At 35.4% G+C, this 1,136,851-nt stretch overlaps 4 protein-coding genes and 1 long non-coding RNA gene across 9 annotated transcripts in view; 4 read left to right on the top strand and 1 right to left on the bottom strand.

Moving 5' to 3' along the window:
* LOC145683401 (uncharacterized) overlaps positions 1–1,098 on the top strand; it is a 25,381-nt gene extending 24,283 nt beyond the window's left edge. Inside the window, exon 4 of one of the 2 annotated variants that reach the window (XM_081754736.1) lies at positions 654–1,098. In XM_081754736.1, coding sequence (XP_081610862.1) covers positions 654–947 — 294 coding nt within the window. In that variant the 3' untranslated portion in view covers positions 948–1,098. The remainder of the gene's footprint in view (positions 1–653) is intronic. The other variant, XM_081754737.1, reaches the window with a different exon arrangement.
* A 108,347-nt stretch (positions 1,099–109,445) lies between these two features.
* LOC145683400 (uncharacterized) lies at positions 109,446–112,773 on the top strand. The gene is made up of 3 exons (XR_014131080.1): positions 109,446–109,591; positions 110,828–110,935; positions 112,592–112,773. It is a non-coding gene; the product is annotated as an uncharacterized LOC145683400 (long non-coding RNA).
* Positions 112,774–135,794: 23,021 nt separating this feature from the next.
* On the top strand, positions 135,795–136,337 carry LOC145682950 (zinc finger MYM-type protein 1-like). Its single transcript, XM_081754308.1, has one exon. It carries the CDS (start codon positions 135,795–135,797, stop codon positions 136,335–136,337), a length of 543 nt encoding a protein of 180 aa, XP_081610434.1.
* A 27,262-nt stretch (positions 136,338–163,599) lies between these two features.
* Positions 163,600–725,591, bottom strand: LOC145683399 (hemolymph lipopolysaccharide-binding protein-like). Of its 4 annotated transcripts, none has more exons than XM_081754731.1 (5): positions 725,521–725,591; positions 495,034–495,331; positions 305,478–305,735; positions 244,891–245,062; positions 163,600–163,721 (listed from the first exon to the last, which is right to left on the bottom strand). In XM_081754731.1, the coding sequence occupies exons 2-4, from the start codon at positions 495,302–495,304 to the stop codon at positions 244,899–244,901; spliced, it is 693 nt and encodes a 230-aa protein (XP_081610857.1). In that variant the 5' UTR covers positions 495,305–495,331; positions 725,521–725,591; the 3' UTR covers positions 163,600–163,721; positions 244,891–244,898. The 4 variants fall into 4 exon arrangements, with proteins under 4 accessions (XP_081610857.1, XP_081610858.1, XP_081610856.1 ...); XM_081754732.1 differs by lacking the exon at positions 163,600–163,721 and adding an exon at positions 627,481–627,537 and having other exon boundaries at positions 244,840–245,062; positions 725,521–725,546; XM_081754730.1 differs by lacking the exon at positions 163,600–163,721 and having other exon boundaries at positions 244,840–245,062.
* LOC145682949 (uncharacterized) lies at positions 628,869–630,371 on the top strand. Its single transcript, XM_081754307.1, has 2 exons — positions 628,869–629,799; positions 630,187–630,371. Exons 1-2 carry the CDS (start codon positions 628,869–628,871, stop codon positions 630,369–630,371), a joined length of 1,116 nt encoding a protein of 371 aa, XP_081610433.1.
* Positions 725,592–1,136,851: the final 411,260 nt, after the last annotated feature.

Here is a 1,136,851-nt window from a genome sequence, read left to right as displayed (position 1 = left end):
GGGACGGCATTTTTACAATGACTCGAAGGCAGCAAAAATGTTAAACACGTCCCTGAATATCACGCTACTGATCTTCAACGATGGCAGGGTTCAAAAAATGGTCACTCCTAATGTTATCCTAGTGTCAGCAGTAGATTATTTCAGATTATGGAAGGGGGGCGGGAGGCAAGACTATCCACCGACATAATTAAAATTTTTAATTAGTATTTTACTATAGTAGATTATTAATATATATATATATATATATATATATATATATATATATATTATATATATATATATATATATATATATATATATATATATATATATATGACGCCCTAGAATGTAGGTATTTTGGATGTGCCCCACCACTTTTAAATTCCACGAGCCGCCACTGCATTCTAACTGACGTTTTTGCTAAGTCAAACGAGGCAAATGCTTGCAAATGGATGGCACCTACAACATAGGCCCTGACCAACACCATCCCGAATCCTTTCCCTTCCCATCTCTTGGCCTGAGTCTTAGGTGCTTAAAGACCACAAATAAAGTTCAAGTTCTAAATGAAATTCATAATTCGTAATTTATAGAAATATCCTACATACATTTTGTGTTTATTCTTGTTTCAGCCTTTATTATATGATTTTTTTTTTTTTTTTTTTTTTTTTTTTCAGAACGATTCATCGCTGGAAGCGTCTTCAGAAGAAAACATTACGAAGCAGCCAGTATTAGTTTTCGTCGGACCAAATAAATGTTCACCGAGCAACATTTATGTCGAAGTGACTAATTATATTCTGGATATCAGTTGTAATGTTGACAGAATATCTTCGTTCGATCAATTGTTTAAAATTCACTTTGTTTTGAACTGTGAATTCGATACAACTCTGCAAAAGTTTTTTAACTACGTTGGAAGCTTCTGTGAACTGCCAAAACTACACACACCGAGAATGAGAGAAGTTGAAAGTTGACTTGAACAATGTGAAACTGACAAAATGTGATACTTTGTTTCAGGAAAAAAAGTTTAATGCTAGAAGTATATGTAAAGTTCTAATTAATGTGAATTAAAGTGTACCCAGAGAGAGAACTGAATGTATTTCTCGTATAGATGATAAGTTTTTTTTTTTTTTTTTTTTTTTTTTTAACTACAACGCATCTTTGGTACAATGCTTAGAACACTGTTCAACTCGTTGTTACTTAATCACACAATGTTATATTATTGTTATATACGTAGGCGATCACTGACAAATGTGAGTGACCGTGTGCATCATTTAAAAAATCAACATGCTCTGTACGAAGGTTCAAGACTGCAGTTACATTGCCCAAATGTTCATTGTCCAATTATTTTGACTACTTTCAGTGGTTTCCGAAGACATGTGCGTAAATGTGTGAACAGAAATAATGAGTCGTGTAACACGGATTTAATTTCAAACATTTCGCATGACAGTTGCGAAAGCAATCACATAGCGAATTACTCTCTCTGTTCCTCAAGTCCAGACAACATCAGCGATGTGACTGTGTCTGCATATGACGTGCACAACATGATAGTTTTGTCAACATGAAATTCTTTAGGTCTTCCTTTAAGCTCGATAGATGTACTATTCAAGGTACTTCCGAAATATTAGAGCCTGTAGTAAATGATATTGAATTGTACGTAATGAGAAATATTTCTCTTTACCATGCCAGTGAGATCTGCAGTAAACTGCAAATGCTTCAAACTCGTTTACAAGAGGTGAGCACTTCATACAAACGTAGGAAACTTTTATCACAATAATCTTGCATGGTATTACCGCGTGAATTGATCATATGTACTCGGTTTGATGGCACATGGGACAAATCTCAGGGTGTATATAATCAAACCCAAGTAACTTCTACATTCATGTATGTGCCTATTTTAAATACTATAAGGATGTTATTGAATAATACATCTATGACGCGCCATATAATGATAGAAAGGCAAACAGGTAGCACTTTAATGTCAGACTTTTGTGATGGCTCTCATTTTAGGAACAATCCTTTAGGAGTAAATAATGAAGTATTTCTACAGATTCAACTATATTACGATGAGTTCGAGACAGTAAACCCTCTTGGTAGCGAAACATGTATTCATAAACGTGGTGGGATATATTACATACTTCGTAACCTACCACCATATTTCAACTCATCTCTCGAAAACATGCATCCACGCTATTGATATGAAAAGAGTGGGTTTGAATGAAATTTTGACGCCTATTATTTATGATATCAAACAACTAGAGTCTGATGGTATTCCTGTGAACTTTCTTCCAGGTCAAAGAGTAATTCGATGAACTATCATGGCCTTCTGTCATGACAACCTTGCAGCTAACACATTGAGCAGAATGACTGAATCATTTTCCGCCCTGTATATTAGAAGGGTCAGAATATTCATTTTCTGTAATTATTCAGTTGCATAAATGAAACATGAATTTTTGTTTATTGGATCAAAAGCTTACGTAATATTCATCTAAGGGTTTATCAATTGTAACTTCTCCGGCTGTGGTAACTCGAGCAGTTTCTGAAAATACTGATTAGCTATGTGAACGAGAAGTGCATGCAAACAGCTTCCATTTTTGTTTTGTTTCATAGGACACTGACGGTTGCTATATTTGTGCAATGGCACAGCTTTAGTTCTGTGTTTGCGAATGTTCACAGTAATTTGTTACTCAGGAGTGGGCTAACATTCTCTTCATTTCTAATCAGTCTCTAGTTCTCTTCTACCACAACGTATTTTTCTAAACTTCTATCGCAAAATGCATGAAATAATAGTTTGAAGAAGTTCGACAATGCAATCTAATAACTGAGCTGCCGTGGCTCAGAGCTAGAGCTTTGGCTTAGCTTTTGGTAGTTCATGGGTTCTATCCCAGCGGCCGACCATCCTGACAGGCTTTTCCTCCTCCACACCAAAAGATGCTGGGATGGATCCTTACAACATCCTCTCCCTGCTCTATCCCAGCCTGAGCCTTGGATGACTAAAGACCATAAAATAAATTCAAATGCAATCTAATAAATTTAGCTTTCCAGCACCCAATTTCTGTACGAAATGGATTCTCAAGATTTGCAAGTATGTGGTAACTTATGAAAAGCTTTATTAAGATATGCACTTGTAAAATTTTATTATCTTTTGAAAAAACAGTGCTCTTTGCATGACAGTTATACATACTTAAAAATTTGCATTTTTCACACTGAAAAGCTATATATATTAAATTCCAACATATATTTAAAATTTGATACTTTGTTATAATCCATGACTAGCCTAGTCCTAGAAAATAGTCTTCAGTAACTTAAATTACGGTAAAAAAAAATTTCAAAGTCAGAGATATCCATTGCACACATCAGACAATTGTCAGCGTTTCATCAAACATGAAGGAAAAAAGTGCAGCATTTTTACTAACTCCCAATTGATGAAGGTAACCGCATACAGGAAATTTTATGTATTTTATATAATTTTCTTACGATGTTCGTGATAGTATGCCTTCTTTAAAATCTAAGAATAGTATGATTCGGAGCATGTAAATATATACGTTCTTCATCTCAAGAAATTGTGATGGATAGTTAAGAGGAGTTAATTTGCATTGTTAATTTATAGATGTTCATTTGTATTGTTATTTGAGATAACGTAGTGATTGTCAGGAAAGTTATGTATATTCATTAGGGGTGACACAGATTTCCCAATACTCTTCAACTATATCTTTTATGTTGTTTTTTTTTCTATTTTTTAAATCTTATTTTCTCGATATTCAAAATTACCTCTGTGGTATTTCCTATGTCGTCATTTGTTGTGGGAAGTACCGATAGGTGGGTTTGGTTTTAGGCGAGATACACCTTCGTCTAGTGGTGGTTAACCTCGTATGCAGTGGCGTATTTAGGCGGGGGCTTCCGGGCTTAAGCCCCCCCGAAATCTTACTTACTATAGTAAAGTATATGAAATATCTTGCAGAATTTTCACATTTTCAGGCAAAGCCCCCCGGAAAGTTAGCAAAGCCCCTCCCGAAACAAAATCGTAAACACGCCACTGCTCGTATGTATTGCATTTTCTACTAAACAAACATTGCTTTCATTTTTCTTGAAATGTATTCCTGTTATCTTTCCTATCTGCATAATAGAAATTCCTTATTTCTGCTATGAAGGTAGTTCCTTCCAATAGAGTATATGTAAATCAATTAACAATAGAAAGTAATTACCTGTTAAATCAAATACTACTTACTATCTGTTTCTTGAGCTCTCATTGCAGTTGTCAGCCATCAAGGAAAGGCGAGATGAATGCTACATAATGATTTGCGTATGTAACAGTCAATACGTAGGACAAACCAAAGTCACTTATTATAATACCATAGATGCACCCAGCCACATACCCAAAATATCGAGGTAAGTGGGTACACACATTGTTTGGGATCAACCATAATTAAATTTGTATGTGGGCAAGCTGGATAAAATTTGTTTCTCTATAATAAACGCACAAAAACAGGAGTTTGTATGAAAAAAAATCTATGTTCATCTCATTACAATGCAGTGCCCTTTAAAGATTTTTTTATTAGCAGCACATCACCCACTACTAGTGTTGTAAAAAACGGTTTTTTTCCTGTGAAGTTTTTTTCAATAAAAAACATCGTTCTTTCTCATGTTTTTTTCAAATGTCTGTTTTTTTTTTCTGGCAACTATTATTTATTGATTTACGTTGCATATTATTGAAATAATCAACAGAACTTCAGTAGAAGCCCTCGTAACTTACAAATATTTTTTTTTGTATCTATATACTAGCAAAATTGTGTGATAATTCCTTTCGGCCCCAGGTCATTTTTGGCGTTTTCCTACATTTCTAGTTAGTGACTTATTGCTCAAAAACCATTCATTCGATTGATATGGTTAAGGCCTTGTTTTTTTAGAAAATGGATGTGGATATTTTTTGGTGTAAGTTGCATTACAGTGTTACGAATGGGTAAGAAATTATTGAGGGAAATGTAGAGGTGAAAATTTACCAAAAAAAAAAAAAATCCCTAACCGAATTTCAAAATTTTTTGTATCTAGTACCACTGCTGCTATATGGGTTCAAGTCACCTAAAAGAATCTTTGGTGTGTTGACAAGGTACAGTGAAATTCTGAAGTCGCTGGCTTCCATTCAAAGAGGGAAACAAAAAATTCTCTTTCATCATACACATGAAATTTTGACACTTTTTACGCCTCACAAGTAAAAATCAAATATGCCAGAGCTACAGCTTCTGTAATTACCCTATTGAAACTTTTTATGGTGCATTCTATAGGGCAAAGGGGAAGCTTTCAGGTAGGGGTACGTTTGTTTGAATGTAGCTAGTAAGCGGGTAATAATACAGGGGAAAAGGGAAAGTTTTCACCTAAAAGCGGGAACTAATTGTTTTGGCTGGAAACACTGCCATCAGACAGACGAAAACTATCTGAAAATAAACAAAATAAATCTTAGTACTCCAAGAATATATCCTACAAGTATCATGGCGATATATAACAAAGCAAGCATCAAATTTAAAAAAAAAAAAATCTCATTCTACCTCAGAAATTCACCATTTTCTTACCATTCCCAGAACATGGTTTATTATAAATCTCAAATGTACTTTCCCTAATCATTCTAGTGAAACTTTTTGTGGTGCGATGTGTAGGCTAAGGATGAGGCTGTTAGACACTGGTACGTTTGTTCGAATGTAGCCAACAAGAAGGAAATAATAGAAATAAAAAAGGGATTTTTTTCTAAAATTTGCCCCTAAAATCTGGAATTAAAATTTTCTGTAGCTGGCAACACTACTATCAGACACACACAAACTATCTTAAAATAAGCTTTGGTATCCCTCTAATATATCCTACAAGTATTGTGACGATATCTAACAAAGTAAGCATGTCAATAAAAAATATCTCATTCTACATTTTAAAAAATCACAGTTATCTTCCCAATTAGAGAACAAGATCTACTGTAAACCTCAACTGTACTTCCCCTAATTATCATATTGAAACTTTCTATAGTGCGTTGTGTAAAGTAAAGATGAGAATTTTAGATACTGGTATGTTTGGCCCGATATAGCCAACAAGAGGGAAATAATAGAGACAAAACAGATAATTTTTCCAAAATTTCCCGCTGAAATCTGGAATTAAAATTTGCTGTAGCTGGTAACACTGCTACCAGACAGACGCAAACTATCTTAAATTAAACATTGGTACACCACTAATATATCCTACAAGTATTATAACGATATTTAAGAAACAAAACTTCTAATTACCAAAAATATATTGCGGTAAACAGAAAAGTAGTGAAAAACTAGAAAAATCAAGGGTTAGAACCTAAATACGAATTTTTCGTGCGTTCCCTAATTACCCCATTATAACGATCTGTACTTGCGTTTGTTAAGTAACGACAAATGTTCGATTGGTGTAAGTTGACTTGCACTCGGACGTATAGGTACGCATTTATAAACAAAAATTTCTAATTTTTTGCCCAAATTTAGGAAAGTTTTAATTTTCCTAACTGACAACACTGCGCGCAGGCCCGTCCAATTGATGTCAACAGTTAGGTATCCATCCGAGGTATCTACCTGGCAAGTCTTAAGGAGATCTTTCTACAACGAAGGAAGCTACAGGAAAAAATAAAAGTAAAAGAAATTCGAAATTAGAAAATTTTCGAATTTTTGACTGGGATGAAATTTGAGAAGGAAATTCGACACCAGAAGAAAAAAATAATATGATAAACTATACTCCAACCTTATTTTGCAAGAATAGCATCCCGATATCTTAATTAGTGTCCACACAGGAGCGGATTAAACAAATGACACACCCGTGTGTGCCACTTTGGCCACCTGGACCACTGAGTATACAATTGATTACATTTTTTTTACTACTAATTTGTGTTGTTGTAGTTATAGTCTCGACTAATAATAATATCGTTGTTGTAAACAATAACTTTATAAGGAATATTTTCTTTCCTTTTTACATCTTAGTTCCAACACTGTTGGTGAGAAATGCAGGGTGTTTCAAAATGAATTTTGGGGTATTAAGTCTTCGTAGTACTTATTACATTTTACGTACAATTATAAGTAATGCATCAAGTAAAAGAGCACCTCAAACAGTCTTTGCTACAAGTGTTCAATGTGAGATTCATTCGTCACACGGCACATATCTAGTCGATTGGCGAGAAAAGCCCATAAACTTTCCGCCATATGGCACAAAACACATTCAATTTAGGGGAGTCTCGTTTCAAGTGTACCATCTCCTGAGGATTTGCTGACGGCTAGATACAAACATTATGAGTGTTCACATTAGCTCTTAGGTGAAATGTCGATTTATCACTGATGACGACACGTTCCAGAAAATCTTCGTTGTTATGCAGCAATATTTCACTTGCGAAATTGGAAGGTAAACCGTAGTCTATAGGCTTTAGACCTGTAGCAACTGCAAACGATAAGGACGTATTTGCAAGCGTCCCTTTAATATTCTTCACACAGACCGTTGCACTGTACAGATTCAGTCTTTATTAAAACACAAAAAACTTTCTGCTCTCTAGTCTCCATCTTTGCTGCTTGCTCTTTCTAACGGCAGACAGAAGAAACAATGCATGTACATGCGTGCGTTCAAAACTGTTTGAGTTGCTCTTTCATTTGATATAATATTTATAACGTAAGTTAATTGTAATAGATACTACAAAGTTTCAAAACCCTAATATTAAATTTGAAACACCCTGCATTACTTCAAATTGTGTCTCCTATATTCATGTCTTTTGTATACATATCATCAGGGCCGGTCCTAGTCAATTTGTCACCCCATGCAATGGCATAATTTGCCGCCCCCCCTTTCTCCAGAAAGAACAAATCTTAAAAGTCATGATTTTAAGTATGCTACTCCAGCATGAACAACAAAGGTGAGGGTAAGTGCAGTTGCACTCAAAAAGGCTTAAATACTTACTAAAAATGCAATCCCATTGTGTCTGTTATATATATATATATATATATATATATATATATATATATATATATATATATAAATCTATTATGTTAGTGAAAGATAAAGCAAACACACCTGCAGAGGAAAGATGGTAATCCTTTTTATAGAATTCACTATCGAGCTACAATCTCAATGTATCAGTTTGCAATTCCAGTGCAACTAGCTATTTTATCTTTATTTCTTGATTTCTCTTCTATACCTGTTAACATTTTAAAAAAATGTTTCTATCTTCAATGATAAGGAACTTGTTTCTGACAAAAACAAGACTAGTTGTCATATCAAAACTGTGATAACTTACTATATGGAACAGATATTCACTACTAATCGAGAATTGAATTCTTCCATTTGGCAACAATCAAGCAATTTGTGCTCGGATTTACTCGACCATTTGCTTTAGCATTGTCCATGTGACCTTAAACTAATGCAACCTAAACATAATTTATGAATGTAGTATTCAAATAGAAGGTCAGCTTAGTAAATGTAACTACCATCATCATGAAGTCTGTTTCCAACAATAAATATTTAATTTAAATAATATACTTATGACAAATTTTGCCGGACCATCCAAACTTGCCGCTCCACGCAAATGCACGTGTTGCATATATGGTAGAGCCGGCTCTGCATATCATATATACCTAGTCGAGAAATTATTTATATATGACATTTAGAAAAATACTATTAGGCAAATTAGTACTGTATTAGTTTTTACCTTTAGACAAGTTATTTGAATTTTATACTGTTCGTGACATTATTTTCGTACTAATTAAAGGCCTGCTTTCGCGAAAAAACAAAATTTCATTTCTACTTTTATTTCTTAGTTGATATTGATGAAAAGTGCTGAAACCCGAATTGTTAATAGGTATGGTATTCATGTAAATTGTAAAATATTTGTAGCGTATCAGTATCTAGCGTTTTATGTATGTTGCAATTTGCGGTGATTATACTTACATAAAAATATTTAATACTTAAATAGACGTAAGATGCATTACAAATGACTATTTAAAAAAATGAAATTTAGAAAAAAAACGAGAGGCAATGTTTTTTTCTTTAAAAAACGTACATTTCTGAAAAAATACAAACGGTTTTTTTTTTCTATTTACAACATTACCCACTACACATAGGAACGTATTTCTTGTTGCTGTATGATAGACCATACATACCGAAAAGAAATTGAAAATTGCATCGTGCACAGTCAAACAGTTGACTCACTCATTTTGTATTATCTTTATACCATATGACGGGCTATGACCGACCTTGTAATAATATCGCAGTATTTGTTTTGCTAAGGCGTCTGAACACGGAGGCTCATTAGTATGAGTGCAGCGACGAAAGTCTTTTTGTTAGATATCATGGTAGTCATAAATTACCTTTGTTCATTTATCAAAAATATTAATATCTACATTGTATATTTTATAAAATGTATGAGATAACATTTATTGGTATGTTTTTTCGAAGGTTAGACACAATCTTAGTTATCTTCAGAAAAGAAAAAAAGTGTGTATTTTGCGTTGTGTGAGGAAATCTTCATAAAATTGATAATTTTGTTGCTTATCTAGAATTACCTTTTTATGTTTGTTAAAGTAGAAAATAGAAAGAAGTTAAAAGTAGCAAACTTAATTATCAAGGAAAAATAGTTTCTTAAGCTTATATTCCGAAACACTCCGAAAATCGTGTGAAGGAACTGGAACTGGAAAACATTTTGTAATAATGTTCTTTTTGTTTGTTTATTTGTAATGTTTATTTTTCAATAGTTGTTCGAAACTTAAAAATATTTTGCGTTTGACTAGTTTTGATTGAAACGTTGTATTCCAGGTAATAATAAACTGATGTCATGTACTCCGCAGTGTGTAAACAGTGATAACAGCGTGTAAAAATATGTCAGATAAGATTTATTGGTATATTCTTTCCGAACGTTAGACACAGTCTTAATTGTCTTCAGAAAAGAAAACAATGTTTATTTTGCGTTGGGTCAGGAAATCTTCATAAAAATGATAATTTACCTGCTTTCCTATATACTTAGTTACCTTTTTGTGTTTGTTACATTAAAAAATAAGAAAAGTCAAAAGCTGAAAACTTAATTATCAGTGAAAAATATTTTCTTTTGCTTATATTCCGAAATATTCTGGAAATCATATGAAGGAACTGGAATACATTTTGTAATAATGTTCATTTTGTTTGTTTATTTGTAATCTTTATTTTTCAATAGCTGTATGAAACTTATAGATATTTGTGTTTTAGTAGTTTTGATGTAAATGTTGTATTCCGTGTAATAATAAATTGATGAATATGTGAAAATGTGATTTGTGTACTCCTTAATATCCCATGAATTCATTTATAATGAAAAATAATAACAGGGTTTAGGGGCTGAATATAAATTTTATCATTGCAGTGCATCATTTAATTTGAATAGCCTATTTCGCAGCTGGGTCATATTGACACAAGTTTAGATTTCTAGTGTAAGTTACATGTTAGATTTATATTTTCTATTCCGTAAATTCGATCTTCAGGTGGCAAGAAATTACAGTGTTGTGAAAAGTTTGTGGTGTAGGTAGTGTTAAAGACTATAAACTGTTCCATTACTTCTTTGTTGAAATTTGAACTTTTGTATTTTTCTCTTTACGTGAACTGCTATATGTTTTATATTAATCTAAAAATCTACTTTGCTAGAGGTTATCAAACAGGTATTCGCAACGAAGTGGTGGATCAAGAATCAGTGATATTTTTTCCTTTGATTTCGAGAGTTTGTGCTGTGAAGTAATGTTATAGATTTTTTATTTTCAGCAGAGGAATCTGGTAGACGGCAAATTATAACGTCATAGGCTATGCTCTCAAATATCTTAGGTGAACAAGAATTCTCTAGAAAACGTAGCACGTAATGTTCGATCCAGTGGCAGACCATCCTGACAGGTTTTTCCAGTCACACCAGGCTAATGCCAGGATTCCATCCCCTATTTAACCCTATACACATAAGCAATATCTTCGGTTTTAAAAGTATTTTTTTTTTTTTTTTTAGCTCTCGAGAAACTATAGCAATTCTAAATAATCTAGAAAACTTCTTTTTTGTTGTTGTTGTTGACTTAAAGAAATCTTTTAGTAAGTTGCTTCTATAAGATGTAGCTTAAAATGTGATCAGGGAAAGAAACTAATCAGATGTAACTGCTAAAAACTTCACAGATACTCTTTATAATATTAAGCATGTAATGTTAGTTAAGAAAGTAACGCCAGCGTTCAAGCTATGATTTTATTTATTTTTATGTCGAATTATTTAAAAATGTCCAAAGCATACCATGGCCAAGCATTACTTGTATGTATAATACGTAAAGTCATGCAGCGAATGTTTTTGTTACTATGAATGAAATGAAAATTAACTTAAATTAGTATTCTTATGAGAGTTGAAATAATATAGAATTGAGAAATCAAATAGAGAAGCATTGGTTAGAAAAATGAAATACATAAATCTTATAGGTAGTCCTGTTAAGGATACGGTACCCGTTGGCTAGACACGGTATTCTAAAAAAATGAATAATTATTTACATATCATAAAAACGTTAGGCTAAGCAAAGCCGCAATCAACTAATTATCTTGATTCTCCTAAGCAATAGGGAGATCAAGATCTATACGCATAGACAACGATCAACGACCAGGTTAAAAGAAAATATTGCAACATAATAATAAAATTGCAGAAAACAACTAAGTTTACCCAAACCTTTTGAACAGATGTCTTTCCATTATATCTATATATACAATATTTAGATCTATATATAATATTCATGTATTAATTGTGTTACGTGTATGCATTTCAATATGTCACCTATATACATGTATATTAGTATATTTCTGTGTATGCTAAAATATGTATTATGTGTGCTAAAATGACAATATAATTCGTATTGATATATATAATCTATGTTTATTGGTAATATCGAAATATGCAAATATGCATCAGCTAGGCCCCGAGGTTTAGTCGTAGTTGTAAAAAAAAAAAAAAAAAAAAAAAAAAAATCAAAATTCAGCTATCACTCAATTCTTCTTACTAGGCAGTTCCAGTTTTCTTTCAAAATATCTTATCAATTTTCTTTAAAAGTCATGACTTCTCTATTTCCGTATGTCACTCTTTCCACTAATTTACTTGATTTACTTAGTCTAAATTTTGGTATTCAAAGGCAGATTCCAGAGAAGCTATACACATTCGCTTTAATTTTATAAATCTTGAGATGATGTATCAACTGATTAATAGCAATTATCTGCTAATCCGTATAATTATGTTAATCGATATTGGTCAATGTAAGGTTAATAAGTTAATTATATTTGGATCCTTAATTTCAAGAACTCAGTGTGTAATAATAAATCAAAATTAATTTAGTTAAAACTTGCTACAAAGAACTATGTCATTGCCTGGTTCAAGTATGTCAAATCATTCAGAAAATAATTCAAGTCAAAGGTCAAGAAGGAGAAAAATTGCAATACGTTTGACTAGATTACATTTTGGTGCTAAGGCCTCACGCCTTACTCTCTTTTTATGTTTTATTTGTCTTATACTTTCAAAATTCATTGTTATTCTTTCGTATTTACTTGATTTTTTAACATTTGTTTTTAATTATTAAAGCTTTTATTCACTGTTAACCTAAATTTGTAAACTTTTCTTTTGCAAGCCACTTATTGCATCCCTCACCTCAATAATAATAATAATAATAATAATAATAATAATAATAATAATAATAATAATAATAATAATAATAATAATAATAATAATAATAATAATAATAACACCGTTTCTATAAGGGTTTGATAGGTCAAAATATTAAGAAATGCAGGAAATTTCTACTGCAATCCATCAAGGACGGAATTAAACTGATTTTCAGGACTTTCAGTCAAAATTTGAGTCTAGGATATTTGTCTATTTATTTCAAAATTCGTTTATTCCAATTTCCATGGAAAGTGAAAGTCAGTCTAATTCGTCTCTATACATGAAACATTAGAGCCTAATTTTTTTCAGCATTGCGGCATGTGATAATATAAATACGCTACAAGAGTAAAACAAATAAATTTTCTCTTGCTCTCACGGTTTAGGGGGATCTTATTTTCCTTAAAGCCCTGGAATACCACGGGAAGATAGGATTTCATGATGACCGTGAAATCAGTCTTCATTTTCTTTATCATTAAATATTTAATTAACAGGGTCGTGGGTTCGAAACCCAAATAGGTCACTTTCCCTTTCAAGATCAAATTCTTCCGTGTAAAAGCTATTTATTTTAAACACCCGGTAATTCATGTAGCTCACTTTTTTATTTGGTTAATTAGCATCGAGGGATACATCCTTATTTCTGTTCTTTCATTTAATTTACATGTGTGACGTCATGCCCAGATCGGATACAGTGGCGTATCAAGTCATAAACTATCTTAGTTTCGGGAACGGTGACTTCAACGGTGGTGCACATAAGGTAAATTGTGGCAGCCGGAACACGAACCCAACACCCCACTAATTTTTATACCTATACAGAAAATTTGGCGGCTCGAACAGAAACCTCTATTTTTAGCTTTTACATACACTCTCTTTTATTTGGGGGGGGGGGGAGTACTTCAAACTGTTAGTCTTGGACATCTGAAGTCTGAGTCACGCGTCGTTAACTTCATCTTTATTTGATCTAGCTTGCTATCACACGGTAACATCCATTAGAACTAGTCATAATCTGACCCAAAGCACAGTCCTGTTAAGTAAATGAAATTTACATATTAATTTATTCAGACTTAGCGAACTTGAGCGTAATCCATATCATTTTGCTAATTAACACACGTTCATACACAGGAATCGAGGTCAAATGTATTTTATCATAACTTTGACCACACTCTCAGCTTTAGAATGTGTTTGTGTGGGAGAAAGTGAATAGCTTTCGGAGCTAAGGCTGTCCAAAGCGTTAAGAAATATATAACAGCAAGCTTTTTTTTTTTTTTTTTTTTTTTTTTTTTTTTTTTTTTTTTTACTCCGAACACGAGGAACCGCAGAGCTGAGGTTCCTAACATTTTTTGCTATCTGCCGACACATACCATGTTCACTCCTATCATAGTTTACCGTACTTTTTGGTCTACTTTGCATTCATTTGTAAGTCTGTGCATACATGGAAATTTTGTTGGGAATACGTCAGGGAATCATCCCTTGCGCACCACTGCATATTGCTAAAATGTATTTCGGATGGCGTTATATGTGTGTGCGACTTCCTTTACTAGTAACAGAATGAGTAATGGGGTCATTGTATCGCTTGGGTCACAACTTCTGTCTGAGTTATCCGGATCTGAGTTTTGCTTCTCAGACCTGGTCTGACTCGGAAAGACCTGGTGACCCAGACAATCCCAGTGACCCAAAAGCAGCTCGAGCTCTAACATTCATTTGTTTAATTTACGGAGTAGCATATATTAATCAAAATACAATGTTTAGAATTTTTCATATATGATTTCATGTTTATTCGTTTTCCTATACGTGGTTTTTGAACATAACCTACACACAAAGAATCAGTTAAACACTGTTTGAGTTCAGCAGTATGTTTTATACTCTGAACGACAAATTTTACAGATCGGTTAAACTTCGACGATTCCTAATAACAGAAGTATGTAGCTTATCTTTTATGTGGTTCTCGGAGGTTTGTATTCTTATAAACCTTGTAGCTATCTTTCAGTGTAATGTTTAATACACACATACGCAAACAGAAAGTGAGAAAGTTATATTATGCTAAAAGGCAATGAGAGAGGAGATAATCATGTTTGCCAGAATTGCACTAGTAACTCACACTTCCCATGTGTATAACGTTTCGTCTATAGATTCTAGCGGGTCATGATTTACCCGATCATTCTGTGTCACGGGTCTATCCAGGTCAGATTGGGTCACTCCGGGTCATAGGTCTGCCTGGGAGTCCTTTACGTCGATACTTACTGGCTCATCACGGTTCCTCGTGTTAGAAAAAACGTGTGTTGCAATTTATTTTCCCCACACTTTTCGATGGCTCTTACTCTTAACTATGCACTTCACCCCATATGTCAATATGAACCCTTTTTTCTTATTTCGGTAAGAGGAAGCAACTCTTTAAGTTGTTGGTGTAGCAGTTCGCGATCTGAAGAACACATTCGATCTCAACCAAACTTGACATATGATGACCTTGAATTGTTTGGTAAGTACATAACATAATTCCCTGCGAAAGTCTTTGGTACTCGAAGGGGGCACAGTGGCTTGGTGGTGAAGTATTCACCTCTGGTGCTTGGGGTTCCTGGTTCGATCACAGCTCGTGTCAAGTGGTCTTTGCGGTGGACAAACACAATGTACATGGGTTTCATCAGGGTTACCTCGTTTCCTCCCACTTTATTTATTCCACCATTTCATTCATTTCGTATCATCACCGTCTCCTTTAGCATAGCCTTGATAACAGTAAAACTGAAATATTTCATTTCATTTCATTTTTTCTTTGGTACCCCAATTATAGAACATCAAAATCGGGATTTCAACTTAGTAAACAGGAAAAAGGTCCCTCCAAAATTTACTAATTGTTGTTTAGAAGAAGAATTAGTTAAACATCCATTAAACATCAGCCTTTTAAAACCTTAAAATAATGCTGTATGCAATTATAATAGACTTCATAAAATCAATGAGGAATGATTTTTCTTTTTTTCACAATCTTTACCAGTTCAAGTTTTCAAACGTCATTTAAAATATCGTTACCAAGTTTCATAATAATTATTATCAATGTCGTATTTAGGGGGACTATCGGACTCAACCCTTTCCTGAAAAACATTGATAGTTTAAGAAAGAAAATGAACCTCTAAAAATTTGTCGACACCCAAAAGAAAAGAACATAAGTGCTTATTCGTGTATTGTGCATAACGCCTAACCGAAACAAAATCCTAAATACGCCTCTGATTATTATTATCATGTTCATTGAGAACATGTAAGCGGAAACGGTCTATTCCGACGGAAAAATCATATTTCTTTACCAACTCGTTCAACATTTTATTCACATTTCATACTTACTTTATGATACAGTCAACAACAAAAGTTATTTCTGTTTGGTAAAATTTATTTTGGGAATAACGGTCGTAGGGCTGTAACGTACAACGGTCGTATGGCTGGAATGTACAGAAAACAGCATTCCATTTTTTTAAAATTTACTATACTCAAATTGTCCTTCCAATTTGAAGTTATTTATGAAACTAATTTCATCAAACTGAAAGAACTTTTGTCCCTGACTGTACAAGTATATACTTTTAAAAATTAGATAACACTGTTTTGTTTACATCTTTTCAAGGTCGTCTCTGAGTGGAACTTTCCATTCGTGTCTGGCTTTCAAGTGATATCATTTCTTTTCAAATTACGTGAGATACGAAGAAATAGGTTAGTAAACATTTATACTACATCATGGTATAAATTTTGTTTAAAACCCTTGAGAAAAATTTGTGGATTGTAGGAGATAAAGATAGGATGATACTAGGAACAATTATGGATTTCTATGAATTGTATGGTTCAATAGAATAGAATAGAATAGAATATTTTATTAGTCATTAGACAACATATAAAGGTAACAAAGAAACTTCTGTCGCTTTGGCACCCACCACATTCGAACATCGATATATCACCTAAGACGTACCTGGAAGATCAAAAATAGTCCCCATTAGCATCGACGATCTTCCGCCAACGTCCTGGAAGGCAATGGATTCCATCGCGGTAGAACTTCGGGAGCCGTGAAGCGAACAAGGTATCAAGTGCATTTTCACCTCTGATACCAATTTGAACTGGCGTCCTTGAAGGTGACTGTCCAAGGAAAGGACAGAGGATAATCGGGCGATGCAATGTCCAGGGAGTATGGCAGATGCAATAGTGTTTCCCATCCAAGGCGTAGAATGGTGTCCTGAGTCATCCTAATCACATGGAGCTTAGTATTGTCTCTTTTGTGATTCAGAAGTGCTGAATCCAGAGTTTTGAGTTTTTCTTCAACACGCCTCAATTGTAGTACACAGTTGCATTGATGCTCTGACCAGCTGGTAGCAGTTCTCGAAGCACGATGGACCTTCTTTTGCTGCAGTGCTGGTTTCGGTTGTTTGAAACCGGTTCATGGGATGCTAACCAATCACGATGGCGGCGTGGAGCTCGTACAGGGCCCATTTCTCATCACGTGTCAACACCCTGTCCAGAAATGACTCCTTTCTTAAACGGGACAGGAAAGAAACACAGGTGTCTGCTCGCGTTGCTTTCTGGCTCGGAGTCAAATCATGTGGGACCCATCGACACAACTTGCAGTGCTTCCCAAGTCGATGTAGGTGATGACGAATGGTTTCTCCACTCACACTCACTTGTAGTCCCAATTTCTCACATGTCTGGCCACTGTTTGCCTCAATTGCTGCCTGACGATCTTCCTTCTGTACATGTGTTGTTCTTCCGGCACGTCGTGTATCTTTGAGTATTTCGTCACCTTCTTAAGTTTGTTAAACCACCGCTGCTCTGTCTGTCTGCGTAATCACAACACCCTCATGAAAGACCTGAGATATCTTCCGCTCCGCTGCAGGGGCGTTTGACCCCAGTTTGAACTCGTACAGCATACACACCCATATGACGCTTTGTGGACGTCCCATGTTCAATCTGTCCTTACGCAAGTTCGCGGTGTAACTGAATTGCCACAACCTGCTAATATGTTGGATATATCTACACCAACAACTGAACTTCGCCTTATCTCCATTTGCATTCAACTCACGGTGCGAGGGCCAATTGAACACAGACCTCCACAAAAAGCGGTCGATGTAACATCATGTATATAATATAAATAGATAGATGCATCTACTTTAATTCCTTTTATACCGAGAAATCAATAACCTATTTTATCTCTATCTATCATACTTCAAACTCTTTATCTATCAAACTTTAAACTTTATTCTCTATTCTCTATCATCATTTTATAATAAGAAAAGACTGTTACTGTATTTTCACAGTTACAAAACACAGATAACAAAAGACTCCGCTCGAAGCTTATGGAAATCCGGTTTTTTTAAATTACCTGGTATTTTAGTATGTTGTGTATTTTAGTCCCCTGATGAAAAATCTCAATGGGCACGAATCCCTAAAACCCCACTTTTTTTTTTTTTTTTTTTTTTTTTTTTTAGATATCCGCTGATTATTATCGTCACTTAAAAGTATATGCTCCCTCGTAAACTGAAAATAATAATTAGGTCTACATATTATCTATGAAGTATGAACGAGTCTCACTAGAGTGTACTAGGGTTTTTGGGGTTGCTGATTCCGAATCCGAGATCGGTCAACCTCCATCACCTCAGGTTCAAGGTCATTAGAATGTCAATCGAGAGGGAACATTGCAAAAATCTCAGCAAGAAGTACATAAAGTTTTTTTTTTTTAATCTCTGGATCCGACCATGTCATTTTCTTGACATGACAAGGAAATTTCAAAGTCATTGCAGGATCATTTCAAAGTCCGTCGAAAAACTCTGAAAGACCGTCGGAAAAACCATTTAAAAAATCATAGATAGGTTTTGGTTTTAAAGTAGCTGATTCCGAATCCGAGGTCAGTGTTAATCAAATTTACCAGTGATATTGTCCATTTAGTTTTCCAGTCAGTCATTTGCAGTGTCGTCTTCTCCAATAAAGATTTGTTCTGTATTTCACATCTCATCATTCTAGAACTGGAACCTAGGGTATTTCACCTTCATTTCCATAGTTCCTTACATTACGATTACCAGCACCTTGTATGTATTCCTGTAGAGCTTGACTAGGGTTTTTGTTGTTGATGTCGAGCCTATCATAAAACCATAGAACACTGGCTACCTGTGCAGAACAACCTAATATCCTAGCCGCGGACTTAGAAGTGGAATAATATCCTGATATCGGATCATTTACTTCCATTGTCGGTAATTCCTCATCGTCCACTACAAAGCGAATCCAAAGCTGATATCGAGTAGCGTATGTAAATCTTGAAAAGATTCTAAAACTTACAAATCCTGGCTCAAGCCGATTTCTATCTAATTGGAAAGTATCAGTACTTTCATGGTCTAAATAAAGTTTCTATTACAGCTACTCTAAAATCCTATCTATAATTTTTTTTTTTTTTTTTTTTTTTTTTTTTTTTAGATTTTTCCGACGGTTTTTCAAGTTTCATCTTGAAATGACCCTGCAATGACTTTGAAATGATCTTGTGTCAAGAAAATAACATAGATTCAAAAAACATTTGTGTACTTTTCGTTCAGATTTTTGCAACGTTCCCTCTCGATTTGACCTTCAAATGTCCTTGAACCTGGCGTGATGGAGATTAACCGACCACGGCTTCGGAATCAGCAATGTCCAAAACCCTAGAATACCCTAGTGAGACTCGTTCATACTTCATAAATATGTAGAACTAATTATTATTTCTAGTTTACGAGGGAGCGTATGCCTTTAAGTGACGATAATAATCAGCAGATATCTAAAAAAAACGTGGGGATTTCGGGCTTCGTGCCCAATGAGACTTTTCATCAGGGGACCAAAATACACATTATACTGTAATACCAGCCAATTTCACGGAAACCGAATTTCCATAAGCTCTGAGCGGGACCCTTTGAATAGTTTCAATGTCATTATATTTAAAGTTTTGCTGTGTCCTGCATAATTTAACAGATGGCGTTTCGAAATTCTCTTTGTACCTTGAATTATAATCATGTACGTTAGATAGTTAATTAAAACTAGTCTGGTTTCCCTTAATATGCATTACTCTACAATAAATGTAAAGACGTCTCACTCTTAAAACAATACACAATCAAGGGCAAGAAGTAATGTAATTCTCCATTTACTTGAGAGCCAAAATGAAGCAATTTAATAACAATTTTACGTTTTCCTTTACCGTTCTTTTTTCATATATATATAATGTGTGTGTGTGTGTAAACTGTTCCAATAGATCTATGCGATTTAAGTTCGTGCCATTTGCGATCTGGGGAATATTCGTGTGTTTTATAAGGCTGCACACGTAACAAGACGAGACAGAAAATATTCGTGACGAAATTTGAGACGAGACAGGGCTATTCCAATAGATTTAGGATTTAGATTTCTGGGCTTTCGGCATCTAAGACCATTTAGCCCGTCACGTTTCGAGGGATGACCTCCCTCGGCGAGCACACTATCCGGGGAAAGGGAAGGAAAAAAGGATTGGGGAAGGAAAGAAGCGGCCTGAGACCTATAAGTTAGGTACCACCCCGGCATTTGCCTGGTGTGAACATAAAAACATATATTTTTCTTTCGATGTAAGGTCACTTTGAAGGCAAATTTTCGAGAAGAGTTAGCTTTTATCTCTTGCACTGAATAAAATCTGTTATCCGGACCGTGGTATATCGTACAAATATACAGAACATATATGTTTACTACGGAAATCTGTACGAAGCATGTTATCCATATGCTACATACGTATGCCCTTTTCCCGCTTAGGTGTTACATCATGCCACTGCAGGATATCTGACTTCTTTCCGCATATTCATACGTATACTTACGTTACATATCAGCTATATGTTATATACGTCGATCTGTATGTGAGATCCTGACCGCTTTTTCATACGGAAAGTACGTATACATGGAACACTTAATAGTCTTCATCCCGGCGAAATTAAAATACCGCTAATTTTACAGTAATTATGTGATACCTTCAAATAGATAAAAGATAATTGAAATATGGAACAAGAGCGCCCTAGACAATACTATTTTGCGTGAGGTACCGTTATCACAAGTCACCTAGTGGCTTTCCGTTTTCAGCTGTTTAGAAATGCGAAAATAAATGCCGATTTTCAAAATTGCTCCAAATCGAAAGCAGATAAGTGAGTCATGATAACGGTTTCTCATGTAAAATAATATTGTCTAGGGCGATCTTGTTCCACATTTTGATTATCTTTTATCTATTTGAAGATATCACATACTTACTGTAAAATTAGCGGTATTTTAATTTCGCCGGGATGAAGACTCTTAAAAGGGAAGTATTACAAAACATATATTTTCAGTTATACGTTTGAAGCAAGATGTTACGTAGGATTGCACGTTAAGATCAAAAACTGCAGGATTCACGCATGGAACCTACGTTTTTACGTACACCACATGTGTTTTCTTCTCAGTGTTCAGTGTGGGTGTTCCCAGTATTCTGCAGGACTAACTTCACTCTCCGAGGAAATCTGAAATCACCAGTTCCTCTGGCTTCCATTTCCTCTTATTTTGTTCTAATTTCATCAGTTCTGGCGTCTTCAGTAAAAAAAAAAAAAAAAAAAAAAAAAAAAAGCGCCATGAAACGTTAAAGATCTAATTTAGTTGTTTTAGCTTATTCCATTTGGTTGATTCAGTGGTACCAATTATTGTATCCATGTTCTAAACCTAACCCTGGAATTTTGTTGTAGTTGAACCAAAGCAGCTCAAGAAATTGGCTCTACGGTAGTACAAGAAGTTATTGATATTTTTATATAAAAGGGGATAGTAACTTAAGTTTGCATGTGTGTGTATGTATGTGAATGTTTATCTAGGCAATGAAGTCACTGTCACTCAAACAATAGATATAAGTCTGTGGTAGCTCTAGATGGAATTCTCGTCTTGAAAATTTTATTTCTATAAGTTAAATGAAGAAAACTTATCTAATGTACCACTAACTTTTGTATAGAACTTTCAGAACATGTATACAAAATCGATATTAGATTTTCACTGATGTGATTTCCCTCAAGAGCTACCACTGATGATTACCTCTAATGATGAATTCAGGATGTGATTAGGAGAAAATTCCCCCCGGAGCTACGAAATTCAACCGAAACATTTCTCCGATTGCCCTCAACCTGGATTGTCAGTATTCTCGCAGTTGTAATTTCACTCCCCGTTTATTGGACCCCCTGCGAGAAGTTTTTTGGAATCGTCACTACCTCTAATCCTAATTCTAAATCAATCCGTCCATTTGAGCTCCTCGAGAAACGATAGAAGAGAAGAAAGTATGGTGATCATGATGTCTGTCTGTCTTATCCTTCCGTTGTACGTATACACGTGTAGAGAAAGGATACTATATTTCAAATTTGAAAATTCGGGACACTATGCTTTCATGTCTAAAATGTGCGAAATAAAAGAGACAAAGTTGCTTAAATAGGCCTACATAATTAAAAACACAGTATGAAATGTTTCTGTTCCTGTTGTATTTTCATCGCTTTGAGTGCGCGTGTATGAGTACTTACTTGAATCATGCAGTTGTAGTAATTCGTTGTCTTTAAGCACTTTTGGCGAAATTGTACCCATGATAAATTGATAAAATTGGTCTTCATTTTATAAATACAAAAACTGACAAGAATATCATCTTGTGATACCATCCTTTAACTATGAATTCAGGGTCAAACAGTAATAACAATAACAAAAACTTGTGATGATATGGATCAACTATGAAGATTATAAAAGTTGATATAAAACTTACCGTTAATATTATACATCATTAAACTTTGTTGTAAATAATGTTCTTGAAAAAAATATTAATTCTTCCGTTTCATTGCACTGGACGCTTTGTCCGAAAATATTGCATGAACAAGAAATTTTAGCAAAGTAGTTTCATTAACTTGTAAATATTACAAGTTAATATTCTAATTGAAACTTTTTTATTCATTGATATTTTCAAATTTGAAAACTTTTATTTGCTGAAAATATTTCAATAGTGATATTTAGAGATGCAAAAAAGCCGGCTTTTTTGAATCGATGGTTTTTTCACATAAAAAGCCGGCTTTTTTGGGAAAAAAACGAGAATTTTGGAAATTTTGGCTTTTTTCAACTTCATGATTTTTCTATCTAAATAGCTTTCTTATAGTATATTCTATAGTTAGATAAGAATTCCATGACCTGAATGTGATATTTCGCTCTGAAATTCACCATCAAGATGGATGGAGCACATGTTTTACAAATTAAAGCTAACATGAAGAATGTAGTATTTGAGGGTAATTTTAGAGGCTATTTAACTTTATTTTAACTTTTGAGTTATCGACATCTTTTTTCTTCTCTAGTTTGTCATCCGTGTTTCATTTCTAAGAGCTTTTAGTACTCTAGCTTCTAGCGCAAAAGTTAAACCTGCCCGTTTTTCTATTTATCCGTCAAAGCGTACGTTTTTCAATATATCCGTCAAACCGTACTTCCACATTTCTGTTATACTGTAGCTGTGAAGTGATTTAGCAATAATTTTCCGGACACAACCTTGAATACCAATTTATACAAATAATCAGTAGTGGATTTAGAAAAGTACTTTAGGAGGGTTTTTTTCTGATTGTTTCGTTTCCTAAAAAGTCCTAATTTTATTTGGGAAGTGCTTGAAGTTTATGAGTACAGGCATAACTAATATTTCGTTTCGTTTATATGTTTAGCAATAATCTTCCGGATACAACTTTAAAAATCATTTTATACTGAGAATCAGTGGTGGATTTAGAAAAGTATTTTGGGAAGGGTTTCTTACTAATGTTTAGTTTTTTTTAAACATTCGTAATTTTTATTTGACGGGAGCTTAAAGTTTATGAGTAAAGGCATAAATAATAGATATTTCGTTTGTTGCAGACATTCCGTAACTTTGGGGAACGGGCTTCAGTCCGAAAGACCGCCCCCTAACATTCGCAAAACCGTCACTGCTGGTAATTAGTAATAATAACGATTTAAAAACAATAAAAAAGGAAGTCGCCCAACTCACAGTACACGCACTATTTCTACATTCACAGATGGAATGAAGAAAAGCTTTGTCAGAATGGTCGAATGCTGGTTGAATCCCGGACTTCCCGATAGAAGCGCAAAAGCTAATCACTCAGTCATGTTTGTTGTGCAGTTGTATTTAGCTTAACTTAAATATATTCCGTAGTCCTTTTTTGGGGGGGGGGAGGGAGTTCTGTAATGATATGTTGAATCCCTCTTGTTAAAAATTCAGAAAACTTGAGGATTGGGTAAACTGTGATGATGGTTCTATAAAACATAACTGTAGAATTTCAAGAATATACAGAACCAAAAGCTCTAGATGTGCAGCCTTTAAGTGTATCATATAAATCTAAGTATTTCTCTTATGTTTTATTTTAATTTTATTTTGTTTCAAAAAGAGGGTATGGAATATTTTGAAGTAAAAATACTACATACTATTTTGCTAGTTATTTGTGTATTCTTTAAAGAGAAGTGTTTACTTTTAGGGTTGGCTGGTTTACACCAACTTTTTTTTTTTTTTTTTTTTTAATAACTGGTTTAAACCACAAAAATAAAAAGAATGAAAAATGCGAATCGTGTGAACTTCATGGTAACGTTTCCAGATATCAAACCACCTGCAATAGTTTTATTTCCCTTTCACCTTTTAATCAAGGTGTCCCATGTTCAATTCTCGGTCGAACCACAAACCTTCTTTCATGCGTAACCCAAGTAGCGGTTCGGATGTCAGTTTAAGCGAAAGTCTTCTCCTTGATAACCTCGGTATTTCGTAAGGATGTTAAGCCTAAACATACGAAACGAAACCAAATTGTACATTTCTGCATGCCTAAATGCCTTTTGTTTTATAAAGAAGCCAATATTGCTTAAATATATTGATAGAAATTGGCAAAATTTATCGATTGCCTACGTAGCTTCCAACATTAGCTTGGATTGGACTTTCAATGATATCTACGTACCGGTACTAAATTTGTAATTTAATACCTCAGTTTTAGCGTACTGATTATGGTACGTTGACCTTTAAATTTTACATGCAAAGCAATAACAGGATTTTCCCGTTATTGTCTTACATTTCAAGTAATGACGGGATTTTCCCAATGGCTAGGGCGGGAGATTCTCAACTTAAGAAATTTACTGACCGCACTTCTTTAAGCTTATGGGAGTTCTTCCGGCATAACCCCGCTGTTGCATAATAACATCAAGGCGAAACAAACTTATTTCTGTGAATATGTAGTATAAATACATAAAGCAAAAAATCTAAGTCAAAAAAGCCTGGTTGAAACCAAAAAAGCCTGGTTTAAACATCCCCCCCCCAAAACGGATTTTTGGCATTTTCAAAAACAACCACAGTTCTTGCCAACTATGCTTACTTTTGTATATAGGAGGTTAAAAAATTCTTATTATATACATTGGTTAATCCTGTGGAATTCATAATGTAAATATGTTGAAGAAAAATTGTTTGAAATATTTTTTCGAAATTCATAGTTTATTTTCGATGTTTTATATTATTATCAGCATCAACCACTAATTAAATGATTTTTTGTGTTATAGAGAAGCGATACAAAGTCTGTTTTATCAATTTAAAGCAGTATTTTGAAAAAAGCTCAAAATTTCCGAAGCAAAAAAGCAAAGCAGAAAAAACCGAGTTTTTTTTTCAAAAAAGCCGGTTTTTTTCCGAGCCCTTGCATCTCTAGTGATATTTCAGTTTAATGCTTTTCGCACACTGAAATATTTACACAAAAAATTGATAATTTCCATACAAAATTTACTTGCAATTTGGCCAAAAAAAAACTTTGATTCAAAAATCTTTATAAAAGAATTTTATTTTTAGTTTGAAAAATTGCACAAAAGTTTAATTTGAAAAATAAATTTTACAAAACTATTTTAGTTTGAAAACTTTAAAGCATGATACATTTTTATAAAACTTATTATTAGTTATTTATTTATTTTTATAAACAAAAGTTATTTATTTTTGTAAATTAATTAAAAAACTTTTAAAAGTATTACAAAACTAGTTTGGAAGCAATTATATCATAAATGATACACGAAATTAATTTTTAGTTTGAAAAATATATAGAAAGAAGTTTGAAAATTTTACACAAAAAATTTTCTTTGAAATCTTTTTACACGAAAGAAATTTAGTTTTATAAGTTTTATCCAAGAAATGTTTTAAAACTTTTGTTTACTAAAAATTACAAGTGTTAATAAGGAACCGTTTACAATAACTTGAAAAATTAAACAAAAATGTTCGTTTGAAAATGTACTAAAATTTTAGTTTTAAAAAATACACAAAAATGTTTGAAAGAAATATTCACAAAAGTTTTATTTTAAAATTTTACACGAAAGAAATAATTTGAAAAAAAAATACACAAAGAATTTATTTCAAAAATTTTTCTTTGCTGAAAATTACAAGTCTAACAAAAGAAACATTTTAAAGAATCGCAACGATCTACAATACAAAATGTTTTGGCAAATCTGTGCACTAAAAAATTAAATAAGTATTTAACCAAACCAATCTCTTGCTTGACACAATTAACCAAGCTTATGCTTGACTGAGCTAAAAATTACTCCCCTCTATTGATGAAAAAAATCATTCTAACAGTTTTCAGCTTTAAGTCAATGTTGAAAATAACCCATAGTAGTTTCATTCAATGTGTATGGTTAATTTAAAATTTACCAATAATCTTTAAAACTCAATCATTGTTACAGTTAATTAAAGATATTCGCCATAATTTATAACAGCAAATAATTCAAATACGAGAACATACGAAAATTTAAAATAATGTATTTACATTCAAACGAACAGTTCACGTTGGTGTCAAAAAAGGTCCGTCTAAAAAGAAAAGTACAACTTGCATTACTGCTTCAAGCGTAAACTCGTACGAAAACATATAAGGCTGTAACACTGATAAAACAGAACAACATTTTTAAAGAAAAACTAACTAGTTATATTTCATAGTGAGGGGAAAGAGGGTTATACCCAATTTTATTTTTAAAGATATTTATTTTATTTGAAAGTAGTTGCAGTTTTCCATACGAATTACTTTTCCGTGCAGTCAAGCAAAGAATGGAGTTTCTAAAATTTTAGAATATATTCCATCATTCGGGGACATTTTCAAAACTTTAGTCCGCCTCTGTCCGGAACTATTTCCATGACGACAACCAGATGTCTGTAGAAAATCCATCTGATGCATATAACAAATTACCAAAATAATTTAATTAGAAACTCTAATCTATTTCCATAATCACCATCGATATCTGCCCATGTTCTCAATATGAGGGGAAAACAATCTTTGATGATGACTACAATAAAATTACCACTTTCTCCCAAAAGGAAAATTACAGTCTAAATTATTTACAACCTATCATATTTTTCTTGTTTTGATCATTCGAGTTTACTGGTGGTGGTTATCATATAACGCAATCATATACAATACCTTATGGAGTTTTTATAACTAAGCTTTCATTAATATGCCCATCCTGAGGGGGAAAGGAGACTCAAATATTTTCCATGAATAATTTCCTTGTGCAAAGAACGGACATTTTAGCTAGTCTGGAATAAAAAGTAATGCAACTACATTCCCTTTCGTCTTTGTAGTGCATACTCGCGTATTAGTACAAACGAATTACAAAACTTTTTTTCATGTGTCAATTAATTATAAATCGAAAACGCTTCACTTTAAAAGCGCAGTTACTATATATATATTAGAATTATCGTATGTTACAAAGGCACTTTAACTGTAAAATCTATTGTAAAAAAAGGCAAATTGACAACTTCAGCGAAGAATTTAAAAAAATCAGTTTCCAGCTTTTCAGTTCTAACAAAAAAAAAAAAAAAAAAACTTACTCAATCAAAAGGAAAAGAATATCCATTTATGAACTTTTTACCTCTGGCTGTTGAAATTGGGGTACTTTCCCAGTATTTGCATGCAATGTGTTGAGGAAAACTAAAGGAATATTCAATTAGGACGACTGGTTAAAAGATCTGTGTAATAGGAGATTTTATTCCTATTATATATTATATAGAATTAATCACCTCTTTCTTATTCCGCAAAATTGTTTAATTTCTCCTTTCTAAAAACCGAAATATAAGCGAGTGTAAATGGTGCAAAGTGCATCCCACGAAACGCGGATAAGGATTTACAGATCCCCTTATGCGACTTCCGTTTGTTTTTAAATTTAGTTTAGTAGGCGGCTATTTGAAGCGTTTGCAAAGTGTTTTTATTGCTCATGCGTACGATTGGAATACGTTGACTGTCTGCAGTTTAAAAGATGTCTAAAGCGTGGTTATCACGTTACATGAACCTTGTAGCTGTCATTAAAAATATATATATATTGCAACCCTTCTATATTTCTCCATGTAAACATAATGTTGAAAGGAGCATACAACATTTTTTTCCATCTTGCAAGGAGTTAAATCATGTGCAACTTTCTGGGTCATCTTGCTTGCTACCTGCTTTTGCCCTCCCGCTGACATAAAGGAAAAAACAGTTTCGCCGTTTCCGAAACAATGGATTATTTTGGATAGAAAGGGGAAGTGCGCAAAAATACACGTTTTTAATGAGGAGGTTCACCATTTGTCCACTAGGATGAGTGCTGCATGGTGGAGATACCTTTCTTGCTTTCAGGAAGTTGTAACATGTAAACAGTAAATAGAAAAATCGGGTTGCAAGTTTTTTTTTTTTTTTTTTTTTTTTTTGTGACTTGAAATTTGGAAGATGCTTTGTGCAGAAAATTGGAACTCTGCTATTATAGACCTGGACCTGGCAAAAGAGACCTGGAAACCCTGACTGGCTCACAGCATGATTTGTAACCCTGGAGAACCCAAAGAAAATCTAGTACACACGGTACATTTGCGCATCAATGCCCACTCGACGGAAGTTGTAATCTAACCACAGACCCGCGCCAGAGGTAAGCTACCGCGGCCCCACAAACAAATTCCATAGTTTCATGTAGAACATAAATGCTTATGGTATTTTAAATAGGAATATGGCTTTAAATTTAGCAAAACCCAATTTTACCCAACAGAACCAAATTTTGGCCAATAAATCCAATTTACCCAATCAAACCCACTAGGTTGGGTTTTCACATCTCTGCATTAAACACAGTATTTACAAAGGACGTTAAACTGCAACCAACCAATGAAAGTAAAAAGTTTACAGAAATTTAGAATATTAAAATCTGTTACAAAATATTATACCTAGATATCAGACTGAATATATGTATGTTTGTTCGCTGTACAAATTCAGAGCGTATAGCTGTTTGAAATTAATTTTGAAACATCCAGAGATGGCGTGGGTCAATAAAAACTTGACCCACGGACCCACCACTCACGGTGATCTATGACCCACTGATCCACCACCCACCGTGAACCACTCTAACCCATGATCCACGCCCTCCTCTAAACTGACTAAAGAGTTTACAATTGTAATAAAACAAGGTTGTGAAATTATCACTAAATTATCATCGGAATTTGAATTTGTGCTGTCCGCTCAAAAATCTCTCTGTTAAAATACCGATTTATCTTACCTTAACGAAATAAAATCGTAAGGTGTTTGTCATGGGCCACATTACGATGAATTTCAATTTAATTATCATATATAATTATTTCTTTGTTGAATTAAGATACTTTTCAGTAGAAAATAGGATGAAATTTGAAAGTCTCGAATCAAGATAAAGTAGAACAACGTAAAGAAAAAAAGGAGTAAATTCGAGTGGTCTCGAAAGCCAAGTAATAAGTTCTTTGCTATTATTACAATTGCAAAAATCAATATGCAAAATGCCTGAAGTTTTTTTTTCACTTAGATATACTCACCTCAGGTAAGAAAATAGAAACAAATGAAAAATAAAATGTAGACAAATTTACCAGTGTTCAGAAGATAACTCTCTACAATGATCTGAGCAGAGTGAGTCACGGTAAGTGGTGAGTCGCAATGGGTCACGTCCTGTTGACCCACGACCCACTCACAAACCTTGACCCATTTGACCCACGGCCCACTCCATCTCTAGTTAGTACTTACCTGGGATTTTATCATATCATTTGATTTGAATCACGTTTCCTCAGGGATCAAAAGGAATTAAAATTTTCCACAAAGAATAATGGTTGCATCATTGAAATGAATTTTTGAACTGTATTTAGTACTGGAGTTGAGTTGAGCTTTAATAATTTCATTTCGATTTAAATAAGCAATGTAAACGGAGTTATAATAAAATATATCTTTGAAACATTTTCCATAAGCCTATTTTTTCCATACAAGGACAGACATTTTAGCTAATAGATTATATGGTTCTTTACAGGCCGTAAATCTGTGAGCGCATCTTACATCATAACTGTCGAACATTTGAGTACCTATACTCAGTGGCGGCGGTTGGACGTTAAAGTGAGGGGCAAGACATGATCTGAATATTTTATATAAATGTTAGTTTTCCTGGTTGTTTCTAACATTTTGTTTGACGAAAGGTTGTATAACTAATAGGATACTATATTTTCAGTTAAAATACCGTATATCGTATATAATAGTTTATTAAGTAAATTGAGAAGAACAACGCAAGTAGATACTAGCCCTTTGTACTCTTAAACAACGAAAGTGTAAGAAGAGAATTGATTCCTTGCTCATGAACATCTTAAAATTCTGTCTGGAAAATTGTGTGATCAGATTATTTAATAAATTTGCAAAACAAATAAATAGAAAGGATAATATTAATCATAGTAATGAATTATGATGCTTGTTTTGCAAAAGTTATATTGAAACTGAGGATTAATGAAAAACTTAATATTTAATTCCAAACATGATATTAAATGTATGTTATTACTCTTAGAAAATGAAAGACAGTAAATACTACAAGCATATGCTACGACATTTAAAGAAATATTTGCTTTTGCAACTTCTTGAAATATGTTCGTTGCCATTAGGTGCAGATTTCACTTTCTTGGAACACATCAAAACACAACAATACTTACAATCCACACTTCAGTTATACAAAATAAACTTAAAACCTAGAATTATGTTCAATTTACTAAATTTTATTGTATATACACTGGTACATCCTTAAACACAACACTTCACTCGTATATTACACTACAAAACAATGGAAAAGGTAGAAGTTGTTTCTTATCACGCTCTTTTTAATCGATATTCCTTACTTTAGAAAGAAGAAAAGACATTTTAGGAACTGTCAATTTTTGTGCAATTAAAGAATAACTTGTGAAATAGGCCCTACTTTTTTGCATAATGTTCTTTCGATTAGCTTCAAAGCGGCTCACTAACATATCGAGCCCTTGTAAGAAGAAATGAAAGTATGCTGAAATTGTGCTCCAATAGGTTATTTTTTGGGGTTATTTTCTGTGGCGATTAAAACGCAATTACTGTAGCTTTCTTTACTCCACGGGAAGACAACCAATACGTATTCACGCAACAGCAAATATTATATGGCAGCATTTTTCCTATTAATCAGTAACACATACAAAATCGTTATATTTCCAAATGAAACTATATACATTAATTGGTTACTTAAAAAAAGTGCGGGGGCAACTGCCCCCCTTTGCCCCCCCCTAATCGCCGCCCATGCCTATACTATACTTACGAAAGATCTGAACACACGTATTAGTTTATTTAGTAACAAGAAAAAACTCCAAAATTATCATATTGCTCATTATCGGCGTATGAACAAAATATCAGAGAATGTAAGGTGGGAGGCGTGGCATAAACCCTTAAGCCATATCAAGCACTGTGATTTGGCAACACTTCAGATCAGGAAAGAAACATAAGATATATAGATATATATAAAGTCTTTTATTTAAAAGGCCTTGTCTCCTTCTTCCCAGACATATTTTTCTCCTCTTAAGTGCATGATGCCAGAAAGCAGGGGGAGGAAGGCGAAGGGGCTGGAGACGTTTTGAAATTGTATATAAGGGGTCATTCAAACCCAGTAGCTTCGTAATTTTAACCATTACTTCGCCATTCACCAAGGCAGGACCACACAGGAAGATCACGAGGCAGTGGAAGGGAAAAACCATACGAGAGAGCATCACTCAAAAAGTTTGTCTCACTCCATGCAACAGAAAGAAAAATGAACCACTATACAAAACAAAGAAAGAAAAGAAAAATCTCTCACCAAACAGAAGAATAAAAGTTCACGATTAGGTCATGAGAGGATTCCATTTTCGTCACGAATAATCAACTAAGCACTAGACTTATTTGTTAGAGTTGAACAGTAATATATTGCTTATTGTAGATGTCCTCGTGAGAAGTAACGTCAGTGTGACGTGCTAATGATTTTCTCGGTTTAATAGAATCCATACAATGGAATCCTTGGTATTGAATTTATCTCACGAAATTGACTGAGAAACAAATCGACTCCGATTGTTGCTGGCAAGATGTTCTTTTTTATTATTGTTACATTCATTATTGTTCCATAATTAACTGAAAACTGAGGTTGCGTTTTCAGTTGTATATGGACATTTAAAGTTAATTATCATTGTGAAAATTCAGAAATGTTTGTGTTGTTCTCTGTTGCCTAATACTATAATTGTTATAGACCTAAAAACGTGGGAAATAGGCAGGGAAATAAGAACTTATAAGTAGAATTATCAAACGTCCTTATTTATCCACGACAGGACTTTCTTTCTTGGTCCTAGTCCAGACGCATATTTTTTTTTCACGCTCGACCCATGCCATTGAAACTAAATACACGTTTCTGATTGGTTATAGTTTGCGATTGTCCAACCTTCTGGTGCATGTATTGTATATTATATTAATAGAAGAAAATTGTCACTTTGTTGAAATTGAAGAAGAAGAAAATTGAAGAAGCAGTTGAGATTAAATTTATGTCATGAGCGGGAGTCAAGGTGTAACAAAACGAGCCCTGCGGAACTTCTAACCCGTTCCTACTAGTACTACTGTACTACTTATGCTATGGATTTGTATAGCAAAACTGCACGCGTAACGTAAATAGATCACTTTTTTTAGTATTATTTTCCTCTTATTTTAATGAAAAAGTGTTATGAAAATTAAAAATAATAAAATCTTTCCTTAAGCTGGGTATGAATCCACGCCAAAAGCAATTATTATTATTACTAGCTCGTTGCGCTAGTACGCTCGGCCACTAGTACTGCCAACAGCAGGCGTTTGATTTCTGCTATATGTATACTGCCTGGCAAGAAACGGATAACTTCAACCAATCAGAACCGCGTATTTAGCTTCTATGGCTAGGGTCGAGCGTGATTTAAAAAATATGCAGTCCGGACTGTTCTTCAACTGAAGTCTCAAAGCAAAACTGTCCTCACAGTTTCTTACAATTGTTTTATTCTTACAATAATTTCATCAGAAATTATAAGAATATTTCTGCGTTACGAGAGGTCCACGAGGGCTGTAATATAACATTAAAAACTATATTTATTATTGGAGTATATATTAATGGAGTATGGTTATTATGACAATGCTATCGTTATTATGGCAACGTAAGTTAGTTATTAACGGCACACCTTATCTTATCGAAGCATTAGTTTTCCATTTTATTAATTATGCCATATTTTGTTCCATTTTTTCATATTTTGTATAATTGTTTTGTTTTTTCGATTTATTATTATTATTATTATTATTATTATTATTATTATTATTATTATTATTATTATTATTATTAGTAGTAGTAGTAGTAGTAGTAGTAGTAGTAGTAGTAGTAGTAGTAGTGGTAGTAGTAGTAGTAGTAGTGGTAGTAGTACTACTACTACTAGTAGTAGTAGTAGTAATAGTAGTAGTAGTAATTAGTAGCTTAGTAAAAGGTCTGTAACTTTTAGTAGTAGTAGTTGGTAATTGTAACAGAGTCTGGTAAATTTTAGTAGTCCTAATATTTTCGAATTAGAGGAGAAAATTCCGACAGAAAATCCTGGTCCTCCAGGTTGAGGATTGACAGGTAGGCAGGCGGTTCTAAAAGCATTTCCCAAATCAAATATAGATCGAGAAAGGAATGTGAGTGAGAAGAAAAAGGCTAGGGCGTACCCCAGAACCGTCGCTCGGGTCGATTGCTGTGAGAAGTGAGCAAGTTTACCCCGGACAGAAGGGGTCAAAGAAGCGAGTCCAAAAACAATAGCAGATCAGAATAGGAACGTCACGAGTTATCGGAGACGCTGGCAAGAAGAAGAATAAACATAGCATGCATCCAAGAGACTAAATGGAAGGGATCAAGATCAAAGGAAATTGGAAATGGATACTTGTTTATATACAGGGTGTTATTGAACTATACCGACAAACTGTAAGAGCTGATTCCTCACATCAAAATAAGTGAAAAAGTACATATGAACCTATGGTGGAAAGTGCATAATTTCAGAGCTAGGGCTGTCCAAAATCGAGAAAAAGTGAAATTTCAAGAGATCCTATTTCGAATTCCAGAAACTATGGATGGTGGTCCTTATCAGCGAAACCACGCATACCCAATCCAAAAGTGCGTATGTCATCAATTTTCAATAGGTGTACAGGGTATTCCCTACAGGGTATAATTTTCAGATATGCTGTCAATAGAGTTTTCAGATATACCGCGATTTCAAGGAGGGTCCAAAGTGGCAGGACGTAAGCCTTGATAACAATGGACGTTCAATGCTTCGGAGGGAATTCGGAAGTATTAGGAACCGGTAGCTTCATGTTTTTTTTTTTGTGTGTGTGTGTGTGTGTGTGTGTGTTATGCATTATCATGTTTGTACAAATGCATGCCTTGTAGGCTTGGTAGGCTTCCCTTTGTGTTTCCTGCTGTATTATTGCTGTTTTGCCTATGTATATGATGTGTGTGGTGGAGCATTGCCGTGCATGTACATAGGTTTGCCTCTGTAGGCCTTGGTAGGCTTCTGTTTTGTGTTTACTGGTGTATTATTGTGGCTTTACACATGTATGTGATGTGTGTGGTGGAGCATTATTGTGCTTGTACATAGGTTTGCTTTGTAGGGCTTGGTAGCCTCCCGTTTTGTGTTTCCCGGTGTATTACTGTGGCTTTACACATGTATGTGATGTGTGTGGTGCGGCATTGGAATATGAGATAATTTTTCGCCAGGGTTGGTAACATTTCAACCTCTAGGGTTGGCGACGCTAGTAGCAGTAGACACATTGTTTCCAAGCAGTTGTCAAGAAATCGAAATAATGGCTAGTAGTGATAAGTTATTTATAGAGAAAATGCTAGCATATTGAACGAGCTGAACAATGACAAGGAAGACAATATATCAGGACACTTTGAGCTACGATGGGAATGACGATAATGTTAACGAAGTGGTTGATTCTGAGGATGAGAAAAGTGCAAGCAGGTCTGAGTCAGAGGAAGAAAACGGTAATGAGAAGCAGGCACGTAGCCAGGATTTCGCAATAGGGTGGGTCCATGACGAAATACTATGGTTATCACACCAGGGGCTCGATCATTTTAAACTATTTTACTGGCAACATATATTTGTTCGTTTAGCCAGAATTTCGTAATAGGGGTGGGGGTGACGTGATATGACATACTGTGGTTACACACCAGGAGATCGATCTATCTAAACTCTTTTACTGGTAACATACCCATGTTGATCTTTTAGGACAATAAAATGAGGATATGTTAGTAAGTACAGTATGTATTTTAATAAGAAAAACTATGAAGAAATCTTGAGTGAAAGAATGTCAAAAAAGAATTGGAAAAGATATAGTCTTCCGAGGTCATTCAAACTCGGTTCTGCTTGTCTTCTTCTTTTTCTTATCTTTGTTTAATACCATCAAGGATAGCAACGTGATACTCTTTCGGGAGTAAAGACATCCTATAAAATGGATTAGAGTTGCCGCGAAATTCAAAATGGCTTATATTATTGGTAATTCTGGGCATTTCTTAAGTTCTACCTGAGAGTCTATCTTATCGAACCGGTTTATCGATCATTTGTAGTCCATAGGATTAGCATGGAGAAAGATGGAATTCGGAATGCTTCGTTACAATAATATCCATTTTCAACTTTCCTCCCGGTTTCATCCACACAAAGCTCCTCATAAGAAAGAGTAACCAAACGCCTGCTGTAGTTTTATATATTTGACGCTGATTCATCTTTTTCTCGTTTCTTTTTGTTTCACTATTCCTTAATATTTCTCATTTCTGCATCAGAAGGGGGAGGTCCGGACCCTCCATACCCACCCCTTGGCTACGTGCCTGTGAGAAGGTACTTGGAAAGGATAGATATGTGAGGGCAGCAAAATTAAAATGATCGAGAAGACCAGCGAGAAACTTGGCAAGTGGAAAAACAAGTCCTATAGGAGCTGGAAGTGAAGCTGATATTCCCTTAAAGCATACGAATTATTCATGTCTTTCCCAATGATGTCTGTGATTTCGAAATGAGTGAGAAGCAAGTACAAGGGTAAATGTGGATTCACCTACGACACGAACGAGGAAGAACGAGAAGCTCTTTAGGCTCTTTCTTGGTGTAACCAAAAGTTCAAAGTAAAGTGCACCAAGCATTTGGACAATGGACGGCACTGGAAAATAGCTCTGCTTTGCTGTCATGAGACAGAAGTGGTTTCTGTTTCTCCTCTATTGCTTGAGATTGCATAACAGAACCACGCGAGACCAGCGCAGAGCTGCCGATAAATTGTCACCAATCAGAGAAGTTTTTGAGATGTTTGTGGGAGCCTGCCAGGTGAACTACAAGCCGGGGAATGGGTGTACTGTATTGGAGTTCTGTAGCAGATTCAGCTTGAAACAATACAGGGCTATTATAAATGATGGACCCATTTTTAAAAATTCGTAGTAATTAAAGTACAAATCCAAAATGAACAATCTTTATACCAATGGAAAGAGGAAGGTTGAAAGTTTCGGTGGGCAATGATGGTTCCCGAAGCGGCCGGTAGAGTTCACGCGGCAATTGGCCGCCATTCGTTTCCCTATTAGTTGTGAGTGAGATGGCTACCGTGGAGCACAAGGTTTTCTGCCACCGAGATCTCCTGATCTCACCCCATGTGACCAGTTCTTATAGAGTTATGTTAAGGAAGGTGTTTACGTCCCACCTCTACCAATAACTCTGGACGATCAGAGGAACCGTATCACAGCTGCCGTGCACTCAGTAACAGTAGATACATTTGCACGTGTGTGGGACGAGTTCAGCTAACGCATAGATGTTTGCCGTGCAGCAGACGGTGAACACATTGAACATTTATTAATATAATGTATTGCAAAAAACTTTGAAACTTTCACTTTACATTGGTATAAAGATTGTATATTCCAAAGAAGTCTCGTAAATACGAGATAAAAGTTTACGTGGTAGCTGAGAGCACGACTTTCTATTCGTTGTATTCCAAAGTATACATCGGTAAAAGTACTCAAGATCCTGACTTGCCAGTTCGTACTCAAGCTATATTCGAGTTGATAGGAGTAGTTGCGGAATCAAATCGGAACATTATAACGGACAATTAATACATGTCAATCCCTGTGGCAAAGGAACTCAAGTCAGAGGCCTCATACTAGTTGTAAACATGGAAGAAAACAAGAGATGCATACTGCTATCCTTTCTCGAAAGGTCAGAAGAAGGGAAAGTGCAGTACGCATTTGATAATGCTAATGGTTTTATGCTTCTGCCAATTACACCAAAGCGAAACAAAAAGGTAATCTTTTTGTCTACGATGCATCCAGATAGTGAAAGAAATTATAAAAGTGGGAAAGAAGAAATCAACCAGTTCTACAACATGGACTAGGAAGTAGTTGATAGTCACGACCAGATGTGTACTCTCTACATAACATCGAGAAAGACAAACTGTTGGTCCAAGCGCATTTTCATTGGGCTTCTGGACAGCGCCTGTGTTGCTTTTCTCGCGGTCTTTCCGTTCTTGCCAACTCTTTTCATTCCACTGATTCATTTCTTCATTATCCGGCCGGCCTGAGCCAAACTTGCCTAAAGGACTTACAAATTAAATGCAAATTCTACGATTCCGGTTAAGTGTAAATAGTTCAACAGTCTTAAAATTTCATGATTCTATGTCACTGAAACAAATATGTAACAAAGTTACAACCACCCACAAGAAAAATCTCACATTTACAGAAATGTTGAAACTGGAATAAATCGTATATACATTAAAACGTGAAACCATATTATCCTGATCATGCAGTCTAGTAGCTAACGTCTCGGAATTGGTATTATCCGCTGCCTGTCACCTTGACTGATATTTTATATGATGATATATATGCACATATCACATAATATTCCAGGAAACACCCTTACCTTTCACTCTCAAAAGTAATCCTGAGGGGAATTACCGCAACTTGTAAGAGAGAAGTAGTCTCAAAAGCAGTATAATGGTCAAGATCTCCCAGATTTTGCCAATAGTTGTAAGAACCATTTGCATGGTAGAAACGTTTACTGCACATCGAGAATTCTCAAGGGTGTGCTCATGTGAGATCAATAGACTACCTACGATTTCTTTAGATTCGTGGCTTTGATCAGTCATCGAGACTCACTAATGTGTGATCGCATTCTGGTTGATAATTACTGAAGTAAATGTATTTCTACCGTGTAAGAGAAAATAACCAACACGGGTGCTCGAAAATTTGAATTAAGGAAACAACGCAATGCTTAGTATAGGAATTTACTGTGCTAATAATTAGATGTTGATGGGTGTTCTGTTCAGAAGAAGTTTTGAACTTCTACGTTTGGGATAATCAGTTTAACTTGGAAACACTTGTATCCCTACCAGATATCAAACCCAACACTCGTTAGAAAATGGATAATGAGGAACACTACAAATGGTGTTTTCTGTGTTTTGGTTTAGTGTGAGACATGACTGTCTCACTACCTTAATTTGTGACTTCACTTTTAATATGATCACTCTGGTACTAGCAGGTCTTTTCCGTTTGGTTAGTTTTCTCCAGTTCAAGAATTTATCATAGCACCTAACTGAAAGACAAAGAAAAAAATAAGAATTCAGTTCAGTGACCTTGATTATCGATTAAAATTTAGCGACGCTAAAGCTGAATAGAGTTCTATTTATTCATTAAGGACTCACGATCACGCTGTTACATCTCAGTGAAAGTAGTTAGTTAGAAACTATTTCAGATATTGTTTCAGTGACTCCATTTATTGTTAAGTTTTAGCTCTTGTGACACTCACGATGACATACATAAATAAATAACATTGAAACAGCGGAGAAGGGCTCTAGGTAAACCAAATTAAATAGTTCTTGCGCTCTTTTACAATGAGCGTGGGCCCGCATTCAAAGTTCGTAGGAGTCTTAATTTTAACATAATGGTTCGGAGCTAGTTTACCACAATCTATAGCAATCGTCATCAGGAACTCACAGATACGCTAAAGAGTCAATAATTAATTAATCAGCATGAAAGGAGATTGGTGATAATACCGACATAACTATATGCGAGGGACATGCCAAAAGTTTTTACAGACTCCTTAAAAAACTAGATCTTACATAATACCTTTCATAATATTTATCAAAATAGTTCCCACAACCATCAATAAACACTTGCATTCTTGAATAAACTTTCGCATATACAATGTGTTTCAAAACAACACCGACAGCGTTTGGGAGGTGAATCCTGACACCAAGATAAGACGAAAAGTATAGACCAACCTGAGTGCATAAATGCTTCCTTTCGGAGTTATAGGTTGCCGAAAACGTGAAATAATGAACTTTAAAGGTCCATAGCTCTAATACTATGGGAGATAGCGTAGTCGCGTCAAAGACTTTATTTAAGAACTAGTTTGTGCCCTATTCAACATCCATGTTTCATAATCCGTGGTACTTTCGCTACAATTTTTAGATTTAGTTGGTGATTACTTCAAACTGTATGCCCGTAGGCAAACAGCCTCTACAAAAATTGTTGCGTGAGCACCTTAGGATTCTGAAACATGCATTTTTGGATAGCGCACATATTAGTTCCTTAGTGGTCTTGATTCGACTACGGTAGGTCCCATAGTTTAGGACCTATGGATCTTTATAAGTTCATTTTATCATGTTTTCGGGAGCCTTTAACTCCGAAAGGAGGCATTTATACAACCAGGTTGGTTTATACTTTTCGCCTTATCTTGGTGTCAGGAATCACCTTCCAAATGTTGTCGGTGTTGTTTAGAAACACCCTGTATGATAGGTAAAGTGATGGGTTTTGCCACGGTGAGAAAACGTTTATGGGAAATATTTGACTCTTCTTCCTGTTAGAATATTAACTTCAATAAGAGTTTATTGAAAAAGATACTCTACCTTTGACATAAAAATTGGAAGATCCTACACCGCCAAAAAATACGCCTTTAAGAAATTGATTCAACCTAAAAGCTCAGATTCAAATGGTACAAGCTACCGTCCAAAAGTTATTAGAAACACGTCAAACCTTTTCCCGACCAAAAAAAAAAAAAAAAAAAAAAAAACTATGAATTCGACAAAAAAATCATTAATTTTTGACGTTTTATTTTTCAGCTCTCCATCCCCTCATCATATGGTGATGAGAATGAACTAGGACTGAAATAGCATTGAAAGCGCCACTATTAATTTCAGCGACCGAGAGAACTATGGGTTGCACACTAGTATCAATCGTTATGCATTATTTTTACATGTCATTCCTTCCAAGTCTCATCCCTATCTTACTACCACAGCATTTTTTCCCAGTTTGAAAGTGCCATGTGTATCAAATTCGGTCGAAGTTTTTCCAGGCATTCCGGAGTTACACTGGATCGTTATATAAATACATCCAAATATCTATAGCTGTCCGACCAACACCTTCGATGCTGCCGTAAAATTCCCAATCCAGCTAAAATCCTAAATGTGGCATTAAATGTCAATGCGATTGTAATTTAATAGTTTAACGAATCCAAACTATGAATTCGACACTAATCACAGTCATTTGAGACATTTTATTTCTCAACCCTTCTTGTCCCCTTACCGATGAGAGTTGATCTTGTACTTTAACACTATTGACATTGTAATTATTAATCTCTGCGATATTGAGAACTATGGATTCGACACTAATATCAGTCGCCTCTTATTGTTTTTACATGTCAACCGTTCCCACCAACCCAGGGTACTAATGGAAGCTAAACCTAGAGAGTTAAATGGTATAGACAGTGTCAACAATCAACTTAGGAGCCCCGAAAACAGAGCAGGATTTAGGTTTAGTGGGGCCCTAAGCTACTGAAGATAATGGGACCGCCCTTTAATACGTGTCCAGATGAACGTAGGACCCTATATATAGAAATGAAGAAACCAGTGATATTTTAGGAAGCAGGCTAACAGAAGGGACCCCATTACTTACATCACAGGGGCCTACACAAACGAAGCACTATTGCTATATGTAGATTTTACTTTATTTATTGTTTTTCTTATATTTTGGAAATGTGCATTCAATTATTTCCTTGAATTTTTGGACCTCCAAGGGTATGGGGCCCTAAGCTATAGCTTGTTTAGCTTATACGTAAATCCGGCACTGCCCTTCCCCATACACACAATAATTTAAAAGAAAAGGGTAAAATACTCATTATTTCTCAGTTTCTATATACATGGAAACCCTGATTCTAATTTCTAGGCTATCCCTTGACTACTAACTTCTACTTTCTCACAGAACCAAATTACTGTGAAACAAACTGTACTACATTAGCCATTCTGTACTTTCCTAATGGCCCACCTGATCCTACTCGGCAAATGTTATAAAAAAAAAATTCTCGAGCAGAACACTCATATGCAAACATATACGTACATTCATTAAGGTCAACAATGTTGTGCTGATCTGTCTTCAGTATGTCAATATTGTTAGTCGATTCTCTATATATTATGCTTAATACAAACTATTGTAAATCATTGTTTATATAATTAAAAGTTTCTATTCTTGAACTCACTGTTGTCGTTACTAAGAGCTGGAAAATTCAGTGCAGCGAACAAGGGTTGAAGATAAGACGTGTTGATACTTTGCTCTTGATAAAAAAAATGCTCTTTAAACACAAAAAAATGACCTCACGTGGCAAGTGGAAAAAGTGGGAAAAGACCTCGTTTCTACATAAACATAAGCAGAAGTTTCCCTATATAGATGATCCGTCAATTACAATTAGTTGTGAACGGAGGTGTCGGGAGTATCAGAGTTATGATGCCAACGGTAATATTGTCTATACATACAGGTTTGATGAAGAAGTAGTGACAACAGCTTTTATTTACACGTTAGAAGCATTTGCTGTGTTTTGGTACTCGCTAGAGGAAAGACGTCTAAAAGGATTACTTCCTTATGTCAGTGTGAGAACAGATCTACGCCGCTTTAGAGAGATTCATAAGGATCCATCCCTCCAATTACAAGCTTTAGAAGAGTACCTGAATTCTCTTGATAGCGAAGACAGTGACAAATCAAGTCGCTCTTGTTGCCAAAACACAGGAAAAGAAGAGGAAGAAGTTGATATTTTCGACGTAGAAGACCAGTTACTTAAAGGAATGCATACACACAACTCCTGTACCACTGTTGGATCCAATGATGAACTATCAGAACATGTTATCCTTGAAGACATAACAGAGTCTGAATTAGACCGAATCTTCATTAGCAGCAGCACAGGAAGTGTAGCACAATCACAAGCGCCAAAGAGATCTTCGTGGAGGGGTGAAGACGACCTTCGAAGCGAGATATCTCAGCATGATATCCGAGACATTTCAGAGTCCGAGTTGAACAGACTCCTTCTCAAAGTCAGCATAGATAGTTTAGGAAAGTCACAAGCACCAACGAGAACCTGGTGGAAAAAGTTATTGTGCTGCTGCTTCAACAGTAGTGAATAAAGGGAAATTCTGCACATAAATTTAGAGCCGTCTACGCGAACTACAGACGCCTACAGCAGGGAACATTTTTGGCTACGTAACAGCAATGCCGAAACTAAGGAGGAGTAAATTTCCCTGATACTTCAATCCTTATTGCACTAAAAATCCTTTTGGCACCTTTAAAAAAAAAAAAGAAAGAAAAATTTGACTTGTAGTTGCCGAGCCTTGGCGCACAAAAAGAAGTTTAGGAGGAAAAATATCTTAATCAACCTACATCATATCATTTCGGCTTACCTGGAATAATAGTAATATGATGGTTTGCTGGAGAATTAGTTAACGAATGAAGTGGAGAATGATCAAGCATCGTCTCAGAAATTATTAAATTAGGTTAATCAGAAATGAATTAAAACGTTACTTCTGCATGAATTGGCCATCACACGTGGATGTTGATATACATTGTATTAATCGATTGTTCCTTTGTATGTAAAGAAGTATTCAAAGCTTCTATTTAATTTATTGTATTTGAAGAAGATGTTATTGTGAATGCATTGTTGAACACATTGTAAACACTTGTGAAAGCCCAGGCAATGGAGAAGTAATTATTTTCTAAAACTGAAATGGTCTTTGGAAGAGAATCTCAAGCAGAAGATGGGACGATACTGATAAGGAAAGGAGCGTTGGCATGGAAGAGGTGCAAACCATATTCACTGATAATTTGAAGGATTATTTTGTTACATTAGGCACATTAGGAACTTTAAAAAAGAAGAAAAGAAAGAAAGAAACAAACAAACAAACAAACAAATTAGTTTCGTTTCCGTCATATCAGAATGTTAACCTAAAAATACATACGATAAATTTGTAATTGCTTATTTTGGTCGAAAAAAATATTAAAAACCATACGTTGCATTAATCTGACTTATTATTCTTAATACTTTTAAAACTGTAAGAACAAGAGAAAGCTGTTCACAGTATACCTAGGGTTCTCAGTCTTTGTTTATAGTGTGAACAGCGTATAATCATTAGAATTTGCTTAAAAATCTTAATGGCAAATGGCGAACAAAAGATTTTCTATCCCAAAAGCCCTCAACTTACTTCAATAGATCGATCCAGGGCTCTTTTTCCATACGTCGAAATTTAAGAAACGTCGAGTTTTTGCAAAAAAAAAAAAAAAAAAAAAAAAAAAAAAAACATTTTCGTAACCAAGTATGAAAAGTAAGCAAAAATCGACAAATTATTCCAAATTAGCAGTAGGTCATACCTCAGTCACTAGATGGCTCGCAAGATAGAATTTAGAAATTTAATACTACAACATGGTACAAGAGTATGGAAAGATCCAAATAAAATTCAAACCGTTCAGAATTGGAAAAAAGAGGAAAAAGTAATGATAACAGACGAGGGGGAAAAGGCTTTTGAGACATAATGGCACCATCGGCCGCCGTCATGAAATCCACCATCTTGAAATGGCGGGAAATTTTTAAAATGGGAATCCTGTCGTATGAAATATCAAATAGGACTGATTTTTTTTTTCCAGGAAGCCAGTGGTGAAATGTTTTTGGCTTTGCGACCAACCGTTGTAGAGTTTTAACTGATTTCCTTTTGTTTCAAATGGTGTAACATGGAATGGCACTAACAAGATATGAGCTTATAGAGATTGTGTTGATCTCAGAAGAGTACAGCAGCACACCGATCGCAGACGATTTCAACGCTCGTCACCCAGAATGGGAACCCATTTCCCATAGCGCAGTGTGGAAAGTTACAGCGAAATTTACAGAAACCTGGTTGGTGAAAAGCTAACCAAAATCAGGGAGGCCTTGCACAGCTACTGACGAAGCTACGAAGCTACATCCACTGCTGTGTTACCATCATTCACGAAAAGTCCCATCCGCAGTACCCCTCGCCTAGCCCAACAATGTAGTGTATCCAGTACGTCCATCCTGCGAATTGTATCTGTGCATAAGTGGCACCCGTACAAGATACAGCTATTCCAATATCTAACCGAGGATGATCCAGACCGCCGAGTCGAGTTCTGTGAGTGGGCCGCGGAACAAATCAGACAGAATCCTCGACTCGCATATGACGTGCTGTTCTCAGACGAGACCAATTTTGTGTGTGTGTGTGTGTGTGTGTGTGTGTGTGTGTGTGTGTGTGTGTGTGTGTGTGTGTGTGTGTGTGTGTGTGTGTGTGTGTGTGTGTGTGTGTATTGTGCAAATTTTAAGTTAGCTTCTACTGCGTTGCTACAAATCAAAGGCGCAGCCTGTATTGAAGCTGTCATAAGTGACCTATTTCTTTTAGTAGTATGATCCGTAGAAAATGACTACTGTCTTCTTCAAGAATGTGGTGAATGTCGTATAGTGGAAGGAATAAGTGTGGAGACTTTAATTATTGATCCTGATGAAAATGAAAGTGTTACGTATGCCATGTGGGAAAAGAATAATCTCGTTAAAAAACCTGTGCCACTTTCTGTTTTTGTATCGTACATTGCTGATTCAACTGTAAGAGTTGTAATTCATTACTACATCAAGAAAATCCAAAGAGAATTAATTGCTACCGAAAAGCACCGTACAAAATTTCAAGATACAAATTCTATTTTACTTCATGTGGACTTCTCTGAAAACTGGACTGTTATTCTGCAAAGTGAAATTCAGAGTTATCACCAGAATATGAAACAACTGACAGTTTTGTTGTAATAAACAACGATAAAACACACGATTCGGCTCATGTACTCATAGCCATGGGCAAGATTATAAAAGTACTGGAAAAAAAGCGTAAATGTATTTTATAGAAAAAGGTTTGAATGCGAGAAAGTAAGTATCTACAATTTCCAAACCGTGTCAGTGATTTCTGATGGTGCTGCATCCCACTTTAAAAATCGCTTTCAGATGTTCGAGATGCAGACAGGTCCGATAAGGCAGTGGTTTTGCAGTGAAGCCGGCCATGGAATGGTCTTTGCGGCGGTATTGAGGGATGAAGGGGGAGGTGTAAAGAATGTGGCAACGCGGCATAACCTTAGGCAAAAACAGATACACAGTATTAAAACCGCAGAAAGAAATGAAATGAAATCTGGAAGGTAGGGACTACTACTTACAGCTACTTTTAAGAGCTCCAAGCTCTGAGATCGGTGCTCTTAGCTTCAAGCTCTAAGAATCATAAAATAAAAATGTTTCTTCCCCCTAGATCCACGCCTGGACGAGTTGTGAGTGAGCCAACACCTATTGTAGCACCTCCACGGTTACATGCTATTAGCGAAGAGGACACCAACCAAGCAAATGATTGGTCCATGTAAAAATAATGAATAAATAAATAAATGTAAATCAGTGATACTTTGTTTCCGAAGATCATTTTAAGTAAGTGAACTTGAAATTTGTGCGTTTCTTAATCGCAATTTCCACCTCAGTTTATTTCGGTTTAGGAAAACGGAGGAGTAGGATGAGGCTCATTTTGCTATTTCTGAGAATTTTCTTGATCAAAATAATGAAAAAAAACAGTCAAGGAAACCCTTTTATTCTTCATTTAATTAATGTGAACCACAAATATAATCAAATCATTGCACTTTTATTGTTCCCACTGTTGCTAACTGTTACATCAAAGTTAACGAAACTTCGCTACCTTTAAAAGGCTGCAGTTATTTTATGAATCATTGGTCGAGAATGTTATTTGGTGAGTTTATTATTCATGTAAAGTTAAACCATCTGACAAAATTTAAAAAAAAAGGTGTTTTTGAGAAAATATCGCCCAAAAATGGCATTTTTTGAAAATTTTACAATTTTTCGAATTGTTTGCGACAAAACGGTTGCACACAGTAGCGATACTTTTTTTTTTCGAAAAGCGCGTAGCTAGGTCTTACCAACCGCGAAAACAGAATTTTAAAATTCGAACCGGAACTGCTCGAAAAGTCACAAACTTCGACTTTTCGGATAAATTGACGTTCATTTGTTAATTTATGTACAAAAAGCTGCACAGGTGCAAACCAAACTATAATAAAATATAGTTTATTTATATCCCTATGTATATACCACAACACGAATTTTAACTCTACCTGTCTCCATAGCCGAATGGTGAGGCTCCGAAATTGAACATTTTCCACGTCTTCTAGAATTCATAAATTGTACTCCCCGTCTTTGGTGGCCCATTAATTGGTGGGAACTTTTTTTCGACAAAACAAAAAACGGGTCTCATAAAAACATGTCTAGTTCCTATAAAAAAATTTCAAGAGTATCTGAAATGGTGATAGTACAATTTTATAACTTTTTTGCCTGATTTGAAATGGAAGTCACCTAAATTTTTTAGCCATTCAGCTGAACTTTCCAAGTCGCTGCTGAGATATTTATTAAGAAACTATATGATTTAATATCGATGTTCTTGCAGTTGTTATAATAGTTTAATATCTTGTATTGAGTCGCTTTCAATTACAGTTTTAAAATTTGCAGTTATAAATTTGGTGAAAACTGTATTAATTCTGAGCTTAAATAAATAGAGTGTTTAATGCTTGGGCTAATTCTACATTATAATAAAATCAAGTTGGTTGTCAGTTACTATATGTAGTTTCGTTTCTGCCAAATATTTAAATTTAACAATAAGAACCTAAATGAGATTATATTCTACTTATTATTCAACTATGTAACTTAGATTTGTGGGGAAAATCTTATGTTATTGATATTTCAACTGCTAAAATTTTGAATGACTTTTGCAAAAGGTTTTCAAAATAAAATGACCATCTTGGAAATTGTGAATTAGTCTATTGAAGCTCTTAAAAATTTCCAAACTTCCTATTCACTGATTACTTATGTAGTTAAAAATTGGGGTGTCATTTTATGACGCTGATCACTGGGGACGCGTTTCTTCAATCTAATTATTAAACACGAATGTTGTACAGGATTTTCATTTAAATCTAGTCTGCTATAAAATCTCTCTGAACGTTTTGAAATTTATTTTAAGGTTGTAAGTGTTCATCGATTAGCTAAATGTGTTTTATAAAATGGAGAATGTTATAAGTGGGAGTATTAGTGAGTACGTACGATTCACTTTCTAAAAAGAAAGAAATTTGCTAGGTAAAAGTAGCTGAAAAAAAAATGGTAAAGTTAGTTATATAGATGTAGAGCTAATTGTATTCCTGTACAAACTTTTTTAAAGAATCTAAATTAACCAATATTTTCGTAAATGTCAGTAATTAAATTTAAATTCTTTGCAAAATATTTCCATAATGAAACCTTGTATAAAGTATTTGATTTGGATTTATCATTCGTTGAGAATATAGGAAATGTCAGTGTGAATGCTACTGTATATAGTACAAGTCCATTTTATTTTCCACTTCTTATCAAAAATTACAAAGCCGAAGATATATTCCCTTACTGACATTGTTAACGCAATACGTGAAGTTGTAAACCCACACACTGGGAAGGTCATATCGGAACATGCTGGTAAGCAGGAAGATTACTCATACTTTTTCTTCGGTACATTTGGAATGTTCTACCAGCTAATTTTACCGTCATAATATTCAGTACTATATTGTCGAACGTCAAGCTGAACGTACATTAGCTTTCTAGAAGCAATAAATAATACTTCACAGTTTGATGGATCGTTATGAGGAATTAGTTATTTTCTTCAACGAAATATACTATTTAAAATGATTGTGTTCTATGCCTACAAAGCATTGAATTTTTCTAGGCTATCTCTGGTATGTTGCATTTGATGTTAATAAGTGAGTTTTCATTAACAAATGACTGGTTACTTATTTGAGCTCATGATTTTAATTGCACGCCTTCTTTGTTAAACACTGATAATAGTGAAATAAGTTGTTGAGCGTTTGCAATTGCCTCGTGAATCTTAGTCTTAATACGTTGACGAAATATGCATTTGCTATGAATTATTATAAGGAAACGGCGTATTGGATAATATAGCTGTTCTTTAGAAAGTTTATTATGGTTTATGTTCACAGATTAAGCACAAAGTATTCCAAGACAAAATATCCGAAAGTTGGCAAATGCTGCTATTATGCAATATGAAATTTATGAAAACAATTTGATGGTTTATAAGGGCTGATTTCCGGTTCCGGTGAAAACAAAACAAATATTTGCAGTGATATTTCTGTGAAAGCCTGCATTATTATCACAGGCACGTAGCCAAGGGGGGGTCCGGGGGGTTCGGACCCCCCTTCGAGACCAGAAATAAAAAAAATTAAGGAAGGATAAAACAAAATGAAATGACAAAAAGAAAGATCAGCGTTAAAAATTAAAAAGAAAACTACAGGAAGCTTTTGCTTACTCTTTCTTATGAGGAGATTTGTATTACTTGCAATATGGTGGCGAGGTAAGCGAGGTATTCTGGAAGAGTCAGGGTATTTGAAATTTCAAGAAAAGTTATGGAATTCTCAGAATTCTTGCTACTAGTCAGGGAGATTTCAACCTTTCGAAAGCATAAGTGCCGTTGTGTAACAGCGTGGGCATTTTTAATTATAACTTTTCGTCATCGCATCCTTGCAGTATCAAACATGTTATGTCAAGGACAATTTTCTGTTGCTCCTTTAACCTGTCATTTGGAACCGACAGTAGTTGACGGAATAATAAAAACGAAAAATTATGTTAGCATTTGATTCAACAGAGAAAGGAACGCATATATTGTAAAACTGGTTGAATATACACATGCTTCGCACAGAGGTTGTATTTCGAAGTCAACGCCTGTGGGAGTATCACCATTGATCTCAGCGACCGCGAAAACTATGGATTTGATACTAATATCGGTCATTTTGGGCTATTTTTTACATGTCTCGGTATCCACCCCACGCTGACTCCCGGCCCGTATACTTGCAAGTCATCGCTAATAGAAGTGTCACCATTGATTTCAGCGACCGCGAAAACTATGGATTTGACACTAATATCGGTCATTTTGTATTACTCTTATAATGTCTTGGTATCTCACGCCCCTCCGGTGACCCCCGGCCCGGAGCCGAATAACGTGAATTTGGAAGTTAATGCGACTGGAGTTTCACTATTGATTTCAGCGACCGCGAAAATATGAATTCGACACTAATAGCTCAAGTGGTAGAGCGTTGACTTCGCATTGGGAGGTTGTGGCTTCGAATCCCGCTGCCTACCATCCTGACTGAGGTTTCCCAGGGTTTCCCTCAGTCCTTCCAGGCAAATGCCGGGATGGCACCTACTAAACAGGCCCTGGCCGATACCTTCCCAAATCCTTTCCATTGTTAATGTTGTTGGATATTCAATGTAAAATGACCTCTGAGCTGTATCTGGTGATTGCTAAATAAATACATAAATAAATATAGGTCATTTCTACTCCTTTTACATATCGCGGTAAACGCCCCGCTGAGACCCCCCTGGTTCGAATTTCGACAAAAACGTTTAACTTTGGTCTGGAGCCTGTACCAAGGTATTCGTGACTAGAAGTTGGTAACTCTTGGTGAATTTCTCTGGTTCCCAAGCCGGTTCCGGTAAACGCCCCTCTGAGGCCCCACTGTTTCGAAATTAAAAAAACCGCTTCGGTTTCATCTGGGGCCTGGGCCAAGGCATCCCTGACCAAAATTTGGTAACTCTTGCTCCACTCGTCTGGTCCCCAGGCCGCACACAGACAGACAGACAGACAAACACACAAAAAACCCTTTATTTATTTATATTAGAAGATAGTTTACAAGACAGTATTCAGTGTGTACTTCTTATAATAATTGACGTCATAACGAAAGCAAAATTGTTATCTTTTTCAATACTTTTTTTTTTATTATTTTGCTCGAAATTTCTTCATAGTTTGTTATTAAAATATTTGCCAACATATCCTCATTTTATTGTCCTAACAAACCAATATAAGTTGATAGTAAAGTAGTTTAGATTGATTGATCTCCTGGGCCTTCAGAATTTCATATCACTCGCCTCCCCTCCCCCCCGCTACGAAATCCTGGCGAAACGAACTACTATATGTTCCAGTAAAATAGTTTAGAGTGATCGAGCCCCTTTTGTGATGACCACAGTATTTCATGTCATGGACCCCCCCTTCACGAAATCCTGGCTACGTGCCTGACAGGCACGTAGCCAAGGGGAGGGGGTCCGGGGGGTCCGACCCCCCCTTCGAGACCAGAAATAAAAAAAAATTAAGGAAGGATAAAACAAAATGAAATGACGAAAAGAAGGATCAGCGTTAAAAATTAAAAAGAAAACTAGAGGAAGCTTTTGCTTACTCTTTCTTATGAGGAGATTTGTATTACTTGCAATATGGTGGCGAGGTAAGCGAGGTATTCTGGAAGAGTCAGGGTATTTGAAATTTCAAGAAAAGTTATGGAATTCTTAGAATTCCTGCTACTAGTCAGGGAGATTTCAACCTTTCGAAAGCATAAGTGCCGTTGTGTAACAGCGTGGGCATTTTTAATCATAACTTTTCGTCATCGCATCCTTGCAGTATCAAACATGTTATGTCAAGGACAATTTTCTGTTGCTCCTTTAACCTGTCATTTGGAACCGACAGTAGTTGACGGAATAATAAAAACGAAAAAATTATGTTAGCATTTGATTCAACAGAGAAAGGAACGCATATATTGTAAAACTGGTTGAATATACACATGCTTCGCACAGAGGTTGTAATTGGAAGTCAACGCCTGTGGGAGTATCACCATTGATCTCAGCGACCGCGAAAACTATGGATTTGATACTAATATCGTTCATTTTGGGCTATTTTTTACATGTCTCGGTATCCACCCCCCGCTGACTCCCGGCCCGTATACTTGCAAGTCATCGCTAATGGAAGTGTCACCATTGATTTCAGCGACCGCGAAAATATGAATTAAACACTAATAGCTCAAGTGGTAGAGCGTTGACTTCGCATTGGGAGGTTGTGGCTTCGAATCCCGCTGCCTACCATCCTGACTGAGGTTTCCCAGGGTTTCCCTCAGTCCTTCCAGGCAAATGCCGGGATGGCACCTACTAAACAGGCCCTGGCCGATACCTTTCCAAATCCTTTCCATTGTTAATGTTGTTGGATATTCAATGTAAAATGGCCACTGAGCTGTATCTGGTGATTGCTAAATAAATACATAAATAAATATAGGTCATTTCTACTCCTTTTACATGTCCCGGTAAACGCCCCGCTGAGACCCCCCTGGTTCGAATTTCGACAAAAACGTTTAACTTTGGTCTGGAGCCTGTACCAAGGTATTCGTGACTAAAAGTTGGTAACTCTCGGTCAATTTCTCTGGTTCCCAAGCCGGTTCCGGTAAACGCCCCTCTGAGGCCCCACTGTTTCAAAATTAAAAAAAACCGCTTTGGTTTCATCTGGGGCCTGGGCCAAGGCATCCCTGACCAAAAGTTGGTAACTCTTGGTCCACTCGTCTGGTCCCCAGGCCGCACACAGACAGACAGACAGACAAACACACAAAAAACCCTTTATTTATTTATATTAGAAGATAGTTTACAAGACAGTATTCAGTGTAAGACAGTATTCAGTGTGTACTTTTTATAATAATTGACGTCATAACGAAAGCAAAATTGTTATCTTTTTCAATACTTTTTTTTATTATTTTGCTCGAAATTTCTTCATAGTTTGTTATTAAAATATTTGCCAACGTATCCTCATTTTATTGTCCTAACAAACCAATATAAGTTGATAGTAAAGTAGTTTAGATTGATTGATCTCCTGGGCCTTCAGAATTTCATATCACTCCCCCCCCGCTACGAAATCCTGGCTAAACGAAATAATATATGTTCCAGTAAAATAGTTTAGAGTGATCGAGCCCCTTTTGTGATGACCACAGTATTTCATGTCATGGACCCCCCCTTCACGAAATCTTGGCTACGTGCCTAATTATCATCAATATAGTGTACGACGAGCAGCATGCATAGAAACAAATAAGAATGTTAGTTATGGCAACACACCACGACTTGTAATGAACATTCTTCATGTCCATCCCAGCATACTTCTAGTGATCAGTAGATAGAAAAATAATATGAAAATAGTGATCAGTGGCAACGTTCTTCTTTTATGATTATTCGATATAAGGTTCGTTGTAGCAGATAAATACTTCAAAAGAAGAACAATATTGAATATACACAATAAAAAAAAAGATCAAATGCTTAGTTATATTGGGCCGGGAAGGGTTCGTTCCCCATTTAAGTGCTTCAGAATTGGAGAAGCTAATGATTGCTGGTTTCGAAAAACAGTATCCGGACACGACGTTACAAAAACATTATTGCAGTTTCAGTTAAAGCGTTTGCCATGCGAAGAAAACACTATGGTGAGCTGGATAGCTGCAGTACTAATTCAACTTGCAAATCAAGTTATACCTAATACAAGCGGTCTCAGTGAAAGATGAAAGTTTTATTGCTACTAGGGTAGATAACAAAATGTTAACATTAGTTTCTAATGTTGTGTTACTAATAATGCTTCGTAGAAAAGGTATATTGTTTAAAATGTTATTGTCCCACAGTTGAGTCCACTTTTTATAGCAATCGTAAGGTAACTTAAAGAAAAACATGATAGCTAAAGGAGTGTCCCAAACTGTGGTTGAAATTAGGACAGTACGTGCCTTTAAATTATTCACAAAAATACATCAGAATGTGAGAGTTTTGAACATTTACCGAATTTTCGATTAAAATACTACAATCATATATTTGAATTTCTTGTTGGTTTTTGCAGCATACTACCAGAGGTCTCTTCGTCCAGATGGTTTGCTGTAGGGTCATCATACAACTAGAGGGGTCCAGCGGAGTGCAGAGTCGCGACATTCAAAGAAAGATACACAATGATACTATGCAGAACGGCTTCTGAGAGAATATCTGTATTAATAATACTGGTAGATCGTTTATTTTTGGGACAAGACTGTGCATTACGTGACTCCACAGATGAATGTGTTCAACAATATCCCATTCGGCATTAGGCATTTTTGTGGTATTTTTTAGACTTTCAGTTACGCAGCTGCTGCCTCGTCACTATTTATTCTAGGAGCATGGTCCATACATAATTCTCTTCAGAATAGAGTTCGCTATCAAATGGTAGCACTTGCATGTTCATACCGTATACCAGGAGAGGTAAAAGTGATGTCAAAGAAAAATTTTGGGTGATTTTTTTCCACATTTTCGGCCTCTCTGTGTTTCATCGTAAATATCTCAAAAGACACCTGATAAATAGTACTTGGTGTACTGAATGTGTGTGCCAAGTTTCAAGTTTCTATCTGGACTACTAAAGGTGGGAGAAATTTTATCAAAAATACCCGCAATGCCCCAAATTACCGCAAACCACCATGATCTCAGGTAAAAAATTTCCGGAGAAATTTCTATTTACCCTCGGACTATAATCCGCTAATCATTCTCTTCAGAATAGAACTGCCTTTCAGGCAGTAGCATTCACATGTCTCCATCATACATGTAAGGCGGAAAAATCCCAAAAAAGAATTTTTGGTCTAAATATCCCTTTTTTCAACTTCTGGCTCCGCTGGCGAAATCTGAAAAACAATTTGTTAAATACTACTCGGTGGACTGAATGTTTGTGCACAATTTCAATCTTGTAGGTGCAAAAATAAGCCCGCAAAAAGAAATACTGGAAATGTCCAATATTCCCCTATACAGAAGTGTATTTTGATAAAAATTCCCTGACCCATCCCTAATTACCCTAGGGTCAAGTCTCGCCCATCATTCTCTTCAGAATAGAACTCCCTTTCAGACGGTACAACTCGAGTGTTTCCATCATGTATCTAAGGCGGGAAAATCCCGAGAAAAGGGATTTTTTGTCTAAATATCCCTTTTGCAACTTTTAGCCCCTCTGGACCCCCCTGTTTTAACGCAGAGATGTGGATAAAATCTGATAAATACTACTAGATGGGATGAATGTTTATGCACAATTTCAATCTTCCAGGTGCAAAAGTAAGCCCGCCAAAAATATACATATAGACAATGTCCCATATTACTGTATACAGAAGGATATTTTTTAAAAATTCTCTGAGACATCCCTAATTACTCTACGATCATGGTTTGCACATCATTCTCTTCAGAATAGAATTGCCATTCATGCGGTACCATTCATATGTTTCCATTATATATCTAAGGGGGGAAAATCCTGAAGAAAGAATTTGTTGGTAAAAGTACCCCTTTTTTCAACTTTTGCCCTTCTAGATACCCCTTGTTTTAATGCAGAAATCTGGAGAAACATCCGTAAATACTACTCAGTGGAGTGAATGTTTGCGCAAATTTTTAATCATCTACGGCAAAAATAAGCCCACAAAAAATAATGAACTTAGGCTTAATAAAAGAAAACATATATTTTAGAATTATGACGTCATCACCTCCTATGTCTCGACTCAGAAAAGTGTGAAACCATACGTAAAGACTTCTACAATGCCTGTGGACTTGAAAAAAAACTGGACGAAAAAGCTCAAATAGGGGAGTTATAACACAATATACCATAAAACACCTGTATAGTACAAATTGTAACATCGGATGCCGAAGGGGATATTCAGATTCATTTTGCAAAGAGGGAGGCAAAATTAAAAGTGTGGATTATATAAGTGTAAAAGATTAACAGCTCATAAGGAAAGAGGTTTATTATTTAAGTGAACGAGATCAAAAGCTTGTGGATATGCGTTTAGATGACCTCCTAAAAGAGGGTGTGATTGAAAAATCAGATATTAAATTCTGTTTCTCTACTTTGTTAGCTGGTAACATATTAGGTGACAAGAGATTAATTGCTAAATTCCAGGATTTTAATTCTCGATTATACTTAAATCCTCATTATACTAATAGGGTGAAAGATATATTAGCTGATGCATCTAAGTATAAAATTAGAGTAACTTTTGATGTCCCAAGATGTTATCTACAAACTCCCCCCAAATAAGTTGCTTCCATGACACATAGAAGGCTTTCCTTTGCGGGCTTAACAGTTCGGTGTAGTCGCTGGATCCCATATGTTATAGAACATAAAGACAGATTCGTTCTATCCGATAAAACTCTTAGTCACTGAGTGGTTTCTTTATGACATAATGATTTTTAAATTTCAATGATGAACATAAGAGTGCATTAGAATCGGTATTGCATAAATTAAGAGAAAAAGTGATCATTGCTAACTAAGTCAAATTTTTCCAGAATAATTTTTTTCTTTTCGAAATGTCATAGTCAAAAATGTACTATAGCTCGAACCCTCAATACTCTAATTTAATAAAAACCTGCGTCCATTACGAAATCAGAGATGTCTGTTCGTTTCTTCAATATCATTTAAAATTCGTGGTGTAAAAAAAACTCCTACGGCGGTCATTGTTTCCTTCTCTCCTTTAGGATGTTTCTTTCTAAGAAGACGAAAAAATAAAGAAAGAAAGAAATAAAGAATAATAAGGTTTAATAGAATGATTAAAATCCTTTCAATTTGTGTTGAAGAAATCTAACGATTATGTAAATTAAATTGGTTGTACTTTTTTTAAAAAAATAAAAAGTATTCAAGGACAGCGCGAATGTAAGAGTCGTTGCGGGAGATTGCGCGAGGGCCTTAGGAGGCGTTGTTTCGCTCTCTGGTTACCTTGGACGGTGAGCTAGGAGGAACAAAGTCTTACGGATTAGTTTTGAGTGGTGTAGGATCTCCTTATCCTCATGTGGTCGTATGGTCTGCTTGTGTCGCTTGTATGGTGGTAGCAGTTCGTGACAGGTTGAATGAAAGTGAAAAGAAGAAAAAAGGTTTTGAATGCCGCGAAATATCAATCTTTCTACATTGAAAGTTTAATTTCAATGTTCCGGAGTAAAATTGACAGTGTATTAATTTTAAGAGAAGAAAGGGGAGTGAAAAGGTTGTGTTGAATGTTTCACGGAATAGTGAGACAAACAGGTCTGATTATCAGAAGGCTTGATATATCTCTAAGTAGTATTACGAAGGCCTTATTAAATGGGAATAGCCTTCTGCAACGTTCCCATTAACATTAGCTTTCATAGTGGTGTAGTGGTTGCATGTTCATTCTCTTGAAAGAACAAAAAGGGCCCATTCACAAGGCTCGTGAAATTATAGTTAACCCGGGTTCTTAGAGATCTTTTGAAAGTCAGTAGCTTTCAGTATCTTTTTCATAACCTTTCTTCATTTTCTTTTCAACAGTGGCCTAGTGATAGCATGCTGTATATTGTGAGAACTAAAGGTTCTACTCAGAAGATTTGTGAAAGCATAGTCAAATCGTTTGCTAAGTGGCCTATTGAATCCTTATAGCCATCCATAATTTTTTTCTTAATTTTTGAACGATCATAGTGGCTCAGTTGTCGCATGCTCAAACCGAGAAAACAAAGATATTGTTCAGAGTGCTTGGAAATGCCTAAAAAATGATTCTTATAACTTCTGACAAATTGTCATTTGCTTTCGTGCATTAAATTTCATACGGCATTTGCATAGTGCCTCTGTGGTAGCATGCTGACAAAGCAGAAATTCGAATCAGTGGAAACCAGTTGAAGTAGCCATTTCCTTTCGAAAGTTTCAATTGTCTTTTATTAATTTCGACTTGAAACTAGGCTACCATTACTCCCTTGTGCTTAGACATTCTTTGTTCAAAGTTGTAGTGGACGGCATTCAAATCAAATTTGTTTTGAGAGCGTGAATGAGAAGCAAGTCAGTGAAAGGTCTATAGAAGCTGCCAAAGGAGTTAATACAGGAGGCAATTTAAAATACGGAAAGAATTTATTCTGCGGGGTGAGTAAATACAATATATTGTTTGGTAGTTAATGTGTGGCGTTCAATTCTTGTATGTAACGGCTGCCTCAAGTAGAACTCGTTCTTCTCACTCTGCTTTGTATTGGCGAACATCCAATTTAAATTTGATAATCATATCCGTCTGGAATTTGAATTACTTGCTTGCGTTGAATATTTGTTCTCCCACATTATCATTCCACCATTTCTTAACTGAATCGTATTAGTATTTTTTTTTGCTTTGAATAGTGGTTCTTACGACCCAGTATTTCTCTTTAAAGGGAAACTTTTATTTTATAAAAATTTTCTTTATTTTTTTCCTTTCCCTAGTATTTAAGTCTCGTTATTATATCCTTCGAGTTATTGGCAATGACTACTCTTACATTGACGTTTTCCGAATGGTGCATATTGAGAATTAAATTAAGATTCAATTACTTCTGGATATTGGGAATATAAGAATATTAATAGGGTATTTAAGATGTAACTTTTGATTGGATTAAAAGATTTTGAATTAACTTATTGGATTTGAAGCTAGATAATTTGGTCGACTGTGTAATTTAAATTCTAAATTGAGTTAAAATTGGATAACGTTAATTAAGTTCAATTTTTTAGAATTCTGTTTAGTGATTATTTGCTATTTAACGAATCGACTTGAACTTTGGTTCCAATTAGAAACGATTTTTAAAAAGGAGAGAATTAGATTCTAAAAGAAATCATTCGCAGAGAAGGATCAGACTTATTACAGTTACAGCTATTAATTATAAATATTGTTGATAGTTTTTTTTTATTTACACAATTAATTTGTTGGTTGTTAACGATAGTGTATATGCATCAATTTAACGCATTGGTGCATATACACAGCCCTCTTTTTGGTTAATTAATAAAATTGTTATTAAAAATTGAATTCTTCTTATGTTATTATTTTTTGAATTATGATTTTGATTTCTGTGTTCAATTGGAAGAGGAATATTGGGTTCAATTTATTAAATTAAGTAGATATCACACTCCTGGAGGACGGTTGACGTCTTTGCTCTGCGAGTTGTTTCTTCTTGGGTTTGCTGGATAGGAATCGGATTTTTTAAAGTTTTTATTTTCTGAATTCTATGTTCGGCTGTGACCTATGGGGACAGGAGCGTTAAAGTGGCACACCCTACAGTGATAGAGTGATAAAATCTTGATGTCTCAGGTGGACTATACCTTACCAGACTTCGCAGTTTCTCACTAAAAAAAAATTACAAGTTAGATCTATTTTAACTACAAAAGACTTTGGGAAAGTGCACTTTCATTGACTAAAATATATTGTCAACCAAGAGTAAATGCTGTGACTATGTTGTGGTGTGATTATGTTGTTCGCAGTTTGTATATTATGTAACTAATGTAGAATTTTAACCTGCATGCTGTATAGGAGGTTAGATAATCTAGAAATGACCACTCTATTTTTGTAAATGAAACTATTCGACCTGATAGAATATAAGCTATTGTTTCCGTTTCTTTTATAAAAAAGTATTATTTCCTTCCATAACATCTACTGAATTTAATAAAATTCAATCAATTATCTCTGGAAATTATCTGTTTGAAGAAGCAAGCATTATCAATTATTATATTTTTTTATATTAGTTACTCACAAATATATATTTACTAATAATGAAAGCGTGTTCAGTATTGTAAATCTTGACAGATGCAATCGTTTGCTTAATAGTGATTATGAAGGAAATATGTTTTGGTTTTTCATTTGTAAAATCTGATTTGGTTTAGAATGAGAAAGTGAATCTGGGTTTCGTGTTTGGTGATGGAGTATGAAGTGTTTTTGTTTCCATCCAAGTCGAAATATGACAATAATAATCAATATAATTTGTAAAATATAAGGACTATTTTTATTTTTATGAGACCTTACTATTGTGTTATGTAGTATAAATATTGACTAACTTACTGACTAGCCCTTTTTACCAAGTCTTGAAAATTTAATTATTGCAAACATTTCATCTAGGTCTTCGTGCTGTGCCTTGATTACTTGAGGAAAAAATATAATTAGACTTATAAGTAATTTTAATTGGTGAGTTTTTCTTCTGTTATTTTTAAACTTTTAGTTTAATAGTAGAAAAACGTTATATTTGTTCGCTATTCGACTTAATTCTAGGGTCGGGTGCTGAGATATTTATTAAAAATCTAGCTAAGATATAATACCATTTAGAGTTCCAGTTATTATAACAGTGTAGTTACGCTTATATTGAATTGCTTTCAGTTATAGACTTCTATAAATTTTGCGTAAAAGTTGCACTAATTCTAACATTAAATGGAACTGATGCAGATTTTAAAGCTTGGGTGGTTCTATATCGCAATATAATAGGATTGGTTGTTAACTGTACCATGTAAGTTGTTTTCTGCATTAAATATTTAATTTGAATAATAACTACCTAAATTTCATTACTTTCTGCTCGCTCGGAATTTTATGTGCTAAAGGTTTGAATGCTTGTCGCAAATAGATATTAGAATAGGATCAGCAACATAATGCAAATTGTAAATAAGTCTCATAAACCTGTTTGAAATTTTCAAAATCACACTTTCACGTGTCGCGGAATATTTTCGCACTTAAAAATTGGAAGTGGCGTTTCATAGTATAACTATTCACAATGCATTTGGGTGACCCTAATTATTAACGTTCACGTTACAGAGAAAGCTGAAGAGTTAATTTTATTAGATTGAATCTGGAGCTTTTGTAAATGTGGAAAAACACATTATTACCGACTATTTATTGTGGCTGTTCCATATATTTACAAGGAACGGACATGAACCTGTCATCCAAACATCCAAATGAAACTTAGTCCATCCGATACGCATACCAAAGATACGTTCATGTACAAAAAAATGGTTGCATTGACAGAGGAGTAATTCCGAGGGCCCGTTAACCCTGCTAATATAAAGAAAATCGTAGACTCGAAGTGAAATAGCTATTGTATCAACATTGTTCATTGGAAAGTCATGATTTATAGTTCATTCTCTTGAGCTCAAAACAAGCTTTCAGACGGGCTATGTGTTGGGCACCATAAGATAATTAAAGAAGGAAAATTGAGAGAATGTTAGGAAAATTTCCCCCAGAAATCCCACTCATCAGCTTTGGCACCCTCTGGAGTGGCCATGGAATAAAACACACAATCCAGATGGAATAAAACACACAATAATACACACAATCCACACAAGCAATGTGTGTATCAAGTTTTGTATTGATACACAGAATAAGTATCTGGGAAAAGCGTGTATTGGTATACAAGCTTTTCCCTCGTGTTTCTTCCATGTATAAATACAAAAGTTGGTACATACATTTGTTGTCTCCTATACTCTTTTCGAGATACATTTAAAGTGCTTTTACCCCGAGCCACTCCAGAGGGTGCAACATTTGATAGAAGGTACTTCTTTAGAGAATTTGCCGGACATTCTCCCAATTTGCCCTCATTAATTACATTATGGGCCCAATACATAGCGTCTCTGGATACCTTGTTTCATGCTGAGGAGAATGAACTATAAAGCATGACTTTTCAAATGACAGTGTTGATGGAATAACTATTTCATTTCGAGTCTTCTATTTCGCTTACAGTAACGAAGTTAATGGGCCTCAGAGACTTACTCTGCTGCCCATGTCACCTGATTTTTTGTGTATTGTTATGTTTATCGAATGAACTAGGTTTGATTCAGATATCGGGATGACAGGTTCATGTCCGTTCCTTGTTAGATGTTTGTTACGGTCATCAATTGAGTTTTGACGAACATCTACACTGCACCAGTAATTATTGATTTTGATGTTGTCTTTCCTTTAACTTTCGATACCTCAGGTAGCTCCTTAAAATGATGGCATGAGGGATACGTATGACCGTTTGCAGATGCTAGACGAATTCAACAAAGATGAAGTGTGGCTCCCCAATTTCTATGCTCTACTAAATATTGTAAACATGATGAATTCTTAAATAGATCCATAATGTAGGTCGACTTTTGCAACTTATCAGAATTTCATGGTTGTAAACAGAAATGAGGACGTTACGACGAACGAGTATTTCTAACAACCTGGATTGGAGACACTGACTCACTTTCCCTCCTTAGTAATAAGTATAAGACTAGCTTCCTGGCTCTGTAATCGATGAAATCCAGGACGTACTTTCCCTGGTTAATGTAATCTTACAATGTGGAATAGGAACAAAGACAAGTGGACATATTCATTGTTTTATTATAAGGGATGAAATAGCATTTAAGCCAAACTGTCTTCGATCCCTATTGCGTCAGAAAGAAGCTTTATCATACTCTCATTAGAAACATACCGAAAATTGTCAATGTTTCTAAGCCTTCATTTGTCCCTAACACTATTGTAGTAACTACATTTTTTCAGTTTACAGCCCATGCATTACGTATCGTATTCGGTAGAATAATTGACCAAAAGTTTTTTTATGTACCTCGATTCGACTATAAAACGCTTGTAAAATTTATACACTTTATTACAAATAAGTTTTCTATTTGTTCCTTAATGCTTTTTCTAATTGTTATTGTACACCTGGTCCCTGAAACGCAGAGGTTAAGTTCGGTTCATTATGGATATTCCTGTGTCTTGTAGCTAGTTTAAAGGAACTTCCGGATCATTGCAACTCAAGCGTAAGATTAAAGATGACCATGTCCATTTGCAGATGGGTCTAAAGGAAGCGTTTTCACGTTGCAACAGAGAGTTAAATTTGTGGTCTGCTCATTGCACCAGAGAGACGTGAAGATAGTCTTTGCAGTACAGATATAAGATTAAGATTAACAACCTGTTGCAGGAGAGATAACAGAAAATATCTCTTGCTGGTTGAAGCACAGATGTAAGGTTTGAGTGGCCTCTTCCTCTCGCTGCACCTTGAAGACAGGTTGATTCATATTCTCGTGGCAGCTACAAAATATGTGGGAATGGACGAGTTAACAACTGATAACGTCTTCCTCTTGGAATTTGTTAATATTCCCCAATATCACAGAAATTTTAATAAAATTTGCATTTTCTTCGTTATAGCAAATAATATGAAAGCTTGCGATTTTTTTTATTTCCAGAAAATGCAATGCAAACTTGGAATATTTGTGTCAAATTAAATATTATTTGCAATTTTTGTGAAACACAAATTTAATTCAACAAATGTTATACAAATGCAGTGTCAAAAATTGGAACGGCCAACGTTTTGCAAATTTCAGAAAATTTGCTTTCACCTATGACAGTTTCAACTCAAACTTGTAATATTTGTTGCAAACGAAATATTATTTTCAAGCTTTACGAAACAGCAAATTTGGTTTAACAAATTTTATACAAGAGTAGTGTAAAAAATTTGCAAAAGCAAATTTTGGCAACAAATATTATACAAATGCAGTTTCAAAAATTTGCAACAGCATACTATTAGCAAATTTCTTCCACCTGCCTATCCACAATTCATTGCGGTTTTCAGTTACACGAAGTAATCTCCATTTTGTAATCTCCGGTTGCTGTTCTTTATCCTGCGATTAGTCCAGTTAATGTATTTGAGGCGAGTAGGTGCTATACAAGTTGGTAAGTGTACAGTAATAGTTCAATATTCTCTTACTTTGTGTACAATGAAAAATGTTACAGCAGTAGTTGTGAATTATACGACTTTCGTGTAGCGCTTGCATACAATCTTATGGCGCGAATAAGGGAATAGGTTTATTGAATACTAATATTTTGCTTTAAACGTCATACATTATACAGCTTCACTTCGCAGAGTAAAAGTGAGGAAAAACATCTAGCGGCGCAGTTGAAAGATCGTCTAATGCACATGCTATCACATCTACATGATTTAGCTAGGTTTTACTTTAAACGGTTGAGTGTAGTTACTCCAAATCACTTTTAGAAAATTTACAAGTGGAATTGATTAATATCTGTTTGAAGAATGTAACGTGACGTGAAAAAAATGAATTCATGCTGAAAATGACGTGCAGGTTTACGTTTGGTGCACCACTCGAAATATTGTTGACAAATTGGTGCCCGTGTAGTTTTTGGAATATTTACAGGTGGTTTATACAAAGTTGTATTTCAGGTTTAAAAGAGCAGTGTTACTAGCGTAAAATCATTATAAGTGTTTTACGGTAGATAAAATAAGTGAGTGGATAATAAACATGCCATTTTCCGAGGGTGATTTATTTCTGCACGATATACAGAAGCTGTATTTTATGTTTACAAATTGAAGTTTACTAATACAAACCCATGACAAATGCTATTGGAACTAACATATTTCCCAAAATCCACTTCTTTTCCACTGTCTTCTTTAGGCGTATACCCACAATCGCTGACGCGTCTGCTGCTATGGGACGCACTCCGCACGGCACACCAGCTTTCCTTTGCCCTGGTTCGGTTATATGTCATACATGTTTTTTTAGTGCTGGTTGGTTTGTGTTTTTTTACTGTAGTTCATATGCCGTACAGCCGCGAACCGTATTTATACACAAAGCAAAAAATTATTGTAATATTTCAACAATTATCTATGCCAAATGATAAATTTGCATGTCACCCAGCGCAAACCATCTGATGACAACTGCACGAAAATTAGTAAAAGAATTACAATTTTCAACAATTATTTCTAGTGCTCCGCCGAAACTACACATGTACGGAAAAAATATAATTCTTTCACTGATTTCCTTCTATTGTCTCCTAAGAGATTTGTGCTGGGTTACATGGAAATGTCTTACTTAGCATAAGGAAAACTCAAAGGGGCCACCAGAGATAATTGTTGAAAAATTACAATTCTTTTTCGATTTGCGTATAAGTATAGTTTGCTGATGTATAGTCCAGTCAACGTACCTAAGAAAGACACTTTAACTTGAACAAATTGCAATAGAAATGAAAAATGCGCCAAAATTATGCTGAGCGCATTTTAAACAAATCTGAAAAGGTCCTCAACAATATTCAGTCTGGAAGGTCGTTAATTCCAATATCGCAACTTTTGATGATCATTTACGGCAGATATAATAACAAACGGAGTATTTATCAAGGGTGGGTAATTTCACGAAATGTGCAATATTTACAATTTGTTATCTGTTACGGTTACTATTTTGTAACCCATTTCTGCACCTAGTTAATAACGTTATTAGTGTAACTTTTAAAATGGTACGCTCTGAATTACGTTACACTGAGTAACGTTACTCAATGGAACATTCGGCATTTTGGTACTGCAATTACAGTCACCAAGGGATTAGCGTTACTCGAAATAACCACCTATGTCGTACCTGCTTTAGATTGTTAAGATAAAACTGGTTCCACTAAACACCAGTTCTCTCTCGAACCCAAAGTGTTTTGTTCCTTGATTTTAGTGATATGAAACGTATTGAAATTCTGCAGAACATTTTTGTGTAAGTAGACATATTTTTGTTATAATGAGTACCATTTCTATGTTTCTCTTTTTCTTTATTGGTTACCTTTTGTACCTGTATTTCATCTTCTTCAATTCTGAAGGTCTTGGAGTTACACTTGAGTAATCTTTAAACATCCTTGGCGACAGGGAGTCTAAGGTTGGCTTTAAAAGAATCTCCATTATACTAGTAAATAAATTCCACGTTTTTCAGTCTGTTTTCTTTTTCCTCATACTTAAAATTCAGTAAAAACCTTAGGCCCCCAGGCACATGTCCTTTGAGAATAGCATTACTTTAATTGCTCTTCATTTAAAAAGAGGAAAAAGAGAAATGATCAAAGAGTGAAGTTTTTAATATAAGCTTATTTATAAGATTTTTACTTCTTGTGATGACACTGCTGATAGTTGAGTTGATTTCGAGTTTAACGTCCTTTTCGGCAGCGAGGCTTTATGAGACGGGACCTACTTATTAACATGGAATCGAAACCACATGTGCTCACGCCGGGAATCGAACCCGGGTCCCCAGGCCAAAGGCGCGTACGCTAAGCGCTCAGGCATGAAGGAGCTCACTGCCGGTAGTCACCATATATGTTTATTTTACAACAGTCTTGCACTGACCAATGTGGTTGAAGCTCGAGCTCACTTCCCAACAAGGATCGAACCCGGAGCTACATACACCGAAGTTACACATACACTGGCCCCTAGGAAAGCAGGAAGGACGTTTCATTTGCTTGCAAGCAATTTAGTTTATAAATCAAATACATATCAGACATCAGTGGCGTAGCGAGAAACTCATCAAGGGGGACCAAAAAACAAGATTTGGGAGAAAGGATCTTCTGAAGGGGTACACCAATAACTACCAGTACATTTGAATAGAATTGGAATTTTTTAAATGCCTTTAGGTACCTGTGGTGTGAATGAGGAAATCCTAAGTATCTGTTCTCGGTGAACCCTTTTGTTGAACTTTTAGAAAATTGACTTAAACTATGGATTTTGCAAAACTTCCCTTTGATTTAAGCCCAAATCGAAAGATGACAGAAGAAAATTTCGGAAAGTGTTGCTATTTTCACTCCTAGTCTCTCACTTTAGGTAGTGTAATTTACAAGGAAGGGGATGCACGTGCACCTTTGCACCCTAATAAATCCGGCCATATATATATATATATATATATATATATATATATGTGTGTGTGTGTGTGTGTGTGTGTGTGTGTTGGAAAAATCCGGATTGTCAGGTCACCATAGCAACTAGAAATATGAATCTGGTGCAGGGTTTTTTTGTTTAGAACAAAATGTTTAAAACAAGTGATTAAAACTTGTTTTAAACAATTGGTTTTGTTTAAATCAAATTTTATATACGTTTTAAACATTTTGTGTTAAACGCATTTTTAAGACTTGTTTTAAACTTATTACTATTTTATTTTATTTTTGTAAAAAAAATCTGCCAGAGAAAGAAAATTGTCAAAAAGTGCTACCCATTCAGAAGACTATTTTCTTCTCATGTGAATGTTCTGACTTCTCGTGGCAATGTGGTAATCTACAGTTTATTTTGTTTCATTTTCTCCCTTTGATTTTTAATGTTCATTGTAATGTTTAAATACTTGTAAGTTAACTTGCGAGAAAGTGTCATAGTCGAAGGTTGTACTACTTGAAGAACTGATATTAAAAAGTAAATAAAAGAATTATCATGGAAACAAAATTTGTGCTATATTCAGAAAACAAACAAAGCTATCTGGCGGTTCTAAATTGCGGTTCTGAAATTAATACATCGCAAACATTCGTTGATATAGTAGCCTACATGTTGTTCTCACCAGGTACATTCGCGAAGTGTCCCCTCAAGATTCGTGTAAAATCGATTTAAATACAAAGTTCTCTGCTGTCTAATGTGTATTGTAGTAAATTTAGCTACCCATGCCGGTAATTCGCATATGGGCCACACCACCATAAAGCTCGGACACAAAATTTCTTTTAGTTTCTTGAGATGTCATTGGACATGAATATGTGTATATGCAAAACAAATTGGATCAACCAATGCTTCGGACACATGTTTCCCTCCCCGGCCACCATCTTAGATCCTCCATATTAGATTTTACTTTCGGTTTTTCAAGTGGAAATAGGTGCAAGTGTTACATCGGACATTTACGTTTACATTCACTGGTGTAATGTATTTTACCGTAGCTTGTACCATTTGGAAGGTATTACATGTTCATTCCCTCCAGACACTTTGCGAATAGATATTGCAGACTAGCAGCGTTCACCCCGCTTCGCTGCGGTCACCCCGGAACGCAATAAACTTTGTTACTTAGATAATTTTTACTTTTTCGCTTTCAAGTGATATGATAAAAACCATAGAAGATTGCAGTAAATCTTAACATTATATCGCCTGTCATTTATGTTAACCCGCCCCGCTTCGCTGCGGTCATCCCGGTGCTGGCATATTGTAAAAGTGTCTGTAAAAATAAGCAAATCAATTAAAAAATTTTAAACAGAAGATTCAAGCTATTTTCCGCTGTATATCGCCTGTCATTTATGTTAACCCGCCGAGTGACACGGTCATGCGGGTTGCATATAAATACGTTTATTTTTACCTATGATGAACTAATAAAGGATTTGTACGTTATGGACACTTGAGTGGTCAATTATCTCAAGACACTGGTAATTAAAAATTAAAGTGATATGATAAAAACCATCTAGGGTCCAAATCCTAATAACCCCCCAAAAATGAAAGAAATTGGTTCAGCCGTATTAGCGTGATGAGCGGACAAAGGATTTTGTACGTTCTCTTTTATATATATAGATTAATATTAGTTATGCTTACGATTTTGATGTTGACAAATCAAAACAATTTCTAACTGGAAAACTCCTTACAACATAGGTGTCATAATCTTATTACATTTCCATGAGTGATTGTTATTACTTCCATGTTATACTATAATAAGGAAGTATTGTATTACTGTCAAAATGCCTAATGTAGATCCTGATACGGCCAGATTTGGGTGAAGACCTACCATTTCCGTATTGACATCTGTGTGTCTGCATGTATATAAGTTCAGAGAATATTTCATCAACGATAACACATAAAAGGTTGCATATACACACGGGACGCTGCACAACTTTCTATTTGGTTCAAAAAGAAGTGCTTGACATTTAATGGTATAGATAAACAAGCTACGATAAAACTCAGTACACCAATGAAATTCCGAGACAAGTTTACATTAATTTGATGTATCATTTGCACCTATTGCCATTTTAAAAACCGAAAGTTAAATCCAAGATGGCGGGCAAGGTGGGTAACATATGTCAGAGAAGGAGTACTTGATTCAATTTGTTCTGCATATGCCCATATTCATGTCCGGTGAAATCTAAAGAAACTAAAAGCAACTTTGTGTCCGAGTGTTATAGTAGTGTATGATTGAATTCCGGATATATGAAGGCCCATAAATATGGAAATTACCGGTATGGGCCGCTTAAATTAGTACAATACACATTGGGCCACGGAGAACTTAGCATTTGAATCAATGTTACACGAATACCGAGGGGACACTTCGCGAATGTACCTTGTCAGTCTCCGTACAATTGGAATCGGTTAACATTTGTTTTACGGGAAGAAAAAACGACATCATTTGGAACAACTTTCCAGTTTCGATCATCTGTATTTCTTCCTTATTTATTCGGTGTAAGGACCTCAAACTTATTTTGTTGGACCTTGCTTATCTAAAGGTTTCTAAACCTGCCTTACTGCCCCAAAAGTCTGAAATTCAGGGTGGGGTGGGGGCGGATGTCCTCCTGCCCCATTGACGCTCTTATCTAGCGGCTGTCATATGAAACTATCCCACGGCCTTTAACATGGTTTTAGTTATATTTATTGCGGACTCTTGCTGCGAAAATATTACGTTTGAAAATAGAATTCATTTGCTGAGCAAACCTGAACCTTATTGAAAATGGACTTGGATGAATGAATTATTGACTTAAAAACAATCAATTACATAGGCTTGCGGAAAATGTTCTAAAGTTAGCACAACATAAAGTGTGCTTCAAACTATCATTACTTTTCGAAAATTTATTATTTTAAGATAATTTTATTAGCATGAGTGTTCTGAAATAGTAATCAAATTTTTGCAACTAAAAATCACAACCGCCTCCATGAAACGCGATCTTAGCCCCTAAGAGCAAACTTAGGAAGTTTCCAGAAGCAATAACTCCGAAGTGACTTATTTTAAGGCTAAAGTAACCGCTCAAGCGTATTTCTGGTAAAGTTCTAGCCTTAAAACACGTAACATGACTCCATTTGTATTTGAAATTTTGAATTCCAATCAAAGATGGTAGCCATGATGCTTGATAGCACTATCTGATGTGTTAGACCACTTAAAAGTTTCATCATTCTCCCTCAACCCGTTCTCATCGCACAAGGGTGGTGAGGACTTTTGTTTCACCATGCATATTGATAGATTGTTGGAAAACTCCACAGTAGGTAGATTTTAAAAGGGTCTAGGATGTTTCGGTGTAAGACGTTTCGGTGTACGTACGTTACTGTGTAAGGACGTTTCGGTGTAAGGACGCTTGGCTGTAGAGGCCGTTTCGGTGTATAGCATATTTGATTGTATTACCTCGTCGTTACACGCACCCGCTGCAAATTGCCGCAGTTTTGCAAAAAACACCTGCACTTTTCTTATTCTAAGACAATAGGGGCGGAGGGGCCGAGTCATCCCCTATCCATCCCACCTCCACCTGACCCTGACCGGTTTTGCCAGTCACGCGCATGGTTCGGGAGTGGAAGAGTGTGTATTGGTCACCGTGAGCAAACTGCTAAAGACGTGTGTAACCACGTAGAGATTGTTGTGAGCAGGCTGCTAACGGGCATGTTCTAGTGTTAAGTGTTGTATTTTAAGGGCTTTTTGCTCATTCTTTAAACGTATTGTTTGAAGAGTAGAACAACAGATGACCCTAGTATCGTACAAAGCTGCAAAGAACAAGTATATTGTATTACTTTCCACATGGCACGAGGACGATGAGATTGGTGAAAGTACAGGTGATGCATTGAAACGGTCAGTTATCTTCTACAACAAAAACAAATGTGGTATAGATGTCAGTGACGCCATGCAAAAAGAGTATAGCGTATCGAGTGTGTCAAATCGCTGGCCACTAACCATGTTTTTCTTTGAATTGAATGTTGGTGGAATAAATTCGTTTGTTATTTGGAAAGCCAACAACTTGGGAGATAATGAATTCAACAAACCTGCAATAAAAGACTTCTTGAAATCACTTGGTCGACAGCTTATTTCGGATCATGCGCAAAGAAGAATAGCTGCAAACTATCCAATCGCAAGGTCAATAAAGGACCGGGTAGTTGAAATATTCCAACTTCAGCCAATTAGGCAAGAACTTCAAGCAGTACCTGATCAGCGAGGTCACAATAGAGTTTGCGGTATCTGCCCTCGTAGAAAGATCAGGGAAACTATCGTCTTATGCATCAACTGCAACACTCCGAAAGGCAAGAAACATAAGACCATCATGTACAAATGCACCAAGCGTGGCCAAGGACCAGCTGCAAACTATAAGGACGGATAAGGTGACATGTAAATATACGTACTGGACTAGTTTCATAACATCATTGCTCTACTACATCAATGGTGTTTTTGTAAATTTTTTTGTATTTGTAATAATAAAACGTGTGTCAATATGACGGAGAAAATTTTCTATAGCCATATAGCTAATGCGTCAATTTGCTCACAGCGCGTGTTTTGGCGTTACTTTGTAAATCAAAGAGTGCAGCAATATGCTAACGTGGCGTATTCTCGTGTAGTAATAGAAAATTATAAAAACTGTGAAAACACAACAAAAAATTTCCCAAAATCTTTAGGTTCATCTTTTTTAGGTACTGAAAGTGTTTATAATAAGATAAGAAGCCAAACGTTCGTAGAATAAAATTTTCACACTCCATAAAAATGTACAAATACTGAAGTTAACTATCAAAACTTGCGTGAGCAAATTGCCGTCATGGCCTATCCTCATGTTAGAATTGGGGGGCGTACTGACGTGTTAATCATATCCTTGTAATGAACAGTCATGAAGTGTCATAGTGTAGCCACTCTGCAATATTGTAAACTGATTATTGAGTCTCATTGTTATTGAGACAGGATGATAATACAACACCAATCCATTCGTGACAATAATTTCGGTTCAGAGGTGAGTAGGGTATATTTGTAGGTTCTAGGACACGTTTTTCCCTCCAAACCCTAGCTGCCAAAAATTACAAATCCACCACTAGCCATAGTACATTAACAAAGAAGAATAGCACAAAGTAGATTGGGTAATCGCACTGCATATAGGTATTTATGACATTTAAAAATCAAACAAAATGAACTAAGTATTTTGAATATTTTATATTTAATAAATCATGAAAAAGTGTGTAATTTGTGGAGAATTAAAACAATATCAAGAATTTGCTCGAAATGGAAATACAAGACGAGATGAGTGTAAAGCATGCCGGAATAAAATGAGCAAACAAAATGATGAAATAGAAAAAATGGACGCGTTTGCTTATCATATTGTAAATCCTGAACAATTATCTGAAAAAGAATTTAGAGACTTACAAAACGAATTGAATGATATCAAACTAATGTTTTTAGAATTTTACATCGACTATAAGAATGGAAAAGCTCAACTTGATGAAAGAGCAAAATATCATCTTAATAAAATACATGAGCTGTGGAATAATGCATTACCCTATAAGAATTTAGACTACTATTTCAGTTTTAAGAACCATCATATTTTATCAATCATATTAATAATAAGAAGTGGATTGATTATATAATTGCATTTTTAAAATGGAGGGTAAGGATGATGCCTTATTCAAATTGGAAGTAAAGCTAAATAAACATCTGTTTTATGATATTTAAAATCATAAAACTCCTACATCTAAAATATTACAATGGAATCCTACACAAAATATATTTATTATATGCATTCAAATATCTGAAACTCTTCTACTACTTTCTCATTCTTGGGATCATATGTAAAGTTCTTTCGTCCAATTAAAATCGCATAACATATAGTATTATCAGACACAGCTTCTGCAAAGTCTACCACAATCTTTATCTTTGTTTTCTCATTTACCGATACATTCTTCCTCTTACTACAATTAATCACATACATTGGTCTGTTATCTATAAACTCTTTAAGGCCACAGTACATTTCGGTATTGCCACATGTTATTCTCTTAAATGCAGTATAATCTTCATACATCTTAAAATAATCCCTGTTAGCAATATCTAAGTTTCTTCATTCTTTTGGAAATACCTCATTCCTTCCATTCTTAAGATAGATATTCTTTACCTTACAATGATCAAACTTACTTGCATCTGCTGTTTGTTTGCCAATTTTATCAGCTTGGAACATTACAACTACGAAATCAGGCATATCAAATTATCTAGAATTAAATTGAGTAGTAACATCAAACTCCAAAAAAGAACCTACAACAGTCTTCTGAACACATTGGTAAGTATGGAATGAAAACATGATTTTAGGTTCTTTAAGAATATTCAACTTTAACTTGTTTTCATAATTAGATTCGTATTCAACAATAGGCATTCTTATCTCCATACTTTTTATTGCTATTTTTCCATCATGAGGAGCTGCTGCACCTGCTCCTGATCCAGTCCATTTGTACAAGACATCGTTATTGTTGTTAGCTTTTGTAAATGTTATTCTCAATCCGCCTTTCCACATAACCTCTTTATAATCACTTAAAAAGCCTGGAATTAATCTTAATGGGTACAAAACGCTAAAGTCCTTTCTTAGACCAAGTTTATCATTTGTTTCAAATCCTGCTTGTTTTAAATATTCAACTTCTGGATTGGAAATCTTTAATGTTCCAATAGCTGTAGATGTTATTCGTGGTAGTTCAATCTTATCTATAACATCTCCATGCTTTCTATCCTCAATTTGAGAAAAGAAGAATGGTAAGAAGTTATCTACAAGTTTTATAGTATCATTTGCACCAAATGTTCCTCCAAGTGATGCACCAACAACTTCAAAAGTCATATGACAATCTGCTTTTCGTGGATGTATGAAGCCATCCCCCACATCGAAATCAAACAAAATCAAATCTTTGTTTTGAAATCACTCAATATCTTTGTTAGCTTGATTCAAATTATTAAATGTTCTTGTTTTAGCTTTGAAACTCTGTAACTCGTAACTCTCAACACTATCCATTTATTATAAAGAAAATCTTGAAACAACGCTTTTATGGGATATACCCATAAAAGAAACATACATAATAACATTTAAAAACTTATAACCCCCATCCTAACTTAACCTTAGCATTCATAGCAGTACCAACCCCAAAAGCAGATAATCGTTCACCAATTGATGCATCACTACTAAATGTTCTTTTCCATGCTTTAGTTTCTAGTTCCATATCTGCAATGTCTTGACTCTGTATCTTTATTGTCTCCGTAGTATATATCGTGCTCTTTATAAGCCTCATCTAGTGGGTTAATACCTTTATCATCTCTCTCTAACCTTTCTTGAAGCTTAGTCCCAGGCCCGCAAAATCTAAAACCTGGAATATGTAATTCAACTGCAAGTTTATTAATCAAATCATTTACTAGTCCTTTTCCAAGCTTCTGATCATTCCAGAATCGTGGTGGTAATGTATTTAAGATCTTAATCAAATAACCTATACCTTTTGGATCATTAGGAATAAATTGTGAAAGCTTATTATTAATCATACTCACTATACCTACTTTCTCATTATAAAAGTTATTATTACCAGCCTTTTCTTCTCCATCTACAACTATTAACCGATCAATTAACTTTCTCACATCATCCATCCATATATATTTTTTAGGTATCTCTGTATATTGTTTAATTCCTTCACCAGTCCTTTTAGGTGTCGTGTTCTTTTTAGGAGTTGGAGGTAAAGATGGTTTAATATAATTATCCCAAATAGGCTTGATAATATTAATGTACTTAGAACCTCTACTAGATGCTTCTTTTTTATCTCGATTATATTTTTGGAAGGCACCATCTGGTTCTATTGTTATTTCCTTGTACTGTTCAAAATCGTCATCATCATAATCTTCAATGGTTTTATTAGTATTCATCCTTAACAATTCCCATAGACCTTCTGTTCCTTTATAAGTTTACTATTAATTATCAAATCATCGTCATTCACTTTAACTTCAGAATTTCTTACCTTATTTATTGTTTTTCCATCTTCTTCTACAGTTCTTATTCCAAATACACTATCATTTCTTTTACTATAATATTTCGTTGCAATCTTACGAAATGATTGGGCTGTTGTTAAAGGCTCTACTCCTTCCACTCTGTCTTTAATTTGTTTCTCATTTGTTTTATTTCTCCCGTTATCCTTTTGTCACTCGCGCCAAATTTAACGACATAACTACTCGCGCGTTTGCTTTTTTCCAACATTGACATTTTGAGATACAAACAATATATTTAGTAACATTTATTTCAAGTAATGCATGCAATTGTTGAGTATATTACTAGAACATTTGAATTGCTGCTATAATGCTGTCAAGATGCCTTGATCCGTGGCAAAAGTGCGAACTAGAGCTCAAACCATCGCACACCCACGCGTTGAGCTAATAAGGGTTCAGCTGTTTCTAAACGAGAGAGCCTTGGCGAAAGGAAGAGCATTCCTTAGCCGATAGCAGCGCTTGGAACAGAATACTAGGTATCAAGTCAATGTGGTATATCTATAGCTTGTCAATATCTCTTCTCTGACTTCAGGTTTTGAAATAATCGAATCTAATGCTATTGGAGTAGCAGTAAAAAGCTCGTGTAACTCATTGCTGCTCTTACGATTGGAATTCCTGTTCCTTCACATGCCCACTGTGATCTTACATCATTACGTGCTCCCTTCTTCGTGGCAATCAAATAAAGACGTCGAAATAAAGCCATTAATTCCGCTCTTAAAGTTGCTGTACAGTTGCAGTGCGTTCTTCCTCAAAACTTGTTCGTAATTTGTCCTAATACTTGTTAGTACATTTTACAAATTCATCAGTCACGGCAATATATATATATATATATATATAGAAAAAGCATGAATTTACTCAGTGAAACCCTTAGCAGTAAGTTTCGGTCGTGGCATCTTTTTCACAATGTTTTTACACTTTGTCTTTGCCGATGCTGCCAGTTACTTCTTCCATTTTGTTATTCTGTCTTTTCCAATGAAACAATCTTCACTATTTTCACTGTAACTGTAACTTACATTCATATCATCTAAACTGTTCTTATCTGCTTCACTATCATGATCAATATCATCCTCATTCACTTTTTCATTACTTAAATCCGCATCACTTTTAGCAGCCACTAATTTTCGATAGTTAGCATCAGACTCATCATTAATATTGTCGAGCCACGTCTGTATCTCACTTGTATTCAAGAAGGGAAACATTGCTTAGAGAAACAAAACTTCAGTCAAAGACAGTAATTATTACATTAACGATCGCGCGTTGGAAAATTTCAAACTCCATAGAAATATATGGTTGCTACTTTTATCACGGAACTACTCGCGCGTTTGAAAAAAGCAAACACAGACGAAACTATTTCCTCAAACTGTACTGGAAGCTACTACAATTGCAGCACGTCAGCGAGCTTTTAGGTAGAAGAGGGAGAGGAACCACTTGAGGAATAGCAGTGAGTATGAATCCGTTAATGCAACCGTTCGTAAAAATCATTAGTTTTTATTCACCTGTTTGCTTTTTTCCAACAGCGCGAGTGACAAAAGGTTAAAGGTGTATCACTACTACTTGAAGAACTATCATAAGTTATCTTTTTACGTGTTTCTAGTAGACTAGGATCTATTGAAGCCGACTTATGTACAGCTGGAACAAGTTCAGTTATTAGATTTTTATTTTGTTCTGCTACTTCTTTGATCTCACTTCCTAAGTTTTTAATAGCATCAATTGCAGGTTGTTCTTGTGTCTTAAATTTATCATATATACCTGCTCTTTCTTTCTTCCAAGATTTGAACCCCTTTATCAAGAACTCCTTTAATTGATATTCTTATTAATTTCTTTCTCATCCATTTATTATATAGAAAAGGAACAAATGTCAATAAACGTCAAACGTTAAAACGAAGAAACGTGAAAAAACATCAAACGTTTATAAAGTGTTTTATCTTATTCCTATACTTTCCATTGTATACCTTCCTTGTCATATCAATTACTATAAAACCATAATCTTCTTGCCAACATTTTGAACATATGTCTTTAAATTTATCATAAGGCATATCTCCTCCAACAAACTCATTATACACATGTTTAAGATTAGTATCATCTTGTCTGAATATGCATAGGAAGTTAACGTTATATCTTATAAGCTGTTTAGGTACTTTCGAATATGTTTGTGCAAGATAGAAACAGTCTAAATGTCTATGCCTACCTCAATAAAGTAATTTCTAACAGTATCTTGATTCTCTAAAATGTAATCATCAAACACAACGACAGAGTATTTTTCACATTCATCAATAGGTACAATAGAATCATTACCGCTTATGAACGTTGCTATTTGCTTCTTAAACTTTAGTTCTGCTTTTTCAAATCGATCTTTTAACTGCTCATACTTTGGCTGATTCATGCTTTTAGAATATATATAGAAGTAATTATTGTTTAACCGACCTGGCTGTAATAAGAAGTTAAATAGCAAAAACGTCTTACCAAACCCAGATGCACCCACTATAAGGCATCGAATATCATCAGGTATAAGTTCTCCATTTCTTTTTTTAGTTTTGTTTCTTTTATCATCTCTTTTACATCCCAATTAGTAGTTTTCTATTATTATCATGTTGTCATAATGTTATTATCATCTCTAACTGTTCTTTAATAAGTTAATACAAGTGACAATGGTTTTATATTCGTCTTTTCTTTTGCTTATGTTTAACTTAGAAGACAAACCTGTTCTTATAGCACTTCCAGTTGCAAGAGACGTTGTTAATATTGAGTAAATTGTTACAGGTATAAAAATATTAATAAATCCAGTTGTTGCAGAAAGTATAACTGATAACGTGATCAAAGTGTAGTATGCATATTTAACAATTCGTAGTTTTCTTTTTTTCTTCTTTAAACTGTATTCTAACTTTTGAATGACATCTTCTATTAACTTGATTACTTTCTCTCTTGGAATATCTCTAGGTAAATCAAACTCATTCATTTATTATATAATAAATGGCTAAGGTATTTAAGTTAACGAGCGATACTTCTGTTTTAACGAAGAAACTCCATTATGAATTAGACAACAGTAACAGCAATTTAAGTATAGGACTAGTTGGGTTTTACAGTACATATCTAACTCCAAACATAACAACAGGAAAAACCAGTTTCTCGTATGGTAATAAACAAGTCTTTATATCAGAAGGGCAATACAATTTGAAATCACTTAATCAGTATTTAAAATCTCAGTCAATCAACATAACATTATCAGAAGATCATTTAAGAAACAGAGTGAAAATAGAAACTGATAGTAATGATGGCTACTGTAATGATAGTAATGATGACAATTGGGGGTATAGCTACTGTCCTCGGGTTTAATGTTCTTGAAGTTTTAGAAAAAACAAAACACATATTGGAAGTAAGTTGCCAAAGTTTCATCCGTTTGATACTATAAATGTTCACTGTAATATAGCAGATGGTATGTTTGTTAAAGATACAGAATACACACATAGAGAAACAGGAATTATAGCATCATTTAAAACAGATGCCGAGTTTAAACATAGTATTATTTACGAGCCTATTTATCCATTATTTTTCCCTATATCCAAAGACAAGGTTGACAATTTTGAGTTAAGGATAACAGATGAGAATGATTTCTTAAGTGATTTTGGTGGAGCTACAACAACTGTACTTTTACAAACTAAGATTTTCTCTTAAATAAATAGGAAGATGTGTTCTATTAAAGGTTGTATGTTTAGCGTTCCTTACAACGAACTAAAGGATTTAAATATCGATCATGTATTAACAAAGAAACAACTTAGTGATAAATCTAAGAAAATTAAAGAAGGTAAAGGAATGGATTTAACTTTAACTACTGCACAAATGAAAAGATTAAGAGCATATGGGTGGTTTTATTTTTACAATTCCAGCCATTTTAGCAACTTTAGGAGCAGTTGGCTCATTAGCAGGTGGTTCAGCAGCGATTACTAAAACTGTACTTGATGCTAAGAAGAATAAACAAGAACTTGAAGAACAAAAGAGACACAATATGGCTATGGAAGAAAAGCAGGGGGCAGGTAAACCAAAGAAGTCAAAAAACTAAAACCATTAACCAACTTCGATATAGAGAGGTTGGTTAAAGAATTAAAGATAAAACGATTTAGAGGTGTATTTATGAGTGATGAACTTCAACAAAAACCCTATGTAAATGAGTGTGGTGTAGTTAACTTCGATAAATCAGAAAACATTGGTACTCATTGGATATGCTATTGGAAAGATAACAACATAAAGTACGTGTTCGATTCTTATGGTGGTGTTCCTCCTAAACAACTGATACAATATCTTGGTACTGAAAACTTATTTTACATTGACGAACGAATACAAGACTTTAATTCAGTTATATGTGGTCATCTTTGTGTTAAGGTTTTAAATCTTCTAAATCAAGGGTATTCTTTTAGTGATGTTATGTATATGATTAAAAATGATTAGGTTTAAGTGCTTTTATGGCTTATACCCATAAAGGTTTTGGCTTGGGGGGCTTCCTAGATGAAAACACAAGTGTGTAAAGTCCAGACTCGTTGATAAAAACTGTTTGAGGATGAACGTTCTGTAAGGAGGAGTAAAACTCCCCCTTGTCCATATTAATAAATTTTGTATGTGGTCATCTTTGCGTTAAGGTCTTAAATCTTCTAAATCAAGGGTATTCTTTTAGTGATGTTATGTATATGATTAAAAATGATTAGGTTTAAGTACTTTTATGGCTTATATCCATAAAAGTTTTGTTTTAAGATAAATATGGAAGCTAAACACAATAGATTTTTAGATTATTTTGTGAAGCATGAAGATGAACTAGATGCACTAGATATATATAATTTTATCAGTATTTTCAGGATGTTAGGAAGACAGACTTTAAAGATAAAAACAACGTGTATGATGTTATTGATTTATGGAAAATGTTAATACCTAAATTTTTGTACACGGAAGAAGAGTTGGAAAAGTTACGTCCAATAATTACGTTAAAGGAGTTGTTGTCAAATTATAGCTCTAGACCATTAGAGTGCAGTAATTGTGGTAGTAAGTCATTAACAAAAGGTATGAGTAGATACATTTGTGATGATTGTTCTGTAGAGAGTGGTTGGGTTTACAGTACATGTGAAGAAGTGAAAGCTGCTTGCGTAAGAAAACCATGGTATGATACTACAAAACGATTTAAGTTACAGTTATCTCGTTTACAAGCTGTACAAGATAGAAATATTCCTAAAGATGTGTTCAAGGTGTTAAATGGTGAACTTAAAGATATGTCAAAAGATTTAATATCAATAAAAGATGTTCTTGAAGTACTAAAGAAAAACAAATACACAAAATATTATGATGATGTCTATTTAATACACTATCACCTTACCGATCAAAAACCATTAAACTTACGACATATGGAAGAAACACTTATAAACGACTTCGAAAACTTATACGAAACCTTTAAAGAACTGTATCCGAAAAGAGTATTGTTTATTAACTTAAAATGTGTATTGTGCCATCTGTTGAAAAAGCACGATGTTCATGTTGATATTGATTTTAAGCACTCACCTAAACAAATAGAAATGTTAAAGAAATGTTTTGAAAAATTAGGATGGACATTTTCTGTATAATAAATGAGTATGGATATATTTGGCAATGTTAAAGATAGAAAAGATAATGTTAATATTAGTGAAGAAAAATTAAAATTGTTGAAGAATTTAAATGATGTTGTTATCGTAAGTCAACTTAGGTCAATAGAAGCCCAATTAGAGGACGATAGAAAACGATTTGAAGATGCATTAGAAACGTTACAAGACACATACATAAAGAAAGAAGATATTGAAAAGGTTATTATGGATACTACTAAATTGATTATGCAAAAAGAAACTGTACCTATACTATATCGATTGAGAAATAAATATGTTAAAGACCCAATCTTTAGAATATTTAATCTCTCTAATGGTTACAAATTTCTCTACAATGGGAAAATAATGCACATGGAATTAAGTTTGGATAAATACTTTCTAGATATATATTTGGGTGATACTTTGATTAAAGAGATACCTCTTGACTTTAAGAAGAACGATATAATTACGATTAAACCAAATAAAAATTCTGCTATGAAAGAAGGACAATTATTGTTTGTTGTAATGTACATACAAAGAGAGCTATCATAAAAACATTTGCTATACAATAAATATGGATATATTTTTTAATGTTAAAATGATATCAGACTTAGATAATACAGTTTTGAGAAACGATATTGCCATGTTAAAAGAAGAGCTTAACTTCATCAAACGGAGTTATGTTATAGAGCTTCCAGGTCGATTGATATCAGAAAATGTTGAAAATCCATTCTTTTTAATACATAATCTATCTACCGCATACAAATTTCTTTATAAAGGTAGGATAATGTATATAGAATCATCTTATAATACGTATTTTATAGATATATATTTAAATGGTTCTCTAATTTAAATTCTTACATTACGCTTTAATATAAATGATCATTTAGCAGTTAAACCATCTAAAGATTCTGATCTGAAACATGGTAAATTATTATTGCTTATTATGAATGTAGAAAGAGAAGATGAAGATAGTGATGATGATGATGAGAATGTTGATAGCCTAATATTAAACAGCGATAGTTATTGATTTTCTATATAATAAACAGGATGTATTGTGTTAAGTGTAAGAAATCGACAGATACGAAGAAAGATACTATTAGAATTGAACAAACAAAGAATGGAAGACATCTAAAGAAAGGTATTTGTTCTGTATGCGGTGTTACTAAAACTCAATTCGTTAAAAAGCCTGATTGACTAGAAGAAGGTAAAGGTGTTAGAGAAGACATTATAGAAGAAATTCACAAACCATCTAGAAAAAACTTTGACAGATTAAGTGTAGTTATAAAAGGTATCAATGATCTTTGGCAAGCTGATCTTGTTGAAATGGATAGTGGAGTATTAAAAGGTGTTTCCAAATTAAATAAAGGTTATAAGTATCTGCTAACGATTATAGATGTGTTCTCGAAATATGCGTTTGCTGTTCCTGTTAAAGATAAGAGTGGTAAAAATGTTACAGAAGCATTCGAATCCATATTAAGAACGAGAAATCCTAGTAACTTACAAACTGATCAAGGTAGAGAGTTTTACAATAAAGAGTTTAAGAAGTTAATGGATGAAAATAAGATTAATCATTTCTCAATTTATAGTGGTAAGAAAGCCTCTGTTGTTCAGAGATTCAATAGAACACTTAAACAAAACATGTGGAAAAGGTTCACAACACAAGGAAATTATAAATGGATAGAGATATTACCAACACTAGTTAAAGAGTATAATCATCAAATTCATAGAACAACTGGTTTAAAACCTATAGAAGTTAATAAGAAGAATGAGCGAACAATATTGGAGAATGTGTATCAAAAAGAATATAAGCGTGTTAAGCCCAAATACAAGTTAGGTGATCATCTTCGTATAAGTAAATCGAAAGGGTTATTTGAGAAAGGATATACACCTAATTGGTCAACAGAAGTATTTGTTATTAGCGAAGTTATTCCATCTAATCCGCCTACATATAGAATTAAAGATTTAGAAGAAGAAGATGTGCAAGGTAGATTTTACGAACCAGAACTATTAAAGACGAAACACAAAGATGAATACTTAGTGGAAAAGGTGTTAAGAAAGAAAGGTGATAAAGTATATGTTAAATGGCTAGGTTTTGATGATTCACATAATAGTTGGATAGATAAAAGTAATGTAGTGTAAATATAAATGTTGTCTTTTATGGTTATTATTCCATAAAAGGCTGGTTTAAGATTACATAGAACAGGCGATGGGGACGATTAACGCGGGGTATTGATTCGATACCTCTAATTTCTGAAACTTTTTCTTATCTTCTTCGTCTACATGATTTTGGATGGCGTTTCTGGGTTGTGAATACTCTAAAATTGTGGCAACGTCTTTACCTTTGAACCATACATTGCCTTCTACGTCTAATAGTGTTAGAGTTTTGCTGGCTTGGATGTAAGCCAGCTAATTTTTTTGGTATAATACTCTATAACTCTTGATTATCAAGGATATGCTCCGGCAAAAAAATCAACATTTTCTATATAATAAATATATGAGTAATATGGATAATTCTCTTAGTTTAAATGATATTTGCTATGAACAGATTAAGGGTAATTATTGGTATGGTGTTTTTGGTGATTTTAAATTGATTATAGATAAGAGTACGGGGTACTTTAACGCTACTAAGTTATGTCAAGATGATGGAAAAGAATTTAAGAACTGGATTAGAAATAAAGAATCAAAAGAACTAGTAGATTATATTTCAAGGGCTCACATGCGAGCCGATCAAATCTTTCAAAAAATAACAGGTGGTAAAGGAGAAATATGGAATGAATTAAGAGGAACATATGTTTGTAAAGAATTGATTCTAGATATATCTCGATGGGTTCCTCCTGAGTTTTACCTTAAATGCAATCAAATCATTATCGGCTGTGGAAATTATGTAAAAAGTAGCAGGTGGTAGTGAAATAAAGTTAAAAATAAAGATTTTCTATATAATAAATATGAGTACTATGAATAGTTCTCTTAGTTTAAACGATATTTGCTATGAACAGATTAAAGATGATTACTGGTATGGTCTGTTTGGTGATTTCAAGTTGATTATAGACAAATCAACAGGTTATTTCAACGCTACTAAGTTGTGTCAAGACGGAGGAAAGAAATTTTATAAATGGTTAGAAAATAAACAATCTAAAGAGTTAATTTCTTATATAAAGTCGTCGCAACGAATTCGTGGGGATGACTTTAAAATTGTTAAAAGTGGACAATTAGGTATTATACGAGGAACATATATTCCGAAAGAGTTAATTCTTGATATAGCTAGATGCGTTTCACCAGATTTTTATATTAAATGTAATGAAATTATTATTAATTACTTCACTCAGAAATTTAGACAGTATCAACAAGACAATGAAGAGTTGCAAAAAAGAGTAGAAGAAATAGATCAAACAATGGAGAGATTGAGAATTCAAAACGAGAGCTTAAAAGAAATTGCAGCACCATATACAGATGATGTTTCAAAAGATAATTGCCTAATCATATATAAGAAGAACAAACCTAAAGATCCTTTCCCTTATTATGCTATCAGATGCCAAAAGAGAAGTCTATACAAGCCTCTTAATGAAGCACAAGAAAAATATCCGAATCATGTAATAATATATGAAAAGTTTGGAGATCCTAACAGTATTAAGCTATTCAACCTAATGCAGCAAGAACTAGATATTCGTATAGGTAAGGGTAATGAGTTTTGGACATCACTATCAGAAGAAGAATTGATTAACAGTATAGATCGCTTGTATGATAGGTTATTATCTGATAATTAAGGTTACAACAAGGGTCCACCAGCACTGGACCCCTTTCAAACATACAACCTCATACAATTTTCATCAAGATTTTAAAGGTGAGCAAAACGCTCGCCTTACGGTTCATCCTCAAACTGTTTTCATTAACGAACTCGGTCTCTACTCATTCTTATTACAACTTTTATGATATAATAATCATAAAAGTTAATTAGTTAAACATTAAACAAACCATCTGTTATAACATCGAATGCTAAATTCAATATACTACCTAAATCGGGATTATTATGATATTTTCTTATTATAACTCTCCAATCTACGTAATGTCTAAATACATATATAAACTCTACAGAGAGGTCTTGATAAATTGAAATGTTATGTCAATGAACGCGGTCTTTGAACTCTGCAATAAATCCTTCTGTTAAATTTTGAAACATTGAAATTATTTCCCAATCTACTTTGTCAGCATAATCTCTTATAAGGTTTTCTGATAATTGTTGAGTTAAAGATAAGCGCCACCAAGAAACTTTATCTGCATGTTCTCGTATAAAGGCTTCAGAGAGTTTGTTTCCATAAGATATAGCATTAAAATCAGCTTTATCTATAAACTCAATAATAAATTCTTCAGATAGGTTTAGATTATACGATACTTCTTTCCAATCAACTCTATCTGCAAATTATCTTATAAAGTCTTCTGATAAGTCTTGGCTTCCTGAAATAATCTCCCAATCAACTTTATCAGCTAATTCTCTTATAAACTCTTCTGATAACTTTTTCCATAAACATATTTCGCTCAAATTAACTTTCTCCTGATATTTGCGTATGAAATCTTCTGTAATGTGATCATAGTTATATTCCTCCTCATAATCATCATAACCTATAGATAACCATTGTCCATCAGTCAGTGAATCTAATATCTCATCACACAAGTCCATAACGTTTGCATAGAGAATGTTTTGTATGAGAAGTGAGTTGTTTTCTTTAGTAGCTTTCTTGAACAAATGATCTAACATACCTATGGACACGCTAAAATTTATTTTGTCTTCATCATTATAACCACCAATATCTAAATGTTTACATACACAATCAAATATAGGTTTGTAAGATAATATTTCCTTAGCACTAGTCATATTCGTTTTTATTCTTAGATTTTTTAAATTTATATCATTTTTGTTGGTTTCCTATATATTAAATATGGAGAAAGATTTTGATTTATTACATGATAAACTTAAACTAATTCATCATGATCTTAAAATCTTAGCAGCACTACCAGAGAAGCAAATACTGTTAAAGGAAAAAGAATTATTAATAATGCAAAAAAACATCTGATTTGAGTAGTGATGATGAATATAAATATGGTAGTGATGATTATGATGATGATGTTGATGATGAGACGCTGTAAACATTCACGTTGATATTGAAGACAGGCACGAGTTGAAGTCCTTCACAGACGTCGGGAAAATCGACGGCCGTTGCTAAAATTTTAGAGTATGGGAAGACAGCTGATGCCATTCAAAACAACGTCAAAGAAAAATATCAAAAATAATTCAAGGATCTGGGGCCCACCAGCACTGGCCACCTTTTGAAATATACAAACTTCGGTTGTTATCCATCTCTTAAACTCTTTAGCTTTGGGCTTCTTTGATAATAACACTAAGGAATACAGACCAGACTCGTTGATGAAAATTGTACGTGGCTGAAGTGATATTTTTTGATACCACTTAAAGCCGAATGCTGTTGCGGATTAACGTGGGTCCCCGTTTCAAGGACCCGTATTTGTTTGTATGTAACTTCGTCTTCTTCAAACATCTGATTTGAGTAGTGATGATAAATATAAATATGGTAGTGATGATTATGACGATGATGATGAGTAAGTTTACAAAAATGATTTAATTTTAATATGTGTATATGTGACTTTGATGGGTTATTGCCATGAAAGTCGTGTTCTAATACAACGCGTAATATGTAGACAATGGCAGGAGTGTACAATGTTAACTGTTGTATTAGGATATATGGGAGTAAAAATAGTATGAAAATGAACTGAAATAATTCAGCGCAGATAAAAATTGAGCATAGTAAGATTTTCTATATAATAAATAAGACGAGTAATTATAGTAGATTTACTGTAATAGAGCTAAGACGACAATGTAAAGAGAGGGGGATCAGAAGATATTCCCGATTAAGAAAAGCAGAACTGATAGACCTTCTTAGACAATATGATGATGAACAAAGCAGAAGACAGATTAGAAATATATCCTCATTTAAACAAGAAGTAATTGAAGAACCGAAACCAGCACGTATACCTATAAAAGTAGAAATAGAAGAAACAGCACTGAAGAAGCGTTTACAAACCATTAAAGTTGAAAACACAGGATGATATAAAGATCCAATAAAATTTTTAGATACAAGTGGCAGAGCTGCTATTAACAAAATCAAAGAGGAATTAAAATTTCACCCTGTTAAAGTTAGCCTTGTTTTCATTTGCGACTATATTAAAGATAAAGAAATACAGGAGCGCAATTTTAAGACATCAAACGAGATAATATTAGAATCAACTGACTTAAGTGAATATATACATCATGCAAAACAAAAACTTCGTAGAGAAATGGAAGAATTTGAAGGTAGAGGATCAGGATGGACATTGCATCAAATTAAATATTTACAAATCAGATTAAACAAATATGTACCATTAAGAGCTTCTTCCTATATTGAACTTCCTAAACCAATTAAAGATAAGAAAGCAGTGATTAATATTAAAAATAAAGACAATAAATGTTTCTTGTATTCTATTGCAAGCTATTTAAAACCTGTTGAAATACATCCTGAAAGACCTTCACATTATAAACAGCTTGTTAATGAGTTGCAAAAGAAGAATTGTGACAACATTGAATTTCCAGTACAATTAAAAGATATTCCAAAATTTGAAAGAAGAACTAATATTTCTATCAAGGTTTACAGCTATGACAAAAACTATAATGTATATCCACTTCAAATCACAAAAAATAAGCAGGAAACTCATATCAATTTATTATATGTAAAAGATGAAAAAACAATCATTTTTGTTGGATAAAAAACCTATCACGATTAATAAGAAGTCAAGTGACAAAACATGATGAAAGACTATACTTCTGCGACAGATGTTTAACGAGGCACTTTCGAAATGAGAAGCAGCTGCAAAACCATGAGCTATATTGTAAAGAGCATGAGGCTGTTAGAATAGAACTTCCTAAACCATATGACAATCAAATAAAGTTTCAAAACTATAATCGATCATTAAGAGTTCCATTTACGATAATTGCTGACTTTGAATGTATCTTATGTAAGTTAAAAATAGAGCATAATTGTAGTAAAACAGTAAAATATCAAAAGCATGAACCAATGAGTTTTTGTTACTATGTCAAATATTCAAATGGGGACTATAAAGCTGCTGTTAGTTATATAGGTCCAGATGCTGCGAAAGTATTTATTGAAATGTTACAACAGGAAGCAACAGAAATTAAGAAAATATATAACAGGGTAGTTGATATGACCCCGCTTAGTGAGGAGGAAATAGAAGCTTATAACAGTTCGGATACTTGTCATATATGTGAGAAAAACTTAAATGACTTACCACCAGCTGTTGAGAAAAAATAAATATATTAAAGGGAAAAATACAGTTCTACAAGGATAGAGATGATATGAGTGAAAAGATAGAAGAATGGAAGCATGACTTAAAAAAGAGTTTGTATAAGATAAATAAAAATAAAGCAAAAGTAAGAGATCATGATCATTGAACTGGAAAGTTTAGAGGTGCAGCTCACAGTTATTGCAATTTAAACTATAAAAATCCTAACTTTGTTCCTGTATTTCTTCACAACTTAACTGGCTATGATACGCATTTGCTTATTAAGGAATTAGCTTATGTTACCCAGAAAATTCAACTGATCGCTAATAATGAGGAAAGGTACATAACATATGAAAAATATGTAAAAGCAGGATCAGAAAAAGATGGAATAAATTTAAGATTTGTTGATTCATTTTGATTTATGTCAAAGAGTTTAGCAGAGTTAACTAGTAATTTAAAGCCAGAACAATTTCGAGAAACATTAAAATTTTTCCCGATTGATAAACTTGATCTGGTTAATAATAAAGGTGATTATCCAAATGACTTTTTTGATTCATTTGAAAAATTGAAAGAACCTGTTCCATTATCTCCAGATAAATTTACAAACAGATTAACAGGAGAAAAAATGAGTCCTGAACGTCATAAGCTTCATGTACGAGTTTGCAAAGAATTCGATCTGAAGTTAGGGGAAGACTTAACTGAACATTATAACAAAACAGATGTCCTCCAATTAGCAGATATATTTGAAAGTTTAGAGATGTGTGTTTAAAGGCATATGGATTAGATCCTGCTTGGTATTATACAGCACCAGGCCTATCGTGGGATGCAATGTTAAAGGTGACTAAAATTAACTTAGAAATGTTAACTGATTATGATAAAATACTAATGCTAGAAAAAGGAATACGAGGAGGAATCTCACATGTAGTAAACGATATGTAAAAGCAAATAACAAATATATGCAAGATTATAATAAAGATGAGTGTTCAACATACCTAGCATATCTAGACGCAAACAACTTATATGGATGGGCAATGAGTCAATACATGCCTTATAAAGATTTTAAGTGGGTGAAACCTTACATAGATATAATGAACATTCCAGATGACTCAGAAACTGGTTACATATTAGAAGTAGATTTAGAGTATCCGAAGTATTTACACAACAAACATTCTGATTTACCATTAGCTCCAGAAAACATGTGTCCACCAGAATCTAAACAACCAAAACTACTAACAACACTTTATAATAAGGAAAGATATGTAATTCACTATAGGAACTTAAAACTATATATGTCGCTTGGAATGAAATTAAAGAAAGTGCATAGAGTATTAGAATTCAAACAATCAGACTGGTTAAAGAAATGCATTGATTTAAATACAAATATGAGAACGCAAGCTAAAAACAAGTTTGAAGAAGATTTTTATAAGCTCATGAATAACTCGGTATTTGGAAAGACTATGGAAAATATTGGAAAGAGGCAGCCCATACAATTAGAATGTGATCCTGAAAGAGTAGAAAAATTAATTGCAAAACCAAATTTTGATTACAGAACAATATGTACAGAGAATTTATGTGCTATACATATGAAAAAAGAGCGTTTAACATTTAATAAGCCAATATATGTTGGTATTAGTGTATTAGAACTATCGAAGCTATTAATGTATGATTTTCACTATAACACGATGAAGCCGAAATATGGAAACAATATAGATTTATGTTATATGGATACTGATAGCTTTATATATGAGATTGAAACTGATGACTTTTATAAAGATATAGTAGAAATAGTTGACCAGTTTGATACGAGTGAATACGGGGAAAATAATATATATGGACTATCACTAATAAACAAAAAAGTAATAGGTAAGATGAAAGATGAGAATAAAGGTAAGATAATGACGGAGTTTATTGGATTGAGATCAAAGATGTATGCTTATAAAGTAGAAAATAAAGAAGAGAAAAAAGCTAAAGGATTAACGAAAGCTGTAATATCAAAGGAGTTGCAGTTTAATGATTATAAAGTAAGCTTATTTAAAAATGTTAAAACGTATAAAGACATAAACCTCATTAGGAGTTATAAGCACGATATATATAGCATAACCGATCATAAGCTGGCACTAGATTCCTCGGACGATAAAAGATATATTATGCGAGATGGTGTAAATACATTAGCTTGGGGTCATTATGGGATAGAGTAAAAGTGTAATTATAAGTAGTGTAGTGTAGTGTAATTTTAGATGTAGGTTTTTAGGTGTAAGTTTTTATGATTTTAAATGTCATAAAAGCATATCCAATCTCACTTTGTGCTATTCTTCTTTGTTAAAGTACTATGCCTAGTGGTGGATTTGTAATTTTTGGTAGTTAGGGGTTGGAGGGGAAAAGTGTCCTAGAACCTACATATATACCCTACTGAAGTGTCCATATATAGAATATAGGTGTCCATTTTATAGAATAATAAAATCTAATTCCAAAATCAAATTTACCGCAAAGTATTCAGCATCATTTCTAAATAGAAATAAATATATTGCACAAAGTTCCTGAGACATAGTAATAATATATACAAACTGAATAATACCTCAAAGGAATTTTGTTGAAAAAATTAAAATTACATAGAATCACTCAATTCATAATCTAAAATTCTACTCAATTCCATTTTAGACTGTAATTACATAATCAGATTTGTAATTTTGACAAACATTGTTCAGTCTTTTCGTTACGTCGGCGTATTTTTTCTTTGTTCTGACTTCATGTCCGCCTATTAACCTATTTGTTCCATTTGAACAGCACAAACAAGGACACTTACGGAAGTGTAATTTACTGATTTGAATGAAACTTTGTGTAGAATATCAAAAAATAATCGTCACTTATATTTTTTTTTGGCAATGGTGCGGGTTTAAGGGTAGAAACCACCCTTTGAACGTTAGAGGTGGCCTCCAAGCATAAACAGAAAATAATCTTATAATAGAAAATTAAATGATACGGCCAGCTTATTGCCAAAGGGTTTCAGGATATGTGATTCAAAACCTGACGTTAAAATTATAAAATTCAAATTGGCGGATCCAATATGATGATTACAATTACAAATAGTCTTCTGGTTTGATATTGTAACCCACCCAAGTTTCATAATAAAATGAAATTTTGTAAAAGTAAAATTTTGTGAGATGAAACTCCAGTTTACTGTTAAGTCGGTTATTTCTCTTGGAGTTGGAAGCACTGCTTAACCTTCGGTTAGATTGCGTGAGTCGTCGATCGGGATGACGTCACGTTGCAGCCGAGGTTCTGGCTTTAAGACTGAAGCGCTTCGCAGTGTATAAAATGAGGTAAGAGTGATAGGTCCTCTGAATGAATTAATGGGTCTTTAAATTAATATTCTTTCCGTATAATCGTATGGTTTAGTTAATTTCTTTTGAAATCTATAACAATTCCTGACTATGGTTATTATTTAGAAACATTATAATTATTCAATATATTTTGGAAGCACATATTTCTAAAAATATTGCGAAAGGAAAAGTAAGAAAGGAAAAAAAATGTTAATTGAATAGTTCATGTTACTGGTTTTGTGTAGGCAGATTTATGCCTTGAGTTAAAACATGTTGATTCTTGTTTTCCTTGTTAAAACTAAAGTAAAGTCGCTAGTCAGGAAGTTTAATATATAGAAATTACGGAAAATATTAAGGCTAGTGGAGACTTCAAATGAATGTTTTATGTCTTAGGTCCGCTTTGAAAAAGGAAAGAAAAAAAAGAAAGGATTTTATAGAATTACAGTTGAGCTATTGCTCGTAATTCATGCATTTTGACCCATATTTAAGAAATCATTTCCTCCCACATTTTCATTCCAAAGAAAGCCACTTTGCAGTAACTTCGAGTTCCATACATTTTTGATTATATTGTTATATAGGTTTCTAAATTCTATATTTTGGATTTACGATTGGTTATAATAATACTTCAGAAAATTTTGTCACTTGGAAAAAAAATCCTTTTGGGAAAAAGTTACTTGCTAACGGCGATTTCGATTAATGATATTATTACTTGTTAAAATTGTTGAATGTTTTCTATATTACTATTTATATAACACGTTTCGGATTTGTTATAATAAAATTTTTCATTTTGTTAGAAAACTTTTTTTACATTTACAAGTAGTTCTAGAAGTTTTCCTGATTATCTTAATAGTGATATTTTTGCATACAGTATAAGCCTTTTCCAGCATTGAACCTCACTCTTCACGTCGTCATTATTCTCAGCCGTGGGGGAGTGGAATTCTCCTTTCTCTCTCCTTTTAAAAATTCTTGTATTCTAAAGGGGGAAGTGGGGTGACGTCCGTTCTCGCAGGACTGTGGGTAGTGGGGGCTATTTAAAGATTATATGTGTATCGTTCATCCGTTACATATATAATTTTTAAAATAAAATATAAATTTTATACACTGCCCTGGAAAGGCAAATTTATGCTGGCTTCGAGGTCCGGTTCGGGGAGGTCCAGCAAAAGTGTTCCCCTTTATTTTCAAAAAAATTATGTGTATTTCTTTGGTGAAATTAACCTCTAAATTAAATAACATATTTTCATTATACTATGCCTTTCTTGTTGAGTAATATAAATGTTGTATATGAATGTTAACGTAAAATACTTAATACAGTGTTGCCGGGGTCGGATACAAAATTTATGGTTTAGTAGGTCATTGTGTAATAAGCAGATAATTATTGATAAGGTTGTAAAATTAATAGTAACTATCCTTTTGGTTTCTTTGAGCTTAATATTTTGTGGTGTTCTTGTAAGGATGGCACAGTCAAAGGAGACGCATGTAAAGTCTAGATTTTCGGATTCTTCAAGTTCTAGTGGGAATGAATTTCTTGGATATTCTTATGAATTTAGTAATCCTATGTTTGATCATTTAAGGCCTTCAGCCCATATTCAAGTGAATCCTCACGAACCTTTACTAGGTGGTCAAAGTAGACCATTTCAGGATCAAAATTATAACGTGGATCCACAAAGTAATGTGGGACACAGTACACGGTTGGCGAATTCCTCGCCTAATTTAAGAGCAGGAGGGAGTCAGAGCTTTCAAAATAAATATAGAGACCGACCATTTAATATGGCAGCTTCATTAAATTTAAATTTTGAGAAATTTGCTTCGGAAGGAATCTATAAATCTTTGCTGCATGATATTAATAGTCTACCTATAATAGATGGTACCAATACTGAGTCTACATTTCAGTTTTTATTAAAACTTGATAGTATTGTCAGAGGTAAGGGTTTGCCTTTAGATCTTGTGTTGGTAGCTTGTCTTTCTCGTACAAAAGGAGAAATGCAAGAAATTATACAATCGTTTATTGGGGACGCTTCCCCTTGGCAAACAGTTTGTAGACATTTAGTGGTGCGATTTATTTCCACTATTGGTAGAACACAATTCATGCGACTATTTTTCTACGTTCCCATACGGGAGGAGCAATCATTATATGAGTTCGTAGATAATAAATTATCGATTATTCACGTACTTGATATGTCCTTTGATGAAGCCACCATTTGTAGTTTAATTACTAATATGGTAACGCCTTCTGCCCATCAATTTCTTGCTGAAAGAGGTATGCCTATCGATTTAAATCAATTGTATTTAGCTGCAGAACTCTATGACGCCTTGCATAGATATAGGAAAGATTATTATCGATTACGTAATCAAGGTAGTAGCGTACGGGACTTGGTACCACCCCGTAAATCATCTTCCTTTATCGGAGCGAAGAACACAAAACAGCAAGTGGTGTTGCAATCTCGTGAACCAAGAAATTTACATAAAACTTTAGTTTCTCCAGCTATGTATTCTTTACCATCTAACTATAAAAATCTTGATAAGGCGGAATTTTCTCATAACCATAATTTAGAATCTCAGTACTTAACTCAAAATAACTCAGATGAAAATCAAAATGGTAGTAAATTGGAAAATTTATTAGCGATTCCTGTTTACATTACGGGTATGCGTTTTAAGTGCTTAATTGATACTGGGAGTACGAACTCTTATTTGGCTCGACATCTTTATGATGAACTTAGAAAAAAATGTAAAATAAAAGTAGAAAAGGTGAACGTTCAGACTATCGGCTTAGGAAATGTACAAGTTAAAGTGGATATGAGAGTAAGACTATATTTTAAAATTGGAAGACATCAGTTTAGTGAAATTTTTTTCATTGTGGACTCTAATGAGTATGATCTTCTGCTTGGAAATGACTTTCATACAAAATACAACGCCATAATAGACATTGCTTGTAATTTATATAATATAAAAGCTCGGAAGTTAGTGGTTCCTATGATCCGAGCTGATGAACTTTTGTGTGCCCAGACTTCTCTCGCTTCTGCATATACTTCTAGGAATGGGGTGAGTGGAAAGCAGCCGCCATGCGACCTTGGTTGTCCGAAAGCTACACCTCAGCCTAGATCTTTTGGCAATTCTCATCAGATTTTGACTCCATCGACATCAGTAACCAGAGACAGCGGAGTTAATACCATGTTTGACCCAGGAGTGGAATTCGTTTTTGATCAGTCCATATTGCATCCACCGGAGACTAAACCGGAGGAATCTCAAGGTAATTATACGGTTCCTGATCAATTATTACTATGTGATTCTAATTTACATGAATATGTTAATAACTTGTTAACTTCATATTCTAATGTAATTGGAAACAAAATTGGTAGAGTAAAAAATTTCACTTACAAAATTGAACTTGCCGATAAAACTCCCATTCGATTGCAACCTTATCAGCTTCCAACGCATAAGCAAAAGGAATTAGATTCTTTTATTGCCCAGCTTTTAAAAGACGATATTATAGAGGAAGTAGATTATTCTCCCTACACATCACCCTGCTTTCTAGTAACAAATTCAGACGGAAGCAGGCGGCTTGTAATTTCATACGGAGAGGTGAACAAAAAGGTTATGGTAAACAGCTATCCTTCTCCTAACATGGAGAATGTAATATCTAGTATTTCGGACAATAATATCTTTTCAAAACTTGATTGTAAATCCTGTTTTCATCAAATTCCTCTGTCTGAAGAGAGTAGAAATATTACTGCTTTTGTGACAAAAAATAAAATCTATCGATATAAATCGATACCAATGGGATTAGTGTTATCACCTTTTGTTTTAAGTAATTTGATGTCAAAAGTCTTTGAAGGGTTAATTGGTAAGAATTTAGAGATATATTTTGATGACATAATTTTATTTAGCAAAGATATTGAGAGTCATAAAGCTCTATTAGAGGAGGTATTATCTCGACTAAGAAATTGGGGAATTACTATATCAGAAAAGAAGTCCTGTCTATTTCAAACTAGTATTAAATATTTAGGGTTTCGTTTTGAAAATGGCAACATGTCAATAGACCCTGAGAGAATTAAAGCTATCCAGGAGATACCAAAACCAAAGAACAGAAAAGGAGTGAACAGAATATGTTCATTTTTCTCGTTCTATTCAAAATTTATTTATGGGTATTCAGAGTTAATTGCTCCTCTTCAAGAATTAAGATCTGTAAAAAAGCCTTTTAAATGGACTAAAGTTCATGATGAAGCCCTACAAAAATTAAAAGATGCCTTTTGTAGTCAGGTCATTTTGAAAGTCCCAGATATGAATTCCAACTTCGTAATACATTGTGATAGCTCTTTGCGTCATTTTTCTGGGGTTCTCAGCCAATATGATTCGGAAGGGAATCTTAGACCTGTATCAATGTTTAGTCGGGCAATTCCACAATCTGATTGGAGTAAAAATATATACGAATTAGAACTTAAGGCTCTTTCTTTATCTTTGGAAAAATTTGAGTATTACTTGGCAAATCCCTTTGTAGTATATACTGATAGTAAGAGTTTAACTTGGTTACTTAATAACCATAAAAGACAAAGGAGATATGGAACAATGTTAGAGAAAATCTCGAGGTTTAAATTTCGTATAGTCCATGTAAGATCAAAAATAAATAGTATAGCCGATTTCCTTTCAAGGGTTGGAAACCATCTAGAATTCTATACAAAAGACGATAATACAATAGAAGTCGTAAAAGATCATAATAAAACAGTAAACTTGTCTTTCATTAATTTTTGGCAAAATCCTGTGTTTAATGTGCCTCTTACAGATCACCAGAGGAAGGATCCTGAATTAAGAGAGATTATCAATAGGTTAGAGCAAAAGGAAGAAGTTCCTCCGTATGTATTAAGAAATAAGATCTTGTTTAAAAAGACAAAAGGTAAAGGGAATAATGGATTTAGAATTGTAATACCTAATTCTTTAATCCAGTCGATTATTGAGTATTCTCATTGTCCAATAATTCATGGTGGGCATATGGGATATCGAAAAACCATTGCTAAGGTCGCTGAAAAGTATACCTGGCCTACTTTATATTCTGACATTAAGAATTTTATACAATCTTGTCATTTGTGCCAAACCTGTAAAGATTCCAATCGAAAACCTATGGGTCAATATTTTACAAAAAAGGTAATGCACCCAAATTATACTTGGTTTATTGATATTGCGGGGAAATTGCCTAGTAGTTCTGGATTTGAATATATTTTAATTGTCACTGACGCCTATAGTCGCTTTGTCTTTTTAGAACCTTTAAGACGACTAACCTCAAAAATCATTTGTAATAAGTTACAGGAATTATTTCTTCGATACGGCTTTCCTGGTAAAGTCCTAAATGATGGCGCTTCTTATTTCGTGAGTGATTACTTCTTAAAATTCTTGTATAGCTATGGTATACAGAGTGTAAAATTCTCCCCATATAACCCACAATCGAACAGAGCCGAACGTACGGTGAGATCGGTTAAAAATTTAATTCGTATTTATGTTGATAAGTCTCAACAGAATTGGGCCCAATTACTATCTTAAATTGCTTTTACTATTAACATAAGTATGAATGAAACTACTGGGACTAGTCCATGTGAACTTTATATGGGACGGAAATTTTACCATCCATTAGATGTTAAATGGTTGATGGATTTAGATCTTTTAGACGATGACCAGGATAAAGAGCAAAAATTAGTTAATATAAATAATAATATTGAACGCGCTTGGAAACATAGTGCGAAAGTTTATACTCAAAAACATAGTCCTGTTAATTTAAATATTGATGATTTAGTATTGGTTAAAAGGTTCATGAAAATTTCAGCAGAGAAACATTTCAATCCGAAAATCGCCCCTCAGTGGGAAGGCCCATACCGCCTTATTTCTAAACCGACACCAAATACAGTTTGGCTAGAAAATATTGAAAGACCATATGTTCATATAAAACGCCATGTTCGTTTTTGTAAGAAATATTTTCCACCAAGACAAGTTAATCAACCTAACCCATAAGGTAACACAGAAAAAAAAATGATTTGATGTGAGAATTGAGGTTAAGTAAATTATTAATATTGTATATATATATATATTTTGGATGTTTGTTCGAACAAAATTTTGTGTGTTGTATATTTTTTTTATTCCTGCAGGAATGCCTCGTCCGAGAAAGTGAGAGGTCAACCCTTTTCATTTTGTAAATACCTCATCATCATCCTTTGTGTATGTTGTGTAAGGAATTGGAAAAATTACTGTAGAAGTTTGTAAAGAAGGCGTTAGCATTTGAATATTTATGGAAGATTTGGTAATGTATTGAAATTATTTTATTATTCAACTTGGGATTTGTTATGGTTAGGAATTTTTTTTGACCGACCCTCGGATATTATGTAACCCACCCAAGTTTCATAATAAAATGAAATTTTGTAAAAGGAAAATTTTGTGAGATGAAACTCCAGTTTACTGTTAAGTCGGTTATTTCTCTTGGAGTTGGAAGCACTGCTTAACCTTCGGTTAGATTGCGTGAGTCGTCGATCGGGATGACGTCACGTTGCAGCCGAGGTTCTGGCTTTAAGACTGAAGCGCTTCGCAGTGTATAAAATGAGGTAAGAGTGATAGGTCCTCTGAATGAATTAATGGGTCTTTAAATTAATATTCTTTCCGTATAATCGTATGGTTTAGTTAATTTCTTTTGAAATCTATAACAATTCCTGACTATGGTTATTATTTAGAAACATTATAATTATTCAATATATTTTGGAAGCACATATTTCTAAAAATATTGCGAAAGGAAAAGTAAGAAAGGAAAAAAAATGTTAATTGAATAGTTCATGTTACTGGTTTTGTGTAGGCAGATTTATGCCTTGAGTTAAAACATGTTGATTCTTGTTTTCCTTGTTAAAACTAAAGTAAAGTCGCTAGTCAGGAAGTTTAATATATAGAAATTACGGAAAATATTAAGGCTAGTGGAGACTTCAAATGAATGTTTTATGTCTTAGGTCCGCTTTGAAAAAGGAAAGAAAAAAAAGAAAGGATTTTATAGAATTACAGTTGAGCTATTGCTCGTAATTCATGCATTTTGACCCATATTTAAGAAATCATTTCCTCCCACATTTTCATTCCAAAGAAAGCCACTTTGCAGTAACTTCGAGTTCCATACATTTTTGATTATATTGTTATATAGGTTTCTAAATTCTATATTTTGGATTTACGATTGGTTATAATAATACTTCAGAAAATTTTGTCACTTGGAAAAAAAATCCTTTTGGGAAAAAAGTTACTTGCTAACGGCGATTTCGATTAATGATATTATTACTTGTTAAAATTGTTGAATGTTTTCTATATTACTATTTATATAACACGTTTCGGATTTGTTATAATAAAATTTTTCATTTTGTTAGAAAACTTTTTTTTACATTTACTAGTAGTTCTAGAAGTTTTCCTGATTATCTTAATAGTGATATTTTTGCATACAGTATAAGCCTTTTCCAGTATTGAACCTCACTCTTCACGTCGTCATTATTCTCAGCCGTGGGGGAGTGGAATTCTCCTTTCTCTCTCCTTTTAAAAATTCTTGTATTCTAAAGGGGGAAGTGGGGTGACGTCCGTTCTCGCAGGACTGTGGGTAGTGGGGGCTATTTAAAGATTATATGTGTATCGTTCATCCGTTACAATATGATCTGCAGTTAGCCAAGAAAAATTATAATTGACAGGGGGTACTGGGAGAAAGTGCAGACTGATTTGAAACCCCTTTCTGTACTTATTTTAACAAGACGTTTGATTAAATCTATAGCCAAAAGAGTTACAAACCAGTGCCAGTTCATTTGTCGCGGATGTGAAGCAACACATGTTATTTGAAAAGAAAATATTTATAACTCTGATCAATACGGTTTAATTTGGAAGTGCAGACGGGACGTACTCTAGTGTTTACAGGGACACCAACAGTAGAAAGTTTGGCACAGTCAGTAAATTCTATGACTCGTAGCTGCATCATACAGCCTTTAATTTCTGCAAATAGTGTTTTGTTATCACTACTGTTAATTGTTTTGTAGGAAAACAATGGAACATTTGGTCTTATAGTCCAACACAACCTATTTAAATTTGAAAATATCCTTGTGAAAGCATAAAATTCGGAAAAAATAACATCAAGTCTTGAGAGGTCATGGTTCCAAGAGATTTTTCTTCAAGCGTTTAATGCAAAGTCCATTTTGTTATTAGCTTTGTGGAGTGTCACAATTCATCAACTTCGAATCTATTTTAAGAACAAAAGATTAGCTCAGAAACCATTTTTGCAGGAACAACTGATAGGATTCAGCCTCTTGTTGTGTTCTTAAGGCCGTTAAAAATTTTCTTGAGATATTTTTCTGACACTGTCCTTCTCTACAACTATAACATGAATTTACATCTCCGTAATAATATAATTAAGATCGCATCATTGATTCATGATCAGTTTTTTTCTCCTAGATTTGCTAATCTTTTTGGGTATGCATGATATAAAAGCGGTTATTTAGAAGAAAAAACACCTGTGTTTGAAAATTTCTTTTCAAAGATTGTGCAGCATTTTGCGAATTGTGTATAGTTATTGCCATAATAAGGTGTATGTGTTGTACACAATGTTTATGCATCACACACTTTTTTACTATATATCGTTACCGTAAAACGTTTTCCCAATCAATTCATAATTATAACATTTGAGGATATAAGAAGTTCTGAGATAGAGTGAAGCGAGGGACTCACTATAAATAAGTAACTCCTGCCAATTACAGCAGCATTTAATTTTTATTTTATTTTTTAATTTATATTTCCTACTTCATGAATTTATTTCTCCCTAGCGAATAATTTTCATTTTGAAGAGTGGACGTTTCGGTGTAAACATTGGAACTTTTACACCGAACCAGCCTCACACCTAAACGTCTTTACACCGAGACATCCGAACACCGAAACGCCCTGCACCAAAACGTCCTACACCGAAACAGCCGTATCCCATTTTAAAATCTATCTAAAAAGCTAATTACAACCAAGGAAGTACTTATGAGAATCGCTGGCAAGAGGGTGTAATAAAAAGGGGTTGGAATATGAAATAAGTTGAGAATTTATAATCTACACTGAGATATTCAGTACCCAGCACAGTGTTATTAATCAGGATAAAATAAATGAAAAGGTCTGTTACAAGTAAAGTGCAAAAAGTCCTAAGACATAAGTTATTACATGATCTTGAAACGTGTTAAAAATCGTGTTTTAAACTGTTCAAAATGTTTAAAACATGTTTTTTTGTCTGTGTTTTAAAACATGTTTAAAACATTTTGAACATCTTTTTTTTATGTTTTAAACACGTTTTGTTATTTTTTTTAAAAAAACTATTTTTTTCGAACCCTTATCTGGTGCCTAACTAATATAAAACAAAACCATGTGCCAAATTGGTCGCCAGGTTGGAATTTTCGATCACCAGGTCGCTAATGGTGACTGAATATTTCAGTTTGGCGATAGACATTTGCATAAATTATATCTTGCAAAAAAAAAACTATGTGATCTTGTTGCTGGATTGAGACTTGAGGTTTCGTGGCGTGCCTGTAATATATAGCAAATCAATATATAGAAGTCATTACATATGCCGGCATGAAAAGGGTAAGAAATATGGCGTTTGAGGCGAATAACTGACAATGTACAGGGGCAAATGAAATCATTCTCACACCCAAGATTATGCTTCAGCCCCTTCCCCTTCCGTCAAACAAAATATATCCGTAGTTCTTGTGTTGTTGTAAAGGCGAACCTGTCCTTTGCCCTGTCGCTTTGTAAAGTATAGCGATCTTTATTCTTTGGACAATGGGCTATCTGCGCACCATATTTCGATGATATTCAGCCAGTAGTTACGGAGAAATAAAATAGAACATACAAATCAAACCGAGAGAAGCCTATCACCGCCTGAGCTCGGCCATCACATGTAGTGATCTTTATTCCTTAGATGATTGGGTATTTGCACATAAAGTTTGGTTTAAGTTTAGCTGAGAGTTACCGAGTAATAAAGTACTACAAACACACATACATAATTACAGTACATCTGGAGTAAAAGTACAACATCCGGTCGACTTACGCCAGGAACTAAAAAGAAAAGTCCTAACACCAGAATCACAAATAGAACATACTGTATGTAAGCAGAATCCACTTTCAATATGGCAACACTAATGGGTAGGAGGGTTGAGCCGGGTGATCCTCCCTGGCTACGCCACTGCCAGAGAGGATGTCTTCCAATCATCAGAGGCTTCAGAATCTTCATAATATAACATGTAAAATTTAATTCATAAATATCTTAGAAAACACTGCATTTAGGAACTTGTAATTTTGTACAAAGATGGTAACTTTGTTGCCAAAGAGTAATACAATTCAGATGACTGTCACAATTTTGAACCTAATTACTTGGATTAATTGTAATACATTCTTCCGTATTGAGGTAAAGAGTGGAAAGACCACTTGCAAACCTCATGAATTACTATGGATGACATTCTTTGAAGAACAAATACTGAGGAGGGATGTATTATGACAAATTGAAAAGTGAAACCCGTGTCTACCCCTCCAGTTTCATAATTATTTATGCCTTGAGCAGTCTCCTTTCTCACTCTCACCCCCCACTTCCTACTGATTTCCCACAACTTTACCACGCAACTATCTGAATGTGCTTTTTCGGCGTAAGTTGGTATGATTCACATGTGAACAAAATACTTCGTAGAAGAAAGATAATGATCTTTAAAACCTCAGTATGGAATGTCTTTCCAATTGCTTTTCTACATCTTTTGTTGCTTGAAACGAATGGATTCTCCTTCGAAGCAGTAGCTTTAATCTCTTCCACTCACAAATGTACAACCAAAAAAAGTATAAATGTTTCTTATATATTTGCCTATTTCTTTTGTTTCCTGGAGGGATAGATTACTTCTCATTTTATAATATTTATCACAAAAACACACATAATACGATGATTCTGTGGTTATAACGGATTAATTGTGTGTATGGATGGCAAAAATCAAGTTTTCGTTGTAAGTTTTTTTTTTGAATAACTAGAGTTTAGTTTATCAAAAGTCCATTATATATTTGCCATATTCGCGTGTGTCCGTGTGTGACAAAAAGTAAATAAATAAATAAATAAATAAATAAAGTATTTCATGGATCATCACCAAATTTGGTAAAAATACAAAGAGTCAAGAATTAGGAAGTGAGTTTATTAAAAAAGCCTTCTCAAACCGAAAGTGGTTTAAATAAACCATTTCCGGTTTGATCATTGAGCATCATAGATCGAAAAACGTTATACGTATTAAGATCCGGGTTTTTGTTTCGTAAGAACATATTTAATCTCTATTATTAACTTGCTACTAAAACCGGAAGTAGTTCATTCAACTATAATTTCTCGTTTCAATAAATATTTGTCTACATAGAGCAAGAGCGGTAAAAGATAGATGAAAGCTTTTTTCTCCAATCGAATAGCTCTCAAGTGTGTCAAAAGTGAAGTGGCGTAGTCAGGGGGGCTCACCCGGCTCAGGCTCTCCCCATTAGTGTTGTAATGTTGAAAGTGGATTCTGTTTACATGAAATATGTTCCATTTGTAATGTTAGAACTTTTCTTTTTAGTTTCCTTAGTAAGCATAAGGGAGCTTGTAGTTTTACTCCAGATGTAATTAAGTATGTGTGTATGTAGTACTTTATTCCTCGGTAACTACCAACTAAATTTAAACCAAATTAGATGTACAAGTACCCAATCATCTAAGGAATAAAGATCACTACATGTGATCGTCGAGCTTTGTCGGTGACAGGCTCGGCTCGGCTTGACTTGTATGTTCTATTTTATTTTTCCCTAACTACTGGCCAAATATCATTGAAATTTGGAGCGCAGATAGCCCTTTGTCCAAAGAATAAACGTGTCTATAGTTGGTGGCCGACTCGGCAAAGGACAGGTTTGGTTCGGCTCTGTCTGTATGTGGTCTGTACTTTATTTCTCGGTAACGATTGGTCAGATTTAAATCAAATTTGGTTTCCAAGTATCGCTTAAGGAATAAAGATCATTATATATTATGTCTGGGCTCGGTCGACGACAGTCTCGGCTCGACTTGCCTTGTACGTTGTATCTCCTTTTTCAGTAACTACTGGCCGAAATATTTTAAACAGGGACGCAAGTAGAATGCAGGACAAAAATGTCCTTGTCTCCTCTTGCCTTATGTTTTCTTACTTACTTGACAAAAGTTATATTATTTTGCTTTGTGAATTCTTTTCCTTCAACTTCAAAAAATCATGCTTTTGCAAAGCTCTGCTTCCTTTTAAGCCCCAAACAGACACATGGTGGCATAAGTTTCGGAATGTGTTACTATTTTCACTGCTTGCTTCTCATTTTAGATAGTGTGTATTTACAACGAAGGGGGGAAGTGCACCTTTGCAGCCCCTGAGTCCGGCCCTGTATAATATATGTATATATATATATATATATATATATATATATATATATATATATATATATATATATATATATATATATATATATATATATATGGATAGATAGATAGATACAGTGGCGGTTCCAGGATATGAACAAGGGAGGGGCTAAACCATAGCTTGCAGCTTTATCCAGGGTAAAGCCGAATTGAAGCCCATTTTAACCAGTGTATACCTGATCGTCAAGGGGAGACTATAGCTCCTATAGCCTTCCTTCGGATCCACGCCTGTATACAAGGGCGCCGATTTCTCTGTAAAATGGGGGGGGGGGCTCATTTAGATGGAGAAGGCATATATGAGGATTTAAAACTAATTGCATTCAAATTATTCCAAATATTATATCTTCTTAAATACAATAAGGGGGCCCACATGTGCTTTGGGCTGTTTCGGGTCACCTTGGTCCCCCAGGATCGGCGCCAATGCCTATATATATATATATATATATATATATATATATATATATATATATATATATATATATATATATATATATATATATATTGCTATGTGCGAGCGCCTCCTTGATGAGTTTCTCGCTACGCAACTGCAAGAATACCTTTCATGTCCTCTATTGATCTTGAATTGAAACCGGAAGTCGTAGGAATCAACCACTTCCGGTTTCGATAGTCATATCCATAGAACAGGAATTCTAACAGTAAGAAGTGGTTTTCTGCATTCTATTCAGCGTTCTAAAAATAGCTGCCATCTTCTGTCTTAGGGCCCTATTCAAACAGAAAGTGGTCGAAAATCAGAAACTTCCTGTTTTAATGTTGAGAGCTATAGAATAAATCTATAATAGATAACAAGAAGCTGTTTTCTGCAATCAGTTAAGGGTCCCAAAAATATACATTTTGTTGTAGTCTAATCTTTCTACTAAAATCGGAAGTGGTAGAAATCTATTACCTTTTGTAGTTTCAATATTAATTGTGAAAATATTGCACTACAGAAACCTTTGTTTTATGAACTTTTTTTTACTTTGTTGAGTAGCCCTAACCTGTATTTTCTTTTTAAAAATGAAATAAGTCAAACGCGAGGTCATAAGTAAACTAGTTTTACAAATGATTTACCACTTGAGCATAGATTATTAACCACTCTGCCGATTCAATACTGTCTAAGCTTGACTAAGTCAAACGGAGTAGCGCGTCTGAACAAAGGATTATGAATTAGGGAAACTAATATATAACAGAGCCGTATACTGGTTTGATGGCTTGGGCTACCACTAACCTTTATGACTCCTGTACATTATTATTATTATTATTATTATTATTATTATTAGAGTTCACTTGGCGCGAGCTGGGATCGAACCTGGGACCCCAAGCACCAGAGATAAACGCTCTACCTCTGAGCCACCGCGGCCCCATATGGTTTATTGTTTTTAAACAATTATATTACCTTTTCACTATTTTACTACTAATATTTTTCGACCTATAAATTTTTCTTTTGGTAGAGCCGTGTGCTAAAGTTAACCCGGCAAGGTGTTAGTTAGCGAAATTGATGAACATTGATTATTTTCAATTAAAACTGCTTTCATCATATGTTTTGTGTTTCTTTTCTGTTGTGAAGTGACTTAAGCAAACACAACAGTGTTTCACTTGAAAGCAGCGCAGCAGAATCTGCCTTTTTACAAATTTTAACCTGACGTATCTTATGCAAATTTCATCATAGTGTTGAAACTTGCAAAGACGATGCAATGAAAGCGTTTAAAGAGTACGGTGGAGGCTTTTTTTTTTACGTAGCTTGAGTTACATCTCTCCACTATATTAATGTTTCAATTAAAAGTGGTTTATTTACTTTACGAAATGTAGGTCTACCTGAGCGAGCGAATGGTGTTAGAAGCCCCCCGAACATATTTGCGAATTACAACTACAAATAATAGTCGAACCCCTTCCAAACGTAACGGAGGTTGAAAGGTTAGAATTTCCAAATATCGAGACTGTGAAGCGTGATACGGGTTATCAGGCACCAGTAACGAAATATTTTATGCGAAGAACTAAAGTCTTAATGAAATTCAATTAAGGGGGTTGCTTTTTGTTTCTCCTCCAGTCTTTTACGGTAGTGATATTGATTTAAAAAAAGCAGGGTTGGCTGGTTTAAACCAGCTGTTTTTTTCATTCATTACTCAAAAAGATTATACTACAAAAGCAACTCTTTTTATGTAAGTTTATAAATGTTTGTTTTGTGATTTTTGTGTAGGTATTATTGTTATGTAATTGCAATCAAAGAAACATTCTAAATGTTGTTTTGTTTCAATGTTTACTATTGATAAAATGCATCGAAAATCCGTACTTTGTGTGTGTGGGGGGGAGGGTCATACAGACCTCACGAGAGGCATTTAGTGAAATGAGAAGTATCTTCGATATCTATTTATGTATAAATGAGTCTGAGCCAAAGTGGACCCAAAAATTCGTATCTTTGTGATATGCAAATTAAGTCGTTGTATTTCGTTAATTTGGACCAATATAAGTCGTTGTTAACTAACTTGAATTAAATTAGTTCTTCTGTACTCCGTAGTACTTTGAAATTGTCCATATGTAATTCAGTATAATGTTTTCACTTGTTCAACTGTTTATCTTTTTGTCCTTCTGAAATGACTCTTGAGAGCTATATTAAGAAGCATGTAAAGATCAGTACAACGTATTTTTATCAGGATTCCTTCGTGAGTGAGTCGGCAGACGTATCGCATTTGTGGCCAATTAGTCTTGGTTCCGAGTTTAAATGGAGGAGAATTTCTCTCGGATGTAACTGGAGAAATAGTTTTTATTCCGCTTTAAGCTTATGTGACCCCTTCCAGCATAACCCGGCTGTTACATAATTACATCAAGGCGAAACAAACTTATTTCTGTCCATATATGATACGAATATATAGAGCAAAGAATTTTAACCAAATAAACCTGGTTTAAACCCCAAAAAAAACGTTTTTTTTAGTTTTTTCAATAAAAACCATGGTTTTTGCCTACCCTGAAAAACAGTGACCTAGTTGCGTTACGAAATATAGCTGAACGAGCGAAAGGGGTGGGAAACCCCGCAGTTTTTTTTTCTTTCATTAGCACAACGGTTCACTGAGCTGCAGTACCAGTTCCGAAGTCATGGATCGAGTTGGGGGAGATACTAAATGCCATCCCAGTTAGGCAACTGCACTCTTCACGCACTTTATTGTATTTTATTCGCAAAATAAGCAAACCTAATTTAATGCTATAATATTAAAATATACTAGTTTAGATTTTTTTATGACAACGATTTGTAATATAAGAAAAGATAAAAGTACTGCAGTAACTCAAATTGTAAAAGCTGAGCGAGGGTTGTATTCTGAAAAGAGGAGGAAAATAGAAAAACAACATGTGTGAAGGGTAATATTGGATGGAACAGGTTACCTTATTCTTAATCTGGACGGTGTGATTTACGTAAAAGTGGTAATTCGCAAATATAATCGAAAAATATGGATGACTATCCCAATCATATGTTTCTTTTATTTATACACCGGCCAGTGAGTGATGGAAGGCGGTGTTGGATGTAAAAGTAATGGAAAGCTACAACGTATTGTGCTTACTGTTCATAAATCCTTCTTATTGCCAGGGTTGGCAGAAAACATGTTTTGTCGAAAGAAAAGAATTTGATTAAACCATATTTTTTTTACATTGTTACTTTTTGTTCAAATTGATTTCTTTATTCATTTAGGTTACATATAACTAAGTTTGTGTAGCGTTAACATCCTTATGCAACAGGAGGTTGATGACCCCTTTCACAACATAAAAGGCTGTTCCGAAAGTAGACATCGATAAAAATGACGTAATGAAGATAAGTCATGCGCTTAAAATAGAAGTTTTCGTAAAAAGCACCTCGTTCGGTTTGGTGCAATCAGTACATTAGCATAATTACAATCTGATTTTTTACTAGGGAACAACAGAATTTGCGCTTCGCCCATTTCACTTTATTCTAATGCGGATAGTATTCTGTGAATCGGGATTGTGCAGTTTCAGTACAGAGCTGAGCGGTATATATATATTTTACATCGAAAAGCTCCCGCTTTAATCGTGCCGGTGTGATTCTTCATAAGCAGATATTTTGCATACTAATTTTCCTAGGGTTATGCCCTAGGCTAAAGGAGACTGATGATAATAATAAGTTAAATGGTGAAATGTAAGGAAATGCAAAACCCCGAGGAAATCAACGCACATGGTGTTAAAATTTATTTTATTGTCACTGTATAATAGCCAGTTCGCTAAAAGCTACGTTTATTTCTTAAAAAAGTCTGGAACTTTAAAATTAGAACTGAAAAGTCCAATTGATAAGATGTGGATGTAGTCAATAAGTTTTCGCAACTTCTAGTTCTGAAACTTAATCGGCTATGATCCTGCCAAGTTCGGTCACCAAATACCTGGGACTAGTTCTGTTTAAAAAAAAAAGGCTCGCTCACCTCAATAATCTGTACAGTGATTTCACTTGTGCAGTTGTCTTTCTAAAATAACTTAAAATATTCACAAGTACGCAAGATCAATATAACACATTTCTTTCAGGTCTCCTCTGTACATGAGTCTACAGAGGGTCGAGCTAGGTCTTGGGTTCGGGGCCAGGCGGAGGACAGTTTTTCTTGGGTGAAACTGGGTAAGTGATTTGATCCCACTTTAAGCTTTAGGTTCCATCCTTCATAAGGTCTCCGCTGTTACATAAAGATGTTAAGGACAATTTGGGCTTGGAGTGTAGGGTCTCATAGTAGCATGGCTATATGAGACGTGGAACTACAGCTTAACGTGGAATCTGAGTCACATGAGCACCCATCGCGAATTCGAGTCTCCCGCATCAAAGGCGCGTACGCTAACCATACAGCCATGAGGGAGCTTGCTAAGGTCAAACGAAATTAGTTCCATTCACATGTAATCTAAATAATTAAAGCAAATCAATTTAAACCAAAAAACCTGGTTTAAACACTAACAAAAAAGTCTGGTTTTAAACTCAAAGCTGTTTCTGTTTTCAAACATGGCTTTTGCGAGCCCTGCTGAAATTTCAAGCATTGATTTTTTTCACTAATTCTAGGAAATGGAAAGAAAGAGAAAATCCGCAGATTGCATATCTTCGAGGCATTTACGAAGACGGATAAAAGAAGTGACAGATGAATTAATGTTAACTATCTGTGAGAAGACTGTATCATCAGATAAGGAAGTTTATATTGAATCAAACAATGGAACGTCCCCGATCACTGGTTACGTGTCAGCAAATGTTCGAGGTAATACATTAGATGTGGAGGAACCCCTATATTCTTCACAGAGGCTAACATATGATGACAGCATATCGGGAAGTGGATTGTCTTCAGAAGAAAAGTTAGACACTATTGGAACGTTCAAGACGAATGATAACCAACCAGTAGAGGAATATAACGGAAGATCACCGCTGGAGAATTTCCATCTTTAAACGCTGGACGACCTCTATGAGTGTGAGAGGAGGATTGCAAATGATCCAGCATTTAGGAGACGTTTGGTATGTTTAGCTCCGACAAACGACAAATATAGGGTTGCCACCTACCGCGAAAAGCCAGTGAATTTGAAGATTCTGGAAAAGTCAGGGATTTCTTTTTTAAAAAACGGGAAATTTGAGCTTATCTGAAAACATAAGAATCACTGCCAAACCAGTTTGTTTCGGTATGTCTTATTGTAAAGGAACCCATACTGTTCTTATGGATGAGACAGATAGTATCCCCATTTCTGTTGGCTGAGCACTAAAAGAAGTAAACTATTACGTGATTAAAAGAAGAGCGGTAGTTCGGTTCTCCTATGTTATACGTATAAATTATAGGTAACAGGACATGTGCGAGTCATGTACATTTGTCAAATCGAAGTATTTTAACTTACAATTATGTAGTTTTTTACTACTCGTTTTTGTTATGCTGGTGATCACTTTTAAATGTATAAGGAACGTTTGTGGCGTAACTTGCTTGCAGTTTTAGGTCCCATGCTGTGAAATTTTAAATTTAAATTAGAGTAGTAACAATCAGTTTTTCATTTCTTGTTGTTGATCATCATCTTGAAATTTACGTTTTCCTTTTAGTTTAGGTTTCTTGTAATGTAAACGTGCATACAGAGGTAGACTACTGTATTTTTGTGGTGCACTAATGGTAATGTAAATTGTGCTAAGCTTCAGACTGAAAGTTGCCAAATAGAGATACATATTTATAACTTCTGTAACATTTAAAATATTCTTATGCTTCTACAATTCCTTACTTAGCTCTTCTTATCCACTACAGTATAGCTGAAGTGTGTTATTTATTTTCAAAATTCGAAAGTACCCATTTGAGTAGCTTAGTGTAAAATGTTGTGAGAAAACTTGGAGTAAGGGAGTTTTGAAATCCCAAAAGAGTAGCCAGCCTCAAATATGTTTCTAGTTCAGTTTTATTAACGATATGTGTATGTTTAAGATGTAGCAGGCCCGTTGCCACAGGAGACTACGAAGAGCTAAGACCCTTCTATAACATTTTTTAAAAACGTTGATAATGGTTACACATGTGCTCAGCCAATAAGTTCTTAAAAAAAACCTACATACGGAAAAAAACATCAATAAAAGAGGCATTTACCATACCTACAACAGACAAATCAATCAACATTTTTCAAAAAACAAACCACAAGAGACACCAAATGAAACTAATAATTCTACACAACCAGACAACCGGCTTGAATGTGTCAGATATACCTTGAGTGCCTAAAAAATTTGCTTTATTTCTTTCTTTTTTATCTTGATTTAATTTCTTTTTTTTCTTGTCCACACCGTCGGAGACAAACATTTAGCCGAAGCCCAGTCTTCGAAAATTTTTTGTTGTGCGAGAAAGCTTAGTATGTATCGTGAATATAATGGTATATGTTCTCGGTATGTGTACAATATATTGAGTATTTTTTGGTGTTTCTTAATGTCCGAGAAATATTTTTAACTGAAACATTGAAAACAACCAACTTCGATAAGAATGAAGTATACTTTAATGTGTTAGTATCGCTATTGTAATTTAAATACTTTTTTTCAAAAATAATTACTAAGAATACCTCTAAAAAAAATTATGAAGTTCATAACGTTTAAAGTGCTAAGACTTGATAATTCCTGAAATTACCAAGTTTGCAATCAATAGAATTTTATATTTGTACTCTGATAAATTTGGTGCGTAATTTAATGTTAAATGTTATATTTCAGATTGCAGAGCTCCGTAAGATAGGGGGTACTAATATTGACAGTATTGTTACGAATATAATGAAGCGAATTCTAACCAACATGTTAGTAGCGGAAATAAGTTGGACAGGCGGAAAGACGAAGACATCATTGTCAGCCCTTGCACTTTGTGATGTTCTTACAGGTAATACATTATGATTTATTATATATTTTCTTTTATTATTATTTAATACGATTAACTAGAATTTGTATGTGTTTCCACTCGATTCGACCATCCACCACAAAAATTATCCAGAGGTTAGTATTGTAAGACAATTCTCCGAAGTAATTTGTTCACAGAGCTCAGTTTTTCCAAAGAATTTGTATGAGAAAATAAATGTCGATATGTTTCGAGAATTTAAATTGAGGATTGTGAATTTAGTATTTTATACCAGCTTACATAAAATTATTCTTTTAGTTTCTTGATACTCACTACTTGTTTAATATCATAATTGACTTTTCTTAAAATTGTTGAACTGTTGTTTCATTCTATTTTAAAATTTATTTTTTAGAGAGAAGAATGGATGGTAGATTTTTTTATAATGTTGAGCAGATTGCGTTATCCAGGAGATTTTTTTTAATCATGGTATAGTACACAAATATTTCTCATGTTTTGAAAAACCTCTAAACTTAGTTATAAGGTAGAATTACAAGCTACCACGTGTCTGAAATGCTTCGTGATTTTAAATAAAATTAGCATGTTGTTTTTGAAATACACTAAAGTCCTACAAGTTATGGGATAGCGGTATAGAACCACTTCATGTGTTGCGCAAAACAAATATAAATGCACATAGCACTCGACTTCTGTTACTTGAACTTCTGTAAAAGGTCATTGACCGTGATGTTGCTTCTACGACGAAAACTATCAATGTGTGTGTTGCCCTTGATAATTGCCAATATGCCGGATAGCCATACTGATCATGATTCCAGTTGATACTAACTGATGGATCCTCGAGTCCGATTGACCTAGAAAATATCAGCAAGCCAAAATTATTCGCGATTGATTTGCAGAGCATTCTAAACAATGAATCGGCCAACTATACTGCTAGACATAAAGTTAATAGAAACATGTACGATATCATCGTACGAACCATTTGTGCACACGTTTTACTTGCAACAATCACGTCATAATAGCCAACAACCAAGACTTTATGAAGGATTTCCACCGACTTGTCGAGTCCATACCATTCCAAGTTGCTGCACTTGCCATGCTCGAGAAGGCATATCACGATAGACCTATTATCTTTGTATCCCATAACTTTTGGAACCTCATTTCACCTATTGAAATGCATGTCGAATATTTCATATTCCTTCTTGTTATCACACATATCTATTGCAGAAATTTGCCAGTTTTTCTCATTCAGAAATATTATATTTCCAGAGACAGTGAGGCAACACGCGTCCAGCAAATTTGCTACAGATGCTGAGATCAAAAGACCAGTTCAAAGCTGGCTTCGTCACGCAACGGAAAGAATGAAAGGAGAGAAACGTAAGTAACATATTGACACTTTTAGGTTTGTAAATTGCTTGCTCTTGCTTAGTCGACGTGGTGAACGGAAGCTTCAAGCAATGAATTATAATACAGAAAATTATTCTGTATTATAATGTATTGTTGATGTCGCACCAAAGACACCATTGTGCGACCCTACTTAATAGTTCAGAAAAGTCGTTGTAAAATTAATAATACACTCTCTTTGCATGTGTAACGCACCCGCGATAGGCATGGAAACCCATTTACGAAGTGGGATGTGTCTACTAAATACGTTTTATGACTTTTAACGCGCGCCAGTGTAGATGGCTATTGTAATTATTATAGTTCTGTATTTTTATCTCCATACAGGTCAGGCAGTCTTCGTTTTTAATGTTGTTTTGCCATGTCCCAAGAAATCCTACACGATATACTTTCACATAAACTATAAACATGCCAAAAGACTGCTTGGGGCGATCGTCCTTCGGGATTCTACAGGGTGTTTACTGGAGTTGACGTCTAGACTTACAAATTTTCAAAACACCAACCTGGAATTAAAAAAAAGTCATACTATGATATTCAAGAAGCTCTAAAATGTGTTGATAAAGCTAGTTCTTCAATATTCTGATGGAAAGAATGCATAGAAACTAGTGGGTTAAAAAAAAAGGAAACACTATTGATTTTCTTTCTCGAATTACCAAGTTCTTTCAATGTTTGACCAATTAACTTTATCATCACCTACACCCAGATAATGGGACTGCCATCTTGAAGGGTCTCAAAGGAAATCTTTACATTTCTCCAGTATTAGACAATAATCTCCAGTATTAGACACACAGTGTGTGTGTGTGTTTGTGTTTGTGTTTGTGTGTGTGTGTGTGTGTGTCCAGCGGAAATCTTGTTCGTTTTTGTACGGTTAGGGTAATTTTAGGTCATCCCATTGCAAATACTTGTGTCAATATTGTATTTTGTTTATTACTTAGTTGCTCCTTTCTAACTTCTATCTCAAGGTTTGTAACAAAGTAATGCTAGTAATTTGGCTTCATATGTTCCGTTTTCCACTTTTTACATGACATCTGATACAAAAGAAAGTAAATGAATTCAATGGATAGAGTTTTTTTTTCTATCATTGAAACAATTTTTTACTTACGTCAAGGGATAGTAATGTTCAACAATGAATAAAAGAGACAAACGTCATTATCCAAACCTCTAACTGGAATGTGTGTGTGCCTCGATTGGCCTGGACAGTTAGCTATGTTGCTTGTCTTTGCCTTTTGGCTTGATTACTGATTTAAAGGCTAACTTTATATATTCATCGCTATGCGAACTAAATCCAAACTTGGTGTGCTTTCTCTGCTTTTTAAAGTTCGTTGTTGGTTTATAATTAATACTTAGTATTATATTCACTTCTTGTCAGAAGCGCGACTGATTCGCAGCATCACATGTACTTACATATTTCTAGCGAAAAGATTTTTCAATTCAAGCAAAACAGGTCTCATTGTCTTATGACTGGATCATAATAATAAAGCGAGTAATTCCAACAAGTGTCATCTCCCTACTACTTTCCATACATCCATACGTACTTAACGTAATTATTAGATTTTTCTGTGGCTAATTTTTTATGAATATTTGCACTCACTTCGTCTTTTAACAGAATTTTTTTCCTTTTCCATTTTGTAGGGAAAGGGGATGAACAAAGCGCGATGTTGACAGGCAAATGAACACACATAAAGTGCGATGTGACTGAAGCCGGGATGAACATGCAAATGCTCACATTATAAAACCCTAGATGTATATTTTGAAAGGGTGAAAAAATCCCTTCATGTATGATAGCTTTTGAATAAAAGATTGTACGTGTGTAACCCATTTGTTTTATTAAGCATATCTTTCTTTGCTACACAGATGCTAGATAACTACGATCCAAACGTGACCTTCGGTTATTAATGATTAATTAGGTTCATGTTTCAGAAAAGGCAGTTTCTTTTTCCTAGTTGAATCATGTTCCATTCTTATTTTCTTTCTATCCCTTGAGGAGAAATTTACAGCTGAACAACACTAAGTTAGTTATTATTACAAGTAATGTGGAAAAATACTATATGCAGATAACTTATATATTGTAAATAGCTACATCTTCGCTCTTATTTCGCATAGTCCCATATATGACTATGTTGAATCGTACAGATCACTTTGTCACAAGGAAGACGTCTGAAGGATTTGATGATGATACAACGTGGCGTCAAGCATCCACTGGCTACATTTTGCAGTTTATCCCGCCAACAAGGAGATTGTCCAAAGGCACCAATTGATATATTTTCTCACGAAATTTAAATTTACCTAACCATAGCTAATATCATTGGAAACGTTACTGCGGTAATAGAGAGTGCAAGTCAACGAGTCAAACATTTGCTTTTGAAATGTTTACCTATAGCCAGTGGCGTATTTAGGGGGTGGCTTCCGGGCTTAAGCCCCCCCGAAATCTTACTTAGTATAGTGAAGTAAATGAAATATCTTGCAGAATTTTCACATTTCGAGGGAAAGCCCCCCCCCCCCGAAATATAGCAAAGCCCCTCGAGAAACAAAATCGTAAATACGCCACTGCCTATAGCCTATAAATATGTACCTGACGGGACTCACTGGGACTTTGAAGCGGAAGTTCATGTACAGGCCACCATGTCGTATTGCACGATAGCTCTATCGGTAATTACAGAGTGAAGCTATTGGTCATTTTTAGGCTCTGGCTTTTCAAAGGCGCCTCTCAAGTAGCTACACGTGAAATAACAAATATTCCGTTTGATTTGCACTGTACATTGTGTTTGCAAATCTGAAACCAGAGCGTGAAAACAGTCAATAGATTCACATCGTCTTTTCTGGTGCAATGCTACACGGTTACACATGAGCTTCCGTTTGAAGTCCCGTAGGATTCTCATCAGGATTTCACGGATGTCTCAGGAGCCCCACGGGATTATCCCATTCGCGTACTTGGTTCTGCCTGAGGATATCCTCTGGTTTCCTACGGGATTCTTCCTGCATGACTCCCGCTGGAGTCCCACGGGTCGTCCCGTTTCTCGGGACAAACGCGGACATCTGGAATTCCCGTGTCAGTCCCATGGATGTCGCAGGAGTCCTATGGGAGCGTCCCGGGATAGTCCCGTTTTCCCGGGCGGGAGGGCCATGGGACATCCTAGGGAAGATTTTGTGCTGTTAGGGTTGTTTGTTTTGTTTTAGTTTTAGCGTCTTATAATTTAGTTTGTAAAGGTCAATTTGTGTGTGTGTGTGTATGCTTCTAGTTCTAAATCTTTAGTCCCGATTTCTAAGTGTGCTGTGTGTATCGAAGCTTTTAGTTCTAAAGTGTGCTACTTGTAGGCTTCTAATTTTAAAATCTCTAAATGTGTTGTGTAACGATCTAATTTCAAAATCCGAAAAAATCCGAAAAGTGTGTATCCGAAAAAATCTAAGCTTCTAATACTAAGTCTCTAAATGCATGTGCGAATTTATAATTCTTAGCTTCTAACTCTAAATCTCTAAGTGTCTATGTGCGTATCCAGTTGAAGCTTCTAATTCTAATTCTCTAACGAGGAAGGTCCATAAACCGTGACAGTTGAATTTTGATGGAAATTTGTGACAAAATTTAGTTCGAGTTGCTAAGTAACGTAGTAATAGTCACTCGATGCGCAAATGCTTCGTTGAGCTGCTACATCGACGCCATCTTGAAATCCTGTAGGCAATGTCCAAGAATACCCTTTTAGCACAAAAATGAAAAAGCTTTTGATATATCGGACTTCAGTATTGTAAACCAAGGTAGATCATCTATATGCGAGAGTACTTCCAGTGCATGATCGCCATATTGAATCGCCGTCAAATATGATAAATGGCAAGGGGGTCATGTGGGGTATCAAATAGCACTGGAATTTACTCCTGAATTCATTTCCGTAACCAAAGTTTAGATATCTGTTTTCACTTCAGAGTTAAGAACCCTCTTACCCACAGGGACATATAAAAACTGTGCGAGTTAAACTTGTGTCATGAAACACGGTCGTGCGAGCACTTGCATGATTTTAACTAATGCAGTAGTTAATGCAGTACAATAGCAACTATACCAATCAGATCTTGAGACTACTAAGAGAAATCGTTAATTATATTAAAATTTCTGTAGTGAAAAATGGAATATCAGCATGCTACAAGTTATACCTATTTCAAAGTGCGATGGAATAGACTGTTGGTTGATGAAACACATGCCTAATAGTACTGACAAGCAGAGAATACCAAAGGGATTGTTCGGATATATATTAGAAAAATTATATAAACTGGTACATATTAGTTGAACGACCAAAATTTTTCGGATTCCACTATAATCAGTAGGTCCACGTCTCCTTTAGTTTAGCAGGCGTATGGGACGTTGAATTGTATCAAACCAAAAATCTCTTTTAGGCAATTTTACGTGGTCCATTATATCTCCCCACATATTACGTACCCCACATGACCCGCTTGCCATTTATCATATTTGACGGCGATTCAATATGGCGCCTTTCAAGATGGCGGTCATGCACTGGAAGTACTCTCACAGATAGATGATTTACCTTGGTTTACAATACTGAACTCAGATATATCAAAAGCTTTTTCATTTTTTTGCTAAAAGGGTATTCTTCGACATTGTCTACAGGATTTCATGATGGCGTCGGTGTAGCAGCTCAACGAATTATTTGCGCATCGAGTGACTATTACTACGTTACTTAGCAACGCAAACTGAATCTTGTCACTAATTTTCATCAAAATTCAACTCTCACGGTTTATGGACCTTCCTCGTAAGTGTATCGAAAACTCTAGGTCTCTAAGTGTGTGTCTTGTAGTATTGTTTAACGTGTAATTGTTTTTTCTGTATAATAAATGGACGCTATAGCAAAGAAGTTAAGGTCTCTACACACATCTTCTAAACAGTTCTTACCTCTTAGAGACCTTACAACTAACAACCGATTCTTAATTAAACATGTGGATTTGCAAGATACTCGAATGGGAATAAAGGTAATTTTACATGTCTCTAAGTATTTGGTAAGTCTTCCTGATCGTTATCTAACGCTTTTTGATTCCAAGACAGTCGATAAGATCAATAAGAGTAAGGAGCATTTGCTACTTACATACGAAGGAAAACAGCCATTAGGTAAAAACAGAAATTACTATAAGATTACTTTTACTACAGATCAAGATTACGGATCAGGATTGCAGATGGTTATATTAAAAGCTGTTCGTCTGTAGGAGATAGTTTAACTTGCAGCGACGAAGAAGAGCAAGGGGAAAACAATAATAAATCTCCAAAAAAGAAGAAACAAAACTTGAATAACTAACAATTTTGCACTATAATTCTTTATGGAAAATTCTATAAAGATACGATGGTACTGAACGCTTTGGTTTGGGCAGAGAAGAGCGGAGAAGACAAGCAATGTGTTTGTTTTGTGATTATTACTGTACAGTCTCGATTATTAAGAAAAGTTACGATTCGTTTTGGAATTAGAAGTCAATACGAGCGAGGCAATTTTCTACGCAATGTGATGCAATTATAAAACAAGACAACAGATGTGCGATTTTCCAATTCTTTATTGTTATTGTTAACTAGCTAAAACCAAACAGACTCTAAGCTATTACATTTGGTGCATCTGTAACACGTGAGCAAATTCCTTGTTTCCAGGATGCAGCACAATTCCAGCTACAAGGTTTTTCCAAGAAGACATTTCATTGCTTAGTAATTTAGTTCCTGTTATGTGTAATATTCCAGGGAAAGTGTGGGTTGTATAGAGTGTTACTCGAAAGAAAAAATTCCAAGAAGAGGGCGTAGGTTGTATCGAGTGTTACTCGAAAAAAAAATTCCAAGAAGAGGGCGTAGGTTGTATCGAGTGTTAGTAATGCAAAACTCCACGAAGAAGGCTTGCTATATTCAATGGTGCAATGTAGTTCTAGCTATGTGTAATGTTCCAAGAAGGGGACGTAGGCTGTATCGAGTGTTAGTAATGCAAAATTCCAAGAAAAGACGTGTGGGTTGTTAGTAATTTTCAAGAGGCATGAGAGGGTGTGGGCTGTGCTCTACTGTATATAAGCAGTGGAGTTAGCAATTAGAAACCCATTCCCAAGCACGAAAGAAAAGGAGAAAGAACAACGCGAAGAGTATTGGTTAAAGTGTGTTTGTCCCTTGATCCGACTAATAAGAAAACCACACGCCAACATGTAGATGCAACGCCGAAGTAGAAAGAAAAAAGTAGAATATATACAACAGTAAGAACAGGAACAACGTGGAGTGTAGAATGTGCAATCTTAGAACGTGGGAAAACGCAAATAACGTGATCGAACGTGATTTTTTGCAGCACCCTGTAGATAATAAACCACAGTCGTGTATAGATTCAATTAGGAAGAAAGGAAAATCTATTCTTAGCTTAGTTTCGATGCACATGCAACTGGTTTACCAGACATTGGAATCTTTCCTAATATAACTGGTTTGACGTTGTTAAAGATCTTCCTTCTTGTTAGCCTTGGGCAAGTTCTTTATATGTTAGGACCGTTACGAAAGGAAAAGAAAGAAACGAGAGCGAGAGGAATGACCTAAAAGCACAAAAGAGGAACGACAACACAGATGCAAGCTCACTTTATTTAACTATGCTCTTTAAAACATTAGGAGAAAAGAAGTAGTTTTAATTTTTATGTTTGATGTTGTAATTCTTTAACCATGGGCGGAAAATTTTACTCTGTAATTGTTTGTTAACTTTTGTGTTCTTTTGTATTGATTCATCTGCCTTAGCTGTTCGTTCTAAGTGCCGGGTGTCTAAGGACTCTAGCTCTTTTCGGTCGTTCAAGTTCTTTATATAATTCCAATTGCCTATCTGTAAGTACGGATGTTTCGTTAGTTCTAAAACCAACTAATAATTTTCGTAACAAGATTTGGGTCACTATTGGCATTAGAGATTTAATTTTTTGTTTTCTAATTAAGTACGTATATAATGCAAACAAACCAGACGCATTACCTCCATAATAGTAAATCGGAAGACAGTACTGTACTTAAGAGTTTACGAAAGCATAGAACACAGCTGAACAGTGGGAGTTTCTTCTTACAACAATAAATACTTTCCTATGTTTCTTAATTTGTTTCTTTAGGTGTTTGATATGCGTCTGCCAGTTAAGGTTCTTATCCACAAAAACACCTAGATACTTAAACTTGTTAACGTTAATGCAAAGCTTGTTAGAGATCAGCCAATTTCTAATTCTATTTATTTCTGTGTTTGTTTTTGTGAATAAGTCCCTTTCGTTATTACCTTCCACAATTAAAGCCATGTAGTCAGCGTAGAGAAGAAGTTTGCCTTATAATTTTAGATTTCCTATAGAGTTTATGTAAATGCAAAATAACAAAGGACTTAAAGAAGAAACTTGGGGAACACCACATTTTAGTATAGAAGTCGAGGAAGTATTGTTACCTAATCTAGTTTTACAAGGTCTGTTGGCTAAGAATGATCCGAATAAATTAAGTACTTTACCTGTTACATCTAATTTCTTTAACTTACATAAGAGAATTTTTGGGAGACGGTATCGAACGCTTTCTTTATATCCAAAAATACTGCTAGTTTTGGCTTGCTGCTAGTCTGTAATTCCTTTACTAATTTGAAAACAGCATCCTCTGTACACATATTATCTCTAAAACCAAATTGAAACTTGTAGAAGAAGTCGTTATTGTTTAAGTAGTTGTAAAGTCTAATATGAATGCACTTTTCGAATAATTTTGCCACATTAGATAAGATGCTTATTGGACGAAAGTTACCTGGATCGGATGTACTGCCTGTGTTCTTGTAGATTGGAGAACTCTTTGCTTTTTTTAAGACTTTTAGGGTACACACCTTCTTCTAAGCACAAGTTGAAAATATAACAGAGGACATTGGAAACTAGACAGTCGTAATTTAAAAAAAAAAAGAAAACGGAAATTCCATCTTCTGCTGTAGCTTTTCCCCATTCCATGTTGCTTATTTCTTGCTCCATTTCTTTTGTACTAATTGGTTGCCATGTTAAGGTGTTTTGCAGGTAATCTTATTTCGTTGTCTTTCATTCTTGTACTTTCTTCTGTAGTTCCAAGCCAATGTTGAGGAAAAAATTGTTTATGTCTTCTACGTCTTCTGCAAATGGTTTGGAGTTGTTTCTTGTTGGAGTTTTCCTTAAAGCTGTTTCGTTAGAAGGCAGAATGGATTGATCACGTTTTAAAAATTCATTCACAAGCTTCCATATGTTGTTTTGGTTCGAACGGAGGATTTCTTTTCTGTAGTATTGTTCTCTAAGAATGTTGGTATAATGTCTAAGTTTGGATGCATATTTCTTTGCCAATTCTGTTTTTCCAGTGCGTTTTTGTTTCTTTTTCGTATAAAGTTTCGGATGCCTATTGTAATCCATGGTTTATGTCTTGTTGTTAGTAATTTTGGAGCACGTTATCGTATAAGTTTTTCTTCTGTAATAATAGCCAAAATGTTCTGTAAGCTTCGTCTGGGTTTTTACATCGGAACACTTTTTCGAATAACTGTTTGCCAATAGCTTTTAACTTATTGTCCAGATTGTAGTCAATTGTAGTATCTTTGCGAAGCTCTGGATTCTCGAAGTCGTAATATTCCATTAGCACACACACTAAGACACACACAGAATCCTACCAACAACTTGTCGATCTTCTTGGCATCAATTTTCCAGTACAAATTCGATTTGTTGTGGAATAGGTAGTTTTCTTCTTCTAGGTCTTCTTCTAAATAATTAACTGCACGGGTCTCCTCTAACCTTTAGCGTCCAAGGCAGAGGGGCAAACACACTTTAACCAATACTCGTCGCTTTGTTCTTTCTCCTCTTCTTTCGTGCTTGGGAATGGGTTTCTAATTGCAAACTCCACTGCTTATATACAGTAGAGCACAGCCCATACCCTCTCATGCCTCTTGGAAATTACTAACAACCCACACGTCTTTTCTTGGAATTTTGCATTACCCTACGTCCTCTTCTTGGAACACTCGATACACCCTACGTCCTCTTCTTGGAACATTACACATAGCTAGGATTATATTGCACCATGGAATGTAACAAGCCTTCTTCTTGGAATTTTGCATTACTAACACTCGATACAACCTACGCTCTCTCCTTGGATTTTTTTCTTTCGAGTAACACTCAATACAACCCACACTTTTCCTGGAATATTACACATAACAGGAACTAAATTACTAAGCAATGGAATGTCTTCTTGGAAAAACCTTGTAGCTGGAATTGTGCTGCATCCTGGAAACAAAGAATTTGCTCACGTGTTATAAATCCACCAAATGTAATAGCTTAGAGTCTGTTTGGTTTTAGCTAGTTAACAATAACCACAAAAAATTGGAAAATCGCACATCTGTTGTCTTGTTTTATAATTGCATCACATTGCGTAGAAAATTGCCTCGCTCGTATTGACTTCTAATTCCAAAACGAATCGTAACTTTTCTTAATAATCGAGACTGTACAGTAATAATCACAAAACAAACACATTGCTTGTCTTCTCCGCTCTGCTCTGCCCAAACAAAAACGTTAAGTATCATCATATCTTTATAGAATTGTCCATAAAGAATCGTAGTACCAAATTGTTGGTTATTCGAGTTTTGTTTCTTCTTTCTTGGAGATTTATTAGAGTTTTCTCCTTGCTCTTCTTCGTCGCTGCAAGTTAAACTATTTCCTAGAGACGAACAGCTTTTAATATAACCATCTGCAATCTTGATCCGTAATCTTGATCTGTAGTAAAAGTAATCTCATAGTAATTTCTGTTTTTACCTAATGGCTGTTTTCCTTCGTATGTAAGAAACAAATGCTCCTTACTCTTATTGATCTTATCGACTGTCTTGGAATCAAAAAACGTTAGATAACGATCAGGAAGACTTACCAAATACTTAGAGACATGTAAAATTACCTTTATTCCCATTCGAGTATCTTGCAAATCCACATGTTTAATTAAGAATCGGTTGTTAGTTGTAAGGTCTCTAAGAGGTAAGAACTGTTTAGAAGATGTATGTAGAGAGTTTAACTTCTTCGCTATAGCGTCCCTTTATTATACAGAAAAAACAATTACACGTTAAAAAATACTACAAGACACACACTTAGATACCTAGAGTTTCGATACACTTAGAGAATTAGAATTAGAAGCTTGGACTGGATACGCACATAGACACTTGGAGACTTAGAGTTATAGAAACGCACATGCATTTAGACACTTAGAATTAGAAGCTTAGAATTTTTCGGATACACACTTAGATACTTAGGTTTAATATTAGGAGCACACACACACACAAACACACAGAGGTTTAGCGAAGAAGCGTGCATATAAAGAGCCTTAGACATTTAGAAGCTTGCAGTTCTCGATAGATCCAAACATAATTAGAAAAGCTTAAAGTTACGATACACTTAGAGATCTAAAACCAAAAGCTTCGATACACACAACGCATTTAGAGATTGGCACTAAAGATTTACAATTAGAAGCACGCACACACTTAGAGAGTTAGAACTCAAAGCTTCGACACACACAACACACTTAAAGATTGGGACTAAAGTTATAGAATTAAAAGCATACACACACACACATATTGACCTTTATAAACTAAATTATAAAGACGATAAATCTAAACAAAACAAACAAATTACATGCAGAAAACTTATCTCTCTCTATTCTTAACTGGTGTCGACTTGTCTCTATCCAACTTAATTCTAAACTTAAATGCTAAATGCAAACCTCTGTCTTTAATCTCATTCTGTAACCAATAATTAGAAACAAACAAATCCTGGATGTTCTCGAATTTTAGAATATATCTTTCCTTACTTCCATGTTGTACAGTCTTTAAAGCAGTTATAAGTAGCTCTGTTCCAGGGGCCAACTCTTCTAATCTCTTGCACTCCAAAACTTTTACAGGTCCTAGAATATAGTCCATTTTAACTGCATCCGCTTGCTCCGAGATCTCTTTTGTGTAATCAATATAATTTTCCTTATTCTTTAAATCATTCTTATCGACTTGTAAACTAATAATTTTTGGAAACGTATTGCCTTGTAAGTTTCTATACCATCCGTCGTAAGAACTGCAAAAGGTTTCTCGCTTGGAAAATACACAATTACCATCTCGTTATAAGGTAACAAACAAAAACCATCATTTCGCAACACGTCCGTATTGTACCTGTAAAGATTTACTAGATGCATTTTAAACAACCCTTTTATATATCGAAAAGACTTAAAACAACCCAATTCCACAAGAACAAAAACAAAAGTAAACTTGGTTCTATTGTTGACTAAAAATGCATGTAGGTTGTAAGTAGCTTTTAATTCAGATCTTCCCAACGCCGGTTAAACAAAGATATTAATTCTTGTTCTTTCTCTTCTCGTAATGTATTCTTCTCCAATGTATCGAGGTATTCTTCTCTTACTTGTTGTAACTTAGAGGCATAATCCAAAGAATTTCTTCTATCTTGTAATTCTAATAACTCTGCTTCTCTCTTGGAACGGGACTTTAAGTAAACATTTCCAAACGGTTCAATTGGACGTAGAGAATATGGATTAAGAGAGTGAGTAATATTAATTCTTGTTCGGTTCAGTTCTGAAATTAGATTCTCTGTTGCTACTAAACCAGCTTCTTCTATGTTGATGTCGACAGGAATCGTAGAGAAGGGTGTGTTTGTATTGGAAAGGTATGTTTTCCCTTGCTTTAAGTAACATTTTTGTACTATAGAAACTTCTGTTTTATTTTCTGGATCTGGAATTACTTCTATATAGTTAATGGTTAAAAGATTAAAAGAGAATGCAGAAAGAGCGTCAGAAATCAATTTGTCCTGCTTCTGTTTGTCCTCTGGTAATTTTATACGTATCCGTGTTATCTTGGTTGTATGTATATTCCCCCAATACGCAAAGTGCAAAAGTGTTTCTTTTCTATTAACAACACAACAACTATTTTGCAAGGAATTACATAATCTGGTCCACATGTCTCGAATTGGTACATTATACAATGGTGCATCTCGGAAATATCTTTTACTTCTTAGTAAGTTTAAACAATCGGTCACAGGATCAAAGGTCTTATCACAACAGTATTGGGCATCGTAATAGTTATATATAGTGATTTCCAGCCTAGTAATTCCATACTTTTTGGCTAATGTAGAGGAAACGTAGAACGAAGCCTCTTATCTGGACAAGAACGAGTCAATTAGGTGCGAGCCAAGTTGCTTAGTAACACCGGGACTTGTAATGTGGCATACGAATTTATTGTAAATCTTAACGGAGGAGTTTTTAGAATTGTAACGTAGACAGTCCTTCCTAACTGAGTTGTCGTTTTCACATATTACCTTTAAGTTGGATAAATATTTGTCTTTGTCCTCCTCTTCTAAATTTCTTAAATATTCTCTCACGTTGCCTTCCATACAAAAATTGAAATTGTCTAATAAGTGTTGGATTACTTCTTGTTTATTAAAAATGCCTGCAAAATCTTGTGTAATATAAAAATCCAGTAGTTGAAACTGTCCAGTCGAATAAGGTAGTTGAAACTGGGGTAATTGAAGCAACGCAACCTAAGTTTCGTACCTATTTGAGGATTGTTTAAATTGTAAATGTATTTTCTAATCATTAAAACTTTATGGTTATAACATCATAACGTCCTATGCGCACAAAAAAAACGATTTTTCAATCAAAGACAGCACTTTAAGTTATATAGTTTTTAGATGTAAGATTTTATCATTTAACTGTGGTAAAAGTCAATGCACAGTGTACAATACCCAATCTACTTTGTGCAATTCTTCTTTGTTAAAGTACAATTGATTGTGGCGGATTCATAATTTTGGCAAATAAGGATGAAGGAGAGAAGTGCGCTCACGGTTAGGTACCTATGCTACTGATTTTTTAAAGTTTATTGAGTACTACAGAATGATATAAAATTCTGAGCTAGATAAGACGGCTCTTTTTTCATTATTTGAATAATAACCTTTTCTTGTTAGTACAAAAATATAGAACAAAATGTTGCATCAACACTATATATGGCACCCAAATTTATCTCTTCACTTATTTGAGTAGTACAAAATGTATAGTTCTCAGCTAGTTAAAATGGCTTGTTTGTTTTATTAACAGTACAATCCTTTGGAAGTACAAAATATAATTAAAATTTGAACTAATAGGATCACACTACAAAATTTTCAACACGCTGTAACTTGAGTTAAATTAGCATAACTAAAATTCGTCTGCAAATTTTAAAATATCTCTTCCTCAGATTTAGAGAAATTTTTCATCATCATACAAAATTATACAAATTTGAAAATGTTCCATCACAACTAAATTTTAAAAATAGTTCGCCTCCGTTTATCTAGATTGTACAATTTGGGGAGGGTGGTACAAATATACAAAATTTTAAGGTAGTTAAATTCGCACAATGAAATTTATTATTCAGTTTTGTATAAAAATGTACAAATTAGAATACAGTTCTGAAGTTATTTAAATTTTTAATTTGTAAATATTCCAATATAAATAAATTGTTCCATATTAAGATAACGTCCAATTACATGATGTTAAAAGACGTAAGTGGCATTGGCTTCTCGGTAAGCGACTTTGTAAAATGGTATACTTTGTGGATCACTATGTGGGACCTTTGACCTCTGATCTATATTAAGTGTATCCAAAGGGGCTTCATAGAATATATTTTGTAGTAGTTAAAAAGGACATAGTATTTTATAATGGTTACTTAGGAGTAGTTAGAAGGGTGAGTCTTTGTAGTGCAATTTCTCCTATAATGAAAAACTGAGCTACACAAACGCCGTTCGTGTGGCCGTATTCTATGGTTCTCATATGTTAGATAATATTAGACAGAAGTTCGCTTTGTCACGTAAACTCTTTGATGACTTTACTCTAAAAACTGTAAACACTATTTTGGTATTTTGTATCGTTTACATGGTTCAATATTTGAATTTTGACATTCAATTTACTACTATTGTGGTATGTGGTAGTAAATGTTCCATTGCTAAATGTGAGAATGGAATTAAGAAGGTTGTATCGTTTACGAGTTATATATAACTTAACTAAATATTCCAGTTTTTATAAAAGAAGATATCTTGTATAAAAACCTATGTAAATATAAGTATGAAATTCATAATTAGCATGATCGGAACCCCTATATACCAAGTTTCATTCAAATCGGCTAAAATTCATATAAAAGTGTGTATCTCAAATAAAGTAAATGACTAAGGAAAAATAAATGTCATATTTGTAATTAGCATGTTCAAAAACACTTATAAAACTAGTTTCATACAAGTAATACTAGTTTCAATAAAAGGGCATATCCTACATAAGATTTGTAATTAGCATTTGGAAAACGCATATATACCAAGTCTTTCGCATACTATGTATACAATAGGAGTGATAAAAGTATCGTAAATGAGAAGAAGTCATAACTTTTTGTATGTAAGCTCTACTATGTTATATATCAGTTGGAATATATGTTCGTGTGTGTTTAATTTTTCATGTGCTAAATACGGGTAGAAACCTGTGTCGTAGTATTTTTTTCAGTGTTAGATAGAGCTTGGAACATATGATTTAAAAATGATGTGAAATATTTGAGTTTTACATCCCACGATTATGCCGGTGAGGCTAGGAGTACTGTATCGACAGCGAAAAAAGAGTACTACCGCTTTTTCCATTCTATTTATTGTTGTAAAATTTAATTTTTTGTAACCAGATTCTTTATTTCTTGTTGCATTTTAGGACCACTTTTCTGATATTAGAAAACGAATGCAATATAGGTTTCATTAAGGTTTGAACGTAGTACATATTTCATATTTTCATTCCCCAATGAGTAATAGGGTGTACTATTGTGTATTTCAAATGATAAGCGGCATGGCCTTGAGTTGGCTTCACACGGCGTCCAATTGGCTTCGACCGGTGTTGACAATTTCCGACAAGCAGTTCTGGACGCTGACTTCTCGCGCTACTGCGAATCTTGACAATACCAGAGGCGCTAATAGAAATATTGTTTTAGCATATCAACTGCTCGCTTTATGAAGTAGAGAAAGGAATTACGAACACATACGTGAAAATTAAATCTTTTTATGTCAACTGGTTGTCATGATAGACGCTTTTAAAGGTTTACATATAAAACAATTAGCAAAACGAGTGATGAGACCCGCGTCTAATTTCCAGTGGATTTTTCTTCAAATTGGAAAAGGCGAAACTCAACTTTTATTACAGGATGATCAGGGGTGTAACCAGCAGCCAACATTACTTTCAGGGGGAGGAAAGCTTTTCACACATTTAAAAGAGAATAAAAGATCTCTTTCAGAATATGAAAGCATTTTAACTCACCATACATACTATAAACATATATTTTCACAATTCTACATTATCAAAAGACGGATCTCGACAATACTGAAGTTGAAAACCGGATTGTAGGAAATGAATCAATAAGCTATTCATAAGAAAACAAATGTTGTTTATAGCAGTCGATTTATGTGACTGTGTTTATGTGGGTTAAATAATAAAGGAAAAAAACCTCGAAAGTATCAACTCAGATATTATTATGCAATAAATAATATAGCAGTGAGTTCATACGTTGTGCGCCCAGTTAGGAAAATTAGAATATAAAGCATATGATGAATTTTAGTTGTTTTAATTAGGTACAGAAACCGCTTACCACCGTGTACTCGTTTCAATCCAACTGAATATACCAGAAAATACGTATTCCATATCCTTATATAACATGCACATACTAACATTACGAACTGGTGACAAAATACTACTTCATATGTTTTATTTCCTATTGAAGGTAGACCTGAATTATTTTTTTCAACCCCTCGTCCTTATGAACACATATTAGATTATAATGGTATACTCGTTGTCTTTTACAGCACTTCCTTTGAAATCGCATGCACCATAGAATACTTACTGTGCAGATATGAGAAGTAAATACTTGGTATAACTCGTCTTCAATCCTTATTCAACATAACTTGCTTCACATAAGTAAAACAATAATTTCTGCTACAACAAATTATTCGGTATTTTTGAATAAGATTTTGTTTATTTGGTAAGCTAATCGGGCAACATTTTACTCTCATTTTCAACCTTGCAGTGAGCACAAATAAGTAGAAGCTCAATCAGTGCATTGATTTAAAATAATAAATTTAGAAATAATCTCAAATGTTTATGTAATCCTTCATAGTACAATATATCAATAACTTCGGATTATATTAAATAAGATGTATGAAACAGGGTAAGGAAATCGCAACATAATATCCTGCTTTAGGTAAGTATAGTCAAAAAATCAATTTTAGAATACATAAATATTTTAATCCATTTGGCCAAAATGTACCGTATAACAAACATTCTAATTAAATAAGCAGATAAAAGTATACACTATGTGATGAAAAGTATCCAGACATCTGGCTGAAAATGACTTAAAAGTCCCTGGCGCCCTCCATAGGTACTCCTGGATTCTAATATGGTGTTGGCCCACCCGTAGCCTTGATGACAACTTTCACTCTCGCAGACATTCTTTCAATCAGGAGCTAGAAGGTTTCTTGTGGAATGGCAGCCCAGTTTTACGGGGAAGCCCATCAGGTGCTGAACTGAAGAGAGGTATCGATGTAGTTCGATGAGACCTGGCACGAAGTAGGCGTTCCAAAACCACCCAAAGGTGTTCTACAGGATTCAAGTGAGGACACTGTGCAGGCAAGTCCATTACAGGGATGTTATGAATGTGTAACCACTAAGCCAGAGGCCTTGCACTGTGAAAAGGTGCTCGATCGTGTTGAAAGATGCAACCGCCATACCCGAAGTGCTCTTCAACAGTGGGAAGTAAGAAGGTGCTTAAAACATCAATGTAGGCCTGTGCTGTGAGAGTGGCTCGCAAAACAATAAGAGGAGAAAACCCACTCCAAGAAAAACACGACCACGACATAACACCAGCACCTCCGAATTTTACTGTTGGCACTACACACGCTTAGAGTTGACTTTCACCGGACATTCGGCTTATCCATACCCTGCCATCAGATTACCACATTGTGTACCGTGATTCGTCACTTCATATAACGTTTTTTCACTGTTCAATCGTTCAATGTTTACGCTCCTTACGCCAAGCGAGTCGTCGTTTAACATTTCCCTGCGTGATGTGTGGCTTCCGAGCAGCCGCTCGACTATGAATAGCAGGTTTCTCACCTCACGCTTAACTGTCGTAGTACTTGGATTGGATTGTGATGCAGTTTGGAATTGCTGTGTGATGGTCTGGATATATATTTTGCCTATTACACTTTGGAATCCTCTTTAACAGTCGGCGGTCTCTGTCAGTCGGCATGTACGCATTTGTGCTGTACGTTTCCTTGACGCTTCCCTTCACTACTACATCAGACACAGTGGACTTACGGACGTTTAGGAGTGTGGAAATCTCGCCTACACACTTCTGACACAAGTGACAGCCAATCACCTGGCCATTCTCGAAGTCCATGAGTTCCGCGGAGTTCACCATTCTGGTTTATCACGTTATCTTATGACTACTGAGGTCGCTGATAATGAGTAAATGTCAGTAAGGGGCAGCACAATGCCCCTAATGAGCAAAACGTATGTTTTTGGGATGTCCGTAACCATTTGATCACATAGTGTCTGTTGTAAAAGAGGTGATGCCACTCTTTTCTTATACTTATTTATTATAGTCTTGAGAATACCAAGCATTATCTTAAACTTAATATTTAAATTCAGTTGCTTATTTTTATGCTCGTGTTCTAACCAACAATCACACACATACAATTTGGTATTGAATGGAAACTTTAATACCTAATGAGTTTCACCTCCATATTATAAGAACACATTAGCTCCTATTAATAATTATTGTTCTTCCACTAAACCCTCCAGTCGTTGGCAAGACAAAATAAATTTGAATATTTCCCATCAATAAAGCAGCAATTTTGTCCAAAGTGTATCTGTTCCAGTTAACCTTTAACTTCATAACATTGGTTTCAGAGGTCAGGCTCCTTGAAGAAAGTGTATTAATTTGGTGATGATTTCAGATTTGCATGCCAGACGTCTCTGACATCGTTTAAAATATATTTAGGACTATCTTCATAGAAGTAATTTTCTGCAATTGTCAGAAATAAGACATTCATCGAAAGTTTTTCATTTTCCCCTAGTTATTACACATAAAGGGTCTCAGAGGGTCGCTAAAGCTTTTACCCTATTTGGTCTGGTATCTCTCACTGAAACGTTGTGATTTTCTTTTCTTAAATTATACTTAGATTTTTCTGCTTTTCACATACCTTAGCAAGAAACCTAGCCTCTCTTGTGTCTGTTATTGTGTCAGCGAGAACCAGGTATTGTAATACGTACCTGTGAGTATAACACAAATACTACACTTAGGGGATTGACGAAAGTTCTCGCTTTCGAAGGGTTCATTGATTTTTGAACTTCATCTAATCATCTTTTCATCTTCTTTCATCTCTGTTTGGGCTTCGGCCCTAGTACTCTTCATCTTTATGGCGGACTCAGGCAATGCTCCCGGACAGTCGAATTTGGTTCAGACATCTCCATTAAATATCGGACCAAATGGTCGGCAAAAAACGCAACCGCGTATTGTTACTGGCACTACGCGTGTAGTACAAACTACCACCAGTGTTCCAACATCTTATGCAACCTGTGTAGCTAACGGACAAAGAATTCGTTCGAGATCTCTTTCTGATGGCGAGCAAACATTAGATCCAAAGAAACAACGTCTCACACCCATCGCAGATCCTACTGCTGCTAATAATCCTAGCACTAATATGAATTGGACATCCACTTCCGCTGAAAATCAAATCATGTTTAATCAAGAAACCATTTATAACTTCTTGTTAACTGATTTTGATCCGAAATAAGACACAGTGCGCGCTGTCTTTCAGCAACTTGTAAAATACATTCCTCGTCCAGAAATAAGAGAAATCATCAAGACTCATCGGGGTATAATCCTGTAATCGACCAATCCAAACTTCGCCACTCACGTCCGCAACAAAGCGACTTTCGAAATTTTTGGGTCGAAAGCAAAACTATCTACTTTAAGCTCGAGCGGACGAAAGACACCACCACCACCACGACGTCCTCCAATGTTATCCGTGGTCATTCGTGGCGTAGAACCCGACTTCACCGATGAGGAAATCTACTCTGAATTACACCAAGAAGGACTACCTGTCAAGCGGTGTATACGTATCAAGAACAACCAGGGTCCAACATACTTAGTTCGCATTCTTACTGATCAACAACAGTTGATCGACCAACTTCTTCTTCACGGTGCATATATATACCGGCATCGTTACAAAGTGGAACCATCTCGCACACCAGCACCTCTGCCGGTTAGATGCGAGAAATGCCAACAATACAATTCCCATCCGACATCTGAGTGTCCGAATACCATCAAATGTGGCTATTGTTCACTGGAACATCCGACAAAAAGCTGCCCTAATCTTAAGGAACCACCACATTGTGACCGATGTTCTAAAAGACACCCTACTTATAGCTACAAGTGCAAAGCTAAACCTAAACCCGATCCAGCTAAGCCAGAACTTGTTGTACCGATACGTTCTGTTGACACTCCAACACCACCAGCAAATTCGCTACGCCACCCAATAACTGTTGAAGATCTATTACGCTTTCTTACAATTTCTTTACAAAATATTCATCCTTTTGATCGCAACGACATCCTGAATCAGATCATGTATACAGCCAAATTACTGTTTAACTTACAACTTCATGCTAGTTATTCCGGACCTACAGTTCACTTTCAAATTCAACCAATCGAAGTCTATGTTTAATATGGGTGCTTGTACATACACTTGTACACTACGTATCATTATGGCTTATAATTTACTTTTTCTCAACATTCGATCAGTCTTAACCCATCACGTGCTCTTTTCACAACTTCTCCAAGAAGAAAACATAGCAGCCTTTGCACTTAACGAAACTTATCTCGCACCACATTTTTCCTGTTATTTTCCGAAATATCATCTTCTCCGACATGATGCTCCATCTGGTCCAAGAGTCTACGGAGGTACAGCTATAGGTGTTAGCCAACGCCTTCCTTATCGAGCAGTTACTGTTCCACTCCAGCTCACACACCATCTTCCTGAGTATAATGTCACGACTATTTATTTTCGAGGCCGTACTGCCACCTTCGCCACCATATATTTTCGTCCAGGCAAAGCAATCAACTATGACTTCTTTCGATATATCGATTCTACCTTTAGGCATTACATTATCATGGCGGATCTAAACATTCATAGCCGGTCACAGCGAGATAAAACTAATTTTCTTGAGTTTCTTCACACTGAAAGTTGCCGAGTTCCATGTTTTACCGAAGAACACACGTCCCGTCAGCAATACTACTCCTGACGTTGTCATCGCATCAACATCTCTCTCGCAGAGTATACATATCGATGTGCTCGATTCTATAGGTAGTGATCATGTACCTATCAAACTTGCACTTCACTGCTCTCCTCGCTCACAACCTAAGCTACCTCCTCAGAAAGTATTATGTTACAAACGAGCTAATTGGGAGCAATATCGCTCTGATTTGGACAATGCTATTAATACACTATTCATGCCTACTACACAATGTGATCTTGATCACACAATCGCCGCTCTTACTGAATCTATTCAAGATGCAGCACACCGTACAATTCCAACAGCAGAAGTACAATTACATAAACCAAAATTGCCTCCGCACTATTTACCTTTGATATCCGCTTCTCGTCGAGCACATCGTGAGTATCTCGCTACGGGTAATCTTGAAGCGCTTCGACTTCATCGCCAATACCTTAGAATTACGCACAATTATATTGTAGCCTATAAGAAACGCCATTGGATTCAAACTTGCAACACACTTGCAAGTGAATCACACCCCAGTAAATATTGGCGCAAATTCCATCAACTCACCGGGACAGTATCTCGCACACCATACCCCATTGTTCACAATAATCAGGCAGTGATCACTGATGTGGATAAAGCGAATACGTTTGCTTCATATTTTCAAGATATTTTTACACCTCTCCCTGGTTGGCATACACCGCAGCGCCTACAAAATTCAATAAACCGACGAACAGATCCAACATCTGCTTCTCTGCGCCCATCTATCAGCCACTCTTTAGAACCCAATAATCAACTTACCACTCCGATCCAACCAGATGATATTCGCCAAACATTGCTCCGTAAACGAAACACTGCACCAGGCTTTGATTCTATTACCTATGTTCTGATCAGGGAAGCATCACCTGCTTTTCTACTTTTTCTTAGCGCCATATATACTTTCATCTTGCGAACTGGATTTTTTCCATTCGACTGGAAATACTCAAAAGTTCTTCTATTTCCCAAACCTAACAAACCTCCAACTGACGTACAGTCCTATCGCCCTATTCATCTCACCAGTTACCTTTGCAAAATATTAGAACGCATTCTAGTCCGCCGCATGCACGCTCATCTTACAACTCATAATCTACTTCCTATTCATCAAGCCGGTTTTCGACCTCATTTTAGTACGATGGATCAGTTATTACGACTATCTACGGCTGTTTATAATTAATACAACACAGGTTTTCCTTGTTGTCTGGTAGCCTTTGATCTAGAAAAAGCTATCGACAAAGTTTGGCACCCTGGTTTACTATACAAACTCCATAACTATTTTCTACCATCCTCGTATATCACATACATCCATTCATTTTTACTAGGACGACTAGCATATATCTCTATTAACGGAACACTTTCTCATCCGATCTTCATCCAATCTGGCGTTCCTCAAGTCTCGTCACTGTCTCCTTTATTATACCTATTGTATGTTGCCGACCTTGTTGTTCCAAACAACATCAACATATTTCAGTTTGCTGACGACACCGCCTTTTTCACGACTGCCCGCACAGTGCAATCCATCAGTAAAACTATGCAAACGGCAATTGATGCATTCGTTGACTGGTGTAATGTATGGCGATTAAGTATTAATTCTACCAAAACTCAGGCTATTGTTTTCCTACCACGTGGGCGCCGTTCACGAATATACAGGAATCCAAGTAGATTAAACCTCCAAGTAGATCATACACCTGTCGTGGCGTCAAATACGCTTACTTATCTTGGTGTCATATTTGACTCCAAACTTACTTGGACCCCACACCTCACCAAGATCATACGCCAAGCGCAAAATCGGCTCCACCTCCTTAAGCGCCTAGTTGGTACCACCTGGGGTTTAAAACCGTTAACAGTACTTCATACTTATAAAGCATTTATGCGCAGTACATTAACATATGGTCACACGGCCTGGACATCTGCACCGCCCAAATTCTATCAGAAGTTGGCTATCCTAGAGCGCCATGCTCTACGCCTCGCACATCGCATCAGCTTACCGCATCCGACACGGTTACTTTACGAGCTGATTGACTTTCCACCTTTATTGCACCATCTCGAACAGCTTCGTACTCGGTACGTTTGCAAGCGAATTGAACAGCAGCATCCCATGTTACTTGATATCCTACGGTACGATCGGGATCACGACGCACCCCCAACTTACGTTGATACTCCCCTACAGCACTTCATGACTCTTTATCATTTGCAACTGGATGATGCTGTAGTGGATCCTGAAATATTTCACATCTACGAACCACGTGAGCTTTCATCATTCATATATCCATCATACGCACCGTAACTACCTATTAACATGGGCTTCCTCTGTCTTCATCAGTTCCTGAATCGCCCCAGGAACAGAAGATAACTTGCATTCGTCAGTACTAACAAATACCTTGTGATGTGGCGTTAAGAGCACTGCATTTCATCTTCATCTCCATCTCTCCATACTGCCTCCTGTACTATATTCATTCCAGTTTTGCATTCGTCTTACCTCAGCACTACATGGTAATAAATGTATTATTTCTACAGTATTATTGTCTCATGCTTATATCATGCTTGTACTTCATTAGATGTTATTGTCACCCTACCATCACCTCTCTGTGTGTATATGTATTTAATAAATAAATCAATCTTATATACTTGTGCACCTCTTAGACCAGCCACATTAAACTGAAAACTACCTTTTCTATAAAGCACTTACCCGAAGAAAGGGCAAAACCCTTTAGCGGGACGACGGGCAAAGGAAATCTGCTTTTGTAGTGAATGGTGCCTAGAACTCTAAGCTCCTGTGGATGTGGTGTACTAGGGTTACTGTCTGTAGGAGAGCACAGTAAGAAATTACAATATTTCATATGTATTATTTTATGTCATTCTCAGTTATTATTAAAAAAATAGTTGCGTATGCGCCATTTGCACGTTTGTAAACGTTGAGACTGGTGGAACAGTCAAAGTGGTTTTCAGACCTTTATCAATTATTTATTAGCATAAGAAGATAAAAAATTTTAACTTTCCTGACTTGCTGTTCCTTGTGTATGGTATGTGTGTTTTGGGTTCAATTGAAATCAAAAGAAGTGTATGTCCTTATGTTGTATAGTTTAGAGTAAATAGCGTAAGCGAAGTAAAATGTGTGTATGTTTTACCAGACATATGCAGTAGATTATAGTGTATCTACCAGTATGTAGAAAGTCTCAAGTCCCATAAAAATGTTTGTGTGAATAATCTTATTTTAGCTTCAGTGAAACATTACAATAAGACTAAAGGAGCAGTGCACTGTTTGGATAACATCACCAAAGACTACATCACAAGACTGAAATAAAAAAATACCACGTGTTTTGTTTATCAACATGTTAGGCATTTTATGTGTAAATGCATTCCTAGTGTATGAGTCACATGTAGATTTCTTTCCCAAGAATTTATCCAAGAGAAGATTTTTTCTATAAAAGCTGATAGGAGCACCAGAGGCGGTCACTCAATGGAATGGAGGGAATGAGTCATTCCCCTGTGATATAGGAATAAAATAATATTATAAAGTACTGAAATAGTTTACTTAAACTTCAAATTATTTATGTTAAATCCTATTTATTTTACTTATTTATAAGCTTAAATACGCCAGAATCTAACGTAGATATTCATTCCAACGTGCAGCTCTTTTGATGCATTTTGCGGAGCGCTACCGAGTCGGAAAGAGCCGGCTTAATTGTCTTGCCGTGCCGTGGTGTTGCGAGTGGGGATGCATTTTTGTAAGCATTCCGTAGAAACAAGTGTGTGCGGGTGTAGTGCGATATTTTTTTCGTTTCGAACTGCAAATTGAAATAGCCTAAACTGTTTCTCGGAGTAAATTTTTATTTTAATGAGTTAAAATTTGGATGTTCAGGATTATACTTGGTTTCTTCAAGAAAACTTGGATTATTTCGCAGGTTTGTAAAGTGCATCTCTTTCCTAATACCTCTGGCGGCTATGCTAGGAAGGGAATGACTGTCCAGTTTGCATTCCATGAGCTTTAACCTATGGCAGCTTCGACGCAAGCCAGTGAGGAGAGTGGGGTGGGGGGAAATGCAAGATTGTGCATGCGTGTTAGAAACTTTAAAAGGGCGGTCATTTAATTCCTTTAGTTTTCAAGATAAAAAGGACATAATTTCACAAGGACGATATACACCCGATCTGTCACATATACAAACAAAAACAAAACGCTATATTCGTCATTTTAATAAGCAACAGTATGAAAAGATAGACTGGTTATTTGGTTGTAGGAAAACTTCAAAATTGTACTGCTGGCCTTGCCTGTTATTTTCAAACGAAAAAGGCACTTGGAATCAGTCAGGGTTCGGTGACATAAACAATTTATTGACAGCCACGCAACGTCATCAGCAATCACAAAATCATATTCGATCGCAAATGTGTCTCACAACTTTTGGCTCAGTACGAATAGACTTTCAGCTAGACTAGCAACTTAAGCAAGAGACTATTAACTATAACGAGCAAGTGAAAAATAATAAGAAAGCTGTACGACGAATGATTGATGTAGTTATATTCTTGGCTTGTCAAGAACTTAGTTTCAGAGGCCACGTGGAAAATAAAGACTCGGTTAACAGGGGGAACTATATAGAATTACTTCATTTATTAAGAAAATATGATGAAGTTTTAGACAACCATTTTCAAACAGCTACAGTATTTTCGGGACTGTCAAAACATATACAAAATGACCTGATTCAAAGCGTTGCCACTGCCATAATAAATGAAATTAAAAAGGAAATAGCTGCTTCATCTTTCATTTCTGTGATACTAGACGAAGCGAGTGATTTATCATCACATTCTCAACTCTCAACAGTTGTAATGTATATTCTTCCCTATGGAGAAGTTGTTGAACGATTTCTGTGCTTTACAGATGTCGGCTCAAATCGCACTGCAAACGCTTTAGCACAACACGTTTTCCAAACCCTCGAGAAGTATGATAGTGGTTCCAAACTAGTCGCTCAGTGTTATGACGATGCTGCAGTCATGTCTGGTGAAATTAATGGCCTTAAGAAGAAAGTTAGGGATAAATTCATTATTTAGCACACCGGCTTAATTTAGTACTCTCTCAGTCAGTGTCGGCTATCAAAGAATGTAAAATTTTTTTCATGACACTTAGTAGTTTTGCCTCCTTCTTTTTCAAACTCCACAAAACGAGTGGCAGCTTTAGATTCAGAAGTTAAAAAGAGATTTCGTAAAGTATGTCCCACTAGATGGAATTACAATTCAAGGCTTATTGAAACAATAGTAGAGTACAGAAATGAGTCGACAAATCTGTTCTCTACTATTTTAGATAATCCACAAGAATGGGATAAAGACACATATCATGAAGCCCGGGGATTTGATTCTGTGCTTTCTGACTTTGAGTTTAACTTCTTGCTACTAACGTTCAGTGAAATATTTTGTTTAACGGGCTCCCTCTACGACGTACTCCAGACCAAGTCACTTGATATAAATTACTGTATTTAAAAAAATGAAGGAAACAGAGGAAATTCTGAAAGTCAAAAGAAATATTTTTGATTCAGTATGGAACAATTGTGTCGCAAATGTAGGCCCTCCCAGGAGAAGACGTTGCACAAATGACGGCAGTGATATGAAAACACATTATCGTCGTTTATATTGTGAAATATATGACGACATATGCAGACAGATTGAGCTTAGATTCAGTAATTTAGGAAAATTGACATTTCTTCAGTCACTTGATGAAAAGAACATACAGAAACCATTCCCAGATGCAGAATTTTCTTCACTGAAAGAAAGTTATGGTCAATACTTCGATTTTGCCCGGCTCAGAAGCGAACTCTGCGTTGCATATTCTACAAATGAATATTTACCAATGGGTGTTCCAAAACTACTTATATATTTGAAAAGGACTGGATTGTCATCGTCTGCTTTCAAAAAACTCTATAAATTTTGTAGTCTGATTGCCACAATACCAGTTACAAATTCTACTGCTGAACGCTCTTTTTCTACACTTAGACGAATTCACACATTCTGCAGAAACACTCAAGATCAAGAGAGACTGTCTGATCTATCTTTGATATCTATGAAAAAAAGTTGGTTAAATTGCAACAAGCTGAAAGTGATGATGAGTTTTATAATCGAGTGATTGGAGAGTTTGACAAAAAAGGAAGGAGAATAGATTTAAAATTTAAGTGAGGTAGTAGATTTTATAATAAGTTGATTCAAGAGTTTTTCAAGAAAGAAATAATATACCTAAAATTTAAGTTACATGGTGAATTTTATGATCGGGTAATTGAACAATTTGACAAGAAAGGAAGAAAAATAAACTTAACATTTAAGTGAAGTGTTAAACAGTGGTGACTTTTTTTCTTTTAGCGGATGATTGGAGTATTTAACAGGAAAGGAAGACGAATAGACTTAAAATTTAGGTGACATGGTGAATTTTATAATCGAGTAATTAACGAAGAATTTGTCAGGAAACGATGGAAAAATTTAAGTGGCAAGTGAGTAATATTATAAAATATTTCAGTTGCTTGTAGTATTAGGTACCATAACAATTGCTTCCCTCATTCCATAAGTCACCGACGTCTCCTTTAGCCTAACCGGCATAAGCGTGGGACGTAAAACTCACAGATTTCATTTCATTTTCATTTCATAAGTCACCGACCGCCACTGAGGAGAACTAATGTTACCCTACATATAAGAAATAAATAAAAGTGTCAATCTTCAGAAAACAATTAGAACTGGATACTGACTGTAACTCTGGAGACTCAATTCCCCTGAATACAAATGCGGACTTCTTTCAGGAAAACGGAAGAGATGGTATAAATATTCAGCAACCAGAGGCAGAGAAAGTAAAGTGTATGTCGACTGCAAACAAACTATATTTGGTGAGTACAGTATAATTTTGTCCAGTGAATGCAAGCATTAATAGCTTAGCTTAAAGGGAACACTTAACTCGATATGTGTCACAAAGAAGATTAAACAGATGTAAAAGTATAAGTTGAGTGTAAACTAACTACAAAGTTTACCGTAGACGGTAGTGGGTATATTTACACAAATATAATCAGTGTTATAGTTATTAGAAAACTTTCAACCAAAATTCATATATGCTATTACAGTTATATACTATACTGCTATATGCTAATACTGTTTGTAATACAGTAAATAAACAAAACGAATATTTGACCTTTAGCTATTTTAAACACTGTTGTAGTTCTGGAATACAAAAAATACTATAACGCATATCTTTCATTTATTTGAACCTAAGAGACGAACCTCATAGACGAATGTTCTGCATTTGTATAGGAAAAGTTAACCATGCATTAGCGGGTTATATCCATTCTTATTCTTCAACACTTTATTGTCGACAGTAACACTACTAGTACATGTAAAAGACTAACAATGAAAATTACATATATTATCTGTTACCAAATTAGCCAAACTACTATTACTTGAGATATAAACATTTGTAAGCTCATTATGGTTTAGAAAACAAACGCACTCCCTTTAAGTAAGAGTGTATTGGAAAATATACACTCGTAATCATCTTTTACATTAAAAAGCTTATTTTTCAGTCGATTGTATTTAGCTACAAATGCACCTACTTGTTTAGAAGACTTCACATCTCTAACATTAAAAGTAAACCTAAAATATATAGATTCAATATGGAGTTCGCTCCAAAAGTTAGTAAATAAATTATTTAGATATTCTTTTTTTTCACCCTTTAATAACGGTTAATAATTCTAGATATCTACTCTTTCATTCTTGTTCTGTTTTTCTTATTAAATTTCGATATTCTGTATACATATTTTGTATTGTAAGCGCCACAAATTTTGTAGTCCTCTTCGTAATAGACTCAAAATAAACTTTACTAGGAAAAGGTATTCCTCGAACAGTAAATGGATAAAAGCAGTGGGTAATATTAAGCGTTTTTCGAAACACATCCAGAAGAAAACTTCTTGTGCCTATTAAACAAAGAGTTGTAAGATCAATGTCTATAGAAATGGTAGAAAAAAGCGAACTTGTCATAGTAAAATATGTATTTCCGTCTTTCAAATAGCACTTCTGCTCTATACAAATTCGATTATCCTTACACTCTCTTAAACAATATAATCAATAGGCAAAGAATTTAAACTAAAAGCCGAAAGTACAAACATTATTATCTTCTCTCCAACTCCTCTTTTATTTGGCAACTGTTCTTATAAGCCTGTATTCTTGTAAGCTTGTATTCTTGTAAGCCTGTATTCTAAATTTTATTATTTAAATTACCAAAATGAGCATCACTTAAAAGCTGTTTTATATCATTAATTACTACACAACTATTCTGCAAAGTATATGTTTTTTTTCCAGTCTTGTATGGGATTCCACTTATATCAATTTGCCCACTCGTCAATTGAGAGGATAAATATACTAGTTTTCAATCCCGTTATTCCATTTTATTGTGCCAAGTCACTCTTGAGAGTGCTTTGTAAATGCCGGTTTACACTATGAACAAAATCAATTAGGTGGTGAATCAAAGCTTTAAATACGCCTTGAGATGCAATCTGGCACAAATTTGTTGTAAGGTTTAATAGGATAATTAACTGAATTCTACCTGAGACAATCTAAACCTACGGAATCATAATTATTACAAATAGTGTCAATAGCTTTGTTTTTCTAGGTTGACTAGAAAACATACACTATAATAAACAAATTAAGAACAGAGAGATAATTTAATAGAACTTTACAACATATAATAGAAATAAACACTTGGAGATTCTTGTGCTGTAAGGATGTATTTAGAAATGTACTTATTGGGCTTCTAAAGTCCGTTATTAATTGGAAAATTTTACGCAATGTAACCTGTTTAAAATTGCTCTTATTGTTCTTATAAAACTTACTATTAATCTGGAAATTATATGTACGATTATAGTGTTGAGGATCCGGCTCTTGGATTCAACTCCTGTTGGATCCTGCACTGAAGGAAAACTATATGTATGTATTTATTTTTAATTACATCCATGTAGCATTAAGGCTCTTAGAGCAATTTTTATTACTTTTTTCTGTTATTAAACTTGGAACACGTGGCAAACATCCTATAAGTCCCTTACCATTTCCTTTTAATTTCCGCTTATACTTTATTATGCTGTTCATTTACAAGCATTAAGAGGCAAACACGGTGTGTATCTTCCGTGTTTTCTTCGAGAGTAAGAAGATTTCTGTGTTCTGAGAAAACATCGAGCTTTTGCCGGGTTGGATATTCTTTAGTGAGGATTTTAAGGACATCTCCACGCAACAGGACAATCTGCGGCATAGACATCGAGTGTGAAGTCAGATGAGAAGGTGAAACCCGGAAAAATGGAATTTGAAGAAAACTTGGGAGCAGAGGGTGCTCTAGGTTCGATGGATTAAATACCGTCGTGGAGGTTACTACTAGGAGATTCGCTCTGCTTGTCTTTAGAGCAAAACATGGATGATTCACAACAGCTGAAGGTAATGTACTTATTAGGCAAGTCAGTAGCTAATCAGCAGACAGCATAAGTATATCCCTTATAAACTTTACTTTTTACTCTACCTAAACGTTTTTAAATTTACAGTGCTATTCTAAATTGAAACCTATTTGGTTAAATATAACAGATTTTATTTTTAACGATATTAAATTACGGGTTTGTTTGAAATCAGCCAATTATGAGTAATAACGATAACAACATGACTCAGTTAAGCATTGATGATTGTCTGTATCTTCATGTACCATTCCGACATTCACCCCTGGCAATATTTGGATTTTAACCACAAAACCTTGCTGGAAATGTCAGAATTACAGTCACGTTTCACGGTGCGTTGTGTTACGGTTATCTCTAGTGCCTCTTGTATATTTTTCCAGTAGATTTGACAACCCACAAGAAATTTTAATTTTTCACCACCCATCCACCCTTGATTTGTTTCATACGATGTTTTGTGGTCTGAATTGCTTTTCCTTTAAGTCTATTTATTTTTCCATTCCTTCTGCGTATTTTAAGATTGTTATGCTGCGTCACTTTCTCAAGATTGTTATGTATTTAATAATGTTTGCAATGATTTAGACCTTACTGAGTATTTTGAACCAATAGTAACGTCTTCTCCAGTAAGAATTCACTGTACCAGGCAGTGCTTCGATCACATAAGGCGAAACTTACTTTTCTCGCAATCTATTTCAAATATAGATTCACCGTCTAGTGGTTTATCTTCTAGTTTGCAATCACATATGGCCGTCGGTAGTCAGCAGGGCAATCTTAGTGTTGTTAATCATATCTTAAGAGCGGTACCGCATGTTGACGCAGAGGTGGTGGGCTCATAGGTGACGCTGCGGCACATTATATTGACGAGTTCCAGCTTGTGGCACAAGTAAGAATTGGTCTGAGTTAAAGAGAAAAAGAGGGATACTGGGCTGACTTTTGAAAGGTTGGGTGTCCTATTGGTTCGATACGATTTCCAAGCAACCGGATATTCCGGACATGAATTATGAACAGTTTAAGACTAAATTTAAGGTTGTTTATAAGAATACTTTGTTACCGCAACTTACAGAAGATGAGATACGTTCGGGGCAGTAAACGTCTAACGAGTCCTTTTTTCTTACGTTTACGCGAAGCGAAATTTAATTTTTCGAAACTATAAGGATACACCTGATCAGAAACAGATCCAAATAATTACCGAAAGGCTGATCCCTGAATATGTGCGTATTGAGATTAAAAAGACCTATGCTACTGTAGAGGAATTCTTTCAAGATTTATTGGATGGAGAGAAAGCACGAGTCTTGCTAGAACCAAAATCGATGGAAACATTTGGTAAGCAAAATATTTTTTTACTCAAACACTTGTTCAGCAAAATCATCCAGCGACTATTGACGGTCTTGTAAATTCTGTTGTGCCACGTCAACAATTTGATCGCCCAGCTCGGACTTTATCCTCTAAAGCATCTGCCCAGAAAGTGTCCACTGACGAATTTAAGGACAAATTAGATAATATACAGAAGCAGTTGACTCAGTTGTCACTTCAAGGATGGCATTCGCAGAAGAATATAAATCATAATAATAGTTTCCTCCGTAATAATAATAATAACAGAGGCAAACGTAATATTTTCTCACGCCAAAACAATGGCCAGCAGTTGAGACAGCAGTCACGGCATGATAGTAGGACTAATAGTCAGTGTAGTAATGGTCAGAATTTTAATTAAAAAATTATTATCTGTTTTAAATGTGGAAAAGAGAATCATCGTCCTATCAACTGTCTTAATCAATTAAACTAGTCCAGAGAGTTTATGATGATAGTACATCAACCCTACAGTTTTTAAAAGTCCCTGCACTGATAGAGAGAGCTCTTCCACATATTGTAGTTAGAATTAATGGTAGAGATAACACTATTCTTCTAGATAGTGGCTCCCAAATATCCTGTAATTCATCTCAGCTTGTTCCTCATAAGGCGAAGAGTTTTCAACATCCAATATTTTGAGGAATTTACGGGTAGGAAAATAGTTCTTGTTCGATTCCGGGTATGATCAGAACAGTTTTGACATTCTATTAGAGTTATAACGAGGTAACCTCACTCACCTTTAGTAGGACAAGATTTCCTTCTAGCGCATGAGACCAATCTGAACTAGAAAGAGTGTACGTTAGCAAATTCCAGATATAGGAAAATACCTTCTTATACCTTGCCACAATCTAACGATAAGAGTAATGTATAGAAAGCGTTTGCAACCCTTGTAAAACACGTGTTTAAAGTTTTGTCATCTATATGGTTACCTCCTCGTTCGAAAGCTCGAGCTTTTGTTCCCAAATCTTATTATCTGTTGGGGTCCAGGAATTGGATACGGCCCTCTAGGTTTGTACCTGGGTGGTTAACCTTTTAATTTAGGAAACGTTTATGGACAATATTAATTCCTTTTTTTGAGTGACGAATCTTAAGTGTAAGAGGTATTTATTGTGGAAAAAAAAAGTTCGTGGGACAAGCTCTAGGGAAAGATTGAGAACACTTGTGTACTTATGCGATGCTAGAGGATGGTCCTCAATCGTGTAAAACTCTAACATATGAGTACACTCGAGTCAATATAAACCCCCCCTTTACGTGAGAGTGAAAACCGACAACTGTATGACGTAATTACAGAACTCAAAGATGTATTTAATTGATCGCCCTCTGATTTTTCGCAAGTTCAAAATTACGAGCTTGATATTCAGCTCAATGGCCCAAAACCAGTGTCAGTCAGGCAATACTCCATACCGTTCACCTTCGAGATACTGTTAATGGACAGATTGTGTTATTATTAAAGCAAGATGCGATTCGGCCATGTCATTGCACCTGTAACTCTTCAATAACCTTGGTACATAAGAAGAATATATCTTATAGGCTAATTGTGAATCGTAGAGCAGCGAATAGTCACGTAATTGCATTCAGCTTTCCTGTACCGGCTATGCAGGACATTGTGGAACAATCTAGTGGCCATAGATTCATAAATAGTTCATATTCTGTTTTTTAGCAAATTAAATTAACGGAGAAAAGTCAACCTATTACTTCCTTTTCATACCAGTAGAGGTACAACACTGTTTTAAGGTCCTACTTATTGGACCACTTACGAGAACTAGTGCTCTTAATGATGTAATGAAGTTGAGACTTGAAGGTTTAGAGAAGAATTAGTATTATTATTTTATTATTAGATCGTACGTCAAGGACTTCTCTACGATCGTGTAACCCTTATTAAAGTTGCTCAAAAGGGTGTTCCCCATAAGTGGTCTGTAACCAAAGAACAGTGTTCAACAAGATAAAGAAGGTTGTTTTTTCCATTCCTACATTAATGAGGTATGACCCGAAAAAGGAAGTGTACGTTTTCTGTGATGCCAGCTTGCATAGGTTGAGTGGAGCAAGTTTACAGCCGGAAACAGATACACAAGATGCACCTATGGTGCTTACTGCATTCTGCATCCGTGATCTTGTTCCACATGAGAGAAAAGATCACCTATTCCATCTTGAATTAGCAGCTATTTTATTCACGTTGCGTCGTTTTGAATATTTTTGTTGTTTTTTTTATCTAAACACTGACTGTCGCTCGATAACGTTTCTCGGTCAGACGAAGAATGTAGCGAAATTTTTTCGTATTTTTTCTGAATTAGAGCAATATCAATACACAATTTTACATGTGCCAAGGAAAATGAATTTTTTTGGCTGACGCGTTTGATAAGGAATGTGAACTCCGATTGAGACGTTGTTGATGAAGAGAAGAATTTTCAGGGTCCTTGACTGGTTATGGTTCAACTTGATGATAATATTAAGGAGGAACAGCGAAATGATTTATACTTTAAGGACATCATTTCCTTTCTGAAGGGGAAAAGAGACCAGGACATAAATTCGAACGTCAGGTATTATTCTCCTAACTCAAAGATGGTATTTTCTTTAGGAAACATCACCTTCCTTCAGGGACAAAACTGTTACTTATTATTCCCTCGATATTACGGGATCAAGTTTTTTGTTCAGTACACGTTTCTATGCTAGGTTATTCTCATTCTGGTTATTGGAAGAAGTACCAGATAGATTTGCATTCAGTTTACTTCCTTTTTATGAAGCAATTTGTTGCGGATCTTTGCCGTAGGTGTCAAGTATCCCAGAGCTCCACCAAGAGGCCTGGAAAACCATGTGGAGTTCTGCAAACGATACCTTCTGTGTCACCCTTCTCCTTTGGACGGCCCTACCGGGGTAGAGCAGTAGCCACGGCCCTTCTCCCAAATGGCGACTTACACGTGCAGTTGAGTCTGAAAAGAGATACTGCGTATCTCAGCGTGTAAGTGGTACCTCAACATGTAAAAGAGGGATAGTCCCGTATTGCTTGGACGATCCTACCGGGAGGGGAGAGTCGGAATCCTTGCGTCTAGGAGGGCCAAGGGGAAGCGGGAAAGGACCAATCCTAGATACCTGGACAACGGCTCTAATTCCGCGGAAGGGAGAAAACCCTGTAGGACATGGGCCGGCTCCAAACTCAAATGGTGACTTAACACGCACTATTGGATCCGGGATGAGGTGTGAAGGACCTCGAAGTGTGTGTGATATCTCTACACGCGGTGGTTGTCAGTTGAACGAAGAGGAAGACAGGGCCGGGACGCAATCCGTAGTAGGTTGGACTCTGCTGGGCTGTGGCCATACCGTGGGATTCGGTAGCATATGGGAACTAATCCCAGGAACCTGGGTAACGGTGAGCATGTGCGGGAGGTGATATTACCTTGTAATGCTCGGACACCATGCTTGCAGAGTATGGTAGGGCATGACGCACTAGCAGGACCGCCTCCACCAGTAGGTAACTGGTATGCACTTAAGACTTCGGTTTTGCCACGCTGTGGGCGTATCCCACTCCTCAGTGAATGGGGTTGCTCACTTAGGTGTCAAGATTAAGGGGGAAATCTTGGCGGGTCACATCGTGCACGTAAATCCAATCATGAGCAACCAAGGTCGGGGTGTGTCACTTTTCGCGGAACCCATCCATCAAATAGAACGAACGGTCGCGAGCATGTTCTCCATGCATGCAATAACGCGCAGATTAGAAGACAACTAGTAAAAACGTGTCTCACCTTTCTATCGGGTGGGCGTGGACGCGGCTTGTGCATACTCCGAAGTAAATACCCTTCGTCACAAGTATTTGGTAGTCGCAGTTAGTATGAAAAAAGTGATCGATCTGGCTCAACATTAGCCATAAGAGGCCAACTCACAAGCCCCTGGGAAAATGACCACCGTGCACCGTGAGCCCACAGTCTTTTACGACCTAAAATTTAGGGGTGAATTTAATCCCTTTTATGAGCACTTTTAAGGGGTGTATTCGTTCTCTTTTATGACCACTTTTAAGGGGTGAACTCGTTCCCTTTTACGAGCCCTCCCTGGGAATTGACCACCGTACAACGTGAGCCCATGGTCTTTTACGACCTCCATTTTAGGGGTGAACTCGTTCCCTTTTATGACCTCCATTTTAGGGAGTGTACTCGTTCTCTTTTACGACCTCCATTTTAGAGGGTGTACTCGTTACCTTTTATGAGCATATTTTTCAACCCTTATTTTAACATAGCAGATAACACATAGAAGAGCAGATAACACATAGCACTATTTAACATAGCAGATAACATGTAAGATTACGAACACATATAAGAGCAGAAGACTACATAACATAGCAGGCCTCCATTTTAAGGGTGAACTCGTTTTCTTTTACGAGCAAATTTTTCAACCCCTATTTTAACATAACAGAAATGACATAAGAATATGTAACATAGCAGGGTATACTCGTTCTCTTTTATGAGCACTTTTTCAACATAGCAGAAAAAGAACATAGCAAAGGGGTACGAACACATAACATAACAAAGGTGTACTCGTTTCCAACCCCTATTTTAACATAGGAGATAACACATAAGATTACGAACACATAGAAGAGAAAATAACACATAACACTACGTAACACACAGCAGAGCAGATAACACATAAGAGTACCTAACATAACAAGGGTGTATTCATTCCCTTTTATGAGCATATTTTCCAACCCTTATTTTAACATAGCAGAAATTATACTGAGACTATGAACACACAGCACAACAGATAATACATAGCACAGCTAATAAAAGAGCATGGCGTATTTTCCGACCCCTATTTTAACATAGCAGAAATTACGAACACATAGAAGAGCAGATAACACATAACATAGCAAGGGTGTATTCGTTTTTAAACCCCTATTTAAACATATCAGATAACACATACCATAGCAAGGGTGAACTCGTTCCCTTTTCCAACCCCTATTTTAACATAGCAGAAATGACATAAGAATACATAACTCATTCCAACCCTTATTTTAACATAACGAGCAAAGATTACAATTGAACACCCACAGTCTACAGATAATCATTTTAGAGGGTGTATTCATTCATTCTCTTTGATGACCATTTTTTTCCACCCCTAATGAAATTACATAGGAGAGCAGATAATACATAAGATTCGTCCCCTTTTATGAACACTTTTTAGAGGGGTAAACTCGTTCCCTTTTATGATTACTTTTTCAACCCCTATTTGAACATTTTAACATAGCAGAAATGACATAAGCATGTCCTCAAACTACTGACCATCGTGAACAAAGGTCAAACTAAGAAACGAAACAATCTAGTAACTGGTCATCAACTACTACAAGTTCCAAAATAGTGGCCATCGAGGTCAAAGGTACTTAAAACCTAATTACTCGAAAATGGATCCACGTATCGAGGTGCTGTTTCCATATTTAGCAATTGGTCATCAGGTACTACAAGTTCCAAAATAATGACCATCGAGGTCAAAGGTCAAAATACTTAAAACCCAATATCTCGAAAACGAAGCAACATATTGAGGTGCTGTTTCCAAATCTAGTAATAGGTCATGAACTAGTACTTGTTAAAAAGTACTGATCATCGAGGTCAAAGGTCAACATACTTAAAACCTAATAACACGAAAACTGAGACACATATTGAGGTGCTGTTTCCACATTTAGTAATCGGTCACCAACTACTACAAGTTCCAAAATAATGATCATCGAGGTCAAAGGTCAACATACTTAAAACCCAATCACTCGTAAACGAAGCAACATATTGAGGTGCTGTTTCCAAATCTAGTAATAGGTCATCAACTAGTACATGTTAAAAAGTACTGATCATCGAGGTCAAAGGTCAACATACTTAAAACCTAATAACACGAAAACTGAGCCACATATTGAGGTGCTGTTTCCACATTTAGTAATCGGCCACCAACTAGTACAAGTTCCAAAATAATGATCATCGAGGTCAAAGGTCAACATACTTAAAACCTAATAACTCGAAAACGGAGCCACACATTGAAGTGCTGTTTCCACATTTAGTAACTGGTCATCAACTACTACAAGTTTCAAAAATAATGGTCATCGAGGTCAAAGGTCAAAATACTTAAAACCCAATAACTCGAAAACGGAGTCACATACTCAGGTGCTGTTTCCACATTGAGTAATAGGTCATCAGGTACCACAAGTTCCAAAATAATGTCCATCGAGGTCAAAGGTCAAATATTTAAACGCAAATAACCCTTAAACAGAACAACGTATTGAGGTGCTGTTTCCAAATCTAGTAATACGTCATCAACTATTACATGTTCCGAAAGTACTGATTATCGAGGTCAAAGGTCAATCTCGTAAATGAAACCACATATTGAGATAACGTTTCCTCATTTAGTAAATTTGTGTGATTTATTCAATTTTGTAGAAAGCAGAAAAAAAGCGAAGAAGGAATAAATTTGAGTGGCTTATTTACTTTTGTGTTAATGAGAAAGAAATCAAAGGAACACAATTGTAACTAGAGCAGAATTTCTGTACCTTTTTGGGCTATTCAAAGCAAGAATTAACAAGAAAGAAAGCAAAGATATGCCATATTAACTAGCTGAGAATTATATGTCATCTTGTATTATTTAAGCAAAACGAAGAGGTAAATTTGAGAAAGCGAACATGAACCATTTTACTCAAATTTGGATGGAGTATTTATCTTTGTATGAACCAGAAAAAAAATGAAGAAGGTTCAATATTTCTATATAATTTTATACTACCCAAATAAACGTACTACCAAAAATCAAAGAAGGGTCATTTTATACCTTTTTGTGTTATTCAAATAATAGAGGGAACAAATTTCAGTGGTCTATTTTATTTTTGTACCAATCAGAAGAAAAGCAAAGATATGCCATTTTAACTATTTAAACAAACGAAAGGATACATTTTGAATGACCTATTCAATTTTGTACCAACGAGAAATGCCATTTTGTACTAATCAAATAAAAAAAACGAAGAAGGATCACTTTAACTCACTCAGACGTTTATACCATTTTGTACTACTCCAATAAACGAAGGAATACCAACCAGAAAAAAAAAGAAGTGAACATTAGGTGGATTATTTTCATTTGTACCAACTAGAAAAGAGAAGAAGAGCTACTTTAACTAGCTCAGAATTTATGTAACTTTTGAACTACTGAAATGTTCTATTTTTGTATTAAACAGAAAAAAGTGAAAAAAGATCATTTTAACAAGCTCAGAATTTATATACATTTTGTACTAATCCAATATAAGAAAGAATAAATTTAAGTGACCTATTCAATTTTGTACCCATGAGAAATTGTATTTTAACTGGCTCAGAATTTTACTACTCAAATAGACAATGGAGTATTTAGTTTTATATCACCGAGAAAAACAAACAATGTACCATTTTGGAGTATTCAAATAAACAAAGGACTTATAATTTGTGTCAACACAAAATCAATTAAACGAAGTAATGCATTTGAGTGAGCTATTTAATTTGAAGAAACCGAAGCAGGATCATCTTATACCATTTTGTATTATTTAAACAGACAAAGAAATAAATTTATACTAACCAGAAAAAGCAAAAAAAGGACCATTTTAACTAGCTGCGAATTTTATATCATTTTAAACTAGTCTAATAAACGAAGACATAAATATAAGTGAGCTATTTAATTTGAAAAACCGAAGCAGGATCATCTTATACCATTTTGTATTATTTCAACAAACAAAGGAATAAATTTATATTAACCAGAAAAAGCAAAAAAAGGACCATTTTAAACTAGTCTAATAAACGAAGGTATAAATTTGTACGAACCAGAAAAAAGTGAAGAAGGTTAATTTTATACCTTTTGGTGCTATTCAAATAATCGAGGGAATAAATTTGCGTGGTCTATATTATTTTTGTACTCATTCGAAAAAAAAAGCGAAGAAGGACCATTTTATACATTTTTTACCATTCCTATTTCCTTTTGTTCCAACGAGAACCATTTATAACAGGCTTAGATTTCATGCCTTTTTTGTAATATTTCTACCAAACAGAAAAAAGCTACACAAATAAACAAAGGAATAAATTTGTTATAACCACAAAAAAAGCGAAGAAATGACATTTTAAACCGAAGGAGGAATAAATTTGGGTGACCTGTTCAGTTTTGTACTACTAAAATAAACGAAGGAAGAAAACGGAGAATGGCCATTTTATTTAATTTTGTAGTACTCAAATATACAAAGCTTCGAGTAGATCAATTAGTACATAGATTTAAAAAAATAAAACAATGTGGCATTATTGCGGCTTTCATTTTCGAATACATACGGATTAAACCACTATGGCAAAAAAATACTACTTTCTCCTTATGCTTATTTGGAGTAGACTTAAAAGGATCAACAATTAGAAACCCACTAGTAGGGCGTCGATTCAGTAAAAACCCGTTATGCTTTCTTCTACGGTCTTCAGCATGCATTTTAAACCAAGAGCAGCAAGATTAATATTTGTATTCCCCTGCTGGATAGAAATTCGATACTTGGAAATTGACCCGATAAGCATCTGTTAACTGTATCCATATCTTAGAATTTATGAGGTTACAACTAGTAAAAGAAAACAAATAGATAATTTTGAGACAGTTCCATATGGGTAACTACTGTAGTAGTAGAAACGAAGGTTTTTTAATTAAGTAGATATAAAGAGAGAGTATGAAAAAATTGATAATTAAATTTTAAATCATTATTATTATTATTATTTTAGAGGTCAAAGAGAAGAATAAATGAATTTGAGTGGCATATGTATGAACAAGATATGTCATTTTAATTTATTATCGTGTGCTGTTTAAAGGAATGTAGAGAAATGCACTACTCAAATAAACGAAGGAATTTAGTTTTGTACTATTTGTACCACCGAGAAAAAAAACATTCAAATAAATGAAGGTATAAATTGAGATAGAATATTTAGTTTTGTACCAAGGCATAGTATTGTAGGTTAGATATTTTCGGTTGGATAATGGTATACAGCCATGTTTTGTTGAACACAATGCTCACTATAACGATGTGGTAGACAATTATTTGATGGATAGATATTATCGCTTCTTTCGCTATTTGAAAACACAGGACACTTTGGATGAGCTACTACCGTTTTGGAATCATGATTGCGAGTTCAGGCCAAGTATCCAGATTGCAGATTTACTTGGTTTCTTTAAACGATGTGGTAAAACTGGCCTTCTTGCGGTATCTTCTGATACCTATCTGTTGGACCTCGCAGTATTTGGAAACTTGGTGAAAAAGAATAACAAATGGTTTTTCTCACAATAAAGCTATACATACAGAATAATCCATTATGGCAAAAAATACTACTTTCTCCTTATGCTTATTTGGAGTAGACTTAAGAGATTTAGGTGGTATTACATTATACCCCGATTACAAGAACGATACATTGTGTGTAGAATTTCCAGTTAATAACGGTATTGCACTGTGCTTATAAAATAATAATAATAATCTGTAATAGTGCAAGTTTATTTTTCGAATGAGAGTAGGTTTTACAAGAACATTAAAACTTTATAAATAGGTTACATTGCACAAGAGTTTTAAAGGTGTATTGTAGTGTACATTTTCTAGTCTACCAACAATAATGATCTCTGAGAGAGTTATTAAGTAAAGAAAAAACTTACCCGATAACAATTACATCACCATTCTGTGACAATGTTCCGAACACATTTATACGATCCAATTTCTCAGATTTAAGGCTAAATTAAATGGGGAAGAGGTGTACCACAATTGTACAAATGTATTTGGGAGATATAAGTAAGAAGTACTAGGATGGAATTAGCAGATGTGCAAATAGAAAAATTTCAGAACATCTATTTTAATTTTGGGGTGGAAAAACATGCCTATTAACACTATTTGTAACAACGATGATTCCGTGGGTGTAGATTGTCTTATATAGAATACAGGTAATTCTTCCATTAAAATTTACAACTATCTAATTGATTTTGTTCATTGTTCAGACAAGACTTTACGAGATTGGAAGCAATTATCTTTAACTACTATACTGATGAGTTTATCAAATTTTACACACCAAAGAATATTTTACGGATATGGATACATTTAACAGATGCTTATTGGGTCAATTTCCAAGTATCGAATTTCTATCCAGCAGGGGAATACAAATATTAATCTTGCTGCTCTTGGTTTAAAATGCATGCTGAAGACCGTAGAAGAAAGCATAACGGGTTTTTACTGAATCGACGCCCTACTAGTGGGTTTCTAATTGTTGATCCTTTTAAGTCTACTCCAAATAAGCATAAGGAGAAAGTAGTATTTTTTTGCCATAGTGGTTTAATCCGTATGTATTCGAAAATGAAAGTCGCAATAATGCCACATTGTTTTATTTTTTTTAAATCTATGTACTAATTGATCTATTCGAAGCTTTGTATATTTGAGTACTACAAAATTAAATAAAATGGCCATTCTCCGTTTTCTTCCTTCGTTTATTTTAGTAGTACAAAACTGAACAGGTCACCCAAATTTATTCCTCCTTCGGTTTAAAATGTCATTTCTTCGCTTTTTTTGTGGTTATAACAAATTTATTCCTTTGTTTATTTGTGTAGCTTTTTTCTGTATGGTAGAAATATTACAAAAAAGGCATAAAAATCTAAGCCTGTTATAAATGGTTCTCGTTGGAACAAAAGGAAATAGGAATGGTAAAAAATGTATAAAATGGTCCTTCTTCGCTTTTTTTCGAATGAGTACAAAAATAAAATAGACCACGCAAATTTATTCCCTCGATTATTTGAATAGCACCAAAAGGTATAAAATTAACCTTTTTCACTTTTTTCTGGTTCGTACAAATTTATACCTTCGTTTATTAGACTAGTTTAAAATGGTCCTTTTTTGCTTTTTCTGGTTAATATAAATTTATTCCTTTGTTTGTTGAAATAATACAAAATGGTATAAGATGATCCTGTTTCGGTTTTTCAAATTAAATAGCTCACTTATATTTATGTCTTCGTTTATTAGACTAGTTTAAAAATGATATAAAATTCGCAGCTAGTTAAAATGGTACTTTTTTTGCTTTTTCTGGTTAGTATAAATTTATTTCTTTGTCAGTTTAAATAATACAAAATGGTATAAGATGATCCTGCTTCGGTTTCTTCAAATTAAATAGCTCACTCAAATGCATTACTTCGTTTAATTGATTTTGTGTTGACACAAATTATAAGTCCTTTGTTTATTTGAATACTCCAAAGTGGTACATTTTTTTTGTTTTTCTCGGTGATATAAAACTAAATACTCCATTGTTTATTTGAGTAGTAAAATTCTGAGCCAGTTAAAATACAATTTCTCATGGGTACAAAATTGAATAGGTCACTTAAATTTATTCTTTCGTATATTTGATTAGTACAAAATGTATATAAATTCTGAGCTTGTTAAAATGATCTTTTTTCACTCTTTTCTGTTTAATACAAAAATAGAACATTTCAGTAGTTCAAAAGTTACATAAATTCTGAGCTAGTTAAAGTAGCTCTTTTTCTCTTTTCTAGTTGGTACAAAAGAAAATAATCCACCTAATCTTCACTTCTTTTTTTTCTGGTTGGTATTCCTTCGTTTATTAGAGTAGTACAAAATGGTATAAACGTCTGAGTGAGTTAAAATGATCCTTTTTCGTTTTTTTATTTGATTAGTACAAAATGGCATTTCTCGTTGGTACAAAATTGAATAGGTCATTCAAATGTATCCTTTCGTTTGTTTAAATAGTTAAAATGGCATATCTTTGCTTTTCTTCTGATTGGTACAAAAATAAAATAGACCACTGAAATTTGTTCCCTCTATTATATGAATAACACAAAAAGGTATAAAATGACCCTTCTTTGATTTTTGGTAGTACGTTTATTTGGGTAGTATAAAATTATATAGAAATATTGAACCTTCTTCATTTTTTTTCTGGTTCATACAAAGATAAATACTCCATCCAAATTTGAGTAAAATGGTTCATGTTCGCTTTCTCAAATTTACCTCTTCGTTTTGCTTAAATAATACAAGATGACATATAATTCTCAGCTAGTTAATATGGCATATCTTTGCTTTCTTTCTTGTTAATTCTTGCTTTGAATAGCCCAAAAAGGTACAGAAATTCTGCTCTAGTTAAAATTGTGTTCCTTTGATTTCTTTCTCATTAATACAAAAGTAAATAAGCCACTCAAATTTATTCCTTCTTCACTTTTTTTCTGCTTTCTACAAAATTGAATAAATCACACAAATTTACTAAATGAGGAAACGTTATCTCAATATGTGGTTTCATTTACGAGATTGACCTTTGACCTCGATAATCAGTACTTTTGGAACATGTAATAGTTGATGACGTATTACTAGATTTGGAAACAGCACCTCAATACGTTGCTCTGTTTAAGGGTTATTTGCGTTTAAATATTTGACCTTTGACCTCGATGGACATTATTTTGGAACTTGTGGTACCTGATGACCTATTACTCAATGTGGAAACAGCACCTGAGTATGTGACTCCGTTTTCGAGTTATTGGGTTTTAAGTATTTTGACCTTTGACCTCGATGACCATTATTTTTGAAACTTGTAGTAGTTGATGACCAGTTACTAAATGTGGAAACAGCACTTCAATGTGTGGCTCCGTTTTCGAGTTATTAGGTTTTAAGTATGTTGACCTTTGACCTCGATGATCATTATTTTGGAACTTGTAGTAGTTGGTGACCGATTACTAAATGTGGAAACAGCACCTCAATATGTGGCTCAGTTTTCGTGTTATTAGGTTTTAAGTATGTTGACCTTTGACCTCGATGATCAGTATTTTTAACATGTACTAGTTGATGACCTATTACTAGAATTGGAAACAGCACCTCAATATGTTGCTTCGTTTTCGAGATATTAGGTTTTAAATATTTTGACCTTTGACCTCGATGGTCATTATTTTGGAACTTGTAGTACCTGATGACCAATTGCTAAATGTGGAAACAGCACCTGGATACGTGGATCCATTTTCGAGTAATTAGGTTTTAAGTACTGTGACCTTTTACCTCGATGGCCACTATTTTGGAACTTGTAGTAGTTGATGACCAGTTACTAGATTTGGAAACAGCATCTCAATATGTGGATCCATTTAAGAGTTATTTGGTTTTAAGTATTTTGCCCTTTGACCTCGATGACCACTAATTTTGGGACATGTAGTACCTGATGACCTATTGGTAAATGTGGAAACAGCACCTCCATATGTTGTTTCGTTTCTTAGTTTGACCTTTGTTCACGATGGTCAGTAGTTTGAGGACATGCTTATGTCATTTCTGCTATGTTAAAATGTTCAAATAGGGGTTGAAAAAGTAATCATAAAAGGGAACGAGTTTACCCCTCTAAAAAGTGTTCATAAAAGGGAACGAATCTTATGTATTATCTGCTCTCCTATGTAATTTCATTAGGGGTGGAAAAAAATGGTCATCAAAGAGAATGAATGAATACACCCTCTAAAATGATTATCTGTAGACCCTGGGTGTTCAATTGTAATCTTTGCTCGTTATGTTAAAATAAGGGTTGGAATGAGTAATGTATTCTTATGTCATTTCTGCTATGTTAAAATAGGGGTTGGAAAAGGGAACGAGTTCACCCTTGCTATGTTATGTGTTATCTGTTATGTTTAAATAGGGGTTGGAAAAGGGAACGAGTTCACCCTTGCTATGTTATGTGTTATCTGCTCTTCTATGTGTTCGTAATTTCTGCTATGTTAAAATAGGGGTTGGAAAATACGCCATGCTCTTTTATTAGCTGTGCTATGTATTATCTGTTATGCTGTGTGTTCATAGTCTCAGTGTAATTTCTGCTATGTTAAAATAAGGGTTGGAAAATATGCTCATAAAAGGGAATGAATACACCCTTGTTATGTTAGGTACTCTTATGTGTTATCTGCTCTGCTGTGTGTTACGTAGTGTTATGTGTTATCTTCTCTTCTATGTGTTCGTAATCTTATGTGTTATCTCCTATGTTAAAATAGGGGTTGGAAACGAGTACACCCTTGTTATGTTATGTGTTCGTACCCCTTTGCTATGTTCTTTGTCTGCTATGTTGAAAAAGTGCTCATAAAAGAGAACGAGTATACCCTGCTATGTTACGTATTCTTATGTCATTTCTGTTATGTTAAAATAGGGGTTGAAAAATATGCTCGTAAAAGAGAACGAGTTCACCCTTAAAATGGAGGCCTGCTATGTTATGTAGTCTTCTGCTCTTATATGTGTTCGTAATCTTACATGTTATCTGCTATGTTAAAATAGTGCTATGTGTTATCTGCTCTTCTATGTGTTATCTGCTATGTTAAATTAAGGGTTGAAAAATATGCCCCTAAAAGGGAACGAGTACACCCTCTAAAATGGAGGTCGTAAAAGAGAACGAGTACACTCCCTAAAATGGAGGTCATAAAAGGGAACGAGTCCACCCCTAAAATGGAGGTCGTAAAAGACCATGGGCTCACGTTGTACGGTGGTCAATTCCCAGGGAGGGCTCGTAAAAGGGAACGAGTGCACCCCTTAAAAGTGGTCATAAAAGAGAACGAATACACCCCTTAAAAGTGCTCATAAAAGGGATTAAATTCACCCCTAAATTTTAGGTCGTAAAAGACCGTTGGTTCACGGTGCACGGTGGTCGTTTTCCCAGGGGCTTGTGAGTTGGCCTCTTATGGCTAATGTTGAGCCAGATCGATCACTTTTTTCCTACTGCAGTTGACTATAATACTAGGTATGTCGTATCAGCCAGAGTTCGTGACCAAGCTGCAGCTACGCTTGCAGATCTTTTACACGATCATGTTTTTTTTTTTTTTTTTTAGATTTGGAATTTGCTAAAAAAAAATGGTAGATCGTTCAACAGCCTCAACTGGAATGCTTTCCCATTATTTGTGTAACATCTTAGGTGTTGAGATTAAGTTTGTTAATCCTTCGGAGCACAAGACCAACGGTTTCGTTGAACTTAAAATTCGGAACTTAGAAACTCTTTTGAAACAAAAGTAAACCCATTATATCATGGGAGTTGGGTCGATCATGTTCCTGCTATTACCTTTTCCCATAAGGTTATGGTGAATCAGTGTACATTTTATTCAATATTTTCTTTGCTTCATGGGTTCGATCCGTATTTGAAACATCTAGCAATAATTAATGGGCTTTGTATTTATATTTCTAATTTATATCGTTTGGCAACGTTGCAAGATATTAGAGAGATTATCCATTACAAATTGTATGACCTGTTCCGCACGTCATCTAAGTCTTATAATCAGCGACACGTTGCTGTCAAGTACAACGTATAGCAGAGTGTCAGGGTCTTTGACCCAATGACAAAGCGTAGGTATACAAAAGCATTTTCCGGTCATTAATTTTGGACCAAGTATTGTTGTGAGAGAAGACAATGAGAATGCCTATTTTGTTAAATACTAAATACCCAAAGGAAGGTAGAAAATTGATTTTATCGTTGTTACAAGATTGAAGCCTTATTTTCCAGATGATCCTTCGCCCGAAGCACCAACCAATTTGAAGATATTTCTTTCATCTCTCATGAAGACCAAAATGATAGTAAGTTGATAGTAGATTCCGAAAATCTTACACTCGTTACGAATCCCAGCGAGAGCTCATGTGGTCCGGATTCCACTATAATCAGTAGGTCCACGTCTCATATAGCCTCGCTACTGAACGAGACATAAAACTCAAAATCAATCAATCAATCCATCCATCGATCAAAAAACTCGTTACGAATTTGAAGGAGCCAGTTCAATTTATGAAAGTAACCGATACTTAAGAATTACCAACCATCTCTTTGATTCAGTTTCCGAAGACCAGCATGAGACCGTTATATAAGGTACCAATAATAAAGTCAGTATTTTTAAGGTGACATCGCTAATTTAAAATGTGATTTTTATGAACGCAGGCAAAGAGACGTTGACTCCTAGATCAGGTGTAGATGAGGCGATTCATATAGCCGCCGGAGAGCAGCTTCTTGAAGTTTGTGAGAAGCTTGGTTTGCTTCGAGCAGAATAAGCAAACATTTCACCAGGATTTCCCGCTTCCAATGTTTTATTTTCATATGCTCCTAGGGATAACAATCAACGTATCTTGAGGCAACCTTACTTGAATTGCATGAGATGTGTGATTGACAGTAATTGTTGCACACTTGTCTTTTGTCGTCTTGGTACTGCATTATTTTGTTTTTACAAATTCTAATCTGCAAAAGTAGCTTTATCTGCAGTCCGGAATATGCTCGAGACGAACCTGAATGATTTTGACAAAATTATTTTCTGTCTTCATGATAAGAAAAATAAACTTATTTATGACGAATATATTTAAGTATATTTTCCTAGCTAGTGTAAGGTGTTGTTAGTACATCCCTACTCATACGTTAGTATATTGGATATAAATGAATCCTGAGAGAAATTGTGATCTTTCTCTAATAAACCATATACGAATAAGATACGATAAGTTATAGTTACGTCTGTGCTGATGAACACGTTGTGCTATTTCATGAGATACGCATATCTTAATGTAGTTATTCTGCATGATACTTGCTATGTTGAACATGTTTGCTATTTCATGAGATACGCATATACGAGATATGCATTAACAGATTTTCAATCTCAACTTGGGGGGAAAAATAAAAAAAAATGGAGGTCTTTTAAAACACTTTTAGATCAGACTAAAGGCTTGGCAAAATTAGTACAAAATTTGGCAGATGGAATTCAATTAGAAATATTTTCCTTCTTAGGGGACATTTATCAACTGCCTATTCATATCATGAAATTAGTTGAACTACAATATTATTAAACCTCAATCCAGAGTAAGCGATCAATTAGATCCAACACTCATTCCTTACAATGCTTTGGAGGCTCAGTTACGCATTTTGGAGTAATTTTTAACTTCCAAATCATGGTATTAGCTATTCATTATTATATAATGTTGATGTTTACTATACGTTAAAGTTACTCTCATGTGACATTTTTGATTCTTATATGTTTGTACTTTTAAAGGTTTCTTTGACAGAGTGGATGATGTATATAAGATATTCTGTTAAAACTGTTCCTTTTGGTTACCATAATCAAACCTATACCGTTAGTGAATTTCCTAGCTATGTTATTTTTTGATCACAGCTTTCTTCCTTCTCCATTGTGTGCTCAGTTTTCATGTATTGTGATGTATTTGTAAATTTCTAATTTTTGCAAAATTCCATCACATATTACAGTGTCATCCCAATTGGCTAGATGCTTATATAATGTGTTTATGGATCGATGGTCCATGATATGGTGTCGTCTCGTTTTTACATTTGATATGATAACGTCTATAGCTACCTATTGGAGTTAGAACCTCATACTTTTCTTTTGATTCTCCCTCCTAAAACGCTATAACTGGTTTCTGTTACTAACACTACTCTTTCGGATGTTTCTAGTAAGATTAAATTTTGGTGTTTGCTAATTTCATTGCCATGTGATGCCACGTTAAGAGTTTCGGAACATCTATTTGCAAATCCTATATTTCCTTGTTTTCACACTCATGTTTCGTCTCCTAAAGTTTTACATTTACTTCCTGCTTTCTAACAGATAATAATTTTATTCGTTTCAATCAAAATTTTAAATCGCAAACAATTCTATGTTAGTCATCTTTGATTGGAGACACAATATTCCCCATCTTAATCTTTCGTCCAATTCTGTAACGGCAATTCAGGCATACCCTCCAGTTTACTAAAGATAATACTATGGTTCTACATTTTTAATATGTTGGAATATTGTCCTGACTCTAGCGATTGGTATTCTTATATAGTCACGATTTTTTCCTTTGCTCACTATGTATTTGCAAAGCTAATGCAAAAAGTAGCTCATTGGAGCAAGACATTTTGTTTATACTGTTACATGTATCGAAATTTTATTATTATTATTGGCTGATTTTCTTCTTTTCAAGTTATATAAAACACATTCTCTCATTAGACGTATGCTAGAGCTGAAAGCATCAATAGTTTACCGTTACTGCTTCCAGTTACTTCTTCAGATAACCAACGACCTGCATCACCCGTATCTAATCCCGTTTCGTATCTTAATGACTACATTCCGTATTTTAGCCACGTTTATTTTTCTGTGTAGCGTTTTCTGTACTATAGAACTTTCATATATTGTTTAGCATTAAAGACATTAATATTTATATTATGCTATGACACAAACATACTATATATATATATATATATATATATATATATATATATATATATATATATATATATATATATATATATATATATATAGTATTTTGAATTACTAATTATAACGTACACATACACATGTTGGCATTGCTAGTATTCTTACTATGAAAAGAATCATAAATGTTAAACGTATAGTGACTTACGATTTGTTAGTGATACTCTACGTAATTAGGATTATGTTTATTATTTGTTGTAAAATAATGTGCATTAGTGTAATAAGGTTATCTCAGCTAGCGAATTAAATGCCTTGCGTAATTGAGGAAGGTAGAAAATTGATTTTATCGTTGTTACAAGATTGAAGCCTTATTTTCCAGATGATCCTTCGCCCGAAGCACCAACCAATTTGAAGATATTTCTTTCATCTCTCATGAAGACCAAAATGATAGTAAGTTGATAGTAGATTCCGAAAATCTTACACTCGTTACGAATCCCAGCGAGAGCTCATGTGGTCCGGATTCCACTATAATCAGTAGGTCCACGTCTCATATAGCCTCGCTACTGAACGAGACATAAAACTCAAAATCAATCAATCAATCCATCCATCGATCAAAAAACTCGTTACGAATTTGAAGGAGCCAGTTCAATTTATGAAAGTAACCGATACTTAAGAATTACCAACCATCTCTTTGATTCAGTTTCCGAAGACCAGCATGAGACCGTTATATAAGGTACCAATAATAAAGTCAGTATTTTTAAGGTGACATCGCTAATTTAAAATGTGATTTTTATGAACGCAGGCAAAGAGACGTTGACTCCTAGATCAGGTGTAGATGAGGCGATTCATATAGCCGCCGGAGAGCAGCTTCTTGAAGTTTGTGAGAAGCTTGGTTTGCTTCGAGCAGAATAAGCAAACATTTCACCAGGATTTCCCGCTTCCAATGTTTTATTTTCATATGCTCCTAGGGATAACAATCAACGTATCTTGAGGCAACCTTACTTGAATTGCATGAGATGTGTGATTGACAGTAATTGTCGCACACTTGTCTTTTGTCGTCTTGGTACTGCATTATTTTGTTTTTACAAATTCTAATCTGCAAAAATAGCTTTATCTGCAGTCCGGAATATGCTCGAGACGAACCTGAATGATTTTGACAAAATTATTTTCTGTCTTCATGATAAGAAAAATAAACATATTTATGACGAATATATTTAAGTATATTTTCCTAGCTAGTGTAAGGTGTTGTTAGTACATCCCTACTCATACGTTAGTATATTGGATATAAATGAATCCTGAGAGAAATTGTGATCTTTCTCTAATAAACCATATACGAATAAGATACGATAAGTTATAGTTACGTCTGTGCTGATGAACACGTTGTGCTATTTCATGAGATACGCATATCTTAATGTAGTTATTCTGCATGATACTTGCTATGTTGAACATGTTTGCTATTTCATGAGATACGCATATACGAGATATGCATTAACAGATTTTCAATCTCAACTTGGGGGGAAAAATAAAAAAAATGGAGGTCTTTTAAAACACTTTTAGATCAGACTAAAGGCTTGGCAAAATTAGTACAAAATTTGGCAGATGGAATTCAATTAGAAATATTTTCCTTCTTAGGGGACATTTATCAACTGCCTATTCATATCTTGAAATTAGTTGAACTACAATATTATTAAACCTCAATCCAGAGTAAGCGATCAATTAGATCCAACACTCATTCCTTACAATGCTTTGGAGGCTCAGTTACGCATTTTGGAGTAATTTTTAACTTCCAAATCATGGTATTAGCTATTCATTATTATATAATGTTGATGTTTACTATGCGTTAAAGTTACTCTCATGTGACATTTTTGATTCTTATATGTTTGTACTTTTAAAGGTTTCTTTGACAGAGTGGATGATGTATATAAGATATTCTGTTAAAACTGTTCCTTTTGGTTACCATAATCAAACCTATACCGTTAGTGAATTTCCTAGCTATGTTATTTTTTGATCACAGCTTTCTTCCTTCTCCATTGTGTGCTCAGTTTTCATGTATTGTGATGTATTTGTAAATTTCTAATTTTTGCAAAATTCCATCACATATTACAGTGTCATCCCAATTGGCTAGATGCTTATATAATGTGTTTATGGATCGATGGTCCATGATATGGTGTCGTCTCGTTTTTACATTTGATATGATAACGTCTATAGCTACCTATTGGAGTTAGAACCTCATACTTTTCTTTTGATTCTCCCTCCTAAAACGCTATAACTGGTTTCTGTTACTAACACTACTCTTTCGGATGTTTCTAGTAAGATTAAATTTTGGTGTTTGCTAATTTCATTGCCATGTGATGCCACGTTAAGAGTTTCGGAACATCTATTTGCAAATCCTATATTTCCTTGTTTTCACACTCATGTTTCGTCTCCTAAAGTTTTACATTTACTTCCTGCTTTCTAACAGATAATAATTTTATTCGTTTCAATCAAAATTTTAAATCGCAAACAATTCTATGTTAGTCATCTTTGATTGGAGACACAATATTCCCCATCTTAATCTTTCGTCCAATTCTGTAACGGCAATTCAGGCATACCCTCCAGTTTACTAAAGATAATACTATGGTTCTACATTTTTAATATGTTGGAATATTGTCCTGACTCTAGCGATTGGTATTCTTATATAGTCACGATTTTTTCCTTTGCTCACTATGTATTTGCAAAGCTAATGCAAAAAGTAGCTCATTGGAGCAAGACATTTTGTTTATACTGTTACATGTATCGAAATTTTATTATTATTATTGGCTGATTTTCTTCTTTTCAAGTTATATAAAACACATTCTCTCATTAGACGTATGCTAGAGCTGAAAGCATCAATAGTTTACCGTTACTGCTTCCAGTTACTTCTTCAGATAACCAACGACCTGCATCACCCGTATCTAATCCCGTTTCGTATCTTAATGACTACATTCCGTATTTTAGCCACGTTTATTTTTCTGTGTAGCGTTTTCTGTACTATAGAACTTTCATATATTGTTTAGCATTAAAGACATTAATATTTATATTATGCTATGACACAAACATATATATATATATATATAGTATTTTGAATTACTAATTATAACGTACACATACACATGTTGGCATTGCTAGTATTCTTACTATGAAAAGAATCATAAATGTTAAACGTATAGTGACTTACGATTTGTTAGTGATACTCTACGTAATTAGGATTATGTTTATTATTTGTTGTAAAATAATGTGCATTAGTGTAATAAGGTTATCTCAGCTAGCGAATTAAATGCCTTGCGTAATTGAGTGAAGCCTTTAGTTAGTATACTGATTAGGTACATGCAGATGCAAATAGTTAAATATGTTAATAATATATTACTAAGCATATATCAGGTATTACATTCCAAATTGCGGATACAAATACTAGAGAAAGATAATATTGTTATTATGTTGCGAACATAGATTTCCATCCTGGATCGGATGTTGGTACCTGTGGAAGACAAAAAGAAGAATTAGATTACCATTGTCTTTTAATAACATAAACAATACTTATTATAAATTCTGCACACATGCTAGTGCTCTTGAACATTGTGATATATATATATATTTGGACATTATTTTTGAACGTTATTTAATCGTCTGTTAATTGGTGTTAGTAAAATTGTATATTTATTTACATATTTTTTCCAGAATCTACGATGACCAGTTATATTTTTCCTACGGATATATATATATATATATATATATATATATATATATATATATATATATATATATATATATATATATATATATATATATATATATATACATATATATATATATATCTTCAATGTTAACCTATGTTGTATATACTAGCTTTGTTTTATACTTCAAGTAATTACTATGGACCATCGTTTCTACTACGCAATGCTTCGACTTGTGGATGGTATACTGTACAATTATCCCTTGTGTTATTATTTATTACTAAACTTTAAGATGTTGAGTTACTTTGACACTGCAACTTGTTGTGTAGCAACTGTGATATCTACGATGCCTGTTATATCTAAGATGACTTTTTGAATTCCATTTCAATTTGGAGCACTACTCGGATGAAATCGACGATTTTCTGTTCTTCAATTGGTGACCGTCAGGCTATGTTTCTTTGACAACCGATGCTAGTGTTTTGAATTCCTGTTTAAAATTCATCCTTTTGCAAAATATAAGTACTTCGAAAATTAGGCCACTAATAGGTTAGGGTGGTGTTAGCCTTTCTCAAACTAAGTCTCCTTCAAAATGCTAGCTCTGGCCGCAATAAGCCAGTAGCGCGTATTCTTAGGCCACATCGGACGTCACACATCTAAATAATCCTGTGACTTTCCATTTGCTGCGGTACAATGTGAGAAACTCTTCTTTCCAGCGATTAAGCCCACCAATACCTGCTTACAATTTTTGGATAATTTAGTTTAGTACGTTTATATTATTTGTATTTTTATTCTTCCTTTTAGTGATATTTGATTACTTCAGCCTTAATTTTTAACACCCTGTTGTTACAACTTAAATTTTGACTTCTCGAAACTTATTTTTGCTTGCACCGTGTCTGTAAGTGCAAGGGTAAATTATTATGTTCTTTATCCCCCTGCACTCTTCCGTACTTCCTTTTGTGTTCTTTGCATTAAAACTTCTACTTTGATTTATTTACCTAGCATGTACCTTAGTATCCTTTAAGAATTTTTATATATTATATTCCTTACACGTGCTCCGTATTCCCTGACCATACCTACGGTAAGCATTTTCCAATTATGTTTTCGTTTATTCTTTTAATTACCTCGCTTCCTTTCCATGCAAAATACATATTAGGTATATATTACAAGTTTAACGTATTTATTTATTCACACTCATACCTTATATGTGTAACTTTCATGTGCGTTGAAGTATACGTGTAATGACGCATCATCTCTTCTCCTTATTTGGTACGGTGTAATGTACTGTAAGCAGCACTGAACTCTTTTTAGTCAAATTATAACCCTAACTTTATTTTTTTCTAATATAGAAGTTATATATATATATATATATATATATATATATATATATATATATTACCATATAATTATGCAAATTTCTTACACCCATCTTTCTTTCGCCTTCACATTGCCAACTTTACATATGGGTCACTGTTACTATACCCACTTCCGGAGCTGAATCCTAAGCTCCTTTCACGGTACGAATAGTTTATTGGAGCTAGTTGAGTCACGGATGTCCTTGGTTCCTTGCATCTTTCACAAGCTTTCAATCTTCAATACCAAAGTGAGCGGTTCTCCGTTCCCATCGAGAGGTGCTGCCATCTGTGTACTACTCCCAATATTTACGCCGCTGTTATCTTTCATTTTGTTTTTCCAGTTTTTATCCTATTTTAACATTATAGAGACTTGATTTTTAAATTATTTCTTTAGCCTCTTTAAGGTAAAAAACGTTCGACTCATCCATTAGGAAAAAAGGTTTTATTCCATGATGGCTCTCCGTTTTTTGAGGAGGGGAATGTTAAGGATTCGGCCTTTGGATTCGACTGCCGCCGAATCCTGCACCGAAGGAAACTTTATTTATTTATTTACTCTGAAATACATCAATGTTGCAACAATGTTCTTAGAGCATTTTGTATTATTTTTTCCTGTTATTAAACTTGGCACACGAGGCAAACGTCCTATAAGTCCCTTACCTTTTCCTTTTTAATTTATGCTTATACTTTACTATGCTGTTCATTAACAAACATTAAGAATTGCTGAATTTTGTCTACCTTATTGCTTGAGTAATCAGCAATAAGGAAGACAAAATTTAAATAGGCATGTATCTTTCGTGTTTTCTTCAAGAGCAAGAGGATTTCTGTGTTCTGCCACAACATCGAGATTTTGCTCTGTTCGATTTTTATAGTAAGGATTTTGAGAACATCTCCATGCAACAGGATAATCTGCAGCGTAGACATCGAGTGTGACGTCAGTTAATATAAAAGCCGTGGAAGGCGTCAAGGTAGTCGTTGTTGAACATATTTGGAGTATGATGCGATGAAAAGGTGGAACCGGAAAAAAACGGATCTTTTTTTAAAAAAATTGGAGGAATTGGTGCCCTAGGTTGGAAGGATACAATACCGTCGTGGAGGTTACTACTAGGAGAATCGCTCTGCTAATCTTTAGAGCAAAACATCAATTATTCACAACAGCTGAAGGTAATGTACCTATTGGGAAAAGCAGTAGTTAATCACCAGACAACATAAGCACGTACCTTATAATCTTTACTTTTTGATCTACCTAAGACTTTCTAAGTTTGCAATGGTATTCTAAATAGAAATTTGAGTGTTATTTCTAAATTGAAACCTATTTGGTTAAGTTTAACAGATTTTATGGCTAACGATATTAAATTACGGCTTTGTATGGAATCAGGCTATTATGAGTAATAACCATAACAACTGACTCAGTTTAAAATTGATGACATTTTGTAACTTCATGTACCTTTCCGGCATTCATTCCGTGGCAATATTTGGATTTTAAACACAAAACCCTGCTAGAAATGTCAGAAATGCACTCACGTTTCAATAGACTATTATTGTTATGGAAGTATAGTGTAATGCCGTTTAAAATCTCTTACAACTGCACCAGATAAGCAGTCCTAAGAGTGGTTAAATATAGTTTTTTATTTGTTTACGTAGAAAGTTTCTTTTACGGTTATTTTTTGCAGTAATGGTTTCAATTCTATGTATGCTATAATGAATTATTTAGGTTATACCCGTATAAAGCAAGATATTATGATGTTAATTCTTCCTTTTATGCGTTTTTAATATTTTGCCCAGTTAATTTTGTTGAACTTCTACTTATTTCTGTTCACTGCAGGTTCGTGAAAGAGAGCAAAAAATTACTAAATTTGGTTTAAAGTGCTGTCAAATTAGTTGCGCTGAAATTATTCTGGTTCGTATTTAATAGCAGATCTCTAAACAAAATGTAAATATTTAACAAGGTTCCTGATTTATACGCAATCAAATATTTGACATTTGACTTCGAGCTGATCATTTTTTTTACATAATCTCTTCGATTTTCTAATACGAAAAAACATTGATATGAAATATTAAGTTTTATGTCCCACGATTATGCTGGTTCGGCTGAAGTTATGGTGATGATGAGGGATGAGTGAAATGGTGGAATAAAGAAAGTGGGAGGAAACGGGAAAACCCCGAGAAAAACCACAAGCACGGTGTTTGTCCACCACAAAGTCCACACGGCTCGAAGTGCCCGAGGCACCCCAAGCACCTGAGGCGAATGCTCTACAACTGAGATACTGCTTCGCATAAATACATCTTAACGTAAATCTAAGGACACTACGTATATCCTCATGAGATATTCTCTGTACAGCGCTAGAGACGACACTGGAAAACTTTCATGGATAGGAGTTTTCAACCGAAAATAGCCTTCCTTAGGTTGTATAAGTGGGAAATTGGTATATCTAGTTCAATTAGGCAATGTAGGCAGTGCGGAGTGACATTACGAGGGCTGTTCAATAATTCCTGAGATAGAAGGTCTTTCATCTTTCCACATAACCCCCCTTTCTGTAATGCACGTCTCCCATCAATGTTCTAGTGCTCGAATATCAGTTTCAGATACGAAAATTACAGCTGTCTTGGAAACCGTTATTCGACACTCCGCATAACATGCTCATCGTTGCCAAAATTTGTGTTTCTTAATCTTGGGAAAAGGGTGAAAGTAATTTGGGGTAAGATATGGAGCATAATGAGGGTGATGGTGTACTTCAAACCCGTCATGTGCAACATCCTTGGCGGTAAGCTGATCTTTTAGCCGGTGTATTGTCCTGCAGTACCAGCATTTTCGTGTCTAGCATCCCTCGGCGTTTCCCCTTGATTGCCTGTCTAAATCTGGAAATCAATTGTGAATAATAGTCACTTGTAATTGTCTTTTTTATCTGGAGATAACCAATGAAGAGTACGCCATTACTACCTCTCCCAAAAAATCGTGGCCATAATCTTACCAGGTAATGGCATTATCTTGAATTTCTTGAGGGGTGAAGATCATGGTTCCACCACTGCATGCTATGTTGATTAGACTATTAATCGCAGTGATGTACCCAGGTTCCAAGCAGCCATAAGAATACACAACCTATTTAATCCACCCACTCCACTCTTTGGATATATGCGCACTCCTGCTATATGAAGGGAGTTTTAAAGTTTACAAGAGAAGACCAATATTTGCTTATTGGAATGTACTTCAGTTTCCGTATTTCAAGATAGCATATTAAGGGTTTAGTTTAGATCCAATAATTGTGAAAATAATAAAACTGTATTCTTTTTGCTTCTAATCATTTCCCGTAGCACCTAAAGTGTTAGAGCATGCTCTTTTATATACATTACTTAAGTTTCTATCCCGATACTGATGTGTTATCTGGTTTAAAACTAGAGAATTTGAAAAATTTCGTACCCGATTTTCAGAAAAATATCGTCTATTTATTATCATCACAAGAGTTACCGAAATTGATGTTAATTATTTATTATTCGCCCTCATACTATGATTTATTATTCTGATCTTTTTTTAATGGTGTGGGGCTGAGAAGTATATATTTGATGTTTTGGAAATGAAATTAAATCTGTTTTCCGTCCCACGAGTACGCCCGTTAGGTTAAAGGAGACGGTGATGATGAGAAATGAATCAAAAGATAGAATGAAGAAAGTTGGAGGAAACGGGATAATCCAGAGAAAACTAACGCACTCAGTGTTTGTACACCAATTTGATGTTTTTATTGGACTATATAATATAAACTCGCTAAAGCTCGCTGGGGGCTCCGCCCCCAGACCCCCGGTCATGGCTTTGCCATAAGGTGTCAAGTTCTAGAAAACTATTCCTTGAGGAATTCACTTCCCTTTACAGCACACACCTGTTACCAACACATACTTCAATCGAACCGGTATTATTTCTTCCATTTAACTTTGGACAGCAAAGACACAATTTATAAGAAAGAACTCTATTACTACTTCTATTCTGGCAATCATGTACATGGCTAATTATATACACTTTGCGCACATCTATACATGTTAGAGACAATAACAGAATTTATTTTCTGAAACATAAACAGCGGAAACTGTCTTGCAATAGCCTACCAATTAAACATTTCATTTTCCGAAAACACTCACTGTTTACAAATGTGAATTTTTCCACCCTTTTAAATATTATGTTTTGCAGTGTAATTTAGTACGTACAATGTATTATAATAGTGTCCCTGTTGTTAATTGTACATATTACCTTCAATAAAAGTAATTCACATCTGTGATATAAGAGTGCGACAATATTTCAGGCTTCCTGCATATTTATTCTTGTATTTACAATGAAGACTACAATTTACTAGGTAATTTACAAATATGAATATTGTTGAAATTATTTAAATTTTTTTCATAGCATTTGAGTGAACACTACTTTTGTACTGTAATGTAGTACAATGGATTATAATGTAAACCTTGGGCATAGTGGTACATATTACCTGCAGCAAGACTTTTTCAAATATTTCATATTTACTGGACAATTTCTTGCAGTCAACCTGTATGTCTAGTCTTGTATTTTCAATAAAGACTACAATTTGTAGGTAATTTATAAAAATGAATTTTGTTAAGGCTTTTTAAACATTAGTTCATAACATTTCATTCAACACTAGTTTTTGCAGTGTAAAGTAGTACATCTTATTATAATGGTGTCCTTTGGTAAAAAATGTACTTACTGCGCAGCAAGACTTTTTGAAATGTTTATATACACTGGGCAATTACATAAAGTCTTCGTGTATCATTACTCTCATATTTTCAATGAAGACGGATATTAACTAAGTAATTTAGAATATGAATATTATTGGAGGCTTTTGAAAATTTGTTTATAGCATTTTAAACAAACCACTTTTTACATAGTAGTATAACAGTGTCTTAGAATTGTGTCTTTCTCATTTCTTATTACAATTAAATAACAAGACATCACTTCCTTAACGATACTAAAAAACGCATATATAACCCGATTACTATTCCGATTTTAGAGGTCTAATTCCCCACAGATGCCGGCCGCACCGTACCAGTACTATGTGAGCAGTAAGAACGATGTCGAAAATCTAAGGAAATCGGTAGTGTAGGGGATTGACGTGAGCCTACTGGCCAGGAGACCTGGGTTCGATTCCTCACAATCTTTCCCTCACTTTTTCTTTCTTTGAAAGTTTATTTTTATAGCATATATTGTTTGCCTATAAGGTTGAGTCTATTATAAAACGCATTTCACTCCAACCGGTACTGTAAACAAACTACTGACCCGAAAGAGGTACTTTTCCACGTATCCCGTATATTATAACTATATACGCTGCCAACGAGAAAATTATCAAAAGTTGCGTATATATATATATATATATATATATATATATATATATATATATATATATATATATATATATATATATATATGTGTGTGTGTGTGTGTGTGTGTGTGTCTGTGTGTGTATAAAAAGGGAGATTGTTTGCAATTATTTCCGGTTCGATGCACACACTATCCTTGCGAGACCAAATGTATTTTTGTCTCGTCTGTATACTATATCGTGGAAATGATGCTCAATGTTTTTTTTCCAAAATGTTTTTGGGGGGTACACTGCCTCCTTGGGGCTCTTAGAGTGCCCCGCAGGAGACCAAATAATACGTGTATAATAGAATAATAAATAGAATACTATGAGCAGTGCCCCTGGGAATACTAACTGTGATCCTCAGGAACATTGTTTCTGAAAGAAACACTGGTGTCGCCCCATCTCTAAAGCTACATATGTTTCTTTCTAAATAGTTGAGTATCGTCTCGAAGCTTCACACGAACATATTGCCTAGTTTCGAGACGATATCAACAGTTAGTGTATAAATATATTCTTTTCGTCTATGTCTGTAATAACGAAAATATTTTGTTCACGCAATGCCAACAGAAACTATTTTGATAAAACGAAGCAACGTGATAAGAAAAAAACGTAAGATCAAACAAGGTGCGGCGGGGAATCGAACCCAGACCTGCTACTTAGAAAGCAGACATTTTACCGCGGACCTAACTTACTACGTTGAATTCTGTTTGTTTATTCTCCTCAATATACCACATAAGAGTCCAAATGAAGGCAATTCAAAAATATGGCAATTTTGCATTCAAGATGGCGACTTCTCCAATGATTTGTTTCTTCACTTAAACTGAACTACGTCCTTAATAACATAGCGAAACCTGGCTTACCTACCAAGAGCACAACTTACAATTTTCATGGTTACAAATTTTTGAGCCGCCATTTTGAATCGAATATGACGACTTTTCCAACATGTCGGAATTTTCCCCTCACATTGGCTGTAATCTACACACTTGAACGCAATTTCGTGATTCCACCATTACTACAAGTTGTGTAGAATTAGACGCCCCCTTATAACATACCTAGCACTTTCTTACACCGAACATGACTATTTTTTTCAAGTTTAAGGGCGGATTCGCAAACTACGCATCAGAATAAACATCACCTCGAAATTTCAACGTCCTACATACAGCCATTACAAATTTCACATTTTTTCGATTTGCGCCGCGAAACGAAAACGAATTTTAATGCTCTTTTTTCTATCATAAACTATGTTCCCAGCTTCACTGCCTGACAAAATATGACGTTTCTATGGTGTGCGGAACTACTCTAAAAACGAGCATTTCGAAACGACGAAAAATTTCGACACTTCATTTACATGGAAAATGTCGCCTTTTTCGTGATATCGGAATTTTCCCATTACTCACATCCCATGACGAACAAGTATGCAAAATTTGGTGTTTGTATGTTTTGTGGAAGTATGCAAACAATTAAGTGTGTTTCCGATTATAGAGGTATATAATTCCCCACAGATGCCGGCCGCACCGTACCAGTAGTATGTGAGCAGTAAGAACGATGTCGAAAATCTAAGGAAATCGGTAGTGTAGGGGATTGACGTAAGCCAACTGGCCAGGAGACCTGGGTTCGATTCCTCACAATCTTTTCCTCACTTTTTCTTTCTTTAAAAGTTTATTTTTATAGCATATATTGTTTGCCTAAAAGGTTGAGTCTATTATAAAACGCATTTCACTCCAACCGGTACTGTAAACAAACTACTGACCCGAAAGAGGTACTTTTCCACGTATCCCGTATATTATAACTATATACGCTGCCAACGAGAAAATTATCAAAAGGTGCGTATATATATATATATATATATATATATATATATATATATATATATATATATATATATATATATATGTGTGTGTGTGTGTGTGTGTGTGTGTGTCTGTGTGTGTATAAAAAGGGAGATTGTTTGCAATTATTTCCGGTTCGATGCACACACTATCCTTGCGAGACCAAATGTATTTTTGTCTCGTCTGTATACTATATCGTGGAAATGATGCTCAATGTTTTTTTTCCAAAATGTTTTTGGGGGGTACACTGCCTCCTTGGGGCTCTTAGAGTGCCCCGCAGGAGACCAAATAATACGTGTATAATAGAATAATAAATAGAATACTATGAGCAGTGCCCCTGGGAATACTAACTGTGATCCTCAGGAACATTGTTTCTGAAAGAAACACTGGTGTTGCCCCATCTCTAAAGCTACATATGTTTCTTTCTAAATAGTTGAGTATCGTCTCGAAGCTTCACACGAACATATTGCCTAGTTTCGAGACGATATCAACAGTTAGTGTATAAATATATTCTTTTCGTCTATGTCTGTAATAACGAAAATATTTTGTTCACGCAATGCCAACAGAAACTATTTTGATAAAACGAAGCAACGTGATAAGAAAAAAACGTAAGATCAAACAAGGTGCGGCGGGGAATCGAACCCAGACCTGCTACTTAGAAAGCAGACATTTTACCGCGGACCTAACTTACTACGTTGAATTCTGTTTGTTTATTCTCCTCAATATACCACATAAGAGTCCAAATGAAGGCAATTCAAAAATATGGCAATTTTGCATTCAAGATGGCGACTTCTCCAATGATTTGTTTCTTCACTTAAACTGAACTACGTCCTTAATAACATAGCGAAACCTGGCTTACCTACCAAGAGCACAACTTACAATTTTCATGGTTACAAATTTTTGAGCCGCCATTTTGAATCGAATATGACGACTTTTCCAACATGTCGGAATTTTCCCCTCACATTGGCTGTAATCTACACACTTGAACGCAATTTCGTGATTCCACCATTACTACAAGTTGTGTAGAATTAGACGCACCCTTATAACATACCTAGCACTTTCTTACACCGAACATGACTATTTTTTTCAAGTTTAAGGGCGGATTCGCAAACTACGCATCAGAATAAACATCACCTCGAAATTTCAACGTCCTACATACAGCCATTACAAATTTCACATTTTTTCGATTTGCGCCGCGAAACGAAAACGAATTTTAATGCTCTTTTTTCTATCATAAACTATGTTCCCAGCTTCACTGCCTGACAAAATATGACGTTTCTATGGTGTGCGGAACTACTCTAAAAACGAGCATTTCGAAACGACGAAAAATTTCGACACTTCATTTACATGGAAAATGTCGCCTTTTTCGTGATATTGGAATTTTCCCATTACTCACATCCCATGACGAACAAGTATGCAAAATTTGGTGTTTGTATGTTTTGTGGAAGTATGCAAACAATTAAGTGTGTTTCCGATTATAGAGGTGTATAATTCCCCACAGATGCCGGCCGCACCGTACCAGTACTATGTGAGCAGTAAGAACGATGTCGAAAATCTAAGGAAATCGGTAGTGTAGGGGATTGACGTGAGCCTACTGGCCAGGAGACATGGGTTCGATTCCTCACAATCTTTCCCTCACTTTTTCTTTCTTTGGAAGTTTATTTTTATAGCATATATTGTTTGCCTATAAGGTTGAGTCTATTATAAAACGCATTTCACTCCAACCGGTACTGTAAACAAACTACTGACCCGAAAGAGGTACTTTTCCACGTATCCCGTATATTATAACTATATACGCTGCCAACGAGAAAATTATCAAAAGGTGCGTATATATATATATATATATATATATATATATATATATATATATATATATATATATATATAGATATATATATATATGTGTGTGTGTGTGTGTGTGTGTGTCTGTGTGTGTATAAAAAGGGAGATTGTTTGCAATTATTTCCGGTTCGATGCACACACTATCCTTGCGAGACCAAATGTATTTTTGTCTCGTCTGTATACTATATCGTGGAAATGATGCTCAATGTTTTTTTTCCAAAATGTTTTTGGGGGGTACACTGCCTCCTTGGGGCTCTTAGAGTGCCCCGCAGGAGACCAAATAATACGTGTATAATAGAATAATAAATAGAATACTATGAGCAGTGCCCCTGGGAATACTAACTGTGATCCTCAGGAACATTGTTTCTGAAAGAAACACTGGTGTTGCCCCATCTCTAAAGCTACATATGTTTCTTTCTAAATAGTTGAGTATCGTCTCGAAGCTTCACACGAACATATTGCCTAGTTTCGAGACGATATCAACAGTTAGTGTATAAATATATTCTTTTCGTCTATGTCTGTAATAACGAAAATATTTTGTTCACGCAATGCCAACAGAAACTATTTTGATAAAACGAAGCAACGTGATAAGAAAAAAACGTAAGATCAAACAAGGTGCGGCGGGGAATCGAACCCAGACCTGCTACTTAGAAAGCAGACATTTTACCGCGGACCTAACTTACTACGTTGAATTCTGTTTGTTTATTCTCCTCAATATACCACATAAGAGTCCAAATGAAGGCAATTCAAAAATATGGCAATTTTGCATTCAAGATGGCGACTTCTCCAATGATTTGTTTCTTCACTTAAACTGAACTACGTCCTTAATAACATAGCGAAACCTGGCTTACCTACCAAGAGCACAACTTACAATTTTCATGGTTACAAATTTTTGAGCCGCCATTTTGAATCGAATATGACGACTTTTCCAACATGTCGGAATTTTCCCCTCACATTGGCTGTAATCTACACACTTGAACGCAATTTCGTGATTCCACCATTACTACAAGTTGTGTAGAATTAGACGCCCCCTTATAACATACCTAGCACTTTCTTACACCGAACATGACTATTTTTTTCAAGTTTAAGGGCGGATTCGCAAACTACGCATCAGAATAAACATCACCTCGAAATTTCAACGTCCTACATACAGCCATTACAAATTTCACATTTTTTCGATTTGCGCCGCGAAACGAAAACGAATTTTAATGCTCTTTTTTCTATCATAAACTATGTTCCCAGCTTCACTGCCTGACAAAATATGACGTTTCTATGGTGTGCGGAACTACTCTAAAAACGAGCATTTCGAAACGACGAAAAATTTCGACACTTCATTTACATGGAAAATGTCGCCTTTTTCGTGATATCGGAATTTTCCCATTACTCACATCCCATGACGAACAAGTATGCAAAATTTGGTGTTTGTATGTTTTGTGGAAGTATGCAAACAATTAAGTGTGTTTCCGATTATAGAGGTATATAATTCCCCACAGATGCCGGCCGCACCGTACCAGTACTATGTGAGCAGTAAGAACGATGTCGAAAATCTAAGGAAATCGGTAGTGTAGGGGATTGACGTAAGCCTACTGGCCAGGAGACCTGGGTTCGATTCCTCACAATCTTTTCCTCACTTTTTCTTTCTTTAAAAGTTTATTTTTATAGCATATATTGTTTGCCTATAAGGTTGAGTCTATTATAAAACGCATTTCACTCCAACCGGTACTGTAAACAAACTACTGACCCGAAAGAGGTACTTTTCCACGTATCCCGTATATTATAACTATATACGCTGCCAACGAGAAAATTATCAAAAGTTGCGTATATATATATATATATATATATATATATATATATATATATATATATATATATATGTGTGTGTGTGTGTGTGTGTCTGTGTGTGTATAAAAAGGGAGATTGTTTGCAATTATTTCCGGTTCGAAGCACACACTATCCTTGCGAGACCAAATGTATTTTTGTCTCGTCTGTATACTATATCGTGGAAATGATGCTCAATGTTTTTTTTTCAAAATGTTTTTGGGGGGTACACTGCCTCCTTGGGGCTCTTAGAGTGCCCCGCAGGAGACCAAATAATACGTGTATAATAGAATAATAAATAGAATACTATGAGCAGTGCCCCTGGGAATACTAACTGTGATCCTCAGGAACATTGTTTCTGAAAGAAACACTGGTGTTGCCCCATCTCTAAAGCTACATATGTTTCTTTCTAAATAGTTGAGTATCGTCTCGAAGCTTCACACGAACATATTGCCTAGTTTCGAGACGATATCAACAGTTAGTGTATAAATATATTCTTTTCGTCTATGTCTGTAATAACGAAAATATTTTGTTCACGCAATGCCAACAGAAACTATTTTGATAAAACGAAGCAACGTGATAAGAAAAAAAAGTAAGATAAAACAAGGTGCGGCGTGGAATCGAACCCAGACCTGCTAGTTAGAAAGCAGACAGTTTACCGCGGAGCTAACTTATTACGTTGAATTCTGTTTGTTTATTCTCCTCAATATACCACATAAGAGTCCAAATGAAGGCAATTCAAAAATATGGCAATTTTGCATTCAAGATGGCGACTTCTCCAATGATTTGTTTCTTCACTTAAACTGAACTACGTCCTTAATAACACAGCGAAACCTGGCTTACCTACCAAGAGCACAACTTACAATTTTCATGGTTACATATTTTTGAGCCGCCATTTTGAATCGAATATGACGACTTTTCCAACATGTCGGAATTTTCCCCTCACATTGGCTGTAATCTACACACTTGAACGCAATTTCGTGATTCCACCATTACTACAAGTTGTGTAGAATTAGACGCACCCTTATAACATACCTAGCACTTTCTTACACCGAACATGACTATTTTTTTCAAGTTTAAGGGCGGATTCGCAAACTACGCATCAGAATAAACATCACCTCGAAATTTCAACGTCCTACATACAGCCATTACAAATTTCACATTTTTTCGATTTGCGCCGCGAAACGAAAACGAATTTTAATGCTCTTTTTTCTATCATAAACTATGTTCCCAGCTTCACTGCCTGACAAAATATGACGTTTCTATGGTGTGCGGAACTACTCTAAAAACGAGCATTTCGAAACGACGAAAAATTTCGACACTTCATTTACATGGAAAATGTCGCCTTTTTCGTGATATTGGAATTTTCCCATTACTCACATCCCATGACGAACAAGTATGCAAAATTTGGTGTTTGTATGTTTTGTGGAAGTATGCAAACAATTAAGTGTGTTTCCGATTATAGAGGTATATAATTCCCCACAGATGCCGGCCGCACCGTACCAGTACCATGTGAGCAGTAAGAACGATGTCGAAAATCTAAGGAAATCGGTAGTGTAGGGGATTGACGTGAGCCTACTGGCCAGGAGACCTGGGTTCGATTCCTCATAATCTTTCCCTCACTTTTTCTTTCTTTGAAAGTTTATTTTTATAGCATATATTGTTTGCCTATAAGGTTGAGTCTATTATAAAACGCATTTCACTCCAACCGGTACTGTAAACAAACTACTGACCCGAAAGAGGTACTTTTCCACGTATCCCGTATATTATAACTATATACGCTGCCAACGAGAAAATTATCAAAAGGTGCGTATATATATATATATATATATATATGTGTGTGTGTGTGTGTGTGTGTGTGTCTGTGTGTGTATAAAAAGGGAGATTGTTTGCAATTATTTCCGGTTCGAAGCACACACTATCCTTGCGAGACCAAATGTATTTTTGTCTCGTCTGTATACTATATCGTGGAAATGATGCTCAATGTTTTTTTTCCAAAATGTTTTTGGGGGGTACACTGCCTCCTTGGGGCTCTTAGAGTGCCCCGCAGGAGACCAAATAATACGTGTATAATAGAATAATAAATAGAATACTATGAGCAGTGCCCCTGGGAATACTAACTGTGATCCTCAGGAACATTGTTTCTGAAAGAAACACTGGTGTTGCCCCATCTCTAAAGCTACATATGTTTCTTTCTAAATAGTTGAGTATCGTCTCGAAGCTTCACACGAACATATTGCCTAGTTTCGAGACGATATCAACAGTTAGTGTATAAATATATTCTTTTCGTCTATGTCTGTAATAACGAAAATATTTTGTTCACGCAATGCCAACAGAAACTATTTTGATAAAACGAAGCAACGTGATAAGAAAAAAACGTAAGATCAAACAAGGTGCAGCGGGGAATCGAACCCAGACCTGCTACTTAGAAAGCAGACATTTTACCGCGGACCTAACTTACTACGTTGAATTCTGTTTGTTTATTCTCCTCAATATACCACATAAGAGTCCAAATGAAGGCAATTCAAAAATATGGCAATTTTGCATTCAAGATGGCGACTTCTCCAATGATTTGTTTCTTCACTTAAACTGAACTACGTCCTTAATAACATAGCGAAACCTGGCTTACCTACCAAGAGCACAACTTACAATTTTCATGGTTACAAATTTTTGAGCCGCCATTTTGAATCGAATATGACGACTTTTCCAACATGTCGGAATTTTCCCCTCACATTGGCTGTAATCTACACACTTGAACGCAATTTCGTGATTCCACCATTACTACAAGTTGTGTAGAATTAGACGCACCCTTATAACATACCTAGCACTTTCTTACACCGAACATGACTATTTTTTTCAAGTTTAAGGGCGGATTCGCAAACTACGCATCAGAATAAACATCACCTCGAAATTTCAACGTCCTACATACAGCCATTACAAATTTCACATTTTTTCGATTTGCGCCGCGAAACGAAAACGAATTTTAATGCTCTTTTTTCTATCATAAACTATGTTCCCAGCTTCACTGCCTGACAAAATATGACGTTTCTATGGTGTGCGGAACTACTCTAAAAACGAGCATTTCGAAACGACGAAAAATTTCGACACTTCATTTACATGGAAAATGTCGCCTTTTTCGTGATATCGGAATTTTCCCATTACTCACATCCCATGACGAACAAGTATGCAAAATTTGGTGTTTGTATGTTTTGTGGAAGTATGCAAATAATTAAGTGTGTTTCCGATTATAGAGGTATATAATTCCCCACAGATGCCGGCCGCACCGTACCAGTACTATGTGAGCAGTAAGAACGATGTCGAAAATCTAAGGAAATCGGTAGTGTAGGGGATTGACGTGAGCCTACTGGCCAGGAGACCTGGGTTCGATTCCTCACAATCTTTCCCTCACTTTTTCTTTCTTTTAAAGTTTATTTTTATAGCATATATTGTTTGCCTATAAGGTTGAGTCTATTATAAAACGCATTTCACTCCAACCGGTACTGTAAACAAACTACTGACCCGAAAGAGGTACTTTTCCACGTATCCCGTATATTATAACTATATACGCTGCCAACGAGAAAATTATCAAAAGGTGCGTATATATATATATATATATATATATATATATATATATATATATATATATATATATATATATATATATATGTGTGTGTGTGTGTGTGTGTGTGTGTGTGTGTGTGTGTATAAAAAGGGAGATTGTTTGCAATTATTTCCGGTTCGAAGCACACACTATCCTTGCGAGACCAAATGTATTTTTGTCTCGTCTGTATACTATATCGTGGAAATGATGCTCAATGTTTTTTTTCCAAAATGTTTTTGGGGGGTACACTGCCTCCTTGGGGCTCTTAGAGTGCCCCGCAGGAGACCAAATAATACGTGTATAATAGAATAATAAATAGAATACTATGAGCAGTGCCCCTGGGAATACTAACTGTGATCCTCAGGAACATTGTTTCTGAAAGAAACACTGGTGTTGCCCCATCTCTAAAGCTACATATGTTTCTTTCTAAATAGTTGAGTATCGTCTCGAAGCTTCACACGAACATATTGCCTAGTTTCGAGACGATATCAACAGTTAGTGTATAAATATATTCTTTTCGTCTATGTCTGTAATAACGAAAATATTTTGTTCACGCAATGCCAACAGAAACTATTTTGATAAAACGAAGCAACGTGATAAGAAAAAAACGTAAGATCAAACAAGGTGCGGCGGGGAATCGAACCCAGACCTGCTAGTTAGAAAGCAGACATTTTACCGCGGACCTAACTTACTACGTTGAATTCTGTTTGTTTATTCTCCTCAATATACCACATAAGAGTCCAAATGAAGGCAATTCAAAAATATGGCAATTTTGCATTCAAGATGGCGACTTCTCCAATGATTTGTTTCTTCACTTAAACTGAACTACGTCCTTAATAACATAGCGAAACCTGGCTTACCTACCAAGAGCACAACTTACAATTTTCATGGTTACAAATTTTTGAGCCGCCATTTTGAATCGAATATGACGACTTTTCCAACATGTCGGAATTTTCCCCTCACATTGGCTGTAATCTACACACTTGAACGCAATTTCGTGATTCCACCATTACTACAAGATGTGTAGAATTAGACGCACCCTTATAACATACCTAGCACTTTCTTACACCGAACATGACTATTTTTTTCAAGTTTAAGGGCGGATTCGCAAACTACGCATCAGAATAAACATCACCTCGAAATTTCAACGTCCTACATACAGCCATTACAAATTTCACATTTTTTCGATTTGCGCCGCGAAACGAAAACGAATTTTAATGCTCTTTTTTCTATCATAAACTATGTTCCCAGCTTCACTGCCTGACAAAATATGACGTTTCTATGGTGTGCGGAACTACTCTAAAAACGAGCATTTCGAAACGACGAAAAATTTCGACACTTCATTTACATGGAAAATGTCGCCTTTTTCGTGATATCGGAATTTTCCCATTACTCACATCCCATGACGAACAAGTATGCAAAATTTGGTGTTTGTATGTTTTGTGGAAGTATGCAAACAATTAAGTGTGTTTCCGATTATAGAGGTATATAATTCCCCACAGATGCCGGCAGCACCGTACCAGTACTATGTGAGCAGTAAGAACGATGTCGAAAATCTAAGGAAATCGGTAGTGTAGGGGATTGACGTAAGCCTACTGGCCAGGAGACCTGGGTTCGATTCCTCACAATCTTTTCCTCACTTTTTCTTTCTTTAAAAGTTTATTTTTATAGCATATATTGTTTGCCTATAAGGTTGAGTCTATTATAAAACGCATTTCACTCCAACCGGTACTGTAAACAAACTACTGACCCGAAAGAGGTACTTTTCCACGTATCCCGTATATTATAACTATATACGCTGCCAACGAGAAAATTATCAAAAGTTGCGTATATATATATATATATATATATATATATATATATATATATATGTGTGTGTGTGTGTGTGTGTGTGTGTCTATGTGTCTGTGTGTGTATAAAAAAGGGAGATTGTGTGCAATTATTTCCGGTTCGAAGCACACACTATCCTTGCGAGACCAAATGTAGTTTTGTCTCGTCTGTATACTATATCGTGGAAATGATGCTCAATGTTTTTTTTCCAAAATGTTTTTGGGGGGTACACTGCCTCCTTGGGGCTCTTAGAGTGCCCCGCAGGAGACCAAATAATACGTGTATAATAGAATAATAAATAGAATACTATGAGCAGTGCCCCTGGGAATACTAACTGTGATCCTCAGGAACATTGTTTCTGAAAGAAACGCTGGTGTTGCCCCATCTCTAAAGCTACATATGTTTCTTTCTAAATAGTTGAGTATCGTCTCGAAGCTTCACACGAACATATTGCCTAGTTTCGAGACGATATCAACAGTTAGTGTATAAATATATTCTTTTCGTCTATGTCTGTAATAACGAAAATATTTTGTTCACGCAATGCCAACAGAAACTATTTTGATAAAACGAAGCAACGTGATAAGAAAAAAACGTAAGATCAAACAAGGTGCGGCGGGGAATCGAACCCAGACCTGCTACTTAGAAAGCAGACATTTTACCGCGGACCTAACTTACTACGTTGAATTCTGTTTGTTTATTCTCCTCAATATACCACATAAGAGTCCAAATGAAGGCAATTCAAAAATATGGCAATTTTGCATTCAAGATGGCGACTTCTCCAATGATTTGTTTCTTCACTTAAACTGAACTACGTCCTTAATAACATAGCGAAACCTGGCTTACCTACCAAGAGCACAACTTACAATTTTCATGGTTACAAATTTTTGAGCCGCCATTTTGAATCGAATATGACGACTTTTCCAACATGTCGGAATTTTCCCCTCACATTGGCTGTAATCTACACACTTGAACGCAATTTCGTGATTCCACCATTACTACAAGTTGTGTAGAATTAGACGCCCCCTTATAACATACCTAGCACTTTCTTACACCGAACGTGACTATTTTTTTCAAGTTTAAGGGCGGATTCGCAAACTACGCATCAGAATAAACATCACCTCGAAATTTCAACGTCCTACATACAGCCATTACAAATTTCACATTTTTTCGATTTGCGCCGCGAAACGAAAACGAATTTTAATGCTCTTTTTTCTATCATAAACTATGTTCCCAGCTTCACTGCCTGACAAAATATGACGTTTCTATGGTGTGCGGAACTACTCTAAAAACGAGCATTTCGAAACGACGAAAAATTTCGACACTTCATTTACATGGAAAATGTCGCCTTTTTCGTGATATCGGAATTTTCCCATTACTCACATCCCATGACGAACAAGTATGCAAAATTTGGTGTTTGTATGTTTTGTGGAAGTATGCAAACAATTAAGTGTGTTTCCGATTATAGAGGTATATAATTCCCCACAGATGCCGGCCGCACCGTACCAGTACTATGTGAGCAGTAAGAACGATGTCGAAAATCTAAGGAAATCGGTAGTGTAGGGGATTGACGTAAGCCTACTGGCCAGGAGACCTGGGTTCGATTCCTCACAATCTTTTCCTCACTTTTTCTTTCTTTAAAAGTTTATTTTTATAGCATATATTGTTTGCCTATAAGGTTGAGTCTATTATAAAACGCATTTCACTCCAACCGGTACTGTAAACAAACTACTGACCCGAAAGAGGTACTTTTCCACGTATCCCGTATATTATAACTATATACGCTGCCAACGAGAAAATTATCAAAAGTTGCGTATATATATATATATATATATATATATATATATATATATATATATATATATATATATATATATATATATATATATATATATATATATATGTGTGTGTGTGTGTGTGTGTGTGTCTTTGTGTCTTTGTGTGTATAAAAAAGGGAGATTGTTTGCAATTATTTCCGGTTCGAAGCACACACTATCCTTGCGAGACCAAATGTATTTTTGTCTCGTCTGTATACTATATCGTGGAAATGATGCTCAATGTTTTTTTTCCAAAATGTTTTTGGGGGGTACACTGCCTCCTTCGGGCTCTTAGAGTGCCCCGCAGGAGACCAAATAATACGTGTATAATAGAATAATAAATAGAATACTATGAGCAGTGCCCCTGGGAATACTAACTGTGATCCTCAGGAACATTGTTTCTGAAAGAAACACTGGTGTTGCCCCATCTCTAAAGCTACATATGTTTCTTTCTAAATAGTTGAGTATCGTCTCGAAGCTTCACACGAACATATTGCCTAGTTTCGAGACGATATCAACAGTTAGTGTATAAATATATTCTTTTCGTCTATGTCTGTAATAACGAAAATATTTTGTTCACGCAATGCCAACAGAAACTATTTTGATAAAACGAAGCAACGTGATAAGAAAAAAACGTAAGATCAAACAAGGTGCAGCGGGGAATCGAACCCAGACCTGCTACTTAGAAAGCAGACATTTTACCGCGGACCTAACTTACTACGTTGAATTCTGTTTGTTTATTCTCCTCAATATACCACATAAGAGTCCAAATGAAGGCAATTCAAAAATATGGCAATTTTGCATTCAAGATGGCGACTTCTCCAATGATTTGTTTCTTCACTTAAACTGAACTACGTCCTTAATAACATAGCGAAACCTGGCTTACCTACCAAGAGCACAACTTACAATTTTCATGGTTACAAATTTTTGAGCCGCCATTTTGAATCGAATATGACGACTTTTCCAACATGTCGGAATTTTCCCCTCACATTGGCTGTAATCTACACACTTGAACGCAATTTCGTGATTCCACCATTACTACAAGTTGTGTAGAATTAGACGCACCCTTATAACATACCTAGCACTTTCTTACACCGAACATGACTATTTTTTTCAAGTTTAAGGGCGGATTCGCAAACTACGCATCAGAATAAACATCACCTCGAAATTTCAACGTCCTACATACAGCCATTACAAATTTCACATTTTTTCGATTTGCGCCGCGAAACGAAAACGAATTTTAATGCTCTTTTTTCTATCATAAACTATGTTCCCAGCTTCACTGCCTGACAAAATATGACGTTTCTATGGTGTGCGGAACTACTCTAAAAACGAGCATTTCGAAACGACGAAAAATTTCGACACTTCATTTACATGGAAAATGTCGCCTTTTTCGTGATATCGGAATTTTCCCATTACTCACATCCCATGACGAACAAGTATGCAAAATTTGGTGTTTGTATGTTTTGTGGAAGTATGCAAATAATTAAGTGTGTTTCCGATTATAGAGGTATATAATTCCCCACAGATGCCGGCCGCACCGTACCAGTACTATGTGAGCAGTAAGAACGATGTCGAAAATCTAAGGAAATCGGTAGTGTAGGGGATTGACGTGAGCCTACTGGCCAGGAGACCTGGGTTCGATTCCTCACAATCTTTCCCTCACTTTTTCTTTCTTTTAAAGTTTATTTTTATAGCATATATTGTTTGCCTATAAGGTTGAGTCTATTATAAAACGCATTTCACTCCAACCGGTACTGTAAACAAACTACTGACCCGAAAGAGGTACTTTTCCACGTATCCCGTATATTATAACTATATACGCTGCCAACGAGAAAATTATCAAAAGGTGCGTATATATATATATATATATATATATATATATATATATATATATATATATATATATATATGTGTGTGTGTGTGTGTGTGTGTGTGTGTGTGTGTGTCTGTGTGTGTATAAAAAGGGAGATTGTTTGCAATTATTTCCGGTTCGAAGCACACACTATCCTTGCGAGACCAAATGTATTTTTGTCTCGTCTGTATACTATATCGTGGAAATGATGCTCAATGTTTTTTTTCCAAAATGTTTTTGGGGGGTACACTGCCTCCTTGGGGCTCTTAGAGTGCCCCGCAGGAGACCAAATAATACGTGTATAATAGAATAATAAATAGAATACTATGAGCAGTGCCCCTGGGAATACTAACTGTGATCCTCAGGAACATTGTTTCTGAAAGAAACACTGGTGTTGCCCCATCTCTAAAGCTACATATGTTTCTTTCTAAATAGTTGAGTATCGTCTCGAAGCTTCACACGAACATATTGCCTAGTTTCGAGACGATATCAACAGTTAGTGTATAAATATATTCTTTTCGTCTATGTCTGTAATAACGAAAATATTTTGTTCACGCAATGCCAACAGAAACTATTTTGATAAAACGAAGCAACGTGATAAGAAAAAAACGTAAGATCAAACAAGGTGCGGCGGGGAATCGAACCCAGACCTGCTAGTTAGAAAGCAGACATTTTACCGCGGACCTAACTTACTACGTTGAATTCTGTTTGTTTATTCTCCTCAATATACCACATAAGAGTCCAAATGAAGGCAATTCAAAAATATGGCAATTTTGCATTCAAGATGGCGACTTCTCCAATGATTTGTTTCTTCACTTAAACTGAACTACGTCCTTAATAACATAGCGAAACCTGGCTTACCTACCAAGAGCACAACTTACAATTTTCATGGTTACAAATTTTTGAGCCGCCATTTTGAATCGAATATGACGACTTTTCCAACATGTCGGAATTTTCCCCTCACATTGGCTGTAATCTACACACTTGAACGCAATTTCGTGATTCCACCATTACTACAAGTTGTGTAGAATTAGACGCACCCTTATAACATACCTAGCACTTTCTTACACCGAACATGACTATTTTTTTCAAGTTTAAGGGCGGATTCGCAAACTACGCATCAGAATAAACATCACCTCGAAATTTCAACGTCCTACATACAGCCATTACAAATTTCACATTTTTTCGATTTGCGCCGCGAAACGAAAACGAATTTTAATGCTCTTTTTTCTATCATAAACTATGTTCCCAGCTTCACTGCCTGACAAAATATGACGTTTCTATGGTGTGCGGAACTACTCTAAAAACGAGCATTTCGAAACGACGAAAAATTTCGACACTTCATTTACATGGAAAATGTCGCCTTTTTCGTGATATCGGAATTTTCCCATTACTCACATCCCATGACGAACAAGTATGCAAAATTTGGTGTTTGTATGTTTTGTGGAAGTATGCAAACAATTAAGTGTGTTTCCGATTATAGAGGTATATAATTCCCCACAGATGCCGGCCGCACCGTACCAGTACTATGTGAGCAGTAAGAACGATGTCGAAAATCTAAGGAAATCGGTAGTGTAGGGGATTGACGTAAGCCTACTGGCCAGGAGACCTGGGTTCGATTCCTCACAATCTTTTCCTCACTTTTTCTTTCTTTAAAAGTTTATTTTTATAGCATATATTGTTTGCCTATAAGGTTGAGTCTATTATAAAACGCATTTCACTCCAACCGGTACTGTAAACAAACTACTGACCCGAAAGAGGTACTTTTCCACGTATCCCGTATATTATAACTATATACGCTGCCAACGAGAAAATTATCAAAAGTTGCGTATATATATATATATATATATATATATATATATATATATATATATATATATATGTGTGTGTGTGTGTGTGTGTGTGTGTGTCTATGTGTCTGTGTGTGTATAAAAAAGGGAGATTGTTTGCAATTATTTCCGGTTCGAAGCACACACTATCCTTGCGAGACCAAATGTATTTTTGTCTCGTCTGTATACTATATCGTGGAAATGATGCTCAATGTTTTTTTTCCAAAATGTTTTTGGGGGGTACACTGCCTCCTTGGGGCTCTTAGAGTGCCCCGCAGGAGACCAAATAATACGTGTATAATAGAATAATAAATAGAATACTATGAGCAGTGCCCCTGGGAATACTAACTGTGATCCTCAGGAACATTGTTTCTGAAAGAAACGCTGGTGTTGCCCCATCTCTAAAGCTACATATGTTTCTTTCTAAATAGTTGAGTATCGTCTCGAAGCTTCACACGAACATATTGCCTAGTTTCGAGACGATATCAACAGTTAGTGTATAAATATATTCTTTTCGTCTATGTCTGTAATAACGAAAATATTTTGTTCACGCAATGCCAACAGAAACTATTTTGATAAAACGAAGCAACGTGATAAGAAAAAAACGTAAGATCAAACAAGGTGCGGCGGGGAATCGAACCCAGACCTGCTAGTTAGAAAGCAGACATTTTACCGCGGACCTAACTTACTACGTTGAATTCTGTTTGTTTATTCTCCTCAATATACCACATAAGAGTCCAAATGAAGGCAATTCAAAAATATGGCAATTTTGCATTCAAGATGGCGACTTCTCCAATGATTTGTTTCTTCACTTAAACTGAACTACGTCCTTAATAACATAGCGAAACCTGGCTTACCTACCAAGAGCACAACTTACAATTTTCATGGTTACAAATTTTTGAGCCGCCATTTTGAATCGAATATGACGACTTTTCCAACATGTCGGAATTTTCCCCTCACATTGGCTGTAATCTACACACTTGAACGCAATTTCGTGATTCCACCATTACTACAAGTTGTGTAGAATTAGACGCACCCTTATAACATACCTAGCACTTTCTTACACCGAACATGACTATTTTTTTCAAGTTTAAGGGCGGATTCGCAAACTACGCATCAGAATAAACATCACCTCGAAATTTCAACGTCCTACATACAGCCATTACAAATTTCACATTTTTTCGATTTGCGCCGCGAAACGAAAACGAATTTTAATGCTCTTTTTTCTATCATAAACTATGTTCCCAGCTTCACTGCCTGACAAAATATGACGTTTCTATGGTGTGCGGAACTACTCTAAAAACGAGCATTTCGAAACGACGAAAAATTTCGACACTTCATTTACATGGAAAATGTCGCCTTTTTCGTGATATCGGAATTTTCCCATTACTCACATCCCATGACGAACAAGTATGCAAAATTTGGTGTTTGTATGTTTTGTGGAAGTATGCAAACAATTAAGTGTGTTTCCGATTATAGAGGTATATAATTCCCCACAGATGCCGGCCGCACCGTACCAGTACTATGTGAGCAGTAAGAACGATGTCGAAAATCTAAGGAAATCGGTAGTGTAGGGGATTGACGTAAGCCTACTGGCCAGGAGACCTGGGTTCGATTCCTCACAATCTTTTCCTCACTTTTTCTTTCTTTAAAAGTTTATTTTTATAGCATATATTGTTTGCCTATAAGGTTGAGTCTATTATAAAACGCATTTCACTCCAACCGGTACTGTAAACAAACTACTGACCCGAAAGAGGTACTTTTTCACGTATCCCGTATATTATAACTATATACGCTGCCAACGAGAAAATTATCAAAAGTTGCGTATATATATATATATATATATATATATATATATATATATATATATATATATATATATATATATATGTGTGTGTGTGTGTGTGTGTGTGTGTGTCTGTGTGTCTGTGTGTGTATAAAAAAGGGAGATTGTTTGCAATTATTTCCGGTTCGAAGCACACACTATCCTTGCGAGACCAAATGTATTTTTGTCTCGTCTGTATACTATATCGTGGAAATGATGCTCAATGTTTTTTTTCCAAAATGTTTTTGGGGGGTACACTGCCTCCTTGGGGCTCTTAGAGTGCCCCGCAGGAGACCAAATAATACGTGTATAATAGAATAATAAATAGAATACTATGAGCAGTGCCCCTGGGAATACTAACTGTGATCCTCAGGAACATTGTTTCTGAAAGAAACACTGGTGTTGCCCCATCTCTAAAGCTACATATGTTTCTTTCTAAATAGTTGAGTATCGTCTCGAAGCTTCACACGAACATATTGCCTAGTTTCGAGACGATATCAACAGTTAGTGTATAAATATATTCTTTTCGTCTATGTCTGTAATAACGAAAATATTTTGTTCACGCAATGCCAACAGAAACTATTTTGATAAAACGAAGCAACGTGATAAGAAAAAAAAGTAAGATAAAACAAGGTGCGGCGGGGAATCGAACCCAGACCTGCTAGTTAGAAAGCAGACAGTTTACCGCGGAGCTAACTTATTACGTTGAATTCTGTTTGTTTATTCTCCTCAATATACCACATAAGAGTCCAAATGAAGGCAATTCAAAAATATGGCAATTTTGCATTCAAGATGGCGACTTCTCCAATGATTTGTTTCTTCACTTAAACTGAACTACGTCCTTAATAACATAGCGAAACCTGGCTTACCTACCAAGAGCACAACTTACAATTTTCATGGTTACAGATTTTTGAGCCGCCATTTTGAATCGAATATGACGACTTTTCCAACATGTCGGAATTTTCCCCTCACATTGGCTGTAATCTACACACTTGAACGCAATTTCGTGATTCCACCATTACTACAAGTTGTGTAGAATTAGACGCACCCTTATAACATACCTAGCACTTTCTTACACCGAACATGACTATTTTTTTCAAGTTTAAGGGCGGATTCGCAAACTACGCATCAGAATAAACATCACCTCGAAATTTCAACGTCCTACATACAGCCATTACAAATTTCACATTTTTTCGATTTGCGCCGCGAAACGAAAACGAATTTTAATGCTCTTTTTTCTATCATAAACTATGTTCCCAGCTTCACTGCCTGACAAAATATGACGTTTCTATGGTGTGCGGAACTACTCTAAAAACGAGCATTTCGAAACGACGAAAAATTTCGACACTTCATTTACATGGAAAATGTCGCCTTTTTCGTGATATTGGAATTTTCCCATTACTCACATCCCATGACGAACAAGTATGCAAAATTTGGTGTTTGTATGTTTTGTGGAAGTATGCAAACAATTAAGTGTGTTTCCGATTATAGAGGTATATAATTCCCCACAGATGCCGGCCGCACCGTACCAGTACTATGTGAGCAGTAAGAACGATGTCGAAAATCTAAGGAAATCGGTAGTGTAGGGGATTGACGTGAGCCTACTGGCCAGGAGACCTGGGTTCGATTCCTCACAATCTTTCCGTCACTTTTTCTTTCTTTGAAAGTTTATTTTTATAGCATATATTGTTTGCCTATAAGGTTGAGTCTATTATAAAACGCATTTCACTCCAACCGGTACTGTAAACAAACTACTGACCCGAAAGAGGTACTTTTCCACGTATCCCGTATATTATAACTATATACGCTGCCAACGAGAAAATTATCAAAAGGTGCGTATATATATATATATATATATATATATATATATATATATATATGTGTGTGTGTGTGTGTGTGTGTGTGTGTGTGTGTGTCTGTGTGTGTATAAAAAGGGAGATTGTTTGCAATTATTTCCGGTTCGATGCACACACTATCCTTGCGAGACCAAATGTATTTTTGTCTCGTCTGTATACTATATCGTGGAAATGATGCTCAATGTTTTTTTTCCAAAATGTTTTTGGGGGGTACACTGCCTCCTTGGGGCTCTTAGAGTGCCCCGCAGGAGACCAAATAATACGTGTATAATAGAATAATAAATAGAATACTATGAGCAGTGCCCCTGGGAATACTAACTGTGATCCTCAGGAACATTGTTTCTGAAAGAAACACTGGTGTTGCCCCATCTCTAAAGCTACATATGTTTCTTTCTAAATAGTTGAGTATCGTCTCGAAGCTTCACACGAACATATTGCCTAGTTTCGAGACGATATCAACAGTTAGTGTATAAATATATTCTTTTCGTCTATGTCTGTAATAACGAAAACATTTTGTTCACGCAATGCCAACAGAAACTATTTTGATAAAACGAAGCAACGTGATAAGAAAAAAACGTAAGATCAAACAAGGTGCGGCGGGGAATCGAACCCAGACCTGCTAGTTAGAAAGCAGACATTTTACCGCGGACCTAACTTACTACGTTGAATTCTGTTTGTTTATTCTCCTCAATATACCACATAAGAGTCCAAATGAAGGCAATTCAAAAATATGGCAATTTTGCATTCAAGATGGCGACTTCTCCAATGATTTGTTTCTTCACTTAAACTGAACTACGTCCTTAATAACATAGCGAAACCTGGCTTACCTACCAAGAGCACAACTTACAATTTTCATGGTTACAAATTTTTGAGCCGCCATTTTGAATCGAATATGACGACTTTTCCAACATGTCGGAATTTTCCCCTCACATTGGCTGTAATCTACACACTTGAACGCAATTTCGTGATTCCACCATTACTACAAGTTGTGTAGAATTAGACGCACCCTTATAACATACCTAGCACTTTCTTACACCGAACATGACTATTTTTTTCAAGTTTAAGGGCGGATTCGCAAACTACGCATCAGAATAAACATCACCTCGAAATTTCAACGTCCTACATACAGCCATTACAAATTTCACATTTTTTCGATTTGCGCCGCGAAACGAAAACGAATTTTAATGCTCTTTTTTCTATCATAAACTATGTTCCCAGCTTCACTGCCTGACAAAATATGACGTTTCTATGGTGTGCGGAACTACTCTAAAAACGAGCATTTCGAAACGACGAAAAATTTCGACACTTCATTTACATGGAAAATGTCGCCTTTTTCGTGATATTGGAATTTTCCCATTACTCACATCCCATGACGAACAAGTATGCAAAATTTGGTGTTTGTATGTTTTGTGGAAGTATGCAAACAATTAAGTGTGTTTCCGATTATAGAGGTATATAATTCCCCACAGATGCCGGCCGCACCGTACCAGTACTATGTGAGCAGTAAGAACGATGTCGAAAATCTAAGGAAATCGGTAGTGTAGGGGATTGACGTGAGCCTACTGGCCAGGAGACCTGGGTTCGATTCCTCACAATCTTTCCCTCACTTTTTCTTTCTTTGAAAGTTTATTTTTATAGCATATATTGTTTGCCTATAAGGTTGAGTCTATTATAAAACGCATTTCACTCCAACCGGTACTGTAAACAAACTACTGACCCGAAAGAGGTACTTTTCCACGTATCCCGTATATTATAACTATATATGCTGCCAACGAGAAAATTATCAAAAGGTGCGTATATATATATATATATATATATATATATATATATATATATGTGTGTGTGTGTGTGTGTGTGTGTGTCTGTGTGTGTATAAAAAGGGAGATTGTTTGCAATTATTTCCGGTTCGATGCACACACTATCCTTGCGAGACCAAATGTATTTTTGTCTCGTCTGTATACTATATCGTGGAAATGATGCTCAATGTTTTTTTTCCAAAATGTTTTTGGGGGGTACACTGCCTCCTTGGGGCTCTTAGAGTGCCCCGCAGGAGACCAAATAATACGTGTATAATAGAATAATAAATAGAATACTATGAGCAGTGCCCCTGGGAATACTAACTGTGATCCTCAGGAACATTGTTTCTGAAAGAAACACTGGTGTTGCCCCATCTCTAAAGCTACATATGTTTCTTTCTAAATAGTTGAGTATCGTCTCGAAGCTTCACACGAACATATTGCCTAGTTTCGAGACGATATCAACAGTTAGTGTATAAATATATTCTTTTCGTCTATGTCTGTAATAACGAAAATATTTTGTTCACGCAATGCCAACAGAAACTATTTTGATAAAACGAAGCAACGTGATAAGAAAAAAAAGTAAGATAAAACAAGGTGCGGCGGGGAATCGAACCCAGACCTGCTAGTTAGAAAGCAGACAGTTTACCGCGGAGCTAACTTATTACGTTGAATTCTGTTTGTTTATTCTCCTCAATATACCACATAAGAGTCCAAATGAAGGCAATTCAAAAATATGGCAATTTTGCATTCAAGATGGCGACTTCTCCAATGATTTGTTTCTTCACTTAAACTGAACTACGTCCTTAATAACATAGCGAAACCTGGCTTACCTACCAAGAGCACAACTTACAATTTTCATGGTTACAAATTTTTGAGCCGCCATTTTGAATCGAATATGACGACTTTTCCAACATGTCGGAATTTTCCCCTCACATTGGCTGTAATCTACACACTTGAACGCAATTTCGTGATTCCACCATTACTACAAGTTGTGTAGAATTAGACGCCCCCTTATAACATACCTAGCACTTTCTTACACCGAACATGACTATTTTTTTCAAGTTTAAGGGCGGATTCGCAAACTACGCATCAGAATAAACATCACCTCGAAATTTCAACGTCCTACATACAGCCATTACAAATTTCACATTTTTTCGATTTGCGCCGCGAAACGAAAACGAATTTTAATGCTCTTTTTTCTATCATAAACTATGTTCCCAGCTTCACTGCCTGACAAAATATGACGTTTCTATGGTGTGCGGAACTACTCTAAAAACGAGCATTTCGAAACGACGAAAAATTTCGACACTTCATTTACATGGAAAATGTCGCCTTTTTCGTGATATTGGAATTTTCCCATTACTCACATCCCATGACGAACAAGTATGCAAAATTTGGTGTTTGTATGTTTTGTGGAAGTATGCAAACAATTAAGTGTGTTTCCGATTATAGAGGTATATAATTCCTCACAGATGCCGGCCGCACCGTACCAGTACTATGTGAGCAGTAAGAACGATGTCGAAAATCTAAGGAAATCGGTAGTGTAGGGGATTGACGTGAGCCTACTGGCCAGGAGACCTGGGTTCGATTCCTCATAATCTTTCCCTCACTTTTTCTTTCTTTTAAAGTTTATTTTTATAGCATATATTGTTTGCCTATAAGGTTGAGTCTATTATAAAACGCATTTCACTCCAACCGGTACTGTAAACAAACTACTGACCCGAAAGAGGTACTTTTCCACGTATCCCGTATATTATAACTATATACGCTGCCAACGAGAAAATTATCAAAAGGTGCGTATATATATATATATATATATATATATATATATATATATATATATATATATATATATGTGTGTGTGTGTGTGTGTGTGTGTGTCTGTGTGTGTATAAAAAGGGAGATTGTTTGCAATTATTTCCGGTTCGAAGCACACACTATCCTTGCGAGACCAAATGTATTTTTGTCACGTCTGTATACTATATCGTGGAAATGATGCTCAATGTTTTTTTTCCAAAATGTTTTTGGGGGGTACACTGCCTCCTTGGGGCTCTTAGAGTGCCCCGCAGGAGACCAAATAATACGTGTATAATAGAATAATAAATAGAATACTATGAGCAGTGCCCCTGGGAATACTAACTGTGATCCTCAGGAACATTGTTTCTGAAAGAAACACTGGTGTTGCCCCATCTCTAAAGCTACATATGTTTCTTTCTAAATAGTTGAGTATCGTCTCGAAGCTTCACACGAACATATTGCCTAGTTTCGAGACGATATCAACAGTTAGTGTATAAATATATTCTTTTCGTCTATGTCTGTAATAACGAAAATATTTTGTTCACGCAATGCCAACAGAAACTATTTTGATAAAACGAAGCAACGTGATAAGAAAAAAAGTAAGATAAAACAAGGTGCGGCGGGGAATCGAACCCAGACCTGCTAGTTAGAAAGCAGACAGTTTACCGCGGAGCTAACTTATTACGTTGAATTCTGTTTGTTTATTCTCCTCAATATACCACATAAGAGTCCAAATGAAGGCAATTCAAAAATATGGCAATTTTGCATTCAAGATGGCGACTTCTCCAATGATTTGTTTCTTCACTTAAACTGAACTACGTCCTTAATAACACAGCGAAACCTGGCTTACCTACCAAGAGCACAACTTACAATTTTCATGGTTACAAATTTTTGAGCCGCCATTTTCAATCGAATATGACGACTTTTCCAACATGTCGGAATTTTCCCCTCACATTGGCTGTAATCTACACACTTGAACGCAATTTCGTGATTCCACCATTACTACAAGTTGTGTAGAATTAGACGCACCCTTATAACATACCTAGCACTTTCTTACACCGAACATGACTATTTTTTTCAAGTTTAAGGGCGGATTCGCAAACTACGCATCAGAATAAACATCACCTCGAAATTTCAACGTCCTACATACAGCCATTACAAATTTCACATTTTTTCGATTTGCGCCGCGAAACGAAAACGAATTTTAATGCTCTTTTTTCTATCATAAACTATGTTCCCAGCTTCACTGCCTGACAAAATATGACGTTTCTATGGTGTGCGGAACTACTCTAAAAACGAGCATTTCGAAACGACGAAAAATTTCGACACTTCATTTACATGGAAAATGTCGCCTTTTTCGTGATATTGGAATTTTCCCATTACTCACATCCCATGACGAACAAGTATGCAAAATTTGGTGTTTGTATGTTTTGTGGAAGTATGCAAACAATTAAGTGTGTTTCCGATTATAGAGGTATATAATTCCTCACAGATGCCGGCCGCACCGTACCAGTACTATGTGAGCAGTAAGAACGATGTCGAAAATCTAAGGAAATCGGTAGTGTAGGGGATTGACGTGAGCCTACTGGCCAGGTGACCTGGGTTCGATTCCTCATAATCTTTCCCTCACTTTTTCTTTCTTTTAAAGTTTATTTTTATAGCATATATTGTTTGCCTATAAGGTTGAGTCTATTATAAAACGCATTTCACTCCAACCGGTACTGTAAACAAACTACTGACCCGAAAGAGGTACTTTTCCACGTATCCCGTATATTATAACTATATACGCTGCCAACGAGAAAATTATCAAAAGGTGCGTATATATATATATATATATATATATATATATATATATATATATATTGTGTGTGTGTGTGTGTGTGTGTGTGTCTGTGTGTGTATAAAAAGGGAGATTGTTTGCAATTATTTCCGGTTCGAAGCACACACTATCCTTGCGAGACCAAATGTATTTTTGTCTCGTCTGTATACTATATCGTGGAAATGATGCTCAATGTTTTTTTTCCAAAATGTTTTTGGGGGGTACACTGCCTCCTTGGGGCTCTTAGAGTGCCCCGCAGGAGACCAAATAATACGTGTATAATAGAATAATAAATAGAATACTATGAGCAGTGCCCCTGGGAATACTAACTGTGATCCTCAGGAACATTGTTTCTGAAAGAAACACTGGTGTTGCCCCATCTCTAAAGCTACATATGTTTCTTTCTAAATAGTTGAGTATCGTCTCGAAGCTTCACACGAACATATTGCCTAGTTTCGAGACGATATCAACAGTTAGTGTATAAATATATTCTTTTCGTCTATGTCTGTAATAACGAAAATATTTTGTTCACGCAATGCCAACAGAAACTATTTTGATAAAACGAAGCAACGTGATAAGAAAAAAACGTAAGATCAAACAAGGTGCGGCGGGGAATCGAACCCAGACCTGCTACTTAGAAAGCAGACATTTTACCGCGGACCTAACTTACTACGTTGAATTCTGTTTGTTTATTCTCCTCAATATACCACATAAGAGTCCAAATGAAGGCAATTCAAAAATATGGCAATTTTGCATTCAAGATGGCGACTTCTCCAATGATTTGTTTCTTCACTTAAACTGAACTACGTCCTTAATAACATAGCGAAACCTGGCTTACCTACCAAGAGCACAACTTACAATTTTCATGGTTACAAATTTTTGAGCCGCCATTTTAAATCGAATATGACGACTTTTCCAACATGTCGGAATTTTCCCCTCACATTGGCTGTAATCTACACACTTGAACGCAATTTCGTGATTCCACCATTACTACAAGTTGTGTAGAATTAGACGCTCCCTTATAACATACCTAGCACTTTCTTACACCGAACATGACTATTTTTTTCAAGTTTAAGGGCGGATTCGCAAACTACGCATCAGAATAAACATCACCTCGAAATTTCAACGTCCTACATACAGCCATTACAAATTTCACATTTTTTCGATTTGCGCCGCGAAACGAAAACGAATTTTAATGCTCTTTTTTCTATCATAAACTATGTTCCCAGCTTCACTGCCTGACAAAATATGACGTTTCTATGGTGTGCGGAACTACTCTAAAAACGAGAATTTCGAAACGACGAAAAATTTCGACACTTCATTTACATGGAAAATGTCGCCTTTTTCGTGATATCGGAATTTTCCCATTACTCACATCCCATGACGAACAAGTATGCAAAATTTGGTGTTTGTATGTTTTGTGGAAGTATGCAAACAATTAAGTGTGTTTCCGATTATAGAGGTATATAATACACTTACCAATTGGTCAATATTTGTTTTTATTTATTTCTTTCTTCTTCGATTTTGTAGGATTATTACATCAAGATTTTTGTATGGTGAACACTCCTTCAGAAAATACCTCGCTTTCCGTTAAAAAGCTGGACCTTGTTTAATATAAATTTGAAAAGATTTTACCATATAATTATGTCGAATTTGCTAATGATGTTGAATCTGTATTGTTTTCTGTGTTACAATTGTATTTGTCAGCCAGACATTCTAGACATATGTAATTCATTCTGTTGTTGCAACAAGTATTTGTAAAATTCTTCGTAAGTTATGAGCATGGAACAACGTGCAGTTTAGTACAATGACCGATCCCCTAACTGACAGCATTACTGAGCGTTTTTTTCTAAGTATTGATTAGAGAAAACAGTTTTACTGCCTGCTTTATCATACTGCTAATATCGTAAAATAAAATTTATAAATTTTAACCCTTTTAGGATTTCCACTATTTAAGTTAAAGTTTAGACTTTCACTTAAACATCTACTGCTTCATTACTATTTATCGTTGTACTAAGGAGAGAGCATACTTTCCATATGTAACACTTACTTTTCCGTATTATACGCCAAAAACGTGAATATCGGATATAACCATGCGATTAAAAAAAAATTTGTAATTTGTTGCGGCCCTGTAGGATGTTAATTTATCATATAATTCCCTGGGATCATTATTGATGCTTAATGGTAAATATTTTCAGGATGACCAAATTTTCCCCAAAATGAATTTAACAATAAGTTTGTTTAACTTCTAAGTGCTAGATTATGTTCAATTTTCTTTGCATCTTGAGGTATCCCTTCCTCTTCATAAAGTTGCTGTATATACTTCTCCTTTAACTCATCTGTCTCATCTGGCCATCCGCTACCTTCCGTTTTCGCTCTCAGGAAAGTGTTTATGATCTCTTCAAATAACCCGCCACTTGTTGTTACTTTATCATATTCAACAATATAATAAGCCCGTCTTTCCCGAATATCTATTATTTTGTATCCTTTTCCCAATGCTTTTCTTAATAAACCTGCTACCCATGTACCATGTAGAATTCAGTCTTCATCATTGTGAGTACAAGGTGCCTGGTTTAATACATAAAACCATGTACACTCTGCATCAAAAAATTGCGTCAGCTAAAGCCATGCAGCTATTCCACCCAATATACACCTTCTTATCTCATAATCGTGTCTGTTAAGAGACTCCCTCTCTCTCCTCCTTCCTTCTCTACCATACTAAAATGAGCTAACAACATGAACGCAATTCTGATTTCAAACTGCACAGTATTATTATTGGAAAAATGAAAAACAAAACCGAGACGAAACAAGATTCATAAGTTTATTTAGGGAGATACTGAAAGACACACAATGAAAAATTGAAACCAGTGTATATCTATTACACAGAGGTTCAGAAATGAGGCAGGGATGGAGAAAGAGAGAGAAAGAAGGCAAGAGAAAAAGTGAAAGAAAAGGAAGAACAGATAAAAATGTGGAATTTTAAATTTAGTAAAAAAAGAACCTAACATTATAAAGTTCCATTACCAGAGATCCAACAGTAATAGAGAAATAACGTTTGTTTTTATATATTTTTAAGCACTGTTCTAATATATAGAGGATGCCTGAAACATTATTTAAGTCACTTTCAAAAAGAATAGCATACTCAATTTCGAGTAGAACTGTAGATCTCACAGACACATCTAAGATAATGTCAGTAGTTTAACACATACTTTGTTTTCGCGTGGTTTGGTTGAAATTCGGTAGTGTTCAATGGACGAACTAATGAAAACTACATTCTAATAAACCCAGTAGGTATCGCGGGTCATATATTCCATTCCAGGCAACTAATGCAAAGTGAACAAAAAAGGAGAAATTAAGAAACGAAAAGAAAAAAGGAAGAAAGAAAGAAAGATAAAATTGAATGAGTGATTTTTTACTGCTAAATTATCAGATACATCCTATATGAAAAGTCCAAACCGTGTCATAATGAAGAGTTACAAATGTTCAAATGGAAAATTGGAGGTTCATTATAGAAGTAGCAGACCTTACATGTTTCAAACTTCAACGTGAATAAATCACACTGAATTATAACATGGAAATAAATTTGTGTCGAACTAGTATAAAAAAATTTGTTTGCAAATAACCAAAGAGGTTGCCGTTTTCTAGTCTTTCCGAAGATTTATCTGTTACGAACATCCAGCATCACTTTCACTCTTGCGAATATAACGTTTGCACAGAGAGAATGAACACGCTAGAGCTCAAATGGATGGTGTTGGTTAGCTTATTGACCACTACTGTGTCGAGGATTCAAACTGGTAGTGATCCGGTAATTGGACTGAGACTCTGTAAGCCAGATGATTAAAAAGATTTCTTGCTTGCTTATTCCCTTGCGTTTAAACGGTATTTCTTTCAGAGATGACCAGGACTGGAGATGTTATGTCCAGAGCACGAAATACTCGATGCTGAATTTGCCAGTTAATTACATTCTGCATACAAGGTGTATCGGTCTCTTGCTCCGTTTTAACTTTGGAACACTCACACGCACATGAAGTTCGAGTGTACGTGAGAGAGAGGGGGAAAAGTGAAAGATGCAACGACATGATAAGGAAACGTCAAGAAAGAGAGAGAGTTGAATATGAATATGAAAATACTTATCATTACAACGTATGATGAAGAATGCACCCACTGTTTATTCGAATTCTCGCCAGTGATGCTTTGTAAGTTCTCCAACAGAAGATAAATCTCTGTTTGCTGTCATTATTTTATGCGAAAAATTATACTTCCTGACGGGAAATTAAACTCATATTTTCCTTGGAAGCCTGGTACTTTACCACTACACCACCGATTGCTTTACCCAAACTTTGTTCAACAAATGATATAGTGTTTCTTTCTGAGAACGATACCATGAAAGTGTTTACTGCAGATCAGTGTCCTGGTAAATCCCTTGCCCTTTTCCAGCCAACATTCGTAGATCGTCTCTACATGATAAAGGTGTTTACCTCCACATTCTTAGGCATTGCGTTTCTAATATGAGAAATCGATTCTTCACTATCACTCTGCAAAAAATGAAACTTTGGCGTGAACAGGATTTGAACCTATGTTGGACAGCTTTATTAACCGTATGTCCATTATGTTACCGCTAGACTATCATGCCACCTGAAACTAGTAGCCAAATATTTCCTACTTTAGCCTTGATCTTTGGGACTATCAAGCTTCTTCCTGTAAGGTTATTTACACCTAAGTGTACAACGAAATTCACTTATTGGTCGACCTGGAAAGAAATTAGTGCCCAGTAATAAAGGAAACCCCATTCAATCCAGAAAAAATATAGAAATAAAAACATATTATGCAGTACTTTTGCCGTGAAAATTCAAAGTACGCAAATAATAATAATAATAATAATAATAATAATAATAATAATAATAATGAAATAATAAAAAAATAATAATAATAATAGTAATAATAACCTAAATTTTAAAATTAAAGTGACCATGACTTATAGTCTCTTGAACCACCCGAAAGATCTCGATCAAATGTTCAACTTTGATAATGTTCGTACCTGCGAGTATTTTTGTCTGTTCGTTTTGATGGTGTTACTTAGGGGAGGGAAGGATGGTTAATAAGTCTTGAATCAAACGACCAATCTGATTGAAATTTTCATCTTGGAATACGTTTGTGTACTGGAATGCTTTTGATCATTTCACGTTGATGGTGGAATGTAGAGAAGAAGGAGGACGGGAAGATATACAAAAATCCATGTGAATAAAAATAAAAGAGTTAATAACTCTTCAACCACTGGACAGATCTACATCAAATTTTCAACATGGAAGAAGATCGAGTCTTGAGTGGTTTTCATCATATCATTTTGACAATAAAACCTAGGGAGTGGAAGGGAGGGTAAAGACGTAAATAAATAAAACTTAATAACTCTTGAACCATGCGATTTATCCCGATCAAATTTTAACATAGATGAGGTTCGGACCTGTTACGGGTTTTATTATTTCACTTTGACGTACAGCATAGAGAAGGGAAATGGGAAAGGGAGATATTTAAACATAAATGAAATTTAATAAATTTTGAACAACCATACCAATCTCGATAAAATTTTCAACCTAGATGAAGTATGCACCCGAGATGGTTTTCCTCATATCATCTTGATGGTGTAACTAAAGGAAGGGAGAAGGATAGCAACATTTAAAAGAGAACAAAAAATGACCAATATTGGTATCGAATCTATAATTTTTGGAGTCGCTAAGATGAGCAGTGACACATCTGATGCCGTCTAAATTCAAATTCAGCCCTAGACATGGAGGAGGGGAGATATAAAAAATGACCAAAATAACCAATATCATTGAAGAATTCGTAGTTTTCCTGGTGGCTGACAAGGAGAAGACACACTTTGGTAAGTGAACTTCAGAGGCGTCTTTTGCGAGGTAATAGTGCACATTTAAAGAGTTAACATTACAAAGTGGGAGAGGGCCATGGGCAAAAATGGGCAATTGTCATAATGCTTTCTACCCTCCTCGACGCATATATCGTACGACGCGCAACTTCATCAAGTGACGCCGTGGCAGAGAGAGAAGAATCAGCGACGCAAGTGCAAAGGGCCCGCGTTAATTTTTTTCTTGTTTTTTGCTTCAGCCAATAAAGTAGTTATTTGTAACCATAAATAAAATACCAATTCACCATATGTTTATAATGAATGAGGCAATAGAAATTTTCAATCACTTATAAATCCTTTTGATGTTCCATGTTAACTAGGAACAAAATTTAATCACTTCGTAAATATTATTATTACTGCAGTCGTTGTGTAAAATATGTTCATGGAGCTTCGTGTCTACATCTGTTGACAGTGTGAGAATTACAAGGGAAACGAGGGAGAAATCTGCTTTGATTATAGCAACATCCAATATTAGCAAAGGGGATTTCCTCCCTCAACTCCTTATTAAATCGCACTCTATAACAGATGTAGACACGAAGCATAAAGAATATTTATTACACAATGACTGTCGTCAAGGGCGCCGATCATGGGAGGCAAGCTGATGTGAGCACCATGTATTTTTATAAATATGTATTTCCATATGTATTTTTTATTGTTACTTGTCTTGTTGTATGATTTTTTTTATGAATGCCCCCCAATATTAACAGGGAAATGGGCGCCGTTGACTGTTATAACCATAATACAACTCGTGATATCAGTATATTAACGGAATAGATTAAATTTTCTTGCTAGTTAACATGGAGCATTGAAAGATTTTACAAGTGATATTAAAATTCTATAGTTTATTGATTGTAAACACATGGTGAATTAGTATTTTATTTATAGCTACAAATGGTTACTTTATTAGTTGAAGCGGGGGGCGCGGTGGCTCAGTGGTAGAGTGTTCATCTCTGGTGCTTGGGGTCCCGGGTTCGATCACAGCCCCCACCAAGTGAACTTTGTGGTGGACAAACACCGTGCTCGTGGGTTTTCTCGGGGTTCTCCCGTTTCCTCCCACTTTCTTCATTCCACCATTTGACTCATCTCTCATCATCACCGTCTCCTTTAGCCTCACCGGCATAACCGTGGGACGTAAAACTCAAAGATTTCATTTCAATATTAGATGAAGCAAAAAACAAAACAACGATTAACTCGAACGCGAATCGAACTGGTGGCCCTTTGCAATGAGTAACACACTTTACTCCCTCTCCCAAGCCTTAACTTGATAAATGTTCGCGTCGAACAATATGTATGGCGAGTAGAAAACTTTGTGGACTGTTCTTCTCCCTTAGTTTTGCCCATTGCGCTCTCCCAGTTTGTAATATTAACTCTAAATGTGCACTACCTCCTTGCAAAAAATGGCCCCGAAATTCACTTACGAAAGTCTGCCTTCTCCTTGTGAGATGAACAATGACACTGAAAATGCCGTGCTTCGCAACATGGGAAGAAGAGGGGATATATAAAACTCATCAAAAATGACCCATATCAAAGAGCGCTTCAGTAACAGTAAAAAGTGACTGAATAACGGAGCATATTATTTTTATTCAATTTATCTCAGCAAAGCGGCCGATGGATGATAGTAATAATAATACTAACAATAATAATAATAATAATAAAATAATAATAATAACAATATACTAATTATTATTATTATTATTATTACTATTATTATTATTATTATTATTATTATTATTATTATTATTATTATTATTATTATTGCCATACTTTTCAACTTGCAGGGCGAAATTAATTGATAATATGTTTTTATTTATGTAATTTTTCCTGGATTGTATGTCGTTTGCTTTATTAGTGGGCACTAATTTCTCTCCAGGTCGTCGTATAAATGAATTTCATAACGGACTTACGATTAATAAATGTCCAGTATAGGCTCAAATCCAGTTCACGGAAAAGTTGATTTTTTTGCAAAGCTATAGTGCAAAATCGATTTCTCATATTCGACATGAAATGCTTGAGAATGTGGAAGTAAACAAAGTTATCATGATAGAGATGATTTACGAATCTCGGTTGGGAAAGGAGAATAAAGTTACTAGGACATTCCAAACACTTTATTGATATGCAGTAAACACTTTTCATGTTATCGTTCTCAGAAAGAAACATTATACCATTTGTTGAAAAAAAATGGGTAAAGCAATCTGTGGTGTAGTGGTAAAGTAGTAGTAAAGACGGGTTCGGTTCTCCGTCAGGTAGTATAAATTTTCGCATAAAATAATGGCCGCAAACAGAGATTTATCTTCTTTTGGAGAACTTACAAAGCATCACTGGCGAGAATTCGAATAAACAATGTGTGAATTCTTCATCATGGCTATAATGATAAGTATGTTTCACATTTATATTTGTCCCTCTCTCTCTTTCTTGATGTTTCCCTATCCTGTCGTTGCAACTTTCACTTTTCCCCCTCTCTCTCACGTACACTGGAATTTCATGCGTGCGAGTGTTCCAAAGTTAAAATAGAGCAGAGACCGATACACGTGGCCTGGAGAATGTAATTAATTGGCAACTTCAGCGTCGAATTTTTCGTGCTCTGGGCATAACATCTCCAGTCCTGGTCATTTCTGAAAGAAATACCGTTTAAACGCAAGGGAATAAGCAAAATATCTTTTTCATCATCTGGGTTACAGAGTCTTAGTCTAATTACTGGGTCACTATCGGTTTAAATCACCGACCCAGTGGTGATCAATAAGCTAACCAAAACCATCAATCTGGCTCTAGCGTGTTCATTCTCTCTGTGCAAACGTTGTATTCGCAAGAGTGAAAGCGATGCTGGAAGTTTGGAACAGATAAAACCTCAGAAAGACTAGAAAATGACAAACTCTTTGGTTACTTGGAACCAAAAAGTTATTTATACTAGTTCGACACAAATTTGTTTCCCTGTTATAATTCAATCTGGTTTATTCACGTTGAAATTTGAAACATGCAATGTGTGCTACATCTATAAGAAACATCCAATTTTCCATTTGAACAATTATAACCTTTCATTATGATACGGTTGGAATTTTTAATATAGGATATTTCCTATAGTTTACCACTAAAATATCACTCATTTAATTTTATCTTTCTTTCTTTCTTCTTTTTTCTTTTTGTTTCTTTTTGTTCACTTTGAATTAGTAGTCTGGAATGGAAGATATGACCTACGCTACCTACTGGGTTATAAGAAAGTAGTTTGCACCGGTACGTCCAATACACACTTCCGAATTTACAACCGAACCAGACGGAAACAAAGGATGTGTGTTTAACTTTGACATTATCTTATATATGTCTGTTAGACCTACAATTCTACTCGAAAGTGAGCATAATATTCTTTAAGAAAGAGACTTAATGAATGTTTCAAGCATTGTTATATTTTCGAACAGTGCAGAAAAAGTATACAAAAACAAACGTTATTTTTATAGTACTGTTGAATTTCTGATAACGGAGCTTTATGTTCATGTTATTTGCTAATTTAGTATGGGAGAGAAGAGAGGAGGAGAGAAAGAGGTTCTCTTTACCAGACACGATTATGAGGTAAGAAGGTGTATATGAGTGGCCTAGCTGCACAGCGTTAGCTGTCGCAAGTTTTTTGATTCGGAGTGTACAACAAAGTGGAAATATTAGTTATTAAAATTATTTATTAGATTTATAAGGGAGCACTGGATAGAAAAGAGTTTTTGGAGGTAGAATGCTTAACTTAACTAATCCTTCTACTTCTTCAATGCTGGTAATATTTTAATCTTCAGGCAAGTAGATAGTGGGGTGACGAATTGGAAATTTCTTAATTTTAGAACCGTAATGGTACAAGCTAATAAATATTTGTAATATATTTTTTCTTCTTCAGGCTCTCGTGCTTTATGATACAAACAAGTGGGATTAACATGTCCTACATAAAGCCCTCACGAGAATTCAACAGCTTTTATTCTGTACCAATGATTACTATCATACTTCTTGTTCTCTTTATTTTATGCCACTTGCTTTTTTAATTCATAGCCCCATATAATGTGAACCTCACGGCCAAAGTCTTTTAATTTTTGAATCTTCTTCTTTGTTGTATCATATCGATATTCCGTTGTGCCTGTAGCATTGCTACATATGTGTTTATCTCTCTTGTTAGTGTTGAAAAAATACAACCATGTGTATAACATCCTTCGTACTCCCACACGTGTATTCTTCCTGTAGTTGCGTCTGTCCATTCACCACCTACATAGTTTGATGCAAGTCGTTTTTCCTTACTTTCATTGCAGCATTAGTAAATTGAATGTTTCTCGTTTTTCCTTCCCAAGTTATACATTGGTTTGCTTAAATTGAGTGTACAATTATCCATCGATACCCGTTCTTTGGTATGATACCAGTAGTAGTTTCCTTTAAGAAATTTCTTCGATACACCAAGTTACACGCACTAACGATTGTAATACATTCATGTAAAGGATTCAAATTAGTTTCTGACTCAGATGTATTCGTAAAGGTAATCCATGCTAGACGTAAAACTTCGACATCCTGTATCAAAATACTTGATCCGTTCTTTCATTTTAAAGTTGTCATTATGATGTACCATTGCAAAAGCTCTACTTTCATGGTATCTGTCGCACAATACTAAATGTGTGGATGTGTACTTTCATACGTTTCCTTCTCGTCGATTGAAACATTGCGGAAAATAACCTTTCGAGGATTAACGCCCAAACGTACCACTTAATTTATTTAAGAACATAGATAGAACACCCAGTGAATCAATTATGGTTGCATTACCTACTTTAAGAGATAGAATTTTCGAACCTTTCAAGATCAATTCTGGAGTTAAATTCGTCTTCTCAACCATGGTTTAATGAAGAACTATACATCATAGCCATTCGAGTTATGTCCAATGTATTTTATTGTGTTAATTTTTGGGCATTAGTATAAGTTCACATATGTTTGCATTCTTATCTTCTAATTTCGTATCTTGTGTAAATTCAATATCACACCATACAGTTATAGCTTTCTTCCCCATGACAATTTTTCGTTGGCTTTTTTTATTTTCTTCTTTCATTCACTTTCATGTTACAATCGTGATTAGGTGGTAGTATAGTATAGCAAATATTGCAATACGTTTCACCACATACGTGAGAACCTTTTCCTTTCACAAAATAAATTTTCAAACACTGGGCACATTTCACAATTAAATATAAAGGCTTTCAATTTTGATAAGAATCTGACTTATGATATTCATAGCATAACCATGAAATTATCTTTTGCAATCATTGCATGTAATACGGCTTTCTTTTAAATGACAGGGTGGCATCTGATTACAAGGATAACATACAAATGTACATTGTTTCAAATGTGCGTGCTTGTTTTCATATTTCTTATGACAACATTTGCGATATTAATTACAGCTAAAACATGCTGTTAAGGTTTCAGTGACATTGTAATGATTATCTATGAAAAGTGCTTTTAAAGATGTTCTCTCGTTATCGCTTGTTGGTGTTTGAAAGTTGATATCACTACCTGAGAATCCCTATAGACTGTAATTTTACAATCCTTTTAAATGCTCTTGAAATTTACGAATTTCAGGAATTCCACCACGAATTTCAGGAATTCATCCCCGATACAATGTTATGCTTTTATTATCCCTTCAAAATTCTCCGTGAGATTATCAGTCATTTTCTATTTTTGTTTCTTTGATAATCACATAGGAATCGCTTTGTTTTGAAAGGGCATCAGTCAATGTTTTACTGAAATTAAGTTTTGTTCCAATTCATAATCATCGATCATATGTCTATATATTGGTGTTACTGAGGCAAAAAACCGATGGATGGTAATGGTAAAAAACAAGGCGGGGAAAAGCGAAGATGTGTTGAAAGGGTGTCAGTCACTGACTGATGGCGTTTTAGTACAAAAGTTGATAACGGCTTTAGAAGCGTAAATTAATTTCTGAATACATTTTCATTGATTTCTTTGCCAGTGTCATGTATTATTAGCATAAGTATGATACTGTGCTAATGGAACTTGAATCGAACGACAGATTGTGGCCTGAAAACGGCCATTCCCAGTTGGTAATACGGAAAAATGAAGACACAAAATTTGGAAACTGATGCAGACCGGAAGTTGTTAATAGCTGGCAATTGTGATTCCCATTAGATTCACAAAGGTATATCTGACGAAAATGTTCGTTTCATGTGTCTAGCAACGGAAGGTAATATCGAAGAGACTGGGAGGAGACTAACAAATGCATGTACACGTAAAAGGAATTGGTGACTTAAAATTAGGGAGAAATTTGCCAGAGAAACGAAGAGTAAGAAGGGCCATCGAGCCATTTGTGTTTAATGCCATTCCACGTGACATCGAGCTGATGATTCGCAAACATTATGAATAATTTCCGGTGAAGGAGTCGCACTATTCAAAAAATCTATGTGACTAAAATACAGATAAACCCTGCAAGTTTACAGTTAAGGAAGCTTGCATCATCTACAACTACAAGCCGTGGTGGATGGGTTACTACAAAAAGATATTTATTTCCATTGAAAGTGAAAATACCCACGGACCGAACGACAGTCATATTCTATATCAACTCCGTTTCACTTAGTTTTAGAGAAGTAAAAGAAAGGTTGTCACAGGCTACATAACAATTAATGGTCTTATTCGTCATATGTATATTTCATATTACTTCCAGCGACATCACGTGATTCAACCTGCATACGAGAAGGTTCACCCTACAGGGGAAGTTCCCATTAAATAATGTAAAATGAAGAACATGTTCCATCGGAGAAGACATAGATTTATTGTGAACTTCTGCTCTAGTCACTGACATCAGGGACTGACAAAGATGATAACTAGGTATGCTGAATTTAGATAATACATTTTGTTCAAGAAATCACTTTATGTGACTTCTGAACTATGTTTTATTAAGAATGTTCACAAAACCAGGTTTCCACTCTTCTATATACGGGGTGTTTCAAATAACACCGACAACGTTTCGGAGGTGATTCCTGAAACCAAGACAAGACGAAAAGTATAGACCAACCTTGGTGCACAAATGCCTCATTTCGGAGTTATAGGCTGCCGAAAACATCAAAAAATGAAGTATAAAGGACCATAGCCCCAAAACTATGCGACCTACCGTAGTTGGACCAAGACTTCACATAGGAATATGTGCCCTACCCAAAAGTCTATGTTTCTGAAACCTAAGGTACTAAAGCAGCAGTTTTTATAGAGGCTGTTTGGGTAAGGGCATATAATACGAAGTATTCACCAACTACTTCTATAAAAGTCGTTCCGGAAGTGCGGCAACATTCAGAAACATTTATATTTGGATATTCATATATTAGCTCCTAAACGAAGTCTGGATCCGACTACGGTAGGTCCCATAGTATTGGAGTTACGGGCCTTTAAGGTTCATTTCTACATGCTTTCGGCAGCCTATAACTCCGAAAAGGAGCATTTGTCCTCACAGGTTGGTCAATACATTTCGTCTCATCTTGGTGTCTGAATCAACTCCAAACGTTGTCGGTGTTGTTTTGAAACACCCTGTATATATATAAACGGTTTTGCCCATGGCCTAGTCTTTATAAATATGAACTTTTTTTACTAAATAGGATACCTATTTTTGAACAAATAATATGTGTAGTCTAGTAATAAAACAAATTTGTCATGTTTTAAAATAATTTGCGTCTTTTGTGTTGAGCGGGTATCATTTTGCAAATTTTACATCATCACAGCATAACATACAACATGCTTGCAAAGTTAATAATCACGTTAAAATGCCTAGTAAATGATAACAAATCACCAGCCCAAACCATTGGAGGCTACGAAATTACGAAATCTACTTTCGTTGGGGCTGTTTTTTGCTCTTTTCCTAAATTTTATATTCGTTGAGTCATACCCTTTCAAAAAAGGCAATTCGTATCTATATGTTGTTGTAGTTGTGTTGAGCTCAACGATAGTTTTAAAATTGTAGAATCATATACCTATACATATTATGTGTTCACGTGCCTGAACGTGCTAGATAGTTTCGAAGTTAAAGTAAAATTTTTGAGAATTCAAATTTTGTCACTATGTGTGGGTAATTAGTTTAATTTGTACATGTATGATACGACGGATCTATTATATAAAGTGTTGCAACATAAAACCCAATTTTTCGGGGTTAATAATTTGAAAGATTAAATAACTATTCAATATATATATATATAGTTACACAGTTGTGCCTCGAAGTCCTAAGCCGGACCCAAATTATGGGGCGAGACGCCCGCGCTTTTCAAATTGTGTGTGTAGTAAGGGAAAGAGAGATAGGGAGAACGGAGTCAGTCGAGGGTCAGATTGAATTAGTGACCTGATGCCTCATTGACACCAATCCACACGCATGTATTAGTGGTGGGACCCTAGCTATGATTTACTCAGATCACAGAGCTGGGTCCTAGATGCAATATTTAGGGAATACCACGAAAGCAATAAATACAGGAAATCTAATATGTAGTTAGAGTTAGGTGTAAAATAAAAATGTAAAAATAAATGTAAAATAGGAATTTCAATCCCGGCGTGATAGAGAAAAAATCATAGAAAAACCTAGAAGTCTTAACCACTATTGAGCATGCGCGTGAAGAAGTCTCTCCCATGCTCGATGAGGCTCGTGACGTCGCCTTCGAGCTACGTCAAAACTGGCAGAAATGCGTGGGACGAAACGCCTTTATAAACGAGGCTTGTTCACCGCTCCGGTTGATTCTATAGTGGAACGTCGACTAGTGTGTGTGTGCTCCCAAGACCCGGACGCTTAGTAGAACAACAGGTATGTGATTATTTTTTCTAAGTTCCCCCTTTAACGCGAAATGAGGACTTTGAGAATGTTTGTGTCGAATACGAAGTCCCTTCAATTTGAGACCAAAATCCCTGTTCGAGAATTAATAGTTTTCCCTTCGGGCCAATGCAAGTTGCGATGTACGAAGTCATATCTCACTATATACAAAAAGTCGCGGTTTAACATAAAACCTTCTAGCACCCATTAAGTATTATAGGGGTTGTGCTACCACTTATATGATATAGTACAACTTCCAAGTTGTAATTCCAAGTAACCGATTTTGTTAAATTCACCTGTATTTCTATTTTTATTTTTTTTAATAAAACGAAAAGTGAAATGGTCTCTTTGATTTAGTCAAGCTATCCCACCTAATTAGATTCAACTCACAGTCTTCATATGTTACCTGGGTTTCGATTCCTAGTACCAAGCTCTACCACTAATAGTGCACTTTCTCATCATCTTCGAACCAGTAAGCTAAAGACGTTTTTCGAGACCGAGGCTAAAAGGGAGTTGGACTCCGAACCAACTTTGTAATACTGGGTGGAGAGTGAAGAAGTGATCTCAATTACGATTTCTCAAAAGAAAGTGTACACAATTGCTACGCCAATCTCAGATCGGAACAAAACATCACATATAACAATTTTATGGTGTTCGGTGTTCGCCGGGTAACCAACTGTGTGTTCTTGAATCTCTAAACAAATCTCTGGTGCTCATTCACTTTATAGGGGAACCAACTATCTCAGTTGTCCTAAAACGCGATTTTAGCAAATCGGGAGTGATTTTTTTACCGAAGAGCTATCAATAGAAAAAAGTGAAAAGTGTACGCGAAGTTTTTCTTTTGACTAGTCAAGTGGTGAATCGGTACTATGTAAAGTCAGTAAAGTTCAGTGGCGTACTTAGCCTAGGCGGTGTTCAGCCTATGACTCTGATATACAAATATAATTTTTTCTGCTCTAAATAGTGCGTTTCACAAGTAGTAAAGTGGCGACGAAAAATTTTTTATTCTCAACTTCTCTCGCTTTAAGTTGTTATAAGTCAGCGGAATAGTTGCTAGGTTCCGCAGAGCAAGACTCAGTTCACCTCACGGCGTTTTTCTTGTGTAGTAATGGAAATGAAAAACCGGGACGCGAGTGTTAATACAGAACTCAGCTCTTGTCTCATGTACTTGCAAAACCCTAAGTCTGCTTATGCTTCTGCTTGCTTTGGTAGGGTCACAGTCAGTTTTATCTCTGGTCAACAGAACCTCCCGTTTTACGGGATGAAAGTTCGACTCGTTTGTCCGGCGATAAGTGGCTAATACCCTTACCACTTATTTGGGAGGGATCACAGGCAGTTTTATCCCTAGACAGCAGAACCGCCCGTTCTACGGGATAAAAGTTCGACTAGTCTGTCCGGCGATAAGTGTCTAAAATCCTTTCCCATGCAACGCTTGGGGGTCACAGGTATCTTATTCTCTATGTCCAGCAGTGCCCCTCTGTACTAGGGGTGCAAGCCCGACGGCTGCCTGGGAATAACTGCCTAAAACTCACCATTATGCAAATGCAATACCTAAAATCAAAAATGCAGGTACATGAACCAATGGTTGGATGATCGAAGTCCCCCTTGTGAATTTAAAAACAAAATAGTTTAAAACAATGTGGTTTGGGTTTTGTTTAAAAAAGAAAACAAGTTAAAGAATAGAAGTAAAAAGTAAAACTCCTCATAAGTGAACAAATAGGCATTATCTGTTATAAACAGCTGTCTAGTCACTTTCCGTTTCCCGTTCTAAAAAGTAAAGCAAAATTTATAAAGAAAGGGAAGTTGAGTATTTCAAGTTCAAAGGAAGTTAAATGAAGATATTGAAATAATAATAAGTCTCATAACACGTAACATTTTGACGTAGTATTTCCGAGGGAAGTAGCTATCAGTGATTAAATTCTTACTATATCAGAGGAAGTAGGTTGATTACCCACTGCCCTGGTTTAGGGGGCCACTGACTTGTGAAAAACAGTTCATTTATCAAAAATGAGTTTCGCGCAGAAAATAAAAGAAAAGCTATTAGATTTAGGGCAATCTCATTGTCCTAAGACGCCCACGGGCAAGCACCGTTATATTTTAGATCGGTGGAATAATTATTATTGTATTGAGTGCAATAAAATGAAAGTCCACGGGCATTCTCCTCCTGAGTTTGGTCGTTGGAAAAAGAATCCATAGCCGAGATACTTGGATACGTGGAGTCAGCCAAGATATCGTGAACCAACGACCGTGAGCCCTCAAACCCCAGACGCAACAGCGAGCGGCTGCGATCTAACGCCGCTGGCCGCGTCTAGTCCTATCCCGACTAGAAATGATATAGAAATACAAAGTGCTGGTTCAAGTGAAAAACCAACGCCAGCTCCTAGGACAATATATGTAAATTCGGATACTGATGAGACCCCACCGGGGGTAGATCCGAAAACTCTAGTGAATGAAGTAAATTTAAAAGATGAACTAGAGATAGCCAAATTAAACACTGCAGGTCAGGAATGGCCTCAGGCAACAATTGAGATAGAAACAACAGCAGGTGTAATACCTGATGTCCCCTCGAACCAAAGTCCCTTAGATAATAATAAGTTAGCTGATAAGGAAAATAAAATGAGTGACTTAGTGTTAAGTTCAGAAAATAAAGATATTGGTGTATCGAAGGGACCAGATAGCCCAGTAGCGATATATTTTCCTATAAAATACGAACTGTCGGATCCTAGAACGCCGTTAGAAATGCAAAGACCGATCTTTCAATCTTTTTATGCTGGTAGTAGTGATGAAACCGTTTATGCTGAGATCGGTCCTAGAACCATGTATGCTAACTTAGATACTGAATCACGAATCTCAGTGAGTAAAGAGCCAATTTACGAAAATATTGGTCTTGATCCCAAGGCTTTCATGAATAAAGAGCCAATTTATGCAAATATAGGAACCGAACCAAGGGAAACGAAAATTGAGAACCCGGACGAGAATAATGAAAATGAATCGCGCTCTTTGTCACAATCTAACGATGAAGCGTTAATAGACCAGATTAAGCATTCATTACAAACAGAACTGTCCCCAGCAGTAGGAAACTTAATTCGACCTTTAACTAAACAACTACGAAACAAGAAAGTACAGGTCACAGTTGTTCGTCGCCAAGGTGACGAAGAAGAGAAATTAGGTATTTTATTTCAAGCGGACCCCTCAGCCCCCTTTGAAGATTTATTACCTGAGGAAAATGTAGTTGGAAATTTTGACATGGAAATACAGACCGACGTTTTTCAAAAGAAAGATGTTAGCGTTCAAACTGAATATAAGTTCCCTAAAATGATCCGGATTGACACAGATCGTGAACTCAAGGTTATTCGGACAACTGCTACTCAAACCAACCCTGTCATGTTTGAAGACAGCCTTACCCTCCAAGAGAAACTGCAATATTTGGACAGTATAGATAACATACTCAGTGTAGTTAGTAAAGTTAGGTGGTCAAACCGAGATATTAGTAGTGCAGATTCAGATGGGGGTGAGGCGTTGAAAGACGATTGGTTAGGTTACGAACTACAGAAATTACAAAACGAAGAAATAGCGAAATTACAAAACGACAAACCGGAGTCTCCTCCTGCGTCATCCCTGGAGGATGGGTCAAAACCTTCGTGGAACTCCGAAGGAGAACTCCGATATGACCATTGGGATCCCCCCACGGTTTCTACTCCCCGAGCAGCGAACCAAGACCCTCCCACAGAGTACGCTGACCAGAGAAATGACCTCGTTGCCCCTGCTCCAATTGAGAGTAGGTTAGGCGAAGAGAAGAAAAGTGATGATGCTTTTCCCTCAGTTTGCTCTGACCACCTGAAGCAAATTGAAGAGGAAGAAAAAGAAAATAACGATTCCTGGTCTGAGAGTAGAATAAACGAAAACATTGGTAAAATCTTTGATTACGCGGAATTTGGTGCGTCAGTAATTTGTTTAGATGAAGTAGAAAATAGAGACGATCCCTCAACCTCTCCAACCCAAAGTGAATCCAACAAACAAACTGATAGTGTTAAGAATATTGGTTTACAACCTTCATCTAGTACTAGTTCTAAATTTAGTTCCTATAATGAACCTAGTGAATCACCTGCGACTAAAGAAATGAAAAAATACCAACAAGAGGAAAAGTTAAATCCCTTACAGATAGTGTTTGTTTCGCCACCTAGTAGTGTAATTACACCCACGACCCCAGTGGAGAAATTAGAGTTTAGCGAAGGGGAAAAGACAGAAAAATCAGTGCTTAGCGAACAAGATAAATCTTATACCTCAGAATTTAGTTCAGAACAACCCTCCGAGTTAGAAAATAGAAGTGTAACTGATACCGACTATAGGTCCGTTTCTGAAAACTTCAACACCTCGGCTTCTTTAGACAGGTCCTTAGATCTGAAAGATGAGCCCGTTTCACATTCTTCAAGTGACGATAAGACATCTGACAAGCAAGAATCAAATTTTTCGTCCTTTTTAAAAGTAGATCCCGAGGATAAGCCTCATATAAATTTAAAACCTGAGCAAGAAATTAGAACTAGTCCGGTTACCGAGCCATCAATACCATATAGTTTTGAGAAATCTAAATTTACGGATACAGTAGTAACAGGCAAAGTTAGCAATCCTCCCCCCGAGGGTGACAATCAAAACTCTACTATTGGTGCTAAACCACAAGCCTTTAAGATTTATCCAAATGTTGAAATCCCCTCCTTCTCTGGCAATAGCCATGAGTGTGTGGAACTTTTCCTGCAAGAATATGAATTAGTGGCTAGCATATACGAATGGTCAACCCTAGAGATAGTAAATTACCTTCCTTACTGTCTGAAAGGGGAAGCTTTCTCCTTCTATTTAGTAGACCTAGCAAACATTTTACCTTTAAACTATAGCGAGATGAAGGAAAAACTTAAAAAGGCTTTCCCTAGTATTGAGTATACTGCAAGATTAGAATATGACGTTGATACAAGAAAACAACAACCCAATGAAAGTACCTTGGCGTTCATTTATAAGTTAATAAAGGATTTGAAATTCTTGCGAGGTTGGGTCAATGAAAGTGAATTGATGAGTAAACTTAGAATGAGTTTGTTGCCAGACATCCTAAATAAGCTGATGCTTGAAGTGGATGATTGCGATAATCTCGAACAGTGCCTACAATATCTTAGAAAATTTCACACAGCGCAAAGATTAGTTAGTCAGAGAATTAGCCATGACGTAATATGGGAAAATGACCGCTTGGACTGGTCAAGCATTAAAGAACAACACCAACCAGGATTTGTACAGATTAGTTCTTGTTACACAGACGAAGTAGTAGCAGAACCGGGTTACAAAACGTATAGGAACAATCACCAAAATACCTATGGCCTTGGCCATGGGCAGGCGCAGCTTTGTACAGTCAAGATAAAAATAGGAGACCGCTGGGCGCAAGCTCTTATCGATTCTGGCTCTGAAATTTCGATAGCTTCGAAAACCCTCTTACCTCCAAAATTTCCACTAACGGAAAGATTGAAGGGTTATGTGAAGCTTCGCGGCGTCGGTGCTCAACCCACAGATTACATTCCTGTGGTGAGAATAGCGTGTTGCTTCAAGGATCACTTGAAAACAACCAAACGAAGATTTCTAGACGTAGCTATAGTTGACCCACAGTTTTGCGCCTATGACGTTATTTTGGGGATAGATTTTTTGCACAAGTATGTCACAACCATTCACTCCAAATATATGGAACTAGCAGATAAAGACGGGAATCATGTCGAAGATCTATGGTTTACAATCCCAAAATGTACATATGGGACTCGTCAAGGTGTGATTCATACCTTAGACTTAAAACATGTTAAACGATACCCACCATCAGTAGGAAAAAGATCGCTTAGCGATTCCCAATCAAGACAGAACGATAATGCTAGACAAACGGCTTTCTCTATCCTCCCTCATACAAACAAACCAATTTATAGGAAACGGAACCTCCCACTTAGGAGTACGGATCCGTCTCCAGAATCGGTCACCGGAAATCACATAAATCCCGTTGTTGGAGTACCGGATAAGAGCCAAAAACTCCCTGTTAAGGAAATTACATCTGGTGTATTCGTGTGTTCCAGGGAAACTACAAAATTTCCCTCGGAGCCTACGAATAGAACGAATGGGAAAGTCAATAGACGTAAAAAGGCAAGACGTAACCGAACTAAGAAAAGCAAGGTATCTTCCAGTGCTCCTGAGCTGGAACATACCAAATCGCCTGACTTAGAGAAAGAGGAAAAGAATCTATGCAGTTTTGACCCTCAACCAGGCCCTAGTGGAATTTTGCCAGTTAGTTCCACAGATAGTTCGGATACAGAGATTATACCGAGAAAGAAAGAGAATGCGTCTTATGCGACAAGATATCACAAAAAGAACCAACACTCTGTAAAGCCAACCCTGGCCTCACAGGCGCCAGATGAGCCTGTAGAGGACCAATCAAATAGAGGTCAGTTAGAATCATTAGAAAAAACCTTTGACAACGCACGGAAGTGTAAATGATCCCGTAACCCTCCCTGATCTAGAGAGTTCTGCTCGGGATCATAGTCAGATAGAGATCGTGCCAGACCCCTTGGGGCTGAGCGACGAACTTTTTGATATCTATCCGGACACTACCTATAAAGTACACCTTCCAGCAAATGTCCGCGTGCCGTCCAAAGCTTCATATGACGTAGAAATTACCGCACCAACCGGGAACGTGCATATTTGGGAATTCTTACCGTCCAAAGGAATTCGATATTGGCATTCCTGTTTGATCCCAAGAGGTCCAGTTTTTACTGACAACGGAAATATTACTCTGACTATTTTCAATAGTTCAGATCGAACCAGATCTTTGTCTAAAAATCTTTATTTAGGGAAACTTGTTCCCCAGGTCGAGTCCGTAAATGACGAAACGGACAATGACGAACAGGCCGTTAATCAGATCATACAGGAACGTCAGAAACAACTAAAGGTAATCCGTAAGTTAGCCCAGCAGGCTATGACGCATGCACAGCAGCAGACTACCCCCGAGATAACTCACGCGAGCTGGAAGATTCTAGCGATAGTGAGGACGATAAATGTTAAGCGTAACATATAGGTCGCTCATGAGACCTGGTCGCCTCAATTGAGACGAATTTAAAAAAAAAGAGGAAAAACTTGGCGTATATTCATTAGTGAGTGTGTCGAATCTCTCATACATCACATAGACCACTAAAAAGTGGAGTACACGTAGTTACGCAAGTCCTCTGGCGTACCGGAACATGGGCATACAGGACTATAGATAGAGCCTGAAAAGAATACATTGTGAAATTGAAAACAAACAAAAAGTTATAATATACTCCATTCTCTGGAATCCATTCTCTTCTCCCCTCGATGCTGTAAAAGGCATTAGTGGGCGGCGCTAAAATTGATCTGAGGAGCAAATGAGTCGTTTTTAGAATCAGGGAAAAGTTAGACGCGTCATTGAAAAAAAAGTTATGTCGAGTTGATACCGAAATGAATGTTTTGCCAGGTGCATTTCGCCAGCCCCCCCACCTTGGAGTTTCGAAAAAAAACTATGCCAATCGTTTGTGCTACGTTTGTGCCGGAATGTACCGCAAAAATTTTCGTTTGTACCACTTCCGGTACGAAGATATAAGGGTTTTAAAGTGGGGGGGCTGGGGAAACGGCAGCCCCCCCACCTTGGAATTTCCAAACGAAACCTATGCCAATCGTTTGTGCTACGTTTGTGCCGGAATGTACCGCAAAAATATTCGTTTGTACCACTTCCGGTACGAAGTTATAAGGGTTTTAAAGTGGGGGGGCTGGGGAAACGGTAGCCCCCCCACCTTGGAATTTCGAAACAAAACCTATGCCAATCGTTTGTGCTACGTTTGTGCCGGAATGTACCGCAAAAATTTTCGTTTGTACCACTTCCGGTACGAATTTATAAGGGTTTTAAAGTGGGGGGGCTGGAGAAACGGCAGCCTCCAAACTTCGAATTTCGAAACAAAACCGATGGCAATCGTTTGTGCTACGTTTGTGCCGGAATGTACCGCAAAAATTTTCGTTTGTACCACTTCCGGTACGAAGTTATAAAGGTTTTAAAGTGGGGGGACTGGAGAAACGGCAACCTCCAAACTTAGAATTTCGAAACAACACCTATGGCAATCGTTTGTGCTACGTTTGTGCCGGAATGTACCGCAAAAATTTTCGTTTGTACCACTTCCGGTACGAAGTTATAAGGGTTTTAAAGTGTGGGGGCTGGAGAAACGGCAGCCTCCAAACTTGGAATTTCGAAACAAAGCCTATGACAATCGTTTGTGCTATGTTTGTGCCGGAATGTACCGCAAAAATTTTCGTTTGTACCACTTCCGGTACGAAGTTATAAGGGTTTTAAAGTGGCAGGGCTGGAGAAACGGCAGCCTCCAAACTTCGAATTTCGAAACAAAACCGATGGCAATCGTTTGTGCTACGTTTGTGCCGGAATGTACCGCAAAAATTTTCGTTTGTACCACTTCCGGTACGAAGTTATAAAGGTTTTAAAGTGGGGAGACTGGAGAAACGGCAGCCTCCAAACTTAGAATTTCGAAACAAAACCTATGGCAATCGTTTGTGCTACGTTTGTGCCGGAACGTACCGCAAAAATTTTCGTTTGTACCACTTCCGGTACGAAGTTATAAGGGTTTTAAAGTGTGGGGGCTGGAGAAACGGCAGCCTCCAAACTTGGAATTTCGAAACAAAGCCTATGACAATCGTTTGTGCTATGTTTGTGACGGAATGTACCGCAAAAATTTTCGTTTGTACCACTTCCGGTACGAAGTTATAAGGGTTTTAAAGTGTGGGGGCTGGAGAAACGGCAGCCTCCAAACTTCGAATTTCGAAACAAAGCCTATGACAATCGTTTGTGCTATGTTTGTGCCGGAATGTACCGGAAAAATTTTCGTTTGTACCACTTCCGGTACGAAGTTATAAGGGTTTTAAAGTGGGGGGCTGGAGAAACGGCAGCCTCCAAACTTCGAATTTCGAAACAAAACCGATGGCAATCGTTTGTGCTACGTTTGTGCCGGAATGTACCGCAAAAATTTTCGTTTGTACCAATTCCGGTACGAAGTTATAAGGGTTTTAAAGTGGGGGGACTGGAGAAACGGCAGCCTCCAAACTTAGAATTTCGAAACAAAACCTATGCCAATCGTTTGTGCTACGTTTGTGCCGGAATGTACCGGAAAAATTTTCGTTTGTACCACTTCCGGTACGAAGTTATAAGGGTTTTAAAGTAGGGGCCTGGAGAAACGGCAGCCTCCAAACTTCGAATTTCGAAACAAAACCGATGGCAATCGTTTGTGCTACGTTTGTGCCGGAATGTACCGCAAAAATTTTCGTTTGTACCAATTCCGGTACGAAGTTATAAGGGTTTTAAAGTGGGAGGACTGGAGAAACGGCAGCCTCCAAACTTAGAATTTCGAAACAAAACCTATGCCAATCGTTTGTGCTACGTTTGTGCCGGAATGTACCGAAAAAATTTTCGTTTGTACCACTTCCGGTGTGAAGTTATAAGGGTTTTAAAGTGGGAGGGCTGGGGAATCGGCAGCTCCCCACCTAGGAATTTCGAAACGAAACCTATGCAAATCGTTTGTGCTACGTTTGTGCCGGAATGTACCGCAAAAATTTTCGTTTGTACCACTTCCGGTACGAAGTTATAAAGGTTTTAAAGCGGGGGGGACTGGAGAAACGGCAGCCTCCAAACTTAGAATTTCGAAACAAAACCTATGGCAATCGTTTGTGCTACGTTTGTGCCGGAATGTACCGCAAAAATTTTCGTTTGTACCACTTCCGGTACGAAGTTATAAGGGTTTTAAAGTGGGGGGGTGGGGAAACGGCAGCCCGCCACCCAGGAATTTCAAAACAAAACCTATTGCAATCTTTTGTGCTACGGTTGTGTCGGAATGTATCGCAAACATTTTTGTTTGTAACACTTCCAGTACAAAAGTATGACAGTTTTAACTAGGGGGCTGCCGTTTCCAGAACCCTCCGCCTTGGAATTTCGAGATAAGACTGTGTCAATCGTTTGTGGTACGTTTTTGCCGGAATGTACCGCAAAAAAATTACGTGCCTGAAGTTGGCCCCCCACCTCTCCCAAATTACACCAAACGTTGCACATCGTTAATGCATCGTTAGTGCACGTTAGTGCATTTAGAACTAACGTTAGTGCTATCAGCGTTTACGACATATTGAAGATTTTGGTGGGGGACCAACTTCATATGAAGTTAGCCCCCCACCCATCTTTATGCAGACAGATTTTCACTGAACTTAGCGCATCGTTAGTGCATCGTTAGTGCACTTAAACACACTAAGCACTACCGTAAGTGCTACCGTATTTTGGGATTATTCAAGATTTTCGGTGGGGGGCCAACTTCAGAAATATCAAATTCTATACAAATAGAGGTAGAAACATGGGGTTGACGGTAATCGTTAGTGCACTTAAAAGCACTAAGCACTAACGTTAGTGTTACCACATTTTGAGATTTATTCAAAATTTTTGGTGGGGGCCAACTTCGGAAATATCAAATTCCATACAAAGTGTCAGTATTTTCAGGAATCAGTAACGAATGCACTAATTACTTTGTTAGTGTTTGAAGAGGGCGCAAATTCACGCTGACCACCAAAGATATTTTACTTGTAGCACCTACACTAATTAAGCACTAACGTTAGGGGTTGGTGCACGAAGAAGCACTAACGATGCACTAAGGATTGTACTGGAAATGATCATTAGTGCTTTTTAATTTGGCAGAAATTGGACACAGTGAAAAACTCCCCTTAAATTTCTTATGTGAGTTTCCTGAGATGTAACTGGCCATAACTACACTAATAGTGAAGCACTAATGAAAACGGCTGTAATTTTTTCGTTATTGGTTGAAGTGGGGCGCCAAGTTTATGAAAGCTTCCAAAGGTTCTTTTACTTGTGGGACCTACATTAATGAAGAACTAACGTTAGGTGTTAATGCACTAAGAAGCACTAACGATTTCAGTAGAAGAGGTCATTAGTGCTTTTGATTTTGGCGGAAATTTGACGCAATGAAAAATTCCACATAAATCTCTTATGGGATTTTTGTGGCATATAATTGGCCATATCTACATCAATAGTTAAGCATTAACGGAACTATGAGTGTTTTGCAGAAGCGCTAACGATACATTAACGAATGGACTTATTTTTCGTTACTGCTTGAAGTGGGAACCAAGTTCACGCTCACCCGCAAAGGTTTCTTACTTGTAGCACCTACACTAATGAAGCACGAAACTTAGGTGTTGGTGCACTAGGAAGCACTAATGTTACAAGGAAAGAAAACTTTCGAAATTATCGTGAACTTAGCCCCCACTACAAGCACTAACGAAAAAATTAGTTTTATACGTTAGTGCATTGTTAGTACTTCTAGAAGATACAAGTAGTTTCGTTAGTGTTTCACCATTAGTGTAGAAATGGCCAATTATAAGTCTCAAAACTCCCATAAGAAACACATGGGGAATTATTCATTGTATCAAATTCCCATCGCATTCAAAAGCACTAATTACCTCTGTTAGTGCAATTGTTAGTGCATCGTAATTGCTTCTTAGAGCACAAACACCTAACGTTAGTGCTTCATTAGTGTAGGTGTTACAAGTAAAAAAAACCTATGGGGAAGTCAGCGTGAATTTCGCACCGACACTTTAAGGACTAACTGAAAAAAGTCCAATTCGTTAGTGCTTCTATAAAGCACTAACAATTTCTTTAGTGCTTCACTATTAGTGTAGTTATGGCCAATTACATATCACGAGACTCACAAGATATTTAGGCAAATTTTTCATTGAATAAATTTCCGCCAAATTCAAAATCTCCTAATGATCTCTTCTAGAGCGATCGTTAGTGCATTATTAGTGCTTCTTAGCGCATCTACACCTAAGGTTAGTGCTTCATTAGTAAATGTGCTATAATTAAAATACCTTTTGAGGCTAGAGTGAACTTAGCGCCCCCATTTCAAGCACTAACTAAAAACTTAGTGCTATTCGTTAGTGCATTGGTAGTGCTTCTGGAAAACGCTAACAATTTAGTTAGAACTTCAATATTAGTTTAGTTATGCCCAATTACATGTAACGAAACACATAATAAATTTATGGGAAATTTTTCATTGCATCAAATTTCCGTCAAATTCAAGAGTACTAATGATCTATTCTAGTGCAATCGTTAGTGCATCGTTAGTGCTTCTAGAAGACACTAACAATTTTGTTTGTCCTTCAATATTAGTGTAGTTATGGACAATCACATGTCACTAAACTCCTATAAGACATTTATTGGGAATTTTTAATTGCATCAAATTTCCGCCATATTCAAAAGCACTAATGATATCTTCTAGTGTAATTGTTAGTGGTTCTTAGTGCACCAACCCCTAACGTTAGTACTTCATTAGTGTAGGTGCTACAGGTACAATATCTTTGGAGGTCACGGTGAACTTGCGTCAACTTCAAGCACTAACAAAAAATTAATGCCATTCATTAGTGTATCGTTAGTGCTTCTAGAAAGCACTAAACGTTTGTATGGAATTTGATATTTCTGAAGTTGGCCCCACCAAAAATCTTGAATAAATCCCAAAATATGGTAATGCTAACCTTAATGCTTAGTGCATGTAAGTGCACTAACGATGCAATAACGATTGTCTTTAACTGCATGTTTCTACCTCTATTTGTATAGAATTTGATATTTGTGAAGTTGGCCCCCATCTAAAATCTTGAATAAATCCCAAAATATTGTAGCACTAACGTCAGTGTTTAGTATTTTAAGTGCACTAACGATGCACTAACGATTGCCGTTACCTCTATGTTCCTATCTCTATTTGTATAGAATTTGAAATTACTGAAGTTGCCCATCCCACCGAAAATCTTGAATGAACTCCAAAATATGGTAGCACCAACGATAGTGCTTAGTACGTTTAAGTGCACTAAAGATGCACTAACGTTTGCCATTAACCCCATGTTTCATCCCTATTTGTATAGAATTTGATATTACTGAAGTTGACCACTCCACCAAATTTTTCGAATAAATCTCAAAATATAGTAGCACTAACGTTAGTGTTTAGTGCGTTTAAGTGCACTAATGATGCACTAATGATTGCCGTTAACACTATGTTTCTACCTTTATTTGTATAGAATTTGATACTTCTGAAATTGGCCCCCCACCAAAAATCTTGAATAAATCCCAAAATATGATAGCACTAACGTTAGTGCTTAGTGCTTTTAAGTGCACTAACGATTGCCGTTAACTCAATGTTTCTATCTCTATTTGTATAGAATTTGATGTTTCTGAAGTTTGCCCCCCACTTTAAAACTATTATAACTTCGTACCGGAAGTGGTACAAACGAAAATTTTTGCGGCACATTCCGGCACAAACGTAGCACAAACGATTGGCGTAGCTTTTGTTTTGAAATTCCTAGGTGGGGGCTACCGTTTCCCCAGCCCCCACTTCAAAACCCTTATAACTTCGTACTGGAAGTGATACAAACAAAAATTTTTGCGGTACATTCCGGCACAAACGTAGCACAAACGATTGGCATAGGTTTTGTTTTGAAATTTTTAGGAGGGGGCTGCCGTTTTCCCAGCCCCCCATTTTAAAACCCTTATAACTTCGTACCGGAAGTGGTACAAACGAAAATTTTTTCGGTACATTCAGGCACAAACCTAGCACAAACGATTGACATAAGTTTTTTTTTTGAAATTCCTAGGTGAGAGGCTGCCGTGTCCCAGCCCCCCACTTCAAAACTCTTATAATTTTGTACCGGATATGGTACAAACGAAAATTTTTGCGGAACATTCCGGCACAACCGTAGCACAAACGATTGGCATAGGTTTAGTTTTGAAATTTCTAGGTGGCGGGCTGCCATTTCCGCAGCTCCCCACTTTAAAACCTTTATAGCTTCGTACCGGAAGTGATACAAACAAAAATTTTTGCGGTACATTCCGGCACAAACGTAGCACAAACGATTGGCATAGGTTTTGTTTTGAAATTTTTAGGAGGGGGCTGCCGTTTTCCCAGCCCCCCACTTTAAAACCCTTATAACTTCGTACCGGAAGTGGTACAAACGAAAATTTTTTCGGTACATTCAGGCACAAACCTAGCACAAACGATTGACATAAGTTTTTTTTTTGAAATTCCTAGGTGAGAGGCTGCCGTGTCCCAGCCCCCCACTTCAAAACTCTTATAATTTTGTACCGGATATGGTACAAACGAAAATTTTTGCGGTACATTCCGGCACAAACATAGCACAAACGATTGTCGAAGGCTTTGTTTCGAAATTGCAAGTTTGGAGGCTGCCGTTTCTCCAGCCCCCACACTTTAAAACCCTTATAACTTCGTACCGGAAGTGGTACAAACGAAAATTTTTGCGGTACATTCCGGCACAAACATAGCACAAACGATTGTCATAGGCTTTGTTTCGAAATTCTAAGTTTGGAGGCTGCCGTTTCTCCTGCCCCCACTTTAAAACCCTTATAACTTCGTACCGGAAGTGGTACAAACGAAAATTTTTGCGGTACATTCCGGCACAAACGTAGCACAAACGATTGCAATCGGTTTTGTTTCGAAATTCGAAGTTTGGAGGCTGCCGTTTCTCCAGCCCCCCCACTTAAAAACCCTTATAACTTCATACCGGAAGTGGTACAAACGAAAATTTTTGCGGTACATTCCGGCACAAACGTAGCACAAACGATTGGCATAGGTTTTGTTTCGAAATTCCAAGGTGGGGGGGCTACCGTTTCCCCAGCCCCCCCACTTTAAAACCCTTATAACTTCGTACCGGAAGTGGTACAAACGAAAATTTTTGCGGTACATTCCGGCACAAACGTAGCACAAACGATTGGCATAGGTTTCGTTTGGAAATTCCAAGGTGGGGGGGCTGCCGTTTCTCCAGCCCCCCACTTTAAAACCCTTATATCTTCGTACCGGAAGTGGTACAAACGAAAATTTTTGCGGTACATTCCGGCACAAACGTAGCACAAACGATTGGCATAGGTTTTTTTCGAAACTCCAAGGTGGGGGGGCTGGCGAAATGCACCTTGTTTAGCCAACATATTGGGATAAGTATTTTTTTTTTTTGCTATTGTGTGAATGTGGCCGGCCACGAATGTGTTACTCTTCTTCTTCTCCTATAGGACTCCCAATATGCTGCCAAACACAGAGAACCTATAAGGAAAATAAGTGTTGACATAGCTGAAAAGTAAAAATATTATTAGTAGCTACTACCATTAATACGTACAGATGTAACTTTTCCTTGTATACTTAACTCCGACTTTAAGTATACGTCGTTGCAGCTGCAGGTTCCTCATTCACAGTATAGGATTCCATCCGTTGCCGCCGCCTGATTATTTCATTTCTCTCTTACGAGAAATCCGCCGCTCTCCCTCTTCGTGTCTAGGAAAGCATTACCCTAGAAAATAAAGCAAAGTCAATATTGCCTGTTCTGGGTTGTTCCGCTACAAACTTATGCCTACTTATGATACACGCGTGCTTACGGGTTGCTTTCTTTAAAAAAAAAGAAAAAAAGGAAAGCTGGGATCCCCCCCTAGATAGTTACATAGGTTACTCCACACCATGCTTACCCCATTTGTTTTTCCTTGAGCAATTATTTTTATTTTATTTTTTTTCCCGCGTAGTTCGGGCGAGAAGCATATTGGTTAAAGTTTAAAAAAAATAAAATAAAAATACACTAAAATACAATAAAGTAGAAAATGAAATATGGAGGAATACGCCTCAGTCGCTGACATGTTGTTCTCTGCTGCTGTTATTACTGTTGCTATTCATAGATAAGAGTGAAAATTTTTCTGGGTGAACACAAGTGACCTTATGCTGTTGTAAAAAAAAATGACTAATCATTTAGCGATGACCAATTTATTGGCAAACTACGGCAATGTACGAGCATACTGCGCATATTGTACATAATGTAACATTATGTCTTCCATTTTCTTAAAAGAATGTAAATAACTACTTGTGTACTATACTTGCTACATTTAGTCAGTAAGATTACATTACCTTTAGTTATGTTCAATGTTTTCAATTATAAGGGTATTAATATTTATCAAAATACTAGATAGTATCATATTGTATCATTATTTCATTGTGGCAAGCTAAACTTAAGTTAGTGTTAAGGCTACCATATGTATTTCGTAAGAACATTTGGGGGTAGATTGATCCCCCCCATTTTTTTCTGTCCTTCCATCATTGGGTAATGGGCTAGAACCCGATCATTGTACCTAACTTGATTATATTACTATCACCATGTTATGTAAAGTCACGGTTACAAAAAGGACATCATTGTGGGCTCTAGTAACTTCCCAGATGTTGTCCTACCACTACACCACTATACTCGTGTTTCTCAATCATCCCTGTGTTCAAGTTAAAAACTTGGCTTGGCTTGATTAAAAGGCATACAACGCTATTACTATACCGCAGAATGGTATTAAAATAATAATAACAACAACAACAACAACAATAATAATAATAATAATAATAATAATAATAATAACAATAACAATAATAATAAAACATTGGAAGCGAATCAGTACGTGTACATCATTTCGTAATTAGGTTCGATACTCGAATAATAGAGATTTCCATAAATTAAAAGACACATATTAAGGATATTCGAGCTCTGTCAACTTGTTTTTAATAAATCTAGTATAAAATAACTTAATTCTGTTTAGAATTACACTTATGATTATGCCCGCCAAAAGGTTTAAACCTACAATTCAAAAGACTTTCAAAATTCGGTGGCCCCCTCAATAAGCGGCCCTGTTTAATAGGTGGAAAACACTGCTTCACAACAGCGCATGGCGCACACGAACTTTAGGATATAAATATATGAACGTGACAGTATTTAAAATTTTAAGTGAAATAAAATGTCAAAATAAACAAACAAAAGGGTAATCATTAAAAATTAAAAGTTAATCGAATAGCATTTTGTTTTGATGCAAATATTTATAATGTTCACAGATACTTCCTCAACACTCGTCTTTCATTCTGCCTTTAAACTAAAAGCAAATCACCTCTTATCGGGTGACGGAAGTGAGTCCAGCTGTTAACAAGGACTCAGGATGTTGTTGCATGTAGCTTCAATACACACCAACATTTATAACGGGAAAATAGATAAATAAGAAAATAGGGAAATGACGTCACAACGAAATGAATACTAATAATAAGGTTGCTTCATAAATCATCACGATTGGGATAAACCATAGTCTCAGATAAACAATTGATTCTTAGCGATTCCTGGTTCGATCCCCTAATGGATCATTTCTTTTATCCTATATTTAAATTATCGCTCCTCACGAGCACAAGTTTATATTCGAAGTGATTATGTGAAAGTGAGTAGAATCAAATACTTTCAATAAAAAGTTAGTTTACCACATATCATCACTACCTACACTAGAGGTCCCGAGTTCGAGACCCGGAATAGTCCTCTCAAACTTAATATTGTGGTAAAAATGGTCTCAATTACCAGTGATTATTGGCAGTTACGCAATTGTATCTAACGTTGAAAGGAAACAGATAAGTCGGAGATCGAGCCCCGACTCACGCACTTTCTGTATGAGTGACACACACTAAACAACGTTTTTCTTTCTCCTTAGGGAATCACTTACTAAAATCACAAGTAAAGCAACACGCACTTCTGATAATCACTGCTACATTGTAACTTAGGTCACTCTCGTTCATTATGATCTCTTGTTTTTCTCAATTAATTCAGTAGTAATAAAATCAGTATGGGATGCTCCCAGGATATGAACTGTGATTTCGTTGCACTCGAATTTAGCACTCAACTATGTTAACACTCACTAGTAAAACCAATTGGTAGCTTGACGTGAAAAAAATAGGAAAAAAAATTGAAATGCATGCTTCAAAAATAACACCCTACCAAGTTAAGGAGATAGTACTTACCCTGTAACAAGAAAAACTCCCCTTATTGTCTCTGGAGACGTAAATCTTCCCTTCTCCTTCTTTTGCGTTCTCCGGGCAATAGATGGTACGTATACTCCAACAAGCTCAAAAATATGAAACACAAAGTTAAGTTCTTATTTAACCTTTCGGTAGTCGCGTCTGTCTATGTAACATGGGCAGTCGCGCGTTGTACTTTTTACAACACTTAACAGTAAAGATGTTATTGACTTATATTCACATTGTGATCCCATTGTCACATTCAAAATAGTAAAAATCAATAAAAATACAAACGACACATGCAATAAATTCGGTCAGTTGCAATTCAGTCAGTTCAGTCAGTTAGTGACTTACAACAAAAACAACAACACTGTTGTACTTTTTACAACAGCGCGACTGCCGAAAGGTTAAACTCGTTGGTTATCATACTTAATAATTAACACAGTGCAATAATTAGCACCATACTTAATATTTAGAAATTAGATAAAGGTAACTATTTAAATCCAGTCACGCCTGAACTACCAAATTCGTCAAATGCGACTAATAATTAGCCGGGACACTACACTCAACTTCAGGCCCCCGCGTCCAACCTATAATGCTATGTGTGTGTGGGAGAATTTTTTCGTTTCAGGTTTCTCCTTACAGAAGCCGAAGCAGCAGAACCTGCCCAGGTACAAGCAGTGTAAGGACCTACGCCTTAGAGATAACTGAGTATTCGTTTTCCTTTCTATACTTCTGTTAAAAATTATAAGTTTCTAATCACTTGAGTAACACTTTAGTTCAAAACAGAAAAAGGGAATTTGATATTTTTCTTTGTTATTCTTACTATGCTACCTACAAAAGGTCGAAAATATAATGAACAAATTACAATGTGCACAAGATAAGACTGCCTCCTCGAGGGGCCTCAATTGTCAATAATTAACGTTATAAAGCTCAAAACCCTACAATATTATTTTAGGAAATCTGTAACAATTGGGATAACCTATTGTCAAGAATTTAGTGAGACACTAGCTTGTAAAAAAAAGGAAATTCCGCATACAAGTTTAAAAAAATGCACGATTAACTGAGAATTTCTCAAGTGCTGGATTGCCCTATTGTGAGATACGTCTTATCTTGAACATTATGGGTACATACAGTTGTAATAAAGTGTAAACAATGTAATAAAGTGTAAAACTAGCCATGAATTTCAATTATGAAACAATTCTAAAAATTTATACTCGTTTGCTTGAGTTTGTGTTAAATTCTTAATTAAAATTGATTGATATAAATTTTGAAGATACTTTGGAACTAATTATTTTAACTGGCATATTTGTAAAAGTATAATTAGCTTTAATTAAATCTTGTTGAATCTCAACTCTGTTTAATAGTTCTGTGGTTTACGAAGTAACCTAGATTCAAAACTCACAATCTTTGTTATAGTTAATTAAAAAAAAAAATTAAAGAAAAGGTTGATAATATTCACATCTCAAGGTATAAAAGATTGTATACAATAGACTTCTTGTACTCATGCATGAAAATCTGAACGACTGACCACTTCTTATTTTCTAAATGAGGAAAACAATGCAAAAATACTTATCTGACAATGTCAAGAAGTCCCTGGTCGGAAGCCGGCGTCTGTAACAGTATACTAGCTGTATTCTCTCAGTTGCGATGCAAAACCTTTTTTTCCCCTCTCTCTCCGAACATTCGTCAGCTGAGCTGATAATTTACAAGCCACTTATCATTATACCAAGCTGTATAATTAGCTCATTTCCGCCACGCTGGCCAAATTCAAACTTCCTTTTAACGCTCTAGTCCTCAACCTGACTACATCTGAAAACAAAATATACGGCAAATGTATGTTAATATGGCAATTACGTCCTGACGTTTTCATAACAAAATAGGTATGGAATTCCTCACCATATGATTCATCACCCATTAATCATTATAGTAAATGAAAAGAATATTTAATAATTCAGGTTCCTCCATCATTATCATTCCACTCACAAAGAAACAAACCGAGTTAGGTACATCAATCAATTTGAGAAGAAATTGTATTACCGTGACGTTGTTTTTGCTCTTCATCCACAGTCACTGCTTGAACACAAGAGGCATCCTAACAATAATGTGTGGTCAGCGCACATACACTTAATTCTAGGCTTCCGGTTTAGTTGTTCAATGGTACAAAAATTGATTCTTGTGATATTACTATAATCACATACAATATTTAAACAGGTTTCTATACCTAGATTCTGACGATGTGTGGTCAGCACATTCAGGACATCTGGAGGAAAAACATTCTGTATTCGACTCTCATTTTCGAATAGCCTCATTTTTGGGTAAACCCTGCAGGTTCCATTGATTACTATCTCTTTCTTAAAAATTGATGTGTGGTCAGCCCCGTTGAAAAAAAATATATATAATGAACAATTACAAAAGGGATTCGGTGGACTTCCTATATAAACAAGTACCTCGCGTAAGCCAAGGTTATGATGTAATGCATTAATGAGTATGTAGTCTAATAGCCTCTATGATTGCAGATCTATATCCATTGCCTACCCAGTGTGATGTCTAGAGTAAGGCCCCCCCCTGGTATCTGGAGGTACCCAAGGATCCAGATTGCAGCCTGTCAGCCCCTCCAGGGCTGATCCAGAGAGACGATATGGAAATTGATTATTATGATTGTTCAATCCATCACTGTTTATTAGTGGACAACAGTGACCAAAAACCTAAACTTCCATCCGGATACAGAACTTTCTCTGTGCCGTAAGAATTATAAACTTCTACTGTGACAAGAAAATCCTTTTTATCTACGGACAGACTCCCATTGACTTACCTCAGTTCATTGCTTACAGGTGAAAAACTCTTCTCGTATCAGTACAAACAAAAAAAAATTGGACAAGTGAAAAGACTCAAAATAAAAGGAATAGAAACTCCTTTCAAATCAGCGTTGTGAAAAATCATAATAAGATTGTAAACAATGTCAAGAGACTTTAAATATTTCTCCATATATGAAACAACTCAATTTCATTGTAATATCCACGATCTAACGGACCAAAAAAAAACATGGAAAGTTATTGTCTAAATGTAAAAATTAAATTTCTATTGTTTGGTCAAGTAAAAGCACAAGTTTGTTTTTAGACATCTAAAGAAGCCTATATGTGAGTATGGTAACCGAGTTTACACATTTTCATTCCACCATGTTAAAAACCGTAAGTTTTGGAACCCTCTGTATAGCTATCTTTTGGCAAACACCGAAGCTAAAAAGACAAGGAAGTAATTTATTAAATCCTCCATTGCACATTATATTTAACTGTGTTCAACCACAGGTCACCGTGACGTCATCATATAGAGTTATTCTCCGCATAACTAAATCCCTTACACTATGTATTTAAGATTTAATAACAGAAAAGTTCACCACAACGGAAACCGAGGCCGGTTATCAGTCAAGGCTAGTAGAAATAAAAGAAAGAACGGAACATACTTCCGGTGTGTTTTAAAAACATATCAACTATAGCTTATGTTGTGGTTAACTTTTGCGTTTAAAATCTATCCTATAAATCAACAAGATCCACTAACATGATGAAACATGATGTAACTTTACTTCGTAAAGTTACCTTTGTACCCGCAAAGAAATCCCTCTCGATTTCGGTGTGTATATTAAAAAAGAAAAGGAGACATAAAATATGTTAATATTATTAATAATAATAAGAATAGGAATACTAACAATACTAACCTATAAACTCCCCCTGACATTCCCCTCTAATTATAAAGAAACGATATGAAATCCCCTGCAAGAAACATGTCCTCTGGTATAGCAAATGTAACTGCATCCCTGATTATTAGGTTTTGTATCTGATATTGCCATAGGCCATTAGGGCATAAGCTAACACACTAACCATATCGTCAGTAGTTTAACCATTCAGACTCCCCCTTTGCTAACACAACCTCTCATGGATTCATGAAAAGAAGTCTAGAGTTGTTATATGTAATCCTTAGGTGTGCTAAAATGCGCTAATCGATTGTAATGTCTGTACGTTATCCGTATACGTGAATATCAATGTGTCTAGCGTAATGCATACCACACAGGATGAGAGAAACCAACTCGAAGGCGAAATAGCAATCAAGCTGAGTAGAAGTTTAGAAAAACACATGTACATACTATGATTACCCTGTATAGAACAAACCTATACAGTAAGTTTGTAATATATTACATTTATTGCATTATCAATGTAAAAGAGCAATAACTAATAATGTGAGATTCATTCTTCGATAACATTAAAATGAGTTTTAATATATTATGCGTATAGACGCACTTAAAACCTTTATTAAGCATTAAGCCACTGTTTTAATCGCTAGTTGTTAATTACTCAAGTTATTTTACCTATGCGATTTAATCATTTAATATGCAATCGCTTCTATGTTGCAAATAAATATATTACCAGATATGTAATGGAGTACTCAATTACTTTCAATACATTACAGGTTATAAAATCTTCACTTGATTCTGGAAAGTAGAGTATAGCCTATGATTTATGAAGTATCACTGGTATATTGACACAACATAAGAAATGTTGTTCACAAACTGTAAGGCACAACCCCGCAATAATTTAAAATTGGCAGGTTTGAGTGTCCTAGTCTAGATCATTGCATGTTTTCCCATTTGGTTTATAATATAAACAATGAGAACTACTCTTGTAATTTTATCGTTCATCACAGTCAAAAGTTAAAGCGCTTCACGCTATTCTTGTTTAAGTGTATTTAATGTTAAATTTCTTTCATTTATAATTGAATAAAATTAGTAGCCTGAGACAATCACATTTGACACGTATATCTATAATTGTACTCAGTACAGCAAAGACAATTGTATTTAAAAAAAATCAGTAAACTCACAAAATCTAAATTTTCTTTATAATACTAGAAGTTGTACTCATAATCGGTTCGAAGTCATGCTTAATAATATGGTTAGGAATTGGAAAAAAAAATACTATTGTGAGTTCATGCAAAACCTGTTGGTAGATATAAGCTAGAATCCATGACTGTAAGGTTTCATCCTACATAGTTTTAATCTACTAGTTTGTTAATGGAATTGAGTAACATTTATACGTACTATAGTCAGTTATGACACATGAAATATTACAATCACGCTCTCTTGCAGTTTAGTCGTGCATAATCTCCAAATCCCTCAAGAAAGTTTGTTTTTAGTTTCCTAGCGCCTGACGTAAGGCCAGTTCTATATTAACCCTTTAACTCCCAGCAACTTGCCTTGGACAACCGTTTCTGTACTTGAATATAAATGCCAGAAAGATAACTTTTGACATTTTTTTTTACTTTTTTTTACCGAGGTCGGCGGATAACTGTTACACAGTTGTGCCTCGAAGTCCTAAGCCGGACCCAAATTATGGGGCGAGACGCCCGCGCTTTTCAAATTGTGTGTGTAGTAAGGGAAAGAGAGATAGGGAGAACGGAGTCAGTCGAGGGTCAGATTGAATTAGTGACCTGATGCCTCATTGACACCAATCCACACGCATGTATTAGTGGTGGGACCCTAGCTATGATTTACTCAGATCACAGAGCTGGGTCCTAGATGCAATATTTAGGGAATACCACGAAAGCAATAAATACAGGAAATTTAATATGTAGTTAGAGTTAGGTGTAAAATAAAAATGTAAAAATAAATGTAAAATAGGAATTTCAATCCCGGCGTGATAGAGAAAAAATCATAGAAAAACCTAGAAGTCTTAACCACTATTGAGCATGCGCGTGAAGAAGTCTCTCCCATGCTCGATGAGGCTCGTGACGTCGCCTTCGAGCTACGTCAAAACTGGCAGAAATGCGTGGGACGAAACGCCTTTATAAACGAGGCTTGTTCGCCGCTCCGGTTGATTCTATAGTGGAACATCGACTAGTGTGTGTGCTCCCAAGACCCGGACGCTTAGTAGAACAACAGGTATGTGATAATTTTTTTCTAAGTTCCCCCTTTAACGCGAAATGAGCACTTTGAGAATGTTTGTGTCGAATACGAAGTCCCTTCAATTTGAGACCAAAATCCCTGTTCGAGAATTAATAGTTTTCCCTTCGGGCCAATGCAAGTTGCGATGTACGAAGTCATATCTCACTATATTCAATAAGTCGCGGTTTAACATAAAACCTTCTAGCACCCATTAAGTATTATAGGGGTTGTGCTCCCACTTATATGATATAGTACAACTTCCAAGTTGTAATTCCAAGTAACCGATTTTGTTAAATTCACCTGTATTTCTATTTTTATTTTTTTTAATAAAACGAAAAGTGAAATGGTCTCTTTGATTTAGTCAAGCTATCCCACCTAATTAGATTCAACTCACAGTCTTCATATGTTACCTGGGTTTCGATTCCTAGTACCAAGCTCTACCACTAATAGTGCACTGTCTCATCATCTTCGAACCAGTAAGCTAAAGACGTTTTTCGAGACCGAGGCTAAAAGGGAGTTGGACTCCGAACCAACTTTGTAATACTGGGTGGAGAGTGAAGAAGTGATCTCAATTACGATTTCACAAAAGAAAGTGTACACAATTGCTACGCCAATCTCAGAACGGAACAAAATATCACATATAACAATATATATATATATATATATATATATATATATATATGTATGTATGTATACTGTATACATATAACTGAACTAGACGGAAATAATAAGTTAGAAAATAATCTCATGAGTAAATAACAAAAATGGTTTGAAATGTATGTGTAATGACACTCAATGTGAATTATACTGCATTTAATACATCGAACTTACAAACAAACAAGTTTCTATTTATGATATTTACTGCCGTTTTCGATTTTGATTTTATGATGTCTTGGTGGCGTTGTTAATTGTTTAACTGTATCATACTCACAATGATCTTCGTCCGATCAACTCGTTCAGGATCGTCGTGGTCTTGGCGTCCAGTTTCAATCAATCACAAGAATTCAATAATAAGCACAATAGGTGATGATCCAGCTACCTTCATACGAATACATTTATGGTTGCACGATTTCCGTTCAGGATTTTACTTATGGACATTCCAAACGATGTGCAATTACTGAGTATATAGGAACGTAGTAAAGTATAATACAACAAAACACTGTACGACACATAACGTGAGAAACTTCACTAACTGAAACGCTACTGATGAGAGAGAAAACTCACTTCAACATTCAAGTATACACTTTTAATTCTCAAGTTAATATTTCTTTTCTTTTTTAATATTCAACACAAGTAAGGGATTCACTCTACTCAAACATATAAATTAAACTTGGAACATAACGGACGCGAAGGTCCGTCGGCTACGACTACATAAGGGCGAATAATGTTTTTCGTCCAACAAGCTTCCACATACAGTAAAGCGTGTGGAAAAGAAAAAGTCCCGCATATCCAGAACCAAGGAGCATACCAAGATTGTAGACATCATACGACAAGCCTCCCTGTTTGTTAACCATTTTGCAATATTGGAGCTAAACGCACCAACACATAAATCGGCATACCAAAATTATGAGAGATCAGCTTCGAGATTTTTCTTGCATATAATGGACTTGGTCAATTAAGTTCAAAATTAACACTATTTTTCCCATTTTTATTTACATGCGATAGATGGCCTTAGGGGGCAGGTGACAATGATGCAAGTCGGTGACCTAAACAAGAATTTTGCAAGGAAAGAAATCTTTGCCTTACTTTCCACACTTACTGTCTCCGGCCCAAAACACCGTGTTTAGGTTTCCTCTACAGAAAAAGGTGATTGCACTTCCATCACTTTGAAATTTCCACAACAAAAAATTGTTCAACGGTTCAATGGCTGAGAAGGAAAGGACTGTCTGATACAAACAGAACAGATCCAAAAGAGAAGAAACTGAAGAAAATATTAATTGGCATAGCCAAAAAGTAAAGCAAGTTGAAGCAAAAAATAAATTTGTACTAGAAAATTGTTGCAGACTGAAATCTTGGTAGTCACTCAAATCGGAAAGTAGTGACCCCTTCAGAACCTTTAATTTTTGCTAATGCTATGATTAGAAACGGAGAAAGTAGAATTTAAATGGTTCCGAGCTTTGGTATGAAAACAGATGCTGATTAAAGAATGTATCCATACACTATTGGCCTCTAATGCCAGTTCGTATGCGAACTCGATCTAATTATTGGTTAGTAGGAGTAACTCTAAACCTTCTCCCGTTTCCTTCCACTTTCTTCATTCCACCATTTCATTCATTACTCATCATCTCCGTCTCCTTTAGCCTAACCAGCATAAACATGGGACGTAAAACTCAAAGATTTCACTTCATTTATTTCAGATTCTGTCTTCCATGTACAATGGAAGAAAATATCAAGTAAGTGGTCAAAGGCATTTTATATTTTGAATTTTGTTCGTCACTGTCAAAAATAAATGTATCGTTGTGCCTTGTAGTCTGTATCATATCAAAAATACTAATGTCTGTCCTCATTCAAACACGCAACTCCTCTGAAAACCATATATACACATGCATTTAAAAAATAACTCTGGACTTGTGTTTTCAGAAACACTGTTACTTCATATGCATTCAGACCTAAAAACTCGATTCGTGACAACTATTTAATTTTAATGAATTTGATTCAAAATATCAATTTCCGATTTATATATGTATCCTAACTATATATAAAACTACATGAGCTGACATAAATTATTGAGCACTTCCTGTAGGGCTACAATGATTAAATTTGGCATGATTGTAGCTTTTCGGAACTAACCCACAGGAAAATTGTCAAAAGTGAATATTTTTAATTTTTAGGGGGTCTAAAGAGGGGATGAAAAATTTCCCCATGTTATTTAAATGGACCTTTTTTTGGACCTATAATCTCATGTCTTAGGTACTTAGAATTGGAATAGAAACTTGAAATTCGGTATGCTTGTCTTGGTATAAACATTTTCAATCCACCGTAGACTTTCGGAACCGTGGATAAACTTTTAACCCTCGCACTACCTAGGTATTTTTTGTAACGGTGACTACCAAGAGTGGCTAATTTGTGCCTACCTGTTAAGATTAAATATTTCACGCAAAACAAACTAATTAGAAGCTAACAAAAATCTACAGGGACAGAAAAACAGTTCACAGGATGAGACTGACAGCTAATTATTAAGCAGCCATGTAGGAGTAGGAATTCTAAATGTTAGTCAGATCTACAAACGGGAGGATACTTTGTGCCCACTAACCACAAAAATCAAACTTATGAGATACACTAATGTGAATATATCAAAACGAACAGTACATGGGATATGACTAATCTGCCTAACTAACTCTATGATCTATGGAGCACGGAGGTTCAATGCCGCGTTCACAAAAACTCTAAACTAACATCTATCATTAGCCAATTGGATCCAGTTTGTGCTTCGTAATCCTATTTCTGCAAGATCCATCTTAATATTAGCTACCCATGTGTACCTAGGTCCTTCTAATGCCCGTTTTCCGGTTGCTCGTCCAATTAAGATTTTAAAAACGTTTCTACTGTATTCCATCCTGGCTGCATGACTTCCCCACCTGAGCCTCATAGACTGGATTACTCTAATAATGTTGGATAACCGTAAACATTATGTAGTTCCTCGTTATGAAGTTTCCAACATTCCCCATTTGCGTTTCTCTTGGCTCGGAATATTTGTCTCAGGATCTCGTTCTCAAATACTCTCAATCTATGTTCTTTATTCCGAGTAAGCGACCATGTTTCAAAACCATAGAGAAGAACAGTCATCATTATCTTTTATATAATTTAAGCTTGAAATTCCTCGACAGAATTCGCGACGACAAGACATTTTGTATTGAATAATAACACGAATTCCCTGCTTTTAGTCGACATTTTTAGTTTCTTCGTGATTATGCTCTTCTTCTGTTAACACTGATCGCAGATATTTCAAAGTATTCACTTTATCAAAAGAACTATTTTATATTTTAACGCATGCATAATTTACCGTATTATAATCCCAACCAACTTCTATGTATTTAGTTTTCTCTGCATTTACTTTTAAACCCACGTCCCTACAAGCACTTAATAAGACATATTTATTTTTTGCTATTGCTCTCTTCTCATCTCTTATTAAAGTTACATCATCAGCAAACGCCATAACCTGATGAATCCCATTAACTCTAGGGCCTGCTTGCAATTTTGATTTTCTTTATAGCGTACTTCAGGACAAAGTTGAATAATAATGGCGACAAGGCATCTCCGTGTTTCAGGCCATTTTCGTCGTTAGAGCTCGCGGACAAAATTTCCCTACCCGGACATTATTTTGGGATTCATTTAAACATATCCTTATTAATCTAATTAGCTTCTTTGGTATTCCAAATTTTGTGAGAATGATGTATAATGCTTCTCCCCTAACAAAGTCGTATGCCTTTCTACAATCAATAAAGAGAATTTGGCAAATGGTAAATATTTGGTCGATAGTTGATCGATTTCGCTTAAATCCGCACTGATAATCTCCAAAAATTTCACCTCCGTATATGGCCAATCTTGCTAATAGAATGTTTGAGAGGATTTTGTAGCACGTTGACACAAGAGAAATACCTCGTTTATTATTACAATCGGTTTTGTCACCTTTCTTGTAAATTCGAACAATGATTGATTTTTTGCATTCTCGTGGCAATTCTTCCTTGTTCCAGATAAGAATAATGAGTTTGTGTATCTTGTTCCACAGCGTTTCGCCTTAAGCTAAAATTAAGTCAGCCGAAATTTCGTTACACCCGGAAATTTGTGTTTCTTTAATTTGTTTATAGCGGTTTCTACTTCTATTGGACTAGGTTCTTGAATATATGCTTCTGCGGTGTGTACGTCCATTTCCCCATGCAGATGAGTTTTTCTTCTTGTTAAGCAATTCGCCAAAGAAATCTTTCCATCTATTCAAGATTATATCTGTGTTCGTGATGAGTGTTCCGACCGCTTTCTGTAATATACAGGCACGAGGTTGATAGCTTTTCTTAAACTCGTTGATCCTCTTATACATGTCCCGAATGTTTTTATTTTTACTATTATCTTTAAATTCCTTAATTTTAGCTTTCAGAAAATCGCGTTTGTTCGTTCTAAAAGTTCTGGAAGTTTCCTGCCTGACGTCTAGGAAATTGTGTAGTTAAAACGACCGATCATGAATTACGTTAAATTGTCTTCTTCTATCTACTGAAAAGTGATCGATTTGATTTTGTGTTCTTCCGTCAGGTGAGGTCCAAGTATATTTATGAACGTCGCGATGTGGAAATTTTGTATTCTTCACGATAAGTTTTCTTAATGTTACGAAGACTAATCTGTCAAATTCAGAAAATGCGGGATAATGATATATTTTATACTGCAATATACTAGAGTACTAAATGTCAGTCACATGTCCTATCAACTGAGTGGTATTTTGTGCCCATCAAATTAAAATAGCATATTTTGTGAGACACGTATACGTTCAATTTGAACGACCTTAAGGTACATACCTTAGCTAAACATGTTGAGCAGTAAAATATTTCCTTACAATTTTAAACAAATGATTAGAAGAGCAATTACAAAAAATATGCTGAGGTGGGCAAAAAGTACCCCGTTGGTACTCGGACGGCTAGCCACTCCTTTCTCATACATACACTCTATTACTCGAACAAATACATGTGCCTATCTACGTGACCAAGATACAAAGAGATACTATACAGAGTCCTTTGCTACGAGGAAAATTTATACAAGAAGAGATAACACTCAAATCTTCAATGCTAATTATTAAGTAAATGTCCATTTACTTAACAGGGTACACCGTCGAAATACCAAACCTCACTTAATCAACCATAAACCCTTAGTGCATTTATTCACATAAATCCATAAAGGGCACTGCATCCTAATACTTCCACTAGAAATAATTTTCTTTGTTTTCATAATTACCTAAAAACTTCATATTTCCGATCTATTCCTAATAACTACTAACACTCCAATACATACATAAATTAAATACCGATATATCGTAACTAATCATATATTGTTTCCATTAATTACTGTTTATTTGCATATGAGAAGTTTTATATATTGCATAGAATTTCTATTACTGGATCGCGAATCCTAATCCCCATCATATTAGATGCTCACAAAATGGTTTGCTCGTTGCTACTATAATTACAAATGCTATTTTATAACAAGCACGTTTCATTATAATTTACTGCTTGTTAATAATCCTAAATTTGGTTTATTAAATTTTGTAACAACACTACTTCACACTCCTGCACAAAAACAAAAGAAATATTAACCATCCATAAACATTTGAGACCGAGCAACAAAGTGACTACATAATACACTGGCCTAACACACAAAAAACAGCTGTTCACAACTTAAGAGTGAAACGAAAGTTAGAAATCGAATTCTCGTGCTCAACCAAGGCACAGGAGTCCACATATATCTTTTTTATATATCAAATTAGCGAATTGTATTAAACTTAAAATAATTTAAGATAACAATTTACCAAGTTAATACAAAACATCTTTTCAGAGCTGAAATAAAATTTAAAGGAGATAAATAAAAAATATTATTTATTGCAGCTACTTATATAACCACTTGCTAAATACTGTTTTTGCAACAAGTAATTTTCACGTCTTACAACACTTTCTTTTAAACTAAAATCACTTATAGTCTGTTTTCGTACCAAACGTTGCGAAACCAAGAAGAAAAATCAATATGGAACAACCACTCTCTCTACTAATTAATTTAAATAACAAATACCGATGAGGAAAAGATAAAAGCGAGAGATGGGTTAAGAAAGTATTAAATATGTTATAAGATATTTTAGGAAAATATTCAAACTATAAAATGCATCTTCTAGTTCGAGAAGTTAGCTTAATAATAATTTAAACTCGACGTCTAGTTGTCGTATAAAAGATGGAACACCAGGAATTAATTCGAGAATTATCGAGACATTCAAGCTCTTTAAATCTGAACAGGCTATACATCAGTGTATGAAGAAGGCAGTAGGTGATTCATGAATTAGACTTATGTTTCATGAAACAACAAAAAATTATTCACTAAAATTAGATACTTTTATTTATTTCTTCTACTTTTAACTTTCGAAAGTAAGGGAATAAATACTGTACTAAAATTTTTTACATATGAGACGTTTAAAGTGTAGAATGCATATAAGTATTGGAAATGATAATATAGAGCTTTCCAAAAGCATAATAAACCTCATAGATTGCTAATAATGATTTAATACTATTTTTAAAAGAGTACCGTGTCTAAACATATAACTTTATTAGAAACTACTAAAATAGAGAAAAATGTGTTACTTTCTGGAAACTGAACAGTGAATTTGAAATGAATAAAATAATTATAGATGTTATTTGTAGACGCTGTAGGTTACAATATTATATCATATAGTATGAAATTTTAGTTGGTCAGAAAAATATATGATCCAAGGAACGACAAAATAGTATTAAAGTTTTAATTGAGTTATAGGATTTCAACGTTGTTATCCGCAACAAATGCCAATCATTTTCTCTTATAAAACGATGATGAAGATCATTATTATAATATATCCTGAAAGATTAAGAAAGTGGTCTACATTGCTTAAAGGAAGTCGACTTGGAAAAGAACGACATGAGTTGAAACCTGAACATAGAAACCATTACTGTTCAGTATGGGAATTTTGAGGTCTATTATCACTTTCGATTTACTTGGTATATGACAGGAGAGTCTTGTGTACGCATTTTAAATATATTACATGTATTGAGCCCATACCCAAAAAATATAAAAGATGCGTTCGTATAGAATAGCAAGAGAAATGTAAAGCATTTGGGATTACGTTAATGACCCTGATTCATACAACATTATTCATTGATGTATTAATAATGTAAATTTACTAAAGTTGGTATATTTGGTATCTTCATTAAATAAGCATAATAAAAATCCAGAAAATTAACTATATGATGTGCATGAAAAGAAATTTTCAAGTACATTCATGGTTAAAACGTATTGACAATCACTATTGCATTCAGCAATACATTTATTTCAGAAATAAACTTGCACAATATTCGTAAAATAAAATCTTATTAAATTAACCAAAAGGAAATCTAGCTGTTTGTATGGAAAATCAATAGTGGTCTGTATACTACATTTCGTTTCAGTATTTTGTAAATTGATTGAAATTGATAAACACGGCACATTCAAAATCATTGAATATTCGTTTTATATCATGATCAGTTTAGATAGTTGAAGATGACTTTGCTCCACTTGAGAACGAAGTAAATGTATATTTGACTTCATATTTTATTCATACTTATTATTAAGGATTAAATTTAAATGTCTTTTTTAGAGCGATACGCTATAAAGATACTGCTTACGAAAATGCAAACTATTTGTTTCAATTCAAATTTTGTGTAGAAGTTTAATCTGTGAAAACTGAATCTACAGTTAGCCAAGAATCAACGCCAAAAACGAAACTTTTTGTTCATTTTTCATATTCAATTGAATTTATACAGTAGGATGAAAATGGTAATATAAACGACCATTTTAATACTATAATTATTGGAATTTTTTTAGCCCATTGTAAAATTTGTGTGTCTAATTATATACTGAGAATAGTTTACGACTCCAAAATTAGATCATATGCAATAAATACTAGAACTTTCGCATCACTGTCGTCAGATTTGTGCAGCCACTAATCCATTCAAAAATTCAAGTTTAAGTTCAATATTGATATTCATTTAATTTTTGCATTTGCAAATAGTAGGTATTCTACATTTATTTTAGTTTGTTGATTTAAACATCGCAGTTGTAAAATCCAGAGGCATGCGTCCTAAAAAGGTCACCCTTATATGGCTACGAGCTATGTAGTCTATAATCGCATTGCTGAACTATTCAAAATTTAAAAATTCTTGATTAATTATTACTGCCATTAGTTTATTGGGCAATGCTAGGATAATTTTTACATTTACAAACTGTAATCAACTCTGAATATATTGAATGAAGCAGCTTATTGTTAACTTAATCTAATAATCTTGAATAAAAATGTTTTAGTTCTACAAAAGTAACTCTCAATGTGGATATTACACTGTCATAACTAAGCTAAACAGAGAAATGTTTGAAAGTTATTTTTCTAAATCAGGCTATACGGGGTTGCGCAAGCACATACGTCAAATTCGAAACTGAATTATGTAGTACTCAATTTCTAAAAATCAAATAATATTACAAAGAGTGTTCAGTATTATTGTAACTGCGTAAATATGGCATAGTGTATTAATATACAATTATTTGTGAGTCATACTAGATTTCGCAATATTCAGTTGTATTGTACAATATATTTCTGTATTTGCATAACATCTGTATTTACAACACTTGCACAAACGTCTTTTGAAGTTCATGTCTGAACATTACCTTTAAAAATGCATATGAGGATAGTAAATTCTTCCTCACAAAAGAGTGTTAAATAGTTATAATGAGCTTTGTGACATATAGTTGTTTTCCTCAATTTTACTGAACTTTCACCAATGCATTTGTATAATACCTATGTTGGTTTATAGGCATAAGTTTCATAATTTTAATTTAGTACGTAATTTTGTCTAAAATTGGTTAAATTTTAAAAAATGGCCCAGACTTTATACTAGCACTGTATCGTATAATGTATTTATAATCTGTCTTCATAATGATCAGCTAACATTATGATCATACTTATTACGATATGTGTTAAGGTAAAAGTCTAACGCTTTAAAAGCTATACGTTTTAATGGTACACATAATTCTGTGTATAAAAATGCAAAATATAATGTAGATGTAGATGTGGATATTAACAAATTGTGATTGTGAAAGAAACATGATTGCTCGGTATAGAAAATTATGTTCCTTTCAAACCATAAAATGAGAAGAAGAAATAAATTTTAACTCCATTAGGTTTTTCTATAATATTTTATGATACATGAAAAATTTATTTTAAAACTAACACTTTTCTTAAATATTTGAACATAGAAATTGAGACCATCTGATGACGTTTCCCCAAAAATAATATATTCTTTTAGATTAAAATATTTTTTTGATATTTAATTAATACTAATACTATACTAAATTTCTATGAATTATGACAATAGTCATCAATAATTCCAGGTTTTAAATTACATTAAATTTTATTTGCAAATAAACGTATTATGTTGCATACTTTGAAAATCACCATAGTTCATATTCACAAACAAAGTACAATTCTGGATAACAATTGACATCGACTAATTTTTTGTCAATTCTGTGTAGAGCGCCACAGTGTTCAATCTCTATGAAATTATCAGGTTGTTCGTTACTCCATTTTGCATATCCAGTTGATTTCAATGGGTCACCTACAAGAACAATAAAAGACGAAAGCCATATTTTGTAGGGTACACTATTCTAATAGTTAAGACAAGAACAAAGTTGTATAATGCATATATAATGTAATATTCGATGTTAAGAGAATCTATATTGATGTTAAAATGAAAATATTTTAAAATATTAAAATATTAATATTAATAACGTTTAAAAAATAAATGATCCGAAGTGTGAAGAGGCGGCATATGCTAATTCATATTTCTCTTTATGGTAAAGGAAGCGGTTTAACTGAATGTAAGGAATTAGGTGTGATTTTGGTTATAAAGTCATAAAAAATATTATATTATAGAAAGTGATAGTTAACAATAACAGACAAGCATTCCATTACATATCATGCAAGAGGACAATGCAATATTTTGTATCTCAAAATGTTAATTTTATCTTAACTTTTCTCTCCAGTTCATTTAAATGTAGCACTAACGTAAACGATTATTCAACTAATCAAACTCATAAGTCTTAACTAAGAGGAGTGTTTCAGGATAATTTCTTCCAAACAGTTTTCTAGACAGTAAGGAAGAAAATCAAGAAAGAGTACATCACTAGTTGAAAATGATGATCAACAGCTTCTTTTTCTCAGCTGTAAATTATTATTTGTTTGAAACAATTGTTTTCATGTTATAAGCAAATTGTTCCTATAGGTTTTAAAAGTACTTCTCATATTACAACATGCACTGTGACGTAATAGGTATTTCTAGGTAAAAAAAGCGTTCAAACTCAAAGTTGGAATAAAACTGTTGAATGAGATTGAAAATTTTCCCGCAACTCTTTGATAACGATTGCTTGATCCAGTAGAGTTATAACTACGATGGATACGCATAGGTAACCGAGAAAGATCTGTTGCCTTTTCACCCACCACTTTCGATATGTTACCTAAGACGTACGTGGATGTTCAAAAATAGTCCCCATCAGCATCGACGACCTCCTGCCAACGTTCTGGAACGACATGGATTTCATCGCGGTAGAACTTGGTGGGCTGTAAAGCGAAGAAGATATCAAGTAGAATTTGCACCTCCACTTCGGGTTTCGACAGGCATCCTCTAAGGCGATTGTCCAAGGAATGAAACAGGTGATGATCGGAAGGCGCAATATCAAGGGAGTGTACTGGATGCAATAGTGTTTTTCATTTAAGGTATAGAATGGGGTCCGGGGTCATTCTAGCCACAGACCTCTCTAGCACGAAGTCCCCTTTGCGATTCAGATGTCCTGGCTCCGTTGTTGGAACCTTTTCACAGTTACATTGCTCCTCTGACCAGCCGGTATCAGTTCCCGATGTACAATATCACGAGGAGTCCACCAAACTCACAGGAGGACGTCCTTCCGTTGCAGTGCTTGTTTCGGCTGTTTTCGAACCGATTCGTGGGATGCTAATCAATCAGGACGGTGCCCTGGAGCTTCGTACAATAGCCAGTTCTCATCACGTATCAACACACTGTCCTGAAATGGTTAATTCCTGAGGAAAAACAGCAAAGGAACGCTTATATCTGTTCGCGTTGCCTTCTAGCAGAAGTCAAGTTATGTGGGACCCATCGACCCAACTTGAAGTTCTTCCCAAGTTTATGAAGGTACTGCCGAATGGTTTCACCACTCACATTAAATTGTTGTCCCAGTCCTCACATTTGTGGCTACTGTTCTCTTCTATTGCTCACTCAAAAACTTCATTTTGTGCACATTTTGTTCTTCCTACACTTGGTGCGTCTTCGAGTGTTTCGTCGCCGACTTTAAGCTTGTTAAATCACTGCACTGTTCACGTAGTCATGACACCCCCATGAAGGACACGGGATATCTTCCGTCCCTATATAGTGGAGTTTGAGCACAGTTTGAACTCGTACAGCATACACGCCTCTGCGGAGATCCCATGCTCACTCTGTATTTACGCAAGTTCACGTTGAAGTTTTATCCAGGTAGTATGTTGTATGAAACCTCACAAGCAACTGAATTTCGCCTTATATGCATTCATATTCAACTCACGCTGTGATGGCAAACTGAATACAGTTTCCACAAAAAGTGACAGAACTTTCTTTGTTACCTTTGTATATATATATTCCTTATATTGTGAAACGCGGTCGGTTGGTTGTGAGCATCGTGCTCACATGTACAATATATGCATTAACTTCATTATTATGATTGTAAAATAGTGATTTATGCTGATGGTTTGCACAATACAAGGTTTTCACGTTGTAATATTTTATTATTAAATGTTATTGAAAAATTAAAAACTCTAACCTAACCTAACATATAAGAAGAGAATTATCTATATTCGCATTATCAACTTGTACTTGTGTTCGCTATTTAACATTTTACAGGAAGATATACAGGAATAACATCTGTGAAAATTACTGGAAAGTGTTAAAGTAAATAAAACAACATCGTGTAAATTTAAACCTTCGATGCGTAAATAAAAGTATAATTTCGGCATAAGTGTCTCCAATGTCCAGTAGTGTAAAAACGTTCTGAGGGTCAACTGCAAAAGACTCTGGCAACTCTGTAGGTGGACTTCATTTGATCTATAACATCTACTCCTCCTTTTGTGAGATTGTAAAATGTTATGACAGACGGTTTAAACAAGTCACCAGTTGTTCCATCAATCTCATCTGAGTCGTGCATTTTTGAAATAAGTATTAGATCCCTATGCCTGTGTGGAACATAGGAAACGACCATACAGTCTTCTGAAAAGACAAAGAGACTACTGTTAAGAGGCCATTGTTTTGTGCTGACAACTTCCGCTGGCAGCTCTTTCTTGTTTTTCCTCAGTGTTGCTACAACTGTCAAGTTTTCCTCACGAACAACTGATTCAGTAAAGGCACAGAAAAAAAACAAGTGTCCATTGTAACGTTTCTTCTTGACCCACGGATCAGTTCCACAAGTCTCCTGACGACAGCTGCAGGTCTGGTATTCAACACGAGTGGCCCATCTGGTTAGTTACCGACGTATTTGATGTGTAGAACATTCTGGCATCTACAATGGCAAACACTTTTATTCCATACTTTTTTAGCCATGGAAGGGACATCTTCCGCGAAATGATTCTAACATTTCGTCAATAGTTACATATTCACTGCAACTGTAACAGTCTTTACATCTTTGTACAAACTCATCAAATACTTTTCGAATAGGCCAATTTGCCTAAAGCTGTTTGATCCTCTTTTGTTTTTGCATCATCGAACCGCATAACCCTCAACAACAGCAAGAATAGTTTGTAGCTCATTACGAGACGAAAGTATTCTGACACTGTCCCATCTGTATTCCACAGATCTTCTACTAGTTGGTGAGAACATCTTAGAACACCGGCCAAACACAGCAGTCCTATGAGAGCGCAATTCTTATCCGTGTTTGTGTCAAGAACTTCGTTGTGCCAGGTGTAGCTGCTTCTCAGTTTGTGAAGACGGTCGTTTGTAAATTTGGTTATTTCTCCTATTATTTCATCCGTTAAAAATTGAACATTTTGAGCATTTTTGTACCTTCATTCTTTACACCAGGAGGGTGAAGAACAAGATTTCTTCGTCTTCTACGTGTTGCTTGTCGTGGAGGGTGAGCATTCCAGTTTGTCTTTGCCCAGATAATGAACACCAGAACTTGGCCAAAAATTACCACACCCATCGGCAGACTCTTCAATATGGCTTTCATGGTCTGTATTTATGTTTTCACCTGCGTCAGAATCTGCAGAATCGTCAAATTCTGACAGCATATTATTATCAATATCTCTGTCATTCTCTTCTTCCATTAACCAATTTCTTATCTGGACAGCCTCAGAATCCATTTGAAATCACATCAACGCACTAACAGGATCGAAAACGACACCAACGCAATCGGTCGATTGTTAGCGGCCCGCTCACATACAGAACACGTCTGCCACTATGCCGACTCTACTTCAAACTGGGCACGTGAGAGATTAATGAAAATTTTCCTGGCAACGCAGAACATTCCAATCAGCAGATAGATGGCAGCACCGGGCAAGAGACTAATTTACATACATATAGAATTGAGCACACTGCTAACAACCGACCGATCCCGGGTTAACAAACCTTGTCCTTGCGTTATGAAAATTGCTTCATATTTGTCGTTCAGCGAAATTCTGCTTCCGCATATCAGACGCAAAATCACAATACTGTAAATGTCTGTGAGTGCAACATTAAAATGTGACTCTATCTCAGAAAGTTGTGTTAAGAAAATAATATTTTTAATTATTAAATATTGCATTGGTGAGACAATTTTGAATTTAATTGGTGAGGTGAATTTAAAAATTTTGAGATTCTCGGACCTTGAATTGATAGGAGAGTTCACCTTTATTCTGCTTGAGTTCGGGCCTTTACGTTATGTTATAACCGTCATCGTCACAGGTGTTACTGCCTACTTTGCACATCACAAATTCGAGTCAAAAAGTATGTGTGTTTTACTTGTATATTTAGATGATATTTGTTGTGCTCTACCAACATCGCTAAGATTTTGTATTGTGGTCGTTTGTAACTTTATTTTGATGCAGTTTGAATTTATGCCTATTTCTGATAAGGTGTACTACACCTTATCTCCACCTGGAATTGTCTTTCTATTTTACCTTAAAAGAAGAAGGAAACAATAATTTAACCCATTTGGGACCAACTTTTTGTTCATGATGCAAACCTGTTTCAAGTGACATATTTGTACACTTGAGTCATTAATAAACAATTATTTCATATTTTACCTCACATGTGTTGCACAGGCCAGTGTGCCACTTGTTCCATTATTGCAACAGCGATCCTGAGAGGAGTACGTGTTTTCCCCGCGCATTCTTTGAAGAAAATTTCAAATAAACCTAACAGAAATGATTTATTTTACTTGCCTACTTACTCTGAGTACTGTTTCATCCAAAAAAGCCATTCATTTGCTAACCGGTTAAGTATGTCACGTATGTATGTTATATATCCAGTATGTAATGTACTTATATATATCACTTCAATCACTTCTGTTTCAATCACTTCTGTTTCTAAAATATATATATATTAACACCTTATAATATTTTTTTCTCAAACGCTATGGTTATTTAGAATAGTGGCACTTGTAGTTAGTAATTTCAATACTAGTTACTGTGAAAAGATACTAAGCATTTATTGTGTAGACTCAACATCACATTTTTGTCACTTCCTTGGTGTATTTCCTTCCACGGATCACACCTGCTTTCCTTTTTCCCTTTGATAATGAAGGCCCTCGACTATCATACCTCACATCAGGGTGTACTTGTTTACCAACCTCCTGTACATTCAGAATAAATGTTCGAAAAATCTCTAGAGTGATGTTGCCTCACTGAATACTTTTGTAAAAATGCGAGCCCAATTCTGCTTGTGAAACCGAATAAATCAAGTGGATCATACACACAGCGACATAACAGAAACAAATTATCTACAGAAGCGTCAAGAGGAAACACAAGGCGCTCCCAGTGCTACTTCTTCCTTCAAAAGTTTATCCTTCGCTTCGAAACGTTCTCGTCTAACCTCAAAACACTATCCATATATAAGTTGCAGGTTTGTACACAAGAAGGCTAGTCGACATAAATACGTTTATTTTCTCTGATGATCCATCGCTTTACTTTACGATTGGTTACGGATTAACCAATGTGGATGCTACGGTTATAATATAATTGCCATCGTAACATAAAAGTGATTTTCCGAATTGGAACCAGTTGTTTGATGAGGTAGTTATCTTGGTGTTATGCTCATACACTTTGGATTTTGCAAAGAAGCATTTTCTATTTAGTGTTTTCAGACATTTCCTGTTCGTGTCTGTTCCTTTACTCGCAATTTCTCAAGTAAAGGTAGATATTTAGAGAAATTACCGAAAATGTTATATTTTTATTTCAAGGTAATTTATGAACAAAATCTTTTACAACTAAGATACCGACACCTAGCTCTGGATGGTAGACGCTAGTTTTTGCAGATTGTTTCAATGAAGCTTGAGCAAGGAAACCCAGACTAGAAAATTTGCACCAAGTTCTGTGCCGAAAATAAATAGTTTTTTTTTCTTATGTGTTGATTGGCTTCGTGTCTTCCGTAATAAGGATTCATGGCTTCACCATAGAAGAACTAACATTTGTCGTAAAAGTGTTCCAGCCATCTATTATTTAGCTCATTCCATAAGAGCATTACTTTTGAAAATCGATCATCTTTCAGAAGATAGGTGAGTAAAATAGAGGGAGTTCATCCCCGTGGGAAAATTTTGGCCCTAAACTGGCCTAAACCAGTGTGTTGCTATGCTAGAATAACGAAGTATACTCTTGAACGCCTACCAGATGAAGAAACAAGATAAAACGTGCCTTTTTTCGTCTCCTCATCTTATATTGTTTAGTTATTTGAACCCCCGCCACCTCCTGCTCCTCCTGGAAAGCCGAATATGTCGGAGTCAAGTTTTGACAAGCCTTTAGTTGGTATGTTCATAGCCTTTTACGGCTACGTAAATTTTGGTGATGGGAACCCGCTGTTGCTATGCTCATAGTCTTGGACGCCTAACATAAGTGTTCTCATCTTATATTGTCTAGTTATTTGAACCCCCCGTCACCCCCTACAACTCATGGTAAGCCAAAGAGCATAAGCGATTTAGCCCCTTGGACCTATTCCCCCGAAATGTCTGTAGGTTATGAACTGAAAGCATGATATTCAAATGATCGAAGCTTCTCAGCAGATTGTATGAAATTGGTCTTAGTTACTAAGGTAAATATTATATTTCATGATTTTTTTTCAAAAACGTGTGATTAGAAACAATATATGAGTCTCATAACGAAACACATACCCATGCAAAATCATGTTGCTTAGCCCCTTGGTCCTATTCCCACACAGTGTCTGTAGATTATGAACCGAAGACGTGATATTCAAATGATCAAAGCTTCTCACGAAATTGACTTAGTTGCTAAGGTAAATATTGTATTTCACGATTTTTTTAACACGTAGAATAAGAAACAAAATATGAGTCTCATAACGAAACACATACCCATACATTCCTCCCCCAGATCTCCTGCGAATGGATTCCATTGATTGAGCATATTCTAATAGCGGAAGCTTCTCATAGCATATCATATTGTTTCAGTGTAAACGAGTGTGTGTAGATCCTCTTCCAGGTAAAAACTTTCACTTCATATTTTTAATAGTGAGTGTGTGTCTTTGTGCGTGGTTGATCCGTTGGATGACTAGAGGTGTGAATAAGTGTTATCACAAGACGATTTTATTAAAATAGGTAAGGAAAAATATATTATTAAAAATATTACGGTCTATGATTATTCCTGAAAGAATAAAACAATATGTTAGGTCTTCATTTAACTATAAATGTGCTTCAGACAATGTATTTTCTTTGCGTTTCCGTGTTTCATAGAGATGAAATTCTAAAAACACAAACATATAAGCGAATTTGTATGATGTATGATGCTTCTGTTCGCTGTACGTTTATTTCTGAGAAAACGATAAGATGGAATTCTTGAATGTTTTCTGACTCGCATTGCAATTAGATATCAGCTGACGCAAGAAATGTCTGTATACTTGGTGTTTTAATATTGATAATATAATGCATACCTGTCTGTCTTTCTGTCTGTAAATGAAATCTTTGAACAATGAAATGAAATCTTTGAGTTTTACGTCCTACGATTATGCCAACAAGGTTAATGGGAAATCTTTGAGTTTTACGTTCCACGGTTGGAAATCTTTGAGTTTTACGTCCCACATTTATGTCGATTATGCTAATGGAGACGGTGATGATGAGATATTAATGAACTATTGGAAAGGAGATAGTTGGAGAAAATTCACGTACACGGTGTTTGTCCACCACAAAGTTCATTTGATTGGAACAGGATTTTGAACCTGCGAACCTCCATCTATACGGTGTTTGTTCACCACAAAGTTCAATTGATGGGAAGAGGATTTTGAACCAGTGACCCCATACACCAGAGGTGAACGCTCTACCAGTGAACCACCGTACCCCAACCCCCGAGCTAAGATCGAACGAGAGAAACAAAGAAATGAAATCTGAGTTTTACGTCCCACTCTTATGACGATTAGGCTAATGAGAAATATTTAAGTTTTACGTCCCACAGTTATGTCGGCTATGCTAATAGAGACGGTGATGATGAGAAATGAATGAAATGATGGAAAGGGGATAGTTGGAGAAAATTCAAGTACACGGTGTTTGTCCACCACAAAGTTCATCTCATTGGAACAGGATTTTGAACCTGCGACCTTCCATGTATACGGTGTTTCTACACCAGAACGTTCACTTGATGGGAACAGGATATTGAACCTGTGAACCCATACACCAGAGGTGAACGCTCTACCAGTGAACCCCCGTCATCCCCAACCCCCCCCCCGAGCTAAGATCGAACGAGAGAAACAATGCAATGAAATCTGAGTTATACGTCCTACTCTTATGACGATTAGGCTAATGGGAAATATTTAAGTTTTACGTTCCACAATTATGTCGGCTATGCTAATAGAGACAGTGGTGATGAGAAATGAATGTAAATGTTGGAAAGAAGTTAGTGAGAAGAAATTCACGTACACGGTGTTTGTCCCCCACAAAGTTCACTTGATTGAAACAGGGTTTTGAACCTATGACCTTCCACGTACACGGCGTTCGTCCACAATAAAGTTTACTTGTCGGAAACAGGATTTTGAACCTGGGACCCTATACACCATAGGTGAACGCTTTACCACTGAGCCAGCGAGGACCCCTGCCGGAAAGGTATCAAAATTTGGCCATGGTCTCAGAACAAGACGAAACGAAGTTATGTGTGTATTAGCCAAAGATAATATCATATGATAGTTTTAAAGAAATTGTATATCTGTCTGTTTGTTATCTGTGGGTGGGGTCAGACACAGGAACCAAAAAGTTATCATGGTATTAGACAAAGACGTGGCGTTTTGTGAAGTTGAACCCGGGACCCATGCATCATAGGTGAAAGTTCTATCAGTAAACCACTGACAACCCCCTGATGAAAGGTGTCAAAATGTGATCAGGAACATCCCCCAACCCTGAGCTAAGATCGAACGAGAAAAAAAATGAATGAAATCTGAGTTTTACGTCCCACGATTATGACGATTAGGCAAATGGGAAATCTTTAAGTTCTACGCCCCACAGTTATGCCTGTTAGGCTAAAGGAGACGGTGATGATGATAGATGAATGAAATGGTGGAATGAAGTGGGAGGAGGAAACGGGAGAACCCCGAGAAAGCCCACGAGCATGATTTTTGGGGAAAACTTGGACAACGTGAGAACATGGGTCATGTAAGCATTATTAATGATCCAAAGGAATTATATGAGAAATTAACATCTCATGATATAGACGTTCATCAAATATTTCCAGTAAAGGATGATATGATATATGTATATTGGCAATACACAGATGAAGTTCCTGTTTCACTACCAAGAGTAAACGTCGTCGTAGCCGCGTACACAACAGCTCAAGCAAGATTAGAATTGTACAAGTATTTAGAACAACTGCAAGAAAGAGTATTGTATTTTGATACTGATTCAGTCATTTATACGCTAAAACCTGGTTGAAACTACAATTCCAACTTGTGACTTTTTAGGCTATTTAACAAATGAAGTACTCGAGTATGGTAAAGAGGCCTATATTTCAGAATACGTCTCGGCTGGACCCAAGAACTATGGATTACGTTTTTTTGATCACAGTACGAAGAAGGAGTTTCAAGTATGCAAGATACGGGGCTTTTCATTAAACTATGAATCTTCAAAACACCTAAATTTTGATGTAATGAAGAACATGATAGTAGATAATGAAGAGGATGCGGAAGAAGAAGAGATTCTCGTCCCACAGAAGTCAAAATTACCAATGAGAAAAAAATCTGCCGCACGAAAGACCATACTATTGTCAGCAAGCCCCCCCCCCAAAAAAAAAATTATAAGAAATTATATTAAACGACGTAGAATACCAAATTCATATGATATTCTTCCATATGGCTACACTACTTCCAACAAAAGAAGAAGAGAAATGTAATAAGGCCCTTTATAAATATACGTATGAAGAAAGAATGATCATACTCTTTAACATGGACACGACGTGGAAACATCCCTTTTCATGTATTGTTGCCGGACCAAGTGGATGTGGTAAAACTTCCTTTGTGATACGATTCCTGTCCAATTTATCACGTATGGTTAATACATCGTTTCGTCATGTTTATTGGTACTATGCAGAATGGCAAAATGCATAGAGAGAAATTTGGACAAAAGTACAATTTATTGAAGGATTACCTCGAACAAAAGACTTTTTACCTGAAACTGGAAAACATCTTATTATTATTGATGATCAAATGTGTGAAGTAAACCGCAATATAGTTGATTTCTTTACAAAGGGTTCTCATCATAGAAATCTTAGTGTACTATTTATTACACAAAACATATTTCATTAGGAAAAAGGAAGCCGAGATATGAGCTTGAATTGTCCTTATTTCGTATTATTTAAAAATCCAAGAGATAAATCACAAATTAAACATTTGAGTTATCAACTAACTCCTGAGAATCTAAAATTTCTTCAAGAAAGTTTCAACGAAGCAACAAAGTTACCATATCGATATTTGTTTATTGATTTAAAACAGGATACGCCAGATGAACTTCGTTTTCAAACAAATATCTTTCCTGATGATATTTATCATTACGTTTATGTTCTAACGAAATAGAAAAAGATGTGTGTATAATGTTTGTTTTAAACTATGTTTCTTCTGACACTATGTCTCAAGAGTAAAACACGGAGATCTTCGTACGCTGAGCAAAGCAAATCCTAAATTACGTAAAGCTATAGTGGCCAATGCAGACTCTTCATTGATTCGAAGTATTTGCGAATGTTGTTATAATGTATTAAAAGAGAATGTACCTCTTACAAAGACACTGAAAGCAAGATTAAAGCGATACAAGAGGACGCTTCGATATCTTGTAAAGAAAGGAAACTCCATCCAAAAGAAGAAGAACACATTTATTAGTGCAACAGCAGGGTGGATTCCTACCGGCATTATTAGCTCCTATTTTATCTGGTGCATTATCGAGTTTACTATTCCGTTAGTGTAATGTAACACGCAAAGAAGATGAATTTAGTTCCACCTGAAGTTCTTAATATTATACAAACACCAGCATCATCATCATCACCAGCCCTGGAGAAACGTGAATCTAATTTCGATCAAGAAATGCAAGAGATTTTACAGTTATCATCGCTTAGTGACGAAGAAAAGTGGAATCAATATAATACTATTCTTCATAAATATTTACATTTAATACGAAAACAAGAAGAACCTGTGACACTTTCGATTACGTCAACTAAATCAGAGAAGCCTGAAGTAGAAGAAGAAATATTATTATCTATACCCAAAATGTTTCGTAAAAGAGCTGAATTACTACTACATAGAATGAAACATGATGATAATATCACGTGGGATAATAAAGGAACTGTTTACATCAGAGGTGATAAACTAGAAGGATCTCGCATTGTAGATTTAATTTCTGATGTGTCGCGACCCCGGAAACACACAAATCCACCGGGATGGGAGAAATTTTGTAATTATTTATCTTCTAATAACAGACCTCAAGAACTTATTGGAAATCCAAAACGTTTGTCATATATTTTACGACGAACTAAAGCATCACCAACAGCATCATCGTCAAAGGAAAAAATACCTCTGAAATCGTTTCCAGAAGACGACGAAGAAGAAGCAGAAGAAGAAGAGGAAGAAAAGGAAAAGGTAGTATATCCTATAAGGAAAAGGAAACGTGCCTGTAAACGTCCAGTATGGTCAAGGTGGAAACCGTAAACAAACAGTTAAGCAAGATTTACTACAACCCTTCACATCCTGCCTCGTTTTCGACTGCTGAAAAATTGTGTATAGCTACAAAGAAGAAACTTCCTATACATTGTATAAGAAGATGGTTACTGCAACAAACAACATTTACGTTACACAAACCTGTGCGTCGTCGTTTTAAAAGAGATTTCTATGTAGTGAATAACATTGATGATGAGTGGGAAAGTGATATTAATGATCTTCAATCTCTTCATAAATTCAATGATGGATATCGTTATATTCTTACAGTGATAGATGTGTTCAGTCGATATGCATTTGCTGTGCCATTAAAATCTAAAAGTACAAATGATGTCTTAAAAGCGTTGAAACTTGTGTTCAAAAACAGAAAACCAATTACATTCCGAACAGATAAAGGAAGTGAGTTTACTAATAAAACAATACAGAAGTACTTAGAAGACAACAAAATAAAACATATTACAACTAAAAATCCTGATATAAAAGCTAGTATTGTAGAACGTTTTAACAGAACTCTAAAAGAAAAAATGTGGAACGATTTTACAAAGTACCAAACGTATAATTATTTAAATGTATTACCTCTTCTTGTAAAATCATACAATGAAGGTTATCATTCAAGCATAAAGATGTCACCTGCAAATGTTTCTCAAAATAACCTATTACAAGTATGACATAATCATAAAGATTGGTGATACAGTACGAATTAGTAAAACTAAACGTACATTTGATAAAGGATATATGCAAAATTGGACTTGGGAAATTTTTAAAGTGTAGAAATACCAAGAGATCCACCTGTTTATGAAATTGAAGATTTAAACAAAGAACCACTGGATGGATTATTTTACAGAGAGGAATTACAACCTGCGACGTTATCAAAGACATTTTGCATAGATAAAATCATACGTACAAGAAGAAAAGGCATCAGTAAAGAATATCTTCTTCATTGGAAAGGATATCATTCTTCTTTCGATTCCTGGATACCTGCATCAGCCGTAAAGAAGATCGAGAAGTACAATGGAACCTGATGGTAATTTTTACGTTACGCTTCCCAGTAATAGTTCTATGTAATATTTTTCTGACAACACCTTAACATCATACACTACGAAACTTCATCAAAGAATGGAATTCCATGAAAAGTGGGAAGTGGCTATTGTTGAAATTCATTATCTTCATTCAATATTAAATATTAATGAAGAAAATAAAATTTTTTACAAACCAGCAAAAAGTGACGAATGGAAATTTATAACTCTTCCTGCACGTTATTACACTGACATATCAGAATTGATAAAGATAAAAATACGTACAACAGATTCACAAATTTACATATTTCTTATACTCGTGAGAGTAATACCTGTTTTATACGACGTCTTCATAAAGACGTAGATGTAGACGTTGCATTATCACCAAGTGTTTGTGCGATATTTGGGTTTGATCCAAACGTTGATTTAAAGGATATGCAAGAAGGCCAAGGCATTCCAAATTTACGTTTAGGACTTCCATCTACAATGCATGTGTATTGTGATATAATTCAATCTGTATTTGTTGCAGGTACAGTAGCACCATTATTACGTATCATAAATATGAATCCTGTGAATCATACATTTGGAAGTAGTGTTATAGAAATTTTTAGTCCTCCATATTATATGCCTATAGAAAAGATGCATTTTGAACACATCAAAATAGATATAAGAGATAGTACAGGCTATCCACTGGCATTCACTTTCGGAAGTGTATGCGTTAAACTACTTTTTCAACCAGTGCGTCAACATCGAAAAATGTGAATACTCCATATTTACAATATTATCAAAAACAAACTCTTTCTGGAACTGGAAACGTTTATGTTGGATCCCCTTATCAAGTTGGACATGGTATTGGAAGTTTCCTTGGAGGATAATTTCGTTCTGTCATGCCACTAGTAAAACAAGGAGCTAAAACAGTAGGAAAGGAATTATTAAAATCTGAAACAAACGTTATTACTGATGTCATCATCGATAATCAACCTATTAACGAATTCTTTCATCAACGAATGGGTGAAGCGAGATCCGACTTGCAAGAGAAAGCAAAAAATAAACTGAAATATACGCTAGGATCTGGATATCAAGGAAGGAAAAGAAGAATTACACATCATTCCATCTTTAACCCTAAATCATTACACATCATCAAGCGCAAGAAGAAGAAGGACAAGAGGAAACGTACATAGAAAACAAAGAAAAATCAGTCTTATAAGAAGATCAAGTTATCACACGATATCTTTGATTAAATCATCACCATCATGGCTTTCTTGCATCATCAATCCTGCGGGTGTGTAAAAAGTGAACTAGATATTTTTTCTACAAAACCAACGCAAACCAGTATATTGGATAATCATGTTGTTACATACAAACCAATCAGTTCACTAGCTGATAATGCTTCTATAGAGTTTGTCATCCCAGGAACAAGTGATGAATACATAGATCTACCACATACTCTTATTTACATCGAAGCTCAAATCGTTAAGCCTGATGGATCAGCATTTGTTGAAAGTGATAAGGCTGTGGTTCCTATTAATGATTTTTTAAATTCTATGTTCAGTGAAGTGTAAGTGTATTTAAATAACAAACTAAACTCATTTCCATCTCATAATCATCCATATCGATCATACATTGAAAAACTGTTAAATTATGATGATTCTGCTAAGAATACTCATCTTCAATGTGCATTCTTGTTTCAAGATACTGCTGGACATATGGATGCTACATCTAGTGGTAATAGATTATTTCAACAACGTTATGAATTAACAAAAAAAGTGCAAAATTCGACATGCTTGGACATTTTCATTGTGATATTTTTAATCAAGATACATTTTTAATCCAAGGAGTAGAATTACGTCTCAAGTTAATTCCTGCAAAGCCAAACTATTGTCTCATCGCTAGTGACTCGTCTGTTGAGGCTAAAGTGAATATTTTAGACGCTGCTTTACATATTAAAAAGATTAATGTTAGTCCTACAACAAACCAGCACATAACAAGCTTCTACAATCAACAACAGCCAAATATTCTCTCACAAGAGTGCAAATGAAGTCATTCGTCATTCCAAAGGATCTTCAATCAAAAACAATTGATTATTTATGGGAGTATTACCAACTCGAGTGATTGTGGCGTTTACACAAAATGGTGCCTATTCAGGAACAATAACTTCAAATCCATTTCATTTCAAACATTTTTACATCAATTTCTTCTCTCTATACATTGATGGAAAACCTGTACCTTCAAAACCATTACAACCAAATTTCGAAAACAACCCTATGTTTCCTCATATCATGCCTTATTCTGTGGATCAATCACGTTTCCAATCATGGCAACAATATTCCTCGCCTTGACTTTCCTCAAGGATACACTATGTTTGTTTTCGACATTACTCAAGATGGAGAAGCCAGCGCTGTGCAGCATTGGAACCATATACGTCACGGCTGTGTTCGTCTGGAAGTTCATTTTACGAAACCTTTACCAGCACCTGTCTCATGCATAACGTATAGAGAATTCCAATCTCTCTTAGAAGTGGATCATCAGAGGAACATCATCATGGATTTTTAAAGATACGTTATTTAAATATCATCTATATATATAAAAGAGAACGTACAATATTTTGTCCGCTCATCACGCTAATACGGCTGAACCAATTTCTTTCATTTTTGGGGGGTTATTAGGCTTTGGACCCTAGATGGTTTTTATCATATCACTTTAATTTTTAATTACCAGTGTCTTGAGATAATTGACCATTTAAGTGTCCATAACGTACAAATCCTTTGTTATTAGTTCATCATAGGTAAAAATAAACGTATTTATATGCAACCCGCATGACCGTGTCACTCGGCGTGTTAACATAAATGACAGGCGATATACAGCGGAAAATAGCTTGAATCTTCTGTTTAAAATTTTTTAATTGATTTGCTTATTTTTACAGACACTTTTACAATATGCCAGCACCGGGATGACCGCAGCGAAGCGGGGCGGGTTAACATAAATGACAGGCGATATAATGTTAAGATTTACTGCAATCATCTATGGTTTTTATCATATCACTTGAAAGCGAAAAAGTAAAAATTATCTAAGTAACAAAGTTTATTGCGTTCCGGGGTGACCGCAGCGAAGCGGGGTGAACGCTGCTAGTACCATATATGTACATGTCTGCATTTTTATACATGATGTCCTCTACACTAGATTTATTGAATGCTTTGCAAACAAATTCTTTTTTCACAATCATTTCGTTGGCGTATATGCTGCCAATGAATTACCAACACATGTTCCGCTATCTGCAGCTATCATCATAAATTCAGATCCTTGATCAAACCTGGCACACACTGGATTTTCGTATATATTCATACTGACAGACGTGCCCACTACTTTGGATTTCCTCCATATGTAATGCAACATATTCAATTTCTACTTAGAAATTCCACTTCTTATACATTTAATAATAAACAAATTCAAAGTGGGAAATCGTCCTTATCTGGGCATTATTCATATCTTTTCCTATGCTTCAAAGCTAAAGGAAAGTCCTTAAATGAATTTCATTACACTTTCTCATCAACTCCAGAAAGTAATTATCGACGCTTGCTGTATTTACTTTTACAGGTAAACATGTCTTAATTTTTCTTCTTCGTTTGTTTTGATTACTTTTTTCATATTATTGCAGGTAGTCATTTCTTCTTCTTCTTCTTTATCATAATGTGTTTGTATATATATTATCATTTGTTATTTTATTTGTTCATGATTACAGATAAAATAAATTTTAAGTTATGTTTTTTTTATTTTTTTCATTTCAGAGAGTAAAAGATCGTCATCGTGTATATGGACATCAGCATTGTACAGTATGACTTCTATCTACGTTTCATCACCATCATCAGCAGCAGTAGTATCATTAATTGAACTCTGTATAGAATGCATGAGTGAACAGAATATGGCAGCTGTGAAGTTATCATCACCTGAACAATGAAAAAAATCTAACGTTCTTTTTTTAAAATGTACTAAACTTAGCGTCGTTTTAATTGTGTAAATAGTTTCATCAGCAACAAATACTTTGTATTGTTTTTTCTCTTTGAAAACAAATGTTTTATTTCTTATTTTTTCCGTTTACTAATAAATAAATATTTTCTATGATGAATTATGTAATTAAATACACATATCATAAAACATATTTTTATCTCATTGAATTAAAGAATTTCATAGTGTTTTTTTTTAAAAAAAAGATTCTAAAACTGATTTTTAAATCAATGATGTAATCACATAACTACATAATAATAATGAATTCAAATACTTATCCAGTTATTCTTTCGTAAATTAAATCAAGTATGTGAATTCAATATTATTATTATGATAGGACATTTGTTTTTAAAGTTTTAATATTAATTATTTTAGTTCCTTTTTTAAAAAAAATAAATAGTCCTATCATACTTAAGACGAAGTTGTATAATAATAATAATAATTTCAAATACTAATTTTTATTTTAACATTCATTTCAAGAATTTGAATTCATTATTATTATAATTATTATTATTACACGTATCACTTATAATATGCGAGGAAAAAATATGTTAGGGTTTTTTCTTATAAAAAATTAAAAATCCTATCATATTGAAGTGTATGAAACGAACACAAAACACAAATAAAATATTTCACTTTTATTATATATATATATATATATATATATATATATATATATATTACATTTGATATTACGTTGTTTAGTATACATGAAAAAACAAATCAATTTTCTTCTTCTTTACGAAGAGACGTTCACTTCATTGATACCCTCCGAAGGCTTAGTATTGGTTTCCCCCCCACAATGGCTGTGTCTATACACTACCAAATAAATCAGCCATCATTGAATTTATGAGTTTTTGTCTGCAAAATACTTTCATTTCCAATTTTAATTGTTCACCATCAATGTTCACATCACTTTTCTTATCAAGAGAGACACTTGGAAATCTGATGTTCATACCATTAATAATACTCTGTTCGTCTACACAGGTATGGATTCCGGCTAGTCCTCTGCATGTAACACACTGCAATTGTACATGATTATGAATAGTATCTGTACACAAGTCAAAATATTCACGTAGCACAATACTACAAACTTTACTGTTTTTCACAGCATGTTCAATACAAGGTAATATTTCCAAGAAATAAAGCCAATCACTTGAAGTTAAGTACACAGTGTTTCGAGGAGCATGAATTGTTCCTTTCTTCTCTAACATCACTAATTTTTCACCCATTAGTTTTCGCGCCACCAGTTCGTATTTTCGACCAAGAGGTTTTATAAATGTAATTTCCACTTGAGAATTTAAATAGTCCGTAACAAATGGGGTCAAATGTACAAGTTTCTCCCACTCTGCCAAATTTAACTCCACTCCAAACACAAGTCCTTTGCCAACACGAATCACTGGCTCAAATGTATCACTATCCAGTCCAATACAAATTAATTTCGTTTTCATTGCATTAAGTCTATATTCAACTTTTAATAAGTTCTCTTTCTTGGTATCCATACTTGATGCACAGGCACTCAAAGACATGTTACTGCAGTCGCTGGCCAGCACAGAATAACGACACTATGCATACAGATGACTGTGTATGCATGAAGAGGATGGGCGAAGAGGAAAATTTATGTTTCATCTTGTTTGTACATGCCACCATACACTTACGATGAGTATACCAGTTCAGTAAATTCAAGATCGTGCATGTTACGCCCAGATACATTAATCTTCATTCCTTTATATATTAAACAGACATTCCCACTTTGTAAATATGTTAATAATGCACTATTATCTGCTTCCAAATTTTCAGTATAACGTCCTGGTAAAATCACTTTTTCGCCTCCTTCAAATGTCACACATGCCTTCCTACCATATATCGTTGTAATTATCTCACAGTTTACAATACGAAATGGTACTCCAATCTCCAAATCTTGCATTTTTGTAAAGGGTACCATTGGTGGCTTATTAAGCTTATCTAATAAACTCATTGACGATGACATTTTTAAATTTTGACGTTTCTTCCTTTGCAACAGCTGCTAACAGAATGACCTACACAAGCACATACGTTCCGCTTACGCTCTTCGTAGGAGAGGTGGGGGTTTGGGGATTCAAATTATTAGCCAATACACGACAAGAACACGAAAAAGGCATGTTTTATCTTGTTTCTACATCTGGTAGGCGTAAAAGACTATGAGCATAGCAACAGCAAACCAACATTTTCCCACGGGCTTCTGTGGTAGCCGTAAAAGGCTATGAACATAACAACTAAAGGCTTGTCGAAACATGCCTCCCAATTCCAGGAAATGATATCGATTTCTAGGAAAACAAGATACATTTTTGCTGACTCGGCCGTCTATACGACGGGACATCTACTAGGTGTCACTGCAAACATGCACTATACATCATAAACAGAATAAATATGTTCTTAGGCATAGAATTAGATACAGACCTTGTTACAATCGAGGGCTCTGTTCCCGATACATCTCAAGACTTGGCACAAAACAGTAACCACTAAAATGACAAGGATCTTGATTACCAAGAAGGACTTTGATTTGTTCAGAAGTGACATTCAAATTGGTTTTATTCTTTCTGAAATGCACATAATTTTTTGTATCACGAACAAGAGCAATTACTTTGTTATCATAGACTTATTCAAAGGTTTACACTAGCGTTATTTTTTTTTACAATTTCGAGTCGAAGCAGGAATTCCCACTCTTCAGGTTGTAGGCCATTATAGATGGAAAAGGCAGTAATAGATGGAAAAGGAATTCCATGCATACGTTGATACGACAACGAACCACCAGACTTGATGTCTACATTTGTTGGGAATCAAGTCGTAAGAAAGTGTAGATGTTTTCTTCACGGAACAAGTTCAACGAGATTGATTGTCCCAGCATAGTTACGGTTTATTACAAGCATATGGGACTGGGTTGATTTACTGGATCCAGTACTGTTTTTGTACAAAATAGGAATTCGCTCAAGGAAGTAATACTTTTCAACATTTCACGCACATGCTAAATTTCGCCGTAGTTTCGGGTGTCTTTTGTTTTATCGGGTTATCATTCAACAATTCAAACCTTTATGTGAAACGCTTAACTTACTTCAGGTCAGAACAGAAATTGCAGACTGCCTTGTACCTTATAGGAATACAAACGGAAAGAAAGGAAGCTTCTTTATATTTCTCTTTTAATTTAAGTGTATTAAATTAAGAAAAAGTTCTAAGAGCTTTGCTCTGATGTAGAAGTAGTGACTGGAGCTCAGTTGGAAGCAAAGAGACACAAAGGACCCGTAGTCAGAGCACCAGTCCCAGATGTAAGGCTCGATACCAATGGATATCGGTTTGAAATAAGTTACGAACGCCAAATATGCAAGAAACCAACTTTTTCTGGGAAATCATCTTTCGATGTATGAAGTTTACCGTGCATCTGTTTTTCAACAAATGATCAATTATTTCCTAGAGTTTCACACTGCATACTGATTATTCTGAATTCTATTTCATTAGTGAATGTGTGACGACTGTGTGGATGTGGAAATAAATAAGATCTTTCCTGGGGCTTAAGCTCTTGCTCTTCTATACTTCCACAACATCAGCTGATCTAAATTATGATTTGAAGGACGTAAATAAACAAAAATTTATTGTAATTTGATATCAAACTTCTTTAGAGCGAAATTCTCTTCAAAAAGGATAATTAAGGTTAATAGATTGATTATATTGGTTCTATTCGTATTATTATTATATCTAAAAAGTTAATTAATTCAATATATATTATTGTTATGGAAAACATGCTCATGGTATCTTACAGACCACTGCATTGTAGACAACTCAAAAAATGTACATAACAGGTTTTGCTATTCACTTCGGTTATTAAAGTAAATATGGTGTAGTAATTATCAAATGGAAATTGAACGTTGCATAGCTAAAGACCTTACTTATATTACAAAGGAAGTAATAATATTTAAAATATGAAAAATGAAGAAGTTTATAATCTAATGATATTAAAAAGGCATATTAATAAAGGGTAAAGTAATTCCCTTTACGGAATCGTCAGTCTTTGCTAATGTGGAAGATATACAAGTGAGCCTATTTCGCAAAGGGCTGGCGAGCCTATTTCGCTATCTGTCAATCGATGCTGGTGTTCGGGAGAAAACCATTATATGTTTCACATTTTGGAAGTCTTAATAATGTCATTTCTCATAATCATGCAGTAGAGTCGATTTATACTTATCTTTCTGGAGATGAATGGTTCCTTACACACTGCTCTAACTGCTGCTCTAATACAATATGATCTCATTTGGTAATTCAATAGACATTCTCTTATATCCCTATGTCCGTAAATTCATTTATGTACATTATTCAATTCATCCACGAACTTTCTCAATTACAAGTAAATGTTCATTATGCAGATAATGCATAAATGGCTTATTTTCGAATCAATATCATTGATATTTATTTGTTCTGGAAATATGATATTTAAGTAGGATAGCTATAATTATTGTTTAGAATCCATTCAGTCACGATTTTCCTTATTACACCTCTACCGTGAAGCGTGATCAGAGAATCTTCATGGTTTCCTTAATCGCCATCTAGAAGAACTTTGAACTATAAACAAAATTTTTTACGTTTTATAATAAATAATGGTGTCAGCAAATTTTGTACGGAAAAAGATGTAGATATTAATATAGAACTATACATTTAATGCGCTACAGATAGAGTTGCCCCAGTATTGGGCTATTACATATTTGACGACTACATTGCATAAAAGCTGTGCAAACGTCTCTAGAAGAAAATAACTCATTCATTCATTTATATTGATCTATAACGCTTCTGTGCTTTGCAGGGACGATGTTGACAATAGTTCTTGTAGGCACCCTGCAGCTGTTTTGAGAAAGACTAGTTCATATGAAAGCTATCTTCAAATTGATATCATCAAAAGTTTATTTTTTAAAGGAATCACCTTGTTCTTGATTACCTGCAAGTTAATTAAGTAAGTACACGTTCGAATTTATTGCATTATGTCTACAACTCTTTCCTAGTAGAGAATAAAAAGAAATGTCGAAAGTAAAGCTCATGCCATCAGAAAGTGTCATTCCCTAGGGTGAAATGTTACCCATATAACTTCTGAAAAACGTTGCTTAGAGGTAATATCTCATGAAAATTAACAGAGTTAAAATTTATGGACTTCTCTTGTCAAAAGAATATATTGAATTCTTCCGGATTAACATAACAAGGTCTTTTATGTGTTCGAATAGTTTTTTCTACAAGCGAACGTACACTACTCATTCCAGCAAAGATTACACTCTATTAAGACATTAAGCTAGAGTAATTTAAATGCTATATATTGTGTGTATGTGTATGTGGATGGGAAGGTATTTGTGGTTCTTTAATGATTAATACAGAAAACTTAATATTTACAATGGATGTTAGGTTAACTATATCAGCGGGGGTTATCTCATGTATGTAAGGTAAGCAGTGCATACGGAAAAGTAAAGCTTACACACTTAACGTTAATATTTCTTTAATTTAATTTATTTCAAGTGATTTTCGAAATTGTTTATTTGTTTCCTTTCCTTGACATTTTTACTGAATACTTCTTTCAGAATCCTAATATTGTCACTGGTAGTAGCACAAAAGCATAGGCCATAAAGGTACCTTCTAGCTGCTTGTAGTGTTGAGTGTAAATCTTTGTATTGCTTACCCGTGCGCACAATTGAAACCAATATGAAAACATGTCCATCCTTGTGGTACTATTCAACTAACTTTACACTAAAATTAAAGACAATAATAATAAATCTTTAGAAATTGTATTGACATTATGCTTTAACTGCGATATTTGGTGTTTTATAGTGTGAATATAAGCTTCAACCTTACGCAGTTGTATGGGAAGAACGTATAGAGTAGTTGTGTCTGATTATTGCAGTGGAAGTGAGGAGCCTGTCAATTGAAGCCAAGCGATAAGCAATTAGAAATTGTAATAGTTGCAATTGCGACTATATGATTTGTGATATTCGCCAATTTAATTTTACTTCTCGAGCATCCGAAAAACAATAAAGAAAGAAAGAAGGAAAGGACCATTCCATATGAAATCAACAAATCAAGGTGGGTCATGTGTGAGATTTTCTTAAAATTTTTCTACAAATGTTGTGGTACTCAAACATAGAACACCTGTAAAATGTTACAGCTCCACCACAAATGGGACTGCTGTATGAGCCATTCGGAGTTTGGAGGTTTTGTGCAAAAAGCACCTAAGTTCTCCTTCGACTTAAAGAATTCTAACCGCTAGTTCTCCGGGGATATTGAAGCTATTTGAAAATGGTTTTCACTCAGGCAATCCTAAAATTTGTAGCATTTGAAACATTGTAGTAATGAACTGCCCAAGTGCGGCTAAGGATATGAATTTTACCATCAAAGATAAAAAAAGAAGAAAAACTGATGTCAAAATTTGCTAACTATTTTTGAAAGAGACCCAACTAACATCAACCTTAAACTTTCAAAATAAGTATCTCTGGTGTTTCTCTTTAACATATAGAAAAATTAAGAAGTTTTTTGTATGTTCAAGAAAACAAATTATAACACAATGTAAGTTATGTTAGGTCACTTTAGTGAAAACCTTTTTCAAATAGCTTCAATATCTCCTGAGATATTGCGGTTTCAGTATTTTAAATCGAAGGCGGACTTAGGTGTTTTTGCATAAAACCCTCAAATTTCGAATGCCTGCTACAGCAGTTCACTTTGAGGTAAAGTTGTAACAACTTACAGGTGTGTTATGTTCTAGTTCGAAAACACATGTACAAAATGTGAATAAAATTTAAAACATATGAGCCACATTTTAGTTCTAAATTTGGTGACTTCATATGGAATGACCAGAATGAAAGGTGGTTGTCTTAATGCAAACAAAGTAAATGGCTGCACTGGGATTTAAACTCCTCTTGAGAAAAATATTATAGAATAATAAACAAATCTCATATTACGATTTTTGTACCAGAATCACTTCGTTATGAAAGAAAAGGATATTGACTGCTGGAAGCCGTCTTTAATGAAATTCTTCATACGTTGCCATTGCATATTTTTTAATGATAAAAATACGTGTAAGAATGGAGACTATAATTATATGAATAACGTACACGAAACTTTAAAAAGAGCAATACTTGTCAATGTTATCTGCAAGCAGTAATTTTTTTTCAACAAAAAACTTGGAAAGTCCCTGATTATACGTGATTAACAGAAGCTAATCAGCAACCCCAACCAAGTACAAAGGAATTTATTTCAGGAGGAGGAAAAAGCTTTTTGCGGGGTGTAAATTTAATATGAGGAGACATTTAATTAAATTTCAAAAACATCACCTCTATATTTACAGAAAAGTTGGGATTTCCGCTGGAGTCTAGATCCTCCTGCGTACATCGCTGAACAATACAATGAACCTGTTCATGAACAGAGTTGTATTATGAACCGATTAATTGATGTTTGTTTTCTTGTCAAACGCGAATATTCTTCCAAGTGATCATACAGAGAGTATATATTCTTCAAGAGATAAAATTACGTACAACTCCTAATTTGCTTACTATCGAAACTTTCGACATATATTAATTAAACAAGAGTGACCGAAGCAACAAATATTAGAAATTCTGTCACTGTTTCGGCAAGGTAACCAATATAACATAGAATTCATAAGACACGTTACGAGAACTAGATTAGCCAATTACAAATTAGCTGGTGTCACGAACTGTTAAATGTTTTAATATTTTTTAGAATTTAGAGAAAAGAGACTAGCAAGGTTCATACGATTCAGAGACAGCTCGCGAGGGAACTAGCACTGGTGAAAAATACAGCCGTATAACTTGAAAGTTAGACAATAAAGGTGGGATACTATATTAATTGTTGTATACAACAATTTGTGCATTAATAAAGTCTTCATCTCTTAGCTCCAACAGATGAAAACAAGTATTTATCCTTGTGCTTTCCCTCACCCAAAGTAAGGTTTCCTACGCGATCCTAATTATATCGTGTGTTTACATACACAGTAACAATTAGATTAAAGTGACAACTGAATCATTTAGTTTTATATACGATATTTAAGCGTTTAACATAACGTGAATTGAAACTGGTCACAAGGATCTCTTTCAATCGTTGTACCCGATTTGCTATCGCTGATTAATTTCAATTTGAAAGAATTGCATGTGGTGCGTAATAATTTAAGCTAAATGCTTATTACTATATACGTGAGATTGAGCTATTCGAACTGTCGGAGTTAAACGGTTGGGATTCGCAATGGAAAAGGAATACTGCAAACGTAAGTATTGTTCCTATTAAAGTGTGACGATTTCTTTTCCCATAAAGTTACAAGACGCTTACATTATCAAGTATGAATTAAGTAAGACTTGTATATCTCATTTGAGGTAAATTTATTTATTTAAATTTTTGGAACGGAGTTCTTCAGCTCTTTGAGCAAGTAATATATAGTTGGTCGAGAGGATCGAAGACTCATTCAGAAATACGAAGTTTTCTTTTTTTATTTTAGAAGACAGTTGAGAGGTTTCGACCATGTTGAAATGTTGGAGGCAGAATATCTGGTAAAAGAGACTAGGATGATGAAAGCGATCAAACATTGTTCATATTGTGTACATAGATGGTGCAAGACGACAAATTGTAAAAAAGAAAAAAGAAATAGAAGATCATATAGTTGGTTAAGTCATATAGATCAGTATTTTATAGTTGATGTTAGTAAGACAGATTAATTTTTATTCATATTAATAGTCTTAATAGGGTGTACAGGGATAGAAAGGTAGAATAGCTCAATAACAAGGAAAAGGAAGTAAGTGCGAAAGATGAAGAAAGGAAATGTGACAAACTAAAGAACTGCACTTATGGATTGTTAATACATGAATTATGGGACCTCTACATATAATTCCTCTACATATAGTTAAGCATGTTATTTATAATTTCATATATTGCTATATTTGATGTTATTTTATGGATGAAAAGATAAAATATATGTCAATCAAAAATTTTCTTGTACATCTTATATCTTTAAAACTGTATACTGTGTAGCCAAACCCTAACTTCCACTTAACTCACAAGGATGGTCTATAAAACTTGAGAGTTGAATTTTGATGAAAATTGGTGACCAGAGTGACCAATTGCTTCATTGAAGTCATTGAAGTGACGTCGTCTTGAAATTCGGTAGGTAATTCCCAAGGATACCCTTTGAACACAAAGACGAAAAAGCTTTTTGTAGAGTTCACTGTACAATTCTAACCAGGGTCAGTCGTTTTTATGTGGGGACACTTTCCGTCATTGGCTTGGTTGAGAATTAGAAGGGCGTTGGACCAAACCTCAATTTTGTTACAAACATATCACTGTGGTAAACTGCAAAAATGATAATAAAATAAATTGCCCTCATTCAGGCCCTTTCGGGATAGAGCTGAAAAGCTGTACATACATGTAGGTATTATCGGTGCGAAATTTCAAAACCCTAGAGTGTTATCTTCTGGCAGGGGGTGTACAATTTTGAAAAAAAATGAAAAATTACATTTCTCTTTTTTAACACTATACATTTATCACGGGATCTTTCATGGTAGTAACAAAAAATTACGTTTATACGTATTTAATTACTATAAACAGTTTCCGAGTCCTGGGATAATATTTTGTCTTGTAGCAGTTGGCCTGAACTTACACATATTTTTACTAGTATATGAACCATACTCTTGAAATCATCATAGCTCTTTTTTTCAAATTAGGAGCAGCAGTATTTTATAACTACACATTTCAGTCTTCGAATATTTCATTCATTCAAATACTTCACAGATTAGAATGGTAGTGATTATGTTTTGAGAAACATAAAAATAAACGAATAGATTGTAAAACTTATGAAACTTCAATGTTGTGTTTGTGAAAATTGTTTGCGAATGTTTCAGAATTCTTCTTTTATACTGACTCTTGAACCTGCATGATGGCTTACTGTTTCTGTATTTCAAGGTAGTCTGAATGAAGTCGTCACCGTTTTCATGACCTACAACTTTCCTGGAGGCTTCTGTAACTAGTTGTACAGTTCTTTCGAAGCCTTGGGTGTGGCATGTGAAGTAACAAATCACCATTCAGTTTTGTCTTCTTCTTGCTGCATGGTTTACAGATCCTCTTATGTTATGTCATTCAAGACTATTGGTAGGGCCACTTGGGTTGTCTGCCTGTCAATCATTTCAATGTAGTCCTTGGTTTCAAATTTCATTTTACGTATGTTGAATTTGCGAACATCATCAACTTTAGTTCATGCTTCAACTTCTCCTGCTCCGGCTTTTATTACGGTACGAACCACAGCTGTTTGAATATGTGTTCTTTCTTCGGTTGCATTGCAATCAAATCGAGGTATGTTTTATCCAAATGTAAAGAGGAAAAAATGAATTGATGAATGTATCGAGCTCCATCCTTAATTTAATGTGGAATTGATACGAAACCAGAATGGATCATACACTGTCATAATCAATTCCACTATGGTGTTTAGGCTGTTCGAAGGTTTCCCTCTGGAAGCATACGGTCGTAAGTTCCTGTTAGCTGTTATCACCAGCGAGACACGTTGAGTCGCCCTGGATCACGTCTTACTAAATCTACCGGACAGATTCCCCAAAAATGGCAAGAGCAATATACTTAAGATATTTTCGATCCTTACTGTTAATGAATGGACTAACCGGAGGAATTTGATTGGCTGATATGTTACTAACGGAAGCTGCTTGCAGCAATCCAAGGACTTTCCAATGCTGCCATAGTAAGACGAGGGACAGAAGTGGGGCCATAAAGGAACTGGAACAAGTGATGAAATGTAATTCATTAAAATGAAGGGGCAACCACCTATTGAACAGGTTTGCCTAACTTCAATTAAAGGTGGCGCAGTACTCCATTGTACTCCTCTATTCAGTGGTGTGGCTGTTAATACCTCCGAGCACCTCTGTTGTGATATAGTTGTTAATGATTGCAGAAAGATGAAGGCTGGATCTAGAGGCAGGTGTAACGTATCCAACGTAAACAGAAAGACTTTTAAAGAGACATAATTTTCTTGCATTAATGTTCTCTGATAGTACTTCTCGCCAAGCTATTCTCTTGACAATTAGTTATCAAATCGACCATAAAAGTACTGACCTAAAATAGGATCGCATACATTTTCCAGTAGATTTATGTGCATCGGCCCTTTCGATATGCAAGAAAAGAGGAAAATTCAAAAGCGTCTCAATAGGAATGCAAATGCTCTTCTTTGTAGTTCCGAATGTAATTCATCCATCAATTCGTTTCATCGCTAATCGTTATCGCTGCATAATATGCAGTCTTCCTTTATCGGTCAGAGATGCCTGGTACTTGGTTATCCCAGGGTTCAGAAACATCAAAATTTTGCACCCCCTACCAGAACATAAGTTAACATTCTAGGGTCTAGGAAATTGCGCACAACTAATACCTGAAATTTGCCAGAACAAAAGGTAATATCCTAAGTTTCTGAAATTTTGCAGCGATAATACTTACATGCATGCAAAATTTTTCAGCATTACAAAAAAGGGTCCTCAAACTTTCGAATATTTTGACTCTCCTATCTCCCACGCAAGATAAAGACAGGAGACTCTATTTGTAAACCCAATAATAATAATAATAATAATAATAATAATAATAATAATAATAATAATAATAATAATAATAATAATCATCATCATCATCATGACACCTCGTTTCTTCTCATAATCTATGATTGTCTAAAAGCATGTGCCATGTGTGCATTTTGCTTCAATGAGCGGTCCCAAAGGCCAAAAGAGATAGAAATCTCCGAGCCAGAGGATCAAAATTCTTTCTTATGGTAATTTCTAGGTCAAAGTTCGAAGCACTTGTTTTTCACAGGTGGTTACTTGTTCCTTTTTGGGGGGTAAAGGGAAGTTTTACCGCCCTAGAAATTACAGGTAATATTATTGCAAATTTGCAAGTGGATTTATTTACATAGATATTAGGAGTAATAATGAAATTCTCATTAGAACACATTATTGTAGAAATTAAGTTTTATTACTTCATCTATCGGATATCTTATGGTACCCTAATATTTCACTCCCCTACGAGATGGTAGGTCGATATCGAAAATTTAGGATATGGAATGGAATATACTTAAATTAACAATCAAAATCAAAATGTGGTCTTAGATTTCCGTACCTAAGAGCGAGCGGGAAGGGGGTGAATCACAACAAACGTTATAAGCTAAAAGTACTAAAATAAAAGTAATTATACTTTCCGTTTAATAGAAGACTATCACTTTAATTTATCTTTTACCTCTCTTTCTCATTATCATCAGGAACCAGCTACAGTACACGTACTTTACATAGTATAGCAATATACTCCATAATTTTTCACAACTTAAAAAATCAGAAAATGAAATTCTTGTGATAATAAAGTGAATGTTCTACAAAATAAACATAATTAATTATCCTTGTTTCTCTCAGTAATTTTGACAGACTTAGAACTATAAGATTAGTAGTACTGGGAATGAGAGATTTAGTTCATTTCTTCACCACACAAAAAACATTTGCATTTAGCTGAGATATCATTTTTAATATATAAATCCAGTATCACGGACTAATTCAGGCATCCGGGATTTCGAGGTAATCGGTACCAGAAAGTGTAAAGTTTACCTACTCTCAAATCTCGACAGTTTGTTAAAAAATCATCAAATAATGATGTTATTTGTTTGTTATAAAAACACTTCTGATTCAATATATTCATGGTGAATTACTGAACTTGTACACTCCGCATTAAAAAGCCTCGGCTAACACCTTGCAGCTAGCCATCAAATATGTATCTTCATATCTCACAATCGTGTCTGGTAAAGAGAATTTCTCTCTCATCCTTTCCTCTCTCCCATATTAAAATCAGCAACAACCTGAGCATAATTTCAAAATATACATAATTTAGTGGCATGAAAGTGAAAGAATAAAAATGAGACAAAACGAGATTCGTAATTAGATGTAAAGAGAAACTTGAACATATTTCAAGGAGAAATAGGGACCAATGGATATCTGTTAGGAACCCGGAAGTGGTGCAGAGAAAGATAAAAGCTGATTGATAGAGAAAAAGAAAACGGAGTACAGAAAAACGTATTGGAATATAAACGTAGTAAGAATAAAACCTAACATTATAAAGTTTCGTTTCCAAAAAAAAACAGTAATATAGAAATAAAGTGTTTTAAAAAAATTCTCAGAACTATTTGAATAATTAAGTATAAAATGCTTGAGAATTCATCAAGTCACTTCCAAACTGAAAACCAAACGTGGTGTCCAAATTAAGTGCTAACTTTTCAGTGAAACTTTACAGTTCCGAGACACAAGTAGGATCATGCTGAAAATGTTGCACACACCCTATCTTTCCACGTGTTTCGGTTGCAAATTCGGTACTGCTCATTAAACGTACTGATCTGAAATATATAATAATAAAAGCAGTAGGTAGAGTAGGTCATAAATTGAATTCCAGATTACTATTGCAAACGGAACGAAAAAAGAAAAGGAAATGAGGCTAAATTAATCCTATATTACTGGTAAGTTTTTATCAGAAAGAGCTACAGTGAAAGTCCGAATTGCGTCATAATATAAAGTCATAAATGTTTAAAAGGGAATATGAATATTTGTTCCTTATAGACGTAGTAAATCTTGCATATACGTGGATAAAAGGAACTGAATTATAGGACGTAAACGAATTTGGTGTCAAATAAATATAAATAAAATATTATTTCAAATGACCAAAAATATGAAATTTTGTTGTCATTTCTGAGCATTCATCTGTTCCGAACATCCACTCTCGTTTTCAGCTAATGCGGATATAATGTTACATTTTGCTAGAGCTGGAACAGGTTATTGCAGTGACACGGTGATTCGATTGAGACTCGTTAACCCTGAATAAAAAGACACTTAGCTTATTTCCTTTTTAGAAATTGTATGTTTGCATGTGTGAGAGAGAAAGAGAGAAGAGCAATATGCAAGACATGATAAGGCAACGTCAAGAAAGATAAGTAGAGAGAGAGAGAGAGAGAAATAGAGAAAAATATAAATATGAAAATTACTTATTATATTTTCGGATTCGGAAGACTGCACATTATCTTTTCGGATTCTCACTATGTAACTTATCACACCAATGTTGGTAGAGAATGTTTAATGAGAAAAAACGATAGTACCTGATGGAGATTCTAACCGATAGTTCCCGTTGGCATGTCTAGAACAATACTAATACACCAATGGTTACTCAATCCAAAACAAATTTAACAAACTTTATAGTGTTTCCTTCTAAGAATAATGACACTAGAAGTGGATACTACTGAAAAATTAAATGCTTCGAAATTTTCTAGGAGTCCCATAGTTATTATTTGCCCTTTCCCAAACAACATTTGTAAATCGTCTTTATCGTGAAACAGGTATTTCTCCCAAATCCTTACGGACTGCTCGTTTAGTATCAGTAGTTACTCTTCTATTCTTCACGACCACTTTGAGAAAAAATACCTTTGTCTTCAGCAGTATTCGGACGTATGTATTAAACCTATACTACTCGTGAGTCCAGGACGTCACACATACCCTACCCTGCCACCTCAAACTATAAGACAAATCTTACTATGTTCATTTCTAATCTTCGGAACGAACCGGTTTCTTTCTGTAAGGTTATATGCATCAAAGTGCTCGCCGAAATTTATTTATTCGAAGATCTGAAGACAAATTAGAGCCCATTAATAAACGAAATATCATAAAATCCAGGAAAAATGCAGAAATAATAGCACACTATCTAGATATTACGCAGTTCAAGTTCAAAGGTATTCTAATGTAATAATAATAATAATAATAATAACAATAAAAATAATAATAATAATAATAATAATCCAGCTTTAATCTGTAGTTATTGTTCCGAAGAATAATCTTATCAATATGCGGAGTTAGTCTAAAGAGCATCCATTGAAGAACTTTAATCTAGCGAACATCATTTCCATTTACGCTTCCCTTTCCAGAAAATCCACGTGCGTAGTGTTTATTGACGATAAAGTCAGTATGACATTAGACGGGATCGATCTTACGTATACATAAAAGTCAGGATCAGTGCTACACATGCTATTGTGGAATAACTCAACATTGTGTGCAGCGTAGCAAAAAATATTTGCTTACGTCTTGTGCACGTTGACATGGGTTCAAGTCCATTGGGAACTATAGAACACAGTGGACTATAACATACTTTAAGAAAAATTGGAACTTTCATCATTGGAAGCTCAGTTGTTCGTTTTAGACTTTCGTAGTAATTAGTATTGATAATTTTTGGTACCAGTGCTTTTGTTCTTGCCTATTGTTTTTATTCTTTACTTTATTTTAAAATTATATCCAAATTCATGCCATCATAATCACTGTTATATTGAGTGTAAATGCCATTTGCAATTGGTAAAGAACAAACATTTAACGTTCCGACGTAACTGTAAAAATTAAAAAGAACAAAGAGTGCAAGTTTTGGGTTTCGAACACATCCTTCCAATAAGGCAATACAGTACTTCAATACTTGGTACGTTATTAAGCGATTTTCCGCAGATGGTTGTATAATATTCATGTGTATGGGTTCGAACCCTATACTTGAACCTTTGTTTTTTCTTCCTTTTTGCAGTTACATCGCAACGTCTACTTTTGTTCTTTGTCAATCGTAAATGGCGTTTAAATATAAAATAACAGTAATCTGGGCGGATTTATTTCATATATTTTAAAAATAAAGAAAACAATAACAACACGTAAAGACGAAAGCAATACCGGTACTAAACATAATCAATAACAAATACTACGAAAGACTAAAACGAGTAGCTAACCTCTTAAGGATGAAACTTACAATTTTCCTTAATTTATCTTAAGGTCCACTGTGCTCAATAATTTCCAATGGACTTGAACTCAGGTCAACGAGCACAAGATGTAAGTGAATATTTGTGTAACGCTGCACACAATATTCAGTTATTCAACAATAACATGTGTAACACTAGTCCCGACTTTTATTAATGCATAAGATTGATCCCATGTAATGTCATATGTTGGATAAATAGCACGTGTGTGGATTTTGTGGCAATGGAATAGTAAGTGGAGTAGTGCCTAATCTTCAAAGAATGTTCATTAAATTGATTCCTTATGTTGATATTATTAGCCGCTGAAATGCCAACTACAGAGTAAAGCTGAACATTTTATTATTATTATTATTATTATTATTATTATTATTATTATTATTATTATTATTATTATTACTGTAATTACTGCATAGTACGTTATTACTTCTGTAATTTTTCCTATATTGTATGTTATTTCATTTACTAGTGTGTACTAATTTTTTAAAGGTTGTCGTATAAATGAATTTCGTTGTGCACGTTTGTGTAAATAATCTAACAGAAAGAAGCCGGTTCGTTCCAAAGAGCAGAACTGGACTAAGTAAGGATTAAGTTATAGTTTTAGGTGTCAGGGTATGGTAGGGGTAACGTACTGCACTCACGAGTAGTATAGGCTGAAAACGTACTTTCCATGCCTGGTCAAGACGTAGGTATTTTCACAAAGTGATCGTGATGAATCGAAGAGTGACTTCTGATACTAAAAGAGAAATGCGTAAGAATCTGGAAGCTAATACTAGTATCATGATAGAGATGATTTACAAATGTTGGTTGGGAAAGGACAAATAACTACTATCAAGCTAAAACGCTCAATTGGTCTGTAGTATCCAATTCTCATGTTATTGTTCCTGGAAAGAAACACTATACCATTTGTGAAATATGTTTTCAGTAGAGCAACCGTTGATGTACTGGTACATTCCTAGCTCAGCAAAAGGAAAATCTCGGTTTGAATCATAATCAGGCACTTTCTTTTTTCATAATACATTCGCTACAAAGATTAGTTGCAGAAGTTTAAAGGCGATAATCCGAATAAACAGTGTGTGTAGTCTTCGTCATACAGTGATAATGATAAATAGTTTCCATATTCATATTTTCTCCCTTTCTCTCTCTCTCTCTCTCTACCCATCTTTCTTGACGTTTCCTTATCATGTCTTGCATCTTTTTCTCTCTCTCTCGACACACACAAACACACAATTTATTTAAGGTAAATAAGTTAAGGCTCTTTTTCCCTCTGGGTTACCGGCTCTCAATAGAATTACCGAGTCAGTGTAATGACACGTTTAACCTATCACTCAATGTTCATTCTATCATTGTGAATACAACCTAATATCCGCAATAAGTAGAATTGAGAATGGATGTTCGAAACAGACTTATTTTCAAAAATGAGTAGAAAATGGCTCATTTTGGGTTATAGAAAGAGAGATTTTGTTTACATTAATTTGGCCCAAAATTCTTTTCCATTCTATAAATCTTCAGCTTATTTTATCCTCGTATGAAATGCTAAATATGCACGATTTGCTACATGTATAAGGAATCAACATCCAATTTTCCTTTCAAATGTTTGTAGTTTTTCATTGCGGTACATTTCGGAATTTAAATGTAGGCTCCTTCTGATAGAAATGTAAGAGTGAAATAGAGCTCATTAAATTTCTTTTGGTGTCTATTTTCTATAATTTCTTTTTTTCTTATTTTTTGTTTAGTTTGCATTAGTATTCTATAATTGAAGGTATGGCCTACGCTACCTACTAGGTTTATTATAATGTATCTCAGATGAGTACGTTTAATGAGCACTATCGAATTTGCAACTGAACCACACAGAAAGATAGGATATGTGTTAAACTTTTGGCATGATCTTAGATGTGACTCGTAACTCTTAAGTTTCACAGGAAATTGAGTACGTAATTTAATCCACCAAGTTTGATGTTCATTTTGAAAGTCACTTCATGAAATTTTAAAGCATTCTTTACGTATTTAGTCGAATGACTTTGGCAAAATTTAAAAGAAGTTATTTCTATATTGCTGTTGTTTTTCTGGAAACGGAACCGAATAATGATAGGTTATTTTGTACACCTTCTCTCAAAAAGGTTGAGCGTATTCTTTATTGGTGTTTTGAGGCAAAAATTTTCAAAGTCCAACTTCGGGTATCTTCGGGAAATAGTAAACCAGGTTCGAACCTCCAAGCCAGCCTTTGCAATCGGGAAAAAGTTTGCAGATGTGTTTTTCTTCTTTTAAATATAATAAGACTTGTTACCAAGTGTTCAAAAAAAGCAACATTGATTGAAATATTTAATGATATAATATTTCGAAACTTTGTATTAATGCCAGCTCATGTTTGTTTGTCATTTAGCTCTCCATACGTGATGGGACATTTAGATACGTAAACGAATCTTTCCATATGTAAAAGAATGCTCAAAGTTAAGACATAGAATATAATTATCACCTTAATACTAAAATAAAAGTCAAAGTAGAACAAAAACAGCGTTTGTAGTGGGTATGAATGATATAATTTTCTTGAGAACCGTTATACATCGCTAAAAGTACCTTAGCAGAAGTCCTTGTGTTAGCTCACTGGTAAGCTGTCGGGTTTCAAATCATAAGGTTGTGATTTCGAATCCCATCTGGGTCAATGCTCTTTTAAAAATTATATTTTCCGCAATGCATGAAAAATTATATAAAATAATGACATTAAATACATCAGTTGTATATATATAACATAATTATATATAACATAATCATTGCAGAATGTAGTAATTATTATGTTTAAAATATAACATCTGAAATAGGTAGGTGTTCACAGTAGGTCTGAATTATATATATGAGAATGTTAAATACAAGTTAAGAAACTCGTTCATTAGCAATAAATAAATCATGTAGTGTATTTATTTGCAGCTATTTGTCATACAGATGTAACTTCTCAATATTCTCAATACAGCATGTCATTTACATTCGTGAAATACAGTATATTCCTACGGATATAGAAAGTGTGTAAACAGAGTATCCAAAGTCGGATCCTGCTTCAAGACACATAACTTTTCCCGATCCCCTTAACGTCACGGGAAGAAACATAAATTCTCTTTAGAACGGAATATCGTTACTTAGAGTCTCATTCGAATACGTTGAATATGCTTTTGTATATTCATTTCTCTCTCTCTCTCTCTCTGTCTCTTTCGCTTTGTTTATGTGTTGCGGAATATCCCAAGTTGAATACAACATTTGCAAAGTATATGACCATCAGTGACATGGAATACCGGAAATTGAAAGTCGTGTTTCTTCAGGTTGGATTTGCGTGTTCATGTTAGCTCACTGGTAGAGTACGGGCTTGTTAATAAGGTCGTCTTGAGCTCAAAGCCTGCAGAAAATTATCTTTTTTTTTGTTAGTAGAATTGCACAGAAATCGGATTCAAGGAGTGGTTTACTTCTAGAAATATTTTCAGAAGCGTTTAGGTAGCCCTGAAAATGACTGTTTTCGGGAGTTAAGGCGAGGACATTAATATTGTGTCCAATACCCTTCTGAATTTATTACACGCCCCATTCTTCTGGGCATGGAATCTATTAAATGGGTGACAAATTTATCTCCTTCCCCTACCTCCAGCTATGCTTCGGAAACAAGATGCCACAGGTCATCCTGGGTTCTTGGTGGATCTGCTTCAGGCCAACTATCCCTTAGAGTACGCTTCACTTCTGCCCACATATTTTCCGTGAGATTGAGGTCTGCTCCACGAGGCGGCCAGTCAATTAAATCAATCTCAGGCTGCCCTGCGAACCATTCCTGAACCACACGGGAAGTATGTTTTGGCGACTGGTCTTGCTGGAACTGAATTACATCATCAGGCGGAAATACTCGTACAGATGGCACCATGATATTACTCATAATATCTAAGTACTGAGCACTGTCCAGGTGTCCTTCAATTCTGTGAAGCTGTTCTGCTCCGCGCCTGAAAATCCAACCCCAACATGAAATAGATACATGGCCACTGCGATTTCAAGCAGCAACACATCCAGGGTCATATCGGGTGCCTCTCGGGTGATACACAAAACGGCGTCCCTCATTTGATGTTGTGAATATGGATTCATCTGAGAAAACTACGTTTTCCGAATTGCGACCCACATTCGCCTGTGCAAACGCGAGACGGCAAATTTTGTGGTCGACTGAGAGTTTTTCCTTCACGGCAGCAACACAGCCACGTAACCCAGCATGACGAAGCCTTCGCAGAGCTGTATGCTTACTACCAGGAAAGAGAGAAGCTTCCCTTAGCTGTCTAGACGTCCGTAGTGGGTCTAACCGGGCTTCGTTTACTAATCTCGCATCTTCTGCTTCGGTTGACACATGCGGACAACCAGAAGATCGTAAATTACCAGTTTGACGTGTAGGACCATATTTCCGAATCCATCGCCTTCCTTAGAGGCCGGGACACCTACTCGCCTGCTAGCTGCAGTTGCAGAATAGCCTTCCAACTCCCACAAAGTAATTACTGCTGTACGTCTATCCATAGTTACCAATGTTCTGAGCTGTGAGCAGGAAGCAATAGGTAAAAGCTAGTACCGACGTGTGGTTGGTTGATTGCACGACACGCCTATTGTAGGGAACGACTTGGTCAACGACTCGCGAAAGAAATCTGAAAATGGTGCGCCGTAATAATAATATTAAAAACAGTTTTTATCAAGGAATATTAATACATACGAAAAGCTGTTTAAAGAATGAATTTTTATACTGACTTCACACGTATAAAAACATATACCATATACCAAACAGATTGAGCGATATGATGATAGCTGTATTGAGACGAACACTTTCGAAGTCCAACTTCGGGTATCTTCTGAAAACAGTAAACTAAAGCTGCTGGTTCGAACCTCCAAGCCAACCTTAGCAATCGGGAAAAAATGTACAGGTATGTTTTTCCTTCTGTTAAATATAATAAGACATGTTGAAATGGTATTAAGTGTAGAAAAAAAGTAAAGTTGATTGAAATACTTAATGATACAATATTTCGAAACTATATATTCACACTTTCGTTTCGTCATTGTGATTTCCATACGAAAAAAATAATTTACGTATGAGCTCAGTTATATTTCAGAAGCAACTTTCGAAAAGCGGTCATGTTAGCTCAGTGGTACACCCCCGAGCGTTTAAATCGTGAGTTCGATACCCGTTTAGGTGAGATTCTTTTATGATATTCTACTTTCCTCAATGCATGAAAATTATGTAAAATAATTACATTACAATTCATCAGCTGTATATATCAGTTGAATATATATATATTCATATCATTTCACGACATAAGCAATTCTTATCTTTAAAATAAAACATTTGAGGTATTGACAGAACGTCGGTATGTTATATGTGAATATTAAATACAAATTAAGAAAATCGTGTAATAGCAATAAATAAGTTATGCAATGTATTTATTTGCAGCTATTTTCATACGCAGGTAACTTCTCAATATTCGCATTACAGCATTTAGGTAGAGAATATCGAAAATCGGATCGTGGTTCAAGACAAAAAACTAGCTAGCCCCAAACTGTCACGTAAGAAATTCACCAATCGCAAAAGTAAAGTGAAGAGATTGAGAGCGGTAATATCTTAATCGCTCTCTCTCAACTCTCTTATCTGCATTTATGTTCCAACATAACTCATGTATGCCTAGAGCAGGGTTTCTCAACCTGGGAGTCGTGGCCCCTAGGGGGTCGCGAAGATAAGCGGAAGAGATAAATATAGTTAGAATCTAATACCGGAAATTATTTAGAATTTAGTTCTGATAGGCATACTTTTATTTTTTATACATACTGTAAAGAACAATAAAAAATAAGTCTACTGAACATTTTCAAAGGATGCAGAATTGTTTAAAAATGAATTTAAATGAAAGACGTATGATATGATACTAATGAGAACTGTATATAGAAATACAAGAAAAATACACATTGAACAAAACCTGCACATTGAAATACAATTAAAATTGAAACCTAATGAGATACCTAAGCATGGTGTAATTTCACTAGTGCAGGAATGCCCGGTTCAATCTTCGTGACGAACATTATGAAGCCATTTTCAACTGATAAGCGATTTCTTGTCTTTGTTTTAATGTTTACCATGAAAAAAAACTTTCGCACAAGTACGATGTAGCAAATGGAACTATCACTTTTAAAGCAGCAGATACCAGACCAGGATATTCTTCTCTTCTCATTAGGCAGAACTTGTCCAAGCCTTCGTTACAGAAAACCAGTTGCAAAGACTTGTAGCATGATCATTCTATTATTTGGTCAAGAAGTTGTGGGCTTAGATCAGATACGTTAATGGCCTCTTCAATGAAGGAGTTTAACATCCATCTTGAACCAGCACCTTCGTCGTTGGGAATATAGATAGTACAGTTACTGTATCCACTGTCAATGCCGGGCGCCGAAAAAAGAGGCACAAATTTCGGAGGAAGTGTGTTACTCATGTTAGGAAAGTAGGGATGCACGCGAGACAAGACGAGACGAGAAATAGAAAATTTCGTCTCGTCTCGCAACCTCAAACGTTGGTCTCGTCTCGGGTAAGGTCTCGTCTCGCAAATGTGAAGTCTCGTCTCGCGTCTCGCATAAAATTTTGAGTCTCATCTCGCGTCTCGCGCGAGACTTTCTCGCATGGTCTCGCAGTCTCACATATATTCTAGGTCAAAATTTTGCCATGTGTTATTCTATGGCTGTTGAATGATGATGTGATATTCTGTCCGAAGGCAGGTATTTGAGCTAAAAGTCCCTTGGCAAGGTGAATGGTGGTTTGCCATTGCTTTCCATGGGATGAATGTTCATAACATCCCTAGGAGACGGAACCTAGAGTTCAACATGGTATTCGAACTTGTGTCCCCTCCGCTAAAAATTAAAAGAAAAGTTGCGCTGGAATTTGATCGCTGGACCATTAATTTTCGTCAAATTAATAGCATAATTTACAGCAAAACCAGCATAAATTGTTGCTGGATCCAGCATTGTTTTCCAGCTTAGAGGTGTCCAGCAATATTTGGCTCTTCTAAAATATCGTCGCCACTATCAATATTTACACGTTTTGGTCGTTTCCTTGAAGGCTGATTTTTCCAGTATAAAGATGTTTTTATACCACCAAAAGCGCTTGTACACAACAAAAGAACTCCTCACAACACAATACGACCCAATTCTTTTGGTTTGTTCGTGCTTGTAGCAATGTTGGATTATCGCATTTTATCCACTTTCGCTTTCAACTTATACTGCCAGATCTAGAAAATAAACTTACTGACAGATATAGGGACATTCCTACCATCTCCCACGAAACCTATAGGGACATCCTGCCAAACCAGTATTTGAATTAAACTTCCGAGCTAGAGGGGGATGTTTTTGATAAATATATAGAAAGAAAATACTTATTCCATGTAAAAATATCATGTTATTTCTGCGAGCCGGGCCGGGGATAAACTTTGAGAGAGGGGATTTCCCCGCCATCCCCCAACATTAATCGCTAGTAGTAATGTGAAAAAGACAGAAACAACAGAAATAACATATTTCGCAGCAATAGGGAGTCTTATTCGCTTTTCAGACCAAAAATAGAAGTTCATGTATTCGTGCGCGCCCGCGTGTATGTGTTTGTGTCGCAAAAAAAAAGTCCTAAATCTATGCTGTAATAAATATCTAATTTACAAAGCTTTTCTTTTTTAGAAACTAAAGAAGGCTTTAATTCTGAAAATTAACCTTGATTAATAATAAATCTCATTAAATGTCTATTGCCCCAATCACTTTTTTTGTTCCTGGAGGCATTAACGCTCAACTTAGAAAACTCAATAAATGTAAAATTACTAAATATACAATTAAATGTAATTCATAAATGTTGCGAGACTGCGAGAAGTCTCGCGAGACTTCTCGTGCGAGACTTAACCGAGTCTCGTCTCGCATGGTTTAGTCTCGTCTCGCGTCTCGCATAAAATTTTCACTCTCGTCTCTCATTTACGCAAATGCGAGACGAGACGAGACGTCTCGCGTGCATCCCTATAGGAAAGTGCATGTGCACATATATAAAATAGAAGGAGAAACGTAATAAAATGTGCTCAAAATCAAGGAAAGGCAGGGTTTACTTTTGAAAATTTTATTGAGCTTCGTGCCAACCATGGTGGCGCTTCGCAGCTAGTCTATCGACCTCACTCATATGTACGGAGACATCGTCGTATACTCTTGCCCCGAGCGCTGATTTTCCATGCCACGGCACTGTTCACTATAAACAAGAAATGGATTCTACTATTATAGAAATAGGTATGTTAAAAATCCCACACAAGCTTATTATAAAACACAAATTATAAAAGGGTCGCTGGCAAGAGGATGTGATAAAAGGGGATCGTGATAGGAATTAGATTGAGAACCACTGGCCTAGAATAATTTTAACCAAATTTCTTATAGTTTGAAAAAGAATGCTGTCGGGTTACCTATGGTGAATGGGAGGGGGATACATATAAAAGATTGCTAGAAAATGATCGGTATTAGTGTCGAATTCATAGTTTTCGGGGTCGCTTAGATAAATAGTGTCACTTTCGATTTCGCTTAACTCCGATTAAGCTCTCATTAGTAGGGATGGGCACGAGCGATTTTTCTTTGAAACTCGACTCGACTCGAAACAGACATCTTTGAGGTCTACTCTAGGACTCGGCGCGAAAAATATCCTCCAACTCGACTCGGATTAGAGTCCAGTCAAACTAAAACGAGCCAAATCCTGTGTGTAGTCCTACCGAGACAATACATAGACAATATAATTATTCAATTATCAATTATACTACTATTACTACAAATAATAATAATAATAATAATAATAATAATAATAATAATAATAATAATAATAATAATTATTATTATTATTATTATTATTATTATTATTATTATTACAACACCGTGTATAAACATGAACGATAGATGGTTAGTAAAGGAATACTAAAAGCTAGTTGACTGCCGACGTCGGTAGTCATGACATCTACAAAGCAAAGACATCGTTCATTACCCTAAGCTGTAAGCGTCGGTGGACTACAGATGGTCAACTATTGACCTCTCGCCAAAAATTGGTGGCCCCGCAGCGACAATCCGCGGTGGCCCCAGTTCCATTTTGAAAACATTACTACCAGCGGCAGAGACGCGATGAAACGACGACGAACCAGAAAATTACTCTCCCAAAATATGTTAAAATGCCTATATGTGTGATTTGTTTATATTTAGGTGAGTGAAAAAAACAAAACAACTACCCCGGGGTGGACGCGAACTATCAATATTACGATTACTAGGCACGTGTTCTTCTGATTTCCCCACGAAAACGATCATAAAAAGCTTGCTTGTTGATGGATAAATCATTGACGTCTTAATTTAGCCAATCAGACAAACCCCTACATCTCGAGTTCTAGGAGGTGATACTGTGAACCGTTTCAGATTTATTGCTTTCTGGTGGGGTACTATCTATGTGCAAAATTTGAGTATAATAGCCGACATGCATCTTCGGTGCCTCTTATCTTTAGTACAATTTTAACCAGAGATGGTGTGGGTCAATGAAATTTTGATCCACGAACCACCATGATCCAGTATCACCCACCACCCAAATGACCCATTGGCCCACTCTGACCCATCATCCATCGTGATCCACTCTGACCCACCACCAACTATGAACCACTCTGAACCATTGCGACCAACTCCGACCCACCAACACCCATCGACATCAACTCTGACCCATGATCCACGTCCTCTTCTCCGTTGACTAAAAAGGCTACACTTGTAATAAAACAAGACTGTGAAATTATCACTTATCGGAGTTTGAATTTCTGCCGTCAATGGCTCAAGCACCTCTCTGTTACAATACTGGTGGATCTGATCTTTACGATATATAATGGCAAAGTGTTTCTCAACTTCCGAATTAAAATGAATTTAAATTTATCATATATAATTATTTCTTTGTTGCCTTACAGACACATTTCAGTAGAAAATAGGATGAAATTTGAAAGTCTCAAATCAAGGAAAAGTAGACCAACGTAAAAAAAGAAAGAAAAACTAATTTTCTATATCATTAAGCACCTGGAGTGCCACTCTTTATCTAATCCACTTCGAAAATTATGGATTCCACACTAATGTCGGTCTTTATATATATATATATATATATATATATATATATATATATATATATATATATATATATATATATAATTTTGATGTCAGTCCCTTTCATTTCTCCTAGGAGAGCAAACGGATACTGCCACCGTTAGGACTAAATTTGGTCTTAAATGACATTAAAATTTCTACCAATTAATTTAGCGACCAGTGTTGCATTTAAAAGCTCGGCGCCCCTACGCACTTTTGCTCCCGGCGCCCCCAATAACTACATATTTCTCCGCCCCTTCATTCCTAACTTAAAAATAAAAGTTAATTCAAATATGCTTAGTTAGTGAATTTATTACATTTAAATACCACTCACTACATGCTACAGCTAGAACTACGTAACAAAAAATAACAAATGTGAAACGTGTTCTGAATTATTTTTAGATTTCTTAGGCTATTATTATACATATTAGAACAGTAAAAGAGGATTGTTCATGAAATAGTATATTTGCTCTTGATTTCTAACTTTTTCATACGGAAAAAATTAAAATATTATTCAAGTTTTAAATTTTGCACTCTGCAAATATATTGCCCTCTAGGCAGTGGGACTAATGTGAAATGTGGACTAATGTGGACTAATGTGAATTGCGGCGCTGAAAACTTACAATTCGATTCTAATATCGGTTGATTTCGATATTTTTATGTCGCTACGTAACCACCCTGGGTGCTAATGGGAGCTTAATTGGACTTGAATTGAAAGTATAACTATTCACCTAAGCGACCACGAAGCTATGGATTCGATACTAATATCGACCCGTTTCTAGCATTTTTGATATGTATCCCGACAGTACTCTTTTCCAGACTGTAAGAAATATAGTTATAATTGCGCTAGATATATCAGAATTATGTTGAAACACACACATACATACACTTTTATATTCTGTATAAATAGAGAGTGAGCGACCGAGCGAGACAGAGCGACTAAAGGCATCACCACTTCCACATTGCAAAAGCATATATCAGGAATTGAATTGAAAATCTATGTAAAGACTTTCTGCTGTTTCGTGCTTCATAAGGACAATTCCAGTCTGCTCACGTGACCTTTGGGGTTCATGAATTTCTTGCGAGCGTTGCGACTTCGGATTCTCTGTTTAAACCCTCGGTTTATGCATCGAATAAGTTTTCAAGAACATAAATGACATGCTGTATTATGAATGACGAGAATTACCCTCTATATGACAAATAGCTGCAAATAAATACACTACATGATTTATTTATTGCTAGTGAACGAGTTTCTTAACTTGTATTTAACATTCTCATATATATAATACAGACCTACTGTGAACACCTACCTATTTCAGATGTTATATTTTAAACATAATAATTACTACATTCTGCAATGATTATGTTATATATATACAACTGATGTATTTAATGTCATCATTTTATATAATTTTTCATGCATTGCGGAAAATATAATTTTTAAAAGAGCATTGACCCAGATGGGATTCGAACTCACAACCTTATGATTTGAAACCCGACAGATCACCAGTGAGCTAACACAAGGACTTCAGCTAAGGTACTTTTAGCGATGTATAACGGTTCTCAAGAAAATTATGATATTCATACCCACTAGAAACGCTGTTTTTGTTCTACTTTGACTTTTATTTTAGTACTCAGGCGATAATTATGTTTTATGTCTTAACTTTGAGCATTCTTTTACATATGGAAAGATTCGTTTACATATCTAAATGTTCCATTACGTATGGAGAGCTATATGACAAACAAACATGAGCTGACATTAATACAAAGTTTCGAAATATTGTGTCATTAAGTATTTCAATCAATGTTGCTTTTTTTGTACACTTGGTAACAAGTCTTATTATATTTAAAAGAAGAAAAACACATCTGCTAACTTTTTCCCGATTGCAAAGGCTGGCTTGGAGGTTCGAACCTGGTTTACTATTTCCCGAAGATACCCGAAGTTGGAATTTGAAAATTTTTGCCTCAAAACACCAATAAAGAATACGCTCAACCTTTTTGAGACAAGGTGTACGTACGTTTATATCGAATATTTTTTCGTTTGCTCCCTTTTCTTTTTCTTCGTCTGTCTCCTTTTCTCTCTCTGCCCCACCTCCGTATCTCTAGCAGATATCTATTGGTTTCAATTTATCCTTGAGATTTGTTTAAGTTTCTCTCTATATCAAATAATAAATCACGTTTCATCTCATTTTTATTCTTTCACTTTCATGCCAATAAAATACGTATATTTTGAAATTATGCTCAGGTTATTGCTGATTTTAATATGGGAGAGAAGAAAGGATGAGAGAGAGGTTCTTTTTACCAGACACGATTATGAGATAAGAAGACACGATTGTGGATTGCTAGCTGCTAGGTGTTAGCTCAGGCTTTTTACTGCGGAGTGTATAAATTCAGTAATTCACCAAGAATATAGTCAATCAGATGTTTTTTTTTTTTTTGTAACGAAGAAATAACAACGTGAATTTTGAAATCTCTTGTAACAAACTGTCGAGATTTAAGAGTAGACAAACTTTACACTTTTCGGAACGGATTATCTCGAAACCACGGTAGCAAAAATTAGCCCGGGATAAGGGACTTATAGCTTATAAATAACAATCTCATCCATATGCAGATTTTATAGTGTGAGAGAAAAAAAGAATCAAATATCTCATTTCTAATCCTATTATTCTTGTAGTTCTGAGTCTGTGTCAAAATTACTGACAGAAATAAGGACAATGAAATATGAATATTTTGTTGAGCATTCCACTTTATTATCACAAAAAAATTATCTTACCATTTGCTTAGTTGTGAAAAATTATAGAGTATATTGCTACACTGTATAAAGTGTGTGTACTGTCATTGATTTCTGATGATAATGAGAAATAGAATTGCAAGATAAACAGAAATGGTGAAGTATAACTACTTTTATTTTAACAATTTTTTTTTAAAAAAACCTTTCTTCTGGTTTACCCCTTCCTCTTCACTTTACGATAAGGAATGCGATAACGTTTTTAAATTTTAATTTTTGAATCCTCTATATTTCAAGTATTATTTATCGGATCTAAGTAGGTGCGATATGTCGATATATCGAGATCATCCATATTTAGATTTACACATACCCACATTTGATACAACAAATATGTCAACATCGATATATCCATATCATAAGCTTTCTATATGAACATGGATGGAACGAGAAATAGGGAGCCCCTAAGACTTGCGATATGTGAGGAAACAAAACTTAATTTTTACAATAATTCTTCTTATGACAATTTCTTTATTGATGCAAATAGCTATGTAAACAAATCAAGTTTCAAATTTGCACTATTCTATACGGTAATTTCTTACGCGCCAAAAGTTTTCTTTTCTCGAAAATAGAAGAAACAAGTTACCGCCTGTCCAAAGCGAGTGCTTCGAATTTTGACGTAGAATTTATCATAAGGAATTTTGATGTATAATTTACAGACACTTTGTTTGGTACAATCAGAGATTTGGAAAGGAAACGAGTTTATAATAATAATAATAATAATAATAATAATAATAATAATAATAATAATAATAATAATAATAATAATAATAATAATAATAAGTCCCTGTCTCATTATCTTGCAATGGAAGACCGCAAGACTAGTACGCACTGTTCCTTAGTCTGAGTTTGTCTCTCTTTCCGTTTCCTATGGATGTTTGTTGTTGTGCATTTAAACTTTATTATGTAACATATTTTCCTTTTTATTTGATTTTTGAAGTAGTAAAAGACTGCTCTTTTCTGATATTTGTTTCTTTCCATTCATATTGTTTCAACTGCTTAAGTAAGATCATTTTCTAACTTTTATGTCATCCATTTCCCTCGCAATAGTAAAACCGTCATTCTTAAGAATTTATTTTACTCTCTTATTTACAGTTTGCAATACTGATATATTTGTAACAAAAATGAGGGTTGGTCCAACGCCTTTCGAATTCTCAACCAACCAAACGACTGAGCTTTTTAGGTTACCTACTATATGTAGGATAATGGGAATTGCATGTGGTAATGAATTTTTGGAGTGGTGTATACACTAACCACAATACCAATCAGGTCGAAGGCCTAGTTATAGATATCGTTAAGGGCAGCAGTGCTACATATTATACCTATTCAAAGCGCGATGAAATAAACTGCTTTATGACGAAACACACGTTTAATAGTATTGATTAGCAGTTAATACGAAAGGGGTTGTTCGGGTATAGTGTATATATATATACATATATATATATATATATATATATATATATATATATATATATATATATATATATATCGTGGTCCCTACGACCCCAGCGAACATCAGTGTATTAGGTTTTGCTGCATTTACTTCTCAACCTGCAAGCGAATAAAAATGCCTCTCCATTTTTCTCTATTGTTCTATCATATCCTACTAGATTTACATGATCAACATACGCCATAACCTTGAGGGTAATATTTAGCCCCAGGTTCTGGTTGCTATCTTTGATTTTCCTTACAGCATACGCCAGAATAAAGTTGAATATTAATATTGACAACATTCTCCTTGTTTTAGGCGATTATCGAAGTGGAAGCTCATGGACAAAAATTTTTCTACTCTAGCTTTGCTTTGGGATGCATTTAAATATTTTGATTTTCTTCTGATTTCGAACTATGGTTCATTCTTTCCCCTCTTGCGTTAATTCTTCCTTATTCCAAATAGGAAGAATGAGTTTGTGTATCTCGTTCTAAACTTTTGTTAACCATCTAAAATAAACTCAGCCGAAATTTCGTCTATACCACGAGATATGTGTTTCTTTATTTTTTATAGCTACTTCTACTTCTGTTCGGCTAGGCTCTCGAATATGTGGTTTTGATGCGTTCATTTCGCTTTCTCCACGATCATTAGTTTTTAGCTTCGTGTTAAGAAAATTACCAAAGAAATATTTCCATCTATTCAAGATGCCATCTGTATAAGTGAAAGATTTTCCGTCATCTCTATTTAAATTATACGCTCGAGATTGAAACCCTTTCTTACATTCCCTGATACCCTTATACATGTCTCGATTTTTTACTATTATCTTTCAGTTCATTAATTTTGAACTCCTAACATCGGGCGTCATCGTTCTATACATTTTGAAAGTTTCCCATCTGATGTCAACTAAATTTTATTTAGTTATATCTTTCGAATTTTGTACCTAATCCAGTTTCGCCAGTTCTCCCTTCTCCGCTAGTTTAATGCATATCTGGTCAAACTATGGTTTGTTCCTACGTATTTCCGAGTTCATCATTTTTTGTAGGACTGAAATTTTACTGCTATATCTAATTTGATTCCAAGTATTCTTGACACCAGTGCTCCCAATTCCTTCTAAAACCGCGAATCTATTCGACACTTCAAACTGGTATTTTAGGCTAACCTGGAATCCTCTATTTACTATAAGCTAAACCTTTTAGTAGCATGTTATGGTTACTACGAGCGCAATTTTGTGACCAGATTATTTAGTCATAAAATTAATGAAGTTGAACTATGCGCAAAATATTTCGATAACAACAATTTTAAAGTGAGATTGAATAGGGTTTTATGACATTTAAAATCATAAAAACTTACATATATAACTTATAAATTATAGTTGTCGTCTTTGGTTGAACAGATAGAATTTGTTTGATTCAAATCGGTCCATAGATGGCTGAATGATGAGAAGTTAAAGTTAAGTATGCTGACTCGCTGTTACATACATATCTACGCTCTCGCCTCACGCACACACATGCATTCAGTTTACAAGCAAGTTTCAGTTGAGAGAAAAGCAATAACATACATGTACATGAGATTTATGATCGTTATCTTTCTTTTTTGAAGCGTGATTAACAATCCAGCTTCTTTTTCCTTCTCCTCACACCAACATACATATATACATTAGCATCTTTTTTCAATATAGCTTCTAGCTTGCAGCCGTGAGATGCCGCTGTATCAATGACGTAGTCTCCATGAACGAGTCAACGTAATACATGACGTCATTGAATCCATGACGTAGTCTCCATGAACGAGAAAACGCAATACATGACGTCATAGAATCCATGACGAAATATCTCTTGGATCTGTTTCCTCCTCTCATCAGCTCTGAAGTACAGAGAGGTTAGTGCAATAGAAACAGAGAGAGAATGATAACAGCGAAATAACGGCGATGTATTTCTCGTTTCCCTTATACTTAACATTGGATTTAACGGCTAAGCATTGCTCTCGCGATGTATTCGTCGCTCAACGTTCCTCTCGTAACGGCCACCTTTCAACCGGATATATGTTCGCTGTCATAATCTTCCTCGGCAGAGTTAGCATCTAGTACCAGAACGCACCACATACATGCGCTAGTGTATCTCTCTTTCCTTCCCTTCTCATCGACAATGAACGATACTAAAATATTATAATTAAATCCTTAGGTGTAAGACAAATTTTAAAAATAGGGTTGGAAAACAATTACTTTTAACATGTTTTTCCAGAATTGTTAAAATTACGAATTTACCTTTGAAACTATTACTAATAAATTACCACCAAATAAGGTAAGCATGATAATTTTTTGAACATGATAACCAACCCTGTCATCAGTGGCGTATTGGAGGGTGCTACTTTTAAAATCGTTATATCACCGTTCTTTATTAACCGATTTTCAAAATTCAAATGGCAATCAATAGAGAAATAAATTCACTATTTACTGAATGCCATGCGTGTTGCATAACTCTGAAAATACTATTTTGAATTTGTTATAACTTAGTCAAATATTCATCGATTTTCAAAATTCAAACGGCAGTCAATAGATAAATAAATCCGCTATCTTTTGAATGTCTTGCAGGTTGCATAACTATAAGGATACTGTTACAAACCCAAATAAATCTCTTTTTTACGTATGGATTTTTCAAAGTCAAATAACATAGTGTTGTGTGTGTCTAAAGATCTCAGCTTTTGTAGGTTTGTACCCATTAAAACACTTATACACTTAAAACATACTTAAAATTACAAGTTTGGATACTGATAACAGAATCTTCTGTTAACATCGTTCTGTTTGAGAAGCAATGATTTCTTAAACTGAGTCCATTGGTCACAGTTTAGTAATAAGCAACCATTGATTTCGAAGACAACTTTTGTGCTTTCTTGAACATTCTTAATGATTACATTGAAATTATTAGTGAGAATAAATTTCCCCTTGGGCTCCATACTAACCATTTCATTTTTTACTTCAGAAAATTTGTTTTAATCAATATTGGATTCATTTCTAAAGTAAAACTGATGCATTTTATAACCATTATCTAAATCTTTCAAACCTTCATACTTAACAAACAGCTTATATTTTTCATGTCTTTCAACACTTGCTGAGTATCATCATTATCTCTTTGTGGTAATAATGTCTTATATTTTTCATTTAATGTACTAAGATGCTCTGATCATAACGTTGTGTGTGAATCAATTTCCATAATGTTATCTCGTACGGTTTACCTTTTCATCTATGAGAGAACAAACATATCATTTATGCGAAGAAATTTCAATGCTTTAACGTCATTTTTCTTATTCAAATAATTAGCCATAGATTATTTGTTATAAGGAAAATGTTAGTCTTATGAAAATTTCATAAAACCGCTTCCCATTTGAAATTTACATACAGAACTCAACAGTTGTATAATTAATTATCTTTTAGACCAGTGTTTTTTATTTTTAACCCATCCTTAATGATCTCATCAATGATTTTATCTGTTAAGTGTTTTGTAAATCTAGATGGAGGAAAGACCTTAAACTCTTCGCATTCAACTGAAATGCTCTTTTCAAACTTAGTTTTAATCTTTTCCATTTTCACAATCTTATATTCTGCATCTAATTCTAATTCTCTTAATTCAATAACTTGTATTTGCTCAAGACTTCCAAGTTTATTTAAAAGCTCAATATGACTCGCCATCGTATTTATTATATAGAAAATCAATGATAACTCTTCAATTTTTATCTTTAACAAAAACGTTTTAAGCATTTTGCTAATTTTAGAATAGCGTTTATGGATAAACTCGATAGCTTCGCCTTCGCTTTCTGAGCAGCATAGCCCGTCAACCTGTCAACTGGGCAGGTGAGGCTCAGATGGAAGGGACTCCGACTGTTTCCAACCTATTAGTTTTTTTTATCGAAAAAATTAAATGTTGAAGTATTGACTTAATTTTATGACACACCATTTATAAGGAAAATATACGGTAAAACAGGTTAGACTCGGCCTTAGTGCCTCATTATATGCTTCTCCACTGACTTTTATTGGTAATATATATATATATATATATATATATATATATATATATATATATATATATATATATACATATAAGGGATTATATATATATATATATATATATATAACTTGTTTTTTTATGCAATTGTTCTATATAATTAAATATGCATTAAGGAAAATAGAATTACATTCCAAACGTTTAACACAAACATGAATCCAACTCTGAACCTTACGCTTTGAACTTCGATGATCAAGATTAACACCACGTTCGAATTATCTCAAAGCCAGTCATGACAATAGTTCAAAAATCGTTACAAGTAATCGTATATAGAAAGACAGATAAAAATTAATTTCTGCAACAATTAAATCATAGTAAATTATTAACATAAAACAAGTTAAATTTTTAGTTTCAGTGCGCACACTTTAGGCTAAAGAAACTGATGATTAATGAAGGTGAATGTTTACAATATAATACTATTGAGATCTCAAGGCTGAAATCGAACCGGAACCACACCATACTTTCATAATCGTGAACAAAACAGCACATATAATTCCAAAAACTACCACCAAGGTATGGACAAATAATTCTATCTATGAAGATATATTTTATATAAAACAAAAACACCAAAGGTGAAAATAGTGCACCCAAGTTTGCCAGCCCCAAAAAGTGTTGAGATGAGGATGGATGAGCCATGTTCCTTGGCTACTGCATCTGAAACGAACACTGGAACTCGGCGCGAGATATCTAACGTATTCGAACACATTTAGATGTCTGTTCCTAGTTTCACGGCCGGGACATTTCAGCCCTAAGACTAATGGTGGACCCCCAAATTAACCACGCCCACAAACACCATCCCTAAGGCTCGTCAACATCATTTAGCTTGACATTTAGTGGAGGAATATAAGTTTTCCTTGTCTGGGTTTCGAACCACAAATCTTACTGCAGTATATTTTCCTAGGTATATGTGCCTTAGCACCTTACTCAATTTGATATTTCTAAGGTTGGTGGTGATCCCAAACTCACCATGCCCACCACCACTATCCCTAATGTTCGTTAACATCATTTTCCTTGACACCGCGCGCCAAATTTCAGTGTTCGTTTCAGATAGAGTGGCCAAAGAACTTAGCTCATCCATCCTCATCTCAACACTTCTTGAGGCTGACGAACTTGGCTGCACTTTTTGCACCTGTGGTGATTTTGTTAATATTTCACTGCTCTTTGTAGTTCGCCATGTGAATATTTTATATTGGGATTATCAATTGTGGCATATTGTTGGATTTAAATTTAAAATTGTACATTTTTAAGTGAGTCATAATGTGTCACATGCAACATTAGGTCGCAAGGGCTCTCCCACCGGGAATCGAACCCAAGACATTGTACAAGAAAGGCGCACATGCTATCCACTAGAACAGCGGGGAGGGTTTTTATATTAAATATCTATCTGAGAGTTATGTCCAAACGAAATTCAAATTCATACTACAAAATCACGATCGCTATCATTTCGTTTTTCATTACCTAAATACGAAGAGTATCAACAGGGCCCAAAACCCTTGAAGCTGAATCCTCGCTGCCACATCACTAGACATGGATGGTGTTTCAATATATTTAGTTGTTTTCTACCTTTCTACATTGCGAAATCACGGAGTTCATTATATCACGCGCATTTTGCTGAGTTTCATACTGCCTCGGGTTTTCTTTCCTATGATATTCACCTTTTGAAATAGCTTGTAATCTTAATTATATTCGCCACCAATATATCCTAACTGTTTATAAAACTACACGAACTGACATAAATTAAAGGGATGCTTCGCGGAAAGTAAAAATGATGAAGGGCGATGGAGAATTTCCTAATATTTTAAATGGGTATTTTATTATATCGTCTGATATTATATTATATATTACCTTTTATATATATATATATATATATATATATATATATATATATATATATATATATATATATATATATATATATATATATATATCATTATATGTTATATTTTCTTTTATTATCTCATATTTTAGGAACATGGAGTTGGAATAAAAGATTGAAATTCGGTGCTTGTACATTTCCGTTAGTGTTACCCAAGTAAATCAGTAAAAACAGTGAATATTTTTAATTTTTAGGTAGTCTAAAAGGGATATGAAGAAATTCCCCTTGTTATTTAAACAGGCGTTTTCCTGGGGTATAAAATCTTATTTTTTCGATAGTCGAAATAGGAAAATAAACTTGAAATTCGTCTGAATTGTGAGGTTAAGAGGTGCGAGGATGCAGCCCGAGCGCGGGGGGCGCGTGAGGGCGAACCCCTAGGTGGACAAATTAAGGATACATGAAGAGCAATCTTACGAAATTCACTGTTGATGAGAAAGCTGATACGTAAGAGATTCGCACACTGTTCCCAAATAGAGACACGAAGCAAGCAGAACATTTTTACATAACGACTGTGGCAACCATAATATTTACTCATGGTACCATTGTATTTGCGAAATCCTTTTCATTTTGTTGCTAGTCTCACTTTAATTCGGTCAATTGGATTTCTCATTTCTTCGAAAACTTTATTAATTCTAAATATCCTCACCTGTACATTCTCTTACTTATCAAATTTATTTCAATATCTATTTAATACCAATGACTGCAATATAGGAAAAACCTTCACCGAAAAAAATATTGGCTTTCCTTGTCTGGGTTTCCAACCACAAAATTTACGGCAGTATGTACGTGTCTTAGCCCATGTTTTTAGAAATTAACTGGATCACTGGTGTTTTTAGAAATTAACTGGTGCCTCATTAACTTGCTTAACTACTTAGAACTAGCTTTCACTAATTTCACTCGCACATTGAGAAAAATAGATGTGTCGTGCGTGAAAACGTAGGATACATGTTTAAATGCAGAGTGTTTGGACTTAACGTATACTAAACGTGTACCTGAAAAAGTATATTTTAAACATTCTTTACGTATAAATGTTCTGAATAAACGTAATTTACGCTCGAACGAAAGAACTGTATGTAGTTGGGCAGGATCTCACATACAGATGGTCATATGTAACTCATAGCTGACGTGAGTACTGTACGGAAAACTGTATAATGTCAGACATCCTGCAAGGACATTGTGTAACATCTAAGCGGGAAAGAGGGCAGTGCGTATGTAGCATGTGGATAGCGTATGTTAAGTATTGATTTCTGTAGTATACATAATGATCCCGTATATTTCTACAATATACCGCTGTCCGGATAAGGGATTTTTTCTCAGAGACCGTAGCTTGTTTTTCTATTAACCTAGAACGACAAGGACGCGAACACAGAAACATCGAGGAGAGTAAAGATTCCAAAGACTCTTCAACCGGGAATCAAACCCAGGAACCCGTACACCAAAGGCGCACGTGGTAGCCAATAGGTAAGCGAGGAGGGCACCCACTCGGATGGTTGACAACATTATCGCTATACCCATGATGTGTTGAATAACGGAATCGTTCTGAATTTTCCCTAGCAAATTCCTCAAATTTCATTCTCAAGCCGTTATAGGTTACTTTCATGGAGAGTTTCGCACCTTTATCTCATTAAGAAGTACATAATGGCTATTGGCAGTTTTTTGCTCATGAATATTCGCATAGTACATTCCTTAAATTTAGAACCTTTTACTTCCACAAGTCATTACTTAAGGTAGGTATTATTATACAGAGTTTCAAATCTCTATCTCATTTAGAAGCACCTAATCAATGATGAGTTAGTAAATGAACCGATTTCTGTTTGATTAAGGACAGTTTTCGCCCATAGAAAATTGCATAGCACATTCCTTAAATTTTGGACATTTTTCATATTCAAGCCATTATAAGCTTCCTTTGTGTAGACATTCACATCTTCATCTCGTTGGGAAGTACCTAAAAGCTAAGAACAATTTTTCACCCATAAAAAATTTCCCATAGTACATTCTTCACATTTCAGGCGTTTTCTATACTCAGGTCATTATAAGATACTTTTATGCAGAATTTCACGTCTTATCTCATTGGGAAGTACCAAATCAATGTGGTGAGTGAGTGAGTGAACTGATTTTAGCTTGACTAAGGACAGTTTTCACCCATATTTTTTTTCCATAGGACTTCATTAAATTTCGGACGTTTTCCATACTCAAGTCATTATAAAGTACCTTTATGAAGATATGCATGCCTCTATTTCTTTGGGAATTGCCTAATCAATGTTATTAGTGAGCCAGTCAGTGAGTAGACTGATTTATGCTTGGTTAAGGACATTTTTCACTGAAAGAACTTCCTTTTCACATAACTTAAATTTCAGATATTTTCCAAACTCAAGTCGTTTGAAGGTACCAATAGACAGAATTTTCGTAAACAAATACATAATCAATGTGACGAGTGAGTGAACGAACTGATTTCTACTTTGCTAAGGACAGTTTTCATCCATGTAAAATTTCCCATGGCACATTCCTCACAGTTCGGGATTTGGTAATGGAATTCACGTAGTCAATTTGATTAGTGAGGGGATGAACCTATCCATAAAAAAATCCCATAGCACATTCCGCACAACTCGAGTCATTATAGGGTGCCTCGGACCTTTTTCACACACAAGGCATTATAAGGTACTTTTATGCAGAGCTTCACGTCAATATCACATTGGGAACTAGAGAATCAATGTGATGAATGAGTGAATGAACCGTTAACTGATTTGCTAAAGACAGTTTTTTGCCCATTAAAAATTTCCCATAGCACATTCCTCACATTTCAGAGTTCTTCCATACTCAAGTCATTATAGGGTACATTTGTGTAGAGTTTCAGGTCTCTATCTCGGGAAGTAAGTAATGAATGTGATGAGTGAGTGAGTGAAACTTTTTTTCTAGGCTAATGAGAGTTTTTGCCAATAAAAATTCCCATACCGCATTTCTCACAGTTCGGACTTTTTCCATACCCAAGTCATTATAGGGTACCTTTATGCAAAGTTTCACGTCTCCATCCCATGGGAAATACCTAATCATTTTGATGAGTGAGTGAAACGATTTCTCGCTTGGCTAAGGATAGTTTTTATGCAATTTCTCACGTTTATATCTCATTTTGAAGTACCTAATCAATTTGATGATTGAAGGGCTGAAACGATTTCTGTCTTTGCTACGGACAGTTTTTTTGCCTATAAAAATTACCCATAGCACATTCCTCACATTTCAGACTTCTTCCATATTCAAGTCATTATAAGGTACGTTTGTACAGAGTTTCACGTCTCTGTCTCTTTTAGAATAACCTAATGAATGTGATGAGAGAGTGAGTGAAATGATTTTTTTCTGGCTAAGGACAGATTTTTTTGTACATAATAAATTTCCCATAGCGCATTCCTCAGATTTCGGACATTTCCATACTCAAGTCATTATAGAGTTTCCTTATTCAAAGTTTCATGTTTCTATCTCATTGGGAAGTACCTATGCAATTTGATGAGTGAGTCAGTGAGCCTGAAAACTGCATATTTTAGGGATCCAGTACTCGAATATGGTTGAAGGTAGGAATGTCAGATTTGACATATGAGTACATTTCTCGAATATTTCATTAAATTCTAAATCTCATGTTTGTACTCGTTTTTACAAAGCCTCTAAATCGGCGATTTTACCCAAAACTCTTGTTCGTATTTAATATGCTTACGGCAGTGCAGGCCACTTTTCATTTTCAGCGAGGAACTTGGCTGCCATACACTGCCGTGCATGTTGATATTCACGGTTTACAGTATTTGCAAAAGCTTCTTTCGAGTAAATAATCTTTGACTTATATTTTCATTTATTTAACTAAAATCTTGCATTATTAGTTTTGTTTTTCTTCATGCTTAAAGAGCTATCAATCCATGATTTTTCATTAGCATATTGTATATTTCAACTATTTGTTGAAATAATTTAGATATAGGGAAAGTAGTATTTTACAATGAAATATTAACAACGAAGCAAAAACTTTTGATGAAAACATTAGAATTATTACATATTAAAGCCATCTGGAGATTCGTCCGGAAAGTAAGATGATATACAATTTTGAACAATTGATATCAAGATCATAACACAGAGATTGTCAGTTATTAATAGCTAGCAACGTAAATAACCTACTTTCCATAATTAAGTATGGTAATTTTAATTTCCCACACTTAACCACGCATCACACGGATCTGAAGTAAGGCCTCAATCCAGGCTACAACTTTTAAGTCAAACTTCCACACAATTTATTTTATCCTTAGGTGATGTAAGGGTCTCAGACGATCCTTAAAACTAGGTAGGTTTTACCATCAGAACCTCTCGTGGTCGGTGTATAAAACAGACTAAAACACTTGAAGCATGTGTTACGCACAGGACAATCAACTGTCGTAATTGTAAATATTATTGTTTATCTTTTTCAGAATATGAGTTCATCTGAAGATGAAATAGCCGTAGCAGTGATATTTGCTCTGTTGTTGACACAAAATCCGACCTCCCCTCTCCCCAAAAACGAGAGAGAAAAAGTAAAGAGGAGCTGCTGGTCAGGGAATAAATTCTTCGCCCCAATAATGCACAGTAAAGCATCATATTTTCAATGGTGAATAATGAACTACATACAGAGAATACTCGTTCCTACAAAAAAAAATCTACATAGTGGGCTATTCAGAATTCCATACGCTATTGAAATTAGTAACTCAGAAAATTCCGCAGAGAGATACGAACAAGAGGGAGTCTGTATCAGCTGAAAAAAACGTTGTAGATCCTTGTATCCACCAGATTGTAGAACTGAAATTGAAATGACTTGTCCCGATATGTAAATGAGGACAGTTATCAGGCGCGGAAAACTAAAATAAAGAAATACCAATTTCTTATTAGATACTGAGTGTATCCGCTCAGCTCACTACCCACAAAAATGCCCACATAACCCAAAAATTAAACTTATACCGCGCCAGGATCTCCTCTCATGCACTACACCCGGACTTTCTTTATTGTGCCAGCATTGTAGAACTTTCCCTTAAATGCACGAAGGCCACAGAACATTGATGACAATTAACTCTAATTGTTTCTGTTTCTGGTGCTGCTTTACTTTTCCCGTACCACACCTGAATTTTATGTTTATAGAATTACTAGTGTAAAATTATTACAAATGCTTTACGACGGATAAAATAAGTGAGTTCACATGAAAGATGCCTGTATAGAAACTATTTTCCATCGGTGGTGAATTTCTGCACAAGTGTACAGAGGTTGTATTTTGTTTACAAGTGAAACGCTAATAGTATTTAACCATGACAAATGCTATTGAAACTCGTATCATTGCCAAAACCCATTCGTTACACTAGCCTCGCTTATGCGGATACCCGCCTTCACTGACGCGCCCCCTCGCTAACACTCGGGCCCTAGAGCTTGGGTTAGATAGAATTCGTGCTTTTTAGTGGCGACCTAGCGCAGGTGGTTTGGTTTTTTGGGCTGTAGTTTTTATGCATGCGTCCAGACGCTGTATTTATAGGCAAATAGTAAAAGAATTATAATTTTTCAACAATGTCTCATGATACCCCTTGAATTTTAACTATGCCATGTGGATAGTTTCATGTCGCCCAGCACAAATCATTTAGAAAACAATAAGAAGGAAATTAGTAAAGACATCCTAATTTTTGAACAGTTATTTCGAGTGGTGCGCCAAAAGTAAACCTGCACGCTTTTTTAAAACATGTTACATGTTTTGGTATATAAGTCGCACAACATACTTAAATAACCTTTCATTTTCTTCTTTTAAAAAATGTAATTATATATGTTCATACCTGTCGTGTTCGGGCGGACACTACTTACTTTACTACATACCTTCTCTAAGGTTTTTATTCTTGCAGTTTTTTTAAATAATATAAATCATGCTCACATTATCTAAAAATTCATATTTTTCATATGATTCTATTAATATTATTAACGTTTCTCTCGTCCAGGCAGCATTGTTTTGAAATTACAGCGAGAGATATAATAGAATGTCGTCAGGCGCTACTCTTTTCTGATTGGTAGTTGTATGGAAGTCCAGAAGAAATTAGAATTCCAAGAAAATTAAAATTTCTTCCAATTCAGGATCCAAATAAAGACAGGAGAAAATTTCAAGGGCAAGTTACCTCTCACACGATCGTTAAGTAAGGTCGTGAGTTTTAGATCGTGAATCGCAGCCTTACTTCAGTCCCGTCTGAGATAGGCTTTAGTCCTCAAAATAATTACTATCTCCAAGAAGCAAAGAGTGAGTGTTTTACTTTTGTTGTTAATTAATCTTAAGATACTTTCAGTTGAAAATTGATAGTTTACGTTAGTTAATTCTGTTCATTTTCTAGAAATTGTTAGCAAGAATCATTGGGAGTAAATATTTAAGATTTGCTTTTAGAAGCGTTTCATTAAAGTCTCGTAAAATGTTAATTAAGGTTTCAAAACTTTTATGAGCACCTTTTTCAGGTTATTCATTTAACAAGAAATGTTACATATTTGTCAAATATCCTGATAATTTGTATTTTTTTTTAAAAAAAATATGTAATTCCAGTTTATTAACAAATATTCAGACAAACTAGAATGAACAGAATAATATTAAGAAATATTTTCAAACCATTATAATCATCATTATAGGTATTTTGCCATTGTTTGCATTTCACTTGCATAAACTGAAATACTTCTTTGCACCACGGTTTTCCGCTAATCTGTTCGTCTTTACATACCAATTTTCTGTTTTGACATTATACTTCACTTCCTGTCCTTCAACATTTCCTCTCGCACACACTCTATTATGATATTTCTCGCACTTTTTGCACGTACGCGCCTGCTCGTGGGTTAGAGTAGGATTATTCTTAAGAAGTCTATTGGTATGAATAATAGTTATAGTGTCCATAAGAACTAGTCCATATAGTGTGCATATAGTGTCCATTGTGTCTATATTGTCCATATAGTGTCCAAATACTAACAAAATATATATTAACATCTCTAAACTAAAAAAAAACGGCAAGAAACCGGGATATATTTACACCTTGACCGAAGTTCAGCTTTAGCCTTGTTGCAATCTCCTGTATCTATAATAAGCGTATTTCCAAACGTTTCAAGTAATTGCGACAGTGAATTTTATAAACCAACTTAAGCTATTTTTTTACATATTTGTAATAAGAAGATACACTTAATATTCTATTGCAAAACTCCTGTTACCTTTCACAGATCTTTCATAGAGAGTAAAATTCTTAATATTGTGTTTTCTTCTTAAATTTGAATAGCAGGTAGTAGTAGAAGATACTAAATTCTATTATATAAATTTGCAAGTTCTTTGAGTGAATGAAGATGCTTTACTACATGCCATGAAGATTAGAATCTAGAGGTTCACATTTCCAACTTACGATAAGATGGAATGCAGTCAGCGTAAACAAATGTATAGGTTCACTTTTAATTATTTTACGATATCTTACCAAATATTGTCATCCATTCTCCCTCGAAGTGTCTATCATGAATGCCAACATACGCAAAGTAATCTGTTGAATTTTTGAATTCTTTATCCAATATATCCACCAAAACTTTTGCTTCGTTTTCAGAATTGATAATTGCTAAATGGGCTCCCTCACATTTGCAAACGTCAATAGCATCGTCAAAATTTCTTTTATACTTGTGTGCCTTGTAGTAGCCAACACCGTCATATAATGTGTAGTCTTTAGGTTTAGGTGGCGTCACTAATAACAGATTAATTAAATTTTACTAAATTTGACAATTATAAATTATCTTAGAATATGAAAAATATGACCAAATTAGAATAAGTATTTATTAAATATAGCACAAATGAGTAACACTTGTTCATTTAAGTTTCTTAATAAACTATATAAAATAGTTACGTAAATGAAAAATATATTACTGTACATGGTTATCTTTTACATCAACTCATGAGATTACCTATTAAATGTAACACAATATGTATATATGCATGCTAATATTATGGAAAGAACGCTGGGCCGTTTTGATGGATTCCAAGCAAAGAGGATTTTGTGTAGGAAAGAAAATACAAGCTATAATAATATGGACAAGAAAGAAAGCACAATCGAATGTAAATATAGTTATCGATATTTAAAAATAAGAAGGATGATTTAAAAAAATAATGAATAGCAACTAAATCTTGTTGTTGAAGTATAAAGAAATTTGTACGTCAACTCGATATTATTTACAATGTAAAAATTGGCCAAAGGGCAAACATGGTTTGTTTAAGTATGTAAATAGCATACAAAAGAATAATAAAAGAAAAAAACGTATAAGAATTAGCTATTGACAACGAGATAACATATAAAATAGAAACACGTATAAATAAACCTAAAATAAGAATAAAATATGTATATCTAAATATATTAACTAAAGAAAATTTAATGCTAATTTTAGATTGTCATGAACTTTGGATCGAAATTGTCTCTGATGTATTTAGGAGTATTGAGCCAGTACACCGAATTTTGGAGTTGAATCAAAATAATATGAGAGACATCGAAATTGCACATATTTTTACAGCTAATCCAAATTATAATAATACTTATATAATTGAGATTACCGCGAGAGGTAGTAGATGAAGAACATCGCTGTTTTAAGTATTAACACAGCGAGATAATAGCGAAAAAAAGTAGTTTGTCTATATCCAAACAGAATGAAAATACTCAGTTGAACTTCAAAGGACGATATGAAAAATGATAATGGTAGAATTTAAGAGATACAATGATATTCATAACAATAATAAGAATTTAAAATTTGAAAGTTACAGACAAATTAGTGCCTCTTCATTAACTAAGAGCAGTAGTAGAAGAAACTACAATCGTGAATTCACCTGTTCAGGAAGAACATATGCTGGAATCATGTAATACAAAAATTAACAATTAATCCATAGTAGTTTATGGTTAGTATGCAAATAATGATCTTCTGCTATTCTTCACGCTATAAATAAAAATAAGTTGCACACATGTACAATTGTAATCATTTATTACACTAGTCCGCATGAATATTGTTGTTTTGAAAATTTCACTTGGATTACATGTTTTTGCTTATTCAGTATCTGACATTACCCGAGAATTACCAGCAATTCACTAATTACGCTCGATTCACTAATCTGTTTACACTGTAGTTCATCTAGAATTGTCAAAATAGCAACGGTGCGTTTGTAAGCAATTGCACAGCTGATGCAAGAATGAGGGAAAAAATAGTTATAAATTTAATCCATATAATTGACATTTACTTTTATCTACAAATCAAATTGTATAACATGCATAACAATGTCCCAGACAATCTCTAGTATAAATTGTTTCGTAGTTCATAGATTGATTCTTTTTCAGTTTATGTATGAAGAAATCAACTTGCGTAATATTAGGATTATAAGTTGGATTTGCTTCTTCTGTAATCCTATGCTCCTGTGCTATAGACAAAGAAGATAGGTCACGTCGAGGTTGTAAATATATTCCGAATGTGTTTCGTTATACTTTCGGTGAATGTATTCCTAAAAACAACGACAATGTTCTTCGGAATTTGCTTTAAAAGCATATTACGCTTATTTTCATGTAAACCCTGGTCTTATTTTCATCTATCAAAACCGTAGGCTCCACATAAAGTGCACTTTTCCATTGTTGAATCTCTGGGAAATTGGAATAAGATAAAACAAGTGTCTCTGTCGTTCGGAATTCCAATGGTTTGTACGGACCAAAGAATCATACTGACGATTGTTACTTCTGCTGTTGTGAAACTGTGTTCCTCAATGATAGAAATAAGAAGGTAGTTGACCAAAATATTTAATTATCTATAGGGCCTGTGGGTCATGGTCCAGACATTCCTATCTCAAAACCTTCATCACTGCTAGGGTGTGTTAGTGATTCTAGTTCGCTACACTAGAAAAGTGACATAGATGACAACTCTGAACCGCCTACTGGTTCATCTCAGTCTATAGTTCTACTTTTTCACAAAATGCTCTTACTGATTTGGTTAAAGACTTAAATCTGTCGAAGGAGTAATCACAAGTTCTTAGTTCTAGGACTCACTAAAAAACCTTCTGTCATCTGCAACGACATTTGGCCGGTACAGACAGAGAAAGACATGACTGCCCGTACTTTCTACTAAATCTCTTATCTACTGTTGTGATATGCTGTATTTGCTTAATAACTTAAGTTTTCCTCTACTTTCCGCTAGCTGGAGATGGTTGATTCTAACAAAACAAAGTTTAAAAGGTCCCCTTTTGCACAATGAAAATAAGTACCCATTTGTACCTATTGCCCATTAGATTTTAATGAAAGAAGCGAAGAAATAAATTTTAAAAATAAATATCAAGAACATTGGTGGGAAGTGTGTGGTGTTTTTCAGATTTTGGACATTTTACTTGGCTATACAAAGATGCGATGTTTTATTTGCGAGTGGGATAGCAGGCAAGAAGTGAGCATTGGGTAAGAAGGGAATTTGCATTATGGGTATTTGGAATCCATGGTCTAAAAATATTGCACATGAACGTAAAGTTCGTTTGAACAAAATATTACTTCCACATTTTGGCATTAACTTGGAACTCATTAAACGATTTGTGAAAGCACTTGATAAACAGAGACAATGTTTCAAGTTTCTATATAATATATTTCCATCATTTTCCTTTGGGGAAGTGAAAGAAGGCATATTTATTGAACCTGATATAGGAAGACTTCAATAATCCAGCTGAGCGAGATGCCTGGGTGGCATTCAAAAGTGTAACATAATTTGTACAAGTCCACATTATAAGAACATTGTAGAAACTGTGTTGTTGAAATTTCAAAAAGTTCGGTCCGACATAAGTATTAAGATGCATGCCTTGCATTGGCATCTGAATTGCATTTCAAAAAATCTTGATCAAGTAAATGAGATGCAAGACGAGAGATTTTACTCTGATACGAGAGATATGGAGCATAGATATCAGGGTAGGTACAGTGTTAGCATGATGGCGGACTATTGCTGGAGCATAACCAGACAAACGGCGGAAGAATATCATAAGAAACTCAACCAAGCTTACAGAAAAAATCGTTTGAAATACAACTGAAAAGTATTTGTTTGTCTTAGATATACATTAGATGTAGAGTATATATATTAGAGTATTAGATATATATATATAAGAATGAAAATATTTTTGTAGGTGAATGTATTTTTAACCTTTCAGATTTACATTTCAGTACAGATATCTATAGAGTTCCTTCGTATTTCTGTTTCCGTATATAATATATACATACAAATTCTGACGTATCGTGTTACATTTTCAAAGTCAATTTGCGAAAAACCTAGGCTAATGAGAAAAACGCACTATATTTTTGGAATGAGCTGATTAAGAACTATTAAGTTCACCCATCAAAACGAACACAACTTTGATATGTTTTTTTTCCTAGGCCTGTGTTATTCCTAAGTACCCAATAATTTAGGATACGTGTTGCTAGATTCTCGAGCAGTAACGGAAGTACAAGGTCCTTTATTTCGAAATAAACTAATTATAAAATGGTACCACAACAAATACACTGGACATTAATCCCAAGAGTACAGGTGTTTTGAATGAATGAACGATTATGATTGAATTGGGATGTCAGCAGCAAGCCATGTTCCCCGTCGCCATACAAGGATTTTGAATAAACAAAATAACTTTTATTGCTCTGAGTAGAAATGTCTAAAATTTGTAATATAGCCGTTTGATATCCATTACAGCAATAACCCATTATTATTCATTTTTAAAACTAACAAAAGTTTATTATTTATTGTTAATATCGAAATTATGCTATTATTTGTGTTATTTTGTTGTAAAAGTTAACGTTGGGTTTTATTGTATCTGCACCTACGGTGTACTGGTGCTAGTGACCAAGAAATTATAGCCAGTAGCCATCTTTCTTCTGTTAAAATAAAATTTTCTGTTGTTTCTGCAATTAGTGATGGAAAAATAAGTAAGTTGGTATATATGGTAGTAGTGTGACTCCAGAGGAAAGAGAACATAAATATGTGATAATAGATCCAATAGTCTGGAATCCGTGAGAATTCCGTAACTCGATTCTCTTCTCTTCAGTTTACCTATAACATTTTTCATATCAGGAAAGTAAGATATCTTCAGTTGATCAGAAATAACAAATCGGATGCCTGTACATATATGATAGCGTACTTATTTAATACCTTAATGTCTTTGTCATGTCGAATTAATCAACAGGCTTTCTGTAGCTAAGTGATCATCCTTCTGCTGTTATACACGAATTTATTATAAACATAATATAAAAGTGAATGATATATGTATATGACGAAAAGACAATTTAATGAATTAATTGATGACGTATAATGAATAAATATTATATATTTGCATTGATGGACAGTCATATCTAGAACAGGAATGCTATTAAATAACTTATATTTTAATGTGGATAGATTTGGAAGGTTGTATGAGTGTGTACACTGTTACAATCGTACTTGCACAACCGTCTTGACTATAACCGATGAGATGAGACAACTGTTTGTGCGGTATATGCAGCAAGAATAATAAATTTGACCAACACTTTAAAGGTGCATTTGATTTCACTCTTATCTTACTTAACATATTACGTACCCGTTCCTTACATAATTTGCGTAATCATTTTGTAATCTGCTCTTCTCGTTGGTCTGTCCTACATTGGGAACAAACCAGGACTCGGAAGTCCGATGCTTTAATTTTAACTATAACACTTCTAGTGGGATTGCTTGAGCCGTACCAGAACGGCGAAGAAAGGTACTACAAATTTAGGTTCAAGTTTCTCTTCTTTGAGATTTTCACTTTTTCTAACGCTAACATGAAAGTTAATATTTCAAAATAATACTCAAAAACTTAAGCACAAATAAACGTAAGAAAACTGAGCTGGTAGTTTATTCACACAGAATAAATATAAATTTAATGAAGTGTGTTTCATAAAATATATTACTTTCTAGCTAGCCTTGCTTAGTATATTTATTTAGTTTAAAATATTTAGCTGAACATATTATTTTAACTTGAATATGTAATTTACAGTTAAACAACTAATAAAACGATAATGGGAAAATAATATTAGAAATTAATATTATTAAATTATTAGTGATCCTATTCTAAATGAATAGGATCAAAAATGTATACATAAACTAAATGATCTCCAAAGTACACAATGATCTTATTCACTGTAAACTCACACTGTGTGAGGTTACGGAATATTGAATTAATAGCACTTTATCCTTTGCACGTACCCTCTCTGAATACGACGAAGAGCGATGACTATATTTATGAGTCAGGAATTAGAAAAGTTATTTTGTAAAAAAAGACACAATGACATTATAAAATTATTAGATATGAAATAATATATCCCGGAAGTCGGAAGATAGCACGAAAAAAATTACATCATTACAAGACCAGTAAACGTGAAGAAAATCCCGCTTGACTTTCTCTTAGAATAGGAATAGGAATAAATGTAAATAAATGGAGTACTTCAAATTGTTCATTGAAATAACAAGTAATATGTGACATGTATCTGTTTGTATGTTCAAATTATGAACTTTTCATAGTATTAGAGAGAACAGCACATTATTTATTTGTCAATAATTTGTTTACTTGCACCCTAATTTAATAACATACTAATTTACTGCTTCTTTGATTACAACAGTCATACAGTCGAGGACAAAAATGGAAATTTAATTTCTTGACATCACTAAATTTATAATCTAGTTGCCTAGAGTACAATTAGAAACCGTATCTGAGTTTGTGATTATTTACATGTTGAGTCATATTAGCTTCAACTATAAATCTAATAGTAGTAAGGTATTGTATGTGATTGTTTAAAGAACAGCTGATTTGGATCATTACATTTTAAGTTTAACGTCCGTTTCAGCAGCGAGGTTATAAGAAACGGAATTTACTGATTAACGTGGAATCCGAACCATATGTTCTACCACCGGGAAGTGAACAAAGGACTTCCATGCCAAAGGCGCATATGCTAACCTCTTAGTCAAGAAGGAGCTCTATTTAAATTAAAGTAAATACGAAAAGCTACCATATATAGGTACCAAAAACATGTTATATATAGGTACTAAAACCGACATGAATTTTATGAGAATAGTTGTGTACGTTAAGATTAAAATTGATAATGCGCTTCACATAAAGATAAAAGTCAGAAACTCAACGTTTGTGTAAATATTTTTTCGCAAAGTTTTAAACATCTGCATTCCTTAATATTTGAAACAATTCATTCAAATTAAATACTTTTTTCAGGTAGATTATAATAAATTATGATCTATCTATTTGTACACCTAAGGAACAAGCTGTTAAATTACAGTAGTCGGCAAAATGAAACTTTTTTCGCTCCCACGAACGAAAATAGCTGATTCCTATAGGTTTCGAGCTCCTGAGTTCCAATCCGTAACCCGTTTCTCTCCAGAACGTACCAGTTTTAAGGGAGGAGGGGGTGTTTCAATATCCGCCCAAAGATGCTATTCTTCACCAATAATAATTTGCACATTATAATTTAAATATCAATATAAATTATGCACATAAAAGTGCATAAAAAGTTAAAATTTAACACTTACGTGTCACTTGGTTTTCATACTCCTCTTCTAATTACTACTTGATGTCTCGCTTGTCACATTCCAACGGAAGTCTGCCAACATTATCACACTCCATTTTCCACTGTAGTGCCTCTCCATGGTAGCTATTTGCTGGTGAAACCTTTAGCCGTGTTCGTGAGATAGCTCCCCCAAGCTGTATATTTCAGGGAAGAAGTCCAGGTGGCAATGCAGGAAGTGTAACTTTAGGGACATATTACATCCCATGTTAAGAAATGAAGCAATTAATCTGACTACAATGTCTTTGTAATCAAGTGACTTATGATTCCCTAGAAAGTTACTCCACACTTCTCGAAAGGCCTCCCAAGCCTCACTTTCTACTCCATTAAATTTAGAAGAAATTGTAATATCCTTAAAAACGTATCTGATTTGAGGTCCCGTAGAAACACCCTCTTTCACCTTGGCCTCGCTGAGTCTTGGGAATAGTTTTCTGGGATGATTAAATGCTTCACCATCCCGGTTCAGGGCCTTAACGAAGACCTTCTTGAGCCCTAATTTGATATGAATTGGTGGTAAGAATATTTTGTCCGCATCCACAAGACGTTCATTAGCCACGTTCATCTCCTCTGGGATCAGTTGCTTCCTTGGCGGCCACTTTGTGATGGTGTACTGATCTTTGGCTCGACTATCCCAACTACACAAGAAGCAGCAGTGCTTTGTGTAACCTCCTTGTAAACCGGTGATGATGGGAATAACCTTAAGGTCAGTGCATACAGGCCACTGAAACTGTTCGTACTTTATTTTCTGCAATAGGTTTCACATGTTCTCGTATGTCTCTTTCGTATCTACAGAATAAGCAATAGGGTGGCTGGTATTTTAGTGTCATTTTGTAGTAACACTGCCTTGAGAGTTATCCTAGAGGAATCTACGAATAGCCTCTAATCTTCAGTGTTGTAGTTCAACGTCAGTTGTCCCATAAGCGATGGAATGTCACTGCAATACACCAAATCACCATCCTTTGTAAAATTAGGAACTAGGCTCACCTCTCTTTTCTAATAAATCGATATATTCACATCTTGCTCTAGTAGATTCCACTGTTGAAGTCGCGATGCAAGCAACAGGGCCTTAGACTTGGGAAGGTTTAAGTCTCTCATCAGATCATTCAGCTCTTCCTGACTTATCACATATGGTTCATTAGTGTCAGGCACTGGAGCGTAATTGGGATCTGACTGTGTACTCGAAGATTGTGCAACATCCTCACAAGCAGCAGGTTCTTCATCGGATGAAACACTGCACAGGATGTATGAGTCTGGTGGTACGGGAACAGGCAGACAAACAACGTGTTTCATAGATCTCCTCGCGGAATCTAAGTTAGAATACTGTATTTTTTGCTTCATGTTTTTTAAGAAACCTTTTATATTAGTCAGGCAGAAGTAATAGTCTGAGACATGGTCACGGGGCTCGCGCCAAACCATAGGTATGGCGAACGGCATCGATTTATGTGTAAATTTCAGCCATCCTGTGAGAGTACCCGCACAAGAGTTACAACTTTGTTTCGGAGATCAAACGCGATCCTGGTCGCCGATTTTACACCCGAAGTACAGATGGTAGGCTGTCTTCAAGAACGTTGACAATGGCCTTGATAATAACTTCCCCACATGTAGAAGATTCAATCTGTCGAATTGAAAAAATGAAATGAAATCTTTGAGTTTTATGTCCCACGGTTATGCCGGTTAGACTAAAGGAGACGGTGATAATGAGAGATGAGTGAAATGGTGGAATGAAGAAAGTGGGAGGAAACGGGAGTACCCCGAGAAAACCCACGAGCACGGTGTTCGTCCACCACAAGGTTCACTTGGCGGGGGCTGGGATCGAACCCGGGACCCCAAGCACCAGAGGTGAACGCTCTACCACTGAGCCACCGCGCCCCCCTAATCTGTCGAATTGTTGCAAGTTCTCGGCATGTTCGTTTAACACAAAAGTCAGTATTTCACGCAGAAATATTTTTCACCTACGGTATACACAGGAAGAGCGTAACACCACCTTCTAACAACTCGAAATTGAAATATTTGTTTCACGCCACAACGTTGAGTATATCTTGGTGCCTTTTTGCAACAATCTGTCTGTCGTCTAGAGAAAAGGGAGCCGACGAGTGATCGCAAGTTGATCACGAAACCTTTCTCCGGCAATAACGCCTAGGTTTTAGTGTACGCAGTGTGAAACGACAATAAATCTTAGCAACCCAAGGAGAGGGGAACGTTTTCCGGAGATTGTGAGCTAGAGAAAAGAATGTTCTTGGCATATAGCCTAGTAACAGTTCTTGGATCGAGATAAAAATTCAGAATTATGCACTCCAAACACGGAAAACACATATTAAACACAAAAATACGATTTTTCTGTCATTTATAGAAACAGCAAGCCAGCAAAAAAAACTTATGTGCTATAACTTTCTCGATAAGATATTGGTAATCAGCTTCTCGAAATCTATCCGTTACATCCTTTCACCCTCGTAAAAATACAGAATTATGCACTCCAAGCACGGAAAATATATATTAAATACGAAAAATACTATTTTTCTGTCAATTATGGAAACAAAACCCCACCAAAAAACATTACGTGCTGGAACTTTCGCGATGAGATATTCGTAATCAGCGTCTCAAAATCTATCCAGCATACCCTTTCACCCTCGTGGGAGGATTTTCATGCCGACCAGTGTTATACCTTAAAATATTTCTTGAAGTATTTTTCTTCCAATGAAGGAAAGTAATTATTTTTCAATGTTTTCGAAAAGAAAATAGCTAAAACTAGTGAAAATAATATGGAGGATATTACTTAATCAATATTTGAATAAAGAAGGGAAAGTAGTCCAAGAACTTAAAAAAAATATATGAGCCTATAATTTAAGGAAATAACACCGATGTATATACTCATTATCCGAAATCATTAGGCACTAGCTCCAACACTGTCAAAAAATTTAGATTCCAACGATTGCAAATATGAGTTCATACGTAAGTACAATTTTCTCAACGAAATATATATTGTATCTTTCATCGCCATGGAAAAGTGAGTAAACGGTTATAAGTGAATTACTGAAGTTACTTGATATAGAGTTGAAAAACGTAAGATTTTGTCTGTATTTTGCAATAGATCATATTATGAAAATCACAACTTAACAAGAGAGCAAAAACAACGTTTTGCATTTTATAGTTTTGAAATAGGATGAGATATATATTTTTCTACATTCTTACTTATAACTCTCCTATTATTAGCCGGTTACATGCGGTATTTTGCCAAGTGATGAAACTAGTGCCAGTATATCCAATGCTGGTGTTAATTAAAAATAAACAAATCTTAAAACACGACTGATTGATTTTTAAATGATTAAACTTTAAAATTAAAACAATGGAAGAACAGTTTAATTATTTTAAATTAATACTAATAAAACGAATATTTGAAATTAGAATTAAGTTTATTATTTAAGTAAAAATTAGGTATTTTATACCATGCAACAAGAATGTTCTTGAGTTTCAATACGTAACGTAAATTTAATAAACAAATATAAGGACGCTCTGAAATTTTATATTAGACCTACTGTCTTCGTACGTTGTAAAATATAAAGTATCAGTGATTAGTGTAACTCTTGTTAGTTCTACATGGTTGAAGATATAATTCCGCATGTTATTTTAAAAGACAAATATAACAACTAACTCCATCCGTTAAAACTATTAACGATTATGAGTTGAAATTAAGTAGATGAAACTTTTATTCATCATTTTAAAAGTAACATATTTTACACACAATTTTAACTAATTTCTTTAACTGTTAGCGTTTACAAGACAGTACACTAATCTGTATAGTCGAAAACAGCTACAGATCTAGTGTCACAAATAAATACTTATCAGTTAAAGTGGAAAATAATATATTTTCCTACCATAGAGTGTCCGGAAGCCTCTTAATTTATAGTGATTAACATTGGAAATAAATATTTTTGCAAATAAAATTCTAACTGATCAAAGCAGTATATATATTCTAAGATTATATATTTGTGTTACAGTTTCGCTATGTACCATAACCTTCCTGAGACCATTCTTTCTTTCTACAGAAAACTAGATAGTTGGTGTGAATGCTTTTTCTAATTCCCGCCCATCAACTGATGTAATGCCTTTGGCATGAGGTGGATCTTGTATATTGCGATTCTAATAATGTCTTGATGTCGTGGAACGCTTTTATCTGGCTCAAGAACTTGATCTGCACGGAACAAGATACCTGCAATTATTTCATAAATAAGATTCTACGCACGGTTCTTGCGTTCATACAGTCTCATATAATTCCGTAATTCAATGAATGTAGAATGCTATTGTATTTGATTTGCAGCCATTCATGATCTCAATGACACCATTTTGTATTACATGATAATTTTTCACAGAGTAGAATATGTTCGAAGTGGCAACTGCTACTTAGTCAGTCGTTTCTTCTAACACTAAAACTCTTTAAAGGCATTTATACTATTGTCACTCTTTTACACTGAATTTACAAATTCTCGCTGATGAATAGGCCATTGAACTCAAAATCAATCCAACTCACCTCAATTTATAAATTGCATTAATCGCTTCTAATTTTGCACGCAAATACTATAGTTAAAAATGTTTTATTGGTAACAGATGTAATACAGTAACTAGCAATTTGCTGAATTTAGGCTTTCGCTATTATCCATCATAAATCAATCCGTTAATCGAATTTCTTCTATATACGTTTCATCCTGCTTTCATCAAGAGCGTGCACTGCAGCAACAATGGATTCTTGCAGCTCACTGAAACCTTTGGTATGTAGTTTGGATAGAATATTTTTGGCGAAGTTAATAAGACGTAGATAATTCATTGAACATGGTGGCTAAGGTAAGAGGTGTTTCTCAATTTATTAGTAGTTTCTCAGTACACATGTGCGAAAAACTCTCTTAAGATAATTGCAAACTTTCTGTCGACATACAGAGAGAGAAAATGCGCGACACTAAAGCATTTGATATAAGCATTGCATAACGTTTAGTGAAATTATATCTGTACATATACAGATTTTTTGGGCAGGAGTACACATCATAAACTTTCGAAGGGGAAATTTTCGAATGAGCGCGTATATGTACGGCGCTGTTCTAGCAGTGATAGCAGGGAACACATAGGAAAGCAAACATGTTGTGAAGTTCTTTCTGGGAAACGGAACTAAAGTTCTTTGTGTGAAAGAAAGTTAAATAATTTAAGCGGATTGAGAGAGCATTTGATGGTGTAGGGCTTGTTCTATTGAATTAGAGCGTACAGCATACGTGAAGAAAGCTCATGCACTGAAACGCAATAATAGTACATAATTAAATATATATTATTATATTATAAGTTGACACAAGTTCATCAATTACTATAAACACAATATTTGCGATAGATAAAACTTATGAACTCAGGTATATTTTAAGTTTAATGGTGCAATGAATATTGCTGATGCGAACTTCGAATATGATATACGAATATTATATATTTAACATTATAGTTGACATTAGAAATTATCATTGAAATTATTACACTCATAACATCAACCGTAGAGTTAAATTTTAAAATATAACAACAAATCAATTGTCACGGAAACTTCACTAATTACACACAAAATTGCGTAATTTTTTGCCCTCAAATTTGTGACCATTAGCTAACAAATACCACTTTGTTTCTTTAAACCTCAGAAGAGATATAATCGGAATTTCCACTTAAGCGGCCCAATAACAATATCTACATTATTATAAACAATTAGTTTCACTAATTTGCAAAATATATTTAATTATAACAGTTCTGAGGCGAAAGCGGATCATCACGTTAAAAGCTACAATTTCTATATAATAGTGTGGAAATATTAAAAGATACCATATATATATATATATATATATATATATATATATATATATATATATATATATATAAAGTCTTATGGCCAAAAATTATCTTCAAATTTTCATAATCATTGACAAAATAATCAATATATCACTTATTACACATAATAAATTTATTATTTTTGTTTAAATCATCTCTATAATGAAATATGTATATGTGTGCTGCAGATTAAGTATATTATTATTTATATAGAGATGTTTAACAATTATGCATTCTATGTACGTGTTTCATATCTCTATACAAAATTTAATATTTATATGTCTCTTCCGAATATAAAGAAAAAGTATATTAAATATATTCGTGAACATTAGGTATAGAAATGCAAATGTACAAAATGTGTGTAATGGGTCCACATTATTTGAAGAGTAAACAATTTTTAATAATCAAAGAAATCTGCATTTGCGAGTGATATAAATTTAATTTTCAAAACTTCGCTGCATTGGAATTTAAAAAATCGAATCCAATAGAAAGATTAATAGCATGTTTGACAAACTAAATAATGAGAAACAATGAACATAACATACTTATCATACCTACGATTAATTTATTCTTAAATGATTAAATTAACCTCGCAGAACACAGGTTAAATTGTTGTTACGTGAGAGAACTGGTTGTGCCTGTAAGGCATCACAAAATCTGATTAAGGTAAAAATACATAAAAAGACTGTTTGAACAAAATAACTTTATGTTTCATGGAATGGATCTATTACTTATTGATAAACGGATGTTGGAAACATGAAACTCATTATTTATATGTTCTTTCTCGATATTTATCCGCAAATTTTCTTTACCATTTGAATAACTGATACAATCAAATATTAAGCCGTAAAAGTACGACTTCTGAGAAATATCATGTGTTTAAATACAGGAAGTATTAAGAATAATGCGTGTTAATGCAATCAAATACATTGAGACGTACAAATGTGCTGTGTATTGTGTGAACCACATTTCAAAATCGAGATTTTCCACTCATATAAATTGTCCTCAATTCATTCCGTGAATAGCATTTCACAGTGTTTGAGGCACAGTCACTCCTTCCACAACTTACACAATAATCATGTTCAACTGTTTATCACTTACAGCAACTCCGTCTTTTTCCTTGCACCTGGTCTACCTTTTGTTCTGGTATTAAACCTGACAGTCTTCGAGCGGATCGCGCCATATAACGCAGCTGAACCTTTTCCCTGACTTGTTCGGTAACTAAGTCATAAAGTCTTGGGAAACTGCTGGTAACACAATATAGTTTATTCCAGAAATGTTCATCAGTCCATAGAACAAACACAGTAACGGTCTACACTCATTTCTACTTACGTTATATTCTGCGCACACTGTATCTAACGCTTCCACCTCTCCCTTTGACCTGCCATAAAATGCAAAATTCTTTTTTTTTTACTATCACACGTTTCACAGTAAATTTTTTCATAGTTATTCATTGACGAAAGTACCACTACACATTTCCATTTCCAGAAACCAGGGTGGAGCAGCTATGAAGCTCAGTTTTACTATTAAGAGAACTTGAAGTTGAAAACTAGTATAATCATTTGAATCATTGTCAGAAAAATCCAATTCTGACAACTCTTTTCGATGAAAATTCTCGATTTTTCTACAGTCACTTTTTTATATTTTGACTACGTAATTGAAAATCATTGCTTTCTATGTTACGAAGGCACAAGGGTGGGGCGTGACTGGCACACATCAAAAACAACACCATCCCGCTCATAGACAACTCAAGCACTAATTGGGGGGCGCGGTGGCTCAGTGGTAGAGCGTTCACCTCTGGTGCTTGGGGTCCCTGGTTCGATCCCAGCTCGCGCCGTGTGGACTTTGTGGTGGACAAACATCGTGCTCGTGGGTTTTCTCGGGGTTCTCCCGTTCCCTCCCACTGTCTTCATTCCACCATTTCACTCATTTCTCATTATCACCGTCTTCTTTATCCTAACCGGCATATGCGTGGGACGTTAAACTTAAAGATTTCATTTTTTCAAGAACTAATTATACACATTGTCCCTTGGCAACCGCAAACAAAGGTACACTGAGTGGCACAATAGTATCTATTTACCATGTATTGAAAAAATAGAAGAATGTACTTTTGGTGATTGGTTCCAAGGCACAACCCGAGTACTCAAGATTTAACAGTCTGGAAAGACAGCGAGTGACTCTGAGAGGAACGGTTAGAATATGATTTACAGAAGTTAGCGGAAAAACATTCACAGTCCGAAGAGGAATTATGGAACTTGCAGTTTAGTACGCAGACTTAACTTTCACACCCTCGGAAGAAGCTACGCAGTAGACCAACCTGAATTTTGATGAGAAAACTACTTTAAAGAATTGAGACGCTGTTATGTCTACCACTTAGAATACTAGAGAAAACCGTTCCCTGCTAGTGTAGAAAGATAATGATGTTAGAACTAGTCCAACTACTCCAGAGTTAAAAAGAAAATAAGGGGTAATACCTTTGAATGTGTTAAGTAGATTGATTCTATCGAATGTTTACAAGAAATTTCGAAGGAGAAAACTCCGTTAACATTTTCCCTGTCAACCAGACTCAGCTCGTAAACATGTACATAGCGTGACTAGATGTCAATTATCGTCAACCGAAAGTAGAATTTCTGAGGATAGCGACTACTAATCACCAGATGCAAAGAAATTGAGAAAATACTGAAAGAGAAAAACAATATTCATTGCAAGTTTTACTTTAATTTCTCCGTCTAGTAGTGTAAATTTACCTACTGAAAGCGGAACATTTTAAAGTGCCGAAATCATTAATCAGATTAGTCAAATAGAAAGTAACAATTAGAGAAGTCTAATATTTGCGGCAGTTCCAAACAGAGACGAACTTTTACCAACTAGAAGAGAGATGGTAGCGATGAAAGACGGATCTTTGGCGCATGTAATTATTAAGGAAAAAATCAGAAAACAAGAACTCTTATCGTTATCTAATAAATTCATTTTGAATGCTTCTGAACAGCTACATCCGCTCATAGACCGGATCTTAAAATCTGAAAGGCATCTAAAATCAACTTCGGCTTCGGAGCTGCAACCGCAAATAAGCTTATAGAAACCTAAAATATTTGACTCACGAGTCACTAACTATATACTTGCTTTTCCGCCAGATGGCCATAAACTAACTACTATTATTATCCTCCAACTCGAAAATTATAATATTTAGCGTACTTTCAAAACTCACATACCTTCGGCAGGTAGATATGAGGCTGTAAGCTGTTGTAGTTATTTGGCGTAATGTACCAATGTTATAGAACATGTCTCCAGGTGAAAATGACAGCACTCTTTTGCCTACAATAGCCACTAAACTTCCAAAGATTACATTGACTTAAATATTAGACCTTGTATAAGTGTATGCGACCATAAACGCAAAGCTAGAGATATGTAGAATCATAGGAAAAGAACTGTAAAAGTACTTAGAAAAATAAAGGAACGAAAAGGAAAAACATGAGACTTGTATGGCTTTTTGAAAAATTATTAATTAGTTAATTATAATAGATTAAGAAACGATAAGAGATAAAGAATAACAAGAAATATGTGAAATGTAGAAAATTAGAGAAGAAGAAAAGTGGAGAAAAGAAATTAGAGATATTCGATAGTTAGTGGAATATAGTTAAAAAAACTGCAATACGTTATATGTAGTATAGACTTATCCATCTTCGAGTATAATATCAAAACAAAAAATGTACCAATAAACCTGTCGCAACTAAACACATATTACTACATACTACACTGACCCAGATAAAAAGAATCCATAAAACATGTTGCCTTGATGTAGCTCTGTCAGTAAAATACTATATGACTCTTCGTAGGGTTTTTGCATAAGCAGATGGTTTCTGATAAAGATTGTGCATACTTTTCTATAGAGCGCAACAACGTATTGTGAGTTAAAGTGACGAATTTTAAAGTAGTGTGCACAACTGGGTATTGTAAATTATGATTTATCAAAAAGTTTTATTATAATTTTTACACAGCTCTGTAGTTGCTGTCAGTAGTTTCCAATTATTCACCTTCATTAGAAACAAAGAGAAACAGTTGATCTATGTAATAAAGAAGCAAAGGAAATTCCATTTATAACTGTAATTCATTACTTCTAACTTTTACCTCGTAACAGTACTTCTATTTTTTTGGTTTGATTTATATTACACAACAAATAGATTCGATTATTCAAGGTTACCTAAGGTTCCCACACTTAAAACTAAATCTCATCATACCACCAATCGCTTCGCAAAACAACATACATTTAAGTACGTTAGGTGCATTATTCAAAATTTTCTTTAAAAAAAGACGCTAACTACAATTGAACAATTGTTTCATTAGAATTAGGAAGAGGAAAAAAGAAAGAGAGACAGAAAGGAAAAGATCATTTGTAAGTGGAAATTCAAATTTTATCAAACAGCTAGTTATAACTCATGAAATGTTTTACGATAGTCGGTAATTGAGAAAAAATACATTTTTCAGATTGTTTCTATTAACTAAATAACAAAATTTTAACGCATCATCATAATTCAAAATTTACGCATAAGAATAATTTCATTGGGGTAATATTCACATTAGTTGAGCTCAGCATGTGAAATTCTTATTATTTTTGTATTTTAGATACGACTGGGGTACAAATTAGGCAAGTTAATCTAATATAGTTGAATTGTAATTAGCTTAATTCCAACTTCAACGCAATAAAATACTGGAATTAATAATACGCTACAAAAAAATTTAAAAAAACTTGAACCGTTGAAGGTAACTAGAACCCTAAAATTTACAATTTAAATTTGTAATGAAAACTTTCTTTCGGGCCTAAACTAAATGCTACTCTTTACACAGCAAATAATTATTCAAGAAAATCTCTCATCTAAGTGTGTAATGCACATATTTCTTTTTAAAACTAATAGTATTCGCTTCACGCTAACACATCGTCCATTTGGATACTTGCATTTAGTAATTTTCTTAATTGTTTTATCCAGTTTTAATTTAAATAGTCACAATTTAGTTTCAGATTTCAACAGTAAGTTAAAACGTTTCAGCCTACACTGTCACAAATCATGTAATATTCGTCATTTGCTGATAGTAATTTGACGTTCAAGATATTTGACAAATTCATTTGCAGGGAAGTAGATTTATATATATAAGTATCATGGGTCTCCAGGGAACTTTAGGGAAATTCAATAATATGAACCAGTTGAAGGGAAAGGTATCCACTAAATGCCTTCAGTAAGTCGAATTGAAGTTGCATTTCATAGTAATTCAATTGTCCACGTATTTCCATTTTCCACATTGCACTATTGGAAATGACTTACGTTTCTGAGGTTTAATAAGTGACAAGGAGGGTGTAAATTAGCAGGTTGAATCAAGATTTGATTAACTGGGTTACAAGCAATTCACCATAGCCTGCAGTATTACTTAGTAATTTAGTTGTATTTATAAATGCAACTTAGTAAATACAATTTAACACGATTTTCTAAAAAAAGATACTTCAAACATAACCTGCATGTACTGATACTGGTGGTATAATAAAATAGGGCAACATATAATGTAGTCAGGTATACAGGAGTAGGTAAAGAAAAACACGCCGTATCGTAAGTCCGTATCGGTACGTTAATAAATACTCCTCAATTCATTCATCTATCCATTCATATATATTATTACCATATAGATTTGCCTGTAACTCTGATAACTGTGTTCCGACTCTGTGGTTTTGAATAAGCAGCAGGAGGTGAGCCAGGAGCAGGACCCAAACAAAAATATCATTTTTGAAAAGATTTATTTGAACTCTGCCAGGATAAATTGTGTTCGTGACCGTTGTGAGCTTTAGTACTACAGAGTAGATAACAGAAATACAAAAAAAAATAAAGCAGTGGAAGACTAGTGCTATCCATGATAACAGAAAGAGAAAATAAATAGAAAAGAAAATTTTAAAAAATCAGAATTCAATAGAAAAGTTTATTTCGCAGCGTGGTTTATAGCTCAGAATAGGTTAGTGCCAAGGTTGGCCGCTAGGGCAACTTCTAATCTAGTTGTACTTTGCCTGCTTCAACGCGCTGGCTGTCGCACGTCCATAACTTTAAGATGAGACAAAAGTTGTAAAGGCATTAGTAAGACGCCATATTTACCCTGTCTATTTACAAACGTATGGTGAAATATAAATCACCGCGAGACTATAAAAGATGTGAATCTGACTTGGTCATAGATTCTGTCTTGGTCCTATATTCGAACTGCGGTCAACGATCATTGATTTAGTAGCTTCAACTCCTTTTTAGAGCAGTAGTACTAGGACGTAAGACTCACGCACGATAATACACTTAGAAAATATTTCTGAGTTCATGGCCAGTCCAGCAAGCGCTAACTTACCTAACATACAAGATGTCGAGCAAGCCTCAACATTGCACTTGCTGGATGACTTGAAGTTATGCTCTAGTTTTCTTTCATATTTTCTTCTTTTCTCTTTCTAAGACATTTTAGAAAATAGACGAACATCACTGATAATTTCGGGAACACAGAACCAATCCTAAGGTTAGAATCATATAATGCGAGATTATGATCTCGTAGAATCCCAAGAGAATATTGTGTAATATTGTGACTAAACTAGTTAACTCTTATGTAACGTTGCTATATTTCTTTTTTAATTATAAGATTTTAAAATAAATTCTTATTCATTTATTGGGCTCATTTAATAAAATAAGTACAAGCTGAAAATCCTCACACTTGTATTGGGTTACCCTGGTAAATCACAAATCAATCCTCCGGCCTATGTACTTCTGTGCTACTTATCTTTCAGTAAGGTACCAAATAGTTAAATTATTCCAGACTAACAACGAAAGCCGGATCTCAGCATGAGCCTTATTGCCGATTAGTTTATACTCCGTCTGCTAGGACGAGAGAGAGAGAAGTTGTAATATAAAACCACTCGCGCGAGGAAAAGTTCTTTGACGTCTTCCTTAGGGTGGAAACATATAGATTCCTTCCATCGAACGTGTCGTATGCTTACATTGCATAGGTGGTGGAGGCCCCAAAACACAAAACACACCACAACAAAAATGTAACAGTTTCGTTAGTCAGGCGCCGAGTGTGCTTAGAGCCTGTCCATAACATACATCGCAGAAGTAAAAATTATAACACTTTTTGTGTGAGGTGCCGTGGATATAATATTTTTGGTTTTGTATACCCTTATATTTACCTATGTTATGTAACCGCTGAAACATATTTTAAGTTTCTTTTCGTTTAAGTTACTTAGTCCTAGAACTATAAGTTGTGATTTGTGATGAATGGAAATAGCTAGTTTTTCTGCGTTCGTTTTTGTATTAAGACAAAAATCATAACGAAAAAGTTTACTTGTGAACTGTAACGTGCATGCTAACATGTAATTCCGTGCTTAGTGGTGTATGTTCCATGGCTGTGTTGGGCCTAGTAGCCTACTAATTAGTTAATATTTGAGTAAATAGAGATAATTTTCAAATATTAAATAAGTATTGAGTTTTATGAATCAAGTAAATCAAATATAATTGAATCCTGTCTTGTCTGTGTGAATCATGATATATACTTGTTACCGTTTACGAAATTATGAGTATTAGTAACAAATTCTATATTTGTTCTTCCGACAGCATGTCACTAGCCCGATGGTATGACGGACGATGAGGGTTATTCGCTCTGGTTCATGGTACCATTCCAAGTTTATATACCGATACCTTTGGGTAGTAAATTGATTATTTATGTACAGTATGGCCCAAATAGCTAGGCGGTCTGATCGCAATAACAGCTTGCTGCCTAATCCATGGCAAAGCAGAGTCATTTTTTTATTCCTGCAAAACCTATGGACATAAAACCGATCACTTAAGCAGAATTGTTACATATTCTTTTTCTCCAAACTAATAGTAATGTGTTAAATTATCGCAAAAAATGGATGTTATAGCATATTCGTGAACAGCTACCTATCTGTTCAAGATTTTTTTTTAAAAAAGGAAGAAAAGATAAAAAAAAGAAAATAAACCAGGGAATTAAATTAAAGAAAACAGGAGTATCAACCAAACGCATAAATGTTTCATTACTCTTTAAAGAAATAAAAATATACGGGAATAAGAAAGTATATATATAATGTTAAACTAGAAGAAGAAATAAATTCTTTAGTACTTTACTATCAGATAAAGTAATTCAAAGCACAACAATATTTTAATTCTTATTCTCATCGCTAATATATGAAATAGGCTATCAAGAGCATTGTTACGAATGGGTAGCCGTAGAACTGTAAATTGTTAACAAAAACGAGTTTCTCGCAGATACTAAAAGCAAGGTAAATCATATTGCCCTAATTAACCAGTTTATGATGGAAAGAATAATTGTATTATAGATAGATGGCTAAATGTCTTTTAGGACAAATTGCCGTAAATTGAAATTACGGGGATACGGTTCTCCTCAATATCCGCTCTGTCTCTTTAAACTGAGGCATCTTAATACTTCATGTAAATTGAACGTTAGTATACACGAAATAATTATATACACGAAATAATATCTTTTTCCTTCTATTATGTAGATAGAGGAACCTCCAACTTCTGGTTGCGTAGTTATGCCACTAGCATTATCCAGTCCGGCAGTCACTGAACAAATCAATGCAGGAACATGAGAAAAGTCTCAACCGTATCCTAGAACTGTATTTACTGAGACAGAAATGAATCGGACATCACCGGGAATGGATCCGAAGGCTTTAGTGAAATAACTAAATTTAGCCGAAGAGATAAAAAGAGCAGAATTAATTGTTGCAGGTCAAGTAGACCCAGGTGCCAACTCCAGGTGTCATTTCCAATGCAGGACCAAACCTAGTCCCGAGAAGTGAAACGAAATTAAAAGTTTTAGAAAATAAGTCAAATGAAACTGAGTGGACTACTGATAGTGACAAATAACATTTTTTTTTGACACGAGCTTGAGGGAATAGGAATAATTTACTTTTCAATTAAATATGAACCGTCTGAGATTCCTGACTAGTCTCAGTATGGACAGTCTAAACGGGAACCTTTATATGCTAATATCAATATTGAACGTAGAGACGCTAATATGAACGACGAAGCAGTTTGTGTGAACATTGACGTCGAACCCAAGAATTCACAGAAAGGAAATCAACATGAGAGTAAAGTAAATGACTAGCTTTGCATGAGTCAGAGTACACAGAAAAAATATATAAGGTTGAATCAACAAAAAAGTTAAATTTAGCAATAAGTGTAGTTAATATATGAACAACTATATTATGAGTTAAATTTACCATAAAAAATAGTTGAATAAATATGGTTGTAACAACTATATAGTGGTAATATGAACGTACAGAATACCACAAGTAAGTAAGTTCAACTATTTCAGCAACCTTAATATAGTTGCAAACTATGGTTGAATTAACCATATGGTAAAAACAACCTATATATGGTAAAAATGACTAAATGAATGAAGTCAAATAGTATTGTCAATCATAATATTGGGTTGAAATTTGTGCTTCGCATTTTATCATATATGAGTTGAATTTACCATCTTTATAGTAAAATAAAATATATTATATTTGGCAAGTAGCCCAAAGGCTGAAGGGAGTACCTGAAATATATATATATATATATATATATATATATATATATATATATATATATATATATATACTTAAATTTTTGCAAAACAAAATTTCTTTCACAATGTTATTAACAAATATTTAAAAAATATTCCTAAATATTCATCAAATATAGAACTTATGCAGATTTTATACTGCAAAATTTTCAAATATGATTAATATTTCAGTTATTCGATTTCGGGTTTTAAAGACTAGTAACAAAAATAGAAAAACGAAATAACACAATATTCTACGATCCTGTGGCTATTGTTCCATGTAATCACCAAGCATGTTCAGGCATTTGTTCCACCATACCACTATTTGTCGGTGTCCAGTATCAGTGTTGCTTAGAAGGGCAGTCCAGAATTGCCTAGAAGGCTTGTAATCACAAGGGTTACGTTGGTATTGTACTGGGATAATCCATAATCTTACCCGTCAAGACTGAAGAATGGCATTCCCCCTTGTGGTTTTGTTATTGTAGGAAGATAACATCGCTTACATCACGATGCTCGCAGATGCACGAACGTTCATCGTCTCACATCTTGGAGGAAATCTAGAAGTAGCTCTCGGCGGTCTCCAAACACTGTGGCAACCACTCTACCGGCTGGTGGTGGTGTTCAGAACGTATACCTTATTGGCGAGCCAAGATGATTCTACAGTATGCTCTGCAATTTTGACTTAGGATGTTCATACCAATATGATCAGCAACAATAAGGTTCAGGAAACTTGCGTCTTTTTCCTCATAATGGTACTTATGATTCAGTTACATATGAACAACAAAATTAAGTTCAGAAAACTGACGCCTTTTGCCTTGTAACTGTACTTATGGTTCAGTGACAATCATTAGTTTGCCATTATTGATATGAATAAGGGTGTTTTAAAATATATTTAATTCAATAGTGCAAGATAATAATGTGCAAGATAATAATGTGCTAAAAAATAAAAAGACAAAGAATTGGAAGTTGTTATGATTATATTTCCATTCTACCTTCCAAATCGAACGATGGTAAATTAGTACTTGACAAAGTTCTCGTAGTACATGCAAATCATGTTTTAAATCTAATATGTACGTATGTATATCTATCTATCTATCTATCTATCTATCTATCTATCTATCTATATATATATATATATATATATATATATATATATATATATATATATATATATATAGCGTGCGCGGGAAAATAATATGTAAATAAATGCTGTTTTTCAGGAAGCTCTTTTTTCTACAAGGCACACTAAAGACGTATACTAAACTTTTCAAGATGGTTTATTCAACTCAGGGTTAAAGAACGACTTACACAGTTGTACCAAAGGTGACGAATCAGTTGGTGATCTCAAATATAGAATTATCTCATTTTGTCCAAATTCTGACTTTTATTGTATTTACCAAGAGCGATAGACATATTGGAATTAAAAAATAAAATAAAATTATATTTAGTATACTATAAAAGTAAAGTAAATTCGCTCCTTATCAAATATGGATCCATGTAGCATAAAACACAAGGACGATAAGTGAAACTACTTGTAAGAAGAGACTCCCAACCGTGAAAGTCTCCTTCCAATGGGTAGTTGTATATGAACTTTATTTTCACACTAGAATATTTTGTTACTTTTTATAAAATGTATTCTTGTTTTGTAAATAAGAAACAGTTCCAGTAATAGATAATCTTTTTATATACACTAAAGTATTTCACTCATTAGAAGCTATAAATTAAGATTTTTGTGTACAAGACGAATGTGCAAAATATTTCAATAACTTACATTCACTAAAGAAACACAACAGAAACGTCAAACGTCATACATACATCATATACAGAAATTGTACTGTCTTCAAGCAATGCAACGCATTTCTTATTTGTTTCCAAATTCCAGTTCTTGTAATCAAACTCCTACCACTTCAGTGGGAGAGCATAGAGACAGCGACAATGATGTTAAAGTATTAGTTACAGTAAGTTCAAGAAAGCAGTACACTCCTCACTCCTATGTTTCGTGCGTGATCTGTACAATATTCCAAATTTCTCAAGGAACCCCGTGTCTCAAATATTCGAAAATGCCAGTGAGTGGTTTTGTACATATTATTATAGTTATTTCAATTTAGGACGATACTTCCATCTGGTCAACGGTTCCTGTCAAAGAAATTATTAACAATAGAATAACTCTATAATTACTAACTACTGTGCAGTATCACAAGAAATTATGCCAATATTATTATTAAAGAGTGACGTAGTTGAGCAAAATCTATATGCTATCTTGCAAAGAAAACGCAGTTTGATCATATAATCACAAGAAGTAATAAAGATAAATTACTACCACTGGTACCATTAAAAAAGTCGAAAGTAGCTGTACATAGAAATTATAAATACGGAAGTCATATTGCTTTCTGCAGAAATTCTGAGGCTATTCCTTTAGATAAGAAGTAGAAATTCATACAGAAAACAAATGAAGATTTATTTTATATGTTATGGACAAAGGGTATTTGATAGTTGACGAAACAATTACAGGGGGAAAATACTATATGCCAAAGTTTCTAATGGGTTTGTTTACAATTATTTCCGTTCAACTACTTAAAACGGAACACAAATTTCAACTGTCAACAGTGTACGCAAATAGATTACTAATTTGAATGACATAAAATCACGTAATATCGTCAGGGTAATTGTACGGTAAGTCCCTGATTTGACAATGTAATTTAATTGTATGGGTATGGTAATTGTATAGGTATATTGTACATTTAATTGTATGTAAATTAATTGTACTGTAATTTAATTGTATGTATTAATTGTATGTCAACTGTGTGCGATGTTTCCAATGTTAAAGTTTAATAAAGGTTTCTGTTTAATTTCTGTCAATAATTATAGAAGATTAAAGAGTTGAAAAATTGAAAACATTTCTCTGTTTCATTCAGTATTGTTTAGTTTTATTTTCATGGTTCTATACAACTTTATTTTTCAATGGGGAAACCCTTAGTTGTAAGTATTTTCTCTTCTATTTAATCCTTGTTATCACCCACTGATGAATAACCTAAGAAACGTGTAGTATTCAAAATTTGAATACAGAATATATATACGAGAAGCGTTCCAAATTGATTTAAAGGTTCTTTTTTTCTTTTAACGTCCACCATTGAGCTCGTCATTACAAACGGAAGGAAGTAGTACTTAGGTCTCCTTTCAGCTGAAAGAGCAATACAGAGAAATGTAATCCTTACAAAATACAGCACATTCCACCAAGACCTGTAAGCACATGAGGGGACAACGTGGAATTGATCAGCAAGGACAGCGCTGGACAACATGGTTTCTGTGTAAAGTTGGTGCAAAGAGTGCCGAAATGTACAGGCAATTAGTGGCAGGGTGTGAAAACTGTGCAACGTCATGCAAAATCGTATACAACTGGACGGACGGCTGGAAAAGTGGCCGCACACCATCAGAGAGAGAAATCACTTCTGGAAGGAATGTCACTGTGGCAACACCAGTGAAGCTTTCAAGAGTTGAGCGGTTTATTGAGAGCAACGGCTACATCACGTTCACGGAACTGGTGGCGGTCACAGGACTTCCCTGAATCACTCTGCACGAACACCTTAAGATGAGTAAGGTGTCTGTCAGATGGTTTCCACAATCCCTGAATGCAGTATGAAGACAACAGCTCAAGGACGTGAGCAGTTATCTTCAGCAATGCTACAGCCGAGATACAGAAGAGATTATGTCTAAACTCATTACTGAAGACAATGGTTGGCTGCACTACCATGAGGCGGAGACCAAAGCCCAATCAATGCAGTGGAAGCAGAAAGGCAGCCACACTCCAAACAAGCTTTCTACACAGACATCCTTAGGCAAACTTATGATCAGTCTTCTGGGAAAAACATGGAATTATCCTCATTACTGACTGGAAACCGGGAGCACCATCAACAGCGAGTCATACGTGGCAACGCTTCGGAATTGGCACCGTGCATTCCAGAGGAAAGGACCAGGAAAATTGGCGAAAGGAGTGTTAATGCAACATGATAACGCTCGTCCCCAAATAAGTCTGGCAACCGTGAATGCCATTAATGGGATAGGATTCCAGGTGCTGCCACACTCACATTATTCTCCTGACTTGGCCTCCTCTCATGCGGGACATTGAATAAACCGCTGCATGGACATCATTTCTCCGGCTTCCAGGAACTGCAACACGCTGTCCGGACGTGGGTGCGATGTTCTAGTTATTCCTTTACTCACCGAGCGTTTGCCGTTGAAACATAACTTAGTTGCTGGATGATCACATTTTGTGATTGAAAGTACTAGAATGAATTGAGGACCACACTAACATGCAAGGTTTACTGCGCCTTATATCATTTGATTATCGATTTACACATACTCGCCCCCTGCCCTAAACATTTCAGCTGTTTCCTTTATAGGGGAGGGAGCTCCTCCGTGGCTAAGCGGTTAGCGTACGCGCCTTGGTGCGGGAGACCCGGGTTCGATTCCCGGCGGGAGCTCATGTGGTTCGGATTCCACGTTAATCAGTAGGTCCACGTCTCACATAGCCTCGCTGCTGAAAGGGACGCTAAACTGAAATTCAACTCAACTCAACTTTATAGGCGAGGCCGGGACTAGTTGGCAGCAGGTTCTGTTTCACGATCTGCATATATCTCCTTCATTGCCTAACATAATGAGCTTATGCTGCTGTCATAAAAGAGCAACCTATGGATGCAGCTGGTAACGTATGGCAAGATAGCAACCCCCCACTTTAGAAAATTGAAACAATGACTAGGTGATTCCTTTGTACTACGTCTGTACCGTTTGTACCGAAAATATTTTCGATTGTACCATTTCCGTTATAGGGTTACTTGAAAGGTCGACTGGGGGGACTATCTTGGCGCCAAGATAGCCCCCCCGTATAACACCACAAAAATTGGAATGCACAATTCGAAAGCAAATCGTTTGTACCGTTTACACCGAAAAAAGTTTTGTTTGTACCCTGATAGTTTTGGAGAAATAGGGGATGACATTTGGGGGGGCTATCTTGGCGCCAAGATAGCACCCCCGTATCACAGCACAAAAATTTGAAATACACCATTCGAAAGCAAATCGTTTGTAACGTTTGTACCGAAAAGAATTTCGTTTGTACCCTGATAGTTTTCGAAAAACAGAGAATGACATTTTAGGCGGGGAGCTATCTTGGCGCCAAAATAGCCCCCCCAGGTATCACAGCACAAAAAATTGGAGTGCACCATTCGAAAGTTAACCGTTTGTACCGTTTGTACCGAAAAAACTTTTCTTTGTACCCTGATAGTTTTCGAGAAACAAAGGATGGAATTTGCGGGCTATCTTGTACGCCAGGGTTGGCGTGGTCAATGAAAACTTGACCCACGACCCACTGACCCGCCACCCACCATGACCCACTCTGACCCACAACCCACCATGACCCACCACCCACCGTGACCCACTGTGACCCGCCACCCACCATGACCCACCACACACGGTGACCCACTCTGACCCACCACTCAACGTGACCACCACTCACGGTGACCCTCTCTGACCCACCGTGACCACCACCCACCATGAACCATTTTCATCCACTTTGACCTACTCTCACTCACCAAAATCCATCGTCGTCAACTCTGAACACGATCCACGGCCTCTTCTGAAGTCACTAAAGAGTTTACACTTGTAATAAAACAAGACTGTGTTTTGTCACTAATCGGAGTTTGAATTTCTAGTCAATCGCTCAAGCACCACTCTCTTACAATAACGGTGGATCTGACCTTTACGATATTAAACGGTAAAGTGTTTGTTAGTGAGGAAATTGAAACAGTTCGAGGTGTGGGGGGGAATTAGTGTGTGCCTAAAATATACTTGTACTAAGAGAGTATTCTTGCAAGTGTTAATTTCTGAACGCATTCCACAAGAAACTTCTAATTGCAGAAAAATATCCCTGTACAACATGGAAAAGGTTAAGGTTTCTCAGTTCACAGTATTTTTCTCACAAAAGACTTGAAAATAAGTTGTTCATATGTTATAAAGGTGCTCGGGTACCCTATGTGAGAGCATTTCCATAAAGCATGCTCATAATTGTAATTTGTGTAATCACTAAAACACCACGTAAAATTTAAATTACAAATATTCATAATTGCAATTATTATGAGTATTTATTCAAAGTAGTTTACCTAAAGCAAAGAAGAGACTTACTAAAAATTAGATACAAAGTTGAATAACACAAATAAGCCATTAGTAATACCAGTATACATTTTCCGTAACTGGTAATTTTCCACCTTAAAACAAATCTGAAATCGGATTTATTTCCTGTTGGTAACTCTTTCGTGGTAAACCGTCCGCAGCGGAATGATGTCCATCCTTCAGCCAAGAAATAACTAGTTCGTCTATTTCGAGCTTGTCTAGCGGTGGGCCATTAACATTGATGAGCAACAAGTTAGACAATGTTTGAGCACTAGTCTATTTCTACTATCAGTCATCTGTAAATTCATAAGGGGAAATCCCTGTTTGCACTCTGTCGTGGAAATTGATAATACTTCTACCCGATTTCTGCAACTTCTCATCGACAATCTACTTGTTAGATTTAAGTCTTACAACGATTTTTCTTGGTCAGGTTTGAAATACTCAGCAAGAAGTATCATCTCTCTATCACCATACAACATCTTTTCCATATCGACCATGTCAGTTGGCAATGTCGACCCATGTAGAACAGAAACTTCATCTACCACGCCTTTGGTAGGGAATCTTGTGAATAAATTATCAATTAAAGCCTGATAAACTGATGATTTCTTATTTGTTTATAAATTTAATTTTTGTAATTACACATGAAGGTTTTATTGCATTACCAAGTTTCCTCCCCCGTCTAGAAAGGGAACGAGGTTCCTGGAAAGTGTTCAGAGGTGAATAGGAATTTCCCTCCTTCTTCTATTGTCTTTAGCTTTATAATTTTCCTATGGTATTTTTAAATTCCTCATATTTAGAATTTCTTGCAAGAAGAATAATCGTCATCTACTTTCTACATATTATTATTATTATTATTATTATTATTATTATTATTATTATTATTATTATTATTATTATTATTATTATTATTATTATTATTATTATTATTTTATCATTATTACCAATATTATAAAAAGCCTATTCCTGATAACAATGTTGTTATTTGTATAATATGGGCAACTCGTGGAAACATAATTGTACGCCACATTTTCTGACTTTCGAGTAAGTATGAAAAGAAAGTTCATCATTCCTATGCAATTTGATACAATGACACATACCAAAAAAGTTTCCCTTGTGGTTTAATACCAATCCATTCCACCTAATAACTTAATTTTACCAGAAGTGATAATTATCATGATCGCTAAATCCTCTCATATCATGGTAAAAACGAAATGAAATCTTTAATATTTATATCCCACGGTTTTGCCGGGTAGGCTAAAGAAGACGGTGATGATGAGAGGTGAGTGAAATGGTGGAATGAAGAAAGTGGGAGGAAACATGAGAATCCCGAGAAAACCCACGAGCACGGTGTTTGTCCACCACAAGGTCCACACGGCGCGAGCTGGGATCGAACCAGGGATCCCAAGCACCGGAGGTGAACGCTCTACTACTGAGCTACCGCGCCCCGCACATATCATGGTAAATAAAGTGCTGACTTCGCTTCTTCATATTTTGTATGGCCGGAAATTCTCTTTTATCTTATTCATTGGAGGCAAACGTTCTTACAGATTTAGGGTCGCTTCAGACGTGCAGAAAAGTCTGTTGCGGGCCCGTAACAGAATCGCAGCAGACTCGTGCGGGCGTCTGAGCCCAACCACTTCACATAGACATACAAAACAGCTCATTTTATTTTCAGCTGCAGTTGAATGAAGATGGAAATTGAAAGACGAAAACGTGATGTTTTGTATACTTAGCCAGTAAAATACTAAGGAAGAAACAGAGACAATACTGGGTTCATCCGTACGTAAGCTCACGACTGCTTAAAAGTGAATTTTCTTCCATGTTTATTGATTTGCGCAATTACGAAGAAAAGACCTTTAATTATTTTCGCATGAGCATCACTTCATTTGATGAACTCTTATCGAAAATAAGTGATAAAATTAAAGCAGTAAATACTTTCATGAGACTTGCGATACCACCAATTGAAATGTTGGCTGTTACATTAATCAGTTGATTTTGAGTTTAACGTCCCGTTCAGCAGCGAGGCTATATGAGACGTGGACCTACTGATTAACGTGGAATCCGAACCACATGAGCTCCCGACGAGAATCGAACCCTCGCCTCCCATGCCAAAGGCTAGTACGCTAACCGCTTAGCCACAGAGGAGCTCTGGCTGTTACGTTAAGGTAAGTGAATTATGTTAACTAATTATCGTTTGTAAGAGCACAGAAATTTAAACATTCGGAGACCTATTCATAGACATTTTCAGACGTTATTAGCGGCCACTGGCGTAGTTTAACAATTGCGTGACTAATTTCGATTTTTTGACACAGTTGGTGGCTTTAAATTAAAAATAAGACATATGTTTGAGACTTCCCGAATATTCCGCTCAAGAGGTGGCGTTTCAATAATAGTAAAATTTCCCTTTATTTATTCACAAATTACGGAATGTGAGGATTCGCTTCAGTTAGAGATGTAAAATTCGGCATGTAAACGCATACTAAAAATAATGGAGCACAGGTTTCAGCGTCTTTTTAAATTTTCTCTTGAAGCGGAGATGGAGGATTTCTATAGTAGTGGGATCCGGTGGCTCAGTGATAGTGTGTTCACCTTTGGTTCGATCCCAGCTTGCGTCAAGTGGGCTTTGCGGTGCAAGAAGCACCGTGTGCGTGAGTTTTCTCGGGGTTCTCCCGTTTCCTCCCACTTTATTCATTCCATCATTTCATTCATTTATCATCATCATCATTATTTCCTTTAGCCTACTCGGTATAATCGTGCGACGTAAAACTCAAGGATTTCATTTCAATCCTATAGTAGTGACATTTCCCGTCATATATTGAATAAGTATAGGACTCGCTTAAATTGGAGATGTGAAATTCTTAATGTAAACTCCTAAATAAAAATAATGGATTTAGTGTTTCCGAATAATCAATTTCTAAGGTCAGAAAAAGGAAACATTTTTATGATTGTGGCATTTAACGATAGAAGATTTTGAGGAAATCCCCAATACATGTAACACACCAAAAGGAGGCAACGCAGCAACAGAAACAGATGGGCTGATTATTTTGTAAGCCACATAGGTAAAGTTCCATGGCAAGATAACTTTGTTTCAGTTGTTCTTTATGTAATAAAACATTCAGTTGTTATCTCTAGAAAAGCCACGACGTGCACAATATTATCAACAAAAACAGAATATTTCTGTTACATCTCGAGCATGCTTTATTTTTTAACCACATGAGTACCCTGATGTTCAATAATTTTCGTGTTAACTCTATTTTCTTTTTCAAATTTTGTACATTAACAAATAAAGACAAGAATTTTCAGCCGATAAGCGTTTTTTTTCTTTCTTTTCTGTTCTGCTATTATGTTGATGGTTGTTTTAGACTTCAGCGTCTCTTTTGAGCACAGAAGCTATATAATACATGACCTCGACCCAAGAGCGCCCATGTTGTGGTTTTCAAGGGACAGGGGGCAAATATAAGCGACTTTTCAAATATAGTTTCATTTTTTGCTGCAACTAATGTAAAAATCCTATTGGGTTTTCAATATTCCCAAGTACAATTTCCTCTTAGGGGGGGAGCGAACGCCCCACCTTCCCCCCGCCTGATGGGCGCCCTTGCCTAAAGTATAATGCTCGTATGTTATAAACAGTCGGTTCATTCCGGAGTGAGTGACAAGAAATCTCATCAAAGAAACTGCATTAACAATAAAGGCTTTTTCTCCAAGCGTATTTGTTGTCTATTGTTATCACAAAAAAGTATTTATAGCCTCCCTGCTGGAAAGGGACGCTAAACAAAAATCAAATGTAAACACTACATGAATATTAGATTTTTACATTGAAAAGTAATAATAATACATATCAATGCTGTTTATTTCTTCTTCTGTTTTTTCATTAAATTTCTCACATAAGGTTTTACATACCTTATTCCATGCATCCCGTTTTTTTTATTTCTATCTCTATAAATTTCGTACTTTAAATTCCATATCTCTTGATATTTTTGTATTTCGTTAATGAATAGTTCTTCATTCATTTCTTCGCTTTCCGTTTCTGCGGGCGCGGGAAAGTCTGCACGTGTGGCTTGCCTCATTGCCAGCAATGGTTTTCCGACCCGCACCAACTGTGCGGACTCGCTGCGAGTCAGCAGTCCCCGCAGCTCAATTTTCGCCCGCTGCGGGTCCGCAGCAGAGTCGTGCGGGAAAGTCTGCACGTGTGGCATGAATGATATGAACCAATGTATTTCCGGCTCGCGCGGGTCCGCAACAGACTTTTCTGCACGTCTGAACCGAGACTTAGACTAGACTGCAACTGAACACGTGTGGTTTATTGTTCAACAGCCCTGCAACTCTGCAAGTAAACAAGTTACCACCAAACGAAATCTGTAATCAAAGGTCCCTCCCTACAGAGGTTCAGACTTTTCTTTACTGAATAGTTTTAAGCTCTTTCCTTTTTTATAGTAGGCAATAAAAATAGGGGATTAACAATATTACTTTTCTGCGGCAGTGTGTCATTTACTTGAGCAAAGCTATGGTAGTCAAAATTTGCAGACACTCCTCAAGAGGAAGAATCCCACAGCTATTTACAAAGGCAATGGGAAAAACAAGTTCAATTCTCTGCTTTCACGAAATATTAACATGCGTGACACTTTGTGTGCTGAAGTTAATAATAATAATAATAATAATAATAATAATAATAATAATAATAGTGAATATCTACAATATATTATCATTATTCATATTACTTTATCTTATTTCTGACAGCAGTTATACATACATAATTTTGTCTTCTTCAATCGCAAGCCACTGTTGTGCTTATCCGATTCAAATCTCTCCTCCATATCGTTCTGCTTATTTACTCAGTAAAGTACTACTAGACTAATATTCATTCAAGACAATTCTTTGATCCAATACTTGATCCAATTTTAAGTGTATATACCCACATTTATGTCCAGTTCCATCTAAAGAAACTGGTGTAAAAAATATTTGTTACCGAGCGTTATAGTAGTGTATGATTGAATTCCGGATATATAAATGCCCATAACTATGCAAATTATATATGGGCCATTGAAATTAGTGCAATATACATTGGGCCGCGGAGAACTTCGCATTTGAATAAATTTTCCACGAATACTGAGAGAACACTTCGCGAATGTAGCATAGATTGTGTCTTAAAGTTACTCATATACAGACCACGACAATAGTCTAGGAGACAAAGTTTGTGTCTGTCTCGTATCGAAAAAGTATCGTAAAAGTGGTAGTCTCTTAGGAACTGTATATGTATTATCTGTCAGGAAAGTAAATGTACACCTATTTTTCGAGTCTGGCATTCCTGCACTCCATCCATGGAGAGTATGAGAATTAAATCAATCAAATGTTTACTGAGGGGCAAAAAGAAAAGTTTACTCTGAATAAGACATTGCAAGGGGCACAAGCTATGAATACGAATAGTGCATAGTGTAAATAAAGGACGACACCGAAAGAGAAAGCCAGAAACAGCTGTTAAACTTAGAAAAAGATAGTAAAAATTGTCGAAGTATGAACATAAAACACAAATACAACAAATACGCCGACAACTCAAGATTTACCATGGCATGATCTTGGTGTAGTGGTTAAAATGCTGGCTTACAAATGCAAAGGTTCTCAGTTCGGATCCCAATCAAGCACATTTAAAAAAAAAATTGTTGATAATACATACAGCTCATGAGAGGGTAAAAGAGGTCGCATTTAGTGTTTCGTAGTAATTATTATTGGTAATATTTAGTACTGATAATACTCTTTGTCTTTGCGTATTGCTTTTATTCTTTTCTTCATTTCGAAAGAGAAGAATATCCGAACAAATGCCACCGAAATTTCTCTTATTTTGAATGTAAACGCCATTTGCGACTAGTGAAGAATAAAAATTGAACGTTCCGAAGTAGCTGCAAAAAGTAAAAAGAAAAACATGGAAATGGACTATACTCATGGTTCCTAAAAATACAATTTCTACATGCCTTACACCTCCCGACCACATTTCTACGTTAGCAAGTAAGAGGCTTGTGTTTAGGTTAGGCTGATCAATACGTTTTGCAAATTGGCTCGGTTAAGATCTGACGCACCACAAGTGCGAGAAGGGAGCAAAACAATTTTTCTCTCTCCCTCTGTGTGTCTTCTGTTTATCGCTATTTGTGAATGCCATAACCACCCTAATTTTCAGCAGATTGAGACAAAACTTGGCACAAATATTAATTGTTGAAATATATTGATGCATTCGTTAACCAGAATAATCAGATGAAAATGTTCAAAATGGCGGCCCTTCAAACTCTTAAAAAGTTCCAAGGGAACCAAATTTCGCCCATAAATAGGTATTCAGAAAGTTTGAATAACTTTTCTTCTTTTACTGAAATATTTATGTGCAGGGAAATATTATAGAAATATTGGACCCGATTAATCGCCTAAAGAAGGTTCACGCCCTTTCGCTTTGGTCAGGCTTTTTATTTTATTTATTTATTTTTTTTTTGCAAGCGTTATTTCCTTATCGGAACAAGATGATTGTTAGTGATGATATGGAATTACACATTGAAAGTGAAGTAACTTGTGAAACGTGGTATTTGAAAAAAATAATATAATAAATGTGCTTTCCTCTAACACAGAGAACTGTAAATCATGTTTCCAGTTCGGGAGCGTGAATGTCGAGGAGTGTTATTTGATTTGCTTTTTAGTAACACTTTGCAATACAAATAAAGGTAGGCAACATTAGTGGTAAGTAAAATAATAATAATAATAATAATAATAATAATAATAATAATAATAATAATAAGTGTTGTTTGTGGCAATGATATATCTTCCTCAATTCTTCTTCAAACGTAATGATTGTAACGCCATATCTCCCTTACAAACAAAATATTAGCAATTTATATCGAGAGAACGGGAAATTGTAGTAATTGGAGCAACGTTGGACATTGTGAGCTAGTGGTCTACTATGCCACGCTTAATTGCATGCATGGAGAGCATGCCCGCGACCGTTCGGTCTATTTAATGGACGGGTTCCGCCTACAATGCACCCCGCCCGTAGTTGCACAATATACGCTATTGCTCGTGCACGAAGTGCACCGTCAAGATTTGTCTCCTAACCTTGACACCAAAGTGTGTCACCCCCATTCACTGAGGGAGTGGGATACGCCCACTGCGCGGCCAGACCGAAGTCCTGAGTGCCTACCAGTAAACTTACTGGTTTAGGCAGACTGCTAGCGAGTCAGTCCTACCATGCTCTGCAGGCATGGCGCCCGAGCGTTATAAGGCAAGCTCACCTCCCGCCCGTGTTCACCGTTACCCAGATTCCTGGGATTGGCTCCCACAAGCTACCGAATCCCACGGTATGACCACAGCCCGGCAGAGTCCAACCCAATCCGGGGCCCCAGGCAATGCCCGAGGGGGCTTGTTCAATCCCGGCCCTGCCTACCTCTATCGTTCAACTGGCAACCGCCTTGTCGTGTAGAGATACCACGCACACGTCGAGATACTCCCGTATCTCATCCCGGACCCAATGGTACGTGTTAAGTCACCATTTGAGTTTGGTGCCAGCCCATATCCCACAGTCTTTCCTCCCTTTGGCAGGATCAGAACCGTTACCCAGATTCCTGGGATTGGCCCCTCCCCCACCTCCGTTTGGTCCCACTGCAGGCTGGAATCCGACACTCCCCCCCTTCCGGTAGGGTCGTCCGAATAATACGGGACTTCCTCTAGTTACGGTAGAGGTACACCGTACATTACCAGAGCCAATGACTGATGTAGACCGTTTGCTCAAGGCAGACATTGTCATTTGGGAGCCGTGTCTCCCCAAGCCCCGAGGAGCTTTGTCTCCCCTGGTAGGCGCACCCAAACAATACGGGGCTACCTATCTTTAACGTGTTTAGGTACCACGTACACGTTGTAGCACAGCTACCTGTCCGAATCCCAATGGTACGTGTAGGCCACCATTAGAAGGGACATCCACACCCTTCCTTCGGTAGGGTCGTCCAAGCAATACGGGACTACCTCTTCTTACGAGAGAGGTGAACCGTACATTACCAGACCCAATGGCTGATGTAGACTGTCTACCTTTAAAGGCAATGGCCATTTGCGAGCGGCGGCTCCCCTGGTAGGGTCGTGGCTCCTGCACCCAGTTGAACGCAGAAGACCTGGGACGAAGGAGTGACCCACTTCCTCAGCACTCCTGAGGTACGAGTATGCGTTAGGATGCTAAGTATCCCATCCCTGACCAAAGAGAACGCATAGCACTCTCTTTGGGAGCAGCTACAACTCCCCCGGTAGGGTGCTGGATCCGCCCACCCAGGGCACACCAGCTACCCACTCTTTTTAGCGTGTTGGGGTACCACGCAGCCTTATCTCCCGGACCCAAGGGCACGGCTTAGTTGCCCATTTCGGGGGATACCCGAGGGCTCACCCCCGCCGGTAGGTACGGCAGCCGAGGCTACCTACCCCACTGAGGACGTGATGGGGTCACACGTACTCTCCCGGATCCAATGGCACGAGTTAATCGCCCATTTCGGAGGATCCTTCCCTCCGCCGGTAGGTTGTTTTCCTCCCTTACTCCAGCCCACAAAACAGGACCGCCCGAATCGGTTGGACATCCAAGATGGAGCCTGTTTCCAAGATCCACTCGAACCAATCTCCCCCACTGGGAAACCCTGTGGTCACTACACATGGCACAAAGGGGGAACCAGTGGGGGTCAAAGCAACGTTGGACAGTATGCACTCATAGTACTCAGAAAAATAAGCGATTTCAATGCAAAATGAACGAAGAGTCATTGTCATGGGTAGTCATGGAGCCACGCCAGAGCCCTCTTTAGGCAAAATGTCCATAACTTATATTGAGAGAACAGGAGGTGATAATGGGATGGGAACAACGTTGGACACCGTGGTGCATCGAAAAAATTAGGGGGGCGGACGCCAGCCAGCCTTAGTATTTCTACATAATAATATAAAATTATATTGTCGAAATACACACACGAGTTAGCTACTAATATTTCATATTATTATTATTATTATTATTATTATTATTATTACTATTATTATTATTATTATTATTATTATCGACAGCGTCTTTTCATTACGTGAGCATGTTTGACATGAAGCCAAAGAGAAGATCCATCATTCGTAGAAAGAATAAGAATAGTCAGTTACTTTAACTGTGAGTGACAGCGAAAAATACGAAAAGTTATTACCTGGAACAATACTTTCTCTCAAATGGATAAAAAATCAAGTTGAGATACATTCGAACTCGCATGGACGGCGCCAAAAGCCAGTGCTTTCTCCACTTTTTTGTTTTTAACTGACTCACCGAACGTGTTTCAGTTGAACTCCCTAATTCAGAAGAATTCCGGAACTAGGGAAGAATTCGGAATTTAGAAAATTCCGGAATTGAGAAAAACTCTGGATTTAGAAAAAATCCGGATTTTTTCGAATTTCAGAATTTTAACGAAATCAGAAATTTCTAAATTCCGGATTTTTCCGAATTCCGGAATTATTCCAAAATCAAAATTTTCCGAACTCCGGAATTTGTCCGGTTTTACTTTCTGGAGTCCGGAAAGTAATAATTCCGGAATTGGCTATCCTTAGTTTATACACAACCTTTCAGAACACTAAGTTAGTAGCTGTCTACAAACAAGTAATGCAAAGCATTTTGTATCCTGCAATACGTCGTGTATTAAAATCCGACAGCAGTTTCAGTATCTAACCACAAATTGCATGTATCTAGCTACTGGAAGCTGAGGTATGAAGAATTGTATTGTGTCTTATACAACCCTGCAAACCACTGAATATCTAAACGGCTTTCGTTAAATCCAAGTTGTAGTACTCACAGTTACATCCATTTGTGTCTATATGGTCGTGTTACTAAGCTTAATATATGATAGCGTTAGTAAGTCTTTCTCTGCTCTCCCGTAAAGTTGTGATACGATCTACTACAGAATAAAGAACCAATTATCAATTTAACCAATTTGATGTATTACTGCACACTGGTTCCGCCTCTGTCAACTCTGGTCGATCTCGTTGACGCAACATGTTTGCTCTTTTATACCCCTTTCTTTGTTTACTGAACTAAACAGTAACTATTCTGAAATATACTACTGCGCATGCCTAGTAGATAAATACTTCTGATGCCAATAGTTTCCATTTTGTCCAAGGAATGTTCTTTGTCTTATTCCCAGCTTGACCCTTTTATTACATTATATGAAGAGCATGTTGGTCTAAATACCTCATGTATTCATAGAATAAGTGCATTTGCACACGTCCCCGGCAATGCCGGATCCGGCACCGACAATGCCGGAACCGGAACCGGGACTGCTTTGCACACGCAACCGGCAAAACCGGTCCCGGCTCCGGCAATGTCGGTGCCAGCGCTGCTTTGCACACACATCCCGGTAATGCCGGTGCCGAAAGCTCGTTTGAGTTTGAACGTGAAGGACAGAACAGAGTCCAGCAATAAATAAACGATATCTCCTTGCCTTGCTGTACTTACGGCGAAGAAAGAGGAAACAAAGCAGCACTAGAAAGATTTGGATCTATCCATTGTTGACTGTGCGTCATGTGGAAGGTTCGTTTTATACATTATATGAAAAGCTGCGTAAATATGATTCGAAAATTTTTAATTACTTTCGCATGTGTAAACAAACGTTCGTTCTCTTAGTACAACGAATTGGTAATCATATTCAGTGCTGATCAGAAGTTTTTTTTTGCAAGAGCCGTGTAATATTACAGACTGACGAATAAATGGAAGGGTCGTTCAATATCTGAGAAATAGCTCAATGCAAAGAACAAGGTTCATTGTATTACGTCAATCAAGTGACGTAGGAGCATTAACGTCTAAATTCTCAAATATCTTTTGTTTAGTATATTGGTATATTGTAAATTGGTCCGTATATAGGCCTAATCAAAAGCATTCACAGAAAAACATGGCTAAATTAATAATTTTCACAAGTCACAATAGGTAGTAACCCTATACTTAAACCCGCAATCCAATAGTATCAAATTGTCAAGAATTCGCGAAAACTGGTGGCAAATTGTCCGCTTTGTCGAATTTTGATGACAAATTGACCGCTTGTAAATTGTCCGTACCCCGAAGAAAACATCGAAGTGGCCCATTTCTATGTCTTCGATTGTACATTTTATTTTCATTTACATATAATCTACATTTTATGTATCAACTGTAAGTAAACAGAAAGCGTTTGAATCACTATTGTTTTATATTATCCTATACATACCTGTCGCTTCTCGTTTCTTTTTATCCATAGTCTTGTGCAATGTTTGTATATACTTCTTTCCAGGCTTTCTGCTTTTCAATCTTGTCTTTATATGGTCTATAGTCTTGTCCCATAGACAAGGTCTCATTTCCACTAATTCAATGAGATTCAAAACATCGTACTGAAACACTTTAGTCATTGTCACTCGATGAACGATGAAATGAATTGTCACTGAAGTAAGACTTCAGCATACTGCAGAAAACAATCCACTAAATCAAAAAGCTACTTCAAGCGGAAATAAGTAACATATAGCTACACTCACTCAGAAAGTATGGCACCCCAGAATGGTTTCATATAAATAATAAACGTCAGTTTAATCCACCCCCTGTCAACTTAACCTACTTCTGTCCGTGATCCCCTGTGGGCTTGCATAGTTGCATATAGATAGACGATTCGAGTACATTCCTGGAATCGAACGGTGGAAACAGAACAAAATTATAATTTTCTTCGGCATAGGAGGATTATTTCCAGGGGAGATTTTGTTCTAGATAGGCCTACATATGTAGTATGTCCGATATAACATTCATAGATAACGTTTTGCAATGCATCTTGCATCTTGTAAAACAAAAACATAAGCTACTTCGGCTGTTTATGTTGATATTCATTAAGTCAAATCATACTGCTATACAAGATACTCTTCTTTATGCACTCATTTCCCTCTTTCAACAAACACCCCCTTCCAAATTACGTACTATGATCTTGCAGGAGCCAAGAAAGACAATCTACACAAAAGGAAAATACTTAGGAGAAACCTAATCGCAATCAATGATTGATGCAAGGAGTCTTGCAAACTATTATTTTTCTATATTTTCCCCTCGGGGGAGACTAAACAGAAGATCGAAAAAACAAGGTTGTTTGGTCTTTGTATGTGTGGATGTGTGCGCACGAGGTATATAGCCTTCTTATGGTTTCCTTCACTTTTCTTTTCACTTTTGTTGCCATAATTATAACATCTATTTAAATTTCTCAAAATTGAAACAGGTTGAAATCAGGCTATTTGAAATAATAATAATAATAATAATAATAATAATAATAATAATAATAATAATAATAATAATAATAATAATAATAGATTCTGGAAAGGCAACATTGCGGCTGCCTATTCACTCAGTCCACAATCGTTCTATGGAACAAATGCCAGACTAGACACAGAGTACATGAATATTTTTATTATGATCTATAGGGTAAAACAGCATGCAACCACAAGAATGAAAATTTTCTGGTTCTGTTTTTGTTTTTTCAGTTCTTTCTGTAGTTGTGTTGTAGTTTTTATTTACTTTTATTTTATATTCCCAACCTTTGTTATGCTTGGGAATGCCTACTTCTTCGATTATGATGGATATTTAAACCCTTGTTTTCTTATTATGAAGGTTATTCATACCCTACATACTGGGTTGCATAATTAATAGGATAAACATTGGTCAACTATCCTAGATTCATAATTTCTTCGTATCTCCATTTTGTTCATTTCCGCCATGTTGATTTTTTAAATTATGATTTCATATATGCTAAGACATATTCTCTATCAAAACAAATCCAACGACCCCTTTGTTTAAATCGTTTAAGTAAGTTTCAGCTGTAGAAGATAACAAATTAATATACATACATACATCTGTGAAACTCACTTTCCGCGTTGCCGTAGTTGGATAATTCAAACAAGATCCGAATTTCCCTTGCTAAGAATTTATGTTAATTGCAAGCCGCTATATTTGTGGTAGCTCACAGCTATTTTGATTATTTCGTTCTTCATTATATATTCATATAATGTGAAAAAATAAAATAAAAAAACTAAAGTCAACAAAAAATCCAAATACAGGAAAATAAACAAGAATACACAAGTAGGGGACATATGTATGTTTTGCCCCACTTTCCCCCTCCACCCCCTAACTACCCCAAAAAAATTATGAAGCCACCCCTGACTATCGTACTTTAACACAGAAGGATACCCCAAAGTGAGATTGAATATGCTTTTATGACATTTAAAACCAAACAAAAATGATCTAACTATCTTGAATATTTTATATTTAATAAGTCATGAAAAAGTGTGTAATTTGTGGAGAATTAAAACAATATCAAGAATTTGCTCGAAATGGAAATACAAGACGAGATGAGTGTAAAGCATGCCGGAATAAAATGAGCAAACAAAATGATGAAACAGAAAAAATAGGTGCGTTTGCTTATCATGTTGTAAATCCTGAACAATTATCTGAAAAAGAATTTATAGACTTACAAAACGAACTGAATTATATCAAACTAATGTTTTTAGAATTTTACATCGACTATAAGAATGGAAAAGTTCAACTTGATTAAAGAGCAAAATATCATCTTAATAAAATGCACGAGCTGTGAAATAATGCATTACCCTATAAAAATTTAGACTACTATTTCAGTTTTAAGAACCATCATATCTTTATCAATCATATTAATAATAACAAGTGGATTGATTATATGAATGCATTTTTGAAATGGAGGGTAAGGATGATGCCATATTCAAATTGGGAGTAAAGATAAATAAACTACTGTTTTTATGACATTTAAAATCATAAAAACTTACATCTAAAAACTTACAATGGAATCCTACACAAAATATATTTATTGCATCTTAATCTCCAGTTTATAAGCTTTCATTTGACACTTGAATCATGAAAATCCGTTAATAATTAGCTTTAAAAACTCAATGAGAAGGAATACATACAACTCCGGAACAGGTGATCTGTCACTGATTCATTTGAACGATTCCAGTACCAGCACAGGACCATCTAATCCGATTCTCTTTCCTTATCCTAACACCAACAGAACTTTTTAGCTAGCACTGGTGAGATGGAGCTGTATACCGATGACGTCGTATAATGCCTGTTAGACAACATCATATAAGGGTTCCCAACTCAATATATTTTTTCGGAACGTTCCAGGATTTTAATTTTTCAAGATATCGCTTTAAAACATATCGGGATGAATTCACCCCATTACTAATAAATATGATAATTGTTAAAAGTGAGTTGGCAACACTTGCAGTGCCACCCCCAAATAACGTTATTATTTAATACCTTAGTTCCTAATTAACCGATTTCAAAAATTCAAACGGCAAATGAATACTAATAACATAGTCAATTTTCTAAAATGCATAAATGGTTGCATAACCCAAAGAATACTTTTCCCTTTTTCAATATCTCCACAAAATTTCAACAAATCGAAAAAATAAAAATAATATCATAAGTCAAATAAAATTTTAGGACTTTTTTAAAGAATAACATTTTCCCGAAAACTCAAAAATAAACCCGTAAAAAATTCCCGAAATTTTGAACTTGCTATAAAATCGTCAAATATTAACCGATTTTCAAAATTCAAACGACAATCAATAGACAAATAAATTCCCTATCTATTGAATGTCTTATAAATTGCATAACTCTAAGGATATAATTACAAAAAACTGAAATAAATCCCTTATTTATACATGTATCTTTAAAATTCAAATGACAGTGTGTTCTATATATCCAAAGGTCTTAGTTTTTTATAGTCTGATACTATAAAAACACTTATACACTTAAAATTACAAGTTCAGATATTGATAATGAAACCATAAAAACACTTAAAACATACTTAAAATTACAAGTTTAATTTTGGTTATTTTTGGATTCATTTCTAAAGTAAAACTGATGTATTTTATAACCATTATCTAAATCTTTCAAACCTTCATACTTAACAAACAGCTTATACTTTTTCAAATCTTTCAATACTTGCTCAGTTTCATCATTATATCTTTGTGGTAATAACGTCTTATATTTCTCACCTAAATGTACTCTTTGACCGTAACGCTGTGTTTGAATCAATTTCCATAATGTTATCTCGTACGCTTTACCTTTTTCTAACTCATCTATGCGAAGGAATCTCAATGCTTTAACATCATTTTTTTATTCAAATAATTAGCCATAGTTTATATATTATAAGGAAAATGCTCGTTTTATGATAAATTCTTAAAAACCAATCCTCATTTACATACAGAACTCAACAGTTGGATAATTATCTTTTAAACCAGTGTATTTGATTTTTATTCCATCTTTAACGATCTCATCAATCATTTTATCTGTTAAGTGTTTTGTAAATCTAGGTGGAAGAAAAACCTTGAACTCCTCACACTCAATTAATATGCTCTTTCCAAACTTAGTTTTAATCTTTTCCATTTTCACAATCTTATATTCTGTATTTAATTCTAATTCTCTTAATCCAATAACTTGTTTTTGTTCAAGACTTCCAAGTTTATTTAAGAGTTCAATATGACTTGACATCGTATTTATTATATAGAAAATCAACGAACACTCTTCAATTTTTATCTTCACCAAAAAATATTTAATCATTTTTTATCAATTTTGTTTATGGAAAAACTTTAATAAAACATACATTTAACTATCTAAAACTCTTCTACTACTTTCTCATTCTTAGGGTCATATGTAAAGTTCTTTTGTCCAATTAATATCGCATAACATATAGTATTAGCAGCCACAGCTTCTGCAAAATCTACTACAATCTTTATGTTTGTTCTCTCATTTACCGATACATTTTTCCTCCTACTACAATTAATCACATACATTGGTCTGTTATCTATAAACTCTTTAGGATCATAGTACATTTCGATATTGCCACATGTTATTCTCTTAAATGCAGTATAATCTTCGTACATCTTAAAATAATCCTTGTTAGCAATATCTAAGTTTCTTGATTCTTTTGGAAATACCTCATTCCTTCCATTCTTAAGATAGATATTCTTTACCTTACAATGATCAAACTTACTTGCATCTGCTGTTTGTTTGCCACTTCTATCAGTTTGGAACATTACAACTACGAAATCAGGCATATCAAATTGTCTAGAATTAAATTGAGTAGTAACATCAAACTCCAAGAAAGAACCTACAACAGTCTTTTGGACACATTGATAAGTATGGAATGAAAACATGATTTTAGGTTCTTTAAGAATATTCAACTTTAACTTGTTTTCATAATTAGATTCGTATTCAACAATAGGCATTCTTATCTCCATACTTTTTATTGTTATTTTTCCATCATGAGGAGCTGCTACACCTGCTCCTGATCCAGTCCATTTATACAAGACATCGTTATTGTTGTTAGCTTTTGTAAATGTTATTCTCAATCCACCTTTCCACATAACCTCTTTATAATCACTTAAAAAGCCGGGAATTAATCTTAATGGATATAAAACACTAAAGTCCTTTCTTAGACCAAGTTTATCATCTGTTTCAAATCCTGCTTGTTTTAGATATTCAACTTCTGGTTTGGAAATCTTTAATGTTCCGATAGCTGTAGATGTTATTCCTGGTAGCTCAATCTTGTCTATAACAACACCATGCTTTCTAACCTCAATTTGAGAAAAGAAGAATGGTAAGAAGTTATCTACAAGTTTTATAGTATTATTTGCACCAAATGTTGCTCCGACTGATGCACCAACAACTTCAAAAGTCATATGACAATCTGCTTTGTGTGGATGTATAAAGCCATCCCCCACATCGAAATAAAACTCAATATCTTTGTTAGCTTCATTCAAATTATTAAATGTTCTTGTGTTAGCTTCAAAGCTTTGTAACTCGTAACTCTCAACACTATCCATTTATTATAAAGAAAATCTTGAAACAACGTTTTTATGGGATATACCCATAAAAGAATCATACATAATAACAATTAAAAACTTATAATCCCCATCCTAACTTAACCTTAGCATTCATAGCAGTACCAACCCCAAAAGCAGCTAATCGTTCACCAATTGACCCATCACTACTAAATGCTCTTTTCCATGCTTTAGTTTCTAGTTCTTTATCTGCAATATGTCTTGACTCTGTATCTTTATTGTCTCTGTAGTATATATCGTGTTCTTCACAAGCCTCATCTAATGGGTTAATGCCTTCATCACCTCTCTCTAACCTTTCTTGAAGCTTAGTCCCAGGCCCGCAAAATCTGAAACCTGGAATATGTAATTCAAATGTGTGTTTATTAATCAAATCATTTACTAATCCTTTTCCAAGCTTCTTATCATTCCAGAATCGTGGTGGTAATGTATTTAAGATCTTAATCAAATTACCTATACCTTTTGGATCATTAGGAATAAATTGTGAAATCTTATTATTAATCATACTCACTATACCTACTTTCTCATTATAAAAGTTATTATTACCAGCCTTTTCTTCTCCATCTATAACTATTAACCGATCAATTAACTTTCTCACATCATCCATCCATACATATTCTTTAGGTATCTCTGTATATTGTTTAATTCCTTCACCAGTCCTTTCAGGTGTTGGAGGCAAAGATGGTTTAATATAATTATCCCAAATAGGCTTGATAATATTAATGTACTTAGAACCTCTATTAGATGCTACATTTTTTATCTCGATTATATTTTTGGAAGGCAGCATCTGATTCTATTATTATTTCCTTGTACTGTTCAACATCATCATCATCATAATCTTCAATGGTTTTATTAGTATTCATCGTTAACAATTCCCATAGACCTTCTGTTCCCTTATAAGTTTTACCATTAATTATCAAATCATCACCATTCACTTTAACTTCAGAATTTCCTATTTTGTTTATTATTTTTCCATCTTCTTCTACAGTGCTTATTCCAAACACACTATCATTTCTTTTACTATAATATTTCGTTGCAATCTTACCAAATGATTGTGCTGTTGTTAAAGGTTCTACTCCTTCAACTTTGTCTTTAATTTGTTTTCTCATTTGTTTTATTTCTCCCGTTATAGGCGTATCACTACTACTTGGGGAACTATCATAAGTTATCTTTTTAGGTGTTTCTAGTAGACTAGGATCTATTGAAACCGTCTTATGTACAACTGGAACAAGTTCAGTTATTAGATTTTTATTTTATTCTGCTACTTCTTTGATCTCACTTCCTAAGTTTTGAATAGCATCAATTACAGGTTGCTCTTGTGTCTTAAATTTATCATATATACCTGCTCTTTCTTTCTTCCAAGATTTGAAGCCCTTTATCAAGAACTCCTTTAACTTGATATTCTTATTAATATCTTTCTCATCCATTTATTATATAGAAAACGAACAAACGTCAATAAACGTCAAAGAACATAAATAAACGTGAAGAAACTCAAACGTTTAAGAAGTGTTTTATCTTGTTCCTATACTTACCATTGTTTACCTTCCTTGTCATATCAATTACTATAAAACCATAATCTTCCTGCCAACATTTTGAACATATCTCTTTAAACTTATCATAAGACATATCTCCTCCAACAAACTCATTATACACATGTTTAAGATTAGTATCATCTTGTCTGAATATGCATAGGAAGTTGACGTTATATCTTATAAGCTGTTTAGGTACTTTTGAATATGTTTGTGCAAGATAAAAACAGTCTAAATGTCTATGCCTACCTCAATAAAGTAATTTCTAACAGTATCTTGATTTTCCAAAATGTAATCGTCAAACACTACTACAGAGTATTTTTCACATTCATCAATAGGTACTATAGAATCATTACCGCTTAAGAACGTTGCTATTTGTTTCTTAAAGTTTAGTTCTGCCTTTTCAAATCGATCTTTTAACTGCTCATACTTTGGCTGATTCATGCTTTTAGAATATATATAGAAGTAATTATTGTTTAACCAACCTGGCTGTAATAAAAAAATTAAATAACAAAAACATCTTGCCAGACCCAGACGGACCCACTATAAGGCATCGAATATCATCAGGTATAAGTTCTCCATTTCTTTTCTTAACTGTTGTTTCTTTTATCATCTCTTTTACATCCCAATTAATAGTTTTCTTACTCATTTATTATAGAGAAAATCGACTCTTTTAAGATCTTATATCTTTAAGTTGATCTCTGATCTTAAGCAACGTATCTTTTATATATTCGTTATCCATTTCACCATTTAATGTTATTATCATCTCTAACTGTTCTTTAAATGAGTTAATACAAGTGACAATGGCTTTATATTCGTCCTTTCTTTTGCTTATGTTTAACTTAGAAGACAAACCTGTTATTATAGGACTTCCAGTTGCAAGAGACGTTGTTAATATTGAGTAAATTGTTACAGGTATAAAAATATTAATAAACCCAGTTGTTGCAGAAAGTATAACCGACAACGTGATCAAAGTGTAGTATGCATATTTAACAATTCGTAGTTTTCTCTTTTTCTTCTTTAAACTGTATTCTAACTTTTGAATAACATTTTCTATTAACTTGATTACTTTTTCTCTTGGAATATCTCTAGGTAAATCAAACTCATTCATTTATTATATAATAAATGGCTAAGGTATTTAAGTTAACGAGTGATACTTCTGTTTTAAAGAAGAAACTCCATTACGAATTAGACAACAGTAGCAACTATTTAAGTATAGGACTAGTTGTTTTACAGTACATATCTAACTCCAAACATAACAACAGAAAAAAACAGTTTCTCATATGGTGATAGACAAGTTTTTATACCAGAAGGTCAATATAATTTAAAATCACTTAATGAATATTTAAAATCTCAATCCATCAACATAACATTATCAGAAGATCATTTAAGAAATAGAGTTAAAATTGAAACTGATAGTAATGATGTTACAATTGGGAGTATAGGTACTGTTCTCGGGTTTAATGTTTATGAAGTTTTAGAAAAGAACAAAACACTTATTGGAAGTAAGTTGCCATAGTTTCATCCGTTTGATACTATAAATGTTCACTGTAATATAGCAGATGGTATGTTTGTGAAAGATACAGAATATACACATAGGGAAACAGGAATTTTAGCATCATTCAAAACAGATGCTGAGTTCAAACATAGTATTATTTACGAGCCTACTTATCCATTATTTTTCCCTATATCCAAAGACAAGGTTGACAATTTAGAGATAAGGATAACAGATGAGAATGATTCCTTAATTGATTTTGGTGGAGCAACAACAACTGTATTTTTACAAACTAAGATTTTCTCTTAAATAAATAGGAAGATGTTTTCTATTAAACGTTGTATGTTTAGTGTTCCTTATAACGAACTAAAGGATTTAAATATTGATCATGTATTAACAAAGAAACAACTTAACGATAAAGCCAAGAAAATTAAAGAAGGTAGAGGAATGGATTTAACTTTAACTACTGCACAAATGAAAAAGATTAAGAAAGAGCATATGGGCGGTTTTATCTTTACAATTCCAGCCATTTTAGCAGCTTTAGGAGCAGTTGGCTCATTAGCAGGTGGTGCAGCAGCGATTACTAAAACTGTACTGGATGCTAAGAAGAATAAAGAAGAACTTGAAGAACAAAAAAGACATAATATGGCTATGGAAGAAAAGCAGGGAGCAGGTAAACCAAAGAAGTCAAAAAACTAAAACCATTGACCAACTTCGATATAGTGAGGTTGGTTAAAGAATTAAAGATAAAACGATTTAGAGGTGTATTTATGAGTGATGAACTTCCACAAAAACCCTATGTGCATGAGTGTGGTGTAGTTAACTTTGATAAATCAGAAAACATTGGTACTCATTGGATATTTTATTGGAAAGATAACAACATAAAGTACGTGTTCGATTCTTATGGTGGTGTTCCTCCTAAACAACTAGTACAATATCTTGGTACCGAAAACTTATTTTACAATGACGAACGAATACAAGACTTTAGTTCAGTTATATGTGGTCATCTTTGTGTTAAGGATTTAAATCTTCTAAATCAAGGGTATTCTTTTAGTGATTGTATGTATATGATTAAAAATGATTAAGTTTAAGTACTTTTATGGCTTATATTCATAAAAGTTTTGTTTTAAGATAAATATGGAAGCTATACACAATAGATTTTTAGATTATTTTGAGAAAAATGAGGATGAACTAGATGCACTAGTTAGATTTAATTTTAATTGGTATTTTCGGGATGTTAGTAAAACTTAAAAGATAGAAACAACGCATATACAGTTGTTCAGTTATGGAAAATGTTAATACGTAAATTTTTGTATACGGAAGAAGAGTTGGTAAAGTTATATCTAATAATTACCTTAAAGGATATGTTATCAAATTATAGCACCGCACCATTAAAATGCAGTAATTGTGGTAGTAAGTCATTAACAAAAGGTAGGAGTACATATATTTGTGATAATTGCTCTGTAATGAATGGTTTTGTTTACAGTACTTGTGAAGGAATGAGAGCTTGCGTAAGAAAACCATGGTATGATACTATAAAAAGATTTAAGTTACAGTTATCTCGTTTACAAGCTTTACAGTATAGAATTATTCCTCAAGAGGTTTTCAAGGTGTTAAATGATGAATTTAGAAATATATCAAAAATTTAATATCAACAAAAGATGTTCTAGAAGTATTAAAGGAAAACAAATACACAAAATATTATGATGATGTTTATTTAATACACTATCACCTTACCGATCAAAAACCATTAAGCTTACGACATATGGAAAAAACACTTATAATGGACTTCGAAAACTTATACAATACCTTTAAAGAACAGTATCCGAAAAGAGTATTGTTTATTAACTTAAAATGTGTATTGTACTATGTGTTGAAAAAGCACGATGTTCATGTTGATATTGATTTTAAACACTCATCTGAACAAATAGAGATGTTAAAGAAATGTTTTGAAAAATTAGGATGGACATTTTCTGTATAATAAATGAGTATGGATATATTTGGTAATGTTAAAGATAGAAAAGATAATGTTGATATTAGTGAAGAAAAATTAAAATTGTTGGAGAATTTAAATGATGTTGTTAGCGTAAGTCAACTTAGATCAATAGAAACCCAATTAGAGAACGATAGAAAACGATTTGAAGATGCATTAGAAACGTTACAAGACACATACATAAATAAAGAAGATTTTCAAAAGATTAGGATGGATACTAGTAAATTGATTATGCAGAAAGAAACTGTACCTCTACTATATCGACTAAGAGCTAAAAACGTTAAGAAGCCAATCTTTAGAATATTTAATCTCTCTAATGGTTACAAATTTCTCTATAATGGGAAAATAATGCACATGGAATTAAGTTTGAATAAATACTTTCTAGAGATATATTTGGGTGATACTTGTACACTAAATACAAATACAAATTAGGTGATCATGTTCGTATAAGTAAGTCGAAAGGGTTATTTGAGAAAGGATATACACCTAATTGGTCAACAGAAGTATTTGTTATTAGTGAAATTATTCCATCCAATCCACCTACCTATAGAATTAAAGATTTAGAAGAAGAGGATGTACAAGGTAGATTTTATGAACCAGAACTATTAAAGACGAAACATAAAGATGAATACTTGGTGGAGAAAGTGTTGAGAAAGAAAGGTGATAAAGTATATGTTAAATGGCTAGGTTTTGATGATTCACATAATAGTTGGGTAGATAAAAGTAATGTTGTAGTGTAAATATAAATGTTTGTCTTTTATGGTTATTATTCCATAAAAGGCTGAAAATCAATATTTTCTATATAATAAATATGAGTACTATGGATAATTCGTATAGTTTAAATGATATTTGCTATGAACAGATTAAAGATAATTTTTGGTATGGTATTTTTGGTGATTTTAAACTGATTATAGATAAGAGTACAGGATACTTTAATGCAACAAAACTATGTAATGATGGAGGTAAGAGATTTAAAGAGTGGTTGAGAAATAAAGAATCAAAGCAATTAATACAATATTATAATGAAAAGATTAATACAATAGAAAAAAGCACTGGAGAAGAAATACGCACCTGCTCTTCTACATATCTAATAACAGGAGGAGATAAAGAAACAACATCGATCATCTCAGGAACATATGTATATAAGAAAATATTTCTCGCTATTGCTTTATGGATATCACAAGACTTCCATGACAAATACTATGGTATTATCGAGGACTATTTCGTTTCTAATTTTCTGCAGATTCAAAAAGATCAAGAAGAGTTGCAAAGAAGAGTAGAAGAGATAGAACAAACAATGGAGAGATTAAAGATTCAAAACGAGGGCTTAAAAGAAATCGCAGCACCATATACAAGCGATAATTTAAAAGATAATTGTCTAATCATATATAAGAAGAACAAACCTAATGATCCTTTCCCTTATTATGCTATCAGATGTCAAAAGAGAAGTCTATATAAACCTCTTAATGAAGCAGAAGAAAAATATCCGAATCATGTAATAATATATGAAAAGTTTAGAGATCCTAACAGTATTAAGTTATTCAATCTAATGCAACAAGAACTAGATATTCGTAAAGGTAAGGGTAATGAGTTTTGGACGCCACTATCAGAAGAAGAATTGATTAAAGAAATTGATTATTTATATGATAGGTTATTATCTGATAATTAAGGTTAATATTAGATAATTAAAGTTATAACTTTTATGATATAATAGTCATAAAAGATAATTAGGGTTAATATTAGATAATTAAGGTTACGACTTTTATGATATAATAGTCATAAAAGGTAATTAGTTAAACATTAAACAAACCATCTGCTGTAACATCGAATGCTAAATTCAATATACCACCTAAATCAGGATTATTACGGCATTTTCTTATTATAACTCACCAATCTACATAATGTCTAAATAAATATATAAACTCTACAGAGAGGTGTTGAAAAATTGAAATGTTATGCCAATGAACTCTGTCTTTGAACTCTGCAATAAATCCTTCTGTTAAATCTTGAAACAATGAAATTATTTCCCAATCTACTTTGTCAGCGTAATCTCTTATAAGGTTTTCTGATAATTGTTGAGTTCCAGATATGCGCCCCCAAGAAACTTTATCTGCATGTTCTCGTATAAAGGCTTCAGAGAGTTTGTTTCTATAAGATATAGCATCAAAATCAACTTTATCTATAAACTCACTAATAAATTCTTCGGATAGGTTTTGATTATACGATACTTCCTTCCAATCAACTCTATCTGCAAATTCCCTTATAAAGTCTTCTGATAAGTCTTGGCTTTCTGAAATAATCTCCCAATCAACTTTATCAGCTAATTCTCTTATAAACTCTTCCGATAACTTTTTCCATAAACATATTTCGCTCAAATTAACTTTCTCCTGATATTTGCGTATGAAATCTTCTGTAATGTGATCATAGTTATATTCCTCCTCATAATCATCATAACCTATAGATAACCATTGCTCATTAGTTAGTGAATCTAATATCTCATCAGACAAATTCATAACGTTTGTATAGAGAAGGTTTTGTATAAGAAATGAGTTGTTTTCTTTAGTGGCTTTCTTGAACAAATGATCTAACATACCTATGGAGATGCTAAAATTTATTTTGTCTTCATCATTATAACCACCAATATCTAAATATTTACATACACAATCAAATACAGGTTTGTAAGATAATATTTCCTTAGCACTAGTCATGTTTGTTTTTATTCTTAGATTTTAAATTTATTTCATTTTTTTGTTGGTTTTCTATATAACAAATATGGAGAAAGAATTTGATTTATTACATGATGGACTTAAACTTATTCATCATGATCTTAAACTCTTAGCAGCACTACTAGAGAAACAAATAATGTTAAAGGAAAAAGAATTATTAATAATGCAACAAAAAACATCTGATTTGAGTAGTGATGATGAATATAAATATGGTAGTGATGATTATGATGATGATAATGATGAGTAAGTTTACAAAAATGATTTAATTTTAATATGTGTATATGTGACTTTGATGGGTTATTCTCATCAAAGTCGTGTTCTAATACAAGGTGTAATATGTAGACAATGACAGGAGTGTACAATGTTAAGCGTTGTATTAGGATATATGCAACTAAAAATAGTACAAAAAATGAACCGAAATAATCCGGCGAAAATAAAAATTGAGTAGTAGAATTTTCTACATAATAAATAAGATGAGTGATTATAGTAAATTTACTGTAATAGAGTTAAGACGACAATGTAAAGAAAAGGGAATCAAAAAATATTCCCGATTATGAAAAGCAGAACTAATAAACCTTCTTAAACAATATGACGATGAACAAAGCAGAAAACAGATTAGAGATATATTCCCCTTTAAACAAAAAGTAATTGAAGAACCGAAGCCAGCACGTATACCCATCAAAGTAGAATTTGAAGAAACAGCATTCAAGAAGCGTTTACAAACCATTAAAGTCGAAAACACAGGAGGATATAAAGACCCAATAACATTTTTAGATACAAGTGGAAGAGTTGCTATTAACAAAATCAAAGAGGAGTTAAAATTTCACCCTGTTAAAGTTAACCTTGTTTTCATTTGTGACTATATTAAAGATAAAGAAATACAAGAGTGCAATTTCAAAACATCAAACGAGAAAATATTAGAATCAACTGACTTAAGTGAATATATACATCATGCAAAACAAAAACTTCGTAGAGAAATGGAAGAATTTCAAGGTCGAGGATCAGGATGGACATTATATCAAATTAAACACCTAGAAATCAGATTAAGTAAGTATGTACCATTAAGAGCTTCTTCCTATATTGAACTTCCAAAGCAGATTAAAGATAAGAAAGCGGTAATGAATATTCAAAATAAAGATAATAAATGTTTCTTATATTCTATTGGAAGTTATTTAAAAAATATTGATAGAACCGTTTCAAAAAATCCTCAAAACCCTCTCATTATAAACAACTTGTTAATGAATTACAAAATAAATATTGTGATTGTATTGAGTTTCCTGTACAGTTAAAAGATATTCCAAAATTTGAAAGAAGAAGTAATATCTCCATCAATGTTTACGGCTATGACAAGAACTATAATGTATATCCACTTCAAATCACAAAAAATAAGCAGGAAACTCATATCAATTTATTATATGTAAAAAATGAAAAAAAACAGTCATTTTTGTTGGATAAAAGACTTATCACGATTAATAAGAAGTGAAGTGACAAAACATGCTGAAAAGTTATACTTTTGTGATAGATGTTTAACAAGACACTTTCGAAATGAGAAACAGTAGCAAAACCATGAATTAGATTGTAAAGAGCATGAGGCTGTTGGAATAGAACTTCCAAAACCATACGACAGTCAAATAAAGTTTCAAAACTATAATCGATCATTAAGAGTTCCATTTACGATAAATGCTGACTTTGAATGTATCTTATGTAAGTTAAAAATAGAGCATAATTGTAGTAAAACAGTAAAATATCAAAAGCATAAACCAATGAGTTTTTGTTACTATGTCAAATATTCAAATGGAGACTACAAAGCCCCTGTTAGTTATATAGGTCCAGATGCTGCGAAAGTATTTATTGAAATGTTACAAAAAGAAGCAATAGAAATTATGAAAATATATAACAGGGTAGTTAATATGATTCCGCTTAGTGAGGAGGAAATAGAAGCTTATAACAGTTGGATACTTGTCATATATGTGAGAAAAACTTGAATGACTTACCACCAGCTATTGAGAAAAAAATAAATATACTGAAGAAGAAAATACAGTTCTACAAGAATAAAGATGATATGAGTGAAAAAATAGAAGAATGGAAGCATGACTTAAAAAAGTGTTTGTATAAGATAAATAAAAATAAAGCAAAAGTAAGAGATCATGATCATTTAACTGGAAAGTTTAGAGGTGCAGCTCACAGTTATTGCAATTTAAACTATAAAAATCCTAACTTTGTTCCTGTATTTCTTCGCAACTTAACTGGCTATGATACGCATTTGTTTATTAGGGAGTTAGCTTATGATACACAGAAAATTAAACTGATTGCAAACAATGAAGAAAGGTACATAACATATGAAAAATATGTAAAAGCAGAATCAGAAAAAGATGGAATAAATTTAAGATTTGTTGATTCATTTAGATTTATGCCAAAGAGTTTAGCAGAGTTAACAAAGAATTTAAAGACAGAACAATTTCGAGAAACATTAAAGTTTTTTCCGATTGATAAACTTGACCTAGTTAATACTAAAGGTGATTATCCATTTGATTATGTTTATTCATTTGAAAAATTGAAAGAACCTGTTCCATTATCTCCAGACAAATTTACAAACAGATTAACAGGAGAAAAAATGAGTCCTGAATGTCATAAGCTTCGTGTACGAGTTTGTAAAGAATTCAATCTAGAGTTATTGGAAGACTTAACTGAACATTATAACAAAACAGATGTCCTTCAATTAACAGATATCTTTGAAAACTTTAGAGATGTGTGTTTAAAGGCATATGGATTAGATCCTGCTTGGTATTATACAGCACCAGGTCTACCGTGGGATGCAATGTTAAAGATGGCTAAAATTAACTTAGAAATGTTGACTGATTATGATAAAATACTAATGTTAGAAAAGGGTATACGAGGGGGAATCTCACAATGCAGTAAAAGATATGTAAAAGCTAACAACAAATATATGCAAGATTATAATAAAGATGAGTGTTCAACATACCTAGCATATCTAGACGCAAACAACTTATATGGATGGGCTATGAGTCAATACATGCCTTATAAAGATTTTAAGTGGGTTAAACCTTACATAGATATAATGGACATTCCGGTTGACTCAGAAACTGGTTACATATTAGAAGTAGATTTAGAATATCCAAAGCATTTACATAACAAGCATTCTGATTTACCATTAGCTCCAGAGAACATGTGTCCACCAGGCTCAAAACAATCGAAATTATTAACAACACTTTACAATAAGGAAAGATATGTAATTCACTATAGAAACTTAAAACTTTATATGTCACTTGGAATGAGATTGAAGAAAGTGCATAGGGTATTAGAGTTTAAACAATCAAACTTTCTAAAGAAATACATTGATTTAAATACAGAGATGAGGACGCAAGCTAAAAACAAATTTGAAGAAGATTTTTATAAGCTCATGAATAACTCGGTATTTGGAAAGACTATGGAAAATATTCGAAAAAGACAGCCCATACAATTAGAATGTGATCCTAAGAGGGTAGAAGCATTAATTGCTAAACCTAACTTTGATTACAGAACAATATTTAGTGAGAACTTGTGTGCTATATATATGAAAAAAGAGCGATTAACATTTAATAAGCCATTATATGTTGGTATGAGTGTGTTAGAACTATCGAAGCTATTAATGTATGATTTTCACTATAACACGATGAAGCCGAAATATGGAAACAATATAGATTTATGTTATATGGATACTGATAGCTTTATATATGAGATTGAGAATGAAGACTTTTACAAAGATATAGCAGAAATAGTTGACCAGTTTGACACAAGTGAATACAAGGAAAATAACATATATGGACTACCACTAATAAACAAAAAAGTAATAGGTAAGATGAAAGATGAAAATAAAGGTAAGATAATGACAGAGTTTATTGGATTGAGATCAAAGATGTATGCTTATAGAGTAGAAAATAAAGAAGAGAAAAAAGCTAAAGGAGTAACTAAATGCGTAGTTGCCAAGGAGTTGCAGTTTGATGATTATAAAGAAAGCTTATTTAAAAATGTTAAAACGTATAAAGACATAAACCTCATTAGAAGTTATAAGCACGATATATATAGCATAACCGTTCATAAGCTAGCATTAGATTCCTCAGACGATAAAAGATATATACTACGAGATGGTGTAAATACGCTAGCTTGGGGACATTATAAGATAGAAGAGGAGTAGATGTAATTATATGTAGTGTAGTTTTAGTTATAAGTTTTAGATGTAAGTTTTTATGATTTTAAGTGTCATAAAAGCATATTCAATCTCACTTTGGGGTATCCTTCTGTGTTAAAGTACAATAGTCAGGGGTGGCTTCATAATTTTTTGGGGTAGTTAGGGGGTGGAGGGGGAAAGTGGGGCAAAACATACATATGTCCCCTACTTACACAACGCCTTGCCACTCACTCACTGTAGCTAGATTGAAGAAACCTATCAGCAAGCCTTCTCCGTCTTTACCGGCTGCATGTGCATCCATGCATAAGAAAACATTGCCGCCGACAAAACCGGAGCCGGAGCCGACACCGACATGTCGGCGGCTAGTCCGGCTGCATTTGCCGATGCCTTGAGTTCCACCGGCTTTTTTGCCGGGTCGGAAAGCGTGTGCAAGCTACCATTTAATTACATTTCCTCCGATTCCATCGCCGGCATTATCGGAACCGGATCCGGCATTGCCGGGGACGTGTGCAAACTCTGTAAAGGTTTAACTCTTCCAGCAAAGAAGAAACATGTGATCATAGTATACAACCCACAGAAGTGATAGCTGGCAATACAGTGGTCGTAATCCCTAACGACACAAGGAGTGAGCGGTGCTCTTCCTGCTGGTCTAGTGGCTAGCACGTGCGCTTTGGTGTATGGTGTTTCGGGTTCGATTCCCGGCGGGAGAGAATCTTTGATTTTTAACTGTTCCCGATGTTTCTGTGTTCGAGTTCCTGTCGTTATAAGTTATTAGAAAAAGCCAATTAAACGAGTGAAGCAAGTAAAATTAGGAATAAGTAAGTTACTGAAACACGTTCGGTGAGTCAGTTAAAAAAAAAAAAGTGGACAAAGCACTGGCTTTTCGAGCCGTCCATGCGAGTTCGAATCTATCTCGGTTTGATTTTTTATCCATTTGTGAGAAAGTATTGCTCCAGGTAATAACTCTTTTCGTATTTTTCGCCGTCGTTCACAGTTAAAGAAACTGGCTATTATTATTCTTTCTACGAATGATGGATCTTCTCTTTGGCTTCATGTCAAACATGCTCACGTAATGAAAAGACGCTGTCAATAATAATAATAATAATAATAATAATAATAATAATAATAATAATAATAATAATAATAATAATAATAATAATAATAATAATAATAATAATAATAATATGAAATATTAGTAGCTAACTCGTGTGTGTATTTCGACAATATAATTTTATATTATTATGTAGAAATAAGTAAGGCTGGCTGGCGTCCGCCCCGCTAATTTTTTCGATGCGACTTATGGGTCCACGGTGTCCATCGTTGGTCCCATCCCATTATCACCTCCTGTTCTCTCGATATAAGTTATGGACATTTTGCCTAAAGAGGGCTCTGGCGTCGCTCCATGACTACCCATGACAATGACTCTTCCTTCATTTTGCATTGAAATCGCTTATTTTTCTGAGTACTATGAGTGCATACTGTCCAACATTGCTCCCATCACTATACAATTTCCCGTTCTCTCGATATAAATTGCTAATATTTTGTTTGTAAGAGAGATATGGCGTTACAATAATTACATTTGAAGAAGAATTGAGGAAGATATTGCCTTGCCAAAAACAACACTTATTATTATTATTATTATTATTATTATTATTATTATTATTATTATTATTATTATTATTATTATTATTGTTTTACTTACCACTAATGTTGCCTACCTTTATTTGTATTGCAATGTATTACTAAAAAGAAATCAAATAACAGTCCTCGCCATTCACGCTCCCGAACTCAAAATACATGAATTTCGGGTTCGATTCCCGGCGGGAGCTCATGTGGTTCGGATTCCACGTTAATCAGTAGGTCCACGTTTCATATAGACTCGCTGCTGAACGGGGTGTTAAACTCAAAATCAATTCTACTCAACTCGAAATACACGATTTACAGTTCTCTGTGTTAGAGGAAAGCACATTTATTCACATTTTTCAAGTACCACGTTTCACAAGTTACTTCACTTTCAATGTGTAATTCCATATCATCACTAACAATCATCTTGTTCCGATACGAAAATAACGCTTGCAAAGAAAAAAAAAAGCCTGACCGAAGCGAAAGGGCGTGAACCTTCTTTAGGCGATTAATCGGGTCCAATATTTCTATAAAAGAGGATGAGTCCCTGCACACAAATATTTCAGTAAAAGAAGAAAAGTTATTCAAACTTTCTGAATACCTATTTATGGGCGAAATTTGGTTCCCTTGGAACTTTCTAAGAGTTTGAAGGGCCGCCATTTTGAACATTTTCATCTGATTGTTCTAGTTAACGAATGCATCAATATATTTCAACAATTAATGTTTGTGACAAGTTTCGTCTCAATCCGCTGAAAATTAGGGTGGTTATGGCATTCACAAATAGCGATAAATAGAAGACACACAGAGGGAGAGAGAAAAATTGTTTTGCTCCCTTCTCGCACTTGTGGTGCGTCAGAGCTTAACCGGGCCAATTTGCAAAACGTATTAATCAGCCTAACCTAAACACAAGCCTCTTACTTGCTAACGTAGAAATGTGGTCGGGAGGTGTAAGGCATGTAGAAATTGTATTTTTAGGAACCATGAGTATAGTCCATTTCCATGTTTTTCTTTTTACTTTTTGCAGCTACTTCGGAACGTTCAATTTTTATTCTTCATTAGTCGCAAATGGCGTTTACATTCAAAATAAGAGAAATTTTGGTGGCATTTGTTCGGATATTCTTCTCTTTCGAAATGAAGAAAAGAATAAAAGCAATACGCAAAGACAAAAAGTATTATCAGTACTAAACATTACCAATAATAATTACTACGAAACACTAAATGCGACCTCTTTTACCCTCTCATGAGCTGTATGTATTATCAACAAAACTTTTAAAAATGTGCTTGATTGGGATCCGAACTGAGAATCTTTGCATTTGTAAACCAGCATTTTAACCACTACACCAAGATCATGCCATGGTAAACCTTGAGTTGTCGGCGTATTTGTTGTATTTGTGTTTTATGTTCCCACTTCGACAATTTTTACTTTTTTTCTAAGTTTAACAGCTGTTTCTGGCTTTCTCTTTCGGTGTCGTCCTTTATTTACACTATGCACTGTTCGTATTCACAGCTTGTGCCCCTTACAATGTCTTATTCAGATTAAACTTTTCTTTTTGCCCCTTAGTAAACATTTGATTTATTTAATTCTCATACTCTCCACGGATGGAACGCAGGAATGCCAGACTCGAAAAATAGGTGTACATTTACTTTCCTGACAGATAATACCTGGAAACGTATGACTTCATGCCCACCATCAGCTATCTTTTGCAGAATTAAGTGAACGAGAGATATATGCATTTATTTATTACTAAGCTATCAGATACAATCTCAGAGGCCATTTTACACTGGAGCCTTCAAATCAACAATAATAACAACACTGGGAAAGGAAGTGGAAGGATGGCGACCAGGGTCTGTATTTAAGATACCATCTCAACATTGACCTGGTGTAACTGAGGAAAACCCTGGAAAACCTCAGTCAGGATAGTGAACTCTGGATTCGAGCATGGGACCTTCCGATTGCGAAGGAAAAACGCTGTAATAATAATAAATCTTTGAGCTTTACGTCCCACTCTTATGTGGGCTAGGCTAAAGGAGATGGCGATGATGAGAAATGAATGAAATGGTGAAATGAAGAAAGTGGGAGGAAATGGGCGGGCCCCGAGAAAACCCATGCACACGGTCGTCCATCACAAGGTTCGTTTGGCGGGAGTAGAGATGGAACCCGGGACCCCATGCACCAGAGGTGAACGCTCTATCAATGAGCCACGGCGGTCCTTATACTACTACTACTACTACTACCACTAATAATAATAATAATAATAATTAATATAATATTAATAATAATAATGATAATAATAAAAAGAAGAAGTGTCATTGATAATAATTGTATTGTATATGTATGATATTTGAAGAGAGTACTTGAACTACACACACGATTAGGCTGGATTTGGCTTGTTTCAGCTAGACTCGACTCGAAACTCGAACCAAATTCGAGTCGAGTTTCGAGTCGAGTTGGAGGAAATTTTTCGAGTCGAGTTCAAACATGTCTGTTTCGAGTCGAGTCGAGTTTCAAAGAAAACTCGCTCGTGCCCATCCCTAACCATCGTCAAACTGCCCATTTTTACAAACCAACTCACTAACAATTTTCCATGTATAGAAAGTGCCCATCCCCCACATAAAGGAGAATTTAAAAAAAATGCTAGTACACATTCTGTTTATTTTCAATAAAGAGTTAATACACTGAATTTCAGCTCCGTAAGTTTAACGGCTTGCGAGATAGTAATTTTTTCCGCAAAAATTTGGATCCTCACTACCTCCTTAGCATATTATGCATTATAATAAAAGCAATATAACATCCCAATTTGTATTAAGGCCGAACTATATACCGAAAGTAATTTCATTTGATTTTGCAATTTGACTATGATCAGGCACACATAGTTACATTCAATTTTTTATATATTACAGAGATTCAAAAATGTATTTTTTCCAGTAGTTAGCTTTAAAAACTCACAGGTCTCGAAAGCCAAGTTGTAGTGTAAGTCCTATTGCTATTATTACTATTAAAAATATCAATATCCAAAAGTGCTTGAAGTTCTTTTTTCACTTGGTTAGATATACTCACCTCAGGTAAGTAGACAGAAACAAGTGGAAAAGAAAGGGAAATGAAGTAAAACGGAGTCTTGAAAGTATAACGGAGACAAATTTACCAGTCTTCAGAAGATACTGTCTACAATGCAGTAAGCAGAGAATGTCGGTAGATCATACTGAGTCGGTGGGTCGCAGTGGGTCACGGTGGGTGGTGGGTCGCAGTGGGTCACGGTGAGTCACAGTCGGTCATGGTGGATGGTGGGTCGCAGTGGGTCATGATGGGTGGTGGGTCACAGTAGGTCATATTGAGTGGTGGGTCGCAGTGGGTCACGGTGGGTGGTGGGTCACAGTGGGTCACATGCTGTCGAACCACGACCCACTCAGAAAACTTGACCCACTTACCCACTCCATCTCTGTTGTACGCAAGATAGGCCCCCTAATGTGTACTTTTTCCATGTCCATTAATAAGTATTATATGTTTATCCATGTGAATTGATGTGCATTTAGAATTGTGGTTGTGCATATCAAAATAAAATGAAAAAACATGAATTTTTCAGTAATAACTCAACGTTAGAATTGAATCGGCGAGTGGGAAAACAGTGTGAGTCCAAAATAAACCATTATGAAGTAAAGGCAAAAATAACACTAAAGATGTAGACCTACAAGTTGTAATAAAGACAGTGCAATTTGCAAGACCTTGCACGTTATAACAGAATGCTATATTGTCGACTGTATATGTGGCATTAACAAAAGAAAGTTATTTTTTCAAATATCTCAAAATGCGTTTTGTGGATTAGTAGCGGTTTTCCACTCACCGATTCAATTAAATTTTCCTTCTTTCTGCCCTTTTCCTTAAGTAACTACGTATTATTCAGTAATTGCCTATTTGCGTTCATCTATTGTCTATGAAAGCTGCAAACTTCTCGAGCCGTTAATGTGAAAGATATAAACAGCTAACTTTTTCAGTTGGTGTAAAGCTGAAACGTGGAAGGACGTAGTTTAGGTGAGCAAATATTTCATCTTTTAGTTTTCTTTGTTTAAGATTATTTCTGTAAATTCATATTCTTTCTGACATGGAACACACTTTGTTATTCTTTAACGGGATTTATTTACGGAAAAGTACACAAATAGAGAAAATATAATTGAATCGTTGAGCCGAAAAACACTACTAGTCCACAAAACGCATTTTGAGATATTTGAAGAAAGAGCTTTCGTTTGTTAATGCCGCAAATGTACAGTCGACATTATACCATTCTGCTATAACGTGCGAAGTCTTCCAAATTTTTTGTGCTGAGGTACAAGGGGGCCTATCATCGCACGAAGATAACCCCCAGCCCCAAATATCATCCCCTGTTCTTCGAAAACTACCAAAGAATAAACAAAACTTTTTTCGGTACAAACGGTACAAACAATTTACTTTCGAATGGTGTATTCCAAATTTTGTGCTGTGATACGGGGGGCTCTCTTGGCGCCAAGATACCCCCCGTCCAAAATATCATCCCCTGTTTCTCGAAAACTATCAGGGCACAAACAATTTTTTTTTAGGTACAAACGGTACAAACGATTTTCTTTCGAATGGTGGATTCCAATTTTTGTGCTGTTATACGGGGAGGGCTATCTTGGCGCCAAGATATCCACCGCCCCAAATATCATTCCCTGTTTCTCGAAAACTATCAGGGTAGAAAAAAAAACTTTTTTCGGTACAAACGGTACATACGAATTGCTTTCGAATGGTGTATTCCAATTTTTTTGTGCTGTGATACAGGGTGGCTATCTTGGCGCCAAGATACCCCGGGCCCAAAATATCATCCCCTCTTTCTCGAAAACTATCAGGGTACAAACAAAACTTTTTTTCGGTACAAACGGTACAAACGATTTGCTTTCGAATGGTGTATTCCAATTTTTTGTGCTGTGATACGGGGAGGGTTATCTTGGCGCCAAGGTAGCCTGCCGCCCAAAGTATCATCTCCTCTTTTTCGAAAACTATCTGGGTACAAACAAAACTTTTTTCGGAACAAACGGTACAAACGATTTGCTTTCGAATAGTATATTCCAATTTTTTGTGCTTTGATACGGGGGGCTATCTTGGCGCCTAGATAGCCTCCCGCCCAAAATATCATCCCCTGTTTTTCGAAAACTATCAGGGTACAAATAAAAGTTTTTTCGGTACAAACGGTACATTCGATTTGCTTTCGAATGGTGTATTCCAATATTTTCTGCTGTGATACAGGGGAGGTATCTTGGCGCCAAGATAGCCCCCCGCCCCAAATCTTATCCCCTGTTTTTCGAAAACTATCATGGTACAAACAAAACTTTTTTCGGAACAAACCGTAAAAATGATTTGTTTTCGAATGGTGTATTCCAACTTTTTGTGCTGTGATACGGGAAGGGCTATCTTGGCGCCAAGACAGCCTGCCGCCCAAAGTATCATCTCCTCTTTTTCGAAAACTATCTGGGTACAAACAAAACTTTTTTCGGAACAAACGGTACAAACGATTTGCTTTCGAATAGTATATTCCAATTTTTTGTGCTTTGATACGGGGGGCTATCTTGGCGCCTAGATAGCCTCCCGCCCAAAATATCATCCCCTGTTTTTCGAAAACTACTAGAGTAAAAACAAAACTTTTTTTCGGTACAAACGCTGCAAACGATTCGCTTTCGAATGGTGTATTCCAATTTTTTGTGCTGTGATACAAGGTGGCTATCTTGGAGCCAAGATACCCCCCGCCCAAAATATCATCCCCTGTTTTTCGAAAACTATCATGGTACAAACAAAACTTTTTTCGGAACAAACCGTAAAAATGATTTGTTTTCGAATGGTGTATTCCAACTTTTTGTGCTGTGATACGGGAAGGGCTATCTTGGCGCCAAGACAGCCTGCCGCCCAAAGTATCATCTCCTCTTTTTCGAAAACTATATGGGTACAAACGAAACTTTTTTCGGAACAAACGGTACAACGATTTGCTTTCGAATGGTGTATTCCAAATTTTTGTGCTGTGATACGGGAAGGGCTATCTTGGCGCCAAAAGAGCCTGCCGCCCAAAATATCATCCCCTCTTTCTCGAAAACTATCTGGGTACAAACAAAACTTTTTTCGGAACAAACGGTACAAACGATTTGTTTTCGCATAGTATATTCCAATTTTTGATGCTTTGATACGGGGGGCTATCTTGGCGCCTAGATACCCTCCCGCCCAAAATATCATCCCCTGTTTTTCGAAAACTATCAGGGTACAAATAAAAGTTTTTTCGGTACAAACGGTACATTCGATTTGCTTTCGAATGGTGTATTCCAATATTTTCTGCTGTGATACAGTGGGGCTATCTTGGCGCCAAGATACCCCCCGCCCAAAATATCATCCCCTCTTTCTCGAAAACTATCAGGGTACAAACAAAACTTTTTTCGGTACAAACGGTACAAACGATTTGCTTTCGAATGGTGTATTCCAATTTTTTGTGCTGTGATACGGGGAGGGTTATCTTGGCGCCAAGGTAGCCTGCCGCCCAAAGTATCATCTCCTCTTTTTCGAAAACTATCTGGGTACAAACAAAACTTTTTTCGGAACAAACGGTACAAACGATTTGCTTTCGAATAGTATATTCCAATTTTTTGTGCTTTGATACGGGGGGCTATCTTGGCGCCTAGATAGCCTCCCGCCCAAAATATCATCCCCTGTTTTTCGAAAACTATCAGGGTACAAATAAAAGTTTTTTCGGTACAAACGGTACATTCGATTTGCTTTCGAATGGTGTATTCCAATATTTTCTGCTGTGATACAGGGGAGGTATCTTGGCGCCAAGATAGCCCCCCGCCCCAAATCTTATCCCCTGTTTTTCGAAAACTACTAGAGTAAAAACAAAACTTTTTTTCGGTACAAACGCTGCAAACGATTCGCTTTCGAATGGTGTATTCCAATTTTTTGTGCTGTGATACAAGGTGGCTATCTTGGAGCCAAGATACCCCCCGCCCAAAATATCATCCCCTGTTTTTCGAAAACTATCATGGTACAAACAAAACTTTTTTCGGAACAAACCGTAAAAATGATTTGTTTTCGAATGGTGTATTCCAACTTTTTGTGCTGTGATACGGGAAGGGCTATCTTGGCGCCAAGACAGCCTGCCGCCCAAAGTATCATCTCCTCTTTTTCGAAAACTATATGGGTACAAACAAAACTTTTTTCGGAACAAACGGTACAACGATTTGCTTTCGAATGGTGTATTCCAAACTTTTGTGCTGTGATACGGGAAGGGCTATCTTGGCGCCAAAAGAGCCTGCCGCACAAAATATCATCCCCTCTTTCTCGAAAACTATCTGGGTACAAACAAAACTTTTTTCGGAACAAACGGTACAAACGATTTGTTTTCGCATAGTATATTCCAATTTTTGGTGCTTTGATACGGGGGGCTATCTTGGCGCCTAGATACCCTCCCGCCCAAAATATCATCCCCTGTTTTTCGAAAACTATCAGGGTACAAATAAAACTTTTTTCGGTACAAACGGTACATTCGATTTGCTTTCGAATGGTGTATTCCAATATTTTCTGCTGTGATACAGTGGGGCTATCTTGGCGCCAAGATACCCCCCGCCCAAAATATCATCCCCTCTTTCTCGAAAACTATCAGGGTACAAACAAAACTTTTTTCGGTACAAACGGTACAAACGATTTGCTTTCGAATGGTGTATTCCAATTTTTTGTGCTGTGATACGGGGAGGGTTATCTTGGCGCCAAGGTAGCCTGCCGCCCAAAGTATCATCTCCTCTTTTTCGAAAACTATCTGGGTACAAACAAAACTTTTTTCGGAACAAACGGTACAAACGATTTGCTTTCGAATAGTATATTCCAATTTTTTGTGCTTTGATACGGGGGGCTATCTTGGCGCCTAGATAGCCTCCCGCCCAAAATATCATCCCCTGTTTTTCGAAAACTATCAGGGTACAAATAAAAGTTTTTTCGGTACAAACGGTACATTCGATTTGCTTTCGAATGGTGTATTCCAATATTTTCTGCTGTGATACAGGGGAGGTATCTTGGCGCCAAGATAGCCCCCCGCCTCAAATCTTATCCCCTGTTTTTCGAAAACTACTAGAGTAAAAACAAAACTTTTTTTCGGTACAAACGCTGCAAACGATTCGCTTTCGAATGGTGTATTCCAATTTTTTGTGCTGTGATACAAGGTGGCTATCTTGGAGCCAAGATACCCCCCGCCCAAAATATCATCCCCTGTTTTTCGAAAACTATCATGGTACAAACAAAACTTTTTTCGGAACAAACCGTAAAAATGATTTGTTTTCGAATGGTGTATTCCAACTTTTTGTGCTGTGATACGGGAAGGGCTATCTTGGCGCCAAGACAGCCTGCCGCCCAAAGTATCATCTCCTCTTTTTCGAAAACTATATGGGTACAAACAAAACTTTTTTCGGAACAAACGGTACAACGATTTGCTTTCGAATGGTGTATTCCAAATTTTTGTGCTGTGATACGGGAAGGGCTATCTTGGCGCCAAAAGAGCCTGCCGCACAAAATATCATCCCCTCTTTCTCGAAAACTATCTGGGTACAAACAAAACTTTTTTCGGAACAAACGGTACAAACGATTTGTTTTCGCATAGTATATTCCAATTTTTGATGCTTTGATACGGGGGGCTATCTTGGCGCCTAGATACCCTCCCGCCCAAAATATCATCCCCTGTTTTTCGAAAACTATCAGGGTACAAATAAAACTTTTTTCGGTACAAACGGTACATTCGATTTGCTTTCGAATGGTGTATTCCAATATTTTCTGCTGTGATACAGTGGGGCTATCTTGGCGCCAAGATACCCCCCGCCCAAAATATCATCCCCTCTTTCTCGAAAACTATCAGGGTACAAACAAAACTTTTTTCGGTACAAACGGTACAAACGATTTGCTTTCGAATGGTGTATTCCAATTTTTTGTGCTGTGATACGGGGAGGGTTATCTTGGCGCCAAGGTAGCCTGCCGCCCAAAGTATCATCTCCTCTTTTTCGAAAACTATCTGGGTACAAACAAAACTTTTTTCGGAACAAACGGTACAAACGATTTGCTTTCGAATAGTATATTCCAATTTTTTGTGCTTTGATACGGGGGGCTATCTTGGCGCCTAGATAGCCTCCCGCCCAAAATATCATCCCCTGTTTTTCGAAAACTATCAGGGTACAAATAAAAGTTTTTTCGGTACAAACGGTACATTCGATTTGCTTTCGAATGGTGTATTCCAATATTTTCTGCTGTGATACAGGGGAGGTATCTTGGCGCCAAGATAGCCCCCCGCCCCAAATCTTATCCCCTGTTTTTCGAAAACTACTAGAGTAAAAACAAAACTTTTTTTCGGTACAAACGCTGCAAACGATTCGCTTTCGAATGGTGTATTCCAATTTTTTGTGCTGTGATACAAGGTGGCTATCTTGGAGCCAAGATACCCCCCGCCCAAAATATCATCCCCTGTTTTTCGAAAACTATCATGGTACAAACAAAACTTTTTTCGGAACAAACCGTAAAAATGATTTGTTTTCGAATGGTGTATTCCAACTTTTTGTGCTGTGATACGGGAAGGGCTATCTTGGCGCCAAGACAGCCTGCCGCCCAAAGTATCATCTCCTCTTTTTCGAAAACTATATGGGTACAAACGAAACTTTTTTCGGAACAAACGGTACAACGATTTGCTTTCGAATGGTGTATTCCAAATTTTTGTGCTGTGATACGGGAAGGGCTATCTTGGCGCCAAAAGAGCCTGCAGCCCAAAATATCATCCCCTCTTTCTCGAAAACTATATGGGTACAAACAAAACTTTTTTCGGAACAAACGGTACAAACGATTTGTTTTCGCATAGTATATTCCAATTTTTGGTGCTTTGATACGGGGGGCTATCTTGGCGCCTAGATACCCTCCCGCCCAAAATATCATCCCCTGTTTTTCGAAAACTATCAGGGTACAAATAAAACTTTTTTCGGTACAAACGGTACATTCGATTTGCTTTCGAATGGTGTATTCCAATATTTTCTGCTGTGATACAGGGGGGCTATCTTGGCGCCAAGATACCCCCCGCCCAAAATATCATCCCCTCTTTCTCGAAAACTATCAGGGTACAAACAATTTTTTTCGGTACAAACGGTACAAACGATTTGCTTTCGAATGGTGGATTCCAATTTTTTTGCTGTTATACGGGGAGGGCTATCTTGGCTCCAAGATATCCCCCGCCCCAAATCTTATCCCCTGTTTTTCAAAAACTACTAGAGTAAAAAAAAAAACTTTTTTCGGTACAAACGCTGCAAACGATTCGCTTTCGAATGGTGTATTCCAATTTTTTGTGCTGTGATCCGGTGGGGCTATCTTGGCACCAAGATAGCCCCTCGCCCCAAATATCATTCCCTGTTTCTCGGAAACTATCAGGTTAGAAAAAAAAAAACTTTTTTCAGTACAAATAGTACATACGAATTGCTTTCGAATGGTGTGTTCCAATTTTTTGTGCTGTTATACAGGGTGGCTATCTTGGCGCCAAGATACCCCCCGCCCAAAATATCATCCCCTGTTTTTTGAGAACTATCATGGTACAAAGAAAACATTTTTTTCGGTACAAACGGTACAAACAATTTGTTTTCAAATGATGTATTCGAATTTTTTGTGCTGTGATACGGGGGGGGGGCTATCTTGGCGCCAAGATATCCCCCGCCCAAAATGTCATCCCCTGTTTTTCGATAACTATCAAGGTACAAACAAAACTTTTTTCGGTACAAACGGTACAAACTATTTGCTTTCGAATGGTGTATTTCAAATTTTTGTGCTGTGTTACTGGGGGGCTATCTTGGCGCCAAGATACCCCACGCCCAAAATATCATCCCCTGTTTCTCGAAAACTATCAGGGTAGTAACAAAACTTTTTTCGGTACAAACGGTACAAACTATTTGCTTTCGAATGGTGTATTCCAATCTTTTGTGCTGTGATACGGGAAGGGCTATCTTGGCGCCAAGACAGCCTGCCGCCCAAAGTATCATCTCCTCTTTTTCGAAAACTATATGTGTACAAACAAAACTTTTTTCGGAACACACGGTACAACAATTTGCTTTCGAATGGTGTATTCCAAATTTTTGTGCTGTGATACGGAGGGGGCTATCTTTTCACCAAGATAGCCCCTCGCCCAAAATATCATCCCCTGTTTCTCGAAAACTATCATGGTACAAAGAAAACTTTTTTCGTTACAAACGTTACAAATGATTTGCTTTCAGTTGATGCATTCCAATTTTTGTGCTGTGATACGGGAGGGCTATCTTGGCGCCGAGATACCCCCCGGCAAAATATCATCCCCTGTTTTTCGAAAACTATCAGGGTACAAACAAAACTTTTTTCGGCACAAGCGGTACATTCGATTTGCTTTCGAATTGTGTATTCCAATATTTTCTGCTGTGATACAAGGGGGCTATCTTGGCGCCAAGATACCCCCCGCTCAAAATATCATTCCCTGTTTCTCGAAAACTATCAGGGTACAAACAAAACTTTTTTCGGTACAAACGGTACAAATGATTTGCTTTCGAATGGTGAATTCCAATTTTTGTGTTGGGATACGGGGGAGCTATCTTGGCGCGAAGATATCCCCCCCAGTTGACCTCTCAAGTAACCCTATAAGGAAAATGGTACAAACGAAAATATTTTCGGTACAAACGGTACAATGTAGTACAAACGAGTGACCTAGTCATTGTTTCAATTTTCTAAAGTGGGGTGCTATCTTACCATACGTCATCTGCTACCTTCATATGTAATTTGTAATATTTCTAGTTATGGCGTCTATTAGACAAAGTTCGTTTTTGCCAGTCTGAAGTATTTTTTTCACTTCTCCGTTACAACATCTCAGAATCGTCACTACTTAGAGTACACAGGTAAGTAATATAGCATTAGTTGGATCTGGACTTGGCTTTTATGGATATTTAAACAATAACACATAAATGCCAAACAATTTCTGAGTAATTACGACTTTGTTGCACAACATGGGCTTGGGGTTAGTTGGCATATATAATTTTGAGTTTGTTGGCAAGTGCGCCAAACAACCCCATGTGGAATTTTATTTCATTGTCCATTTATTGTTACATTGTTTGTTTTGTTGTTATGTTGTTTACAGTTCTACCAACCTTTTACTTCAAAGTTATAGAATAGCATGAACTATTGGATTATTGTCAAAATTTAGAAATCGAGATAAGACTGTATGACGGACTCTAAATTTTCTGAATAGGACTAATTCTCAGAATATTTTGTATGTGCTCTTTTGTTATTAAAAAAGAGGTTTAGGTATTACTTTTTCATTCTTTATGGAAACTAGGAAGTAAACTGCATTTCTCGATAATTCAGCTAAAGCATACCTTAGTTTATCTTAGTTACTTTCTGAACAGCGGGAAATAAACTACGTTTCTTGATAGTTCAGTTATTTTAATTACATTTTCAAATAATAAAGAATTAACCTACACCAAATCATATTAAAACTGATGTGGTTTGATAATCTTGTAGCTTTCAATGTCATGACAACCAATCAAAGAAATATTTTCATATTTCATAATGCTGATTCTTTAATAATGCTGTCAATAAAAGTCATTTCAAACTTCAAATATATACTTCATTGCAATATATATGATAGAATTTGGATAAATATCGTTTATTTCTAATAAATTCAATTTTTGTTTGTGTTTTGGTATATTTAAAAACTATGCCAACTATGCCCACAATATCAGGTAACCATCCCCTTACTAGCGGTCGGTTTGCATACTCCATTTAAAAGAAAGAAAGAAATATTTCTCGAAAACTGTAAGCAACAAAACAAAAACAAAAATTGAATTTATTAGATAAAGCATTGCAAAACACATCCATTTCATTGCAGCACAGTCCACCATATGCTCAAAAAAAAGTTCGGCAACTAGCCCCGGTCTACCCTATATATTATTACGAAGTCATCTTTAATAAGAACTCTAAAGTTTTTACTTATCTTTTTCGGTAGTTATCACCACATACTTTATATAAGTTATGTTCATATTATTTTAATCAGGGTGGGTGAGACGGAAAGAGTGATTTTTTACAGCTATTTTTATACTTTAAAGGTAGAATGATCTCATTGCTCATTATTGTTAATATAAGTGGGAAATACCGGATAGTTTTATAAGTGTCGGCTAGGTTTCAAACAAGTCCAACTTCCGGTGGTGGTGGAACCCGGGAGGGAGCACGATGCTCTGATTGGAATGACATATTAAGCAAAACTTTCACTAGGCAACTAGCTAGACAAACATTCTAGTGACGATTGTCACCCATTGAAGATCAAAAAGGGGCCCCGGGGATCACGCGCTCCTCCATTAGGACAAATATATAAATTAGTTCCTAATAAAGCGCTTGTTCAATGGCCATTGGAAAACATAAATTCTTTCAAAAGGAAGATTCTGAGTACCTTCCCCACTCATTGCAGGTAATGTATACCTTTCCAGTTCAAGGTAATCCTGGATTCACTTGTTTCGAACACCATGGCTTTCCTTAATGTCGTATCCAGAAGGACAGAGATAAATACGTATTATGAAGCATTGTAGTTCACATTTTTAGTTAGCGAACCAACTATCGAAAAACGTCTCAAGTTAAATTTTCGGACCTGCGTCCTCCCCTTAAAATTTCCTGGATCCGCCCCTGATGTCGGCTGTTGCCAATTGTCTGCTAATAGTCATAGCGTATCTTTTGAAAAATTCTCAAATGTTCTTTGCATAAGAAACAGTTTTCAGTATTTTTGGGGGTCTTGTGCCCTGGAGAAACTGCTCCACTCTTTTCATTATAGTAGCAATACTGCAAGAGGGAGCAATAATAATTTAGGGAGGGCTTTATTCTAGATTCCAATAGAGCAGTAAGAATCTATCGCAACAAAACTCGCGAATTGTCTGGTTGGTTACAATAACCAGCATATTGCCATTTTCCCATAACTAACGTTGTAAAGCGTTTGTGTGCGTCTGTGTCTAGTTTCGAAGCTTTTATTTAGCTTCGACTTTATACGAAAACACGGTTTCTTGATAACAATAATTAGGCTGGGAAAACGAAAACCTAATTTTTGTTTTTAAAAAGTATTTTTAAGACTATTATTTCCGAAAAATCAAACAGAAAAAAATGTATTTCAATGCAAGTGTATAGATATTCTAGAGAGGGCGTATATACGGTATGTTCCAAGGGGTTTGAGCCCCATTTGACCAGACCTGAATTCAACACTGCCCGGATGTATTGCATGAAAAACAAAAACGCAAGGAAAAACAAACCAACTTGTGCTAGGTAGCCACAAGAGCACGGATGCTATCAAACCGAGTCAGCAGGGAGAACCTACCGGGCCCGCGCTTTAGCACGCGGGTACACCTTAAGAGAATAGTTTCGTCAGCGACGGCGTTTACGCGCGTAAGCGAGGATAGTGAAAACATTTGTGGTTTGGCAATAATACGAGTACGAATAGTAGTTGTCATGGTTTCATACTAGTAATGCTCCAGTTGTAAATATAAAATACACATCTGCACACTGTGCAAGAACACATTGCCATAATGGCCAGCCAGCAGGTTAGGTTGGTTAACCCTCAAGTACTATGGACGAAAATAATCACGTAACTACTATGGAACGGTCTGTCAGACCGAATTGTTGTTTCACATTTTCTGAATAGTAGTTTCATTGTACATTTTAAAAATTATATCCTACAATTCTTAGTTGCTTATAGAAAAGTAAAACATAGTAATTTCACAATGTAAAAAAAAGCTTTATATTTTTAAAACAATGACAAAGAGAACATAGTCAAAATTTGCAACAATGCTTTCATTGTTATTCTAAAATTGTAATTGTTGAAATAGTCAATTTTTTCTTAGTTTCTGTGTAGCCAAAATAACACTACTTTAAAATACACTGTTCTTATAGATGCACTGAGAATAAAAAATACAGCAAAAACGGAGAAAAACATGGAATTTTAGCTTTTTTAAACTTACAGGAAGGTACTGTTATAGTTGTACTCTTACATTTTTTGTTGTGAAAAGGTAATGAATTAAACTCATTTTTAGTTCTTATATGATGGAGAAATTAAACAAAATACGTTTTGCCGGTAAACAAAGCACCGTATTAACTTATTTGACAGCATGCACTTTCTTCAGATAGGCACTTAAATCTTATTTTTGTGCACTGCAAGGAAATCGGTACCCCACACAGCTGACACGAATGAATATATGTGCTTTTCTCTTACAACTCAGTTGACAGAAGACTATATTTATCTTTTGAACTCCTTATGCGCGATGGTGGGAAACTCACTTTCAAGCTGTAGTATGCTCTTCATTGAAAAACCCAGCTCTCGTGGCAGATGTCCGATGAACAATCTACGTTCTATGTGAGGCCTAACAAGTAGTTTTGCCAACGTTTTAATGAAATCAAGTCTTGTAATCACTGCGGACTTATCGTAAACTTGATGCAAGACATACGCATTGACACCACACGCAACATCCACCAGCATAAAGAAAATTGTCAATGGCCATCGTCTTGTTCGACGACTTGATGTGTAATCTGCACATTTTTGTCTAGAGTAATTATCCACTCCGCCTTTACTCATGTCATAAAATGTGATTATTTCAGGTTTTCCAGCCACTGGTTCATTAATTGATGTTTGGTGCAAGACGTGCCACACGGTAAGACACAAAACTGTTAATAATCAGTAGATAACGAAAGACAACTGATCAGCAAAATACTCACGTAACTACTATAGTACGTCTGTGAGACCGCTTGACCCCTCCAGCGCCGCAGACAGGGGATCAATTATAACACGAACTTCACAATACGTAACCATTTGCTAGACAGGAAGGTAGACGAAAAGATCCACTTGTAGTAGTGAGACTGTGGAAAATATAATGATATGAAAAGTCGCAGTGGTCTGAGAGACGGTCCATAGTACTTACGGGTTAACCCGGGAACGGACGACAGGTGAGCGCAGCGCTCACCTTGGTTTATGTTTTCGTTTCTAGTGGGTTCACAGGCCTGAGACTTCGTCTATCTGTCTATTGATCTGTCTAGTGTGTAAGAATCAAGTGTAACCTTTTCATTCTCTTCTGTTGGAGTACCACAAGCTTCATAATTGTGACTATGCGTAATTTGTGAGCGCCACGCTCGCCTGTCGACCGACGGCGTGAGTGATTTTTCCGCGATCATGGGCAAGACGAAGGAGCAGAATCAGCTATGGGTTGCGAAAAACAGAAAAAAAGCTGCACGAATTCTACCTGTGAAGGGCCAATCTGTGAGAAGTGTAATAGGTGACAACAAGACAGTGATGAGTAATGAGTAGAACAGTGTTTTATTGAAATTCCTACTGTATGTATCAAGAGACATAAGTAGAGTATTTACACTAAGATATTTATATATTTAATTTAATTAGATATTTCCAACTCAAAATATGAAAAAAATGAAATGAAATCTTTGAGTTTTACGTCCCACGGTTATGCCGGTTAGGCTAAAGGAGACGGTGATGATGAGAGATGAGTGAAATGAAGAAAGTGGGAGGAAACGGGAGTACCCCGAGAAAACCCACGAACACGGTGTTTGTCCACCACAAAGTTCACTCGGCGGGGGCTGGGATCGAACCCGGGACCCCAAGAACCAGAGGCGAACGCTCTACCACTGAGCCACCGCGCCCCCCACTCAAAATATGAATAGTAGGAACATATAAAGAGCATATACTGAAAAGTCGCTCTTAGTATGTAAATATTTTTTTTTTAGAAAATGTAACCCTTGTGTGATTGTGATAATAAATATATAATTTTATGTGATAATAATAATCAAATAATTGAATTTTTTATGGAATAACATAAATTGATTTTATAAAAAAAACAATAACAAAATAGATATAACTTATAATAAGAAATAGCTTTATATAAATGCATTATAATGTTACTTGCGATGACAATAATAATAATAATAATAATAACAATCATAATCATCATAATAATAATAAATCACAAAATGCCAACATATATAAATGTGTTCAAAATTAATCCACTGTCATAGAAACGATTCTATTGTAAGTGAGCGCCGCTCTCACCTGTCGACCGCTCACGTCAAACACTCGACCGTTTCCCAGTTAAGTTACAATAGGCTAAGTTATAATTCGATAAAAATCAAACACAATTTATCATAGCGTCATTTCATCATAACATGTGTACCTCTCCGTCAAATATTTCCTTCCGTCTTCACACTCAATGCTGCTTACAACATCAGAAACTCAACATCTGCCCTGTTATCTCAAATTACTTTTTAATTTGCCTGAAGCAACAAATAAATTTTACTTACAGAATTTATTTCTTTATTGAGTTTTCTGGTAAAGCTACAAAAGCAAACTTTAATACTCACCTTTGTGACAAAGTGATAGAAATTAAGGAGATGAACATAGAAAATAAATATTTTTGTCCTCCAGGCAACGTAAATTAGTATAAGTATCAATATTAGTTTTCTTTACTAATAAATAAATTAAACTTTTTATTAGGGTGGGTCGAAAAAAACGATTTCTTTGAAATCGAATCCTAATAGTGCGGAAAAGTTGGACCATCTATCGAAACCTGTAAGTGTATTCTTTTTAAATCGCGCAATATCTTCAATTCGCGCATCCAGGTTAAAGTTTTATCAAATTGTCAAAAATCGTACTTTTTTTGGAACACCCTGTATAGAACCCAGGTTGCTTCTGACAGTTGTAATAGAGCGCTAGATTTCAGATAGGCATGTAACAATACACAGAAGAAAAGAAAATCAACATCGGATAATATTTTCAGTTCTTGCTCTAAGGTCAAATCTCGTGAAATTGCAAAAAATCTTACTTTTTTGGAACACCCTGTATAAAATAGTCTATGTTATTATAACCCTAATAGGGCTATGATTTTCTTCAAGCATGTAGCAACAGGAACACAAAAAAATCGAATACATTCTTCATGAAAAATAGAAATTCCACGGTGTTTCATATCCCTATTTAATCCTTGGTTATAGATAAAAGTAAAATTAGATGAGAAAAGCAGCAAATTAGAAGCTCATTACAAAATAGAGATCGAATGTACCCTAAAGCTATATACTTTGATGGTAGGAAGGATGAAACTCTGGTACAACAAAAGATAAGCAATAAAAGGTATTGCAGAAAAGAAAAGAAGATCATATATCCTTACTTCAAGAGCCTGATAATCATTTAGTGGCCATATAACTCCTAGAACTGGATCTGCAAAATATATATATCTCAGAGTATACTTTCTTTTTTAAATGACAAAGACATGGACTTAAATGATTTTCTTGCTATTGGCTGTGATGGGACAGTGGTTAATACTGGATGGAAAAGTGAGATTACTCATAATATTGAGATCAAACTTGGAAGACCACTCCAGTGGTTCATTTGTTTATTATATTTTAATGAGTTACGTTTCAGACAGCTCTTCGAGTACCTAGATGGCGACACTTCAGGCCCCAAATCATTTTCTGGAACCGTTGGCAAACAATTGAAACACTGTGCGCAGCTTCCTGTTGTTGGTTATGAGAATATTCAGTTCGAAGATATCTCCATAAAAGAAAATGACCTGAGCAAAGACCAAAAAATCTTCTAGATATTGTTAGAGCTATAAACAGCGGCGAGTGTCCAAGTGATCTTGCAGTAAAGGATCAAGGACCAATAAGTCGTTCAAGATGGCTTACTATAGCGAATCGTATTTTAAAGTTAGATATTCCGACGGAAGACATTCATTTGTACTGAAGAGATTTGCGACTTAAATTGTAAAAACATATGCACCAGCTTGGTTTGCTATTAAACAAAATTCGTCTATAAAAGATGGCGCAAAACATGTGTTTAAATTGATTCAGACATTACGATGCCTACCGGAGAGTTTACTAGAAATTATCGATCCTCTAATACAGTGAAAGGCTTTTTTTGCGCACCCTGAAAACCTTATTTTGGCCATGGCGATGGATGGGCGGAAGCACATAAGAGAACTAGCTTTCAGAAGATTGTTGCAATCGAGGAATCAATCATCATCATGTGAAAGAGTGAGACATTTTTACTACCTGATCTCAATTGTGAAGCAACTGACTATACCGAATTGATAGATTGGTAACGTGTAAAGTTTCATCACCACCAATTATGGCCCATGTAACCACAGCGAATATTTTGTCATTTCTAAAGGCAAAAGAACTTCAAAGTTTGACTACGTAAAATTTCCATGTCACAGGCAGTCCGCAGAAAGACGTGTTAAACTTGTAACAGAGGCTGCTACAAAATGGTGTGGCTCATTAAAGAGAGACGGTTTCATTCGGACCACACTTTTGTCACGCTCTATAATGCCAAATTTTAGTAAGAAGTCTGATTTTAAAGTTATGCCCGAAATACAAAAGAAATAAATTTGAAACTACAATGGTGGTTGGGAAGGGTGTGGGTGGAACTCGAAGTGCAGCCACCTTGTTGTGGTGAGTTCTGGGTCATTTCTAAGATCAGAAATGAGGAAAGAGCTGCAAGCTCAGATCGAAAACATAGATGATGATTCCTATCGTAAAATTTTCGATGTTTAAGTTCCAATACACGAACTGAAGATACTATCCAATTTCTATTTTCTTCTTTCTGAATATTCCCGCATGGGTGGGGAAAATATAACAGCCCTATTAGGACTATAACAACAGAAACTATTTTATACAGGGTGGTCCAAAAGGGTAAGTTTTTTTTTACAATTTCACGAGATTTTGACCTTAGAGCAAGAACTGAAGATATTATCCGATGTTGATTTTCTTTTCTTCTGTATATTGTTACATGCCTACTTGAGAATAAGCGCTCTATCGCAACTATCAGAAGCAACCTGGGTTCAATACAGGGTGTTCCAATATGATTTTTGACAATTTGGTAAAACTTTAACTTGGATGCGCAAACTGAAGATATTAAGGTATTAAAAAAATACACTTACACGTTTCGATAGATGGTCTAACTTATCCGCACTATTAGAATTCGATTTGTAAGAAACCGTTTTTTTCGACCCACCTTATTATTTATAAAAATGAACCAATTTACATGAACTTGTTCCGTAACTGTTCTGCTCGATAGTGGATTTTGCGGACGAAATGGCTATTTTATGTATTGATATTGTGGATATTAGTAGTAACCGAAAAAAACTAATTTGCACCGTAGGAGAAGGTAACACTGTATGAGAGAAGTGCCTATACGCTGATTTCTTAACACTTTGTACCGTACAACTTTCCTACAGTAATAGCAAGAACAATCACTTTTATGGCAATTATTTACATACCTACTCCCCGTGTGACTGTATTTTGAGAAAATAATATTCTTTGTAATTACATGATATCAAAGGATACAAATAGGTATGAATTATTGTTATTATTAATTTTAAATATTGAGGAAACACTTCAAGAACAAACTTTTAAATAGGCTGTCATTATGACCTAAAAGGTAGAAAGAAAAACTACGAAAAAGGTTCATAAGAAACAAACTTACCTTCGAAAACTGGGATTAGATTTTGAACACATCCATTCGGGCTGCAGACTGATAACAGCCTTTAATCTTCCTACTTCTTCTATGAACATAGTTATATAAATAAGGACCAAGCACAATGTTTTATGTGTAACACACAATGACTAATAACATTAAAACTAAATGTCCTCTCGTTAATCCTCCTGAACTGATTACACTCCGTGCTGCATTCGAAAAAGTATGGCGGACGTGTTGATCCTGTTTCACCATAATAGGGTTGTAATAAGAAAAGTTGAAGTGAATATTTAGCTATATTCAACTATTTCATATTTAACTATATCGTATTGTCTTTTGAACTTCTAACCGTTATTTGATTTTACTTTGTTAAATTTGTTTCAACTAAACCATTTAGTTGAGTGACCTATATTCGCTTTTTCGGTGTAGAGATGATGAAATCGTAGACCAGGTTAACATTTCATTAGAGACATTATTTTCACCAGTGTCAGAGACCTTAGGTCTCCCTGGGTTAAGCAAATCATATATAACAAAATAAAAGTCACAATATTGCGTCGAGCAAATAGGTGTTGAAAAAATAGTTCTTCTTTCTTAAACATATCTTTGTATTGTTATAGATCCTCGTATTGTTATACCTGTGCCCTAGAGATATGGCACTAGAAAAATTTGAGGTAACAAACACAACAAACCGAAGCTTTGAGAAACAGAAACGTTAGTGTACAGACAGATTAAAACCTAACTAACTAACTAACTCTATGGCCTATGGAACCCGGAGGTTCAATGCCGCGTTCACAAAAGCTCTCCACTGACTTCTATCCTTAGCTAACTGCATCCAGTTTCTACTTTGTATTCCAATCTCTGCGAGATCCATCTTAATATTGTCCTCCCATCTGTGCCTAGGTCTTCCTAATGGTCGTTTTCCGATTGGTCTTCCTGTCAAGACTATGAAAGCGTTTCTACTTTCTTCCATTCTAGCTACATGACCCGCCCACCTAAGCCTCCTAGACTTCACGACCCTAACAATGTTTGGTAAACCATATAAATTATGTAGTTCCTGGTTATGAAGTTTCCGCAATTCCCCATTCCCGTTCCTCTTGGGTCCGAATATTCGTCTCAGGATCTTGTTCTCAAATACTTTCAGTCTATGTTCTTCCCTCAGAGTAAGTGACCATGTTTCGCAGCCATACAGAACAACAGGCATGATTACCGTTTTGTGTATTTTAAGCTTCAAATTTCTCGACAGAATTCGTGACGACAAGAGAATTTGAACCGAATAGTAACACGAATTTCCTGCTTTTAGTCGACATTTAATTTCTCCGTGAATATGATTTTCCTCTGATAATATTGATCCTAGGTATTTGAAACTATCCACTTTATCAAAAGTATTATTTAATATTTTAACGCATCCATAGTTTGCTGTATTCCGGTCCCGACGCACTTCCATGTATTTAGTTTTATCTGCATTTACTTCTAAACCCTTGTCCCTGCAAGCGTTTAATAAGTTCTCTGCATTTCTTTCTATTGTTCTCCTATCATCACCTATTAAATTTACGTCATCAGCATATGCCATAACCTGGTGAATACCGTTCAATTCTAGGCCCTGGTTGCTATCTTTGATTTTCCTTATAGCGTATTCTAGAACGAAGTTAAATAATAATGGCGACAACGCATCTTCTTGTTTTAGACCATTTTCGACGTGAAAGCTCGTGGACAAAAATTTTCCTACCCGGACTTTACTTTGGGATTCATTTAAACATATCTTAATTAATCTAATTAGCTTTCTCGGTATTCCAAGTTCTGTAAGGACGTTCTATAATGTTTCTCTCCTAACCGAGTCGTACGCCTTTCTAAAATCAATAAATAGTTGATGTACCGGGGTATTGTATTCCCACTTTTTTCGAGTATTTGCGAATGGTAAATATTTGGTCGATAGTTGATCGATTCCGTCTAAATCCGCATTGATAATCTCCAATAATTTCATCTGTGCATGGGGTCAGTCTTGCTAATAGAATATTTGAAAGAATTTTATAGGATGTTGACAGAAGAGAGATGCCTCGATAATTATTACAGTCAGTTTTGTCGCCTTTCTTGTGAATTGAGACAATGATTGTTTCTTTCCACTCTTGTGGCAATTCTTCCTTGTTCCAGATAAGGAGAATTAGTTTGTGTATCTTGTTCCACAATTTTTCGCCTCCAGCTAAAATTAACTCAGCCGGAATTTTATCTACATCCGGAGATTTGTGTTTCTTTAATTTCTTTATAGCAGTTTCTACTTCTATTCGGTTGGGTTCTGGAATATACGGTTCTGCGGTGTGTATCTCCTTTTCTCCACGCGCACTAGTTTTCGGTTGCGTGTTAAGCATATCGTCAAAGAAATCTTTCCATCTATTTAAGATGCTATCCGTGTCAGTGAGAACTGTACCGTCAGATTTCTTTAATATATAAGCACGAGGTTGATAGCCTTTCTTAAATTCGTTGATTCCCTTATACATGTCCCGGATGTTTTTATTTTTACTATTATCTTCAAGTTCCTTAATTTTAGCTTTCAGACAATCGCGTTTCTTTGTTCTAAAAGTTTTGTAAGTTTCCCGCCTGATATCTGCGAAATTCTGTGTAGTTATTTCATTCGGATGTTGTAGCCAGCGTAATTTTGCCTGTTTTCTCTTGTCTGCTAGTTTTACGCATTCCTGGTCGAATCGTGGTTTGTTACTACGTATTTCCGCGTGTCCTAATTTTTCTTTTGCTGAAATTTTAATGCTATCTCTAATTTCAATCCAGGTATCCTAAACACTAGTGCACTCCGAATCTTCTAAAGCCGAGAATCTATTCGAAACTTCAATCTGGTATTTCTCTCTTACCTGGCTGTCTTCTAATTTCTTTAAATTGAATCTCTCAGTTTTCGGACAATGAATATTACCTTTATTCAACGATAACCTCTCTCGTATTATCGCTGCTACCAGGTAGTGGTCGGTGCCGCAATCAGCCCCTCTAAACTACCGGACATCAATTATGCTAGATTGCCTTCTTCTATCTACTAAAACGTGATCAATTTGATTATGTGTTTTCCCATGGTGATGTCCAAGTGTATTTATGAATGTCGCGATGTGGGAATTTTGTACTCTTCACGATTAGGATTTTGGTTTTGCACAATTTACGAGTCTAACACCGTTGTCATTACTTTCTTTATGCAGACTTTCGTTCCCTATAATTGGTTTGAAAATATCCTCTCGTCCTACCTTCGCATTGAAATCCCCTAATAGAATTTTCATATGGTATCGCGGGATTTGGTCAAATATCCGTTCTACTTCTTCGTAAAAACTGTCTTTTATATCGTCATCCTTATCTTCAGTTGGGGCATGTACGTATAAAACATTAATATCACACAGACAGATTAAAGGTTTTCTAAAATCATACGCATTGACCTGGATTTTGTGGTACCGCTTCGTAAACTCACTTTGTTATGTTTGAGAACAACATCCCTTTAGAACAAAAACTACAAAAGCTAGGCGAAATCGATAATTTAGTTATTCTAGTCAACAACCTTAGATGATCAAATGGCCACATTAGCAAAGAATATTTTCTCACAATTATGGAAGACATCTTGGTAAATATATACCATAAGTTTTATCTTTTCTCGGGAAATAATATTTTAATATCGTCTCGTGTTTATATTGGCTATCGTCAGTGTTATCATTATTATTATTATTATTATTATTATTATTATTATTATTATTATTATTATTATTATTATTATTGTATTATTATTATTATTAGTAGTAGTAGTAGTAGTAGTTGTTGTAACAGTAGTATTATAAGTATTGTGCAAGTCCTGGAACTAATGAGGATTTTTTCAATTTTAGATTTTTTCATGGAAATATTTCTTCCACTTTTATCAATCTTAGCTTCCTCTTTTAGCACACAATATTTTCTCGTATCTTTCAAGTCGTCGATCAGCTGGGTTCTTCTTCTTTTAATATCTCGCTTTCCTTCAATCTTTCCTTCTATTGTGGTTGGAAGAAGACAATTTATTAGAGAGATGTGTCCAATCCAATTAGCCTTTCTATGAAGGATGTAGTCTAGAAGTGTTCTCTTGTCTCCTGTTCGTTTTAAGACATCTTCGTTTGTTCCTGTCTCTGTCTATTTTATCTTACCATCTTTCTCCAACACCACATTTGGAAGCTCTAAATATTTCTTTTCTAACTTCCGTAATGTCTAAGTCTCTGAACCATACACTCCAATGCTCCATATACAACACTTGACTAACTTCTTCTTAAGTACAATATCGAGAATACTAGTCAAGAGCAGCGGCATACGGTGAAATTTTGTTCGGGGCGGGGTTTAGGAAAAATGTATGTACTGTCTGTGGTGCTACTTAGGCAACGAATGACGTAATTATATATGACAGATAGTGTGCTGCCACTACTGTAAATTTATATAGAACAGAAACTCTCTACTTGCATCATCTTTAAATAAACAACATATTGCCGGACATGTACAGTTTGCTGCAAAATTAAACAGGCTACAGATTTCTATACACACACACACACACACACACATATATATATATATATATATATATATATAGAACAATCTGCTGACCTTTGTCTCATATATTACGTAAATATAATTCTAAATTACAAACAGAAACAATAAACCTTACGAAAATTATTTTTTCTTTGAATTTTTTTAAAGACAAGTTAGAAATATTGCATCACTGATACAACATTACAATTACCTTAGTTTACAATATGAATAAATCACGCCGTGCACTTTCGGCAAAATCTGAAACCACTTCTTCAGGATTTACAGAAATTTCCCTATAAATACTAAGAAGATCTAGACTGTTAAGTCGAATTTGGCCTATTGTATTCCGCAGGTAGCGTTTTAGCCTCTTCAGTGATGAAAAGCTTCTTTCAGTTGAAGCAGTCGACACAGGTAAAGTAGCTAGTATTTGCAACATTTTCCATATATTAGGATAAAATATTTGACTGCATTGAATCAACGCGTCAATTGCTGTGTTAGTTCTTTTACTTTCTGTAGTGTTGTTCCACTTCGACTTCCGTAGTTCAAGTTCGTAAAGTGCAGTTATGGGATTAGGCAAAATATCTTGATACAACTGTATACACTTCTAAGTTCAGTTGTAGAGATATTCTTACCTAAATGGCTTGGAATAAATGCCTGAATATTTGAAAGGATCTGTCTGAGATTTGAAAATCACTCTTTCAATTCTGATATAACAGAATCTAGAAATGGTATGAAAAGTGATCTTTTTAATATTCCTCTGGATCAGATCCATTAATATTTACCCTGTAACACTGGCGAGAAGTAGTTGTTGGTTTCTCAATGACGACTCCAATTTTAGCGGCAATACCACTGGATTCTTCAAAACATAACTTGAATTCACTATCTTCATTCGAACGCCAAGAATTTAGTAACGTTAAAGTATCATCAACATGGTGGCATTCCTCCGTAAGGTCGCAATTTACTTTCTGAAAAGCATTGGAAAGTTGTAAAGTTCAAGACAATACTTTTTCTGTTACAACGAGGGCCACCAAGAGCTGACCATCTAGTATGGATAGTAATATCTGGTGTGCTGAAGCTGATGCTTCTGTGTTAGGAACTTCTTCGAGTTGTTCGAGAGCATGAGCAACTGATATGTATAACTCCTTAAATCTTACTACAGCACTATGCTTATACACCCACTTTGTTTCACAAAACGAAAGTAATTTACTGCACTTTTTTCTGGTGTATCTTTGAAAATATAGTTCTTGAGAACGTCGCTTCTCTGTGGGGAACATGAAAAACATTTCCAATACTTAAAATTGTGGCAGGACAGTTTCTAATAGCTGTAACGTTGGATGAGTGAGAAAGTGCAAGGTTTAAAACGTAAGCACTGCAATGAACATACAAAGCTAAAGGGCATTTTTCTTTCACATGAACTTGCACATACAAGCTTCTCATACAAGCTGCACCATCATAACCCTGTCCTGTCATATATTCCAAATTAACCCCATTCCTCTTGAGGTTTGTCAAAATAATGTTAACAAGTTCACTACCTGTGAGATTATCTACTGGAACAAATTCAAAAAAAATTTCCCTGATACATTTGAATTGTGATTAACATACCTCAGACATAATGGCATTTGTTCTATTTTTGCAACGTCCGTGGTTTCTTCCGCAAGTATTGCAAAACACTTTGCATTCTTCACCCTGGAAATTATTTGCTTTCTAAAGATTTCACCACATATGTTTATAAGTTCATTTTTTACTCGAGGACTTGTGTACTTTGCTGCCGCTGATGAATTTTCAAGGTGTTGCTTAAGAACATTATCTCCAGCTTCTACTCGAAAACGGAGAAGTGGTCTGAAGTTCCCATCATTAAGGGACACTTCCTGTTGCAGTAAGTTCCCACAATCTAATTTTCCCCTTCTTGTCCAGTCCAATTTCTTGCCGACCACACAATAATATGGTATTCACAATAGATTTAAGTTTCTCTCGATTTCCTTATGCTTCAATAGAATGATTTCTGTCAATCTAAGAATAGTCTCTTCTTATCACAGAACACGAATCTGTATCACATCAACTGCATTTAAATCATCGAATAATCTCATTTTCAGAGCACTCATAAGTAGAGGTCATCATTATTAATTAATTATTGTAGTATAAAAACCTAATTATATTTATACTTATTTCAACCACTAAATAGTATCACTAATACTACTTTGGCACAAAACCTTTTAAGTCCACTCTATCTCACAGTCTTCTTCAAATTGAACTGTAAGAACAATATACTATATAAATGAAAAACAGAATAACGGATTAAGTCACTGGTTCCTCTCAAAAAAATTAATGGTCTATGGTATGATTATTAATATTTTTACTACATCCGGGTACAGGGAAGTTTTTGTTTTATTCGTAGACTAGCAGCGTTCACCCCGCTTCGCTGGGGTCACCCCGGAACGCAATAAACTTTGTTACTTAGATAATTTTTACTTTTTCGCTTTCAAGTGATATGATAAAAACCATAGAAGATTGGAGTAAATGTTAACATTATATCGCCTGTCATTTATGTTAACCCGCCGAGTGACACGGTCATGTGGGTTGCATATAAATACGGTTAGATTTAGCTATGATGAGCTAACAAAGGATTTGTACGTTATGGACACTTGAATGGTCAATTATCTCAAGACACTGGTAATTGAAAATTAAAGTGATATGATAAAAACCATCTAGGGTCCAAATCTTAATAACCCCCCAAAAATGAAAGAAATTGGTTCAGCCGTATTAGCGTGATGAGCTAACAAAGGATTTGTACGTTCTCTTTTATATATAAGATTAGATATGAGCAAGAAAGTTGATTCGTAGATTAGATATGAAATTTCTCTATGAGAAACCGCAAAAACAGTTCTCTTTCAGGACTCTGAAACCTTTACCCGTGAGGGATCGAACTCGGTACCCATCACTCCCTACTTAGATACGAATACATGCTAGGTTATGCTCTAATTTATAAGGGTCCTGTGGCATAAGTTTCTCTGCCCTCTCCAGCGGAATAGTTCCACTTTGCCTTCACTTTAAAAGCAAATCCTTGAATCAAAGAAAATGCTTGGTCTATCTACACAGGTCTCCAGAACTCTAAAGAACCTGCGAAATGGAAACCCTGGCTAAATAACAATACAAGGTAAAAGGTAAGGTAAGGTAAGAAACAAGTCTCTTTCATGAGACCATGAACTGCCTCGTGATGTGGACCTTTGCATTAAACAAGTCTCTCTCTTCGAAACAATAAACTGGCCACCAAAAATTAGTCCTTGCCCTAAATAAGGTCTCGCTCTAAAAGAGGCCAGAAACTTATATCTTTTTTAAGAGATAAAAACTGACACAGGATTAGGATTAGGGAATCAAAAGGAAAACAATAAACTTTAACTCGAGAAACAAAGTTCTCAATCCAGAGGGGCCTCGAACCCAAAACCATTGGAGTTCGAAATTAGAATTCCTTAATAGGCCTAACCAAGAGATTAAAACATATCTCAAAATATAAACATCTATTTAATACATATCCGTACTTTCTCGGCGTGATTAAAAGTAACCTATCAAACAAAAAAGAATTTTCCCCAGGAAACTATTCTTTAGTTATTAACAAAAAATCCTATTCCTTATCCTTGGTCTTTCCGAAAGACCATCCTACTCCGCCAGCCTTAAAACAGCATAGCTAAAAAAAATGGTTGATCCAAAAGACATTAGCACCGTCAGTCAAACTTAACGATGGGGTCCAGAGAGTCAGAAGATCCCCTACCAAGCGAAACAGCTCGGTATATATACGATTCATCTTACACGTGGCAGCATCCAAGAACGAAAAGATCTCCAGCTAAAACAAAGAAAGTTCGTTACCAATTTGAAAAAGCGACGCTACCAACCTCCCCCCTTGAAGTTCTAACTGTTAACAAGCACTATCCGATTCTTAAGCTACGGAAGCAAATTTAACAGTGTATCTATCTAAGAAGTAAATCTTTAAAAGCAATCTCTCTAAGGTTTTTTTTAAATATGATAATTATGATACAAATTATATACAGATAAGTTAAACAAATTATATAAAAACTATAAACTATATAAAAATATAAGCACTTAAATAATTATCCAGGCCTGGAATTTAATGAACTTAAAAGCTATTAGATTATATATATATATATATATATATATATATATATATATATATATATATATATATATATATATATATTTTACACAGTTTATTTATTACAAGTAAGTGGATCGAAAATATCCAGTTACATATACCCTGGTATCAAAAAAAAAAAAAGAAAAAGAAAAGAATTAAAATACTTGCTTGTGCTCACTTTTTTTTAAAAAATTGTCTCCGTCTTTACAGTTCTTTTAACTATTGCACAAAAACACAAAAAATATTCACAGACAAAACTACAATATTCACTAACACAAAAACGGCATAACATTATTTTCGAAAATAATTACTTTTTCTTTTTTAAACATTCTCACAGTCAATTGTCTCGTGCTGTCCTGGTAAAAAACTCAAACATAAAAATATAAACTCAGCACACGAAATCTTAATTCTGTACGGCTCACTGTTTCCCAATTTAAATGTACACTACGGGCACCGTTCAAAATTCAAGCCTCCTCTTGAAAGGTTTTCCGGGCTGTTCAGCATCTTCTTCTTTGCCCGGGGTACGTGACAAACAGCTCAACCCCAGACTTTTTCCATCGGTAGGTAATTCAATGAAAGATTCGTCATCTGAATCAGGATTCTTAGAAGTGGAGAATGTGGGTTTATTAGCGCTGTTACCTGGCACCTTCTGCCTTATATACGTTGAATATCCCTCACTTGTTCAAGAGTTAGATCAGGAACTGACGTCTGCAAAATATCTCTGGTCGATGAAACTGGACCAGCTCACAAACGCTTAAGCCTGCTTTTGTTATTCTTGTATGAATCTACAAGGAAAAGTAGCTGTAACGACAGAGGATTTTCTGCATGTGGTCTAGCAGTCAGATATAGAGATCGACGTGACTTAGGAAGTTTAAAAGACATGTCTCCAACTGAAACTGATCAACTCTTACTTTGAAGAGCTATACTGCGTCAGACTGACCAGTCGAACACTAAAGTATTCTAAAACACACACCCAAAAAAGAACTGAAAACAAAGGAAAGTTTTCCCCTTTTTCTCCCTGTTTTTTAATTCTTTTCTCTACACAATTAAATCAGTGGGCTGTATAACTTTTCCCCTGCCTGCCTTTTTCTCTTCTCTTGAAAACAAACAATGTATAAAGCAAGGTTGTATTTCAGGAATATTTTGAAAAGATTTAGGGGGTATGCATAAGGCTTTAACATGTCTGCATTCGTTCGAGTCTCCTTCCCATCCCAATCGTTCATAACAATTTAAAAAATAGTAGCAAGCTCTTTTACAATTTTGTACGTCCCCGAATATCGATTTAAAAGCGGAGCTGCTACACTCTGGGTGGGCTCGGACAACCGGATGACACGCAACCAGGCCTCATCTCCTACTTTCAATGTTTTTTTCTCCTCCCCCGATCATAGATCTTCTTGTAAGCTTTCTTCCTATGTTCTTTAACCTTGTTAGCTCTCTCGACAGCAACAATCATCCTCTTCTTCAATTCCTCCACGTAACTGGAATAATTTATTTCGAATTCTTCCTACGAATCATTCAGACATTCATCAGGGGGCCCTTAAAAAACATGCGGTAAATCCCTCCCAAAATGCAAAAAGAATGGACTAAAACCCCTAGCAGAACATACTCTGGAGTTGATGGTGAATTCAATATGCTTAATATCTTTACTACAATTCTCATGAGTTTAATTATTAATGCCCAATAATAGTTTCACGTCCCTGTTCATCATTACTTTCTTCCATAATTTGCATGAAAAGACACTGTGGTTGTCTGTACATACACGATCTTACGTCCCGTATTCCGAAAAGAAATTTACAATACAATTCACCATTATCTTTGCAGTCAATTTTCTTACAGGATATAGTTTTACAAATCTGGAGAATGCGTTAACTAACACAAGACATTACCGATAGCATTCTTCCTTTGAGGCTGGAAGAGAACCTAGGTTATATAAAAATAGTACTTGGTTCACCTTCCTGGCTAGAGAACTCTCCAATTCTCCATATTTTGTTTTGATATTCTCCTTAAATACCGTGCAAGCTAAACAGCTTTTACAAAAACTAAGTATATCCCGTCTCATATTACTCCAAAAGTAAATATTTCTTATCTTCCTAAAAGTTTCATTCAATGAAGGGTGTCCCGACTCTTTAATAATAGCTCCGTAATAGCAGACAGATGCTCGTAGAGAACTTAGAATCCAGATAACATTCTTATCCTCTTTCATAATCTTGATACGACGCATGAGAATATATTGCCAGAAAAATAAGTAACACTGTCTAAGTACCTAAGCTTTTCCTTCATAGAAGTGGATAATTTCTGCATTCCATCTTTTTTAAATTTAATCTAGCCGTTCAAAAACGACTCTTTCTCCTAATATTCTATTATTTTATCAAAGTCAGTCATATCTATCAAAATTCCACCCGAATTTTCTTCTTCTTTCTCTTCTTCGCTAAAAAGACAGAAGGATAATTCCTTCAATAAGCGTTTTTATCTAATTCGGATATGTACGTATTAGAAAATTTCTTTAAATATCTCTCTCGTTTTTCTTGCTTCGTTTTGTGCTTTTCTAATTTAAATAATTGACTGTTGACAATATCAGTCAACTAAACCTCAGTTCTCTGAACCTCGTTAAAGTCAACTATAACGCCATCCTGATGCTGTATTTTTAAGTATCCAGGCCCATCTCCTCCTAGTGGCAAAATCTCTTCCGCTGCAACAGATCCAAAGAAATCCGGACCTTCAGTGTGACCTTACTCTATTCTCGATTACATTCTGAATCTTTCCTGGACGATAATGTAAAATTACATTGAATCTCATTATCCTAGTGGCCCATCTGCAGACCATAGGAGGTATATTACTAGCTTTTAATAAGCTTATAGCTGCTCTATTATCAGTGTATACATGAACTTCCGGCGCATGAACCAAATAAACTTCAAATTTTTCAACCGGAGTAACAATTGAAAGAAGTTCTATATACGCAGACCTATTTAAGCGCCTAGACCCGTAGGCAACCACTCTTAATTTTCCTTCACCGTCTTTTTGACAAAGGGTGTACCCACTTCCAGTACTACGGCTGTCAGTCAATAAGTGATAAGGTTCACCCAACTTGGGTGACAAAAGTTCAGGATCTTCGACCAAAGCTTTCTTCGATCTCTCTAACTCTTCTTCCTAATCCTTTTCCCATTTAAACGGAAGATTTTTACAAAGCAATTTAGTCATGGGAGCTATTATTTCAGCCATATTTTTGATTCTGAACTGGAAGAAATTAAAATATTCTAGTAAAGCTTGAAGTTGCTTAATATTTTTCGCGGATGAAAATTGAAAATGGATTTTTTTCCTCTTTGCATGTTATCACACCAGGTCTTATTTTGAAACCTAAAAGTTAAATTTCCTGAGAAAATAACACAGCCTTATCCGGACTGAGCGTAAGACCAGCCGACTTTATTCTACTTAGAAATTCTTGGAGCGTGCTTTGTAATTCCTCTTGCGTCTCGCAGGCAAGTAAAAAATCGTCATCGTAATTTGTGACTTTTGTAAAGTATAGATCTCATAGTACTAACTGCATAAGCTTAACAAGCGTGCATGCCATATTCGACAAACTGTATGGGGCTCTTAAATACTTGTATATAGCCTTATGAGTATTAAAAGGCGTGTACTTCTGACTATCTTCCTTAATCCTTACTTCAGCGTACACATATTTGGCATCAAAGTTGCACAACCAATTCTTACCCCCTAAATGTGCTAATGCCTCTGTTATACTAGGTAAGGAGCAAGTTTCCTTAATAGTGAAATTATTAACGGGACGTGAATCTAAAATTAGTTTGTACGAACTATCTCTCTTCCTATGTCAAATAGGTGCTCCAACAAAATCAGAGTAAGTTTTCTCATTTAACTTACCAGCTTCCATTTCGAACAACAGCTTTTCGATAATTTTTCTCTTTTCTTCGGTCAAGGGTCTAACACGAGAATGAAAAGGACAATGGTTGGCAACCCTGATTTCATGCTCAATCAAATGCGTTACCCCAGGCTTATTAGAAAAAACGTCCTTATGATCATACAGAATCTGCGCTATTCTATCTTTTATTGGTATACCCACATTAACTTTTTCCAACATCTGATCCACAAAATTCCTTCCAAATTTTCTTCGAAAACTAAACCATCTGAAATTTTCAGCTCATTATTACATTGATCAAAAGCATAAGGTGTCATATAATCCTATATCCTCCACCCAAACAATCCAAAAGACAGAACAATTTTATTTTTACAAAGGAAGTCTCGCACACACAGAATTGGTTTCGACAAAAGCGGGAGGACCAAAAACTTTTGTCTAACACATTTCCCCTAGAAATTGACTTCTACTGTAACCCTTTTTGTAACATAAGGTGTTCTTTCTGCCAGTGACAATAGCATTGCGCCATTTTTAACAATGTGTCGTGTTTACAACCTCTTTTCTTGAACTCCTCTGCGACTGGACCAGAAATAAAATAATAGCTACTACCACTGACTACGTAAAGGAAATAGTTCTTGTCAAAAATGCGAGCTTTTATCAATGAAGAATTTTTCCAGGCCTTTTCCGTCCTCCGCTTGCGACTGACCATAAAAAAATTCTCCTCCTACTTTTTCCGTTCTTCTTTTGCTCACTGCTTAATATCCTGTTGCTACTCCTTTCTCCATCGTTAGGTGAGCCACTTGTTCCTTCTGAAACTCGAGTTTTTCCTCCCTTCCCCTTTTCCAGTACTTGAGTACTTGTTTCAGGGAGTGTCTGGCTTTTTCTTTCTTTTTCCACTGGAACAATAAATCGGGTAAGGTACTTTCCACTGTCAAATTTCCAGCCGGCCTTGCTTAAATGAAGTTGTATACCAGCATGTTTAAGGAAATTAGACCCCAGTACTGTCGGAATAGATGGGGAATCCAGAACGTAAAAAGGAAGATAGAAAACTCTCCTCTTTAAACAAAGACAATTTGCTTTAATATTGTACTTCCGGTAGCGAGAAGAATTTCTTCGTTGATTTTCTCAGTCTTAGCGCCTTTCGAAATCCAATCTTTTGCAATTTCTGTGATTGTGAAACAAATCTCACTGCCACTGTTATAGAGAACATCAACCGGCTTTCTATATAAAAAAGCATATGCATACGGAGCACTGTTCCCTTTCTATCTTCTTTTCTGTTTTGCCCGCGGCAGTTTTTTTGGGTCTTCTCAGAATTCCTGTTAATCTTTAAACACTGACTTTTAAAATGCCTTAAGCCATTGCACGCGTGGCAACGCAATTGCTTTCATTTCACTGGTTTAGTGGTATCCTTCTCCCTTATATTCCGTTTATACAATGCGGGATTCAAAGCTTCAGCTTTAAACTCAGGAATTTTTCGAAACTCATCCGTACTATTTGAAACGACGGCTACATCTTTTCCCACATTCCCATTCTTGTGTAATTTAGCATACTTCACCTCTTCAAGTAAAATAGACTGAATTTCGACTGCATATGTCTCTAGCTCTTTCAACGTATTAAATTTACGTTCGTGCAAATAGATATTAAATTTTGGATGAGATTTACTTACGATTCTCAAAACCTGTTCTTCTTCAGACGGCGGTTTGCTTAACCTGTTATACAGGAGTTACATACCTCTTACGAATTTAGCCATTGATTCCGTGGGTAGCTGGATTCTCTGTGATATCTTGGATTGAGTTTCCTCCTCATAATTAACACTGTACTATTCCTGAAGGAAACTATTCTGAAATTCTGAACATTCCGAAAACGGAGCCTTAAAGTACACCTAAAACCAATGTTTAGACTCTTCATCCAGTAAATACGGCACAACCTTTTCTAAAATCTGTTCTGGGGATATATTTTTCCTCTTAGAAAAATCCTTCAACGAAACGATAAAATCAAACGGATTGTCCGTCGAACTTCCGGTAAAATATGGTACTTGTGTGTTCACTTCATCAAAAATCTTAGATCAACCAATACTTCAAATTTACCCATTCTGATTGTTTGTTTCCGTTCGTTCACTATAAACTTCGCTAGACGTATTCAATCTTCTTACAAGTTGTAAAACATCCTCTACTGGCATTTCTGTTTCCTGTATGCCTAGAGCCTCTTTTAACGTATCTAAATCTATCTGCCCTGCCATATCTATTCTCTTTCCAGATCTCAGTTTCATAAAAATATTTCGTCTTTAAAATCTCGGCAAAGGGCCCACATAATATGTAGTATAAAAAACTAATTATATTTATATTTATTTCAACCACTAAATAGTATCACTAATACTACTTTGGCACAAAACCTTTTAATTCCCCTCTATCTCACAGTTTTCTTCAAACTGAACTGTAAGAACAATATGCTATATAAATGAAAACAGAATAAAGGATTAAGTCTAATTAATCCTTCTTCACTGGCTCCTCTCAAAAAATTTAATTGTCTAGGGTATGATTATTAATATTCCTACTACATCCTTATCAAAAAGCAACACACATAAGCTTCTTAAGTAACCACCAATACAAACTGATACTCTTAAGTGTTAGATTGATTAGAAAATTATAGACTCTATCCTTTAGCCGAACTTATCATTATTTGAATAAGTTGGTGCAAAACCACATAATGAACTTTGCAGTAAATACTAATAGCTCAAGTACTCTTGACGTAAGAATATTTTCACAACAAGTAATCACTGGCCGTCATTGCTACGTGACTAACCATTGACTCCTGACACAGGCCCAGATGAGTTTTCAAAATAGGAAGAAAGAATAATCATAGCCTCGCTTTTTTCTTTTATTGGAAATAAAATAACGGAAGACACATAAACACCGAAGTATCACGATTAACTCAATTCACAACTCAAGATCAAAATTGGAATTCAATTCACAATTCACTGGAAATCTTAGACATGGCAAGGTTTTGTAAAGCATATAGAATAACGACACTGTCAATAACGATATAAAAATTAGTAATAAGATAACGAAAGCTTTCCCACGCCTCTTTGTACGGTCATGTAACAAAAAGCCATCACGAGATTGTCAAAAGGTAATCGAGAGGAATCAACGTTCTCTATCTAGTCGGAGACTGCCGTGAATATAAGCCGGCTTCCGGTGTGGAATCTCAAAGACATAATCACAGAGAATAAATGTCTGATTTTGATATTCTTTTCAATATACACAATACAATATTTATACTAAACAGTGGACAGAACACGTGCTAATTACCAATATAGAATGGTATAATTACATTTGAATTTCAAGGCTGGCCAAACCGCAGGACTATCTGTTATTTCAGCAGTCACTTAGCATTATTTTTTAATAAATGTGACATTAACAAAAGTATGGTGATTCAATCATCAAAGTTAATGACTACAGTTATGAACTACTACAAAATTAGGCAAACTAATTTGATTTAATTACCATTTATAGAAGTAAATTGTGATAATAATTTAATCTAGTTACGATGTAGTAAATTGTTATTGGTAAAAGTTGGTTAATATAAGTACAGAAATTATTTTATTTCAGCAATAATTCTGAGTAAGTCAAAATAAAGGAAATGATTATTAAGCAATTAAAAAATATTAATAGCATCGTGATAACAAAGTATAAGGAATATCAATTCATTATGTTATTAATGTTTAGTAATTTAAGTAATAAATGAACAAATCGAAAATAGTAACAAAACAGATATAATCAGAAGAATAAGTAAGAAAAGGGGGAGGTGATAATAAGCAATTAACGATGATATATGGAACTGCCTAGGAGTAAGTGTGGTTGCAGATCACCTGTTTCAGAGAAAAGACACAGAGTTGAACGAAAACAGGATATCCTCCACGGAACTGAGATTTAGGAAGCTCAACTAGCCAATTTTAGGAAATATGTACTAGTTATACTCACAAGGGACATGATTCGGTTCGAACGAGAGGATCAACATAAAACTTAGCAGACATATACAGGACAAAGTACTGACCAATGTAAGGGGAGCCATTCTCGTGTAAAATTCGTTTTCCGCCGACAGCGCCATATATCCCTCGAAACACTATCAGTTGGATTCCGCGTTCTAGGCGCTGAGTGAAGATCAGTCAGTTGCATAATTTTGTAGTAGTAAGCTCGAATTAGTGTTAGGTGTGGTAGTCAGTGTGAAAAATGGGGCGGGCTGTTGGCATTAACCGTCTTCATGTAGTTCAACTGTTGAAAGGCAAACTAAGGCGCAAATTTAAGGATCAGACGTCAGTGGGGGTGAAAGATGAGTCATTTCCGACATTTTTGTGCGATGTAATTATCAGTGAGTACGAAAATGAATTAGAAATGATACACACATCGACACTCTACAGATATTATGAATCGTTCGTGAAATAATTCTTTCTTGTTTCTAAAGATTTTCAATGAAAGTCGGTGACACTTTGAACTCCGATAAGCCAACTACTTTGGCCGCTTGTAAATCCCAGCACTGTAAATGCCAGTAATGTACTAATACTCCATGCTCTCTGATGACTTCACATTTCACTGTCCGGAGTTTCATTTCCAGACTCCCTTTAAATGAACTAAAGTTTCGTAGACAACGCGTATCCATAATCCAAAATAGGTTTACAGTTACTTAACAAAATTAGTTTCTTATGTCATTCGAGAAGCTTCCTATGCGAGTTGTATCTCTCTTCATGGAATTCTTTGTAGATACTCCGGATTTCCTCTTCCGTAAACTGCCCCCCCCCCCAAAAAAATCTGTACTTTTCAGTTTACGTCTGAAGGTACGTCGTATTCGCTTTGAGTCTTCCTGTGCCCTGCCATTTTCTTCATAATATCTGTAGAGTGTCGATTTGTGTATCATTTCTAATTTTATTTTCGTACTCACTGATAATTAAATTGCACAAAAATATCTTAAATCACTCACCTTTCACTCCAACTGACGTCTGATCCTTAAATTTGCGCCTTAGTTTGGTTTTTTAAGAGATCAACTACAGGAAAGGGGTCAATGCTAACAGCCCGCTCTATTCTTCCACACTGACTACCACACCTAAAACTAATTGGAGCTTACTACCACACACTGACGTACCTGACTGATCTTCATTCAGCGCCTACAACGCGTGATCTAACTGCCAGTGTTTCGAAGGATATGTGGCGCTGTCGGCGGAAAACGAATTTTACACGGGAATGACTCCCCTTACAGTTGCCAGTACTTTGTCCTGTATATGTCTACCAAGGTTTATGTTGATCCTCGCGTTCGAACCGAAACATGTCCCTTGTCAGTTGAATGTTTCTTATTGTAGATAAATTAATAACCTGGAAAGAAAGTACGTTACGAAAATCAGAATAATAAAACCAAAATGCTAATTTTGTGGTACAGGTAAGGTTTGATTGATTGATAAGTGTTAGAGTTGAAACTGTACTCAATATTTTCTCTCTCTTTTCTCAGAAAATCTATGCTCGATATGAATTTAAAAAATACCATTTTACACACTTCATGTGCTAAAGTTCTCACTATTTAGATATTAGAAGTCAGAAAGAGTATTTCAAATTATTTCTACTTCATATCTGTTTAATTTCGTAGTATTAAATCTTCTTTCATTTTGAAGATGGGTTCCACGCACAAATAAAAATGTTTATAAATCTTCTTTACCAATAACGATTATTGACCTATGGAATCAAATAAGCTAATAGTACAAATAAGATTGTTTTGAAATGGAAAATGACACAAATATCAAATGTTCCAAACTTTGTTAATAATTAGGGATGATTAAAAATTGTAGTAGGTATAATCTAACGTAATTAGTCTAAGATCTAAACGATAATTAAAACAAGAAATTATACTTAACTGATATTGATGGAGGTTTATTCCCCCCGTTGAAGTCCAGCCAGATGAGGACTACTTACTTGCGGAAATCTGTTTTAACAGGCAAAGGGAAACGTCACAGGATGTTTCTTTCTCTGAGATCCATACTAATATTTTTTCGCCAAGTTAAGGGTTAATGAACCAACTTGCTGTTATTCACATAGGCCAGATAAACCAGTTGCTTGCTCTGTAAATAAAATTTTCTCACGGATGTTATGATTATTAACTCGGATTACTAATCGTTTCTCAAACTGAGACTCGCAATCTCATTTAAACTCAATTTAAAGAACTAAAACTCACCCTCCTAAATGATGTCAGGATATGTGAACACCCAATGCAATTATCACTCAATTCTCATCACCTACGGAATGATTTGGCATTCAATGCCCCTTGTTTTCTTCGTTTCGTTCAATCGCAAAAGCACGCAACCATATACTCCCCCCTTCGTGTCTCCTACGAGAGCTACCTGACAGATGGAAATCAAACCCACTAACCTAATCTCAACTATTTTTTTATTGCCATGAGTGTGGAATGTAAACTGAATGTTTTCTTTCGACATACCCATTGCACCAATTAATGAATACAGGGGATGATCATGGCTAGATGACAAAGGATTTGGTGTCTTTAATTTCATATCTTTCCGATTTGATGTCTGAAGAAATATAGTACAATAATCAGATCCTCAGTAAACGATGAGTGGTTCGCGCATCCTTCACTGTCAAGGTAGTCCTCTTCGACAAGAATAAAGAAATTGGTGCACTCCTTTACTTCACGCGCCTTAAAGAACCAAGATAACTCAAGCTTCAAGAGTGGACAGCACATTTTCTAAAATAGAACCTAGAAAATGTAGATATTTTTATAAAAAGGCCTTGTGTCCATCTTAAACATAAATTAAACATAACTTTCTTACAAGGCTATCTATATTCTTTATTATAAATTAACGAGAAATGTTACAGTTTCGGAAGTATATCACTTCCTTCTTCAGACTACTATTCCAACTGAAATCATAGATAACGTAACATAATTTGTTATCTCTACCAATCAAGAATCATTTTTTCATTTTTCATTAAAATTCAAAATATATGACCATTGTTATGAAAATTTTAAACTCTTAACAGAAATAATACATTGTTAATTAATCTTTATATTTCTTTTAACATATATTAACTAAATTAAATACTAATTATCTATCTAAATATTGAAATTTTCTACCTAATATTGAATACTAAATTTCCTACTTGAATATTGATTACTAATTAACTACGTGATATTGAAAAACATATAAATAAAATTTAACCCTATATTGTCCTTATATTCTACTTTACTTCTTTCGCCTTTCTTCCCTTTTCAAAATGTCCTCGAACTGGGAAGTAAACTGGGAAGGAGTGAAAATATTTGAATATGAAGGGAGACAACTGGTTAGGAAGTGGAAAGAAGCGAAGAGAATAACAGAAGTGTGCGTTAAAGCTATGATCTTGAATAGTGGTTTGAGTATTCATGAAGAATGGGAGGACATTTTGAAAAATGGACTAAAAAATGGACGATCAGAACAACACTTCACATGGTGGACTTAATATGCTCTAATGTTTGGATCCAATATAAGGAAACGGCAGAAGCGTTAAACTTTCAAGCAAAGAATGTTCAGTTGTTGTATGTCAAATTATACTTGGGCAGAAAACTAATCCGTTGCTCTGAAGACAAAGATATACTGGACGACAGCAGCCATGAAAACACTTCCTCTCCAAGCCCAGAAATCATAACAAGAAATGTGTTGCATATGCCCGAAGCTGTCAAATTCGAAAGAGGTAAAGCTATTCCACGATGTAGAAACATTGGTTGCCCTTATCACTCGCAATTCCGATGCACAACCTGCAGTGTCTTCTTATGTACTTCGGCAGACAGAGATTGTTTCGGGAGTACTACCGCCGTTGAAAAGTTCTTACCTGAAGAACAAAATGTTCAGGAATAGTCATCAGTGTTAAAGAATTCACCAATTTTTGGACTATAGTGTGTGTATATACAATTTCAATATAAAATATTTGTACAACTTTTAATTGCAACATTTGTATAAGGAATATATTGTTGTATTTAAAATATAAACTTAAAGTTCAAGAATTGTTAAAAAATATAGCTATTGCATTTTTTTAAAAAAATACAGGTATAAATTTTATTGACATTCAAAAGAAGATATCTTGAGAATTTTACTTTTCAACATTTATCTAAGGAAACAATTGTTCCGTTTAAAATTTATAATAATAGAAATGTTTAAAAAAGAGTGGCTTTCTACAAAATCCTGAAATGCATTGTAATCTATTTTTTGAAATAAAAAATACGGAGAAATATAGATTTTTTAAAAAATAAACAGGTATTTTTATTATTTAATATAGTATTTGTATTGCATGCAATACATGATACTATAAGCCCAATGCATTGCATGCAGTACATCCTACCTTTGAGTTTTGCCGACGACGGAGAGAAAAATGGCTACTGATTATTGTTTTGAGGCACTAATGAATGAAAGGTAATATGAGTTGCACATTTTTTTCCCTACCATAACTGCTTGGGTCTCAGGAGGATAGATCTAAATTCATTCTTCAGGGCTAGGCTTGGGACTTTCTAATAACAGGCTAGTAACTTCTTCGGATTCTTATTTGACGGTGCATTAGCGTATATGACATATGATGTGGGGAGGTTGTAAGCGTCATTGATGCACACATCTCGAACTTTTAAATGTCAAATCTTCCTGCAATCTTGAAGTAGGTAAAATCCAGCAACCTGATTAATCGCGAGATTAACACCTCCTCGTGGCTGCAATAATGTATTGGTACTATTTATAATGCAACCTCATGAAAGCGATGTAATATTTCCAACGTACAGCACAACATTTTTGTTAACCTAGTGGTTAACTGAAAATTTCGGGCGAACTTCGTCTTTTAAAGAAAAAATTTGGGGTACCCATGTCATCCCAAGTCGGTAGGTCCATCTTGGAGACCATGTTCCTGATAAGCATACAGTCTGAAGAAGGATTGTCTTCACAAAGATTTGGTTCTTCAATGTGAAACTGGGCCAGATTGTGATCAACGGCTGGAAACTCCGGGTCCTTGGCACCTTCCCCTAGCACAGTGAAGGAAGAGAAATCTAACTTGTGGACGTCCTTCTTAACATCCTTCCCCCGGGGTATTACTTCTTCAAGCGGTCTATAGCAAAATAATCAAACTCAATTTGACCATAACCAGTTCGGAATTTTACATAATAACTGTTATAATGTTTTCTTCCTTGAATCACTCATGGTCTAAAACATTTGCCGGAAAGGGACTTACAATTTCCTTTGTTAACTGTTGAATCAAAAATCCAAATGAAATCGCCCTTGTTTGCTGCTTTTAATTTTCATTGTATGAGTTAGGTGGAAGTTTGGAATCGCCTATATATAAGTTATCGTGGTCTCTCTCCCTTATGTATTTTAAACTCTCTAGTCGATCTTAGTTTTCGGTAAATTGACATTAAGTATCTAACGAGGGCTGAATGTAACAACTTCGGAGAAAAACAATAAAGGCATTCAAACGACGAGATCTGCATGCTGAAATTACAAGTTACATTGTATGAAGAAACAATTTCGGACAAAATTTCAATCCAATTAGACTGGTTATCCTTGTCGAAACAAGTTTTAACTGTTGCTCTATGTGTCTTCACCCAAATCTTGAGAATAGTGTCCCGCAACATCCGCAAGGTGTAACTGAATGTCAAAAATTTTACACAATTCCTTGAAGACTCGAACAACGGACACATGACAACTGCGACAAAAGACCATATTTCAAAATGACCTGTTCATACAAGAAATGTGACACTGAAGCTGCAGATTTGTCCTGCAGTGAACCAGGAATGCAGAATCGAGTCCCCTCATCTATGCAAACATCTAAGTAGCTATGTTTCAGGATATTGTTACTCGGGCATTTTCCTGAAAATTTCATATAAAGACGGTAAAAGGGCAGAAAGCTGGGATGCGTCTGAAGATTTCAAAGAAGCTTACCACTTTTCTGTTTCAAAACTTGGCAGACAATGGACTCCTTGCACTTTCTGTATACAACTTTTCTCATGTCCAAAAGATACACAGACACTAGTAACAGATTATATAGGTTTTTGAGAATCCAGCGTGATTCGCAGCACGCTCCTGAGTATACAGCTGCCATACAGATCGAACGTAAATACAATTGGCACTACCTTGTGTATGGGTCGTGAGATATAAGTTGCTTAGCGATAGCGGCCAGGCCTCTGCAAAAGTATATGTGTATATCTGTAGGCCACGATCTGGCTTATACGCCATAATAGTGGGAGCATCCAATATACCGGTTTTCGTGACATCGAAAGAATTCTGTTGAGACTTGCCCCAGGTAAAATCAACGTCTCTATTCATCAACTTCTGGAGTGGTTCTGCGATAACTGCAATATGCTTCTCAAGCGACGTAGGAACGAACAGACTCCAAGGAAACTCTTAACTTGCTTCTCCGACCGTGGTCGATTGTAGTCTCTAATGGTGTCCAACATTCTATTAGAGACGGAAATTCCCCATTTTACGTCCAAGTACAATCAAAGAATGATGGGCGAGCTAGGTTTTCCCCGGTGACAGTTTAATCCTCTCCAACAAAGTCTCTCAAATTTAAACTTGCACAGATCGACCATTTAGTCTACACTACTCGAAATTACGTAAGAGTTGTCGATGTAATACATTATGTTAGAAGAAGACATAGCCACAAGCGTTAATGTTATGAATCTATTCAAACCTGACCCATCCGTAAAGAGTTGTATGAATATGATCCAAAGCCTGGAATGGAAAATCCAATGTAGTCCTTGCTCATTAGGTCAGCATAATTTTTTTAAAAAATCGAAGATCAGTACTACTGTAGAGAATCTTTGCGCCATGCGCCCTAGATGTTCTCCATAGGTGGTTCGGAAAGTTACAAGGCATCGATTGATTTGAGGTCTAAAATGAATCGATAATGTCCTCATCGTTTTCTCACTAAAATAATGGCGTGGTTTCAAGGCGATATCTGTGGTGAAATAATATTTTGAGGTAGAAGATCCAGCTGTCTCTTGAAAAAAGGTTGGAGTTCTTAGGGGACGGAATACGGAGCATTTTTCACTGGCATCTCATCGGATAACCTAATATCGTGTTCAAAGACTCTCGCAACACCAACATCTGTGTAGAACAAGAGAGCACATTTGCTGAGGAGTGGAGGAGATCGTAAAACTATTCCTTATCTTGCGGAGTGAGATCCTGGTTGACATACACCCGAGTTGGATGTCACATCTTCTGGGATTCTACTAACTGATCACGTGTTGGGTTGTACTCCTCAACAGTGTTAGCAACGACTGCATCTGAATAATCGGGCACCTCCTCAAACTCCTCTGGCAAGCAAAGTGTCGTTCCCATACGCAAATTTACTGGTGGGTGGTGGGACTCGTGACATACACAACTGGCGTCTAACTATTTACCAAAAGTCGTTGGATAAAAACTCCTAATAACACCTCAATTCGCTGGGAAGGTAGAAAAACAACTTTTCCCCAGTAATGTGTAGCAAATTCCGAAGACGCGCCAAAGTATGAGTTCTAGGTGGTAACACTGTGTTTTTGAAAATTCCAAATACAGGCGTGGAACAGCTTGCAATCTTGCTCGTAAGAACTTTCCACAAATGCAACTCTAAATTTCGCTTAGGCAATATACGAGATGGTAGACGTCTAAAAGGAGAGAGTGTAAAGGTATTATGATCATAATCAATTAATGCTTTATGACTTTTGAAAAAATCAGCTTTAAGCAATGGACCATAATCAAATTGCGGAATAACCTTAAAACCATGTGAAAAAGTTTCCCATTAAAATCAAAATGAAAGATCGCAAACTCGTAACACTGTATAAATGTTCCTGTAACACCTCGTAACCGAGTATTAATAAAGTATCTTCTAGCGTTTTCCGGCACTAAGTTGGAAACAATAGAAATTATCTGGCTTCCACTGTCAAGCATAACTTTCGTTTGAACACCTCCCATAACGACACTAACATGGTTTAACTTATTTTGGGTAAACAGGGGGACCGTATTTCAAGGGGCACCCGTAGCAAAGGTCATATTTGCTACTCGAACAGCTAGATTAAAAAGCGTCTATAGTGTTTGGCGATGTGGTTAGGCCTCTTACAAAGGAAACAAGTCATATAACCTTTCTCAGGAAATAATTATTTTGGGACAACCCTGTATTTGTTTGAGGCTGGCTGGAATTATTCTGAGGCACTTTCAAATTATTGCTGCCGTTACCACTCCTTTGTTCCCTCTGATTCCTAGAAAAGTTACTTCTGATACTATTCTTCTTTCTTCGTGAACTGTTACCATTATTTTAATTAATACTACCATCTGAGGTAGTAGAAATTTGCATAGTTAGTTTCGAGAATTGTTGTTGCAATTCGAGCAAACGACCGTTAACATCATTATGCTGCTCTTGATGGGTCAACTGCTCTTGCAGAAGTTTTCTCTTTATATACTGAGTCAGCAGTTGTTACATAATGATGGCTGTCTGCTGGCTTATTGCCGACCAAAGCAGATTGTAAAAGCACGGAATCATTAAAAAAACTGATTCAATTTCTTCCTTTTAGTCAGCATTTTTTCTTCTAAGATTAGCTCTTCAGCCAGCGTTGAAAGATTTGTGTATTTTTTAATAACAGGGCGGAAATATTCAAGTTGAAGGCCCTCAATAATGTACTGTATGTCGGCTTTCTCAGAGGCGTTAGTATCTTTGCAATAAACATATGCATAACACTTTCTTCTGTGCCCTGTTCCCAAGCTTTCATCTGGGCCACGGAGAATGTCGAAGAGTATGGTTGCTAAAATCTCGACGAACTTGCTCTTTAAATTGATCATAAGACTACTGCGCAAACTGAGGTTTCGATTGTATTGCAGAACACAAACGTTCGGCAAGACCTTTAAGTATTGACCCTAGGATTAACTTTTTCCGTATACCAGTCAACCCATTAACCTTAGAAACAGTTTCAAACTTCCTCAAAAACCTATCGAGATCTTACCCAAAATGTATATAAAATGATTCAGGCATAACGATCGAGTTCATATATTGAAGAGCACCTTTCCTTCCTGCGTTATTAGCTGCATGGGCTTAAACAGACCGAGGGAGTGCCAGAAATATAAGAAAAAAGTATCTGATATACTTAACTGCTGACGCATATTATTATAATACTGGCGTGTAACCTTCGGAGACGTCGGGGTCGAACACATGCCAGGTTCAAAATATACAGTATCACTATGATTTCCTCAGCAGCTACACTCAATTATTCATATAAACATAGATACAAAAGGTCTAATAATTTAGGCACACGCCTACACATCACATCAATACTATAAAATCTAGTAATCAAATATATAAAATAGTAACACCGAAAGAAAATACACGCTTACAGGAAGAGGGGCCTGGGAGCACTCAGGAAAACAAAATTTCAAAAAAGACTGAAAAGAACATTTAGATATGCTCTTCAAACAGAAGATATGGGTGAGCAACTTTCCACTGAGGAGAACTTCTCGGACTCTAGCAATACTTCGCCCCTAAACGATGAATACAGATCGGTCAAAAATTAAATGTAGTTGGAAAAGTCAAGATGAGTCTCTCACACATTCATTGCAAAGCGCAAAACACAATTACATAAATTAAATCACATTTTCAGAGTGCTGATTCTTCAAAACGCAGAACAGTCGGTCGCTGGTTCTTAACAACATTAGTACACATGTTGCTCGTTTCTTGCGACTTATTATAAGTATATAATAATATAGCAAAGTCTCTGTTCTTTCCCGAAATACACTAAATTTCTCAAGACACAAACAGCACGCACAAAAATAGGCAACTCAATTCATTGTTGCTGACAAATTTGGTATATACAAAATCAATTAATCATAATGTGGGCGCTTGCACAAACACACAAATCCCTGCACGCATATTGAGATGGTATTTCCACATTTAGTATTGGCCCATCAAGTACTGCATGTCACAAAAGTACTGACCATTGAAGACAGAGGTAAATATTTAATCTCGAGTAAGTTGTAAACGAAGTCACATATTTATTAAGTGTTGCTGTAGTAACCTGTCATCAAGTACTATATATCTAAAAAATATTGATTATAGAAGTGAAAGTTCAAATATTTAAGTCTGAATAACTTGCAAACGGAGTCACATATGGAGGTTGAGTTTCCATATCACTAATAGGAAATCAATTACTACATGTCCCAAAAGCACTGACTATTTCGAAGAAAGCCAAATATTTAAACAATAATAACTCGTAAACGGTGTCTTATATTGAAGTGCTGTTTCCGCATTTAGTAGTAGACCAGAAGTTTCTACTTGCCACAAAAGTACAGACCACTGAATTCAAAGGTAAATATTTAAACTCGAATAACTCGTAAAAGGAGCAAAGTACTGAGGTGATTTTCAAACATTTAGTAATAGGTCTTAAACTACTACACAAGTACATGTATGTAAAGTGGTGACTATCAAGGTCAAAGTTCAAATATTTAAAATACAAAAAATCGTAAACGGAGCAACATATTGTGGTGGTGTTTCCACATTTAGTCTTGCGTAATGAGGTGCTAGAATACTGAATATTGATGACAAAGGTAAATATTTAACCCGCTAAAGTCGTAAACGAGGCAACATATTGATGTGCTGTTTCGAAATTTAGCACCAGGTCATTACGTACTATATGTTCCAAAAGTACTTACCATCAAGGGCAAAGGTTAAAAATTTAAACGTAAAAAATTTGAAAACGAAGCCACGTATTGAGGTGATGTTTCATCATATCGTAATAGGTAATCAAGTACTACAATCCCAAAAGTACTGATCATCGTGGTCAAACTCGAATATATTGTAATCAGAGTAACATATTGACCTGGTGTCTGAACATGTGGCAGTAGGTCACCAAGTACTACATATCCGAAATATTATGATCATTGGTGACAAATGTCATATATTTAAATAGTAATAACCCATAAACGGGGTCACATGTTGAGGTGATGTTTCCACATATAGTTAAATGTCATAAAGTACTAAATGTCCCAGAGGACAAAAGCCAAATGTTTAAATACGAATAATTTGTAGCAAGTCATATATTGAGATTGTGTCCTCATTTAGTAATAGATCACAAAGTAATATATGTCGCATATGTACTGACCATTGAGGTAGAAGATCAAAAATTTAAACACGTATAAATAGTAAAGGGAGCAACAAATTGAGGTACTATTTCCACATTTCGTAATAGGTCTTCAACTACTACATGTCACAAAAATGCTGACCATCGAGGCTATAGGTCAAATATTTAAACTCTAGTAACTCGTAAAATGAAAAGCATATTGGCGTGATGTTTCCACTTTAGTAATAGGGCATCAATTATTACAACCGAAAGAATTAATCATAGACCTCAAAATCAAAATTTAAACCCGAATAACTTGTTAACAGAGGAAGGTATTGAGGTGTTGTTTCCACATTTAGAAACAGGTCATTAATTACTACATGGGGGAAAAGTGCTGACCATTTAGGTGAAATCCAAATATTAAACCAGAAAAACTCGTAGCGGGAGCAACGTATTGAGGTACTGTTTCCAAATTTACCAATAGGTTAACATGTACTACATGTCGCAACAGTACTGACCAACGACGGCAAAGGTAAAATACTAAAACGTAAAAGATTTGTAAACGAAGTCACATATTGAAGTTTTGTTATCACATATAATAACAGCTTATCAAGTACTAAAACCCAGAGACACTCACCGTCGAGATGAAATATCAAATATTTAAAACCGAATAACTCGTAAACGGAGCAACGAATTACGAGGTGTCTCCACATTTAGTAACAGGTCATTTACGACTATATGCTCAAAAGGTGCTGGTAAAGGTGAGGACAAAGGTCAAATATTTAAAACAATAATTAATAAACATATCAACGTGTAGAGGTGCAGTTTCCACTCTTAGTAAGTTGTTCAACTACTACATGTCTCGAAGGCTCTGACCATAGAGGATAAGATAAATTATTATACGCTTATAACTCGTAAAAGGTGTCACTTACTGAGGTGTACTATCCATAATTAGTAATAGGTGATCAAGTGCTACGTTTCACTAAAGTACTAATCATGGATGTCGAACTTAAATATTAACTCCCGAATAACTCGTAAACGTAACAACATATTAATGTGCGGTTTCCACATTAAGTAATACGTCATCAAGTATTTCGTCAAGTAATGTGCAGTTTCCACAATAAGTAAAAGATCATTGAGGCTAAAGATAAACATATAAACCCGAATAACTGTTAAACGGAGGAACATATTGAGGTAGTGTTTCTTAACTTAGTAATAGGTCATCAAGTACTACATGTGCTAAATATACTTACCACTCAAGTCAAAGATCAGGCATTTAAACCCGAATAAATCTTGAACGAGAAAAGGTACTGAGGTGCTGTTTCCACAAAATTAGTAACAGGTTACCAAGTAATATACGTCACGAGAGCACTGACCACTTGGTTCAAAGTTAAATATTTAAAGCTGAATAGCTGGTAAACCGAGCAACGTATTGAGGTACTATTTCCAGATTTAGTAACATGTCTTCAGCTACTATATGTCTCAAAAATGCTGACCATCGACATAAGAGGTCTACTACCTTAATAAAAAGTAAACAGTCACATGTTGCGTTGGTGTTACCCAATTTAATAATAGGTTATCACGTACCACATCTATTAAGGCCACTGGCCAAAGGTGAAATATTAAGGTTAAAAAAGTTTGAAAAAATTAAAGGAAGACACGTATTGAGATGGTGTTTTAATCATATCGTAATAGGTCACCAAGTACTTTATTCTCAAGAGTACTGAACATCGAGCTCAAATGTAAAATATTTATAACCGAATAGCATGTAAATGGTGTCACATTTTTATTTGGTGTTGGAACATTTAGTAATAGGTCATCAAGTACTACATATTCCAAATGTTATGAGAATTTGGGTCAAAGGACAAATATTTAAATTCTATTTGCTCTTAAATGGAGTTTGAGGTGGTGTTTCTACATATAGTAATAGAGCATAAAGAGGTACATATCCCGAAAGTGCTGACCATCGAGATCAAAGATCAAATAATTAAACCCTAATAACTTGTAAACTAAGTCATATATTGAGGTGAAGTTTCCACATTTACTACTACTTCATCAAGTATTACATCCCAAAGAAATGTCGTCGACGTCAAGGGTGAGAAATTTAAACCCGAATATCTTGTTAACGGAGGTACATAGTGAGGTGGTGCTAAACAATTAGTAATTGGTCGTCAAATCTTACATGTTTAAAATGTACTCACCATTGAGGTAAAAAGTACTGAGCATTGAGATAAAAGGTCAAATATTCAAAGCCGGATAATTTGTAAAAGGCGTTACGTTTTGAGGTGGTATTTCAAAGGTTAGTAATAGGTCATGAAGTGCTACAAGTACCTAAAGCACTGATCATCAAGATGAAACGTCGAATATGTAAACACTAATAAGTCGTAAATTGAGTAACATGTTGGGGTAGTCTTTTCACATTTAGTAATAGATCGTCAAGCACTACAAGTCCAAAAACCACTGACCCTCGAGGTCGAAGGTCAAGTATTAAAAACTGAATAACTCGTAAACGGAGCTTCGTATTAGGCTTCTGTTTCCACATTAGCAACTAGTTGTCTACTGCTACATGCTGACTATGGAGGCTAAACGTCAATCACATAAACCCCAATAATTTATAAACAAATCTACGTTTTGAGATGCAGTTTCCACACATAGTAGTAGTTGTACTACTATTACAGGTTTCGAAGGAACTGGTCATCAAAGTCAAAGGTTAAATATTTATACCCTAATAACTCGTTAACGGTGTTACTTATTGAAGTGCATTCTCCGCAACTAGTAATACGTTATCAAGTACTACATGTCGCTAACGTACTTGCCATGGAGGTCAAAAGTAAATATTTAAACCCGAATAACACGTAAACATAGCAAGGTATTGATGTGCAGTTTGCACTGTAAGTAACAGGTCATCAAGTTCTTCACAATCGCAAAAGTACTTACATTGAGGCAAAATGTAAATATTCAAACCCGAATAAATAGTAAACGGAGCAACATATTTAGGTAGTGTTTCTAGATTTAGTAATAGGTCGTCAAGTACTACACGTCAAGAAGTACGTTACCAGTTTCCGTTCGAAGTAACAAATAGCCTTAAATTGTTCCTTCCAACTATAGAAAAAGTTTTCTACTATGTGCTATCATTTATTTTGGGACTAATATGCAATAGTAATTAATGGTATCGAACCAGGCTCTTATCATTCAAATGCAAGTCGTAACCCGTCACCTCTCGCCCATAATGTATAACTATAAAATCATTTATCAGTTATAAATTTTACCCGTTTTAAAGAAGCCTTTTGGTGCATTAAAACAACTAATAAAGATGATAAGAAAGTATTTCTCCCATTCCGGAATAATTGCATATAAATAGAGCAAAGTATTAACAAACAAATATTGGAGATTACTCCCATATACTTGTTTTTCTTTTTTCTACATTTAACAGCCACAAAAACAGTCGTTTTGAGTCTTAAATAAACGCAAATAGCATTTATAATGATAACTGTATTATTGACTTCAATTTTACTTTTCGTTTTTTAAAAACATTTTTCAACAAAAATTGTAAGTTACGAACGTTCATTTTGACTCAAAACCCTTACTCCGTACTATCCATTAGTATTACCTGTTTTATACTACAACGAGACATTCGTCGCAGCGGGCAGCTAGGTGGCAGCTTACTTCATCGTGCCAAGCGCACACAAGTTCTTTAAGGGTCGTGAGTTCCTACGAACAGATACAACTGCCTACGTAACAGCTGGTGGTTGGTAGAGAACACCTCTCATAGCCTCAGTGCACAAAACGAACGGAGAATAAACTATGAAGATTTTTCTCTCCCTTTTTTAGGAATCAATAAATTTCACTACATATAAAGTTAACCGGCCCCTCCAAAATTTACCTACATAAAAAGAAATTTATTGATTACATGGAAGAGTTTAAGTTTCCTATATATATTTACAAATAAATAACAATTTAGATGCACAATAAGAAAGTAAGAATTTACAATAGCGAAATATCTTTACAACCATTATTTGTTTTGAAGATCGTAATATCCCTATGAAAATTTAATGATTTCTAATTAAAGAACGCAGTTAATGTAACTTACAGTGAAGCAGACTAATTTCTATGCAATATAAGAATTACAAAGTGATCTAAGAACTCCGGAGTTTCGTTCCTTTATGTTGGAGAACATAGCTACTGCGAACAACCATACAACGTTTAAAACCTGGAAAACATCTTACAGTCGCCTGTAAATATACAATTTTGAACACAGTATAATTGGTATAACATTATTTTCTTAGTCTAAGCTGCACAAATTACATTAGCTTAAATTAGGTACAACTAATTGTGGTTGAATATATTTCCTTACAAACGTAACATATACTTTTATACGAACAGTTGAATCTTCTACCAGTTCAAGCAAGGCAGTGTTTCTGGTGGGGTCGCTTAATATTTTATAAGGACCTGCGAATTGGGTTGCGAATTTAAGGTTAAAGTTCTTTTTAAAGGGGCTTTCAAAACCTTTTTAATAAGTACGAGCTCCCAAAACCTCCAACATATTTTTATAATACTATTTAATAGTGCAACTAGCCTCTTCCAAGCATTGTCAATATTGGGAGTGACAATTTCAGCAACTTCCTTTTTCGTAGCACTATTATCTAAGATTCCAAGGTCACAAATCCACTTTACAAGTAAACGCGTAAACAATATCCTCCTTAAATAAATTTTACTCGTGGCTTTACCAGTCACACTGCTTTGACTCGCGTTAATGGTAAAATGTATTTGATCTAATAATTTGGTAATTTCGTTTCATATCTGTTGATGTACGATTTCAAAATAGCCTTTGCAGGATGAATTCCCCTTTCCGTGATATTATTGGAAGGATTATAAGGAGAGGTTTTAATATCCTTTACACCTACATTATACAGAAAGAGCTTGGATTATTCGCTAGAGAAATAGCTAGCACCGTCGAGGACAACCTTGTTATAAAATCCATATGAATAGTATAATTTATTCTATTTTTCACAGATTACCTTAGAAGTTATATTTCTTAGAGGTTCTAAAAGTATAAACCGACTGGCTGCATCCATAATAACTAATATATAGTTATAACAATAACTAGTAGGCCATCTAACCGCTACGTCTAAATACCAAACATTATTGGGCTGAGTTATAACAGGAGCATAATATTTTCCGATTAATTTTGTATTCCTATCTCTACATCGCTGACATACATCACACTGTTTCACATAATCCCTAACCTGTTCTATCATTCCAGGCCAGTTAAATCTGGTAGCTATCTTGTTAACAGTTTTATAGAATCCTTGGTGTGAGCCACATACAATTTCATCGTGCAAATATTCAATAATAGTAAATCGTAAATTTTTTTGGAATAACAGCTGTAAATCCCCCATTAACCTTTCCCTTTATTTCTTTTGACAAAACCTTATCCTTTAATGTGTAACCATCAACATGTTCCCTCTCTTCTATGTACTCTATTATCTCTCTAAACCTAAGATCATCTCGCTGCTGTTGAGTCAATGGTTTGTTTAACAAAGGTAATTGGCAAAAGTTTGCATAATTTACGACAACCTGTTCTCCATCATGTAATTGAAGTTCTAGCATAGAATCATCAACAGGCGCATAATCTAAATAGTTGCAAATCCTAGTAAAAATCCTTACTTGGTTAGCCTTACTGCGCAAATGGACTATCTTAAACTGAAATTTACTTACGGTCTCAATTAGTTCCATACTTTGTTTGTCTTTTGTGATAATGTATTAACCACTTCAAGGACCTATTGTCACATTATACTGTAATGGGAGAATCCAAAAATATTACAAATTTATTAAGAGCCATAATCAATGCATTCGTTTCAAGTTCGTATATATTCTTACACCAGTGAGCTTCTGGAATCATCTTTAAATGAAAATACACAGGACGCAATAAGCCATCTTCAGTATATTTACCGAGTATGCAGCTATAGGCTTTCATTGGAGAATCGATGTGCAGGAATAGGCTACTATTAAAATCAGGCACCTCTAATATTATATGATTAGCGAAAATATCCTTTATTTTCTCCAAAATTCTGTCTTCCTGTTCCGCCACCTAAAGATTGTTTCTTCAGATCTTAATTTATTCAAAGGATCCACTAACTCTCCATAATTGGGTATAACCCTTTTGTAATAATTACAAAGACCTAATATTTGTGACAAAGCTCGTCTATTCTTAGGCCGTGGGATGTCATTAATAGCTTGCAATCGATCCTTATCGATAAACATATTGCCCGCACCAAATTAAAAACCAAAATACTCGATATTAGTATGGAAAAGGCTCGTCTTCTTTGGAGATACTGTGATACCTCATTGTTTTAATCTATCTATTGCTTGCCCAAAAATTTGCTTAGGTTTTTCTAAGTCATTTGTATGTATTAGTAGATCATAATATATATAAAACTATTCTCCTACAATGCCTTTAAACACTTTCTGCATCAAACTGTTTAATATACATCCACTAGATATAAACCCCATTTGCAAACATCTATGCCTAAGTAATCTGCGTGGAGTCGCAAAGGTGGTATAGACCTTGCTATCATCCCTGAGTCGACATTGATTAAAAGATGATTTTATATCAAGCTTCGATATAAATTTATGTTTCCCTATATTTGCAATACAAGTATCAATCTGAGGACTCGGAACAGCATTTATAATAAACTTAGAATTAATAACAAGCCGTTTAGATTTATCCTTGTTAACCACAAGGAAGCAAGGCGATACGAAAGGAGAAGTATCAACCTCTTCAACCACACCCATTTCAATTAATTCTACAACATACTATTCAAGTTCAGCAAGTTTATCTTTTGTTAACTGATACGGCTGTTTGATACAAGGGGATTTATCCCCTATCTGAATTTGATATCTAAAATTTTTCACTTCCCCAATCTATCCGTTTTTACATCAGCATAATTATTGATAAGCTTTACAACATATTCATTTAAACTAGGAAACTGTTTATGTAATTCAGAGGAAATAATTATATTACCTTTTTCCGAATCATGCTGGTTGGCATCAGAGCAGGATTGACCATTGGTTTCATGTCCCTTCGGTTGTAGCGCAGGTTGGTCCAGTGGATGATTTGATAACTAACAGGATGACTCTAATTCAAAAATCCCACGTCGCTCGTGACACGCTGTAGACCAACATTGATTTTCGGAACGCCTAGTTATGGTGTGGTAGGTCCGATGAACTATGCATTTTTGTATAATTCTGTACGCCAATCGAGATGTTTGAACCAGGCAACTTGAAGTTACTCGAAGGCCCCTCCGGTGAATCCGCCATTGGACTTTGCTGCACCGAAATATTCTTGGAAGAACAGCCATATGACTCGTCCAGGTTCTGTTTGGCTCCCATAGTTCTGCTCCGATCAAATTGCCTTGACTTCTTTGGAATAGCACCCTTCGACTGCATACATGACTGCGAACTATCAGACACAGCAGGAAGTTGACCATTCTCGTGAAAATTCATAGATGGACAATGCATAGGGCCTGTATCCTTTCTTCCTCCAAGTCCAATTTATGGTGGTGGACCGGGATCCGATAAGGAGACCTTACAAGTAGAAATTACTCGGCAGAAAAAGATTATTCGGTTTGGCGTAATTAACAATTTGCAGTTAAATTCTCAGTCGGTATAATAAATTTATTGACATTACAGTCAATGATAAGAGGAAAAATTGATTTCCCAGCAACAATTCAAAATCAACAGATGGGACAACTTAAAAGCTCTCCGAAAACAGTTTATTTTGCATCTAGAAGTATAGATCCGCAGATTTTGTAATGTTAACATTTTTCCCTAGGACGTTAAATTGTAATTGAACCTGCGAAACCTTTGGTAAACACCTTTTGATAAGGTTATCAAAAAAAATCACACTTATAACGCTCACAGACGAGGCTGTGTCTATTATTGCACGTTTCATTAAACCACATAATTTTACATACACAAAAACCACATCTGAATATTCACCACTATTTACATTACAATGGAAGGTTTTATTTTTTGTTGATTGGTCCCAGTAGCGTGCTACAGTTCTTGCGCACAGTCATTCGAAGAACTGAAAACGTACTCTATACACAAACAGTTTATGGTTGTGAACTCGGAAAGCCTGGTACTTCTGCTTGTCAAGGTCAAAAAGTGGGAGAAAAAAGGATGTGTAGAATGTAAAGAGGGTGCAACAGTGACTGATGCTTGTAAGGAAACATATTCATTTGTAGTTCGTGCACATTCCGCTGTAGCGCTACTGTGGCACAACGTGTATTGTAACTGTGTAACTCTTGTACACCGCTAGTAGGTCTATTGGCGTTAGTGACGACCGAAACCATGTTGCCAGCTCTGACTGCGATAAGGCACTGCCGTGCTGCTTCTGCTTTTCTTTTTTCCCCTTTTTCATTTGTGAGACGCCAAACATGTTGTTTTTGCTTATTGCACGCGCTGAACGGGTTCCTGCGAGCGAAGTATTTAAGAAGTTGACTACATATTTTTGTTAGCGATAGTTTTAAATCGGTTAACTTTTGAAAAATATACGAAAATAAAGCTGTAGTTGTTAAGGTATATTACTCAACGACGTTGAAACTGACAGTGTTGATTACAGATTTTCTCGAGGAAGAATTACAGTGGAGGTGAAAAGGAGACGTCCATTTAGACAGCCCCCCCCTTTTCAGACTCAATCGGAAATGGTCTTAATCGTTTGTACACACATGTGCAGGCGAAATTTTTTTTTGTACACAAATAGGGGCGCCGTCAGAACGAAAACAAAGTGTTGGCTGTCTAAATGGTAGACCCCCACCAACAAGTTCTATTCAATCACAAATTGTCCCAATTGTTTCTACAACGTTTGTACAGGAATATGAAGGTGAAATTTTCATTTGTACAAAATTAGGGGCGCCGCCAGAACGAAAACAAATTGGGGCTGTCCAAATTGTAGCCCCACACCATGTCCAATTCAATCACAAATTGTCGCAATCTTTTTGTACATCGTTTTTTCAGAAATGTGCAGGCGAAATTTTTGTTTTACACAATTTGAGGAGTCAGCAGAACGGAAACAACGTGGGGGGCTGTCAAAATGGTAGTCCCCCATCATGTCCAATTCAATCACAAATTGTCGCAATCGTTTCCACATCATTTGTACACAAATGTTAATTCGAAACTTTCCTTTGTTCACAATTTCGGGCGCCGCCAGAATGAAAACAAAGTGGGGTCTGTATAAATGGTAGCCCCCCACCGTGTCCAATTCAATCACAAATTGTCGCAATCGTTTCTACATCGCTTGAACAGAAATGTGCAGGCGATATTTTTGTTTGTACACAATTAGGGGCGCCGCCAGAACGAAAAAAGTGCGGGCTGTCTAAATGGTAGCTCCTCCAGCATGTCCAATTCAATCACACAAATTGTCGCAATCGATTCTACATAGTTTGTACAGAAATATGAAGGCTAAATTTTTGTTTGTACACAATTAATGGCACCGCCAGAACGAAAACAAAGTGGATGCTGTCTAAATTGTAGCTCTTCCACCATGTCCAATTCAATCACAAATTGTCGCAATCGTTCCTACATCGTTTGCACAGAACTGAGCAGACGAGATTTTCGTTTCAACACAATTAATGGCGCCTCTAGAAAGAAAACAATGTGGGGGCTGTCTAAGTGGTAGCCCCCCACCATGTCCAATTCAAGCAAAAATTGTCGCAATCGTTTCTACATCGTTTGTAAAGAAATGTGCAAGCCAAATTTTCGTTTGTACACTATTAGCGGATCCGCCAGATCGAGAACAATGTGAGGGCTGTCTAAATGGTAGCCCCCCATTTCCAATTCAATCACAAATTGTCACAATCCTTTCTATATCTTTTGTACAGAAATATGAAGGCTAAATTTTTGTTTGTACACAATTAATGGCACCGCCAGAACGAAAACAAAGTGGATGCTGTCTAAATTGTAGCTCTTCCACCATGTCCAATTCAATCACAAATTGTCGCAATCGTTCCTACATCGTTTGCACAGAACTGAGCAGGCGAGATTTTCGTTTCAACACAATTAATGGCGCCGCTAGAAAGAAAACAATGTGGGGGCTGTCTAAGTGGTAGCCCCCCACCATGTCCAATTCAAGCAAAAATTGTCGCAATCGTTTCTACATCGTTTGTAAAGAAATGTGCAAGCCAAATTTTCGTTTGTGTACTATTAGCGGATCCGCCACATCGAGAACAATGTGAGGGCTGTCTAAATGATAGCCCCCCCATTTCCAATTCAATCACAAATTGTCACAATCCTTTCTATATCTTTTGTACAAAAATGTGCAGGCTAAATTTTTGTTTGTCCATAATTAAGGGCGCCGCCAGAACGAAAACAAGTGGGGGCCTGTTTAAGTAATAGCCCCCCACCACCACGTCCAATTCAATCACAAATTGTCGCAATCGTTTCTACATCGTGTGTACAGAAATGTGCAGGCAAATTTTCGTTTGTACATTATTCGAGGCGCCGCCAGGGCGAAAACAATGTGGGGGGCTTTCTATGTTATAGCCCAATCACCATGTTCAATTCAATCACAAATTGTCGCAATCGTTTGTACCTCGTTTGTACAGAAATATGTGAAATTTTCGCTTGTACACAATTAGGGGCGACGGCAGAACCAAAAAAGGGGAGCTGTCTAAATGCTAGTCCCCCCACCATGTGCAATTGAACCACAAATTGTCGCAATCGTTTGAATATAGTTATACAGATATGTGCAGGTGACATTTTCGTTTGTACACAATTAGGGGCACCGCCAGATCGAAAATAAACTGGGGGCTGTCTAGATGGTAGCCCTCCCAACATGTTCAATTCAACCACAAACTGTCGCACTTGTTTGTTACCGTTTTGTACAGAAATTTGCGGGCGAAATTTTCGTTTGTACACAATTGCGGGCGCGCCAAAACGATAACAAAGTATAGGCTGCCTAATTGGTAGCACCTCACTACTTCCGATTCAAAATAAAATTATCTGAATTGTTTGTACATCGTTTGAGTAGTAATGCGCAAGCAAAAGTTTTTTTCTACGCTATCAGGTGCGTGGACAGAACGAAAGAAAGGGGAGTTGTCTAAGCGCTAGCCCCACCATGTTCGATTGAACCACTAATTGTCGCGATCGTTTATACATCGTTTGTGCAGAAATGTGAAGGTAAAATTTTCGTTTGTATTCAATAATATACGGATGTGAGTATTTTTAATATCTGCCATCAACGTTAACCGGTTTGAATAATCGTTGCTGAGTTTGAAATTGGTACCTATTACACTAGCCGAAAAAAAATTTTCTCTGGCACACGGGAGAAAATACCTGATTCTAATAGAACTTTTCAGGTAGAATTCGAATCTCCAATCAGTTTTTCCCTGCCACCCTCAGTTTTCCCGTAACAGAGGTGTTTTCGGGAAATTTGCCTTCAAATTTCTTTTTTTTTCTTTTTTCTTGTTTTAAAAACTATTTTCATACTTGTAGCTTGGGTACCTTAGGTATATAAACGCACAAGTTATATTGTATGTTAGCTTGATTTATACTTAGTAAGCCCTCTAAGTTTCATAATAATAGCATTATTCTATCTAGAGAAATAAACATATTTATATAAAAATATGCTATGTGTACTGTTCATTTTAGAATATTCATTAGTGGAGATAAAATCACATATAACTTCCACGAAAATTGCAATATAAGCACGGTTTATATCTTATTGGATTTGAAATAAAACATATTTTCAATGATGTATACACCGTGTCACCATTTTATATCTACTTAATAAATAATACAATAGAAGTGAGTGGTATCTTCTTAATAAATGGACACTTACTTACCTCAACTAATATGTTTTAGTTGTCGACTTTCTTCTGTGTTTGGTTTCTGGAACATCTCTTTTAAGTGTCCAACGGTAATCAGCTAGCATTTTTCAACTTTACTGTCACTGGTATGTCTTCTCCATGGAGGAATTGTCCTGACGAAAATGTTCCCCATACTCATCACTAACAACACCAAGGTTTTCAGGAAAGAAATGCAGGTGGGAGTCTAGAAAGTGAACTTTAAGGGACATGTTGCAACCCATTTCATTGAATGATTGCCGAAAATCATTCACAATTTCACAGTAATTTGGGGCTTTCTTGTTTCCTAAAAAATTCTCTGTTAAACATTTAAATGGACACCAAGCTGCTTTCTCAACCAGAGTTAAGAGATCCTCAAATTTTTGGTCACGAATCAAACATCTTATTTGTGGGTCTACAAAAATCCCTAGCATTACTAACCCGAGGATTTTTTTCCCTTGAGGTAACAAGATCCTGCATTACTAGCGCAGTCTGAAGAATGATCTTTTCTTTCCCTCCAGATCATCGGTACTGCGAAGTTCATGTTTCGTCCACCATTTTCCCACCCAGTAAGACGTTTCACGCAAGTACAACAAATGTAGTGAGGAACCCAGTTCTTATCCTGGTCTCCTACACAGCAACCATAAAAAACTGACAACACTTCCTCACAAGTGGAGTAAAACATCGACGTTGTGATTTAAATATCAGCTCCCTACATACATAACAGAAATTGTCCGGTTTATTTACACACTTCCTCGACATCTTGTATCCTGTAAGGTACCACACACACTCACACACACACAGACACACACACACAGGAATCTACACTACATCAAATTCCCAAAAAATCCCTCTAGAAATTCCCTCATACAAAAATGGTGACATGGTGTACACATCATTGAAAATGTTTGATTGGAAGTCCAATGAGGTATAGACCGTGGTATATTGTAATTTTCGTGAAAATTATATGTGTTGAAGACCGACCCGACCCCACCCGTGACCCGAATTGACTGACCCGACCCGACAACCCGACCAGAGCTGACCCGATTGGCCCGACACAAAGTGACCCGAGTGAACCAACCCGAGGTGACCTAACCCTACAACCGACCCGAGTGACCTGACCTTACAATCTAACCAGCTTGAGAGAGCTAGATCCATACAAAACTGCCACCAGAAAAAAAAATGCTGACCAATTTTTATGCATAAACCATTGTTTCGGTTTTTTTTTATTTGTAGTATAATTATCCTCCTCCTCCTCCTCAGTGTTCTGCCATTAATGACAGGTCAGTTTCCGTGAACTTGGTAAGAAGCGTCCATTTTTGCGATTTCCCGCTAATATCTGCCTCGCAACCCAACATAAAGTACCACCCTCCTTATTACAATCTATCAATTGCAACCTTCTTACACACTCTCGCTCTCCTGATATCACCCCCCTTACTACATATCTTAGTTTGCAATCCCTTACAAAGATCGAAACTTGTGATCCGTCCATTTTTTCGCTTCCTTATATCTTCTAATATTGCTCAAATCTCTTGCATTTTTCAGCTTTTCCTAATTCGTTTTCCTCTCTACCCTGCTAACCTTCTTTATTGTACTCCACATCTAAATTTCCAAGGTTAAAATTTAGACAATCTACTTCGAAAGTCAAAATAAAATTTGACTGAGTTCTGAAGACAAGTTTTGAACAATAAAAGAATAAAAGTTCTGAAGACAACATTATTTTCTAGTAAGGAATGAATATAGAACTTCTTTTAATATATTTGCTGTGTAACAAAGAAAAATTTCATCACGTTAACATTCCAATTTTCTATTTAAAAACAGCGTTGCTGTCTGATAGAATCATAAGGAACTAATTGCACTGAAATATCATTCTGTAGGGAATTACCTTTTATATTTTCTTGATTAATTTATCTAGAAGATATTTGCAACGTTATATAAAATTAGCAAGTACTTTATTGCGCAGAAAGTCAAATCACTACCGCAGCAATAATAATAATAATAATAATAATAATAATAATAATAATAATACTAATAATAATAATAATAATAATAGTAGTAGTAATAATAATAATAATAATCTGAAGATGACCAAGAAATTTCTGTCTCTTTGTAGAGGTCTGTGTTGAATTGGCCCTCACACAGTGAGTTGAATGCGAATGGATATAAGGTGAAGACCAGTTGTTGGACGAGACGAGACGAGACAGAATTTTCATGAAGGGGTATGAGATGAGACAGAGCTCTTTCAATAGAAACATATGCACTTTTCGAGACGAGACTACCTTCACGACACATTTTCGAGACGAGAATGCGCCAAACCTGGTCTCGTGAGCAACACTATTAAGTATATGCAACATACTACTTGGTTGTGGCTGTTCATATACACCGTGAACGTGCGTAAGGACTGAGTGAACATGGGGCCTTTACAGAGCGTCATAAGGGCTTGTTTGCTGTACGAGTTCAAATTGCTGCTCAGCGGGGCGGAAGATATGACAGGCCTTTGGTGAGGGTGTCGTGACTACGCGGAGAGTGCAGCGGTAGGACGGTTTAAGGACGGTGACGAAACACTCGAAGACGCACCATGTGCCGGAAGACTAACAGTTGTTCAAAATAAAGATCTTCAGGCAGCAATTGAGGCGAAGACAGACATGTGAGGAACTGGTACTACATTTCAGTGTGAGTGAAGAAACCATTCGGCACCACTACCATCAACTTGGGAAGCACTGCAAGTTGGGTTGATGGGTCCTACATGATTTGACTTGGAGCCAGAAAGCAACGCGAGCAGACACTTGTGTGTCTTTGGTGTCTCATCTGAGGAAGGAGCAATTTCTGGACAGAGTGTTGACATGTGATGGGAAGTGAGTCCTGTACGAAGCTCCACGGCGCCGTCATTGTTGGTTAGCATCCCATGAACCGGTTCAGAAACAGCCCATGCTAGTACTACAGCAGAATAAGGTTCTCGTGTGCATTTTGTGGACTGCTCGAGGCATCGTCCATCGGGAACTCCTACCAGCTGGTCAGATCATCAATGCAACTGTGTACTGTCACTGTGTACTGTCTGGATCCAGCAGTTCTGAACCGCAAAGGGGTCCTCCTGTTACAAGGCAACGCTAAGCCCCACGTGGCTAAAATGACCCAGGACACAATTCTAAGCCTTGGATGGAAAACACTATTGGATCCGCCATACTCCACGGACATTGTACCGTCCGATTACCACCTGTTCCATTCCTTGAACAATCACCTTAGAGAACGCCAATTCAAATCGCTAGTTGAGGTTCAATATACACTTGATACCTTCTCCACTTCACGTCCCTCCAAGTTCGACTGGGATGAAATCCATAGCCTTCCAGAACGTCGGCAGAAGGTCGTCGAGGCTGATGGAGACGATTTTTGATATTCTTAGGTTACATATCAATGTTCGAAGGTGTTGGTGAAAAGGCGGCGGAACTTTCTTGGGCACTCTTAAAGTTGTTATAATAATAATAATAATAATAATAATAATAATAATAATAATAATAATAATAATAATAATAATAATAATAATAATAATAATAATAATAATAATGTGTCCTGAACAAAGGCAGATGTTTGACCCGAAGGTCCATGGGTATTGACTCCAGCTCGTACCAAGTAAGTTTTCTGGTGGACCAACACCATGTGCATGGGTTTTCTCGGTGTTCTCCCATTTCCTCCCACTTTCTTCATTCAACCACTTCAATTATTTCTCATCATCACTGCCTCTCTTAGCGTTGGTGCATAACGTGGGATGTTAATTAGATATTTCCTTTCAATTTCACTTAATGCGACATTTAACTTAACATAGAAACGCAGAAAGGAAAAAAGTCAGTAGTAATATTAATTACAATTACAATGCCAATTAGTTAATATAGGGTTAAATTAAAATTTTATTACTATTTCACCTTCAATTCGTCACAATTATCATTTTTCACCAACTTCGAATTGAATTCTACAACAAAGCTCCTTATAGTATTCCGTATAGAAAATAAGTGAAGAACGTGACGACCCGACCCGAGTGACCCGACACGAGCTAACCCGACTGACCCGACCCGTAACCCGACCCGTTTGAGAGCACTATCAGAGGAGTACAATTTACAGTACAATTTATTTTGTATGGTTTAGCATACTTTAAGGCTACCATACTTTTTGAAAACAGAAAAAACGGGACATGTTACAAATTAGTAGTAAATATTGCATTTTGTATTAATTTTATCTTTCAAATTTTACTACAGTATCGCACTAGCTATACAACTTAAAATAATGTATTAATATAGTCCATACTTAATCAACAGTGCTAAAATTATTATAGAAGCTAGAAGCTGTTATACAATATAAACACAATCAGTGAACATACAATATTTAGGCAAAAATTATATTTTCAATATTATTACACATACCACCTTTACGTGCTCTACATGTATATAAAGAAAAAATCCAGATTTCTGAAGTTGTTTCCAAATTTCAATAGACTGATTTATTTTTGTTAACCTAAAATGCGAACTAAAAGAAAGCAATTTGCATAATTCTTTTTCTGAAGCAGAAAAAAATGTGTTTTCGGGGCTGGTCTGCAACGTCACAAGAATTTGTTGCCACTTCGGGGTATACATTCTTACTTTTAGTGATAAGAGTGCTACTTAGGAGGATTTAAACATTGCATGTTATATCCGGGGAAGCAGCGATTGGAATAATAATAAAAATTAGAATGAAATTGTTCCTATAGTATTGTCGGAATTGAAAGCAAAAGGAATAAGTCGATTTTATTATCTTTTCAGAAATTTTGATATGTAATTAATAATAATAATAAAGAAAAAACAGGACAAGAAGGAAAATTTCTGCACACCGGAACAAATTTTAAGAAACCGGGGCGTATGGTAGCCTTACATACTTATTTGCATGCGGAGTGTCAGTACGGAGCCAGTACCTAGCAGAGTTGAAACAAAACCTGGTAAATAGGTTGCCAACTCAGGAAAACAAAATTACCGGCACACCCTCAAAATTCTCTGTACAAATGAGAAACTGAAGACTGTATTGATCGTTATTGTATTTACCAGCAATTGCCACTAGTTTAAAATTATCGAAACAGATGAATAATACTGGATATTAATCTTTATGCAACAATAGTTGATTCATAAAATGAAATTTACTCTATAAACTTACACTTCATACAAAAGAAATTGCTTTAAAAAGTCATTTTCTACTCTCAATAAATGTATAAAATTCTTTTACAATAAAATATAAGTGTTATAAAATTTGTTATGTTAAATAAATAAAAAAACTGCCATACATTAAAAAAATATCGATAATGTATAACACAAAAAAAAATTATGTTTGTAGAGGCACTGTTGAAAAATTTCGATGTTCAATGTTATATTCTGGATTGCAGATTCCAAAATACCGGTCAGAAGGGGGCTAATTAGAAGTTTGTACCGGTCACCGTCCTTAATCAATATCACAGCAAATACCGGCCAGTTAGCAACTCTACTCGTAAATCAGAATGCTGAATGCACCAAAATACTTCACCATGCATTCTATAGTTTCTGCAAAATGAGTTTAATGAAGATGATCAAATAAAACAAAATACTGTGTTATAATTTTCCCTTTAACAGTCTACTTTGTGAATTTGTTATATCTTCCACTTATCAATTTCCTGTACGAGATGAGAATAACGGTTTCTGCGATAGATAGAAAGAAAAAAATTAATTTTTCTTATAAGGATTCAGCTCACGTAAGAAATAACGAATATGTTTAATAATAAGAGCCAAGGAGTGATAAAGTAACTCAGCAATAATGATTGTAAGTATAAAAATAAACATAGAAAAACAAAAAAACATTTAATTCAATCATCGTTACAATAAGATCAATATAGTGAATTACACGATAGTGTGAACATACCAAACCACACAATAGTGTGAACAAAGTCCTGTTAGGAAAATACTCCATAAATGTGACACATTTTTTTTATGTTTCTACCATATATAAACTCCCCCACATTGTTTTCGTTCTGGCGGCGCTATTAATTGTGTACAAACGAAAATTACGCCTGCATATTTCTGTACAAACGATTACGACAGTTTGTGATTGAATTGGACATGATGGACGGGGTACCATTTAGACAGACCAAACATTAATTTCTTTCTGGCGTCGCCTCTAATTGCGTACAAAAGAAAATTTTCCCTGCACATTTCTGTACAAATGACGTACAAACGATTGCAACAATTTGTGATTAAATTGGACATGGTCGGGTGCTACAACTTAGACAGCCACACTTTGTTTTCGTTCTGGCGGCGCTCCTAATTGTGTACAAACAAACATTTCGCCTGCACATTTCTGTACAAACGAAGTACAAACGATTGCGACAATTTGTCATTCAATTGGACATGGTTGGGGGCTACCAATCAGACAGCCTCCACTTTTTTTCGTTCTGGCAGCGCCATTAATTTTGTTCAAATAAACATTTCGCTGCACATTCTGTACAAACGATGCAGAAACGCATGCGACGATTTGTCATTGAATTGGACGTGGTGAGGGGTGCTACCACTTAGACTGCCCCCAATTTTATCTGTTCTGGCGGCGCCCCAAATTGTGTACAAACGAAAATTTTGCGTACACATTTTTTTACAAACGAAGTACAAACGATTGCGACAATTTGTGATTGAATAGGACATGTTGGTGGGGGCTACCAGTTAGACAGCCTCCAATTTGTTTTCGTTCTGGCGGCGCACTTAAGTGTGTGCGAACATACATTTCGCTTGCACATTTCTGTACAAGCGAAGTACAAACAATCGAGACTATTTGTGATTCAGTAGGACATGGTGGGGGGTACCACTTAGACAGCCCTCACTTTGTTTTCGTTCTGGCGTCGCCCCTAAATTTGTTAAAACAAACATTTCGAATGTACATTTCTGTACAAACGATGCAAAAACGATTGCGAAAATTTCTGCTTAAATTGGACATCCACTTAGAGATGCCACACTTTGTTTCCGTTCTGGCGGCGCCCCTAACTGTCTACAAACGAAAATTTTACATGCACATATCTGTACAAACGAGTACATAGGATTGCGACAAATTGTGATTGAATTAGGCATGATATGAGGCTTCCCTGTAGACAGCCCTCCCACTTTTTTCGTTTTGGCGGCGCCCCTAATTGTGTACGAATAAATATTCCGTCTGCACATTTCTGTACATTGCGAAAATGTGTGCTTGAGTGGGACTTGGTGTGGGGCTACCACTTAGACAGCCCCCAGTTTTTTTCTGTTCTGGCGGCGCCCCCAAAATGTGTACAAACGAAAATTCTGCCTACACATTTCTGTAAAAACGAAGTACAGATGATTGCGATAATTTGTGATTGAATAGGACATGTTGGTGGGGGGGCAGCAGTTCGACAGTCCCCCACATTGTCTTTGTTCTGGCGGCGCCCCTAATTGTGTACAATCATGCATTTCGCGTGCACATTTCTGTAATAACGAAGTACAAACGATTGCGACAATTTGTGATTCAATTGGACATGATGGGGGGCTAACACTTAGATAGCCCCCACTTTGTTTTCGTTCTGGCGGCGCCCCTAAATTTGTTAAACAAACATTTCGCTTGCACATTTCTGTACAAACGATACACAACGGAATGCGACAACTTGTGATTGAATTGGACATGGTGGGGAGGGCTACCACTTAGCCCCCATTTTTTCTGTTCTGTCGGCGCCCCTAAGTGTGCACAAACCATAATTTCGATTGCACATTTCTGTACAAACGAAGTACAGACGATTGCGACAATTTGTGATTGAATAGAACACGTTGGTGGGGGCTACCACTTAGACAGCCCCCAATATTTTTCGTTCTTGCGGCGGCCCTAATTGCGTGCGAACATACATTTCGCCTGCACATTTCTGTACAAACGAATTACAAACAATTGGACATTGTGGGGGGCTACCACTTAGACAGCCTCCATTTTTTTCTGTTTTGACGGCGCCCCTAATTGTGTAAAAATGAAAATTTGGCCTCCACATTTTTGTACAAACAAAGTACAAACGGTTGCCACAATTTGTGATTGAATAGGACATGTTGGTGGGAGGCTAACAGTCAGACAGACACAATTTTTTTTTGTTCTGGCAGCACCCATAAGTGTGTGCGAACATACATTTCGCGTGCACATATCTGTACAAACGAAGTACGAACGATTGCGACAATTTGTGATTCAATTGGACATGGTGCGGGGTACCACTTAGACTGCCCCCACTTTGTTTTCGTTCTGGCGTCGCCCTTAATTTTGTTCAAAGAACCATTTCGCCTGCACATTTCTGGACAAACGATGTAGAAAGGATTGCGAAAATTTGTGCCTAAATTGGACATGGCCGGGGCTACCACTTAGACAACCCCCAATTACTTTTCGTTCTGGCGGCGCCCCTAATAGTGTACAAACGAAAATTTGGCCTGCAAATTTCTGTACAAACGGTGTACAAACGAATGAAATAATTTGTGCTTGAATTGGACATGGTGGAGGCTACCATTAAGACAGCCCCCAATTTGTTTTCGTTCTTTCAGCGCCCCTAATTTTGGGCAAACGATAATTTTGCCTGCACATTTCTCTACAAACGATGTAGAAGCGATTGCGAAAATTTGTGATTGAATAGGACATGTTGGTGGGGGGCTACCACTTAGACATGCCCCACTTTGTTTTCGTTCTGGCGGCGCCCCTAATTGTCTACAAACGAAAATTTTACCTGAGCATTTCTGTACAAACGACGTACATAGGATTCCGACAAATTGTGATTGAATTAGGCATGGTAGGAGGCTTCCATGTAGAAAGCCCTCCCACTTTGTTTTCGTTCTGGCGGCGCCCCTAATTGTGTACAAATAAACATTTCGCCTGCACATTTCTGTACAAACGAAGTACAACTAATTGCGACAAATTGTGATTCAATTGGACATGGTAGGGGAGCTACCACTTAGACAGCCTCCATTTTTTTTGTTCTGGCATGACCCTAATTGTGTAAAAACGAAAATTTCGCCTGTATATTTCTGTACAAACGAAGTGCAAAAGATTGCGATAACTTGTGATTGAATAGGATATGATGGTGGGGGGCTACCAGTTAGACAGTCCCCAACTTTGTTTTCGTTCTGGCGGCGCCTCTAATTTTGTACAAACACACATTTCGCCTGCACATTTCTGTACATGCGAAGTACAAACGATTGCGATAATTAGTGATTCAATTGGACATGATGGGGGGCTAACACTTAGACAGCCCCCACTTTGTTTTCGTTCTGGCGGCGCCCTTAAGTTTGTTCAAACAAACATTTCGCCTGCACGTTTCTGTACAAACAATGCGCAAACGAATGCGACAACTTGTGATTGAATTGGACATGGTGGGGAGGGCTACCACTTAGCCCCCATTTTTTCTGTTCTGGCGGCGCCCCTAATTGTGTAGAAACGAAAATTTCGCCTGCACATTTATGTGCAAACGAAGTACAAACGATTGCGAGAATTTGTGATTGAACAGGACATGTTGGTGGTTGGCTACCACTTAGACAGCCACCAATTTGTTTCGTTCTGGCGGCGGCTCTAATTGCGTGCGAACATACATTTCGCCTGCACATTTCTGTACAAACGAAGTACTAACGATTACGATAATTTGTGATTGAATAGGACATGTTGGTGGGGGGCTACCACTTAGACAGCCCCCATTTTTTCGTTCTTTTGGCGCCCCTAATTGCGTTCGAACATACATTTTGCCTGCACATTTCTGTACAAACGAAGTACAACCAATTGCGACAATTTGTGATTCAATTGGACATGGTAGGGGGGCTACCACTAGGACAGCCTTCATTCTTTTCTGTTCTGGCGGCGCCCCTAATTGTGTACAAACGAAAATTTCGCCTTCACATTTCTGTACAAACGAAGTACAAACAGTTTCGACCATTTGTGATTCAATTGGACATGGTGGGGGGGGCTACCACTTAGATAGCCCTGATTTTCTTGTTCTGGCGACCCCCCTAATTGTGTACAAACGAAAATTTTGCCTGCACATTTTTGTACAAACGAAGTATAAATGGTTGCGACAATTTGTGATTGAATAGGACATTTTGTTGGGGGCTACCACTTAGACAGCCTCCAATTTTTTTCGTTCTGGCGGCGCCCCTAATTGCGTGCGAACATACATTTCGCCTGCACATTTCTGTACAAAGGAAGTACAAAAAATTGCGGCAATTTGTGATTCAATTGGACATGGTAGGGGCTACCATTTAGGGGAACTCCCTCGAGAGGAATCACTCTACTTATTTATTGCAAAACGCAGAGTTTAAAAATTCGCATTCGTCCAAAGTTATCGTGGGAAGTAACAGCCGTTTGTATGTACGTACTAATATCGATAAGTTCCACTACGCGATCCCAATTAATACTTCATATAGGGTACCCGAGCCACACACACACACTAGCATATGTACGCACGAAAGTATAACTGGTAGTATCCAGATGCTTACGTTGGAAACTAGAAACAAAAACACACACACACAGACAGAGAGAGAGAGAGAGAGAATATCTTGTTGTACCTTTATATTGAATGCACCATTACTCACAAAAACAGTTAAAAAACGAAAAAAGAAAAAAGTTGTAAATGAAACTTTCAAAGATTGGTACCACCGTTGCGTGTCACACATGAGATTGTTCCATAATGATTGATTCGTAATATGATGTATAGGGGTCTCTTAATCTTAGTATAACAAAAAGCCTTCAAATTGACCACTAAATAAAAAGTGAAATTTATTTCTCAAATTTTGTAAAATCGAAGTCGGTGGGCATTATGGGAACAGTCTACAATAACAATATATGCAAATAAATATTAATATGCTTCACGTTTTCCAGTGGGTGCAAGAAAGCTTCGAATAGTCTTTGTTGTCCTAAGCATTAGCTGATGTAAATATATATATATATATGCCGTAATCCCAGAGAAATCAAACAATTTGTTAAAAAACAAAAAACAATAATTTTATTACAATTAACGTCTGTGGCTGCCTGATTTTTTGTTAGTAACTCAGAAAGAAAAATACATGGCCAGCTAAGTCAATATCTGAACAACCGAGCACAACCGAAAAAGCTCGATAATATTGCGGTTTGTGTTAGTATTAGACAAGAGAAACCTATGGCTCTGAAAATATATTCATATGTTACTTAATTTCCTCCAGGGATTAGTACGCGTTGTGGTCTGCTCACCAATTTTTAAATTTAATATATTTTCTGCTAATTAGCTAATTAATAAAATTGAATTCAATATATTATTAGTACCTAGTATTTAGAAAAATATATATCATCGTACACATACGTATTAGTATTATTATGAGATTCCATGAATTGACTATATGTAATCGCAACCATTACATTGCACATCAAACCAAGTGGTGGTAACGGCTGGTGGTTCGGAACAAATAACTCTCATAGCCTCAGGGATCAGAGCCAACGGAGAATAAACTATGCTTGAAGATTTTTCGCTTCATTTTTTAGGAAACAATAAATTTCGCTACAAGTTCCTAGTCGTAGTGATAGGTCATCAAGTACTAAAGGTCTCAAAGTAATCAACAATGATGCCAAACGGAAAATGTTTAACCCTTAAGCACTATGGACGAAAAGAATCACATAACTACTATGGAACGGTTTGTCAGATCGCATTGTTGTTTCACATTTTCTGAATAGTAGTTTCATTGCATATTTTTTAAAATGCTATCCTACATTTCTTAGTTGCTTATAGAAAAATAAAACATAGTAATTTCACGATGTAAAAAATGCTTTATATTTTTAAAACAATGACAAAGAGAACATAGTCAAAATTTGCAACAATACTTTTATTGTTATTCTAAAATTGTAATTGTTGAAATATTCAATCTTTTCCCGTTTTTTTGTCTTCAAAATAAAACTAATTTAAAAAATGCATTGTTCTTATAGATGCATTAATAATAAAAAATACAGTAAAAACGGAGAAAAACATCTAATTTTAGCTTTTTTAAACTTACAGAAAGGTACTGTTACAGATGTACTCTTACATTTTTTGTAGTGAAAAGCTAATGAATAAAACTTATTTTTAGTTCTTTTATGATGGAGAAAGTAAAGAAAATACGTTTTTCCGGTAAAGAAAGTACCGCACTAACTTTTCTGGCAGCATGCACTTTCTTCAAATAGGCACTTATATCTTTTTTATTCTGCACTGCAAGGAAATCGGTACCCCGCACCGCTGACACGAATGAATATCTTTGATTTCCGCTTACAACTCAGTTGGCAGAAGATTATGTTTTCCTTTTTAACTTCTTGTGCGCGATGGTTGGAAACTCACTTTCAAGCTGTAGTATGCTCTTGATTGAAAAACTCAGCTCACGTGGCAGATGTGCGATGAACAATCTACGTTGTTCTATGTGAGGCCTAACAAGTCCTTTTGCCAACATTTGTATGAAATCAAGTTTTGCCATCACTGCTTACTTAGCCTGGAATTTATGCAAGGCATAGTCATTAACACCACACGCAACATCCACCAGCATAAAGAAAATTGGCAATGGCCATCGTATTGTTCAACGAAATGATATGCAAACTATACATTTTTTGTCTAGAGTATCCGCTCCGCCTTTACTCATGTTATAAAATATGATTATTTCAGGTTTTCCAGTCTCTGAGTCATTATTTGATGTGTGGTGCAAGACGTGCCACACGGTAGGACACAAAACTGCTAATAATCAGCAGATAACGAAGTACAACTAATTAGTAAAATACTTACGTAACTACCATAGTACGTCTGTGAGACCGCTCGACCCCTCCAGCGCCGCGCACAGGAGATTAATTATAACACGAACTTCAGAATACGTAACCATTTGCTAGACAGGAACGTAGACGAAAAGATCCTCTTGTAGTAGTCAGACTGTCGAAAATATAATGATGTGAAAAGTTGCAGACGGCCATAGTACTTATGGGTTAAACACTAATAACTTGTAAATTAAGTCACATATTTATGTGATGTTTCCACGTTTAGTAGTAGGTAATCAAGTACTAAATGGTCATCGACGTCAGTGGAAAGTATTTAATTCCGAATAACTCGTAAATGGAGCAACGTATTCAGAAGCTCTTTCCACAATTAACAAGAGGCCACCAACTGCTACATCTCTCAAAATGCTGACTATCAAGGTCAAAGTTCAAATATTCATACCTGATTAAGTTGTAAACCAAACAATATAATGTCGTGTACTTTCCACATTTAGCCATAGTTCCTCAAGTACTACATGTCACAAAAGTACTGTCCGCTGAAGTGAAAGTTAAATATTTAAATCCATATAACTAGTAAACGCCGTCACAAAATGAGGTGGCGTTTCCATTTTTAGTATTAGGTGATGAAGTATCACATCTCGCAAAAGTACTGACCAATATTTAGCCTCGAATAACTTGTAAAGGGAGTCACATATTGAGGTTGTCTCCACATTAGTAACATGTCAGCAAGTACTACATGTCCAATAAGTACAGACCTTTGACTGGGGTCAAAGGTCAAACATTTAAACCCTAATAGCTCGTAAACGTAGACACATAGACGTGCCGTTTTCTCATTTAGTAATAAGTCATCAAATACTACATTTCTCAAAGTACTAAACATTGAGGTCAGTAAAAATTTAAACCCTAATAACTTGTAAACGGAGTCACATATTCAGGTTTTTTCCACATTAGTAACATGGTCATAAAGTCTACATGCCTAAAATTCTGACCATCAAGGTCAAAGGTCAAATATTTAAGCCCGAATAACTTGTAAACTGAGCAAGGTATTGAGGAGCTGTTTTCACATTAGGTAATAATTCTTGAAATACTACAAGTCTCAAAGTGCTGTCTATCCTTGTCTAAGGTGAATAGTTAAATCCTAATACTTTGTAAACATAACTATGTCTTGGGGTCCTGTTTGCACATTTAATAATATTTCATCAAGTGCTACATGTCAGAAATATACTATCCATAAAGCAAAAAGTTCAAATATTTAATGCCGAATAAGCTTTGAACGAAAAAAAATATCGAGTTGCTGTTTCAACATTTAGAAATACTCTGTTAAATACTAGGTCTCCGAAAAGTACTGACGAATGAGGTTAATGTTCAAATATTTAAACTTGGATTACTTGTAATCGGAGCAACAGTTACATTTGTGTGACCTATTCAACTTTGTACTTACCAATCCTAAAACAAGTAAAGAAGAAATACATTTGTCTGGATTATTTACTTTTATATTAAAGACAAAAACCAAAGAATCGCCATTTTAATAAATCAGTTTTTTCTACCTTTTGGAATATTCAAATAAGCGAAAAAATACTTTGGATTGTGCTTTTATTGATGTTCTAACGAGTAAAAAAAAATGTGACATTTTAAGTAGACAGCATGTTCTAAATTTTGTGCTACTCTAACAAACGAAGCAATAAATTTGAGTGGCTTATTTACTTTTGTACCATGAAGAAAAAAGCGAATAAGATTTAAACTAGATTAGTACCTTATACCATTTCGTGCTATAACAAGAAAGGTGGGCATAAATTTGTGCTAACAACAAAATGCGAAAAATGCCCTTTTTGCTAGCTCAGAATATATGTACTTTTTTACAAAATGAAAGAATAAATTTGGATGTTATCCTTTTTTGCCAACGAGAAAAATGAACGTCGATTTTAACTAGTTCAGAATTTCTACACTATTTTGTACTTTTTAAACAAACGGAGGGATTAATTTGAGCTATTTATCTAAGTTTGTAGTAACGATATATGCCATTTTAACCAGCTCACAACTTCTGTACCTTTTTTTATATTCAAATAAATGAAAGAATGCATTTGCCTGGTTTATTTAGCTTTTAGAGTAACCAAAAATGACGAAGAAGAACCATTTTAACTAACTCAGAATTTTATATAATTTTGTAATACTCAAATAAACCAATAATTAAATTTGAGTGGACATGTAATTTTGTAACAACCAAAAGAAGGACCATTTTAACTAGCTGAGTATATTATACCATTTTGTACTATTTAAATAGACAAAGGAGTAAATTTCTAATAACCAGAAGAAGGCAAAAAGGGTCATTTTAACTAGCTCAAATTTTGTGTTCAAGCGAAATAATACATTCAAGTAAGAATAGAATTCCAATAATCGAAACAAATTTGAGTGTCCTAATTTTTATACTAACCACAAATGTAATTTTAACTAGCTCCGAATTTCTGTACCTTTCTGTTCTATTCAAATAAACGAAGAAATAAATTTGAGTGTTCTATTTTTTCTTTCAACCAAAAGAAATTTAACTAACAGAAATTTTCTATAACATTTTACACCATTGCAATAAACGAACACATAACTTGGAATGGAATATTTAATTTGTACTAAACCGGAAAATGTGGAGAAGGAATAAAATTTGAGTGGACTATTTCCTGCTATACCAAAGTGGTACAAATCTCTAATGGTGAAGTACCATTAGAGAGTTTAGCCATTTTAGATAAACCGAGGATGATTCTGGTTGTCTACATTTGTACCAACCAGAATAAAACGAAGATGGATCATTTTAGTTTTATATCATTTTTGACTACTCAAATAACCGAGGGAATATATTTGAATGGGATATTTAATGGGAACAAGCAGAAAAATCGAAGAAGGTCCATTTTACCAAACTTAGATTTTTATACATTTTTGATATTCAAATGAACGAAGGAATACAAATGAGTGATCTTCCCTGTGTCTAACAGAAAAAGTACGATCTTAATAACTGACCATTTTATACTTTTCTGGGGATTCAAATGAACGAAGGAATAAATTTGAGTGGCATATTTATTTGTAGTGGTAGATTTGGCACTATTTTAGGATTGTTTGTGTTACGCAGAGAAATGGCCATTGAAAAGATTAGGAGTCCAAATTTTGTGATGCAAATTTGTAATTCAACCTTTTATAGTATTTTTGTACAACGAGAGACATATTACTATGATTGTGCACTTTTTGTATACCATTCAAAATACACGAAGAAGAATAAGTTATGGTACTACTTTTTTAAATTCAAACACTTTGTACCAACAGAAAAAAGCAACCCGTTGAAATAAACAAAACATTTTTGTTAATTTCGTGAGTGGTAATACTTTAGGATCCTAGACAAGAATGCTAAACAAGTTGCATTGGTAAATAAATTTTAACTACCTCTCACGTCATGAAAAACATGACCCTATAAAAGCAGCTTTTTCGTAATGAAATTACAACAAAAAAGAAGTAAAAAATAATGTTTTAGTCGTTCGTCTGCCACACTAGTGAGGACCCTACGTTATACAGAAAATCGATTTTGCAAACAATAGTCTGTACCTTGGGACCCTCAGTATACTAACAATACAAATGAAGCTAACGCATTCGTAACTTTTCTTTTTTTATTTTATTTATAGTGTATTAATATTCAGAAGATTAAATATCTGCAGCAACAGAGAAAATAATAGTTTTGAGAGCAAAATATACCTGCTCATAACTAATAATTCAGCACTTTTTATACATGGTGGGCAACATTGAAATTTGAAACCTGTTCTCTACCTTGGTGAGCTGATTTTTGCTTTGATATGATGTCTTTTAGGTCTGGTTTTCCTTTTGCTTTTTCGTCTATCAGCACGGTGATCAAAAATGACCAAACATGCTGTTTCTTCTTTTTTCTAGTATCGTTTTAATTCGTTGTCCTTCCTTAATTGTTTTTAGTACATCTTCATACTTTTGTAACGCTAATTGCTATGGAATTCTACACAATTAAGTTAAATTTTATTTATGATGTTACTCACTTCCTATCTTTAACCAATGGCAGCTCATGTTGGTGAACCTTACGTACAAAATTTAATTAGTGGCCTAAAAAGTTAATGGTTTCGGACTTTAGCATCCCTATTAGTATTTAGTCAACCTATAACTAAAAGAAGGACTTCATTCGCTAGACGCCCGTCTATTAACAATACAGCTATGAGCCATACTTAGTGACTAGAGAGGCAGTTAAAATTTATTTAAGCAATGAAACTTGTTTAGCATTTTGGTCTATGACCCTGAAGTTTTACCGCACACGAAGTATCACAACAATGTGTTGCTTATTTAAACGGATAATCTTTGCTATGTTAAATAGTGTTTAAAATAGGCCATATTCTTTTATACATATGGGGTTGAGAAAATAGGTGCCCGTAGTCTCTGTGTAATTTTTGCTATGTTAAAAGAGGGGTTGAAAAAGTGGCCACGAAAGAGAACAAATACATTATTCTGCGTTATGTTAGTAGTATCTGCTATATTATATAGGAATGCTGCTAAAATATGTTTTGTTTGTCTCTGTGCTCATATTCTTATGTAACTTTTGTTATGTTAAATTAAGAGTGGAAAAATAAGCCAAATTCTTATTAGCTCTGCTACGTGTTCGTAGTCTTATGTCATTCTTGATATGTTGCATAGGTGTACAGAAATGGGTTTATAGTCTTTTACTAACTTTGAAATAAGACAACGTATTGATTGTGGAGTGGATATGTCGCTATACTTATTAACTAAAATTGAAATCTTTAGTGATTTAGATAATTCAGATTTTAAAACATATGTACAATTAAAATAAATGAACTTTTATAAGATTCTAACTTCAAATGGTTGGTTTAGGATTGACTAATACGTAACGGACTTCCGAAGATATTCAAAACAATTTAATGAACACGTTAATAGCGACAACACTCAGTCACGACTACTCCTCAGTTTTTTTAGAAATAGGAAAATAAATAGTGAGAAAGGGAGAAAGGTAGGAGAGTAGGAGGAAAGGAGATAAAGAATATAGGGAAAGTTAGAGGAGAAGGAATTACTGGATAAATATGGGAATATGGTGAAGGATTTCCAATAATTATTAGGATGTTGTTCATATCCAAATTCTATTACCTGGCGTTTAATGCTGAACTAATCCGGAAAAGACACATGTTCCCCCACACGTCCCTGACCTGGATCCAGGCAACTACGCAAGTTGGAGTTACCCCGACCCAGCACAGGTGAGGAGAAGTTTTAATTTATTCGTTTATCTGTTATTTCCAAATGTTGCATAACCTTTGTTCAGTATCTGAACTCCCATAACGAAGATCAATCACACATTTAAATCGGTCAATGAAAAAAATAAAATCATGTATATATTTCATAAATACAATAAATATAATTATAATAAATATAAATATAAATATAATAAAATTATATATATATATATATATATATATATATATATATATATATGTTCTCCACAAGTAGAAATTTTGATATTCCTGAATGGACCATCGTTGTTTTCGCTTATCTTTTTGTTTTGGCTTTACTCGTACAGCCGATGTTAAGTACTTTTGAATTAGCTATCTTTTATACCTCTGTCATTTATCAGTATATTATTACATATAGGCTATATTACAGACACTATCACCGTAAATCAAAATTAATGCTACCACTTAAAAACTAAGTTCATCATTCATTCACGCACACTCACATACATACAGGACAGCGTATTGACATCGATGAAAATAAGATAAAAGGAACTTGAATTTTTGGAACATAAATTACAAAGTAAAAATAATATGTTTGTCTCTTACAAGATCATAACTGAATGAAGAAAAGAAGAAAGAAAGAAATATATGACGATTTGTATGAGTCTTTTCTCATACATGAAGATTGTAAGTAAATTTAAGAGTTCTGTCTCGTAACTAGCGATAAACGTTAATATCAAAGCACTCTTTTCTAGTGTCCGAACATTTCACTTAACTTTACCTTTTGTCTACACACATGAAACTAGGTTACTAATTGTAACTGATACATATCCTGTCTGTAGATATACTTAAGAGTACGTTTCTCCCATTTGGATAACAAGGATAAAATTTCATCTCTACCATCAGGGTGACTGATTGACCTCTTTGGTCATTTCAATTAATTTACTAGTTCCTTGACCAGGTTTGAGTCACTAATCGTCTTATAAAATGAAATAATCATATTTATCTGTAGATTCGCACAACTCAAGGAAAAGAAACTAATAACGAGAATTCCACAAATCCAGAAGGATCTTAGTCATGAGAGCACGATTTTCAACGTTAAAAGCCGTAGTTGAATTTCAGGATTTGTACAGGAGGGATGGGATAAAAGGTAATTCTATAGTAGGAATTCACTTTACTAGTCTAAGGATCGATTTTGCTATAAATTGGGATTACGCCGACCTGCAATGCTACATGCGGTTAGTGTAGTACTAATAATGTTAGTTTTTGCAGATGGTATTAGAGAATAAGACACAAATTAAAAGGAATATACAACATGGGGCGATATTTTCAATAGCTACACTTCACATTTGTCGGATATTTCACGACCGTGTTAACCAGGAAACGTTCGCGGTAATGTACCAAGACTCTTAATCTTCTATTCATTTATTATATTTAAAGACGAATACCATTATTGCACCCATTACCTTTCGCAGGAATATGACAACCACTAGAAAACGTGAAGTATATTAAGGGTACCAACCTTTGCATTTGCAATATTTCTTGCTAATTATTGTAGTTATGCAAAACGACAGAGAGTCATCAAAAAAAGAGGGACAAACATTTTTTGTTTTGAATTCTTTTCAGGTGTTTTGTTGGTATTCCTACTTACTCTCCCCTTTCTCTGTCCCAGAAGCTTTAATTTCTCAGAGAGTATGTCAGATATAATTTAAACTTCTAGTACGGACTGATATATCAGGAATCGAGTTACTCGGGTTGGATACAGTCAACCCGACTCATTTGAGAGTTAGTTAAAAACACATGAAGCAAACTTCCCACAATATCTAAAATTTTACACTCTTTATTTCCCTAGGTCAGGAGTGAGAAACATTTGACACGCACGCCAAACATTGCGAGCTGAGGACTTGTTTCTGGCCCACCAAACAAGTTCTTGCTAAAATTGTGTACATTTTTTGATTATATCTCAGTTCAAAAGTTTAACTCAGAAGAGAAAAGTAGAGTCTCATGACCTGGTTGTTCTGGTTAGATGTGAAAAATGTGCTGTACCTATATATCCTAGATGGTTGTCAGTAAAAAAGAAACCTAGGAAATCATCCCCCTAGTAAACATCAAACAAGACACACACATGCATACATACTATTGCAAAAGACAAAAATATAGTTAACTGAAAATGGTTTGGTCCCTTCAATACCCGAATCAAGAAAAAATCACTAAAAGTAATGTTATTTGTCTTAGCGTCATTTCACTTTAAATTAACAACTATTCATTATACCAAACGCAACCGCTCCGCTACAACTTAAACAGAAATATTTTGAAATTAGTAGCATATTTTTTTCTGGTTGGGTAGTGTTAATACCAATTTTACTTAGTAGGCCTTCATACAAAATGAATGCAAAAATTGGTTCAAAACCTCCAAGTAAAAAATAAGATCTCTTTCACGGGGAAGAAAATTTTGTATCCGAGATTTGCTAGACTTCTGCACGAACTCTCAGAAAGGTTGCCCACCCATGTCTTTAGACTATAAATAAGTGTTGGACATGAGGTCAAGTGCACTGAGGGACAGAACTTCTAATCAAGCGACAGGAGTAAAATCCCCGGTGGATGAAGAAGGAAAATATAGCATACGCCGGTACCTATCAGAGATTGACACACACTGAAAATGAGTAATTTGGTCCCTTTAGGCTTCCTTCAAACTAGAAGGATAAATAATGAATAGAAAGTAGCGGTATACTGACCACACCTGCCTCTTAGATAGCAGCGTGACAGTCTCTGGCCTTATAGGACTGTTGCGCTGAACAGTTTGGTTTGGTTTAGAGCTATAAATAGATGTAATCGAATAAAGTTTGATGTATCTTATCCTTTTGTGTCTTCTGCTATATAGTATTTTCGTGCGGTGGTTTCTATAGGAGATGACCTTAACTTTAATTCCCAAGCAATTGAAATATAGTTTCTGTAATAGAAAAATCTTACGTTTGCAACAGGGTACAGGGCAGAAAATTTAAGATACATTTTATTAGCAACCCTTGTAAAGGGAGTAGCTATTTCGTTTGGGTAGGTGTCAAGAAAACATTTTGCGGGAGGATGAATCCGAACGGAAGTGCTGATCACGAATGTAGCTTTTATTTTTCAGTGCCGTCAAAAAAGGAAGCGCTTTTGGGTTGGACAAAGTGAAAAATTTCGATAAATTATGGTATCCACAAAACAAATTTCTATCAATGGAATTGCATCTAATATTTCATTTTCGGGCGCTGTGATTACAAATATGGAGTTTATTTTTCAGTGGCGACACTAGAAAGTCGCTTTATAGGGGACCAAAGCGAAATTATATGTTAACTAACACAAATTTAGAACCCTCATGTTTACAAATAACTCTTGGGGAGAATGAAAATAAGCTAATTTTATAGATTCAGTATTAATGGTTACGAATATGACCTCTACTTTCCAGTGGCGTTGTAGAAAATTCTTTTCGACGGGACAAAGTGGTAAATTATTGTAATTTTCATTGTTTTAGAGCACTCTGTCTACAAAACAAAACCCTGTGGATAAAACTACACAAGTGTTATAGTTTTGAAGTTGATGATCACGAATTGAGTTGAGTTTGAGTTTAACGTCCCTTTCAGCAGATGAACTATATGAGGAGGGACCTATTGATTTACGTGGAAGCCGAAAAGCATGGGCTCCTGGCGGAAATCGAACACAGATCTCCCACATCAAAGGCAAGTACACTAACCGCTTGTCCACCATTGTCGTCATCAGAAAGTCAGTTTTGAGGGAAGGTAAGTTTAAAGTTGTGATAACTTATAACATTGATAAAACAATTTTCCAGCAACTGAATCTCTAATTATCTAACATTTTCCATTGCTCTCATTACAAGTATGAACGTTGGTTTTCTGAGCTGTGTCTAGAAAGTGACTTTCCTTGGAAGGATTCTGTCAAAGAAATTTACGATATCTAATATTCTTTTAGAGCTCTCTGTCTACTAAAATTTAGAGAAGTTGAGACAATACTGATCTTACAGATGCAAAGGCGCTAATTATGAATTTAACCTTAGTTTTTCAATGGTGTGATTAGAATGTCACTTTTGAAGGGGGCAAAGTGATTAATTAAGGTCATTTTCATTGTTTTAGACACCCGGTCTACAAACCATTTGTTCCGAGGATGAAATCGAATAGGTCTTACAGTTTCAAAGGCGATGATCATGAATCTGACCTATCTATAGTTTCCAGTAGCATGACTTGAGAGCAATTTTTGGAGGTTATGTTGAAATCGAAACAAGCTGATCTTATAGATTGAAAGGCGCTAATTACGAATCTAAGATTTTTTTTGCCAAATTTGGCTATAAACTTAAGACAAACAGGGAAAATGATATATTAAATATTTTCGAAATGCACGGTTAAAAACGTTGGTTCTGTTCATTCGTCTGTCTACAAAAATATATTTTCGTAATCAGCAGAATCGGGGAAAATATCGAGCCAAAGTTTTAAACAGTTTTGGAGTACAGAAAATTGGAGTTAGTAATTTTTGTGCGAATAATGAACCGACATCAAATTGAAAAATAACTAAGGGAAGAGAAATCTGGTAGTAAAGCTGAAGTTATGTGTGAAATTCTTGAACTGACCCAAAATCGGTATCAAACTTCGTTTGTACCTAGACTTATAATAAGCTATAATGATTAAGAAAATCATTACCGTACTATCGATTTTCTATTTTCTTTTGATTTTTATTCGTTTCCGTCTATGTTGGTGAAGTATAAATATAGTTAGCAAAGTGAAGACAAACAAAAGAGAAGGGATGGATGCAATAAAGGGAATTTTGGAACATGCCCGGATTTCAAGTTCTCACTCTCCTTTTCCTTTTCAGAAGTTCCAAACAAGATAGTCGGAAACGGATGATATGAAAAGGGTGAATATGCAAAGCTCATGGTCTGTTCAGTTGAACTGATGTCCTCCAATCAGTATGGAGTACGTAGACCGTACGGAGTGAATCCAGGTTTGTTATTCCCTCCGGACCATATATGCTCTTATGGTCTCACCCAGACTGGTTCCAAGGTAAACCCCTTATTCTCTTCCAGACCGTATGGGTGTTGTGGTCTCACATGCGAGGACATTTTTCAGCGGCTTGATAGCAGTCTCATTCAGAGAAGGCTTCGGGTTCGCAATCCGCTGCCGATCCACCAGATGGACGTCTCGCTCAATCGTAGCTGTCGTTGCTCCATTAACAAACATTATGTAGTTCCCACTTGAATTAGCTCTATTTCGGGTTCCACACGTACCAAAGACGTTACGGAACATAAGAAGAAACAATCGAAATAAATGCGAATACGAATATGAAACAGTCTCAGGATACGACTGAAAGAAAAATCTATACTCAAGAAGAGAATTTCGAGTCGGCCCCTGGGAAAGGACTGATCACGGTACCACCCTCGGATGAAGCACAAAGTTGCTTAGGGTTTAATTTCTGATATTGAGTTGCCCGAGTTCCAATAATATGAAACGTTGTGCATTAAAGGGGGAATTATCGACAGAAATGAAAGTGGCTCCTACAATTCCCCAGTTTTCTTCAAGAGCTGCGTCTTACGAAGACTAGGGATCTACAATAAAGGGGTGATCTGGGAGGGAAACTCAATTTGACAATGAACATTTATTGAAAAAGATGAATCAAGAATTGTGAATGTGAATAAACATGTTTAGTATGTATAGAGTGTTGTGCATAGAGATATGTCGATATTACAGGCATTAAATTTTATGGTTACAGGAATTTCAAGTGTTATTTTCCTCAACAGTATGGTAATTACCGAGTGTGAACTGCCTACAATTTTGTCGTTGCGGCTAAGTAAATGCGGCGCAAATCTCTCTTCAATATTTGGGTTGGTGGTGCGCGGTACGGGTAAGACTGTTGCACCCATAATCTTTTTCTAAGCTATGTTCAGAATTGAGTACTCGTAATTGAGTACTGGTAAGCGACCCAGTACTCGTTTATGAAGTCCTAAATACACATTTCAGTGAAGTAGCTGAGGCACTCAGTTGGACCTCAAATATTACAGATAATCCTGTCTCACTACTAAAAGTGGCTACACCACGAGTATCTGAAACTATGTTTTTCAGGCCTATAACCAAATGCGACATTCTCTACCAATTAAATAAATTGCATGATAATAAAACCACAGGTGATGAAATCCACCTAAAATCACTAAACAATGTGCCAAACTACTAGCACCACAACTTTCTTATTTATTTAATGTTCTCATTGTACAAGGAATCTTCCCTACTAAACTAAAAGTAGCAAAAATTAAAACAATTTTTGAAAAAAGTAACAAATACTTAGCTGAAAATTATAGACCAATATCACTATTACTAATACTAATACTAATACTAACACTAACACTTCAACAGGACATTTACACAATTTCAAATCAACTCTCATACAAATCGACATGCAGTTCCTCAATGCTCCATCCCAGGTACGCTCCTTTTTCTAATTTGTTATGTGTTGGGAAACCGATTTTGCAAGGAAAAAATTGATAAGATAATTTAATATGTGCTAAGAAAAAGAACTATTAAAATGTTTTTTATAAAAGAACCTTGCCTAAGGGACAAGAGAGACTTCGTAATTATTAGAAATATAATTAAGTGTGATAAAGAGGGAAGATATAAGGAGGATACAGGCTGGCAAAAGGGAAGGACGGAAGCAGCCAAAGACGAGGGGAAAATTCAGTCGTGTGGGTGAAAGGACACCTAACATTCATGTAAGACCTTTTTCTCTTTGTAAAATCTTAATTGGAGAAGAATCTGAGCCAAGTAAGGTCTCTCGTGTATAATATTTTGTGATTTCGAAATTTACCTTATTTCAATATAATTCTATTGTGTTTTTGCATTTTCATATAATCTCTCTCAGTATTAATAAAGTTTGCTTACTTAATTATTCCTCCCGGTTCTTTTACTTACTTCAACAGAGAAGAGATAAGAACCATTATTTTTGAATTGACAGCGGTGGATACTAAACACTGCCGATACTATAACATTCTAGCAATTTTTGTTAATCATGGGCCCCCCTGGCGACATGCTAATGCTCAGATTCTTTTTTGTCTAGATTTTACATATTTTTTACCAGATTCTATTTTTTAAAATTTTTTTCTCTATTTCTTGGTTACGGCTGATGGGTTTCTCAGTGCAATTATTTTTATAAATTTATTATCCTTATAATTTTTGTTTTGTTGAGTTGTTCCGTATGCCGTTAACGCGCAGTGCAGTTCAATCACGGAAATTAGGTGTAAACTTCACCGAGATGCAGTCGGTTGCAAACAATCTTACTAATTTCTGGTTACATTCCAACCCCCCAGCACCAGCTCCCACCTCACATTTCTCTCATCAGATTAACAATGTTACATCAAGTCCTCAAGTTAATGCTTCGCCCTTAACTAACATTTCAAACCTATCCGTTGTTAATTTCCCAACTCATAGCTCAGGGCCGACATTATCGGCCACTTCACCACCCACGCAAGGAAATTCAAGTGATCCCACCATTCCCATACATCCAAATTCACTCAACATATTTTCGGCTACCCCGTTCGGAAGAGCAGACCTATTCATTACTAACTTTGAGCGTACAGCTAAAATTGCGGGTTGGAGTGAAGACAAAATGCGTTCCATCTTTCCGTTATGTCTTGCAGACATTCCGCCATATTGGTGCAAAAGTACCGATTCACTTTCCACCCTGCTGTGGAATACACTTAAGGATAAATTCCTAAAGCAATTTGGGCCAAACAATTTACCGCTCTCAGCAGCTGAAAAATAAAGATCCAGAGTTCAGGAACCAACAGAGTCACTCCTCCACTATTTATATGCCAAGAAATACTTGGCCACTCAATTAGATCACCCACCCTCCTTTGAAGATTTTCTGTTGGATTCAATTACGGGGTTATTGCCCCACTTCATTGTAGAATTTTCTCAAAAGACTATTAAGTCATTTGATGAACTTATCGAATTAGCAGCCACAAGGGAGAGAGCAGACAGGTTAGACCAGTGGCGACTAGCCAGCTTAACCAAACCTACCCCCCACCCCTAACACATCAGCAAAACCCCTTAAACAACATCCTTTCTCGTTTAGATGCACTTCAAGTGCAACTTAATACCCATCTTAATGCTCAACCCGTCCAACATACTGTTGCATTCATGGAACATAATCAACCGCAGTACAGGCATCGCAACTCAGATCGTTCACCGTCACCTTCCTACACCCGAAATTTCTCCCGGGGGCGGGATGATCACACTCATCGTTCACGGCAACGATCACATAGTAGTGAACGGAATGACAGGAACCCACCTCAATCCCCACCCCCTACTCCCACACCACCCTCAGATCACACCTATAAATGTTCTTGCCGAACGCCAAAGCCACAACAAAACTCTAAGCCCACCACTCAGACCCCTCCCCAGAAGAATGTTAATAGAAAAAGTCGTCCTCCTTTCAGAAAAGGTGGGAATAATCGAAAGGGAGCAAACTATAACGAGGCTGCCTTGGCTACTATATATCCTATGCCTTACCCACAGTTTTACTCTCCACCATACCCATCTCCCTTTCCATTTCCACTACCTACAACTTCCCAAACTCCTTGTGGTCCCACAACTTTTGTTCCAACTTTACCTTCGTTACCCTCAACAGAACAGCCGCCAAAAAACGGCTAAACTTAGAGGAGGATCGTCCTCCTCCTCCTCCAACTAATCATTCTCTCAATGACTTACAATCACAATAAACATTCGACCTACACAAGAACACACAGATCCAGCAACCTTCTCCAGTTGCTGAAAATAATCATATTCCTCCTCCCATACAAACAGACGAGCATATTAACCTGTCTGGTAAACAGTGTACATTGAATGACCCATTGATCTTTAGAAGGCATTTAACTTACATTGAGGGCTCTATTGCTTCAAAAGGACATTTAATAATCCTTGACTCAGGAGCAGAGCTAAATTTAATTCCTAGCTATTTAGTTCCTCAAAAAGCGCGACCTTTTCCTTTGGCCACGGTTCTTCACGGTGTCTGAAACCTCTAGTTTACCCTTACCCACGCAGTTACATTACCAATTACAATAGCGGGTCGTACATTTTCGGTTCTTTTTCGCATTTCACCCCTGCAGTCATTCCCCACCATTTTAGGAAATCAATTCCTCCAACAGCATCTGCCTAAACTTGATTACGAAACAGGCACAATAAGCTTAGCATATTTTGGGCGCAAACCGGCACAACCCATATCACATAAACCTGAGGAGGTTCGTTTTCTTTCAAATTTATTGGCAGTTAAGAAAAAACACAAATTTGTTTTTCAAATTGCTAAAACACAAACCATTCCGGCAAATAGTGTTGGCATGCTAAGATTAACAATTCCTCTAAATACAAACATACAACATTTTTACCTAAATTCCCCTATACATGCCAACCTTAAAGGGTGTTACACGGTTGACACGGCTACTTCAATTGACATCCTTCAGATACGAATTATTAACCTCTCTCCCTACGATCAAACTTTTTTCAAGGGCCTACCTATTGCCTCGGACACAATCTTCCCTACAGAGCCTCGTACCTATAAGGCATATCTATTAGGCAACTTTTTGAACCGACAGGAGAACATGCGGAATTAAATAGAAGGGAAAGAATGGAAAAAATTAACAATCACATTGATCACACTAAATTCAACATTAATCCTGCACTTTTTCCATCCCAGAGGCAACAAATGTTGGAAATTTTAAAAAAGCGGGTCACTACTTTTAAATGGACAGAAACTGATTTTAGTAAAATAAAAACATTTGAAGTTTCTTTGGACTTAATCGATGATAAGCCCTTTGTTATGCCCCAATTTGTCATTCCACATCGCATTAGGCCTATGGTGAAAGAAAAAATTCTACAGTTTCTTGAACAGGGCATAATCCAACCATCTAACAGTCAGTATAGAAATAATATTATTGCAGTGCTGAAACCAAACAGTAAATCGGACATTCGTCTAGTTTTGGATCTCAGAACTTTGTCTAGCAAATGCCAAGCATTAGCAGATCCCATACAGCCCATGACAGACGTTTTGGATAACATGTCGGCTGCTCGCTGGATTATTCATCTTGACCTAGAACAATCTTTCTATCAGTGTCCTTTGGCTCCTGAAGATCGCAAGGCCAAGGCATTTTCGGTTAGGGATCTTCATTTGCCCCACACGCAATTTGAACTCACAGTGCAACCACAAGGACATAAATTTAGTACGCTTAACTTGCAACGCACACTACGCACGATCTATCGCGATATACCAGCTCAAAATTTCTCCCTGTATGTTGATGACTTTTTTCTTTATTCTTCTTCATACGCACATTTATTGGAACTCTTGGACCAAGTCTTAGCTATTGCTGAAAAACATTCACTTTTATTTAATGTAGACAAATCTGAATTTGGGGTATCTTCTGTTAAATGTCTAGGGCACATAATAGGAACGGAACAATTAAGCCAGACCCTGACAAAATCGCTGCCTTTACTAAAATACCGAAACCTACAACCACGAAACAACTCCGTAGTTGGCTAGCAAGTGTAATGTTTTTTCGTAACTTCTTCCCATATATTTCACTTACTTTAGAAGCACTTAGCGGAAATCCAAAAACATTAACCTGGAATTCTGATATGGATGAAGCATTCGAAAAAATGCGAATAGCTATGGTAAATCCTCCAATCTTAAAATTATATAATACACAAAATACAGAACATATGTTAATGACAGATAGGCATAGGAGCATGTCTCTTTCAGAGAAAAATAGGAGAAAAATTATCATCCGGTATGCTACGTCTCAGCTCATCTCCAGAGAATTCGACCTCTGCCAATTCACAATTTAGAACTTTTTGCGATTTTCTACTCGCTAATGAAGTTAAAGAAATATCTACTAGGTAAACATTTTACACTAGTAACGGATAATAAGAGTCTGCTAGCATTAAAGACTACTACCCAATTAACTCCTAAACTTACGAGGTAGTTGGAACAGATACAAACCTTTGATTTCACAACAGTTCACGTCAGGTCATATCAAAATTCACTGTCAGACCTATTAAGTCGGAACCCCTTGCCTTCTGATGAAAAAGAAATGGAACTTCTCGACACTGAAGTTCATCCCTTTCATCTCTTGGCATTAGATGAAAACACTGACATTGCGCAACTCCAAAGGGATGATCCATTTTTTTAAATAGTGTGAACCTTACTAACGGAAAATAAAAACGATAAAAACTACAAAACATGTCAAAAGCAATACGTTATCAAAAATAATTTACTATACCGTAACATGTATTCACCAACAACCGCGCACCTTGTTATGTATACCGAGGGAATAGCGTGATACAGTATTTAACGAGTTTCACAATAACTCTTTAGTCCATCCTGGATACCTGAAATTATACTACCTCATTCGTAGCAAGTATTATATACCAAATCTAAAAATATTGCTTACATCACAAAGTAAACTCATGCTTAGATTGTGGCTACTTTAAAGGGAGTTGCCAACAAAACATTGACACAGTTCAAAGAATACCGTCGATTGACCTCTTCGACTGCTGGACCATAGATATAGGTGGCAAACTTATGCCATCACAGGGTGACGAATACACACACTTTTACGTAGGTGTGGAACAAGTATCATCATTTACGGTCACTAAACCTATAAAATCTCCTACTACAGATGCATTCATAGATTTCATTACAACTGAAATAATTATACCCTACGGCTTAATGCGTAATTTACATCTCGACCTGCAAAATAGTCACGTGAGCTCCAACTCAAAAGCATTTCTCAATTCTCTAGGCATTAAGGCCATATACGCGTTGCCGAATTTGCACAAATCTATAGGACAAGTTCAATAAAGAATTTCCAATTTACAAACAGCCCTCAAATTTCTTACCAGACAGGACCACAAACAGTGGCCATTGCATTTACACAAGGCTACGGTTACAATTAATCACACTCCATTAACACCTTTTGGGGTTTCACCATTTCACATGTTATTTGAAAAGGAAGTGAGATTCCCAATTCAGAACTTTCCTCCTGATGATACACCTCCCACTGACATCAATGACAGGCTAGTTATGCTCAAAGAACTACGGGACCTAATAGAATTCAGGAGGGAACAATTTTTTCAGAAGCATAAAGAAAAAGAGGAAGTCAAAAACACACCCACCCAATTCATTCCCGGTTCCCAAGTTCCTTTGAAAAGACTCAGCACAAAGAAGGAAGAAAGTGGACCTTTGAGGCAACTTTATACAGGCCCACACACAGTTCTGAATAAACTTGATGAAAATTCATATCAGATTGATGTTGCAGGGAAAATAATTAATGTTGCAAAGAACAGACTTAAACTATACATTGCAGACACAGAAAAAAGACAGTTTTTGAAACTAAATATAACAAATACCTACGCGGCGTCAATTAATAGGCAGCAGACATGTCATACAACCCCACCCAAATCAAACTTATAGCCCAATCCACTCCCTCAAAGCACGAAATCTCCCTTGCAGACAACTCATATGACTTCATTGCATCCTTTCCACGCGTTTTTTTCAACCACATTGCTAAGACCATATTGTGATTATCTAAAACAGTAGTGCTCAACCAGTGTGTAGCTACCTATGTTGTCTCGTGCAGCGATAATTATAGTTTCACCATATTAAAGCATCATAGATGACTTATAAAGGCACATGCTGCATGTATTTTTTGGCGACGTTTACGTGCATGGTATAAACGCGTATAGTCTGTCACGAAAGTTGAGCACCACTAGTCTAGAACAAGCTCACTGCCATTCATTAAGTGTCCCTCCTTAGCCCATCTAAATTGTTAACAAACAACCCTAAGGAGATTTAATATCTCAAACAGTCATGATTTTGCACTTTCAAAACGGTCTAGCAATAGGATTTTTGATTTACATTCACTCTATCCTTCATTCACATTTGACCCTTATCCTTTTCCTTCCTATTCATTAACAGACACACTCATGCAAGCTTGCCGCCTTTGTCTCGCACTCGCATGACTCACTTAATCCTCCTATGAAAATATACACTGCGCCTTTAAATCGAATTCTGAAAGATAACAAGAATGCAGTTCTCCCCCCCAAAAAATCTCTATACTACGCACATAACAACCCACGTAACTGAGGTTCACGCGGATTGCTGATAACATACAACACGTATAGCAGGACAACGAACTGTGAAGTTATAGGTATTCATATTCTGGAAAAAAATTCTACCACGATGAAAGGGTACTCCTACTCTCCACCCCCGGTATTTTGCCTTGAACCAAACCCAACAATTCAACATTATACTCCTTACATACACATCAAAAAAAGTAACGACATAGGCCGCCACTAACATGCTGGCCTACCAAGCGGGTCAACACTCGCGACCACCCCATAAGTTTTAGACCCATCCTATTAAGATAATTAACATATTAAATGTTCCTAATCATTACATTGCGCAACTACCCTTCTCCTAATAGTACAAGATTAAATTCATTTTACACTTTAGACCTAATATTGCATGACACAAATTTCCCGATGGATTTCATAAGCACCGAGTGAGAGACCGGGATACGTCAATGACAGAGGCTAAGCCTCACGTATCTAACGTTTATGAATTGAACTAACCTGAAACCAGACATATGCATTACGTTGGCTTTCAGGCATAAGTCACATTTTCAAAGAACAATAATAAAAACCAAACATACTTCTAACTGGTGGAAAACGCCCACCCCTTTCAGCCGACGAACTCAAATTGATAAAAGAGAATGTGCAAAGAAAATGAAATGACTCTTATTGTGTGGGTCGAAAGCCCCTCCCCACATTGAACATCGATTCCTATCATTAGCAGGATTCTAAACCAAAAAAGGGAACGAAAAAGAAATAAAAAGATAGGTGTAGAAAAGAGACTAACACCTACCCTCAATAACCTCACATTACAGAGCACCGGATTATATTCAGCTATTTTACATACGCATGTATTGTAAACGTTACGTACAACGCTGTGAAACTTACGGCCGAACTTACCTGCATCACAAATGCAGTTCGGCACTATCATTTACTTAAGAGGCTCTAATTGTGACCTCATCACTAAACATTTATGCATCCATCCTTCTTTCTCAAATATCTCATGGGCAAAATATTCGCGGTCATTTTGAACAACGACTTCTTCCTTCTAACCATCTCGAACATCATTAACCATTCATTAAAACTTCTTACAATTCAATTGGAGACATCTGTCCCTATAGACAAACATCACAAAATAAATATAAAATTCAACTCTCATCAGATAGAAGAAATGCGTTATTAACTACACCAGTTCATTAACAGAATGAAAATCCTATATCGTTTCTGAACGAAACTTTATTAAGACCTAATAGGAACGGATGAAACCTCACAATCTCATTGTGGGCCATGTCGCCTTCAAGGCATCCGCTCCTTTCGTTTTTCCTGTGCCTGAAACCTAAAGTCTCTTTTCATGAAATTTGGCCATGTCGATTTCCTAAGCGAAATCATGCACAGGAAGCTAGCATTTAGCTAATGAAATTCATGCAATATTGATAAAGTCTCGTTCCAACATTAACTCCAATTCTCATAATGAAATTATAACATTCAAATTTAACAAAAAAAGAAAACATACCTATTATCTTCTAAATTGATGTAGATGCTTTACTCAAATTGACACTGATATATTCTCACAAATCTGTGTCCTTTTATCAAGGCAATTTTTAACGCATTAGCTCCGTATATACGCCCTCGGCGACATAAATGACGAACAGATCAATAACAAAATACACGTCAGACATAACGTCTACAAGGTAAAAATACTATTAAAATCGGAAAACTATGTTTTCGGAATGCAACAAATTGCTCCGTTCTAGATTACGCCAACCTTGAAATTTTATCGATAACTAGGCTGCAAATGACACATGTTTCCAGTTCATTCCAATTTCTTTTTATAAACAACTCTAAGGACAATTTATTATCTCATCGTTAACTAACGTTCCTTTCAGTTTATCTCATACTTAACAAAAAAAGACAGAAAAAATAAAGAGCAGAACTAACAAGAAAAATTGTGAAAGTAACAATTAGATAATCATCTTCAGTTAATCTGATAACAAGGAAGTTCGTTTGCAGTACTAAACTTAACATCTCTCATGTCTTTCGGGCAAAAAGAGAAATTCCATAGTATTGCATAGTACTTTAAAAACAAATGCTGAATAATACAGAAAGCTTTAAAACGATTTACCCCGCAGCTACTAGTCCGCCTTGCTTTCATCATACCATTTTCCCTCAACAAGAAGCAATACAGAAAAAAAAGATCACGGACTCATTTCCTTCCCAGAACTAAACAACTATATGTCATTGAAAGTTCATACACAATATGAAGCATTTCAGTCTCTAACTTTTACCAGAGGTCATTTTCACAGTAACATCCTAATATTAGCACCAAGCAACTCAAACTGCCACACCAGAAGACATAGAACACCACAAGCTTCTCGATATACAGAATATACATAATAATAATAATAATAATAATAATAATAATAATAATAATAATAATAACAATTACAGTTACTCCCCTCTCTTTCCTACTGTTAATCATTTTAGGGCTATGCTGTTACAAAAAATACATAGCCCACAAAACTTACCAACAAGTTAGACAGCATGTGGCTATCCCCCTTCAACAGGTGATAGAACACCCATTTTTTCAATTCCCTCTTCCCATCGTTAATCCGTATTATACTCCACAAAGAATTAGTAATTGTGTTTTATAATAAGTACCTATCCCCAGGTACCAGGAACACAGTACTGGCGAATCCATTCAAAAAACAAAACAAGAAAACGAAACTTCAACATTTAATATTTTTTAGTTCCTTCTATTTTTTTACATTTGTCCTTTATGAATCTACCTCTAATCCACATATTCACCTTCTCTTATCCCACAGATCTGTAATTTGCTGCATTTAATTATAATCCTTATATATAACCCTCTCACATGCACACCGACAAAATATATAAAAAATATACAATTATAATTGCACTGGGAATTTGCTGTCATGTCTCTGCCTTGAATTGAGAAAAGCATGTCTTTTTTCTATCGAATAAATCTGGTATAACAACAATACCCCACCCACCTACGCACCAAACAAACATACAAGCCTCTCCTTTATTTCCTTCCTTTCACGTCATTCATCATACCTCTCATACATTGATCCTCTCAAGCAATGATGCCTCCACCAGAAGCATCGAGGAATGGTGCACAGTGGTTCGATTCTCCATGCTGGATTCTGCTTCCGTTCTATTCTCCATGCTGGATGACGCAGACGTCTCCTCCAAAACTCCAAAGAAGAAGATGGTTCCCACACACATTCAACCTACTGCCAACCTCGTTTAGTGATTTCTCATAGAAACAGACTTGCCAATGGACTATCATGGTACTTCAAGACAACAACGGGTTGTTATACTCCTTCCTCCGGCGCAGTGTATTAAAGATGAGGAGGTCCAGGTGACGAGCACCCGGAATATTTCACCCCCAATGGGCGACAGTCTATCCCCCTTTCAGCGGACTGGAGGACTGGGTCATGCCATATTCTTGTGTTCATGGAAATTGTGATGCAGTGTAGAACATCGTTATACAATGATACAGTGCGATGTTGTGAATGTGAATTGTGATTCCTATTCTCGTTTATTCCTTTATGAATTCCTTTTTTAATTATTTTTTTAAAAAGCATGATTCACATTATTTTGAATCTAATACATTCTGTGACAGTGTTAAGTGGCTCACTGCCAGGACAGATTTAGCAAGAAAAAAGGATAAAACCGACACACACAAAAAGGTGTTGTTCGAGTTATGTACTGATACAGTGGGGGAATGTGTTGGGAAACAGATTTTGCAAGGGAAAAAATTGATAAGATAATTTAATATGTGCTAAGAAAAAGAACTATTAAATTTTTTTTTTATAAAAGAACCTTGCCTAAGGGACAAGAGAGACTTCGTAATTATTAGAAATATAATTAAGTGTGATAAAGAGGGAAGATATAAGGAAGATACAGTCTGGCAAAAGGGAAGGGCTGAAGCAGCCAAAGACGAGGGGAAAATTCAGTCATGTGGGGGGAGAGGACGCCTAACATTCATGTAAGACCTTTAATAAGGTTAAAACTCAATATATATTTCTCACACTATACAAAATAAAAGAAGAAAAGATGACAAGATAACAACAATAAACACACCTATCCAACTAGCAAGCACTACTAAATTCTTAGGGACTATCATAAATGAAAATCTTAAATGGACAAACCATATTCAGGCAGTATCATAAACTTAACTCAGAATTGTATTCTTTAAGAATTTTAGATGAAGCTTTAAACACAAACACTCTCACGCAAGAACTCTGCGAGCTTATCAATCCACTTCTCAGTTTAGGAAAGATTCTCTGGTGAGTAGTATAGGTTGGTTACTTCTAGCGGACTTTTTGCCCTATCAATAATTTGATCAGCACAGAAGGAACAGTACTTCAGCCAATACTATTTAACACAGTAGGTTAGTACAAAGTATTTACATAAATACAATTCTAAAGTGAGATTCGGCTGGTTACTTTACGCATAGGCTTTATGATATACATAAAATGTTTATCTCTAATTAGCTGTAAGAATGTCGTATTTAAAATATATTTATTGCATTTTAATCTCCAGTTGATAAGCTTTCATTTGACATTTGATTGATTAAAATACGATTAAAATTAATTTTAAAAATTAAATGAGAAAGAATGTATAATAAATATAGCATTTACTGGAATTGATGATTTGTCTCTGATTCATTTGAACGATTTCAGTAAGAGCGCTGGAACGTCCTAACACGAGATCATATGAAATAGGTTAAATAAATATTTTTAAAAATCAGAGTTTATTACAGCAAAACTGCTGTCGCAGAAATCCGGGATCCATCTGAGAGGTCAGCGCTGATGTTTGTTCTTGTCGTTTTCCCCCCAGATGGATCTCAGGATTTTATGTTCAATTTCTATCTACCTTCCTTTGAGGGCTGTAAGTGCACTCGTAGCTTTCCATTCAGCCTCGGTAGTCAATATATGAAAACGAGTCACTACATTCACCCACACAGCTCACAATATTATTGTTTCTATCTTATTCCTGACGCTAGGTTTTTCCCTCTCCTTTTAATTTGTTGTTTCTAAGTATCTGAGACTCCCAGCCATATCCGCACTTCAGTCAGTGGTGAGGACACCATAGCGATCTGAGTTGGAACACTACCGTTAGCTCAATTCACTTTACCGTTCCTTGCGAAATACAAATTTATATCTCGGCCGCAGATATAAATCTGCAAGTCCTCTGCAAGGATTCGAACATACGTTATCAGTTACAAACCAGAAGCTTTATGGAACCGCGCACTAACCAATTGAGCTACTGGGTAGAATGGTGAGAAAAATAACTCTTTCATTCATACAGGAAGAAAATGATGCATAAACACAGGGCTATCTTTTTTTAAGCCTCCACTTTATCCTGCCTTTGCCTTTTCATATGGCCTTATTAAATGGCAGACGCTACTGCCACTTACTTGTAATTCTCTTTCTACTACTTTTTAAATTTTTTTCGTATGATTTCTCACCTCTTTTTATGATTGGCCTCAGTTAGGGTGAGGCGAGGCTTACCTTTTATTGGCATGATACCTAAAACAAAATTTAAATCATGACCTATTATTTCTTTTTTCTTTCTTTTTCTTATTGTTTTATCTCATTTTTTAAAAAAAATGAAGATACACAAAAACACACACACACACACATAAATAAATACATATACATGAGCAGGAAACACCTTGCATAAAATCTAAAGGTGTGAGCTGAAAAGAGAAAATAAATAATTAGTAAATAATTTAAACAAGTATTACCAGGTTTTTTTATTTAAATTTTTATCTCCCCTGTGTGAATTTATTTCTTGATGTTATTTATATCTGTCTTTCCCACTAAAAAGAAAGTTCTTTGAAAGGAGATCGGACTTCCAGATTTCCAATTTGTCATTAGTTGTTAGTTCGGGAAATCTACATAAGAAATGTTTTGGTCTGTCTGAATTTCTCTCACCAGTGTCTTCTTATTTTCACTTTTCTTCTAAAACACTTGTTATATTTTAAAATCCTGCCACCACTAGCAAAACACTAAACAAGGCACTATACACTTAACACAAATAAGAACGTGAAGATTTAAGTTCTGGAATTGTCATCAGAACTTAGTTTTTTGGTTTGATTAGTTTTATTTTCTTCTAATTCCTTATTTCTTTTTACTTACAATGTAGGGTATCGGTCTTGTTAATTTCTTCTTTCATCGTTTCTTTCCTTCCACAAGTTTCTTGATACATGTCTTGCAGCCAATTGTAATTTTCCTAATTTCAGTTTATCGTTTATAAAGTTTGTATAGTATCCCTTTTTAATTGGTCTCATATTTCTCTTATTTTGTTATTTGTTATATAATTATTGCTATTCCAGATGACATGTTCTGGTGTTTGTACTTCATTACATGTACATTTATCGTCATTATTTATATTGAGTCTTCTCAGATGAGATTTATACGGTCAATATCCAGAGATGTATTCTATTAATTCACTGCTTATTTTTCCATTTCTTCTCTTATTTTTAAGTTTGGGATAACGGTTCTTGTTCTTTGTCCCTTTATCGAATCCCTCCATTCATCTTCCCACTTCCGTTTAGTCAGTTTGTTAATATCATCTTCGGTGCTTGGCAATTCTCCCGTAATTTCTAATATCTTCCTTCTCTCATTATTCTTTAGCCACGTCTTAATACATCTTCCTAATATTTGAAGGTGTATGGGTTCTTCATTGACCAAAAGTTGTATTGCTTCTGCAGAGTAAGTTTTTTTATGATGCCATGGGTTCTTATTAGCATTAACCGCTTCACTCTTATTAATTTTTGCCTTAAGGTTTTTGATTAGACCCCAGATTCGGGCACAATATTGTGCAATAGCAATTAGAATAGCTTTGTTATACAATTTAATTTTTTTTTCTGTCAAGTTTAAAATCTTTTGTAGCGATTGTTAATAGTTTGTTTGTCTATTTTGTCATCTTCTCTGTTGTTTCAGTTATATGTTTTTCGTAGTTTAGTCGTTTGTCTAGCCATACACCTAAATATTCTAAATATTTGAATTCATCCACAATTCCTATTTGAGTGTTCCTAATTTTGATTACGGGTTCTCTCTGTAGAGTTTGGCCAAATAGTGTAACTTTCGTTTTATTTATCGATAGAGTTAGTTTATTTTCTATACACCATCTTTCTAGATTTTCTAATATTATATTTCCTTCTTGCTCTATTTGTCTTTTTGAGGATACTGTCATCACAATTGCTAAATCGTCCGCTTATCCAACTACATCTAATGTTTCTTTTAGATTGTTTAGTTTTCTTAAACATGGTTGGAAAGTAATGTCCCACATTGTAGATCCGGATATTGAACCCTGTGGACATCCTTTGGTGCTTATTGTTGTTATATCTTTTCCTGGAGATTTTAATGTAATCGTTCTGTAAGTACAATAATCCAGCATGATGTTGTAAAGAGCTTTACTAATTTTTAGTTTTTTGAGTTCTTTAAAAAGTGTGGGCCATCATAGATTGTCAAAAGCACCACTACTGTCGGCATAAATAAGGACTTGGCACTTTTCCACTTTACCTTCTTCTATGAAATCAATTAGTGCTTTAACAGCTGTTTCGGTGTTTTTGCCTTTTCTGAAACCATATTGCAACTTGTCATTATTTAAAATTCTGTTTTTGTTTATTCTTTCCACAATGGTTTGTTCGAAAAGTTTACTTATTACATTTAATAAGCAGATAGGTCGATAAGATTTTGGATCGTCATTTTTCTTGTCATCTGACTCTTTGAATATGATTATATTTGCTTGTTTCCACCTTTTGGAAACTCGTCCGATTTTAAAACACAAGTTGAGGAGTTTTGCTAGATATTGTGCCCATGTGTCAGGATTATGTTTAAAAATTTCCGATGTTATTCCATCCGGTCCAGGAGCTTTTTTCTTTTAAGTCGTTTTATGTGATTTATTATTTGTTGGTTTTCTATTACTTGTATTCTGTCTTCTAAAGGTGGTAATTGCATTTCTCTTCTTATGAAACTTTGTGAGTTATTATCTTCTCCAGTTATATCCTGTGGTAATAGAGATTTTATTAGATATTATATTGTTTCTTTCCAATTATTTGTATATGTACCATTTGTTATTTTTAAAGTTGAGAGGGTGGTAGGTATTTTAGCTTTATTACTTATAATTTTGTAGGGTTCACCCCAGGGATCTAGATTTAAATTAGTTTGAATATATGTTTTCCAGCTATTTTCTTTGATTCTATTATTTTGTTTTCATATTTTTGTTTTAACTCTCTATATTTGTTTTTTCTGTTTTGTCTTAGATTATTTTCTATTGTATGTTGATAAAGTTTCTTAGCTTTAAGTGTTTTTCTTTTTGTCCAATTTATCTTATCTGGTTACATATTAATGTATCGTCTGAAGATTGAAAATAAGAGCGAAATGTTAGATAAGCGTTTAAGTATCTGAAGAGCTTGGTAACAGCAAAAGACATCCATTGGCAAAGCGATAAACTAAATGATATGTAACGCCATCTATGACGAAGTGGTTTACTGCTTGAATATGTTCACCTAGCCGGCATATTCAAACCAAAAATATGAAAATTGTGGATATCTTGTTAATTATAGGATATAGAGGACTAATATTTAACTTCTGGCAATTAGTTATAGGAAGACCCATAAGTGTTGCCAACCTTTAAAATTAAAAAATCACTACCTAGTAAATTCGACAATAAGTTTGCAACACTTCAAATTAATAAAATTGAAATATTTGATCATAAAATAAGATCATAAAATAAACTACACTATCATGACCTACATAAAATTTTAAGTCTTTTTGAAACAATAAGAATTTTTACAAAACTCAAAGATAAACCGTAGAAAATTCTCGAAATTTTGAATTTGTTATAATTCACCAAATATTCATCGATTTTGAAAATTCAAACGAAAATCAATAGATAAATAATTTTCCTATCCTTTGTCGCTTTGTAAGCTACATAACTCTAAGCATATTATTACAAAAACTCAAATCTCTCTCTCAATATATATATATATATATATATATATATATATATATATATATATATATATGGATCTTTAAAATTCAAATTGCATTCAAAAGTACTACTTTTCCTTATGGGTTATGTATGTCTAAAGACCGCAGTTTTTATAGCTTGTTTACACATAAAAACAGTTAAAACAGTTAAAATGACTGATGGTATCTTCTGTTAACTCCGTTCTCTATGGGAAGCAATCATTTCTTAAAATCAGTCCATTGATCATAGTTCAAGCTGAATATACAACCATTAATTTTGAATAGTACTTCCGTTTAATTTTATACATTTTTCATAATTACATTTAAATTATTAATAACAATGAATTTCTTTTGCGGTTCCATGCTAACTAATCAATTTATTATTTCTAAAATATTTTTAATTTCATTTTTTACTTTTTAGATTTATTTTTATAGAAAAGTTGGTGCATTTTATATCCATTAGCAGGATCTTTCATTCCATCATATCTTATAAACAGTTTCTTAGTTTTCATCTCTTTTAAAACTTGATCAGTATCTTCCGTATATCTCTGGGTTAATACAGTTTTGTATTTTTCATTTAAATGTACTCTTACTCTTTCAGCAGTGTATTTTTGTATCAATTTCCATAATATTATTTGGTATGATTTTCCTTCCTCCGGATCCTGTATTTACCAAGTCTTTAAACTTTAATATTGTTTTTCTGGTTAAATTGTGATGCCATTTCCTATTTAATATACAAAAATTTTAAAAAAAATGAAGTTTGGAATGGTCTTATCTGATTCAATATATGGGTAATTCTATCAAGAATATCTTTTTTATGTTCGTCTGTTAATACTCCATTCATTACTTTAATAATATTAAGCTCATCTTTTAATAATTCAATTTGATTCACCATATTTTTATAATAATCTTTCTTCGAACCTATATTAAATCGTGTTCATAGACCAGTGCTTATTGCGGAAGTAGATGCAAATGCTGTTCTAATAATAGAATATACTATAACAACAATAAATATATTAATAAACCCTGTAGAAGCTGATAGTAGAATTGATAATGTAATAAGGGTGATATATGCATATTTCATTCTTTTGGGCTTACTTTAGTTTTCTGTTAATAATTTCTCAAGGCATAATATAGTTTCCTCAATTAACGCAATTAGATTCTCTCCTGGAATGTTATCTGGAATATTCATTTTCATTAAATAGGTTCTTAAGATATTACCATAAGAAACTAAACAAATCTAAAAAACACATTTGATTTATATCTTCTCAGTCATTTTTCTTTCTTCACATCATAATCAAGGTTTTTCTTACCGATCCTTACCGAATCGTTTTATCTGGTACATCGCTTCCAAATTTAACATTCAATATCAAATTAGTTCTATCACTTACAGTTACTGATTTACGCTTCTATTTTTAAGAACTATTTTTAAGAACTCTTTAGGAAAATAAAACAACTTAGTGTTTCTAATTGTAACTCTCTTATATATCGTATACATTTCGTAAGCTTTGAGACATTTATGGTTTTTTACAATCTAAGTTCAAAGATTTTTTTTAAAAATTCTTATTTCTAGAGTTACAAAAATGGATAATCTGAACGTTACAATGATCAAAATAGCTTGAATCTCTTTCTTGATTATCATTCCTATCACTTTGGAAAAATGAAATCATTTATATCAAATACACACGTGTTAAATTGTGTGGTTAGATGGAATTCCGAGTATTTACCACTAACCGATTTTTATAAATATTGATATGTGTTGAAGCACATAGAAATCTTACCTTCTTTTAAGATGTTAGATCTTAACAAGGTATCATAGGTTCATAATTTTCAATAGGCATTCTTAGCTTCATATTTGTAATCTTAATTTTACCTGGATGCGGTTGATCATTCTATGTTCCATCCTCCTTTTCTATTTTACAAATAGCAAATGCATTAGTATATGAACCACTTAGAAATGTATATTTCAATCCTCGTTTCCACATAATGACTTTATAATCGGAACAAAATCCTGGTAAAAGTCTTAGCAAAATACTATTTCTCCATCTCTTCTTTGCCATGTAATTCCTGCCCATCCGCAAACATCATGATGGCTTGCTTCTGGTTTCGAAATCGTAAATGTATTTACAGCTGTCGAAGTTAAACCAAGATAATCTATAATATCCAATGTCTGCCCATGCTTACTAACTTGTATTTGAGAGAACAGATGGGAAGAAGTTATTAATAAGTCTAATATTTTTTCCAGCAGTATATTCACCATCAGCATATCTACCTCTAATTTCAAAAGTTACATAAGTATCAAAATAATAAGGATGAAAAAATCCCTCTCCAACATCTATGTCAAACTCAATAGATCTTTTTGGTTTATTAAAATTTTCTATTGTTTTTTGATTAGGTTCAAAGGATTATAATCATATGACACTATTTGTCCATATTTATTATAAAGAAAAAATATTTTTGTCACTTTATGAATTAAACAAATAAAAAAACTTAAATATAACTTCTCCAAATATCCTTATTCCGGTTAACCTGACTAATGATTTCTGGAAAACTATATCCACCTGTAAACATTTTTAACACTACAATACATAAATGTCCGCAGATTACCTCGCTAAAATGTTGTATAGGATTGCTACTGTACTCTATATTATGCCCAAGATATTTAACAAATGTTTTTTTGTGGATTACCTCCGAATGAATCAAATACATACCTTCTATTTCGTTGTTTCCAATAACAAATGCAATCAGTTCCTATACTTTTAGAGGTATCAAAACAAAGTATGGCACACTTATTTGTTTGGCTCTTTAGGTAATTCATCACTCACAAATACACCTGTAAAATTTCTTATCTTAAGCTGTATAATAAATCGAATTATATCCAAGCTACTAAAATTATTAATTTCTTTACTTTTTGGGGCTTTACGTTTCTTGGAAGCTTGGCACCTTCCTTCTTTTCCATTGCTAAGTTACGTCACGTTTGTTCTTCTAATCCCCTTTTTTTCTTTTTGTATCATCTATCGTTTTGGCTATAGCAGCATCTCCGGAATCAGCGGAAACTAGAATACCTATTATAGCTAAAATTGTTGGAAGAGTAAATATAAATCCGCAATAATGTATATTGTCTTTAGTTTTAATTTCTTTGTTTATTTTCTTCACTTGTGGTATTGAAAGAGATAACTGCATTTCTCTATCTTCTTTAACCTTCTTCACTTTATCATTTAACTGTTTCTTTGTTAAAATGTGTTCAACATTTAGTTTCTTAAGTTCTTCGTTAGGCGTTGTAAACGTAAAACTACGTAATTTCATATTTATATTTATTATAAAACTCAAAAAGATTTATGGAAAATACATAAAAATTAAACACAATACTTATAAACCTAAACCAAACCTTACTTTTGTATTCATAGCCGAAGCAGTTACAAAAGCTGGTAATCGTTCTGTTAAAAAGTTTGAATCTCTAGCAAAAGCTTCTTACCATGCTTTATTTTCTAATTCTTGGTCTGCAATATGTCTAGAGACTATATCTTTTTTATTTCTGTAGTAAATATCATGTTCTCTTCAAGTGTCATCTAAGTGTTAATAACTTTATCTCCTCTTTCTAACCTTATTTGTAGCTTCGTGTAAGAACCGCAAAATTCATAGCCTGGTATATGTAACTCTGGCATCCCATTCATGTTTTTAAATCCTATTCATTAATCCTTTTCCATACTTCTTATTATTCCAAAATTTTTGCGACAACGTATTCAATATCTTTAGCAAGCAACCTATACCCTTTGGATCATTACGAATAAATTGTGAAAGTTTAGAATTAATCATATCCATTATTACTACTTTCTCATTATAAAAATCTTCATTTCCAGGTTTTTTCTCTGTCAATCGATGAAGTAACTTTCTCATATCATACATCCATATACATTCTTTTGGAAATTCGTTATATATTTTGATTCCCTCTCCTGTTTTCTTTCTTCTTGGTGTTGGACCCAAAGTTGCTTTTCTATATCTATCCCAAATAGCTTTGATAATTTCTTTATATTCTTTTCTTCTACAAGATCGTTTTCCTCTTGTATTTGGATTATTGTTATGAAATACTACATTGGAATTATTGACTATTTGTGTATATTTTTAGATCATCTTAAACCTAAATTAAACATAACTTTCTTACAAAGCTGTTTATAGTGTTTATTATAAATTAACGAAAAATGTTACAGTTTCGGAAGTATATCACTTCCTTCTTCAGACTACTATTCCAACTGAAATCATAGATAACGTAACATAATTTGTTATCTCTACCAATCAAGAATCATTTTTAATTTCTCATTAAAATTCAAAATATATGTTTATTGTTGTGACAATTTTAAACTCCTACAGAAATAATACATTGTTAATTAATCTTTATATTTCTTTTAACATATATTAACTAAATTAAATACTAATTATCTATCTAAATATTGAAATTTTCTACCAAATATTGAATACTAAATTTCCTACTTGAATATTGATTACTAATTAACTAAGTGAATATTGAAAAACATATAAATAAAATTTAACCCAAACTGTTCTTATATTCTACTTTTCTTCTTTCTTCTCTTTTCAAAATGTCCTCCCATTCTTTATGAATACTCAAACCACTATTCAAGTTCATAGCTTTAACATACACTTCTTTTATCCTCTTCGCTTCTTTCCACTTCCTAACCAGTTGTCTTCCTTCATATTAAAATATTTTTGCTCCTTCCCAATTTATTCGTGGCCTGTTTCATCTACGTGCTTGTAAATGGCATTCATGTCTCTCTTCAATCTTACATCATCTTTATGCTGTTTTAAACTTTCTTGCATTCTCTTCTTGGGTTCCACTATTTACACCTTATCACACATGCCACACGGTACTTCATATATCACTCCTTTCTTACATAATTCCGCTGACGTTCTCATCTTCTTTTTCTTGATGATATCTATTATCTTCATTACTCCTTGCCTGTACGTCTTAATACCTTCTTTCTTAAGATGGAAGATGGACACAAATTCTTTTTATAAAAATATATGTGTTAGATCATCTTCACTATAGCTTATGTCTTGTTAGTAATTCCCACAAGCCTTCTGTTTCTGTGTAATGCCGATTATTACTAACTAAATCATCACCACGAATTTTAACTTCTGCATCCCGTATCATATATATGATTTTCCCATCTTCATCGTATGGCTGTATTCAAAAACTTCTATCATCTCTAGTTGCATAATATCTCGAAGCAATGTTATCAAAATCAGTATTTGCTAAAGATTCTATTCTTTCTACCTCATACTTAATTTCGTTTTTCGTATTTTATTTCTTCTGTTATAAGCGTATCACTTTCACTTATTGAACTCTCATACACAGGAAATGTTACTAAAAGCTTGGATCTACTTTCGTGCTTTTTTTGCAATTGCAAGTAACTCTTGAATTATATATCTTCTGCTACTTTTGATATAACTTGTTCTAAATCTTTAATTGCAACTATAACAAGTTGATTTTTTCTTTATATTTTTCTTATTTACTTCGATTAGCCTGTTCTATTTCCTTAAGTCTTTTAGCGAGTTCTTCTTTTAACTTTATATATTTCGTAGCTTTATTAACAGCCATTTATTATTTAAAGAAAATAAAAACACAAGACAACACAACATAGCGTCACACAACGTAACAAAACCTACACGTTTATCTATGATAACCTACATTCAAGTACTTTCAATCACGTTTAGGTACGTTAAATTACGTTCGATTACGTTTGCTTGCGTTTGTTTACGTTTAAGGTTTACTACTTTCAATGTTTTGACCTAATTTTCGTATAGAAGGTATCACTTTGCTTGTAACCCAGTGCTTAAATTCCTTTGCTTTTGGCTTCTTAGATTTTAGAACTAAAGAGTACAAACCAGATTTGTTGACGAATAGTTTTCTCGTTATAAGTCAGACCGCTAATTTCTAGCGGTCTTAATTCCTCTAGGGTTTGCTTATCTTCATCTTCGATATGTGCTTGTCCTGTGTTTGTATATACTACAATTTCTGCTACATATTTACCTTCAAACCATGGATTACGTTCCTTGTCAGTTATAACTGCTAACTCTTGGTCTTTGAAGTTAAATAACTCAGGGCTAAATTTAGCACGTTCGTCTGAGTTTGTTTAGTTTAACTTTTGATTTGACTTCATAATGAGATAGTACTCTCGAAGTTCGTTAATAAAAACTGTGTGAGGATTCATGTGTCACAAGGGGAAGGGGGCATTTCATCCACCTTTGATTCACTATATTTTTAATGAATCTTTAATTTTATTTCTATATTTACCATTATTCATTTTCCTAGTCAATTGATGCTCTTCTTCCCACCACTTATTGCATAAAGATTTTAATTTTTAAAACGAAATATTAGATCTAACAAATTCATCATATATATGCTTTAAATTCATATTGTTATTGTCTAAAGGTACAGAGAAAGTTTAAGTTGTATCTAATTAATTGTTTTGGTTCTTTAAAATAGGTTTGTTCTGGATAGAAGCAGTTTAAACCCTCATGACGACCTCGAGCAAAATATTCTCTGGCCTGGTTTTGTTTTAAAATAAAATCATCCAACACTACGCCAGAATCATTCTCACATTCATCTAATGGAATAATCTCTTCGTTGTTTCCTTTTACTACTGCTATTTTATCTTTAATATTACATTATATATCTCGTGTTAGCTGTATTATTTGTTGGTATTTAGGTTGATGGAGGCTTTTAGAATAGATATAAACATTTGCATATTTCAACATTTCAGGTGCTAACAAGAAATTATCAATCATTAACGTTGTTTTTCCGCAACCACTAGGTCCAACTATTAAACATCTTATATAATCAGGTAACAACACACCGTTCCTCTTTTCTTTGTGGCTTTTTCTGTTTACCTTACTTTAATATCCCATTTATCCATTTTATTAATTATTATTTAATAAATGAAAGTATTTATTTTAAATGGTTATTCATCTGTATTAAACATGTCATTGCTCTATCCATTTGAAAACAAGTTAGAAATAGCTCTTGCTGGATTTTACACTACATATTTTAACTCCAAATATTACAGAAACAAATAATAAATTAACATTTTGTAGTAGCTTTCCTAAATTTTCAAAACAACTTATGGTTCAACCTGCTCAATATAATTTAAAAGAATTAGAAGAATATGTTGAATTAAATGTTCTATACGCCACCAAAGCTTTTAAAAATAATAAATTTACCGAAGATAGAGAAAAATACAATTAAAAGATTTAGTGAGCCTTAATAAAAATAAAGTGACATAATCTTTGATAGCATTAGTATTGTATTAGGTTTTAGTGGGAAAAACTTGGCTAGTAACATAGAGCATGTCGTAGCTAAAGTACCAATGTTTCATCCATTCGATACTATATATATTCATTTTGACTTAGCAGAATGTATGATTTTAAAACATAATGATGAAACACATAATGAAAAGGAATTAATCGCAAAATTTAGAACAAATGCAGAAGTTAGAGAACCAATTATATATGAGCCTAGAGAAAAGATTTTTTCCCAATACATCACATCAAATTTAATAATTTTAAAGTTTGAATTCGATTAGAAATGAGCTTAAAAGAAATAGCAGCACAATATAAGGATGATGTTTCAAAAGATAATTGTCTAATCATATACAAGAACAAACCTAATGATCCTTTCTCTTATTATGCTATCAGATGTCAATCAGATACAGTGTTATTGTCTCTTAACTAGGTAAACATACACTTAACAAAGAACGCATGCGTATTCCGTTCCCTCTACAGTATTGTTTAAGTTGAAGAATAGTTTTCATTTTTATAAGCTCGTTTTTTATAACAATAAGAGAAATAATATTCATTTTTTTAAATTGTTGTATATAATAAATATGAAGAAGCAATGTGATTTGATACAGAATAAACTTTACCCTTTCATGAAGATCTTAAGCTGATAGCAACACTGCTGAAAAAGGAAAAATTTTTAAAAGAAAAAGAAGTGTTATTAAAAGACAAAGGGAATGCAGACTTGGAAGATATATGTTAGAATCAAATTGGGATAGTAATAGCGCAAGTGGTGATGGCGAGATAGATCCTTAAAAATGAGCTAGTTTTATTATATCAATAGTGATTTTGATAGGGTAATCCCATGAAAGCCCAGTCCTGATACAATATGCTAATAAACATTAAGACTTCCTACGTCACATGAATATTAGCTGTTGTATTATATAACGAAAATGATTTAATTTATTTGTATTATATAATAAAAGTGTAATTATGAATAGCTTAATTAAACGTACAAAGAGTGTAATTATGAATAGCTTAATTAAACGTACAGTAATTGAACTGAAAAACTCATGTAAAGGAAAGGGAATGAAAGGTTATTCGCCATTTAGAAATGCAGAACTGATACACCAGATTAAAGAACATGAAGAAGATCAAAACAGATTAAACTTTAGTCGAACATTTCTGTTTCAAGAAGACATCTTTGGAAAACCAAAACCAAAGAGATTAGGTAGGAAGAGAGCTTTAAAACTGTTTCTATTTAAAGAAAAAGTATTTGAAAAACCAACAGTGAAACCTGAATCAGTACTTCGAGATTCAGCATTTAAATCAAGATTAGAAACATGGAAATTCAAAACAGATTGCAAAGAACATGATTCTCTAGAACAACATATCACTTCAACATCAAAGGCTTTAATAAATAGACTAAACATCAGGTTATAAAACATGGTTCGTTAAAGGCTAATATCTTGACAAAATGTCAATACAGGAAAGGTCAAGAAATTCAAAACTTTTACTTCAACACTAGCAACAAAGAAATATTCCAATCAACCAATCTAAAAGAGTTCATAGATGATGCTAAATAAATATTAAAAACAAAAATGCATGAATTTCAAGCTAGAGATTCTGTATGGGCTCTCACGAATATAAATTACATGGAGGTAGGTGTTAATAAATATACACCGTATAGAGGATAATTATACATAATACTACCAAATGAAAATAAAAGGAAAAAAGGATGTTATCATTATAAAGAATGAAGATTAAAATGTTTCTTGTATTCAATTGCTTCTGCATTACGTTCTGCTGATAAACATTTACAATGACAATCAAAGTACAAACTTGTTACTAAAGACATAGCAGAAAAATTAAAAGGTATCTATTATCCTGTAAAACTAAGTGACATCACAAAAATTGATAGACTACTCGATATGTTGTTTAACGTTTATACATACAACGAAAAATATATGGTGTACATTTTATATCATACTAAGAATAAAAAGACACCCATGTGAACTTATTGCATATAAAAGAAGGAAATAAAACACACTATTTTTGAATTAAAGACCTAAGTGGATTAGTTAGTTCTCAAATGACAAAAAAGAGAGTTTATTTGTGTGATCCGATAATTGTTATACTTTCATTCGCAAAATGCATTAGATAAACATGAGAAAGATTGTTCTATTCACGAAGCTGTTAAGATAGAAATGCCACCAGAAAATACATACATTGAATTTCAGAACTACCAATATACAATGAAGATGCCATTTGTGATTTATGCTGAATTCGAATGTCTATTAAATAAGGTTATGAGATGAGAAGAATGTTACCCAGAAGATAAATCATATACCAAAAACATCAACATCATAAGCCATCTGGATTCTGTTACTATATTTAAAGAAGTGACGGAAGTAAAATTAATCCTCTTGTGTATAGAGGTAGAGATGCATCTAAGAAGTTCATAAGAATGTTAAAAAAAGAAGCTAAACAAATACCGAAAATATATAGACAAAAGAACGAATTACCTTTAACACGTAAACAGTTAAACGAGTTCGACAAATCTGATTACTGCTCTTACTGTAAAGTAAAATATACTCCAAAAACATAAAGTTGAACATCATGATCATATAACATGTGAGTTTATAACTGCATTATATAACAACTGTAATCTAACTGTTAGAGTACCTGTTTGTACCAGTAGTTATACATAACTTATAAGGATATGATTCACATTGGTTTATAAAAGAACTAGGATGTAATAAAGAACAAATCTAATTAATATCTACTAACGAACAACGTTACATATCATTCAGTAAAAAAATTGGAAATATGAAATTAAAATTCGTAGATTCATTTAGATTTATGACATTTAGTTTAGACAAATTATCATAAAAAACTACAAGAGATCAAATCACACACACAAAATGTCTATCCTAAAAAAAGGAATTCAAACTTGTAAGGGATTTAGATGGTTACATGTAGATGAGGTAAGAGAAATAGATTTTGCGAAAATTACTGATATTTGTCAAAAAGGTTACATTTTAGAAGTTGATCTTGAATATCATAAAGAATTGCATGACTATCACAAAGACTACTATTAGCACCTCAAAACATGTGTCCACCTGGTTCAAAACAATCAAAACTGTTAACAACTTTATACGATAAGAAACATGTGTAATTCACTATAGAAACTTAAAACAATGTTTATCACTTGGATTAAAACTTAAGAAAATTCATCGAGTAATAGAGTTTGAACAATGAGATTGGTTAAAAAATTACATAGATTTAAACACATAGATGGGAACTAGAGCAACAAATGACATTGAAATAGATTTTTATAAGCTAACGGACAATTCGATTTTTGGAAAAACTAATTTTCAATAAACCAATATATGTTGGAACGAGTATCTTAGATCTATCAAAATATTTAATGTACGACTTCCATTATAATGTGATGAAGCCAAAATACCAAAGCAAAATAGAAGTATGTTATACAGATACCGATATCCGTATATACCATATTAAGAGAAGATGTGTACGAGGAAATGAAAAATTATTTTGATTACTTCGATACGAGTTATTACTCCAACGATAACAGGTATAAGATATCTAAGATCAATAAGAAAATAGTTGGTAAGATGAAAGATGAACTTAAAGGAAAAATCATAGAAGAGTTTGTTGGTTTAAGATAAAAACCTTCGAAAGTAAGTTTGATAATTAAGTTCGAAATAGATAAATAATAAAAAAACGCAAAAGGAGTTAAGGAAAATTTTAAAAGTAGAGAACTTTAATATAACGATTATAGACACTGTTTGTTCAATCAAACAGAATGTTATAGAAAGGTGGATTTAATCATAAGTTATAAGCATGACTTGTACAGTATAGAAGTAAATAAGTTAGCTTTAAGTTGTGTAGATGATAAGAGATGTGTTCTAAAATATGGAGTATATACCATGCCATGGGAACATTATAAGATAGAAGAGTTGTAGCTTTAGATGTAAGTTTTTTTATGATTTTAAATGTCATAAAAGCCTATGCGCAGAGCAAACTATTTAATCTCACTTTAGAATTGTATTTATGTAAATACTTTGCACTAACCTCCTGTGCGTATTTCATTCAAAAGCTACAGGAAAATTTATCCCATCTTTTAGATCATACTCTATGGTTAAGCCAGTGACGGATGATAATCATAAACTATGAAACAAGAAATATGTTTTCTTGGCAGCTTATAAGGATTACTATTGTTGAGTGGAATTTTATGGTTTACACGTCTTTCTGAACACAAAATCATTAATGCTTTTTTGACACTAGAATTTGATTTGAGTTGACGTTGCTATGCTACAGACTAGAAATACCTGCTCAATTAGCTACGTGGCATACCCTTAGATTTTCCTTACTTATTCCCTCAATTAGCAGGTAGTACTACAGGGTGCTGGGCATTGTTCTAATTCAACTCTGTTAAATGCTAGATAATGTAGAAAACAGATTATACTATGACGGATGATCGTATAGATGGTCTTATGTTCCAAATTCAACTGGTTTAAACTACCCTAGTGGTTACTTTTATGCTTCGAAAACAAGACGTTGAGTGATAATTCAAAAGAACAAAACTCAAACGGAGCTATTGATTCGAAACGGACTTGATGGACTTAATGGTTCGTAATTCAATATACTTTCCATTCCTGGATTGAGCCCTGAAGAAATTTCTGTTTTTGCAATAATTAGATTTTTAAAGTTTATTAAAAATTCCAATTACACTACTTCTGAAAGGTAACAAAAAATCAATGATAGGTTATGAATTATAACCTTGTAGCCTCTTTGAGTACACCTGATACAAACTATAAATTTAAATATTGAACTAAACGTAGCGCTATTCGCTATCTATTCTCACTGTTTCTATAGCATTCGTCTCATAGATGTGATGGTAACATAAGAAGTTATTTCATGGCTGATGCTGTTTAGACTTGTGACACTTAGAGCGTATGCTGTTTAAGTCACGTGCTTCTTAGGTCTTATGTAATTTAGGCCTTCTAGCGTTAAGGACCAGTGTCAGTTATGTATTTCTCATTAATGTTCATCCCTGATTCTACTTGAGGTTTCACACAACCAGCACTAGTCATAAAATCCAATTGGAGAAACATTTAAATTCCCCTTAGGTGTATCTTCGCACAATGGGAACGAACTCCTTAGCCCTTGATTTAATTTGTCAAACTAACATGACAACGGAGTTCCGCGCTCGTGTTATTTCACTCTACAGTTATGATGGACGAATAATGCACTACCAACGCATATTACAATCCATACTCTCCGAAATATCAGGTTGTAGTACAGGAAACTACTTTCTCCAATGGAGATACTATTATGTTCTTTTTCAACGGAATGTCTTAGCTGAAATTTTGTACCAGATTCCTGTTCCACCCCTGAGATGGAGCACTATTTCATTGCCTTTGTAACCCAACTGGCTAAGTTTGTGTGTATATTAGTTCCAATTTTCAGCATGATGGGACTGTGGATCTGACACATTTGTTTTTTAAAGGTCAATTAACTCTGGACGTTGTACAGTTTCTCCTTGGGCTGCTCGTACCTTTATTGGTTTTGTAGCATAAAAGGTGATGCAAAATCAAGAAGGCTAAAATCATCAACCGATGAGAAAAGTATGCAACTCGGTGTTGGTACACTTGAACTAGATTACTGTGTGACTTGCAAGGAACTTTCTGATATCAAAAGGATTCCATCTACATTAGTGTACAGAATTCCATCTTCATTATATTCCATCTGCCCCAATGAAAGAAGAGAAAAAATGTCTAACGGGTTAACAACTTTTTGAGTGCTGAACACAAGCAGACATCTCTGGACAATAGAACCGTCCTGAGCAAAGATTAAAGGCTGTGCGCCACCCTATTGCTTTTGATGATTTTGACCAGAGACTTACTATGGATGACTCCAAAGTTGAATTTTGAGTCTGGGGATAACCTATACAATAGCTGAAAGGGTTTATCGACAAATTTCTAAAACAAGCTTCAATTTCTTCTCCCGAAGTGACACCTCCCCTTACGGCTTGGTAGTATATTGAACAACTTCACCTAGAAATCCCAAATATCAAAATGCTTTGCATGACTACTAGATTAAGAATAAAATATACATTACCCAATCATACCCTCTATCAATGTAATAAACCCAACGAATAATTATTTCACCAAAAGTTTCCTATGTTAGTGAACCTCACTATCACGCAGTAGAGTGATCGTGAGACAGTGTGAGTTATGTTACCCTCACTCCAAAAAATGCCACGTTCTGACAGTACAATTTTGTCTCACCTGTGACCCGTGAGTTTTATAACTCTTAAACATAGCCAAAAAACTAAGACCAAGCCTCGGCAAACCACATCCATCCCGAGCTTTCTTCCTTCTCATTACCCGGAGCTTGTCGTGGCTAGAGGGCTTAAACCCTAAAAGGTGACAATTTAGGTTTATATAGGGTCTTTCGAAACAACACCAAGAACCTTTGGGAGGTAATTCCTGTCACCAAGGTAAGTCAAAAGTATAGACCTACATGGGTTCACAAATGATTCTTATAGTTATATATATATACATATATATATATATATATATATATATATATATATATATATATATATATATATAGTGAAATAGTCAGGTTTTTTTGGTTTTATTCATTAATATAGGAAATAATTAAGTAGTGCATATTATATTCTTAATCTACTAGTCATTCAGAGCACTGATATATATAATATATAGGTCAAATTGTTCTATATATTTGGAACCGTAAAGGGGTGAAGTTACTTTCTGGCAATGAATTGAAACCTATTTTGTGACTTACTAGACAAACACTTTCAGGAAATATATAGGTTATCCCCAGATTCAAGGTTGAACTATACTATCATTCCTAGCTATAGATATGAAATCGTGATTCAACGAGTGAAGAGCTCCATATTCTACTAGACAAAAGTGTCTAAAATCTCAATCAAAGGTAAAGCAAATTATTATATTTGCTTACGACGTGCATGAGAAGTCATTATCAGAATGAACAGAATTCCATGCGAAAGAAGTCAAAACAGCTTATTATTGTGTATTTCGTCTGAAAGTGGAGAAAATGTTCAAAAGCCGAAAGCGGTTGCACAGGGTAACTCTAGTTACAACGCTCGCCCGCATACCACTAATGTTGTGCGTGAAAAGTTTTCCAAAATGGTTTGGAGATGCATAATGCTCCCCAGTCCGGACATGAGTACACCAGACTACAACCTGTTCCCAAAACAGAAATAACATATCTGTCGTGTTGGTTTCCACGTCCGGAAGTGCTGTGTACAGCCTTGCCTGAACCACTCGAGAACTTCACAAAGGCGGTGTTTTTAACGAATACAGGATCTAACCTGATGTTTCCATTTCGTCATAACCAAACAGGAATATCATGTTGAAAGTCTGTGTAAAGATCCTCTCCAAACAATAAATGTGTAATTCACAAAAAATAGTGTAAATTATTTATGAAATGATGCTCGTAACTATTTTTATGGATAATCGGAATGACTCTTAAGCGACTATATATAATTAGACAGTTTTGGAAGAAAAATATTGATTATAATTTCTTTAGTTTATGAATAAATTATAAAACGATAAGGTTTGTTTCATGCCAGTTAGTTCGTAAACAAGGCCATGACTACTTTTAAAATCCACATAACGACATTTTTGTGATTACTTCGCTACTTGACTGCAATTTAGTAACATATTTCTTTGATTGGTAATATAGGCGGTACGAACGTAAGACACTGATAGTTAGTTATAGTTACTTAATAAAGTAATAGAAAAAAATTTAATGGAAGTTTTAATATTGTAAATCTTCCGGAAAATTTGAACCATTTTTTAAAAAAAAAACTTTTTTCCAGGTTTCTTCCCGGAAAAATTGGGAGAAATTAAAACTTCTTCATTAGATTTATTTTACTACTAATGGAACATTTTTTGTTGTCGAACGCGTGAAAAATGTAGGTTCAGAAATTTCAATATTGCGAATATTTAAAAAAGAAAAGTACTAGAAAGTGAAAGAGTTACAATTGTTTTTGAAAATTAAAGTCTGCACTAATTTCTGTTATGTTTTTTAATAGTTCATTCGCTAATATACATTAATAAGATAATCTTTACAGTTCCATACAAGCCTACTACCATGAATCGTTTGTATTCAACAAATATGTCTCTTGAATGAAACTCAGTTCTTAATGTCAAAAACCCAGGCAACTGACGAGTCGTATTACTGATGAGACCGTTATTGCTTATGACAATTGCATTCACACTGACATTGTCAATGACGACATTGTCAAAAATAGACTTGGCTACCTTAAGGTTGGTGCTCATGGGTACCAAGTGTTCCTCCGAGGAACAGCGACACAACAGAATGGGAATATCACTAAACCACTTGAGGCGACATCAGAACAAGGGCGACGAAATTCTTGGAAACATTATTGAAAGATATGAATCCATATCCACAGCTTTTCAACCGGAATCCGAAAGTGAGAGTATTTTGTGGAAGCATGCAAGTCGCCTTAAACAAAGAAAATATGTTCCACAAAATGACATCCTAAGTTTATGGTGACTGTGTTCTTTGATAACCATGGGCCACGGCCTCTGCAACTGTAGTTCCTATCAAACGAGAAACAATAAATGGCAAAAAAATACTGCGACTCTCTCTGTCGGCTGCTGCTGGCAATCAAGAATAAAAGCCGGGATTTACTCACAAAGGACATCATTTTATTGCACGACAATTCCTGGCCTCATGTTGAAAAACTAACACGAATATTTTGCTGCCTCAGAAGTGGGAAGTGCTAAACCACTCTGGGTATAGTCTTGACTTGAGTATCTGTGATTTCTACGTTTCTAGGTGACTGAAGAAACACCTTGAAAGGCACCACTATGGAACGGATGAAGAAGTGAAGCAAGCTGTGACAGATAGGTTCAATGCTGAATCCAAGGATTTCTTCTTCCAGGGCATTCATAATCTCGTGTCAATGTAAGTGAAATGCCTCAACTGCGATGGTCATTATATATAGCTCTATCCAATAATAAAGTTTTTACAGGGAAATGGTTCTTTCATTTGATGCCTTTTATATATATATAAGAGGCATCAAATGAAAGATCCATTTCCATGTAAAAACTTTATTATTGGATAGAGCTATATATAATAACCATCGCAATTGAGGCATATATATGGGTGTGTGTGTGTGTGCGTACGTATGAGAAAGTGTATGTTTTATAGAATAATTAATTTGCTTCCATTCCATATCTGTCTTAGGAAAGAGAGGGTTGTTTATACAGTTGGTTAAGTGCGACAGGGCGTCGGAAAAATTTGTATCTAAATCGGTGATTATGAAATTCTACACTTTTTTCTATCGGATATTCCTCTCAAAAGATTGAAACGACATTTCTTATCTTCTACACTCTCCAAAAGAAAAAGAGTTTATCACAATTCTTTCAAGTTAGAACCAGAATTTTAATTAATTTCACCAACATGCATCAATTCTGAGAGTTCACTCCTAAAGTAAAATTGGAGATTAAATGGCTAAATCTTAATTAGAGTGTTTCTGTATTTCATGGAAATTCACATATTTGAACTGCTATAATTTAATTTTTGAGGTTGGTTAGTGTACTGTAACGATCCATGTTGTCGAGAGCTTTTCATCTTCGAAAAAGTGGATTCGTTCAAAGAAGACAAAAAAAGAAAAGAAAAAGAAAGATTAAACAAAAGAAAAGTAATGTAATACTTAAATAAAACGATAATTTTTAATGAGCGCAATGGCCTTCGTATTGATAAAAATAACATCAGGAAGGAAAAAATTCAGCACAGCAATTCACGAAAATAAAGACAAAGCTGGAAAATCTATTAGAGAAGTTCTCTTCAATGAACAGAATACCAGACCTTAACGCAAGTGACAGAAGGAAAGCATCGGCATCCACGGCAAATCGAAGAATACTTAACAATATTTGAAGAACCAGGTTCAACATATTTGGGCCACGTGGTGTCAAAGTCTAGTAGCGGAGAGGACATCGCTGCGTCTGTGTACCAATCTCTGGATGAAAACGGAAATGTCCAGCAGCTAGCTATGACCGTACTAAAATTGACACGGGAGGTTTTAAAGGGGCAATTTGTTGAAAAAGAACTAAATAAACTTCATAGAATGTTGGGCTTCTTAACGCAAATGAACTGCCATTTGGTACTTAAAATGACATCTCAACGGGGCTGGATCAGGTCCAAAACAGATGCGTGATCCAGTCGAAGAAACCTCGACAAGTGCGAGGAAGAGCTCTTGGTAAAATACTAAGCAATAGTTCTTTACTGGTAGGATGAGTTCGAAAAAAAATTGAACACCTCAGTGTGCACCAACAATATTTACTAGCAATGTGCAGAACAATTCACTCAGCATACTGATCTTCAAACATAGCAAAAATGGATCTAGTTACGTTGGTTCTCTATCCCATGTCGCATTCATCGTTTGTACATTAGGACAGCGATACCTTGCGAGGCATTCATGTATTCTGTGTAATACATCGTAATGATGTACCCCGGCCTGGTGTGCCATCCACCAAAGGACGGCATTTATGCAATTATGAATTACTAGCTAAATTTCTAAACCCTGAACGGGAACAGAGAGTATTCTCAGTATTTTCCGAGTGTTCGCAGTTCCAAAAATAAATTTTCACACAGATGATTGCTGCAAAATAGTAGAACTGATGACTTTGTACCCTACAGATCCTCCTCTCACAAATATGTCCTCCGACGACGACATTGGACAAAATATTAAGTCAACTGCAATGCTCCCAAAAGAATTAACTGCGTTACTGTGCCATTCCCGAGCTGTAAAGTGTTGGGTTTTATGAAGCAAGCTTTCCAATCCGTGTGTGGGCATGCAAATCCCGATTTATACGCTGTACCTTGATTTCTAGGAAGGAAAGGCCAAAATTCGGATCGAAAAATACTATGCCATCTAGAAACTAAAGTAAGTAAGTGAGGACGTAGGCAAGTAAGGCCATGGCAGAAAATTAAAGAGGGCAGGAGGGCGGAACTGATGGTGAGCGGAGCTTGAAGTGTAGTAATCCCCTCGTGTGAGTTTTGGGTTATTTGACTAAAGAATAAATGCTTGAGAATGATGATAAAGAATAGCATTAGAGCAAACATGAATAGATAAATAAATAAATTTAGTAAGTAAATAAATTGTACTCCTAGAATAAACAAGAACGTATCTTTTTGTCCAAAGAAATAAAAAAAAATACATCATTCTTGATTACGCGTTGAAATTTGGCAATTTAGCGAAGAACTCCACATAAGTGAGCCTTGGGAAGGTAACTTACGTGTGATTCAAGGTGACCCTAAGGCCGAACCAGCCAGAAACATGAAATATTTTACCGGGTAGTACGTGTTGCATACATTTTGTAAATAACCTCGAAGCGGCACATGAAGGCGTTGAGTAAATATTCCTGAAAAAAAGTCTGACACATTTTGCCGGCTAAAATATACCCTTCAACCGATTCGCCAAACCCAATTTAGAAAAAAAGGTTGAAATTCGGCTCACCCCATTGCTCATACAAGGACAGGAACATTCATGACCATATTCAAATAAAGATGAATTTATTTAGGAAAATTTATTGCCATTAAACAGACAAATTTATCACACTTTGTTAGATGATAATTTTAACGACACATAAGAGTGTGTGTAACTCTTTTCAAGTGTTGTGTCTTTACTTGACTGAACAGATTTGATACACTAGTATATCGTCTGTCGTGATATAGACAAGAGTGTTTACAAATTTGTAACATGTCATCTTACTGTTTTCATTGTATTTAACCAGTTAAATAGTGGGAGGAATATGCAAATGCTTCAGAATGAGGAATAAAAACTACTTTCTGAGAGTTAAAGAACATGTTTAAGTTCTTACCTTTAAAGAAACGGATCATTCTCTGACTGATAGCAGAGGTCATTGGATCGGACTGTGCATAGCATGTCTCAAAATTTTTCATCTATTATACGGAAGTGCAGTGTCGCCCAAAAGTAACAATTTCTCTTAAGAGCAAGTTCTGTGGAAAATCAAGCAAAGGCAATAGATGATAACCCTTCAGGAAGACCCAATTGAACTGTAAACGAGCCCTTTCGAATCGCTATCAAATAGTATTGTTGCACACCGCATTCAAGTTTCCGGTCGTGGTATAGGATTACATTAAAGATACCATTTGAAGCGTGAGGCATTACATTAATGTGAATAGAGCCGAAGTAAATTAAATGAAATAAGGAATGGAGTAATGTGCAAAGAACAATGGTAGTCTGCACCAACGAAACTAATTTCAAATTTTCACACGCCAATGCTAGAAGATTTTCCCCCCAAAGAGCTCTTTCATCCCGCCACACATTTTGGGGAGAAATAACTGAATTATTGGCGAAAAGTAGTGACGCACAATATGAAACAGAGGATTGTAGGAAAACAAATTGGATCAGCTACAATAATGTTTGTGGAAGGAAGATTTGGACATACAATTAATTTACAAGTAAGGAACGAAACATGTAGATTTTAGATGGCACGAACCAAGATGCATCACATGAATTTGTTTTTGAATGTGTAAAGGAAAATCTGTAGAATAAATGTTTATATGGTTTCGACAACAGAACCATCTGACCAGTTACTTTTCAATGGATCATTCTGGGACGGAACATGTGCAGCTGTTAATAAGAATAATAAGTCGTTATGAAAATGAGACTTTTCCTCTGTGGTGCTTTTCGAAAGCTCGTAACAAAAGGGTTTGATGTCATTAGTTGTATTTGCATCACATCTTCGTTTGCCTTCGTTCGTGAAATTTTACGTGCGAATTGTTCCTTGTACAGCTTAAATTCTTTATTCTCTGCCTCTTGGACTTCCTCACTGAATTGAACTATTGAAAGTAGAGCATTCTGTATGATTTGAGAGCACCTTATGCACAGTTGATGGCATTGGGTACAAGGGGTATTTCGTAATGAACTACTGTATCTTGTTAAGAGTACATTTGCAAACTTTTTCTACATGTATCTCATGACCCCTAGCAAGTATGTGCAGCACAATCTTAAACCTCCATATAATGAAAACATCAATATGAGTAGTATTTGTGGACAATTCGTGCTTACCAAAGAAACGTTTTGCTGTATTTGCACGTTAAATTATATAACAAATTATATGATTTTCACAAACGTGTGCGTGACTAATATGCCTTGATTTAGCAATTTTTTTATTTGCTTGATTCTTAAGAGGGAAATGAAAAAGCTGTAATTATACAACTCACATCTGAAGAATAATAAATTTAAAGAAAAATCCTCCTTCTCAAAATTATTTCAAAGTTGTGGATGATTCGTTATGGTAATGATGATGATATAACGCTTCATTACATAAGAAAAATCTGATCACAAGTTCTCAATAGATCATCAGATATATTAAATACATTACCAGATATATTAAACATATTATGATTTACATGCATCGAAAAATTGTTCAGATTGCTTCATATTTTGCACCGTGCAATACGTGGGCTCGTTACTACTGTTTTACATACCACCAAGTTATATTTAGTTCGAATAAATAAACTAATTATTTTAAACATAACAACATATATATGTTATTTTAAATAATTTATCGAACTAAGATAATATATAGTGATGCAGAGTTTTAATATTCCCGGTGGGAAGTAAAATAAAAATGGGAATATCCTTTGGTTTTTCCCTGGCATATAAATTCCCGGGAAGGAGATTATTTCCATTTCTTTGCTTTATCTTACATATTGACTAATAACTATAATTTACTTCCAATTACTAATTATTATGATTTACTTGTAGGATTTGAATAATTTGAGGGTTAAAAGAATTACAATTGGTTGACTGTACCTTATGTAATTAATAATATGATTTTTAAGTTCCATTTCAGTTTGCACTAAAAGTAGCAAAGTACTAATTTACGAATGATGAAAAGGAAACAGTTTGTAAAAAGTAATGTAGACATTATGTAGAAATAGAGATGAAGTACTATTAATACTCACGGAACCACCGTTAGTAATATACATCGGCCTGCCTCCTGTGTCTGACTGGAATTTCTGAATAGGTACTCGGATTTCTATTATATATGAATTAACGCGTGAAATGTCAAGAAATAAGTAGGAAGAAAGGTCGTGTGTGGCAATCTTATGTGCAAAATTCTAATGATAAGTCAGTATCTTGCAAATACTCTGAACATAAATATGTATGTGCAAATGTTGATAAAATGGTGAGACAGACTCACAACCTGATTTTTTAACATTTAAAAATTTGATATGTTCAAAGTATCAGTAGTAGAGTAAAGTTTAGAAAAGCCACTTACATATAAATTTAAACTCTTTAGTGATGTAAAAATATGTGGACTTTCTATACCATTCATACCACATATTTACTTGCACAGAACGTATTGTAAGTAAATATACATTTACACATACTCTCTAAATGTAATAAAATATTAAAAAAATAACGTAATATACATTTTAAGGAATCCTCTGGAGGCAAAAGTAATAATATACTGTGATAAAAGAATGAATTTAAAATCTGATATAATAAAATAGTAAATAATTCAATTTTCTTTGTGATAGTACATAAATTCCTGGAAAAATCCCATGTTTGGAAATCTTCCCGGCAATATTCGCAGAAAATATCTTCTCGGAAATTTACCCATCACTACTGATATATTTTCTCAAATCAACAAGCATTTACATACCAATTTTTAAACAACGTTTTCTTCTTTACGTATGTTGATTAATACATAATTGTTAATTAAACTTGTTGATTAGATATGTCAATGGACTAAGCAGGTTATTTTTTAACAATATATCTCGACGTAACACCGTTTTGAATTTCTAGTAACTTTCAAACTATTTCTCGAAATGTATCACACCATTTCGAAAGTATTCGTCTTTAGTGCACTTGTTACTTGCGCAAGTAGGACCGTTTCACTTTCGTTCAAAGTTGATTTTTAATTCTATAATAATATTATTTAGAAATACTCAACAATTGACGTGGCACTTTACGGTTCATTTAGACACGAATATTATCCTTAAAAGATGCAACTGGAAAGAGAACCCTTAATATAGAGTAATCAAAAGTACTCAAATTGCGCTGAAACAGAGAATGTCAATCTTAGCCTGTAGAATTTTGTATCATGCAATATTTTAGCGATAATATGCGTTAGTTTGAAAGTTACAAGGACGTTTAAAGTTAACTAACAACCTTGTTTATACGTAGGTGCAGAGACCCATTTTTAGATGATTATACGTTCTTTGCTCTGTATACAAATCACTTTATATCGCCATTAAGGATATTGTACACAGCATAATATAATGACAGGTCAGAAACAAGATAGTTGGACGAACAGGGAAAAAGAGCTATTTGGGGGACATTATTTCAAGTAGCAATAAACGAACAGTTGTTTGTCTAACATTTATTCACATAAATCAGCAGTATACCATCTAAAATCGTACATAGAAAGCGTACAAAGTGAACGGAAATGGGTTTCTCAACTAGGTGCCAACTATTCAACAAATCGTTCTAACGGGAAAGTTGCTTTATATTCTAAAGTTCTGCTTATAGAGGTGTAAAAAGAACATAGGTAGAGGACATTTTAATCTAGAATCGTTTTCTCCTACTACCAAGTTTTATTACAAGAAACCCTTTTCAATAAATAGTGTGTAACAAATATCATTATGACGTATAAACCCCTCTAAATATCCTAAGGCAGAAGAGGCTAGGTAAGGCACGACAGAGCTCGAGTAATCTTTGTGAGGTGGATTTAGAGTCTCCAATGCTCCAAGCAAGGATAAGGGGTTAAATATCAAAAAGCTCTATTTAAGCTAGGTGATTAAGGTTAGGTGTCCCAACAGAGCTCCAAACAAGTTAAGTGGATAGGAAAGGTCTGAGCATATTAAAGACTTTCGATTTTGCTCCTGTCCAAGTTCCAGGCAAGCTGAGAGAGTGGAGGTGATTAGCCGAGAACTGATAATAATTGCTGTCTGAACAATACAGCATTCTTCTGGCTTAACAGGTGCTTCATTAATGCGGTGGCGATATTTGTCCTACATGTCACATGACCAGCGGTGTTGCTGGTGTTCATGTTGTCGCTGGTGAGTACCATTTCTGGAGGTTGGTAAAGGCAGTAGTGAGTAGCTATCGATAAGTAAAGGAAAGAAGCGAGGAAGTAACCATGAAATACGAGAAAGCAAGGACCACAAAGGAAAACGGAGAATTCACTTCAGTGTGTACTGTGTGAGTGCATTTAGGTATATTTCTCTATCACATAAACGCAAATGTTTTTGTTCACTTTTAAAACGAGACGAACATCCGAAAGATGTTGTTTATGCGTGTAGTGACCAACAAATTCTACAACATCTACTCCATTTTCTCTTTGACTTCTCTTCTCCCTTTTATGCGATTTATCATCATGGCAGGTTTCGTCGTAGGAGCATAAAATAATATGGTTATTTAAAGTACGGATTTCGTCCGTGTTTATTCTGGTTTAAGTTTGTCAACTGAGATATCTTGAATTGGGTTCCGAAAGGTGTTTGGAAAACAAATTTTATGTAAATTATTATTAAATTTGTCAGGAATAAATGCAGAACCTTTTGCATCTGCTGGTCAACAAGTATACTATTGAAGAATTTGATTGACGAAAAGGATAAAAGACTGTTACCTATTCGCCTGGAGAAAAAACAATATTCGTAACTTTCGCATCGCATTTTTTCTGACATTTAAATATCTTAGACAAATTTTAATTCTCTAACTCACCTATTCTATTTAAATGATTGCTGCTGTCTTGGAAATAAGGCACCAACTTGGGTTCGCCATATTTTCCGACTTAAGTTCGGGAAAAAGAAGCTAAAATTTTTAGTGAGACTTAAAGGTAAACATTTATTTCAAAAATTATATGTGGAACTAGACTAGGCCACTTTGCTTAATAGACTTGTACAATGATTGTAAGCGAATTTTGTATTATTCGCTTGAATCTTTTTACTACTCCTAGATAATTATGCTTGTGTAGTCGACAAAATATGAATTGGAAGTTTTGAAGTGCCGTGAAATTTTGGTGTCTGAATTGTTTCTGACAGATTCAAGTATGGAAAGCTCCTTAACGTAAATCATTATCATGAAAAAGGCATATCTTAATAACTTCAGCCGTAATGTAATCGTAGATGTTAGTAACACAATAGCATGTTAACATCTCTAATCTAACAAAAACAAACACATCTGTAATCAAAGAGCCAGCGGGCCTCTATAAGCCGTGCTAGTTACTAGGTTAGAGGAGGAAGATAATTTAATGTAATGCTGAATAAATAAATGGGAGATACGAGAATACGCCGAGGAAACTCAAGAACTCCACCAAAACTCGGTGCGAGACGGGATCGAGCCAAGGACCCGATGCAACAGAGAACGCTCTACCATTGAGATACTGTGGCTCCTTTATGTGTCAAATATTCCTCCATAACAGGAAATAATAATTTCGCAACGGTAACTGATAAAGTTTTCCATGGTCTCGATCATTGTTTCACGTCAGAAACGATTTAAGGATGGACAGAAGGTATAGTATTCCCAATTCCTAGTGACGATCGGTAAGACATAATAATCCATTTTTATCGTGATCTTAAGATGGACATTTTATTTGGTATATTTTCTTCCAGGACAGAAATAATTACTGAAAATGAAAGATCCTTCCTTTGCTCTTCCGACACATTACTCAGTGGGGTAGTTTGTTCTATTTTAATGCCAGTATTTAATTAAGAAATAAGATAAAACTTTAACATATGCTCTGTCGCAGAAGTTGTAAAATTCGCATGTTTCTATTTGCTCGATATCTTGCTTTGTGACATACGGCTAAAGAAATCGATAGAATAATGTACGCTTTTGATATGACTAATCTCAAAGTTGTAATTGGATAAGAATATTTTGTATTGTGTTAGTTTCTCTACTCTGTCGGATTGAGTAAGCAGTGACTAAAACATTTTTCAACTATGAGCAGCTTGAATTTCCTGTTTAAAAGAAAGAATGATATTGTCGCAGGACATACATAAAAGCAAAGTATTCGCGCTGCCAAGTTGAAGCTTTCCTACCTGATTTAGTTACTCGACTACTACAATAAGACATAACTTTCTCTTCATTGGTTTTCAGATTAAAACAAGCTAAATTTCGCTAATTTTTATACTTGATTGCATCTGCGTAGGCACCAATTTCTGAAGCAAGGTCAAAGCTTTTAAACGATGTTGAATTAATAAAAAAAAAGTTTAGGCGTTTCTAAAAGTGAAACATATTCTGAAAACCTTTTAATTCTGATTCATTCATAAGAGTAAAAAAAATGGATCTAGTTTTGTGTGAATGTTTTGATCTTTGTCCTCAAATATGAACATATTTCTCATAATTTCCATTAGAGTCCTAGGAGATAGTAGGTTACTTAATGTCAATATTGTTTGTAATTCTGTAGAAATTTTGATGCGTTTCCCTGAAATCTAATTTTGAGACACATTTTCTCGCTATACGATAGGTGCGTTTTGTACGGGATGCCTGGAAGTCATCTCTTACTTTTTGGAAGAAGAAGTAACTCTAAATGTGGGAGGTTGTTTCCATCTTGTAGATCATACTATTAAATCGTCGGCAAAAGAATTGATGCGTGACGACTGACCGGCAAGCCTACTGACTGTTATAGAAATATCTTGCACTTAAGCTTTATGTATCATTATGTAACCCAAGAATTGTATGAATTCCTCTTATCTCATGATGTAAATTATCTCAAATATCATATATTGTTCTCTTAGGATGAAGTAAAATCTTGAAATAACTTTGTTGATATCGATTGAACTGATGCAGGGTTTTCCATTCAGCATGTGCAAGAAGTCTTCCATTGTTACATTTGCCGGTTTAAAACTAGAAGAAATTCTGAGGTATACTACTTGCGCACAACACTAACACGCGTAGAGGAAGGATGAGCACTGATTTCCTTAATGATATTATCATCTATTTCCTTAGTTTGTAAATTTACTTTTGAACGTACATCAATTTGGATAGGTGGTGATCTCTGATAACAATTGTTCGCCTTATAAATATGAAATTTATGTGGGCGTCCTTCAAAATATGTTCCATCTTAAAGAGAATATAAAAATATATCTCTGTGTTTAAATGTAAATTAGGCACTCCAGTTTTCTTATTTTAGGTTAAATGCAGACTGATATCATGAAACTTAAGGGCGAATAGTGAGGGTCTTTTTTGTAGGTTATGTTGAATTTTCTGTTCCGTTCTAAAAAGTCTTCCGGTTTTCTAATTAACTACTTGCTCCTTCTGAATGTTAACTATCTATAGGTCATCCTCTACATGGGCTACAGGTGTGTTCTTATCTAATATTAGTGGGCAACTTCATGTATTAGAAGCCAATAAATTAAGGTTATTTTCTACAAGTTTGAGAGTTACAGCCTGGGAATCATATGGTTTCAGCAAATTTTCTAATGGGGGCAAAATGAAAAGTGTGTTCACAATGTTTCGTATTATAATATTAAAGAGGAAACATATGCTTCTAATGAAATGGCAATTTTTCGAGTGTTTAATACGTCAGCTGCGGTGTACTGGTGGATTGAATTAATAACTTATGAAGACAATTCCTCTGGTTTCATGTCTTCAGTATGAGTGATTAGAGCTCGAGGCTCCCTACACAAAGAATGTGTAGCTCTCTAGGTCGATCAAGGCAAAGAAATACTAAACCATATCTGTAGAGAACAATGGTGTAACCAGAACGTTCTAAAATGTTTAAGAAATATGAAAATGTTTCAGCTTTAATTTTGAATTTATTTAGAGATGTTTAAATTTAACAATCGAAATTACAAGTCTTCTAGTATTAGTAATACATGGACAAAATATTTTTGGTGACAAATTCTATTTAGGCCACAGAGAAAAGTCACCCCTGTCTGGATAATTATTGGAAAATTTAGAATAGTCATTGTTACTATAATGAACAACTTATTTTCATGTGTGTTTACATTTACACACTCCCTACGTTCAGTTAGGGATGTACTGCGATAAGGTAATTTCAGTAGTTCTTGCACTTCATTATTATGCTTCGTACTGTATCGTGTAGATGACTATTTTTCTGTATACTTGCCTGTAGAACCGGGCAAGTGTTCTTGGGTCAAGTTACGTTGTTCCCTGATTGTTATTCCGAAAACAAACACTTTGTACTTGTCCTTCCTTAAAGCGCGTTCCGCATAGCGATACGGTTTCTGGCTTAAGTTTATTGCGGAACTTATTATTATTATTATTATTATTATTATTATTATTATATTATTATTATTATTATTATTATTATTATTATTATTGGAATTACTGTTATTATTATTTTTCCTTCATATTTATTGTTCCGTAAATTAATATGTCTTATTTGTGTGTTATTATTTTGGTCGCTCCTCTTTCCCTTCAATTCATTGAATTTTTTGCAACTAATGAGAAGAGTTACGCCATCTGATTGTCAAGCCTACTAATATCTGCTGCAGTAGATTGGCTATAGTCGGAAAGGTCGGAAGATATTGTGACGCCATAAACTATTCACAGAGTAGGTTCGAGTTCGGTTTTGGGAAACACCATGTAGTGGGGTTACAGAAAGAAGCATCTGTGTAGGTAGTTGGAGTTAATACTGCTGCAAATGAGGGGTTGACGCTGACTGAATGTAGGTAGGGAGGAAGTACCCGAAGATGAAATGAAGTCACTTATTTTTTTAAACTTTCTCCGCGAAGAATATAAATGGCTTTGGGGGGAACTCTACATAGTCTCTTTTATCATTAGATTCTGCGTGATCTCAAATGCACGCACATGTCTCAAAAGGTTTCAATCCAATTCTGTATAAAGTTTATGCATCAATCTTAATGATAAATACTGAATAGTTTTGTCTACTATTGCCTGGGGAATTATTAGCAAAATTACTTTTAAGTTCTGTAAAGAAATAAGCAGTGTTACTACACAATGGCAATGAAAAGTCAGCCATCCCTTTTGCTCATGCTGTACAAATGAAAGAAACATACGAAGACATGCGAAACCTATTGCAGAAAATAAAGTAAGAACATTTCCAGTGGTGTGTATGCGCTGACCTTAAGGTTATTGTCATCCCCAACGGTTTACAAGAAGGATATACAAAGCACTGCTGCCACTTGTGTAGTTGGGATAGTCGAACCAAAGATCAGTACACAATCACAAAATGGCCGCCAAGGAAGCAGCTAGTCCCATGGGAGATGAACGTGGCTAATGAACGTCTTGTGGAGCCGAAGAAAATATTCTTATTACCCCATCATATAAATTAGGGCTTATGAAGGTCTTCGTCAATCCCCTGAACCGGGACGGTGAAGAATTTAATCATCTCAGAAAAATATTCCGAAGACTCAGCGAGGCCAAGATTAAAGAAGGAGTTTTTACGGGACCTCAAATCAGAGACGTTTTTAAGGATACTACATTTTCTTTTAAGCTTAATGAAGTGGAAACTCAGCCTTGAGAGGCCTTTCGAGAAGTGTGCAGTAACTTTCTATGGAATCATAAGTCACCTGATTACAAAGACATTGTGGGTATGTTAATTACTTCATTTCGTAACATGTGATGTAATATGCCCCTAAAGTTAAACTTCCTGCATTACAACCTGGACTTCTTCCCTGAAATGTACAGCTTGGGGGAGGTCTCTGACGAACACGGGGAAACGTTTCACCAGCAAATATCTACCATGGGGAGACGCTCCAGTAGTAAGTGGAGGGTGAATATGTTGGCAGACTTGTGTTGGAATGGGATCCGCGAGACACCATGTAGTAATTACAAGAGGAGTAGGAAAACCAAGTGACACATAAGACTTAAACTAACTTTTTATTCAATTTTATCTGCATAATTTATATTGATATTTAAACTATAACTTGCAAATTATTATAAGTGGAGAATAGCATTTTTTGGGCGAATATTGAAACCTCCTCGTCCCTGAAAACTGGTACGTCCTTGAGAAAACCGGGTTATGGACTCGAACTCAGGAGCTCTAATCCTATAGGAATCACCTATTTTCCTTCGTGGGAGCGAAAAACAGTTTCATTTTGCCGACCAGTGTTATTGAACTTGGTGTAAAATACATGCGTCTGTTGACACGCACAATCAACAAATACTTAACAATTCATCAAGTTTTTTTGTGTGTTTCTTATATTAGCCCTTTTCGAGATATTGGTTATATGGCTAAAACTGTTATTTCTCTCTTGTTATGCTCCCACCTATAATTGGAAAGATTTTGTCTTCTTATTACATTGTGGATTGCGATATCCACTTGATAACAAACAAAAGTCTGTTTTCAAATATTCGCTTCTAAGTTAATTCATATTTCTTTCCACCTTTACTTCGTATACCTTTAGCGAATCACCCAACTTTTCATCGATCAAACTCCCCTTCCACGGTTCTACATTGCATAGCTTTGCTTCCTATTACAAATGTTAGACAGAAAGGTGTACCTTCATAGATAGTTAAAGAAGTACATTCTAAGTGTGTTTTTCAAATATTTAGGGCAAATTCTTACTCGAAAACTATGAAATATCTCATCTTTTTTAGTGCTAAAATTTTTTAAACGTTTTTGATACGTTAAAATAAATTTACGAATTTATGGCACTGAATTATAGGCACCACGCTTATATGTTAATCGATAGTATAATAATTAACAACTGAAAGCTCTTTAGTGATACCACTACTTAATCTTAACATATCCTAGTTTTTGTATACTTTTGCTAAGAATATGTATTGAATCTCATTTAATAAAACGTAATTATACATTAATTCTACGATATTTGAGAAAATAAAATGAAATAGGTATCATGGAATTTTTATGTGGGGAAACGCATCAAATAAGAAAATGCTATTATGTTGATTCAAATTATTTTAATTCTTACCTACTAATGTAGCTTTAAGTCTGACGATCTTATACCCATCACTATCAGACAACTTTTCTATTTTCACATTCCAAGTTTTTGGCGTTTCTCCTTCAAAATCCGCCTCCACGTCAATTAGTATATGTCCTGTTAAGTTTGTCGAACTTCCTGAACTGAGATCAAATTTATGGACAGAAGTTCTCGTAGGACAAGTGGCAATCACAGTTTGTGTAATGTTATGCCATAAAAATAAAATAGTGGCACTGATAAGACCTCGCTTTAAAATGTCCATGATTTCGGTTTCCGATAGAAATGACTCCTATAATTGGAAAATATAATTACAATAATTTTACAATTTATCTATATTCTATAAAATATTTAACTTTATATAAGATTAATTTATCGTAACTAACTAGAATATTACATGAAAGAGTTTAATCCATTTATCATATTTGTAACAGTAAATTCAAACATTTTGGAACCTGGTGCCATGACGTATTGAAATACACTAAACTATTGCATAATAAAGATGAAGATCGTATTTCTTACACTACACAAGTCCTAGGGAATTAACCGAGCGGCTTCTGCTTACAAATTGTTGATAAATATAGCTTGCAAACCAAAATAAAAACATTCACTTTGTACAAATGTTTATTTGAACACATTTTTAAAATATAATTCGTTCTACATTCGACAACTTTGCAATACGGCTCTTACTTTTGCAATTCACCAGAAAAATGAAGTTATTCTTTTACAAATCTTCAGTTCCACCTTTTAGATGTCCGATTGTTGTGCTGCCGAAAGTGTAGCTTCATCGAAAGAGAAACGTTCTTTGGATGGTACATCATGTGTCTCCCCATAGAATTTTCTTGTGAAATTCAAAGTTTCAACTGTGTCTTGTAAATTAACCGCAACTAAATATTTGATGATCAGGTAATTACAAATGTGCACAATCTGAAATATTTCAAAGCAAAATTTGACGCCTGGGGACTACCATTGACTTGCTGGCCAGGATAATACACCAATGTTGTATGATTCATATTTTAGATTTGAAGTCGTAACTACAAGCCGATACCTACATGTGTTTTTTTTTTTTTACATTCTTACTCGGCACATTGATAAACTTAACATATGGCAACCCGTACTATAGTTTCACTATGGAAGACAGTATTGTGTTGAAAAAAAAACTAAATTTATCTCAGACTAACTTGTATCTTAAAGAAAATTTACATAACATGATACTACTTCCATTTGAGAGACCAAGTTTTGCGTCTCACGCACAAAGTTTCGTACAATGAATCTTTATCGTCAGTAAAGAAATTGGGAACTTTGTAAAGCTCAATAAACTCTGAAAGTAATGCCACAAGTATCCAGTAATTCATCATTAATTGCTTGTGCACAGCATGTACCAATCTTCATAGGAAGGTAGAACAACGTCATAAATTATTCGCCACATCACCTGTGTTTGATAAATTTTCCCTTTATTCGGAAGCCAGTACCTTTCATTCGCTCTTTACATTTTAATAACAGTAACGTCAAGAGAACTGTGTTTTGTATATTTGAACAGTTGATGAAAGCGACAAAGTTATATTAAAAATTGGAATAGAATTCTAATGTATCTGCTTCAAGATAAGCCTTACAGGTAAATTACATGCACAATAGTATTCCATAATATAGGTGTGCGACAGGACACAATTAATGAAGGCGAAACAATATTTAAATGGTATGAACACTTTAACCGGTCGATCTACTAGAAAGCGAAATACCCACTATAATAAGCAAAACACATCAATACAACTATTACAGAAATTAAGTTACTACCGAAATTAAATGCAGATAATGTCTTGAAAGCAGAGAAGGTTGAGGAGAATAATTAGAATAACAAACCAATTTTAGATGTACAACAAGCATAATTTGAACATTTCACAACAATAAAATAAAGGATTAAAGGAGGTAAGGTGACTTTAAGACAACGAAAGAGTATTATTTACCCACTGAATGAAGAGTTAAGGAAATTAAACAAACGAAAGATTTTCGTTTAGAATATTGATCGGGTACGAAATACTGTAAATTTTATAAGAGAACAGTGTTAGGTAATGTTAAATGTTAATGCGGATAAAAATTATGACAATTAATTACATGTAAAAGAAAACTAATTTAGAAGTTAAAGAAAGTCAGGAAAACAAAGTAGACTGTTCGACTTATTTCGAATAATTAAAAAATCAACTATGAAATAGTAAGGTATCTTGAATGATACGAGAGATGATCTAAAAGTTAATTACACTTAATTACAGCAAGGGAACAGGTAAAGAAAGTTCTAGACTACAGGAGAACACAGAGTGTAACTTTGACGGTAAAGTTAGGAAGAACAATCTCTAAATAAGGAGCAAAATAAGTGGTTTATAATACATGGATAGTATTGGGATGTGCAATTAGTTTGTCAAAACAATTATATTAAACGTAAATAGAAAATCCTAGAGCCATTATTGTAATGATGGATGATATCGAAGTGGTTACTGCGAGCTTCAGAAGTTATAGAAATAAAATAATTTTGTTAAGCAGTAATTCTAGTTCATTGAGAATACATGAAACAACTATTTTTACATCATAACGAATTAAATTAGGGAACGGCAGAAGAACGAAACTTCTAAATCACGAAAGAAATCAAAGAGTGTGTTTTATGCATCTAAATATTACCGTAGATTTCGCGCAAAACAATTGAAAATATGATGTCAGTCAGTGGGCGATACCAATAATAAGAGTTCATAAGCAAAAACAAGTTACCAATTAGTATGAGAGTGAAGATGAAGAGTATTCTAGTTTGCGGGTGATATGAAAGCTGGAAGTAGAAAAGGAATGAAGGAACGGAGGAAAACTATTTCCATTTATGAACAATATCAATAACGTATATTTTGTGTTAAAAGAAACAGGTGGGAGGCAAATAAGAATGTGGAAGAATAAGAATGTAAATCATTAACAATTTTTAAGCTGCCAACTCTTACGTAAAAAATAATCACTAAACAGCTAGTGACGGGGTAGAGTGAGATATTATTATCGATTGAAAGAAGACTATATAACTCGTACTCAAAATTAATAAATATAAGTAAAATTAAATAATTGAGCAAGAAAATTCTAGTTACTGGACGATATGAAATATCTTACAAGAGAAATATGTTGAAAGCAAATTGGATATTTGTTTAGAATTACAGAAATTTGTTAAATTTATGTATTTTATGTACCGTTAAATTTATGTATTTAATAAAACGAAATGGAGAAATTATATGTTGAATACAAATAATATTATTACTCATTCTTATCCAAGATAGTTGCTTTACGTCGGAACAAAAAGTTTAATGGTTTATAGATGATAGAGTGAATTAATAATCACTATATTTCATAAACGTTGTTTAAAGTGTCTTTACGCTGATAAACAACAGTTATTACGTGAAATGAATTGGTGACATTCTAATGAATGTGTCTATATTGTGTACTAGAAAGGTGTGGCAATATAACTGGTCACAAAGTCATAAAATGGAAAATGTTCTAAGGGAAATTAGAAAAAGAAATAAAATGTTTAATTTTTATATGACGCCAAAGGGATTAATTATGTAGTTATAACGGTAGTAGAAGTGAAATGAAGTAAGATCAAACTTATGGTCTGGTGGATAATGTTACATGTGGTTGTGATTGCCTCTATCAGAAATGAAAAAAGAATTCAAACTGAATTAGAGGAGATAAACTATTAGGGATATAAGGAAAGTATAAATGAGTTTTCAACTGCTATAATTAGACCAAGATTTGAAGACATAAACATACTGTGAAGAAAGTAGGTAATTCCAGAACGGTTCAATGTATTGAAGAAACCCAAAGTTGCATGGAGCTTGAAGAAAATGTATTTTTAACCAAAATTTCATCGAGATTGAAGAAAGTGTATTTCTCCAATTGTTGTCTTCAACGGTTGGAAGAATGTAGCCCATGCATAATAGTCTTGTAATATCATGTGTATCGCCCTCATCTATGGCGATAATCAACAGCCACGAATACCCACTACTTAAAATCACAATTAGTATCAGGAAAAGGATTCATTCGAAAATACTCGTTTTACAAATAAGTACAAAATAAGTTACCAATACATTGGCTTTGTCATTTGCTGTCAGAATCATTAATAATATCTACTGCTTTAACGCACTAAAATGTATAGTTAACAGTTATATATTTAATACACTTTTTATAGGAATAACATTTATCGTGAACGAATATAGAAGCTATAGTTCACCACGACGTTGTCGAACACACTAATTTTTTAAACATTACCAAGTCAGTAAAATATACACTTTTTTAGTGATTTCTTAATTCGTCTCCAGATCTGGTATCATAGCTAAATATGACCTTGAATTTGGATTGCTGATCGAAAATTATAGTCTCAAAGTAAGACAAAGTGAAAAAATCCACAACTTCTAAAGGAAAATATGAAGTGTCGATATAGTAATTAAATAATTCCCTGTAAAATTGTTATTTTATTGTACAATTGTGTTGAACTATTAACTTCGTTTGAGTATGTTGTTAATGATAAATATATAATATAGTTTAAGAATAAATTTTGGAAAATTTTCCTCTTAACCAAGTGAGCAATTCTTCAAGAAGATTAGCAATTCTCTATTTAAGAAAGAAGAAATAGAGTTATGATATGAAGTGTAACCTAACAAGAAATTCAAGAATTGGGCAAGAAAGTTTCTGTTTGCATCTGTCAGACATTTTGAGGTCCAACTTCAGGTCTCAATCAACGACATCCCAGGAAGCCAATATCTAAACATTATAAAATCCTCTCCTACATTTTTTGTATATAACTGGTACGTCAATAATTGCTCTTTTTTGATAGGTATGTAGTGTTCCAAGGCAAATTTATAGCAGAGTTTGAAAAAAAACATTAACATGCTTGTAAGTTAATTGTATTACAAAATAAACAGAATGATCCCAAAAATGGTGGTAGCGTGTATAATCTTGTCTCTTAAAGATCTATCAAAATATAGGAAGTTGAGTTTGCTTATAAAGAACCTATTTCTCTAGTATGGTATTAAAAATTTGATTCTACAGTATTTAAGACTTCAACTTACTACCCTGACTACTTTGACTTTGCCAGCAGTGTTACACGCAATTCATTAATTAGTATCAATCACCAGAACTAAAAGCAGCTGTGTTTTTAATATGAAATCAGTAAAGGTTAACCTGTGCCATCCAAAACGTTACTATTAAGTGTTACACCACTAAATAACAGACATATTATTTCCACGCAGTAAAGCACGCAGTATAGCAACAAAAAACTCAAAAATTCTTACAAAAAATGCACAAGTGGAAAAATTCCTTTAACGCAAACGGTAAGCATAATGATAAACCCATGAATTCTCAACCAGCAATGCCAAATGGAAAGTTATAACATTATCTCGGTAAATGGTAATAATAACGTACGAATGTATTTACTACACCTGAAAGTTTGTTAATCAGGGTGGTTTTAGGCCTCAAAGATTTTTTAAAATCTACTACTATTGGTTCAATATTCTAACAGGTTTTCCGCACACAAACTGAGCTTTTTCAGTGGGATAGTTGGATACCACAAGCAAGTTGGTAATAAAATTTAAATTAATTTAAATGTACTCACTGGTAATTATGACACTGTTTGTGTTACGGTTGAAACAAACTTTCAAATGTTATAATATATAAAGAGGTTAATTCGTCTGATGAAAGAAAGGGAATATATAAATTAAGGATGAAATTTTAATATCGCATCCATACTGAATGAATCCAAAAATATTAAGAGTTTCCTGCTTTACACAACTCTGATGATTCTCTAGGCTTAACCAATTTGAAGTTGTAGGAAAATATTTGTATCATTATTTCTAATACTCAATTAAAAATTATAACACATATACTACATGTTTAATCTGATAGAAGAATTTAGTTAGATTTCTTTATAGAAGACGTTGTGCTCAGGGTATCCAACCATGTGCACACCAGATGATGCCTTTCAGTCGGGGTCTTGCCCTTGAAAGCAAGGAGTACCAAACAGACTACAGGGAGTACTGTAATCTGTATATTCCGTAGAACACAAAACTGGTTGGATGATATCCTATTTTTTTATGAAATAGGTATTATAAACAATTAGCAGCTCCTTACTTAGTACATTAGTTATTGGAGAAGTTGAGCAGCATTATTGGATATATCACGGACAGAAAAGGAGTCTGTTAGTTAGCCAAGCAAAACAAACTCTTTCTTCAGAGTATTATTTGCGCTATAAAAGGTAATATCCTTTAAATTCACTAAATTTTATTTATTTCTCTGAGATATGATCTTTTCCCAAACACTATTAAGATCACATATTTGATGTTTAATGTTACAGCTCTGATCCCTATATTGTGGAATTTCAATTCCTGTAAAAATTGATTAGAAGCTAAAACAATACTTGAACTTGATAATGAATACATAGAGAAGCACAGGTAGATACAAAGCATATATAAGTGTTCTACATCTTATATTTCTTAATTTTTACTTTTTGCTTTTTTAAACTTCCACACATTCAGTGTATCAATATCTTCCATGTCTCAAAAATAAAAAAATGAAGATTTCTCGGTTTATTGCAATGCTGTTCTAAATTTGTTAGTAAGTTCGCCAATAAAGATGAACCCATGTGCTCTTCCATGAATGAAAAATAATGGTAGTGGGGGACAGGAAAAGTAATTTAGAAATGATTTAGAAATGAAAAGCAATTTAGAATAAGAATATCCTAAGCACATGATAAGTTGGATCACGATCCTTTCTTCTCAATTGTGTGTAATTTAGTTGTCTCAGTTGTTGTTCTGTATGAGAAAGCCATGTCTTCGGATTCTGTCGTACAATATTAAAATACGCTGAAAAATACACTTTATTCAAAAAAGATGTCTTATGATTTGTATTTTGTTTAAGAAGATGTGGACAATTGTTATATGATTGGCTTATAAAATTTAAGATTACCAGATGAAGAATCTAGGTAATTTATAGTAAGTATGTAGGCATAATTTGTATTAAAGAAAAGGTAAATCAAGCTATTCATACTCTGTTACGAATTACGGCGCAACCAGACATAACATTAGTAACTTTAATGTATTGTCATGGTTTTGAAATCCTATTGTCTAAGAGCTGAAAACTTATGAAAGAAATATAGAGGGTATGGAAAAATAATCTCTCTTTTGGAAAATCCAAGTGATCCTTATGTAAAGGTGAAAAAGAAGAGACATTGATTTTTTTAAAAAAAAATGTATGATGGAGTGTGAAACAAAAACTATATTTTTTCAGATTGTTGGAAAATTTCCATTCGATCTTGTTTGGTTTAGAAAACTGTAAGACATTTACATGAACAGGGACGCTTTCGTTCGGGAAAGAATGTTACTTTTACTAAAGAACATGATTATTTAAAATCACTGATAATGAATTTTATTTATTACACTTGAGATTGTGCAGGTTATAAATTAACTAAAGTAGAAACTTCCCCACTGGCCAGACCATTGGAAACTATAGAAGTTAAGAATACATGAGATATGTTCTCTTTAGATTTTTATAACCCAACCCAACGTCTCACAATAGAAATAAGTTAGTTTTGTTTGCAGTAGATGTCTATAGTTGATATTACAAAACTACTGCTACATGTAATTTAAAGTCTTTGAAACCCGATTGTTTTACATTTATTGAAGTTTCACTTTCTGTTTTGGTTGATGATTCTAGATTTGCAAATGAAACAAGAAATGAAAAAAATATCGAATAAAAATTCATTATGTTATCCCATAGCATCCAAAGAAATCGATAATTAAAAGAATGGATAAGAAGACAGGTTATCTGCTTAGATTGCTATATAATATTGTCTTGTAATGTTGGAATTGTATATTTTCCAAATCGCCATATTATAAAATTGTTCTATAGTAGTTCCAGAGTAAGTCCTACCAGTATTCTTCTTATCATAAACCCGCAATATTCTGTCTTTCAAAATTTCGAAAGGGATAATAGATAAATGTGATGAAAATGAACCTTCCAATTAAGAGAAATACCTTCTAATACTATATTTTCCGGTGAAAGGAAAAATCAGAAAAGAAAGTGAAAATATACAATATCAATATATAAATATAGCTAAATATGTTATTAAAAAAGAAATTTTATTTTTTTATTACAAGTCATTTCCGTTGATCTATAGACGAAAGAATTTTTATTTTTTTCATTTATATAATAAACTGTTACAATAATCAAAACTTACTAACAAGGTGTCTGAATTCGTAGATATACATAGAAATGAGTCTTGGGTAAGTCATAAAATAAATCGTGTGAATGTCTGGAAAGCTTTTCAAAAAACTATACAACTTAGAATTCAACTTACTAAAAACATGTTTATGAAAAATATTTACCAATAGTATTGCAAAATTGGCAAAAGAAAGATTCACGTGATCCTGAAATTACATTGCAAGAAAATTTCTTCATATTGTCTAAATACAATTGTTACGAAAGTCATAAACAATGTGCATAAATGTTGCTTAGGCGATTTTGAATGTGACTCATATTTAAAATTCTCAATAAGAGAGCAAATCTCTTTCAAATACATTTTGCGAATGGCTTTAAATTATCTTGCAAATCCAAACATTAGCCAAAATAGCATGGTTTTGAAACTAGGAATATGCGTCTTTTACTATTGTTTTGATGCATGTACCGAATCTTGTCTTAGTTATATGTTTCCTCAATGTTAAAGTATATAATAAGTAATTTAATTTTTGAATGTATATTGAATGTATTTTTGAATGTAATGCCAAAGGCTTACACAGCGTTGCAATCTTTTACAAATAACTTTAAGAAGAAACCAAATACCTGTGTCAGTAATTGACTTATCGATCTCACAGTGCTGATTCTCATGCTCTACCATCTTGCTTATAGGTTTTGTGCAACACTGATCAGCAGACCCCTCTGAAATTGGTATCAACGTAGAGAGTTCTTATTGATATTTAATTTAAAATGTAAAAAACGTTACTACCTCATTCACTGTATGCTCCAAAGTTATTTGCATTTTGCAGATTTCGTCTCTGTATCTTTTGATTTCATGTTATCAGAGTTGGACAATCGAAATTATATTATAATGTAGAATCGTCGTTTCATGATTTGGTCATCAGGTAGGCACGGGTTAACGATTCGTAGAGAGCTGCTTTCTCAGTAATGCTTGTGTAGGGTAACATAGAATACATTTCGCAGGTGTGAGTATCCCAAAGCAAATAACCTTATATAAGGGACACCCTAATATATGTATATATACATGGTATTGTTTTTGAAGGCCAAACCTTAACTTCTTGTACACATTCTAAATCAAATTTGTAGATTCAGCGGGCATTATTCATTTTCATTTCGGTGTTTTGTTATTGGACAGTATTTGAAATACAATACTAACAATGATTTTCTAGCCTTATCTCACAACTCAATTGGCATTTGTTAAGATTTTACATAAGTCGCCAATGTCCTATTATGTTCCGTGTAGTTTTACTGCCATTCATTTGGTCCACAATTCAGTTTAAAAAAATCCCCTAGTATAAAGGTAACCAAGAAAGATTTGTCACATTTTCACCCACCACCTTCGAACATCGATATATCACCTAAACCTTACCAGGCAGATCAAACATAGATTCCATCTGCATCGACGAACTACTGCCATATTTTCGGAAAGTCATATATTTGATGGAGGTAGAACTCGGTGGGCCGTTAAGCTAAGAAGGTATCAAGTGCATGTTGCACCTATATTAGGGATTTTAACTAGTGTTCTCTAAGGTGATTGTCCAAGGAATGGAACAGGTGATAATCGGACTATGTAATGTTCAGGGAGTATGGCGGACGTAATAGTGATTCCCTTCCAAGGCGTAGAATGGTGTTCCGGGTTATTGCAGTCACATGTTGTTTCGCATTGTCTTGTAACCGGAGAAACCATTTAAGATTCAGAAATTTTGCTTTCAGACTTTTGAGTTTTTTTTGAACAGGGCTCAACTGCTGTTAGTACACAGTTGCATTAATGCCCTAGCCTTCTGGTAGCAGTTTCGCATGCACGATGCCGCTAGCAAAGCAACAAACACACGGGAATACCTTCTTCCGATCTAGTGTTAGTTTGGGCTCTATGAGAACTGGTTCATGGGATACTAACCAATGATGACGGCACCGTGGAGCTTCGTACAAGACCTACTTCTCATTATATGTCAACACTCTGTCCAGATTTAATGCCTTTCTCAAACGAGACAACAAAGAAACATTGGCATCTGCTCGCCTTGCCTTCTGGAACGGAGTCAAATCATGTGTGACTCATCGACCCAAATTGTGTTGATTTTCAAGTTGATGGACGTGCTGCAGAATGGTTTCTCCACACTAACTGAATTGTATTCTCAGTTCGTAGCAAATCCGTCCACTGTTCGCCTCAATTTCGCCTGAAGATCTTCATGTACATGTACGTGCTGTTCCATAGAGAATGAATGCACTCTTTGTTGCTGTTTTAATGCAAAATTTTGGAAGTCCAACTTCGGGTATTTTCGACGAAAAGTAAACCAGGTTCGAACCTAAAAACCAACCTTTGCAATGGGGAAAAGTTCTGCAGAAGCATTTTTAATTCTTTTAAATATTATAAGACGTATTACTAAACCTAAAAAAAATAACATTGATTGAAATATTTAATGATACGGTATTTAGAAACCATGTATTAATGTCAACACATGCTTGTTTTTCATTCAGCTCCACATACGTAAAAGAACATTTAGTTATACAAAGGAACCTTTCCAATAAATGCAACACAGAAAACAATTCTCGCATCAATAGTAAAGTTAAAAAATATAGCAGAAAGAAAGCCAAAGAATTTGCAATGGATAAGAATGGAATTTTTTGGAACATCAGTCAGCTTTAAATCGTTGAATTTCCTTGTCCATAGTTGTCCTTTTCACTTAGTGGTAAAAAGCGAGACTTGCAAGCATACAGTAGTGAGTTCGATTCCGATTTGGGTCAAAATTTCTTTCGTATGGAATTTTATTTTCCTCAATATATGATAATTTCATAAAATTATTACAATAAAATAGATCAGTTGTGTATATAATGATTCCAGGGCACAAGTATTTACTATTTTAAAAATATAACACCTGAGACGTGGGAGGTGTTGACAGAATATCCGTATATTATATGTGAATATTAAATACAAATTAAGAAAATCGTGCTATAAAAAATAAATATTGTATTTATTTGCAGCAATTAATCATACGAAGGTTACTTGTCAATATTCTCATTACAACAAGTGATTTACATTCTTGAAAGCTGAAGAGAATATGTTGGTATAAACACAAACTATACAAACTCCAATCTTGGGTAACGCCACAAAACTCACTAACGTCTATTCACTACGATCCACGTAGAGATAATGCATGGATCGTAGGCCAGACTTAATGACGATGGGTTTTAGTCGTTAGGAGTTGGTCACAATGGATCAGACTGCGTTACTGTTGGTTGTGGGTCAGAGTGGGGCACGACGGGTCAATGGGTCAGGTTGGGTGTTGATCCATTGTGAGTCACGGTGGTCGTCGTTCACAATGTGTGGTGGGTCAGTGCGTTGTGGATCAAGATTTCTTTGACCCCGCCATCTCTGGTTAACACTGTAATAAAAACATGATTCTCCGCAGGTATCCGTCGGCAACTTTACTCAGATTTGGCTTTTATATAGTACCAAACCGGAAAGCAATAATTCTGAAACGGATCACGGTACCATCTCAGAACTCGAAATAGAAGGATTTGTTTCATTCGCTAAATTACGCCCTCAAAAATGTATATTTCTACATCTAAGGTTTTCTTCATCTTTGCGTGGCAAAGACGGAAGAATACGTGGCTAGCAAACTTAGATATACAGGTTTGGTCCCACTTTAGGCTACTTGATTTTTTCTCTTATGATTTTAAGACTCGCCGGAATATAAACAAATCAGGCATATAAGCGATATAAAATATTTGGGGGGAATAATTTTGTGGTTTGTCGGCGTTTCGTCGATTCTGCTGGTGATATAATTTTCAAAAAGGAAGTGGAACCACCGGGGATCCAGAGCCCTAACTTAATATTTTTTTCTTCTGGCAAGCATTAATATACGTAACTGGGTACAATAAAAAGTTTTTCTGATTCGTAAGCGTCCTCTTTCCATCTTTCTTTTATTCTTTATCAGACTCCCGAAGCCTGTGGACTTTCCCGCACGGCAAGGTCTGCGGGGCAGTTAGTCACGATCCTGGGTGCGTTCCAAACATGACTAACGTTTATAACGACTCTATAGAAAAGCGTCGTCAACCTGGTTCGTCTTGTAAAATATAAATTACGAAGCGATAATTACTTTTCTTTATGCAAAAATCAACTCAGATATTCAAAGATTATTAGTCTTACCTTTATTGCTTTATATGTCTTAATATTCTTTTTAAGACCGTAAAATACATAAATTCACTTGACTAGGTCAACACATAACATGTACGTAATCGCAACTATCCCATAATAATCTCTCTTACAGATATTAAAAACATTCTTCTTTTCTGTTAATTTAAAATGAACATTCTACTAAGTATATTACATATTTATGAGCACTTTTTGCCCACGGTACAGGTAAATATTATGCAAACTAAAGTATTTCGTTATAGAAAATGTCGCCCGATAAAGGGACTGAATATAAAAGTCATGAGTGGGCTTGGCTTTTATATTCAAGAACCACTGGTCAGATTAGATTAATGTTCGTACATTACGTATGTTCTTTATATTTCGATCACACCTCGTACATATCTTCATTACATTTTAGTTAACCCTCATATATATATAAAATATTAGTTATTATCATTCACATAAATACATTTACAATAAATCTTTGATTTCATTAATATTTCTCTTTTATTACATTATTATTTATTCTTTATCATTAAAAACATCGTCGCTTTAGAAATATAATTAACGAGGGTGAAATACAAACTATCAAGATTACTAGTTTCGATCATTATTACAAACGATGATGTGACAAATAATATTTGTTCTTTTCGGGCGCATTGTATAACAAATAAGTTAGATGTTGCAATTGCAATGTATACATAGTAGCACTAAGATGTCCAAAATAAAAAAAGAATTTCACTCAAGGTAGTCATTGAATAATTGATTTTATAGAATGGATCTTATTCTTAACATAATCTTTGATAATTAAACACAAATCAATCTAATATAAAATAATTTTTGTCTTTAACTAATTATAAATTGAATTATGATTCTTCATATTAATAAGAAAGAATAAAAATTAAACATAACCTACGTTTGAATAATCAAATAGAAGTAAATAAATTTATTTTACAGAAACAAAAGACACCCTTTTGTTATTAAATAAACACATTTTTCATTATTATTGTTATTTTTCATTCTTATTTATTTGATCAAGAATGTTGGGTGATACTAACTCTTTAACTAGATGCATTTCAAATATTTATAACCATCGTTTTCATTATTAATATTAACACAAACTTTAAAACGAAAATTCACAAGAATCTATAATCAACATGGGTTTAACCTAATTTCGTTAACGGTAATCATGTTACATTCGCACTGGCATATGAATCTACTAAAGTGCATTGTACCGCACAATCTTGGTTAGGTTCTACATTAGGTTGTACATGTCTTTCATCGTGATTTGAATTTGGATACGAAGTACCATCTCGTGAACAATGATTATATCTATACATAAGATTGGTAGCATCTCTAGGATTTCGATATGTATTTCTATTAATTTTGTGTCTACTTCGGTTGATTAGGTTAGGCGGATTCCCTACATAACCTTGTCTATTTTGTTCATTTTGATTGCTAGAGTATACTCGTCTTAGGTTCGGTTCATTATTATTCACACTTCGTATATTCAAATTCCGAACAGGGACCAAATGATCTGAATTATTCTTATTTTTACCCATTCCTGATTGTGTTAGATTCATAGCATGGTATTGAGTTTCGTAGCATTGTACAAGCATTAATAAATGACTGAAACTCATACACTGAGTGGAAAATAAGATCTGCTGTAATTTAAATGGAAGCAAATTGCGAATCGATGCAATTATTCTTGATTCCGATTGCAAGGGATTAACAACCTTTAATTCATTATAGACATTTACAACAAACTCTACAATAGATTTGTGCAATCGAGGATTGAAATGTTGATTTCTAAGAGTGGCATCTCTGTTTGCCAGCAAAAAGTCATTTTCGTAATTCGCGATCAATGCCGCTTTAAATTCCTCATATGTACTAATGTGATCACGTATTGCCTTAAACCATAAGGAACAAGGTGGGAGTAATACATGGGGTATTAATTTCATGTATTGTGATCGGTCGATAGACATTATATTACATTCGTCTTGGAACTTCTCTAAGAAAGAACTAGCATTTTCATTGCACTTACCACTAAATTTACTCATGGCTTTGATTTCGCTCATCTTGACACTTAAATTAACCTTTCTTTTCTCACTCCTTGTTCTTGTGGTGTGATTGTTCCGGTCCGTAGCGTGCTGTGTCATGATACCATTTATATTTCGTTCATCAGTGATCTTCGGGCAATTTTCCTCTAATATAATATCCTCCTCAGATTCCGGCGAAGGCGTATTTATATCCGGTGATCGGGGAAACTCGAAGCGATCACTGCCCAGATTATTGCGATAAATGTTATCTCTAGCCTGTAACATTTTAATTTCTTCCTGCATAGTAGCCAACTGGATCTTTTGATGCTTAACGGAAGATTCTATTGACGTTAAATCCTTTTTTACAGCACCGATTTCATGATTTTGATGATCGTGCTTTTCTTGACATTCATCAGCTAACCTCTTTAACTTCTCTTCAAACTGCGAGGATATGTCGTTCATCACCTGGACTATTGTTTGTTTCGTATCGTCTGATTTCAGTTCTATCCGTTCTATTCGTTTACTTAATTCTTCATACTGCTTGCTAGCTTCGTTGAATTTCAATTCTATCTTCTGTTCCATGGTCTGGTTAGCTTCATAGAACTTCTGTTCCATGTTTGTGTTAGATTCATTGAGCTTCTGTTCCATGGTTTGTTTTATCTCAGTCGTCATTTGCATAATTTGTCGCTGCACAGCTAACAAAAGTCGATCCTCAGATGACAAGCTTGGTGTTGCACTAATTTCACCTGGATTACTGGTATTAGATTCCTGTTGCACTATTTCACTATCCATTTTTCTTTTGATGACCTTACCGCTTCGTAATACGGTTAAGTTCGTATTCATAAATGGTAATATCCAAGTAAATTCAGCCCTACTTTCCTTCTTCGGGAACTGAATTTTCAAAAGTCCCGGGTTTGGTAAACCAAATTTTTATAACGACTCTATAGAAAAGCGTCGTCAACCTGGTTCGTCTTGTAAAATATAAATTACGAAGCGATAATTACTTTTCTTTATGCAAAAATCAACTCAGATATTCAAAGATTATTAGTCTTACCTTTATTGCTTTATATGTCTTAATATTCTTTTTAAGACCGTAAAATACATAAATTCACTTGACTAGGTCAACACATAACATGTACGTAATCGCAACTATCCCATAATAATCTCTCTTACAGATATTAAAAACATTCTTCTTTTCTGTTAATTTAAAATGAACATTCTACTAAGTATATTACATATTTATGAGCACTTTTTGCCCACGGTACAGGTAAATATTATGCAAACTAAAGTATTTCGTTATACGTTATTTAATTAAATTGACAATTATTGTCAAATTGCAAAGACATAAAAATAAGTATTTTTTAGGGACTTTAATAATATATATTTCTTATTGAAATGGGCACACGACTCATTTTTTTTTGAACTTTTATGTGATGTATTGCTTATGTAAAATATTGAACCTGTTTGATATTTGATAGTTCTTTTATAATTTCATGTTCGTATAGTATATAAATTAAGAAACTTTTATCTTAAAATAGTTTTTTTCTCAAGTGGAGGGAGCTTCTCTGGGGAAGGAGAGTCGCCCCTGCCCCCACAAGTTAAGACACTGCGGGGTCGCAGCTGCACCGCGGAGTTCGATCCCTCATCGAGGTGCATTTCGCCAGCCCCCCCACCTTGGAGTTTCGAAAAAAACATATGGCAATCGTCTGTGCTACGTTTGTGCCGGAAAGTGCCGCAAAAATTTTCGTTTGTACCACTTCCGGTACGAAGTTATAATAATTTTAAGTGGAAGGTTGCTGGGGAAACGACAGCCCCCCACCTAGGAATTTCGAAACAAAACATATGCCAATCGTTTGTGCTACTGTTGTACCGGAACGTACCGCAAAAATGTACGTCTGTACCACTTCCGGTAAAACGTTATAAGGGTTTCAAAGTGGGGGGCTGGAGAAACGGCAGTCTCCAACTTAGAATTTCGAAACAAAACCTATGGCAATCGTTTCTGCTACGTTTGTGCCGGAATGTACCGCAAAAATTTTCGTTTGTACCACTTACGGTACGAAGTTATAAGGGTTTTAAAGTTGGGGGCTGGAGAAACGGCAGCCTCCAAACTTAGCATTTCGAAACAAAGCCTACAGCAATCGTTTGTGCTACGTTTGTGCCGGAATGTTCCGCAAAAATTTTCCTCTGTACCACTTACGGTACGAAGTTATAAGGGTTTAAAAGTGGGGGCAGGAGAAACGGAAACCTCCTAAAGTGAAATTTCAAAACAAAACCTATAGCAATCGTTTGTGCTACGTTTGTGCCAGAATGTACCGCAAAAATTTTCGTTTGTACCACTTCCGGTACGAAGTTATAAGGGTTTTGATGTGGGGGCTGGGTAAAGGGCAGAAACCACCTAGGAATTTCAAAAAAAAACCTATGCCAATCGTTTGTGCTACGTTTGCACCGGAATGGTCCGCAAAAATTTTCGTTTGTACCACTTACGGTACGAAGTTATAAGGGTTTTGAAATGGGGCACTAGGGAAACGGCAGCCCCCTCCTAAAACTTTCAAAACAAAGCCTATGCCAATCGTTTGTGCTACCTTTGTGCCGGAATGAACCGCAAACATTTTCGTATGTACCACTTCCGGTACGAAGTTATAAGGTTTTTGAAATGGGGGCCTGGGGAAACGGCAGCTCCCACTTAGGGTTTCAAAACGAAACATATGCCAATCGTTTGTGCTAAGTTTGTGCCGGAATGTATCGCAGAAATCTTCGTTTGTACCACTTCCGGTACGAAGTTATAATGGTTTTAAAGTGGGGGGGCTGGAGAAACGGCATCCTACAAACTTGGAATTTCGAAACAAAACCTATGGCAATCGTTTGTCCTACGTTTGTGCCGGAATGTACCGCAAAAATTTTCGTTTGTACCACTTACGGTACGAAGTTATAATAGTTTTAAAGTAAAGGTACTGGATAAACAGCAACCTCCCACGTAGGCATTTCGAAACCAAACTTACGCCAGTCGTTTGTGCAACGTTTGTGCCGGAATGTACCGCGAAAGTTTTCATTGTACTACTTCCGGTACTAACTTATAAGTGTTTTAAAGTTGGCTGGGCTGGAGAAACGGAAGCCTCCAACCTTGGAGTTCGAAACAAAAACTATGCCAATCGATTGTGCTAGGTGTGTGCCGGAATGTACCAGAAAAATTTTCATTTGTACCACTTCCTGTATCAAGTTATAAGGGTTTTAAAGTTGGGGGCTGGAGAAACGGAAGCTTCCATCCTTGGAATTTCGAAACAAAAACTATGCCAATCGGTTTTGCGATGTTTGTGCCGGAATGTACCGCAAGAAAATTCGTTTGAACTACTTTCTGTATGAAGTTATAAGGGTTTTAAGGTGGGCGGCTGGAGAAACGGAAGCCTCCAATCTTGGATTTTCGAAACAAAAACTATGACAATCGTTGTGCTTCTTTTGTGCCGGAATGTACTGGAAAAATTTTCGTTTGTACTACTTCCGGTAAGAAATTATAAGGGTTTTAAAGTGGGTTGCTGGGACACGGCCGCCTCTCACCTAGGAAGTTCAAAACAAAACTTATGTCAATCGTTTGTGGTAGGTTTGTGCCGGAGTGTACCAGAAAAATTTTCATTTGTACCACTTCCTGTATGAAGTTATAAGGGTTTTAAAGTTGGGGGCTGGAGAAACGGAAGCTTCCATTATTGGAATTTCGAAACAAAAGTATGCCAATCGGTTTTGCGATGCTTGTGCCGGAATGTACAGCAAGAAAATTCGCTTGTACTACTTTCTGTATGAAGTTATAAGGGTTTTAATGTTGGGGGCTGGAGAAACGGAAACTCTGTTTCTTTTTCTTTCAAATCTGTTGATTCCTTATTGGTTCCTATTTGCTAAATTCCTTTCCTCATATTGTTTTTTACTCCGTTGGGAAAAATCAGTAGTTATTTTATTTACTACTTGGAAGTATCTTTCATCGGAGATAACATCTTCCATTCTTCTTGTTCTTATGATATTCTGTCGATTATTCGATCCTCCAGTAGAGGGCACCACAATATGTAATGTTCCGGTGTGCCAAATTCGCCACAATCACAGTTTAAGTCTTCTTTTAGTCCAAATCTTTGAAGGTATTTTCCATAGGGGCCATGACCCGTGAGAAAGTGGACAAGGCCAGCAGATGGATCAAAGTGGTGCCATTTAAGTCTTTCCCTTATGTTTGGGATTAAGCTATATGTTCTTCTTGCCTTTTCTGAATTATTCCAATCTCTTTGCCACTTGTCTAATATTCCTTTTTCTATATCTTGTATGTTATTCACTTCTATCCCAATTAAGTAGTTTACTCTATTTTTATCCCCTTTTTTGAGCCAGTATGTTGCCTTAATTAGTGCATCATTAGTATGTTGCATCATTAGTGCACTTAAACTCACTAAGCATTAACTTTAGTGCTACTATATTTGAAATTCCAAGTTTGGAGGCTGCCGTTTCTTCAGCCCCAAACTTTAAAAACCTTAAAACTTCGTACCGGAAGTAGTACAAACGAAAATTTTTGCGGTACATTCCGGCACAAACGATTGGCATAGTTTTTGTTTCGACATTCCAAGGTTGGAGGCTACCGTTTCTCAAGCCCTACCACTTTAAAACCCTTATAGCTTCGTACCGGAAGTAGTACAAACGAAAATTTTTGCGGTACATTCCGGCACAAATGTAGCAGAAACGAATGGCATAGGTTTTGCTTTGAAATTTTTAGGAGGGGCTGCCGTTTCACCAGCCCACCACTTCAAAACCTTATAAATTTGTACCGGAAGTGGTACAAAAGAAAATTTTTGCTGTACCTTCAGAAACAAACGTAGCAAAAACTATTGGGATAGTTTTTTTTAAATTCCTAGGTGGGGGGCTGCCGTTTCCCCAGCTCCCACTTTAAAACCCTTATAACTTCATACCGGAAGTGTTACAAACGAAAATTTCTTCGGTACATTCCGGCACAAACGTAGCACAAATGATTGCCATAGGATTTGATTCGAAATTACAAGTTTAAAGGCTGCCGTTTCTCCAGCCCTCACTTTAAAACATTTATAACTTCGTACCGGAAGTGGTACAAACGAAAATTTTTGCTTATCTATTTTGGCTATCATTAGTGCATCATTAGTGCACTTAAACGCACTAAGCATTAACTTTAGTGCTACTATATTTGAAATTCCAAGTTTGGAGGCTGCCGTTTCTTCAGCCCCAAACTTTAAAAGAATTAAAACTTCGTTCCGGAAGTAGTACAAACGAAAATTTTTGCGGTACATTCCGGCACAAACGATTGGCATAGTTTTTGTTTCGACATTCCAAGGTTGGAGGCTACCGTTTCTCCAGACCCACCACTTTAAAACCCTTATAGCTTCGTACTGGAAGTAGTACAAACGAAAATTTTTGCGGTACATTCCGGCACAAATGTAGCAGAAACGAATGGCATAGGTTTTGCTTTGAAATTTTTAGGAGGGGCTGTCGTTTCACCAGCCCACCACTTCAAAACCTTATAAATTAGTACCGGAAGTGGTACAAAAGAAAATTTTTGCTGTACCTTCTGAAACAAACGTAGCAAAAACTATTGGGATAGGTTTTTTTTAAATTCCTAAGTGGGGGGCTGCCGTTTCCCCAGCTCCCACTTTAAAACCCTTAAAACTTCATACCGGAAGTGGTACAAACGAAAATTTCTTTGGTACATTCCGGCACAAACGTAGCACAAATGATTGCCATAGGATTTGTTTCGAAATTACAAGTTTAAAGGCTGCCGTTTCTCCAGCCCTCACTTTAAAACATTTATAACTTCGTACCGGAAGTGGTACAAACGAAAATTTTTGCTTATCTATTTTGGCTATCATTAGTGCATCATTAGTGCACTTAAACGCACTAAGCATTAACTTTAGTGCTACTATATTTGAAATTCCAAGTTTGGAGGCTGCCGTTTCTACAGCCCCAAACTTTAAAAACCTTAAAACTTTTTACCGGAAGTAGTACAAACGAAAATTTTTGCGGTACATTCCGGCACAAACGATTGGCATAGTTTTCTTTCGACATTCCAAGGTTGGAGGCTACCGTTTCTCCAGCCCCACCACTTTAAAACTCTTAGAACTTCTTACCGTAAGTAGTACAAACGAAAATTTTTGCGATACATTCCGGCACAAACGATTGCCATAAGTTTTGTTTCGAAATTCCAAGTTTGGAGGCTGCCATTTCTCCAGCCCCACAAACTTTAAAACCCTTATAACTTCGTACCGGAAGTGGTAGAAACGAGTTTTTTGCGGTACATTCAGGCACAAACCTAGAAGAAACGATTGACATAAGTTTTGTTTTGAAATTCCTAGGTGAGAGGCTGCCGTGTCCCAGCTCCCACTTTAAAACCCTTTTAACGTCGTACCGGAAGTAGTACAAACGAAATTTTTTCCGGTACATTCCGGAACAAACGTAGAACAAACAACTGGCATAGCTTTTGCTTGGAAATTCCAAGGTTGGAGGCTTCGGTTTCTCCATCGCCCCCATTTTAAAACCCTTATAACTTCGTACCGGAAGTGGTAAAAACGAAACTTTTTGCAGTACATTCCGGCACAAACGTAGCACAAACTATTGCCATAGGTTTTGTTTCGAAATTCCAAGTTTGGAGGCTGCAGTTTCTCCAGCCCCCACTTTAAAACCCTTATATCTTCGTACCGGAAGTGGTACAAAGGAAAATTTTTGCGGTACATTCCGGCGCAAACGTAGCAAAAACGATTGGCTTTTTGTTTGTTTCGAAATTCCAAGTTGGGAGTCTGCCATTTCCCCAGCCCCCACCTTAAAACCCTTATAAATTCGTACCGGAAGTGGTACAAAAGAAAATTTTTGCTGTACATTCCAGCACTAACGTAGCACAAACTATTGGCATAGGGTTTTTTGTATTCGTAGATGGGGGGCTGCCGTTTCCCCAGAACCCCACATCAAAACTTATAAAACTTCGTAACGGAAGTGGTACAAACGAAATTTTTTGCGGTACATTCCGGCACAAACGTAGCACAAATAATTGGCCTAGATTTTGATTCGAAATTTAACTTTAGAGTGTTTCCGTTTCTCCAGCCCCCCACTTTAAAACACTTATAACTTCGTACCGGAAGTGGTACAAACGAAAATTTTTCGGTACATTCAGGCACAAACGATTGCCATAAGTTTTGTTTCGAAATTCCAAGATTCGGAAGCTGCCATTTCTGCATCCCCCCAACTTCAAACCCTTATAACGTCGTACCGGAAGTGGTACAAACGAAAATTTTTGCGGTACATTCAGGCACAAATCCAGCAGAAACGATTGACATAAGTTTTGTTTTGAAATTCCTAGGTGAGAGGCTGCCGTGTCCCAGCTCCCCACTTTAAAACCCTTTTAACGTCGTACCGGAAGTAGTACAAACGAAAATTTTTCCGGTACATTCCGGAACAAACGTAGAACAAACAACTGGCATAGCTTTTGCTTGGAAATTCCAAGGTTGGAGGCTTCGGTTTCTCCATCGCCCCCATTTTAAAACCCTTATAACTTCGTACCGGAAATGGTACAAACGAAACTTTTTTGCAGTACATTCCGGCACAAACGTAGCACAAACTATTGCCATAGGTTTTGTTTCAAAATTCCAAGTTTGGAGGCTGCAGTTTCTCCAGCCCCCACTTTAAAACCCTTATATCTTCGTACCGGAAGTGGTACAAAGGAAAATTTTTGCGGTACATTCCGGCGCAAACGTAGCAAAAACGATTGGCTTTTTGTTTGTTTCGAAATTCCAAGTTGGGAGTCTGCCATTTCCCCAGCCCCCACCTTAAAACCCTTATAACTTCATACCGGAAGTGGTACAAACGAAAATTTCTTCGGTACATTCCGGCACAAACGTAGCACAAATGATTGCCATAGGATTTGTTTCGAAATTACAAGTTTAAAGGCTGCCGTTTCTCCAGCCCTCACTTTAAAACATTTATAACTTCGTACCGGAAGTGGTACAAACGAAAATTTTTGCGGTACATTCCGACTAAAAATAGCACAAACGATTGGCATAGGTTTTGCTTTGAAATTTTTAGGAGGGGGCTGCCGTTTCCCAAGCCCACCACTTCAAAACCCTTATAAATTCGTACCGGAAGTGGTACAAAAGAAACTTTTTCGGTATATTCCGGCACAAACGAAGCAAAAACGATTTCCATAGGTTTTGTTTTGAAACTCCTAAGTGGGGGATGCCGTTTCCCCAGCCCACCACTTTAAAGCCCTTATAACTTCGTAATAGAAGTGGTACAAACAAAAATTTTTACGGCACATTCCGGCACAAACGATTGGCATAGGTTTCGTTTCGAAATTCCTAGGAGGAGGAGCTTACGTTTCCCCAGCCCCCCACTTTAAAACTATTATAACTTCGTACCGGAAGTGGTACAAACAAAATTTTTGCGGTACATTCCGGCACAAACGTAGCAAAAACGATTGGCATAGGTTTTGCATTGTACTTTTTAGGAAGGGGCTGCCGTTTCCCCAGCCCCCCACTTCAAAACCCTTATATAATCGTACCGGAAGTGGTACAAAAGAAACTTTTTGCGGTACATTCCGGCACAGACGTAGCACAAACTATTGACATGGGTTTTTTCCTGAAATTCCTAGATGGAGGGCTGCCGTTTCCCCAGCTCCCACATCAAAACACTTATAACTTCGTACCTTAAGTGGTACAAACGAAAATTTTTGCGGTACATTCCGGCACAAACGTAGCACAAACGATTGCCACAAGTTTTGTTTCGAAATTCCAAGTTTGGAGGCTGCCATTTCTCCAGCCCCACCAACTTTAAAACCCTTATAACTTCGTACCGGAAGTGGTAGAAACGAGTTTTTTGCGGTACATTCCGGCACAAACGTAGCAGAAACGATTGCCATAGGCTTTCTTTCGAAATTTCAAGTTTAGAGGATGCCGTTTCCCAGCCCCCCACTTTAAAACCATTCTAATTTCGTACCGAAAGTGGTACAGCCGAAAATTTCTGCGGTACATTCCGGCACAAACGTAGCACAAACGATTGGCATAGGTTGTGTTTTGAAATTCCTAAGTGGGGGGCTGCCCTTTCTTCAGCTCCCCACTTTAAACCATTACAACTTCGTTTCGGAAGTGGTACAAACAAAAATTTTTACGGTACATTCCTTAACAAACGTAGCACAAACCATTGGCATAGGTTTTGCTTTAAAATTTTTAGGAGGCGGGATGTCGTATCCCCATCCCCCCACTTCAAAACCCTTATAAATTCGTACCGGAAGTTGTACAAACGAAAAATTTTCGGTACATTCAGGCACAAACGATTGCCATAAGTTTTGTTTCGAAATTCCAAGATTCGGAAGCTGCCATTTCTGCATCCCCCCAACTTTAAAAGCCTTATAACGTCGTACCGGAAGTGGTACAAACGAAAATTTTTGCGGTACATTCAGGCACAAATCCAGCAGAAACGATTGACATAAGTTTTGTTTTGAAATTTTTAGGTGAGAGGCTGCCGTGTCCCAGCTCCCCACTTTAAAACCCTTTTAACGTCGTACCGGAAGTAGTACAAACGAAAATTTTTCCGGTACATTCCGGAACAAACGTAGAACAAACAACTGGCATAGCTTTTGCTTGGAAATTCCAAGGTTGGAGGCTTCGGTTTCTCCATCGCCCCCATTTTAAAACCCTTATAACTTCGTACCGGAAGTGGTACAAACGAAACTTTTTGCAGTACATTCCGGCACAAACGTAGCACAAACTATTGCCATAGGTTTTGTTTCGAAATTCCAAGTTTGGAGGCTGCAGTTTCTCCAGCCCCCACTTTAAAACCCTTATATCTTCGTACCGGAAGTGGTACAAAGGAAAATTTTTGCAGTACATTCCGGCGCAAACGTAGCAAAAACGATTGGCTTTTTGTTTGTTTCGAAATTCCAAGTTGGGAGTCTGCCACTTCCCCAGCCCCCACCTTAAAACCCTTATAACTTCATACCGGAAGTGGTACAAACGAAAATTTCTTCGGTACATTCCGGCACAAACGTAGCACAAATGATTGCCATAGGATTTGTTTCGAAATTACAAGTTTAAAGGCTGCCGTTTCTCCAGACCTCACTTTAAAACATTTATAACTTCGTACCGGAAGTGGTACAAACGAAAATTTTTGCGGTACATTCCGACAAAAAATAACACAAACGATTGGCATAGGTTTTGCTTTGAAATTTTTAGGAGGGGGCTGCCGTTTCCCAAGCCCACCACTTCAAAACCCTTATAAATTCGTACCGGAAGTGGTACAAAAGAAACTTTTTCGGTATATTCCGGCACAAACGTAGCAAAAACGATTTCCATAGGTTTTGTTTTGAAATTCCTACGTGGGGGGATGCCGTTTCCCCAGCCCACACCTTTAAAGCTCTTATAACTTCGTAATAGAAGTGGTACAAACAAAAATTTTTACGGTACATTCCGGCACAAACGATTGGCATAGGTTTCGTTTCGAAATTCCTAGGAGGAGGAGCTTACGTTTCCCCAGCCCCCCACTTTAAAACTATTATAACTTCGTACCGGAAGTGGTACAAACAAAATTTTTGCGGTACATTCCGGCACAAACGTAGCAAAAACGATTGGCATAGGTTTTGCATTGTACTTTTTAGGAAGGGGCTGCCGTTTCCCCAGCCCCCCACTTCAAAACCCTTATATAATCGTACCGGAAGTGGTACAAAAGAAACTTTTTGCGGTACATTCCGGCACAGACGTAGCACAAACTATTGACATGGGTTTTTTCCTGAAATTCCTAGATGGAGGGCTGCCGTTTCCCCAGCTCCCACATCAAAACACTTATAACTTCGTACCTTAAGTGGTACAAACGAAAATTTTTGCGGTACATTCCGGCACAAACGTAGCACAAACGATTGCCACAAGTTTTGTTTCGAAATTCCAAGTTTGGAGGCTGCCATTTCTCCAGCCCCACCAACTTTAAAACCCTTATAACTTCGTACCGGAAGTGGTAGAAACGAGTTTTTTGCGGTACATTCCGGCACAAACGTAGCAGAAACGATTGCCATAGGCTTTGTTTCGAAATTTCAAGTTTGGAGGATGCCGTTTCCCAGCCCCCCACTTTAAAACCATTCTAATTTCGTACCGAAAGTGGTACAGCCGAAAATTTCTGATGTACATTCCGGCACAAACGTAGCACAAACGATTGGCATAGGTTGTGTTTTGAAATTCCTAAGTGGGGGGCCGCTCTTTCTTCAGCTCCCCACTTTAAACCATTACAACTTCGTTTCGGAAGTGGTACAAACAAAAATTTTTACGGTACATTCCTTAACAAACGTAGCACAAACCATTGGCATAGGTTTTGCTTTAAAATTTTTAGGAGGCGGGATGTCGTATCCCCATCCCCCCACTTCAAAACCCTTATAAATTCGTACCGGAAGTGGTACAAAAGAAAATTTTTGCTGTACATTCCAGCACTAACGTAGCACAAACTATTGGCATAGGGTTCTTTTTATATTCGTAGATGGGGGGCTGCCGTTTCCCCAGAACCCCACATCAAAACTTATAAAACTTCGTAACGGAAGTGGTACAAACGAAATTTTTTGCGGTACATTCCGGCACAAACGAAGCACAAATAATTGGCATAGATTTTGATTCGAAATTTAACTTTAGAGTGTTTCCGTTTCTCCAGCCCCCCACTTTAAAACACTTATAACTTCGTACCGGAAGTGGTACAAACGAAAATTTTTCGGTACATTCAGGCACAAACGATTGCCATAAGTTTTGTTTCGAAATTCCAAGATTCGGAAGCTGCCATTTCTGCATCCCCCCAACTTTAAAAGCCTTATAACGTCGTACCGGAAGTGGTACAAACGAAAATTTTTGCGGTACATTCAGGCACAAATCCAGCAGAAACGATTGACATAAGTTTTGTTTTGAAATTCCTAGGTGAGAGGCTGCCGTGTCCCAGCTCCCCACTTTAAAACCCTTTTAACGTCGTACCGGAAGTAGTACAAACGAAAATTTTTCCGGTACATTCCGGAACAAACGTAGAACAAACAACTGGCATAGCTTTTGCTTGGAAATTCCAAGGTTGGAGGCTTCGGTTTCTCCATCGCCCCCATTTTAAAACCCTTATAACTTCGTACCGGAAGTGGTACAAACGAAACTTTTTGCAGTACATTCCTGCACAAACGTAGCACAAACTATTGCCATAGGTTTTGTTTCGAAATTCCAAGTTTGGAGGCTGCAGTTTCTCCAGCCCCCACTTTAAAACCCTTATATCTTCGTACCGGAAGTGGTACAAAGGAAAATTTTTGCGGTACATTCCGGCGCAAACGTAGCAAAAACGATTGGCTTTTTGTTTGTTTCGAAATTCCAAGTTGGGAGTCTGCCATTTCCCCAGCCCCCACCTTAAAGCCCTTATAACTTCATACCGGAAGTGGTACAAACGAAAATCTCTTCGGTACATTCCGGCACAAACGTAGCACAAATGATTGCCATAGGATTTGTTTCGAAATTACAAGTTTAAAGGCTGCCGTTTCTCCAGCCCTCACTTTAAAACATTTATAACTTCGTACCGGAAGTGGTACAAACGAAACTTTTTGCGGTACATTCCGACAAAAAATAGCACAAACGATTGGCATAGGTTTTGCTTTGAAATTTTTAGGATGGGGCTGCCGTTTCCCAAGCCCACCACTTCAAAACCCTTATAAATTCGTACCGGAAGTGGTACAAAAGAAACTTTTTCGGTATATTCCGGCACAAACGTAGCAAAAACGATTTCCATAGGTTTTGTTTTGAAATTCCTAGGTGGGGGGATGCCGTTTCCCCAGCCCAGCACTTTAAAACCCTTATAACTTCGTAATAGAAGTGGTACAAACAAAAATTTTTACGGTACATTCCGGCACAAACGATTGGCATAGGTTTCGTTTCGAAATTCCTAGGAGGAGGAGCTTACGTTTCCCCAGCCCCCCACTTTAAAACTATTATAACTTCGTACCGGAAGTGGTACAAACAAAATTTTTGCGGTACATTCCGGCACAAACGTAGCAAAAACGATTGGCATAGGTTTTGCATTGTACTTTTTAGGAAGGGGCTGCCGTTTCCCCAGCCCCCACTTCAAAACCTTATAAATTCGTATCAAAAGTGGTACAAAAGAAAGTTTTTGCGGTACATTCCGGCACAGACGTAGAACAAACTATTGACATGTGTTTTTTCCTGAAATTCCTAGATGGAGTACTGCCGTTTCCCCAGCTCCCACATCAAAACACTTATAACTTCTTACCTTAAGTGGTACAAACGAAAATTTTTGCGGTACATTCCGGCACAAACGTAGCATAAACGATTGGCATAGGTTTTGTTTCGAAATTCCAAGTTGGGAGTCTGCCATTTCTCCAGCCCTCACTTTAAAACCCTTATAACTTCGTACCGGAGGTGGTACAAAGGAAAATTTTTGCGTTACATTCCGGCACAAACGTAGCAAAAACGATTGTTTTTTTTTGTTTGTTTCGAAATTACAAGTTTAAAGGCTGCCGTTTTTTCCAGCCCTCACTTCAAAACAATTATAACTTCGTACCGGAAGTGGTACAAACGAAAATTTTTGGGGTACATTCCGGCGCAAACGATTGGCATAGTTTTTGTTTCGAAATTCCTAGGTGGGGGAGCTGACGTTTCCCCAGCTCCCCACTTTAAAACTATAAAACTTTGTACCGGAAGTGGTTCAGACTAAAATTTTTGCGGTACATTCCGGCACAAACGTAGCACAAACGTTTGGCATAGATTTAGTTTTGAAATTCCTAGTTTGGGGGTGCCGTTTCCCCAGCCCCTCACTTTAAAACCCTTATAACCTCGTACCGGAAGTAGTACAAACGAAAATTGTTGCGGTACATTCCGGCACAAACGATTGGCATAGTTTTTGTTTCGAAATTCCAAAGTTGGAGGCTTCTGTTTCTCCAGGCCCCCCACTTTAAAACTCTTATAACTTCGTAGCGGAAGTGGTACAAACGAAAATTTTTGCGGTACATTCCGGCACAAACGTAGCACAAACGATTGGCATAGGTTTTGCTTGGAAATTTTTAGGAGGGGGGCTGCCGTTTCCCCATCCCCACTTCAAATCCCTTATAAATTCGTACCGGAAGTTGTACAAAAGAAAATTTTTGCTGTACATTCCGGCACAAACGTAGCACAAAAGTAAGGTGGGGACACTTTGCACTTTTTTCCTACTGCGCATTCGCAAACCCTTGACGCTGATTGACTGTCGCAGGTCACGTGACCCCGCCCCCTTGGCCACTACCCTTGACGCTGATTGGCTGGCCCCGTCGCCGGCCACGCTTCCTTCATGCTGATTTGTTGGCACCGGGCCACGTCCCTTAACGCTGATTGGCTGGCATCGCCCCCGGCCACGCCCTTTTACGCTGATTGGTCGGCGAAGGACCCCGCCCCTTTACGCTGATTGGCTGGCGATATCCACGCTCTTTTACGACCTCCATTTTAGGAGTATCTACTGCACTGACTGACTGGCCCTGGACTCCGTCCCCCTTTGCGCTGATTGGTCAGTAGTTAGGGGTGGTTACTTCTAGCGCATTTCCCCCCTTCTAATATTTTTTAACCAGCGCAGAAGGAACCGACTAATTATTCAAAGTTACACGGCGCAAAGTATTCCCATAACTACAATGTTAAAGTGAGATTGAATATGCTTTTATGACATCTAAAATCATAAAAACTTACATCTAAAAACTTATAATCTAAAAATCTTACATCTAAAACTACAACTCTTCTAACTTATAATGACCCCATGGTAGGATATTGATTCCATCCTTTAAAACACATCTCTTATCACCCACACAACTTGAAGCTAACTTATTTACTTCTATACTATACAAATCGTGCTTATAACTTCTAATCAAGTTCATCTTCTTATAATATTCTTTTTGATTGAACAAGCAGTCTTTATAATCGCTAAATGATAGTTCTTTACTTACAACATTTTTCTTAACTCCTTTTGCTTTCTTACAACATTTATCTTTTTGAACCTGATTGAGTACATTTTTGATCTTAAACCCACAAACTCTTCTAAGATTGTGCCTTTAATCTCATCCTTCATCTTACCAAGTATTTTCTTATTGACCTGTGGTATCTTATATCTGTTATCTATAGAGTAATCACTCGTGTCGAAGTAATCAATGTAACTTTTCATGTCCTCATACACATCTTCTGTTTGAATATGGTATATATAGCTATCAGTATCTGTATAACATACTTCTATTTTGTCTTGGTATTTTAGCTTCATCACATTATAATGGAAGTCGTACATTAAATATTTTGACAAATCTAGAATTAACATACCAACATAAATCGGTTTGTTAAATTGCACTTTAACCTTGTTCATGTGAACTGCTACTAAATTTTCCGTATAAACTTTAGTACTCTTATAATTCGGTTTTGCTACAAGTTTCTCGTATTTTTTCTCATCACTTGCAAGTTTGATATTAACTCTCTTTCTAATATTCTCCATAGTCTTTCCCAAAACTGAATTGTTCATGAGGTTATAGAAGTCTTTTTCAAAATCATTTGTTGCTTTCGTTCTCATCTGTGTGTTTAAGTCAATATATTTCTTTAACCAATCTGATTGTTCGAATTCTATTACTCGATGTATCTTGTTAAGTTTCAATCCAGGTGATAGACACTGTTTTAAATTTCGATAGTGAATCACATATTTCTCTTTATCATATAGAGTTGTTAATAGCTTTGATTGTTTTGAACCAGGCGGACATATGTTTTGAGGAGCTAATGGGTAGTCTTTGTGATAGTCATGTAATTCTTTAGGATATTCAAGATCAACTTCTAATATGTAACCAGTATCAGAATCATCAGGTATATTTGTGAAATCTATTTCTTCAATCTCATCTTCACTTAACCATCTAAATCCCTTATACGGCAGATATTGACTCATTGCCCATCCATACAAGTTATTGGCATCTAGATACATTAAGTAAGAATCTTCTTTGTTCTTATCATCATCTTCCATATACTTATTGTTTGCTTTTACATACCTTTTTGAGCATTGACTAATTCCACCTCTTATACCTTTCTCTACCATTAATACCATATCATAATCCCACAACAATTCTAACTTTATATTCGTCATCTTTAACATTGCATCCCAAGCTAAACCTGGTGCCGTCATATACCAAGCAGGATCAAGATCATAAGCTTTAAGACATGTTTCTCTAAAGTTCTCAAACATATCTGCTAACAATAATACATCTGTTTTCAAATATAAATCATGGTATTGTCCGAGATTCTTAATGTCAAATGTTTTCCATACTTTCTTTGCATGTTCATAATCCTCATCACTTATATGTGTGTTCATAAGCTTGTTGAAGAATGCTTCCTTTAGCGGTAATTTTCTTTCTCTAAACCTATCCCAATTGTTAACATAATCATATGGTTAAACACCTTTTCTTATTACAAGTCGAAACTGTTCTTGATTAGGATAAAAGTGTTTGGTATGTATCATTTGTTCGCGTTTCAAATTCGATGACAATTTGTCTAGACTAGAAGCCATAAATCTAAATGAATCTACAAATTTCAATTTAATAGTTCCAACCTTTTTACTGAATGATATGTATCTTTCCTCGTTATTGGGTATTAGATCTATTTCTTCTTTATTACATCCAAGCTCTTTTATAAACAAGTGTGTGTCATATCCTGTCAAGTTATGTATGATCACTGGCACAAACTTTGGTACTTTAACTTTTAAATTGCAGTTATTACATAGAGGTGCTACAAATTTTCCTGTTATATGATCGTGGTGTTTAACTTTATGATTTTCTTTAGTATACTCCTGCTTACAGTAATAACAACATTTAGATTCATTGAACTCTTTTCTCTGACTCTTTGTTAATGGTAATTCGTTATTTTGTTTGTATATGTTCGATATGTGTTTAGCTTCTTTTGTTAACAGTCTTATAAATTTCTTAGCATCGTTCTTACCTCTATAGAAAACAGGATTAGTTTTACTTCCATCGCTCTTTACTACATAATAACAAAATCCAGATGGCTTATGTTGTTGATATTTTTTTGTATATGGCTCGTCATCCGGATAACATTCTTTACAACCCATCACTTTATGTAACAAACATTCAAAATTGGCATAAATCACAAATGGCATTTTCATTATGTATTGGTAGTTTTTAAATTCAACGCATTTATCTTCTTCGGGCATTATTATTTTTACTGGCTCATTTAACGAACAATCTTGCTCATGTTTATTTAAAGCTTTTTGAGAGTAAAAGTATAACAAACATCTGTCACATAAATATTTTCGAGCTCTCTTTTTTGTTATTCGAGTACTAACTAATCTACTTAGGTCTTTAATCCAACAATAGTGCGTTTTAACTTGATCTTCATTTTGTTCTTTTATATATAATAAATTGACATGATTTTCTTGCTTGTTTTGTGTGTGATGTAGTATATAGATTGAATAGTCTTTATCATATGCATAAACATTTATAGAAATATTAAGTAATTTTTCAGCTCTTGGAATATCGCATAGTTTTACAGGAAAATGAATATTTTTTAATTTTTCTTCTAAGTATTTGACAGCTTGCTTGTACTTTGAAGGTCGTTGTGGATCTTTATTAACTGGGTATAGCGCAGAACAAATTGAATATAAGAAACATTTTTCGTCTTCATTCTTTACATTAATTACTGCCGTTTTGTTTTGAATTTGTTTAGGTAATTCTATGTATGTTGATCCTCTATATGGTGTATATTTGGCGATTGCTAGCTGTAATAAGTTAATGTTTATAAGAGCCCAACCAGAACCTCTAGCTTGGAACTCATCTATTCTTGTTCTTAATCTTTGTTTCATCTTAGTTATTTCTTCCTTTAGATTACTTGATCGGTATATTTCCTGGTTTTTGGTGTTAAAATAGAAGTTTTGAGTTGCTTCACCTTTCTTATATGTACAACTTATATAAAGATTAGCTTTCAATGAACTATGTTTACTTAAAGCCAATTTGTAATCTGTTTAATATAGCTTTAGATGTTGCAGTAATATATTGTTCAAGTGGATCTTGTGGTTTGTAATCTGTTGTAAATCTCCATGTTTCTAATCTTGATTTTAATGCAATGTTCTAACGTTTTACATCGATTGGTTGTGATTCAACTTTGATTCTTGGTTCTTCAATTACTTCTTGTTTAAATGGGAATATATATCTAATCTGTTTTCTGCTTTGTTCATCGTCATGTTGTTTAAGAAGGTCTATCAGTTCTGCTTTTCTTAGTCGGGAATATCTTCTGATTCCCCTCTCCTTACATTGGCGTCTTAACTCTACTACAGTAAATTTACTATAATTACTCATCTTATTTATTATATAGAAAATCTTCAATTTTTATCTTCACCGGGTTATTTCAGTTCATTTTCATTTGTCCTAGTAAAACGCTTAACATTGTACACCCCTGCCATTGTCTACATATTACGTTGTATTAGAACACGGCTTTTATGGGATTAACCCATCAAAGTCACATATACACATATTAAAATTAAATCATTTTTGTAAACTTACTCATCATCATCATCATAATCATCACTACCATATTTATATTCATCATCACTACTCAAATCAGATGTTTTTTGCTGTGTTATTAATAATTCTTTTTCCTTTAACAGTATTTGCTTCTCTAGTAGTGCTGCTAAAAGTTTAAGATCTTCATGAATTAGTTTAAGTTCATCATGTAATAAATCAAATTCTTTCTCCATATTTATTATATACAAAACCAACAAAAATGAAATAAATTTAAATCTAAGAATAAAAACAAACATGACCAGTGCTAAGGAAATATTGTCTTACAAGCCTGTATTTGATTGTGTATGTAAATATTTAGATATTGGTGGTTATAATGACGAAGACAAAATAAATTTTAGCGTGTCCATAGGTATGTTAGATCATTTGTTCGAGAGAGCCACTAAAGAAAACAACTCATTTCTTACACAAAACATTCTCTATGCGAACGTTATGGACTTGTCTGATGAAATATTAGATTCACTGACTGATGAACAATGGCTATCTATAGGTTATGATGATTATGAGGGGGAATATAACTATGATCACATTACAGAAGATTTCATACGCAAATATCTGCTGAAAGTTAATTTGAGTGAAATATGTTTATGGAAAAAGTTATCGGAAGAGTTTATAAGAGAATTAGCTGATATAGTTGATTGGGAGATTATTTCAGGAAGCCAAGACTTATCAGAAGACTTTATAAGAGAATTTGCAGATAGAGTAGATTGGAAAGAAGTATCGTATAATCAAAAGCTATCTGAAGAATTTATTAATGAGTTTATAGATAAAGTTGATTTTCATGTTATATCTTATAAAAACAAACTCTCTGAAGCCTTTATACGAAAACATGCAGATAGAGTTCATTGGTGGTGCTTATCTGGAACTCATCAATTATCAGAAAACCTTATAAGAGATTACGCTGACAAAGTAGATTGGGAAATGATTTCAATGTCTCAAAATTCAACAGAAGAATTTATTGCAGAGTTCAAAGACAGAGTTCATTGGCATAACATTTCAATTTATCAAGACCTCTCTGTAGATTTTATATATAGATTTAGACATTACGTAGATTGGAGAGCCATAATAAGGAAATATCATAATAATCCTGAGTTAGGTGGTATATTGAATTTAGCATTCGATGTTACAACAGATGGTTTGTTTAACGCTTGAAATTGTACTTTGATGGATTAAACCATAAAAGTCGTAACCTTAATTATCAGATAATAACCTATCATACAAGCGATCTATACTGTTAATCAATTCTTCTTCTGATAGGGGTGTCCAAAACTCATACCCCTTACCTTTACGAATCTCTTATACTCAAAAATAAATCAACAACAAACTCGTCGTCTTCTTCTTCAATATCTACGTGACAACCATACGAAACAACACAGCTGTATTTTTCTTTGACTTTGTTTAGGAGGTTGACCGAGTTTGGATCTTTGGTTTCTGATAACACTGACATGCTTGGGTACTTTTCTTTGAGACACTGAAGTCTTGCTTTGATGTTTCGCTGCTGAACCCTTCAAACCCAATATTTGTATGACTCGTAACGCCTAACCTGATCGTGTTTGTCTGTGTCGTACTTGTCTACAATGTCTTGAAGCTGACCAGCCGTGAGGTTCTTTTTAATAATAACTACTTTGTGTACTTTCCCTGGATCTTCTGTATATGGTGCTGCAACTGTTTTAAGATAATCAACTTTGCTTTCTAATTCTTGATTGTGCAATCGTAATTGCTCCATTTGTTGTTCTATCTCTTCTACTCTTGTTTGAAGCTGATCGTTGCTAGTAAGGTACAGCTGTTGAAAGTCTTTAACGAAGTAGTTAATAATGATTTGATTACATTTAAGATAAAACTCTGGAGATAACCACCGTGATATATCTAGAATCAATTCTTTACAAACATATGTTCCTCTTATTTCATTCCATGCTTCACCTTTACCTCCTGCTACTTTTTTGATAATTTCTACAGCTGGAATTCCAGCGCTGGAAATGTATGCTATTAGTTCTTTATATTCTTTATTTTGAAACCAATTTTTAAACTCTTTACCACCATCTTGACACAACTTGGTAGCATTGAAGTATCCTGTACTCTTATCTATAATCAACTTGAAATCGCCAAACAGACCATACCAGTAATCATCTTTAATCTGTTCATAGCAAATATCATTTAAACTAAGAGGACTATCCATAGTAGCCATATTTATTATATAGAAAATATTTATTTTTAACTTCATTTTCGTTACCAACTAATTTTACTGTGTAAGACGAGTTTCTGAAGTTCCTAGCTTCATCTTGGATGACGTTTTGTTTTGTGTTTGTATAGCTGTATAAATATTGCCATTGTCGGAAAGTCGACCGAGGAAAATTTACCAAATACCTTAATCATTCTCTTACTTCGTTTAATTTCTTGCCAATGTTTTAGCTCCTTTCCACCATCCTTACAAAGCTTAGTTGCGTTGATGAATCCATTGCGGTAGTCGTCGCTCTTAATCATGATAACGACAAAGCCACCGTAAAGAGCCTTGTGGAACTCTATATCATAAAAGTTGTAATAAGAATGAGTAGAGACCGGACTCGTTGATGAAAATTGTATGAGGTTGTATGTTTGAAAGGGGTCCAGTGCTGGTGGCCCCCTTGTTGTAACCTTAATTATCAGATAATAATCTATCATACAAGCGATCTATACTGTTAAACAATTCTTCTTCTGATAGGGGGTGTCCAAAACTCATACCCCTTACCTTTTTACACCTATTCATCTTTTAACTCCAATCCTTTTAATTTTTCGATTACTTCATCATCTCGAATTTCTTTGATCGTGTTGAGTTCACACTTGAAAAATTCACCTTTATATTTAAATTCATCTAATTGTTCATGCACAAGTGACTCTAACTTTTTAGCATCATTTGTCTTATACGTTTCTTCATAATGAAATAGCTCGAAGTCAAGTCTAAACTCATTAAACTGACCTAGGCGTTGTTCAAGGTTTTTTGTATAACCCACTTTATATATATTCTTCTCTTGGTGCTGTTTGGTAGTTGCTATATAAACAAAACCTGACTTATCATTATCTTTTTTCAATTGAGACCATCTTTTTATTTCTTGGAACAAGTCCGGATGAACATATGTACCTGTGATTATCCTTTGTCTTCCTCCTAAAATCATGAAATATATTTTTTTAGACTGATCCTTTTCTTCTAATTTTTTTATCAATTCCTTTGATTCTTTGTTCCTTAACCAGTGATCAAACCTTTTACCACCACTCTGACACAGTTTAGTAGCGTTAAAATATCCAGTGCTCTTATCTATAATCAACTTGAAATCACCAAAAATACCATACCAATAATTACCTTTAATCTGTTCATAGCAAATATCATTTAAACTAAGAGAATTATCCATAGTGCTCAAATTTATTATATAAAAATGTTGATTTAATCATTTTTGGAGTTTTTATCCACACAAATAAATTCTCATTCAACATCTTGTCATATCAAGTATAGTTTTGCTGGCTTAGATGTAAGCCAGCAAATTTTTTGAAAGATTTGATCGGCTCGCATGTGAGACTTTGAAATATAATCTATTAGTTCTTTTGATTCTTTATTTCTCAACAGTTATCAAGCCTTTCTCCACCTTTTGATTGTGTACATAGAGCGGTTGGTAGAATCGTCCCCATCGCCTTTTTTGATAATTTCCACAGCTCAAATACAAGCGCTGGAAATATATGCTATGAGGGGTAACGTTTCGATACCCCTATCTCATTCAAACTATCCTTTTATGGCATAATAACCATAAAATACAAACATTTATATTTACACTACAACATTACTCTTATCTATCCAACTATTATGTGAATAATCAAACCCTAGCCATTTGACATATACTTTATCACCTTTCTTTCTTAACACTTTCTCCACCAAGTATTCATCTTTATGTTTCGTCTTTAATAGTTCTGGTTCGTAAAATCTACCTTGCACATCCTCTTCTTCTAAATCCTTAATTCTATATGTAGGCGGATTAGATGGAATAACTTCACTAATAACAAATACTTCTGTTGACCAATTAGGTGTATATCCTTTCTCAAATAACCTTTCGACTTACTTATACGAACATGATCACCTAACTTGTATTTGGGCTTAACACGCTTATATTCTTTTTGATACGCTTTCTCCAATATTGTTCGCTCATTCTTCTTATTAACTTCTATAGGTTTTAAACCAATTGTTCTATGAATTTGATGATTATACTCTGTAACTAGTGTTGGTAATATCTCTATCCATTTGTAGTTCCCTTGTGTCGTGAACCTTTTCCACATGTTCTGCTTAAGTGTTCGATTAAATCTCTCAACAACAGAAGCTTTCTTACCACTATAGGTTGAGTAGTGATTAATCTTATTTTCATCCATTAACTTCTTAAACTCTTTATTGTAATACTCTTTACCTTGATCTGTTTGTAAGTTACTAGGTTCTCTCGTTCTTAATATGGAATCGAATGCTTCTGTAACATTCTTCCCACTCTTATTTTTAACAGGAACAGCAAACGCATATTTCGAGAACACATCTATAAACGTTAGCAGATACTTATAACCTTTATTTATTTTGGAAACACCTTTTAACACACCACTATCCATTTCTACAAGATCAGCTTGCCAAAGATCATCGATACCTTTTATAACTACACTTAATCTCAAAGTTTTTTTCCAGAGGGTTTGTGAATTTTTCTATAATGTCTTCTCTAACACCTTTACCTTCTTCTAGTCAATCAGGCTTTTTAACGAATTGAGTTTTAGTAACACCACATACAGAACAAATACCTTTCTTTAGATATCTTCCATTCTTTGTTTGTTCAATTCTAATAGTATCTTTCTTCGTATCTGTTAACTTCTTACACTTAACACAATACATCCTGTTTATTATATAGAAAATCAATAACTATCGCTGTTTAATATTATGCTATCAACATTCTCACCATCATCATCACTATCTTCGTCTTCTCTTTCTACATGCATAAGAAGCAATAGTAATTTACCATGTTTCAGATCAGAACCTTTAGATGGTCTAACTGCTAATTTATCATTTGTATTAAAGTGCAATGGAAAAGTTCCAACTAGAGAATCATTTAAATATGTATCTATATAATACGTATTGTAAGATGATTCTATATGCATTAACCTACCTTTATAAAGAAATTTGAATGTGATAGATAGATTATGTATTAAAAAGAACGGAGTTTCAACATTTTCTGATATCAATCGACTATGAAGCTCTATAACATAACTCCGTTTGATGAAGTTAAGCTCTTCTTTCAACATAGCAATATCTTTTCTCACAACTGTATTATCTAACTCTGATGTCATTTTAACATTACCAAAGATATCCATATTTATTATCTAGCAAACGTCTTTAGGAAAGATCTCTTTCTATGTACATTACAACAAACAATAATTGTCCTTCTTCCATAGCAGAATTTTTATTTGGTTTAATCGTAATTATATCGTTCTTCTTAAAGTTAAAGGTATATTTTCAATCAAAGTATCACCCAAATATATATCTAGAAAGTATTTATCCAAACTTAATTCCATGTGCATTATTTTCCCATTATAGAGAAATTTGTAACCATTAGAAAGATTAAATATTCTAAAGATTGGCTCCTTAACGTTTTTAGTTCTTAATCGATATAGTAGAGGCATGGTTTCTTTCTGCATAACCAATTTAGTAGTATCCATCCTAATCTTTTCAATATCTTCTTTCTTAACGTATGTGTCTTGCAACGTTTCTAATGCATCTTCAAATCGTTTTCTATCGTTCTCTAATTGAGTTTCTATTGACCTAAGTTGACTTACGCTAACAACATCATTTAAATTCTCCAACAATTTTAATTTTTCTTCACTAATATCAACATCACCTTTTCTATCTTTAACATTACCAAATATATCTATACTCATTTATTATACAGAAAATGCCCATCCTAATTTTTCAAAACATTTCTTTAACATCTCTATTTGTTTAGGTGAGTGTTTAAAATCAATATCAACATGAACATCATGCTTTTTCAACAGATGGTACAATACACATTTCAAGTTAATAAACAATACTCTTTTCGGATACAGCTCCCTAAAGACCTCGTATAAGTTTTCGAACTCATTTATAAGTGTTTCCTCCGTATGTTGTAATTTTAATGGTTTTTGATCGGTAAGGTGATAGTGTATTAAATAGACATCATCATAATATCTTGTGTATTTGTTTTTCTTTAGTACTTCTAGAACATCTTTTGTTGATATTAAATCTCTTGGTATATCTCTAAGTTTATCATTTAACACCTTGAGCACCTCTTCGGGAATAATTCTATCCTGTAAAGCTTGCAAACGAAATAACTGTAACTTAAATCTTTTTATAGTATCATACCATGGTTTTCTTACGCAAGCAGCTTTCGTTTCTTCACAAGTACTGTAAACCCAACCACTCTCTACAAAACAAACATCACAAATGTATCTACTCATACCTTTTGTTAATGACTTACTACCACAATTACTGCATTGTAATGGTCTAGAGCTATAATTTGACAACAACTCCTTTAACGTAATTATTGGGCGTAACTTTTCCAACTCTTCTTCCGTGTACAAAAATTTTGGTATTAACATTTTCCACAAATCAATAACATTATATACGTTGTTTTTATCTTTTAAGTCTATCTCGCTAACATCCTGAAAATACTGATAAAAATTATATCTATCTAATGCATCTAGTTCATTCTCATGCTTCTCAAAATAATCTAAAATCTATTGTGTATAGCTTCCATATTTATCTTAAAGAAAAACTTTTATGGATACAACCCATAAAAGGACTTAATCATTTTAATCATATACATAACGTCACTAAAAGAATGCCCTTGATTTAGAAGATTTAAAACCTTAACACAAAGATGACCACATATAACTTAATTAAAGTCTTGTATTCGTTCGTCATTGTAAAAGAAGTTTTCGGTACCAAGATATTGTACCAGTTGTTTAGGAGGAACACCACCATAAGAATCGAACACGTACTTTATGTTGTTTCTTTCCAATAGCATATCCAATGAGTACCAATGTTTTCTGATTTATCAAGGTTAACTATACCACACTCATGTACATAGGGTTTTTGTGGAAGTTCATCACTCATAAATACACCTCAAAATCGTTTTATCTTTAATTCTTTAGCCAACCTCTCTATATCGAAGTTGGTCAATGGTTTTAGTTTTTTGACTTCTTTGGTTTACCTGCCCCCTGCTTTTCTTCCATAGCCATATTGTGTCTTTTTTGTTCTTCAAGTTCTTCTTTATTCTTCTTAGCATCCAGTACAGTTTTAGTAATCGCTGCTGCACCACCTGCTAATGAGCCAACTGCTCCTAAAGCTGCTAAAATGGCTGGAATTGTAAAGATAAAACCGCCAATATGCTCTTTCTTAATCTTTTTCATTTGTGCAGTAGTTAAAGTTAAATCCATTCCTTTACCTTTAATTTCCTTAGATTTATCGTTAAGTTGTTTCTTTGTTAATACATGATCAATATTTAAATCCTTTAGTTCGTTATAAGGAACACTAAACATACAACCTTTAATAGAATACATCTTCCTATTTATTTAAGAGAAAATCTTGGTTTGTAGAAGTACAGTTGTTGTTGCTCCACCAAAATCAACTAAGGATTCATTCTCATCTGTTATCCTTATCTCAAAGTTGTCAACCTTGTCTTTGGATATAGGGAAAAATAATGGATAAGTAGGCTCGTAAATAATTCTATGTTTGAACTCAGCATCTGTTTTAAATGATGCTATGATCCCTGTTTCTCTATGTGTGTATTCCGTATCTTTAACAAGCATGCCATCTGCTGTATTACAGTGAACATTTATAGTATCAAACGGATGAAACTTTGTCAACTTACTTCCAATATGTGTTTTGTTCTTTTCTAAAACTTCAAAAATATTAAACCCGAGGACAGCGCCTATACTCAAAATTGTAACATCATTACTATCAGTTTCAATTTTAACTCTATTTCTTAAATGATCTTCAGATAATGTTATGTTGATGGATTGAAATTTTAAATATTCATTAAGACTGTTTAAGCTGTATTGCCCTTCTGGTATAAAAACTTGTCTATCACCATATGAGAAACTGTTTTTTTGTGTTGTTATGTTTGGTGTCAGATATGTACTGTAAAACCCAACTAGTCCTATACTTAAATAGTTGCTCCTGTTGTCTAATTCGTAATTAAGTTTCTTCTTTAAAACAGAAGTATCACTCGTTAGCTTAAATACCTTAGCCATTTATTATATAATAAATGAATGAGTTTGATTTAAATAGAGATATTCCAAGAGAGAAAGTAATCAAGTTAATAGAAGATGTCATTCAAAAGTTAGAATACAGTTTAAAGAAGAAGAAAAGAAAACTACAAATTGTTAAATATGCATACTACACTTTGATCACGTTATCAGTTATTCTTTCTGCAACAACTGGGTTTATTAATATTTTTATACCTGTAACAATTTACTCAATATTAACAACGTCTCTCGCAACTGGAAGTGCTATAATAACAGGTTTGTCTTCGAAGTTAAACATAAGCAAAAGAAAAGACAAATATAAAACCATTGTCACTTGTCTTAACTCATTTAAAGAACAGTTAGAGATGATAATAACATTGAATGGTCAAATGGATAGCGAATATGTAAAAGATACGTTGCTTAAGATCAGAGAACAACTTAAAGATATAAGATCATAAAATTTGCCCCAAAAAGTCCAAGACTTCAACTGTATATTTTTGGTAGCACCGATCGGAGCTCCCTATCTGTTAAGTATTTTCTGGCATCTAAAGGTTCAAATCCAGCAGACCTCTTAATCTCAGGCACATACTACAAGAAGGCACTTGCTACGATCCTAACTCTATCAATCTGTTTAACCGCATCAAAGAACAAGAAGCTATGCAAATATAAGTCAAGCCCTTAAAGAAAACGTAACACCTGGAGACTACAAATGGTGTCCGCATTACGGACACCCTTCCAAATGAATAACCTCACACAACCTTCATCAACAGGCATATAGAGATTTTAAAGGTGAGTAAAACGCTCGCCTTACAGTTCATCCTCAAACTGTTTGAAAGGGGTTCAATGCTGGTGGACCCCAACGTGGGCGGTAAATTGCCGCCCGTAACTTTTGAAAAATTTTTCTTATCTTCTTCGTGTACATGATCTTGGATGGCGTTTCTAGGTTGTGAATACTCTAAGACAAATAAGATTATAAAAGGTGATGATTTTCTCTATAATAAATGAGTAAGAAAACTATTAATTGGAATGTAAAAGAGATGATACAAGAAACAACAGCTAAGAAAAGAAATGGAGAACTTGTACCTGATGATATTTGTTGTCTTATCGTAGGTTCGTCGGGGTGTGGTAAAACTTTTTTGTTATTTAACTTCTTATTACAGCCAGGTTGGTTAAACAATAATTACTTCTACATATATTCTAAAAGCATGATTCAGCCAAAGTATGAGCAGTTAAAAGATCGATTTGAAAAAGCAGAACTAAAGTTTAAGAAGCAAATAGCAACGTTCTTAAGCGGTAATGATTCTATTGTACCTATTGATGGATGTGAAGAATACTCTGTTGTTGTGTTTGACGATTACATTTTGGAGAATCAAGATACTGTTAGAAATTACTTTACAAGAGGTAGGCATAGAAATTTAGACTGTTTGTATCTTGCACAAACATATTCAAAAGTACCTAAACAGCTTATAAGAGATAACGTCAACTTCCTATGTATATTAGGGCAAGATGATAGTAATCTTAAACATGTGTATAATGAGTTTGTTGGAGGAGATATGTCTTATGATAAGTTTAAAGAGATGTGTTCAAAATGTTGCCAAGAAGATTATGGTATTATAGTAATTGATATGACAAGGAAGGTAAACAATGGTAAGTATAGGAACAAGATAAAACACTTAATAAACGTTTGATGTTTTTTCACGTTTTACGTTTTAACGTTTTACGTTTTTTCACGTTTATTGACGTTTTTCACGTTTATTGACGTTTGTTCGTTTTTTGTACAATAAATGGATGAGAAAGAAATTGATAAGAATATTAAGTTGAATTAGTTCTTGATAAAGGGCTTCAAATCCTGGAAGAAAGAAAGAGCAGGTATATACGATAAATTCAAAACACAAGAGCAACCTGTAATTGATGCTATTCAAAACTTGGGGAGTGAGATCAAAGAAGTAGCAGAACAAAATAAAAATCTAATAACTGAACTTGTTCCAGTTGCACATAAGACGGCTTCAATAGATCCTAGTCTACTAGAAACACCTAAAAAGATAACTTATGATAGTTCTCCAAGTAGTAGTGATACACCTATAACGGGAGAAATAAAACAAATGAGAAAACAAATTAAAGACAAAGTGGAAGGAGTAGAACCTTTAACAACAGCACAATCATTTGGTAAGATTGCAACGAAATATCATAGTAAAAGAAATGATACTGTGTTTGGAATAAGAACTGTAGAAGAAGATGGAAAAATAATAAACAAGATAGGAAATTTGGAAGTTAAAGTGAATGGTGATGATCTAATAATTAATGGTAAAACTTATAAAGGAACAGAAGGTCTATGGGAATTGTTAACGACGAATACTAATAAAACCATTGACGATTATGATGATGATGATTTTGAACAGTACAAGGAAATAATTATAGAATCAGATGCTGCCTTCCAAAAATATAATCGAGATAAAAAGGTAGCATCTAGTAGAGGTTCAAAGTACATTAATATTATCAAGCCTATTTGGGATAATTATATTAAACCAACTTTACCCCCAACTCCTAAAAAGAACACGACACCTAAAAGGACTGGTGAAGGAATTAAACAATGTGCAGAGATACCTAAAGAATATGTATGGATGGATGACGTGAGAAAGCTTATAGATAGGCTAATAGTTATAGATGGGGAGGAAAAGGCTGGTAATAATAACTTTTATAATGAGAAAGTAGGTATAGTGAATATGATTAAAAACAAGCTTTCACAATTTATTCCTAATGATCCAAAAGGTATAGGTTATTTGATTAAGATCTTAAATACATTACCACCACGATTCTGGAATGATGAGAAGCTTGGAAAAGGATTAGTAAATGATTTGATTAATAAACTTCCAGTAGAATTACATATTCAAGGTTTTAGATTTTGCGGGCCTGGGACTAAGCTTCAAGAAAGGATAGAGAGAGGTGATGAAGGTATTAATCCATTAGATGAGGCTTGTAAAGAACACGATATATACTACAGAGACAATAAAGATACAGAGTCAAGACATATTGCAGATAAGGAACTAGAAACTAAAGCATGGAAAACTGCATTTAGTAGTGATGCGTCAATTGGTGAACGATTAAATGCTTTTGGGGTTGGTACTGTCATGAATGCTAAGGATAAGTTAGGATAGGGGTTATACGTTTTTAAATGTTATTATGTATGATTCTTTTATGGGTATGTCCCATAAAAGCGTTGTTACCGCAACGGGTTCATAAACGCAACTAAAATTTGTAAAGATAGGGGAAAGGATCTATTTAACTGGAAAAAATTACAAGATGCGAAGGAAACAGTTGAAAAGTTTACAAGACTTTCAGGCCCTTGGCATGTGAAGGGCCAAGGATTAGAGTTCTTTAACAAATCAAAAGGCACAAACATGTATATTTTTTGGTAGCACCGATCGGAGCTCCCTATCTGTTAAGTATTTTCTCACATCTAAAGGTACAAATCCCTCAGACCTCTTAATCTCAAAAGCGTTGTTTCAAGATTTTCTTTATAATAAATGGATAGTGTTGAGAGTTACGAGTTACAGAGTTTTAAAGCTAACACAAGAACATTTAATAATTTGAATGAAGCTAACAAACATTGAGTTTGATTTCAATGTGGGCGATGGCTTTATACATCCACACAAAGCAGATTGTCATATGACTTTTGAAGTTGTTCGTGCATCAGTTGGAGGAACATTTGGTGCAAATGATACTATAAAACTTGTAGATAACTTCTTCCCATTCTTCTTTTCTCAAATTGAGGTTAGAAAGCATGGAGCTGTTATAGATAAGATTGAGCTACCAGGAATAACATATACAGCTATTGGAACATTAAAGATTTCCAAACCAGAAGTTGAATATTTAAAACAAGCAGGATTTGAAACAGATTACAAACTTGGTCTAAGAAAGGACTTTAGTGTTTTGTACCCATTAAGATTAATTCCAGGCTTTTTAAGTGATTATAAAGAGGTTATGTGGAAAGGTGGATTGAGAATAACATTTACAAAAGCTAACAACAATAACGATGTCTTGTACAAATGGACTGGATCAGGAGCAGCTCCTCATGATGGAAAAATAACAATAAAAAGTATGGAGATAAGAATGCCTATTGTTTAATACGAATCTAATTATGAAAACAAGTTAAAGTTGAATATTCTTAAAGAACCCAAAATCATGTTTTCATTCCATACTTATCAATGTGTTCAAAACGCTGTTGTAGGTTCTTTCTTGGAGTTTGATGTTACTACTCAATTTAATTCTAGACAATTTGATATGCCTGATTTCGTAGTTGTAATATTCCAAACTGATAAAAGTGGTAAACAAACGGCAGATGCAAGTAAGTTTGATCATTGTAAGGTAAAGAATATCTATCTTAAGAATGGGAGGAATGAGGTATTTCCAAAATAATCAAGAAACTTGGATATTGCTAACAAGGATTATTTTAAGATGTATGAAGATTATACTGCGTTTAAGAGAATAACGTGTGGCAATACCGAAATGTACTATGACCCTAAAGAGTTTATAGATAACAGACCAATGTATGTGATTAATTGTAGTAAGAGGAAGAATGTATCGGTAAATGAGAGAACAAACATAAAGATCGTGGTAGACTTTGCAGAAGCTGTGGCTGCTGATACTATATGTTATGCGATTTTAATTGGGCGAAAGAACTTTACATATGATCCCAGGAATGAGAAAGTGGTAGAAGAGTTTTAGATAGTTAACAAAATATCAAAAACAATTCAAGGATCTAAGGACCAGTATCACTGGTCCTTTATCAGTTAGCCATAGACGACTTTAAAGGGTATCGAAAAGATACCCTTGCATCCTCAAACTGTTTTCATTAACGATTGTTTTATGGAAGTTTTTCCATTAAACGAAATTGATAAAAATGATTAAATATTTTTTGGTGAAAATAAAAATTGAAACGTGTTCATTGATTTTCTATATAATAAATACGATGGCAAAACACGTTGATTTTTTAAACAAGCTTGGAAGTCTTAAACAAAAACAGGTTATTGGATTAAGAGAATTAGAATTAAATACGGAATATAAAATTGTAAAAATGGAAAAGATTAAAACTAAGTTTGGAAAGAGCATTTTGGTCGAGTGTGAGGGGTTCAAGGTTTTTCTTCCACCTAGATTTACAAAACACTTAACAGATAAAATGATTGATGAGATCGTTAAAGATGGAATAAAAATCAAATACACTGGTCTAAAAGAAAACTATCCAACTGTTGAGTTATGTATGTAAATAAAAACAAATGAACAAAAATGAAAAAAAAATGCCGTTAGAATTAAAAAATGGAGTGGTTAGAAATGGATCTTCAAAAAAGTTCATTCTTACTAATAACTTTAATGTAATTGTAAAAAATGTGCAAACCGAAGTTCAAGTTTTTTGATATTAACGGCTGTCTATTCAGCTTGAATTATGATCAGTGGACAGAGTTTAAGAAATCATTGTTTCCTATTGAGAACGAGGTTAGCAGAAGGTTTCATTATCAGTATCCGAACTTGTAATTTTAAGTATGTTTTAACTGTATAAGTGTTTTTATAATATCGACACTATAAAAGCTAAGGCCTTTGAATATACAGAACATAATACCATTTGAATTTTAAAGATACATGTATAAATAAGGGATTTATTTGAGTTTTTTATAAATATATCCTTAGATTTATGCAATTTATAAGACATTCAATAGATAGGAAATTTATTTGTCTATTGATTGCCGTTTGATATTTGAAAATCGGTTATTATTTGACGATGTTATAGCCAATTCAAAATTTCGGGAATTTTTTACGTTTTTTTTGAGTTTTCGGGAAAATGTTATTCTTTGAAAAAGTCTTAGAATCTTATGTAGATTATGCTAGTATTTTTTATTTTTCAAATTTATGAATTTTTATGTTTTGCAGTGTTGCAAACTTAGGACCAAATTTGTTACTAGACTTAGTGATTTTTTAATTTTATAGGTTGGCAACACTTATGGGTCAGCCAAACACTAATTGCCAAAAATTAAATATCAACCCTCTATCTCTTATAGGAACCAAGATATCCACAATTTTCTTATTTTTCTTTTTAAATTTGCCGGGCAGGTGAACATATTCAAGCAGTTACTCACCTACTCAATAGATGGCGTTACATATCACTTAGTTTATCACTTTGCTAATAGATGGCGTTATTTGTAGAAGTATTTGTTCTTATATAAGGACCGATTTTCTCTCCTATATACAGCGTTAACCCGTAGCTCAGTTGGTTAGCGCGCAGTTCCATAAAGCTTGTGGTTCGTAAACTGATAACGTAGGTTCGAATCCTCGCCATGGAATTGCAAATTTATATCTACGGCCGGGGTATAAATTTGTAATTTCTCAAGGAACTGTAAAGTGAACTGAGCTATACGGCTGTCTTTCATCGCAGATGGCTACAGTGTCCTCACCTCTGACTCATGTGTGGGATAAGGCTGGGCGTCTCTGTTACTTGGGACAGAAAAAGGGAAGGGGAAGGGAGGGGAACCTGGCGCCAGGAATGGGACGGGATGGATGCAATAAGATTGTGAGCTGTGTGGGTGAATGTTGTGACTCGTATTCAGATAGGTAGCTATACTGAGGCTGGGTGGAAAGCCACAAGTTCGCTTACAGACCTCAAAGGAAGGAAGGAAAGAAAGAAAGAAGAAAGGCACATAGAAATTGAAGAAAGAATCCTAGGATCTATCTGGGGGAAAAACAACAACAACATCAGCGCTGACCTCTCAGATGGATCCTAGGATTTCTGCGACGGCAGTTTTGCTGAAATAAACTCTGACTTTTTTAAACATATTTCTTATGATCTCCTGTTGTGATGTTCAAATGTTAGTACTGGAATCGTTCAAAATGAATCAGTGACAGATCACCGGAGCTGTATGTATTCCTTCTCATTGAGTTTTTAAAGCTAATTATTAACGGATTTTCATGATTCAAGTGTCAAATGTAAGCTTATAAACTGGAGATTAAGATGCAATAAATATATTTTGTGTAGGATCCCATTGTAAGTTTTTAGATGTGAGTTTTTATGATTTTAGAGGTCATAAAATTATATTCAATCTCACTTTGGGGTATCCTTCTGTGTTAAAGTGCACAGTGGTGGCTTCATAATTTTTGTTAGTTAGGGGGAGGAGGGGGGAAATGCGCTAGAAGTAACCACCTCTAACTACTTTGGTCGGCCACGTGCATGTTCTTTTAGGAGTGCCACGCTGATTGGCTGCCGCCGGACCTCGCCCCCTTGACGCTGATTGATTGGCGCAGGACCAGTGACTCCGCCCACTGACCACGCACACCTTGAACCGTCCAACCACGGTCTTTTAGGATTGCCGCGCTGATTGGCTGGCGCCGGACCCCTGCCAGCGCACCTCGGGATATGGGAGTTTGCCACATGCCACATAAAATTCGTTCCCTTTTATGAGCACTTTACGAACACATAGCAGATCGATAACACATTCTCCATCCGCATATTTAACATAGCAAATATTACAAAAGACTCGTTCCCTTTTATGAGCACATTTAACATAGCAGAAATTACACAGAGACTACGAACACATGACATAGCACATATTACATAAGACTATATAGCATAGCAGTGGTGCACTCGTTCCCTTTTATGAGCACTTTTTTTCAACATAGCAGAGAATGGAGACCAATTATTGACCTACTGCCCATATGCGCAAAACTGTTCCGATTCCGCCGAAGCTGAACTGACGTTCTCTTTATCAATGGTACCAGAACACACACACACACAGAAGACCGCAGACTGTTCCAGTTCAGGAGCAGATTACGGCCATTCGCAGAAACATAAAATAAGATATAACACCCCCGTTCTCTTTTACGAGCACTTTATAGCAACATAAAATAGCAGAGAATAAAAATTAACAACACACACACACACACATACACACACTTGATTCCTTATGCGCAGTAAAATTAAATTTCCAATTAATTACACTTTGCACGCATGTGCAGAAAAATTAGTCACATAACAAACTGTTCCAGTTGCAGTGCCAGTTCCGGTTCACAAGCCGATTACGCAAACTGTTCCGATTCATGTTCCGATTCCCCCGGAGCAGAATAGGTGCAACAAGCGGGCTCTAAAAGATTATGACCTATTATTCATTCCCTAAATAACAGTATACACTCGCGCTTGGTTGCGTATGCCAAATCCAATTTAGTAGAAATAACACGCATGCGCAAAAACATTTACATTTCCGACTTTTATGAAACTCGGCATATGGAGGTTTCCAACTATGCTGATTACGAATTCCACACTTACTTTTACCTGGGTCTTATAGTTTATGTGGGATACGTCGTTTGTATGACACTTAAAATCTAATAACTCAAAAACTGAGAAACATATTGGGTCGTGTTTCCACATTTAGTAATTGGTCATCAACTACTACAAGTTCCAAAATAATGACCATCGAGGTCAAAGGTCAACATACTTAAAAACCTAATAACTCAAAAACGGAGCCACGTATTGAGATGTCGTTTCCAAATCTAGTAATTGGTCATCAGGTACTACAAGGTCCAAAATAATGACAATCGAGATCAAAGGTCAACATACTTAAAACCTAATAACTCGAAAACGGATCCACATATTGAGATGGTGTTTCCAAATCTAGTAATTGGTCATCAGGTACTACAAGTTCCAAAATAATGACCATCGAGGTCAAAGGTCAACATATTTAAAACCTAATAACTCGAAAATGAAGCCACATATTGTGATGGTGTTTCCACATTTCGTAATTGGTCATCAACTACTACAAGTTCCAAAATAATGACCATCGAGGTCAAAGGTCAAAATACTTAAAACCTAATAACCCGGAAACTGAGCCAAATATTGAGATGCTGTTTCCAAATCTAGTAATACATCACCAACTACTACATGTTCCAAAAGTACTTACTATCGAGGTAAAAGGTCATATATTTAAGCTTTAATAACTTTAAACAAAGCCTTTGTGAACTATTCAGTTTGGTACCAAGCAGAGAGAAGTGAAGAATGAATAAATATTACTGGCTTACTTCGAGAAAGAAAGCAACGATATACATTTTAACTAGCTGAGAATTTTAAATCATCTTGTACTATTTAAACAAACGAAAGGATAAATTTGAATGTGCTATTCAATTTTGAACCAACGAGAAATGCCATTTTATCTAGCTTAGAATTTTATATCGTTTTGTACTACGCCAATAAACGGAGGAATAGAATATTTAGTCTTGTACCAACTAGAAAAAAGAAGCGAAGAATGAATACAATTTAGGTGGATTATTTTCTTTTGTACCAACCGGAAAAGAGAAGAAGAGCTACTATAACGAGCTCATTATGTACTGTTTAAAGAAACGAAAATTGACTATTTTAACTAGCTCAGAATTTATATAAGAATAATTTCGATGTTCTACTTTTTAAAACAACGAGAAAAAATGAACCATTTAAATATACGAAAGAATAAATTTAAGTGACCTATTCAATTTTGCACCAATGAGAAATGCCATTTTAACTGGCTCAGAATTTGAGTGCTCTAAAAAGACGAAGAAGGATTATTTTATATAATTTTACTACTCAAATAAGCAATGGTGTATTTAGTTTTGTCCCACCTAGAAAGGCAAAGAAATTGCACCATTTTGGAGTATTCAAATAAACAAAGGACTTATAATCTGTGTCAACTCAAAATCAATTAAAGGAAGTAATGCATTTGAGTGAGCTATTTAATTTTGTAACAACCAGAGGAAAACCGAAGCTGAGTATTTTATACCATTTTGTTTTATTTCAACAAACAAAGGATAAAGCAATAAAGGACCATTTAAAACTAGGCTAATAAAGGAAGGCATAAATATGAGTGAGCTATTTAATTTTGTAGCAACCAGAGAAAAACCAAAGAAGGCCCTTTTTAACTAGTTCAATATTTCTGTATAATTTTGTACTACCCAAATTGTATTTTTGCACCAATCAGAAGAAAATAAAAGAAGGGCAATTTTATACTTTTTGTACCATTAAAAAATCGAGGAAACTTGAGTAGTCTAAGTTTTTGTACTCATTCGAAGAACCATTTTAATTAGCTCAGTTTTTTCATACCTAATGTTGCCATGAATATAAGGAAAGCAATAAGTAAATATGGGTGTCCTAACCATTTATATCAGGCTTAGATTTTTATGCCTTTTTTGTAATATTTGTACCAAACAGAAAAAAACTAAACACATATAAACAAAGGAATAAATTTGTAATAACAACAAAAAGCCAAGCTCAGCTTCATATACCATTTGAGTGACCATTTGCATTTTGTACCAACGAGAAATCTCATTTCCAGGTCATATTTTACTATTTAAACAAACAAAGGGGATACATTTGATAAAGCGAACATGGACTCAGAATTTATATCATTTTGTATTAATCAAATTTGGAAGGATTATTTAGTTTTGTACCAAGCAGAAAAAGGAAACAAAGGTATAAATTTGTACTGACCGGAAAAGCGAAAATTCAGCATTCTATACTTTTTGCAATTTAAAAACGAGTGTCCTATTTCCTATTATAGCAACGAGAAAAAAGCCGAGAAGGATCGTTTTATATCAAACGGAAAAAGCAAGGAAATACCATTTAACTAACTAATATTTTTTGCTAACCAAAAAGCGAAGAAAGACCATTTAAACTAGTTCAGCATGTTATAACTGTTTGTGCTATACATTTGAGTGGTCTACCCAATTTCTTGACCATGTTGTACTATTTAAATAAACAAAAAAATAAATTTGTGCTAACCAGACTCAAAATTTTATATCATTTTGTAATACTCAAATGAAGGAAGGAATAAATTTGTGTGGGTTAAGCGAAGAAGGTCAATTTGTAGCTTTTTCTGCTATTAAGATAAACGAGGGGGTTAAAATTGAGTGAGCTATTCAATTTTGTACCAAGTAGAAAGAAAGGAAAGATATGCCATATTAACTAACAAACGAAGGGATAAATTTAAGTGATCTATTCCACTTTGTAACAAGGAGAAATACCATTTTAACTCTCTCAGAATTTCTGTACATTTTTGGGTTATTTAAAATAAATGAAAAAATTGATTTCGATGGAGTATTTATTTTTTAGACTAACGAAAGAAGAAAGCAAAGATATGCTGGTTTAACTAGCTGAGAATTTAAAGAAACAAAGGGAACATATTCAATTTTGTACCAATGAGAAGTGCCATTTTATCTAGCTCAGAATTTTATATCATTTTGTAATACTCAAATTTGGATGGATTATTTAGTTTTTTACCAAGCATAAAACGGAAATAAAGGTATAAATTTGTACTGACCGGAAAAGCAAGGAAGGATCAGCATTCTATATTTTTTGCAATTTAAAAACGGGTGTCCTATTTCCTTTTATAGCAACAAGAAAAAAGCCGAGAAGGATCGTTTTATACCAAACCGAAAAAAGCAAGGAAATACCATTTAACAAACTAATAATTTTTGTGCTAACCAAAAAGCGAAGAAAGCCATTTTAACTAGCTCAGCATGTTATAACTTTTTGTGCTATACATTTCAGTTGTCTACCCAATTTCTTGACCATGTTGTACTATTTAAATAAACAAAAAATAAACTTGTACTAACCAGACTCAAAATTTTATATCATTTTGTAATACTCAAATGGACGAAGGAATAAATTTGTGTGGGTTAAGCAAAGAAGGTCAATTTGTACCTTTTTATGCTATTAAAATAAATGAAGGGGTTAAATTTGAGTGACCTATTCAATTTTGTACCAAGTAGAAAAAAATTGAAGAATGAATATTTTTTTTGCAATTTAAAAAAAGCGGAGAAGGTCTATTTTTAAATAGTTCAGTATTTATGTACATTTTGTACTACTCAAAACCAAAAAAGCAAAGAAAGACCGTATTCTGCTACTCAAACAAACCAAGGAATAAGCTCAGAATTTCTAAACTTTTTGTGCTATTCAAATAAACGAAGGAACAATGAAGGATAATTTTATATTTTTCGTACTAATCAAATAAACGAAGGAATAAACCTATTCACTTATATAGCCCCTTTTAGTTTTGTACCAACCACAAAAAAGGAAGAAGGCTCATTATAACAAGCTCAGTATTTTTATAACATTTTGTATTACTCTAATAAATTTAAGTGGTCTATTTCATTTTTGTAACAATCAGAAGAAAAGTGAAGATGATACATTTTATACCTTTGAGAAGGATTAAAAAACGAGTGGTTCATTTAGTTGTATTGCTACATTTTGTATATTTTTCTGTCATCCAGATCACAATTTAAATTGCCTCTTGCGTCACTATATGAGCATTGACGTGAATTTAGCGAATTAGGTTTAGAAAATACTAACGGCGGCGCTAAATTCCATAAGTTTCCCGATCACTAACAACATATTTGAATGTAAGATTTAACCAACCAGAACTGCCATTGGTTAGAGACGAGAGTTGAGTCATAATTGTGTAGTACAGACTCCATATCAATTAGCGTTCTAAAGAAAACTGATGAAGGACGACACATCATGACAGCATTGTTGGTCATTTTTGATCACAGCAGAAGGAATCATATCAAAGTAAAAATCACCTCACCAAGGAATAGAAAAGTATTGAAAGTTCCATGTTGCACACCATCTATAAAGAGTGCTGAATTATTCATTCTGTTGCTGCAGATATTTATACTGATAGGTACGAATACGTCCGGTACGAATAGGTCCGGTGCCATCCAATCAGCGTGAAGGGGGTGTGGCCGGGGACGGGGCAAGCCAATCAGCGTCAAGGGGCGTGGCCAAGCGGGCGGGGTTACGTGACCTGTGCCAGCCAATCAGCGTCAAGCGTTTGCGCATGCGCAATAGGAAAAAACACAGCCAAGTTTCAACACCCTACTCACAAACGTTTGGCTTAGTTTTTGTTTGAAATTCCTAGGTGGGGGCTGCCGTTTCCCCAGCCCCCACTTTGGAACCCTTATAACTTCGTACCGGAAGTGGTACAAATAAAAATTTTTACGGTACATTCCGGCAAAAATGACTGGCATAGGTTTCGTTTCGACATTCTTAGGTGGGGGCGCTGCCGTTTCCCCAGACCCCCACTTTAAAACTATTATAACTTCGTAACGGAAGTGGTACAAACGAAAATTTCTGCGGTACATTCCGGCATAACGATTGGCATAGTTTATGTTTCGAAATTCCAAGGTTGGAGGCTGCCGTTTCTCCAGCTCCCCACTTTAAAACCCTTAAAACTTCGAACCGGAAGCGGTACAAACGAAAATTATTGCGTTACATTCCGGCACAAAAATAGCACAAACGATTGGCATAGGTTTTGCTTTAAAATTTTTTGGAGAGGGCTGTCGTTTCCTCAGCCCACCAATTCAAAACCCTTATAAAGTCGTACCGGAAGTGGTACAAAAGAAACTTTTGCGATACATTCTGGCACAAACGTAGCACAAACGATTTCCATAGGTTTTGTTTTGAAATTCCTAGGTGGGGGGCTGCCGTTTCCCCAGCCCCGCACTTTAAAACCCTTATAACTTCGTAATATAAATGGTACAAACAAAATTTTTTACGGTACATTCCGGCACAAACGATTGGCATAGGTTTCGTTTCGAAATTACTAGGAGGGGGACCTTACGTTTCCAAAGCCCAAACTTTAAAACTATTATAACTTCGTAATGGAAGTGGTACAAACGAGATTTTCTGCCGTCCATTCCGGCACAAACGTAGCAGAAACGATTGTCATAGATTTAGTTTTGAAATTCCTAGTTTGGGGGTGCCGTTTCCTCAGCCCCTCACTTTAAAACCCTTATAAAGTCGTACCGGCAGTAGTACAAAAGAACATTTAGCGGTACATTCCGGGACAAACGATTGGCATAGTTTTTGTTTCGAAATTCCAAGGATGGAGGCTTCCGTTTCTCCAGTCCACCACCTTATAACCTTTATAACTTCGTACCGGAAGTGGTACAAAAGAAAATTTTTGCGGTACATTCCGGTACAAACGAAGCAAAAACGATTAACAAAGGTTTTACTTCGAAATTTTCAGGAGCGGGCTGCCGTTTCTCTAGCCCCCACTTCAAAACCATATAAATTCGTAACAAAAGTGGTACAAAAGAAAATTTTTGCGGTACATTCCGGCACAGACGTACCACAAACTATTGTCATGGGTTTTTTCCTGAAATTCCTAGATTTGGGGCTGCCGTTTCTCCAGCTCCCACATAAAACACTTATAACTTCGTACCTTAAGTGGTACAAACGAAAATTTTTGCGGTACATTCCGGCACAAACGTAGCACAAACGATTGCCAAAAGGTTTTGTTTCGAAATTCCAAGTTTGGAGGGTGCCGTTTCTCCAGCCCCCCACTTTAAAACCCTTATCACTTCGTACTGGAAGTGGTAAAAACGAAAATTTTTGCGGTTCGTTCCGGCAGAAACGTAGCACAAAGGATTGCCATAGGTTTTGTTTCGAAATTCCAAGTTGGGAGTCTGCCATTTCTCCAGCCCTCACATTAAAACCCTTATACCTTCATACCGGAAGTGGTACAAACGAAAATTTCTGAGGTACATACCGGCACAAACGTTGCAAAATGATTGGCATAAGTTTTGCTTTGAAATTCCAAGTTTGGAGGCTGCCGTTTCTAAAACCCTTCACTTTCAATCCCTTATAACTTCGTAAAGGAAGTGGTACAAATGATAATTTTTGCGATACATTCCGGCACAAACGTAGCAAAACGATTGGCATAGGTTTTGTTTTGAAATTCCTAGGTGGGGGGCTCCTTTTTCTCCAGCACCCACTTCAAAACCCTTATAACTTCGTACCGGAAGTCGTACAAACGAAAAATTTTACGGTACATTCCGTCACAAACATAACACAAACAATTGGTATAGGTTTTGCTTTGAAATTTTTAGGATCGGGTCTGCCGTTAGCGAAGCCCCCCACTTCAAAACCCTTATACATTCGTACCGGAAGTATTACAATAAATTTTTTAGGTACATTCCGGAATAAAAATAGCACAAACGATTGGCATATGCTTTGCTTTGAAATTTTTAGGAGGGGTTTGCGATTTCCTCAGCCCCCACCTCAAAAACCTTGTAAATTCGTACCGGATATTGCACAAACGAAAATGTTTGCGGTACATTCCGGCACAAACGTATCACAAACGATTGCCATAGGTTTTGTTTCGAAATTCCAAGTTTCGAGGTTGCCGTTTCTCCAGCACCCCAACTTTAAAACCCTAATAACTTCGTACCGAAAGTGGTACAAACAAAAATTTTTGCGGCACATTCCTTAACAAACGTAGCGCAAACTATTGGCGTTTTTTTGTTTCGAAATTCCAAGTTGGGAGTCTGCCATTTCTCCAGCCCTCACTTTAAAACCCTTATAACTTCATACCGGAACTGGTACAAACGAAAATTTTTACGGTACATTCCGGCACAAACATAGCACAAACAATTGGCATAGGTTTTGCTTTGAAATTTTTAGGAGGGGGCTGCCATTTTTCCAGCCCCCTCTTCAAATCCTTATAAATTCGTACCGGAAGTTGTACAAAAGAAAATTTTTCCGTACATTCCGGGACAAACGTAGCACAAATGGTTGCCATAGGTTTTGTTTCGAAATTCCAAGTTTGGAGGCTGCCGTTTCTCCAGAACCCAACTTCAAAATCCTTATAACTTCTTACCGGGAGTGGTACAAACAAAAATTTGTACGGTACATTCCGGCACAAACGTAGCACAAACGATTGCCATAGGTTTTGTTTCGAAATTCCAAGTTTGGATGCTGCCGTTTCTCCAGAACCCAACTTCAAAATCCTTAAAACTTCATACCGGAAGTGGTAGAAACGAAAATTTCTGCGGTATATCCCGGCACAAACTTAGCAAAACTATTGGCATAAGTTTTGCTTTGAAATTCCAAGTTTGGAGGCTGCCGTTTCTAAAGCCCTTCACTTTAAAACCCTTATAACTTCGTACCGGAAGTGGTACAAATGATAATTCTTGCGATACATTCCGGCACAAACGTAGCAAAACGATTGGCATAGGTTTTGTTTTGAAATTCCTAGGTGGGGGGCTGCTTTTTCCCCAGCCCCCACTTCAAAACCCTTATAACTTCGTACCGGAAGTTCTACAAACGGAAATTTTTCTGGAACATTACGGCAGAAACGATTTGCATAGGTTTCGTTTTGAAATTCTTAGGTGGGGGAGTTGAGGTTTAACCAGCCCCCCACTTCGAAACTATTATAACTTCGTACCGGAAGTGGTACAAACGAAATTTTTTGTGGTACATTCCGGCACACACGTAGCAAAAACGATTGGCATAGATTTAGTTTTGAAATTCTTAGGTTGGGGGTGCCGTTTCTCCAGCCGCTCACTTTAAAACCCTTATAACTTCGTACCGGAAGTAGTACAAACGAAAATTTTGTGGGTACATTCCGGCACAAACGATTGGCATAGGTTTAGCTTTGAAATTTTTAGGATTGGGCTGCCATTTTTCCAGCCCCACTTCAAAATCTTATAAATTCGTTCCGGAAGTTGTACAAAAGAAAATTTTTTCGTACGTTCCGGAACAAACGATTGCCATAGATTTGTTTCGAAATTCCAAGTTTTGCAGGCTGCCGTTTCTGCAGCCCCCAACTTAAAAATCCTTATAACTTCTTACCGGAAGTGGTACAAACAAAAATTTTTACGGTACATTCCGGCACAAACGTAGCACAAACAATTGGCATAGGTTTTGCTTTGAAAATTTTAGGATCGGGTCTGCCGTTTGCGCAGACCCCCACTTCAAAACCCTTATAAATTCGTACCGGAAGTGGTACAAAAAATTTTTTGCGGTACATTCCGGCACAAACGTAGCAGAAACGATTGGCATAGGTTTTGCTTTGAAATTTTCAGCAGGGGGCTGCTGATTTTCCAGCCCCCACTTCAAACCCTTATAAATTCGTACCGGAAGTGGTACGAAAGAAAATTTTTGCGGTACAATCCGGCACAAACGTAGCACAACCTATTGGCATAGGTTTTTTAAAAATTCCTAAGTGGGGCTTCTCTTTTCCCCAGCTCCCACATCAAAACTTTCATAACTTCGTACCGTAAGGGGTACAAACAAAATTTTTGCGGTACATTCCGGCACAAACGTAGCAAAAACGATTGGCATAGGTTTTGCATTGTACTTTTTAGGAAGGGGCTCCCGTTTCACCAGCCCCCCACTTCAAAACCCTTATGTAGTCGTACCGGAAGTTGTACAAAAGAAAAAGTTTCCGTACGTTCCGGAACAAACGATTGCCATAGGTTTTGTTTCGAAATTCCAAGTTTTGGAGGCTGCCGTTTCTCCAGCCTCCAACTTCAAAATCCTTATAACTTCTTACCGGAAGTTGTACAAACTAAAATTTTTACGGTACATTCCGGCACAAACATAGCACAAACAATTGGCATAGGCTTTGCTTTGAAAATTTTAGGATCGGGTCTGCCGTTTGCGCAGACCTCCACTTCAAACCCCTTACACATTCGTACCGGAAGTGGTACAAATAATTTTTTGCGGTACATTCCGGCACAAACGTAGCAGAAACGATTGGCATAGGTTTTGCTTTGAAATTTTCAGGAGGGGGCTGCCGATTTTCCAGCCCCCACTGCAAACCCTTATAAATTCGTACCGAAAGTGGTACAAAAGAAAATTTTTGCGGTACAATCCGGCACAACCGTAGCACAAAATATTGGCATAGTTTTTTTTTAAATTCCTAGGTGGGGCTGCTGTTTCCCCAGCTCCCACATCAAAACTTTTATAACTTCGCACCGGAATGGTGCAAACGACAATTTTTTGTGTACATTCCGGCACAAACGTAGCACAAAAGATTGGCGATTTTTTGTTTCGAAATTCCAAGTTGGGAGTCTGCTATTTCTCCAGCCCTCACTTTAAAACCCTTATAACTTCATACCGGAAGTGGTACAAACGAAAATTTCTCCGGTACATCCCGGCACAAATGTAGCAAAACGACTGGCATACGTTTTGCTTTGAAATTCCAAGTATGGAGGCTGCCGTTTCTAAAGATCTTCACTTTAAAACCCTTATAACTTCGTACCGGAAGTGGTACAAATGATAATTTTTGCGATACATTCCGGCACAAACGTACCAAAACGATTGGCATAGGTTTTGTTTTGAAATTCCTAGGGGGGCTGCTTTTTCCTCAGCCCCCACTTCAAAACTCTTATAACGGCGTACCGGAAGTTGTACAAACGGAAATTTTTGGGGTACATTCCGCCACAAACGATTTGCATATGTTTCGTTTCGTAATTCCTAGGTGGGGGAGTTGAGATTTCCCCAGCCCCCCACTTTAAAACTATTATAACTTCGTAGCGGAAGTGGTACAAACGAAAATTTTGGCGGGAAATTCCGGCACAAACGTGGCACAAACAATTGGCGTTTTTTTTTTGTTTCGAAATTCCAAGTTTGGAGGCTGCCGTTTCTAAAGATCTTCACTTTAAAACCCTTATAACTTCGTACCGGAAGTGCCACAAATGATAATTTTTGCGATACATTCCGGCACAAACGTAGCAAAACGATTGGCATAGGTTTTGTTTTGAAATTCCTAGGTGGGGGGCTGCTTTTTCCTCAGCCGCCACTTCAAACCTTTATAACTTCGTACCGGAAGTTGTACAAACGGAAATTTTTGGGGTACATTCCGGCACAAACGATTTGCAAATGTTTCGTTTCGAAATTAATAGGTGGTTGAGTTGAGGTTTCTCGAGCCCCTCACTTTAAAACTATTATAACTTCGTACCGGAAGTAGTACAAACGAAAATTTTGTGGGTACATTTCGGCACAAACGATTGCATTGTTTATGTATCGAAATTCCAAGGTTGGAGGCTTCCGTTTCTTAAGCCCCTTCACTTTAAAACCCTTATAACTTCGTACCGGAAGTGGTACAAACGAAACCTTTTGCGGTACATTCCAGCACACACGTAGCAAAAACAATTGGTATAGATTTAGTTTTGAAATTCTTGTGTTGGGGTTCCGTTTTCCCAGCCCATCACTTTAAAACCCTTATATCTTCGTACCGGAAGTAGTACAAACGAAAATTTTGTGGGTACATTCCGGCACAAACGATTGGCATAGTTTATGTTTCGAAATTCCAAGGTTGGAGGCTTCCGTTTCTTAAGCCCCTTCACTTTAAAACTCTTATAACTTCGTACCGGAAGTGGTATCAACGAAAATTTTTGCGGGACATTCCAGCACACACGTAGCAAAAACAATTGGTATAGATTTAGTTTTGAAATTCTTATGTTGGGGTGCCGTTTCCCCAGCCCATCACTTTAAAACCCTTATATCTTCGTACCGGAAGTAGTACAAACGAAAATAATGTCAATACATTCCGGCACAAACGATTGGCATAGTTTTTGTTACGAAATTCCAAGGTTGGATGCTTCCGTTTTTCCATCCCTCCACTTTAAAACCCTTATAACTTCGTACCGGAAGTGGTACAAACGAAATTTTTTGTGGTACGTTCCGGCTCAAACTTAGCAGAAACGATTGGCATAGGTTTTGTTTCGAAATTCGAAATTTGGAGGCTGCCATTTCTCCAGCCCTCAACATTAAAAGCCTTATAACTTCGTACCGCAAATGGTACAAACGAAAATTTTTGCGGTACATTCCGGCAGAAACGTGGCACAAACGTTTGGCATAGGTTTTGCTTTTAAATTTTTAGGAAGGGTGCTGCCATTTCCCCAGCGCCAATTTCAAAACCCTTATAACTTCGTACCGGAAGTGGTACAAAAAATCTTTGTGGTACATTCCGCCAAAAACGTAGCACAGACTATTGGCATAAGTTTTTTTTTGAAATTCCTGAGTGGGAGGCTGCCGTTTCCCCAGCTCCAACATCAAAACCCTTATAACTTCGTACCGGAAGTGGTACAAACGAAAATTTTTGCGGCACATTCCGGCACAAACGAAGCAAAAACAATTAACAAAGGTTTTACTTCGAAATTTTAAGGAGGGGCTGCCGTTTCTCTAGCCCCCACTTCAAAACCATATAAATTCGTACCAAAAGTGGTACAAAAGAAAATTTTTGCGGTACATTCCGGCACAGACGTACCACAAACTATTGTCATGGTTTTTTTCCTGAAATTCCTAGATTTGGGGCTGCCGTTTCTCCAGCTCCCACATCAAAACACTTATAACTTCGTACCTTTAGTGGTACAAACGAAATTTTTGCGGTACATTCCGGCACAAACGTAGCACAAACGATTGCCATAGGTTTTGTTTCGAAATTCCAAGTTTGGAGGGTGCCGTTTCTCCAGCCCTCACATTAAAACCCTTATACCTTCATACCGGAAGTGGTACAAACGAAAATTTCTGAGGTACATACCGGCACAAACGTTGCAAAATGATTGGCATAAGTTTTGCTTTGAAATTCCAAGTTTGGAGTCTGCCGTTTTTAAAACCCTTCACTTTAAAACCCTTATAACTTCGTACCGGAAGTGGTACAAATGATAATTTTTTCTATACATTCCGGCACAAACGTAGCAAAACGATTGGCATAGGTTTTGTTTTGAAATTCCTAGGTGGGGGCGCTCCTTTTTCTCCAGCACCCACTTCAAAACCCTTATAACTTCGTACCGGAAGTCGAACAAACGAAAAATTTTACGGTACATTCCGTCACAAACATAGCACAAACAATTGGCGTAGATTTTGCTTTGAAATTTTTAGGATCGGGTCTGCCGTTTGCGAAGCCCCCCACTTCAAAACCCTTATACATTCGTACCGGAAGTATTACAATTAATTTTTGCGGTACATTCCTGCATAAAAATAGCACAAACGATTGGCATAGGCTTTGTTTTGAAATTTTTAGGAGTGGTTTACGATTTCCCCAGCCCCCACCTAAAAAACCTTGTAAATTCGTACCTGCGTTGCACAAACGAAACTCTTTGCGGTACATTCCGGCACAAACGTAGCACAAACGATTACCATAAGTTTTGTTTCGAAATTCCAAGTTTCGAGGCTGTCGTTTCTCCAGCCCCCCACATCAAAACCCTTATAACTTCTTACTGAATTGGTACAAACAAAATTTTTACGGTTCATTCCGGCACAAACATAGCACAAACAATTGGCATAGGTTTTGCTTTGAAATTTTAGGATCGGGTCTGCCGTTTCCGCAGCCCCCCACTTCAAAACCCTTATACATTCGTACCGGAAGTGGTACAAAAATTTTTGCTGTACAATCCGGCACAAACGTTGCACAACCTATTGGCATAGGTGTTTTTTTAAATTCCTAGCTGGGGGCTGCTGTTTCACCAGCTCCCACATCAAAACTTTTATAACTTCGTACCGTAAGTGGTACAAAAGAAAATTTTTGCGGTATATTCCGGCACAAACTTAGCACAAACTATTGGCATTGGTTTTGTTTCGAAATTCCAAGGTTGGAGGCTTCGGTTTCTCCAGCCCTCCCCCCATTTTAAAACCCTTATAACTTCGTACCGGAAGTGGTACAAACGAAGATTTTTGCGGTACACTCCGGCACAAATGTAGCAAAAACGATTGCCATGGGTTTTGTTTTGAAATACCAAGTTTTGAGGCTACCGTTTCTCCATCACCCCAACTTTAAAACCCTTTTAACATCGTACCGGAAGTGGTACAAACGAAAATTTCTCCGGTACATTCCGGCACAAACGTAGCACAAAGGATTGGCGTTTTTTTGTTTCGAAATTAAAAGTTGGGAGTCTGCCATTTCTCCAGCCCTCACCTTAAAACCTTTATAACTTCATACCGGAAGTGGTACAAAGGAAAATTTCTGCGGTACATCCCGGCATAAACGTAACAAAACGATTGGCATAAGTTTTGCTTTGAAATTACAAGTTTGGAGGCTGCCGTTTCTAAAGCCCTTCACTTTAAAATCCTTATAACTTCGTACCGGAAGTGCTACAAATTATAATTTTTGCGATACATTCCGGCACAAACGTAGTAAAATGATTGGCGTAATTTTTGTTTTGAAATTCCTACGTGAGGGGCTGCTTTTTATCCAGCCCCCACTTCAAAACCCTTATAACTTCGTACCGGAAGTGGTACAAACGAAAATTTTTACGGTACATTCCGGAACAAACATAGCACAAACAATGGGCATAGGTTTTGCTTTGAAATTTCTAGGAGTGGGCTGCCATTTTTCCAGCCCCCTCTTCAAATCCTTATAAATTCGTACCGGAAGTTGTACAAAAGAAAAATTTTCAACACATTCCGGCACAAACGTAGCACAAACGATTGCCATAGGTTTTGCTTCGAAATTCCAAGTTTGGAGGCTGCCGTTTCTCCAGCCCCCAACTTCAAAACCCTTATAACTTCTTACTGAATTGGCACAAACAAAAATTTTTACGGTGCATTCCGGCACAAACATAGCACAAACAATTGGCATAGGTTTTGCTTTGAAAATTTTAGGATCGGGTCTGCCGTTTGCGCAGTCCCCCACTTCAATACCCTTATACATTCGTACCGGAAGTGGTACAAAAAATTTTTTGCGGTACATTCCGGCACAAACGTAGCAGAAACGATTGGCATAGGTTTTGCTTTGAAATTTTCAGGAGGGGGCTGCCGATTTTCCAGCCCCCACTTCAAACCCTTATAAATTCGTACCGGAAGTGGTACAAAAGAAAATTTTTGCGGTACAATCCTGCAAAAACGTAGCACAACCTATTGGCATAGGTTTTTTTTTAAATTCCTAGGTGGGGCTGCTATTTCCCCAGCTCCCACATCAAAACTTTTATAACTTCGTACCGTAAGGGGTACAAACAAAATTTGTGCGGTACATTCCGGCACAAACGTAGCAAAAACGATTGGCATAGGTTTTGCATTATACTTCTTAGGAAGGGCCTGCCGTTTCCCCAGCCCCTTCACTTTAAAACCCTTATAAATTCGTACCGGAAGTGGTACAAAAGAAAATTTTTGCGGTACAATTCAGCACAAACATACACAACCTATTGGCTTAGGTTTTTTTTAAATTCCTAGGTGGGGCTGCCGTTTCCCCAGCTCCCACATCAAAACTTTTATAACATCGTACCGTAAGGGGTACAAACGAAAATTTGTGCGGTACATTCCGGCACAAACTTAGCACAAACTAGTGGCATTGGGTTTATTTCGAAGTTCCAAGGTTGGAGGGTTGGGTTTCTCCAGCTCTCCCACCCATTTTAAATCCCTTATAACTTCGTACCGGAAGTGGTAAAAAAGAAGATTTTTGCGGTACATTCCGGCAGAAGCGTAGCACAAACGATTGCCATAGGTTTTGTTTCGAAATTCCAAGTTTCGTGGCTGCCGTTTCTCTAGCACCACAACTTTAAAACCCTTATAACTTCGTACCGGAATGGTGCAAACGAAAATTTTTGCGGTACATTCCGGCACAAACGTAGCACAAACGATTGGCGTTTTTTTGTTTCGAAATTCCAAGTTGGGAGTCTGCTATTTCTCCAGCCCTCACTTTAAAACCCTTATAACTTCATACTGGAAGTGGTACAAACGAAAATTTCTGCGGTACACCCGGCACAAACGTAGCAAAACGATTGGCATAGTTTTTGTTTTAAAATTCCTAGGGCGGCTGCTTTTTTCTCAGCTCCCACTTCAAAACCCTTATAACTTCGTACCGGAAGTTGTACAAACGGAAATTTTTGGGGAACATTCCGGCACAAACGATTTGCATATGTTTCGTTTCGTAATTCCTAGGTGGGGGAGTTGAGGTTTCCCCAGCAACCCACTTTAAAACTATTATAACTTCTTACCGGAAGTGGTACAAACGAAAATTTTTGTGGTACATTCCGGCACACACGTAGCAAAAACGATTGGCATAGATTTAGTTTTGAAATTCTTAGGTTGGGTGTGCCGTTTCCCCAGCCGCTCACTTTAAAACCCTTATAACTTCGTACCGGAAGTAGTACAAACGAAAATTTTCTGGGTACATTACGGCACAAACGATTGGCATAGTTTATGTTTCGAAATTCCAAGGTTGGAGGCTTCCGTTTCTTAAGCCAATTCACTTTAAAACCCTTATAACTTCGTACCGGAAGTGGTACAAACGAAAATTTTATCGGAAAATTCCGGAACAAACGTAGCACTAACGATTGGCGTTTTTTTGTTTCGAAATTCCAAGTTTGGAGGCTGCTTTTTCCTCAGCCCCCACTTCAAAACCTATATAACTTCTTACCGGAAGTTGTACAAACGGAAACTTTTGGGGTACATTCCGGCAGAAACGATTTGCATTTGTTTCGTTTCGAAATTAATAGGTGGGGGAGTTGAGGTTTCCCCAGCCCCCCACTTTAAAACTATTATAACTTCGTACCGGAAGTAGTACAAACGAAAATTTTGTGGTTACGTTCCGGCACAAACGATTGCATTGTTTATGTTTCGAAATTCCAAGTTGGAGGCTTTCGTTTCCTAAGCCCCTTCACTTTAAAACCCTTATAACTTCGTACCGGAAGTGGTACAAACGAAAATTTTGCGGTATATTCCAGCACATACGTAGCAAAAACGATTGGTATAGATTTACTTTTGAAATTCTTATGTTGGGGTGCCGTTTCCCAGCTCATCACTTTAAAACCGTTATATCTTCGTACCGGATGTAGTACAAACGAAAATTTTGTGGGTACATTCCGGCACAAACGATTGGCATAGTTTATGTTTCGAAATTCCAAGGTTGGAGGCTTCCGTTTCTTAAGCCCCTTCACTTTAAAACCCTTTTAACTTCGTACCGGAAGTGGTACAAACGAGAATTTTTGCGGGACATTCCAGCACACACGTAGCAAAAACGATTGGTATAGATTTAGTTTTGAAATTCTTATGTTGGGGTGCCGTTTCCCCAGCCCATCACTTTAATACCCTTATATCTTCGTACCGGAAGTAGTACAAACGAAAATAATGTCAATACATTCCGGCAGAAACGATTGGCATGGCTTTTGTTACGAAATTCCAAGGTTGGAGGCTTCCGTTTCTCCATCCCTCCAATTCAAAACCCTTATAACTTCGTACCGGAAGTGGTACAAACGAAATTTTTTTGGACCGTTCCGGCTCTAACGTAGCAGAAACGATTGGCATAGGTTTTGTTTCGAAATTCGAAATTTGGAGGCTGCCATTTCTCCAGCCCTCAACTTTAAAACCCTTATAACTTCGTACCGCAAATGGTAGAAACGAAAATTTTTGCTGTACATTCCGGCAGAAACGTGGCACAAACGATTGGCATATTTTTTGCTTGGAAATTTTTAGGAAGGGTGCTGCCATTTCCCCAGCGCCAATTTCAAAACCCTTATAACTTCGTACCGGAAGTGGTACAAAAAAAATTTGTGGTACATTCCGCCAAAAACGTAGCACAGGCTATTGGCATAGTTTTTTTTAAATTCCTAAGTGGGAGGCTGCCGTTTCCCCAGCTCCCACATCAAAACCCTTATAACTTCGTACCGGAAGTGATACAAAACAAAAGTTTTGCGGTACATTCCGCCAAAAACGTAGCAGAGACTATTGGCATAGGTTTTTTTTTTGGAATTCCTGAGTGGTAGGGTGCCGTTTCCCCAGCTCCAACATCAAAACCCTTATAACTTCTTACCGGAAGTTGTACAAACGGAAATTTTTGGGGTACATTCCGGCACAAACGATTTGCATAGTTTTCGTTTTGAAATTCCTAGGTGGGGGAGTTGAGGTTTCCCCAGCCCCCCACTTTAAAACTATTATAACTTCGTACCGGAAGTGGTACAAACGAAACTTTTTGTGGTACATTCCGGCACACACGTAGCAAAAACGATTGGCATAGATTTAGTTTTGAAATTCTTAGGTTGGGAATGCCGTTTTCCCAGCCGCTAACTTTAAAACCCTTATAACTTCGTACCGGAAGTAGTACAAACGAAAATTTTGTGGGTACATTCCGGCACAAACGATTGGCGTAGTTTATGTTTCGAAATTCCAAGGTTGGAGGCTTCCGTTTTTTATGACCCTTCACTTTAAAACCCTTATAACTTCTTACCGGAAGTGGTAGAAACGGCAATTTTTATGGTACATTCCGGCACAAACCTAGCACGAACAATTGGGATAGGCTTTGCTTTAAAACTTTTAGGATCGGTGCTGCCGTTTCCCCAGCCCCCCACTTCAAAACTTTATAAATTCGTACCGCAAGTGGCAGAAAAGAAAATTTCTTCGGTACATTCCGCCAAAAACGTAGCACAGACTATTGGCATAGGTTTTTTTTGAATGTCCTAGGTGGGATGCTGCCGTTTCCCCAGCTCCCACATCAAAACGCTTATAACTTCGTACACGAAGTGGTACAAAAGAATATTTTTGCGGTACATTCTGGCACAAACGTAGCACAAACGATTGCCATAGGCTTTGTTTCGAAATTCCAAGTTTGGAGGCTGCCGTTTCTACAGCCCCCTCACTTTGAAACCCTTATAACTTCGTACCGGTAGTGGTATAAACGAAAATTTCTGCGGTACATTCCGGCACAAACGTAGCACAAACGATTGTTATAAGTTTTTTTCGTAATTCGAAGTTTGGAGGCTGCCGTTTGTCCAGCCCCCTCTTTAAAACCCATATAACTTCGTACCGCAAGTGGTACAAACGAAACTTTTTGCGGTACATTCCGGCACAAACTTAGCACAAACGATTGCCATAGGTTTTGTTTGGAAATTCCAAGTTTGGAGGCTGCCGTTTCCTTAGCTCCTCACTATAAAACCCTTATAACTTAGTATCGGAAGTGGTACAAACAAGTTTTTTTACGTTACATTCCGGCACAAACCTAGCAGAAACGACTGGCATAGGTTTTGTTTTGAAATTTATAGGAGTGGGCTGCCTTTTCCCAGCCCCCACTTCAAAACCTTATAAATTTGTACCGAAAGTGGTACAAAAGAACATTTTTGCGGTACATTCCGGCACAAACGTAGCACAAAGTATTGGCATGTTTTTTTTTAAATTCCTAAGTGGGGGGCTGCCGTTTCCAAAGCCCCCACATCAAAACCCTTTTAACTTCCTACCCTAAGTGGAAAAGCGAAACTTTTTCCGGTACATTCCGGAAAAAACGTAGAACAAACGATTGCCACAGGTTTTGTTTCGAAATTCCACGTTTATACGCTGACGTTTCTCCAGCCCCCTACTTTAAAACCAATATAACTTCGTACCGGAAGTGGCACAAACGAAAATTTTTGCGGTACATTCCGGCACAAACGTAGCAAAAACGATTGGCATAGATCTAGTTTTGAAATTCTTAGGTGGGGGTACCAGAGGTAGTAAAAAACGAAAATTTTGGCGGTACATTCCGGCACAAACGATTGGCATAGTTTATGTTTCGAAATTCCAAGGTCGGAGGCTTCGGTTTCTCCAGCCCTTCCACTTTAAAATCCTTATAACTTCGTACCGGTAGTGGTACAAACGAAATTTTTGGCGGTACATTCCGGCACAAACGTAGAGCAAACGATTGGCGTTTTTTAGTTTCGAAATTCCAAGTATGGAGTCTGCCATTTCTGCAGCCCTCACATTAAAACTCTTATCACTTCATACAGGAAGTGGAACAAACGAAAATTTCTGCGGTACATCGCGGCGCAAACGTAGCAAAACGATTGGCATAAATTTTGCTTTGAAATTCCAAGTTTGGAGGCTGCCGTATCTAAAGCCCTTCACTTTAAAACCCTTATATCTTCGTACCGGAAGTGGTACAAATGATAATTTTTGCGATACATTCCGGCACAAACGTACCAAAACGATTGGAATAGGTTTTGTTTTGAAATTCCTAGGTGGGGGGTTGAGCTTTCCACACCCCCACTTCAAAACCGTTATAACTTCGTACCGTAAGTTTTACAAACGGAAATTTTTGGGGTACATTCCGGCACAAACGATTTGCATAGGTTTCGTTTCGAAAATCCTAGGTGGGGAAGTTGAGGTTAACCCAGCCCCCCACTTTAAAACTATTATAACTTCGTACCGGAAGTGGTACAAACGAAAATTTTTGTGGTACATTCCGGCACACACGTAGCAAAAACGATTGGCATAGATTTAGTTTTGAAATTCTTAGGTTGGGGGTGCCGTTTCCCCGGCCGCTCACTTTAAAACCCTTATAACTTCGTACCGGAAGTATTACAAACGAAAATTTTGTGTTTACATTCCGGCACAAACAGATTGGCATAGTTTATGTTTAGAAATTCCAACGTTGGAGTCTTCCGTTTCTCCAGCCCCTTCACTTTAAAACCCTTATAACTTCGTACCGGAAGTGGTACAAACAAAATTTTTTGCGGTACATTCCGGCACAAAAATCGCACAAACGATTGGCATAGGTTTTGATTTGAAATTTTTAGGAGGGGTTGGCAATTTTTCCAGCCCCCACTCCAAAACCTTATAAATTCGTACCGGAAGTTGTACAAAAGAAAATTTTTTCCTTACATTCCGGCACAAACGTAGCACAAACAATTGCCAAAGGTTTTGTTTCGAAATTCCAAGTTTGGAGGCTTAAGTTTCTCCAGCCCCCCACTTCAGAACCCTTATAATTTCTTACCGGAAGTGGTACAAACGAAAATTTTTGCGGTACGTTCCGGCACAAACGTAGCACAAACGATTGCGATAGGTTTTGTTTTGAAATCCTAGGTGGGGGCTGCCGGTTTCCTCAGCCCCCCACTTTGAAACACTTATAACTTCGTACCGGAAGTGGCACAAACAAAAATTTTTACGGTTCATTCGGGCACAAACATAGCACAAACAATTGGCATAGGTTTTGCTTTGAAATTTTTAGGATGGGGTCTGCCGATTTTCCAGCCCCCACTTCAAACCCTTATAAATTAGTACCGGAGGTGGTACAAAAGAATTTTTTTACGGTACAATCCAGCACAAACGTAGCACAACGTATTGGCATAGGCTTTTTTAAATTCCTGGGTGGTGGCTGCCGTTTCCCGAGCTCCCACATCAAACCCCTTATAACTTCGTACCGTAAGTGGTACAAACGAAAATTTTTGCGGTACATTCCGGCACAAACTTAGCACAAAGTATTTGCATTGGTTTTGTTTCGAAATTACAAGTTCGGAGGCTGCCGTTTCTCCAACCCCTCACTTTAAAACCCTTATAAATTCGTAGCGGAAGTGGTACAAAATAAACTTTTTGGGGTACATTCCGGTACAAACGATTGGCATAGGTTTCGTTTCGAAATTCCTAGGTGGGGGAGCTGACGTTTCCCCAGCCCCCCACTTTAAAACTATTATAACTTCGTACCGGAAGTGGTACAAACGAAAATTTTTGCGGTACATTCCGGCACACACGTGGAAAAAACGATTGGCATAGATTTAGTTTTGAAATTCGAAATTTGGAGGCTGCCTTTTCTCCAGCCCTCAACTTGAAAACCCTTATAGCTTCGTACCGGAAATTGTACAATCGAAAAATTTTGCGGTACATTCCGGCACAAACGTAAAACACAAACGATTGTAATAGGTTTTGCTTTGAAATTTTTAGGAAGGGGGCTGCCGTTTCCCCAGCGCCAATTTCAAAACTCTTATAACTTCGTACCGCAAGTGGTACAAAAGAAAATTTTTGCGGTACATTCCGGCACAAACGTTGCACAAACGATTGCCATAAGTTTTTTTCGTAATTCGAAGTTTGGACGCTGCCGTTTGTCCAACCTCCACTTCAAAACCTTATAAATTCGTACCGGAATTGGTACAAAAGAAAATTTTTGCGGTACATTCCGGCACAAACGTTGCACAAACGATTGCCATAAGTTTTTTTTTGTAATTCGAAGTTTGGAGGCTGCCGTTTGTCCAACCTCTACTTTAAAAACCTTATAACTTCGTACCGCAAGTGGTACAAAAGAAAATTTTGGCGGTACATTCCGGCACAAACCTAGCAGAAACGATTGGCATAGGTTTTCGTTTAAAATTTTGAGGAGGGGGCTACCGCTTTCCAGCCCCCACTTCAAAACTTTATATATTCGTACCGGAAGTGGTACAAAACAACATTTTTGCGATACATTCCGGCACAAACGTAGCACAAAGTATTTGCATGTTTTTTTTTAAATTCCTAAGTGGGGGGCTGCCGTTTCCCCAGCTCCCACATCAAAATCCTTTTAACTTCGTACCCTAAGTGGTAAAGCGAAACCTTTTCCGGTACATTCCGGAAAAAACGTAGAACAAACGATTGTCACAGGTTTTGTTTCGAAATTCCACGTTTATACGCTGCCGTTTCTCCAGCCCCCTACTTTAAAACCAATATAACTTCGTACCGGAAGTGGCACAAACGAAAATTTTTGCGGTACATTCCGGCACAAACATAGCAAAAACGATTGGCATAGATCTCGTTTTGAAATTCTTAGGTGGGGGGTGCAGTTTCCCCAGCCCCTCACTTTAAAATCTTATATATTCGTACCGGAAGTGGTACAAAAGAAAAATTTTGCGGTACACTCGGGCACAAAGGTAGCACAAACAATTGGCGTAGGTTTTCTTTATCAATTCCAAGGTTGGAGGCTTCGGTTTCTCCAGCCCCCATTTTAAACCCTTATTACTTCGTACCGGAAGTGGTACAAAGGAAAATTTTTGGGTACATTCCGGCAAAAATAGCACAAACGATTGGCAAAGGTTTTTCTTTGAAATTCCAAGTTTGGAGGCTGCTCTTTCTCCAGCCCCTCACTTCAAAACCCTTACAACTTCGCACCGGAAGTGGTACAAACTAAAATTTTTGCGGTATATTCCGGCACAAACCTAGCAAAAACGATTGGCATAGATTTAGTTTTGAAATTCTTATGTAGAGGGTGCCGTTTCCTCAGCCCCTCACTTGAAAACCCGTATGACTTCGTACCAGAGGTATTAAAAACGAAAATTTTGGCGGTACATTCCGGCACAAACGATTGGCATAGTTTATGTTTCGAAATTCCAAGGTCGGAGGCTTCGGTTTCTCCAGCCCTCCCACTTTAAAATCCTTATAACTTCGTACCGGTAGTGGTACAAACGAAATTTTATGCGGTACATTTCGGCACAAACGTAGCACAAACGATTGGCATAGGTTTTGCTTTGAAATTTTTAGGAGGGGGATGCTTTTCCCCAGCCCCCACTTCAAAATACTTATAAATTCGTACCGGAATTAGTACAAAAGAAATTTTTTGTGGTTCATTCCGGCACAAACGATTAGCATAGTTTTTGTTTTGAAAATCCGAGGTTGGAGGCTTCCGTTTCCCCAACCCCCCACTTTAAAACCCTTATAATTTCGTAACGGAAGTGGTACAAACGAAATTTTGCGGTACACTCCGGCACAAACGTAGCCCAAACTATTGGCGTAGGTTTTGTTTCTCAATTCCAAGGTTGGAGGCTTCAGTTTCTCCAGCCCCCCATTTTAAAACCCCTATAAATTTGTACCGGAAATGGTACAAACGAAAATTTTTGCGGTACATTCCGGCAAAAACGTAGCAGAAACGATTGGCATAGGTTTTGCTTTGAAATTTTTAGGAGGGGGCTGACGTTTCACGAGCTCCCACATCTAAACTTTTATAACTTCGTACCGTAAGTGGTACAAACGAAACTTTTTGCGGTACATTCAGGCACAAACGTAGCGCAAAAGATTGGCATAGGTTTTGCTTTGAAAATTTTAGGAAGGGGCTGCCGTTCCTTCAGTTTCCCACGTCAAAACTCTTATAAAATCGTACCGGAAGTGGTACAAATTAAAACGTTTGCGGTACATTCCGGCAGAAACGTAACAAAGACTATTGGCATAGGTTTTTTTTAAATTACTAGGTGGGGGGCGCCGTTTCTTCACCCTCAGACTTTAAAAGCCTTACAACTCCGTACCGGAAGTGGTACAAACGAAAATTTTTACGGCACATTCCGGCACAAAAGTAGCACTAACGATTGGCATAGGTTTTGGTTTGAAATTTTTAGGAAGGGGGCTGGCGTTTTCCCAGCCCCCCACTTCAAAACCTTTATAAATTCCTACGGGAAGTGGTACAAAAATTATTTGCTGTACATTCCGGTACAGACGTAGCACAGATTATTGGCATAGTTTTTTTTAAATCTCTACGTGGGGGGGCTGCCGTTTTCCCAGCCCCCCGCTTGAAAACCCTTATAAATTCGTACCGGAAGTGGTGCAAACGAAAATTTTTGCGGTACATTCCGGCACAAACGTAGCACAAACGATTGGCGTTTTTTAGTTTCGAAATTTTAAGTATGGAGTCTGCCATTTCTCCAGCCCTCACATTAAAACCCTTATAACTTCATACCCGAAGTGGAACAAACGAAAATTTCTGCGATACGTCGCGGCAACAAACGTAGCAAAACGATTGGAATAGGTTTTGTTTTGAAATTCCTAGGTAGGGGGTTGCTCTTTCCACACCCCCACTTCAAAACCCTTATAACTTCGTACCGGAAGTTTTACAAACGGAAATTTTTGGGGTACTTTCCGGCACAAACGATTTGCATAGGTTTCGTTTCGAAAATCCTAGGTAGGGGAGTTGAGGTTAACCCAGCCCCCCACTTTAAAACTATTATAACTTCGTACCAGAAGTGGTACAAACGAAAATGTTTGTGGTACATTCCGGTACACACGTAGCAAAAACGATTGGCATAGATTTAGTTTTGAAATTCTTAGGTTGGGGGTGCCGTTTCCCCAGCCGCTCACTTTAAAACCCTTATAACTTCGTACCGGAAGTATTACAAACGAAAATTTTGTGTTTACATTGCGGCACAAAAGATTGGCATAGTTTATATTTCGAAATTCCAAGGTTGAAGTCTTCCGTTTCTCCAGCCCCTTCACTTTAAAACCCTTATAACTTCGTACCGGAAGTGGTACAAACAAAATTTTTTGCGGTACATTCCGGCACAAAAATCGCACAAACGATTGGCATAGGTTTTGATTTGAAATTTTTAGGAGGGTTTGCAATTTTTCCAGCCCCCACTCCAAAACCTTATAAATTCGTACCGGAAGTTGTACAAAAGAAAATGTTTTCCTTACATTCCGGCACAAACGTAGCACAAACAATTGCCATAGGTTTTGTTTCGAAATTCCAAGTTTGGAGTCTGAAGTTTCTCCAGCCCCCCACTTCAGAACCCTTATAATTTCTTACCGGAAGTGGTACAAACGAAAATTTTTGCGGTACGTTCCGGCACAAACGTAGCACAAACGATTGGGATAGGTTTTGTTTTGAAATCCTAGGTGGGGGGCTGCCGGTTTCCTCAGCCCCCCACTTTGAAACACTTATAACTTCGTACCGGAAGTGGCACAAACAAAAATTTTTACGGTTCATTCGGGCACAAACATAGCACAAACAATTGGCATAGGTTTTGCTTTGAAATTTTTAGGATCGGGTCTGCCGATTTTCCAGCCAGCACTTCAAACCCTTATAAATTCGTACCGTAAGTGGTACAAACGAAAATTTTTGCGGTACATTCCGGCACAAAATTAGCACAAACTATTGGCATTGGTTTTGTTACGAAATTCGAAGGTTGGAGGCTTGGGTTTCTCCAGCCCCCCCCCCTTTTAAAACCCTTAAAACTTCGTAGCGGAAGTGGTACAAACGAAACTTTTTGGGGTACATTCCGGTACAAACGATTGGCATAGGTTTCGTTTCGAAATTCCTAGGTGGGGGAGCTGACGTTTCCCCAGCCCCCCACTTTAAAACTATTATAACTTCGTACCGGAAGTGGTACAAACGAAAATTTTTGCGGTACATTCCGGCACACACGTGGCAAAAACGATTGGCATAGATTTAGTTTTGAAATTCGAAATTTGGAGGCTGCCTTTTCTCCAGCCCTCAACTTTAAAACCCTTATAGCTTCGTACCGGAAATTGTACAAACGAAAAATTTTGCGGTACATTCCGGCACAAACGTAAAACACAAACGATTGTAATAGGTTTTGCTTTGAAATTTTTAGGAAGGGGCTGCCGTTTCCCCGGCGCAAATTTCAAAACCCTTATAACTTCGTACCGGAAGTGGTACAAAAAAATTTTTTGCGGTACATTCGGGCACAAACGTAGCATGGACTATTGGCAAAGGTTCATTTTTAAATTCCTAGGTGGGGGGATGCCGTTTCCTCAGCCTCCCACCTTAAAACCATTATTACTTCGTACCGGAATTGGAATAAAGAAGAATTTTTACGGCACATTCCGGCACAAAAGTAGCACAAGCGATTGGCATATGTTTTGGTTTGAAATTTTTTATTAAGGGGGCTGCCGTTTTCACAGCCCCCCACTTCAAAACCTTATAAATTCGTACCGGAAGTGGTACAAAAGAAATTTTTTGCAGTACATTCCGCCAAAAACTTAGCACAGACTATTGGCATAGTTTTTTTTTGAAATTCCTAAGTGGGATGCTGCCGTTTCTCCAGCTCCCACATCAAAACACTTATAACTTCGTACAGGAAGTGGTACAAACGAAAATTTTTGCGGTACATTCCGGCACAAACGTAGCACAAACGATTGCCATAGGCTATGTTTCGAAATTCCAAGTTTGGAGGCTGCCGTTTCTACAGCCCCCTCACTTTGAAACCCTTATAACTTCGTACCGGTAGTGGCATAAACGAAAATTTCTGCGGTACATTCCGGCACAAACGTAGCACAAACGATTGCCATAAGTTTTTTCGTAATTCGAAATTTGGAGGCTGCCGTTTCTCCAGCTTCCACATCAAAACACTTATAACTTCGTACCGTAAGTTGTACAAACGAAAAGTTTGGCGGTACATTCCGGCACAAACGTAGCACAAATGATTGGCATAGGTTTTGTTTTGAAATTCCTAGGTCGGAGCTAACGTTTCCCCAGCTCCCCACTTTCAAACCCTTTTAACTTCGTACCGGAAGTGGTACAAACAAAATTTTTACGTTACATTCCGGCACAAACCTAGCACAAACAATTGGGATAGGTTTTGCTTTGAAACTTTTAGGATCGGTGCTGCCGTTTCTCCAGCCCCCCAATTCAAAACCTTATAAATTCGTACCGGAAGTGGCAGAAAAGAAAATTTTTGCGGTACATTCCGCCAAAAACGTAGCACAGACTATTGGCATAGTTTTTTTTTGAAATTCCTAAGTGGGATGCTGCCGTTTCCCCAGCTCCCACATCAAAACACTTATAACTTCGTACAGGAAGTTGTACAAAAGAAAATTTTTGCGGTACATTCCGGCATAAACGTAGCACAAACGATTGCCATAGGCTATGTTTCGAAATTCCAAGTTTGGAGGCTGCCGTTTCTACAGCCCCCTCACTTTGAAACCCTTATAACTTCGTACCGGTAGTGGTACAAACGAAAATTTCTGCGGTACATTCCGGCACAAACTTAGCACAAACGATTGCCATATTTTTTGCTTTGAAATTCCAAGTTTGGAGGCTGCTGTTTCTCCAGCCCCTCACTTCAAAACCCTTACAATTTTGTACCGGAAGTTGTACAAATGATAATTTTTGCGATACATTCCGGCACAAACGTAGCAAAACGATTGCCATAGGCTTTGGTTTGAAATTTTTAGGTGAGGGGCTGCTGTTTCCACAGCCCCCCACTTTAAAATTATTACAACTTCGTACCGGAAGTGGTACAAACGAAAATTTTTGTGGTATATTCCGGCACAAACGTAGCAAAAACGATTAGCATAGATTTAGTTTTGAAATTCTTAGGTTCAGGGTGCCGTTTTTTCAGCCCCTCACTTGAAAACCTTTATGACTTCGTACCGGAAGTAGTACAAACGAAAATTTTGGCGGGACGTTCCGGCACAAACGATTGGCATAATTTCTGTTTCGAAATTCCAAGGTCGGAGGCTTTGGTTTCTCCAGCCCTCCCACTTTAAAATCCTTATCACTTCGTACCGGTAGTGGTACAAACGAAATTTTTTACGGTACATTCCGGCACAAACGTAGCACAAACGATTGGCATAGGTTTTGCTTTGAAATTTTTAGGAGGGGGCTGCCTCTTCCCCAGCCCCCACTTCAAAATCCTTATAAATTCGTACCGGAAGGAATACAAAAAAAAAATTTGTGGTTCATTCTTGCACAAACGATTGGCATAATTTTTGTTTTGAAAATCCGAGGTTGGAGGCTTCCGTTTCCCAAGCCCCCACTTTAAAACCCTTATAATTTCGTAACGGAAGTGGTACAAAAGAAATTTTGCGGTACACTCCGGCACAAACGTAGCCCAAACTATTGTCGTAGGTTTTGTTTCTCAATTCCAAGGTTGGAGGCTTCGGTTTATCCAGCCCCCCATTTTAAAACCCTTATAATTTCGTACCGGAAGTGGTACAAACGAAAATTTTTCGGGTACATTCCGCCAAAAACGTAGCAGAAACGATTGGCATAGGTTTTGCTTTGAAATTTTTAGGAGGGGGCTGACGTTTCACCAGCTCCCACATCAAAAGTTTTATAACCTCGTACCGTAAGTGGTACAAACGAAATTTTTTACGGAACATTCCGGCACAAACGTAGCACTAACGATTGGCATAGGTTTTGGTTTGAAATTTTTAGGAAGGGGGCTGGCGTTTTCCCAGCCCCCCACTTCAAAACTCTTATAAATTCGTACCGGAAGTGGTACAAAAAATATTTGCGGTACATTCCGGTACAAACGTAGCACAGATTATTGGCATAGTTTTTTTTTAAATCCCTAGGTGGGGGGGCTGCCGTTTCCTCAGCCTCCCACTTGAAAAGCCTTATAGCTTCGTACCGGAAGTGGTACAAACAAAAATGTTTACGGCACATTCCGGCACAAACGTTGCACAAACGATTGCCATAGGTTTTGGTTTGAAATTTTTAGGAAGGGGGCTGCCGTTTTCCCAGGAATTTGTTTCGAAATTCCAAGTTTGGATTCTGAAGTTTCTCCAGCCCCCACTTCAGAACCCTTATAAATTCTTACCGGAAGTGGTACAAACGAAACTTTTTGCGGTACGTTCCCTCACAGGCGTAGCACAAACGATTGGGATAGGTTTTGTTTTGAAATTCCTAGTTGGGGGGCTGCCGGTTTCCTCAGCCCCCCACTTTGAAACACTTATAACTTCGTACCGGAAGTGGCACAAACAAAAATTTTTACGGTGTATTCGGGCACAGACATAGCACAAACAATTGGCATAGGTTTTGCTTTGAAATTTTTAGGAAGGGGGCTGGCGTTTTCCCAGCCCCCCACTTCAAAACCTTTATAAATTCCTAGGGGAAGTGGTACAAAAATTATTTGCTGTACATTCCGGTACAAACGTAGCACAGATTATTGGCATAGTTTTTTTTAAATCTCTACGTGGGGGGGCTGCCGTTTTCCCAGCCCCCCGCTTGAAAACCCTTATAAATTCGTACCGGAAGTGGTGCAAACGAAAATTTTTGCGGTACATTCCGGCACAAAAGTAGCACAAACGATTGGCGTTTTTTAGTTTCGAAATTCCAAGTATGGAGTCTGCCATTTCTCCAGCCCTCACATTAAAACCCTTATAACTTCATACCGGAAGTGGAACAAACGAAAATTTCTGCGGTACGTCGCGGCAAAAAACGTAGCAAAACGATTGGCATAAGTTTTGCTTTGAAATTCCAAGTTTGGAGGCTGATGTTTCTAAAGCCCTTCACTTTAAAACCCTTATATCTTCGTACCGGAAGTGGTACAAATGATAATTTTTGCTATACATTCCGGCACAAACGTAGCAAAACGATTGGAATAGGTTTTGTTTTGAAATTCCTAGGTGGGGGGTTGCTCTTTCCACACCCCCACTTCAAAACCCTTATAACTTCGTACCGGAAGTTTTACAAACGGAAATTTTTGGGGTACATTCCGGCACAAACGATTTGCATAGGTTTCGTTTCGAAAATCCTAGGTAGGGGAGTTGAGGTTAACCCAGCCCCCCACTTTAAAACTATTATAACTTAGTACCAGAAGTGGTACAAACGAAAATTTTTGTGGTACATTCCGGCACACACGTAGCAAAAACGATTGGCATAGATTTAGTTTTGAAATTCTTAGGTTGGGGGTGCCGTTTCCCCAGCCGCTCACTTTAGAACCCTTATAACTTCGTACCGGAAGTATTACAAACGAAAATTTTGTGTTTACTTTCCGGCACAAAAGATTGGCATAGTTTATGTTTCGAAATTCCAAGGTTGAAGTCTTCCGTTTCTCCAGCCCCTTCACTTTAAAACCCTTATAACTTCGTACCGGAAGTGGTACAAACAAAATTTTTTGCGGTACATTCCGGCACAAAAATCGCACAAACGATTGGCATAGGTTTTGATTTGAAATTTTTAGGAGATTTTGCAATTTTTCCAGCCCCCATTCCAAAACCTTATAAATTCGTACCGGAAGTTGTACAAATGAAAATGTTTTCCTTACATTCCGGCACAAACGTAGCACAAAAAATTGCCATAGGTTTTGTTTCGAAATTCCAAGTTTGGAGGCTGAAGTTTCTCCAGCCCCCACTTCAGAACCCTTATAATTTCTTACCGGAAGTGGTACAAACGAAAATTTTTGCGGTACGTTCCGGCAAAACGTAGCACAAAATTTTTAGGAGGGTTTGCAATTTTTCCAGCCCCCACTCCAAAACCTTATAAATTCGTACCGGAAGTTGTACAAAAGAAAATGTTTTCCTTACATTCCGGCACAAACGTAGCACAAACAATTGCCATAGGTTTTGTTTCGAAATTCCAAGTTTGGAGGCTGAAGTTTCTCCAGCCCCCCACTTCAGAACCCTTATAATTTCTTACCGGAAGTGGTACAAACGAAAATTTTTGCGGTACGTTCCGGCACAAACGTAGCACAAACGATTGGGATAGGTTTTGTTTTGAAATCCTAGGTGGGGGGCTGCCGGTTTCCTCAGCCCCCCACTTTGAAACACTTATAACTTCGTACCGGAAGTGGCACAAACAAAAATTTTTACGGTTCATTCGGGCACAAACATAGCACAAACAATTGGCATAGGTTTTGCTTTGAAATTTTTAGGATCGGGTCTGCCGATTTTCCAGCCAGCACTTCAAACCCTTATAAATTCGTACCGTAAGTGGTACAAACGAAAATTTTTGCGGTACATTCCGGCACAAAATTAGCACAAACTATTGGCATTGGTTTTGTTACGAAATTCGAAGGTTGGAGGCTTGGGTTTCTCCAGCCCCCCCCCCTTTTAAAACCCTTAAAACTTCGTAGCGGAAGTGGTACAAACGAAACTTTTTGGGGTACATTCCGGTACAAACGATTGGCATAGGTTTCGTTTCGAAATTCCTAGGTGGGGGAGCTGACGTTTCCCCAGCCCCCCACTTTAAAACTATTATAACTTCGTACCGGAAGTGGTACAAACGAAAATTTTTGCGGTACATTCCGGCACACACGTGGCAAAAACGATTGGCATAGATTTAGTTTTGAAATTCGAAATTTGGAGGCTGCCTTTTCTCCAGCCCTCAACTTTAAAACCCTTATAGCTTCGTACCGGAAATTGTACAAACGAAAAATTTTGCGGTACATTCCGGCACAAACGTAAAACACAAACGATTGTAATAGGTTTTGCTTTGAAATTTTTAGGAAGGGGCTGCCGTTTCCCCGGCGCAAATTTCAAAACCCTTATAACTTCGTACCGGAAGTGGTACAAAAAAATTTTTTGCGGTACATTCGGGCACAAACGTAGCATGGACTATTGGCAAAGGTTCATTTTTAAATTCCTAGGTGGGGGGATGCCGTTTCCTCAGCCTCCCACCTTAAAACCATTATTACTTCGTACCGGAATTGGAATAAAGAAGAATTTTTACGGCACATTCCGGCACAAAAGTAGCACAAGCGATTGGCATATGTTTTGGTTTGAAATTTTTTATTAAGGGGGCTGCCGTTTTCACAGCCCCCCACTTCAAAACCTTATAAATTCGTACCGGAAGTGGTACAAAAGAAATTTTTTGCAGTACATTCCGCCAAAAACTTAGCACAGACTATTGGCATAGTTTTTTTTTGAAATTCCTAAGTGGGATGCTGCCGTTTCTCCAGCTCCCACATCAAAACACTTATAACTTCGTACAGGAAGTGGTACAAACGAAAATTTTTGCGGTACATTCCGGCACAAACGTAGCACAAACGATTGCCATAGGCTATGTTTCGAAATTCCAAGTTTGGAGGCTGCCGTTTCTACAGCCCCCTCACTTTGAAACCCTTATAACTTCGTACCGGTAGTGGCATAAACGAAAATTTCTGCGGTACATTCCGGCACAAACGTAGCACAAACGATTGCCATAAGTTTTTTCGTAATTCGAAATTTGGAGGCTGCCGTTTCTCCAGCTCCCACATCAAAACACTTATAACTTCGTACCGTAAGTTGTACAAACGAAAAGTTTGGCGGTACATTCCGGCACAAACGTAGCACAAATGATTGGCATAGGTTTTGTTTTGAAATTCCTAGGTCGGAGCTAACGTTTCCCCAGCTCCCCACTTTCAAACCCTTTTAACTTCGTACCGGAAGTGGTACAAACAAAATTTTTACGTTACATTCCGGCACAAACCTAGCACAAACAATTGGGATAGGTTTTGCTTTGAAACTTTTAGGATCGGTGCTGCCGTTTCTTCAGCCCCCCAATTCAAAACCTTATAAATTCGTACCGGAAGTGGCAGAAAAGAAAATTTTTGCGGTACATTCCGCCAAAAACGTAGCACAGACTATTGGCATAGTTTTTTTTTGAAATTCCTAAGTGGGATGCTGCCGTTTCCCCAGCTCCCACATCAAAACACTTATAACTTCGTACAGGAAGTTGTACAAAAGAAAATTTTTGCGGTACATTCCGGCATAAACGTAGCACAAACGATTGCCATAGGCTATGTTTCGAAATTCCAAGTTTGGAGGCTGCCGTTTCTACAGCCCCCTCACTTTGAAACCCTTATAACTTCGTACCGGTAGTGGCATAAACGAAAATTTCTGCGGTACATTCCGGCACAAACGTAGCACAAACGATTGCCATAAGTGTTTTCGTAATTCGAAGTTTGGAGGCTGCCGTTTCTCCAGCCCCCACTTTAAAACCCATATAACTTCGTACCGGAAGTGGTACAAACGAAATTTTTGCGGTACATTCCGGCACAAACTTAGCACAAACGATTGCCATATTTTTTGCTTTGAAATTCCAAGTTTGGAGGCTGCTGTTTCTCCAGCCCCTCACTTCAAAACCCTTACAATTTTGTACCGGAAGTTGTACAAATGATAATTTTTGCGATACATTCCGGCACAAACGTAGCAAAACGATTGCCATAGGCTTTGGTTTGAAATTTTTAGGTGAGGGGCTGCTGTTTCCACAGCCCCCCACTTTAAAATTATTACAACTTCGTACCGGAAGTGGTACAAACGAAAATTTTTGTGGTATATTCCGGCACAAACGTAGCAAAAACGATTAGCATAGATTTAGTTTTGAAATTCTTAGGTTCAGGGTGCCGTTTTTTCAGCCCCTCACTTGAAAACCTTTATGACTTCGTACCGGAAGTAGTACAAACGAAAATTTTGGCGGGACGTTCCGGCACAAACGATTGGCATAATTTCTGTTTCGAAATTCCAAGGTCGGAGGCTTTGGTTTCTCCAGCCCTCCCACTTTAAAATCCTTATCACTTCGTACCGGTAGTGGTACAAACGAAATTTTTTACGGTACATTCCGGCACAAACGTAGCACAAACGATTGGCATAGGTTTTGCTTTGAAATTTTTAGGAGGGGGCTGCCTTTTCCCCAGCCCCCACTTCAAAATCCTTATAAATTCGTACCGGAAGGAATACAAAAAAAAATTTGTGGTTCATTCTTGCACAAACGATTGGCATAATTTTTGTTTTGAAAATCCGAGGTTGGAGGCTTCCGTTTCCCAAGCCCCCACTTTAAAACCCTTATAATTTCGTAACGGAAGTGGTACAAAAGAAATTTTGCGGTACACTCCGGCACAAACGTAGCCCAAACTATTGTCGTAGGTTTTGTTTCTCAATTCCAAGGTTGGAGGCTTCGGTTTATCCAGCCCCCCATTTTAAAACCCTTATAATTTCGTACCGGAAGTGGTACAAACGAAAATTTTTCGGGTACATTCCGCCAAAAACGTAGCAGAAACGATTGGCATAGGTTTTGCTTTGAAATTTTTAGGAGGGGGCTGACGTTTCACCAGCTCCCACATCAAAAGTTTTATAACCTCGTACCGTAAGTGGTACAAACGAAATTTTTTACGGAACATTCCGGCACAAACGTAGCACTAACGATTGGCATAGGTTTTGGTTTGAAATTTTTAGGAAGGGGGCTGGCGTTTTCCCAGCCCCCCACTTCAAAACTCTTATAAATTCGTACCGGAAGTGGTACAAAAAATATTTGCGGTACATTCCGGTACAAACGTAGCACAAATTATTGGCATAGTTTTTTTTTAAATCCCTAGGTGGGGGGGCTGCCGTTTCCTCAGCCTCCCACTTGAAAAGCCTTATAGCTTCGTACCGGAAGTGGTACAAACAAAAATGTTTACGGCACATTCCTTCACAAACGTTGCACAAACGATTGCCATAGGTTTTGGTTTGAAATTTTTAGGAAGGGGGCTGCCGTTTTCCCAGGAATTTGTTTCGAAATTCCAAGTTTGGATTCTGAAGTTTCTCCAGCCCCCACTTCAGAACCCTTATAAATTCTTACCGGAAGTGGTACAAACGAAACTTTTTGCGGTACGTTCCCTCACAGGCGTAGCACAAACGATTGGGATAGGTTTTGTTTTGAAATTCCTAGTTGGGGGGCTGCCGGTTTCCTCAGCCCCCCACTTTGAAACACTTATAACTTCGTACCGGAAGTGGCACAAACAAAAATTTTTACGGTGTATTCGGGCACAGACATAGCACAAACAATTGGCATAGGTTTTGCTTTGAAATTTTTAGGAAGGGGGCTGGCGTTTTCCCAGCCCCCCACTTCAAAACCTTTATAAATTCCTAGGGGAAGTGGTACAAAAATTATTTGCTGTACATTCCGGTACAAACGTAGCACAGATTATTGGCATAGTTTTTTTTTAAATCTCTACGTGGGGGGGCTGCCGTTTTCCCAGCCCCCCGCTTGAAAACCCTTATAAATTCGTACCGGAAGTGGTGCAAACGAAAATTTTTGCGGTACATTCCGGCACAAAAGTAGCACAAACGATTGGCGTTTTTTAGTTTCGAAATTCCAAGTATGGAGTCTGCCATTTCTCCAGCCCTCACATTAAAACCCTTATAACTTCATAACGGAAGTGGAACAAACGAAAATTTCTGCGGTACGTCGCGGCAAAAAACGTAGCAAAACGATTGGCATAAGTTTTGCTTTGAAATTCCAAGTTTGGAGGCTGATGTTTCTAAAGCCCTTCACTTTAAAACCCTTATATCTTCGTACCGGAAGTGGTACAAATGATAATTTTTGCCATACATTCCGGCACAAACGTAGCAAAACGATTGGAATAGGTTTTGTTTTGAAATTCCTAGGTGGGGGGTTGCTCTTTCCACACCCCCACTTCAAAACCCTTATAACTTCGTACCGGAAGTTTTACAAACGGAAATTTTTGGGGTACATTCCGGCACAAACGATTTGCATAGGTTTCGTTTCGAAAATCCTAGGTAGGGGAGTTGAGGTTAACCCAGCCCCCCACTTTAAAACTATTATAACTTAGTACCAGAAGTGGTACAAACGAAAATTTTTGTGGTACATTCCGGCACACACGTAGCAAAAACGATTGGCATAGATTTAGTTTTGAAATTCTTAGGTTGGGGGTGCCGTTTCCCCAGCCGCTCACTTTAGAACCCTTATAACTTCGTACCGGAAGTATTACAAACGAAAATTTTGTGTTTACTTTCCGGCACAAAAGATTGGCATAGTTTATGTTTCGAAATTCCAAGGTTGAAGTCTTCCGTTTCTCCAGCCCCTTCACTTTAAAACCCTTATAACTTCGTACCGGAAGTGGTACAAACAAAATTTTTTGCGGTACATTCCGGCACAAAAATCGCACAAACGATTGGCATAGGTTTTGATTTGAAATTTTTAGGAGATTTTGCAATTTTTCCAGCCCCCATTCCAAAACCTTATAAATTCGTACCGGAAGTTGTACAAATGAAAATGTTTTCCTTACATTCCGGCACAAACGTAGCACAAAAAATTGCCATAGGTTTTGTTTCGAAATTCCAAGTTTGGAGGCTGAAGTTTCTCCAGCCCCCACTTCAGAACCCTTATAATTTCTTACCGGAAGTGGTACAAACGAAAATTTTTGCGGTACGTTCCGGCAAAACGTAGCACAAAATTTTTAGGAGGGTTTGCAATTTTTCCAGCCCCCACTCCAAAACCTTATAAATTCGTACCGGAAGTTGTACAAAAGAAAATGTTTTCCTTACATTCCGGCACAAACGTAGCACAAACAATTGCCATAGGTTTTGTTTCGAAATTCCAAGTTTGGAGGCTGAAGTTTCTCCAGCCCCCCACTTCAGAACCCTTATAATTTCTTACCGGAAGTGGTACAAACGAAAATTTTTGCGGTACGTTCCGGCACAAACGTAGCACAAACGATTGGGATAGGTTTTGTTTTGAAATCCTAGGTGGGGGGCTGCCGGTTTCCTCAGCCCCCCACTTTGAAACACTTATAACTTCGTACCGGAAGTGGCACAAACAAAAAATTTTACGGTTCATTCGGGCACAAACATAGCACAAACAATTGGCATAGGTTTTGCTTTGAAATTTTTAGGATCGGGTCTGCCGATTTTCCAGCCAGCACTTCAAACCCTTATAAATTCGTACCGTAAGTGGTACAAACGAAAATTTTTGCGGTACATTCCGGCACAAACTTAGCACAAACTATTGGCATTGGTTTTGTTTCGAAATTCGAAGGTTGGAGGCTTGGGTTTCTCCACCCCCCTCCTTTTAAAACCCTTATAACTTCCTACCGGATGTGGTACAAACGAAGATTTTTGTGGTACATTCCGGGACAAACGTAGCACAAACGATTGCCATAGGTTTTGTTTCGAAATTACAAGTTTGGATGCTGCCGTTTCTCCAACCCCTCACTTTAAAACCCTTATAACTTCGTAGCGGAAGTGGTACAAACGAAACATTTTGGGGTACATTCCGGTACAAACGATTGGCATAGGTTTCGTTTCGAAATTCCTCGGTGGGGGAGCTGCCTTTTCTCCAGCCCCCCACTTTAAAACTATTATAACTTCGTACCGGAAGTGGTACAAACGAAAATTTTTATGGTACATTCCGGCACACACGTAGCAAAAACGATTGGCATAGATTTAGTTTTGAAATTCTTAGGTTGGGGGTGCCGTTTCCCCAGCCGCTCACTTTAAAACCCTTATAACTTCGTACCGGAAGTAGTACAAACGAAAATTTTGTGGGTACATTCCGGCACAAAAGATTGGCATAGTTTATGTTTCGAAATTCCAAGGTTGAAGTATTCCGTTTCACCAGCCACTTCACTTTAAAACCCTTATAACTTCGTACCGGAAGTGGTACAAACAAAATTTCTTGCGGTACATTCCGGCACAAAAATCGCACAAACGATTGGCATAGGTTTTGATTTGAAATTTTTAGGAGGGGTTTGCAATTTTTCCAGCCCCCACTTGAAGACCTCATAAATTCGTACCGGAAGTTGTACAAAAGAAAATTTTTTCCTTACATTCCGGCACAAACGTAGCACAAACAATTGCCATAGGTTTTGTTTCGAAATTCCAAGTTTGGATTCTGAAGTTTCTCCAGCCCCCACTTCAGAACCCTAATAAATTCTTACCGGAAGTGGTACAAACGAAACTTTTTGCGGTACGTTCCCTCACAGGCGTAGCACAAACGATTGGGATAGGTTTTGTTTTGAAATTCCTAGTTGGGGGGCTGCCGGTTTCCTCAGCCCCCCACTTTGAAACACTTATAACTTCGTACCGGAAGTGGCACAAACAAAAATTTTTACGGTGTATTCGGGCACAGACATAGCACAAACAATTGGCATAGGTTTTGCTTTGAAATTTTTAGGAAGGGGGCTGGCGTTTTCCCAGCCCCCCACTTCAAAACCTTTATAAATTCCTAGGGGAAGTGGTACAAAAATTATTTGCTGTACATTCCGGTACAAACGTAGCACAGATTATTGGCATAGTTTTTTTTAAATCTCTACGTTGGGGGGCTGCCGTTTTCCCAGCCCCCCGCTTGAAAACCCTTATAAATTCGTACCGGAAGTGGTGCAAACGAAAATTTTTGCGGTACATTCCGGCACAAACGTAGCACAAACGATTGGCGTTTTTTAGTTTCGAAATTCCAAGTATGGAGTCTGCCATTTCTCCAGCCCTCACATTAAAACCCTTATAACTTCATACCGGAAGTGGAACAAACGAAAATTTCTGCGGTACATTCCGGCACAAACGTAGCAAAACGATTGGAATAGGATTTGTTTTGAAATTCCTAGGTGGGGGGTTGCTCTTTCCACACCCCCACTTCAAAACCCTTATAACTTCCTACCGGAAGTTTTACAAACGGAAATTTATGGGGTACATTCCGGCACAAACCATTTGCATAGGTTTCGTTTCGAAAATCCTAGGTAGGGGAGTTGAGGTTAACCCAGCCCCCCACTTTAAAACTATTATAACTTCGTACCAGAAGTATTACAAACGAAAATTTTGTGTTTACTTTCCGGCACAAAAGATTGGCATAGTTTATGTTTCGAAATTCCAAGGTTGAAGTCTTCCGTTTCTCCAGCCCCTTCACTTTAAAACCCTTATAACTTCGTACCGGAAGTGGTACAAACAAAATTTTTTGCGGTACATTCCGGCACAAAAATCGCACAAACGATTGGCATAGGTTTTGATTTGAAATTTTTAGGAGATTTTGCAATTTTTCCAGCCCCCACTCCAAAACCTTATAAATTCGTACCGGAAGTTGTACAAATGAAAATGTTTTCCTTACATTCCGGCACAAACGTAGCACAAAAAATTGCCATAGGTTTTGTTTCGAAATTCCAAGTTTGGAGGCTGAAGTTTCTCCAGCCCCCCACTTCAGAGCCCTTATAATTTTTTTACCGCAAGTGGTACAAACGAAAATTTTTGCGGTACGTTCCGGCACAAACGTAGCACAAACGATTGGGATAGGTTTTGTTTTGAAATCCTAGGTGGGGGGCTGCCGGTTTCCTCAGCCCCCCACTTTGAAACACTTATAACTCCGTACCGGAAGTGGCACAAACAAAAATTTTTACGGTTCATTCGGGCACAAACATAGCACAAACAATTAGCATAGGTTTTGCTTTGAAATTTTTAGGATCGGGTCTGCCGATTTTCCAGCCAGCACTTCAAACCCTTATAAATTCGTACCGTAAGTGGTACAAACGAAAATTTTTGCGGTACATTCCGGCACAAACTTAGCACAAACTATTGGCATTGGTTTTGTTTCGAAATTCGAAGGTTGGAGGCTTGGGTTTCTCCAGCCCCCCCCCTTTTATAACCCTTATAACTTCCTACCGGATGTGGAACAAACGAAGATTTTTGTGGTACATTCCGGCACAAACGTAGCACAAACGATTGCCATTGGTTTTGTTTCGAAATTACAAGTTTGGATGCTGCCGTTTCTCCAACCCCTCACTTTAAAACCCTTATAACTTCGTAGCGGAAGTGGTACAAACGAAACTTTTTATGGTACATTCCGGTACAAACGATTGGCATAGGTTTCGTTTCGAAATTCCTCGGTGGGGGAGCTGCCTTTTCTCCAGCCCCCCACTTTAAAACTATTACAACTTCGTACCAGAAGTGGTACAAACGAAAATTTTTGCGGTACATTCCGGCACACACGTGGCAAAAACGATTGGCATAGATTTAGTTTTGAAATTCGAAATTTGGAGGCTGCCTTTTCTCCAGCCCTCAACTTTAAAACCCTTATAGCTTCGTACCGGAAATTGTACAAACGAAAAATTTTGCGGTACATTCCGGCACAAACGTAAAACACAAACGATTGTAATAGGTTTTGCTTTGAAATTTTTGGGAAGGGGGCTGCCGTTTCCCCAGCGCAAATTTCAAAACCCTTATAACTTCGTACCGGAAGTGGTACAAAAAAATTTTTGCGGTACATTCGGGCACAAACGTAGCATGGACTATTGGCAAAGGTTCATTTTTAATATCCTAGGTGGTGGGATGCCGTTTCCTCAGCCTCCCACTTTAAAACCCTTATAACTTCGTACCGGAATTGGAACAAAGAAGAATTTTTACGGCACACTCCGGCACAAAAGTAGCACAAGCGATTGGCATATGTTTTGGTTTGAAATTTTTAGGAAGGGGGCTGCCGTTTTCACAGCCCCCCACTTCAAAACCTTATAAATTCGTACAGGAAGTGGTACAAAAGAAATTTTTTGCAGTACATTCCGCCAAAAACTTAGCACAGACTATTGCCATAGTTTTTTTTTTTGAAATTCCTATGTGGGATGCTGCCGTTTCCCCAGCTCCCACATCAAAACACTTATAACTTCGTACAGGAAGTGGTACAAAAGAAAATTTTTGCGGTACATTCCGGCACAAACGTAGCACAAACGATTGCCATAAGCTATGTTTTGAAATTCCAAGTTTGGAGGCTGCCGTTTCTACAGCCCCCTCACTTTGAAACCCTTATAACTTCGTACCGGTAGTGGCATAAACGAAAATTTCCGCGGTACATTCCGGCACAAACGTAGCACAAACGATTGCCATAAGTTTTTTCGTAATTCGAAGTTTGGAGGCTGCCGTTTCTCCAGCTCCCACATCAAAACACTTATAATTTCGTACCGTAAGTTGTACAAACAAAAAGTTTGGCGGTACATTCCGGCACAAACGTAGCACAAACGATTGGCATAGGTTTTGTTTTGAAATTCCTAGGTCGGAGCTAACGTTTCCCCAGCTCCCCACTTTCAAACCCTTTTAACTTCGTACCGGAAGTGGTACAAACAAAATTTTACGTTACATTCCGGCACAAACCTAGCACAAACAATTGGGATAGGTTTTGCTTTGAAACTTTTAGGATCGGTGCTGCCGTTATCCAGCCCCCCAATTCAAAACCTTATAAATTCGTACCGGAAGTGGCAGAAAAGAAAATTTTTGCGGTACATTCCGCCAAAAACGTAGTACAGACTATTGGCTTAGTTTTTTTTTGAAATTCCTAAGTGGGATGCTGCCGTTTCCCCAGCTCCCACATCAAAACACTTATAACTTCGTACAGGAAGTTGTACAAAAGAAAATTTTTGCGGTACTTTCCGGCACAAACGTAGCACAAACGATTGCCACAGGCTATGTTTCGAAATTCCAAGTTTGGAGGCTGCCGTTTTTACAGCCCCCTCACTTTGAAACCCCTATATCTTCGTACCGGTAGTGGCATAAACGAAAATTTCTGCGGTACATTCCGGCACAAACGTAGCACAAACGATTGCCATAAGTTTTTTCGTAATTCGAAGTTTGGAGGCTGCCGTTTCTCCAGCCCCCACTTTAAAACCCATATAACTTCGTACCGGAAGTGGTACAAACGACAATTTTTGCGGTACATTCCGGCACAAACTTAGCACAAACGATTGCCATATTTTTTGCTTTGAAATTCCAAGTTTGGAGGCTGCTGTTTCTCCAGCCCCTCACTTCAAAACCCTTACAATTTCGTACCGGAAGTTGTACAAATGATAATTTTTGCGATACATTCCGGCACAAACGTAGCAAAACGATTGCCATAGGCTTTGTTTTGAAATTTTTAGGTGAGGGGCTGCTGTTTCTACAGCCCCCCACTTTAAAATTATTACAACTTCGTACCGGAAGTGGTACAAACGAAAATTTTTGTGGTATATTCCGGCACAAACGAAGCAAAAACGATTAGCATAGATTTAGTTTTGAAATTCTTAGGTTCAGGGTGCCGTTTCCTCAGCCCCTCACTTGAAAACCTTTATGACTTCGTACCGGAAGTAGTACAAACGAAAATTTTGGCGGGAAGTTCCGGCACAAACGATTGGCATAATTTCTGTTTCGAAATTCCAAGGTCGGAGGCTTTGGTTTCTCCAGCCCTCCCACTTTAAAATCCTTATCACTTCGTCCCGTTAGTGGTACAAACGAAATATTTTACGGTACATTCCGGCACAAACGTAGCACAAACGATTGGCATAGGTTTTGCTTTGAAATTTTTAGGAAGGGGCTGCCTTTTCCCCAGCCCCCACTTCAAAATCCTTATAAATTCGTACCGGAAGGAATACAAAAAAAATTTTGTGGTTCATTCTTTCACAAACGATTGGCATAATTTTTGTTTTGAAAATCCGAGGATGGAGGCTTCCGTTTCCCCAGCCCCCACTTTAAAACCCTTATAATTTCGTACCGGAAGTGGTACAAACGAAAATTTTTGGGGTACATTCCGCCAAAAACGTAGCAGAAACGATTGGCATAGGTTTTGCTTTGAAATTTTTAGGAGGGGGCTGACGTTTCACCAGCTCCCACATCAAAAGTTTTATAACCTCGTACCGTAAGTGGTACAAACGAAATTTTTTACGGAACATTCCGGCACAAACGTAGCACTAACGATTGGCATAGGTTTTGGTTTGAAATTTTTAGGAAGGGGGCTGGCGTTTTCCCAGCCCCCCACTTCAAAACCCTTATAAATTCGTACCGGAAGTGGTACAAAAAATATTTGCGGTTCATTCCGGTACAAACGTAGCACAGATTATTGGCATAGTTTTTTTTTAAATCCCTAGGTGGGGGGGCTGCCGTTTCCTCAGCCTCCCACTTGAAAAGCCTTATAACTTCGTACCGGAAGTGGTACAAACTAAAATGTTTACGGCACATTCCGGCACAAACGTTGCACAAACGATTGCCATAGGTTTTGGTTTGAAATTTTTAGGAAGGGGGCTGCCGTTTTCCCAGGCCCACTTGAAAACCCTTATAAATTCGTACCGAAAGTGGTGCGAACGAAAATTTTTGCGGTACATTCCGGCACAAACGTAGCACAAACGATTGGCGTTTTTTTGAATCGAAACTCCAAGTTGGGAGTCTGCCATTTTTCCAGCCCTCACTTTAAAACCCTTACAACTTCATACCGGAAGCGGTACAAACGAAAATTTCTACGGTACGTCCCGGCACAAACGTAGCAAAACGATTGGCAAAAGTTTTGCTTTGAAATTCCAAGTTTCGAGGCTGCCGTTTCTAAAGCCCTTCACTTTAAAACCCTTATAACTTCGTACCGGAAGTGGTACAAATGATAATTTTTGCGATATATTCCGGCACCAACGTAGCAAAACGATTCTCATAGGTTTTGTTTTGAAATTCCTAGGTGGGGGGCTGCTTTTTCCACACCCCCACTTCAAAACCCTTATAACTTCGTACCGGAAGTTGTACAAACGGAAATTTTTGAGGTACATTCCGGCACAAACGATTTGCATAGGTTTCGTTTCGAAAATCCTAAGTGGGGGAGTTAATTTTTCCCCAGCCCCCCCCCACTTTAAAACTATTATAACTTCGTACCGGAAGTGGTACAAACGAAAATTTTTATGGTACGTTCCGGCACACACGTAGCAAAAACGATTGGCATAGATTTAGTTTTGAAATTCTTAGGTTGGTGGTGCCGTTTCCCCAGCCGCTCACTTTAAAACCCTTATAACTTCGTACCGAAAGTAGTACAAACGAAAATTTTGTGGGTACATTCCGGCACAAAAATCGCACAAACGATTGGCATAGGTTTTGATTTGAAATTTTTAGGAGGGGTTTGCAATTTTTCCAGCCCCCACTCGAAGACCTTATAAATTCGTACCGGAAGTTGTACAAAAGAAAATTTTTTCCTTACATTCCGGCACAAACGTAGCACAAACAATTGCCATAGGTTTTGTTTCGAAATTCCAAGTTTGGATTCTGAAGTTTCTCCAGCCCCCACTTCAGAACCCTTATAAATTCTTACCGGAAGTGGTACAAACGAAAATTTTTGCGGTACGTTCCCTCACAGGCGTAGCACAAACGATTGGGATAGGTTTTGTTTTGAAATTCCTAGTTGGGGGGCTGCCGGTTTCCTCAGCCCCCCACTTTGAAACACTTATAACTTCGTACCGGAAGTGGCACAAACAAAAATTTTTACGGTGCATTCGGGCACAGACATAGCACAAACAATTGGCATAGGTTTTGCTTTGAAATTTTTAGGATCGGGTCTGCCGATTTTCCAGCCCCCACTTCAAACCCTTATAAATTCGTACCGGAAGTGGTACAAAAGAAACTTTTTGCGGTACAATCCGGCACAAACATAGCACAACCTATTGAAATAGGTTTTTTTAAATTCCTAGGTGGTGGCTGCCGTTTCCCTAGCTCCCACATCAAACCCCTTATAACTTCGTACCGTAGGTGGTACAAACGAAAATTTTTGCGGTACATTCCGGCACAAACTTAGCACAAACTAGTGGCATTGGTTTTGTTTCGAAATTCCATGGTTGGAGGCTTCGGTTTCTCCAGCCCGCCCCCTTCATTTTAAAACCCTTGTAACTTCCTACCGGAAGTGTTACAAACGAAGATTTTTGCGGTACATTCCGGCACAAACGTAGCACCAACGATTGCATTAGGTTTTGTTTCTAAATTCCAAGTTTGGAGGCTGCCGCTCCTCCAGCACCCCCAATTTAAAACCCTTATAACTTCGTACGGGAAGTGGTACAAACGAAAATTTTTGCGGTACATTCCGGCAGAAACGTAACAAAAACGATTTTCGTTTTGTTTGTTTCGAAATTCGAAGTTGGGAGTCCGCCATTTCTCCAGCCCTCAGTTTAAAACCCTTATAACTTCATACCGGAAGTGGTACAAACGAAAATATCTGCGGTACATTCCGGCACAAAGGTAGCAAAAACGATTGCCATACATTTTTTTTTCGAAATTACAAGTTTGGAGGTTGCCGTTTCTCCCACCCCTCACTTTAAAACCCTTATAACTTCGTAGCGGAAGTGGTACAAACGAAACTTTTTGGGGTATATTCCGGTACAAACGATTGGCATAGGTTTCGTTTCCAAATTCCTAGGTGGGGGAGCTGTCGTTTTTCCAGCCTCCAACTTTAAAACTATTATAACTTCGTACCGGAAGTGGTACAAACGAAAATTTTACTGTACATTCCGGCACACACGTGGCAAAAACGATTGGCATAGAATTAGTTTTGAAATTCTTATGTTGGGGTGCCGTTTCCTAAGCCCCTCACTTTAAAACCCTTATATCTTCGTACCGGAAGTAGTACAAACGAAAATAATGTCAATACATTCCGGCACAAACGATTGGCATAGTTCTTAATACGAAATTCCAAGGTTGGAGGCTTCCGTTTTTCCAGCCGCCTACTTTAAAACACTTATAACTTCGTACCGGAAGTAGTACAAACGAAAATTTTTGTGGTTCATTCCGGCACAAACGATTGGCATAGATTTTGTTTTGAAAATCCGAGGTTGGAGGCTTCCGTTTCCCCAGCCCCCACTTTAAAACCCTTATAATTTCGTAACGGAAGTGGTACAAACGAAATTTTGCGGTACACTCCGGCACAAACGTAGCCCAAACTATTGGCGTAGGTTTTGTTTCTCAATTCCAAGGTTCAAGGTTTCGGTTTCTCCAGCCCCCCATTTTAAAACCATTATAACTTCGTACCGGAAGTGGTACAAACGAAACTTTTTGCGGTACATTCCGGCAAAAACGTAGCAGAAACAATTGGCATAGGTTTTGCTTTGAAATTTTTAGGAGGGGGCTGACGTTTCACCAGCTCCCACATCAAAACATTTATAACTTCGTACCGTAAGTGGTACAAACGAAACTTTTTGCGGTACATTCCGGCAAAAACGTAGCACAAATGATTGCGAAAGGTTTTGTTTCGAAATTCGAAATTTGGAGGCTGGCTTTTCTCAAGCGCTCAACTTTAATAACCATATAAATTCGTATCGGAAGTGGTATAAACGAAACTTTTTGCGGTACATTCCGGCACAAACGATTGGCATAGGTTTTGCTTTGAACATTTTAGGAAGGGTTCTGCAGTTTCTTCAGTTTCCCACCTCAAAACTCTTATAAAATCGTACCGGAAGTGGTACAAAAAAAACTTTTGCGGTACATTCCGGCACAAACGTAGCACTAACGATTGGCATAGGTTTTGGTTTAAAATTTTTAGGAAGGGGCTGGCGTTTTCCCAGCCCCGCACTTCAAAACCCTTATAAATTCGTACCGGAAGTGGTACAAAAAATATTTGCGGTACATTCCGGCACAAAAGTAGCACAGATTATTGGCGTAGTTTTTTTTTTTAAATTCCTAGGTTGGGGGGCTGCCGTTTGCTCAGCCTCCCACTTTAAAAGCCTTATACCTTCGTACAGGAAGTGGTACAAACAAAAATTTTTACGGCACATTCCGGCACAAACGTAGCAAAAACGATTGGCATAGGTTTTGCTTTGAAAATTTTAGGAGGGGGCTGCCGTTTTTCTAGCCCTTACTTCAAAATCTTATATATTTGTACCGGAAGTGGTACAAAAGAAGAATTTTTCGGTTCACTACGGCACAAACGTAGCGCAAACGATTGGCATAGGTTTTGGTTTGAAATTTTTAGGAAGGGGGCTGCCGTTTTACCAGCCTCCCACTTGAAAACCCTTATAAATTCGTACCGGAAATTATACAATAAAAATTTTTGCGGTACATTTCGGCACAAAAGTAGCAAAAACAATTGGCATAGATTTAGTTTTGTAATTCTTAGGTATGGGGTGCCGCTTCCCCAGCCCCTCACTTTAAAACCCTTATAGTTTCGTACCGGAAATAGTACAAACAAAAATTTTGGCGGTACATTCCGTCACAAAAGATTGGCATAGTTTTTATTTCAAAATTCCAAGGTTGGAGGCTTCCATTTCTCCAGCCCCCCACTTTAATACCCTTATAATTTCGTACCGGAAGTGGTACAAACGAATTTTTTTGCGGTACATTCCGGCACAAACGTAGCAGAAACGATTGGCATAGGTTTTGCTTTGAAAATTTTAGGAGGGGGCTGCCGTTTTTCTAGCCCTTACTTCAAAATCTTATATATTTGTACCGGAAGTGGTACAAAAGAAAAATTTTTCGGTTCACTCCGGCACAAACGTAGCCCAAACTATTGGCGTAGGTTTTGTTTCTCAATTCCAAGGTTGGAGGCTTCGGTTTCTCCAGCCCCCCATTTGAAAACCTTATAACTTCGCGCCGGAAGTGGTACAGAGGAAAATTTTTGCCGTACATTCCGGCACAAACGTAGCACAAACGATTGGCGTAAGTTTTGGTTTGAAATTCCAAGCTTGGAGGCTGCTGTTACTCCAGCTTCTCACTTCAAAACCCTTACAACTTCGTACCGGAAGTTCTACAAATGATAATTTTTGCGACACATTACGGCACAAACGTAGCAAAACGATTGGCATCGGCTTTGTTTTAAATTTTTAGGTTTGGGGCTGCTGTTTCCACAGCACCCACTTTTAAATTATTACAACTTCGTACCGGAAGTGGTACAAACGAAAATTTTTGCGGTATATTCCGGCACAAACGTAGCAAAAACGATTGGCATAGATTTAGAGTTGAAATTCTTAGGTTGACGGTGCCGTTTCATCAGCCACTCACTTGAAAACCCTTATGACTTCGTACCGGAAGTAGTACAAACGAAAATTTCTGCGGTACATTCCGGAACAAACGATTGGCATAATTTCTGTTTCGAAATTCCAAGGTCGGAGGTTTCGGTTTGTCCAGCCCTCCCACTTTAAAATCCTTATAACTTCGTACCGGTAGTGGTACAAACGAAATTTTTTGTGGTACGTTCCGGGACAAACGTAGCACAAACGATTGGCATATGTTTTGCTTTGAGATTTTTAGGAGGGGCTGCCTTTTCCCCAGCCCCCACTTCAAAATCCTTATAAATTCGTAACGGAAGGGGTACAACAGAAAATTTTTGTGGTTCATTCCGGCACAAACGTAGCACTAACGATTGGTATACTTTTTGGTTTGAAATTTGTAGGAAGGGGGCTGCCCTTTTCCCAGCCCCCCACATGAAAACCCTTATAAATTCGTACCGGAAGTGGTACAAAAGAAAATTTTTGCGGTACATTCCGGCACAACCTAGCACAAGCGACTGGCATAGGTTTTGCTTTGAAATTTTTAGGAGGGGGCTGCCGTTTTTCCAACCCCCCCTTCAAAACGTTATAAATTCGAACCAAAAGTGGAACAAAGGAAACTTTTGCTGTACATTCCGGCACAAACCTAGCACAACCTATTGGCATAGGTTTTTTTTGAAATTCCTAAGTGTTGGGCTGCCGTTTCCCCAGATCCCACATCAAAACCCTTATAACTTCGTACAGTAAGTGGTACAAACGAAAATTTTTGCGGTACATTCCGGCACATACGTAGTACAAACGATTGCAATAGGTTTTGTTTCGAAATTCCAAGTTTGGACGCTGCCGTTTCTCCAGCCTTCCACTTTAAAACCCTTATAACTTCGTACCGGAAGTGGTACAAACGAAAATTTTTGCGGTACATTCCGGCACAAACGTAGAAAGAACAATTGGCATAGAATTAGTTTTGAAATTCTTAGGTGGGGTGTGCCGTTTCCCCAGCCCCTCTTTTTAAAACCCTTATAACTTCGTACCGGAAGTAGTACAAACGAAAATTTTTGCGGTACATTCCCGCACAAACGATTGGCATAGTTATTGTTTCGAAATTCCAAGGTTGGTGGCTTCTGTTTCTCCAGCCCCCCGCTTCAAAACCCTTATAATTTCGTACCGGAAGTGGTACAAACGAAACTTTTTGCGGTATATTCCGGCACAGACGTAGCAGAAACGATTGTCATAGGTTTTGCTTTGAAAAATGTTAGGAGGGGGTTGCAGTTTTTCCAGCCCCCACTTCAAAAACTTATATATTCGTACCGGAAGTGGTACAAATGATAATTTTTGCGATACATTCCGGCACAAACGTAGCAAAACGATTCTCATAGGTTTTGTTTTGAAATTCCAAGGTGGGGGGCTGCTTTTTCCACACCCCCACTTCAAAACCCTTATAACTTCGTACCGGAAGTTGTACAAACGAAAATTTTTTAGGTACATTCCGGCACAAACGATTTGCATAGGTTTCGTTTCGAAAATCCTAAGTGGGGGAGTTAATTTTTCCCCAGCCCCCTACTTTAAAACTATTATAACTTCGTACCGGAAGTGGTACAAACGAAAATTTTTATGGTACATTCTGGCACACACGTAGCAAAAACGATTTGCATAGATTTAGTTTTGAAATTCTTAGGTTGGTGGTGCCGTTTCCCCAGCCGCTCACTTTAAAACCCTTATAACTTCGTACCGGAAGTAGTACAAACGAAAATTTTGTGGGTACATTCCGGCACAAAAGATTGGCATAGTTTATGTTTCGAAATTCCAAGGTTGAAGTATTCCGTTTCACCAGCCACTTCACTTTAAAACCCTTATAACTTCGTACCGGAAGTGGTACAAACAAAATTTCTTACGGTACATTCCGGCACAAAAATCGCACAAACGATTGGCATAGGTTTTGATTTGAAATTTTTAGGAGGGGTTTGCAATTTTTCCAGCCCCCACTCGAAGACCTTATAAATTCGTAACGGAAGTTGTACAAAAGAAAATTTTTTCCTTACATTCCGGCACAAACGTAGCACAAACAATTGCCATAGGTTTTGTTTCGAAATTCCAAGTTTGGATTCTGAAGTTTCTCCAGCCCCCACTTCAGAACCCTTATAAATTCTTACCGGAAGTGGTACAAACGAAAATTTTTGCGGTACGTTCCCTCACAGGCGTAGCACAAACGATTGGGATAGGTTTTGTTTTGAAATTCCTAGTTGGGGGGCTGCCGGTTTCCTCAGCCCCCCACTTTGAAACACTTATAACTTCGTACCGGAAGTGGCACAAACAAAAGTTTTTACGGTGCATTCGGGCACAGACATAGCACAAACAATTGGCATAGGTTTTGCTTTGAAATTTTTAGGATCGGGTCTGCCGATTTTCCAGCCCCCACTTCAAACCCTTATAAATTCGTACCGGAAGTGGTACAAAAGAAACTTTTTGCGGTACAATCCGGCACAAACATAGCACAACCTATTGCCATAGGTTTTTTTAAATTCCTAGGTGGTGGCTGCCGTTTCCCTAGCTCCCACATCAAACCCCTTATAACTTCGTACCGTAGGTGGTACAAACGAAAATTTTTGCGGTACATTCCGGCACAAACTTAGCACAAACTAGTGGCATTGGTTTTGTTTCGAAATTCCATGGTTGGAGGCTTCGGTTTCTCCAGCCCGCCCCCTTCATTTTAAAACCCTTGTAACTTCCTACCGGAAGTGGTACAAACGAAGATTTTTGCGGTACATTCCGGCACAAACGTAGCACCAACGATTGCATTAGGTTTTGTTTGTAAATTCCAAGTTTGGAGGCTGCCGCTCCTCCAGCACCCCCAATTTAAAATCCTTATAACTTCGTACGGGAAGTGGTACAAACGAAAATTTTTGCGGTACATTCCGGCAGAAACGTAACAAAAACGATATTCGTTTTGTTTGTTTCGAAATTCGAAGTTGGGAGTCCGCCATTTCTCCAGCCCTCAGTTTAAAACCCTTATAACTTCATACCGGAAGTGGTACAAACGAAAATATCTGCGGTACATTCCGGCACAAAGGTAGCAAAAACGATTGCCATACATTTTTTTTCGAAATTACAAGTTTGGAGGCTGCCGTTTCTCCCACCCCTCACTTTAAAACCCTTATAACTTCGTAGCGGAAGTGGTACAAACGAAACTTTTTGGGGTATATTCCAGTACAAACGATTGGCATAGGTTTCGTTTCGAAATTCCTAGGTGGGGGAGCTGTCGTTTTTCCAGCCTCCAACTTTAAAACTATTATAACTTCGTACCGGAAGTGGTACAAACGAAAATTTTTGCTGTACATTCCGGCACACACGTGGCAAAAACGATTGGCATAGAATTAGTTTTGAAATTCTTATGTTGGTGTGCCGTTTCCTAAGCCCCTCACTTTAAAACCCTTATATCTTCGTACCGGAAGTAGTACAAACGAAAATAATGTCAATACATTCCGGCACAAACGATTGGCATAGTTCTTAATACGAAATTCCAAGGTTGGAGGCTTCCGTTTTTCCAGCCGCCTACTTTAAAACACTTATAACTTCGTACCGGAAGTGGCACGAACGAAATTTTTTGTGGTACATTCAGCTCAAACGTAGCACAAACGATTGGCATAGGTTTTGCTTTGAAATTCCAAGTTTGGAGGCTGCTGTTTCTCCAGCCCCTCACTTCAAAACCCTTACAACTTCGTACCGGAATTTGTACAAATGATAATTTTTGCGATACATTAAGGCACAAACGTAGGAAAACGATTGGCATAAGCTTTGTTTTGAAATTTATAGGTGGGGGGCTGCTGTTTCCACAGCCCCCCCACTTTAAAATTATTACAACTTCGTACCGGAAGTGGTACAAACGAACATTTTTGTAGTATATTCCGGCACAAACGTAGGAAAAACGATTGGCATAGATTTAGTTTGGAAATTCTTAGGTTCAGAGTGCCGTTTCCTCAGCCCCTCACTTGAAAACCCTTATGACTTCGAACCGGAAGTGGTACAAACGAAACTTTTTGCGGTACATTCCGGCAAAAACGTAGCACAAATGATTGCGAAAGGTTTTGTTTCGAAATTCGAAATTTGGAGGCTGGCTTTTCTCAAGCGCTCAACTTTAATAACCATATAAATTCGTATCGGAAGTGGTATAAACGAAACTTTTTGCGGTACATTCCGGCACAAACGATTGGCATAGGTTTTGCTTTGAACATTTTAGGAAGGGTTCTGCAGTTTCTTCAGTTTCCCACCTCAAAACTCTTATAAAATCGTACCGGAAGTGGTACAAAAAAAACTTTTGCGGTACATTCCGGCACAAACGTAGCACTAACGATTGGCATAGGTTTTGGTTTAAAATTTTTAGGAAGGGGCTGGCGTTTTCCCAGCCCCGCACTTCAAAACCCTTATAAATTCGTACCGGAAGTGGTACAAAAAATATTTGCGGTACATTCCGGCACAAAAGTAGCACAGATTATTGGCGTAGTTTTTTTTTAAATTCCTAGGTTGGGGGGCTGCCGTTTGCTCAGCCTCCCACTTTAAAAGCCTTATACCTTCGTACAGGAAGTGGTACAAACAAAAATTTTTACGGCACATTCCGGCACAAACGTAGCAAAAACGATTGGCATAGGTTTTGCTTTGAAAATTTTAGGAGGGGGCTGCCGTTTTTCTAGCCCTTACTTCAAAATCTTATATATTTGTACCGGAAGTGGTACAAAAGAAGAATTTTTCGGTTCACTACGGCACAAACGTAGCGCAAACGATTGGCATAGGTTTTGGTTTGAAATTTTTAGGAAGGGGGCTGCCGTTTTACCAGCCTCCCACTTGAAAACCCTTATAAATTCGTACCGGAAATTATACAATAAAAATTTTTGCGGTACATTTCGGCACAAAAGTAGCAAAAACAATTGGCATAGATTTAGTTTTGTAATTCTTAGGTATGGGGTGCCGCTTCCCCAGCCCCTCACTTTAAAACCCTTATAGTTTCGTACCGGAAATAGTACAAACAAAAATTTTGGCGGTACATTCCGTCACAAAAGATTGGCATAGTTTTTATTTCAAAATTCCAAGGTTGGAGGCTTCCATTTCTCCAGCCCCCCACTTTAATACCCTTATAATTTCGTACCGGAAGTGGTACAAACGAATTTTTTTGCGGTACATTCCGGCACAAACGTAGCAGAAACGATTGGCATAGGTTTTGCTTTGAAAATTTTAGGAGGGGGCTGCCGTTTTTCTAGCCCTTACTTCAAAATCTTATATATTTGTACCGGAAGTGGTACAAAAGAAAAATTTTTCGGTTCACTCCGGCACAAACGTAGCCCAAACTATTGGCGTAGGTTTTGTTTCTCAATTCCAAGGTTGGAGGCTTCGGTTTCTCCAGCCCCCCATTTGAAAACCTTATAACTTCGCGCCGGAAGTGGTACAGAGGAAAATTTTTGCCGTACATTCCGGCACAAACGTAGCACAAACGATTGGCGTAAGTTTTGGTTTGAAATTCCAAGCTTGGAGGCTGCTGTTACTCCAGCTTCTCACTTCAAAACCCTTACAACTTCGTACCGGAAGTTCTACAAATGATAATTTTTGCGACACATTACGGCACAAACGTAGCAAAACGATTGGCATCGGCTTTGTTTTAAATTTTTAGGTTTGGGGCTGCTGTTTCCACAGCACCCACTTTTAAATTATTACAACTTCGTACCGGAAGTGGTACAAACGAAAATTTTTGCGGTATATTCCGGCACAAACGTAGCAAAAACGATTGGCATAGATTTAGAGTTGAAATTCTTAGGTTGACGGTGCCGTTTCATCAGCCACTCACTTGAAAACCCTTATGACTTCGTACCGGAAGTAGTACAAACGAAAATTTCTGCGGTACATTCCGGAACAAACGATTGGCATAATTTCTGTTTCGAAATTCCAAGGTCGGAGGTTTCGGTTTGTCCAGCCCTCCCACTTTAAAATCCTTATAACTTCGTACCGGTAGTGGTACAAACGAAATTTTTTGTGGTACGTTCCGGGACAAACGTAGCACAAACGATTGGCATATGTTTTGCTTTGAGATTTTTAGGAGGGGCTGCCTTTTCCCCAGCCCCCACTTCAAAATCCTTATAAATTCGTAACGGAAGGGGTACAACAGAAAATTTTTGTGGTTCATTCCGGCACAAACGTAGCACTAACGATTGGTATACTTTTTGGTTTGAAATTTGTAGGAAGGGGGCTGCCCTTTTCCCAGCCCCCCACATGAAAACCCTTATAAATTCGTACCGGAAGTGGTACAAAAGAAAATTTTTGCGGTACATTCCGGCACAACCTAGCACAAGCGACTGGCATAGGTTTTGCTTTGAAATTTTTAGGAGGGGGCTGCCGTTTTTCCAACCCCCCCTTCAAAACGTTATAAATTCGAACCAAAAGTGGAACAAAGGAAACTTTTGCTGTACATTCCGGCACAAACCTAGCACAACCTATTGGCATAGGTTTTTTTTGAAATTCCTAAGTGTTGGGCTGCCGTTTCCCCAGATCCCACATCAAAACCCTTATAACTTCGTACAGTAAGTGGTACAAACGAAAATTTTTGCGGTACATTCCGGCACATACGTAGTACAAACGATTGCAATAGGTTTTGTTTCGAAATTCCAAGTTTGGACGCTGCCGTTTCTCCAGCCTTCCACTTTAAAACCCTTATAACTTCGTACCGGAAGTGGTACAAACGAAAATTTTTGCGGTACATTCCGGCACAAACGTAGAAAGAACAATTGGCATAGAATTAGTTTTGAAATTCTTAGGTGGGGTGTGCCGTTTCCCCAGCCCCTCTTTTTAAAACCCTTATAACTTCGTACCGGAAGTAGTACAAACGAAAATTTTTGCGGTACATTCCCGCACAAACGATTGGCATAGTTATTGTTTCGAAATTCCAAGGTTGGTGGCTTCTGTTTCTCCAGCCCCCCGCTTCAAAACCCTTATAATTTCGTACCGGAAGTGGTACAAACGAAACTTTTTGCGGTATATTCCGGCACAGACGTAGCAGAAACGATTGTCATAGGTTTTGCTTTGAAAAATGTTAGGAGGGGGTTGCAGTTTTTCCAGCCCCCACTTCAAAAACTTATATATTCGTACCGGAAGTTGTACAAACGAAAATTTTTTAGGTACATTCCGGCACAAACGATTTGCATAGGTTTCGTTTCGAAAATCCTAAGTGGGGGAGTTAATTTTTCCCCAGCCCCCTACTTTAAAACTATTATAACTTCGTACCGGAAGTGGTACAAACGAAAATTTTTATGGTACATTCTGGCACACACGTAGCAAAAACGATTTGCATAGATTTAGTTTTGAAATTCTTAGGTTGGTGGTGCCGTTTCCCCAGCCGCTCACATTAAAACCCTTATAACTTCGTACCGGAAGTAGTACAAACGAAAATTTTGTGGGTACATTCCGGCACAAAAGATTGGCATAGTTTATGTTTCGAAATTCCAAGGTTGAAGTATTCCGTTTCACCAGCCACTTCACTTTAAAACCCTTATAACTTCGTACCGGAAGTGGTACAAACAAAATTTCTTACGGTACATTCCGGCACAAAAATCGCACAAACGATTGGCATAGGTTTTGATTTGAAATTTTTAGGAGGGGTTTGCAATTTTTCCAGCCCCCACTCGAAGACCTTATAAATTCGTAACGGAAGTTGTACAAAAGAAAATTTTTTCCTTACATTCCGGCACAAACGTAGCACAAACAATTGCCATAGGTTTTGTTTCGAAATTCCAAGTTTGGATTCTGAAGTTTCTCCAGCCCCCACTTCAGAACCCTTATAAATTCTTACCGGAAGTGGTACAAACGAAAATTTTTGCGGTACGTTCCCTCACAGGCGTAGCACAAACGATTGGGATAGGTTTTGTTTTGAAATTCCTAGTTGGGGGGCTGCCGGTTTCCTCAGCCCCCCACTTTGAAACACTTATAACTTCGTACCGGAAGTGGCACAAACAAAAGTTTTTACGGTGCATTCGGGCACAGACATAGCACAAACAATTGGCATAGGTTTTGCTTTGAAATTTTTAGGATCGGGTCTGCCGATTTTCCAGCCCCCACTTCAAACCCTTATAAATTCGTACCGGAAGTGGTACAAAAGAAACTTTTTGCGGTACAATCCGGCACAAACATAGCACAACCTATTGCCATAGGTTTTTTTAAATTCCTAGGTGGTGGCTGCCGTTTCCCTAGCTCCCACATCAAACCCCTTATAACTTCGTACCGTAGGTGGTACAAACGAAAATTTTTGCGGTACATTCCGGCACAAACTTAGCACAAACTAGTGGCATTGGTTTTGTTTCGAAATTCCATGGTTGGAGGCTTCGGTTTCTCCAGCCCGCCCCCTTCATTTTAAAACCCTTGTAACTTCCTACCGGAAGTGGTACAAACGAAGATTTTTGCGGTACATTCCGGCACAAACGTAGCACCAACGATTGCATTAGGTTTTGTTTGTAAATTCCAAGTTTGGAGGCTGCCGCTCCTCCAGCACCCCCAATTTAAAATCCTTATAACTTCGTACGGGAAGTGGTACAAACGAAAATTTTTGCGGTACATTCCGGCAGAAACGTAACAAAAACGATATTCGTTTTGTTTGTTTCGAAATTCGAAGTTGGGAGTCCGCCATTTCTCCAGCCCTCAGTTTAAAACCCTTATAACTTCATACCGGAAGTGGTACAAACGAAAATATCTGCGGTACATTCCGGCACAAAGGTAGCAAAAACGATTGCCATACATTTTTTTTCGAAATTACAAGTTTGGAGGCTGCCGTTTCTCCCACCCCTCACTTTAAAACCCTTATAACTTCGTAGCGGAAGTGGTACAAACGAAACTTTTTGGGGTATATTCCGGTACAAACGATTGGCATAGGTTTCGTTTCGAAATTCCTAGGTGGGGGAGCTGTCGTTTTTCCAGCCTCCAACTTTAAAACTATTATAACTTCGTACCGGAAGTGGTACAAACGAAAATTTTTGCTGTACATTCCGGCACACACGTGGCAAAAACGATTGGCATAGAATTAGTTTTGAAATTCTTATGTTGGTGTGCCGTTTCCTAAGCCCCTCACTTTAAAACCCTTATATCTTCGTACCGGAAGTAGTACAAACGAAAATAATGTCAATACATTCCGGCACAAACGATTGGCATAGTTCTTAATACGAAATTCCAAGGTTGGAGGCTTCCGTTTTTCCAGCCGCCTACTTTAAAACACTTATAACTTCGTACCGGAAGTGGCACGAACGAAATTTTTTGTGGTACATTCAGCTCAAACGTAGCACAAACGATTGGCATAGGTTTTGCTTTGAAATTCCAAGTTTGGAGGCTGCTGTTTCTCCAGCCCCTCACTTCAAAACCCTTACAACTTCGTACCGGAATTTGTACAAATGATAATTTTTGCGATACATTAAGGCACAAACGTAGGAAAACGATTGGCATAAGCTTTGTTTTGAAATTTATAGGTGGGGGGCTGCTGTTTCCACAGCCCCCCCACTTTAAAATTATTACAACTTCGTACCGGAAGTGGTACAAACGAACATTTTTGTAGTATATTCCGGCACAAACGTAGGAAAAACGATTGGCATAGATTTAGTTTGGAAATTCTTAGGTTCAGAGTGCCGTTTCCTCAGCCCCTCACTTGAAAACCCTTATGACTTCGAACCGGAAGTAGTACAAACGAAAATTTTTGTGGTTCATTCCGGCACAAACGATTGGCATAGATTTTGTTTTGAAAATCCGAGGTTGGAGGCTTCCGTTTCCCCAGCCCCCACTTTAAAACCCTTATAATTTCGTAACGGAAGTGGTACAAACGAAATTTTGCGGTACACTCCGGCACAAACGTAGCCCAAACTATTGGCGTAGGTTTTGTTTCTCAATTCCAAGGTTCAAGGTTTCGGTTTCTCCAGCCTCCCATTTTAAAACCATTATAACTTCGTACCGGAAGTGGTACAAACGAAACTTTTTGCGGTACATTCCGGCAAAAACGTAGCAGAAACAATTGGCATAGGTTTTGCTTTGAAATTTTTAGGAGGGGGCTGACGTTTCACCAGCTCCCACATCAAAACATTTATAACTTCGTACCGTAAGTGGTACAAACGAAACTTTTTGCGGTACATTCCGGCAAAAACGTAGCACAAATGATTGCGAAAGGTTTTGTTTCGAAATTCGAAATTTGGAGGCTGGCTTTTCTCAAGCGCTCAACTTTAATAACCATATAAATTCGTATCGGAAGTGGTATAAACGAAACTTTTTGCGGTACATTCCGGCACAAACGATTGGCATAGGTTTTGCTTTGAACATTTTAGGAAGGGTTCTGCAGTTTCTTCAGTTTCCCACCTCAAAACTCTTATAAAATCGTACCGGAAGTGGTACAAAAAAAACTTTTGCGGTACATTCCGGCACAAACGTAGCACTAACGATTGGCATAGGTTTTGGTTTAAAATTTTTAGGAAGGGGCTGGCGTTTTCCCAGCCCCGCACTTCAAAACCCTTATAAATTCGTACCGGAAGTGGTACAAAAAATATTTGCGTTACATTCCGGCACAAAAGTAGCACAGATTATTGGCATAGCTTTTTTTTAAATTCCTAGGTTGGGGGGCTGCCGTTTGCTCAGCCTCCCACTTTAAAAGCCTTATACCTTCGTACAGGAAGTGGTACAAACAAAAATTTTTACGGCACATTCCGGCACAAACGTAGCAAAAACGATTGGCATAGGTTTTGCTTTGAAAATTTTAGGAGGGGGCTGCCGTTTTTCTAGCCCTTACTTCAAAATCTTATATATTTGTACCGGAAGTGGTACAAAAGAAGAATTTTTCGGTTCACTACGGCACAAACGTAGCGCAAACGATTGGCATAGGTTTTGGTTTGAAATTTTTAGGAAGGGGGCTGCCGTTTTAACAGCCTCCCACTTGAAAACCCTTATAAATTCGTACCGGAAATTATACAATAAAAATTTTTGCGGTACATTTCGGCACAAAAGTAGCAAAAACAATTGGCATAGATTTAGTTTTGTAATTCTTAGGTATGGGGTGCCGCTTCCCCAGCCCCTCACTTTAAAACCCTTATAGTTTCGTACCGGAAATAGTACAAACAAAAATTTTGGCGGTACATTCCGTCACAAAAGATTGGCATAGTTTTTATTTCAAAATTCCAAGGTTGGAGGCTTCCATTTCTCCAGCCCCCCACTTTAATACGCTTATAATTTCGTACCGGAAGTGGTACAAACGAATTTTTTTGCGGTACATTCCGGCACAAACGTAGCACAAACGATTGGCGTTAGTTTTGGTTTGAAATTCCAAGCTTGGAGGCTGCTGTTACTCCAGCTTCTCACTTCAAAACCCTTACAACTTCGTACCGGAAGTTCTACAAATGATAATTTTTGCGACACATTACGGCACAAACGTAGCAAAACGATTGGCATCGGCTTTGTTTTAAATTTTTAGGTTTGGGGCTGCTGTTTCCACAGCACCCACTTTTAAATTATTACAACTTCATACCGGAAGTGGTACAAACGAAAATTTTTGCGGTATATTCCGGCACAAACGTAGCAAAAACGATTGGCATAGATTTAGAGTTGAAATTCTTAGGTTGACGGTGCCGTTTCATCAGCCACTCACTTGAAAACCCTTATGACTTCGTACCGGAAGTAGTACAAACGAAAATTTCTGCGGTACATTCCGGCACAAACGATTGGCATAATTTCTGTTTCGAAATTCCAAGGTCGGAGGTTTCGGTTTGTCCAGCCCTCCCACTTTAAAATCCTTATAACTTCGTACCGGTAGTGGTACAAACGAAATTTTTTGTGGTACGTTCCGGGACAAACGTAGCACAAACGATTGGCATATGTTTTGCTTTGAGATTTTTAGGAGGGGCTGCCTTTTCCCCAGCCCCCACTTCAAAATCCTTATAAATTCGTAACGGAAGGGGTACAACAGAAAATTTTTGTGGTTCATTTCGGCACAAACGTAGCATTAACGATTGGTATACTTTTTGGTTTGAAATTTGTAGGAAGGGGGCTGCCCTTTTCCCAGCCCCCCACATGAAAACCCTTATAAATTCGTACCGGAAGTGGTACAAAAGAAAATTTTTGCGGTACATTCCGGCACAACCTAGCACAAGCGACTGGCATAGGTTTTGCTTTGAAATTTTTAGGAGGGGGCTGCCGTTTTTCCAACCCCCCCTTCAAAACGTTATAAATTCGAACCAAAAGTGGAACAAAGGAAACTTTTGCTGTACATTCCGGCACAAACCTAGCACAAACTATTGGCATAGGTTTTTTTTGAAATTCCTAAGTGTTGGGCTGCCGTTTCCCCAGATCCCACATCAAAACCCTTATAACTTCGTACAGTAAGTGGTACAAACGAAAATTTTTGCGGTACATTCCGGCACATACGTAGTACAAACGATTGCAATAGGTTTTGTTTCGAAATTCCAAGTTTGGACGCTGCCGTTTCTCCAGCCTTCCACTTTAAAACCCTTATAACTTCGTACCGGAAGTGGTACAAACGAAAATTTTTGCGGTACATTCCGGCACAAACGTAGAAAGAACAATTGGCATAGAATTAGTTTTGAAATTCTTAGGTGGGGTGTGCCGTTTCCCCAGCCCCTCTTTTTAAAACCCTTATAACTTCGTACCGGAAGTAGTACAAACGAAAATTTTTGCGGTACATTCCCGCACAAACGATTGGCATAGTTATTGTTTCGAAATTCCAAGGTTGGTGGCTTCTGTTTCTCCAGCCCCCCGCTTCAAAACCCTTATAATTTCGTACCGGAAGTGGTACAAACGAAACTTTTTGCGGTATATTCCGGCACAGACGTAGCAGAAACGATTGTCATAGGTTTTGCTTTGAAAAATGTTAGGAGGGGGTTGCAGTTTTTCCAGCCCCCACTTCAAAAACTTATATATTCTTATTGGAAGTGGTACAAATGAAAATTTTTGCGGTACATTCCGGCACAAACGTAGAAAGAACAATTGGCATAGAATTAGTTTTGAAATTCTTAGGTGGGGTGTGCTTTTTCCCCAGCCCCCCCATTTTAAAAACCTTATAACTTCGTACCTGAAGTGGTACAAACGAAAATTTTTGCGGCACGTTCCGGCACAAACGTAGCACAAACGATTACCATTGGTTTTTTTTCTCAATTCCAAGTTTGGAGGCTGCCGTTTCTCCAGCCTTCCCACTTTAAAACCCTTATAATTTCGTACCGGAAGTGGTACAAACGAAACTTTTTGCGGTATATTCCGGCACAGACGTAGCAGAAACGATTGTCATAGGTTTTGCTTTGAAAAATGTTAGGAGGGGGTTGCAGTTTTTCCAGCCCCCACTTCAAAAACTTATATATTCGTACCGGAAGTGGTACAAATGATAATTTTTGCGATACATTCCGGCACAAACGTAGCAAAACGATTCTCATAGGTTTTGTTTTGAAATTCCAAGGTGGGGGGCTGCTTTTTCCACACCCCCACTTCAAAACCCTTATAACATCGTACCGGAAGTAGTAAAAACGAAAATTTTTGGCGGAACATTTCCGCACAAACGATTGGCATGGTTTTTGTTTCCAAATTCCAAGGTTGGAGGCTTCTGTTACTCCAGCCCCCCACTTTAAAGTCCTTATAACTTCGTACCGGTAGTGGTACAAACAAAAATTTCTGCGGTACATTCCGGCACAAATGTAGCACAAACGACTGACATACGTTTTTTTCGAAATAACAAATTTGGAGGCTGCCGTTTCTCCAACCCTCCTTTAAAACCATTATAACTTCGTACCGGAAGTGGTACAAACGAACATTTTTGCGGTACATTCCGTCACAAACGTAGCACAAACGATTTGCATAAGTTTTGCTTTGAAATTCCAAGTTTGGAGGCTGCCGTTTTTTCATCCAATCATTTAAAACTCTTATAACTTCGTACCGGAAGTGGTACAAAAGAAAATTTTTGTGGTACATTCCGGCAGAAACTTAACAAAATCGAATAGCTTACATTTAGGTTTGAAATTCTTAAGTTGGGGGTGCCGTTTACCCAGCCCCTCACTTTAAAACCCTTATAACTTCGTACCGGAAGTAGTACAAACGAAAATTTTGGCGGTACATTAAGGCACAAACGATTGGCATAGTTTTTGTTTCGAAATTTCAAGGTTGGAGGTTTCCGTTTCTGCAGCCCCCCGCACTTTAAAACCATTATAACTTCGTACCGGTAGTGGTACACACGAAGTTTTTTTCGGTGTATTCCGGCACAAACGTAGCACAAACGATTGGCATAGGTTTTGTTTTGAAATTTTTAGGAGGGGGCTGCCGCTTTTCCAGCCCCCACTTGAAAACCTTATAAATTCGTACCGGAAGAGGTACGAAAGAAAATTTTTGTGTACATTCCGGCACAAACGATTGGCGTAGTTCTTGTTTCGAAGTTCCAAGGTCAAAGGCTTCCGTTTCTCAAGTCCCCCGCTTTAAAACCTTTATAATTACCTACCGGAAATGGTACAAACGAAATTTTTTGCGGTTCCTTCCCGCACAAACGTAGCAGAAACGATTGGTATAGATTTTGCTTTGAAATTTTTAGGAGGGGGCTGCCCTTTTCCAGCCCCCACTTGAAAACCTTATATATTTGTAGCGGAAGTGGTACAAAAGATGATTTTTGCGGTACATTCCGGCACAAACGTAGCACAAACTATTGGCATAGGTTTTTTTAAATTCCTAGGTGGGGAGCTGCCGTTTCCCCAGCCCCCAACCTTAAAGCCCTTATAACTTAGTACCGGAAGTGGTACAATAGAAAATTTTTGCGGTACATTCCGGCACAAACGTAGCAGAAACGATTGTCATAGGTTTTGCTTTGAAAAATTTTAGGAGGAGGCTGCCTTTTCCCCAGCCCCCACTTCAAAATCCTTATAAATTCGTACCGGAAGGAATACAAAAGAAAATTTTTGTGGTTCATTCTTGAACAAACGATTGGCATAGTTTTTGTTTTGAAAATCCGAGGTTGGAGGCTTCAGTTTCCCCAGCCCCCACTTTAAAACCCTTATAATTTCGTAACGGAAGTGGTACAAACGAAATTTTGCGGTACACTCCGGCACAAACGTAGCCCAAACTATTGGCGTAGGTTTTGTTTCTCAATTCCAAGGTTGGAGGCTTCAGTTTATCCAGCCCCCCATTTTAAAACCCTTATAACTTCGTACCGGAAGTGGTACAAACGAAAATTTTTGGGGTATATTCCGGCAAAAACGTAGCAGAAACGATTGGCATAGGTTTTGCTTTGAAATTTTTAGGAGGGGGCTGACGTTTCACCAGCTCCCACATCAAAACGTTTATAACCTCGTACCGTAAGTGGTACAAACGAAATTTTTTACGGAACATTCCGGCACAAACGTAGCACTAACGATTCGCATAGGTTTTGGTTTGAAATTTTTAGGAAGGGGGCTGGCGTTTTCCCAGCCTCCCACTTCAAAACCCTTATAAATTCATACCGGAAGTGGTACGAAAAATATTTGCGGTACATTCCAGTACAAACGTAGCACAGATTATTGGCATAGTTTTTTTTAAATCCCTAGGTGGGGGGGCTGCCGTTTCCTCAGCCTCCCACTTGAAAAGCCTTATAACTTCGTACCGGAAGTGGTACAAACAAAAATGTTTACGGCACATTCCGGCACAAACGTAGCACAAAAGATTGCAATAGGTTTTGGTTTGAAATTTTTAGGAAGGGGCTGCCGTTTTCCCAGCCCCCACTTGAAAACTTTTATAAATTCGTACCGAATGTGGTGCGAACGAAAATTTTTGCGGTACATTCCGGCACAAACGTAGCACAAACGATTGGCGTTTTTTGTTTCGAAATTCCAAGTTGGGAATCTGCCATTTTTCCAGCCCTCACTTTAAAACCCTTATAACTTCATACCGGAAGTGGTACAAACGAAAATTTCTGCGGTACATCCCGGCACAAACGTAGCAAAACGATTGGCATAAGTTTTGCTTTGAAATTCCAAGTTTGGAGGCTGCCGTTTCTAAAGCCCTTCACTTTAAAACCCTTATAACTTCGTACCGGAAGTGGTACAAATGATAATTTTTGCGATACATTCCGGCACAAACGTAGCAAAACGATTGGCGTAGGTTTTGTTTTGAAATTTCTAGGTGGGGGGCTGCTTTTTCCACACCCCCACTTCAAAACGCTTATAACTTCGTACCGGAGGTTGTACAAACGGAAATTTTGTGGGTACATTCCGGCACAAAAGTTTGGCATAATTTATGTTTCGAAATTCCAAGGTTGAAGTCTTCCGTTTCTCCAGCCCCTTCACTTTAAAACCCTTATAACTTCGTACCGGAAGTAGTACAAACAAAATTTCTTGCGGTACATTCCGGCACAAAAATCGCACAAACGATTGGCATAGGTTTTGATTTGAAATTTTTAGGAGGGGTTTGCAATTTTTCCAGCCCCCACTCGAAGACCTTATAAATTCGTACCGGAAGTTGTACAAAAGAAAATTTTTTCCTTACATTCCGGCACAAACGTAGCACAAACCACTGCCATAGGTTTTGTTCCGAAATTCCAAGTTTGGATTCTGAAGTTTCTCCAGCCCCCACTTCAGAACCCTTATAAATTCTTACCGGAAGTGGTACAAACGAAAATTTTTGCGGTACGTTCCGGCACAGGCGTAGCACAAACGATTGGGATAGGTTTTGTTTTGAAATTCCTAGTTGGGGGGCTGCCGGTTTCCTCAGCCCCCCACTTTGAAACACTTATAACTTCGTACCGAAAGTGGCACAAACAAAAATTTTTACTGTGCATTCGGGCACAGACATAGCACAAACAATTGGCATAGGTTTTGCTTTGAAATTTTTAGGATCGGGTCTGCCGATTTTCCAGCCCCCACTTCAAACCCTTATAAATTCGTACAGGAAGTGGTACAAAAGAATTTTTTTGCGGTACAATCCGGCATAAACGTAGCACAACCTATTGCCATAGGTTTTTTTAAATTCCTAGGTGGTGGCTGCCGTTTCCCTAGCTCCCACATCAAACCCCTTATAACTTCGTACCGTAAGTCGTACAAAAGAAAACTTTTGCGGTACATTAGGGCACAAACGTAGCACAAACGATTGCCATAGGCTTTGTTTCGAAATTCCAAGTTTGGAGGCTGCCGTTTCTACAGCCCCCTCACTTTGAAACCCTTATAACTTCGTACCGGTAGTAGTATAAACGAAAATTTCTGCGGTACATTCCGGCACAAACGTAGCACAAACAATTGCCATAAGTTTTTTTCGTAATTCGAAGTTTGGAGGCTGCCGTTTCTCAGGCCCCCACTTTAAAACCCATATAACTTCGTACCGCAAGTGGTACAAACGAAAATTTTTGCGGTACATTCCGGCACAAACTTAGCACAAACGACTGCCATAGGTTTTGTTTGGAAATTCCAAGATTGGAGGCTGCCGTTTAGCCAGCTCCCCACTTTAAAACCCTTATAACTTAGTACCGGAAGTGGAACAAACAAGTTTTTTTACGTTACATTCCGGCACAAACCTAGCAGAAACATTTGGGATAGGTTTAGCTATGAAATTTTTAGAATCGGGGCTGCCGTTTCCTCAGCCCCCCACTTCAAACCCTTATAAAATAGAATCGCAAGTGGTATAAAAAAATTTTGCGGGACATTCCGGCACAAATCTAGCAGAAACGATTGGCATAGGTTTTGCTTTGAAATTTATAGGAAGGGGCTGCCGTTTTCCCAGCCCCCACTTCAAAACCTTATAAATTCGTACCGAAAGTGGTACAAAAGAAATTTTTTTCGGTACATTCCAGCACAAACGTAGCACAAACTATTGGCATAGGTTTTTTTTTGAATTTCCTAAGTGGGGTGTTGCCGTTTCCAAAGCTCCCACAACAAAACCCTTATAACTTCGTACCGCAAGTGGTACAAAAGAAAATTTTGGCGGTACATTCCGCCACAAAGTTAGCAGAAACGATTGGCATAGGTTTTGCTTTAAAATTTTTAGGAGGGGGCTACCGTTTATCCAGCCCCCACTTCAAAACCTTATAAATTCGTACCGGAAGTGGTATAAAAGAAAATTTTTGCGGTGCATTCCGGCACAAATGTAGCACAAAGTATTGGCATGTTTTTTTTGAAATTCCTAAGTGGGGGGCTGCCGTTTCCATAGCTCGCACATCAAAACAATTATAACTTCGTACCCTAAGTGGTAAAGCGAAACTTTTTCCGGTACATTCCCGTAAAAACGTAGCACAAACGATTTCCACAGGTTTTGTTTCGAAATTCCACGTTTATACGCTGCCGTTTATCCAGCCCCCTGCTTTAAAACCCTTACAACTTCGTACTGGAAGTGGCACAAACGAAAATTTTACGGTATATTCCGGCACAAACATAGCAAAAACGATTGGCATAGATTTAGTTTTGAAATTCTTAGGTGGTGGGTGCCGTTTCCCCAGCCTCTCTCTCTAAAACCCTTGTAACTTCGTACCGGAAATAGTACAAACAAAAATTTTGGTGGTACATTCCGGAACAAACGTAGCAGAGACGATTGGCATAGGTTTTGCTTTGAAATTTTTAGGATGGGGCTGCCGTTTTATAGCCCCCACTTCAAAATCTTATATATTCGTACCGGAAGTGGTACAAAAGAAAAATTTTGCGGTACACTCGGGCACAAAGGTAAAACAAATTATTGGCGTAGGTTTTGTTTATCAATTCCAAGGTTGGAGGCTTCGGTTTCTCCAGGCCCCCATTTAAAACCGTTATAACTTCGTACCGGAAGTGGTACAAAGGAAAATTTTTGCGGTACATTCCGGCACAAACGTAGCACAAACGATTGGCATAGGTTTTTCTTTGAAATTCCAAGTTTGGAGGCTGCTGTTTCTCCAGCCCCTCACTTCAAAACCCTTACAACTTCGTACCGGAATTTGTACAAATGATAATTTTTGCGATACATTCCGGCACAAACGAAGCAAAACGATTGCCATAGGCTTTGTTTTGAAATTTTTAGGTGAGGGGCTGCTGTTTCCACAGCCCCCCACTTTAAAATTATTACAACTTCGTACCGGAAGTGGTACAAACGAACATTTTTGTAGTATATTCCGGCACAAACGTAGGAAAAACGATTGGCATAGATTTAGTTTTGAAATTCTTAGGTTCAGGGTGCCGTTTCCTCAGCCCCTCACTTGAAAACCCTTATGACTTCCTACCGGAAATAGTACAAACGAAAATTTTGGCGGTACATTCCGTCACAAGCGATTGGCATAATTTCTGTTTCGAAATTCCAAGGTCGGAGGCTTCGGTTTCTCCAGCCCTCCCACTTTAAAATCCTTATAACTTCGTACCGGTAGTGGTACAAACGAAATTTTTTGCGTTACATTCCGGCACAAACGTAGCACAAACGATTGGCATAGGTTTTGCTTTGAAATTTTTAGGAGGGGGCTGCCTTTTCCCCAGCCCCCACTTCAAAATCCTTATAAATTCGTACCGGAAGGAATACAAAAGAAAATTTTTGTGGTTCATTCCGGCACAAACGATTGGCATAGATTTTGTTTTGAAAATCCGAGGTTGGAGGCTTCCGTTTCCCCAGACCCCACTTTAAAACCCTTATAATTTCGTAACGGAAGTGGTACAAAAGAAAGTTTGCGGTACACTCCGGCACAAACGTAGCCCAAACTATTGGCGTAGGTTTTGTTTCTCAATTCCAAGGTTGGATGCTTCGGTTTCTCCAGCCCCCATTTTAAAACCCTTATAACTTCGTACCGGAAGTGGTACAAACGAAAATTTTTGCGGTACATTCCGGCAAAAACGTAGCAGAAACGATTTGCATAGGTTTTGCTTTGAAATTTTTAGGAGGGGGCTGACGTTTCACCAGCTCCCACATCAAAACATTTATAACTTCGTACCGTAAGTGGTACAAACGAAACTTTTTGCGGTACATTCCGGCACAAACGTAGCACAAATGATTGCGAAAGGTTTTGTTTCGAAATTCGAAATTTGGAGGCTGGCTTTTCTCAAGACCTGAACTTTAATAACCATATAAATTCGTATCGGAAGTGGGACAAACGAAACTTTTTGCGGTACATTCCGGCACAAACGTAGCACAAACGATTGGCATAGGTTTTGCTTTGAAAATTTTAGGAAGGGTTCTGCCGTTTCTTCAGTTTCCCACCTCAAAACTCTTATAAAATCGTACCGGAAGTGGTACAAAAGAAAACTTTTGCGGTACATTCCGGCACAAACGTAGCACTAACGATTGGCATAGGGTTTGGTTTGAAATTTTTAGGAAGGGGCTGGCGTTTTCCCAGCCCCGCACTTCAAAACCCTTATAAATTCGTACCGGAAGTTGTACAAAAAAAAATTGCGGTACATTCCGGCACAAAAGTAGCACAGATTATTGGCATAGTTTTTTTTTAAATTCCTAGGTTGTGGGGCTGCCGTTTGCTCAGCCTCCCACTTTAAAAGCCTTATACCTTCGTACAGGAAGTGGTACAAACAAAAATTTTTACGGCACGTTCCGGCACAAACGTAGCGCAAACGATTGGCATAGGTTTTGGTTTGAAATTTTTAGGAAGGGGGCTGTCGTTTTACCAGCCCCCCACTTGAAAACCCTTATAAATTCGTACCGGAAATGGTACAAAAACATTTTTGCGGTACATTTCGGCACAAAAGTAGCAAAAACAATTGGCATAGATTTAGTTTTGTAATTCTTAGGTGAGGGGTGCCGCCTCCACAGCCCTCACTTTAAAACCCTTATAGTTTCGTACCGGAAATATTACAAACAAAAATTTTGGCGGTACATTCCGTCACAAAAGATTGGCATAGTTTTTGTTTCAAAATTCCAAGGTTGGAGGCTTCCGTTTCTCCAGCCCCCCACTTTAATACCCTTATAATTTCGTACCGGAAGTGGTACAAACGAATTTTTTTGCGGTACATTCCGGCACAAACGTAGCAGAAACGATTGGCATAGGTTTTGCTTTGAAAATTTTAGGAGGGGGCTGCCGTTTTTCTAACCCTTACTTCAAAATCTTATATATTTGTACCGGAAGTGGTACAAAAGAAAAAAATTTCGGTACACTCCAGCACAAACGTAGCCCAAACTATTGGCGTAGGTTTTGTTTCTCAATTCCAAGGTTGGAGGCTTCGGTTTCTCCAGCCCCCATTTAAAAACCTTATAACTTCGCGCCGGAAGTGGTACAAAGGAAAATTTTTGCTGTACATTCCGGCACAAACGTAGCACAAACGATTGGCATAAGTTTTGATTTGGAATTCCAAGTTTGGAGGCTGCTGTTTCTCCAGCTTCTCACTTCAAAACCCTTACAACTTCGTATCGGAAGTTGTACAAATGATAATTTTTGCGACACATTCCGGCACAAACGTAGCAAAACGATTGGCATCGGCTTTGTTTTAAATTTTTAGGTTTGGGGCTGCTGTTTCCATAGCCCCCACTTTAAAATTATTACAACTTCGTACCGGAAGTGGTACAAACGAAAATTTTTGCGGTATATTCCGGCACAAACGTAGCAAAAACGATTGGCATAGATTTACTTTTGAAATTCTTAGGTTGAGGGTGCCGTTTCCTCAGCCACTCACTTGAAAACCCTTATGACTTCGTACCGGAAGTAATACAAACGAAAATTTCTGCGGTACATTCCGGCACAAACGATTGGCATAATTTCTGTTTCGAAATTCCAAGTTCGGAGGTTTCGGTTTCTCCAGCCCTCCCACTTTAAAATCCTTATAACTTCGTACAGGTAGTGGTATAAACGAAATTTTTTGTGGTACGTTCCGGGACAAACGCAGCACAAACGATTGGCATAGGTTTTGCTTTGAGATTTTAGGAGGGGCTGCCTTTTCCCCAGCCCCCACTTCAAAATCCTTTTAAATTCGTAACGGAAGGGGTACAACAGAAAATTTTTTTGGTTCATTCCGGCACAAACGTAGCACTAACGATTTGTATAGTTTTTGGTTTGAAATTTGTAGGAAGGGGGCTGCCGTTTTCCCAGCCCCCCACATGAAAACCCTTATAAATTCGTACCGGAAGTGGTACAAAAGAAAATTTTTCCGGTACATTCCGGCACAACCTAGCACAAGCGACTGTCATAGGTTTTGCTTTGAAATTATTAGGAGGGGGCTGCCGTTTTTCCAGCCCCCACTTCAAAACGTTATAAATTCGAATCAAAAGTGGAACAAAAGAAAACTTTTGCTGTACATTCCGGCACAAACCTAGCACAAACTATTGGCATAGGTTTTTTTTGAAATTCCTAAGTGTTGGGCTGCCGTTTCCCCAGCTCCCACATCAAAACCCTTATAACTTCGTACCGTAAGTGGTACAAACGAAAATTTTTGCGATACATTCCGGCACAAACATAGTACAAACGATTGCAATAGGTTTTGTTTCGAAATTCCAAGTTTGGACGCTGCCGTTTCTCCAGCCTTCCACATTAAAACCCTTATAACTTCGTACCGCAAGTGGTACAAACGAAAATTTTTGCGGTACATTCCGGCACAAACTTAGCACAAACGACTGCCATAGGTTTTGTTTGGAAATTCCAAGATTGGAGGCTGCCGTTTAGCCAGCTCCCCACTTTAAAACCCTTATAACTTAGTACCGGAAGTGGAACAAACAAGTTTTTTTACGTTACATTCCGGCACAAACCTAGCAGAAACATTTGGGATAGGTTTAGCTATGAAATTTTTAGAATCGGGGCTGCCGTTTCCTCAGCCCCCCACTTCAAACCCTTATAAAATAGAATCGCAAGTGGTATAAAAAAATTTTGCGGGACATTCCGGCACAAATCTAGCAGAAACGATTGGCATAGGTTTTGCTTTGAAATTTATAGGAAGGGGCTGCCGTTTTCCCAGCCCCCACTTCAAAACCTTATAAATTCGTACCGAAAGTGGTACAAAAGAAATTTTTTTCGGTACATTCCAGCACAAACGTAGCACAAACTATTGGCATAGGTTTTTTTTGAATTTCCTAAGTGGGGTGTTGCCGTTTTCAAAGCTCCCACAACAAAACCCTTATAACTTCGTACCGCAAGTGGTACAAAAGAAAATTTTGGCGGTACATTCCGCCACAAAGTTAGCAGAAACGATTGGCATAGGTTTTGCTTTAAAATTTTTAGGAGGGGGCTACCGTTTATCCAGCCCCCACTTCAAAACCTTATAAATTCGTACCGGAAGTGGTACAAAAGAAAATTTTTGCGGTGCATTCCGGCACAAATGTAGCACAAAGTATTGGCATGTTTTTTTTGAAATTCCTAAGTGGGGGGCTGCCGTTTCCATAGCTCGCACATCAAAACAATTATAACTTCGTACCCTAAGTGGTAAAGCGAAACTTTTTCCGGTACATTCCCGTAAAAACGTAGCACAAACGATTTCCACAGGTTTTGTTTCGAAATTCCACGTTTATACGCTGCCGTTTATCCAGCCCCCTGCTTTAAAACCCTTACAACTTCGTACTGGAAGTGGCACAAACGAAAATTTTACGGTATATTCCGGCACAAACATAGCAAAAACGATTGGCATAGATTTAGTTTTGAAATTCTTAGGTGGTGGGTGCCGTTTCCCCAGCCTCTCTCTTTAAAACCCTTGTAACTTCGTACCGGAAATAGTACAAACAAAAATTTTGGTGGTACATTCCGGAACAAACGTAGCAGAGACGATTGGCATAGGTTTTGCTTTGAAATTTTTAGGATGGGGCTGCCGTTTTATAGCCCCCACTTCAAAATCTTATATATTCGTACCGGAAGTGGTACAAAAGAAAAATTTTGCGGTACACTCGGGCACAAAGGTAAAACAAATTATTGGCGTAGGTTTTGTTTATCAATTCCAAGGTTGGAGGCTTCGGTTTCTCCAGGCCCCCATTTAAAACCCTTATAACTTCGTACCGGAAGTGGTACAAAGGAAAATTTTTGCGGTACATTCCGGCACAAACGTAGCACAAACGATTGGCATAGGTTTTTCTTTGAAATTCCAAGTTTGGAGGCTGCTGTTTCTCCAGCCCCTCACTTCAAAACCCTTACAACTTCGTACCGGAATTTGTACAAATGATAATTTTTGCGATACATTCCGGCACAAACGTAGCAAAACGATTGCCGTAGGCTTTGTTTTGAAATTTTTAGGTGAGGGGCTGCTGTTTCCACAGCCCCCCACTTTAAAATTATTACAACTTCGTACCGGAAGTGGTACAAACGAACATTTTTGTAGTATATTCCGGCACAAACGTAGGAAAAACGATTGGCATAGATTTAGTTTTGAAATTCTTAGGTTCAGGGTGCCGTTTCCTCAGCCCCTCACTTGAAAACCCTTATGACTTCCTACCGGAAATAGTACAAACGAAAATTTTGGCGGTACATTCCGTCACAAGCGATTGGCATAATTTGTGTTTCGAAATTCCAAGGTCGGAGGCTTCGGTTTCTCCAGCCCTCCCACTTTAAAATCCTTATAACTTCGTACCGGTAGTGGTAGAAACGAAATTTTTTGCGGTACATTCCGGCACAAACGTAGCACAAACGATTGGCATAGGTTTTGCTTTGAAATTTTTAGGAGGGGGCTGCCTTTTCCCCAGCCCCCACTTCAAAATCCTTATAAATTCGTACCGGAAGGAATACAAAAGAAAATTTTTGTGGTTCATTCCGGCACAAACGATTGGCATAGATTTTGTTTTGAAAATCCGAGGTTGGAGGCTTCCGTTTCCCCAGACCCCACTTTAAAACCCTTATAATTTCGTAACGGAAGTGGTACAAAAGAAAGTTTGCGGTACACTCCGGCACAAACGTAGCCCAAACTATTGGCGTAGGTTTTGTTTCTCAATTCCAAGGTTGGATGCTTCGGTTTCTCCAGCCCCCATTTTAAAACCCTTATAACTTCGTACCGGAAGTGGTACAAACGAAAATTTTTGCGGTACATTCCGGCAAAAACGTAGCAGAAACGATTTGCATAGGTTTTGCTTTGAAATTTTTAGGACGGGGCTGACGTTTCACCAGCTCCCACATCAAAACATTTATAACTTCGTACCGTAAGTGGTACAAACGAAACTTCTTGCGGTACATTCCAACACAAACGTAGCACAAATGATTGCGAAAGGTTTTGTTTCGAAATTCGAAATTTGGAGGCTGGCTTTTCTCAAGCGCTGAACTTTAATAACCATATAAATTCGTATCGGAAGTGGGACAAACGAAACTTTTTGCGGTACATTCCGGCACAAACGTAGCACAAAAGGTTGGCATAGGTTTTGCTTTGAAAATTTTAGGAAGGGTTCTGCCGTTTCTTCAGTTTCCCACCTCAAAACTCTTATAAAATCGTACCGGAAGTGGTACAAAAGAAAACTTTTGCGGTACATTCCGGCACAAACGTAGCACTAACGATTGGCATAGGGTTTGGTTTGAAATTTTTAGGAAGGGGCTGGCGTTTTCCCAGCCCCGCACTTCAAAACCCTTATAAATTCGTACCGGAAGTGGTACAAAAAATAATTGCGGTACATTCCGGCACAAAAGTAGCACAGATTATTGGCATAGTTTTTTTTTTAAATTCCTAGGTTGTGGGGCTGCCGTTTGCTCAGCCTCCCACTTTAAAAGCCTTATACCTTCGTACAGGAAGTGGTACAAACAAAAATTTTTACGGCACGTTCCGGCACAAACGTAGCGCAAACGATTGGCATAGGTTTTGGTTTGAAATTTTTAGGAAGGGGGCTGTCGTTTTACCAGCCCCCACTTGAAAACCCTTATAAATTCGTACCGGAAATGGTACAAAAAAAATTTTTGCGGTACATTTCGGCACAAAAGTAGCAAAAACAATTGGCATAGATTTAGTTTTGTAATTCTTAGGTGGGGGGTGCCGCCTCCACAGCCCTCACTTTAAAACCCTTATAGTTTCGTACCGGAAATAGTACAAACAAAAATTTTGGCGGTACATTCCGTCACAAAAGATTGGCATAGTTTTTGTTTCAAAATTCCAAGGTTGGAGGCTTCCGTTTCTCCAGCCCCCCACTTTAATACCCTTATAATTTCGTACCGGAAGTGGTACAAACGAATTTTTTTGCGGTACATTCCGGCACAAACGTAGCAGAAACGATTGGCATAGGTTTTGCTTTGAAAATTTTAGGAGGGGGCTGCCGTTTTTCTAACCCTTACTTCAAAATCTTATATATTTGTACCGGAAGTGGTACAAAAGAAAAAAATTTCGGTACACTCCAGCACAAACGTAGCCCAAACTATTGGCGTAGGTTTTGTTTCTCAATTCCAAGGTTGGAGGCTTCGGTTTCTCCAGCCCCCATTTAAAAACCTTATAACTTCGCGCCGGAAGTGGTACAAAGGAAAATTTTTGCTGTACATTCCGGCACAAACGTAGCACAAACGATTGGCATAAGTTTTGATTTGGAATTCCAAGTGTGGAGGCTGCTGTTTCTCCAGCTTCTCACTTCAAAACCCTTACAACTTCGTATCGGAAGTTGTACAAATGATAATTTTTGCGACACATTCCGGCACAAACGTAGCAAAACGATTGGCATCGGCTTTGTTTTAAATTTTTAGGTTTGGGGCTGCTGTTTCCATAGCCCCCACTTTAAAATTATTACAACTTCGTACCGGAAGTGGTACAAACGAAAATTTTTGCGGTATATTCCGGCACAAACGTAGCAAAAACGATTGGCATAGATTTACTTTTGAAATTCTTAGGTTGAGGGTGCCGTTTCCTCAGCCACTCACTTGAAAACCCTTATGACTTCGTACCGGAAGTAATACAAACGAAAATTTCTGCGGTACATTCCGGCACAAACGATTGGCATAATTTCTGTTTCGAAATTCCAAGTTCGGAGGTTTCGGTTTCTCCAGCCCTCCCACTTTAAAATCCTTATAACTTCGTACAGGTAGTGGTATAAACGAAATTTTTTGTGGTACGTTCCGGGACAAACGCAGCACAAACGATTGGCATAGGTTTTGCTTTGAGATTTTAGGAGGGGCTGCCTTTTCCCCAGCCCCCACTTCAAAATCCTTTTAAATTCGTAACGGAAGGGGTACAACAGAAAATTTTTGTGGTTCATTCCGGCACAAACGTAGCACTAACGATTTGTATAGTTTTTGGTTTGAAATTTGTAGGAAGGGGGCTGCCGTTTTCCCAGCCCCCCACATGAAAACCCTTATAAATTCGTACCGGAAGTGGTACAAAAGAAAATTTTTCCGGTACATTCCGGCACAACCTAGCACAAGCGACTGTCATAGGTTTTGCTTTGAAATTATTAAAAGGGGGCTGCCGTTTTTCCAGCCCCCACTTCAAAACGTTATAAATTCGAACCAAAAGTGGAACAAAAGAAAACTTTTGCTGTACATTCCGGCACAAACCTAGCACAAACTATTGGCATAGGTTTTTTTTGAAATTCCTAAGTGTTGGGCTGCCGTTTCCCCAGCTCCCACATCAAAACCCTTATAACTTCGTACCGTAAGTGGTACAAACGAAAATTTGTGCGATACATTCCGGCACAAACATAGTACAAACGATTGCAATAGGTTTTGTTTCGAAATTCTAAGTTTGGACGCTGCCGTTTCTCCAGCCTTCCACATTAAAACCCTTATAACTTCGTACCGGAAGTGGTACAAACGAAAATTTTTGCGGTACATTCCGGCACAAACGTAGAAAGAACAATTGGCATAGAATTAGTTTTGAAATTCTTAGGTGGGGTGTGCCGTTTCCCCAGCCCCTCACTTTAAAACCCTTATAACTTCGTACCGGAAAAAGTACAAACGAAAATTTTTGCGGTACATTCCCGCACAAACGATTGGCATAGTTATTGTTTCGAAATTCCAAGGTTGGAGGCTTGTGTTTCTCCAGCACCCCACTTTAAAACCCTTATAATTTCGTACCGGAAGGGGTACAAACGAAACTTTTTGCGTTACATTCCGGCTCAAACGTAGCAGAAACGATTGTCATAGGTTTTGCTTTGAAAAATTTTCGGAGGGGGTTGCAGTTTTTCCAGCCCCCACTTCAAAACCTTATATATTCGTACTGGAAGTGGTACAAATGAAAATTTTTGCGGTACATTCCGGCACAAACTTAGCACAAACTGTTGGCATAAGTTTTGTTTCGAAATTGCAAGGTTGGGGGCTTCGGTTTCCCCAGCCCCCCACTTTAAAACCCTTATAACTTCGTACCGGAAGTGGTACAAACGAAATTTTTTGCGGTACATTCCGGTACAAACGTAGCACAAAGGACTGACATACGTTTTTTTCGAAATAACAAATTTGGAGGCTGCCGTTTCTCCAGCCCTCCTTTAAAACCATTATAACTTCGTACCGGAAGTGGTACAAACGAACATTTTTGCGGTACATTCCGTCACAAACGTAGCACAAACGATTTGCATAAGTTTTGCTTTGAAATTCCAAGTTTGGAGGCTGCCGTTTTTTCAGCCAATCATTTAAAACCCTTATAACTTCGTACCGGAAGTGGTACAAAAGAAAATTTTTGTGGTACATTCCGGCAGAAACGTAACAAAAACGAATAGCATAGATTTAGGTTTGAAGTTCTTAAGTTGGGGGTGCCGTTTACCCAGCCCCTCACTTTAAAAGCCTTATAACTTCGTACCGGAAGTAGTACAAACGAAAATTTTGGCGGTACATTCCGGCACAAACGATTGGCATAGTTTTTGTTTCGAAATTCCAAGGTTAGAGGCTTCCGTTTCTCCAGGCCCCCACTGTAAAACCTTTATAATTTCCTACCGGAAGTGGTACAAACGAAATTTTTTGCGGTTCCTTCCGGCACAAACGTAGCAGAAACGATTGGCATAGATTTTACTTTGAAATTTTTAGGAGGGGGCTGCCGCTTTTCCAGCCCCCACTTGAAAACCTTATATATTTGTAGCGGAAGTGGTACAAAAGACGATTTTTGCGGTACATTCCGGCACAAACGTAGCACAAACTATTGGCATAGGTTTTTTTTAAATTCCTGGGTGGGGGGCTGCCGTTTCCCCAGCTCCCACATCAAAACCCTTATAACTTCGTACCGTAAGTGGTACAAACGAAACTTCTTGCGGTACATTCCGGCACAAACTTAGCACAAAAATTGCCAAAGGTTTTGTATCGAAATTTCAAGTTTGGAGGCTGCCTTTTCTCCAGCCCCCAACTTTAAAGCCCTTATAACTTAGTACCGGAAGTGGTACAAACGAAAATTTTTGCGGTACATTCGGGCACAAACGTAGCACAGACTATTGGCATAGGTTTTTTTAAATTCCTAGGTGGGGGGCTGCCGTTTCCCTAGCCCCCCACATCAAAACCCTTATAACTTCGTACCGGAAGTGGTACTAACAAAAATGTTTACGGCACATTCGGGCACAAACGTACCACAAACGATTGGCATAGGTTTTGCTTTGAAATTTTTAGGAAGCTTGCTGCCGTTTTCTCAGCCCCTACTTCAAAACCCTTATAAATTCTTGCCGGAAGTGGTACAAAAGAAACTTTTTGCGGTACATTCCGGCACAAACGTAGCACAGACTATTGGAATAGTTGTTTTTTTTTAATTCTTAGTTGGGGGGCTGCCGTTTCCCCAGCCCCCATATCAAAATTCTTATAACTTCGTACCGGAAGTGGTACAAAGGAAAATTTTTGCATTATATTCCGGCACAAACGTAGCACAAACAACTGGCATAGATTTTGATTCGAAATTTCACTTTAGGGTGTTTCCGTTTCTCCAGCCGCCACTTTAAAACACTTATAACTTCGTACCGGAAGTGGTAAGAACGAAATTTTTTTACGGTACATTCAGGCACAAACCTAGCACAAACGAGTGACATAAGTTTTGTTTTGAAATTCCTAGGTGAGAGGCTGCCGTGTCCCAGCCCCCCACTTAAAGCTCTTCTACTTTCGTACCGGAAGTAGTACAAACAAAACTGTTTCCGGTACATTCCGGCACAAACGTAGCACAAACGATTGTCATATTTTTTGTTTCGAAATTCCAAGTTTGGAGGCTGCCGTTTCTCCAGGGCCCCCCACTTTCAAACCCTTATAACTTCGTACCGGAAGTGGTATAAACGAAAATTTTTGCGGTACATTCCGGCACAAACGTAGCACAAACGATTGCCATATTTTTTGTTTCGAAATTTCAAGTTTGGAGGCTGCCGTTTCTCCAGCCCGCCCCCACTTTAAAACCCTTATAACTTTGTACCGGAAGTGGTACAAACGAAAGATTTTTCGGTACATTCCGGCACAAACCTGGCACAAACGATTGGCATAGTTTTTTTTTCGAAACTCCAAGGTGGGGGGCCTGGCGAAATGCACCTCCCTCATCGGACCGTCCAGCGGACCTGGAGGCAAACGTTTTTTCATCGATACGGGATAGCTTTGAAATAATGATACACGAGTATTCCGGTTTTGCCATCTGTTTCATCGTTTCAGTTTCTTGGGGGGCCAGGGAGCTTCATTGATACCATTATCCTTGTTTCTCTTAGTTTTCAGATTCTCTAATCGAAAATTCGCGATGCCGCTGCTACGATACGTTCTGGCCCCACTTCGTTTTCAATGTTATACCACCAGCAAACGAAACGCCAACAAAATATTTTTTTTACTTCCCCTCCCCCCAAAAAAGGTTAAATCTCCTATACATCTGATTTTTCATTTTTAAGTAAGACTAGAAAAAATTAATTATCCCGAAGTGGGCGCGAACCTTCAATGAAAGCTACTAGCCGCGTATTCTTCCGATGTCTCCACGAAAACAATGAAGAGAGCCTTAATTGTGAAAGGCTAATTTGTTGAGGTCTTAACTTAGTGAATGAAATAAAATTTTCTATCTGAAGCTATATTATACGTGGACCTATTATTTGACATAGAATCTGAACCAAATGAGTTCCTGCTGGAGACCAAAGCTGGGTCTCCTACTTCGAAAGCGTGTTTACTATATCCTTATCCAGAAATGAGGTTTCCGATGGGAGTTTAATTTTGACTCTAACGCAATCGGGGTTGGAATTAATATGTGCTACAACGAGAACTATGGATTCGACACCAGTATCGATAGATTTAACATTTGCAAAACTATGCAAAACTATGATAATCATACCTATTCCCGCCTTTCTAGCTCAGACCACAGTGGCACACTGATGTTTAGATCTGGTGATTGTGGGACCTAGGGAAGGTGTGATAGTTCCTGGTCATGTTCCTCAAACCATAATTTCATCGTCTTTGCAACGTGACAGGGTCTCGAATGATCTTTGGAGATGCCATCACTATCAGGGGACAGTATTTGGGCCATGGATAGAACCTGCTCCACAAAAATGGTCTCATGCTTTAAAGTTGGGAGCAGACATTCTGTATCATAGGCTTGCGAAGGTGATCTCCATACGTAAACATGACTGGTTTTTGAAAACAAGGTGAAGGTCGATTCATCGGACCACATTACGTGTTTCCACTGCTCATGAATCCACACCTTGTAGTCCTTGCATTTACCCTCCTCGCATATACTGTTGTGACCAGGGGTTTGGCGATAGCGGCTCTCCAATGAATTTTCATTTTATGAAGTTCCCATTGCATTGTTTTCGATGAAAGCGGGTTCTGTAGGCCGGAATTGAGTTCAGACGTAATTTTCATTGCAGTGGTCTTCTTTTTACCCCCTACAAACAGTTCAATGCCCTCCGGTCCCTGTCTAATACTATTGTTTTTCGTCAAAAATTGTGCTTTGCAGACGTCCTTTGCTCATATATTGTGTATGCTCTTTTGACATTGAACACAATGCCTTTCAGTATCCCCACAATGTTCGCCACAGTTACCACTGAAGCTCCAACCAGACGGGCACAACCGATCATGCCTCTTTGGAAGTCTGTCAGGTCGCCCATTTTACCGCAACACTTTGACACCACGACACTCACATGTGAACTGGTTACTGCTGATGGAAGAGCAAGGTCCACATGACACGTTGAAACCAAAAAATTATCGTCAACCACAACACGTGTTGTACAGTGGAGGGCCAAATTAACGTGTCCTGTACGAAGTGTTTTTATATTTTTTGTCAACTCCCTTTATATATATACCCCAACTGCCAACAGTTTACACCACCAGTATTGTTTTAGACTGTAACTACTTCGTTTAAAAAAAGTTGAGGCATGCTAGAATTATGATGGAACACACACATACGCGCATATATATATATATATCGGAGGCCAAGGGAAAAACATCACCACTTCCATATACAAAGAACATGCCTAGCTTGAACTGAAATCCAATTTAGAAAATTCTATTCTGCCTACTTTCTAAAGTATAAATATGTCTCTTTGACATGACTTGGTGTTCGTAGATTTCTGGTTACATGGTTTGGCGATTCGCGAGTTTTGTTACTGGAAGCAAGATTCGAGTTTGTATAGTTTGTGTTTATACCTGTATACTTTCTTTGCCTCTCAAGAACGTAAATCATTTGCTGGAGTGAGAATATTAAGACAGATATTCTCATTAACTCTTTGTGAAAAACAGCTGCAGACAAATACACTACACATTTTGTTTATTTGTTATTACACGATTTTTCTAATTTGTATTTAATATTCTCATATAATATACCGACATTGTGTCAACACCTCCCACATTTCTGATGTCATATTTTAGAAATAATAACTGCTTATGCCCTGAAATGATTATATATCCACTACTTATTTATTTTATTTTAATTATTTTATATGTCTTCATACACTGAGGAAAGTAGAATTTTCTGTGAAAAATCACTCATACGGCAATCGTATTCACGACTTTAAGATTTGAAATATCGTTTGCCACTGAGCTAGCAGGACGACTAAGGTCCTTCTAAACATATATACAGTGTTGCCAGACCAGCCAGTTGGAAAAGCAGGAGATTCGAAGACAAAAACAGGAGAAATCAGTAGACAAATATAGTGTTGGCGTTTGAATGTAAATCCGAGGGGAGGCAATAAAATTTGCCATTATTAACGGGGCAGTAGTCAAAACAAGCAGTCCAGAATTCATTTCCGATGAACTACGTTGAGCAAATGAAGGGAAAAGTCCCGATTTATATTAATATTATTTGATACACACATGTACTTACCGAGCGAAGTAGCTCAAGTGGTAGAGCGTTGGCTTCGCATTCGGGAGGTCGTGGGTTCGAATCCCGCTGCCGACCATCCTGACTGAGGTTTTCCAGGGCTCCTTCAGTCCTACCAGGCAAATGCCGGATGGTACCTAATAAAACAGGCCCTGGCCGATACCTTCCCAAATCCTTTCCATTCTTATTGTTGTTGTTGGATATCCAGTGTAAAATGGCCTCTGAGCTGTATCTGGTGATTGTTAAATAAATAAATAAATAAATGTATCACCGTAAACCGTAGTGAAAGAGCAAAGTGGAGTGGGAAAATGTCTTTTCATGCACGTAGCGATAACGTAACTGTGTTGTGCAGTCACACGTGATCGTGACGTAAGACGATTTCTTGCTGATGATCGTGGAGAAACGATCTAAGCCACTCTTCCAACCAAAGTCCCAATCTAAACAACACTTACTTGTAAATCTTCCAGAAAGTCATAAAACGCTAACCATAATGTATATAGAAGATGACGTACAGTTGTATTCTTTGGATTCATATTATATACAGTAAAACTCTATAACTATGTGCTCTACAGAGCTTTGTGTATTATAGCAGAGAAATTACGTCTTTTTATGTGAGGAAACATTGAAAATTCAATATTAATAATAATATATTTCTTTAACTTCTCGAAGTAAGGAAAAAGCAGGAGATTGTTCACTTTTCATTTTCTTTCGTAGTAGATCAGTAGAACGTAGAAAAAGCAGGAGATCTCCTGCAAAATCAGTAGATCTGGCAACACTGCATATATAGCTAACTGAAATTACAAACAATGACATTCTTATCAGATTGCAAATTCTGTGATGTTCTTTCTCCTTCATCTTTTTAACTTTAATATCGATGCAAGAACTTTGTTCTCTGTGTTTACCTTCATTGGAGAGGTGCCTTTACATAATTAAATATTCTTTTACGTATATAGAGCTAAATGACAAAACAAACATATATAGACATCAATACATGATGTCGAAATATTGTATCATTAAGTGTTTCGCTCAATGTTACTTTTTTTTACACTTGGTAACAAGTCTTATTATAATTATTAAAACGGAAACACATCTGCACAATTCCGGATGGGAAAGGCTGGTTTGGAATTTCGAACCTGCTTTCTTTTTTCCGATACTAAAAGTTGTACTTGGAAAATTTTGCCTGTAAACTGTAATAAAGACTGCATTCATTCTTTATGGAGCAACATGTAATTTTGTACATGTGTTGTTCTTCTGTACCTGGTACATCTTCGAGTGTTTCGTCACCGTTCTTAACCTTCTTAAATCAAATTTGCAATATCCGCGTCATATCTTACGTAACTGAACTGCCACAGACAGGTAATATGCTAGATATACAAACAACAACAACTTAACTTCGCCTTATATCCATTCATATTGAACTCTCTGTATGCTTAGTAGGGCACACTACACTTAATTATACAACTGACATATCTTTTGTAATTAGTTGGTGAAATAAATATAATAAAAATAATAATATTGGATTTTTGTTTACGCTTCTCGTAGTTATGAAGACTTATAAGTCGCTGAATTGTCTTTAATTCATGCAAAATTATATATGGGTACCAAATCTTCTTCATGTCAGGAATTTGGGCATGTGTTACAAAATTTTATGGATATATAATGTTGTTTCTAACAGTTACTTGACCGCTTCTAAGTAACAAACTTAATAATGCCAATGGTCTATGGAATACCTAGGTTCAATGCCGTGTTTACAAAAGCTCTCCACTGACTTCTATCTTTAGCCAACTAGATACAGTTTCTAATTTATATTCGTATTTCTGCGAGATCCATCTTAATATTGTCCTCCCATCTTCACCTAAGTCTCCCTAATGGATATTTTCCATTTGGTATTCCAGTTAACACTTTGAAAGTTTTCGTACTTTCTTTCATCCGTGCTACGTGACCTGCCAAAAGAGTCTTCTATACTTAATGACCCTAATGTTTCTTAAACCATATAAATTGCAGTACGCGACAAAACATAACCCATTTTTTCCTCGAAGGTCAGTATCTAAGTGTTTACTTGTCCCTGCCATAAATCCTTCATTGTAACTAGATTTCGGATGCCGCTCCAACTCAGGTAGAACTGTATATAGCTCTCAGTATGGCTAACCCCATTACATTTATCATAATAGCCTCGTACAGCGTTTGTTCCGTCTGGCATCTGTAGTTTTACTGTGTGATTGAAGAACGTACAGTTCGGTAGCTAGGCTTTGCAATCAGCCCACGTCATGTGAAAATATATGAAAGCTCTTTATTCTACTTTGTACAGCTTAAAACACAAATTACTTTGATGTTTGTTATGTCGGGAAGTATGTAATTGTAATCGAATAGAGCGAATCTTCTTTAAATTGTACTCCCGATCCAAGCCTTTGCATTATGTTTTTTTCCATAAAAGACATAAAGTCAATGCTCTAAATAGATGAGGGGGAGTATGCGGGATATACTTTCTTAGATCTTCCACTTCGGGCACTGTATAAAGAAATAGCAACGCAGTTTAAAAACCGAAATCTTGCTATCTTGAATATTTTCAGTGCGTAGGTGATGCTTGTTTTATTGCGGCATTGGATAGTCACCGCCCCTCATGGACCGTAGTTCCAGGGAGTCAGTTTAATATATTTTCTAGCTAATATTCTCACTATTTTAATAAGAATTTATTATTTTATTACCAACGTCCTAGCCACACTGGAATATCACCACCCATGAGATCAGCGAAGTCAAGCAGGCCTGAGTCTGGTCAAAGGAAAGATAGGTGTGACTATTCGTACTCACCAGACGGTGTTGGCGCTGAGGCGTCCACCCAGCGTCGTGAGAACAATTGGAAGCTACCTGAAACAAAAAGTAGCGAACTGCAGTCCAGAAAGTAAGCATTAATAGCGAGGATAGCCGATCTGCTTACAACACATCACCCCATAAGAATGAATGCCATAAGTCCAGGCTTTCTAAGAGCTGTTACGCCAGGAATTTAGTTATTATTAGGCCTATTATTATTGCTATAATATTAGTAATAGCCTTAATAAAGATACTGTCTTTTTGTCTGCTCTGCTCGTAAGTACATTATTTCTAACTTTATGATATAGTTAGACAAGCCAATAATTGATCAGTTTCTTTCTAATGTGATTCGTCACGTTACTAGACGTTAAAAACTGGACAAGCCACAAATCAGGATACTACACACAGGAAATTATTAATGATAGCTTTAGTATCTATTGAAGCTTTCCTGGCGACGTATTGTGAACAGGTCTTCTCGGGCTAGCAGCCAGGTGAATACTGTTATATCTTGCGACGTTTCGAGGGCTGACATCGTCCTCATCTCCAAGGCGAATATGATGGTGCAATGGAGTGTATGGAATATATATACTCATGTACGTATGATTGGACTCTTCTGATTGGTGGTTGAAATGGCGGCTTCTGATTGGTGCTTGAAATGGCGGGATATGATTGGTGTTCATGTTTTACTCAGTTGGAATCCTCTGTCTCTGTTAAGGTTCGTTTTTTCTTGTATGATTGCAACGGCTTCTTTTATCCTCCTGTCCCAAATTCTTGAGCATTTTGCTATTATTTCGGCATCTGGGAACAAAATCTTATGTTGCTGTTTGATGCTATGTTCAGCCAGTCCGGATTTTTCTGGTTGGTTTAGTCTGATATAGCTGTTGTGTTCTTTGCTTCTGGCTTCAATGGTTCGTCCTGTTTGTCCAATATATGACTTACCACATTCACATGGAATGCGGTAAACTCCAGGAGTTCGGAGGCCCAGGTCGTCTTTGGTTGAACGTAATAAGTTTTTTATTTTTGCTGGAGGCTTGTGTATTGTCCTGATGTTGTACCTGGCAAATAGTCTGCTGAGCTGTCCAGAAGTGTTCTCGGTGTATGGGAGGCAGATTGTGTTCTTCCGTTCTTCATTCACAGTTTCTTCTGTACTTTTGTCCTTGTTGTCAGTGTCCTTCGTTCTGGTCCTTTTCAGGGCCATATTTATATCTCGTGACTAGCTCATTATATGCTGGATCTCGAAGTAACTGTGAAATCTTCTCTTGATAGACATCTGTATGAAGCACTACAGTGATGTTTCCTTTGTCAGCTGGTAGAATAGTGATACTTGCGTGGGCAAGTGTGAACACCATTTGAAAAACTCAACAGAGTTTGTAAAAAGCCTGAAGACGATGAAGATCTCTTCCAAAGATCTTATGGTTAGTTTCGACGTGGTATCATTGTTTACCAGAGTTCCGGTCAAGGATACATTACTGCTTCTTGGGAAACACTTCCGGCCTGAGATATTGGATCTCTTTCAACATGTTCTCACTTCAACCTTCTTCCTATACCGTGGTCAGTACTATGAGCAAACAGACGGCGTCGCCATGGGTTCTCCACTCTCACCTGCAGTAGCCAATTTTTATAAGGAACACTTTGAACATGAAGCACTGAAGAAAGCGCCGCTTGCACCCACACATTTCTATAGATATGTTGATGACACCTTCACCACCTGGCCACATGGACGCAACTCCTTACAAGAATTCCTGCAGCACCTCAATAACCAGCATCCAAATATTAAATTCACAATGGAAGTTGAACAAGAGGGACATCTACCGTTTCTTGACATCATGATATACAGAAGACCGGATGGCAGCCTAGGCCACAGGGTATACAGGAAACCAACACATACAGATTTATATCTTAACCGAAACAGTTTCCATCACAAAGCTCAACGGCTTGGAGTTCTCAACACTTTAGCACATAGAGCATTTTCCATCTCCGACAAGGATTGTTTAATAGAGGAGCTTAATCACCTTCGCAGCGCCATGCTACAGAATGGATACTCAATGCGAGATATAAATATGGCCCAGAAGAGGACCAGAACGAAGGACACTGACAACAAGGACAAAAGTACAGAAGAAACTGTGAATGAAGAACGGAAGAACACAATCTGCCTCCCATACATCGGGAACACTTCTGGACAGCTCAGCAGACTCTTTGCCAAGTATAACATCAGAACAATACACAAGCCTCCAGCAAAAATAAAAAACTTAATACGTTCAACCAAAGACGACCTGGGTCTCCGAACTCCTGGAGTTTACCGCATTCCATGTGAATGTGGTAAGTCATATATTGAACAAACAGGACGAACCATTCAAGCCAGATGCAAAGAACACAACAGTTACATCAGACTAAACCAACCAGAAAAATCCGGACTGGCTGAACATAGCATCAAACAGCAACATAAGATTTTGTTCACAGATGCCGAAGTAATAGCAAAATGCTCAAGAGTTTGGGACAGGAAGATAAAAGAAGTCGTTGCAATCATACAAGAAAAAACGAACCTTAACGGGACACAGGATTCCAACTGAGTAAAACATGGACACCAATCATATCCCGCCATTTCAAGCACCAATCAGAAGCCGCCATTTCAACCACCAATCAGAAGAGTCCAATCATACATACATGAGTATATATATTCCATACACTCCATTGAGCCATCTGCAGGCAGAGAGATCGAGTGCGAGAGAGAGTGTGATAGTATTTATCCGGCAGAGAAGACTTCAGCGGCAGAAAAGATTTCAGCGGCAGTGAAAATCATATCGGCTGATGAAGCATCAAATGAAGAATTAAGACAGAATGACACGCCAGTAAACCTTGCGGTGTTAACTGAGGTGCTGTCACAATCATAAGAGAGCTTGCAACCAGTCTTTTGAGATAGGTTAGCATCAAAACTAGAGAGAAATAAAAAACTAAACACGTCACGTTACACACACGAGCATAACCGGGAGAAATAGTATTGCATTACGTCGGTCTGTCCCCCTATTGTGGACCAAGATTCGCACTGGCCATATAGGTTGAACAGGTTTTGCCGACAGTCGACAGACGTTTATTCAATACATTTCTCTTGGAGTGCTATAGAGACATAAAACACTCAAAATTAGTTACGGTCCTTTTTAGGCCCAAAACCCTGTTCCTGCAATTTGGCCCTTTTTAGAGCCCACTAACAAAGACTCGCTGCAAAATGCCAAGACAGAAGAGAATAGCCAAGAAGGAAGACCAGAAGGAAGGCCAAGTCGAAGAGATGAAGCCCAGTAGGGGAGAACGGCAACAGCCCCCACAGATAGACCAACGCCCACCAGAACCCACAGATGCACCAGAATTCGAGCTACCCCAGCTGCTGCCTGTCGTGCTACACACAGTGAACTACAAATTGGCGACTACGGAAGACGTCAGGCGACGAATAGAGACCAAGATGGATGCCTCAGCATTGGAGGTGACCCAACTCAAAAAGAGAAATTTTACCATTAATTTCCCGTCTGAAGTAGTCCGAGAGTTGTTCCTGCGTATCTTTGACGATCAAGACTTTGGCCACCACTGCTGGATCGACAACATGGAGGAGCTAAGCACCGAAGAAGAAGACCAAACTGGCCCTGTCAAGAGCCATCAAACCGCACTCACATAGGAGGAAACCACTCTGGTGAGAAACCAAGAACACACACAGAAAAACCAACCACAGGTTAAAGACCAAGAAGAGAACAGTCAGGAGGAAGTATACGGTGAAAGTCAGGCTTTCAATAAGGATTTTCCTCCATTAACACCCAGAGAAGAAAATCATGAAAATATAATCGCCACAACTAGAGTAAATAACCCCATGCAGACCCAAAATGTTGAAGATGAAGAGAATTGAGGTTTTACAGAAGTAAAGTCCAGGAACACCAGAAAGAGAGAACAACAGAAAGAGAAGAACACGGTACCAGAGGAAGTGAAGACACAGAAGAACCGGCCCTTATCAGGCCCAGTCCACAAAGAGAAAAGAAGAGCTGACACAGACGGCAGAGAGAAGAAGGCGTCCCCAATATTCACATTGTAATAAAAGGGATACCAATTGACGAACAGATAGATGATGTCAAAAACGACCTACGTAACCAGAACATAGTATTCTCCAACAATAAGAATACAAGGAGAGAAAGGACAACTCCCACTGTTACGGATGTTCACCACAAAATCAGAACATGCTCATTTTCTCATTACGCAGGGAGTACATATTAAAGGTGTTCACCATAGAGTTGGTTGAGTTGATTTTAACGTCCCGTTCAGCAGCGAGGCTATATGAGACGCGGACCTACTGATTAACGTGGAATCCGAACCACATGAGCTCCCGCCGGGAATCGAACCCGGGTCTCCCGCGTCAAAGACGCGTACGCTAACTGCTTAGCCACGGAGGAGCTCTTGTTGTGTTCACCATAGAGTTGAAGCATCAAGAGTGCAGGCCAGACCAGAACCATGCTGGAACTGCTATCAATATGGACATCGGCGCCAGAAATGCAACACACCAAGAGTCTGTTTCCGATGTGCAAAAGCACATAACCATCCATGCAGCACACCTATCAACAAGAACTTCTGTGCGACGTGTGCTACTGAGGGGCATAGAACCGGGAGTGGTAACTGCCCAAAGCGACCCCGTCAGGCAGAAGTACACCCACCCACAAGAATACTTTATCAACGGACTCAAACAAAAAACAGCAGCGACCAGAAACAACCGCAGAAGACACTACCTCAAACAAACCAGAACACAGCAATAGAACCTGAACAGAAGACAACAGACGAAGTACCAGAACATATCCAACTTTACGTTAATGAAGCCATCAAGACAGCAACAGACAAGATAATCGTGTGGGTAACCAGCATACTCACTAACACCATCAACCATGATCACACGAACAGAGCAACAAGAGCAATAATGGAAGCCATGAAGACAATAATGAACGCACACCTACAGCCCATCTCAAGCTCAAATGGACTTACATACATTCCGGACCCACAGTACATTGTACCAAAGCCAAGGAGGGAGAGAAAGAAGACGGCTGAGGGCACCAAAAACCAGGCGGCATCCGGGTGAAGGAGAAGAAGAAGATGCCATACACTGCATGCCAAAAAATAACAAAATTGTCCCACTAACCAAACTTACCCACCACACTACAGACAACTAACAATTAAATTAATTTCACACCTAGCTTTATAAAAGTTAAATTAATACAGACAGTAAATTATGCTTTTACATGGTTTTTTCCCACCCCTTCTTAGTGTGGTTTACCATGTAAATAAATTGAGCATGTGCATGACCGATAAAGGGGGTTTTCCTGGACTCCATGTGTTTCCGGGTTTTTCCTCCTACTACCCAAGCCAATGGTGAGGTGAAAAATTCTTCACGCGCTTTCCTCTCTTCTATTTTACTCTTCTTTCTTTCTCTAACACACTCTGTCCGGTAAATGTCTAAGGATAAAAACCGCGGCGCGACACCACAGACGACATGCTGCTTTAGATCTCTAACTGCATGTAGGAGGTGCACGTAGATATAGGTTGGTGCATCACTGAAGGGGGCGAGATTTCTTGCTAAGGGGCCCTCTTTATTCTCTAATTTATTTCCGTACTAGCAGCGTTCACCCCGCTTCGCTGCGGTCACCCCGGAACGCAATAAACTTTGTTACTTAGATAATTTTTACTTTTTCGCTTTCAAGTGATATGATAAAAACCATAGAAGATTGCAGTAAATCTTAACATTATATCGCCTGTCATTTATGTTAACCCGCCCCGCTTCGCTGCGGTCATCCCGGTGCTGGCATATTGTAAAAGTGTCTGTAAAAATAAGCAAATCAATTAAAAAATTTTAAACAGAAGATTCAAGCTATTTTCCGCTGTATATCGCCTGTCATTTATGTTAACCCGCCGAGTGACACGGTCATGCGGGTTGCATATAAATACGTTTATTTTTACCTATGATGAACTAATAACAAAGGATTTGTACGTTATGGACACTTGAATGGTCAATTATCTCAAGACACTGGTAATTAAAAATTAAAGTGATATGATAAAAACCATCTAGGGTCCAAATCCTAATAACCCCCCAAAAATGAAAGAAATTGGTTCAGCCGTATTAGCGTGATGAGCGGACAAAATTTTGTACGTTCTCTTTTATATATATAGATTTCCGTATTGAGCCATCATATTCGCTTGAAGATGAGGACGATGTCAGCCCTCGAAACGTCGCAAGATATAACAGTATTCAAGTGGCTGCTAGCCCGAGAAGACTTGTTAACAATGATAGCTTTATTACTCAGATATTAATCTGCATACATTAATAAATATTAGGATATAGGTACTTAATAGAATGCTTTTTAATCATTTATTTTTCTAAAGAAAAAATAAATTGTCATTATAGACAGATGGCCTGTCGATTAACAACAATAATAATAATAATAATAATAATAATAATAATAATAACAATAATAATAGATGTTTTCCCAGGACATTGAACAAAGTTATCGCGTCTTGCAAAATTTATTTGATGAAGACAAGGATCATGTTGTCATCGAGATAGATCAATCGTCCTCAGAAAGTGAGGATAAGGCAAACGAGGACATGTTTCAAACTCCTGAAGTGGCAAGTTCCAATTGTCAATTTTATCTATTTCTATGAGAAGTTTCAAAATAATATTCAATCAAGTCTCATATAATGCTTTATGTGAGGTTGATTCTAAGTTGCATGAAGAGCATATATAAGAAACAATAATAACAATAATGTTTTTTATAAAAGACTAACATTAGTGCAACATGCTAACTCTTAATAGTAAATCACGTTCATGCTCATTGCAATAATATAATGCAATAATTTAGATTTGAGCATTTATAGTTAGTTATACCCAAGTTCGTTGGTCAGCTAACTTAAAAAAAGTGTATGCAAATAATTAGAGCTCTTAAGATTGAATTTAACCTATTTAACCTATAATTAGTGCTTGAACTTTTCAGGTAAACAGTATGCGCCCGATAACCATTGCGTTTGGTTTACTCGATCCTTAAACCTGATAAACCCGTTTGACTCGTGTTTCGCCTGTTTGGACCGTTTGACTCGATAGACTCGTTATGAGTTCCTACGTGATAACTGGAACAATTTATGATACAATAATAAAGTGAAACAACACTCTATTTACAATCATGACAGACTAAGCTTCTTTCATATAAACGCGGTTATCAGACGAACCCTATTTATACGGTTCAATTGGGCAAACCCGATTCATACGGGTAAAAATACAATATCGGTCCAACGGGCGGTCCAGGATTGATTCTATTTTCCGAGCATTACCGAAAATGCACAGTAGCCCGAATGACTCGGACGTAAAAACCATATTATTATTATTATTATTATTATTATTATTATTATTATTATTATTATTATTATTATTATTATTATTAAAAGGAGAGAAAATTACTTGTCGAATGACCTGTATGTATTTTAAATGGTTATTCTTGTTTTATTTATCTGCTTATTGGTTTGCAACACTAAGAAAGAATAGTACGAGACTTCATTGTTTCCTTGGCGACGGGGAGAGCCTCTAAGCTTTTATAATACCGGCAACATGCAACTGATTGACAAACTTCACGTGGGCGCTAAAAAAACATATGACAGTTTTAGTGCTGATAAGACAAGTTATTTTAGCTTTGAAAGCCACTATATGAAGTTATCCGTTATAAAGTTTCCGCTATTCCCCATTCCCGTTCCTGTTGAGTCCGAATATTCGTCTGAGGATCTTGTTCCCAAATACTTTCTGTCTATGCTCTTACCTCAGTGTATGACAGCATATACAGAACAGCAATACAGAACAAAATTTACAGCAATACAGAACAGCATGCATTATTATCGTTTTATATATTATAAACTTCAAATTTCTCGACAGAATTCGCCACGTCATGAGGTTTTGAAATGAATAATTACATGAATTCTCTGCTTTTAGTCAACATTTAATTTCGTCCTAAATATGGTTTCATCTCTTAATATTAATCCTAGATATTTTAAAGTCTCCAGTTTACCAAAAGTAATATTTTATATTTTAACGCAACCGTAATTTGTCGTATTACGATCGCTACGAGCTTCCATCTATTAAGTTTTCTCTGGATTTACTTATAACCTATGTCCCTACAAGCGTTTCAGAAAATTCCAAAGCTTTTCTACTTTCTTATACCACCCCCTACTAAATTTACACCATTAGCAAACTTCATAACGTGTTGAATACTATTCAGTTCTATTCCCTGGTTGCTATCTTTGATATTCCCTTAGCGTATCTCAAGACAAAGGCGAATAATAATGAATAATGATGAAAACCTTGTTTCAGAACATTTTCCACGTGAAGGCTATTGGACAAACTTTTCCTATCAGTATTTTACTTTTGGACTCATTTAGACGCATATTTCAATTAATCTAATTAGCTTTTTCGGTATTACAAATTTTGTAAGAAAATTCTGTAATGTTTTTGTCCTAATCGAGTCTTAAACTCTTCTAAAATCAATAAATTGTTAATGTACCAGGGTATTGTATTCTCAGTTCTTTTGGAGTATTTGACGTATAGTAATATTTGATTCACAGTTAATCTATTTTGTTAAAATACACACTGGTAATCTCCAATAATTTCATATGCGTAAGGGATCAATCTTGCTAATAAAATATTTGAAATTTATAAATGTTATTACAGACTGTAACATCCATGGACAACATTAAAAAATAAACATAACAATCTTTCCATTGTTACTTCAACGCAACGTTTCAACAATAAGGTAATAGAATAACCACCGCAGCAACAACAAAGTAATCTACATGAATTGAAAAACATTCCAATGAACATAGGACTAAATATTGCATGTAAACATATCGCGTGAATAGCAACTAAGGAACCAGACACGAACAATTTTACACACAGAACCCACTTTGCATTAAGTCCGCTAGCAAAACTAGAAAATATTACATTCCTTGAACAGTGCACAATTTACATTTTACAGAATATCAAAATATAATTATTCACTAATACACGTGATTTTGATAAGCCCCGCAACAGCATCCTCAAACCTTCGCCGAGATTACAGACAAAAGATCTTCTCCAGTTCCTTACCCGAGGGTAGCGTTCCCAAAACTCACGCAACGTTCCCTCTTTGTACTGCCATGCTCATGGGTTGCAGTAGAAAAGAGGTTGCTCTAGCGTCTCCTGACAATAAATAAATGCGGTGACCAACTTCTTTTATAAAGTTAAGGCCTTCGGGGCCCCACGAACCACCCGATTCGATAGCTATAGCGACAAAATGATATTTGTCGAGTAAATTGCTATACTTCCTGCGCTTTTCTGTTTCCCGGCGAGCAGCCACGTTGGCAGCTTGTGCTGAGGAAGGATGTAGATTTGAAGGGGCGAAGGTTTCGGAACAAGTAAAATCCCATAGAAGTGCTTTTCCTTTCTTCCACGGTATTAGGGTCATACCATCTGGCCTCTTGCCGTCTGCACGACTGCATCCCAACGGTTCACATATAGAAGGAACGCCCGCTGAAATTAGTGCCCTCATGATTATGTCGTTGACGCTGGAGTGGCGTGAATGTCTGCCCGCATTTTGGCACAGGAGAATCCATTAAGGGCCTTTTTGTCTATGACACTTCTACACGCAGGACATCTGTGTTGCTCGCAAACATCTGCTCCCAAACGCAGTGCACTGGCAATTCGAAAACTGTCATTGGGAAGATGTAATCCTAAAGAAGGTGACGGGATAGCATGGAGCCAAGCGCCTGCTTATGGAGATGATGATCTGATCCCACTATATATGACCACTTAGCAATGCTATCGTTGACATCCGAATCTGATACTAGGCTAAGATCTTGTTGGAGAATGGTCTCGATCAATGGCTTAGCGCCATAGAATGAAGACAGAAAGGATGAAATTGCCAGATCCATGGCGCGACGAATGCCGAGGCCTCCGTGGTTAACAGGAAGGGACGCCTGCAACCAAGAGTTATTGTTGATTGAACAATTCAGGATAGACTCTAGACCGGTTTTCAAGGTCTTGTCAAAGCATTCCAGTAGATCAGCATCCCGCCAAGAAGGAGCACAAGAAAGAAAGTATAACAGCCTTGGCACGGGCAATGAGCCACGTAGTAGGTAAAAGGCCGAGTGAGCTGAAATCAAATAAAGACGTGTAAAGAAGAATTCTAATTTAGAAATTTTGTCTTTTAATATTGTTCGTCTTGCCTCATTACATAATGCTGCTCCTAATAAGCTGGCGTCATTGTCGAAATTCTTTGAATCCCAGGCGCTGCTTCGTCAAACAGCTTGAAGAGGTTATTAGACTGCTCATAGGAAACTCCGAGAAGGCTGACCTCACATTTGGAGAAATTCATTTGCAATCCGATCTCAGCCCGTCTAGGGATCATTTCTAATGTCTCTAGTACTGTATCCTTGTCTCCAGCTATAGTCCCGTCATCGAAATACCATATGTTCAGTTCTGTATTGATACTATTAACGATGGATTGTAAAGTTAGTGCGAACAAACCAGGGCGAAGAGGGTCGCCTTGTTGTACGCCACGCTGAGAGAGGATTATTTCATCTCCTAAGTATAAGTTGCTCGGTTGCGAGTAGCACTGATGTACGTATCGATAAATTGACATACGAGCAGCATGGACTGCTGCTTCTGCTCCATATGAGACGCTAACTCCCAGTTGGTGTGGGGATAGAAAATGTGTTAGAGGTTCTTTAATTCTATGGCAAATGATTTTGGCTGATAATCTCCTCCACACATTGCCTATTGCGATGGGACGAATGCCGCCACTTTTCTTCCTCAAAGCTATTAGTGATGCTCCAAAGAAAATAGGTCTAATTTCCCTGGGAACATCACCGGAAATAATCAGGTGGAGAAAATCGCAGATGGCGTCAGTCAGGTGGTCTTTAGTTTTGCAGTCTTGGGAGAGTAGGAGGTCTTTTAATATTGAAGGACGGAGACTGTCCATACCTCCTGATGACCCCTCGTCAGCTGCCACTCTAGGCATTGGGCTCATACTGGGCTCAATGAGATCTGGAGGTTCAAAAGGGTGGCTGTGAGCCGGATGTTTCTTTTTCAATGCTTCTAATACAGATCAATTCGGAGAAGCTATAGTATCTTCTGAGATGAGAAGCCGTACTGCGTTGCGGACATCACCATCTACTAATTTGTTCTCGACATTCTTAATGTTAAAAGTGGAATTTACTGGTCGTCGAGCTTTAAAGGATTTTTACTGTGCTTAGGAAGGGCTTCGCAACGAGAATCAGACCAACATCGCACTCTTTGTTTAACCCATTCACTTTGTCAGCTTTTGATGGCACGCACAGTGTAACGTAAGGAAAAAGAAGAGATCCATCCAAGCTTCTAAATCGTTTGTACGTTCAATCTGTTGCAATATTTCACACAGGGAGCCTGCCACTGTAGCTCTAGCCCTTCGAGGTATCCTGCGCAACATTGGAATAGAAGAATTATTTGAAAGGATTTTATAGTATATATATTGACAGCAAAGGAAATGCCTCGATAGTTATTACAGTGGGTTTTGTCGCCTTTCTTGTGAATTTGAACAATGATTGATGCTTTCAAATCTCGTGGTAATCCTTCCTTGTTCCAGATAAGGAGAATGAGTTTGTGTATTTGTTGCATGTTTTTTCACTTCCAGCTAAAATTAATTCAGCCAGAATTTCTTCTACACCCTTAGATCTGTGTTAAGTTTTTAGCGATTCTTATTTATATTCAGTTAGGTTCTGAAACATATGGTTTTGGGGTGTGTATTTCCCTTTCTCCATGCACATTAGCTTCTAGCTGAGTGTTAAGAAGATTGCCAATGAAATCTTTTCATCTGTTCAAGATGCTATCTGTATCAGTGAGAACTTTTTGTTTTGGCAGTTTTTTTATTATTCACAAGAAGTTAATAGACTTTCCTAAATTCGTGGTTCCCCTTGCACATGTTCCGGATTATTTATTCCGGATTCTATTATTTCAAAGTTACATAATTTTAGTTTTAAAAGTCTTATTTCATTCTTCTAAACGTTTTGTAAGTTTTCCGCCTAATGTCTACGGCCTTCTATGCAGTTGTATCATTCGGATATTGTAGTAACGTAATTTTGCCTTTTTTCTCTCCATTAGTTCATTTCTGGTCGTACCATAATTTGTTCCTAAGTATTTCTGTGTGTAACATTTTTATTCTTTATGCAAGTATCCTCAACAATAGCGCACTTTCAATTTTCTAAAACCGAGACTATATTCGAAAGTTCAATCTGGTATTCCTATTATTTTCCTCTCTTGTATTTCCTTAATTATCTCCGTTTCCACCCATCAAAATATTTCTTTTATTCAGTGATAATCTTTCTTTTCTCTTCTTATCGCTGCTAAATGATACTGATGAGTGTCACAATCAGGTCCTCTGAACGACTGAACATCAATTGTGTTAGATTGACTTATTCTATCTACTAAAACGTTCTCAATTTGATTATGTGATTTTCCGTCTGGTGTGGTAGAAGTATATTTATGAAAGTCGTAATGTGGAAATTTTGTACTTTTCACGATAAGGTTTTTGGATGTTGGAAATTTCACGGGTCTAACACTGTTACCGCTATTTTCCTTATGCAGAGACTTTCGTTCCTTCTAACTGGTTTGATAATATTCTTTCGTCCTACTTTCGTTTTGAAATCACCTGATACAATAGATTTGTTACCGTTATCGACAAATATATTATTGGTAGTATTATTTCGCGATTGTGAGCGGACGAAATTGTGGGAACCTATTAAAAGTAATGTTAAGTGTTAGACTCTAAATAAAGTCTTTCTCGGCATAAATAAAACTATAACAATGATTAACTAAAGAAATGGGATGTAATGGATATCTTTTAAAAAATGGGTACATAGACAAAACTCTCTAACAACGACGATCTCAGCCAACTTCGTGAAATAGCAATGTGAAATAGTACTGTGATAATCCAACAAATTACTCTAGTATTCTAGTGTTGAATATTCAAATATGGGCAATTCCCGATAAAAACAAAAAATCAAGGTGGCTCAATTGTTTTAGATTTTCCTCAAATTTTGTACAAATGTTGTGGCATAGCACACCTGTCCAAGTTTGCAGCTCTACTTCAAAAGGGATAGGTGTAGGAGCCATTCAAAATTCGGGTGTTTTATGCAAGAAGCACCTAAGTCCGCATTCGACTAAAAGTACTGAAACCATTAGATCTCTCGAGATATTGAAGCTATTTGAAAATTGTTGTCACTACAAGAATCTTAGAATTTGTAGCAATTAAAACATTGTTGTAATGAACTTCACAAGTGCATTAAGTATATGAATATCACCATCAACGAGAAATAGTAATGTCTAAATTTGGCAAGTATTTCTGAAAAAAGCTCAAATAATACCAACCTCAATTTTTCAAAATAATTAGCTCTTGTGTTCCTCTTCAACATATAAAAGTTGGGAGGATTTTTTGTATGTTAAAGAAAAAATTATGACAATGTAAGTTGAGGGTGGCTTTGGGCACTTTTTGCATATGCATTGTCTGCTTCCAATTTTCCGTGTTGTAAAGTTTCCAATTTCAAGGCTGAGGTGGTAAAATAATTGTATTGTGCCTGAAATTTCAAATTTCAAGCAACATTGCTGAAGGGACTCACGTTCTGTCAGTAGTTCCAAAATCATGGACGACTATGAAAACTATTGAAACCTTTCAAACAACCGAGTATCTCGTTCCTGCATTAAAGGAATTGGCTTACTCTTAAGATATAAGTATAAACAATGGACATAACGAAATGGAAACAATAATTAAAGATACAGACGACTTCGTTGAGATATTGGTAGGATAAAATTACAAATTAGCCCAGCATCACTTCATAGCCAAATCCCAAACAAATATTTCAAATACACACAATAGAGACTTTGCATGGCAAATCATTAACTGTAGTTGACTTTGCTGGAAACTACTCCTTTATTATTCAAGATAAATTTTATTAGTAGGACTGGAGGATAATTCTACTCAACTGTGCAACATTCTAAACTTTTTAAATGCAACATCCTAAGAGATTCTGTAACTTCTGTTATCAAATGTTACATTATGTTGTACCAGTGATATGTTAAAACACGATACAGTTACACTTTATGTTTTGAAATATATTCTTCACAAAACACCTAAATTTGAAATGGCTCCTACAGTAGTTCCCTTTGAGGTAGAGTAGTATCATTTCACAGGTGTGTTATGTTTGAGTACCATAACAAATGTACAAAATTTGAATAAAATTAAGGAAAATATATTCCTCATTTTAGTTTGGAAGTTGCTGATTTCACATGGAATGACCTATGTAACTGTTGTAAAGCCCCTTCCTCAATTTATATATTAAATATTCACGAATTGAAACAAAAGATGTTATTAGCCAACAGTAAGTAGGTAATTCTAAAATTACCTTCTTTTGAAAGAGAAGCTTTATTTTAATACCTGTTAGAATGTCTAAAAGCATTTAGTGCTCCACCCCATTGTAAAAATAAAAATCACCAAAATTTACAATGTGCCATAATAAATGTAGGTCATTCCAAAAGTGATCCTAAATGAATAGCCAAAAATAACGTAGCCTGTTCTGTATTTTCAGAATTTTTGAAAATGTCAATTTGCTTAATTTCTTCGTAAATGTATATCTTAAAGGTATGATTGATAATGTTGACAATTAATTTAGTATGAAGAAAACCTTAACTGTAACCAGCACCGTAAGTTAGATTTTTTCTGGAAGGGCAAGCATTAATATTTGCCCACCTACAAAAGGTTGTTTCTTGCCCTCCCAGAAAATTTTAAAATAGGCCCCTTCTTTCCAACTTTCTCTTACTCTTTGTGGGTTCCCCGGAGTCTGTGGGCCATCCCGCAGCCCTTGGCCCCGTTCCATCCAGGGAAAATAATTAAGGGGAAAATATTGAAAACTCTCAAAGCAATACGAATAAATATTATTTCTAGGGCCCCTAATAGTAGTCATTTTATATTGAAATAGGCCTATGACTCATTTTTATTTGGTTTACCTTTTGTGTGCTGTTTAGTATATGTAATATAGTGGACCTGTTTGATGCTTCATTTATAAAGTCATGCTCGTTTCGTATCGTGCATGGAGTAAGAAAATTTTGTCTTAAAGTGGGACCCCTCAACGGCGGGGAGTTTCCCTGGAAGGGCAGTTGCCCCCACAAGTCACGGCCCTCACTCATTTTTTAATGAACGGGCAAATAATAATATACGAAACCCTAATCCATGCTTTCTAAGATGAATACTGAAATATTTTTTATTTCACCCCTTGTTTCTATTTATATTACATACATATAGAAAACAGTAAACATCATAATCAGTGAAAGAAAAATAATTTATAGTTTAAACTTTTTTATTGAAGAGATAAATTATTTTTCCACCACACATTACACGTCTTATAAAGTTGAAATATTGCAAAATATCTATTAGACTATGGCCTTCGTTCACAGGTAATTAACACTTAAAATTTGAAACATTTAAAAATAGTGACCCTTAATGAACAAAGAAATAATAGTTTTACAATGTGGAGTCCACTTTTTCTCTCCAGTTTTGCAATGTTTGAAAATTTCACTTAACCTATTTCTAAAGATACAGTATATTTAACAGTGACGAATTAAAGACAGTAAAAATTAAAAGTAATTTGAAGAACTTAAACAATATTAAAATTGAGAAAGTAAGTACATTGCATTTTGACAAGTAATAGCTCATTTCCTATTCTTTTAGATTCCTCACATATATTCACTTTGGATAACATTTTATATTGACTCATCCCCTTTCTATACAGCTGTTGTTGAGGCAAGTTTGGAGATACAAAATAACCATCAATTTGTTTAAAATAGGTTATATTATAAAATGTTCTAAAATCATAGGAAATCTTATTTTCCTCGGGTATAACGGATGCACTTTGGTTTAGAAATACAATCATTTACTGAGATTTCATTTTTAACTTACTATACACAACAAGAAGTGAACATATGGCAAATTAGAATTAGCTTGGCTGAGAGAGGCGAATCTGCAACTAATTTTAGAATAACAGAAAAACTGTAATTAGCCCAGGTTTCCTACTCCATATTTTTAGTATAGTACCAGAAAATGAACTTATTACTACTATTCATTACCATTTATCATCACCAATTTATTACTACCATTCATTACTAAATGAATTTACAATCATCATAATGAGCAAACATAAATTTAAAGAATATAACCATTTGTTTCATTTTATAATATCTCCTATATTTGATCCTTTAAAGCAGGACGAAACTATAACATTTATATATAAATTGCACTGCAATATTTGATTGCTCAAGGAACATTTATCACTTTGTAACCTTTCTGAAGAGCTATTGGGCAGCAAAATGACCTCATATGTATAGTTACTATTAGATTGTAGCTATGGTTAGACAATTGATTCTCAAACAATAGATAGAATATTATATATTAAGATGTAGCCCTTACGCCTCAATACTATAATTTTTCAAAGCGATATTTAATCATCCCTTCCTAAAAGATATTACGTAAAGCATATTTATTTTCTTTTTTACTGTGTACATGCAATACCTGTATTCGTTTTATATTTATTGTAATGATATTTTAACTAAAAGCATAAAGTAAACACATCATTCTGTGCTTAACACGTGTTTCATGTTAAGAACGGTATTGTTTTTAACAAATTGGCAATATACGGATGAGTATTAGAGTAAATTTTTCATTTAAAATATTCTGAGATTACATTAGGAATGCTAATTAGCTGCATTATATTATGCTTCCAAATTTGTTTACGGTACGGTACCTAATGCAGGGGTTGGGGTGTTTCTAGCTTTCGCACCCGGGCAACATATAGGTTTATATCAATTAACCCGTGCTGACGAAGAAAAGCGGTCGGTAACAGAGCTCCTCACTTCCAGTTAACTTCTTCCGGTACACAGCACCTAACACATTTTCTCAAGCTGATATATTTTCAACGAATGCGCACGTGAAATATAAGTATTAATCAATTAATCTTGAAGAAAGAAAGCGATCGGTATTGAAATTGGTTACTTCTGGTTGGCCACTTTCGGTACATGGCACCTAATACAGTTTACAGAATTTTGGTATTTCTAGCTTTTGCACACATGGAACGTATATATCAATCAATTCGTGTTGACGAACACAAGCGGTCAGTATCTGCATTACTCATTTCCGGCCGACTACTTCCGGTACATAGTAACTAATACATTTCTCGGGGGTGAGGTATTTCAAACGACTGGACACTTGCAACATATATATCAATCACTTTGAATTGACGAAAGAAAATGGTCAGTATTTAAATCGGTCAATTCCGGTCAGCCGGTTCCGGTACATGCTACCTATTACAGGTTTCAAGGTTGGGGTGCTTCAAGCGTTTGCACACATAGAGTATACATATGTCGTCCTGACGAACTAAAGCGGTCGGTACTAGAAGGGGTCTATTCTATTCAACTACTTCCCGTATAGGGATGGGCACCAGCGAGTTCGAGCGACTTTTTTAAAAATAACTCGAACAAGACACTTTTGATCTCGACTCGAGAACTCGGCTCGAAGAATTTCCCCAAACTCGACTCAAATACGGATTAAGTTTCAAATCGAATAGAACCAAAACGAGCCAATTCGAGCTAAATTCTTTGTGTAGTTCCAAGTACTACTGTCTTTAAGTATCCTACATAGACAATATAATTATCGATCATACTACTACTACTACTATAACTAATTATTATTATTATAACATCGTGTATAAACTTGAAATATAGGCGATTTTTATCTGAATACTAAAGATTAGTTGACTGTCGATCTCGATCGTCAAGAAATCTTGAGGAGTCAAGGACATCGGTCACGAAGTTCTGGGTTTGAGTTCAAGAGGAGCAGCTATTTGGGCTCAAGACAGAAATTGTAAAAAGTTATAGAGCTCCGTCCAAACATGTTCAAAACTGTTCGACCTGGGTTTAGGGTTGTCAACGACTCAAGCTCCTTGCTCACAGCTAAATTCGCTATCGAGCCGAAAACAGAAGTCAGCCAACAGCTCACAAAATAAATCGCAACTATAGGCCTGATAGATTATCCTTACGCTCTCTTAATACTGTGTTACTGTTGGGCAACATTCATCACTTGCAGTACTTGATACTACGACCTAAATATGACGACTATTAACGTTAATTATATAACTTTTACAGAGCTGTAATGGAAATATATGACTGAGAAGCCAGAGAGAGTGTCGTAACTAGAGAGTGGTATCTGGGGCAGACCATTCCAACACCTTGTCGTCTCAGTTGCTTGAAACCACTCACCTTTGAGCCTAGTTTTTTTCTTGCATTATGTTATATTCGTCATGTAGTTCAAACTAACAAGAGAAAAATGTATCACAGTTTTCACGTTTCCTAGATATGCGCATATGCACTATTACTTACCCATTAAGCGTAGTTCTGTGCAGGTGCAGACAATTCGTTTTAAATTAGTTTTAAAGCTAAGATAAATCTACTATAACTTGCAGAGTTTACTTGATCTTGGTAGAGCCGATCCTGAGATATCATGACAAAGGTCATCTTTAATGAATGGAGTGTATATTAGAAATTACAGCTTTTTCGACAAATTCCTGCTCGTAGTTAGATTAGTTTTGCAAGGTGTCCTATTAGTGTGCCAAGTTTCCTCGATTGTTGTGGCCCAGACACCTTATGGATGTGTCACAGGCTCTTTGATCAACACTGCTACGCTACACTTGACTCTAAGAATACACTTATCAGAAATAAGTTTACAGAGGTAATTAACTATGCTATATATTAGGGTGGAGCGATTTTTTTTTCGAAAAGCGAATTTGGATAGGGGGCAAAAGTTACATCATATCATAATACTTTACCATAGAAAATTTCACCTGTCTGAAATAATTTTAAGCCGGGGCGCAAAGAGCGTTAAGTTTGCGATTTTGTACATCAATTTCCATTTACTATGTAACTATTTGGCAGATGTTCGCTGGAAGCAGACTATAAGTTTTAGTGTAAATAGGGTGTAAAAGATGCATCCTGTATCATTAGATAACAACAATAACTTTTAATTCACTATTTTCTTTTTGCCGGGCGCAATGGACCTGAAATTTGGGAAGAACTATACGAAAGGTGATCAACTGTAAGCAATTTGCTAGTTTCCCATAAAGAAGTTTTTTTGCTATTTAGTAACAGTCTTTTTCTGGTATAATGAACTTGTTGGCAGTACTAAGTCACTAGTATAATAGTTTGGTGGGTGGAGATAAGAGGGTACAGAACGAAATCAGGGCACGCCCTCTTGCAGGTGCTAAAGTCTTGTGCAACTGTTTGGCAGCTTGACAATTGTTATTAGTGTGTTGTACGAGTGCTCGGGACAAGTGTCTGGTTAGCGGCCGTGTAGCTACGTTAGTGATTTGATTAGTTTTGCAATTTGTGGTTACTGATGGGTTTATTATCTACTACTGTATTACAGCCTAACATCTGGTGTTTTTGTTTCGTGCTATAAAGAAGAAGAAAGATGGCAAAGCCAACCAGGAGGAATATGTCAAGAGCAGAAGAGATGTTTCGTAGTGCCAAAGGTCGCGACTGGAGAACGCTTCCAACTTACGAAGACGTTATGGTATGTTATTTATTTACACGTCAGCAGCTGAAGGGGGCGGAAGTAAAGAACCAGCAGATAATTTGGTTTCCACGAAGGTAGCAGAAAAGGTGGAAGACATTTGGTAACGTGTTTCAATTCCTGTTGTTTCGCTGAGCTGTGTATCAATAGTGATCAATAGTTACCACAGGAAACTGAAAAAAAAAATAAAATTGGCAGTAAGAGGGAGCATGAATACAAGAATTGATAAATAATACAAGAATAATACAAGAATAATAAATTACAAGAATTGAAAAAGCAGGGCAATAAGCTATTTGATATAGCAGCTTGCAAGTGTTTAGATTTCACGGTGTGTCGTTGCGCAAGACAGTCAAAATGCCCGAATCGGAGAGAGTGTTTTATCAGACCAAAGGATAAGTAGAAAAATGGTAATCGGTGGTATTGATGTTACTTGGACAAAGAAAAGAGAAGAAAGGAAATCCGAAGAGCAACTAGCGGTCAAACTTTCAACCAAAAGAGTACCAGTTACATTTTTGAATCTTTACACTTCTCGTCATCTATGGAAACAAAAAAATGCAATAAAGAACACGCTAAAGCTGAAGGAGATCCTGATTTTAGTTTTAAGTATCCTTTAAAGACAAGAAATCAATCACAGATTAGATGCATAGAAATGAGAAAATTCCTCCCAACATTAGCAAAAGTAAAGGAGAAAACTGGCGTGACTGGAAAAAAAGTGCAGCTATTGGTACTGAAGTTTTGGAAGGTTTTAATATTGTGACTCCAGAGCAGCTGCAAAACATAATTGATAGAAGTAAAATACAAAGAGAGATTGCGAAAAATCGTAAAAGTGTAAGAACTGAAGTGACTGTTGATAAAGAGAAACCTTGTACCATCTATTTTGATGGGAAGAAAGACCAAACACTCGCAATCTCAGTTGTGATCAAAGATATTTCTATGAAATATGTCAATCTGTCATAAGAGAAGGCTGTGATGAAAACCTAGAGATAAGAAACCTAGGAAACTTGCGCAAACTCGCTGGTTAGCAATGGCTTGTAGACTTTCGCGTCTATATATATCAATGCCAAATTCTTCAGAGGGGCTCTAAACTTTCTTAAAGTTCGTAGTAAAAGTATATGTACCGGTGTGGTTCAGCATAAAACTGAAACCTCTTGCCAAACACGGATCTAAACATTTGTTCTTGACCATAAGACTTTTCAGATATTTGCAAGAACCATACAAGACTTTTGTCAATCAAGTAATTTCCAGAAATGCATTCTATGCGAATTCTGAAAATATTCTTATTGCCATGATTGGTGATCAGTCTACAGATCAGCTACGCAAATCCTTGCTACCGATAAAATCCTCCAATCCAGAAATCAATGTAAACGTGAAACTCGTTCCTTCCAACTGAAAGTGTTAAACTTTGAGGCTAGTAATTACACAGAAATGATAATCTAAAATGGGTGTAACAACAGAACCGCCAATACTGACTCAATTGTTCTTGAGAAAGTAGAAGTCTTGATATCCCTGAGCTTCCATGTTATACGCAAGCAGTTCAAAGATTAGTGAAAATACTTAGTGAAGGTTCTTCGTCAGTATGTGAGCCAGGAAAGATTTCTTTATTTGTTCGAAATTTGACTTAAAAAATACATGACAACTTTTTAGATAAAGTCGCAGTATTTTGCTTGAAGATGTGAATGAAATTTATGAAACATTCAATCTAATACTGGTGAGTAAGTGGGACGGAACTCGACGGTAGCCACCTCCATGTGGTGAGTTCTGGGTTGATGTAGCCTGTAACATACAATATGAACCTCGATAGCTTTAGAAATCAACTTGGATACGACAATAAACCATAATACCTTCAAATTACAGTCTCCTTCAAGCGAAGAGCTGCCTAATAATTATACAAATGAACAATAAACGTGTATTTATTTCCAAACCAATTGCACTCCTGCTAAAGAATATTTTAGAGAATTGAAATTTCTGGTGCTAAAGTGCTACAATATGATGCAACTTTTGCCCCTTATCCGAATTCGAATTTCAAAAAATAAAAGTCTGGGACATTTTCACTCATTTATAAAATCTATCAAACTTAAGGCCCACTGCGCCACGGCTAAAAATTATTTTAGAGAATTGAAATTTTGCATGGTAAAGTACTACGATATGGTGCAACTTTTGCCCCTATCCAAAGTCAAAAAAAAGAAAGAAATTGGCCTCTTTTCACTCCACCCTACTATATATGTTAAGGAATAAAAAACAACGGAACTTCGTGAACGGCGAAACACTATACATTGGGTAAATACATTTTTTTATTCGGCCACAATAACTTTCAAAAAGACATTAAATTTCTATCAATTTGACTTTCCAATGCATGGAATTATCTGGTGTGTTATATCGTTTTACAAAGGGCTGATGCAATAGGCGGTGCTACACAATAACACATTAGGTTTTATATTTTACAATCGCGTGTTTGTCAATTGCCTTTAGCAATACCAATGTTTTAAAAAGTTTGTTTTTGGTATTCAGTGCATAATGATATTGAATAAAATATATATATTTGGAAAGAAGGTAAAGCAACAAACATTTCCCTTGTATCATCAACTAGACACCTCGTCTACAGATTGGATAAACTCCATTATTGTGTTCGTCTTTAAAACTTTAAATACATGTATTTTGTGTACCCTATGAAGAAAATGAGTACATCTCGATAAGAAAAGGGTTGAATGAATGGAATTTTATCAAGCACAGGTTATTCTGTATAAATTAGGTAAATGATGTTTATGAATTACACTTAAGAGTATTGTAAAATTTTACTAAATATTATGTCATGCGTATTTTGGTGCATGATGTGATTGAGCAGAGTATTTCTGTTCAGAATGCAGATCACACAAGAACCTCTCTTAAAAATCATACACTAAATTCGTACTCTTTAATATGAACGGTTTTCATTTACTTAATATATTCTTAAATCGTAAAGAGAACACGTTTTTTAAAATATTTTGCTTCATATCTTACGGTTACGTGAAGCATATGTCATTAAGAAGAGAGTGAGGGAAGAAATATTTATCAACGAAGAAACGCCATACATTATGAGTCACTTTAGGCGTAATATATATATATATATATATATATATATATATATATATATATATATATATATATATATATATATATATATATATATATTAATACACTTTTACAAATTGTAGAAAATATTTGCTAAATTTAAATGTTCGCTTTTGGAGTATGGTATGAATGGGTGAACAGACATGAACGGATTTAAGTTTTCTAAATTGTGAATCGCTAGGCATTATCCACTGTAGTTTCGATAACTACATATCATTCATTCTATCTTCAAATTGTTATAACTTATGGCGAAATTTTCAGTTGTTTCTATTTCTTTATTTCTTATTAATAAGTAACTAACTCTATGGCCTATGAAGCCGGAGGTTCAATTCCGCGTTCACAAAAGCTTTTCACTGACTTCTATCCGTAGTCAACTTGATCCAGTTTCGAATTTGCATTCTTAATTCTACGAGATTAACATTAATATTTACCTCCCTTTTACACCTATGTCTTCCTAGTGGTGGTTTTCCGAATTGTCTTAAAGTTCAGACTTTGAAAGCGTTTCTACTTTCTTCCATTTTGGCTACGATAACGTACCTCTTGAGCACCCAAATTTGATGTTATTAAAATATTTGGTGAACCATATAAATTATGTATTTCTCATTATGCACTTTCCGCCATCCCAATTCCTGTTCCTACTACGAGGGAATTTAAATGACGCAAAGCCCTTTACACGGCGCTATTTAAATTAAATGAAATGAAACTTTTGAGTTTTACGTCCCACGTTTATGCTGGTTAGACTAAAGGAGCGGTGGTGATGAGAGATGAATGAAGTGGTGGAATGAAGAAAGTGGGAGAAAACGGGAGAACCCCGAGAAAACCCACGCACACGGTGTTGGTCCACCACAGCGTTCACTTGGAGGGAGCAGGGTTTGAACGCGTGACTCCAAACACCAGAGGTGAACGCTCTGTAGCGTATTGTATCTCGGAAACCCCAAAAGATTAAACAATCTCAGAAACTTAGTGTTATTGTATAACTAAGACATATCAAAGACTTTTTTTAAAAGATTCAAGTGGTGATTCTTGATTCAGCCTTTAAACGGTTAATAGATACTTGATGTACCGGGATATTCTACTCTTATTGTTTTCTAGTATTTGTCGAGTATCGTATTGATGGATATATTTACTTTGGACGATACTAAAGCGATATATATTTTTAAACATACACACACTTTTGTTGCGTGGGTTATACAGAATAAGTTTATTCTTATTAATTCCTTGAATACCCATTTCGGGAATACATGTTTTTCTCAGACATGTTATAGTGAATTCATACATATTTTTGCAATCTTATTAAAGTGTATTTCTCAGACTTATAGTGAATTCGTTGCAGCTGAATAGCTGTTATGGACCGTTACGAGACCATAAATGAGTTTGAACACTATATCAAAAGTGTGTACATGTGACGCATCTATATACAGTCTCGTTTCTCTCTGCTTTGAGGATCAACTTTAGGCACGAAATTGTAGGCTCCCACTATATGCAGCGAGTCAGCAAAATTTTCACGATTCTGATTGGCTGACCGAGGTCTCGTGACCTTTGGCCCCTCCATGCGGTTAATTCAAAATTTCAGGTTACATGATACGACCTCATAAGTCACCCTTGTCGTGAAATCCCTCACTTTCTTGTATGGCCGAGATATTAGAATTCAGTTCCCTATTTATGGTTATCCTCTTTGATAATTTGATGGTGTACTGAGGTTGACTTGGAGGGCTACGACCCACCTTTAATATTATCGTTTCCTTTTAAGGGTAAGATGGTGACTCTCTTCTCACCTTCGCGAAGAGGGAGCCTACCTTTCATGTTTTCGTGTGGGGACTGAGTACACAGTTTTGGAAGCAGGATGTTGTCTGTCACAGAACAAAGATACATAAGCGAACAATGAAAAAAGTTCAAATGCCAATGGTATTTTTCAGGACTAATTTCTTTCCTTTGGATGGTTAAAAATCGAAATCTTTGTGGAAATTTTGAAGATCAATGTGGGTGTCAGTTAGTGGTTCTCGAACCAATATGTTTAGCGTGTTCCTGAAAGAATACATATATTCTCTTGCAATGTTGAAAAAGGGGCGTCCAGCTGCCACCTTTTCGTACGTACATTAAAGAAAGACATGACCGTTTTGAAAAAAAAAATTCAAATCGAACTTTTGTGGAAGTAAACTTTAAAAATGTTTTCAACTAAAACTTTAAATTTTCATATCAACTTTTCTTTCGAAACAAATATTTTCAAACTAATTATTTTAAACCCAATTTTGCGAAAATTTTCACTCATATTTCCAAACCAAGTTTTTAAGCTTAACATTCATTAAGTTTAAAAGTTATTTGATAACTAGCGAAAAATCAGTTTCGAAAAGTAGGGTTTCAATAAATAATAAAACGTATATATTTCAACTCTGTATTTTAACGAAAGGCATTTGCTATTATTATTCAATTTTATTAACACAATAAGTGGAGACTCTACTTCAATGAATACACTGACGTGTCATTATCCATTCTTGCAACGTATCCTGAAAGAAAAAGAAGAAGCAATAGATTACAAATTTGGTATCCAGAAACAACAAAATGCTGAGAAGATATATTATAATTAAAAGAGAAACAAAACATACCCGTAAAAGAAGAATGTGTAGCACTCTTTGTTCAGTTCCATTCTTTGGGATTGAATGCACGAGAAGACTACAATTTTATTTTTCTTCCATGGTTGTATCCTGTACAGAAAAAGAAGTAATATGTCACTTTAGGAAATTGTTTTTTGTAAAACGACAAGAAAACGAGTAGATATTGATTTTATTACAGAAAATAGAGAATACTTACTAGTAAAGGATGGATGTGTAGTACTCTCTCCACAGGTACCTCCTTTGGGTTTGAACGTACGAGATGACTGCACTCTATAAAGAAAAGAGCAGGCAATACGGTATTTGTTTCCTGAAAGATAAAAAAACGAGTATATATTTGATTTCATTATATGAAGAAAAGAAGGAATATATTACCTTACTGATACTTTTCCATGAACGATCAAAAGGAGTAGATAGATGTGACGTTATCACACCAAAGAGAGAGAGAGAGAGAGAGAGAGAGAGAGAATGCAACTTATTTGTAAAAGGATGGAAGGTAAAAAGGTGGAAACTCTGTTCAGTTTCCCTCTTCTTCCTCTTGTTACGAGATGACTGCATTTTTCTTCCGCTGATGGTATTGCTGGTTTATGATAAGGGGAAACAGGAAAGGAAACAAAAACAGTGTTACAAGGGGTAAAATGGCGTAATCAGGTATTTACATGTTTTCATCTTCTTTTTCTTGCTCTCGTTTTCGTTTTATAACGTACCAGTACGGAACAAAATAATACGAATTGGGTTCTCTAAATCTTCGTTTTGTGTACTGAATGCTGTAGATCTTTTGTTCTTTGCTGTTAACGATGGTATGATATTTGGTCCATATGGCAAATTTTATGTGCGATTATAATGATGGCTTGTGCACGGTACTGATTGGAACTCATTTTCTAAGGTGCTGAAATTTAAATGTTTTCCTGAATTGTAGTTTAATGTAAATGCTCTATTCTTGCATATATAGCTGTAGACGTTTGTACCAGGCTTATGTATTCCTAACCTATAATTTTTGTCGCCCTCCACTAACAAATGTTTAGGAGTAGGCTGGTTGAGCATAACAAACTAGTATCTCATCTGATAAACATCCTAAATAATTGAAGGTTTCAATGGTTGGCTCCTCCGGCTTTTCTGTGGATACGACAGAATCAAAGTACTAGTACCTGCGTCATTTCCAAGTACTTGTAAAGCTCCGAACGTGGTTGAAGTGTTGTAAAAGTTCCAAGAACTACCTAGTTTTTTTTTTCGATTTTGAAACGGGACATTTTCATTGTAGGAGTACTCGCAGAACGCATACATGATATTATTTATGGCTAAAATTTAATGGAGTTCAATATTGGGAGAAGTAAGTTTTTCATAACAAAATTCTGGTCGGTCAATAATACTGATCTGATTAAAGATTGGATGTTGAGATATCTTCCCCCATTGAAAACGTAACGCAACATTAGAATATTTCGTCGTGCAGGACTGTTTTCAATTTTTGCTTGATCCAAAGCAATGCCGTCACACTCCAGGACGGTTTGCATAGATTTCGTTTTATATTCTTCGGAGACACATGTACTTAGCCACCCAGAAGCTTGAGTTTTCGATTTTAGAAAGGTGTTGATCTATTTCGTGAAAAAAACACCTGTTGTAGTGATAGGATCATATTGTTCAACGTCAGAGTCCTAAATTTCAAAGATTTCCTAATTACCATTTCTATTTGTTTTCTATTGTTATATTATGTATTATATTAAAATATTTTAAAAATAAGTTTAAGGTTTTAATTATTTTTTATTAATTGCGATGGAAGTTAATAAATCTAATTTTAAATAATTACCTCTCGCATGTATTTCTGTACAAAAAGGTATATGAAACCCTTAATAAAGATGAAAAATTTGTCCTTACTGTGTCCTTCATTTCCTGGCTATACTCTTCACATTCATACTCCTCACAGGTTTCTTTCCTATCATGGAAAATGTCCAAAAGGTTTCCGAAACGAAAAAAACCTACCAATCTTGTTTCTTTCTACGTTTCCCATTCAGTTAACCAGTACACTCAGCAAAATCTTCGAACGGATTCTAGTTACTCGCCTCCACGCTTACTGCACAATTCATCGCCTGTTACCTCTTTATCAAGCCGGATTTCGCCCACAATTCAGTATAAATGATCAGCTATTTCGCCTTGTCAACCATATTTACAATCAATTTCTTTCCACGAAACCTTTTTGTTTGGTTCTCTTCGACTTAGAGAAAGAATTTGATACTGTATGGCACCACGGCCTGGTCTACAAACTTTCTAAATATAATCTGCCTCTCACCTACATATGATTTATATTCAATTTTATCACTGGACGCATAGACAACATCTCCATCAACAATGCATTATCTCATCCAGTCTCTTTATATTCAGGCGTTCTCCAGGGATCTGCTTTGTCTCCGCTTCTTTACCTTCTCTATGTGGCAGATATTCCACCTCTTCCAGTAACTATCAGCACTTTTCAATACGCAATTTCTGGCAATTGGCAAAACCATACAGCATATCAACAAACATCTTCAGGAAGCTATCGATCTATTCACATCCTGGTGTTCCAAATGGCGACTTAAGATCAACGCCGACAAAACTCAAGCAATTGTTCTTGTGTCTCCTGGCAAACGCCACTAAGGTCCACCGCAACACAACGCTGCTGAATGTTTACGTTAGCGGAACAAGAATTCACACTTCCAACACAGCCAAATATCTAAAACTTCTCTTGCACAATCATCTCACCTGGAGACCTCATTTAAAATCTATTTTATCGAAAGCCTTAATCGAATTAACTTACTGCGTTGCCTGACTGGCACCAACTGGGGTCTTAAAGCCTCTACAGTTCTCACCACATATAAGGTCTTTCTCCGACCAGTACTGTCTTACGGTTTCACAGCCTGGATACCTGCAGCACCTTTCTTTTTTAAATAATACAAATCTTAGTACGCCATGCCTTCAGAATCGCATACCGTATATCCTTACCTAGCCCCACAGCCGATTTCTATAGTCGTATTACTTTTCCGATGCTTCTTTCATATATAGAACATCTTCGCTTGAAATATATCACTGATCGACTGACAATGATCCTCTATTCATGGACACAGTACATACTGCAGCCGACTTCGTCACCTTCCCACCATTACGCCCCACCCCTTTCTCTCTGCCTTTTACTCTCTATCGATACACTGTCCCTCCGGATCATTCCGACATTCCTCTTCTAGATGCATTTCATCTCGACATCCGTTCTTCTTTCTTCTTTCCATCACATCATTCACAGTAATCCTAACGTACTAACAGGGCACCAACAATCTTACATCAATGACCCGCGTTACCCCGGGGCGAGAATATAACTTCCCTTGTTATTCTAATATTACCTGTGTGTTGTGATGTGTATTGCACTTATTCATTCCTTCATACCTTATGTTCATTTCATCATTACCTTATGCTTATGTTTATGATCAAAAGATCATAAAATCCAGTGAATTTAATATGATCCTAAATAAATAAATAATAAATAAATATCCCTTATCCCAACAACAGTACCATATACTCCATCTTCCAGCTCAGCTCTTTCCGAGTCGAGGGCGTAACCCTTGGGTTGTGCTAGCTTCGGCTAGCAAAAGAATGAAAAATTCGTATACTTTACCAGAGCTTCGCTCTGAAGCGCCACTGAGAGAGCAGTGACGAGTTTTGTAAAAATCCTTCCTTTTCCTGATCCTGAGCTTTTTCTCTGTCTCTTTTGCGCGAACCGTCTGTCAGACTGATCTAGCCAAGGGACAGCCGGTTTTACATATCGAGGCAGGGGACCTGCTCCCCCTGGACAACTATCCAAACGGGTTGTCCTACCTTCATTATCATCAACAACTTCCACTCCATCATTCATTTTTTTCAATTTCAAGCGTCACGGTTTTCCAGCAAATATCGGCTTCTTGCGATGGGAGATTCAGATGAAGTGGTATGACCGTACATTGTCCTTGGATGTACGCCACTCTGGCTCACCTCCTGTCTTTGTCCATCCATCCGCTTCGACCACGAAAGTGGTCAACCGGAAGGATAAGGGCAATAGACAGAGAACCCAATCGGGCAGTTCCACAGCATCCAATGGTTCAAATGTCTTCACAAGATCCAGATCTCCAAGGCAGCAGCAAGTCTATGCAAACACCATCAAACAGCCTCGCCATCAAGCCAAGAAAACGCACAAAGATAATGCTTCAGAATATTCTGATATGGAAACCGGTGACATGAACTCTTCTACAATCAATCAAACTCAATATTCGCCTATCAAGAAACCTTCTGATAAACCTATACTTCATTCATTTCTACTACAACACTACGACACTAAGTATAGCAATGAGAAGCTCATTACTCTCCAAACTCGGAAATATCTTCCAAGTATACCGATCACAGAAGTCATCAAAACTCGAAATGGCTACATGTTCAAATCCATAGATCCGCAGTTTCTCACCACAATTAGGAATAAAGCTTCCTTTGAAATATTTGTCAAGAGTACCACGATGTTATCTCCTTCTTTCGCACGCCAGAAACAACCGTCACCCCCAAAGGTCCGCTATTTCTGTCCGTCGTGATCCGTGGGGTGGATCCATCATATTCTGATGTCGAAATCCAAGAGGAACTCCAACTCGTTGGTCATACCATTCACAAAGTAATACGTATACGTAACAATAATGGTGCCACATATATGGTTCGTGCTCTTACTTCCTCACAAAATACCATCGATCCCTTGCTTACTACTGGAGCTTACATATATCATCGTCGGCACAGAGTCAAGCTCTCACGCTCGCCTAATCCCCTTCCTGTGCGGTGCGAAAATTGCCAGACTTACAATCATCACAGTACCAGTAGTTGCAAGAATCCGCTTGTTTGTGGGTACTTCGCAAGATCTCATCAAACACGCTCTTGTCAGAATCTGCAACGGCCGCCTGAATGTCCAACGTGTCAAATCCAACATCCGGCATACAGCTATAAATGCAAAAATAAACCGCAACCTGACCAACAACACCCAGATTTAGTAGTTCCACTCCTCACCCCAGAATTTTCATCCCATCCCACCCAACAAACTACAGATCCAGTTACCATTCAACAACTACTTCAATTTCTAACACTTACTTTGCAGAACGTCCATACCTTCTAGCGTACTCACATTCTGCAACAACTCACCAAGGCCGCAAAGCTTGTTTTTAATGTTAACTTTTATGCCACATACACCAACAACTATGTTTATTTTCATACATCACCTCAGGAAACAGCCGTTTAAACATGTTTATCATGGATTTAGTATTCCTGTTTCTTAATATTCGCTCTCTACCAACAAACAAAACTCTTTTCGAAGCACTTCTACTTGAGGAACACATATCCGTTTTCTTCCTAAATGAAACGTTCTAACGAAAACCACTCTCTGTAGCATTCCTCGTTATACGCTCCTACGTCAGGACGACACAGCACCACCATTACCGGCAAATGGTGGCGTAGCGATCGGTTTTCGCAATCATATACCTTACCCCCAACAAATTTTCCCCATTCCTCACTTACCAAAACATCTCATTTCTACATTATATTTCAAGCCTATCATCATCACATTTGCCACTATTTATGTTCGACCTGGTCACCCTCTTCATCTTGATTTTTTTCAGTCACATATAACATAACATTAAACGTTATATCATCCTCAGCGATATCAACTATCATAGTCGCACTCCTCCAGAACGCACATAGTTCTCTGACCATATTGCCACTCATGCTACTGGCATTCTGCATATTCCTCCGACTCCTACTAGGCCTATATCAAATACCACCCTGATGCAGCTATCAAGTCCAATGAACTTGCTGCTCACATCACCCTTACAGTTCTCGAACTCCTCGGCAGTGATCGTGCTCCACTCAAGCTTTCTTATCATATGGGCCCTGCTCGGCCCCATGCAGTCCCTCCGCCGATTGAAACACCAGGTTTTGACAAAGCCGGCTGGGAACATTATCGAACCTATCATACTACATCATACATTTGCATCTTCCCATTACATCAGAAGAGCTTTTCGCACACGTTGACACAAGAACTTCAGAACTTACTCATGCATTAGAGCTTTATATCTCTACTACTAGTTCAACACCATATAAGCCTAAATTGTCTCCGAGTTACCTTGCTGAAGTCAAACGCTCCCGACAAGCTTATCGAGACTACATAAGAACACAGAATCCAGAAGCTCCTCGTCTCCACTGTCAGCTGCAACGTTCAGTCAAAAATTACATCCAAGCTTACAAACGCCGTCAGTGGATAAAAACTTGCATTAACCTTGCTGAAAGTGCACATCCCTTACATTATTGGAAACGTCTTGACGCACTCTGTTGCAAGTGCATCAAAACCTTATACCCTATCATCATCAACAATAGCCACGCACCTTCTGATGAAGATAAAGCCAATGCCTTTGCCGATTATCTGCAAGACATCTTTACACCATCCTCTCATGGCCACATCTTTGGTTATCCAGCCAATCATGTAAACACCACAAATCAAATTTTCCAACCAAATATTAATCATCCTTTGCCGCCACACGAACTCACATCTCCCATCACCATTACTGACATAACAACGGTTGTTCAACATAAACGTAACTCTGCTTTTGGCTTTTATTCCATCACATATTGCCATATTAAAGAAAATCCTATTTCTATACTTCTTCTCCTTGCCTCCATTTACACTTTTATACTTACAACTGGCTTTTTTCCTGGTGAATGGAAAATGTCCAAAACCCTCATGTTCACGAAACCGAAAAAACCTCCCAGCGATGTCTCTTCTTATCGACCAATACAACTAACTTCCAGTTTTAGCAAAATCCTTGAACGCATCCTTGTCAACAGACTTCATCCATACCATCGTACACGTCATCTCATACCATCTTTCCAAGCTGGATTTCGCCCGTCACATTCCATTAACGATCAGTTTCAACTTCTAACCACCCTCATTACAAATCACTATAATTCAGTCCGTCCCTCCTGCCTTGTTCTAATTGACCTAGAAAAAGCATTCGATAATGTCTGGCACCTTGCACTCATTTTCAAACTCATCAAATGTAAATTGCCCATGTCTCACATCCGCTTTCTTTTTCATTTTTTGGCCTGCAGTATCACCTATGTTAATATCAACAATTATCTGTCACATTCTATATTCTTGAACTCTGGTGTTCCTCAAGGTGCAGCTCTGTCTCCTTTGCTCTATTTACTGTTTGTTTCCGACTTCCTTTCTCTTCCAGACGATGTGTATCCTTTTCAATATGCAGATGACACCGACTTCCTTGCCCTTGGACGCACCATTATTCATATCAACATCATCTTGCAGGAATCTATAAATCGTTTCTGTCATTGATGTGGTAAATGGCACCTCACCATTAACGCTTCCAAGACACAGGCCATAGACACAGGTCTGTCCCCACGTAAACGTTCAAGGAGCCACCGGAATCCTTCGCTTCTTTCTTTGTCAGTTTAAGGTCCGCCGATCCGTCTATCTAAAACAGTCACGTATGTTGGTATTGTTTTTGACCACCATCTCACCTGGCTTCCTCATCTTAACTACACGAAAACCAAAGTCTATAATCGTCTGAATCTTCTTAAACGTCTCACTGGAACTACCCGGGGCCCCAGCCCCAAATTCATACTCAACACCTACAAAGCCTTTCTCCGGCCCGTGCTCAAATACTGTTTAACTGCCTGGATATCAGCTCCCGTGTCCTATTACTACAAACTTCCCACTTTTGAACGCCATGCCTACGGTTTTGCTCATCGCATATCTGTTTCCAGTCCAACTAGATTCATGTATTCACTCATCACTTTTCCTACATTACTTTGTCACCTCGAATCTCTTCGTCAAAAGTTCATCACTGACCGCTATATGCAGCAACAACTACTCCTGTTAGCCACCATGCACTACTTTGCACATTCATCGGCAACCCTCAATATTACCACCTCCCTCTAAATTTGATGTTTACCTTGTATTGTTATACCTTGCCAGAAATCATCCAGATCCAAAACTCCTGCAGGATCATCGATTGCATGTTCATCTTCCGCATATATATCCACCACACCAAGCACAGTGATCAACCTCTGTCTCCAATAGGGCCTCCCCCATCTTCATCGGTCTAGCGTCGCGCCTAGGCAGACGATAACCTGCATTTGTCCTTAATAAAGTTTCTCATGTGTTGTGACGTCATCTGCACCTCATTTCATCCCTTATCTTCACCTTTGCAAATAAAAACTGCATTAATTAATGTTATTGTAATTGTTATTACTATTTATATGATATTTATACTTACAATGTTTTATACGTGTGTTATGTATTACCTTCTTCAATAATGATTATGGAAGCAAAGCCCATAATGACCTACAAACTGCAGTATTTATTAATAAAGGAACATCCCATAGCCCAACGCCAGTTATACCACATCCAAATTTTTGGTGATAAATATTTAAACACGAATAACTCGTAAACGCATCAACTTATGCAGGTGGTGCTTCCACATTTAGTAACAGGTCATAAACTTCTACAAATCCCATAGGTACTGACTAGTAAGGTGAAAGGTCAGATATTTAAACCCGAATAACTAGTAAACGGAGCGACATATTGAGGTGGTGCTTCCACATTTAGTAATAGATCATCAACTACTACTTGCTACAAAACATACTGATCATCAGGGTCAAAGGCCAAATATTTAAACCCTGAAAAACTCTAACGGGATCCACATATTGAGGTGGTCCTTCCACATAATAGTAACAGGTAATCAAGTACTACATGTTCCAAAAGTACTGATCATCGAGATCAAATGTCAAATATATAAACAAAAAAGATCTAAATGGACCGACGGATAAATTTATGCGACCTCTTCAATTTTGTTTCAAGTAGAAAAAGGCGAAGAAATAAATTTGAGTAGCTTATTTTCTTTTGTATTACCGAAAAATGCCATTTTAACTAGCTCACAATTTCTACACCTTTTTCAACACCAAGAGGGGCCATTTTTGCAAACTGCATTGTAAACCTTTTTGTATTAACCTATTTATTCAAAAACGATATAAATTTGAGTGACTCATTTGATATTGTTCCAACAAGATATGCGTTTTAACCATATCAGAATTTTCACCTTTTTCAACTAACCTAAAAAGACAAAGAAGGTCCATTTTAACTAACTGATAATTTTGTATTTTCTTGTACTATTGAAATAAACGTAGAAGTGCGTTTGAGTAGTCTACTGAGTTTTGTACTAAACAAAATGCCATTTTAAGGTGGATCACCACCGGAAGTCAGTACATATTTTACCTCATTCCCTTAAATACAGCGGAATGAAACCTTACATATTATGAATAGTTTACTATAAGATGGAGTTGTGTTTCAACTAGAACTCAAGACACCGATTCATTTGATTGTGTCTTCTGATATCGAAAATGGTAACAAAATAACATATTTGATTCGTTTTACAATGATCGTACAAGATGGCACTTGCCATTAGATTTTACTAGAAGTGTTCAGTTTTATGAAATGTTTATTTGTATGTGTAAAGCATTTTATGGTAACGGACTTATTACGAAACAGATATATTATTTGATCGTCTTTCGTGGTATGTTTCAGTTTTATTTAACATTAATTTACATTTAAGGGAATAGATTTTGAGAAGAAACTTGCGCATAGCGCCATAATGCGTTGTTGCTAAATTGTACCTTTACTATTGTAATAACAATAACAAAATTCCTGGATTCTGGGGTTGCAATTGGAGAAGCGCAAGTTTGCTGTGAATAGCGATAAGGTCCAAAACTAATTTCTCTAGTAAATATCCAAGCAGAATTCCTTTATTATCTGGCATCAGTAAACACTAGACACTATCTGGCAACGTCGCACTATTAAAGCAGTGTTTAGCATAGCACCAAGAACACCTAGCGATCCACCTTAATTTGCTAAAAATATCTGGACGATTTTGTACTATTTAAACGAAGAGATAAATGTGAGTTACATATTCAAATTTGTAGCGGCAAGATATGCCATCTTAACAAGTTTGTAATTTTATATCATTTTGTACTGCTCAAATAAACTAAGGAATATATTTGAGTTTGCTATTTAATTTTCTAACAACCAGAAAAAAACGAAGAAGGGCCACCTTAACCACCTGAGCTTTATGATCCATTTTGTACTACTAAAATAAATGTTGTTATAATTGTACTAACCAGAGGACGAGAAAAACGAATCAGAATTTATGTACATTGTTACCATTCCAATAAACGAAAATCAATTTAGGCGTTCTACGTTATATGCCCACGAGAAAAAAATCAACGTCTATTTTAATTAGACGTGTATTTTATATCACTTTGTACTACTTAAAGAAACAAAGAAATATATTTGTACTAACCAGAAAAAAACGGAAAAGGACTATTTTAACGGGCTCAGAAGTTCTATACCATTTTGTGCCATTTAAACAAACGAAGGTACAACGTTTGAGTGAACTCAATTTTGTAGCAAGAACGACCATTTTTACTAATTCAGAATTTTATATCGTTTTGTACTACTTATATAAACGAAGAAATATATTTTGATGGAGTATTTAATTGTCTACCAACCAGAAAAAAGTTAAGAATGACAAAATTTGAGCGGACTACTTCATTTTGTACCAACTGAAGAAAGTGAACCGCTAGTATAGCTTTTGTATTATTCAAATAATCGAAGAAATAAATTGAGTTGTTTATTGTGTTTTTGTAACAATCAGAAGAAAGGCAAAGAAGGTTCATATTAACAAGATCAGCATGTTTTACTCCTTTGTGCCATTTAAAAAATAAATAAATTCGGATATCCTATTTCCTTTTGTAGCAACGAGAAAAAAATCGAAGAAGGACCATTTTTAACTTGCTTAGAATTTTATACCTTTTGCAGTATTTAAACTAACGAATGCTTAAATACCTGTGACCTATTTAGTTTTGTATCATTTAGTAAAAAGCAAAGGAATACCATTTGACTAACTAATAATATTTGTGCTACACGAATAAACAAAGGAATAAGTTTGTTCTAACCAGGAAGGCGAAGAAGAACCGTTTTAACTAGCTGAGCATATTATATCTTTTGTGCTACTTATACAAACGAAGCAATGTATGAGTGGCTTATTTACTTTGTACCAAGGAGAAAAAGCGAAGAAGCGTCTTTTTAACTAGCTCTGTATTTTATACCTTCAGCACAGTTTAAACAAAAGAGGGATAAATTTGTACCACCCAGAAGAAAAAGCGGAAAAATATTTTAACTAAGTGAAATGGTATAACTTTTGAACTACGCAAATAAAGGAGGGAATAAATTTGTACCCCCAGCCATTTTAAATATATCAGAGTTTCTGTACCTTCTGTGCTATTCAAAAATAGGAAGGAATAAATTTGAGTGGTCTATTCTATTTTTGTACCAATAAGAAGTAAAGCAAAGAAGGTCCAATTTAACTAGTTCGCCCTTTATATCTTTTTGTGCTTATCAAATAAACGAAAAGTTAAATCTGTGTTACCTATTTAATGTTGTGCCAATGAGAAATGTCATTTTGCCTAGCTTAGAATTTCTATACGTTTTTGTGATAATCAAATAAACGAAAGAATAAATTTCTACTAACGTGAAAAAAGCGAAGAAGTTACATTTTACTAACTCAGAATTTTATATTTTGTAATACTCAAATAAACTAAGGAATAAATTTTTGTGACCTATTCAGTTTCGTAGCAAGAAGAAGGAAAGTATTAACAGTATGTACTAATCAAATAAACGAAGGAATAAATTTGGATGACCGTTTAGTTTTGTACCAAAATACGAAAAAGGGAGGAAGGTCCACTTTAACTATCTCAATATTTCTGTACCATTTTGTGCAGCTGAAATGAAAGAAGGAATAACTTCGGGTGTTCTATTTAATTTTTCTGCCAATTACAAGAAAAGAAACGAAGGTCCATTTTACCAAATTCAACATTTTATACTTTTCTGCAGTAAAGAAAAATAAACAAAAGTACAAGTTTGAGGAGTCTATTTAGTTGTTCTCCTACATGTATAAATTGTGTCAACCAGAGAAAGGGTCACTCTACAGTACCATTGTTAAATAAATTTTAATTGCCTCTCCCGTCACTAAGTAAGGTTCATTGTTATGTGGTTAATGGACTTGCGTTTATTGAATTAACTCTTACATTTAATATAGGTTGACAAAATACTAAAGGTCACCCTAAAGTACAAAGTTTCCCGGTCACTAACTACATATTTGAACATAAGATTTAACCAACATGAGCTGCAATTAGTTACAGAATACAGTAGTGTCATACGTTGAATTTCATCTTAATTCTGTAGAACAGATTCCATAGCAATTAGCGTTACTAAGCAACGAAGACGTACTAAAGAAATAAAGAGAAACAGTATCCTTTGCTATTTTGTATCACACTGCTGATAAAGGGAAAGATAGAAGGAAAACCAAGATAGAATAAATAGATGCAGTCACAAACAAGAGATCATATCAAAGTAAAAGTCAGCTCACCAAGGAAGAGAAAAGATTTTAATGTTCCATGTTGTACACCATCTATAAAAGTGTGGAACTATTTTATCGGTTGCTGCAAATATTTAAGCTTCTCAATATTAATACCCTTTAAATAAAATAAAAAACTAACGTTACGAATGCATTATCTAACATTTGTATTGTTAGTATCATGAGAGTCTTATTGTGTTCATATTTGTTTTTTATATAACACAGGACACTTTACTAGTGTGGAAGGCAAACGGCTATTAACATTATTTTTAATGTAATTTCGTTAGGATAAAGCTGCTTATATAGTGCATGTTTTTACATGTCGGGAGAGGTAATTAAAATTTATTTAGCAATGCTACTGTAAAGTGTCTCTGGGTGACACAAAAATATACAACATCTAGCACAACTACTAAATAGACCATTCAAACTTATTCTTTCCTTTATTTTAATACTCCAGAAAAGTATGAAATGCTGAGCTTGTTAAAATGTACCTTCTCTGCTTTTCTTCTGCTTGCTACAAAACTGAATAAGTCACACAAATTTATTCCTTCGTTTATTTGAGTATTGCAAAATGATATAAAATTCTGAGTTAGTTAAACTGAAACTTCTTCGCTTTTTCTCGTTGGTAGAAATTTATTCCTTCGTTTATTTGAATAGCACAAAAAGGTATAGAAATTCTGAGCTAGTGTAAATGACATTTCTTATTGGTACAAAATTGAATAAGTAACTCAAATGTATTCCTTCATTTATTTGAGTACTACAATTTTTATAAAATACTCAGCTATTTAAAATGGTCCTTTTCGTTTTTCTCTGGTTGATACAAAACGTAGACAATACAACTGCATTCTTTCGTTTATTTCAGTAGTACAAAAGATGCATAAATACTAAACTATTTAAAATGGGCCTTCTTTGCTTTTTATTTTGTTAACACAAATGAAACGAAGTGCTCACTTTTCCCTGCGCAGTACTAAACTGAATAGGTCACTCAAATTTAACCCTTCATTTATTTGAAAAGCACAAAAAGATATAAAGTGGCGAGCTAGATAAATTCGACCTTTCTTGCTTTTCTTCTTATTGGTACAAAATAGACCACTCACATTTAACCCTTCGATTATTTAAATAGTGCGAAAGGTACAGAACCTCTGTGCTATTGAAAATGACTAGTTGGTACAAATTTATTCCTTCTTTATTTGCGTAGTACAGAAGTTATAACATTCTCAGTTAGGTAAAATAACATTTTTTCTGCTTTTTCTTGTGGGTGGTAGAAATTTATGCTTTCGTTTGTTTAAACATTGAAAAAGGTATAAAATACTGAGCTAGTGAAAAAGACGCTTCTTCATTTTTTCTTGTTAATACAAAAGTAAATAAGCCACTCAAATGTATTGCTTCGTTTATTTGGTAGCACACAGAGGTATAACATGTTCAGCTTGTTAAAATGGCCCTTCTTTGTTTTTCCTGGTTACTGGTCATTTATTCCTTTGCTTAGTTGTGCAGCACAAAAGTATGTGTTAGGTAAATGGTATTAGCTTTATTTTTTGTTTGGTACAAAACTAAATAGGTCACAAAAATTTAACCCTTCATTTTTTAAATACTGCAAAAGGCATAAAATTCTAATCAAGTTAAAAATGATCTTTCTTCGATTTTTTTCTTGTTGGTCAAAATGAAATAGGACAACCGGATTTATTTATTCATTTTTAAATGGCACAAAAGGAGTATAAAATGTTGAGCTTGCTAAATGGACCATCTTTGGCTTTCTTCTGATTGCTAGAAAAATAAAGTAATAAACTCAATTTATTCCTTCGATTATTTGAACAGCACAAAAAAGGTATAACATGCTGAGGTACTTAGTGGTGGTAAGTACAAATTTATTCCTTCGTTTATTTGAATAATACAAAAGCTATAGTAGCCGTTCACTTTTTCTAGTTGGTACAAAAAGAAGTGATCCACTCAAATGTTCTTCATTCTTAACTTTTTTCTGGTTATTAGAAAACTACATACTCCATCAAAATTTATTTCTTCGTTTATTTGAGTAGTACAAAACGATATAAAATCCTGAGTTAGTTGAAATCGTTCTTCTTGCTAAAAAATCAAAAGCTCACTCAAAAGTAATTCCTTCGTTTGCTTAAATAGTACAAAATGGAATAGAACATCTGAGCCAGTTAAAATATTCCCTTTTCTGGTTAGTAAAATCTATTTCTTTGTTTATTTAAATAGTACAAAAAAGATAATGCATTCTCGTCTAGTTAAAATGGACATTCATTTTTTCTCGTGGGTAGAACACCTAAATTGATTTTCGTTTATTGGAATGATACAAAATGTAGATATATTCTGAGTACTTTTTCGCGTCTTCTGGTTAGTAGAACTTTATAACTTTATTTATTTAAATAGTACAAAATTGTTTAAAGTACTCAGCTTGTTAAGATGGCCCTTTTTCGTTTTTTTCTGTTTGTAACAAATTAAATAGCAAACTGAAATATATTCCTTCGTTTATTTGAGCTGTACAAAATGATATAAAATTCTCAGCTAGTTAAAATCGGCATTCTTAGTCTTTTTAGGCTAGTACAAAATAAACATAAATTCTGAACTAGTTAAAATGCATCTCTCGTTGATACAAAATTAAATAGGTCACTCAAATTTATATATTTGTTTGTTTAAATAGTAGAAAGGTTCAATATACACAGCTAGTTAAAATGGCCTCTTTTCGTGACTTTTTGTTTCTTACAAACGAAATAATCACCTTAAATTTATCCCTTCGTTTGTTTAAATAGTACCAAAGCTATGAAATTCTCAGTTAGTTAAAATAACATTTTTTAGCTTTTTCTTCTGGTTTGTACAAATTTATCCCTTCGTTTGTTTAAATGGTACAAAATGGTATAAAATACTCAGCTAGTTCAAGTGGTACCTTCGTTTTTTTTCTAACTCTTTCCAAATTAAAAAGGCAATTCAAATGTATTCCTTCTTTTATTTGAATAGCAAAAACTACAGAAATTCTCTGCAAGTGAAAATGGCATTTCCTTTTTTTGTTTATTCGAGTGGCACAGAAGATACATAAATTTTGAACCAGTTGAAATGGACCTATTTCGCTTCTTCTCGTTAGTAATAATTTCTTCCATTGTTGTTTAAATATTATAAAATGGTATAGAATACCCAGCTAGTTAAAATGGTCCTTCGGTATTTTTCTGGTTCGTACAAAACTGAATACTCCACTTAAATTTATACCTCCGTTTGTTTAAAATAATAGGATGATACAAAATTCTGCGTTAGTTAAAATGCCTTATATTTGCTTTTTTCTGCTTAGTATAAATTTATTTTTTCGTTTATTTGAATAGCCCAAAATGGTATAGAAATTCTGACCTAGTTAAAATGGCATTTTTCGTTGATACAAAAGAAAATAAGCCACTCAGTTATTCCTCCTTCGCTTTTCTCTACGAGGTACAACATTGAATAGGTCACACAAATTTATCCAGCGGTGTGTTTAGAAGTTATTTAACTTGTAATATTTGACCTTTGATCTCGATTGTCAGTAGTTTTGGGACAAGTAACAGTTGGTGATTTATTACTAAATGTGAAAAAGCCCCTCAATATGTTGCTCCGTTTACGAGTTTTTTTACGATTAAATATTTGACATTTGACCTCGATGATAAGTAGTATTGGAACATGTAGTTTGTGAATACCTATTACTAAAAGTGGAAACACCACCTCAATACGTTTTTCCTTTGCTAGTTATTTGTGTTTAAAAATTTGAGCTTTGAACTTGATGGTCAGTATTCCTCAATATTCCGTTTAGAGTTATTCGGGTTTAAATAGTTGATCTTTGACCTCGATTGACTCTACTTTCGGAACTCATTGATGACCTGTTACTACATCTGAAAACAGCTTCTCAATATTTCGCTCAGTTTACAAGTTATTCGGGTTTAAATATTTGACATCTCACCTCGATGATCATTACTTTTGGAACGTGTAGTACTTGATTAGCTATTACTAAAAGCGGAAATATCATTTCAATACGTTACTCGTTTGCTATTTATTTGGGTTTAAATATTTCACCTTTGACCTTGATGATCAGTACTTTTGGAACATGTAGCAGTTGACGATCTATTACTAAATGTGGAAACACCACCTGAATAAGTTGCTCCGTTTACGAGTTATTCGTGTTTTAATATTTTAACATTAGACCTAGATGGTCAATACCTTTGGCAAATGTAATTTTTGGAGACCTATTACTAAATGTGAAAACAGCACCTCAATACGTAGCTTTGTTTGCTAGTTATTTGGGTTTAAATATTTGAACCTTGACCTCGATGATCAGTACTTTTGGCACATGAGTACTTGATGACTTATTACTAAGTATGGAAACAGCACCTCAAAACGTGGCTCTGTTTACGAGTTATTAGGGTTTGACCTCGATGGTCAGTATTTTTGGGACATGTAATACTTGATAAGCTATTACCAAAGGTGGAAATAACACATCAATAGTTTGCTCCGTTTGCGAGTTATTTGTGTTTAAAATCTTGACAATGATGATCAGTTCTTTTGGAAAATGAAGTACTATTGAATGCTTGTGTATTTTCTGATATGTTAAAGTCAGGCAGTCAGTCCATGGTACCGTGCATGTGCGCCCGCATAAAATATCTTTGCATTTTCAAAGCCTTTAATCCTCTTAAACAATATTTGGAAGGGTGTCGCTCTAACACCCTTGGGCATTTTGTATAATACCCATTAACCCTATCGATTCCAATGACGTGATGCAATTTTTAGGAGTTTTTTAAAGTATCTACTGCTTAAGACAAGTCACCAGAATTTTATGGTTCATATGTCATTCTCTTTAAAATGATGCAGTCTTTCAAACACTATAAAGTTCATAACCTTACAACGTACGGGAAAAGGGAAAATTGAAAAATCGGGAAATTTATCTGAAAAATCCCTTTCTCGACGTTTGTGGCCCTGGGTGAAAGCATGGTACCCCATATACATTGAGATATTGGTAATGTTCAAGCCAATTATTATTTTGATATCTTATATAATATCGTCGTTATAAAATGTTTCTCAATTCTCTGTGCAATTAAAAAAACAGGTTTCACTGGTGCGTAGGTTAGGTTTTGCTGCAAAGTACAGGCTTTGGTAGAAGTGATCAGCTAATATTTCATACTAATTGTCTATAATACTTCACGACGTAGTCTTGCCGCCATTGGATTCAAAAGGGATCAAAAGGGAAATTAAGTGCTGCTATTACTGATAAATCAATTTTTGTGCATGTATTCAAAGTTATTATCCTACCAGAAACTTCCGATTGTGTACACTTAAGGTTTATCGATCACAACTTGCTTTAAACATCTTAAAAGTGTAGAAGAATATGTTTTAAAAGTTAATATATATAGGTCGTTAGGTCTTTAGCAGTGACCTGAACACTTGTGTGTGAAACTAAACAACACTTTATTTTCACACCACTGTGAGCAAAAAGAGTCTACAAGTCATGAATAAAATTTTCGGTTTCCTCTTCGTCTACGTTTGTATTTGCAGCGGAAATTGTTTTATTTTTTCGTTATTAAACCGTGCTTCGACATGACAGAGATAAAACACAGTGCATGACAGTTTAGCTGCATTGCAACGACAATAAGCTGTTAAGAATGGTTTATCAGATGAAGAACGAAAATGAATCATATCAAACACTTTTGGAGGTGCCAGTAATTCATAGCAGTAGCACAAGAACAAGATATTTCGACGCAACTTCACGTTTCCAGCCATACAAAGAGGGATCAAACTTGGGAGGCTAAAATTCGCACCGTGACATCCATATGACAATTTGAATGTGTGCCCTACGCACATTTAGCTCGAACGCTTCCGTTGTAGATAACATACTTCTTCAAATCAGGAGATGATGTAGCTTTTCGCCTTTATATCATTGCCATCCACGCATCGACTCGTACATCAGATATATTTTCTGTCATTTTGCTTTCGCAGCAACGAACATGAAATGCGTGGTTTCTTTTACAACGTCGCCGATAACTGCGTAAAATGTTTCAAGTAGCTTGAGTTTGTTGCCGCAGTGCACTCCCTTTTTGATGCCAAAACACTGGGCAGCCGTGTAACACAATGAGAGGGAAGTTCTGATAGAAATGTTTTATCTTTTTGTACGCTTGCACCAACGTCGATAACGGTCCTAATACAGGCTAGTCTCACTGCCTTTTATAGTTAACACTCGAGACAATTTAAGCGTGAGAAGTACATGAGAAGTATGAAAACATCGGTATGGTCGCACTTAACCGTGATACTATTCACTCCCTTTTGGGCAATCTCCACTACTTGCTGCACTATGATCACACCTGCTTCTTCGTATGTTGTCCGCAAATTTGTTCAACAAATTTTGATCGAAAGTATGTAAATAATGTAAATTGCGATTTTTACATTCATTTAAGCATGATATGAAAGGAAATGTTAATAGAAGAATTTTCTTAGCTCAGGTTGTGAAAAAAACGCCCTTGTACAACAGTAGCTGTATATATACAAATGTATTAATATTGATAGAACATTTGAACAAAATCCTCGTAAAAACCTACATCTTACTTTTTTTTTATCTATTTCACTGTGATGTGATAAGCTGGGGAGTTAAGAAGTACCCTAACCTATAACTTTCTATACCCTTGTACTTCCTTTTTCAAAATTGAGCAAATACCAGTTTTACAGCAATACAGAAAATAAAGTAACCATGGTCAAGTTAAACATTAACAATTCCGTAATAAAAATCAGTATTAACCTCAAAACATGAAAAAATATGTACAAATACATTTTTGTGCAAGAACTACACTGCAATGTAGACAAAAGTTTCAAGTGATTCCTTGTACAGGATTATGTTTATTTTATTTTGAGCGTCTCAGCTTGGCTTGCCTTTTGTAGGTTACATCTGGAGCATCCCTGGCAATAGTCCAACAGTAGTCGCCCAATATGTTAGAACTCCACTATCCATGGCTGCAATATCTGCCATTTTCGTCACTTACTGCTTCACAATCTCCGGGAAAGAAGTATAGATGTTAATGAAGAAAGTGGACTTTCAGACACATATTGCAACCAAGATTTTCGTAGCACAATAACAACTTTGCTACCAGGTGTTTGTAATTTGTTGCTTAGTGTCTTCCCAAGAACTGTGAACAAACACTCTTCAAGCTTTCCCACGCATCTTTCTTCTCACCTTGGAGAATTTCTTCGAACTTGTGATCTTTGAATAGTTGCCTAATCTGTGGTCCTCTGAAGCGTTTCTCTGGTACTCCAATCAGTTTTGCGGTAATGAGATCCGCGATCTCTACTGTCCCATTCACATATAAAGCAACAATACTTTGTATACCCTAACTGCATACCTAGCAACAGTGCTATTACTTTAAGGTCACCACAAATGAACCACTGAAAATCGTAATATTTAATGGCTTGAAGAAAACGTTTCAAGTTTTCATAAGATTCCTTCATATGAACTGCGTAACCTACAGGAATTGAAGGAAGTTCATTTCCAATATGTAAAAGCACTGCCTTTAAACTCACCTTGGACGAATCTATAAGGAGCCTCCACTCCGTAGGTTCGTAATTAATTTTAAGTGCACTCATGAGATCATTTACATCTGTGCATGTCACAAGTGTGTCTTCCATAGTAGAAAATTAAGTGAACACCTTTTCCCTATTCCGATACACAGAAATGTTTACTTTTTCTTGCAATAAATTCCATGGCTTTAAGCGTGACGCTAAAATTTCGGCTTTGCTTTTCGAGAGATCCAAGTCTTTGACTAGATTACTTAGTTCCTCTTGAGTAAGTCTATGTGGTTCACATGGAGGTTCTTCTACAACAAACGTAGGGTCCTTCTAAGTACTTGCTTCAGGAGCTTCAACTTCTTGATCATCATCAGAAAAAAAGATCATATTCTTTAGGTGGGTCAGGAACAGGTAGTCCTTCTCCATGAGGAACAGGGCGCATTGAAGAAGAAATGTTAGGATAGATCAAGGCCCGCTTCTTCTTCGTGGAAATTCCCTTCTTGACGGAAGGAACCATACAAATATAACAGTCTCTGATGTGGTCGCTTGGCTCACTCCAAATCATGGGCACTGCAAAAGAAATTAAGCGCCCCTTCCCATTAATCCAATTTCTTAGATTACTCTCACAAGTGTTACACACAATGTGGGGTGCCCAAGATTTATCTTGGTCTCCAATCTTACAACCAAAGTAATATTGATAGGCTTTTCTTATTAGTGGAGTTATAGTCAGCTTTTGTGAGGAAAATGTCACTTCCCCACACACGTAGCAGAAACTATCCGCACTGTTTACACAATTTCGCGTCATTTTTGTTTATTGAATTCCTCAAAATGTCACTTGTAATAGTTCCGACAACTACTTAAAAATATACATTCGAAATACCAGGATTTTTGCGTACTTGTAGTTGTATTTTTATGTCCTGCACTACACAAACGTCACACCCAAAACGCTGATAACTGCACTAAACCTGTCTTTTCTAACAATAGCAGAACACTACTGTGATAAGGAACACAATGAAACCAAGCGTTCATATAGTTTCTGCAATGTTGCCGGATCATTGTAACATTTTACCCCAAACGAAGCGAATATATTTATTTTTAAATCGTTATTATTAGACATGCCTGTAAAACGAAAAGTAGAGCTAATATTAGAAAATAAGTTTCAAATTGATCAGCATCACAAAATCAATAAGAATTAGCTGATTGTGTTCAATTTACATTTTCGTTGTTGAACAGTGAAATCATCCTGTGTGCTATCTGTTTGGAGTGGCGTCCTTTCTAGTTATGACCAATTTATAGTCCAGATTTCTGATCTGAATATCAGAAGTTGCTGGATAATTAACTCTGTCAACTGTATCTTGTTTTCAGCGAGAGTAAGTACATTTTCCGGGATGAAAGTGATGTTCCCGAAGTCGGATTTTGCCTCCTGCTATCAAAGTGGTCAGTTCGGGCCAATGTTGTGCCACTCTTAATGCTGTAGTTGTAGTATCTATTGAATTCCAAATACACATTAGAGAACCTTGTCTTCTGAAACACGTATTCACATACGTTATTGGAATAGCCATGAACAGTTCCATTGTTCGGACAGTCTACTACCCACAATATAGCACTTCCATCAATCACTGTATCTTCTGGTCTGAGGATTACTCTTGCAGATGCATCAACTTTTAGCTGATTCATCCTCAGTGATTTCGCCTTTGTTATTCTCATCTCCCGGTAGTCATCAAACATAGCAATTGGTACCGGGGCAAGTTCATGTCCGACGACAGGTTGAAAATTGATGTCTTTTGGCCCTTGTAATCCAGGAACAGGAGAGCAGATTAACGTGGCATCATATACATCTGTAGTTCCAATGCATATGGACTTCATGTTAATACCCATCGTTATAATTTCCTTTGGTATGGAGGAACCTGCCCGCCAAGTAGCTGAACCATGTGTTTCATTCCAATATTCAACGCATTGTGAACATTCACCTTTTTTCAAGCGATTCTGCCAGTGACTATGTTGATAAGAGATTGGGAATGGTCCTTCGTGTCAAACGGACCAATACACGTTTCTAGCTTACTCCTGATTTTCTCTCTGTCAATTCCATCTGCTCAAATACTTGCTGGTTTCTCTTTGTGAGTAGTGACTTCATTCCTCTGACTGCAGTTGGTCAAGTCGGATAGATCTTGCAAAATACGGCTAAAATACACATGCTCTATGCCCACGTCTTCATACTTTCTGGTTTCATTGTCAGTCCGATGATTCCACGGGACCCTTTAGCGTATCTCGTAAATGTCGTATCGATATACATGTCAGACCAGATGGCGTTCCACAGCCCTTGCTTGTGGTGCATGACGAGTTACCCTTCCATGAATTTCTTTAGTACATCACCATGACATTTTTGCATTGACTACAAATAATATAAACCATACCTTGTATAATTGTGAGGACCAGCAGGGAAGAAATACAGCAGCATATGCTTTACTACCCACAAGTGTAGTGGCCATTCACTTTCACGTTCAGCTCTTACAAACACCATCTTCATAATAATAATTTAAAAAGACAGGCTTTACTAAATTTTCCACACCATAGATTGGATGGAGAGCGGCTTGATGCTTTGTTTAATATATATATATATATATATATATATATATATAGTCGTCCTCTGAATTTACTGCAAGAAACATAGGTCTCTAAACTTCTTCAACAACCAATTGAAGAGCTCTGAAATTCTATGGGAACATCTTACCAGATAGCATTTTTGGAACACTTCCAAATGCTGCCTTCAAGATATCTTCAAGATTATTTCCTGTCATCAGACATCCAACGAAACCAATAAAGATCATTAGTCTGCGCATTCCCCCAAGTTTTGGAATGAAAGTTGAAAATCGTTTGGGGTAAAACCAGCTGATGTGCACAGTCAACTTGTCCAGTTGCTGGTCGTTTGTGAATATAATAACATTTTGTCCGCACATATTGGTAAATCGTATGGCCTCAACCATTGCTGTGAACATGGTGTCGGGGTCTGCAGGATCCATGTCTATTAAGGGGGTATATATGGCCCTTGTGGCTGTTAGAAAATCTTGTTCTTCCTGGTGGCACAATTATGTATTAAATTTAGCAAATTCTAGAGTGTCGTGCTCAGTTACTATCCGTTTTATAAATCGGAAATCAAAGTCTCTATATCTTGATAAGTGTCTGCACTAAAATGATTGTCCATAGAAATATGTTTTTCTTACTGGCAAAGTAATGTTTACTCGTCCTACGCATACTGTATTTCCCATGGTTAATATAATTTCTTTTTGAATTTTCTGTATATACATAAATGTTACATTATTAAATATGGGCTCAACAACAATGGTAAACTGCTCAAAATATTCTTTGGCCATTAAAATATAGGTGCAGACACATATATTTCTATGATAGAACAAGATCTTGCAGAGACATAAATAAAACATAAATTTCGTTAATGGAGGTAGCTTTTTGTACATACATAAATTTTACATTATTAACTATGGACTGAACAAGAATGGTAAACTGCTCAAAGTATTTTTTGGCCATTAAAATATAGGTGTTTTATTCAAATTGCCAAAGGGCGTTAGGGCGACACTCTTCCTAATATTACTTGGTAGGGTTAAAAGATTATGAAAACGTGAAAATATTTTATGCGGACGTGAATGCACGGTACACTCAAAATCAGGGGTTTGACGGCCGGACTATTATTTAAGGGTTGATAAAAGGCGACTAGTGCACTCCTGCTTTAGGTTATATTTTCTGTTGTATTAAATAGGGGTTTGTAATAGACCATGCTCTTTTACACATAGGAAGTGTCGAAAATATGTGTTCATAGTCTCTGTGTAATCTCTGCTGTGTTAGAATAGGGGTTGAAAAATATGTTCATTGCTTTATTTAATTTCAGCTATGTTAAAATAGGGTTTGAACGGAACAATCATAAAACGGAACGAGTACACCCCCATTTTTCACTGTTTTGTTAGTTGTCTCTGCTATGTTACATAGGAGTTCGTTCGTAGTCTATATGCTCGTAGTCGCACGTAATTTTTGCTTTGTTTAAATATGGGTGGTAAAATAAGTTAAACTCTTTTATTATGTCTGCTACGTGTTCTTAGTGTTGATGGATTTCTGCTATTTTACATAAGGGTTGAAAAATGTGTTCATACTCTTTTATTACCTCTGCTATTTTTGTAGTTTCTGAGTAATATTCGATTGGATTATGTGTTTATTGTACAAATTAATTTGCTATGTTAAAATAGGGGTTGAAAAAGTGTTCATAAAAGAGAACGAATACACCCCTGAAATATGGTCATAAAAGAGAAGAAAAACGAGTCATAAAAGGGAGCGAATACACCCTTATAAGAGAGGACTCAATTTCTCAACTTGTATAACTGTGACAAGATAAATGGCGCGCCCCTTTAGTTTGAAGTATTTTTTGAAAATATCTCCGTTTTCTTTATATATTGGGAATTTCGGTGGGTTTCCCCAGCAGAAAAAGTTAATAAGAAACCCCATTTTTAACATTTGTGTTAGATATTAGCTTAAAATCAATAAATTGGAAGGAAAACACTTTAAAGCGACCGAAATAACAAGAATTACCAACTCTGCTAGAGTGGAAAATTTTCAAGAACGCGAGGGAATTCTGCAGTTCAACACGAAGCAACGACATTTATGTCATTGAAAGAAATGTGGATTAAATGCACAAAAGAAAATTTTAACGAAATATTTCTAATATGTCTTATTACGTGCATATCTGCGAACTCCAAATATATGAATCTATATTAAGTATTAACGTATAGATAGAACAAAAAGTGGAAATTAACTATGGAAAAGACGAATTGGTACCACGATCGTAATGAAAAATCGTCTTTACCGCAGAACAAGTTAAGTTTGCCTAAGAATACAAATAACTCAGTTAGTTAAAGCTAAGAGTTTGTATGGCGAAGTTAGTTGGTTGGAAACCCCACAAAAATGCAACTGTCATTTTTATTACTATGGTTATTTATTTTTTTATGTGGGAAGAATCAAATTGTAATATATGGGTAAAACGCATTACGATACAAAAAAACAAAAATTGTTTTTGTCGCAATTGCATTAGTGTTCCTAATTTTTTGCAAACAGTTTTGTAATTATTTCCCCTGTGCTCACTGCTCACTGCATGCTCGCTGGTGCATAATGAATGTTTTCCAGTAAATGTTAAATCTAATTTGGAGAAATTTATAAGTTTTACAATGTTTATTACTAGATAGTCTTCTATCTACTTTTTTAGACATTTTAATAACGTATTTCCCTATTAATTGTTTAATTTTCCCTAGATGTTTAATTACGGAAAAGTTTTACAATGTATTTGTTTTATATTGAAATTGTTTTGAATTTACCAGAAGAGGTAACTAGCCTGAAGGAGGTGAATTCAAGTAACTGATATTATACGTAAAAGCAACCAATTGTAGATTGATGATGCTTCTTACCTTCAGCACATAATCTTTACGTTAAGGAGTCAGACAGAAAAATCCTGTTTTTTCCTCCCCTATGACCACTCATGTTAAAGCTCTACATGTAATGATTCGTGTTACATCATTCCGGCTCTCCAAAAATATTCATATTTAATAATAATAACAATAATAATAATAATAATAATAATAATAATAATAATAATAATTATTATTATTATTATTATTATTATTATTATTATTATTATTATTCCTGAATATGTCACCCTTACATAATGTTGTAACCTTAGACATTTTAGCTTAAAGTGCTTAAAGTGCTTTCTTTAGTAATAATTTGCGCAACCACTCAACAAATTTTTAAATGTAGGAGGCGCGACGTTTTATTTTGCGCTACTCTCTTCAGCACACTTCCAAAATAAAGTATTTGATTTTTGAGAAGGAAGGCAGACAAAATAAATAAGAAATATATTTAGAGTATCCTTTCCTCCGTGAATGGAGTAACACGTAACATTTCTTATTCCGCCAAATTTGAACCTACGCCGTTATCTCTAGGTAAAAAAAAATACGTAATATATTTATAGCGCCTCTTGACTGCAATATTACTGCTTCTTTATTTGTTCGAGAGCCCCCTACAGAACCAAGGGTGACAAAACAAATAGGAAAAGTGTATAAATATTACAAATCAGTTTATATTTTTCAAAAGCATTGCTGTGTATACACACCCTAGCTTACGTTAACAACTGTTTCACCCAGAGTCGCTTATAAAATTTGCCAGAATAAACTCGGGACTATTAGACTATGGAACTATTAGTCTATGGGACTGTTAGAGAAATATGTATTCCCGTTTCCACGCTGATTGTAGAATTTCTGAAAGAGTTATTGAATTACGTTTGAAGCATAGGCGTAAATAGCGCACTCGCAAGCTTGTGGCGTGGGGACAGCACAAGCTGCAAAGCCAAAAAAATATATAGAAAGTACGCAGGGGCGGACCAGGTCAAATTTTCACCCGAGCAAAGTGACTTTTTGGTGACCCCTTATCTAGTACTAGCCTATATTTTACACTTCATCATAGTGTTTTTAATAGTTTACATCCATTTTTCAAAAAGACGTTCATTGCCTAGGAAAACTTCGCAAAAAATATTGTCCGCTATAAACAATACGAACTCCACCACCGCTTTGTCTAGTGGGTAGCACGCCTGCCTTCTGTGGTCCCGGATCCAGTTCCCGGTGGGTTGCTCTTGAACGATAAACCCACCGTTCGAATACCACTATAATCAGTATTCACATGTCCTTTGGCCATTAAGGCATAAAAGTGAAACGCTAAACTCAAGCTAACAAACAAACAATACTTACTCCCCTTCCACTCTTTATTCTACATGCCTCCTCTCCATTTGTCGATACAGTTCCCTTGGTAGTATGAAACTCTCTTCTTCCATGGTGAAATGGAAAAAGATTATGTAATTGCCGCTACTTTACAATAATATAAACAAAAAATGTCAGTAGAAAACACATTATAAAATTTACTTTTTGAGGCTTGTTTTGGCGCCCCTCTGACTCTGGCACCCCGGGCAGCCGCCCCGGTTGCACGGCCCTTGGTCCGTCTCCGAAAGTAAGGACGCATCACTAAGGACTGCAGAGGAGAGGTTAACCTTGATATTATGCCACTGGTTTCAAGTGTTTTAAATGTTTAGTAACTGATCGATAATTGAAATAATTTCGACGGTTACTGATATTTAAAATTTAGCTAAGTTACCTAACGAAATATATTTGATATCGCGATGTCACAATTTGATTTTTTTAGAGCTCCTCTGTGGCTAAGCGGTTAGCGTACGCGCTCTTGGCGCGGGAGAAACGGGTTCTATTCCCGGCTGGAGCTCATGTGGTTCGGATTCCACGTTAATCAGTAGGTCCACGTCTCATATAGCCTCGCTGCCGAAAGAGACGCTAAACTAAAATTAACTTAATTAATTATTAATTTGAATTTTCGTCACATAAAAAGAGAAGAACAATAGTAACAAAAACTGATATTCCTATTGCGCTCGAACTAACAACCTAATTCAAACAGACTAGTTGCTCTGAAAAACTGAGTTGCGATTTCTTGCGCGAAAGAAGATTGTTATATTACGTAACTAGCTTTTCATTATGATCCTGCTGTTAATTTATTATTACGGTAGGTAATTTCCACTGTTTGCTTTATCTATATAAATGAATGTATAGATTCATATATTAAGAGTCTTTGGGTTATGTGTGTAATAATTTCGCGACAAATATACTTGCTTAAATGTATTGTATGCTATGATTTGTCCTGATTGTCTGTTCCAATGGTGGTTGGAAAACACGCATCAAAACTGTTTGAAGTAATACGAACACGGCTTAAGAACACGGACTGAACTGAGTTATCACTCGATTGACCTAGAGGGCATATCACCAAAGGTTAGCTATAAACGAAAGTTCAGAATACATTTCTGCGGAGTTCTATTCAGTGTCACGGTTCTCTGGAAATCACGTTTGTTCTTAGGAGTAATATTCTACAAACCTAACCTTTCGATAGAGCGCAATGGCAGAGAAATAAACGAAAGAAATTCTTGCTCTTGTTAAGGAGTGGTATAACCATGTGCAATAAAAAATGTCGCGTCTCCTTGAAGTGATACTTTATCGAAAATAAGTCGTTTTGCTTTAAATATTCGAAGTTTCTGAGGATTTCAAAATAAAAAAAAACGTCACTGACAAACAAGGACGCATTTAGAGGTGGGTTCAAGGGTCCGGACCCCTTTGAAATCCAAACTTTTCTGTAAATTTAACCTAATTTCGGGGGTTATTTTTAAATGTATATGGAAATTTTAATTTATCCTAATGTTGAAGTCGAACCCCCCAAATAACTTTGGACCGCTCCCGAAATAAATTCCTGCGTAGCTGCCTGCTGTCAAATATAATTTCAATATATTCCTTAAATATTTAATAATAATGTAAAATAACTAAATTAGGAGCAAAAAGCTTCAACAGGGGTAACTTTTGTTCACTGCGAATATTGTTAAAAGGGATATTAATAGAAAAATTTTCTAGTCAATGCTGAACCTTGGAACTTCATCCCGAAAACCAAGCATATTGTCGATACATACTCAGCCCTAGCCAGTAGGCATTGTAAGCCTGTTACGTTTGGCAACATCGCACGGAAACAAATTAATGCTGAATCGCATTCTAACCCGTTCCTACTACCGTTACTACTACTATTTTTACTACTGCTACTTTTGCTATGGACAAGGGCAAACTTATTTTAACCCTTAATAGGGCGCAAAAGGAAAAGTTACGTAATAGGGTGCGTGGCGTACAAAGTACCACATACACTTATTTGGTCTCTAAATACATATTTACTGTAATTTTTCAGTCCTAAATTGTTTTTAAACAATTTATATATTACAAAATTTCAAATTAGACAATTTTTTAAACAAACTTTATTTAATCTTATCATTTTAAGCAGTTACAGATAAAAGAAACAAATATTTGGGGAAACGACTTGTCTTCGCACTCTTCCACGTAAATTAGCAACGTTCATGTGAGCATTTCATTCAGTTTAATTGTCTTTTCCAGTTAACACAGTCCGGTTTACTGTTCCATCACTATCATCTTCTATTGCAGTTTCTTCTTTAGCTGACATTTCTGACTCCGTATCGTGATCACTGTGTTCCAATTCATCTTCGGACTGATCAGATCCTTCCCCTTCGATGATATCTTCTTGCTCAGGTTCATTACTTCCACTATCATCTTCGTTATTTGCAAACAAATGTCTATGCAAAGTCTCTATACCAGTTTAAGCATTTCTTTCTTCTTCTTCGATTTCTTTTTTAATGCTATCAAGTAAAGAAAGCAAACGATTTCTTTCTTCATTTTCCATTGCAGCCAAAATATCTTTACCACAAAATTCGACAAACGCAAAACAAGACGATTTCACTAAAACAAGTACGTAAAAAGTTTGTAAAAACAATGCCGGTGTAGGGCTCGCGGCGTACAAGTGTCCGCACAAAAAATCACACAATAGGGCGCGCGGCGTACAAAAGACAACACTGCTTCCTAAAACGCCTAACCTAGCGTCAAACTGGTTCTCTCTCTAAGGGTCAGGTAGAGGGCTAGTGGGGGGTAGATAGGGTGGAGGGTGAGCAGCGGGGGTGCCGCATTGTGTTTCATACAATACTAAAAGTATTTGTTGCGGAGCTTTGTACACCATGCGCCCTATTACGGGTTAATGTAAGAAGCTTAATGAAAATTTTAAAAAATAATCGTTAAATCACTTTTTGAATATTATTTTTAATCTTTTTAACGAAAGAAGTGTTATAAAATTTTTAGAAAATCATAAAAATAACTCTACTTAGGCAGGGTTTGAACTCTCGATAAAACGAATTTTACTTACTAGCATGTTGCACTAGGTCACTCGACTACGAGAGACGACAGCATCTGGCGTTTACTTTGTGCAATATTTAGATCATGACTCCTAATGTCACCAACAGGATCACGGTACAGACGTCATTATTTTTCCCACATTGCAGAGCCCCCGACATTTGATCATGGTTTACTCGGACTGAAATGGTCATTTCGAGAAAATACTTTAATATGAAGCCAAGAATTTCTTTGAAACAGAATCATGCTGAAACGTTTGTAGTAAAACTAATGTAATACAATAGAGCATCCGCTGACGTTTACCTTTAAATCATATGTGATTTCACGTCAATACACAAACATTTATTACATTATTTTATTTTCGTACACAGGTATAAACGTAACACTATTATAATTATTTAAGATTGTCCAGGGCGTTCCCTTTCACAAACTTTATACTTTAAATATAATTTTTAATGACATACTATTGACCAGTTAGGCACCATGGTTTGAAAACACACAAATCAAGATTAAAAGGAGCTCATTTTTTCAATTTTTAATTTTAAAGCATCCAAGGGAACGAAATTAGTCCTGGATAATACCCTTCGCCTTTGACGCCTACCAAGGGTTTGTTCATGTACCTTCGCTGTGTGGCAGACAACACTCTTCCAATACCTTGTACTCAATCTCCGCACGAGAACAAGTAAGGTGAGCTCTCTTTCCATCAAGGTAAGAAAGAGGGTAGCCATTCTACCCGTAAAAGGGAAGGATAATATTTAAGTTGGGTCCTCCAGAGAAACTTCAGTACACCATCAAGGTACCAAAAAGGCTAACCATGTAAAGGGAACGAAATTTTAAAATCTCGGTTATAGAAGAGACTGAGGAATTTCCCAGCAAGGGTAACTTATGACGCCATACAATGTGATCTAAAATTCTGAATGCCATCGTGGGCGGTTCCTAATGTCACGTATGCTCTATCAGCAAATTATAATCGATAAAATTCAGTGGAAATTCACTGCACCACCATGGTACCAAAAAGGATATCCATAAAAGTAAACAAAACTCTAAATCCCAGAGAGTGAGGGGTTTCCGTGCAACTATGAATCATGACGTTATACAACGTAACCTGAAATTTTTATTTTCCCGCGTGGGCGGGGTTAACGTACACTTCACCTCTATCAGCCAATGAGAATCGAGAAAATTTTGAATACTAGCCAGCATATACTGATGGCCTAGTAGTCCCATATTCCTGCAGCCCCTTTATAATATTCACCAGATGATGATTAAATATGTAGGATTTAATACAATTTATATTTGAACATAGAGTAAAAAGAAAGTAACCTGTTAAGCATTTTTTACCTTCTGTCGGTCAATTACAAAATAGCATATTTTCATTAGATACTTCCCATTTCTTTCGTACTGTGATTCGTTATTTTCAATTAAGTTGTTGAGTAAACATAATTCACTTGTGAAAAAAAGGAGAAAAAATAAATGTGTCGTGTCTGGAATGTTGAAAATTTTGATCGCCGAGGCAACCGTCCCGTGACGTGTCGCCAATCTAACTTGCAGAGGGTAATAAATTCAACAGCTCTCTTGACTTAACCGAAATTATTTGATATCGGCTTCCGAAGGTAAAGCAAAAAAAAAAAAAAAACAAAAAAAAAAAACAAAAACAAAAAAATAAAGTTTAGATTATTTTCGTTGAACGTGTCAGTACAGACAACTCCGAGTCACGACCTCGATTTTTTACGGGAGGAAATAAAGATACAAGAGATTTAGAATAGGAAGGAAAATCAAGGAGAAGAATAAAAGGGAATGAAAGGGAAAAGAAGGAAGAACATGAAGAAATACGGGATGAATGTCGAATGGTAGCGCAAAAACGGAAAATAAATTCTAATTAGTGGAGGTTATTTTTTTTTTCCGAATCTGTGTAATGTAAACTATTCGTATCACTCTGATCGGATCCAGGTAACTATGAACTTTGAAGTTACCTAAACCTAGCTCATATCACGAGAAGCGGTGTTTATTTATGTCAAAATAATAATTAATTTCATCCAGACATCGATGAAGTCGAACATATCTGTAAGTTAATACATGCTCGTTGTGTTTTGAAATAAAGAAGAAAAATTAAAGTAGAAGACCATTTCCCTGAATTTGATTCACCTCTTAGAGCCATAGTGAGATAGTGGTTTACAATATCTAATCGAGCGTGAACTCTGGTGCATATATTTAATATTTATACACATAGTTACTCTGCTTACCACCCCAAAGATACTCATACTTAAAACAAAGAGTTCATCCGTCCACATACACGCACACTCTCATACTTTATTTTACATCAACATTTAGTTAAAATTTACTTTCAAGGACACTAATCTAATGATAATTGATTTACATTTATTGTGCAAAAGCGAATACATATTGACAAGTTACGTGTAATATATAAGTTGACCATTATATAGGTAAAATTTTAATGGTATACTTAAGTATTCCAGAGAAAGATACATGGATAGGTGTTCAGCCTATAAGCGTAGTTAGGATGAAACTACGTAAATCAGTATATAAATGGCTATATTGTTAAAATTAGTGATAAACATAGTTACTTCTAATGGATACAATAGAATATAACTATTTTTTTAAATAAGATCTAAGTGAATTAAAATGTTTTAGGTGAATGAAGAATAAAGAGCAATGACATCAAGTATTTAATACGAGCCCATCTCTCATACTTATCAAATTCGAAAATGAAAATGAGTCCGTCTCTCATTTTCGCTAACAAAAATAAAATAAAAACCGAAAGCGAAATGAAAATGAGTCTATTTCTCATCATTTCGTACAAAAAATAAAATGAAAGAGTTCAATTCTGTTTGTGTATTTCTATCACTTGGAAATTTTCGCGTTTCACTGCACCATGTTAGATGTCTATACGCCGAATTGTTAATTTTCAGCTAGTGAATTGTGTATTCTTCTCTAGCGAAACCATACTTGCACTTGGTCGAATACAAAATAAAAATTAATTTTTCAATACACAAAGAATCATTCTTTAATCCTACACATACTACTAAGAACCTAAACTTGAATTTCTCAATAGATGGTACTGTGTAGAAATAGTATTGAAAACTTGAACTATAAAGTGCACGAAAAGTCAGTTAGTCGTTATCAAAATAATGTCAGTATGAAGAAACCTTTGCGCGATCGCTCGCCAACTTAAACGGCCAAAACTATCTGTGTAGCATTGTTTTACTATTCAGGAACATGAATCGTCTTACTAATTCCAATCATCAAGCTCTCAATAGAAAGTTCAAATTCAACTCGTATATCGAACGGTATAAAAAAGTAAGTTCCCAACAATTAGAAAACATTAATATATCAAAGAAATAAAAACAATTACGACATGAAAATAGTAAGGGGAATGTTAGAGCTTTAAACATCTTAGACAAGAAGGAAGGTAGAAAAAAATGATAACGGCGCCAAAGAATATACATATACTAACTACAAATAACAAGTTGTGAAATTTTTTCATATGACAAACCGTCACTTCTGGCAAATATTCTTTCATACGTCATAAAAGTTGGCCTATTAAAATATAGCCTAAGATAAATATTTCCAAGCCAACATGAAATTACAGTCTTCACAGACCTTGGAGACCCGGCACTACGGGAAGCATGGTGCGGTCTCTAATTTAGTATTTCCAAATAAAAAAGTAATTATCCGACCCCCAGAAACTAGGATCAGTCTGGAGGAAAGTTTAGAAAATTGGAATAAGAGTTAGGACAATTAAATAACCGCTAACTATTGTTAGCCAAATTGAAAAAAAATAGATAAAATAATTTAGTACTTGCGAATTAATTAGTCCAAATGCTTAGAGGTCATACCAATTCCAGGGACATGAACATCTGGGTACCGATTACTTGCCACTGTTAATATGATTTACTAACAAAACAGGGCATGTGGACTCCAGTGCTTGGTGCGATAGCAGTTATATGATAAAAAATCCCTACAAGATATTCACTGTTGTAACGTTTCTTCCCTTTGAGTACTCGGTTGCTCATGGAGAGGAAAAGAAGAAACATTTTGCCAGGACTTACTACTGCCTATTAGCATTTTCACGTTAATCATATACAAGTATAAACTTCCTGATTTCATCTACAGTAGAAATTAGGCGCTTGATCAGAGCGCGGGAAACTTTTGTCCCTGGGAAAGTTCCATGGGGGCCTAAACTGGCCTGAACTAGTAGGTTGATTTGCTGGAATAATGTAGTAAACTCTTCGACATTTACCAGATGTAGAAACTAGATGAAGCATGATTTTTCGTCTTCTTCCCGTCTTGTATTGGGTAGCTATTTTATACCCCCTGCCCCGCCCACCTTGCGAAGAGCGTAAGCGACTTAGACTTCTTCCTATTCCCACTGAAACGTATGGAAATGTGTGCTTTTTTCCAATTGGTATTAGTTGCTAAGATGTATATCCTATTTCTTGATTTTTTTAAAAAAACTTGTGATGAGAATTCGAATATGCAGTTTTGGAACCCTAATGCAAAGAGCTTAAGTGTCCATGGGAGCAGACTAAATGAAAATGTGTACTTTAATCGAATTGGTCTTAGTTGCTTAGGTGTATATCGTATTTCATTATTTTTTTTGAAAACGTGGGATGAGAAATCGTATATGGGGGTGCCCTTATACACATTCAAAATGTATTGACTTTATTTCCACGAAGAACTACACCATCGCAAATTTAACCTTGGTCCTTTTCCCCAGAAGATGCCTATATAAACAAGATGAAACATGACTGTCCCAGGTTTTCACTGAATAGTTTGTTATTTGGATTCAATTCAGCATAATCTAAGGACGGAAGCTGATATATTGAATAATGGAAGCTTCGCATAGCATTTCATAATGTTTTGACAACGTAGAATGAAAATTTGTATACTCAAGTCCCCAGGGGCTAACTTGGTTTGCATTGAATAAAGACAATATTAAACATTTAATAAATAGTCTTTCTCAGTGTCCGTAGTCAATGCACAAGCACTCAAAGACATGTTACTCCAGTAGCTGATCAACACAGAATAACGAAAGTATGCATATATATGTTTGTACATGCATGAAGGGAGGACGAAGAGGAAGAATCATCTTCCATCTTGTTTATACATGTCCCATACACTTGCAATGAAGATAAGAATTCAGTAATTCAAGATCGTGCATGTTACGTCACTTCAAACTGTATTGAAAGGCAATTTCATTATTGCAACTCCTACTGATATTTGTTATGTAAATCATCATTCGGAGCACAACGAAATACTTGCATATGAGAGTACTTTTCGTGTATTCGTTTAATAAACGAATGTCCATTCTTAAGGTGAAGAAATGGACAATTAGGAAACCATTTTGCATTTTCTATCCATTGATAATCGTTATCAGTCCAATCTTTTAATCCACCTGCACCATAGAAGCATATACTCTGTTTGTGTAAAAAAAACAGCATCACGTAATTGTTCAGGACGTTGTTTTGTTGAATCAGGCCAATGTTCGAAACTTCGTAAAGTAATTCGTTTGTACAATACTGATTATATTGAGGACCAAAACATTTATATGCACTAATACTTGTTGGAAAGGTATCCTTTCAGATAAAGAATTCGGTCGCAGTTCCATTCATAATCTCCTACAATTAGTATTTTTCTAATTGTTTCCTTAAATAAAATCTTGCTTACTTTTGTATGTTGAGCTATGCCCCAAATATATGAAAACAAATATTGCCAGTTAATAGGAGTTGGTTAATATACTCTAACAGATGATTTGTATAATCATGTTACTTCAGTACCTGATCAACAGAGACTAATGCCACTATGCATACATATATTTGTGCATGCATGCACGGGCAGGAAGAGGGAGAAGAGGAAAACCATGTTCCATCTTGTTTATACATGTCCTATAAACTTAGGAAGAACCACTATCCTGCGTTCGATTCAGGTGAGAGAACTTTCAAAAATGAAGGGATATTTAAGATCCGTGTTCGATTCTCGATCAGAAAGCATTGAATATTTTAAGACATTAAAATTAATTCGATCCTTTTTGTAGTGAAACGAAAATCAATGCTCAGTGCTAGATACGTAAAATTTATTTTTCTATGCAAGGGCACAGGTTGCAGAAACCCGAATCTTTATTCAACATTATACTGTTTTTTTTTATTTTCAATATCATTACAGTATTCAAAACTCAGCAGGCACCAAGTGTCCTTTGTCCTGTGCAAACAACATATGATCGGTATTGATAGAGACACTAAAATCCAATCTAACAAACACGAGCTACCGTAGGGTATCAACAGGGTATCAATACTAAAATCATGAGTTTGGTTCCGGTGGGATGGCACCCAGTCGAAAATGCATATTTCAAATCAACTTGAAGGTGAAAAATCTTTAGTTATAAACAGAAACTCGTTCTATTTCCTGATGCGGAATAGAATTAGATGTTTTGCAAATGTGAATACTCTCCAGCTGAGCAAACGAAATAAGACGAGACTTATAGAACTATTAAAGGAAACTCTTTTTGAATTGATTAAGTTTATTTTAGTTTAGAGACTCTTTCAGCAGCGATTCTATATGAGATGTAGGCCTATTGATTAACGTGGAATCCGAACCATTTGACCTCCCGTCAGGAATCGAACCCGGGTTTCCCACTTTACTGAATTGGAATCCACCCATAAGGTTAGCTTATTTTTGTTTGATCCTTAGTTTGTAAGTTATTAATGTATTTTCAACTTCAGAGTGCACCTAGTTCGAGAAAAACGAAACCAAATGTACAACTTTCTCTTCTTCCGACAAATTTAACTTCACTAACATAAAATGAAGAGTGACTCGCTCAGATTCGAATTTTGTACTACTTCTATCAAAGGCAAATATTCAAATTAATTGATAGATCTTAGCGGCTCCCATCATGAACCTTTTTGCCGATTTCTTTCCTTCGGGATAAATAACACTCGTCCTGGTTTGATTCTCGATGTATTCAATCACACACACACGGACACACACGTAAATAATTTCGACAAAACATGTCAAAACAAGTATTGAGGATTCATTATGAGATTTATGCCTAGAATATTTTCCCATATCATTCCAACTAAAAAAAGTGACCATGAAAGAGTGAGGCTCTATTTCAAAATAATATCTCATTACGGCATCAACATATGCACCATCATCATACATGATAGTTTTCGTTGATGTAGTTCTTCATATATCACTTTTCACTTACAACACAAGCCCCCTGGGGACTTGAGTATACAAATATTCATCCTACGTTGTCAAAACATTATGAAATTCTATGAGAAGCTTCCATCATTCAATATCTCAGCTTCCGTTCTTAGATCATGCTGAAATGAATCCAAATAACAAACTATTCAGTGAGGACCTTTAACACTAATGTTTCACCTTGTTTATACAGGCATCTTCGGGGGCATAGGACCAAGGCTAAAATTTCGATGCTGCAGTTCTTCGTGAAAACCAAGGCCAATTCATATTCAATGTATATAGGTGCACCTGCATATACGTATTGTCATCCCATGTTTTGAAAAATAACGAAATACGATATACACCTTAGCAACTCTGGCCAATTCGATCAAAGTTCACATTTTCATATAGTCTGCTCAAATGAACACTTACGTTCTTTGCATTAGGGATGGGGGTCCAAAACTGCATATACGAATTATCATACCCTCGTTTAAAAAAAATCATGAATTACGATATACACTTTAGCAACTAAGACAAATTCGATCAAAGCGCACATTTTCATACGTTTCAATGGGAATACGACCAAGCTTAAATCGTTTACGCTCTTTGCAGGAGTGACGGTGCGGGAGGTCCAAAATAGCTACCCAATAGAAGACAAGAAGAAGAGGAAAAAGAATGTCTCATCTTGTTTCTGCCGGTAGCCGTCCAATAGTATACTACCTTATTCTTGCAGAGGAACCTACTAGTTTAGGCCGTTTAAGGCCCCCAGGGAAACTTCCTCAGGCCAAAAGTTTTCCACGCTCTGACCAAGCGAATGATATCTACTCCTACAGTCAGATTTAGTATTTTCCTACACTTAACCGATCTTCGCCGAAGAAGGCATCTCTTAACCTCTTTCCCTTGTGTTCATTTCTAACCACTTACTATTCGGTTTCTTTTTTTAAGTATCATGTATAAATGTAAATAGCGTACTTCCTCTGATTTATCTGAATGAGTAGACTTAACTACTTTAGTTAGCCCAACAGACTGTATTGTGCATATTCACAAAGTAAAAACTATCGGTTGAGTGTTTTCTACGTTAAGGGATATTCCGTTAGGAGAACGTAGAATAATTTATTTGGTGTGGCTAAAGCCTTATGTCGTAAATATACTTCAGGGTTGTCTCTACACATACGACGCATTACATCTATACTATTTTCTTATTTATTTCCAAGACACTACGTCCTCATTTATAACACACCCAATTCTTAAAATTAAATCTGTAACGCCCCAAGATACGCAGTATGCAAGCTACGTACTCTTTTTTAAATCACTTAATAATACCATTACTCAACAACATTATTTCTGAAATTAAAGTCAGCACATAGTTAGTCCTAAGCAAACTACCTCTAACCTTAATATTTTGTAACGAATGGGATAAACGTCTACAGTAAATCAATTTTGTAGAGTTTTAAATTTATACATAATTTAACTTAAAATAGTTTTCAAGGTGTGGGAGTAAATATTGAAACTACAATACAGGAATTTTACTCTTTGAAACAATTTCAAATCACTTGAAGTAGCTTAATGGATGAGTTCGAATGCAAAATTGAATTTTGATGATAATTAACCTTATTTTCTGTCTAACAACTCAGAAATTAAAATACGGAATCATTTTACCTAAATCACTGACCTTTTATACCACTGGCACAATAAAACTCCTGATTTTGTAATAAAAAGTCTAATCATAGTCGTTTTGAAAATCGGTTTTCCTTAACTTCAAACAGGAACGTTTGACTAACGCAATGCAAAGATTGTTTGCATTTAAGTGGCGCTGTGATTCGGAAATATACTTTGCACTGAGGAAGTATGGTCTATTATAAACATTTGAACGTAGTTCCATATTTAAACAAAACAAAGAAAATGTAAAACTAAGTTTCTGTTAAAGATCAAATACATAAACGAAATACACGGAAATATTAAATAGTTCAGCACACACATACATACACAAACACTCAACTAATCCTACACAAAGCAAAAAACCTAATATTACACATCAAATACTACTTGCACCTACACATAAATATACATAAGGGAAAGCTAATAATAACTAACTTCGTTTAATATTCAAATAAAACTGTCTCTGAAAGTACACCTACGGAATTTTTTAAATAAATCAATAAATACAGGAGGGAGGAATTTGAAGGGGACAATGTGGCCTTAAGGTTCTGAGTAATTCGTCTCTAATTTCAAATGTTGGTTAGGCCTAATGATTATTACGCAATTATTTTTGGGAATTTTCTTGCTGATAGGAAGGAATTCCTACTAACCTCCGTTACAATGTGAAATGATATATCAGGGTGAATAGATAGCCTGGATAGATTTAAGCTATCGTCTTGTTAACTATCTTTTCATACATTACAACACTGTAGCTCATGGTATTAAACGAATAATGACACAAAACTAACATTTTTTAGAATGATTTTTTGAAAAACATAAATAAGGGACAGGTTCTTTTTGTTGAGAAATTAAATTAACAAACTTTTGGGAAAAAAGACAAAAAAACAAAAAAAATGCCTATCGAAAATCTCCCAGTAGTGTTCCGGATAGAAAACCAATCATACTCACTGTTCGTTGACCTGAGGTTACATAGTCCACGATCGTATCTTGACGAATCTCTTACAATTGTTGCTAGTCCAACTGGGACATAAATAATCCCAAGGAAATTTCTGCTGGATGCTATACAGGAACGCGTTGTGATATTAAACTGCTTATCTAAGTGTCACGGTGTCAGAAAGTGGTTCACCCAATATTCCTTAATCGGCTTATCTGTTGTTGCAATCAGTGGCAAAGTAAATCTCTTCCTTTCTTAAACTCGAACTACTTTGTAAGTATTACCATGTGGAAGATTCAGTTCTGCTCTGTACAGCTAATGTCTTATTTCAGTATCACTGGGTAATAATTAGTTTAGTTGATATGAATGTCCAATGTCGAACCGGGTAATGATAAGGGAGTACTGTGGCTTCTCCAAAACCCAAACGCGAACTACACTGTTGCCTCTTCATGAGCCTGAAAAAACTACTAGATTGACGCTGAACCTAACTGCGGTAAAAATCGTATAACCGATCATGATCAAAAGCGAAGTTACATGCCTCTCCTCTGTGTAAAGCATCATAACGATTTTCATATCTGGAATTTTTCGGAATGTGGAAATCTCAGATGGTTAGGAGTGGTCTAAACTATTTCATTAAACTTCTGATTGGAGGAGAGTTACAAACACTTGTAAAGGTGTTTTGACTGCTTGTATGAAAATGAAAAAAAAAAAAGAAATATGTGTATTTCTGATGTTTGCCAGACGTTATGCCCAAATATATAAATAGACTCCAAAATAGTTTATTAAATTTCATGAACAAAGATAAATATTTCTGAAATTATAAATTTTGTCTTTTCTCCTAAATATTATTAAATTTTATAAAACAAAAATTAATTTTGGGGACGTAAAATAAATGAATTTAATAAATAAATAAATAGAAAATTTCTTAATATTTAGAGCTACTTTCATACAGGGAGTTCAATTTCTACTGCTAATCCTAAACCTTGAAAAACAAATTTAGTATACAGAACTGTAATAGAAATATTACATTTGTTCCAACATTACGAATAATTAAGTAACGAACTTGTATGGTTCTGTTTTTACAATATTCTAATATTAAACAACATAGACTTAACTTTCATATTGCTTTTATTATTGAAATTGTATTAATGAAATATTCCAATTTAACAAAGCACGGTTTTGCTTTCTATGATAACGTTTGATTACGGCAAGTGAATAATATGAAAGATTTATTGTAACGAGAGTGTGGGAGGAAACGAAAGGAAACTGATGAAAATTCAGGACAAAATGTTTACCACCACAAACTTTCTTTCCTTAGTATCGGGAGAGGGATCCCACGTACAACTGGAATACACTGAGGCATCTTGCTCCTTCACTATGCATTGTTGAAACGATTTCCTCTCTCACTAATTTCAGCTCCAATACATACTAGAACGTAAACATCTAGAGCAAAACATACCTAGTAGTAGTACTGTTGCCAGGATATAATCCGAACTGTTGCCGAATCAACAAAATTTTAGATCCAGTGTTCATAGTCACAGCCCGCGCGTGAAATTCAAACTTTGCCCCAACCACTGAGATACATAGTATGACGTCATGAGGTCATGTGGTGCTAGGCTCCATCTTCGCGATCTCGATTTTTGAATTAGAAGCTATAAGATGATTTATTTCGTTTCTTTTCACGGACATAAATTTTGGAAATTATCCCCTTTCATGACCACTTTCTTACGTTATATTCATATCTCATAGACTACAGAGTTTTGGAGTACGTATTCTGGAGGTCGGATCTTAGTTCTTTTAGTTTCCTTTTACGGTATAAAGATTTGGTGGTTTTCGACCTTATCGCAAATGTTTTATTTCGTTGTGGGGTTGGCTATGTTGGATAACGTTAAGTGGTCACATTATCTTAGAGCATACCTTTGAGGGTAATTCAAGATATATAAAATGCAAGATGGCGTCCGAATATAACGAAGGTGAACTTCATCCCCCTGTTTTCTTAAGAATATTTGTGCTATATATGTGTTTTATAATTTCCATTCTGATCCAGGTAATAAGATTACAGGTAGCGTCTGTGTTTGACAATGCAACGCACAATATATTTCGCTGGATATGCAGTGAAAGACAATTATTTTTGTTGCTACAGCACACTCTACTAATATAATTTACAATACTGAACGCACATCACAAGAAACCAGTGACAGTGACTGTGCCAACATGATTTCACGCAGGAGAATTATGACTAATCAGGTGTTTCATATTTTGTGTTTATAGATTTGTTTTCATGTCTACATGAATCCTGTTCCAAAGTGTAGTGAACAGAAATTCACCTCTATGGTATGCAATAACTATACAAAGCATTATAAACAAACTTACGGACTGTGCTCTGAATATTAGTGAGTTGCTGGAATGTGACTGGTTAGTGATGAGTGAATCGTGGTGGAACCAATTTTTAACAAACTGTGAAAAGCCGTTTTCTAACCAATTATCTACATACGAAAATGACCGTAAGTCACGAGGGGAAGAATGTTAGTATGTGTAAATAATAAATGGTCCAGCAGAATATGGAATGACATCGTACGTGAGTGTGAAATTGTTTGGGCAAAGTTGCAACTAGACAAAAAAATGTTTGTCTGGTGTTCACAAGGTTGTTTACGTGAAGCGTCACACAAGAATCTACAGAGATGCAGATATCTAGACTATATTTCAAAAGCTGCGGACCGCAGCATCAACAATCTAAACAACTCTTGTTTCTTCTCAGATCTGTGTTTAAAACTTCTAGCTGTGATGTGCTATAGTGTATCAATTGTAGAAGATGACGAAGTAACAGAAATGTTTAATGTAGTCTTTTGTAACAAATACACCATCAAACGGAAATACACCATACACTTACCCACCTGTTCGATCTCTTTGGCCATTTACATTGCCTCATATTTCCACCAACGTACCAGGGATTGAATCACTATTATTGTCGATTCGGCCTGAGAGAGCCTCTGGACCTGACAATATAAGCTCGATCTTTCTGAGTTCCAAAGCATCCCCTCATTCGCTCAATTAAATAGGTGCCTCTTAGAAGGTTATTTTCTCTCTTGTTGGAAAACAACCCAAGTCTTCCAGTCCATAAATGGGGACAGAAAGATCACGTGTCACCCTACAGGCTTATTACGCTACTCAAACATATCCATCAACTGCGAGAAAATTATCAACGACAACTTTTCAAATTCACCTCTCCCTATATTAGCACATAATAAAATAATCTCGTGTCAAATAGCTCTTGCCTTACTAATCTCAATAACATGCTTAATCATGCTCTAAATATTGTTTCGAACATTGAACAAATTCGATCTGTCCAATGACTTCGTTTTCATTAACCATTCTTATCTAATTTACAAAATGTCCAATAGATTTGACGTTCGTGACCCATTAAACCTTTGTTGAATAACTATTTACAAGATCGCACCCAGAGAGACGTGACTACCTTTAACTTCCAAATGGAAGTGTACTTGGATCACTCTAATTCATATTCCACAAGGATGACCTAACTAGTTGTTTCAAATGAAGTTCCAGCTGAAAGCTATTACCTGCAGAAGACTGCAAAATTTTTTGGAGAAGTTAACGATATTGGAGATTTACGGTACTGGTAAACGTCAAGATAATTTTTCCTCCACCCGTAAACCATAGGTGCAAAAGTTAATAATGAGAAGAGTAAATTCATGACATTTTCCATAAAGAAAAAAATATTGTGTACACTTCATACAACATAAATGGTTATCTCATTACAAGAGTCAATAGTCATAAGGGTGTCTGAATTACTTTTAACACAAAACTTTCACAGAATATATAAACAGTATCACGAATAACCCAATGCGTCCTCTAGGAGTTCTGTACTCATTAACAGAAATGACGATCATATATTCTTTATCAATTTTCTACAAGACAATAATTTCAAATAAATCGTAATATTATTCGCCTATCTGGACAATGGCAGCTACTACCAGCCTTACCCAGGAAAACGCAGTTTCAAACTTCTTCATTGAAGGGGTACGACTTAGAATATCTCGCACACGTGTGATGATGAAACATGAACTGTTACAAACACTAAATACTCAACTACCTCATACTTGTTATAAAATAAGTGACCTAAAATATCACTAAAAACTCAAATATGCTAAACTCAGTTCCGAAACGCTACACTCAAAATTGTATTTTTGAATTCCCTTCAGAAAAATATGGAATACATATAATTTGTAAACAGTACTACCCTAGTTTTTGATAGTTCAACGTTTTCTGTTCTACAAGCTTTCTGAACTATACAGCGAAATGTTATACACCTGTAGATTTGTTTAGTTTTGACCAGATTACATACATATTCTTTAAAATGAAAATAAGTTATAACAAGTTTTATAATTTAACGTTATTTACGTCAGTTTATAATTTAACGTTATTTACGTCAGACGTTAACTAGCAGAAAAACCGTCATAACACTAAATTAGGATTCCTGTATAATTTTAATTTTTCCTTTTATAATTTTAAATTTTTAATATGTAACAATAACGTATTGTTTTGTAACAAAATGAAACTCATGAACGTCTTACTGAGAAAATGATAAAATATACAATAAAATAAAGTTACAACAGTTCATTGGATTGACAATTTCATAAAGATTCAAATGTTCTACAATAAACCTACAGAATTGCATATAAATGATATATCTAATCAACGAAATTTATCCGAGTGGAATACCTAGTATGTACACCTTGTCTCAAAAAGGTTGAGCGCATTCTTTATTGCTGTTTCGAGGCAAAAATTTTCTAAGTCCAACTTCGGGTATCTTCGGGAAAATGTAAACCAGGTTCGAACCTCGAAGCCAACCTTTGCAATCGGGAAAAATCTTGCAGATGTGTTTTTCTTCTTTTAAATATAATAAGACTTGTTACCAATTATATATAAAAAAGCAACATTGATTGAAATACTTAATGATACAATATTTCGAAACTGTATGAATGCCAGCGCATGCTTGTTTGTCATTTTGCTCTCCATACTTAATGGAATATTTAGATACGTAAACGAATCTTTCCATATGTAAAAGAATGGTGAAAGTTAAGACATAGAACATTATTCTCTCCTGAGTACTAAAATAAAAGTCAAAGTAGAACAAAAACAGCGTTTGCAGTGGATATGAATGTAATTATTATCTTAAATACCGCTATATATCGCTAGAAGTATTAATCGTGGAGCGCTTGTGTTAGCTCAGTGGTACGCCGTTGGATTTCAAATCATAAGGTCGAGGGTTCGATTCTCATCTGAGTCAATGTCTTTTTTGTGAAATTCTATTTTCCGCAATGCATGAAAAATTATATAAAATAATTACATTAAAATACGTCAGTTGTATATATATAACATACAATCATTGCAGAACAAAGTGATTATTATGTTTAAAATATAACAGGTGTTCACAGTACGTTGGTATTCTATGATATATGTGAATGTTAAATACAAATTAAGAAAATAATATCATCGCAATGAATAAATTATGTAGTGTATTTATTTGCAGCTATTTGTCATCGGAAGTTACTTCTGAATTTTCTCATTACAGCAGGTGATTTACGCTTACTGAAAGGTAAAGAGACTATTCGGGTATAAACAGAAATTATTATACAAACTCCAATCTTCGTTACAGACACAAAACTCCCGATCCCCAAAACTATGTAAACAGGAAATTTACGAACACGAAGTCATGTCTAAGAGACTTATTCATACTCGAGAAAGAAGGCAGAATAGGATTTCTTTCCAAAGGATTTCAGTTCAATAATCTGCAAGGCTTTTGTATATGGATGTAGTCCCTTTCTCTCCGAAAATATATATAAAGTAAAAGCGATCGATATTAGTGTCGAATCCATAGTTCTCGTTGTTGCCGAAATTAATAATTACAACTCCGAAAGCGTTAAAGTCCAAATTTAACTCTCATCGTAAAGCTCCTTTGTGGTTAAGCGTATAGCGTACACGCTTTCGGTGTGGGAGACCCAGATTCGGCTCCCAGCGAGAGCTCATGTAGTTCGCGTTAATTAGTAGGTCTACGTCTCATATAGCCTCACTGCTGACGGGACGTTAAACTCAAAATCAATTCAATTGATTCTAAACCCATTATTATGGCGGGCGATAAAGGATGAAAAATAAAATGTCTCAAGTGACTGAGATTAGTGTCAAATCCATAGTTTGAGTTCGTGACACTGTTACAAACACAATGTCATTTAATGCCACGTTTTGGTATGAGCGACTATGTCTCCTGAATTTTGAATTTACAGGAGCAACATCAAAAGCATTGCTCACACAGCTCTAAATGTTTTGATGTATGTATACGTGTATATTCCAGCGAAACTCCGGAACAGTGTTGAATTCAGACATTTTCACCCGGGGGGGGAATGTGAACTCCTCGGGGGGAAGGGTTGTTTTTCTGTATTTTTGCAAGAAAGCAGCATATTTAACAATTCCATTCACATGCACATCTTACCTAATATTGAGACTAATTACTGATAAATATTCAATGAGAGATTAATTAAAAAAAAACAATCGTTTAATTTTATCTAAAACATTAAATAAAGACTGGCAAAAATATTTTAGACTAAACTTTAACTGCTATTTACAGTAGCTATTTTTGTTATTATTTCCTATGTTCAGTAGTTACTGTTTGTTACTAATGTAGAAGTTTTCAAAAAGATTTAAATTAACGCTTTTTTTTTTTTTGGGTCCTAAAACAAACATACATAGGAAAATCTTAACAAAATCTTATCATTCTTTCTCACACTTCTGATTCTGAATCAAGCATATTAGCCTTGGTTTCTTCATTGCATACACATCAATAGTTTAGTTTACGAAATCTTCAGTAGGACTGTCTTCAGTAGGATTTTCCACGACTTTGTGCCTTGTCATGGAAAATCAGCGCTTGGGGCGAGAGTATACGACGTTAGCCCCGTACGTGTAAGTGAGGTCGACAGACCAGCTGCGAAAGGTGAGAAAATTTTAAAAAGTAAACCCTGCTTTTCCTTGATTTCGAGCACTTTTTATTACTTTTTTTCCTTTCATTTTATATATGTGCACATGCCCACATGTGCATATGTGTTTCATTCCTCTCTTTTTCTTTCCTTCTTTTCTTTTCCTTTTCCCTCCCGAATTTTCCCCCCCTTACTTCGGCGCCCGGGGCCGTTGCCCCTCCCCCATTGCACGGCACTGAGCAGGATCTTCGTCACCTTCAATAGCAATCTTTCACTTATATACTACTATTATATTGATAAATTCTATATAAATCTCTAACCCAGGAGGGATAACTGTTCCTCCCTGATCCCTCTGAATCTCACCCTTTAACTCACTTATTTTTAGTTAAAGAAAGGTGTGTTTACTTTAACAATCGTCAAACACATGGAATTTAGGCTCTCTATTTCAAATAATGCAAGAACCGTACATTTTCAAGAACTGAATGAAGTCTGCTGACATTAGAGATCATATGGAATGATCAAAGCCCTATCTTTCCTTTCCTATCTCAATCTGTGCTAATGCTACCTACAGTACTAATATATAATATAGGGCGAGAGTATAGTACTTACTAAAATGCAAACCTTTCTTCAACAGTTGAAAATTTCATGCTCTGCCAAACTCGGTCATAGCGTTAAGAAATATAGGTTTTATTGACTATTTTGGTATTCTATCTTAGATGTTAATTGTTTAATATTTATATACAATGGGTCTGCGTCATTTATATGTATATTGAGAGATCGGATTTCGTCTGCACGTGCACGGAAAGAAAAGCAAATAATTGGGTGAAGTAATTTCTACATTTTGTGACTGAAATTTTGGAAGTTTCTCCGGGGGGGGAATGAATTTTCTTCGGGGGGAGATTCCCCCCGGGCTACCCCCTGAATTCATCCCTGCTCCGGAATGTCTGGAGCAACTTTTACCTAACATGGGCGACATATTACTTTCAATCTAAGGAAAAAAAATTGTGGAATTCAGATACCTCAAGGGATTGAAGTTGGGAAGAGTGGCATGTAAAAATAGTGTAAAATGACTGATTGTAGAGTGTTATCCATTGTTTTCTCGGTCGTTGAGATGAGTAGTGAGGCACTCAATGGCGTTATATCCAAATTCATCCCCATCTTTACAGGATGAAGGGCTTGGAGATATGATTAATAAAATGTAAAAACTTACTTAAATATTTGTCGAAGTAATAGTTTTCTGGGGTCGCGAAAGCGTTTCTAATAACTTTGGAGTGTAGTTTGTAACCACTTCAAGATGGGCTCTTTAATCATATCAATTTCTCACCTTAAGAAGAAATTACCATCTCAACTAGTATATGTATCAAGCTAGCCTTCGCAATCGAGAAAAAATTGTGTAGATCTATGTTTCGTCTTTTAAATAATACCGGTATACTAAATGTAAAATCAGAGATTGAGTTGGTCGGTGGGTCAAATGGGTCAAGATTTATGAGTGGGTCAGTGGATCGTAGGTCAGCAAGGCGTGACCCACTGCGAAACACCATCACTGTGACTCACACTGACCCATTGACCCACCAACCCATTCTGCTCAGTTCCTTCTAGATAGCATTTTCTGCACACTGGCAACTTTGTCTACGTTTTACTTTCAAGACCTCCATTTTTCTTCTTTTTTTCATTTGGTAGTAATGAAGAAAGAAGTTCAGGCTCTTTTGGATTTTGATATTTCCAGTTGTAACAATGGCAATAGGACTTACTGCTTGGCTTTTGAGATGCAGGCTATGAGTTTTTAGAAGAGCTAACTACTGGAAAAATTGGTTTATTACAAATATAACCTCTTAAGTCAGTAGAGAGGATGGCGTGGATAATGGATCAAACTTAATGACGATGTATTTTAGTGGGTCGGAGTTGGTCACAATGGTTCAGAGTTGTTTATAGTTGTTGGTGGGTCAGAGTGGGTCATGGTGGGTGAATGGGTCACGTTGGGTGTTGAGTCATTGTGGGTCACGATGTGTAGTGGGTCAGTATTTTGTGGATCAAGGTTTCATTGACCCACACCATCTCTTGTCAACATTGCACTAAAGAGGAGAGTTTCCGAAGGTGCGCGTCGGCGATTTTCTCAAATTTTGCACATAGATAGTACCCCACCAGAAAGCAATAAATCTTGAAACGGTTCACAGTACCATCTCACAGAACTCGAGATAGAGGGATTTGTTTGATTGGCTAAATTAAGACCTCAATAATTTATCCTTCTACAAGCGAGATTTTCTTCATCGTTTCCGTGGCGAAGTCAGAAGAATATGCGGCAAGTAAACTTAAGGTTGAAGGTTCGCGCCCACCTTGGGATACTTGCTTTTTTCCCCTAGTGTTTTTTGCACTCACCTGAACATAAACAAATCAAGCATATGGGCGATTTAACATATTTTAGGGGAGAAATTTTGTGGTTCGTTGGCGTTTCGTTGAGTCTCTGCCGCTGGTGGTATAATTTTCAAAACCGAAGTGGGGCCACCACGGATCGTAGCTGCGGGATCACCAACTTTTGGCGAAATGTCGCCAGTTGCGCATCGGTGGTCCACTGACGCTTACGACATGGGGGTTTGTATCTGAAAACTAAGAGAATAAAGAAGCGTGGTATCCATGAAGCCCGTTGACCCTAATAAAAGTCTGAAACGATGAAACAGATGTCAACACCGGAAAACATGTATTTTATAATTTCAAAGGTACCCCGTGTCGAGGAAAAAGATTTGCCCCAAGGTTCCCCGGTGGTCTCAGGAGGGGTGCAACTCAAAATTTGAAAATGGTAAGGGGAATCAAGTAGTATGTCATTTAAAAGTATTACTAAAATTTTAAAAAAATGGTAAGAGTCCCGAGTCTTTATGCTAACTTGTGTTCAAGATGGTAATAAATCCTTCATTGAAAACTCCTTGACCACCTCTACAAATTTGAAACTGTGAAACTACCCAGAAGAGGTAAACACTTGTCTTACCATTGCAAAAGTATAATGCACCAAGATAAAACAAGAAGCGATCCATTATGGGTTTATTACATCACTAATATTAAATTCTACGTTCCACAATTGTGTCTTTAAGCTAAAGGACAGGGTGATTGCGAATTATGAAATTAATGGTAGAATACAGAATTGACCCACAACCAACTATGAACCATTCTGAACCATTGTGACCAACTCCGACCCACCAACGTAATCAACTCTGACCCATGATCCACGTCCTTCTCTCCATTGACTAAAGAGGTTACGCTTGAAATAAAACAAGACTGTGAAATTTTCACTTATCGGAGTTTGAATTCCTACCGTCAATCGCTCAAGCACCGCTCTGTTACAATACCGGTGGATCTGACCTTTGCGATATACAATGGTAAAGTGTTTCTCATCTTCCAAATTAAGATGAATTTAAATTTATCATATATAATTATTTCTTTCTTGGCTTACATATACATTTCAGTAGAAAACAGGATGAGATTTGAAAGTATCAAATCAAGATAAAGTAGACCAACGTAAGAAGAAAAGAAAGAAAAACTAGTTTTCCATATAATTAAGCATGCCGTACTAATTTAAAATGCTCATGAAATTAAGCTTGGAATACAAATGTTATGTCTATTTTTCTCACAACTTTGTGGTTTGATTGCCTTATGCTGTGAACGCTCCATATATTATACACCAGCTTCACCAATTATTATATTAGAAAGCAGTGGGTATAAAATGCAAAGGACTGTAGTTTTAATCCTCAATTAGTTTCTCAACTAATATCAATCGTTTTCGATAATTTTTACAAATCAACCCACTACCAATTTTCAACATATAGAAAATCCCCCCCCCCCCCGCTCATAAGACACATTTTAAAAATGCCAGGACACTTTCTGTTTATTTTTAGTAAAGAGTTATATACTGAACTTAAGCTCTCTAAGTTGAACGGCTTGTAAGATACTCAGTTTTCCGGTAAAATTCGGAAACCTACTCCCCACTTAGGATATGTGTTATAATGAAAGTGATATGCGTATGATAACTTCCCACTTGGGATTGGGGCCTGATTATATACCAAATGTCATTTCATTTGACTTTGCAATTTGACCGTGATAATCACGCAGACATAGTTACTTTCAGTTTTTTATACTAGGTATAATAATTCATATATTACAGGCGATTCAAAATTTTTTTCAAGCAGTTAGCTCCTCTAAAAGCTCACAAGCTGTATCTCAAAATTGAACTCCTATTGCTATTGCCACTCTTACAATTGCAAATATCAAAATCCAAAAATGCCTGAGCTTTTTTCATTAGAAATGGAGATTCAGAAGAAGAAAAATGGAGATATTGAAAGTAAAACGTAGACAAGCTCACCAGTGTTCAGAAGATGCTGTCTACAATGCGCAGAACAGAATGGGACGGTGGGTAGTTGGGGGTCGTTTCGTCCAAAGGATTTTCGTCCAGAGACATTTAGCCCAAACACATTTGGTCCAGGGACATTTGGTCCAAAGGGCAATTTCTTCAAAGAACATTTTGTCCAAAAGACAATTGGTCCAAAGGACATTTCGTTCGAAAGACATTTGGCCCAAAGGACATTTCGTCCAAAACACAATTGGTTTAAAGAACATTGCGTCCAAAGGACATTTCGTCCAAAAGCCAATTGGTCCAAAGGACATTTCGTCCAAAAGCCAATTGGTCCATAGGACATTTCGTCCAAAAGCCAATTGGTCCAAAGAACATTTCGTCCAAAGGATTTTCGTCCAGAGACATTTAGTCCAAACACATTTGGTCCAGGGACATTTCGTCCAAAACACAATTGGTGCAAAAGACAATTGTTCCAAAGGACATTTCGTCCAAAACACAATTAGTCCAAAAGATATTTGGTCCAAAGGGCATTTCGTCCAAAAGACAATTGGTCCAAGGGACATTTCGTCCAGGGATGTTTAGTTCAAAGCACATTTCGTCCAAAGAACATTTGGTCCGGTAACACTTGGGGGTCAAGGGTTTGCTTCTATTAGAAGAGTAAAAGTGATGCATATAACATTATGACTCACAAGTAATACCTCCCAAGTGCAACACTCCGATTTTGCAAAAAAAAAAAAAAAAAAAAAAGGCAGGTAGATACTACACGCAAAATAAACGAATACGTGTTTTTCTGCGGAAAAGTGGTTTTAGGGGGGGCAAAAGCCCCTACTCAAAATTTTGAAAGTTGACGCCCGAAAGGCAAGAAGAGGTGGACCGAAGTGAACGAAATTGTGCACAGATATTGCAGACGTAAAATGAGTGAATACGTGTTTCGTATTTTCCTGAAAAAAATGGTTACGTGGGGCACAGACCCCTCCAAACCTTTGATCACGAAATATCAAAAGTACTAATAACAGTATGCCAGATGTGTGTAAAGAACATGAAAAATTGCAACGAAAATTTGAGTTGGGTGCAATACGCAAAAGATAAATAAATACGTTTTTTTATTTTCTGCGAAAGAACGGTTTTAGGGGGCAAAAGCCCCAATCCAAAAGTTTGAAACTTGAGGCCCGAAAGGTCACAAGAAATGAACCAAAGTGAATGAAATTGTGCAGAGATATTGTAGACATAAAATGAGGGAATACTGGTTTCGTTTTTTTTTTTTTTTTTTAATATTTGACAGTAATTTATTCCTTCCATTTAACATTTTCTATAATTAAATTTCATTGTTATTTTTTTCATAATTAACAATGTAATTTTTGCCTAATTATTTTACATTTAGAATTTAACAAAAAGGAAATTTATAAACGGACATACATAATATAAAAATGTAAATTAAATGACAAACCAAAGAACATAAAATAAATTAGACATGCAAAACATTAAAAGAAATATCCTCAACCTGTCATAGATAAAAAGTTAACCGAAATATACAAAATGATGTACAAAGAATCAAGGCATCACATAATATACGAAATTCCAGGCAACACTGTGCTGTGCAATGTGATATAATTGAACCTTCATATAGCAGTACTTGATGGTAGATGTGGCTAGCGTGGAACGGATTAACTATTAAGATAAAAAACTTCTTCCATAATAGGAGCAGAGGGGAATGATTTAAAAATACAAGCTGCATTTCCCCGCTGAATTGCTAAACTGAGTCTCTGTATTAAAAATTGTTTGCTCCGTGGATCTCCTGTTTTCGCAACCAACTGTGAACCTATTTGTTTCATTAGATTCTTTGCCTCTTTGCTGAAAACACCCATTGTTTCAACAGCAAAGGGAATGAAAAAATGATCTTCTTTTAAGCATTTATATTTTAAATGTTTTCGTCTGCACGCTGTTTCTGCCGCACTTCCAGCTTCCTTAGATGTTGATACGATATGAGAAGCTGCAAATGTATCAACACAAGTGACATCCCATACTAGACATTGCCCATTTTCCCAGGGGATTAACGTGATGCCATCTGGTCTTTTCCCATCATCCCTTGATAAACCTGATGGTTCTAAAATTGAAGGCACGTCTATGCTGGCCAAAGCACGTTTTAGGATATCATTTAATTCAGCGTGACGGGACACTCTGCCTGCGCTTTTGGGACAGCTCAATGGATGCAAACACTTTTCATTGACTTGCTCCCGACAAATGCATGTAAATTTTTTACACATGTTCATGCCAAGGCGTAGAGCAACACAAAGACGAAAAGAATTGTTATCCATGAAAGTTCCAATATTTCTCGATGGAATTGATTGCAACCATGCGCCAGATTCTTTTTCTTGTAAGGCCTTAAAGCAAGCTATCAAATACATTATTAAAGTAACTCTTGTTCAATAATTGATTTTAAGATTATTTTGTCCCAGCTTTTCTGTACTTCCAATGTGGATGGTATATCTTGTCCAAATAAGAACTTCCATACGTCAATTGCCTCTATCAAGTGATGAATGACCACATCATCAACGGGAATGTTAAGAATGTTGGAGATGAGTGGTCTTACCCCATAACACGAGGAAACAAAAGCTGGAAGGCTGAGGTCGGAGACTCTGCGGATATTAAAACCTCCGAATCGAATTGGAAGACTAGCTTGTGTCCATTGTATTTGATTCATAGATATATTTACGATAGACTCTAATGCTTTTTTCAGGCAGGCATCCATTTGGAGAAGTAGAGATGGCATATACCATGTTGGAGTAGTTCGAAGAAAATATTGTAACTTTGGTATACCCATGCAATTTTTTAGAAGGAAATATGCCAAATGAGATGGTAAAATTTTTAACCGTTCAATAACAGTTTTAAGCTGATTTAGGTGCTCATTAAAAGCTATTTCGTAACCTCTTTCATGCAGTGGAGCACCTAGAAGAAATAACTGGTTCGCATTAACTGTTCGAAGTCCAGGAAGAAGCTGTTGAAATTGTGATACAATAGTGGTGTCCACTTGTCCAGATGTGAAAAACAGTTCACATTTAGAAGGATTAACTTCTAAACCAATGCGTTTAGACTCTGCTAATAAAATATTCACATCCTGAAAGACGGATTGTGGGGAACCACCCAAAGTACCATCATCCAGATAAAATAATTTTAGTACAGATGATAATTTGCGAACTATAGGATGGATTGATAAGCTGAAAAGCATTGGGCCAGCGGGATCTCCTTGTTGGCAACCGACCTGGGACAGTATTGTTTTCTCTCCAAAAAACAGCATTGATGGACAAGCATAGCTTTGCCAGAAAAAGGGGTAGGTGGCAGGGAGCTGTTGCTTTATTTCACTTAACATGATATCCCGTTCCACCGTATTAAAGGCATTTTTATAATCTATTTTGAGAATGACGTGCTGTGAATTTTCATGGTTCTTGATAAAAGTTCGAGTTGAATGAATAATTGCTTCACATCCTCTTTTCGTTGCGAACCCTAATTGGTTGGGCTGAAAATAGGAAGAGCATTGCTGGTACACACTGGAGCATACGAGCTTAGAAGCCAATCTTCTTAAGGTGCAACCTACAGCTATTGGACGAATTCCGCCTTCTTTCTTACGGAGTGCACAAAGTGTGGCTCCAAAGAAATATTTTCGTATATCTTGAGGCACTCTTCCACACAAAATGAGATTAATTAACCTCGTTAGGTTATCCAGTAATATTTCAGCTGCTTCCCCTGCCGATTTGGATAACAGATCCTTTAGATGTTGTGGAGATAAGCCATCAATGCCTGGAGCTGAACCACTGGGAAAACTGTAGATAGCTCTCGAAACCATCTTAGCATCCACCGTTAATACAGGGTCACTTTCCAAAGGAGGATCTGGAAACGAGAGTTCCCTAGATGGCATGGGATGTTTATTGGTGAGAAGCTTATAGGTCTCCTCGTTCACTGGGGCCAATGTGCCATCTGAACTTAACAATCGAATTGCACCTTTTGTGTCAAAATCCGAAATTTTCGCTGCCACTCTTTTGGAGAGCTCTGATTTTTTCTTCTTTTTGAAGCGATTTGTTGGTGGAGAAGACAAATTTAGATTTTCTTTCACGAGGTTTGTGAGAGATTTGTTCTTTCTCTCAGTTGGTATATGGAGTCCATAATAAGGGAAACTTAATAATTTTTTCCAGGCAAAGGTGTCATTTTCTTTTACACAATCTGCGATGATAGAAGCTAACTTCTTCGCAACAGCATATCGAGCTCCTCGGGGAATTCTTTTCAGAATGAAAACATTAGATTTTAACTTTCCCAGTTCTGTCGCAAATTCCTCTGCTTCACAAACACTATGAATTTCTAGTTCAGCATGTTTACGAGTGTTGTGAATATTTAATCCTCTTCTTGTTGGAAACGTTTTTAAACATGAAGGACAGGTATGCACAGTGTTTCCCGATAACTGTAAATTAGTTTCCGATATAGTAATATTTGCCATGAAACACTAATTAAACTTTTATAATTATAGCAAATAATTATAGCAATAATTAATAATAATAATAATAATAAATAAGCACTGGTTTCGTATTTTCCTGAAAAAAAGAAAAAGGTTTGGGTGGGACACAGACCCCTACAAAACTTGATCGTGAAACATCAAAAGTGCGAATAACAGTATGTCAGAAGTGCTTAAAGGACATGAAGAATTGGAACGACATATTGTGTAGGGACAATACATAAAAAATAAACGAATGCGAGTTTATTTTCTGAGGAAAAACGGTTTTAAGGGACAAAATAGCCCACCACAAATTTTGAAATTTGAGGCCTAAAAGGCAAGAAGAAGTGTACAGAATTGAATGAAACTGTGCACAGATATTGTAGACGTAAATTGAGGTAATTGGGCTTCGTATTTTCCTTTTAAAAAAACGGTTGCGTATATCACGGACCTTTTAAACTGTTGATTACGAAATGTCAAAAGTGCAAATAATTATACGTCAGAGGTTCTTAAAGAGTATGGAGAATTGCAACGAAACCTCGTATAGGGACAATTCGCAAAACAATAAACGAAACGTGTTTTAATTTGTGCGGAAAACAGTGTTGGGGCCTAGGCCTTCTCCGAAAAAAAGTAAATATTACAGTAATAGCGCAGGAAGTAGTGGACCAAAGCAAATGAAATTGTGGGTAGACATTTTAGAGACCCTATGTAAAATAAGGTCTTTCGTGTTTCTGAAGTATCCCTATCCATTTTGCTTCAAATTTGGCACATCAACAGCAAGCAGGAAATTAATCGACACGTGTTTTTGTTTATGCGGAAAAACATTGTAAGGGTTAAAGGTGCCTCCTGAAATGCTATAAAATACACTATACTGTTTGTGCTTGTTGTTGATCTGCCAAAATTGAAGAAATCAGATGGAGACACTTGTGAAACACGAAAGGCCTTATTTTACGTATCCAATATCTACATACAATTTCATTCACTTCGGTCCACTTCTTGGCTTTCGAGCTTCAACTTTCAAAACTTTGGGTAGGAGTTTTTGCACCCTATAACCCTTTTTTCGCAGAAAATAAAAAAACCTGTGTTCATTTATTTTTTGCATATTGTCCATACACAAAGTTTCGTTGCAATTCTTCATGTAAATTTAGGCACTTCTGACATACTGTTACTGGCACTTTTGATATTTCATGAGCAAAGGTTTGGAGAGGTCCGCGCCCCACCCAACCATTCTTTCTAGAAAAACACGAAACCCGTATTCCCTCATTTTTCGTCTACAATATTTGTGCACGATTTCATTCATTTCGGTCCACTTCTTCTTGCCTTTCGGGCGACAACTTTCAAAATTTTGGGTGGGGGCTTTTGCCCCCTAAAACCGTTTTTCCGCAGAAAATAAAAAAACACGTATTTACTTAGTTTATGTGTAGTATCTGCCTGCCAAATTTTTATCAAAATTGGAGTGTTACACTTGGGAAGTGTTAGTTGTGTAGCTTCTTATTTCTAAAGGAAATTTTGAAATAGAGATTTATTCCGCAATTTTCTTTTCGATAAAACAAATATATGTTAAGATATTCAGAAAAAACGTAAACTCCTGAAAACTAAATGGCCACCTTTCTTTGCTTTCATTAATAATTTTACAAAAATACAGTTTTAGCTTCGCAGAAATACAGTTGTAGCTTCGTTGGTTAAGGAATTCACCTCCCAAAATGATAAACAACCCTTTGAAGAGCATACTCCCTCTTCATTTGCGGACAACATTGCCTCCGCATGGTCATGTGAATCTTGTATTTGGTTTGAGACTTTGCAATGAATATCTTAAATGTACTGTGCTGTACCGAGAAAATTAATATGAAAGCAAAAGTATATAGTATATTTGCATAAGGAGTAACACTGAAATAAAAATACAAGACAAGTTAACAATTCTGGTTTGTCATACAACTCACTAATTATGTAGAAACGTCTGCCGAAGTTACACACTATCAATAGTCTACAAATAGAAACCAGACTTGTGGTTAACCTGAAAAGATACGTATATTCTACACGAAATGTTCCAACTTTCATCTTATATTTGTCAATCACTTTTCACAATGTTGCAGCCAAGAATGTGACTGTTTAAGAGTATTATCTTTGGACACTAAGAATATATTTCACACATGTGTATTTTTCTGTTCTCAGTATTTCTTCAAAGATACTTGACACATAATTTTTCACTTTTCTAACACAAGGGTTTGAATACCTAATATTTAACTTACTCAAATTTAAACTCCATTAATTTTAGTTACCGGTACTTATTTTAGAACTATTTCATTCACAACATGAAAATTTTAGATGTTATGTTAGCAGCTATTACAGCAACATACTTCACACTACAACCTTTCCCTCACTCCTGTTGTTCGGCCATGTTGTGTTCAGGCGTTTACGTTTTTCTGAATATCTCAGCACTATTTGTTCTATCAAAATGTAAATTGCGGAATAAATCTCTATTTCAAATTTCCTTTAGAAATAAGAAGCTACTGAGTCATAATGTTATATGAATAACTTTTACTCTTCTAATAGAAACAAACCCTTGACCCCCAAGCGTTACCGGACCAAATGTTCTTTGGACGAAATGTGCTTTGAACTAAACATCCCTGAACGAAATGTCCTTTGGACCAATTCTCCTTTGGACGAAATGTCCTTTGTACCAATTGTATTTTGGACGAAATGTCATTTGGACGAATTGTCCTTTGGACCAAATGTCTTTGGATTAAATGTCTCTGGACGAAATGTTCTTTGGACGAAATATCTTTGGACTAAAAGGGTGGCCACCGGGTGAGCCAGTGTGAGTCACGGTGAGTGGTGTTTCGCAGTAGGTCACGTCCTTTTGACCCACGATCCACTGATCCACTCACAAATCTTGACCCATTTCACCCACTTACCAACCGACCCACTGACCCACTCCATCTTTGATTTTAACATGTCTTGTTTCATTTAAAAGACGAAACATACATCCACATAATTTTTTCATCGATTGCGAAGGTTAGCTTAATATCATAATTTTAATGGTAATTTCTTCTTAAGGTGAGAAATTGATATGATTAAAAAGCCCATCTTGACGTGGGTACAAATTACCTTCCAAAGTTATTAGAAACGCTTTTTCACCCCGAAAACTATGAATTCGACAAATATTTAAGTAATTTTTGAGATTTTATTTTTAGCTCTCCCAGGCCATCATCCTGTGAAGATGGGGATGAATTTGGATGTAACCTCCATTGGGAGCATCACTATCCATCTCAACGACCGAGAAAATTATGGATAAAACACTAAGATCAGTCGTTTTACATTATTTTTACATGTCACACCTCCCAACTTCCATAACTTCATACTACTACAATATTTTCTTCTTAGATTGAAAGTAATATGTCCCCCAAGTTTGATAAATGTTGTCCCAGACATTCCAAAACTACGCTCTCCTTATTAGATGTGCTGGGGGATCTTACTCTTACTGGAAGTTGAACTTAAACTTAAAGGTCATCAGAACTGCTCCCAATGAACTTGGCGACCACGAAAGATATGGGTTGTATACTAACATTGGTTATTTTCAATTATTTCTACATGTCACAAATTTCACAAACTCCTTCATTGTGTTAATGAGGGCTTAACTTACATAGCATCTGAAGTTCCAATCTTTACCTAAGAGACCCCCAAAATTATAGATTCGACACTAATGTAGGTCTTTTTTTTATAATTTTGATGTCAGTCCCTTTCATTCCTCCTAGGACAGCAAACGGATACTGCCACTGCTAGGACTAAATTTGGTCTTAAATGGCATTAAAATTTCTACCAATTAATTTAGCGAACAGTGCTGCATTTAGAAGCTCGGCGACCCTACGCACTTTTGCTCCCGGCGCCCCCAATAACTACACATTTCTCCGCCCCTTGATCCCTAACTTACAAATAAAACTTAATTCGAATATGCTTAATTAGTGAATTTATTGCAGTTAAATACCACTCACTAGATGCTACAGCTACAATTACGTAACAAAAAATAAATGGGAAACATGTTCTGAATTATTTTCAGATTTCTTACGCTATCATTAAATATATTAGAATAGTAAAAGAGGACTGCTCATGAAATAGTATATTTGCTCTCGATTTTTTTTAACTTTTTCATACGAAAAAAATAAAAATTTAAACTTTGCGCTCTTCAAATATGTTGCCCTCTAGGCACGGGCCTAGTTGGACTAATGGGAAATGCGGCACTGAAAACTTACGCTTCGGCTCTAATATTGGTTGATTTCGATATTTTTTTCGCTACGTAACTACCCTGGGTGCTAATGGGAGCTTAATTGGACTTGAATTGAAAGTAGAACTGTTTACCTAAGCGACCACGAAACTATGGATTCGATACTAATATCGATCCTTTTCTAGCATTTTTTATATATATCCCGACAGTACTCTTTTCCAGACTGTAAGAAATATGGTTAAAATTGCTCTAGACATATCAGAATTATGTCGAAACACACACATACATCCACTTTCATATATATAAATACAGTGTGAGCGAGCGAGAAAGTGAGAGAGAGCACATTGCAAAAGCATATATCAGGTATTGAATTGAAAATCTATGTAAAGACTTTCTGCTGTGGCATGCTTCATAAGGACAATTCCAGTCTGCTCACGTGACCTTTGGGGTTCATGAATTTCTTGCGAGCGTTCCGACTTTGGATTCTCTGTTTATACCCTCTTTTTATGCCTCGGATAATTTTTCAAGAATATCAATGACATGCTGTAATACGAATGTTCAGAAGTAACCCCTATATGACAAATAGCTGCAAATAAATACACTACATAATTTATTTATTGCGAAGATATTTTCTTAATTTGTATTTAACATTCACATATATCATAGAATACCAACGTACTGTGAACACCTGTTATATTTTAAACATAATAATCACTTTGTTCTGCAATGATTATATGTTATATATATACAACTGACGTATTTTAATGTAATTATTTTATATAATTTTTCATGCATTGCGGAAAATAGAATTTCATTTTAAAAAATTGACTCAGATGAGAATCGAACCCTCGACCTTACGATTTGAAATCCAACGGCGTACCACTGAGCTAACACAAGCGCTCCACGATTAATACTTCTAGCGATATATAGCGGTATTTAAGATAATAATTACATTCATATCCACTGCAAACGCTGTTTTTGTTCTACTTTGACTTTTATTTTAGTACTCAGGAGAGAATAATGTTCTATGTCTTAACTTTCACCATTCTTTTACATATGGAAAGATTCGTTTACGTATCTAAATATTCCATTAAGTATGGAGAGCAAAATGACAAACAAGCATGCGCTGGCATTCATACAGTTTCGAAATATTGTATCATTAAGTATTTCAATCAATGTTGCTTTTTTATATATAATTGGTAACAAGTCTTATTATATTTAAAAGAAGAAAAACACATCTGCAAGATTTTTCCCGATTGCAAAGGTTGGCTTCGAGGTTCGAACCTGGTTTACTTTTTCCCGAAAATACCCGAAGTTGGACTTAGAAAATTTTTGCCTCGAAACAGCAATAAAGAATGCGCTCAACCTTTTTGAGACAAGGTGTACATAAGTACAATACCGAATCCAAGGAAGCACCTAAAGATCATCTAATAAAGAAGATTACATTCCTTGAACAGTGCACAATTTACATTTTACAGAATATCAAAATATAATTATCCACTAATACACGTTATTGTGATAAGCCTCGCAACAGCATCCTCAAACCTTCGCCGAGATTACAGACAAAAGATCTCCTCCAGTTCCTTACCAGAGGGTAGCGTTCCCAAAACTGATGCAACGTTCCCTCTTTGTACTGCCATACTGATGCGTTGCAGTAGAAAAGAGGTTGATCTAGCGTCTCCTGACGACAAATAAATGCGCTGACCAACTTCTTTTATAAAGTTAAGGCCTTCAGGACCCCATGAACCACCCGATTCGACAGCTATAGCGACAAAATGATATTTGTCGAGTAAATTGCTATACTTCCTGCGCTTTTCTGTTGCCACGTTGCCAGCTTGTGCTGAGGAAGAATGCAGATTTGAAGGGGCGAAGGTGTCGGAACAAGTAAAATCCCATAGAAGTGCTTTTCCTATCTTCCACGGTATTAGGGTCATACCATCTGGCCTCTTGCCGTCTGCACGACTACATCCCAACGGTTCACATATAGAAGGAACTCCTGCTGAAATTAGTGCCCTCATGATTATGTCGTTGACGCTGGAGTGGCGTGAATGTCTGCCCGCACTATTGGCACAAGAGAGTCCATGAAGGCCCTTCTTGTCTACGACACTTCTACAAGCAGGACATATGTGTTGCTCGCAAACATCTGCTCCCAAACGCAGTGCACTGGCAATTCTAAAACTTTCATTGGGAAGATGTAATCCTAAAGAAGGTGACGGAATAGCATGGAGCCAAGCGCCTCCTTCTGGAGATGATGTAGCTAGGAGTCTGGCCTTATCTTCTGGGTTATCGGATGACTGAAGTAGAGCTGAAAAGTGGTGATTTATAAGAGGATCGTCCCAAGAGGATTGTAGTCCTCTCTTATCAAGGTCAGGGGGATCTGATCTCACTATAGATGACCACTTAGCAATGATATCGTTGACATCCGAATCCGATACTAGGCTAAAATCTCGTTGGAGAATGGTCTCGAATATGACTTAGCGCTATAGAATGAAGACAGAAAGGATGATTCAAAATACAGTACAAATATTTCAAGCATTTAACCAAAGGTTTGTTGATTTCCAATTTATTTAATTTTGAAAATCCAAATAACTCTGGACTACGATGTAATTTTGGTGGATAAACAGTGGACAGCTCTTGTCAACTTTCTTGTTATCATTTACACATATTATTTTGTTGTTGTTGCTATTATTGCTTTTGCATTATTATTATTAAATTATTTTTCATCTTTTAAATATGTTAGATATTCCAGTGTAAACTGGAGTTCGTTTGTATCTGGAATTATGTTCTTAAATAAATAAATAAATAAATAATAAAAATAGTGCAAAACCTCTTTTCGTTCTCAACAGTTCCGGTTCCTTCCAAATTGGTTCCGCTGAGTCAACATTTCAAAGCTAAAAACATACGAAACGCTTTTGAGATAGAAAAGAACTTTCAAACTAAAAGCTTTCAAACATTTCTAACTAAAAAAATGTTAAACAAAATTTTTCAAATGGAAAATATCAAAACAAATTTTGAAAACTAAAATGTTTCAAACTAAATTTTCAAGAAAAGGCTTTCGGTCTATCAATTTAACAAAGATATTAATTGAAACTACAATTTGTGAAATTTAAGAATTTCAGGACATAATTTTTAAACCAATAGTTTTAAAACTAACGTTTTGTAATTTAATTTTCACGTTTTTTCTAAATAAGTAAACGAAAAAAATCGTAAAACTAAGAATAAAAAACAAATTATGAAAAATTAAATTTATTTTATACTGAAAATGTTCAAACTAAATGTTTCAGAACATTTCCATGTTAAAACATCAAAATTTTGAAACTAAAAATTTTGAAACAATATTCAAACCATACTTTTCAAACTAAAAGATTTCAGGAATTAGAAACAAACTTTTAGATTTAAAAAGTTTGAAGTCACTATTTCGAACAGCTTTTAAACAAAGTTTGGAAAAATAAAATCCAATAATCCAAAATTTTCAAATCGTTTTTCAAAATATAAATTTTCAAAGCCAACTTTTGAACTGAAGAATAAATTAATTTATGAAAAGTAAAAAAGTATTATTTCAAAATTTTCGAAATCCAATTTCCAAATCATATTTTTAAATTAAAACGTTTCAAATTACTCTTTTGAACTAAAATATTATACTGTTTCAGAAAACTACACATTCTCAAATCAACATTTTCGAAATCAAATTATTGACAATTTTTTTCGTACTAAAGTTTTCACTTTAAACATTTTTGAACTAAAAATTTTTATCCAAATTCTAGAAAACTCAAAGTTTTCCCAAACCAAGTTTTTGAAGTGGAACTTTTCAAATCAATATTTTTAAAAACGAAAGTAAAACTACCAGTGTTCAAAACAAAATGGGTTTTCGGATATAGTGCAGAATACTTTTCTGAACTACTTTTATTTTAATTAAAGATATTTGTTTTTCTCATAAAATATGTAGATTTACCGAGGTAATAAGTGCAGAATTCTTAAGTACATGTACGCGGAACGTGGCATCTTCGAGTCTTGCACACGTAGCCATTGGGTAATAGAAGAAGCTATGTGTTAATTTTCATGTTGATACGAATTTGTTTTCCGAAAAAAGAAAAGGATATAAATTTTATAACACAAAAATATACATAAAATTATGAAAAACTTACAGGCAAAAGACAGATGTGTAACAGTGCTTGTTTTTGATCTGGTCAATTCTTTAGGCATTCCTATTCTGAGTTTGAATGTATGAAGAAATTGCATTCATTTTTTCTTCCGCTTTTGCTGTTGCTGCTTTACGATAAGGTGAAAAGAAATGGAAAGTTGTATGCTACTAGGGAAATGGTTTCGCCGGGAATTTGGGTTTTTACCTTCTTCTTTGTGGTCTAGTTTTTGTCCATTTGTTACAAGTACTAAACCCTATCATACGATTCGATGTCTCTGAAACCTTGTTTTATACACTTGATTGTGTATACTTTTCTTTTTACCACTAACAATGCAATTGTCTTCTGTACATGTCATTTATGAGGTATCGTGATGCTCACTTGTCCACGGCATTGAGTGGAAAGCACTTCTTTCAAGGCGCTAAAATTTGGGTGTTGTCCAGCTTGATAGCTTAACGTAAATCCTCCGATCTTGCATATATATCTCGTTACGATAGTATCAGGATGATATTTTTTTAAACGTTATTTTTGGGTTCTCAATTAACATATGTTTTGATATAGGCTTGTTCTCCATATGGAAGCATCTCATCTGGCATAGAACCTAAGCAAGTTGAAAATTCGATGGTTGAATTTCCGGGTTTTTCTGTGAATATTACAGAATTCGTGTCAAAGTACAACACATGTTCCTGCAGAAATCCCAGGTACTTGTATAGCTCCCGACATGACTGGCATGTTATAGTCACTCAAAAATCAAGATTAGTGTTTTGATTTTAAACCGAGATGTTTTCATTGTATTCGCAGAACACACACCACATGGTATCGTTTGTTGATACAGCTTAATGGACATATTTACTGGATGAAATCAGTTTCTCATAAAATTCTTTTGGCCGCTCAATAATACTGATCGTACTAATGTTTCAACGCTGCATAAGAATTTAAACTCAGTGTGAAAATACTTCTTCAAGCAGGATTATTTTCAAGAATTATTTTTCAATCTGCAATCTATTTTCAGTCTCCAAAGGAATGTCTTCACGCTCAAAGATGGTTTGCATAAATTTTATATTACAGACTAGTTTGCATAGTTTTATATTCGTTGGTGATGCATGTACTTCGCCATCCAGAAATTTCTTTTCTTTGATTTGAGAAACGTATTGATGAATTAATGAACAAATCACTTAATTGCGTAATTGGATAATATTACACAATGTTATATTTCCAAATTTCAAAGATTTATATTGTTTGATATCTCAGTTCTATTGCCTTTTTGTTTCTCGTGCACCAGTGAGACCCAGCTCTGATCATTGAGTGTGCATGTCTCTGTAGGGTCAGGATTGATTTATTCAGTACAAGCGCCACATACTGGAAACACTAGTTTATTGTTACATCTATAGGGTGACAGAAGTGGTGACACTGGAGGATGCTAATTTTTGTTAAACCATTTACTTCACATTTTCATGGCATATTCTTATCGCACTGTAGATAACTCATGGTGCCCTACGGCGGTATTTACCTCATTTTTGATGAAAGGATATAAAGTAACAAAATCTACATATCTTGTTTGTCTTCCTTCATTTTACAGTTTTACACAATTTGTTCTGTCTCCGATAAAAAGGGGGCGCTATCTTTGTAGAGGTGTTTCTTCAGGTATGTTGCCATTGCCGGATTCTTCTTCAATACTTGTTGTAATTCATATTCCGACATTTCCTGAACAATGTACCCGATTTCACGCAATTTTTCGTTCGGTGAGTTCGTAATGGAAGTTAATCGTGTTTTCGGGATGCCGTAGATTGACTGATTAAGTCCTCTAGTGATACAAATCGAATAGCCTTGGGAAGAATAACCTTCATGGTCATAAATGTGCTTTATGACGTCTCGGGACCTCGGTGTAGCCTTCAACTAGGAATCATGCAAGAAATATCTATATCTCTCGAGCCGCATATTTGCGTCTGTTTTGGTAATGTAAGCAAGCTATTGCATTCTTTCAATTGAACGTGCACTTCTTTATTGGTAACCATTTCCCGGTAGAATTCCAATGCGAATTGGCTTAAGAAAATTTCGACGGAACACGAAATTTTAAGAGTTTGTTACTATCTCTAAGTACGGAATAACTTTTGTTACTGCCTGAAATGTAGTCATAAACTAAACACATTCTTCACGTCGTACATAGACAACTTCAATGCTCATGCATTACAGAACTGCATGATAAGAATTTGTCTGTTTCCAGCCATGGATAACTAGCTTATTGTACAACCAATAAATTCAGAACGTGGAAGAATATGTCATCATCATTTTTCTTGTCCTCCATGCAAAAAATAAAATAGCGTTTTCTTTGCATGCATGGTCAAATGTACACCCGGTTTCAAACCGAAGCAGGAATAACCAAGCATTGACGTGATGCTGGAGTAAATTTACATAGATTTCTAAACGTTTCATTGTAGTCGTGAGTGTGTTGTGCAGTATGTAGACAAGAATATAACCTGAAACATCTGGTACATTACTTTACTATTTAAGGTTATATTATATTACTTTACTATTATACAGACAGGTTCTCATTGATGATATGATGCATTTCGATGGTTATTGAAATATAATCCCCCATAAAATTGACTATTCCAGTCATCGCATAACATCAACACTTGACTCTATTTGCATAGCTGTTTTTGTAAACATGTTGAACATGCTGGAGGACAACTTTTGATATGTCTGTTACGCTCCTTATAATTTAATGGCACGTTTCCCAGCAGAAACTGGTAGCGAAACAAGCAGAATTAACTATCGAAATGCCAGGTCTAAAAACTAAATTTATGGGAGTACAATTTGAGTCGTTGGGCCCTTCCTACATGATGTCACTTGCTGGAAAACTAGTGTAAACGATAATTTTGTACTATTTAAGATGATTCTGAAACTGTCGAGTTTAATTTACACTGGGACCATGTCCTAAATTGACTCTTGCATCCATACATAATTCATTATTTGTGTGTCTACGACAAACCTACGTTGATCTAGATACTGCTTTTGTCGTTTCATATCTATATTTACGTATTTCTTCTAATCAATAGCAATTACTAGGGCATTCACGGGACATAATTGATCTTGGTTGTTTACTGAAAGAATCCCTTACTTGCTACGCAGCAGTTCGTCATTTTGCTGCATTCCTTACTGCAGACTACCACCATAGTCACGTGGAATATGCAATTGATGAAAATGAACGAAACATGTTTCATGAAGGAGAAACATATCATTGCTCGGCAAAACTCCTTCAAACTGGGCGCAATAGTCTCCAGTGTCAGTTTCCGGGCCTGTCAGATAGTCACACGTTTATTATCAATACATGTAGATATCAATCATAAAGCAACCTTACTTTGATCGCTTATATTTTAAAATAAGTATTCCAGCATCGTTTAGAAACTATTATGTACCCACTCAGTAATATCTGCAGTGCGTTAAATTGGACTTTCAGCATCCAGCTCTGAATCGCATGTAGTGTCGAGTGACTTCATTTACAACTGTAATACCCGATTCGGACATTGTAAAAAAAAACAAGAGAATTAATTCCGATAAAAAAATTAAACTGGGAAAGATATTTAGCAGCGTTGATTTACTTTGTTATACAAAGAAAGAAAAATCCCAAAATACATAATAAACGACCTGGTGATAAACCGTAAATCGTAACTCTTCAGTAAAATTCTTAACTTAACAATTAAATGGATGGCCTGAGTTTGATTCTAGATGGACAGACAGATTCCACGCCTTAAATAGACCCACTGCTGAAATGGATATACTGGAAATGAAACCTGTAGCCTATGTATTTCCGTTTCACTTTCCTAAATAATTCAGTGGCTAAAATGGATGCTAAAAGTTTTATTATTGTTATAATGGAAATCAAACCCGAGACTTTATTCTCCAATGATCTTACTCATTACATCAATGTGTAAGTGACCGAATATTCAGTAGTCATAAAAATAACACATGAAGGAGTAAGCTTTATTTCTTAAGTGTGCTGAGATGTGATATGTCACAGGGAATCATTGTACTAAACATTGTTTCTCACAATGAATTTTGATACTTTAACTGATATCAAACATTGGCCTTATGCATATGTCAATTTCAAGAAGAATAACACAAACTGTGCTTTTGTTTTGAAAATCTAAAAATTGCAATAAACTTTGAAACTTTGAATAACATAAAACATTGGCGTTACGCATATGTCATTTTGTCGCAGAAGAGTGCATCTTGCTTTGATTTATAAATTTAAGGAAACGAATTTGTAAACTTTAAACCTTTTAACAATTACTCAGCCCTTCCTTTTGTGAATTGAGCTTTCTCATACCTAAGCGGTTAGAGCCACACACTTCTGTGATTGGGATTCCAGTTTAAGCTGTAGGTCGTAGCTTTGCTGTAGGAAGGGCCGCTAAACTAAAATCAACAAACCTCGATTCTCATGCTTAGCTTTAGAGGGCATGGTGATGCGATGGTAGAACGCTTACTGCTGATGCGTGAGGTTGCAGGATTCGGCCATCATATGTAGTTTATAAATATCACCACGTAACAATTCATCAGGCACAGCAATATGGTTCTCATACGTAGTTTTAGAAACTCTAAATAATTACAGTTCAACAATCACTCCACTGATACTGAATAATGAGGTTTTCGAAAAATGTACAAAACCCTCAAAATTAAATAGCCCAACTGTCTTTTGAATTTATCTAAAATTCGTTGCAGCGATAAATAGTTGGGTGTTAATTTTTAAAAAGTAACACCGATAAATAAATCAGACCTTGTAAGACCACAATCTACGCTGGTTTATAATTTGAAAAATTAAAATTCGATTTTTATGTAAGTCAGAAAGAAGTAAACTATTAAGCGATGTCACTAACGTAGAAGCCAAAACGTGCAAATTAATGAGTGATGTCACGGAGAACCAATGAGAACGTAGCATTCAATATAACGCAATGTTGAGAACATCATGAATCCATAATATAAACGGCATGTCACAATCAATTTAATTGATTTGGACCTGTCACGACGTCGGTGAATTTCAAAACCCAAAATCAGACGATATCGAAATACGTCTCTCTAAAGTTACTGGCACATCAATAGTTGCGACATGACACTATTTTATTAGTCTATATATTTTTCTAGTTGTGACATCTTAGTAACTTATTCACCGATTTTGATCATGAAATCATACCATGTTCTTCCTGAGAATAACATGTCACTTCTTGCCAACATAAGATTCCTAAACTGTGCTGTCAAAAAAGATATATGTGCATTACAAAACAATACATTTCCAATTACCATACATTCAATAAGCAGTAAAATTAGATAGAGACATGGAATAAGTCTCCATTTAATTAGTGTAGGTTTATGGATCACTGTAGAGTTTTTACACCTTTTCGTAAAGCATGTAGTTTACTTTTACGTAATTGTCTTCCAATTGGTTTCATTAATAGCTGAGCAGTTTAATGTAAAATGCGTTTAAAAGACTTACGAGACTATTAATAATAATCATCCAGTGAATTCTCATAATTCAGAAAATTAGAAGGAAATTCTTTAACATATGCAGGCACCACTAGAACAATGATGTATAACGTCTCACCTAAACAGACTAGTACTTTACACACCAGATTTGTCAACGTTAAATTTGAGTTTGGTGGTGGAAAAGCGTTTACTAACAACGATCATTCATGGGAGAATAGTAGTATTCCGAAATCAAAGAATAGATGCGACCAAGCTCAAATTTTAGGTCTGTAACTTCTAACAATTAGAGATGCAGATACTTATTACACAATAAGAAATTCGTATTAACACAACGGCGATCCATGTGATACTATGATTTTTGTCACACCAAAGTAATGCAAGAGCAGTAACGTAAATGGAATTTTATTTACAAACCGTGTTAACTATGCCTCAAACATGACGTTAATGACACACACAAGCTTTCAAGCATATTAAGCGGTTAACAACCCCAGATTTGTGATTTGAGAATAGTATAAAAGGTCTTCTACGGTCTTCCATCCGCGCTTCAAATATTGCATTTAGCTAAATAACTAAGACATTTGAGATTCATATGCGTATCATTACGGGTTTCATTACTAATAAAACAGTAAATTTTAAAATAAAATTTCAGACTTCTGAACACAACAGATTGTTCTCACGAATTACAATACATTATTACTGAAACTAATAGATGAATTGAAGTTCGCTATATTAACAATGATCAGTGTGTAATTTTACGAATCGAAACTTTTAATACTTATTTATTAGTGAGAATCAAAACATTACACTTTTTTTTAAAAAAAATGTTTCTAAACATATTTAAACAGTGCTGTATTGTAACTGAACTGTAAAATATACAATTTTAATAGTTAATCAACATGATTTTGGCATTGAACGTTAGCTAATAACTTAGGTAGCCTGTGACTTTATAAAAAGTTTCCTCAGTAAGATTGAATACCATTACATGTTATTCCTTCTAAGTAGAATTTATACATTTTTTCGAAGGATGCGTTGCTAGTAAAGCATTGGTCCTTTTTGGATACTTGAAGTTTAGACTCAAATTGTGGACTTCTAATTTTTCCTATATCTCTACACTGCAAACTGTGGATCTCTGATGAGTTTCTTTCGTTCTTAGTAAAATGTGTCAGTTCCTAATCAGTGTGACGGTACAACTTAGATGAGTGCTTTTTCAGCAAATGTTTGACCTGTTATTGCGCCGAAATATATAACTCCTACACAAGAAGTTTTATATACTTATTGCGTTATTGCTGTGCTATGAGTAAACCCATTGTCGGCGTTATTTTGAAACACCCTCTATAAGTGTGTATGAAGCAAAAATCATGAAGCTATTAGTGTTGTATTAATATAACTTTCATAATTGTGTGTATTATTCACTATGTGTTTTGTGGAGGAAGTCACCTAAAAAGTACTAAAGAAAATAAGGTTGTAATTTAAGTTACTGTTAATGAATCAAATCACTTTTTCTAGTGCAATCACTTTTTTGACGCTTATAAGTACATTTTATTAACATGGTTCGCGATAAGATTTTTTAATCTTATCTATCTAATTTGGGTGACATAATGTTTGTCTATAACATAAGAGTTTCTTAATTAATAGTTCTCATCTTGCGAAAATCAGGGAAAATGATCGTAACTTTAAAGCTATAGTCGAAGTTAGGCTGTATATGCGCAGACCCATTTCAGATGATTACGTATATTCTAATCAGAATCAGCAATTAGGAAATCCAGGCTATTAGAAATTGTTAGTGGGCAAGTTTCTCAAACTAACATCATTATGCAGTTAGACTATACTTAGCAATCTATCTCGTAATCAAAAAATAACTTACATATTGAAATAATTTGCGTATTCATTTTGCGAATTAGTCATAAAATGATTTATACTGCCATAGGTTTTATTCTGTAGAGATATGACATTTTATCTTTAAACAATACTTTTATCTTTTTACTTAGATAGTTCTATATCCGGTAGAAGTGGAAGTATGCATTTTCTGATTATCTTCAAATCGAACACCTTTCTTTCGCTAACATCCGGAGAAGAATTATGTACGTTCCATATTAAGCACATTTTTCATAAAATAATATGATAATCTCGAGAAGTATCGATAAGATAAACTTTAAAAACGAACTCCCTGAATTGAACGGTCCCTTTAAAAAGCTTTATTTTAGAAAGGTAAATAGACTGTTTCATTACAAAATCTTCCTTCACACGAAATTATGATATATTATACTACTGCGTCCTTTGTCAATTTATTATTCCAATCTTTATTTTATTCAGGGACACACAAAACACAAAACAGATCTCGAAAACTGTGAGCTGTAGAGCACTGTGTTACGTCTTTACGCGTAATGTTAAACGTAAAGGGATGTTGTGTATAAGGACACCCTGACTGGGAAATTAAATGAAGTTTTTAAATCACATTTCCCACCACATTAACATTTCATCAAATACTTCATGGTCAATAATTTGTCAGCATTAAGCATTTGTATCAGTGAAACTGAATGGCATAGCTCTCTACCGAAGAATTGAATTTAGTTCTATTTATTCTTTATTAAGTGTGGCACAGACTTCAATGCTAAACTGCATCGACTTGCTAACGAAATCAACTGTCTCAGACTTTATATTTTTGCCTGCTCCACGTGCTCTAGTTGATACTGAGTTTACGAAACAATAACATACAATGTGATAATACTCTTACAGAAGTCAGAGAATTATTTAAGCCCGCTAGACTTGTTATTCAATAGTATTAGTATATATATATATATATATATATATATATATATATATATATATATATATATATATATATATATATATAATTGTTATATAATATACAAGGTTTCGTATTTATTTTGAAATATTTAGAAACGTAGAGTGTAGAATTACTAAAATAAGTATTTGATTGTACCCTTATGGCGAATAATACAAACAAGAAGGTATTAAAACTAAATTCCATTCAGCTCGTTGGAAAATAAAATACTAATAAAGTTAACCATCTGAGAGGCTGCAAGGTGGTAATTTTGGTGGAAAGGCAGGATCTAAGGCTTATGTTTGAAAATATTTTAATAGCAGTTTGAAGATACACATATTTTAAAAGAAACATATACCTCGAAGTGCGTAGTGATACATTGATTGAACATTATTTGAATATTTCTCTCACTGTTCACCAAATATTAGTTAGTAAATGAAAAGAACTAACTATCCACACAGCCAAATATATTAATTCAAAAAGAAGGGAATTATCTGGGAGAAAATATCGTTCCTTGCTAGTTAATTATCAACGCAGTTCTAATTCTTATTTGTTTGCTACTTACCTATATCATTTCTGCAATAAATACTCTGATTAATGTGTGCAGAAAACTTTACGGTATGTCAATGTGACACGTTACAATTAGAGTTTATATTCACAATACAATAATAAATACTCCCCGCAAGTATACACACTTATTGCACAATGCATACAATAGCAACAAAATATGTTCATTCTCAAAACAATGAACAATGATTACTGTATTAACCATTGAAATGGAGTAAATGCTTCAAAAGGTATACATCTCATTGTTTCACGGTTATATCTTCGCATCTTTTTCTCTCCAATAAATTACCATTGTTTTAATGGTCTTGTTTAAAACTATTGCTGAACTCTGCATATATATTGCAAGCATGGTGTTTGCATTTAACGTAAGTTGTATTCTATAAGGTACACAAATGTGGTCTATATATTTAATATATATAAAGTTCTTGTCTGCTTCTAGTATAAACAAATATTTTCTTTCTAAATCTCAATAAGTAAACTGTCTTCCTTTAGATTGTAGAAGAACCGTAGATTTTCAAATTAGAGGATTCCAGGTTTCTAACCGAAACAATCCAAGTTAAGATTCAATTTGTATAGACGGATAAGTTCACTTGATATTTGATGTAAAGAATGAAATGAAATTTTTGAGTTTTACGTCCCAAGCTTATGCCGGTTAGGCTAAAGGAGACGGTGATGATGAGAGATGAGTGAAATGGTGGAATGAAAAAATGGGAAGAAACTGGAGAACCCCGAGAAAACCCGCGCACACGATGTTTGTCCATCACAAGGTTCACTCAGAGGAAGCAAGATTTGATGTAATTTGTGCTTTCACTTGATATAAAAAAGAATATCGAAACGAGTTCCAACTTTTAGTAGAAAACCTCCATTACTATAATAGAATATATAGAATATAGAATATATATTAGGGTGGTACATTAGCAACGGTCTTTTAAAGAAAAATTAGCTGTATAACGAGACACATTATGCTTTACATCCATATGATATTGAGAACCCGTGTGAGAAATACGAAGTGGATTATGCGCAATATAGAAGTCTCCCAAAATATGTATTTTACTTGTATTTACTTTTGAAATTATTATGAATATTGCATGAGGTATATTGTCACGAATACGATAACCATATAATGGTTTATGTATTTCAACAATGTTCTTGTTGGCACGAATCTATGGAATACAGTATATAAAACCCATTGAATAACTGACAAGTTTACAATTCTCCTCATACACTTTCGACCATAGATATAACTTCAGTACTAGAGCGTACTGAATACATTGGACCGCAAAGAATTATTACTAGTGCAATTGTGGCTAAATCGACAGGTCTAAACATGGAATCAAATACTACTTCAAGAAGTTCCATTCGACGTCACCGAATGAAAAAAACGAGACATAAGTAGAAAAGATTGCCCTAGCTCTAATGCCTGGTGCTTCTCTACCTCTATATGTTCCACTACTACTTCAATGAAATACACATATGCTGCCACACATTGATCCTTACAATTGAAGCAATGGTCATAAAGTTCCTTTGGTAGGAACTGGAAACAGCATAGATTTTCTTGTTGGTGTCCCAGATCTCTAAGAGCACTGGTATAGTTCAAGCTGAAGTCGGCAATCCTATAATATGGCTTGCAGGATCAGATTAAGGGACTTGCCTTCGACACAACTGTATCGAATTTCGCACCTAAATTCAGCATATGAGGGGTAAGGAGTTCATCTGGATGGCCTGCCGGTATCACATTTTGGACTTCATTCTGACCTACGTCTCCAAGTACGAATATAGCAGGGACGACAACTACTTGTTTGCTCAGTTCAAGAAGCAATGTGATTATCATGACTACCACGTTTATTATTGGAGCTCTGCACTCGATAATCCTGATCTTGGGTAAAGATTATGGGAATCAGATTATGACCATTTGGCATTCTACGGATTGAGAAAGACAAGTGATCATGAAATAATACTATTCGATATAGAATTAAACATACCAAGTACAAACAAGAAAAGACAAAACATCAAAAATATAAATTGAGGTTGTTTTCTTTAAAAAAAGAAACTAACTTTACCGCAACTGGATATTGATGTAAGCAGTACTGAAATGTTACAAAACATCGAACACGCTACGTAACAGGCAATTAAGGTATCCATGCGAAAAATCTCACGGAGAGTAGGATATGGCAAATTTTGGTACCCTAACTGGAAAAATTAAGAAAAATTATGAGACCGAAAAGAAAGAGTTATCAGCAACAGCAATTCCATACTTGAAAGAAAGAAGACTCCTAGCCTACAGAAATGCTAAAAAAAAAATACTAGGCAGAAATTATAAAAACAAAGAAAAAGGCTAGGAGCCGTTCCTAACTAAGCATATTCAGCTTAATCAATAGGGATTTCCATACAAACTTACAATAAAAAATACCAACTGACACTTTGTACAATCAGGAGAAAAGATGGAACATTTCCTAAAAGAGTAAGGAGACTATAGAAAATTAACGCAAAAGCTATTTCCGAAAGATGGAATGGATAATTAAATAGAAAGTCAGAAAAATATAAGAAACAAATTCGAATAACCAATACAAATAGAATAAGTAAGTAACGCGAAATTTGTAAGTACCGAGGAAAGTGCAAAAATTATTAGGAAATTGAAAAAGGGAAAAATCACTCCTGGAATACAGAATGAAATATCCACATTTTACGAGGGTTCAAAACTCGTAGAATACGTTGATGTTCTTAATTCTTCAATGCCAATTGCCGGTATTACAAGTTAATTTGAATTCAGCATTACGAATTTGAAATTTCCCATTAAGTGTGAGGGAACAAGAAGAAATATCAACATTTTCTAAGGGTGTAAAACTCGTTGAGGACGCTAGTGTTAATTATTCAGTACAAATTAGTGGCATTTCAAAATAATTGTAAGTCGGCATTTTGAGTTTTAAATTTTTCATTAACTGTGTGGGTACAAAATTAAATATCGACATTTTCTGAAGGTTCATAACTAGCATAAGATCCTGATATTGTTAATTCTTTGAAATGAGTTGGTGGCGTTCCAAGTTAATGCTAACCTGGTATTTTGAATATGAAATTTCTCATTAACTGTAAGGTTACAAATTGAAATATCGGCATTTTCTGAGGGTGCAAAACTAGTAAAATACGGTGACGTTCTTAATATTTCAATACTAATTGCTGGCGTTCCAAGTGAATGGTAATATGGCATTCCGAATTCAAAAATTTCACATTAACTGTAGGGAGCAAAACGAAATATCGACGTTTTTGAGGGTGCAAAACACATAGAAGACGTTGAAATTTTAACTCTTCGAAACGAGTTAGTGGCGTTCCAAATTAATGGTAATTAGGCATTTAGAATTTTAAATTTCTCGGTGTTTGTGAAAGTACAAATTGAAATATTGGTATTTACTAAGAGTGCGAAACATACTGTAACTCATAACAGATTGAAACTTAAATTTTGCTTCTGTGGCAAATTTCGAATTTCGAATTTTGAATTTTGAAGTGTTATTTTCTCGATTTAGTTATGGTATAAAATGTTTGAACGATGATGCAAAACATTGCAATAGTAGGAGATGATGTTGGTTCTGTTATATCTTAAAAATGAGTTGGTGGCTGAAATACATTAAATTGGATCACCATTTTGAATTTTGAATTTCTCAATAATGGTGAGTTTACAGAATTTTCTAATCAAGGCGCAAAACGGTGCAAAACAGTTTCAAAACGATGAGATATAAAACAAAAATTTTGGGATGGTAGCGTTCCAAGTTAATGGAGATACTCTAAAATGGTAATAACGAAGTAAAGGAAATAATAGTCAAGGCAATGCTGATTACCCTTTCAAATTTTAGACCTTCAGATACTGGCTTTGAAAGCAAGGGCCTGAGCCTAATTAAAAAGCTTATCGTTTGATTTTTCTTTTGATTGTTTTTCTCTTTCGTTTTTCCTTTTATTTGCTGTGGTTTCGCTGTTCGATTGCTACCTATGCTGTCTCCCATATCCATTTCATTAAGTTGTTTTCAATAACAAATAGAGCAGAATAAGAAAGGATGATAACCGGCTCTGGTTTTAAGGTTTAAAGATCGGATCAGAAAGTCTTTCCTGAGCCTAATGAAATATAAAGGTATCTTCGTGACATCTGACATTGGTACTTAATTGTTCCTTACAGTTACAAAATGTATTTATCAAAAAGCGAGGTATCAATCTTCTAAACTAGAAAACTTTAATGCACTGAGTTATGTCTGTACGATGTCATTATCAGGTGAACAAGTATACTTTACACTATCAGCGGCCATTCAATAACGATTATGTATTAAAATGTACCGTCATGCATTTACATAATCCGAAGAAAATAAGAATTCTTTCAATTTCAGAAAATTCCACTAAAGATTGTGAAATATTATCACTAGAATACAACAATTGTTTACAGACGCAGTTTATACCTATTCCACTCCAGATATATCTAGCATTAAGTAATGTTAGTGAAAAGATGAATTGGATCCCTCGACAGCACAACCCTACGCAGAAGTTTGCATTCTATTTGATTCGTTATTTCTTTCTCCCTGTTTTCTTAAAATTTCTTTTACTTCTAAAACTCCTACGGAATCTAAAATTACATGGGGAATTGTACCTAAGGCAATGATTATTTCTGAAGAATGAGAAATTACCATTACGTTTTAAATTATATTTATTTGTATTACTATTGTCATCATAAAAAACTGTTCCCTCTGATGTTACGACCACTGTCTGCCTTGACAGCAATACTTAATCTCTAAGTGGTTAGATTGATTTTCGATGGGGTTATTCTGTCGACAAAATTTTAATTCCAAAATTTTTAGCAAGAAGATGATTAAAATAATACACTGTGAGGATATAACGATTTAATGTAATTTAAAAGGTTAAAGGATAAGTATTGGTGTTATAATGCGAAATTCTGGATGGCATGGATCTAATAATTTCAAGTTGTTATTACAAAATCTGTGAGATATTTGTCTACTTGGGATGAAATCGCCTATTTTTATTCTGTGTATCTCTATTACATCTGGTAGGATTTTAAAAGCATTAGACTTATTTATATGGTTGGCTGGGAAACACCATGGTTTGAACCAGTTTTTTTTTAAAAAAAGCTGGTTTAAACTTAAAAGAGAAAAGTATAATAAAATGTACATAAAAGTGAAACCGAAAAGTGAAAAGTGTACGAAAAATCTTGATGAACAAACATTTGTGTGTTACCACATTTCACTCCTGAGACTTAAATTCTCCATTCTTTACACAAAGAGATTATACTACAAAAGCAAATTTTGTTGTTTTTGTAAGTTTATGAATGGCTTTTGTGACATTTTTATAATTATTATTGTTATGTAATTGTAATCAAAGAAAAAAATCTAAATAATGTTTTCAATTGATAAAATAAGTCGAAATGACGTATTTTTTTCCTTGGTCATACAACCCCGCGAAAGGCATTTATTGAAATCGGAAGTATCTTTGGTATTCATTTGTCTATAAATATTTTTTGCCAAAGTGGACTCAAATAATTCGTATCTTTATTCACTGTTCTTACTGATATGAAAATGAAGTCATTGTATTTCTTTAACTTGGGCTAATGAAAGTCGAAGTGAACTAACTTCGAATAATTTAGTTCTTCTGTACTCTGGTGTATTTCGAAATTGTCCATATGTAATTTTGAATAATAGTTTCACTTATGCAACTGTTTATTTGCCTTTTTGTCTTGAAATGACTCTTGACAATTATATTAACAAGTATGTAAATATCAGTACAACTTATTTTTATCAGAAGTCCTTCGGGTGTGAGTAGCCAGACGTATAGTATGTGTTTTAAATTAGTCCCAATTTCGAGTTAAAATCAGGACAATTTCACTCGGATGTAAGCCGAGATGTTTTTTGGATTCCGCTTTAACCTTATGGGACCCCTTCCAACATAATATCCTTCCTGCATAATAACACTAAGGCGAAACAAACTTATTTTATCGTTATATAATATAAATACCTACAGCAAATTATTTAAACCAAAAAACCTGGTTTAAACCAAAGAAATCCGGTTTAAAGAAACAAACTTTTTATATACATTTTTCAATAAAAAAACATTTCTTTTGCTTACCCTGCAAGTTTATACGTATTAAGTCACATTCTTTTTGAAATTTCTATATAAATACACTTGCTGGAATATCATCAGTTCGTCCACTAAATTTGGTCTGATATCTTATATCCCTAAATTTAAAATGTATTAGAATTTGCTAATATACTAGATTTAACGTGGGTATGGATGTTTCGCTGAATGTCATGATTAACCCATGGATACCCTTCTCTTGTTTGTTCCTATTTTGATTTATAGATAATGTTCGACCTATTCTTGGTGAATTTAGTGTCGTGTCGTTTTGCTGATCTCCCATTGGCAAATTATGACATTTGGTTGAGAAAATGAATCGAGGGTACCAATAACAAAAGGGTACCAATAAGCCTTACCAATAACAAAAAAGGTAGTGGGACGTTTTCGAACCTTGGGCTTATATGGGCTAATATATTGTAATGGTCTTCTTCTTCAGACTCTGAAACGAAAATCTATCTTCTAATTCAATCTTGTGAATTTCTGAACTCTCACAAATTCGGGATTCCGCTGTATTCGGGTCAACGTCCGTTACTTAACCAGAAGATTAGAGTTACCATTTACCGTTGTGACTTTCTCTTCAAGTATTTGGACTTCTTCTTGTAATTTCATAATTTGCTTGGAAGGTCACTAACTTAGGTTTCTACTACTTTGATTAAGCATCTCACAACATCAAAGTTGTAGAGCACTTGATCTGTTGTTGCGTCTGTTTGCTGAAGTTTGGTATTCAAGTGTTATATCATTTGTTCGAATTGGTGTTTTACTGTTGTGTCATTTGTTCCATTGGCTATTCGAGTTTGGTATGTAACTGTTGTGTCATTTGTTCCAATTTGGCATTTAACTGTTGTTCCAACTGTAGAACCATATTCATGAAACTCGTTGTTGGATCTGATATTGTTGTACCATTCTGTTATTAACGCTGTCTTCAGTTTCTTATTCACTCATTCTGCTTTTTGTGTATATTTCCTATTACTCATTAACAAAGTATAATCCGTTTGCAACAGAATGTGTACAACGTAGACTAAACAGATATATTCTTCTTCTAACAAATCTCACGTTCCTGGGCGGATAAACCATCTATACTAACACACACTTTCGTATTTCAGTTTTGTAGCTACGGATATATTGTTGAACGCATATACTGTTGAATAAGTTATATATTGCTGAACACATAAATAAATATACTAAGTATGTCTGTCTTAATGAGCACCATATTATATATACATTTTGCCATACTCAAAACAGTTAGGTTATGTACAGTACATCCTTATCTCATCTTGTTCCAATTCGTTATATCTTTTGTGTTTTGTACAAACAAATAACTAGTTACACTATCTTCTCCAGCTTTTCGAAATCAATATACATTAGTTGTCAAAATGACCAGTAAATAACAGCAATCAACATGAAAACTGGGAATAAGGAACAGATAAATCAGTATTAATTAGACTAATTTAGCTATACTTTGTTTTTTCTTCTTCTTTCTTGCTTATGCCATATTTAAAACCGTTTTCGATATACACGAATATTATACTAACGTTATCGTTGCAACATCAATTATAAACACAACATAAAATGCTCAAACTGTACTTATGAGCGAATAGACTACTTGACTACGATTTTAGGAAAACGCAAAGTATCTGTAAGTATATTAATTTTCCCAGTATATGGTTATATTAATTTTCCTCGTGTGCCATTCATGGACATAGATACATATATTATATTCAATAAAAACGTTAGTAAGATTCTTACCGGTAAGTTGATAGAACCAATGCTACTACATCTAGTTGGAAGTATATTAAGGAAAATGAGTAATGAAGGAACAGAATAGTCAAAATAGTTACGGTTCATCTTTTTATTCCTTAGGCGAACTATTATACTAGCAAAAATATAATTATTATCATCAACACAACGAAGATCGTAGATAACATGACATATTATAACAAATACAATAACTTAGAATTGGACAGAAGATGTGAGTTATCTCTAGTTAAAGCTGCATGGTCAGAATAATAAAACAAGATATTGTTGAACAATTACAATGTACAGACTCAAGATATAATGATGATAATAATTGGAAAATAAATCATAGCAAAGAGTATTGGGAGAAGACGCATTATTAGTTACTGAAATATAATTTTGTTTCAAGAACAGCATTAAGGGTGAAAACTAATGTGCTTCTGACCTTAGGATCACAAACAAATAAAACATATAAACCAGGTTCTTGTTTCCTAAGATTTTATAATGAATATTCAAGTTGTAATCGATTAAATCTATTTGTTGAGGTTCCTGTGCCCTCCCCCTTGTCCAAGCACTTCGCCTTTCCGCCACCAGATGCCCACTTTTCATTTAGCAATCATTGCTGGCATCCCTACTGGGAAGAATTGAAAGATCGTACCGCTCAGTTTGAATGTGCCCAGGATATCCACACTTGAAGTGGGCGGGGAGAGGAATCCAACAGTTTTATTTTTTCGTGCACCTGCAGTCAGTCAGAGTCTATTTTTACAAACTGTGTTGTTTAGCCGCAGGGCAAAACCTCAACCATTGATGGGTAACATAAATCTTATTTTTTGTTGTTTGCAGGTAGGAATAGAGTTTTTGTACGAAAAACGGGATTTATGTTGCAGAGAACGTCATTCGCATCGCGTTGAAAAATTTTCTTTCGTCCGTTTATCACATGAAACTCTTTTTCTTTTTTCGATTACCAGAATATGAGATAAAAAAACCTAAACGGTTCTTTGCATACAGAAAACAAACAAAAAATATTAATATTTTCTTACATATTAATATTATATGATTTTTTCTGAAGTGTATGATGCATGAAAAATGGACAGAATGAATTTTTACTTTTCCATTTGTCCTATCCTTCTGAGTAGAGAGAATGCTGTGGCGCAACTAAAGAGGCTGCAGTACCCGCATCATTGAGAGACCCAGAACAGAAAGAGGCCCATTTAAGTTTCGAAGTTGAACTTTATAATGTTAAGATGTTAAAAATTATGCGATGTTCCAACAATATCTCAGTTTTACCTATGAAGACGGTAACACCTGAGCGATTATTTAGTAAATTAAATGCCAACAAATCTTTTACTGACCAGTGAAAACATTATGACCACTCGCTACTTTTTGAACGAAATCATTGGGCTAAGATAAGAGCTACAAGGCATAACACACCCGCGCTCCAAACACTACAAGAATCTCACTCGATTATTCAGTGTGACGCTTGTGCCTTGAATGGGGAAGGACGACGATATATCAGGGTGACTAAATGGCTGGGAGCTTCATTTCGGAAACAGCGCGTCTTGTCGAGTTTTTGCGATCTGCTATGTATTTCAAAGATGGGAAAATGACAGTGAAACCAGCATCGAATGAAACAACAAAAAGTGGGACGACCATACCTCATTAAAAATGTCGGATGTCGTAGACTTTCGAAGTTGGTACAGCAGAATAGACGAAAACTGTAGCATAATATAATAATCATAATAATAATAATAATAGCAATAATAATAATAATAATAATAATAATAATAATAATAATAATAATAATAATAATAATGTGCATTTTTTGCATATGAGCAAGTTGTGACTCAATAAATAGAACGTAGAAAGTCAAACCTGTTCTCTGTAAATTCTACGTGACTCACGAATGTGGAAATGAGGGTCCGTTTAACATTTTTGCGGGGAAGCCCATTCGTCCTTATTTACGCTACTGAGAGAATGTAAGGTAAAATAATAACACAAGGGACTCCTGGCGCAACAGTTCCTTGTGATCTGAGTCTGCAGCGGGCTTACTTTAGTGGTAAACAAAACTACACCCAACGTCGCCGGCTGTCTAGATTGAAGTCCGCTATCTTTTAGAAATGTTTGAGTGCCACACCGGGAATTAAACTCTGGACGACGCACACCGTATCACATTCACTAATCATTTGGTAAAATTCAAGTTAGGGTGGTACTGAATTAATTTTGGAATATGCCATTTCTCATAAGGTAAAGTTCAAAAGTATTATGACATAATTAAAAAGCTCATTATCAACCACGTATATATATCTAATATCTCTAAACGTTTTCGAGTTATGTGTCAAAAATGGGTGAAACACTAGTTAGTTTAGTAACTTGAAGAATATAGTGGACTTATACATAAGTAGTAGAAAATGGATCGATCTGGCTCATATGAGAACATAATAGAACAACATAGAACAACTCACGAGCCCCTGGGAAATTGAGCACCTTACACCGTGTAACCACGGTCTTTTACGACCTCCATTTTAGGGGTGTTTTTGTTCAATTTTATGACCACTTTTTAGGAGGTGTACTCGTTCCTTTTATGACCACTTTTTAAGGGTGAACTCGTTCCCTTTTATGAGCATATTTTTCCAACCCCTACGAACACATAACATAACAAGGGTATATCCGTTCTCTTTTATGAGCATATTTTTAAGGGTGAACTCGTTCCCTTTTACGAAACATGGCAAGGGTGTATTCGTTTTCAACCCCTTAGCATCAGACTACATAACATAAAAGAGTATGGTATATATTTTCCAAAGACTACGAAACATGGCAAGGGTGAACTCGTTTCCAACCCCAATTTCAACACATAGCAGAGCAGATAACACATAAGAGTACGTAACATAACAAGGGTGTACTCGTTCTCTTTTATGAGCATATTTTTCAACACCTATTTTAACATAGGAGATAACACATAAGATTACAAACACATTGAAGAGCAGATAACACATAAGGCTACGTAACACACAGCAGAGCACATAACACATAAGAGTACGTAACATAACAAGGGTGTACTCGTTCTCTTTTATGACCGTATTTTTCAACCCCTGTTTTAAGATAATAGAAATGACATAAGAATACGTAACATAGCAGGAACACATAAGACTATGTAGCATATCAAGGGTGTACTCGTTTCCTTTTACGACCTCCATTTTAAGAGTATACTCGTTAAGAGCATACTTTCCAAACCTTACGAACACATAGAAGAGCAGATAACACAAGGGTGTATTCATTCATTCTCTTTGATGACCATTTTTTTCCACCCCTAATTGAAATTGCATAGCAGAGCAGATAATACATAAGATTCGTTTCCTTTTATGAGCACTTTTAGGGGTGTATTCATTCCCTTTTATGATTACTTTTTCAACCCCTATTTGAACTTTTTAACATAGCACAAATTTATGAACACATTCTCCACCCCTATTTTAACGTAGCACTGATTTCGTTCCGAACCCTTAATTTAACATAGCAGAAATGACACAAGCATGTCCCCGAAACTACTGACCATCGTGAACAAAGGTCAAACTCAAAAACGGAGCCACATATTGAAGTGCAGTTTCCAAATCAATAACTGGTCATCAACTACTACAAGTTCCAAAATAATGATCATCGAGGTCAAAGGTCAACATACTTAGAACCTAATAACTCGACAACTGAGACACATATTGAAGTGCTGTTTCCAAATCTAGTAACTGGTCATCAACTACTACAAGTTCCAAAATAATGACCATCGAAATCAAAGGTCAAAGTACTTAAAACCTAATAACTCGAAAATGGATCCAGATATTGAGGTGCTGTTTCCACATTTAATAATTGGTTCATCAAATACTACAAGTTCCAAAATAATGATCATCGAGGTCAAAGGTCAAAGTACTTGAAACCTAATAACTCGAAAATGGATCCACATATTGAAGTACTGTTTCCACATATAGTAATTGGTCATCAACTACTACAAGTTTCAAAAATAGTGGCCATCGAGTTCAAAGATCAAAATACTTAAAACCTAACAACTCGGAAATGAATCCACATACTGAGGTGGTGTTTCCACATTTAGTAATTGGTCATCAACTAGTACATGTTAAAAAATCATGACCATCGAGGTCAAAGGTCAAAGTACTTAAAACCTAATAACTCGAAAATGGATCCACATATTGAGGTGCTGTTTCCACATTTAGTAATTGGTCATCAAATACTACAAGTACCCAAATTATGATCATCGAGGTCAAAGGTCAAAGTACTTAAAACCTAATAACTCGAAAATGGATCCACATATTGAGGTGCTGTTTCCACACATAGTACTTGGTCATCAACTACTACAAGTTTCAAAAATAGTGGCCATCGAGGTCAAAGGTCAAAATCCTTAAAACCAAATAACTCTTAAATGGATCTACATCTGAGATGCTGTTTCCACATTTAGCAAGAGGTCATCAATTACTACAAGTTTCAAAAACAATGGTCATCGAGGTCAAAGGTCAATCTAGTAAATGAAACCACATATTGAGATAACGTTTCCTCATTTAGTAAATTTGTGTGATCTATACAATTTTGTACAAAGCTGAAAAAAAGTGAAGAAGGAAGAAATTTGAGTGGCTTACTTTTGTATTAATGAGAAAAAAATCAAAGAAACACAATTATAACTAGCGCAGAATTTCTGTACCTTTTCGGGCTATTCAAATGGATTAACAAGAAAGAAAGCAAATATATGCCATATTAACTAGCTGAGAATTGTATGTCATCTTGTATTATTTAAACTAAACGAAGGGCTAAATTTGAGAAAGCGAACATGGACCATTTTACTAAAATTTGGATGGAGTATTTATCCTTGTATGAACCAGGAAAAAATGAAGAAGGTTCAATATTTCTGTACAATTTTGTACTACCCAAAAAAACGAAATTTTATTTTTGTACCAATCACAAGAAAATCAAAGAAAGGTCATTTTATACCTTTTTGTGCATTTCAAATAATAGAGGGAACAAATTTCAGTGGTCTATTTTATTTTTGTACCAATCAGAAGAAAAGCAAAGATATGCTATATTAACTATTTAAACAAACGAAAGGATACTTTTGAATGAATTATTCAATTTTGTACCAACGAAAATGATATTTTTACTAATCAAATAAACAAAAAAACCGAAGAAGGATTATTTTAACAAGCTCAGAATTTATATACATTTTGTACTAATCAAATATACGAAAGAATAAATTTAAGTGACCTATTCAATTTTGTACCCATGAGAAATTGCATTTTAACTTGCTCAGAATTTTACTATTCAAATAAACAATGGAGTATTTAGTTTTGTATCACCGAGAAAAAAATGAAATTGCACCATTTTGGAGTATTCAAATAAACAAAGGACTTACAATTTGTGTCAACTCTAAAAAGGGTCATTCTGTATTATTTCAACAAACAAAAGGAAAAAGCAAAAAAGGACCATTTTAAACTAGTCTAATAAACGAAGGCATAAATATGAGTGAGACCAGAGAAAAAAACGAACAAGACCCATTTTAACTAACTGAGAATTTCTGTACCTTTTTGTACTATTTAAACAAACGATGGAATAAATTTGAGTGGCCTGTTTTTTGTACTAATCAGAAAAAGCGAAGAAGATCCAATTTATCTAACTCAGTATTTATATACGTTTGTCCTAGCCCAATGAACGAAAGAACAAATTTGGATGTTCTACTTTTTTTATACATAACAAAGAAGAACCATTTTAACTAGTTCAAACACAATTTTAACTTGCGCAGAATTTCTGTAACGCAAAAGTTAATTTGGATGGAGTAACAAGAAAGAAAGCAAAGATATGTCATATTAAATATTTAAATAAACGAGAGGATAAATTCAAGTGATCTATTTCATTTTGTACCAAGGAGAAATGCCATTTTTATCTAGCTTAGAATTTCTAGTGCATGTTGTATTATTTAATCAAAACGAAGGGCTAAATTTGAGAAAGTGAACATGAACCATTTTACTCAGATTGGATGGAGTATTTAGCTTTGTATGAACCAGAAAAAAGTGAAGAAGGACCATTTTAACTAGTTCAATATTTCTGTAAAATTTTGTACTACCCAAATAAACGAAATTTTATTTTTGTACTAATCAGAAGAAAATCAAAGAAGGGTCATTTTAAATAGCCAAGCAGAAAAAAGGAAAGAATTAACACTTTGTACTAATCAAGTAAACGAAGGTATAATTTTGTACTGACCAGAAACGGAGATGACATTTAAAAAAAATAATAAATTTATTGATTTGTCCTATTTCCTTTTTTACCAACGAGAACCATTTTTAACTGGCTTAGAATTTTATACCTTTTTGAAAAATTTGTATCAAATCGAAAAAAGCAACGAAATACCATTTTAAATAGCTCAGCATGTTATAGCTTTTTGTGTTTTTGGTCTACCCAATTTCTTGACCATGTTGTACTATTTAAACAAACAAAGGAATAAATTTGTGTGACCTATTCACTTTTATAGCAAGCAGAAAAAGCCCCTTTTAGTTTTATACCAACCACGAAGGTCCATTATACGATTTTGTATTAATCTAATAAATTTTTGTGGTCTATTTCATTTTTGTAACAATCAGAAGAAAAGATTAGAATTTTATACATTTGTGGTGTTACATTTTATATATTTTTTGTGTCATCCAGAGAACAATTTAAATTGACTCTCCCGTAACTAAGAAAGGCTCATAAAATATTTGAACGTGAGATTTAACAAACCAGAGTTGCGTAATAATTCAATTATAATTTAATTGTGTAGAACAGACTACATAGCAATTAGCGTTCTAAAGAAAACTGATGGATGACGACAAATCATAACAGCATACTTGGCCATTTTGAATCACAGCAGAAGAAGAGATGATATCAAAGTAAGAAAAGTTTTCAATGCTCCATGTCTCATACCATTTATAAAGAGTGCTGCAGATATTTAAGCAACGTTACGAATGCATTACCTAACATTTGTATTGCTAGTACACTGTCTATTGATCAACGATTCAATATTTTTTTAAAAATTTTCCTTCCTCGTCTAAGTCCAAAAGAGACAATTATATATATTTTTGCATTTATGTGTTTTATTATAATGGAATATAAGTTTATGGAGTATATTTGGAAAATAATAGAACATACATCGTGATGTTATATTGACTTGAAACATATTATTAAACACGGAGAATGCGTAGAATGCTTTTATTATAGGTATATAAATAGATGTATCACACTTGATTTGTTTCTGCTGAAGAGCAGAAAAATGACTAGCATGGAAATTGTTTATGTTTCACCTAGAGAAAAAGAAATTCATCGTGAAAACGAAAAGCCTATACTGTTAATTCACCCGTCTGACCCCGATTTGCCAGATGAATTACGTGATAGAGTGAGAATCATATATCCAACACAAGAAATAGAAGAAGTATATTATTTTAGACGGTATAATAGATATAATGATGAAATACTCCCAGAAAGTGATGATGACAGTATCTCAAATATTACCTGTTTTGAAGTGGAAGCTAATGAGTGCGGGTGTACTAGTGAAAGTATTAGTAATACATGTGTTATACAATTATTTAATGAGTATACACCAAATTCAGTATTATTATGTGAAGCATGTTCTAAACACAATGAAACTGAAAAAGATCACAACTGTTTGCTGCAGCATGATTACGAATTATTACAAAAGGTGTGGACGATCTTAACTAAATGTGAAATGAGAGAGAAAATCTATAAACTTTATTTAAAGAAGCATTTTAAAGGTTGCAATATTAAGAACACTTATACTGTGGAGAAAAAATTTAATCTGGTATATGAATTCATTACAGAGTGTGATTATTATATCAAAGAAATAGTAGAAATGTTTTTAGAGAAAGATAAACAATTATTTAATTCTGTAAATGAACACTGAGACACTGTAGCATATGCATTTGATTGTGTAAGAATAGAAGAACATATTAGAGTTAAAAATACAAGGGGTGACAGAGAATTGAACTGTTAAATGGATCAATTTGTAGTATTGTAATATTAAGAATTTAATAGATTACAAACATTGGACTAGCACATGTAAATACTGAATTACCGGCAACTGAATTGTCAGGGAGAGTCAATTTAAATTGTTCTCTGGACGACACAAAAAAATATAAAATGTAACACCACAACGTTATAAAATTCTAATCTTTTCTTCTGATTGTTACAAAAATGAAATAGACCACCCAAATTTATTAGATTAATACAAAATCGTATAATGGACCTTCGTGGTTGGTATAAAACTAAAAGGGGCTTTTTCTGCTTGCTATAAAAATGAATAGGTCACACAAATTTATTAATTTGTTTGTTTAAATAGTACAACATGGTCAAGAAATTGGGTAGACCAAAAACACAAAAAGCTATAACATGCTGAGCTATTTAAAATGGTATTTCGTTGCTTTTTTCGATTTGATACAAATTTTTCAAAAAGGTATAAAATTCTAAGCCAGTTAAAAATGGTTCTCGTTGGTAAAAAAGGAAATAGAACACCTCATTAAATTTATTATTTTTTTAAATGTCTTCTCCGTTTCTGGTCAGTACAAATTTATACCTTCGTTTACTTGATTAGTACAAAGTGTTAATTCTTTCTTTTTTTCTGCTTGGCTATTTAGAATAACCCTTCTTTGATTTTCTTCTGATTGGTACAAAAATAAAATTTCGTTTATTTGGGTAGTACAAAATTATACAGAAATATTGAACTAGTTAAAATAGTCCTTCTTCATTTTTCTGGTTCATACAAAGCTAAATACTCCATCCAATTTGAGTAAATTGGTTCATGTTCACTTTCTCAAATTTAGCCCTTCGTTTTGTTTAAATAATACAACATGCACTGGAAATTCTAAGCTAGATAAAAATGGCATTTCTCCTTGGTACAAAATGAAATAGATCACTTAAATTTATCCCCTCGTTTATTTAAATATTTAATATGACATATCTTTGCTTTCTTTCTTGTTACTCCATCCAAATTAACTTTTGCGTTACAGAAATTCTGCGCAAGTTAGAAAGTTTTTTTTTCGCATTTTCTGGTTAGTACAATTTTATTCTTTCGTTTATTTGAGTAGTACAAAATAGTTCTTCTTTGTTTGGTATAAACAAGTAGAACACCCAAATTTGTTCATTCGTTCATTGGGCTAGTATAAAGGTATATAAATTCTGAGTTAGCTACGTTGTACCTTGTTCTGGTTAGTACAAAAAAACAGATCACTCAAATTTATCCCATCGTTAGTTTAAATAGTACAAAAAGGTACAAAAATTCTCAGTTAGTTAAAATGGGTCTTCTTCGCTTTTTGTGATTAGTACAATTTTGTTCTTTCGTGAAAATACTCAGCTAGTTAAAATGATTCTTTGGTTGATACAAAATTAAATAGCTCACTCATATTTATGCCTTCGTTTATTAGACTAGTTTAAAATTATATAAAATGATACTTTTTTGCTTATTCCTTTTGTTTGTTGAAATAATACTCAACTTCGGTTTTCCAAATTAAATAGCTCACTCAAGTACATTACATCGTTTAATTGATTTTAGAGTTGACACATATTACAAGTCCTTTGTTTATTTGAATACTCCAAAATGGTGCAATTTCTTTTTCTTCTCGGTGGTACAAAACTAAATACTCCATTGTTTATTTGAGTAGTAAAATTATATAAAATAGTCCTTCTTCATCTTTTTCTGAGCCAGTCAAAATGCCATTTCTAATTGGTACAAAATTGAATAGGTCACGTAAATTTATTATTTCGTATATTCAGCTAGTTCATTTTTTCTCATTGGTATAAAAAGTAGAACATCGAAATTATGAACTTGTTAAAATAATCCATCTTCGGATTTTTCTGATTGATACACAAATAGAACATTTCAGTAGTTCAAAAGTTACATAATGGTCAATTTCCGTTTGTTTAAACACTACATAATAAGCTAGTTAAAGTAGCTCTTCTTCTCTTTTCCAGTTAGTACAAAAGAAAATAATCCACCTAAATTTTATTCATTCTTTACTTCTTTTTTTCTGGTATTCCTTCGTTTATTGGAGTAGTACAAAATGGTATATAAGAGTTAGTTAAAATAATCCTTCTTCGGTTTTATTTTGTTTATTTGATTAGTAAAAATGGCATTTCTCGTTGGTACAAAATTGAATAGGTCATTCAAATTTATCGTTTCTTTTGTTTAAATAGTTAAAATGGCATATCTTTGCTTTCTTTCTCGAAGTAAACCAATCATATTTATTCATTCTTCACTTCTCTCTGCTTGGTACAAAACTGAATAGGTCACACAGGCTTTGTTTAAAGTTATTCAAGTTTAAATATTTGACCTTTGACCTCGATAGTCAGTACTTTCGGAACATGTTATAGTAGATGACGTATTACTAGATTTGAAAACAGCACCTCAATACGTTACTCTGTTTAAGAGTTATTTTCGTTTAAATATTTTGACCTCTGACCTCGATGATCATTATTTTTGAACTTGTAGTAGTTGATGACCAGTTACTAGATTTGGAAACAGAACTTTAATATGTGTCTCAGTTGTCGAGTTATTAGGTTTTAAGTATGTTGACCTTTGACCTCGATGATCATTATTTTGGGACTTGTAGTACTTGATGATCAATTACTTAATGTGGAAACACCATATCAATATGTGGCTCCGTTTTAGAGTTATTAGGTTTTAAGTATATTGACCTTTGAACTCGATGGTCCCTATTTTGAAACTTGTAGTAGTTGATGACCAGTTACTAGATTTGGAAAGAGCACTTCAATATGTGTCTCAGTTGTCGAGTTATTAGGTTTTAAGTATGTTGACCTTTGACCTCGATGATCAGTACTTTGGAACTTGTAGTAGTTGATGACCAGTTACTAAATGTGGAAACAGCACCTCAATATGTGTCTCAGCTGTCGAGCTTTTGACCTTTGACCTCGATTGTCATTATTTTGGAACTTGTAGTAGGGTTCGATGGTGGGTTTGGAACGAAATCAGTGCTACGTTAAAATAGGGGTGGAGAATGTGTTCATAAATTTGTGCTATGTTAAAATGTTCAAATAGGGGTTGAAAAAGTAATCATAAAGGGGAATGAATACACCCATAAAAGTGCTCATAAAGAGAAACGAATCTTATGTATTATCTGCTCTGCTATGTAATTTCAATTACAGGTGGAAAAATGGTCATCAAAGAGAATGAATGAATACACCCTTGTGTTATCTGCTCTTCTATGTGTTCGTAAGGTTTGGAAAATATTCTCTTAACGAGTATACTCTTAAAATGGAGGTTGTAAAAGGAAACGAGTACACACTTGCTATGTTACATAATCTCATGTGTTTCTGCTATGTTACGTATTCTTATGTCATTTCTATTATGTTAAAACAGGGGTTGAAAAATATGCTCATAAAAGAGAACGAGTACACCCTTGTTATGTTACGTACTCTTATGTGTTATCTGCTCTGCTGTGTGTTACGTAGCCTTATGTGTTATCTGCTCTTCTATGTTTTCGTAATCTTATGTGTTATCTCCTATGTTAAAATAGGTGTTGAAAAATAAGCTCATAAAAGGAAACGAGTTCACCCTTAAAATGTGCTCGTAAAAGAGAACGAGTCCACCCCTTAAAAAGTGGGAATAAAAGAGAACGAGTACACTTACTAAAAAGTGCACATAAAAGGGAACAAATTCACCGCTAACCGGAGGTCGGAAAGGACCGTGGGTTCACGGTGTACGGTGCTCAATTTCCAAGGGGCTCGTGAGTTGAGCGATGTTGTCCGAAGGTGGCACAGATCGATCCATTTTCTACTACTTACATACATGATTAGAATTACTCCAATTTTTTATTTTTATTCTTCTTTCTCATAAAGAAATACAAAATCATAATTTCAACCATTTTGGTACATTTTTCGTAATTTGAAGCGCGAACAGCCGGTTTCTTTCCTTACGGTTTGAACTTGGGATTTATATTCTCTTTATCACTTATCGTGAAACTCATATGACATGGGTCCCAAAGCTAGAATATATTATGCGACAGAGGTAATTACAATTTTTGTCATTTCATCTCTAAGGATCTGTTAAATTTGACAATTATTGAATGATATCGGTTTTATAAATATCGCAATAAGATGCGTATATTGGTCGTAAGAAATGACAAAAGCTACCACTGATCTTTACAGTTTGACTCATGCTTTTTCGATCATGGTATTCCCCTTAAATTTTGTAAAGGACAGTATCATTTTAATTATCTTATCCTAATTACCTAAAGCATCTCATCCGTACGCTAAAAGAAAGATCTCTATTTTTTATGTATAAGAATTCAGGGAATGCAAATTTATTCAAAATTCCTTTACAATTAAAGTCGCCTAAACAGATATTCCTTCGGGATTTCTGTACTTTGAAAACAAATTCACGATTTCAGTTCTTTGTATTTACTTTTTTCCATGTTTATTATATCAATGCTGTATGATCAGTTCCCAGAATTATTTTACTTCCCCCGTAAATCCATTTATAACAAGCCCCAAATACTGGTACAATTTTAATGTGGTTTTAGGAGAATCTGCACATCTTATCCTTTTGTTACTTTCTATATATTCATCTATATATTTACATTCACACAAGCAAACATCAGTGAAAGAAAGTGGCTGAAAGCTAACATGTGCTCCGTGAGGGAAGTTTGTCATTCCTTTCACTGATATATCTAGAGAGTCTAGTGTTGTCACGAGAAACGAGAAAAGACGAGACTTCTGGCTGTATCGTCTCGTCTAGAAAAGTTGAGCCCGTCTCCTCTCGTATCGAATGGTTCTGTTTCGTCTCGGGGCAACACTAGAAAAGCTGAGGACCACAAAAAGAGCTGTTATACCAAGTGTTTAAAATTATAACTTTTAACCAAGTTTGGTTAACAGAGCACAACACACAACACAACTGCATTCTTCCAGCAACGACTGCTTAGTTTCGACTGAACCTGTAATTACTTCGATAGGAACATTTGTCAATACCGTCAGTACAGTCGAAAGACATGATTTCCCCATTTATTCTGATATCCTTTTTTCAGAACCCCTTGCGCCACATCAACAAAAAAGGAGGCCTATGTAATTTTCCCATTTAAAAAATATTTTATTTTCGAACAACATCATAAAAGGATAAAAAGGATAAATTTTATGCCAAATCAGAATCTTTTCAAAACTCAGTATCGAGAAAGGCTGACACGTTTCTGTCTTGGTTCGGAACGAGAAAGGCGATGAAACAATAGTTAGTTATTGATAAAGATGCCACTTCTACGCGTACTTGTATTTCTATAACAGGATTTTTATACGTAGATTTCTCCACCAGTCCCCGGAATAAAATCTGAAACACTGATCTCAATGAACGCTTTACATGGTATTTGAATCTGGAGCACTATCACAAAATAATTAAACTTGAATCGATTGAAAAATGGAAGTGAAAGCTACTTGTAAGAATCATTTTTGCAAAATGCTTTAGGTATTCCATGTTTTTGTAGGATTTGAAACATTGAATCATTTGTATCATTAGAAATAATACAAGATGGTATACATTTCAAAGGCAAATAATTTAATCCGAGTTAATAAATTTTTAAGCAAATTCAGAAACTGTGTTTGTATTTTTCGAGACACGAGACGAAACATTTCACGAAACGTTTCGTATTGTATCGTGTCTCTCTTCATACAGTCCTGTCTCGTCTCGTTGCAACACTAAGAAAGTCTTACGCATTTTCTTTCCAAGAAAATGAGCTAGAAACTTGAAAAGCACATCCAGTAAATGGTTACCATAGAATATACAATGGGCATAGCCACTGGTGTGTAGGTGACACAGGCGGAATTTGTTTTTGGCAAGTTGGAGCCGTGGGGCTCTATTATGTGAGTTGGAAACATTGGTTCAAAAATATTTTACATTTAGCATACATACATATGCACACATATATATATATACACACACACGCACACGTACATGTGTGTTATATATACTTCAATTAATGTGTGGACCTAAGGACAAGGTCCGGTTCGCCCGCCCAAAAACGCCTCTGGGAGGTGGGTTGGAAGCGCAACCCTGAAACATAGAATTATGCTAATCGTAATCTTCTGAGATAAACTGCCCCCGAGGAATAAGTAAATAAATAAATAAATAAATAAATAAAAATATTTTCTTAATGTTTATCTTCCGTATACGAGTAATTGAAAAATGTTAGTGTCTCAACAATGAGAGCCGTATACAGGTGATCCAACGTTCCTGGCGGAACTTCCCTAGTTGCGGACAAAATTTCACATTATACACTCTTTCGGCTCTCGCCCCCATGGTAGTTTTTCTTATGTGTTATCAACTCCCTAGCAGTAACTGTATTTTCACGGGATTGCAACCGTCAGAATGAATATCTTGGCTGCTTTCCCAGCTACCCATTAAGCATGCAATAGATAGATGCAATAACAATAAAATCCCAGACAAACTACTCTACCCATCAAGTATTTTAACAGGGAAAGTTCTTTTACGCAACCTATTTCGTTTGTTTAAAATGGAAGACACCTAAATATAACTTTCTTTTTAATGTTCTTCTGGGGATTCGATAGCGAGATCGCTCACATTAAAAAATCAAAGAATTAGTCCTCTGACAATCTGGTAGAAATGCAACATGTCATATATACATTACTGTGATTACATTGCTATTTATTCAATGATTATTTTGCTTACAGCTTTCTTACTCTCCAGGGAACTCTTCAAGAGTATACAATTACTCTTCACTTATATCGCGAAAAAAATATTCAGCTTGCAAATTTATTTAGAGAACTTCTCATTCCCTAATACATGTTTATTCTCTCAATTTATACCTACAACCACAAACTTACACAGAATCTCAACAGAGCTCAAATGTGAGGTGTCTGCTCTGAAACACAGGTCCGTTATATGGGAGGGGCTTTTAGAGTGTAATTCTAGGAATTCACTACAGAAATTCCAATTTAATTAACGATTTCTCTTACTAGTCTCAATATCTGATTGGTATAGTTGCTATTGTACTGCATTAACTACTGCATTAGTTAAAATCATGCAAGTACTCGCACGACCGTGTTTCACGACACAAGTTTAACTCGCACAGTTTTTATACGTTCCTGTGGGTAAGAGGGTTCTTAACTCTGAAGTGAAAACAGATATCTAAACTTTGGTTACGGAAATGAATTCAGAAGTAAATTCCAGTGCTATTTGATACCCCACATGACATCCTTGCTATTTATCATATTTGACGGAAATTCAATATGGCGCCTTTCAAGATGGCGGTCATGCACTGGAAGTACTCTCACCTATAGATGATTTACCTTGGTTTACAATACTGAAGTCAGGTATATCAAAAGCTTTTTCATTTTTGTTCTAAAAGGGTATTCTTGAACAATGCCTACAGGATTTCAAATTGGCGTCGGTGTAGCAGCTCAACGAAGCATTTGCGCATCGAGTGACTATTACTACATTATTTAGCAACTCGAACTGAATCTTGTCACAAATTTTCATCAAAATTCAACTCTCACGGTTTATAGACCTTCCTCGTCAGTGGTAATCCGATGGGTGTGCCAAGTTTGGTCAGTTTGGTTATAGCATAGTTGATTCTTTGTTTAACGATGGTGGCCTTCAACAATGAAACTAACAACAATATGTGGAATCAACACATACTATTCCCTAGATATTTCAATCTTAAATGGGTGTGCGGGGCCGCGGTGGCTCAGTGCTAGAGCGTTCACCTCTGGTGCTTGGGGTCCCGGGTTCGATCCCAGCCCCCACCAAGTAAACTTTGTGGTGGACAAACACCGTGTGCGTGGGGTTTTCTCGGGGTTCTCCCGTTTCCTCCCACTTTCTTCATTCCACCATTTCATTCATTACTCATCATCACCGTCTCCTTTTGCCTAACCGGCATAACCGTGGGACGTAAAACTTAAAGATTTTTTAAATGGGTGTGCAAAGTTTGGTTAGTTTGTGGTAGAAAGTATGTAAGATAAAGTTGATTGTTTATTGAACAAAGAAGAAATCCAATGATCGTTTATTTAACAATGGTGATCTTCAACAATGAGACAAAAACAATATGTGAAATCGACACGTACAATTCCATAGATATTTCAAACTTAAAGGGGTGTGCAAAATTTGGCCAGTTTCTGCTAAAAAGTATGGCTGACAAAGATTATTATTTATTTAATAATGGTTTCTTCTAACAAAAAAACTCACAAAAATATGTGAAATCGACACATACAATTCAATAGACACCTTAATTGTAAATAAGTGTGTCAAGTTTGGTTAGTTTGTGGTAGAAAGTATGGCATGTAAAATTGTTTGTTTATTTAACAATTTAGAAATCCATCGATTGTGTATTTAAAAATAGTGGTCTTCACCAACGAAACTAACAACAATACATGAAATCGACACGTAGCATTCCCTAGATATTTAAAACTTAAATTTCATTGCAAAATTTGATCAGATACTGGTAGAACGTATGACCGTTAAAGTTGATTGTTTATTTAACAATGGTCGCCTATAACAATGAAACTAACAACAATATGTGAAGTCGGCAGGTACCATTCCCAAGATATCTCACAAGAGAACCTTCCGAAAATGATAGTTGCAGTGAACGTTGTGACCAATGCCAATTGAAAGAGCTGTAACAGAGATGAGCATTCCCAAAATATTAGCTGCCCATAGCAATAGGTTCAAGAAATATAAGGGGTAGAAGTTAAGGAAACAGCAAGGTTAGACAAGGAGGAAAAGTGCAAATTCCGCAAAAAAATGGGGCACGACAAAATACAGTGCTGGCAAGTGATGTGTAGAAAGAGGAGTGCTACAATAGGGAAAAAATGGAGGCCACCACGGGGGTTAACAGTGTTGCTAACTGCAATAAAATGTACATGTTTTGCAAAGAGCACTATATGAAGTGAGTGCAATATTTAGTGTCAACCTGTCATGTAGAACATAAGATATGACGTGTATAATCAGTGGTACAATCTAACAAAAGAAAATAAAAAAAACACAAGTACAAAAAATACGGAAAAGACGGAGTTGGCCATAATGCGCCACATTTGATCACGAGCTGTGCATATTAGAACGAACAAAACAAGAAAGCACCAACTATGCAGGAAACCGACGTACCTAGAGTCGAAAAGAAAAACGAGTTCCAAAGTTGGCAACAGTGGCCATGAAAATCCAGACAACTCTACTATAGTTAGGCCACTCGCTTCACAAAATGAAAATTCCGGCAACAGGCATCACTCGGAATGCATCAATGCTGGAATGATTGAGGCAATGTCAAGTTGGGGAATATGAAATGCATGCAACAACGCATATCAGAAATATTTACTATATGGGATTCCAAAATGGCCGCCAAAAATATCTGCTCGGTGACAAGAACAACGTGCATTTTTGCGGACATTTTGGAACCCGTGCTTCATATAGCAAATGTTTCTTATTGGCAATGTTGCATCTCTCCAAAGAAATATCATCGCCCCCTGTTCCCATTTGAAATGTTGCGATTGACCACTCGAGGCTCTCAGGGACTTGCTTCTTACAAAGTTTTCTTGGCCCTCGAAATGTACATTCCTGTGCAATTGGATTTGCAACATCTCTTTTCGCTTTGCGGCAATTTCTGATCACAATGTTCGATGCCATGTTAAGACACGACATATATTTGTGGCGGCCATTTTGAAAAACCATGCTTCATATAGCAAATGTTTCCTATAGGTGTTGTTGCACATTCCATGATCTATCGAAAGAGGTACCACTCGATTAATGTTGCCATTTGAATGTTTGAAATTGGCTCCTGGGGCCCTATGATGGGGATCCTGGAGGCACTTGCTTCTCCCAGACTTTATCACCCCTCTGACATTGGTACATTCCTGCACAACTGGATCTGTCACACTTTGGTTCGTTTCGCAAGTCTTTCAGGTCACAAAGTTTGGTAGGACACTCTCTATATTCCCACATACGACCCAACCATGACATAATGTTCACAACTTCTATTATCGGTTGTTGCCTCAACCCAACCATTTCTTGTTCCCCGAGTTGACATTGCCTCAATCATTCCAGCATTGCTGCATTCCGAGTGATGCCTGTTGCCGGAATTTTCTTTTTGTGAAGCGAGTGGCCTAACTATATTAGACTTGTCTGGATGGTCATGGCCAGTGTTGCCAACTTTGGAACTCGTTTTTCTTTTCGACTCTTGGTACGTCGGTTTCCTGCATAGTTGGTGCTTTTTTGTTTTGTTCATTCTAATATGCACAGCTCGTGGTCAAATGTGACGCATTATGGCCAACTCCGTCTTTTCCGTATTTTTCGTACTTCTGTTTTTTTCTATTTTCTTTTGTTAGATTGTACCACTGATTATACACGTCATATCTTACGTTCTACATGACAGGTTGACACTAAATATTGCACTCACTTCATATAGTGCTCTTTGCAAAACATGTACTTTTCATTGCAGTTGGCAACACTGTTAACCCCACTGCTGGCCTCCATTTGTTCGCTATTGTAGCAATCCTCTTTCTATACATCACTTGTCAGCACTGTATTTTGTCGTGCCCCCCTTTTTCGCGGAATTTGCACTTTTCCTTCCTTGTCCAACCTTGCTGTTTCTCGAACTTCTACCCCTAATATTTCTTGAACCTATTGCTATGGGCAGCTAATTTTCTGGGAATGCTCATCTCTGTTACAGATCTTTCAATTGGCATAAGTCACATCTTTCACTGCAACTATCATTTTGGAAGGTTCCCTTGTCAGTTGTAATCTGATGAGTGTGCCAAGTTTGGTCAGTTGGTGGTAGAAAGTGTGGCAGAAAAGTTGATTTTATATTTAAGGATGTTGGCCTTCAACAATGAAACTAACAACAATATGTGGAATCTACACGTACCATTCCCTAGATATCTCAATCTTAATTGGGTGCACAAAGTTTCTTCACTTTCTGGTAGAAAGTACGACAGGTGAAGTTGATTGTTTACATAACGACGGTGGTCTCTAACAATGAAACTAACAACAATATGTCAAATCGGCATTAACCATTCCATTCATGATTCAATGTAAATGAGTGTGCAAAGATTGCTTAGTTTGTGGCAGAAAATAGTACAGATAAATTTGACTATATATTTAATAATGGAGAAATCGAACGATTTTGTATTTAGCAATGGTGGCCTTGAACAATGAAACTAATGACAATATGTAGAATCCACACGTACCATTCCCTAGATATTTCAATCTTAAATGGGTGTGCCAAGTTTGGCCTGTTTCTGGTAGAAAGTGTAGCAGATAAAAAGTTGATTGTTCATTTAAAATTGGTGGCCTGTAACAATGAAAGTAATAACAATAAGTGAAATCAACACGTACCATTCCATAGATATCTGAATCGTAAATGAGTGTGCCAAGTTTGGTTATTTTATGGTAGAAAATATTGCAGACAAAGTTGGCTGTATATTTAATAATGGAGAAATCCAACGATTCTGTATTTAACAATGTTGGTCTTCAATAATGAAACTAACAACAATATGTGAAATCGACACATAGCATTCCCTATTTATTTCAACTTTAAGTGGGTGTGCAAAGTTTTGTCATTTTGTGGTAGAACATATGACCGTTAAAGTTGATTGTTTATTTAACAATGGTATCCTCTAACAATGAAACTAACAACAATATGTAAAATCGACCCATACCGTTCCATACATATCTTAATCTTAAATGAGACTGCAAATTTAGGTTAGGTTGTTGTAGAAAGTGTGGTAGAAAAAACTTGATTGTGTATTTAACAATGCTGATCTTCAACAATGAAACTAACAACAACTTGACAAATCGATACATATCTTTCCCTAGATATTTCAATCTTAAATGGGTGTGCAAGATTTGGTCAATTTCTGGTAGAACGTATGGCACATAAATTTGATTCTTTATTTAACAATGGCATCCTCTACAATGAAACTATCAGCAATAAGTGAAATCGACACGTACCGTTATATAGATATCTCAATCGTAAATAAGTGCGCCAAATTTCATTAGTTTGTGGTAGAAAGAGTGTAATTTAAAGTTGATTTTTTATTTAACAAAAGATAAATCCAATGATTGTTTATTTAACAATGGGGGCCTTCAACAATGAAAGAACAACAATATGTGAAATCGACACATACCATTCCATAGATATCTCAATCTTTCATGAGTGTGCAAAGTTTGCTTAGTTTGTGGAAGAAGGTATGGCAGATAAAGTTGATCGTTTATTTAACAATGGAGAAATTTAATAATGGTGATATTCAACAATGAAACTAACGACAATATGAGAAAACGATACATAACTTTCCCTACATATTTCAATTTTAAATGTGTGTGCAAGGGTTTGCCAGTTTCTGGTAGGAAGTATGGCAGATAAAGTTGATTGTTCATTTAAAAATGGCGGCCTCTAACAATGAAACTAACAACAATAGGTGAAATCGACACGTACCATTCCATAGATATCTAAATCGTAAATGAGTGGGCCAAGCTTGGTTAGTTTGTGATAGAATGTATGGCAGATAAAGTTAATTGTTTATTTAACAATGGAGAAATCCAAGGATTGTTTATTTAACAATGGTGGCCTCTAACGATGAAACTAACAACAATATGTGAAATCGACTGGTACCATTCAGTAGATATCTCTGCCAATCCGATGGATGAGCCAAGTTTGGTCAGTTTGTGGTAGAAAGTGTGGCAGATAAAGTTTTTATTTAACAATGTTGGCCTTCAACACTGAAACTGACAACAATATGTGGAATTCACACGTAATATTCCCTAGATATTTCAATCTTAAATGGGTGTGCAAAGTTTGGTCAGATTCTGGTAGGAAGTACGGCAGATAAAGTTGATTGTTTACTTAACAATGGTGGCCTCGAACAATGAAACTAATAACAATATGTGAAATGGACACGTACCATCCTGTAGATTTTGTAACCTCCATTAACCAGATTATATCCGGTTTTGCTTAATTTTTGAATTGTTTATTTTATTTTTGATTGTTTTAATTTTATTAGTTGCATATGTTAACATTGATAACGGTGGCGCCATCTATCGTTTTAGACACAAACTATTTGGACGTTATGAATAACCTTATTATTTCTTACAAGGAGTTTGTTAGCATACAAGTAGATTGCATACTTTAATGTGTCATAATAAATAATTAAAAAACAAGAATTGAAAGATATCTGTATTCATATCCATTCCATATTCAATATTCAATCCAACTTATCCATATTCAATTGATATGTTAGAGTAAGTACAATAAAACGCGATTTTTGAATGCTAAAATTAAGGAATCCGAAGATAATAGTAGAAATAAAATCGTTCGGGGCATGCATAAGGGGATCGACGAATTTCAGAAGAGTTTTCAACTTCGTGCTTATTTATTAAAGAAATCTGAAGGAATCCTCTCACTGATATAGATATCACCTTAAAAATATGGCAAGATTTATTTGCTTAACAGAATTTAGAATACCGAGAAAGCTAACTAGATTAATTAAGATTGCTTTAAATGTATCCCACGGTAAATTCCGGCATGGAAACTTTTTCTCCAGGAACTTTCACATCGAGAAAAGCATGAAACAAGCATATGCGTTGTCGCCATTATTATTCGAATTTGTCCTGCAGTACGATATAAGGAAAATGAATGATTGGGACCGGGTCTTGGAGTTGAATGGTATTCACGATTTTATGTTGTATGCTTATGATGAAAAGTTAATAGGAGATGGTAGGAGAGCAATAAAACGAAATGCAGATTTCTTTTTAACAGCTTGCAGTGACATGGGCGTAAAAGTAAATGCAGAGAAAACTTAATGCATGGAAGTTCGTCGGGATCGTAATAAGGCAAATTATGGGTGTGCTAAAAAAAAATTAAGCTTTTGATAAAGTGAATACCTTCAAATATGTAGGTTCAATATTAACAGACAGAAATTAAAAGTCCACTAAGAGTAGGTAATTCATGTTACTTTTCAGTTCAAAATCTTTTGTCGTCGGAACTGTGGAGAACTTTGAAGCTTAAAATATATAAAACGATAGTCATATCTGTTGTGCTGTAATGCTGCTGAAACTGGTCGCTTGCTCTCAGGGAAGAACATAGACTAAGAATTTTTGAAAGCACGACCCTGAGGCGAATTCTCGGACCCAAGAGGAACGGGAATAGTAAATGGCGGAAACTTCATAACGAGAAACTATATAAATTATACGGTTCACCAAACATTGTAGGTTCATCAAATCTAAAGAAGCTCATTTGAGCATTTCATGTAGCCAGAAATGATTTGAAAGTTCCATCTGGAAGACCAGTCGGAAACGACTATTAGGACGACCTATTTGCAGATGGGAAGACAATATTACAATGGATCTCGCTGTAATAGTTACACAAAGTAGGAACTGGGTCCAGTTGGCTAGGGATAAAAGTTAATTTAGACCTTCTGTGAAAGCGGCATTGAACCTCCGGGTTACAGAATCATAGACCAGGTAATATTGTTGGTTATTCTGATGAAAGTGAGTTAACTGAAGTATTACTAAGGAATATTTGTTTCTTACAATTGAAGTTATATAAAATGATGTTCCTTCCGAGAGCTTGCAGCAAACCTTTAATAGATAATGAGTTTTGGCGCCATGGTCCCAAATTTCTCAAACAGTGTTGCCAATTTGCAAGACAAAGTTGTTTCATTTTGATGCTATAAGTGAACAGAAAATACAGGCAGAATTCATCTATTGGGTAATAAATAGGGAAATCAAAGAAAGTCTTGCATCATCTTTATGTTATTATGAGCAACAGGTTGTACTCTAAGGTTTATTCACAATTTTATATTGCCAAGTAAGTTTAAAGAAACTTTAAGCAATACCGAATTATGCCTGGTCTTGATTACCTTTGTAAAAGTAATGCAATCCTCATGTTTTCAAAGTAGATCACTTTTCAGCTCAACAGAAAACTATGCATGTAGGAGGTTGACTACGTTATGCTCAACTTTCGGAAGATCAGAAATTCCCAATGGTGCATCCCAGTAAACATCATTTCTTTGACTTGTTAGTACATCACAAACATTTACATTCCATGAAGGTGCAAAACTGTTTTAGCCAATATGCACCAAAGATTTTAGATTCTACAAGGCCGAGGTGTAAGTCGTATAAGAAACGTTATGTAAAATGTCATCAATTTGAAAAGAAGGCCACTACACAGTTGATGGTTAATTTTTCGTTGGCTAGAATTACTCCTGATAAGATTTTTACGTATTGCGGACTTGATTATTCTGAACCCATGTTAGAAATACCATAGGTTTAGAAGCCAGCGAGCTTACAAATGTTATATTGCATTTTTTGTCTATTTGACACATTAAGTAATGCATCTATAACTTGTAAGTGATGCTATTGCTGAAACATTTCTTGCTGCCTTACTAAAATTTGAATCAAGTAGAGGAAAGCAGTTACCTGTATATGGCAACTACGATAACAATTTTGGTGTTGCCATTGTACAGTTAATTGAAATTTATTTAGATGTGCAATATACGCAAAAATTATTAGAGTTTGTTACTAGTGAAAGTACTGAATTGCATTTCAATCTTTCTGGAGTTAGTCATTTCGATAGACTCTGGGAATCAAGTATAAAATCAGTAAATATCACATAATACGCATTGTTGATTATGTAAAACTAACATTGGAGAACTTACCTCAAATTGAGGCATGTTTGAACTCTAGCCCTCCGATTCCGATGTCTAGTTATCCTAACAATTTAGAAGTATTAACAGCAGGTCATTTTCTGGTTGTGCAAACATTATTATCTCTACCCAGAAAAAATTGTACACTAGGTAGAATGAATTTGATATCTAGTTGGAAACTTGTGCAAACTTTCGTTCATAGATCATGGAATCGTTGACGGTTGGAATTTTTGTCAAGTTTCTTTTTATACAACCGGGGCTTAATTGTTTGTTACAATAAGAAAACTACAAAATTAGTAGCATGGTTCTGCTGAAGGATGATTATTTACCACCGTAGCAATAGAAAATATAAAGTACCACAAAGTTTCAAACGAGTACTGATGGTTTGATACGTGTGCTAACTGTACCCACTGCACTAGGAGAATGCAAGTGTCTTGTTTTAAAAGTCTCTATCTTGCCCTTTATGCAATTGAATAGCTCTTAAATTGTATTATAACAATAACATTTAAATGTAAATATCAAACTGAAGACTTCAAGGCCGAAGGGATGCTCGATTGCATGTAGTTTTTGTAACGTTTAGTGGAAGGTTGTTATATTAGAAATATCACATTGCAATATTGTAAATTAAAGAAGTTATTTTGTGGAGACTTCGATAGGAGTGTGCAACGGCATGGTTACGGACTTGTAGTGACACTTAGTTGTTTTTTATGTGTAATCACAGCTAAAGCTGAACATAATTTCAGTTAATTACATTCACATTTTATACACTTACTCACGTCAGTTGAAATCTAAAACCAAAACGTAACATAGGTAAGGATGATATTTACTATGCAAATAATTCAAGTGCTGCACTTCTCCGACAAATTTAATCATTCAAGTGACTTATATGAATTCCAGAGAATTCTAATATAGTTAGGACACTCCCTGCACAAGAAGAAAATTCCGGCAACAGGCATTAGCCTTCGCATTATTTGTGCATGCTCGTCAACATTGTACGTGCAATTGTTCGATGAGAAAATGGTCCAAACAGAAGATACATTTGCAGTGAGCACAGCGGCATACTGCCAATCCGTCACACATGGTACAACGATCGCCTGTGATTGTCTCGAAACAGTACTCTAGAGGTGTCGGAATCTTTGGTGGTCTTTCTATCACATATCCACGCCTGTAGAAAGCATACATAATCAAAGATTTGAATAAATATACCGTAAACTCGTAATGGGTTAAGGCTTGAAGTTTCAGAAAATTCTCGCGGGACCAAATGTTAAAGTGAGTATCTGATAACACAAGCTCTGTAACGTAGCGCACAAAGTTCTTGTATGGTCTAAAAGAATAAACATCAAGTGGTTCTATCAGACCCGTACAACCAGAAGGGATCAGCTCAACTTGGAATTCACTCCGGATGGTACATGCTCGTAGAGCAAGTTGATGTCTTTGTTCGCTGTCCAAGAATCAACAAGTAGCACAACATCAGTTAGGTTTCTTTCTGCCAAACTTGGCCAAAACACGTTGTCATAAAACACGCTTAAATCACTCTTCCGCATGTTTGCAGTTGTATTTGGGAAGGCCTTGATATTCGGAAGAGTTGACAAAAAGTCAAAATGTCCGCCAAAAATATCTGCTCGGTGACAAGAACATAGTGCATTTTTGGCGGCCATTTGGAAACCCGTGCTTCATATAGCAAATGTTTCTTATAGGCGGTGTTGCATCTATCCAAAGAAATATCATCCGCCAACTGTTCCCATTTGAAATGTTGCGTTTGACCCCTCGAGCCTTATGATGGAGGCCCTGGGGGACTTGCTTCTTACAAACTTTTCTTGGCCGTCGACATGAGTACATTCCTGTGCAATTGGATTTGCAACATCTCTTTTCGCTTCGCAGCAATTTGAGATCACAATGTTCGATGCCATGTTAAGACAACATATATTTGTCGCGGCCATTTTGAAAGCCATGCTTCATATAGCAAATGTTTCTTATAGGTATTGTTGTACATTCCATGATCTATTGAAAGAGATACTACTCGGTCCCTGTTGCCATTTGAAAGTTTGAAGTTGGCTCCTGGGGCCACTTGCTTCTTACAGACTTTTATCCCCCCCTGACATAGGTACATTCCTCCACAACTGGATCCGTCACATTTTTGCTCGTTTAGCAAATCTTTCAGGTCACGAAGTTTGGTAGGACACTCTGTATATTCCTACATACGACCCAACCAGGACATAATATTCACTACTTCTATTATCGATTGTTGGCTCAACCCAACAATTTCATGTTCCCCGACTTGACATTGCGTCAAACACTCCAGCATTGATGCATTCCGAGTGATGTCTGTTGTAGGAATTTTCTTTTTGTGAAGTGAGTGGCCTAACTATATTAGAATTGTCTGGATTTTCATGACCAGTATTGCCAACTTTGGAACTCGTTTTTCTTTTCGATTCTAGGTACGTCGGTTTCCTGCATAGTTGGTGCCTTCTTGTTTTGTTCATTCTAATATGCACAGCTCGTGATCAAATGGGGCGCATTATGGCCAACTCTGTCTTTTCCGTACTTTTCGTACTTATGTTTTTCTCTATTTTCTTTTGTTAGATTGTACCACTGATTATACACGCCATATCTTTATGTTCTACATGACAGGTTGACACTGAATATTGCACTCACTTCATATAGTGCTCTTTGCAAAACATATACATTTCATTGCAGTTGGCAACAATGTTAATCCAAATGCTGGCCTTCATTTGTTCCCTATTGTGGCAAGTCTCTTTCTATACATCACTTGTAAGCATTGTATTTTGCCGTGCCCCCTTTTTTGCGGAATTTATACTTTTCCCCCTTGCCCAACCTTGCTGTTTCCCGAACTTCCACTTCTTATATTTCTTGAACCTATTGCTATGGGCAGCTAATTTTTTGGGAATGTTCATCTCTGTTACAGCTCTTTCAATTGGCATAGGTCACATCTTTCACTGCAACTATCATTTTCGGAAGGTTCCCTTGTCAGCTTTAAAAATACCTGTGTTTATCTGAATTGCTGTGTGCTCAAATGTTTATCTGAATTTCTCTTCCCATACCTTCTATTACTAGAAAGGGAAAAGTATGCTATTCTCTAGAAAAAATACATTTCACTGTGGCAGATAGTACCTATCTTCGAGTAAGTCTTTATTATCTTACTTTTAATGAATACCTGTCCTAAGTGGAAGAAATGTTGCATAGTATGCCATAAGTAAAACATCTCCCAAGTTCCTCATATTAGGTGATGTAACTTGATGTATAAACTGCTTATTAAGAAAAATGGAAGCTTGCCTCAACGTTATCGGAATCTCTGCTGTTATTTGGAAAAACAATACCAATATCCGAATATTTATCAATACATACTAATAGCATAACAGTTGTTGTCTCATAATCGTGGGCAAACGAGCAATATGTTCGATATTTATAGCTAAGTTAGTATTTGTGACGAGTTTCTTTAATTTCCCTTTTAGTAAAATACGATTCCTAAGGCGATCCAGTACATCAAAATTGATGAAAAAAGTGAAATTTTATAGGAACCCAATAAACTTCGGGAAATTAAACTCAGAGTACAAGCTAATTATTTAAAAATAAACATATATTTATCCCAGATTTTGCGGAAATTCCGAGTGAAGTAGAGAAGGAGTAATTTGAAATAACTTTAATCCACATTGAAATAATCGTTGTTGGCATCATTACGACAAAACTGCTACATCATTTGAAACTATGTTTTATGAACATACTACGTTCTCCAGCTGTCCATTTATAATGGCACTGTAATTAAAAGATTGTTCTTAGAGAGGACGAAAGTTTCAAACTGTATTAAAAATAGAGTATCTTTCCAGCTCTTTAAATTTGGATGATGAAATTTAGAATATAAATTGGAGTTTAAAAATGAGTTGATACGTGGCCCTGCATTCTGAAACCCTTTCTACTAAAGTCGAAAGTTGAATCTTTGTATGCTCGTGTTTTAATTTCTCATTTTGTATTCAGAAAATGGTTAAACTAAAACGTGAGATGTACCATTTAGAAATGAATATTTGAATATTAGAGTAGTCAACAGTTAGGTCTACGTGAGATGTTATACTTCGATTGAAATGCATATTCTCAAGTTGCGAATGCTTTTCAAAGATCATTGCTTTCTTTCTAAAGAACATAAATTTCAGTTAGTAAAATTTATAAATGAAAAACTACCCAAATAAGTGTAGATATCGAATTCTAGAGAATTTCTATAATTTGTTTTCTTAAGGCGTGTATTGAAAGCTATTTTTCCTAAGTTCGATGAGTGGGTTCCTAGAGCTTCCCACCTGAATGCAATGTAAACTTAATAGTCAGAAGTTACAAAAATCACAGAAAAATTGGTTTTATGACCAAACAAAATGAGCTGATGATCTAGGGGAGCTAGTTATTAATGCGTAGAAAGAAGTGTAATAGAATTTCGTTACATAGCCAGCATACTTAACTCCGTACCTAAGCTACTCAGGGACTTAAGAGAATCTTTTAGGGACTACAGCAGTACTAATTTTGAATAAAGTCTTAAAACAATAAAACAGCTGTTTATCGTGCTCAATAATTACATTAATTTCTCCTGTAACTTGACTAAAATTGACACAATTTCCCAACCTACTTCTACAATATACAATGATTATTTAGAAGAATAGACGCACAATTTCAAGTGGGCAACTGATTACTGTTCTCCTTTTCAAAGCAATATATCTAATTTTAATCCTAGGTTAGGTACCTTTTTATTTTGACGAATGAGGAATATTTGTTTCAAGATATTTTACTCACTGTGTGGAATATTAGAAATTATGAACTAATGAGGAGTAAGAGGATCAAATATCTGTCAATGTTGCTTACAGAACACATTAATATCCATATCATAAACAAGGTGAATATAAAAATCAAGAAACGCAAACTAGTAAACAGTAAAATATGTAAAGAAAATGAATACGAATACACAAAATAATGATACTACTATGCGAAAATTTATGAGGAGAAGTTTAACTTGCTATAACAGGAAACAAAGTTGATATATTGTTATATATTTACATTTTACTGAAATACTTGTAAGCCACATGGAAAACCGTTTGTATAAGAATTCCTTCGTAATGTTAGCATAGTATATATTTATTAAAAAAAGTAAACATCGGTGTAATGGGTACCTCAACCGGTAAGAAATATGGGAACACTAGTTGAAATCTCTATTCTTAGCATGAGAAAAATTGATTTGTTCAAAGTAGTTAAGAAATATAATTGATCCCCTTTTCTATCCATTAATGTTCGTTATACCCTAATTACGTTTTGAAACGAAATTATAAAATGTCAGTTTGGCTGAAGTGCAACTCACTACTTTCTAAATTACTCTGAAACAGTTCAAATATAGAAAAAGATACATCGTCGATATCATTTCTAAGTAATCAAAAATAACATAGTAATAGCCTAATTCTCCACTCCACTTCTATTTACATAAGAAACGTATATTTCAATTTGAAATTTATAAGATAACAGCTCGTGAGATATTCTATTTTGACATGCATTTTAAATCCCCTTTTCCCTTTAGGATAACCATTTTAATCAAGGTGACATGACAAAAATCCTGTTCGTTATACACGTAGAGTACTAAAGAGTTTTCAGTGTATCCCTCATCAGTTCCGCTCTTCACTAATGAACCATCCTACAGATAACTCTTAGAACCGTAAAATGTATCATACAAGTTTTTAAAACTCCATCCATTTAAATTTCAAATAGACCAATGATTCCTTTCTGGTTATTTGAATCAAAGGAGGACAAGGTATTGTTGTTAGCAATCTAATAATAATTACAATAAATTTGTGCGATTCATTTGTCTTGTGAAATCGCTGGGAGTAATTCGTGTCCATCAAAGAGGTCATAGAAAAAGTTTCATATGCTGACAAATCAGGGAAGTATGAATAGAGATTCTTCAGTAAAAGCAAGGAAACCTGTGTTTCAGCGTTTTCGTAACCGTTTCTAAAAAGTACAGAGATATCATTTCCACAATAATCAAATTCTTATTTCTTTACACATAAAATTCCGTATCTAAATGTTCGCATATTGGCTTTTAATTAAAAATAATAAAATATTTAGAGCTTCAAAATATGCCGTTTCTATAGGCTTTATTTCTATACCAATTTCCCCACCATTTTTAGTTTGAAAATATCAAATGTAAGGAGGATTGTTAACAAGGAGATTTGTAATTTGATAAATACATTTTTATTTGAAAACAAGTGTATATATTTCGTTGTTTCTAAAATAACACTACTGAGAATTTAAGATGAATCCTTTCTATATTATTCAAGTTTTGTTTTTATTGTTGAAAGTGATCAATCTAATCCTATACATAAATATTTTCTCGGAAACACTTTTGTAAGGGAGAAAATGAACAAATGTATTAAATATTGTCGTTTTTTTCTAGGTATCGAAAGTACAAAATACTGTAATTTGCTTAAGTTTTAGGTACCCTCTTCGTTTCAATCCCGCCTTATGAAGTTAGCTCCTTCTTTAGTGAATTACTAAAAATTATTTCTAGGATGGATTTGCATGTTGATTTCTGGTCACGAGTAAACATTAGACCATTGCATTGGAGCTTAGCATCCTTTTCAACACTAAGCGTATATAGGAGTTGGGACACTGTGTAATGTGGAATCTGAGCAATATATGCTCACTCTTGATTCCTACATGGATTTCCTACCCTATTGTAAAGGTTAGAGACAGGGTGAGAACGAGTTGTGATTTTGTTTGAGACGAAAAAAGTGCATTGCCACCTGAAATTATCCTTTTCCTGCGATATTAGGTACATCAAAAAACAGGGTCGTTGGGATGGTTGAGAATTAGAAAGGCGTTGGACCAGACCTCAATTTTCTTCCTAATTTGTGGCTAACTGCGAATAAGAGAATAAAATAAACAATTAAGAATGACAAGTTTTTATCGTGAGCGCAATGGATAACACGAAAAGTTACAAAATGATCTTACTATGTTACTTAAGCAGTACAAACAAGATGAGTGGTAAGAAATATATTCCAGAGTTGATTCAAAAAAATAACCTCGCAAGAACAAGGTTACATAATTTAATGGTTTAATATATAAGTCTAAAGGCACGAAAACAATCATCAACACGAAACGGAAGGAGACAAACACAGAATCAGGGACTCCAGTGGCGTAGCAGACTTACGGTCCTCCCATGCAAGACAAAGAGAGATTATTAAACTGGTCGGCAAAATGAAATCTTTTTTCGCTCCTACGGACGAACATAGGTGATTCCTATAGGTTTCGATCTCCTGAGTTCGAATCCTTAACCTGTTTTTCTCCAGGACATACCAGTTTTCAGGGAGAAGGAGGAGGTGTTTCAATATCCGCCCAAAGATGCTATTCTCCACCCATAATAATTTGCACGTTATTATTTAAATATCAATATAAATTATGCAGATAAAATTACATAAAAAGATAAAGTTTAATACTTGCATGTCACTTGGTTTTCTTACTCCTTTTGTAATTACCACAGGGTGCCTCACGTGTCACTTTCCAACAGAAGTCTGCCAATTTATTCACACTCCATTTATCATTGTAGCGCCTATCCATGGTAGCTATTTGCTGGTGGAACCTTTACCTGTGTTAGTCGGAGATCTCCTCCAAGCTGTACATTTCAGGTAAGAGGTCTAGGTGGCAATGCAGGAAATGTAAATTTAAGGATATATTACATCCCATGTTACGAAATGAAGTTAACAGGTGTTTGTAATCAGGTGACTTATGATTCCCTAGAAAGTTACTGCTGACTTCTAGAAACACCTTCGAAGCCTTACTTTCCACTTCATTAAGCTTAGAAAAAATGTAGTATCCTTTCAATCTCTGATTTGAGGTCCCGTAAAAATGTGTTCTTTCACCTTGGCCTCGCTGAGTCCTTGGAACAGTTTTCTGGGATGATTAATTGCTTCACCATCCCGGTTCAGGACTTGACGAAGACCTCCATGAGCCCTAATTTGATATGAAGGTGTGGTAAGAATATATTCCCCGGATCCACAAGACGTTCATTAGCCACATTCATCTCCCCTGGGACCAGTTGCTTCCTTAGCGGCCATTTTGTGATGTTGTACTGATCTTTGGCTCGACTATCCCAATGACACAAGAAGCAGCAGTGGTTTGTGTAACCTCCTTGTAAACCGGTGAGGATGGCAATAACCATAAGGTCAGCACATAAAGACCACTGAAAATGTTCGTACTTTATTTTCTGTAATAGTTTTCGCATGTTACTTTCATATGTACAGCATGATCAATAGGGATGGCCTTTCGTTGCCATTGTGTAGTAACACTGCCTTGAGATTTATCCTAGAGGAATCTACGAATAGCCCCCAATCTTCAGCGTTGTAGTTCAACTTCAGTTGCCCCATAAGCGATGGAATGTCACTGCGATACACCAAATCTCCATCCTTTGTAAAATTAGGAACTAGGCTCACCTCTCTTGGTTTAGTAGATTCCATTGTTGAAGTCGTGATGCAAGCAACAGGGCCTTATACTTGGGAAGATTTTAATCTCTGATCAGATCACTCAGCTCTTCCTGACTTATTACATATGGTTCATTACTGTCAGGCACTGGAGCGTAATTGGGATCTGACTGTGTACTCCAAGATTGTGCAATATCCTTACAAGCAGCAGGTTCTTCGTCGAAAGAAACACTGCACAGGGTGTATGAGTCTCGTGGTACGGGTACAGACAGACATGCATCATGTTTTACAGGTCTCCACGCGGAATCCAAGTTAGGATACTGTATTTTATGGTTCATGTTTTTTGAGAAACCTTTCATATTAGTCAGGCAGGAATAACATCTGAAACGTGATCACCGGGCTCGCGCCAAACCATAGGTACGGCGAATGGCATCATCGATTTATGTGTACCTTTCAAACATCCTGTGAGTGTATCCGCACACACTCACTTACAACTTTGTTTCGGAAACCGAAATCGACCCTAGTCGCCGATATTACACCCGAAGTACAGATGGTAGGCTCTCTTCAGGAACTGTGACAATGGCCTACTTTCTCCCTTGAAAATCACTTCTTCACATATGTAGAAGAATCAATCTGTCAATTTGTTGCAAGTTCTCGGCATGTTCGGTTAACACAAACGTCAATATTTAATACAGAAATATTTTTCACCCACGGTATACACTGATAAAGCGTAACACCACCTTCTAACACGAAGAACAACTCGAGATTGAAATATTTGTTTCACTCGACAACATGGTATATGTTTTGGCGCCTTTTTCAATAATATCTCTGCCGTTTAGACAAATGGGAGCCGACGAAGGATCGCAAGTTAATTACGAAACCTTTCTCCGTTAATAACGCCTAGGTTTTATTCCTGAGATATAGCTTAGTAATAGTTATTGGATAAAGATAAAAATTCACAATTATACACTTCAAACACAGAAAACACAAATTAAATACGAAAAATACGATTTTTCTCTCAATTATGGAATAACACCCCGCCAAAAAACACGTCCTGGAACTTTTTCGATGAGATATTCGTAATCAGCGTCTCTAAATCTATCCGGTATACCCTTTCACCCTGGTTGGAGGATTTCCATGCCGACCAGTGTTATTATTAATAATTACTGATTTTCTTTTCAAACTCTTATAGCGTAATCGTCTTATTTTTGAAATTCCGCTGTAGCCTATTTGTCAGAACATTCATCTCCAGACATGATGTAATGAGAAGATAAATACAGATATACGACATCTGTAATATCCCATGTGATTTACTAAGGAACTATAGAAATTAGAATATTTGAGTTAAAACACACGGAACAGAGTGAAAGAAAGGTGAATAAATCTAAACGTTTAGAAATATCCTAGGAAGGTGAAGATATTGTTAAAAATTATAAAAGGAAATATATAATTTCTCTTTCTGTTCTTATATTCTATTATATTAATCTCAGCATGCTCATGTCTTTGTCCAGGATTACGAGATGAAGTACGGATTACGATTTCTATTTCAAAATGTACTCAGCGAAAACCCGTACCTTCTTGGCCTGGACTCGAACTCGAAACAGATTTACAGGAAATCCAGAACTCTAACATTTCATCTAACAACTGCTTTGATGGTAGAAGGTCTAACACTTCTTTCCACAATTTATGAACTACCATGACCTGTTCGCAGGACATTCTTCCAAATATTAAATGTGTGGGTGAATTATTACATTCGCCTCACTGCTTTTATTTGACAATGAAAACTAATTATACTGAATATCAATATATTTTGCTGCTGTAAAGCAACATAAGTAATAAATGTAGAAATATTCTAAGTATTACATACAATACAGAAGTATTTACTATGTTTGAAACACTTTAGAATTCAGTAATTGAACAATAGGATGACAAACAATGATGAGGTCAAGAGTTTTTTCAACGGTGGGGCAGAAGATCGATATACAGTTTTTCAATTTGTTTTCTTATATGTATACAATTTGTCAAAAATGTTCCATGTCTTTAAAAATTACAAACAAGAGCCACATGCAACACCCAGCCATCAGGCCGAGTCCGGCTTATTGATTTCCTTCATTCGGTCCATCTGACTAAATATATTTTATCTATACCTTACTTAATATTTAAAAAACAATCTAAACTTCAACCCTTGAGCAATCAGTGTGATTTTTAACATGAGAAAACAAAGCAAAAGCTAGTCTATTTCTTCAACACCACTCCTTCCCACTAAACTTTGTAATTCAAAACTCGTTATAAGGAGGATTTTTATATTTTTCTTCAGTAATTAAATATTTTTTTCTAATCAACAAAACATTTGTAATTCTCCTGTAATGTTAGTGTACGAAAATGAGATTCCCTATTGAATATAGCTGTTCAATTCTTGTGAAAATTTTCTACATAGTGTCGTACTGTTTCGACGCCAATAAAAGAACTATGTGATTGGCCCATAACGTATTCCAACTTGCACATGCCTGACAGAAGTAACTCTCTTTCTTTCCATAGAATATGTCACATGTCTTCTTCGAAATATGCAGAAAAATAAAAAGATATTTAGAAAGTATACTTTAAAAGAAAATTAACAAATAAGCAAGTTATAATTAAAAAAGAAATCTCTGAAACTTTCATCGGAAATCCTAAGTTCCATTTTCGTAACCGTGCCATAAGCGTAGTGAAATTTCCGAAGAGAGAAAGGATTTCAAGATTTATTAGAAATGTTACTTAACGTTACTTACTATGCATATGGCACAGCTATTAATCATACGTATAAAACATTTTATATGTAAACAGACGACGAAATAGAGATAACGCACAATATATGTGAAAATGACAGGCATTTTGTATTAGTAATTTCCTTATACACGTCTACGAACTAAACAATGTTTAGCTTAATTCCGTTGAATAGTTGGTATGCTATTTTTTCCATCGCTATTTTCCTTTTTCGACTATCATCAGTTCAAATCTCATACTATATATTAACTTTTTTCTACAAAAGCTTGATTCTCTTAATTCGTTCAACAACAGTGTTTTGTTCTAATAATGATCTTTAGTCTTATCCTCTTTATATTAATTTAGTTTAAAATCTCCAAATAATTTAGAATGGGAACCTTTTAAAATGTTAAAATTGGAAACAATTTTGTAGAAAGAGAAAACTTCATTTCTAACCGTTACCATGACCGACATGAGTATCTGATAAACATTTGAAATGTTAGTTAATAAACGACTAAATCTAAATTAAATAAATATTGATATAAAACATTTTCTGTGAATAGTTTTGCAGGGAATATGTAGAAAATTAACAAAAATAAAAGAAACGTGAACTATTAGTTGTCTGTTGAAAGTATACTAGCTATGGTTTTCAATCCAAGTTGAATATTTAGTCCTTGCTTCTTGAAAATAATGAACATTTGAAAAAAGTAATGAATATTTTCTATATCAGAAACCTTTTTACTAAATGAATAGACGAAAAAATATATTATATATAATTTAATCACTGTGACTCGAAATCAGTCCATTACGTTTCTCCTACAATATCTTGTCGCCTACAGTGTGACTAGATAGTGGATTGTGTTCTAAACTGAAGATAATGAATACTATTACAAGCTGTTACAAAATGAAATTGAGAAAGTAGCTAAGTTACTTTCTGTAAGAAAACTGTTGGTAATAAATGTAAATACAAAATTCTACCTTCAGACAAATATTAACTTTCAACCTATACGTGTTGGTGTAGCGAGCACGTGCTTTCGGATCCTGTCTCTATTCCCGATAGGGAAACAAAAAAATAATAATTTCCTTTTCGTTTACTCTCATTATTTATCATTAGCCTTATGAGCATCAACGTAGAACGTTAATAACACTTAGAATGCTGTTTTGCTCACATCATGTGCTACGGCTTATTATACCGTAGTTGTGTGGCAGCCCACCAAATGGGTGCATAGAGATATTGCCCCTCGAGCACACGCTGTGTGTACACTAATCAACAGTTTCTTATGGTTGCTACATTTAGCGGCTCTGCAGGTATAACAAACACTTGCAATGTAGGAAAAAACTGGTTTAGAAAGTAATATACATATTTTCTTGCTCAGAAGAATAATAAATATTGTTTACCATGATACTTACTATATTGACCTTGGCCTAGGAGGGTCAAATTTTTTTTATATGGCGGCATTCTAAGTGTTAAGTAATCTCATTTCAAAACCTTCCAGTGATTTCATAGTTTCAATCGTCAGTTTTTGCGATTCTGCTATATATGACCATTATATACACAATTTACTTGAAGCAGTTGATGGGAATTTGAATGCCTTATTTTTCTGGTTGTTCAAACACTCGATGCTTGCTTGTTATAATTCTTAGTCTACTATTACTACTACTTCCAGTTGTCCGTTACACCATCAGACCACTAGGTTGCGCCTGCTCCTATGTGCTCTGCAGTTTTCTGATCTGTAAACTAAACAATCAAAATTATCTTACTGAAAGTCTATCATACTGATGAAGTATGGGTGAATGTCTTTTGAAAAGACATTATTTCCATGGGTCGTGCACTACAGACGGAATTCTCTTATCAAATTTAGATTGGTCGTAGAGGCTAGTGTTTTATACTGAAAATTTACATTCAATGCACAAGTTAATCAAGTTCAATTTTGGTATTAGACTTTCAAACTATGCTATGCTTAAGTCTGTCTTGTCGAACGACTTTGTCCGTTGGCTCGTAAGTTTGTACGTCTCCTGACAGGTAACAGAGAAAAGTGATCAAAGTTATCGACATAGGACCTTTTACAATCGTTTAAACTTCCAACGATAGATTTAATTTCCGTTGTTAACTCTATTGAAACCACAAATGGTTCAAATTAACAATTTCCTACTACAACGTTTATTGCTATAGAACAAATGATAATTAAATAGCGATAACTTGTGTCCTGCAAACGATTCAGCGTCTCAAACCAACGTATCATGACAATACCGAACAATCTATTAAAACCAATAATAGTTAAATTCACTACTACTTCCGGATTTAAAAGTGATTTCTTCAGAACAATAACGGTAAGTGATATTAAGATGTGTTTTTGCGATCGACAGCTTTCCAAAAATTGCTTTCGCCTACTCTATTATCACTCTATTCAAGAAGGAAATTAATCAAATTAACGAAGTCTGGTTTTAAAAGTTGTCGTCATAGAACAAAAGTTGTAATAAATAAAGACAGACGTTTTTCCGCAATTGATTCAGGATGTCAAACGAACATACCATCACAACCCGCAATAATCTTCCAAACCTAAAATGGCTGCCATTTACGACTGCTTCCAGATCCAATGTTGATCTCCGCACAGTCAAAACAGTAAGAGATATCGCAGGAGCAAACCACCAACCTTACGATTACTGGGTGTTTGTTATTCCGACTTCGCCACCGACGCAGCTACAGAAGCACCGCTTTAAGACGAATAAATTTTTGAGGTCTTTCTAATATGGCTAATTATAGTGCTCCTTCAAACATGTATACTAGACGATATCCGTTCGGGATCAGATAAAATGCGTTCGCCATTTAATTTTATAATAAAATGGCAAACGTCTATTTACTTTAATGACGTAGGTATGGTGGGATTTAGGGCACCAGCCCACCCAAAGGGTTCCGACTATGTAAGTTCATATTTTGAAGTTTCTATTTTTCTCGGAAGACACAGCAATTGCTTTGCATCTAGTGTATTTCGAAACAAAATATCACGAAACAGTTCCTAGACAAGCTGTAATCGCCAACGACTTATTTATTATTTAAAAAGGCTTCCATTCGGTACGGGTGTATGGAAATCGAGTTTCACAGCAGCACATGCTGTTGAAAGGGAGAAAAGAGAAAAATAACAGTATATTTTCGTATGTATATGTTCACCTTAAAGTTATTGTTTTATCGTTTGACATAGCAACGACCACAGTTTTCACGTATCTTCTTTGATTCAAAGCCTTTTTCAACTGAGCCAGGTAATCGTAACAAAAATCAGTTATTTTCTAAGAAAAACCTTGTCTTGGTACAATTACTCTATCTTTGTTGAAGCATTAAGAGGGAATTGACATATTCGAGCTCAGGAACTCATTAAGCTCAACAATAATTTTAAAAAAAAACGTGACGAGATATCGCATATTTTGAATCTTTCACTACCGATCTGTAACTTGTACATAACGATTTCGGAGAGAAATAATATAAACAAACAAACTCAACCTTCCTCAATAGGGTGCTTTGCTCAGAGGTCATCCCAGGTAACAGTACGCGATCAGCTGTGCTAAAACCTATTGAACTCTTATTTATCAATAGCAAATCAGCAGAACTCTTACCCTCTCAATGGCTTAAATGAACTGTTATCCAGTCAAGTCTACATGAGAAAAGAGACATCCAAGAAAGGAATAATACCACAACACATTTTCTACTATAACAGCTATATTACAGAAAAAAATGAACGACAATCAGACTACTTTTGAAAAAAATCTTTATAAATATGAAACAAATAGGAAGTTTCGCTGAATGACTGAATTTTATACTTGAAAGTATAATATGCAATAAAAATTCATACTAATACCAAAATGTATCCTTTCTTTCTCCTCTGGAAATTTAAAGCATGAATGATATTATTGTAAATCCAAATTTAATTAAGAATCCAATTCTAATCCTAACAATTTACAAAAAAAATCTTAATTTGAAAATACGCTATATAATTATATCTTATTTGGGGGAAGCTGCCCTACACCTGACTTTACTTTCACAACTTCATATAATTTCAACCGTTAAGTTGTATCCTCATATATTTAGTGAGCTTCGATAGTATCCGCTACACACACACACACACACACATAAGAAATCAAGAGTAATTGTAATAATCATTTGCTCAGTGTTTAAATGTTATTTTCAATTGTACCAAAACCTCTCTTCGTTATTTAGCTGAAGCAAAAACTAGGATGCAGTGAAGCACTATTTAGAAGGATAAAGTGATCACTTTATTATGATCTAAACCTCGAAATACCATCCTTAATAGTCGTTCTTCTAATTTCAAAAAGCAAACTTATTCAGAACCGCACAAACAGTAATAACAACTTCACTGAACATTAGCAATTACACACACATGAAATTGTTATAAAAGTCACCTTTCTGAATCTTTACTTCATCGTATTACACAACTGTTATCCTAGGCTCCCCTCCTAGGTGGAAATGTGACTATGACAGACTTGTGCAATCTAAACTGTTCAACTTCTAAGCCTCCAAGACAGCTCACACTTTCCAGAAGTATAACCACGCCGATTTACGAGTGATAATATGCACATAACACGGGAATACCAAGTGGAGTAGCAAAAACCTGCTAGCTAATTAAATTATTAACAATATCATTTGTTTATCAACAATATTTCTTTTACCATACCGGTTAATAGCATTAACATTCGAGAACACAAACTTCTTACTTCTCACTCCACATTTCTTCAATTACACACACTCCACATTCTTTCCTTTTTTAAAGAAAACAAATATTTTAGCATTCACTTTCCGTGCTGCACTTTTCTTCTAAAGAAGACGGTAGTTGTCTTCTTTAAGCACACCAACAGTATTTAGAGTGAGACCTTCAAACACGTATAATCCTCCAACTTGATCCATGAAGAACGAAGTCGCAGTTACATCACACGATCAGTACACGATGAACAACGTTCTGGCTCTGGAATCAACACGCAAGTCATTACGCTTGCAGGTTTACTCGTGCAGGAAGACAAAAACTGCGTTGCGTTTCAAAAATTTTAAAACACAGTCCCAGTCCCTTTTATTTTTGTCCTTTATTATTTTTCTTTTTGTGGTTTTAAATCCATACTTATTTTTACAAAATAATATAGAATTCTGTTCAACGATGTTCTTCACTTTCAAAATACTTTATCATTTTTGTAGTATTATTGTTCTTCCTTTTTGTATTAAAAGACGACCTGATGTTCTTCAGCTATTCAGGAGCGGCTTTCGTTCCGATTTTCCTCGTAATAGGGAAAAATATTTGTCTTTAGGATGGGACGACAATACCTTGAACTTTTTTGGATAAGCTATGGAACATTAACATTTCATAAATATTTACATAAAATAAATAATACTAATTTCATTTAAATATCTTTACATTTCCACATTCTTTCATTTTTCAATTAACTTTAATACAATTTGAAGTGAAATAATTCAATTCAGTTATTTAACACAATAAATATATCTTTGGCGAAAGATAAAATTAATTTTAGAAAATATAAAATTCACATTATCTCTACATATTAATATTGACAAATTGTAAATTTTAACAGCGACAGCATGTATTTTAATATTGAGCATCGTTTCTTATTTTAAGGATTGTCTGTGTTTATATTCCGTCTGTGAAAATACTTGACTTCTGAAAAATGGGCTTTTCTATAAGATTGTGCGTCTCATCCGGTAACACAAGAGTATTAGGAGTAAGGAATTTCCTAATTACGAATGGTCCAATCAATTTATTCCTAAGTGATTTCGCTACCATTTGAATAATGGAGGATTTAATGTGACTCTTCACTAAGACTTTACCGTTAACTTGTACTACAGATGCTCGCCTTCTCTGAAGCATTAGCTTCTTCTTTTCTGTAGGACGCTTTCTCCATATTAGATAATTCCGTTTGCCAAATTTCTTTATTTGCTTTTACACACAAACACTGACACATGCATATATATATATATATATATATATATATATATATATATATATATATATATATATATATATATAGGGGGTGTGATTTGGACGCCCATAAAATGACTTCACTCAAACGCCTTTGAATGAATGTTCACAAATGTTCACTCCTGAATGTTAACACATATTCATGGAATACTGAATTTCGGGAACATGAACCGACCACTAAGTTTGCTTATTAAAACGAAATTCTCTCGTAGCCGATTTCAAGGTCTACCTGAAACTCTGCTGGATTCGCCTCAGGATGGTAAGGGCTTATCCTTAAGTGCTTAATACAGAGTCCAAAGAGACATTTTGAAAAATATTCTGAAACAATAACTGATGCGTTGTCAGTAACCAATGTCTCCGGATAACAAAGGCGACTGAAAATATTTTTAAGAAAAAGTTAACTAGTAAGGTAGATGTTATTCTTTTCATCTTTTCAAGGACCATGAATTTACTAACGTAAGCCACTTACATAAATATATGTAACAGTGAAGACAGAAGAGGAACCACTATATCATAGATCCAACTGAGTTTATTCTGTTAACTGTTTTTGAAACATCGTTCCTATCTTCCCTTCATTCCACTCCTTTTAACTTTGACATATATCGCATGATCTCGCGTACTCTTTGACATCATTTACGATGTTATTCCACGCACAGCGTTTACTTATTTTTGTTAAAGCTCGAAATGACCCGTTATGAGACTCTGTAAAGAGATCGTCGTGAAAATATTCTACAATTAAATGTTGGAGACCCTTTGGAGTAACAATTTTGAGTGAATTTATTGTCGAATTCCTTTTCTTGGATTATATTTTATTATTCAATGAATATTCTACTACATGATCTCCTGATACCAATTTCTGAACGGTATCTAATAAGTTAGGGTCTTCCCTTTGAAGTACGTCTATTGGTTCTCCAACCAGCAGTAATCTTCAATTAATTTCATGTTATTTTTAAGTAAGGAGAAACCAGTTGGACTATCACAGAGATTAAAACAATGGGATAATGTATAAGTGTCAATAGGTCAGAAACGAAGTTTTCTCCCGACCTAAAACGAGGAACTACAAAATTGAATTGACATAACATTTTCAGAATGGTCTATACTTTCGAAAACATTTTTTCATCTTTTTTTCAGTTCTTCAACAATTGAAGTTTTCTGTTGAGAAACTATTTTCTATTTTCCTATTTTCTTCTTCTTTGTTTCCTTCCTTATTTCTTCCTTATCCACATGAGGATCTACAATATTTTCTCGATCATTCGAATTGACCATCGAAGATAAGTTGTATGAGTGCACACTTAAACTATTATTCTTAACGCCTCTAGATTCAAAATCTTTTGTCTTCTCTGGAACTACTGAAGCAAACTCACGATGGAAGACACCAGGCGAAGTATGTTGGATATTAGCTTCATTTCCAGAACTAGGTATTATTCTTTCCATTTTAATATCACTGTCCATTATTCTGAAAAGATCACAAAACTGTCTTAAATTATCAACATTCGGGACACTAATTTGTAATAACTTCCTCTCAAAACCTTCTGAACATATGTCACATTGAACACCAACACTGTCGAAATAATTAAACTTTTCCTCTGAACGAAGATACAAAGAAACCATCTGATTTGGTTTCAAGCTACTCGGAAGAATTGGGAAAAATTTGTTACTGTCTCTCGAGGTCATCTCTTCAACTTCATTTTTATCATCACCATATTTCATTAGTAATGAAACAGGTTCACTTAACTGTTAATCATCTTGATCTCCTAATCAACATTGAACCAAAGTATTATTTCTCCCAATTTTCTCATCCTCCAATTTGTCAAAGAGTTCTTGAAGAGAGAGTTCTTCTAAGGTATTCTTTTGAAAATGTCCACATAAATTTCCTGGATGGCCACCCAATGTCATTCTAAATAAAGCGCCCCTTAATTGATTACGAGTAACAACACATCTTCCAGTTTGTGCTTATGAATATTCCTGAGATAAGTTACCCACAGAATATCCGAATTTATATCTCGAAGTATAAATCGAATAGTCAGCTTGACGAACACATCTAATTTGTCAACAAGTTCTGGTTTGGTCACTTCGATCACTTGATCTAAATCTACAAACCGTATGACTAAACTGGTCAATACAATCTCCTGATTTAACACCCACCGTACTTCTACGAAGCTCTTCAAATCTTCAACACGTTTAACTGCCGCTTTAACTAATAAGCAATAAGCCATATAACCTATTGCTGAACGAGTCGTTTAAAGAAAAGAAGCACCCAGAATAGAATCACACGTTAAAGGTACTGGGATCTTATATTTCACCTTTTCAAAGGGGTCGGCGAAATTTACTATCAACATAATTTCAGGATCGTTACAAAATTGTAAACCCTAAGCCTCGTCCACAGATCTTGCTTGAAACTTTCTTACCTAATATTCTGCAACAAAATTTTTGATAGACTGTATTTTGTAAACTTGTATGGAGATCCTCTGTCCAAAATATAATTAACTCTCTGACCATTTATTAATTCTATCATAAAATATGCTACGAAATCGTTCATTTCTGAAGGGATATCCTTACGTAATTTATAATCCGATAGACCGAAACCGAACTTTTGTTTTTGAGGTTTTACAACTTTTGTTTCTGAGGTCTTACAACTTTTATTTCTGAGGTTGATTAAACTCTGACATAATGTTCTCATATGACATACTATGTCTGAAAACTTTCTAGAATTTATATCCCTATGTGGTTTAACAATTTTAAAATTTTGATACGTATTGTATGCAATTCCCCTTAATTAACTGAATTAAATTCCAATTTGCTTCATAGTCCTAACACAAATATTTCTGAAAAATCTAATAATTCTGTTCTAGTTCTAGGGACATAGTCATCAAGCATTCTGTATCGTATTGCAGTATTCATGCCACTATATATTAGGTCAAATATCTCAGATTCAGATCCACTAAATCCCAAAATCTTAGATCGAATTCATTATTGATTTTATGTAATGGTCAACTAACTCAGTAAGGCCTTGCCTACGACTTATTGTATCTGATATTAATAAATGTTTACTAACTGGCGTAATAAATAACGAGAAAAGTCTCTTACAAATCTGTGCCCAATTCATACGATTTTGTAGTGCTCTTTGTAGTTCTACCAAACAAATAACCTACATCTTAAAATCAGAACCGTAAGGGTCATCTGCACCGAATAGCTAGTTGTATTCAATGCTATATAAAATCTCAAGACTTTGATCAAAATCCTCCCCAAAAAAATTGTGGATATCCCGAAGTATTTTCTGTAAAAATTCACTGGAGTTGTTAAATTCATTGCAATATCACTTGCAGGAGTAACATATCCATCACTATTCGCAAATTATTCGCTTATCTAGTTTAAATTGCATTATTTTCAGGAAACTTGCGAATCAAAGGGTTAGTCACCGCTGTATAGTAACCAAGAACGTTAGGTGTTGAATTCGTAGTGTTAGCAACCCGTTGATAATAGTTGCGCATTGATAAGTACCTATTTTTCTGAGTTTGGCTAACGTTACTAGTAACATTCCGACCAGTTTCCTCAAATTCTACACGCCTAGAAAAGGATTATAGTCCATTAAAATTACATCAAAAATGGGCCAAACCTTGACATTATAATTAAAAGATGAGAACTTCTGAAATTTGTTCGTGATCTCTCCCTCGATAACCCCAGAAAATCCCAAAACATCCAGATACGTTTTTTCGCCATTTTGAACACTCCGCCATCTTGGATTTATCACATGCATTTAGTTCATGCCAGTAATTAACTTAGAAGGATCATTCTTTCTTCATTAAAATTTTTATGGGCAATGCAACAAGCTATTATCACTTTTCTCCGAGTAACCACTTTTCCATAAATTTAGGATACATTGAAAATTTGACTCGGTATTCTTCTCATTGCCTCATACAACTTAACAAAGTAGAACTATGAAAAAAGAGCTCGAATAAAAGTTTTTGGAAATTTCATAAGCGTTAAAACGATGTATATTTTGTCACTATATACAATGTCAGAAAGCGCAATGTAGCATCAAACGTCACTGGACTGCGCACAATTTCTGTAGCAACATACGAAGGAATCATTTAACATGATGGAAAATATATTTAGTGAATTGAAACGGTTTCGCATTGCACTTTCCAATAAGTATCCACAGGTTTCAAAGTCTGACTAGTTTAATAAATAGTTCGTAAGCAGTGGCGTCGGCAGGAGGTGCGCAAGAAATCTGAAAGTAGACATTCGTGCTATTTTTCTGTATGTATACATATGTATTCATTAAAATTAGTGTTTCAGAGAAACTTTTTAAAAAAATGAAATCTATTGAAATCTGTTCTACAAATGTTATCTCGCAAAAAAATCCAATTGTGGGTTTTACGTCTTTTTGAAGAATTAGCCCTACTCCAGTGCAATTATGACAAAAATCGATAAAACATATTTTTTTCTAAAAGGTTAAATCTGTTACAGTATGTTATATATATTGATATTATACTAAAAAGTCCGAAACCTCTAGGTGTTTGTTTTTCATAATTTTTGCGGCCAATTATATTAGCAATGTGTGAGGTTTATCACAAAACATTATGGCAAGTAATGCATTTTATTTGATGCTTATGTTGGTGGACATGGCGTAAAGGATATAAAACACTGGACATGAACAAATAAACTATCAATACGCGTAATTATTGAGGATAATATCTATGTTGTTCCTTTATCTTAACAGGAATTTCTTTTAACTAAACTAACTAACTAACTAACTCTATGGCCTATGGAACCCGGATGTTCAATGCCGCGTTCACAAAAGCTCTCCACTGACTTCTATCCTTAGCCAATTGGATCCAGTTTCTACTTTGTATTCCAATCTCTGCCAGATCCATCTTAATTTCTTTTAACAGAAAGAACAAATCCGAATTGATATCACTTTGGACAAAATATCTCGAGAAATCTGGTTTTACAGACATTCAGACACCTGGAGATGCATACACATTTACTTGTGTTAATCACAACAAATCTTGCAAAATCTGGCTCGTCAGTAATACTTGGAGAAGATTCAGATACATTGGTTCTGATGGTAGTACTCACAACAGCTAAGACTTGCATGTTTATTCCTGGTTCGAAGCCACCACATAAGATGTACAGCAATATCAAACATCAGAGAGAATTGGGAGTTATGGTGAACTGCATTTTAATTCTGCTTGCCTTTACTGGTTGTGATACAGCTTCTGCTTCACACAGTAAAGTGAAGGAAATTACATGCAAAATACTGAAGAAATGAAGAACTGAGTCCAGGAATGGATGTTTTCAACAACCCGGCATGATCTGCAGGAGAAAAATGTTCTTAGCGTAATATAAATGTGCAGAGAAAGAAAATCTAGATTTTACAAGATTCTGTATGTACAAAGAGATTGTATTCAAGCAACGCATTATTGACACTTTCAATTTAGCAGTACTATATCTAACAATAGCTGATACAAATCAGCACAGTCTCTGTGTGTCGTATCAAGTTCAACAGTGGAAAAATCAATATGACTCCAACTGAATGGGGCAGAAAAAATTGTGGTGAATGCCTTCTTACTGTAACAACATTTGAACAACCTGTTCCTGAAGATTTGTTAAAGTTTATAGTATGCTATTGCCAGGCAATCTGCGGAAACAACTGTGGGGTGCAAAAGAAGAAAGCTAGATTGTACATCATTTTATGGGCAGAGTAGTGGAAACGGATGTTATAATAGCACTACTTCAATTGAAGATGCAGATAAAGGAAGTGATGATGAAGCTGTCACCAAAACCAACTTCTTTCAGAAGGAAGTTAACGAAAACTGCACATCCAACTATCGGCAAAAGTAGGTCTCAAATTACACTGGTATACTTAGAAACTTAGTTTAAGTTCATTTATCAGTGAAAGGCTTTTTATGGTATCATATACACTGATCACCAGTTGATTAGAGAAAGCAGGACAGCTGTAGAAACCGCCCGGGAGAGCCTAACCCAGTGCATATGAATGAAATGCATCACGAGGCTATTGCTACCTTGTACTTTCTCTCTCGGCATCCGGTCAGTGACGTGTTTGATGGGCAAGACGAAGGACTTGAGTGCACTTAACCGTGGTCAAATGTTACGTTCCAGACTACTGGGTTGCTGTATTTTGCAAGCGGCTGCGGCACTCGGATATTCAAATGCAACTGTCTCAAGGGTGTATCGTGAGTACCTGGCTTGCGATAAGACCGCATCCACACGTGCAAACTGCGGTGGTCAAGTGCGTGTCGACGACAGGGGTAGACCACGACGTCCCGCATTGTAACAGCCGATAGACTGGTCACAGTACGTCAAATCGCGGAGCGGTTTAACGCAAGGTTGCCTGGACGATGAGGCGGTCTGGACAGTTTCACATTGGTACATGGAGATGAACCGGTAGGGGTGGGTCGCCAACCACAAGAGGAAACGGATCCATTGTGGCAGCAGGGAACTGTGTAGACCGTTGGTGATGATATTGCCATCTGGGGCATATTTACGTAGACTGAAATGGGTTCCTTAATCCCTGTAACACAGTCCCTTACAGGTAAACACTACCTCGATAGTCTGGAAGCCTATGTTATGTCATTTGCTGGGCTGCTACATCCAGGTGGTGACCTCATTTCACAGCAAGACAATGTACCGTCCCACCGCTCTAGGATGGCAACTAACTGGTTTGATGGGCATCCCTCTTGTCTGGGAACACGGCCATCGGACCTCAATCCAATCTAACAAATTTGGGACATCATTGAACGACGACCGTGGCTGTGTACTTTCTTCCAAGTAACCTCCAACCTTTGTGGCAGACTTTGAAGAAAATATGGATTGAGATTTCACAACAACAATTCAGAGGCCTTGTGGAGTCCATGCCGTGGAGGGTAGCCGCCGTTATAAAAGCGAAAGTTGGTGTTGCACACTTATTTATGTGTCTATAATTCAACTAATGTCAGTGAATTTTGTCTTCCTTTTTTATAATTACAATACTTTTAACTTTGGCAGTTTAATAGATGCACAGAAGAATCTAAGCACCATTATAAAAGCTAGTAGAAATAGTGAAATAGTGAAAATCATGAAACAGGATAGGATAGTAGTTGCTGTAAATAGGATACAAAATGCATCTCAAATAATTCCGGTAAGTGTATTTTTCCTCATTTAAAAAACAATAGTCCGCAATTTAAATCATAATTTTATTTTTCCTAAATATGTATTTTCAAGAACTAATGGATAAGACTTTAAGGTACACTGAACATTTGGTAACGCCAACGCAGAAAAAGTGATCATTTATTATATAACGTATACTATTAGATGAATCATAAATAATGAACAATACTTTTACGTTTATTGGCTTAGGACCCATAAGACAGAAACAACGTTCTGGGGAAAATTTCAGGATGGAGTACTGCTCATTTACAATGACATCAAACCAGTAACTAATGTTTTTGGACTGGTTTAGTATAATATCAATATATACAAACATACTCTAACAGGTTTCATCTTTTAAAACAAAACTGCACTGGAATAGGGCTAATTATTCAAAAAGGCGGAAAACCCACAACTGGATCTTGTCCGAGATAACAACATCAGTAAAACATATTTCAATAAATTTCATCTACTTTTTAAAACGTTGATTTGAAACACTAATTTCAACGGTAATGTATGTCTACAAAGAGAAAGGAAGATCTAATTTCAGAAAACTTGAGCATCCCCTGAAGACGCCAATGATTACATACTATTTACGAAACTAGCCGGACTTCCAAACCTGTTGATACTTACCGGAAATTGCAATGAAAAGCCGTCTCAAATCACTAAATATCTTTCCTTCATGTTAAATGATTCCTCAGTAGGTTGCTACAGAAATTGTGCACAGTCCGATGATGTTTGAACCTTCATTGCGCATCTCTAACATTGTATATAGTGAAATTTAACACCATTTTAAAGCTTATGGAATTTCCAACAACTTTTATTCAAGCACTGTGTACATAGTTCTGCTCTCTTAAGTTGTATGAGGCAATGAAAGAATATGTTCCCCCTAATACAGATCCCAATTTTCATTTTATCCGAAATTTATGCAAAAGTGGTTACTGGGAGAAAAGTGATAATAACTTGTTGCATTGTCTATAATGTTAGAAGAAGAATATAGAAAGAATGGTCCTTCTAAGTTAATTAGTTTAGAAGTTGTGTCATAAATTATGTGCATGTCAGAAATCCAGGATGGCAAACTAATTATTCAAAACGGCGGAAAAACTGCAACTGATTTTTTTTCTGCACGCTAATGAGGAATAGATCACGAACACATTCCAAAAGGCCCCATCTTTCTATTGTAAGCGTGTACCTTAAACTGTTTTTAACTGCGTTATTTACATTATATATACTAGTGAAATTTACCTCCCTACTTGCTCTCATCAATTGGAGTTTTCTGTATTATTAACAGACGTTTGCCTCATGTTCTCCAATCCCAAAAAAAATCAATATGTCTGACATTAGAAGGAGGTAACAAACTCTTAGACACTTCACCAAAGGTTCTATTCTCAGGAAATCTTGTTGCCATCCTCTCAATGGCTTAAGTAAACTATTATCCAGTTAAGTTGATAGGAGAAAACAGATATGTTGTACTATTATTTCTTGTTATATATCTATATCTATGTATCTATATATATATATATCTATATCTATATCTATATATATATATATGAATATCAAGCAAATAGAAAGTTTCGTTGAATGACTAGACTTTTATATTACAAAGTCTAATATGAAATATTTTGGTATTAATACTACAATTTATCCCTCTCCTCTGGAAATTTAAAGCACGAATCATTTTAGTGCGATTTCAAATCTAAAGAAGGATCAAATTCTAATTCTAGCAATTAACACAAAATTTATTAACTTCTAAATACACTACTTTTTCTTATTTGGGGGACAGATGCAGTACATTTATCTTTACTTTGAAATAAATAATATTTTTACAACTTTATTATAAATTAACTCGATTGGAAGTAACACATCTTAAGAAAAAAATTAACACTTAATTCGTATCCTCATATTTTTAGCGAGCTTGGAACGTTCTCGATACATACACATAATTTATCTATTCTTTCTTTCTCTTTAAAGAAAGAACGAATATTTTCGTATTCACTTTATGTACTGCACTTCTCTTGTAAACTATAGCCATTAATTTTATTTTTTAAGTTCACAAACGAGAATTTAAAGCGAGACATTCAGACACGTATAACCGTCCAACGTGATCAGCGAAGAATGAAGAGCGGTTACCTCAGAGAATCTGTACTCGACGAGCAACCTTCAGCCTCCACAACCAATCGGTAAATCAACATGCTTCGAGTCTTACACGTGTAGGAAGAGGAAGAAAGTGTTGCCTGTTGAAAATCTAAAAACACAGTATCAATCATTCTTTTCCCTGTCAATCATTATTTTTTCCTTTTTTGTTTTTAAATCCATACGCATTTTTACAAAATAATATAAAATTCAATACAATGATGTTCTTCACTTTTAAAATACTTTACTATTTTTATATTATTATTTTTCACCTTTTGTAATGAAAAACGACCTGACGTTATTCAACTATTCAAGGCGGCTCTCGTTACTGATCGCAATAGGATTAAGTTGAACAGGCATCTTCGGATCCTCACTTCTAGGAAAAATTGGCATCAAAGAAATCACCATTTATTGGATTTCGATAAATGCTCAGCACCTAGTTTCCTTAACCTACAGGAATTTGAGAGGAAAGAAAGAAGCGTTAAAAAAGATAAATCTTTATTCTTTTGGTTTCATTCAGATTAATAATATTTGATTAACCATTGTTAACAATAGAGAGTGGAAAACAATAATAAAGACTTGTAGCTTGTGACTATCACACAGTAATATTTGATGTTTGATCAATTAGAGAAGTTCAGAAGATTTGCTTGAGTTAGATGTATTCAGAGTGTGGAAATAAGAACTAATTTTGTAACTGTAAAATGTCGAACAACGTTTTACAAAATTCGTTAAAGCTTATAAGGCAATTGTGTTAGTTTCGGTGAGGCAAATGTGCAAACAAAGAAACCAAAAACAACGAAGAAGAATTTAAAGAATATATTAATTCAGAGAAAGACTCGAGAAACGTTTCAGAAAAACGTCTAGAACAAACAAAGATAGTAATGGTGTTAATTTGTGCGAGGAAAGTGGACAGAGAACTGCAATTGACAAGGGTGCAACAAACGCATATATATATGCAGAAGTTGAACAGAAATTTTTTTAAACCTTTCCAAAGAGTGAAACTCTTACCTAGTATGGTGTGGGCCTTGTTTTGCATGCAAAACAGCTTTTATTCGACGTGCAATGGACGTATTCAGCTCCTGAACCGTGGTATGTGGAATTTTGTACCATTTTTCCTCCAAAACATGGCCAGTTCCTTAAGGGATACTGGTTGAGGGTAATGAGACCGAAAACGTCTTTCTAACTCAGACCACAATGGATCAATGATGTTCAGATCTGGTGATTGTGGGACCCAAGGTAAGTGTGATAGCTCCTGGTCATGATCCTCAAACCATGATTTCACCGGTTTTGCAGCGTGACATGGCGGAAAATCATCTTGGTAGATGCCATCACCATCAGGAAACAATATTTGGGCCATGGGTAGAATCTGGTCCCTCAAAATGGCCTCATACGTCTTAGCATTCATCATTCCATGCATTGTTATGATCGGACCTGCAGACAGTCTGTATCATAGCCCTGTGACGGTGTTCTCCATACGTAAACACGACCGGTTATTGGAAATAAGGTGAAGATTGATTTATCGGACCACATTACGTGTGTCCACTGCTCATGAATCCACACCTTGCGGTCCTTCCACCACTGGATACGTCTCTTCTTATTTACTGCTATGCCCATAGGTTTGGCGATAACGACCCTGGAATGCGTTTTCATTTTATGAACTTCCCGTCGCACTGTTTCCGATGAAAGTGTGTTCTGTAGGACAGAATCGAATTCAGACGTAATTTTCATTGCAGTGGTCTCCTTTCTAGATGCTACAATCCGTTTTAATGCCCTCCCGTCCCTATCTGAGAGGGTTGTCTTTCGACCACTGTTGTGTTTTGCAGACGTCGTTTGCCCATGAATAGTGTATGCCTTCGTGACACAAGTATAGACATTGCGCTAACAGGGACACCGATTAAGGCAAGTAAATGATGGCGAAATACAATGTAGAAACAGCATACAGCGGAACGCACGCGGCTACGATGCCGTCCACCATAATTTTCTTTGTTCAGAGATCGAATCAGGCACAGAAAAGACGAAATTTAACAAAACTCTATCATTATGACACTGTGCCCAGACAAAAGAGAGAGAGAGGGAGGGAAAGAGAGAGAGATAGAGAGAGATGCAATCTTTCAGTACAGCGTCCAACATATAAGATTCTCTTCTTAAGGATACACATCATTAAGGCAATTGAAGGATGATAAAATACAATGTGGATGAGAAAACTAACGGATACGAAGTTATCCACCACGATTTACTCGCTCGGAAATCGAATCAGGGACTCTAAGTAACGAGAAAAGCACACTCTGCCGTTGAGCCACAATGCCATGTAACAAAGAGAGAGAGAGAGATAGAGAGAGAGAGATAGATAGAGAGAGAAAGACAGACAGAGAGAGATAGATGAAATGTTACAGTTTAATGTCCCAAAATTATGTTTTATGCTAAGTAGTACATATGATTAAGAAAAGAATATGATCATGAAATACAATGTGGAAAGGGAGTCTTACGAGACAATTCACGAATACGATGTTTTGCACCAAAAATTTACAAATAAATAGATTGAATCAGGACCCTAAGTACCAGAGGTAAGCACACTCTATCGCTGAAACACCGTGCCCCGTAGGAGATGAAACTTTCAGTATAACGTTCAACAAGTATGCCCCTCTTGTTAAATGGATACACGATGGGAGTTTGGGAATGATGATGAAATTCAATATGAAAGGAGAGTACCACGTGACAACTCACAGATTCAAAGTTGTCCACCAGAATTCTGTCGCTCAGAGATTGAATAATTGCTTGATGAAGTACGAAAGATAAGCACACTCTGTCATTGAGATACCGAGGCCTGTAAGAGAGAGAGAGGGAGAGAGATGCAATCTTTCAGTATAACTTCCCACAAATATGTCCCTCACGTTAAGGAGACACATGAGAAGGTAAGTCAATGATGATAGAATGGAATGTGGGAAGATAATACCCCCAAAACACCAGGATATGTTTTTCATCACCGAAAATTAATCGCTCGAATATCCAATCTGGGACCCTAAATACCAGATTAAAACACACTCTATCATTTAGTTGCCCTGCGCTGTAGAAAGAAGAAGGGCAGACTGATGAAGTGTTTCAGTTTAACGTCCAACAAGTATGTTCCAACAAGTAAGTGGAACACTTGATTAAGCAAGAGTATGATGATGAAATACAATGTGGAAAGAGAGTACGAAGTTTTCTACAACAAATTTACTCGCTCGGACATTGAATCAAGTTCCTAAGTTCCAGGTTTAAGAACAACGTATAATAGAGATACCGTGCCTCGTAATAGGAAGAGGGAGAGGAAGAGAGAGAGAGAGAGAGAGAGAGAAGAAAAAGAAGAAGGAAGTGGAAATGAAACACGCTTATGCTCGTTAAACTAAAGGATACGGTGATGAATAGAAATGAATGAAATGGTGGAATGAAGAAAGTGGAAGGTACGGGAACCCCCCCAAAATAGACAAGCATATTGTTCACCATCCACAAAGTCCACAGGGCGCGAGCTGAGATCAAACGAGGGACTCCTAGCACCACAGGTGAACTCTCTACCACTAAGACATTGCGCCCACGGAGAGAGAGAAAGATGAAGTCTCTCAGCTTAACGTCCAACAAATATGGTATTTACTAGAAGGGGGACGCATGATTAAGACAAGTTTATAATAGAACATTGGGGGAGAGGTAAAAGATAAAATAGACTGGAACGATGCTGCCCACTAGAAATTAATCTTTCGTGGGTCGAATCAATCACGTTTAGTACCAGAAATAAGCACACATATCATTAGGACACCGATCACCGTAATATATATAGAGAGAGACCAAATCGCTCATTATAATGTCCAACAAAGATGCCCTTCACGTTAAGGGACACATGATTGTTAAGGCAAGTCAATGATGATGGGAAACAATGTTAAAAAAATGTACCAGGACCAACTTACAGACACTATGTTGTTATCTACAAATTTAGTCCCTTGGAGATCGAGTCAGGACTCTAAGTGCCAGATATCAGGACACTCTATCGTTGTAACATCGTGTCCCGTAAGACGAAGAGAGACAGAGAGAGAGAGACAGGTAAGGAGAGAGAATAGAGATGAAAACTTTAGTTCAACGTCCCACATTTATGTTATTTACGATAAAGAACACCTGATTAAGGAAAGTGGATGATGATGGAATACAATGTGAAAGAAGAGTACCTAGATTTAATTCACAGATACGATGTTTTCTACTACAATTTACTCTCTCGGAGATCGAATGAGGGGCACTAAGTACAAAAAGTAGGCACACTTCATCATAGAGAGTTCTTTTAAAGTAAGAGAGCGAGAAAAACAGGGAGAAGAAATTTTACAGTATAACATCCGATAAATATGCCCTACTGTTAAAGGGACACATGATGAAGGCAAGGGAGTGATGATAGAATACAATGTGTAAAGAGATTATCCCGAGAAACTCACTGACACGATTTTGTCCACCAAAAGTTTACTCACTCGTAGATAGAAACTGTGATCTTAATTACGAGAGGTGAGCACAGTCTATCATTGAAACACCGTGCCCAGTAAGTCGGGGAGAAAGAGAGATGAAAACTTTCAGTTTATCGTATCAGAAATCTGTTCTTTACGCTATGGGGGGCACATAATATGGGCTAGTGAATGATGATGGAATATAATATGGAAAGAGAGTACCACGAGAAAACTGACGAGTACGATGTTGTCCAACACAAATTTTCTTACTCGCAGATCGAATCACCGACCGTAGCTACCAGAGATAAGCAAACCTATTATATGATAAAACGTGTGCCACAAGATTTAGAGGGAGAGAGAGAGAGAGAGAGAGAGAGAGAAATAATCATTCTGATTAACATCCAACAAATTTATCTTTTACGCTAAGGGATACACATGATTGAGGCAAATGATTGAATAACTTAGAAAGAGAATACCCCAAGACTACTCACGTATACGATGTTGTCCGCCATAATGTTACTCGCTCGGAGACCGAAACAGTGACAGTAAGTACCAGAAATAATCACACTCTATCATTGAGACATCGTGCGCCGCAGGAGGGAGAAAGATGAAATCTTTCTGTATAATGTCCAACATATATGCCCAGAAAGTTAAGGGGAAACATGATTAACGCAAGTGAATGGTGGCGAAATAGAATGTAGAAAGAGAGTATGTAGAGAAAACTGAAGGATATGATGTTGTCCACCATAAGTTTATTCACTCGTATATCGAATCACGGACCTTATGTATCAGACATATGCATACTCCATCATTGAAACACCATACCCCCTAACAGGAAGACTGAGAGAAAGAGAAACAGAGACAAAAGAAAAAGATAAATGAAATCTTTCAGTTCAACGTTTCACAAATTTCTCCCTTACGATAAGGGGAAATATGATTAAGCAAGTGAATGATGATGGAATACAATGTGGAATGAGAGTACCCACACAAACAGAGTGGATGCGATATTGTACTCCATAATTTACTCGCTCGGAGATCGAATCAGGGATATTAAGTACAAATAATAAACACACTTTCACATTGAGGTAACGTTCCACTCAAGAAATGGAGAAAAACAGAAAGATGAAATCGTTCAGAATTACGTCCAACAAATTTGCTCTCACTTTAAGGAAAGCCATGAGTGAAGCAAGTAAATGATGATGGAATGCAATGTGGAAAATAATACCGAGACAAAACTCATGGATCGGATTACCCGCCCCACATTTCTCTCTTGGAGGACCCTAAGTACCACGAATAAATGCAATCTATCATTGAGACACCTTGTCACCTAAGAGAGGAGAGACACAGAGAGAGAGAGAGAGAGAGAGAGAAAGAGCCGAAATATTTCATTTTAGTTTCCCACAAGCATGTACTTTGCGCTAAGTAGGTCACATAATTAACGCAAGTAAAAGATGGCGAAATACAACTTGCAAACATTTTACGCCTAGAAAACTAACGGAGACGATGCTGTAACCACAACCTACTCGCTGGGAGATCGAATGAGGGACCTTTACTACCAGAGGTAAGAACACTAAATCATTTTGACACCGTGCCCCGTAAGAGAGAGAGAGAGAGAGAGAGAGAGAGAGAGAGAGACAAGGATGAAATCTTTCATTTTAACCTGAAATCTTCCAAGAATTATGTCCCTCGGTTTAAGAGACACATGATTAAAGCAAGTGAATGATGATGGGATCCAATGTAGAAAGAAAGTACAACGCATTTTCAACCACAAACTTACTCGGAGATCGAATCATTGAGACAGCGTTCTCCGTAAGAGAGCTGGAGAAACAGTGAGAAGAAATCTTCCAGTGCAACGTCCAATAAATATGAACTCCCGTTAAGAGGACACTTGATGAAGGCAAGTGAATGACAATAGAACACAATGTGTAAAGCGAGTACCCCGAGAAAACTCACGAATACGATTTTGTCCACCACAAATTTTCTCGCTCGGAGATGGAATCTGGTTAAAGCGAACTCTTGTGCCTCGGAAGAAGGTGTGTGAGAGAGAGAGAAATTAGATCATTTAGATTAAGGTCTAAAAAATATGTCCTTTACGCTAAGAGGATGCATGATTAAGGCAAGAGAATAATGTTGGGGTACAAAGTGGAAAAAAGTACCCCGATATAACTCACGTATACGAGGGCGTCCACCACTAATTTACTCGCTAAGACATCGAAACAGTGACCCCTAGGTAAACGAGGTAAGCACACTACTATTGAGAGATAACGTGAGCATTAAGAGAGATATAGAGAATTGAAATCTATCAGTATAATATTCAACAAATATACCCCTCATGTTAAGGATACAGTTGATTAACGCAAGTGAATGATAGAATAGAATATGGGACGAGAGTGCCAAATGAAACTCAGGATAGGATGGTGTCCACTCAAATTTACTCGCTCGGAAATGAAATCTGGGACCATAAGTACCTGAGGAAAGCACACTCTAGACATCGTGCACTGCAGGAGCTACAAAATCACATCAGGGACATCAGGGACACAAAATAGAGTAGGTAAGCACTCTGTATCATTAAGACTTCCTACACCGTGAAACCAGAGAGAGAAACAAACATATGAATTTTTTTCAGTATAACGTAAAACAATTATGACCCTCATGTTAAGGGGACACACGATAAAGGCATGTGAATGATGATGGAATACAATATGGAAAGAAAGTACTTGGAGAAAACTCACGGATATGATTCTGTCCACGACAATTTATTTGCTCGGAAATCGAATCAGTGACACAAAGTACTACAGGTAGGCACAAGCTATCATTGGGAAACCTTGCCCGTAACAGTGAGAGAGATATATATTCCATCTTTCCATAAAACGTCCAACAAATACGCCCCTCACGTTAAGGAGACACATGATTAAGGCAAGTGAATGATGAAAGAATACAATGTGGAAAAAGAATACACAGAGAATACTCACAGATACGATGCTGTCCACCACAAATTACTCACTCGGAAATGGAATCTGGGACCCTAAGTACCTGAGGAAAGCACACTCTAGCATTCAGACATCGTGCACTGTACGAGCTACAGAGACAAAGAAATTGAAGAGAAAAATACTTTAGTTTAACGTCCCATTAGAATGTTTTACGCTAAGTGGGAAACATAATTAAGGAAAGAGTATGATTATGAAACACAATGTGGAAAAAGGGTACGGCGAGAAATCTCACAGTGACGATATTTTCTACCACAAATCTACTCGCTCGGACATCGATTCATGACCCTAAGTACCACAAGGAAGCACACTCTATCATTGAAACATCGTGTCCCTTTAGAGGAGTAGGGAGAGAAAGAGAAACGGAGACAGACAGTAGAGATGAAATCTTTCAGTTTATCTCCCACAGATATTTCCTTTACACTAAGGGATAAGTGATTAAGACAAGTGAATGACGATGGAGTAACATTTGGAAAGAGTGTACCCAAAGAAATTTCACGAATACGATATTTTACGCCACAATTTACTTGCTCGGGTATTGAATCAATGACCCTAAGTACCAGGGTTAAGCACAATCTATCATTGAGACACCTAGCCAGTAAGAGTGTGTAAGAGAGAGAGATTATTTTTTCACTATAATGTCCAACAAATTTATCCTTCACGTTAAAGGGACACACGATTAAGATGAAGGGATACAATGTGGAAAATCAGTACAACGAGAAAACCCACAGATACGGTGGTGTCCACCACAAATTATCTCTCTGTGAATCAGGGACACAAATATCAGATGTATGTACACTTTATCACTCACACATCGTACCCCGCAAGAGAGAGAGAGAGAGACAGAGAGAGAGAGAAAGAGAGAGATGAAATCTTTCAGTTTAACGTCCAAAAATACCTTACGTTAATAAGACAAATCATTACGGCAAGTGAATAATGATGGAATACAATTTGGGTGGAGAGAACCCCGAGAAAACTGGCGGTTGCTATGTTGTCCATCAAAAATTTAATCAATTGTAGATCAAATCAGGGATCTAAGCACTAGAGGGAAGCACAAGCTATCAATTTTGATACCTTGCCTCATAAAAGGAAAAGATAGAGAGAGACAGATGAAATGTTTCAGTTTAGCGTATCACAAATATGTCGTTTACTCTAAACACGACACATTCTTAAGGAAGTGAAAGATGGTGGAATACAATATGGGAAGTGAGTGCCGTGAGAAAACTCACGCATATAATGTTGTCCATCACAACTTAATCGTTTGGAGCTCGAATGAGGGTCCTTAAGATCCATAGTAGTGCACAGTCTATCACTAAACCACCGTGCCACGAGAGAGAGAGAGACAGAGACATAGTGAGAAAGAAATATATTAAATCTTTCAGTTTTACGTCCCATTAGTATGGACTTTGGGACACATAAATAAAGCAAGTGAATGATGGTGAAATACAACGTGGAAAAATATTACAGCGAAAAAACTCAGGGATATATGCTTTATACCTCAATGTACTCGCTCGGAGATCGACTCTGGGGACTAAGTACCAGAGAAAAACACACTCTATCATTGAGTTACCGAGCCCTGAAAAAGGAAAAGAGACAGAGAGTGAAAGAGATAGAGGCGAAATATTTCAGTGTAAGGTATCAGAAGTATGTGTACGCTAACCGGGACATATGATTGAAGCAAGACTATGAAGATCAAATTCAATGTGCATACAGAGTACAACAACAAAAATTCACGGATACGATGTGTTCCACTACCAATTTACTCCCTTGGAGATCTAATGAGGACCTTCGGTACCAGTAGTAGGAACACTCTATCATTGAAGCTGCGTGACCCGTAAGAGGAAGAGGGAGAAACAGAGAGAGAGAGAGAGAGAGAGAGAGTACAGAGAAAACCACTTAGTTTAACGTTCAACAGATATGTCCCTTACGCAAAGGGAAAACATAATCAGGGCAATTCGATGATGGTGGAATACGATATGGAAGGAGAGCAAGAAGAGAAATTTCACGGATACGATGTTTTCCACCATAATTTACTCCCTCGGAGATTGAATCAATGGCTCTAAGTTCCAGAGGTAACCACAATCTATAATTTAGACACAACATGTGAATTAAGAAGAAGAGTTAAAGACATTCTGTCATTAAGACACCGTGCCTCGTAAGAGATAGAAAGAGATGAAATCTTTCAGTTTAACGTATCACAGATACCCCTCACATTAAGGGGAAACATGAGTAACGCAACTGAATGATAATTAAATAAATATGGAAAGGGAATATAAAGAGAAAACTCGCGGATGTGATATTGTCTACCTGATTTACTCGGTGGGAGATCGAATCAGGAACACTAAGTACTAGCGGTAAGCACAATATATTATTATGGCAACAAGCCCAGTAAGAGCGAGAGAGAGAGAGAGAGAAAGAGAGATGAAATATTTCAGTATAACTTTCAACAAATATGTCACTCGCGTTAAGGAGACACACGATTAAGGGAAGTGAATGCTGAGAGAATACAATGTAGAAAGATACTACCTAGAGAAAACTCATGGTTACGATCTTTTACGAGACAAATTTACTAGCTCGGAGATCAAATGAGAACCCTAAGTTCCAGAGTTAAGCACACTGTATCATTGAACGTACGTGTCCCGTAAAAAGAAGAAGAAGAAGAGAGAGAGAGAGGCAGAAAGAGAGAGAAAGACAGTAGAGAAGGAAATTTTCAGTTTAGCTTGACAAAAATATGTCCTTTACGCTAAGGGACAAATGATTAAGGCAAGTGGATGATGATGGAATACAGTGAGTAAAAAAAGTACACAGAGTAATTTCATGAATACGATGCTTTTTTACCGAATATACTCGCTCGTAGATCGACTGAGGGACACCAAGTAGAAAATGTAAGCACAGTGTATCATTGGAAACCAATTCACCATAAGAGAGAGAGAAAATAATAGGGAGATTAAATCTTCAAGTGTATCGTCGAACAAACATGTCCCTAATGCTATGGAGATACATGATTAAGGCAAGTGAATGATGATGGAATACAAAGTGGAAAAATAATATCAAGAGAAAACTCACGGATACCATGTTCTCCGCCACACTTTACTCTCTCGGAGATCGAATCTCTGACACTAAGTACGAAGGGTAAGCACAATCTATGATATAGCCACAACATGCCACATAAGGAGAGAAAGAGAGAGAGATAGAGGGTGAGAGAGAAAGATGAAATCTCTCAGCTTAACGTCCCACAAATATGTACTTTACACTAAGGGGGACACATGGTTAAGGCAAGTGAATGAAGATAGAATAAAGTGTCGAATGAGACAACCCCGAGAAAACTGGCGGATCGATTTTGTCCACTACAGTTTACTCGCTCGTATATCGAATTAGGGACCTTTAGTACTAAAGGTAAGCACACTCTACGATTGGTTCCCCGTAAAAGAGAGAGAGAGAGAGAGAGAAAGAGAGATAGGTATATTTTATATTAACGTGCTAGACATATGTTCCTCACGTTATGGGGCTCATAATTAAGGGAAGTGAATGATGATGGGGTACAATGTACGGAGAGAGTAACACGAGAAAATTCACGGATACGAGATTGTCAAACCACAAATGTACGCACTGGAAAATCAAATCGGCGATACAAAATACAAAAGGTAAGCACACTGTATCATTGAGACACAATAGCCCGTAAGGAAGGAAGAGAAAGAAAGAGGTGAAATATTTCAGTATAATGTCCAACAAATATTTCCCTTCCGTTAAGGGGACACATGAAGGCAAATGAATGATGACAGAATACCATCTGGAAAGAATGTAACGAGAGAAAACTCACGGATAAGATTTTATTCACCAAAAATTCAAAAATTTACTAACTCCTATTTCGAGTATGTAAACCTAAGTACCAGAGGTAAGCAAAGTCTATCATTAAGACACCGTTCCCAGCAAGAGGGAGAGAGAGTTAAAATTTTTCGGTTTAATGTATCACAAATCTGTCCTTTATCCTATTGGGGCACATGCTTACGGCAATTTAATGATGATGGAAGGAGAGTACAGCTAGAAAAGTCATGACTAGGATGTTGTCCACTTAAAATTTTCTCGCTCGGATATCGAGTCAGGGATAGTAAGTACCAGAGGTAACTAAATTCTACAAGTGAGATCCGTGCCCCGCAAGATCTAAAGAGAGAGAGAGAAAGAAAGAGAATCTTTCAATATAAAGTGCAATAAATATGCCCCTAACTTTAAGGAGACACATTAATGAGGCAAGTGAATGATGATGGATTACAACGTTGAAAAAGAATACCAAGAGAAAACTCATGGACATGATGTTTTGCGCCACAGTTTACTTTCTTGAAGATCGAATCAATGACCCTAAGGACCAGGGGTAAAGAGAATCAATAATTGAGAGACCGTTTCACGAAAGAGGTGAGAGAGAGAGAGAGAGAGAGAGAGAGTAAAAAGAAAGGTGAAATATTTCAGGTGCATGTCCCACAAACAGGTACTTTACGCTAAGGAGAACATATCATTAAATGAAGTGAATGGTGATGAAATACAATGTGGAAAGAAAGTCCCCCGAGAGAATTGACGGATACGATGTTGTCCACGATAGAGTTCACTAGTTAATGTTGCCCTAAAATTTTGCAACATTTACTTAAAAGTAGGGATTTAGGGGAAGGGGTTTCGTACCTTCAAGACACATTTCTGCAAGTACCCATCTTTAAACGAAAGGTTTTCACTTAAGTTTCATGTTTGAATTATTCTACTGTACATTTTAAGGAATATAACTGAATATCATTGAAGAGTAAGGCATATAATAAATTAACTTGTAGAATATGCGGACGTAATTATAAAAGGTTTGAAACAAAAATATATACGGAAACCATAATTCAGGGAGCTCTGAAATGCAAAGTAACAAAATAACGTATAAGATTCAATTTACAGAGCAATTGTTACTTAAAGATTGACATACACTATTTCCAGAATCGGGATAAGACGTGAAATATTTACGATAGTGTTCGCCTCGTCTCGATTCTCATCTCCAAATCGAGATGGAAATTTGGGTTATCTTTATCCAGTTTCAAATGTAAAATAGTAATTTTCGTCTCGATTTTTTGTTTTGTCTTAGAAACGAGATTAGAAATTCCTTTTCTCGTGGGCAACCGAACGAAACGGAAATATTCTTGCCATATGTCACGTTTCTCCTTCCCCTTCGAATCCCTATGTGGCTCACTATGGGAAAGTGACTGGAGATGTTCAATATTACAGGAACAAAAATATCTAGTGGAATTATGCCTGTGCAAATACATATACACTAACAAAGAAACAGAAGCAATTAAGTCTTTAGTCATTGGGTTGTAAGTGATGCCAACCTTGTACAAAGTGTTATGGTTTCAAACAGCAATAGACGTCTACACGTTAGCATGTGAATGCTGACATCAAACCGTTCTTAAGATGGGGGAGATTCCGCATCATTTTCGAAATACAAGGCATCACGTATCATGTCTCACAACGGTTGATGGATCAAAACTACTGCATGTTTCAAAAGATAAATAATTGTGAAAGGTATTTGCTGGAGGACTCAGCGTTCATTTAGGCCATACGTAAACCTCGGAAGACAGTGCCCCATATTTAGGAACGTTTTAATGTCAGCAATCATATGCTAAAGTGTAGGCAACATTGTCAATTCAATAAGCTCAAATGTTTATTACTTTCATTCTATATGTTAGTGTAAATGTATTTGCACATGCACCCTCATACCGTAAACTTCGCCAAAACCTAATGGTCCACTAGACGGTAAATATCGAACGTGGCTATAGGGACGCGTGGTAGGACTGTCACTAGTGTGCCACTGGCGGCAGAGTTTCGTCGAGTAGAAATATATATATAGATTTGGAGTATTGAAGTTACCACCGCGTAGCAGCAAGGACTTCATTTTGGTCCGCGCTTCTTCGATTCATCGCGGAGAATCGCGAAGGGACCAACACGAACTATCACCAATCATGTGAAGTGATCTACAGGGGTCAAGAATAACCCTTGTCTCTACATCATGAAGTGAGAAATCTTGTATAATTATATGAATTTAGATGACAACTGTTGCTTATCATTTGAAAGGGAATACGGGAGAACCATGAAATAAAGCAAACTGATTAGCGTATTTTGTGATAAAATTACATGGTGAACGGATTTTACCAAATCTCAAAGGGTTATCGTAGAATATACACGGTTACAGGAGCACTCTGATTAGCTAAACTAGAAATACTTCAAGATTTTATACCTCTACTAGGGGTGTATTCTCCAATTGCCTCCATCGGGAAATCCGAACAGTACTCGCCTAGTATTCCACAGGATGGTATTTCGCGCCTACCATGGGGCAAGTACTTTTCCAATTTTTTAAAAGTGTATATAATTTTATTTATTTATTTAAAGAAAATTAATATATTTGATTTATTCAATATATTAAAGAATATACATAAAAATACATAATCATATTAAATTATAAAATAACAATATACAAAATATTAATGAAAATAAAATAAAAGAAGAAAAATAAATGCTACAGAAATTAACAAGTAAATTTTCTACTTATAAGTGCTATTACTTCTCTAAAGAAAATCGGACTTCCTAGATTACCCTTATTAGTAGAGTTTAACGTACGCGGTATTCAGAGATGACATTACTTCGGACTTCTAGAAGTCATGTATATCTCCCAGTGTCGGGTAACTTAATTCAATGCACTTATTTCAATATTGCGATTTTTTTGTATTTTTTATGATTCTCGTGTTTTATTTATTTTGTTATCGTAACATATGAGTTTTATTCTTACTTTTATCTAACAATAGTTTTAAACGCTTTTTAATTACTTTAACCACTGTAAGATTAAGCTCTTATATGTTTTGAAATTACTTTCATCTTTGATTCGGATTGGGAGTTCATTATAGATCTTCGGAGCTCTGTAATATGTTAGGTATTGAGTTACCGATTTACTCGTTGCTCTAATTTCTAAATTTTTATTTGTAACATTTCTGGTTATATACGTATGTTTTATTACTTCCCATTTGTTTCTGTTCTTTTTAACATATATTAATACCTTCTGCTAATATAATCTTGTTAGTTGTTACACTGAGAAATGGTCATAGAATATATCTAGTTTACTTTCAAGTCCCTTTTTTAAACATATTCTTACAATATTATTTTGCTGAACAATAAGAGGTTTTAAATGAGTAGGAAAAGCAGCACCTCAAATTAATATACTATATGTAAGTATAATATTTACAAGAGCATAATAAACAATTTGTAATATTTTTATGCTTACAATGTTTCGTAATTGAACAAATTTATATAATAATTTTCTTACTACTGTGGCAATATGTGTAACGTGAGGAGCCTATTTTAGATGATTATCAATAAATATATCCAAGTATTGTACTTCACTTTCAGTAATAGGAGGATTACAGTTACATTTTTCAGTATTTTGACAATATTGCAATTTTAGTGATATTGTTTCTGGCTGTCCTGTTAAAGTTAGTGAAAACCTGGTTATATACCTGTTTTTTTCAGCATTTAATACTAACCAATGATTATCAAGCCATTGTTTTACTTTCTTCATTTCTGCTTTACTTTTTTGAGTACATCTGTCCATGTTTTACCACTAAATATAAGTGGGTGTCATCAGCAAATGATTGTATATACCCGTCCATTTTTAAGTTACACAAATAATTTATATAAATTAAAAATAATATTGAGACTAATACAGTTCCTTGATCGACTCCTTGTTTTATATATAAATAATTGCTTTGAAAATTACCTATTTGGGCGGCCTATTTTCTGTGTTTCAAATATCTGTTAAACCAAGATAGCGATAAACCCCTTATCCCACATCTTTCTAGTTTATTTAAGAGAATTTTGTATGATATTAGGTCGAATGCTGTAGCTAGGTCTAGGAAAACTGCAATTACTTTCTCAACTTTATCAACATTTTTACAAACAATCTCTGTTAAATTGTATACCGCATTTGATGTACTTTTACCTTTCTGAAATCCATATTGATTTGAAGAAAATAATTTATTTTGTTTTATTTAAAATCGTTTTGTTTTTTATTACTAAACGACTTAATCTATCTCTTTCTTTTACAGAGGTGATTAATTCATGTTTTTATTTTGCGATATTTACTACTTACCTTTTTATTTTTATTGTTAATACGTGAACTACTTATACAACTTTTCATTATTTGGATGAAATTCGAAGTTACAGTATTAACACAATTACTGTGTATTACCAGATTCCAGTTACTTTTTTCAATTCTTCACTTAATAAAGTATTATCTATAATTTTTGTTTCATATGATATTTTTCTCTCTTTTGCATTGTAATGAGAACATCTATGCTAGTCATAAAGTGGTCAGTTATACTTGTTTGCAATACAGCTGATGTGACATTCAGTGGACTTTGGTACTTTAACAATATATGATCTATAATTGTCCTACTACATTCTGTAACTCTAGTGTGTGGTTATGCATAACTATATAGTAAGTTTATATACGTGTCTATATTTTCACAGTATTTGTCATTTAATATATTTAGATTGACATCACCTAAAAGCAAAGAGCAAGTTGATGTATTTTTAAGCTAATCATTTAGTGATTGTACAAATGCTTTCTCATCACTACTTGGAATGAGATGTATAGCTATTATGTTACAACTTTCTGCATTGTTTAAATATAAGCGCATTCCAGTGGCGTCAGCAAGATTCAGTTCCTTTACCTTGTTAATGTCAACTTGCTCGCTTACAAATATCATGACTCCATCTGCACGTGTTAAAGACCTATTTGTATAATAACAGCAACATCCGTTTATGTTAATGTTACAAGTTGCTTCATTTTTTTCATATTTCTGTTAAGACAATTATATCTACATTTTAAGCAATATTTTGTAACAATACTAAAAATACATATATTTTTTTCTAACACTTCTAATATTCAATTGAATAATCGTGAATCCAGTTTTATCACATAATAATTCATTAAGTTTGGTGAAAATTTCTTTAATTACCTGTTCCATCTTGACTGAAGTTTACAGTTCTGTTGAGCCACCTAGTTTTGCATGTTTTGTAGATCTTCTAGCTTTTCGATATGTTTCGCTCGGGATGTTTCGTCTTTCCTTAGAATCACTTTTCCATCGCGCACCAAAACAAATCGGAAACCATTGTTCCTGGTGAATTGTTTTGTTTCGTATAGCACTTTTGGATTGTTTGGTGTTAATTGTTCATTAACAAAACCTCGATTGGTTGGGAACTTAGGTTTGATTTCTAACGCTAATAAACTCTTTATTTTCTGGAAAATTCTGAATCCAGTTGAAGCTAATTATTTTTGAAGAAAGTTTAGCTATAATAATTTTGGGGTTTTCTCTTGTTGATGTGGGCAGTCTATAGGATTTTTGTATATCTTCACTTTTTGTTATTATTCCAGCTGCCTTCGCTACCTTCAATATCATTTCTTTGGTTTGTTCCCTTTTTGTCTCTGGAATTCCAACTATTTCAATAGTTTCATCTAACTGTTTTTGTCCTAGTTGACTTACTTTGTCCTCTAGTGTTCCAATTGCTTCTTTCAACTTTTTGTTTTAAGTTTCCAAAGTTTCCGGCATTTTCGTTAGATCACTAACTGATCTCTTTAGATCACAAATTTCCTTAGTAAAGTCATGAAATTTGTGCAATAGAAAGTTTATGGTTTTCTCTACATCACGAATATTATCTTTCATTTGCATAATTGTTGGCATATTTGCATGAATTTACTCATTTGCTGCACTAGCTACTTTAAGTCAGTATCTTGGTTTAGCGTACAATCCCCACTATTGCCCGATTTGCACACATCGCACTTCCGCTGTTCTTTCCTTGCTCCTAGCTTTCGAATATTTTCAGCATTTTTCAAGGATATACATTTGGCGTAAAAATAATTATCACAACTATCGGTACACGAAATAATTTCTTTCAGACTGACGGCTGAAATTTCTTTCATGCCAATACCACACAAGTGAGACATATGAAAGCAAATCTGTAGGAGCGGTTGTACTACACGTTTTGCTTGCACGAGCGATGACACGAGATAAAACTCTTATTAATGTAACGAGTTACGCATATAGGCAATTTCATTTATTTTGGGGAATAGTTTTGTTGTTAATTGGTGTTTCGTTGTTTCTTTGCCGCTGGTGGTATAGTTTTCAAAAGAAAAGTGGTATCACAGTGGATCGTCGCTGCGGGGCCACCAACTTCTGGCGAGGTATCTCTAGATGTCCATCAGTGGTCCTCCGATGCCTATGGCATTGGAATAATTCCACTTGATTGCAGTATTCCTGTAATATTTAACATTTCTATTTACTTTCCCATAGTTAGACATGTAGGGACTCGACATGTGAACATCCTGTATCTCGGAAACGAAGCGGCATCAGACTTTGAATGTAAACAATCACATGGTCAGTTTTGGCCATGCATTTATGTTACAGCCTGTATATACAGAATACCTCTCTCTATATATGTATTGTGTATTCCAAATATGTATTTGTTGAAGAACGTAATCAGAATGTAATTGCTTGGTGTATTATAAGGTTATAGCCAGCAAAAAATATGCACAAAGTGCCAGAGATGTAACACGGCAAAACGCATACCTCAAATTGGCATGGTTGCTTGTGGGCAACCTATCATATTTCATTTATTGTATACAATAAATTCATTTTCACCCTTAATTTTGGATGTGGTACCTAAAATATGGAAATAACCTCAATTTGAACTTTTACCACAACTCGTTCATATTTTGCGAACTAAAGGGATAATATTATTTGATTCAAAATAAAGTAGTTTTGTATTTTGTTTTTAAAAGTTCTGTAATGTAGATAATTTAGTGAATGCAATGATATAATACCCCACGAGTCCTCAATGATATATTTATGTGATTTGCCTATCAATTTGACTATAAACAAGCTACGGTTTTCAGCAAACCGAAAAAGGCTCTTTATTTAGGCGAGCCAGAGTAAGTAACGCTTTAGGTGAATGGTTAGTGCTGTACTTTCGTAATAAGGCAATCCGTGTTCGATTCTTACCTTCACCTTTTACATCTTTTAAAATGATTCATTTTCAAGGCTGATCTCCAGTTGGATACTGCTAAACGACGAAAATGTCCAGTGGACCTATTCAGTGATGAAGTAATAATGAAAATAAAGGAAGAAAAATGAATGGAGAAATCGAATTACAGACTTGATTCTATTAATCGTTGTATATTTAATATCCCTTAATTTCGTGCATTTTTAAATTGTTGTTAATTGATACTATATTCTCCCCTTTTCTTCTTGTGTCTCAAAGTGTAAAACTAGCGGAACACTAGATAGTTGCAAGTATTCGGCTGACGTGTATCCCTTGTATACAAAGAACTACCTTCGGTTTCTCACATTCGATTCCAACAGCCCTATTAACCCTGCGGAGAAGTTAAATTGACTACGTTTATCTATTAGTACCTTGTGATTTACCCTGTCAAATGCTTTCGCAAAATTGGTGTGGGTAATAACTACTTGACCACCTTGATCTAGGGTCCTTGCAATAAAATTGTTAAAACTACTGAGATTTGTGACTGTCGATCTACCCTGGACGGAACCACGCTGGTATTCTGAAATTGAGAGTTTTATGTGATTCTCAATCCGTTTATAAAGAATACATTCAAACACTACCAGAAGTACTCAATATAGATACAGGCCTATAATTTTGAATATCTTTACCATTATTAGAATTAGGAATGGACATACTTTTGTTATTTTCCCTTTACTGGGTAATTTACAAGTAGAAATAATTAGGCTGAATAAAATATAGAGTGGAAGTAGAAAGTCCCGCTCACATCCCTTTATTATATACTCTGGAATACCCTCAGTTCCTATCGTTCTTTTCCCTTTCAGTTTTCTTATTGCGTTTTTAATTTCAGTCATCTCAATTTTTAGAATCCTTAATTTGTCCAATGTCTCATATGAGCTGTTACTATTACTGCCGTTTGTATGATATCTTCGTTATTATAGACTGACTAAAAATATGTAGCAAATGAATTTGCAATCTTGTCATTAATAACTAATTCTTGGCTATTTTATGTCAGCGTGTTACAATTAAGGTGTTGTGTCTTAGTTTTAACAAATTTTCAGGGCTGGGAAGGATCAGTTTGTAACCTGTTTTATGTATTCGCAACAAAGTTACTATATGCTGTTCTAATTTCACTTTAAAGTTCATTTCGTAACTTCCTAAATTCTTGAATGTGATAAACTTTATTTCTCCTATTATCCTTAATTGCCCTATGGTGATGATTTTTTATTTTCCTAATAATATTCTTAGTAAAACAAAAAGAGTACTTTCTATTTACCTCTGTCTTAAGAGGGTTACACTTATCAAATATATGACATATTGTATTATATAATGCTTCTATAACCTTATCAACCTCAGGATAACAGAAAAGAAATGTCCAGTCAATATTTTGAAGTTCAAAATAGAGTTGCCTAAAATTAGCTTTTCTAAAATTATATGTGTTATTATTATTATTATTTTTGTTTATACCTAATAATTTGCTTAAATTAACTGTTGTGGATAATGCTGGGTGGTACACATCCTCCTTAACGAAAGGTAATATATCTGTAGTGAATATCATGACGTCTAAGTTCGAAAGTACTAAATGCAAAGTGTTCCCAATATTATTCCTAATATTGTTAAAATATGCTATATTGTACAGCGATATAAAATTATGCAAGCGTTAAGTTCTTTTTCTGACGTATTCAGATTATTAAAATCTGCGCATATGATTTCTGGTAAGTTATAATCCCCAAATAAGAGGATAGCGCAACTTGGCTGATATTTTGACTCTATACCTTGAAATGCCTCTTCATACCTTTGAATTAGGTACAAAATATACAATACAAACATATATGGTCATTTTATCAGTTGTAGTCTTTGTTAGTATACAATCTGTACTTATTTCAGAACATTCTATAGCAAATATCTTATATCTTTTCAGCCCAGCTAGTAACACTTCCCATCCCCTTTGTTTCTTTGTTTCTTTCAGATTTCTATTACACCTAAACACTGAATATCTGTCATCAAAGAGTTCTGTGTCATAATCCTTCATTTGAATTAATTATAAGGTTACTTGTCCCACGACTTACCTTCACATGGGACCCTCTGGTCTCCCTATATTTTTGGTTATTGTGTTGTTTACTGTGAGTACAAATATCAAAAGACTCCTTTTTGTAATTTCGTCAGCCAGCATTTCTCTCCAGTCCTCCAATAACAGTCTTTGCGATTTGTGCTTTTAACAGTTGGGGGCAACTTTACGCTGCTCTGCTAGCTACTACCAGGCGTAATTAATCGTGGAATGGGCATTAGTCGGATTGCCTACCGCATGGGTTTCGTACCTCAAGACTTTCCGTGGGCCCCTGTACATGTACCGACCCTCAGATTGAAGGAGAAGTACCATATTAATATTGATATATTATCAGATTAAACTTTATTTTCAGTCTCTACTTGCTAGTCTCGACAATTTGAGACACTTTCTCTTTGAAAAAGAATGAAATAAGTTTGCACATTAATATATATATATATATATATATATATATATATATATATATATATATATATATATATATATATAAATAGGGAGAGAGAGAGAGAGAGAGAGTAAGTGCTTTAGTATGATCATACATAATTTGATATATAAAATACATAGTTTATAATCTATTCTCTCTATAATTATACCCGATTTTTAAGTTGTGTTTTCCTTGCCTATATTGAACTAACATTTTTATAATTACCTTATACTGAATCATGTTATTCTAACGCATATACTTAGAATATATAACCATTTCTATTGAGACATGTCTGTACATGAAAACAAAGTGTTCTCGTTTAAGAAACAAAGTATGAGAAACAAAAATATTTTTTCATTATGTTATTGCTTTCGACTTACTTGATAAGAGAGAAGTTCCAGATAGTTGCTCGTTACATACTCAATAGTACCAAATTACATAGTACTTGAAAACAGGATAAAGAGTTTTCTATAACTAAGGTGAGTCAGTATTTTATATTTAATCACAGGGAAATTATATGTTTTATTATATTTTAATTTTTACTTTTATGTTATGCTGCTACGATAAGATATTTATTATAAATAATTTTAAAGTTGCTCTTATAAAGTAGGATAATCGTCCTCGACTTATCCCAGATTCCTATTCTGATTAAAAATGAATTTCGCGGAATATGCATGAAACCACCAAATACAATAATACTTCTATCTCTCGAGACTGAAAAGCATATCTTGTTTAGTAAATTCAACTTTTAGCACACACTCGGAAAACATATCGTGTGATCTTTAAGTATAGCTGAATTTAACATTCACAATTGTATGGGAACGTCGGTTGTATGAGAGATACTTTCATTGAGAAATGATAGTAATCGACATAAGTTACCGGTTGGCTTTGGTTTAAAGGAATAAGCGTGATAATCGTTAAATTTCTCTAAAGGATTTTGCCTGTCTCTCATTTTTGTCCTAGGTCAGATAGCACATTATATTGATGCCAGTGCTTCAAATTCATTTAAACATCCAAATCGTCTGCAAGCATATTTGCTCTATTCTCAATTGATTACGACATTTCCTAGGATTAATCTCCCGATTTTGATTGTTAATCAAAATCCGACGATTTAGCGATATAATCTTCATATCAATTTTGGTGCAACACATTATCCTTCAACGATTAACTTTAGTTTAATTCCTATCCAAGGATTAATCCTCGTTTGGTGCAACTGAGCATAAGGTAATGTATCTTTTTATAGAGTAATTAAATTCGTATGAATTTCTGAATTAAGTTAATAAATTAGAATTTGATATTTTATGATTTATGTAATGTGTATTACTTTAGACTCAAACATTAAAAACTTTTGCAGTCTCAAATATTAAGATGTAGCAACTACCATGCATATCACATGATATAAACACTGAACATACGTCATTTAACTTCTTCTAACTCAAAGGTTTCAAATAGTAAGGGGGGGGGGGCAATTAGTATAACGTTGGAAAGGTATTGTTAAAAGAAAGAAGTTTATACGAGTCTACAGTCTTTACACTGACCCTGTTTCGAGCCCCTTCGAAAGATGTCGATCCGTCAAAATGTCAACACAGTCTGTATTGAAGAATCTGTTGCCAACCCTAACAATCTGAAACAGGAAATCAGGTGTGAAAAACGAACACATGTCGCATCATGTCAAAAGAACAACACATCAAATTAATATAAATTATCCCGTGGTTCAACTTGAGGTATGAAACGGGTTTCATCTCAAACGTTTCAAATAGCCATGTATGTCATATTTTATGTCGTGTGATAGACCTGAATAAAACGTATTGCTATAGCACGAATGTCCATAAAATAATAATGGCGTTAAAAATATCGATCAATTATGTTTCGTACTACGAAATTTTACTAGTAATGAATACGAAATCACTACGTAACAGACATGGAGTCACAAATCGTACGAAATTGCTGTTGGATGTATAGATTTCAACTCCGTTAGTCATCGCAGTATGGTGTATTGAAGATTTACTGTAGGAAGATTCAAAGAACTGCATGCACAAATATAATACTAGATCAGGCTTTAAAAAGGTACCGGTCGTAGTCTGTAATCGCCAATAATAATAATAATAATAATAATAATAATAATAATAATAATAATAATAATAATGAGAAGAAAACGGAGGAGGGGAAGAATTCCGCATTCAAAAATAAGAACTACAATGAGATTTGACCGAACTAGCTCTTAAGGTTACTGACACCACTGATTAACACCTTCTGTACCAACATTCCGTACACAAGGAAAATTTTAGTATTTATTAAGCTAAAGTTCGGCCCAGTATTACGCCATGTAATTGTACCCGGAATAGGTAATAGTGAGGCTAGGGAGATTTGTAAAGTGGCCTCTGAATCTACAAATGCTGAAACAAGAGCGCGTTGCTCAACCTAATTTAGGTTACTGATTTAGCTAAGAGTAATAGTATAAAATATTAATATATTTCCCTAGTGACATGCCGTGTGGCGGGATTTTGCATCGTACGTTGTCTCTATATCGCTGTGTTACTACACTTATAAAAATTGATTGATTTCAACACAGCAATATTAGTAAAAATTAAGCAGGAGACATTCCTTGTGAATTTTTACCAAAACAATTAAGTGCCGAAAAAAACAAATGAGCTTCATGAGCTTTAAGATGAAATTGCCTGTGGCCTGAGAAGATTAAACTGTTTATTTTACCAACCTCAAAAAAATGATATGCAGAGTATACTTTCAATTCTTTTCTCTGTATGTTTTTTTTTTTTACTTTTTCACATAAGCTATTAACTGCATATTGGGTGCTTGTTAATTTAATTCCAAAACAAAATGTTCTTCTGTATGTTTTGTTGTTATTGATCTTAGATTGGTTAAGAGTAATAAGGGAAAATTGAAACAATTAAAAGAATAAATTCTGTACTTCACATATTTTACTAACAACATATTTTAGAACGAAAGAAGAAAAATAAAATATATATATCTATATATATATAGTTTCAAAATATTTCAAATTAAGCTACATTGTTATTGTAGACTACATGTTTAACCGATTGAATTGAAAAGCAAAGAAACGAAAGTATTTTGTGTTAGTAACAACAAGAACTCACTGTCAAGAAGCTGTGTTTCAAAGACCAACTATGTTTCTTAATATATGATAAAAATAACTAATTAATTTTATTGATTGTATATATACAAATATCGTCATTTATTTGTAGGTGATGCAACGTACGACAATGTTTAAAATCATCGTCGTTGTTCTTACTATGTACTGCTTGACAACTTCAGCTACTATTGAGAATGAAGGTAAATAAATACTGAAATTTTACTTAGTTTACATTAAGAGCTAAACATACAGAAATGCATTCAAAAGTAACACTGCTCTGAATGTAGAACTTTAATGTCAATGTATTTATTACTCAGCAGAAAAAAATTACTTATAGTCAATGTCCCTAAGATTCAATACACTAGAATACATATCTTATTGTAGTGAAAGCTAAGTGGGGCAATCAATGCGAACTTTGTGGTATAAGGGCTTTAAAATTTATAGAATTTCATAAATGCATTAAAAATAATACAAAATAATTTCCAAGTATATATAACTGAAATTATTAAAGTATGTTCCATACATCACTTACAGCATAATATCACGCAACTGGGGAAAACATTGTCTATCAATTCAAATATATCAGAAGATTACTTTATACTTGATTTTATGTTAACTTTTTGTGTGTGTTATTGGTTTCATGAAGGAGGATATATAATTGTAAAAGTTGTAACAAAATATAAGGACCTCTATGTAAGGTGCTGTTTTACGAAGAACTAGAACCTGTATCTGACACTACATGAAAATACTAGGATAGTATCACAATTCGGTATTAGAACGAGAGGTCTGAATATAGACTAGAAAGGTCTGTATAACAGTAGGAATAATTTCCTTGGGATAAGCGTGGGAACATTTCTCATTATAACGTCCCCTGGGCGCTGGTGGTTTAGTTGCCAAGGTGGTATACGTATTTTCATGCTCTTGGACAGATACCAGCCTTAGAAACAAGATGAGATATTCTTCTTCCTCTTCTTCGTCTTCTCGTCTTGTATTGGATAGCTATTTTGGACCCCCCAGCCCCGCCAATCCTGCGAAGAACGTAAGCGGAACGTATGCATTTGTGTAGATCATTCCGTTAGTAGCTGTTGCCAAGGAAGAAGCGTCTAATTAAAGATGGCATCATCAATGAATTTATTACATAAGTTTAATATACCATCAATGGTACCCTTTACAAAAATGCAAGATTTGGAGATTGGCGCACAGAAAAATTGGCTGCACCTAATGGTGCATTATTAACGTATTTGCAAATTGGAAATGTATGTCTAACATATAACGCAATGAAGATTAATGATGGGTGGATGTAACATGCACGGTCTTTAATTTACTGAATTCATATCTTCATCATAAACATATGGTTTAATATGGAAACAAGATGAAACATGCATTTTCCTCTTTGTCCTTCTGTTCATACATGTACAGTTATATGTGTGCATAGTGTCGTTATCCAGTTAATAGATAAAATTGCTTTGAGTGCTTGTGTATCAACTATGAGTACCAAGAAAGAGTACTTGTGAAATTTAGAATATGAACTGAATGAAAACCAAAATTAATATGTACTGGAATGGATAGTGATACATTTGAGACAGTGATCGTGTTGGTAAAGGACTTGTGTTTGGAGTGGAGTTAAATTTTGGAGAGTGGGAGAAACTTGTACATTTAACCCCGTTTGTTTTGGACTATTTAAATTCTCAAGTGGAAATTACGTTTATAAAATCTCCTAGACGAAAAAACGAAATAGCAGTGAGAAAATTAATGGGTGAGAAGCTATTGATGTTAAAGAAGAAATTAACACTTCATGCTCTTCGAAACACTGTGCACATAACTTCAAATGATTGACTTTATTTCTTGGAAATATTATCGTGTATTAAACATCCAGTGAAAAACAATAAAGTGTGCAGTGTTGTGCTACGTGAATATTTTCATTTGTGTACAGATACTATTCGCAATCATATACAATCGCAAAGTATTACATGCAGAGGACTTGCCGGAATCCATGCATATGTAGATCAACAGACTATTATTAATGAAGTGAACATCAGTTTTCCAAGTGTATCTCTTGATAAGAACAGTGATGGGAACATTGTGGTGAAATATTAAAATTGAAAATGAAAGCATTTTGCAAACAAAAACACATAGATTCAATTATGGATGATTTATTTGATATTGTAAAGAAACAGCCATGGTGAAGAGAACTGATATTCAACCTTCGGAGGGTATCGACGAACTGGTCGCCTGTTCATAAAGTAGAAAAAAATATTTGTACAGAACAGTGTAGTTATAAATTCAATAATAAAGAATATAGTGAAATTGAAACCTTATATTTGTGCTTTGTGTTCCTTTAATACACCTCAATATGACAGGATTTCTATTAATATACTAACGTATTTTTGATAAGAAAGTCATAACATTTTCTCTGTATACTATAAGTACTAGGTATAATAACAATGGATTCAAATACTTGAAATTTTTGTAAATAAGAGTTGATATTTGAAATCTTTATTATTATTATACAACTCTGTCTTAAATATGATAGGCCTTGTTTATTTTGTAAAAAAGGAAACTTTAAAATAATTAATATTAAATTGTAAAACAAAGTCTTATCATAATAATAATAATAATATTGAATTAACATACTTGTTTTAATTTACGAAAGAACAACTGATTCGCTATTTATATTCATTATTACTATTTAGTTATATCATTTCATCGTTGAATTAAAAAACTGAACTTATTTAATGATTTACATATATATAAATTATGAACTTATATAAAATTTGAACTTCTTTAATTCAATGAGTTTAAAAATATGTTTTATAATATATTTGTTTAATTACGTAATGATCGTAAAACATATTTATTAGGAAATGGAAGAAAATAATAAATAATAAATTAAATATTTGTTCTTAAAGGGAAAAAAGAAGAATAGAAGGTATTTATTGATAATAATAATTATACAAAAAAGATGATAAATGTAGTATATATTTTTTTAAAAAATTAAACAGTTTTTTCTTGTTCTTTATGTTAACTGTGCGAATTATTTAACAAATCTACGTTTTACAAGCACACAATTCTTTAATGGTCTTTAAATGTCCACTTGATGATGACTCTACAGATGCCATATATGACGATGCTGCTGCTGCTGACGATGATGATGGAACGTAGATAGAAGTCATACTGTATAACGATGCTGCCCATACATACGCTGACGATCTTTTATTCTCTGAAATGAAAAACATGACAAAACACTTAGAATTGATTTTGTCTATGATCATGAATAAATCAAACAGTAACAAATGAAATAATTATAACATATATACAAAACTCGTTATAATCAAGAAGGAGAAACAACTACCTGCACTAACAGATAGAATTGAAAGTTTATTTTACCTATAACAAAAAGTTTCCAAAACTAGGGAAGAAGAAGAAGAAGAAATAACAGTCATAACAATAATAATGAAGACATGTAATATGCATACAGGAGAGGTGATGTCCTATAGTAATAAATAGAATAATCGACAATATTTTTTCCGGAGTTGATGAGAAGATATAATGAAAACCGCTTAATGATTTTCCCTTACCTTTGAAGCAAAAAAATAGGTACGAATAATATCCACGAATAATGTAGGGACGATTTCATATTTGAATTTGTTTATTATTAAATGTATAAAAAAGTGAATTTCTACGTAGTAATTTAATGTGTTGCATTACATATGGAGAAAATCCAAATGTATCGAAGTAGTGGGCATGTCCATCAGTATTAATAGGTAACGATTTTATTAGCTGGATCTATGTTTATGATGATAGGTGCAGGTAGTGGGACATGCGTTGGTACTTCGTTCGCTGCATATACCCAAAGAATCATTGTGAAATAATTAAGTTGTGTAAACTGCATTCAATAAATCTAGTGAAGAAGACATCGTGTATAAAAATGGAGACATGTAGATATATGTTGCGGTATCTAAAAAATAATAACCTACCTTTTAAAAGCCATGATGATGTTCTGATGATCCACTTCTAAGAGAGATTGGAACTCTTCATATGCGATGCATGAGATAAGTGCAGGTAGAGGATTCATAAAATGAACTTCCATAGGAACACATCCATGCCCTAAAAGGTTAAAATGCTGCACAGCGCTGGCTTCTCTATCTAGCGTAATGTCGAAACAAAGATAGTGTATCCTTGAGGAAGTTCAAGCCGAAGAATGTTGTTGCCATGATTCGGAATGTGAGCATCTGATAGACAGAATCAGGTATGATATGAAGAAACATAGAGGTTGTTTCCGAAATTAGGTTGTAAAGGATTTGAAGGTACAGGTTTCCATAAACGTGTAATGGGAAGAAATTGATGTCAAAATATTTGAAACGAATAGGACTTGAAGTTATCGTTCCTTTATAGTATCATTTCGAGTAAACGCCACAATCACTCGAGTTGGTAATACTCCCATAAGTAAATTATCAATTGTGTTTGATTGAAGATCCTTTGGAATGACGAATGAATTCATTTGCAATCTTGCGAGAGGATATTTGGGGGTTGTTGATTGTAGAAGCTCGTTATGTACTAGTTTTATTGTAGGAATAACATCAATCTTTTAATATGTAAAACGGCGTCTGAAATATTCACTTTAGCCTCAACAGTTGAATCACTAGTGATGAGACAAATGTTTGGTTTTCAGAAATTAACTTGATGCGTAATTCTACTCATTCGATTAAAAATTTATCCTGATTAAAATATCGCAATGAAGATTTCCAAGTATGTCGAGTTTGGCACTGCTTCTTATTAATCGATAACTAACTAACTCTATGGCCTATGGAACCCGGAGGTTCAATGCCGCGTTCACAAAAGCTCTCCACCGACTTCTATCCTTAGCTAACTGCATCCAGTTTCTACTCTGTATTCCAATCTCTGCGAGATCATCTTAATAGTGTCCTCCCATCTGCGCCTAGGTCTTCCTAATAGTCGTTTTCCGATTCGTCTTCCAGTCAAGACTTTGAAAGCGTTTCTACTTCCTTCCATTCTAGCTACATGACCCGCCCATTTAAGCCTCGGGGCCGCGGTGGCTCAGTGGTAGAGCGTTCACCTCTGGTGCTAGGGGTCTCGGGTTCAAACCCTGCACCCGCCAAGTGAACTTTGTGGTGGACAAACACCTTGTGCGTGGGTTTTCTCGGGGTTCTCCCGTTTCCTCCCACTTTCTTCATTCCACCATTTCATTCATTACTCATTATCACCGTCTCCTTTAGCCTAATCGGCATAACCGTGGGACGTAAAACTCAAAAATTTCATTTCATTTTTTTTCCATCTAAGCCTCCTAGACTTGACGACCCTAAGAATGTTGGGTAAACCATATAACTTATGCAGTTCCTCGTTATGAAGTTTCCGCAATTCCCCATTCCCGTTCCTCTTGGGTCCGAATATTCGTCTCTGGATCTTGTTCTCAAATACTTTCAGTATATGTTCTTTCCTCAGAGTAAGTGACCATATTTCGCAGCCATACAAACTATAGGGATGATTATCGTTTTGTATATTTTAAATTTCAAATTCCTCGACAAAATTCGCGACGACAAGAGATTTTGAACCGAATAGTAACACGAATTCCCTGCTTTTAGTCGACATTTAATTTCTCCGTGAATATGATTTTCCTCTGTTAATATTGATCCTAGATATTTGAAAGTATCCACTTTATCAAAAGTATTATTTAGTATTTTAACGCGTCCATAATTTGCCGTATTCCGGTCCTGACCCACTTCCATGTATTTAGTTTTCTCTGCATTTACTTCTAAACCCATGTCCCTGCAAGCGTGTAATAAGATATCTGCATTTCTTTCTATTGTTCTCCTATCATCTCCTATTATATTTACATCATCAGCATATGCCATAACCTGGTGAATACCGTTCAACTGTAAGCTCTGGTTGCTATCTTTGATTTTCCTTATAGCGTATTGCGAAACGAAGTTAAATAAAAATGGCGACAACGCATCTCCTTGTTTCAGGCCATTTTCGACGTGAAAGCTCGTGGACAAAAATTTTCCTACCCGGACTTTACTTTGGGATTCATTTAAACATATCTTAATTAATCTAATTAGCTTTCTCGGTATTCCAAGTTCTGTAAGAACGTTGTATAATGTTTCTCTCCTAACCGAGTCGTACGCCTTTCTAAAATCAATAAAAAGTTGATGTACCGGGGTATTGTATTCCCACTTTTTTTCGAGTATTTGGCGAATGGTAAATATTTGGTCTATAGTTGATCGATTTCGTCTAAATCCGCACTGACAATCTCCAATAATTTCATCTGCGTATGGGGTAAGTCTTGCTAACAGAACATTTGAAAGGATTTTATAGGATGTTGACAGAAGAGGAATGCCTCGATAATTATTACAGTCAGTTTTGTCGCCTTTCTTGTGGATTGGAACAATCATTGATTCTTTCCACTCTTGAGGCAATTCTTCCGTGTTCCAGATAAGGATAATAAGTTTGTGTATCTTGTTCTACAATTTTTCGCCTGCAGCTAAAATTAACTCAGCCGGAATTTCATCTACACCCGGAGATTTGTGTTTCTTTAATTTCTTTATAGCGGTTTCTACTTCTATTCGGTTGGGTTCTGGAATATACGGTTCTGCGGTGTGTATCTCATTTTCACCACGAAGACTAATTTTTGGTTGCGTGTTAAGCAAATCGTCAAAGAAATCTTTCCATCTATTTAAGATGCTATCTGTGTCAGTGAGAACTGTACCGTCAGATTTCTTTAATGTATAAGCACGAGGTTGATAGCCTTTCTTAAATTCGTTGATTCCCTTATACATGTCCCGGATGCTTTTATTTTTACTATTATCTTCAAGTTCCTTAATTTTAGCTTTGAGAAAATCGCTTTTCTTTGTTCTAAATGTTTTAGGAGTTTTCCGCCGGATATCTGCGAAATTTTGTGTAGTCATTGCATTCGGATTTTGTAGCCAGCGTAATTTTGCCTGTTTTCTCTTCTCTGCTAGTTTTATGCATTCCTGGTTGAACCATGGTTTGTTCCTACGTATTTCCGCCTGTCCCAATTTTTCTTTTGCTGAAATTTTAATGCTATCTCTAATTTCAATCCAGGTATCCTCAACAGTAGTGCACTCCTTTCTTCTAAAGCCGAAAATATATTCGAAACTTCAACCTTGTATTCCTATCTTACCTGGCTGTCTTCTAATTTCTTTAAATCGAATCTCTCCGTTTTCGGACAATGAATATTACCTTTATTCATCGATAACCTCTCTTGTATTATCGCTGCTACCAGGTAGTGGTCAGTGTCACAATCAGCCCCTCTAAACGACCGGACATCAATTATGCTAGATTGCCTTCTTCTGTCTATTAAAACGTGATCAATTTGATTATGTGTTTTCAAGTCTGGTGATGTCCAAGTGTATTTATGAACGTCGTGATGTTAGAATTTTGTACTCTTCACGATTAGGTTTTTGGATGTTGCAAAGTTCACGAGTCTAACACCGTTGTCATTACTTTCCTTATGCAGACTTTCGTTCCCTATAATCGGTTTGAAAATATCCTCTCGTCCTACCTTCGCATTGAAATCCCCTAATAGAATTTTCATATGGTATCGCGGGAGTTGGTCAAACATCCGTTCCACTTCTTCGTAAAAACTGTCTATTATATCGTCATCCTTATCTTCCGTTGGGGCATGTACATTTAAAACAATAATAGCTTGTTAATCGATAAGGTTGTTGAAATAATCTATTACCACTAGATGTTGCGCCTGTATGTAAAGCAGTATCTTTAAATCAGAACGCACATTTAAGATGAGTATTTTTAGGAGAATAATCATAATTTAACAGTTTTTCGATGTATGATCGAAATGGATGATTTTTACATGGAACTGATATAAGTTTGTTATTTAAATACAAATCCACTTCACAGAACATAGAATTTTAAAAAAAATTAATAGGAGCCATGGCTTTGTAACTTTCACCAAATACTGATCCATCAGGCTTAACGATTTGAGCTTCAAAGTAATGAAGAGTATGTGTTAGATCTATGTATTCATCATTTGTTCCTGGAATGACAAATTCTATAGATGCATTATCAGCTGGTGATCTAGTTGGTTTATATGTAACAACATGATTATCCAATATACTGGTTTGCGTTGTCTTTGTAGAAAAAATATCTAGTTTTTTTTTCCGCAGGATTGGTTAAGTAAGAAAGCCATGATGATGCTGAAGAAGGTTTAAGATATCCTGTGATAATTTCCTCTTCTTATAAGACTAATTTTTCTTTCCTTTCTGTGTACGTTTACTCTTGCACTTCTTCTTCTTGCGCTTGATTATGTGTAATGATGAACCGTTACAGATAGAATGATGTGTAATTCTTCGTTTCCGTCTCTTATATCAAGATCCTAACATAGATTTCAGTTCATTTTTAGTTTTTGCTAGCAAGTTGGACTTGGCTTCACACATCCGTTGATGAAAGGAATCGTTAATTTTTTGTTTATCGACCATAACATCATTAATAAGGTTTGCTCCAGATTTCAATAAATCCGTTCCTATTGTTTTTTGCTCCTTGTTTTACTAGCGGTATGACAGAACGAAATAATACTCCACGGAAACTTCGAACACCATGTCCAACTTGATAAGGGGATCCAACATAAACGTTTCCAGTTCCAAAAAGAGCTTGTTTTTGATAATATTGTAATTATGGGTTATTCGTATTTGTTGATGTTGGCGCACCAGTCTAAAATGTAGTTTAACGCATATAGTTCCAAAAGTGAATGCATGTGGAGACCCTGTACAATATCTTATATCTAATTTGATGTGTTCGAAATGCATCTTCTCTATAGGCTCATAAGTGGAGGATTAGCAATTTGTATAACACTACCTCCAAATGTATGATTCACAGGATTCATATTTATGATACGTAATAATGCTGCTACTGTATCTCCAACAAATACGGATTGAATTATATCACAATATACATACATTGTAGATGGAAGTCCTAAAGGTAAATTTGGAATGCTTTGGCCTTGTTGCATATCTTTTAAATCGACGTTTGGATCAAATCACAACACCGCACTAACACTTGCTGATGATGCAACGTCCACATCTATGTCTTTACGAAGACGTCGTATAAAACAGGTATTGCTCTCACGAGCGTAGGAAATACGTAAATTTGTCAAATTTTTGTGAGTATTAATTATTTTTATCAAATCTGAAATGTCAGTGTAATAACAAACATTAATAGATGCTAATTTCCATTCATCAATTTTTGCAGATTTGTAAAACTAATATTATTTTCTACAATAATATTTAAAATTAAATCCGGATAATGAACTCAAAAATAGCCACTTCCCACTTTTCGCGGAATTCCATCCTTTGATGCAGTTTAGTAGTATATGATGTTAAGGTGTTGTCAGGAAAATATTCCATAGAACTATTACTGGGAAGCGTAACTTAAAAATCTCCATCAAATTCCGTTGTACTTCTCGATCTTCTTTACAGCTGATGCAGGTATCCAGGAATCCCAAGAAGAATGATATCATTTCTAATAAACAATATATTCTTTTCTGCTGCCTTTTTTTCTTGTACGTATGATTTTATCTATGAAAAACGTCTTTGATAACGTCACAGGTTGTAATTCCTCTCTATAAAATAATCCATCCACTGGTTCCTTGTTTAAATCTTTTATTTCATAAACAGGTGGACCTCCTGGTATTATCTTCTTCACTTTAAATATTTCCCAAATCCAGTTTTGCATGTGTCCTTTATCAAATGTACGTTTAGTTTTACTAATCCATACTGTGTCACCGATCTCAAGATGTTTCAAAAAAGCTGTGTTCTTCTTCTTCTTTATTATATTATCATACTGATTATGCCATACTTGTAATGGGTTATTTTGAGAAACATTTTCAGGTGACATCTTAATGCTTGAATGATAACCTTCATTGTATGATTTCACAAGAAGAGGAAATACTTTAAATAATTATACGTTTGATACTCTGTGAAATATTTCCACATTTTTTCTTTTTGTGTTCTGTTAAAACGATCTATAGTCTTAGCCTTTATGTCAGGAATTTAAGTTCAAACATGCTTTTTTGTTTTCTTCTAAGTATTTCTGTGTTGTTTTATTAGTAAACTCATTTCCTTTATCTGTTCGGAATGTAATTGGTTTTCTGTCTTTGAAAAGAATTTTAATGCCCTTAAGATATCACTTGTACTTTTAGATTTTAATATCCGAGTCCAGGCATATGGGATGAACACACCTATCACTGTAAGAATATAACGATATCCATGATTACATTTATGAATAGACTGAAGAGCATTAATATCCCTTTCCCACTCATCATCAATGTTATTCACGACATAGGAAACTTTTTTAAAACGACGATGTGCGGTTTTGTGTAGCGTATATGTTGTTTGCTTCAATAATCACATTTTTATACAGTGTATAGGCATTTTCTTCTTTGTAGCTATCCACAATTTCTAGCAGTTGAAAACGAAGCAGGATGTGAAGGGTTGTAGTATATTTTGCTTAACTCTTCGTTTATGGATTCAACCTTGTCCAAACTGCACATTTACAAGCTCGTTTCCTTTTCCTTATAGGAGATAATACTTCTTCCTTTTTTTCTTATTCTGCTTCTTCGTCATTTTCAGCAAACGATTTCAGAGGTAGTTTATTCCTTGAAGATGATGCTAGTGGCGATGCATCAGTTCGTCGTAAAATATATGAAAAAGGGTTTGCATTTCCAATAGTTTCTTGAGATGCGTTATTAGAAGATAAATAATTACAAAATTGTTCCCATTCGGTGGATTTGTGTGTTTCCGTGGTCGCGGCACATAACAAATTAAATCTACAATTTGAAATCCTTCTAGTTTATCACCTTTGATGTAAACAGATCCTTTATTATCCCATGTGATATTATCATCATATTTCATTCTATGTAGTAGTAATTCATATGTTTTACGAAACATGTTTGGTATAGATAAGAATATTTTTTCTACTACTTCACGCTTCTCTGATTTAGTTGACTTAATCGAAAGTGTCACAGGTTCTTATTGTTTTCGTAAAAAATATAAAAATTTTGGAAGAGCATTGTTAGATTCATTCCTCTTTTGTTCATCACTAAGCGGTGACAAATGTAAAATGTATTGCATCTCTTGATCCAAAACAGATTCACGTTTTTTCAGGGCATTTGATAATGATGCTGATGTTTGTATACGATTAAGAACCGCACGTTTAACTAAAATCATTTACTTTGCTTCTTCCATTGCACTAACGGAATAGCAAACTAGATAATGCACCACTTAAAATAGGATCTAATAATGTCGCTAGGAATCCACCGTGCTGCATTAAGAGATGATTCTTCTTTTCGATGGGGTTTCCTTGGTTCACAAGATATCGGAGCGTCCTCTTGTGTCACTTTAATCTTGCTTTCTTTGTCTTTGTAAGAGGTACACTCCTTTTTATAACAACATTCACAAATACTACGAATCACTGAAGAGTCTGCATTTCCCGCTATAGTTTTACGTAATTTCGGATTTGTTTTGCTCAGCGTACAAAGAAGATCTCCGTGTTTCACTCTTGGAGACATATTGACAGAATAAACCAATACAGTTTAAAACTAGCATTAGAAGCAAATCTTTTTCTTCTGTTCCGTTGGAACATAAACATCATCAGGAAAGATATTTGTTTGAAAATGTAGTTCATCTAATGTATCCTGTTTTAAATCAATAAATAAATATCCATATGGTATCTTGGTTGCGTCGCTGGACCTTTCTTGAAGAAATTTTGGATTCTCAAGAGTTAGTTGATAACTCATATGTTTAATTTGTGATTTATTTCTTGGATTTTCAAATAGTACGAAATAATAATAATTCTAGTTCATATCTGTGCTTCCTTTTCCCTGATGAAATATGTTTTGTGTAATAAATAATACAATAAGGTTTCTATGATGAGAACTCTTTGTAAAGAAAACTACTATATTGCGGTTAACTTCAAATATATGATCATCAAAAATAATTAGATAAGGTACAGTTCCTGGTAAAAAGTTATTTTTGGAGGTAATCCTTCAATAAAATGTACTTTCGTCGAAATTTCCCTGCATGCATTTCGCAATTCTACATAGTATCAATAAATATGACGAAACGATGTATTAACTATACGTGAAAAATTAAACAGGAATCTTATTACAAACGAAGTTTATCCACTTTCACTTCGTCCGGCAACAATACATGAAAAGGAATGGTTCCACGTCGTATCCAAGTTAAAAAGTATTATAATTTTCTCCTCATGCTTACATTTATAAAGGCCTCTTCGAACCTTTCCTGGTCTATCTTGTATCTGACAAATTTTGGTGAAATTTCAAAATAGATCAGTGCATAAATGAATATTGAATTAAGTCAAAGCACTGTCGAAAGAGAAATACCCAGAGAAAACTCCTACATTAATTTCTTGGAGTAATAAATGTTAGTAAAGACTGCGTCATTTCATACAAAAAATAAAGATATACAAAATAATAATTATAGTGCAAATTTATAAACTTGTAACCGTAAATAATAGGGAATTTGCGAATTGGAATTTTCATTTTCAGGTTTTCTAGCATGTTAATAATAAGGATAACTGAATTTCTTGTAATGAGGAGAATTCAAACTTTCAATTTTGTCCATATCAAATGGTGCAGTACGTTGTTTGAGGACTACTGTATTGGATATTCTTAGCCCCTCCCGAAATAAAATCCTGGTTGCGCCACTGCGTACAATGAACATATGCGATGAGCCATCGCGTTATGTAGTTGTAAATTCGTTGTTACTGGATAGTTTTCCAAGCTATGGCTTTCCATTGATCATTGGAAATTTGTTCTCAGAGCAAGCACAGGATTTCCAGAAACAAACTTTCAAGAGAATATTTTATAATTTTTATTGCATGCCACACGGGGTGTCTAAAAAGTCACCTGACTTAGGATAACTCTGTTATTGTCTGAGTTACAACAAAATGTAAGAGGAGAAACCGTCTTCAAATAAAATTTTTGATAGACAGTAACTTCATTTATTTATGTTGTGGACCCAGATAAATGGTCACGTTGCATTTTCATGTAACATTATGCACATATAGAGCGTACAGCCCAAACGGCTTGTCCGATTTGAAAAATTCTTTCACTTTAGATTGAAAATATTATATTTGGAGACGGTTTCCCCTCCTACATTTTGTTGTAACTCTGATAATAGGAGAGTTACCGTGTGTCATGGGACTTTTGAGACACTCTGCATAGTAGCTGAAACACAAAAAAATTAATAGCCAATAGCTTTTTACTATGGAAAGAACAGGACAGCTTACTGAAAATTATAACAAACTACTAATAATAACTTTTTCTCTGGAATGAACACGAGGTTTTTCTGAAAACAAAAAACACTGCTGAACCACCAAAGAACTAATAATTTTAAAACATTAAAATTCTTTCAGTTCAGATTATGAATGGCGGAGTTCCTGAATAACTTCGTTTACAGACATTAAATTTAAAATGTCTCTTTCTATTTTCATTAGTAAAAATGTGTCCAAAATGTCTTCACACAAACTAGCTCTGAGATTTGTTTACTCTCTTGCTTTAACTTTGAGAAGCGCCTTTCACATGTCACTTGTATGCATGGTAGAGACAACGCATGTTTGTATGCAATATATAAATTATTAAAACAAATAGACTGACAGAAATTGGCACAAAATTTTCCCTGCACATGACAAACAATTTTTACACAAGGTATTTGCAGCATCATTATCACTCTTGTCGTGAATCCCTTCCAAAACGTTCCATCTCCCATAGGATGTTCAGATGAATAATCATCATCATCTTCTACGGATTCAGGGGTACCATTCTCCTCAGGATCATCAAGAACCAGAACGTTTCGTGACAGAATACACGAAAAAGAACTACTGTAGCTTTTTGTATATTTCCTCCTGTTTTATGTATTTAGTTTTTTCGCAAGAACTCTGAAAGCACCTGCAGACACACCATTCTTCCCGATTTCCGAAAAGTGCTCGGGATCCAGCATTTGGAGTTTATTTGGCTGCTGAAATGTATCACTGACACATATAACAGCTGTATTCAGAATTTTCGTTGAAGCTTTTTATTCTCATTAAATCATTTTCACTTATATTTAAGGTCATTCCCAGTTCATCTGCAGCAAGCTCTCCTAATATTTTCTTCTTCTTTAACATACTTCTGCTCGGAAAGACTTTTTCCATTGCTATCTCTACACCAGATTGCACAAGCTATTGTTTTTTCACACAAAATATTTTTTTGTATTTTCGTAAAGCTTAAACAGACATCTTATGCCCCTATTGTCTTCTGAAGCTGCTGCTGCAAATTGTCTAGAAGTCTTCAGGTTGTACGATAGTCCAATCCGTGGGACTGCAGGTATTTTGAATCATTCTCCGTTTCTGTAAACCTTTTCTGAAACACAGAGCACATCATTACAGTGTTAAATTCTGTCATTTCATTCAGCAAAGTTTCGCTTGAAATGATTGTCATTGAGGAACAATAAAAATGAAAGAAATCTTGATGATGATAGACAGTCCTCCTTGTCTTGGCTTCATGTTTCGTAGCGAAACTCGTTATTGTCGACTACCGCATTCAGTGCCTTCAGTGACGCATTCAGTTGCTCCACAATCGTGTTGCACCAACTTGTTGAGTTTTTCATGTCCTTCGTGGCTTGCATCAATCATTTTCTTCCAATCATCATTTTTTGTATTATTCAGACAGAACACGGCACTGGTTTCAACCACACCAAATAAGTTTGCAGCTTCAGGTATCTACGCAGTCAAATTTGTCATAACCAAATTAAGAGCATGAGCCATGCATTTGGTGTAAATGATTTTAGGATTATCCTTCTATAGTAATGTTTAACTCCTTTATAGCATCCACTCAAGTTACCAGCTTCATCAAAAGAGCAACTTACAATATCACACATCAAAACATTGTTGGCACATAGTATTCTTTTGATTTCATTTTAAGTTACTTGTCTTGTAGCGTCACTCTTTACGACAACTGCTAGCAGCCACCCAAATACGTGACCGCTTATAAAGTAGAGAATTACTATAGTAAGCTGATTCAGCACTGAAACATCTTAAAGAGAATCAACCATTATCCTGAAAATGACCGCTTCCTTGGTGTATTCCACTTTTTTCTCCTGTAATTTTGTAAACGTTTTTGATAGGAAATACATTTATAAAAATGCGCGGTTTTTCAATTTTGAAGTTATTAAATATAGATCTACAAGATGCATTATCATCCCTAAAGGACGAATCAGTCTGTTGTTAAATATTGACTCAGCTACAAACCAGACCCTAGCCTTCAAGGATCAAAAGGCCCGAGCTGCCCAATATAATGAAAAAAGGTTCTAGGTCCCAACAGCTCAACATTATTAGAAAAGTGCCTAGGAGCCCAGCTGCTCAATGAAATGAAAGAAGAGCCCCAAGTGTCCAATATAATGAATAAAGGACTAAGGGCCAAAACTGCTCAATGTAATGAAAGGAGGCCCCAACTGTCCAATATATTGAAAGAAGGATCCAAGGCCCCAGTTACAAACTAAATATCAGTTTCTGATAATAAAAGACCATAGTGAAAGATGGACCTTGCCACAAATCCAGTAACAAAAAGACCCTAATGAAAAAGATAACTTACTGATTGATGGAAGGATGGAAGAGGAGTGTGTATTGGCAGCATAATAACAATGATCTACCGAATTATTTAGCTTTCTTCTGTTTTAGCTTTTCTCTCTTTCTTTTTCCTTTTTATTGTTTCTCCACTTTTTTCTGAGAGGGACTAGGCCGCAATTGCGGCCTAACGGCTCTAGGTAGTCTGCCCCTAACTCCCGTCTTTCTGAGTTTGTATTCTCGTGAAATAGCCCAATCAAACTTTATCTATTGTTGGTTTTTCCCTTACTTAAAAATTCCATTTCTATCTCTGGATCAATGTATAGTATGAAAAATATTCTGTGGAAATGATTAGTTTAATTTTACTGTGAAAATATATATGTAGATGTGTATACAGGGTTAGTGAAAAGTATTGGGACAGAACAATAATAACTACATGCGCGGACGGAAGAAAAATAAATGTTACGAATGGTATTATTGCAAAACCTGTATTAATTTGGAGTGTGATCACCACGGAAGGCATCTTGAATTCCGCGATATTGCGTATCACACAACATTGTTCTAAATGTAAAAGGTTATGATTTTACACTTCAACTTAAGCTTGAATGTTCCCAGAAATGAGAATATGAACTCATTTTTACACATCCTGTGTTTGAGACAGAGTGTGCTATGTTTGACATAAGTATCTAATAGAAAAGATGTATCATGATAGAGTAGTAACAGAGATGCATAGACTTAGAAAAAGCAAATGTTACAATTTGGCATTGGTGTACAAACTGCGTTAAATTATTTAGTATACATCATAGGAGCCATTTTGAGTCCCGCATATTGTATACTACACAATATTTTTAAATAAAAAGAAGTATGTGTTGTGTTTTGATTTTGAGGTTAACGCAGTAGCAAGGCCTGATGGGAGACAGGGTAGACAGCGTCTACCCTTCAGAATGCTATATGTATTAAGCCATTAAGCCTAAAATACTGACTTAAGATTTTGCAATTTAGATTCTGAACTTAAAATTTCCTATAATTTATTTTAAGCTCTTTTTAATGCTTCCGTATAAAAGACAGTGGATAAAACGTCTCGCGAAACCTTGATCATTATTCCGCTGTTGCATCTATTTAACTTGCATCAATCTATAGAAGCATAAAAGAAAGAGACACGTTAGAAATCCAAAGACTCGCTCTGTGTAGTAGTACCTGCGAAAAGACTTTTGCTGTTCTGTCTACGATTACAGGGCTGCCTATCTTCATTTTAAGCTGGATTTGTGACAGAAACACACCTCTATTTCTTCTTATTTGTTTTTAATTTTACCCTCCTTTCCAGCTCCCTCTATAAAATGTTAAATTGTTGTAACGTACCCTTGAAGAACATTCGTATATATATATATATATTGTTCCTATATGCCTCCAACATCAGAATAAAAAAAGAACACGCTGTAACGAATAGTTTATATGTATTCTCGACAGTAACAAGTACTTTTACATGTCCCGGTAAATGCCCCCCTGGTTGGAATTTTGAAAAAGAGAAACCTTTTTGTTTTGGTCTGGGGCTGGATCAACGTACCCGTGACCAGATTTTGTTAACTCGGTCCACCCGTCTGGTCCGCTGGCGCACATAGACACAAATATAGATAGATAGACGCACAAACTACTTTATTTATATTAGATTCTTCCCTCAATAATTGTGCAGATGAAAGATTTGAACAATACAAAAATCTGGTCATGCATCAACAAATTGTTACATACGGCAAATTGAATGACTTGATATCCACCTTTTCTAATACTTTTTGCTCAGATCAGCTTACATATGTTGCGATAGCAACAAACAATGTCTCTTCCCGAACACTTTAAATATCTGTATAATGAACCTCAAAGCATATATCAGGAAACAACAAAGCTGTTAAATATGGTATTAAGCATTCCATCAACTCCAGTTTTTTGTAAGTATTCAATGAATGCCCTGAAAAGAGTGTAACTTACTTAACGAACAGCATGACAAATTTTCTGAATTACGAATATTTGCAATAAAGAACTTGGTATGGAAGTTTTGTAGGATATGTGAATTCAAAGAAAGAACAATTAATATTTTCGCCTAAATGTAGAACAAGGTATGGAGGTCATTTACAATACTGTAAGGTATTAATTTGCAATCGTATTTGATATTAGGTATTAAGTTAGGTGTTGTAAGGTGTTTGGTTTTTTTACTTCTATCGCTTTTATTTTGGTTACTTTATAGCTCATTTCTATAGTATTTAGAAATGACTACCCCTAAGGAGCGTATGGGGAAGCAATGTCCCCATTTCTTGCAAATGAGGTACCATTCAGAAAACTATGCTTCGGAAAAAATACTATTCACCAAATTTCATTAATTATAAACTTTTGTACTTAAACAAAGAGAGTAAACATATGCCTTGCTAATAATATATATACAGTGAAGCCTGTCTATGCTGGTCAACATTGATCCATTGAAAAGTGGCCAACTTACAGAAAATAAGTGTGATTCATGTATTTTTAGAATAGGGTTTCTAGTATTACTTGGTTGTTAATAAGCAATGGCACGACAACTACTTTAAAATTATGTATATAGATTAATCATTTAACTACTATTTGTTATTGAGCTACAAGTGTTTCCCTCGAAGCAAAGGAATGTTTTGAGAAATGTTAAGGGACTTCACATTTCAAAACCTCCATTACCTTTTGACAAGAAGTCATGTGCCAATAGTTGAGGATTGAGATGGTTAGCTTTATCGTTGAGAATTTTCGGGAATTACTAACGCTCCCCACTGATGACAGGAGCTCATAGGCTATAGCTAATGATTTTACCAAAAAAGATAGCTAACAAATACGTGCAATCATTTCCGGAATTCCTGTACGTGCTTTTTCTTATCATGTCTTCCTTCACCAAACCTTTATTATGGTAGTGTTCTGGCATTTGACCTCCAAGATCAAATCGTGGGAATCTATGCTTCTTTTTCTCCACTTACAAATACAGAATACAGAACATATGGGGCTCGCAAACATCTCCCTCTTCTTAACGAAAGAGTTAAGAAAAATAACAAAATGGTACTTTGCGTGGCTAAGATACGCAGGTAAATTTATAATTATCATCATATAGTAAGCATTGTTTCAAGGGGGCCAACTTAGAAAGGAAAGGTGGCCAAGTTGACAGGTTTCACTCTCTCTCTCTCACTCTCTCTCTCTCTCTCTCTCTCTCTCTCTATATATATATATATATATATATATATATATATATAGAGAGAGAGAGAGAGAGAGAGAGATACCGATATAGATGGAAACATGGGGTGAGTGACACTTCATTCAATACATCTTTAAAGAGCCATTTGGCAAACGGTTTTTCATATCGGTCACCGTATTCAAAATGGCCGCCAAATTTGTTACCTATATCAGGTAAACGTCCATTACCACTAATATGAGAACGGTTGAACATAAATGAAGCAAACCAAAACTCAAATAGGAAATCCATGGGAAAATCGAATAATGTCGCGGTGCCTATGGGGTCGCCTTCCATGGGGGCCTAGGCCCAACTTAGAATTTTTTAAACGAAAACATGGGTCACGTGATACATCGTTCGAAAGATCTTCATACACTAAACAGCGTTGTGGCAAAAGATTATTCATATGGGTCAACCAATGGCCGCCAATACTCAAAATGGCCGCCAAGACATCTTGCCTGTATCAGATAAATGTCCAGTATCACTAATATGAAAACAGTTGAAAGTAATAGCAAATGGTAAATAATAAAACTCCTATAGGAAATCACACACGGTATTATTCATTCCACTCCTCGAAAATAATACACTGGAGAAAAGATTATTAAAGTATAAGTGATAATGCTAAAGAGGAAATCTAATTCTTAGAAAATTATTTTTCCGATCTCCTTCCGGAAGTGGGTGAAGCGTTAATGAATGGTAAATTTCAAATGAGAACCACCACATTTACTTGGTATGGTTTATATGAAACACTTCGTTGATTTGAGTTGAGTTGATTTTGGGTTTAACGTCTCGTTTAGCAGCGAGGCTATATGAGATGTGGACCTACTGATTAACGTGCAATCCGAACGACACGTGCTTCCGCCGGAATCAAACCCGGGTCTCCCACGCCAAAGGCGCTTACGCTAACCGCATAGCCACGGAGAAGCTCCTGAAACACTTGGCTGTACAAGTGACTGGTACTGTAATGAACCAATATTCTGCAGACGACTTTTGAGAAACCAACGTCTCTACACATTGTTCTAAAATTGCATTGTTCGGCAAATTGGTTTCGCATTTTAGTTGACTCATTTTGCACAAATTGTTGCCTGCAAACAAAATGGAACGTACTGTTTAACAAGAATTTTACCCACTTTTTTCCATTACAGACATATATCTCATAAAAATATATATCAGATAATTTTGTTGTGTACATACAATTTGCAAAAACTAAGGTTCTCGTTTGGGATTCCACCGTTCCTTCCCGTCCCATTCACCCACTTATCGTTGGACCGTTTTCTAGGAATTGGACTTCCTCCTTTGCATTATGACACCTTTACTCTAATCATCTTATCCTTTGTTGAAATATTTTCGAGCCGTGGAATGATAAATACCCTCTGTGATTTCCTATAAGAGTTTTATTTTGTTCATCCGTCATTACCTTCCACCGTTTCCATATTATTGCTAGTGGACGTTTATGTGATACAGGTAACATATTTGGCATTCATTTTGAATACAGCGACCGATATGAAAAATCTTTTGGCACATCGCTTTTTAGTTTTTAAAGATCTATCGAACGAAGTTTCACTAGTCCCATGTATCTATTTAAAATTTTCAAGTTGTCCGTGACTACTTGAAGAGCGGCTCTGGGAGCATCGTGACACCGCCGTTCGATTTGCCCTATGATATTTCTGATTTGAGTTTTTTTTGTCAGTTTCATTATGCTCAAACGTTTTCGAGATATTGCCGTAGAAAGGTTAAAATCAGCCACGTTGTATATATAATGTGTGTGTCTACCCCACCACTATATTGTATCGGGTTTGATCTCTTTCCTTGTATGTTTTCAGTCCTATGACAACGACAATTATATGCGCTGAACCTCTTGTACCTGTGTTCTTAATTGTGATAATACTACGTTTTCTTCGGTATTCATAATGTGTTGTTTCAAACGACATTGTACTCTTGACATACGTACATGATGGAAATTTATTATGCGATCTTCATTTATAAGAAAAGCCGCCTTACTTTGCAGTACTTTCTCATAACATGTCCATAATGCTTCTGGTGAGAAATTTATTGCTTGTGTGAACGATAGCCAAAAAGAGTGATGTCCTTCTCTCTCATTTGTGATTATAATTCCTACGTAATTAAGTTAGTCCACATTACCTAACATACAATCTATTAGAGCTCGTAGACTTGTTTCAATTGCAGCAAAAGGACTTTCATCTGCACGCACGCAGGCTAAACGGATTTTTATTATTATTCCATCCATAATTTATCTTCTGTATTGTCTTCTACGTTCTTCTTTTATATTAAATTTATTATTATAATGTTTACACCTGCTATTTCCAAATCTCACTTGTACATTTGTGTATCGTTCTGCTCGCAACTAAGTTAGCAATTCATCCATTCGTTTATTCTTTTTCGTCTAAATAAAGTTCTATTTCCTCATGTTCTGTATTGGACTTTGCTAATATTTCTATAAATGATGGATATGTTTCTTCTTCGTCTTCTTTTCCAGGATTGGGAAACAAATCGTTAAGCCAGTTTGTAGTTCATTTACATAAAACTCCTTATACTTCTGTATTTTTTCTTCCTCATTGTAAGTCTCTGTTATAATATGCGAAAACGTAAGATTTAGCACCTCTTTTTAATTTGACCTTTCTTCGATGTCTTCTCCTTCTTCTTCTTGTAACCATTTTCTTATTTTTTTCAATAGACGGATGCTCCGTTTTCCTCTTCTTGTGTTATCATTTTATTGCCTCCATATTCTAATATTTCTAATAGTTTTTTTTTATATTTGTCTTCTTGTTCTTCGTCTTCTGCAATTTAAATTTCATTAACTACACCTTTCTTCTTCTTCTTCTTTGACGCTGGACCATCTGTTCTTTTGCTGTTTAAATTTAATTAAATACATCTCATTTTTCTTCATCTTTTTCTTGAGCAATTGCATCTTTTGGTGATCTTACTTCTTCATTATGTGTTCCTTTCTCGTTCTTCCTTCTTCCTTCCTCTCATGCGGAACATCTTCTATCCGGATTACGTCATCTATTTCCCTTAGAAGAACTTGCGTCTCTTTGTTTCGTACTGCCTCTTCTTCTTCTATGTCGTTAACAAAGTCCGTAATATCTTTCAATAATTCTTGTGTACTCTTTGTTTCCCATTTTATTCCCCCTATATGTATAATAAGTTATTGAAAAAGGACATTTCCTATATGTATATGTAAATATTTATACAGCATATATAAGTATTATATAAAACGAAATATATATATATATATATATATATATATATATATATATATATATATATATATATATATATATAAGTAAATATTAAAAGATATATAAGTGCTTTAAAAAATATAAGGACATGTACAAAAGTATATATATATATATATATATGTGTGTGTGTGTGTGTAAGAAAGGAATAACAATATCAATAAGGATAAGGATAAGGAATATGCACTTCTCTTTCTTTTTGTTTTCAACGTAAAATAAAAAAGAAGTGCATCCCGTTACTTAGAACCATACCCCAAATAAATATAAACCGTATCTATATATAATATTTAGATTTCATACATAGATTATAATTCTTTATACCTCGAGGATTACAATTCGTTATTCGTCAACGAAACAAAAAGCACACCTCGGTGTGCTTATCTGTGGTATTTAAGATCACTATAATACGTTCTGCAAGCGAGCAAAAATGGTGTGGACAACATCGCATCCATGAGTTTTCTCGTATATTCTTCTTCTACACTGTATTCCATAACTTTTCTGAAACCTATGTTCCCTTTAGCGTAAGGAGCATATTTGTGGGAAGTTAAACTGAAACATGTCATCTCTCCCTCCCCCTTAGGAGCGGCATGATATCTGAATGATTGCGAAAAATAGCACATAACTCAATATTGTCTTCTTCCTTCGTAGAAAATAAGAAAACTCAGTTTAAAGGGCTTTTCAAAAAATGTGTGACACATGATAAAAGATCCAATATATTTTGATTCAAAAAATTTCTTGTACGACTTATATCTGGAGAACTACATATAGTGTAGCCAGATCCAAACTATCACTTAACTCACTATGATGTTCTTATTCCTTAGAAAATTCGAAAACTAGATTTAGGGATACGTTCAAAATTTTGTGACAACTGATCCAAGATTCAATAGGTATATTACGTGTAAAAATTGTTGGTACGCATTATATCTGGAGTACTTATAGTGCAGCAAAACTTAAACTATATCTTAACTCTCAATTTTCGGGGCCGTTCAAAAATACACTATTATAGATCATTTTGAATTATTTTTTACCTGTCTCGATATCCAAGATCCAATTAACTTTGAATCAAAAATTTTCTTGTACGCCTTATGTCTTGTGATCTACATATAGTGTAGCCAGATTCACGGTATTACTCCTGGGGTCCCTACTTCAACCCCTTAGATTATGTGTTAATGAGTTCGGAGCTTAATCACTGAACACAACGGCCCCGAGAACTATGGATTTGACACTATTATCGATCATTTTGAATTATTTTTTACCTGTCTCGATATCACATCCTGGAACCACTGCTTCAACCCCCTTAGATAATGTGTTAATGAATTCGGAGGTTTATCAGTAAACACAACGGCCCTGAAAACTATGGATTTGTCACTAACATCGTCATTCTAAATTATTTTTTTACGAGTTTCGATATCACCTTTAGGGGGTAATACTTTAACCCCCATATATGATGTGTTAATTGCCAAAGACCTCAACTTCATCTGCACGATCTATGAATATAGACTTTAATGGAATTTAGTTTACTGATTGCTTCCTTACGTGTTGCTCACGTAACAGGAAAAGTGATCTACATTCATAAAAGAGTAGGGACCTGAACAAATATTGAACACCACTAACAATGGCACTACCAAGAGGAGAGTTTCTGTAATATGATGGAGCACTAAATATAGGCCAAAGGGGAATCCAGGTTATTGTCCAGGGATAATGCCGTTCCCTTCGATAGATATAAAGTTTTGACTAATTGGAAATGTTGGGGAGTGATACGTAACTTTTAAGGATCAACGTTCAATTTTCATTGTTGTGTCTCGAAATAAGGTGTTTAATTGAAAGAATATATTTATTCTCTAACAATGGTGAAAGAGAGGCGTCCAGGTCCACCTAAAGTCACATCCTTGTTCTCTGTAAACTAAATAAAGGGAAGGTGTCACATTTATTCCTTGCTTAAATCTGATGGGTTCATTGTAAGAATTATTTTAGTGAGATAGTAAGAGTCATTGTTGGTAGTTTGAGTGATTTAAAACGCTCACACTTTTGTTACTCACTAAGTGCTTCACTGACGGAAACACAGTTGCCAGATTTTTTTGTCTAAACTGCTCGGATTCTTTTCGAAACGGTTCCGCTCAGCGCAAACATTTTCAATACTAAAAAGTCCCATACTAATAAAATGTTAACAAAATTTTCAAAACTAAATATTCCTCGAATTAGAATATTCAAACAAAAAAAATAAAATGTTCGAAATTAAAAACAAATTGCAACAATAATTTTCAAACATTTTCAACTACAAATTTCAAACAAATCTTTTTTAAATACTTTTTCAAATCAATTTTTTGAACTAAAAATTCTTATACAAAGTTTTTGGTAAAGTAAAAAACTCTTAAAACATGCCTTTCTCTAAGCAAATTTTCAAACAAAATATTTTCGAACTAAGAGATATAAACCAAATTTTGGAAGTCAAAATGTCTTCGAATTAATTTTCTCTCGAACGAAACTTTAAAAAATTTCGAAGAAAAAAGTAAAATTTAACTTCGTAACTAAAGTTGGAAATCAATTTTCCGAACAAAATATTTCCGAGCATCATTTAAACAAATTTTGGAGATCTATAACTTAATATTTTCAAACTCAAATTCTCAAAACAAATTTTAAAGCTTAGACATTATTTAACAATATTTAAGTATGAGATGAGAATTAGTGTTCAGGAAACTGGGGTATGAAATAAGAAAACGTATTTATTCAACCAGTTGTATTTTAAAGAACGGTATTTGCTCTCCTCATACATACTTATCAAGACGATAAGTACAAAATCTATTCGAAATGAATTCGATGGACGTGTCACCCTGGAATCTTGGAGACGTAAAGGAATTGTAAAAAAAAAAAGGAATAAATTACGAATTTGTTTCTTGAAACAACAGAAAAATAATAGATATTTACTTTATTACATAAAAAAGAGATACATAAAACTTACTCGTGAAAGATGGATGTGTAGAACTCTGTGAGCTGTTCTCTTTTCTGAAATTGAGCGAAAGCCTTCATATTTTTATTTCACAGACGTATTCTGTACAGATACGTAGGTGCAATAGGTTACTTTATATGTTAATACGACTTTTGTTTCCTTGAAAAAGAGAATATATATTTGATCTAGCAAATAAAAGAAAAGAAGGACGGATAAGTTACTTTCTGAATTCGTTTTAAAGAAACAATAAAAACGAATGGATATTTATTTGTTATATAAAAGTGAAAAGTACATTTTACTGGTAAAAGGTGTATGTGTAGCATTCTCTGCCCATTTCTCCCATCCTCTTTGTTGGAATGTAAGACAACACTGCATTGTGTTCGCTGATGGTGGTGTTACTGTTTTTTGGTAAGGGAGCAAAAGGAAAAAAGGAAAAAAACCTATATTAATCCTCCAATACATGGCCAATTTTTCCTACACAAATGCAGAACATGGGTCTCTCAGGCCAGCATTTCAAATAAATGAAAAATATGAGTTTATATTATAATTTTTATTATATTTCAGAATTACAACAAAGAGTAACATAGCTAAAAGTCAAATGACTGAACTTTTTGCTTCTAACCCATAACAATTTTGGTTGAAAGTTTTCTAATAACTATAACACAGTGTGTTTTTGCGTTAACATATTTACTAAGGTTTTCCAGTAAATTTTGAAATTCTTCTACTCTCAACTTACACAACAAAACTTGTTTTATTTTTGTTGTGATATCTCCAGTAAGTATTTACTTTTGAAGCTATGCTTTTACTGCTTGTATCCACTGTACACAATTCCACTGTGCTCACCACATGCAGTTCGATTGCAGTCGACAAGCACCATTTTACTTTTTCGATCTCTACTTGCTGGACACTTATAGCATCTCTTTCCGTTTTCCCTGACTAGCTTTGAGTCTGTCTTCATTGGAATTTAGTCCCAAAACTTACACTATAGCTCTTGTTGTTTCCGGAATATGGGCCTTTTTCCTTGCATGTGGAGTAACATTAGTTCTCTTGCCAGCTTTTTAAAAGTAAATTCCTTCTCTTGGATGAATTCTTCAAAAAGAGATGTACTTGTGACTCATACACCAGGAAAGCGTTTACACATGCTGCGTCTGGCATGTTGAAAAACCAAATACATAGCCATCTCTTAATTTTCGTTTTGTGGTGTAGTTTCTTGTTATCTGATCCAGGCAACCTACTGTTCCTCTCGTGTTATTGTAATATATGATTATCTCCGGCTTTGTTATGTATGAATATCTCTGGAATAATATTTTGTCTCTGTGTATTGTGCTGAGAAGAACTACGTTTTTCTGTCATTTAGCGACATAACTTACAATTTTCATATTTCACAAAATACAAATTCAGAAGACTGGTCTGGACGTCCCTTGTTTGTTTTCATGATAGGTAAAATTCCACTCTTGTTTTGTTTTATAGTTCCAACTGTTGCCAACTTCTCGCAAGGAGTTTTTGGCTAAAGAAACCGACGGATACTAATTATTAAAAGTATTTCTTCTAGAATTCTCGATGTGTTTTACTAACTAAAGAACAAAGTGTTTTTGACCGAATCTTTTACTAGAGGTGTATTTGTCTCTGTCTCGTGTATAAAATTGGGTCCAATGCATAGCTATTTTTAGTATTAGAAACCAAAGTCCATATCATTTAAGTCCATAGGTGGCTGATTTCTAGACATGTAGCAGTATTGAACGAATTGGATTCGTCCCTACAAGGAAAAAGCTGTTCGTTAATAGCCATGCACTCTCTCAGAATATATTTTGTTCTACAGTTATTCGAAAAGAGGAGTCCAACCGATCGAAAATGAACCAGTCGATTTGTTTATACCCTTTCCTTCCTGGTCCTTTCACCATTAAACCATAACACCTTTCTTATTTTTTCAAATCGACTCATATATTTACATGTTTGATAGTGCGGATTAGTATCGGAAGAACAACATAACTTACGGACTGAAGTGTCCCCGTTATTTTTAACTCCCTCGTCATCCATCCAAGAAATTTTATTCTCAACTGTTATTTTATATATAACAGAAAATGACAGAAAATAATACATATAAAACATGATACATTCTTATTGCACTCTCCTCCAGACAGTAACACCGGTGCTCCAAAACTACAGGAGCTTCGCCTTCTAAGATCCCATTCACTTCTAAAGCAGAAAAGTACGTGTGTATAATTTAAGAAAGAAAAAAAAACACGATGTTTCCTTGAGAGATGCTAGACAAATTAGGGTAAAACCTTTAGCTGGCCTCTGAGACCCATGTTATGTAATAACGGGGTATAAATGAAAAACAGTTAATCAGCATCTTATATCTGGCAATTTAAATAAATTGCTTGTAAGACGCTAATTCTGAAAATATTTTGAAAGATGTCAGAGACATTTATCATGCAAATCTGAGAAGTGAGCAAATTAATGCACTTCCTTCAGGTGGCCGGGCCTTTGAGACCCATGTTATGCATTTGAGGGTTAAGAGACTCAACGGGTATTTACTTACGTACAGTTTTAATTCCTCCTTTCTTCCTCTCGATTTTTTAATGTAACAGTAGGAAATCATATCATACGAATTGAGTTCACTGAATCGTCGTTTAATGTACTATAGTGCTGTGAGTTTAATGTAATGATGCTGTGGAGTTTTGTTTGTTTGTTTGTTTGTTTGTTTGAGTGGCATTGGTATGATCTTTGGTCCGACAAATTTTATGCGAATGGTAATGGCGACTTGTGTATAGATTAAAAATCATTTCTTTTAAAGCATTTAAATTTAAATGTTATCGTGCCTCACATTTTAATGCAAATTCCCTAACCTTGCATATACATATCGCGACATTGATGTGAAGATTATATATTTATAAACTGTAGTTTTTGACCCTGCACTAACAAATGTCTTAATGTAGGCTCGTTGTCCATTAGAAACGATTTTTATTCTGATAAGCATAATAATAAGTGGAAAGTTCAATGATTGGCTCCCCCGGGTTTTCACTGAATATTCCAGAATGCCAAGGTATGATGCACGTTTCCGCAACATTTCTTCTACTTGTGCAGCTAGATACGTACTTGGCATGTTGTACACGCTCCAAGAACTAGTTTGGTGTATCGTTCTTGAAAAGAGATATGTTGATTGTAATCACAGAACGCATAAAACACGGTATCATTGACGGATACAATTTGATGGGCCTCAATATCAGGGAAGTTTGTTTTTCATAAAAAAAAATCGGCTGATCAATAATAGTAGTTTGACTCAGGTTTGTACGTTACGATAGCTTCCTCCAGAGAGAATTCAATACAAGCTAGGCGAAATCAACTTCGTGGTGCAGGATTATTATGATTTTTGACCGGGTACAAAGCAATTTCTTCACGCTAAAGGAGGGTTTTTATACATTTTAGTTTTTATTCTGCGGTGACACGTGTACCAGGACATCCAGAAACTTAAATTTTTGATTTTAGAAACGTGTTGATGTATTCTGTGAAAAAAACACCTGTTTTCGTGATGGGTCCATATTACTCAATGTCATTGTGCAAAATTTCAGAGATTTCTACTAGTTGCTATCGCAATTGTATTGCTTTTTGTATTTCGTGCGATACCCATGTTCCGTTGAGGCACCGCTCCTGATTGCTGTAGGATCAAGATTCATTTCTACAGCTCAAGCACCACACAGCGGTAGCGGTAATTTGTTGTTGCATCGATATGGAAGGAGGCCATGATAGATATCCACCCAGAATTCCTCAACAACAAAATATACTGTAAAGCCACCACCACTAACAATTTCAAACTTGCTCATAACACTTCCTTTTTTTATCTTTAAATAGAAATTTAACCTTTGCTTGAGATAACACGAACATCTAACGTTTGACAGGCTGACCCACCAAGTTATTTTCTGCAAGGAGAATATTGATCCTATCTAAAACACATTCACTTCTCACTAGACATTCAAGCCTTTAACACTAATATATCCAGAAGCTCCGCATACTTACACAAACAACCCTGTGGGTCCGTAACGGACTCAAAGGGCTCACATAACGAGAGGTCCCACGGATAGAGAAGAGCACATTTGAAGAACATTTAAGATGTCACAATCCTCTTTTCAGGTTCCACGCTGTTTCATATTTTCCCAATATCCTTTTGAATTTTCATCTTACTTAAGGTTAGTTCTGAATATGTTATTTCATTTTCTGCGCACATCCTGTATAGTTAGCTGAATACTTCCAAACTTTTAATTACCATTTAACAAAAGAGAATGAAAAAGAAGAAGTTCCACAGCTCACCCATACACTAGTCGATGCATTTTTGTACACCCACAAAAGCCAGTGTGAAAACACTCATGCGTCATTTTCAAAATTGCACAAAAACAAAAAGTGGGATACTTTTCAATGATCCATTCATTGATATCACTAGTTAACAAAGGTTTTGTTACATAAAAGGAAATACCTGTTCTTAAAGGAACTTTTTGCGCTGAATTCGAATATGCACTCGGTTTTTCTCCATCACGTACGATTTTCCCGTAACAGAGGGATTTTCGGGAAAATCCCTCAAAAATTTCCCTTTTCGTTTATTTTACACCCCAAGATCTTGTCCTCTTACATATACTAACATTGAAATTATACCTAAGTATACTTTGATTCTATTTAACAAACCCTCCAAGTTTCGTAATAATCGCTTTATTCTTTCTAGAGAAATATGTTTGTATGTGTACTGTGTGTACTGTTTATTACACCTTATAGTAATGCTTTCAGATCTCTTAAGTTGAGGTAAAACGTTTTGCTTTATTACCACAAACACATATATAAAATATAATACAATATAATTTACAAGTGTGACAATTTACAATAAACAATAGTACAAATGTACCAAAAGGTCATGAAAAGACAATCAAAACTATCACAATATATGAAACTTCCATTGGGTTACAAAAACGTACACTACTTCCTTCTTTTGTAAGAAATGTTGCATTCTCTAACAAGACCCCAACAATAGTACCTCATCATTGAAGGATCCCATCGTCCCTGGTACCTTTTCTCCATTGCCATTATATCTTGGTGGAATCTTTCCCCCTGTTCGTCGCTGAGAGCACCTAGGTTAGCAGGAAACAAGCTGAGGTGGGAGTGCAAAAAGTGGATTTTTAAAGGCATCCTACAACCCAACTTTTTGTATTTCTGTATCATGTCCTGTACGATTTCTGTGTAACTCTCAGCTTTGTTATTGCCCAGAAAGTTGCGCACAACACACTTAAATGCTGTCCACGCAGCTAGCTCAGCACTGTTTAACTTGCTGTCAAAGCTATCATCAAGCATTAATTTCCTAATTTCGGGACCAATAAACGCTCCCGCTGAAATCTTAGCATCACTCAGGTTAGGGAACTAATCTCGCAAATACTTGAAACCTTCACCAGATGTGTCCATGGCTTTGACAAAGTTTTTCATAAGTCCTAACTTGATATGAAGTGGAGGTAGTAATATCTTATTAGGATCTGACATTGCATTCTCCAGGTACGTAATTCATTCTAGGTTCTCATTCCTTCTCTTCATAATGTTTGTCATCAGCTAGGCTACCCATAAACATAAAAAACATTGGTACTTCGTGTAACCGCACTGCAGTCCTAATAAAATACCAACTACCTTGAGATCACAACATATTTGCCAACAAGGGTCCTTGTAATTTATAAGATTTAGCAAAGTTGACATGGTGTCATAGGATTCCTTAATCTTCACTGAGTGCGCAAGTGGTATAGAAGGTTTTTTGTTTCCATTATGTAAAAGGATAGCTTTAAGGCTGACCTTTGACGCGTCGATAAATAACCTCCATTCTTCTGGAACGTAAGGAATTCCTAGCTCCGCCATCAACCCATTAATATCCGTACATACGCACACATTATCTTGCATTGAGAAATAGCTTGAAAATTGAACATACCTTTTCCTGTACACTGATATGTTCGTTTCTGCATCCAATAAGTTCCACTGCTGGAGCCTTGATCCCAGAAGTTCCGCCTCTTGTTTTGTCAGGTGCAAATCACGGACTAGGTCATTAAGTTCATTTTGCCGGATGAAATGTGGCTCGCGAACACAGTCAGGGATGAACGTTGGATCCTTGGATGTACATGTTGATGTTGATAGTTCATCAAGGTCATGATCATCATCAGAGTCTTTTGGCCATATCTCTTCCCAGTTGGTAGGGGGCTCGGGAAGTTGAAGTTCATCCCCGTGCGGAATAGGTCTAATTGCGGATTTAACGTTGGGATAACTTATTATGTATTTGCTTTTTTTAGAATGTCCCTTAACTACTGTGAAACAAAAATAACAATCATCCAAATGGTTGGTGGGTTCTCTCCACACCATTGGTACAGCAAATTTCATGAACCTCCGTTTCCCTTTGGCCCATGGAAGTAAAGTGACGTAGCACGACCCACGAATTATGTTGGGTGCCCAAGTTTTGTCGTGATCTCCCACACGACATCCGAAATATATATATAAAATATGCTAGTTTCACCGATGGCGTAATGGATCTACACTGTCCTTTACCTACAAACTGGCCACACATATGACAAACACTATTGGGTGAGTTAACACACGAACGCCGTCCTCTTGACGCCATTGTACTGATCACAAACTAAACTTCTGGTCTTAGTTGGGTAAAATGCCGTTAAGATCAAACATGAAAGCACTCTTAGCAGCAAAGACAACTTTGAAAGTGAAGTAGTGTTAAACCACACGTCAATATAAAAATGTACAAAACTCCCTCACCAGGTGTCAAGAACACAAGAAAGAAAGAAATGCGCGGGGGAAGGGGGGAAACGATACCGTAGTGGAAAATTCAGAGTGCATTAGTTCATTGTTGTCAACAATGAGTCTGTATTCCATTCTTTCTTTCTTTTGCATTCTGTTACATTTGATAACAAATATTGATAACCATTTCATGAACAAAACGAAAAAACTTGGAGAATTGTATATATATGTATTAAGATATACATATACTGTACGTTAAAAAAAATACGTTGGAAGTACATTCTATTTATATACACGTTTCTAATTTACAGAGAGCAATACACGTGTGTTGTTGACTATTGTAAATATTCATTTTTATCTCTGTGTTTGTAGTAATAAAGCAAATCGTTTTTACCCCAACTCAGGAGATCTGAAAGCATTACTATCAGGTGCAATAAATAGTGCACACAGTATACATACAAATATCGGATCCAAGATGGCGTCAGGCTCTAGGTCGATGCAAAGTGGTGCTTTTATTTTTTACCTTTTTTTGGTGGTTGTGTGTGGTGTTTGGGTGCGTGTTCTGGTGTCGTCATGTTTCTTCGGTGCTGTGACTTTCCCAAGTGTAGTGTTGCCAATGAAACATGGACTGAAGTGTAGTGAAAGATCCTTCCATTTCATTGCTGCTGCTTGCATACCAAGGAGACCGCCATGTGCTTTCTTAGCTTCTACTGAAAGTGACAGAGGAACTACCAGTGACTGTGTGACAAGGTATGATTCAAAAACAAAGAAACAGTATCTCATTCTCTTTTATCTTCTCTTGCTTTGTGGTGATATTCACATAAATCCTGGTCCAGACGCCACCAGTGCTTTTAATATTTATTACCAGAATGTTCGTAGTATTAAAAACAAATTACTCGAATGCTCAATCAACCTAGGCGAGATAATGGAACTGGATTGCCTTGCAGTGACTGAATCGTGGCTCAATGAATCTGTGAACGACAGTGAACTTAAGTTCTCAAATAATTTCTCCATCTTTCGTAAAGACCGCATAACTCGTGGAGGTGGAGTGATGATTTGTATTAATAATAAGTGGAAGAGCAAGAGAAGATTGGAACTTGAACGGAATTGTGAACTTATTTGGGTCGAAGTGTTTATTTCAAAGTGTAGTTCTGTGTTTATTGGGTGCTTCTATAGACCGCATAAGAACACTCCTCAGTACATCTTAGAAGCTTGCCATGACTCACTGTTACAAGCATTATCACTCGGTGACGTCATCCTATTGGGTGATTTCAACCTCTCCATCACGTGGCAGGACAGTAAGCATGGCATCGCTAAAGACGGAAATGACAATTATTTCATGGACAATTTTATTCATGGACTTGGACTGGGTCAGCACAATATGCATAATACCCGCAAAAATAGCAATCTGGATTATGTCCTCTCCAACTTAAAACCTCGTCGCATTGTTCCATGCAGAAATCTCTTTCCCTCGGACCACGATTCCTTGGATGTTTCATTCAATTTCTCCCCCTCCAGTACTACAAACCATCCCCTTAAAAGTAGGTCACAACTTCTTTGGAAGAAAGCTCCCTGGGGCGACATCTGTCGGGCTATTGAACTCTTTCCTTGGTGTCTGTTGGAGGCAGGATCTGTCGACGAGGCGGTGGACCTATTCACATCTGTTGTCCACTCAACTATAAAGGATTTTGTCCCTGTAAAAACAACAAAATCGAAGAAGTTTCCGGTCTGGTTCGACAATGAGCTGCGTGATCTTCTTAAAAACAAAAAGGCTGCCTGGAATCTATGGAAGTCACATCCGAGTGACTACACATACAAACAATTCGCTAAAATTAGAAGCTTTACGAAGAAGGTACAGCGACGTAAGTACTTTGAATACATGGACTCAATTGGTGATTTTACTGTTAGCAACCCTAAACTATTTTGGACTGTAATTAAATCTCGATCGAAATCTCCCGGCATACCAGCAACAGTTCATGACGAGAATTTTGAAGCTAGTGATGGTCAGAGACCCGATCTTTTTAATAACTACTTCTGTAAAACATTTACCGCCTTCCCCCCTACAACCCATCTTCCCCCCTCCTTCCCATTTGTACTAACACCTTATCAGATCTCTCTACCACCCCGGGTGAGGTTTTGGTTCTCTTGCAGTCGCTTTCTCCACATAGATCTCTTGGGCCTGACAACATTGGCTCTCTCTATCTTAACAAAACTGCCTCAGCTATTTCAGTTCCTTTATCCATCCTATTCAATAGATGCTTCAGAGAAGGATATTATCCCACCAGCTGGAAATTAGCTCATGTGACACCAATATATAAATCAGGACTTAAAGATCAAGTATCCTCCTATAGGCCAATATCTCTTCTTTCTGTAATATCTATTATCTGCGAAAAAATAATCAAAGACAGGCTTCTCAAATTCACGTCGCCTTACATTCACACTTCTCAGCATGGCTTTCTACCGAAAAGCTCAAGTCTCACAAACTTAAGTACTCTTCTTTCCTGTGCAGTTCAATGTATAAATAACAATACTCAATTAGATGTCATTTATTTTGATCTCTCAAAGGCCTTTGATTCTGTCAGTCACATTCTTCTTCTCCACAAGCTTTCCAATAGGTTTAATGTACATGGTAAATTTCTCTCTTTAATCACCAGCTATCTAAAGGGCCGTAAACAGAAAGTTGTTCTTTCAGGGGCGACTTCTAACCCCCAACCTGTGATCTCGGGGGTGCCTCAGGGAAGCGTACTAGGGCCCCTGCTATTTGTCCTGTATATGGACGATCTCTACTCTCACCTATCAGTTAATCCTAGTGGCCTTTTGCTTTTTGCTGACGATTGCAAATTATATAGAGAAATATCATGTTTCCATGACACAATTGCCCTACAGGAAGACATAAATTATCTTGTAGACTGGTGTGAAATGTGGCAATTGAAACTTAACAGTAAGAAATGTGACGGTATTACAATTACTCTGAAAAAGTCTCCTGTTCCCTCCAAATACCATATTAACGATTCCCCTATAACACATTCTGCCAGTCATAATGATCTTGGTGTCATCTTTGATTCGAAACTCTCGTTCTCAGAGCACATCTCCTCAATAGTTAAGAAGTCAATGCGTATGCTGGGGCTTCTTTACCGATTCACTGAACTACGTACTGTGGCATCATTAACAACATTCTATAAAACTCTTATAGCACCCAAGATCGAATACTGCTCTCCCATATGGGCCATGGCCGCACCTACACATCTCTCTAGACTTGAGTCTGTTCTCAATTTCTTTATTGCAATAGTACGTTCTCGTGTTCCTGCACTTCGAATATTACCTAAGGAGGAAATTTTGCGATATCTTAATATCCAGACGCCGGAAGTACGCAGAAATAACTCTGATTTGAAGTTTCTCCATAAGATTGTAAATGGGAACCTAAGATCAGAAACCCTAATTCAACAACTATCTTTGCATGTTCCTTCCCGCAAAACCCGGAATACCCACCTATTCCATCTTGCACGCCCTAGGTTGACAATTATACAGAGGTCTCTTTTTCACCGACTACCAAACTATTATAATAATCTAACTAGTGAGGTGGACATTTTTTCGAGCTACCCGGTATTTGAAAGAGCAATAAAACGCGTGCTGGCTAAATAATATAACTTGTGCACTCTTTGTTAATACTGTTGACATTACGGTTGTTGTTTATTTTTTTAATTCTTTTTCTTTTTTTCCCGCTTGTTGATATTTCCCTGTGTAAAATGGCACAATTATGCTGTATCTGGGAATTTGTTCAATAAATAAATAAATAAATATATTTATTTCTCTAGAAAGAACAAAGCGATTTATACGAAACTTTTAGGGTTTATTAATTATAAATCAAAGTATACTTAGGTATAATTTCTGTTACTATATGTAAGGGGGCAGGAGATAGGGGAATAAAATATCTGAAAAAGGGAAATTTTTGAGGGAATTTCCCGAAAATCCCTCCGTTACGGGAAAACTGTACGTGATTGAGAGGAACCGAGTGCATATTCGAATTCAGCGTAAAAAGTTCCTTTAAGATCAGGTGAATTTTCTCATGTAACAAACAAAAGGTTTAAATTTGTTAACTAGTGTTTTCAACAACTAAAACGTAGCCGGCTAAAGTGTGCTGGATGCCGAAGTACCACATTCCACAAACAAACAAAGAAAGAAAGCATTTGTTTTGATGCAAGAAACACGATAGCATGTAATATACTTCATGAAAAATAGCTCAAAGTTAAAATTAGCTCTTGTTCTTTAATATCTGTTTCACTATAATATATATCAAATATAAGATAAGACTTACTGTCTAAGCAACACCAAGATACATAAAATAAAATATATAGAGGTGATTATTATACTTAAAGTTTCATAAGATGGAGAGAAATGACCTTCATGGTGATCAAATATTCATTATTTGCCTATCCCATACCGTTGACACGATTTTGTACTCATGGTGCCTACAGTATTCATGTTTGATTACGTGAAAGTACTAATCCTTATGCGAGAAGTGAAATAATTTCACGCTCTTCCTTGTATCCATGGTAACAAAATCAGGTCAATATAATAATAATAGTAATAATATCAATCTTTTCAAAATTTTATGTAACATATGCCACTACTGAGTTGCAATAGGGAAACAACTAATCTAAATACAAGGAAACATTTTACATCCGTATAAAATACTTTAAAAGTCGAAGAGGGGTCTTTTTCCATTTTTTCACGGAGACCACGTATCCATGATTACTACAGCGCAAGAGCCTCGTAACATTTGCAAAATCTATTAACGGCAGTCGTTTTTCACAGTCAAACATAGCGTTAATTCAATCACAACTCAATTATAGTGTTAGGCTCTGCCTAAAAGGAAAAGAAGGAAAAGCAGACGTAGTCAGCCAATACAATAACGGTTTCTTACACTCACATATATATACTTCAATTTAATGGAAAGTAAGAGGTTATAGCTTTTCCAGCAACGTGGCCTTCCCACATCCTCTCCCTTGTTCCTTTGTTAACTTCTATAAATCACTTTCTAGTGGTACTCTCCGTCACAATTTATTTATAATATTTTAATTTTAGTTTCTCCTTTTGGCGTTTTGACAAAACGCATCGCTCAACCATCCTTTTACTATCGCCTTCAGGAGTCATTCATTCAAATATGAACGTAGTTTGGTTAAACGACACGTCACAAATACTGAGCTACTCCGTGGCTAAGTGGTTAGCGTACGCGCCTTTGGCGTGGCAGACCCGGGTTCGAATCCCGGCGGGAGCTCATGTGCTTCGGATTTCGCGTTAATCAGTAGGTCCACGTCTCATATAGCCTCGCTGCTGAAAGGGACACTAAACTAAAATCAACTCAACTCAACGTCAGAAATACTATTTTAAAGAAAGTGAGATAAACTATACTACAGAACATAGTTTCTTCAAAATTTCTATTTTTTAATATACCAAGTGTAGTCAACAATGTGAGAGGAGCAGATGTGTAACAGATTGTGTATTTATACATAACAAACATAATATTGTTGTTAACTTCGTGTCTGGCGAACCTGGAAATATGCCTTTTCACAAAAAACGATTCATACAGGAACTTTTATATGAGATCAAAATAAACAGTATACAGTTTTCATGTATATCTCATTTAAGTGAAAGAAAAATGATTTACTGTCCGTTATAACATTATCACAACATTCCAGCTAGGTAAGTAATTATATAAAATTCGAGTACTTACCACAACGCTCGTAATATTTCTGCTATCTATTTATTCCTCAATTCTTTACAACCTTACGAACAACAATAGATCACGAATTTTGTTAACAATTACTGAGAGTCAATATTATTCTGTTTCTACTTGCAGCTACCAGCACAATGTCCACACTGATTTTGTAAGAGTCTAGTACATACTCTCAGGCAATGTATTCTTCACCAAAGGCTATTTTCCAGTTTTCATACTCTAAAAAGCTGAATGATTTACATGTCTTCTACACATTTTCCTCGAAGCAACTCAATAAAAAGTTTTAATTTTTCTTCGGATCAGTGAAGCAAGCTGCTCATTTAAACAAGACCGTTTTTACTAACTCTGAAAGTATATCTTTTCAGACAATGAGACTTTAAAAATAAAATACACAGGAAATCCACAAGCGATCATGATAGCCCAAGCATAACATAGGGGTATCAGGAAGGCAAGGGATCAGCCTGCAGTTACGTCGTTTCCTTCCTCTCTAATCGGAAAATATGAAAAATTGTATAACATTCTTAATTAACAGTACACAATATTCCGGCGAATTTTACGTTTTTCTTCCTCTTTCAAGAGTCTTTTTAACGACTTGGGATTTTTGCTTTAGATTCAACACAGAGCGACGTTGAATTATTAATTGGCGCTGAGTATGCCAATAGTTAATATGCAATAACTCTCTCTCACACACACACACGCACACACACACATAGTGAGTCTGGTTTATTCCTTCAATCTCTGTTCATTTGACCTTACTGGAAGTACTGTTGCTTGTACTCGAGATATTGGTTCAAAGGTTTGCTCTACGTTTATATATTTATAACATTCTGTCAACAATTTTCCTTCCGTCATTTTTGGGAAAACTCATGGAACAAAATTTGCTTCTAAAGAACCTAAAAGGCGCTCTAAAGGAGCCCTTTTATATTTTTGTACTCTTTCTACTGGCTCACCGGGACGGCCACAGAATCACAAATCTTACGTTTTATTACAGGTGAAAAGGGACTTAGAGCAGCAACAATTACAGGTCCATTCACATTTACATAATTTATCCTTTTCCATTTCCGTCTCGCCAATGAAACCCGGCTTCCATTCTCAGGAATTCAAACGGCTTTCCGTCGTTTTATTGATGATGAAAAAACCCTTACGACCCAACAGTCAAGTAATCAAAAACACCTTCTGTCTTTTGTTCATTTTTGTTCACTGAGATACCCTTCTACTATATAAGTTAAACGAAATCATCTAAATAATATCTTCAAGAATATATATGTAAGTTGTAATCGTTACAAGCTACACTACCCTTGTTCTATTTATTGTATTACATTGATATTTCTTTAAACTTAGAACTCGCTTAGACACAAAAAGCTCAAAATATTCCCTTACTTCTTCCCACATCCAATATACTAAAGGCCCTTCACCCATCTTAAGGTCCTTCTCGACAAGGTTTCTCGCCAAATCCGCAAACGGACATTTCTCTCCCATCTTCCTTTACTTTATTCCATGTTACAAACTATCTTAACACCACATGAAATGAAACTTGTTTGCTTTCCCTACCGACAGATTTTGTTCTGTTTAACTCCACCCACTCAACAATAATCATTTCCCTACCTGTGCTTTTCTCACTCAGCCATTTTTGGGTCAAGTCCCGGAAATTCAAAAACAGAGCTCGCCAAGTGCCCATGTGAATTACTAAACCCTACAGTAACTGGATTATTTCATAGTGTTTGTAATTTTTCTTCTGCCAGATATCACCCCTTCTCTATCTTACAGCTAACTAGCGAACAATTCATTCTAACCAACCTCAGTCACCACCTTTCTTTGTACCACCAATTTGTTGCCCTTCATCCATTACAGACACATGACACCAGCATTGTGTCTTCTCACCTTGAGATTGTTTCGACATCCACTACAGTTTTAATCCAACGTCATTCTCTCTGTATTCAAAACACTGACACATTTTAATGCGCCATATGATGTCCGTTAATCATAACTTATTTTCTCTCTCACCGGATATTGTTCAACTTTCATCAAAATTTACCAACATCCCCCTCAATTTCCAAGCAACTCTCATCTCAATTTTACCAACATTCCCCTCAATTCCTAGATTTCCCCGTTATTAACAGTTATAACCATCCCAGTCGGTGAAGTTGGATTCCAGAAGAGTACGCAATTTCCAATCAATAGTTCTCTCCTTTCTTTCCAATTAATTATATCTTTAGCCAATTCAGTTTGCATTTTTATTGTATATAGCAGTTCAGCAACATGTACATTAATCACACTATGAACAAAAAGCTCCCTCTCGTTGTTCAACCACCCGATTTCAAATTCTTATCCTTTCTGTCTCCAGATTCTATTCGAATGTCTACTTCATTACACATTATACTAGTCCTGTAATGGTCTCAGAATGTTCAGACCTCGCACTCATCGTATATACTCCCTTAACGACCTTACTACCTAATACTCTCTTTTGGGTTCTGTTGTAAACTATTCTTCCCTCGCATGTTCTATTTCTTCTAAAGTATAACCATATACCTATGACTCTCTCTGTCCCTCCCATCGAAATTACAACTTTTCCTCTTCATACCTCTGTTCCATTCGTAGATCCAAATTTTCAAGATGCCGTATAAATACAACGCTATTCTCGCTAATCTCGCCCATTATGAAAATCAGAACAAGCCTCATCCCACTTCATTTCCCTCCTTTCAAACCAGGTTTCCCCTTTTTCGCAAATATCAACTTCCTCTTTTGTCCCTCTAAAAAAATAAAAAAAATAAAAAATAAAAATAAAAAACACATGAAAATACGCTAGGCTGAGTATTTTTAAACTGAAGTTTTTCATATTTTATTTATTATGATATTGCGTTTACTTCTAGTCTGCCCTTTCTTAACCGCTGAGCACAACTACCCTCTCGCTTACGAAGCGCACTTCAGTCTGGACAACAGCATAGTCTTCTCCGCTGCGGATTCAGATTTCAACCCATACTGACCCAGCAGTACAAGGATATCCCTGCTCACCAATGGACATCAGCCGCGCACAGCAGCATTTTTTGAGCGTATGACAGTGAGTGCGCTAATGTATGAAAAGTTTCCGAGCAATGCTTTTCTGGAACTCTCCAGCACGAGGACATACCACGCCGTAATCGACGTTTTTGGCACTTCATAAATCTATGTTCACATTGCAAAACACTTCATTTAATATCAATTTTGCTAACGACCAAACTCAACGATTTGCTTATAGATATGATCATAGTGTTTTTTTCTCATTCATGTGCGGATGTATATACAGTGTTTGCTTCTGAGACAACACCCTAAAGGAACCACAAGAAGGAAGTAAGATATTTTTTTAAATATTGTCACCCTTATAGTGATGACTGCTGGATCGATCCTGGTCGGGAACTGTTACAAACCCGACAGGAAGGAAGAATAAATAAACCTTGGCTAAAGTGATACTAAAACAAATTAAATAAAACATAACTAAAGCATGTTTATGACTTCACTTCAAGAAGTACTTGATAAAGAATAAAAAACATTGTAAAAGTGTGGGCTGAGCTTAACTGAAAAGAACGAGCCAATTATTGCTAACACCGAATCGTTAGATAATTAACTATTAAAGTGAAATTTAACACTGATAAAATGTTAATGTTACAATAAACTTTCATGTAAAAAGTCAGGTAGGAGTAGCGGAAATCGTGATTTTATCCTTCCAGCACCCGAGTATGCGAATTGCTAAGCACCAGAACTATTTCTGCAAGAATGACTGTAGTTTGCGTCACACTATAGGTTACTTTCACATTTCCATCTCTCCGCTTGAGCTATGAATTGCGTAGTAGACTTGGTATCCCGTGAGTGGACACTTTTCAACAACAAGTATACTATCAATTGAATTGTATAAAAACGATAGATGTAACTACGATAAACATTTTTGTTTAAATTGAATTTATAACTCAATAGGTGACCCGTTGAGTTTAATTTTAAAATTCATATGTTAGTAGTTAATGTGCTGTATCTCCGAAAGATTATTTTTTTAAGTACTGAAAGATATGAATGCTAATTTAGAATTGAGATTGTAGTTGTTTAGTGTAACTTTTAGTGAAAGTAATTTTATGATTCTCTATGTTATAAAGAATATCTATTAAACGTTTTCTTTATAATAAATAGTATTGAGATTATTGACAGTTATGAGTATCGAAGTTTTACAGTAAAAAGAATGTATAGTGAATTGAATGAACCTAACCATGGTATTAATTTTGTCATTAGTGTGGAAGACGGATTCATTAACACTCAAAGAGCAAGTTATTTTATAAAATAAATATGATTGATCTACTTGGAAAAACATCTACAGCTAAAGCAATTTTAAATATTTCTAAAGAAGAAACCAAATACTTAAAACAAGCAGTTTTCAAAACACATGATAAGATTAACTTATGAATGTATTTTACAGTTTTATGCCTCTAAGAGAATTCCTGGTTTTAAAGTGATTATACATAGATTATGTTGAAAGGTGGGTTATGTAGTTCTATATAACGGGAAAGAACACCAGATATAATGATGTTCTTTATAACGGAAAAGAACATCAGAAGTAAGGATGTTCTATATAACGGGAAAGAACAGGAGCAGGTGCAATACCGCCTCATGATGTTAATAATAACAATATAGAGCGTAGATACGAGTTCCAGTTGTGGAGAAAATTACGAAAGTAAGAAAAGTTGATTATTTTTAAAGAATCTAAAATTATGTTTTCATTTCACACTCACAAATGTGAATGTAGAAAATTCTTTCTTTGAATTTGAGGTAACTACTCAATTTAATTGCAGATAATTCGATTTGAATGACTTGGTAGTTGTATCTTTTCAAACTGATAGTAGTAGCAAACACATTATTACACTAGGTCATTTAAAAATAAAAATTTTCTCTTGAGAGTGGTAGGAATGAATTGTTTCCTAAGGAAAAGATATGTTTAGATATTGCAAGATAAGATTATTTTAAGATATATTTAGATTACATTGCATTTAATTGAATAGCATGAGAACATAGAAATGTTCTTTGATCCACACGAGTTCGCTAAAAACAGGCACATGTATTTGCTTAATTGTAATATGATAAAGAATGTGTATATAAATGAAAGGACGAATATAAACAATCTAGTAGGCTTTGCGGAAATAGTAACTGATAATATATTTCGTTATGCGATTTTGAATGGTGAAAAGAATTTTATTTATGATCCTAACAATCAGAAAGGAGTAGAAGAGTTTGGAATAAGTTCCTTTCTGGATTTAATGTTGTAGAACTTTTATGGGGTATTTCCATAAAGGTTGTTATTAGATTTAAAAAAAGGAAACTTTCAAACAAACATTTTCTACTAAACACGTTGAATTTTGAACAAACTTGGAAACTTAGAAGAAAAGGCACTTATAAGTTTACGAAAATTAGATTCAAACACGGAACACGTAACATTAAAAATGGAAAAAGTAAAGATTAAGTATGGTAGAAGTTATATAGTTGAGCTTGAAAACTTTAAACTGTTTCTTCTACATAGTTTACCAAACACTTACGTGATAAAATGTTAAGTGTTATAATTGAAGATGGATCTCTATTTGTCGCACCGCATTTATTTATCGTCAAGAGACGCTAGAGCAACCTCTAATATACTACAACGCATCAGTATGACAGTACAAAGAGGTAACGTTGCATCACTTTTGGGAACGCTAACCTCTGGTAAGAAACTGGAGATGTTTTGTCTGTAATGTCGGCGAAAGTTTGCAAATGCTGTTGCAAAGCTTATCACAATAACGTATATTAGTAAATTGCGTTTGTTCCTTACAAGTTATGTTGAAATTTCATTGTTGTTATTGTTATAAAATATTAATATCAAATGAAGCATTAAAATCCAATTGTAGAGATCATCATATGTATTTTGACATTATTGTATCCTGTATTTAGTGTTATTGTTTCGTTTTTCGGCTTTCACATGCCTTTCTGTTATTGTTTCGTGTATTTTCTTTTTATATAGGAGAATACCCTGTATATTTTCAAATTCACTATCCTAAACAGTATACTAAATATCTATTATTGATTTCAGTTTTTTCTGTGTATATGCAAAATATCCTATTCGTGTTTTTCCTACTTATTTTATGTAGCTTATTATTTTGTATTCCAGTTAGTGTTTCTGTATTTGTGTGTATGTTTGCTCAGTGCATTGATGGATATATGTAACAATATTTAACAACAACTTCTAAAGATTTATGATTGTTTCCCACTCAACGAAATTAAAGATGGATTAAAAATTAAATAGAATGAACTTAAATAAAAGTGTTGCATTTTGTGTGTAAATTTCATGTGATTTCTTATGTAATGTTTATGTATTACAACTCAATAATGATTGTTCGTTGATTTTTTATAATTAATATATAAACAATAGCTAATTATCGGAATAAAAAATTCGGATATTAATGTAGTCAGTTATGTTATATTACAAGTTTAAAAAATACGTAAACCTATTGAGATAAATTTATGGAAATTATATTAAAAAAATACATTGGTGTAAAAGTTTTAGCATATTTAGATGACACATGTAGAACAATATTACCACAGAGATATAATAAGGATACACAGCAAGTGGTAAAAAGTATGAAAAAATTAAGTTATTTGAAAAGTATGAAGGTATGAAAGATTTATCTAAAATTGGTAAGATGTATCAGTAACATGAAAATTTAAGAAAGAAATTTTAAAAAGTATTTTAGGGAAGATATGAGTTGTTAATATGGATAATCATAAGGAAGTTATTCTTCCAACTAATTTTACTTAAATCATTAAGAATGTGGAAAAATACCAAATTAATTTTTGAAATAAATGTCAGTTTATCTTCGATGAATTACGATCAATGGTTAGTGCTTAAGAACTCACCATTTCCAATAGAGAACAAGTCAAGCCGGAGATTTAACTCTCTGTATTCAAATTTATAAATAATATTTAACTGTGTAAAAAAAAATAAATACATTTTATGGATTTTAATGCCATACAGTGATTTTCCTGAGTGCGCATTACTGAACATTAAGTTTAACCCTTTACTATGTGAAGATTGAAATTTTCAAATTTATATGAAAATAATTACATCAGAACGTGACGAAAATATTAGATTATTAATTTTTATGGTTCTATGTACTTATCTATTCTATGGTAACGTCGCGAAGAAGAAAGTACAATCTCTAAAGACTTTAGCTGGATACATATCATTCTTTGGATTCGTTGGATAATTAACATTGTCTCCCATGTTTCTCATATGTAAGAAGGAACATTGAATTAAAAATTAGATTGTTGCTTTGCAGTTTTAAACTGTACTTCTCACGTAAAGAAGTACAAATTAACCTACTTTGGTAGTTATAATAAATTCCTTTTACAGAAACCTAGTATAATAAATTCATATAATGTGAAGAAGGCACGTAGCCAAGGGGATCCGGACCCCTCCTTCGAAAACAGAAATGAAAAAAAATATGGAAGGATGTAACAAAATGAAATTAGAAAAGAAGACTCAAAGTTAAAAATAAACTATAGGCAGTTTTGGTTACTCTTTCTTATGAGGAAATCTGTATAACTTGCAATACATGGTTGCGAGGTGAGCGATGTATCGTGGAAGTGTCAGGGAATTTGAACTTTCTAGAAAAGTTGCCAAATTCTCAGAACTTTTAGTCAGGGAAATTTCAAGCTTCCTAAAGCATGGTGCCGTTGTGTAACAGCGTGGACATTTTTTATATAATTTTTTGTCATCCTACCCTTGCAATATCAAACAAATTATGTCAAGAACAATTTTCTACTGCTCCTTTAACCTGTCATTTGAAACAGATAATAGTTGATGTAATTATATATATATATATATATATATATATATATATATATATATATATATGTGTGTGTGTGTGTGTGTGTGTGTGTCTGGAAAGAAAGTTCTGTTAACATTTGATTCAACAGAAAAAGGAACGTAGATATTGCAAAATATTTTACAAGACATTATTGAGTATGTACTTTTTATAACAGTGAATGTGTACCTTTTATAATAGTTGAGGTCATTAAAAAGGAAAATTCTTATATTTGAATAAACAGAAGAAGGATGTTAATATTGTATAATATTTTTCAATAGTTTTTTATTATACTCCAGATTTCCTCATAGTTGATAAAGATAATTACCAACATATCCCCACAAAGCAATATATGCTGATAATAAAGTAGTTTAGATTGATCGAGCTCCTGGGCTTTGAGAATTTCATGTCACTACCCTCGTCCCAGTTACGAAATTCTGGCTAAACGAACCAATATATGTTCCAGTAAAATTATAAGAATAATCGAGCCCTTGGTGTGATGACTACAGTATTTCATGTCACGGACCTCCCCGTCACGAAATACTGGCTACGTACCTGTTTGAAGTATTTTAATTGCGTTTAACTTCATAAATTAAAATCTGATTGGAAGTTCACATAAATCTATATAGACTAGATAGAACATGAAGATGCAATTTAGATCCATCTGGGAGCCCCATTTGCTCTTCACATTTTCTTAACTAATAAACCACAAAATCTTCATGATATATTATTTCTACGTCAATCGCTACATTAGCTTTATTTTTTAAAAAAAATCCTGCGCTATGTATTCATTCATATACTGTGGTTCTATTTGCGACACATAACTGACAAATGCGGGTTCAAATGCGCACAGATTCTTCCTACTTTTCCAATATGCGGCTGTCATGCTCTTAATTGACCATAATTTCCAAACCTGTATGGTGTATCCACTTTTGAAATGCACTTTGCACTATGGTTAAACACATACATATGTATTTAATATTGCCTGGGTCACCACCACGCGTTCTGAAGTGGAAAAGTCTTCGGAGAAGATTCAGGTAAGTGTGGAGATACTAAGTGTAACAACAACCAGGAAACAATCACATCACGCGGGCACTGAACACCGTGACTTCACTATTATCTGTGGATTATGTATGATTGATTAATTAAACTGATAAGCATTAAAGAAATCAAATGTCACAGTAACATGGAGTCAAATTTATGATCTAATGGAATTACAATAGCTTCTTGTAGGTGAAACAATATACATAAAACTGAATAAGTTGAAGCAGCATAGATAAAATTACAGAGCTGAATTTATATATCTTTCACATCATCATAAACGCTTTGATAATCCAACGTAGTAATTAGGTTAATTTTACATAATCAATATTTATCTTCGGAAGAAACAGACTATGTGTAACGAACTTAGCTTAATGACTCCTGGACATTACATTTTACTTGTACTTGTACAATGTCGGAAGTATAATAGATTTGTTTCTTATTCCTAGATTAGGTTACAACTTCATGCACAAGCACTAACTGATATGTACTTAGTGTTGAAATTATTCTTCCTCAGCTTTAGATTCGCTTTCATACTAACATTGTAGGAATCCGGCAGAAGACAAAGGTATATATATTCCCTATATTAAACTTCTTATTAATTACATTATTTCAATTACTCTTAACATTTAATTGTATAATTCAACATTCTTATTATAATTATGTTTGTTTTTTTTTATCTTAATAAACCTTCGCCTATGTCGAAATTATTCTTACTTTGCTGTCAATTATACAATGCATAACTTCATAACTTTGTAATGCTGGATTAACTGGCTAATCTTGAGTTATCCAACTCATACAGATCATATTAGGATGCTCTGCTACTGAACACCATTATCGACATTTTAAATAAAATATTTGGTCATTAACATATTAGCTTTACAAGGTCACACCAATAACATATATCATATCAGGTTGTATATCCTTCCGAAGAAATTCAATTTTAAAGAAATACTTATTGCGAAATACTAAAATTTTGTTTGCTTTGTATTTGTTAAAACATATTTTTAACTAAATAGCATTTATCTGGTGGCACGGCGATACAGAAGAATAAGGGCATAAGCGTCCAGAAGAGATTACTTAGCTACTCATGTTGGTTATTTTCAGGTCCACCATTATAAAATATCTTCAATATTTTAATAATTTATCTAATTTTCTGTTATTTCAAACATTAATAATTCTTCTTTTCTACATGATATTTTCTTCTTTTTAAAAAACATTTTAAAGTACATAATCTTTTTTCTCTTCTTCTTCTTGCAATTAATTTATTTTTAATTAATTAGTGTATTAAATAGGTAAATAGTAATTTTGGTACAGGTAAATAATAGAGTGGCCAATTAAATACAGTAGGAAATTACGACTTTAGAAAAATTAAAGAAATTATAACTATTACGAATTGCATAACAGAAACACATTAACTTATAAACTAATTACGTAAATAAAACAAACTGTCACGAGTAACTAAAACAAACTATCGCATGCACGCATTGATTGAATAATGTCATGCTATTGTGAGAAACTACTAGACAAAATGAGAAGTAAAGCATGAATTTAGTCATAGCATAAGCTATATTGATATATTGTATATTAAAAAAATGAATTGAACTTGCTTTATGTAGCAACATTTGTAAAAACTTTGAGAAACTTCGTGTGGCACTCCGCATAAACCCGGCGTTGCGATAAGAGATAGTTATAATTAGTTTTGACCTGTGTTGTTTCTGTGATGTTTGCCCTTGTATGCTGCGTTGTGTTGTAAACACCTAGAATATACGGTGTGCTATTTTCTGAGCATATATAATGGGTGAAGATTGAAGAGTTTGTATAGTTTAGACCATTCTGTGACGCTGTGCATGAGACGACGTGGGAACAGCATCTGAGCATTGTAAAATCATGACTGACTGGAAGAAACCATTGAACGACTTGAAGTAAGTAAGAAGAAAATTAATGTTTGAAATTTGTAACTTTTAAGAGAGATAACAAATAATGCATAAAAACTTGGAGTTTTTCTTAAATTTAAATTGCATTAACATAAAAGTATAGAGTAAAACTGCCTTTTGATGCTTTACTTTATGAAGTTTTGTATAGTAGTTTCATGTTGAAGAAGGTTGTTTGATCACTGTATTAACTTTTAAAGACATTATTTTTTGGTGTACAATTTCTGAGTTCGCTAGCTTTTAATTTCTGTTGTTAGATAATTTCTAGTGAATTAAGATTTCATAGGAATCTTAGATCTTCATAGGAATCGTACATACGATCTATCACATGCACGAAAAGATAATTACTTGAGTACAAACGAACATTTACATATAATATATGAATATAGATTTTAAATGTATAGATTACTTTCATTGCTAAGAATTTTTCATGGATTCTTAGTTAAGCTTACTCTATTCTTTTATATATATTGCATTAGGGAGGAAAACTAGAATTAATGGTTTCTTTTTTAAGGGAGAGATATTAAAGTCCCATGGGTATTTAATTACAGAGCTTAGGAAGTTCAATAATGTGAAGAATTAGCTTTACGCGCGTTGATTTGAGAAGCGATGGTAGAGCGTTCGCTTCTGGTGTGTAGTGTCTGTTGTTCGATCTCGGCTTGGTTGACGATGGCTTTGTGATGAATAAATAACATGGACGACAGTATTGTTAGGATGTTCCTTCCACACACACACACAAACTTTAGTTCATTATTTCAGTCATTCACATCATTTATTTACTTTTATTTGCAGCTTTGATGGAAGAATTGAGGAGATAATATGCATTTTTGGTGAAGTTAAATTATATAATAATGATAATTTATTGCAATTTGTTACGGGGCACTAGATGAACTCTTAGATGGTGTTGAGGAAGAGGTTCAGCAGAATGAAAATGAATTTGGGGAAGTAAACAAAACTCAGAGGAAGATAAGAAGTTTAATCATATGAATGTTACAGCATATTTTTTCTTTAAGAACACTTTGAAAATAGAAAATGTATAGTATGATGTTATAATGATAGTTTTGGTTAAGAACACTCGTTAAAAATAATCATAAATTTGAATGACTGAGAAAAATATTCTAGAGCAATTAGTTTTTTTTTGTAGTCTTTAAATATATTTGAGATTGCTTTTTAATGTGAGGGTTTTGTTAAATTGAAGAAATATAGCCTTTACAAGGAACATTTATATTGCTTTAGCGTATTAGCTGCAATTTACTAAAAATTGATTTTTTATTTTATAATAGTTCCTTGGTGAGGTTACTAATGGAGGGTCTACATCCTCCTTCGTATAACATTCTAGCTTCAGTGTTGAAATAGACTTTTTTTAATTTTATAGAAGAAGCAGTGGATAATATTATTTCGTATGATGATATCGAAAAAAACTAGAATTGCTTTGTAGAATTACAGTCATGTATTATTAATTTGACATTAATTGTGGATTTTTTTAATGTCAGGTCATGGAGACCCTCCTAAGAGAAGACGCAACACCGCCAGTGTCGGACGAACGGGACTTCTTTCTTACGCAAGCTTCTGGAACGGAATGCTTGCGTAATGAGAGCGAGAAGCAAAAAGAGGAGGAGGAAGAAGAAGAAGATGTGTGTGATATTCAAAAATAGTTATCAGGAGAAAACAGGGTAGTTGTACATGAACTTTTTTTACATTCTCAACCTCATAAGAAACTTTCGTTATTGCCGAGGATAAATTTGTATTATCATTATTTTATCCTTGTATAACTGAAATAAAATTTTCATAGTTTTAAGAAGAATAATGTTCAGCTTAAACATGAATAGTTAACGATTTCATTTAATATTTAAATTAACGTTCCTTTTTAGCAGCGAGATCGTTACGTACTGATGAACATGGAACCTGAACCACATGAGTTCCCACGCAAAAGGCGCGTATGCGTAGCCACAAAGGAGTTCGTGGATAGTTACGTTATTTACTATTATGTATTACAGCATAAACAGTAACTGATTTTTTACTATTGTAGGTGCTTGAAATCCTTATTAATGGAAGGCCCATACCCATCACCGTCTGCCAATTGGGACTTCTCATTAACCCAAGCGTTTGGGAAAGAAGTTTCAACTATAGAATGTGGCCAAGAGGAAAACGGGCAAGAACAAAGCATGTAAGTATAAATCATTAAAAGTTTTTATTCATTTTTAGTTTATTAAAATTTCAAGTTGCTAAAACGAGAAATATTATTATATATAAAAGTACTGCAACCTAAGATATATTTAATTATGTTCTTACTTCGTGGAAATAACATTAAAAAAACTAATAAATTGAGAATAGATCATGTGATTTCTAGCTTCGTATATACGTGTAAATATAAAGATTTTTCTTAATTGTTAATAAATCACTTTTTTCTTAATGATAGGTCCTTAGAAGCGTTGTTGAAACAAGGCCCTGAACAATCGCCTTCCTACGGCTGGAGCTTTTCAACGGCTCAAGCGTTTTCGAAGAAAGAAGGCAATATGGTAACGAATAACGTGATAGAATCTCAAGACGAAGAGCAAGGAGAAGAAACCATGTGTGAAAATATCAATTTTTGGGAGGCCACCAACTTCAGTCTTTGAGGTAGAACTTTATTTTACTGCTAATAATGAAGATAAAATGTATGGAATATAATTTTTCGTTGGGGGGGAGGGGGGGCATGGCATAATCGGTCTTTAGAGTGACATTATTACTAAATGTAAACCACCCTTTAGAGTCGTTAAAAAGAAATATTATTTTTAAAGTTTGTACTTTACACAATAATACTGCCTACTATTTGTAAAATTTGGGGAAGAACTATTACTTTTAAAGTTTGTGGTTTACATAGTAATACTGTTTAGTATCTGTACATTTTGCAGGAGGGGGGCACCAATGCCAATCTTTAGAGTAAAATATTGTTATTGGTAAGTTTAAACTTTCATTTAAACTTCTTAAAAAGAACTACTGATTTTAAAGTCTGTACTTTACACAAAAATAGTGCTTACAATTCGTAGATCTTGAGTGGGGCACCAAGGCCAGTCTTTAGAGTAAGACATTGCTATTATTTTTGTAATTTATTAATCATCGTTTAGACTCGTTAAAGAAAACATTTTTTAAAAGCTTACTACTTTATATGCCACTACTGCTTATTATCTGTAGATTGTGTGATCAAAAGCGATCTTTAGAGACATTTTTATTTGTAACTATTATTTTTTTAAGTTAATGCTTTACGTGACAAAAAGAGATATTTTCTCAATGCATTTTCTTCTTACAGGTTTTTGAACAGCTTTTGAACGAAGATGAAAACCTTTTTCTGCAATGCAGAACCCTGCTACAAGAACAGCAAGTGCCAGATGAGCAGCAGCAGCATAATGCAGAACAAGGGCAAGATAACGCTTTGAATGCTATCTTACAATAATTTATTTTGGGAGTCTTTTATAATCCCTTATTGATTATTCCCATTTACGAGAGATTTGTGCAATTATATTCAACGGGTGTGCGACCGTCTCTGGCGTATGGTGCATTTATACATGAGATCAGGCAACATTGGAGTTCATTTTGAATTGGGACTTTTCGAAGATGAAAATGCACGTTCTGCAGCATATGAGAAATTTTTGGAAGTGTTTCATGTTGATGATACTGCTAATAATAATTTAGAGTTTCAACGAAGATTAGCATTAATTCTTGAAAAAAACACTACCATTTCATGAACATCTCCAACGTCATAATTGTACTCAACGCGGGCAGGGTAGAGGTAATGCAGACCCATTTAAAGTTGTATTCGAAAAGGAGAGACAATTTCATCAATATAAAACTGCTGCGCATATTACTACTGTTAAGTTAGAAACCGAATTCCAAATTAATGATCCCGAACGAATGGTGCGAAATCTTGTAGATTTTGTATTAGAAAATGTATTGATAAACACAGATGAGGATGCAAGTGTTGGAATGATGATTTACTATAATCATCCTGATTCTAATACGATCTACGTTCCCTTTCGCGAGAGGGTAATTATTAATTCGGAAGTCATTTACTATCACATTGAACGTTTGTTAAATTCCAACGAACAATTCTTTTTCGGCCCAGAAATTACCTTCAACATTTACAAAGTCACAGGAAATCGTCCTCGCACTGATCGTGTCGCGAAAGGGAACGAAAGGGATATTGATCGTAAATATAATATATTAGTATGCAAGGTTAGGAATAAGGATACGTTGTGTCTTTCACGTGCATTAGTTGTGGCTCAAACGTATGCAAGTGCATGCACAGTTAGCGAAAAAAATAAAATGAAGCGAAACGAAGAGTACCAACGAGCTGCAGCTGAGGAATTGTGTAATAATGCTGGTGTTGATTTGTCCAAAAGTGGAGGAAAACTGCATGAAATTGAAAAATTTCAACCTTATTTTGGCCAATCTTTGCAAATTGTTGTTTACGAAGAGGATGAAAGACAAACGGAAAAATGAATATTTTCTACAAAGGGGAACAATTTTCTCACAACAAATTGTTCCTCTTTCATAACAATCATCATTGCGATGTTATCATCAATATTAAGGGTTTTTTACAAAAACGTTATTTTTGCCTATATTGTGTGGTGGAGTTTGATAATCTACGAAGCCATATGTGTAAAGTAGAGTGTTCTTCCTGCGAGAAATCACACCCTCCAGGGAAAGAGGATGTAACAATTGTATATTGTGACGATTGTCACAGGCGATTTGTGGGTCAAAGTTGATTCGATAGGCATAAACAAAGTAGTTCACGCTCCACATCTCTTTGTGAGTAGGTAAAACAGTGTGAACACTGTTTTAAAGTGGTCGACTCTCGACGTCGTAAAACTGCTCACACGTGGGCCGAAAATTTTCTAAAATGTGTAACGAATTTGTGTACCGAGAACATTAATATTACATGCAAGAAGAAATGGGTAGCTAAAGTGAAGAAATTTCTTTATATTGCATATGACGTAGAAATCATGCTGGTAGATACAGTTGACCCATATGTGAAAGAATATGAAATAAATTTATGTATTGCCATCCAGTGATGTTTTTCATGCATAAGCAATTCTGGTCTGGAGCACTGTAAGACCTGTAGCAAACGAACTTAAGTCTTCCGTAGTATTGGCGGGTTCGTAACATATGCGGTAAAACCGAGCCCAAACTTTACGATGGAAATTATTTTATCATATTACGGAGCACGTTTTGAGAACCTCTTCACTTTGCGTTATCTCCTCATAGACTGTAAGATCATTCCAAAGGTGATTCTCCAGGGGAATAAACTCATTTGAAATGAAAATTAGGAATAGAAAAATTTTTAGGGAAACATTTAATTATACGCCTTAAAATTGGCAGATTTTCCAAAAGCTTGAGGCCTAAACACAGTTTTATTGCGAAAGGGAGATTTCCCACATTTAATGAATACAAGCGAGTTTCAAAATTACCGTGGAGAAATGCCTTCGCTGCACTTTTATGATCCTGACATTAGATTGGAAAAGGATCGAGAAGAGTTGTTGAAATGGCATGCACGTTGCGTAAAAGACAATTTTGTATTCGACTTCCAAAAGGAATTAGTAGATTATTGCATGAATGATGTATTAATTTTGATTTCGGCCATAGAAAAATTTACAAAACACATTGAAAGTATGAGTGCTCTGCAGCCATTTCTTCAATGTAGTACTCCTGCATCACTCGCAAGTTTAATATTTAGAACTCATCATTTGCACGAAATCCAGCTGGCGATTATACCGCCATATAGTTTTCGTCATCAAGACTGACAACGTGTTGTAGCTTTATAGTGGTTGGTTAGAAGAAACCACTGGAAAGCTAATAAAACATCCTGATAATGGAAATGAAGCAAGAATCGGTGGTATTAAGGTTGATGGGTCTGACTTTACAACTAACACCGTATTCTTCTTCCATGGATGTTCGTATTGATGGATCGAAAAATCAAGTGTTATTGGATGGAACTGGGGAGACATTAGCGCACAGATACGAGCGCACGGTAGGTATAACGAAGTACCTAAGAAATTTAAAATACAATGTTGTGGAAAAATGGGAATGTGAGTTCAGAAACGATGTACAAACAAATCCACATTTAGCTGTGATCATTCGCAATAAATATGCGAATTTGGTAGATCATCTGATCCCTAAAGACGCATTTCGAGGTGATCGGTGTGAAGCCTTCCGCTTATTCTACAATGCGACTTCTTCGGGAAATGAGTATACGTAAGTTGTGCATCTGGACTTCACATCCTTATATCCGTATCAACTGAAGTTAGAAGCACTACCTATCGGACATGCGAAAATCTATACACAAGATTTTCCAAATCTAGAAGCAGTGAACGGTCTTGTCAAATGTTCTGTGCTTCCACAACGTGATTTGTATTTGCCAGCCTTCGCATATAGTGTTAACAAGAAACTCATGGTCCGACTTTGCGGAACGTGCATGGAGAATCAAAATCAAGACGAATGTTCTCCCACAAAAAAAGAAAGGCTCATGCAGGGAACATGGGTTAGTGAGGAACTCAAGTTAGCACTGAAAAAGGGGCACCAAATTCAATGTATATATGAAGTGTCGCATTTTAAGATGACCAAGTATGAGCCTAATATCTCAAAAGATGTTTTCGAAAATTACGTAAATTGTTTATTAAAAAATAAGCAAGCAAGCAGCGGGTACCCCTCAGACTGTGTCTTTGACATTGATAAAAAACGATATATAGCTGCATACAAGGACCATGAAAATATTCGGTTAGATCCAGAGAAGATAGAATATAACTCTAGATTGAGGTTTATAAGTAAGCTCGTACCTAACAGTCTCTTTGGCAGGTTTGCAGAAAAGAACAGATTTGTTCGAGACTGTGCGTAAGGTGGAAGAGTATGACAACTACATGTTTGGGCCATAGTACGAAGTTCATTCTCTTCTACCAATGGATGATATTATGGGCATAACTTATCGCAATTTAGAAAAATGCGATAAGCTAATCGCACCTCTAACATTGTACTGGCACCTTTTATTACGACATACGCGCGTATTGATTTGTATATGGACATGGAACAAGTTGAGGAGGGCCGTTTACTGTGCTGCGATACAGATACTGTATTTTTTGTTTGTAAGAAAGGTGATCCTTCCTCGTTTTCTACAGGTTTGTACCTCTGGGAATTAACGAATGAGATTTCTGAAAATTGGGTAATTAACTCGTTTATCTCTCTCAACTCAAAGAATTATTGCTATAGAATGAAGAGTTTAACAAATGAGGAAACAAAAGTTATTGGTAGGGTAAGGACGATTGCATTAAATTTTAGAAACAAAGAAATTATTAAGTAGGACCATTTCAAACAAATGGTATTCGGCGAAATAGATAAGCGAGATTTGCACAATCCCAGGAAGATCATGAGGAAACGGGTTTACAGGGTAGGGTTAGCACGGCAAGATATTTCTTATCAACTCGTATTCAACGAACGAAGCCGAGTTGATGATGACTATTTTGAGTCTCTTCCATTTGGATACAAACATCCATAAGTATTACTTAAACCTGTGTGTGTGTGTGTTCACAAGTGTTATTTAAAACAATGTGAATTAAATTTTCTTGTTAGTATGGCTTTGACATTTAGTATTGATAATTGATAAAGATTGACAGAACTGATAAAGATAATTAAGAGGTACAACAGATTCACAAATTTAAATATTTCCTATACTCGTGAGAGTAATACCTGTTTTATGCGACGTCTTTATAAAGACATAGATATAGACGTTGCATTATAACCAAGTATTAGTGCGATGTTGGGATTTGATCCAATCGTTGATTAAAAGGATATGCAGCAAGGCCAGAGCATTCCAAATTTACGTTTAGTACTTCCATCTACAATGTATGTGTATTGTGGTATAATTCAATCTGTGTTTTTGGGAGATGCAGTAGCACCAATTTGTACATATCATAAACATGAATCCTGTGATTCATATATTTTGGAAGTAGTGTTGTAGAAATTTTTAATCCTCCACATTATGAGCCTATAGAGAAGATGCATTTTGAACACATCAAAATAGATATAAGAGATAGTAAAGGCTGGCGTTCACTTTCGGAACTGTATGCGTTAAATTACATTTTCGACCAGAGCGTCAACATAAACAAATATGAATAACCCATATTTACAATATTATCAAAAACAAGCTCTCTCTGAAACTGCAAACATTTATGTTAGATCCCCTTATCAAGTTGGACATGGTATTGGAAGTTTCCTTGGAGGATTATTTGGTTCTGTCCTGTCATTAGTAAAAAAGGAGCTAAAACAGTATCCATCAACGATATTAATCTCCGGCTCAACTGGGGCAGGGAGAACAGTGTTCGTAGATCGTCTTTTAGAACACAAAAATGAAATATTTCCTGAAAATTTTCAAAGTATTACTTGGTGCTACAGGTCTGGGTTACCTCAATAACGATCAAACACATTAAACATTGAATTTATTGAAGGTTTACCAGAGATGCAAACGTTTCATCCACCTTCACCAGGATTAATTTTATTGCTGATTTATTGACGGAAAATTGACAGTTTGTTATTGATCTCTTTACTAAATATTCACATCATAAAAATCTTACTGTTATTTATATTATTCAAAACCTTTTTCCATATGGGACGCCACATGCGATATATCTCTTTAAATAGTCTTTAAATCGCGTGTTTCAAAAATCCGAGCGACAGGTTACAAATACAATGTTTAGCACGTCAAATTATGCCAAGATGTGCACATGAAGTGGTAAAGGTCTTTGAAGGCGCAACAAAACAACCTCACTCATATTTACTTTTTGGCATGAATCAATCAATACCAAATGCTCTGCATTTGCCCACAAATATTTTTCCAGGGGAAAATAAGATCGTTTATGCTCACCCTAAAGAATGTATGAAGATATTTCACTTGTATTAGTATTCACTATGAATTGCTTCAAGAAACATGCAGCCACGTTGCGCCTCTAAGAAACTCACGTGGAAAGCGTTGCAAACAATTATTAACCTCGGCTCGCCTTGGAGCTATACGTGCCATTGCAGAATGTGTAGCAAAAACTCTGCGGGGTAATGTTCACATTTCGTCAGTACAAAAAGCTCGACTGAAACGGCATAAAAACATTTTGCGTGTGTTAGCTGATAAGCACGTACCACTTCGTAAGAAAAGAAAACTTTTATTGCAAACTGAAAGAGGCTTGTTACCACTGTTCCTTGCACCTATCATAAGTGGGTTAGCTGGAACATTATTTTCACGCTGGAACATTGAGTAAGCTACAGGAAATTCTTATTCCCGAGGGATTGGCTACTCAACTACACGACTCAAAACATATGAATCAAGGCTAGGTCGCGAAATGAAACAAATCCTTGATCGAACGGAAGTGGATGATAAAAGAAAGTGGAAATTATACCAGCAAGCTTTGCAGCGTTATCTTGAATTTGTCTCTCATACAGGGGAACCTATCCAAATAACATTTACTTCCCATTATACTGACACAGAAATAGATAATGAAAAACATGAAAAGTCAAATATTAGTGAAATCATTGAATCCGTAACAAAATCGTATCAAAAAACGACCAGAACTTCTTTTACGAAAACATTTAGAGTCTAGTAACAAAGTTTCGTGGTACAAACATGGGATTGTTACTATTGATAGTAAATCAATTGAAAATTCAAAATGTATTGACATAATTAATGATGTAGTTCGTCCGCGTAAAACGAAACGTAACACGGTAGGTATATCTCAGTTTAAAGATATTCTTCAATAGATTGACATACCTTAGGAACATCTTGGTCAATCAGTACTGTTAGGATCTAGTTCTAAAAAGGGGAAAAGGAAAGACCGAGAATTGTCAAGAACACTATTAATTTCAAAATGGAAGAACGTGTAATGAAAACAAAATTATATAACATTTATTATTCCACATCTCATCCAACTGTTTTTTCTCATATACATAATTTGCATCGACCAGCTTATCAAAAACTTATCAACGGAAACTGTAGTTTGCCACCACTTACAATGAAACTTGGCAAATGGATCTTGCAGATATGCTAGAAATAGCAAAATTTAAAAAAAAGTTTCATATATATTCTATGTGCCATTTATATTTTTAGCAAATATGCAAATTTCATTCCAGTAAAAAAATAAATCGGGTGTCACCATGAGCAAAACAATAACCAACATCTTTAAGTCGCCCCTCTGTAAAGAGCCACCTGTTTACTGTCAAACCGATAAAGGTCGCCAATTTCATACTCCCAAGTACGCGATGTGTTTAAAAAAATTTAACGTCAAACATTACAGCACAGAAACTGGATTGAAGGAGGCTATATGTAAAAGATATATACGTACCTTAAAAGAAAACTTTACAAACACATCTCAGCAAATCAAACGTAGAGTAAGGGACACTTCTGGATGGTACAGCCATATGGAGGTTTAAAACTAAAGTGCTTCAGCACTTGCGTCCGAAGCATTTGCCGGGAACTATTGCAACAGAATTAACTTTAAAAGAAGGCGGGTGGCATAATCGCCAGGTAATAAAAATTCCCGTACACTTGGGCGAAATTCCCACTATCGTCTGCAGCACCCAAGATGAATGAATGAATCTCCAAATGAATGAATGTTAGACGTGATTTTCTTATGAGAAACATATTACTTGATATTTCTAATATCTGTAGAGATAAATTGAAATAAAAAATGAAAGTCCAATCCTGTTGCTGTTGGAACGAACACTCTTTCTGTCGTTTGATATGAAATTACTATACAAAGTCTAAATAAATATTCTGTCACTTCAAGGAGGGTACGAAGAGCGGATAGCCCCCTTCTTCAGGGTGAACACACATACAATTAATCAAATGCTTAGTGAGAGTGAGCGCATCGGTATAACACTTTTATGATTTCAATTTTTGCTCCCAAGCCATCTTATGTCATATCTGATGACCTCGGAGAACGAGAGATGCAAATATGATGAAAGAGAGATATAGCCACGTGCGCAAATTTAGAATTTAAGACAAAATGATCGGATAGCATCCATATTTTGTCGAAAAGTTTGATTTGGTAAGTAGACATGTAAATCCTCATCCAAACTTGAGAGCATCCAACTACCAATTGTTGAATTCAAGTGAAGAACTCAGTTGAGAGCATCAGATTATTACGGAGGGGGAGAAATATCTTCAGATATGGGAAACAAACAATAAAAAATAGTAGGCCCGTGAACAGGACTCGAACCATCAACCTTACAATTACCAAGCAACGACTCTACTCACTCATCCACAGAGCCACACTGAACGATAGGCAGTCATACGTCAGACACGGAACGTTTGTTACTTACAAAATGTTTTTGTAAGGGAGAAAGTTAGGGAAAATTCCAGTCTCTAGTTTTTCTTTCCCTGGCACTAACTTAATTACTGTCGTCCCAGCATGGGAAGAATATTTTCCACCCCTCCAATAAACTTTCCTAACAATTTTCATACATTTATATATAGCAGCACAAAACATTTATACATGGCTGTTCTGCACAATTATAATTACACAAAACACTTACTTCCAAATCTATTAATTCCAGTACCAAGTATACAGAAATACTGGATACGAAATTCTATATCTCGGCAATAGTCTTGCAGAAAATATGCAAATTCAATTTTTCTATTTGAAACAGGGAGACCATACACGCAAGTTGCGCTGATGAGACTTGTATTGCGGAGGAGGGGACAGAAATTTACATTGAAGATGGCAAAATCGCACATTTAATTATAACATAAATTTATTTTTAAAAACGCCAAATGCGAAGGAGAACGAATGTATTTTCTTTGGCTTGAAAGAATACGGCTGAAGGTAGAAGTGAATAGAGACTGATGATGTTGAGGAAGAATGCGTGCTACCGGATATTTGCACAAGTTGTTAAAGTAAGATGAAAGTGTAGAAACATACCGAATAGACCTCGCGATCGAGGTCGAGGCGTCACTCTCGTTACTGGCACAAAAACATGGATTCAAATGGGTATCACATGCGGAATATGTACGCTACATTGCGACCTAGAGGTCGACCGCCAAGTCAATCAGTGGTCGCGATGATAGAAAACCGAGTTTGTTTTACATCGATGTTGAGCGGAAGCATCACTGTGGCTCATGTTCTCTTTGGTTCTCCTTGAAGCGCTGCAAGGAATAAAGTCTTCATTTATTTAAAATTTCGTCTACAGAGGATTCTGTATGTCTATACTTGAGAGGCTTTGCTGCACTGTTAAATGTGATTATGAAGAGATATTAACAGAACTAGTGAAGAATGTTCCAGCAATATGGGATAAGAAACACAAAAACATCATAATAGACACGTTTTAAATAGAGAATGGAAGAAAATAGCAACTGAAATGTGAATGTCGGGTAAGTTATTCATATTTATTTGAGAATTATACTGTAGCTTATTAATAGAAAAAAAGAAGCTACTGTTAATTATATATATTCTTAAAAACTCCACTTCTTTCCCCCAATTCCGAGATTAACAAAAAAGAGTTTCTTTTAAAATCGTTACTGATATAAGGTTAAGAAATACATGTAAAGACAGGCACATATCCGTAGGGAGAAAATGTCGTATAGTGGAATTGCAGTGACGAAACTTCATTTGCTACAGTTAATACCGCCTCCAAACCGAAACCTGAAGAGATACCTTTTTTTCTAGCATATGGAGGAATGGCCACCCGTGGCCTAGGATGGAAGCCGCAATTTTTAAGTTCCCAAGAGCTAGCCAAAAGTCTATGCGCTTTCCCTTCCAGAAAATCAGTAAACAAGACATTGGTTACTACTATGTTAATTAAGATTTATTTAGAAGAACCGTCTGCTGAAAACTATTACCAAATAATCAGACATAAAGCCTAGCTAATATTCAAAAATGTCCGAAACATATGATATTTGTGAAACATACGAGAGAGAGAAAGAAAGAGAGAATTAGTCCTGCACATAATACTGCCCTTCGGTTATAATTTTAAACAAAGGATCAGTTTCCGTTAGGTTTCTTAGATGAGTGGTTAGCGTACTGGACTTCTTAATAGAGAGTCACAGGTTCGGGTCCAGGTAAAGGACATAGTTTTTTTGGCAACATTTATTCTGAGCATTCCAAAAGTCCTGTTAAGCCTTATATGTAGTCTCAGGCAGTTTGACCTAAATTTATTTTCAAATATGATACATCTTATTATGTTTTTCTTTTACTTGCGATATTGTAAATTTGATTTCAAATCCACTAATTGTCCACGTTATTCCACGTTAATCCACGTTAGTCCACTAATTGTCCTAGGTCAGATTATGGTGAAATTTTGCACAGCGACGGCAGTCGGGTGGTACTACGATTATAATATTTGATTCTTGCTTTTGTACGTTTAAATATATTCCGGAAACGTAACTAAGAGTACCAAGTTTGTTAGCTCGTACGATACACTACAGATCCCTGGAGGAATTTCATACGTATATATTACCAACGAGAAATTCACTGAAGTGGTATAACACTAAAAGAATCTTTGGTAGCAGGGGATAACGAGGATAAGGGTTCGGTGTGTGTGGACCTCAAACTTTGCAAAACTACTTATAAGAATTGAGGTAAGGTTTTGTTGCACTTTCTGTCTTGAGAATAGTTCCGAGACAAATGGATTAAAAATCCACAAGTCCCGAGTAGGCACGTTTATAACAAATGCCACAAAGTGCCCCGAATTGTTGTTGAGTTAATATGATAATCAAAAATAAGAATCCGTGCAGCCTAGGCCTGCTTACGAAAATAGCATAAATAAAGGGGAGAAAGTGGGACCATGGGTTCGCTCTGCTGGGTTCTAAGCTGTCCCCACTCTGGATTTGCAAAAGAATTTCGGTTCTTTCTAGATACGTGTCAAAACACATTCGATTTACTTACATACTATAGTATTGAACGTATTCACTGTAGTTAAACAATGTTCTTAAATAATAACTGTTTTACATTAAGTATGGCGCAATATTAGAGCAATCACCTCTTGTAAGTAGGGTTTTTACTTCGATCCCATCTCGCGCCAAGTGGTCTCTGTAGTAGACAAACATGGTGTGGTGGGTTTTCTTTGGGTTTTTATGTTTCCTCTCACCCCTTTGATTCCATCATTTAATTATTTTCATCTTCACTGCCTCCCTTAGTCTACTCGGCATAATCGTAGGGCGTAAACCTGCAAGATTTCATTTCACATTAAGTATTATGTGATTCAAGGTATGTGTATTACTTACAACTAAGGTTACGTCACGTTTCTAAAAAGCCTTTCATTGACCCTACTTCCTAATTCATGTCTCCATTGAATTTCATGGGAGAGAAATGTGCATCACAGTAAAACCAAGTGAAATAGCAGCACTTAGTTCGAAAAAGGATAAAATAATAGAAACTCGAACGTGAGAGTGCTGCCCGGAAAGCAAGGAGTTTTCCAATATTCCATTACTACACTGCGCGACACATTTAATTTATAATCGTTATAATTTTTAAAAATATCGTACTACTTTCCCACAAACATAATCATATGACTTGTTGCCACCAAATTGAAATTCACGTGGAAACGTATAATATTTTTTTCTCACGAACATGAACAATGTCAATGATTAGAAAAAAAAAGAAATGCCAACATCCAGAATCGAACCTAGTACCTTCGCAACATAAGACAGCCACTCTAACCACACGCCTAAGAAACACCTACTTCGTGCCGTCCTTATTCAATTATTTCAAACCACAAAATTATCTATTCCACTTAACAAACAGCGAGGGATCATTTTACGATCACCTTGTTAGCTATTTTATCATACTACACACGCGTTCTGTTAGAATACTCTGAATTCTGCTGCGAGAGGAAAATACGAAACAGTAGTAAAAAAGAATTATCATTAATCATAATATACAAATCACGATGAAGAAGTTTCGTAAGTTCACAATATAGCATTGAAGCTTCTTGCAACATAACTCAAAATGTATGTAGTGTAGTGGTTAAAGGACGTGATTCCTGTTCGGCGCACTCGGCTTTGAATGCACAGTAGTGTAGTTTGAATTTTTCATCAACAAAAAGACATCATTCTTGAAAATAGCTACAACGCAACGTAACGTAGAAATCCGTGAGTTCCATGAGAAAAATAACAATGCAGAATTCACAAGTGTTCTATTTAACAACGATAGTCAAAATGACAAAATGTGCAGAGGCAAACAATACTTTCACGACATTTATTTATCCATGTTTTCTTTGTAGGAAAGTTGTTGGACAGTTGGCTGTAATGTCACCCACATCGTTTCAAATAATTTGATCAGTCCGTCATTATAGTAAAGGGCCTAGCGGAATAACTATGTGAAAACTGCCCCAAGGATATCTGCACTAAATTTACATTAACGATTAACATTTATGATAAAATCAGTTTCCAAAATTTCCAGCCCCCAAGCGCTTTTGGAGGGGGGAAGGAAAATTGAAATTATTTTTTCTCCTGAACGGCTCAACCGATTTTCATGAAAAAAATATGTTAGGTGTACTCAACAAGTACAAAGTCGGAAAATATTTTTTTTTAATTTTTTGGGGTTGAAAATTGATTTTTTAATTTTCAAAAAAACATTTAGTGGAATAACTGGGGCACCCACAATTTTTTGCCAGTTTTGTCTTGAGAGGGTCCCTCAGAACTAGAGATGCAAAAAAGCCGGGTTTTTTGAATCGATGTTTTTTTCACATAAAAAGCCGGCTTTTTTGGGAAAAAAACGAGAATTTTGGAAATTTTGGCTTTTCTCATTTTCATGATTTTTCTATCTAAATAGCTTTCTTATAGTATATTCTATAGTTAGATAAGAATTTCATGACCTAAATGCGATATTTTGCTCTGAAATTCACAATCAAGATGAATGGAGCACATGTTTTATGTATTAAAGCTAACATGAAGAATGTAGTATTTGAGGGCAATTATAGAGGCTATTTAACTTTATTCTAACTTTTGAGTTATCGACATCTTTTTCTTCTCTAGATCATTTTAGTTTGTCATCCGTGTTTCATTTCTAAGAGCTTTTAGTACTCTAGCTTCTAGCGCAAAAGTTAAACTTGGCCGTTTTTCTATATATCCGTCAAAGCGTACTTTTTTCAATATATCTGTCAAGCCGTACTTCCACATTTCGGTTATACTGTAGCTGTGAAGTGATTTAGGAATAGTTTTCCGGACAGAACTTTGAATACCGATTTATACAAATATTCAGTAGTGGATTTAGAAAAGTACTTTAGGAGGGTTTTTTTCTGACTGTTTCGTTTCCTAAAAATTCCTAATTTTATTTGGGAGGTGCTTGAAGTTTATGAGTACAGGCTTAACTAATATTTCGTTTCGTTTATATGTTTATCAATAATCTTCCGGATACAACCTTAAAAATCATTCTATACTGAGAATCAGTGGCGGATTTAGAAAAGTATTTTGGGAAGGGATTTTGTTACTAATGTTTAGTTTTTCTAAACATTCGTAATTTTTATTTGACGGGAGCTTAAAGTTTATGAGTAAAGGCATAACTAATCGATATTTCGTTTGTTGCAGACATTCCGTAACTTTGGGGAGTTCAATCTGCTCTGCTGTATGTTCGTTATGTTACGTAGTCTGATGTTCTGCTATGTGTTCGTAGGGGTTGAAAAATATGCTCATAAAAGGGAACGAGTTCACCCCCTAAAATGTGCTCGTAAAAGAGAACGAATACACTCCTTAAAAAGTGCTGATAAAAGGGAATAAATTCAACCCTAGAATAGAGGTCGTAAAAGACCGTGGGCTCACGGTGTACGGTTGTCAATTTCCCAGGGGCTCCTGAGTTGGCCTAGGTTGTTCTATGTTGGCCAATACTGTTCCAGATCGATCCATTTTCTACTACTCTTTAGGTATATCAAATAAATCTAGGTATTTCTCTTATGTTTTAATTTTATTTTGTTTCAAAAAGAGGGTATGGAATATTTTGAACTAAAAATACTACATACTATTTTGCTAATTATTTGTGTATTTTTTTTAAAAAAGAATTGTTTACTTTTAGGGTTGGCTGGTTTACACCAACTTTTTTTTAATAACTGGTTTAAACCAAAAAAACTGCAATAGTTTTATTTCCCTTTCACCTTTTAATCAAGATGTCCCATGTTCAATTCTCATTCGAACCACAACCCTTCTTTCATGCGTAAATCAAGTAGCGGTTCGGATGTCAGTTTAAGCGAAAGTCTTCTCCTTGATAAACTCAGTATTTCGTAAGGATGTTAAGCCTAAACATGCTAAACGAAACCAAACTGTATATTTCGGCATGCCTAAATGCCTGTTGTTTTATAAAGAAGCCAAGATTGCTTAAATATATTGATAGAAATTTGCAAAAATTATCGATTGCCTACATAGCTTCCAACATTAGCTTGGATTGGACTTTCAATTATATCTACATACTAAATTTGTAATTTAATACCTCAGTTTTAGCGTATTGATTATGATACGTTGACTTTTAAATTTTACATGCAAAGCTATAACACAATTTTCCCGTTATAGTCTTACATTTCAAGTAATGACGGGATTTTCCCGATGGCTAGAGCGGGAGATTCTCAATTTAAGAAATTTACTGAACGGACTTCTTTAAGCTTATGGGAGTTCTTCCGGCATAACCCCGCTGTTGCATAATAGCACCAAGGCGAAACAAACTTATTTCTGTCAATATGTAATATAAATACATAAAGCAAGAAATGTAAATCAAAAAAGCCTAGATTGAACCAAAAAAGCCTGGTTTAAACATCCACCCCAAAACGGGTTTTTGGCATTTTCAAAAACAACCATGGTTCTTACCAACTCTGCTTACTTTTGTATATATGAGGTTAAAAAATTCTTATTATATACATTGGTTAATCCTGTGTAATTCATAAGGTAAATATGTTGAAGAAAACTGTTTGAAATATCTTTTCGAAATTCATAGTTTATTTTCGAGGTTTTATATTATCAGCATCAACCACTAATTAAATGACTTTCTGTGTTATAGAGAAGCGAACCAAAGTCTGCTTTATCAATTTAAAGCAGAATTTTGAAAAAAGCCCAAAATTTCCCAAGCAAAAAAGCGAAGCAGAAAAAACGGAGTTTTTTTTAAAAAATCCGGTTTTTTCCGAGCCCTTGCATCTCTACTCAGAACATATATTGTTTTCATTTTCTTTGCAAGTGTATCTCACAGTGAAAAAATGCAAATGTATCGTTGCCGACATAAGTCTTTGACCAGGTAATGACGACTGATTTGAAACAAATGCAGAGTATGAGAATTAACCCTTAAGAGATCCGGGGTTTTGGGGCTATTTTTTAGACTTTCAGTCAAGCAGCTACTGCATCGTCACTGTTTATCCTAGGATCATGGTTGATACCTGATTCTCTTCAGAATGGAGCTGGATTTCAAATGATATGACTCGCATGCTCATACCGCATACTAGGAGCGGGAAAAATTATATCAAAAATAAAATTTCGGAGGGAACTTTTTCTCGCACTTTGGGCACTTTGGTAAATACTACTAGGTGGACTAAATGTTTGTGGAAAATTTCAATCCTCTATGTGCAAAAATAAGCCCGCCAAAATACTTTAGATAACCCCCCCAAAAAAGTATTATACGGAAATATAAATTTTAGACTTATGACGTCATCACCTCCTATGTCTCAACACAGGAAGGTGTGAAACCATCCGTAATGTCTTCTGCAATGCCTCTTGATTTGAAAAAAACGGACGAAAAACCTCAAATAGGAGAGCTATAACGCAATGCACCATGAAACACCCCGTATGGTACAAATTGTACCATGAGATCCCCAAAGGGTTAAATCTGTTATATCTGTAGTTTCGTGTGAAGAAGAAAGAAACTTGCGAACCAAAGGTTCTAGAACAACTAATGTTATTAATATCAACTTTGCCGAAGATTGTTAACTTATATCATCATAAAAGAAATACGAGAGACTTTTTGAAAGGAAGAAAAATAACATACAACTTTACAAGCGGAGGCAAAGAAACCTAACGTAACCAGACTAACGACAAATCATTGGTATTGTTATGATCGTGGCACTTGGAGTAATCTGGAGGTTCTTGCATCGAATCCACGTCCGGCATTTTTTTACTTAAGGAATTTTGATGGTGATTGATCAGCGATGACACACATTTTACTATATTCAGATATTTGAATACTCTGATGTTTCAATATTTGAAAAATATAATCATCGGGAATAATAATAGTAATCATGATAATAATTATCTCGTAATAGATTAATATAATTAACGGCATTCTAATTAACGATATATGATGATTTCGTTTTAGGTTAAGGAATTCTGAGTCTGCTGTTTGACTTTTGAACATAATTATGTTTCCTGATGTTTTCTCTCTATATATTTTTTGTGAAAACAAGTTAAGGAGCAATAGAAAATACAATTGTTTTTCGATTCGTATTGGTTTGGATTAACAGCTTGAAATAGAAATCTTTATATTTAATGTCCAACGATAATGCCTGTTTGGTTGAGGAAGACTATGGTTGAAACAAGTCAATTATAATGTACGAGATGGTGGAATGATAAAGCGGGAGTGTCCCCAGAAAATTCATGAGCACGATGTTGTCAGTCTCAAGAGGTGTTGGGTAAGTTACTTGTAAAAATGTAACGCGTTAGTAACGCGTTACTTTTAGGTCCGGAACTTTAAAGTATGAAAAGAATTAGGACTTCAATTTTAAGTACTACTATTTCTAATGCTATTATTATAATTATTATTATTATTATTATTATTATTATTATTAATTACAAATTATATCAACTCTGTAGGTAAACATGAAAGATAGACGGTTTGTATTTGAATACTAAAAACTAGCTGAATGAGAAACTCAGTAGTCCTTAGGTCTAATAGTCAAGGACATTGTTCACTAGCTTCTGAATTTGGGGATGAGGGTTTAGGTTGAGGTTCTAGGGCTCGAGTCAAACACTGTTAAAAGTTATAGGGGGACTGGCCAAATATCTTCAAAACTGCTCGGTCCGGGTTTAGAATTGTCAACGATTCGAGCAGCTCGTCTCACAGCTCATTCACTCTCGATTCGAACCGAGAAGTGAGCCGAGCCAACATCTCAGCCAACGACTCGGCTAGAGCCCTCGGCTCAGTTGAGCGTAATCGAGCAGATGGCTCATCCCTACCAAGCCAGCTGGAGACGATGGTTCACCCCAAGTGAGCCGGCTCGAGCCATCTTCTCAGTTGAGCCGATTCGAACTGAGGCTGTTATGAAAAATCTCTTGTAGTTTCGTTATCGAGACGAGACGAGATGCGAGCAGTATCCCCTTTCGTGAGGAAAACTAAGAGTATTCCAGATTAACTGTATAGCTTACATTTCTCATGGCTTTCGTTTTCCACTGTAATCAGGCCATGATTTCAAGATAAAACGAACGAACCATTTATCAAACTCAACTGAATTCGAAACTCGACGCTAAAAACTGAATCGCCTCGGAACTCAACTCGAGGTTATTACCTTTGACTTGACTCGAAACTCAATTTGAATTGGAGTCGAGTAGAGTTTTATCTTGACTCGTTCTCATCCCTATGCGTTAGAAAAAATGGTTGCTTATTATTATTCTGCTAAACTAATTATATAGTAATAACAATGTTGTTATGTAAAATTAAAAATATAGAGAATACAGAGAAACATTACACTACAACTAGTAAAATGAGAACACAAGAGCTGGGTGTGAATCAAAACTTTCCAGTAACTTTAAAATCGATACATGCCTTTTAAAGCTATAAGGTAATTGATGTGGAAGAAGTCCAATATTACATACCATCAGCAAACTATTTTCTAGTAATAAAGTAGGCCTGCTCATCAGAAAACACTTTATTCATACTAACCCCTTTCTGTACGTATATCGTTAATTATGGCACCCTAATTATTGATAAATATTTTCCGCCGGGGCAGTTCAGACTGTTTACTTTTAAATTGTGTCCACCATCATCCTCAGCTCTTAAGAAATAAGTATTCTTACAAATCTTCGAACGGTAAAATATTTTCGTTCTCCATCTTTATGAAAACAACACCAATCAAAGTAAAATAGACTACCGGTATCATTGCACTCCTAATTCACTCGCTGAATAATTTGATTGGAGGTGTCAAAATCTACGACTAAATCTTCCAGGTGCTTGCAATCAGTACACGTTATTTCGCTAACGCTGTCCTCATCTTCCATAAACAGCAAGTGGCACTACTATCTTGGGAGCACATGGTATTTGCCTCCATCCAGCTATAACCAATGCCCTCGATTTCCTTCGTGCAGTTGAAACCGATTTTCCTCCAAGCTGTTACACAACGACAATTAGTCTAGTTTTCTACGGGTCAACTTGCTGAGTCAAAGGACGAGGGATCGATCTCGGAGAAGGACATGAGAATATTTATTACTTGCAGAATTATACATTTCACTCATAATAAAATGAGCATTCAAACAGTTTGTGTTTCCGTGGAAAAGTAAGAATTTATTTCAAGTTAAATTTGTGAGCAGTGAAGCAAAACGAATTGGGCTCATTGTCGTCCGAATACCTGACGATTTGAATAAATCATACGACACGCCTTTAATATGGCTTTCTGATAAAGAACTCTCACTGACCTAAAATTCATTGCGAAATAGGATCTACCAGAAGCTTCTACAACACGTCTGCGTCACTTCGGTGAACGCTGTATCGAAACTTCCTATATAAATTTCACTCACGTGACGTCTAGTCAGTCGATCGTACTTGGTTTGTTAGCTAACTATATTGAAGGGGTATCGACGAAAAATATGCATAGTTGGTGGTTCATAGTTGATGGTGGCTCCTTCTGTATTCTACCATTAATTCCATAATTCACAATCAGCATGACCTTTAGCTTAATGACACAATCGTGGAACGTAGAATTTAATATTACTGATGTAATAAACCCATGATGGGGCACTTCTAGTTTTACCGTAGTGCATTATACTTTTCCAATGGTAAGACAAGTGTTTTCCTCTTCTGGGTAGTTTCACAGTTTCACATTTCTAGAAGTGGTCACGGAGTTTTCAATGAAGGATTTCTTATAATCTTGAACGCTCGGTATTTTGCACAAGTTAGCATAAAGACTCGAGACTCTTACCATTTTTAAAAATTTTAGCAGTACCTTTAAAAGACATGCTACTTGATTCCCCTTGTCATTTTCAAATTTGAGTTGTTTCCCGCCTGAGAACCTCCGGGAAACCTTGGGGCAAATCTTTTCCCTCGACACGTGGTACCTTTGAAATTATAAAATCAGGGGTGTAGCGAAGGGGCCCTCAAATGTTTCCTTGGCCCCACAAAATGACCAGCCTTTAAAACATACTAGTAAAACTATCTCGCTTCATTCATTTAAAAGTAACAAAGTTTATTGATAATTAATAATTTACGGTAAAATAGTAGGGAGAAATATTGTTTTTCCATACTGATCGAAAAATAGTATAGTATCTCTTCCTTATACCGATCGAAAAATAGGATACTTTTTTGTGACAGGAGATTACACAATCTACTGCAATTTATATTTGACAGTTTGAAGGAAAATGTTTTAACAAGGTATTAAATACAAGCATAAACGAAAGGTACTAAACTGATTTGTAGGTACAGTAGATTTTATATGCTTTAACAAGGGTTTTAAGACATAGAGGATGGAAAATTTGGTGAGAAACAATGTTTTTATTCAATTTGGATTGCATTGGCTCTCTCTTTTATTTCTACTCAGTGTAGTAAAATTCTTTTTTTAGTCACAAATAATAAATATTTTTGCCAGGAAACCGAAAAGAAATTAAATAAAATTTCAAAGAAAATCAATGTTTTGTAAATAGGTTCTGTATACAAGTTCTTAAATTGAAATATAAAGGTAACCAAGAAAAGTTTTGTTGTTTTTCACCCACCACCTTCGAACATCGATATGGCACCTAACCTGGAAGATCAAAAATAGTAACCATGAGCATCGACGAGCTTCTGAAAACGTTCTGGAAGGCCACGGAATCCCTCGCGGTAGAACTTGGTTGGCCTCAAACTAAAAAGATACCAGGTGCATTTTGGACTTTTACTAGGGATTTGAATTGGCGTCCTCTAAGGTGATTGTCCAAAGAATGGAAGATGTGATAATCAGACAGTGCAACACCCGGAGAATATAGTGTTTGCAGTATTGTTTCCCATCCAAGGTGGAGAATGGTGTTCTGAGTCATCCTAGCCACGTGGAATTTAGCGTTGTCCCGTAAACAAGGACCCATTTGAAATTCAGAAGTGATGGCTCCAGAGTTTTGAGTTTTTTTCTTGAGCACAGCTCAACTGCTGACACTACACAGTTGCATTGATACTCTGACCAGCTGGTAGCAGTTACCGATGGACGATGCACCAAACACACAGAAGGACCTTCTTCTGGTAGAGTGCTGGTTTAGGCTGATTTGAAATAGGTTCATGGGATGCTAACCAATGACGACGGAGCCGTGGAACTTCGTATAGGGCCCACTTTTTATCACATGTCAAAGTTCTGTCCAGAAATAGCTCCGAAACAATAAATAAACACAGGAGACTTCCGCGTTGTCTTCTGGCCCGGAGTCAAAACATGTGGGACCCATCGAACCAACTTGTAATGCTGCCGAATGTTTGATGGATGTGCTGCTGAATGGTTTCTCCACACACTGAATTGTAGTCCCAGTTCCTCTTTGTACATGTGTTGGTCATGCACGTGGTGTTTTCGGGTGTTTCGTCATAGTCCTTAAACTTGTTAAACCATCGCTGCGCTGTCCGCGTCTTGATGACACCTTCACCAAAGGCCTAGCATATCTTCTGTCCCGCTACAGCGGAGTTTGACCTCCAGATGAACTCGTTCAGCATACATGCTCTTATGACGCTCTGTTGATGTCCCATGTTCCCTCTGTGTTTACCCAAGTTCACGGTGTATCTGAATTGCCACAACCAGGTAGTATGTTGGATATACGAACACCAACAACTGGCGTTCGCCTTATCTGGACTCGCATTCAACTGACGGTGAGAGGTCCAATTGAACACAGACCTCCATGAAAAGGGACAGAACTTTCTTTGTTACCGGGCAGGAGCTCTTGATTAAGGATAATAAAAACTATCTTGAATATAATTAATGTATAATAATAATAATAATAATAACAATAATAATAACAATAATAATAATAATAATAATAATAACAAAAGCTAAAATAGAGTTTTTAGTTTTCCAGAAGGAAACCAAAATTTTCCTTTCTTTCAGGCCTTAAAAACACTAGCAGCAACGCATTTTTGGCTTTGTACATTACAGCTGCCCCTCCCCCTCAAAAACGACGGGCCCCTCCTTCAAAAACCTGCTGGCTACACCCTTGTATAAAATACATGTTTTCCGGTTTTCGACATTTGTTTCATCGTTTCAGGATTTGATTAGTGCCTACGGTCCTCATGGATACCATGCTTCTTTATTCCCTCAGTTTTCAGATACAAGCCCCCATGCCGTAACCGTCAGTGGACCACCGATGCGCAACTGGCGACATTTCGCCAAAAGTTGGTAATCCAGCAGCTACGATCCGTGGTGGATCCATTTCCGTTTTGAAAATTATACCACCAGCGGAAGAGACTAGACGAAACGACAACAAACCACTAATTTCCTCCCTCAAAATATGTTAAATCGCGTATATGCCTGATTTTCTATATTCAGGTGAGTGCAAAAATCACTAGGAAAAAAAAGCAAGTATCCCGAGGTGGGCGCGAACGTTCAACCTTAAGTTTACTTGCCGAATATTCTTCTGACTTCGCCACGAAAACGGTGAAGAGAATCTCGCTTGTAGAAGTAAATTATTGAGGTCTTAATTTAGCCAATCAAACAAATCCCCCTATCTCGAGTTCTGTGAGATGGTATTGTGAAACGTTTCGAGATTTATGGCTTTGTGGTGGGGAACTATCTATGTGGATAGTTTGAGAAAATCGCCGACGCGCACCTTCACATTTAGTACATCATTTAAAAGACCAGACATACATCTGCACATTTTTTTGTGCATTGCGAAGGCTAGCTTGATACATATACAAGTTGATATGGTAATTTCTTCTTAAGGGGACTATTTTTACATGTCACTCCTCCCAACTTCCATTCCTTGAGGTGTCTGACTTCCGCAATATTTTTTCTTAGATTGAAAGTAAATGTCTCTCATGTTAAGTAAAAGTTGCTCCAGACATTCCGGAGTTTCGCTGGAATATACACATATACATACATCAAAACATTTAGAGTTATGTGTGCAACGCTTACGAAGTTGCTCCTGTAAATTCAAAATTCAGGTGGTATAGTCGCTCGTGCTAAAACCTGGCATTAAATGATATTGTGTGTGTAATAGCGTCACGAACACACATTGGATTTGACACTAATTTCAGTATCTCGAGACATTTTGTTTTTCATCCTTTATCGTCCGCCATGATGATGGCTTTTGAACCGATTGAGTTGATTTTTAATTTTACGTACCGTTCAGTAGTAAGGCTATATGAGACATAGACCTACTAATTACATAGAATCCTAATCACATTAGCTCTCGCTGGGGGCCTAATCTGGGTCTCCCACACCGAAAGCGTGTACGCTATACGCTTAACCACAAAGGAGTTTTACGATGAGAGTTAAATTTGGACTTCAACGCTTTCGGAGTTGTAATTATTAATATCTGAAACAACAAGAACTATAGATTGCACAGTAATATCGATCGCTTTTATTTTATATATATATCCACCTCCAACTCTCAATAGCTCACCATGAGAGTACTCTTTTCTATACTGTAAGCACTAGATATAGAGCACTATTTATATAGAGCACTACATATACAAGAGGCGGAGAGAAAGGGATCATATCCATACACGAAGGCATTGCAGATTATTGAACTGAAATTCTTTGGAAAGAAATCCTATTCTGCCTTCTTGTAAATTATAAATAAGTCTTTTAGACATGACTTCGTGTTCGTAGAGTTCCTGTTTACATTGTTTTGGGGATCGTGAGTTTTGTGTCGGTAAGCAAGATTGGAGTTTGTATAATAATTTCAGTTTATACCCGCATAGTCTCTTTACCTTTGAGAAAGCGTAAATCACTTGCTGTAATGACAAATAGCTGCAAATAAATACACTACATAATTTATATATTGCGATGATATTATTTTCTTAATTTGATTTAACATTCACATATAGAATACCGAAGTACTGTGAACACCTGTGCTGACATTAATACAAAGTTTTGAAATATTGTATCATTAAGTATTTCAATCAATATTGTTTTATATGCACTTGGTAACAAGTCTTATTATATTTAAAAGAAGGAAAACACATCTGCAAGATTTTTGCCGATTGCAAAGGTTGGCTTCGAGGTTCGAACCTGGTTTACTTTTCTTCCGAAAATGCCCGAAGTTGTACTTAGAGAATTTTTACCTCGAAACAGCAATAAAGAATGCGCTCAACCTTTTTGAGACAAAGCGTTCCTAGTTTGCGTTACGTTTCGGATGAGTAACTACAATAATATATATATATATATATATATATATATATATATATATATATATATATATATATATATATATATATATATATGGAAGCAAAGGTTTCTTTCCTTTAAGTGAATTTCTCAAAATGAAACAATCGAGCATGAACTACGTATGTCAGTGACCGGCAGTCACAGACACACAGCGAAACGATAAGTTCGTAGTGCCACTTGATGTTTTTGGAATATCAGGAAGAAGAGATGGAAAGTGTCCCTTTGTTTAAAATTATAACCGAAGGGCAGTATTATGTACACGAATAATTCTCTCTTCTAGCTCTTGGCAACTTAAAAATTGTTGCTTCCCCCTGGGCCAGGGGTGGCCATTCCTTCAGGTGCTTGAAAAAAACAGGTATGTCTTCAGGTTTTGGTTTGGAGGCGGTATTAACTGTAGCAAATCACTGCAATTCCATTATACGACATTTTCTCCCTATGGATATGTGCCTGTGTTTAAATGTATTTCTTTACCTTACATAAGTAACGAATTTACAAGAAACTCTTTTTTGTTAATCTCGGAATTGATGGAAAGAAGTGGAGTTTTTAACAATATATATATAATTAACAGTAGCTTCTTTTTTCTATTAATAAGCTACAGTATAATTCTCAAATAAATATGAATAACTTACCCGACATTCACATTTCAGTTGCTATTTTCTTCCATTCTATATTTGAAACGTGTCTATTATGATGTTTTTGTGTTTCTTATCCCATATTGCTGGAAGATTATTCACAAATTCTTTTAATATCTCTTCATAATCACATTTAACAGTGCAGCAAAGCCTCTCGAGTATAGACATACAGAATTCCTCTGTAGACAAAATTTTAAACAAATGAAGACTTTATTCCTTGCAGCGCTTCAAGGAAAACAAAAGAGAACATGAGCCACAGCGATACTTCCGCTGAACATCGATGTAAAAACAAACTCTGTTGTTTATCATCGCGGCCACTGACTCACCCTCGCGGTCGACCTCTAGGTCGCAATGTAGCGTACCTATACCGCATGTGCATACCCTTTTGAGTCCATGCTTTTGTGCCAGTATCGAGAGTGACGCCTCGACCTCGATCGCTAGGTCTCTTCGGTATGTTTTTACCCTTGGGCCTTATTTTAACAACTTGTGCAAATGTCCGGAGGTTTCAGACCTCCAATCTACGCCACTGCTTGGTAGCATGCATTCTTCCTAACATCATCAATCTCTATTCACTTCTGAATTCAGCCATATTTTTATTCTTTCAAGCCAAAGAAAATACATTCGTTTTCCTTCACATTTGGCGTTCTTAAAAATAAAATTTTGTTGTAATTAAACCTGCGATTTTGCCATTTTCATTGTAAATTTCTGTCATCTCCTCCGTAAAACAAATCTCATGGACGCAACTTGCTTCAAATAGAAACATTGGATTTGGATATTTTCTTCAAGACTATTACCGAGATCTTGAATTTCGTATCCAGTATTTCTGTTTCCTTATTACTTGAATTAATAGAATTGGAAGTAATTGTTTTCTTTAAGCATAATTGTGCAGAACAGCCAGGTATAAATGTTTTGTGCTGCTATATATAAATGTATGAAAATTGTTAGGAAAGTTTATGGAGGGGTGGAAAATATTCTTCCCAGGCTGGGACGACAGTAATTAAGTTAATGCCAGGGAAAGAAAAACTAGAGACGGGAAATTTCCTTAGCTTTCTCCCTTAGAAATAAACATTTTGCTAGTAACAAACGTTCCGTGTCTGAGTTGACTGCCTATTTTTCTGTGTTGCTCCATGGATGAGTGAGTAGAGTCATTGCTTGGTAATCGTAAGGTTGATGGTTCGAGTCCTGTTCAGGACACTTCAGTTTTTCATTGTTTGTTTCCCATATCTGAAGATGTTTCTTCCCCTCTGTAATCATCTGATGCTCTCAACTCTGTTCAACAATTGGTAGTGGGATGTTTTCAGATTCGGGTGAGCTTTTAGATTTCTACTTACCAAATCTAACTTTTCGACAAAATATGGATGCTATCCGATCATTTTGTCTCATGTTCTAAATTTGCGCATATGACTGTATCTCTCTTTCATCATATTTGCATCTGTCGTTTTCCAAGGTCATCCGCTATGACATAAAATGGCTTGGGAGTAAAAATTGAAATCATAAAAGTGTTATGCCAATGGGCTCACTCTCACTAAGCATTTGATTAAATGTATGTGTTTTCGCACTTAAAGAGGGGGTATATCCGCTCTTCCTATCGTCCTGAAGTGACATATTTGTTCAGACTCTGCAAAGTATTTTCAGATCAAACGACTGAATGAGTGTTCGTTCCAACAGCAACAGGATTGGACTTTCATTTTTTTGTTTCAATTTATCTTCACAAATAGGACAAATATCAAGTAATATGTTTACCATAAGAACTTCATGTTTAAGATTTATTTCATTTTGGAGAAATGATGCTGTAGACAGTAGTGAGAATTTCGCCCAAGTGTACGGGAATTTTTAAGCTAGTGGCGATAATGCCACCCCCCTTCCTTTACACCTAATTTGTTTGCATACTTCCCGGTAAATACTTGGGACTCAGTTGGTGGAGCACTTTACCTGTAAATCTCCATATGGCTGTACCATCCAGAAGTGTCCCTCACTGTACAAGTACATTTATGTTTTACCACATTCGAATGCATCCTGTAGATGTGAGTGAAGATACTCTGTTCAAGTTTGGAAAACATTGTATGAACAAAATTCCAAATTAAAACCCAAACATTCAAAGTTAGAAGTTGGAAATTATGTACATATCAGTAAATAAAAACAAAAACTTGAAGAGGGATATCTTCCGAACTGGACACAAGAAATATTTATAATTGCCAAATGGTTTCGTCTAATCCTGTTACTTTCCACACTCGAGATTGGAATGGAAAAAATGTCAAAGATATTTTTTACAAGGAAGAATTACAAAAATATTTCTGACACTTAATCGAACCTTTCTCATTGAAAAAGTTCTACATAGTCGGGGTAAAAACCTGTATGTGAAATAATTAGGTTATTTTTCGTCTTGTAACTCATGGATAAAGGTATCTGATATTGAAACGAAATTCTAGTATGTGCTTTGATGGGTTTCGGTATGGATATCCGTCGTTAATTTTATGTAACGCGTCCCTCTAATGCAAGTATGAATATATTTGCAGATAATACTGTAGCTAGTTACACCACCCCATTAGACGAACCTATTGAATTGGATGGTTCGTGGGAAGCTTCCGTAACATAGTTGCAAATTGTATGGAATTTTTATGATATTATTGTGGGTGATAATAGAATTATCTCTAGTATATATAATAAACGTACTAATCAGAAATGAAACGTGAATATGTAGTTCCATTTGGATTTTATTCCAGTATTTCTCATATTCTCGCTAGTACTGAAGGTCTTTCAAGTTTGTTTTAAGTAAATCCATTTACTAACTCACTTTATATACAAGGTATGGTGACTCATGAACAACATGTAAAAATATCATTGACACCTAATTTAGCTCCTGTGTTTGGTTATACTACTTATACTCACAAATATACACATCAATTAATCTGAACGCAAATGAAACGAACGACTCTCCACAACCAACATTTACTAAATTAGAACCTCCTTATCCTTGTAATTTAGATCTTCATTTACCAAATGAAATCAATATTTGTGTAAATATTGTTCAACATCAACCTGCATTGATTAGATTACTAAGAAAAGTTAGTGCTGTTCACTATGAATATGGCCGTATAAAAACATTTGTAATTTATCCTCGGCAGTATATCCGGGTTGGAAAACGATATTTTGATACTATACAATTCGATTTAAGAACAAACATGGCAACCTATTGCCATTTCAATTTGGAATTTCAAGTTCAAGATATCATTTTCAAAATTATCTTTCATTAGGATTGTGAAGGGTAATGATAAAAGCTTTTACTTAACTCTATCATCTAATGCTTAAGTAAATACTCCTTCTCATTTTATTAACAAATTAGAAACTGAATGAAAATTATCTTCATCTAGTATTTCTAATGAAAATTGGACAGTTAGTCTAGCAGAAATTCATTTTCCTAATACATGTTACAATGTAATTCATGGACAAAACAGCATTCAAGTGTCTGGGCTAGAAAATGGAAATAAAAGTATTTTGAGTATAATTAAAATTCCAGCTGGATACTACCCAACAATACAAAATCTAATAGAAAAAAATAGTCTCACTCATTTATTTCATATTCGATTAGATGCAAAAAGAATTTCCATTCATCTTACTTAGAACTCTACCTTAAAGGAAATAAAATTTTCGCCCGTTTTTTTCTTTGCAACTTGGACTGGAACCTTATAAAAATGCTATTAAACAAACATACGGTACAAAGTATCCATATCTTGACAGTGGATACGATCAACAAATTTTTATTTATACTAATATTATTGAAAATCAAATTGTAGGGGACACGAAAGCACCGTTACTACGAATAATAGTAACAATTGACAATAAGGTCGAAATCAATCTATTATATTTAATCCATTGCATTACTTACGATTGGCTAAATTCAATTCCAATACCATTGAAATAGTGTTAAGGGATCACGTCGGTGAAAAATTACCATATCAATACGGAACAGTGACAGTGAAACTTCATTTTCTAAAAGTATAAACACGTCCAAAAGAAAACAATATATACAAGTTCATGGATTCCGAGAACTTCCATACCTTCATGGGCCTGTATATCAACGTGGACATGGGTTAGGTAGTTTGTTTAGTGCCTTTTCCGTGCAGCTGTTCCATTACTTAAACAAGGTGCAAATGCTTTAGGTAAACAAGCCTTACATACAGGAATGCAAGTGGTTAGAGATGTTGTTCAACAAAAACCCTTAAAGTCATCTCTGCAATCTCGACTACGTGAAGCTGGTGAACACTTGCAATCAAAAGCAGAAAACAAAATTCAACAACTCCTTACCGGACGGGGCAAAAGAGAAGAGAATATCTCGCCGACGTCTTTGTAAACAAGCAAAACATCCTACTCAACAAAAGAAAACAAAGAAACGTAAAATATTTATAAAGTTTAGACCTCCTTTAAATCAAACTCAGTTGAAAAAAAAAGAATCCTTAGCAAGAACAACCGTGATATTTTTTTATCCGTAAGGGATGGCTTTCCTACATCCTAACAGTCATGCATATTACGATTCGGCATTAGATCTAGAAAGTGTTCCTCCCACGGAAACAAGTATTGAAGATTCTAGAATTGTCGAATACAGACCTGTATCAACTCTTAGAGACGATGGTTCAATTGAATTCTCTATTCCTGGTGATGGTGCAAATTATATTGATCCTGCTCACATTTACTTATACGTTTTGTGTCATATTACAAAAACCGATAATTGTAAATTCTCTAAAACAGCTGATACTGTGGCTCCCTTAAATAAATTTCTACATTCCATGTTCCAGGAAGTTGATGTCTCTTTAAATAACACACTTGTAAGTGCTGCTGCTAGTGGATTTTACACTTATGGTGATTATATAGAAACGCTTTTGATTTACGCCAAAAAAGCTAAATCTACACATTTAACCAGTGCACTATGGTATGAGAATACCTCTGGTAAATTTAACGAATGCAATAATCACAAGAAAGGGTTTGAAAAGCGACTCTCGTATGCTGGGAGAAGTGCTACGTTTGACATGTTTGGAAAGCTACATTCCGATATTTTGTCTCAGGCAAGACTGCTAATCAACAAAGTTGTAGTACGTGTCAAATTACATCGAAGTAAAGATTCGTTTTGCTTACTGGCATCTGCTGCCTCTTCCTGTAAAATACGTTTGCTTGAAGTTATATTATTTGTTCGACATGTTGCCGTTAGCGCGACAGTTGGTCTCTATCACAACCGAGTATTACAAAAATCTACATTATAGTACCCAATTACAAGAGTTGAAAAAAAACCGTACTATACCTCAAAATGTGACATCATATAATCTCGACAACATCTTTATAGGAAAACTTCGAAAACGAGTGATATTTGGATTTTTCTCCAACGATGACTATAACGGTAAACTTGAACTAAACCCGTTTTATTTTGAAACCTTTAACGTTAATAAACTTCAACTCCTTGCAGGATCGAAAAGTACACCAATAACACCTTAAACTCCTAATTTTCAAAACAAGTTATAAGTTCAATGCTACTATTACCTCTTTTCTGGAACGGGAACTTTATACGAAGATACAGGAAATGCTATATCACAAGAGGATTATGTAAAAAGATATACTTTATATGCATTTAATCTTTCTCCTTGTTAATCAAAATAACTGAAGTTGGGGATTGATTCATGAATCATTGCTCACTCTTAAAATTGGTTTCGCGTCTGCTCTGACGTAATCTATCACGTGCATCATTTATGCTGAGTTGGATTCGCTCATACAAATTACTGAAAATAGAGACGTTTTTACGGACTACACACAATAGTCAGTCAGTCCTCAATTAACTGCAAAAGGCTAAACACCTACAAAATGATTCGTCTCATTATTGACTTTGTAAGTTTCCGAGAGAGCGATGGAACTCTCATTTCTAAAGAATTCGCTGTGATTAATCCTGATTAAAACTGAATTCAGTGATGGATATTTAATGCACCATACGCTTGGAGTTAACTTGACCCATGTGCTCAAGGTGAAAATATGTGGTATAGCCGTAATATTCACGGTCTTTAGTGGGATGAAGGGGATGTGGATTAGAAGTTTTTCACTTCCATCATAAAGAAATATGTAAGTCTTGCATCCATTGTGTTCACCTATTGTTCACAAAAATCCAAATTTATTTCTGATCTCATCAAACGTAAAATTATTAATTTAGAAGATCACGGATTTCAGAAACCATCTTTGCTTACACATCTCCCTATTACATCTTCTATGCATACCTACCATAGCATAGCAAAAATAAGTTGTGCTGTACGTCATGTGTATACACTTTCACGATTTATAAAACATTTAGATTATATATCTTTATCAGTTTCTATTGATCCATCCACGAAACCTACTAACGAATGTGATTCTTCCTCATTTACTAATACTAGTGCTGCTGCAAGTGTTGCTACTAATAGTGATACACATCAATACTTTACCAACTGTTTTGTAAATAAATACTGTATATATACGGATAACTTTGAATTATTGCAATCTATTCTGCGTGATACGTTAATGCCGTCTGAATATGTTGGAAGTTTTGCCAACGATAATCTTCCTATGTTTGTGCATTTTCCTGCTGGTATCAGTTAATGAAGACAATAGTGATGCACCAGGTTATCATTGGGCTGCTATACATATCAGTGAGTGCGGTTTTGGTGTTTGTTTTCTACATAGAAATTGTATCTTATTGACTAAAAACACGTATGCTATTCAGCATTCAAAATTATAATTATGTGGTTTATTTTGTATTTTATTTCTTTTTTATATGTTAAGACGATTTCCATTTTCTTTGTTTTTAAATTTGCTTTCAAATGTAAACTTGCAACGAAATGATCAAACATTGTTGAGAATAATTGCATTTTTAAATTTGTTACCATTCTCTAAATTAAACTTTCTTGAAACTTATCAAAAAATTTATAAATTTCACATTCCTATATATATATATATATTGCAAATATAATTTTCTGTACCAATAAACCTTATTATAAACATTTAAAAAGTGTTTTAATTATCAAAATTATTTCATCACCTATTCAAACTTCAATAAAATAAAATGATCTTTTCTTATAGTAACAATATTATTATCATCATTATCATCATTACGCGATTCTTCATTACACATACTCATTACAGTTTTTCTCAACGTATTTCTTAAACCTGTATCGTCTTTCTTACACTGTATCACTGTATCATCTTTTTTAGCTCTTGCTATAATTTTGCTCGTAATATTCTCATAATGTTCACTAGCAAAACCACTATACTTATCCGCATACCACAACACAGTATCTACACACTTTTCCATTGAACTATTCCTCCCCAAGTCCAATCCGTTAACACAATCAAAAATTTCTGCAAACTATCGTTCGGAGAAAACTAGATGGAGTTCTTCCCAAATGATTTACCAAGTTGAACAGCATTCTCACTTAACCTTAGAATTGTCAACCTTACTCATAATTAACCTTACTCACACTTGTCAAATAATCAGCAATTCACTCTTTATGATACAGCAACAAATGCCAATCATCCTTTGACAATGAAACACCATATAAGCCATCTTCAGTTGCTCTCATGATTAGCACTATTGCTTCAAAGTTCCTTTCAGTATCCAATCCAACTGTTAACTGTTTGAACGCTGACTTGCATAACATATACGATGTTTCACCAATATGTTTCTGTTTCCTTTCAACTTCATTCTCCTCTTGTTTGAAACACAAATTATTCACTCGTTGAAACATTTTTTTCTCACTTTTGTTTTTCTGCTACTTAAACTTCTTGTTTTCCTGATCTTTCTGCTGCTTAAACTTCTTATTTTCCTGATCTTTCAGCAGCTGCTGCTGCTACTCAAACTTGCGCTTGATGGACTTCATCTTGAAATACTACAATTTCTATTACGTTCAATGAAACAACAATGCTCTCTTATGAAAATGATGCTCTCTCCTGCACTGATACTCCCTTGACTTTTCCTCATGCCTTCCTGAATATATATATATATATGTATATATCTTTATATTATCTCCTACTTCATCTTTTCAATGATAACGTCACCCACAAGGTAAACTGATTACGTCATCCCTTACAGGATACAGGCTAACCACTCCCTTCTCCACAGCCATGATCTACGATGACCCTTCTGGTATTTTCCATGACCTTTGACCAATGCATTATGTCTAGTACTTCTACTCTGGGCCCATTTGAACCAACATTGGTCAGTTACGGGTTCCATACAGAATTACGTGATATCAAGAAAAATTTAGTACATTTTAATTAAAAAAGAAGCGATAATTATCGAAAGAATCTTTTATGTCTATTATGTTATGTATAATATCAAGAAATAAGTGAAAAGAAGTAGAAACACGTAATGGGACGCAGATAAGAAGACACACTTAGGCGGGAATCCATACCGGCTTATATTCAGTAGCGTATGAGCAGCTGTCGCTGTACGGAGAGCGTTTTTGATTTGTTCAGAATTGCCGCCTGGGATAGTTACAGCAAACATCTTTTTAAATGGACTAATGCTAACTAAAACACAGGGGGAAAAGGGAGAAATTTTGACAAGAGTGTATTTTCCTCTCTATAAGTGTAATTAGCATACAGCAAAATTAAAAATAGAACACTTGTTAAGAGTTAGCGTTGTAGTCCTTCATACTACAGTATTATACTTTGCAGCTGTTAGAGCAACAATTCTTTCCTTTCTACATTTTTGGATTAGTTATTAATACGCTGCTGCACTAAAATTAATGCAATATTTTCATGTCTATGATTCAAACAACTCCTGGTGGTAGAGGGTACGAAGGGTTACTCTAAGAATTAGTAGTGCACACGGGAGGATGTTCTAATCCTGTCAAGGAAAAGGACGAAATTTGCATATAGTAAAATAGTTCGTGAGTTGTTTATTGAATTTAGGAAAACGTGAATTTTTCAGAACATGAAGTTTAGGAAAAGATTCTAGGATGAATTTTACTCTCCCTTATCGTTCAATGAGCTTTAATTCATCACGGCCACTTTTTCACTATTTGTTCAGTTTATTCTAATGAAGATCGCCTGAAGAAGATTAAAGAAGCGCTTATTGAAGCATATATGAATCTTTGCAAGAGCCAGAAGAAAGTTTCCGATGCGAAAAGTACGCACACATACTTTTAAGTTGGGAGACATTTTTAATTTAGATGGAAATCCGAAACCAGAAAAATCGAAAATTTTCAGTCAAATGCACAGAGGTACTGGTATAATAGCTAAAAAGTATGATGAGAACAGTTATGTGCTGCAGTATTGTTTCAAACGTGGTAAACGTTTTGAAGACTCAATTATTGTTACAATATGGAAGATGTTCTTTCCATAAGAATAGGATAAAGAAGTAGAGGAGCGGATAACATCAAAGCAGGAGTCGGAAAAAGCAAGGGCAAGAATCTGAAAACAGGAACAAAAAACAAGAATATGGGCAACAAAAAATACAATCAGAGGATGGGGCGATCTCTCAAATAACGAAACATGATGAACACCTGGACCATGTGGAACATCTTTGAAGATCAGAGAAACTCCGTCAGAAACGTATGAAAATGAAGACACTTTTGTGGTTATTAGAAAAAGACAAAACAAATAACACTAAAGGGAATTTGAAAGAAAATAGATATGGACTAACATAGTTGGTGGTCTCTAATAACGCGTTTCATTAAACTAGCATGGATGAGTGGTGAGCGCCAGTTTGTTCCAGTTCATCATATCTCACCCCGATTTTTTAAAACAAATCGTCCATTTATTCTTTTATGCTGTAATGGAGAGTGTTATTTCTTCTTTTCAACTATTTAGAATTATCCTTTCTATTCTTTCATTAGACATAGGAACGGGAATCTACGTTTAAACCATAATAACTCTCCCGATTTAGAGACTTTCTTTCACAATTAGAGATAATATATCCTTTATATTTATTGCATCAGGGTTATAAGAGCAGAAGTTGATCAATAGGTCATATGTCTGGTATTTATAGGTTGTCTGGAGCTTCTTTTGTTGTTTCGTCTCCTTTGGTCCCTTTATCATTCAACGTTTCTATATTTATGCTGTAACAAAAGTATAAGATTATCACTTGCTTCTGATTTTCCCCTGTTTCTTTTCTGTACCTTGATTAAGCTGAGTTGAAGTGTGATAATAATCACAGTGTTATATTTTGTATAATTCTTGAAGTCTTACTTATTTTGATTTTATTTTTAGATTACAGGTTAGCTGTAATCTGAGATGTAAGAAAGGAAAAAGCAAATATGTACTCGTAGAAATGATGCTGTTTTAATGTAGAGTAATAGAATAATTAGTTTGTCCTCTTGTTAGGTACCAGAGACGTTGTTTATTATCGCTTTGTTTCAATTGCATTCGTACTTTTATCTAAATAACAGAAGATCTACTGGGAGTACTTCCAGTAGTACGTTTACGTAATATTCGTTTCTATTATTCCTCTTCATTGATAGCATCTATTCATACATGTTTCTTTTAATTCCATAAGCCAATCCATTCTAAGTAATCGACCATATCCAAAAATCTGATTTTTTCGTGAATGTTTATCCTAAATGTGGGTATTTTGAAACCACAAATATTTATTTTTTACAACATCCCATGTCAATGCAGCGGCTGCCCCCATTTAGCTTTTTTTTAGATGTTATGCGTTTACATTGTTATGAATATCTCAGAATATATTTGCCCTACTAAATTGAAAATTGCTGGACCGGGGAATTTTCGGAATTCCTGCAAAATTCGGAATTCGGATTTCGGAATTCCCAAAATTCCAACTCGTGCAAAGCAAATCTTTGATCTCTTAACATGTTTGTCTAAAACATATTGAAGGAGGTGAAAACAGGGTCTACAGTAGAAACATTTATGGATATTTAAGACATGTTTTGGGAAGGGGAAACATCTAACGTAGAGGTCCGAATTTGTGTGTGCATGTTGTCCGGGGTCATTGTCCTATATCTCCAATGGGCTCGGAAAAAATGAAATTTTGGGAATAGTTAACATAACACATAACAAAGTATAACCTAATACATAACAAAGCGCATTTTGCGCTTTTGAGCAGAAGGGGTCAAAGCTTATTGTAATGACGTCATACTTTAGAAGGTGTTTTGTTCAATATTTCGATTTGAAATTTGTTGTTGTGAAGCAAAATAAAGTATGGTGAATGGTTAGTCCCATCAAGGCACTCAACCTCGTACCTTGCATCTAGTTGTAACACGGTCATATCACACCCACAGCAGCACTGGTGAAGAAAACCGCTATCAGCACTAGGCGAAGAAAGTCAAAATGCATATTTGATAAAAAAAAAAAACGTCCGCAAGTACTCCTTGCTCTTGCTGTTTGCTATATAAATGATATTTAGTCATGATTATTCTTTTTTTAACTGTTAACTTATTCAGGAGACTATTGTTCTGTCGTTTGATCTAAATTGCCAAATCGAGGTTTACAGTGATTTAGTGTTCCAATATTTAAACAATTTAGGAGGATTTCGGTGGATCAGTTTGATCTTGCTATTCCATTGGATCTCTTAGACTTACGAAACTGATTAGGTTCATTGTTCTGTCGTATCGAACTTTATCCATATCCAATTGGAAGTTCCTATCGTACAGGCTAATACTGGTAACAAATTATACTTTGTTTTAAGCATATCCTTTTCACATGCCAATATCCTTTTCCCTTGCCGCATTTATTATGGCCCTGCCCATGCAGCCTTGGTACCTGATAATACATTCATAGTAAGTATAGGATCAGACTTGGAACATTGTCAGGTTCCTTCGAAACACTAACGTAAAATTTTGTCTACTCCGACGTGCCATGATGGTTATTCGTATAGTCTTAGTCAATTGTATTAAACTAAAAATGTGGCTGACACTTTACAGGCTTGCTCCTATTCGTGTCATGAATCCCATCTTACTGATTTTATCCAGCTAGAAATCAATTATTCATCCGCCTAAGTCCACTCATTTTAATTATCCTAATAACATGGAAGCAATAGCTCTTATTCCAAAACATACCGAATCTGAGGGAGTAATATTTCATGTTCCTTTTCACGTAAAAATTATTGTGATTATCGACACAATGATACACATGATTTATCGTTGTGGTGTAGATCAAATCACTACCCACAAAATAATCCATTCACTATCGGCTGCCTGGACAAGAAAATTTGCAATTCCCACTTAACACACCTTACAAAACATCAATTCATTTCAATGTTTATTTTGTTTATGATAAATATTTGCAATCTCAGATTTAACACCTTACCGAGCTGTTCCGATTCCGAAATGAATCTCTATTTATATTAATTCTGATGCGCCAACAACCTTGCTGATTTTTTGCAATCTTTTGCTCACCATGTCAAAACTTAGTTGATGAATTTTCATCGTGAGTAGGTCTCGTTTTGTTTAATATCTAGGGCTTAATTATTTTTTCAAACAAAGCAGCTCATTAGGGCATCTATCATATCTTGGTATCATATTCTTCTTTCTCGTCGCATTCCTGCTCTCTCCAATTTTCCAGTTTCCCTGAGAAATCTCTGGTGATCTTGCCCAACGAAAAATGGTCAATCACCTTGTAATATACCAACCATATCTCAGCCTGTAGATAAAACAACAATGGATAATCTTCTTATACACAACTCAGATTCTCCATTGCCTTGCATTCCTTCGCCCTTTTCTATATGTGAAGATTACGTAGAACTTAAAGCAATAACTAATACGGCATATTCTGAAATTCCATCTCTCTTTCATCTAATCAAGTGTAAAAGAGTCTATGCGGCCTAAGGGTGAAAGTCATGAGTATTTTGAGAGTTAATTGTAGTACATACCTGGCCCAAAAGATAATTCTCGAATTGCTTACAATTTAATGGCATTTATATATGATTATCACATTCAGGAATTATTATTACTGCAGAACGTCTAGTGTTCAGTCATCACATGCAATTTGCCAATATCGAACAGTGTGCTTATGAAAAAAGATATTTTGTAATATCACAGACAGGTACCATCAAGTATGGTACAAAGAATTATTTATCGAATTTTAGAATAAAAACATCCTAATGAAGTTTTTAGAATTCACCTCTTATTAGCTTTGTTTTTACGGTGGAAAGAGACAACGTTATTCTTGCTTTCAGTGACTGCTATATTCATGTCACAGGGATTGTAATAATTATTGTTATTAATTTGTAATTATTATTATCTAATATTTTTGATTAATTCAGTTATGCTATGCTTCAGCAAGACAGTGTTCGACTCAGTGTTTACCCACACAGCAATGAAATATTTTCAAAACGTTTTCAAAACTTGCCATAATTTTCCTTCAGAAAATGTATCCTACTTCCCTTAAGGAAATATATTCCATACGTTGCTGAAAACATTTTCCAATTAATACTGAAAATATTCTCGCAATACACTCAAAAACGTTGTAGGAATAATTTATAAGCCAGTAGAAAAGTTTTCCAAAAAATGTTTTCTGTACGATTCGCAAACATTACTGAAAATGTGTTTGAAACATTTTATACAAAGCTAACGGATAGGTTTTTAAAATGTTTCGAGTGGATTATTTTAAAATTATTTACTAATCACACAGAAAATAATTTGTCAAGAACAAAGAAATTTTTTTCTAAATATTTTTCAAGTGTATTGAGAACATTAGTTGAAATACTTTCTAAAGATTTCTAATTCATTTTTAACTAAGATTAATATTACAATACCTTCAGAATAGCACTCATGTGTATAAATTACAATACATCTGTTAATTTCATTTTATCTTCACAATAATATTACATTTATTTAATAATCAATTATATTTTAATTATAAATTATCGTCTAAGAAGACTTATTCGAAAAATACGATCAACTTGTTAATTATTTGGTCCAAAAACAGATTCTTTATTTCACTATCGTCGGAGCTCTTTAAATCACTTCAGTATATGTCGATATAATATACAATTTATTTCTTCCATTTGGGTAAAACAAACATAGCTTTGATAAACAATGTTTGTATCGATTCATAGATGCAAATTGCATAGAATTCGAAAGAGTTACCAAATACCAAGAACTCATAGCAATACTCAAACTGAAACAAAATAAGCTATATCACAAAAACGATTAATACAATTAAAGAAAATAATATCAAGGACTAGCAAAGTTTATGTGCGTAAGAATACAGTATATCATGTTTTGTTTATTCAACCATATTTATCATAACTTTTGGTATGCGATATCACAACGTGCTGAAACTTAGTATCAATCATTTTTATTATCTGTATAGAAGTCAAACAAAGTAAAAGCGATAAATGAAATCATTAATGTACTTACAGTGAAATAAAATAGAAATCAACTCAATGTTTCCTGAGACGCCACAACATCAGCTTAAGATACATTGCGAAAGAATTAGGTTGACTTGCATTGTACGCTACAATCTTGTATACAGTTCTGCCTATTATTTGCTTCCACGGTACCTTGGTTTCCATTTTGAGAATTTCCCTATCTATGCATCTAATATGAAATCCATTTCGTTGAAAGTTAAACTTATTATTCCTTTGATTCCTAAAAGCGTTACGATTATTGTACTTGTTCTTCCTAAAATTAGATTCGATTCTATTACCGGTAAAATTGACTTCAGTTCTATTCTTGTTACAATGGAATCTATTATTGTTAACTCGCATAAAAACCACCATCTTCCCTACATTAAGGTTGCGAACAGGTACATAACTAACTTGATTATGATTAGTATTAGCTTATTTGTGATTACTATTGACTGTCAAAAGTATAGATTGACTATACTATAGTCAATCTATATATATATATATAGCAACATAGCAACATATATAGACTACACTATAGCAACATATATTGACTATCAAAACTGCACTATCATAATAAATTAATTGAAACTAACGCGTTGTGCGAAAATCAACATTTCTTGCATTTAGAAGGTAACAAGATTTGGATTTTATTACTATTGATTCTTGTCATATGGATTAATTTACTTAAATTCATTATATACAGATATCACAAAATCAGTAAAACTCTTATCCAATTTTGGGTTATAATGCCTATTTGGAACTAAGGCGTCTCTATTGGCCTACGGTAAATCGTTTTCAAAATTAGAAAGTAAGGCATTTTCAAAATCTACATAATTACGTAAAATACCTCTGATTGCTTTGAACCATACGGAACACAGTGGTAATAAAACATGCTTCAGAGTTTTCAAAAAAATTAGATCTGTTTGCTCTAATTTAATCACATTCTTCCTCGAAATTTTCTAGATATGTGCTGACCAGAATGTCATCTGTCATTCCACTAAATTTTGTTAGAGATCTAATTTCACTACACCTAAATGATTACCTTTATTAGTATGTTTACAATGCTTGTGATTTAGGGTACATTTTTCCTGTGGTGAGATGAATAATTTCTTCTCCCATTTCATCTATACTAGCTTATCTATCTTTCTTATCGGAATATAATTCGGATGAATTACTATGTTCCATTCTAACTTTGGGTTCATATGGAATAGGTATAACGTTGACAGACGGAACTTGATCATCACTTGTAGTGCTAAATTTCTGTTTGATTGCATTAACTTCTTCTTGCAATTCCCTGATCTGATTTGTATGCTCATTAACTAAAGTTTCCCCAACTTCTTGTACATCATTAAATGAATGTAAAATCTGTTCCATCTCATAATCTGTTCGTCTAATTTTGAATGCATTTGATGGTTTATTTGCTCAATATTGTGCTAATTGATGTGTTATGGATTGCGTTAGTTGGTGGGACATTTGCTTAGCTGTGTACCGATTTTGCTGTATTTTCTCTAGCTTGATATTCATTTTTCGTTGTTGCTGCGACATTTGCTGACCAAGTTTTCTTATAAGATCAGCCACGTTCGTTGGTGAGTCCATACCTAGTACCTGTAGAACCGCACCTTCCTCATTCATATTTTCATTCCCAGAAGCACTCATTTTAATTTTTATATGAATTTTTTTCCCACTTCTGAGTAAATCATACTTCGTGTTGAACGCAAATATGAGATTGTTTTACTGATCTTCGAACTAAGCTCAAGGTAATTCTGGTCGGTAAACCCAGCATCTAAAGTATAACGATGAACCTCTTCACACGTTTAGCCCATAGTTCGTGTAATTTTTAAAAAGTCAACACGGTCAACATTACAAGAATTAGACACTTCATCTTATAAGCACAATTATTGTTTATTTTTTTCACATTTCCATTAATAATAATAATTTTCTTTATGGTTGCCATAGCAACTCCTTAAAGAATCAACTATCTGCTGTTACGTGGACTAGAAGTAGCGTTTATACATATAAAATCAACATATATTTTCAGCTACTAAGATTAAATCTTATTTCTTTATATTTACTGTAGAATCAACAACATATATCTTCTTTTTCTTCCTCTACTCAACAGCTTGTGTACTTTTAAGATCCGTTGCCGAAAATAACTACAAGAAAATTGAAGTAATTTATCTAATGTATATACAATACCGTTGTAACTTGTAATAAGACAACGCGTTTATTCGTATGATTATGTTAGTGACTGGGATAAGTTTAGACAGAGAATTACCACTAAAGGAAGCATTCTTCAACAAGCTTACCAATACGCATATAAGCATGAGGAGTATCAACATGCAAAGAAAGTGTGGAATACATCTAATGTTATTAAACTCGGACAACACCATGGCCTGTATCTAATAACTGATGTGTTGTTATTAGCATATGTGTTCGTGAACTTTAGAGAGACATGTCTTAAAGCTTATGGTCTCGATCCAGCTTCGCATATGACATCAGTAGGTTTAGCATCGGATGCAATGTGAAAATGGCAGATATAAAACTATAGATACTAAAAGATTACGATATGATCTCGATGATAGAGAAAGAAATAAGAGGTTCAATCTCACAATGTAGTAGAAGAAATGTGAAATCAAATAATAAATATATGGAAAATTACGATGAGAATAGAGAAGTCTTAGAGAAGAGTTACTTCGACGCCAATAACTTCTACGGATGGAATATGAATCAAAATCTACCTTATAAGGGATTTAGATAGGGGAAGATATAAGAAAAAGTGATTTCTCAAGTATATCTGGTAATTCCGATACTGGTTACATATTAGAAGTAGATCTTGACTATCCAAAACAGTTAAATGACTATCATAAAGACTATCCATTAGCTTTTAAAATATATGGTCACCTGGTTCAAAACAATCAAAGCTATTAGCAACCCCAAATGGTAACAAATATGTGATTCACCATAGAAACCTAAAACAATGTATATCACTTGAATTAAAGAACATACATTCAATAAGAAAGTTTGAGTAATCATTTCAGTTAAAGAATTACATAGATTTAAAAAAGCAGACCCAACTAAAGCAACAAATGATTTTGAGAAAGAATTCTATAAGATCACGACCAACAGTGTATTCCGAAAGATAACGGAAAATATTACAAAGGTATGGAAGGCTATAAAAATAAACTGTTTCCCAGCAAGAGCAGAAACACTAATTTTTCAACCCAATTTTAAAGATAGAATTGTTTGTAGACAATCTATGTGCGATAATAACGAATAAAAGATAACTGACTATCAATAAACCGATGTATGTTGGAATGAGTATATTAGAAATATCAAAGTATTTATTGTATAACTTTGACAGTAATCTGATGAAGTCAAAACATTAAAACAATATCTAAATATATTATACAGACACAGGTATTTATATTAACATTTTCCAAAGACTTGATGTATACGACTGATTTGGAAAATATATTGATTACTTCGATTACTTGGTTACTTGGTTTGGATTCCACGTTAATCAGTGCTCGCTCGATGGTGGAAGGGATGTTAATCTCAGAATCATTTCATACTCTCAAGATAATAGATATAAGATACAAGATCAATAACAAAATTCTTCGTAAGATGAAGGATAAGAGTACGGGTACCATTACATTAGAGTTTGTAGATTCAAGATCAAACATTAACTCTATGAAAGCACCTGAAATGGATCTAACAAACAAAGACTAAAGATAACTTCGATAAAGAAAAGTTGTAAGAAAGCCAAGGGTACTAAAAAGTGTTATATATAAAGAAATTACATTTAACAAACATAAGGACTGTTTGTTATTTCAAAGGGACTACTATAAGAAGATGAATTTGATTAGAATATATAGGCACGGTATATTTAGCATAGAAGTAAATTAATTAGTATTAAGTTGTGTAGATGATAAAAGATTTGTTCTAAAGATGGGATAAATACCCTGCCATGGAGACATTATATGATCGAAGAGTTGCACTTCTAGGTTTAGATATAGTTTATAGTTGTTAGATATATGTATGATTTATGTATGTAACTATGAAGTTTACCGTTCTACTGTATAACTTAAGTAAAGATAATTATATCAAAAATTGACACATTAACGTACCCTCTTATATTCTTCAAATAAATTCACTCGTTAAAACTTGTTCAGAAATATATACTTTGTTAATCTTCACACTAGTAGTTCTGGGTTTATAAACAAACAACTTAAAAATTTAGTTATGTACCTACCCTTAAATATGCTTCACGTAAATTCATTCGTTAAAACTATTTCAAAACTATATACTTTGTTGTTTCGGATTAATACTCTCCTTCTTTTTAGGATTTATGTGAATTTCTTTGTTAGCATACACTTACAGAGAACACATTTATTGTGTACTTTCTGAAATATATACATTATTATATGTATAATAAATAATAACTGGGAAATAAGGGTATTTATGCTTTACTCCTAAAGTTATGTAATCTAACATTACATACCCTTAGAATTTCGATGTTAGGTAATCCTGCAATATATGGGCTGAAAGTATGAACCCGGACTTCGTATGTCCACTTCAATTTGAGCGCTATCTGGCTGTAGACTGAGAGAGACTGCTAGTGTATGTTTGTGTGAGTGTGTGTCTCTCGAAAGGAGATGGTATAATTATTAAGTTGACTCTTCACCAGAGACTACGTCACTTAGAACACTATCTGGCGGTTGACTGAAAAGAGTGCGCTTGCATATGTGTGTAGTGTTATGCCTGTAGGAAATAGTATGAGAGTCCTGATTTCGATGTTAATGAAACAAACTGAATTGTATGCATGTGCGTGTGTGAGAAAGCTGTGAGTTTATAAAAGGGTAAGAAACATGGTATCTTACTGCTAGTGTTGACTGAAGAGAATGTGAGTGTGGAGGAGTGTATGGTGCAATTTAGTGGAAGCAAGTAACGCATTATTTTTTCATTGCCTTGAGGGTCAATGCAAGAGCGTGTGTATGTATGTATGTATGTATCACATCAGAATGTATTTTATCTCTTCTGTTCTTAACGTTCAATGTCATTTAGGTTAATCTACACCGTATATTGTTTCTAATGTGCACATAATACAACACGTAATTAGAATTCTTTAACCGTAAAATTAAAATAGATATATCCCTAATTAATCTCTTCAAAGTGTGATGATTTTATGAGAGACGCGCTCATTCAGAAAAATTCTCTGATAAAATAATTGAGCGATTGTTTTAATTATCATACCATCCGCAAAAGTTCTAGATTCTTTAAATTCTCTTCATTAGCGATACCGGTGGAGTATTGAAGGACGTATGTTGAACGATGACCCTGCAAAGGAGACATTATAAGATAGAAGCGTTTTAGCTATCGTTTTAGATATAGTTATATATAAGTTTGATGTAGTTATTGGTAAATATACTTTATGGATGTAACTTTAAAGCTTTGCTCTATATGCTAATAAAAGTACTGTGGTCAGTGAGGTGCGTAGGAGTTAGTGGTAGCAATGTGTACTCCAAAAGTGAGGACACCTATCTAGTACGTCCCGTATGTATTCTCAGGAATTGTAACAAGATTAGACTGCGACACATTAGCAAAATAATCGCTTCTATTATCATGTCGGTTATTTTTGAATATTGCTGTTGATCTTAAACTAGAATCTAAATATTTTCTTTCAGTTTCTAATTGAAATAAAATTATGATCATTTAAAGTGTAATTAGATAGTTTATTCGAATATCAGTTTAATAATAGGGGCTCAGCTTGATAGGCGAGATCTTGCTTTCTAATAAATAATGAAATACGAATTTGTAAAATCCTCTTGTGAGGATACTCTATAATTATTATCAATTAAGACATTTGTAAAACTGTATATATATACTGAAAATAAGTGTCATTTTGAACACTTCTTAATAGCTAACAATCACCTATAGGTTATGTAATTCTGAATTAACAAAGAAAGCAATAGCAATTAACTATAGCCACGTAATCAGGTGGGTATTACTATAACATTATAGCAACAGCATTGCAATTCTGAAGTGATTAGCTAACATTTACAGTCACTTATAGTACATTCCTTTGGTAAATGTTCTTATTGTTATAGGGTAATCAGGGTAGTTTAATGATATAAAACAGAAGCACACATTAATTTTTAAGATAGGCAAGCCAGAATATAAGGACATTTTTACTATAGCATCCTACGACTTAATCTGTCTAACTATATTGCATATTGTAAATTTGACCAGGTATGATAAGTATCTGGCATTTCAAGGTGTCTTCACTGGTTAACTAATTGCTGATAGAAGGTCATCCCAATACAATAATGAAGGTAGAATAACATATGGTTTAATTCCATTCAGTTGTTCTTTATAGGTTATTTTTGTAAAGAGTCGTAAATAATGTCCATCTAAATGAAGTTGTTAGAAAAGAGTTTTCCAATTTTTGTTTGTTCAGAAATACAAGAGTAAATTAATATCTAGATATACATACACAGAAAATACGACAAACAAATAAAGTATAAAGTGCATCGATACTGTACAACTGTGATCAAAATAAATGACTCGTCTCCTTATTTTGAAGTTATTTTTTGAAAATATCTCCGTTTTCTTTATATGTTCGAAATTTAGGAAGGTTTCCCCAGCAGGACAGCTTAATAATAACCTGGTTTTGATACTTGTGTTAGATATTAGTTTAAAATAAATAAATTAGAAGCAAAAACATTAAATCGAGAGGAATCTTAAGAATTACCAACTCTGCCAAAGTGGGAAATTTTCAAGAACGCGAGGGAATTCTGCAATTCAAAACGAAGCATCGACATATATGTCATTGAGAGAAGCGTGGATTAGATCTACAAACGAAAATTTTAATGAAATATTTCTAATACATTTTATTATATGCATTATCAGCGAAGTCCAAATATATGAATTTACGCTAAGTATTAACGTACAGATAGAATAAATAGTGGAAATTACCTATGGGAAAAGACGAATTCTTAGCACAATCGTAATGAAAAATCGTCTTTACTGTAGAACAGGTTCAACTCACGTAAGAGAACAAATAGCTAAGTTAGTTAAAGCAATGAGTCAGTATGCCGAGTGTAGTGGGTTCGAACCCCATGGAAGTCTCGTTGTAGTTTTTATTACTACGGTTATTTTATTTATTTTTTATGTGGGAAATAATCAAATTGTAACATATGTGTGAAGCTCATGACGATACCAAAAAGGAGAAAATGTCTTTGTTGCACTTGCATTAGTGTATCTAATTTTTGTTTGCAAACAGTTTCGTAATTATTTCCCCTGTGCTCACTGCTCAGTACATGTTCACTGATGCATAACGAATGTTTTCCAGTAACTGTTAATGCTAATTTGGAGAATTTTATGTTTCACAATGTTTCTCACTAGATAGTCTTCTATCTACTTTTTCTGGACACTTTGATAACAGATTTCCCTATTAAATGTTTAGTTTTCCCTATATATATGTAATTGCAGAAAAGTTTTACAATGTATTTGTCTTAAATTGAGATTATTTTCAATTTACCACATGAGATAAGTAGCCTGCAGGAGGAGATCTGAAGTAACTGATATTCGGCGTAAAAGCAATCAATTGTAAAATGATGATGCTTCTTACCTTACAGCACATAATCTTTACGTTAGAGTCAGACAGAGAATTTTTTTTCCGTTTTTTCCCTCCCCTATGACTATTCATCTTAAACCGCTACATGTAATGATTCGTGTTACATAATTCGGCTCCACAAACATTCATATTTATTATTATTATTATTATTATTATTATTATTATTATTATTATTATTATTATTATTATTATTATTATTATTATTATTATTCCTGAATATGCCAACCTTACATAATGTAGTAACTTTAGACATCTTAGTTCAAAAGTGCTTTCTTAAGTAATAATTTGAAATGTATTTAACGTAACAAAATTTAAAATGTATGAGGGGGTACAACGTTTTATTTCCCCCTCTCTTTTCAGCACCCTCCCAACAGAAAATATATAATTTCAGACAAGCAGGGCAGACAAAATTAATAAGAAATATATTTAGACTATCCTTTCCTATATCCTGAATGGAATATTTATTCTACCGAAGACGACCCTAGGCAGTTATTTTTAGGTAACAAAAAATTACCTAATATATTTATAGCGGTCCTTGACTGTAATATTATTTCTTCTTTATTTGTTCGAGGCCGCCCTACACAACCAAAGATGACAAAAATAATAGGAAACGTGTCTAAAGAATACAAAGCACTTTATATTTTTTAGAAACAAGGCAGTGTACACACAGCATTACTTTCGTTAACAAGTTTTTCACCTTTGAGTCGCTTATAAAATTACGCAGAATAAACATTTGCAGATCATTGTTCTAGAGGGATTTGTCCAGGATTGTTTGGTGTCGGGCTAATAACGATGAGTATGTTTATTTACATCACCGTTAAAGAAATAGCAAACTTTCTGAAAGGAACTTACTTAGGAAACATCAGATCCTCCTTATACTTAAGCAGAGCCCATTCTGCAGAATTGCACCTGTCGTTCTGAGTGAAAGTTCTATTAGACTATTAGGAAAATATATATTCCCGTTTCCATGCTGATGGTAGAATTTCTTAACCAGTTTTTGAATTACGTTCAAAGCGTAGGCGTAAATAGCGCCCCCGCAACCCTGTGATGTGTTGACTGCACAAGCTGCAAGGCCAAAAAATATACAGAAAATATACCAGGCCAAATTTTCACCCGCGCAAAGTGACTTTTTGGTACCTTCCCGTTGTATTAGCCTAAATTTTACATTTTATCATAGTGTTTTTAATATGTTAAACTCATTTTTCGAAAAGACATTCATTACCTAGGAAAACTTTACACAGAATATGACCCGCTATAAACACTACGAACTTCGCCTTCCCCCCTTGGTCTAGTGGCTAGCACGCCTGCCTTCTGTGGTACCGGGCCCAATACCCGGTGGATTACTGTTGAACGATAAAAGTGGTTCGGATTCACTATAATTAGTATCCACATCTCCTTCGGCCATTAAGGCATAGCCGAGGAATGCTAAACTCAAGCAAACAAACAAACAGTACTTACTCCCTCACCACACTTTATTCTACATACCATCACTCCATTTTTCGATACAGCCCTTAGTACTATAAAGCTCTCTTCCTCCATGGTGAAATGGAAAAAAAATATGTAATTGACACTACTTTACAAGAATATGAACCAAAAAGGTCAGTAGAAAACACATTATAAAATTTACTTTTAGAGGCTCGTTTTGGCGCCCCACTTTCTCTGGCGCCCTGGAAGTAACCCGGCCCTTGGTACGCCCCTGAAACTACGGACGCATTACTAAGGACTGAGGAGCAGAGGTTAAACTTCATGTTATGTCACTGGTTTGACGTTTTTGAAATGTTCAGTGACTGATCGTTTAGTGAAATAATTTCGACGGTTACTGATGTTTAAAGTTTAGCTAAGACAAAGTTACCTATTCAAATACAATTAATATTGCGATGTCACAATTTGATTTTTCCTCACATAAAAAGATAAAAAAATAGTAATAAAGCCCTTACTCGTACTAGGCTCCAAGTAACAACCTAATTCGTACAGACTATTTGCTCTGATTAACTGAGTTTCGACTTCTTACGCGAAAGAAGTCTGTTATATTACGAGGCATGCTTTCCATTATGAAAAATGTTCGAAGTGATAGCTTAAGAACAGAGACGGAACTGAATTACCACTCGATTGACCTTGAGAGCAAATCACCAAAGGGTAGCTATAAACGTAAGTTCATCATGAATTTCTGTGGAGTTCTGTTCAGTATGGTCTATTCCTATCTGCCAATCACACTTGTTCGTAGGAGTAATATTTTACAAACCTAACCTTTTGATAGAGCATAATGGCCGAGAATCAGGGGGAAGGAAATCTTGCCCTTGTGAACGTGGGATATCACCATGTGCAATAAAACTGTCGCGTCTCCTTGAAGTGAAATGTTATCGAAAATAACTCTTTTCTTTATATATCCGAAGATTTTGAGGGTTTCAAAATGAGGAAACGTTACTGACAAACAAGGACGCATTTACGGGTGGGTCCAGGGGGTCCGGACCCCCTCTGGAATCCCAACTTTTCTGTAAATTTATCCTAATATTATTATAATTTATATTTTATTATCATTTAAAATTTTATTATAATTTATTCTAATATTGATGTCGGACCCCTCCCGAAATAAATTACTGCATACGTGCCTGCTGACAATTTCCAATATATTCGTTAAATTATAAAGTAAAACAACTAAATTAGAAGCAAAAGGCTTCAAAACGGGCTAACTTTTGCCCACTGCCAATATTATTAGAAGGGTTATTAATAGCCAAAAGTGCTGCTCAATGCTGAACCTTGGAACTTCACCCCGAAGAACAAGCCTATTATTGAAAACTACATACGAAACATTTGATCAAAACTTATCCAGCTTTTATCTGGTATGAAATTATTATATACACCTAAATGCACTCTCCTAAAATGTGTATCTAAACATTGCTCTACGTATCTACGAAGCAATTATTTTTTATCGAAATATGTGAGCAGGAAACTATAACAACCAGCCATTTTATTTAAACCGTAATAAACCCTGTAACCGCTCGTAAACGTGAAGACAAAGCTTGGTCCATTGGTAAAGAATTAAAACTCAATGTTTGTAGGTTCGAATCTATCCACTCACCACAATATTTTATTCTTATGTTTAAATATGAATTAAGAAAGAAAAAATGTATAACCGTTAATACAAAACTTCAACCAAGTCTGAAGAGAACAATACTAAAATAGTAACACAAAGACGTCAACCATGAATTATTTCATGTAGCGTTGGACGAAGCTACAGCTGTCAACAAATGCAGAAGTAAAAACAGGCTGATAGGCGTAATGCAGTCTAGACTTCTGAATGCATTTACTTCCTGAAAACTTCCGCCTCGTCATTGGTATGCCGTTAGTCATGTTAAAACCTTTCAATTGGAAGTGAAATGACGGTGAAATGACACAAACAAAAACAGTTTCAAATCAATAAATGTATATGTGTGAAATTATGTGTTTCTTATCTGTAGTTCTGAGTGACAAATGAGAGAAGAAAGTATGGTGAACGAAAAAAATCAAATTTGAGATTTCAATGAATTTTCACATATCATAGACTCTAATGCCGAAAATGTTATTTTGCGATACATGTCCATCTGTTCGTCCGTCCGTTCGCTACACTTTTCTGTGCACTCGCCTAGAGGCCATACCGTTCAAGTTATCTGCACCAAATTTTACTTTAAGATTTTCATAGTATTTCCTATAGTTTTTTCTGTTTCCTTTACGATGAGAATAGAAAAAATATATTTTCTCATAACTGGCTCTAGCGATCTTGTTTTCTTTCTATTTTTATAAATCAATATTTAATTACCAAACCTATTTTGTGGTATAAGGCATTTATCTCGGTAAAATCTACAACGGGTATTTTATACTTAGGGGTGGGTTTTTTCTCAGTGGTTTTCTCAAAATGGACTCAAGTGTTTTCGTTCATATTTAATAAATAAATATTTCATTAATAACTTATCAATATGGCATAACTCGTTTGTCCTAAGAAATAAGAGGGGTAGTTTATTCTTGGTGGAGTGTTGTCTGGGCGGTTTTCTCAAAAACGACTCAAAATAGTTTATTCATATTTCAAACATACATATTTCGTTAATATCCGAACAATATGGCAAAACTTGTTTGTCCTGAAAAAAAATCTGCGATGGGTAGTTTACTCTTGGGGGTGTTTTTCCTCATTCTCAAAAATGAGTCCAGCAATTTTGTTCGTACTCAGAAATAAATATTTCATTAAAAACCTAGTAATATCTAATAACTCGCTTACCCTGAAAGAATCCTCAAGAGACAGTTAATTCGGGGAGTTATTTTTCCCCTACGATTTTCTCACAAATTAGTCGGACACTTTTATTGATAATTCTATATTTTAGTAATTCTATATTCTATATTTTAGTATAAGTGATTTCTATGAAAAAGAATTACGACGGATAATTTATTTTGGAGCTCAAAAATTTTTCCGACAATCTTCTCGAACGACAGGCGATTTTGTTCAAATTTCGCAAATAAATATTTCATTAATAACCAAAAGTATATCTTAGCTCATTGTTGGAAACAATTCACAAGAGGTAGGTTACTCCTGACGTGTTCTTTTTGATCGACTTTCTCAAAAATGACTCATTTGATTTTTTTCATATTTCATAAACAATTCTTGCATTAATTGCTCTATTATATGTCTAATGAAAATGTGCTCAAAGTGTGAGTTAGTTTTGTAGTTTGGATTTTCTACAATCGAAGTGTTTTATTCGTTAATCTGACATTCGATGTATTTTAATTATACGATAATTATATTCGCATTATCCAAATACACACTTCAGTAAGAACTGCGGCCTAACACAGTTACGAAATTGAATTGAAAAAGTGTAGCGCGGTGGCGCTGTAATTGAATATTTTTTGGTAATCTCCCTAGCTTTTTGTGGTAAACTCAGGCTTTTCTTTTTCGACTGACAAAAGAGAGAAGAAAATATGGTGATTGTGAAAATCAAATGAAATTCAGGTTTCAACGGATTTACATACTTCATGGCGTCTACATACCGAAAATGTGATTTTTCGATACCCGTCCTTCCGGTCCGTCCGTTAGGTACACTTTTCTGTGCACTCGCCTAGGGGCCATACCGTTCAACGTATCTACACCAAATTTTAAACTTAGGGTTTACATAATATTCCTACAGGAGATTTTCCAATTTTTTTATACCGCCTAAAATAAGTGTGGTTTACTAACAATCGAAAATCGAAAAAAGATATTTTCTCCAAAATGTTTTTTTAACAATTTTGTTTTTTTTTTCATTAATCAATATTTAATTAACAACCCTATATTGCAGTATCAGATATTTCTCTTAGAAAAAATTATGATCAGTAGTTCATTCTTGGAGGTGACTTTTCTCGACGATTTTCTCAGAAAAGACACTGGCAAATTTTGTACACACTTCATAAATAAATATTTAATCTTTCAACATGAAACAAATCAATTGAAATGAAAAATGTATGAGTAGTAGTTTATTCTTGGAGTTGAATTTATTCCCAGTGAGTTTCTCAAACACGACCAGTGGTCAACCCTGTATCTCGACAACGAAGCTGAATTCGAACACTGCAAGCAGACCATTTATCTCCGTTTGATGTCGCGAATCATCTCCCGAAGTTTGTGGACATCTTTCAGGTTCACCCTTAATGAAACGTCTTTTCGAAAAGTTAACTATTAACTTTAGGCATTACTTATATTTTTTAAAATCACAAATGCCATTATTGATTTTAAATCAGAGAGCTACTTTTGAGAGAATACACCTTCAAAAATAATTTTAAAACATAGACTTTTGTTGTCAAGAGATTCCAGACAAGATGAGACATTTTAAAAGTTACATTGTGCCCCAAACATTTGTCACCTCTTATCTTGGATGTCACAAAGCGCGTCTCGTCTCTTTCTCGAGACATGTCTTATCTCATTCGCATTCCTTAACACTTGGAAAGGATTATCTTTCTACTCAAAGCATTATTTTTATAATGGTTGCATATTTATGATAATTGCCTTCAACATAAACTGCAGTCCTTTCAGTTGAATTAATTGTTTATTATTATTATTATTGAAATTAAAATTAAATTGAATATCTAGTTTAAGATTCCAAGCTTATGCACCTACGCTAAGGGACAATAATGATGAATGAAATGGTAAAATGAAGAAAGTGGGAAGAAAATGGAAAATCCCAAGAAAACCCGTCACGGTATTTGTCTTCCTCAAATTTCCATTGGCGCGAACTGGAATCGAGCCACGGACCCCATCCACCAAAGGCGAATGCTCTATTATTATTATTATTATTATTATTATTATTATTATTATTATTATTAATAATAATAATAATAATAATAATAATAATAATAATAATAATAATAAATTGAAGCGAGCTTAACGAGTTTCAACCCTCCGACTCAACCAAAGTTTGGGTGCCTGTTCGTTCGTCTGCTCCATGACAACTTCTCATAAAAGACATTTCATTTTCATGAAACTAGTAAGTGCCTTCTTTTAGCTTTGAGAAGTAACTATTGCTTGGAATTTAAATCTGCAAAATATAAGAGGTAAAATTAACCAAATGGTGCAAGTTTCCATTCATGTATACAAAACAATTTTGCAATATTAACTACGTGAATCTTGTCCCTTAAAGAAGCAGAAACCCATACACAGAAGAGCCCTCCAAGATTTGATCATTCTTCAGACAGACTGAAATTGTCATTTGAAGCTAAGACTTTAATATCAAGCCAATAATTCCTTGAAAATAGAAGAAAAATTCGAAAGTTATAAGCATTTTCATATTTTTGCGTTTTCCCATAAGGGAGCCGTAGCCCCCTATACAGAAGACCCCCCTGAGATTTGATCACTGTCCACTTGGACTTAAATTGTCATTTGCAACCAACACTTTAAAACGAAGCCAAACATTTCTTTAAAATAGACGAAAGTTCGAAAGTTATAAACATTTTAATATTCTTGCCTTTTCTAATAAGGGGGCCGTACTAGTCTGCACTGAAGAGCCTCACGAGATTTGATCATTGACCACTTGGACTGAAATTCTCATTTGGAACCAAAACTTTATTGTGAAGCCAAAAATTAAGCTTTTACATCAATTTAAACTCATTGGGTTTCGGTTAACCTCACTATTATGTTTAGTTATTTAAGTGGTTTATTTGTGACAGCTTCACATCATCAACAGAATCTTTCAGTTCCCCCCCAGGAGATCGTCCTGGATCCGCCACTGGAATCAATAGAAACTTTTCCTATTCTTCGTGTCACCCTTGATTGTGTAGGGGCTCCCTCGTACAAATAAAGAAGCGGTAATATTACAATCAAGGGACGCTATATATTAGGTATTTCTTTAGTTACCTACCGCTAACGGCGCAGGGCCATCTTCGTAGAATAAAAAAGGTTAAGTGATATTCCAATCATGAAAGGGGAGAGGATGCTGTAAATATATTTCTTATTCATTTTGTCTGCCCTGCTTATCAGAAAATAATTTTTGTTGTAAGGGTACTGAAATGAGAGGGGAAAATAGAACGTAGTACCCCCTCCTACATGGTTGCTGAAATAATTCCTAAAGAAAACATTTTAAACTAAGTTATCTAAGATTTAAACTAAGAAACTAAGATATCCTTACATTATGTAAGGATGGCATATTCAGGATTATTATTATTATTATTATTATTATTATTATTATTATTATTATTATTATTATTATTATTATTATATGAATGTTTCTGGAGCATCGAAATCTCGTGAGACGAACAATAGTATGTAGAGGTTTAAGATGGGTGGTCATAGGGGAGGATAAACCAGGATTTTTCTCTGTCTGGCTCTTTAACGTAAAGATTATTTGCTAAAGGTAAGAAGTATCATCATTGTAGAATAGGTTGCTTTTACGTAGAATATCAATTACTTGAGTTTTCCTCCTTAAGGCTACTTATCTCATGTGGTAAATTCAAACTAATTTCAATTTAATACAAATACATTGTAAGACTTTTCCGTAGTTAAACATGTAGGGAAAAATAAGCATTTAATAATGAAATATTTTATCAAAATATCCAAACAAGTACATAGAAGACTATGTACTGAAAAATATTGTTAAACTTTATAAAATTCTTCAAATTAGAATTAACATTGACTAGGAAACATTCGTTATGCGCCAGCGAGCAATAGTAAGCAGTGATCACAGAAGAAATAATTACGAAACCGTTTGCAAACAAAATTAGGGACGCTAATGCAACTGCGACAAAGATATTTTTTTTCTTTTTTGTATCGTCATGAGTTTTACACATATGTTACAATTTGACTCTTTCCCACATAAAAAATAAGTAACATAACCATGGTAATAAAAGTTACAACGGCATTTCCATGGGGTTCGAACCAACTACATTTGGCATATAAACTCGTTGCTTTAACTAACTGAGATATTTGTTTACTTACTTGAACTAAACCTGTTACAGTAAAAAATATTTTTCATTACGGTTGCGTTACCAATTCGTCATCTTCCATAGATAATTTCCACTTTTTTCGTCTATCTTTAGGTTTATACTTGGCATATAATCAAATATTTGGAGTTTGCAGATAATGTACGTAATAAGACATATTGGAAATATTTTGTTAAAACTTTTGCTTGTAGATCAAATCTACATTTCTCTCAATCACATAGATGTCGCTGCTTTGTATTGAACTGCAAAATTCCCTCGTGTTCTTGAAAATTTCCCACTGTAGCAGAGTTGGTAATTCTCGAAATTTCTGTCGATTTAAGGTTTTTTGCTTCTAATTTATTTATTTTAAGCTAAAATCTAACAGAAATATTAAAAACTGGTTTGCTATTAACCTGTCCTGCTGGGGAAACCTTCCGAAATTTCGAACATAGAAAGAAAACGGAGATATTTTCAAAAAACTTCAAAATAAAGAGACGCGTCATTTATTTTGCTCATAGTAGTACATTGCATATTTTGTACCATGGCAGCTGTAGAAGTACAACAATAGCTTAAAACATTACCCACCCCTTTTATGCTCTGTTCATAGTCCTTGTGGAAAATGTTTGAATACTTTTATAAACAAATGTACAGAAGGAATGATACAAATTATGGAAACCTTTTACAGAAAACTGTTTCGGAACGGTAAGAGATTGATTGCTTCTTGCTCTTAAATAAAATCCGATTTAATATTTTACATTGTATGTTTGATAGAAACTATTAGTACTAGCAGTCAAGTAGCTCTTAATTCATTTTCCTTTTAAGTACATTCGCGACCTTTAATATCAAAGGGTAATCTTGCTGTTGTGAAAAGGATAATTCCTTTCCATCAATTTAGTTGTATGTCACTTTTCTTAGTATAGTATAGTAGGTAGTTACCAACTAGTAAACACTCATGAATATTCATGAGTGTTTACTTTTCTGACATTTTAGCACTTCGTAATACACGGCCGGTTGACAGTTTGAAGAATGGATACACCCTTTTTTCCGCATACAAATGACACATAATGTAAGTAAGTGTGGCCGGAGGTTGTATAGAGAACTTGACACATAATAAATGTTTTCCGGTGAAAGAAATGTTAATTGGACACGCAGAATACAGAAAAGACATTTCGGAAATAAAATATGCAGATCACACACGTAGAACAAGGTAATAGATTGTTGAATTCATTAATATGTATCACATGTAACGCGACAGCTGTCTGAGAATATTCTGGAATTATGATCGTTGGAATGAGTGAAAGAAAGTACTGGAAACTTCGAGATCTTTTTTCAATTTATTATTGTTGGAACTGGGGAAAGAACACACTCGAAACTTCTGGAAAGTTTGAAGGGTATAAAAATAACGATTTATTTGCGTGATGTGTACATTTAGAAAGAAGACAGCAGGAACATAAAGTGTTAAGCTTGCGAAGAAGATATTTTACTACTAGGAGAGACTGGAAGATTGGTAAGTACTAACGTTGTCGTTTTCTTGTATTATACTTGTTCATTTTTTATATGGGAAAGGGACATATTGTAATTGTCTGAAGTATAAGTGGGACGGAAGTGTTTGTTTTATCGGAAATTGATTGCGAATTTTCCGGCATTGAGAATATGACTCGGTGTACTTTTATGGAATTATAACTTGACTAAGATATAGTATAATGTAATATGGAGGGAGAGAGAATCAACATTAATGATTGCACCGGGTATCGAATGAGTATTCTCCCAGGTGGAGAACCGTACGCTAAATTTTATGCTTGAAGTGTGAACTTATTACTTATATATAGCTATGAATTCTCTATGACATAACAGGAAGTCAACAGACTCCGCATCGGGAATCGAACCAGGACTTTTTCAGAAAAAAAACGTACGATAAATCTTTCGCTTAGCAGGTATTGTTACCTATATGTAGCTATGAATTGTGTAAGACGTATAACGGGTATTTAAAAAGTATATTGTAAGAAGGAAGTTTTTATTAAGCAGTGAGCCATGACAATGCCGGAACTCGAACCAGGGTTGTCCCACGTGGAGAACCGCACGCTTGCTTGCACTGTAGACTTTCCTCAGTTATAAATGGTATATTTTTACTGTGTGTGAACAAACTTATATTGGATAATTAGTTAACAGAATCTGCACCTCGAATCAAATCATGCCTCTCTTACATGCAAAGCCAATATGGTTGAGAACGTTAGTGCTACGTTGAATATCATATTTTGTAATTTGAAAAGTCGTAATACGGTAACTAAGTTCAGTTTTTTCTTTTGTTTTAGGTGCTCAAGCAAATAAGTGATAGAAACGAGAAAAGCAGAGAGCGACGAAAGAAGTGGATTTTAATTGGATCATTACTTAAACAAAGATAAACTAATATTCGGTAAGTATTATTATTATTATTATTATTATTATTATTATTATTATTATTATTATTATTATATTGTAAACTTTTGTGATTTCTTTCATAAACGCTAGTGTAACAATGAGCTTATATGGCGACAGAACGTTTAACGTTACCGGAGATTGAACTTAAGGATTTTTTATGGTGAAAGCTAATGCAATATAAAGAGACCCGAAATTGTTTGAACATATTACCCAGAACGAAATGTAGTAGTGAAGTTGAAAGGGAAACGTTATACGTACTTATATTTTGTAATTGGAAATCGTAATACAGCAAATAAATAATTCTTAATTTCTTTTATTGTTTTTACGTGATAAAGGAAATAAAAAATCTTAATAGAACACTGGAGAACAAACCTTATTTTCCTGCTTTTGAAATATAGCGGTGTTGTTAGTGTAAAGGAGTTATAGATTGGTTTTAAAACATGGATTCACTGAAACCGTTGGATCTTAGTACAAGAGGTGAAAGTGATTTTACAGGATTGTCATTTTTGCAGGGAACAGAGGTTTTTTTCCCAACCGGTGGTGATTGCGCACTTTCCACCACTGGAGACAGAAGTTACTCCGTTTAACTTGGATATATTACAGGGAACAGAATTTTCATCGCAACCCGCAACCTCCGCCATTGGAAACAGAAGTTACCTCGGCCAACTTGGATGTATTGACGTCTTTATCGGGAACATCCCAACCGGTGGTGAGCCCACAACCTCCGCCACTGGAAACAGAAGTTACAATATTCCATTTTATATAGTAAAAGGACGAGATTGTACTTTTGTGAATAACTACCTTGGACTTGAAAATCAAACATAACCCTTTTGTTAGACAACCACTAGAAATCCTACGTATAATGAATTGACACACACTGCAGACTCTTTACTTTTATTGATCCTGATAACAAACATTGTATGGTAACCTCGTGAAACTTGTAGACCTAGAGTAAGGTATAGTCTAATATGGGTAGAGCAGGGTGACTCAGTGGTAGAACAACATTTTGATGTTCTTGATTTAAAACCGACCAAGTGAACTTTGTGGTGGACAACATCTTTTTATCCTGGTACTTCCATTTTCTATAGCATTCATTTATTGGCTTAATTGGCTTATCCCATAACCTAAAAAACGTTCTTCAGAGTAAGGAACCTATCATGTTTCATAATATATAGTATAATAGGTACGATTGTTGTTACATATTAACACCTAAACTTCCTCGATATAATTTTACAGCGACAAAATATTTTGAATTGAATAATAATACGATTTCTATGCCTTGACAGGCTAAGATCGAACCATGGATCCATCATGCGCCAGAGGTGAAGGATTTGAAGGCGATGAAGAATATTTTATAATCCCACAGTAATATCAATAATTGTTTGTGATTCCTAGTATACTATGTGATACACAGGTCACACGTATTTTATTTTGTACTTTTTGAACTAATGTTTAAGAGGACCAGAATGATAGATTTCAAGAACAACAGATAGTCCACGGATTACAGTTTTAATTTACAGTTTTATACAATTGCATTCAAAATTATAGGGACATTATATGGTTGTATAAGACTCTTGTTGGAATAAATGTTTTCGCTGGGACCTTTTTTAAAATTTAATGTGAAACTTTAAACATAATGATGAAAATAAGAACATGCTGAGGTGCAATAAACTTGAAAACTCCCACCATGCAAAAGAATTAAGGAAAACAGTCTCTGTTTTCAAGCTCAGACTATCCATGGTTGACATTGACCACCAAATATAACGATTATTTTTCTCAGATGATGAGTTTGTACGCTTATACCAGTAGCTAAAACTGGAAAATTGAACCAGCTAGTGCTTGTAAAATGGTATTACATGGTTCAATCTCAGAACATGTGCAATTGTTGAGTTGAGTTGACTTTGAGTTTTACGTACCGTTCAGCAGCGAGGCTATGTGAGACGTGGACCTACTGATTAACGTGGAATCCGAACCACATGAGGTTCCGCCAGGACTCGAACCCGGGTCTTTCGCGCCAAAGGCGCGTACGCTAACCACTTAGCCACGAAGGAGCTCCATGTGCAATTGTGATGGACAAAAATTCCATGGGTAGTGATGATGGTGGACAACAACAATTTCACGAAACATCTGTCGGGATCAAATTAGCGATACATGAACTTTCGAAAGACGAAATGTTTCCTTATTAGGACTGTTAACACGTATTTGAAATTTCATCGGAACAAGTATTGAACATAAACTATAATAAACAAACGAACTATCTAGTTGCGTTATAGGAGGGCGATACAGGTGTGGATGAAACGTTTATGTGTTGATTTTTTGAACACGAGCTGTGTGCGAGTAATTCAATTTTATTTAACTTTTAATATTAGGGATTATTTCATACGACCATTTAATATTTATTATTTCTTATATATATTCGCTTTCATCATTAGTCCATTGTAATGTTAGTAGAAAAATGTTTTATTTAACAACATGAGCACAAAAACCTACGAGAAAAATATTAGACAACATTCATAATTATCACTGTACGGAATACTTCTTTGAACGGAAACCCAGTTTGGTCCATTACTAGAGTGTATCCATTTGGCTCGAGGATCCATTAGATCAATCCCAGACCATGACAATTTGTGATGGACAACACCCTGTGGATTTTCTCAGGGTTCTCCATTTCCTACCACTTTCTTCATATTCAACATTTTTTATAATCATTAGCCATTCAACGTTGTCTAGTCGTAAAATGTCTCAGGTGGATGAGTATATAAGACTCATACCAGAATAAGTGTTTGCGGTTTGCTCTCAAGCCAGAAAAAGAAGAAACTCGTATCCACGAAGTCAAATTTCTCGAGTTGCTACTGGCCATATTTCACAAGTTATGTGGATGTGGATTAACAATACCTGATAAGCTAAAGGTATATCGTACGGTTTTTCGCGTGAAAAAGTCCTGGTTCGATTCCCGATGCTTATTCTGTTGACTTCCTGTTATGTCATACACAATTCATAGCTATATATAAGTAATAAGTTCACACTTCAATCATAAAATGTAGCGTACGGTTCTCCACTTGGAAGAATACTCATTCGATTCCCGAAGCAATCATTAATGTTGATTCAATCTACCCTCAATATTACATTACATTATTCACCGAGTCATATCATTTTCAATGCCGGAAAATCCGCAATCAATTTCCGATAAAACAAACACTTCCGTCCCACTTATACTCCAAACAATTACAATATGTCCCTTTCCCATATAAAAAAATGAACAAGTACAATAAAAGAAAACTAAAACGTTAGTACTTACCAAACTTCCAGTCTCTCCTAGTAGTAAAATTTCTTCTTCGCAAACTTAACACTTGATGTTCCTGCTGTCTTCTTTCTAAATGTATACATCATGCAAATAAATCGTTATTTTTATACCCTTCAATCTTTCCAGAAGTTTCGAGTGTGTTCTTTCCCCTATTCCAACAATAATAAATTTAAACAAGATCTCGAAGTTTCCAGTACTTTCTTTCACTCATTCCAACGATCATAATTCCAGAATATTCTCAGACAGCTGTCGCGTTACATGTGATACATATTAATGAATTCAACAAGCTATTACCTTGTTCTACGTGTGTGATCTGCATATTTTATTTCCGAAATGTCTTTTCTGTATTCTGCGTGTCCAATTAACATTTCTTTCACCGGAAAACATTTATTATGTGTCAAGTTCTCTATACAACTTCCGGCCACACTTACTTACATTATGTGTCATTTGTATGCGGAAAAAAGGGTGTATCCATTCTTCAAACTGTCAACCGGCCGTGTATTACGAAGTGCTAAAATGTCAGAAAAGTAAACACTCATGAATATTCATGAGTGTTTACTAGTTGGTAACTACCTACTATACTATACTAAGAAAAAGTGACATACAACTAAATTGATGGAAAGAAATTATCCTTTTCACAACAGCAAGATTACCCTTAGATATTAAAGGTCGCGAATGTACTTAAAAGGAAAATGAATTACCAGCTACTTGACTGCTAGTACTAATAATTTCTATCAAACATACAATGTAAAATATTAAATCGGAGTTTATTTAAGAGCAAGAAGCAGTCAATCTCTTACCGTTCCGAAACAGTTTTCTGTAAAAAGTTTCCATAATTTGTATCATTCCATCTGTACATTTGTTTATAAAAGTATTTAAACATTTACCACAAGCACTATGAACAGAGCATAAAAGGAGTGGGTAATGTTTATAAGCTACACTAGTAAACAAAGGTTTCGTTACATAAAAGGATATACCTGTTCTTAAAGGAACATTTTGCGCTGAATTCGAATATGCACTCGGTTTTTCTCCATCACGTACGATTTTCCCGTAACAGAGGGATTTTCGCGAAAATCCCTCAAAAATTTCCCTTTTCGTTTATTTTACACCCCAAGATCTTCTCCCCTTGCATATGCTAACATTAAAATTATACCTAATTATACTTTGATTCATATTTAACAAACCCTCCAAGTTTCGTAATAATCGCTTTATTCTTTCTAGAGAAGTAAATATGTTTGTATGTATACTATGTGTACTGTTTATTGCACCTTATAGTAATGCTTTCAGATCTCTTAAATTGATGTAAATCGTTTTGCTTTATTACCACAAACACATATATAAAATATAATACAATATAATTTACAAGTGTGACAATTTACAATAAACAATAATACAAATGTACCAAAAGTTCATGAAAAGACAATTAAAACTATCACAATATATGAAACTTCCATTGGGTTACAAAAACGTACACTACTTCCTTCTTTTGTAAAAAATGTTGCATTCTCTAACAAGACCCCAACAATAGTCCCACATCATTGAAGGATCCCATCGTCCCTGGTACCTTTTCTCCATTGCCATTATATCTTGGTGGAATCTTTCCCCCTGTTCGTCGCTGAGAGCACCTAGGTTAGCAGGAAAGAAGCTGAGGTGGGAGTACAAAAAGTGGATTTTTAAAGACATCCTACAACCTAACTCTTTGTATTTCTGTATCATGTCCTGTATGATTTCTGTGTAACTCTCAGCTTTGTTATTGCCCAGAAAGTTGCGCACAACACACTTAAATGCTGTCCAGGCAGCTAGCTCAGCACTGTTTAACATGCTGTCAAAGCTATCATCAAGCATTAATTTCCTAATTTGGGTACCAATAAACACTCCCGCTGAAATCTTAGCATCACTCAGGTTAGGGAACTTATCTCGCAAATACTTGAAACCTTCACCAGATGTGTCCATGGCTTTGACAAAGTTTTTCATAAGTCGTAACTTGATATGAAGTGGCGGTAGTAATATCTTATTAGGATCTACCAAAGGAGCGTATTTGACGTTGCATTCTCCAGGTACGTAATTCACTCTAGGTTCCCATTCCTTCACTTCATAATGTTTCTCATCAGCTTGGCTATCCCATAAACATAAAAAACATTGGTACTTCGTGTAACGGCACTGCAGTCCTAATAAAATACCAACTACCTTGAGATCACAACATATTTGCCAACAAGGGTCCTTGTAATTTATAAGATTTAGCAAAGTTGACATGGTGTCATAATATTCCTTAATCTTCACTGAGTGCGCAAGTGGTATAGAAGGTTTTTTTTATTTCCATTATGTAAAAGGACAGCTTTAAGGCTGACCTTTGACGCGTCGATAAATAACCTCCATTCTTCTGGAACGTAAGGAATTAATAGCTCCGCCATCAACCCATTTATATCCGTACATACGTACACATTATCTTGCATTGAGAAATAGCTTGAAAATTGAACATACCTTTTCCTGTACACTGATATGTTCGTTTCTGCATCCAATAAGTTCCACTGCTGGAGCCTTGATCCCAGAAGTTCCGCCTCTTGTTTTGTCAGGTGCAAATCACGGACTAGGTCATTAAGTTCACATTGCCGGATGAAATGTGGCTCGCGAACACAGTCAGGGATGAACGTTGGATCCTTGGATGTACATGTTGATGTCGATGGCTCATCAAGGTCATGATCATCATCACAGTCTTTTGGCCATATCTCTTCCCAGTTGGTAGGGGGCTCGGGAAGTGGAAGTTCGTCCCCGTGCGGAATAGGTCTAATTGCGGATTTAACGTTGGGATAACTTATTATGTATTTGCTTTTTTTAGAATGTCCCTTAACTACTGTGAGACAAAAATAACAATCATCCAAATGGTTGGTGGGTTCTCTCCACACCATTGGTACAGCAAATTTCATGAACCTCCGTTTCCCTTTGGCCCATGCAAGTAAAGTGACGTAGCACAAATTATGTTGGGTGCCCAAGTTTTGTCCTGATCTCCCACACGGCATCCGAAATATATATAATATGCTAGTTTTACCGATGGCGTAATGGATCAACACTGTCCTTTAACTACAAACTGGCCACACACATAACAAAAACTATTTGGTGAGTTAACACACGAACGCCGTCCTCTTGACGCCATTGTACTGATCACAAACTGAACTTCTGGTCTCAGTTGGGTATAATGCCGTTAAGATCAAACATGAAAGCACTCTTAGCAGGAAAGACAACTTTGAAAGTGAAGTAGTGTTAAACCACACGTCAATATAAAAATGTACAAAACTCCCTCACCAGGTGTCAAGAACACAAGAAAGAAAGAAATGCGCTGGGGGAGGGGGAAACGATACCGTAGTGGAAAATTCAGACTGCATCTGCTCATTGTTGTCAACAATGAGTCTGTATTCCATTCTTTCTTTCTTTTGCATTCTGTTACATTTGATAACAAATATTGATAACCATTTCATGAGCAAAACGAAAAACTTGGAGAATTGTATATATATGTATTAAGATATATAGATATACTGTACGTTTAAAAAAAATATAAGTTGGAAGTACATTCTATTTTTATACACGTTTCTAATTTACAGATAGCAATACAAGTGTGTTTTTGACTATTGTAAATATTCATTTTTATCTCTGTGTTTGTAGTAATAAAGCAAATCTTTTTTACCCCAACTCAGGAGATCTGAAAGCATTACTATCAGGTGCAATAAACAGTGCACACAGTATACATACAAATATATTTATTTCTCTAGAAAGAGCAAAGCGATTTTTAAGAAACTTTTAGGGTTTATTAAATGTAAATCAAGGTATACTTAGGTATAATTTCTATGTTACTATACGTAAGGGGACAGGAGCTAGGGGAATAAAATATCTGAAAAAGGGAAATTTTGAGGGTATTTCCCGAAAATTACTCTGTAACGGGAAAACTATACGTGATGGAGAGAAACCGAGTGCATATTCGAATTCAGCGTAAAAAGTTCCTTTAAGGTCAGGTGATTTTCTCATGTAACAAACGAAAAGTTTAAATTTTTTAACTAGTTGTACTTCTAAAGCTGCCTTGGTACAAAATATGCAATGTACTACTATGAGCAAAATAAATGACGCGTCTCTTTATTCTGAAGATTTTTTTGAAAATATCTCCGTTTTCTTTATATGTTCGAAATTTCGGAAGGTTTCCCCAGCAGGACAGGTTAATAACAAACCAGTTTTTAATATTTCTGCTAGATATAGTTTGTTTTACAGTTAAGATTTAAATGCATGGGAAATGCATAGGTATTGCACAATTTTTGAAGGGATATCTCGAGAACTTTTTCTTCTAAATGAGTGAAGTACTTTTTAATGTAATGGACTACGTATCAATGCCGCATTCGAATCGTGGAATATGAAAAACGCGGTCCTTAGGAGCAGATGTGCAAGCATTCGTATAAACAGATAGACAGTAAAATGACCGCTTCTGCAGATGATTTTTATTTTAGTATTGGCGTGATTAAAGAATGACTCCAGCTAGCTGACATCTCGGAGAGAGTTTCAGGGCTGAGGAAAATATGTATAACGAAATAAATTAAACCGTGATAATCTTGTCTAACAAAATGGTTACAAAACAGAAAGTAAAAAGAGAGAAATATAATCTTGTAATATCAATACAATACATTCTTTGGCAAGTATTTAAATTGGTAATCAGGCTGGTAGGATTCATCACCTCGTCATCAGGGGTAACGTAGAGCTAGTGTAGTTTGCTTGGAGCATTTCTAATCTTACCGCCTCCACATTTTCTGTGTTTTCTGGTTCCGACCTCTTGCACGATTTTCTACTTTGAAGTACTCCATTCCAATAAACTCCGTGCTCCTTTCTCAAGGTTACTGCTGGATCGAACGGTAATATTTAAGCAGCATAAGGCTCGTTATACACCACAAGATGAATCCTAATATATATCTTATGATTTATATTCGGAAAAATTTTACAATATATTTGGTAGGAAATCCTACCCTTCTCTGACATACACGTGAAGAATTTTACTACCTCACCGAATATTATGAAATAGCTCTATTTGATAAAAGTACAAAATCGATTTCCTGTGCTAATTACATTACATTGATATTAATACGAAGCTCTATATGGTTTATTTGGATATATCTTAAAAGGGAATAAAAATCAGAACAGTGCTGATATTCTTTTGGAGCCTCACATTTTAGAAGATTTACAGACATAATTCAATACTTTGCCTGAAAAGAGATTATTATAAAGAGCAGAATTCTGGAAGCAATAGAATTAAATAGAAAGTAAGACAGCTGCATTTTATGCGTAGAAATGTAGGGTTACTAGTGTAAAATATTTATAAGTGTTTTACGACAGAGAAATACGTGAGGGAGAATGGTTAGCAGAAATGGACACAGCTATTTTCTTCTTATAAATGTTGCAATTTCGGTAGTTTCTGTTCACATTAGTTTAGTTAAGGTTAGGTTAGGTTGTTTTATTATAATAGTATAGGGATCGAACATAATTTTCAAACAATGAATTTCGCTTATTACTATTAATAATGTATTAGTTTAAGTTAGTTTAGTTTCATTTAGTTAGATTTGGTTAGGTTGTATTACGTACTTGCATCTTCCACTTCTCCTGTAAATTTTGTCCTTTTTTTACGTATTTCTTGTCCCCTTCTGCGAAACATTTAGTTAGGATGACCGGACATATGGAAGATGACCGGTGATACTATTTTCCACCACCGGTGTATTTCTCCACAGTTGACAGAAGCTGTAATTTATGTTTACAAGTGATGTGCTACTACCATGATGCCATGACTAGTGCTATTCAAACTCGTGTCGTTGCCAAAACCCACTCGTTTTCAATACTGTCCTTGGGACGCAACACCTCACTGACACTCGGGTCCGGCTTCATTGTTTTGTTGCTCTAGCAAACCGTGTTCACTATAAAAAGTTCATCGATCTACAGAACGGATATCAGGAATGTTAGACGTAATGGCCAAAATTTGAACATGTGATGTACATTCTCGATTTGTCTTAAATTTACAATTTGTGTTGAGTAACAATTACTTGACATCCTTTTGATTTTTCAAATGTTTCAATACGTTATACAAAAAATAAATAAATAAATGTCAACGATATGATTTCAGTACTGTTGGTTTTGCTGCATACTGTATATATATATACTGACCTATGTACTTCCATACGATTGCTCTTTTAGCATCTTTCATAACAGCAAACCAATGAAGACATTACTGTCCTAGATTAAATACGGGATGTCCTCAAATCACAACCCCGTCTGGCTGGTAGAAAAGAGAGAGACATATTGAATACGCAAATGAGGCAGAGTTCGTATCCGTATGATGCAGAGTTCTAACATGAAAGTTCCATTAGATGGAATAGTGCGTGATTCATTACAATGCAATAAGCTCACACTGTGTGATTCTTATTACACTCCTCAATTTATGGTGGAGCCTTGAATATTTAAAGCATCGAATATCGAAACCACTAGTAATAATGGAACAGGAGGTGTAATCTACTTTCACACTATAAATATCATAACGGTTAGTGTTCTATTGCGTCTTACAACAAGCGGATCTTCTTCTCCACATGTAAAGACAACGCTATACAGTACCCACGTAATTAGACATACATCGTAGAAATCAAACCCTGAACTCGTATTTCGTAACTATGCATTTCATTACATCAACGGTGATACTTTCAATTCTCATATAGACATTGCTTTATTCCGGGTGTTGGTAAACCATATTTAAAATAATTGTGTTTTCAAATCAATATAGTCTCTTTTGTCATATTGAAAACCGAACTCTGAACTTTTTCATGTCTAAAATAGTCCCACTGCTTAAGTGGATGGTTTTTGGAGAATTAAAGATGTTGAAATGGGCACCATTGTAAATCAAACAAGTTAACTTATTTATTAAATGAGTTACTCATTACTTCAACTAGTAGTTATCTAAAAGTATATTTTTCATATTTAAAATTGACTTTGTAAAAAAAATACGAACTGTAAACAAATTCTCGAGAAAAAATGTCCTCACCCACAGTTTATAAATCGAAAAGTAGAATAAATTGTAAGTGGAAATCTTTTAAAACATTTTATATATAACAAATTCTCAGGCACAGAAATATAATTCACTCGTGTAGTTTCAGAAATTCAAAATAATAAATATGGTTTAAAAACACTTGATTGATAGTTTATAAAAACACAGTTTTGGAAAAAAAATACAAACTTGGCTGTAAATAAAAGTCTCAAAATTTTAATATTAAAAGTATGTTTTAGACTTACAGTAGTTTTCCTAAAACGATAACTTTAATTTTAGGAGTGATCGCGGTGGTTCAGAGGTAGAGATATCACCTCTGGTGCATCAGATTCCGGGTTCAAACCGTGCTCCCACCAAGCGAACTTTGTGGTGGACAAACACCAGGTGTGTGGGTTTCCTCGGGGTTCTCATATTTCCTTCTACTTTCTTCATTCCACCATTTCATCCATTTCTCATCATCAGCGTTTCCTTTTGCCTAAACGGCATAAGCGTGGGATGTAAAACTAAAAATTTCATTTTTTTGAATTTAGGAAGTCATACCGACAGAAATGCACACCGTGTTAGATCAACTTTCTTTGTCGATGTGGGGGGTTTGAAAATATAATTTTGATTTTATGTAGATCTGTACACGCGTACAATCAACTATCAATAAATAAAAAAGGAAAAAATTAATGAGTGATGTGACTGAAAATCGATGAGGGCACAGCTTTGGAGATTTCACAATAATACGTAATATTACGAACATCATCCTGGGTTTATCTTTAATATTCTGGAAAAGAAAACTATTTTATCTATATGCATATTTTATAAAAAATAGGACGTAATATATTCTGAGTCACTTCAATTTGATTCACACATTTTGCTTCAAAAACTCCATATAATCATTCGCTAATAAACCGTACCAGAACAAGCCATTGCGTTCGATTCCCGATGGAGTCACTCGACCGAACAAATTTGGGTTTTCTAATTTTTTTTGTCAGAATCATCAAGCATATACGAGAATGGTCCCAGGCTCTTCCTTATTTCCCTTTTTCCGATAGTGACTTCGTGAACAGATCTTAATAATAAGTCGCTCTTCTGAAAAAAAATTTAACTATCCTTTCATGTAAGTTGTGAAACAATTGGTGAAAAGCTTAAGGATCATCTCATCTTACTCAAGTTAAAATTATTGTTGCTTGACAATCTTATAGTTTGAAAAGTTTATTTTGAAAATTTAGTTTGAAATTTTTTCCTTGGAATTTTGCTTTCACTTTGTTGTGAAAATTTGAAATTGAAAATTTTGAAAAGTGAAAATTTTGTCTTCAATTCTTAATTTGAAAATGTAACCTGTAGCCAACGCCATAGAGATAAGCGCTCTGCTCTGTCACTGAGACAACGTGCATCTCCAATCATCATAAAATATCATGATGCTTATTGCAGTTAATGTATGTTGTTCCAGAAGAAGTTTCGTTTTACATTACCTTTCTGTGTTTCCTGAATGTCAACGAAATAATACCTTTAGGAAGTTGGTATTCATGTTACAATTAAGACATGCTTCGATATGCGAGTTAAAATTCAGAAATGCTAACTCACGGAGGCATTTTGTTTTAGTCATTGAACGCTTTTCTCCGATTCGTAGGGCCTTTGGTTAGATTCCAGGTCAGGTACTTTTTTGTTGAATAGCATAGTGAGTAAGTTTTCTGGAGTTATTTCTGTTTCCTTTCAGTATATCATTCCGACACTCATTCGATCATTCTTTAATTTTCATGCTTAATCATCGGTTTAATAACAATGTGTTGTTTAAGACGATAAGGGTCACACGAAAGGAGACTAATTTACTGATTACAGAAATAATTTATTTTCGAACGACAGAACAAAGCTTTGCAGTTACTCACTACATAAAACATTCAGCAGTGAGGATATATGAGACAAGGACCTACTGATTAAAGTGAATACGAAGCACATGAGATCCCGCAGGGAATATAACGTCTTGTCTAGCAAAGCAAAGCAAAACACTACTTCAAAATCGAGGCTATATGTAACTTGCACTTACTCATTAATGTAAAATCCGAGGCGCACAAAAGAAGACTTATCAATTGCCTGCATAAATAAACCGTTTTCAGACACAGAACATATCTTTCCATTAGATGACGAGATGAAATGTACAAACAAATTTATATAAAAGACATCACAATAATTGCCAAAGTAAAAGATTTTGATTCAACCTATTTTGTCTTATTATTTTCTGTCATTTGTATGTATTTATGTATGAATGTATGAATGTGTGTTTGTGTTTGTGTGTGTGTGTGTGTGATTGTGTATGGTGGGATTTCCGTGTTGTTTTCTGTAAGTTTAATATTAGCATAAATTGTATTAAGGTTTATAAACACCCAGCTTAACTCTGGTGTGTGGGGACGATGATAAGATCCCAGGCCAATAAACTTTTTGTTGGATAACATCGTGTAAGTAGGTTTTCGCCAGATATTCTAGTTTCCTTCAAGTTTATCGTTCCATCAATTCTTCCATCGTCATTCACTTGCTTTAATAATCCTTTCCGTTTATCGGAATGGTAATATGACGTTGAGCTGAAAGTTTTCATTTTTTATATTTACTTGTCACAACATTAAATACCTCATTTCTGGTGTGAGACGTTTCTGGTTGGACCGGAGGAAGTGTCAGTTTGTGGTGCGCAACGTTGATTGAATGATTTTTTTGGGGTTTTCAATTTCTTCTCACATTCTTATTTCAGCCATTATTATGTAATTGTTCCCCGCGTGACTGGAGGCGATGCTAAAGAGGGGGGATGAGATATTAGCGGACTCGACTCTCCATAATGGGGTCAGTACTACTCAATGTTAAAAATGTTCCTGTTAACATTGTAACTAATCAGTCTTTGTTTTATCGCACATTCATGCATCAAGATATATAAGATATAATTTATTCCTGTTGAAAATTATTTGACAAGCAAGTAGGTCAATCATCTAAACTGAAAAACGTTGGTCAATTCCGTTGTATCTAAGTAAAGTTATTATAAGGTAAACAAGTATACTCTACATTATTATTCCACATTCATTAACAATAATGGATTGAAATATATCTTTGCTTATTAACAAAATCCAAAAATTACATTTTTTGGTTAGAAAACTTAACCAACGAATTTAAGGTATTACTTCTAGACTACACATATACTTTTTACAGCCAGATGGATAGTTTACTGAAGCAGTTTTAAGTTGTTCAACACCTGATACTTCTAGCATCAAGTAATATTAATAGAAGTTTGGATTAGGTCACACTGGATAGTACATTCGTGTCTTGAATTGCTCATACTGTTTAATTCGTTATATCTTTTAACTTTATTTTGGAAGTTTATGTCAGCTTTCAAATTGCTACGAAATTTGAAATTATGTATAACATGAAAACATTTATACATGTTTTCTAGATATGCGTTGTTTGGTTGCGTTATTATTATTGCAGCGAAATCTAAAATTACCTCTTGCATTATGATTTCTATTTTCATTAACATCAATATTTCGAACGGGTACATATTAAACCTTCTTCTGTTGCTGTGATGTTGTATGATCATTTGATTCTAAAAGCGTTATACTATCGTCAACAAGTGACTGAAATTTATGCTTTGTTAAGAGAAAAATTTTATGTAAAGTAAAAGTAGTAAAGCGCGAATAGAGGTTACAAGGCTTCACACCTGCTGGTAAGTGTTTAACCCTTTCATTGACAAGGAGACTTGTGTTGCTCAGAAAACATGCTGGATGCAACTTCCGTGCCATTATAAAATAATAGATAATTGTACATTTTAGTTACGTGTTTTATTTAGACAAGGCTGTGATGTAATGTATCCAATGGGATACATTGCCAAAATAGGTAGTCAAAGAAGGAAAAATGTTCAAACAGTTATGTATCCCAAAGGATACATTGTCAAGCAAAGGGTTAAGAGTTTCAATTCTTATGTCTAGACATCACAAAATCCGTAGTTCTCTATCCACTTTGTGATCAGAACAATTATTCCAAATTTGAGCATTACGTTTAGGTAACGTGGAATCAATCTCGAAATTCAGTCTCACGGGATTTTTAAAATCTCAATATCTTAGTGAATTATTTATATTACGAATGGCTTTAAGATCATATTGAGCAAGGAAGTAGAAAAATATGCGTTAGTATTTTCAGAATAGTCCACTTATGTACACCTTTTAAATCACATTCTTCTTTTTCGACTTTTTCTAGGAATACTTTCGCTCGTTCACTAAATTTACTCATAGATCTTGTTTCACTAAATTTATTATGAATTTTAGAATATCTTAAGGCATATGTCGGGTAAATGCGGTCTTCATTATCAACAATTGTTATTTCCAAGTAAATTTTCAGTAGTTTTTAAAAACTAAGGATGTTTGTGCTTAGATTACATTAGGATACGTCAGGTTAGGTTAGGTTAGGTTATTCAATTATCCTTTTGTAACATTGAATAATTTTTAACTCTTCATAATATATGTTCATCAAGTACGAATATGTAAGCCTGCTTATTTGCAGCTATGAATCCTTTTATAAAGAAACATTACATGATACAGAAATATGAATGTTATTTTTTTTGTTTTAGTGTACGAACATATATATATATATATATATATATATATATTAGAAATTATATTTAAGAACTTTTCAGTGACTTCAGTTTTATAGGTTGGTATTATCATCCTTCTCAAGCGTATCACAATGTTTGTAACTACCTTGAAATTAAGCTAACGTAACATTATATGTTTGTAATTTTCATACTAAGTTAACACGTATTCTCAAATCAACACTATGAACCCACAGATTATATAATCTGTTATTAGTTACATGTTTCGAGCACTGCTTCCATAAATAGTTAGCACCCTTAAAATTATATTGTAGAGTATCTTCTAGGAAAATATTTACCTTCCTTATAGATTAGTTGAATACTAATTTCGTATAATGTGTTCTTCAATATTTTCAGCTGCTGTGTTAGGTAAGAGCTATGTTTGATTAAAAAAAGAAGGAAATATATAAGTGTGAAATTAAGAAAATACTAAAAAGCAATAGTAAAATAGCATTTGAATGTATTTATCAATCCTTCATATATTTCTCTTTACTATATAAGTTTATTATATAATATTTGAATGGGTTATGTAGAAAGGCGAAGGGGAAAATAAACACAGAGCAGCCATTCCTGTATAGATGAAGCAAGCTATTGGAGTCTGTATGCTTAGTTTGACTAGTTGGAAATGTTATAATTTATTTTCAAGGATGAGTTATTTTCTACTTGTACTTTAAAATAAAAACATAAAATAATTTAAATTGAACTTCCAATTTATTTGAGTACGTACTAATATAAATGCAATAGTTAATATTAAAAAATGTAATATTACTTTTAACAAAATAGGAATTACATTCTGGTAAAGCAATTTGCCTGCAATATATAAGCTACGAATACTTAATGTCCTACATCAACTACTGAACGAACGTAATGCACAAAAATAAGCACGTCATTATAATCGCCAGGAGTTGAGTCGCTGTTCGAATGACATTTATATGTATATAGGTGCTCTCCGTGGTCTCTCCTCCGTTGTCCTACCAATGAGTATTTTCCGAGACCTAGACAAACCAGGGTAAGGCGTTGAATGACGTCTCCTAAAAGGGATTACAATATTATTTCTAAATTGCCTGCCGGTCTCAATAATGAGATGAACATTAGGCACCGTGAGGTTTAGATGTCTCGTCTCGAAAACCTCACAGACGAACAGACGGTCAGTCAGACCACAACGTACACAAACATTATTCATACGCACAAAAAAATACACTGGATTAAACGGCGCCATGCTTATCTATTAAAATACTATTTAAAGAAAAAAAAATACATATTAGAAAAAGCATCACAACACTCAACACTAAATATGTATACTTATTTTCCTTAATAAAATCACACATTGCTCTCTTACTGCACTATAGCCCTTGATCACTTTTATATATTAGAATTGAAATTATGATAATAATTCTACAAGATATATAACTCTCACACCATTAATACACTTGGGGGATGAGCACTTAGGAAATGTCGCCGGGATAATCCTATGAAGTAATATAGTTGCTGCCCTAAAAAATCCTCAAATGTCGACGTTAATCTTCAGTAAAAATAGGTAGTCTCCCAAGTGGAATGATAATGTAGGAGGGCGTGTTTATAATTTATACGCACAACCTGTATGAACCTGTGGTTTACTGATTGGGGCTAGTTATGAGTAAGTCTCGGACTGGCTAATAACATTTTCATCTTAGAACAACGTTATACTTGATGCCTGAGGCAACATGAGTGGTTGCTACCTCGAAACTTGGAGTAACATTCTTCGAACTCAGTGGTTCGAGATATGAGCTGCATTGATGGACTAATCAATATTGGCACTTCATTTGCAAAAAATATTCAGCTTAAATCACATAGGGATGTGTGCATAGAAGTAGAATATAAAAAGAGTTGACGTTAATTGTAGTCCACTGGCGGTGATGCACAAGTCATTGCGAAAACTTGACTGTGGGAACATTTATATAACGAACTGCTAAAGCTTTATTTTTGATGTCGTCCTGGGGCTCAAGACACCTGGTGTGTTCTCTGGGTTGCAGTATTTCCATAAATGATTGGAGAATACACTTAATTCAGTTCCAAATGACCATAGAACATATCGCATATTAATAAATCAGGGAGCAACACTGAGAAATTTCGTGGTTAACTGAAATCTTCTCACAACAAATCGACGTTTTAACAATATATATGAATGGACGATAAAGACTTCTTTGCTTAATTGCGTGGGAAAATGCAATTTCAACCTAAGAAACAACTTATTTGTGTCACAGATTAAATTATAAATCGAAAAATACTCTCAAAATATACAGAGTGTCCACAAAAATACTTCTATAACCTGTGTGACGGTTCTAGATTAACGCCCGATATGAGGCCAAACCTGTCAAGTACGTGCGAAGTGCAGGTTGAGAACTCCTGTCGGTTGAATAAGTTTGGAATAAAATTAGGTTTTCACCAAAAATTTAGAATCAGTTAGTTGGCAACACTGTAATATGGTGTGAGACCCTCCTAAACGTTCTGTGGTCTTTGACCTAAAATAGGGCTATTTGAAAATAGTCTATTAACTTGTTGATCACTCACTAGGACATGTCCTGTGTTTCAAATATAACAAATAATCAGCATAACATGGGTTATGCTGAGTGAGCATAACATGGGTTTGTGTAACTTAACCCCACATAATAATACAAGCATGTTTATATTAGAAGCATGTACGATGTCAAAAGAATACGAGTTCTCTGTTTTAATAGGAGACAATATGTCGTTCACTATCTCTTGCTATATTCAAGGTAATTGGGAACTCTAATTTTGTAAAGATGAGTAAACAAAAAACGAACCAAAACATAAACAATTATGAATATCGATGAGTGTTTCTGATAATATCTCATCTCTCTTTCTCTCGTATGATATGTGCATGATTCTTGCATCTCATCTCTAGATGGAGAAAGTTGAGCAAAGAGAAGTCATTATACAACTTCCAAGAACACATTAAAAGTACTATTGACTTACAGTGCATTTGATCTCACGACCTCAGGCTTTCTTGACAACTATTCATAACATCGCGGCTGTTCTTTCACTACTGGCGAAGTCTGCAAACTTAACAGTTTTGCTGATCAACTGATAAGCAGATATGAGGAAGTGGAAAAAGATTTTATTTAAAAAGAAAAATCTAAAACAGGAACCTTGTGCGGTAATATAATACATTACTATCTTTCACGAAGATTTTTGTCCCGGGTCTACATTGTTTAATTGATGTCAATTGGAATTAACGTAATGAATTGTGGCGTACATAAAACCATGATTGGTAATGTCACCTGCTTTGGAACCAAATACATAATATGAGAATTAAAACAGTCATATCTGTAGTTTGGTGTTGAGAAGAAACAAAATTGTGAATCACGGATTTAAGAACAACTCAAGTTGTTAATATAAACTATGCCAAAGATTATTGAATTTGCCTAGACGTTTCGAAACGAAGTAAAATGACAAGAAATTACTAGGCGGGGGCAAAGATAGGTAACGGCAACACAAAACAAACTAATAGTTAGTGCTTGTGGTTTAGTTGTCACGGAGTTCGGCCAGAAATCGGAAGATGCTTAGATCGGATCTAAGAAGGACAAGTATTTTTTAACTTAGAATTTTTATTGGCTATGAGAAATGTATTATATTTTTGGATATTTGAGTCCTCAGATGTTCCAATACTTGAACTATCAAATATCCAGGAATAATAATAATAATTATTATTTTTCTAATTATAAAAACCTATAATAATAATAATAATAATAAATATTTGATAGAAGATTAAAAGTTAAGAGCAGCTTATACTACAGTATTATAAAGAGAAACGTGACATTTGGAAAAAATATTTCGGTTTTGTTTAGCTTTCCCCACGAACAGAGAAATTTCTCATCTCGTATCCCAAACAAAACAAAGAAATGGAGACGAGAGTTAACATTTTATATTCGAGACTGGAGAGGGTAAACTCAAACTATCTTCTCGTTTCGGAGATAACAACCGAGACGAGACGAAAAATATTTAAACATTTCTCGTTTTATCTCGATTCCCGAAATAGTTTATGTCCATTCTGTAAGTAAAAATTGCTCTTTCATTAGATCTGTATAGGTTTTTTTTGTAACAAATCTTTGATATATACTTATGCTTATCCTAACATTTAGTTTGTTATGTATTTTACTTTTCAGTATTATTCAGTAACTCTTTTTGCCGTTCTTTTCCATAAAACATATAATTGAATGTTTTCTATGTGAAACTTTAATGGAAAGCTTTCATTTAATACTTGGACACATGCAGGGGTATGTCTTAAACATTCAAACTCCCTAAGCCGAAATCGAAACATTTCTGTAAGTTTTGTTTAATTTTAATGAAACCTAAAACACTTTAATGACACTTTATCATTATTATTATTATTATTATTATTATTATTATTATTATTATTATTATTATTATTATTATTATTATTATTATTATTATTATTATTATTACGGAAATTTCTTGAATTTAACTATTCACTATGCTCCAAGAAGGTTAAGAACGTTTCTTTGCTTGTCTTAGTCATAGCCCGTTCAGCTGTGGAGCTTGTGTCCTTGGATCTATCTCAACTCCCTCCCAGAAAGCATTGTGATGAATTACGATTTTTCTGTAGGTTTTCTCGAGGATTTGTTCCACATTCTCCTTTCTACTATTTCTTTCATTCTCATGATCGAACTCTCAATTACCTTAGATGTCATAAGCATTGAACGCAAAACATAAATACTTTGGGCTTTTGCGAGTTCAGTAGCCATACTTTCTACATGAAATTTCAGTGGAAACGTTTAACATGGTAAACAATTTTTAAACATCTCTCCAATCCCGATTATTTTGTAAATATTGTCTAATGTTAGGGAGGATTGTCCAGATTTGAATTCAGTCTGTCCTTATACAAGATTTGCTATATATTTTACAATATTTTATTATTATTATTATTATTAATGAAAATAGTAATGCAAATAAGCATACTTAAATTGATAGGAAAACGGAAAGAAAATACTTTCGACTGTATCTAAGTATGAATTAGAGATTATTCTGAAGATATTATTCAGATAAAGATTATTCTGAAGGATTTGTATCCGTAAGGAAAAGAGGAGTGAAAGGTGTCAGTTCCTACACAATATGAAGATATAAACCTCAGATACCTTAAACGAAATTATGTAGGATATGTGTTCATCACGATAGATAGTAACGGTCTTCCTTTAGGTAACAGACTTTGGATTATGTATGCATTATGTTGGTAGTTTAACAAAATAGACATTTGAATTATAAAGAATAGTTTCCAATTAAAACTTTAGTTGAACCAAGATACGGAACATGTTCAAAGTGGCAAATGAAAATGTTATTATTATTACTTGAAGTAGAAATAATAGTGAAATGAATTTTCTAGAAAACAATAACGTTTGAGGCACACTTATGACTAATTATAGGTCCTAAGGATGACCCTTATGTACTCATAATTTTTTTGATACACACGCTACAGTCTCAGACAAAGTGAATCCAGTACTTAGTCGAACGATGTCATGTTGTTAGTATTTCCTCTGTGAAAAAAGTCGTTTCAACTCTAACTATGTAACTCTAACTAACTGTATGTTCTACAGGTATTCTAACTTGTAGAACTGAGAAAAGTTATATATTTATCATGTTATTATACGAAAGAATCAGCAACATTATAAATGATATAATTTCCTGAATTACCTTCGCGGGAATCGCAACCAGAACTTCTAAGTTACCAAACGAGTGCTTAGATCACTACCCTAAGATTGCTTTGTAAAATAAAAGTTAAAAGAACTGTCCTGTATTTAGCGAAGTGCACATGATTACAATAACGAAGAAATACTCCGATTTCGGTCATGATAAAATAGTATAGTCCGGAGAATTTTAGTGTAAATTAGAAGACAAAAGGAGACATACAAACAAGCCAGGATATGAAGGAAAAATGGCTTTAAGAGTAATTCGAAACCTTAGTGCCAACCTGCTGGGTCGGACCACACTTTTTTACATTCCCCGTAAGTATCCCCGTAACTTGTGCCTATTATTCTTGGTTATAATCGTTTCAGATGTGAGACAGTGACACACATTTCACTGCAGATGTCCCTACACATAGATAAAATTTAGTTGATAGATTTCCAGACATTTCATGTAGATAGAAGGGCTAATGAACTTAAAACTGCTCTAAGAAAAATATAATTTTAAGTTTTCTGTTGCATGGATATGCCGGCTGCAAAATTTACAGAAATGTCGGGATTTCGGGGAGAGAGTCCACACCTCTAAGTCACACTTCTGGAACTACCCAAATATTAAACGACAGCGTTCCACTAATGTTTCATGTAGAAAGTATTCTACTGTACGTTTTAAGGAAAATAGCTGTGAAAATGTACTTAATATCACTGAAAAGTAAGGTCTATAATAAACATACTTTTAGGTAATGTAGAACTAATTATAAAATGTTTGTTATTAAATACTACAGAGACCATAATGCATTTGTAATTTCCGAAATACACAGTAACAATAACAATACACAGTAACAATATTTACAGTGCAATTGTTATTTAAAGAACTGACATGCACTGTTTCAAGAATCAGGATAAAACAAGAAATTTCCGTGAGAGAACCCGAGTTTGATTCCTGGCAAGAGTTCATATGGTAAGGATTTCACGTTAATCAGTAGGTCCCGTCTCATACCGAGTCGCTGCTGAAAGCGACGATAAATTCAAAATCAACTCACCACAAAGCAAGAAATGTTGGATATGCTTTTCGTCTCGTCTTCTTTCTCATCTCCAAAGCGAGTCGATAAATTGAGTAAGCCTTGTCCTGTCTCGAATACAAAATATTAAATCTCGTGTTGATTGTTTGTTTTGCTTGAGATTTGATATGAGAAATTCCTCTTCTCGTCAGTAGTACTAAACAAAACCGAAACATGCTTGCGGAATGTCACATTTCTGCTTTTAGTAGTATGACCTTACCGATAATAAGCTCAAAACTTTTAATTTTCTACGAAACAATTATTATTATTATTAGTTTTTGATGTACTATTACTGTTTATGAACATTTTACAGTTAAAGTGTTGAAACAGTCGAATATTGAAATATAGGAAATAATAAAAGATGTCATCGCCAATCAATGGCACCAAAATTTCTAAAGGAAAAAGAGTACTTACCAATCTTGTATCGAATCTCAGTATCTTCAGCTTACTGGTCGGGGGCCTCGACCTCTGAACCACAACACTACATGGTAAATGATTCTACTTTATAGTGTTCGCCTTACGTTTCTTTGCCTCCGCTTAAAATGTTCTTTTATTTTTTTGTTTCCACACGTCCGTTCTACACTATCCTTTATGAAGATGTAATTCAATAATCTTTGGCGTATTATATATATTAAGAATTTGAGTTGTTCTGAAACCTATGATTATCAATTTTGTTTCTTCTCCACACAAAACTACACATATGACAGATTTTATTCTCTTACTCTGCATTTAATTTCAAAATAGTCGCAATTACGTCGTCAAGGACTTACGTCTATCAGTAATCAATCAGTCCGTACAAAAACTCTCCATTCTTAATTTTGTTATGTTTAACAAACATATTCAACTAACAATTATGAATAAAATAGTTATTTATATTTATTTTACTATCTCAGTTCACACAGCTAGCTATAAAAAGGTAAAAATCAAAAAAGGTTTTAAAGGTTAGCACTTAAAATTAATACAAGAAAAGTATTACAACTAACTAACTAACTACCTAACTAACTCTATGGCCTATGGAACCCGGAGGTTCAATGCCGCGTTCACAAAAGCTCTACACTGACTTCTATCCTTACCTAATTTGATCCAGTTTCTAGTTTGTATTCCAATCTCTGCGAGATCCATCTTAATATTGTCTTCCCATCTGCGCCTAGGTCTTCCTAATGGTCGTTTTCCGATTGGTATTCCTGTCAAGACTTTGAAAGCGTTTCTACTTTATTCCATTCTAGCTACATGACACGCCCACCTAAGTCTCCTAGACTTCATGACCCTAACAATGTTGGGTAGACCATATAAATTATGTAGTTCGTCATTATGAAGTTTCCGCCATTCCTCATTCCCGTTCCTCTTGGGTCCGAATATTCGTCTTAGGATCTTGTTCTCTTGGTCTCAGTCTATGTTCTTCCCTCAGTGTAAGCGACCATGTTTCGCAGCTATACAAAACAACAGGCATGATTACCGTCTTGTATATTTTAAGCTTCAAATTCCTCGACAGAATTCGCGACGACAAGAGATTTTGAACCGAATAGTAACACGAATTCCCTGCTTTTAGTCGACATTTAATTTCTCCGTGAATATGATTTTCCTCTGTTAATATTGATCCTAGGTATTTGAATCTATTAACTTTTTCAAAAGTATTATTTAATATTTTAACGCATCCATAGTTTCCTGTATTCCGGTCCCGACGCACTTCCATGTATTTAGTTTTATCTGCATTTACTTCTAAACTCATGTGTCTGCAAGCGTTTAATAAGATCTCTGCATTTCTTTCTATTGTTCTCCTATCATCACCTATTAAATTTACGTCATCGGCATATGCCATAACCTGGTGAATACCGTTCGATTCTAGGCCCTGGTTGCTATCTTTGATTTTCATTATAGCGTATTCCAGGACGAAGTTAAATAATAATGGCGACAACGCATCTCCTTGTTTCAGACCATTTTTGACGTGAAAGCTCGTGGACAAAAATTTTCCTACCCGGACTTTACTTTGGGATTCATTTAAACATATGTTAATTAATCTAATTAGCTTTCTCGGTATTCCAAATTCTGTAAGGACGTTGTATAATATTTCTCTCCTAACCGAGTCGTACGCCTTTCTAAAATCAATAAATAGTTGATGTACCGGGGTATTGTATTCCTAATTTTTTTCCCAGTATTTGGAGAATAGTAAATATTTGGTCGATAGTTGATCGATTCCGTCTAAATCCGCATTGATAATCTCCAATAATTTCATCTGCGTATGGGGTCAGTCTTGCTAATAGAATATTTTAAATAATTTTATAGGATGTTGACAGAAGAGAGATGCCTCGATAATTATTACAGTCAGTTTCGTCGCCTTTCTTGTGAATTGGAACAATGATTGATTCTTTCCACTCTTGTGGCAATTCTTCCGTGTTCCAGATAAGGAGAATGAGTTTGTGTATCTTGTTCCACAATTTTTCGCTTCCAGCTAAAATTAACTCAGCCGGAATTTCATCTACACCCGGAGATTTGTGTTTCTTTAATTTCTTTATAGCAGTTTCTACTTCTATTCGGTTGGGTTCTGGAATATACGGTGCTGCGGTGTGTATCTCCTTTTCTCCACGCACACTAGTTTTCGGTTGCGTGTTAAGCAAATCGTCAAATAAATCTTTCCGTCTATTTAAGATGCTATCCGTGTCAGTGAGAACTGTACCGTCAGATTTCTTTAAAATGTAAGCGCGAGGTTGATAGATTAAAGTATTACAACTAGTTATTTTTATTAACACATTAGAGTCGGAACCTATTCCTACCATTTCTTTTCCCCAAGTCGGCAGGTTTTGCAATACTTTCCGATTTTTATAAAACATAGTGTAAAAACATTAGGTCAATGAAATATACATTTTCTTAAGATATGAACATTCTAAAACAGAATACATTACTAACCTGTTTTCTCTTTTATGTGCTTTCTTAAATTTTTTATAAGCGTACCTTTTTCAATTATAAACATGTTCGGTAAGCAATATGATTGATTATAAGTGTACATATATAAGCTTTTTTTTGGCGTATTACAGCACCTGAAAAGTTACAATCCATCAACACAAACTTTAGATAATTTCAAATGGCAGAAAGTAATAAGTACAAAGTAAAAGTAAAGTGCAAGACCGATTGTTTATATTTTTCGTATGAAGTCCCATTTTGTCGGTGGTCCCTTTTGCATTCGCCCTTGTCGTGCTACTACTGGGAGAACATGTATAAGAATATAAAAAAATAAATAAAGAAATATTACAAAGACCCGAAATCACCAAAATAAATGATTGTCATACAGTCATTTTTTTGGTCAGTCATTACAAACTAAAAGAAAAAAAAGCTAAAATTTCATGCTATAGGAGCGCCGCCAGCGTAATCTGGGTCAATAATAGAATCATCAATTTTTGATAAAGAATAAATAGTAAACTCGTCGAGTTCATTCCACATTTCTTCGTCGGATAAATCTCCCATTTTGTGTGAAAAATACATATAAAAACCTTATGGTCACAGCTACTGGCGAAGGGAGAATGCTATTAAGCACATATGCCAATTGTTATAGCTCTTACTCGCTCTGCACTTTATACACTGCAACCTGAATTATCGAAATGATCACAAATTATATATAAGTAGTCGAAAGTCGTCTACAGATAGCTATCCAGTGTTCAAATTAAATTAAATTTAAGCACGTCGGGTAGACGCGATCCGTCTACTGAGGAGAAGAAAAACATCATTGCTATGTGACGTGCTGGTACTCTAATGTTTTAAGTTTGTTTGACAACCTTCTGTGTGTTGTTCAGTGTGTGGATATTGTACTTGATCACGCAAGTAGCCAATAGGCGTCTTTTAGTCAAATCTAAGCCGCATCCATTTTGTGATTCTTATCTTCCAATGCTTGTTAATCATGAGATATCAAAAGCGCTAGTACTAGTATGTCAGATGTGTGTAAAGGACATGAAGAATTGCAACGAAACATTTTTATGGACAACACGCAAAAATTAAAGGAATATGGTTTCTTTCTGCGAAAAAAAACAGTTTTAGGGGGGAAAAGAATCCACCCCAAACTTTTGAAAGTTGACACCCGAAAGGTAAGAGGAAGCAAACCGAAGTGAATCACATATTGCACAGATATTATAGACGGGTTTGGTATTTTCCTGAGGAAAACGGTTGCGTAAGGCGCCGAGCCCTCCAAACCTTTGACCACAAAATATCAAAGGTGCTAGTAACAGTAAGTCAGATGTGTGTAAAAGACACGAGGAATTCCAACGAAACGTTTTGTATGGACAATATGTAAAAAATGAAGGAATACGTTTTCTTTTATTTTCTGCAGAGAAACTGTTTCAGAGGGCAAACAAGCCCACCGCAAACTGTTCAAAGTTGACACCCGAAAGAGATTAATATAATTGAATCAAATATTGCACAGATATTGTAGGTTTAAAATAAGGAGATTTAGTGGGCACGGACTCTTCCAAACCTTTGATCACGAAATATTAGAAGCGCTAGAAACAGTATGTCAGATGTGTGTAAAGGATATGAAGAATTGCAACAAAACATTGTGTATGGAAAATACGAAAAAATTAATGAATACGGATTTCTTATTTTCCCTGGGAAAAACTACTCTAGGGGTCACAAGGTCCGTCCCAAAATTTTGAAAGTTTACACTCGAAATTCAAGAAGAAATGAGCCGAAGTGAATGAAATTTCCATAGATATTGCAGACGTAAAATGAGGATATGGGTTGTGTACTTTCCTGTAGATAACAGTTGGGAGGAGCGGCGACCCCTCCAAACCTTTGATCACGAAAAATCAAAAGTGCTAGTACCGGTATGTCAGATGTGTACAAACCACATGAAGAATTGTAACGAAATTTTTTGTATGGACAATACGCTGAAAACAAAGGAATGCGTTTTTTTTTTATTTTTGCGGAAAGAGTTTTTATGGGACAAAATACCTCACCCCAATATTTTGATATTTGACGGGCGAAATGCAAGAAGAAGTGAGCTGAAAGGAATGAAATTTTGCACAAATATTGTAAACATAAGATAACGGAATACGGGTTTCATATTTACCTGAATAACAAACGGTTAGGCAGGGCACGGACCCCCTCCGAACCTTTGATCACGAAATATCATAAGCGCTGGTAACAGTATGCCAGATATGTTGAAATGACATGAAGAATTCCAACGAAACTTTTTGTATAGACAACACGCAAAAAATAAAGGAATACGTTTTGTTATGTTTTCTGCCGAAAACAGTTTTAGTGAGCAAAAAACCCACCCAAACGTTTGAAAGTTGACGACCGAAAAGCAAGAGGAAGTGAACCGAAGGGAATTAAATTCTGCACAGAATGTAGACACAAAATGAGAATACGTATTTCGAATTTTAATGGAGAAAACTGTTTGGTCGGGCACGGACCGCCACACACCTTTAATCACGAAAAATCAAAAGTGTTAGTAACAGTATGTCATATGTGTGTAAAGGCCACGAAGAATTCCAACGAAACTTTTTGTATCGACAATACCCAAAAAATAAATACTTTTTATTTTCTGCTTAGGAACAGTTTTGGGGGCAAAAGTACCCACCACGAACTTTTGAAAGTTGACGCCCGAAAGCTAAGAAGAGAGGATCCGAAATGAATCAAGTATTGCACAGATATTGTAGGTATAAAATGAGGGCATATGGGTTTCGTATTTTCCTGAGGAAAACGGTTAGGCACATGAATAATTACAACGAAACTCTGTGTATAGACAATACGCAAAAATAAAGGAATACAGTTTTTATATGTTCTGCGGAGAAAACGCTTTTAGCAGTCATTAGCCCAACTCAAAATTTTGAAAGTTGACGCCCGAGGGACAAGATGGAGTGAACCGAAGTGAATGAAATTGAGCACAGATATTGCAGACGTAATATCAGATAATGGATTTCGTATTTAAATGGAGAAAACGATTGGGTGAATCAGGGACCTCACCAAACATTTGATCGCAAAATATCAAAAATGCTAGTAACAGTATGTCAGATGTGTGCAAAGGCCATGAAGAATTGCAACGAAACTTTTTGTATGGACAATACCCAAAAATAAAGAATACGGTTTCTTTATTTTCTGCGGGAAAACAGTTTTAGGGGACAAAAGAATCCACCCCAAAATTTTGAATGTTGACACCCGAAAGGGAAAAGGAAGTGAACCGAAGTGAATCAAATATTGCAAAGATGTTGTAGGCATAAAATGAGGGAATACGGGTTTGGAATTTTTCTGGTGAAAACGGTTGCGTGGGGTGCCAACCCCTCCAAACGTTTGGTCGCAAAATATCAAAGGTGCTAGTAACAGTATGCCAGATGCGTAAAGGCCATGAAGAATTGCAACGAAAACTTTTCTATGGACAATATGCAAAAAATACTTCTCTAAAGGAATACGGTTCTTTAATGTTCTGCGGAAAGACGGTTTTAGGGGGCAAAAGAACCCACTACAAAACTTATTTATTTGATGCCTGAAAGGTACATCTTGTCTTAGAAAGGTTTAGGGCATTCTTTATTGCTGTTTTGAGGCGAAACGAAAACAAAATGGGGGGCTGTCTAAATGATAGCCCACCACCATTTCCAATTCAATCACAAATTGTCAGAATCGTTTGTACATTGTTTGTACAGAAATGTGCAGGCGAAGTTTTCGTTTGTACCCAATTAGGGGTGCCGTCAGAACGAAAACAAAGTGGGGTTGATTAAGTGGTTTCCCCCCACCATGTCCAATATAATCACAAATAGTCGTAATCGTTTGTCCATCGTTTGTGCAGAAATGTGCAGGGGAAAGTTTCGTTTGTGCACTAGTATTGGTGCCGCCAGAACGAAAACAATGTGGGGGACTGTCTAGATGGTAGCCCTTCCACCATGTCCAATTCAAACACAAACTGTCGCACTTGTTTGTACGTCTTTGTACAGAAATTTGCATTCAAAATTTTCGTTTATACATAATTAGAGGCGCGCCAAAACAATAACAAAGTATAGGCTGCCTAATTGGTTCCACCCCCACGTCCGATTCAAAAGAAAATGATCTCAATCGTTTGTACATCGTTTGTACAGTAATGCACAGGCGGAAGTTTTGTTTCTACCCTATCAGGTGCGTCGACAGAACGAAAAGAAAGGGAAACTGTCTAAGTGCTAGCCCCTCCATGTTCGATTGAACAACAAACTGTCGCGATCGTTTATACATCGTTTGTGCAGAAAAGTGCAGGTAAAATTTTCGTTTGTACTAAATAATATACGGATGTGAGTATTTTTAATATTTTACCTAGAATTGAAGAAAAGGGATGGAGATTGTGACTATTGTAATTATGTATATATCTGGGGATTTCTGAAAGTTAGAGATATGAAAGTTGTTAGAGATATGGCGAATTCTCATTTCAAATGTTGAACCAGTGTATCATGTTTAAATGTTTTTTGATAGTTAACCTAGAAAGTAAGAAAGGGGGTTGGGCTACAGCAATGTATTATCGTTTTTGCTGTTTAGCGATCGAAGTTAACCGGTTTGAATTACTGTTGCTGAGATTGAAAATGGTACCTATTACATTAGTCGACAAAAAAATTCTCTTTCTCTGGTACAGGGAAAAAATACCTGATTCTAATAGACTTTTCACGTAGAATTCGAATCTTCAATCAGTTTTTCCCCATCATCCTCAGTTATCCCGTCACAGCGGGATTTTCGGGAAATTTTCCCTAAAATTGGTTTTTTCTTTTTACCATTTTCATACCTGTAGGTCGGGTACCTTAGGTATACAAATGCACATTTTTTTGTATGCTAGCTCGACTTATACTTAGTAAGCCGTCTAAGTTTTATAAGAATAGCATTATTCTTTATAGAGAAATAAACATATTTATATAAAAAATATGATATTTGTGCTGTTCATTTTATCATATTTATTAGTTCAGATAAAATCACATATACCTTTCCACGAAAATTACAACATAATCACGGTTTATATCTAATTGGATTTGAAATAAAACATATTTTCAATGATGTATACACCGTGTCACCATGTTATACCTACTTAATAAATAATACAAAATATGTGAGTTCTTAATAAAAGAACACTTACTTACCTCAACTAATATGTTTTAGGTGTCGACTTTCTTCTGTGTTTGGCTTCTGGAAAATCTCTTTTAAGTGCTCAACAGTAATCAGCTGTCATTTTTGAACACCACTGTCACTGGTATCTCTTCTCCATGGAGGAAATGTCCTGATGAAAACGTTCCCCATACTCATCCCTAACAGCACCAATGTTTTGAGGAAAGCAATGTAGGTATGAGTGTAGAAAGTGAACTTTAAGGCACATGTTGCAACCCATTTCTTTGAATGATTGCAGGAAGTCACTTAGAATTTCACAGTAATTTGGGGCTTTCTTATTTCGTAAAAAAATATCTGTTAAACATTTAAATGTACACCAAGCTTCTTTCCCAACCAGAGTTAAGAGATTATCAAATTTTTGGTCACGAATCAAATATTTTATTTGGGGGCCTACAAAAATCCCTAGCGTCACTAACCCGAGGAAATTTTTCCATGAGGTAACAAAATCCTGCGTTACTTTTGTCCATTGCCTTAACAAACTTTTTCAAGAGCCCCAACTTTATGTGAAGAGGAGGTAGAATTATATTGTCAGGGCTCACCAGTGAGGAATAAACAGCATTCTCCTGTCCAGGTTCCGCTTTGTTCCTGCTGTCCCATTCGCAGAGGAATCAACAATATTTCTTATAACCTAGCTGCAAACCCATTAACAAAGAAATGACTTGCAAATCACAACAAAAGGTACACTTGTATTTCACATACTGATTTTTTTCTAACACTGTTTCAATGTTTTCATAAGTTTCTTTCATATTAGTTGCATAACCCAAAGGCACTGAAGTAAATTTGTTGCCATTCTGCAAAAGGACAGCCTTAGAACTAGTTTTGGAAGAGTCAATAAACACTTTCCACTCTGTACTTATATGTGCATGTCCAAATGTATCCATCACAGCACAGACATTATTACAATATACTACATAATTTTCTTGATAATAATAGTTTTGAAAGTTTGTATGAAGGTTTCGAAAAATACACACTTTAGTGTCACGATGGAGCAGATTCCAGCCTTTAAGTCTAAAAGCAAGAAGTTCTGTCTGTATCTTGGAGAGTTTTAAATCCCGTACTAGGTCATTTAGTTTACCCTGAGTTATCAGATGGGGATCCAATGTAGATGTGCTTCCTACGTAAGTAGGATCATCTTCGTCATTTGGAACTTCAGTAGTTGCCTCAAGTACGTTATCCTCATTTACCGTAAGATGAGGAGGAGGTACTGGTAAAGGTAATTCTGCACTGTGGGGAACTGGCCTAATTGCTTATAGCAAATTAGGGTACTGTACTGTGTAGTTAGATTTACTGGTTATTTCTTTCATCAGTGTCATTCAAAAGTATCAGTCTGAAGAATGATCTTTTGTTTCCCTGCAGATCATCGGTACTACGAAGTTCATGTTGCATTCACCATTTGTCCATCCAGTCAGACGTTACACGCAAGTACAACAAATGTAGTGAGAAGCGAAATTCTTATCTTGGTCTCCTACACAGCAACCAAAATATAACTGGTAACACTTTTACACAAGTGGAGTAAAACATCGACGTTGGAATTTAAATGTCAGCTCCCCACATACATAACAGAGATTGCCCGGTTGATTTACACACCTTCCTCGGCATCTTCCATCCTGTAAGGTATCGCACACACACGCGAACAGGAATCTAAACTCCATCAAATTACCACAAAACCCTCTTGAAATTCCCTGATACAAAAATGGCGACATGGTGTACACATCATTGAAAATATGTTTTATTGGAAGTACAATGAGGTATAAACCGTGATATATTGTAATTGTTGTGGAAATTATGTGTTGAAGACCGACCCGACCCAACCCGTGACCCGAAGTGACTGACCCGACCCGATGACCCGACCTCTGATCCGACTCGATTGAACCGACCCGATTGACCCGACCTGAGTTGACTGAACCCCACAACCGACGCGAGTGACCTTACCTTAGAATCTAACCAGTTTGAGAGTATTGGAACCTTACAACGCTGCCACAAAAAAGCTGGCCAATTCGTATGCATAAACCATTGTTTCGGCTTTTTTATTTGTAGTATAATTATCCTTCTCCTCCTTATCCCCCTCAGTGTTCTGTCATTAATGACAGGCCAGATTCCGTGAACTAGCTCCAATTTTTGCGATTTCCTGCTGATATCTCTGTCGCAACCCAACATAATGTACGACCCTCTTTATTACAATCTATCAATTGCAGCCTTCTTACACACTCTCGCACTACTGATATCACGCCCTTTACTACATCTTTCAGAATACAATGCCTTAGCGAGATCGAAACTTGTGATCCGTCCATTTTTCGCTTCCTTATATCGTCCAATATTGCTCTCGTCTCTTGCATTTTTCAGCATTTCCTACTTCGTTTTCCTCTCTAACCTGCTCACCTTGTCTATTTTCCTCCACATCCGAATTTGCAAGGTTAAAATTTAGGCAATCAATTTCGAAAGTCAAAATAAAATTTGAAGTTCTGAAGACAACATGATTTTCTAGTAAGGAATGTATATAGAATTACTTTTGAATTTTTTGCTGTGTAATAAACAAATATTTCATTACGTTAACATTCCGATTTTTCTATTTAAAAGCAGCGTTGCTGTCTGATAGAATCATAAGGAACTAATTGCACTAAAATATCATTGTGTAAGGAATTAACTTTCATTTTTTCTTGATTAATTTATCTACAAGATATTTCCAACGTTATATAAAATCAGCGAGTAATTTAGTGAAAAGAAAGTCAAATCACTACCGCAGCAATATTCTTATTCTTATTTTTATTATTATTATTATTATTATTATTATTATTATTATTATTATTATTATTATTATTATTATTATTATTATTACTAGAAAGAAGAATAAGAATAAGAATAAGAAAAATCTAAAGATGACGAACAAAGTTCTTTCTCTTTTTGTGGATGTATGTTTTCAATTGGCCCTCACACCGTGAGCTGAATGGAGAAAAGGCTAAGGTCAGTTGTGGGACGAGATGGGACGATACAGAATTTTCATGAATGGGTACGAGAAGAGACGGAGCTGTTTCAATAGAAACATATGTACCTTTCGGGACGAGACTACCTTCACGACACATTTTCGGGACGAGAATGCCCCGAACCTGGTCTCGTGAGCAACACCAGTAAGTATTTCTAACGTACTACCTGGTTGTAGCTGTTCCGATACACCGTGAACGTGAATAAGGACAGATTGAACATGGGACCTTCAGAGACCGTCAGAAGAACTCGTTTGCTGTACGAGTTCAAATTGGGGTAAAACGCTGTACCGCGGGCGGAAGATATGACAGGCTTGATATGACTTGAGGCTGTCGGGACTGCGCGGAGAGTGCAGTGTAGGAAGGTTTAAGGCCAGTGACGAAACACTCGAAGACGCACCACGTGCCGGAAGAGCATCAGATGTTCAAAATAAAGATCTTCAAGCAGCAATTCAGGCGAAGACAGACATGTGAGGAAGTGGTGCAACAATTCAGTGTTAGTGGAGAAACCATTCGGCACCACCGCCATCAACTTGGGAAACACTGCAAGTTGGTTGATGGATCCTACATGATTTGACTTGGGGCCAGAGAGCAACGCGAGCAGACACCTGGGTTTCTTTGGTGTCTCCTCTGAGGAACGTGTAATTTCTGGACACGGTGTTGACATGTGATGGGAAGTGGACTCTGTACGAAGCTCCACGGCGCCTTCATCGTTGGTTAGCATCCCATGAACCGGTTCAAAAACAGCCCAAGCCAGCACTACACCAGAATAAGGTTCTCCTGTGCATTTTGTGGACTGCTCGCGGCATCGTCCATCGGGAACTGCTACCAGCTGGACAAAGCATTAATGAAACTATGTACTGTCACTCTCTGGATCCAGCACTTCTGAATCGAAAATGGGTCCTCCTGATACAAAGCAACGCTAAGCCCCACGTGTCTAAGATGATCATGGGCACCATTGTACGCCTAGCATAAGAAATACTATTTAATTCGCCATACTAAACGGACATTGTACCGTCCGATTATCACCAGTTCCATTCCTTGGACAATAACCTTAGAGAACGCCAATTCAAATCACTAATAGAGTTTCAATATGCACTTGATACATTCTTCGTTTCATGTCCCACCAAGTTCGACTGCGATGGAATCCATAGCCTTCCAGAATGTTAGCAAAAGGTCGTCGATCCTAATGGAGACTATTCTTGATATTCCAGGTACGTTTTAGGTTACATATCAATATTCGAAGGTGTTGGTGAAAAGGCGGTTAAACTTTTTTGGTCACTCTTAAAGTAATAATAATAATAATAATAATAATAATAATAATAATAATAATAATAATAATAATAATAATAATAATAATAATAATGTGTCCTGCCGAAAGGCAAATGTTTGACCCGAAGTTCCACGGGTATTGTTTCCAGCTCGAGTAAATTAAGTTTTCTGGTGGAAAAACACCGTGTGCATGGGTCTTCTCGGTGTTCTCCCATTTCATCCTACTTTCTTTATTCGACCACTTCAATTATTTCTCATCATGACTGTCTCTCTTAGCGTTGGTGCATAACGTGGGACGTTAACTAGATATTTCCTTTCAATTTCACTTAATGTGACATTTAACTTGACATAAAAACGCAGAGAGAAAAAAGTCATTCGTAATATTAATTACAATTACCATGCCAGTTAGTTAATATGGAGTTAAATTAAAATTTTATTACTATTTCAGCTACAATTGGTCACAATTATCATTCATTCACCAACATAGAATTGAATTCTACAACTAAGCTACTTATAGTATTTCAAAATAAGTGAAGAATGTGACAACCCGACCCGAGCTGATCCGACCCGATCCGACTCGTAACCCAACCCGTTTGAGAACACTATCAGAGATTTACAATTTACAGAAGAATTTATTTTGTATGGTTTAGCATACGTTAAGGCTACCATATTTTTTGAAAACACAAATAACGAGACATCTTACAAATTAGTAGTAAATATTGAGTTTTTTATTCATTTTATCTTTCGAATTTTACTACAGCATGGCACTAATTACACAACTTAAAATAACGTATTAATATAGTCCATATTTAATCAACAGTGCTAAAAATTATGGAAGAAGCTAGAACCTGTTATACATTATAAACGCAATCAGTGAGCATTTAATATTTAAGCAAAAATTATATTTTCAATATAATTAATCATACCACCTCACATGCTCCACATGTCTATAAAGAAAACAAAATCCAGATTTATGAAGTTGTTTCATAGTGTTAGTACTTAAAAAAAAAACAAATGTATTCACTACTCCAAATGTTATAACTGATCCAAGGAATAGAGCAATATATATATATATATATATATATATATATATATATATATATATATATATATATATATATATATATCCAATCTTCTTAGCTACTATGTCCTATCTTATTGTATATACAATAAATACTTGCGTTCATCAATACATCTTTATTATTACTCTGTGCCCAGTGCACTCTTTACTTATCATATTTTATCTTTATCATTCCACAGGTATTACATATTTAATATACAAAATATTTTCATAATAATTCATATCAACTTATACAACCATAGTTATTCTGTCTCTCATTTGCACAGACTTTCTTCAGTAACTACATATCGGACATTCTCATATTTGTAAACACTTTCAGCCCATTTCTATTTCCAACAATTCTCCCCCCTGTACAAAATTAGAACGTACAAAAATAAACCAACATCATACAGAAAATGAGACAAACAGCATAAACTCAATCTGCACTTCATTCCAATTACAGAATCAATAGTGCCGGTAATCAACCTAACCTGACAAAGTAATGAGTCAATATTTTTACCAAACCTTCACCGCAGTCTATTTAACAATGAAACAACACTCTTATGACCTGGAAGCCTCTTTCAATCTATTATCCAAATGCATATACCAGGTTGCTACCTTATTATCCAAATTCTCAATCTTCAATGTATTTATGCCCAAGTTTTTCTTTATTTTTGCAATATCAACGTGCACCTATTCTAATACTTCCACACGTCTTTTTAATTCCCCAAGAACTAACTTCTCCAATATTCCATAACGTTTTTTAAGTTGTTCTAGATCATTATCCCTCTTTTTTAATTCCTCTCTCAAATCTTGTAGCCATTCGCCTTTACATTTACCATTGCTCTGTTCCACAGTTTGTGGTTCTTCTTTTTCTTGTTCTTCCATTAAATCATTTTCAACTTTATCGTTTGATTCTTTCGCCACTCGTTCATCCGTATTCTGATTTGTAATAACTTCCGACGTACTAGACTTGCTATCTACCGAAGTATATGTGGTTTGGTTTTCCAAAACTATCTTACTGTTTTTTCCTTTCTTTTTATTTTTCTTCCTGACCGTTATCATCGTTGTCGTGCACTTCAGCACTTTCCTTAGACTCACACTCAGCAATTACTTTTGGATTATCGTTTATCTCTTGCTTGTCTACATTGTGATTTATTACTGTACTGTTCTGTTCGAAGCTTTTACCCTCATTCTGTACTGTTGCGTCAATTACATCTAAAACTTGTATAGACTGGTATATCGTTGGTTCTGCCTCTACATCATTCTTGTTTGATATCAACGAGCTGTTACAATTTACATTCGCATTTGGCAACGGACTGATAGAGTTGGTAACTGTACTACTTGTTTGATCACTATCATTATTAGTACCTTGCACTAATTTTGTTTGCGCTTGTTTTATCGGCTGAACGCTATTTCAAACGGGTTTGTATCTGCATGCGTAAGCGAAGTGGTTTAACCTATTACTAGAAAAAACATCGTTTTCTATAGGCAGGACAGCACCGAAAGTCATGAAATTTCTTACACCTTCCGCATGGAAACTTCCATTTTTGACATGAAGGCAATTGGGAACACCGTTGACAAACAACTGGTAACCCTTGCTGGCTATTTAGTGATTGGTTAAAATAAACTTGAGCATTAGCACCTTCCATCTCCCAAGCCAGTTGAACTGCAAATTGCAAATGACAATTTGTCTTTAGGCGTGTTTTTACGCGTTTGATTGTTAGATAATCCAAAAATTAATTGATTACACAAAGCAAGTTCTTCATATTTTTCAAATACAAATGCTGAAACAGCGTTCTGAAGATCTGTAATAAACTGCACAACACTTTGCTGGTTTTGTTGCTTCATCGAATGAAATTTGAAACGATGTGTCCATTTGCTGCACTTCATGCCTGAGTTACTCATGACTACCTTATGACTTTCATCTTGCTTGAAACCTGAAAGTCGCCATAATATTTATATATGGAAGCGGTGTTCAAAATCGACTGGGCCAATTGTTAGTACTAAAAAATCAACAAATGTATTCACTACTCCAAATGTTATAACTGATCCGAAGAATAGAGCAATACATATATGTCCCATCTTCTTAGCTACTATGTCCTATCTTATTGTATATACAATAAATACTTGCGTTCATCAACACGTCTTTATTATTACTCTGTGCCCAGTGCACTCTTTACCTATTACATATTTAATATACAAAATATCTTCATAACAATTCATATCAAATTATACAACCATAGTTATTCTTTCTCTTATTTGCACAGACTTTCTTCAGTAACTACGTATCGGACATTCTCATGTTTGTAAACACTTTCAGCCCATTTCTATTTTCAACACATAGGGATACGCACTAGACGAGTCGAGACAGGATTTTTCCGAGAAACTTCGAGTCCAGACACGGGTCTTCCAATAGAGAAAACATACATTTTTCGAGTCGAGACTCACTTTTAAAGCACATTTTTGAGACGAGACAGTCACAAATCTTATCTCGTGCTCATCCCTATTGTTTCCAAATTTCAATAAACTGATTTATTTTTCTTAACCTAAAATGCGAACTAAAAGAAAGCAATTTGAATAATTGTTTTCCTGAAGCAGAAAAAATGTTTTCGGGGCTGGTATACAACGTGAATACGAAAGCAAAAGGAATAAGTCAATTTTATTATCTTTTCAGAACTTTTAATAAAAAAATAAAAAAAACAGGACAAGAAGGAAAATTTCTGCACACCGGGACAAATTTTAAGAAACCGGGACGTATCGTAGCCTTACATACTTAATTGCATGCGGAGGGGCAGTACGAAGCCACTACGTAGCAGAGTTGAAACAAAACCTCGTAAATATGTAGCCAACTCAGGAAAACAAAATTACCGGCACACCCTCAAAATTCTCTTTACAAATGAGAAACTGAAGAATGTATTCATCATTATTGTACTTACCACCAATTTCCACTTCTTTAAAATAATCGAAACAGATAAATAATACTGGATATTAATCTTTACGTAACAATTGTTGATTCAAAAAATGAAATGTACTCTACAAAGTTACACTTCAAACAAAGGAAATTGCTTTAAAAATCCATTTTCTACTCTCAATAAATGTATAAAATTCTTTTACAATAGAATTCAAGTGTTATCACATTTCTTATGTTAAAATAATAAAAAAAAAACTGATATAGATTATTTTTCGTTCTGGCGGCGCCCCTAATTATGTACAAACGTAAATTTCGCCTGCACATTTCTGTGTGAACAATGTACAAAAGATTGAGATTGTTTCCGATTGAGTCTTGAGTGATGGGGTGCTGTCTAAATGGACGCGAAAAGCAGTACGGCAAAAATACATGTAATTTGTATTGAGCACAATGGGAGGCAATATTCATTTCAGATTTTGAAGTGCGTGGGAATTGAATAAACAATGGTTGAATATAGTACTGTGAAAATTATAGTAACTCAGATTGTGGAGGCTCTACAAATGCCATAGAAGGAATTTCGAAGCTCTAGGCTCAAGAGCCACCTCTGTAATCATCACTGTCTGCCATTTCAATAATGTATTTTATGGTCTTATGTCCGTGTTCCCATCCTTTCCCTTCCCCTCCAACTCGATACTTGATACTTATTCTATTCCAAATTTTTGTGCTAGTTTTCTGCCGAAACCTTGATTTTTTTACTCTCATCGGTTTCGCATTAATTAATTATTTAAGTTTAGGATTCCCTTTCTGCATGGTAGTTATGTTAGATGTAGGCTCAAAGATTATATGAAATACAAACACAGTAATCGTCCTAATTTTGTAAGCTCTATAGTTACCAACGTTAAAATCGGAAATGACCCATTTCTACCACTTCCAGTTGGCGAATCACCTCCATTAAGAAACTCTCTCAAGAGGAATCACTCTACTTATTTATTGCAAAATGCAGAATTAAAAAATTTGCATTCGTCCAAAATTATCGAGTGAAGTAACGGCCGCTCGTATGTACGTACTAATATCGATAAGTTCCATTACGCGATCCCAATTAATACTTGATATACCCCCGCCACACACACACTAGCATATATACACACGAAAGTATACCTGTAGTATCCACACGCTTACGCCGGAAACGAGAAACACACACACAGAGACAGAGAGAGAGAGAGAGAGAAAATCTTGTCGTACCTTTACACTGAATGCACTACTACTCATAAAATCAATTAAAAAAGAAAAAGAAAAAGTTGTAAATGAAATTTTCAAAGATAACACTGCTGCACCTAACACATGAAATTGTTCCATAATGATTGATTCGTAATATGATGTATATGGTTTTTTTAATGGATGTATAACTAAATCCCTTCAAATTGACCAGGAATAAAATGTGAAATTTATTTCCCAAATTTTGTAAAATCGAAGTCGGTTGGCATTATGGGAACACAATTAGAGGCGCCGCCAGAACGAAAAGAAAGTAGGAGTCGGTCTAAGGAGTAACCCCCAACCATGTCTAATTCAATCACAAATTGTCGCAATAGTTTGTACGTTATTTGGACAGAAATGTGCAGGCAAAATTTTGGTTTGTACACAATTAGGGGCGCCGCCAGAATGAAAGCGAAGTGGGGGCTCTGTAAGTGGTAGCCCCCCACAATGTCCAGTTGAATTACAGATTGTCGCAATCGTTTGTACTTCGTTTTACAGAAATGTGCAGGCAAAATATTTGTTTGTACACAATTAGGGGCGCCACCAGAACGAAAACAAGCTGGAGGCTGTCTAAGTGGTAGCTTCCCACCAACGTGTCCAATTGAATCACAAATTGTCGCAGTCGTTTGTACTTCGTTTGTACAGAAAGGTGCAGGCGAAATGTTTGTACACAATTAAATTCGCAGCCTGAACGAAAACAAAGTGGGGGCTGTCTAAGTGGTAGCCCCCGGCCATATTCAATTTAATCACAAATTGTCGCAATCGTTTGTACGTCGTTTGGACAAAAATGTGCTGGCGTAATTTTGTTTTTTTTACACAATTTAGGGGCGACGCCAGAAATAAAACAACGTGGGGTGTGTCTAATTGGAAGCCCCTGTATCATGTGCAGTTCAATCACAAATTGTCATAATCGTTTGTGCATCGTTTGTACAGAAATGTGCAGGCGTAATTTTCGTTTGTACACAATTAGGGGCGCCGCCAGAACGAAAACAAAGTGGGGGCTGTCTATGTGGTAGCCGCCACCATGTCTAATTCAATCACAAATTATATCAATCGTTTGTACATTATTTGCACAGAAATGAGCAGACGAAATTTTCGTTGGTACAGTTTTAGTGGCGCCGCCAGAACGAAAACAATGTGGGGACTGTATAAATGGTAGAAAAAAATGTGTCACATTTATGGAGTATTTTTGTAACAGGACTTTGTTCAGACTATTGCGTCGATTGGTATGTTCACACTATCGTGTGATTCACTTTAATGATCTTATTCTAACTATGATGGAATTAAGTTTTTTTGTTTTTTTATATTTATATTTATACTTAAAATCATTATTGCTGAGTTAGTTTATCACTCGTCGGCTCTTATTATTAAACTTGTTCATTATTTCTTACTTGACCTGAATACTTATGAGAATTTTTCTCTTTCTATCTTGCGCAGGAACCGTTATTCTTATCTCGTACAGGAAATTGATAAGTGGAAGATATAACAAATTCACAAATAGACTGTTAAAGAGAAAATTACAACACAGTACTTTGTTTTATTTGAACATCTTCATTAAACTTATTTTGCAGAAACTATAGAATGCATGGTGAGGTATTTTGGAGCATTCAGTATTTTGATTTACGAGTAGAGTCGCTAACTGGCCGGTATTTGATGTGATTTTGATTAAGGCCGGTGACCGGTTCAAACAAATAAATTAGCCCCCTTCTGACCGGTATTTTGGAATCTGCAATCCGGAATATAACATTGAACATCGTAATTTTTCAACAGTGCCTTTACAAACATAAATTTCCGATTTATTATACATTATCGATTTTTTTAATGAATGGCAGTCTTTTTATTTATTTAACATAAGAAATTTGATAACATTTATATTTTATTGTAGAGGAATTTTATACAAATGAATTTTTAAAGCAATTTCCATTGTTTGAAGTGTAAGGTAATAGAGTAAATTTCATTTTATGAATCTACTATTGTTACATAAAGATTAATATCCAGTATTATTCATCTGTTTCGATAATTTTGAAGAAGTAGCAATTCCTGGTAAATACAATAACGATCAATACAGTCTTCAGTTTCTCATTTGTACAGATAATTTTGAGGGTGTGCCGGTAATTTGGTTTTCCTAAGTTGGCAACCTGTTTACGAGGTTTTGTTTCAACTCTGCTACGTAATGGTTCAGTACTGACACTCCGCATGCAAATAAGTATGTAGGGCTACTATACGCCCCGGTTTCTTAAAATTTGTTCCGGTGTGCAGAAATTTTCCTTCTTGTCCTGTTTTTTTCTTTATTATTATTATTAATTACATATCAAAATTTCTGAAAACATAATAAAATCGACTTATTCCTTTTGCTTTCAATTCCGACAATACTATAGGAACAATTTCATTCTAATCTTTATAATTATTCCAATCGCTGCTTCCCCGGATATAACATGCAATGTTTAAATCTTCCTAAGTAGAACTCTTATTACTAAAAGTAAAAATGTATACCCCGAGGTGGCAACAAATTCTTGTGACGTTGCAGACCAGCCCCAAAAACACATCTTTTTCTGCTTCAGAAAAAAATTATGCAAACTGCTTTCTTTTAGTTCGCATTTTAGATTAACAAAGATAAATCAGTCTATTGAAATTTGGAAACAACTCTAAAATGTCACATTAAGTGAAATTGAAAGGAAATATCTAGTTAGCGTCCCACGTTATGCACCAACGCTAAGAGAGACAGTGATGATGAGAAATAATTGAAGTGGTTGAATGTAGAAAGTGGGAGGAAATGGGACAACTCCGAGAAATCCCATGCACCATGCATCATGTTTGTCCACCAGAAAACTTGCTTGGTAGAGCTGGAATCAATACCGATTGACCTTCGGGTCAAACATCTGCCTCTGGGCAGGCACATTATTATTATTTTATTATTATTATTATTATTATTATTATTATTATTATTATTATTATTATTATTATTATTATTATTATTATTATTATTATTATTATCATAACACTAAGAGTGCCCAAGAAAGTTCCGCCGCCTTTTCACCAACACCTTCGAACATTGATATGTAACCTAACACGTACCTGGAATATCAAAAATAGTCTCCATCAGCCTCGACGACCTTCTGCCGACGTTTTTGAAAGCTATGGATTCCATCGCAGTCGAACTTGGTGGGACGTGAAGTGAAGAAGGTATCAAGTGCATATTGAACCTCTACTAGCGTTCTCTAAGGTGATTGTGCAAGGAATGGAGCAGGTGATAATCGGACGGTACAATGTCCGTGGAATATTGCGGATCCAATACTGTTTTTCATCCAAGGCGTAGAATGGTGTACTGGGTCATTTTAGCCACATGGGGCTTAGCGTTGCCTTGTAACAGGAGGACCCCTTTGCGATTCAGAACTGTTGGCTCCAGACAGTACACAGTCACAGTACACAGTTGCATTGATCATCTGACCAGCTGCTAGCAGTTCCCGATGGACGATGCCGCGAGCAGTCCACAAAATGCACAGGAGAACTTTATTCTGGTGTAGTGCTGGCTTGGGCGGTTTTTGAACCGGTTCATGGGATGCTAACCAACGATGACGGCGCCTTGGAGCTTCGTACAGGACCCACTTCCCATCACATGTCAACACCCTGTCCAGAAATTGCTCCTTCCTCAGACGAGACACCAAAGAAACACAGGTGTCTGCTCGCCTTGTTTTCTGGCTCCAAGTCAAATCCTGTAGGACCCATCAACCCAACTTGCAGTGCTTGCCGAGTTGATGGTGGTGGTGCCGAATGGTTTCTCCACTTACACTGAATTGTAGCACCAGTTCCTCACATGTCTGTCTTCGCCTCAATTTCTGCCTGAAGATCTTTATTTTGAACATCTGTTTGTCTTCCGGCACGTGGTGCGTCTTCGAGTGTTTCGTCATCGTCCTTAAACCGTCATACCACTGCACTCTCCGCGTAGTCACGACACCCTCACCAAAGGCCTGTCATATATTCCGCCCCGCGGAGCAGCAATTTGAACTCGTACAGCAAAAGAGCCCTTATGACGCTCTGTGAAAGCCCATGTTCACTCAATCCTTACGCACGTTCAAGGTGTATCTTAACAGCCACAACCAAGTAGTATGTTGGATATACTTAATAGTGTTGCTAATGAGACCAAGTTTGGTGCATTCTCGTCTCGAAAATGTGTCGTGAAGGTAGTCTCGTCTCGAAAAGTACATCTGTTTCTATTGAAAGAGCTCTGTCTCATCTCGTACCCCTTCATAAAATTCTGCCTCGTCTCGTCTCGTCCAAAAATTAACCTTCACTTTATATCCAGTCGCATTCAACTCACGGTGTGAGGGTCAATTGAACATAGACCTCCACAAAGAGACAGAACTTTCTTGGTCACCTTCAGATTATTATTATTATTATTATTATTATTATTATTATTATTATTATTATTATTATTATTAGTAGTAGTAGTAGTAGTAGTAGTATTGTTATTGCTGCGGTAGTGATTTGAGATTCTCCGCAATAAAATATTCGCTAATTTTATATAACGTTGCAAATATATTCTAGATAAATTAATCAAGAAAAAAATAAAAGGTAATTCCCTACAGAATGATATTTCAGTGCAATTAGTTCTTTATGATTCTATCAGACAGCAACGCTGTTTTTAAATAGAAAAATCGGTATATTAAAGTGATGAAATTTTTGTTTGTTACACAGCAAAAAGTATTAAAAGAAGTTCTATATAAATTCCTTACTAAAATATAATGCTGTCTTCAGAACTTCAAATTTTATTTTGACTTTCGAAGTTGATTGCCTAAATTTTAACCTTGCAAATTTGGATGTTGATTAAAATAAAGAAGATTAGCATGGTAGAGAGGAAAACGAATTAGGAAATGCTGAAAAAATGCAAGAGACGAGAGCAATATTGGACGATAAGGAAGCGAAAAAATGGACGGATCACAAGTTTCGATCTTTCTAAGGGATTGCATTCTGAGAGATGTAGTAAAGGGGGTGATATCAGGAGAGCGAGAGTGTGTAAGAAGGTTGCAATTGATAGATTGTAATAAGGATTGTGGTACATTATGTTGGGTTGCGAGGCAGATATTAGCGGGAAATCGCAAAAAAATGGAAGCTTCTTACCTAGTTCACGGAAACTGGCCTGTCGTTTTAATGGCAGAACTCTGAGGAGGAGAAGGAGGATAATTATACTAGAAATAAAAAAAAGGCGAAACAATGGTTTATGCATAAGAATTGGTCAGCATTTTTTTCTGGTAGCAGTTTTGTAAGGTTCTAGCTCTTTCAAACTGGTTAGATTGTAAGGTCAGGTCACTCGGGTCGGTTGTCGGGTTAGGTCACCTCGGGTCGGTTCACTCTGGTCACTTTGGGTCGGGCCAATCGGGTCAGCTCAGGTCGTGTTGTCGGGTCGGGTCAGTCAATTCGGCTCACGGGTGGGGTCGGGTCTGTCTTCAATACAAATAATTTTCACGAAAATCACAATATACCACGGTTTACACCTCATTGGGCTTCCAATAAAACATTTTCAATGATGTGTACACCATGTCGCCATTTTTGTATGAGGGAATTTCTAGAGAGATTTTGTGAGAATTTAATAGAGTGTAGATTCCTCTGTGTGTTTGTGTATGTGTGTGTGTGTGTGTGTGTGTGTGTGATACCTTACAGGATACAAGATCCCGAGGAAGTGTGTAAATAAACCGGACAATTTCTATTATGTATGTGGGGAGCTGACATTTAAATTCCAACGTCGATGTTTTACTCCACTTGTGAGGAAGTGTTATGAGTTATATTTTGATTGCTGTGTAGGGGACCAGGATAAGAATTGGGTTCCTCACTACATTTGTTGTACTTACGTGAAACGTCTGACGGGTGGGCAAATGGTGGACGAAACATGAACTTCGCAGTACCAATGATCTGGAGGGAAACAAAATATCATTCTTGAGACTGCTACATTTGTATGACACAGATAAAAGAAATAACTAGTAAATCTAACCACACAGTACAGTACCCTAATTTGCCATCAGTAATTAGGCCAGTTCCCGACAGTGCGGAATTACCTTTACCAGTACCTCCTCCTCATCTTACGGTAAATGACGATTACGTACTTGAGGCAGCTATTGAAGTTCCAAATGAAGAAGATGATCCTACTTATGTAGGAAGCACATCTACATTGGATCCCCATCTGATAACTCAGGGTGAACTAAATGACCTCGTACGTGATTTAAAACTCTCCAAGATACAGACAAAACTTCTTGATTCTAATCTTAAGGCTGGAATCTGCTTCATCGTGACACTAAAGTGTGTATTTTTCGAAACCTACATACAAACTTTCAAAACTATTATTATCAAGAAAATTATTTAGTGTATTGTAATAATGTCTGTGCTGTGATGGATACCTTTGGACATGCACATATAAGTACAGAGTGGAGATTGCTTATTGACTCTTCGAAAACTAGTTTTAAGGCTGTCGTTTTGCACAATGGCAACAAATTTCCTTCACTGCTTTTGGCTTATGCAACTAATATGAAGGAAACCTATGAAAACATCGAAATAGTATTAGAAAAAATTCAGTATGAGAAATACAAGTGGACCGTTTGCTGTGATTTACAAGTCATTTCTTTGTTAACTCCTTCAGTGTGGGTGGCGTATATATAAGCTTTCATTTTGCTTTGGCTATTTTGTATTACGTATGGGGAATATACTTGCCCATAGTATGAGTAATGTTATCCCGACAATATTTAGCGAGTTTGCGCTCAGCGCCTTTCAATTGTTGCTTAATTAAAAGAAGAAGACGAAAAAAATAAAAAAAATAAAATAGAGTTTGGGCTTCGTCAAATATAGTTTTCATTCTTTGTTTTGTTTGAGAGCAGACAGTACAGTAATGGCTTCAAAACGATATTTCAACGATGCTGACATCGAGGAAGAGTTATCAATTAGTGATTTTGAAACAGATTTAGAATCAACATCCAAAGTTCTCAAACAAAACTACACTTTTTACAGCGGTTCGCATCTGAAAATTACGCACTGAAGGGGTTAATGGGTTTGCAGCTTGGTCATACGAAATATTGTTGCTTCCTCTGAGAATGGGACAACAGGAACAAAGCGGAACATTACATCAAGAAGGAATGGCCAACGCATGTATTAACTCCTGGACAGAAGAATGCTGTTTATTCCTCACTGGTGAGCCCTGATTAGATAATTCTACCTCCTCTTCACATAAAGTTGGGGCTCTTCAAAAACTTTGTTAGGGCAATGGACAAAAGTAATGCAGGATCTTGTTACCTCAAGGAAAAAATTCCTTAGGTTAGTGACGCTAGGGATTTTTGTAGACCCCCAAATAAGATGTTTGATTCGTGACCAAAAATTTGAGGATCTCTTAACTCTGGTTCAGAACGCAGTTTGGTGTTCATTTAAATGTTTAACAGAGAAAATTTTAGGAAACAAGAAAGATCCAAATTACCGTAAAATTGTGAGTGATTTCTGGCAATCATTCAGTGAAATGGGTTGCAACATGTCCCTTAAAGTTCACTTTCTAGACTCTGACCTGGATTTCTTTCCTGAAAACGTTGGTGTTGTTAGTGATGAGTATGGGGAACATTTTCATCAGGACATTTCCTCCATGGAGAAGAGATACCAGTGACAGTGGAGTTCAAAAATCATAGCTGATTACTGTTGGAAACTTAAAAGAGATGCCAAACATAGAAGAAAGTAGACGACTAAACCTTATCTGTTGAGGTAAGTAAGTGTCCATTTATTGAGAAGATACCACTCACTTCATTTGTATTGTTTATGAAGTAGATCGAAAATGGTGACACGGTGTATACATCATTGAAAATAGGTTTTATTTCAAATACAATAAGATATAAACCAGATACAATAAGATCGCAGATATTAAAAATATGCACATCCGTATATTATTTAATACAAACGAAAATTTTACCTGCACAATTCTGCACAAACGATGTATAAACGATCGCGACAATTTGTGGTTCTATCGAACATGGTGGGGCTAGCACTTAACAACTCTCATTTTTTCGTTCCGTCCACAAACCTTTCGCATGCGCATTACTGCCCAAACGATGTACAAGCAATTGAGATAATTTTCTTTTGAATCGGACGTAGGTAGGTGCTACCAATAAGGCAGCCTATACTTTGTTATCGTTTTGTCACGCTTGCAATTGTGTACAAATGAAACTTTTGCCTGCAAATTTCTGTACAAAACCGTACAAACAAGTGCGACCTTTTGTGCTTGAATTGGACATGGTAGGAAGGCTATCAGAGAGTCCATAGTTCGTTATCATTTTGGCGTGGTCACATTTATGTGCAAACGAAAATTTCAGCTGCACATTTATTTACAAAGGCGTACAAACAATTGCGACAGTTTGTGGTTGAATTGAACATGGCGGGAAGGCTAACATTTAGACAGCCTCTACTTTGTTTTCGTTCTGGCGTCGCCCCTAATTGTGCACAAACGAAATTTTCGCAAGCACATTTCTGTACAAACGATGAAGAAACAATTGCAACAATTTTTGCTTGAATTGGACATGGTGGAGGAGCTACCATTTAGACAGCCCCCATTTCTTTTGTTCTGAAGGCGTCGCTAATAGTGTACAAGCGAAAATTTGGCCTGCACATTTCTGTACAAACGATGTAGAATCAATTGCGACTATTTGTGATTGAATTGGAAATGGAGGGGCTACCATTTAGACAGACCCCACTTTGTTTTCGTTCTGGCGGCGCCCCTAATTGTGTACAAAGAAAAATTTCGAATTCACATTTCTGTACAAACGATTTGGAAACGATTTTGACAATTTGTGAATGATTTGGACATGGTGGGGAGGCTACCATTTTGACAGTTCCTTAGTGTTTTTCGTTCTGGCGGCGCTTCTAATTGTGTACAAACGAATATTTCGCCTGCACAATTGTGCGCAAACGATTTAGACCATTTCCGATTGAGTCTGATAAAGTGGGGGTTGCTGTCTAAATGGACGTCTCACTTTCACCTCAACTGTAATTAAATTCTTCCTCGAGAAAATCTGTAATCAACACTGTAAGTAGCTACGTCCTCGACTAATATATATTTACAAGTACAGCTTTATTTTCGTATATGTTTGAACAGTTAACCAATTTAAAACTATTGCAAACAAGAATATGAAGTCAACTTATATACTTTGCTCGCAGGAACCCGTTCAGCGCGTGCAGCAATCAAAAACAACATGTTTGGCGTCTCACAAATGACAAAGGAGAAAAAAGAAAAGCATAAGCAGCGCGGCTGTGCCTTATCGCAGTCAGAGCTGACAACTTAGTTTCGGTCGTCACATACGTCAATAGTCGTACAAGCGGTGTACAAGAGTTATGCAGTTACAATATACGTTGTGCCACAGTAGCGCTACAGGCGGAATTTGCACGAACTACAATGAATTTGTTTCTTACAAGCATCAGTCACTGTTGCACCCTCTTTACATTCTACACATCCATTTTTCTCCCATTTTTTAGCTTCACAAGCAGAAGTACCAGGCTTTCCGACTTCACAACCATAAACTGTTTGTGTACAGAGTACGTTTTCAGTTCTTGGAATGACTGTGCGCGCGAAGAACAAGGGTGATCATCGGGCTACCGTATACGGGAGTCAGATACACCCGGTACCAATAATAAATGTAAAATACAAATATAGAGCCTTGACAATGTCGTGAGGATGTATATATATATATATATATATATATATATATATATATATATATATATATATATATATATATATATATATATATATATATATATAAGTGTATGTATGTGTGTTAGAAAAGAATCCCTTAGGAGGTGGGTAGGGGTCCGAATTTTTGCAAAAAAATGAGTATCTCGCAAGCGTTCAAGTTAGCTGGAATTCAGTATATAAATCTTTATTAAAAATATCCAAAACGTGTCTTGGCATTTAAAAAAAACTTTTATCAACGGGGGTCATTTTCTATATATGGGAAACTGGTAGTGGTTGATTTGTAAAAATAACGAAAACGATTGATGTTAGTATAGAAACAATTGAGAAATGAAAGCTACAGTTCTTCGAACTTTATACCAATTGCTTTCTATTATAATAATTGCTGAAGCTGGTTTTTAATATATGGAGCTTTAAGAGTATAAGGCAATCAAGCCATAAAGTTGTGAGAAAAATGGCCATAAAAATTGTATTCCAAGCTTAATTACATGGGAATTTTAAAATTCGTACGGCATGCTTGGTTATATGGAAAAATAGTTTTATTTTTTTTTTACTTTGTTCCACCTTATCTTGATTTGAGACTTTCAAATATCATCCTATTTTCTACCGAAATTTAAGCCAACAAACAAATAATTATATATGATAAATTTCAATCCATTTTAATTCGGAAGATGAGAAACACTTTACCATTGTATATCGTACAGGTAAGATCCACCGGTGTTTGAGCGATTGACGGTAGGAATTCAATCTCCGGTAAGTGGTAATTTCACAGTCTTGTTTTATTACAAGTGTAACCTTTTAGTCAATGGAGAGGAAAACATGGGCCATGGGTCAGAGTTAATAACGATTGGTTTTGATGGGTCGGAGTTGGTCACAATGTTTCAGAGTAGTTCAGCATTGGTAGTGGATCAGAGTGGGTCAATGGGTCATTTGGGTAATGGATGATAGCCGGTCATTGTGAGTCGTGAATCAAATTTTCATTGGCCCACACCATCTGTGGTTAAGATTGTACTGACGAGAAGTGGCACAGAATTATGCTCAAATTATGCACATAGATAGTACCCCACCAGAAAGCAAAATATCTGAAACGGTTCACGGTACCGCTTCTAGAACACGAGATATAGGTGTTTGTCTGTTTGGCTAATAAGAGCGCAATGATTTATCCTTCAGTAAGCAAGCTTTTTATCATCGTTTTCGTGAGGAAGTCAGAAGAACACATGGCTAGTAATCGTAACGGTGATTCTTCGCGCCCACCCCGGGGAATTTGTTTTAGTGTTTTTTCTGACTTACCTCAATATAAAAAATCACACATGTAGGATATTCAACGTATTTTTGGGATGTAGATTTGTGGTTCGTTGGCATTCCGTCGTGTGTCTGCCGCTTGTGTTATAATTTTCAAAACGGAAGTGGAGCAATCGTAGATCGTCGCTGCGGGGCCGGCAATTTTTGACGAGAGATCGTTAGTTACCCATCGGTGATCCACCGACACTTACGGCATGGTATCCGTGGAGCCCGTTGTCACCTATAAAAATCTCATACGATAAACCAGATATAAAAATCGGAAAACACGTATTTAATATTTTCAAAAGCACCCCATGTAGGGGTAAAAAAAACTTTCCAGAGCCCCCGGAAGGTTCCAGGAAATGTCCAACTCAAACTGAACATGGCAAGGGGAATTAAGTATTATATCATTTGAAAGAATCATTTTGCTAGACCAAGAGATATTTTACGAGTCTCGATGTTCTTAATCTCATTAGTTGCTACGTGGAATTTGGCCTTGAGTTCTCACGTGAAATTGGGTTGTTGTTAAGGTGTACCGTTTCGTGGCAATTCATTTTGGAAAGTTGTTTTAATATGTGTGTGTCTGTGTGTGTATTTGTGTGTGTGTGTACTTAAAGTAGGAGGATCGCGTGATGAAAAGTAGCGAATGATGACGCCGTAAACAGAACATAGAGCGTGTAACCAATTTGTGTTCGAGTCGCTGTTGAGGAGGACATTTATTTGTAACCACTCCGTGTAATCTGGTCGCTGTCCGTGGCTCGTGGTACTACCATTAAGTATCTTCCTGATACTTTAAGTTACCTGGACAGGACGATGAAGGACCTTTCAAGAAAAGGTTCCAAACTGTTTCCAAATCGCTACTCGGTCTCAATAATGAGATGAGAATTAGGCGCCGAGAGGTTCGGGTGTCTCGTCTCGGAAACCTCACGGACGATCAGACGGTCATCCAGACCATAACGCACACAAACATCACTCATACAAACAACGAAAACACACTGGATTAAATAACGCTATACTTATTTATTAGAACACAATTGTATAAAAAAATAACGAACAGGAATGGACACAACACTGAACACTAGATATATATAATAATTTTCGTCGCTGAAATCACACTTTGCCCTTTTCAGGCAATATAGCCCTTATATATATATATATATATATATATATATATATATATATATATATATATATATATATATATGTATATATATAATTATAATTCAGATATCACTACAAATGCTTCTCTCACACCATTGACTCACTTGGGAGATCAGCAGTGGGGAAAAGTTGTCTGAATCGTCCCACGATGTATCCAATTGCTGTGCCGACAATCCTGCGGCTTAAAGATGAATCTTCAGCAATTAAACAAGAAATTCTTCAAAGTGGAATGCTGATGTGCGAGGGCGCGTATATAACTTTCTAGCGCACTAGGTTTGTGAACCTGGGACTTCACTAGATGGCGCTAGCCGTAATAAAACCTCCTTCACCGGCTAATAGTTTGTGCCCCTTAACAAAAAGTTACATTTGAAGCTCGACGCGATATGCGTGGTTACGGCTTCCAGACCTGGAGTCAAACTCCTCGAGCACCCAAGCTCAAGGTACGGGTTGCGATGATCAACTAAAAGTGTTGGCAGTACATTTCAAAAATCACTCAGTTAACTCACCTGTACGCATATACAAACAGAATAAGGAAAAGAATTTATGTTAATTTTAGTCAACTGCCTATAATGCACTAGACACGATGATAACACTGGCGTGAGAAAGTACAGATGACGAACTGCAAAAGGTGTGAGGTTGGTGCCACTTTGGCCACTGGGACATCTGGTCAGCCCGTATTTCTCTAATCTATTGTACTGTTTCCATAAGCGATTAAAGAAAGCACTAATTCAGTTCCAAATAACGGCAGAATATACACTGCATATAATAAGTCAGGGAGAAACACTGAAATGGTTAGTCACTAACTGAAATGTTCTCAGCAAAAACAGTGTTTTAAATATATATATATATGAAAAAATGATGAAAGACTACTTTGTCCAACTGTGTGGGAAAGAAGCAATTCCCACCGAAGAAAGAACTTATGTGCGTTGCAGAATAAAGTACAAATCGAAAATAATGATCACTGTATTTACGAAATATACAGAGTGTCCACAAAAAATCCTTCTATAACCTGGTGGCGGTTATAGATTTGACGTCCGTGAAGGGAACGACCTGTCAAGTTCACACGTAGACAGGTTGAGAACCCTTGGTCGTATGACGAAATATGAATAAAATTAGGTTTTTCACCAAAACTTTAAAGTATATAGTCAACCTCACTACTGGCGCATTTCCCCTTCCACCCCCTAACTACCAAAAAATTATGAACCCACCACTAACCATTACACTTTAACGCAGAAGGAACCAACTAATTATACAAAGTTACATGGTGCCCATAATTACAATGTTAAAGTGAGATTGCATAGGCTTTTATGACACTTAAAATCATAAAAACTTATAACTAAAAACTTATAATTAAAACTAAAACTAAATTATTCTACGCATTTACAAATATATCCATATTCATAATTTTCACATCTACTACATCTTCTACTACAGCTACAGAAGTCACTTGTACATTCTCTTTTAGTTCGTGTTGCAACTGATTTACATGTTGTGCAATAATATCGGAAGTAGTCTAATTTTATTATGTTTTGCTTAGGCATTTATTAAATAAATGAATTGATATATATATTTCATTTTTCTTCTAACTTATAATGACCCCATGGTAGGGTATTGGTCCCGTCTTTTAGAACACATCTTTTATCGTCTACACAGCTTAAAGCTAACTTATTTACTTCTATACTGTACAAATCGTGTTTATAACTTGTAATTAAATTCATCTTCTTATAATACTCCGTTTGACTAATCAAGCAGTCCTTGTATTCGTTAAATGTAAGTTCTTTATACACGACACTCTTCTTAACACCTTTAGCTTTCCTACAACACTTTTCTTTATCGAACTTACCTTTAAAGTCTTTATCTGTTAAATCTATTTGAGGTGCTTTTATACTATACATCTTACTTCATAACCCACAAACTCTTCTATGACTGTACCTTTAACCTCATCCTTCATCTTACCAAGTATTTTCTTATTGATCTGTGGTATGTTGTATCTATTGTTTTGAGGATAATCACTTGTATCGAAGTAATCAATATAATCTTTCATATCTTTGTACACATCTTTTGTTTGAATGTGGTAAATGTAACTATCTGTGTCTGTGTAACATATTTCTATCTTGTCTTGATACTTTGGCTTCATCACATTATAATGAAAGTCGTACATTAAATACTTTGAAAGATCTAATATACTCATTCCAACATTTATCGGTTTGTTAAAGGTTAGTTTGGTTTTGTTTAATACTATCGCACATAATTTCTCTGTGTAAATTGTTCTACTTTTAAAGTTTGGTTGAGCAATTAGTTTTTCTACTCTAGCTGGATCGCATTCTACTTTTATAGGCTTACATCTCTTCCTAATATTTTCCATTGTTTTCCCGAATACGCTGTTGTTCATCAGCTTAGAGAAGTCTTTCTCAAAATCATTTGTTGCTTTTGTTCTCATTTGTGTGTTTAAATCTATATAGTTCTTTAACCAATCTGATTGCTCAAACTCTATTACTCGATGTATCTTCTTAAGTTTTAATCCAAGTGATAGACACTGTTTTAAGTTTCGATAGTGAATCACATATTTCTCTTTATCATATAGAGTTGTTAATAGCTTTGATTGTTTTGAACCAGGTGGACATATATTTTGAGGAGCTAACGGATAATCTTTGTGATAGTCATGTAATTCCTTAGGATATTCAAGATCAACTTCTAATATGTAACCAGTATCAGAATTATCAGGTATGCTTGCGAAATCAGTTTCATTTATCTCTTCTTCACTTAACCATCTAAATTCCTTATACGGTAGATACTGATTCATAGCCCATCCATATAGATTGTTTGCGTCTAAGTACATTAGGTAAGAATCATTTTTGTTCTCATTATATTCTTCCATGTATTTATTATTTGCTTTTACATATCTTTTGGAACATTGACTAATACCACCTCTTATACCTTTCTCTATCATCAATACCATATCATAATCAGTTAGTAACTCTAGTTTTATATTTGTCATCTTTAACATTGCATCCCAAGCTAAACCTGGTGCTGTCATATACCATGCTGGATCAAGACCATAAGCCTTAAGACATGTTTCTCTAAAGTTTTCAAACACATCTGCTAATAACAGGACATCAGTTTTTAGATATAGATCATGGTATTGTCCGAGGTTATTAATTTTAAATGTCTCCCATACTTTCTTTGCATGCTCATAATCCTCATCACTAATATGTGTGTTAGTTAACTTGTTGAAGAATGCTTCCTTTGATGGTAACTTTCTGTGTCTAAACTTATTCCAGTCACTAACATAATCATACGGGTAAACACCTTTTCTTATTACAAGTCTGAATTGTTCTTCGCTAGTGTAGAAGTGTTGTGTATGAATCATTTGTTCTCTTGTTAGGTTTGACGATAGTTTATCTAAACTGCAAGCCATAAATCTAAATGAGTCTATGAATTTTCATTTGATGGTTCCAACATTTTTACTGAATGATATATATCGTTCTTCGTTATTAGGAATTAAATCTATTTGCTCTTTATTACATCCTAGCTCTTTAATAAACAAATGGGAATCATATCCTGTTAGATTATGTATAATCACTGGTATAAACTTAGGTACTTTCACTTTTAGATTACAACTATTACATAATGCAGCTACAAACTTTCCAGTTATGTGATCGTGATGTTTAACTTTTTGATTATTTGTAGTATATATTACTTTGCAGTAAGAACAGTGTGTAGACTTATTGGATTATTTTCTCTCCTTACTTGTTAAAGGTAATTCGTTATTCTGTTTATACATATTCGATATATTTTTGGCTTCTTTCTCTAACATACTTATGAACTTCTTAGCTGCATCTTTACCTCTATACACAACAGGATTTGTTTTAGTTCCATCGTTCTTTACAATGTAGTAGCAGAATCCAGGTGGTTTATGTTCTTGATATTTCTTAGTATATGATTTATTTTGTGGATAGCATTCATTACAACCCATAACCTTGTGTAGTAGACACTCAAAGTCAGCATAAATCACAAATGGCATCTTCATCGTATATTGGTAGTTCTTAAATTCAACGTATGTATTTTTTGGTGGCATTTCTATTTTAACAGCTTCATGACTAGAACAATCTTTCTCATGTGTATCTAATGCACCTTGTGAGTAGAAATATAACCAACATCTATCACATAAATATTTTCGGGCTCTCCACTTAGTCATTTGACTGCTAACTAACCTACTCAAGTCTTTTATCCAACAGTAGTGTGTTTTATTTTCTTCTTTTACATATAATAAATTAACATGTGTTTCTTTTTTGTTTTGAGTGTGATATAAAATGTAAACCATGTATTGCTCGTTGTAGGTATCAACTTTAATGGATATATTGAGTATTCTTTCATTTTTTGGAATATCACTTAGTTTTACTGGAAAATGAATATCTTTTAGTTTAGATTCTAAATCTATAAACACGTGCTTATATTTTGATGGTCTTTGGGGGTCTTTTTCAACAGGACGTAATGCAGAAGAAACCGCATATAAGAAGCATTTTTCATCCGTGTTCTTTACATTGATAACAGCTTTTTTCGTTTCAATTGTATCTGGTAGTTCTATATATGATGATCCTTTATATGGTGTGTATTTATTAAGTGCTAATTCTAAAAAGTTAATATTGTTAAGAGCCCAACCAGAACCTCTAGCTTGGAACTCATCCATTCCTGTTCTTAATATTTGTTTTGCAGTAGTTATAAATTCTTTTAAGTTGGTAGATTGATGCACTTCTCTATTGTTGGTGTTGAAATAGAAGGTATATTTCTTTTCCTTTCTTATATTCACAGTTTATCAAAAGATTAACTTTCAATGAATTATGTTTCTCTAAGCTGATGTTTATTCTATTTATTAAAACCTTTGATGTTGAATTGATATATTGTTCTAGAGGATCATGTTCTTTATAAGTTGTTATAAATCTCCATGTTTCTAATCTTGATTTGAACGCTGTGTTTTTAAGTTTTACATCGATTGGTTGTGATTCAACTTTGATTCTTGGTTCTTCAATTACTTCTTGTTTAAATGGGAATATATCTCTAATCTGTCTTCTGCTTTGTTCATCATCATATTGTTTAAGAAGGTCTATAAGTTCTGCTTTTCTTAATCGGGAATATCTTTTGATTCCCTTTTCTTTACATTGTCGCCTTAACTCTACTACAGTAAATCTATTATAATTACTCATCTTATTTAATATATAGAAAATCTTTATACTCTTCAATTTTTACCTACACCAAAATTTTTTACTTCATTTTCGTCCTTTTTTTAACACATCGTTCAAACATATGCATGTGCCTACATATGTTTAAACTGTGTTAGTCTAGAACTTTCATGGGAAGACCCATCAAAGTTACATATACACATATTAAAAATTAAACCATTTTTGTAAACTTACTCATCATCATCATCATCATAATCATCACTGCCATATTTATATTCATCATCACTACTCAAATCAGATGTTTTTTGTTGTGTTATTAATAATTCTTTTTCCTTTAACAGTATTTGCTTCTCTAGTAGTGCTGCTAAGAGTTTAAGATCTTCATGAATTAGTTTAAGTCTATCATGTAATAAATCAAATTCTTTCTCCATATTTATTATGTAGAAAACCAACAAAAATGAAATAAATTTAAAAATCTAAGAATAAAAAACGAACATGACTAGTGCTAAGGAAATATTATCTTTCAAACCCATATTTGATTGTTTATGTAAATATTTAGATATTGGTGGTTATAATGATGAAGACAAAATAAACTTTAGCATCTCAATAGGTATGTTAGATCATTTGTTCAAGAAGGCCACTAAAGAAAACAACTCATTTCTTATACAAAACATTCTCTATGTTTTATGATAAATTTAAAGAGATATGTTCAAAATGTAGGCAAGAAGATTATGGTTTTATAGTAATTGATATGACAAGGAAGGTAAACAATGGAAAGTATAGGAACAAGATAAAACACTTCATGAACGTTTGATGTTTTTTGACGTTTATTTATGTTCTTTGACGTTTATTAAAGTTTGTTCGTTTTCTATATAATAAATGGATGAGAAAGAAATTAATAAGAATATTAAGTTGAAGGAGTTCTTGATAAAGGGCTTCAAATCTTGGAAGAAAGAAAGGGCAGGTATATATGATAAATTTAACACGCAAGAACAACCTGTAATTGATGCTATTCAAAACTTGGGAAGTGAGATCAAAGAAGTAGCAGAAAAAATAAAAATCTAATAACTGAACTTGTTCCAGTTGTACATAAGACGGCTTCAATAGATCCTAGTCTACTAGAAACACCTAAAAATATAACTTATGATAGTTCTCCAAGTAGTAGTGATACGCCTATAACGGGAGAAATAAAACAAATGAGAAAACAAATTAAAGACAAAGTGGAATGAGTAGAACCTTTAACAACAGCACAATCATTTGGTAAGATTGCAACGAAATATTATAGTAAAAGAAATGGTAGTGTGTTTGGAATAAGAACTGTAGAAGAAGATGGAAAAATAATAAATAAGATAGGAAATTCTGAAGTTAAAGTGAATGGTGATGATTTGATAATTAATGGTAAAACTTATAAGGGAACAGAAGGTCTATGGGAATTGTTAACGATGAATACTAATAAAAACATTGAAGATTATGATGATGACGATTTTGAACACTACAAGGAAATAATAATAGAATCAGATGCTGCCTTCCAAAAATATAATCGAGATAAAAAGGTAGCATCTAGTAGAGGTTCTAAGTACATTAATATTATCAAGCCTATTTGGGATAATTATATTAAACCATATTTACCTCCAACTCCTAAAAGGACTGGTGAAGGAATTAAACAATATACCGAGATACCTAAAAAATATATATGGATGGATGATGTGAAAAAGTTAATTGATCGGTTAATAGTTATAGATGGAGAAGAAAAGGCTGGTAAGAATCACTTTTATAATGAGAAACTAGGTATAGTGAGCATGATTAATAATAAGCTTTCACAATTTATTCCTAATGATCCAAAAGGTATAGGCTATTTGATTAAGATCTTAAATACATTACCACCACGATTATGGAATGATGACAAGCTTGGAAAAGGATTAGTAAATGATTTGAATAATAAACTCCCATTTGAATTACATATTCCAGGATTTTGGTATTGTGGTCCGGGCACTAAGCTACAAGAAAGATTAGAAAGAGGTGATAAAGGTATTAATCCAATAGATAAGGCTTGTAAAGAACATGATATATACTATAGGGATAATAAAGATACATAGTCAAGACATATTGCAGATAAGGAACTAGAAAGTAAAGCATGGAAAAGAGCATTTAGTAGTGATGCGTCAATTGGTGAACGATAAGTTGCTTTTGGGGTTGGTACTGCTATGAATGCTAAGGTTAAGTTAGGATGGGGATTATAAGTTTTTAATTATTATTATGTATGATTCTTTTATAGGTATATCCCATAAAAGCGTTGTTTCAAGATTTTCTTTATAATAAATGGATAATGTTGAGAGTTACGAGTTACAGAGCTTTAAAGCTAACACAAGAACATTTAATAATTTGAATGAAGCTAACAAAGGTATTGAGTTTGATTTCGATGTGGGGGATGGGTTCGTACATCCACACAAAGCAGATTGTCATATGACTTTTGAAGTTGTTGGTGCATCAGTCGGAGGAACATTTGGTGCAAATGATACTATAAAATTTGTAGATAACTTCTTACCATTCTTCTTTTCTCAAATTGAGGTTAGAAAATATGGATTTATTATAGATAAGATTGAACTACCAGGAATAACATCTACTGCTATTGGAACATTAAAGATTTCCAAACCATAAGTTGAATATCTAAAACAAGCAGGATTTGAAGCAGATGATAAACTTGGTCTAAGAAAGGACTTTAGTGTTTTGTACCCATTAAGATTAATTCCAGGCTTTTTAAGTGATTATAAAGAGGTTATGTGGAAAGGTGGATTTAGAATAACATTTACAAAAGCTAACAACAATAACGATGTCTTGTACAAATGGACTGGATCAGGAGCAGGTGCAGCAGATCCTCATGATGGAAAAATAACAATAAAAAGTATGGAGATAAGAATGCCTATTGTTGAATACGAATCTAATTATGAAAACAAGTTAAAGTTGAATATTCTTAAAGAACCTAAAATCATGTTTTCATTCCATACTTATCAATGTGTTCAGAAGAATGTTGCAGGTTCTTTCTTGTAGTTTGATGTTACTACTCAATTTAATTCTAGACAATTTGATATGCCTGATTTCGTAGTTGTAATGTTCCAAACTGATAGAAGTGGTAAACAAACAGGAGATGCAAGTAAGTTTGATCATTGTAAGGTAAAGAATATCTATCTTAAGAATGGAAGGAATGAGGTATTTTCAAAAGAATCAAGAAACTTAGATATCGCTAACAAGGATTATTTTAAGATGTATGAACATTATACTGCATTTAAGAGAATAACATGTGGCAATACCGAAATGTACTATGACCCTAAAGAGTTTATAGATAACAGACCAATGTATGTGATTAATTGTAGTAAGAAGAAGAATGTATCGGTAAATGAGAGAACAAACATAAAGATTGTAGTAGACTTTGCAGAAGCTGTGGCTGCTGTCACTATATGTTATGCGATTTTAATTGCACAAAAGAACTTTACATATGACCCTAAGAATGAGAAAGTAGTAGAAGAGTTTTAGATAGTTAAATGTATGTTTTGTATTAAAGTTTTTCCATAAACAAAATTGATAAAAAATGATTAAATATTTTTTGGTGAAGATAAAAATTGAAGAGTGTTCATTGATTTTCTATATAATAAATACGATGGCAAGTCATATTGAGCTTTTAAATAAACTTGGAAGTCTTGAACAAAAACAAGTTATTGGATTAAGAGAATTAGAATTAAATACAGAATATAAGATTGTGAAAATGGAAAAGATTAAAACTAAGTTTGGGAAGAGCATTTTAGCTGAGTGTGAGGAGTTTAAGATCTTTCTTCCACCTAGATTTACAAAACACTTAACAGATAAAATGATTGATGAGATCCTTAAAGATGGAATAAAAATCAAATACACTGGTGTAAAAGATAATTATCCAACTGTTGACTTCTGTATGTAAATTTTATGTATGTAAATGAGGATTGATTTTAAGAATTTCTCAAAAAACGAGCATTTTCCTTATAATAAATAAACTATGGCTAATTATTTGAATAAAAAAATGATGTTAAAGCATTGAGATTCCTTCGCATAGATGAGTTAGAAAAATGTAAAGCGTACGAGATAACATTATGGAAATTGATTCAAACACAGCGTTATTGTCAAAGAGTTTTAGTACATTTAGATGAGAAATATAAGACGTTATTACCACAAAGATATAATGATGAAACTGAGCAAGTATTGACAGATTTGAAAAAGAGTAAGCTGTTTGTTAAGTATGAAGGTTTGAAAGATTTAGATAATGGTTATAAAATACATCAGTTTTACTTTAGAAATGAATCCAAAAAATAACAAAAATAAAACTTGTAATTTTAAGTGTAAAAGTGTTTTTATGATTTCATTATCAATATCCGAACTTGTAATTTTAAGTGTATAAGTGTTCTTTTATAGTATCAGACTATAAAAACTAAGACCTTTGGATATATAGAACATAATATCATTTGAATTTAAATATACATATATATAAATAAGGGATTTATTTGAGTTTTGTGTAATTATATCCTTAGAGTTATGCAATATATAAGACATTCAGTAGATAGGAAATTTATTTGTCTATTGATTGTCGTTTGAATTTTGAAAATCAGTTAATATTTGATAATTTTATAGCAAGTTCAAAATTTGGGGAATTTTTTACGGGTTTATTTTTGAATTTTTGGGGAAAATGTTATTCTTTAAAAAAGTCTTAAAATTTTATTTCACTTATGATAGTATTTTTATTTTTTCGATTTGTTGAAATTTTGTAGAGATATTAAAAAAAGGAAACATATCCTGTGGGTTATGCAACCATCTATGCATTTTAGAAAAATGGTTATGTTATTAGTATTCATTTACCGTTCGAACTTTTGAAATCGGTTAATTAGGGACCGAGTTATTAAATAATAACGTTATTTGGGGGTGGGACAGCAAGTGTTGCCAACTCACTTTTAACAATTATCATATTTATTAGTAATGGGGTGAATTCATCCCTATATGTTTTAAAGCGATATCTTGAAAAATTAAAATCCTGGAACGTTCCGAAAAAATATATGGAGTTGGAGACACTGCATGGTAAAAAGATCTAGTGAGAACAGCATGTGAGTTGTGAATTTCTTTCTTTTATTTGAGGAAATCATGTTGAGGAAATCATGTTGAGCTATATGTAAGTCATTCTCTCTCTTTCTTGCTGAAGGTGGAAGGATATAATGACGTGTATCAACGAACATCATAGTTATTACGTAGTACCATCCCGTGGGATTATGTCATAGTTATTGCGTAGTCCCATCTCGTGGGATTACGTCATAACAGCGCCATCTGGTGTCTACTGAGCTAGACTGGCTGTGTGGGATGGTAGTATCCATGCATGCTCCAGGCAATTTTTATATATGTCGCTGAGCAGGTTGTGTTGTGGTGTTCCAATGTTAGTACTGAAATCGTTCAAAAAGAATCAGTGACAGATAATCTGTTCCGGAGTATATGTAATCTTTGTATGTATTCCTTCTCATTAAGTTTTTAAAGCTAATTATCAACGGATGTTCATGATTCAAGTGTTGAATGAAAGCCTATAAACTGGAGATTAAGATGTAACAAATATATTTTGTATAGGATTCCATTGTAATATTTTAGATGTAAGTTTTTATGATTTTAAGTGTCATAAAAGCATATTCAATCTCACTTTAGCATTGTAGTTATGGGCACCATGTAACTTTGTATAATTAGTTGGTTCCTTCTGCGTTAAAGTGTAATGGTTAGTGGCGGGTTCATAATGTTTTGTTAGTTAGGGGGTGGAAGGGGAAATGCGCCAGTAGTGAGGTTGACTATCTACTCTTTAAAATCAGTTAGTTGGCTACACTGTGATATGGTGTGAGACTTACGTGCATAAACGATGAATGGTTTTTCACCTGAAAAAGGGCTATTTAAAATAGTTGTACACTTGTTCACTCACTACAAAATGATGAGGTTCCTGCATGAGCAATGTCCAATCCAAGTGTTCATAAGGTAATAAGATCCTGTTGAACAATTGGTGCAGGCAAATGTTTCTTACAAAATGTTTCTATACGTAACTGAAATATAAACATTAGTATTTAGTAAATTACGTGTATGTTCCCTGGAACATAACGTGTCTTCCACCTAGAAAAAGATGTGTAAACACACAAAATGCAAATGCTCTCGTAGCACCGTAATGACATGTCTTTACAAGACAAAATACACACGCTTATTTACAGGTTACTATAAAGGAAGAAGAGAAATGAAAAACTACATTTAGCGACTGATGGCGAATATTGAATATCCAATGGATTAGCCACATCCATTTTTGCAAGAGATCTCTAATTCCAGGAAATATTGCCTCCCTAAAAAATATATTTATCCCCATAAAATATCCTACCCGAAGAAGTTCCCCTACGGTCGTTCAGTGGTCTAAAGAAGACGAAAAGAATGTTTATTAGAAATTACAAGAAAATATAGAAGTTAAACATATAGTTAGTTAAACAAATGGTTAGTCACTAACTGAAATGTTCTCTGAAAACGTTCTATAACCTGGTGGCGGTTATAAGCGTACACGTAGTTCATTGTGTAGATCATACAATTAGCAACTTTTGTGAAGGAAGAAACGCCAAATTCAGGATGGGACCGTCGATGAATTTATTAGATAAGGTTAATATGCCATAATTGGTTACACTTAGAAAAAAAGTGGATTTAGAGATTGGCCCACCATTTCGTATTCTAAACTGTGAGATAATTCCAACGATAAATCGCAGGAAAGCATGTGTAACTATTGAAAAAAAGTGAATTTGCAAGGACGCTTTACTGAAAAATTAGAAGCAGATAATGATGCATTATTAACGTATTTACAAAATGGAAATGTGTGTAAAACGTATAAAGAATGAAGATTAATTTGTCTGGATATAACGATCTTGAATTTACTGAATTGGTATCTTCATCGTAAGAGTATGGTAGCATGTATAAACAGGATGAAAACATGAATTTTTCTTTTCGTTTCCCCTTCATCCATGCACAGTCATCTTTATGCATAGTGCCGTTATTCTGTCTTGGTCAGCTTCTGTAGTATCATGACATTGAAAGCTTCTGCATCAACTATGACTACTAAGAAAGTCTACTTTTTAAATGTTAAAAATATACTTAATTCAATGACAACCAAATTAATTTGTATTAGCCTGGATAGTGATACATTTGAGCCAGTGTTTCGTGTTGTTAAAGGACTTGTGCTTGGACTGAAGTTAAATTTGTCAGAGTTGGAGGAACTTGTACAATTGACCCCGTTTGTCTCGACTTGTACAATCGACCCCGACTATTTAAGCTTTCAAGTGAAAATGAGATTTATAAAATTTCTTGGACTAGAAACGAACTGGTGGTGTGAAAACTAGTAGGTCAAAAATTAGTAATGTTAAAAAGGAAAGGAAAACTTCATGCTCCTCGAAACACTGTGTACTTAATTTCAAGTGATAGGTTTATTTCTTGGAAATATAATGTATTGAACACGCTGTGAAAAACAATAAACTTGTCAGTGTTACGCATCGTGAATATTTTGACTTGTGTACAGATACTATGAGCAATCATGTACAATCGCAGTGTCTTATATGCAAAGGACTTGCCGGAATTCATACATGTGTGGATGTACAGATTATTAATGAAATGATCATAAATTTTCAAGCGTAAATCTTGATAAGAACAGAGATGTGAACATTGATGATGAACGATTAAAATTGGAAATGAAAGTATTTTGCACACAGAAACTCATAGACTCAATTATAGCTAATTTAAGTGATAGCGTTAATTATAGCGGCGGTGGGGTGAAACCGATAGTCAACTTTCGGAGGGTACCGAAAAAGTGGACGTCTGTTAATAAAGAAGAAATTCGATTTGTTTTTATTTCATAAAAAAATAAAAATATAACAAATGTTAAATGTTCTATTTAGAAAACAATTGTATTGTATTCGTTTCGTACAAGTCAATATAATAGGATTTTTATGACAAGAAAAACTATAATTTATTCCTTCTATATTTCATTTAAGTATGAATTCACATACTTGATATGTTTCATAAAAAAAGTTTGTAATTGATTTCTTTATTATTATAGAACTTTGTCTTATGTATCATAGGCTTTTTCATTTTAAAAATCTTAACAAAAATTAATATTACTCAAAATAAAGCCGTATAATACTATACAATTAATATTGAATTAACACACTTGTTTTAATTTTAAAAAAGTTATTAAGTATTTGAATTCATTATTATTTACTTATATGATTACATGATTGAATTAAAAATAATATGTTCTGGATTCTTTAATTGAATGAGTTTTAAAAAGTTTACAAAATATGTTTGTGTTATATGTAGTTAATTACATAATTGATCATAAAACATATTGATTAGCAAATGGAAAAGTATAATAAATAAAACATTTGGTTTCAAAGACAAAAGGAAAATTCAAATTATTTATTGCCGATGGTAATAATATTTACAGAAGAAAAATAATGGTAAGTATAGTACATCTTTTATTAAGAAGTTTTAAGCAGCTTCTACTTCAAGTTCAGTGTGCGAAATATTTTTTAAAAAGACACCTTTTCACTCACACAGTATCATAATAATCTTTAAATGTGCACTTGAAATCGTCATATTAATGGTGATGATTCCACACTAACTTTCGTATTGATGATAATGATGCTGCCAATCCATGGGCTGAAAATCTTTTGTTCTCTGAAATGAAACAATTAAAAAACAAAACTTAAAATGAATTTTATCTATAATCATGAACAAACAAAGAGTACACAAAACAACCAGAGAATTATAGTATGAATACAAAAGAAGATTTAACAAAGAGGAAGGAGAAATGGCTAAATTCAGTTATAGATAAATTTTAAGGTTTATTTTATCTATAAAATCATAAAAAATAAAGAAATAAGAATTAGTATCCAAAACAACCGTAGAAGAAATGGCAGTCATAATAATGAAGACATGATAATATGTATACAAAAGAAAGTAGAAATTATTACCTGTAGTAGTAGATTGAATAATCGAAGATCATTTTTTTCGGGTGTAGGTGAGAAAGTATAATGAAAATTGTTTAAGCACTTTTCTTTAGCTTTGAAGCAAAGGAATAGGTATTAATAATGTCCACATTAGGAAGATTTTAAACTTTGAAATTGAGTATTATTAAGGATATAAGAAAGTGAAATTCTACGTAGAAATTGAGTATGTTGCATTACATATGGAATAAATCCAAATGTGTCCAAGGAGTGGGCACAACCATTAGTATTATATATGCGCATGCCCAATGGGTAACGATTTTACTAACTGGATCTATATTTATGATGATAACGTCAGCTAGTGCACCGTGCGTTGGTAATTCGTTCGCTTCAAATACTACAACGCAATGATTTTGAAATAGAGAATTTGTCTGAAGTACATTCAGTAATCCTAATGTAGAAGGCATCATGCATAAAAATACAGACATGTACATATATGTTGTGGTATTTAACTAAAAATAATAACGTAACATTAAGAATCCATGATTATGTTCCGCTGATGATCCAGTTCTAAGAGTGACTGAAACTCGCCTTATGTGATAGATGAGATAGATGCTGGCTGAGGGTTCTAAAAGATATTTACAGACGTACACATCTGTTTGATGTGAGTCCAATGCTGCGCACCGCTCCATCTTGCTTAATGTAAAACAAAGATGGTGCATCCTCGAGGAAAGTCAAGGCGAGGAATGTTGTTGCCATAATTGCAAAAGTGAATATCTGATACAAAGAATAAGGTATTACTTTAAGAAATATATAGGTTCTCTTTGAAATTAGGTAAAAGTTTTGAATGTACAGGTTTTCCATCAATGTATAATGAAAGCAAATTGATGTCAAAATGTCTCAAATGAAATAGATTTGAAGTAATTGTAACTGTAATGGCAGTTTTTGAGTAAACGAAGCAATTGCTCGACTTAATAATACTCTTATAAATAAATTATTGATTGATTTTGATTGAAGATTCTTTGGACGGACGAGTGACTTCATTTACAGTCTTGTGAGAGGATATTTGGCAGATGTTAATTGTAGAAGCTGAAACATGAAACATGAAACATGACGTGAATCCAAAAGTCTGTCGTTGGAATCGAACCAGGGACCTCCGACGTATCGTATCGTAACATGCCCTCCCCGCAAACAAGATGATTGAGTCTAAGAGCTGAATACATGGAAGATCTAGAACAATCATCGGCATCTAAAAGAAACTTAAAAAACACATGTAAGTATACATTCAAATTTTTTCTCAATATTCAAAATTAACAACCAAAAGAAAAACCTAAATCATACTTAGTTACGACCACGAAGTTAAGATTAAAAAACACTAGATGGCATAGGCTGTATCGGACGACGAATCCAGGCAGACGACAAGTTCTCAAATAAGCGAAAGTGGCGACGCCATACATCTAGTACGAGAAACTAAAACAAAAGAAGATTTTTTTAAAAAAAGTGATGAGAAAAATCAAAATAAAGATATTTTAAAGGTAAGTCCTACAAATATACAACAACAACAACAAAAAAAACAGTTATAATATAAATATATGTATAGTCTTGAAGTAGGAAAAAAAAGAAATTGATATGAATGGAATAATAAATAAGCCAAAGTAAACGGAAACAAACCCGGTATAAAAATGTGTAAAGCACAAGCAAACTTAAAAAGAAAAATAATGATAATATTTCTATTATGTTTGACCTTCCTTACTTAAACAAAAGTTAATAAATAGTATACAGCAAGCGAAGGGCAGTAAAAAAAAAATCAGCTTAATTGAAATCCAATCAGCCTTGCACTAAAGGTTTCTTTTTAATATAGAATGAAATAAATAATCCACAATGTAAAGTCTCTAATGTAGATCTCACTCTAATGGAAGACAAAGCTTAATAATTTACGCATTACTAGGTAACTACCCATAGAATAGCACAGAATGTTGGCGGAACAAAACCGGGGGGAAAAGAGTGGTCCTGTTAATCTCTAGAAAATTGAACCATGAAGGATTTAATCTTCACAGTGTCCGTAGAAATGGACTTATCGCGGTCCATATTCGCACTTGCTGACAAGAAAAATAGGACACGACAGACCACCACCAAACTACTCCTAACCTAACGCGGCCTATAAGTGAAGACGTCCAGGTGAAATATCCAAGGTGAAAACACTGCTAGGGGCGACGTGACGACAACCAGTCGGCAGGATCGAAGATCACAATAAGTCAAATCCACTAGGCGAGAAACTTCCATGTCCAATAGCAAGGCTGAGGCGTAGATTTCTCAATTGTAATCCATATCAGAGAGGCAAAATAAGTCCAGACGAAGCATTGGAAGTGAAAAGTATTTTCGTAGTCAGAGGTAGAAGTTTAAACACTAATAAAATCACAGTCTATAATGTAAATAAAATACGATCTGTCGTAGCGTACAAATTATGTAGTATTATTATTAATAAATATCTTTGTTGCTTCTAATCACATTAAAGTCAAAGTTTATACAACATATGCATATACAATAAAGATTATACTACTCCACTTCTACATTTTTCTTCTTTTTCCGGAAATACTACTTGAATTCAGCAATGGGACGTAGGCTTCAATGCATCCAAGGATTTCCACAAGGTAACTATAATCTCAATATCCTTCAAATAATATAATCAAAATACTAATGCATCATATGCCACTACGAATTCTTAAAAACAATATATATATATAAGTAAGCAATACAACTGTACAATGTTAATACAAAGTTATTATATCAACGCCTATAAATATCTCTAATAATAATAATACCTAATCCCATGTTGCAATAAATTCCAATAAATATCAATAATATGTTATATAGTCATGTAAATAAGAGACTGAAGGCGAAGGATGAACGTTAGTTCTATTATTTTCACTAGTAGTTGGTGGAGGGGGTGGAGGCAGGCTAGCACTTCTAAAAACTTTAGGATTTCGACGTAACATGGGGCGTCGCTTATAAATTTTAAATAACAGAAAAACTGCTAACAACAGTAATAAAATTTCCACAATATGAACAATGATCCACAATACATCCTGATCCAAAGACATAGATTCTGCTCTAGCGCCTTTCACACAGAGAGTACACAAGAAAAACCCTTGTTTATATAATAAGTAACCTATGGCTAATGTCAAAATAATATTCCAAATCAACAGAAAAATAGGAATAAAATTGTCTCTATAATAAATTGGAGTATAGGGAACCACAGTAGCGACAGAATAGCTAGAAAGATTTAGATGAGGTACAGAATAGTGCCAATTGAGATTTAATAAATTTGAGGAATTGAAAACTTCATGAGTTTTAAATTTCTGATTAAGGTGAACAAAACTATCGGCAGACAAGAAAGCCGGAAATAAATGCACTACAGTAGGCGTAACTAATTCCGTTTGAAAACAAGGAAAGACGGCTTTAGCAAATAAATGGCTATTAACTCTTAATGTCGTACCACAAGGCAGTTTAATCATAATCGAACCATACTTAGCTTTATCTGTAATGTCTATGAGTTTAGTGTTAGTACCAGTCACTAATTGAACCGTAGCAGGCGGATGAGTTAACACATAAGTATGTGGTTGTAATTCCAGCAATTGGCTTTGAGAATTGTCATGACAAATATAAGAGCACGATGAAATTATATCATGGACAGTTATACCAAAATATCCTTTATATAAACATTGCGCTAAATGAGAGGACACAGAAACATGCGATGGGATTTCACATAAGGGTGAAACTTGCAAATTACATGACAAAAGGTCTGATCCAGTAATTGGTAGGGCTAAAATATGACCCTGAAAGATAACATAACTGGGTGAAATACTAATTGAACATGTTTGGTTATGATAACCAAATGGAATGGCCTTAACTGAAAATAATTTAAATTGCATATCTTGTTCTCTAAGTGGCACTTTAAAATGCACAAAAATGTAATTATCAGTAATAGTGCACGAAAGTAATTTCAAAGTATAATATATATCAATATCTTCAGCAGGAATAGCCAAAATCATACGTTGTTTAGTTATAGATTCCTGTAAAATGTGAAGCTGAGCTTGCAAAACTTCATAAGGCACCAATACGGGATCTAACTTCCCTGCACGACAGCTTTGAATGGACGTTTGATAACGCTGAAATTCTAATACTTTCAAAATGTGCATCGATAACTGATATAATTCACCCAATATCGCAAAAACTTCCAATTGGTCCTTATTTGATAAATTTTCTAAGGTCCTGGCCAAAAATTTAGATTGATCCAACAAAGTCTTAGAAAAAACTTCCATCTTTTGAAAATGTTTACCCAATTTCGCCTGGAAATTAGTTAATTCAACAGACGCATTCTGAATATACACAGAATTCCTCAATAACTGCTGTCTTAGTTCAATAACTGTAGATTCTAATTTATCTTGTTTCTTCTGAAAAGACGATAACTGTCCTTGGGTAGCCACGTTACAGCAAAATGAAAAAAGATTCCCTAAAATAGCAATACCTCTCTTAGAACGCGAATGTTCTCGGTATCTATAAGGTTCATTAATCTTCAAAAAATTACTCGCTATATGTGAATGTAATGCGTCAAGACTATGAGCTAAAGAGCATGTCTGAATAGAGTACGAAGAATTATCGGCACAGTGTAATGATTTAAATAAAGAAGACGCAGGCAGGGATTGCGGAAAAGTGAAACTTACGTTAAACATGATGGGAATAGCATATTGGTATAATATGTGGCCATGTAACTCATTAAAAAAAAATCCACTTGAAATCGACACATCAAAATTGGCAGAAGTACCAAAGGCAATGGATAAAACCAGGATCATCTGTAAAAAATACAGACGAACACACATATAACACCCAAAATAAATAAATAAAATTAAACTCAGAACAAAACTCAAATAAAATTCAAGTGCGTTAACGTATAGAATGCATATATATATATATATATATATATATATATATATATATATATATATATCTTAACTACCATAGTGTAACTTGATTCATTAAATAATAAAGCAAATAGATGCATTCAAACAAAATAACTCAGCTTAGTAGCATTAAATCAAACTGCTATACTTATCATAAAATGTTGAAATTACTTAAAAACCATAACGTAGCAGTCATAAAGACATAATTGTAATAAAAATAACACTAAAATCGATAGTCAAACAGGTATATATTGTAACTAGTAACACAACTAACCAAAACTTATATCATAGAATGCGCATATAGACTAAATTAGGATTTTAAAAAATACGTCATAATCAGGAAATTAATATCAAAATAGAGAAAACTAATGTCAAAAATAGGAAAACTGCAGTTTAAAGTCTTAATTCAGTGAAATTCAAACGTCACAGACCAGGGTAAAATACACAATTAGGTAAATATGTAATATATATATATATAGATCATGATCTCCGCAATTATACTCGAGTAAAATAGTCATAATGAAAATTGATAAATAAATAAATAAATAAAATAAGTACTAGACCAGCTAGTATAAAAATGTCATAATTGGTAATTTTTTTTAAGCTTATTATCTGAATAGAAAATAAACTAACGTCAAATCAAAGTATAATAAATATCCAAATTGAATTTCTTTTTTTTTTCTTTGCAGGTAAGTGAAAGGAAAACCCTTCGTCCAGGATCTATATAACCGAAGACTAGTGATCAGTGAGAGTGTGTGCCTGATACAGTGCCGTGCGTGCGTGATACACTAATATGTGAAACAGTGATTTTTTTTTTAACTTTTAAGTCATTAGTAATACATGTAGGTAAGAATAGCTGTAAAAACTCTACTAACCTTCATATATGCGCTACTAACCACTGTCTTTTTTTTAAATCCGCACTGGGAAATATGCAAACATATTATTTTCATATAATTTCCGGTTCTCTTTATCAAAAATACATAGCACAATACGATCGAAATCTTGCAAATTAGCTTCCAGAACATTTCGAATCGTGGATAAAGCAATCTTCATTGCCTGAAACTTGTCAAAATTGAATTTCCCAGTCCCCAAATTAGGGAACGCTATCGTCCGACAATTATTCTCCAAAGCGCGTTGTAGACAATTCGTGTAACATTGTCGTAAAATTCTTTTATTATTATCTCTAGGAGCGCAAGTGAATAACACATATTCCGCTGGTAAATTAAAAGCCGAAGAGATCTTAGCTTCACCAGGTTTTAACGAACCTAGCTTTTTACAAACTTCAGCTAGTTCCTTCCCTGCCCCTCTGTGAATTGCTCCGTCGACTCCAGACAAGGGAGTAAGGGTCTCATTCGCTGCATTAACCACGATGTCACACTTCAGATCTGCAATATTACCATAATATACACTCACTTTCTTGTTAATGTCCTCATTATAACTATATAATGGCTTCTTGTATGCGAATTTCTGAGACGAATCCATTAAAGTTGGAAGCTCCAACACATCCACAACTCGCTGAATTTCCACGGGATCACTGAGTGCAGTGGTGAATGTTAGCTGGTTAAACTCTATATTATGTTGAGAACAATCTTTGGCAACATTAATCACTTGCATGTCACGTATTTCTTCTCCTTCTTCCTCGCCTGTCATCGGTTCTGGGGTTACATCCGGGTAATACGGTTTAAGTCTAGTGATGGCAATCGACTCAATTTTTTCTCTTCCCTTTGAAGTTTTGTATTTCACAAAATAAGCATTTTCATAATCTTTTCGTAATATAACAGCAGGTCCAAAAAATAATCCTGAAAATGCTTTGGCATTACCTCTCCGTCTTGAAGGGTCAAAAATCCATACACGCTGTCCTTCCGTCAACTGTACGGATCTATGATGTTTATTGTAAGATCTCTCTGAAGTACGAAATCGATTAAAAAGTTTATCCTGAGCCTGTTCTCTAATGTCAACAAGAGTGGCTAGACGCTCATGATTCACACTGTGTGTACACACGGTCCATTAATGATAGCCTGGTGTTCTAAATAAGGATCCACTCCGTGTAACAGTTTAAATGGGCTAAATGACGTGGAATGGTTCACAGTGATATTATGGGCAAAAGTGACGGCTGGCACGTGATCCACCCAACTACCATGATTGTTAGGATCCACTTTCCTTTTCAATAGTGCTTCAATATGGCGGACAGAAGTCTCAACAAGACCATTGGTCTGGTGAAAGTAAGGATTAACAAAGTTCATTCTAATATCTAAAATATTACATAGTTCTTGAAACAAACGCCGTAGATCTATCTAAAATAACTTCTTTGAACAGACCAAAGCGTAACATTACATGATTGTACAAAAAATCTGCCAAAGTAGCGGCTGTCTGTTCACCCAACGTAGCCGTTACTACATAACGAGTATTGTAGTGTATTGCGATTGCTAAATATTTGTGCCGCAGAATATTGGCATCAGAATACCTCCAAGCTACATCAATACCAATACGAAAGAAAGGAGGCACGCTAGGCATAGTTTGTAAAACACCTGGAGGCGAACCCGGTACCTTTTTGAAACGTTGGCACACCTGGCAGCTTTTGCATCGCTCGATGACGAACTTTTTCATGTAAGGAAAATATACTGAATTTAACAACAAATTATATGTTTTTGTAAATCCCGAATGTGAACTACCCAAAGAAGAACTATGAGCTGACTGAAACACTTTCTCTCGTAAGGAAGCAGGAATAGCTACCAACAACTGTGTACCAGTTGGACGTCTATGTTTTCGGTACAACAAACCATCCTTCATCTCATATCGCAGTGCCTGTCGTTCAATATCGTAATTTTGCGGTATTTTCCCTTCTAAAAAGAGAATGATATCTTTGTAACAGGAATCCTTCCGCTGTTCTTCCTTTAACTTATCACCTTCCTCTATAGTAAAGACCCGGGGATCTTCTAGATTCTTCTGTTCATCCGCTTCGTCCCTTGTGCAATCTACATGGCGACTAATACTGTCTACAAGACTATTGGAAGCACCCGAAATATGAGAAATAGTGTAATTATAGGTCTCCAACTCCGCAAGAATTCGAGAAAATTTAGCCACATTCTTAGTTTGACGTAAATAAACCAGCGATCTACAATCGGTACGCAAATAAAAGTGACGTCCTAATAAAAAATATCTAAAGCGTCTTAGCGTAAAGATCAAAGCTGCTAATTCTAAATTAAATGGGTGATAAGATTTCTCGTGTGGCCCTACAGCACGAGAACAGTAAGCTATTGGAACCAAAGGAGCATCTTTTTCATCACTTTCAGGTTGCAGGACTGCCCCAGCTAAACCGCGTTGTGAGGCGTCCGTGACGACGTACACGTCTCTTTCTGGATGAAATTTCATAAGAGTAGGCGCAGACAAGATCCCTTCTTTGAGCTTCTCAAAAGCTTGTTGTTGTTCACTCGTCCATTTATATGAAACATTTTTTTCAAGAGACGCTGTAACGGCTCCGCTATAGACGAAAAGTTGGCAACGTGGTTTCTAACAAATGAACACAACCCTAAAAAACTTTTCAATTGTTTTTTTGTTCTTGGACGTCTATAATTTTGAATCGATTCAGTAATACGTTCAGAAATAGAAATACCACGCTTAGAGACGCGGTGACCCAATATTTCCAATGAAAAATGGCCTAATTTGGTTTTTTCAGGAGATATTTTCAAACCTCTGCGTCTTAATCGTTCAAATAGTTCACGTGTTGTATTAATAATGCCATCTATCGTATCGTCTGACCACAAAATATCATCGAGATAATAAAATACTTTATTTTCATCTAATCCTTCTAGTGTTAGTTTCATTAAATCATTTAATGCCGCTGGAGAAGTAACTCCTCCCATAGGAATGGAAGTGAAACAGTACTGCTTAAGTCCAGGAACTGAAAAAGCAGTTACTAATTGGCTTTTTTCAGACAAAGGCACTTGAAAGAAACCTTGCGAAAGATCTGTCGAACAAATCAGGTTTTTACCACTAGAACACACTAATATGTCCTGAATTGGTGGTACAGGAAAATTAATAGGCCTTATTTTAGCATTCGTAAATCTCATATCTTCTTTTTTTTCTTCACTAATATGATGCGATTATTGTAACTACTATGACAAGGACGAATGACGTTTTGTTTAAGTAACTGTTCAACTTGCTCGTGAACAGCATCACGAAGATGGAACGGGATGGGAAACTGGCGGATGTATACTGGGTCTTCATCCTTTAACTGAAATTCGTGAACATAGTCCCGTGCCTTTGAAAAATCGTCCGGGGACCAACTAAACACATCTCTATACTCCGTAACTAAATCATAAAATCGTTGTCTGTCATGTTCAGAGAGTTCAGGGTTCACATCCACCCTGGTACAATCAAATTTATCAGATTGAGTCTTTTGAAGACCAGTATCTTCGGTAACATTACTACAAAAATGTTCTTCCCTATTCAGAACAGCATGCCCTAAAACTTTATTCTTCCATAGCAAAAATTGCTTGTCAGTAGGATTCTAAACCCAAATATGTGAATTTACGCTGTCAACCGCAGTATCTCTTAATAAAACATGTACAGCACCCATTACGAACTTATTAGGTACCAAATAATCTCTATTTCCCAATAAATCAAAACATTTCTTCACTTTAACACATGTTCGCGAACGTGGGGGCAACCAAACAGACGAAAAAACCTTATACACAGGAGATACGAGCGTTGCAAATTCGTTAGACACAGAATTAACTGTACTGTCGGTGGGCAGAGTAAATTTAGGAATCCTTCCAAACCGCGTAACTTCCAAGCATAAATCATGTAAATTTAAATTTGCCTTATGTGCTAATAAAAAATCCTGCCCCAATAGGGGTGGGTGGGAATACGCTGGGATAACCCGGAAAGGATGACAAAAAACTTGAGATCCAAGCTTGAATCGAACCAAAGCTATCTTGTTAACAGACAAAGTATTCCCTGTCACGCCTTTCAAAAAACTATGTGTTGCTTGAACTTTAGCAAAACGCGGAACCATGGCCTGACCAATACAAGACACCTGTGATCCAGAATCCAATAATAAAGGACTCTCTTTCCCATTGATAGTAACATTAACATGAGGAAGCGCAAGATCAATCTGAATAGGGACTTTAAGACGTTGAAGAGCTGATGGCCCTGCGTCATCAACTCTATTGATCAGTTTAAATTACTTCTACAGTGGGTGGCAATATGGTTTTCTTTTCCACATTTATGACAAATAATAGGACCCCTCTGCTGTGTCCTGTTCCCTGCATTGTTATTCTGACCACCCCTGGAACGATTTTGCTGAAACCGTTGGCCATTGCCCCGTCTATTATAATTACGTCCATAATTGTTATTACTATTGTTATTATTAGTATTACGTCTCGAAAACGAACGTTGATCATCTGTCCTCTTATTTTCTGCTTGCAAAGACAATTGCGTTAATTGCTTTTGTATAGCAGCCAGCTGATCTTTAACCTGATCAGTTTCCTGTGTATTCGTAGCTTGAGAGGGCAAAGTCCGTACTACAGCCTGGGAAAGCTGACTTTGCGGAACAGAAGCCGATTGAACTTGAGTATTCTCAGGTGGATTACATTGCATTAACTGAGAATTTGCTAATAACGGATTTTTCTTAATCAGCTTTTCAATTGCTTTTCTTTCCAACAACACGCGCGCCTTCTCCTCGTCCAACAAATTTTGCACTAAAGCATCAACAGTAACATATTGTTTTTTTATTGCCAATCTCATATACTCCTGAGATAATCCATCGATTATTAACTGCACTTGCTTAGCTACTGGCGCGTCCTTATCGTTACGTAAAATTAAATTACGCTTGGCGTAAACGTATGATAGAATACTCTCTCCTTCATTTTGTTCTCGCATCCGCATTTCCTGTTCTGTAAGTTGAGGCAAAAGCGCGTCCTTGAAAGCAGCTATTAACTTCTGTTTAAACTGCTCGTATGACAACTCCGGAAAATCTGCTTGTTTTGACGTAGTGTCAAACCAATAGGCTGCTGACCCCTTTAAAAGCGAACCCAGAATCCATTTTTTCTTTACGTCTGTCCAATTATTTACCTGAGCCAATACTTCAAATTGATCGATATAGCGAACAATATCATCGCCCATACGTCCAAAAAATGGTTCTGGCCGAAGGATATGACTCAAAATGTCAATATTATCCTGATTTCCCCCAACAGCCATGTCTACAGTAAACTCAAACCTGTCAGAATCTAATGAAGAAACAGTGTCAATACTCGAAAGCGAATGCGTAAATTGTAATTGCTTTTTAATCTTATCAAAACATTGTCGCGTAAAATGTATGCGACCCGGAGATGATGTAATAATCGGCTCAAAAAATTCAGTAGCATCTAAATCATCACAAAAATCAGATAAAAACACATTGTCCTCAGCAAAGTAACGCAACATATAAAAATAATCTCCAAATAAATGTAGTCAGAACAAAAAAGTGAAAACGCCAATTTTTTTTTTAACCCAGCTGCACAGGTACTACAGAGATCAAACCTAAAGCATCTCCATCATGAACTTTTGTTATGTGTTAGTTTTATTGTAGGACAAACATCAATTTTTTTAATATTTAAAGGATCATCAAAAATATTCACTTTATCCTGAACAGAGGGATCGCTAGCGATGAGACAAAAGTTTGGCTTTGCAAGAATAAACTTGATTCGTAATTTATCTTCTTGGATTAAAAATTTATCCTGGTTAAAAGTATTACAATGAAGATAACTGTATCTATCGAATTTTGCACCGTTCTTGAATGTATAACGTTATTGGAATCCTCTATTACTACCAGATGCTGAATCCATATGTCCAACATTATCTTGAGACCATTAAAGATTAGTATTTTTAGCAGAATCATCATAATTTAACAGTTTTTCGTTGTATGGTCAATATGGATGATTATGGGATGGAAATGAAATCAGTTTGTCACTCAAATTCAATTCACTGAACCTAGAATTTAAAAAGTCGTTAATAGGAGCCACACTATCACTTTCACCAAATACTGATCCATCAGGCTTAATGATTTTAGCTTCAATGTAAAGGAGAGTAGTGGTAGATCTATGTATTCATCACTTGTTCCTGGGACGCAAATTTCTCTAGGTGCATTATAAGCAAGTGAACTGATTGGTTTATGTGTAATAACATTATTAACTAATATACTGGTTTTGTTGATTTTGTAGAAAACATATCTAGTTCACGTTTTACACACTCGTAGGATTGATAATGTAAGAAAGATATGACGAAGGTGTAATCAGAGATATCGTCTTATAATTTATTCGTCTTATAAGACTGATTTTTCTTTGTTTTCTGTGTAGGTTTCCCTTGTTCTTCTTCTTCCGCTTGACGATGTGTAATGATGAAAGGTTCGGTGATATCAAGATCCTAGAATAGATTTCAGTTTATTTTTAGGTTTCCTTGTACGCTGGTACTCGCTTCACCGATTCGTTGATGAAAGGAATCGTTAATAGGTTATTTGTCGCTTATGACATCATTAATAACGTTTGCGATATATTTTAAAAATTCCTGTCCTATTGTTTTTGCTCCTTGTGTTACTAATAGCATGACAGAACGAAATATTCCTCAAAGGAAATTTCCAATATCATGTTTAAGTTGATATGGTTAACCAAAATAAAAATTTCCAGTTCCATAAGGAGCTTGTTCTTGATAATATTTTAAATATGAATTATTCATTATGTTGATGTTATCGCACTGGTCGAAAATGTAGCTTAACGCACAGAGTTCTAAAAGTACATGCCAGTGGCAGTAAATGCCAATGCTTGTACTATCCCTTATATCTTTTTTGATGAGTTTAAAATGCATCTTTCTGATAAGTACCCAATATGGAGAGTTAAACATTTCTATAGCAGTACTTCCAAATATGTTATTCACAGGATTCATATATTACATAATAATGGGGCTACTATATCTCCAACTGATACTAATTATATTATATAAAAATATACATACATTGTAGACGAAAGTCCTAAACGTAAATTTGGAACTCTTTGACCCTGTTGTATATCGTTTAAATTTATGTTTGGATAAAATCCCAACATCGCACTAACACTTGGTGATAATGCAACGTCCACATCTATGCCTTTATGAACAGGTTATATAAAACAGGCATTACAGTCACGAATGTAGGAAATATGTAAATTTGTTAATCTGTTGTATAATACTTATCTTTATCAACTCTAACGAACAGGAATAGTTGCAAATTTCGATTCATCACTTTTTGTAGGTTTGTAAAAGATTTTTTATTTTGTATTAATATTTAAAATTGAATGCGGATAATGAATGTAAACAATAGCCATTTCCCTCTTTTCACGGAAACCCATTGTTTGATGAACGTTTGTAGTGTATGATGTTAAGGTGTTTTCAGAAAAATATTCATTAGAACTATTACTGGAAAGCGTAACGTAAAAAATCTCCTTCCGGTTCCATTGTACTTCTTCACTTTCTTTTGCAGATGATGCAGGTATCGAGGAATCGAAAGGAAAATGATATCATTCCAACGAAGAAGATATTCCTTTCTGCTACCTTTTCTTCTTGTGCGTATGATTTTATCTATGTAAAACCTTTTGATAACGTAACTGGTTATAATTCCTCTTTCTAATATTGTCCATCCAGTGGTTTCCTGTTTAAATCTTCTATTTCATTAACAGGTGAATTTCTAGGTATTATCTTCTTCACTTTAATTACTTCAGTTTCGTCCAGTATTGTAAGTATTCTTTATCAAATATAAGTTTACTCTACTAATACGTACTGAATCACTAATCTTAAGATCTTTCGAGAAATCCGGATTTCTCTTCTTCTTCTTCATTTTATTATTATACAGATTATGCCATTCTTGTAATAGTTATTTTGAGAAACCTTTGTTTGTAACATCTTAATGATTTGACAAGAGGAGGTAATACATTTACATAATTAGATTTTTGAAACCATGAAACAATTCCGCATTTTTTCCTTTTAGAGTTCCGTTTAAAAGCTGTAAAATAGTTGATTATATATCAGGATTATTAGTTGTAATGTGTTTTGTTTTGGTTTCCTCCAAGTGCTTTTGTATTCTCTTATTAGTAAAGTAACTTCCTGTATCTGTTCGGAATGTAATTGGTTTTCTGTCTTTGAAAATAACTTTTAATGCTTTTAACACATTAGTTGTACTTCTAGATTTTTTTGGCAGAGCCAGGCATATAGACTTGAACACATCTATCACTCTAAGAATATAAGGATATCCGTCATTAAAGTTATGAAGAGTTTCAAGATCATTAATATCACTTTCCCACTCATCTTCAATATTATTCATCACATGGAAACTCTTTTAAAACGACGACGTACTGGTTTGTGTAAAGTATATGTTGTTCGCTTTAGTAACCATTTCTTATAGAGTGTACAGTGATTTTCTTGTTTGTTGATATCTGCAGATTTTAGCAATTGAAAACGAAACAAGATGTGGAGAGTTGTAATAAAGTTTGCTTAACTGTTTGTTTATGTTTTCCATCTTGACCATACTAGATGTTTACACACACGTTTCCTTTTACTTATAGGAGACATTACTTTTTCCTTTTCTTCTTTTTCTTCCGCTTCTTCTTCGCTCCTACAAACGATTTCAGAGATATTGTTTCCCTTGACGATGATGCTACTGGTGATGCTCTAGTTCGTTGTAAAATATACGACAAACGTTTTGGATTTCCAATAAGCTCTTAGGGCGTGTTATCAGAAAATAAAAAAATCACATATTTTCCTTCGCAGTGGACTTGTGTTTTTCAGAGCTCACGACATATCACAATTTAAATCTACAAAGTGAGATCCTTCTTGTTCCTCACCCTTGACTTAAATAGATCCTTTATTATCACATGTGATATCATAGTTTTTCATTATAAGCAGTAGCAATTCAGTCTTTTACGAAACTTTTTCTGTATAGATAACAATAGTTCTTCTTCTACTTCAGAATTTTTTTATTTAGTTGACTTAATTGAAAGTGTCACAGGTTCTTCTTGTTTTCGTATTAAGTGTAAATATTTTTGAAGAACATTATTAGATTGGTTCCATTTTTCGTCATCACTAAGAAAGTATAAATGTAAAATTTGATGTGTTTCTTGATCCAAACTAGATTCATGTTTTTCCATGGCTGGTGCTGCTGCTGATGTTGATGATGGTTTTGTATACGATTAAGAAATCAGGTGAACCTAAAATCATTTTCTTTGCCTGTTCCATTGCACTAACAGAATAGCAAACTTGATAATGCGCCACTTAAAATGGGAGCTAATAAGGCCGGTAACAATCCACCCTGTCGCACTTACCAATGATTCTTCTTTTTTCTATAAAGTTACCTTTCTTCATAAGATATCGAAGCGTCCTCTTGTATCGCCTTAATCTTGCTTTCTGTGTCTTTGTAAGATATACATTCCCTTTTAATAAATTATAACAACATTCGCAAATACTACGAATAACTGAAGAGTCTGCATTTGCACTATAGCTTTACATAAATTATTATTTGCTTTGCTCAACGCACGAAGATCTCCGTGTTTTACTACATTATACATTGACAAAATGAACAAACACTGTGTAGAACTAGCATTATAAACACATCTTTTTCTTATTCTATTTCGTTGGAACATAAGCGTCATGATAAATGTGATCAGGAAAGATGTTTGTTTGAAAGCGAAGTTTATCTGGCATATGGTCTTATAAATCAATCAATCAATAATAATATGGTAACTTTGTTGCGTCATTGAAACTTTCTTGAAGATATTTTGTTTTGTCAGAAGGTAGCTGGTAATTCATATGTTTAAGTTGTGATTTATGTCATGGATTTTTAAATAAAACGAGACAAAAACAATTCAAAGTCACATCTTTCCTTCCCTTCCTTGATGGAATATGTTTTTTTTTTGTAATAAATATTACACTAAGATTTCTATGATGAGAAACTTTTGTTAGAAAGAAACTATATTGCAGTTCAATTCAGACATATGGTCGTCAATAATAATAAGATGACGGCCAATTTAAGATACAACGTATTATTTCCATGTAATTCTTCAATAAATTGTACTTTCTTCGAAATTTCTCTGTATGCATTTTGCTGCTCCTCATAGTACCAATAAATATGATGAAACGATATATTAACTACATGTGATAAAATTTGAGAGGAATCGTATAAGAAATTAAGTTTTTCCACATAGATTTGGTCTGCCATCACTACATGAAAAGTGATGTTTCTCCGCCATATCCATGTCAAAGAGTACGATAATTCTCTCCTGATCCTTATAATTATAATGGGAAGTTTTACATTTGTCTTCTTCTTTTGTTGGAAGGTATTTATCAATATGGAAAAGTATCCTATGAATTTAGAATTCTACGTCGTTTTAAATAATTCACTTTATAGACTTTTGTTTCGCGCATGCTGACGATAGTATGAACATTTCTGCAGCATTTTTTTCTCAGTTGTAATTTTAACTTTCGTAGGACCAGATTTTTCTTCTTGTTCTGCTTCTTCTTTTTCTTCATTACCTACTATCATTTTCTTCATTCCATCAAAATTAAAATGTTTACAAGGTTCTTAATATAATGAAATGTCTCTTATTTTGCATACTTGGTACTCCTTCATCTTACTGGGATCAAAAATACAAAACGCATAATTCTTGGGGGCAATTTATATTTATTCTGAGATTTATGACTCTTTGTCATACTTGAGTAATTCAGTTGTGAAATCACCTAAAAAGTCACCAGTCGGAATTGTACTTCATCAGGTTTTTGAGTATAAATTACTGAATCAGTGTCAAAATACAAGACTGTTTCTTGTAGTTATTCTAAATCCTTGTCCAATTCCAATCTCACTTGTGCTGTTGTTTATGTCTCTATGGCAACGTCTTTGTGAAACGGGAACTTCGACTATGCATTGCCAATATACACACAACATGTTATAATTGGCTGAAAATATTTGATGGACCTCTATATCATGGGATATTAATTTATCATATAAATCCTTGGGGTCATTAATGACGCTTACATGACCCATGTTCTCACGTTGACCAAATTTTCCTCAAATTAAATATGCCACTTATTTAGCTAAACTCCTCAGTGCTGGATTGCGTTTAAATTTCTTTACATCTAAACGTATTTCTTCTTTTCCACAAAATTGCTGTTTCTACTTTAGCTCATGTTTCACGCCATGATGGCCAGATACTAGCTTCTGTTTTTGCTTTCAGGAAGGTGTTTATGTATCCTGCTAAAATAAGCCGCCACTTTTTGTTTCTTCAGTATTTTGTACATCATAAGCCCAACTTTCATGAATATCCACTTTTTGTACACTTTTTCCAATGTTTTTCTTACTTCGTCTGTCACCCATGTATCATGTAGAACTCTTCATCTCTGTCTTCATCACTGTGATTACAAGGTGTCTGGCTTAATTCATCACAACATGTGCGACAAAGTGAAAACATTAATCTATCATTTGATTTCTAAGGTAGCACTGGATGGAAGAGAGTTTCTGGAGGAAGGATGCTTAACCTAACTAATCCTTCTACTTCTTCAGTTAGAACCTCCAGACAAATAGATAGTGGGGTGACGATTTGGAAATTTCTTAGTATTAGAGACGTAGCCAAGAAGCTAATAACATCTGTGTTACATAATGTTTCTTCTTCAGACTTTTGTGTTTTATGATACAAACTTATGGCATTCACACGTCTTCTATAAAAAGCGACCCGAGTATTCAATGGGGTCCTCTTTGAATGGGATAACTACTAACATACTTCTTCACGTCTTCATTTCCTGAAAAATAGTTTTTTTTCAATTTCACAGCCCCGATATTCGTAATCTTCACAGCCAAATTCTTTTAATTTTTGATTCTAATTCTTTGTTGCTTCATACCGAAATTTTATGGTGCCTGTAGCATTTTTATATATGTTTCTATTTCTGCCGTAGCAAATATACAATCATGGGTAAAGCACAATCCATACATCGCACACTTGTATTCTTCCTGTATCGGGGTCTGTCTATTCACCATTTAGTTTCATTGATACAATTCGCTTTTCCTTTATACTTGCAGCATTGGCTTTTGCTTGGTTTTGTTGTTCCCAAGCTATTCATTCTATTGCTTCAATTGATTGTACATCTCTCCATCGATACCTTTTCTTTGGTATGATACTAGTAGTATTTTACTTTAAGAAATTTCTTCGATACACTAAGTTACATGCACTAGCGATTGTAATACATTCACGTAATGGATTTATATTTGTTTCTGACACAAAAGTACTCATAAAGGAGATACATGCTTCACGTAAAACGTCGACATCCTGTACACATTATTTGATTAGTTTTTTCATTATTAAGGTGTCATTTAGATATTCAGTATACCATTGCTGAAACTTGAGTCTTTCGTCTACTTCCATGATATCTGCTCCATAATACCTAAAGTCTAGAAGTGTGTAGACTTCATTCGTTTCCTTGTCACTTCGATTGAAAAAGTGTGGGAGATTCCTTTGCAGGATTGAAGAACAAATGCAACACTTAATTTACTTAAATGCGTAGGTAAAAGCCTTACTGAATCAATGAAGTTTACGTTACCTACTTTAAGAGATATAATTTTCACCCCATTCACGATCACTTCTGGAGTCCAATTCATCCTATCAATCGTGGTCTTTTTGATGAAATAAGAATCATAGCCTTTTGAGTGTTGTGCAACAAATTTTATTGTGTGAACGTTCGACGACGTTTTGGTTGATGTGACTGAAAGCCTTCTATTACATTTTCTCCATCAAATATATTTCAACGTTTTCCACAAAAGATATAATCAATTTTCAGATTGTTGTATTCATAACAACGGTAACATGCATGCTGACTAACCAAGATATTAGGTATATGTTCAGATATCTTTGCGTCATCCTCTTCTATTTTCGTATTTTGTGTACATTCAATATCATACCAAACAATCATAGCTCTCTTCTCCTTGATAATATTTTGATTAGCTTGTTTTGATCTTTTTCGTTAAGTTTCATGTAACATTCGTGATTAGTTGGTACTATACTATAACAAATATTGCAATACGTTTCTCCACATACGTGAGATCCTTCTTCTTTTACTAGATAAATTTTCAAATACTGGGCACACATTTCACAATTGAACATAAAGGCTATCCGTTTTGATAAGGAGCTGACTTGTGATATTCAAAGCATGACTGACCATAAAATTCTCGATTACAAGCATGTAATACCGAATTCTTTAGAATCACATGGTGACTTCTCATGACAAAGGTAAAATACAGCTGTACAATGAGTCAAATATTTATGCTTTTTTCATATTTCTTATGACAACTTCCGCAAAAAACAGTTGCAACTAAAATATGCAGTCAAGCTTTCAATGATGTTGTAATGATTATCTATGAAACGTAAATTTATAGATGTTCTCTCGTTATCACTAGGTGGTGCTTCAAACATGACATCACTTCCCGAAAAGTCCCTATCAACTGTAATTTCATAATCCTTTAAATGATATTTAAATTAACGAATTTCAGGAACTCCGCCACCACGACTGAGATCTGCACCGCCAGTTTCACATGAATCTTCTGCCTCTTGTTCAATTATTTGATTACTTTGATTTAAATATCTTTTGTAATCGGTTTGATTTTTCCAATTGTGTTTTCTCGATCTAAGATTGCATGTGCTAAACATCTTGTACATATCTTCTGAATTGTGTTAATACCACGTTTTGCCGTTACATAATCATTGGTATCGAGAACATATTGTCTCGAAGGTCCATGACTTTTGGCATATGTACATGAAGAAAGTTCACTAGACAATCTTCATTTATAAGAAAAGCCGCATTACTTTGCAATACCTTCTCATAACTCGTACATAGAACTTCACTCGTAATTGTTATTCCTAGGTAATCGTGTTGGTCCACATTAAGTAACAAATAATTAGAACCCGTAACCTTATTTCAATTAGAGTAAAAGGATTTCATCTACACGTACGGGGTCTGAAGATATTCTAGCATTGTACCTTCCATATTGTATCTCTGTCTTCCATATTGTATTGCTGTCTTCTAGGCTCTTCTATTGTATGAAATCTATTATTATCATGATTACGACTTTTTTCTATATATCAATTGTACAGTTTCGCTTCGTTCACTTTGAAATTCAGATAACAATTCATTCATTTTTTCTATTTCGTTTAAATCGACATTTTTCTTTATGTTCAGTATTAGCATCTGCTAATAATTGCATAAATGATTGATATATTCCTTCTTCGTCTTTATCAGGATTTGGGAGTATATTGTTAATCACATTTTGTAATTCATTTTCGTAAAGCTCATATTCCTCTATATTCTTCTCCTCCTCATTGAAATCCTCTTCTGTTATCTGCGAAAACGAAAGATTTACAACCTCCTCTTCATGTGCCATCTCCTCGTTGTCTTCTTTTTCTTCTTCTACTTTTTCTTGTAATAAGGTTTTTATTTGTTTAATACAGACGTATGCTTCCTTTTCCTCTTCTTGTGTTATCATTCTTTTAGCTTTATTTTCTAATATTTTAAATAATTTTTATTTTCCTCTTCTGCTTCATCTTCTACAGCTTTGATCGCGATTTCTTCTTCTTTTCTCTATTTGAATTTCTTTAACTGCATCTCTTTCTTTCTCTTCTTCTTCTTCTTCTTCTTCAGCAATGTTCATCATCTCTTGTTCTTTTTCTTTTTCTGCTATTTCAATCTGATTAACTACAACTCTTTCTTCTTCTTCTTGCGCAATTGCATCTGTGGATAATCTTAATTCCTCTTTATGTGTTGTTTTCTTTTTCTAACTTTCATCGTCTTCATCTTGTTTCTTATGGCCTCCTTCCTTCCTCCCATGATATTAATCTTCTTCTCAAACTACATCATATATTTTCCTTAGAAGAATTGCGTTTCTTTATTTCGTACTCTTCTTCTTCTTCTGCTTCTTCTCCTGTGTCGTTAATAAAGTCTGTAACTCTTTTTAATAGTTCTTCAGTACTATTCTTGATTTCCATTTTATTCCCCCTATATGTATATAAGTAATACAAAAAGGATATTTTCATATATATATATATATATATATATATATATATATATATATATATATATATGTAAGAATTTAAACATTATATATAGTAATACAGATACTTCACCCCGTGGGGGAATCGCTCTGGCTACCCCCTTCATAAACAAATGTGATGAAGGCAACAGACAAACTTACCTTAATATGTTTCTGTTTATATATTACCTACATTGACAACTTTTTGATCCACTCGTCTGCTCTCTCCTTGCGTCACACGGAAAGACGGACAGAGAAACATACTGAACATTTTTATTTATATAACCTTAACTTTAATTTATATTTGAGCTGAGCGACCCGAAAACTAAGGATTTAAGACTAATATTGGCCATTCTGAATTATTTTTACATGTTTCGATACAACCCCCTATTGGAGGTGTTCCTTAACTCATCGGGGTGGGATGACTTTGAAATTAACGTGGATTCGTGTCTACCCCCAAGAAACACTTCGTCTTGATCTGAGACCATGATAAAATTTTGATTCATTTCAATTCACGCGACTGTTCCCCAACCACATACAACAGACAGACAGATAGACACTTTTATTTTATTTATATTACATAATTACAGGGGACGATGTCGAATGTTTGGTACGAGGGTTACCAGAAACAATCACTGCATGTGTGCTGTGGTTTGACCTAAAACTGACATTTGATATTATCAAAACTAAACCACAAATAAACATATCTTCATTCGTAATATTATTTTCACATACAACAACAACCAGTGATTCATCTTTATTATTCAATGTTCAGCAACTACCCCCATACAAGATTATAGACATTTTCCCAACGATAGCAGTGAACGAATTGAAATGGGAATCACCCCCCCCCCCCACACACACACACATACATAGCTTGTAATCTTATCTTCTTTCATTAATCTACACAACGTATTTTTCTTTTTTTGACACTGAATTCAATGTAAAACGGAGGTAAACCTTGGTAACCTTCTATGCGTCTTTCTTTTAACGCTAGAATTCATTGTTATTACCAAGTGCGTGTCTCTTGAACCCATTGTAGTTAAACAAAGATACAACATGCAGTTTAATGCTTCAGACCTATTCATGGGACATGAAACTTAAACACTATTATTGTTTATTTACTATTAATATTTGTAAGTTTTTCTACTTACCTATTTTAATAAACACAGCAGGCTATCATAGATATTGAATTCACTGGAAGACGAAGCACTGCACACATCCACACTATGTCACTTATCAAATAAAATTACTCTTTATTAGTCTTATACAAGATATCATCACAAATACACACATACACACACTCACACACGTTATTACCTTCAACAAAACAAGATATAACAAAAATAGGGGTTTAGTCTATAGAATCTAAGATGTAATTACGTTCTCATGTCATTCAGGCTAAGAAAGGATGACTTTCAAACAATGGAGGAACTATCGAACGGCAGTACTTTCATCGTTTGTGCTTTGAAGTCGATATGGAAGCGTGAACATGGCCCCATCCCATTTCTCGCTTATACCTGCAAAGCTAATAAAGCAGAAACGATGGGGTTTTGTGCACAAACAAAACACTAACCAATAATACTAATCTGTATCGTTTGCGCTCCAGGTCGGGGGACCAAGGTCTGGCACCACAGTCTATCAATGTTACCACTTTGCTTCTCGTTATTTATCTAATAACGAACTTGTCGTTCCCTGCAAAAAAGACAATATTTAAGCACTTTTGCGGCACAAACATTGAAAAGTAAATTGGTATTGAAAACATTTTCCGGAAGTCAAAGCATTATTCAATTTACAAACACATCTTCAATATTCAGGTACATTAACCACATCCAATTTCTCGTGTGACCTCAAGCAGTTACTAACTCTAATTCGTTACATAATTTGACCCTTGGGTATCTTTGCAAAAGTGATTTCGATTATAGTCATAGCAATATCATCGTTTCATATGGGGATGTTTTTAGAAACAATATCTCAACACGGCTTCAACACAAGCATCATCATCATATATTATAGTTTTCGTTGATGTACTTCTTCATATAACACTTTGCACCTGGAACGCAAGGCCACTGGGTACTTGCATATAGAAAATTTTCATCTTACGTTGTCAAAACATTATGAAATGCTTTGAGAAGCTTCCGTCATTGAATATATCATTTTCCACCCTTAGATGATGCTGAATGGAACCCAAATAACTAACTGTTTACTCAAGATTTGGAAAAGCCATGTTTCATCTTGTTTATATAGGCACCTCCGGGGTAATAAGGCTAAGGATAAATTTCGATGCTGTAGCTGCTCTTGCAACAACTTTCAACTGGAACCCAAGGCCGGGCGCTTGCATATACGAATTCTCATCTGATATGTTCCAAAAAATCATGAAATATTATATTCATCTTAGCAACCTAGCTCCCAGGGAACGTTCAGTGGGCGAAATTTTCTCAGAGGGAATCTTTACACTTCCCAATACATGTATATGCCTACATACACCTAGTAACAACCCCATAGTAACAGTAGCTCAAGGTCAAATTTGCTATCCGCAAACCCTTATACTGACTACCGTCCAGTTGCCGCATATATTATTATTTTCCTTTATTCATAGTACTTGTGCTAAACATACCTATTACTTTTGTAATTAATAAACTGAAGTACAGATGAAATTATACAAATTGTGAAAATTTTGTGTCAGAAAGACTGTTTCAGAACGATAACATGAAACACAACTCGATTAAACACCTTTAAACTTAAAACCCCGACCTAAACTTTAACTTATTCAGTAAACGTAATGTAGAATTTCAGATTTTACATTGGATAGGTGATATTTTATCTATAAGTACTTGCAGTGAAACAGCTAGTAATTATCTTTCTTTTAAGTCATTTAATGACTATTAATATTTAAAAAAATATATTGACCTTGTGAACAAAATCATTTATATCCACTCTATTAATTTTTCTTTTCTTCTTAACAACTGTTTCTTTGACAGTCTGTTTGACCGTTGAGATTTACATACAAGCTGGATGCGTAAGTATTCCATGTTTGTTTGAAGGAATACCTTTAGAATCTATTTATTGTTTAAGTTTCTTAAGTGAGTCGAAGAAAATTTGTTATATAATGCTCGTAAGCCTGAATGCCGGCTCTCATTCTTAGGATACAGACTCCGCGTTCCTTTGGAGAAGATATGGAAGAGGGTGATCTATAGATTGAAATTGAAACGACTCCTTCAAGAAATGATTTTGTTGTTCATATTGGTCTGATTAAAGTACGCTTGCACCGCTAAAAATGGAACTGTTATGGTAATTCACATACACACTTTAAATACCATAAAAGTAGGTGTTCGACTGCTGGATTACAACCAACGGACCATGAAATCCACGTATAGATAGATAGATAAAGGGTCATTCTTTATAGTTTAGAACTTCATTCAGTTATAATTCTTTACTGGAACCAGATAGAGACTAATATTATATGTCATTATGTTGCAAAACACTTCAAGTTTGATGCACGTGGTAAGAAGTTGGGGAGTACACCACAAACTTCGCCATCGTCCAGCCGTTGAAAATGGAGACTTTTACTGGTGCGGAAATAGGTAGATGCGTGCTTCAGTTTGAAGAAGCGAAGTCAGCAACGAGTGTACAGCGTAAGTTACGCACATAATACGACGCATTGCACCCATTAGACCAACAGTGTACAAATGGCACCAAACATTTGTTGAAACAAGTTGCTCTGTGCCACACACATAGACTCCAGAGCACCCACCCGTGACTGACATTGTGGTAGAAGTTAGTGAGAGTTTTGTTCACACTCCTCGAAAATTACATGACGCGCATCACAAGAAACTGGTATTCTTTAGACCATAGACAATTCTCCATGAAGAAATACAGATTGGCCTTGGTTCAAGCACTGAGTGAAGCGGATAAACCTAGCCGACATGAATTATGGGTTACCATAATAATGTGGTATTCAGTGAGGAATCAACTTTCCAGTGTTCTGGCCGAGTCAAGACACAACAATTCGTATTTAGAGCAAGCAATATCCACAAACGCATTTGGAGCTAGTTCGTGACAGGCCTAAAATGAACGTGTTTAGTGTTCTTTCCAGATCAAAAGTGCATTGGCCGTTCTTCTTTGCTGAGAGCACCATCATCGGTTTCACTGTTCTTGATATACTGAAAATCTTCGTTGTTCCACAGTTAGATGAAGATGACCACGATGTCCCCTTATGGTGGCAACAATATGGCGCCCCGCCGCACCACTTGACAGACGTAAGGACTTTCTTGATGAGAGTTTCCCAGATAAGTGAGTAAATCTTGGTGGACCAATTGTGTGGACTCCACGGTCTCCATGTTACACACCACTTGACTTCTTTCTGTGCGGGTATGTAAAAGATAAGGCGTAACCCCTCCCCTACCTGACATTGTTAATGATTGAAACATTGCATCACAACAGACATCGCGAACATTAACCCCGAAATGCTGGCTGCTATTTTGCAGAAAATCGATTTTCGTTGGGATGTGTCCAGGATGAACGCCGGTGTACACATTAAGCAATAATGGTTTTGTCACAGAAATCTTGAAGTATTTTGTAGTAGAATAACTATATATGGTTCCCATAAAGCTGATTGAAGTTGTAAGCCTGGTAAAGAATAACCTTCTATAATGTTTATATATAAAATACGTAGATAATAAACTTATATTATAGTATATTAATTTGGCCCTTCCACACGAACAACGACAAAGGTTTGACTCCTTTGCTAGTCTCCTTCTTAGTTGCAAACTAATCCTTGTCGGACAAAATGTGTTTCATTGCGATCCTTGAAAAAAAAAACATTTCAGATTACATAGTTCTATCTGTCGAAGTTCAGAGATGTTCACTTCATTCGATGAAGCACCTGCTAAATCTCCGAGTTATAGCTGCAAGTCTTCTTCCTTCTTCCTTTTCTTTTTAGAGATTCCTTCATAAAAGTAGAAATAGCTGGGATTTGATTCTTTCTCGTTGTCTTGATTCAATAATTTTTAATGTTTACATTAGGATCCAAATTTGTTTGAAAGATTTTCTTTTCCGAAATGTTTTCGGATTCTAAATTATCTAACTCTATCTCTTTCCTCATGATAACGTTATATCATCAGTGTGGGTCCGCGATAAACATCCACAGAACTTGGCAATCTTCCTTTCAAGCAGGCTACTCTGGTTGCAACAGCTTACAAATACTTGGTCTCCTTTCTGGACGCAAATTTCTGTCTCAATGCCCTGCTTCAGTTTGTCTTTCCTCTTCTGCATGATTTTCCTTTTCCTGATGTTCACAATTAAAAATTTATTTTCCCAATCGTGATCATGAGAGTTTTCTGCATATCCCAAGGATGTCCATGATGTGTAAAATACTCCAAAACGTAGGACTTTATCCTAACATATATGTGTAATCGCAAAATAACACATGTAACTCACTACTAATGGTGAAGTTCAACCAAAGAAACACTTGTAAGTGTCACTGTTGATGTTTATATCGAAACAAGTATCCAAGGATTCTTACAATTTCGGTACTGATGATTTCCATAATTCTGCTGCACAGAATACCTAGCGTGCAGAAATGCATCTGGCTCTTATACCGTCCTATCGGCTGACGTGATTTAAGCTGAAATACTGGCTGCTATTATCGCAAAGTATGTAAAAAAAAAAACTAATCCAAAATGGGTAAAGCATTTCTCTATTAAACTTTGTATGATTGTATTTCATGTTGCTGTTCTCAAGAGATAGATGACCGTATTCCTGGAAAAAAGTATCACAGGCAGTTAATATATAAACATATATTTCTATAGATCAGCCGAGGGGTGCAATACGGTCTTTAGCAATTACGAAATGTAATCCCTTGTTGTGAATAGTATTTATTAAAGTTAGAAGAGGTTGTTTATCAGTTTTTCTTCTCTGGCAATCCCAACAATTCGTATTGTATCTCTTGATATCATTTCTCGCGCCCTTCCAGTAAACTGATTCAAGGTAAAGTCCAAGACTTAGCTATACCCAAGTATCAACAATTGCCATGATATACGTGTAATGTCTTCGATATACATCGGAAGGTACTAAAATTCTTCAAATGCCAAGAAGATGGTAATATTACTTTAGAAATATTATATGTCTGAATTTACAACATTTATCCCAGTTTCTGCAAACAGGAAAGTTTGATGATTGATCTTGGTATTCACTTCGCACTTCCAATTAATTCTATGATAGCAAGACAATTTCTGTTATTCCTTTAAGATTCTCTCAAGACGCCCAAAGAAATATTTCGTTCATCATTTTGCACAGCTTGTATTGGTTTCGCATCAAAGGCTCCCTTCATTTCTTGAAAAGGAGGTGCCAAGTAGTCACAACTAGTTCCTTTGTCTCAATGTTTTCATCAGAAAAATCGAATTCATGAATTTCTGGTGCTCATCAGTGTAATCAAATATTCGTACTATTGAATTTGTGTAAATAAATGAGGATATTATCATCGATACGAAACATTATCTTACTGCCTTCCAGTTATGAACCTTACCGTGTAGACTACACTAAACGAAGATATTTTAATTCCACGACAGAATATATTTCTCAGATTTTGACAGGAACGTGCTCGCATGTTTTATAATCTTCCATTGCCCATCGATAATGGGATATCCAATGCTAGTCAACCCAAGAAAGTACGCATCCGTCTCTACGTAAGTGGTATTCGAACTCAATATTAGACAAGAAGTCATTGTTGGTTAGGGAAGCTTTAAGATTCTCAATACACTTCAGATGCTCTTGAAAACAGTAAAATTTCTTCCTCTCCTTATGCAGGAAAATGTAGAGGATTACCGACAACTTGTAAAATCTGGAATCGTTCTCGAATGCAACAGGAATACGCAAGTGGATTTTCTCAAGGTATTAAAGATAAGACGAAGTGGTAGCTTCATTAATATTTCGACAGATTTTTCTCGAAGGGTGTAAAAATATGCTTCAAAGAATTTAGTTCCCTTACGTCGAAAATCGTTTATTTTATGTTAACTGTCATATTAGTTATATATTAGCAAACAAGGAAAAACTTCTTCAATTCTTTCATGGAATTCGGAAAGTGTTCCTTCTGCCCAAGCAATATTTTCAATGTATCGTACTAACTCGTCGTTTAAATGTTCAGGAAGCACTTAATCCAATACTTGATGAACTGCTAGTCAGCCACCTTTATGTAGGAATATACATCGTTCATATTCAATTAAATCACCACCAAGTGAACAAATCATACACTTCTTCGCCTCTTCGGCAACGGGAATTTGTTATATGAAGATATTAGATGAATTTGCCAACGGTAAAGTTTATTGTCGAATTTATACAATAAATAGGGTATTTTTCTACCTTCAAGTTTGAAAGTAACACTTTCTCATTATGAGCTCCGAAGTTGATAAGTAGGTTAGTTTATCAATGGCTTTGGGCATTTTTAACAGGTTTAAAAATTGGATTGTTGCTACGTCAAGTGACTCTAAATTTCTCTATTTTTCGATGTTGTTGCCAGACCTGTTCGCAGTATTTCATTGGAACATAGTACAATTTGCCGACAATAGAATTACTCACTATTTCTATTTTGTAACCAATCTGATTACATGTGCATGGAAACTTGACGAATACTTTTCTGAACTTCATTAAGATTTAGAATAAACTCTGTTTAAGTTTATCGTTAAGAATTTCCATTTTACCAACTCAATCCTGTATATATCTTGTAGCTCTAGATGCAATTCTTTTTCATTAGGATTACAAAATGGTTTTGGAGGTTGCTAACCCTGTTGGATATTAGTAGCTCTGGTACCAACCATATTGTATTAAAACAAGTCAGTTCCAAATTTAACTTCACATTAAGTCCACTACACTTAACATCTCTAATATTAACATTACATTGATTTGATGACCAATGATAAGAATGATGCACAGGTGTTATCATAAAAAATGTTCACTTTTCATTTTATATACCGTACAATAATCTTTAACACGATTAGATAGAAAAATCCATTGATTCTTCTTACAATTTCACTTCGTTGACTTCAATCGATAATTATGGACAATAGTTAATAGGGCAAACTCGAAATTTCGTTTTGCAGAGTTGATGAAATTTAGGGAGTACTTCTTCAATGCAAAAAATAGAACATCACGAGAAAATGTTTGTTTCTTTTGCGCCGAAAACGAAGTGGTAACACGAAAATAATTATTGCATAGTGCTATTTCTTCGGCCTTCAAGTGAATGGTGCTATTCATGCACATAAGAAAACTTGGATCATGTTATTTTTAACCTCTTTATGACTACATACTCAGTCAACACCTCCGTTTTCCGAACTTGAACAGGTAAAATTACAGTTCCTAATAACTATTAACTGCAATTTTCTGTGTGAAAGCTCACAATTGAAATCTGCATGAGAAAAACTCGAATTGAAAATGCAGACAGTTACAAACCTCTATACAGTTTGTTACGTATCAACAAGGTTTGAGATCCGGAGTAAGCTCAACAACTTAATTTGACCAATCAAATGGACAAAAATTGTCATAGATTGTCGAATCGTGTCCACTCTCCCGATCACATCCCGACCGATCACATAGATCCACCTCAATATTAAGACCATGTATCTTCTGAGCCTCTTTTTCATCCCGTATTGTATAGAATTAAATTCCTTTCCACGAGTGTTTCCTTCGTGATAAAATGTCAATTTTCACGATACTTGTTAGAATTCTGTTAACTGTCGCTATAGCCGTCGTGATAACTTCTCTCTCGCGAATTGATGCAACTGCGGACGAAGGATATTAAAGGTGGGTTAAGACAATAATGACATGGATTCTATTTTCATATGTAGAACTAATATATGTATTGTATCATATCCGTAGTTAAATTTGACAGTAACACTGGGCAGAGAACATAATTCAATCCACTTTACTTTAACATTGACTTCAGTTTTATTCTAGGTTGCAAGTATTAAAATTGCATGGCACTCATTTTAGAAAGCCCAGACTATACTACAAATGGGTATGATCTGAATTTCTTCATCTTGGACAATGGCGGATGTGACGATCAATAAAGATTTGCTCCCTTACGACTTATCGTTTAAAATGTTTCATGTTAGTTATAATAGTGTTCACCACAAACGTATGAGTATAATCATACATTGCCGTACGTAGAAGTATATCAAGGAGGTTCAAGCTCTCAAATTCATTTCAATTCTGATGTTTGATTTTTTTACTTTGCATAACAAAGTTGTTTGCGATGCAAAGTTATTCTAACGTAAGCTATTGTAATCATACATGTGACCAATTATATACATGGAATAACTGTAGTTTTAGTGCTAATTATAAAACATAGTTAACTAAAGTTTGTATTCTCAAATTATGTAAAATATAGTTCTGTATTACATCTGGAGGTATTATATATAACCGATCTATAATATATGATATAAGGGAGACTAAAATTTTCTGGCAAACGTTATCTGTGACAGTTTCAAAAAAACACTTCTCAATACTAAAATAAAACGTAGAATACTGCTTAACGTAAACCTTCTGGAATTAATCATGCCGGTTTTGATATTTTTGATTTGTGAGCTGATCGGATCGAACACGGACATTCCCAAAAATAGTATAAAAGCTTAAATTTTTTACATTTTGAATGACATGAAAAATAAAAAATGTAAAACCTTGATAAAGCTATGCTTATTTTAGAAATGATAAAACAATTATCATGCGCTGGTTTTGAACAATTCGTATTTTACGAAGTCTAAAAGAATGTTTTACGATGAAATGTATATGTTAGAAGGTCACTTGAAACAATTAATTCCCGTTCGGTCTTCCCTGAAGACGCAACTGAAAAAAAGAAGTTTGTTCTTAATGTCCACACTTTGTTTCTCAGTGAGGTATTGAATTCAAACAAGATTACAATTTTAAAAATTTTAAAATACCACTTGAAAGTGAATTCTTTTTTTTAAGAAATGATAGGAACGTTTATTATAAGATTTATATCTATATGTCGAGAGGCAGATGCATAAACTTTAAGGATGTTAAAATATAATAGCATTTGAAGGTTAAACTAACTAATTCACGAATGTCATTATACTTATGTGTTTGAGAGTAGAGCATGTGAGCCATCGATGTAGGTACATACAGCGTTACTATGCGTGGTTTACCACATTGCAGAGTTGCTTCCGAAAATCTGTTATTTTGCAACAACATGTGCTTAACAAGTATTCTTTCGGTTACATGCTTAACAACGATCGTATTTTACCTTACAGTAACCACACAGCATATACTTTGTTTTCTTTGTATAGTATTTTCTTCACACATATTCACATTCCTCCTAACAAAAGCATTTGGTTTATGCACTATCATGGAGGCCCAGCAGCTTCGCCGTACCTGATCGGAATAGATAAACACGACTGTTCCTACACACTGATATCCACCATGCTCTGAAGCGGAGCATATATTTAGATCTCCCATGTAAGAATATATTATTTTCTGTACTTATCTTACTTTGTCCTCACACATGCTTTTGCAAAGACGCCGTCGGTTATTAACCAACCCTTCTCATACACACGCGCTTTCCCTTGCACTGAATCTTAAAATATATAAGAAAATGCAAGAATGCGAGGATAATATGAGAAATTTTAATACAGTGAACATACAAATATTTTAATACATTGAACATATTTTATAATTTATCTTGGGGCAGTGACGTAAGAAGGATTAATTGGTATTGCATTCACACTACAGTACAAAGTTGTAAAGATTAGTCGCAAACGAGATTGTAACTGCTATTTCCAAGATATATTACCTTCAGCAGAGGCTAGCAATAATTGAGAGTTTTGTGTTTAGTGATTCTTTTATGAAGATGCATGACATTTTTCCAGGAACGTTTCCTTGTAGATATTCCTATAAGGATATTAAAGGTTTTCTAAAAATTGTGAAGAACTATAGGATCACATTCTAACGCAAAAGAGAATCAAACACTCTTTGTTCGTATAACAGATACGGTAAATTACATCGAAACAAGAATTTCAATAATCCGTCTGAAGTGAGCACGTAATTTATCACTAGAAGTAGGTACCCATCGCAGCACGGGTCAAAGAGTTTTATACAGCTCAGAAGTAAAGCAGCATAAGATGATGTGTTTACTAGAACTGAAGGGAGGAGAGAAAATAAAGGGAATTGTGCGGATCACTCTGTATGTATTTTACAATCTGCTCTGATAGATCAATTCTGGTTCTCATGGGTCATTTATCATGATGTGATGATGATGGTTTACATTTACATGTAAATTCGCAAAACACTGAGTTGTATTCTCATCTGATTCATCAATAGCCACTTCATGACGAAAATTTCACAGTTTCGTGTGAGATTTCGGCGAGTGGAATAGTGGGTCTCATGTTTTTTGACTCAACAGTAATCACTCAGAAGTATATTGTAATTTTTCAAGAATTGTGTGAAGAATTACCTTAGAATGTAATTAGACCTTCCTTTTACAGAATAAAAGAGCTTCTCACACCTCGCCGTCTGTCTCTCTAATTCACGAAAAACATCACAGAGAAAATTAGAGCGAGTACTAGATTCTGACCATCGAGTTCAACAGATCTCTCTACTTGTATTTTTATCCTTCAAACAGAATTCTTAAATGTAGTAAACTAGACGTTGAACATTATACGATTGAAAAAGAATAGCCATAGATCTATTCAGAAAATTGACATAGCACAGTTTTGAAGGCTGCACAACAATATTTTTAAAGGTAAACTGTGCACAAAAGGTAATTGACACAATAGAACATTTTCACAACAACTTCTGTAATATAATGTAATCTTTATTAACATAGATTGACATGCTATTATTGATAGTTTCTGTACCATTAGCTGCTATTATTTTATCTTTACAAAACCAGTGATTAAGCTGATGAGAAGCGGTTCGGTTTCTTGTGAAGCCCTGTGTCTATATATATATATATATATATATATATATATATATATATATATATATATATATATATATATATATATATGTGTGTGTGTGTGTGTGTGTGTGTGTTAATCACTTACGTAGAAACATTTTTTTCCTTTCAGAATCAACGTTTCGTAAGTAAACTTTGAATTTAGATATATGTACATAGCTCACTAAAATGCATGTTTATTCAAGTAATACTACCGAATATATCTAGTAATAACAATTGCTATATTCGTTTCAGAGTATAACATTTTTTCTATCGAATACCTATTAATTTTTGGTTACTACAATGAAACAAAAGCGCGTTGGCATGGATCGGTGATGTTTTTGCAAGGCTATTTTAGATATAGTGGAACACACTAAATTCTGAAAACTGGATAAAGCATTGAAAATATGAAACAAAATGAAACCCAAATTTTTACATTTGTTTAGTTTCTTGCTGCAGGGATAACTTCAGTAATCCAAATTCAGCACTCTCCTCGTAAGTCAATTGCAAAATATCTGGACCATACAACAAACAGTGTTAATCCGTTCAAAGTGCTACTGCAAGCTGAAGAAAAAAGTAGCGGACAAAAATGCATGTACCGTTTTCCAAAATATAATTGTGCGCCTGATTTTTACAGGTCACATAATGGTGCTGATTTAGCAACAAGGCACTCAGTGTAATAGGAAAAACAATCATAAAAATGTACCATGTTGCTTCTACTATGAAATAATGATAGTTTGTTTCAATAATTATACAACGCTAGTTTCAGAGCAGGACACTTGGTAAATGTAAAAACTTCATTTACTTAAAGGAAAGGTGAAAAACGTAAAACGCTGGGAAATTTGAAGGTGTTCCCACGTTATTTCTTCAATATAAAATTTGAATAGCATTTAACTGCTGTTCTAATAAGTAGCACACGCTCCTTTGACGTACGTAGTCCGTGATTTTTTCTTATGGGAGAATCTTTGGGGTATCACTTATTCATGATATATTTCTTTCAATGTCCCTTTCCACCTTGATAAGGTTAATAATACCTTCACATGGAAAATACGGATAGTCAGAAAACTAAGGTATGTTCGGTTGGTATTGTTTTTCTTAAAAAAATGTTTCGTTAACAGTGCGTGCTTAATTCTTTTTTCCTCTTGGGGTATTCAAACTTCAGAACCTTCTTAGATTACCATAAGATGCTTTCATTTATTTTTAAACAAATAATCTGAATTCCTTTATTTACAATTGTTGATTATATGGTTAATTTTCTTTTTTCCTACTTTGACACAAAATCATGTTTTAGAAACTCGATAACGGATTGTCGTGTTTATCCGAAGATTACACAAACGGCAAACAAGTGAATAATTTCCGCTGTATAGTTGCTATGAAACTGTTACTAAAATATGGGGTTGCAAGGGATTTTTCACCTAAACATTTATGACCCATGACGAAATAAATCATCTTGATACAATTAGTATTCCTACAATCTAATTATTTTAATACGTTCAAAGGTGTAAACAAGGAACAATTTTTGTTTTGTAGGCAGAAGATGTACAAGTCCAAATAGGAACAAATTGTATTGTGACATTACTATTAGTGAATTCATACGCCCGCAAAACGAAAACATATCAAGGATAGGTTGATGAATTAGCAATATAATTGTTTGGTACTCAGTGGAACCAAATTAAATTACTGAGTTAAATTTCAAACTGGTAGTAAGGGAAATACGCAGCTACAATTTTTTTAAGTTGATCACTATAGAGCAAAACGGTAACATATGTATAAGGAGAAACGATTTTTCTTTAAGACGTTAAGCATCCTGAAAGTGCATTTCATTTATATACTTGAGGTTACACTAAACCCAGATGTAGTAGAAATGCACTTCTACTTTCGGGTTCATGTTGCTTTACACATACCAATAATTTCTCAAAGTAGCGTATGGATCGTAATGACTTGGATGGGATGAAATACACCCCGCCCATGCATTTGTGTAACACACTTTTTTGCCAAGTTTTCAACCTATGTTTTCTATACCTGTGTGCTTAATGTATATATTTAGTTATACAGCTCAATATTATTCTGGTGTTTTTTTTAAATCAGTTGGAATATGACCATTCTTGCTGACAGTGTTACACAAAAGGAAGGTAGAACAAGAGAACGTCTTTGTTACTATTGAGAGTGATGAAGACCTGATTTCTGTTGATTCGAGTGAAGTAGAAAATGATGTACATAAAACTGGAACTGATACAAATACTGAAGAAAAGTATTATGGTATACGGATACGATCCGCTGGAACTAACAGCAAAATGAGGAAAGACAAATTTTACAAACTAATTGGCCTTTTCTAAAGATATGACCATCACTTCGTATGCTCTCAAGCTTTCGAGAGTTTTTGTGATATGAACAAAACACAAGGACAACAAAATTTATCCAGATAGAAGTGAGGGAAGGAAAAGCTCTAATATTAGCTGATTGTATTTAAATATAGGCGTCATTGATGTTGTGTTCGAGCTGTGCGGAACACGTCAATCTAGACAGCCCCTACCTTCTCAAAATTGTTCGAAAATGGTATCAATCGTTTGTGCATCGCTTGTGCAGAAATGCGCAACACAAATTATCGTTGGTGTAACAATGAACAACGAAGTAAAACGAAAAAAACTGGGTGGTAAATAAACGGTAGCTGCCATACCTCGTCAAAATTGACCGAAAATGGTGTCAATATTTTGTGCAGAAATGCGGAAGACAAGTTTTCTTTTGCGCAAAAACAATGAAATAAATCAAGAACAAAGTACTGGCTTTAAAAACGGTTGCCCCTCAATCGTGCAAAAATTAATCGAAAATGGTGTGTGGTTTGTGAATCGTTTGTGCAGAAATGTCCAACAGAAATTTTCGTTTCTTCAAAAATGAGCAATGAGCTAAAACAAAAGAGTGGGTGGCTGTCTAAATGGTAGCATCCACAGTGCAAAAGTTGATAGAAAATGTTGTTAAAGGTTTGTGTAATATTTCTGAAGAAATGTGCCACACAAATTTTCGCTTCTACAGTAATGAGCAATGAGCCAGAAGAAAAACAAAGTGGTTGGGCTACCTAAACGATAGCCACCCACCTTTTCAAATCTGATCCAAAGTGATGTAAATTATATGTGGTATATTTTGTGCAGAGATGTCTAAAAATATTTCGTTTGAGCAACAATGAACAATGAGTTAGAATTAAAACAAAACGGTGAGACTGTCTTAATTGTACCCCGACCTTGTCAAAATTGGTTCAAAATTTTGTCAATCGTTTGTGCAGAAGTATGCATCACAGATTTTCCTTGTGCAACAATGAACAATGATCTATTACAGAAACAAAGTGTTAAGGATGTATAAATTGTAGTCCTAACCTCCTCCAAATTGGTTAATAATGTCATTCGTTTGTGCATCATTTGTGCAGAAATGTGCAACACAAATTTTTTGTTAATATAGCAATGAACAATGAGCTAGCACAAAAACAAATTAGAGTGGTAGTCTAAACGATAACCCCTTACCTTGTCAAATTAACCGAAAATGGTGCCAATAGTTCGTGCTATGATTCTGCAGCAATATGACAAAAAAGTTTCGTTTTTGGAAAAATAAACAACGAGCTGGAAGAAAAACAAAGGGGTGGGGTTGTCAATACAGTAGCCACCTGTCTTGTCACAATTGGGCGAAAATGGTGTCAATCGTTTGTGCTCCTTTTATGCAGAGATATTCAAACAAATTTTTGTTTCCTCAACAACGAACAATGTGCTAGAACAAACACATAGTGGTTGAGCTGTCTAAACGGTAGTCTGCACTTTGTAGAAATTGACCGAAATGCTGTTAACTGTTTCTTTATCGTTTGTGCAGAAATGCAGAAACAAATTTTCCTTTGTGCAATAGTGAACAATGAGTTAGAACAAAAAGAAAGGAATGGATCTGCATAAACAGTAGATACCCCAAATTGTCAAATTTGGACGAAGTTGTTTTCAGTTGTTTGTGCTTTGTTTGAGCAGAAATGTGCAATACAAATTTTCCTTTCTGCAACAATGAAAACGGAGCTACAGCCAAAATAATATGGCGGAAATATACACAGAATAGAGCCTCAAATCGTCAAAATGGCCGAAACTAGTGTCAATTTTTGGTCATCTTTTGAGCAGAAATGGGCAACACAAATTTCCTTTGTGCAATTATGAACGATGAGCTAGATAAAAAAACAAAGTGGTAGGTCTGTTTAAACAGTAAAGCACTCACAATTGTTAAAATTGGCCGAAATTGGTGTCAATCGTTTCTGCATCGTTTGAGCAGAAATGTGCAAAATGTGCAAAAATATTGTGAATATTTGTGTTACGTTTATGCAATAAAGTACTAGAGTTTCATTGTTACTGCAGTAAATGAAGTGACATTTGAAATGTCCCGGTCAACTTGGAGTCAGGTTCGTCGGGACACTGTTCTCAATTTCAGTTTATTCTTCAACGTTTGTGGTCGAAAGTACTTGAATTTTGTCGTTTATGCAGAGAAACTATGCGTGAGCTTGCCCACTTTCCCGACTTGGAGCACAAGGAATGAGATTAGTGGTTGGTGTTTCCTTTGTGCACCAAATCTCATCGTACCTCCTTTATTAGTTCTGGAGATATAAGCGAAAAACTGATATCGGGTGAAGTTCACACTTTCTTATTGACTTCAAGCGGAAACATTGAATGTATTGCCGTTCGGTAGTGCATCAATTGTGCTCGTTATTGCACACAACCTCATTTTTGTGCTTCAATAATTCGTCGCGAGTTATAATAAAAACTGAGTTCGAAACTCGATACAATATTTGATTTTTCTTTTGAAATAGAATGCTCTCATCCCTCCAATATGTGACCTACAAACGATGAGATTAGTGTCACTTGTTAGGGCTTCGGTTGTGCTCTTGAGCTTATGAGGAAAAACCGTAAACTAAGACCCCAAACTTCAAGTTTAAACAACACGAGCTTTTGGCGTGGAAGTTCCGGGTTCGATTCCCAGCGGAAGCTCATGTGGTTCGGATTCCACGTTAATCAGTAGGTCCACGTCTCATATAGCCTCGCTGCTGAAAAGGGACATTAAACTCCTAATCAACTAAACTCAACTGAACTCAAGTTTAAACGATGAAACTTGTGTAATTCATTAGTTTGTCGTTTCTGCTCGTTTGCTCAGGAAAGTACTTTATTAGTTTCGGGGATATAAGCGAAAAACTTGTAGTAGTCAAGTTTACGCTGAATATCCGATTTCAAGCACAAACATTGAAAGTAGTGTCGTTTTCTAGAGTATTGTTTTACACGAAACATCACCATTTGTTCTTCAATACTTCCTGAGTTATATGCAAAAAATCAAAAACATAATAGGAAACTAAATACTAATTGTTGGCATTTGTTTTCAAATAAAATGCTCGCCTTTCTTCCACATGTGAAGCAACAACGATAGGATTAGTGCCGTTGCTTTGTGCATCGCTTGTCCTCCTTTCTGAACGAAACTCTATTCTTTGTGCGTTATTAGTTTTGGAGATATTGACATATTACTTTTAAACTATTTTGGGCTTTTTGTTTATTACCCACCATGAACAAACGATGGGGTATCGCGCAAAAACGAATACAATGGAGGAACTATCGAACGGCAGTACTTTCATCGTTTGTGCTTTGAAGTCGATATGGAAGCGTGAACATGGCCCCATCCCATTTCTCGCTTATACCTGCAAAGCTAATAAAGCAGAAACGATGGGGTTTTGTGCACAAACAAAACACTAACCAATAATACTAATCTGTATCGTTTGCGCTCCAGGTCGAGGGACCAAGGTCTGGCACCACAGTCTATCAATGTTACCACTTTGCTTCTCGTTATTTATCTAATAACGAACTTGTCGTTCCCTGCAAAAAAGACAATATTTAAGCACTTTCGGGCACAAACATTGAAAAGTAAATTGGTATTGAAAACATTTTCCGGAAGTCAAAGCATTATTCAATTTACAAACACATCTTCAATATTCAGGTACATTAACCACATCCAATTTCTCGTGTGACCTCAAGCAGTTACTAACTCTAATTCGTTACATAATTTTACCCTTGGGTATCTTTGCAAAAGTGATTTCGATTATAGTCATAGCAATATCATCGTTTCATATGGGGATGTTTTTAGAAACAATATCTCAACACGGCTTCAACACAAGCATCATCATCATATATTATAGTTTTCGTTGATGTACTTCTTCATATAACACTTTGCACCTGGAACGCAAGGCCACTGGGTACTTGCATATAGAAAATTTTCATCTTACGTTGTCAAAACATTATGAAATGCTTTGAGAAGCTTCCGTCATTGAATATATCATTTTCCACCCTTAGATGATGCTGAATGGAACCCAAATAACAAACTGTTTACTCAAGATTTGGAAAAGCCATGTTTCATCTTGTTTATATAGGCACCTCCGGGGTAATAAGGCTAAGGATAAATTTCGATGCTGTAGCTGCTCTTGCAACAACTTTCAACTGGAACCCAAGGCCGGGCGCTTGCATATACGAATTCTCATCTGATATGTTCCAAAAAATCATGAAATATTATATTCATCTTAGCAACCTAGCTCCCAGGGAACGTTCAGTGAGCGAAATTTTCTCAGAGGGAATCTTTACACTTCCCAATACATGTATATGCCTACATACACCTAGTAACAACCCCATAGTAACAGTAGCTCAAGGTCAAATTTGCTATCCGCAAACCCTTATACTGACTACCGTCCAGTTGCCGCATATATTATTATTTTCCTTTATTCATAGTACTTGTGCTAAACATACCTATTACTTTTGTAATTAATAAACTGAAGTACAGATGAAATTATACAAATTGTGAAAATTTTGTGTCAGAAAGACTGTTTCAGAACGATAACATGAAACACAACTCGATTAAACACCTTTAAACTTAAAACCCCGACCTAAACTTTAACTTATTCAGTAAACGTAATGTAGAATTTCAGATTTTACATTGGATAGGTGATATTTTATCTATAAGTACTTGCAGTGAAACAGCTAGTAATTATCTTTCTTTTAAGTCATTTAATGACTATTAATATTTAAAAAAATATATTGACCTTGTGAACAAAATCATTTATATCCACTCTATTAATTTTTCTTTTCTTCTTAACAACTGTTTCTTTGACAGTCTGTTTGACCGTTGAGATTTACATACAAGCTGGATGCGTAAGTATTCCATGTTTGTTTGAAGGAATACCTTTAGAATCTATTTATTGTTTAAGTTTCTTAAGTGAGTCGAAGAAAATTTGTTATATAATGCTCGTAAGCCTGAATGCCGGCTCTCATTCTTAGGATACAGACTCCGCGTTCCTTTGGAGAAGATATGGAAGAGGGTGATCTATAGATTGAAATTGAAACGACTCCTTCAAGAAATGATTTTGTTGTTCATATTGGTCTGATTAAAGTACGCTTGCACCGCTAAAAATGGAACTGTTATGGTAATTCACATACACACTTTAAATACCATAAAAGTAGGTGTTCGACTGCTGGATTACAACCAACGGACCATGAAATCCACGTATAGATAGATAGATAAAGGGTCATTCTTTATAGTTTAGAACTTCATTCAGTTATAATTCTTTACTGGAACCAGATAGAGACTAATATTATATGTCATTATGTTGCAAAACACTTCAAGTTTGATGCACGTGGTAAGAAGTTGGGGAGTACACCACAAACTTCGCCATCGTCCAGCCGTTGAAAATGGAGACTTTTACTGGTGCGGAAATAGGTAGATGCGTGCTTCAGTTTGAAGAAGCGAAGTCAGCAACGAGTGTACAGCGTAAGTTACGCACATAATACGACGCATTGCACCCATTAGACCAACAGTGTACAAATGGCACCAAACATTTGTTGAAACAAGTTGCTCTGTGCCACACACATAGACTCCAGAGCACCCACCCGTGACTGACATTGTGGTAGAAGTTAGTGAGAGTTTTGTTCACACTCCTCGAAAATTACATGACGCGCATCACAAGAAACTGGTATTCTTTAGACCATAGACAATTCTCCATGAAGAAATACAGATTGGCCTTGGTTCAAGCACTGAGTGAAGCGGATAAACCTAGCCGACATGAATTATGGGTTACCATAATAATGTGGTATTCAGTGAGGAATCAACTTTCCAGTGTTCTGGCCGAGTCAAGACACAACAATTCGTATTTAGAGCAAGCAATATCCACAAACGCATTTGGAGCTAGTTCGTGACAGGCCTAAAATGAACGTGTTTAGTGTTCTTTCCAGATCAAAAGTGCATTGGCCGTTCTTCTTTGCTGAGAGCACCATCATCGGTTTCACTGTTCTTGATATACTGAAAATCTTCGTTGTTCCACAGTTAGATGAAGATGACCACGATGTCCCCTTATGGTGGCAACAATATGGCGCCCCGCCGCACCACTTGACAGACGTAAGGACTTTCTTGATGAGAGTTTCCCAGATAAGTGGGTAAATCTTGGTGGACCAATTGTGTGGACTCCACGGTCTCCATGTTACACACCACTTGACTTCTTTCTATGCGGGTATGTAAAAGATAAGGCGTAAACCCCTCCCCTACCTGACATTGTTAATGATTGAAACATTGCATCACAACAGACATCGCGAACATTAACCCCGAAATGCTGGCTGCTATTTTGCAGAAAATCGATTTTCGTTGGGATGTGTCCAGGATGAACGCCGGTGTACACATTAAGCAATAATGGTTTTGTCACAGAAATCTTGAAGTATTTTGTAGTAGAATAACTATATATGGTTCCCATAAAGCTGATTGAAGTTGTAAGCCTGGTAAAGAATAACCTTCTATAATGTTTATATATAAAATACGTAGATAATAAACTTATATTATAGTATATTAATTTGGCCCTTCCACACGAACAACGACAAAGGTTTGACTCCTTTGCCAGTCTCCTTCTTAGTTGCAAACTAATCCTTGTCGGACAAAATGTGTTTCATTGCGATCCTTGAAAAAAAAAACATTTCAGATTACATAGTTCTATCTGTCGAAGTTCAGAGATGTTCACTTCATTCGATGAAGCACCTGCTAAATCTCCGAGTTATAGCTGCAAGTCTTCTTCCTTCTTCCTTTTCTTTTTAGAGATTCCTTCATAAAAGTAGAAATAGCTGGGATTTGATTCTTTCTCGTTGTCTTGATTCAATAATTTTTAATGTTTACATTAGGATCCAAATTTGTTTGAAAGATTTTCTTTTCCGAAATGTTTTCGGATTCTAAATTATCTAACTCTATCTCTTTCCTCATGATAACGTTATATCATCAGTGTGGGTCCGCGATAAACATCCACAGAACTTGGCAATCTTCCTTTCAAGCAGGCTACTCTGGTTGCAACAGCTTACAAATACTTGGTCTCCTTTCTGGACGCAAATTTCTGTCTCAATGCCCTGCTTCAGTTTGTCTTTCCTCTTCTGCATGATTTTCCTTTTCCTGATGTTCACAATTAAAAATTTATTTTCCCAATCGTGATCATGAGAGTTTTCTGCATATCCCAAGGATGTCCATGATGTGTAAAATACTCCAAAACGTAGGACTTTATCCTAACATATATGTGTAATCGCAAAATAACACATGTAACTCACTACTAATGGTGAAGTTCAACCAAAGACACACTTGTAAGTGTCACTGTTGATGTTTATATCGAAACAAGTATCCAAGGATTCTTACAATTTCGGTACTGATGATTTCCATAATTCTGCTGCACAGAATACCTAGCGTGCAGAAATGCATCTGGCTCTTATACCGTCCTATCGGCTGACGTGATTTAAGCTGAAATACTGGCTGCTATTATCGCAAAGTATGTGAAAAAAAACTAATCCAAAATGGGTAAAGCATTTCTCTATTAAACTTTGTATGATTGTATTTCATGTTGCTGTTCTCAAGAGATAGATGACCGTATTCCTGGAAAAAAGTATCACAGGCAGTTAATATATAAACATATATTTCTATAGATCAGCCGAGGGGTGCAATACGGTCTTTAGCAATTACGAAATGTAATCCCTTGTTGTGAATAGTATTTATTAAAGTTAGAAGAGGTTGTTTATCAGTTTTTCTTCTCTGGCAATCCCAACAATTCGTATTGTATCTCTTGATATCATTTCTCGCGCCCTTCCAGTAAACTGATTCAAGGTAAAGTCCAAGACTTAGCTATACCCAAGTATCAACAATTGCCATGATATACGTGTAATGTCTTCGATATACATCGGAAGGTACTAAAATTCTTCAAATGCCAAGAAGATGGTAATATTACTTTAGAAATATTATATGTCTGAATTTACAACATTTATCCCAGTTTCTGCAAACAGGAAAGTTTGATGATTGATCTTGGTATTCACTTCGCACTTCCAATTAATTCTATGATAGCAAGACAATTTCTGTTATTCCTTTAAGATTCTCTCAAGACGCCCAAAGAAATATTTCGTTCATCATTTTGCACAGCTTGTATTGGTTTCGCATCAAAGGCTCCCTTCATTTCTTGAAAAGGAGGTGCCAAGTAGTCACAACTAGTTCCTTTGTCTCAATGTTTTCATCAGAAAAATCGAATTCATGAATTTCTGGTGCTCATCAGTGTAATCAAATATTCGTACTATTGAATTTGTGTAAATAAATGAGGATATTATCATCGATACGAAACATTATCTTACTGCCTTCCAGTTATGAACCTTACCGTGTAGACTACACTAAACGAAGATATTTTAATTCCACGACAGAATATATTTCTCAGATTTTGACAGGAACGTGCTCGCATGTTTTATAATCTTCCATTGCCCATCGATAATGGGATATCCAATGCTAGTCAACCCAAGAAAGTACGCATCCGTCTCTACGTAAGTGGTATTCGAACTCAATATTAGACAAGAAGTCATTGTTGGTTAGGGAAGCTTTAAGATTCTCAATACACTTCAGATGCTCTTGAAAACAGTAAAATTTCTTCCTCTCCTTATGCAGGAAAATGTAGAGGATTACCGACAACTTGTAAAATCTGGAATCGTTCTCGAATGCAACAGGAATACGCAAGTGGATTTTCTCAAGGTATTAAAGATAAGACGAAGTGGTAGCTTCATTAATATTTCGACAGATTTTTCTCGAAGGGTGTAAAAATATGCTTCAAAGAATTTAGTTCCCTTACGTCGAAAATCGTTTATTTTATGTTAACTGTCATATTAGTTATATATTAGCAAACAAGGAAAAACTTCTTCAATTCTTTCATGGAATTCGGAAAGTTTATTTATCTAATAACGAACTTGTCGTTCCCTGCAAAAAAAGACAATATTTAAGCACTTTCGGGCACAAACATTGAAAAGTAAATTGGTATTGAAAACATTTTCCGGAAAGTGTTCCATCCAACTTAACGAGAATGTGACCAGAACATTTCAAACGTCATTTAAGTCAATTCGATTGCAATGAAACTCTAGCACATTCCTGCACAAACATAGAAAAAGTAATATCAAAATTAAAATTTACTTACTGGGAAAATTGCAAAGCAACTTGACGTCATTTCTTCCGGGAATTTTAAAAAGTAAATAGGGTGATAAGTGTTATTGTATAGACATTAAAACTAGAGCACATTTCAGCATTAACCAAGTACAAATGATTAATGAGTTTAAAGATGTGCCACCCTCAAATGTCACTGCCAATTTGAAGGACATTGTATTCAATCATTTTTGAAGAGGTGCAGCAGCAACCATTTAGAAGCCCCAACATTCTTTTGTCTAGGTCATTGTTCATTATTCCACAAACGAAACGATGCACGACTGACACAATTTTACTGATATTGACAAGATGAACGCTTCCACTTAGATAGCCTCTTTTTTTCTTCTAGCACATTGTTCATTATTGCACAAAAAATGTCTGTTGGACACTTCTCAACAAATGATGCATAAAAGATTGACTCAATTTTGACCGATTTGGAGATGGTATGACTGCTGTTTAGACATCCCCGAAGTTTTTTCTACCTCATTATTTCTTTTTTGTACAAACTAAAATTTGTGTTGTACATTTCTACACAAACGAACCACACCAGTTTCGATCATTTTTTGAAGATGGGGGTACCGTTTGGACAGTACCATCACTGTTTTGATCTATCTCATTATTCATTGTTGAACCAACGAAAATGTGTGTTGCACATTTCTGCACAAACGATGCACAAACGACTGACACTATTATCGATCAATTTTGACAAGGTCAGGAGTATCGTTTAGACAGCCTACTTACATTGATTTTGACCTAGCTTGTTGTTCATTATTGCACAAACAAAAATTTGTGTTCCACTTTTCTAGACAAACGATACATATACGATTGACACCATTTTCAATCTATTTTAGAAGGCGAGTTCTACCGTTTAGTCAGCCCTACCACTTTCTCTTTTTATTACCTCGTTCTTTATTGCTGTAAAATTAAAATTTGTGTTGCCCATTTCTGCACGAGCAATGCACTACCGCATGGCACCATTTTCGACGAATTTTAACAAGGGAGGTCTACTCTTTAGAAAACTGCCATAACTTGCTAATGTTCTAGCTTATTGTTCGTCATTGCACAAACGAAAATTGGTGCTGTACATTTCTGCTCACACAATTGACACCAGTTTCGATCATTTTTTACAAACTTGGGGCTACAGTTTAGACAGTCCCCACATTTTGTTTGTGCTAGCTCATTGTTCATTTCTGCTCGAATGAACATTTGTGATATACATTTCTACACAAACGATTGACACCATTTTAAAACTATTTTAGAAGATGGGGCTTCCGTTTAGTTAGCCTTACCACTTTCTTTCTTGTTCTAGCTTGTTATTCATTGTTGCAAAGCAAAACGTTTTGTTGTACATTTCTGCACAAGTGATGCAATACCGAATGACACCATTGTTAATATATTTTAAAAGTTGGGGCTACCGTTTAGTCATCCCTACCACTTTCGTTCTGTTCTAGCTCGTTGTTCATTGTTGCACAAGTTAAAATTTGTGCTGCACATTTCTGCACAAGAAATGCACTAATGACTGATACCGTTTTCGACAATGTTGACAAGGAGAGACTGCTGTTTAGAAAGCCACCCTACTTTGTTTCTATTCTAGCGTATTTTTTTTATTACACAAACGAAAATTTGTGTTGCACATTTGTGCACACAGGATGCACAAATACCTTGCACAATTTTTGACCGACTTCGACAAGGTGGGGGACTACTATTTAGACAGATCCACCACATATTTTTGTTGCAGCTAATGGTTCAATGTTGTACAAATGAAAATTTGTCTTGCACATTTCTGCGCTAACGCTGTACAAACGCAGCACAAACGATTGAACCCATTTTGGGTCAATTTTGACAATTTTAGGGTGCTACAGTTTAGGCAACCCCAACACGTTGTTTTTGTTCTAGCTCATTGTACATTGCTGCAGAAACGAAACCTTATGTTGCAAATTTTTGCACAATCATTGCACAAACGATTGTCACCATTTTTGATCAATTGTGACAAGGTAGGGGCTACTCTTTAGACAGCCGTCCTAGTTTGTTTTTGTTGCAGCTCATAGTTCATTCCTGCAGAAAAGAAAATTTGTATTTCACGTTTCTTCACAAAAGGTTGACACCATTGTGGACGAATTTGGACAAGGTGGGACGTTGTTTAAATGGACATGTGCATAACGTGTACTCTGTCAAGCAAATGTAGCTGGCGTTTTCGGTGTTTTTAGCATGCTAAACGTTGCAGGCGTAAATGCTATTGACATTTCGAAGAACAACATTAGAGTGCAAAACCAAGTAGCCAAAAGAATGTGTCTGAAAAACTGTGCTGGCAGTTTAGCAATGCGCATATATCCTCATCGCTATTTCTACATTCCTTGCCCCTTCATCTGAAACTAGCAGATGAACGCAACACTAACTTGAAGATAAACCCAAAAGGGAGAAAGAATAGAGAGGTTGTGACTTTGTAACCGCGTTAAGAAGACTGTAAAACTCAATATTCATGCTGCGATTGCAACAAGTTGATTTGCATGTTTTGCAAGATTAGCCTTCTATATTGTGAAGATTTTGGCCCTTATTACAGCTTTGTTTTTCCACTTGCTGCGTTGGGGAAATTACAGTAAATATATAATACGGTTAGCAAATTATCTATTTTGTATGTTCTTGTCATACGCTGTTTTATTTTCGTTCTACATGATATTGACTCTAGAAGAAGGGGGCGCTCAATTTGACGGTTTTTTCTAACTTATGCTATTGCTCTGCAATAATCATTTTACTTAGAAATTTAAAATCCTTGACTCTTTATTATTTATAGAGTAGACTATGTGAAAAATGTTTGAAGACTCTCACGTCAATAGAGGGGAGCGCTATGTCGCAATACGCCCAGAAGGACGAAGCGGTAATTTGACCGCTTGGATATACCGACACTGAAAGCTTATTTTATTTCCAATTAATCGTGAGTAATTTCGTTGTGATTATTGTGTATGAAGCAGTTGTTATTGAAAAAAACATTTGCGCGTGCGCCAGCGTACACTGATACATTATACAGGATGTTTCAAAACAACACCGACAACGATTGGGAATTGATTCTTGACACCAAGATTCCACAAAAAGTATAGACCAACCTGGGTCTACAAATGCTTCCTTCAAGAATCTATTTAAGAACTTTTATGTACCCTATCCAAATATCCATATTTCAGAAACCTATGGCACTTTCGCAACAATTCTTACGGAGGTAGTTGATCAGAACTTTATATTACATATCAGTAGCCATACTCCCTCTAAAAACATTGTTGAGTGAGTAATTTAGGATTCTGCGAAATGGATATTTGGATATGTCACATAATATTTCATAAGTCAAGTCTTGACGCGATTACGATAGGCCCCTTAGTTTTGGATCTATGGGCCTCTAAATTTTATTCTTTTATATTTTCGGCAGCCGATAGCTCCGAAAGAAAGCATTTGTGCACCCGGGTTGTTCTGTACTTTTCGTCTTTTCTTGTGCGAAATCATCTCTCATACGTCGACTGTTTTGTTTTGAAACACCCTTTATATATATAGATAAATAAATAAATAAATAAATAAATAAATAAATAAATAGATAGATAGATAGATAGATAGATAGATAGATAGATAGATAGCAATCTGCAAGTGGTCTAGTTGCGGAAATTTGTCAGCAAAAAGACCACTTTTCATTATCTACTTTTATGAAAGTGGCCTATTTGCTGATTGAGGTGGTCTATTGGCGGAATCTTGGTGGTCTATTTGCTAATTTGAGAAATTTGTGGTCTAAATGTGTAATAAGGCTTGCCAACCTCTGCATAACTATACTCAGTAGATACCCTCATTGCTTGACAAACATGCAATTTAAGGTTTACCGCTAGTCGGCTATAGTTGCTTAGGTTTATCTGGGTAAATCCCATTTCAGGAGTAGACATAAAAAATCATTTCCATCAGAATATATACTTATTCTCTAAAAATTGTCACCTTACTAGTTCATCACATTTTATTTTTCTCACGCTAGTAACAACGCCTTCTTCTACTCATTTGACATAGTTCTTTTCATCTTAAGGCGCTATCGCTTCTGTATCGCTTTTTCACCCACCACCTTCTAACATCAATATGCCACCTAAGACGTACTTGGAAGATCAAAAGTGATCCCCAAATCATCGACGAACTTGCCAACATTTCGGAAGACCATGGGTTCCATCGCGGTGGGCCGTGAAGCAAAGAAGGTATCAAGTGCATTTTGCACCTCTACTAGGAATTTGAACTGGCGTCCTTTATTTCCGTACAATGTATTTGCGAAGATTGATTGGTTATTTTTGAGATTATTTCGAAGAGGATATGTATGTTCTTGTGTTTCTATTTTTACACTGATATGTTTTGGAACGAAGTTCATCCACATTGAGTGACGAGCATTCTGAATACATGTATATACACGAGTCTTATCCATTTTATATCTTAGTTCAAGTGATCTTTGGGATTCACCCGTTTACAACATTGTCAGATATACTCCAAGCTCTATCTTATTGCATTTTGATTGTCGAACTAAGTAACCAAACTGAGTTTAGTTCTACCTATAGCTAGTGACATTTCCACATATGACATTTTTAAGAAGGGATCGTTTGCCTTCTCGTGTACTGAACTACCGATTCTTAGTCATGTGATGAGTTTTACCCATTCATTTACTGCCAGCTCTGAGTCCAGTAATCTGTGTTGAACCACTTTTTCAAGTGCTTCTTGCTTGAAGTTGTCATCTTTTTAGAAGTGATCACGACAGAACCGGCAGAACCGAACCGACAGAACCGACAAATCTTGTACCGATAGGAACGACTATGGCCTTTTCAACCATTACTTGGGTTTTTGCCTCTTTTGTCACGTTTCGTAGCGGTTTTCCCTTACACCCTAGTAAGCACTTCGATTTCGTCTTTGATGTTCTAGAGAATGGTAGCTTTACAGTTTTCTCTTCTTCCATTTCGTCCGCACTAACCACATCGTTACTATTCCAATCTGTGTCCAATCCAGTGCCTGACTCCGAACTGGGTTCTATTTCCGAACCTGCACTTGAACCTGATTTGGAAGCTGATCTCGATCGGCTTCGAACATTGTTTCTTCTATACATTTTCATAGCATACGAATTACAAAACCACTGTCAATTCAAAATTTGCTTTTGTGCACGGTTTAGTTTATCGATACGTTTATTACAATTAGCACAATGCATGTTTGATGATGTTGACACGATCGTTGACTGCGAAGCTTCCTCAGAGCCTTCCAGATGTGCGGGGTTTGACCTCTGTCGATGACAGCGAGTCATGGTCGCGCGCCTGCCCGAGCCCGAGCGGCCACGCCCATGCTACATGTTCTGCACGTGTGCCACGGCAGGAAGTTAGTCCCGTTAAATGCTCAATCCTTACTCATCGATGTATAATGGCCCCGCCTGTGAGCGTGCAGTTACTCGTATATTTTTTTGGACCGGATAATTCGTATCCGATCCGGGTTGACCTCGGTCCGCAGACCTCGGTCAAGGAAGGGGAGACCATTTTACCTGTCTACAACACAGCCAACTGAGCCAAGATCACTCACCAAATATTCGTATATTCTCTATAGACCTTATACTCCCTCAGTGTATAAGTTCTATATAAAATATACATTGGGGTGCTGCCTATGGCAAGTGAGGCAATATCTTTGCATTTTTAGTTAGAAAATACAACAACACTCTTTCGCTTGTACCTATGATGGTGCATAACTCTGGAATTTTATTACGGTCATTCCTCCTTATTGGGCAACATAAAACAAAGAATTGACCAGAGCGTAGTGATCCAGATATGTTGGAAAAGGTGTTCACACTGGCTCTAGTAAAACGCATTAATTCATTCATGTCTTGCTCGTTCACGAGGGCATGCTGAATAAAAGTAAATTTATTTTATCTGTCTTACACTTAGAGTAATGGCATCTCTAAGCAATTTAGTTAATGACAACTGAGCCAAAAAAAAAGTGTTGTTTTCAGAAAGAAATAATATCTTTTCTTGGGTTTATGGTATAGCCTGACTCCACCTGGTCCTTATTACTCGCGAGACATATGTTTTTACTACAACCATGTGTCCATAGTATATGATTTCCTGGCGTGCTACGTATACAGTATACGATTAGGCTACTACATGGAAAGTAGGATCATACAGCTATTGTGGAAGAAGTAGGGAGAAGACACTCCTTTTCTATGAATAAAGAAAGCAATATTTTAATTTTTAAAATATTTTTTCTCATTAAGATCTTTTCGTTCGTGGTACCTGCGGCATTTTGCATTGTCATTTTGTGTTCTATTTCAAGCTGGTTTTGCTTAAGTGTGCGGAAAATATGCTGTTGACTTTACGTGTGATTTTATGGTATAACTAACTAACTGACTAACTCTGGCCTATGGAACCCGGAGGTTCAGTGCCGCGTTCACAAAAGCTCTACACTGACTTCTATCCTTACCTAATTTGATCCAGTTTCTAGTTTGTATTCCAATCTCTGCGAGATCCATCTTAATATTGTCTTCCCATCTGCGCCTAGGTCTTCCTAATGGTCGTTTTCCGATTGGTATTCCTGTCAAGACTTTGAAAGCGTTTCTACTTTATTCCATTCTAGCTACATGACACGCCCACCTAAGTCTCCTAGACTTCATGACCCTAACAATGTTGGGTAGACCATATAAATTATGTAGTTCGTCATTATGAAGTTTCCGCCATTCCTCATTCCCGTTCCTCTTGGGTCCGAATATTCGTCTCAGGATCTTGTTCTCTTGGTCTCAGTCTATGTTCTTCCCTCAGAGTAAGCGACCATGTTTCGCAGCTATACAAAACAACAGGCATGATTACCGTCTTGTATATTTTAAGCTTCAAATTCCTCGACAGAATTCGCGACGACAAGAGATTTTGAACCGAATAGTAACACGAATTCCCTGCTTTTAGGCGACATTTAATTTCTTCGTGAATATGATTTTCGTCTGTTAATATTGATCCTAGATATTTGAAACTATCCACTTTATCAAAAGCATTATTTAATATTTTAACGCCTCCACAATTTACGGTCCTGACGCACTTCCATGGATTTAGTTTTCTCTGCATTTACTTCTAAACCCATGTCCCTGCAAACGTTTAATAAGATCTCTGCATATATTTCTACTGTTCTCTTATCATCCCCTATTAAATTTACATCATCAGCATATGCCATAACGTGGTGAATGCCGTTCAACTCTAGGCCCTGGTTGCTATCTTTGATTTTCCTTATGGCGTATTCCAGCACAAAGTTAAATAATAATGGCGACAACGCATCTCCTTGTTTCAGGCCATTTTCGACGTGGAAGCTCGTGGACAAAAATTTTCCTACCCGGGCTTTACTTTGGGACTCATTTAAACATATCTTAATTTTATGGTTTAAGAAGAGTCCAATTTGGCTTTTAAAAACGCAAAATTCTTTGATTATATTCCACTGATGCCAAAAAATGAAAAATCGAAGCTATATCCTTAATCTCTTACACTGACAGACGATATTCATTTACACTAAATTCGAAATTTAAAAAAAAATCAAAACATGCTTCTTTAATAATGACAAATTGCAAATTAATTGTAAAGCATTTTACCTCCTTCCCGTATGTCCCTGCTAAAGAATATTTACTGTAAATTATGTGATTTTTGGAAGGGTGGCTGAGCTCAATATCAGTCACTGGCACACGCAAGGAGCATCGGAATATTAAGTATGAGATATTTGTGAATAATTTGTCGCTCACTGGCATTTCCGGAACAAAATTTTGAGTTTTTATAAAGATCAATCATTTGATACTTCGGCCCCTGTGCTTTCTTCGCCGGTGGTTTCCAAAACATTCCAGATATGAAAAACGCATACTTTTTTGCTACAACGACGCCAAATTTCACATTGATTGACAAAACATTTTCTTTTCTCGTATGACCTTACTAGGGATAGTAATGGTGATTTTTTTGAAAGGAGGCTATAGCCCCATATAAGTCACTGGCACATGAAAGAAGAAACAATATTAATTCAGTGATATTTGTGAAAAATCTAACGCTCACTGGCATTTCCGGAATACAATTTTGAATTTATATAAAGATCCATTATTAATGCTTCGCCCCCTGCGCCTCGTAAGGCGGTACGTTACCAAAATTACATTCCAGATTTCAAAAACACATGCCCTTACTCTTTTGCTTCATCGACGGCAAATTTCACATTAATTGACAAAAAGATGCTATAACCCCAGATAAGTCACTGGCACATGCAAGAAGATTTTCTTATTTTTGAAATAGGTCTGTAGCCCTATTATTAGTCACTCTCAGATGTAAGGAGTGTTGGAACATTCATTCTGTGACATTCGTGATTAATCTGACGTTTACTGGCACTCCGAAATAAATTTTGGGATTTTGGTAACACATCACCCACCAACTTTTTACGCCCCTTACCCCCCAATTGGGGTAATTCTCGAAATAATGTTTTAGACGATTTTTGTAGCTTTGTGAATGAGTGGTTTTTGCGTTTTGTAATGAAAAATTCATTTGCCGCAAAATCTTTACGAATAATTATTGGAGAAAACTGCTTAGAAAATTTAACATTGAATCTCCCATAACGAAAATGAACTTTTGTGTTTACACCCCAAAAAGGGGAGCTAAACAGAAATTTTCTCCTATTCCCTTTAGAAATTCAAAAAAATCAGATATTTCTCAATAACAATGCCAAATGTTACACTAATAGTTAGAAAACTTCATCTTCTCCCAGTGTTGTAAAAAATCACACGAATTATGGAACAGTCTCTCTCTCTCTCTATATATATATATATATAATTATTATTTTTATTATATATACATTTTTAATTACAATTTTTATTAAATTGTAATTTTTTATAAAAATTACAATAATTTTTTAAAAAATTACATTCGTGCATTTTATTTACAATTTCAAAGAAAAAACTACAATCTTGACAATACATTAGTTAATGCTCTTGATCTTTCATATTTCCTCCAAAAATTCAATTGTTTTGCATTATGATATGCACATCCTGATTTCTTTACAGTATTTGTACGAAAAGAACCATATTCATTAAATGTGTTTACACACAATTGATTTAATGAAGGATGCTGTTTTGTTTCTAAATCAATAACATTATCTAATGCACATATTCATTTAAACCAAAGAGATATCTCTAAAACTTTACAGTAAAAGATTCAATTCTTCTCACATAATTGATATACAAGTTCGCGTATGAATGATACAGTATATCGATCTTCTATTCCTCTTCAAACCGTGTAATTTTAATGTTAACAAATCAATTTGTTTTTGGCAACCTACTGACCATAGATTATGTTCTATTAGAGATTTTACCAAGTAATGGAAATTTAGTGTATCATCGCATGCGTTGAGACAAAACTCACGGAATAATAAATTTGTTATCAGATGTTTTAAGACCTTGGTTTACGCATAGTGAAATGTCGTTTGTGCGCTGAATGAAGAATTGTATAATTTGTCCAACAAATTCTTTATTTTTTAAAAGATCACAAGCTTTTCGCATAAATCAAATAAATGAGATTTCACTGTGTTCTTGTTCAAAAAGTTCAAAAAGTTCACTAAGAGTTTTATCAATATATAACTACTTCGCTGCAAATGTTCCAGTACTATGAAGATGAGTACAATCATGAAGAATACTTAATTTCCATTCCACGCATTCAACTATATTATTATCAACTAAGTATACTTTTATTGCTTTTGATACAGAATTCACATTAATATTTTCTGTAGTACATTACTAACATGAAATACTACCACTATTCAAATACATTTTTTCTCAATCCGGAATGTCCGATTTCTTTTCTCAGTGAAATGTCCAGTAATTGTGGTTGATAGTGTGCACCTTCTCAAGAAAAGTGACACAAGTCAAAAAACCTTTAAGTGCAAGTTCGTATAACCCGCGACAAAAGTGATATAACAGGAAATTTGTCATTTTCGTTCTAATACACTGATTTTGAGATAATTTTAAAGTTACATTTGCAACACTTACACATGAAAGAAAAATATAACGTTGTGATTATAAAATGGACCAAACTTTAAAATAAGTTACGAGTTATGTCATTTTTCTCGCGAGGGATACGAACTTGGACCTTAAAGTTTCTTTGACTTGCGTCAGTATTTTTCTCTTTTTAATATTCCAATAGCGTGTGTGTTTGCATAGAGGTAAAACACATCTTCTTCAATACTAGGGCTTGCTATAATAGTCCAGGCACAGATTCTTAATGACGTTATGGCTGCATTCATACAATCATGAGAATAATCATGATAGGACCCTTCTCTACATCCTTCACATATTAATGTATTTTCAAAATCCCATTTTTCAATAGCCGTCTTTATAAATTCATGGCCCACATTTTGACTATAGCAACAACATTCTAAGCTTCAAAATCTGTATGTTCTTGAAAAAAACAGGTGGAGATGACGATGGGAGTCTGAAACTTCTACCACTGGTGATTCTGTTGCATCAATATCAAATTCTTCATCTGACGATGATTCGCATATATCTGATTCAGCATCAGATGATCATAATGCTTCGATATTACTATAGCAATGATCCTTTTTCTTATATGACTACATGATGTATCTTTTGTATATTTTTCTCTTATATCCTGTATTTTCATACACACAAGATAATAGCGTCTTCACCTTACGCGTCGACAAACTTCTTATCTATTGCAACTGCGGTATTTTGAGATGTCTACCCACTGCTGCGCCAAATGTCTTTGCTAATGCATCGGTGGCATTGTGTGATGTCACCTAGCAGTAAGGTCATTAGCCTGCATCAGTAACTTTCTCTTCCGGACATACTTCCATTCGGGTTCAAAAAGCCAGCGAAAATGTCAGTTAGTTTTTTGACTTTAGCCAAGATGGACCTATCTGAAAACTACTCCGCATCCTGTTACAAGTTCTTAACAACGAGTATGTTTGTGCACGATACCTAAGAAAACAAGTCCCGAAGTATCGCTCGCCTTATGTTCCCATTTGAGAATTCCATGAACACCCCTCGCTGCAAAATGGGGGTAGGGGAACTTCGTGTTTAACCCATATTTTAGGCCCTCTGTATTGTACATTGATTCTTAACACTATTCTTATCTGATGCATAGTTCGCCAGATATTGGAGTGTAACACTGCATTTGAACACTGTGCTTTGTATCTGAATTTGGAACAATTTTCTATGGCCATTTTGAAACAAATTGCCCGAAATCAAAACAAATTTTGTACTAAGCTGGTTGTCTTTCCACGATCTATCAAACAAGCTATCATTCAACCTATATTCCCATTTGAAATTTTCAAGTCGGTCCCGGGGCCCCGTTGCCGGGGCCCTGCACTCTGAAAACGGTGACGCTTAACTAAATGCAAAAAATCGCCTTTGTAAACACAAAATAAATTTGAGGTCTTATGTTATGTATAAACTGAGCACAATGTGGCGCTTAAAACAACGTAACAAACTTGATGTATGTTACATATAAATAGAAGTGACCACCGTAACACATAAAAAGAATGAACACCGTTAAATATAAGTAGAAGAGACATCATGCTCTTGTATAGGGACAAAATTTAGGTATATTTATCACCAATGCGTGTAGTAAATAACTCACATTATTATGTACAATATAAATAATCCAAATATAATATCAAAGTGTCTACTTTGTTTTGTTGAAAGCAAGTAGTACTCAAAAGAGGTATCTAACCTAAAAGAAAAATGAAGCGATACCAATCGAAGGTTGGTGAGATTTCTCTCAGGACTCTTTCTGTCAGTAATGTAGCAGAGAAAAGTATGCAAGTACACAAAATTTAGATTATTTACTATTTTATCTAAGAATGTATTTCATGTAGGTAGTCACAAGGTATACCTTTGAATTTCCTACTAATTTATTATTAGATGTCATAGGAAAATCTCCACAATATAATAGGGGCCGCAGTAGCTAAGTAGTAAAGCATTCACTTCTAGTGCATGGGGCCCAGGGTTCATTCCCAGGTCCCGCCAAGTGAAGTTTGTTATGGAAAAACACGGTGTGCGTATGTTTCTTTCGGCTTCTTCCCATTTTCTTCATTCCACCATTTCATTCATTTCTCATTGTCACCGTCTTCTTTACCCTAGCCATCAAAATCGTGGGACGTAAAACTCAAAGATTTAGTTTCGACCAATATCTGAGGTAATTAAAATATAATGCTAAACATTCGTTTTAAAATGTAAATGTCGTATTCGGGTTCTTGCCTTGAGAATATTGTAATATTCAGAAATCAAAGCCTCTCAAACTCCGAAATCACTTTGTTGAACTGAATTAAACAACAGAAAAAATGTCTAGCACAAGGTAACAAAATAGGTGGATTGCCCATAGGTGCTAAGTTTACTATTTGTTGACAAGAAACTCTGGAAACGGCCGTTTGTCATCTCCGTGGTAACAACTCAAGATACACTCACCCCTTGCGGTGCAGGCAGTAACATCCCGTAGTACTGAACTGTAGTGGAGAGGTTCATTTGTTCGAATTCCACCACCAACCATCCTTACTTAAGTTTTGTAGTGTTTCCCTCAGTTTGACCAGGTGAATGCGATAATGTTGCCCGAAATCAAGTCCCTGGCCGATACCTTCCTTGCCCTATATCTTATCCTGATCAGAGCCACAGCCATTAAAACGCATTAAAATAAGTTTAAGAACTGCAAAAACCAAAACTTAATATAGGCTATAGAGAAAAAAGGGACAATAGGAATCTGCTAAAATAAGCATGAATGTAGATAGCATTTCCGTCAGTGAGTTGGTCCATATTGCGTTCATATTAAGAACTACACAGGATGCCTTTTTAAAGGAGAACTTACAAAATTGTTATACTATAGTTTGGTATAGGTACCGTTCTTATACCTTCAATTTATGCACTATATTTTTAACCTTCAATTTTATCCTTTTACAGCGGTTTTTCAGCCTACGGTTAGTCGATTTCGTTCCTTCCCCCTCCCAGGCAGAATGGACTCACCCGACCTGGCTCGTGGCGTCCTGCAGTGTTGTGCAGTGGCATCCTGGAAACTGAGTTTTACCTCGCGGACGACAATAACGCACAAAACAAGACCATTGTTGTGAGTGTTGTGTTAAATTTGTTTCCAAGTATGTGGCTTTCTGCTCTGTGACCAAAATGTCGCCCAAACTAAGCCGGTTTTTGGAAGGCTATCTGGCCGCCGTTTATGACGTACAGTTTAGTGTTTTTGTCATTTGAAAACTGTACTACAAGGATGGTTTCCACATCAGTTTAAGTGCAATAAAAACGTTATTAAAAATGAAAGGGTAACGAAGCTCCATCATTTGGATCACCAACGAAATTACGTAGGAAACGATAAGGCACCAAAGACACATCTACTTTGGAGAGGAAACTTCGCAAAATGGTAATGCAAAAAAGTCCGCCAACACAAAGGTGTATGGCTAAACGTCTTGACCTGTCTTTGAGGACTGTGAGTCGGACGTTACACCATAAACTCAAGCTTGAAAATGACATGAAAACTCGCTGCCATCTTCTCACGGATGCACACCAAAAGGACGATGGTGTAACGCACGGAAGCTGTACGAACGGCATCTGGCAAAACAAAGATGGATGTACGTCGTAACGCTGGTAACGCATTTACCTTTCCGACTGCAGCAAACAGAGAGAAATCATGTACCAAGAGAAAAGCACCAAGAACTTCAGAAAGTGAGTCCGTGTCTGTAAAGAATCCTTCCCAAAAGGGTTCATGGTCATTGCTGGCTATTGTTACCGAGGTAAACTTAAGATCCGTAGGGTGGCGAAGAACTGCAAAAAAATTCGCAGTATTTTCAGGAGGAGATCATTTGGCCGATATACGAGCATGAGATCCCAATAATGTACGGAAATGACGCCAATCTGGTGCGCATTCATACGGACAAGGCCACATCACATACCTCACGATTGTCCCTCGCATTCTACACGGAGATGGAGGAGGCAAGTGGTATACAAGTGGTACCTTTCAATGAGATGCAAAGGTTCAAATCTCCAGATGCAAGTCCTATGGACTATTGTGGATTTGAATTGCTGAAGCGGGCTTTGTGAAAACGGCGTGTGACAACTGTGTGGGGATTTTGGAAAGCTGTGCAAAGGGAAAGGGACAAGATTCCCCTCCCAGTTCTTCGGAGAAGCATACAGTGGAAATTACGCTGTCGAGCTATTGTTACAAGGGAATCACATCGAGCACTTACGAACCTGGCGACATGGATTCTTCTAAATTTTTAGGTAAGTCAAAATTTTATAAATGTGGTCTGAACTCCCTCTGTGCAAGTTTTCAAGGGCAGTTCTGGCCTGACTGTTAAGATTTTTCCCTGTTAAATATCGTTCTAAAAATGTGAGCATTTACTGTTGTTAACAATGAAACATATTCATCGGGTAAACATAAAAATAATACACACGCAATAAATGAAACACTGTAAAATGAACTATATTTCAAATTGATATCTTTATGAAAAAGGACACCTTTATAAATTTGTAGAATATCTCGAAAACTTTGTAAAAGTTCGACACGGACATTATTTTTACACATATAATTTCCTTCTAAAAACAAGTTAACAATTTTCGCACTGAGTTTGGTTCCTCCAAACCCTTTATCAGGCTCATTTCTGCATTTGTTCTTTTGATGTTAGCATCACCAGATCTATGTTAGGTTCCACTAGTATTACTGCGAATGCATGTAGTCTCACACATACAATTTTAGTGCGTCTGCATAACAGGAAACAAGATTTGAACTTAGATTGACAAGAACTGCACTCATGCCTCTTTACATGGCGTGACAATTTATCAAAACTAGACGTATTAAAATCACAATGAATAAATTTCCTTGTTCATCAACTGCCAAGTACCTCATTACTATCGCTGGGTACACATTATTCCTCAAAGTCTGCACCTTGCTCTTCTATGTGGGTACGACTGCTGTCTGTAGGTACTGCTTTCAATTATTCGTTCTACACTTAGTGTCAATCTTCCTGCTGTATCTGACAAAAAAAGAAAGAAAAAGGAAACATTAGTATTGAAAGTGTGTATAAGACTAGCTCAGGAGAGTAATGCTCCCGGAAGTAGGAACGGAAAACACCGTTCTAATTGGTTGGCGTTATCTATGTCCTGTCACGTTGCATTCAAATAGCAGAATTCAGTCGATTGTTGTTGTCGGTCCTCGTGGCCGATTGGGCTAGTGCTATTTTTAAGTAACGAGTCTCTTTTGGCGTGAGTTCAAACCCGGAACGAGGAAAGTTTTTTAACGTATTTTTTTACATTTTATAACACTTTTTTAAATTAAAATAATACTAAAAAATGTGATTTACTTACTTTTGTGCAGATAAGTAGTAGTAGTAGTAGGAACGGGTTAGAAGCCCCGCAGGGCTCGTTTTGTTGCCCTTGTACTCCATGATATAAGGCTCGTTTTGTTCCCCAACTTAAAACAACTGATTAGGATAGCGCGTAAAACAGCTGGCTAGAGTAGCGTGCGAAAAAGCGTACTTCCGGGAGTATTACTCTCCCGAGCGGGTCGTGTGTGTATAGCCTTTTCAGATGTGAAATCAACACAGAATGTCCAAGATATAAGTCAGGCATTGAATTTACTCTAGTAAAAAAAAACAAGATAAAGAAAGAGAAAAGAAAACACCTACACGTCCGTATTTCGTCAGTCACAACAGCTTAATGCTAAAATGGTATCACAAACTTAGTCCTTAACTACTTCGTTTGGAGACTGACCCGCCCATCTTTACACAGAAAGTGGTTACTCGGCATATTTCCGAAGTCACTAACTTGTGAGTGAGATGGACTCGCAGTGAATTTGTTATTAGTCTAGAGTATTATGCACCACCTGCTGAAATGTAGTGTGTGTAACCGTAAAATGACCCAGAAAACTAGCTTTGGCGCTTTTCCAAAACATTAATAAAATTACCAAATAGTTTTGTTTTAAATTTAAAGTTTAAGTTCCGTCAATTTGCCACTATGACTGAAGGGCAGAAAAGGCTGGATAGAAATTACATTAAATCGGTCACGGTCATATTATTGGATAACATACCAGCATTAATCTGGTAGGTCTGAGGAAAACCTCTAGGAGTAAATATGGATTATTGAACAACGTTTGAAGTTTCGCCGTGCATGATTCTTGAAAGGCTTGACGAACTTTTGTGTTAAATTAATTTTCATAAAATAGTAGGGTACCTTCAGGCAAAGAAATGGCCCAACAAGTGACCCCACTCGACAGGTGGCCAGAATGTAATATGGCGGCGATCATTGATGGCCGCCTCTGCGTATTCCTAGTGTTGGGTTTAGAGGCCTATATCTCCTTACCTAATAGTTCAATCTTCACAATTTAAAGACTAACAACGTAAAAGATAACAGAATATAACGGTCCAATAAATTAGTAAAAGTTCTTATATAACACTGAAATTAACACCTACAGAACTTAATTTGGAACTTTTTATTTCTTATGATGGAGTGTACTTACATTTTTTAAAATAACAAATAAACGGCTGAAATTATGGACAATGTAACTGTTACTGGACAATGTATGTATAACTATTTAAAAAATGTTACATTATCTTTCGTTTAGTATATAGTTAATTAAGATTGGTTAATATACAATGAGTTATGATAAATTGACGATTCACGTTGAGCCGAATGATTTTTCCAAATTTCGAACCATATTCATTTACCAAATAAAACATCCCTGATGGATCCTGCATTGTACGAAACAAATTACTCTCTTGTGATGTGTTCTTAATAAATTCCATTTTCACCTGAGCACAAGACAGCATGACTCAGCCGAATTATATAAATCCAATATGGTGGCAATTATTTATGATCCATAAAATAAGACTTTTTCGAAATATTGATAGAAGTATCTAGATTTATATACAAGCACGACAAAGTAATAACAAACGTTTTTCTCTTCTCCATCCTTTTGCCTCACAGAGTAAGTATGGAAAGGAATGAACTCCAAATAATGTTTTGAAATACATAAAAAACCTGATAGAAATGAGTGTTTAAAAAAGTTTGTCAGCACTATTCTTTAAGTATTTGTACTGAAAGTGACAATGACGTAAATCCCCTGTAATGTTTAGGCGGAAATAGTTCGGAATCACACAAAAAGGCGAAGTTTGAGGCTTCTACGCAATTCTTGTGTTAGCAAGAACTCGCCCATTAGCCTATTGTTTTGTCTTGATGAGTGGACCTACTTCTACGGCTGCAGTCAGATTAACCCTCCAATACGCGCGCGGGCTACTATTGTAGCCCAGCGTTTTTGTTTTCCTTGCCGCAAAGTAATTCGAGATGCTAATTCAAAGGATGTCTGTGTACCTTTTTATCAACTATCATTCTGTGTGTTTCATGTGTGGTCGAACGTAAAATCGAAAGGAGCTCATTGTTGTTCTGCTTGAAAGTTTCGTGGGCTACATCTGTAGCCCGCACGACTATTGCTGTCACGAATTTTCCAAAATTTTTTAAAGTTTTTTCATTATAGTTTGAGTGTTGATCAGATAGTCAATGAGTTTGCAAAATGCCAATTCTGATAAGGAATGTTTTCTAGATGGCGATAGTGAACGTTTTGAGACCGCAGAAATGCATTTTTCGAACACAGAAATAGTGAAAACTCAGAAGATGTGACTGAGAATTCCGGGCAGTAGGAATCACTGATGCCTGTTGACAATAGTAGTAAAGACAGTTTCGAAGTAGATTATTATGTAACGAAGGACAATTTCAAATGGAAAAAAGACACTCCTACTGGTAACATTCGCACTCATGCTCATAATATTGTGCTTCGTTTCCCAGGACCTAAAGGTGAGACTAGGCCTGCGTTGTCGCAGCTTGAATGTCTAGAAGTGATTTTAGATGCAAACATTTTGAGACTTAAGATTGATTGTACCAATATTTACATTGACAGTGTTAGATTGAGATTTGTACTTAACCGTCATACAAAACTTACAGACGAGACTGTACGTTCCCTTATTGGCATTTTGATGCTTTTGATGAGTGGTCAATGCTTGAAGGAAAGTGTGTGCAGAACATGCTTAGAAGGATTCATCACTTGTGTGCAGAACTGCTTAGAAGGACATGAATAGGGAAACATAAGAAGAAAAATATATGAGTGTAAATAGCACATGCTTAATTATGCAAAATCGTAAACAAACTTTGATACCAGGAAATCATTATGCTGATAAAGTATTTGTTTTATGCATAAAACGTTTATTTGTTAGGTTTGTAAATTTTTTGAAAAATTATACTTAGTTTTTAAAGAATTCTAACATATATACTTACGATGAAGGAAAGTTTAAATTGCGCCAGATTGGCCCATTTATTGTTAAATACAAATAACTTTTGCAGTCTTACTCGTGTATCACTTTTGAAAATATGAATGGTATTGGTCTTATTTGTATATACATAGCTTTCAAAATTAACATGTTTCTCAAATTGTGTATAAAAGCCTTAAAACAGTTTATAAATACAATTTTCTACAAGAAAGATAGAGATATTAACAAACTAGGTAACATAATATAATAAAAACAAATGGGCTACAGTGGTAGCCCGCGTGACTATCCACGTCACAAAAATCCGCGCGCGTATTGCAGGGTTAACTTAGTTGACAATCGTGAGTTTGTTGAAACTTCATTTTTGACAATTAGAAAGATGTGACAATTAAAGCTGTTCCTGCCTATTCCAGTTCTAATAGAACGGTTAATCAGCTAAGTTTTAGTACTGTGTACAACACAGATTGTTGTTATCTAGTATACCGGTAATTAAGTTTTTTTTTTACTTTTTATGATTTTATATGCTTGGTGGTTGAAAACATCACTGGATAATACATAGACTGACTGGAGGTCGAACCTGGCGTTTCAAAACACTCATGTTTTAGTATTGAAAGCGAAAGCACTTTACTACAAGAAACCAATTTAAATAAAAGAATCAATTCTGCAAATCGTGCAATTTGAAACCATTTTCTTATAGTAGATAGCCAGGTGAATCAACATCAGCAGAAAAAATGTGCACGATCTCGGTAGTTTAAGTGGTACATTACCTGGGAGGAAACCAGATGGTTCAAGTTCGATTCCCGATCGGAATGGTCCCTCACTTTAGGTTATATGAGAAAAGTCATTTACATATTCATGAAAACATCATACAGTAAAACGTGTCAGCTTGCCCACCTCTCTAAATTGGCCACCAACTTATCATAGCCTGGTAAGTCCTGAACCTGCATTTACCCATAAGACATTTGTTGCATATTACTTTGTAAGTTGGTCACCTGTCTATCTTGGAAGTTGACCGCATTGAAGCAATCTTTATCCTATGTTTATAATGATAAATTAACCTGATTATCTTGGCCACGCGAATACGTCTTGTTATATTTTTTTAAATGTTTCGTATTCCCATATGAGAGTCAAATGTTCCGTATTTGTTACTGGAGACACAGAAGCATAGATTCCAATGATTTGTTTTTGGAGGTCAATGGCCAGAACACTACCCTGACAAAGGGTGGGTGAAGGAAGTTGTGAATCAGAAAAAGCACGTACAGAAATTCAGGAATTGGTTGTACGTATTTGTTTACTCTGTCTGATTTGGTAAACCCATTAACTATATCGGCTCCTTTCATCAGTAGGGAGGTTTAATAATTCCGAAAAATTCTCAAGATTAAAGCTAACCATCCCAATTGTCATTTATTGGTAAATGACTACTTGTCGAAATGTAGCGAAGGTTTTGAAATGTGAATTCCCTTAAGATTTTATCAAAAATTCTTTCGCTCCATGGAAAACACTTGTAGCTCAATAACAAGAGAAAGTTACTACAAAATTAGAATGTGCATATGTACAGAAAAGAATAAAAGAGATACGTCTAGAATGAATCACAATGAATAAATTTGTTATTAATAACTGATTTCCTATTTTTCGGAACTTATCTACAGAAATTTTTGCCACTGCCGAAAAAAAATCATATAAACTGTATATTAAATTATTGAATTTGTTATATTCCTCTTCCTATTTTCAATCTTAATAACTCAGTGTGCTACAATACCAATTTCAGTTAACTGCATACATACGTTTTGAATTTATGGTATTTGTGTGACTGTGTTTTCCATTTGAAGAATTCCGTGTACCAGACTAGTTTTCAGGAACAAAAAGGTACATGTACTAAATATACTGTAGTATTTTTTCTAGTACTGTGTATTGTTATCATTGCTTTATGTACGTTATTTAAAATTAGCTGTCGTGGTATTGCTAATTAAAATCTTACACTCAAATGATGCTAGAAATCCTATTCTAAAAATACATAAATCACACTTCTTTTCTGTCTTTTGGTCATGTGAATAAGTTGTCAACTTTTTAATGGAACAGATGGTGGTCAACATAGACTGGTTTCACTGTATTTGTCTTAATCCTTATATACTTGTCTATCATCTTCAAGTCTTCGTTCATTTTTAAATATCGCTTTCACTTTAGTTTTCTAATGTTGGTGTTGTGCTAAATTTTATGAGGAACTAATAATTTAATATTAATTTTGATAATACTAAATGCACTCTTTGTTGGTTTGTTTGTTTGAGAATAACGTTCGACGTGTACACCTTGGTGGCTAAAGAAGACGTGGACCTACTGATTATAGTTAAACCACTTTCGTGCAACTCTACCCCCACTCGAAGTCGAACCAGAAATTACGCGCACAGAAGGAAAATGCGCAAGCCATTCGACTAAGCATGGGACCTAAATGCACTTTCCTATGTAGATATGCAATACCACAATTATTGTAATTGAAGCATTTTAAATTAATTTATTTACTATGTAAGATAAAACGGTCTCAAATGAAGTGGATCTAAATTAATCATGTTTAATGACAGTAGGAAAATGGCAACTTCCCCGAAAAACGTAAAACGTGTTAGAGGTAGTGCAATGGAGGTTAGCTCTGTAATAGATTGAAATAAGTAAGTACTCTGCCAAAATGGTGATATCAAGTCTCCTGTAGTTCCCAAAGACAATAAGGATCCAAGCAGAGGAAACTTAGCATATTGTACCTTAGGTAGGAATCTGGAAGCAGTTTCAAAATTACATACTTTACCAACTTATTTCCACCCTTTGATAACGGAATTCACAAGTGGTGGTGATGTGGCAAACATTTCCGAGAAATTCCAAGCAACATATCACAAAAAGGTTTGTAAATATTACAGTAAGGATAAATTAGACAGATTTGCGCACAAGATTTTCTCATCCACAGAGAACGGAGAAGAACAGTCAGCTCCCTTATAGAAAAGAACGCGTAAGTCTGAAAACAAATCACTGAAAGGTGAAATATGTTTTTTTTTCTGTAAACACGGTACTAAACCTGAGAGAAAATTGAGCTTAGTTGCCACAAAGAGAACTTCTATTCATGTCGCAGAGTGCGCTGAAACGTTAGGCCCTTAATGAATTATAGGAATTTGTAGTGCCGGAGATTTGATTGCTCAAGTATCATGCAAACTGTTTATGTAGCTTTTATAATAAGGCAGAGAGAAGACACACATAAGATGAACTAGAGAACGATCGAACAATATGTGAAAGTTATGCTTTTCTCGATACACATACACATATTACTGAATCTATTCGAGAATGAGATTCCAAAGGACTTGCTTAGCATATTGTACCTTAGGTAGGAATCTGGAAGCCGTTTCAAAATTAAGTACTTTACCAACTTTTTACCACCCTTTGGTAACAGAATTCACAAGTGGTGGTAATGTGGGAAACATTTCTGAGAAATTCCAAGCAACATATCACAAACAATTTTATAAATATTACAGTAAGGATAAACTAGACAGACTTGCGCACAAGATTTTCGCATCCACAGAGAACGGAGAAGAACAGTCAGCTCCCTTATAGAAAAGAACGCGTAATTCTGAAAATAAATCACTGAAAGCTGAAATATGTTTTTTTTCTGTAAACACGGTACTAAACCTGAGAGAAAATTGAGCTTAGTTGCCAAAAAGAGAACTTCTATTCATATCGCAGAGTGCGCTGAAACGTTAGGCCCTTAATGAATTATAGGAATTTGTAGTGCCGGAGATTTGATTGCTCAAGTATCACGCAAACTGTTTATGTAGCTTTTATAATAAGGGAGAGAGAAAACACACATAAGATGAATTAGAGAACGATCGAACAATATGTGAAAGTTATGCTTTTCTCGGTACACATACATATATTACTGAATCTATTCGAGAATGAGATTCAAAAGGACTTGTTTTTAAAATGACCTGTACCTTCTTAAACTGTACAACACACGGTTAGTGACAATTATGAAGAAGCCTGAATCAGAAGAAATAGAAATTCATAGTACAAGATTTCGTGAAAGGAAAAGCCAGAAATAACAGCTCATCTTCCTGCATTTCAGAGAACGTGTTTTACTTTCAGAAAGATCTGACATAATAAGTGAGCAGGAGAGAGACATTGATGAAGATGCTATGGCACTAAGTTGCTTAGATCCTTAGAAAGGATATGGCAATACAATTTCCCGCATTTTGCAGGAAAATTTGAGAATCACTCCCAGGAAGATTCTGTTCCTCCTTTACTAATAGCTGCTTTCAATATGTTTCTTTATGGTTCATCTGTCACCTCTGATAGCAACGCTAGTCAAGCAAATTCAACTATTAGTCAATTTTTATTTTATAACTTCCATCAGAAATCAGACGTTATTGAAACAGAAGCAGCAAGGCATAAAGGCAATCGGGAACCACCTCTTCCTATCTATGTTGGAATGAGAATTTATGCTAAAACTCGTAAGAAACTCTCATAAATGAATTGTATTCACTAGGTATTTGTATATCGTCTACACATGTACAGGAAATATCTTCGTCTTTCTCAGTGCTTGATAAATCAAAGTGACGAAATGGAATGTCCTTCCACTCTTCGTCGAGGTATTTTAACCGTTGCAGCACTAAATAATATTGACTACAGCCCTTCTAGGACAATACCAAAGGATTATTTTCACGGTACGTGCATTTCTGTTTTCCAGCATCCTTCTAATAATAACCCTGGAATTCGACGCGACCATGTCTCACTGGCTAATAAAAATGAGAACTGCTCCTGCTCTCCCTGATATTACGTTCGTATACCTCCTGCTGATATCACTAATAAGGAACCAGTATTACCTCAAAAGAACAAGCAGCTTGTAGAGAAAGTTCTTCCACGAAGTGAATTTTTTTCAGAAAAAAACAAGGCGTGTTGGCTTCAAGCTTGCTTAAAAAATGACACTGCTTACAATTTGTCTCTATACCATGCCTCAAAAAAATTCTGCAGGAATGCCAAGTATATGCTGCCTGCTTCCGTCTTTTAAGGAAGACTCTAAATCAGTTGCTATGATACGGCAAGGAATGAATGTACGAGAACTTATGCACAAACTATACAAAGGACAAGTTCCGGTTCTTGTAATGGATTAACAACTATTTGTCTTGGGGAAACGAATTCAATGGAATAGGATCGAGTTATATAGCGAATATCATCAAATTCCGATGCTGGAAAAGTTACAAAACGAACAAGCCTTCCTGCATCTTATAGGCAAATGGTTGGATGGAAGTGGTTGGGTAGAAATTTTATGCAAGTCAGATGTAGCAACACCAGGAACCATTGACAGTTAATTGAAAGTAACTCACATTACAAAAGCTCGTTTTCTCATGAGATTACTCTGATAATTTTACATCATTTGCTGCGTGATGCATATCAGAATTCTTCACGAGAGCAATCTTTCAATGACTGATGCATTTAAAAGGAATAATCGTGTCCAACGTTTACGTTTGAAAAATATATTACCGTCTCGTGCTTTTTCTCTTAATGTACATCAAAGAAACAAATCCTGAGATTATGAATGATCTCGAAATGGGTTACTTTGTGATAAGAAAGACATTAGGACGTTTCCCTGCAATAGATATAGATCAGGCTCAGAGACAGAATAGCACAATTATAAAACCAGATAGCGGGGTAATTGGTCTCATATACGACGACAAGGATGTTGTCAAATAGATAGCATCGGCACCAGAAATTGCTAGACTAATTAATGAACTCAAAATATCATATAATGAACATGATCGTGAAAATAAGCACCATGAAGATTACATGTCTATGCAAGAAAGATTTCAATCGTCTGTCGAAAAAATTCGGGAATCCGTTTGAAAATAATAGTGGGCTTGTTAATGTTGCTTCCAGAATCATCTATAGTGGTGATATAATTGAATCCCTATCTTTGGCAGAAGAAAAAGAGTTTAATTGGTACAAGGAATTTGTGAAGAAAGATTAGTAGAATGTACCAAGTCATTATTTTTGCCCATGATAAAATCTTCCCTAGTGCATCATTCTCCCTTCAAAAGAATAAAACAAACAGAAATGAAACATAAATACTTAAGATGGACGTTGAGATATTCTACACGTCAATGAAACAATACAATTTGTGTTAGTGAATTCTTTCAGCATGAGAATCAAGCAATTCCACCGTCCTTCTGCCATAAATCACAATCCTCAAAAATGTCCGACTTAGTTATGCTTCTAGAAAGTGAAGGCAACATCAAAGAAGAACAATTCGCTAATTCTTGTCATGTTTTAATATTTGATGGAGCAGTTTTGGTTCACATTTTGCAAAAGGCATCAGTAGAAACATGTTGTGATTATTTCCAGTGTAATTTCTCGAAATATGTTCAAAGAGAAGCAGACACATTCCATGCAAAGCGTGTGGATTTGATATGGGATAGATACTCTTCAAAGAGCATAAAATCTTCTACAAGAGAAAGCAGGGGTCAATGTCGTAACAAGTGGTGCAACACACCTGGGTCCGCAAGCCTAAGAGCCCCGTGGAGGTCGTTAATTACTTGTCAGTATTAAGTAGGTACTTATATCCTGTTATTCGTTTCTTATGTGCGAGAAATAATCATTGTGAAGTCCTACATTACTAGCAATTTTGGTAAATTTCTTCTCTGTTTTGGGTGCCCCAAGCCAAGTAACGCCTACTAACCCGTTTATTACTCAGTACTTATTTTGTTATTTATTTCATATGTGGAGAACTATGAACATCTCGTTCGTGAAATTTTACTCAGCAACCAAATCGACATACAATAGTGCAAAGGGCAGAGATATGCTTTAGCATCAGTAATGAGCGGAGTTTATAATGGTTTAAAGCAAGAATTAGGAATATTACTTCAAACGCTTCGTATATTCATTGCTGTGCGCATAATCTGAATCTTCTTATTGCCAATTCTGCAAAAATCTCCACATACGTTTCAAATTTTTTTGTTGCTTTTGAAGATATTTTCCTTTTCTTAGCTCTAGTTCTCCTAGATGGTCACTCTTTGCTCTTGGTGAGAAATGGCTTCACAGTTAAAGACAATAACTCTAAAAACCAATGTATAACTAGATGAAAAATAAAAAATACTAGCTGCATAAAAGAGAAAATTGTCGATGTTCAAAAGTTCATTACCGCAGTTTGTCTGACAAGTGAAAAACCAGTTGAGGTGATAGGAGGTGAGACATTAAAGATAATGGAGACATTTGAATTTGTATTGATGCTAGCCATTTGAAAAATATTTTTATATCCATGTATTTAACTTCCAAAAGTTTGCGGATTTCTGATATTGCTCTGCAGAGAATTTTCTGAACGTTTCAAGTAACTCAAATCATTACACAATATACTTCAACAAGAAATAAAATTTAAATGTTGTTAGATTACACCCTTCTTAGGCCTCCCGTGATGTAGACGGAATCTGAGAACTTCTAAATGAGGGAATACATTTTGTACACCCATTTACAAAATGAGATGGGAGGTATGTCCTCGAGAATCGAGACAATACAAGACGAGAGTTATAAAAAATTTACGAAACAAAATCGAAAGATGTAAAGAAATCTCTATTCAAATTTTATCTGAACATATTCATGATAATATTAAGTGTGGATTAGTCAATGATTTCAGTAAATAGTAGCAGATATTATTTTTGGGGTGTGGGATGGCTACGAACTTTCACTCATCAGTTTACAACTTAGAAATCGGTAGCACACTCAAATCAATTAAACTCATATTTTTCTGTCTACTTCCAGCCTCTTTTTCAACATGGTAGCGTATCAGAGCGGAATAAGTTTGTTAGTTTTCCCTTTATATTTCCTGAGTTCCTAATGCTGCTCACGTCAGTACGTCACGTCAGTGTTTCTTCTAGATACACTTCGCAGCCGGAGTTGGGAATTCCTAATGTTGTTTTAGGACATAGTGTCCCAGTGCAGCTCTTAACATTTTGGTTTTGCCCCGACAAAATGCTCTTGACGACGGATTGATCCTACTAAAATAGGATATTTGTTAGTACTCATACTCAATGTCTCGTAGTTCACAGATAAATAAGATATTTCACAATTGCACAATCACTTTTATCCAAAAGTTTGAATCATTTTGTATTATAATAATAAATATATATTGTACAGTGAGAAAACAATAGATATCCCTCCAAATACTAAGCGTGCTTCCCAGAAACTTTTTTTTTCTGAAAGAAGCACTGCTACAGAAGTCAGCAGTCAATTAGTTTTAAGTATTCAGATACAAACCGCCTATCTTTCATCTTTATACACGGTATTTTTATAATAATAATAATAATAATAATAATTTGTAGTAGAAGTAGTAACATTAATAATTATATTGTCTATGTAAGAACATTGAAGAGTGTACTTGAAACTACACACAATATTTACCTTGAGTTGGCTCGTTTTGGCTTGATTTGACTCGAAATTCGAACCGAATGCGAGTCAAGTTGGAGGAAATTTTTCGAGCCTAGTTCTCGACTCGAGCTAAGAGATGTGTTTTTACGAATCGAGTCGAGTTGCAAAGAAAACTCGCTTGAACTCGCAGTGCCCATCTCTACACGAAATACATATAATGGTCACTAGATTTTAATATAACGTTAGTCTATTTTCAACGTAAATATTACCAACATTCGAGAAAATAAATTCAAGTTAATTTATAAAAGCGTCACTACATTTATGAAACAGGAACATAGGGAAAGGCTACGACAGGAAAAAGGACACTACCATGAGTGGTCACTTACCAATTTAAGAAGTTTCCATTATCATCTTTAACATAATCCATTTGTAGAATTGTTTGTCTGTGTTCATATGTTATATTGCGTACGTCGGAATACCAAACTTTTCCTAAATTTCCTAATATTGTAAATTAATGGCCTTACTACATTTTGTTTATTTTATAACTTTCTGCAATATGAAACATGAGTCTACGCGTTAAAGTAGAATCTGAAGCACATGAGCTCCCAACGTCAAATCGATCCTGGATCTCCTGCGCCAAAGACTCGTATGCAAACCTTTTTTTGCATTTTCCGTTCCAACTCTCCATCCACGAATGTGAAGCCTAACTTTGGCAATCTATTTTCTGATCAAATTTGGTTCTAATTCCTCAAGTAGTTCTTGAATTATTTGTCTTTCGGAGGTATAAACACACAGAGAGAATATATAAAGAAATGTTGGTAAGCCAGTCTCCTTAAATGCGAAATAAAATTTGTTACTTTAACGTTAAACGACTATCCCCTTTAGGCTAAAGGAGACGGATTCGTAATGCAAGTGAATAATGGTAAAATTAACCCTTAATACCGCAAGGTGTGTCCAATGAACACATAGCTTTGAATTTTTGGAAGCTGTATCTTTATTATTTTTAAAATTTTCCTTACCTTCTAGGTATGCTTCTAACTACTCAATAGCATTATATTACCGAAGTAATTTCTTTCTAATTGCTGATTCTTATTGCATATGGCGGGATTAATACTTTTAGTTTGTTAATGCCGCAAGATGTGTCCAATGGACACATATTTAAAATGTATTGAATAATTGTATTTTCAAAAATTTTGAATCAATTATCAGACGTTTTATCATCCCCCCGTTCTTACTTGCGTTCTTCTTTCGTGTTGTCTTTCTTTGTTTGTGTCTTTTTCAATATTTATGTCGATAAAATTTAGTAAAGTATCTCTTGTATGTAGTTGCTTTCTTGACAGAATTGGCTTGCAATATTGTTATGCGCCTTTAGTAATTCATTTGTTTTCCCTCGCTTTTGTGTTGGTGAATGTTATTCCAGACTATTTATCTTTTGAAATATTTTCCTTTGTGTTTGTGAGTATACTTTATGTGTAAATATGGCAAAAAGAAAACTGAATGATACAGAAATCGACCAATACTTGCTGCTCATGAATCGTGTTCACATTACAGTATAAACTCAGATGAAGATTTGCTATTTGATGAAACACTTGAAAGTGACTCGAATGAGGCGGATCACGTGAACACGAACATCTTGATCGTGATCTTGAACATGAAGATCAAGAAAGTGCCTCGGATAGTGATAATGACATTCAAGTACCTTCTCGTTCAAGTGTAAGTGAATATGTAGGTAAAAATGGGACCCGTTGGAATAAGGACGATCCAACTTCTTCCAAAATAAAAGCACGAAATAATATTAGAGGCAGTTACTTTATCTTTAGTGGAACCATATTATCAAACTAACAGAAATATAACTTGTGACAATTTTTTTACAGACATGGAACTCGGAAAAACCTTACTAAGAAACGGTCTAACAATAGTAAACACTGTGAGAAGAAATAAACCATTTGTTCCTGAAGAATTTAAACCAAGCCAGAACAGGATTGGGCAATCATCTATCTTTGGGTTCACAAGTGATTTCACATTAGTTACCTATTGCTCGAAACCGAAAAAGGCTGTTATTCTTTTGTGAAACATGCACAGCACTTACAATATAGTTGATGATAAAGAAAAGAAGCCAGAAATAATACTGTATTATAATGAAACAAAAGTCGGTGTTGATAGTTTAGATCAATTAGTACACTGCTACTCCTGCAAAAGGAAAAAAAATCGATGGCCACTAGCATTCTTCATGAATCTTCTGGATGTATCTGCTGTTGCCGCCGCCTATGTTGTGTGGATGAATATCAATCCTCAGTGGAACATAAGAAAAGCGAACTCGAGACGACATATGTTTCTTGTGGAGTTGGCGGAATCCTTGGTTCTCCCTCAAATCCATCGAAGAAGAAAATTAGAACTTCAGAGACCTGTTCTTACTGCAATCGACGTGACACGTGATGTTTCGGCAGCTCAGTGAAGTATATCATCCACATGTGTTGGCACACTGAAATCTACGTCCAAGAGAAGATGCTACATATGTAATCCCAAAATTGCAGAATGCAGAGACAAGTGTGTGATAATTAGAAGAAGAATGTCTGCTATGAGCACTCAAGTCTTATCAGAAAGTATCTGAAATGCACCATGGGTAACTCTTAAGGGGAAATATACAAAAATGTAATGTCAATGATATATCAGCACATATGTACTAAGAATATTAAATATTTTCAAAGTTTTTCAAATGAGTAGCTTATCATACATTAGATACTTGAGGATGGAAACCCTGAACAATATATATATTGTCTTGTATTAGAATGTAGAATGTAGTGATGTTAAATGTGTGAATTGTTGAATGTTTTGTCAACAATACCAAACAAGTCTATGAAGAAAACATTAGTGTTCAATTTTTCAAAGTAGTTGTTTATCTTTGGTAGTACAAAGAGAGGGAAACACTGAATATTATATATTTTTTCCTTATATTAGAGTATTTTGATGTTCAATGTACAACCTAATCCATGTTATGTCAATAACATACAAAAATATATCTATGAACATATATTGAAAATATATCTATGAACATGAGTATATTTGTCTTTACTTTTACAAATTTGTTGTCTCTTATCTTTCGTAATGCAAAGGGGTTGGAAACACTCAATATTATATATTTCACTTACGTTAGAATTTATTGATTTTAAATACACATTTCTACAAAATTGCAGTTAAGAAAAAATAAAATATTAAAGCATTGAAAACGAAATGAGGTGAAAAATCGCAGTGGGTCCATTGGACACACCTTGCGGTTTTGGGTAACTGAAATACCTTGCGGTATTAAGGGTTAAGTCCTTGTGTTCGCTCACCGAGAGATGAACCTGAGACCGTTTTCACCACTGGTGCACACGCTAACCATTCGAGTAGCGGTCGGGAGGGTTAGGAAATAAGTAACAGTAATTTAAATTGGTATTAGTTAAAGTTGAAGTAACCATTAATTTTATTTTTTACGGAAGCGGCAAAACCGGATTTGTACAGTACATTTAAATAGACAACTATATTTCAAACTTACGAATTAAATTTAAAATACTTTGAGATTAGTGTTGAATGTCGAATATATTTATAGATACCATGTGGACACGTCGCCATGTGTACATGACGCCGTCCCGTACCTCCAAAAAATATGTAAAACGTAACCCCAATTCCTAAAATATTACAATGATCAGAGATAGATAGTGAAACTACATGACGTCATGCCGATACGTACGTTCCCCTTACCTTTTCAGATCCACTTTAACCCCTGTATATATATATATATATATATATATATATATATATATATATATATATATATATATATATATATATATATCAGTTTATGGTTATGAAACCAAACACTATTCGAATCTTTCTTGCACCCACTGGAAAGCGTGAAGTATATTAATATTTATTTGCATAGATTGTTATTGTAGGCCGTTCCCATTGTGCCCACCGACTTCGATTTAACAAAATTTGAGAAATACATTCCAGTTTTTATTTTGTGGTCACTTTAAAGGCATTTTGTTATACTAGCATTAAGAAACTTATGTACATCATATTACGAATCAATCATTATAGTACAATTCCATGTGTTAGGCGCAGTGATGGTACCAGTCTTTGAGAGTTTCATTTACAACTTTTTTCTTTTTCTCTTTTTAATTGGTTTGGTGAGTAATGGTGCATTCAGTATAATGGTACGAAAAGATTCTCTCTTTATCTCTTTCTCTCTCTATTTCTAGTTTCCGGCGTAAGCGCGTGGAAACTACCAGGTATACTTCCGTGTTTACATATGCTAGTGCGTGTGTGTGCCGAGGGTATAGGAAGTATTTATTGGGATCCGTAGTGGAACTTATCGATATTAGTACGTATATACATGCGGCCCTTATTTCACACGATAACTTTGGAAGAACTCGAATTTTTAGTTCTGTTTTTTGCAGTAAATAAGTAGAGTGATTACTCTCGAGGGAATTCGTTAATGGAGGAGATTCGCCAAGTGGAAATGGTAGAAATGAGTAATTTCCGATTTTAACGTTGATCACTATGGAGCGGAAACGGAAATATATAGTAAGAAGTAGTTTTCAGGTATCGATGAAGAGTGTCAAGGACAACTTTAAGCTTCATCCTTAACATCCTAGTAAAACCGGAAGAGATAGAAATTAACTATGACTTCTGGTTTCAAATTAATCTACATAGTCAGATAGGAAGGAACTGTTTTAGGAATGAATTTAGCGTTGTGGGAATAAATATCGTCTTCTCTCTTAAACTACTAATCAAATCTAAAGTAGCAAAACTCAACTACTTCCGATTTTGGTGTTCATCATTACAGATTAAAACGATACTAAATATCGTGAAGAGGTATTCTGAAATCAAGTAAATGTCCCAGAATATGTTCAATCTCGACTCTAATCTTTCTACTAAAATTTGAAGTGGCAGAAATCAATCACTTATGTTTATAACATTGAGCGTTATAGAATGGATAGCGAGAAGGCTTTCTACGTAATTCACTAAGTTCTCCAAGAGTGTATTCCATCTCGGCAGTAATCTCTCTACTCAAATCGGAAGTGAAATAAATATACTAGAACTTCTGGCTCCCAAACACCTTCAGAAAATTTAACATGATCCTCTTTGATTTTTTTTATTATTAGAATCACGCAGTGGAACTTGTAATATTGTAACGTTAGTACGTACGTACATACATATGTCCGTTACTTCGAACGATGACATTTGGAAGGCTGAGAATTTTCTAATTGTCTTTTTTTACAATAGGTAAATAGTGTAATTTTCTCGAGAGAGTTCATTAATAGAGGTGATTCGACGAACAAAATGGTTGAAATGAGACATTTCTAGTTTTAACGTTGACCAATATAAGACAAAAATGGTAATGGATAGCGAAAAGCGGTCCTCACGAATCGATTATACGATTCAAGGGAATATCTCATTCTTAACATTCTAGTAGAACTGGAAATGGTAGAAATGAGCCATTTCCGATTTTAGCATTCATTACTATAGAGCAAAACGATAATAAAAAATGAAAAGATGTTTCAGGCAATGAATTACAATTTTCAAGGAAAACCTTTATCTTCACTATTAAAAAGCTAGTAAAATTAAAAGTAATAGAATTGAGCCAATTCCGGTTTCAACGTTGATCACTCTACAACAAAAACGGTAACAGATAGTAAGAAGCAGCTTACAGTGATCTATATAATGTTTCAAGGACAACCTTCATCTTCATTTTAACACTCTAGTAAAACCGGAAGTGATAAAAAAATAAACCACTTCCAGTCTTAACGTTGATCACTATAAAGCGAAAACGATAATAGATAGTAAGAAGCAGTTTTCGACAATCGATAAAGCCTTTCAGGAGTAACTTTCATTTTCGTGCTTAACACCGTAGTGAAAAGAAAATGTAGAAATTACTTATAACTTCCGGTTCAATTTCATTTACATAGAGCACACACTATAAGATACAGGTAGAAGCTGTTTTATGGAATCAATTTAACATTGTGGGAACAGGTAAGTTATTATCTCTCTTAAACTTTAAACCGGAAGTAGCAAAGCTCAAATACTGCCGGTTCTACAGTTGTTTTCAATAGATTAGAAAACATAATAGATAGCTATAAGCGGTTCTCTATAATTATTTAGTGTCCAAAGAATATATACTATCTCGACTCTAACCTTTATACTAAAAGCAGATGTGTCAGATATCAATCACGTCCGGTTAGAAATTGATTGTTATAGATAGGAGAGCTAGAAGAGATTTTATGTAATTCATTAAGTACCCCAAGAGTGTATTATATCTCAACAGTAATCTCTCAATTCAAACCAGAAGTGAAAGAAATATGATACAAATTCTGGTTTCCGTATTAATTGAAAACATATTACATGATCGTCTTTACGGTTTTTACTAGAGTTTATTTTTAAATTAAATACTGGTCGGGTCTTCATTAAATTTTGTGATCTAGTAGCCAATTGCCCAAGGAATAAGTACTGGTATATTTTGTGGTCAAACTCGGCCAAGAAGAGGTTGGACTCGGGTTGCATTTTATACCTTATTTCTTGATAACTACTTAATTACCCAGCAGCATAAAGAACAAGATCGCTGTACTTGGTGGGTTACTACCGAGAGTTACTGGCTCAGCTTGGTTCACGTCAGCTTGGCTTGTATGTGGTACTTTATTTGTTGGCAACTATTTGCTTCATCTGAAACAAATTTGGAGATCGAGTATCACATCATTTAAAAAATAACGAATTTTATCATTGGTGGCCAAGCTCGGCTTGTGTTTTAATGTTTTCTTTATAATTATTGGCCGAATCGAAACTAAATTCGGGGTCGGCAGCCCTCAACCTAATTAAGGTCGTTACATTTGCTGGCAGAGCTCGGCCAAATTTTGGGCTTGATTTGCGTGTGGTACTTTATTTCTCGGTAATCTCTTGCCAGATCTAATCTAAAGGATTTACCTTTACAGAAAACCGCTCCACGCTATTATCGACTTTGTTCTATAGTGTTCAACGTAAAACCGGAAATGGTTTAATTCTACTACTTTAGGTTTGTAACGAAAGCAGATGAAAGGTATTCTTGGAATGCTTAATCGATTGCCGAAAACCGTTTTTGTGTAATAGTGGTCAACGTTAAAACTTGGAAATCGTTGATTTCTACCACTTCCTGTTTATGGATCATTTATGGATCACCTTAATTAAGTAGTCTTCCGAAATAATTAATCCACACATAGTTTGCCAGAAAAAAAAAAGAATTTAAAACTTTGCTTTCTTTCAAGAGCTATCGTATGCAGTAACTTAGACGCAGCAGTTATAATGGTCTATTATTATTATTATTATTATTATTATTATTATTATTATTATTATTATTATTATTATTATTATTATGTCTAGGTTCTGTTATTCTCTTAATTGTTAGATAAAAGGTTCATTTTTTTTACCGTCTCACTTTATCCATAATGGTACTTGGGTATTATGTTTAATGTTTAGTTAACTAAAGAAGAAGCGAATCTAGTTTTGTGTAGCCTCCATTTGGGTGTCTTCCCGTTCTTCCAGAGGCCCTTCAGCACTTCGTAGAACATATTTTAGTGACCTTACCTTTAGGCAGAACGGTAATTCCCGTTTTGCCTGCTTCCCGTTCTGCCTAATCATTCCAGACGGGTAATTCTGTGCAGTGATGAATCTTCTCTAGGGTATTTTTCTTCTGTAAGAAGAATATCTCTTTCTTCAAGTTTCATCATATATTTTAGATGTCATTCTAATTGTTATTTTCGGAAAGATGACTAGGTGCAGTTCTGTTGTTAGCAGCGTTATTCAGGTCTACTTTAGAAAAGAAGCGATTTTTTAATACTTACATAGAAGTGCAAAATTAATTCATTCAGTTACAAGAAAGTCGTTTGACATTGTAAGTGAAATGAACATAAAAGTAACGTTTTTCTAATATCAGGTCATTTCACAACAAAATTTTATTCCGTTTTCCAGTAGTTAATCTCCACCATCCTAAGTCTCACAGTACGTAAAAGGTGCTAAATTCACTTCCTTAAAATATGTTTGGCCATATAGGCCTATTAAATAAACAATACAAAAAGATACATAACCCGGTCTATTTTCCTTTTCTAAAAACAACCTTTGTCTCCTACATCACAGTTCTTTTTCCGGCACAACCTTTATACATGATCAGGTGCTTTGTCCTTTATATGCAACATGTCGTTCTGATATTGTAAACAAATCGCGTCTCAATGGCTCAGGGGTAGAGCATGCGGTTCATGGTTCGATCCCACCTCGAACCAGGTGAGCCTTGTCGTGGATATACACCCTGAGCGTTGTTTTTCTCGGTGTTCTACCGTTTCCTCCCACTTTCCACTATTTCGTTCATTTCTCATCATCACCGTCTCCTTTAGCTGAGCCAGCATTACCGTAGGACGTAAAACTTAAAAATTTCATTTCATTTCATTTATACTGTCAATATAAATACTAACAATACTAAATACCACATATGGTCAATATAGCCAATACAATTTAAATAAAGATCTCATCATAGCTGTTCAAAATGTAAACAGTATGCAACCACATCTATGTAAGTCACCAAGCCTATTACACGCGGTACCTGTCTTCCTAATAATCGTAAATATCTGATTTTATTCTGTATGTGACCACACAAAAAGCATTTTAATTTCGATTATTTTACGGTAAAAATATTCTGTGAAATGTAATGGATATTCAGAATTAGTCTTCTTTGCGAATTTTTCGAAGCTTTGATTCTCACCGTCTTGAATAATCCGATTGAGTAGAGAAGCGTGATTATCCAATGAAACTGATTACCAACAAGACGCCGAACACGTATTTCAAACTTTGACCGTTCCTTATTTTGAAAACACTCCTGCGTAAACTATAAGTCATTACTCTTCACCTTGCATATCACTTTAACATTAACACCTTATATGTAATAACTTTTTTAACGTAATAAGTAAAAGCTTGCTGCGATTCTTATTGAAACGTTTATGTTGCGAGAGAAAATTTTTATCATAGCAAACAAGAAAATTTTTATCATATCTATATCTTTGCAAACTAACAACAATAATATTGATTTAATAGGACGCCAGTACCTTTTCAGGGCGACACGTCGTTTACTGACTTCCAGTATTTTTTCTCTTTTCTTGATCGTGCGGGACCCTTGCTATTAGCAGCAGGGCCAACCGCACCGCTCTCTCCCCTCTAGCTACGCATGTGATTATATAACAGTCTTATGTGTTTCATTGGGTTTTCAGTATTTAGAAAATTTTATTTCAATACACTGAAGAATTAAATACAAGATTGTAGAAGCATGGCCGCTGAAGAAAGGAAAAAGATCTCTTTATTAGGCTGCAACTATGGTGTTGTCCACTTTTATGTAGAAGATAAAAAGGTCAGAAAGTGGATACGACGTGCTGTTGCACTACCACTTGTGCCAATGGAGCAAGTGAGTGGCATGTTCAGACACGTTCAAGAAAATGCCCAAGAAGTACAAAAACGCAGGAAAGTTTCATGACTATTTAGTCGAAACATGGCTGGACGATGCAGACGCCGTCTTCACAAAGTCAGTACGATATAGTAGTTACCTTATTTTTTACGCTATTTCCCTCTCTGTTTTTCGTTTCAAATGTTTTTTTTAAATATATATGCAGTTTTCGTTTGGGAAACGAAATCTACGTTAACAGTGATTAGTATTTCATATGTACTCATTCGGTCATTTTAGTCCTTTTTGTTTCTACATTAGTTTCGTTTGGCATTATTATATTACGTATGTGGTCTAGAATTGTGAGCTCAGAAATTTCTGTATATGAAATTGTGCATAGTGTCTTTAATGGACTGATGTAAGAGTAATTATTATTCTCAGTCCATAAACAAAACATTTCTGAGATCTGCACACCAATAGGAAATTTTCACCTGCTCATACCAGATAACTCCATACTAGTGTAATGATTACAAAACTGAATAGTAATGAATTGTGTTACAAGACAAATCATCTGTTAAGGTAATGCCAAAGAAGGAGCTGTAATGTAGGAGACAAAGGCTTTTTTTTTAAAGGGCCCCCTTATGCATCCTCTTGCATTCCTTGTTTAATGCATTTCCGAACATGTCTTGAGGATGTGAACTGTGACACTTTTTAGTACTGCAAGCCTTAATACGCTGGAGATAAACTACTGGAAAACCGAGTAAAAATTGTGTTGTGAAATGACTTGATATTCGACCGAAGTAAGTCTGTTTCGTGTTCTCTTCACTTACAATGTCGAACGGGTTACTGGAAAATGAACCAATCAATTCGAGGAAAGAGATATGATGGAGACAAACACTTTTTTTTAAAGGCCGCCTTATGCATCCTCTTGCATTTTCTGTTTAATAGTTGTACAAATATGTCTTGGGGATGCGCACTGTGGCACTTTTAGTACTGCAAGCCTTCGCATGCTGAAGTTAAACTACTGGAAGCCCAAATAAAATTTTGTTTTGAAATGACTTGATATTAGATCGAACAGTATTAAATGATCACCGATGATCTGTTAAGTTTTCTTCATGTTCTTTTCAGATACAATGTCCAACGGCTTTCTTCCAACTGAGTCAATCAATTTTCCATGTATGATGAAGCTTGTAGAGATAGTTGTTGTTTTTTCAGAAACTTTCAGAATTACTAAAGAAATATTCCCTACAAAAATTCCGCCGTGCACAGAATTCCCCGTCTCAAACGATTAGGCAGAACGGGTAATAGGCAGGACGGGAAATACTGTTCTGCCTAAAGATAAGACCATTACAATATTTTCTACAAAGTGCTGAAGAGATTTAGGCAGAACGGGAATTAGGCACAACGGGGATGAATCCTACATTTTATGTTAGTGTTTGGTGATGATTTGATATTGTTCAGGAGGCGAAGTAATTTAACGGAAATGCAATGTTGTTATAGATTATTGATTGTATTGTTATAGATTAGGGAATGATACATAACGCTGTGTTTTCTAAATTAAAGTTTTGGGATCCTCAAGGGCAATCGTTCCAACCGTTTTAACAAGCGCTCCCATTCTTAAACCCTACATACATCAGGCTAACAACATTCGCGCATGGCTTTGTCTGACTCTTACTACAATTTTAGTTGCAGCATTGTATTGTCAAATCATCAGTAATAGTACCAAAAAAATAACAATAATATTAATAATGCATACTATATATAAGACAGTTGAAGTGAGTTACTTATCATCGACCAAGCCGTAATAATATAATTAGCAAGAATACTCTTTTTGACGAAAGCAAGGGATAAGGAAGGATTTTTGGAAATATGTATCCTTAGGGGCGTAAACAGCTTTTCTTTTAAGGATAGTGTATCTTGCTATTCCCTTAAGTAAGGAAAATGTAACTAGGCATATAAACTAGCTATAAAAAATAACTGAACAGTTTTCTCACATGTTTCTGAAAATTCCGCACCTAAACAAGAAATGAATAATTCGCATAACGTTATTTTTTTCAACTGTATTTTATTTCCTTTATTTTTAGAAAATGACAAATGTAAGAATTCTTTATACTGGAGATGTGAAATTTCAAAATTAAACTCAATTAAAAACAAACCAATATATGTTCAGCTTTTCCGAAAATTCTGTCCTAAGAGGAGGATGAAGGATAGTGTGTACCTATTAACATTTCTGCATTTGCTTACGTTTGAGGTGTGCGTTTTGGCTTTGAATTCATAACTAACAATAATTGAAGGTATGTTTCCGGAAATTTCCCTCTTAACGATGGAGAAAAGATACGATTTGTATAATATTAAAATATACCACTATTTATTCAGAAAATGTCATGAATGTGAAATTCGCTTAAATTCGTAACGTAAAATTTCGTATATAAACTCTGAACTAAAAAAGAATGTAATATGTATTTCAGAGTTTCCAAATTCACCTTTTAAGCAGAAGGAAGGAGGAATTAATTTATTTTTCGACATTTAAATCGGCTTTCGCAGTCTCATCATCATATAAAGTTCGAGGAGAATTACTGAACATATTTAGAACTTCTCTAGAGCATGGTTTCATCATATCACTTTCACTGAAAATCGTATCCTAAGGGAGAGGGGGTCAAGGTCTAAAATATTAGCTTAAAATACAGTATCTGACAAATCTCTCATGTTATGAAGATGAAATTTAATATAAAATCCAAGTAGACACGCAATCCAGCGTTTTCGAAAATTGCACGTTTGTCTCATCTCATGAAAACGACTGAGAATTTAAGGACATAGTTAGCACTTGGCGGAACTTGTAGTAGGCAGGACGGGAAATACTGTTCTGCCTAAAGATAAGACCATTACAATATTTTCTACAAAGTGCTGAAGAGATTTAGGCAGAACGGGCAAAGTTAGTCGGGTTTTAACCATATCAGTTTCATTAAAATTCGTATCCTAGGGTGAAGGAGTTAATATATATTCCGGAAATTAAATATCTTCCATCATAAGGTGATGAAACCAGGTATACAAACTTTCTACTTAAGGAAGTCGCCATATGGACATGTCCCAGCGTTTTCTAAAATTCTGCTTCGAAAAGAGGTTACAGGGTCATTTCTAAAACTTTTAACTTGCCGTTTTCTATTCATAAAATGACCGACATGAGAAAGTATTTGAAACGTCTCAAATGAATTTTTAAACATATTTAGCGCGTGGGACATTTCTATTTTATCAAATCAGTTTTTTTTAAAAAAGGATCGTAAAATCAGAAGAGAATATAGTTTTTTTGCAAAAAAGAAATACTTCATCGCATGAAACACATTTTTGAATATGATCGAGCTAAGGGTTTTATTTCACTTTTGTAGAAATAATTTAAGTAGCGGGGATAGGCTGACGAAATATAACTTTCAAATATTTCCCATAAACCTATTCTTCCCGTGCGAAGAACGGGCTTGTATACAGTAATAGTAAATAATAATAGCCAAATTCTCACAAATTTATATTTATTTTCAGCAAAACTCCTGCATAGCATTGTAGTGCAATGGAATATTATATTTTATCAGTTTTGTCCTTAATGAAACACCAGTTCTTACACAATAGTTATTTCGTGTTTAAATGATATTTAATTTAATGTTTGTTACTACATTTGTAATATTTGTAATTTTCAACTTAGTTCTGTCAGAGATTCGCGCACCAAGATTAGGAACCACTGCTCTAGGGACTAGCTAGAAACTTGGAATTTACACCTACATACAATTTGTGATCTGGGGTGAAACTAAGAAAAATTTTTGAAAATTCACTAAAAGAGGAGGTAGTGGTATGGCAGTTATTTTAATAGGCTATCCTTATCTTCGAATTTGGTATTTGGATTTCGAGTCTAAAATAATTTAACACGTGTTTCAGCATTCTTTTTATATCTTAGTAATAAAGAGGAAGAAAAAAGGTGAGAATAGCAATTACTATTCATATAATAACATGTAGGTATATCTGAATCTCTGAAAGTTAGAAACATGAAGTTTGGCTTTAGGACTTCTCATTTGAAACAAAATCTCTTAAGACAGAAAACAGGACCACCAAATTTTTTTCAACTAAAATTGAAACCAGAAGTTGAAGTAGGTATCTACCACTTAGTGTTATAGTGTAGTGATTAGAGGTGAGATGGAATATACTATAGCCCTTAAGTACTATGGACGAAAATAATCACGTAACTACTATGGAACGGTCTGTCAGACCGCATTGTTGTTTCATATTTTCTGAATAGTAATTTCATTCCATATTTTTAAAAATGATATTCTACATATCTTAGTTGCTTATAGAAAAGTAAAACATAGTAATTTCACAATGTAAAAAAAAGCTTTATATTTTTAAAACAATGACAAAGAGAACATAGTCAAAATTTGCAACAATGCTTTCATTATTATCTTAAAATTGTAATTGTTGAAATATTCATTTTTTTCTCCGTTCCTATGTAGTCAAAATAACATTAATTTAAAATACACTGTTCTTATAGATGCACTGAGAATAAAAAATACAGTAAAAACGGCAAAAAGCATGGAATTTTAGCTTTTTAAAACTTACAGGAAGGTATTGTTATAGTTCTACTCTTACATTTTTTGTAGTGAAAAGGTATTGAATAAAACTTATTTTTAGTTCTTATATGATAGAGAAAGTAAAGAAAATACGTTTTGCCGGTAAAGAAAGTACCGCACTAACTTTTCTGATAGCATGCACTTTCTTCAGGTAGGCACTTATATCTTTCTTTTCTGCACTGCAAGGAAATCGGTACCCCACACCGCTGACGCGAATGAATATCTTCGCTTTCCGCTTACAACTCAGTTGACATAAGACTATGTTTTCCTTTTGAACTCTTTATGCGTGATGGTGGCAAACTCACTTTCAAGCTGTAGTATGCACTTGATTGAAAAACTCAGCTTTCGTGGCAGATGTCCGATTAACAATCTACGTTCTATGTGAGGCCAAACAAGTCCTTTTGCCAACGTTTTCATGAAATCAAGTCTTGTCATCACTGCGTACTTAGCGTAGACTTGATGCAAGACATGCGCATTGACACCACACGCAAGATCCACCACCATAAAGAAAATTGTCAATGGCTATCGTCTTGTTCGACGACTTGATGTGCAATCTCTACATTTTTTGTTTAGAGTATCCACTCCGCCTTTACTCATGTTATAAAGTGTGATTATTTCAGGTTTTCCAGTCTCTGGGTCACTATTTGATGTGTGGTGCCAGACGTGCCACACGGTAAGACACACAGGTAATAATCAGTAGATAACGAAAGACAACTGATCAGCAAAATACTCACGTAACTACTATAGTACGTCTGTGAGACCGCTCGACCCCTCCAGCGCCGCGCACAGGGGATCAATTATAACAGGCACTTCACAATACGTAACAATTTGCTAGACAGGAAGGTAGACGAAAAGATCCACTTGTAGTAGTGAGACTGTGGAAAATATAATGATATGAAAAGTCGCAGCGGTCTGAGAGACGGTCCATAGTACTTACGGGTTAAACTAAGTACTAGGGCTAGGGACGCTTAATCGAATACAAAAACCCTTATCGCTATTACCGTATGTCATATACATTCTTGTTCAGGAAAACTTTTCCACCCACCTCTTTTTTAAAGGCCTGTCTTACCTACAGTTAGAATTAAATCAAATAAATGTGAATTTTCATTCGTCGATAAAGATGCGTATTTAAAGCCACAGCATTATAATTTCCTAATTGCAAGAATATCCTCTTTCATAGCAGACTGGATGGTCAAGATTTCTTGAATAAGTTTGTACAACTATGAACGTTAAAACCGGAAGTAGTTGATTTCAAACAATTACGTTTGATTACAGAGTGAAAGAAGAGATGGTGCCTATTCTAAGAACGCTAACTCATTTTTATAACCTCTTCTCGCTGTCTCTATAGGTCATGTTCTATGTGTATTTAATTGAAACCGGAAGTCATACTGGATTACCAGGGTATCTATTGGTCACGAAAGACAGTAAATGGATGGAAAACGTCACGAAATTTTGCTTTTGGATCACGATTCATTTTATCCAAATATGAGTACAGACTGGAAAATTTTGTTCTATAAAACGTCAAACGTCACCACCAAAACTGTCTCTGGTTGGCTTTAGACACTACGAAATCGCAAACAAAGCACACTTCTATCGCGTGCATGAAAATTTGGCCGAAGCCACACTCAAATTCGCTTTTGAAAATGTTACTAAATTTAATACATTGTTAAAAAAAGGTCATGAAATTTTATTTTGGAATTTTAGTAGACACCCTGTCATTTCTGATTTTATTAGAGTGTTATGTGTGGACAAAATGTATTCTTGAGATGCTCAGTCGTTTGTCAAAAACAGCTTCTCCCTATCTATTACAACTTTTGCTCCACAGTAATGAAAAATAAACCGAACATTATTGATTTCTACCGCTTCTAGTTTTATCAAAATGTTAAGGGTAGAAATGAAAGGTCCTCTATGGATATTTAGTCGATTTCCCAAAACTGCTTCTCGCTATATATTACCGTTTTTCCCCGTTCACTGTTAAAGCGGGAACTAGATTATTTCCACCACTTTCTATTTCAATAGAGTGTTAAGGATGGAGATGAAAGGTATTCTTGGGATGCTAAATCGACTTCCGATAACCATTTCTTGCTATCTATTATGCTCTTTTGTTTACAAGATCAACGGTAAAATCAAAGTGGTTGATTTCTACCACTCCTGGTTTCTGATCCACACCCTCCTGGTTTATGATACTCTACTAACAAATTTTCTCGGGTAATTACTCTAGCTATCAATTGCAAAAAAAAAAAACAGAAGTCAAATTCAGTTTCGTTCAAGAGTTTCGTGTGGAGTAACGCACGGGATGGACCAACATACTAACTGTACAATAGAATTATAAATCTTACTGCGTAATCCTAATAATTAGATACATATTTCAGCGTTTTGATTGTGACCTAGAAATGAAGAAAAGGGTTTGGAAGAGAATAGAGGTGGATATTACAATTATTATACTAAGATGTTTATGTCTCGAGATCCCGTAAATCTGGAGACATGAAACGTGGTATTTGAACGGAAATTGGTGTACCTGAAGATGTATAAAGTGCAAGGCAAGAGGCCGAACAAACACGATGGCCTGGTAGCAAAACCCCATATATTTGAACTGAAATTCAGTATACGTGTACGTATGTGAGGTGCGAGGCCGTAAGAAGTGCAAACATTGATGATTACAAGTTTGAGATGCAAAGCCTTAAACCGAACAAATTTGCGGGGCTAAGGGCAAAGCCTCCAGCTAGACGAAGGCTTGTATTGAATAAACTCTGATGAAACACTAAGGAGGATCACACAATATTTATTTAATTAATAATGAAATAGGAAGTGATAGTAGATTTATACCACTTACCGGGTTAGTAGAGGGATTGGATTGGTGAAACGATTATATTCTTGCGATGCTTAATTGATTGCAGAAAACTGCTTCTTACTATCTATTTCAGTATAGAAGTTGATATCTACCAGTTCCAGGTTTAGTAGAAGGTAAAGGATGAAGATGAAGTGTATACTTAGGATGAAGGATGAAGATTCTGCTCTGCAGTGATCAACGTTAAAACCGGAAAGGGTTGATATCTACCACTTCTGGTTTTAGTACAGGTTTAAGGATGGAGATGAAATGTATTCTTTTGACGGTTAATCGATGACGGAAAACAGCGTCTTGTTATCCATTACGGTTTTACTTCCGTAGCAATCAACGTTAAAAACAGGAAATAGTTAATCGCTACCACTTCCTGTTTTAGATGTAGATTAAGAATAGAAATGATATGCATTCTTAGGACCCTTAATATATTTTCTAAAACCGCTTCTCGCTTTCTACTAACGTGTTTTGCTCAACAGTGATCAATCTTAAACCGGAAGTCGTTGATTCTGCCAGTTCCAATTAAAGAGTCACCTCCATTAATTTTAAACCATTTTTCCTACATAATTATATAACACGTGGTTTAATTTTAATTAAAGTTAATACATATATGTTTTACAATCTGGAAAGAAATACTCGAGAGCGTAAGGAATCCCTAGCATCCCAAGGAGTGAGGATGTGAGAGCTGACATTTTAAAAATAATTGGAATGATTGATATTTGTGTTGAATGCATAGTTTCGGGTCAGTCGCCGAGATGGATAATGACTGTTTTCATGCCGTTCAAGTTTATCCCATGAAGAATCGGGAAGAGTGACATTTTAAAGGTAAACGAAAATGTGGGATATTAAGTGCGAATCCATAGTTCTCATTAGTGCTAAGACGAATAGTGGCACTTTTGATACAATTTAAAAAAGACGTTAGAATGCAACTCTTGAGTTTAATAAATGTAAACTTATGCATTAAGAAAAACTAGACTATTTGCCATCCAAAGTTGTAGGTGCGACTGTAGAGGTTTTTTTTAAAAGTATAATTAAAATATACTTTTTAAATAGCAGCACGATAAGAGAGAGAGAGAGAGAGAGTAAGGGATTTCTCTCCTTTTCAACATGTTGTTTAACATGTTATAAGGATATTGTTAAGACTTTGTTTAATTTTAATTATGTTTGTTTTTTATATTGCAAGTACTCACAACTTGTAAGATGTAAATACAACTTAATTTTGAAGAGACTCGAGAATGGTGATGTCCTTTCCGTTGTTCTAGTAGATAGCATGCGCGCATTTCGGGCACGGTTTCCCACGTTCGATTCCCGGTGGGAGTCTTTTACAACATTTGGACGATTACTGTGTTCGAATTTCATCTTAACCTTTGAGTCCACGTCTCATAGAAGCTCGATGCAGAAATGGAATCTTAAAGTTAAATAATGAACTAACTCGAAACCGATGAGAGCACAAAACCCAAGGTTTCGGCAGAAAACTAGCACAAAAATTTGGAATACAAAAGGTATCAAGTATCCAGTTGGAGGCGGAGTTAAAGGATGGGAACACGGACATAAGACCATAAAATACATTATTGTAATGGCAGTCACTGATGATAATAGAGTTGCCTCGGGGGCCTCGAGATTCGAAATTCCCTCTATGGCATTTCCCGAGCGCGGACAATCTGAGTTACTAGAACTTTCGCAGTACTATATTCACCCATCGTTTATCCATTCCCCCCGCCCTAGAAAGTCTGAAATGAGCATTCCATCCAATCGTGCTCAATATCAATAACAAGTATTTTTGCAGTACTGATTTTCACCTCTAGTGTAATGAAATTCTTCCACAAAAATCCGTAATCAACACTGTAGCTACGTCCAAGACTAATATACATTTACAAGTACAGCTTTATTTTCGTTTTCTTTTTTCAACAGATAACGAATTTAAAACTGTATAAAAATTCAAAGTACTTATCATATTTCTATCGGAAATAAGAATATGTATTCAACTTCTTAAACACTTCGCTCCGGAGATCCCCTTCAGCGCGTGTAAAAAGCAAAAACAATAGGTTTGACGTCACAGAAATGACAAAGCAGTAAAAACAAATGCAAAAGTAGCACAGCGTTGCCTTATCGTAGCCAATGCAGACAACATAGTTTCGGTCGTCACTTACACCGCTAGACCTACACGCGGTATACAAGAGTTACACAGTTACAATATACGTTGTGGCACAGTAGCGCTAGAGGCGGAATGTGCACGAACTACAAATGAATATATTTCTTACAAGTATCAGTCACTGTTGCACACTCTTTACAGTCTACACATGCTTTTTTCTCCCACTTTTTGACCTTGCCAAGCAGAAGCACCAGGCTTTCTGAGTTCACAAGCATAAACTGTTTGTGTAGAGAGTACGGTCTTTGAATGACTTTGAGCGCGAAGAACAATGGTGATGATTGGACGACCGCATACGGTAGCGAAAAACCTCCGGTTGCAATAATAAATGTAAAATACAAACATAGAGCCTTTACAATACCGTGAGGATGCATATATAAATCCCTCTACAAATATGGAGACCGTCATAAAACGTATCCTTTTTGCAACCGGTAGAACGGCTGGAGTATAGATATTTGTTTTTGTATATATCGTCTCTAGACATTGAGGATGACACCGTAGTAAACTTTTTTCTTCAAAATTGATGTATTTCTGCCTGTTCCCAAACTGGCGTTTATCTGGAGACAATTCACTCAAGTACCTCTTTGGAGTCCAGTATATATGTTTTTTGCGTATAGTTTCAGGCAATTTCTGTGCCTATTCAATCAGACGTACCAACGTTTGCTTGGGCGTCCAATTAGCCTTACAATGAAGCGGACTTCCGGCGAAGCTGTGTATAGATGTTTTACGCACCTCTAGTTATGGTAACAGATATGTATGTATTTATCTGATGGAGCTTCTACCTTTTTATTCTGTTCCTTCACCTTTTCACTGTTTACAAGGAGTGTCAGACCACCCGTCCCAGGCACTTTTCTAGCTTTGTAGTGCACATAGACACTTGAAACAAAAAATAAACTACCAAATCGTATGTGAAGAATCAAATGGTGGTGCTTCGTGGCGAGAATCCTTCCCCGGGGGATCAACTCCAAAATTTTAAATGGAGAGTGGTACCAATTTCGATTTATTTGGAAGTATTATTGAAAAGGAAACAACTTTTTATAGGAACATTTTTCGTTAAACTCTACAGTTTGGCATGTATGTATTATTTGCTGTTGAGTTGCAACTAAGAACAACAGTTTTAGTTGGTAATGACTTCAAAAGAACTTCAGATAGCACATGTTATATTAAATAGTTATTGAAAACTGTCTACAGCATTCAGCATCAAACGTTAGGTCTTATCTCGTCTACTTATCAACAAACGAAAACAATATTACAGGACAGTACTAGTTTAAATTTCGGAATCTGAACCAATTTAAAACAGAAAAATAGAGAAAAACACTCTTTGGTTTTAAACTACGTATGAAACAAATTTGGATGTAAAGTCCAAACCGCCTCCCAAAAAAATCAAACTTACGAAATTACTGCCACGCTATTAGTCTTCTTAACTTATGTAAACATTTTAATAATTCACTTTTTGGAACTCATTGCACAAACACTTGTTCAAGAATAGTAGAAATAAACAAACTGAAGATAATAAATAAAATAAACAACATGAACTTCAAGTTCTCAACATTCTCACCAAACTTTCGTACTCCCCCTCCCCCCAAAAAATAAAACTCACAATAAATGTTCAAAGGGTTGTCCAGCACGTGCGATGCATTTTCGAATGCGCACCGGGACATTGTAGATTGCTCTTAACACTTCGTTTCCTCTTAGTCCATGGCAGACATTATAGATCTTGTTCATTATGTCTTCCCTTGTAGTAGGACGCTTTTGCTAAACCAGCTCCTTGACACGTCCCCAAAAGTAAAATCGAGAGGAGTCAGGTCCGGAGAACGAGCTGACCAGGAAACGGCCTCCTCTTCCGATCCGCGTGTTTGGAAATAAATAAGCAACATTTTGTCCGGCAACTCTTGCAAAACGAGCAGAGTAATAATAATCACATTATTTCAGGAGTTGCTAATGTGACTTCTACCAAGAGCTCACAAAGAACAACTGACAATAAATTAACATATCCTACTTCTGTTTAAGTACCCTCGAAGAAGTTGGGACCTATTTGCTCTCCCACTATACCACACCAGGTATTTAGACTCCAGATATGTTGATTGTCAACTTCACGTACGGAGCGAGCATTCTCGCTGGACTAGTAGTAAGCCTTGTGTACGTTGACCTACATTAATCTTGAAGGTTTCCTCATCCGTACACAGAATGATCTGGTGAAACATGGGTTCCTGGCGCTAACCCATTGACAAAACTCCAGATGGTTATGGAAACCTTGTTCTCGGAGTTTTTGGTGCAGACGAACATGATAAGGATTTAACGCCTTATTGTGCAGAGTCCTCCAAATCATTATGTGGCTCATAGCAGCTTCCCTAGCTAATCGTCCTGTTGAGATTTGGGGAACCATAAGGACTGTATCAAGGATGTCGGAGACCGTTTATCCTGAACATGGCGCCTGATCTGCAGGCGTTTGTTGTGGTGAAGATGGACTTGTTCAATCCTTTCCACACGAAGTGCCGATCAGATACTCGTGGACGTTTGCGGACAGATAGTCACTGTCTGTGAATATCAGTGAATATATTCTGGTGAAGGCAAATCGGTTGAGAGCTACGTCCATGTGACATACCATTTGGTATGCCTCTGAAACAAGATGCGCTACATCGTATTCGGATGTCTTTACTCCAGCATTCTCGCGCATCCACAGTGAACAAGCATTATTCTATGAGTCTTGAAATGGTTTCATAAAACACCTATTAGTGAGTTGAGTCTTGTGAGTGCTATGTGGAGGAATACTGTGCAGTGAATCCTGTGATACCTCGCACATTTAATCACTTTCAGTTCTTAATGGCTGCCATGTCCATCAACAATTAGCAGAACTGGGATGTGAGGGGAAGGATGACACAATTTCACAAAGTGTTACAACGAAGTTAAAAAAGTATCACTCGTTATCCAATCAGTATTTTGTGCTACAGCAATACAGTCCCTCACTCATTCTCTGGCGCGGAAATACGACTATGAAGAGGGATAGTACAAGCTCACCAGTACCACTCACGCAGAATAACAATGTTATATTCCGACCTCTTTCGCCCGACGTAGGATTGCCAGATTCTGTAAGCAAAAAACCGTGGCAACAATCTCACGCTATATAGCCATTCAGATCACGGTTCCTATTCATTTGGTAACATTAGTAGCTACTTACCATTTTCCAGTTCATTGTTTTTATATACATTTAGCACAAATAAAGCCCCACAAAGAATGTATAAAAAATGTGGAGAGGTAACGGGAGAGCTGTCTGGTGTCCCTTATTCCGAATTCCAAGCTTTTGAGTTTAACAGGCCCTAAATATTTCCCCAATTTAGTTCTTGCCGGCTGAATTTTTTTTTTCAATCTGAAGAGCGAAAACAGGCGTCCTGAAGCCGTTTTTCGGGACAGTTAATTTTTTCATTGAAAACCGGGACGTTTGGGAACCCTAGACTGAAGTCAACTTGCCCAGAACTCGTTTCCGTCTTTCACATATCACTTTGGCATTAACATGAACACACGATACACCAATCTCATGATTGTTCAGTATTCGTGATGGTGGAAAAGAACATTTGTTTGTCAGTGTGCACTAATTTGTATACAGGGGGCGCGGTGGCTCAGTAGTAGAGCATTCACCTCTTGTGCTTGGGGTCCCGGGTTCGATCCCAGCCCCCGCCAAGTGAACTTTGTGGTGGACAAACACCGTGCTCGTGGGTTTTCTTGGGGTTCTCCCGTTTCCTCCCACTTTCTTCATTCCACCATTTCACTCATCTCTCATCATCACCGTCTCCTTTAGCCTAACCGGCATAACCATGGGACGTAAAACTTAAAGATTTCATTTCATTTTCCTTTCACAGCACTCTGTTTATCTTTGTTGAACCTGTCATTAATATTTAGTTCTTCAGCTAAGTCCACTAGCTTCAGGTATTCTTACCGTGATAATGACATTAAACGATCAGCTAACTATTTCACATGGCATTTCAGCTCTTTTCCATACATATTGGCTAAAGTACTTTCGCAACTCCTAATTTACGCGCAACAGGTAATTTCATTCCTTGCTTTCGCTGTGACAGTCTGTGTTGAAGAGAAGTATTTGGGACAACAAATCTATGTATCAAATGCCATGTGAAGCAGTTAGCTGATCGCTTAATGGCATTATCGTAATAAGAATACCTGAAACTAGTTTGACTTCGTTGAAGAACCAAATATGAAAGCATCACCATTTGTTGTTTGAAGTATATACGTGCATTACGAGTTGAAAAAAGCCTGGGACGGGAAATCTGTTACACCCTATATACATGTTACTTTAAAATTCCTGCAAAATTCCTGAAATGGGTTAAGTGAAATAACATCTGAGGTTTGAAAACATTTCTTTCAGTTTTAGCGTTCAGTTCTTTTAAAATAAAACATTTACGTTCCTTTAGATGGGTGAATATGCAATTGAGGTAAACTGTATGGCGTTTTTCTTCAAATGCAATTATCTGTTATGTGAAAGTAAAACGTTGACTTTCATTTATATATCTACAGAATACTTCAAAAGTGCTGTAATATACAATAACTTGGTAAAACTGAATTTGCGGTAAAAATGTGTCAGAAAAAAAAATCTACAATTTTAAACATTATGTTCACTATTGTATTTATTAAGTGTTTCCGAGGTTCCCAACGTAGTTTCGTTGGGGCGAAAGTCCGTGGCCACTGGAAAAAATGTTGAATATGCATCTAAACTAAAAGTTCATAAGAATAAAAGTTTAGCAGTTTCAAGCGTAGGTTTCAATTAAAGTGGGTTGCAAGACATTTTAGATACCGCATTTACGCGAGTCTGAAACACTCTCAAATGTGAGATGAAAAAAACTACTCGGCACTGACTTTTAAGAAAGAAAGAGGTAAATAAACATGTGAAAACACAATGAAAATTTTTCGTCTTACATTTTCAGTTTCCAATTTCCCATTTTTCGAAAAATGTGGGTATTCCTAGTACACATTTTTCACAGAATCATGACTAACGAGATCAGCTATCTCTGGCAAAAATCAATTGTTTTCTGTCTTAAATTATGTCTTACTGACAGTGCAAAATGTAGGCCTAAACTTGCAAACTCGAATGTAAGACACACCTCGATTTTGGGGCTGAAAAATAATTTAAAATGTGCATTTTAGGATTGCGTATATACGGTATTTGAAAATGAAGGGAGGACAGGAGGATAAGACAAGACGTTCAGCCATTCACGATATCCCAAACGAAAACTACATCCATTTAAGCTGCGACCTTTCCTTCCTCACGATCGTGAATACAAACTAGTATTGTGTGGTCATTTCTTGAACATGTATAAGAATATTGCGCTTTGCTATTAGAACATATAAAGAAAGCATGGTTCATGCAAGTTAGTGCCATAGCACACTACGTCTTGCTCATACTAAACTACTTGAACACTAGATTTCAGGCAAACTGTATTGATCGTCAAGGAGCCCGAGGCTTACTTTGAGTTCGATGAACTACGGTTTCTGGGAGTATGGTTAATCTATGTTGTAATGCAGAGTATAGACTCGCGACAGGGCTCATCTTTGCACGAAAACAAAGGACATATAAGGGAAGCAATTTGCCCAAATTGCCCCACCCGTATTTTTATCCTTTACCATTCCGCTTCGAGTCATGGGTAGAATTCAACAGAGGGCACATTGAACAAATGTGCTCTCATCAATGATACGGGACATTTTGGACACCCTGTAAACAAACTTCATATTTCTTTGCTTCTTGAAACTATTGTAATCCCCTTAAAAATGTTACCCTTATACGTATATCTTAACTACGAACTTTTATATTTGCATATCATCCTCCGCAACAAAATCTACTTTTTTTCTTGGCACTCGCCCTCTCAAACCTCTTTCAGGCTGTTGCTTCGTAATGAACAATTTAATTCAGTCTCATTTTTCATTACAACCTTACGTGCTCATTGACGTCACATCAGGAGGCAAGTAAAAGTCTTGAAGGTAAAAATACCAATTAATCTATAAAGAAATCTTACTTCCAGTAGTGACACGAAATGCAATAGTGTTGATTATCCGCTTTAATTGAGACTGCGGTTACGCATCTAATTAAACATGCGTTTGTTTAGCAAAGAAAGGCACTACAGTGCATTGTTACATTTCTTATAATACGTCAAGCTTGAAAAACTGATGGCGGAATATGAAGCAACCTTCAAGTCCTTCAAGTATTAGTTTAGACTATCATGTTTACGTTGTTCCAAGGAAAATATATAAAGGAGAAAATGTCTGAACAGTGATCAGAATGAATGAAGCTTCAATTCGTTATTTCTGATCACTCCTCAGATGATGTAGGTCAATGAAATATTGACCCACAACCCATTGACCCACCACCCATCGTGACCATGACCCACTGTGATCCACCATCCACCATGACCTACTTCAACAAACCGTGACACGATATGTCCCACTACCTAACGTGACGCATTCTGACCCAGTACCCATCAAAACCTATCGTAATCAATTTTAACCCATGATCCACGTCCTCGTGTCCACTGGCTAAATAGTTTACATTTGCAATTAAACAATGCTGAGAAATTATCACTAATCAGAGCTTGATTTTCTAAGGTCAATCGCCCAAGCACAGCTCTGTTACAATAAGGTGGATCTGGCCTATACAATATAAAATGGTAAAGTTTTTTCATTGTTAAAATTACGATGAATTTGAAGTGTTATATATAATTATTTCCTTGCTGAATTACATATACTTTTCAGTGGAAAATAGGATAAAATTTGAAGGTCTCAAATTAAGGTATAGTTGACCAAAGTAAATGTGAAAAACGATGTAAAGTTCTCCATATAATTATGTATATAGTGAAAACCTAAAACTTCTATGTCATTAAACTTACAGTAGAAAGATATATATATATATATATATATTTCTCGCAATCTTATAGCTTCAGTGCCTTGTGCTGAGAAGGCTCCATATAATAAACATAACATTCAAAAATTATTATATTAGAAAGTAGTGGATATGATACCACTGCTTTCTAATTAATTGAGATTGTATTTTTTGTGTCTCAATTAATAATTGTTTCTTAATTTTTCTCAACTAATATCGATCGTTTTTGATTTGTTTTACAAATCAACACACTACCAATTTCCCATACATAGAAAGTCTCCCCCATAGAGGAGAAATTTAAAAACTGCCAGAACACGTTCTGTTTATTTTTAATAAAGAGTTAATATACTGTATTTCACTCATTAAGTTGAACGACTTGTGAGATACTCAACCTTTCGTAAAAACTTGGACCTCTTCTCCCCCTTTGGAACATGCATTATAATAAAAGTGATATGATAACATCTCAGTTGGGATTAGGGTCTAACTATGTACCGAAATTCATTTCATTTGGCTTTCCATTTGTCCGTGATCATCAGTTAAACATAGATACATTCGCCTTTATGTAATAATTCATGTATTACAGGTGATTCAAAAATGTATTTTTTTCAGTAGTTAGCCCTCTAAAAACTCACAGGCTGTATCTCGAAAGCCAGGTAGTAGGTCCTATTGTTGTTGCAAAAGTTACAAATATCAATATCCAAAATACCTGCAGTGCTTTTTTCACATAGATATACTCATCTCAGATAATTATTACTCATAAGTAAACAGAAAAAAATGCAAAATGAATAAAATGGAGGCCTTGAAAGTGAAACACAGGTACATTCACTACTGTTCAGAAGATGCTGTATATTATGGACTGAAAAGAGTGAGTCAGTCGGTCTGAGTGTGTCGTTGAGTCAGAGTGGGTCACGGTGGGTGGTAGGTAGCAGTGGGTCACGTCCTGCCGACCACGACCCACTGACAAACTCATAAATCTTGACCCACTGACCTATTCCACCTCTGGTGCAGACATTATATCCTTTGGAGACTTTCCTTGAAAAAAAAATTCATCATAGTCTAAATCTTCGAAAGTGTGAAGGCTGATTGAGATTCAGACATCCCTTCAACGAATCAGAAAACAAGATACAGTAATCACAAGAATTTTCATTGAATTTGCGTAGTGAGGACAACATAATTAAAATTTCATATTCATCAAGATTACTCGAGAAAAGTATAAATAAGTCATGAGAGCTGTCAACGGAAAAACTCTCTTCTCCTTCGGTTGGGGTAAAATAGGACTAGTTTATCAAGTTGAATGCGAATGTTCTACTTTCTAAATTAAAACATTCTGTTTGCTCAGTGATGATATTAATGTATATTAAGTAAGCAAAGCTTGTAACTTCTAAAATGTCACAAACATTATCACAAAGACATACTGGAAGTGAAAATACAAGTATTGATAAATTACTTTATTATTGGAAAAAGTTTCTTTAATGTACACACAGTATGAAAGATTATAAGTTACTTTGAATAGAAACGTCAGTAAAATAACTTAATTACATGACCATTACTTATGTATTCATGTTTGCACTAAATTATTTTGAGAACCAACTTACATAATTTACTTCAGTTATGTTAACCCCAGCCAAAAACAAAGAATAATTAAGGAGGAAAATAATTGAACAACGAGGAAGAGTTGTACCTAAACACATGAAATTACTCGTACTTTTAAAGAAGCTCGAAAGCTGTTGACTGTACCAGTAAATATATCAGGACAATCTTCCTGTATTTCCCCAACAATGAAAAATTAAAATTACCGTTACCGATTTCAACCTAGAGATTACAAATGCTTAGAAAAGGACGTTCATGTCCCATTTAAGGGCTTGATTGTGCCGACGTTTTAAATTTATTTGCCTTTCTCATTGTTAAACATGCCATACACCATGAATGAGCTCGGTGTTTCGTTTTGTAGGCACTCCGTTCGAACTTTTTACATGTCAACACAGTTTTTTTTATACCGTGAGCCAGAGCAGTAACTAGAGATTTCGGCGCCCGGGGTGAAGTAGAATTCGGCACCCAGTACAGACACTTTACCAAACTTTCCTTTTCTTTCTTTTTTTACATAAGAAAAGCAGCTTTTGTTATGATACTACACTGAATTTTCATTAAGCTGCTTAAAAGAGCATTACAACAGCCAAAAGCGATCATTATGTATTGTTTTACAAATAAGAGCTGCTTTCAAGAGGTTTATTTTGGAATTTTTGTTAAACTTGACAAAACTACCTTTGGTTGTATACAAATTCGCTAGGAGAACAGTTATGGAAAGTTACTACTATTTACAACATTTCATACTATTGATAAGAAGTGAAATTTTAATACATTAAAAACTATGTGCTTTAAATTGTTCCAAATGGCTGACAGTATTAATTTCCAGTAATAATTGTAAATTTTTGTAATTTTATTTTGTAGGTAAACAGGATTTTAATTTCAATTCTTTTCCGTTAAAAAAATATTTTGTTAAATGTAATGGAAATTTAGAAGGAGCCTTCTTTGCGAATTTCTCAATATTGATTTATGGAGCTAAATAATATGTTTAATGCTGTATTTCAAATCCAAAATATAGTTCGCTACAACATTTTGAAATAATAGTAATTACTTAATCTCTTAATGAATAGAAGTTCTAAATTTAAGGTTGCTTGTTATTAATTAACTTTTTAAAAATACACTAACACACATACACATACATATATTATATATGTGTATACGTTTGGTATGTATGCTGATAGAAAAACCACAATACTAGATATGTATGCACAAAAGAAAATATGTTGGCGATACAACTGGTTGATTGAGAAATGATTCCAACAAATTCCTTCAAATTGGAAGAATTTCATATAGCCTATCAAAGGGATAAAAAAATAGACTGGTCTTTAAGAAAGAGGAAATTCACTGACTCCCTTTTTACAACTGCTTGAAGTTCGAAAGTGTTATTATTCCTCCTGTTTACCTACGCTTTTAATATTCACGCGCAAACAGCAACTTGCATGTCCTCTTGCGTCTCTTAACTTCATTCATTTTCGTATCTTCATTCGAAATATTAATCGTATTTGGTAGAAAAGCATGATGAAGTGAGCAAACTCATCAACATCAACGTATTTCAGACTCAGAGTTTGACTGTTTGTGATTTTGAAAACGTTCTTGAGTACATTATAAATCATTACATAGCAGCTTATATATATCACATAGTCATTAAAAATTATATAGAGCAATAACATTCTTTAAGTACTAACATGTGACACATCCCAAGTGTAACACTCGGATTTTGATAAAATTTGGCAGGTAGATATTAAACATGAAATAAATGAATACGTATTTTCTTTTTACGGAAAAACAGTTTTAAAGTGCAGAATCCCCAACCCAAAATTTTGAAAGTTGGCGTAAGAAAAGCAAGAAGAAGTGGACCGAAGTAATTGAAATTATACATAGATACCGTAGAATTAAAACGAAGGAATGCTTATTTAGTATTAAAGAAAGATAAAACAGGTGGGTGGGGCACATACCTTTCCAAACCTCTGATTATGAAATATCAAAAGTGCTGGTAAGTATATATTACAAGTGCCTAAAGGATAAGGAGAATTACTACAACCCCTTGTGTAGGGACAAAAGGCAAAAAAAACGTGTTTTTTGTTTCTGCGGAAAAATAGTGTTGGCCAAGGTCCCTGCGAAGGAAATAAATATTACAGCAGAAGCTCAAGAAGGAGTGGACCGAAGCGAATGAAATTGTGTGTACATAGTCTATATGTAAAATAAGGCAATCCGTGTTTCCGAAGTGTCCTGTACTGATTTGCTTCAAATTTGCACATCAACAGTAAACAATAAATAAATCGACACGTGTTTTTAATTGTGGGAAAAACACTGTAAGGGTTAAAGGCGCACCCGGAAATACTATACAATGCGCTATGTGTAGAAAAAAACTAGTGTGCAAAAAGTGAAATTTTACCAATAGATAGATGACCTGAACGTAGGAATCAATACAGGGAATTTCGAGTGTTTTATATTTCTGCCCTCAAATTTCAAGTTCAATGACTGAAGTTAGGGCCCCATAACTACTTGCAAAGCACGTATTGCCTTATTTTACTTATACAAGATCTATGTATAATTTCGTTCGCCTCGGTCCGCTCCTTCCTGCACCTCTGCTTTATTATGTACATTTTAGGAGAGGACCTTGGCATCCACACAGTTTTTCCGCACATACTACAAAACACGGGTTAGCTTATTTTTGTGTATTGTTTCTTAACAAACTTTCGTTGTGATTCTCTATGTAATTTAGGCACTTCGAAAGTATACTCTTTTCATATTTAATTTTTATATTTCATAATCAAATATTTGGAATGGGCTTTGCCCCAACAATTTATTTCTTTGTTTCAGGAAAATACAAAACAAGTAATCCCTCATTGTACATTTACAAGGTACAATATCTTTGTACAATTTCATTCACTTCGGCCCACTTCATACTGCGTTCGGCCGTCAACTTTCGAAATATTGGGTAGGGGCTTTGGTCCCCAATAATTTTTTCTCCGCAGAAAATTTTAAAAGAAAACACGTATTCGTGTATTTTATGTGTAGTATATAACTGCCAAATTTTATCAAAATTGAAGTATTACAGTTTCGGAGTATTTTCTTATAAATGCATATAAAACATTTTTAAACTTCTGCCAGTAACTTTCGGCTTTTATTATGTGAAAGTGGCCCAAAGACGCTCAACACTGCTTGTAAAAGTATTTGACATCCCACACGATTAATATGTATGATAATAGTTGAAACAAAGTATTATAATAATTATTTGTAGATAGTCACATGTATTCTATGTACAAGCTAAAAAATGTTACTTTTTCTTATAGTCTTGCATATTACTATATAAAATATTCTGTCAGTTTTTCAGTTATTATTTAATCATTGTTTGATTCCTTCATTCATGTTGTTTCTCCTAGCTTCCGAAACCGTGAGAAATCTCTCTATATGCAAACAGAACAAAGTGCATGCACGAGCCAATGGTGAGCACAGCTGCCAACTGCGAAATGAGAACTTCCGGTGGTCCAACGCGCCTTGACGTATATAGAACTATACGCTCGACAAGCTATACGCTCAGCGATTGTCGCGCACCTGCCGATGAAACCATGAACTGCAGTTATACAAAAGAATGCTATCTCAGCACCGTTGGGACCACGAACGTCAATTTTCAAAGTTGATTTCTACGCACTGGTGGTGGTGAGAGTAGACCATCTAACACGGTTTCCCACTGGACGACCATGTAGTGTCGCCTGATCGACCAGGTGGCCTGATGGAATGCAAATCGCCAATGTATGGTAATTCCATCGGTATCAGAATGTATATATATATATATATATATATATATATATATATATATATATATATTGCTAAACAAGCATATAGAAGCTAATGCGTCAAACTTTTAAATGTCTTTCCAAGAATCGCGGATTTTTTTTTAACTTTGTACCCTTCTCGAGCCTCTATAGTTTGCTTCTGACAAAAAGAATGTGTTTTCCGCATGAGTAAGTAACTATTCCATAAACAAAGTGTGTTATTCTACCAACTTCAAAAATGTAGAACGGCTGTCTTAAGTCAGATATAAATGCTATGTTTGTGTTTGGTTACATAAAATACTTTCATATTTTTTCTATCTATATTACCACTCGAAAAAAATCCTAGAGAGGGGGAAAATGAAAATGTTCTTCAGGGATTCAACTAAATTTTTGTCACATGGAATATCCCTTTCACCTTCCCCGTCAATTCGTACACTGGACCAGCTGATATTTTATGACCTAATCACGTCACACTGTGCCAACCTGGTTGCTACTCTATTTGAAGTTCTGAGGAATGCCCTATTTCAACCATTTTCCAAACAAATAACTTTCAAATTAACATCCTTCAGGAATTCATTCTCTTGATGGGCATTTTTGCTAACCCTCATTCACCCTCACTCTCAATCAATTTCCTCATTCTTACCCTCATTCACCCTCACTCTCAATCGACTTCCTCACCCTCACCCTCATCTACCCTCACCCTCAGTTGACTACCTCACCCTCAGCTACTCTGACCCTCAATCGACTCCCGCACAGACGCCCACATCCACCCCCCTCACTCGACTCCCTCATACTCACCCTCAGCCACCGTCACCCTCAATCGACTCCTTCACCCTGAGCCACCATCACCCTCAGTCGACTCCATCCTCCTCACCCTAAGGCACCAAAATGAGGGTGAGGACGGCATCTTGAGGGAAACATGAGTGAGGTTGCCTATCTCTGGTTCATGAGGCAGAAAGGGGTTTAATTTTATCAATGAAACTGGCCAATGCACATCGTTGAAAACAGGAGATACCTGAGATAGATCATTTCTTGTTCAACGGATTTGTACAGCAGTCCAACGAGAAAATGTGCCACTTTCTTGGGAACATGAACAAAAATTTCTGAACTATATTTTAATTAACCCTCGAGTAGTCGCGCCGCGGTCAAAAGCACCGCAGGGAAATTATTTTTTATCGTGTGCACACTCGGTTTGTCCGACAGACTCCACCGTCTACCTAATCTTACCCCTCACCTTCCCGAACTTTCCTGCTCAATCACTCCCTTATCCGTTGTTTAGTTTCAATACTAGTGATTGTTTAGTGACTCTGCGGTGCTTTCCACCGCGCGCGACTAACCGTGTAATGTTTTTTTCTCACTGTTTCGCTCTGCACGTGAGCTTTGCTTTAAAGATGTTTTAAGCTTTATAAACATAAATATTATTTTAATGGATGGAAGAGAGGCCGACTAAGTTCGCAAACTGATACCAAGTGTGGAAAAAGAAGAAATTAGAAATGAACAGCTTAAAAGAACGGAGAGAAATGTTAGGAATGGACTATTCGTATAAATCAGCCATAATGATCTCGTGAAAGCTTTGTCTGAGAAAGATCATAACAAAAAAGATATTGTAGAAGTGAGTGAACACGAAAGTGGAAGTGAGGAGTCTGCGAGCCAGTCTGAAGATTTTAAACCCAGAAATGACCAGCGATAACTGAATGTAGTCAGCCCAGCAGAGGCCGAAATAAGCGACGACGAAGTGTAAAACAGTATAAATTTGAATATAACCTAGAATATAATTCAATGTAGTGTTGTATAGGTAGAGTTTCAAAATAAAAGGACCGTAAAATAATTCAATGTAAATTTGATTTGATTTCAATTTAGCGCCCCTTTCAGCATCAAGACTATGTAAGACGTAGACGTAGTGCTTAACGTGGGATCCTAACCACATGAGCTTCCACTGGGAATCGAACCCGGAAGTTCCATGCCAAAAGGGCGTATGCTGACCGCTTAGCTACGAGTGAACTAAAATTGAATGTAAAATGCGCTTTGAAGCTTTGTTTTATTGTTATGTGTATATAGTATTTATTTTACAAATTTACTATTGTATTTCTAATTTTAGACGAACCAAAGAGTTGACAAAAACAAAAGATCGTCATCAGAATTAGAATTTTCAATAAAACTAGTGCGTAGTTATCTATCTAAAGAAATATGTAACGAAAAATAATTTTATTCCAAATAAGAAATAAAAAAGAAAACAGTACATGTCTAATAGTAAGTTCCACTAATAGTTACTATTGTAAAACTTATTATAATAATAAATATTTTAATCCCTCTTAATCGGAAAATATATAAAATTACGTTTCTAATACAAGAAAAAATGTTTAAAACGATATTTGCAACACATTATGTTCGTGCGGTCCTTTTGACCGCGCGCGACTACTCGCGTAACTTTTTCAGCGCGACTTCTCGAGGGTTAAGAATAATAATAGAAATACGAAGATGATGAAGAAAAAGACTGTTAATAAATATAAATTTGAATGTTATAAAGGTATTAGTTATTCAATTTAAAATATAACAATTTAAAATCAAAGATTGCTATGGAAATAAATGTAAAAAAAGAATCTAACCTTATTGGAACATTCCCTTCTATTTTATTGAGCATTAAAGAAGTTAAAACAAATACGCAGACTCTTCAGTTCTTAAAATATACCTGAGAACCTTAAGCAATAAATTGTGTTGGTAACTTCACAAATTGCTTCAGTCAGGGTGTACTGAATAACTTGGGGTAATTTGTATTCCCTGCATGAATTATTAGGCTAAGAATAGCATGCTTACCGAAACAAGTGTGTATTTTGTTTGATGTTTTATTGCCTTAAGAAAACGTGCCAGGAAATAGATATATTGCATAAAACATATAAAACATTGCTTCCAGTTTCTTGCAGTGGTACGGGTTTTTAAGTGCATGAAGTTTTAAATGTATAATGTATGTTAATCTGATTAGCATTCCCATTGTAATTGCTGTACCCTTGTCTTTGCCCCTGCTGACTAATATTATTGAACAAAATTTCGTTGCATGCTATAAAGTAATATAACATTCCAAGAGATTTGAAAGTTAAATATAGTTACATTTCCTAAATAATGCTAATGATACCTTTTATATTAGTTCATATTCGAAAAAGTACAGTGTGTATATTATTGGATGCACGTATGAAAATTAAGCACTTATTAGAATTATTTTAAAATAATTGATAATGCATTAAGTTAATTTCTTTAATACTTGAATGTACTCATGATAACCAGAATAAAATAAAAAGACAACATAATAATGAAAAAGGAAACCTTAGCGAAAAAGGCTAGCACGATCTGATTCTTCCGTCATGACTTGTGAAATATACATTTATATTAAAACAACAGTAATGGTATTAATATTACTACATTATGGAAGAAAATGAAATTAAAAATATAAAAGAAAATTTAACACAATGCTCTAAATTTGACAACATTGGCATTAATAATCAACATACGTAACAAACATAACTTTCGAAAAGGGATCTTTAAGGTGTGTATTATATTTGATGAATTAGATAGAAAAGAAACCAATTGATAGGGAGGTTTGTTATCACTCAATCTCACTATATAAGCAGGCAAGAAACGGTGATGTACTGATTGCGGTTATCTCAGACAATTATAAACTTTGTAACAAGATTCGTATCTAAAGGGAGACTGCATCTTAATATGCAGATTGATAAAATAAAATAGAACTTCCTCGTGGGTCTAATGTATCTAATGATTTTCGGTTCCAATTATTTCATAACTTTGAAAAATTTATGAATTTTATAATGTGAAAATCAATACAGTTCGTTCTGTTGGTTATTTTCCTTGTCGGCCAAAATGTTGTCAGTTAGGAAGTTAATATTAACAATAGGCCAGGTAGTTGATAACGATGAAAACTAGCTAAAAGTTATAAAAACTAGGTATCACATTTCTTACAATTGATAATTGTGAAGATGATCAAAGTGTAAAACTTTCAGATCGAAGAATCATCTGGTGTGAAAGTCCGAGAATGAACGATCAGCTCGCCCAACAAAACAAGTATACCTATAGCAGATTGATCAATGGGGGCAACTCTTAAATTAGAAATCAGACAAATCACTCATTTGAATAGGCGCTACACTTAAACGTCCAAACGAAAATATATATCATAGAATGTGCTAGGTATTAATAAACGAACACGTTTTGCTTCAGTTCTATATTGCTTGTATTAATTGTACTAAAAGCATAATCACTTATAATTATATCATTGTGTAAATTACCCTAATATTTTTTACTTATAACATACAGTGAAGGTGCTTTTAAATAAACATTTACAGAAAAATATGTGTTCGCTAATGTTTGATTAACTACATGTTTGTATTTTATTATCTATAACTACACTGCATTAAAAATCATATCATCATAAATGTGTAAGTATTCATAGTTCATAGTTCAACCTTGTGAGGCAAACCTACCTTCTATTGGCTGCTTAAATCTAGGTATATCCTCTTGAATGAAGTATTCTCAATACATCTATCGTCGCCAAAATGATCAAAATGATGCGTAAGTTTTATCATACGGACATAATGCTGGTTACATTGAAATACAGAACGATGTTTTAGGAGTAATTATGAAAACACTCACACTTTAAAATTTGTATGGGATAACCCAAAAACATTTATACCATTTTCTTTTATACCTTTTAGTCATTAGGACGATTATAACAGTATCTAATACATGGAGAGACATAAAAGAGAAGTAAAACAGTGCTTGAGCCTAGTAGTGGTCTCCCTGTCTGTTCTAATATATAATTATATCGAATTAATTATTGATTTTCTGATTACAGTTACAGTACAAGGTAAGTGCAATCTTGCATTGTCTTAAATGGTATAATATCTGTAAATGAGAAAATGTATATAGCAATAAATAGTCATGATGCAAGTAGCATGTTACCTGAATAACTATATATATTGTTTACTGTTACTAACATACAAAATCTACATTCTAACCATTCTTACAACTACACAATATTCTAAATTTGCCCTTTGTTGGGAGAACACCTAAAAATGAGTTGGCATATATTATCAACCACACTTTAGAACCTATTTCTTGCACGTGCACATTCCACACACATGCTTATGTTTATGTCAGTATATGAATTACTAGATACACTGAAGCGCTAGCTATAGGAAAACTAATGTCAAGTTTCAGAATTTTAATCTAAGAACTATTCTCGGTATCAACTACAGCGCAAAATACAGTAGGTTGTTTGTAGCGGTGAGATAGGCCTCTCGAAGGGTCCAGTAAAATAACGAGACTAATAAATACTTGACTATATCAATCCGCTTATTACTCATACAAGAAACCGGTATTATATAAATGAAAACCATTAATTAAAATATAGAGCAATATACCAGTAATTCCTTAAAAACTGCAATGTTTTGTACGTAAATCACAAACTCTAAACAAAAGTTAAAAATAAATATGGGGAAATTCCTAATAATAACACGAATTGAAATACACAATTGCATGGACGTATTGAGTTATTTTTGAGATTGATGTGCAATACAAATTGTTATTTGTTTAGTCTAAAAGTGAGGAAATACCCTTGATTGAAGAACTTGAGGTGTATGTGGGTGTGCATGACGTCTCCGAGGTGAAAGTGGAAAAATCAGTATGAAAATTGATTTTGTGGTTATGTTGTTATAAAAAAATACAACAAATATGCCTAATAAACGTTATAATTCCAAAATCTTTTAATAATGAAATCAAGTGCAACGGAAAATGAAAAGTGCATTTTTTCGTTAATATTCGTTAAAAACTGGATATTTGAATTTTTAAACAATAAAATGAGTGAAACAAAACGATCTTAATAACTTATAACTATATTATGGATGCATCAAGCATTTCAAATAATGTGCAATGTGTTCATTGTAGTAAATATTTTCTTAGCCAAAGAGGCATATCTATTCACAAGGCAAATGTCATCACGTTGCACGCAAGAGTAAGGCCAGTAACCACAAAATTAAACAGCCTACCGACTATATTTCAGATTTATTAACGCTAGATTTCAATGACAACTCTTCTGAACTTTTATCCAAAATTAACGATCTTGTCGCATTTGAAGGGTAATCTTCCGATTCTTTGTCGTGTCCCTCGCGGTTCTCGTTCATAGGTAGCTGATTCTCTATGTGACACAATTCGTAATATCAACGACACCAATAATATTGACTTTAGGATCAACCTTCTAGTTTTCATTACGCAGTACTTTTGATCCCACCGAGTTCTGAGAAAAAAAATCTCATCACTTAGGTGAAGCTAAGAGTGAGAAAGTCTAGGGAACATCATTGTGAAGTATTAACAAAGCAGAATCGAGGGATCAACGAATTTCACAGCCACAAAAATCCAATTCACTCAACACCAATAACATCGAACAAAAATTGGCAGATGGTGATATAGTGGCGCTATCCGAATACTGATATCCGATGGCACTGTGGCTACGCTAGATGCGTCAGTTCTACAGGGTCTCAAAGGTAAACATTCAGCCCACGCTTACTCATTCATCTATCCCAAACCACCTGAGGACTCGACTACAGTAACTAAGGTCTCTTTCATTGAGTTATTAAAGACCATCTTCTTTCTCTCTGTTCGGCAGGAGAAATGGATAATCGCTCTCTCAATCTTAAAAGATCGACTTTTAAATCAAGACATTGGTTCAAAGGAACGCTTAATCACATCCATCGTGAATTATCCACGTAATTGTATGTGGGAAAGTGCCTACCATTATACGACCATTTTTTTAGCTACACTTACAGCACCGAAGAAAAGCGGTTGAATTCGTCCGATAACTGTTGGCAATGTTTGGATACGTTTATCAGCAAAAATTATTAGCTTCTGGATACGAGCTTCTATAATTATTATACTATCAGGACATATACTAGAGGTTTGTATACCATTCGGAGCAGAATCAGCCGTACCAAAATGTACAATTCATCTCCTTATACTGAAGTGGAAGCGTTTTTAAAAATTGGGTTCCGTTATGCCTTTAATGAACTCAACCGCGACTCAATGTTAGAATTTGTTAAAATTATCTTTCCAACATATTATCCTCACATCTACCAGTGCTACAACGAACCAAGCAATGTTTTTGTAAGTGATAACATAATTCACTCAAAACGTGGAATACAACAATGCGACCCACTTGGACCATCACTGTTCACCCTAACCATCCTTCGTATTGTTAAGGATATTAACAGAGATTTTAATATCTCGTACTTAGATGACAGTAGCATAGCTGGAAATATCAACGTAGTACTATGCGCTTTCAATAAAATTCCTGTAGAAGCTTCATCTATTGGATTGTACTAAACCCTTCCAAATGTGAAGTGATTTTTCTCAACGACAGAGACAATAAATGTATTACCTAAATAAAAGATTTAACATAGTAGCACCTGGCATCAAACTCTCATCACTAACCAATTGTTTGAATTTTAATATTCTATGCACTTTCTTTAATCTCATCCCAAGTGACATATATAGTTTTAAGTGTCAATATTGAACTACATATCTTTCTTTCTTTATTATAAAGTGTTATTAAAAATTTGATAGTTTTGATTCTGGCGGACACATGTCTTCTGGAGCTAATGGCAAATCAGAATGTTTGTTATGTAAATACTTTGGATATTCTAATTCTACTTCTAATATGTAACCTGTTTCTGAGTCAGCTGGAATGTTCATTTTTTCTATGTAAGGTTTAACCCACTTAAAGTCTTTATAAGGCATCTATGGGATCATTGCCCATCCATATAAGCTATTTGCGTCTAGATATGCTAAATATGTTCAACATTTATTCTTATTATAATCTTCCATATATATGGTGATAGCTTTGGCATATCTTTTACTGCATTGTGAAATTCCTCCTCGCATACCCTTTTCTAACATTAGTATTTTATCATAATCAGTTAACATTTGTAGCTTATTTTAGTCATCTTTAACATTACATCCCACGATAAGCCATATACTATATAATACCATACAGGATCTAATCCATATGCATTTAAACATACATCTCTGTAGTTCTCAAATATATTTGTTAATTGAAGAACATCTTTTTTGTTATAATGTTCATTATAATCTTCTAGCAGTTTTAAATTAAATTTTATACAAACTTTTACATGATGGTTATGGCGTTCAACACTCATTTCATCCCCTGTTAATCTGTTTTAAATTTGTCTCTAGATAATGGAACAGGCTCTTTTGAGTTTTCAAATGAATCAACATAATCATATGGGTAATCACCTTTAGTAGCAAGTAGCTCAAGGTTATCAATCGGGAAAAACTTTAATGTTTCTCCAAGTTGTTATGGTTTTAAATTAGTAGTTAACTCTGCTAAGCTCTTTGTCATAAATCTAAATGAATTAAAAAATCTTAAATTTATTCCATCTTTTTCTCCTAGTTTTATATATTTTTCATATGTTATGTACCTTTCTTCATTACCTGCGATCAGTTTAATTTTCTGCGCATCATAAGCTAACTCCTTAATGAACAAATCCGTATCACAACCATTTAATTTGTGCATAAATACTGGAATAAAATTAGGATTATTATAATTTAAATTACAGTAACTGTGAACTGCAAATCTAAATTTTCCAGTTAAATGATCATGATCACTTACTTTTGCTTTATTTTTATTCATCTTATACAAACATTTTCTTAACTCGTATTTCCATATATCTATTTTTCGACTCATGTCTCTTTATATTTGTACAGCTGTATTTTCTTCTTTAGTACATTTATTTTTTCTCAAGGGCTGGTGGTAAGTCATTCAAGTTTTTCTCACATATGTGACAAGTATCCGAACTGTTATAAGCTTCTATTTCTTCCTCGGTAAGCGAATTCATATTAACTATTCTTTTAAATATTTTCTTAATTCTGGTGCTTCTTTTTGTAACATTTCAATAAATACTTTTGCAGCATCTAAACCAATATAAATAACAGGACTTTTATAATCTCCATTTGGATACTTAACATAATAAGACAAACTCATTGGAAGATGTTTTTTATATTTTACCGTTTTAGTGCAATTATGCTCTATTTTTAACTTACATAAGATACATTCAAAGTCGGCATATACCGCAAATGGAACTCTTAATAATCGATTATAGTTTTCTAACTCTATTTGATTGACATATGATTTAGGATTTTCTTTTCCAACAGCCTCATGATTTTTACAATATAATTCATGTTTTTGCAACTGTTTCTCATTTCTAAAGCGTCTTGTTAAACATCTATCATAAAAGTATAACTTCTCGGTATGTTTTGTCACTTGACTTCTTATTAATCGTGATAGGTCTTTTATCCAGCAAAAATGATTATTCTTTATATAATCTTATATATATATATACATACACACACACACATATATATATATATATATATATATATATATATATATATATATATATATATATATATATTAACATGTTTTTCTTGCTTGTTTCTTTTCATTTCAAGTAGATATCCATTATATTTCTTGTCATATCTGTAAACATTGATAGAAATATTAATTCCTCTTTCAAATTTTGGAATATCTTTTAATTATACAGGAAATTCAATGTTATCACAATACTTTTTTTGCAAGTCATTAACGAGCTGTTTTAATGGGAAGGAATTTGATACTGGGAACATCTGTCTATAGGTTTTAAGTAACTTGTAATAGTGTATAAGAAACATTTATTTTATTTATTTTACACATTAATTACTGCATTCTTCTGTTTTATTGGTTAGGAAATTCAATATAGGAAGAAGCTCTTAATGGTACATACTTGTTTAATCTGATTTTTAAGTATTTACTTTGATGTAATGTCCAACCTCATCCTCTACCTTCAAATTCTTCCATTTCCCTACGAAGTTTTTTTAGTGTGCTGTATATATTCATCTAAGTCAGTTGATATATTCTCTCATTTGAAATTTTAAAATTAATTTCTTGTACTACTCTACCTTTAATATAGTAAGAAATGAAAACAAGGTTCACTTCAACAGGGTGGAATTTTAATTCTTCTTTAATTTTGTAAATAACAACTGTTCTACTTCTATTTAAAAATTTTATTGGATTTTTATAACCATCTGTGTTTTCAACTTTAACAGTTTGTAATCCTTTTGTAGGTGCTATTTCTTCTAATTGTAGTTTAATAGTTATACGTGTTGGTTTAGTTTCTTCAAATACTTCCTGCGTGAATGGAAATTTATTCTTTAAATATTTATTTACTTTCGACTCTTCTTGTATAGGCTTATCTTTGAGAAAAATATCTTTAGTTATTTTTTGTTAAATCTTCGTATAAGTTGCGTTTGGTTAGTTCGTTATAGTTTTTATTTTTGGTAGTTTTTTGTTTAAGCTGTGCTACATTGTAGTCACTATAGTTATCTATAACGTAGAATGGCAATTGAATAGATTGTCATGTTCAATAAGTTTGTCAATAAGCTCTCCTTTTCTTAATCGGGAATAACCTTTTATCCCCTTTACTTTACAAAGATTTTTTTTAAATTCTACTACTGTATGCTTAATTAAAGTCATAATTACTCTATCGTTTTTTATTATACAAAAAATATTTTAATCATTTTTGTTATCAAATACAACAGCTAATATTCATGTGACGTAGGAAATCTCGATAACTATTAGCATATTGTATTAGGACATGGCTTTCATGGGAATAACCCATCAAAGTTACTAATGACATAATGGAAACTAATTCATTTTTATTATTCTCTTTTCAAATCTACCTCATCATGTCCATCACTATCATTTGTAGATTCAAGTTCTTTGTCACTATCCCAATTTGATTCTGGTGTAAATCTCTCTAGTGCTGTCTTCTCTTTTTCTTTTAATAGCAATTCCTCTTCTTTTAATAATATTTGTTTTTCTAGTAGTGCTGTTATGAGTTTAACTCTTGACGAATACGGCTAAGTTGATTCTGTTTCAAATCACATTGCTTATCCAAATTTATTATATACAAAATTTAACAAAAATGAATAATTATTTTCTTATTATTATACAAAACGAGACCATGGAAAGGAAACCTATCCCCCAACTTAAACAATACTGCAGAGAAAATGGAATACGTGGCTATTCAAAGCTTAGGAAATCAGAAATAATAGCGTTAATCAATAATCACAGAAATAAGTCTTTAACAATTACTATCGTAAATTAACAACAACCAAGTGAACTTTTAATAAACGAGGTTATGGGAAGGAAAACTATTCCTCAATTTAAACAATACTGTAGAGAGGACAGAATACATGGTTATTCGAAACTTAGGAAGGCAGAAATAATAGCCTTAATCAACCAGCACAGAAATAAGTCTCTAGCAACAACTGCTGCAAATTCACAACCATTAAGTGAGGAACAACCAAGTGAACAGGATGAACTTATAAAAGGCATGATTCAAAAATTAAAACTCGAACATATCGTAAACTACTTTCAAAATCCGCTTTGTAGAGTCATAGTTATAGGTGTACTTAATAGTCAAAAATTCGAAGACTGGAAACAAATTTCAAAATGTAGAACTTATCTGATGACATTTTAGATACCTTCAAAAACAAGATACATTGGTGTTCAGTTATTTCAACCCAGAAACTATGACTTTGTTTTATTGAACGTTACGAACAACACATCGATTGGACCAAAAAGAAAAGACTTGCTTAAACATTAAAACATTATTGATAAGTATGGTAATAAACTTTCCTGGGACAAATTGTGTGAACCAAGGTATGGTTCAAGGTGTTATCATAATTTAAAACCAGAATTTGTATTAAACCATAAAGAACATATAAGACAATTTATTCACTGGGTTACTACGCGTATGAATATGCTCGACAAATGACTCAATATTTTCTTAATGAGTTTATAGAAGAGGTTGATTGGTTTGCGCTCAGTAAAAAATAACTGGGGAAAGAAGCGAGCTATTAAGGTTTGTACACAATTCAGAGAATATTTACAATGGAACACACTCTCTCGCAAAATAGATTTGCTCAAACTTACGTTCCTAAAAACCTTTAAAGACAAACTCAGTTGGAATATAGTTTCTAGAAACTGCTGAATCACAGGAAAAGAACTTACAGCCTTCTTGAACGAACTTGATTTTCTTATTGATTAGCAAGCTTTTACATCACGGCAAGACCAAACACACGTGAGAAAATATCAAAGTAAAGTTTATTGGCGAAATGTTAGTTTAGACGATAAAAGCGAAAAAATCATTCTTGAGTTTGAAAGCAAAGGTTTAGAATTAAACAAGATAATATAAGCTTGTTGGGATAGGAAGTTCTCTGAAAACTTTCTAATGAAAATCAAAGACAAGATTAATATGTTTAAATTCTTAAGAGTAAATAAGCATGTTCACGATTCCCTCAGAAACAAACTAATACTACTCTCAACAGGTTTATGCTTAATAAAAAAACTGAAAAGAATGTCCAATACGTAAAGAAACAAAAACTCAATTGTGTAAAACGACGTGTAAGCATGTGATCTGTGTGGAGTGTATGCTTACCTGGTTAAGAAATAATATCACTTGTCCTTTGTGTAGAACAGTTATTACAATGGACAGCAACAATAATAATAGTAACAACAACAACGAATATCCTGAAGAAGATTTGATATTTGATAATCCGTTTTATTCTGATGCTGAAGAAGAAGAGGAAGAAGAATCAGTTAGGAAAGTACAATTGGAACCAGCAATAGTGAAGATTGATGTTGAGTAACTTGTTTTAGTTTTAAATTTGTTAAGCTTTTAAGAAAATAATAATCATAAAAGTTATATCGAAAGTTTTTGCATAGGATTAGATGTTAAAAGATCATATAAACAATCAATTTCTTTAACAAAATCGTCTTCTAATATTAATATCCAAAAACTAATTGCCCTTACCATTAGGAATATCTAAAGACAAAACTCGCTGTTAATTGCCTCTTATACTTAAAAACTAATCAATAATAAACTCATCATCTTCTCCATCCTCATTCGTTAAGTCTACATGAAAAATATGGGAAATAAGACAATCATATTTTCCCTTTACTTTATTCAGAAGGTTAATCGATTGTTGGTCTTTGGTTTTAGACATTTTGGGACATTTTGGGGCCTTTATATTACACTCTTGAATTCTTCCAAACCAATACCTTTAACTTTCGTAGTTTTGACTTTGTTCTCTTTTGTCTGTATGGAATTTTTCTAATAGCATTTGTAGTTGAATACGAGAAAGATACTTTCTAATAATAATCAGTTTATGTAATTTCCTGGATTTTCTTTATGTTCTGCAGCTATTGATTTGAGTTTTGATATTTCTTGTGCTTGTTCTTTGTTTTGAATCCTTATTCTCTCCATTGTTTGATCTATTTCTTCTATTCTTCTTTGCAACTCTTCTTGGTCTTCTTGAATCTGTTTAAAACTAGAAACGAAATAGTCTTCGATGATATCGTAACACTTGTCATAGAAGTCTTGTGATATCCATAAAGCAATAGCGAGAAATATTTTTATATACATATGTCCCGGAAATTAATAAATCTTTCTCGATTATACTTTTTGTTTCTATATGATAAGTTAAATCTAGCTTCCTAATGATTAGAGGAAGATAAATTTTCATTATAGTATTCTAATCATTCTTTAGAATCTTTATTTTTCAACCAATTATCAAACCTCTTACCACCAATTGAAAAAAAAATAGTAGCATTGAAGTAGCCTGTGTTCTTAGCTATAATCAGTTTAAAATCGCCAAAATACCATACCAATAATTATCTTTAATGTATTCGTAGCAAATATTATTTAAACTATCCATAGTACTCGTATATATTATTTCGAAAAAAAAATACCTTTATTCTGTTACTAGCTAGTTTTACTGTGTAAGATTAGCTTCTGATGTGGCCGGAATCCTGGGAACTTCAAAGTTTGTTGTAGTAATCTAATAAATCTCTTGAATGTTAATTTTCTAACCAGTGATCAATCATTTTAGAGCGACTCCTAGAATTCGGGAGTCGGATTTCTCATCATAGTACCTTATTAGATATTTTAAATGTTTATTTTGTAACCTTTGATCAATCCTTTTACCACCTCTTTAACACAGCTTAGAAGCGTTGAAGCATCATGTGTTCGCCTTTTATGGCTATTATTGCATAAAAGGTAGCATTTATATTTACATTACAACATTACTTTCATCTATCCAGCTATTATGTGAATCATCAAATCCTAACCATTTAACATATACTTTGTCACCTTTTTTTCTCAAAACCTTTTCCACCAAGTATTATTCATCTTTATGTTTCGTCTTTAATAGTTCTGGTTCGTAAAACCTATCTTGCACATCTTCTTCTTCTAAATCTTTAATTCTATAAGTAGGTGGATTAGATGGAATAACTTCGCTAATAACAACTACTTCTGTTGACCCATTAGGTGTATATCTTTTTCAAATAACCCGTTCGATTTACTAATACGAACATAATAACCTAATTTGTATTTGGGTTTAACACGCTTACATTATTTTTGATACTCTTTCTCCAATATTATTCGCTTTTTCATCTTGTTAACTTCTATAGGTTTTAAACTAATTGTTCTATGTACACGATTATTATACTCGCTAACTAGTTTTGGTAATATATCTATCCATTTATAATTTCTTTGTAGTGTAAAGTTCTATTACATATTTGGTTTAAGTGTTCTATTATATCTCTCAACAACAGAAGCTTTCTTACCACTATAGGTTAAGTAATGATTAATCTTATTTTTTTCTATCAACTTGTTAAATTCTTTATTGTAAAACTCTTTGTCTTGGTCACTTTGTAAGTTACTAGGTTTTCTCGTTCTTAACATGGATTCAAATGCTACTGTAACATTTTTACCGCTCTTATCTTTAACAGGAACAGCAAACGCATATTTCGAAAATACATCTGTAATCATTAACATATACTTATAGCCTTTGTGTAACCTGGAAATACCTTTTAATGCTCCACTATCCATTTCCACAAAATCTGCTTGCCATAAGTCATTTATACCTTTAACAATAACTTAACCTAGGATAAATCTTTCTGGAAGGTTTGTGAATTTCTTGTATAATGTCTTTTCTAATACCTTTACCTTCTAGTCAATCTTTCTTTTTAACGAATTTGAGATTTAGTAACACCACATACAGAACGAATACCTTTCTTAATATACCTTCCGTTATTTTTTGTCCTATTCTAATGGTATTTTTCTTCGTATCTGTTGATTTCTTACATTTAACACAATACATCCTGTTTATTATATAGAATTTAAACTTCATCATTGAATAATACTACACTCCTAACATTATCAACATCACTTGATTTGTTTTTATCTTCATCTTCTCTTTCCATAAACATACTAAGCAATAATAATTTGCCCTGTTTCAGAATAGAATCTTTGGATGGTCTAATTATTAACTGATCATTTTTATTAAAGTGTAATGGAAAACCTTAAACTAGAATGTAATTTAAAAATATGTCTATAAGAAATGAATTGAGACTTGATTCTATATGCATTAACCTACATCTATGAAGAAATTTGTAGGCGACAGCAAAATTATATACAAAAAAGAGTGGTTTCCCATCGCTATCTTCTGCCAATCGACATGGTAATTCTACAGTTTCTTTTCGTGTAAGTAAATTGAACTTTTCTTTGCTGATTCAAGCTGTTCAAAATGTTACAGCATCTTGTTTATCGATAGCGTTAGATACATTAACCAATCTTTTATTCTTAAAATCAACCCAGGATGTATAATTGGATGTAAAATCTTCTTTTTCTTAACAGACGTTTGTAATAGCATCTTACTGCTTTCTCTATTTTTAATGTTACCAAAAATATATTTATTCCATACCAATTTTTTTACCAAAGGTTTCCTTCTATGTACATTACAACAAACAATAATTGTCCTTCTTCCATAGCAGATTATTAATTCTTAATTCCATATGCATTATTTTACCATTATAGAGTGATTTGTAGCCATTAGAGGGAATAAATAATCTAAAGATTGGCTTCTTAACGTTTTTAGCTTTCATCCGATATAATAGGGTTATAGTTTGTTTTTGCGTTTTTAATTTATCGATGTCTTTCTTCAACATTTGAAAGTATTCTTGTGTGGCATACATCTTAGCATCAATCGCATATTTCGTGATATGTCTTGTAACGTTCTCAACACATCTTCAAAATGTTTTCTATCGTTCTCTAATTGGCTATTAATATTGACTTCTAATGATTTAAATTGTTCTACGTTAATAACATTATTTAAATTCTCTAGTAGTTTTAATACATCTTTTCTAGTATTAATATCACTTATCCTACTTTTAACATTACCAAAGATATCCATATTTATTATATACAAAATTTATATCTATTTAACAGTTATACGAGCTCCACTCAAATCAATCAAATCACCATTTTCATCTCGAATTGAAACTTTGAAATTATTAAATTTGTTGTGATGTATTGGGAAAATATCTTTTCTCTATGCTCATATATAATTGGTTTTCTAAATTCCCCATTTGTTCTAAATGTCGCGATTGAATCTGTTTCGTTATGTGTTGTATTATTATGATTAAAATCATACCTTCTGCTAAATCACAGTAAATATTTACAGTATCAAATGGATGAAACTTTGGTACCTTATCTCCAACATATTCTATGTCTCGAGCTAAGTTCTTCTCACTAAAACCTAATACAGTAGTAATGGTATCTGAAATTATATCGCAATGTCTCTAAATATTTTAACTCTATTTTTCTCTCTGTCCTAGGTAAATTTAATATCTTTAAAACCATCGGTGTATGGAAGATTTCACGATTAATAACCATTTAAATTAAATACTTTCATTTATTATATAATAAATAATAAAATGGATAATTGGGATATTAAAGTAAGGTTAACAGGAAAAGCCCCAACGAAGAAGAGAAACGGTGTGTTGTTACCTGATGATATAAGATGTCTAATAGTTGGGTCTAGTGGTTTTGGTAAAACAACGTTAATGACTGATAATTTCTTGCTGGCAACTGAATGGTTAAAATATACCAATGTTTATATCTATTCTAAAAGTCTACATCAACCCAAATACCAACGGCTAATACACCTTTTTCAAGACGTAGAGCGTGATATTAATAACACAGTAGCAATAGTAAAAGGAAACAACGAAGACATTATTCCATTAGATGAATATGAGAATGATTCTGTGGTAGTGTTTGATGATTTCATTTTAGAACAACAAAACTACGTTAGAGAATATTTTACTCGAGGTCGTCATAAGGGTTTAAACTGTTTCTATCTTGGACAAACCCATTCTAAAGTACCAAAACAATTAATTAGAGACAACTTAAATTTTCTCTGCAAATTTAGACATGATAATACAAATTTAAAGTACATACATGATGAATTTGTTGGATCTGATATGTCGTTTGAAAAATTAGAATCACTCTGCAATAAGTGTTGGGAAAAAAGAGCATGGTTTCTTAACAATAGATATGACTAGGTAAACGAATAATGGAAATACAGAAATAAAATTAAGAACTTTTTAAAAATATAGCAAATGAAAGGGAGATACAAACGCTCCCCCTTGTCATACATCCTCTCACAATTTTTATTAACGAACCTAGAACGTACTATCTTATTATAAGACCAAATCAAACCAGAGTAAACCTTAAACGTAAACAGAAGCAAGCGAATGTACTTGGACGTGATTGAAGGTAGGTCAACATAGATGAACTTGTATGTTGTGTCATGTTAGGTTACGTTACGATATGTTATGTTACGTTTTAATTTTTTATATAGTAAATGAGTCAGTTAGATACCGCTAAAGCTAAGAAATATATAGAGTTGACAGAAGAACTTGCTAAAAGATTTAAGGAAATTAAACAGACTAATCGAGGTAAATATGAGAAATACAAAGAATAAGATCAACCTTTTATGAATGGAATTGAAGACTTAGGACAAAATATAGCAAAAGTAGCAGAAGAAAATAAAAATATAATTCAAGAGTTAGTTCCAGTTATAAATAAAACTAGATGCAAGCTTATTAGCAACCCCTCCTATGTATGATAGTTCGATAAGTGAAAGTGATACGCCTATAACAGAAGAAATAAAACATATAAAAAAGCAAATTAAGTATAAAGTAGAAGGTATAGAATCTTTCGCAACTACCCATGTTGGTAAGATTGCTTCGAGTTATTATACAACTAGAGATGATAAAAGTTTTGGAATACAACCATATGATGAAGTTGGAAGAGTCATACATATGATAGGGCATACGGAAGTTAAAATCCGTAGTGATGATTTAGTTATTAATAATCGACATAACACAAGAACAGGAGGTTTATGGGGATTACTAACAAAACATAATCTAAAAAACTATAATGAGAATGATCTAGAAAAACATACAAAAATAGTTGGTGATTCTAATGTAGTATTTCATAAAAATAATCCAGATACAAGAAAACAACGATCTAGTAGAAGAGAAAAACAGAAAGAAATTATCAAACCTATTTGGGTTGATTGTATAAAACCAACACTATAGCTAACAGTTCCAAGAAAGAAAACACAAAAGTCTGGAGAAGAAATAAAAATATACAACTTATTACCTAAAGAATATATGTGGATGGATGATATGAGAGAATTAATAGATAGGTTGATAGTTATAGATGGAGAAGAAAAAACTGGAAATGATAACTTTTGTAATGAGAAAGTAGGCATAACGGATATGATTAATTCTAATAACTCGGAATTTATTCCTAATAATTCAAAGGGTATAGGTTATTTAATGAGATATTGACTACGGTTCCAAAAAAAAATTGTAATCAAGAAAAGTATGGGAAGGACTTAGTTAATAACTAGATTAATAAACTACCATTCGAGATGCATATTCCTGGACTTTCGTACTGTAATCCGGGCACTAAGCTACAAGAAAGGTTAGAAAGAGCTGTGAAAAGTATTAACCTACTAGATGAAGCTGTTAGAGAAGATGATATTTTCTACAGATATACTAAAGATTCAGCTTCTAGACATATTGCAGAGAAAGAATTAGAAAATAAAGCATCGGAAAGAGCTTTCGCTAAAGATACAAACTTGATAACAGAACGATCACCAGCTTTGGGAACTGCTTTAGCTATGAACACAAAAGTAAAATTTGGTTTAGGTTTATAAGTATTGTGTTTAATTTTTATGGATTTTGCCATAAAAGTTTTATAATAAATATAAGTGTGATCTTAAGTAGTTTTACATTTACAATTCCTAACGAGGAACTTAATTAAACATTGATCACATTTTAAGCAAGAAACAGTTAAATGATAAATCCAAAAAGATGAAAGAACGTAGAGAAATGCATTTAGCTCTTTCTATATCTCACGTTAAGAAAATAAACAAAGAAATAAAGGCAAATAATAAAAAAGTTCACTATTGAATTGCTACTGTAATCAAAACGGTAGATGTGAAGAAAGAATAAAGCAGAATTAGAACAAAAGAGACATAATTTAGCAGTAGAAGAGCAGCAAGGTGGTAAGCTTCCACAAAACGTAAAGCTTAAAAAATTAAAAAATAAACATTTAAGTAACTTGGATGTAATTCATCTTGTTATACAGCTTAATATAAGAAATTTTAAAGGTGTATTTATGAGCGACGAATTACCTAAAGTGCCAAAAAAAAGAATGAATGTGCATTTGTTAATTTTGATACGTCTAAAATATAGGAACTGATTGGATTGGTTATTGAAAAGAAGGAAATAGAAAGTATGTACTATTCATTCGGAGGTAATCCACCAAAAACATCATAAATATCTTGTCTCTAATATAGAGAATAGTAGCAATCGTATTCAACATTTTAACGAGATAATCTGTGGACATTTATGTATTGTAGTATTAAAAATGTTTACAGATGGATATAGTTTTTTCAGAAATCATTAGGCAGGTGAATAGGAATAAGGATATTTGGAGAAGTTATATTTAAGTTGGTCTTATGGGCGGAATTCATAAAACGATAATATTTTTCTTTAAAATAAATATGTATAAAATAGAGTCATATGAAATACAATCCTTTAAACCTAATCAAAAGACAATCGAAAATTTAAATAAACCAAAGAAATCTATTGAGTTTGTTATTGACGTTGGGTGCGGGTTTGTTCATCCTTATTATACTGATATTTTTGTAACTTTTGAAATTAGTGGTAGAGATGGAGATGGTGAATATACTACTGGTCAAAATATTAGACCTATTAGTAAATTCTTCTCACATCTGTTTTCTAAAATACACATTAGTAAGCATGGCCAGATATTGGACATTATAGATTATCCTGGCTTAACTTAGACAGCTGTAAACACATGTACGATTTCCAAACCAGAAGCAAATCATTATGATGAATGTGGATGGGAAGGATTTGCATGGCGAAGACCAGATGAAGAATTAGCATTTTTATTAAGACTTTTACGAGGATTTTGTTCTGATTATAAAGATATTATGTGAAAAGGAGGATTGAAATATACATTTAAAAGAAGTAGTTCTGATGATAATTCATTTGCTATTTGGAAAAAAGCAGGATGGAACGTATGAGAATGATCAACCACATACAGGTAAAGTTAAGATTACAAATATGGAGTTGAGAATGCCTATTTTTAATTATGAACCTAACTATGCTACCTTGCTAAGATCTAACATGTTAAAAGAGGGTAAGATCCCTATTTCCTTCAAAACATATCAATGTTTACAGAAATCAGTTACAGGTAAATACTTGGAATTCGATCTAACAACACAATTTAACTCAAGTGAATTTGATATGCCTAATTTTGTGATTGCATTTTTCCAAACTGATAGAAATGACAACCAAGAAAGGGATTCAAGGTATTTTAATCATTGTAAAGTACAGAATATCCATTTTCGTAATTCTACAAGAAAGTCTTTTACTTTAGAATCTTTGAACATTTGATTATGAAAGCATAAATATCTCAAAGTTTACGAAATGTATACGATATATAAGCGAGTTGCAATTGGAAACACTGAGATGTTTTATTATCCTAAACAGTTTTTAGAAAATAAACAGATGTTTGTAATTAACACAAGCAAGCATAAATCAGTAACTGTAAATGATAGAACTGATTTGAAATTGACTGTTAATTTTTCAAAGCGATGTACCAGATAAAACGATTGTTTTGTTGTAACGATTGGCAAGGAAATCTTTGAATATGATGTGCAAAAAGAAAAGATGATCGCGAAGATATAAATCAATTATGTTTATTAGATTTATTTTCTATTTTTCAAAACTTACAAAAATTCTATTTCGACACCCATTTCTATTGTGAAAACTAATTTATAAATAAGGAAGATATAAGCGTTTTTGATTTCATGTCCCTCAAATTTCAGAAATTTTTCATCGAGCAAGTTCTAGCCCTTTAAAGTATGCAACCCGCAATACATAGAGGGCTATACAAAAATGTAATCAAAATATTCAATAGGAGCCGAGATATCGATAATCTTATTTCTTCTGTATTTTGAATTTGTCGGTTAGATGAACATATTCATGCAGTTACTCAATTACTCAATAGATGACTTTACATATGATCTTAGTTTATCACTTTGCTAATAGATGGCTCTTTGCTGTTACCAAACTCTTCAAATAGTTATGTAACAGATATCTTCATGCATCAGTTTCTTCCTGTGTAAATAAGAGAGTGAATTTTCCCTCCTATATACAGCGTTAGCCAGTAGCTTAACTGGTTAGCGCGCGTTTCCGTAAAGCTTGTGGTATGATACTGACAACGTAGGTTCAAATCCTTGCCGAGGACTTGCGAATTTATATCTGCGGCCGGGATATAAATTTGTATTTTCTCAAGGAACCGTAAAGTGAATTGAGCTAAGGGTTGTGTTCCAACTCAAATGGCTATTGTGTCCCCACCTCTGACTTTGACTGGATGTGGCTGGGTGTCTCTGATGCCTGGAACCATCAAATTAGAAGGAGAGCGAAAGGGGAAACCTGGCGCCAGGTATAGGATAGGAACAATAAGATTGTGACGTGTGTGTGTGAATGTTGTGACTCGAATTCAGATAGGCACTATACCGAGGCTAGGTGGAAAGCCACAAGTTCACTTACAGACCTCAAAGGAAGGAAGGAACGTACATTGAAATTGAACAAAAGTCCTGGGATCCATCTGGAGGCAAACATCTACAACAAAACATCAACGCTAACCTCTTAGGTGGATCCTAGGATTTCTGAGACGGCAATTTTGCTGAAATAAACTCTGATTTTTTAAACATATTTATTTAGCCTATTTCTTATCATATCGTGTTAGAGCGTTCCAGCGCTGGCATGAATCAGTGACAGATCATCTGTTCCAGCAAATGCTATATTTATTATACAGTCCTTCTCATTGAATTTTTTAAAGTTAATGTTTAACCAATTTTAAGTATTCAAGTGTCAAATGAAAGCTTGTCAACTGGACATTAAGATGCAGTATATATATTTCGTATAGGATTCCATTGTAGGTAATTAGATATAGATTTTATGATTTTAAATGTCATAAAGTCCTATGCTCAAAGCACCCTGCCCAATCTCACTTTAGAGTTGAAATTATGGAAATACTTTGTGCTATGTAACTTCGTACAGTTAGTTGGGCTCTTCTGTAAATGCTTTCTGCTATCCTACTGTGCTGGCCAAAAGACTGGGAGGGGGAAAGTTGTCTTCAGAATATACATATTGCCCCTACTTCGGCCTAATATGGTCACATCAAAATCAAAATGATAAAACATTTCATTGATATAAAAATATAATTTGACAGAAACGTGACATATCTTATCTGTAGTTCAATTTGTTGGTTAAGTACCTTTGAAATAAATCAAGTTACTTGGTCATCAAATTTTCCTTATATACAGTATATGACACAAGTTTTACTAGGTGATAGTTCTCATTAATGCAACTCATACTCGGTAACGGAATAGTGCGTTTTTGTAGCGAAGCTACAATAGCAAGCTAAAATTTTAAGCTCTAATTAATCTACATGTTTTTATAGTTTGTAGCGTATTTTTCACTACAGATACAAACACAACTTTTCCTGTATCTAAAAATAATCTGTAACTCAAACATTTCTTCACAATGTTAAGTAATTTTTTATGTAGTGATAGGGAGATTATTTAATTGTTTTCTGATTTCTGTCCCTAATTATTTTGGTACAATATTACGGAAAAATATAGAAATAAATTACGCGTTGACGATGGATCAAGGGGATTGTAATGACTCTTAAAATGGACCTACATAGCATTATAGAAGCAGAAGCATATACAACTTTTATTATATAGCTGAAGCTTTAATGCAGCTACATTGGAAAGAAGCTTTCCGATCACTGCTTTTACTAAAATAATGTTTGCAAATGTCGAATTTAAAATATACTTGCCGGTACCGCTATTTACGTCGTGGTTCGGAACAACTTCCAGTCTCTTATTTCACTTTTCCTCTTTACATTTCCCAGCAATCCCACGGCGGACAGGTCCATATCTATGTCTGTATTTTCGTTGTACTGGGGCAGAGGACGCAGTGCATTCGGATGCAGACATCGTAAAAGATGTTTACTGAACGTGAATGTGATTAAACTACGTATTAGATTTGTAGTAAATGAGAAAACTAAATTTTATATAACGAATATATAATTTTACTCAACACATATGTATATTGTTACATGCACACTAACCAATAAAACAAACGAGTTAATAATCCTTTGATTCATCTGAGTTTACGGCCATTATGATTAAAATATACCAACGTAGTAAGTGGCTCGATAAATGAACTAAATAACTCACATTTGTCTTCGGCTATCTTTGGTGCTGTCCTGTCACCCTCCTGAGGTCGAGTCTATTGCTGCTCCCGTAAATATTCCAGACTGGTGCCCACGAATATGATCCTTAGTACATGTACTTACAGACGAAGTCTTGCCACAGAGTTCCACTTATCGTGATGTTTATAGCAATGAAAAAAGAATTGTCTTTCTTAACGCATACAAAAATTTATCAGCACTATACATATTAGCACTATAAACTGGGCAACAGATAGCAAACTGACGATGCGCTTCAATTCATCCCATACAGGAGTATGTTGTACGTTTAAGAGGAAAGCACTCGAAGAGCTGCACACTTTATAACAACTAGCAGCGTGTTCGCTGCGTCCACAAGAGTACCTGAGGCACTCGAGCACTCTGTGGTTAACTATTGCATATGATTCCTAGAGCTGGAGTCTCCCGCCATGACGTATGATGTTGAGTTCAAGCTCTTTTGCTGAAGAGATGCGGATGCTTCAAATTAACCAAACACTGATGAACTATAACAACATGTAGGTGTAACTGCCAAGGTCCCGTTTTCTGGACTGAAGAATGCTATCACAAAGGGAATCGTTGTTTCCACGTCGTATGTCCATATATGGCAATGGATTTAAACTGAGGCTTAACAACACAAAATGAAAAAAAAAACATACCAAAGCGATTAAGGAAGAGTTTCTAGAATGTTTAGAAATGCAGGAGGCTTGGTTAATAAAGTTTAAAATCTTTCAAAGATTTTCTTGATTTTCCTCAAATGCAACAAAATAGGCTAGGATCGGTGACATTGTCTTCTATGTGTGCGTTTCGAGTCTATCTTCCGCGAGTTGCTTGCCTCTATCACCAAGCGGTAGAAGGAAATTTATCATGTTTTCCAGTTGGTTTTCTGCATGCTTAGAAAACTCCTAAAATTAGAATTATGATTTAAAGTATTCTTGTCATAACCAAAGGAGGGACAAGATTACCATGGGCCTACTTACCTCAACCAATGAAAACTACTAAACACTGCTTAAATCTATTAATTGTTCCAGGTAGCTATGCAAAAGTTTTATAAAGTTTGAAATAGAGATACCAATTGGCTCAGCTCGGGTCGTGAACTACCGGCTAAGCTTGAGCTCCAGCTCGGTTCAACTGAGCTAACAACTCGAGGTGGCTCGATTGGAATGAGTCAACGGCTGAATTCGGCTCGGCTTAAGTGAGCCATCGGCTCGAATCGTCTCGTTTGGGGTGAGTTTGGCTATGTTCGGTGAGGTTTTGGTTCGGCTCACTTTTTGGATCGGCTCGGTGGTGACAGCCTGAGCCTCATCTCCATTTTCAAAATACTCTTAGAGATTGTACGATGTAAGGATATGGCCAATGTTTGGGAGAAAAAAGGTCATTCGATATTACCAATTCAAAATAGAGAACTCGATTAATTTTACAGAATATTTACCGACATTTAACGAACTGTAGTCAAACCAAACAATACAATTTGTAGATAGCTGAGTTTTCCATAATGGAAGAGGAATTGGATAATGAGCATAGATTTAAAACTTATTTCCATACTACGACAATAAACCTGCTTGAAATATGTCTTGTATCTTGTAATACCAATATAATAGTCATAACTCCCAGATGTCGCCTATGAAGTAATTGTAGTAATCAACACAAACGTCCCGGAGAAGAGTTTAAGATTATACTCACAGCCAGAAGACGTGGCTCAGAACTTGTCAGCCTCATACCAATTGGAATGCGTAGTAAAACTAATACAAACTCTAGGAGCCAAGTAAAAATAGATATGAATATGGAAATAAGAAATAACAAGCTGAAATTTTTAGAATCAATTCTGCTATATCTATACATGAACACGCTAAAATCCAAGATATCTCATTTGAGGAAAAATATATATAACATTATCAATATATCTGTTAGTTGAACTCTTCCCTCACATTTCAAACTTAGTTATTGCCGCCGTTTTTAAATATAGAGCTTTGAAGTTGAAAAGCGGAATATTCTCAACTCTTTTTCTCATATTTAAGTACGAATATCTTCGCAACCGCTACCAATACCAAAACTCATTCTCGTACAATCATTGTTTACTTCATGAGCATTCTGATGTGAAATATATCTTTGACATCATGAAACCAATATAGGAAATGGATTTTCATGATGAAATATGCTATGCACAATTTTATCTGAAACCAATAATAATCATAGTGTCAAGTTAAATAATATAACCATTTCGAGAATCATTACAACAATCAAATTCTGAATACGAGTAGATTCTATAATATCCTTATAGTTATGCCAAGATTTTATGGGTACACTTTTTTTAAAGTAAAAATGAGTTTTATAGCAGCTGAAATACACTAGAAGCTTCCATCTTCAGAGAAACATTGTAATTTAAACATATATACAATCAATAAGAAGTTATTCAAGCTGAACGTTCAGATTATTCTTAAATGTAAATCTTGATAGATAAGCACTACACAAATCATTTGTATACATTTTACAATTAAAATTCTAAATTAGCATCACTTTGGAAGCTCATGAGTTTTAACGAACGAGATTTAGGCTTCATTTAATTCTTTGACGGCAATACAGTGGTTCAGCAGTCTAATTTTTATTGTTTTCTTATCATCCGAAACTGGTAGATATTCCTCTTCTATCACATCACGACATCCATAACCAGTACAAGGGCCGAAAATATAATGAATATAAACTGATGTACACAAGATAATTTACTTCTTTATTCTAAGTCCATTCAATTGGATCAAGTTTCACACTTCTGCACACTTGCATCCTGAAAAGGGACCGAATGAATGTCCCCTTGTGCCAGTAGATATTGGAGATTGGTATATTGAAATCTGTATTAAGCAGTTAATTTCCTATACTTCTGATGTACATTTAATATATATCCTTATTTAGTGCTTCATTAGAATTTAATAGGTACATTAAAGATAAAATTCCATAACCTTTCTAAAGTAATTGTATTATTATAGACAATCGGACTACAGGAAACTTCCACACTTTTATGAATTGAAATAGTTTGTGTCCATTTCTTAAAACCTTTTCTTTCCCATAACTTGAAAGCTGCAGACAATAGAGATCGCATGAAGGAAAACTGCAGGACTTTGGATCTAATTCTGGTCCATTCTGGAATTAAATTTGAACCAGGCATTAAATAGAAAAAGTAATCCTCGGTTATGAGGCAACGAGAAATATCAGATTATCTGTATCCTGACCAACAAGTATCGACCAGCCTCCGCTTTCCGTAATATGTTCTGCTTTTTATTACAATTATGGCAACCCATATAGAGGTTGTTTCGAGAAAATAGCGATTTAATATTTTATAAAGTTATGAATTTTATAAAACATACATCAAACTGTGTGAAACTCCAGTAAGTAATAACAGAGCCCGTTACAAACTGCATAGCAAATAGTATGTGCTTGAAACTAAAGAAAAAAATTTAATTAAAATGTGGATTGCCATTATCTTGCAGTGAGGGGCAGAATTAATAAAGAATCAGTACAACGATAAATATCTATAAATATAAGTATGTGGTGAGCAAAATTACGAGACTGTCTTATTACTAGCATCTGTAAGAAAAAACCAAGAAACCACAATACATGTTTCCATTTCAACTAATATATCTGTACTCTTTTCCATTTGCTTGAATGACGAATGTGTTCCACATAGGTTGAGAACTCTGTATATCCATCAAACACAGCTACTGAATTACGCTTTTACAAATGTTATATGTTCCTGCACAAGGTAATTGCCAAGTAGATAGTGAGCATCATCTATTACGTAGGTTGGATTTGACAGTAACTCAGTGTCAGGCTGTAAATCTTATAGCTCTTTTGTCAGCTCTTATTTATTTCCTTTCCTCAATGTATGGTTTTCAAATAAATCAGGTAGGGGATTTGATAAGTCTTATCTTAGGTAATTTCCAAGTTCTTCATCACTTCTAACGATGCAGATTATGTGATGAAGTAGCTGGTTTAACCACCAAAAACGTAAATGTTGATTTATGTTATGGTAGTCTGAGAAAGAGAATGAGTACGGAGAGCACAGGAATAGGCATACTCTGTTTTCATATGAGAAACTTTATACTTTGCATTTAATGAACACAGGAGTTCCTACTTAGTCACTTCCGTCTATTGTGATTCCTATTGCACCTAGATTGCGACCGTTCAATTTATTTCAAGCGGTCCTTTAATACCACTTCTCCAGCAGTTGACAGCCTTTTGTTTGTATGCAAAAGTGATGTCTGCTTGACCATCTACGCTTGACCACTTTTCTACGTCGTCATCCACAGGAGAATATTGGGCAGTATCATCTTCTCTGTCGTCCTTCTTAAATGCGAATGTTAATATTTCTTGTCTGTCCAACCTAACCATATCGTCCATCCAGTATTCCAGCAAGCATTGCAATATGCGTGCTGTATCCGTTTCCTGTGCTGTTATTGGCGACTCTGGTCGATGTATCACTTCAAAACCAACAAACAGTAAATGCAGAATGTTAGCGGGATTCATGCTGGATTTCTCTTCTTTAACACGCTTATGGAACAAAGAATTTATATCATACACATTTGAGTATCTGACGCAATGTACTAACTTCTTGATTACATATTATGTACACAAGGTAGATATTGATATCTCATTTTGCAAGTGTGGCTCTTTATCTGTAAGTGTTCTTTTATGGCATTCATGTATCATTCCCACATGTAAAAAAGTCATTGCACAAGCCAAGGGCCAGATAAGTATAAATGCACACACGCCCTTGTCAATTATATCGGTCATATGTTTTGCACACAGAGATAAAATTACTATCGCTCAAACTTATCGCATTCAGCGAAGAGCATGACCACCTCGTAGGTTTGCTACTGCAAGAGAACATTATACATATTTCATAATACAGTTTGATATCTTCTGCTGCCCAATTATATACATTTAACCTTTGAAATTGTTCTTTTGAATACACATCTCTCACATTGTTTGTTCAGTAAATGACACTTTAACAGCTTCCTGTCTGTGAGACATAATTATATTCGTATATCGTTTCAGAAGTTCTTTCTTTCTATGTGTAGTTTTTCTATGAGTGGGACATATACATGACTCCTAACAGAAAAATGTACGAGCCCCAGAAATATATGTTGGATATGTGAAATAGATGCAGGAAATTCCTGCAAATTGTTTGTCAGGTTTTGGAGATTTAGACCTTTTTTTGAAAATATTCGGAAAGAGCTTACTGACCTTCAAAGAGTTTTCCCGCACAAAAGAAAAATACTTATTTCTTACTTTTAGGTCGAGTAGATGCATGCGTAGTTTCCTTGGAATCGCTCGTTCCTTTCTCTAATTTTTGCTTTGTCACTATTTTTGGAGATATTTGAATAGAGGCCGTTGCACCCCCTGCAACCATTTCCGCAACCAAAAGAATAATCCCGTATACCTTAATGCTCTATCTGGTATGTGCCTTTTTTGCAAATTATTCCTTTCCGTTTGGAGAATTCAATCTTTTTTGAAAATATTTCCTGAGGGGATAGGCCCCTTCATACCGTTTTTTCGCAGAGACGAAACAATACGTATTTCTTAGTTTTAAGTGTCTAACCAGCATGTATGGTTTCCTCCGAAACGGTTGTACCTTTTTGTCGAATTTGGCCTTTGTCATTATTTTTGTAGATATTTAAACGGGGACCGCTGTTCCCTCGGCAACCGCCTTTTCGCACAAAAGAAAAAGACCGTATTTCTTAATTTTCTATCTAGTTTGTGTAGACACCTTTTTGTGCAAATTGCTCATGTTCGTTTGGAGATTTAAAGCTTTTCGAAAATACTTTGGGAGGGGCTTATCCCCTTCAAACCGTTTTACCGCAAAAACGAAAAATACGTGTCAGTTTATTTTGTATCTAGTATCTACCTGCAAAACTTTGTTGAAATTGGCTTTCAACACTTTACCGATATTCCAAGTAAGTTCATATGATTACACGGTAGACTTCACAGACAAAGCATGATTTAACAGCAACGTTTAGAATAAACAGCCCGAATGGGTGCATATACCCAATTACAGTTAACTGTCCCATGCTTAATGTGATTGCTGAAGTGAAAAAGTAAATCGCTGCTGTATTTTGTAAGGTATAAACAAATAAGTAAGGTTCGTAATATATAAACATATTGGGCGGTATTCAGAGAGAATTCGTGAATCGAAGGTTAGTCATAACTAGTGAGTAAGAATTCTAGCTCTTTACTAAGGAAGGTGCACTCTTTGGTATTCAGAGTGTACTTTTAGTACAACTTAAAATGATTATTTGGGTATGATTGACTTATAGAACCCCAAGGCATCGGTGAGTAAAATAAATGTGCCAAGTACGGAAAAGTACATGAGCGCATGCGTAGTCTGTAAAATTGAAAACATATGAATTACGAAATACGAAATGTTGTGTCGCACGCTAAACCGTGGGTAAAAGATTAGTCTCTGCTCTGGATTAATTATTCACGTGTGATTAACTTCGTCCAATACTACGTCCAAATCTGAGACTCTGAATACAATTTTGATAACCATCCGTTAGTCAACCTCGTAGTAAGGTGTTAATCAGACGTCAAAACGAGTCAGCATTAGGCCTATTGCTTTCTAAGCAAATAAGTTATCCTATTTTCACTATAATACTGCGAAAGTCGGAAGAAACACTGTTATTACCAATAAGTAGTCGCTACTTGCCCCAGCAGTGTGATACATGATTGTAAGTATAATATTCTAAGCCAAAAGGAAAGTACTAAATACATTAGTGTACAAATAAGCGTCGCTCTAGGCAACATAATAAGAAAGTAAACAATTTATTCTAAGAATGGTCAACTATAGCAAACCAATGATGAAATTAAGATATAAAGACGTCATTAAAACATTAAAATATAAGTTTTCATCAATAATCTCAAGAATTCTGTATGTCAAATTTCAGTACCTGAACTAACCAACTGGTAATATTCTTTATTACCAATTTATCACTGTTAAAAACATTGTTCATTCCATTCTACGTGAGCATTGCACTCTTGATAACAGTGTTCCTTCCAGACATGTTTTTTCGGTGGTGCAAAGCCCCCTCGGAGCTCTGAGACTTCCCCCGTAGGTGATCAAAATAATACTCTATAATGTAATAAGAAGGATAATAGTACTAGCATTCCCAACCCTTCCGGAACATTAAGTGTGCCCGGCACATTTTTTTTTTTTTTGAAACAACGTCTGAACACGACCTATCTGAAAAACTACGTGTAGTGTTTGGTATGGTTAAATGAAGTAGGAAATAGGAATAATTGGCTGAAAACAAACGTAAGGTATACAAATCAAAAGTTATAAGAAATAAAGCACTAAACAAGAACTATAGACAAGTTTAAAAAACACGCTGCCGATAGTCAAACTCACGCCGCGCAAGCCCGAAAAGGCGAATAGTTATAACCGAACCTTATTGTAATATAAATAGTAACAAAATAAAATTTAAAAAAATCACAAAAATCTTACAACAACCACAAATCAATATTTAGCAAATCATCAAACCATTAAAGACTACTAGACACCATAGGAGCGGATAAGGAAATATATTCACTTTTTTCTAAGTAATAAAACCAACTTAACCAAATTGTTTAAGATTCTTTAATAAAAAAGTTCAGGCGTGGAAACATCCGCATGACTCCGCACTCACTACATACCTTAAGCTCTAATAATACCAAGAACGAATGTAAGGGAAAATCTTAGGACGTCGATATACTCACTTGCCCTTCACATAAAAGTCACCACAGGTCACTAATAAGAATTAGCCTCAGTAAACAGCAGAACATGGCGAAAATGAAACGTAATACTCTCACAACCTCATCAATTCATTCTCATGTACATACAATAGCGAATATTTATCATTATTTTTATTAAGTCTTAACATGTGTCCCTTTCAAGAAGTCTTAAATGGATAATCCATCATTAAAATCAGAACAGTAGAAACAAAATGTTAATTATAGATATAAACTTAGAGATACCAGTTAACGTTACATTTAATATAACGATTAAGAATAAGGCTGAGACGAAATCAACGCCGAACTCATTAAATGTATTAACCAGGGCTTAAACTCATCTGTCAGAAACTCAAAAAACACCTTTATCTATCAAGCACAGAAAAAGAAACAGTGGGACAGAGCAATTGAATGCTGCAAAAAATTTCAAATTAGGAAAGACAATAAAACAGCTACTAAACCAAAAAACATTCTATGCCGAAGAAACTTTAAACAAAAATCATCATCTGGTCAACCACACTAATTTCATTTGATCAACAACATCCATGCATCGTAGTACACAGTGACATTGAGTGATAGAAAATAAGTTGCCATGGAATGAGGAGCAGAGAAGTGCAATAACTACGCATGGAACTCTATATGACGCAGCGAGACAACACTCCTGACCAATCAAACTTATCTCCCCCACAAGCAAAAACTTCTCAATTTCAAGAAAGTCGTCAAAGTGTGGACGGAACAACTCGTGACGTAATGTTTATTTTTTTCTATTGTGAACAGTACCGGTACGGTGGTAAACGCAAGGACAATTCGAAGTAGATAATGGTGTAGTGAAGTGACACTATTATGTGATAAGAAGTCCCTAGCGACGAAGCATGTTGATGGAGACAAACTCGAAGACGAAAGCTATATATTTGTAACGGGAACATATATAATACCGATAAAATTGTAAATCAACAAATATGAAAGAAAGAAAACAATCAACAACAATCGGACTATGAATAATTTCATTGCTAGTTAAAAATCATACAGAATTTTTCGAATCCCGGATATTTTCAGACTGGAAACCATAACAGGAATATAAAATTGTCAAAATGCCGAGTTTACAATTATTACAAGTGGCTTCCAGGGAAATTGAACTGTTCAATCATTGCCGTGTGAATATATGATTTCACCTATTTGTGATTCGCAGAATTTCAAAGGGAAGAAACTACTCACCTTATGAAAATTTATTAAATAAATTATTAATATTGTAATATCATGGCGAGGTATGATGCAATTATATAATAATCAAATTAAGAATTTTACCATTATGCAATTATTCGAAAAACGCATTCTCTCGTTAAAGATGTAATTGAACTTCCTTTAGTCACGAATACCCTAGCTTAATCCATATTGTTATGAACTCATCAGTTTACAATGTGCAATTCATAAACTCGTGATTTCAAAATAGATGTAACTACAGCAAGTCGCTGAGAGTTATTTTGTAAGTTAATGCAAAAGAAATAAGTTTTCTTCATAATAAGATTTTCTTTAAAAAGGGAGGAAATATGTGGTCAATTGAATTATATTAATGTCTACCAAATGCATTGTTAAACGATAACTTGTTGTTGTGTCTTGTAGTAATGATTTGCTATACTTATTAGTTACGTTTACATATTAATGGTTTCAATGAGTAATTGCCAGTCTAATGTAATGCCAGAAAAAGGATTTTAAGTTGCTATGCCCTATAATTTCTCAGATGTCAGGCAAATGTTGTAGAAGCTTGTTGTATTATAAGAGCAGAGGTATTCACTTAAGATTAAAAGGAATCACCGGAAATATTGCATTGCGGTAATTCTGTGGGCAATCGATCAAATCAACTATTATTTGCGCTTCTGGCTATATGCAACAATTAGCCATTCACTATATTCGGGATACACAGTGGACTCTTGCGGTTGTGACATTGTTCGCGTAATACGAATGAAATGGCTAAACATCTGAAAATCAGCTTTACTGTGGTAATTATTATGTGCTAATTATTTGATATAGAAATTTAACCAAATGCATGTTGGTTCTGTTGAGTCGCGAATGTTAGAGTAGGGGTGCTAGACAACAAAGACAAGTACAATAGTGTCATCGTGTGCTGGACATGCACAAATATATTATTCTTTGAGGATACGACAAAATAATCAAATAAAATCTATTGCACGATTTGGATTATCTATTTAAAACACACGTTAAGAGAGGTATATAATAAAGTAAGTGCCATTTGTCACCATTGATTTATAATGAATACTTATAATATTCTGGTCATTTATCTAATTTAAAAATAAAAGAACAACCCGCAGATTGCGTAAATAATTACAGTAACAATAGTTTCAGTCTTGCTAACAAAACATAATGATCTGCTTGCTATCAGAAACATGTATTGTTAACGAAAACACAGAATCTGCATTTCTTGTTACGACGGTATATTCACATTTCAAAAGGCAATCTCGGATTTTTTCACGAAATTTGTAGGCGTTATCATAGAAGAGTCTCTGCAAATTTTCGGAATTCTAAATTGTAACACGTATAAACATGAGGATTCCTTATATATAAAACGTAATAATAACTATTCTTTTTTAAAAATATAAAAATAGTGATCTCAGTCTCCGTGATTTGTTGTTGGATGTACGTTCCTGTGCTCATCTTCCTCGCCTCTCGATAACAGGTCACGATATTTTGGAAGAATCCCTTTAGGGATGCCGGTGTATTGTTTCTGCACGGGTCTGGTCAAAACCCCCAAAGCCAAAACCCCCACACTCAAGAAATGTCAAAACGCCCACACGATCGGTCATAACCCCCACACAAATGGACAAATCTCCCAAACGCACGAACGGTCAAAACCCCTACAGCCAAAACCCCCACACTCAAGAAATGTCAAAACGCCCACACGATCGGTCATAACCCCCACACAAATGGACAAATCTCCCAAACGCACGAACGGTCAAAACCCCCACAGCCAAAACCCTCACACTCAAGAAATGTCAAAACGCCCACACAATCGGTCATAACCCCCACACAAATGGACGAAACAGCCACACATAGCAACGGTCATAATCCCCACATAAATGGACTGGCTGTGCTGTGGGGGTTATGACCGTGGGGGTTATGACCGTTCGTGTATTTGGGAGATTTGTCCATTTGTGTGGGGGTTATGACCGATCGTGTGGGCGTTTTGACATTTCTTGAGTGTGGGGGTTTTGACCGTTCGTGTGTTTGGGAGATTTTTCCATTTGTGTGGGGGTTATGACCGTTTGTGTGGGCGTTTTGACATTTCTTGAGTGTGGGGGTTTTGGCTGTGGGGGTTTTGACCGGTTCCCTTCTGGGGTCGGGGGTTATGACCGTTTGTGTGGGCGTTTTGACATTTCTTGAGTGTGGGGGTTTTGGCTGTGGGGGTTTTGACCGGTTCCCTTCTGGGCACAACCAAGCATACCTTGTTGTAGCAAGAACCAAGATGGAATGTACCTCCCTTGTAGACAATATGCTACCTCTTGCTGACATTGAGATATTAACTTGCATTTCTAGCTATTTCCTGAGAAATAATTTATTTTAGATTTTCTAGTTTTTTTCTGATATTACACTTTATATTGTTGAGATTTAATGTAGGTTCTTTTCATTTAATTCATCCAATAAATGTTATCCTTCCTTCTAGTTTTAATCTTTCTTTAAATGTCCTGTGTTATCTCCATCTTACTTCTGCAGTAAGCTACTCTAAAACTTCAGTACTTCCGAAATCTTCTTAAACTCCTTTATTATGAATCAGAATCTATCTGATATCATCTTTACATCTCATTAGTATCATACATTCTTTTGCTCACATTTACCATCATCTTCTTACTAACACTTATTCCTTTAAACTCGTACTAAAATGTCTTCAAAAATTCTTAAGAATGTCTTCCATATATCTTCCGTAAAATCTTCCATGAATCTTATTTCTATACTTGCCATAACTATCTTCCTTAGAAACGGCTAGTGTCACATTTTAAAACAATTTTTACCTACGTACTCTTATATAATAAAACAAACTTTGAAATTTTACTCAGTTTTCATGCAAAATCAAGCGAGAAAATTAGAATGAAAGAAGTAATCCTCAGTGACATTTATTAACTCAAAGTTAAAAATGTTTTTCTTATAAAGTAGGGTAAATAGATTTTGATTCAAGCATTGTGAACTATAATTAAGGCAATTCAGGTATTGTTTCATGTGTATATGTCATCATTTAATGGTGAGATTTCAAGCCCCAAATAAATGTGCACATCTTAAAAGTTTAGATTTAGTTTATTTTAATCAACTCAACTTTTTTGCTTTTTAAAATCAACCCGTTTTGTTTGAGCTAATATATACTTGAAACTGAAAAAATAATATACGATTCCTTGTACAAAATAGCGGTTGCACTGTATTGGACCCATTTTTCATTAACTCTTTAATTACGCCTTTACTAGATTTTAAATTATATTTATAACGCTCCTTTCAATTAAACATCGTTTAAGGGGAAATACTTTTAAATATACCTTCAAATGTCTCTAAATATGTTTCCCCATCTGCGAAGAACCATCAACCGAATCATTATATATGATAAAGGTGCCCAAGAAACTTAAGTGGCTTATTGTGGAGGTGTGCCTTCAATTGGCCCTCACATCGTGACTTGAATGCGAATAGAGATAAGGTGAAGGTCAGGTGTTGGTGTAGGTATATCCAATATACTACCTGGTTATAACAGTTATGGTAAGAACAACACATGTACAAAATGTAGATCTATACGGACCAATTCAAGCGAAGAGTGATCACACATGAAAGAAACTGGAACTGAAATTCGATGCGAGTGGAGAACCATTCGACAGCATCTCCAACAACTTGGGAAACACTACAAGTTGGATCGATTGGTTTCACATGATTTTACTCCAGGAAAGAAGGCAATGTGAGCAGACACCTGTGTTTCTCTGCTGTCTTGTCTGAGAAAGTAGCCATTTCTGGACAAGGTGTTGACATGTGATGGAAAGTTTGTACTGTACGCAGTTGCACGGGGCCGTAATCATTGGTTAGTATCTCATAAATCGGTTAAAATACAACCGCAACCAACACTGCTCCAGAAGGGGGTCCCCTTGTGTGTTTTGTGGACTGCCCGAGGCACCCTGCATCGGGAACTGCTATTACCCAATCAGGACATAAACGCAACTGCTTACTGTTAGGAGTTGAGCCATGATGAAAGAAAACTCAAACGTCTGGAGCTGTAACCGTTTCAATTCGAGGTCTCTGTTTGGGGGAACATTTATTTCTAACCGCTCCGTGTTATCTGGTCGCTGTTCGTGGTTCGTGTTCCTACCAATAAGTATTCTCCTGAGACTGGAACTTACCTGGACAGGACGAAGGACCTCTCCAAGAAGCGTTACAAATTGTTCCCAAATCGCTCGTCGGTTTTAATGATGAGATGAGCATTAGGCGCCGAGAGGTTCGGGTGTCTCCTCTCGAAAATTTCACGGACGATCATTCAGACCACAACGCGCAAAAACATCACTCATACAAACAACGAAACACACTGGATTAAATAACACTATACTTATTTATTAGAACACTATTATATAAAGAGAATAACGAAGGGAAATTAACACAACACGACACAGAATTTGTGTAATAATTTTCATAACTGAAATCACATTTTGCCTTTTTATGCAATGTATCCCTTATATATATATATATATATATATATATATATATATATATATATATATATGAGATTATAATTCAGATTTCACTGCAAATGCTTCTCTGACACCATAGACGCACTTGGGCGGATTAGCACTGGGTAAAAGTTGTCGGGACAATCTCATGAGAAACAATCCTCAAGCGTAAAGATGAATCTTCAGCAAATTAAACAAGAAATTCTCCAAAGTAGAATGCTGATGTTGGTTGACGCGTATATAACTGACATGCACGCACAAGGTCTGCGGACCTGGGACTTCTCTAGCTGGGGGCTAGCCGTAAGAAAACGTCCTTCGCCGGCTAATAGCTTGTGCCCCTTAACACACAATCGTACTTGGTTCCCGACGCAAGGTGCGTGGTGGCTGCGTATGATACCGGAGTCAAACTCCCCGAGCACCGAAGCTTAAGGTATGGGTTGCAACGGTCGATTAAAGAGGGTTGGCAGTTCATTTCAAAAAGTCACTCAGTTAAGTCACCCGTATGCACATACAAACAGAATACGCGAAAAAAATATGTTACTTTTAGTCAACTGCCTATAATGCACTGGACAGGGCGATAACTCTGGCGTGAGAAAGTACAGATAACGAGCTGTGAAACAACACAGTTGGTGCCACTTTGGTCGCTGGAACATCTGGTCAGCCCGTATTTCTCTAAACTACTGCAATATTTCCATAAGCGATTAAAGAAAACATTTAATTCAGTTCCCAATAACTATAGAATATATACTGTGCATATAATAAGACAGGGAGAAACACTGAAATGGTTTGTCACTAACTGAAATGTTCTCACCATTAGCAATATTTTAAATATATATAAGAAAAAGCGATGAAAAACTTATTTGTCCAATTGTGTGGGAAATAAGCAAATACCACCGAAGAAAGAACTTATATGCGTCGCAGAATGAAGTACAAATCGAAAGAATGATCACTGTCTTTACGAATTATACAGAGCGTCCACAGAAAATACTTCTCTAACATAATGGCGGTTATACAGCCAGCACTTCTGAATCACAAAGGAGTAATCCTGTTACAGGACAACGCTAAGCCCTATGTTGCTAGAATGATCCGGGGAATCATTCTGCGCCTTGAATGGGAAACACTGTTGGATTTGCCATACCCCCTTACCTTAAGCTGTCCGATTATTACCTGTTCCGTACAATCACCTGAGAGGACGTCGGGTCAAACAACTAGTAGAGCTGCAAAATTCGCTTGATACCTTCTTCGTCCACCAAGTTCAACCATGAGGGAATTCATGGAATTCCAAAACGTTGGGAGAATGTTCTCGATGCTGATGGAAGCTATTTTTTACCTTCTACGTACGTTTTATGTGAGATATCGATATTCGATGCTGGTGGGTGAAATGCAACATTACCTTCTTTTCTTCTTTATAGTACATTTCTGATTGATTCTATCAGTGGATTAGTTTCTTTTTTCTAACGATACTTACGAATGTCACAAATATCTTTTAGACATGCCAAACATTTAAATATTTTCCATTATATCCACTGAGATCAAACATCTTCCATTACATTTCGAATTTATGCTTTTCAGCTAAAGGAGATTGATTATTAATTTAGTAAATTGAAAAATGAAAATATTGGCTGTTGTAAAATATGGAAGGAAACAGAAGAACTTCAGATAAACCCAAAGTTAAGGAGGATGACGTGCAAGTGCGTACGTGGACGTTTGTGATTATACTTGACACAAGTGGTCGTTGGTCAATCGTATGAAACGCTGTTATCAGTTGACAGTAGTTAGTATATTTGTCTCTTAACCAAATGTATTGAATGTTTTAGAACAGTATTAAACGTTACACGATATGTGGATTGAAAGTAACTCAAAGGATCTGTATGCAGAAAATTGTTTACTTTTGCATTAATAATATTAAGGGTTTAAATTCTGGTAGTGAACTGCTTGTTTTTCTAAGTCAGCTTAAATCTTGAACAAGAAAATTTCACTAGATAGTACAAGATTTTGATAAAAAAAACTTAAAATTAATTTATCCTATACGTAGTATTAATCAAATGTGATCCTGTAAAAGTAAACATTTTACATTCATCTTCTCCTCGTTTACTTGCCATATAAGTATAGTATACTCATTAGGTAAATAAAAATGATGTAACGCAAGCTATATCTGTTTCATTCTATTCTCTCTGTCTTATTTATAGAGACAACTACTGACAAAAGCACTGCATTCTATATTTTAAAATTTAAAATAGCTAAATTTTAAATGCTTCATGTAGGAATTACCTGAAAATACCAAACAAGAAATTGAGTAAATCAGAATAGAGAAACTTAGGAGATAATACCAGAGGATATGAATCCTAAATTTATACGTTTGCTCCTTAATTTTATAGTCTAATGCCGGTACTTCTCAGCAACCGATCCTTATTTAATATACATCGTGGCCACACGCTGCAAATTAATGTGAACATCTTATAGTCGTATTCTTAACTTATGAGCTGATAATGCCTTTCCTTTATTTGACGAAATATAAATATACATTCATAAATGTACCGTGTTATGCAAAAGTGAACTAAGCGTCAAATTTTGAAAATCCACGTAAATGTGACGAATGGTTCCTGATAAGCATTAGAACGTTTTTCACAATCGAAAAGAGAGGAAAACCTTTATAAAAAAAGAAACATAATTTCACTTTAGATTACGGCTACCTTAATGCTGGACATCAACCTTTAAACGTAATTTTCTTAAAAGTATGAAAGTGGCGCTTAGTTCGGTTTCGCATGACACGGTACAAATGTGAATGTTTAATAAATCCGTAATTAACATCTTCCAGTCTACGTATTTCATTGTGAAAAATTACGAGTGCAATAAATTAGTAAATTTCCAGTAATTGCAAACGTTTTGTTATTCTTATATTTTTAAGTTTGTGTGTGTGTTTGTGCGTGTACCTGCTTGTATTCTTCATGAGGAATTTTATGTGATAATTTTTTTCTATTTTTCTTTAAGAAATTGTGAAACGTAAGTATAATATTAAGTATAATTATTGATAGAATTATGCACGTGGAAACTTTTAGTGGCTAACAATAAATATCTATAATGAATTAAAATTGTCAGGGACAAAAACAGTGTATATATACTTAACTAAAATATCGATTGCAATAATGAGCTACTAATTAGTATACACATTTAACAACCATGACAGCACCATATGAATTTATCTAAAGTGATGTATGTTCTAATTTGCTATTAGAAAATCAGAAATGCATTTTGGGATGTAGGTATGATTCGTTGGTGAGTGTACGTGGGCCTGCTAAGAGGCTTCTTACCACAGAAGTAACTTCATTTCCTTAAATACTTAATAGGGAGAATGAACTTAGATTCAGAGTTGAAAAAAATATTCAAGTAAGAAAGACAAATTCTGAAATTTTGAAGATTGTTGTAGCAACTGGAATTTCGAGTATGCTCCTCTATCTATTACATTACATTTAGACATTCTAAACAAAGTGAAGGGCTGCTAAATTATGAGAGTTCCAGTTAAAATGTAGCCGACATTATGGCTATATACGAAAAGTAAGAACAGTCGGATAGCGAAGGGCAATTGACACAAACTATTGGAACATTCATACAAAAATAAATATCTACCTCTTAAAATACAGCGTCAACTGGGCTTCTCTGGTAATAGTATAGAGTTCTTCACAACCTCGTCTTATGTCAAAGATGGATTTTTGCCCAACCTGATGATGTGATAAATTCAGTTGCTAAATTCGCTGCTATTGGTGCTGGATCGGAGAAACAAAATTATGTTCATTTCTCTGTATTAATAATACAGACGTAATATGTTGCGTCATGTTTAGTGCGTGTTTGAGACTTCGAAACGTAACGCTAGCATGTAAAAATACACGGGGAACTATATCCTGAAACACACTCATACTTTTTCCAGTATTAAGCTTTGCTGTTAATTCTACCATATTCTGCTCCCAAGCCTATTGCATTAACCTGCACATCCTACTATGACACACACATTATTAAGATATTGCCATCCAAGAACGTGCCATTAGATAACAGTTCATTTTTCCCTATCTTTTGAAAACCTAACTACTTCACGCCACAAATAATGATTTCCGAAATCTTCATTGCTGACGCTTTCACCACGAAATTGCGGAACCTATCTAATTGTCTGTCACTTGCGAAGTGATTTTACCTGCATGCGATAATTGTTGTTCCAACGTAATAATTAAACTTTTAAACGAAACTAAAGAATAACTTCGCTTGAGGCTGTGCATATATTTATGTAGTATACCCATGACCTCCATCACTCAAATAGTTTGAACACAAATTATACTGTAAATTTAGAAAGTAAAATAACTAGAGGTGAGGGTGGGTTCATATGGAAGTATATGAATCAATTTTAAGGTAATATCACAATTCGAAGTCATTACAATAGAGGTGTCAAGCAGCTATTGTAGTAATGGAGGAACCTTTAACCTTATAACCTTCATATTCTTTTGTGCTTAACCCTTAAGTACTATGGATGAAAATAATCACGTAACTACTATGGAACGGTCTGTCAGACCGCATTGTTGTTTCGCATTTTCTGAATAGTAGTTTTATTGCATATTTAAAAAAAATGCTATCCTACATATCTTAGTTGCTTATAGAAAAATAAAACGTAGTAATTTCACGATGTAAAAAAAGCTTTATATTTTTAAAACAATGAGAAAGAAAACATAGTCAAAAATTGCAACAATGCTTTCATTGTTATTCTAAAATTGTAATTGTTGAAATATTCGATTTTTTCTCCGTTTCTATGTAGTGAGAATAACACTAATTTAAAATGCACTGTTCTTATAGATGCACTGAGAATAAAAAATACAATAAAAACGGAGAAAAAAACATGGAATATTAGCTTTTTTAAACTTAAAAGAAGGTACTGTTATAGCTCTACTGTTACAATTTTTGTAGTGAAAAGGTAATGAATAAAACTTATTGTTAGTTCTTATATGAATAAAACTTATTTTTAGTTCTTATATGATGGCGAAAGTAAAGAAAATACGTTTTGCCGGTAAAGATAGTACCGCACTAACTTTTCTGACAGCATGTACTTTCTTCGGGTAGGCACATATTTTTTTTTTTTTTTTTTTTTTTTTTGCGCTGCAAGGAAATCGGTACCGTCAAACCGCTGACACGAATATCTTTGCTTTCCGTTTACAACTCAGTGGACAGAAGACTGTTTTCCTCTTCAAATCCTTGTGCGCGATGGTGGGAAACTCACTTTCAAGCTGTAGTATACTCTTGATTGAAAAAACTCAGCTCTTGTGGCAGATGTCCGATGAGCAATCTACGTTCTATGTGAGGCTTAACAAGTCCTTTTGCAAACGTTTTCATGAAATCAAGTCTTGTCATCACTGCGGACTTAACGTAGACTTAATGCAAAACATACGCATTGACACCACACACAACATCCACCAACATAAAGAAAATTGTCAATGGCTGTCGTCTTGTTCGACGACTTGATGTGTTATCTGTATATTGTTTGTCTAGAGTATCCACTCCGCCTTTACTCGTTATAAAATATTATTATTTTTCAGTCTCTGGGTCATTATTTGATGTGTGGTGCAAGACGTGCCACACGGTAAGACACAACACTGCTAATAATCAGTAGATAACGAAAGACAACTGAACAGAAAAATACTCACGTAACTACTATAGTACGTCTGTCAGACCGCTCGACCCCTCCAGCGCCGCACACAGGGGATCAATTATAACACGAACTTCACAATACGTAACCATTAGCTAAACAGGAAGGTAGACGAAAAGATCCACTTGTAGTAGTGAGACTGTGGAAAATATAATGATACGAAAAGTCGTAGCGGTCTGAGAGACGGTCCATAGTACTTACGGGTTAAACTAAGTATGTGTCGTTCCGTGACCTTTTTTTCAGCTGGCAACTAATCATATAATACGCTTCCATTTATACCCGAAAAGACTAAGATAATTATCTTCTGACGTTTCGTGTTACATTCAATTTTCAGGTTTAAGATAATCTGTAATGCATGATGTACTAAATTCAAAGGTTGTTGTTTCCTCTAACTAAAAACAAACTAATTCTATGGCCTATTGAACCTGGAGGTTCAATACCGGGTTCACAAAAGCTCTCCACTGACTTTTACCCTTAGCTAACATAATCCAGTTTCTATTTTGTATTCCAATCTTTGCGAGATCCATCATAATATTGTCCTCCCATCTGCGCCTAGGTCTTCCTAATGGTCGTTTTCCGATTGGTCTTCCAGTCAAGACTTTGAAAGCGTTTCTACTTTCTTCCATCCTAGCTACATGACCCGCCCACCGAAGCCTCCTAGACTTGACGACCCTAACATGTTGGGTAAACCATATAAAGTATGTAGTTCCTCGTTATGAAGTTTCCACCATTCACCATTCCGGTTCCTCTTGGCTCCGAATATTCTTCTCAGGATCTTGTTCTCAAATACTTTCAGTTTATGTTCTTCCTTCAGAGTAAGTGTCCATGTTTCACAACCATATAGAACAACAGGCATGGTTATCGTTTTGTATATTTTAAGCTTGAAATTCCTCGACAGTATTCGCGACGACAAGAGATTTTGAACCGAATAATAACACGAACTTCCTGCTTTTAGTCGACATTTAATTTCTCCGTGATTATGATTTTCCTCTGTTAATATTGATCCTAGATATTTAAAACTATCTACTTTATCAAAAGTATTATTTAATTATTTAATGCATCCATAATAAGCTGTATTCCGGTCCCGACGCACTTTCGTGTATTTAGTTTTCTATGCTTTTAATTGTAAACCCATGTCCCTGCAAGCGTATAATGAGATCTCTGCGTTGTTTCCTCTAAACATTAAGTAATATATCCCGGTCACAGTAGGAATAATCCACGTGGTGAAAGTGTCACCTTTGACACTTACGCTCGGTCCAATCTAGCATGTTGCTATGCTGTAATAACGCAGTATGCCTTGTTCATACTCTTGGACGGCTACCAGCAGTATAAACAAGATGAAACACGTTGTTTTACTCTTCTTCTTCTTCTTCTCGTCGTGTATTCGGTAGTTATTTAAAACAACCTACCCTCCGTTAAAAAGCGTAGGTGTCCATGGTAGCAGACAGTATTAAATTTGATCTTAGTTGCTAAGGTGAATATCCTATTCAATGATTTTTTTTTGAAAACGTAGGATGAGAATTCGTACATGCAAGTGCCCCCATAGACATTGAGTTCGCCTTGGGTTCCATGTGATAGTAGTTGCAGCAGCAGTAGCATCGCAATTTAGCCATGGTACTATTCTCCTGAGGTGCCTGTATATACAAGATGAAACATGACTTATTTCCCGTTGCTATGTGAAATGGTCATGTAGCTTGCCTTGAGTAAATAGCTGAGGTTCACATGATGAAAAGTAGCAAATGAACGGATGATGATATCGGAAACGGAACTTAGAGCGTACACGTATGTGTTTGTGTAGACCACTGCATTAGCTGCTGTTGCGAATGAAGAAACGTCAAATTACAGGCGACAACGTCAATGAATAAGTTAGATAAGCTTGGTACCCTTGCCACCATTGGTAACCTTTACTAAAAGGCCAGATTAGGGATTGATTTACCATTGCGTATTGTAAACTGTAAGATAATTACAACGAAATATGGTAGGAATGCATGTGTGACATTTGAAGGAGGCTAAAATTAATTTTACCAGGCCACTGTTCTGAAAAATTAGAAGCAGATAATGGTGCGTTATTTGCTTATTTATAAAATGAAAATATATGGTGAACATATAAAGGAAAGAAGCCTAATTTTCTGGACATAACCTGCACTATCTTGAAGTTATAACCAATGCATTTCGTGTATAAGCAATGTGAAACATGCATTTTCCACTTCGTCCTATTTGTCTTTCCCTTCATCCTAGATATCTGTATGCATAGCGCCGTTGTTCTGTGTTGATCAGCTACTGTAGTAACATGTCTTGAAAAGCTTGTGCATCAACTATGGACACTAAGAAAGCGTACTGGTTAAATGTTGCGTATGGTCTTAATTCAATGAAAAACTAATTTGAATTCTACTTAACCCTACAACGGTCGTACGGAAAAAAGTTTCATAAACGTTCGGGCTTGGTCTGAGAGACAAGAGAAAATAAAACTGCATGATTAATTTGCAATCAATATTTTAAAATGGAAACAAGCTTTTATGTAATTACAAATATTTCTAAAGCAGAAAAAGCAGTTCAGCTCGAAACTGGCGTTTTTGCTTATTTTTAAAACTATATTTGTAATTGTTTACATATTCTTGTTAGTAAATTATATGAGCTTTTTTTTAGAAAATTATATAAAAAGGAATACTTGCTTACATGTTTCTATAGATAAGTAATATTATAAAGGAAATTTATATGTTTATTTAACATAACGTAAGGCACCGCCTATGTTGAAATATAGTGAATGTGAAAGGGTAAAGTTTTCTTTTAGTTTTTTTCTTGTTGGCAAAGATAGTTATCCAATGGCGGAATGGGTGGAGTTTTCTCAGCAGCGGCAGTAGATAAAAATTCTTCACTCTTATCCTCTCGTTCATAACACTACTGTTTCTATCACGGTTACTTAATAATTCGTAATCAGAATCTGCATCGGAATCATCCAGTTCACTTTCATCATCATATAAAATTCTATGAAGTTTACTCGCAGAAACTGTTTCTCGTTCGATAGTTCTAAAGTTGCTCAAAATACTAACTGAAATGTTGTTCGTATATACACACTCGAAAAATGTCGAATAGTTAGTCTTAATAAAAAAGTAATCTTCTTACAAGATTCGTAACACTGGCAAAAAGTTACGTGAACGGTCGGACTGGGTCCGATAGACCCACGCGAGGTTAGAGCTTTACTAAAAGCAAACTAACAAACAATCATACTGGTTTGCACCACCAGCTTCTCTTATCGGTCGTTTTAGGAAGGTATAGGAAATTACAACTCAAACTGCTTACTTTAAGTTGAAAGTTTTGTTTAAGATAAAAGTCGTTGGGTCCACAGACCCAGCCAGGCCGTTCTAGAGTTAATAGTGATTCGTTTGAGCCAGTGATTTGGGTTGGTAAAGGGCGTGTGTTTGGAGTAAAGTTAAATTTGGCAGAGTGGGAGAAGCTTGTACGCTTCTACCCGGTTGTTTTGGACTACTAAAATCCCCAAGCGTAAATTACTTTTATAATATCTCTTGGACGGAAAAATGAACTGGTGGTGCAAGAACTAATGGGCAAATATTAGTGATGCTAGAGAAGAAAGGAACACTACATGCTCCACGAAACACTGGGTACTTAAATTCAAGTAATTGTCATTTTTTTGAAAATATTACCGTGTTTTGAAGATGCTGTTAAAAACAGTAATGGTTGCAGTGTAGTGCTACGTGAATATTTTGTCCTGTGTATAGATATATTCGCAATTATGTACAATCGCAATGTCTTTCAAATAGAAGACTTGCAGAAATTCATAGATATGCGGATGAACACGTTGTTCCTAGTGCATTGAATATAAGCATTCCAAGTTATCTCTTGTTAGAACAGTAACAAAACATTGATATTGAAGGAAAAAATTGGAAATGAAAGTGTTTTGCAAACAAAATCTTCAATTATGGCTCATTTATTTATAAATGTACAAACATAGCCATAGTAGGCGAAAATTGATACTCAAACTTCTGAGCGTATCGATGAGGTGGACTTCCGTTCATAAAGAAGAAAATCTTTTTTTTTTCATTTCTATTGAACAGTGCATTTATGAAATTAATAATAAAAATATAGTGGAATTAAAATGTTTTATTTCGAAAGAATGTGTTCGTTTGGTACACTTCTATGATAGGACTTTTTATTACTGTACTTTTCATTTTTATGACAAGAAAATCCTATCATATTTTTCCTTGTATACTATAAGTAGTATTTATTGTGATAAATTCACATACTTGGATTGTTTGTTAAATAAAGGAAAATTCGAATTTGAAATTATTATAGATCTGTGTTAAGTATGAGAGTTCTCTTTTATTTTAATAATACAAAGTCCTATAATAATAATAATAATAATAATAATAATAATAATAATAATAATAATAATAATAATAATAATAATGAATTCACGTATTTGTTTAATTTACAAAAGGGAAAATTGTTAAGTATTTGAATTCATTAGTATTAAGTTATATAATTACGTCGTTGAATTAAAAAAAATCAGTTCTGGGTTCTTTCCTTAATAAATAGTACTACTTTTTTAATTTCGTGAGTTTTAAAACGTACAATATATGCTTTATGATATGTTTATTTAATTACATAATTGATCATCAGACATATGTATTAGGAAATGTAAGAAAATAATAAATAAACAATTTCCTCAAAGACAGAACGAAGAATACAAACTACCTATTGACAATGATAATATTTAAACCAGGAAAAATCATGGTACGTGTAGTACATAGTTTTTTAAAACAGTTTGTCCCTTCTCACGCGTCCTACCTATAAAATAATATTCTTTTATATTGATGATGACGACTCCCCACACAGTCCACACTAACTTTCATGTTGATGACTATGATGATGAAACGTAGCTAGAAGTCATACTGTACAATGATGCTACCCATACGCACGCTGGCGATCTGTTATTCTCTGAAATGAAAAATCTGAAAGACATAACTTAAATATACTTTATGTTTAATCATGAAGAAATAAAGAAATTATAATAAGTATACACAACAAACGAAGAAATGGTATGTATACAAAATAAGTTTTAACAAAGAAAAAGAAAAAATGATTACCTGCAGTAATAGAAAGAATTTAAGATTTATTTTATCTATAATAATAATGAACAAGTAAAGGAATGAAAATAATAATAGGTATACAAAACAAACGAAAAGAAAGAAATGAGAAATGTAATAACGATGCAGTGACAATATGTATACAACACAAGTAAGAAGTAGAAGGAGGAGGAGGAGGAGGAGGAGGAGGAGGAGAAATTATTGCCTGTAGTAACAGATAGAATAATAGAAGATCATTTTTACAGGTGTGGATGAGAAGGTATGATGTAAATCGTTTAGCTTTAGCTTTAAAGCATAGGAATAAGCATGAATAATGTCCAAGTAGGGAAGATTTCACACATAGAATTCGTTTATTACTGAATTTATAAGAAACAGAATTTCTACGTAGAAATTGAATGGGTTGCATTGCGTATGGAAGAATTTCAAATCTATAGAAGTAGTTGGCACGTCCATACGTATTAATATATGGATACACAAAGGGTATCGATTTTAGGGGACGGATCTGTATTTATGATGATAGCTTCAGGTAGCGGAACATGCGATGGTAATTGATTGCAGGCAAATACTCCAAGTTATGATTTTGAAATAAAGAGTGTTTAAAGTTCGTGTGTTCTCCAATTCTGGTATAGAGAACATCATGTATAAAAATGCTGTCATGTACATATATATTGCAGTATTTAAATAATAATAATAACCTGTCTCTAAAACCCCATGAGGATGTTCCTGTGATGATCCGCTTGTAAGAGAGACTGGAAATTGCCATATGCGATGCATGAGATAGGTGCTGATAGAGGGTTCTAAAAATGAACTTCCAGTCAAACACATAGGTGTTTGTTGAGATTCCAATGCTGCACACCTCTGTCTTCTCCATCTTGCGCAAAGTAAAAAACAGTGATATCCTCGTGGAACGTCGAGGCGAGGGATGTTGTTGCATTGGTTGGAAAAGTGATTACCTTACTAACAGAATAAGGTGTGTTTTGAAAAAAAGCATATAAGTTGTCTTCAAATTTGGTTGTAAAGGTTTTAAAGGTACAGGCTTTCCATCAACTTATAATGAAAAGAAATTGATGTCAAACTTTTAGAAAATAAATGGATTTGAAGTAATCGTTTTTGTAATTGCAATATCTTGAGCAAACACCAAAATCACTGGAATTGGTAATACACCCATAATAAATTATCGATTGTTTTTGATTGAAGGTCCTTTGGAATTACGAATGACTCCATTTGCACTCTTGTGAGAAAATATTTGACGGCTGTTGATAGTAGAAGCTTATTATATGCCAGTTTTATTGGAGGACTAACATCAATGTATTAAATATGTTAAGCAACATCTAGAATATTCACTTTAGCCTCATAAGACCAATCACTACCATTGAGACAAAAGTTTGGTTTTGCAGGAATTAACTTGATGCGTAATTCTATTCAATGGGTTAAAAATATGTCGTGATTATAAATATCACAATGAAGATGTCCAGGTATGTCGTTTTTCCACTGTAATAGTTAGTTCATAATGCTGTTGAAATCCCCTATTACCAGTAGATGTTGCATCCGTATGTCCAGCACTATCTGGAAACCAAAATGCACATTGAATATGAGTATTTTAGCAGAATCATCGTAACCTCAGTGTTTTTGTATGTATGGTCGATATGGATCAGTATGAGATGGGAACGAAATACTTTTGTTATTTAAATACGCTTTCACTTCACTGAATTTAGAATTTAAACAAATCATTAACAGGATCCACAGCCTTGTCACTTAGACCAAATGCAGATCCATCAGGCTTAACGACTTGAGTTTCAATGTAAAGGGGAGTATGTGGTTATTCTATGTATTCATCACTTGTTCCTTTTATGACAAATTCTATATGTGCGTTATCAGCTGGTGAACTAATTGGTTTTAATGTAACAATATGATTTTCTATGATACTGTTTTCTTGAAAAAATATCTAGGTCACTTTTACTACACTCGCACGGTTGATGATGTAAGAGAGTCATGATCATGATGAAGGTTTAGTCAAAGATATCGTCTGATAATATTTTCTTCTTACAAGGCTGATTTTTCTTCTCTTTCTGCGAACCTTTCCTCTTGCCCTTTTTTCTTCCGCTTGATAATGAGTAATGATGAATTGTTAAAAATGGAATAATGCACAATTCTTCTTTTCCTTAGTGGATATCCAAATCCTAGCATAGATTTCAGTTGTTTTAATTTTTCTTGCAAAATGGAGCTCGCTTCAATCATTTGTTGATGAAAGGATCCGTTAATAGTGTGTTTATCGATGAAAACATCATTAACAACGTTTGCTCCAGATTTTAATAATTCATTTGATAGTGTTTAACTTCTTGTTTTACTAATACCATGACAGAATGATATAATCCTACAAGGAAACTTCCAGTACCATGTCCAAGTTGATAAGGTTATAAAATATAAACGTTTCCAGTTGCAGAAAGAGCTTCTTTTTGATAATATTGTAAAAAATGGATTAATCATAATAATCGACTGATATCCATTTTTTCCGTTTGTGAGGTATATGATGTAAAGTATTGCTTTTATGACCATCTACGATATCAAGAATGTTGATACAGGTGTGGTGAGAGACTATTCCTGAGCTAACAGTTTTCAAAACTTGAGGAGTCAAGATGTGTACAACACTGAGTTATAGAACTTGGTGTTAGAGATATCATATTTTTGCACCACGATTAATTAATTGTTAGAGGATATAGAAATTCTAGTCATCGCGAGTATTGCTAAGTTGTTGTCAGTAGATGGCACTGAATAATTTTGTTAAAATTTTAATAAATGAAATTTTAACAAACTTGAGTTTTCTCTGCCGAAGACAAAAGAAATTAAGAAAATAGCTTGGATGTGAACTTTGCGTTGCTGTTTGAATATTGGGTTTTGTGTTGTAATATACCGAAATTTGGTATCAGGTCTAACGGAAGATTACCTTGTAAGGTATTGATAAATTGGCAGTAATGTAACGGTTTTTCACAAAAAGAAAGTACATTAGGTGAAGGGAAGTCTGATGAAAGGTAATAGTTAATATATATAGATGAAACGAGTATTAGGCAAGCCCTTGAACTGAATTCTCCTGACGTAGTTAATCCTGAGTACATTCTTGAGGGGGATAAAGTATCTACAGATAGCCACTGTCCATCTGGAGGGAGACGGGGAATTGAGGAGCATGACGAACCACCGGTGTATGCAACTGGGAAGAACCTGAATGACAACGACTTAGCAGGGACAAGTCAGTTTCCCACTGTTGTACATGAAAAGGGATACAAAAGCAGAGCGGACAAAAGCAGAATATTGTGTGTTGTGATTATTTATAATAACTGTGATTGTGTTAGTGACTATTGTGTAGTTTAACCTTTTTAGCGGTGAACATAAATACGTTGATGTTTGTGTTAAATTTGTGTCAACATGCAGAACCTACGTGCGATGAAAACTGTGATAAAACGCGGAATTACAAGGTTAAAGAAAAAGGTTGATGATACGTCAGTAAGAAAAGTAGCCATTCAGTTCCATATTGGCAAAGCTAAAGAGCTTACTGATGAAGAATGTAAAGAACTTACAAAGCTAAGGAATGTAAAGAATTATTCATTGAACTTGCAGTCGTCGTTAAAGAACAAGAATTTGCAGCTTTGGAAAATAAGATCAGTGAAATGGAGGTACCTTGGACCAAATTAGTGAAACGTTACTAGAGCGAAAGGCTAGTTCGCAACAGCATTCTAAGAATAATTCAATTAGTTCACTTCCCATTCTGAAGTGCGGTTACGGAAGTTGGACTTGCCCAAATTCAATACAGTATTAAGAGAATGGACAACATTCAGAGATTTATTCTTAGCAGCAATGCATAAAACGCTAATTTAAGTAACGTGCAAAATTGCAGTATTTAAAATCATTTGTAGGCGGTGAGGCTAGCGTATTAATTCAAGGAATTAGCATTTCAGATGATAATTATACCAATGCTTGGGACGTTTTAGTTCAACGTTGTGACAACAATATGTATTCTAGTGAATGACACAATTGGACGGCTGCTCTGTCAAGAAAGGGTGGACACAGATTCTAGTGTGCCGTTACGGAATCTACTTGATTCATCAAATTAATGTGTGCGTGCTTTAAAAGTTTTGAAAATTCCAGTTGAAGCTCCGGATTGTAATTTTAGTCTATATTGTGATGCACAAGTTGGATTCCAAGGCAAGGGAATCGTGGGAGTTTTCATTGGAAAGACAGGAGATTTCTACCTTTACTGAAGTTTCGAATCATCTCGAAAAAGGATGCAGAGCATTATTATCACAAGAAACAGCTGCGTCTTTTCCCTCTTCCAAAATGAAAGGCATTACAACAGGAAAACAAAAGTTTTATCACAAGAAATCCACAAGATCATTTCAAACTGAATCTGTGCTTTTTCTGTGCTAATAAACATGCATTGGCAGTGTGTGATAAATTTGTGAGGTTAGAGCCAAGATAGCACCATAGTTTTGTTAAGAAAAATTGTTTTTGTTTTGTTTGATTCAGTGAACAGGACAAGATACTGGTCTGTGAAAGCAGATCAAAATGCAGAGCGTGCCGTAATAAACATAATCATCTATTGCACTTCGTCGAGAAAAAGGAAGGAGCGCAGGGACAAAACGCAAATGAGGCGAGATCACATTACATGCATAAAAATCATTCTACGCAGGTGCTCCTTTCAGCTGTGTTGTTAAAGTAAAAAATAAAACCGATTTCTTTCAAACATATCGCTCT

The sequence above is a fragment of the Thermobia domestica genome, chromosome 4 (genome assembly GCF_964235325.1).
Source record: "Thermobia domestica chromosome 4, izTheDome1.hap1.1, whole genome shotgun sequence".
NCBI lineage: Eukaryota > Metazoa > Arthropoda > Insecta > Zygentoma > Lepismatidae > Thermobia > Thermobia domestica.
Note: the sequence above shows the minus strand (reverse complement) of the source record. Positions and strands in the feature narration are given on the sequence as shown.

Coding starts and splice junctions, on each gene's coding strand:
- LOC145682950 (XM_081754308.1), top strand. CDS start 135,795: ATGATTGATGTAGTTATATTCTTGGCTTGTCAAGAACTTAGTTTCAGA.
- LOC145683399 (XM_081754731.1), bottom strand. CDS start 495,304: ATGGACATTTTAAAGCGAGGTCTTATCAGTGCCACTATTTTATTTTTA. Junction 305,736..495,033: donor ACTTAAAGCTACATTAGTAG/GTAAGAATTAAA, acceptor ATCTGTTATTAG/TGACGCCACCTAAACCTAAA. Junction 245,063..305,477: donor AGAATGGATGACAATATTTG/GTAAGATATCGT, acceptor TTGTTCTTGTAG/GTGACCCATTGAAATCAACT.
- LOC145682949 (XM_081754307.1), top strand. CDS start 628,869: ATGAAGATCTCTTCCAAAGATCTTATGGTTAGTTTCGACGTGGTATCA. Junction 629,800..630,186: donor CCGCATTCCATGTGAATGTG/GTAAGTCATATA, acceptor AGCCATCTGCAG/GCAGAGAGATCGAGTGCGAG.